Below are 993,775 nucleotides of genomic sequence, written 5' to 3'. Positions count from 1 at the left end.
GACTCTGCTTCACTCCCCCCCACCCTGCTTCACTCCCCCCATCCTGCTCCCCCCCACACCCTGCTCCCCCCCACCCTGCTTCACCCCCCACCCTGCTTCACTCCCCCCCACCCTGCTCCCCCACACCCTGCTCCCCCCCACCCTGCTTCACCCCACCACCCTGCTCCCCCACCCTGCTTCACTCCGCCCCACCCTGCTTCACTCCCCCCACCCTGCTTCACTCCCCCCCACCCTGCTTCACTCCCCCCACCCTGCTCCCCCCCACACCCTGCTCCCCCCCACCCTGCTTCACCCCTCCCACCCTGCTCCCCCCACCCTGTTTCACTCCCTCCCACCCTGCTCCCCCCCACACCCTGCTCCCCCCCCACCCTGCTTCACCCCCCCAACCTGCTCCCCTCCCAGCCTGCTTCACTTCCCCCCACCCTGCTTCAACCCCCCCCACCCTGCTTCACTCCCCCCATCTTGCTTCACTCCCCCCACACCCTGCTTCACTCCCCCCCACCCTGCTTCACTCCTCCTCCCTCCCTGCTTCACTCCCCCCACCCTGCTTCACTCTCCCCCCCACCCCGCTTCACTCCCCCCACCCTGCTTCACTCCCCCCTCACCCTGTTTCACTCCCCCCACACCCTGCTTCACTCCCCCCCCTACCCTGCTTCACTCCCCCCCACCCTGCTTCACCCCCCACCCTGCTTCACTCCCCCCCACCCTGCTTCACCCCCCACCCCGCTTCACTCCCCCCACCCTGCTTCACTCCCCCCACCCTGCTTCACTCCCCCCACCCTGCTTCACTCCCCCCATCCTGCTCCCCCCCACACCCTGCTCCCCCCCACCCTGCTTCACCCCCCCACCCTGCTTCACTCCCCCCACCCTGCTCCCCCCACACCCTGCTCCCCCCACCCTGCTTCACCCCCCACCCTGCTCCCCCCACCCTGCCACACTCCCCCCCACCCTGCTTCACTCCCCCCACCCTGCTTCACTCCCCCCCCACCCTGCTTCACTCCCCCTACCCTGCTCCCCCCCACACCCTGCTCCCCCCCACCCTGCTTCACCCCTCCCACCCTGCTCCCCCCACCCTGCTTCACTCCCCCCCACCCAGCTTCACTCCCCCCACCCTGCCTCACTCCCCCCACCCTGCTTCACTCCCCCCCACCCTGCTTCACTCCCCCCCCATCCTGCTTCACTCCCCCCCACCCTGCTTCACTCCCCCCCACCCTGCTTCACCCCCCCCACCCTGCTTCACTCCCCCCACCCTGCCTCACTCCCCCCATCCTGCTTCACTCCCCCCACCCCGCTTCACTCCCCCCACCCTGCTTCACTCCCCCCTCACCCTGTTTCACTCCCCCCACACCCTGCTTCACTCCCCCCCTACCCTGCTTCACTCCCCCCCACCCTGCTTCACCCCCCACCCCGCTTCACTCCCCCCACCCTGCTTCACTCCCCCCACCCTGCTTCACACCCCCCCCACCCTGTTTCACTCCCCCCCACCCTGCTTCACTCCCCCCCACCCTGCTTCACTCTCCCCCCCACCCTGCTTCACTCCCCCCCACCCTGCTTCACTCCCCCCCCCACCCTGCTTCACTCCCCCCCTCACCCTGCTTCACCACCCCCCCCTCACCCTGCTTCACTCCCCCCCCCCCTCACCCTGCTTCACTCCCCTCTGCTGCACCCTGCTTCACTCCCCCCCCCCGTCACCCTGCTTCACTCCCCCCTGCTGCACCCTGCTTCACACCCCAGCATCCCCCACCCTGCTTCACCCCCAGACCCCCCCACTGCTTCAATCCCCACCCCCCCCCCCATCCCCCCCTCCCCTGCTTCACCCCCAGCCACCAGGTCCTGGCCTTGCCATTGCCTGAGCCTGGCCCTGACCCTGACCCTGGCCCTGGCCCTGACCCTGACCCTGACCCTGGCCCTGGCCCTGACCCTGACCCTGGCCCTGACCCTGACCTACTTTCACTTCTCTTGCCCAGCAGGCCTCCGCATGCTCTTTGCTAATCGACCAATCAAAGACTGCTTCTCTCCAACAATCAGCTATGAGTCAGCCTATCAGCTGCAAAGGCGGGAGAGAAGCAGCGTGTGATTGGAGGACTAGCTCCAAGCAGAATCTTGCATTGAAACTCAACTGGTTAACAGGAATTTGGAAAATGCACCTTGGGATTGAGTAGCCTGGCTTTGCGGGCGGGTGGGTCATCCGCCGCCGCCCCCCCCCCCACCAACCTCCATGCTTTTAAACCAATGCCCTTATTGATAAAGCCCTTGGTGTTGTATGCGTTACTTTTTTTTGTTAATGTATTTTGTTACAAACCTGTATCAGAACGGATTACAGCAAATAAACACCTCGGGAAACATACTTCCCAACAATCAGCTATCCAGTCTGTACAGGTTTTTCCCCTTTTTAACCCCCCTCCTGCGATGAATAGTTCCTCAAACACGGTCACAAACATCCCCCACCTTTTCTCAACCCCCCCTGCAGAGCCCCTTAACTCATACTTTATCTTCTCTAACCGCAGGAAGTCGTACAGGTCACCCAACCAAGCTGCTGCCCCCGGTGGCGATGCCGACCGCCACTCCAGCAAAATTCGCCACCGTGCAATCAGAGAGACGAAGGCCACGACATCGGCCTTCCTCCTCTCCGTGAGCTCCGGCTTCTCCCCTCCCAACTCTGCTTCCCATTTCTCCTTGATCTTCACCATCCGCTTGCCTCTCTGCCCCCACCCCCCTCCCCCCCCCCCCCACCCCCAGCCACTTGTATACATCCCCAATTCTTCCCTTCCCTTCCACATCCGGAAGCAGCAGTCGCTCCAGCAGGGTGTATCCCGGCAACCTAGGGATCCCCCTTCAGACCTTTCGTGCAAAGTCCCTAACCTGCAGCTACCTGAACTCACTCCCCCTCAGCAGCTCTACCCTCTCCCTTAGCTCCTCCAGACTGGCGAACCCTTCCTCCAAATACAACTCCACCATCTTGACTAACCCCAGTAACCTCCACCTCCTGTATACGCTATCCATCCCCCCCCCCCACCAGGCCCAAACCCATGATTCTCGCACAGCGGCGTTAGCACCGACATCCCTTCCACCCTAAAATGCCTCCTCAGCTGATTCCATATCTTCACCATGGACTGCACCACCGGGCTCCCTGAATACCTACTCGGAGCCATTGGCAACGCTGCCGTCACCAAAGCCCTCAAACTAGACCCCTTACAAGATTCCTCCTCCATCCTAACCCACTCTATCCTTTCTCCTTCCCACCACCGCCGCACCTTGTCCACATTCGCCACCCAATAATAATAAAGCAAGTTCGGCAACACCAACCCCCCCTGCAGCCTCTGCCTCTGTAGCAGGGTCCTCCCCACCCTCGGCATCCTCCCCGCCCATACAAAGTCTGAAATACTCCTGTCCACTTTCCGAAAAAAGGCCTTTGGTATAAAGATCGGGAGAGCCTGAAAGATAAACAAGAACCTCGGCAGAATATTCATTTTCACCACTTGGACCCTCCCCGCCAACGTTAAGTTCAGTGTATCCCACCTCTTAAGATGCTCCCTGGCCTCCTCCATCAGCTTTGTTAAGTTCCACTTATGGAGCCCCGTCCATTCCCTCGCTACCTGAATCCCCAAGTACCTAAACCTATCCCTCGCTACCGTAAATGGCATCCCCCCTAAATTAGCCCACCGTGCCAGCTCATTCACCAGGAATACCTCGCTTTTCCCTACATTCAGCTTGGTTGTCTGCATTACTAACCACTATCTCAATCTGTCCTCCTACTTTCAATAAACATTTACCCCAGGCCCCTCTGCTCCTGCACGCTTTACAATTGTACCTTGTATTTTTAATTGTCTTTCCTTGATCTTTTTTCCAAAATGAATCCTTTCATTCCTTTCATTCATCCCTGCGAGAAACCTTATTGGGCTTTATTCTCCACCGTCGGGATTCTCCATGTTGCCGGTTTCCCGACGCCGGTTTCCTGACAGCGCGGGGTTGCCCCACGATGGGAAACCCCATTGACCAGCCAGCGAAACGGAGCATCCCGCTGGAGTGCTGCATCAGAAATCTGGCGCGGCGGGATGAAGAAACCACCCCAAAGATCTCCCAGCGGAGATGAAGCACCTCTGATTTGTGTTTGCCCTGGGAGCGGGCTCCCCGGGCCATTACTAGCCCTTGCTATGCAAATTTATGCATGGCGGGGATTCTGAGGGCTTCCTCGCGAATCCCTCTATCTGGCCGCCATTTTGAGTGGGGGCCCAATAGCGAGTTCCAGCGGCTGGCCCCCTCCCCCCACAACACAATTCCGCTCCCCCCACCACGGGATTTGTTGGGCACGCCTCCCCTCAGTCCGACGGTGACCCGACCTGCCCACCGGAGACCCCCATAAGGGAGACACCCATCAGAAACCCATTTCAGAGACCCCCACCAGAGTCTCAACCACAAGTGAGATGCCCACCAGAACGCCCCCCCCCTATAAGAGAGATTCCGCCAGAGACCTCCTCATTACAGAGACTAGTTCAGTTCAGCATCTGATCAATGGTAACCCCCAGGATATTGATAGTGGGAGATTCAGCGATGGTAATGCCATTGAGTGTCAAGGGGCAGTGGTTAGATGTCTCTTGTAGGAGATGGTCATTGCCTGGCACTTGTGTGGCACAAATGTAACTTGCCACTTGTCAGCCCAAGCCTGGATATTGTCCAGGTCTTGCTCCATTTGGACATGGACTGCTTCATTATCTGAGGAGTCGTGAATGGTGCTCAACATTGTGCAGTCATCCACAAACATCCCCACTTCTGACCTTATGATAGAAGGAAGGTCATTGATGAAGCAGCTGAAGATGGCTGAGCCTAGGACACTACCTGCGGGACTCCTGCAGTGATGTCCTGGAGCTGAGATGCCTGATCTCCAACCATCACAACCATCTTCCTTTGTGCCGGGTATGACCCCCAACCAGCGGAGAGCTTTCCCCCTGATTCCCGTTGACACCAGTTCAGCTCGGGCTCTTTGATGCCAAACTCGGTCAAATGCTGCCTCACCTCACATATATGTAATGTAGAGAAATAAATAGACTGAGGTAAAAATATTGAGACATATAGATCGACAGGAAAATATGCACAAATACTTCACAGATAGTTGAAGTTTGACGGATGGAAAAATAAACAGCCTATTTTGGCTGATTCAAAGTATGACACAGCTTTACAGAAAGATGATGTTGACGGACAAGTGGATAAATAAACAGATGATAAAAGGGTGATGCACAGACAGATAGATACAGAAATGTATACAATGTGAAAATCATATAAATAGATATTTTAAACATATACAGGCACAGACTGTCAGAGGAGCAAACAAACCTACAAAAACACAACACCTAAACACAAAGTTTAAACAGATACCGAAACAGACTGAAGTGAATAGAAAGATGGTACAGAGACGCAGGCAGTCTGATACACGAAGAAAGAATGGGGACAGATGCTTATCCATGTGGAGAGAGTGAGTGGTGCAGAGAGGTAGACTCTCTGGATTGTGAATTTAAATTGAGATGACACTGGCTCTAAAGGCCATTGCTGGCTGAGTGACCAATTCCAGCCCAGCTATCTCTGGGCAAGGGCCGAAGGGGATGGAGGGATTTACAGATGGGGAGGGGGGGGGGGTATGAGGGATGGATGCAGGGTGAAAGGGAGGAAGGGATGGATGGAGGGAGGATGGAAGGAATGGATGGATAGATGGAGGGAAGGAGAGAGAGGGGGAGGGTGAAAGGATGGATGGATGGAGGGAGGGGGAGAGCAGGGTAGAGTGAACGGGATATATGGATGGAGGGAAGGAGAGAGAGGGAGGGTGAAAGGATGGATGGATGGAGGGAAGGAGAGAGAGGGAGAGTGAAAGGGATGGATGGATGGAGGGAAGGAGGGAGAGGGAGGGTGAAAGGGATGGATGGATGGAGGGAAGGAGGGAGAGGGAGGGTGAACGGGATGGATGGAGGGAAGGAGAGAGAGGGAGGGTGAACGGGATGGATGGAAGGAAGGAGAGAGAGGGAGGGTGAACGGGATAGATGGAGGGAAAGAGAGAGAGGGAGGGTGAAAGGGATGGATGGAGGGAAGGAGAGAGGGAGGGTGAAAGGGATGGATGGAGGGAAGGAGAGAGAGGGAGGGTGAAAGGGATGGATGGAGGGAAGGAGAGAGAGGGAGGGTGAACGGGATGGATGGAGGGAAGGAGAGAGAGGGAGGGTGAAAGGGATGGATGGATGGAGGGAAGGAGAGAGAGGGAGGGTGAACGGGAAGGATGGAGGGAAGGAGAGAGAGGGAGGGGTGAAGGGATGGATGGATGGAGGGAAGGAGAGAGGGAGGGTGAAAGGGATGGATGGACGAAGAGACAGGGCTGGGAGATTGTCAACGGGTAAAGAGATGCACTCTGTTTTTAGGATTTAGATTTAGGAAATGCATGCACAAATACATACATCGATTGAATCAATGATTGACAGATAAGCAAAGAAATGTAGGTGTATGTTTCCCAATTCTGGGGCTGGTTTAGCACAGTGGGCTAAACAGCTGGCTTGTAATGTTAAACAAGGCCAGCAGCGCGGGTTCCATTCCTGTACCAGCCTCCCCGAACAGGCGCCAGAATGTGGCGACTAGGGACTTTTCACAGTAACTTCATTGAAGGCTACTTGTGACAATAAACGATTATTATTATTCCATATGTGGGGCACACACTTTCACATTGCCCCCGCCTGGGTGAGAAGTGGAAAATTGCCAGGATGGTAGAGTAGTGGGAGCAGGTCAGAGGCTGCTGTAGGATTGGACTGGATGCAGATAATTAGTCAGAAAGTTCATTGCTTTGGTTCGAGATCATGCTAGAGGTTAGTGAGTCACCTTTACACTCGATGCTCATATTTATAAAGCCTGGGTTGCTTTATTTTTAGAACAACAACGACTAGATTTCTATCGCACCTTTAATGTAGTAAACTGGCCAATGGCTCTTCCCAGCTTTCCTACATTATCTTTTCACTTATAAGTTAATTACAAGCTGTGAATCATGGAAACATTGAAAGGAAGAAAGTGCATTTCTGTAGTGCCTTGCGTTCCTTCAGGATGTCTCCGAGAACTCGACAAAGAATGAAGTACATTTTGAAGTGGAGGTGCTAAGTTAATGCCCCCGCAAAGAAGTGAATTTGGAGGCGGGGTCCATGTGATCAGGTGGGACAATGCTGGCTAAAGATCCCCCAGGGGTAGGAGGGTGGTCATAGATCATAGATCATAGAATTTACAGTGCAGAAGGAGGCCATTCAGCCCATCGAGTCTGCACCAGCTCTTGGAAAGAGCACCCCACCCAAGGTCCACACCTCCACCCTATCCCCATAACCCAGTAACCCCACCCAACACTAAGGGCAATTTTGGACACTAAGGGCAATTTATCATTGGCCAACCCACCTAACCTGCACATCTTTGGACTGTGGGAGGAAACCGGAGCACCCGGAGGAAACCCACGCACACACGGGGAGGATGTGCAGACTCCGCACAGAGAGTGACCCAAGCCGGAATCGAACGTGGGACCCTGGAGCTGTGAAGCAATTGTGCTATCCACAATGCTACCGTCCTGCCGTGCATGCAGGAAGCCACCCTCCTCCTCACCTGCTCAAACCCCCCGATCCCTCCCACTTTACTTGTTTCTGGAGGATCCATTATCGATCCGCTGTGACGGCCCCCAACGCAATACCAGCAGCTGCCACCTCTCCCTGTGTAGTGACCTGTATATCTGCTGGTATGTAAAGGGTTGACAACTGTATCATAGTGCTAGACAGCCACTAGATGGCAGCACCATATCCATATATATAAACTTGTACTCAGAGGACACTCCTACCTCTCGTATCAGGAGTGACTGGATGGCAGAGTGTTAGAGAGATAGCTTAGTTGGTGTGGTGATATGCATCACTGTAAATACACAAGGGATTAATGTAGATACACTAGGACTGAGTAAACACTAGAGGGAGCACCGGAGACATCATGACATGCAGACATACAGCTAATCAATACATAGAATACGACACGACCAATGGGCAGTCAAGACACCCAGAGGTGACACTACCACAAGGGGGCAACCCATATAAAAGGACAGGGCACGCATGCTCTTTTCTTTCCACAGGCGACACTCAGAGAGAAGGACAGGGGCAGATCAGAGCATCACACCCACCGCATGGATTAGAGCAGACTGGTTAGTTAGACTGAGTTACTATAGCAAGATTAACAGGAGAGTCAAACTCAAGTAGGAGAATTGTTAACTGTTCAATAAATGTGTTAAACCTATCTCCAAGTCTGAGCCTTCCTTTGTCAGAGCATACATCAATGAAGCAGCTTATGCTACATGAAGAAGCAGAACACAACATGGTTCCAGGAGTGCCCTGTTGAATCTCTATAGTTCAACTCAAGATCCGTGACTACCAGCAACAGCACCCAGGCAGGATGTTCGAGATTCTGGTTCCACAGCAGCTCAGATACCACGGCAATCTCAGTGCAAACTGGCGTGCATTCAAACAGAGATTTGAGATCTACATGGTAGCGTCCGACCTAGATGGCGTGGCAGATGCAGGGAAAATGAAGCTTCTGCTCACCATTACAGGTGCAAGTGAACAGCAAGAAGACTATGACAGTCTACCACGCTCACGTGAACAACAAAAAAACTATGACAGTCTACCCAACTCATCTAACCGACAAGAAGACACTGAAGGTCTACCCACTGTATGTGCAACAAGTGACAAAGGCTTCACAATTCCCATACAAGATGTGCGACATGACAGCGAGACTGACAGATCTCAGCTATTATGTACAGAGGCACTCGACAATCAAAGTGAGGTTACTAGTGACTCCAGTGACACAACGTTAATTCAAACCTCATCCACCCATCCTTCATTGGCTGGGGCATTAAGTATAAGAATTGGCAAGTCATGTTGCAGCTGTATAGAACCTTAGTTAGGCCACACTTGGAGTATAGGGTTCAATTCTGGTCGCCACACTACCAGAAGGATGTGGAGGCTTTAGAGAGGGTGCTGGAGATTTACCAGAATGCTGCCTGGTATGGAGGGCATTAGCTATGAGGAGCGGTTGAATCAACTCGGTTTGTCCTCACTGGAATGACGGAGGTTGAGGGGCGACCTGATAGAGGTCTACAAAATTATGAGGGGCATAGACAGAGTGGATAGTCAGAGGTTTTTCCCCAGGGTAGAGGGGTCAATTACTAGGGGGCATAGATTTAAGGTGCGAAGGGCAAGGTTTAGAGGAGATGTACGAGGCAAGTTTTTTACGCAGAGGGTAGTGGGTGCCTGGAACTCACTACCGGAGGAAGTGGTGGAAGCAGGGACGATAGTGACATTTAAGGGGCATCTTGACAAATACATGAATAGGATGGGAATAGAGGGATACGGACCCAGGAAGTGTAGAAGATTGTAGTTTATTCGGGCAGCATGGTCGGCACGGGCTTGGAGGGCCGAAGGGCCTGTTTCTGTGCTGTACATTTCTTTGTTCTTTGTTCTTTGTTCACTCGAGCCTCTCCACAAGAAAATGCATTCCTGAACGTTTTGACTCCGGTCGGGGAGCATCAAGATGCTCAAGTGAACCTGAAATCACTCCGGACGGGGAGTGTCAAGAAACCAAAGCTGATTCAGGTGAACCAGAAAGGGCTCCAGACGGGGAGCATCGACAAGCCAAAGATGATTCTAGTGAACCGGACATGACTCCAGACGGGGAGCACCGAGGAATCAGAGTCGGCACGCTCAATGAAACAGCAGATGCCACAAAGGACACTGACACAAGTAACTTTGTGGAAGGCTTGAATTCTCCACTCGGTGTGGTCATTGGGCGCAACAAACACAACAAAACCTACAAAAACAAGAACAAAGACAACAGCAAGAAGCGTACCAGAGGCACCAACGTCAACAACAAGCACAACAAAAACAATAACACTGGAACAACGACTGGCACGACATGGTACAACTCTGCAAATGCAGGACAATGTAACAGGACAGCTCGTAACACTGGCAAGAGTACAGCCAGACCATGGCATGACAGCAAATCTCACTGGTTCAAGTTTGCTCCACTACAAACAAGCAGACCAGCTTTCAAGGCAGATGAGTTTGCTCCACTACGAATAAGCAAACCAGCTTTCAAGGCAGATGACATACAGCCTCAATTCCGCAAACACAGACACCAGTTCAGGTCAGACAACACAGATGACATACTGCATCGCCACCACAAGCATCAGAAGAAGAAAAAAAAGAGTCCAAATCAGACAACGAAGTGATTTGACCATTTGCACACCTCCTGATCACTTCTTGGTTCCTTAAGCACAGGGACACTGATGGCGTTCACAAGGAAATGCCACCATCAACAACCACTTCACCAACACAACAAGAAAGCCACACAACCATATTAATTCCTGAACTTTGGACTCATACATATTATTTGGTATTGTATAATCATCACAGTCATCATGATTTGTACATGTCATCACTTATCTACCAATTTGTTCAATTTTCTTTAATACTGTACAGAAAATATGTAACACGAAAAAAGTGGGGATGTGGTGATATGCATCACTGTAAATACACAAGGGATTAATGTAGATACACTAGGACTGAGTAAACACTAGAGGGAGCACCGGAGACATCATGACATGCAGACATACAGCTAATGACCAATGGGCAGTCAAGACACCCAGAGGTGGCACTACCACAAGGGGGCAACCCATATAAAAGGACAGGGCACACATGCTCTTTCTCTTTCCACAGGTGACACTTAGTGAGAGACACACAGGGGCAGATCAGAGCATCACACCCACCGCATGGCTGAGAGCAGACTGGTTAGTTAGACTGAGTTACTATAGCAAAATTAACAGGAGAGTCAAACTCAAGTAGGAGAATTGTTAACTGTTTAATAAATGTGTTAAAGCTATCTCCAAGTCTGAACCTTCCTTTGTCAGAGTATACATCAAGGAAGCAGCTTATGCTACATGAAGAAGCAGAACACAACAGTTGGCACGTGGAGTTAAACATTATTTATACTTCTTCTTATTTACTTAATCATCAGCACGGTAGCACAAGTGGATAGCACTGTGGCTTCACAGCGCCAGCGTCCCAGGTTCAATTCCCCAATGGGTCACTGTCTGTGTGGACCCTGTACGTTCTCCCCGTGTGTGTGTGGGTTTCCTCTGGGTGCTCCGGTTTCCTCCTACCGTCCAAAGATATGCAGGTTAGGTGGATTGGCCATGATAAATTGCCCTTAGTGACCAAAAAAAAAGGTTAGGAGGGGTTGTTGGGTTACGGGGATAGTGTGGAAGTGAGGGCTTAAGTGGGTCGGTGCAGACACGATGGGCTGAATGGCCTCCTTCTGCACTGTATGTTCTATGTTCATCAGTTATAGTTGTAGAAGAGTGAACAAATTCATTGATATTTATATTCGTTATTCATTAAATGTTATTTGCTTAATTTGAAGACTGATAGTTTTACTGAACTACAGCCATCAGGCCATTATGGAAGTTAACAAAAGAGTACCGACGTATTACAATCATGTAATATAACCCCCTGCAGAGTTTCCGGCCTCTGATTGGCTGGCAGCTCTCAGGGGGCGGGATTAAATTGTGGAGAGGCTGTCCAGGTAAGTGCCCGATTGCCTCGGAATAGCGTCGAGCCGCACATGGAAAGTCAACAGAGGGCCCCCACATGTTCTTCCATCGCTGGCAGGACCCCTGTTGCCGGGGTGAACCGTTGTAATGTAGGAAATGTGGCAGCCATTTTGTACACAGCAAGTTCCCACAAACAGCTATTTGACAATGTTTTTATAGATAATCTGTTTTTAGCGATGTCGGTTGGGGGGCAAATATTGGTCAGGACTGGGAGAACATTCCGGTTCATCTTTTAATAATGCCAAGCAATCTTTGGACTTGCATCCAGATAGTTTCAATTTATCTCATGGGAAAGACGGCAATGAAACGCCCCCCCCCCCCCCACTCAAACACTGCACTGGGATGCACAACCTCTGACCTCTGGGGTCAGAGTGTTCCCACTGATTCATGGCTTCCATAGGAATTCTCCAGAACAGGAAGCTTTCCCCTGCACATCATGATGGCTGGAGCATCACAACTCAACACATCCTCCCGCGCACCCACCCCACACTTCCATCCTCCACCATGAGCTCTCCTGGGAGAAACAAAGAAACAAACTATCCCTTGGCTTTACTGATGCACTCAGCCCCGAAGCATCCTGTGGAGTGCGTCCAATACGTTGTGGAAGGTGCTGCACAGACACAACTCTTTCTCCTTTACATTTGAGGTAAACAAGGCCAAATGGCTTCTTTCTGCACTGTAGCAATCCCAGGGTTGTTTTCTACGGTTCTAGACAGGGAGGCAGCTACAAAACCACAAATGATCCATGAACAGACAGAGTCAGTCAAGAACGGTGATGGGTAATCAGACAACGAAGCAATGAAGAGGAGTGGACTCCATTAACTTGCCTATCCTAACACAGGGTGGAGCCCAGCACGGGAGTTCACACGGAAGGGTTAAAGTGTGTGCAATTGTCTTCAGCCTCCTGATGTGCCCAGCGCCAAAGATATCAGTGTCCACTCAATTTGGACCACCCCAGCAAGCGGCAATTTTCTCACATTTGAAGAGTTTGAGGGCCGGTGTGGAGTTTTTGCAGGAGACCCACCTACGGGTGAAGGATCAAACTCCGTAAGAGCTGGGTCAGCCAGATGTTGCACGCGGGTTATGACAGCAGAGCCCAGGTCCAGATGGGGAAGGTGGCAGTGGACCAGAGTGGCAGGTATGTTATAATTACGGGGATGTTGGAGGGTAAGTCGGTGGTTTGAGCGAGCATGTACGCTCCATACTGGGACGATGTGCAGTCCATGGAGAGGATGTTGGCTGCCATACCAGGCATGGACATGCACCAGGTGATTCTGGGGGGAGATGGGGGGGGGAGATTGCGTTCTGAACCCTAAGTTGGATCGGTCTGAGCTGAAATCATTGGCCGCTTTGGGATAGCGAGAATGGCATTTATTTTTTAAAATAAATTTAGAGTATCCAATTCAGTTTTCCAATTAAGGGGCAATTTAGCATGGCCAATCCACCTACCCTGCTCAACTTTTGAGTTGTGGGGGTGAGACTCACGCAAACACGGGGAGAATGTGCAAACTCCGCACGGACAGTGACCCAGAGCCGGGATCGAACCTGGGACCTCGCCGCCGTGAGGCCGCAGTGCTAACCACTTGCGCCACCGTGCTGCCATTTACTGGCGGTATTCATGAAGGAGGTGGGTGGAGATGTGGCGGTCTTTGCACCCTGGGGGCAGGGAATTCTCCTTTTTCTCTCTCGGGTACACAATGCACATCAACCTTTTTGTGATGGGAACGTCTCTCCTGCCAGGAGTGAGGAAAAGGGAACATTCCACGATGGTGACATCAGACCGCGCGCCACACCTGGTGGATGTGGGGCTGGCCCAGCGGCCGGGCGTGAAGTTTGGATTTGGGTTTGTTAGCAGATTTGGGATTTTGCGTGAAGCCGGCCAAGGTGGTGGATGAGAATGTGGAGTTTAAGAAGAATGAGGAGGAGTCACCCTCAGTGCTGTGGGAGGCCCTCGAGGTGGTGGTGAGAGGGGAGGTAATCTCCCACAAGGCGCAGGTAGATGGGCAAGGGAAGAGCGGCAACAGTTGGTAGATGCGATCTTGGAGGCGGATGGAAAGCACTCGAGTGACCCCACCTCGGGAGCATTTTGCTAATCGAAAGAAGTTGATCTTTTATCTACTGATAAGGCGCACCCCTTTATCAGGTGATAAGGTGCTCGAGGGGGTAACATAGGAATATGGGGAGAAGGCCAGTTGCCTCTTTATCCATCGGTTTAGGCGGCAGGCAGTCTCCCGAGAGATTGTCCAAGTTCAGAATTCAGAGAGGGGATGTGTCAGCGCCGAATAAAACCAACAGGGTTTTGAGGCATTTTGCAAGAATCTCTATAGGTCACATTCTCCAGGAGAGGAGTCGTAAAAAGGGAATATCTGGAGGGGTTGGAGTGTCCAAAGGTAGAGGAAGAGAACCGGGAAGGGCTGGAGGAGCCATTGGGGGTGAAGGAGGTCCGGATAGCAACTGGACATGTGTCGGTGGGTAAGGTGCCGGGGCCAGATGAGTTCCCGGTGGAATTTTAGGAAAAGTTTGCTAAGGTTAGCAATGCTGCCGCACAGCGCTGACAAGCCGGGTTCGATCCCGGCCCCGGGTCCCTGACTGTGTGGAATTTGCACATTCTCCCTGTGACTGCATGGGCCTCACCCCCATAACTCCATCTCGCTTCTGCTAAAGAAGGATAAGGAGCTAGTGGTGTGTGGGTTGTACTGCCCAATTTCGTTACGAGCTGTGGATGCCATGATTTTGGCCAATGTTTTAGCAGTGAGGATGGAGGTGTATCTCCCTCAGGTTATTGGGGAAGATCAGGCAGGGTTGGTGAAGGGATGGCGGCTGTCGTTAAATGTGAGGCGTCTTTTAAACATTGTTTTTTTTTTCAGCAGAAGGCAGAGAGCAGGAGGTTATTGTGGCGTTGGATGCCGAGAAGGCATTTGATAGGGTAAAATGGGGATATTTGTTTGCGGTGCTGGAACGGTTTGAGATTGAACCTAAATTCATAGCATAGATCCGGTTGGTTTACAAGGCACCTAAGGCCAGTGATCGTAGAAATAATGTTAGTTCGGGATATTTTCAGTTACACTGGGGAACATAGAACATACAGTACAGAAGGAGGCCATTCGGCCCATCGAGTCTGCACAGACCCACTTAAGCCCTCACTTCCACCCTATCCCCGTAACCCAATCACCCCTCCTAACCTTTTTGGATACTAAGGGCAATTTAGCGTAGCCAATCCACCTAACCTGCACGTCTTTGGATTGTGGGAGGAAGCCGGAGCACCCGGAGGAAACCCACGCAGACACGGGGAGAACGTGCAGACTCCTCACAGACAGTGACCCAGCGGGGAATCGAACCTGGGACCCCGGCGCTGTGAAGCTACAGTGCTATCCACTTGTGCTACCGCGCTGCCCTAAGGGGTGCCCTCTGTCCCCCCTCTTGTTTGTGTTGGCAATTGAACCTGTGTCCAATGCCCTGAGGGCCTTGGATAAGTGGAAAGGGGTAATGGGAGGGTGGTGTTGGAACACAGGGTGTCCGTGTATGTTGATGATTTTCTATTGTATGTGACGGATCCAATCGCCACAATGGGTGACATCATGGCGCTGCTAAAGTGTTTTGGGGCTTTTTCAGGATATAAATTGAACTGGGAGAAAAGTGAGTGTTTTCCAGACACTCTGCCAGGGAAGGGAGCCAATCTGGGGGTGTTACCATTCTGCTTAACGGGTTCCCATTTTAGGTATCTGGGGCGCAGGTAGCTCTGGATTGGGCGCGGCTTTGGAAGCTGAACTTCCCAGAGTTTGGTGAAGCAGGGTTAAGGCAGACTGACAGAGCTGGGATCGTCTCATAGAATCATAGAATTTACAGTGCAGAAGGAGGCCATTCGGCCCAACAAGTCTGCACCGGCTCTTGGTAAGAGCACCCTTCCCAAGGTCAACACCCCCACTCTATCCCCATAACCCAGTAACCCACCCAACACTAAGGGCAATTTTGGACACTAAGGGCAATTTATCACGGCCAATCCACCTAACCTGCACATCTTTGGACTGTGGGAGGAAACCGGAGCACCCGGAGGAAACCCACGCAGCCACGGGGAGGATGTGCATACTCCGCACAGACAGTGACCCAAGCCGGGAATCGAACCTGGGACCCTGGAGCTGTGAAGCAATTGTGCCATCCACAATGCTACCCTGCTGCCCTACAATGTCTCCCTCTGTCCTTCGCGGGCAGAGTTTGAAAACTCATGTTTTGTCACAGTTCCTTTCTCTGTTCCATTGTTTGCCGGTTTTTCTGCAGAAATCCTTTTTAGGGGGTGCGGGGGGCGGGGCAGAGAAATTGATTTTGTCCTTTATTTGGGTGGTTAAAGTGGCTCGGATTTGGAAGTCTGTCCTCCAGAGGTTGCCGAGCTGATATATCATTACTGGGTGGGGAATGTGGAGAAGGTTTTAGCATAGTGTGGGGATGCGGAGGCTGTATGGGTTGTGGATGGAATCGGGGTCGTGTAAGGGGTCGGGATTAAGTAACGGCCTTCCTGCTGTTTTCTTCAGGGAAATATTCCGTGAACCTGCTGCCAGTGTCCATGTTGAAGATATGGAGACATTTCCGGCAACATTTTAAATTGGCGGCGGTTTCGAAGTTGCCGCCAATCTGTGCGAACCATTTGTTTGAGCTAGCGAGGCTGGATGCTCGGTTTAGGGGATGGGAGGAGAAGGAGGTGGAAGGGATGAGGAACCTGTTTTTGGAGTGGGCGATTTGCAAGTATGGAGGAGTTGTCGGAGCTGCAGACTGGGGCCTGGCTGACGTTCTGGCCTTCGCCTCTCTGGTTCGTCGAAGGCGGGTGCTGTGAGGGTGGAGGTCAGCTTCTCCACTCAGTGGCTCAGTGAGGCTGGGGGATCTGATGGAGTTTTTATATCTCGGGAAAGTTAAGTATACTATCGGGGGGGCAAGCAGCACGGTGGCCAGGTGGTTAGCACTGCTGCCTCACAGCACCGAGGCCCCGGGTCACTCTCCGTGGGAAGTTTGCACATTCTCCCCGTGTCTGCGTGAGTCTCACCCCTACAACCCAGAAAAGATGTGAGGGTAGGTGAACTGGTCAGGCTAAATTGACCCTTAAGTGGATAAAAAGAATTGGGTACCCTAAATTTATTTTTAAAAATAAGGGAGGGCAATTGAGGGCTTCTACCAGAGATGGCAGCCGTTTATTCCGCACTTTAAGTGTTACGTAGTTGTTAGGTAGGAGAGGGGGGTCTCTCTGTTGGCGGTTGTGCCAGTGTTGGGACGGGCGGGCGGGTTTATTTGTTTTCTTGTGTTAATGTTTATGTATCACATTTTAAAAGTGTGAATAAAAATACTTGTAAAAACAATTTGGATCACTCCAAGTGTATGAGATATTCCAGAATCACAGAATGGTTACTTGCAAGAGGCCATTCGGCCCATTGTTTCTGTGTCGACTCTCCGAAGAAACAATACACCTAGCTCCATTCTCCCGCCTTCTCCCTATAACCCTGCACATTCTTCCTTTACACATTACAGTCTAACTCCCTTTTGAATGCTTCATTTGAACCTGCCACCATCACATTCAGGCAGAGCATTCCAGAACCCAAACACTCGCTGTGTGAAAATGTTTTTCTCCTGCCTCCTTATGTCAATTCCCTTAAATCCCTGTCGTCTTGTTCCCAATCCTTCCATGATTTTCAACACCTCTATCAAATTTCCTCTCAGCCTCCTCGTCTCCAAGGAGAACAGTCCCAACTTCTCCAACCTGTCTGAAGTTGCTCATCCCTGGAACCCTTCTCATAATATTCTTTTCCGCACCCTCTCCAATACCTTTACATCTTCTCTAAAATATGATGTCCAGAGAATACTCCATGTGAGTGACTGAGTGGATCAGACACAACAAAGACTATAGGTCCTCATGACATCCCAAATGTAGTGCTGAATGTCTGAGTTCCAAAGCTGGCCAGTCCCCTAGCCAGGTTATGTCGCAGTGTTGTTATAACTCTGGCATTCGCCTCAGCAATACCTACCTGAGACTGGAACATGTCCCGCTGGCAGAGTGACGGGAAACTCCCGCCAAAACCCGCCACAAATGACCCAGAGAAATGTTTCCGTTAGATCGCTCCCATGGTCAAACCAAGGTTTAGTTAGCAAAACCTCCCCACTTTTCAATCCTGTCCCTTCAGAAATGAAGCCTCCTGCTTGCTTTGTGTTTTTTATGGTCTTGTTAAAAACGTGGGGCCACATTCCGAGGTTGGTATGTTTGTTCTGTGAGATCCCTTTGTTTCTCTCTCCCACTTTAACTCTTATTTTCTAAGTAATGTGCAACCTCTTTGTTTTTCGTACCATAATTTAATGCCTCACACTTTGTTATGTTGAAATTCATCTACCAGTAAAATGTCCATCCCAAAATTTATTAGTATCTTCTTGTAATTTGTTGCAATCCTCCTCAACATTGACTGTCCACTACCTACACCCCCAGGCCTCTCCAATTTGGTATCATCTGGAAATTTCGATTTAAAGATTAACATGGACTACAAAGTACTTCTTAAGCCACAGTGGTCTCATTAACACAAAGTCCCTTTTATGCACACAAGATGATTGCGGTCAAATACACACTCCGCTTTGAACCCAAGTTAGTGTCTTTGACTTCCTCCTCAGAAACCCCCAAGATAATAATCACATGAGAGTTTCCAAACTCCACTGCCAAAAATCACACTTTAAAATCTTCACTCATAATAATCCTTTCCCTCAGCGATTTGCATTCTGAAATCCTGTCCCGGTTTTCTAAATGACACTTTAAACAAAGCTTCCACTCCACTTTTATGTGAACCCAGTCCAAGAAGTTACACATCCTTTTAGGTTTCCTGGGCCTTAATCGCTTTTACACAAATTCTGAGATCTAGCCACCGTTTTCCACAGTTATTTTAGCTCATGTTCCACAGGCTGTAGTAAAATCTCACAAAACTAAAAATCACTTCGGATACCTTTCTGGCTTCTCAGCCTTCTTTTATTGGCAATTTCTCTTCATTGCTCTAGTTTCCTTAACTAGCTGCTCTTCAGGGGCGAAATTCTCTGGAAACGGCGCGATGTCCGCCGACTGGCGCCCAAAACGGCACAAATCAGACGGGTGCGGAATGCTCCACATCTTGGGGGGCCGGGCCCCGACCTTGAGGGGCTAGGTTGGCGCCGGACGCATTTCCGCCCCGCCAGCTGGCGCGGAAATGACATCTCCTTTTTTTTTTAAATAATATTTTATTGAAAATTTTTGGTCAACCAACACAGTACATTGTGCATCCTTTACACAACATTGTAACAATACAGATAATAATGACCTTTTTAAATTTAAACAAAAACAACAACCAATAAATAAATATTAAATAACAAAAAATAAAAACTAGCCCTAATTGGCAACTGCCTTGTCTCAGGCCACCCCCCCCCCCCCCCCCATCCCCCCCCCCATCCCTACTACTCCTTCCTCCTCTCCCATCCACTTACTCACCATTGAAATATTAGCGGCCCAATAATACTCACTTAGGCTCGGTAGTGCCAGCCCCCCCCTATCCCTACTACGCTGTAAGAATCCCTTCCTCACTCTCGGAGTCTTCCCGGCCCAAACAAAACCCATGATACTCTTTTCTATCCTTTTGAAAAAAGCCTTCGTGATCACCACCGGGAGACACTGAAACACAAAAAGGAATCTCGGGAGGACCACCATCTTAACCGCCTGCACCCTCCCTGCCATTGACAATGCTACCATATCCCATCTCTTGAAATCTTCCTCCATCTGTTCCACCAACCGCGTCAAATTTAGCCTGTGCAATGTGCCCCAATTCTTAGCTATCTGGATCCCCAGGTAACGAAAGTCTCTTGTTACCTTCCTCAACGGTAGGTCATCTATTTCTCTACTCTGCTCCCCTGGATGCACCACAAACAGCTCACTCTTCCCCATGTTCAATTTATACCCTGAAAAATCCCCAAACTCCCCAAGTATCCGCATTATTTCTGGCATCCCCTCCGCTGGATCCGCCACATATAGTAGCAGATCATCCGCATATAAAGATACCCGGTGTTCTTCTCCTCCCCTAAGTATTCCCCTCCATCCCTTGGAACCTCTCAGCGCTATCGCCAGGGGCTCAATCGCCAGTGCAAACAGTAATGGGGACAGAGGACATCCCTGCCTTGTCCCTCTATGGAGCCGAAAATATGCCGATCCCCGTCCATTCGTGACCACACTCGCCACTGGGGCCCTATACAACAGCTGCACCCATCTAACATACCCCTCTCCGAACCCAAATCTCCTCAACACCTCCCACAGATAATCCCACTCCACTCTATCAAATGCTTTCTCGGCATCCATCGCCACTACTATCTCCGTTTCACCCTCTGGTGGGGCCATCATCATTACCCCTAACAACCTCCGTATGTTCGTGTTCAGCTGTCTCCCCTTCACAAACCCAGTTTGGCCTCATGAACCACCCCCGGGACACATTCCTCTATTCTCATTGCCATTACCTTGGCCAAGACCTTGGCATCTACATTGAGGAGGGAGATTGGTCTGTAGGACCCGCATTGTAGCGGATCCTTTTCCTTCTTTAAAAGAAGCGATATCGTTGCTTCTGACATAGTCGGGGGCAGTTGTCCCCTTTCCTTTGCCTCGTTGAAGGTCCTCGTCAGTAGCGGGGCGAGCAAGTCCAAATATTTTCTGTAAAATTCAACTGGGAATCCGTCCGGTCCCGGGGCCTTTCCCGTCTGCATGTTCCTAATTCCTTTCACCACTTCTTCTACCGTGATCTGTGCTCCCAATCCCATCCTTTCCTGCTCTTCCACCTTGGGAATTTCCAGCCGATCCAAAAACTCCATCATTCTCTCCCTCCCATCCGGGGGTTGAGCTTCATACAATTTTTAATAAAATGTCTTAAACACTTCATTCACTCTCTCCGCTCCCCGCTCCGTCTCTCCATCTTCGTCTCTCACCCCCCCTATTTCCCTCGCTGCTCCCCTTTTCCTCAATTGGTGTGCCAGCAATCTGCTCGCCTTCTCTCCATATTCATACTGTACACCCTGCGCCTTCCTCCATTGTGCCTCTGCAGTGCCTGTGGTCAGCAAGTCAAATTCCACATGCAGCCTTTGCCTTTCCCTATACAGTCCCTCCTCCGGTGCTTCCGCATACTGTCTGTCCACCCTCAAAAGTTCTTGCAACAACCGCTCCCGTTCCTTACTCTCCTGCTTCCCTTTATGTGTCCTTATTGATATCAGCTCCCCCCTAACCACCGCCTTCAACGCCTCCCAGACCACTCCCACCTGAACCTCCTCATTGTCATTGAGTTCCAAGTACTTTTCAATGCATCCCCTCACCCTTAAGCACACCCCCTCATCCGCCATTAGTCCCATGTCCATTCTCCAGGGTGGACGCCCTCTTGTTTCCTCCCCTATCTCCAAGTCTACCCAGTGTGGGGCATGATCCGAAATGGCTATAGCCGTATATTCCGTTCCCCTCACCCTCGGGATCAATGCCCTACCCAACACAAAAAAGTCTATGCGTGAATAGACTTTATGGACATAGGAGAAAAACGAGAACTCCTTACTCCTAGGTCTACTGAATCTCCACGGGTCCACCCCTCCCATCTGCTCCATAAAATCCTTAAGCACCTTGGCTGCTGCCGGCCTCCTACCAGTCCTGGACTTCGACCTATCCAGCCTTGGTTCCAGCACCGTGTTAAAGTCTCCCCCCATTATCAGCTTTCCGGTCTCTAGGTCTGGGATGCGTCCTAGCATTCGCCTCATAAAATTGGCATCGTCCCAATTCGGGGCATACACGTTTACCAACACCACCATCTCTCCCTGTAATTTGCCACTCACCATCACGTATCTGCCCCCGTTATCCGCCACTATAGTCTTTGCCTCGAATATTACCCGCTTCCCCACTAATATAGCCACCCCCCTGTTTTTCGCATCCAGCCCCGAATGGAACACCTGCCCTACCCATCCTTTGCGCAACCTAACCTGATCTATCAGTTTCAGGTGCGTTTCCTGTAACATGACCACATCTGCTTTAAGTTTCTTAAGGTGTGCGAGTACTCGTGCCCTCTTTATCGGCCCGTTAAGCCCCCTCACGTTCCACGTGATCAGCCGAGTTGGGGGGCTTCCCACCCCACCCCCCCCCCCCCCCTTGCCGGTTAGCCATCATCTTTTTCCAGCTTCTCGCCCAGTTCCCACGCGGCTGTATTTCTCCCAGACGGTGCCCCCCCGCCTATCCTTTCCCGTACCCACTCCCCCCTTTCCCCAGCAGCAGCAACCCAGTAATTCTCCCCTCCCCCCTCCCCCGCTAGACCCCCCGCTAGCGTAATTACTCCCCCCATGTTGCTCCCAGAAGTCAGCAAACTCTGGCTGACCTCGGCTTCCCCCCGTGATCACGGCTCGCCCCGTGCGGCGCCCCCTCCTTCCTGCTTCTCTATTCCCGCCATAATTATCATAGCGCGGGAACCAAGCCCGCGCCTCTCCCTCGGCCCCGCCTCCCATGGCCAACGCCCCATCTCCTCTCCCTCCCCACCTCCCCCCACCACCACCTGTGGGAGAAAGAAAAGTTACCATACCGCAGGATTAATCATACAATCCCTCTTCGCCCCCCCCCACTCGTCCCACCACTTTGTCCAAACGTTCATTTTCGTAGTCCAATCATTCCAATTTTTCTTCTACAATAAAAGTCCACGCTTCATCCGCCGTCTCAAAGTAGTGGTGCCTCCCTTGATATGTGACCCACAGTCTTGCCGGTTGCAGCATTCCAAACTTTATCTTTTTTTTGTGAAGTACCGCTTTGGCCCGATTAAAGCTCGCCCTCCTTCTCGCCACCTCCGCACTCCAATCTTGATAGACGCGGATCACCGCGTTCTCCCATTTACTACACCGAGTTTTCTTCGCCCATCTAAGGACCATTTCTCTATCCTTAAAACGGAGAAATCTCACCACTATGGCTCTGGGAGCTTCTCCTGCTCTCGATCCTCGCACCATAACTCGGTATGCTCCCTCCACCTCCAACGGACCCGTCGGGGCCTCCACTCCCATTAACGAGTGCAGCATCGTGCTCACATATGCCCCGACGTCCGCCCCCTCCACACCTTCAGGAAGGCCAAGAATCCTCAAGTTGTTCCTCCTTGCGTTATTTTCCAGTGCCTCCAACCTCTCCACAGATCGTTTCTGGTGTGCCTCCTGTATCTCCGACTTCACCACCAGGCCCTGTATGTCGTTTTCATTCTCTGCTGCTTTCGCCTTCACGACCCGAAGCTCCTGCTCCTGGGTCTTTTGTTCCTCTTTCAGCCCTTCAATCGCCTGTAATATCGGGGCCAACAACTCTTTCTTCATTTCCTTTTTTATCTCCTCCACGCAGCGTTTCAAAAACTCTTGTTGTTCAGGGCCCCATATGAAACTGCCACCTTCCGACGCCATCTTGGTTTCTGCTTGCCTTCCTTGCCGTTGTTCCAAAGGATCCGCTGCAATCCGGCCACTTTCCTCTCCTTTTTCCATCCGTGTCCAGGGGGAACACCCTTCTGGTTTACCGCACGGTGTTTTCAGCCGTTAAAATTGCCGTTGGGGCTCCTATCAAGAGCCCAAAAGTCCGTTTCACAGGGAGCTGCCGAAACGTGCGACTCAGCTGGTCATCGCCGCACCCGTAAGTCCGGAAATGACATCTCCGGGCGGCGCATGCACGGGAGCGTCAGCGGCCGCTGACGGCATTCCCGCGCATGCGCAGTGAAGGGAGTCTCTTCCGCCTTTGCCATGGTGGAGACCGTGGCGGAGGCGGAAGGAAAAGAGTGCCCCCACAGCACAGGCCCGCCCGCGGATCGGTGGGCCCCGTTCGCGGGCCAGGCCACCATGGGGGCACCCCCCAGGGCCAGATCGCCCCGCGCCCCCCCCAGGACCCCGGAGCCCGCCCGCGCCGCCTTGTCCCGCCGGTAAGGTAGGTGGTTTAATTTACGCCGGCGGGACAGGCATTTTAGCAGCGGGACATCGGCCCAGCCGGGCCGGAGAATCGAGCGGGGGGCCCGCCAACCGGCGCGCCGCGATTCCCGCCCCCGCCGAATATCCGGTGCCGGAGACTTCGGAAAACGGCGGGGGCGGGATTCACGCCAGCCCCCGGCGATTCTCCGACCCAGCGGGGGGTCGGAGAATCTCGCCCCAGGTCTTTGCACATGGTTTCTTAACCATAATTTTCTCACTATTAAAATATTTAAGGGATATGGGGAGAGTGCAGGAAAATGGTCTTGGGGTAGACGATCAACCGTGATCCAGCTGAATGGTGGAACAGGCTCGAGGGGCTGAATGGCCTACTCCTGCTCCTATTTCCTGGTCCAATGAACAACCATCCTTTACTCCCATACTCTGCTTTGTGTCTTCAAATGAGCCAGCAATCCATTCTTTTACAATAAAAGCAAAATATTGCAAGTGCTGGAAATCTGAAATAAAAACATAAAATTCTGGAAAAGCTCAGCAGGACTGACAGCATCTGGAGAGAGAGCAACAGAGTTAGTGTTTCGAGTCCATATGACCCATCTTCGGAACTCTATTCTTCTACTTGGCCCTTGATTGCACATTTCTCTGAACTTATTCAGTAGTCTATCACGTGATATCTTATCAAAGATTTTTTTCAGAAACTAGATAAACCGCATCTACTGAATTACCTTTATCTACTCTAATATCTCTTCAAAGAATTCAATGAGGTTAGTCAAGAAAGACTTTCCCTTTGAAATCCACGCTGACTATTCATTATTATATTTTTGGTTTCTGGATTGTTCTTCTACTGTCTCTTTAATAGAGTCTGAATTATCTTTCCTAACGCTGAAGTTAAGCAAACTGGTTGATAGACAGCTGGATGTGTTTTACCTCCCTTCTTAAACACTGGTGATGACTTTAGCTGTTGGGTATTCTACTTTGCTCCAATGACTATTACAAATGTGAAGCCAAACTTTTCACCATCCCTGGGCTTGTCCTGTCTCACCGGCTGGACAGACCCAGCAGAGGTGGTGGCACAGTGGTACACAGTCGGGAGGTAGTTGCCCTGGGCTAGTGTCTTCAACACTAACTCTGGACCTCATGATGTCTCATGGCCTCATGTTAAACAAGGACAGGGGAACGTCCTGATGATTGCTACCTAACATCTTTTCTCAGCTGATGAATCAGTACCCCTCCACGTTGGACACCACTGGGAGGAAGCTCTGAGGGTGCCCCGGGCACAGAATGTATCCTGTGTGGGTGAATGTCAAGAGTGCGTTCGGCAGCTGCCTTGTCAAGGACAATCGGGGTTGGGCATTAAATGCTAGTCTAGCCAGCAATGCCAACATCCCAGGAACAAATAAAAACAAAAGCATAACTACTGACTGAGCTGGCCGGGTTCTAAAGGACATCGCTGCTACACTGGCACTGCGCCAGGGGGCAAGGGAACCAACAAGAGGGAAAAACATACTTGATCTCATCCTCACCAACCTGCCTGCTGCAGGTGCATCTGTCCATGACAGTATGGGTAAAAGTGACCACTGCACAGTCCTTGCGGAGACAAAGTCCTGTTTATATATTGAGGATACCCTCCATCGTGTTGTGTGGCACTACCACCATGCTAAATGGGATAAACTTTGAACAGATCTAACAACTCAAGACGGGGCATCCATGAGACGCTGTGGGCCATCAGCAGCAGCAGAATTGTGTCCAACCACAATCTGTAACCTCATAGCCCGGCATCTCCCCCACTCTACCATTATCACCAAGTCTTGGGATCAACCCTGGTACAAAGACGAGTGCAGGAGAGCATGCCCGGAGCAATATCAGGCGTACCGGAAAATGAGGTGTCAACCTGGTGACGCTACAACACAGGACTACTTGCATGTCAAACTGCATCAGCATAATGTGCTAGACCAGTGGCGCCCAATCAGTGTGGCTTCCCCCCCCCCACAAAGTGTGTTGCAAAAAAAGATGCAAAATTATTCAAGGTTCATGTAATTGAATTAAAACTAACCTTCGTCGTCAGCTCTGTGCTTGGCGTCGCCAAGACCTGACCAATCTTGGGCCTCCCGCACATGAGGCGGCTGCGTAAGAGCCAGATTTGAGATGTTGGTCAGGCCCGTGCGCATGACCAATGGGGCTTGAAGCGAAAGACAAGGATCCAATGCACCTGCACGAAAAGTGGAAATTCAAAAAGAGAAGGGGGAGGGACAGATAGAGGTAAAAAAAAAACAGGAGAGAGGAAGAGAGAATAAAGCTCCCAGGAAGAGAAGAAGACAGAGAAATTATGAGGTGTTCCTCAAAGGTCTTCTATGGTATAGAGGCGTGCCGTGACATATAAACGTTTGGGAACCGCTGCTCTAGACAAAGCAGAGTTTTTCCTCAATCAACAGATCAGATCTAAGCTCTGCAGTCCTGTCACATCCAGCCGTGAATGGTGGTGGACAATTAAACAACTCACAGGAGGAGGAGGCTCCACAAATATCCCCATCCTCAATGATGGAGGAATCCAGCACATTAGTGCAAATGATAAGGCTGAAGCACTCAAAACAATCTTCAGCCCGAAGTGCCGAGTGGATGATCCATCTCGGTCTCCTCCAGAGGTCCCCAGCATCACAGATGTCAGTCTTCAGCCAATATGATTCACTCCACGTGGTATCAAGAAACAGCTGAAGGCACTGGGTATTGCAAAGGCTCTGGCCCCTGACAATATTCCGGCAATAGTACTGAAGATTTGTGCTCCAGAACCTGCCACACCCCTAGCCAAGCTGTTCCAGTGCAGCGACAACACTGGCACCTACCCGGCAATGTGGGACCCAAATGTCTTGTTCACAACAGAGCAGGGCAAATACATGCCGGCCAACTACCGCCCCATTGTTCTCGGCCCAACCATCTTCAGCTGCTTCATAAATGACCTTCCGTCCATCATAAGGTATGAAGTGGGGATATTGAAGCAGTCCTTGTCCGTGTGCAACAAGATCTGGACAATATTCAGGCTTGGGTTGATATGTGGCAAGTAACATTCGCGTCACACAATTGTCAGGCACTGCTGAAGTGTTCCCCGACTGGAAGGGAACATTCCTGCCTGGCGATTGTCGCGCGATGTCCGTTCATCCGTTGTCGCAGCGTCTGCATGGTCTCGCCAATGTACAACGCTTCGGGACATCCTTTCCTGCAGGGTATGAGGTAGACAACGTTGGCCGAGTCGCACGAGTATGTACCGCGTACCTGGTGGGTGGTGTTCTCACGTGTAATGGTGGTACCCATGTCGATGATCTGGCACGTCTTGCAGAGATTGCCATGGCAGGGTTGTGTGGTGTCGTGGTCTCTGTTCTGAAGGCTGGGTAGTTTGCGGCAGAAATGTTCCCTTCCAGTCAGGGAACACTTCAGCAGTCAAGGACATTCAGCCTCTGATCTCCGGGTAAGCGTTCTCCAAGGCAGCCTTCAGGACGCGCGACAACGCAGAATCGCCGAGCAGAAACTTATAGCCAAGTTCCGCACACATGAGTGCGGCTTCAACCGGGACCTTGGATTCATTTTTTTTTTTTTAATTGAAAAAAATATACTTTATTCATAAAATTTATCATAAACATTACAGAACATTTCGAATTGTCTTGACTGTACATTTCCATCAGAGTTACACATTGCCTTGACTTTCTTCCATTCAATTTTGATAATGTTTCCACATATCACTCTTTACGTTACAATTCCTTCTTAAATATTTACATTGTCATGTTTGTTTTATACATTGGAGTGTTAATGGCCCAGACCGAGGGGGGTCTACACTGTTACCCGCCCCTCGGTGTACATTTGCTGGTAAGGCCTTACACAGTGGTCTTTCCCCATTGCGCCTTGGCGACAGCTGCCCCAAGCTTGAGTGCGTCCCTCAGCACGTAGTCCTGGACCTTGGAATGTGCCAGTCTGCAACACTCGGTCGAGGACAATTCTTTGCACTGGAAGATCAGCAAGTTCCGGGCAGACCAAAGAGCGTCTTTCACCGAGTTGATGACCTTCCAGCAGCAGTTGATGTTTGTCTCGGTGTGTGTCCCTGGAAACAGTCCGTAGAGCACAGAGTCCTGTGTCACAGAGCTGCTCGGGATAAACCTTGACAAATACCACTGCATCTCTCTCCAGACCTTCTTTGCAAAGGCACATTCCACAAGGAGGTGTGTGACCGTCTCATTTCCCCCACAGCCACTCCGAGGGCAGCGTGCATTGGCGCAGAGCCTTCGGGTGTGCATGAAGAATCTGACAGGGAGGGCCCTTCTCACCACCAGCCAAGCTAGGTCTTGGTGCTTGTTTGAAAGTTCTGGTGATGAGGCGTTCTGCCAGATGACTCTGAAAAATGAAATAAAAATCGCTTATTGTCACAAGTAGGCTTCAATGAAGTTACTGTGAAAAGCCCCTAGTCACCACATTCCGGCGCCTGTTCGGGGAGGCTGGTACAGGAATTGAACCGTGCTGCTGGCCTGCCTTGAAAGCCAGCGATTTAGCCCAGTGTGCTAAACCAGCCCTGACAGTCTGCTTAGGGAACCATCCAACGTCCTCCACAGTCTCCTTTTCCCTGAGGGCCTCGAGGACATTACGTGCTGACCACTGCTTCATTGCCTTGTGGTTAAAGGTGTTTTTCTTCAAAAACTTTTCCACGAAGGACAGGTGGTACAGAATGGTCCAACTACTTGGAGCGTTCCGCGGCAATGAGGCCAGGCCCATCCTTCGTAACACCGGGGACAGGTAGAACCTCAGTATGTAGTGACACTTGGTGTTTGCATACCGGGGGTCCACGCACAGTTTGATGCAGCTGGACACAAAGGTGGCCAACAGGATGAGGGAGGCATTGGGTACGTTCTGCCCTCCCTTCTCCAGAGGTTTGTACATGGTGTCCCTTCGGACACGGTCCATCTTGGATCTCCAGATGAATTTGAAGATGGCCCGGGTGACTACTGTGGCGTAGGGTCGGGTTATGGGCCAGACCTGCACTACGTACAGTAACACCGAGAGTACCTCACACCTGATGACCAGGGTTTTGCCCGATATGGAGAGGGAGTGTTGCTCCCACCAGCCCAGTTTCTGTCTTACCTTTGCTATGCGCTCCTCCCAGTTTTTGGTGCACGCCCCAGCAGCTCCGAACCATATCCCCAGCACCTTCAGGTAATCTGACCTGACAGTGAAGGGGACAAAGGACCGGTCGGCCCAGTTCCCAAAGAACATGGCCTCGCTCTTGCCACGGTTTACCTTGGCTCCCGAGGCCAGTTCAAACTGGTCGCAGGTGGTCAAGAGCCTGCGTACAGATGCAGGATCCGAGCAGAAGACGGCAACGTCGTCCATGTACAGGGAGGCCTTGACTTGCACGCCTCCACTGCCTGGGATCGTCACTCCTCTTATACCCGGATCCTTCCTGATGGACTCGGCAAAAGGTTCTATGCAGCACACAAAAAGGGCAGAGGAGAGAGGGCAGCCCTGCCTGACTCCGGATTTGATCTGGAACTTTTCTGATTCCCACCCATTGATTGAGACTGCTCTATAGATGTTGGTGTAGAGCAGTTTGATCCAATTGCAAATTCCCTCCCCAAACCCCATTTTGGAGAGCACATCCATCATGTAGGTGTGCGATATTCTGTCAAAAGCCTTCTCCTGGTCAAGGCTGATGAGGCAGGTGTCCACCCTCCTGTCCTGCACGTAGGCGATCGTATCCCTGAGTAGCGCGAGGCTATCAGAGATCTTCCTGCCGGGTACAGCACAGGTCTGGTCAGGGTGGATCACCGACTCCAGAGCAGACTTGACCTGATTGGCGATGACCTTGGCTAGAATTTTGTAATCCACATTCAACAGTGAAATGGGTCGCCAATTTTGAATTTCTTCCCTTTCCCCCTTCTGCTTGTAGATGAGAGTGATGATGCCTTTCCTCATGGACTCTGACATGCTGCCTTCCAGAAGCATACTCTCGTACATTTCCAGCAGGTCTGGGCCCATCCAGTCCCACAGAGCCGAATGCAACTCAACCGGTAAGCCGTCGCTTCCGGGAGTTTTACTCGTCTCGAAGGACCTGATGGCCTTGTCAGCTCGTCCAGAGTTAGTGGTTTGTCCAGGTTTTCCAGCTCGCTGTCACCTAAGACCTCCGTGATAGTCAACAGGAAGGTCTGGGAAACAGTGCTATCTGTTGGCTTCAGGTCATACAGTCTGGCATAAAAGGATTGGCTGATCCTCAGGATGTCAGACTGCGATGACTTTACAGAGCCATCTTCTTCCTTCAGGCTGCTGATCACAGAGGTCTCTCTGTGCACCTTTTGGAAGAAGAAGCGTGAGCACTTTTCATCCTGCTCCACGGAGCGGACTCTGGAACGGAAGATAACCTTGGAGGCCTCCGGGGTATAGAGCGAGGCTTGCTGGCTCTTCACCTCGTGGAGATCCTCCTTGACATCCACCCCCATCGACTGCAGCTGGAACAAATTCTGCATACTTTTCTGGAGCCTGGACATGACCCCTCGTCTCTCTATCTCACCTTTTGAACGCCCTTGAGGATGAAAAACCTTTTGATGTTCCCCTTGATTGCTTCCCACCAGAGATGTGGAGCCTCAAAGAGGGGTTTCACGGTTCTCCAACCTTTGTAATCCCTCCTGAGTTCCTCGAGGTTCTCAGGGGTTAGCAGTTTTACATTCAGCTTCCATGTCCCCCTGCCTACCCCCTGGTTTCCTGCAGGTGGCAGTCGGCCAGTAGGAGGCAGTGGTCAGAGAAGAACACCGGCTTTACATCGGTGGACCTGACCGTGAAAGCTCGGGACACAAAGAAGAAGTCTATCCTGGAGCGGACGGACCCGTCTGGCCGTGACCATGTGTACCTACGCTGCGCTCCGTCTGCAGGGTTGCTGCAGACGTCGAGCAGCTTGGCGTCTTTTACCGTTTCCATCAGGAGTCTGGACGTAGCGTCTAGTTTGCTGTCGGCTCTGCCGGATCGTCCAGCCGCATCGATGATGCAGTTGAAGTCACCGCCCAGAATGACCGGCTTGGAGTTGGCCAACAGCAGTGGGAGTTGCTGAAGGACTGCCCGCCGCTCACTTTTTACGGCCGGGGCGTACACGTTAATAAGTCTGAGAGGGGTGTTTTTGTATTTGACGTCTGCTACGAGGAGGCGCCCGCCCACCACCTCCTTAACGTCGGAGATGGTGAAGTTGCCTCCCCGCAGCAGAATACCCAGGCCGGAGGAGCGGCAGTCGTTTCCTCCTGACCAGATGGACGGCCCGTGGGACCACCAGCTCGACCAGCGCCTGTAGTTGCTGAGGTGCGGAATTCCGCACTCCTGCAGGAACAGTAGGTCAGCTTTCACATTTGCTAAATAGTTGAGTGTGGCTACACACCGCGAAGTATCTTTGATGCTTCGCACATTAATAGATGCAATTTTAAAACCCATTTTAAAAAGGTAGATTTACCAGTCTCAGAGTCCAGAGTCTATACAGTTGGCTGTTCCAGCTGTTGGATGTTCCCCAGCATGCCGGTGGTGCTCGCAAACTGTTGCACAGTTGCAGGGCTGAGAAAACTGTTCTGGTCCGCGCTGGCCCCGTGAACCTGATGCAGATGCATTGGGGGGGTGGTGTAGCCCTGGCGTTCGTTGTGGCAGTCAGGAGGTGTTGGGGTTGCAGGCCGGTCTTCGCCTGGGTTGTTGCTTCTTGTTACTTTCGGGTGTTGGTCTGTGACCTTGTTTTCGATGTCCGGCGTTTGGTGGCCGTTGGTCATATTGCTGTTCCCATTGTCTCGGCGGGTTTTATTTTCTTCCCGGTCTGTGGTCTGGGGGGGGCTGTGCCTCCCGTTCCACATTGGTGCTTTGCCTCTTTATTTGAGGCTGATTCTTGTCTTGTTTTCCCTCATCAGAGGAGGTGTCGGCACTAAGTGCGCTGGCTGAAAGATGTCGCTTTTTGCCACTCCCCCTCGGGGGGTTCTTCAGTTTGTTTTTTTGTTTCCTTTTCCGTTTGTCCCTGTTCACTGTTTCCCAGGGCTCTTTATTCTTTGTCCCATCCTCTTCCATTGAGTGTTCCTCGTCAGATGAGGTTGTGGTTGAGTTGTCAGGGCATGCTGGGGCCTCCCCTTTTTGTTGAGGGCCCTTCTGTTGCTTTTCCGCATTCTTTGCCGTGGTGTCTTTGTCGATGGAGGGTGCATGAACCTCCTCTCTGGTCGCCTTTTTAACTCCGCTGCTGATGAGTTGTGCGTATGTCGCCCCGCGTTTCGGGCAGGCCCTGTAAAGATGGCCGGCCTCCCCACACAGTTTGCAGCACTTGTTTTCCATGCAGTCCTTAGTCATGTGTCCCTCCTGCCTGCAGTTTCTGCAGAAGGTCGCACTGCAGTTTGCGGCAACGTGCCCCGTTTTGACACAGGTGTGGCATACTCGTGGCTGTCCCACGTAGTAGAGGTAGCCTCGATTTCCTACAATGGCGAAACTGGAGGGGGGATGCAGGATGGTTCCGTCACCGTCTGTTCTCAGAGTCACCTTGATCTGGTGCTCACTTGTCCAGATGCCAAAGGTGTCTTTCAATTGCACGCTGTCACTTTTCAGCTCAGCGTACCTGGCGAGGAATGTGAGCACATCAGACATGGAGACGTGGGGGTTGTACCTGTGCAGTGTAACAACCCGGTTTTGCTGCGACGGTAGCGGAAACAGAGGCTCCGCAGTCAGGATAGACAGGGGACTCTGGGTACCTTTTTCTTTGAACACGTTCAAGAATTTGATGCATGCTGCGACACTCTTGAAGGTGACATCAAAATATCCATTGTTGGGGAAGTTTTGCAAGCAGAAGATATCTGTTGCTTGAAACCCGCAGCACTCGAGCAGCACCCGCTTCACAAAGAAGTTCCGGTCCACAGGTGACTCCCGTTCCGCCTTCTTCACTGTGACTCGGACAGTGTTTCGCACTCCCCAGCCTGGTGGTCGGGATGCAGCTGCAGCCATAGCTCGTACGTTGAGTCTAAACTGTATCGGCGTTTGACCTAAACCAGAGGCTTAGACCAGCATGTAGATCCACCAATAGCAGCCGAGCTCTAAACGTTTCCTCTTCGACGACTTCAATCCCTCCGTGTTCTCCAATCCACGATCGACATCGAAATCCTCAGCTTCCCTTGATCAAATGTACTACACTTGATCTTAGCCAAAAGACCGAGACACATGTCTTACAACACCAGGTTAAAGTCCAACAGATTTGTTTCAAATAGTAGCTTTCGGAGCACTGCTCCTTCCTCAGGTAAATGAAGAGGTAGGTTCCAGAAACATTTATATAGACAAAGTCAAAGATGCACGACAATACTTTGAATGCGAGCATTTGCAGGTAATTAAGTCTTTACAGAGCCAGAGAGAGGGGTAATCCCAGGTTAAAGAGGTGTGAATTGCAATTCTGCGTAGTCGCACGTCCTGAATCGCCGAGCAGAAACTTATAGCCAAGTTCCTCACACATGAGTATGGCCTCAACCGGGACCTTGGATTCATGTTGCATTACATTCACCCTCTATCATCTGGCCTGGGCTTGCAAAATCCTACCAACTGTCCTGGCTTGAGACAATTCACACCTCTTTAACCTGTGATTATCCCTTTCTCCAGTGGCTCTGTCTGGACCTGTAAAGACTTAATTACCTGCAAAGACGCGCATTCAAAGTACCGTCTTGCATCATTGACATTGTCTATATATCTTTCTGGAAGCCACTTCATCATTCACCTGAGGTAGGAGCAGTGCTCCGAAAGCTAGTGTTTGAAACAAATCTGTTGGACTTTAACCTGGTGTTGTAACAGTGACTACACTTCAAGATTATTTCATTGGCTGTAAATGTCCCGAGGTCATGAAAGGCGCTATATAGATGCAAGCGGTTTCTTTCTGTTAATCTGGGCTGGGTCGGAGTTAAAGACCGGGAGGGTTATGTACCTCTCTGTCTCAGTAACTGTCTGTGTATTTACCTGTCTGGTTCATGTGTCAATGTTTCTGCCTGCTAAAATATCTTTCTGTTTATTTATTTCTTCATTATTTATCCTTTTTTTAATTATTTGTTCTTGGGATGTGGCGGCCTGGTAAGGCCAATGTTTATCGCCCATCCCTGCTTATCCTGAGGAAGTGGTGCTGGGACCTTGTCCTTGAACCGCTACAGAACGTGCATGGTGACGGTGCCCCGGGACAGTGATAGAAAACCTGCACCGGGTTAGGAGCCCAGTGATGATGAATGAACAGGGTGTGATGTGTGTCCGAGTTGGGATGGTCAGAGACTTGGAGGCGTATTAGGGGGAGCTCTTTCCGAGGGGTCCCTGCCTCCAGCTGCGAGTGCCTGCTATCAGTGAGTGTCTCGGTTGGGAACAGATCATTTGCCCAGCATCTTGTGGTGAGGACGTTTTAGTCTTTAGAGACAGAAAGTTTGACAACAGACAGAAAGTTTGACAACAGACAGTCAGGTTCAATGGCACACACTGACATGTGTAATAAAGAGAACTGCAGGAATAGTTCAGATTTACATCATCGGAAAATTATAAAGGAGAAAGATAAATAGATGCGAACATAAATTAGATAGTTAGAAAGGTGCATCAAGACTTCCGGTGGCGACTATGAGGGAGTAAGTCACGCATTCAGTGGCCCTCGCTCCGGTCAGACTTTTAGATCTTTTCCCCCGACGTTTTCGAACTTTTGAGCGCTGGGGGGGGGGGGAAACAACAGCACTGTAGATCTGGATCCATACAGAGTTGTATGGACTTAAGAAGTAGAAGGGAGACGACTTCCGGGTGCGGCGATGACCAGCTAAGTCGCACGTTTCGGCAGCTCCCGGTGGAACGGACTTTTGGGCTCTTAATAAGAGCCCCAACGGCAATTTTAACGGCTAAAAACACTGTGCGGTGAACCAGAAGGGAATCCCCCTGGATACGGATAGAAAAAGGAGAGGAAAGTGGCCGGATTGCGGTGGATCCTTTAGAGCAGCTGCAAGGAAGGCAAGCAAAAACCAAGATGGCGTCGGAAGGTGGCAGTTTAACATGGGGCCCTGAACAACACGAGTTTTTGAAACGCTGCGTGGAAGAGCTTAAAAAGGAGATGAAGAAGGAGCTGTTGGCCCCGATATTACAGGCGATTGAAGGGCTAAAAGATGAGCAAAAGACCCAGGAGCGGGAGCTTCGGGTCGTGAAGGCAAAGGCTGCCGAGAAAGAGGACGATATACAGGGCCTGGTGGTGAAGACGGAGATGCACGAGGCACACCATAAACGATGTGTGGAAAGGCTGGAGGTGCTGGAGAATAATGCGAGGAGGAAGAATTTAAGGATTCTTGGTCTTCCTGAAGGTGCAGAAGGGGCGGACGTCAGGGCATATGTGAGCACGATGCTGCACTCGTTAATGGGAGCGGAGGCCCCGACGGGTCCGCTGGAGGTGGAGGGAGCATACCGAGTGATGGCGCGAGGACCGAGAGCAGGAGAAATTCCCAGAGCCATAGTGATGAGATTCCTCTGTTTTAAGGACAGAGAGATGGTCCTCAGATGGGCAAAGAAAACTCGGAGCAGTAGGTGGGAGAACGCGGTGATCCGCGTATATCAAGACTGGAGTGCGGAGGTGGCGAGAAGGAGGGCAAGCTTTAATCGGGCCAAGGCGGTGCTTCATAAAAAGATTAAATTTGGAATGCTGCAGCCGGCAAGACTGTGGGTCACATATCAAGGGAAGCACCACTACTTTGAAACGGCGGATGAGGCGTGGACATTTATTGTTGAAGAGAAATTGGAATAAGCGGGTTATTAAAAAAGAACGTTTGAGACAAAGTGGTGGGGCGAATATGGGGGGCGAAGAGGGGGGAAAAAGGGGGGAGAGATGATTTTTATATTGTTAATCCTGCGACCCGGTAACTTTTCTCTCTTCCACAGGTTGTGGGGGAGGGAGGAAGGGAGGTGGAGGAGCTGGGGGCATTGGCCATTGGGGGCGGGGCCAAAAGGGAAGCGCGGGCTTTGTTCCCGCGCTATGATAATTATGGCGGGAATAGGGAAGCAGGAAGGAGGGGGCGTCGCACGGTGCGAGCCGAGGTCACGGGGGGAAGCCGAGGTCGGGCAGAGTTTGCTGACTTCTGGGAGCAACATGGGGGGTGTAACTACGCTAGTGGGGGATCTAGCGGGGGCGGTGGGAGGGGGGATTTACTGGGTTGCTGCTGCTGGGGAGAAGGGGGAGCTGGTATGGGGTGGGGTGGGCGGGGCGGGAGGGCACCGCCTGGGGGGGACACAGCTGCGTGGGAACCGGGTGAGGAGCTGGATAAAAGGGAATGGCTAATCGACAAGGGGGGGTGGTAAAGAGCCCCCCAACCCGGCTGATCACGTGGAATGTGAGAGGGCTGAACGGGCCGATAAAGAGGGCACGGGTACTCGCACACCTTAAGAAACTTAAGGCTGATGTGGTTATGTTACAGGAGACGCATTTGAAACTGATAGACCAAGTTAGACTACGCAAAGGATGGGTGGGGCAGGTGTTTCATTCGGGGCTAGATGCGAAAAACAGGGGGCTGGCTATACTAGTGGGGAAGCGGGTAATGTTTGAGGCAAAGACCATAGTGGCGGATAGTGGGGGCAGATACGTGATGGTGAGTGGCAAATTACAGGGGGAGACGGTGGTCTTAGTGAACGTACATGCCCCGAACTGGGATGGTGCCAACTTTATGAGGCGAATGTTAGGACGTATCCCGGACCTAGAGGTGGGGAAGTTGGTAATGGGTGGAGATTTTAACACGGTGCTGGAACCAGGGCTGGACAGATCGAGGTCCAGGACTGGAAGGAGGTCGGCAGCAGCTAAGGTGCTTAAAGGTTTTATGGAGCAGATGGGAGGAGTAGACCCGTGGAGATTTAGCAGACCTAGGAGTAAGGAGTTTTCGTTTTTCTCCTATGTCCACCAAGTTTATTCGCGAATAGACTTTTTTGTGTTGGGAAGGGCGTTGATCCCGAAGGTGAGGGGGACGGAGTATACGGCTATAGCTATTTCGGATCACGCTCCACACTGGGTGGACTTGGAGATAGGGGAGGAAAAAGAACGGCGTCCACCCTGGAGAATGGACATGGGACTAATGGCGGATGAGGGTGTGAGTCTAAGGGTGAGGGGGTGTATTGAAAAGTACTTGGAACTCAATGATAATGGGGAGGTCCAGGTGGGAGTGGTCTGGGAGGCGCTGAAGGCAGTGGTTAGAGGGGAGCTGATATCAATCAGGGCACATAAAGGAAAGCAGGAGAGTAGTGAACGGGAGCGGTTGCTGCAAGAACTTCTGAGGGTGGACAGGCAATATGCGGAGGCACCGGAGGAGGGACTGTACAGGGAAAGGCAAAGGCTACACGTAGAATTTGATTTGCTGACAACGGGTACTGCAGAGGCACAGTGGAGGAAGGCACAGGGTGTACAGTACGAATATGGGGAGAAAGCGAGCAGGTTGCTGGCCCACCAATTGAGGAAAAGGGGAGCAGCGAGGGAAATAGGGGGAGTGAGGGATGAGGAGGGAGAGATGGAGCGGGGAGCGGAGAGAGTGAATGGAGTGTTCAAGGCATTCTATGAAAGATTATATGAAGCTCAGCCCCCGGATGGGAAGGAGAGAATGATGTGTTTTCTGGACCAGCTGGAATTTCCTAAGGTGGAGGAGCAGGAGAGGGTGGGACTGGGAGCACAGATCGAAATGGAGGAAGTAGTGAAAGGAATTAGGAGCATGCAGGCGGGGAAGGCCCCGGGACCGGATGGATTCCCAGTTGAATTTTACAGGAAATATGTGGACTTGCTCGCCCCGCTACTGATGAGAACCTTTAATGAGGCGAGGGAAAGGGGACAGCTGCCCCCGACTATGTCAGAGGCAACGATATCGCTTCTCCTAAAGAAGGAAAAAGACCCGCTGCAATGCGGGTCCTATAGGCCTATTTCCCTCCTGAACGTAGACGCTAAGATTCTGGCCAAGGTAATGGCAATGAGGATAGAGGATTGTGTCCCGGGGGTGGTCCATGAGGACCAAACTGGGTTTGTGAAGGGGAGACAGCTGAATACGAATATACGGAGGCTGCTAGGGGTAATGATGATGCCCCCACCAGAGGGGGAAGCGGAGATAGTGGTGGCGATGGATGCCGAGAAAGCATTTGATAGAGTGGAGTGGGATTATTTGTGGGAGGTGTTGAGGAGATTTGGCTTTGGAGATGAGTATATTAGATGGGTACAGCTGCTGTATAGGGCCCCGATGGCGAGCGTGGTCACGAATGGACGGGGGTCTGCGTATTTTCGGCTCCATAGAGGGACGAGGCAGGGATGTCCTCTGTCCCCATTATTGTTTGCACTGGCGATTGAGCCCCTGGCAATAGCATTGAGGGGTTCCAGGAAGTGGAGGGGAGTACTCAGGGGAGGAGAAGAACACCGGGTATCTCTGTATACGGGCGATTTGTTGTTGTATGTGGCGGACCCGGCGGAGGGGATGCCAAAGATAATGCGGATACTTGGGGAGTTTGGAGAATTTTCAGGATATAAACTGAACATGGGGAAAAGTGAGTTGTTTGTGGTGCATCCTGGGGAGCAGAGCAGAGAAATAGAGGACTTACCGCTGAGGAAGGTAACAAGGGAATTTCGCTACTTGGGGATCCAGATAGCCAAGAATTGGGGGACATTGCATAGGTTACATTTAACGCGGTTGGTGGAACAGATGGAGGAGGACTTCAAGAGATGGGACATGGTATCCCTGTCACTGGCAGGGAGGGTGCAGGCGGTTAAAATGGTGGTCCTCCTGAGATTCCTCTTTGTGTTTCAGTGCCTCCCGGTGGTGATCACGAAGGCTTTTTTCAAAAGGATTGAGAAGAGTATCATGAGTTTTGTGTGGGCCGGGAAGACCCCGAGAGTGAGGAAGGGATTTTTGCAGCGTAGTAGGGATAGGGGGGTGCTGGCACTACCGAGCCTAAGTGAGTACTACTGGGCCGCCAATATCTCAATGGTATGTAAGTGGATGGGAGAAGAGGAGGGAGCGGCGTGGAAGAGATTGGAGAGGGCGTCCTGCAGGGGGACTAGCCTACAAGCTATGGTGACGGCGCCGTTGCCGTTCTCACCGAAGAAATACACCACAAGCCCGGTGATGGTGGCTACTCTGAAAATTTGGGGGCAGTGGAGACGGCATAGGGAAAAGACGGGAGCCTCGGTGTGGTCCCCGATAAGAAATAACCATAGGTTTGCTGCGGGGAGAATGGATGGGGGATTTGGAACATGGCAAAGAGCAGGAGTAACACAATTGAGAGATCTGTTTGTCGATGGGACGTTTGCAAGTCTGGGAGCACTGACCGAAAAATATGGGTTGCCCCAAGGGAATGCATTCCGGTATATGCAACTGAGGGCTTTTGCGAGGCAACAGGTGAGGGAATTCCCGCAGCTCCCGACGCAGGAGGTGCAGGACAGAGTGATCTCAAAGGCATGGGTGGGGGACGGTAAGGTGTCAGATATATATAGGGAAATGAGGGACGAGGGGGAGATTATGGTAGATGAGCTGAAAGGGAAATGGGAAGAAGAGCTGGGGGAGGAGATTGAGGAGGGGCTGTGGGCTGATGCCCTAAGTAGGGTAAACTCATCGTCCTCGTGTGCCAGGCTAAGCCTGATACAATTTAAGGTGTTACACAGGGCGCATATGACTGGAGCACGGCTCAGTAAATTTTTTGGAGTAGAGATTGGTGTGCGAGATGCTCGAGAAGCGAATCACACCCACATGTTCTGGTCATGTCCGGCACTACAGGGGTTTTGGGTGGGGGTGACAAAGGTGCTTTCGAAGGTGGTGGGGGTCCAGGTCGAACCAAGCTGGGGGTTGGCTATATTCGGGGTTGCAGAAGAGCCGGGAGTGCAGGAGGCGAAAGAGGCTGATGTTTTGGCCTTTGCGTCCCTAGTAGCCCGGCGCAGGATACTGTTGATGTGGAAGGAAGCCAAGCCCCCGGGTGTGGAGACCTGGATAAATGACATGGCAGGGTTTATAAAGCTGGAACGGATTAAGTTCGTCCTAAGGGGATCGGCTCAAGGGTTCACCAGGCGGTGGCAACCGTTCGTCGAATACCTCACAGAAAGATAGAGGGAATGGAAAAGAAGAAGACAGCAGCAGCAACCCAGCAGAGGGGCGGGGGGGGGGGAGGGGGGGGGTAGGAACCAGAAGGACTCTCAGGGATGTTAGTGTATATGTATAATATGTATAGGTTGTTGTTATAGGTAATTGTATACTGGACTGCTGAATTGTATTTTTGGAGAGTATTTATTTGGGACAAGGCAGTTGCCATTTAGTTTTGTTTTTTAATTTGGATGTTGTTTATATATTATTTATTTCTTGTTTAAAAAGCTGGCCATTGTTATTTATATTGTTATATTACTGTGTAAAAGATACACAATGTACTGTTATGGTTGGTCAAAAATTTTGAATAAAATATATTTTAAAAAAAAGAAGTAGAAGGGAGCGAAAACTGGCGAAGAAGGGGCTGAACAAAGGTGGTGTGGAAGTTCAAGTGGGAGGAAAGATGGCCGACGAACGGACCACAGAACGGACGGTCCAGACAGCACTGGACAACATGCTGAAGGTCATGAAGGAGAGCTTTGCAGCACTGAAGCGGGATAATTTGGAACCGCTTCAGAAAGCGGTGGAGCGACTGGACCAAAGGCTGGACGCCCAGGATAAGAAGGTCCAGGCATTGGAGAAGACAGTGGAGGAGCAGGCGGATTTTCAAACGGTAGCAGACGTGGAAATTAGAAAGTTGAAGGAGCAACAATCAAGGCTGATGGACAGGCTGGCGGGCCTGGAAAACAGGTCTCGCCGGCAGAATCGGAGAGTCGTTGGGCTCCCGGAGGGAGCGGATGCCACGGCGTATGTGGCAGACATGCTGCAGAAGCTGCTGGGGGAGGATTTCTACCCGCGTCCGTTGGAGCTGGACAGGGCACACAGAGTGCAGGCCGCGAGGGGCGGGGGGCGGGGCCCCCCCGGGCGATGGTGGTCAGGTTCCATAGGTTAGTGGACAAGGAGCGGGCCCTACAGTGGGCCAAGAACACGAAGAGCTGCTTATGGAACAACACTGTCCTGCGCATCTATCAGGATCTGAGCCAGGAGGTGGCCAGAAGGAGGGCAGCCTACAGACAAATTAAAGAGATCCTGTTTAAAAAGGTCAAGTTCGAGCTACTTTCTCCGGAGCGGCTTTGGGTCACATACCGGGAACAGCAACATTATTTTGACGACCCGGAGGAAGCGATGGACTTTGCTAAGGGGCATGGACCGGTGCTGAACTGAGGACCCATGGACTCAAGCTAGAGTCAAGGGATGTTTGCATTTGTTTGTGGATTGCCCTACGTGTTAGCGATGTCGTTCGGCATGTTCTTTCACTTAGAATTTGGGCTGTTCTTGTGTTTGTTTTTGCTTCTTTGAAAGTTTTAAAGTTAAAGCCAAAGTTAAGGTTAAGCTGTTTGGTGCTGGGGGCGGTACGGGTGTGAAGTTATTGGGTGCTGGGGGGCTGTACGGGTGTGAAGTTATTGGGCGCTGGGGGGCTGTACGGGTGTGAAGTTTTTGGGTGCTGGGGGGCTGTACGGGTGTGAAGTTATTGGGTGCTGGGGGGCGGTACGGATGTGAAGTTATTGGGTGCTGGGGGCGGTACGGGTGTGAAGTTATTGGGTGCTGGGGGGCTGTACGGGTGTGAAGTTTTTGGTGCTGGGGGGCGGTACGGGTGTGAAGTTATTGGGAGCTGGGGGGCTGTACGGGTGTGAAGTTATTGGGTGCTGGGGGGCTGTACGGGTGTGAAGTTATTGGGTGCTGGGGGGCGGTACAGGTGTGAAGTTATTGGGTGCTGGGGGCGGTACGGGTGTGACGTTATTGGGTGCTGGGGGGCGGTACGGGTGTGAAGTTATTGGGTGCTGGGGGCGGTACGGGTGTGAAGTTATTGGGTGCTGGGGGGGCTGTACGGGTGTGAAGTTATTGGGTGCTGGGGGGGCTGTACGGGTGTGGTTATTGGGTGCTGGGGGGCGGTACGGGTGTGAAGTTATTGGGTGCTGGGGGGGCTGTCCGGGTGTGAAGTTATTGGGTGCTGGGGGGGCTGTACGGGTGTGAAGTTATTGGGTGCTGGGGGGCTGTACGGGTGTGAAGTTATTGGGTGCTGGGGGGCGGTACGGGTGTGAAGTTATTGGGTGCTGGGGGGCGGTACGGGTGTGAAGTTATTGGGTGCTGGGGGGCGGTACGGGTGTGAAGTTATTGGGTGCTGGGGGGCGGTACGGGTGTGAAGTTATTGGGTGCTGGGGGGGCTGTACGGGTGTGAAGTTATTGGGTGCTGGGGGGCGGTACGGGTGTGAAGTTATTGGGTGCTGGGGGCGGTACGGGTGTGAAGTTATTGGGTGCTGGGGGGCGGTACAGGTGTGAAGTTATTGGGTGCTGGGGGGCTGTACGGGTGTGAAGTTATTGGGTGCTGGGGGGCTGTACGGGTGTGAAGTTATTGGGTGCTGGGGGGCGGTACGGGTGTGAAGTTATTGGGTGCTGGGGGCGGTACGGGTGTGAAGTTATTGGGTGCTGGGGGGCTGTACGGGTGTGAAGTTATTGGGTGCTGGGGGGCGGTACGGGTGTGAAGTTATTGGGTGCTGGGGGGCGGTACAGGTGTGAAGTTATTGGGTGCTGGGGGGCTGTACGGGTGTGAAGTTATTGGGTGCTGGGGGGCTGTACGGGTGTGAAGTTATTGGGTGCTGGGGGGCGGTACGGGTGTGAAGTTATTGGGTGCTGGGGGGCGGTACGGGTGTGAAGTTATTGGGTGCTGGGGGGCGGTACGGGTGTGAAGTTATTGGGTGCTGGGGGGCGGTACGGGTGTGAAGTTATTGGGTGCTGGGGGGCGGTACGGGTGTGAAGTTATTGGGTGCTGGGGGGGCTGTACGGGTGTGAAGTTATTGGGTGCTGGGGGGGCTGTACGGGTGTGAAGTTATTGGGTGCTGGGGGGGCTGTACGGGTGTGAAGTTATTGGGTGCTGGGGGGCGGTACGGGTGTGAAGTTATTGGGTGCTGGGGGGGCTGTACGGGTGTGAAGTTATTGGGTGCTGGGGGGCTGTACGGGTGTGAAGTTATTGGGTGCTGGGGGGGCTGTACGGGTGTGAAGTTATTGGGTGCTGGGGGGCTGTACGGGTGTGAAGTTATTGGGTGCTGGGGGGCGGTACGGGTGTGAAGTTATTGGGTGCTGGGGGGCGGTACGGGTGTGAAGTTATTGGGTGCTGGGGGGCGGTACGGGTGTGAAGTTATTGGGTGCTGGGGGGCGGTACGGGTGTGAAGTTATTGGGTGCTGGGGGGCGGTACGGGTGTGAAGTTATTGGGTGCTGGGGGGGCTGTACGGGTGTGAAGTTATTGGGTGCTGGGGGGCGGTACGGGTGTGAAGTTATTGGGTGCTGGGGGCGGTATGGGTGTGAAGTTATTGGGTGCTGGGGGGCGGTACAGGTGTGAAGTTATTGGGTGCTGGGGGGCTGTACGGGTGTGAAGTTATTGGGTGCTGGGGGGCGGTACGGGTGTGAAGTTATTGGGTGCTGGGGGGCTGTACGGGTGTGAAGTTATTGGGTGCTGGGGGGCGGTACGGGTGTGAAGTTATTGGGTGCTGGGGGGCGGTACAGGTGTGAAGTTATTGGGTGCTGGGGGGCTGTACGGGTGTGAAGTTATTGGGTGCTGGGGGGCGGTACGGGTGTGAAGTTATTGGGGGCTGGGGGGCGGTACGGGTGTGAAGTTATTGGGCACTGGGGGGCGGTACGGGTGTGAAGTTATTGGGTGCTGGGGGGCGGTACGGGTGTGAAGTTATTGGGTGCTGGGGGGCGGTACGGGTGTGAAGTTATTGGGTGCTGGGGGGGCTGTACGGGTGTGAAGTTATTGGGTGCTGGGGGGGCTGTACGGGTGTGAAGTTATTGGGTGCTGGGGGCGGTACGGGTGTGAAGTTATTGGGTGCTGGGGGCTGTACGGGTGTGAAGTTATTGGGTGCTGGGGGGGCTGTACGGGTGTGAAGTTATTGGGTGCTGGGGGGGCTGTACGGGTGTGAAGTGATTGGGTGCTGGGGGCGGTACGGGTGTGAAGTTATTGGGTGCTGGGGGGCGGTACGGGTGTGAAGTTATTGGGTGCTGGGGGGCGGTACGGGTGTGAAGTTATTGTGTGCTGGGGGGCGGTACGGGTGTGAAGTTATTGGGTGCTGGGGGGCTGTACGGGTGTGAAGTTATTGGGTGCTGGGGGGCGGTACGGGTGTGAAGTTATTGGGTGCTGGGGGGCGGTACGGGTGTGAAGTTATTGGGTGCTGTGGGGCGGTACGGGTGTGAAGTTAATAGGGGCTGGGGGGCGGTACGGGTGTGAAGTTATTGGGTGCTGGGGGGCTGTACGGGTGTGAAGTTATTGGGTGCTGGGGGGCGGTACGGGTGTGAAGTTATTGGGTGCTGGGGGGCGGTACGGGTGTGAAGTTATTGGGTGCTGGGGGGCGGTACGGGTGTGAGGTTATTGTGTGCTGGGGGGCTGTACGGGTGTGAAGTTATTGGGTGCTGGGGGGCTGTACGGGTGTGAAGTTATTGTGTGCTGGGGGGCTGTACGGGTGTGAAGTTATTGGGTGCTGGGGGGCGGTACGGGTGTGAAGTTATTGTGTGCTGGGGGGCTGTACGGGTGTGAAGTTATTGGGTGCTGGGGGGCTGTACGGGTGTGAAGTTATTGGGTGCTGGGGGCGGTACGGGTGTGAAGTTATTGTGTGCTGGGGGGCTGTACGGGTGTGAAGTTATTGGGTGCTGGGGGGCGGTACGGGTGTGAAGTTATTGGGTGCTGGGGGGCTGTACGGGTGTGAAGTTATTGTGTGCTGGGGGGCGGTACGGGTGTGAAGTTATTGGGTGCTGGGGGGGCTGTACGGGTGTGAAGTTATTGGGTGCTGGGGGGCGGTACGGGTGTGAAGTTATTGGGTGCTGGGGGGCTGTACGGGTGTGAAGTTATTGGGTGCTGGGGGGCGGTACGGGTGTGAAGTTATTGGGTGCTGGGGGGCGGTACGGGTGTGAAGTTAATAGGGGCTGGGGGGCGGTACGGGTGTGAAGTTTTTGGGTGCTGGGGGGCGGTACGGGTGTGAAGTTATTGGGTGCTGGGGGGGCTGTACGGGTGTGAAGTTATTGGGTGCTGGGGGGCTGTACGGGTGTGAAGTTATTGGGTGCTGGGGGGCGGTACGGGTGTGAAGTTATTGGGTGCTGGGGGGCTGTACGGGTGTGAAGTTATTGGGTGCTGGGGGGCGGTACGGGTGTGAAGTTATTGGGTGCTGGGGGGCGGTACGGGTGTGAAGTTATTGGGTGCTGGGGGGCGGTACGGGTGTGAAGTTATTGGGTGCTGGGGGGCGGTACGGGTGTGAAGTTATTGGGTGCTGGGGGGCGGTACGGGTGTGAAGTTATTGGGTGCTGGGGGGCGGTACGGGTGTGAAGTTATTGGGTGCTGGGGGGCGGTACGGGTGTGAAGTTATTGGGTGCTGGGGGGCGGTACGGGTGTGAAGTTATTGGGTGCTGGGGGGCTGTACGGGTGTGAAGTTATTGGGTGCTGGGGGGCGGTACGGGTGTGAAGTTATTGGGTGCTGGGGGGCGGTACGGGTGTGAAGTTATTGGGTGCTGGGGGGCGGTACGGGTGTGAAGTTATTGGGGGCTGGGGGGCGGTACGGGTGTGAAGTTATTGGGTGCTGGGGGGCTGTACGGGTGTGAAGTTATTGGGTGCTGGGGGGCGGTACGGGTGTGAAGTTATTGGGTGCTGGGGGGCGGTACGGGTGTGAAGTTATTGGGTGCTGGGGGGCGGTACGGGTGTGAAGTTATTGGGTGCTGGGGGGCTGTACGGGTGTGAAGTTATTGGGTGCTGGGGGGCGGTACGGGTGTGAAGTTATTGGGGGCTGGGGGGCGGTACGGGTGTGAAGTTATTGGGCACTGGGGGGCGGTACGGGTGTGAAGTTATTGGGTGCTGGGGGGCGGTACGGGTGTGAAGTTATTGGGTGCTGGGGGGCGGTACGGGTGTGAAGTTATTGGGTGCTGGGGGGCTGTACGGGTGTGAAGTTAATAGGGGCTGGGGGGCGGTACGGGTGTGAAGTTATTGGGTGCTGGGGGGGCTGTACGGGTGTGAAGTTATTGGGTGCTGGGGGGCGGTACGGGTGTGAAGTTATTGGGTGCTGGGGGGCGGTACGGGTGTGAAGTTATTGGGTGCTGGGGGGCGGTACGGGTGTGAAGTTATTGGGTGCTGGGGGGCGGTACGGGTGTGAAGTTATTGGGGGCTGGGGGGCGGTACGGGTGTGAAGTTAATAGGGGCTGGGGGGCGGTACGGGTGTGAAGTTATTGGGTGCTGGGGGGGCTGTACGGGTGTGAAGTTATTGGGTGCTGGGGGGCGGTACGGGTGTGAAGTTATTGTGTGCTGGGGGGGCGGTACGGGTGTGAAGTTATTGGGTGCTGGGGGGGCTGTACGGGTGTGAAGTTATTGGATGCTGGGGGGCGGTACGGGTGTGAAGTTATTGGGTGCTGGGGTGCTGTACGGGTGTGAAGTTATTGGGTGCTGGGGGGCGGTACGGGTGTGAAGTTATTGGGTGCTGGGGGGGCGGTACGGGTGTGAAGTTATTGGGTGCTGGGGGGGCTGTACGGGTGTGAAGTTATTGGGTGCTGTGGGGGCTGTACGGGTGTGAAGTTATTGGGTGCTGGGGGGCGGTACGGGTGTGAAGTTATTGGGTGCTGGGGGCGGTACGGGTGTGAAGTTATTGGGTGCTGGGGGGCGGTACGGGTGTGAAGTTATTGGGTGCTGGGGGGCGGTACGGGTGTGAAGTTATTGGGTGCTGGGGGGCGGTACGGGTGTGAAGTTATTGGGTGCTGGGGGGCGGTACGGGTGTGAAGTTATTGGGTGCTGGGGGGCGGTACGGGTGTGAAGTTATTGGGTGCTGGGGGGCGGTACGGGTGTGAAGTTATTGGGTGCTGGGGGGCGGTACGGGTGTGAAGTTATTGGGAGCTGGGGGGCTGTACGGGTGTGAAGTTATTGGATGCTGGGGGGGCTGTACGGGTGTGAAGTTATTGGGAGCTGGGGGGGCGGTACGGGTGTGAAGTTATTGGGTGCTGGGGGGCGGTACGGGTGTGAAGTTATTGGGGGCTGGGGGGCGGTACGGGTGTGAAGTTATTGGGTGCTGGGGGGCGGTACGGGTGTGAAGTTATTGGGTGCTGGGGGGCGGTACGGGTGTGAAGTTATTGGGTGCTGGGGGGCGGTACGGGTGTGAAGTTATTGGGTGCTGGGGGGCGGTACGGGTGTGAAGTTATTGGGTGCTGGGGGGCGGTACGGGTGTGAAGTTATTGGGTGCTGGGGGCGGTACGGGTGTGAAGTTATTGGGTGCTGGGCGGCGGTACGGGTGTGAAGTTATTGGGTGCTGGGGGGCGGTACGGGTGTGAAGTTATTGGGTGCTGGGGGGCGGTACGGGTGTGAAGTTATTGGGTGCTGGGGGGCGGTACGGGTGTGAAGTTATTGGGTGCTGGGGGGCGGTACGGGTGTGAAGTTATTGGGTGCTGGGGGGCGGTACGGGTGTGAAGTTATTGGGTGCTGGGGGGCGGTACGGGTGTGAAGTTATTGGGTGCTGGGGGGCGGTACGGGTGTGAAGTTATTGGGTGCTGGGGGGCTGTACGGGTGTGAAGTTATTGGGTGCTGGGGGGCGGTACGGGTGTGAAGTTATTGGGTGCTGGGGGGCTGTACGGGTGTGAAGTTATTGGGTGCTGGGGGGCTGTACGGGTGTGAAGTTATTGGGTGCTGGGGGGCTGTACGGGTGTGAAGTTATTGGGGGCTGGGGGGCGGTACGGGTTATTTTTGCTATTTTTCTGATAATGTTGGGAGGGGGGTGGGTGGTAGCGCCCACCTCATTACACAGCTTGAATTGCTATTGAGGGGGCGAGCTTTGTTCTTTGTTTTCTCTCTGTTTCAGTCCCAGAGCGATTGCTCGAACAGAGCTGTTCTGGGGAACTGGTGTTGATGGGCGGGGGGCAGGGGGGGGGGGATCTAGTCAACGGGAGCGAGGTGGGGGGGGGTGTATACAGCCAGTATATGGCAGGGGTTAGGTTACAGGGGGTTGTTGCTAGGGAGGGGAGGGGGGGGAAGATGATCTGGTGACGAGGGAGGGAACTGAACCCAAGTAACAGGGAAGAGGTCGGGGGTGGGAGCTGCCAAGAGGCAGACCAGGGGAGGCGCGGTACATGGGCAGGGGGTGGGCTCAAGAAGGGGGATGGCTGATCGGCGCGGGGGGGGGGCAGGGCGCCCTCCAACCAGGCTGATCACATGGAATGTTCGAGGGTTAAACGGGCCGGTCAAGAGGGCACGTGTGTTCGCGCACTTACGGGCTCTGAAGGCGGATGTAATGTTGCTGCAGGAGACACATTTGAGAGTGGCGGACCAGATTAGATTACGGAAGGGCTGGGTTAGCCAGGTCTTCCATTCGGGGCTTGACGCTAAGACCAGAGGGGCCCCGATCATGATTAACAAACGGGCTCAATTTGAGGCGGACAGCACAGTTGCGGATGGGGGTGGTAGATTTCTCATGGTCCAGGGTAAGCTTGAGGGGGTGAGGGTGGTCATAGTGAATGTCTACGCTCCAAACTGGGATGATATAGATTTCATCAAAAGACTGCTGGGGAAAATCCCCGGTTTGGATTCGCACAAGCTGATTATGGGTGGGGACTTTAATACAGTCCTTGATCCCGTCCTGGATTGGTCGTGCTCCAGAACGGGCAGGGTCTCGGCAATGGCAAGGGAACTGAGGGGGTTCATGGAACAAATGGGGGGGGTAGACCCCTGGAGAATCAGTCGGCCGACGGGGAAGGAGTTCTTGTTCTATTCATAAGTTCACAAGGGTTATTCTCGTATTGACTTCTTTATTATGAGTCGGGACTTTTTGGAGGGGGTGAGGGATACAGAATACTCGGTGATCACGATTTCGGACCATGCTCCACATTGGGTCGACCTGCAGGTCTGCAAAGAAAGTTACCAGCGCCCACAATGGAGGTTCGAGGTGGGATTGTTGGCAGATGAGGGTGTGTGAGAGAGAGTGGGGAAATGCACGCAGAACTACCTGCAGGTCAACGATACAGGGGAAGTCTCAGCAGCGGTGCTCTGGGAGGCGCTGAAGGCGGTGGTGAGAGGGGAACTGATCTCAATCCGAGCCCATAGGGACAGAACGGACAGGGCGGAGATGGACAGACTGGTTCAGGAGACGATACGGACGGACAGGGACTATGCGGAATCCCCGAGGGCAGAGCTACTTAGGGAACGACGGAGACTGCAGGCGGAGCTGGTGGCGCTATCCACTGGGAAGGCCCTAGAGCAGCTCAGAAAGGCGAGGGGCGCGGTGTATGAGTATGGGGAGAGAGCCAGCAGAATGCTTGCATAGCAACTTAGGAAGAGGGAGGCGGCCAGGGAAATAGGGACAGTAGTGGACGGGGCAGGGAGCCGGGTGGGAGACCCGGCAGGATTGAACAGAGTATTCAGGGACTTTTACAGCAATCTGTATACCTCGGAACCCCCCACGGGGCCGGAGGGGATGAGGCGCTCCTCAGATGGGCTGACCTTCCCAAAGGTGGGCAGGGGGTTGGTAGAGGGGCTGGGGGCCCCGATTAGGGCTGAAGAAGTAATGGGGGGCCTGAAGGCCATGTAGTCGGGTAAAGCCCCGGGGCCGGACGGGTATCCAGTGGAGTTCTACAAAAAGTTCTCGGGGATAGTGGGGCCGGTGCTGGTTAGGGTGTTTAATGAGGCGAGGGACAATGGGGTGTTACCCCCGATGATGTCGCAAGCCACCATCTCGCTGATATTAAAACAGGATAAAGATCCGGAAGCCTGTGGGTCCTATAGGCCAATCTCCTTGATTAATGTTGACGCTAAACTACTGGCCAAGTTCCTGGCGCCCAGAATCGAAGACTGTGTACCCGACGTGATTGTGGGGGACCAGACGGGTTTGTAAAGGGCAGGCAGCTGGTAGCCAACCTAAGAAGGTTACTCAATGTGATTATGATGCCCCCGGAGGGCAGAGAGGCGGAGGTAGTGGTGGCAATGGATGCTGAAAAGGCTTTTGACCGGGTGGAGTGGGACTATTTATGGGAGGTGCTGGGATGGTTTGGGTTTGGGGAAGGCTTTGTGGACTGGGTTAGACTGCTATATCAGGCCCCGGAGGCTAGTGTAAGGACGAACAGGACGACATCTGAGTATTTTCGACTATACCGTGGGACAAGACAGGGGTGCCCCCTCTCTCCATTGCTGTTTGCGTTGGCCATAGAACCATTGGCAATTGCTCTGAGAGCAGCAAGGGATGGAAGGGAATGGTCAGGTGGGGGGTAGATCACAAGGTTTCGCTCTACGCGGATGACCTGCTTTTGTACATGTCGGATCCAGTGGCAGGGATGGACGGGATTATGGAAATCCTCGGGGAATTTGGCCGGTTTTCGGGGTACAAGTTGAACATTGCAAAAAGCAAGATGTTTGTGGTGCAGGCGAGGGGTCAGGAGAATAGGCTGAGGGAGCTACCGTTTAGGCTGGTTGGGGAAAGTTTTAGGTATTTAGGGATACAAGTGGTGTGGGACAGGGGCAGGATGCATAAGTTGAACTTGTCTAGGCTGGTGGAGCAAATGAGGAGCGAGTTCCGGAGATGGGATGCACTCCCGCTGTCACTAGCGGGGAGAGTACAGACGGTGAAGGTGACGATCCTCCCGAGATTCCTGTTTATTTTTCAGTGTCTCCCTATTTTCATTCCGCGGTCCTTTTTTAAAAGGATCAAGAAAATAATCCTGGGATTTGTTTGGGCGGGGAAGTCCCCGCGGGTAAAGAGGGGGATGCTGGAACGGAACCGTAGCGAGGAGGGACTGGCGTTGCCGAACCTCAGCAACTACTATTGGGTGGCTAACATGGCCATGATAAGGAAATGGATGGTGGGTACGGGTCGGTTTGGGAGCGGGTGGAGGCTGCTTCGTGCAGGGGCACCAGCTTGGCAGCCCTGGTCACGGCTCCTCCGCCGCTCCTGCCGGCCAGGTACTCCACCAGCCCTATAGTGGAGGCTCTGCAGATTTGGGGCCAATGGAGGAAGCACGCGGGGGAAGTGGGAGCGTCGGTCTGCTCCCCAATATGCGACAACCACCGATTTGGCCCGGGGAAGATGGACAGCGGGTTTCGTGTGTGGCGGAGGGCGGGGGTGGGAAGGATGGGCGACTTGTTCCTGGAAGGGAGCTTCGCGAGCATGAGGGCGCTGGAGGAGAAGTTTGGGCTGGCAAGGGGAAATGACTTTCGGTACTTGCAGGTGCGGGATTTCGTACGTAGACAGGTCCCGTCCTTTCCACGCCTTCCACCAAGGGGATCCAGGACAGGGCAGTTTCCAGAGGAGAGGTCTCGGATATTTATAAGGAGCTTATGGGAGCAGAGGACACAGGGACCGAGGAACTGAAACTCAAGTGGGAGGAGGAGCTTGGTGGGGAGTTGGAGGGAGGCGTATGGGCAGACGCTCTGAGGAGGGTAAATGCAACCGCAACATGTGCCAGGCTCGGCCTGATTCAGTTCAAGGTAGTTCACCAGGCCCACATGGTGGTGGCCCGGATGAGTAAATTCTTTGGGCTGGAGGACAAGTGTGCTAAATGTGCGGGAGGACCAGTGAACCATGCCCACATGTTCTGGGCATGCCCAAAACTCAGGGGGTACTGGCAGGGATTTACGGACGTCATGTCCCGGGTACTGAAAACAAGGGTGGCGATGAGTCCAGAGGTGGAGATTTTTGGGGTGTCGGAGGACCCGGGAGTCCAGGAGGGGATAGAGGCCGACATTGTGGCCTTTGCTTCCCTGGTAGCCCGGCGACGAATACTGTTGGCCTGGAGGGACTCAAAGCCCCCGAAGACCAAAGTATGGCTGTTGGACATGGCGAGCTTTCTCGGCTTGGGAAAAAAAATCAAGTTCGCCTTACGAGGATCACTATCGGGTTTGAACGGAGGTGGCAACCATTCATCGACTTCTTCGCGGGGAACTAATTGTCAGCGGGGGGGGGGGGGAAGGGGGGTAGAATAGTGTAGAGTGGTGGGAAGAATAGGCGAGTGTATTTGCGAGAGAGGAACTGTTATTTTCACTATGTTTTTGTAATTGATATTTACACACTAATGTTACTGTTTACAATGCCAAAAATACCTCAATAAAATTGTTTGTTAAAAAAAAAAGAAAGGTGCATCAAGAGACAGATAGATAAACAGGCAGATAAACAGAGAAAAATAAAGAGCCACATTAATAAAACAACGATGAAGGACAGATGGATAGGTGTTTAGCGTTCCTTTCCTTCACTTCCCCGGATTGGGGAGAGCGTGGGGAAGGTGCAAAATCCACATCTGCCCTGAACTGTGAAGAGTGAACGTCATCACCCTGAAGCCATTTGTGTGCAGGCCTATGACCAAAGACTGCCGGTACCATCCTCCACCTGTCTCCACTTCCATTAGACTTGCTGGATCTGATATTGTGTCCGTATGCTTCACCCGTTGTCTATGTATTTACATTGTGTATTTATTGTATGTCCTATGTTTTCATGTAGGGAACGATCTGCCTGGACTGTACACAGAATAATACTTTTCACTGTACCTCGGTACATGTGACAACAAATCAAATCCAAATCTTTTGGTTGATGTTGCTGAACAATTTGCATGTTGACTATATTTAAATTTGGGAGGGTGGGGGCTTGAGCAGAGCATCTCCCACTCACTTTTTTAAAAACTCATTTATGGCTTGTGAGCGTCGCTGGTTAAGTCAGCATTTATTGCCCTTCAGAAGGTGGTGGTGCCTTGTTGAACTGCTGAGGTGTATGTCCATCCACAGTGCTGTTAGGGAGGGAGCTCCGGGATGTTGCTCCAGCGACAGTGAAGGAACGGCGATATATTTCCAAGTCGGGCTGGTGAGTGACTTGGAGGGGGAACCTCCAGGTGGTGGGGTTCCCAGGTATCTGCTGCTCCTGTCCGTCTAGATGGTAGTGGGCGTGGGTTTGGAAGATGCTAACAAAGGAACGTTGTCGAGTTCCTGCAGTGCATCTTGTAGATGGTAATAATAATAATCTTTATTAGTGTCACAAGTAGGCTTACATTAACATTGCAATGAAGTTACTGTGAAAATCCCCTAGTTGCCACATTCCGACGCTTGTTCGGGTACACAGAGGGAGAATCCGGAACGTCCAAACTACCTAACAATATGTCTTTTGGGACTTGTGGGAGGAAACCGGAGCACCTGGTACATGCCTGACTTGTGCCTTGTAGATGGTGGGCAGGCTTTGGGGGGTCAGGAGGTGAGTTACCCATCGTAGGATGCCTAGCCCTGGTAGCCACAGTATTAATGTGGCTAATCCAGTTCAGTTTCTGATCAATGGTAACCCCCAGGATGTTGATTCTGGGGGATTCAGCGATGGTAATGCCATTGAATGTCAAGGGGCGATGGTTAGATTCTCTTTTGTATGAGATGGTCATTGCCTGGCACTTGTGTGGCGCAAATGTAACTTATCACTTGTCAGCCCAAGCCTGGATATTGTCCAGGTCTTGCTGCATTAGGACAGGGACTGCTTCCGTATCTGAGGAGTCGCGAATGGTGCTGAACATTGTGCAGTCATCCGCAAACTAGGGGCTGGTTCAGCTAGTGGGTGTAGCACCATCGATCACACACGAGGCGAGACAGAGAGAACTTCAATCGAGGCTTTATTGAGCAGACTTGTTCAGACTTGTTCCCCAGCAGCTCAGTCGCAGAATGCAGCTGCGGAGAGTAAAACGGGTTCTTATACCCCGCCTATCTAGGTGGAGCCCAGTAGGCAAGAGATCCAATCGGGACCCAGCATCTGTCCTCCAATAGCACCTCGGCATTCATGGTGTACCGTATTACCCCTAATACACACCACCACATTCTCCCCTTGTTAAAAACGAACCCGGCGGGGTGGTGGGTGGGATGGTGGTAGGGGTTTACAGGGTCGGTGCCTTAACCATTGAACTATATACAACCATGCCGCTTTTACTGGGCCACCGAATTATTCACATTTTACCCGATTAGCAGCGTTAACTATTTACAACAATGCTGCTTTACTGGGCCACTGAATTATATACATCTTAAGTCAATTCGATGAGTCGAGATGGTGCTCTGGTCGCCCTTTCCGATCGTCTCAGCCCGGGTGGTGGTGGTGGTGCTGGCTCGGGTCCGGTCGACTCTGGGAGCATCACGCTGTCCCTCTCTGTTTCCTTACTCCTGGGAGGGCCTGGGATGAGAACCGATCCCCCCGGGAAGGGGGTGGCTGTGGGGTGCACGGGCGGGAGTGAGGGGGTGGTGATTGGTGTTGAGGGGGGTGTGGGGAGCTCCGGCGGGCACCAGGTCCCGCAGAGTGACCGTGTCCTGTCGGCCGTCTGGGTACGCCACGTAGGCGTACTGCGGGTTTGCGTGGAGTAGATGTACCTTCTCCACCAGTGGGTCTGATTTGTGCGCCCGCACATGTTTCCGGAGCAGAATGGGTCCCGGGGCTGCCAGCCAGGTCGGAAGTGACGTTTACAGAAGCGGACTTCCTAGGGAAGACAAGGAGGCGCTCGTGCGGCGTTTGGTTCGTGGTGGTGCACAGTAGGGACCGGATAGAATGAAGGGCATCCGGGAGTACTTACTGCCAGCGGGAAGTTGGGAGACTCCTAGACCGTAGGGCCAGTAGGACGGTCTTCCAGACCGTTCCATTCTCCCTCTCTACCTGCCCGTTCCCCCGGGGGTGGTAGCTGGTCGTCCTGCTCGAGGCTATGCCCTTGCTGAGCAGGAATTGACGCAGCTCGTCACTCATGAAGGAGGACCCCCTATCGCTATGGATGTAGGCGGGGAAACCGAACAGTGTAAAGATGGTGCATAGGGCTTTAATGACCGTGGCCGCGGTCATGTCGGGGCAGGGAATGGCGAAGGGGAAACGTGAGTATTCGTCAACGACATTAAGAAAGTAGGTGTTGCGATTGGTGGAGGGGAGGGGGGCCTTTGAAGTCCAAACTGAGGCGTTCAAAGGGACGGGAAGCCTTTATCAGGTGCGCTCTATCTGGCCTGAAAAAGTGCGGTTTGCATTCTGCGCAGATTTGGCAGTTCCTGGTGACTGTACGGACCTCCTCGACGGAGTACGGGAGGTTGCGGGCCTTTATGAAGTGGTAGAAACGAGTGACCCCCGGGTGGCAGAGGTCCTCGTGGAGGGCTTGGAGACGGTCCACTTGTACATTGGCACAAGTGCCACGAGATAAGGCATCGGACGGCTCGTTCAGCTTTCCGGGACGGTACAAGATCTCATAATTGTAGGTGGAGAGTTCGATCCTCCACCGCAGGATCTTGTCGTTTTTTTATCTTGCCCCGCTGTGCATTATCGAACATGAAGGCTACCGACCGTTGGTCAGTGAGGAGAGTGAATCTCCTACCGGCCAGGTCCTGGAGGGTCCGGGAGAAAAAAGCCACTGGTCTGCCCACTCGGTTGAGCGTGGCCGCCAGAGCTACGTCTGACGCGTCGCTCTCGACTTGGAAGGGGAGGGACTCGTCGATGGCGTGCATTGTGGCCTTTGCGATATCCGCTTTGATGCGGCTGAAGACCTGGCGGGCCTCTGTCGACAGGGGAAAAGTAGTGGACTGGATTAGTGGGCGGGCCTTGTCTACGTATTGAGGAACCCACTGGGCGTAATAAGAAAAGAAGCCCAGGCAGCGTTTCAGGGCTTTGGCACAGTGTGGGAAAGGGAACTCTATGAGGGGGCGCATGCGTTCGCGGTCGGGGCCTATCACTCCATTACGCACTAGGTAGCCAAGGATGGCTAGACGATAGGTGCTAAACACTCATTTTTCCTCGTTGTAGGTGAGGTTCAGGGCGTTAGCGGTCTGGAGGAATTTGCGGAGGTTGGCGTCGTGGTCCTGCTGGTCGTGGCCGCAGGTGATGACGTTGTCGAGGTACGGGAACGTGGCCCGTAAACCGTGCTGGTCGACCATTCGGTCCATCTCCTGTTGGAAGACCGAGACTCCGTTCGTGACGCCGAATGGAACCCTTAAGAAGTGGTATAGCCACCCGTCTGCTTCGAAGGCAGCATACTTGCGGTCACGGGGGCGAATGGGGAGCTGGTGGTAGGCGGACTTAAGGTCCACGGTGGAGAAGACCTTGTACTGTGCAATCCGATTGACCGTGTCGGATATGCGGGGAAGAGGGTACGCATCTAGCTGCGTGTACCTGTTGATGGTCTGACTGTAGTCTACGACCATCCTTTGCTTCTCCCTGTCTTCACTACTACCACCTGGGCTCTCCAGGGACTACTGCTGGCCTGGATTATGCCTTCCTTCAGCAGCCGCTGGACTTCGGACCTGATAAACGTCCGGTCCTGGGTGCTGTACTGTCTGCTCCTAGTGGCGACGGGTTTGCGAACCTCACCCCGGATTGCAAACCCGTCGGGAATTTGAAACTTGGTAATTTGGTGCAGTGAGGTAATTCGGTGCAGAGTGGGAGAAGGTGCTTTTTCCCTACTGTTTTGTTCTCTCTCTTTCTTCTGGCCTGTAACGTTTAATCAGCAGGGAGAGGACCTGAGAACATCTGAGACCCTCAGAAGGTAAGCAAGTGATTTTTACTCATTTTTACTTTTATTACCTTTTCAAATTGTGTGTGGGGGTGGGGTGGAAACTGAAGTGACATCACAGAAAAGCTGTGACCTGAGTGGCTGGTTGGGAATCTACACTAAATTAAAAAAATTAAGCATTAGTAACTAATTAAACATAATTACTTAATTATAATTTAGAGGGGTATCTAAGCCAGAGAGCGGAGAGTACTATATTTAGCTTTCGCATTTATATTAGAAATCGAGTGCTAGGAAACAGATAGTTAACAGTAACTTAAATTTTGTTAAAAAACTTTTAACTTTAATTTACTAATTAATTGACGCAATGTCAGTTAGAGGGGTGCAGTGCTCTGACTGTGAGATGTGGCAGGTCCGGGAGGCTTCCAGTGTCCCGGATGGCTTCATCTGCAGAAAGTGCACCCAACTGGAGCTCCTCACAGACCGCATGGTTCGGTTGGAGCAGCAATTGGATGCACTTAGGAGCATGCAGGTGGCGGAAAGCGTCATAGGTCGCAGTTATATAAATGTGGTCACACCCAAGGTGCAGGCAGAGAAATGGGTGACCACCAGAAAGGGCAGGCAGTCAGTGCAGGAATCCCCTGTGGTTGCCCCCCTCTCGAACAGGTATACCCCTTTGGATACTGTCGGGTGGGATAGCCTATCAGGGGAAAACAGCAGCAGCCAGAGCAGTGACACCACGGCTGGCTCTGATGTTCAGAAGGGAGGGTTAAAGCGCAGAAGAGCAATAGTAATAGGGGACTCTATAGTCAGGGGCTCAGATAGGTGCTTCTGTGGACGTGAAAGAGACTCCAGGATGGTATGTTGCCTCCCTGGTGCCAGGGTCCAGGATGTCTCCGAACGGGTAGAGGGCATCCTGAAGGGGGAGGGCAAACAGGCAGAGGTCGTTGTACATATTGGTACTAACAACATAGGCAGGTAGGGGCATGAGGTCCTGCAGCAGGAGTTCAGGGAGCTAGGCAGAAAGTTAAAAGACAGGACCTCTAGGGTTGTAATCTCGGGATTACTCCCTGTGCCACGTGCCAGTGAGGCTAGAAATAGGAAGATAGGGCAGCTAAACACGTGGCTAAACAGCTGGTGTAGGAGGGAGGGTTTCCGTTATCTGGACCACTGGGAGCTCTTCCGGGGCAGGTGTGACCTATATAAGAAGGACGGGTTGCATCTAAACTGGAGAGGCATAAATATCCTGGCCGCGAGGTTTTCTAGTGTCACACGGGAGGGTTTAAACTAGTATGGCAGGGGGGTGGGCACGGGAGCAATAGGTCAGAAGGTGAGAGCATTGAGGGAGAACTAGGGAATAGGGACAGTGTGGCTCTGAGGCAGAGCAGACAGGGAGAAGTTGCTGAACACAGCGGGTCTGGTGGCCTGAAGTGCATATGTTTTAATGCTAGAAGTATTACGGGTAAGGCAGATGAATTTAGAGCTTGGATTAGTACTTGGAACTATGATGTTGTTGCCATTACAGAGACCTGGTTGAGGGAAGGGCAGGATTGGCAGCTAAACATTCCAGGATTTAGATGTTTCAGGCGAGATAGAGGGGGATGTAAAAGGGGTGGCGGAGTTGCACTACTGGTTAGGAAGGATATCACAGCTGTACTACGGGAGGACACCTCAGAGGACACTACGACAGGCCTCCCAACAGCCAGCAGGAGATAGAGGAGCAGATAGGTAGACAGATTTTGGAAAAGTGTAAAAACAACAGGGTTGTGGTGATGGGAGACTTCAACTTCCCCAATATTGACTGGGACTCACTTAGTGCCAGGGGCTTAGATGGGGCAGAGTTTGTAAGGAGCATCCAGGAGGGCTTCTTAAAACAATATGTAGACAGTCCAACTAGGGAAGGAGCTGTACTGGACCTGGTATTGGGGAATGAGCCCGGCCAGGTGGTAGAAGTTTCAGTAGGGGAGCATTTTGGGAACAGTGACCACAATTCAGTAAGTTTTAAAGTGCCGGTGGACAAGGATAAGAGTGGTCCTAGGGTGAATGTGCTAAATTGGGGGAAGGCTAATTATAACAATATTAGGCGGGAACTGAAGAACCTAGGTTGGGGGCAGATGTTTGAGGGCAAATCAACATCTGACATGTGGGAGACTTTCAAGTGTCAGTTGAAAGGAATTCAGGACCGGCATGTTCCTGTGAGGAAGAAGGATAAATACGGCAATTTTCGGGAACCTTGGATAACGAGAGATATTGTAGGCCTCGTCAAAAAGAAAAAGGAGGCATTTGTCAGGGCTAAAAGGCTGGGAACAGACGAAGCCTGTGTGGAATATAAGGAAAGTAGGAAGGAACTTAAGCAAGGAGTCAGGAGGGTTAGAAGGGGTCACGAAAGGTCATTGACAAATAGGGTTCAGGAAAATCCCAAGGCTTTTTACACGTACATAAAAAGCAAGAGGGTAGCCAGGGAAAGGGTTGGCCCACTGAAGGATAGGCAAGGGAATCTATGTGTGGAGCCAGAGGAAATGGGCGAGGTACTAAATGAATACTTTGCATCAGTATTCACCAAAGAGAAGGAATTGGTAGCTGTTGAGTTTGGAGAATGGTGTGTAGATAGCCTGGGTCACATTGCGATCCAAAAAGACCATGTGTTGGGGGTCTTAAAAATATTAAGGTAGATAAGTCCCCAGGGCCTGATGGGATCTACCCCAGAATACTGAAGGAGGCTGGAGAGGAAATTGCTGAGGCCTTGACAGAAATCTTTGGATCCTCACTGTCTTCAGGTGATGTCCCGGAGGACTGGAGAATAGCCAATGTTGTTCCTCTGTTTAAGAAGGGTAGAAAGGATAATCCAGGGAACTACAGGCCGGTGAGCCTTACTTCAGTGGTAGGGAAATTACTGGAGAGAATTCTTCGAGACAGGATCTACTCCCATTTGGAAGCAAATGGACGTATTAGTGAGAGGCAGCACGGTTTTGTGAAGGGGAGGTCGTGTCTCACTAACTTGATAGAGTTTTTCGAGGAGGTCACTAAGATGATTGATGCAGGTAGGGCAGTGGATGTTGTCTATATGGACTTCAGTAAGGCCTTTGACAAGGTCCCTCATGGTAGACTAGTACAAAAGGTGAAGTCACACGGGATCAGGGGTGAGCTGGCAAGGTGGATACAGAACTGGCTAGGCCATAGAAGGCAGAGAGTAGCAATGGAAGGATGCTTTTCTAATTGGAGGGCTGTGACCAGTGGTGTTCCACAGGGATCAGTGCTAGGACCTTTGCTCTTTGTAGTATATATAAATGATTTGGAGGAAAATGTAACTGGTCTGATTAGTAAGTTTGCAGACGACACAAAGGTTGGTGGAATTGCGGATAGCGATGAGGACTGTCGGAGGATACAGCAGGATTTAGATTGTTTGGAGACTTGGGCGGAGAGATGGCAGATGGAGTTTAATCCGGACAAATGTGAGGTAATGCATTTTGGAAGGTCTAATGCAGGTAGGGAATATACGGTGAATGGTAGAACCCTCAAGAGTATTGAAAGTCAAAGAGATCTAGGAGTACAGGTCCACAGGTCATTGAAAGGGGCAACACAGGTGGAGAAGGTAGTCAAGAAGGCATACGGCATGCTTGCCTTCATTGGTCGGGGCATTGAGTATAAGAAATGGCAAGTCATGTTGCAGCTGTATAGAACCTTAGTTAGGCCACACTTGGAGTATAGTTTTCAATTCTGGTCGCCACACTACCAGAAGGATGTGGAGGCTTTAGAGAGGGTGCAGAAGAGATTTACCAGAATGTTGCCTGGTATGGAGGGCATTAGCTATGAGGAGCGGTTGAATAAACTCGGTTTGTTCTCACTGGAACGAAGGAGGTTGAGGGGAGACCTGATAGAGGTCTACAAAATTATGAGGGGCATAGACAGAGTGGATAGTCAGAGGCTTTTCCGCAGGGTAGAGGGGTCAATTACTAGGGGGCATAGGTTTAAGGTGAGAGGGGCAAGGTTTCGAGTAGATGTACGAGGCAAGTTTTTTACACAGAGGGTAGTGGGTGCCTGGAACTCGCTACCGGAGGAGGTGGTGGAAGCAGGGACGATAGTGACATTTAAGGGGCATCTTGACAAATACATGAATAGGATGGGAATAGAGGGATACGGACCCAGGAAGTGTAGAAGATTGTAGTTTAGTCGGGCAGCATGGTCGGCACGGGTTTGGAGGGCCGAAGGGCCTGTTCCTGTGCTGTACATTTCTTTGTTCTTTGTTCTGTGCGGAGTCTGCACATTCTCCCCGTGTCTGCATGGGTTTCGTCCTGGTGCTCCAGTTTCCTCCCACATGTCCCGAAAGACAAGCTTGTTAGGTGAATTGGACATTCTGAATTCTCCCTCTGTGTACCTGAACAGGCGCCGGAGTGTGGCGACTGGGGGCTTTTCACAGTAACTTCAGTGCAGTGTTAATGTCAGCCTTCTTGTGACAATAATAATGATTATTATTATTCTGCAAAATGCACTCTTCACTGTCACGGGCTGTACACCTTTCCTGTCGATTTCACTAATACATCATCCATAAACTGTTCCATCTTAAGAAACACATCTACCTTACAATCGCTTGTGAATTTTTGACGCCCATCTGTGACTCTCAATCCTTTAATCTTACATATCCGACCAAACACTTCCACATTTTACACATCTCCATTAGGACTCCCCTCAGCCTTCTTCTGCTAGAAGACAGTCCCAGCCTATTTACACTTTCCCAACGGTGGGGCCCCCACACTTCTGACACCATCCTTGTGAACCTTTCCCAGCACCCTCTGCAGTATCCTTTGTATAAAATGGAGACAGTCATTCACATCCTGGCCTGCACGAGTGATCTAACCCAGATCCACAACACAACATAACATAGAATCCCCACAGTGCAGAAGGAGGCTATTCGGATCATCAAGTCTGCACCGACCCTTCGAATGAGCAGTGTAATAATAATCTTTATTAGTGTCACAAGTAGGCTTACATTAACACTGCAATGAAGTTACTGTGAAGTTACTGTGAAGCACCCTTATGCACCCCACCCCATAACCTAATCTGCACATCCCTGGACACTAAGGGACAAATTAGCATGGCCAATCCACCTAACCTGCACATCATTAGAATGTGGGAGGAAACCGGAGCACCCGGAGGAAACCCACGCAGAAACAGGGAGAACGTGCAAACTCCACACAGACAGTGACCCAAGGCTGGAATTGAACCTGGGTCCCTGGCGCTGTGAGGCAGCAGTGCTAACCGTGCTGCCCTCTGCTTTCCAAATCGATCCCTTTCGAAAGGAGCTCCAGTGTTTAGTTTACATTGCTCCTAGCTTTGTCAACCTGCATTGTTGCTTCTAAAGAATTGTGCCTCTACCCCACTTAGATTTTAATATCCAAGGGCTGCGTTACCTTCACATTCCTCCTACCAAAATGCTGCAAGTCACCATTTCTGTACAGACATTCATTTTCCAGTTGCACAGCCCGATCTGCCAGTTAATTAACGCTGACTATTATTGTAGTCTGGCCCCACGATGCTCCAATTTTGGTGTCATCCATAAACTTCACTTTTTGACACCAAATGTGTTCCCAGCAGCAATCCCTGTGAGGAACAACACTTCCCACTGTGCAATAAAAGTGCGAGCTGGAAAAAATTGGTTTGAATTTTCATGAGACACTACAGAATAATTTGGCTCCTGCATCGACAAGAAGTACAGGGAATAGCAGCACAGTCTACTGACTAAGTGTTGATCTTTCTTATTTATATAAATCAGCTTGAATTTAGAGAAAGCAGATCAAAAATTCTACAATGATTTGGATCAAATCAGCGAAAAGAAGGGCTTATGTTTCATGATGGCACGATGTTCCGAAGTGTGTTAAAATACTACGACTGGGATTCTACTTCCGGGAAAACCGGCGTCAACGGGCAATGAAGGTGAGGGATTCTCCGCACTTTCGGGGGCGAGGTGGACGCCGGTGGGGTTGGCGCCGCTCCAGCTGGCGGCGAAGGGACTACACAAGTTCAAGCATGCGCTGAACGGCCGTCATGATCTCGCGCATGCGCAGACCGGCCATCGTATTTTGGCGCACGCGCGGGGGGGGGTTCTCTTCTCCGCGCCAGCCTGGCGGAGCCCTCCGGGGCCCGGCGCGGAAGGAAGAAGTGCCCCCAAGGAACAGGCCCGCCTGCAGATCGATGGGCCCCGATCGCAGGCCACGCCACCGTGAGGGCCCCCCCCCCCCCACCCCGGGGTCGGATACCCTCCCACGGCCCTCCGAGGACCGCCCACGCCGACTTACCTGCCAGGTCCCGCTGTGTGGGACCATACGTAACCTACGCCGGCGGGACTGGCCAAAAATGGACGGCCGCTCGGCCCATCAGGGCCCTGAGAATCGCCGGCGGGGCCGCTGCCAATGGCCCCCAATCGGGAATCCCGGCCCCGCCTGAAATACGGCGCCGGAGAATACGGCAGCCGGCGTCGGGGCGGCGGAGCGGGATTCGCGCCGCCCGCCGGGAATTCTCCGATAAGGCAGGGGGTGGTCGGAGAATCTCGCCCGCTATCTTTTGTACTTTTTTGAAATCTAGCCACTGTAGCAATGGAGAACACACTGCAACTAATCTCCACATAGCAAGATCCCAGTAACAGCAATGACATAATTTTAGTATCAGGGTACCTGGCATAACAAGGGTTGATGTGGGACTGGGAAATGGTACTGCCCATAGTGTGATCTCAAGAGACACATAACCTGGGACTCGGGTCAGTTGTGGAATGGACAGAGACGTGTGCAGAAGAAAGCATGGAGTTAGCTCATAGCTTGGGTGATCCCTTGTATACACATCTATTGTTATGTGTTGCTAGTAAACACAATGGGCGAAATCTTACCAGAATCGTTCAGACAGAAAACTGACGTACAATTCTCCAGTTGCGCAGATCAATTTTCTCACGGAATCTTGAGCCTCTTGCCAAAATAAAGTGAGTGGGAGTGGTTTACACCATCACTCTGGTGGGGCAGGGCCTCGTAGAGCTGGCGACCGCCTCCAAAGAGATCGGGGCACCATCTTCACGGGCAGCTAGATCTGCGCTTCAGGCTAACGGCCTCCATCACGGAGGTACCGAGAGCCTTCCCTACCACCATCCCACCCCCCCCCCCCCAACCCCCACCCCCACCCACCCCCGCCACAATAATCCCTGCTGGCAAACCAACATGGCCCAACATTTATTGCCGGAATTGTAACCCCCCTAACAACGTAGAGGTAGAGCCGGCACTCCCCCTACCCCAACTCACGGTCCGCTCTCCATCCCCCCTCGCCATCACACATCAACGCACCCCCACCATGGGGCTCTCACCAAACTCTGCCCCAGGCACCGCCACCGGAACAGGTTGGCACTGCACCAACCTGGTGGTGCCAACCAGTGCCAGGGGAACATGCCGGGACACTGGCTTGGCATATCTTTCTATCCCCCCCCCGGGGGCTATACTTACCTCTGCGCCTCTGGAGGTCTCCTCTCAAGCGCCTGGCCAAACGTGTTGTAAGCGTTGCCGATTCTAGAGACCATTATCAGAGCACTTAGAAAACAGTGATAGCGCCTGACAGAGTCAGCATCGATTTACAAAAGGGAAATGATACTTAGCAAATCTACTGGAATTCTTTGTGGATGCAACTAGTAGAGTTGATGAGGGGGAGCCAGTGGATGTGGTGTATTTAGACTTTCAGAAGGCTTTTGGCAAAGTTAAGTCCCACAAAAGACCATAAGACATAGGAGCAGAATTAGGCCACTCGGCCCATCGAGTCTGCTCCGCCATTCAATCATGGCTGCTATTTTCTCAGACCCATTCTCCTGCCTTCTCCCCATACCCCTGATCCCCTTATACAAGGGATTCATTGCAGCATAAGGGATTAGTGTGCAAAATTAAACCACAGGGGATTTGGGGTAGTATATTGAGATGGACAGAAAACTGGTTGGCAGACAGGAAACAAAGAGTAGGAATAAACGGGTCCTTTTCCAAATGGCAGGCAGTGATTCGGGGGGTACTGCAGGGGTTGGTGCTAGGATCCCCAGTTATTTGCAATATATATTAATGCTTGAGATGAGGGAACTATATGTAGTATCTCCAAATTTGCAAATGACACAAAGCTGGGTGGGAGGGTGAGCTGTGAGGAGGATATAGAGATACTTCAGTGTCATTTAAACCAGCTGATGAGAGGGCAAATGAATGGCAGATGCAATATAATGTGGCTAAATGTGAGGTTACCACTTTTGTAGCAAAAATAGGAAGGCTGATCGGCTGATTATTATATGAATGGCCATAAATTAGGAGAGGGGAATGTGCAACAAGACCTGGGTGTCCTCGTACACCAGTCGCAGAAGGTAAGCATGCAGGTGCAGCAGGCGGTAAAGAAGGCTAATGGTATGTAGGCCTTCATTGCGAGAGGATTCGAGTACAGGAGCAGGGATGTCTTGCTGCAATTATACAGGGTCTTGGTGAGACCACACCTGGAATATTGTGTGCAGTTTTGGTCCTTATCTGAGGATATTTTTGCTATCGAGACTGATTCCTGGGATGACAGGACTGATGTATGAGGAGAGATTGAGTCGGTTAGGATTGTATCTGCTGCAGTTCAGAAAAACGACGGGTATCTCACAGAGACTTATAAAATTCTAACAAGACTAAACAGGGTAGCTGCAATTAGGATGTTCCCGATGGTGGGGATGTCAGAACAGGGGTTTATAGTCAAAGGATATGGGATAAACCTCTAGGACAGAGATGAGGAGAAATCTCTTCAACCGGAGTGGTGAGCCTGTGGAATTCGTTACCACAGAAAGTAGTTGAGGTCAAAAGTAGTAGGGCAGCACGGCAGCACAGCGGTTAGCACTGTTGCTTCACAGCGCCAGGGTCCGAGGTTCGATTCCCAGCTTGGGTCACTGTCTGTGCGGAGTCTGCACGTTCTCCCCGTGTCTGCGTGGGTTTCCTCCGGGTGCTCCGGTTTCCTCCCACAAGTCCTGAAAGATAAGCTTGTTAGGTGAATTAGAAATTCTGAATTCTCCCTCTGTGTACCCGAACAGGCGCCGGAGTGTGGCGACTAGGGGCTATTCACAGTAACTTCATTGCAGTTTTAATGTAAACCTACTTGTGACAATAAAGGTTATCATTATTATAAGAAAACATTGTGGCGCGATTCTCCGGAAAGATTTCTGAGTGTTGTAGCGAGGGGGAACTGCGGCGAGCTTCCCGGAGCTCAGCCGGTAATGTTATTCAATGTTAATTGGTCCACTTAACAAGGCCTCACTGGTTTCTCGCTGCATATGAAGGCTCATCAGCTGATTCGCAGGGACCGTGCATTCCAGCCCCCTGCTAACCAGGTCGAACAGCACTTAAACAGCTCTTGCTCAGCCAACTCCCAGCCAGCTCTCAATAATGGCGTCCAGGAGGCCAGCCCCAAGATTCGGGGATGCAGATCTGGGGAGGCTCCTGGACGCAGTGGAGACCAGGAGGGATGTCCTGTTACCCCGAGGGTCCCGGAGGGTGAGCCACAAGGCAGCCAGTGCTGCCTGGGGTGAGGTGGCGGCAGCAGTCAGCTCGGGGAGTGTGAGCGGGAGGACTGGGGTCCAGTGCAGGAGGAAGGTCAATGACCTACACCGGGCAGCACGGGTGAGTAGACACCAACGCCCCCCCCCTCCCCCACCACCAAGGGAGCACACACCCCCCAACTTCCCAGGCAACCCCCAGCCCTTTCTCCCCTCCCCCTCAAACCCCCAAACCCACCTTCATACCCCTCTCCCACTGCTGAGCCATCTGTGTGGCTAACGATGCCCTCTCTGTGTCTCCTCAGGAAAAACTCTCCCACAATCGCCGGGAGAGGGCCCAGACTGGCGATGAGGTGCTGGACATGAGGAACCTCACCTCTTTCGAGGTAAGGGCCTTGGAAGTGACCAGTGTGGCCAAGGACAGAGCGGGCAGCAAGTGGAGTAGTGGGTGAGGGGGAATGGGAGAGGAGCAGGAGGGGCGTGGGACCATCGTTATGGGTCAGGGTTTAGAGAACCCCAAAATGTATCATGGAGTTCACCTGACCCACAACTTTTAATAGATTGTGGTATGGGGAGCACACGGTCCACTCTACAGGGGTGGGACAGCAGGCATGGACCAGTGGGTTTTTAAAACAAAACAATGTTTATTCTATGAACTCAAGTTAACCTTTCTAAAACAAACAGTGAACATCTCAGCAACCATTAATTCAAATACACCCCCTCAAAGAATACAACACTAAGTAATCTGTATGCTGTCCTTTTAACACCCAGAAGACTTAACAAACCTTTAAACAGAAGCACATCAGGGTTTATATTCAAGACTGAAAACATTTATAATTCTTCTGAATTCACCAAATGATTAAGAGACAGTCCTTCATGGCAGAGAGCACAGCAATACAGCTCACTTTTTACTTCACATTCAGCTCACTGAAAAACACAGACACACCCAAGCTCTTTCTCAAACTGAAACCAAAAAGCAGAACCAGAGCTCAGCTCCGCCCACACTCTGACATCACTCCATTAACATGAGCAGCTCCATTTCTTAAAGGTACATTTCTTAAACACCCATTTCTTAAAGGGTACTCTCACGTGACACCAGCGGGAGAGTGGGGAATTGTTACACACAATAAACACCCTTGTGTACAACCAGTATTATGCCTCTGTCACTTTCTTCCACAATGCGGGCCGACCTCCAAACCCTTGGCCCATTTCTCCAGGCAACCACCCCGCCCAGGGTACTCACACACCCAGAGCTGTGTGCCACCCCCGGATGTTCGGATGTTGGCTGCTGCATGTGTGGTGCTGCCTCCCACAGTGTTAAAGCGCAGTTTCCCGGCATCCAGGTGTCATTCGGATGACAGGAAATGACTCCCACATGCTACATGGCCCGCCCACCCACGGGAATCCACTTGGGTTTTGTGAAGTGCTCACTTAACCATGATTACCAATTCACTATTAGCCTTCAAACGCATGGCCAGAGGGTTTGGCAATCGATCGGGGTTAAGGGTGGCCGGTGGGGCAGATGGGCAAAGACAAGGGTTGCCCTGGAATGGGTACACACGATCCAGGGGTTCGCATAGTGGTGCCACGAGCGTTTGCCCCCCGGTTGCCCCCCCCCCCAGTGCCTCCCTGCCCCACCCTCCCATGGTGGGCCGCCCCTGAGGGGGGTCCCCCCCATCCCAGCCAAGGGCCCTCCAACCCCCGCTGAGCACTGGGGCGGCAAGCCCAGCACATCCGGGCTTTTTGCCTGTGAGCAAAGATGGCTGCTCACCTTCTTGGCTCCACACAGAAGCCCTTCCGCACGTTCACATTTTTCAAAAGGAGTACCAATCGGTGCCAGTGTGACCACTTGCTGGGGAGGCCGCAGAATGATGGAGGCCGTTGGTGTCGCTCCCGTTAATTGTATGGAAGTATGGCATTAGCGTTTGATAAGGTTCCCCACGGTAGGCTATTGCAGAAAATACGGAGGCTGGGGATTGAGGGTGATTTAGAGATGTGGATCAGAAATTGGCTAGCTGAAAGAAGACAGAGGGTGGTGGTTGATGGGAAATGTTCAGAATGGAGTTCAGTTACAAGTGGAGTACCACAAGGATCTGTTCTGGGGCCGTTGCTGTTTGTCATTTTTATCAATGACCTAGAGGAAGGCGCAGAAGGGTGGGTGAGTAAATTTGCAGACGATACTAAAGTCGGTGGTGTTGTCGACAGTGTGGAAGGAAGTAGCAGGTTACAGAGGGATATAGATAAGCTGCAGTGCTGGGCTGAGAGGTGGCAAATGGAGTTTAATGTAGAGAAGTGTGAGGTGATTCACTTTGGAAGGAAAAACAGGAATGTGGAATATTTGGCTAATGGAAGAGTTCTTGAAAGTGTGGATGAGCAGAGGGATCTAGGTGTCCATGTACATAGATCCCTGAAAGTTGCCACCCAGGTTGATAGGGTGGTGAAGAAGGCCTATGGAGTGTTGGCCTTTATTGGTAGAGGGATTGAGTTCCGGAGTCAGGAGGTCATGTTGCAGCTGTACAGAACTCTGGTACGGCCGCATTTGGAGTATTGCGTACTCTGGTCACCGCATTATAGGAAGGACGTGGAGGCTTTGGAATGGGTGCAGAGGAGATTTACCAGGATGTTGCCTGGTATGGAGGGAAAATCTTATGAGGAAAGGCTGATGGGCTTGAGGTTGTTTTCGTTAGAGAGAAGAAGGTTAAGAGGAGACTTAATAGAGGCATACAAAATGATCAGAGGGTTAGATAGGGTGGACAGTGAGAGCCTTCTCCCGCGGATGGAAATGGCTAGCACGAGGGGACATAGCCTTAAACTGATGGGTAATAGATATAGGACAGAGGTCAGGGGTAGGTTCTTTACGCAAAGAGTAGTGAGGCCGTGGAATGCCCTACCTGCTACAGTGGTGAACTCGCCAACATTGAGGGCATTTAAAAGTTTATTGGATAAACATATGGATGATAATGGTATGGTGTAGGTTAGATGGCTTTTGTTTCGGTGCAACATCGTGGGCCGAAGGGCCTGTACTGCGCTGTATTGTTCTATGTTCTATGTTCTATGTTCTATTAGTGATGATAATTGGTTTCTCTCCACGCTACAGCGAGATCCTGATTTCGCCACCGAGAGCGTGCAGGTTGTATCGCAAACTGTTTGGCGCCTGGTGTGGTTCTCGTTTTCGGCTTCTCCCGCTATTCACCGACCTCGTTTCGCTCGAGCGAGAGAATCGCACTTTGTGTGTTTTCAAGAAGGAGTTAGATATGGCGCTCGGGGCTAATGGGATTAAAGGATATGGTGGGAAAGCGGGAACACGTTACTGAGTTGGATGATCAGCGATCATCATAATGGTGGTGCAGGCTCAAAGGGCTGAATGGCCTCCTGCTCCTATTTTCTGTGAATATTTAGTGGCGGTGGGGGTGCTGGATCAGAGGCGGGGGCACTAATATCATGGAAATGTATCCAGATTTATTGAAATGAGGTTCACACCCTTTGTGTTTATTATTGGGGGAGGGTGTTTATTATTGGGGAGGGTGTTTATTATTGGGGGAGGGTGTTTATTATTGGAGGGGAGAGTGTTTATTATTGCAGGAAAGGGTGTTTATTATTGGAGCAGAGGATGTCTATTATTGCGGGAGGGTGTTTATTATTGGGGAGGGTGTTTATTATTGGAGGGGAGGGTGTTTATTTTGGAGTGAAGGGTGTTTATTATTATCAGGAAGGCTGTTTATTATTAGAGGGAAGAATGTTTTATTGGGGGATATTTACTTCAGAGGGAGGATGCTTATTACTAGAGGGGATGTTGTTTATTATTGGGAAGGATCTTTATCGTTGTGGGAGGGTGTTTATTATTGGGAGTGGGTGTTTTTTATTGGGTGAGGTTGTTTATTATTGGGGAGGATCATTATTACTGTAGGGAGGATGTTTTATATTGTGGGAAGGTGTTTATTATTGTGGGAGGGTGTTTGTTATTGGGGGAGGGTGTTTATTATTGGTGAGGGTGTTTAGTATTGGTGAGGGTGTTTATTATTGGGGAGGTGTTTATTATTGGGGGAGGATGTTTATTATTGCAGAGAGGATGTTTATCATTGTGGGAGGGTGTTTATTATTGGGGGAAGGGTGTTTGTTATTGGGGAGGGTGTTTATTATTGGAGGAGGACGTTTATCATTGCGGGGTGTTTTTTATTGGTGGGGCTGTTTATTATTTGAGGGGTGGGTGTTTATTATTGGATGGCTGGATGTTTATTGTTGGTGGAGGATGGTTATTATTGGAGGGGAGGGTGTTTATTATTGGTGGAGGATGGTTATTATTGGAGGGGTTGCTATTTATTATTGGAGGGTGGGGTACTTACTAGTGGGAGGGTATCTATTATTGGAGGGGTGTTTAGTATTGGGAAGCACTTTTAATATTGTGGAAGCTATTTATTATTGGAGAGGCTGTTTATTATTGGAGGGAGAATGTTTATTATTGGAGGGCAGGGTGTTTATTATTGGGACGTTGTTTATTATTGTGGGGGGGGTTATTGGTTAAGAATGTTTATTATTGGGTGAGGGTGCTTACTATTGGAGGGAACGGTGTTTATTATTGGGGAAGGTATTAATTATTAGCTTCAGGTTCCTGGGGGTCACCATCACCAACAGTCTGTCCGGGTCCACTCACGTTGATGGAACTGTCAAGAAAGCCCAACAACGTCTCGACTTCCTACGGAAGCTAAAGAAATTTGGCATGTCTGCATCGACTCTCACAAACTTCTACAGATGCGCCATTGAGAGCATCCTATCCGGCTGCATCACAGCCTGGTATGGCAACTGCTCGGCCCAGGATCACAAGAAACTGCAGAGTGTGGTGAACTCAGCCCAACGCAACCTTGAAACACTTACATTGATTCTGTATACACCTCCCACTGCCTCAGGAAGGCAGACAGCATTGTCAGAGACCCCTCCCACCCAGGCTTTGACCTCTTCCAGACCCTTCCATCAGGCAGAAGATACAGAAGTCTGAAGACCCGCACATCCCGACATAGGAACAGCTTCTTCCCCACAGCTACAAGACTCCTCAACGACTCCCCCTCAGACTGATATGTTCCCTGTAAGAACACTATTCACGACGCCCTATGCTGCTCTTGCTCATGTATTTGCTTTGTTTGCTTTGTTTTGCCCCTTGTTCCGCACTGTAACCAATCACTGTTTGTCGATGTACCATTTGTCAATGTTCGCTGTTGATTATTCTTTTGTCTTCTATGTACGTACTGTGCACGTTCCCTTGGCCGCAGAAAATACTTTTCACTGTACTTCGGTACATGTGACAATAAATCAAATCAATCAATCAATATTGGAGAGGAGGGTGTTCATTATTTGGGAAAGTTACTTTTATTGGAGGTGATGCTGTTGATTATTGAAGGGAATGGAGTTTATTATTGGGGGAGTGTGTTTATTATTGGAGAGAGTGTTTATTGTTGGAGGGGAGTGTGTTTATTATTGGAGGGGAGTGTGCATTTATTTTTGGAGGGGAGGGGGTTTATTATTGGAGGGGAGTGTGTTTATTATTGGGGGGAGTGTGTTTATTATTGGGGGGAGTGTGCATTTATTTTTGGAGGAGAGTGTGTTTATTATTGGAGGGGAGTGAGTTTATTATTGGAGGGCAGAGTGTTTATAATTGGAGGGGTGTATGTTTATTATTGGAGGGCAGGGTGTATATTATTGGAGGGGGTGTTTATTATTGGAGGGCAGAGTGTTTATTATTGGAGGGCAGAGTGTTTATTATTGGAGGGCAGAGTGTTTATTATTGGAGGGCAGAGTGTGTATTATTGGAGGGCAGAGTGTTTATTATTGGAGTGCAGAGTGTTTATTATTGGGGGGGAAGAGTGTTTATTATTGGAGGGCAGAGTGTTTATTATTGGAGGGCAGAGTGTTTATTATTGGAGGGCAGAGTGTTTATTATTGGAGGAGTGTGTTTATTATTGGAGTGCAGAGTGTTTATTATTGGAGGGCAGAGTGTTTATTATTGGAGGGCAGAGTGTTTATTATTGGAGGGCAGAGTGTTTATTATTGGAGGAGTGTGTTTATTATTGGAGGGCAGAGTGTTTATTATTGGAGGGCAGAGTGTTTATTATTGGAGGGCAGAGTGTTTATTATTGGAGGAGTGTGTTTATTATTGGAGGGCAGAGTGTTTATTATTGGAGGGCAGAGTGTTTATTATTGGAGGGCAGAGTGTTTATTATTGGAGGGCAGAGTGTGTATTATTGGAGTGCAGAGTGTTTATTATTGGAGGGCAGAGTGTTTATTATTGGAGGGCAGAGTGTTTATTATTGGAGGGCAGAGTGTTTATTATTGGAGTGCAGAGTGTTTATTATTGGAGGGCAGAGTGTTTATTATTGGAGGGCAGAGTGTGTATTATTGGAGGGCAGAGTGTTTATTATTGGAGGGCAGAGTGTTTATTATTGGAGGGCACAGTGTTTATTATTGGAGGGCAGAGTGTTTATTATTGGAGGGCAGAGTGTTTATTATTGGAGGGCAGAGTGTTTATTATTGGAGGGCAGAGTGTTTATTATTGGAGGGCAGAGTGTTTATTATTGGAGGGCAGAGTGTTTATTATTGGAGGGCAGAGTGTTTATTATTGGAGGGCAGAGTGTTTATTATTGGAGGAGTGTGTTTATTATTGGAGTGCAGAGTGTTTATTATTGGAGGGCAGAGTGTTTATTATTGGAGGGCAGAGTGTTTATTATTGGAGGAGTGTGTTTATTATTGGAGGGCAGAGTGTTTATTATTGGAGGGCAGAGTGTTTATTATTGGAGGGCAGAGTGTTTATTATTGGAGGAGTGTGTTTATTATTGGAGGGCAGAGTGTTTATTATTGGAGGGCAGAGTGTTTATTATTGGAGGGCAGAGTGTTTATTATTGGAGGGCAGAGTGTTTATTATTGGAGGGCAGAGTGTGTATTATTGGAGTGCAGAGTGTTTATTATTGGGGGGAAGAGTGTTTATTATTGGAGGGCAGAGTGTTTATTATTGGAGGGCAGAGTGTTTATTATTGGAGGGCAGAGTGTTTATTATTGGAGGGCAGAGTGTTTATTATTGGAGGGCAGAGTGTTCATTATTGGAGGGCAGAGTGTGTATTATTGGGGGGAAGAGTGTTTATTATTGGAGGGCAGAGTGTTTATTATTGGAGGGCAGAGTGTTTATTATTGGAGGGCAGAGTGTTTATTATTGGAGGGCAGAGTGTTTATTATTGGAGGGCAGAGTGTTTATTATTGGAGGGCAGAGTGTTTATTATTGGAGGGCAGAGTGTTTATTATTGGAGGGCAGAGTGTTTATTATTGGAGGGAAGAGTGTTTATTATTGGAGGGCAGAGTGTTTATTATTGGGGGGAAGAGTGTTTATTAGTGGAGGGCAGAGTGTTTATTATTGGAGGATGTGTTTATTATTGGAGGGCAGAGTGTGTATTAAAAATTTTTTTTTTTTAAATTCTCCTCCTTTTTCACATTTTATCCCGCATTTACACCCATCAACAATAAACAATAATCAGCAAGACATGTCAATCCCCATAATAACAACAACAATCCCATCCGCCCACCAACCCCCAAACATCAGCCCGCATCTTTACATAAACAAATGACAAAAAGGAATCAGGATTACCCATAGTCACAACCCCCCCCCCCCCCCCCCAACCCTCCGCCCCCAACTAATGTTCGATGTTATCCAGTTCTTGAAAGTGCATAATAAATAGTGCCCATGACTTGTAGAACCCCTCCGAGCTTCCCCTCAGTTCGAACTTAACCTTCTCAAGGGTCAAGTATTCCAACAGGTCCCCCCGCCACGCCAGGGCACTGGGTGGAGAGACTACTCTCCATCCCAGCAGGATCCGCCTTCGGGCGATCAACGAGGCGAAGGCTATGATATCTGCCTCCGCACCCGTGTCGAAACCCTGGCTGGTCCGACACCCCGAATATGGACTCCCGGGGACCTGGGTCCAGTTTCACATGCACCACCTTGGAAATTACCCTAAACACCTCCTTCCAGTACTCCCCTAGCTTTGGACAGGACCAAAACATATGAATGTGATTCGCGCCCCCCCTGCAATGCTCACACACATCCTCTACTCCTTCAAAAAATCGGCTCATCCTCGCCCTCGCGAGTTTCGCTCTATATACAACCTTCAGCTGTATCAGCCCCAACTTCGCGCACAAGGTGGAGGCATTCACTCTCCGGAGCACCTCACACTAGGGCAGAGTGTTTATTATTGGAGGGGGCGTTTATTATTGGACGGGAGTGTTTATTATTGGAGGGCAGTGTGTTTATTATTGGAGGGGGTGTTTATTATTGGAGGTGTTCTTTATTATTGGAGGGGGTGTTTATCATTGGAGTGGAGAGTGTTTCCTACTTGAGGGCAAAGAGTTATTTATTGGAGGTGGTGTTTATTATTGGTGGGCAGGGTGTTTATTTTTAGAGGGCTGTTTATTATTGGAGGGCATGGTGCTTATTATTGAAAGGAAGTGCATTTATTATTGGAGAAGAGGATGTTTATTATTGGAGTTTAGGGTGTTTATTATCAGAAGGCTGCTTATTATTGGAGGGCAGGGTGTTTGATATTAGAGGGATGTTTATTATTGGAGAGAAGAGTGTTTACTATTGGAGGGGAGTGTGTTTACTATTGGAGGGCAGAGTGTTTATTATTGGAGAAGAAGGATGTTTACTATTGGGGAGGTGGATGTTTATTATTGGAGAGTCAGTTGTTTACTACTGGTGTGGGGATATTATTGCCAGGGGTGTTTATTATTGGAGGGCAGAGTATTTATTATTGGAGAGTTGTAAGTTTATTACTGGCGGGGGGATATTATTGGAGGGCGGAGTGTTTATTATGGGAGGGCAGAGTGCTTATTATTGGAGAGCAGAGTGTTTATGTTGGGGGGCAGGGTGTTTATTGTTGGAGTGCAGGGTGTTTATTATTGGAGGTGCAGGGTGTTTATTATTGGAGAGGCGGATGTTTATTATTGGAGCGGGTGTTTATTATTGGAGGGCAGAGTGTTTATTATTGGAGGGCAGAGTGATTATTATTGGAGAGGCGGATGTTTATTTTTGTAGGGCAGCGTGTTTATTATTGGAGGGCAGAGTGTTTATTATTGGAGGGCAGGGTGTTTATTATTGGAGAGACGGATGTTTATTATTGGAAGGCAGCGTGTTTACTATTGGAGTGCAGGGTTTATATTATTGGAGGGCAGGGTGTTTATTATTGGAGTGCAGAGTGTTTATTATTGGATGGGGTGTTTATTATTGGAGGGCAGAGTGTTTATTATTGGAGAGGCGGATGTTTATTATTGGAGGGGGTGTTTATTATTGGAAGGCAGAGTGTTTATTATTGGATGGGGTGTTTATTATTGGAGGGCAAAGTGTTTATCATTGGAGGGCAGGGTGTTTATTATTGGAGAGACGGATGTTTATTATTGGAAGGCAGCATGTTTACTATTGGAGTGCAGGGTGTTTATTATTGGAGGGCAGAGTGTTTATTATTGGTAGGGTGTTTATTATTGGAGGGCAGAGTCTTTATGATTGGATAGGGTGTTTATTATTGGAGGGCAGGGTGTTTATTATTGGAGAGATGGATGTTTATGATTGGAAGGCAGCGTGTTTATTATTGGAGGGCAGAGTGTTTATTATTGGATAGGGTATTTATTATTGGAGGGCAGGGTGTTTATTATTGGAGAGCAGAGTGTTTATTATTGGGTAGGGTGTTTATTATTGGAGGGCAGGGTGTTTATTATTGGAGAGATGGATGTTTATGATTGGAAGGCAGCGTGTTTATTATTGGAGAGCAGAGTGTTTATTATTGGATAGGGTATTTATTATTGGAGGGCAGGGTGTTTATTATTGGAGAGCAGAGTGTTTATTATTGGATAGGGTGTTTATTATTGGAAGGCAGCGTGTTTATTATTGGAGGGCAGAGTGTTTATTATTGGATAGGGTGTTTATTATTGGAGGGCAGAGTGTTTATTATTGGATAGGGTATTTATTATTGGAGGGCAGGGTGTTTATTATTGGAGAGCAGAGTGTTTATTATTGGATAGGGTGTTTATTATTGGAGGGCAGAGTGTTTATTATTGGATAGGGTATTTATTATTGGAGGGCAGGGTGTTTATTATTGGAGAGCAGAGTGTTTATTATTGGATAGGGTATTTATTATTGGAGGGCAGGGTGTTTATTATTGGAGGGCAGAGTGTTTATTATTGGATAGGGTGTTTATTATTGGAGGGCAGAGTGTTTATTATTGGATAGGGTATTTATTATTGGAGGGCAGGGTGTTTATTTTTGGAGGGCAGAGTGTTTATTATTGGATAGGGTGTTTATTATTGGAGGGCAGAGTGTTTATTATTGGATAGGGTATTTATTATTGGAGGGCAGGGTGTTTATTATTGGAGAGCAGAGTGTTTATTATTGGATAGGGTGTTTATTATTGGAGGGCAGAGTGTTTATTATTGGATAGGGTATTTATTATTGGAGGGCAGGGTGTTTATTATTGGAGAGCAGAGTGTTTATTATTGGATAGGGTATTTATTATTGGAGGGCAGGGTGTTTATTATTGGAGAGCAGAGTGTTTATTATTGGATAGGGTGTTTACTATTGGAAGGCAGCGTGTTTATTATTGGAGGGCAGGGTGTTTATTATTGGAGGGCAGGGTGTTTATTATTGGAGAGGCGGATGTTTATTATTGGAGGGCGGAGTGTTTATTATTGGAGGGCAGGGTGTTTATTATTGGAGGGCAGGGTGTTTATTATTGGAGGGCAGGGTGTTTATTATTGGAGAGGCGGATGTTTATTATTGGAGGGCAGGGTGTTTATTATTGGAGAGCAGAGTGTTTATTATTGGATAGGGTGTTTATTATTGGAGGGCAGAGTGTTTATTATTGGATAGGGTATTTATTATTGGAGGGCAGGGTGTTTATTATTGGAGAGCAGAATGTTTATTATTGGATAGGGTATTTATTATTGGAGGGCAGGGTGTTTATTATTGGAGAGCAGAGTGTTTATTATTGGATAGGGTGTTTATTATTGGAAGGCAGCGTGTTTATTATTGGAGGGCCGGGTGTTTATTATTGGAGGGCAGAGTGTTTATTATTGGAGAGGCGGATGTTTATTATTGGAGGGCAGGGTGTTTATTATTGGAGGGCAGGGTGTTTATTATTGGAGGGCAGTGTGTTTATTATTGGAGAGGCGGATGTTTATTATTGGAGGGCGGAGTGTTTATTATTGGAGGGCAGCGTGTTTATTATTGGAGGGCCGGGTGTTTATTATTGGAGGGCAGAGTGTTTATTATTGGAGAGGCGGATGTTTATTATTGGAGGGCAGGGTGTTTATTATTGGCGGGCAGAGTGTTTATTATTGGAGGGCAGAGTGTTTATTATTGGAGGGCAGGGTGTTTATTATTGGAGGGCCGGGTGTTTATTTTTGGAGAGCAGCGTGATTATTATTGGAGAGGCGGATGTTTATTATTGGAGGGCAGTGTGTTTATTATTGGAGGGCAGAGTGTTTATTAATAGTTAGCAGGGTGTTTATTATTGGAGAGCAGAGTGTTTATTATTGGAGAGCAGAGTGTTTATTATTGGAGGGCAGAGTGTTTATTATTCGAGAGGCGGATGTTTATTATTGGAGGGCAGGGTGTTTATTATTGGAGAGACTGATGTTTATTTTTGGAAGGCAGCGTGTTTACTATTGGAGTGCAGGGTGTTTATTATTGGAGGGCAGGGTGTTTATTATTGGAGTGGAGGGTGTTTAATATTGGACAGGGTGATTATTATTGGAGGGCAGAGTGTTTATTATTGGACAGGGTGTTTATTATTGGAGGGAAGAGTGTTTATTATTGGAGGGCAGTGTGTTTATTATTGGAAGGCAGCGTGTTTACTATTGGAGTGGAGGGTGTTTATTATTGGACAGGGTGTTTATTATTGGAGGGCAGAGTGTTTATTATTGGACAGGGTGTTTATTATTGGAGGGAAGAGTGTTTATTATTGGAGGGCAGTGTGTTTATTATTGGACAGGGTGTTTATTATTGGAGGGCAGAGTGTTTATTATTGGAGTGCAGGGTGTTTATTATTGGAGGGCAGAGTGTTTATTATTGGAGTGCAGGGTGTTTATTATTGGAGGGGAGTGTGTTTATTATTGGAGGGCAGTGTGTTTATTATTGGAGGGCAGTGTGTTTATTATTGTACAGGGTGTATATTTTTGGAGGGCAGTGTGTTTAGTATTGGACAGGGTGTTTATTATTGGTGTGCAGAGTGTTTATTATTGGAGTGCAGAGTGTTTATCATTGGACAGGGAGTTTATTATTGGAGGGCAGAGTGTTTATTATTGGACAGGATGTTTATTATTGGAGGGCAGAGTGTTTATTATTGGAGGGCAGGGTGTTTATTATTGGACAGGGTGTTTATTATTGGAGGGCAGAGTGTTTATTTTTGGATGGGGAGTTTATTATTGGAGGGCAGAGTGTTTATTATTGGATGGGGTGTTTATTATTGGAGGGCAGAGTGTTTATTATTGGATAGGGTGTTTATTATTGGAGGGCAGAGTGTTTATTTTTGGATGGGGTGTTTATTATTGGAGGGCAGAGTGTTTATTATTGGATAGGGTGTTTATTATTGGAGGGCAGGGTGATTATTATTGGAGGACAGGGTGTGTATTATTAGAGAGGTGGATGTTTATTATTGGACGGGGTGTTTATTATTGGAGGGCAGGATGTTTATTATTGGATGGGGTGTTTATTATTGGAGGGCAGGATGTTTATTATTGGATGGGGTGTTTATTATTGGAGTGCAGAGTGTTTATTATTGGATGGGGTGTTTATTATTGGAGGGTGTGTTTATTATTGGAGGGGATCTTTATTATTGGAGGGGGTGTTTATCATTGGAGTGGAGAGTGTTTCTTATTTGAGGGCAAAGAGTTTATTATTAGAGGTGGTGTATTTATTATTGGAGAGGCGGATGTTTATTATTGGAGGGCGGAGTGTTTATTATTGGAGGGCAGAGTGTTTATTATTGGAGGGCAGAGTGTTTATTATTGGAGAGGCGGATGTTTATTATTGGAGGGCGGAGTGTTTATTATTGGAGGGCAGAGTGTTTATTATTGGAGGGCAGTGTGTTTATTATTGGAGAGACGGATGTTTATTATTGGAGGGCGGAGTGTTTATTATTGGAGGGCGGAATGTTTATTATTGGAAGGCAGCGTGTTTATTATTGGAGGGCAGAGTGTTTATTATTGGAGAGGCGGATGTTTATTATTGGAGGGCAGGGTGTTTATTATTTGAGAGACTGATGTTTATTATTGGAAGGCAGCGTGTTTACTATTGGAGTGCAGGGTGTTTATTATTGGAGGGCAGTGTGTCTATTATTGGAGAGACGGATGTTTATTATTGGAAGGCAGCGAGTTTACTATTGGAGTGCAGGGTGTTTATTATTGGAGGGCAGTGTGTTTATTATTGGATAGGGTGTTTGTTATTGGAGGGCAGGGTGTTTATTATTGGAGGGCAGGGTGTGTATTATTGGAGAGGCGGATGTTTATTATTGGAGGGCAGTGTGTTTATTATTGGAGGGCAGGGTATTTATTATTGGAGAGGCGGATGTTTATTATTGGAGGGCAGAGTGTGTATTATTGGAGGGCAGAGTGTTTATTATTGGAATGCAGAGTGTTTATTATTGGAGAGCAGAGTGTTTATTATTGGAGGGCAGAGTGTGTATTATTGGAAGGCAGCGTGTTTATTAACGGAGGGCAGTGTGTTTATTATTGAAGAGGCGGATGTTTATTATTGGCGGGCGGAGTGTTTATTATTGGAGGGCAGGGTGTTTATTATTGGAGAGGCAGTGTGTTTATTATTGGAGAGGCGGATGTTTATTTTTGGAGGGCGGAGTGTTTATTATTGGAGGGCAGGGTGTTTATTATTGGAGGGCAGCGTGTTTATTATTGGAGGGCAGTGTGTTTATTATTGGAGAGGCGGATGTTTATTATTGGAGGGCGGAGTGTTTATTATTGGAGGGCAGGGTGTTTATTATTGGAGGGCAGTGTGTTTATTATTGGAGAGGCGGATGTTTATTATTGGAGGGCGGAGTGTTTATTATTGGAGGGCAGCGTGTTTATTATTGGAGGGCCGGGTGTTTATTATTGGAGGGCAGAGTGTTTATTATTGGAGAGGCGGATGTTTATTATTGGAGGGCAGGGTGTTTATTATTGGCGGGCAGAGTGTTTATTATTGGAGGGCAGAGTGTTTATTATTGGAGGGCAGGGTGTTTATTATTGGAGGGCCGGGTGTTTATTATTGGAGAGCAGCGTGATTATTATTGGAGAGGCGGATGTTTATTATTGGAGGGCAGTGTGTTTATTATTGGAGGGCAGAGTGTTTATTAATAGTTAGCAGGGTGTTTATTATTGGAGTGCAGAGTGTTTATTATTGGAGGGGAGTGTGTTTATTGTTGGAGGGCAGTGTGTTTATTATTGGAGGGCAGTGTGTTTATTATTGTACAGGGTGTATATTTTTGGAGGGCAGTGTGTTTATTATTGGACAGGGTGTTTATTATTGGAGGGAAGAGTGTTTATTATTGGAGGGCAGAGTGTTTATTATTGGACAGGGTGTTTATTATTGGAGGGCAGAGTGTTTATTATTGGAGGGCAGGGTGTTTATTATTGGACAGGGTGTTTATTATTGGATGGCAGAGTGTTTATTTTTGGATGGGGAGTTTATTATTGGAGGGCAGAGTGTTTATTATTGGATGGGGTGTTTATTATTGGAGGGCAGAGTGTTTATTATTGGAAGGGTGTTTAAATTGGAGGGCAGAGTGTTTATTATTGGACAGGATGTTTATTATTGGAGGGCAGAGTGTTTATTTTTGGATGGGGTGTTTATTATTGGAGGGCAGATTGTTTATTATTGGAGAGCAGAGTGTTTATTATTGGGGGCTAGTGTGTTTATTATTGGAGAGCAGAGTGTTTATTATTGGAGAGCAGAGTGTTTATTATTGGGGGCTAGTGTGTTTATTACTGGAGGGCAGAGTGTTTATTATTGGAGAGCAGAGTGTTTATTATTGGAGAGCAGAGTGTTTATTATTGGGGGCTAGTGTGTTTATTATTGGAGAGCAGAGTGTTTATTATTGGAGAGCAGAGTGTTTATTATTGTGGGCTAGTGTGTTTATTATTGGAGAGCAGAGTGTTTATTATTGGAGAGCAGAGTGTTTATTATTGGGGGCTAGTGTGTTTATTATTGGAGGGCAGAGTGTTTATTATTGGAGGGCAGAGTGTTTATTATTGGAGAGCAGAGTGTTTATTATTGTGGCTAGTGTGTTTATTATTGGAGAGCAGAGTGTTTATTATTGGAGTGCAGAGTGTGTATTATTGGAGGGCAGGGTGTTTATTATTGGAGTGCAGAGTGTTTATTATTGGAGTGCAGAGTGTTTATTATTGGAGAGCAGAGTGTTTATTATTGGAGGGCAGACTGTTTATTATTGGAAGGCAGGGTGTTTATTATTGGAGGGCAGAGTGTTTATTATTGGAGGCCAGAGTGTTTATTATTGGAGGGCAGGGTGTTTATTATTGGAGAGCAGAGTGTTTATTATTGGAGGGCAGAGTGTTTATTATTGGAGGGCAGAGTGTTTATTATTGGAGAGCAGAGTGTTTATTATTGGAGGGCAGGGTGTGTATTATTGGAGTGCAGAGTGTTTATTATTGGAGGGCAGAGTGTTTATTATTGGAGGGCAGAGTGTTTATTATTGGAGGGCAGAGTGTGTTTATTATTGGAGGGCAGAGTGTGTATTATTGGAGTGCAGAGTGTTTATTATTGGAGTGCAGAGTGTTTATTATTGGAGGGCAGAGTGTTTATTATTGGAGGGCAGAGTGTTTATTACTGGAGGGCAGAGTGTTTATTATTGGAGGGCAGAGTGTTTATTATTGGAGGGCAGAGTGTTTATCATTGGAGGGCAGAGTGTTTATTATTGGAGGGCAGAGTGTTTATTATTGGAGGGCAGAGTGTTTATTATTGGAGTACAGAGTGTTTATTATTGGAGGCCAGAGTGTTTATTATTGGAGGGCAGAGTGTTTATTATTGGAGAGCAGAGTGTTTATTATTGGAGGGCAGGGTGTTTATTATTGGATGGCAGCGTGTTTATTATTGGAGTGCAGAGTGTTTATTATTGGAGGGCAGAGTGTTTATTATTGGAGGGCAGGGTGTTTATTATTGGAGTGCAGAGTGTTTATTATTGGAGAGCAGAGTGTTTATTATTGGAGCGGGTGTTTATAATTGGAGGGCAGAGTGTTTATTATTGGAGTGCAGAGTGTTTATTATTGGAGAGCAGAGTGTTTATTATTGGAGGGCAGGGTGTTTATTATTGGAGGGCAGAGTGTTTATTATTGGAGAGCAGAGTGTTTATTATTGGAGAGCAGAGTGTTTATTATTGGAGAGCAGAGTGTTTATTATTGGAGGGCAGAGTGTTTATTATTGGAGAGCAGAGTGTTTATTATTGGAGAGCAGAGTGTTTATTATTGGATGGCAGGGTGTTTATTATTGGAAGGCAGGGTGTTTATTATTGGAGAGCAGAGTGTTTATTATTGGAGAGCAGAGTGTTTATTATTGGAAGGCAGGGTGTTTATTATTGGAGTGCAGAGTGTTTATTATTGGAGGGCAGAGTGTGTATTATTGGAGAGCAGAGTGTTTATTATTGGAGTGCAGGGTGTTTATTATTGGAGAGCAGAGTGTCTATTATTGGAGTGCAGAGTGTTTATTATTGGAGAGCAGAGTGTTTATTATTGGAAGGCAGGGTGTTTATTATTGGAGAGCAGAGTGTTTATTATTGGAGGGCAGCGTGTTTATTATTGGAGAGCAGAGTGTTTATTATTGGAGGGCAGGGTGTTTATCATTGGAGAGTAGAGTGTTTATTATTGGAGAGCAGAGTGTTTATTATTGGAGAGCAGAGTGTTTATTATTGGAGAGCAGAGTGTTTATTATTGGAGGGCAGGGTGTTTATTATTGGAGAGCAGAGTGTTTATTATTGGAGAGCAGAGTGTTTATTATTGGAGAGCAGAGTGTTTTTTATTGGAGGGCAGGGTGTTTATTATTGGAGTGCAGAGTGTTTCTTATTGGAGTGCAGAGTGTTTATTATTGGAGAGCAGACTGTTTATTATTGGAAGGCAGGGTGTTTATTATTGGAGAGCAGAGTGTTTATTATTGGAGAGCAGAGTGTTTATTATTGGAAGGCAGGGTGTTTATTATTGGAGAGCAGAGTGTTTATTATTGGAGGGCAGAGTGTTTATTATTGGAGAGCAGAGTGTTTATTATTGGAGAGCAGAGTGTTTATTATTGGAGGGCAGGGTGTTTATTATTGGAGTGCAGAGTGTTTATTATTGGAGAGCAGAGTGTTTATTATTGGAGGGCAGACTGTTTATTATTGGAAGGCAGGGTGTTTATTATTGGAGGGCAGAGTGTTTATTATTGGAGTGCAGTGTGTTTATTATTGGAGGGCAGGGTGTTTATTATTGGAGTGCAGAGTGTGTATTATTGGAGGGCAGGGTGTTTATTATTGGAGTGCAGAGTGTTTATTATTGGAGAGCAGAGTGTTTATTATTGGAGTGCAGAGTGTGTATTATTGGAGGGCAGGGTGTTTATTATTGGAGTGCAGAGTGTTTATTATTGGAGTGCAGAGTGTTTATTATTGGAGAGCAGAGTGTTTATTATTGGAGGGCAGAGTGTTTATTATTGGAGAGCAGAGTGTTTATTATTGGAGTGCAGAGTGTGTATTATTGGAGGGCAGGGTGTTTATTATTGGAGTGCAGAGTGTTTATTATTGGAGTGCAGAGTGTTTATTATTGGAGAGCAGAGTGTTTATTATTGGAGTGCAGAGTGTTTATTATTGGAGGGCAGACTGTTTATTATTGGAAGGCAGGGTGTTTATTATTGGAGGGCAGAGTGTTTCTTATTGGAGGGCAGAGTGTGTATTATTGGAGTGCAGGGTGTTTATTATTGGAGTGCAGAGTGTGTATTATTGGAGGGCAGAGTGTTTATTATTGGAGTGCAGAGTGTTTATTATTGGAGGGCAAACTGTCTATTATTGGAGGGCAGAGTGTTTATTATTGGATAGGGTGTTTATTATTGGAGGGCAGGGTGTTTATTATTGGTGGGCAGGTTGTGTATTATTGGAGAGGCGGATGTATATTATTGGAGGGCAGAGTGTTTATTTTTGGAGTGCAGAATGTTTATTATTGGAGGGCAGAGTGTGTATTATTGGAGGGCAGAGTGTTTATTATTGGAGGACAGGGTGTGTATTATTAGAGAGACAGATGTTAATTATTGGAGGGCAGAGTGTTTATTATTGGAGGGCAGGGTATTTATTATTGGAGAGGCGGATGTTTATTATTGGAGGGGGTGTTTATTATTGGAAGGCAGAGTGTTTATTATTGGATGGGGTGTTTATTATTGGAGGGCAGAGTGTTTATTACTGGATGGGGCGTTTATTATTGGAGCGCAGAGTGTTTATTATTGGATGGGGTGTTTATTATTGGAGGGCAGAATGCTTATTATTGGAGAGGCGGATGTTTATTATTGGAGGGGGGGTTTATTATTGGAGGGCAGGGTGTTTATTATTGGAGGGGAGGGTGTTTATTATTGGAGAGCAGAGTGATTATTATTGGAGGACAGAGTGTTTATTATTGGAGAGCAGAGTGTTTATTATTCGAGAGGCGGATGTTTATTATTGGAGGGCATGGTGTTTATTATTGGAGAGACGGATGTTTATTATTGGAAGGCAGCGTGTTTACTATTGGAGTGCCGGGTGTTTATTATTGGAGGGCAGTGTGTTTATTATTGGAGAGACGGATGTTTATTATTGGAAGGCAGCGTGTTTACTATTGGAGTGCCGGGTGTTTATTATTGGAGGGCAGCGTGTTTACTATTGGAGTGCAGGGTGTTTATTATTGGAGGGCATGGTGTTTATTATTGGAGAGACGGATGTTTATTATTGGAAGGCAGCGTGTTTACTATTGGAGTGCAGGGTGTTTATTATTGGAAGGCAGCGTGTTTATTATTGGAGTGCAGGGTGTTTATTATTGGAGGGCAGTGTGTTTATTATTGGATAGGGTGTTTATTATTGGAGGGCAGGGTGATTATTATTGGAGGGCAGGGTGTGTATTATGGGACAGGGTGTTTTTTTGGGTGGGGTGTTTATTATTGGAGGGCAGAGTGTTTATTATTGGATGGTTGTTTATTATTGGAGGGCAGAGTGTTTATTATTGGATGGAGTGTTTATTATTGGAGGGCAGCGTGTTTACTATTGGATAGGGTGTTTATTATTGGAGGGCAGGGTGATTATTCTTGGAGGGCAGGATGTGTATTATTGGATAGGCGGATGTTTATTATTGGAGGGCAGAGTGTGTATTATTGGAGAGGTGGATGTTTATTATTGGATGGGGTGTTTATTATTGGAGGGCAGAGTGTTTATTACTGGATGGGGCGTTTATTATTGGAGCGCAGAGTGTTTATTATTGGATGGGGTCTTTATTATTGGAGGGCAGAGTGTTTATTATTGGAGAGGCGGATGCTTATTATTGGAGGGGGTGTTTATTATTGGAAGGCAGAGTGTTTATTATTGGATGGGGTGTTTATTATTGGAGGGCAGAATGCTTATTATTGGAGAGGCGGATGTTTATTATTGGAGGGGGGGTTTATTATTGGAGGGCAGAGTGTTTATTATTGGATAGGATGTTTATTATTGGAGGGCAGGGTGATTATTATTGGATAGGATGTTTATTATTGGAGGGCAGGGTGATTATTATTGGAGGACAGGGTGTGTATTATTGGAGAGGCGGATGTTTCTTATCGGAGGGCAGTGTGTTTATTATTGGAGGGCAGTGTGTTTATTATTGGATAGGGTGTTTATTATTGGAGGGCAGGGTGATTATTATTGGAGGGCAGGGTGTGTATTATGGGACAGGGTGTTTATTTTTGGGTGGGGTGTTTATTATTGGAGGCCAGAGTGTTTATTATTGGATGGTTGTTTATTATTGGAGGGCAGAGTGTTTATTATTGGATGGGGTGTTTATTATTGGAGGGCAGAGTGTTTATTATTGGACAGGATGTTTATTATTGGAGGGCAGGGTGATTATTATTGGAGGATAGGGTGTGTATTATTGGAGAGGCGGATGTTTATTATTGGAGGGCAGGGTGTTTATTATTGGAGTGCAGAGTGTTTATTATTGGAGTGCAGAGTGTTTATTATTGGAGAGCAGAGTGTTTATTATTGGAGGGCAGAGTGTTTATTATTGGAGAGCAGAGTGTTTATTATTGGAGTGCAGAGTGTGTATTATTGGAGGGCAGGGTGTTTATTATTGGAGTGCAGAGTGTTTATTATTGGAGTGCAGAGTGTTTATTATTGGAGAGCAGAGTGTTTATTATTGGAGTGCAGAGTGTTTATTATTGGAGGGCAGACTGTTTATTATTGGAAGGCAGGGTGTTTATTATTGGAGGGCAGAGTGTTTCTTATTGGAGGGCAGAGTGTGTATTATTGGAGTGCAGGGTGTTTATTATTGGAGTGCAGAGTGTGTATTATTGGAGGGCAGAGTGTTTATTATTGGAGTGCAGAGTGTTTATTATTGGAGGGCAAACTGTCTATTATTGGAGGGCAGAGTGTTTATTATTGGATAGGGTGTTTATTATTGGAGGGCAGGTTGTTTATTATTGGTGGGCAGGTTGTGTATTATTGGAGAGGCGGATGTATATTATTGGAGGGCAGAGTGTTTATTTTTGGAGTGCAGAATGTTTATTATTGGAGGGCAGAGTGTGTATTATTGGAGGGCAGAGTGTTTATTATTGGAGGACAGGGTGTGTATTATTAGAGAGACAGATGTTAATTATTGGAGGGCAGAGTGTTTATTATTGGAGGGCAGGGTATTTATTATTGGAGAGGCGGATGTTTATTATTGGAGGGGGTGTTTATTATTGGAAGGCAGAGTGTTTATTATTGGATGGGGTGTTTATTATTGGAGGGCAGAGTGTTTATTACTGGATGGGGCGTTTATTATTGGAGCGCAGAGTGTTTATTATTGGATGGGGTGTTTATTATTGGAGGGCAGAATGCTTATTATTGGAGAGGCGGATGTTTATTATTGGAGGGGGGGTTTATTATTGGAGGGCAGGGTGTTTATTATTGGAGGGGAGGGTGTTTATTATTGGAGAGCAGAGTGATTATTATTGGAGGACAGAGTGTTTATTATTGGAGAGCAGAGTGTTTATTATTCGAGAGGCGGATGTTTATTATTGGAGGGCATGGTGTTTATTATTGGAGAGACGGATGTTTATTATTGGAAGGCAGCGTGTTTACTATTGGAGTGCCGGGTGTTTATTATTGGAGGGCAGTGTGTTTATTATTGGAGAGACGGATGTTTATTATTGGAAGGCAGCGTGTTTACTATTGGAGTGCCGGGTGTTTATTATTGGAGGGCAGCGTGTTTACTATTGGAGTGCAGGGTGTTTATTATTGGAGGGCATGGTGTTTATTATTGGAGAGACGGATGTTTATTATTGGAAGGCAGCGTGTTTACTATTGGAGTGCAGGGTGTTTATTATTGGAAGGCAGCGTGTTTATTATTGGAGTGCAGGGTGTTTATTATTGGAGGGCAGTGTGTTTATTATTGGATAGGGTGTTTATTATTGGAGGGCAGGGTGATTATTATTGGAGGGCAGGGTGTGTATTATGGGACAGGGTGTTTATTTTTGGGTGGGGTGTTTATTATTGGAGGGCAGAGTGTTTATTATTGGATGGTTGTTTATTATTGGAGGGCAGAGTGTTTATTATTGGATGGAGTGTTTATTATTGGAGGGCAGCGTGTTTACTATTGGATAGGGTGTTTATTATTGGAGGGCAGGGTGATTATTCTTGGAGGGCAGGATGTGTATTATTGGATAGGCGGATGTTTATTATTGGAGGGCAGAGTGTGTATTATTGGAGAGGTGGATGTTTATTATTGGATGGGGTGTTTATTATTGGAGGGCAGAGTGTTTATTACTGGATGGGGCGTTTATTATTGGAGCGCAGAGTGTTTATTATTGGATGGGGTCTTTATTATTGGAGGGCAGAGTGTTTATTATTGGAGAGGCGGATGCTTATTATTGGAGGGGGTGTTTATTATTGGAAGGCAGAGTGTTTATTATTGGATGGGGTGTTTATTATTGGAGGGCAGAATGCTTATTATTGGAGAGGCGGATGTTTATTATTGGAGGGGGGGTTTATTATTGGAGGGCAGAGTGTTTATTATTGGATAGGATGTTTATTATTGGAGGGCAGGGTGATTATTATTGGATAGGATGTTTATTATTGGAGGGCAGGGTGATTATTATTGGAGGACAGGGTGTGTATTATTGGAGAGGCGGATGTTTCTTATTGGAGGGCAGTGTGTTTATTATTGGAGGGCAGTGTGTTTATTATTGGATAGGGTGTTTATTATTGGAGGGCAGGGTGATTATTATTGGAGGGCAGGGTGTGTATTATGGGACAGGGTGTTTATTTTTGGGTGGGGTGTTTATTATTGGAGGCCAGAGTGTTTATTATTGGATGGTTGTTTATTATTGGAGGGCAGAGTGTTTATTATTGGATGGGGTGTTTATTATTGGAGGGCAGAGTGTTTATTATTGGACAGGATGTTTATTATTGGAGGGCAGGGTGATTATTATTGGAGGATAGGGTGTGTATTATTGGAGAGGCGGATGTTTATTATTGGATGGCAGTGTGTTTATTATTGGAGAGCAGGGTATTTATTATTGGAGAGGCGGATGTTTATTATTGGAAGGCAGTGTGTTTACTATTGGAGTGCAGGGTGTTTATTATTGGAGGGCAGTGTGTTTATTATTGGAGTGCAGAGTGTTTATTATTGGATGGGGAGTTTATTATTGGAGGGCAGAGTGTTTATTATTGGACAGGGTGTTTATTATTGGAGGACAAAGTGTTTATTTTTGGGTGTGGTGTTTATTATTGGAGGGCAGAGTGTTTATTATTGGATGGAGTGTTTATTATTGGAGGGCAGAGTGTTTATTATTGGATAGGGTGTTTATTATTGGAGGGCAGGGTGATTATTCTTGGAGGGCAGGGTGTGTATTATTGGATAGGCGGATGTTTATTATTGGAGGGCAGAGTGTTTATTATTGGAGGGCAGAGTGATTATTATTGGAGGGCAGGGTGTTTATTATTGGAGGGCAGAGTGTTTATTATTGGAGGAGTGTGTTTATTATTGGAGGGCAGAGTGTTTATTATTGGAGGGCAGAGTGTTTATTATTGGAGGGCAGGGTGTTTATTATTGGAGGGCAGAGTGTTTATTATTGGAGGGCAAGGTGTTTATTCTTGGAGGGCAGGGTGTTTATTATTGGAGGGCAGAGTGATTTTTATTGGAGAGGTGGATGTAGATTATTGGAGGGCAGTGTGTTTATTATTGGAGAGAAGGGTGTTTATTATTGGAGAGGCGGATGTTTATTATTGGAGGACAGAGTGTTTATTATTGGGGGCTAGTATGTTTATTATTGGAGAGGCGGATGTTTATTATTGGAGGGCAGAGTGTGTATTATTGGAGAGCAGAGTGTTTATTATTGGGGGCTAGTATGTTTATTATTGGAGAGGCGGATGTTTATTATTGGAGGGCAGAGTGTGTATTATTGGAGAGCAGAGTGTTTATTATTGGGGGCTAGTATGTTTATTATTGGAGAGGCGGATGTTTATTATTGGAGGGCAGAGTGTTTATTATTGGAGTGCAGAGTGTTTATTATTGGAGGGCAAACTGTCTATTATTGGAGGGCAGAGTGTTTATTATTGGACAGGATGTTTATTATTGGAGGGCAGAGTCTTTATTATTGGATGGGGTGTTTATTTTTGGAGGGCAGAGTGTTTATTATTGGATGGTTGTTTATTATTGGAGGGCAGAGTGTTTATTGTTGGATGGGGTGTTTATTTTTGGAGGGCAGAGTGTTTATTATTCGATAGGGTGTTTATTATTGGATGGCAGGGTGTTTATTATTGGAGGGCAGGTTGTGTATTATTGGAGAGGCGGATGTTTATTATTGGAGGGCAGAGTGTGTATTATTGGAGGGCAGAGTGTATTATTGGAGAGCAGAGTGTTTATTATTGGAGTGTAGAGTGTTTATTATTGGAGGGCAAACTGTCTATTATTGGAGGGCAGAGTGTTTATTCTTGGACAGGATGTTTATTCTTGGAGGGCAGAGTCTTTATTATTGGATGGGGTGTTTATTTTTGGAGGGCAGAGTGTTTATTATTGGATAGGGTGTTGATTATTGGAGCGCAGGGTGTTTATTATTGGTGGGCAGGTTGTGTATTATTGGAGAGGCGGATGTTTATTATTGGAGGGCAGTGTGTTTATTATTGGAGGACAGGGTGTGTATTATTGGAGGACAGGGTGTGTATTATTGGAGAGACGGATGTTTATTATTGGAGGGCAGAGTGTTTATTATTGGAGGGCAGGGTATTTATTATTGGAGAGGTGGATGTTTATTATTGGAGGGGGTGTTTATTATTGGAAGGCAGAGTGTTTATTATTGGATGGGGTGTTTATTATTGGAGGGCAGAGTGTTTATTACTGGATACGGCGTTTATTATTGGAGCGCAGAGTGTTTATTATTGGATGGGGTGTTTATTATTGGAGGGCAGAATGCTTATTATTGGAGAGGCGGATGTTTATTATTGGAGGGGGGTTTATTATTGGAGGGCAGAGTGTTTATTATTGGAGGGCAGGGAGTTTATTATTGGAGGGGAGGGTGTTTATTATTGGAGAGCAGAGTGATTATTATTGGAGAGGCGGATGTTTATTATTGGAGGGCAGTGTGTTTATTATTGGAGGACAGAGTGTTTATTAATGGAGAGCGGGGTGTTTATTATGGAGAGCAGAGTGTTTATTATTCGAGAGGCGGATGTTTATTATTGGAGGGCAGAGTGTTTATTATTGGAGAGACGGATGTTTATTATTGGAAGGCAGCGTGTTTACTATTGGAGTGCCGGGTGTTTATTATTGGAGGGCAGTGTGTTTATTATTGGAGAGACGGATGTTTATTATTCGAAGGCAGCGTGTTTACTATTGGAGTGCAGGGTGTTTATTATTGGAGAGCATGGTGTTTATTATTGGAGAGACGGATGTTTATTATTGGAAGGCAGCGTGTTTACTATTGGAGTGCAGGGTGTTTATTATTGGAGGGCAGTGTGTTTATTATTGGACAGGGTGTTTATTATTGGAGGGCAGGGTGATTATTATTGGAGGGCAGGATGTGTATTATGGGACAGGGTGTTTATTTTTGGGTGCGGTGTTTATTATTGGAGGGCAGAGTGTTTATTATTGGAGGGCAAACTGTCTATTATTGGAGGGCAGAGTGTTTATTCTTGGACAGGATGTTTATTATTGGAGGGCAGAGTCTTTATTATTGGATGGGGTGTTTATTTTTGGAGGGCAGAGTGTTTATTATTGGATAGGGTGTTGATTATTGGAGGGCAGGGTGTTTATTATTGGTGGGCAGGTTGTGTATTATTGGAGAGGCGGATGTTTATTATTGGAGGGCAGTGTGTTTATTATTGGAGGACAGGGTGTGTATTATTGGAGGACAGGGTGTGTATTATTGGAGAGACGGATGTTTATTATTGGAGGGCAGAGTGTTTATTATTGGAGGGCAGGGTATTTATTATTGGAGAGGTGGATGTTTATTATTGGAGGGGGTGTTTATTATTGGAAGGCAGAGTGTTTATTATTGGATGGGGTGTTTATTATTGGAGGGCAGAGTGTTTATTACTGGATACGGCGTTTATTATTGGAGCGCAGAGTGTTTATTCTTGGATGGGGTGTTTATTATTGGAGGGCAGAATGCTTATTATTGGAGGACAGAGTGTTTATTAATGGAGAGCGGGGTGTTTATTATGGAGAGCAGAGTGTTTATTATTCGAGAGGCGGATGTTTATTATTGGAGGGCAGAGTGTTTATTATTGGAGAGACGGATGTTTATTATTGGAAGGCAGCGTGTTTACTATTGGAGTGCCGGGTGTTTATTATTGGAGGGCAGTGTGTTTATTATTGGCGAGACGGATGTTTATTATTCGAAGGCAGCGTGTTTACTATTGGAGTGCAGGGTGTTTATTATTGGAGAGCATGGTGTTTATTATTGGAGAGACGGATGTTTATTATTGGAAGGCAGCGTGTTTACTATTGGAGTGCAGGGTGTTTATTATTGGAGGGCAGTGTGTTTATTATTGGATAGGGTGTTTATTATTGGAGGGCAGGGTGATTATTATTGGAGGGCAGGGTGTGTATTATGGGACAGGGTGTTTATTTTTGGGTGGGGTGTTTATTATTGGAGGGCAGAGTGTTTATTATTGGATGGAGTGTTTATTATTGGAGGGCAGAGTGTTTATTATTGGATAGGGTGTTTATTATTGGAGGGCAGGGTGATTATTCTTGGAGGGCAGGATGTGTATTATTGGATGGGCGGATGTTTATTATTGGAGGGCAGAGTGTGTATTATTGGAGGGCAGAGTGTTTATTATTGGAGGACAGGGTGTGTATTATTGGAGAGACGGATGTTTATTATTGGAGGGCAAAGTGTTTATTATTGGCGGGCAGGGTATTTATTATTGGAGAGGCGGATGTTTATTATTGGATGGGGTGTTTATTATTGGAGGGCAGTGTGTTTATTACTGGATGGGGCGTTTATTATTGGAGCGCAGAGTGTTTATTATTGAATGGGGTCTTTATTATTGGAGGGCAGAGTGTTTATTATTGGAGAGGCGGATGCTTATTATTGGAGGGGGTGTTTATTATTGGAAGGCAGAGTGTTTATTATTGGATGGGGTGTTTATTATTGGAGGGCAGAATGCTTATTATTGGAGAGGCGGATGTTTATTATTGGAGGGGGGGTTTATTATTGGAGGGCAGAGTGTTTATTATTGGATAGGATGTTTATTATTGGAGGGCAGGGAGATTATTATTGGATAGGATGTTTATTATTGGAGGGCAGGGTGATTATTATTGGAGGACAGGGTGTGTATTATTGGAGAGGCGGATGTTTATGATTGGAGGGCAATGTGTTTATTATTGGAGGGCAGGGTATTTATTATTGGAGAGGCGGATGTTTATTATTGGAAGGCAGTGTGTTTACTATTGGAGTGCAGGGTGTTTATTATTGGAGGGCAGTGTGTTTATTATTGGAGTGCAGAGTGTTTATTATTGGATGGGGTGTTTATTATTGGAGGGCAGAGTGTTTATTATTGGACAGGGTGTTTATTATTGGAGGGCAGAGTGTTTAATTTTGGGTGGGGTGTTTATTATTGGCGGGCAGAGTGTTTATTATTGGATGGTTGATTATTATTGGAGGGCAGAGCGTTTATTATTGGATGGAGTGTTTATTATTGGAGGGCAGAGTGTTTATTATTGGATAGGGTGTTTATTATTGGAGGGCAGGGTGATTATTCTTGGAGGGCAGGGTGTGTATTATTGGATAGGCGGATGTTTATTATTGGAGGGCAGAGTGTTTATTATTGGAGGGCAGAGTGTTTATTATTGGAGTGCAGAGTGTGTATTATTGGAGGGCAAGGTGTTTATTCTTGGAGGGCAGGGTGTTTATTATTGGAGGGCAGAGTGATTTTTACTGGAGAGGTGGATGTAGATTATTGGAGGGCAGTGTGTTTATTATTGGAGAGAAGGGTGTTTATTATTGGAGAGGCGGATGTTTATTATTGGAGGACAGAGTGTTTATTATTGGGGGCTAGTATGTTTATTATTGGAGAGGCGGATGTTTATTATTGGAGGGCAGAGTGTGTATTATTGGAGAGCAGAGTGTTTATTATTGGAGAGCAGAGTGTTTAGTATTGGAGTGCAGAGTGTGTATTATTGGAGGGCAGAGTGTTTATTATTGGAGGGCAGAGTGTTTATTATTGGAGTGCAGAGTGTGTATTATTGGAGAGCAGAGTGTTTATTATTGGAGTGCAGAGTGTGTATTATTGGAGGGCAGAGTGTTTATTATTGGAGGGCAGAGTGTTTATTATTGGAGTGCAGAGTGTTTATTATTGGAGGGCAAACTGTCTACTATTGGAGGGCAGAGTGTTTATTATTGGACAGGGTGTTTATTATTGGAGGGCAGAGTCTTTATTATTGGATGGGGTGTTTATTTTTGGAGGGCAGAGTGTTTATTATTGGAGTGCAGAGTGTTTATTATTGGAGGGCAAACTGTCTACTATTGGAGGGCAGAGTGTTTATTATTGGACAGGGTGTTTATTATTGGAGGGCAGAGTCTTTATTATTGGACAGGGTGTTTATTATTGGAGGGCAGAGTCTTTATTATTGGATAGGGTGTTGATTATTGGAGGGCATGGTGTTTATTATTGGTGGGCAGGGTATTTATTATTGGAGAGGCGGATGTTTATTATTGGAGGGCAGAGTGTGTATTATTGGAGGGCAGAGTGTTTATTATTGGAGGGCAGAGTGTTTATTATTGGAGGGCAGGGTATTTATTATTGGAGAGGCGGATGTTTATTATTGGAGGGGGTGTTTATTATTGGAAGGCAGAGTGTTTATTATTCGATGGGGTGTTTATTATTGGAGGGCAGAGTGTTTATTACTGGATGGGGCGTTTATTATTGGAGCGCAGAGTGTTTATTATTGGATGGGGTGTTTATTATTGGAGGGCAGAGTGTTTATTATTGGAGGGCAGGGTGTTTATTATTGGAGGGGAGGGTGTTTATTATTGGAGAGCAGAGTGATTATTATTGGAGAGGCGGATTTTTATTATTGGAGGGCAGTGTGTTTATTATTGGAGGACAGAGTGTTTATTAATGGAGAGCGGGGTGTTTATTATGGAGAGCAGAGTGTTTATTATTCGAGAGGCGGATGTTTATTATTGGAGGGCAGAGTGTGTGTTATTGGAGAGACGGATGTTTATTATTCGAAGGCAGCGTGTTTACTATTGTAGTGCAGGGTGTTTATTATTGGAGGGCAGTGTGTTTATTATTGGAGTGCAGAGTGTTTATTATTGGAGGGCAGGGTGTTTATTATTGGAGGGCAGGGTGTTTATTATTGGAGAGCAGAGTGTTTATTATTGGATAGGGTGTTTATTATTGGAGGGCAGGGTGTTTATTATTCGAAGGCAGCGTGTTTACTATTGGAGTGCAGGGTGTTTATTATTGGAGGGCAGGGTGTTTATTATTGGAGAGCAGAGTGTTTATTATTGGATAGGGTGTTTATTATTGGAGGGCATGGTGTTTATTATTGGAGAGACGGATGTTTATTATTGGAAGGCAGCGTGTTTACTATTGGAGTGCAGGGTGTTTATTATTGGAAGGCAGCGTGTTTATTATTGGAGTGCAGGGTGTTTATTATTGGAGGGCAGGGTGTTTATTATTGGAAATGCGGATATTTATTATTGGAAGGCAGCGTGTTTACTATTGGAGTGCAGGGTGTTTATTATTGGAGGGCAGTGTGTTTATTATTGGATAGGGTGTTTATTATTGGAGGGCAGGGTGATTATTATTGGAGGGCAGGGTGTGTATTATGGGACAGGGTGTTTATTTTTGGGTGGGGTGTTTATTATTGGAGGGCAGAGTGTTTATTATTGGATGGTTGTTTATTATTGGAGGGCAGAGTGTTTATTATTGGATGGTTGTTTATTATTGGAGGGCAGAGTGTTTATTATTGGATGGAGTGTTTATTATTGGAGGGCAGAGTGTTTATTATTGGGTAGGGCGTTTATTATTGGAGGGCAGGGTGATTATTCTTGGAGGGCAGGATGTGTATTATTGGATAGGCGGATGTTTATTATTGGAGGGCAGAGTGTTTATTATTGGAGGGCAAGGTGTTTATTCTTGGAGGGCAGGGTGTTTATTATTGGAGGGCAGAGTGATTTTTATTGGAGAGGTGGATGTAGATTATTGGAGGGCAGTGTGTTTATTATTGGAGAGAAGGGTGTTTATTATTGGAGAGGCGGATGTTTATTATTGGAGGACAGAGTGTTTATTATTGGGGGCTAGTGTGTTTATTATTGGAGAGGCGGATGTTTATTATTGGAGGGCAGAGTGTGTATTATTGGAGGGCAGTGTGTTTATTATTGGAGTGCAGAGTGTTTATTATTGGAGAGCAGATATTGGAAAGCAGAGTGTTTATTATTGGAGTGCAGAGTGTGTATTATTGGAGAGCAGAGTGTTTATTATTGGAGTGCAGAGTGTTTATTATTGGAGGGCAAACTGTCTATTATTGGAGGGCAGAGTGTTTATTATTGGACAGGATGTTTATTATTGGAGGGCAGAGTCTTTATTATTGGATGGCGTGTTTATTTTTGGAGGGCAGAGTGTTTCTTATTGGATAGGGCGTTAATTATTGGAGGGCAGGGTGTTTATTATTGGAGAGGCGGATGTTTATTATTGGAGGGCAGTGTGTTTATTATTCTAGGGCAGGGTATTTATTATTGGAGAGGCGGATGTTTATTATTGGAGGGCAGAGTGTGTATTATTGGAGGGCATAGTGTTTATTATTGGAGGACAGGGTGTGTATTATTGGAGAGATGGATGTTTATTATTGGAGGGCAAAGTGTTTATTATTGGAGGGCAGGGTATTTATTATTGGAGAGGCGGATGTTTATTATTGGATGGGATGTTTATTATCGGAGGGCAGAGTGCTTATTACTGGATGGGGCATTTATTATTGGAGCGCAGAGTGTTTATTATTGGATGTGGTCTTTATTATTGGAGGGCAGAGTGTTTATTATTGGAGAGGCGGATGTTTATTATTGGAGGGGGGTTTATTATTGGAGGGCAGAATGCTTATTATTGGAGAGGCGGATGTTTATTATTGGAGGAAGGGTTTATTATTGGAGGGCAGAGTGTTTATTATTGGAGGGCAGGGTGTTTATTATTGGAGGGGAGGGTGTTTATTATTGGAGAGCAGAGTGATTATTATTGGAGAGGCGGATGTTTATTATTGGAGGGCAGTGTGTTTATTATTGGTGGACAGAGTGTTTATTAATGGAGAGCGGGGTGTTTATTATGGAGAGCAGAGTGTTTACTATTGGAGTGCCGGGTGTTTATTATTGGAGGGCAGTGTGTTTATTATTGGAGAGACGGATGTTTATTATTCGAAGGCAGCGTGTTTACTATTGGAGTGCAGGGTGTTTATTATTGGAGGGCATGGTGTTTATTATTGGAGAGACAGATGTTTATTATTGGAAGGCAGCGTGTTTACTATTGGAGTGCAGGGTGTTTATTATTGGAGGGCAGTGTGTTTATTATTGGATAGGGTGTTTATTATTGGAGGGCAGGGTGATTATTATTGGAGGGCAGGGTGTGTATTATGGGACAGGGTGTTTATTATTGGAGGGCAGGGAGATTATTATTAGAGGGCAGGATGTGTATTATTGGATAGGCGGATGTTTATTATTGGAGGGCAGAGTGTTTATTATTGGAGGGCAAGGTGTTTATTATTGGAGGGCAGGGTGTTTATTTTTGGAGGGCAAAGTGATTATTATTGGATAGGGTGTTTATTATTGGAGGGCAGGGTGATTATTATTGGAGGGCAGGGTGTGTATTATGGGACAGGGTGTTTATTATTGGAGGGCAGAGTGTTTATTATTGGATGGGGTGTTCATTATTGGAGGGCAGATTGTTTATTATTGGATAGGGTGTTTATTATTGGAGGGCAGGGTGATTATTATTAGAGGGCAGGGTGTGTATTATTGGATAGGCGGATGTTTATTATTGGAGGGCAGAGTGTTTATTATTGGAGGGCAAGGTGTTTATTATTGGAGGGCAGGGTGTTTATTATTGGAGGGCAGAGTGATTTTTATTGGAGAGGTGGATGTAGATTATTGGAGGGCAGCGTGTTTATTATTGGAGAGAAGGGTGTTTATTATTGGAGAGGCCGATGTTTATTATTGGAGGACAGAGTGTTTATTATTGGATGGGGTGTTTATTATTGGAGGGCAGAGTGTTTATTATTGGACAGGGTGTTTATTATTGGAGGGCAGAGTGTTTATTATTGGATGGGGTGTTTATTATTGGAGGGCAGAGTGTTTATTATTGGATGGGGTGTTTATTATTGGAGGGCAGAGTGATTATTATTGGAGAGATGGATGTAGATTATTGGAGGGCAGTGTGTTTATTATTGGAGAGAAGGGTGTTTATTATTGGAGAGGTGGATGTTTATTATTGGAGGACAGAGTGTTTATAATTGGGGGCTAGTGTGTTTATTATTGGAGGGCAGAGTGTGTATTATTGGAGAGCAGAGTGTTTATTATTGGAGGGCAGAGTGTTTATTATTGGAGGGCAGAGTGTGTATTATTGGAGGGCAGAGTGTGTATTATTGGATGGCAGCATGTTTATTATTGGAGGGCAGTGTGTTTATTATTGGAGGGCAGAGTGTTTATTATTGGAGGGCAGAGTGTTTATTATTGGAGGGCAGAGTGTTTTTTATTGGAGGGCAGCGTGTTTATTATTGGAGGGCAGAGTGCTTATTATTGGAGGGCAGAGTGTTTATTATTGGAGGGCAGAGTGTTTATTATTGGAGGGCAGGGTGTTTATTATTGGAGGGCAGAGTGTTTTTTATTGGAGGGCAGGGTGTTTATTATTGGAGGGCAGAGTGTTTTTTATTGGAGGGCAGGGTGTTTATTATTGGAGGGCAGAGTGTTTTTTATTGGAGGGCAGGGTGTTTATTATTGGAGGGCAGAGTGCTTATTATTGGAGGGCAGAGTGTTTATTATTGGAGGGCAGAGTGTTTATTATTGGAGGGCAGGGTGTTTATTATTGGAGGGCAGAGTGCTTATTATTGGAGAGCAGAGTGTTTATTATTGGAGGGCAGAGTGTTTATTATTGGAGGGCAGAGTGTTTATTATTGGAGGGCAGCGTGTTTATTATTGGAGGGCAGAGTGCTTATTATTGGAGGGCAGAGTGTTTATTATTGGAGGGCAGAGTGTTTATTATTGGAGGGCAGGGTGTTTATTATTGGAGGGCAGAGTGTTTTTTATTGGAGGGCAGGGTGTTTATTATTGGAGGGCAGAGTGTTTTTTATTGGAGGGCAGGGTGTTTATTATTGGAGGGCAGAGTGTTTTTTATTGGAGGGCAGGGTGTTTATTATTGGAGGGCAGAGTGTTTTTTATTGGAGGGCAGTGTGTTTATTATTGGTGGACAGAGTGTTTATTAATGGAGAGCGGGGTGTTTATTATGGAGAGCAGAGTGTTTACTATTGGAGTGCCGGGTGTTTATTATTGGAGGGCAGTGTGTTTATTATTGGAGAGACGGATGTTTATTATTCGAAGGCAGCGTGTTTACTATTGGAGTGCAGGGTGTTTATTATTGGAGGGCATGGTGTTTATTATTGGAGAGACAGATGTTTATTATTGGAAGGCAGCGTGTTTACTATTGGAGTGCAGGGTGTTTATTATTGGAGGGCAGTGTGTTTATTATTGGATAGGGTGTTTATTATTGGAGGGCAGGGTGATTATTATTGGAGGGCAGGGTGTGTATTATGGGACAGGGTGTTTATTATTGGAGGGCAGGGTGATTATTATTAGAGGGCAGGGTGTGTATTATTGGATAGGCGGATGTTTATTATTGGAGGGCAGAGTGTTTATTATTGGAGGGCAAGGTGTTTATTATTGGAGGGCAGGGTGTTTATTTTTGGAGGGCAAAGTGATTATTATTGGATAGGGTGTTTATTATTGGAGGGCAGGGTGATTATTATTGGAGGGCAGGGTGTGTATTATGGGACAGGGTGTTTATTATTGGAGGGCAGAGTGTTTATTATTGGATGGGGTGTTCATTATTGGAGGGCAGATTGTTTATTATTGGATAGGGTGTTTATTATTGGAGGGCAGGGTGATTATTATTAGAGGGCAGGGTGTGTATTATTGGATAGGCGGATGTTTATTATTGGAGGGCAGAGTGTTTATTATTGGAGGGCAAGGTGTTTATTATTGGAGGGCAGGGTGTTTATTATTGGAGGGCAGAGTGATTTTTATTGGAGAGGTGGATGTAGATTATTGGAGGGCAGCGTGTTTATTATTGGAGAGAAGGGTGTTTATTATTGGAGAGGCCGATGTTTATTATTGGAGGACAGAGTGTTTATTATTGGATGGGGTGTTTATTATTGGAGGGCAGAGTGTTTATTATTGGACAGGGTGTTTATTATTGGTGGGCAGAGTGTTTATTATTGGATGGGGTGTTTATTATTGGAGGGCAGAGTGTTTATTATTGGATGGGGTGTTTATTATTGGAGGGCAGAGTGATTATTATTGGAGAGATGGATGTAGATTATTGGAGGGCAGTGTGTTTATTATTGGAGAGAAGGGTGTTTATTATTGGAGAGGTGGATGTTTATTATTGGAGGACAGAGTGTTTATAATTGGGGGCTAGTGTGTTTATTATTGGAGGGCAGAGTGTGTATTATTGGAGAGCAGAGTGTTTATTATTGGAGGGCAGAGTGTTTATTATTGGAGGGCAGAGTGTGTATTATTGGAGGGCAGAGTGTGTATTATTGGATGGCAGCATGTTTATTATTGGAGGGCAGTGTGTTTATTATTGGAGGGCAGAGTGTTTATTATTGGAGGGCAGAGTGTTTATTATTGGAGGGCAGAGTGTTTTTTATTGGAGGGCAGCGTGTTTATTATTGGAGGGCAGAGTGCTTATTATTGGAGGGCAGAGTGTTTATTATTGGAGGGCAGAGTGTTTATTATTGGAGGGCAGGGTGTTTATTATTGGAGGGCAGAGTGTTTTTTATTGGAGGGCAGGGTGTTTATTATTGGAGGGCAGAGTGTTTTTTATTGGAGGGCAGGGTGTTTATTGTTGGAGGGCAGAGTGTTTTTTATTGGAGGGCAGGGTGTTTATTATTGGAGGGCAGAGTGCTTATTATTGGAGGGCAGACTGTTTATTATTGGAGGGCAGAGTGTTTATTATTGGAGGGCAGGGTGTTTATTATTGGAGGGCAGAGTGCTTATTATTGGAGAGCAGAGTGTTTATTATTGGAGGGCAGAGTGTTTATTATTGGAGGGCAGAGTGTTTATTATTGGAGGGCAGCGTGTTTATTATTGGAGGGCAGAGTGCTTATTATTGGAGGGCAGAGTGTTTATTATTGGAGGGCAGAGTGTTTATTATTGGAGGGCAGGGTGTTTATTATTGGAGGGCAGAGTGTTTTTTATTGGAGGGCAGGGTGTTTATTATTGGAGGGCAGAGTGTTTTTTATTGGAGGGCAGGGTGTTTATTATTGGAGGGCAGAGTGTTTTTTATTGGAGGGCAGGGTGTTTATTATTGGAGGGCAGAGTGTTTTTTATTGGAGGGCAGGGTGTTTATTATTGGAGGGCAGCGTGTTTATTATTGGAGGGCAGAGTGCTTATTATTGGAGGGCAGAGTGTTTATTATTGGAGGGCAGAGTGTTTATTATTGGAGGGCAGACTGTTTATTATTGGAGGGTAGAGTGTTTATTATTGGAGGGCTGGGTATTTATTATTGGAGGGGCGGATGTTTATTATTGGACTGCGGAGTGTTTATTATTGGCGGGCAGGGTGTTTATTATTGGAGGGCAGAGTGTTTATTATTGGAGGGCAGAGTGTGTATTATTGGAGAGCAGAGTGTTTATTATTGGAGTGCAGAGTGTTTATTATTGGAGGGCAGAGTGTTTATTATTGGAGGGCAGGGTGTTTATTATTGGAGGGCAGCGTGTTTATTATTGGAGGGCAGAGTGTTTATTATTGGAGGGCAGAGTGTTTATTATTGGAGGGCCAAGTTTTTATTATTGGAGGGCAGGGTATTTATTATTGGAGAGGCGGATGTTTATTATTGGAGAGCGGAGTGTTTATTATTGGAGAGCAGGGTGTTTACTATTGGAGGGCAGTGTGTTTATTATTGGAGTGCAGAGTGTTTATTATTGGAGGGCAGAGTGTGTATTATTGGAAGGCAGCGTGTTTATTATTGGAGGGCAGTGTGTTTATTATTGGAGAGGCGGATGTTTATTATTGGAGGGCAGAGTGTTTATTATTGGAGGGCAGAGTGTTTATTATTGGAGAGCATGGTGTTTATTATTGGATGGGGTCTTTATTATTGGAGGGCAGAGTGTTTATTATTGGACAGGGTGTTTATTATTGGAGGGCAGAGTGTTTATTATTGGATGGGGTGTTTATTATTGGAGGGCAGAGTGTTTATTATTGGATGGTTGTTTATTATTGGAGGGCAGAGTGTTTATTGTTGGAGGGCAGAGTGTATGTTATTGGATAGGGTGTTTATTATTGGAGGGCAGGGTGATTATTATTGGACGGCAGGGTGTGTATTATTGGAGAGGCGGATGTTTATTATTGGAGGGCAGAGTGTTTATTATTGGAGGGCAGGGTGTTTATTATTGGAGGGCAGAGTGATTATTATTGGAGAGGTGTTTTTATTGGAGGGCAGAGTGTTTATTATTGGACAGGGTGTTTATTATTGGAGGGCAGAGTGTTTATTAATGGATGGGGTGTTTATTATTGGAGGGCAGAGTGTTTTTATAGGATGGGGTGTTTATTATTGGAGGACAGAGTGTTTATTATCGGATGGGCTGTTTATTATTGGAGGGCAGAGTGTTTATTATTGGATAGGGTGTTTATTATTGGAGGGCAGGGTGATTATTATTGGAGGGCAGGGTGTGTATTATTGGAGAGGCGGATGTTTATTATTGGAGGGCAGAGTGTTTATTATTGGAGGGCAGTGTGTTTATTATTGGAGGGCAGGGTGTTTTTTATTGGAGGGCAGAGTGATTATTATTGGAGAGGTGGATGTAGATTATTGGAGGGCAGTGTGTTTATTTTTGGAGAGAAGGGTGTTTATTATTGGAGAGGTGGATGTTTATTATTGGAGGACAGAGTGTTTATTATTGGGGGCTAGTGTGTTTATTATTGGAGAGGCGGATATTTATTATTGGAGGGCAGACTGTGTTTTATTGGAGGGCAGAGTGTTTATTATTGTAGGGCAGTGTGTTTATTATTGGAGGGCAGAGTGTGTCTTATTGGAGAGCAGAGTGTTTTTTATTGGAGAGCAGAGTGTTTCTTATTGGAGGGCAGAGTGTGTATTATTGGAGGGCAGAGTGTGTATTATTGGATGGCAGCGTGTTTATTATTGGAGGGCAGTGTGTTTATTATTGGAGGGCAGAGTGTTTATTCTTGGAGGGCAGAGTGTTTATTATTGGAGGGCAGAGTGTGTATTATTGGAGAGCAGAATGTTTAGTATTGGAGGGCAGAGTGTTTATTATTGGAGGGCAGTGTGTTTATTATTGGAGGGCAGAGTGTTTATTATTGGAGGGCAGGGTGTTTATTATTGGAGGGCAGCGTGTTTATTATTGGAGGGCAGAGTGTTTATTATTGGAGGGCAGAATGTTTATTATTGGAGGGCAGAGTGTTTATTATTGGAGGGCAGACTGTTTATTATTGGAGGGCAGAGTGTTTATTATTGGAGGGCAGGGTATTTATTATTGGAGAGGCGGATGTTTATTATTGGAGAGCGGAGTGTTTATTATTGGAGGGCAGAGTGTTTATTATTGGAGGGCAGAGTGTTTATTATTGGAGTGCAGAGTGTGTATTATTGGAGAGCAGAGTGTTTATTATTGGAGGGCAGAGTGTTTATTATTGGAGGGCAGGGTGTTTATTGTTGGGGGGCAGAGTGTTTATTATTGGAGGGCAGACTGTTTATTATTGGAGGGCAGAGTGTTTATTATTGGAGGGCAGGGTATTTATTATTGGAGAGGCGGATGTTTATTATTGGAGAGCGGAGTGTTTATTATTGGAGGGCAGAGTGTTTATTATTGGAGGGCAGAGTGTTTATTATTGGAGTGCAGAGTGTGTATTATTGGAGAGCAGAGTGTTTATTATTGGAGGGCAGAGTGTTTATTATTGGAGGGCAGGGAGTTTATTGTTGGGGGGCAGAGTGTTTATTATTGGAGGGCAGACTGTTTATTATTGGAGGGCAGAGTGTTTATTATTGGAGGGCAGGGTATTTATTATTGGAGAGGCGGATGTTTATTATTGGAGAGCGGAATGTTTATTATTGGAGGGCAGGGTGTTTATTATTGGATGGCAGAGTGTTTATTATTGGAGGGCAGGGTATTTATTATTGGAGAGGCGGATGTTTATTATTGCAGAGCGGAATGTTTATTATTGGAGAGCGGAATGTTTATTATTGGCGAGCAGAGTGTGTATTATTGGAGAGCAGAGTGTTTATTATTGGAGAGCAGAGTGTTTATTATTGGAAGGCAGAGTGTTTATTATTGGAGGGCAGAGTGTTTATTATTGGAGGGCAGAGTGTTTATTATTGGAGTGCAGAGTGTGTATTATTGGAGAGCAGAGTGTTTATTATTGGAGAGCAGAGTGTTTATTATTGGAAGGCAGAGTGTTTATTATTGGAGGGCAGAGTGTTTATTATTGGATGGCAGAGTGTTTATTATTGGAGGGCAGGGTATTTATTATTGGAGAGGCGGATGTTTATTATTGGAGAGCGGAATGTTTATTATTGGAGAGCGGAATGTTTATTATTGGAGAGCAGAGTGTGTATTATTGGAGAGCAGAGTGTTTATTATTGGAGAGCAGAGTGTTTATTATTGGAAGGCAGAGTGTTTATTCTTGGAGGGCAGAGTGTTTATTATTGGAGGGCAGAGTGTTTATTATTGGAGTGCAGAGTGTGTATTATTGGAGAGCAGAGTGTTTATTATTGGAGGGCAGAGTGTTTATTATTGGAGGGCAGGGTGTTTATTGTTGGGGGCAGAGTGTTTATTATTGGAGGGCAGACTGTTTATTATTGGAGGGCAGAGTGTTTATTATTAGAGGGCAGCGTATTTATTATTGGAGACGCGGATGTTTATTATTGGAGAGCGGAATGTTTATTATTGGAGGGCAGGGTGTTTATTATTGGATGGCAGAGTGTTTATTATTGGAGGGCAGGGTATTTATTATTGGAGAGGCGGATGTTTATTATTGGTGAGCGGAATGTTTATTATTGGAGAGCGGAATGTTTATTATTGGAGAGCAGAGTGTTTATTATTGGAGGGCAGGTTGTTTATTATTGGAGAGGCGGATGTTTATTATTGGAGAGCGGAATGTTTATTATTGGATGGCAGAGTGTTTATTATTGGAGGGCAGGGTATTTATTATTGGAGAGGCGGATGTTTATTATTGGAGAGGCGGATGTTTATTATTGGAGAGCGGAATGTTTATTATTGGAGGGCAGAGTGTTTATTATTGGAGGGCAGGGTATTTATTATTGGAGAGGCGGATGTTTATTATTGGAGAGCGGAATGTTTATTATTGGAGAGCGGAATGTTTATTATTGGATGGCAGAGTGTTTATTATTGGAGGGCAGGGTATTTATTATTGGAGAGGCGGATGTTTATTATTGGAGAGGCGGATGTTTATTATTGGAGAGCGGAATGTTTATTATTGGAGGGCAGAGTGTTTATTATTGGAAGGCAGCGTGTGTATTATTGGGGAGCAGAGTGTTTATTATTGGAGGGCAGAGTGTTTATTATTGGAGAGCAGAGTGTGTATTATTGGAGGGCAGAGTGTGTATTATTGGAGAGCAGAGTGTTTATTATTGGAGGGCAGAGTGTTTATTATTGGAGAGCAGAGTGTTTATTATTGGAGGGCAGAGTGTTTATTATTGGAGAGCAGAGTGTTTATTATTGGAGGGCAGAGTGTTTATTATTGGAGGGCAGAGTGTGTATTATTGGAGAGCAGAGTGTGTATTATTGGAGGGCAGAGTGTGTATTATTGGAGTGCAGATTGTTTGTTATTGGAGTGCAGAACGTTTATTATTGGAGTGCAGAGTGTTTATTATTGGAGGGCAGAGTGTGTATTGTTGGAGAGCAGAGTGTTTATTATTGGAGAGCAGAGTGTTTATTATTGGAGAGCAGAGTGTGTATTATTGGAGAGCAGAGTGTTTATTATTGGAGGGCAGAGTGTGTATTATTGGAGAGCAGAATGTTTATTATTGGAGTGCAGAGTGTTTATTATTGGAGGGCAGAGTGTGTATTATTGGAGAGCAGAGTGTTTATTATTGGAGGGCAGAGTGTTTATTATTGGAGGGCAGAGTGTTTATTATTGGAGAGCAGAGTGTGTATTATTGGAGAGCAGAGTGTGTATTATTGGAGAGCAGAGTGTTTATTATTGGAGAGCAGAGTGTTTATTATTGGAGAGCAGAGTGTTTATTATTGGAGAGCAGAGTGTTTATTATTGGAGGGCAGAATGTTTATTATTGGATGGGGTGTTTATTATTGGAGTGCAGAGTGTTTATTATTGGATGGGGTGTTTATTATTGGAGGGCAGAGTGTTTATTATTGGATGGGGTGTTTATTATTGGAGGGCAGAGTGTTTATTATTGGATGGGGTGTTTATTATTGGAGTGCAGAGTGTTTATTATTGGAGGGCAGAGTGTTTATTATTGGAGTGCAGAGTGTTTATTATTGGAGGGCAGAGTGTGTATTATTGGAAGGCAGCGTGTTTATTATTGGATGGGGTGTTTATTATTGGAGTGCAGAGTGTTTATTATTGGAGGGCAGAGTGTTTATTATTGGAGTGCAGAGTGTTTATTATTGGAGGGCAGAGTGTTTATTATTGGAGTGCAGAGTGTTTATTATTGGAGGGCAGAGTGTTTATTATTGGAGAGCATAGTGTTTATTATTGGAGGGCAGGGTGTTTATTATTGGAGGGCAGAGTGTTTATTATTGGAGGGCAGAGTGTTTATTTTTGGAGTGCAGAGTGTTTATTATTGGAGGGCAGAGTGTGTATTATTGGAGGGCAGTGTGTTTCTTATTGGATGGGGTGTTTATTATTGGAGTGCAGAGTGTTTATTATTGGAGGGCAGAGTGTTTATTATTGGAGTGCAGAGTTTTTATTATTGGAGTGCAGAGTGTTTATTATTGGAGAGCAGAGTGTTTATTATTGGAAGGCAGAGTGTTTATTATTGGAGTGCAGAGTGTTTATTATTGGAGTGCAGAGTGTTTATTATTGGAGTGCAGAGTGTTTATTATTGGAGAGCAGAGTGTGTATTATTGGAGGGCAGAGTGTGTATTATTGGAGTGCAGAGTGTTTATTATTGGAAGGCAGAGTGTGTATTATTGGAGGGCAGAGTGTTTATTATTGGAGTGCAGAGTGTTTATTATTGGAAGGCAGAGTGTGTATTATTGGAGGGCAGAGTGTTTATTATTGGAGAGCAGTGTTTATTATTGGAGGGCAGAGTGTGTATTATTGGAGTGCAGAGTGTTTATTATTGGAGGGCAGAGTGTTTATTATTGGAGTGCAGAGTGTTTATTATTGGAGTGCAGAGTGTTTATTATTGGAGGGCAGAGTATTTATTATTGGAAGGCAGAGTGTGTATTATTGGAGGGCAGAGTGTTTATTATTGGAGAGCAGAGTGTTTATTATTGGAGGGCAGAGTGTGTATTATTGGAGTGCAGAGTGTGTATTATTGGAGAGCAGAGTGTTTATTATTGGAGGGCAGAGTGTGTATTATTGGAGTGAAGAGTGTTTATTATTGGAGGGCAGAGTGTTTATTATTGGAGAGCAGAGTGTGTATTATTGGAGAGCAGAGTGTTTATTATTGGAGGGCAGAGTGTGTATTATTGGAGTGCAGAGTGTTTATTATTGGAGGGCAGAGTGTGTATTATTGGAGAGCAGAGTGTGTATTATTGGAGGGCAGAATGTTTATTATTGGAGAGCAGAGTGTTTATTATTGGAGAGCAGCGTGTGTATTATTGGAGAGCAGAGTGTTTATTATTGGAGGGCAGAGTGTGTATTATTGGAGTGCAGAGTTTTTATTATTGGAGTGCAGAGTGTTTATTATTGGAGAGCAGAGTGTATTATTGGAGGGCAGAATGTTTATTATTGGAGAGCAGAGTGTGTATTATTGGAGAGCAGAGTGTTTATTATTGGAGGGCAGAGTGTGTATTATTGGAGTGCAGAGTGTTTATTATTGGAGGGCAGAGTGTTTATTATTGGAGAGCAGAGTGTTTATTATTGGAGGGCAGAGTGTGTATTATTGGAGTGCAGAGTGTTTATTATTGGAGGGCAGAGTGTGTATTATTGGAGGGCAGAGTGTTTATTATTGGAAGGCAGAGTGTGTGTTATTGGAGGGCAGAGTGTTTATTATTGGAGGGCAGGGTATTTATTATTGGAGAGGCGGATGTTTATTATTGGAGAGCGGAGTGTTTATTATTGGAGGGCAGAGTGTTTATTATTGGAGGGCAGAGTGTTTATTATTGGAGTGCAGAGTGTGTATTATTGGAGAGCAGAGTGTTTATTATTGGAGGGCAGAGTGTTTATTATTGGAGGGCAGGGTGTTTATTGTTGGGGGGCAGAGTGTTTATTATTGGAGGGCAGACTGTTTATTATTGGAGGGCAGAGTGTTTATTATTGGAGGGCAGGGTATTTATTATTGGAGAGGCGGATGTTTATTATTGGAGAGCGGAGTGTTTATTATTGGAGGGCAGAGTGTTTATTATTGGAGGGCAGAGTGTTTATTATTGGAGTGCAGAGTGTGTATTATTGGAGAGCAGAGTGTTTATTATTGGAGGGCAGAGTGTTTATTATTGGAGGGCAGGGAGTTTATTGTTGGGGGGCAGAGTGTTTATTATTGGAGGGCAGACTGTTTATTATTGGAGGGCAGAGTGTTTATTATTGGAGGGCAGGGTATTTATTATTGGAGAGGCGGATGTTTATTATTGGAGAGCGGAATGTTTATTATTGGAGGGCAGGGTGTTTATTATTGGATGGCAGAGTGTTTATTATTGGAGGGCAGGGTATTTATTATTGGAGAGGCGGATGTTTATTATTGCAGAGCGGAATGTTTATTATTGGAGAGCGGAATGTTTATTATTGGCGAGCAGAGTGTGTATTATTGGAGAGCAGAGTGTTTATTATTGGAGAGCAGAGTGTTTATTATTGGAAGGCAGAGTGTTTATTATTGGAGGGCAGAGTGTTTATTATTGGAGGGCAGAGTGTTTATTATTGGAGTGCAGAGTGTGTATTATTGGAGAGCAGAGTGTTTATTATTGGAGAGCAGAGTGTTTATTATTGGAAGGCAGAGTGTTTATTATTGGAGGGCAGAGTGTTTATTATTGGATGGCAGAGTGTTTATTATTGGAGGGCAGGGTATTTATTATTGGAGAGGCGGATGTTTATTATTGGAGAGCGGAATGTTTATTATTGGAGAGAGGAATGTTTATTATTGGAGAGCAGAGTGTGTATTATTGGAGAGCAGAGTGTTTATTATTGGAGAGCAGAGTGTTTATTATTGGAAGGCAGAGTGTTTATTCTTGGAGGGCAGAGTGTTTATTATTGGAGGGCAGAGTGTTTATTATTGGAGTGCAGAGTGTGTATTATTGGAGAGCAGAGTGTTTATTATTGGAGGGCAGAGTGTTTATTATTGGAGGGCAGGGTGTTTATCGTTGGGGGGCAGAGTGTTTATTATTGGAGGGCAGACTGTTTATTATTGGTGGGCAGAGTGTTTATTATTAGAGGGCAGGGTATTTATTATTGGAGACGCGGATGTTTATTATTGGAGAGCGGAATGTTTATTATTGGAGGGCAGGGTGTTTATTATTGGATGGCAGAGTGTTTATTATTGGAGGGCAGGGTATTTATTATTGGAGAGGCGGATGTTTATTATTGGAGAGCGGAATGTTTATTATTGGAGAGCGGAATGTTTATTATTGGAGAGCAGAGTGTTTATTATTGGAGGGCAGGTTGTTTATTATTGGAGAGGCGGATGTTTATTATTGGAGAGCGGAATGTTTATTATTGGATGGCAGAGTGTTTATTATTGGAGGGCAGGGTATTTATTATTGGAGAGGCGGATGTTTATTATTGGAGAGGCGGATGTTTATTATTGGAGAGCGGAATGTTTATTATTGGAGGGCAGAGTGTTTATTATTGGAGGGCAGGGTATTTATTATTGGAGAGGCGGATGTTTATTATTGGAGAGCGGAATGTTTATTATTGGAGAGCGGAATGTTTATTATTGGATGGCAGAGTGTTTATTATTGGAGGGCAGGGTATTTATTATTGGAGAGGCGGATGTTTATTATTGGAGAGGCGGATGTTTATTATTGGAGAGCGGAATGTTTATTATTGGAGGGCAGAGTGTTTATTATTGGAAGGCAGCGTGTGTATTATTGGGGAGCAGAGTGTTTATTATTGGAGGGCAGAGTGTTTATTATTGGAGAGCAGAGTGTGTATTATTGGAGGGCAGAGTGTGTATTATTGGAGAGCAGAGTGTTTATTATTGGAGGGCAGAGTGTTTATTATTGGAGAGCAGAGTGTTTATTATTGGAGGGCAGAGTGTTTATTATTGGAGAGCAGAGTGTTTATTATTGGAGGGCAGAGTGTTTATTATTGGAGGGCAGAGTGTGTATTATTGGAGAGCAGAGTGTGTATTATTGGAGGGCAGAGTGTGTATTATTGGAGTGCAGATTGTTTGTTATTGGAGTGCAGAATGTTTATTATTGGAGTGCAGAGTGTTTATTATTGGAGGGCAGAGTGTGTATTGTTGGAGAGCAGAGTGTTTATTATTGGAGAGCAGAGTGTTTATTATTGGAGAGCAGAGTGTGTATTATTGGAGAGCAGAGTGTTTATTATTGGAGGGCAGAGTGTGTATTATTGGAGAGCAGAATGTTTATTATTGGAGTGCAGAGTGTTTATTATTGGAGGGCAGAGTGTGTATTATTGGAGAGCAGAGTGTTTATTATTGGAGGGCAGAGTGTTTATTATTGGAGGGCAGAGTGTTTATTATTGGAGAGCAGAGTGTGTATTATTGGAGAGCAGAGTGTGTATTATTGGAGAGCAGAGTGTTTATTATTGGAGAGCAGAGTGTTTATTATTGGAGAGCAGAGTGTTTATTATTGGAGAGCAGAGTGTTTATTATTGGAGGGCAGAATGTTTATTATTGGATGGGGTGTTTATTATTGGAGTGCAGAGTGTTTATTATTGGATGGGGTGTTTATTATTGGAGGGCAGAGTGTTTATTATTGGATGGGGTGTTTATTATTGGAGGGCAGAGTGTTTATTATTGGATGGGGTGTTTATTATTGGAGTGCAGAGTGTTTATTATTGGAGGGCAGAGTGTTTATTATTGGAGTGCAGAGTGTTTATTATTGGAGGGCAGAGTGTGTATTATTGGAAGGCAGCGTGTTTATTATTGGATGGGGTGTTTATTATTGGAGTGCAGAGTGTTTATTATTGGAGGGCAGAGTGTTTATTATTGGAGTGCAGAGTGTTTATTATTGGAGGGCAGAGTGTTTATTATTGGAGTGCAGAGTGTTTATTATTGGAGGGCAAAGTGTTTATTATTGGAGAGCAGAGTGTTTATTATTGGAGGGCAGGGTGTTTATTATTGGAGGGCAGAGTGTTTATTATTGGAGGGCAGAGTGTTTATTTTTGGAGTGCAGAGTGTTTATTATTGGAGGGCAGAGTGTGTATTATTGGAGGGCAGTGTGTTTATTATTGGATGGGGTGTTTATTATTGGAGTGCAGAGTGTTTATTATTGGAGGGCAGAGTGTTTATTATTGGAGTGCAGAGTTTTTATTATTGGAGTGCAGAGTGTTTATTATTGGAGAGCAGAGTGTTTATTATTGGAAGGCAGAGTGTGTATTATTGGAGGGCAGAGTGTTTATTATTGGAGTGCAGAGTGTTTATTATTGGAAGGCAGAGTGTGTATTATTGGAGGGCAGAGTGTTTATTATTGGAGAGCAGTGTTTATTATTGGAGGGCAGAGTGTGTATTATTGGAGTGCAGAGTGTTTATTATTGGAGGGCAGAGTGTTTATTATTGGAGTGCAGAGTGTTTATTATTGGAGTGCAGAGTGTTTATTATTGGAGGGCAGAGTGTTTATTATTGGAAGGCAGAGTGTGTATTATTGGAGGGCAGAGTGTTTATTATTGGAGAGCAGAGTGTTTATTATTGGAGGGCAGAGTGTGTATTATTGGAGTGCAGAGTGTGTATTATTGGAGAGCAGAGTGTTTATTATTGGAGGGCAGAGTGTGTATTATTGGAGTGAAGAGTGTTTATTATTGGAGGGCAGAGTGTTTATTATTGGAGAGCAGAGTGTGTATTATTGGAGAGCAGAGTGTTTATTATTGGAGGGCAGAGTGTGTATTATTGGAGTGCAGAGTGTTTATTATTGGAGGGCAGAGTGTGTATTATTGGAGAGCAGAGTGTGTATTATTGGAGGGCAGAATGTTTATTATTGGAGAGCAGAGTGTTTATTATTGGAGAGCAGCGTGTGTATTATTGGAGAGCAGAGTGTTTATTATTGGAGGGCAGAGTGTGTATTATTGGAGTGCAGAGTTTTTATTATTGGAGTGCAGAGTGTTTATTATTGGAGAGCAGAGTGTATTATTGGAGGGCAGAATGTTTATTATTGGAGAGCAGAGTGTGTATTATTGGAGAGCAGAGTGTTTATTATTGGAGGGCAGAGTGTGTATTATTGGAGTGCAGAGTGTTTATTATTGGAGGGCAGAGTGTTTATTATTGGAGAGCAGAGTGTTTATTATTGGAGGGCAGAGTGTGTATTATTGGAGTGCAGAGTGTTTATTATTGGAGGGCAGAGTGTGTATTATTGGAGGGCAGAGTGTTTATTATTGGAAGGCAGAGTGTGTGTTATTGGAGGGCAGAGTGTTTATTATTGGAGAGCAGAGTGTTTATTATTGGAGGGCAGAGTGTTTATTATTGGAGAGCAGAGTGTTTATTATTGGAGGGCAGAGTGTTTATTATTGGAGGGCAGAGTGTGTATTATTGGAGAGCAGAGTGTTTATTATTGGAGAGGCAGAGTGTTTATTATTGGAGTGCAGAGTGTTTATTATTGGAGGGCAGAGTGTGTATTATTGGAGGGCAGAGTGTTTATTATTGGAGGGCAGAGTGTGTATTATTGGAGAGCAGAATGTTTATTATTGGAGAGCAGAGTGTTTATTATTGGAGAGCAGAGTGTTTATTATTGGAGGGCAGAATGTTTATTATTGGAGTGCAGGGTGTTTATTATTGGAGGGCAGAGTGTGTATTATTGGAGAGCAGAGTGTTTATTATTGGAGTGCAGAGTGTTTATTATTGGAGGGCAGAGTGTGTATTATTGGAGAGCAGAATGTTTATTATTGGAGAGCAGAGTGTTTATTATTGGAGAGCAGAGTGTTTATTATTGGAGAGCAGAATGTTTATTATTGGAGAGCAGAGTGTTTATTATTGGAGAGCAGAGTGTTTATTATTGGAGGGCAGAGTGTGTATTATTGGAGAGCAGAATGTTTATTATTGGAGAGCAGAGTGTTTATTATTGGAGAGCAGAGTGTTTATTATTGGAGAGCAGAATGTTTATTATTGGAGTGCAGAGTGTTTATTATTGGAGGGCAGAGTGTTTATTATTGGAGTGCAGGGTGTTTATTATTGGAGGGCAGAGTGTTTATTATTGGAGGGCAGAGTGTGTATTATTGGAGAGCAGAGTGTTTATTATTGGAAGGCAGAGTGTTTATTATTGGAGTGCAGAGTGTTTATTATTGGAGGGCAGAGTGTGTATTATTGGAGAGCAGAGTGTTTATTATTGGAGAGCAGAGTGTTTATTATTGGAGTGCAGGGTGTTTATTATTGGAGAGCAGAGTGTGTATTATTGGAGGGCAGAGTGTTTATTATTGGAGTGCAGAGTGTGTATTATTGGAGGGCAGAGTGTGTATTATTGGAGGGCAGAGTGTTTATTATTGGAGTGCAGAGTGTGTATTATTGGAGGGCAGAGTGTGTATTATTGGAGGGCAGAGTGTTTATTATTGGAGTGCAGAGTGTTTATTATTGGAGAGCAGAGTGTGTATTATTGGAGGGCAGAGTGTTTATTATTGGAGTGCAGGGTGTTTATTATTGGAGAGCAGAGTGTGTATTATTGGAGGGCAGAGTGTTTATTATTGGAGTGCAGAGTGTGTATTATTGGAGGGCAGAGTGTTTATTATTGGAGAGCAGAGTGTTTATTATTGGAGGGCAGAGTGTGTATTATTGGAGGGCAGAGTGTTTATTATTGGAGTGCAGAGTGTTTATTATTGGAGGGCAGAGTGTGTATTATTGGAGGGCAGAGTGTTTATTATTGGAGGGCAGAGTGTTTATTATTGGAGGGCACAGTGTTTATTATTGGAGGGCAGGGTGTTTATTATTGGAGTGCAGAGTGTTTATTATTGGAGGGCAGAGTGTTTATTATTGGAGAGCAGAGTGTTTATTATTGGAGGGCAGAGTGTTTATTATTGGAGAGCAGAGTGTGTATTATTGGAGGGCAGGGTGTTTATTATTGGAGAGCAGAGTGTTTATTATTGGAGGGCAGAGTGTTTATTATTGGAGAGCAGAGTGTTTATTATTGGAGGGCACAGTGTTTATTATTGGAGGCAGAGTGTGTATTATTGGAGGGCAGAGTGTTTATTATTGGAGAGCAGAGTGTGTATTATTGGAAGGCAGAGTGTGTATTATTGGAGGGCAGAGTGTGTATTATTGGAGAGCAGAGTGTTTATTAGTGGAGAGCAGAGTGTTTATTATTGGAGAGCAGAGTGTTTATTATTGGAGGGCAGAGTGTTTATTATTGGAGAGCAGAGTGTTTATTATTGGAGGGCAGAGTGTTTATTATTGGAGTGCAGAGTGTTTATTATTGGAGGGCAGAGTGTGTATTATTGGAGGGCAGAGTGTTTATTATTGGAGAGCAGAGTGTTTATTATTGGAGGGCAGAGTGTGTATTATTGGAGGGCAGAGTGTGTTTATTATTGGAGGGCAGAGTGTTTATTATTGGAGGGCAGAATGTTTATTATTGGAGGGCAGAGTGTGTATTATTGGAGGGCAGAGTGTGTTTATTATTGGAGGGCAGAGTGTTTATTATTGGAGGGCAGAATGTTTATTATTGGAGGGCAGAGTGTTTATTATTGGAGAGCAGAGTGTTTATTATTGGAGGGCAGAGTGTGTATTATTGGAGGGCAGAGTGTGTATTATTGGAGAGCAGAGTGTTTATTATTGGAGGGCAGAGTGTGTATTATTGGAGGGCAGAGTGTGTATTATTGGAGAGCAGAGTGTTTATTATTGGAGGGCAGAGTGTGTATTATTGGAGGGCAGAGTGTTTATTATTGGAGAGCAGAGTGTTTATTATTGGAGGGCAGAGTGTGTATTATTGGAGAGCAGAGTGTGTATTATTGGAGGGCAGACTGTTTATTATTGGAGTGCAGAATGTTTATTATTGGAGTGCAGAGTGTTTATTATTGGAGGGCAGAGTGTGTATTATTGGAGGGCAGAGTGTTTATTATTGGAGAGCAGAGTGTTTATTATTGGAGGGCAGAGTGTTTATTATTGGAGGGCAGGGTGTTTATTATTGGAGGGCAGTGTGTTTATTATTGGAGAGGCGGATGTTTATTATTGGAGAGCGGAATGTTTATTATTGGAGGGCAGGGTGTTTATTATTGGAGGGCAGAGTGTTTATTATTGGAGTGCAGAGTGTGTATTATTGGAGAGCAGAGTGTGTATTATTGGAGGGCAGAGTGTTTATTATTGGAGTGCAGAGTGTTTATTATTGGAGGGCAGAGTGTTTATTATTGGAGTGCAGAGTGTTTATTATTGGAGGGCAGAGTGTGTATTATTGGAGAGCAGAGTGTTTATTATTGGAGAGCAGAGTGTTTATTATTGGAGTGCAGGGTGTTTATTATTGGAGAGCAGAGTGTGTATTATTGGAGGGCAGAGTGTTTATTATTGGAGTGCAGAGTGTGTATTATTGGAGGGCAGAGTGTGTATTATTGGAGGGCAGAGTGTTTATTATTGGAGTGCAGAGTGTGTATTATTGGAGGGCAGAGTGTGTATTATTGGAGGGCAGAGTGTTTATTATTGGAGTGCAGAGTGTTTATTATTGGAGAGCAGAGTGTGTATTATTAGAGGGCAGAGTGTTTATTATTGGAGTGCAGGGTGTTTATTATTGGAGAGCAGAGTGTGTATTATTGGAGGGCAGAGTGTTTATTATTGGAGTGCAGAGTGTGTATTATTGGAGGGCAGAGTGTTTATTATTGGAGAGCAGAGTGTTTATTATTGGAGGGCAGTGTGTATTATTGGAGGGCAGAGTGTTTATTATTGGAGTGCAGAGTGTTTATTATTGGAGGGCAGAGTGTGTATTATTGGAGGGCAGAGTGTTTATTATTGGAGGGCAGAGTGTTTATTATTGGAGGGCAGAGTGTTTATTATTGGAGTGCAGAGTGTTTATTATTGGAGGGCAGAGTGTGTATTATTGGAGAGCAGAGTGTTTATTATTGGAGAGCAGAGTGTTTATTATTGGAGTGCAGGGTGTTTATTATTGGAGAGCAGAGTGTGTATTATTGGAGGGCAGAGTGTTTATTATTGGAGTGCAGAGTGTGTATTATTGGAGGGCAGAGTGTGTATTATTGGAGGGCAGAGTGTTTATTATTGGAGTGCAGAGTGTGTATTATTGGAGGGCAGAGTGTGTATTATTGGAGGGCAGAGTGTTTATTATTGGAGTGCAGAGTGTTTATTATTGGAGAGCAGAGTGTGTATTATTGGAGGGCAGAGTGTTTATTATTGGAGTGCAGGGTGTTTATTATTGGAGAGCAGAGTGTGTATTATTGGAGGGCAGAGTGTTTATTATTGGAGTGCAGAGTGTGTATTATTGGAGGGCAGAGTGTTTATTATTGGAGAGCAGAGTGTTTATTATTGGAGGGCAGTGTGTATTATTGGAGGGCAGAGTGTTTATTATTGGAGTGCAGAGTGTTTATTATTGGAGGGCAGAGTGTGTATTATTGGAGGGCAGAGTGTTTATTATTGGAGGGCAGAGTGTTTATTATTGGAGGGCACAGTGTTTATTATTGGAGGGCAGGGTGTTTATTATTGGAGTGCAGAGTGTTTATTATTGGAGGGCAGAGTGTTTATTATTGGAGAGCAGAGTGTTTATTATTGGAGGGCAGAGTGTTTATTATTGGAGAGCAGAGTGTGTCTTATTGGAGGGCAGGGTGTTTATTATTGGAGTGCAGAGTGTTTATTATTGGAGGGCAGAGTGTTTATTAGTGGAGAGCAGAGTGTTTATTATTGGAGAGCAGAGTGTTTATTATTGGAGGGCAGAGTGTTTATTATTGGAGAGCAGAGTGTTTATTATTGGAGGGCAGAGTGTTTATTATTGGATGGGGTGTTTATTATTGGAGTGCAGAGTGTTTATTATTGGAGGGCAGAGTGTTTATTATTGGAGTGCAGAGTGTTTATTATTGGAGGGCAGAGTGTGTATTATTGGAAGGCAGCGTGTTTATTATTGGATGGGGTGTTTATTATTGGAGTGCAGAGTGTTTATTATTGGAGGGCAGAGTGTTTATTATTGGAGTGCAGAGTGTTTATTATTGGAGGGCAGAGTGTTTATTATTGGAGTGCAGAGTGTTTATTATTGGAGGGCAAAGTGTTTATTATTGGAGAGCAGAGTGTTTATTATTGGAGGGCAGGGTGTTTATTATTGGAGGGCAGAGTGTTTATTATTGGAGGGCAGAGTGTTTATTTTTGGAGTGCAGAGTGTTTATTATTGGAGGGCAGAGTGTGTATTATTGGAGGGCAGTGTGTTTATTATTGGATGGGGTGTTTATTATTGGAGTGCAGAGTGTTTATTATTGGAGGGCAGAGTGTTTATTATTGGAGTGCAGAGTTTTTATTATTGGAGTGCAGAGTGTTTATTATTGGAGAGCAGAGTGTTTATTATTGGAAGGCAGAGTGTTTATTATTGGAGTGCAGAGTGTTTATTATTGGAGTGCAGAGTGTTTATTATTGGAGTGCAGAGTGTTTATTATTGGAGAGCAGAGTGTGTATTATTGGAGGGCAGAGTGTGTATTATTGGAGTGCAGAGTGTTTATTATTGGAAGGCAGAGTGTGTATTATTGGAGGGCAGAGTGTTTATTATTGGAGTGCAGAGTGTTTATTATTGGAAGGCAGAGTGTGTATTATTGGAGGGCAGAGTGTTTATTATTGGAGAGCAGTGTTTATTATTGGAGGGCAGAGTGTGTATTATTGGAGTGCAGAGTGTTTATTATTGGAGGGCAGAGTGTTTATTATTGGAGTGCAGAGTGTTTATTATTGGAGTGCAGAGTGTTTATTATTGGAGGGCAGAGTGTTTATTATTGGAAGGCAGAGTGTGTATTATTGGAGGGCAGAGTGTTTATTATTGGAGAGCAGAGTGTTTATTATTGGAGGGCAGAGTGTGTATTATTGGAGTGCAGAGTGTGTATTATTGGAGAGCAGAGTGTTTATTATTGGAGGGCAGAGTGTGTATTATTGGAGTGAAGAGTGTTTATTATTGGAGGGCAGAGTGTTTATTATTGGAGAGCAGAGTGTGTATTATTGGAGAGCAGAGTGTTTATTATTGGAGGGCAGAGTGTGTATTATTGGAGTGCAGAGTGTTTATTATTGGAGGGCAGAGTGTGTATTATTGGAGAGCAGAGTGTGTATTATTGGAGGGCAGAATGTTTATTATTGGAGAGCAGAGTGTTTATTATTGGAGAGCAGCGTGTGTATTATTGGAGAGCAGAGTGTTTATTATTGGAGGGCAGAGTGTGTATTATTGGAGTGCAGAGTTTTTATTATTGGAGTGCAGAGTGTTTATTATTGGAGAGCAGAGTGTATTATTGGAGGGCAGAATGTTTATTATTGGAGAGCAGAGTGTGTATTATTGGAGAGCAGAGTGTTTATTATTGGAGGGCAGAGTGTGTATTATTGGAGTGCAGAGTGTTTATTATTGGAGGGCAGAGTGTTTATTATTGGAGAGCAGAGTGTTTATTATTGGAGGGCAGAGTGTGTATTATTGGAGTGCAGAGTGTTTATTATTGGAGGGCAGAGTGTGTATTATTGGAGGGCAGAGTGTTTATTATTGGAAGGCAGAGTGTGTGTTATTGGAGGGCAGAGTGTTTATTATTGGAGAGCAGAGTGTTTATTATTGGAGGGCAGAGTGTTTATTATTGGAGAGCAGAGTGTTTATTATTGGAGGGCAGAGTGTTTATTATTGGAGGGCAGAGTGTGTATTATTGGAGAGCAGAGTGTTTATTATTGGAGAGGCAGAGTGTTTATTATTGGAGTGCAGAGTGTTTATTATTGGAGGGCAGAGTGTGTATTATTGGAGGGCAGAGTGTTTATTATTGGAGGGCAGAGTGTGTATTATTGGAGAGCAGAATGTTTATTATTGGAGAGCAGAGTGTTTATTATTGGAGAGCAGAGTGTTTATTATTGGAGGGCAGAATGTTTATTATTGGAGTGCAGGGTGTTTATTATTGGAGGGCAGAGTGTGTATTATTGGAGAGCAGAGTGTTTATTATTGGAGTGCAGAGTGTTTATTATTGGAGGGCAGAGTGTGTATTATTGGAGAGCAGAATGTTTATTATTGGAGAGCAGAGTGTTTATTATTGGAGAGCAGAGTGTTTATTATTGGAGAGCAGAATGTTTATTATTGGAGAGCAGAGTGTTTATTATTGGAGAGCAGAGTGTTTATTATTGGAGGGCAGAGTGTGTATTATTGGAGAGCAGAATGTTTATTATTGGAGAGCAGAGTGTTTATTATTGGAGAGCAGAGTGTTTATTATTGGAGAGCAGAATGTTTATTATTGGAGTGCAGAGTGTTTATTATTGGAGGGCAGAGTGTTTATTATTGGAGTGCAGGGTGTTTATTATTGGAGGGCAGAGTGTTTATTATTGGAGGGCAGAGTGTGTATTATTGGAGAGCAGAGTGTTTATTATTGGAAGGCAGAGTGTTTATTATTGGAGTGCAGAGTGTTTATTATTGGAGGGCAGAGTGTGTATTATTGGAGAGCAGAGTGTTTATTATTGGAGAGCAGAGTGTTTATTATTGGAGTGCAGGGTGTTTATTATTGGAGAGCAGAGTGTGTATTATTGGAGGGCAGAGTGTTTATTATTGGAGTGCAGAGTGTGTATTATTGGAGGGCAGAGTGTGTATTATTGGAGGGCAGAGTGTTTATTATTGGAGTGCAGAGTGTGTATTATTGGAGGGCAGAGTGTGTATTATTGGAGGGCAGAGTGTTTATTATTGGAGTGCAGAGTGTTTATTATTGGAGAGCAGAGTGTGTATTATTGGAGGGCAGAGTGTTTATTATTGGAGTGCAGGGTGTTTATTATTGGAGAGCAGAGTGTGTATTATTGGAGGGCAGAGTGTTTATTATTGGAGTGCAGAGTGTGTATTATTGGAGGGCAGAGTGTTTATTATTGGAGAGCAGAGTGTTTATTATTGGAGGGCAGAGTGTGTATTATTGGAGGGCAGAGTGTTTATTATTGGAGTGCAGAGTGTTTATTATTGGAGGGCAGAGTGTGTATTATTGGAGGGCAGAGTGTTTATTATTGGAGGGCAGAGTGTTTATTATTGGAGGGCACAGTGTTTATTATTGGAGGGCAGGGTGTTTATTATTGGAGTGCAGAGTGTTTATTATTGGAGGGCAGAGTGTTTATTATTGGAGAGCAGAGTGTTTATTATTGGAGGGCAGAGTGTTTATTATTGGAGAGCAGAGTGTGTATTATTGGAGGGCAGGGTGTTTATTATTGGAGAGCAGAGTGTTTATTATTGGAGGGCAGAGTGTTTATTATTGGAGAGCAGAGTGTTTATTATTGGAGGGCACAGTGTTTATTATTGGAGGCAGAGTGTGTATTATTGGAGGGCAGAGTGTTTATTATTGGAGAGCAGAGTGTGTATTATTGGAAGGCAGAGTGTGTATTATTGGAGGGCAGAGTGTGTATTATTGGAGAGCAGAGTGTTTATTAGTGGAGAGCAGAGTGTTTATTATTGGAGAGCAGAGTGTTTATTATTGGAGGGCAGAGTGTTTATTATTGGAGAGCAGAGTGTTTATTATTGGAGGGCAGAGTGTTTATTATTGGAGTGCAGAGTGTTTATTATTGGAGGGCAGAGTGTGTATTATTGGAGGGCAGAGTGTTTATTATTGGAGAGCAGAGTGTTTATTATTGGAGGGCAGAGTGTGTATTATTGGAGGGCAGAGTGTGTTTATTATTGGAGGGCAGAGTGTTTATTATTGGAGGGCAGAATGTTTATTATTGGAGGGCAGAGTGTGTATTATTGGAGGGCAGAGTGTGTTTATTATTGGAGGGCAGAGTGTTTATTATTGGAGGGCAGAATGTTTATTATTGGAGGGCAGAGTGTTTATTATTGGAGAGCAGAGTGTTTATTATTGGAGGGCAGAGTGTGTATTATTGGAGGGCAGAGTGTGTATTATTGGAGAGCAGAGTGTTTATTATTGGAGGGCAGAGTGTGTATTATTGGAGGGCAGAGTGTGTATTATTGGAGAGCAGAGTGTTTATTATTGGAGGGCAGAGTGTGTATTATTGGAGGGCAGAGTGTTTATTATTGGAGAGCAGAGTGTTTATTATTGGAGGGCAGAGTGTGTATTATTGGAGAGCAGAGTGTGTATTATTGGAGGGCAGACTGTTTATTATTGGAGTGCAGAATGTTTATTATTGGAGTGCAGAGTGTTTATTATTGGAGGGCAGAGTGTGTATTATTGGAGGGCAGAGTGTTTATTATTGGAGAGCAGAGTGTTTATTATTGGAGGGCAGAGTGTTTATTATTGGAGGGCAGGGTGTTTATTATTGGAGGGCAGTGTGTTTATTATTGGAGAGGCGGATGTTTATTATTGGAGAGCGGAATGTTTATTATTGGAGGGCAGGGTGTTTATTATTGGAGGGCAGAGTGTTTATTATTGGAGTGCAGAGTGTGTATTATTGGAGAGCAGAGTGTGTATTATTGGAGGGCAGAGTGTTTATTATTGGAGTGCAGAGTGTTTATTATTGGAGGGCAGAGTGTTTATTATTGGAGTGCAGAGTGTTTATTATTGGAGGGCAGAGTGTGTATTATTGGAGAGCAGAGTGTTTATTATTGGAGAGCAGAGTGTTTATTATTGGAGTGCAGGGTGTTTATTATTGGAGAGCAGAGTGTGTATTATTGGAGGGCAGAGTGTTTATTATTGGAGTGCAGAGTGTGTATTATTGGAGGGCAGAGTGTGTATTATTGGAGGGCAGAGTGTTTATTATTGGAGTGCAGAGTGTGTATTATTGGAGGGCAGAGTGTGTATTATTGGAGGGCAGAGTGTTTATTATTGGAGTGCAGAGTGTTTATTATTGGAGAGCAGAGTGTGTATTATTAGAGGGCAGAGTGTTTATTATTGGAGTGCAGGGTGTTTATTATTGGAGAGCAGAGTGTGTATTATTGGAGGGCAGAGTGTTTATTATTGGAGTGCAGAGTGTGTATTATTGGAGGGCAGAGTGTTTATTATTGGAGAGCAGAGTGTTTATTATTGGAGGGCAGTGTGTATTATTGGAGGGCAGAGTGTTTATTATTGGAGTGCAGAGTGTTTATTATTGGAGGTCAGAGTGTGTATTATTGGAGGGCAGAGTGTGTATTATTGGAGAGCAGAGTGTTTATTATTGGAGAGCAGAGTGTTTCTTATTGGAGTGCAGGGTGTTTATTATTGGAGAGCAGAGTGTGTATTATTGGAGGGCAGAGTGTTTATTATTGGAGTGCAGAGTGTGTATTATTGGAGGGCAGAGTGTGTATTATTGGAGGGCAGAGTGTTTATTATTGGAGTGCAGAGTGTGTATTATTGGAGGGCAGAGTGTGTATTATTGGAGGGCAGAGTGTTTATTATTGGAGTGCAGAGTGTTTATTATTGGAGAGCAGAGTGTGTATTATTGGAGGGCAGAGTGTTTATTATTGGAGTGCAGGGTGTTTATTATTGGAGAGCAGAGTGTGTATTATTGGAGGGCAGAGTGTTTATTATTGGAGTGCAGAGTGTGTATTATTGGAGGGCAGAGTGTTTATTATTGGAGAGCAGAGTGTTTATTATTGGAGGGCAGTGTGTATTATTGGAGGGCAGAGTGTTTATTATTGGAGTGCAGAGTGTTTATTATTGGAGGGCAGAGTGTGTATTATTGGAGGGCAGAGTGTTTATTATTGGAGGGCAGAGTGTTTATTATTGGAGGGCACAGTGTTTATTATTGGAGGGCAGGGTGTTTATTATTGGAGTGCAGAGTGTTTATTATTGGAGGGCAGAGTGTTTATTATTGGAGAGCAGAGTGTTTATTATTGGAGGGCAGAGTGTTTATTATTGGAGAGCAGAGTGTGTATTATTGGAGGGCAGGGTGTTTATTATTGGAGTGCAGAGTGTTTATTATTGGAGGGCAGAGTGTTTATTAGTGGAGAGCAGAGTGTTTATTATTGGAGAGCAGAGTGTTTATTATTGGAGGGCAGAGTGTTTATTATTGGAGAGCAGAGTGTTTATTATTGGAGGGCAGAGTGTTTATTATTGGATGGGGTGTTTATTATTGGAGTGCAGAGTGTTTATTATTGGAGGGCAGAGTGTTTATTATTGGAGTGCAGAGTGTTTATTATTGGAGGGCAGAGTGTGTATTATTGGAAGGCAGCGTGTTTATTATTGGATGGGGTGTTTATTATTGGAGTGCAGAGTGTTTATTATTGGAGGGCAGAGTGTTTATTATTGGAGTGCAGAGTGTTTATTATTGGAGGGCAGAGTGTTTATTATTGGAGTGCAGAGTGTTTATTATTGGAGGGCAAAGTGTTTATTATTGGAGAGCAGAGTGTTTATTATTGGAGGGCAGGGTGTTTATTATTGGAGGGCAGAGTGTTTATTATTGGAGGGCAGAGTGTTTATTTTTGGAGTGCAGAGTGTTTATTATTGGAGGGCAGAGTGTGTATTATTGGAGGGCAGTGTGTTTATTATTGGATGGGGTGTTTATTATTGGAGTGCAGAGTGTTTATTATTGGAGGGCAGAGTGTTTATTATTGGAGTGCAGAGTTTTTATTATTGGAGTGCAGAGTGTTTATTATTGGAGAGCAGAGTGTTTATTATTGGAAGGCAGAGTGTTTATTATTGGAGTGCAGAGTGTTTATTATTGGAGTGCAGAGTGTTTATTATTGGAGTGCAGAGTGTTTATTATTGGAGAGCAGAGTGTGTATTATTGGAGGGCAGAGTGTGTATTATTGGAGTGCAGAGTGTTTATTATTGGAAGGCAGAGTGTGTATTATTGGAGGGCAGAGTGTTTATTATTGGAGTGCAGAGTGTTTATTATTGGAAGGCAGAGTGTGTATTATTGGAGGGCAGAGTGTTTATTATTGGAGAGCAGTGTTTATTATTGGAGGGCAGAGTGTGTATTATTGGAGTGCAGAGTGTTTATTATTGGAGGGCAGAGTGTTTATTATTGGAGTGCAGAGTGTTTATTATTGGAGTGCAGAGTGTTTATTATTGGAGGGCAGAGTGTTTATTATTGGAAGGCAGAGTGTGTATTATTGGAGGGCAGAGTGTTTATTATTGGAGAGCAGAGTGTTTATTATTGGAGGGCAGAGTGTGTATTATTGGAGTGCAGAGTGTGTATTATTGGAGAGCAGAGTGTTTATTATTGGAGGGCAGAGTGTGTATTATTGGAGTGAAGAGTGTTTATTATTGGAGGGCAGAGTGTTTATTATTGGAGAGCAGAGTGTGTATTATTGGAGAGCAGAGTGTTTATTATTGGAGGGCAGAGTGTGTATTATTGGAGTGCAGAGTGTTTATTATTGGAGGGCAGAGTGTGTATTATTGGAGAGCAGAGTGTGTATTATTGGAGGGCAGAATGTTTATTATTGGAGAGCAGAGTGTTTATTATTGGAGAGCAGCGTGTGTATTATTGGAGAGCAGAGTGTTTATTATTGGAGGGCAGAGTGTGTATTATTGGAGTGCAGAGTTTTTATTATTGGAGTGCAGAGTGTTTATTATTGGAGAGCAGAGTGTATTATTGGAGGGCAGAATGTTTATTATTGGAGAGCAGAGTGTGTATTATTGGAGAGCAGAGTGTTTATTATTGGAGGGCAGAGTGTGTATTATTGGAGTGCAGAGTGTTTATTATTGGAGGGCAGAGTGTTTATTATTGGAGAGCAGAGTGTTTATTATTGGAGGGCAGAGTGTGTATTATTGGAGTGCAGAGTGTTTATTATTGGAGGGCAGAGTGTGTATTATTGGAGGGCAGAGTGTTTATTATTGGAAGGCAGAGTGTGTGTTATTGGAGGGCAGAGTGTTTATTATTGGAGAGCAGAGTGTTTATTATTGGAGGGCAGAGTGTTTATTATTGGAGAGCAGAGTGTTTATTATTGGAGGGCAGAGTGTTTATTATTGGAGGGCAGAGTGTGTATTATTGGAGAGCAGAGTGTTTATTATTGGAGAGGCAGAGTGTTTATTATTGGAGTGCAGAGTGTTTATTATTGGAGGGCAGAGTGTGTATTATTGGAGGGCAGAGTGTTTATTATTGGAGGGCAGAGTGTGTATTATTGGAGAGCAGAATGTTTATTATTGGAGAGCAGAGTGTTTATTATTGGAGAGCAGAGTGTTTATTATTGGAGGGCAGAATGTTTATTATTGGAGTGCAGGGTGTTTATTATTGGAGGGCAGAGTGTGTATTATTGGAGAGCAGAGTGTTTATTATTGGAGTGCAGAGTGTTTATTATTGGAGGGCAGAGTGTGTATTATTGGAGAGCAGAATGTTTATTATTGGAGAGCAGAGTGTTTATTATTGGAGAGCAGAGTGTTTATTATTGGAGAGCAGAATGTTTATTATTGGAGAGCAGAGTGTTTATTATTGGAGAGCAGAGTGTTTATTATTGGAGGGCAGAGTGTGTATTATTGGAGAGCAGAATGTTTATTATTGGAGAGCAGAGTGTTTATTATTGGAGAGCAGAGTGTTTATTATTGGAGAGCAGAATGTTTATTATTGGAGTGCAGAGTGTTTATTATTGGAGGGCAGAGTGTTTATTATTGGAGTGCAGGGTGTTTATTATTGGAGGGCAGAGTGTTTATTATTGGAGGGCAGAGTGTGTATTATTGGAGAGCAGAGTGTTTATTATTGGAAGGCAGAGTGTTTATTATTGGAGTGCAGAGTGTTTATTATTGGAGGGCAGAGTGTGTATTATTGGAGAGCAGAGTGTTTATTATTGGAGAGCAGAGTGTTTATTATTGGAGTGCAGGGTGTTTATTATTGGAGAGCAGAGTGTGTATTATTGGAGGGCAGAGTGTTTATTATTGGAGTGCAGAGTGTGTATTATTGGAGGGCAGAGTGTGTATTATTGGAGGGCAGAGTGTTTATTATTGGAGTGCAGAGTGTGTATTATTGGAGGGCAGAGTGTGTATTATTGGAGGGCAGAGTGTTTATTATTGGAGTGCAGAGTGTTTATTATTGGAGAGCAGAGTGTGTATTATTGGAGGGCAGAGTGTTTATTATTGGAGTGCAGGGTGTTTATTATTGGAGAGCAGAGTGTGTATTATTGGAGGGCAGAGTGTTTATTATTGGAGTGCAGAGTGTGTATTATTGGAGGGCAGAGTGTTTATTATTGGAGAGCAGAGTGTTTATTATTGGAGGGCAGAGTGTGTATTATTGGAGGGCAGAGTGTTTATTATTGGAGTGCAGAGTGTTTATTATTGGAGGGCAGAGTGTGTATTATTGGAGGGCAGAGTGTTTATTATTGGAGGGCAGAGTGTTTATTATTGGAGGGCACAGTGTTTATTATTGGAGGGCAGGGTGTTTATTATTGGAGTGCAGAGTGTTTATTATTGGAGGGCAGAGTGTTTATTATTGGAGAGCAGAGTGTTTATTATTGGAGGGCAGAGTGTTTATTATTGGAGAGCAGAGTGTGTATTATTGGAGGGCAGGGTGTTTATTATTGGAGAGCAGAGTGTTTATTATTGGAGGGCAGAGTGTTTATTATTGGAGAGCAGAGTGTTTATTATTGGAGGGCACAGTGTTTATTATTGGAGGCAGAGTGTGTATTATTGGAGGGCAGAGTGTTTATTATTGGAGAGCAGAGTGTGTATTATTGGAAGGCAGAGTGTGTATTATTGGAGGGCAGAGTGTGTATTATTGGAGAGCAGAGTGTTTATTAGTGGAGAGCAGAGTGTTTATTATTGGAGAGCAGAGTGTTTATTATTGGAGGGCAGAGTGTTTATTATTGGAGAGCAGAGTGTTTATTATTGGAGGGCAGAGTGTTTATTATTGGAGTGCAGAGTGTTTATTATTGGAGGGCAGAGTGTGTATTATTGGAGGGCAGAGTGTTTATTATTGGAGAGCAGAGTGTTTATTATTGGAGGGCAGAGTGTGTATTATTGGAGGGCAGAGTGTGTTTATTATTGGAGGGCAGAGTGTTTATTATTGGAGGGCAGAATGTTTATTATTGGAGGGCAGAGTGTGTATTATTGGAGGGCAGAGTGTGTTTATTATTGGAGGGCAGAGTGTTTATTATTGGAGGGCAGAATGTTTATTATTGGAGGGCAGAGTGTTTATTATTGGAGAGCAGAGTGTTTATTATTGGAGGGCAGAGTGTGTATTATTGGAGGGCAGAGTGTGTATTATTGGAGAGCAGAGTGTTTATTATTGGAGGGCAGAGTGTGTATTATTGGAGGGCAGAGTGTGTATTATTGGAGAGCAGAGTGTTTATTATTGGAGGGCAGAGTGTGTATTATTGGAGGGCAGAGTGTTTATTATTGGAGAGCAGAGTGTTTATTATTGGAGGGCAGAGTGTGTATTATTGGAGAGCAGAGTGTGTATTATTGGAGGGCAGACTGTTTATTATTGGAGTGCAGAATGTTTATTATTGGAGTGCAGAGTGTTTATTATTGGAGGGCAGAGTGTGTATTATTGGAGGGCAGAGTGTTTATTATTGGAGAGCAGAGTGTTTATTATTGGAGGGCAGAGTGTTTATTATTGGAGGGCAGGGTGTTTATTATTGGAGGGCAGTGTGTTTATTATTGGAGAGGCGGATGTTTATTATTGGAGAGCGGAATGTTTATTATTGGAGGGCAGGGTGTTTATTATTGGAGGGCAGAGTGTTTATTATTGGAGTGCAGAGTGTGTATTATTGGAGAGCAGAGTGTGTATTATTGGAGGGCAGAGTGTTTATTATTGGAGTGCAGAGTGTTTATTATTGGAGGGCAGAGTGTTTATTATTGGAGTGCAGAGTGTTTATTATTGGAGGGCAGAGTGTGTATTATTGGAGAGCAGAGTGTTTATTATTGGAGAGCAGAGTGTTTATTATTGGAGTGCAGGGTGTTTATTATTGGAGAGCAGAGTGTGTATTATTGGAGGGCAGAGTGTTTATTATTGGAGTGCAGAGTGTGTATTATTGGAGGGCAGAGTGTGTATTATTGGAGGGCAGAGTGTTTATTATTGGAGTGCAGAGTGTGTATTATTGGAGGGCAGAGTGTGTATTATTGGAGGGCAGAGTGTTTATTATTGGAGTGCAGAGTGTTTATTATTGGAGAGCAGAGTGTGTATTATTAGAGGGCAGAGTGTTTATTATTGGAGTGCAGGGTGTTTATTATTGGAGAGCAGAGTGTGTATTATTGGAGGGCAGAGTGTTTATTATTGGAGTGCAGAGTGTGTATTATTGGAGGGCAGAGTGTTTATTATTGGAGAGCAGAGTGTTTATTATTGGAGGGCAGTGTGTATTATTGGAGGGCAGAGTGTTTATTATTGGAGTGCAGAGTGTTTGTTATTGGAGGGCAGAGTGTGTATTATTGGAGGGCAGAGTGTTTATTATTGGAGGGCAGAGTGTTTATTATTGGAGGGCAGAGTGTTTATTATTGGAGTGCAGAGTGTTTATTATTGGAGGGCAGAGTGTGTATTATTGGAGAGCAGAGTGTTTATTATTGGAGAGCAGAGTGTTTATTATTGGAGTGCAGGGTGTTTATTATTGGAGAGCAGAGTGTGTATTATTGGAGGGCAGAGTGTTTATTATTGGAGTGCAGAGTGTGTATTATTGGAGGGCAGAGTGTGTATTATTGGAGGGCAGAGTGTTTATTATTGGAGTGCAGAGTGTGTATTATTGGAGGGCAGAGTGTGTATTATTGGAGGGCAGAGTGTTTATTATTGGAGTGCAGAGTGTTTATTATTGGAGAGCAGAGTGTGTATTATTGGAGGGCAGAGTGTTTATTATTGGAGTGCAGGGTGTTTATTATTGGAGAGCAGAGTGTGTATTATTGGAGGGCAGAGTGTTTATTATTGGAGTGCAGAGTGTGTATTATTGGAGGGCAGAGTGTTTATTATTGGAGAGCAGAGTGTTTATTATTGGAGGGCAGTGTGTATTATTGGAGGGCAGAGTGTTTATTATTGGAGTGCAGAGTGTTTATTATTGGAGGGCAGAGTGTGTATTATTGGAGGGCAGAGTGTTTATTATTGGAGGGCAGAGTGTTTATTATTGGAGGGCACAGTGTTTATTATTGGAGGGCAGGGTGTTTATTATTGGAGTGCAGAGTGTTTATTATTGGAGGGCAGAGTGTTTATTATTGGAGAGCAGAGTGTTTATTATTGGAGGGCAGAGTGTTTATTATTGGAGAGCAGAGTGTGTATTATTGGAGGGCAGGGTGTTTATTATTGGAGTGCAGAGTGTTTATTATTGGAGGGCAGAGTGTTTATTAGTGGAGAGCAGAGTGTTTATTATTGGAGAGCAGAGTGTTTATTATTGGAGGGCAGAGTGTTTATTATTGGAGAGCAGAGTGTTTATTATTGGAGTGCAGAGTGTTTATTATTGGAGTGCAGAGTGTTTATTATTGGAGGGCAGAGTGTGTATTATTGGAGGGCAGAGTGTTTATTATTGGAGAGCAGAGTGTTTATTATTGGAGGGCAGAGTGTGTATTATTGGAGGGCAGAGTGTTTATTATTGGAGGGCAGAGTGTGTATTATTGGAGGGCAGAGTGTTTATTATTGGAGAGCAGAGTGTTTATTATTGGAGTGCAGAGTGTTTATTATTGGAGGGCAGAGTGTTTATTATTGGAGGGCAGAATGTTTATTATTGGAGGGCAGAGTGTGTATTATTGGAGGGCAGAGTGTGTTTATTATTGGAGGGCAGAGTGTTTATTATTGGAGGGCAGAATGTTTATTATTGGGGGGCAGAGTGTTTATTATTGGAGAGCAGAGTGTTTATTATTGGAGGGCAGAGTGTGTATTATTGGAGGGCAGAGTGTGTATTATTGGAGAGCAGAGTGTTTATTATTGGAGGACAGAGTGTGTATTATTGGAGGGCAGAGTGTGTATTATTGGAGAGCAGAGTGTTTATTATTGGAGGGCAGAGTGTGTATTATTGGAGGGCAGAGTGTTTATTATTGGAGAGCAGAGTGTTTATTATTGGAGGGCAGAGTGTGTATTATTGGAGAGCAGAGTGTGTATTATTGGAGGGCAGACTGTTTATTATTGGAGTGCAGAGTGTTTATTATTGGAGTGCAGAGTGTTTATTATTGGAGGGCAGAGTGTTTATTATTGGAGTGCAGAGTGTGTATTATTGGAAGGCAGGGTGTTTATTATTGGAGGGCAGAGTGTTTATTATTGGAGGGCAGCGTGTTTATTATTGGAGGGCAGTGTGTTTATTATTGGAAGGCAGCGTGTTTATTATTGGAGGGCAGTGTGTTTATTATTGGAGAGCGGAATGTTTATTATTGGAGGGCAGAGTGTGTATTATTGGAGGGCAGAGTGTTTATTATTGGAGAGCGGAATGTTTATTATTGGAGAGCAGAGTGTTTATTATTGGAGGGCAGAGTGTTTATTATTGGAGAGCAGAGTGTTTATTATTGGAGGGCAGAGTGTTTATTATTTGAGGACAGAGTGTTTATTATTGGAGGGCAGAGTGTTTATTATTGGAGAGGCGGATGTTTATTATTGGAGAGGCGGAGTGTGTATTATTGGAGGGCAGAGTGTTTATTATTGGAGGGCAGAGTGTTTATTATTGGAGGGCAGAGTGTTTATTATTGGAGGGCAGAGTGTGTATTATTGGAGGGCAGAGTGTTTATTATTGGAGGGCAGAGTGTTTATTATTGGAGAGGTGGATGTTTATTATTGGAGAGCGGAATGTTTATTATTGGAGGGCAGCGTGTTTATTATTGGAAGGCAGAGTGTTTATTATTGGAAGGCAGAGTGTTTATTATTGGAGTGCAGAGTGTGTATTATTGGAGAGGCGGATGTTTATTATTGGAGGGCAGAGTGTTTATTATTGGAGGGCAGGGTGTTTATTATTGGAGGGCAGAGTGTTTATTATTGGAGGGCAGAGTGTTTATTATTGGAGGGCAGAGTGTTTATTATTGGAGGGCAGGGTGTTTATTATTGGAGGGCAGAGTGTGTATTATTGGAGGGCAGAGTGTGTATTATTGGAGGGCAGAGTGTTTATTATTGGAGGGCAGGGTGTTTATTATTGGAGGGCAGGGTGTTTATTATTGGAGGGCAGAGTGTTTATTATTGGAGGGCAGAGTGTTTATTATTGGAGGGCAGGGTGTTTATTATTGGAGGGCAGAGTGTGTATTATTGGAGGGCAGAGTGTGTATTATTGGAGGGCAGAGTGTGTATTATTGGAGGGCAGAGTGTGTATTATTGGAGGGCAGAGTGTTTATTATTGGAGGGCAGAGTGTTTATTATTGGAGGGCAGAATGTTTATTATTGGAGGGCAGAGTGTGTATTATTGGAGGGCAGAGTGTTTATTATTGGAGGGCAGGGTGTTTATTATTGGAGGGCAGAGTGTTTATTATTGGAGGGCAGAGTGTTTATTATTGGAGGGCAGAGTGTGTATTATTGGAGAGCAGAGTGTTTATTATTGGAGGGCAGAGTGTTTATTATTGGAGGGCAGAGTGTTTATTATTGGAGTGCAGAGTGTGTATTATTGGAAGGCAGCGTGTTTATTATTGGAGGGCAGTGTGTTTATTATTGGAGAGCAGAGTGATTATTATTGGGGGGCAGTGTGTTTATTATTGGAGAGCAGAGTGATTATTATTGGAGGGCAGAGTGTTTATTATTGGAGGGCAGTGTGTTTATTATTGGAGGGCAGAGTGTTTATTATTGGAGAGCAGAGTGATTATTATTGGAGGGCAGAGTGTTTATTATTGGAGGGCAGTGTGTTTATTATTGGAGAGCAGAGTGTGTATTATTGGAGAGCAGAGTGTTTATTATTGGAGAGCAGAGTGTTTATTATTGGAGGGCAGAGTGTTTATTATTGGAGAGCAGAGTGATTATTATTGGAGGGCAGAGTGTTTATTATTGGAGGGCAGTGTGTTTATTATTGGAGAGGCGGATGTTTATTATTGGAGGCAGAGTGTGTATTATTGGGGAGCAGAGTGTTTATTATTGGAGAAGCGAATGTTTATTGTTGGAGTGGCGGATGTTTATTATTGGAGAGCAGAGTGTTTATTATTGGAGGGCAGAGTGTGTATTATTGGAGAGCAGAGTGTTTATTATTGGAGAGCAGAGTGTTTATTATTGGAGGGCAGAGTGTTTATTATTGGAGTGCAGAGTGTTTATTATTGGAGGGCAGAGTGTGTATTATTGGAGGAAAGAGTGTTTATTATTGGAGTGCAGAGTGTTTATTATTGGAGAGCAGAGTGTTTATTTTTGGAGGGCAGAGTGTGTATTATTGGAGGGCAGAGTGTTTATTATTGGAGTGCAGAGTGTGTATTATTGGAGGGCAGAGTGTGTATTATTGGAGAGCAGAGTGTTTATTATTGGAGGGCAGAGTGTGTATTATTGGAGGGCAGAGTGTGTATTATTGGAGAGCAGAGTGTTTATTATTGGAGGGCAGAGTGTTTATTATTGGAGAGCAGATTGTTTATTTTTGGAGGGCAGAGTGTGTATTATTGGAGGGCAGAGTGTTTATTATTGGAGTGCAGAGTGTGTATTATTGGAGAGCAGAGTGTTTATTATTGGAGAGCAGAGTGTTTATTATTGGAGGGCAGAGTGTTTATTTTTGGAGGGCAGAGTGTGTATTATTGGAGGGCAGAGTGTTTATTATTGGAGTGCAGAGTGTGTATTATTGGAGAGCAGAGTGTTTATCATTGGAGAGCAGAGTGTTTATTATTGGAGTGCAGAGTGTTTATTATTGGAGGGCAGGGTGTTTATTATTGGAGGGCAGAGTGTTTATTATTGGAGGGCAGCGTGTTTATTATTGGAGGGCAGTGTGTTTATTATTGGAAGGCAGCGTGTTTATTATTGGAGGGCAGTGTGTTTATTATTGGAGAGCGGAATGTTTATTATTGGAGGGCAGATTGTGTATTATTGGAGGGCAGAGTGTTTATTATTGGAGAGCGGAATGTTTATTATTGGAGAGCAGAGTGTTTATTATTGGAGGGCAGAGTGTTTATTATTGGAGAGCAGAGTGTTTATGATTGGAGGGCAGAGTGTTTATTATTGGAGGGCAGAGTGTTTATTATTGGAGAGGCGGATGTTTATTATTGGAGAGCGGAATGTTTATTATTGGAGGGCAGATTGTGTATTATTGGAGGGCAGACTGTTTATTATTGGAGGGCAGAGTGTTTATTATTGGAGAGGCGGATGTTTATTATTGGAGAGCGTAATGTTTATTATTGGAGGGCAGCGTGTTTATTATTGGAAGGCAGAGTGTTTATTATTGGAAGGCAGAGTGTTTATTATTGGAGTGCAGAGTGTTTATTATTGGAGGGCAGAGTGTTTATTATTGGAGGGCAGTGTGTTTATTATTGGAGAGGCGGATGTTTCTTATTGGAGGGCAGAGTGTTTATTATTGGAGGGCAGGGTGTTTATTATTGGAGGGCAGAGTGTTTATTATTGGAGGGCAGGGTGTTTATTATTGGAGGGCAGAGTGTTTATTATTGGAGGGCAGAGTGTTTATTATTGGAGGGCAGAGTGTTTATTATTGGAGGGCAGAGTGTTTATTATTGGAGGGCAGGGTGTTTATTATTGGAGGGCAGAGTGTTTATTATTGGAGAGCAGAGTGTTTATTATTGGAGGGCAGAGTGTTTATTATTGGAGGGCAGAGTGTTTATTATTGGAGTGCAGAGTGTGTATTATTGGAAGGCAGCGTGTTTATTATTGGAGGGCAGTGTGTTTATTATTGGAGAGCAGAGTGATTATTATTGGGGGGCAGTGTGTTTATTATTGGAGAGCAGAGTGATTATTATTGGAGGGCAGAGTGTTTATTATTGGAGGGCAGGGTGTTTATTATTGGAGGGCAGAGTGTTTATTATTGGAGGGCAGAGTGTTTATTATTGGAGGGCAGAGTGTGTATTATTGGAGAGCAGAGTGTTTATTATTGGAGGGCAGAGTGTTTATTATTGGAGGGCAGAGTGTTTATTATTGGAGTGCAGAGTGTGTATTATTGGAAGGCAGCGTGTTTATTATTGGAGGGCAGTGTGTTTATTATTGGAGAGCAGAGTGATTATTATTGGGGGGCAGTGTGTTTATTATTGGAGAGCAGAGTGATTATTATTGGAGGGCAGAGTGTTTATTATTGGAGGGCAGTGTGTTTATTATTGGAGGGCAGAGTGTTTATTATTGGAGAGCAGAGTGATTATTATTGGAGGGCAGAGTGTTTATTATTGGAGGGCAGTGAGTTTATTATTGGAGAGCAGAGTGTGTATTATTGGAGAGCAGAGTGTTTATTATTGGAGAGCAGAGTGTTTATTATTGGAGGGCAGAGTGTTTATTATTGGAGAGCAGAGTGATTATTCTTGGAGGGCAGAGTGTTTATTATTGGAGGGCAGTGTGTTTATTATTGGAGAGGCGGATGTTTATTATTGGAGGCAGAGTGTGTATTATTGGGGAGCAGAGTGTTTATTATTGGAGAAGCGAATGTTTATTGTTGGAGTGGCGGATGTTTATTATTGGAGAGCAGAGTGTTTATTATTGGAGGGCAGAGTGTGTATTATTGGAGAGCAGAGTGTTTATTATTGGAGAGCAGAGTGTTTATTATTGGAGGGCAGAGTGTTTATTATTGGCGTGCAGAGTGTTTATTATTGGAGGGCAGAGTGTGTATTATTGGAGGAAAGAGTGTTTATTATTGGAGTGCAGAGTGTTTATTATTGGAGAGCAGAGTGTTTATTTTTGGAGGGCAGAGTGTGTATTATTGGAGGGCAGAGTGTTTATTATTGGAGTGCAGAGTGTGTATTATTGGAGGGCAGACTGTGTATTATTGGAGAGCAGAGTGTTTATTATTGGAGGGCAGAGTGTGTATTATTGGAGGGCAGAGTGTGTATTATTGGAGAGCAGAGTGTTTATTATTGGAGGGCAGAGTGTTTATTATTGGAGAGCAGAGTGTTTATTTTTGGAGGGCAGAGTGTGTATTATTGGAGGGCAGAGTGTTTATTATTGGAGTGCAGAGTGTGTATTATTGGAGAGCAGAGTGTTTATTATTGGAGAGCAGAGTGTTTATTATTGGAGGGCAGAGTGTTTATTTTTGGAGGGCAGAGTGTGTATTATTGGAGGGCAGAGTGTTTATTATTGGAGTGCAGAGTGTGTATTATTGGAGAGCAGAGTGTTTATTATTGGAGAGCAGAGTGTTTATTATTGGAGTGCAGAGTGTTTATTATTGGAGGGCAGGGTGTTTATTATTGGAGGGCAGAGTGTTTATTATTGGAGGGCAGAGTGTGTATTATTGGAGGGCAGAGTGTTTATTATTGGAGGGCAGAGTGTTTATTATTGGAGGGCAGGGTGTTTATTATTGGAGGGCAGAGTGTTTATTATTGGAGGGCAGAGTGTGTATTATTGGAGGGCAGAGTGTTTATTATTGGAGGGCAGGGTGTTTATTATTGGGGGCCAGAGTGTTATTACTGGAGGGCAGGGTGTTTATTATTGGAGGGCAGGGTGTTTATTATTGGAGGGCAGAGTGTGTATTATTGGAGGGCAGAGTGTGTATTATTGGAGAGCAGAGTGTTTATTATTGGAGGGCAGAGTGTTTATTATTGGAGAGCAGAGTGTTTATTATTGGAGTGCAGAGTGTTTATTATTGGAGTGCAGAGTGTTTATTATTGGAGAGCAGAGTGTTTATTATTGGAGGGCAGTGTGTTTATTATTGGAGTGCAGAGTGTTTATTATTGGAGGGCAGAGTGTTTATTATTGGAGAGCAGAGTGTTTATTATTGGAGTGCAGAGTGTTTATTATTGGAGGGCAGAGTGTTTATTATTGGAGAGCAGAGTGTTTATTATTGGAGGGCAGAGTGTTTATTATTGGAGAGCAGAGTGTTTATTATTGGAGGGCAGAGTGTTTATTATTGGAGGGCAGGGTGTTTATTATTGGAGAGCAGAGTGTTTATTATTGGAGGGCAGAGTGTTTATTATTGGAGAGCAGAGTGTGTATTATTGGAGTGCAGAGTGTGTATTATTGGAGGGCAGAGTGTTTATTATTGGAGAGCAGAGTGTTTATTATTGGAGTGCAGAGTGTTTATTATTGGAGGGCAGGGTGTTTATTATTGGAGAGCAGAGTGTTTATTATTGGAGGGCAGAGTGTTTATTATTGGAGGGCAGAGTGTTTATTATTGGAGGGCAGGGTGTTTATTATTGGAGGGCAGAGTGTTTATTATTGGAGGGCAGAGTGTTTATTATTGGAGTGCAGAGTGTGTATTATTGGAGGGCAGAGTGTTTATTATTGGAGGGCAGAGTGTTTATTATTGGAGGGCAGAGTGTTTATTATTGGAGGGCAGAGTGTTTATTATTGGAGGGCAGAGTGTTTATTATTGGAGGGCAGAGTGTTTATTATTGTTGGGCAGAGTGTTTATTATTGGAGGGCAGAGTGTTTATTATTGGAGGGCAGAGTGTTTATTATTGGAGGGCAGAGTGTTTATTATTGGAGGGCAGAGTGTTTATTATTGGAGGGCAGAGTGTTTATTATTGGAGTGCAGAGTGTGTATTATTGGAGGGCAGAGTGTTTATTATTGGAGGGCAGAGTGTTTATTATTGGAGGGCAGAGTGTTTATTATTGGAGGGCAGAGTGTTTATTATTGGAGGGCAGAGTGTTTATTATTGGAGGGCAGGGTGTTTATTATTGGAGAGCAGAGTGTGTATTATTGGAGGGCAGAGTGTGTATTATTGGAGGGCAGAGTGTGTATTATTGGATTGCAGCGTGTTTATTATTGGAGGGCAGGGTGTTTATTATTGGAGGGCAGAGTGTTTATTAAGACCATAAGACATAGGAGCGGAAGTAAGGCCATTCGGCCCATCGAGTCCACTCCACCATTCAATCATGGCTGATTTCAACTCTATTGACCCACTCTCTCTCCATAGCCCTTAATTCCTCGAGAAATCAAGAATTTATCAAACTTCTGTCTTAAAGACACTCAACGTCCCGGCCTCCACCGCCCTCTGTGGCAATGAATTCCACAGACCCACCACTCTCTGGCTGAAGAAATTTCTCCTCATCTCTGTTCTAAAGTGACTCCCTTTTATTCTAAGGCTGTCGCGTGTTTATTATTGGAGGGCAGGGTGTTTATTATTGGAGGGCAGAGTGTTTATTAAGACCATAAGACATAGGAGCGGAAGTAAGGCCATTCGGCCCATCGAGTCCACTCCACCATTCAATCATGGCTGATTTCAACTCTATTGACCCACTCTCTCTCCATAGCCCTTAATTCCTCGAGAAATCAAGAATTTATCAAACTTCTGTCTTAAAGACACTCAACGTCCCGGCCTCCACCGCCCTCTGTGGCAATGAATTCCACAGACCCACCACTCTCTGGCTGAAGAAATTTCTCCTCATCTCTGTTCTAAAGTGACTCCCTTTTATTCTAAGGCTGTCGCCCCGGGTCCTAGTCTCCACTGCTAATGGAAACAACTTCCCTACGTCCACCCTATCTAAGCCATTCATTGTCTTGTAAGTCTCTATTAGATCCCCCCTCAACCTCCTAAACTCCAATGAATATAATCCCAATATTATTGGAGTGCAGAGTGTTTATTATTGGGGGGCAGGGTGTTTATTATTGGAAAGGGGGATGTTTATTATTGAAGGGCAAAGCGTTTATTATTGGAGGGGTGTTTATTATTGGATGGGGTGTTTATTATTGGAGAGGCGGATGTTTATTATTGGAGGGCAGAGTGTTTATTATTGGAGGGCAAAGTGTTTATTATTGGAGAGGAGGATGTTTATTAATGGAGGGCTGGGTATTTATTATTGGAGGTGTGTTTATTATTGTAGTACAGGGTGTTTATTATTGGAGCACAGTGTCTTTATTATTGGAATACGTGTTTATTATTGGAGGGCAGAGAGTTTATTATTGAAGTACAGGGTGTTTATTATTGGAGGCCGGAGTGTTTACTATTGGAGGGCAGAGTTTTTATTATTGAAGGGCAGGGTGTTTATTATTAGAGAGGAGGATATTTATTAATGAAGGGATATTTATTATTGGAGGGCAGAGTATTTATTATTGGAGAGCAGAGTGTTTATTATTGGAGTAGCGGATGTTTATTATTGGAGGGCAGGGTGTTTATTATTGGAGAGCAGAGTGTTTATTATTGGAGGGCAGAGTGTTATTACTGGAGGGCAGGGTGTTTATTATTGGAGGGCAGGGTGTTTATTATTGGAGGGCAGGGTGTTTATTATTGGAGGGCAGAGTGTTTATTATTGGAGGGCAGGGTGTTTATTACTAGAGATGTGGCTGTAGATTATTGGAGGGCAGAGAGTTTATTATTGGAGGGCATTGTGTTTATTATTGGAGAGGTGGATGTTTATTATTGGAGGGGAGGGTGTTTATTATTGGAGGGCAGAGTGTTTATTATTGGAGAACAGGGTGTTTATTATTGGAGGGCAGAGTGTTTATTATTGGAGAGGTGGATGTTTATTATTGGAGAGCATAGTGTTTATTATTGGAGGGTGTGTTTATTATTGGAGGGAAGTGTGTTTATTATTGGTGGGCAGAGTGTTTATTATTGGGGGACAGAGCGTTTATTATTGGAGGACAGAGTGTTTATTATTGAAGAGGCGGATGTTTATTATTGGAGGGCAGGGTGTTTATTATTGGGGGCCAGAGTGTTATTACTGGAGGGCAGGGTGTTTATTATTGGAGGGCAGGGTGTTTATTATTGGAGGGCAGAGTGTTTATTATTGGAGGGCAGGGTGTTTATTACTGGAGATGTGGCTGTAGATTATTGGAGGGCAGAGAGTTTATTATTGGAGGGCATTGTGTTTATTATTGGAGAGGTGGATGTTTATTATTGGAGGGGAGGGTGTTTATTATTGGAGGGCAGAGTGTTTATTATTGGAGGACAGGGTGTTTATTATTGGAGGGCAGAGTGTTTATTATTGGAGAGGTGGATGTTTATTATTGGAGAGCATAGTGTTTATTATTGGAGGGTGTGTTTATTATTGGAGGGAAGTGTGTTTATTATTGGTGGGCAGAGTGTTTATTATTGGAGGACAGAACGTTTATTATTGGAGGACAGAGTGTTTATTATTGAAGAGGCGGATGTTTATTATTGGAGGGCAGGGTGTTTATTATTGGGGGCCAGTGTGTTTATTATTGGAGGGAGTGTTTATTATTGGAGGGAGTGTTTATTATTGGAGGGCAGGGTGTTTATTATTGGAGGGCAGAGTGTTTATTATTGGAGGGCAGGGTGTATATTATTGGAGGCGGTGTTTATTATTGGAGGACAGAGTGTTTATTCTTGGAGGGGTTGTTTGTTATTGAAGGTGGCATTGATTATTGGAGACAGTATTTATTATTGGAGGGGTGTTTATCGTTGTAGGGGTTGTTGATCATTTATTATTGGAGGGGTGTTTAGTACGGGAGTCTATTTACTATTAGAGGGCAGGCTGTATATTATTGCGGTTGATTTTTATTATTGTGGAGTGTATTTATTATTGGGGAGGGTGTTTAATATTGGGGAAGCTCTTTATTATTGGGGAGGGTGTTTATTAATGGGGTGGGTATTTATTATTGGTGTGAGTGGTTATTATCGGGAGAGGATGTTTATTGTTGAGGTGGGTGTTTATATTATTGCGGAGAATGTTTATTATTGGAGTGGGTTTTTATATTTTTGGAGAGGGCGTTTATTATTGGGGCAGATGATTATTATTCGGGAGGGTGTTTATTATTGAGGTGGGTGTTTATTTTATTGGGGAGGATGTTTCTTTTTGGGGGTGTTCATTATTGGGGAGGGTGTTTATTATTGGAGGTGTTTATTATTGGGGAGGGTGTTTATTATTGGGGTGTTTGTTTTTGGGGGAGCGTGTTTATTATTGGGGAGGATGTTTATTATTGGGGTGCGTATTTGTTATTGGAGGTAGGTGTTTATTATTGGGAGAGAATGTTTATTATTCGGGAGGGTGTTAATATTATTGGGGGAGGATGTTTATTATTGGGGAAGGTGTTTATTATTGGAGAATGTGTTTATTATTGGGAGTGAATGTTTATTATTGGGAGGGTGTTTATATTATTGGGGAGGATGTTTATTATTGGGGAGGGTGTTTATAATTTGGAGGGTGTTTATTTTGGGGGAGGGTGTTTATTATTGGGGATGATGTTTATTATTGGGGAGGGTATTTATTATCGGAAGCAGGTGTTTATTATTGGGAGAGAATTTTTGTTACTGGGGAGGGTATTTATATTATTGGGGAGGATGTTTATTATTGGGGTGGGTATTTATTATTGGAGGTAGGAGTTTATTATTGGGAGAGAATGTTTATTATGAGGGGGTTTATTATTGTGGGAGGGTGTTTATTATTGGGGGATCTTTATTGGGGGGGAGTGTTTATTATTGGTGGGGGAGGTTTATTATTGGGGAGGGTGTTTATTATTGGAGAAGATGTTTATTATTGGGGTGGGTATTTATTACTGGAGGCAGGTGTTTATTATTGGGAGAGAATGTTTTTTATTGGGGAGGGTGCTTATATTATTGGGGAGGATGTTTATTATTGGGGTGGGTATTTATTATTGGAGGTAGGAGTTTATTATTGGGAGAGAATGTTTATTATTGTGGGGGTTTATTATTGTGGGAGGGTGTTTATTATTGGGGGATCTTTATTGGAGGGAGTGTTTATTATTGGTGGGGGATGTTTATTATTGGGGGATGGTGTTTATTATTGGAGAAGATGTTTATTATTGGAGAGGGTGTTTATTATTGGGGGGGTTTATTATTGTGGGAGGGTGTTTATTATTGGGGGATCTTTATTTGGGGGATGTTTATTATTAAGGAGGTAGTCTATTATTGTAGGAGGGTGTTTACTCTTGGAGGGGAGGATTTTTATTATTGGGGCAGCTGTTTGTTATTGGGGACAGGTGTTTTTTATTGGGGTGGGTGTTTCTTCTGGAGGAGAGTGTTTATTATAGTGGAGGTGTTTATTATCGAGGACAGGGTGTTTATTATTGGGTGTGTTTATTATTGGGGAGGATATTTATTATTGGGGAGGGTGTTTATTAATGTTTTTTATTATTTTGGGAGGAGGGTGTTTATTATTGGGGAGGAAGTTTATTATTGGGGGAGTCTATTATTGTGGGAGGGTGTTTGCTATTGGGGGCAGCTGTTTGTTATTGGGGCAACTGTTTATAATTTGGCAGGTGTTTATTATGGAGGAGGGTGTTTAATATTGTGGAGGGTGTTTATTATGGAGGAGGGTGTTTATTATTGAATTTGTTTGTTATTGGGGAGGATGTTTATTATTGGGGGCAATATGTGTTTATTATTGGGGATGGTGTTTATTGTTGAGGGAGGCTGTTTATTAATGGAGGTGGGTGTTTATTATTGGGGAGGATGTTTATTCTCAGGGAGGGAGCCTATTACTGTGGTAGCGTGTTTACTGTTGGAGCGGAGGGTATTTACTATTAGGGGCAGGTGTTGGCTATTGGCAGCAACTGTTTATTATTGGAGGAGTGTGTTTATTATTGGAGGGGGTGTTTATTATTGTGGAGGATGTTTATTATTGTGGAGGGTGTTTATTATTGTGGAGGTTGTTTATTATTGGAGAGGGTGTTTATTATTGTGGAGGGTGTTTATTATTGTGGAGGATGTTTATTATTGTGGAGGTTGTTTATTATTGGAGAGGGTGTTTATTATTGGAGGAGTGTGTTTATTATTGGAGAGGGTGTTATTATTGGAGAGGGTGTTTATTATTGGAGGAGTGCGTTTATTATTGGAGAGGGTGTTATTATTGGAGAGGGTGTTATTATTGTGGAGGGTATTTATTATTGGAGGAGTGCGTTTATTATTGGAGAGGGTGTTTATTATTGTGGAGGGTGTTTATTATTGGGGGCAGGTGTTTATTATTAGGGGCAGCTATTTATTATTGTGGCGGGTGTTTATTCATGGAGTGGGTGTTTATTATTGGAGCAGAATGTTTATTATTGGAGGAGTGTGTTTATTATTGTGGAGGGTGTTTATTATTGGAGGACAGTTTCTTTACTATTGGGTGGCAGGGTGTTTATTAATGGAGGGTCAGGTGTTTATTATTGGAGGACAGTGTGTTTATTACTGTGGGAGGGTGTTTATTATTGGGGGCTAGTGTGTTTATTATTGGGGGCTAGTGTGTTTATTATTGGGGGCTAGTGTGTTTATTATTGGAGGGCAGTGTGTTTATTATTGGAGAGGCGGATGTTTATTATTGGAGGGCACAGTGTTTATTATTGGAGGACACAGTGTTTATTATTGGAGGACACAGTGTTTATTATTGGAGGGCAGAGAGTTTATTATCGGAGGGGAGGGTGTTTATTATCGGAGGGGAGGGTCTTTATTATTGGAGGGGAGTGCGTTCATTATTGGAGGGGCGTTCATTATTGGAGGGGTGTTTATTGTTGGAGGGGAGGTGTTTATTGTTGGCGGGAACTGTGTTCATTATTGGAGGGGAGGGTGCTTGTTGTTGGAGTGGAGGGTGTTTATTGTTGGAGCAAAGGGTGTTTATTATCGGAGTGGAGGGTGTTTATTATTGGAGGGGAGTGCGTTCACAACCACAGGGGATGGCGTTCATTATTGGAGGGAAAGGAGTTTATTATCAGGGAATAGAATAGAATCACTACAGTGCAGAAGGAGGACATTCGGCCCATCGAGTCTGCACCGACCCCCTGAAAAGGTACCCTATCTAGGGTCAGGCTCCCCACCCTATCCCCTTAATCCAGTAACCCCACCAAACTTAACATTTTGATCATGGCCAATCCACCTAACCTGCACATCTTTGGACTGTGGGAGGAAACCGGAGCACGCGGAGGAAACCCACGCACACACGGGGAGAACGTGCAGACTCCGCAGTCACCCGAGGCGGGAATTGAACCCGGGTCCCTGGAGCTGGAGTGGTGATTATTATTGGAGGGGGTGATGTTTGTTATTGGAGTGGAGTGATGTATTATTGGAGTGGAGTGAAGAGGGGTGGGTGTATATTATTTTAGAGGGGGGTGGTTATTATTGGAGTGGTGGGTATTTATTACTGGGGAGGATAATTATTATTGGAGGGAAAGGTATATATATTTGGGTATAAGGGGTATTATTGGAGGATTGATTTTATTGCTGTTTGATTTCTTCCTGGTGCATGTGGCTGTTTATATATAATATATATATTGTATCCAGTTATATATAAAAACCTTATGTAAAAAACATTAGCTACAGTAATGAGTCAGAGAGGGAGGAAGTTAATGGGAAGTGAATCTTATACTTAAATCAATCAGTGTCCTTGAAACAGGAGTATGGTAACAAGTGGGCGGAGTAGGGAGGAGCTAAGATCTGTCTTTATTGCACTTGTTCCAACTCCCTTGTGTTATTTCAACACTTGTCCACTGTCCTTTTTATAAAAAACCTTGGTTTCAGTTTCCATCTATAAAGGAGCCCTGATGGATGATGGATCACTGTAGAATGAGGCTAGGTGTCTGTATGGGAAGTGGCGGCTCTTTCAAGCTACTTTCTAGGAGACGACATGATAGAGTGTTAAATGAGCATGATGTCTCCAGCCTTTAACACTGAGCACATCAATTACCAGGGCCAGTACAACCGGTAGTAATTTATCTTCATTACAGCCTTTCACCAGCATCTGTCCAGCAATTCAAAGTCTCCCCAGCTTTTCCTCAATATCCTTATGTTGGACGCATGGTTTAATCGCACAGGGTGCTGAGGTGGCTGGAATGTGTTAGGCACATACATACACAGGGATTCACAGAGAGACAGACAGGTCGGAAGAGACATAAACAGACCAGGACTCTCACAGGAGTGAAAGTGGTCATTAAAATAAATACCATTTTGATGAGTGTCACACCTCATATGAAATGCAGTTTTTCACATTTAAACAGCATTATGATCCCTGTGGTCTTTGCTCATAATTCTGTCCTGACATTTTACCAGTGTTGACAAGTTAAGCTGGGATAGGAAAACACACGCAGAGGATCAGGTACACTCACGGCACACACCGGCTCAGGTACACTCACGGGCACACACACAGGGTCAGGTACACTCACGGGGACACTCAGGGTCAGGTACACTCACGGGCACACACACAGGGTCAGGTACAGTCAGGGGCACACACAGGGTCAGGAAAACTCACGGGCACAGACAGGTCAGGTACACTCAGGGGCACACACAGGGCCAGGAACACTCACGGGCACACACAGGGTCAGGAACACGCACGGGCACACACAGGGTCAGGTACACTCACGGGCACACACAGGGTCAAGTACACTCACGGGCACACACAGGGTCAGGTACACTCACGGGCACACACAGGGTCAGGTACACTCACGGGCACACACAGGGTCAGGTACACTCAGGGGCACACACAGGGTCAGGTACACCCACGGGCACACACAGGATCAGGTACACTCACGGGCACACACAGGGTTAGGTACACTCAGGGGCACACACAGGGTCAGGTACACCCACGGGCACACACAGGATCAGGTACACTCAGGGGCACACACAGGGTCAGGAACACTCACGGGGACACTCAGGGCCAGGAACACTCATGGGCACACACACAGGGTCAGGTACCCTCAGGGGCACACACAGGGCCAGGAACACTCACGGGACACTCAGGGCCAGGAACACTCACGGGCACACACAGGGTCAGGTACACTCACGGGGACACACAGGTTCAGGAACACTCACGGGACACTCAGGGCCAGGAACACTCACGGGCACACACAGGGTCAGGTACACTCACGGGGACACACAGGGTCAGGAACACTCACGGGACACTCAGGGCCAGGAACACTCACGGGCACACACAGGGTCAGGTACACTCACGGGGACACACAGGGTCAGGTACACTCACGGGCACACACAGGGTCAGGTACAGTCAGGGGCACACACAGGGTCAGGAACACTCACGGGGACACACAGGGTCAGGTACACTCACGGGCACACACAGGGTCAGGTACAGTCAGGGGCACACACAGGGTCAGGAACACGCACGGGCACACACACAGGGTCAGGTACACTCACGGGGACACACAGGGTCAGGTACACTCAGGGGCACACACAGGGTCAGGTACACTCACGGGCACACACAGGGTCAGGTACACTCACGGGCACACACAGGGTCAGATACACTCAGGGGCACACACATGGTCAGGTACACCCACGGGCACACACAGGGTTAGGTACACTCAGGGGCACATACAGGGTCAGGTACACTCAGGGGCACACACAGGGTCAGGTACACTCAGGGGCACACACAGGGTCAGGAACACTAACGGGGACACTCAGGGCCAGGAACACTCACGGGCACACACAGGGTCAGGTACACTCACGGGAACACACAGGGTCAGGTACACTCACGGGCACACACAGGGTCAGGTACACTCAGGGGCACACACAGGGTCAGGAACACTCAGGGGCACACACAGGGTCAGGTACACTCACGGGCACACACACAGGGTCAGGTACACTCACGGGCACACACAGGGTCAGGTACAGTCAGGGTCAGACACAGTGTCAGGTACACCCACGGGCACACACACAGGATCAGGTACACTCACGGGGACACACATGGTCAGGTACACTCACGGGCACACACAGGGTCAGGTACACTCAGGGGCACACACAGGGTCAGGTACACTCACGGGCACACTCAGGGGCACACACAGGGTCAGGTACACCCACGGGCACACACACAGGATCAGGTACACTCAGGGGCACACACAGGGCCAGGAACACTCAGGGGCACACACACAGGATCAGGTACACTCAGGGGCACACACAGGGCCAGGAACACTCACGGGCACACACAGGGTCAGGTACACACACGGACACACACAGGGTCAGGAACACTCACGGGGACACTCAGGGTCAGGTACACACACGGGCACACACACAGGATCAGGTACACTCAGGGGCACACACAGGGCCAGGAACACTCAGGGGCACACACACAGGATCAGGTACACTCAGGGGCACACACAGGGCCAGGAACACTCACGGGCACACACAGGGTCAGGTACACACACGGACACACACAGGGTCAGGAACACTCACGGGGACACTCAGGATAGGTACACACACGGGCACACACAGGGTCAGGTACACACACGGGCACACACAGGGTCAGGTACACTCACGGGCACACACAGGGTCAGGTACACACATGGGCACACACAGGGTCAGGTACACTCACGGGCACACACAGGGTCAGGTACACTCAGGGGCACACACACAGGGTCAGGTACACTCAGGGGCACACACAGGGTCAGGTACACTCACGGGCACACACACAGGATCAGGTACACTCACGGGCACACACACAGGGTCAGGTACACTCACGGGCACACACAGGGTCAGGTACAGTCAGGGGCACACACAGGGTCAGGTACACTCACGGGCACACACAGGGTCAGGCACACACACAGGGTCAGGTACACTCAGGGGCACACACAGGGTCAGGTACACTCACAGGCACACACACAGGATCAGGTACACTCACGGGCACACACACAGGGTCAGGTACACTCACGGGCACACACAGGGTCAGGTACACACACAGGGTCAGGTACACACACGGGCACACACAGGGTCAGGTACACACGCGGGCACACACAGGGTCAGGTACACACACGGGCACACACAGGGTCTGGTACACTCACGGGCACACACACAGGGTCAGGAACACTCACGGGCACACATACAGGGTCAGGAACATTCACGGGCACACACAGGGTCAGGAACACTCACGGGCACACACAGGGTCAGGGTCAGGTACACACACGGGCACACACAGGGTCAGGTACACACACGGGCACACATACAGGGTCAGGAACATTCACGGGCGCACATACAGGGTCAGGAACACTCACGGGCACACACAGGGTCAGGAACACTCACGGGCACACACAGGGTCAGGGTCAGGTACACACACGGGCACACACAGGGTCAGGTACACACACGGGCACACACACAGATCAGGTACACTCAGGGGCACACATACAGGGTCAGGAACACTCACGGGCACACACAGGGTCAGGAACACTCACGGGCACACACAGGGTCAGGTACACACACGGGCACACACAGGGTCAGGTACACACACAGATCAGGTACACTCAGGGGCACACATACAGGGTCAGGTACACACACGGGCACACACACAGATCAGGCATATACACGCTGCACGCAAAAGTTCAGGTACACACGTGGACACAAAGTGTCAAATATACACAGAGGTTAGAAATTTATCAGCCACATGGAGGCAGCTTTCGGGACACAACGTGAGAAATTTCAGAAGATCTTGCTTCAAGGCATCTCCCTGATGCATTGCTGCGCCTGACAGTCAGAATCGGGCTACCCTCCCAGCAACAGCAAGTAGTTAATTATCATGATGTCCCCACTTGGGGGCGGATTGGTGATGTTACCAGGATCTTCCGGATAGCAGACAGGCCCCCTACTGAGGGACTGATGCCCAGCAAATGGCTGGAACTGGCCTGATAACAGGCTCGGGTGGGCCAGCAACGCCTCCTTCAAATCTCACCCTCGCCACCAGAACCAGGTGCCAGAGGGTCACACCTGGGGCTGCAGGATATTCTGTCGAGCAATTCTCCCTCCACACTCGTGGCTTTGCAGTTGTGCCACACTTTCCAAACAATGTGAGAAATCTTCAGAGGGAGCAAGACTATCTTTCCATGTATACGGTGACTAAAGCTGTGTACAGTTCAGTCCACACAAAAGACCGATTCAACTGTAGCAAGACGTCTTTATTCTTGTACTCCAAACCCCTTGCAATAAAGCCCAACATGCCATATCGCTTATTAATCGCTTGCTGTGCCTGGATGCAAGCTTTGTGTTCCTTGCACCAGTACACCCAACTCCCTCTGAACATCAACTCTTAAAAGTTTTAAAGCTTTAAAAATATTCTGCTTTTCTATTCTTACGACTGAAGTGAACAACCTCATAGATCCCCACATTATACTCCATCTGTCACCCCATTGCCCACTCACTTAGCATGCCAATATTTCTTCCAAACCTCTTTGTCCTTTCCACAACTTAAATTGTTATCCCGTCAGCAAACTTGGGGAGTAACGGAAGGAATCACAGGCCAATTCCCAGTCTGATAGGTGCCCAGTAACTTAAACGCCAATAGCATGTCTCACTCCGCATTTTCAAGAACCGGATAACATCGAACATTAGTTGCGGCGTGTGAACATAGAACATAGAACATTACAGCGCAGTACAGGCCCTTCGGCCCACGATGTTGCGCCGACCTGTGAAACCACTCGAAAGCCCATTACACTATTCCTTGATCGTCCATGTGTCTATCCAATGACCATTTGAATGCCCTTAATGTTGGCGAGTCCACTACTGTTGCAGGCAGGGCATTCCACGCCCTTACTACTCTCTGAGTAAAGAACCTACCTCTGACATCTGTCCTATATCTATCTCCCCTCAATTTAAAGCTATGAAATGAAATGAAAATCGCTTATTGTCACAAGTAGGCTTCAAATGAAGTTACTGTGAAAAGCCCCTAGTCGCCACATTCCGGCGCCTGTTCGGAGAGGCTGTTGTGTCCCCTCGTGCTAGACATCACCATCCGAGGAAAAAGGCTCTCACTGTCCACCCTATCCAATCCTCTGATCATCTTGTATGCCTCAATTAAGTCACCTCTTAACCTTCTTCTCTCTAACGAAAACAGCCTCAAGTCCCTCAGCCTTTCCTCATAAGATCTTCCCTCCATACAAGGCAACATTCTGGTAAATCTCCTCTGCACCCTTTCCAATGCTTCCACATCCTTCCTATAATGCGGCGACCAGAATTGCACGCAATACTCCAAATCCGGCCGCACCAGAGTTTTGTACAGCTGCAACATGACCGCATGGCTCCGAAACTCAATCCCTCTACCAATAAAAGCGAACACACCGTACGCCTTCTTAACAACCCTCTCAACCTGGGTGGCAACTTTCAGGGATCTATGTACGTGGACACCGAGATCTCTCTGCTCATCAACACTGCCAAGAATCTTACCATTAGCCCAGTACTCTGTCTTCCTGTTATTCCTTCCAAAATGAATCACCTCACACTTTTCCGCATTAAACTCCATTTGCCACTTCTCAGCCCAACGCTGCAGCTTATCTATGTCCCTCTGTAACTTGTAACATCCTTCCGCACTGTCCACAACTCCACCAACTTTAGTGTCATCTGCAAATTTACTCACCCATCCTTCTACGCCCTCCTCCAGGCCATTTATAAAAATGACAAACAGCAGTGGCCCCAAAGCAGATCCTTGTGGTACACCACTAGTAACTGGACTCCAGTCTGAACATTTCCCATCAACCACCACCCTTTGTCTTCTTCCAGCTAGCCAATTTCTGATCCAAACTGCTAAATCACCCTGATTCCCATGCCTCTGTATTTTCTGCAGTAGCCTACCATGGGGAACTTTATCAAACGCTTTACTGAAATCCATATACACCACATCAACTGCTTTACCCTCATCCACCTGTTTGGTCACCTTCTCAAAGAACTCTAGGTTTGTGAGGCACGACCTACCCTTCACAAAACCGTGTTGACTATCTCTAATCAAATTATTCCTTTCCAGATTATTATACATCCTATCTCTTATAAACCTTTCCAAGATTTTGCCCACAACAGAAGTAAGGCTCACTAGTCTATAGTTACCGGGGTTGTCTCTACTCCCCTTCTTGTGGGTGGGAGGGTTGGGGGAGGGGGGCTGTGTGTGTTAATGGCGACTGTGGGTGATCCCTGATTCCTTTTTGTCATTTGTTTGTGTGAACATGCGGGCTAATGTTTGGGGTTTGGTGGGAGGATGGGATTGTTGTTGTTGATATGGGAATTGACATATTTGTGACTGATTATTGTTTATTGTTGGTGGGTGTAAATTTGGGAGAAAATGTGAAAAAGGAGAATAAAAATATATTTTTTTAAAACATGTCTCACTCCATCCCCCACATTAAATAATCACTCCCTCCTCCACCACATTTCTGACTGATGTCTGGAGATAGTATCCAAGCTGATCTTCCTGCCCCAATTCAGGGGTACAGAGTCCAATTCTGGAGTATCTCGCACTCCCCCTCAACAACACACCTGCCCCCTCGTCCCTTCTCCCCATAATTCACAGTTTTAACTAAGGTCAGCACTTTAGCTGTTATTGAGGCTTGGGACTTATGCCGGAATTTTACACTCCTCTGTTTTAAGGCGGGGTTGGAGGGGAACATGAAATTGAAGGGATTGTATTCTCTCCAGGTTCCCACCCGCCTCGACCACATGATGACTTTACACTGACGTGGGCAAGCCCATGGATGGAGGATCTGCTCTGGCCCTAATTAAGGCCCATAAGTGGCCAATTGTTGTCCATCTGAGGACTGTGTCCACCCAGCCTCAATTTCTAGGTTGACGGAAGGATTGAACTTAAATGGGGGAAGACTGAGAAAGTAGTTAGATCTTGGCGGCAAGGAAGGGGCTGGAGAGCTACTGCCTATCTCTGAGGTAGGACTTCCTCCCGACTGAGGGGTGTAAAGTCCAGCCTGCAGCCATTTACCACTTATTCAAGATTGAAGTGCCTGTGGGGAATGTGGGATTTGGTGGGGAACATACCTTGGATGGCGGTAAACAAAACCCTGTCATCCAAAACTTCAGCCTTTAATGTTTTGTACGAGTTCAGTAGGATATTCTGCAGGGAGGTTACCCACGAGACTGAGCTCCGTGCTATGTGTGAGGTAATAGCTGCTTCTGTGCAGTGGGACTTATATAGGTCATCCTGCACTAATGAGGCCGTGACACTAAGGCCCTTTGCCCAATAAAGCTGCTAATGCACTTCAATCCACATTAACAACACAAATCTGATGGAAATAAATTCCTCAAAAATCTTTGGATCAGTCAAATGGAGACCGTTGATGAGATTGTTCACTAAAGAAGAATCTCTGTCCTGTTTACAAACCTAATTACTGTAGGGGCTGACAGTCAAATCAAAAGGTGAAAATATTTTGCCAATCTCAGCAAATCGCCTGTCACCTGCCGAAAATACTTACTTTAAAACAATCAGGCTTGGTGAAAGGTCATAACCTACGGTTAAGGGTTATGACCTACATGAAAGTCAGGCACCTTCAGTAAAGGTCTGAGGCCTTGGACGAAGATCTAAGGCCTTCAGTGAAGGCCCAAAGGAATGGGGGGTGGGGGGGGAGCGGGGGGGAGAAGTAAAGGAAAATGAGGAAGAAGCGACTAATCGATATGAGTCTTGGGTTTAGAAGCCAGAAAGTTGCAACAAAACGGAATGGATTGGAGGACTTGGGAATGAATAATGCGCAGTATGAGTCAGAATTATAAGCCTCGAGTTCAACACTGCCAGAACAAAAGGAAGTGAAATTTTATTTATAGTTTTCATTCTTGGGATGAGGGCAGCACTGGTATTTCTTGTCCACCCCTAATTGCCCTTGAGAAGGTGGTAGTGAGTTGCCTTCTTGAACCGCTGCAGTCCATGCGATGTAGGTACACCCACAGTGCTGGTAGGAAGGGTGTTCCAGGAGTTTGATTCAGCAACAATGAAGGAACATCGGTATACTCAGGATGGTGAGCGACTTGGAAGGCGGAATGCACGCACTTGTTTTTTCCATATTAGTCACTCATTCTCCATTCTGTCTTCAATCCTCCAGCGTTCTCTTGTGTAGAACCAGATCCTCCCACAGAGCAAGAAGACACCTCAAAGAAGCTTGCTCATCCTGAGGAACATCGACTGGCACATCAAATGGCTGTGTTAGTCAAACACATGATGCCAGCATTGAGTGAGTCTCACAGCAGAAGTCAGCGGGGGCTGACATTGGGGCCAGCACCAACAGAGATTGCAGCCCTCTCTCAGCTATACTTAACAGAAAATGAATTCAGAATCATAGAATCCCTACAGTACAGAAAGAGGCCATTCAGCCCATCAAGTCTGCACCGACCCTTTGAAAGAGCCAAAACCCTGCCCTGTAACCTCACCCTAAGGGGAAATTTAGCATGTCCAATCCATCTAACTTGTACACCTTCTCCCATAATCCCTAATCCCTTTATTAATCAAAAACCTATCTATCTCTGACTTAGAGACACTCAAGTGATTTGGCCTCCACAGCCTTCTGAGGCAAAGAGTTCCACAGGTTCACCACCCTCTGGCTGAAGAAATTCCTCCTTATCTCTGTTTTAAAGAATCGTCCCTTTAGTCTGAGATGGTGTCCTCTGGTTCTAGTTTTTCCTACAAGTGGAAACATCCTCTCCACGTCCACTCTATCCAGGACTTGTAGTATCTTGTAAGTTTTAATAAGATCCCCTCTCATCCTTCTAAACTCCAACGAGTACAGACCCAGAGTCCTCAAACGTTCCTCATACGACAAGTTCTTCATTCCAGGTTTCAAAGTTCTCTCAAATCACAAACCATTGTCAATTAATCTGACATTTGTTGACGGCAAATTACTAGAGTTCCAAGTTACGGTGAGGGGACCTAACACCTTGTAAATTTCCGTTTGGCGAGAACAGCGTGGATTCGTAAAGGGTAGGTAATGCCCGATATAACCGGACTGAATTTTATGAAGAGGTGACTAAATTAATAGCCAAGGAATGTCAATGGATGCTCATTAAATGGACTTCTAGAAGTCATTTGATAAAGTCTCGCATAGAGAAAATTAGCTAAAGTTGAAGTTCATGGAATTGAAGGCAGATTATTGGCCTGATTCGGAAATTGGTCAAGTGGCAGAAAACAGAAAGCAGGGCCAATGGGAAGGTATGCAAATTGGCAGGATGTGTTCCACAAGAATTTCTAATGGTTCCTCAACTACTCACCGTATTTATGTCTTCGATGATGGAATAGAAAGACAAGTGCCAATTTTTAAAAAAATCCAATTAAGAACAAAGAACAAAGAAAATTGCAGCACAGGAACAGGCCCTTCGGCCCTCCCAGCCTGCGCCGATCCAGATCCTCTATCTAAACCTGTCTTCTATTTTCCAAGGATCTACTTCCCTCTGTTCCCCGCCCATTCATCTCTGTGTCTAGATGCATCTTAAAGGATGCTATCGTGCCCGCCTCTATCACCTCTGCTGGCAAAGCGTTCCAGGCACCCACCACCCTCTGCGTAAAAACTTTCCACGCACATCTCCCTTAAACTTTCCCCCTCTCACCTTGAAATCGTGACCCCTTGTAATTGATACCCCCACTGTTGGAAAAAGCTTGTTGCTATCCACCCTGTCCATACCTCTCATAATTTTGTCGACCTCAATCAGGTCCCCCCTCAACCTCCGTCTTTCCAACGAAAACAATCCTAATCTACTCAACCTTTCTTCATAGCTAGCACCCTCCATACCAGGCAACATCCTGGTGAACCTCCTCTGCACCCTCTCTAAAGCATCCACATCCTTCTGGCAATGTGGCGAAGGACTGCATGCAGTATTCCAAATGTGGCCTCACCAAAGTCCTATACAACTGTAACATGACCTGCCGACTCTTGTACTCAATACCGCGTCCGATGAAGGCAAGCATGCTGTCTGCCTTCTTGACCACTCTATCGACCTGCGTTGCCACCTTCAGGGTACAATAGACCTGAACTCCCAGATCTGTCTGTACATCAATTTTCCCCAGGACTCTTCCATTGACCATATAGTCCGCTCTTGAATTAGATCCACCGAGACAATTTAGTATGGCCAATCCACCTACCCTGCACATCTTTGGGTTGTGGGAGTAAGACCCACGCAGACACGGGGAGAACGTGCAAACTCCACACAGACAGTGACCCAGGGCCGGGATCGAACCCGTGTCCTCGGCGCCATGAGGCAGCAATGCTAACCACTGAGCCACTGTGCTGCCCTAAAAAAAGGTAAGTGCTAATGAACTCTGGAAACACTTCTACACAAAAAGGGTGGGAGAAGTTTGGAACCCCCTTCCGAAAATGGCAATCAGTTGTAAATTGTAAGTCTGAGTTTGATAGAACTTTGTTAACTAAAAGTATCGAGGGATTATAGGGCAAAGGCGAGCATGTGGAGTGAGGTCACAGATCAGGCATGATCTTTTCAGAATGGCAGAATGGGCTCAATGGTTAAGTAGATGACTCCTGATGATAATTCACCCTCGGGGTTTTTGGCACTGCTGACGAGTTCGGTATTTATTGTCCATTCCCAGTTCCCCCGTGAAGGTGGTGGTGCAACTGAGTGGCTCGCCAGGTCACTTCAGCAGTAAGTTAAGAATCATCCATCTTGTATGGAACAGATGTCACATATAGGCCCAGGCCATCCAAGGTTTCCTTCCTGAGGAAGGAGCAGTGCTCCGAAAGCTAGTGATTCAAAACAAACCTGTTGGACTTTCACCTGGTGTTGTAAGGCTTCTTACTGTGCAAACTCCACATGGACAGTGACCCAGAACCACGATCAAACCTGGGACCTCAGCGCCGTATTTTTGGCATATAAAACAATGACATTGTAGAGTACTGAACAAAAGGAAAAGCAAATAACGCATAGTACAAACCACAACTCCGTTCTCGCAAGGACATGCCTAATTTACACTACCCGAGGCACCCCCCCTCGCTCCCTCCGCCCCCACCCCCTCCCCGCTAACGATTAATTATCCGCGAAGAAGTCAATGAATGGATGCCACCTCCGGGCAAACCCCGATAGTGAACCTCTCAAGGCGAACTTAACCTTTTCTAGACCGAGAAAGCTCGCCATGTCCGATAGCCATGCTTCGGTCTTTGGGGGCTTTGAGTCCCTCCATGCCAACAGTATTCGTCGCTGGGCTACCAGGGAAGCAAAGGCCAAGATGTCGGTCTCCTTCTCCTCCTGGACTCCCGGGTCCTCAGACAGCTCAAAGATTGCCACCTCAGGACTCATTACCACCCCAGTTTTCAAAACCCGGCACATGATGTCCGCAAATCCCTGCCAGTACCCTCCCGCCCACCCCCCCCCCCCCCCCGAGTCTACAGCACGACCAGAACATGTGCACGTGATTAGCTGGCCCACCGACGTATCTGGCACACTTGTCCTCCAGCCCGAAGAATTTATTCATCCGGGCCACCGTCATGTGGGCCCGGTGCACGGCCTTAAACTGGATCAGACTGAGCTGGCGCATGTTGTGGTCGTGTTTACTCTACCCAGAGCTTCTGTCCAAATACCATCCTCCATCTCCCCCCCGAGCTCCTCTTCCCACTTAAGCTTCAGGTCCTCAGTCTGTGGATCCTCTGCTCCCATGAGTTCTTTGTAAACATCTGAGACTCTACCCTCACCTACCTCTCCCCTAGAAACTACCCTGCCCTGCCTCCCCTTTGGCGAGAGGCATGGGAAGGACGGCACCAATCTGCACACAAAATCCTGCACCTTTAAGTATCTAAAGTCATTCACTCCCACCAGCCCAAACGTCTCCTCCAACGCCCTCATACTCGGAAAGCTCCCTTCCAGGAACAAATCACCCACCCTCGCAATCCCCACCCTCCGCCAGTCGATACCCACCGTCCATGTTCCCCCGGAGCAAATCGGTGATTGCCGCAGATTGGTGTCCACACCGATGCTCTCACTTCCCCTATATGCCTCCTCCACTGGCCCCAGATCCGCAGAGCCGCCTATCAAGTTTTTTAATAGCCATTTGGATTCACTGGATCATTAATTCCAGTTTCTGGATTACTTGCCTAGTATCATGTCAGTAACAGCTGCAGCCTGAAAAGATGGTGGAAACAGATTCAATTGTACTTTCAAAAAATAATTAAATAAATACTTCAAAGGGTTAAAACTGTAGAGCTAAGGGGAAGAGTAAGAGGGAGTAATTGGATAGCTTTAAGAGTTCAGTAAGAAATCGTACACCAGTTTAAGAGTTAGCACAGGAATGATAGGCCTATGACCTTGTGTGCCGTGTTATTCGGAGAATGTAAGGAACCCCATCAATTGACATTATAATGCTTTACAAATATCTTTTAGTTGTGTTTTACATGAGTGGGTACAAGGGATGAATATCTGATTGGCCTCTTGCTGTGCAGTTTTGGTCTATGGTGGTGGGTGGGTATGCATAACCTTGAAGCTTCGGGCATCACAACCGGGCAATGTTGCCCTGATGGATTAGCGGGTTCATACCTCCCCGTTATTCTCCTATGATCCTCCATAAAAACAGCCCTAGGAGTTGAGCTATCACACACATAGCGTTAAGCTCTCCTCGAGAAGAACACATTCAATCTCGACACAAATTGCTGCAAAGGGAAGGAAGCCTCCTTCAAAGTGAATGAACTTGTTGTTTTGGGTTGAAAAGGGGATCCCACTTATCAAAGAATGAATACCAGTACAATGGAACAGGTCAGGCTGAGTTTCACACAGGTGTAAGTTGTCTTACTCCCACACCATTTCCTTTTTATGTTGCTTTCCCTGTAACCTGCAGTTGACCTCTTAAGTAACAGAGCCGCTTTCTGACTAATCAGAAGAAAATTCCTTATGGATTAACAGTCTCTGACAAAGGTCGGCAGAGCTAATTCAAAGCCTATTTGGTCACTTTCCCTCTTGTTGCTGATTTTCATCCTTTTCTTCGCATTCACTCCCTCCACCAATGTTGCACAGGAGCAGCGGTCTATACCATCTACACGATGCACCGCAGCAACCTGCAAGGCTCCTCCGACAGTAGTTCCCAAACCTGTGACAGCCACCACCAGGAGCAGCAGACATATGGGCATCCCACCAAATGAATTTTCCCCTCCAAGTCATGCACAATCCTGACTGGGATTTATATCGCTGTTCCTTCATTGTTGTTGGGTCAAAAACCTGAAACTCCCTTCCTAACAGCACTGGGAGTGCATATAGGAACATTAGACCTGGATTAGGCCATTCAGCCCATCGAGTCGGTTCCGCCATTCAACATGATCATGGCTGATCATCCACTTCATGCCTTCTTCCCCACTATCCCCATATCTCTTTACAGCATTGGCATGTAGAAACCTGTCAATCTCTACTTCAAACATACTCACCGGCTGAATTTCCACACACCCCTGGGGTAGAGAAAACCACATATTCACAACTCTTGGGTAAAAGAAATGTCTCATCTTGGTAAGTAGCTTCCCTTTATTTTGAAAATGTACCCCCTGGTTCTAGATTCTCCAACCAGGGAAAACATCTTACCTGCATCAACCCTGTCTACACCTGGAAGTATTTTTTTAGGTTTCAATAAGATCACCTCTTACTCTTTGAAACTCAAGAGAAAACCGGCCCAGTTTCCCCAAACTCTCTTCACTGGACAATCTTGACATCCTGAGAACAAGTCTGGTGAATCTTCGTTGCACTTCAGGGGACCAAAGCTGCCCAGTACTCCAGGTGCGGTCTTCTTAAGGTGCTGTACAATTGAAGCAAGACTTTTCTACTCCTGTAATCAAATCCTCTTGCGATATAGGCCAACATACCATTAGCCTTCCTATTGGAAGCTTGGATTGGATTTGTTTCTTGTCACGTGTACCGAGGTAAAGTGAAAAGTATTTTTCTGCGAGAAGCTCAACAGATCATTAAGTACATGAAATGAAAAGGAAATAAAATAAAATACATAATAGGGCAACACAAGATACACAATGTAACTACATAAACACCGGCATTGGATGAAGCATAAGAGGGTCATTTAGGAGTCTGATAACAGCGGGGAAGAAGCTGTTTTTGAGTCTGTTCGTGCGTGTTCTCAGACTTCTGTATCTCCTGCCTGATGGAAGAAGTTGGAAGAGTGAGTAAGCCGGGTGGGAGGGGTCTTTGATTATGCTGCCCGCTTTCCCCAGGCAGTGGGAGGTGTAGATGGAGTCAATAGATGGGAGGCAGGTCTGTGTGATGGACTGGGCTGTGTTCACGACTCTCTGAAGTTTCTTGCGGTCTTGGGCCGAGCAGTTGCCATACCAGGCTGTGATGCACCGGGGATAGGATGCTTTCTATGGTGCATCTGTAAAAGTTGGTAAGAGTTAATGTGGACATGCCAAATTTCCTTAGTTTCCTGAGGAAGTATAGGCGCTGTTGTGCTTTCTTGGTGGTAGCATCGACGTGGATGGACCAGGACAGATTTTTGGAGATGTGCACCCCGAGGAATTTGAAACTTCTAACCACCTCTACCTTGGCCCCGTTGATGCAGACAGGGGTGTGTACAGTACTTTGCTTCCTGAAGTCGATGACCAGCTCTTTAGTTTTGCTGGCATTGAGGGAGAGATTGTTGTCGCTGCACCACTCCAGTAGGTTCTCTATCTCCCTCCTGTATTCTGACTCGTCGTTATTCGACATCCGGCCCACAATGGTCGTATCGTCAGTAAACTTGTAGATGGAATTGAAACCAAATTTTGCCACGCAGTTGTGTGTGTATCGGGAGTAGAGTAGGGGGCTAAGTACGCAGCTTGCTGCATCAGCATGTTAGCCTTCAGAGACCTATTGACAAGGACACCCTGTTTCTTTCGTACAACGAAACTTTCTAATCTCCCACCATTTAAGAAATGCTCTACACAGCTGTTCCTCCTACCAAAGTGGATAACCTCACATTTTTTCACATTATATTTCATTTACCCATTCACTGAGTCGATTAGGAACATAGGAATTAGGAGCAGAAGTGGGCAATTCAGTCCTTTAAGCCTGCTCCACCATTCAATCAGATCATGGCTGATCTCTTCCTGGTCTTAACACCATTTCCCTATTGTGATGAATGTAGGAATTTCATATATATATTGCACTATATGTATATGGTGCACTAATGTTTAAAAGCCCAGGTAAGTGTGTGTATGTAGCTACTGCAGTAAGGTTTTTAAAAAGACAGACACTGTGACTGCAGCAGGGGTAATTAAGCCATTGTAAAAATGAGATCATCCTCATTTCAAACCATGCTTATGTTCAAAAGGACAAGTCTAATAGAGTTTTGTTATGCGTTCTGGGGAGTAGATAATTAGAGACATTACATAATCAGACCATTGAATTTCAGTGGAATAAGGATGATATAATTAATGGTTCTGAATAGTTAGGTTTTGAGTCAGTTATATGCAGTCAGGTTTTGAGCTAGTCAGTTTAGATTTGCTTGTGATCAAAAAAGCAGCTTCTGGAAAGAGTTGTCAAGTTAAACAGTGGTTTGATAGACAAGACTCCACAGGCTGCTTCCTGAACGATCTCTCTCTCCTCAAGACATCTCTATACAGCAAGTATTCTCGTGGTTGCCAACTATATTCAGAAGTGGGTTTTGCTTGATTGGAGATAAAGAAGATAGCAGATAGGAGTTAAAGTGTTTCATTTTTTGTTAAGCATTGTTTAACTGGTAATTATAAGCTATTTATTTTATGATGTTAAAGTAAGTTTAATATTGTGTTAATAAGAAATATTGCGTTAATTGTGTGTGGAGTCACTCCTGGAACGAAGTATCCATTCCTCAGATTTACAAATTGAAAATATTGGCGTTTCTGTCCCCTATCGTACCAAATGTCGGGGTCTGGTCCGGGGTCGTAATACCATCCAAATCCCCCGTGAAGCCGCATTGCATCTTCCTCCATCGCATACATCTATACCACATGGCAGCTGTTCAATAACATGATGCAGAGCCGAGAGTTCATCTGTTGACACAGGCCCCTGTTCGGGATGAGACCCACCCCCCTGGTTTGGTTTTGAGTGGTTACTGGGTAAGTTTTATTTCTTGGTAGGCTGGGTGGGGGGCTGTATTTGGTAAAGCCCCGGGCCACAATGAGTTCCCGGCTCGGAAATGACAGTCAATGTGGGTATTTTCAGTTGTGGCCACTCGGTTTTACATTTTGTTCTAGTTTCTTAAGTCGCATTTTGAAAATAATTGGGGAGGACACACCTCTTGCGACATAAACTGAACTTTGGTGTAAAATGACATGACATGAACCCTGAAAAGTGTATATTTTATTTTGGTATTCGTGCAGGAGAGCATAATGTTTGGAGAATGTAGGCGTCAGTGTGGTACCTTCTCGAGCAGTAAACCTGTGTCGCAACTCGAAATTGCTTTCTTGAAGACATTTACCATTTTGACCTGAATTATAATGCAATTGCATTCTGGAAAAATGATGGATTTTTAAAGCAAGATTGTGATACCAGCTGAAATAATGCTCTTTACTATTGGTTATGTTGGGATCTCTGGTGCCTACCTGTCCAAAATAAAATACTTAGTGCAAACAGGAGGATGGTGGCCGCTGCCACCTTTTAAATGAAAATAAATTAGGCTGCGTGGGCAGCAGAGAGCAGGTCATGCCCCCCGCACGCACACTTGACGTTAAGCGTCCTCCAAGTATGTGCTTTTGGCGCCAAAACACGGAGCAGTGTTGCTTCCATTTTCCAGCTGCTGGCAAGCAAGGCAAGTGAACTGTGAAGGTGAATGGTTTTCTTAAAATTCAGATACGGCCAGAGACTCAAATAGGCAGTTTACTTATTGGACAGGATCTCACAACAGAATCTGCTGGAGAGAGTTGCTCAGGAGAGTCCACGGCAGGACAGAGCAGTGCTAATGTTCGCTCGGCACACAGCTCCAGGGCCTCTGGCTAACAGTATACAATGAAAAAACGTAACTCGGGAACAAAGCAGTATAAAGATGATTTCTTGAGGTACGGTTTTGACCTTCAGGAGGACCTACATGTGCAAGGTTGGATTTTTCTTTCTCGTAAAGATGAAGATGGCACAAAGGATCTGGCTGAAGTCTGCACCTGATATGCACATTGTCCTCTCCTCCTTTGCACCCGAATAAAGTGAGATTGTGAGGATCAAGCACGCTCCCCTTTCGCATTAAAGGTAAGCAAATGTGGCATGAAGGTTGGTTGTCATGGGTGACGAAAGTCGGCTGGTTGGTAAAAGTGGGTCCTGGGAAAAAAAGTTTGATAAACACTGCACTAGTCACGGATTGTCATTTGGAAAAAGACCCGTTTAGTCCTACGCTTTGCTTCCTGTCTGCCAACCAGTTTTCTATCCATCTCAATACATTACCTCAATCCATGCGCTTTAATTTTACACACTAATCTCTTTTGAGAATTTGTCGAAAGCCTTCTGAAAGTCAAAATAAACCACTGGCTCTTCCTTATCAACTCTATTAGTAATATCCTCGAAGATTTGTCATGCATGACTTCCCCTTTAGTATTTTCATGCTGACTCTGTCCAATTCTACCATTTTGTTTTCCAAGTGACGTGCTAGAAAATCTTTGATGAAAATTTGAGAATTTTTCCCACTACCGACGTCAGGCTTACTGGTCTACAATTCCCTATTTTCTCTCCAGCCCCTTTTTAAATACTGGGGTTACATTAGCTACCCTCCAATCTGTAGGGACCGTTCCAGAGTCAATAGAATTTTGAAAGCTGACCACTAATGCATCCACTATTTCTAGGGCCACTTTCTCAATGTAATAATAATAATTGCTAATTGTCACGAGTAGGCTTCAATTAAGTTACTGTGAAAAGCCCCTAGTCGCCACATTCCGGCACCTGTTCGGGGAGGCCGGTACGGGAATTGAACCCCCGCTGCTGGCATTGTTCTGCATCACAAGCCACTGTGTTAAACCAACCCCTGTATTCATTGGAGTTTAGAAGAGTGAGGGGGGGGATCGCAAAGAAACTCATAAAATTCTAACAGTTTTAGACAGGGTAGATTCAGAAAGAATGTTCCTAGTGGTACGGGAATTGAACCCGCGCTGCTGGCATTGTTCTGTCTTACAAGCCAGCTATTTAGCCCACTGTGCTAAACCAGACCCTGTACTCTGGGATGTAAATGATCAGGCCGTGGGTATTTATTGGCCTTCAAGCCCATCAATTGCCCCCAAAACATTTCCCTACTAATTTTGTTCTCCTTCACTTACCTGGTTTCACAGGTCGGCGCAACATCGAGGGCCGAAGGGCCTGTACTGCCCCATTGTATTCCCCAATATTTCTGGCACAATATTTGTGTCCTCCTTTGTGAAGACAGAACCAAAATATGTAATTCGTTGGTCAGACATTTCTTTGGTCCCCGTTATAAATTCCCCTGCATTGGAGGTGAGATGAGGCCCTGAAGTGGTTAACTAGCTACCTACCACACTGCAGGCAGGGTGGCAAGTTCGACTCTTGGCCTTCACGTTCAGAAATTAATTCCGGCGAAGGCGGGAAGGCGCAGGTATGTGCCCAGACGACAACCACCAAATTCAAAGGCCTGCCCCCTCCTTCCTCGCCTCTTGTATTTGGCCAAGTGTTCACCCAAAATGAAATGGGATTCTGATGGTCAATGTTTCTGAAACCAGTCCTCAACATATTTACTGAATTTAACTTGGTCACAGTGGGATTTGATCTTACAACCTCTAAGTTCCTCATCACAAGAAATGAAGACTTGCATTCAAATTGTGCCTTTCATGATTTCCCAAAGCTTTGCACAACTAGTGAAGAACTTAAATTTATTCACTGTTGTATCATAGGAAATGCAGCAACCCATTTGTACACAATTTCCCACAAACAGTAATTGAAGAAAAAATAAATTTAGAGCACCCAATTATTTTTTTCCAATTAAGGGTCAATTTAGCCTGACCAATCCACCTAACCAGCACACCCTTGGGTTGTGGGGGTGAAAGTCACACAGACACAGGGAGAATGTGCAAACTCCACACAGAATGCGGCATCCAACCCGCATCCTCAGCACCGAAGGCAGCTAACCACTGCGTCACCGTGCTGCCCCTCCCACAAACAGTAATAATCACAAGAAATGTATTTTAGTGATGTTGCTCGAGGGATAAGTACTGTTTCCAGATACCAGGGAGAATTCCCCCGCTGCCCTGTGAAAACGTGCCATGGGATGTGTTATGTACATCCCAAGTGGGTATGTCTTGACTTAAGATCAAATGTAAAAGGTGGGAACTCTGACAGTGCAGCACTCCCTCAGTACTGCACTGGAGTGTCAGCCTGGATTACCTGCTCAAGTCTCTGGACTGGGATGCAAATCACAACCATCTGGGTCAGAGATGAGAGTGCACAATCATTAAGCTACCACACTACATTGAGTTAGGGGACACTTAGTTAAGGGGATAATGTTCTTGAGGCATTGATTGTCCTTTGTTGCGAGTGAAAAGTTGTTTTGCGAGACTGTGATGTGTGCAAAGTAATAGCAGTGAGAGAGTTGGCCACCTAAGCAGTTTTATTTTGGTCAACCCATGGTACTGTATACTGAGGGTAGCAAGTCTTTCCCATGATAATTTGCACTTTGCAAATAGGTAACACGCAAAGAAAACTATTTCCCCCTCGTTTGTTCATTTTTTTTTTGTAAATTCCACATTTGTGCAAAAAAAAACCTGTGCAATTTCCAACAAATAAAACATTTGAAGAGTAAAAAACAGAAACTAGCCACCTAGCAGCCCGATGAGAGGACAAGAACTAGGAATGCATAAGTAAAACATGACACTTGAGTAAATACATTGATTATAACAGTCAGTAAGCAAACCTCCAGTAAATCCAACACTTACCCTGCAAATCATGTACTCTTCTTTATGTAGTGGCCTAGGATACTGTAAGCTGTGTTCACCGAGAGGTTCGATATATACAATCTGTATGTTTTTAGATATTCCCTTTTAATAACATATTAATAAAAAGCTATTATGGCTGTACTCTCCCCATTCCCCAATTCAGGATGAGGCATGTCCTTTGAAAATAGTGTGACAAAGTGGGTAGTCTTTCAATTGAAGTGTTAGTACAAACAAATGTCAGGAGAAAACAGAAAATATAAAGCCAGCCAACCACCATCCATAGTAAGCTACTTGCTCTGTATCTTTTGAAAAGAATCAAGATGGCTTAACCGAGGCTTTTGCAGAATACAAAGTCAGTTGACAGGCAACCTGTTTCGTTAAGAATTCCATTCCAGTGGACATAATTTAAAGATTATATACGAGGAAGAAGGAAGGTTAGTAGGAATTTCTTCACCTAAAGTTACAAAAACCCTGGTATCAGTTACCAGCAAAGGATTTTGAAGTGGGCTGTGAAATTGGGGTAAAGGGACAATCCAATGTTTTTGGAGGGAAGCAATATTTCTGCATACAATGATTTGAGACTGAGGGATATGATAGTTGAGAGATTCAGGGTTAGGACAGAAAGAAACTGGAGGGCGCAAAGAGAAGAGGTTGAAGATTACGGGGGAGGAGTTGAGAGAAATGGTGATGAAAGATTGAGGGTTGTTGATAACGAGATTGAAAGATGTAGTGAGGAGCGAGATGATGAGGAAGGATTGAAGGATATGGTGGGATGGAAGTAGAGTGAGTAACCTATTGAGATAAATTGTGGGAAGAAATGGCTGTATATGGTGAATCAGAGATTTAGTGATCGGTGGGGAAAACCTTGGTTTATATGTGAGTGAGGAGACTTGTGGGATATTCTGGCCATTCTGTGCTTCACAATCCTGCCAATTTTAATGTTAGCTGATACTGTTCACAATTCTCTCACCTCAGATCCCATATTCCTCTCCTTTCAGTTTGCCGTCATCACAGCTCTTTTAAAATATAATTCTTGACTGATTCCGTACTTTCAAAATATCAACTCATCCCGGTTTTCTCTCCAAAGCCCTTGAACATATTATCGTCTCCCAAATATGTGCCCACCTTTCCCTGAAATCCATGTTTGAATACCCTCTCATCAGATTTCTGACCCTGCCACAGTACTGAAATGGCTCTCATCAATGGAACAAATTATATCCTATGTGACTGTGATAAAGCTGAAATATGCCTGTTTATCCTTCTCTCGGCCCTTGACATGGTTGACCACACCATCCACCCCCATGGGGTCCATGGGTGGAACATCACTCGCTTGGTTCCATTCGTAACTACCCAGTCGTAGCCAGAGATATACCTGCATTGGCTTCTCTTCCTGCTCCCACACCATTACCTTTGGTGAGTCCAAGGATGGATCCTTGGCTGCTTCCATTTCTCATCTACAAATTGGCAACACCATTCGAAAACAGTTTCCACATGTACGGGTTACACCCAATTCTACCTCACCACCTCCTTCCACTGTCTCTAAATTGCCAGATTGTTTGTCCAACATCCAGCACTGGATGATCAGAAATTTGCTCCAGTTAAATATTGGGATGACTGAAGCCATTGTCTGCTGCCCCCGTTTCAAACTCCTCAATTTCCTGCCCACAAACTCTATCCTTCCTGTCCTTTCAACTGTCTCAGACTGAACCAAATTGTTTGCAAATTGGTGTCATAGTTGACCAAGATGAACTTCTCCATCGCCACACAATCAGTAAGACTGTCTATTTTCACCTCAGCTACATGGAAAGATTTATGGCACACAACGAGGTCATTCGGCCCATCGTGTCCATCTACACTCTTGCCTCAGATAATCCTCAGCCTTTTGCTATCTCTGAGCTTGGCATTTCCAGTGCACTTTGGCTGGCCTCTCGTTCTCCCATCTGACCATCCAAAACTCTGCTGTGTTCTCAGCTTGTGCCAAATTCTGTTCACACGTCACATTGTGCTCAATGACCTACAATGACTCTCTGCTAAGCAAGCTTTGATTGTGAAGTGTTTTCAAACCTCTGTCATCTTCTCCAGCCTTACCCCAACCCTGTGAGGGGTCTGCATTCCTCCCTCGATTTTGATCATTTCATTATTGGTGACCGTGTCTTCATCTGCCCAGACTATAAACTCGAATTCCCTTCTCCAGCACCATCCCCAGCTCCTCTTCCCACTTGGTCTTAACGCCCCCCCCCCCCCCCCCCCCCAGAGATACCCTATCCCCTCCAGGATCCTCCCATAAATCACCGAGATGACCCCCCCTGCCCTTCCCACCACCAAAAACGCACCCTCCAGCATTCTCTTGAACATTTAGTGCAGGGGGCCATTCGGCCCATCGAGTTTGCACTGACCCACTTAAGCCCTCACTTCGACCCTATCCCCATAACCTAATTACCCCGTCTAACCTTTTTGGTCACTGAGCAATTTAGCATGGCCATCCACCTAACCTGCATGTCTTTGGACTGTGGGAGGAAATCGGAGCAACCGGAGGAAACCCACGCAGACACGGGGAGAACGTGCAGACTCCGCAGACAGTGACCCAGCAGGGAATTGAACCTGGGACCCTGGCACTGTGAAGCCACAGTGCTAGCCACGTGCGCTACCGTGCTGCCCTAGTTTGGGGCTAAAATACGTGAAGGAATTTTGCATCTGGACCCGTGTGGTGCCTGTAAATCTGGGTATGCCTTATAAATTAGCAATCAGCACTTGCAAAGGAAGATTTGCTGGTATTAATGTTAAACAATCACAATGTTCACCAAATGAAAATATCACATCCTACAGAAAGACAGATCCAGACAATGAGATGGGGCTCAAAGTTGACTGTATCTGCACTGGTGTGCAGCCTCCTCTCATTGAGTTCTGCAACTCTTTGTACTTTAACATCTCACTACCTCACTTGAGCTGTGGTGCACATTTGCCTTTCAACAGCAAGGTCCTGGTACTTTAATCTGCCCTTGTCCACTCGTAAAGCAGGATCACTTTGAGGGGAAATTGCCAAAGATGACACAGTTCGTTAGAGCAGGCTCACTCAGCCTGATGTCCAAAGCCAGGCTGTCAGGCATAACTGGCGATTAGGCCACCCAGCCTGGCTCAGTAATGGGCTGTTGATGGGACGACCTGACCTTTACAGTGGGTATTCTTTTATCTGGTTCTGTCCAGCTGGAGAAGGCAATGAGCTAATTAGAAGTGTTGCCCTGACTGGACATACAACAAGAAGCTTGCTAATGCTCTGTGTTGGGGAACTGCATACCTTCAGCCGGTTATGCTGCCAGGAAAGGACAAGCTCCCCGAGATACAGCACTTAACAAATTCTGTCTGAGTGTGATCTCACAGGCAGAGTTTGTACACTCCATATCTGCCTGTGTGGCCTTCAAGACTCAAACATTGTCATTTTGTGTACATCATACACACAAATAAAATCCTCCCCCAACACCCTGTGTTACTGACTGTATCTCTACTGATGTTAATCCAGTTCCCTCACACTGTCACTCAGTAACCCCTCTCTCCCAGCACCCTGTTACTGACTGTATCTCTACTAATGTTAATCCAGCTCCCTCACACTGTCACTCAGTGACCCCTCTCCCCCAGCACCCTGTGTTACTGACTGTATCTCTACTGATGTTAATCCAGCTCCCTCACACTGTCACTCAGTGACCCCTCTCCCCAGCACCCTGTGTTACTGACTGTATCTCTACTGATGTTAATCCAGCTCCCTCACACTGTCACTCAGTAACCCCTCCCCCCAGCACCCTGTGTTACTGACTGTATCTCTACTGATGTTAATCCAGCTCCCTCACACTGTCACTCAGTGACCCCTCTCCCCCAGCACCCTGTGTTACTGACTGTATCTCTACTGATGTTAATCCAGCTCCCTCACACTGTCACTCAGTAACCCCTCCCCCCAGCACCGTGTTACTGACGGTATCTCTACTGATGTTAATCCAGCTCCCTCACACTGTCACTCAGTAACCCCTCTCTCCCAGCACCCTGTGTTACTGACTGTATCTCTACTGATGTTAATCCAGCTCCCTCACACTGTCACTCAGTAACCCCTCTCCCCAGCACCCTGTGTTACTGACTGTATCTCTACTGATGTTAATCCAGCTCCCTCATACTGTCACTCAGTAACCCCTCTCTCCCAGCACTGTGTTACTGACTGTATCTCAACTGATGTTAATCCATCTCCCTCACACTGTCACTCAGTAACCCCTCTCTCCCAGCACCCTGTTACTGACTGTATCTCTACTGATGTTAATCCAGCTCCCTCACACTGTCACTCAGTAACCCCCCCCCCCCCCCCCCAGCACCCTGTGTTACTGACTGTATCTCTACTGATGTTAATCCAGCTCCCTCGCACTGTCACTCAGTAACCCCTCTCCCCCAGCACCCTGTGTTACTGACTGTATCTCAACTGATGTTAATCCAGCTCCCTCACATTGTTGGGCTTGTCATTCCCTTTTAAAAAGGACCTGATAAAGTTATCGCCATTCGCTAGTTTACTTTTGAAAATAAGGCAGTATGAACAAAAAAATGCATGTGAAATGAAATGAAAATCGCTTATTGTCACATGTTGGTATTTTTATGGTGATAACAAGGGTTCACTTTGAAGGATGTTGTCACCTGAAAGTGGGGCCGTGAAATGTGTTCAGCAATCAGTGCAAGAATGGACGAGTGTTCCAAGTAGTATTTGTGAGTTAATTTGCTGGCAGATAGCAATGATGAGTGTGTAAGATACAGCTCGACTGGATGCAGGCTGGCTTAGAATGAATGCAGAAGGGAGCGAGGGGAAGGGGAGTTGTGAGTGACGAAAGGAGAAATATTCAGTGCAGTCCAGGTTGAGCGTCAATATTCAAAATTTCTGTGGACCCCTCCAATTTCCCATCAGTCCTGAATTCTAGCATATGGTTAATAATTCGCTCATCCAAAAAAAGACCCTATGAAGTTTCAAGAGGTGTAGTGTTTTTCTCATCAAATGTCCATGAATTGATTAGCAAAGCCACATGTGTCTGCAGGAGGGATACTGAGCAGTGAAGTTGCTCTTTACCTTCACAGCAGTCCCAAAATATCTTGCGAGGCAGTTTGCAACATTCCGCAGCAAATTTGTAAACAGTCAAAGCAACAACAGAAAAAAGTTTGCCAAACACTCGTTGCCCCTTTAAAGGAGTGAACTGGTCTCAGTTTCCATGGTCGTGATGGCACATTGTTCAATATCCAGCATTATGTGCACCTAAGAGGGAGGGAAGGAGGGAAGGCGAGGTTCAATGGTGGTGGGACATGCTGTGGATCAGACTCCTGAGCTGTTTGGCCACAGTATCAATGAGCTTCTGCTTGTCCCGTTCGTTCTTGCGGAATTGTGCAAAGACATTGTTCTTCCTGCTGGTGTCTTTCATTCTGGAAGAGACGAGAGGCGCAGCATTTGGTTAAAAGAGGTGGCTCTGGGTCGTTAATATAACACTGAGAGCACAGATTGCAATCAACCGAAAAAACAAGTGAAGCTCTGCCACGAGAGCGCACATTTTTTTGAATGGACAGAATATAACATCTTGAAATATCGGCAAGTCACAATAGGAAAATCCTTTATGCTCTGACACAAAGATGTTTTACTGTGCAGCACTGTGAACATTTCCAGCCAAGGTGTATTATAAAGATTTACTGGGGCAATAATCCAGAGAATGCGAGTTCAAAACCCACCAAGGTAATTTGAGAATTTGAATTCAATTTGAACAAAGCAAAAAAAACCCCGAAAATTTAGTCACAGTAATGGGCGCTACGGTAGCACAGTGGTTATCACTGTTGCATCACAGCATCAGGGACCCGGGTTCTATTCCCAGTTTGGGTCACTGTCTATGCGGAGTGTGCACGTTCTCCGCGTGTCTGCGTGGGTTTCCTCCGGGTGCTCCGGTTTCCTCCCACAAGTCCCGAAAGACGTGCTTGTTAGGTGAACTGGACATTCTGAATTCTCCCTCTGTGTACCCGAACAGGTGCCGGAGTGTGGCGACTAGGGGATTTTCACAGTAACTTCATTGCAGTGTTAATGCAAGCCTACTTGTGACACAAATAAAGATTATTATTACCATTATGTTGTTAGATTGTTGTAAAAGTTCAACTAGTTCACTAAGGAAAGGAATCCTACAGCTGTTACACACTCTGGATCTATCCCACATCGAAATTGGTGACATTTAATTGCTTCCACAGTTCTATCATCACCTTCTCATGGCAATACATGCCAGCCTTAGCAACAACACTGCATTGTAGAGGCTGCTTAAATCTATATCTAACCCATGCTGTAGTATGGTGGGACAGTGTAGAGGGAGCTTACTCTGTATCTAACCCCGTGCTGTATCTGTCCTGAGAGTGTTTGATGGGGACAGTGTAGAGGGAGCTTTACTCTGTATCTAACCCTGTGCTGTACCTGTCCTGGGAGTGTTTGATGGGGACAGTGTAGAGGGAGCTTTACTCTGTATCTAACCCCGTGCTGTACCCACCCTGGGAGTGTTTGATGAGGACAGTTTAGAGGGAGCTTTACTCTGTATCTAACCCCGTGCTGTACCTGTCCTGAGAGTGTTTAATGAGACAGTGTAGAGGGAGCTTTACTCTGTATCTAACCCCGTGCTGTACCTGTCCTGGGAGTGTTTGATGGGGACAGTGTAGAGGGAGCTTTACTCTGTATCTAACCCTGTGCTGTATCTGTCCTGGGAGTGTTTGATGGGGACAGTGTAGAGGGAGCTTTACTCTGTATCTAACCCCGTACTGTACCTGGCCTAGGAATGTTTGATGGGGACAGTGTAGAGGGAGCTTTCCTCTGTACCTAACCCCATGCTGTACCTGTCCTGAGAGTGTTTGATGGGAACAGTACAGAGGGAGCTTTACTCTGTATCTAACCCTGTGCTGTACCTGTCCTGGGAGTGTTTGATGGTGACAGTGCAGAGGGAGCTTTACTCTGTATCTAACCCCGTGCTGTACCTGTCCTGGGAGTGTTTGATGGGGACAGTGTAGAGGGAGCTTTACTCTGTATCTAACCCTGTGCTGTACCTGTCCTGGGAGTGTTTGATGGGGACAGTGTAGAGGGAGCTTTACTCTGTATCTAACCCCGTGCTGTACCTGTCCTGGGAGTGTTTGATGGGGACAATGCAGAGGAAGCTTTGCTCTGTATCTAACCCCGTGCTGTACCTGTCCTGGGAGTGTTTGATGGGGACAGTGCAGAGGGAGCTTTACTCTGTATATAACCCCGTGCTGTACCTGTCGTGGGAGTGTTTGATGGGGACAGTGTAGAGGGAGCTTTACTCTGTATCTAACCCCGTGCTGTACCCCCCTGGGAGTGTTTGATGAGGACAGTGTAGAGGGAGCTTTACTCTGTATCTAACCCCGTGCTGTACCTGTCCTGGGAGTGTTTGATGGGGACAATGCAGAGGAAGCTTTACTCTGTACCTACCCAGTGCTGTACCTGTCCTGGGAGTATTTGATGGGAACAGTGTAGAGGGAGCTTTAATCTGTTCCAAAGCAGAGTCATATTGGACATGAAACGTTAACTCTGTTTCTCTCTCCACAGACGCTGACAGACCCGCTGAGCTTATCCAGCACTTTCTGTTTTATTTCAGAGCTCCAGAAGCCTCAATAATTTTCTTTTATTTTGACCAGCCTTATTTGGCCTCATCTGACCAGCACAAAATTAATAATTCTTGATATAAGAACAGCAATGAAGAACTGGGAAGTGTTCTCATCAAAATCCCCTTGGCTTGTACAACCGTGTTATTCAGAAAACTATCATTAATACTCATCAAATCAAACTGCTGTCTTGGCACCTACATTTGTATCAAGGATTAAAGTGTTAGGCACAATCCAACTATGGAGAAACATATGGACATACCAAGTCGAAGAAGTAGCCTGCTCTGACATTCAATCAGATCATTGCTGACCTGTTTGTCTTTTGAATTCCACATTCCCCCGATAACCTTTGACTCTCTTAGAGTGCAGAACGAGGCCATTCAGCCCATCGAGTCTGCACCAGCCCTTGGAAAGAGCACCCTACTTAAGCCCACACCTCCACCTCATCCCCGTAACCCAGTAACCCCACCTAACCTTTTCGACACAAAGGGGTAATTTGCAGAGCCAATCTACCTAACCTGCACATCTTTGGACTGTGGGAGGAAACCGGAGCACCCGGAGGAAACCCACGCACACACGGGGAGAAAGTGCAAACTCCACAGAGTCACCTGAGGCCGGAATTGAACCTGGGATCCTGGAGCTGTGAGGCAGCAGTGCTACCATTATGCCACTGTGCTTGCCTAACAAGAATCTATCTGACTCCGCAATCAAAATATTCAGTAACCTCGCCTCCAACGCCTTCTGAGTCAGAGAGTTCCAAAGTTGCACAGCCCTCTGAGAGAAAATCTTTCTCCTCATCTCTGTCCTCAAAGGGCGATCCCTAATTTTACAACAGTGCCCCTGGTTGTAGACTCATCCACAAGGGGAACGATCCTTTCCACACCCACCTTGTCAATACCGTTCAGGATCTTATATACATCAATCAGGTCACCCCTCACTCGTCTAAACTCCAGTGGAAACAAGCCCAGCCATTCCAACCTATCCTTATAAGACAACGCGTTCATTCCAGGTACCAATCCAGTAATTCTCCTCTGAACCACCTCCAATGCATTTACACCTTCCTTAAATAAAGAAACCAAAACTGCACACATTGGTCTCACCAATGCCGTGTATAAATGAAGCATAACATTCTTACTTTCATGTTCAATTCCTCTCGCAATAAAGGATACATTCCATATTGGCCTTCTTAAATACCTGCTGTACCTCCATGCTATCTTTTGGTGACTCGTGTACTAGTAGACAAAGGCCCCTCTGCACCTTGCAATTCTGCAGCCAGACTCTGTTTAGTAACACTCTGCTTTTTTATTCTTCTTGCCAAAGTGAACAACTTCACATTTTCCCACATTATACTCCATCTGACAGATTTTTCCCCGATCACTCAACCTATCTGTATCCACCTGCACCCTCCTTATGTCCTCTCCAGAACACGAGATAGGATTGTTAAGATCGAAGGGGACAGGGTTTTCCCGATGGGATGATGTGGGATGAACATTTCACACTGCCATTTTTTAAATTCTCTGCCACTTGTGCCTGATTGTTTCCAGTGAAAGGTTAGCTACAAGTTGTTTCTCGAAAATTGATACTTACGCTCTCGAGATCCTACAATGCAGCAGTAATATAAAAAGGGAAAACAGTTATCAAAGTTTAAAAGTATCTTGAGTATACAGTTAAATGACAGCACAAGCTGCTTTCTTGTGTACTTTGATACTTTTCCTCCTGTTAGCTTAATATATCTCCCCATTGTCATAATATGCACCCATGCACATCATGAGGTAAAAACAGGCAGTGACAGACACCCAGGTTAGCCAATCAACATACAGGACAGAACACAACCAATCACCAGACAGAACACCAGAGGGGAGCTTCCAACTATAAAACACACGAGGCATCAGCACTCCGCCTCTTTCCACTAGTGACAACTGTAGTGACAGTCAGGGTGTATATATCAGTCAGCACCTTCTACACGTGGATCAGAGCTAGCCTGGTCGAGTAAGCTAGAGTTAGTACACTTAGAGTAGTAGAGTGTCAACCCACAGCCAGCTGTGTGCATTGTTACAGAAGTTCAATAAATCGTATTGAACCAACGCCTACGTTTGGTGTATGCTTTACCGTTCATCTGCATCCTGTTGCAGTCCGTGTTACGCCAGGGTGACTAACACAACACCCATCTCTTCAGGGACTTACCCCTGTCTCTTGCCCACAATGTCACTGTGAACATACAAAGGTTATGTATTCAACCAGGTACAGCACGGTGGCACAGTGGTTAGCACTGCTGCCTCACGGCGCCGAGGACCCGGGTGTGATCGCGGCCCTGGGTCACTGTCCGTGTGGAATTTTCACATTCTCCCCATGTCTGCGTGGGTTTTGCCCCCACAACCCGAAAAGATGTGCAGGGTAGGTAGACTGGCCACACTAAATTGCCCCTGAATTGAGAAACAAAGAATTGGGTACTCTAAATGTAAATTTTTTAATTTATTTAATCAGAGCAGAACAGTCAACCCTCATTTGATGTCCAGTTCACAGAATCACAGAATTTACAGTGCAGAAGGAAGCCATTCTTAAGCCCCTACTTAAGCCCACACCTCCACCCTCCCCCGGCAACTGAATAACCCCACCTAACCTTTTTGGACACTAAGGCCAGTTTATCATGGCCAATCCACCTACAAACCCCCCCCCCCCCCCCCCCCCCCCCCCCGGCCGCCCTGCACATCTTTGGACTGTGGAGGATACCGGAGCACCCGGTAGAAACCCACGCAGACAAGGGGAGAACGTGCAGACTCCGCACAGACAGTGGCCCAAGCTGGGAATCGAACCTGGTACCCTGGCACTGCTAACCACTATGCTACCATGCTGCAGTTCCAGATGACAATGGATAGTAATCATGAGATATGTGGTTTTTTTTTTGGGGGGGTGGGGGGGGGCTGGGAAAGAGACAGTGAGAGAGAGAGAGAGAGCAGCAGAGAGAGAAAGCGAGTGTAGGTAGGAGAGAAAGAAATCGTGAATGTGTTGGGTGGGAGTGAGAGAGAGATTTGGGAAGGGGCAGAGTCAAAGTGGGAATGAAGGCAAAGGGAGAGAAGAGGGAACATTGACACTGTAATCTTATCAGATTGAGCATGACCTACTTAAGACAAGTTGATTTTAAAATTTGCATCAAATCAAATCATCATTATCTCATCCCTCCCAACCTATAAACATTCCCCATCCAAGATTTTGATGCGTCTCCAATTTTGACCTTCTAAAGTATCTCCGATTTTCACCTCCAGCTGCCTGATCCCTAAATTCTGGAATTCCCTTCCTTAACGTCTCTGCCTCTTGCCTCATTTTAAGTCACTCCCTGAAGCCTACCATTTCCTAATAGTTCCGTACGTGGTTCAATGTCAAGTTACCGCTGATCATTTTCCTGTAAAGGACAGAGGGATATTTCTTACCATGTTAAGCGTTATCAAAAGTAAGTTGTTGTTGCTCTGATTTGTATGGACTGCTTTGGCTATCTACAGTCCAACATGTCTGCTCTGTTGACCGAGAAAGGATGTGCCCAAACGATTTGGACCCTGGCATTTAAAGTCTCGACCCACCCACATTGGACGAAGCCTCCCTTCATGCAAGATATTGACATGGTTTTCACATACCAGCCCCTTTCTGAACTGGAAGCCCCAAGGTGACACACTTACTTATCCAGCAGGATGAGAGCTGTTGTTGGATTCACCCTCAGGTATTTGCAGTTGGGCTGCCCATAATCCGCGAGGTATGTCGACCAATCCCACTGGATGAAGAGGTCCAGGAGCTGTGAGAGTAGAATGGAGCAGAGGATAAGATTGGCTGCTGAGGGGGTCCGGTGCTGTGGGAACAGCCTTACACATTGGGACAATCGCTCCTGAAAACTGTGGAAGTGGGGGTGAGGAGAGCACAACAATGATACTAAACAGTCAGGAACAGTCGGTGCAACAAAAAGGATCATCTTTACACTGAACAGGCAGGATTGGACAGACAGTTCTTCAAAGCTGTACTCAAGAGCAAAGTTTGTCAATTAAAATGAGGTGATCAAAGAAAACCCAACTCCATGTATCTTTCAAACATACTGAGCTGCTTCGCATGTACAGCACAGGAGCAGATCATTCACTCCAAATGGTCTGTACAGATGTTTATACTTCACAATAGCCTCCTCCCACTCCTCTTCACCACCTCTCATCAGGGAGTACTCTCTGGGTGCCAATTTGGGCTCTGACATCTCAGGGAAACCAATACCAAATATATGGCTTGGAACAAAGCAAAGACATGGATCCCTTTTTTTCCCATTTAATTTACCTTGTTGTTATCATTTTGATCCATGGATGTGTGTTGGGTAGGGGGAGGCAGTGGCACAGTGGTATTGTCACTGGGCGAGTAAACTAGGGACCTACAATACTGCTCTGTGGACCCTGGTTCAAATCCCGCCACTGCAGATGGTGAAATTTGAATTCAATAAAAATCTGGCATTAAAAAAGTCTAACGATGAACATTGTCAATTGTCATAAAAGCCCATCTGGTTCACTCATGTCCTTTAAGGAAGGAATCATGTGACTTCAGATCACAATAATGTGGGTGACTCTTAACTGCCCCCTCAAGGACAATTAGGGATGGCAATAAATGCTGGCACAGCCTGCGATGCCCATGTCTCATGAACAAATAAAAAATATATACTTAATGGACCTTTAAGTTGAGCAGAGGAAGTGAGGGGCTGAAAAGCTGCAAAATAATATATACTATGCGATTGGAGATTTAGCTTTTGAACAGCAGGACTCAGACTTTCTGGCACCCGAGAGATTGGAGGGATTTGGTTCGATTGGTTGGCTGGTGGGCAATGAATTGGCCAAAGATCGTATCTTGCCCGACGACAAGCGGTGATTGGGTCCGACCTGGGTGGGTTGATTTTCAGAGGACCCAGGTAGGGACAGTTATAGAATCATAGAATTTACAGTGCAGAAGGAGGCCATTCAGCTCATCGAGTCTGCACCGGCCGTTGGAAAGAGCACCCTACTTAAGCCCACACCTCCACCCTATCCAGGCAACCCAATAACCCCACCTATCCTTTTTGGTCACTGAGGGCAATTTATCATGGCCAATCCACCTAACCTGCACATCTTTGGACTGTGGGAGGAAACCGGAGCACCCGGAGGAAACCCACGCAGACACGGGGAGGATGTGCAGACTCTGCACAGACAGTGAACCAAGGAGGGAATCGAACCGGAGACCCTGGAGCTGTGAAGCAACTGTGCTAACCACTGTGCTACCCAGGTCCTGGATGCTGAAAGAAGAAGTTGTGAGTGTCTGTCTCTCTCTGTCTCTCTTTCTCCAAAAAAGATGCCTAACTGCCGTTTTCTGAACCTGAAGAAAGGTCTCAAGACTTTGATGAATTTACAGTGAAAACCATTACAGACTGAAAGCAAAAACAGCCAATTGAAGGCCTAGACTGAAGTAAGTTGCACTGGAAGATGTCCACCTGAACAGAGACTTTCATCCTTTTTATTTTTCTTCACACCCTACTTTCCCCTGTTTTTGTCTGTCTTGTCTGTGTGTGTCTGTGTGTGTGTAGAACATGGGGGTTAGTTAAAGAGAGGGGGTTAGGAACTAGATAATAGTTAACCGACTGCATTTTCTGCCTATTTACTCAGTTATTGCTATTAATAAAAATTAATTGTGCTTATACTTACAAACCTGGTGACTGTAGTTATTGGGCAGCCAAAGGCCAGCGACTTTGGTTATTTTCAAAGAATTAATTTGTTAATTTCAATTGCGTTGTGACTCCGGGTCAAGTGGGGCTGGAATTGACTGCGCACTAGCCCAGGGGGTCATTACAGACATCTGGGGTGGGATTCTCTGACCCCCCGCCGGGTCGGAGAATCTCCGGGGGGCGGCGTAAACCCCGCCCCGCCGCCAGCTGCCGTATGCTCCGGGGCCAGTTTTCAGGCAGGAGGCGGGGATCATGCCACGCTGTTTGGGGCCGTTTGCAGCGGCCACCCCGGCAATTCTCCGGGCCCCGATGGGCCGAGCGGCCGTTGGTTTCGGGCCAGTCCCGCCGGCGTGAAATGCACATGGTCCCAAACGGCGGGACCTGGCTGGTAGGCCGGCTAGTGCGGTCCTCGGGAGAGAGGGGGGGGGGGGGAGATCCGGCCCCGGGGCCCACCGACCTGCGGGCGGGCCTGTGCCGTGGGGGCACTCCTTCCTTCCGCATCGGCCTCTGTAGGGCTCTGCCATGGCCGGCGCGGAGATGACATCCCCTGCGCATGCGCCAGAATACGCCGGCCGGTCTGTGCATGTGTAGAACCACGCCAACGGTTCTGCGCATGCGCCATCTCGCGCCAGCCCTTCGGTGTGGCGCCAACCCCTCCGCCGCTGGCCTAGGATTCCGCAACTTCCGGTTGGCCTGACGCCGGAGTGGTTTGCGCCATTTTCAGGCCGGCATCGGGCTATCGGGGGATTCAGGAGAATCCCATCCTAAAAGTTAGAAACATTCCAACAAACAGTGACTACATATACCCATGTCGCAGCATTTTTAGGTTTAAAATATACCCAACATTGTTTTGCAAGAGGCTGTTTGCATCGCCAAGACGTCAAAGATTTCAGTCCATGGAGCTTTCCAGAGCTCGGACTCTCAGCTGAGCTGATTGGTTCTCAGCCTGCCTCCAGCTCACAGAATTAAAAAGAAAATGATTGACAAGAGTGACCATTTCCAGGAATTGGAATGCACTCCAGCACAAAGCTAGTTGACCATTTTTTTGGTACTTGTATCTATTTTTGCAGTAGTAACAGCCAATCTCCCAGTAAACCTGTCGCCAAGATCTCCTTCACCTGCTCTCTATCAGAATACCCCTTTCTTCGCTTGGGTCAGATCCAAGCAATCTTGTGACTCCGCTGAGAGAGGGTGGGTTTTCGTCCACTCTTTCTAGCGGCATCTCTTGACAGTTTCATAAGGCACGTGTTCAAAACGCTCCTCCAGACGATTCTCAGCAAACAATGCTGTGCACAAAAAGGCAGAGTGCCTCTTCCATCCATTTGCCGCAGCTGAAAATCTGAAACTCAATGTCCCACCTCCTTGTGAATTGTTTTGCCAACTTCAGCCTAATCCCAAGCTCCTTTTTAAATGTTTTTCATTAACAGGATGTGGACATTGTTGTTTAGGGCAGCATTTATTGTCCATCCCTTGGGAAAGTGGTGGTGAGTGTTGCGTTATGTAATTTGGAATAACACAAGCTGCCACTTGATGCAGTTTTGAGTAAAAGATGCTCCAGACTTTGAAGTGAGTTCAATTTGTTTTAGTGAGCTATTAGCACAGTTCTCAATCAGTTCGACTCTCTGCTAATCTAAATGTAGTAACTGAACCAGCCTTGCTCTAAGCCACGTGCTGGGGTGTGATGCTGAAGATACACCCTGTCTCACTCTGTAGATGTTGGTCTGTGGAAAGAGGTGGGGTGTGAGTGCCTCATCCCTTTTATAGTGAGATACCACCCCTGAGTGTCCTGACTGCTCATTGGCCGTGTCCTATTCTATGTGTTCATTAGCTGCATGTTTGCATATCATGACAGTGAGCAGCCTTCTTGGCCATGTGGTGTAGGTACGCCCACTGTGCTCGAAGGGAGGAAGTTCCAAGGTTTTAACCCAGCGACACTGAAGGAAAGACGATGTAGGCGAACATGCAGGTGGTATAAATGCATTGGAGTTGGTTCAGAGGAGGTTTACTGGATTGGTACCTGGAATTACTAGGTTGTCTAATGAGGATAGGTCGGAAAGGACTGGGCTTGTTTTCCCTGGAGTTTAGAAGCGTGAGGAATGACTCAATTGAAGTAAATAAGATCCTGAATGAAATGAAAATCGCTTATTGTCACAAGTAGGCTTCAAATGAAGTTGCTGTGAAAAGCCCCTAGTCGCCACATTCCGGCGCCTGTTCGGGGAGGCCGGTACGGGAATCGAACCGTACTGCTGGCCTGCCTTGGTCTGCTTTCAAAGCCAGCGATTTAGCCCTGTGCTAAACCAGCCCTGAATGGGCTTAACAAGGAGAATGTAGAAAAGATGTTTCCTCTTGTGGGTGGGCTCAGAACTAGGCGGACACTGTTATAAAATTGGGAGAAAATCTCCGAGGGTTGTGTGACTTTGGAACCGCCTGTCTTAGAAAGCAGTGGAAGCGGGATTCCTGAATATTTTTAAGGTAGAGGTACAGATTCTTGTTAGGAGGTTAGCCCTGCTGCCTGCGGCGCTGAGGACCCGGATTCGATCCCGGCCCAGGGTCACTGTCCGTGTGGAGTTTGCACATTCTCCCAGCGTCTGGATGGGTTTCACCCCCCCACAACCCAAAGATAAATAAATATGTGCAGGTAGGTGGATTGGCCACACTAAACTGCCCCTGAATTGGAAAAAAAATAATTGGATATTCTAAATTTATAACAACAACAACAAAAAACAAGATTCTTATTAGGCAGGGTATTAAAAGTTATCAGAGGTAAATGGGGAATGTGGAACTCAAAACAAACTGATCACCCATGATCTTACTGAATGGCAGAGCAGGCTCGAGGAGCCAAATGTCCTCCTTCTGCTCCTATTTCATTTGTTCCTATGTGTTGTTCCCATTCATTTGGTACCTTTGTCATTCTAGGTGGTAGAGTTTGGAAGGTGCTGTCGAAGGAGCCATGTTGAGCTCTTGTAAATGGTACCGTAAACGTCTCACAACACCGGGTTAAAGCCCAACAGGTTTATTTGAAATCACAAGCTTTTACCTGATGAAGGCGCTCCTGAATTTTAATTCCACCGACTATTGTGGTGGCATTTGAACCCATGTCCCAGGGTATTAGACCTGGCCCTCTGGATTACTGGCCTACTGACGTTACCACAATGTCACCACCTCCCCTCATCTCAACTAGCGAGATCTCCTCCGTTACACCGTTTAAGAGAGCATTGAGCAGATTGGTTTAATGAACTTTAAAGCTTGTTAATACAAGAAATGCAGCAATGTTTGGTGTTGGTGCCCTCCAAGGGCAATTTGATCCAGAATTAGAAGTCAGCCAGAAATCTGGCTCAACTACTTCACCCAGAGGTTTGTGAATCATTGAAACTCTACCCCCGCTGAGCGCTGTGGCTGCTCAGGCAATGAATATATTCAATACCAAGGGTCCACAGACTTTTAAATACCAAGATTTTAAAAATCAAGGGACAATGGAATACAGCAAGAAACTTCAGTTGATGTAAAAGCTCTGCCACAATGTTCCTGATCACAGTGAAACTCTTACTCATATTTCCCATGTGTTTTCTGAAATTGAGAAAGACTTGCATTTCTATGGCACCTTAAAGGGCCACAGGATGCTCAAAGTGCTTCACAGTCAACAAAGTACTCTTGAAGTGTGGTCAGTGATGTAATGTCGGAAACTCTGCCCCAAATCCTTACTGTGCTGGTGTGAATTTCCTTTTTCCCATAACCATCAGCCTTGGATTGAGTACCGTAATTTAGACTGACCAGGCTCAATAAACGAGCACTGAAGGGATCACTGCCAACTCTCTTGGGCGAGCAGAGTGAAAAAGACTTGTCTAATCAGCCTGTACTGGGTTTGAACCCAGGCTTCAGCGATTAATGGGCAGTGTGCTGACTGACTGCTCCACCCAGTCCCGGAGTCCATATCCCTCCTAATCTTTGTTGCTCCCTTGAATCTTTCCCTTGCATGTAACAAACAGATTAGGTGTAAAGCACTTCCTTCCAGTTTAACAATGCGGCTGGCTTTCTTTGTGTCTCTTAGCAGAGGTTTAAAGTTCATGAGATAGAGTGCCCGCACGTGTCTTGCTGCTCCACAGAGTTCAAACTGAGGTGACTGGCACCAGGCCAGCAACACACGAAGTATGTTAAGTATTCTTCATACTTCACAAAAAATTAAAGATGCACAGGTTACAAACTAAAGCTCATCAATTCTACCGTTAGCAAAGCAAGCCCATGTTTGCAGATAGCGTGCAAGTGAAACACACCAATTATGATGAGTGGCTCGTGATTGATGGCTGGAGTATGCCACACACACTGCACCCGCACTGCACATGCATTCTGCAGTTTTGTTACACATACACAATGTACGAGCACAGTATATGCACTACACATTGCACAGGCATAAAGCGGGTGTATCACACGTACACAAACATGAATGAGTGAGGACACACACATACACAATTAATATCGGTACAGCACCGTTAATGTTTGTGACTGAGACAATACTAAAGAAATTTCAAAGTGTGAAGGAAATTTCACTGTTGCACAGTCACAAACACACAGCGCACAAGTGCTCTTATACACATGCAGAACCTGAGCATACACACCCTGTACATGTGTACAATAACAATGTCAGCCCACACGGCATACAGAATGGGAAGCAATGTCTTGTGACCTGCTTTTCACAGTCAAGGACAGGACAATGAAAGAGTTCAGATTGAGGTTGAGGTCTTAGAAACTGAAAAGTACGCACTGTGTATCCTCCACTCACAAAGGCAACTGGCCCAAACCTGCTTCGGTAAATTGGCTTGTAACAAAATTATCAAGGTTAATCTGTATTTCTGCAGCAGTTCCTATAATGTTTTACTTTGTTTCTTTACCCCCTTCCCAATCGGCGCCGCCAATTAGGGAAGCGTTGCACAGGGGTGAGTAATCCTCAACACCCCTTCAAAACTCAGAGCCTTGACCAAGTGAGTGCGAACAGGCCAATCACAGCACAGCCCCAACACCTTGGCCAAGAGTGTGAACATTCCAGCAGGGGTCACTGGACAGGAGTCAGACCCTGGGAGCTTTACCAGTTTCCTGTATTATACGGTGTAACAACATCAGGCAGCCTGAGGCAAGTGGAACAGGGACAAAAGTTCATACATGTAACTTGGAGGAAAAGCTGGAGAAGCAGTGCCGAAGAAGATAGTGGGTGAATGAGGGTGGCCAGACATTGACTCCGACAATCCTATTTAACACTGGTTTATGGCTCAGTGGGTAGCACTCTCACCACCAAATCGGCAGGTTTTAGTTCTGCGCTACAGATTTGAGCACAAAATCTCGGCTGGTGCTCCAGTGTAGGACTGAGGTAGAGCTACTCTGTTTGAGATGCTGCCTTTCAAGGGAGGCAGGGTGGCGGTGGTTAGCACTGCTGCCTCACGGTGCTGAGGACCCGGGTTCGATCCCGGCCCTGGGTCACTGTCCGTGTGGAGTTTGCACATTCTCCCCGTGTCTGCGTGGGTCTCACCTCCACAACCCCAAGATGTGCAGGGTAGGCGGATTGACCATGCTAAATTACCCCTTAATTGGAAAAAAATAATTGGGTACTCTAAATTTATTTGAAAAAAAGATGTTGCCTTTCAAATGACACCTTATGCCAAGACCTTGCCTTTTCTCCCAGGTGGACACAAAATATTCCATGGCATTATTTTGAAGAGGAGCAGGCGAGTTCTTCCCAGTGTTGAGGCCGATATCAGGTTATCTTACTGCTGCTTGTGGTCTAAACTGGCTGCTCTGTTTCCGACAACCTAATGGAGTCAATACCTCACAAGTACTTGATTTTGGGATGTCCTGTGGTCATAAAAGGTGATATATTAAATATTCTCTTTCTTTTGGATGAGACACCAAAGTGAGGTCAGGTGTGCAGACCTGAAGAACAGCTGGGTGCCCTGTGTCACAACCAACGTTCACCTCAGTCAACAGCAGCACAAACACTGACGTTTATCGCATTGCTGTCAGCAAAATGGCAGCTGATTTGCCTGCATAATACTGGACATACGAACACAGGAACACGAGTCGGCCATTTAGCCCGCTGTGCCTGCTCCACCATTCAATACAATCATGGCCGATTGGACACTTCAATGCCTTTTACACACACACTATCCCCATGACACTTATGTTATTGTTAATCAGAAATCTACCAATCTCTACCTTAAAGTTACTCAATGAATGAGCTGCCAAATCCCTCTGGAGGTAGAGAATTCCAAAGATTCACAACCCTCTGTGCAAAGACATTTCTCCTCATCTCGGTCTTAAGTGGCTTACCCTTTATTTTGAGATTGTGTTCCCTTGGTTCTGGACTCCCCAACCAAGGGGAACATCTTACCTGCACCGACCCATGACAGCTGTCTATTCCTTCAAATATTTTGTAGGTAATGAGATCGCTTCTCATTCTTCAAAAACTCTAGAGAATACAGTTTCCTCAATCTCTCTTCATAGCGCAGTCCCGCCATCCCCGGGAACAAGTCAGGTGAACATTGGTTGCACGCCCTCTATGACAATAATATCCTTTCAGAGGTAAGGAGACCAAAACTGTACTCGGAGCTCCAGGTGCAGTCTAGAGATAACTGAAGCAAGACCTCACTACTCCTGTACTCAAATCCTCTTGTGATAAAGGCTAACATTCCACTAACCTTCCTACTGTCTTATTGCACCTGTGTGTCAGCCTTCAGTGACCGTTCAGGAAATACGCTGCACACCTTTCTTTCTACCAAAGCGATTACATCACATTTTTCCACATTATATTCTATCTGCAATGTTCTTGCCCACCGTCCGCCCAAATCCTCCTGTAGGCCCTTTACATCTTCCTCTCAACACATATTCCCGCCCAGCTTTGTATCACCCGCGAACTTGGAAATATTACATATTGTTCCTCAAACAAAATGCATCGGGAGGGGAAGAGGATGCAAAGATTTAATAATACTGGGAGAGTGAATAATACTGGGAGAGTGTCTCACTGTGAGAACAAGGGTGGATGATTCACTGACACTGGGTAAAATCACACTTCCATCGGGCAGGAGATACAAAAGTCTGAGAACATGCACAAACAGATTCAAAAACAGCTTCTTCCCCACTGTTACCAGACTCCTAAGCGACCCTCTTATGGACTGACCTGATGAATACTACACTCCTGTATGCTTCACCCGATGCCGGTGTCTATGTATTTACATTGTGTACCTTGTGTTGCCCTTTTATGTATTTTCTTTTTACTTTCTTTTCTTCTCATGTACTTAATGATCTGTTAGAGCTGCTCACAGAAAAGTACTTTCTACTGTACCTCGGTACATGTGACAATAAACAAATCCAAATGGGTGTATGGAGCTGTCATGGGTATTCTGAGTGGATATTCGGGACTGACTGATATTTTTGGCTCTTAATGTGCTAAACTCTGGAATTGCCTCCATTTACATGTCTGCCTCTTTACCTCTTTCTTTAAGGCCCTATTTAAAACCTACCTTTTAGCTAACTGTCCTTAAGTCTCTTTATGAGGTTCAGTGTCAAACTGTAATCTGATAACGCTCCTGTTAAGTGTTTTAGGATGTTTTACAACATTAGCTTTGTGTTGTTCTTTATAAAGTGTGAAAGAGAAAACACTCTAAATCAGGAAGTCATGGTTAATAATTATTTTCCCAGGTCTGCCTTCAACTTGCACAGAGTGGGCAAATCAGTCTAAGTGTGAAACATACCCCTGCAATGGGCATGCCACGAGGTTAACACAGTAATTCACATCTGACATGGCGTAAAGGGTGCTAAAGGTGAGATCTGACCTCTGCAGCCACTTAAAATGGCTAACTCCCGATTTAAAATGGTGAACAGCAAAGGATGATGGGAAAGTCAGCCACCAGGACAAAAACGAGCAGCTGCAGGTTGACTGTGTATTTACCTCTGGAAAGGCCAGACAAGATCGATACCAGCAACCATCAGCATAACAAAACACCAGCCATCTGCATACTAATGAGCAATCCCCGGGAACAATGAGCAACATTTAGACACACAAAGCAAAACCAGACTCTTCGGCGCCAGCAGAAGCCAACACAAAAGGAGGTGAACGACCACCTCAAGACCGCCCATCAAACAGGGAACCACTCCAATTGGTGAAAATCGAACCAAGTGATTGGGACAAAGTCCAATCACTTGGGACCAGGTACAGGGTCCGCCCCGAAAGGCGGGAAGCCCCTGGGGACTATAAGAATTGAGCCCCAAGTTCAAGGCGCTCTCTCTTCCAGCTCGCTTAACTCTTCAACAGCCGCTCAAAAATTGTAAGTCTTACTTCAACGCTCGCTACGAGATAGGTGCTCCGAGCTACCAATCTGTACCAACTTCGAATCCCGCAGGCTCAGAACCCGAACGAAAGGCCATTTGTTTCCCTGACCTGGTGGGCCAGTCCGAAGTTAAGTATAGGCCTGTTAGCTGTAGAAGTAGCTTAGACGTAGAATTTGTACATGAGTAGCGATTACTGTGGATAATAAATGTGCTTTGATTTAAATCTTACCAAGCGGTGTATTGGATTATTGATCATTACTCGGACTTGAACCACGTGGCAGTATCATAAAGATACCTGGCGACTCACGAGCAAAGGTAATAAAACAGAGCAATTGAACTAAGGAGAAAATTAGCAACACCTCCTTACGTTGGAATAAAAAGAGCCCAAATATCATGATTTTTGTTTTTTAAATCATGGGATGTGGCGCGTTGCTGGCTTGGCCAGCAGTCATTGCCCATCCCTAATTGCCTTTGAGGAGGCAGTGGTGAGTTTCCTGAACCACTGCAGTCTAAGTAGTGTAGGTACACTGACAATGCTGTTTGCGAGGGAGATCCAGGATTTTGACCTAATGACAGGGAAGGAAAGGCAGTATATTTACAAGTAAGAATGATGAGTGATGTGGAGAGAACTTCTAAGTGCTGATGTTCCCACGTCCTTACAGATGGGAGTGGTCGTGGGTTTGGAAGATGCTGCCTATGGGGCCTTGGTGAGTTCCTGCAGTGTATCTAATAGATGGTTCACACTGCTGATACTGTGTGTCGCTGGTGGAGGGAGCGTGCATGTTTGTGGAAGGGATGCCAATAAAGTGGGCTGCTTCGTCATGGATTTGCTAAGCTTCTTAAGCGCGGTTGAAGCTGTACTCATCGAGGCAAGGAGAGAAGATTCAATTACACTCCCGACTTAATTGTGGACTAGCTCTTGGGAGTCAGGAGGGGAGTTACTCACAGCAGGATTCCTAGCCTCTGACCTGCTATTGTAGTCTCAGTATTTATATGGCTAGTCAAGTTGAGTTTCTGGTCAATGATAACCACCTGGATGTTGATAGCGAGGGATTCAGTGATGGGAATGCCATTAAATGTCAAGGGGTAATGGTTAGATCCTCTCAGGGGCTGGTTTAGCACACTGGGCTAAATCGCTGGATTTTAAAGCAGACCAAGGCAGGCCAGCAGCACGGTTCAATTCCCGTACCAGCCTCCACGAACGGGCGCCGGAATGTGGCCACTAGGGGCTTTTCACAGTAACTTCATTTGAAACCTACTTGTGACAATAAGGGATTTTCATTTTCATTCATTTTCTTGTAGGAGATGGTCATTGCCTGGCACTTCTGTGGCACAAATGTTACTTCCCACTTGTCAGCCCAAGCCTGGATATTGTCCAGGTACCGTACCCCGTACCGACTGAGGTTATTAATGAAGGCCCCGCCTTCTCAACATTGCTCTGCGCCTGAGGTGTGGTGATCCTCAGGTTAAATCACCACCAGTTGACTTCCGGTGACGGTGAGGTGCTGAGCAGTTGCACATCAGGTGGCTCTCCTCCAGAATACAATCAAATAGGCACATTTAGACGAATTTAGCCTGAAAACTCACCTACAAGTAAGAAAGTGAGAGAATAGTGGAGGTGTGGGCATAAGCAGTGCTCTTTCCAAAGGCCAGTGCAGACTCGATGGGCCGAATGGCCTCCTTCTGCACTGTAAATTCTATGTCTATGTCTAATAGGTACAACATGCCAGCGAATGGGAGCGCAAGAGGCTGCAGAGAAGGATGGTGAGGATGAGTCTTAGTATGTTTTCCCCTCTGGTTGGTTCCCTCACGAACTGCCACAGACCCAGTCTCAGAACTACATCCTTTAAAACTTGGCCAGCTCGGGAGGTAAGGGTGTTACTGACCCACTCTTGGTGATGGACATTGAAGTCCAACACCCAGAGAAGACGACTTGTTTCTGGTGCCTCGGTCAACGTTGGGTGCTCCACCCGGTTTCATTCCTTTTTATACACCTTGTAGCGGTTGGATACAACTGAGTGGCTCGCTCGGCCATTTCAGAGGGCATTGAAGAGATAACAACATTGCTGTGGGTTTGGAGTCAAATGTTGGCCTAACCAGCCAAGGATGGCAGATTTCCTTCCCTAAAGGACATTTGTGAATCAGGTGGGTTCTTATGATAATGGGTAATAGTTTCATGGTCAGCTTCTCCTTCTATGTTCTGGCAGAGCAAATGAAGAGAAATGGTTTCCAGTAGCAGGAGGGTTGAATACCAGAGGTCACAGGATTAATGTGGTTGGCAAAAGAACCAGAGGGGAAATGAGGAAGATTTTGTTAACGCAGTGAGTTATGATTTGAAAGTGAGGTGGGAGCAGATCCAGTCGTAGCTTCCAAGGGAATTTGACATAGACTTGAAGGGGAGTAAACTATGGAGAAAGAGTAGGTAGAGTGGGACAAATTGGATTGTTCTTTCACGGGGCTGGAACAGGCTTGATGGGCCAAATGGCCTCTCTCTTTCTTGAAAAACTCGATGAGAAGCAAAGAACATTGGGAGACTTGAAGGCAGCCCACAGGCCTAATGGCGTGAGAAAGGATTAAAGGTCAGCGGCCTTGGCTCTCCCAGGTAAGGAAGGGGAACAGTCAGAGCCAGGATTGCTACTGTTGGTCACTGCCCAGCAGGCAAGGACTGGATTAGTTTCAGCTGTGAGCCAAGGTTCACATGGGTAGAACAACCATTTTGGTGAGGTAATGGAGGTTGTGGGAAGGGGAGTGATGGTCTGCAGACAAGAGAAGAAAGAACTGGGCCGGGATTCTTCGAGCCTCGGTGCCGCAATCGCGCTCAGTACGGGGGTGGAGAATGGGGGGTCCGACGGCGCTCCCGCGATTCTCCGGGGACCGGGGAATCGCTGCCAATCGTGCGTGCGTGGTCGACGCGGCGCCGGCCGGGGGCCATTGAAAGAGACCCCCGCAGCGATTCTCCGCTGACAACTAGCTGAGTTCCCACCGGCGTGGTTCACTCATGTTCCACCTGGCGGGAGCTCAGAGTGGCGGCAGCGGACTCAGTCCGCGGCCGCCCTACTGGGGGGCGGGATCCATCACCGTGGGGTGGGCCTCCAGGATGGCCAGGCTCGCGATCTGGGGCCACCGATTGGCTGGGCATGCGCGATCTGGGAGGCGCCGGCCCGCTGTGTGGGTCCACCATGTTGCGCGGGGCAGCCGCCGCACGCATGAGCAGACCCCCGGCCGGAAGTGCAGGGCCCCGTATAGACAGCCGGAGTTGCGTGGACTGCTCCGGGGCCCTGCAAGCACCCTGCAAAACGGAGAATCACTCTGGACTTTCTCCAGGTAAGTCCAGAGTGATTCGCGCCCGTTTTCTCGCGGGCCTGGGAACATCGCCCCATTATCAGTGAATTCCACCCTGGTTTTTCCCAAAGCACCTCATTATATCCTCGGATTTTCCAAAGTGTCTTGTAGAAATACATTACTTTTGAATTGCAGTCACTCTTGATATTCAGGTAACCATGGCAGCCAATATGCAGACAGTAATGCCCCGCAGATAGGAAATTAAACGAGTTAATCAAAACTGGAAAACCTAACGGTACGGACATCAACCTGAAACGTTAACTCTGTTACTGGCTCCACAGATGCTGCCAGACCTGTGAATCTTTCCAGCGTTTTCTGTTTTTTTATTTCAGGTTTCCAGAATCCAGTATTTTGCTTTTGGATTAGTACTCAACTCAATCCCACTTCTGTTTTCAACAATGTCCACATTGAAGAAGTTCTGTTCTTCTCTCTGACGAGATTTGCGTTTGTTTCTTTTACCTCGTTCGTCTTCATTGCTTTATTTCCCTCTACGGGTTTGATCAGGCTAAAAGCTGTCCCATCTCTAACCTATTCCAGTTCTGGTGAAAAGCTTACTCTGCTTCCCTCTTGGGCAGCACGGTGGCGCAGCGGTAGCCCCGCTGCCTCACGGCGCCGAGGTCCCAGGTTCGATCCCGGCTCTGGGTCACTGTCCGTGTGGAGTTTGCACATTCTCCCCGTGTTTGTATGGGTTTCGCCTCCACAACCCAAAGATGTGCAGGGTAGGTGGATTTATAAAAAAAAACTCTGCTACCCTCTCCAGATGATGCCTGACCTGTGCATTTCCTGCATTTTCTGTTTTTATTTTAGATTTTTAGCAAATGAGTTGTAGCCACTTAAAATGGCCAACTCCAGATTTAAAATGGCGAACGGCAAAGGATGATGGGAAAGTCAGCCAACAGGACAAAAATGAGCAGCTGCAGGTTGACTGTGTATTTACCTCTGGAAAGGCCAGACAAGATCGATACCAGCAAGCATCAGCATAACAAAACACCAGCCATCTGCATACTAATGAGCAATCCCCGGGAACAATGAGCAACATTTAGACACACAAAGCAAAACCAGACTCTTCGGCGCCAGCAGGAGCCTACACAAAAGGAGGTGAACGACCACCTCAAGACCGCCCATCGAACAGGGAACCGCTCCAATTGGTGAAAATCGAACCAAGTGATTGGGACAAAGTCCAATCAGTTGGGACCAGGTACAGGGTCCGCCCCGAAAGGCGGGAAGCCCCTGGGGACTATCAGAATTGAGCCCCAAGTTCAAGTGGCTCTCTTCTCCACCGCTTCTCCAGCTCTTCACTCTTCAGCAGCTGGTCAAAACTGTAAGTCTTACTTCAACGCTCGCTACATGATAGGCGCTCCTAGCTATCAATCTGTACCAACTTCGAATCCCGCAGGCTCAGAACCCGAACGAAAGGCCATTTGTTTCCCTGACCTGGTGGGCCAGTTCCAAGTTAAGTATAGGCCTGTTAGTTGTAGAAGTAGTCTAGACGTAGAATTTATGCATGAGTAGCGATTACTGTGTATAATAAATGTACTTTGATTTAACTCTTATTAATCAGTGTATTGGGTTATTGATCATTACTCGGACTTGAACCACGTGGCGGTATCATAAAGATACCTGGCGACTCAAGAGCAAAGGTGATAAAACAGAGCAATTAAACTAAGGCAAAGTTAGCAACAGAGTGCTCACGTAGTCTATTTCTTGCTTGCTGGATGCGAGAGGAACGTGTTGCTCTTGGAATTGTGGCAGGGCATCATTACAATCCAGCTGAAGAGCTGAGCTTAAGAACCGGAAAACGACATCTCTGACAATGCAGCAGTCCTTCGCGACTACACTTGAGGGCTGGCCTGGGCTATGCACTCAACTCCCACGCTACAGACTGACAGAATTCAAAGGAAAGAGAACTGCAGACTCAAAGTGACATTTAATGGAAGAGGAAGAAAAAAGTGAGAAGAAATTTGTGCTTCCACACCTCTAATGTGTCCCAAAATGCTGCACAGGCATTGAAGCACATTTTAAATTGTAATGTAGGGAACAGAGCAGTCAATCTCTGCATGCAAGGTTCCAAAAACAGTAAGGTGATATGGCCAGAATATCTGTTTTAGTGATGTTTGTTTGAGGGATGAATATTTTTCATGAAGGTTTCTTCATGGAACATATTTAGGACTGAGTGAGGCAGTTTTTGATGGGGGTGGGCGTCAAGGGTTATGTGGGTGGTAGTGGTGGGGGAGGCTCAGACAGGAAAGTGGAGTTAAGGCCACCATCAGGTCAGCCACAATCTTATCGAATGGCAGAGCAGGCGCGATGCACTGAATGGCTTACTCCTGCTAATGTTTCTTGCAATCGTAGGAACCAAGGAGCATTTCTTTCAGTAGTGGCCATGGGACCGGACTTCAGTTTAACCTCGCATCCAAAAGATGCTCCCCTTCTGCTTTGCAGCATACCCTCAGTATTGCCTCAGCTTGAGGTTTAGCACAGTGGGCTAAGACAGCTGGCTTGTAATGCAGATCAAGACCAGCAGCGCGGGTTCAATTCCCGTTCCAGATTCCCCGAACAGGCGCCGGAATGTGGCGACGAGGGGCTTTTCACAGTAACTTCATTGAAGCCAACTTGTGACAATAAGCGATTATTATTATCATTAAAAAAAATTATTGCACATTCGGCTCTGTGAAGCGACAGCTGCCGCCTGGGCTGAAAGGGAGCGAGAAATAACTCGGGGAGATGAAGAGTTAAAACAAAGTAAACTACGCATCCTCCTCGGTGGATGGCCTGTTTCCACACTGCCGTGTGCCAATTTGTTACAAAAATAATTATAAAAGAAAAACAAAGCATTTGAACAGCCTTGCCTGGTCCAACCTGCATCACATCTGTACTCATTTATTGTGCGAGCACACTAACCTCCCAGTGACCCGCCGGGGAAACAAGGACGTCACCTTACCTCGAAGTGAACTTCCCTGCTATCTTTGTTATGAGTAATATAATGCTGATTAAATACGGCTCCACGGCAACAGATGCATTTGTGCAGTATTACTTCCTCTTACTGTACGTGTGTGTGTGAGAGAGAGATCAGCGACTCTGCATATCTCTCCGAACTTTACGGCAACTCAGGCACAGGCTTAGATTCGATTTATTATTTTTGCTATCCTTGATGATTCTTCCCTAGCTCGATTGATTGTTCCCCAGCTCGATAGTGTCTTTAATGACATCGAGACACCCCAAAATGCTTTATGGCCAAAGGAGGACATTAGAACCGTAGTCACTACTGCAAAGAAACGTGCAGCAAACCCACACGCTATTAGCCAATATGATAATCACCACACAGTCTGTTTTAGGTTGTGCCTGAGAGATAAATACTGGCAAAGTCACCTGGGAAAATGTCCCAGCTCTTCTTCGAATAGAGTCCTGGGATCTTTTACAACCACATGAACTGGCAGACAGAGCCTTGCTTCAACATCTCTTTTGAAAGACAGCACCTCCAACAGCGCAGTACTCCCTCAGTACTGCAGTGTCAGCCCAAGCTTTGCGCTCAGGTCTGTGGAGTGGGACTTGAACCCCATCACATTGAACTCAGGATGCGAGGGTGCTACCAATTGCACCATGGCTAACATTGCACATTGGCTTTCATGGTACAGTTCGGCATGAGGTGCAGAATTCATCAAGTGAGATGCAATATTGGGGCGACCCCAAAGACGTTGAATTTCACAGTTAAATAGGCTCTGACCTGAGGTTGCTATGGTGTAATCTTCAACTCTGGATTAATAATAACGCACTAGCTTTGAAACCAGGGGTGTGGTGTTACCAGAGATTGCCTATTTTTCCCTGTTCCTTTTTTTCATTTCTCTTCCCTCTTTTTTACATTGTGGAAATTTAGAAATGTGAGTAATTTAGTAATATGAATGACTTGCATTTATTCTGCTCCTGATGAAATGAAAATCGCTTATTGTCACAAGTAGGCTTCAATGAAGTTACTGTGAAAAGCCCCTAGTCGCCACATTCCGGCGCCTGTTCGGGGAGGCTGTTACGGGAATTGAACTGTGCTGCTGGCCTGGTCTGCTTTCAAAGCCAGCGATTTAGCCCTGAGCTAAACAGCCCCGTTGTGTGTCTCCTTACTTACAATGACCACTTTGAAGTTCAGCAACTTTGCTGTAAAGTTAATTATTACACTGAAAAGAATCTGAATTATCCACAAATAGGATGGGCAATAAATGCTGGCCTTGCCAGCGACGTCCACATCCCATGAATAAGTAAAAGCATTTTCACATTAAGACTGATGTTCGTAGAAATAGGCTATTTGGCCTGACAAACCCATGATGACGATTGTGCTCCACCAAATGAATTTATGAGCCTCCCTCTAATCTAAAAGCATAACCCTCCATTCCTTTCTCCCACACGTGCTTATCTAGCTTCTCCTTAATTGCATCTGTAAAATATACATTCGAGTTCCACATTCTTGGTGGAGAGGTTTCACTGGAATTCCGTGATGGATTTTGTTTGGTTAATTTATTCACAGAAACTTGCACTGTTAATGCAGCTGGTCCATTTTGCACTCAACAACACAGGAATTTAGTGAGGGACCAGGTAATCTGGTGAATGAGGGAGGACTGTGGGAAATCAGGAGGAGTCATGCCTTTCTTCAAGCTGTGGGCTCTCTGAAGTCCATCTGAGCCTGAACTTGGATCACCAAGTTGAACTGGACACACTCCTGGGCATTTCATCATTCAACCTCCACTCACCAATGTACTCTCGCAGTTTTCTTTTGATTTGTTTAAATGCGTGAGTCCGTTACATTTTCTTGTACAATCGCGCATACACAGTAATTTACAGGGACCAACTTGTGCACAACCATTGCGTGAACTTTCAGGTTATGGCACGTAGCTTAGAGAGATCACTGCCCCCACCCCCTTCCTCACACCAAGTGATTTCTCTCTCACCTCCCAATATTTTTGCAATTCATAATCTAAAAACGTTCAAAGAAAATAGAATCGCCACAATTTCCTTTTAATGTCCCTGTGATTTTTCACCAAGGTTGTTTGTATCAGTGACCAGGAGATTATTCTTGAATTCTTGGGAGACACCTGAGAGTTAGTGCGTGTCGGTTTAACATCTTACCCGAGGTTCACATCTTCGATGGTGCAGTGCCGCCTCAGTATAGCACTGAGAGCGTCAGCCGGGAATGCGCGCCTCAAATCTGTGGAGAGGGACGGGAACTCTTGACTTTCTGATGCAAAGGTGAGAGCCAAGCTAACGCAATGTAGAATTTGCTATCCAAATTATTATTTTCAATACGGATTACATTGTCCTTACAAGATAATGCACCGAATTGATACTTGGGTGGGCTGGGGTGGCCAAAATCAGTGTTGAATCTGGCGAGCAGTGTTCATGAGTCGTGAGAGAACTCACTCCACGTAGGCAACTTGACAAAGCAGGTTTGTTGTACTGCGGTATTACATTTAATTTCTTGGCCCTATTCCCATATTTACAGAAGGAACCCAAGCACCAGGAGTCAGCTTAACCCACCTGGGAAGTCAGTGAGTTTTTCTTAAGAGTAATTATAGCAGGACCCAGTAACAGACACGCCGGTCACGTCGTGCAGTGGTATTTCCCAGTATTTAGACAGCCTTTGGCGTGCAGTAAATAATATTTCATGAGTTCTATTTTTAAATGTACCTTTTTAAAACACCCACCCACGAATGAGGGCAACCTTTCATGGGGTGGGGAGGCGTGATGTTATGTCCTGTTCATTAAAGTGAGTAGCTGAGGGCCACATCACATCCCCCAAGAATCACTGGAGCGTGAGAAACTGTTCCACTCCAGCCCAGTGCAGGATTGCCCGGGAGTCTCCAGAAATTGAAGATTAAATGCCAGGACACAGCTTGTGAGCAAAACTGAGAGAAAAATCAGAGGCAGTATTAAAATCAGCAGGATTATGGGGCAGCACGGTGGCGCAGTGGGTAGCACTGCTGCCTCACGGCGCCGAGGTCCCAGGTTCGATCCCGGCGCTGGGTCACTGCCCGTGTGGAGTTTGCACATTCTCCCCGTGTTTGCGTGGGTTTCGCCCCCACAACCCAAAAAGATGTGCAGGGTAGGTGGATTGGCCACGCTAAATTGCCCCTTAAATGGAATTTTTTTTTAAAATGTTCCAGGAGTATATGAATTGGGTACTCTAAATTTATAATAAAAACACCAGCAAAGCTGGCATTTGATGTCCATCCCTAATTGCCCTTGAACTGAGTGTCTTGCTAGGCCATTTAGTAATGATAATCTTTATTAGTGTCACAAGGGTGGCATGGCAGCACAGTGGTGAGCACTGTTGCTTCAGACGCCAGGGTCCCAGGTTCGATTCCCGGCTTGGGTCACTGTCTGTGCGGAGTGTGCACGTTCCTCCCGTGTCTGCATGGATTTCCTCCCGGTGCTCCGGTTTCCTCCCACAATTCCCAAAAGACGTGCCTGTTAGGTGAATTGGACATTCTGAATTTTCCCTGTGTACCCGAACAGGCGCCGGGGTGTGGAGACTAGGGGATTTTAACATTGCAGTGTTAATGTAAGCCTATCTGTGACAATAACAAAGATTATATTATATTAAACATTTTCTCAATCTGCCCCATCTGTTCCTGCCCCCACTATAGAATTGCACCTTTTCTTTTATATTGCCATTTCTTATTAGATTTAGATTTGTCACGTGTACTAAGGTACAGTGAAAAGTATTGTTCTGTGTACTGTTCAGGCAGATTGTTCCATACATGAAAAACAGAGGGCATATGATAAATACACAATGTAAATACATAGCCATGAGTGAAGCATACAGAGTGTAGTGTTACAACACTAGAGAAGATGCAGAGAGATCAGTTCAGTCCATATGAGGGTCATTCAGGAGTCTGGTAACAGTGGGGAAGAAGCTGTTTTTGAATCTGTTGTGTTTTCTCAGACTTTTGTATCTCCTGCCTAATGGAAGAAGTTGGAAGAGTGAGTAACCCGAGTGGGAGGGGTCTTTGATTATGCTGCCCACTTTCACCAGGCAGTGGGAGATGTAGACAGAGTCAATGGATGGGGGGGGGGGGGGGGGGGTTCGTGTGATGGACTGGGCTGTGTTCGTGACTCTCTGTAGTTTCTAATGATCTTAGGCTGAGCAGTTGCCATACCAGGCTGTGATGCAGCCAGATAGGATGCTTTCTATGGTGCATTTGTAAAAATTGGTAAGAGTCAATGTGGACATGCTGAATTTCCTTAGTTTCCTCGGTGGGGTATACGAGCTATTGTGCTTTCTTGGTTGTACCATCGACGTGGGTGGACTAGGACAGATTGTTGGTGATGTGCACACCTCGGAATTTGAAGCTGTCAACCATCTCCACCTCGGCCCCATTGATGCAGACAGGTGTGTGTACGACACTTAGCTTCCTGAAGTTGATGACCAGCTCCTTAGTTTTGCTGACATTAAGGGAGATTGTTGGCATTGCACTACTCCACTAGCACGCTGGCAACAGCCTGACATAGTCATGCTCACGGAATCATACCAAACAGACACCACAGGGTATGTTCAGTTCCACCAGCAGGGCTGACCCATGAAAGGTTAAGGCACAGTAGTTGGGAGGGAATTGCCCTGTGAATCCTCAACATCGACTCTGGACCCCATGAATTCTCATGGCAGTAAGTCAAAAATAAGCAAGAAAACCCTGCTGATTACTACATGTGGCCCTCCCTCAGCTGATGAATCAGGACTCCTCTGAGTTTAACATCACTTGGAGGAAGCATCGAGGGTGGCAAGGGCACACAGTATACTCGGGAGGGGTCTTCAATGTCCATCACCAAGACTGGCTTGGTAGCACCACTGCTGGCTCGGCTGGCCAACTCCTAAAGGACATATTTGCCAGACTGGGCCTGCAGCAGGTGGTGAAGGAACCAACAAGAGGGAAAAGTCTACTTGATCTCATCCTCACCAGTCTACCTGCCGCAGATGCATCTGCCGCTGACAGTACTGCTAGGAGTGACCACCTTGTGGAGCCGAAATCCCATCTTCACATTGGGATATTGGGTGGCTCTATGACGCATTGGATAGTGTCTACCAGTTTGGTATGGTCACATCTCAAGTATATTGGAGCTGTTGTCTAATCAATCCCCAGTCGTGAAGAGCTTGGGGAAATTACAGGCTCCACGTTATCTGCTCTTTACAAGGGAAATTAGTGATGGGCAATAAATGCTCGCCTGCCCAGCGATGCCACAGCCCATGAATTGATTTTTAAAAGTCACCACACGTCTGAAAGTACTCAGGTAGCATGTCCCAAAATTTCTGAATTAATCAAATTTGCAACCGAATGGATTTGACATGAACTGCTCCCAACCTCCATCCCCAGACAAACTGTTCCATAGATTGGCCACTTTGCTCACTGAAACATGTTTTTCCACAACATAGCTTTGAATTTAACCCATGTCGGGTGAGGTCATGTTCTCTAGGCAGGGCAGGGGGTGGAGTCCAGCGATGAAAGGGAAAAGGTAAAAGTGGATCAGTCCAGGCGGTGAACTCGTGCTGGTAACCTGGGTTGCTCAGCACTCCACAGCAAATACAAGCTCACTTACAAAGATGGTTTGGTGGAAATAATGTTGCCAGGAAAGAATTTCAGCTATGCGCAAATGTGGGGAGTCTTATGCCATGTCATCACAACCTTTGGAAAGTCTTTTGTCAGTACGATGTTGCAGCTGAGAGCCAATATGAAACAGGCCAATACTCAATAGCACTGGCCTTTTCATGACCTTCTCTCGTCTCATCCACCCCTCCCCCAGAGTACAGGTGAAAACTGTGGTTCATAGCCCTGGTTATCAGCTCCCCGATCTCTAGACTACTGAACTCTCACTGCACCTAAACCGTGGTTACATTTTAAAAAGATATATCTTATATTGATTTATCTAGTCTGGAACAGTGTTATGTAAATAAACCAAACAAGCATTCAGACTGCGGTCAGGCCCTATTTGTTCACTAAATGAATCAGCTTCTCCCATTGAAGAGGGGATGAAATGAATATTCAAGCATTTGGCCATGCTCCCTCTCTAGCCTATGTACGGTTGTGGGATAGGTGGGTCAGCAAAGACCCAAACCCTGACATCCTGTCAACACATGGGTTGTTCTCATGCACACAATGACTGGACATCGAGGGAAAAGTGGAAGGCGAGATGGAAGAGGATGGGAGGTGGGAGATACCATGGCAGAGAGGTGGGATGGAAGAAGACGGTGGGAGAGAGAGGTGGGATGGGAGAGAGTTGTGCGAGCTCAGATAGGAGAGGGTTGTTCGATGGGAGAAGGTGATACAAACCGGGGTTGAAGAGGATGGCAGGAGGAGGCATGGGTGAGGTTGGTGTGGGGTGAGACGGGAGATGGGATGGGAGAGGTTGATGTAAAGAAAGTTGGTCTCAGTTTACAGATACATTCCCACAGGAAGCATGCAGATTAAAAAGGGAAAACTCTGATCTTTATACTCAGTCCCAACGCACCAAATCCCCGACGGCAAAGAGCCTGAGATTATCGTTTCCCACGAGTCTTTGGTGCTAATTCAGCTGAATGCTGACCAGTTTTACACTAGGAACTTGAATCAAAAAACAAATGGGATCAGTCTCACTTAAACTGGGTGATGAGGAATCCAGTGACCGTTGTACAATTATTGGAACGTTACCACAAGTGACCATGCTCATTATCTGTGCTTTTATTTCTCAATAAACTCTTAATTTCCCATTACTCAGCGCCCTTATTCACCTCATAGTAACGCACTCAGACATCTTCCTGCATGAGGACTGTTGCATAGATGGAAGACACTGTCATTCAATTTGGAATCCAGATAACAAGGCACATAAGGGCTGAATGAAAGAAAAGCCTATCTAGTCTCTAAATCAATGCTGCAATGATAATGGGAGTTATTGACTAATCAATGAGACGTTCGCTTGGAAAACACGGCTACTGGGGAAAACGGGCATAGTGTCTCTATAATATTCCACAAAAATTGATATTTGAAGTGGTAACGGGTGCAATCAGTAGTCTGTGTCTCAATTTAAGTCAACTTTGTCTTTTGCTCTCATTTAGGGGATGTGGGCATCAATGGCATCTATTGCCATCCCTAGTTGCCCTTCAGAAGGTGGTGGTGAGCTGCCTTCTTGAACCGCTGCAGTTCCTGAGGTGTAGGTACACCCGCAGTGCTGTTAGAGAGGGATTCCCGTGATTTGGACCCAGCGACAGTGAAGGAACGGCGACATATTTCCAATATGGTGAGTGACTTGGAGGGGAGGGAACCTCTCGGTGGTCATGTTCCCAGGTATCTGCTGCTCTTGTCCTTCTAGATGATAATAGTCACGGGTTTGGAAGGTGCTGCCTAAGGAACCTTAGTGAATTCCTGCTGTGCATCCTGTAGATGGTACACACGGCTGCCACTATTTATCGATTCAAATGAAATGAAATGAAAATCGCTTATTGTCACAAGTAGGCTTCACTGAAGTTACGGTGAAAAGCCCCTAGTCGCCACATTCTGGCGCTTCTTCGGCGATTGTGGAGGGATTGAATGTTTATAGAAGGGGAAGCAATCAAGCGGGGTTGCTTTGTCCTGGATGGTGTCGAGCTTCTTGAGTGTTGTTGAAGCTGCACTCATCCAGGCAAGTGAAGAGTGTTCCATCACACTCCTGACTTGTACCTTGTAGATGATGGACAGGCTTTGGGGAGTCAGTAGGTTTCCTAGCCTTTGACCAAGTCATCTAACAGTAACGAATCCCACCATCTGCCAATGAATCTGCAGTTGAGGTAAACTGTCTTCTTCCCAGGGTAGATGAATGATTTTCAGTATCAGTTGGGGAGCCTTGACCTTTGTGTATTCATGCCATAGCATTGACTGGTTCAGTGTCATACTCTTCCTTAAATACTGAAGTGTGCTGCATAATGCCTCCTCCTGCCCCCACATTGTCAATTTACAGGAGATGGGCAGGAGGGAGTGGAAAGCGGTGCAAAATGACATCTGGTTTTGATGGCATTGATGAAACCATGTGAAGTTATGGGAAAAACCAAGATGGAAGCAAAAATTTCTACCGATATGACTACCATGTTAGTTATTGAACTGATTGGTGTAAAGCCAGCAACTCAACATTGTGTAATACATTGAATGTAAAGATACAGGCCACTCGGCCCAACTGGTCTACGCCAGTGTTCAAGTTCGATACAAAACACCTTCCACTCGACTTCACTCCAACCCAGTCAGCATAACCTTCTATTACTTTCTCCCAAATGTGTTTATCTTGCTTCCCTTCAATGCATATTAAACCCCCTCCCTCACTCAGTGCACCCAATCACCAAACAAATGTCTTTATTTCATAAACAATGCACTTGACGGAGTCGGTAATTTATTGCCAGAGAACTCCGGAGCTGCTGAGATTTCCACAACCTGACATTGGGGGAAGTGAGCGCGAAAATGTGGGTGGGAAAATTCTTCCTGACATCAGAATAAAAAGAAACGAAAAACATCCCCAAATTCCTTTTGAAGTAAAACCAGGAAGCGTTGGCAATTTACACCGGGTCCTACAGGTCAACATTCCAGGTAAAGCCTTCACTCCTGATTAAGGGTTACATCCAAAACATTGATCTGTCTTTCGTCTGACAGACACGCAGTAGCTCCTGTAATAATTCCAGGAGGCACGGAGTGAAAGGCCAAACTGGTTTATTTTAAACTGAAAATGAAGCCGCTACTGTGGCACGCAAACCAAACGCCCCGGCCCAGGACTATCGGGAACTGCCGGTCTGGGAGCTGCATTTAAAGGTCTCACTAAAGAGCCCCACCCTGCTCACCCTCCACCCCGTTCACGACGGGAACACGTATTCTACGAAACACATGGGGCGATCAATCAGCGATCCCCTGAGGGTTATCACAGTTCCCTTCCATGTTTTTGATTTAATTTCAGAAGAGTTCCCAATGTGGGATTTTGAAAAACAATTTTCAGAAATGTTGGATGTAAGGAATCTTCTAAAAACAATCCTACCATTGGTTAGGGCCTCGCACCACTGATCCAATCACAACTGAATGTTGAATCTGAAGTCTTTCTTCCGACCAGTTGCCCAATGGCGCTGCTCCCGATACAGTTTGAAACATATTATTGTTTTTCTAAATTACACACACACACACACATATATATATAATATATGAAGAAATCATTCCCTACTGCTCCAAGTATGTTTCTCAAAAAGGAAAAAGATTGCTGTTTTGGGCTATTTGTTGTGACCTGGAGTCAGAAGTACATATGCAGCTTCCAATCTTCCTTCCTCATTGAGCAATTCAACTCTGAGTGACCTCAGGATAGAATTTCAGAGCACAGAAGATGAACATTTGACCTCTTTCTGCTGGCTCTCTGAAAGACCTATCGGGTTAGTCCCAGGCCATTGCTCTTTCAAATAAAAACAGAAAATGGGTTCTGCTGCCACCGTTGTTTGGGGTAACATGCAAACAGATTTCTGTCTTAAAAGACGAGTCATCATAACCTCTCCTCATTTTCCTTGGGTGGTGATCTTAAAATGGTGCCACAATTTATTCTGCTTTTCTCTATCTTATCAAAGTTCTCAATTCGGCCGTTGCAACAGTGTGGGAGTCCTTACGATGTTCCCATCATCACAAAGTAGTATGTCATGGGTGATCCAGTTTTTTTTACAACCATATAAGTTTACTGTACAGTTGGAGGCTAATTGGCCCATTATGTCCATGTTAACTCTTGGTCAGAGTGATCCAAACCTCCCTGCTCACTCCTCATAGAGCCGTTATGTTCCTCTGCTTTAGTCTAAACACGCAATGGTCTCGGTATCAAACTCTCTCTCTGTAGCAAAGTTCTACATACTCGTTACGTCTAACGAATTGTCAACAAGAAGTTCTACTTCTTTCAAGCCTCTCCAGACTATTAAGGAGTACAGCATAATTTCACTGAAATGGCGTAGAAATATTTAGAGAGTTTTATTATGGGGACTTGCATTCCCCTTGAGTATGGATGACTGAGGGGGTGATCTGATTGATGTTGAAAATATTTTGAGGATATGATAGGATAGCTATAGAGAAACTATTTTCTCTCAGGAAGCGGGAGAGGGGAAATGCACAGTGTGGGGCATAAAAGAATGGAAAAGGCACTCAGTAGAACGCACAGTCTGAGAATTCAGGGTAAACTATTTTGGACAAAGATGAGGAGATATTTCTTCACCCAAAGAGTGGTGAGCCAGTGGAATTCATCACCACAGGAAGTAGTTGATACTAAAACATTGAATATATTCAAGAGGCGGCTGGATACAGCACTTGGGGAGAATTGGATCAAAGGCTATGGGGAGAAAGCAGGATTCGGCTATTGAGTTGGATGATCTGCCATGATCATGATAAATGGCAGAGCAGGCTCGAAGGGCCAAAAGGCCTCCTCCTGCTCCTATCTTTTATGTATGTAGCTATGTATACCTCCATCATGCTGCGTTAGGTCAATGTTATTATAAATACGCAGCTCTTCCTTTAAGTTTTTCCCTGCCTGGTTGATGCTCTGTAACTACAAAGCTTAAAAAAATAATTTTTTTATTAAGAGCTTCCATTTCACTGGCGAGGCTTCAAGCCAATTTATCTCCAACGACCTGCTCTGAAAACTCTGCTCACATTTTGACCACAGTGACAAATTGCACCACAGCAGCTGAGACAATCCACATCGTTTTAAACAATCAACAACATTCATAGAATTTACAATGCAGAAGAGGGCCATTCGGCCCATTGAGTCTGCACCGGCCCTTGGAAAGAGCACCCTATTTAAGCCCACGCTGCCATCCTATCTCCCTCTAAACCAGTAACCCCACCTAACCTGCACATCTTTGGACTGTGGGAGGAAACCGGAGCACCCGGAGGAAACCCATGCAGACACGGGGAGAATGTGCAAACTCCACACAGACAGTCACCCATGGCTGGAATTTCCGATATCGGAAAGTATGGAGTCTCCATCTGTCCAAAGTTCTGCATTTTGTCCGGTAAAATTTGATCAAATGAACCCCCCTGAACTTGTAAAAAAAAAATAAAAATAAAATGAATAAAATAAATGAAGAAAATAAAAATTGTTTGCGGCCATTTTGAAGGCCGCTTGCAGCCGGCGTTTTTAACAGCCAGCTGCTGCAGCTGTTGCACGCAGAATTGCGCGATCGGGGGCACCGCGCCTGACGGCTCCACGACCCTCCCGACACCCGCCCACGGGTCGCATCCCCGAGTTTGACAATGCCTGACATAGACTACAGTAAGATAAGGGAAGGAAAAATAGAATCAGCAAACCCATCGGAGGGTAACGGTGACGTGGAGGAGGAAATAGGCAGATGAAACCTCCACGGAATTTCTTCCATGGAAATACCATTAACACCACATGTGGTGCGCAGCGAGACTTGGCTGCGTTTCGAAAGGGAAACCCAACTCCCAGTCACAGGATCAGTGAGTGGCAGATGAATGAGGTAAAATCAGGAAGGAAGGCATTAAACAGGAGTCTGTAACAACCCAAATCTGCGCCAAGGTTTGGCGAGAGAGAGAGGGGAAAAAAAGAAAACATTTTTTCAAAGGCAGCCAGGACTGCTGAGAGGGAGCAAACAGAAAGTGGTGTGTTAAGAGTTAAGGCACAACCCTTCAACGACCCTGTCAAACTTAGGAAAGAAACACACGGAGGGGGGAGAAACGGGACCTGAGATTGATGCCAGATTTCTGGGGGCTTAACAGGATGACTGCGGGGAGCCCGTGTGCTTAGATGTTGAGGGTGAAGGTGAAGCTTGGCCCTGGCTCACCTTTTAGCATGCTCTTTGTCTCTGTGCATCCCGAGACAACCGCATCATCGAAGGTTGTGGAGGAATGACTGCTCACAATTGGAAGGTGCAGATGTGGCAGGAGGTCACAGGGTCCAGAAGCTGGCAGGTGCACCATAGCTCCCACTGAACACACAAACATTAAATCACTTCCGTGCACAGCTATTAGCTTCCGTACCGGGGCCCCAATAATCGAACATCTGTTGTTGCTTCCTCTCCCATCGCACCCAAAACAATTGTATGCAAGTGATGATTTATGCTTTGCCTCAATGGCCCAGTAAATAAATGCACCGTCTGATGTAACCAAGAGATACACAGACCACAAGAAGCCTGTGTTGATATAACCCATCTCAGTCTGGGAGATCACAGGTGCAGTACAGTCAACCTCAAGGGCCCTCAGCCTAGATAACAACAACTTCCATTCATGTCGCGCCATTAACATCCGAAGGTGCTTCACAGAAGAGAGGTCAGACAAAATTGAATACGGACCCACAAAAGGAAATATTGGGATACTAGTGACTCAGAATAAGGCACGGCCATTAAAGACTAAACTGAGAAGAAATTTCACTCGAGGGTTGGGAATCTTTGGAATTCTTTATCTGAGAAAGGCTGTGAATACTTGAGATGGATAGATTTGGGGGCATTAGGGGAACCAAGGGTATGGGGAAAGGGAGCTGTAACCTTCAACCTCTCTCCACTGTTTGATACCTTTTCAAAACTCGGACTGCAATCGATCTTTATCATTCCCCCAGCTTGAGTCAGCCTCCTACATCTTTATTTTCCTTCTCGTCCTCAGTGAGGCATCTTTGGGCATATTCTATGTTAATAAACAACGATTTGCATTTTTATAGCATCTTCATTGTAGTAAAACACCCCAAGATCTTTCCCTCACTGGGCAATTATCAAAGAAACTGAGCCAGCTTTGGAGAGATCAAGTCGGATGACCAAAAGCTTGGACAGAGAGGTAGGTTGTAGGGAGCATGGAGAGAGAGGCAGAGAGATTCAGGGTGGAATTGTAGAGCTTGGGGACTTGCTGGTTGCAGTCAATGGCCATCAATATTGGAGCAATGAAAATCGGGAATGCACAAGAGGCCAGAATTGGGATGCAGATACCTTGGAAGGTTGTAGGGCCGAAGGAGATTACAGAGAGCAAGGTGGGAAAGCTATTTTGGAATTTAAAAAGGATAACAACTTTAAAATTAATGCGTGGCTTAACCAGCAGCCAATGTCGGCTGGCGAGCATAGGGCTGATGTGTGAATGGGACTTGCTACGGGTTAGGACAGGCAGCAGAGTTTATGACGGGTTGAAGATAGGAGGGTAACAAAGGCCTGGATGAGGGTTTCAATAGCAGACGAGCCGAGGGAGGGCTTACGTTTGCCTCTGGAGTCAGAGGGTCACGGGCTTTCCATGTTTGTCAGACATTGTTAACCAAAATGAAACAAAATACCTCCCGAAACGTGAACCTGGACTTTCTCCTTCCAATGCGGTGTTTTGCCACATTGAGTTTTTTGTGAGATCTCCAGACTCCGTTATTAGACAATTCTAAATCCCCAAATTATAATTTTTTAAAATAAACTGACAGTGTCCAATTCTGTTTTCCCCCCCCAATACGGGGAAGATGTAGCGTGGCCAATTCACCTACTCTGCACATCTGTGGGTTGTGGGGGCGAGACCCACGCAGACACATGGAGAATGTGCAAACACCACACGGACAGTGACCCGGGGCCGGGATCGAATCCGGGTCCTCGGCGCCGTGAGGCAGCAGTGCTAAACACTGTGCCACCCCAAAATTTCAAATGACCCTCCACCCAGTAAAGCTTCTGTACACTGGTCCCCATTGGAATCCGTTAGGCTGAATACCATATCTGCAAGGTCGTATAGAATCCATAGAATTCCTATCATGCAGGAGGCGGCCATTCGGCCCAACAAGTCAGCGCCGGTCCTCTGAAAGTGCACCCCACCCAGGCCCATTTCCCCCCATCTAACCTGCACATCTTTGGCCACTAAGGGGAAACTTATCATGGCCGATCCACCTAACCTGTACATCTTTGGACTGTGGGGGGAAACCGGAGCACCCGGAGGAAACCCACGCAGACACGGGGAGAACGTGCAGACTCCAAGGTCAGTCACCCAAGGCCGGAATTGAACCCGGGTCCCTGGTGCTGTGAGACAGCAGTGCCGGAGTACTTGCCTCCCCTCCCCTTCCTCAACCTCCTACTCTGCACTGATTAGTCTTTGAGATCGGTCAAAGACAGTAGACAGGAGCCTGAAAGTGATGTCCCTGAGCAGCTCGCAAAAGGAACACAATCAAGGGCTCAAAACATCTTCACAAAAAGTGAGTGTGCCAAAACAGCCGCAAAAGCAAGAATCTATCAATTATTTTTTTAAATTACAAAAGTATTACCTGGAAGTGCCCCACCAAATCACTCAGCATGCCGACTTCACCAGGTTCCTCCCCACACCCCTACCGTCATCTAATTTAATGGCTGCATGAAAAAAAGCCCAGTCATATTGAAGTGCAGGGGACAGGGTGGAGGGGGTGCATGAACAATAATATGGGACTAAACTAACGGGTTTCCTGTGCAGAAAAGAAACCAATGCCAGCGCAGAGTTAATGCTCTTTCTCTGAGCTGGAACGTTGAATGATTCACAAAAACACTCGTGTGCCAGTGCTTAGCGATACTGTCACATTCCAATAACTCTTGATGGAGCCAATATGTCTGTGCCAAGTCAGCTCTCTGCACAGAAGGGATCTTCAAACTCTCGCAAATATTGACATACTCCCAAAAGAAGAGAGTGCCTTCACTGCAGGAACTGTGTTTTATAAGAATATAGCAACAGTTGTAATGCTATTAAGTCAAGTACAGCTATCTAATTACTTTAGACGCTCCCCCATGGGAATCTTTGGGAGTCTAGGTAGCACAGTTGAAAACCTATGTAGTACATACCTTCTAATCAGGAAGAAAGACCGATTTTATTTTGCATAGTTGTCATTTTCACTTCTTTATATCTATGCTCCCCGGTCTATGAGGGCAGCACGGTAGCATTGTGGATAGCACAATTGCTTCACAGCTCCAGGGTCCCAGGTTCGATTCCGACTTGGGTCACTGTCTGTGCGGAGTCTGCACATTCTCCCCGTGTGTGCGTGGGTTTCCTCCGGGTGCTCTGGTTTCCTCCCACAGTCCAAAGATGTGCAGGTTAGGTGGATTGGCCGTGATAAATTGCCCTTAGTGTCCAAAATTGCCCTTTGTGTTGGGTGGGGTTACTGGGGATAGGGTGGAGGTGTTGGCCTTGGGTAGGGTGCTCTTTCCAAGAGCCAGTGCAGACTCGATGGGCCGAATGGCCTCCTTCTGCACTGTAAATTCTATGATAAGAAATGGGAGCAGGATGGGCCAAATGGTCCTTGGAACCAACTTCACCTTTTCCTTAGATTACGGATGGCTGAATCTCTATCTCAATTCCAATTTTTTGCCAGATCCCTATATGCCCAAACATTCGCCGATCTCAGTCCTGAAAAGATCCAACAACTGAACAGCTCACAGCTCTATAGGGTACAGAATTCCAAAGACCCACAAACCGGAGTTTCTCCTTATCTCTGTTACCTTATCCTGAGAATATGATTCCTCAGTTCTGGACTTTGTAGCTAAGGAAAACAGACTCTCAGTATCAACCCTGTCAAGTCCACGAAGAAACCCTCTCTCAAAGAAACAGGGGTGCCTGGTTAATTAGATTGCAGCTGATTAGTTAGTTCCATTTTGGTTCCATAACTAAGTACTCCCAGGATCAACAAATACAAGCCAGGCATATTATGAGGCATAATGGGTAGGGTTGCGAATTGGGACGTAGAGTAGGAAGACACAGAAAGGAGGCTGGAGAAAGAGTAACAGATGGAAGGAAGAATGGTGCTTTGATTCAATGATCACTGTACAATGCACGGAATTTACCCTAGGACCTGACTTGTTAAAGGGCTACGGAATTGAGCAGGAGAGTGGGACTGACTGGATTGTTCTGCCGAGCGCCAGCATAAACTTGGTGGACGGAATGGCCTCCTTCTGTGCTGTAAATGACTCTGTGACTTCCATAAGAATCGGGCACTTAGGCGTTGCCACTGGCTATTCTAAACCAGAGTGGCAGGTGTCAAAGACACAGGACTCAAATGAAACATGGCTTTATCCTGTCATCCGACACTTATCACTGCTCAGAGTTTGCTCAGGAGGAACATCAAAGTGCAGTCATTAATGGTGACACTGTACAATATAGGGTCACTCCACAGGGGATGCAGTGGTGTTCTGTTAATGTCAGTGGGACTAGTAAGCCAGAGGCCCAGACTAACACTCTAGGAACACGGGTACGAATTTCACCATGGCAGTTGGTGGAATTTAAATTCAGTTAATAAATCTGGAATAAAAACGTTTGTCTTGGCAATGGTGACTATGAAACGACCATAGATTGTCGTAAAAACCCTTCTCGTTCACTACTGCCCTTTAGGGAAGGAAATATGCTGTCCTTACCTGGAAGGCACGCCAGGAGCGGCACCAGGCACTGCTAAAAATGAGGTGCCGACCTAATGGAGCTACAACTCAGGCCTACTTGCACGCCAAAATTGAAAGCAGCAAGCGATATAGCTTAGCGATCACGCAATTAACGGTTCAGACCGGAGCTCTGCAGTCCTGCAACAGCCAGTTATGAATGGTGGTGGACAATTAAACTGGAGGAGGAGGCTCTGCAAATATCCCCATCCTCACTGACGGGGAGGCCAGCACATCAATGCAAAGCTGAAGGGTTTAGAACAAACGTCAGCCAGAAATGCCCACGGGGATGATCCATCTCAGTATCCTCCAGGAACCTACTCTCAATTATTAGCAAAGCAATTAATGGAAGGGGCTTCGATAGTGCTATCAAGCGACACTTACTCAGCAATAATCTGCTCACTGACACTCAGTTTGAGTTCTGCTGGGGCCACTCAGTTCCTGGCCTCATTACAGTTTAGCCCAAATGTGGACAAAAGAGTTAAACCTAAGGCGTGAGATGAGTGATTACCCTTGACATCAAGGCAGCATTTGACCGAGCTTGCCATCCTCCCATTGATTCTGTGTACACCTCCCGCTGCCTCAGGAAGGCAGACAGCATTATCAGAGACCCCTCCCACCCAGGCTTTGCTCTCTTCTAGGCCTTTCCATCAGGCAGAAGGTACAGAAGTCTGAAGACCCGCACATCCAGACATAGGAACAGCTTCTTCCCCACAGTTAGAAAAGAAAAAGAAAAGAAAAATGGCTTGTCACGAGTAGGCTTCAATGAAGTTACTGTGAAAAGCCCCTAGTCGCCACATTCCGCCACCTGTTCGGGGAGGCTGGTACGGAAATTTAACTGTGCTGCTGGCCTGCCTGGGTCTGCTTTAAAAGCCTGCGATTTAGCCCAGTGTTCTAAACCAGCCCCTAGACTCCTTACTAGACCCAAGCGATATAGCTTAGCGATCACGCAAGTAACGGTTCAGACCGGAGCTCTGCAGTTCTGCAACAGCCAGTTATGAATGGTGGTGGACAATTAAGCTGGAGGATGAGGCTCTGCAAATATCCCCATTCTCACTGACGGGGAGGCCAGCACATCACTCCTTACTAGTCACTTACTAGACTCCTCAACGACTCTCCCTTGGACTGATCTGTTCCCTGTAAGAGCACTATTCACCTATGCTGCTCTTGCTTGGCCTTGATCCACACTGTAACCAATCTCTATTTGTTAATGCACCACTGTCAATGTACTCTGTCGATTATTCTTTTGCCCACTATGTACGTACTGTGTACGGTCCCTTGGCCGCAGAAAAATACTTTTCACTGTACTTCGGTACATGTGACAATAAATATCAATCAATCAGTATGGCATCAAGGAGCCTTGGCACAGCTGAAGTCAATGGGAATCTGGGGGAAACCTTTGCACTGGGTGGAATCATACCCAACACAAGAAATATTGTCATTGAAGGTCAGTGAGCTCAGCTCCAGGACATCACTTCAGAGGTTCCTCAGGGTAGTGTCCTAAGCCCAACTATCTTCAGCTGCTTCATCAATGGCCTTCCTTCCAACATGTCACGTATGGGGATGTTCGCTGATAATTGTACAACATTGAGCACCATTTGCAACTCCTCAGATAATGAAGCAGTCCAGGTACAAATGCAGCAAAACCTGGACAATATCCAGGCTAGGGCTGACAAGTGGCAAGTAGCATTTGCCTCCCCAATTTATTCTCAGGATGTGGGCATCGCTGGAGAGGCCAGGATTTATTGCCTGCCCTTAATTACCCTTGTGAAGGTGGCTCCGAGCCCCCTTCTTGAACTCTTGCAGCTTGTTGCAGTTCAACACAACTGGGTGGTACAGAGGGTGGTTTATAGACACCCAGGCCTGGTGTGGGTTTGCAGTCACTTACAGGCTGGGCTAAGTAAGAAAAGCTGCTTTTTGTCCGTAAAGAGCATCAGTGAACCAGTTTGATTTTGCATGGCTTCATAGTCACTTTTACTGAGACCAGCTTTTAATTTCCATCTGTTCAACAACATGTCAGCACAAAGGCAACTGACAGCTCTGGTTGACAGCAACACTAGCCTGGCAATGACTTCTTGGGAAGCACGATACAAAATCAATTGGCTTTGTTCCAACTGCAGAACTTTAGAGTTCTGCCATTGCCATCTGAGGCTCAGACAGAGTATCAACAGTATTGGGAACTGGAAGACAAGTTATCACTTTCAAATGCTCAGGCTGTTTTGGATGGTGACAACACAGCTTTCAGGCCGAACCGAGGCAACTTGTCAGACAGGCCTTGCATGCTTACGCAAGGTCATTGAACATGAGCAGTTCAAAGCCAGAATGGAGCCCAAGTCAGCTCAAAAGACTTCAAAAAACCCTTTTGCAAATTGCTCATTGAACGTTTGGGCAGATGATTTTCTAAAAAGTGTTCTATTTTTACTTTTTTCAATTAAGGGGCAATTTAGCATGGCCAATCCACCTACCCTGCACATCTTTGGGTTGTGGGAATGAGACCCACGCAGACATGGGGAGAATGGGCAAACTCCGCACAGGGAGTGACCCGGGACCGGGATCGAACCCGAGTCCTGGGGTGCGTGAGGCAACAGTGCTAACCACTGTGCCGCCTAAAACAGTGGGCGTGATTCTCTGACCCTGAGGCTAAGTGTTGACGCCGTCGGAAATGCCGTCGCGTTTCCCGGCGGCATCAACACGGCCTCAGGATCAGCAATTCTGGCCCCTACAGAGTGCCAGCACGGCACTGGAGTGGCCCAAGCCGCTCCAGTTGCTGGTCCCGGAGTCAACTGGGCACCGCAGGGTCCGCGCATGCGCAGGGGCACCGGCGCCAACGCACGCATGCGCAGTGGTACCGGCGCCACTGCGCGCATGCTCAGTGGCTCCCTTCTCTGCGCTGGCCCCGATGGCGTAGGGGTACAGGAGCTTGTGCGGATGGAAGGAGGCCCCCATCCGAGAGGCCGGCCCGCCGATCGGTGGGCCCCGATCGCAGGCCAGGCCACAACTAAGAGCAGTTTAGAACAGCGCCGGTGGGACTCGTGTTTTTTGTTACGGCCGCTCGGCCCATCCCCGGCGGCCGCGGCGATTCTCCGGCCCGGCCCCGGGCTGAGAGACTCCCGCTCCGTATTCTTTTCAATGTACATTCAATTCTGCAGTCATTGCAAGTCTGCCAAATGTAACGTGCGGCAGTGCTGCGGGCTTTAGGGTACTGTATTCTCGCAGTTTTAAAACTTTTCTGAACGGGGATACCCCTGGAAATATCGAGGGATTCCCAGATCTCCTTTGTAAATATCGAGGTTCTTTCAGGAACCCCTTCACATATTGATTCATTTTCAGGGATTGCTTACAAATACCGCCACAATACAAGCCAAACTTTTTCCAAATACTGACCGACTCCCAGAAAACGCCTTTACAAACACAGACACACTCCCAAAAAGACCCTTTCTAATTACTGACACTCTCCCAGGAAGCTGTTTAACAAGTATTGATCAACTCCCAGAAAACCATTTTCCGAATATTGGCACATTTCCAGAAACCTCCTTTCCAAAAACTGACACAATCCCAGAAACACCTTTACAAATAATGACACACTCCCAGAAAATGCCTTTGCAAATAATGACACACTCCCAGAAAATGCTTTCCACATATTGACAATTCCAGAAAACCCCTTCCATTTGATAGTGAAACACTTTAAGTAGATCCCCTTTGCAAATATTGACACACTCCCAGAAAGGGAATCAGTGCTCTCATTACAGCACTTTAACAGCTATGCAGTAACAAAAATAACACGCGATAATTTAGTGTGACCTTGGGAACCCACTTCTCTGGTGATTCAATTTTAAAGCTCAGACATAGACATAGAACATACAGTGCAGAAGGAGGCCATTCGGCCAATCAAGTCTGCACCGACCCACTTAAGCCCTTACTTCCACCCTATCCCCGTTAACCCCTCCTAACCTTTTTGGTCAATAAGGGCAATTTATCATGGCCAATCCACCTAACCTGCACGTCTTTGGACTGGCACGTCTTATACTCTATCTATTGCAAGTTATGAATGTCCAAAATATACATGCCCTGGAAGTCAGTAGGAATTAATGTGCGCTTGTTGGAAGATTTTATGGAGTGGGCTTTTCGTAGGCTTATTGTTCGGAGGTCTCCACAGTGTCTAATTTACATTATCGCCTTGAATTCCAATGTCAACTGATAAAATATAGTCAAGGCTGAAGGCGGAAGAGATCAAAGGTTTTTAGTTAATTCAACACTTGACGTGTTTGGTAAATGTGGGTCAACATTAGGGGAGGCGATGGCATAGTGGTACTGTCACTGGACTAGCAATCCAGAGACCCAGAGTAAAGCTCTGCATTTGAATCTCACCATGGCAGATGGTGAAATTGGAATTCAATGAAATAAAATCTGGAATTAAAAGTCTGGGAGGCATGGTGGCACAGTAATTAGGACTGTTGCCTCACTGCGCGGAGGACCCGGGTTCGATCCCAGCCCCGGGTCACTGCCTGTGTGGAGTTTGCACATTCTCCCTCTGTCTGCGTGGGTCTCACCCCCACAACCCAAAGATGTGTAGGGTAGGTGGACTGGCCACAATAAATTGCCTCTTAAATGAAAAAATTAGCTCAGGGCTAAATCGTTGGCTTTGAAAGCAGACCAAGGCAGGCCAGCAGCACGGTTCAATTCCCGTACCAGCCTCCTCGAACAGGCGCCGGAATGTGGCGACTAGGGGCTTTTCACAGTAACTTCATTTGAAGCCTACTTGTGACAATATTTTCATATTGATTTTCATTCATTCATTTTATTAAGAAAAGTTTAAAAAAAAGTTGAATGTTCATTAGGGAAGGAAATCTGTCGTCCTTACCTGGTCTCGTCTACATGTGACTGCAGATCAACAGCAATTCATTTCATTTTTTCATCTGGTTAACTCTTAAATGCGCTCAGGGATGGGCGATAAATGCTGGCCCAGCCAGCGACGGCTACATCCCATGAACGAATAAAAAAAACATCCAAGCAGATAGAATGGCTGCACATGGTGACACACCTATTCTTATCCAGCATGGGGAACCTCCCCTCATCAATGATGTCTGTTGATCACATTGCTCTAAGTGACAGAGATTGGCAGTTCATGTAATTTGTATTATATAACTGTGCTGCACACACTGCATGTGCTGAGAAATAATCCCGCTTTTATTGGTAAAAGTTCTGCAGTTTCAGTCAGGCGCTCTGTTTTCTGCACAGAGATTATTTTTACATGAACTCTGTAATGAGACTTTATTGTAAAATGGACTATTTGCTTGATTCTGGCTCGAAGTGCTGCCCTGCTTCGAGCAATAATCACTCTGAACAAAATGTTGAAATGCATTCACCAGTCAGCACGAGTGCAATTCGCAGGGAGCCACGATCGAACCCTGCAGTGCTCAGGTAAGTCTACATATTTGAGTACGGTATCCAGTCCTGTTGCCAAGACACAAGAGGGGCATTCAAGCTATGTGGGGGGATGATATCCCTCTCGTTGAATCACATTGTCAACACTCCCCCCACCTTGCTCAGCAGCATTCCATAATTCTCTTGACCACTGTTGCCGATCACCTAAGAGGAAAGTTCTCCAAGGCGGCCTTCAGGACCCGCGACAACGCAGAATCGCCAAGCAGAAACTTATAGCCAAGTTCCGCACACGAGTGCGGCCTCAACCGGGACCTGGGATTCATGTCACATTACATTCATCCCCCACCATCTGGCCTGCGAAATCCTACCAACTGTCCTGGCTTGATACAATTCACACCCCTTTAACCTGGGGTTACCCCATCTCTGGATCTGTAAAGATTTAATCACCTGCTAATGCTCGCATTCCTAGCATTGTTTGGCATCTTTGAATTTGTCTATATATGTGTTTCTGGAACAGACCTCTTCATTCACCTGAGGAAGGAGCAGCGCTCCGAAAGCTAGTGACATCGAAACAAACCTGTTGGACCTGTTGTAAGACTTCGTACTGTGCTCACCCCAGTCCAACGCCGGCATCTCCACATCATTATTTTTAAAACCACAGACTTTTGGTTTTGAAGTGGTTTTGTTTTGAACCCTCCCCCCCCCCCCCCTCCAAGCTGTTATTTGAACTGGCCCAGGCACACCCCTTGATGCAGTGTGCTCTGTGGCATAGCTCGTGATGTCATTTTGATGGACTTGGCTAGCGGTGAATACCCTCTTCTGAACCTCTGGGACATTTTCTGTTTTTGATTGGGATTGGTAGAGCCTTTCAGAAGGTTCTGGTACCTTACTGTTGTCAAGTTCCCACAATTACAGTGGATAAAGCACATTTAATCTTGCTTATTGCAGATCACACCAACATGTGTGCCTATCTGGTGAATTCAGTGAGTTGATTTTCTTTATTCAATAGCACGTCTATAGACCGGGGCTAAATTGTTGACTGAAATCTTATCAATCAAAAAATGCATGGAATACATGTACAACAGACAGGCGGAGCCTTGCACGAAAGAGTGTCATAATTGTGCAGAAGCCATTTAAGCTTACTCTTGGAAAAAAAAGGACATAGAGGGGCTGTAAGTGGTTTCAGTGAGTAAATCAGCAGACATTCAGTAAATTGTTCTTCTCAGAGCTGTGCTATCTGAATGGTAAAACCTGACAAATCTATGTCCTGAACTCGCAATTGCTCCCACAATGACGAACTAGGATAGGCTGGCTTCGGAGAGAAAACTACATAGAAGTTTACGACACAGGCACACGCTTTACAATGTCAGTTCTGGTGATCAGGCTTCACCACAAACCTCCCCCCACCCTAGCAACATATCCTTCTATTACTTTCTTCCTCATTTACACTAGCTTCCCCATTAAAGCATCTATTTTCATACCTCAACCACCCCATGTGGTAGCACGTTGCACATCCTAAGCACTCACTGCGTAGCCACTGCTCTCGACTCCTTACTGAATTTATTAGCGACTATTTAAAATTTATGGCCCATTTTCTTGGCATCCCCATAAGAGGAGACATTTTCTTCACGTCTACCCTATCAAGCCCCTTCAGAATTTAAAAACCCCATTCCAGAGAAAAAGAGAGTCAGCCTGCCCCCCCTCAGTTCTGATATCAGAGAAATCCCCACCATATTGGGGGGAAATTTCATGGGACAGTTTGCCAGAAGGTTTCCTGCTATTAGAAATGGAGCTGCTAACCTTGCCACTTTTATTTTAATGATGCTGATACATGGACTAACTTTGGTTTCTGCTGAGTGAGTTTTCTCTCTACTATATGAATCCGTCAGCTTTCTCTTTAAAAATCTGCTCAATCAATTCTCACCTGCAATAACAAATCCTTTTGCAGTTCAAGTGATTAGATGGGCATTGAATTGTTGAAGAAATGGCCAAATATGCGAATGCCACTCCAAATAGCAGGGAATAAATTAAGCATAGCATCAAAATTACACAGCCTGATTAACTGACAAAACTGGAAGACAATTTTATTATCTCAGGTGCTGGAGCTGAAGTTTTAACTCTTGTGTTCAATCAAAGTTTGAGTTTTGAAATGAGAAACATTGAGCAGAATTCTCCCATGACCCCACCGGTGGGTTCAATGGTTACACGCCAGCGTGAAATTCTTGTGGTATCTTCCGATAGTGCCCCGCCGAGATGGATCAGGATACCGACTGGTGGCCGGTGTGTAACGTATTTGCATCGCACTAATGGGATGCAGATGAAGGCCTGGCCAGAATCTTCCACCCAGGCCTGATTCTCTACGAAGTAGGAAAACACGCCGGTGCAAAATGCATCTGGAACAACGTGGCTTGCAGATGTCAGGATTCACCTGAATAATTCCTGGGTTTGCTTCCGGAGTTTGGAATGGAGGCTGCCAGCAGCCCTGGACCTCGGAACACCACAGCAGTGGGTGGGCGAAACATCCACAGATGGATCTTTCAGAAGAAAGCAGGAAGCACTCCATATTCCCACCCCTGACAAGGCCCCAGATGGGAGAATTCCGCCCATAGATTAAATTTACAAACCATCTACTTGGCATGGCTCAGTGGATAGCACTCTCACTTCCGAGTCAAAGGGTTATAGGCTCAAGCTCCATCGCAGAGGCGCTCTAAGCCATGTTCTGGTGCAAGGGCATCAGGGTCTTCAGTCAGATTCGACTGAAATTATCTCCTTGGTTTGTTCCTTGCTCACTGGCATTAAGAAGTGGGAAAAAGTAACATAAAAAATCGAAAAGGAGATAAAATAAAAAGGGGAATCGATAGGGGCAGCTGTCCGAAGGGGGATGTGATATGCAAATGAGCATACCAGTGAGAAAGTGTTGACCTGTGTGACTGGGGGAAACAATCGGGTGTAGAAGAGGTGACTTCAAAATGGAGAGAAAAGGGAACTGGTACTAATATGCGAAAAGCCGGATCCACAGAGTGGATAGCGTCAAAGGGAAAGAATGATATATCTATTGCACAGAAACTGGAGAAAGGGACACAGTAGCAGCAGCTACCATCATAGCCACATTCAGCTGCAGAAAACAGTCATCCCTGAAAACAAGTTATTGCTAAAAGGGCAGCCGGTTAAAATCCCAAACTGAAACCGAGAAGATTCCGCCTTCACTGAAACTTAAGACGGTCTCCCCCAAACGTAGATCTGTGTCTGGTAATTATCTGCTGGATTTTGCTCAGAGAGTTATATAATATTGGATGTTGTTTGGGAACAAGGAGCTTCTCAGAGTTCAGGAAACAGATAGTAGGGAACAAAGGGGTAACTGATGCATTTGTATAGCCATCAGTGTAATTAAGTGGACTGCTGTAGTGTATTATAGTACATTTTGTCATGTGTTTTTCTTTTCTGTGAATCGATATTCTTTATTAATTGATCACAGAACAACTGGTTTGCATATCTTTTCTCACGGTATACCAAATTTAAAATATACACCATTAAGAATCGGTGTTCCAAGTTACCCTTCTGGGTTTGGGGTACCCTCCCATTTAATGTCAGTGGGGCTCTTAATAAAAGGCTGACCTCCTCTCGTTGGTATAGCTGTTTACATTTAAGATCAAAGGCCGAACTGGACCAAAATAGGATGCAGTAAGTTCATTCAGGAAACAAAATGAACAAGTTGGGACAACTTGGGAGCCCTTTAAATATGGTGGGCAATGCCGGGACGACTGCTCTTATTTCTGTTTCCGGCGATTTTTGACAGCACAGGACAAGGATGCAGGTAGCCTACGCATACGCAGCACTCGTGTCTTTACCAGTTCCATTGCTGGGGTGGGGAACTTCACCCTAACCTCTCACTCCGCAATATAATTTTTATTGAGTTGGATCCCTTCACTAGTTAGAGATGGAGTTCACGGCAGCTCATAATAGTTATGAACCATGGTGTAACCCCAGTTCCATACGGAGAACCAAATAAAAGTCACCTGCTCCTGGAATTCTTTCACTGACATGCTCGGATATAAAGAAACATATGTTCCTTCAGTCTAATTAGTTAGGTACTGTATTGTAAGTTGGATGTGTTTTTACTGAAGTGATAGGGGTCACTAGTATAATAATCCGAAGTGATTTAAATGCCTAAAGTCCTTTTGAAAGGAGAAACATCCCTTTAGCAAATTTCAGAGAAAATAAAAGCACCCAACTGCTTCTCAACTGCTTAGATTGACAGGGCATCTGGAGTAGCTTTGAAATAAAAGATTTTCAATTTCAACAGACTCCACTGTGTACATTTCCCACCGTTTTTTACGAAAGTTGAGCCCCGGCAGCACGGTGGTTAGCACCGCTGCCTCACAGTGCCGTGGTCCTGGGTTCGATCCCGGCCCCGGATCACTGTCCATGTGGAGTTTGCACGTTTTCCCCGTGTCAGCGTGGATCTCACCCCACAACCCAAAGATGTGCAGGTAGATGGATTGGCCACACTGAATTGCCCCTTAAATAGAAAAAAAAAAAGAATTGGGTACGCTAAACTATTAAAAAAATACTAAAGCTGAGCTCCTTATGAATGCTCAGCTGAATTTCAAAAGGTCAGAACCACTTAGCAAAATATTTCGCATGTTCACATTTTGATTTACACTTTAAAAAATTGTTTAATGGGCTATTGGCATTGCTGTCAAGGCCAGCATTTGTTGGCCAATCCTAACTATCTGGCTTGCTAGGCTATTTCAGAGGGCAGTTCATAGTCAACCACCACGTGTAGACCAGACCAGGTAAGAATTGTACATCTCCTTCCTTACAGGAGTTTAGTGAACCAGATAGGATTTTATTTAAGACAATTGGTGCCAGTTCCACGGTTACTATTACTAAGCTTTGCATTTAAATCCCACCAACTGTTGTGGTTGGGTTTGAACCCATCTCCCCAGAACATTAGCCTGGGGCTCTGCATTACTAGTCCAGTGACATTAATAACTCATAAATTGGTGTAGTGGTAAAGGATTATCTTTTATGTGGTTACTGAAATACATTTACAACTGATTAATCGCTTGGATTTAAATATTTTGAACAGATTTTATAAATGAGGTTTTTTTCAGTATCAAGCACGTTTGAATAACATCGCAGATTGTTACAAGTTGAATATTTTAAATCTTCACATAATTCTTGAAGTCTGCCTACAATGGATACATAATGAGTGGATACAGAGGATTAATAGGGAGCATTGAATATATGGGGTATGGAGGAGGTATGGAGAATACAATAGAGTGTGGATGAAGCATCGAAGCGCATGAGGAATATGGGGAAGTATGGTGGGGGCATGAAGTGGGATGGCGAATATGAGTGGGCATCATCACGACACCTGGGCTAGTATGCAGTCAATTCCAGCCCCACTTGACACAGGGTCTCAACACAGGTGAAATTAGATGTTATATTAATACCCATGACTTTGGAAGTGAAATTGACGACAGTTACCTGGTTTGTAAATTTAAAAACAAGTAACTTTTTATTAATAGTAATTATAGTTAAATAGACAAAAAATACAACTATCAACTATTTGATTCACTGCCCCCCCCCCCGCCTTTCTAACTCGTCCCAACCTCTACACACACACACACAAACAACAAAGAGGAGAAAAGGTGGTGGAAGCGAAATAATAACATAAAAGGATAAGATCTTTGATTCAGATGGATGTTTTCCAGTTAGTTTCTTCCTCAATAGTAGGTCTTCAGCAGGTATTTCTTTTCCTTCAGATTGTAATTCACTGCAGACTCAGAGAGACAGCAGGCAACCATCAGCAGAGAGAGGGAGAAACACAGCTCCCCTTCCTTCGAGGGTCTCGAGGCTTCTGGCAGGTTCCTTCCAAAGACATCGCCTGGCAGTAACCAATCGCTGACTGTTGTCAGGCAGAACACGGTCCTTGGCCAACCCATTGGTTGCCAGCTAACCAAATGAACCGATTCCTTCCGGTCTGCTGGGTACCGAAAAGTCTTAAGTTCCCCCTTCCCAAATTCAAAACTTGACACCACAATGATCCAGTAAGCAAGCTGTTTGAAACGGAGTCCTCTGCTTAACTTAGAAGTATAATCTCGGATATCAATCCACGGACCAAAAATAATAAAAGTAAAACGGAACAAAGGAAATAACAGGAATGGCTGGGAGGGGGGGAGACACACGCAGACATGGGGAGAATGTGCAAACTCCATGCGAATGGTGACCCAGGGCCGGGATTGAACCCGGGTCCTCAGCGCCGTGAGGCAGCAGTGCTAACCACTGTGCCACCCAGCGGGCCATTTTAAAGGAGACGGATCTTCTGGGTCCCCAACCAGCAGAAACAGTGTTTGAACTCTCACCCTCTGGATTACTGGTCCAGTCCCATAACAATCAAACGACCATTATGAAGTTTACCAAACCAGTACCCTGACCCAGATAGGAACACCGTCTTGTATGTCACACACCAGCCCCTCTTAATTTGCATGTGCACTTCCTCTCCCCACGCGCCCCCTCCTCTCTCCCCACTGCGCCCCCCCCCCGCCCCCATCCCTCTCCCAGAGTAACTGGACACCCCATTTCTATAGAGAACATGTCCCCATGTAATTAATGTCCTGTCAGTGATCTGATCTGCCTAATGCATGACACTTCAAAACACAGATTAGGTATCCGCTATCGGCTCCGCTGAGTATCTGCAAATCGCTCCCCCGGAGAGTTTCATATTGGAACTAAACAGGGACAGAAATATGAGATACATGTGCTTTTAATTGCCACAGCAGGGAGAAATAAACCCAAGCTGCATTTACAACAACATTAAAAACACACTGTAACCAGAGCATTTTGATTCGGCCCAGAGAACAAATTGAATGTTTAAAAATAAGACTTTGGCATATTGTTGGTATTTTTATGTCTTTAAGATACAGTTAGTTGTTACTGCATTAATAATTACCATTCCTTAAATAACAAATTCATATCTGAGAAAACAAAAGGTCAACAGTTCCAAAAAGCTTGTCCTTTTCTCACAGATTAATTCCATATCACCAAATCCCTCAATCTCCCCTCACCAGAGCCTTCAATCCTTCCTCACCCAATCTCGCCTCACCAGATTCCTCAATTCGTGCTTACCTGATCCCTCAATTCCTCCTCATCAGATCTCCCCATACCTCTCCCATATGCAGCAAGACTTGGACCACAGTCAGGTTTCAGCTGAAAAGTGGCAAGCAACATCCGTGCCACCCAAGTGCCCGACAATGACAATCTGCAACAAGTGAGAATCTAACCATCTCCCCATGTCATTAAATGGCATTAACATCACTGAAACCTCCACCATCAACATCCTGGGGGCTACCATTGATCAGAAACTGAACTGGACCAGTCACGGGCAGCACGGTAGCACAATGGTTACCACTGTTACTTCATAGTGCCAGGGTCCCAGGTTCGATTCCCGGTTTGGGTCACTGTCTGTTCAGAGTTTGCACGTTCTCCCCGTGTCCGCGTGGGTTTCCTCCAGGTGCTCCGGTTTCCTCCCACAAGTCCCGAAAGACGTGCTGTTAAGTAATTTGGACATTCTGAATTCTCCCTCTGTGTACCTGAACAGGTGCCAAAGTGTGGCAACTAGGGGCTTTTCACAGGACTTTCATTGCAGTGTTAATGTAAACCTACTTGTAACAATAAAGATTAATATATAAATACTGCGGCTACAAGAGCAGATCAAAGGTCAGGGGTTCTGCAGCAAGTAACTCACCTCCTGACTCCTCAAAGCCGGTCATGAAATGCAGACATACACATAATGAGATACAAACAATCAGCTAATGAATACAGAGAACAGGACATAACCAATCAGCAGGCAGAATACTTGGGGGTGGTTTCCCACTATAAAAGGCACGAGGCACTCACACTCCGCCTCTTTCCACTGGGGACATCTACAGTGTGAGTCAGGGTGTACATATCATATAACCCCTACAGCACGTGGCAAAGAGCTAGTCTGGTTCAATCAGACAGATTAATCACACTAGGTTAGCAGAGAGTCGAACTCTCAGAGGATTGAGCTGACTGTGTGACATGGTCAATAAATCCTATTGGACTAACTTCAAGGTGTGGAGTATCTCTCAGGTAAAGCTGCAACCAGTTGCAGCTCGTGTTATCTTCCAGTGCTTAACACAACACTATCTACAAGGCACAAGTCAGGAGTGCGATGGAATGCTCTTCCCTTGCCTGGATGAACGTAACTCCAACAATATTCAAGAAGTTCAACACCATCCAGGACAAAACAGATTGGCAGCTCATCCACTATCTTGCACATCCACTCCCTGCACCACCAATACACAATGGCAGCAGTCTGGTAAGATGCATTGCACCAATATACCAATGTTTCTTTAACAGCACCTTCTAAACCTATGACCGCTACCAACGAGAAGGACAAGTGCACGGGAACACCACCACCGCAGGTTGCTCTCCAAGCCACTCACCATTCTGAATTACAACTATATCACCATGCCTTCACTATCACTGGGCCAAAATCCTGGAACTTCCTTCCTAACAGCACGATGGGTGTACATACCAGTGCAAGAAAGAGGTTCACCACCACCTTCTCAAAGGCAATTAGGAATGGGCAATAAATGCTGGCCTAGCCAGCAACACCCACATCCCATGAGAATTTTGAAAAATAATTTAAACCCTCCTCAGCATACGGTATCCATCAAATCCTGACTCAGCAGCTCATTCAATCCTTCCTCACCACCTTCAATTTTTCATCAGCTTCTTCAGTCTCTCCTCATAATAATACTAATAATGATAATAATAATATTAATAATAATATTAATAATAATAATAATAATAATAATAATAATAATAATAATAATAATAATAATAATAATAATCGCTATTGTCACAAGTAGGCTTCAATTAAGTTACTGTGAAAAGCCCCTAGTCGCCACGTTCGGCGTTGTTCGGGGAGGTCTGCACGGGGATTGAACCCGCGCTGCTGGCATTGTTCTGTCCATCTTTCAATCCTCCCTTCCAAGATCTCTCCTCACCAGGTCATTCCTCAGCATGAGTATTCCTCAAATCCTCCTCAGCTGCTCCCTCAATCCCTTCTCACCAGATTTCCCCTCTCCAGCTTTCTCAATTTAGTCACTCCTCACCAGCTTCCACAATAGCTCCCTCAGTGGCTTTCACAAATCCAATTTCCTGAAACTTTCCTCAGCATAAATAATTACCTCATGAATGGGGTGCCTCCAGAATTCATTCATGGCTATCTGCTGTTCTCTCAATGTACAATAATGGACATAGAACATTACAGCACAGAACAGGCCCTTCGGCCCTCAATGTTGTGCCGAGTATTGTCCGAAAGAAGATCAAGCTATCCCACTCCCTGTCATTCTGGTGTGCTCCATGTGCCTATCCAATAACCGCTTGAAAGTTCCTAAAGTGTCCGACTCCACTATCACAGCAGGCAGTCCGTTCCACACCCTAACCACTCTCTGAGTAAAGAATCTACCTCGGACATCCCTCCTATATCTCCCACCCTGAATCTTATAGTTATGCCCCCTTGTAACAGCTACATCCACCCGAGGAAATAGTCTCTGAACATCCACTCTATCTATCCCCCTCCTTATCTTATAAACCTCTATTAAGTCGCCTCTCATCCTCCTCAGCTCCAAAGAGAAAAGCCCTAGCTCCCTCAACCTTTCCTCTTAAAACCTATCCTGCAAACCAGGCAGCACCCTGGTAAATCTCCTTTGCAATGCTTCCATATCCTTCCTATAATGAGGTGACCAGAACTGCACACAATACTCCAAATGTGGTCTCACCAGGGTCATGTATAGTTACAAGCATAACCCCGCGGCTCTTAAACTCAAGCCCCCTGTTAATAAATGCTAACACATTATAATCCTTCTTCACACTCTATCCACTTGAGTGGCAACCTTCAGAGATCTGTGGACATGAACCCCAAGATCTCTCTGTTCCTCCACATTCCTCAGAACCCTGCTATTGACCCTGTAATCCGCAGACAAACTTTTTCTACCAAAATGAATCACCTCGCACTTATCAGGGTTAAACTCCATCTGCCATTTTTCGGCCCAGCTCTGCATCCTATCAATGTCTCTTTGCAGCCTACAACAGCTCGCCACCTCATCCACTACTCCACCAATCTTGGTGTCATCAGCAAATTTACTGACCCACCCTTCAGCCCCCTCCTCCAAGTCATTGATAAAAATCACAAATAGCAGAGGACCCAGCACTGATCCCTGTGGTCCACCACTGGTAACTGGTCTCCAGTCTGAAAATTTTCCATCAACCACCACCCTCGGTCTTCTATGTGATAGCCAGTTACTTATCCAATTGGCCAAATCTCCCTCTATCCCACACCTCCTTACTTTCATCATGAGCCGACCATGGGGAACCTTATCAAACGCCTTACTAAAATCCATGTATATGACATCAACTGCTCTACCTTCATCTACACACTTAGTTACCTCCTCAAAGAATTCAATCAAATTTGTGAGGCAAGACCTACCCTTCACGAATCCGTGTTGACTATCCCGGATTAAGCTGCATCTTTCCAAATGGTCATAAATCCTATCCTTCAGGACCTTTTCCATTATCTTCCTGACAACCGAAGTAAGACTAACTGGCCTTTAATTACCAGGGTCATTCTTATTCCCTTTCTTGAACAGAGGAACAACATTCGCCACTCTCCAGTCCTCTGGCACTATCCCCGTGGACAGCGAGGACCCAAAGATCAAAGCCAAAGGCTCTGCAATCTCATCCCTTGCCTCCCAAAGAATCCTTGGGTACATCCCATCTGGCCCAGGGGACTTGTCGACCCTCAGGTTTTTCAAAATTGCTAGTACATCCTTCCTCAGAACATCTACTTCCTCCAGCGTGCCCGCCTGAATCACACTCTCATCCTCAAAAACAAGGCCCCTCTCCTTTATGAACACTGAAGAAAAGTATTCATTCAACACCTCTATTTCTTCTGACTCCATGCACAAGTTCCAACTACTGTCCTTGACCAGCCCTACCCTCACCCTGGTCATTCTTTTATTTCTCACATCTGAGTAAAAAGCCTTGGGGTTTTCCTTGATCCGACCCGCCAAGGACTTCTCATGCCCCCTCCTAGCTCTCCTAAGCCCCTTTTTCAGCTCATTCCTTGCTACCTTGTAACCCTCAAGCAACCCTACTGAATCTTGTTTTCTCATCCTTACATACTCTTCCTTTTTCCTCTTGACAAGACATTCAACCTCTTTTGTGAACCATGGTTCCCTCACACAGCCATTTCCTCCCTGCCTGACAGGGACATGCCTATCAAGGACATGCATTATTTGTTCCTTGAACAAGCTCCACTTTTCATTTGTGCCTTTCCCTGACAGTTTCTGTTCCCATCTTATGCTCCCTAATTCTTGCCTAATCGCATCATAATTAACCCTCCCCCAATTATAAACCTTGCCCTGCCGTATGGCCCTATCCCTCTCCATTGCAATAGTGAAAGACACCAAATTGTGGTCACTATCTCCAAAGTGCTCTCCCACAAACAAATCTAACAGTTGGCCCGGTTCATTACCCAGTACCAAATCCAATGTGAACCCCCCTCTTGTCGGCCTATCCACATATTGTGTCAGGAAACCCTCCTGCACACACTGTACAAAAACTGCCCCATCCGAACTGTTCGACCTATAAAGGTTCCAATCAATATTTGGAAAGTTAAAGTCACCCATGACAACTACCCTGAGACCTCCACACCCATCCATAATCTGTTTTGCAATTTCTTCCTCCACATCTCTGTTACTATTTGGGGGCCTATAGAAAACTCCTAACAATGTGACTGCTCCTTTCCTATTTCTAACTTCGGCCCATATTACCTCAGTGGGCAGATCCCCTTCAAACTGCCTTTCTGCAGCCGTTAAACTATCCTTGATTAACAATGCTACTCCTCCACCTCTTTTACCACCTTCCCTACTCTTACTGAAACATCTATACCCCGGAACTTCCAACAACCATTCCTGTCCCTGTTCTAACCATGTCTCCGTAATGGCCACAACATCGTAGTCCCAAGAACCAATCCACGCTCCAAGTTCACCTACCTTATTCCGGATGCTCCTTGCATTGAAGTAAACACTTCAACCCACCTTTCTGACTGCCGGTACACTCCTGCGACCTTGATACCCTCCTCAGTACCTCACTACTCTCGACACTGGCTTCTGGAACACAGCTCGTTTTCCCAGCCCCCTGACAAATTAGTTTAAACCCCCCCCGAAGAGCCGTAGCAAATTTCCCTCCCAGGATATTGGTGCCCCTCTGGTTCAGGTGCAAACCGTCCTGTCTGTACAGGTCCCACCTTCCCCAGAATGTGCTCCAATTATCCACGTACCTGAAACCCTCCCTCCTACACCATCCCTGCGGTATACTTGTTACTGAGGGGAACGACCACAGAGGATCCCTGCACTGACTGCTTCCTCCCAGCCCTCTCCCAGTCACCCATCTACCTTGATTCTTTGGAGTAACCACATCCCTGAAGCTACTATCCATGATCACCTCTGCCTCCCGAACGATCCGAAGTTCATCCAGCTCCAGCTCCAGTTCCCTAACGTGGTTTCTGAGGAGCTGGAGATGGGTGCACTTCCCACAGATGAAATCAGCAGGGACACTGACGGCGTCCCTCACCTCAAACATTTTGCAGGACGAACATTGCACTACCTTCCCTGCCATACCCTCTAGATTAAAAAAAGAAAAAGAAATAAAGAGCTTACCTGTTATTCACTCTACCCCTTAGGTTAAAGGAGGTGGAAGGGTGAGGGACACTACAAGTATAGTGTCTAGGGTTTAGAAACTGTGCAACTTAAATACAGGTGAAAATAAAACACTTAACCAGCAACCACTGCACCCCACACAAGAACAGCAATCAGCTGTTATGGGCCTGCACAAACAATTTAAATCTTTACTACTTACCCAGCAGTCACTTTGTCCTCACTCCAACCGGATTCAGCTGGAAACTCCCTGCAGTAAGTTTTTTTTAAAAAATGTACTCCCGTTCTCAGCAAGCACTCACTCAGCAACCACTGCGTCCCGCACGATAACACCTCAGGGAAAAGAAAAACTACTTACCAGACACAAGCCAATCACTTACCTGCAGGCTGTGATGTCACGGTTCAGCTTCTTTCTACTTCTACCTGCCCTCGAGTCTCCCTCTTGATCTTTACTCGGCTGGGATCCTTACAGTGATTGTCTTTTATTTTTGGTTAGAGGAGGAGGTAGGGAGGGAAACACTGAAGAAGTGTTTGGGGTTTAACTGTCACTTGACAACAGCTCCTCCACAAACCACCTTCAAGATACGGTGACCTCAATGCACTGATGCAAATTTTCCCCGCAACAGCCAATCAGCTCTACTGCCCTCTGCTGGATGCTCGCCTTCACTTGAACACCTAGGGTGCCTTGCTCAGGTACATATTCTGGATGCAGTGGCCGCAATGCACTGATGCAAATTTCCCAGCAACAGCCAATCAGCAGCTCCGCTCTACTGCCCTCTGCTGAATGCTTGCCTTCACTTGAACACCTCGGGTGTCTTGCTCAGGTGCACTTTCTAGATGCAGTGACCGCAATGCACTGATGCACATTTTCCCCGCAACAGCCAATCAGCAGCTCTGTTCTACTGCCCTCTGCTGGATGGAGTAGGTTATAGGCTGGGATCTACTCTAGTGGTTCAGAGGACTCTTCGATAATGCATGCAGAGGAGTGAGTTATAGGCTGGAGTCGAATTGAATAACTTTATGAATAACTTCATAAAGTATTAGGCATCATAAGTCTCCCAGTATTTTGCAGTTGTTCCCCCCCACTCCCCCCGTCAACCATCCTCCTACAAGGCACAGATGTTTAAAAACTCAGCCTGGTGCTCGGAATTTATTCGGAGTTGCTCCTGATCTGTAAGATCACCGGGAGCAGCTGGAAACAAATTTCTGTGTCCAGACTTCTAAATTTGCCACAACTTTTCAGGGTTCCTTTTGTCTTGGTGATGGCCTGTACGGTGAGCCATAACTAAAAACACTGGGTGGCATTCTCTCAGCCCAGGGCCGGGCAATCCCCGTGACCGGCGTTAATCGCGCCACGCCACCCGACATAGCACGCAATTCTCCGCAGAGCGGAGAATCGGCGCCATTGGTGCCAGCGTGGTTGGCAAGGTGCAGGTCGGGGGCCGCTCTATGCGGACCCTCGCCGATTCTCACCCAGGATGGGCCGAGCAGCCGTCGTAAAAAAGCCAAGTCCTGCCGGCGCCGTCCACACCTGCTCTCAGCCGGCGGGAACTCAGTGTGGAAGGGTCCGGGGGCGGCCTGTCGGGAGAGGGGTCTGACCCCGGAGGGTGCCTCTGCTGTGGCCTGGCCCGCGATCGGGGCCCACTGACTGGCGGACCGGCCTCTCTGGCTGGGGGCCTCCTTTCGTCCGTGCTGGCCCCTGTAGCCCTGCGCCATCGGGGCCGGCGCATTGAAGGGAGCCACTGCGCATGCGCACGTTGGCGCCGGTGCCACTGCGCATGTGCGGACCCCACGACGCCCAGTTGACGCCGGGATCAGCAGATGGCGCGGCGTGAACCGCTCCATTGCTGTCCTGGCCCCCTGTAGGGGCCAGAATTGCTGATCCTGGGGCCGTGTTGACGCCGTCGAGAAACACAACTTAGCCTTAGGATCACAGAATCCGCCCACTGTTCCTGTTGCTCACAGCTATATCCTACAAAAGAACTGAGACATAAGAACAGGAAATGCTCTATACTTCTTGAGCCTGCTCACCATTCAATTTTCCTCGGGTGGAACACACCATTGCAAGGGAACATAAATTTAAGGTGAAGGGTGGAAGATATAGGGGGGATGTCAGAAGTAGGTTATTTAAACAGACAGTAGTGGGGGCATGGAATGCACTACCTGTGGAAGTAGTTGAGTCGGAAACATTTGGGACCTTCAAGCGGCTATTGGATAGGTACATGGATTACGGTAGAATGCTGGGGTGTAGATTGATTTGTTCTTAATCTAGGACAAACGTTCGGCACAACATCGTGGGCCGAAGGGCCTGTTCTGTGCTGTATTTTCTATGTTCTATGTTCTCATGGCAGTCCAAAATAGCTAACTTCCTATCCTGAGTTCATATCCCTGAATTGAGAACTCCCCAGTCAGGAGAAATAGACCTGTGGCAACTACCCATCAAGCTCTTCTTGAAGTTAATACATTTCAGTTAGATCATACCTCACTCTTCTAAACTCCAGAGATGATAGGCCGCCTCGAAATAATCTCTCCTCATAAGAGAAACATTCCATTCCAGGACTCAGTCAAGTCCTGGCATGTCCTGAGGCCGTGAAAGGCACAATACAAATGCACGTTATTTCACGTAGGGTGCACAGTGTTTCATCCTCGTTAACTGTGGGTTCCTCCACCAAAATATCACGCAATGACCCCCACACAAAATTCCTATTGTTCATTATCAGCCTGGAGCAAAGAGACTGAGATGACATCTGGTTAGCATCCAGGGATCTGCCGCTTTATTTCTTGTACACAGCTCATGCCAGCCTGCTTTTCTCAAGTCGGGAAAGCTGCTCAAGCAAAAGAATTCAGAGAAATGACAGAGATAGAGAAGTTCATGCATCGAGTGTAACTCATTATTGGCCAGAAAAGAGACACTTCAGAAGTGTTTTCTAAAATACAAATTTTTCTTTTATAAATTTTGGGTATCCAATTCTTTTTCTTCCCAATTAAAGGGCACTTTAGCGTGGCCAATCCACCTACCCTGCACATTTTTGGGTTGTGGGGGTGAGACTCATGCAGACACGGGGAGAATGTGCAAACTCCATTGGGCAGCACGGTAGCGCAAGTGGATAGCACTGTGGCTTCACAGCGCCAGGGTCCCAGGTTCAATTCCCCGCTGGGTCACTGTCTGTGCGGAGTCTGCACATTCGCCCCGTGTCAGCGTGGGTTTTGTCCGGGTGCTCCGGTTTCCTCCCACAGTCCAAAGACGTGCAGGTTAGGTGGATTGGCCATGATAAATTGCCCTTAGTGATCAAAAAGGTTAGGAGGGGTTATTGGGTTCCGAGGATAGGGTGGAAGTGAGGGTTTAAGTGGATCGGTGCAGACTTGATGGGCTGAATGGCCTCCTTCTGCACTGTATGTTCTATGTTCCACATGGACAGTGACCCGGTGCCGGGATCGAACCCGGGTCCTGGGTGCCGTGAGGCAGCAGTGCTATGCTTCCCAAGTGTTAACCTGCACTTTCTGTCAAGGAGTGACAGATTGACTGCATAACTCCAGTCCTACCAATTACAATGTTATATTATTAAAGACATCCTGATGTTGATAATTCTTTCTCCTTCAATGACCTGAATGGAATTTTATCCATCAGCTGCACGATTCATTCACCAATGCTATAAAATTACTCAAAGCTTGGAAAGTCTTAATCTCCATTCTTAAGTAAAGATTATTTTAAAAATCAATAGCTTCCTCCTCCCCCTCCCTTCAAAAACCATGTTTTCAAAGGCATCGCTCCCCAGTTTACATGGTCCTGCCCAGTCTGTTTTGGGATCCCCTGAACACATCAGGTTTCTTCAGTAAAAACCCTCCAAGGAGAGGTGTTGACCACAAGACACAGACCACAGGCCCTCTCGGTGTACAGAATCCTCAGCACCATGGATAGGAATGCTTGGATCGAACGTAGTAATGAGCTGACGAAATTACACTGCATTTTAACCGCTCCCCCCCCCCCCCCCCCCCCGCCCTCAGGCAACTAGACACTGAGGAGATGGAATTACAACCATTATCAATGCAACTGGAAGAGGGGCTAAGGGGTGAGATACAAATGGATGGCAAAGAGCATTCATCAACAAGGGAGGTCTGATTATGTAAGTTTGATGAGGCTGATTGTCTTGCTTCATTACGTCCTCTCACTGGGACAGAGGCTATAAGGCTTTACAGGGAAATTGCTGCCATTCACCATCGTGTGCAGACGTGGAGAAGCACTGGCTCAAACCAGAGAGCTTCTGGCCTGCTTCCAGTGAAGTCACAGCAGTGAAGGGGAAAATTCCCCATCCTGTTATTTATATTGTGCCTCACAGGGACAGATCACAACACAATGCTAGTGCAACAAACCACTCTGAAGTGTGATGGCTGGCGGTATAGCGGGAAGGCGTGACAGTCATTTCCTGCACAGGAAGATTCCAAGGACAGAACTGTGCTCATGGGCTTCAAAAGGCAAATTATATTTTTAATGTTAGGAGCCGAGTGCAACTGTCTGGCATCAAAAATTAAGTTTAATTAGGTTAGAAAATTTGAAGTTGCCATTAAATTATGTACTTATTGGAATTGGTGAGATCCACAGTCTCCAGCGTGAAGCAACTGGCATCTGATTGAGCTACATGTAAAACTAATATAATTGCTCAACTTATTGACTTTTAAACTGGAGTCCAGTGACGCTTGGATGCCGGGAGGTTGTGACATGAAATCCTCTAGACTCGCCTCTCATTCTAACCTCTCAATTGCAAGCACAATCCTTTGGCTCCCACACTACTGAGAGTCATTGTCGAAATTAACATCTACATTTGGGCTCCTGATAATGTCTTCTGTTGTCCTGTTATGACTGGGATGGGAGGAGTATGCAGTTAACCTAGTCCCACTACCCTGCAGGTTGCACCATTAGTTTAGAAGTTTAACTCGCTCACCAAAATGGTCAATTATTTACCTTTTCTCCCGCTCGACCCAGAATAAGAGAGATTTCAACCATGCTTCTTTCACTAAATTCAGAATGATTAATTTATTATAGAACAAAGGTTATTTTTTGAAACAAGTTGCAAGAACTGGTACACACACACACACACACACTTGTACTCTGGAATAATTACCTCGCCTTTCTTGAAAATACCCCAACACCAATGCATACATGCGAATGCACACACAAACAAAGGACAGAGAGTCGGTGCAGACCTGATGGGCCGAATGGCCTCCTTCTGCCCTGTAGGAATTCTATGAACTTATGACCTTCTTTACAAAAAATCCAAGTGTTTAAGGGTCTCTGCAGAGATGGATAATTTTTATAAAATAAAGGATAAGGTAAACCTGGAGCTCCCTCATGTGAAAACAGGCTGCTGGTCCCAGTGGATGTCTGGAGGTTCGCACCAATGGAGCTCCGGTGTGGAGGAGAATATAGAGCTGGAAAATTGTTCCTGCCTTCGCTTTGCAGGTTTCCAAATGCAGACAAGTTATACAGGCTGCAGGTTGATAACCACAGATGGAATTTCAGGCAAGACAGGGAGAGAGTTTGGGCAGCCTTCCTGCTCGGCTTATTCCCCGAATCTGAGTTTAAAAACAACAGGTTCAAAACTTAAAGGTCCTTGGTCAGGCGATATCCAATAAATCACCAGGCCTTTGCCTTTAAACCAGTTCTTTCCCCCCAACAAATTGGAGTTTAAACAAAAAAAACAGCTCTGCCCTTTCGAGGGCAATGCTGCTTGGGTAGCTGAAGTCATGTGATTTCTTAGAAAAGATGTGCTAGTTGACAGGCCAAGGTGCTGGTTCAGAGAGTCGGTGCAGACCTGATGGGCCGAATGGCCTCCTTCTGCCCTGTAGGAATTCTATGAACTTATGACCTTTACAAAAAATCCAAGTGTTTAACCAATACAGTATCCTTCCAAATTTTCAAAGAAAAATATGGTTTCCCCAACACCTTTGCCCTTAAGGAAACACCATTTCTTTCATGCGTTTCATTATTAAGTTTGCAGGAAAGATATACACATTGTATAAACAAAATTTAAACATACACTAACTCAGCCATTTACTCCTTTTACAGAATCTGTACAGTATTCTCTGACTTACTTGCTTTCCAGATAATTCTACAAAACAAATTATTTGTAATGTATTATCCTTTCCAGCAATATGAACAATCTTTAAGTTATAAGGCTGTACTTGCAAGCTCCATCAGAACAGTCCATCATTCTGAGCCTATGAACAAGGGTATTGTGCACAGTTTTGGTCCCTTTATTTGAGGAAAGATGTAGTGGCATTGGAGGCAGTTCAGAGGAGGTTCACTAGATTGATTCCAGAGATGAGGGGTTTGTCGTATGAGGAGAGATTGAACAGTTTAGGCCTATACTCAAGGCAACACTGCGGTTTGAAATCGTCGGGCCTGACAGAGCGTCCCTGCTCGGTGCTCGAGCCTGCAAGCTCCTGAACCTGGTTCAGCGAGTCCACACCATGTCATCATCACGGGCGACGGCCTCACCTGATGGAAACTTGCAAGCCGACATAGATGACATTATCACGCAGTACCACAGCGTATTCGATGGAATGGGCATGTTCCCATACCGATATAAAATCCTGCTCAAGCCGAACGCCACCCCTGTAATTCATGCACTACGCCGGGTGCCGGCACCCCTCAAGGATCGTCTGAAGAAGCAATTACAGGACCTCCAAGACCAGGGCATCATATCGAAGGTCACAGAGCCAACAGACTGGGTCAGCTCCATGGTCTGCGTAAAGAAGCTGTCAGGGGAGCTTCGCATTTGCATTGACCCTAAGGGGTTTGTTGTATGAGGAGAGATTGAACAGTTTAGGCCTATACTCTTTCGAGTTTAGGAGAATGAGGGAGATCAAATCGAGGTATACAAGATGCTAAAAGGTCTGGATAAAGTAGACGTGAGCAGATGCTTCCTCTTGTGGGGCATTCCAAAATCTTAGAATAAGAGGCAGCAAATTTGAAGCAGATTTGAGGAGAGTCTATTTCTCCCAAAGGGTTGCGAATCTGTGGAATTCGCTACCCCAGAGTGCAGTGGATGCTGGGACAGTGAGTAAATTTAAAGAGGAGTTAGACGGATTTTTAATTGGTAATGGGTTGAAAGCTTATGGAGAACAGGCAGGACAATGTAGTGGAGGCCAAGATGGGATCAGCCATGATCACATTGAGTGTGTTTCGGCTCGGGAAGCAAAATTGCCTACTCCTGCTCCTAGGTCATGTGTTCTAAGGAGGAGATGATCTGGCTGATTTTGCAATCCAGTTCTTAGTCTGGAGCATTGCAGGTAGCAGGTGAGGAACATATCAGCCATGATAGAATGGCGGAGCAGACTCGATGGGCCGAATGGCCTAATTCTACTATATATTATGAACCCGGACCATCTCTGCCGCTGACATTAGGTCACTCTCCAAGTGAAATGAAATGAAATAAAAATTGCTTATTGTCACAAGTAGGCTTCAAATGAAGTTACTGTGAAAAGCTACTAGTCGCCATATTCCGGCGCCTGTTTGGGGAGGCTGGTACGGGAATTGAACCGTGCGGCTGGCCTGCCTTGGTCTGCTTTAAAAGCCAGCTATTTAGCCCAGCGTGCTAAACCAGCCCCATTCACCAAGTTCACCAGATACAAAGGTATGGGTATATATTCCCCGCCAATACCACTTATTAAAACTGTTAATGCACTTTCTGGGGGAAAAGCCTTGCCTATACCCACTGTTTGAGTGGCTCCCATATTTCTGAATATAATCATAGGTTCAATTCTCTTTTTTGAGGGTAAGAGGTTACTTTTCCTCGGGCCAAAATTCTTTAATACTCTCATCTTTTTCACCTCCTCTGAACTCACAATAGGGTTCACCCTAGGTTTCACAGCTGCAGCTAATGCTCCAACTTGATCTGTTATATTTTCTGTCAGGGTTCCTTTTCTTGAATTACCCTTGCGTACCTCAATTAAGTCCCATGGATTTCCTGCACAAATCCAAGTAATCTGCATGAACGTGTCCCACCTTGTTGCAATGGAAACACTTGAGCCTTCAAATGTCTCACTTCCATCCTCAACACCTTCCTTTCTGGCCTGAGGAACACTTTCTAGGGCATTCCCATCTGTTCCTTCTCTTCCCTGGCTATGTGCCTTCCTTTCACCTTCCCAGCTTCTTGGGTTGTGGGGGTGATGGAAAAATGGTTTAAGTTTATGGACCAGCTTATGGTCAGCCTGCTCCGCTGCCTGTCTGGCAGTTGTCACCTTCCGGACTGCAGCATGGGTTCTAACGACTGGAGGAAGTGAATTTTTAAATTCTTCCAAGATTATTATTTCCCAAAGATGTTGTCTCTACCGTTAATGCCCATATCCAACAGTCAAAATTACTTTGCTTTACCCATTCAAATTCAATATAGGTCTGCCCGATGTTTCCTTATGTTTTGAAATTTCTGTCTGTGCACCTCGGGAACCAACTCATACACACAAAGTACAGCCTTTTTTCTACTGCATCATAATCCACAGAAACATCTTCTGACAGCAATATATAAACCTCATGAGCGCTACCCACCAACCTACTGTATAGGAACAATGTCCAGTTTTGTTCTGGCCATAGCATTTGCATAGCTAGCTTCTCAAATGAAATAAAGAATGCCTCCACATCCTTTTCTTGGAAGGGTTTGCATAAATGTAAGCATCTCCCCACTGGGCTTTGGGTAGTTCGTTTGTCATCAAAACTTTTCCCAGCTTCTGAGGCCTTTTTTAATGCCAGCCTTTTAAGCTTGCATTCCCTTTCTCATTTCTTCTTTCTTGCCTCCCTTACTGACTTCTCTCTCTGGAGGTCAAGTTCAAGCTTTTTCATTTCCATTTCCTCTGGTTCTCGCTTTTTCTCACATTTCTCTTTCTTTTCAATTCAAGTTTTCCGACCTCTTTTTCTCTCTTCAATTCAAGTTTTTCAGTTCCTTTTCTTTTTCAAGTTGAAGTCTCTTCATTTATTTTTCATGTTTAAGCTGATTTATTTGCAACTGAATCCTAGCTAACTCAATTGACTCAGCCCCTGGAGAACATGGTCACTCTGGTATTCCTTCCAATTTCAAATGCTGCACTGTTACCTCAACTATTTTCATCACCCCTACAGGCAATTCCAACCACAATTTACCCGCCAATCCCATTAGCTTAGTTTTGGTTGCTTTTTGTAAATCAATCAGAATTAAGTCTTCCACCTCGAGAAAAATCTTAGCAATTTGTAAGGCTGTTTCAGGTTTACGAATGTCTCAGAAACCTGCTATCTATTTTTATCCTTTATCAATTACTAATATTCCGTATCCAATCACCCATTCACCATGTCTAAAATTCCACGAGAGCCCCCAATTTGTGTTACAACCGGGATGAGTACACAGTTTATCAAGTCCCACACTTGGCAGATCTTACCATTAGTTTACGAGTTTAATTAACTCACCACAATGGCCAGGTCTTTGTTGCTGTTCGACCAAAATCAGGCTTCTGTCAATAAACTAGTGCTTTTCTGTGAAGTGTAAAGTTGCCACAGTTGCAGATGACCATAGGCTGCTTTCCTCTTTGAGGGGGAGAGCTGACTGGTGGTGATTTAACCTGAGGATCACCACACCTCATAGAATCATCATAGAATTTACAGTGCAGAAGGCCATTCAGCCCATCGAGTCTGCACTGGCTCTTGGAAAGAGCACCCTACCCAAGCCCACGCCTCCACCCTATCCCCATAACCCAATAACCCCACCCAACACTAAGGGCAATTTTGGACACTAAGGGCAATTTATCATGGCCAATCCCCCTAACCTGCACATCTTTGGACTGTGGGAGGAAACCGGAGCACCTGGAGGAAACCCACGCAGACACGGGGGGAACGTGCAAACTCCGCACAGACAGTGACCCAAGCCGGGAATTGGACCTGGGACCCTGGAGCGGTGAAGCAATTGTGCTAACCACTGTGCTACCGTTCTGCCCTCAGGCGATGGGCAAGGTTGAATAACCTCAGCCAATACAGGAATTGAACCCGCGCTGCTGGCCTCGCTCTGCATCACAAACTAGCTATCCAGCTAAGGAGCTAAACCGGCCCTGCACACACACACACACACTCAAACAAACATAGGACAGATACTGTCCCTGCGTTGGAGTATAGGCTTTTAAAAATAAAGGTCAAAGTTCACAGGGTTTTGATGCTGTTCATCTGGAGCTCTCGTGTGGCCCCAGTAGATGTTTGTGGGTTCTTACAATTGGACCTACAGCGTGGAGAAGAATATACAGTGGGGTCAATTCTTCTAGTGTCAGCTTTTTACGTTCGCAAATACCCAAAGTTACACTCAGATGAGGATTCTCTGTCTACAGGTTGGTAACCACACACGGAATTTCACGCAAGGCAGGGAGAGAGCGAGTTAAGGCAGCCTTCCTTCTTGGCTTATCCCCCAAAACTGAGTTCAAGAGTAACAGGTTCAAAACTTCAAGCTCCTCTGTCTGATAATTTTCAGTAAATCATCAGGCCTTTGCCTCAAAACCAGTCTCTCCTCCCCAACAATTAAAATTATTGCAGTTCAACCAATCAGCTCTCCCCCTTCAAAGGCTACGCTGATCAGGTAGCTGAAATCGTGGGATCTCCTAGAAAAGGCATCCTTGTTGACAGCCCAACGTGAAATTATGACCCTCTTTAAAATAAATCCAAGTGCCCAATCAATGTTCTTTCAAATTGTAAAAGAAAAATACAGTTTGTAAAGGTATGGTTTCGCTAACAATCCGACACATCCCCACTGCTTCATGTACAATGAAGTTATTTGAATTGGCCACTGCTGGGTGGGGCAAATAAAACAGTCACTTTGCAAAACACAAGCTCACTCAGACTACCACAAGATAAAGGACCATGAGGATGAAGGCAGAGCCTTCACCAACTGGATTCAACGGCCTGGAATTCTTTCCTTACAATTTGTTTGAAAACATGAGATATAGGAGGTGAAGATCACATGGCCCATCGAGCCTGCTCCATCATTCAAGAGGATCGTGGTTGCTCTTGGGTTCCAGTTCCATTTTTCCGCCCGCTCCTCAAATCCCTCGATTCCCTGAGAGAGCGAAAACCTGTCTCTCCCAGCCTTAAATATATTCAACGATGGAGCACTCACAACTCTCTGGAGCAGAGAATTCCAAAGATTCACAAGATTCATTTGAGTGAAGTAAGTCCTCATCATCTCCGTTTTAAATGACCTGCCTCTTAGATTCCCCAACCAGCGGAAACAATTCTCAGCCTTAACCCTGTCAAACCCCTTCAGAATTGTGCAGATTTCAATGGAATTGTGTCTCATTCTTCTAAACTCCAGAGAATATCGGTCCAATGAACTCAGCATTGGACAACCCTCACATCCCAAGGACCAATTTAGTGAACCTTCGCTGTATTGCCTCCAGTGAAAGTATACCCTTTCTCAAATATGGAGACCTATATATAATCTCCTCCTTTGGCTCGGCACCCATTCTTGCCTGATTGTTCCTTATGAAGCACCTTGGGGCTTTTCTTTAACATTAAGAGTGGAAATAAAACCATCGAAAGTCGGAGGAGTAGATCACTCGGCCTTGCTCTGCCATTCAATATGTTCATGGCTCATCCTCTATCTCAATACCATGCAGCCACCCTCTCCTTTTACCCTTCTCTGTTAAAGTCTACAAGTCGATCTATTAAATAGATTCAGTGGCTTGGTGTCCACAGCCTTCTGTGGTAGAGAATTCCACCGGTTCCCCACCCTCAGAGTGAAGGACCCTCTCCTCATCTCGGTCCTAAATGGACTATCCTGTATTCTGAGACCGGGGCCCCTTGTTCTAGACCTCCCCCCCCCCCCCACCAGCCAGAGGAAACAACATCCCTGCGCCCAGTCTGCCCAGCCCCGTCAGAACTTCAGAGGTTTCAATGAGATCCCCCTCATTCTTCTAAACTCCAGTGAATACTGGTTACATAAATGCATGCTGCTGTGGTTGAAGACAATGGGCGAGATTCTCCACCCCGCTGTGCCACATTTCTGCCCCGACCGGCAGGCGGGATTCTCCGTTACGCCAGCCGGTCAATGGGGTTTCCCATTGTGGGGCAGCCCCACGCCGTCGGGAAACCCCCGGGTGCCGGCATAACGGAGATTCACGCTAGCGGAGAATCCAGCCCAACATCTCCCAGCTTTCAACCTCACATCAAAAGGGACAAGGGAAGCATTACCACCCGGACGTCATTCCTGCAATTCACTTCTGGTGCCGGCGAGTTTCACTTCACCGTTTCATCAGCTGAAGCTCAAGGAGGGGGTAATGTGTCCCTTAAATTCAAGAGACTGAAAGCTCAATTAACATAAGGAGAGAGAAGAGTGTAGCGATAATGCATTGTGAAGCATCCGGCAGGACTGCTGTGGTCCAAGACAATGATCCACTTTCTCAGGCCAGCAAGGGATGGACAATGAATGCCAGTCTTGCCAGCAACCTGAAAACAACATTGAGCCCCAAGTGAGCCTTCGGTTAAGAGTCAGAGCTTTCTGACAGATTACAGAACCGAGAGAATGCTGGCCTTGCATTTTGACCTCACTTGGTGTTTCTTCTGACTTGTTCGGCCCCACTCCTAACTTCTGACGTGAAAGGGTTACGGGACATGGGGAACGGGTAACATCTTGCACGTATTATAAGGAAACAATTTAAAAACACATGCACACATATATAATTATCACACCTGCAAAGAAAGCACAAGTTTCCAGCTGGTAAAGAAATAATCATGCATTAAACAAAACATGCGGCAAATCAGCCTGCCTGCTGTCTGACCTCAGCACATTGAGAAGTGGCAGAAAGGATCCAGGTGTAATCACTTTCTGTTGTTGTGTTCGCAAAGGTGATAACGTGCTTCGGGGCAACACTTTACATCCTGACCCTTCCACGACCTCTTGTTTCTCTTTAACTGAACTGATAAACTCGACCAAAAAAAAAAACTGCGGTCCTATTAAAGTGCAACAGTAAAGCGTATCAGGAGAGTGCATTACGAAGAAACTATGACCTGACCTCCTGTCGACCTTGGCTGCCAACCAGAAAAATTCATCCCTGCTACTGTGTAAACTCCGGCAGCCTGCCACCAATTGTCTGTTTCCAGTCACCCTTCCTAGTGATAGCACTGTGAGACTGTAGCACAGACTATGACTTTACCTTTAAAAAGCCGACAAGCATTCATGGTGGGGTTCAATTACTGGGACTTCTTTTCTCTCTGGTTTTCAACCGCAATCACAAAAGCCATCATTTTCAGAGAATATACATATTTATGTGTATTAATTTTTTCCACCGATGCTGCCAACGGGTCTGATGCACAATTGTGATATTTGGCTTGCAATAGAGCATAATGGACACTGCTCCTACTTGGCGATGCTGTAAAACTGTTTCTAAACTGCTGAGGTTAATTGTCGCAAGTGGTTGTAAATTCTAATGTCATTGGTTGAGAGCTTCTATCTTTTTCAAAAAGGTTACTTTCGTGTTAGCCACGGCACAGTTGGTAGCCCCTCAGCTCTGAATCAGAAAGTCAGGAGTTAAGTATCCACTGCCAGGACTCGAGCAGAGACTAGGGGCGGACTGGGAACAAAACTGTGGCAGATAGAGATCAACTCAGGATTCACCTCGTGTTGGCGTGGGTCTCGCTCCCACAACCCAAAGATGTGGATTGGCCACGCCAATTTGCCTCTTAATTGGAAATTTTAAAAAAACTTTAGAAAAGTGAGGTCACCCACTTAGACCAAAGAAAGATGCACCAGAGTATTTTCTAAATAGTGAGAAGAGGGAATTGTGGATTGTTTACGACACCCTGGGCTCGTGTCTGATCAAATCCAGCTCCACTTGACCCGGAGTCACAACACAAACTAATTAGCCAATAAGTCTTAAAAAATACCCAAATTCTTTGGCCCTTGGCTGCCCAATAATTACAGTTACCAGGTTTGTAGACATAAATATAATGAATGTTCATTAATAACGAGAACCATAATGAAATATGCAGCAAATACAACGGAATCATAGAAAATACAGCATACTGAGTCTGCACCAACACATGAAAAACACCTGATCTACCTAATCCCATTTGCCAACACTTGGCACACAGCCTTGAACGCAATGACGTGCCAAGTGCTCATCCAGGTACTTTCTGAAGGATGTGAGGCAACCCGCCTCTACCACCCTCCCAAGCCAATGCATTCCAGACCCTCACCACCCTCTGGGTACAAAGGATTTTCCTCACAACACCTTGAAACCTCCTGCCCCTCACCTTGAACTTGTGTCCCCTCGTGACTGACCCTTCAACTAAGGGGACTAGCTGCTCCCTATCCAAGCCCCTCAGAATAGAAACATAGGAGCAGGAGGTGGTCATTTGGCCCTTCGAGCCTGCTCCGCCATTCATTATCATGGCTGATCATCCAACTCAATAATCTAATCCCGCCTTCCCCCTATATCCTTTGCTCCCCTTCACCCCAAGAGCTATATCGAACTGCTTTTAAAAAAAATATTTTATTCAAGGCACTTTCATGTGAACAAACAAAAGCAGAAGAACAACCAAACAACATTATGACCAACTAACGCCCACACCTCCCCTGCTCCCCGAATACCACCTGCCTTCCCCAATTTAACCCCCTTACCCCTCAAACCTCCTTAAAGAAGCCAATGAACGGTTTCCACCTCCGAGTGAACAGAAATTTCAGACAGAGATAAGGAGACATTTCTTCACACAAAGAGTGGTGAGCCTGTAGAATTCATTACCACAGGAAGTAGTTGATGTTAAAACTTTGAATATATTCAAGAGGCGGCTGGATATACCGTACCAGCCTCCCCGAACAGGCGCCGGAATGTGGCGACTAGGGGCTTTTCACAGTAACTTCATTTGAAGCCTACTTGAGACAATAAGCGATTTTCATTTCATTTCATTTTCATTTCATATAGCACTTGGGGAGAACGGGATCAAAGGCTATGGGGAGAAAGCAGGATTGGGCTATTGAGTTGGATGATCAGCCATGATCGTGATGAATGGCGGAGCAGGCTCGAAGGGCCAAAAGGCCTCCTCCTGCTCCTATCTTCTATGTATCTTTGTATCTAACGCATCTACTGACCCCTCAAGGCTAACTTGACCTTCTCCAGCCTCAGGAAGTCCACCAGGTGGCTCACCCATACTCCCGCTTTTGCCAGCTCCAAGTCCCGAGCAAAATCCGTCTCTGGGATTTCAGGGAGGCAAAGGCCAAAACATCGGCCTCTCTCACCCCATGGACTCCCGGATCGTCTGGCACCCCAAATACCACCACCTCTGGGCTCGGGATCACCTCCACCCCGAATAACTCGGACATTACATCTGCAAACCCCTGCAGCTTTGGACACACCCAGAATATGTGGATGTGGTTCGCGGTCCTCCCCGCACGCCGCCCACACCTATCCGCCACCCCTCAAAGATCCTACTCATCCTCGATACCGTCATATGTGCCTTGTGTATTACCTCAAACTGAATGAGGCTTAGCCTCGCACATGACGAGGACGCATTCACCCTCCGCAGGGCGTCTGCCCACATCTCGGCACCCACCTCCCCTCCTAGCTCTTCCTCCCACTTGCATTTTATATCCCCCACCAGGGCTCCCTCCCAATCCATGAGCTCCTTTTAGACCTCGAACACCTTCCCTTCCCCAATCCCGTCCCTCGACAACACCTCGTCTTGTAACCCCAGGTGCTGCAGCCCAGGAAAGGACTAAATCCCCATAATCCTGGACCTGCAGGTACCTAAAACCGTTCCCTCCGGGCAGCTCGCCCACTTTGTCTAGATCCTCCAAATTTGCGAACTTGTCCCTACGAACAGGACTCCAAATCAGTAAATCCCTGCTTGCTGTCATCCCCGAAACCTTGCATCCAGCCCCCATGGGGCAAGCCTATGGTTATTGCAAATTGGTGCCCACACCGAGGCACCCTCCAGCCCCAATCGCTGCCTCCACTGCCCAAAGAGCTGACACCACCAATGGGCTCACGGAGTACCTCATTACTCTTTTGGAGCTTTCAGCCGATAATCTCAGATTTTTACAAGGCATTAATGGTAGTTCCGAGGCAATAACGTAGGGTAAGATCAATCAGAACTTACTTGTTCCCCAGGGTGTTTAGGTAAAATTTTCCCTTAGAACATGGCACAGTCATATTAACACGTTAGGAATTTGATACTGTAAATGGTCATTTCCATGGTACAGAGGATGCATATCAGTTAGCAATGTTGTTTAATTCTTCCATTGGCATGACCATTTTGCTTCTCATTAAAATGCTAGGGGGTGATCTGGCTGTGCCGCACAGTTTCTTGATTTGATCAATGGGAGGTGGCCTTTGTTGTTGCCTCCAAGCATGACTCCTGTTCTCCTGGCCGGCCTCCCATCTCCTCCCTCTCTGCGAACAATTTTGCTACGCCAATTTTGCCCCCCATGCCCAAGACTGGGCTTCTCGCTAGCAAACTTTGGTTCCTGGTTCTGAAAAACGGCAAACTCAAAATTTTCAAGCTTCTATTTAAATCCCTCAATGGGCTCACTCAACCTCTTCTTGAGTAGCGTCTCCTGTTCCACAATTCCCAAATTGTCCTTTTCCTTAATTCCTGCCTTATGCAACCCCACTCCCATTCTTGAATACCGTCACTAACAGCCGAGACCCCACTCTCTCTGCAATTCTTTCCCGAAATCCCTCAGCCACGTTATCTTCAAAACTCTCCATATTTCCTAGCCCTTTAGTCAAGCTTTAGGTCATTCTCATAACATCTTCTCTGGTTTGGATCCATTTATCCCTATGGTTTTCCTTAGTATCCAGGTGAGTTTTGCTATGTTGAAGGCAATTTTGGCTCACATCGGGGTGGCACGGTGGCGCAGTGGTTAGCACTGCTGCCTCACGGCATCACGGACCCAGGTTTGACCCCGGCCCCAGGTCACTGTCCGTGTGGAGTTTGCACATTCTCCCCGTGTCTGCGTGGGTCTTTCCCCCACAGCCCAAAGATGTGCAGGATAGGTGGATTGGCCAAACTAAATTGCCCCTTAATTGGAAAAATAAAAAAACACTTTGGCTCAAGTCGGTCTCTGGAATCAGAAGGGCATGAGCTCAGTCCCACTCCAGAGTCTGGAGCACAGATTCTTGGCTGACACTTCAGTGCAATGCTAAGGAAGGTATTGTCTTTCTGTCCTATGAGATGGACGTAGAAGATTCCACGGTGCTATTTGAAGAAGAGCTGGGATAATCACACTGGGGTCCATTTAATCCTGACTCAGCATCACTGAATAAAAGATTATCTGGTTATTATACATGGCTTTCTGTGGGACATTGTTGTGCATAAATTGGTTGTCATTAAGCCTACATGTTTAAAAGCACAGAATTGGCTGTCAAGCATTTTGGGACTACCTGAAGGTGCAGAAGACTCAACATAAAGACAAGTTTTAAAACATCTATAAATGCAAGCTGCTTTTTACATGAGGAGGTTTTGAGTTTAGCTAGGTAGGTCCCAGGATGGACTCAAGTTGTGCCTCTCCTTAATTTGAATCAACAAAGTAGCTAAAAGGGAAATGGAGTTGCAAGATGCTGGTCTTCTGTGCCACTCTGAGACCAATGATATTTCATAAGCAATACATTTATTGGTCCACTCTTTATGAAAGATATGTGACCACCTTTACTGAGCCAGTACAGTTAAAATATCTTGTGTGGTTTTGCAGAAACATAAATCCTCCAGAAACACCAAGAATTAAATAATCATCTATTAGAAGCCATTGTCATGGCGAGACGACATGTAAAAATATATACCAATATCATCCTGGATACTTTATAAAATTATATATATTTGAAAACATAATAGACAAAGACTTTACATTGACAGAGCCGTCAGAAAACGAGAGCAACTTTGTTATCTCTTCAGAGGCCCCTTGTGACTGCAGCAATCAAATTCCAAGGAAATACACAAAGACCCCTTCACATTTCTGATACAAAGTGTTGGTCAACAGAGATGAACTATTTGTGAAACCTCTGATAAATGTCCTCAACTTATTAATGGATGAAACATTGACCATCTCAAGAATCCAGCCCAGGAATATACACCCTTTGTCCAAACCAAGGGGAAGAAGTGGGAGCTATGCCACATGAATCCCCCGCCAAGCTGCAAGAATCTGTAATATTGCCTCGTGAAGCTAAAGGAGTCAATCTGCCATTGCCCATCAACAAAACAGCTGCAGAACCAAAGCTCTGACCAGGTTTAAATTATCTGGCCCTTATCAATACTGTTTATACAAGGGCAGCACGGTGGCGCAGTGGGTTAGTCCTGCTGCCTCATGGCGCCGAGGACCCAGGTTCGATCCCGGCTCTGGGTCACTGCCCGTGTGGAGTTTGCACATTCTCCCAGTGTTTGCGTAGGTTTCGCCCCCACAATCCAAAGAGGTACAGGGTAGGTGGATTGGCCACGCTAAATTGCCCATAATTGGAAAAAATGAATTGGGTACGCTAAATTTAAAAAAAAAATACTGTTTATGCAAGAACCTCTCTATCAGCGACTGGACAATTAATTCATCGCTACGTGCGTCTCCCATCGTGGAAGTCATCGCTACAGTAAAAGTGGATTTCCCAATATCAGTTTCAGCCTGCTCACCTCGCTGAAGGAATACACCATTGGATTTTTGATTCTGGACGTGAAACAATAATTCTTATTTTGTTGTTCCCTTATCCTTCCTTTATTGTGTGAATGTGAAAAAATGTGCACCCTCTTCCTGCGTTTTGAGCGTGTAATAGTTCTAATCACATTATACCCACCCCTTCCTGATTTTCTGCTTATTGTCCGTTGTTGCAGCAGCAATTTCCGTGCAAAATAAACTAACCCTCTGACTTTACCCTATCTATGGTTTGCTGTGGGGTAATTAATAGAGGATTGGATCACTCCAAAACTAAGGGGTTGGGGAAAGTACGCCAACACTTTTAAAAGGAGAAATTAAAAATACTTTTGTTTGTGGATGGGTGGGGAGGGGAGAAATCAGGGCTGTTTGAAATTAAATCTCCTCCTGTCCTGTCATGAGCAAACTAGGAGGAATAATAAAAATAATCTTTATGAGTGTCACAAGTAGGTTTACATTAACACTGCAATGATGTTACTGTGAAAATCCTCCAGTCGACACATTCCGGGTATACTGAGGGAGAATTCAGAATGCCCAATCCACCGAACAGCTCATCTTTCGGGACTTGTGGGAGGAAACCGGAGCACCCGGAGGAAACCCACGCAGACACAGGGAGAACGTGCAGACTCCGCACAGACAGTGACCCAAGCCGGGAATCGAACCTGGGACCCTGGCACAGTGAAGCAACAGTGCTAACCACTGTGGCACCCGGCCATAAGAAATAAAGTGCATTCTTTTTTCATCTTCTTTGAGCGCTTCCACTTATTTTGTACCAACACGGTGAAGTTGGAGGAGCTAAAAGGGCTGTTGAACTGGGTGGGAGGTTGGAGTCAAGGAAAACCATGGACAGACAAAGTCGAAGAACGCTTGTCACAGAAAGGGATACAAGTGACTGGTCCTTAACCAGCAACAGTGGAGTGACCCTATTGGGCCCTCTCTGTTGCTGAGCTGACGGATGGGAATCCAGTAGTGATGTCGGGTGGGGAGGAAGGTGGTTTGTGGGGACAGAAAAGTACTGTCAACAAAAAAACACTCCACGCCCCACCAACCTCTTTATACTTACTGCTCAGTGGAACAGCAGCAGCAGCTGTACAGGACATGGCCGTTTTAAAAACTTTCAAAGTTTCTGCTGCACAATAGTGTGCACAAACCTGTGGACATGGGCAGGGAACCAAACTGCGGTTTTCCAAATCTTTGTGGTATGTGCAGATTTCATCTTTAACTGCGATTGTGTGGCCACCTCTCCCTGACCTTTTCACCTTCCTTTAACTTGAATTAGTTTGCCCTGTTCACTTCTTCATGAAACGCGGACACACACACACAAACACGCACGCACTCTTTGCGGCTTAAGCTTGAGTTCAAAATAGTTTATATTGACCTCTTCGAGCCCACTAAATCAACAGAAATCTGAATGACATTTGGCAGTTTCTTTTCATCCTGAACCTAATTCCTTTCCATCAGAAAATTTTGTTTTTGTAACTACAGAGCTAAGGTAAAAATAATCTCAAAATTGCTGCTGCCACAATGGACCAATAGGCAGAAAATCAGGAAGAGAGTGGGCAAATGTGATTAAAACTATTTCTGAGTGTGCAGGTGGGCCAAATGGCCTTCTGTATGCTTTTCTTTTAATCTGACTATATGCTGAGCTCACGAACATAATTGTTTGTTTGAAATGGGTTAATACTCCAATAAGAGTGTTGTGAAAGCTGTACAAGACCTTACATGGAGGGTGGGAGATCCACCACAAGACAACACAACACTGAGGGGCAGTGAGTGGTGTTGAGGGTTGCGGAGTGGGCTGTCAACACACTGCCTCCTTTCTTGTTCAGATGATGCTAATGAGATCAGATTGACATTGAGAAGCTGGATTTATTCTGTACATTCTGCAACCCACGTCACAGGTTTCACAGATCCTGTTTCCTGATACTAGTTGTCAATTAGTGCCGTTAACTAGCCCCATTTCCCTTGTAGTCTCTTGTCCATGTTGAATTTACCTTGCATCTATCTTCCAATGTTCTAATGAAAGGACATTACCTCTGTTTTTCCCTCCACACAAGCTGACAGACCTGCTGAGCATTTTCTGCAATATTTTGCCCATACATGTCGTCAGAATCGCTGGCTGCTCTCCCCTTTGAGAGCTGACTGGAGGTGGTTTAACCAGAGGATTCACACCCAGCGAGGAGCAAGGTTGCGAGGACAGGGCCTTCATGGATAACCTCAGCCGGCATGGGAATTGAACCCGCGCTGTTGGCGTCCTTCCGTCGCATGAGCCAGCTGTCCAGCCAACTGAGCTAAACCGACATGTGGCCATACAATTGCTTTTGAAGTGTGGTCACTTGATTGAGGGATCATTGCTGCCTGGATGCTCAGATAAATTCTTTGCTGTACTTCAAAATCACGCCAAAGGAACATTTTGATGTACTTGAGGGCAGACATCTCACACGAAAAGGATGGTGCAGTGCTTCCGCAGGTCAGTACATGGAGTGCCAATGTTGATTTTGTACTAGTTGCCGGAATGGGACTTAAATCCATGACCTGAAGACCCAGAGGCAAGAAAGGTATGCACTGAACCAAGCCGACAATTGAAATATTAATGAATGAATGTGAAAACGTTAATAAACCTATATCGCATACAACCAATTCAAGGTTAATTTATTTTCCATGAACTCTTCAAAATAAACCTTGCTTCAGCTCACTCCCAGAATTAGGCGTTGGCTTTTTGCGAACATTGGGGTTTCCAGTTCAAATCTCCATCCTCCTTCGCCACTACTACCACCAAGACTTCTTATACAAGTAATCCCTTTGAACACGGACCCACAGTAAGTTTACTCCAGCCCAGCTTTTCAATAGAGCATCAGTACTGCCAGGAAGTCAGCAGTTTTGTGCAAATACCTGGCACCATGCGCAAGAATTCCACAAGCCAGCAGTTCCACAGGGAGAATGGTGTAAACATTTGCTGACACTGAACAGTCTCACAGGGAGAATGGTGCAAACATTCACTGACACTGGGACAGTCTCACAGGGAGAATGGTGCAAACATTCACTGACACTGGGACAGTCTCACAGGGAGAATGGTGCAAACATTCACTGACACTGGGACAGTCTCACAGGCAGAATGGTGAAAATATTCACTAACACTGGGACAGTCTCACAGGGAGGAGAATGGTGTAAACATTCACTGCCACTGGGACAGTCCCACAGGGAGAATGGTGTAAACATTTGCTGACACTGAACAGTCTCACAGGGAGAATGGTGCAAACATTCACTGACACTGGGACAATCTCACAGGCAGAATGGTGAAAACATTCACTGACACTGGGACAGTCTCACAGGGAGAATGGTGTGAACATTCACTGCCACTGGGACAGTCCCACAGGGAGAATGGTGTGAACATTCACTGACACTGGGACAGTCTCACAGGGAGGAGAATGGTGTAAACATTCACTGCCACTGGGACAGTCCCACAGGGAGAATGGTGAAAACATTGACTGACACTGGGACAGTCTCACAGGGAGGATAATGGTGTAAACATTCACTGACACTGGGACAGTCCCAGAGGGAGAATGGTGTAAACATTCACTGACACTGGGACAGTCTCACAGGGAGGAGAATGGTGTAAACATTAACAGACACTGGGACAGTCTCACAGGGAGGAGAATGGTGTAAACATTCACTGACACTGGGACAGTCTCACAGGGAGGAGAATGGTGTAAACATTCACTACTACTGGGACAGTCTCACAGGGAGAATGGTGAAAACATTGACTGACACTGGGACAGTCTCACAGGGAGGATAATGGTGTAAACATTCACTGACACTGGGACAGTCCCACAGGGAGAATGGTGTAAACATTCACTGACACTGGGACAGTCTCACAGGGAGGAGAATGGTGTAAACATTAACAGACACTGGGACAGTCTCACAGGGAGGAGAATGGTGTAAACATTCACTGACACTGGGACAGTCTCACAGGGAGAATGGTGAAAACATTCACTGACACTGGGACAGTCTCACAGGGAGAATGGTGTAAACATTTACTGACACTGGGACAGTCCCACAGGGAGAATGGTGTTAACATTCACTGACACTGGGACAGTATCACAGGGAGAATGGCGTAAACATATACTGACACTGGGACAGTCTCACAGGGAGAATGGTGTAAACATTCACTGACACTGGGACAGTCCCACAGGGAGAATGGTGTTAACATTCACTGACACTGGGACAGTCTCACAGGGAGAATTGTGTAAACATTCACTGACACTGGGACAGTCTCACAGGGAGAATGGTGTAAACATTCACTGACACTGGGACAGTCTCACAGGGAGAATTGTGTAAACATTCACTGACACTGGGACAGTCTCACAGGGAGAATGGTGTAAACATTCACTGACACTGGGACAGTCTCACAGGGAGAATGGTGTAAACATTCACTGACACTGGGAGTGTATCACAGGGAGAATTGTGTAAATATTCACTGACACTGGGACAGTCTCACAGGGAGAATGGTGTAAACATTCACTGACACTGGGACAGTCTCACAGGGAGAATGGTGAAAACATTCACTGACACTGGGACAGTCCCACAGGGAGAATGGTGTAAACATTTACTGCCACTGGGACAGTCTCACAGGGAGAATGGTGTAAACATTCACTGACACTGGGACAGTCCCACAGGGAGAATGGTGTAAACATTCACTGACTGGGACAGTCTCACAGGGAGAATGGCGTAAACATTCACTGACTGGGACAGTCTCACAGGGAGAATGGTGCAAACATTCACTGACACTGGGACAGTCTCACAGGCAGAATGGTGAAAATATTCACTGACACTGGGACAGTCTCACAGGCAGAATGGTGAAAATATTCACTGACACTGGGACAGTCTCACAGGGAGGAGAATGGTGTAAACATTCACTGACACTGGGACAGTCTCACAGGGAGAATGGTGAAAACATTCACTGACACTGTGACAGTCTCACAGGGAGGAGAATGGTGTAAACATTCACTGCCACTGGGACAGTCCCACGGGGAGAATGGTGTGAACATTCACTGACACTGGGACAGTCTCACAGGGAGAATGGTGAAAACATTCACTGACACTGGGACAGTCTCACAGGGAGGATAATGGTGTAAACATTCACTGACACTGGGACAGTCCCACTGGGAGAATGGTGTAAACATTCACTGACACTGGGACAGTCTCACAGGGAGGAGAATGGTGTAAACATTAACTGACACTGGGACAGTCTTACAGTGAGGAGAATGGTGTAAACATTCACTGACACTGGGACAGTCTCACAGGGAGAATGGTGAAAACATTCACTGACACTGGGACAGTCTCACAGGGAGGATAATGGTGTAAACATTCACTGACACTGGGACAGTCTCACAGGGAGAATGGTGAAAACATTCACTGACACTCGGACAGTCTCACAGGGAGAATGGTGTAAACATTCACTGACACTGGACAGTCTCACAGGGAAAATGGTGTAAACATTCACTGATGCTGGGACAGTCCCACAGGGAGAATGGTGTAAACATTCACTGACACTGGGACAGTCTCACAGGGAGAATGGTGAAAACATTCACTGACACTGGGACAGTCTCACAGGGAGAATGGTGTAAACATTCACTGACACTGGGACAGTCTCACAGGGAGAATTGTGTAAACATTCACTGACACTGGGACAGTCTCACAGGGAGAATGGTGTAAACATTCACTGAGACTGGGACAGTCTCACAGGGAGAATGGTGTAAACATTCACTGACACTGGACAGTCTCACAGGGAGAATGGTGTAAACATTTACTGACACTGGGACAGTCCCACAGGGAGAATGGTGTTAACATTCACTGACACTGGGACAGTATCACAGGGAGAATGGCGTAAACATTCACTGACACTGGGACAGTCTCACAGGGAGAATGGTGTAAACATATACTGACACTGGGACAGTCTCACAGGGAGAATGGTGTAAACATTCACTGACACTGGGACAGTCCCACAGGGAGAATGGTGTTAACATTCACTGACACTGGGACAGTCTCACAGGGAGAATTGTGTAAACATTCACAGACACTGGGACAGTCTCACAGGGAGAATTGTGTAAACATTCACTGACACTGGGACAGTCTCACAGGGAAAATGGTGTAAACATTCACTGACACTGGGACAGTCTCACAGGGAGAATTGTGTAAACATTCACTGACACTGGGACAGTCTCACAGTGAGAATTGTGTAAACATTCATTGACACTGGGACAGTCTCACAGGGAGAATTGTGTAAATATTCACTGACACTGGGACAGTCTCACAGGGAGAATGGTGGAAACATTCACTGACACTGGGACAGTCTCACAGGGAGAATTGTGTAAAAATTCACTGACACTGGGACAGTCTCACAGGGAGAATGGTGTAAATATTCACTGACACTGGGACAGTCTCACAGGGAGAATGGTGTAAACATTCACTGACACTGGGACAGTCTCACAGGGAGAATGGTGAAAACATTCACTGACACTGGGACAGTCTCACAGGGAGAATGGTGTAAACATTCACTGACACTGGGACAGTCCCACAGGGAGAATGGTGTAAACATTCACTGACTGGGACAGTCTCACAGGGAGAATGGCGTAAACATTCACTGACACTGGGACAGTCTCACAGGGAGAATGGTGCAAACATTCACTGACACTGGGACAGTCTCACAGGCAGAATGGTGAAAATATTCACTGACACTGGGACAGTCTCACAGGGAGGAGAAAAGTGTAAACATTCACTGACACTGGGACAGTCTCACAGGGAGAATTGTGAAAACATTCACTGACAGTGGGACAGTCTCACAGGGAGGATAATGGTGTAAACATTCACTGACACTGGGACAGTCTCCCAGGGAGAATGGTGAAAACATTCACTGACACTCGGACAGTCTCACAGGGAGAATGGTGTAAACATTCACAGACACTGGACAGTCTCACAGGGAAAATGGTGTAAACATTCACTGATGCTGGGACAGTCCCACAGGGAGAATGGTGTAAACATTCACTGACACTGCGACAGTCTCACAGGGAGAATTGTGTAAACATTCACTGACACTGGGACAGTCTCACAGGGAGACTGGTGTAAACATTCACTGACACTGGGACAGTCTCACAGGGAGAATGGTGTAAACATTCACTGACACTGGACAGTCTCACAGGGAGAATGGTGTAAACATTCACTGACACTGGGACAGTCTCACAGGGAGAATTGTGTAAACATTCACAGACACTGGGACAGTCTCACAGGGAGAATTGTGTAAACATTCACTGACACTGGGACAGTCCCACAGGGAGAATGGTGTTAACATTCACTGACACTGGGACAGTCCCACAGGGAGAATGGTGTTAACATTCACTGACACTGGGACAGTCTCACAGGGAGAATTGTGTAAACATTCACAGACACTGGGACAGTCTCACAGGGAGAATTGTGTAAACATTCACTGACACTGGGACAGTCTCACAGGGAAAATGGTGTAAACATTCACTGACACTGGGACAGTCTCACAGGGAGAATTGTGTAAACATTCACTGACACTGGGACAGTCTCACAGGGAGAATTGTGTAAACATTCATTGACACTGGGACAGTCTCACAGGGAGAATTGTGTAAATATTCACTGACACTGGGACAGTCTCACAGGGAGAATGGTGTAAACATTCACTGACACTGGGACAGTCTCACAGGGAGAATTGTGTAAACATTCACTGACACTGGGACAGTCTCACAGGGAGAATGGTGTAAATATTCACTGACACTGGGACAGTCTCACAGGGAGAATGGTGTAAACATTCACTGACACTGGGACAGTCTCACAGGGAGAATGGTGAAAACATTCACTGACACTGGGACAGTCTCACAGGGAGAATGGTGTAAACATTCACTGACACTGGGACAGTCCCACAGGGAGAATGGTGTAAACATTCACTGACTGGGACAGTCTCACAGGGAGAATGGCGTAAACATTCACTGACACTGGGACAGTCTCACAGGGAGAATGGTGCAAACATTCACTGACACTGGGACAGTCTCACAGGCAGAATGGTGAAAATATTCACTGACACTGGGACAGTCTCACAGGGAGGAGAAAAGTGTAAACATTCACTGACACTGGGACAGTCTCACAGGGAGAATTGTGAAAACATTCACTGACAGTGGGACAGTCTCACAGGGAGGATAATGGTGTAAACATTCACTGACACTGGGACAGTCTCCCAGGGAGAATGGTGAAAACATTCACTGACACTCGGACAGTCTCACAGGGAGAATGGTGTAAACATTCACAGACACTGGACAGTCTCACAGGGAAAATGGTGTAAACATTCACTGATGCTGGGACAGTCCCACAGGGAGAATGGTGTAAACATTCACTGACACTGCGGCAGTCTCACAGGGAGAATTGTGTAAACATTCACTGACACTGGGACAGTCTCACAGGGAGACTGGTGTAAACATTCACTGACACTGGGACAGTCTCACAGGGAGAATGGTGTAAACATTCACTGACACTGGACAGTCTCACAGGGAGAATGGTGTAAACATTCACTGACACTGGGACAGTCCCACAGGGAGAATGGTGTTAACATTCACTGACACTGGGACAGTCTCACAGGGAGAATGGCGTAAACATTCACTGACACTGGGACAGTCTCACAGGGAGAATGGTGTAAACATTCACTGACGCTGGGACAGTCTCACAGGGAGAATGGTGTAAACATTCACTGACACTGTGACAGTCCCACAGGGAGAATGGTGTTAACATTCACTGACACTGGGACAGTCTCACAGGGAGAATTGTGTAAACATTCACTGACACTGGGACAGTCTCACAGAGAGAATGGTGTAAACATTCTCTGACACTGGGACAGTCTCACAGGGAGAATGGTGTAAACATTCACTGACACTGGGACAGTCCCACAGGGAGAATGGTGTAAACATTCACTGACACTGGGACAGTCTCACAGGGAGAATGGTGTAAACATTCACTGACACTGGGACAGTCTCACAGGGAGAATTGTGTAAACATTCACTGACACTGGGACAGTCTCACAGGGAAAATGGTGTAAACATTCACTGACACTGGGACAGTCTCACAGGGAGAATTGTGTAAACATTCACTGACACTGGGACAGTCTCACAGTGAGAATGGTGTAAACATTCACTGACACTGGGACAGTCTCACAGGGAGAATTGTGTAAACATTCACTGACACTGGGACAGTCTCACAGGGAGAATGGTGTAAACATTCACTGACACTGGGACAGTCTCACAGGGAGGAGAATGGTGTAAACATTCACTGACACTGGACAGTCTCACAGGGAGAATGGTGTAAACATTCACTGACACTGGGACAGTCCCACAGGGAGAATGGTGTTAACATTCACTGACACTGGGACAGTCTCACAGGGAGAATGGCGTAAACATTCACTGACACTGGGACAGTCTCACAGGGAGAATGGTGTAAACATTCACTGACGCTGGGACAGTCTCACAGGGAGAATGGTGTAAACATTCACTGACACTGTGACAGTCCCACAGGGAGAATGGTGTTAACATTCACTGACACTGGGACAGTCTCACAGGGAGAATTGTGTAAACATTCACTGACACTGGGACAGTCTCATAGAGAGAATGGTGTAAACATTCTCTGACACTGGGACAGTCTCACAGGGAGAATGGTGTAAACATTCACTGACACTGGGACAGTCCCACAGGGAGAATGGTGTAAACATTCACTGACACTGGGACAGTCTCACAGGGAGAATGGTGTAAACATTCACTGACACTGGGACAGTCTCACAGGGAGAATTGTGTAAACATTCACTGACACTGGGACAGTCTCACAGGGAAAATGGTGTAAACATTCACTGACACTGGGACAGTCTCACAGGGAGAATTGTGTAAACATTCACTGACACTGGGACAGTCTCACAGTGAGAATGGTGTAAACATTCACTGACACTGGGACAGTCTCACAGGGAGAATTGTGTAAACATTCACTGACACTGGGACAGTCTCACAGGGAGAATGGTGTAAACATTCACTGACACTGGGACAGTCTCACAGGGAGGAGAATGGTGTAAACATTAACTGACACTGGGACAGTCTCACAGGGAGGAGAATGGTGTAAACATTCACTGACACTGGGACAGTCTCACAGGGAGAATGGTGAAAACATTCACTGACACTGGGACAGTCTCACAGGGAGGATAATGGTGTAAACATTCACTGACACTGGGACAGTCTCACAGGGAGAATTGTGTAAACATTCACTGACACTGGGACAGTCTCACAGGGAAAATGGTGTAAACATTCACTGACACTGGGACAGTCTCACAGGGAGAATTGTGTAAACATTCACTGACACTGGGACAGTCTCACAGTGAGAATTGTGTAAACATTCATTGACACTGGGACAGTCTCACAGGGAGAATTGTGTAAACATTCACTGACACTGGGACAGTCTCACAGGGAGAATGGTGTAAACATTCACTGACACTGGGACAGTCTCACAGGGAGAATTGTGTAAACATTCACTGACACTGGGACAGTCTCACAGGGAGAATGGTGTAAACATTCACTGACACTTGGACAGTCTCACAGGGAGAATTGTGTAAATATTCACTGACACCGGGACAGTCTCACAGGGAGAATGGTGTAAACATTCACTGACACTGGGACAGTCTCACAGGGAGAATGGTGAAAACATTCACTGACACTGGGACAGTCCCACAGGGGGAATGGTGTAAACATTTACTGCCACTGGGACAGTCTCACAGGGAGATTGGTGTAAACATTCACTGACACTGGGACAGTCCCACAGGGAGAATGGTGTAAACATTCACTGACTGGGACAGTCTCACAGGGAGAATGGCGTAAACATTCACTGACACTGGGACAGTCTCACAGGGAGAATGGTGCAAACATTCACTGACACTGGGACAGTCTCACAGGCAGAATGGTGAAAATATTCACTGACACTGGGACAGTCTCACAGGGAGGAGAATGGTGTAAACATTCACTGACACTGGGACAGTCTCACAGGGAGAATGGTGAAAACATTCACTGACACTGGGACAGTCTCACAGGGAGGAGAATGGTGTAAACATTCACTGCCACTGGGACAGTCCCACAGGGAGAATGGTGTGAACATTCACTGACACTGGAACAGTCTCACAGGGAGAATGGTGAAAACATTCACTGACACTGGGACAGTCTCACAGGGAGGATAATGGTGTAAACATTCACTGACACTGGGACAGTCCCACAGGAAGAATGGTGTAAACATTCACTGACACTGGGACAGTCTCACAGGGAGGAGAATGGTGTAAACATTAACTGACACTGGGACAGTCTCACAGGGAGGAGAATGGTGTAAACATTCACTGACACTGGGACAGTCTCACAGGGAGAATGGTGTAAACATTCACTGACATGGGACAGTCTCACAGGGAGAATGGTGTAAACATTCACTGACACTGGGACAGTCTCACAGGGAGAATGGTGTAAACATTTACTGACACTGGGACAGTCCCACAGGGAGAATGGTGTTAACATTCACTGACACTGGGACAGTATCACAGGGAGAATGGCGTAAACATTCACTGACACTGGGACAGTCTCACAGGGAGAATGGTGTAAACATATACTGACACTGGGACAGTCTCACAGGGAGAATGGTGTAAACATTCACTGACACTGGGACAGTCCCACAGGGAGAATGGTGTTAACATTCACTGACACTGGGACAGTCTCACAGGGAGAATTGTGTAAACATTCACAGACACTGGGACAGTCTCACAGGGAGAATTGTGTAAACATTCACTGACACTGGGACAGTCTCACAGGGAAAATGGTGTAAACATTCACTGACACTGGGACAGTCTCACAGGGAGAATTGTGTAAACATTCACTGACACTGGGACAGTCTCACAGTGAGAATTGTGTAAACATTCATTGACACTGGGACAGTCTCACAGGGAGAATTGTGTAAATATTCACTGACACTGGGACAGTCTCACAGGGAGAATGGTGTAAACATTCACTGACACTGGGACAGTCTCACAGGGAGAATTGTGTAAACATTCACTGACACTGGGACAGTCTCACAGGGAGAATGGTGTAAATATTCACTGACACTGGGACAGTCTCACAGGGAGAATGGTGTAAACATTCACTGACACTGGGACAGTCTCACAGGGAGAATGGTGAAAACATTCACTGACACTGGGACAGTCTCACAGGGAGAATGGTGCAAACATTCACTGACACTGGGACAGTCTCACAGGCAGAATGGTGAAAATATTCACTGACACTGGGACAGTCTCACAGGGAGGAGAAAAGTGTAAACATTCACTGACACTGGGACAGTCTCACAGGGAGAATGGTGAAAACATTCACTGACACTGGGACAGTCTCACAGGGAGGATAATGGTGTAAACATTCACTGACACTGGGACAGTCTCCCAGGGAGAATGGTGAAAACATTCACTGACACTCGGACAGTCTCACAGGGAGAATGGTGTAAACATTCACAGACACTGGACAGTCTCACAGGGAAAATGGTGTAAACATTCACTGATGCTGGGACAGTCCCACAGGGAGAATGGTGTAAACATTCACTGACACTGGGACAGTCTCACAGGGAGAATTGTGTAAACATTCACTGACACTGGGACAGTCTCACAGGGAGACTGGTGTAAACATTCACTGACACTGGGACAGTCTCACAGGGAGAATGGTGTAAACATTCACTGACACTGGGACAGTCTCACAGGGAGAATGGTGTAAACATTCACTGACACTGGGACAGTCCCACAGGGAGAATGGTGTTAACATTCACTGACACTGGGACAGTCTCACAGGGAGAATGGCGTAAACATTCACTGACACTGGGACAGTCTCACAGGGAGAATGGTGTAAACATTCACTGACGCTGGGACAGTCTCACAGGGAGAATGGTGTAAACATTCACTGACACTGTGACAGTCCCACAGGGAGAATGGTGTTAACATTCACTGACACTGGGACAGTCTCACAGGGAGAATTGTGTAAACATTCACTGACACTGGGACAGTCTCACAGAGAGAATGGTGTAAACATTCTCTGACACTGGGACAGTCTCACAGGGAGAATGGTGTAAACATTCACTGACACTGGGACAGTCCCACAGGGAGAATGGTGTAAACATTCACTGACACTGGGACAGTCTCACAGGGAGAATGGTGTAAACATTCACTGACACTGGGACAGTCTCACAGGGAGAATTGTGTAAACATTCACTGACACTGGGACAGTCTCACAGGGAAAATGGTGTAAACATTCACTGACACTGGGACAGTCTCACAGGGAGAATTGTGTAAACATTCACTGACACTGGGACAGTCTCACAGTGAGAATGGTGTAAACATTCACTGACACTGGGACAGTCTCACAGGGAGAATTGTGTAAACATTCACTGACACTGGGACAGTCTCACAGGGAGAATGGTGTAAACATTCACTGACACTGGGACAGTCTCACAGGGAGGAGAATGGTGTAAACATTAACTGACACTGGGACAGTCTCACAGGGAGGAGAATGGTGTAAACATTCACTGACACTGGGACAGTCTCACAGGGAGAATGGTGAAAACATTCACTGACACTGGGACAGTCTCACAGGGAGGATAATGGTGTAAACATTCACTGACACTGGGACAGTCTCACAGGGAGAATGGTGTAAACATTCACTGACACTCGGACAGTCTCACAGGGATAATTGTGTAAACATTCACTTACACTGGGACAGTCTCACAGGGAAAATGGTGTAAACATTCACTGACACTGGGACAGTCTCACATGGAGAATTGTGTAAACATTCACTGACACTGGGACAGTCTCACAGTGAGAATTGTGTAAACATTCATTGACACTGGGACAGTCTCACAGGGAGAATTGTGTAAACATTCACTGACACTGGGACAGTCTCACAGGGAGAATGGTGTAAACATTCACTGACACTGGGACAGTCTCACAGGGAGAATTGTGTAAACATTCACTGACACTGGGACAGTCTCACAGGGAGAATGGTGTAAACATTCACTGACACTTGGACAGTCTCACAGGGAGAATTGTGTAAATATTCACTGACACCGGGACAGTCTCACAGGGAGAATGGTGTAAACATTCACTGACACTGGGACAGTCTCACAGGGAGAATGGTGAAAACATTCACTGACACTGGGACAGTCCCACAGGGGGAATGGTGTAAACATTTACTGCCACTGGGACAGTCTCACAGGGAGAATGGTGTAAACATTCACTGACACTGGGACAGTCCCACAGGGAGAATGGTGTAAACATTCACTGACTGGGACAGTCTCACAGGGAGAATGGCGTAAACATTCACTGACACTGGGACAGTCTCACAGGGAGAATGGTGCAAGCATTCACTGACACTGGGACAGTCTCACAGGCAGAATGGTGAAAATATTCACTGACACTGGGACAGTCTCACAGGGAGGAGAATGGTGTAAACATTCACTGACACTGGGACAGTCTCACAGGGAGAATGGTGAAAACATTCACTGACACTGGGACAGTCTCACAGGGAGGAGAATGGTGTAAACATTCACTGCCACTGGGACAGTCCCACAGGGAGAATGGTGTGAACATTCACTGACACTGGAACAGTCTCACAGGGAGAATGGTGAAAACATTCACTGACACTGGGACAGTCTCACAGGGAGGATAATGGTGTAAACATTCACTGACACTGGGACAGTCCCACAGGAAGAATGGTGTAAACATTCACTGACACTGGGACAGTCTCACAGGGAGGAGAATGGTGTAAACATTAACTGACACTGGGACAGTCTCACAGGGAGGAGAATGGTGTAAACATTCACTGACACTGGGACAGTCTCACAGGGAGAATGGTGTAAACATTCACTGACATGGGACAGTCTCACAGGGAGAATGGTGTAAACATTCACTGACACTGGGACAGTCTCACAGGGAGAATGGTGTAAACATTCACTGACATGGGACAGTCTCACAGGGAGAATGGTGTAAATATGCACTGACACTGGGACAGTCTCACAGGGAGGAGAATGGTGTAAATGTTGACTGACACTGGAACAGTATAGGGTGCCACGGTGGCGCAGTGGTTAGCATTGCTGTCTCGCAGCGACGAGGACCCAGGTTCGATCCAGGCCCCGAGTCACTGTGGCTGTGGAGTTTTCAGATTACCCCCGTGTCTGCGTGGGTCGCGCACCCACAACCCAATGATGTGCAGGGTAGGTGGACTGGCCATGCTAAATTGCCCCTTAATTGGAAAAAAGAATTGGGCATGTCGGGCGAGATTCGCTGATCCTGAGGCTCAGTGTTGATGCTGTCGTAAACGATGTCGTGTTTTACGACGGCATCAACAGGCCCCGAAGAGTAGCACAGGGGGCCAGCACGGCACTGGAGCACTTCACGCCGTTCCAGCTGCCGAAACCGGTGTCAGAACAGACGCCGTGGGTCTGCGCATGCGCACTACGGCCGGCGCGAATTCGCGCATGCACAAGGGTTGCGTTCTCTGCGGCGACCCGGACACAACATGGCAGAGAGCTACAGGGGCCTTGTGTGGAGGAACATAGGCCCCCACCAGGATAAGCCCGCCCGCCGATCTGTAGGACCCGATCATGGGCCAGGCCACCGTGGAGCCCCCCCCCCCTCCGTGGTCGGATCCCCCCTCCCCCCCACTAGGCCACCACCCGCAGCATGACGCCGAAGTCCCGCCGGGTCGGACCACACGTGAACATCGGCGGCAGGACTCGGCCTATCTCGGTGGGCACTCGGCCCATCGCGCACGGAGAATCGCTGCGTAGAGCGGCCCCGGCCGACACCGCGTCAAGGCCAATTCTCCAGTCACCGGAGAATCGATGGACCGGCGTCGCGTGAATGCCCCCCCCTGCACCCGACCTGGCCCAGGATCGGAGAATCCCGCCCATGAAACTTGCCTACAGGTGAAGTAATTGTTGAGGTTACTGATGACTTTTGTACAAAAATATTAAAAAGATTATTGCAAAGAACAGCAGACAAGAAGTAGATCTTAGATCCCAACTCATCTCTGCCCTGAAGGGTTGCTATGAAACAATATTTTACTTATGACTTTTAGATCGTATTATAATTACTTTATGTGGCGCATGAATCATTCTGAATTCTAAATGGCGAGAATATCAAAATCAAAATAGATTGAAACTGCCACTCATAAGAACATATGAAAAGAAGAGCATGGAGCAGGCATAAAACCTCGAGTGTACTTTGCCATTCAATAAGATTATTGTTGATCTTCTACATTAATTCCTCTTGCCTAACCAATCTTCATACTGGTAGCATAGTGGTTAGCATAATTGCTTCACAGCGCCAGGGTCCCAGGTTCGATTCCCGGCTGGGTCACTGTCTGTGCGGAGTCTGCACGTTCTCCCCGTGCCTGTGTGGGTTTCCTCCGGGTGCTCCGGTTTCCTCCCACAGTCCAAAGATGTGCAGGTTAGGTGGATTGGCCATGATAAATTGCCCTTAGTGTCCAAAATTGCCCTTAGTGTTGGGTGGGGTTACTGAGTTAAGGGATAGGGTGGAGGTGTGGGCTTGGGTAGGGTGCTCTTTACAAGAGCTGGTGCAGACTCGATGGGCCGAATGGCCTCCTTCTGCACTGTAAATTCTATGATTCCTTGATCCCCTTTGTGTCCAGAAATCTACTTCTTAAAATAAATTTAGAGCACCCAATTTTTTTTTCTCCAATTAAGGGGCAACTGTCTTTAGGGAGTATCCACGTTTGCCCCCTTATCGATGTGGGTTTCCTCCGGGTGCTCCAGTTTCCTCCCACAGTCCAAAGATGTACTGGTTCGGTGGATTGGCCGTGACAAATTGTCCCTTAGTGTCCTAACATTAGGTGACGTCATGGGTAAAGGGCGGAGGAGTGATCCTCGGCAGCATGCTCTTTCAGAGGGTCGGTGCAGGCTCGATGGGCCGAATGGCCTCCTTCTGCACTGTCCAAATCCTGCTGCTTTTACGTCTTTCCAAAATCTGCCTATGTATTTGCTCCCCAATCTCCAGCTGGCTGTTGGGAGGCCTATAGTAAACCCCCAACATTGTGACTGCACCCTTCCTATTCCTGAGTTCCACCCTTATTGCCTCACTGTATTAGCCCTCTGAGGTGTCCTCTGCAGTCCAGCTGTGATGTTCTCCTTAACCAGTAATGCCACCCCTTTTACACCCCTTCTACCCTGCCTGAAGCATCTAAATTTTGCTGCCAATTCTGTCTCTCTCTCAACCTGGTCTCTGTAATAGCAACAACATCATAGTTCCAAGTTCTAATCCAAGCTCTTAAGTTCATCTGCCTTACCTGGACTGTCCTCCCAGGGCTGGTACAGCATGGGTTAAAATACAGAGTGATGATCCTTCTCCGAGCAAAGACTCCCACAACCGGTATTGCATAGGTTAGAGCAGATTAACCAACCCTACTTCGGCCTACACAATGTACCAAAGTATCCTCTACTATACCACTTACACTGGAAGCTTTTGCCTGTCTCCACAACTGCTGTTCCATGTACTTAAGTGAGAATAGAAGCGAGTGCTGAAGTAGAGTTTTGATCTGTGAATCTAGGAGGTTTAAAATTCTGATTTCACTGTGCTCTCAAAGGCTGTTGCCATGGGCCGAAACCCATTCCACCTGCCCCCGTCTGCTGCCAGGCAATCCAGTTTGCCCAAAATCAGCCGAGCCAAAATGGGGAGCTGCCCTGCTGACAATCGCGGCACAGCGATGAGGCTGAGACCTGATTTCTGGTCATCCTCGCAATAAGATCACGGGACCATCAAAAATATGAGCAGGATTGGTCGCTCAGTCTATCGACACTGCCCTGCCATTCAATAAGGTCACGGTTAATCTGATTGTGGCCTTCCCTCCACTTTCCTGCCTGCCCTCCCACCCCCCATAACCTTTGACTCCCCTGTCAATGAAGAAATCTGTGTAACTCAGCCTTGACTGTATTCAATGACCCAGCTTCCACTGCACTCCTACTCCAGCTCTCAGTGAAGAGCATTCCAAAGGCTAATGGCCCTCCTCATCTCCTTATTTTAAACTGTGCCCCTTAGTTCTAGATTCCCCCAGAAGGGAAAACATCCTCTCAGCATCTACCCCGTCAAGCTCTCTCAGAATCTCATATTTCAATACGATCATTCCTCATTCCGCTGAAGCTCCACGAGTTCATTGTTCACTTTACTGTTGGGATGGACGGTGAAGTTGGGATGAAGATAAAGCTTATGTTGTGGAGAAACATGAGGGATCAGCATTGGAGAGGACAGAATGTGGAGAGGACAAGTATGGAAAGGAGAGCAAGGAGGCAGCAAGTTTGGGAAGGGTAATCGGAAACAGATTAGATTCAAAGGAATATAAAGGAAGGAACACCAAATAGTGGGAAATGAGTCAACAGTTTGGAATTCCGTGTTCAGAAAGTGTGTGCAATTTACTTAGGTCATTCTGTACAATAAGAGCAGGAATTCTCACTGCGATCGCATGATCCAACAGCAACAAGACAGTTGAGGGGAACGTTCAACATGTTAAGTAATTCGTGGGGGTGGGGGGTCGCGAGTAATGTTTTGAAAGTAAACACATACTTTTGGTTGCCCACATTTCCTTCCACATTTAATGCTAAAAAAACATCAGACGGTTTTATTTTGGAAGTGACGTTTCCCACATTACAAACCTGATTTTGGTTAAGGTCCATCTGGCTTTCTATTCCTTGGTTCTGGAGCCCTCTTACCTACTCCAGAAGGAGCTGCAGCAATTCTGCCTAAAATAGGCAAATTAAGAGAGGGAAGAATTGGCTTTGCCACCTCGTTTAAAGAGCTATCTAACTATTCCCTCTCCATCTGCTCTTCTCTCAAAGCCCTAAAGCCCCATAAATGTTTGAGCTTCAATTCCCCATTCAGGGGGCATTATTGGATTCCGTCTGATTGCCGTTTAGCAATGTATTCAAGTTCATATCGACAACCACATGGGGAATTCAGATTTTTAACCAGTTATCAGAAGGTGAGAGGCAACTGGACATGGTTCAAAGATGAGCCCATGGACCAGGGGCGGGCCAGGGATGGGGGGGCATGGCGGGCCAGGAAGGGGGGGCCCGGCGGGCAAGGAAGGGGGGATCCAGCGGACCAGAGACGGGTGGCATGGTGGACCACGGGCGGGGGGCCAGGCGGACCAGGGACAGGGGACTCGGCTGACCAGGGACGGGGGGCACGGCGGACCAGGGACAGGGGTGGACCAGACAGGGACGGGGGCGCGGCGGACCAGGGACAGGGGCGGACCAGGCAGGGGGGGCGCGGCGGACCAGGGAGGGGGGCGCGCGGCGGACCAGAGAGGGGGGGCATGGCAGATCAGGGACGGGCAACTCGGTGGACCAGGGGCAGGTGGTGGACCAGGGACGGGCGGTGGACCAGGGACGGGCGGTGGACCAGGGACGGGAAGTCCAGCTGACCAGGGATTGAGGGTCCTCTGTCATGTGAGAGTACCTTTAAGAAATGGGTGTTTATAAATGGGTGTGTATATAAATATCTGTAGTGAGGGGGCCTTTAAGAAATGGGTGTTTACTACTACAGTGATGTCAGACAGTGGGTGGAGTCTGTCAGCTTTTTACTTTCGTTTTTGAGCAGGCTGCAGGATGTGTTTTAGTTTTGTTTTCAGTGTTGGAGCTGAAGCCAGACCAAGCAAGTGTACTGCTGTCCTCTCTGCCATCAAAAGACTATCTCTTGATCATTTGGTGAATTCAGAATTATAAATGTTCTCAGTAGTGAAGTTAAGCATGATGTCTTGCTGTTTTGAAGGATTTTTAAGTCTCATGGATGTTAAAAGGAAAGCTTAAATCATTACCTAGTGTTGTATTCTTGGGGGGGGTGTATTTGAATTGATGGTGGCTAAGATGTTCACTGTATGTTTTAAAAAGGTTAACTTGAGTTCATAGAATAAACATTGTTTTGCTTTTAAAAAATACTTTTCCATTTCTGCTGTATCACACCTGCAGAGTGGGCCGTGTGCTCCCCATACCACAATCTAGTAAAAGTTGTGCGTCAGGTGAACTCCATGATACACTTTGGGGTTCGCTAAACCCTGACCCATAACACCTCCCAAGAGGAGATCAAGACTTCTGTTAAGAAGCATTGAGAAGGAACTGAGGGTTTCCTTGGGAAGGGATCAAGGATTATGGTGAGAAGGAACAGAGTGTGTTTCATCTGACATACAAACGTTTGGTACATTAGCAGGAACTGGCTGACCGTTCAGCCTGGCGAGATCTTCCGGTTCCTCCACTGTGTTTTCCCCGGCAGTGTGGGGTGCAGACAACCCCATTGACAGCGATAGGACCAGAAGATCCCACCAACGGCGGCCCCAAAACAACCATGGTGTGTGGAGAAAATCTACCAATTGAATCTGACTGACTCAAATCACACATTTGTAAAGCAGCAATAAATTAGTGCTGAGGTGGTCAATGGCACATTGACAAAATTAACCACATAGCTGACAAGTAACTAACTAGGTTTTGCAGCATTCATTATTTTACCAACATACTGAGCTACATCAAGCCTCCTTCGAAAGCACTTTCCAAATCCACAATCTCTATCACAGAGAAGAACAAGGGCAGCCGATGCATGGGAACAGCCAAAACTGCAAGTTCCACTCTATAGAATCATAGAATCCCTACAGTGCAGAAGGAGGCCATTCGGTCCACTGAGTCTGTATCACCTGCTGAAAGAGCACCCACTCTATCCCCTTAATCCAATAACCCCATCTAACCTTTTGGGACAATTTTTCATGGCCAATCCACCTAACCTGCACATCTTTGGACTGTGGGAGGAAACAGAAGCCCCCGGAGGAAACCCACGCAGACACGGGGAGAACGTGCAGACTCCACACAGAGAGCCATCCGAGGTCAGAATCAAACCCGGGTCCCTGACACTGTGAGGCAGCAGTGCTAACCACTGTGCACCCACAGAATCCCGAGACCACACACCTTCCTGATTTGGAACTATAATCGCCTTTCCTTCACTGTCGCTGGGTGAAAACAGTTCCTCACATCACTGTGGGTATACCTACACTAGATGGACTGCAGCGGGTCAAGACAAGTTAGTGCTTCCCAAGGGCAATTAAGAATGGGCAACACAATGCTAGCCTTGCTGTGATGCTCACATCCCATAAATGCATAAAAAAAGTAATTAGATTCATTGTCCCCCATTTCAACCCAAGTCACAAAGGAAAAGGGCAGCCTAATCAAGCGACACTTGCTTTCAAATCCGTTAGGGTAGGTGGATCAATGACCTGACTCACACCCACTTCCAGTAAATGCTGGGATAGAGAAGGATTTGGAGTTCTTCATATCCAATTCGTACGGAGTTACGCCGGAGGTACAGCAATTAGGTTTACTTGATTCCTGGTATCAGAGAGCCGTTGTGGTGAGAGATCAGGTAGAACGGGCCTAAAATGTTTGGTGTTTGGAGAATGAAAAGCAAGCGCATTGAAACATATAAAATTCTCCAAGGGTTTGACAGGCAAGGTGCTGAGAGGCTGTTTCCCCTGGGTGGAGAGTCGAGAACACGGGATCAAGGATCCAGGCCAAAGATCGGTCATTTAGGACTGTGAGGAGGATAAATTTCTTCATTCAGAGGATTGTGAATCTTTGGAATTCTCCATTCCAGAGAGCTGTGGATGCTCAATCATTGGGTACATTCAAGAAAGAGACCATCAGATTGTTGGACGCTTAGGGATATGAGGGTAGTGCAGGAAGTGAAGTTGAGGTAGAAGACCAGCTATAATCTTGTTTCATTATGGAGCAAGCACGTGGGAGCATTGAGCCTACCCTTGCATTGAACTGAGAGGCAGGAACAGCTCACCCTACTTGTTCACACACCACCTCTTCAGTGAGAAATCGGAATCATTGTAGGGATGGGTGGAAAAGTGCTTGATGTGGAGGTCGAGTGGTTATTTATGAAAGGTGTCGTGTTAGGTATGTTGTGTTAGGTACGCTGGTCCAACACTGGCTGCAACTGGATGCAGCTTAGATCAGAAAGATACTCCAGACCTTGAAGTTAGTTCAATCAGGTTTATTGAACTAATAGCACAGTTCTCTGTGAGTTTGACTCTCTGCTAACTTAAGTGTGGATACTCTGTCTGACTGAACCAGACTAGCTCTGAGCCACTTGTTGGAGGTGTGAGATTGTAACAACACCCTTGACTGACTCTCTAGATGTTCATCGGTGGAAAGAGGCGGAGTGTGAGTGCCTCGTGTCTTTTATCGTCAGATCCCACCCCGGAGTGTCCTGCCTGTTTACTGGTCATGTCCTGTTCTCTGTGTCCATTAGCTGCTTGTCTGTATATCATTATGTGTGTGTCTGCATATCATAACAAAAGGTGCGAGCCCCAGGAGCTGCTGAATGTTTCATAGATTCATGCAATCAGAGGAGTTTAAGCATACACAAAATGCAAACACATTTCTAAAAGAACCCTTGACTTGTATCTGATAAAAAGAGTTTACAGCACCAAGGTTGTTAAAATGCTGTAATCTCAGGAGATGGGACGATTGCAGAAGGTAGATAAGCCTGAGTCATTATCTGCTGTACCGTGGCTCCTACTTCTCTCGTTGATTACTCGGCTCATTAGGGGGGGGGGGGGGGTGCGGCGGGGCAATGGATTGGGGCAGGGAGCAGGTCATTCAGCGGGCAACAAGCATAGTTACGACATACCAGCTGCCTTATCTCTTTACACAATTATGCAATTCCTCTTTTAAAATGTGACGGTTCAGTAGCCCATTTAGAATCCTTACTGCAAACATACAAATGTTCCGGTTTGCTCTTGAACTGGCCGGCTTGATGGGCCATTTCAGAGGGCAGTTAAGAGTCAACCAGGTTACTGTGGAGTCATGTGTAGGTCAGATCAGTAAGGATGACAGCAAACCGGACATTAGTGAATCGATGAGTTTCATGGTTAGCTCGAGAGACGATCTTCAGATTCCAGATTTATTAAATAGAATTAATCAAATCAGCTTCCATGGTGGGATTTGAACCCATCTTCCCAGAGCATTAGCCTGCATTACTAATCCAGTGACATTCCCGCCACCGCAGGAGTTTATGATTTTGATGGCTAATAGACACGGCTAATACCCCACGCCGTAATCGGATTATCTAATTATACTCTTTCATATTGGGACCTTGAAGGAGATCTTGGGTGTACCTACTGGAAGTGTTAATGGGGCAATGGTAGCACTGTTGTTATGTTACTGGAGGCCTGGTCGAACAATATTGGGGCATGAGTTCATATCCTATCACGGCTGCTGGGAAATTTAACCTCAATTAACTAAATAAATCTGGAATAAAAAGCTAGTCTCATTAATTGTGACCAATGAAACTACTGTATTTCCATAAAAGACCATCTAGCTCACTAATGTCCTTCAGGGAAGGAAATCTGCCGTCCTTACCTAGTCTGGCTTACATGTGACTCCAGATTCACAGCGATGCGGTTGACTCTTAACTGCCCTGTGAAATGGCCGAGCAAGACACCCAGTTGTATTCCAGAAAGTGGTTCATTGCAACCTTGCCAAGGGCAGTTAGGAATGAACAATAAAGCCAGGGAAGTGGGATGGGAATTTTCGGAGATGGGAGGGGAAGGGAGTTAGGGCACTAAAGGCTTTATTTCTAGGGGGTCGGGTTTGTAGGATTGAAGGAGTTGGGAGTGGAGTTTGGGATGGAGCAGGGGGAAGTGTTTAGATACATGCAGGTTCAAGACTTCGCCAAGGAAATACAGAGCTTTCTGGTGGAGCCGGCCGCCACATTGCTGGATGAGGTGCTGACGACAGGGGGACTGGAGAAGGGGGTCGTGTCGGCGGTTTACGGAGTTATTTTGGAAGAGGAGAAGGCACCGCTGGAAGAGATCAAAACAAAGTGGGAGGAAGAGTTGGGAGGGGGTATGGAGGAGGGGTTCTGGTGTCAAGTGCTCCGGAGAGTGAATGCCTCCACCTCGTGCGAGAGGTTGGGGCTGATACAGCTGAAGGTGGCTTATAGAGCACATCTCATAAAGGCGAGGATGAGCCGGCTCTTTGAGGGGGTAGAAGATGTGTGTAAACGTTGCGGGCGGTGGGTGGGGAAATCACGTTCATATGTTTTGGTCCTGTCCAAAGCTGGAGGATTATTGGAAGGAGGTTTTTAGGGTAATTTCTAAAGTGGTGCACGCGAAACTGGACCCGGCCCTCGGGAGGCCATATTCGAGGTGTCGGACCAGCCGGGGTTGGAAACGGGCGTGGAGGCAGATGTTGTAGCCTTCGTCTCGTTGATCGCCCAAAGGCGGACCCTGATGGGATGGAGAGCAACCTCTCCACCCTGTGCCCTGGCGTGGCAGGGGACCCGTTGGAATTCTTAACTCTTGAGAAGGTTAAATTTGAACTGAGGGGAAGGATGTAGGGGTTCTACAATTCATGGGCGTTATTCATTATGCGCTTTCAAGAATTGGATGACATCGATCATAAGGGGTTGGCGGGGGACACACTGTATTTTGATGGTAACTATGGGTGATTCTGGATTCCTTTCTTATTTGATGTTTGTATTGACCTGTGGGTTGTTGTTTGGAGGTTGGTGGCTGGATGGGGTTGTTGCTGTTGATATGGGGATTGACATTGTATTTGTTACCGTTGATTGTTTGTTGGTGGGTGTAAATTTTGAAGAAAATGGGAAGGAGGAGGAGAATATAAATATTTCTTTAAAAAAGGAATGAACAATAAATGCTGACATTACCAGTGATGCTCGTATCCAGTGAATGAATAAAAAATGATAACTATGTGGTCTCAATAGGAGCAGACATTTCTGGGAGAGGGAAGGAAAAAGGGAGATTTTCTGACCAGAAAGGGAACTTGTGCCAGGATTCTCCGTTGCAGGTGTGCCTCGCTATTGCTGTTCGCGAGGACGGGGAATCTAGTGCTCAGCCAAATCTCCCATTCACTGCAGCGGGATAGAAGAATCCCGCTGCAGTGAACAAGTGCAAATCCCACTCATCTATCACCCCTGCCAACAAACTTCATGGCTTCCCTTATTGCTTTCAAAGTCCGTGCACACATAGAACACAGAACATTACAGCGCAGTACAGGCCCTTCGGCCCTCGATGTTGCGCCGACCTGTGAAACCACTCTAAAGCTCATCTACACTATTCCCTTATCGTCCATATGTCTATCTAATGACCATTTGAATGCCCTTAGTGTTGGCGAGTCCACTACTGTTGCAGGCAGGGCATTCCACACCCTTACTACTCTCTGAGTAAAGAACCTACTTCTGACATCTGTCCTATATCTATCTCCCCTCAATTTAAAGCTATGTCCCTTCGTGCTAGACATCACCATCCGAGGAAAAAGGCTCTCACTGTCCACCCTATCCAATCCTCTGATCATCTTGTATGCCTCAATTAAGTCACCTCTTAACCTTCTTCTCTCAAACGAAAACAGCCTTAAGTCCCTCAGCCTTTCCTCATAAGATCTTCCCTCCATACCAGGCAACATTCTGGTAAATCTCCTCTGCACCCTTTCCAATGCTTCCACATCCTTCCTATAATGCGGCGACCAGAATTGCACGCAATACTCCAAATGCGGCCGGTACCAGAGTTTTGTACAGCTGCAACATGACCTCATGGCTCCGAAACTCAATCCCTCTACCAATAAAAGCTAACACACCGTACGCCTTCTTAACAACCCTATCAACCTGGGTGGCAACTTTCAGGGATCTATGTACATGGACACCAAGATCTCTCTGCTCATCCACACTGCCAAGAATCTTACCATTAGCCCAGTACTCTGTCTTCCTGTTATTCCTTCCAAAATGAATCACCTCACACTTTTCTGCATTAAACTCCATTTGCCACCTCACAATTTGCTCTTTGGTCTGATTCTACCCTTCCTCTACGAATGGCAAGAGTTAACGCCAAAAGGGAAAATGAAACAGTGTAAGAATGCACAATATCGATCCACTAAACAGTTCAGTTGTAAAATCAAAAAATACACACATCACGAGAGGAAAGGCCACAGCGGGAGCGGGCGGGAGGGTGGCTGCCATTGGAGAAGTCCAGACAGATTGACAGGTCTACTACTATCTGAGACAAATACAAAACAAATGTGACGGATGCGAATCGGCTTAATCAGGTGTTTGAGCTGGGAAGGACGGGACCTGCATGATTCAGAGATTCAAAGAATAGCTCGTGAACAATTTACGAACGGCCCAAGCACCATTCTAATGCAGCTCCCTGGATTGGGACTTAATGAAATACGTGAAGCACCTTTCCCTCACAGTTACAGATAGCGCGTGGCACAGTGAGGGAGGGTAAAGAGAATCAGCCAGTAGCTCCTTTCCTTCAACGGGGAGGAACGATGCTTCACCTGTACAGAGTCTAAGACAGGCCTTTCTTGAAGGCTGCATTCACTTTTGAGCATATGTCTAGCCTCTGACCCCATTCATACTTCTAAACCCAGTCTTTCCCATGTATTCACCATACATTCTGACCTGCCCCGTTCTGATGCAGAACGTTTTATATCCACAAAGGACACAAGTTTCATTCCCTTACGTCCTCACGTCAATGAATTTCAGACTCGGAATGATGCTGAACTCTTAACCCATCTCCTCCATCTCTTCTTTGCCCCGTCCTTCCCCGTTGAATGGCTCCTTTCCCTTGCCCCCAGTGTTCTTCCTCTACCTGGACCCCACCCACCAGCCTCCTACCTACTCGATTCTTTCATTGAGAACGGTCGATACAACACCTGTCGTCTCTATTTCTCTACTCTCTCATCCATTCTCACCTGTCTCTCTCTGAACTTGTTGCACCCTATTCTCTTGGGTCCAACCCTGACCTTGTGATCAAACCTGCTGACAAGGGTGGTCTTTTGTTATCTGATGTACTGCCTCTACCTCACAGAGGGTGAGCGCCAACTCTCAGACACTTCCTCCTGCCTCCCCTGGACCATTGGTCCATTACTAAACATCAAGCCATAGTTTCCAGGACGGTGACTGGCCTCATCGTCTTTGATGATCGTCCCTCAAAAGGTTCCAACCTCACAGTCCCCCAACCCCACACAGCCTGCTTCTACTTCCTTCCCAAAATTCACTGACAGGGCTGCCCGAGTAAACCCATCGTGTCAGCCTGTTCCTGTCCCATGGAACACATTTCTTCCGATCCTGATTGCCCTACATCATTTTTTTTTGTGCTTTATTCATTTTACAAGATGTGGGCATCGCTGGGTGGACCAGCATTTGAAATGAAATGAAATGAAAATCGCTTATTCTCACGAGTAAGCTTCAATGAAGTTACTGGGAAAAGCCCCTAGTCGCCACATTCCGGTGCCTGTTCGGGGAAGGGCATTTATTGCCCACCCTAAATTTGAGAATCAACCGCATTGGTGTGGATCTGGAGTCATGTGTAGGCCAGACCAGCTATGGTTGGCAGATTTCCTTCCCTAAAGGGCATTAACAAACTAGATGAGTTTTTACAACAATCATAGACGTTTACAGCATGGAAACAGGCCCTTCGGCCCAACCAGTCCATGCCGCCCAGTTTTTACCATTAAGCTAGTCCCAGTTGCCCGCACTTGGCCCATAACCCTCTATACCCATCTTACCCATGTAACTATCTAAATGCTTTTTAAAAGACACAATTGTACCCGCATCGATAATGGTTTCATGGTCATCACTAACTTTCAATTTCAGATTTTATTGAATTCAAATCTCACCATCTGCTGCAGTGGGATTTGAACCTGGGTCCCCAGATTTTGCCCTGGATCACTAATCCAGTGACAATACCACTGTGCACTGCCTCCCCCTAATTTCCAGTTCCCTGGCCGCAACCACCTCCTTTTCACTGTGGATGTCCAATCCCTCTTCATCTCCACCCCTTCTATGAGGGTCTGAGAACTCTCTGCATCTTCCTTGAGCAGAGGCCCGAACAATTCCCGTCTACCCTCACGCTCCACCTGGCAGAACTTGTTCTGACACTAAATAATTTCTCCGTTAACTTGTCTCACTTCTTGCAAATATGGGTACCCACATGGGCCCCAGTTATATCTCTCTTTTTGTTTGTTACGTGGAACACTCCTTGTTCCAGTCCTACTTAGGCCCCCACCCGCAACTCTTTTTCTGTTACATCACTGACTATATCAGTGCCGCTTCATGCTCTCATCTGGACCTGAATAAATGTATCAATTTTGCTTCCCATTTCCACCCGTCTCTCACTTCATGTGGTCCATCTCCTACACTTCCCTTCCCTTCCCTGACCTCTCTGTCTTCATTTCTAGTGATAAGACTGACCACTCATATTCATTACAAAGCCACAGACTCCCAAAGCGACCTCGACTACAGCTCCTCACACCCTGCTTCCTCTAAGGGCTCGATTTATAGTGCTTCAGACATGATTGCTTTTTTCTTTAACTGAAATTCCCCCCACCTCCTTTCCTGTGATTGACAGGACTCAACTGGGTTTGATCCATTTCCAGTACATCTGCCCTCACCCCTTCCCCTCCCTCCCACAACCATGGTCGGGTCCTCCTTGTCCTCACTTTTCATCCCACCAGCCTCCGTATTCAAAGGATCATCCTCCGCCATTTCCCCAGCTCAGCATGATGAGACTACGACTCACACCCCCTTCCCCAGGTCAGCATTCCACAGGGACCCCTTCCTTTGTGTCACCCGGGTCCACTCATGCCCAACTCCCCAATCCCTTCTCAGGGCACCTTCCCTTGCAAACGCAGAAGGTGCAACACCTGCCCCTTTACCTCCTCACCATTCATGACTCTAAAGACTCCTTTCAAGTTAAGCAGCATTTCATTTGCATTTCCTTCGATTTGGTTTATTGCATTCGTTGTCTCCTTTACATAGGGGAGTCGAAACGCAGACTGGGTGACTGCTTTGCCGAACATCTTTACTTACTCCCAATGCATGCCTCCAACCTTCCTGTTGCTCGCCATTTTAATTCTGCATCTTGATCTCATGCCCACATGTCTGTCCTTGGCCTGTTGCAAAATGTTCCAGTGAAGCCGTACCCAAGCTGGAGGAGCAGTATCTCGTTTTCCAGTTCGGCACTTTGCAGCCCTCGGGAATCAATGTTGAGTTCGGCAACTTGAGATTTTGGCCTGTGCCCTCCATCTTAAACACACTTTAAAAAAAATATCCCGTCCATGTATTGCCTCGATGCAAACTCCCCCTTCCCCTTTCACACCAGGCTGCATGTCTGTTCTTAAAGTTGCTCCTTCTTGCTACAGTTTCTACAACTCTAACACTTTCTCCCTCCCTTCAGTTCTGACAAAGGGTCAAGGGACTCGAAACGTTAACTCGGTTTATCTCCTAGGAGATGCTGGAGAGACCTGCTGAGTTTACCCAGCGTCCTCGGTTTTTGTTTCAGAATTTTGATTTTCTTTTTGTCACTGGCCTTGGGAGGTGAAGCAGCACAAATTCACCAGAATGGTGTCATGATATGCAGACACACACATAATGATAAACAGACAAGCAGCTAATGGACACAGAGAACAGGACATGACCAATAAGCAGGCAGGACACTCTGGGGTGGGATCGGACTATAAAAGACACGAGGCACTCACACTCCGCCTCTTTCCACCGATGAACATCTAGAGAGTCAGTCAAGGGTGTTGTTACAATCTCACACCTCCACCACGTGGCTAAGAGCTAGTCTGGTTCAGTCAGACAGAGTAACCATACTTAAGTTAGCAGAGAGTCGAACTCACAGAGAACTGTGCTAACTGTGCTATTAGTTCAATAAACCTGACTGAACTAACTTCAAGGTCTGGAGTATCTTTCTGATCTAAGCTGCATCCAGTTGCAGCCAGTGTTAGACCAGTGTACCGAACACGACATGACACCAGGAGACTACTAATTTAAAGTGGCTTATCTCAGTCCGTTCCGTGACGACCAGCAAATGTATCCCGGCACCATGGAGAAGATTCAGGCTCCTCACCAGCTCAGGACGTCCAGCAATCTCAGTGCCAACTGGCGGATATTCAAGCAAAAGTTTCTGCTGTACATTGAAACCTCAGACCTCGAGGGTGCGTCTGATGCAAGAAAGATCGCGCTTCTCCTCTCAACAGCGGGTGATCAAGCCATCGAACTCTTCAACTCGTTTAATTTCACAGAAGGCCAGGACAAGACAAAGTTTCACACCATCCTGGACAAGTTCGTTGGTCACTGTGAAGTGGACACCAATGAAATCTTCGAGCGCTACATATTCAAACAACGTCTTCAAGGTAAAGATGAATCTTTCAATACCTTCTTAACTAGCCTCTGCCTGCTAGCGCTATCCTGCAACTTTGGTGATTTTGCTGACTCCATGATCAGAGACCAAATCGTGTTTGGAGTTCACTCTGATCCTCTGAGAGAGCAGCTCTTAAAAATCAAGCATATGATCCTGCCAGTCACGACTGAAACTTGTACAGTGCATGAGCATGCAAAAACTCGGTATTCCTAATACAAATCGGCTGAAAATGAGAACCTTGCCTCCCACGAAGCAGTGAGTGTGTAGGCCATCTCCCGGATGCAGCGTCTCAGCATTGAAGACAGCGGCCATCTCTCCGCTTTTCCTGGAGCTCCACGCATGCGCGATGCGAACGGGATAACAAAGCAGCCGACACCCACACTGCGCAAGTGCAGACGTCTGCCGACCACACTGCGCATGTGCGATGACGTACACCGCGTCACGACGCCGACGTCATGACGTGCCCGAACTGTGGCAATGCCCACTTAAAGGGACACTGCCCTGCAAGAGGCAGGCGATGTTTAAACTGCGGGAAGCCTGGACACTATGCAGCCTTGTGCAGGTCTGCACCACCAGTCAGGGGCCAGCACTCCCAATTCCGTCGACGCCACGTCCAGATTACAGGATTCTGATCCTGGCAGTACAATGGATTCAGAGGACGAGTGCCTGGAGTCCGCCTACCGGGTGGGCATCATTACCACACGTGAACATGCCACACCTAACTCATCTCGCATTCAGCCCATCCTCGCTGCGGATTTGGAGGACGAATGGCGTGCGGTGATGCAGGTCAGCCGCAGCTCCATCCAGTTCAAGTTGGACACAGGTGCTTCTGCCAACCTCCTCTCACAGGCAGACTTCAAATGCATCACGAAGCCCCCCAAGGTCCTTTCAGCAGCCTGCCAGCTCCTGGACTATAACGGCAATTACATCATGGCACTGGGGTCCTGCCATCTACTCGTCTCCAACCGGTGTACCCATGCATGGCTAAGGTTTGAAATTGTCAAGCTGGACAGGGCATCCCTACTGGGCACGCATGCCTGCAAAAAGCTAAACCTGGTGCAGCGGGTTTATTCAACGACATCCTCCAACGTGGATCGTCCAGCTGGCATTGACGACATCCTCGCTCAGTATCCAGATGTGTTTGATGGAATGGGCACTTTGCCATATCGGTACAAGATCCTACTGCGACCTGATGTCAAGCCAGTGGTCCATGCACCACGCCGGGTCCCGGCTCCGCTGAAGGAGCGCCTGAAGGAACAGCTCAAAGAGCTGCAGCAGCAGGGGATCATTTCCAGGGTAACCGAACCAACTGACTGGGTCAGCTCGATGGTGTGTGGTAAAAAAACCTCTGGAGACCTGCGCATCTGCATTGATCCCAAGGATCTCAATCAGAATATAATATAATGCGAAGCTGGAGGAACTCACCAGTGAGATGGCACAAGCACGGTTTTACACAAAGTTAGATGAGTCACATGGATTCTGGCAAATCCAGCTGGATGAATCCAGCCGAAGGCTCTGCACCTTCAACACACCGTTTGGCAGATACTGCTATAACCGTATGCCGTTCGGCATCATCTCGGCATTGGAGATATTTCATCGCATCATGGAGCAGATGATGGAGGGCATCGAAGGGGTTCGTGTGTACGTGGACGACGTCATCATATGGTCCACGACCCGAGGAGCACGTTTCCCGTCTCCAGCAGGTATTCCATCGGGTCCATGCCAATGGCCTGAAGCTGAACAGGGCCAAATGTTGCTTTGGCATGTCGGCACTCAAGTTCCTCGGAGACCAGATCTCTCAGCAGGGCGTGTGCCCCGACACAGACAAGATCAAGGCCATCGCAGCCATGAAGGTCCCAGAAGTCAAGAAGGTGGTATTGCGCTTCCTGGACATGGTCAATTTTCTGGGCAAGTTCATCCCAAACATGGCCTCACACACCAAGGCCCTACGAAACCTAGTGAAGAAGTCCACTGTCTTCGAGTGGAAGGGGGTCCATCAGGCAGAGTGGTTGGAGATAAAAGCCAAGCTCACCACTGCACCCGTATTGGCATTTCTCGACCCAGACAGGGAAACGAAAATCTCGACAGATGCGAGCCAGGATGGCATCGGTGCGGTCCTGCTGCAACGCAATGACACTTCATCCTGGGCACCGGTTGCCTACGCATCAAGGGCAATGACGCCCACCGAACAAAGGTATGCACAAATCGAGAAGGAATGCCTGGGCGTTCTCACGTTTCACGACTCTGTCTACGGCCTGCCTTCATTCACAGTCGAGATGGGTCACAGGCCCCTGGTCCACATTATCCACAAGGACCTTAATGACATGACACCTCGGTTGCAGCGCATCCTCCTCAAACTCCGAAGGTACGACTTTGACCTGGTCTACACACCTGGCAAGGAGCTCATCATTGCCGATACACTGTCCCGCTCAATCACCGTGCCTAGTGAACCACTGAACGTCATCCGGCAAATTGAGTCACAGGTTGAGTCACAGGAGCAGCTGTGTGCCAGCATCCTCCCGGCATCTGATGAGAAGGTGATTCATATCCGTGAGGAGACAGCCAAAGACCCCCTCCTGCAGCGTGTTATGCAACACCTAGCCAATGGCTGGCAAAAAGGGCAGTGCCCTCAATTTTTCAATGTAAAGGACGACCTGACGGTGGTTGATGGTATCCTCCTCAAACTGGACCGGATTGTAATTCCACACAGTCTCCAGAGCTTGGTGCTCCGTCAAATCCACCTGGGTGTGGAAAAGTGCAGACGCAGAGCCAGGCAGGCTGTCTACTGGCCCCGGGTCAGCCAGGACATCGCGAACATGGTCCTTAACTGTGCGACCTGTCGACTTCCGGGTGCGGCGATGACCAGCTGAGTTGCACGTTTCGGCAGCTCCCGGTGAAACGGACTTTTGGGCTCTTGATAGGAGCCCCAACAGCAATTTTGACGGCTAAAAACACTGTGCGGTAAACCAGAAGGGAATCCCCCCTGGATACGGATGGAAAAAGGAGGAGAAAGTGGCCGGATTGCAGTGGATCCTTTAGAACAGCGGCAAGGAAGGCAAGCAAAAACCAAGATGGCGTCGGAAGGTGGCAGTTTAACATGGGGCCCTGAACAACAAGAGTTCTTGAAATGCTGTGTGGAAGAGCTCAAAAAGGAAATGAAGAAAGAGCTGTTGGCCCCGATACTACAGGCGATCGAAGGGCTAAAGGAGGAACAAAAGACCCAGGAGCGGGAGCTTCGGGTCGTGAAGGCAAAGGCAGCCGAGAATGAGGACGACATACAGGGCCTGGTGGTGAAGACGGAGACGCATGAGGCACATCAGAAACAATGTGTGGAAAGGTTGGAGGCACTGGAGAACAACGCAAGGAGGAACAACCTGAGGATTCTTGGTCTTCCTGAAGGTGCGGAGAGAGTGGACGTCGGGGCATATGTGAGCACGATGCTGCACTCGTTAATGGGAGCGGAGGCCCCGGCGGGTCCGTTGGAGGTGGAGGGAGCATACCGAGTGATGGCGCGAGGACCGAGAGCAGGAGAAATTCCCAGAGCCATAGTGGTGAGATTCCTCCGTTTTAAGGATAGAGAAATGGTCCTTAGATGGGCAAAGAAAACTCGGAGCAGTAAATGGGAGAACGCGGTGATCCGCGTTTATCAAGACTGGAGTGCGGAGGTGGCGAGAAGGAGGGCGAGCTTTAATCGGGCCAAGGCGGTGCTTCATAAAAAGAAGATAACATTTGGAATGCTGCAACCGGCAAGACTGTGGGTCACATATCGAGGGAGGCACCACTACTTTGAGACGGCGGATGAAGCGTGGACTTTTATTCTGGAAGAAAAACTGGAATGAGCGGGTTATTAAAAAGAACATTTGAACAAAGTGGTGGGGCGAATGTGGGGGGCGAAGAGGGGGGTTAAAAAGGGGGGAAAGAGGAGTTTTATGTACTAATCCTGCGATGTGGTAACTTTTCTCTCTTCCACAGGTGGTGATGGGGGGAGGAGGGGAGGTGGAGGAGATGGGGCGTTGGCCATTGGGGGCGGGGCCAAGGGAGAAGCGCGGGCTTGGTTCCCGCGCTATGATAATCATAGCGGGAATAGAGAAGCAGGAAGGAGGGGGCGTCGCACGGTGCGAGCCGAGGTCACGGGGGGAAGCCGAGGTCGGCCAGAGTTTGCTGACTTCTGGGAGCAACATGGGGGGAGTAATTACGCTAGCGGGGGATCTAGCGGGGGGGGTGGGAGGGGGGAATTACTGGGTTGCTGCTGCTGTGGAGAGGGGGGAGCTGGTATGGGAGGGGATGGGCGGGGGGGCACCGCCTGGGGGAGATACAGCTGCGTGGGAACCGGGTGAGGAGCTGGAAAAAGGGGATGGCTAATCGACAAGGGGAGGGGGAGGGGGGGGTAGGAAGCCCCCCAACCCGGCTGATCACGTGGAACGTGAGAGGGCTGAACGGGCCGATAAAGAGGGCACGGGTACTCGCACACCTTAAGAAACTTAAGGCAGATGTGGTTAAGTTACAGGAAATGCACCTGAAACTGATAGACCAGGTTAGGCTACGCAAAGGATGGGTGGGGTAGGTGTTCCATTCGGGGCTAGATGCGAAAAACAGGGGGGTGGCTATATTAGTGGGGAAGCGGGTAATGTTCGAGGCAAAGACTATAGTGGCGGATAACGGGGGCAGATACGTGATGGTGAGTGGCAAACTACAGGGGGAGACGGTGGTTTTGGTAAACGTTTATGCCCCGAACTGGGATGATGCCAATTTTATGAGGCGGATGCTAGGACGCATTCCGGACCTAGAGATGGGAAAGCTGATAATGGGGGGAGATTTTAATGCGGTGTTGGAACCAGGGCTGGATAGGTCGAAGTCCAGGACTGGAAGGAGGCCGGCAGCAGCCAAGGTACTTAAAGATTTTATGGAGCAGATGGGAGGTGTAGACCCGTGGAGATTTAGCAGACCTAGGAGTAAGGAGTTCTCGTTTTTCTCCTCTGTCCATAAAGTCTACTCGCGAACAGACTTTTTTGTGCTGGGAAGGGCGTTGATCCCGAAGGTGAGGGGAACGGAGTATACAGCTATAGCCATTTCGGATCACGCTCCACACTGGGTAGACTTGGAGATAGGGGAGGAAACAGGAGTGCGCCCACCCTGGAGAATGGACATGGGACTAATGGCAGATGAGGGGGTGTGTCTAAGGGTGAGGGGGTGCATTGAAAAGTACTTGGAACTCAATGATAATGGGGAGGTCCAGGTGGGAGTGGTCTGGGAGGCGTTGAAGGCGGTGGTTAGAGAGGAGCTGATATCAATAAGGGCACATAAAGGGAAGCAGGAGAGTAAGGAACGGGAGCGGTTGCTGCAAGAACCTTTGGAGGGTGGACAGACAATATGCGGAAGCACCGGAGGAGGGACTGTACAGGGAAAGGCAAAGGCTACATGTAGAATTTGACTTGCTGACTACGGGCACTGCAGAGGCACAATGGAGGAAGGCACAGGGTGTACAGTACGAATATGGGGAGAAGGCGAGCAGGTTGCTGGCACACCAATTGAGGAAAAGGGGAGCAGCGAGGGAAATAGGGGGAGTGAGGGATGAGGAAGGAGAGATGGAGCGGGGAGCGGAGAGAGTGAATGGAGTGTTCAAGACATTTTATAAAAAATTATATGAAGCTCAACCCCCGGATGGGAGGGAGAGAATGATGGGCTTCTTGGATCGGCTGGAATTTCCCAAGGTGGAAGAGCAGGAAAGGGTGGGACTGGGAGCACAGATCGAGGTAGAAGAAGTGGTGAAAGGAATTAGGAGCATGCAGGCGGGAAAGGCCCTGGGACCGGATGGATTCCCAGTCGAATTCTATAGAAAATATGTGGACTTGCTCGCCCCGGTATTGACGAGGACCTTTAATGAGGCAAAGGAAAGGGGACAACTGCCCCCGACTATGTCTGAAGCAACGATATCGCTTCTCTTAAAGAAGGAAAAGGACCCGCTACAATGCGGGTCCTATAGACCTATTTCCCTCCTAAATGTAGATGCCAAGATCCTGGCCAAGGTAATGCCAATGAGAATAGAGGAATGTGTCCCGGGGGTGGTCCACGAGGACCAAACTGGGTTTGTGAAGGGGAGACAGCTGAACACGAATATACGGAGGCTGTTAGGGGTAATGATGATGGCCCCACCAGAGGGGGAAACGGAGATAGTAGTGGCAATGGATGCCAAGAAAGCATTTGATAGAGTGGAGTGGGATTATTTGTGGGAGGTGTTGAGGAGATTTGGTTTTGGAGAGGGGTATGTTAGATGGGTGCAGCTGTTGTATAGGGCCCCGATGGCGAGCGTGGTCACGAATGGACGGGGATCTGCATATTTTCGGCTCCATAGAGGGACAAGGCAGGGATGCCCTCTGTCCCCATTATTCTTTGCACTGGCGATTGAGCCCCTGGCGATAGCGTTGAGGGGTTCCAAGAAGTGGAGGGGAGTACTTAGAGGAGGAGAAGAACACCGGGTATCTTTGTATGCGGACGATTTGCTACTATACGTGACAGACCCGGCGGAGGGGATGCCAGAAATAATGCGGATACTTGGGGAGTTTGGGGAGTTTTCAGGGTATAAATTGAACATGGGGAAAAGTGAGTTGTTTGTGGTGCATCCAGGGGAGCAGAGTAGAGAAATAGAGGACCTACCGTTGAGGAAGGTAACAAGGGACTTTCGTTACCTGGGAATCCAGATAGCCAAGAATTGGGGCACATTGCATAGGTTAAATTTAACGCGGTTGGCGGAACAAATGGAGGAGGATTTCAAGAGATGGGATATGGTATCCCTGTCACTGGCAGGGAGGGTGCAGGCGGTTAAGATGGTGGTCCTCCCGAGATTCCTCTTTGTGTTTCAGTGCCTCCCGGTGGTGATCACGAAGGCTTTTTTTAAAAGGATTAAAAAGAGCATCATGGGTTTTGTGTGGGCCGGGAAGACCCCGAGAGTGAGGAAGGGATTCTTACAGCGTGGCAGGGATAGGGGGGGGCTGGCACTACCGAGCTTAAGTGAGTATTATTGGGCCGCTAATATTTCAATGGTGAGTAAGTGGATGGGAGAGGAGGAGGGAGCGGCGTGGAAGAGATTAGAGAGGGCGTCCTGTAGGGGGACTAGCCTACAGGCTATGGTGACAGCCCCATTGCCGTTCTCACCGAGGAACTAAACCACAAGCCCGGTGGTGGTGGCTACACTGAAGATTTGGGGACAGTGGAGACGGCATAGGGGAAAGACTGGAGCCTTGGGGGGGGGGGGGTCCGATAAGAAACAACCATAGGTTTGCCCCGGGGGAATGGATGGGGGATATGGAATGTGGCAAAGAGCAGGAATAACGCAACTGAAAGATCTGTTTGTGGATGGGAAGTTCGCGAGTCTGGGAGCGCTGACCGAGAAATATGGGTTGCCCCAAGGGAATGTATTCAGGTATATGCAACTGAGGGCTTTTGCGAGGCAACAGGTGAGGGAATTCCCGCAGCTCCCGACACAAGAGGTGCAGGACAGAGTGATCTCAAAGACATGGGTGGGGGATGGTAAGGTGTCAGATATATATAGGGAAATGAGGGACGAAGGGGAGACTATGGTAGATGACCTAAAAGGGAAATGGGAAGAAGAGCTGGGGGAGGAGATCGAGGAGGGGCTGTGGGCAGATGCCCTAAGCAGGGTAAACTCGTCGTCCTCGTGTGCCAGGCTAAGCCTGATTCAGTTTAAGGTATTACACAGGGCGCATATGACTGGAGCACGGCTCAGTAAATTATTTTGGGTGGAGGATAGGTGTGCGAGGTGCTCGAGAAGCCCAGCGAATCATACCCATATGTTTTGGTCATGCCCGGCACTACAGGGGTTTTGGATGGGGGTGACAAAGGTGCTTTCAAAAGTAGTGGGGGTCCGGGTCGAACCAAGCTGGGGGTTGGCTATATTTGGGGTTGCACAAGAGCCGGGAGTGCAGGAGGCGAGAGAGGCCGATGTTTTGGCCTTTGCGTCCCTAGTAGCCCGGCGCAGGATATTGTTAATGTGGAAAGAAGCCAAGCCCCCGGGGGTGGAGACCTGGATAAATGACATGGCAGGGTTTATAAAGCTAGAGCGGATTAAGTTCGTTCTAAGGGGGTCGGCTCAAGGGTTCACCAGGCGGTGGCAACTGTTCGTCGAATACCTCGCAGAAAGATAGATGGAATGGAAAAAAGAAGGCAGCAGCAGCAGCCCAGGATCGGCGGGGGGGGGAGAGGAACCAGAAGGACTCTCAGGGTTGTTAATATATACTGTATAATTATGTATAGGTCGTTGCGACAGATAATTATATATTGGACTGTTAAATTATATTTTTGGAGAGTGTTACTTGTGATAAGGCAGTTGCCAATTAGGGTTAGTTTTCATTTTTGTTATTTATTATTTATTAATTTTTTGTTTATAAAATAGGTCATTGTTATTTGTGTTGTTATAATATTGTGTAAAGGATGCACAATGTACTGTGTTGGTTGACCAAAAATTTTCAATAAAATATTTATAAAACAAAAAACTGTGCGACCTGTCAACGCTTGCAGCCAGCACAGAGTAAGGAGACACTTCAGCAGCATGAAATCGAAACCTCTCCGTGGTCCAAGGTTGGCATCGACCTCTTTCATGCAAATGGTCGTGATTACGTGTTAATCATTGATTACTTTTCCAATTACCCTGAAGTCGTGAAGCTCTCAGACCTCACATCTTGGACCGTCATCAAAGCCTGTAAGGAGACGTTCTCCAGGCATGGTATCCCACTCACTGTCATGAGTGACAATAGTCCGTGCTTCAGCAGCCATGAATGGTCTCTGTTTGCCCAGTCGTATCAGTTCAAACACGTCACTTCCAGCCCACACTATCCGCAATCAAATGGAAAAGTTGAGAAAGGGGTGTACATAGTGAAGCAGCTCATCTGCAAGGCCGCGGATTCTGCATCAGACATTCACCTTGCGCTGCTTCCGTATAGGGCGACCCCATTGTCCACTGGCATGTCGCCGGCTCAACTCCTGATGAACAGGGACCTGCGAATGACACTTCCAGCCATACATGTGCCCAACCTGGATCACCTCCCGGTGCTGCAGAAGGTGCAGCAACTCTGAGACTGGCAAAAACAGGGCTATGATGCTCATGCCACCGATTTGCCCATGTTATCCCCGTCAGACACTGTTCGGGTCAAGACCCCTGATGAAGTTGGTCAGCTCGAGCTGTCGTTGTTCGACAGGCTGCCCCCGCTTGTATGTTGTGCGCCTGGCTGATGGTTCAGTTGTGCGCTGAAACAGACGGACACTGCGCAAAGTTGCCTGCCCGCAACCACATTCTTCTCCGTTTCCTTCTGTTGTTTTGCCACATCCTGATACCTCGACTCACGAGGCCACCAGTCAGGCTTCAGTCCCACCCATCAAGGTGCTGTCGTCCCCACCACCACCTCTCCGGCGGTCGACCAGGATCAGACGCAAGCCACAGAGACTGGACTTATGAACATTTGCTCTGTTTGCTATTTCTGTGTTCTCGCATTAGACAGCTGTTTTCACATGTACATATGTTCACATCCACTGCATGTATATATGTTAATATTGGCCTATTCTTGTAAATACGTTCACATATGTCATCCAAACATTAAAAAAAGGGGAGATGTCATGATATGCAGACACACATAATGATATACAGACAAGCAGCTAGTGGACACAGAGAACAGGACATAACCAGTAAGCAGGCAGGACACTCTGGGGTGGGATCTGACTATAAAAGACATGTCTGGGGCAGATTGTGAGACTGAACAACATATAGTTGACGGTCTTACCCCCCGAGTGGCTCTGATCTTGACCATGACTCAAGATTCTGATAGAGTAACATGACAGACAGCTGCCAAAGAAAACTGACAGTTCCAGCTGTTAAGTGACATAAACAGAGCAGAGTGCCGACGTGTGCTGAAAACAATAGGTGCGCCCAAATATACTGGTTTTATTTTAATTCAGATTGTTCAGGCTTTTGTGTCTCTCCTTTTCTGGAGGTGACACTACGTGGGGTGGGGTGGGGCGGGAGGAGAAACGGTGCCAGGTTTCTTACGCTGCAGCAGTGATGACACTACAAAGGTATTTACTGTGAAGTGCTTGGCGATGACCCGAGGTCGTGAAAGATGCTGCGTGCCCCACAGGAATCTGAGACAGGACCTCAACTATTCATTGCATTTATTGCACTTTTTTTTCTCCAAATGATCCACAGACTTCCAATCTGCAAAATCTTTCAAAACTGCTCTGGCTGCGCAGATTCCTTCTGCTGTCTGATTCACTGAATTGAATAATCCCAACAAACTTTTGGATAGAATTTTACAACACATGCACTGGGAAGTTTAATTTAACGTGACATCAAAAATCAGTCTGCACAGACAGCCTGGAGCTGAAAAACGAGGTGGGTGCTTGAACTGATCCTGCAAGTTGAGATGCTGCTTGCCGGAACTTCGCAACGTAGCAGGCAAAACAATTTCTAGAAATATTTAATGTCAGAAACACACAAACTTTCGAGACAGGAAAAGACCACTGGGCATAACAAGCACATCCACATTGTCCAAAGACCAATTCCAACAATTCACCTTCTCACCTTTCCCACAACATCACTATACCTCCCGTTCTCTTCTCAATAAATTCAAACCATAACCCTCTTCACCATATCCCGCACTCCCTTGTCACCTCAATCTCTCATCATATCGCACGCTCCCTCTTCACCATATCCTCGATTCCCTCCTCACACCCATCAATGGGAACCATAGCCCTCACCCAGAGTTCTGAAGCACAGAAAAGGCAATTCGGCCCATCGTGTCAGCGCCGGTCCAAAGCAGCCACCTAAGTGTTCTAATCCTATTTTCCAGTATTTGGTCAATAGCCTTGTTTGCCTTTGCAGCGCAAGTGCACGTCTCACTAAATAAACGCTTATTGTCACAAGTAGGCTTAAATGAAGTTATTGTGAAAAACCCCTGGCGCCTGTTCGGGGAGGCCGGTACGGGAATTGAACCCGTGCTGCTGGCATTGTTCTGCCTAAATACTTCTTCAATGTTATGAGGGTCTCTGCCTCCACCACCCTTTCAGGCAGCGAGTTCCACACTCCCATCACCCTCTGGATGAAAATGTTTTTCCTCAAATCCCCTCGAAACCTCCTGGCCATTATGTTAAATCTATGCCCCCTGGTCATTGATCCCTCCATCAAGGGGAAAGGTTTCTTCCTATCTACTGTATCTCTGCCCCTCATAATTGATACATCTCAATCATGTCCCCCCTCCCCTGCTCCAAGGAAAACAATCCCAGTCAATCCAATTTCTCTTCTCAGCTAAAACTCTGCAGCCCAGGCAACATAATGGTAAATCTCCTCTGCTCCCTTTCCAGTGCTATCATATCCCTCCTGTAATGTGAATTCTAGAACTGCACACAATACTCTACCTGTGGCCTAACCAACATTTTATACAGTTCCAGTATAACCCCCTCGTCCACTCTGGCCAAATCATATCTGATCCCATTCCCCAGTTTAGAACTTTGATTTCAGGCCCGCCCTTGTCCCTTTCCATAACAATCTTGAATCTAACCGAGTTATGATCACTGTCTGCAAAATGCTCCCCCATTGATACATTAACCACTTGCTCAGCTTCGTTACCTAAGTCCAGTACCTCCCCCTCTCTTGTAGGGCCTTATACGTACAGGGTGAAAAAGTTCTCTCAGATGCATTTTCAAAATTCCGCTCCCTCTAAACCTTTTCCACTCTGGTTACCCTGTAATATTGGGGAAGTTGAAATCCCCAACTATCACTACCCTATTACTTTTACACTTCTCTGAAACGTGCCTACCTACCTGCTGTTCTATTTCTCTCGGACTGTTAGGGTGCCTACAGAACACTCCCAGCAATGCGATTGTTCCTTTACGTTCTACCCATATGGCTTCATTTGAAGAGCTTTCTAAGATATTGTCCCTCCTTACTGCTGTAATTGATTCCCTGATCAAAATTGCGATACCCCCTCCTCTTCTATCTCCTTCCCTATCTTGCCTGAAGATCCTATAAACTGGAACATTGAGCTGCCAATCCTGCCCCTCTCTCAACCATGTCTCAGTGACAGCAATGACATCATACCCCATGTTTTAATTTGTGCTCTGAACTCATCTGCCTTGTTTGTCAGACTCCTTACATTAAAGTAAATACCATCCAATCGTGCCAAACTCCCTTGTGACTCTGGTTTAGAAATTCTATGCCTTCCTGACTCACTTAGAATCATAGAATCATAGAAGTTTACAGCATGGAAACAGGCCCTTCGGCCCAACCAGTCCATGCCGCCCAGTTTTTACCATTAAGCTAGTCCCAGTTGCCCGCACTTGGCCCATAACCTTCTATACCCAACTTACCCATGTAACTATCTAAATGTTTTTTACAAGACACAATTGTACCCGCCTCTACTACTACCTCTGGCAGCCCATTCCAGACACTCACTACCCTCTGAGTGAAGAAATTGCCCCTCTGGGCCCTTCTGAATCTCTCCCCTCTCACCTTAAACCTATGCCCTCTAGTTTTAGACTCCCCTACCTTTGGGAAAAGATGTTGACTATCTACCTTATCTATGCCCCTCATTATTTTATAGACCTCTATAAGATCACCCCTAAGCCTCCTACGCTCCAAGGAAAAAAGTCTCAGTCTATCCAGCCTCTCCTTATAACTCAAAACATCAAGTCCCGGCAACATCCTAGTAAATCTTTTCTGCACTCTTTCCAGTTTAATAATATCCTTCCTATAATAGGGTGACCAGAACTGCACACAGTATTTCAAGTGTGGCCGTACCAATGTCTTGTAGAACTTCAACAAGACGTCCCAACTCCTGTATTCAATGTTCTGACCAATGAAACCAAGCATGCCGAATGCCTTCTTCACCACCCTGTCCACCTGCGACTCCACCTTCAAGCAGCTATGAACCTGTACTCCTAGATCTCTTTGTTCTATAACTCTCCCCAACGCCATACCATTAACTGAGTAGGTCCTGGCCTGATTCGATCTGCCAAAATGCATCACCTCACATTTATCTAAATTAAACTCCATCTGCCATTCTTCGGCCCACTGGCCCAATTGGTCAAGATCTTGATAGCTTGATAGCTCTTCTAATTTTAGCCGTGCATCTATCCCTGCTGAACCTTCTCTCAGAATCCCAACCCCCTGCCAAGTTAGTTTAAAACCTCCTCAACAGCACTAGCAAACCTCCTTGCAAGGATTGTGGTCCCATTTCAGTTCAGGTACAAACCGTCCGCCTTTTATAGGTTCCACCGTCCCCAAAATGGGTTCCAATATCCCACAAATCTAAAGCCCTCCGTCCTGCGCCATTTCTCCAGCTACGCATTTGTCTGGACTAACCTCCTATTTCTATATTCAGTAGCGTGTGGTACCGGAAGTTACCCAGAGATTACTCCCTTCTGGGTCCTGTTTTTTAATCTACTTCCTAACTTCCTAAATTCTGCTTGGAGGACCTCATCCTTTTTTCTGTTTATATCGTTGGTACCAATGTGTACCACAATACCTGTCTGTTTGCCCTCCCCTCCAGTATGCTCTGCAGCCGTTCAGTGAGATCCCACTTCTCATCCTATCCCTCAATCCCCACTACGATGGCCTTCACTCCCTCCTCATGATATTTCTCAATACCTCACCTTACCCACACTCCCTCTTCCCCATATCCAGTGCATCTCCTCACGATATTCCTCAATCACTCTTCACCATATCCAGTGATTCTCCTCACGATATTCCGCAATCCCTCTTCACCATATCTCCGGACCGCCTCGTCATGACAGTCCTCAATCCATAACCATATCGAAATGAATCAAAATCACTTATTATCACAAGTAGGCTTCAAATGAAGTTACTGTGAAAAGCCCCTAGTCGTCACATTCCGGCACCTGTTCGGGGAGGCTGGTACGGGAATTGAACCGTGCCTGCTTTGGTCTGCTTTAAAAGCCAGCTATTTAGCCCAGTGTGCTAAACCAGCCCCTGCATTCTCTGCAAATATCCTTGCACTCCGTCCTCATTATAGACCTCAATTGCTCACCATATCCCACACTCCCTCCTCACCATATCCCTCACATCACTCAATCTATTCGAACCATATACTCATCCACTCCTCACCGGTCAGCTTACTTCCTCCTCCTCATACCTCTCAGTCTCTGTTCCCAATATCCCACGCTCTTACCTGAACATATCCCTCAATCCTTTCCCATTATATTCCTCAACTTTGCTTTCTCCAGAAACAAATTGAATTGCCTCTTGATCTCATTTTCAGCTCTGCCAGTTACTGTCAACCCAAATGATTCCATCTCAAAGTCTCCTCTTTACCTAATTCCCTTCACATTTCCTCAGGACTGTCTGTCTTCTTGTCTAACTTGTACATAGATTAATTCAGCTTAAAAAATAATCATATTATCTCATCATCATGAGATAGAAGATTGAAAGCTGAACAAATGGTTCATACAAAGTGGTTTTTTTTTCATACGCCAAAACCTGTTTTTGTGTCCTTATCCTTTGGATCTCAATTCAGTCCGAGGTGTGAATCCGCAGCTGTTGGCCACCCACCTGCATGCAGGTGTCATTCAATTCCCATTTCAAAGTAATCTGCACAACCTATCCATTATAAATGACATCCATGTTTATACATATACCGGGCGGCACGGTAGAACAGTGGTTAGCACTGTTGCTTCACAGCGGCAAGGTACCGGGTTCGATTCCCGCTTGGGTCACCGTCTGTGCGTTGTCTGCACGTTCACCCCGTGTCTGAGTGGGTTTCCTCCGGGTGCTCCGGTTTCCTCCCACAAGTCCCGAAAGACGTGTTAGGTGAATTGGACATTCTGAATTCTCCTTCAGTGTACCCGAACACGCACCAGAGTGTGGCGACTAGGGGCTTTTCACAGTAACTTCATCGCAGTGTTAAAGTAAGCCTACTTGTGAATATTACATGTGAATCTGACACACTGTAATTGTACTGTGGTGGCACTAAAGCCTCCTTCAAGAGGAGTTGGGGGGGGGGGGGGGGGGGGGGGGGCGGCGGGGAAGTATAATTCTAGCTTCAGAGTTTTACACGGGCAGTGCGTATTAGAAATGTGGACAGAACTTATAAATGGAAAAATGAAAAATCTGCCTTCAATGCATTGGGGTGGGATGAGGTTGTAAGCCCATGGAGGAAGCATGATTTAGTTCCAGGCTCTGGACGGCATACTGGAAAATACAGCCCAAATAATAAAGGGATTGGATATGGCTTTTGAAGTAATACTGAGACAAATAATTAGCAATAGAACAAACCACTTCACAGAGGAAGGCCAGGGCTGAGCAGTTTGAAGAATTAGCAGGGACATTAGAGAGCGTGTGTGACAGAAAGCAAAGAAGGAACCTGCTGATCCACAGCACATTTCATGCTGTCAGGACATTCGGAAGCACTTCACAGCCAATAATGTACTTACTGAAGTGTAGTCAGTGTTGTGAGGTAGGAAGTGTGGCAGCCAGTTTGCACGCAGCACGGAGAGGACGATGAGCAATGGAGCACGACCAGGGAGGCTGATGCTCTTCCTCTGAGAGACTACTTGTATTGGTGGAAGGGTGGTTGAGAAGCACACAGTGAGGATATGGGCAGTGGGAGACTGCAGGACTAGGATTGTGAGTGTGTGTGGCGTTTGCGATTTGAAGGATTTTACACATGCACGGTTATTGAGACTGGATTAGGAAGTGCAACTTCTCAGTTCGGAGACCTGATAAGATGACAAATGGACTTCTTGGCAGCTTGTTGCAGGACATGGGGCAGGGGTTGGGTGGGTGGGGGGAGTGTGGGGGTGGAGGGGGCGGACAGATACATACTTCAAATTCCTCAATAGATATTTTCTTCTTCTCTTTCTCTTTTCTGCTGTTGTTTTCTGCAAAGTGCCTGCCGGGCATTGGCTCCCTCACATTCCGAGCTTACAAATGTACTTACTGTTGAGCCTTTCAGTTTCATGGACAGGCAGCAGTGACGTCAGGAGGGCAGGCTCCCTTCATCAATCCTGCCTAATTTGGCAGGTTAAAGGTGAGAGTGAGCCTTATTGTGCGATTGGCGCACCATTACCAGGCGAGTGAGTGACACCAGATCACAAGCTTGACAATTGCAGGGTGTCTGCAGTCACAGGGGGTCAGGATTGCTGCTTGCCCTCTAACAAAAAGCCCAGTGCCTACTTACACACACTGCAACTCAGTCTTGCTTCACTGCTTTCTCCCTCTGTTTTCTCTATCCATCTGTGTGTGTCTATCTCTCCCTGTCTTCCTATGCGTCTCCCTCGCTGTCTAAGTGTGTGTTTCTCTGCCTTAATAAGTGTCGCTATTTCTGTCTACCTGTGTCTCTCTCTCTAACCCGTGTCTGAGACTCTCCATTTCTTGATCTCTCTCTCTTTCTCTGCATTTGCATTTTGCTCTCCCTCCCTTTGTTTCTCTCTTCCTTTTGCTGTCTCTCTGGCCCTTTCATTGTCACTCTCTCCCCCTTATGTTGTCTCCCTCTTTCCTTTCATTGCTTCTCTCCCCATTTTGGTCTCCCTCTTTCCCCTTTCGTCGTCTCTCTCTCTCCCCCTTTCATTGTCCCTCTCTCTCCCCCTTTTGTTGTCTCTCTCCCCCTTTCATTGTCCCTCTCTCTCCCCCTTTTGTTGTCCCTCTCTCTCCTTTTGTTGTTCCTCTCTCTCCCCCTTTTGTTATCTCTCCCTTTCGTTGTCTCTCTTTCTCTCTCCCTTTTGTTGTCTCTCTCTGCCCATAATTGGGAAAATTTGAAATTGCACATAAAGTTAATGATCGCTTGAAGAGAGTACGAGAGGCAGTGGTGTAGCAGTGTCGTCACTTGACCAGTCATCCAGAGACCCAGGGTTAATGCTCTGGGGATAGGTGTTCGAATCCTACCACAGCAAATGGTGAAATTTGAATTTGATAAAAATCTGGAATTAAAAGTCTAATAATGACCATGAAACCATTGCCGATTGTCCTTCGTTCTAAATGGGATTAGGGATGGGTAATAAATGCTGGTCCAGTGACACCCACATCACATAAAAGATTTGTGTCTGTCAAGGGGAGATTAATGTTCAACAGGAAATGTGGGGCTGATTTTAGAATTGATTCAGTTTGGAAATAAAGAATATCATCTTTCTAAAATCTCAGTGGCACACATGACTACACTGGAGGGAAAGCAGCAGATGTGCCAAATACAGACGGATTTAATTAACAATGAGATGCTCTTTGGTGGGGCTGGTTAAGAGGTTGGGGTGGGTTGAGCTTTGCCTGCTCCACTTCAAATGATGCCAGATCTTCGACATCCACCATAGTGAGGACCTCATCTTCTACTATCTCAGTTGGTGGTTCAACAGCTCCGATACTGCAGCGCCCCCTCATTACTGTACATAAATGCCAGTTTAGATGACATCCTTACATCTCTGGAATGGGAATTGGATCCACAAGCCTTTGACTCAGAAGCAGGCGAATGGGTAGTCACCTTCTGCATCCAAGTGCTGAGTCTTTTGATGAAGAACACCTCGGACCCACCCTTTCATAGAATTTACAGTGCAGAAGGAGGCCATTCGGTCCGTCGAATCTGCACCGGCTCTTGGAAAGAGCACCCTATCCAAGGTCAACATCCCACCCGATCCCCATAACCCAGTAACCCCACCCAACACTAAGGGCAATTTTGGACACTAAGGGCAATTTATCATGGCCAATCCACCTAACCTGTACATCTTTGGACTGTGGGAGGAAACCGGAGCACCCGGAGGAAACCCACGCACACACGGGGAGGATGTGCAAACTCCGCACAGATCAGCTGTAGACCAGGCAGAAAGTAGTATTTCCTGTGGGATCTTCATCATAATGTGGGACATGCCCCCTCTCTTCTGGATATACTGCATTTCCAATTTTTAAAATTGCTTTAATTGTTCATTGCACTGCACCTTGGACAAGAGTGAGGTGCTTCTCTTGAGCTCACTAACACTGCATTGTATCGGATGTGTAGCCCGTTGAGCAAACTGTGCCCGTATCCCAACTTGTACAAAGTCCTGCTCATGCACAGCCTTGGACTTTCTGCCCTAAACTGACTCTGGCAATGCCTCCAATTTAAAAGTCAACCTTGTGTTCAAATCCACTCTGGAGCCCCACACCTTCTTATCTCTGCAAAGTGTCAGCTTTGCCTCGGGCACAGCACACACACCTTGTAGTTAGAAAGTTATTGATTGAACTCCCACACCAGAAACCGGAGTACATAATGCCCCCCATTGAAAGTGTGCTGCATTTTCAGAGGTGCTGTCTTGCCGATGAGATGTCCTTCTGCCAGCTCAAGTGGATGGCAAAGATCCCTTGGCACTAGTTTGAAGATTTGGGAAGTCTGCTCTCTCCCCTCCCTGGAACAATATCACTAAAACTGATTGTCTGGTTGTTATCGTGTTGCTATTCGTAAATTGGCAATTGCATTGTCTACATTATAACAGTGATTACTACAAAAGTACTTGATTGGCTGTAAAGTACTCTGGGGTGTATGAGCTTGTGAAAGATGCTATAGAAATGCAAATCTTTATTTTTTTTTACCTCAGCAACTGTATGTTGCTTTCAGGTTTGGGGGAAACGTGCAAGGGAAGATAATGTACAAGGACATATCCAAAGTAAAAATATTATCCTTTTACTTATTTACTCTCTCCTGCTCTACACAGTCTGCAGGTGAGCGGTGAGCTGGTCCTTTGGCCCCACATTAAGATTGTATTTGTTGAAAACTCCAGACATGTTCAGTAATGGTGACTGGCATTAGCCATTGAAGAATTCAATGCAACCCATGCCGCACCCCCTCTCCTCACCGCTGCCCATCCCAAATTGCCCTTTGTCAGCAGTTCAGGGCCAATCACACTGAGCGTCACATGTCGCCAGATTCACTCCCTAAAGGACGTTAGGGTTTTTACGGCAATCGATCATAGTTTCACGGTTATCATTCCCGAAACTAGCTTTTATTTTATTTTCATTGATTGAATTTATTAATTAAGCATAAATTCCACCACCTGCCTTGATGTGATTGAACCTGTGTCCCCAGAGCATGAGCCTGGGCCTCTGGATTGCGACTCAAGTAACATTACCACTCCGCCACTGCGTTCCCTGGTTCCTAGGGGCTGGTTTAGCACAGGGCTAAATAGCTGACTTTGAAAGCAGACCAAGGCAGGCCAGCAGCACAGTTCGATTCCCGTAACAGCCTCCCCGAACAGGCGCCGGAATGTGGCGACTAGGGGCTTTTCACAGTAACTTCATTTGAAGCCTACTTGTGACAATAAGCGATTTTCATTTCATTTCCCCAGCCGCCATAACTCCAGCACACTACTACTGAAATCAGAGGAACAAATGTAATGGCGCAAGTAAATGGAATTGTAACTTTAAATGGAATTGTAACTTTATTGAAAACATCCATTAGCCTCTTTGATTTATTTTGTACGAGTTTTTAATGAGTTCTGTACAAGGACCCCCAAATTTTATTCCTGCACAATTCCTGGTTCCCAAGTATCAAAAACAGAAATCCAGTTGCTCTTTATTGGACTCAAAGTGAATGACCTCAAACATTATACAGTTTAATTTTTTTTTTGAAAGGAGGTGCTCGTTGCATTTATTTTAAATTTATTTTTAAAAATGGAACAGAATTTCTACAGTGCAGAAAGAGGCCATTCGGACCATTGAGTCTGCACTCTACCTAGGCCCACACACCTGCCCTATCCCCGTAACCCCACCTAACTTGCGCATATTTTGATGCGAAGGGGCAATTTAGCGTGGCTAACCCACCTAATCTGCACCTCTTTGGACTGTGGGAGGAAACCGGAGCACCCGGAGGGAACCCACGCAGACACAGGGTGAACGTGCAAACTCCACACAGACAGTGACCCGCCACTCAAGGCCGGAATTGAACCCGGGTCCCCTGGTGCTGTGAGGCAGCAGTGCTAACCACTGTGCCTCCGTGCCGCCCCAATAAAATAAACTAATAAACATTTTTATAAAGCAGCACAGAACCCAAATAAATAAGTTTGCATGTTTGTGTTTGCTGAGCATGTATTTTAGTCTGTTTATGTCCATGTATGCTTGCTTTCCTATGCATGCCTGTAAAATGCATGCATGTCTAAAAGGATTGCGTAGCCCCCAAGGGGTAAAGGCGGGAGTGACATATCCATTATTTGACATTTTGGTGCCTAGGTTACCTTTACAACCAGTGGAATTAGGAGCTCATTAATCAGCCTGTCACTGCTAGTGGAGATGGAGAGGTTGACGAGCAGGCTTTTCTCTGCCTGATGTGCAGCATTGCACACTGAGGTTTGTGTGACTGCTCAACAAGGTTTGCCTTCAATCCCAGGTCTTCCACAAAGGCATCCAAGGCACCAGGCACAACAAAAAAAGGGCTCAAGGATGATGGAGGCCCCAAGAAAATATTTTCTAAAACTTTTTTTGTGGGGATGTGTTCTCTCAACATTCCTTTTGATGCTCTCGCTCGGCTACTATTCAAAGGGACTGGACCAGGGACTGACATGTGGATGGCAATAGTTTATTTGATCATGGATGAGAGGAAGGAGGAGTACGGTGGACCCCAGTCGAACCCTCACCCGATGCCGATGATTTTCGGCACTCGCAGGGTCACAATCAAAAACAGGACCAATATAAATCTCCTCCCCCAGCAGAAGCACTGCGTTTATCTCTCCAGATCAAGGTGCCGATTACATATCTTCTTATCGCTCAGTGTGCACTGGGTCGTACTGCCCAAGGACTCCTGAATCATTAGCTGCCCGTAGCTAAGGGCTGCCACAGGAGTGCCACAATTGACCTCAGCATGTTGATGCCCACCCCTCGTCACTGCCTCTCATAGGTGTTCCTTGGGAACTTCGAATCACAGAACCTTGCAGCAGAGGGGTTACTTATCCTATCAAGTCTCTTTGAAAGAGCTATGATAAAAATAATCTTTATTGTCACAAGTAGGTTTACATTAACACTGCAATGAAGTTACTGTGAAAATCCCCGAGTCGCCACATTCCGGCGCCTCTTCGGGTACACAGAGGGGGAATTCAGAATGTCCAAATTATCTAACAGCACGTCTTTCTGGAATTGTGGGAGGAAACCAGAGCACCCGGATGAAACCCATACAGACACAGGGAGAATGTGCAGACTCTGCACAGACAGAGACCCAAGTTGGGAATCGAACATGGGACCCTGGAGCCATGAAGCAACAGTGCTAACCACTGTGCTACCGTACTGCGCACAACAGGATAGCCCATAGCTAACCAACTAGTCCCACTCCTTGCTTAGTCTTTCTCCATAACCCTGCATTTGCTTACCTTAAGTATATAGCGAATTCTCTTTTGAGAGTTCGCACTAAATCTGCTTCTACGACCCTTGCAGACAGTAGATTCCAGAGGCTGGTTTCTCCCGAATCGGCGTGATGGCCCAACGGCGGCGTAAAAAACGGCGGAACTGCTCCGGCGTCGGGCCGACCGGAAGTTGCGGAATTCTCCGCACTTCCGGGGCTAGGCCGGCGCCGGAGAGGTTGGCGCCGTGCCAGCCGGCGCCGAAGGGACGGCGCGAGTTAGCGCATGCGCAGAACCGCTGGCATGGTTCAGCGCATGCGCAGACCGGCCGGCCTATTCCGGCGCATGTGCAGGAGGGTGTCTTCTCCACGCCGGCCATGGCAGAGCCGTACAGGGGCCAGTGCAGAAGGAAGAAGTGCCCCCACGGCACAGGCCCGCCCGCAGATCAGTGGGCCCCGATCGCGGGCCAGGCCACCGTGGGGGACCCCCGGGGTCATTTCCCCCCGCGCACCCCCCCCACTCCCCGAGGACCGCACCAGCCCAGCCAACTTACCTGCCAGGTCCTGCCGTGTGGGACCATATCCAATCCACGTTGGCGGGACTGGCCAGAAACTGACGGCAGCTTGGCCCATCGGGGCCCGGAGAATTGCCGGGGGGGCGCTTCCAACGGCCCCCGACCGGCGTGGCGTGATCCCCACCTCCGCCTGAAAACCAGCGCCAGAGAATACGGCAGCCGGTGTTGGAGCGGCGGGGCAGGATTCACGCCGCCCCCCCCGGGGATTCTCCGACCCAGCGGGGGGGTCGGAGAATCCCGCCCCAGATCACAAACAACTTATGTGCAAAATTATCTCCTATTCTCCCCTCTTTTATCACTGACCTGAAATCTGCAGCTTCTGGTTATTGAAGCTTCTGCTACTGGTAATAGTTTTTCTCCCCTTCTGCTCTGCTAAATGTCCTCAAATTGTTTTTGAAAGCCTCTATCACTTCTCCCCTTTTACTGCTCCAAAAGCCTCAAGTGAGGAGAGGGCTGAGCTGTGGCCTGCCCAACCAACCAGTTCAAGACAATAGCCAACTTTACTCACTGGCCAAGCTGTCTAAGTGAAGGGCAAGAAGTAACGAATAGCCTGTGGCAATTCATTGGTTGTTTTTCACTCACCCGAGGAAGGAGCGACGCTCCGAAAGCTAGTGATTCCAAACAAACCTGTTGGACTTTAGCCTGGTGTTGTAAGACTTCTTACTGTTTCAGTAGGGAGGCAGAAGGGGAAGGAAAGAAGGAATTGTACCAAATACATCACTTTGCTTTATAATAAGGGCCCTTGTCTTTGTGAGCAGGTCAAACAGAGCTCACAGTTATAATGTGCAGATTAAAAGGTTCAAAAGTGTCACCTACCCAGACACTGATCTGTTGCTGTTCGTGTAAGTGAATCAAATCAACACTTCATTATTCAACGGCTACAAGAGTTCAGCCCGTCAAAATCTCCTTAACTGCTTCTAAACTACCAATTATAGTAAATATAACCCTGTATCTTTCCAAATAAATCACCGGTTGTAGCACAGCAATACTTGTGCATGTTTGTCTCTGATAAAATTAGCCCCCGCTACCCCACTGCCACTCCCTGCCTCAAATCTTTCACTTGGACAGTTGTGGCATAATAAAAAAAAAAATCAACTGCATATCTGTAAAAGGAGGAAGAAAGAAATTACATTTATGCGCTGCCTTTTTAAGAATTCATTCATGGGGCGTGGTTGCCGCTGGCAGTGCCAGCACTTGAAATGAAAAATTGAAAATCGCTTATTGTCACAAGTAGGCTTCAAATGAAGTTACTGTGAAAAGCCCCTAGTCGCCACATTCCGGCGCCTGTTCGGGGAGGCTGTTACGGGAATCGAACTGTGCTGCTGGCCTGCCGTGGTCTGCTTCCAAAGCCAGCGATTTAGGTGGTGGTGAGCTGCCTTCTTGAATCGCTACAGTCCATGTGGCACAGCTGACCTCGGAACGTTCCGAAGTGCTTTACAACCATTGAAGTACTTTTGAACTGTTATAATGTTGGAAACATGACAACCAATTGCCACACGGGAAGGTCCGACAACAACAAAAGCATAATTGTTAGGTGTATTATTCATGAGCGGTGTTGATTGACGGATAATTAACAGCCAGGATAACTGGGATAACTGCCCTGCTCTTCACTGAATAAAAGTTTCGGGATCTTTTATATCGACCGGCGAGGGAAGTGCGACTTTGGCTTAATGCCTCATTGGCCAGACATGTTCGATAGTATTGCACTCCCTCGGAAAGCACTATCACCCTAGGTTATAAACTTAAGCCTCAGAATAGGGTCGGCATGGCGGCACAGTGGCGAGCACTGCTGCCTCACAGCAACAGGGGCCCGGGTCCAATCCCGGCCTTGGGCGACTGTGTGGAGTTTGCACGTTCTCCCCGTATCTGTGCGTGTTTCCTCCGGGTGTTCCGGTTTCCTCCCGTGGTCCAAAGATGTGCAGGCTAGGTGGATTGGCCGTGCTAAATTGCCCCCTCGTGTCCAATGATGTGCAGGTTAGGTGGATTGGCCGTGCTAAATTGCCCCCTCGTGTCCAATGATGTGCCGGTTAGGTAGGGCAACACATTCTGGGTAACACTGGCGAGGCCAGCATTTCTGGCTCACCCCCAGTTGCCTTCGAGAGAGTGGTGGTGGTGGGCCTCCGTCCCGAACTGCAGTGTTCCATGGGGTGATGGTGCTAAACATTTTAAAGTCACTGGTCAGGCCTCAACTGGAGTACTGCATCCTGCTCTGGGCAAAAGACTTTAGGAACAATGTCAGGGCCTTGGAAAGTGCGCTGGGAAGATCGACAGGAACAGCCTCAAGGATGAGGGAGCTCAGTTATGTGGAGAGACTGTTCTCCTTAGAGTGGAGAAGTTTTAGGGGGTTTAATCGAGGTCTTCAAAATGTTAAAGGGTTTTGTTGGAGCAAAAGTTTCTGCTGGCAGTAGATTTAAGATCATCTTCAAAATTAGGGGAGAAGAGCTGAAGAGAAGTAGTCTTATGCAGCGTTTAGCTAAGATCAGGAATTTGCTGCCTGATGGGATGGTGCAAACAAATTTAACAGTAACTTTCAAACGGCAATTGGATAAATATTTAAAGGCAACAAAAGACAGGGGAAAGCGCTTTGAAAGTCTATTTTCATGGTCTGTGTGTCTGTGTATCTACGGACATGCATGTGAAAATGTTTGGGTGTAGCATTTTTCCTGACAAACTCTGATCACATTATTTCCTGTGTTAAGCCGTCTGATTAAAAGCCTCTCCAGGAGCCTTGTGAGGATGTGCTAACCCTGAGGTGCGCCACGATTGTCTTCGGTAGATAGCCCCCCCCCCCCCCCCAAAAAAATTCAAATAAAAACGAGCAGTTAAATGCGTGAAACGGGATTAGACACAGACCGTGGCGCTAATGAGTGAGTGCGACCCCCCCCCCCCCCCCCCCCCACCCACTGCCACCCGCAAAGTAAAACAGAGTGAAGTAATGGGCTTAGAACATCAGTCAGCGACGACTGCTACATTCACAGATCCTGACAAACCCCCATCTATCTTCTAACTGAAAAGATGACAGGACAAGAGCCTCTTTTTTATTTTCGTGACACGCCCACTGCTGTCCCTGGAGATTGCCGGATTCAGTTGCTCTTTTCAGTTGCAAACACAGCGGAATTATCAAGAAAATTGTATAAGTACCTGTTGCAATGGCATCACTGTTAGTTAGAGTCCTATAGGTGGGCAAGGCAGGCTGGAAATCATCGGAATAACGCTGCATTCTATTAGCAGGCTTGGAAACAATGGTTAGCAGTGGTTATGACAGAATGCTAATTCTCCCTTCCTTTAACTCACTCACTGGACATTATCTCTCTGAACAATAAGTCTGCCAAGCAGGTGGTCCCTGCACACTGCTCCCTGTATACCAAACACCTGCTTTGTGTCACCCCTGTCCAACAGTCACCCCAGTGCCTCACTGTGGGACTGCAGAGCCAAGGATGTGACAACTCTTCCATGCTCAGGCATTTTGGGGAAGGGGGGGGGGGGGCAGGGGAAGGACGGGCAGTCTGGCTGGCCGGGCCTCAGGCTTTTCCCGAAGGCCAGAAAGCCAACAAAAAGGACGAACAACAACAACAACGGCCAAGGGCCCAGGCCGTGGAGTCGATAGCGGTGGGAAGGTGGGGGAAGGGGATGGGGGGTGGGGGTGCGAGGACGAGCGTCTATAGCATCCTGCAGGCACTGCGGTCTTCAGTCACACATTTAAAACAAAGGCTTACTTGTCTCAAGTCGATGAAGGCCAACTGCAGCGTGTCCCCTTGGAACCCAGGCACCGGTCCGGATCTGGCAAAGTCTGTGGGAAAGAAAAGAGGATAAAAACATCTCTAAACAACCATGGACAGGGAGATTGGCAGACGGATGACAGCACAGACAGTGAGGCCAAGCTAGAGGAGGACCATTCTTCTAAGGAATCATGTCTTCCTCCCCTACACCTTTGTTCACCCGTCAAAAATTCTGTCATCAAACCACCATTAATTCCAAGCCTTGACAGCTAGGAACTGTACTAATCGACCTAAAATTTATTCCCATGGGCTGTTTTAGCTTCATAGTTTTTCTTTTCCCTTCTCTCTCGAACGAACAAACAGCTTGCGAATAGTTTCTCGACACAATAAAATCTACAGCTGGTGAAATCCTTTCAATTCTGTTAAACTGATTTGATTTTCTATCCCGCATGGCCCACACTGTGGGATCTTTTAAATTACACGCTTGTCACCTGATTTTATTAATGCTAATAAGAGAACATTAAAAGCTCCGATCTCCCCCTCGCCATCGACCGCCACCCCACAACCCCTCCCTGTTTACAACTTGTTTTCAGATGGAAATCTAAATAAGAAGAAAACGGTTTGATATAGCGATGTTATCAGCACGTTTTCAGAAAGATTGGAAAATATTGGCGTGCCCATCAGAGAACATTAAAAGCTCCGATCTCCCCCTCGCCATCGACCGCCATCCCACAACCCCTCCCTGTTTACAACTTGTTTTCAGATGGAAATCTAAATAAGAAGAAAACGGTTTGATATAGCGATGTTATCAGCACGTTTTCAGAAAGATTGGAAAATATTGGTGTGCCCATCAGTAAAGGTGCAATTCCTCGCAGTGAGCAAATGCCCAGTCAGGAGATGAGAGCTGGCAATGCTGAAGCAAAAACAACGGAAGCGGGAGAAAAAAAAGTGGGATCAACAGAGAGAGAGAGAGAGGGAGAGAGGCACGCATACAGGGACAGGCAAAAAAAACGAGATAGAGGGAGCCCAAAGCTTTAAAGAGGTGTGGGAGATTAGAGGGGGATGCGGCAAAGAGAGGAGGAGTGGGTAAGAAATTGCAGGGGAGAAGCAGGAAGCTGAGGGTGAGGGGCGAGAGCATCCGATGAGAGGCAGAGGTGAGACACGGAAATAAGAGGGAGAGCGATGGTGACAGACCCAGACACAGAAGTGGAGACCAAAAACTGACGGGCAGTAACCCCAGATGAAGAAAGGTAAAACAAGAGGGAGGGAGACAGAAAAGAGCCAACAAACAATTTTTTTGTCACAATCAACTGTTCTGTCAGTTTGACAACATTTGTTATGTAGATTGTCATTTAAACCTCTGCTCGATGTTTTGGCAATTTTAAACTTGCAAATTTCTCCCATCAGCGATCTGACTTGAGACCCCCATGCTCCACATCCCTTTCACAGCAAAAATACAACTGATTTTATACACTTCGATAAAATATCTTTGCGTCAATACATTTATTTAATATTTAGAACAATATGCTCAGTTGCTTTCACTTCCAGAAGAAGTTTCCGACTGTGAGCTGCTTTGGTTTTTAGCGGCAGCACCCCATTATGCTTGCACCCTTCTCAGTTTCCAATCAAAGACGCTGCAGTCTTCTTCATTCAACTTGCCGGAACTGCTGGTTCATGACACAGAGCGAGGCCAGCAGCGCAGGTTCAATTCCCGTACTGGCTAGTTATTCATTAAGGCACTGCCTTCTCACCCATGCCCCTCATCTGAGGTGTGGTGATCCTCAGGTTAAATCACCACCAGTCAGCTCTCCCCCCCCTCCCCAAGGAGAAAGCTCACTGTGGCCACTTCACTTTTTACCTGCAGGAAGCTAAAAATGACTGTTCACCATAGCAGTTGGCAAAGTGCTTGGATTACATCCCTCTGCCTGTTATCCTGGCAGCACAGTTAAGCTTCCATTCAGCTTTAGAGTGATTTCACAGGTCGGCGCAACATCGAGGGCCAAAGGGCCTGTACTGCGCTGTAATGTTCTATGTTCTAAGATAGGGGGACCAATGACGTCTTAAGAGCATCATGCAATTTGTGGGCTTGTGCAGTGATATCAGGGGCAGTGCAGTACAGTATGAATGGACACAAGAACATAAATAGGAGCAAGTGGAGGTCACATCGATCCTCGAGTCTGCTGCGTGATTGAGTAAGATCATAGCTGATCCACTATATCAACTTTACTCCCTCCCCTCCCACACCAATCGCCTTATCCCTGATTCCCTCAATGTCCAAACACCTAGTGACTTCAGTCTTGAATATACCCAATGGCTAAGCATCCATAGTCTTCTGGGTGGAGAATTCCAAAGATTCACATCCATCCAAGCGAAGAAATTTCTGTGTCTCAGTCCTAAATGGATTATTTTAAGGCAAAGGTGGATGAACATTTAGGGTGGAGTGGAAATAAAGGAAACAGGAATAAAGACAGAACAACACAGCTTTCTAATTCCCAATAGAACATTTGTAAAATGTGGGCATGTGGGAGCCAGCATCTATTGCCCAGCCCTAGTTTCCCCTTGAGAAGGTAGTTAGTCACCTTCTTGACCTGCTGCAGTCCATCTGGTCAACGTACTTCCACACAAGGCTAGAGGGCTGTTTCAAGAATTTAACCCAGTGACAATGGAAGAGTTATGGAGATTTCTTTGTTGGTAGGTGTATCCAAATCTTATCGGACAGCAGAATGTTCCTTTGTATTGCAACTTGAAGCATAATACTAAACGTCAACATTCAATATGGCCATCCATTCTATGACTTTCAGAGAAAGGGAGTGCATCGATGCTCTAAGGAGTGAGATTACGTTGTGTCTCGATGGTTGGGATAGTCGCCCTCAACCGAATAAGGCAGGCAGAGTTGGCTCAATCTGATCATGCACGCCAGGGATCGGTAAGTTAGAAGTTTAGAGCTTTACCACTTCTGCTGTTGTATATGGCTCCTCGGCGGGACAAATGGCTTTATTCCCTCCCTTGCTTTTGCTTATAGCTCAGTGGGTAACACATTCACCTGAAGATCTGAAGGTGTGAATTTGTGAAGCACGTAATCTAGGCTGAGACTTCAGTACAGTGCTGAGAGGGTGCTGCACTGCCAGAAGTGCGATATTTCACCATCTCAGATGGACGGAAAAGATCCGAGGCACTATTCTGAAGAAGAGGGGAGTTCTGTACTGGGTGTCCTGGCCAATATTGACTGGTCAATCAAGAGAATTAATCATCACTTTGCAGTCTGCAATATCTGTTAGACTTTGTACACTGTAGCAGTGACTGCACTTCAAAGATTTGGGGTGTCCTGAGGTTATGAAAGGTGCTATCGTAATGCAAGTTTTTGTTTCTTTCCTGACAGACAGTGCCAGCAGTCAGGCTGTCAGCTAATAAAAAGGAATAGAGCTGAACCCTTTGTATTGCAAACCCATTCATCAAAAAGAAAGCCTTTCCCCCCGTGTGACATTGGAAAATATTAAGCAGATAATGGAACTCTCCCACTAATCAGAGGAACTAACTTCTGATCTGATAATATATTGAGAGGTAAATACACAATGGCGGCTGATACTCCAGTGTACGACTAAGGGAGAGCTACATTGCCAGGGGGGCACCTTTTGGTTAAATTGGGGCTGTCTTCCTGTTCAGAAGACAATTCTATTGTTCAGAGGGGAAACAGGTTGAACCAGATAGGAATCTGCTGCTATACGCAGAGTTTGAATTGGGTTAGATCATAAACTGGCTGCTGGGTTAATCAGGGATCAGGGTTAATCTAGGCAGGAGGGAGGAGGGAGAGGGAAAGGAGGTTGGAAAAAGTGATCTGGGCAGAAAAACTTCATTCTTTTCATAGGTCTTTATAGATTTCAATCCTTCACCACTGTGAACATTGTTTCCCAATCAACTTTCCTTCATAATACTGCAATCAAAGAGCAAAGAATATTACAGCACAGGAACAGGCCCTTCGGCCCTCCAAGCCTGTACCAGTCATGATACCAACCTCAGGACTTCCTTGTGCCGTATCCCTCCATACCCATCCTATCCATGTATTTGTCAAGATGATTTTGAATGCCGTATTTACTTCCACGACTTCCTCTGGCAACGCGTTCCAGGCACTCACTTTGCGTAAAAAAACGTGCCTCGCACATCTCCTCTAAACTTTGCCCCACGGACCTTAAACCTATGCCCCCTAGTGACTGACCCCTCCACCCTGGGAGAGAGTGCCTGCCGATCCCTCTATCCATGACCCTCATAATCTTACAGGTCTCTATCAGGTCACGCCTCAATCTCCGCCTTTCTAATGAAAACTGTCCAAGTCTATTCAGCCTCTCCACATAGCTAACGCCCTCCAGAACAGGCAACATCCTGGTAAACGTCTTCTGCACCGTCTCCAAAGCAAATCTTCCATGAGAATTAAAGGATACTGTGGCAAGAATGCTTCCAATTTGAACTAAATGACACAAAGCACACTTGCAAGCCACTGTCAACAATGTCCAAAGAAGTGCAGGTTAGGTGGATTGGCCATGCTAAATTGCCCCTTAGTATCCAGGGATGTGCAAGTTAACTGGGCTTACGGGACTGGGCTTACGGGACTGGGGTGGGAGGGGGAACGGACCTGGGTAGAGTCTTCTTTCGGAGGGTCGGTACAGACTAAATGGGCCGAATGGCCTCCTTCTGCACTGTAGGGGTTCTATGACAACAGTACCACCAATTTCTAGAAGGGCTGAAGAGAAGTGTCGCTGTTTGACCTGTGCCCACTTATTGGACTTCAGCCTCCCAATTCAGACCACCTTGCTTAGTGTTTTTCTGTCTGTGGAACAAACTAGAATCAATATTTATCTTTTTAGTAGCAACAGAAATCTCAGCAATTTCCTTCTCCGTCCCAGTTTTCTGCAGTGGTAGGTATCCAGCACTGTGAAGGTAAATCACTTTCATTGGGCCAATTCGAGGGTCCTTTTGAATTACTTTTTGTACCTGTGCCATTAGTGATGTATACGTCAGAGATAATGTGTGGACATGTGTCCAAGTGATTGATCTGCAAACTTTCAGCCACTACCACCTCGAATCCAGTCTTCAGCAGATCAAAGTCTCTGGCCTTCGATGCTGAATTCCCATTTTGCAATGTTAAACTCAATTGCAGGGGAGGAAAGGATGGAAGAAAAGGGGGGAAGAAAACGGGTAGAAATGGGATCAGAGGGGGAAGAAAAGGGGAGAGAAAAGGGGGGGGGGGGAGAAATAATAATTATAATTTTTATTAGTGTCACAAGTAGACTTACAGACACACTGCAGTGAAGTTGCTGTGAAAAGCCCCTAGTCACCAAACTTCCTGTTCGGGTACACAGAGGGAGAATTCAGAATGTCAAATTCACCTAACAAGCACGTCTTTCAGGACATGTGGGAGGAAACCAGAGCACCCGGAGGAAACCCACGCAGACACGGGGAGAACGTGCAGACTCCGCAAGGACAGTGACCCAAGGCGGGAATCGAACCTGGGACCCTGGAGCTGTGAAGCAGCAGTGCTAACCACTGTGCTACAGTGCTGCCCATAAGTTGTGGGGGGAAGAAAAGGGGTGGGGAGAGAAAAGGGGTGGGGGGAGAAAAGGGGTGGGGGGAGAAAAGGGGTGGGGGGAGAAAAGGGGTGGGGGGAGAAAAGGGGTGGGGGGAGAAAAGGGGTGGGGGGAGAAAAGGGGTGGGGGGAGAAAAGGGGTGTGGGGAGAAAAGGGGTGGGGGGAGAAAAGGGGTGGGGGGAGAAAAGGGGTGGGGGAGAAAAGGGGTGGGGGAGAAAAGGGGTGGGGGAGAAAAGGGGAGGGGGAGAAAAGGGGTGGGGGGAGAAAAAGGGTGGGGGGAGAAAAGGGGTGGGAGGGAGAAAAGGGGTGGGGGGGAGAAAAGGGGTGGGGGAGAAAAGGGGTGGGGGGAGAAAAGGGGTGGGGGCGAAAAGGGGTGGGGGGGAAAAGGGGTGGGGGGGAAAAGGGGTGGGGGAGAAAAGGGGTGGGGGGAGAAAAGGGGTGGGGGGAGAAAAGGGGTGGGGAGAGAAAAGGGGTTGGGGGAGAAAGGGGGTGGGGGGAAGAAAGGGGGTGGGGGAAGAAAGGTGGTAGGGTAGAAAAGGGGTGGGGGAGAAAAGGGGTGCGGGAGAAAAGGGGTGGGGGAGAAAAGGGGTGGGGGAGAAAAGGGGTGGGGGAGAAAAGGGGTGGGGGAGAAAAGGGGTGGGGGAGAAAAGGGGTGGGGGAGAAAAGGGGTGGGGGAGAAAAGGGGTGGGGGAGAAAAGGGGTGGGGGGAGAAAAGGGGTGGGGGAGAAAAGGGGAGGAGGGAGAAAAGGGGCGGAGGGAGAAAAGGGGCGGAGGGAGTAAAGGGGCGGAGGGAGTAAAGGGGCGGGGGGAGAAAAGGGGCGGGGGGAGAAAAGGGGTGGGGGGAGAAAAGGGGTGGGGGGAGAAAAGGGGTGGGGGGAGAAAAGGGGTGGGGGAGAGAAATGGGGTGGGGGAGAGAAATGGGGTGGGGGGGAGAAAAGGGGTGGGGGAGAAAATGGGTGGGGGAGAGAAATGGGGTGGTGGAGAGAAACGGGGTGGTGGAGAGAAATGGGGTGGGGGGAGAAAAGGGGTGGGGGGAGAAAAGCCTTGCCGGGGGGGGGCGGAGAAAAGGGAGAGGGGAGAGAAGGGGTGGGGGGAGGAGAAAAGGGAGGGGGAAGAGAAGGCGGACGGTAAAAAAGTGGGGAAGGGAAAAGAGAAAGAGCACAGGAGAGTAAAGGCAATAGTCCATTGGATCCAAGAAAGTTTGGGAAACTGGATCCAGAATTGGCTGAGTGGCAGGAAGCAGAGGATGGTGGTCGAGGGGTGTTTGTCTGACTGGAAGCCTGTGTCCAGTGGGGTCCCGCAGGGATCAGTGTTGGAGCCCTTGCTGTTTGTGGTTCATATAAATGATTTAGGCCTGAATGTAGGAGGGTTGATCAGTAAGTTTGCTGATGATACTGAAGCAGTCCACCTGCAAATGCAGCAAGATCTGGACAAGCATCATCTTCTTGGGCAGTCCCTCAATGTCGAGGATGACTTGCTTTGGGGAGTTGGGTTCTGCAGCGGCTGAATAGTCCGACCCTGGATCCACAGACTCTGCCACGGGTTTGGCAGGAGGCGTTTGATGGGCTGGGTTGGATGCTTTCCGTCCGCTCTTTACGCTTTGCCTCTGTGTGCTCCACTCTACGACGCTCAAGGCGATTGGCGCCTCCGCGATGCTTTTTCTCCAGTTTGTGCGTTCTAAGGCAAGCGATTCCCACGTGTTGGTGAAAATGCTGCATTTATTTAGGGAGGCTTTCAGAGTGTGCTTGTAGCGTTTCCTCTGCCCTCCGAGTGATCGCTTGCCATTGCGGAGCTCGGAGTGGAACACCTGTTTCTGGAGTCTTGTGTCGGGCATGCGGGCAATGTGGCCCGCCCACCACAGCTGGTCGAGTGTGACCAGTGCCTCGATTCTGGGGATATTGACCTGGGAGACTATGCTCACGTTGGACGCTGCCAGTGGATTTGCAGGGCTTTGCGGAGGTAGCGTTGGTGATACCTCTCCAAGGGTTTGAGGTGTCTGCTGTACGTTGTCCATGTTTCTAATGTATACAGGAGGGCAGGGACCACGGCTGCTCTGTAGACCATGAGCTTGGTGCTGGGTTTGATCTCGGTCTTCGAACACTCTGTTCCTCAGGCGTCCGAAGACTGCACTTTGGAGTCGATGCTGGATTTCATTGTCAATGTCTGCTCGCACTGAGCGGAGGCTCCCGAGGTCTGGGAAATTATCCACATTGTCCAAGGGCTCACCGTGAATCTTGATGATTGGGGGGCAGTTTTGTGTGGCAGGAGCGGGCTGGTAGAGACCCTTTGTTTTCCGGGTGTTTAGTCTGAGGTCCATTCTCTCATATGCTTCGGTGAATGCATTGACGATGGTTTGTAGCTTTTGCCACCGAATCTGCGCACAGAAGGACGTCATGTGTACTGCAGCTCGATGACAGAGGTTGGGGTAGTCTTGGTTCTGACCTGGAGGCATCGGAGATTGAACAGATTCCTGCTTGTCCGGTAGGTTAGCTCCACTCCAATGGGGAATTTCTGGGCGATGGGGTGGAGTGCTGCTGAGAGGAAGATGGAGAAGAGCATTGGTGCAATGATGCAGCCCTGTTTGACTCCAGTTTGCACAAGTATTGGGTCTGTGGTGATTCAGTTGGTGAAGATCATGGCTTGCATGTCATTGTGGAGCAGGCGGAGAATGATGACGTATTTGTGTGGGCAGCCGAATTTGAGGAGGATGCTCCACAATCCCACACTGTTGAGAGTAAAAAGGGCAATATCCAGGCTTGGGCTGACAAGTGGCAAGCAACAATAACCATCTCCAGTATGAGATAATCAGACCATCGGCTCATGACATTCAATGGCATTACCATCACTGAATCCCCCACAATCGACATCCTGGGGAGTTACCATTGACCAGAAACTGAACGGCACTAGCCAGATAAATACTGTGGCTACAAGAGCATTTCAGAGGCTAGGATATTTGCAGCGAGTAACTCACCTCCTGACTCCCCAAAGCCTGTCCACCACCTGCAAGGTACAAGTCAGTAGTGTGATGGAATAATCCCCACTTGCTTGGATGAGTGCAGCTCCAAACACACTCAAGAAGCTCAACACCAATCCTGGAAAAAGCAGCCCACTTTGATTGCTCTTCCTTCCGCAAACATTCACTCCCTCCAGCACCGATGCACCATAGCAGCAGTGTACACCAGCCACATGATGCACTGCAGTAACTCACTAAAGACTCCTTAGGCAGCACCTTCCAAACCCACGACCACTACCATCTAGAAGGACAAGGGCAGCAAATACATGGGAACATCACCACCTGGAGTTTCCCCTCAGTCCCTCACCATCCTGGCTTGGAAATATATCGCCGTTCCTTCACTGTCACTGGGTCAAAATGCTGGAATTCCCTCCCTAATATCACAGTGATGTACCTACACCACATGGACTGCAGTGGTTCAAGAAGGCAGCTCACCACCACCTTCTTGTGGGCAATTAGGGATGGGCAACAAATACTGGCCTAACCAGGGAAGCACAACCCGTCAAAATGAATTTTTATAAAATACGAAAATTGGTGGGGTGGTAAATAGTGAGGAGGATAGTCTTGAATTACAGGAGGATATCGACAGACTGGTCGGATGGGCTGATCAGTGGCAAATGGAATTCAATTGGGGGAAGTGTGAGGTGATGCCCTTGGGCAGGGCAAACAAGGCAAGGGAATACATGTTGAACAGCAGGACCCTGGGAAGCACCAAGGAGCAGAGGGACCTTGGTGTGCATGTACATGGGTCCTATGAGGTTGCAGGTCAGGTGGGTAAAGTTGTTAAGAAGGCATATGTAATACTTGCCTTTATTAGCCGAGGTGTAGAGTTTAAGAGCAGGGAGAACAAACAAAGAACAAAGAAATGTACAGCACAGGAACAGGCCCTTCGGCCCTCCAAGCCCCTGCCGACCATACTGCCCGACTAAACTACAATCTTCTACACTTCCTGGGTCCGTATCCTTCTATTCCCATCCTATTCATATATTTGTCAAGATGCCCTTAAATGTCCCTATCGTCCCTGCTTCCACTACCTCCTCCGGTAGTGAGTTCCAGGCACCCACTACCCTCTGCGTTAAAAAAAAAAGGGAGGTTATGCTGTAACTGTATAAAACATTGGCTAGGCCACAGCTAGAATATTGTGTGCAGTTCTGAAATCCACATTACTTGAGGGATGTGATAGCATTGGAAAGGGTGCAGAAGAGATTTACCGGGATGTTGCCTGGGCTGGAGAGATTTAGCTCTGAAGAGTGATTGGAAAATTGGGAGTTGTTGTCCTTGGAGTAGAGATGACAGCAAAATGGATAAAATTATGAGGGGCATAGATAAGAGTAGACAGGAACAAACTTTTCCTTTGGTGGCAGTATCAATGATGAGGGGGCAGCATGGTGGGGCAGTGGTTAGCCCTGCTGTCTCACGGCCCTGACAACCCGGGTTCGATCCCGGCACTGGGTCACTGTCCCATGTGGAGTTTGCACATTCTCCCCGTGTCTACGTGCGTTTCACCCCCACAACCCAAAAAGATGTGCAGGGTAGGTGGATTGGCCACGTTAAATTGTCCCTTAATTGGAAAAAAAAAGAATTGGGTACTCTAAATTTACTTTATAAAAAAATGATGAGGGAGCATAGGTTGAACTCTTTCACCCAGAGGTAGGTGTCCGGAACTCGCTGCCTGAAAGGGTGGTGGAGGCAAAGACTCTCATAGCATTTAAGAAGTATTTAGATGTGCACTTGCAATGTCAAGGTATACAAGGCCATGGGCCAAGTGCTGGAAAATGGGATTAGAATAGTTAGGTGGTTGTTTTAGACCGGCACAGATGCGATAGGCCGAAGGGCCTTTTCTATGCTGTAGATCTCTGCGACTGGAGAAGAAAAGATAAACAGTGAGAGGGAAAAGAGATAGCAAGGGAGACAGGAAATCAGCAAGGGAGAAAAAGGAAAGGTAAAAGAGAGGGAGGGGAAGAGAGGGGAGACACTGATAGATAGGTTGAGAGAGTGGAGAGGGAGAGGCAGAGGTGATTTTTAGACTGACAGAGTGAATGCAACAGCACAAGAGGGGGGACAGAAAATGATGCAAGCTTGGCTTTAATGAGCCCGAGCGTGGAGTTTCCTGCCAACACTGACTGTTTTGGCATGCATGTGAAAAATTCTCACTTGGACATGGTACTGATAGCCATAGCACTAATCCCCTGAAGACTGAAATCGAGGATGGTGGTGCTTGAATGCCTTCAGATCAATCACTTGGATGCATGTCAATCATCATCTCCCTAAAGTATGCATCCTAAAGGAAATTATACAGGTACAATTGTGGCTGGTTTTGCACAGGGCTAAAGAGTTGGCTTTTAAAGCAGACCAAGGCAGGCCAGCAGCACGGTTCAATTCCCATACCAGCCTCCCCGAACAGGCGCCGGAATGTGGCGACTAGGGGCTTTTCACAGTAACTTCATTTGAAGACTACTTGTGACAATAAGCGATTTTCATTTCATTTTCATTTCATTCATTTTTCACAATTAGTAATTAGAAAGGTCTTTGGGCTAATGCCCCGCATAAAAAGCTATCTTAGAGTAGGTTGGTACGGGATGTTATTATGGTGTGAGCAGTGTGTTATCAGGATTAACAGGCTTGTTGACAAGCTCAATGTACTCTTGATTATTTATTTAAATATGGCGGGTGGGCACTGAACTACCATGTTAAGGGGGTGAGCGGGGAGGTGGTGGTGTGAGCACCCACCCTATTTTATGTGCATACCCCGCCAAAAAATGAATCTGGTGGGGGTCTTATCTGCTCTCTCGGATGGTACTGTTTGAAGAAGAGCATGGGAATTCTCTCCCGGGCCCTGGCCAATGTGTATTCCTGAATTTACATCACTAAAATTATCTGTGCATTATGACGTTCCTGTTTGGAGCAGCTTGCACAAATTGGCTGTTGCATTTCCAACAATACAACAGTGACCAAAGGTACATAACTATTACAAAATGGTGGTATGAGAAGTGGTGGGGTTGATTAGGCATCGGAAAGGGTTTGATACATGGAGGTAGAGGGCATGGCTGAGGTATTAAATGAGGATTGTGCATCTGTTTTTCCAAGGGAGAAGATGCTGTCAAGGTTATAGTGGAAGAGTGACTTTTTGAGATACTGGACAGGCTAAAATTTATAAAGAGGTGGTATTGGAAAGGCTGTCTGTATTTAAAGAGGAATAAGTCACCAGGACTGGATGATATGCACTGCTGGATGCAGAGGGAAGTAATTGCAGGGCTGGATTTTACGGGGTCCTCAGTCCTTGCTCCCTGTCCCAGCTAAAGGGTCAGGGTGGGGAGGCCACCCACGATTCTGATGGCTGCACTGCAAGAAATGTAACACTGGGAAGTTTAAGACAAGGCTTGTGGCCCTATCTCATTCAGATGGCCACGACTGAACCAGCAGGCAATCTCACCATGCTGAGGAATCCAGGTAAGTCCAGAGTAGGGGTCTCAATGATGGGGTGACGGCTGCGTTCAATACAGGGGGAAGGGATAAAGTGGGGGCGAGGGGGAAAATGGTCTTTGGATGGGGTGTCTTGGTGGCCCACGGGATCCACAAAGGAAGAGATCCAGCCCCCACCCCCGACACCAGCCTGTGCAGCTAAAGCTGTTGGGCGTCCGGCATGGCATGGGCACTTTGAGACATCAGGTCTCATTAGGGGGACACGGTAGCACAGTGGTAGCACAGTGGCTTCACAGCTCCAGGGTCACCGGTTCGATTCCCGGCTTGGGTCACTGTCTGTGTGGAGTTTGCACTTTCTCCCTGTGTCTACGTGGGTTTCCTCCGGGTGCTCCGGTTTCCTCCCACAGTCCAAAGATGTGCAGGTTAGGTGGATTGGCCATGCTAAATTGCCCTTAGTGTTCAAAACGTTTATGTGGGGTCACTGGGTTACGGGGATAGGGTGGAGGTGTGGGCTTATGTGGGTGCTCTTTCCAAGGGCTGGTGCAGACTCGAGGGGCTGAATGGCCTCCTTCTGCACTCTAAATTCTATATAAAAAATATAAAAAGGTCATGAAATGCAAGTCTTTCCTTCTGTTTTGCACCTTTGTTTTAAGAAAAACACAAGTACAGGAATAAAACACAAGTACAGGAATAAATGGAGATAAAATTCAGGATTATATCAGATCCCTGACGCGGAGCAGACTTAATGGGCCGAATTGTCTACTTCTGCTCCAATGTCTCATGGTCTTACAGAGTGCTGTACTGTCGGAGGTGCAGCATTGTCGATGAGACATTAAATAATCCAACCTGAGTTGGATGTAAAGGTTCCCATGGCACCATTTTGAAGAGGAGCAGGAAAGTTTCCGCCGTGTACTGCAGCAGTACATGATCTTCAAATCAACAAACTTCACTAAAACCGATTATCTGCTCATTATCAGGAGTGTGGGAACTTGGTGTGCACAACTACCGACTGTGTTTCCAACATTGCAAAAGTGACAACACCACAAAATTGGTTGTAAACTAGTTTGGGAGATGCAAAGATTGTGAAAGGTGCAATCTAAGTAAAGACTTGGGCCGGGATTCTCCGAAATCGCGTAAACACCGGAGTGGTGTACGCCGGCAGTAACAGGCCTTCTGGCCCAGCAATTCACCGGTTTTTAGGGGGCTAGCACGGCGCCGGAGTGCTGCGCGCTGTTCCGGTGCCGAAAGGCGGCCCTGCACAGCCAGCGCGGGTCCACGTATGTGCGCGCCAGCCGTCTCCACGCCAGCGCATGCACGTGGTTGCCATCTCCGCGCCGACGCGGAGCAACATGTCGAGGACCTAACAGCGGGCCCGCACAGAAGGAGGTAGGCCCCCTCCAGATCGCGGCCGCCCACCGATCGAAAGCCCCCGATCGCGGGCCTGAACCCGGTGGAGGTCGCCCCCGGGGTCAGGTCCCACGCCACCCCCACCCAGGCCGTCCACAGCGGCCGCGGGTCCGAGCTCCCGCCGGCTGGTACCAGGTTTGAACCACGCCGGCGGGACTCGGTAGGAGTTCGGCCCGTCGCCCGCGGAGAATCGTTGCGGGGGCCTATTTCAGCGGCACCTGGCTGGCGTCGGATCGGCGCGGCGGGAATTTCCCGCGCCCCCGCGATTCTCCGACCCGTCGCGGGCTCGGAGAATCCTGGCCTTTGTTTTTTTCCCCATGCCAACACAATGATCCCTAATTCAGTGTTTTTCAAACCTTTTTTTCCTGGACCCACTTTTGCCAACTGCCCAACCTGCGGCATCCCCGCCACGTTCACTTACCCAGTCTATTCTGAGTCAAGGCAATGTTTGGGACACAAAGGTTTTCTTGTCCCAGGGAACGGATGGAAAAAAAATCATCTAATTGCCCTGTCCATAATCACCATGCTCCTTATGTTAATACTAGTGCAAAAACTGCTATGAAGAATGATCGAGAAACACCACTCCGTGATGGACTCTACTTAAAGATAATCCCCGTGGGGAAAGTTCCGCAAAATTTCCCCCCGACTTCCAACCGTTATCAAACAAAACCTGAGGCGATCTGTGCATTTACACATCCCTAGCAACTGTGAGAAGTTAAAGGAACATTTATTTTGTGAAGGGTGAAAGTCTGAACTCAGATATCAAAATACTCATTAAAGGCAATGAAACAATTACAAATTAATATTTTTTTTTTAATGTAGAATCTCTTCCCTTCCTAATTCAGTGCTCAAAACATTCTCCTTCCTGCCACCATAGAGTTAGGCATGAACGTGAGATTGAGAGGACAACCTGCAAGTTACCATGCACCTGATTATCATTCTGCAAGGGGATTTGGAACGCTGTGTCACTCAGGAGTGTTTCTGGGTTTCATTCCTGGTATTGTTGAAAGTGCTGAGTGGCCAGTACTATAGTGTGGGTCAAAATAAATCACCAGGTGAGCGGATTCTGGTGACAGCAGCTTACTCCCAACGCTGAGCAGTTGTAACAAGTCAGGAATGGGGCAGCGAGAGAGGCGGCGCACAGAGGGGCGGCACAGTGGTTAGCACTGTTGCTTCACAGCATTTCAGGTTCAATTCCCGGCTTGGGTCACTGCCTGTGCGGAGTCTGCCCGTTCTCCCCGTGTGTGTGTGGGTTTCCTCCGGGTGCTCCGGTTTCCTTCCACAGTCCAAAGATGTGCAGGTTAGGTGGATTGGCCATGATAAATTGCCCTTAATGTCCACAATGGTTAGGTGGGGGTTACTGGGTTACGGGGATAGCGTGGAGATGTGCTCTTTCCAAGGGCCAGTGCAGACTCGATGGGTCGAATGGCCTCCTTCTACACTGTGAATTCTATATTCTATTCTATGTAAACAGCCAGCACAAGACATTCATGGCACACGATTCAGTAAGTGAACTCCGTGACTATTCTTTGCTTTGATATTTTCCCCATCTCTCTGTCATAGTTCTATTTCTCACCCGGACACTGGATTATTCAAGGGACAGGACGGTGTGCCCATGTACCTGAACCCCCACACTGCCCTGTTTAATGAAAGTGCAGACCGCGACCCTCAACTCCTTGACCATTCTGACACCCACCGGCGGGTCGCGACCCACACTTTGAAAAACCCAGCCCTAATTGGCCGATTCCTTCTCTCCCTGATTCACCACCAAACACTCCCAGTTTTGCGTTTGTTCAATACATTTCCTTAACTAGCCCTCCATAAGCTCATTTGCCATACTAATGATTCCTTATTTATTGGAACCCTGGAGGACAAAAGATAAGTAATTGCCGTCTTAAAGAGTCCTGGATAGTTCCAAATGGAGCTTGTCACCCGAGAACGATAAACTGAACAGTGATTTTTCGAGAGTTTATAGAACTAAGGAGACCTAATAGCCATTAGGAGTATATTTATCTCAATACAAGAAACAGCTGCCGGGAGTACAGATAGCAGGAGACCTCTTTTTTCTCATTACAGTCAATCTTCCTAATTTGAGTCTGTCCTGAACAGGTTGAAATTTATCAAAATGCTTTAAAGGCTGCAGCAAATGACACACATTTTAAAAAAGGGAAGGAGGAAGGGGGAGGGGGAGGACTATTACTTTCTTCACTGATCACAGGTGGGGGGGGAAATCACAACAAAACCTATATTAATTCTGCAACTAATGCTCCCCATTACATCATAAACACAACACCGACAAAAGGGTATTTTACTCGAGAGCGAAGCCACTTTGTGTGAGTGTCCCCATTCTTAGCTTCCAAACACTAGGGATGACAGTGAAAAATAGCAGGGTTAAGGCACCGCTATCAATCTCAATTACAGTGACTGTAATGTGAACGGAGTCTCTCTGGGCGGGAGAGGTCACCTGCCCCTGGTGCTCAGGTTAGGAGGCACCTGCTATTCAGTGTCTGCAAAACTCCGCCATTCTCAAGGCATTCTGTGTTATTTCTCGCACATATCCCCCTCCCCAAAGAGAGTGTCGGTCTCTCTTTCTATTCATGCGACACAGACACAGTAATTCAAGACATTGCAAATCAAGATTGCATCGGCTTTTCATCTCCTCCGCCTTCTCTCTCTCTGGCCTGCCCTACTGCGATTCGGCAGACAGCCAATGTACTGCTGAGCTGTTGCGGTGCCCTCCTGAGTGAGGGACTCAAGTTATGTGCAAGCACACAACCCGATGGCTTAAAGGTGAAGACTCCATTTGGTCTTGCTGCTAACACTTCGAACTCAGGTGGCATCTGCAGTCGCTGGTCTGAACGATCTGATGAACCTGTGGTATCAAGGCCCATGTGGGAGGGTGGGGTGGGGTGGGAGTGAAGGCAAAAAATTAATTCCTGGACAGGGGCTGCCTTGGATTTTCCTTTGAAAAGAATGCACAATTGAGAAACAGATAAAGGAAGATCTTTCATTTATATCACACCGTTCACAGGCCCAGGACAGACCAAAGTGCTTTTTAGCCATTTCAAATGTTGTCAGCAGTAATGTAGGAAATGCAGCAACCAATTAGCTGCACAGCAAGCTCCCACAACTAGCAATGTGATAAATGGTCAGATTATCTGTTTTTATGAATTGGTGTAAATTGAAGGATAAATAATGACGAGAACACCACAGAGATCTTTGCTCTGCCTCAAATTACAAAGAATGAAATTGAGTTCTGCAGCACAGAAACAATAGGTCCATGCTCAATGACCAACTCCTTATTTTGCTGACATTGATGGCTGGATTGTTGTCTTTACACCATTCCACTAGGTTCTCTATCTCCCTCCTATACTCTGACTCATCATTGTTCAAGATCCGACCCACTACGGTCGTGTCATCAGCAAACTTGTAGATGGAGTTGGAGTCACATTTTGCCACACTGTCGTGTGTGTGTATAGGGAGTAAAGTAGGGGGCTAAGTACACAGCCCTGCGGGCCCCCGGTTTTGATGACTATTGTGGAGGAGGTGTTGTTGTTTATCCTTGCTGATTGTGGTCAGGAATTCGAGGATGCAGTTACAGAGGGAAGAACAAAGTCCTGGGTTTTGGAGCTTTGATATGAGCTTGGCTGGGATTATGGTTTTGAAGGAGGAGCTGGAGTCAATGAATAGGAGTCTGACATAGGAGTCCTTGTTGTCGAGATGCTTCAGGGATGAGTGTAGGACCAGGGAGCTAGCGTCTGTTGTGGAAGGTTGTGGTGGTATGCGATTTGCAGTGGTTCAAGGCCTTCTGGGAGTCTGGAGTTGATGTGTCTCCTGACTCCACAGCAAGAACATCCTTCCTCAGATAAGGACACAAACTGCACACAATGCTCCAAGTGTGGCATCACCAATGCCCTATACAATTGCAGTAAAACATCCTGATTCTTATCCTCACGCTGTGAAGGCCAACGAACCATTCAACTTCTTTACTGCTTGCTGTAAATGCGTGATTACTTTAAGTGACTAATGTACGAGGACACCAAGCTCTCGCTGAGTATCTACTTATCTCAATTTACACCCATTCAAATAATAATCTGCCTTCCTATTTTTGCTACCGAAGTGGATAATCTCACATTAACCCACATTATACTGCATCTGCCATGCATATGCCCACTCACTCAGCCTGTCCAAATCTCGCTGAAGCATCTCTGCATCCTCCTCACAGCTCATCCTCCCACCCAACTTTGTATCATCTGCAAATTTGGAGATAATAATTTAGTTCCCTCATCTAATCATTAACATACAATGTGAACAGTTGGGGTCCTAGAACAGATTCCTGCATTACGCCACTAGTCACTGCCTGACAATTGGAAAATAACCCATTTATTCTAACTATTTGCTTCCTCCAGCTAACCAGCTTTCTATCCATCTCAGGACACTAAGTGCAATCTGAAGCACTTTAATTTTACATATCAATCTGCTATGTGAGATCCTGTTGAAAGCCTTCTGAATGTCTAAATAAACCACACCCACTGGTTCTCCCTGTTCAACTCTACTCGTTACATCTTCAAAGAATTCCAGTACATTTGTCGAGCATGATTTTTGTTTCGTAAATCCATGCTGACTTGGTCTGGTTATCCCAGTGTTTTCCAAAAGCTGTACTATGAAATCTTTGATAATGGACTCTAGCAGTGTTCCCTATTACCACCGTTAGGCTCACTGTTCTACAGTTCCCTGTTTTCGCTCCACCTCCCTTTTTGAATAGCGGGGTTACATTCGCTACCCTCTAATCAGTAGGAACCATTCCAAAGTCCAAAGAATTGTGGAAAATAACCACCAATGGATCTTGTATTTCTCGGGCCACTTCCTCAAGTATTCTGGGATGAAAATATCAGGCCCTGAGAATTATCTGCCTTCAATCCCATGAATTTCCTAAAAACCATTGCTCTACCAGTGTGGATTTGCTTTAGCTCCTCACTAAAACTTGTGTTTCTCAGAATTTCAAATACATTATTCATGTCCTTCTTTGTGAAGACAGAAGCAAAGTACGAATTTAGTTCCTCAGCCATTTCTTTGTTCTCCGTTATGAATTCCCCCATTTCTGACTATAACATTCGTTTTTGTCAATATTTTCTCTTTATATTCCTATAGAAACTTTTATAGTCAGTTTTTATGTTCCCTGTTAGCTTACTTTCATAGTGTATTTCCCCTTCTTAATCAATCCCTTGGTCCGTCTTTGCTGAATTTTACACTGTTCCCAATCCTCAGGTCTATTGTTTTTTCTTGTGAATTTATATGCTTCTTTTTTTGAATCTAATACTATCTCTAATTTCCTTTGTAAGCCATGGTTTGGCTCTCTCTACTCTTGCACCCAATAGGAAGAAACAACTTTTGGAGTTTACCTCTCCATTCCTTGAAATGAAAATGAAATGAAAATCTCTTATTGTCACAAGTAGGCTTCAAATGAAGTTACTGTGAAAAGCCCCTAGTCGCCACATTCCGGCGCCTGTTCGGCGCCGTCCCATAGCCAACTCATGCCTCATACGATCATAGTAACTTTTATTATGATTCAGGACCCTGGTGTCAGAATCAACTACCGTACCATCCACCTTGATATTATGGTGACGCAGCCCCAAGTATTTGTTGTGTTATGCTTTTTCATGTAGCATAAGCTGCTTCCTTGACGTATGCTCTGACAAAGGAAGGTTCAGACTTGGAGATAGGTGAACACATTTATTGAACAGTTAACAATTCTCCTACTTGAGTTTGACTCTCCTGCTAATCTTGCTATAGTAACTCAGTCTAACTAACCAGTCTGCTCTAAGCCATGAGGTGGGTGTGATGCATCTGATCTGCCCCTGTGTGCCCTGTCCTTTTATATGGATTGCCTCCTTGTGGTAGTGTCACCTCTGGGTGTCTTGACTGCCCATTGGTCGTGTCCTATTCTATGTGTTCATTAGCTGTATGTCTGCATGTCATGATGTCTCTGGTGCTCCCTCTAGTGTTTACTTAGTCTTAGTATAGTTACATTAACCCCTTGTGTATTTACAGTGATGCATATCACCACAGCATTCTCTCACACCTAGATTGCCAACTAATCCCTTCTCATTGCACAATACCCAGTCCAAGATGGCCTGTTCCCTTGTTGGTTCCTCAATGTATTGGTCCAGAAAACCACTCGTATACACTCCAGAGATAATTCCACTCTTGTACTGTGACTAATTTGAGTCACCCAAACCATATGCAGATTAAAGTCACCCATAATACAGATGTTCCTTTATCACATACATCTCTGATTTCCTGTCTAATGCTGTTCCCAACATTATCACTGCAGTTTGGTGGTCTGTATACCACCCCTAATAATGTTTTTTGTCTCTTTGTGTTTCTTAACTTGACTCCCACAGATTTCACATCATCTGAGCGAATATCTTTCCTCAATATTGTATCAACTATGCAACTCCATCAACTTTCTGTCTGTCCTTCCTAAAAAATGAAAGCCCTCAAAGTTTAGTTTCCGTTCTTGGTCACCTTGGAGCCATGCCTCATAGAAATTGCAGTGCAGAAGGAGGCCATTCGGCCCATCGAGTCTGTACCGGCCCTTGGAAAGAGCACACTACCCAAGCCCACACCTCCACCCTATACCCGTAACCCAACCTAAACGTTTTGGACACGAAGGGCAATTTAGCATGGCCAATCCACCTAATCTGCGCAACTAATTCACCCATTTTATTTTGAATGCTCTGAGTATTCAGTTATGAAACCTTAAAGTCATTCTTTATTACATTTCTTGTCCAGTCCCTACTATTTTCTAGTTCTGGATGTGGGGATTTGTCCACTTTTAAGCCTGCCAATACCTCGAATGCCTTGTCACTCCCTATGACAATTTAGAGTTCCATCACTACCTCCTCATTCTCTTAGGTGAAGACAGATGATAATGACTTAAACCGAAAATATTTTACTGTAAAAGGCCAGTGCGCGGTTTTGGTCCATACTTAAGAAAAAGCAATTGAAACACTGAAGGGAGGACAAAAATGCTTCACAAAGATGATACCAGAACTAGAAACGTATAACTATCAGAACCACTGACCAAGCTGGAGAACTTCTCCCCAGGGAACGGAGAGGTGATAAGGGAGGTTTCTAAAGGGGCGGAACGGCGGCAGAGTGGTTAGCACTGCTGCCTCACGGCGCTGAGGACCCGGGTTCGATCCCGGCCCTGGGACACTGTCTGTGTGGAGGCTGCACGTTCTCCCTGTGTCTGTGTGGGTCTCACCCCCACAACCATCATCAGCAACACATTTAGGCAGAGAAATCTCACACACTCAGCCAGTAGCATACATCGTCAGATGACAACATGGCAATATCCAAGTTCTGTTTCCCATATTAATAAATATATCTTTTAAATTGAAGACATATAGACTCACATCAAGGCACGATTAGACTTATACAGTAAAGCTCCCTCTACACTGTTTCATCAAACACTCCCAGGACAGGTACAGCACGGGGTTAGATACAGAGTAAAGCTCCCTCTACACTGTCCCCATCAAACACTCCCAGGACAAGTACAGCACAGGGTTACATGCAGAGTAAAGCTCCCTCTACACTGTTTCATCAAACACTCACAGGGCAGGTACTGCACAGGTTAGATACAGCACAAAGCGGTCTTTTCAAATATGCTCAGCTTGGTACCACACAGGTTCAATATAGATTCATGTAAATTGTCTTCAACATACCCACAATTTGCAGAAGAGCACATACTACATTAAGATGACATTTCCTCCTAATTAAGTCAGAGACCAGCTGTATCTCGGGATATATTGGTGAGACTGTCCTGACCTTTTCATTTACAATCCAAACATTAGGGAGACAATCTTTGATCGAATCCATACCTAAATTAACCCAGATCCCAGAAATTAAAGTGTTCTTCCAATGCAGGATGGCCCCCATCATAAAATGGGATGCTGGTTGGCAGAGTCACAGTTACAGGGTTACGATGTGAGGGAGCGAGATGAGCATCAGTATAGGTAATCAGCAACACAAGGTTTTGGCTGGGGAAGATTACTGTGCCAGGAAGTTAGCTGCCAGGGGTTAATCAGCTTTTCATTCACATTCCTTCTCAGGCTAAGGCCAGTATTTCTTGTCCAAATCCATTTGCTCTGGGAAGATGCTGTTGGATCTTCTTCCCAAATTGCTGAAGCAGGTGATGCAAATGACTAGCCACCCAAGAGTCATATTTAGGTCAGGTCAGACAAGGACAGCAGTTTTTCTTGCTCAAAGGACAGTTGGGTTTGTATGACAATCTGTGCTCACTTTTACTGACACAACTTTTTATTGTGAGATATATTTTAAAAATGGAATAGAATTTCTCCAATAACCACAGTAGGGTCTGAACTCATGTTTTCTGGATTACCAATTCAGAAACATAACCAAAACGACAACACTATCAGACTCATGTCAAACTGTAAGCGAGCTGGATTACATCAGTCAAGATTTTATCAGTAACACCGGACTGCTGGCTGGAGGGGTTACCGAACCTGAGTGAGGAAACAAGATTCACACCTCCGGAGAAAAAGCAGGTCAAGTTGTTTGAGGGGCTTTAGCGAAGACCAGTTCAGTCACCTGGCCTCGAGTCTGTTCAGGAGCACTAAAGGGATTGTCACTGGGTAGCCAGCGAGAGTAAGGAGTGGGGAGCTCTGCCAAACCCTGGTTTATGATCAGTGAGCTCGACACAAACCCTGCTGCTCAAGTCCTTATTCTGAGGAGATCACATATGATTGTATCGTCCCCTCCTGCAATCCTCGTTCTCCAGGAGCTGGGGCAGAATCAGGTATGTGTGTCTGAGTTGGCAATTACCCTTGCTGAATGAGGTATCATGGGCCTAAAACTCTTAATTGCTTTTTTGGACTGTTTTTTTTTTGTATTAATGAGGCGGAACCATGGCGAGACCCCGAAAACATGTGCCTTGCCTTAAAGGTTAACATTTGTCTTCATTAAACAAAATGTGATAGCCACACATCAGCACGCTGAACCACTATTCCACTAATCATCGTGCTCATCTTTATGATACCATTAATTTGCTTTTACTAGATGTGGCTGAAGGAAGTCTTGTGTTTTTGCTCTTGCACTTGGGCACTTTTACAAGAGTGCGCCAGGGTTGAAAAGTTCGCTTAGTACCTTGTAAACTGCAGCTACAACTTTATTATCCAACATGTGGCTTTTCGGTTTGGTTTTGTACAAAATAAAATCCACTCTAATGTACAGGACACATTGGGGGAAAACCATGCTGGCTGGTTCTGTTCCTCCTGTAGTACAAGCCATTGTTACAGCTTGATCAGTGAGCTCAACACAAACCCTGCTGCACAAGTCCTTACTCTGTGGAGATCACAAGTTATTGTACCGTCTCCTCCTGCAATCCTTGTTCTCCAGGAGCTGGGGAAGAACCAGGTATGTGTGTTTTACCCTTACTGACTGAGGTATCGTGTGTTTCGATAACTATATTCAAATTTTCACAACCGGGGAGTTAAATTCACAATCAAATGATTTATTTTTTTCTTTCCGGAGATCTAGGTCCCAATCCTGGAACAGCGTAAAGGTGGGAATGAAGAGGTTTTTGTTCTTCTAACCTGCTGTCCTCGAAGCCGGCACCAGGTTTTCGGGGGAGTGAGGAGTGGGACTCACTGCTGTTCTCAGATGACAGAGGTTGGGGGAGGGCACGGGGAGCTCACTTTCAACCAGCACCACCAAACCCCCAGATTTCCTTTCTCCCTTTGTAATCCTGCTCAGAACACGGGGCGGGATTCTCCGCGATCGGCGCGATGGCCCGACGCCGGCGTCAAAAACGGCGCGAACCACTCCGGCGTCGAGCCGAACGGAAGTAGCAGAATTCTCCGCACTGCCGGGGGCTAGGCCGGCCGCAGAGGGGTTGGCGCCGCGCAAACCGGCGGCGAAGGGACTGTGCAAGTTAGCGCATGCGCAGAACCGCTGGCGTGGTTCCGCGCATGTGCAGACCAGCCAGCATATTCTGGCGCATGTGCAGGGGGGGTGTCTTCTCCGCGCTGGCCATGGCGGAGCCCTACAGGGGCCTGCGCGGAAGGAAGAAGTGCCCCCATTGCACAGGCTTGCCTGCAGATCAGTGGGCCTTGATCGCGGGTCAGGCCACCGGGGTCGGATCCCCCCGCAAACCCTCCCCCCCCCCCCTCCCCCTCCCCAATCCTGAGGACCGCACCAGCCAACTTACCTGCCAGGTCCCGCCGTGTGGGACCATGTCTAATCCACCCCGGCGGACTGGTCAAAAACAGACGGCCGCTCGGCCCATCGGGGCTCGGAGAATTGCCGAGAGGGCCGCTGCCAACGGCCCCCGACCGGCGTGGCGTGAATCCCGGCGGGGGGTCGGAGAATCCCGCCCCAGTTGGAAAGGAAAGAAGCAAGTCCCTCTTTCCCTAACTTTTACAAAAATGTTACAGATGGCAGAAGGTAGGTGCAGTGCTGTGTACTGGTAGCCAAAGAATCTCCTGCATTGGCTGCTCTTCCTGTTCCTGCACCGTGACCTCTGGTGATCCCCATGGATCCATCCTTGGCAAATCGTCCCCTCCTATTTCTCATCCACACGCTGTCCTTGAAGGCACGGTGTTAGTTTTCACATTATATGCTGACGATACCCAGATCCACTTCACGACCACCTCTCTTGACTCCTCCACTGTTGCTAAATTATAAGACTGATTTGCCCAGCATCCAATGTTGGATGAGTAGGAATTTCCTCCAGTTAAATATTGGGAAAACTGAAGCCATTGTTCTTGGAACCCACTCCGAACTCAGTTCCCTAACTCCTCCTCTCCTTCGCAACAATCGGAAATTAGTCCAGACTGTTCATGACCTTGGTGTCACATCTGATCCGGAGGTGAGCGTTTCATCTCATCTTCATGCATTCACTGAAATAACGTCCTTTGAACCGTCTCCCCTGACCCAGTTCACCTGCTGCTGAAGGCCAGGCCATCATTACCTCTCGACTCCAACGCACTTCTGACTCGTCTTCAACATTCGACCGATGCAAACTTGAGATCATTCAAAACTTTGCTGCCTTTATCTCAATTTGTAATAAGTCCTGCTTCCTCCATCGCCCCTGTACTTGCTGACCTACACTGGCTCCCGCAAAAGTAGGTGGCCATTTCTTAAGTTGCCACGGTCCAAAGCTCAGGAATTCTGTCTCTCTACCTCTCGTTCCTCCTTTAGGTCACTTCTTAAAATGCATCTTTTTGACAAAGATTTTTGCACTCTGACCGAATATCTCTTTATGTGGCTCAGTGTCATACTTTGTTCTATAATGCCTTTGTGAAGAACCTTGGGATGTTTCATTACATTAAAGGCACTTATATATAGATATAACTTTTTCAAAATGTATTACTGAGACATGGGTGTCACTGGTTAGACCAGCATTTATTGTCCATCCCTACTGCCCTTGAGAAGGTGGTGAGAAGCTGCCATCTTGAACCGCTGCAGTCCCTGTGGTGTATGTACACCCACTGTGCTGTTCAGAAGAATATTCCAAGATTTTGACCCAGCGACATTGAAGGAACGCCAATGTATTTCCAAGTCAAGGTGGTGTGGGGCTTGGAGGGGAACTTGCAGGTGGTCGTGTTCCTATGCAATTGCTGCCCTTATCCTTCTAGATACTAGTGTCGTGAGTTTGGAAGATGTTTTCGAAGGAGTCTTGGTGAGTTGCTGCAGTGTATCTTGTAGGCGGTACACACTGCTGCTCCTGTTTGTCACTGGTGGAGGGAGTGAACATTCGTGGGTGGAGCACAGGCTTTCAGGAGTCAGGAGATGAGTTACTTGCTGCAGGATTCTTGGTGTCTGATCCTCCCCAGAATGTTGAGAGAGGGGGATTCAGCGATGGTAATGCCATTGCATGTTATGGGAAAATAGTTACATTCTCCCTTGCTGGAGATGGTCATTGCCTAGCACTTGCATGGCGCGACTATTGCTCGTCACTTGGCAGCCCAAGCCTGAATATTGTCAAGGTTTTACTGCATTTGGGCGTGGACTGCTTCAGTACCTGTGGACTCACAATGGCGCAGAACATTTTGCAGTCATCAGTTTCGGACCTGATGACGGAAGGAAGGTCATTGATTAAGTAGACGATGATGATTGGGCGTAGGACACTACTTTGAGTGACATGTCCTGCAGTGATGTCTGTGAACTGCGATGATGAACATAAAAAATAGGAGCAGGAGGAGGCCTTTCGAGCCTCTCTTCCATTCATTCTGATCACAGCTGGCCTGTTCCCGCCTTTCCTCCACATTCTTTGATCCCATTAGCCCCAAGAGCTATATATAACTCCTTCTTGAAAACACACAATGCTTTGGCATCAAATACCTTCTGTGGTAGTTTTTCCAGCTGCCTTTGTTCTCAGACAGTCTGCACTGCTTGGAAAGACTGTAACCTCTTTTAACTGAACTGCAATGAGAGCAAACGTCTTGACTGCTGTTCACAGCTTCGTATCGAACCCCACTGACCTGCTGTCTGTAAAATATCTGATAATGGAGCTCCACCCAGTAATGACAGTATCTTACCTAGCTGAAATCAAACTAACTCCACAGGGAATCCCGTTAATCCAAACAAACGGCATTAACCCAAGCTTTTTACGACGGTTTAATTGCACACCTGGCTCCCAAAACCTTAGTTGTCTTTCAAATAGGATGTCCTATTAAAACAAGACTGCAGCAGTCTCACGCACACTAACCCAGGCTTTTACCTCTTACTGCACCAAATATCTATAATACACTACATCCAAAATTCCAACATTCATCACACTACGGCTCCTTGATGCCACACTCGGTGAAATGCTGCATTGATGTCAAGGGCAGTCACTCTCGCCTCACCTCTTGAGCTCAGCTCTTTTGGGTCCATGTTTGAACCAAGGCTGTAATGAGGTCAGGAGCTGAGTGAGCCTAAGAGAACTCAAACGGAGTGTCAGTGAGTAGGTTATTGCTAAGTAAGTGCTGCTTGATAGCACTGTTTCTGACCCCTTTCATCAATTTACTGATGATTGACAATAGGCCGGTGGGACAGTAATTGGCCGGGTTGGATTTGTCCTACTTTTTGTACACAGATCAAAGCTGCGTAATTTGGTGAGTAGATGCCAGTGTTGTGAGCAGCTTGGTGAGGGGCACGGCAAGTTCTGGAGCACAAGTCTAAAGTTCTATTGCCAGTTTCTTGTCAGGGCCCATAGCTTTTGCAGTGCCTTCATCCATTTCTTGGTATCATGTGGAGTGAATCGGGTTGGCTGAACACTGGATTGGTGGCAATGGTAGGATGGAGGATATGCCGGGCTATGAAGTTATAGATTGTGGTTGAGTACAATTCTGGTTGAATACAATTCAGCTGCTGCTGACGGCCCTCAGCGCCTCATGGATGCCCAATCTGGAGTTGCGAGATCTGTTCAAAATCTATCCCATTTTGCACAGTGGCGGTGCCACACAACACAATATACATGTGAAGACAGGACATGATCTCCACAAGGACTGCTATGGACTAATGAATCTGCAGCAGGCAGATTGCTCAGAATGAAGTCACGTATGTCTTTCCCTCTTGTTGGTTTCTTCGGTACCTGCCGCAGGCTCAGTGTAGCGTTATGGCCTTTAGGTCTCAGCCAGATTGGTCATTAGTGGTGCTACCGAGCCAGTCTTGGTGATGGGATACTGAAGTTCCCTAACCAGAGTACATCTGTGCCTTTGCCACCCTCAGCCCTCAGTGCTTCCTCCAAGTGGTGTTCAACATGGAGGGGTACTCATTCACTAGTGACACCTCTGTTGTGTCTGCCCTGCGGTCGGGACAGTACATACGCAGGGATGATGATGGTTAGGACATTATCTGTATGGTACAATTCCGTGAGTATGACTATGTCAGGTTGTCGCTTGACGTGTCTCTGGGATAGCTCTCCTAAATTTGGCACAAGCCCCAGTTATTAGTGAGGAGGATTTTGCAGGGTCAACAGGGCTGAGTTTACCCTTGTCTTGTCCAGTGCCTAGGTCAATGCAAGGTGGTCCGTCCAGTTTCATTCCTTATTGACTTGGTAGTGGTTTGATACAACTAGGTGGCTTGCTCGGCTGTTGCAGAGGGCAGTTAAGAATCAACCACATTGCTGTGGGCCCGGAGTCACATGTAGGCCAGACCAGGTAAGGACAGCAGATTTCCTGCCCTGAGGACATTAGTGAACCAGATGGAGTTTACAACAATCGACAATGGTTTCATGGTCATCATTTAGACTTTTAATTCCAGATGTTTGATTGGTTGAATACAAATCCCCTCATCCGGGCCAGTTTCACCAAGTTGATGTCGTTATTATGCGACTTAACTGGAACTAATAACCCTGAGGATGTGAGTTCACATCTCGCCCAGTTTAAGAATTTGAATTCAGTTTTAAAATAACAAGTTGACCTCCCTAAAAGTGACCATGAAGCTGCCTGATTATCATAAAAACCAAACTGGTACCCTGACATTCTTTAGAGAAGGAAATGTGTCATCCTTACCTCATCCCCCCTGACAGACAGAAACAGGGGGATGCATAATAAGTGCTGGGAAAACTGACGGGATTGAAGGGGGATAAATCCCCAGCGCCTGAGAATGTGCATCCCAGAGTGCTTATGGAGGTGGCTCTGGGAATAGTGGATGCATTGGTGATCATCTTCCGGGATTCTATAGACTCTGGAACTGTCCCTGCAGATTGGAGGGTAGCTCACGTCACTCCGATATTCAAAAAGGGAGGTCGAGGTAAAGCAGGGAATTATAGACCAGTCAGCCTAACATCGGGAGTGGGGAAAATGCTTGAATCCATTATCAAGGACTTTATAGCGGAACATTTAGAAAGTAGTGGCAGGATCAGTCAGAGTCAGCATGGATTTATGAAGGGAAAATCATGCTTGACAAATCTGTTGGAATTCTTTGAAGATGTAACCAGTACAGTTGACAAGGGGAGCCAGTCGATGTGGACTTTCAGAAGGCGTTTGACAAAGTCCTGCATAAGAGATTATTGTGTAAAATTAAAGCGCATGGGATTGGGGGAAATGTATTGAGGTGGACAGAAAACTGGTTGGCAGAGAGGAAACAAAGAGTAGAGGTCCTTTTCAAATTGGCAGGCAGTAACTAGTGGGGTACCACAGGGATCGGTGCTGGGACCCCAGCTATTCACAATATATATTAATGATTTGGATGAGGGAACAAGATGTAACATCTCAAAGTTTGCAGATGATACCAAATTAGGTGGGAGGTGAATTGTGACGAGGATACAGGGATCCTACAGCATGATCTGGACAGGTTGGGCGAGTGGGCAAACCAATGGCAGATGCAGTATAATTTGGATAAGTTTATCATAGAATTTACAGTGCAGAAGGAGGCCATTCGGCCCATCGAGTCTGCACCGGCTCTTGGAAAGAGCACCCTACCCAAGGTCAACACCTCCACCCTAGCCCCATAACCCAATAACCCCACCCAACACTAAGGGCAATTTTGGACAGTAAGGGCAATTTATCATGGCCAATCCCCCTAACCTGCACATCTTTGGACTGTGGGAGGAAACCGGAGCACCTGGAGGAAACCCACGTACACACTGGGAGGATGTGCAGACTCCGCACAGACAGTGACCCAAGTCGGAATCGAACCTGGGACCCTGGAGCTGTGAAGCAATTGTGCTATCCACATTGCTACCATGCTGCCCAAGTGTGAGGTTATTCATTTCGGAAGCAAAACAGGAAGGCAGATTACTACCTGAATGGTTGTAATTTGGAAGAGGGGAGTGTGCAGCTGGACCTGGGTGTCCTTGTGTACCAGTCATTGAAGGTAAGCATGCAGGTGCAGCAGGCGGTAAAGAAGGCCAATGGTATGTTGGCCTTCATTGTAAGAGGTTTTGAGTATAGAAGCAGGGATGTGTTGCTGCAATTGTACAGGGCCTTGGTGAGGTCACACCTGGAGTATTATGTGCAGTTTTGGTCTCCTTATCTGAGGAAGGATATTCTTGCTCTCGAGGGAGTGCAGCAAAAGTTTATCAGACTGATTCCAGGGATGGCGGGACTGTCATATGAGGAGAGATTAACTAGGTTGGGATTGTTCTCGCTGTAGTTCAGAAGAATGAGGGGGGATCTCATACTGACTTATAAAATTCTAACAGGAGTAGACAGGGTAGATGCAGGGAAGATGTTACCAATGATGGGTGTGTCCAGAACCAGGGGTCACAGTCTGAGGATTCAGGATAAACCATTTCGGACAGAGATAAGGAGACATTTGTTCACCCAAAGAGTGGTGAGCCTGTGGAATTCATTACCACAGGAAGTAGTTGATGCTAAAACTTTGAATGTATTCTAGAGGCAGCTGGATATAGCACTTGGGGAGAATGGGATCAAAGGCTATGGGGAGAAAGCAGGATTCGGCTATTGAGTTGGATGATCAGCCATGATGGTGATGAATGGCGGAGCAGGCTCGAAGGGCCAAAAGGCCTCCTCCTGTTCCTATCTTCTATGTATCTATGCCTGCGTGACTCCAGTCCCGCACCAGCAGCTCTGGACCGAAGTGCTGCAGCACATTTATTAAACTGCTCAGAGCAACTCAGGATTGGTGTGAAGTACCACCTTGCCAGCAGTGTTGTATTTATATTGAATTACATAAAATATTTAAACTTTCATATAAAAATAAGCATTCCAGTACGTTGACCCTAAATACAAGATTCATTATGACTGCTCAACCTGTTTTTTAGTTTGGTGATATAGGTCGAGGGACCAATTTTGGACTGGACAAAACAGGTACAAAAATTCATGGTCTAGAACTGCCAGTTTTGTGGAAAAGTCACTTAGAATGACCTCAAAACAGCTCCAAATCTATTTTCTCACAGTCAGTACAGGGTTCAGAGAATGAGGCGTAACTTCATTAATACTTTACCCTCTTCACTGCAAGGGGTGCAGGGGTGAATTGCAGTGACCCCAACCGCAACAGAAAGAGCAAGCTTGGAAAAAATGAAATGAGCACAGGAGCTAATTGGGCCACTGAACGTGCACCAGTTCTCCCCTTATCGCCATATTCTTCTGCATGTTCCCCATAACCATTAAAAAATCTACATTTCAAATACTGATCCACTTAGCTGATTTAAAAGATATTAACAAAGAAGTTATGTGAATCTTTATAAATAGCTGGTTAGGCCTCAGCTTGCAGTACGTGCTGGATTTTGGGCAAAACTTAGAACCATGGCAGGGTTACGGTGCGGAAAGAGGCCATTCAGCCCATCACATCTGCACCTCTTTTACACATCTGCAAGTTTTTTTTACGCAGAGGCTAGTGGGTGCCTGGAACTCGCTGCCGGAGGAGGTGGTGGAAGCAGGGACGATAGTGACATTTAAGGGGCATCTTGACAAATACATGAACAGGATGGGAAAAGAGGGATACGGACCCAGGAAGTGTAGAAGATTGTAGTTTAGACGGACAGCATGGTCGGCGCGGGCTTGGAGGGCCTGTTCCTGTGCTGTACTTTTCTTTGAGAAAGGATGTCAAAGCCTTGGAAAGGGTGGGGAGTAGACCAGAATGGGACTGGCGGTGAAGGATTCGGTTAGGTGGAAATACTCCTTTAAACAGAGAATGTTAAGTGAAGATTTGATAGAGGTGTTCAAAATCATGAATGGTTCTGATAAAAAGCAAATAAGGAGAAACTGTTTCCAGCGATGGGCAGGTTGGTAGCTGGAAGACATTGATTTCAGACATTGGCAAAAAAAAACAGGAGGTAAGATGAGACTCTTAATTTTAAATCAATGAGTTGCTAAGCGTGGAGTGCACTGCCTGAAAGGGTGGTGGAAGCAGATTCAATAGTAACCATCAAAAGGGAATTGGAGAAATATTTAAAAGGAAAATATTTTCTGGGCTACGTGCATAAAAGCAGGGGGAGTGGAACTAACTGCAGTGTTCAACTAAATAGCCAGCACAGGAACAATTGACTGAATGGCCTCCTTCTGTCCTGCATAGCTCCACAGTTCCAGGTTCTGCTCCCAGCACTGTTCCTGGTCAGATGTCTGTCACAACAACTTCAGTAAAGAGGCAAAACGGGAGTTCACAACTGGAGTGTATGACAGGAGTTGGCTCGAGAATAAACCTGCACGCCTAAATTAATAAAGATTTTGCACTTGTGTAGCACCTTTCATGACTTCAGATGTGCCAAAGGGTTTTACGGATACTTTTGAAGTGTCCTGGTATTTAAAATTAAAAAAAAAAAAAAAAAATTTAGAGTACCCAATTATTTTTTTTTCCAATTGGACAATTTAGCATGTCCAATCCACCTAACCTGCACATCTTTGGGCTGTGGGGGTGAAACCCACGCAGACATGGGGAGAATGTGCAAACTCCACACGGACAGTGACCCAGGGCCGGGATTCGAACCCGAGTCCTCAGCGCCGCAGTCCCAGTGCTATCAACTGCGCCACAGGCTGCCCTTGAAGTGTCCTGTTATAATGTAAGACACGGCAAGCTCCCACTACTAGCAATCACAGGGTTTTAGTGCTTGTTGAGGAACATAGGAGCAGGAGTGGGTCATTCAGCCCATCGAGCCTGCTCTGCCAATGCATATCATGGCTGATCACCCTCTTTGATGCCTTTTCCCCACACTGTCCCCCTATCTCTTTATGAAAGAGGTACTTAGAAATCTATCAATCTCTACTTTAAATTAAATAACAATCTTTATTCGTGTCCCAGGTAGGCTCACATTAACACGGCAATGAAGTTACTGTGAAAATCCCCTAGTCGCCACAATCTGGCGCCTGTTCAGGTACACAGAGGGAGAATTCAGAATGTCCAAGTGACCTAACAGCACGTCATTTGGGACTTTTGAGGTTCCTGTCCCTACTATTTAAAAATTAAAAAAATTTTTTTTACAGAGTTATCATCTGATTCAGGCCCTTGATTTCTCTGCTTATCGCTTTTCTTGTTCTCCTTTCTGTCATAGACAAAGACATAGAATTTATAGTGAAGAAGGAGGCCATTCGGCCCATTGTGTCTACACCGGCCTTTGGAAAGAGCACTACTTATGCCCGCACCTCCACCCTGTCCCAGTAACCCCACCAAACCTTTTTTTTTAAACTAAGAGCAATTTATCATGGCCAATCCACCTAACCTGCACATCTTTGGACTGTGGGAGGAAACCGGAGCACCCGGAGGAAACCCACGCAGACACGGGGAGTAACTGCAGACTCAGCACAGACAGTGACCCAAGCCGGGAATCGAACCTGGGATCCTGGAGCTGTGAAGCTACTGTGCTAACCACGGTTCTACTGTGCCAAGCTCTTTTTCTCTTATTCTTGATTCCGCCTGCTCTGAATCCTCACATAGGTTTCCACCCCCCTGCCACATTAGTTTAAACCCTCCCCAACTGGAAATGTAGAGAGGTGGATAGAAAACTGGTTGGCAGAGAGGAAACAAAGAGTCGTGATTAATGGGTCCTTTTCAAATTGGGCAGGCAGTAGCCAGTGGGGTACCACAGGGATCGGTGCTGGGACCCCAGATATTTACAATATATATTAATGATTTGGATGAGGGAACAAAATGTAACTTCTCAAAGTTTGCAGATGATACCAAATTAGGTGGGAGGGTGAATTGAGACGAGGATGCAGGGATCCGACAGCAAGATCTGGACAGGTTGGGCGAGTGGGCAAACCAATGGCAGATGCAGTATAATTTGGATAAGTGTGAGGTTATTCATTTTGGAAGCAAAAACACGAAGGCAGATTACTACCTGAATGGTTGTAAATTGGGAGAGGGGAGTGTGCAGCGGGACCTGGGTGTCCTTGTACACCATTCGCTGAAGGTAAGCATGCAGGTGCAGCAGGCGGTAAAGAAGGCTAATGATATGTTGGCCTTCATTGCAAGAGGTTTCGAGTACAGCAGCAGGGATGTGTTGCTGCAATTGTACAGGGCCTTGGTGAGGCCACACCGGGAGTATTGTGTGCAGTTTTGGTCTCCTTCTCCGAGGATGGATGTTCTTGCTCTCGAGGGAGTGCAGCGAAGGTTTACCAGACTGATTCCAGGATGGCGGGACTGTCATATGAGGAGAGATTGACTAGGTTGGGATTGTTCTCGCTGGAGTTCAGAAGAATGAGGGGGGATCTCATAGAGACGTATAAAATTCTAACAGGACTGGACAGGGCAGATACTTTCTGTATCTCTACCTGCTCCTTGATGGATAGCACCGTAAAACCCGTCTCTTTGACGAAATCTTTTGGTTAGCTGTCCTAATTATCTCCCTGTGTAGCTTGGTGCCAATTTTTGACTGATGCATCATGGAATGTTTTTGTTTACATTTCAGGTGCTATATAAATGCAAGTTATTGTTGAAACAATTCAATGGCATCTTCTTGTGAGTATTTTGGACAGAGTACAAAAATTAATTAGCTGCATTATCTAGAAGATCACTTACGCTCGCACTCTTCGATGTCCATGTTGAACTGTTTTAAGGCTCCCATGGTGATCTGTTTGACCTCGGTATCCAAGAGCAGCTGCAGAAGAGATGTAGATAGATGTTTGCACGCAGACATGCAGGCGGTCTGTGCCACTTTGCCCTGAAAAATCAAAATTAGACTCCCATCAGACATTAAATCCTCAATTCCCCAAACCCCAAATTAACAATCAGAAAGGCCATGGTGACTTTCTCAAATTAAAATGAGTCCGACTGTTCAATACTGAATCTTTGATTATTATTTTTTTTAAATTTCCAATTAAGGGGCAATTTAGCGTGGCCAATCCACCTACCCAGCACATCTTTTAGGGTTGTGGGAGTGAGACCCTCGCAGACACGGGGAGAATGTGCAAACTCCACACGGATAGGAGTCTCAGATTATGGCTAGAAAGACACCACCAACCGGTTGATATATAAACATACAAAATAGAAGTCGGCCATTCGGCCCCTTGACGCTGCTCCGACATTCGATATGATCGTGGCTGTTTGTGTTTTGAATTCCACATTCTCATCTAACCGCGATAACCTTTGATTCTCTTGCTTCACAAGAATCTATCTGCATCCACCTTAAAAATATTTAGTGACCCCACCTCCACTGCCTTCTGAAGCAATGATTAGCACAGTGGTTAGCACTGTTGCTTCACAGGCGTGAGGGATCCGGGTTCGATTCCTGGCTTTGGTCACTATCTGTGCTGAGTCTGCACATTCTCGCCGTGTCTGCATGAGTTTCCTCCGGGTCCTGAAAGACGAGCTTGTTAGGTGAATTGGACATTGAGTTCTCCCTCAGTGTACGCGAACAGGCGCCGGAGTGTGGCGACTGGGGGCTTTTCACAGTAACTTCATTGCAGTGTTAATGTCAGCCTACTTGTGACAATAAAGATTATTCGTTGCACAACCCACTAAGAAAAAAAATATTCTCTTCATCTCTGTTCTAAAAGGGCAACTCCTAGTTTTAAAACAGTGCCCCCGGCTTTGGGCTCACCCAAAAGCAGGAATATCCTTTCCATGCCCACCTTGCCATTTAGTCATTCCTCACTCTCCTAAACTCTTGAGAAACAAGCCCAGACTGTCTAACCTTTCCTCATTCGCCAACCTGCTCATTCCAGGTATCAATCTCATAAATAAAAGCAAAATAGTGCAGATGCTGGAAATCTGAATAAAAGCAGAAAATGCTGGATAAACGCAGTAGGTCTAGCAGCATCTGCGGAGAGAGAAACAGTGCTAACATTTCAAGCCCGTATGACTCTTCTTCGGAGCTGATCGATCCTCTGAGCCACTTTCAATGCATTTACGTGATGTGATGAGTCTCATGCCTCACGAGTCTGGGGCAGCACGGTAGCATAGTGGTTAGCACAATTGCTTCACAGCTCCAGGGTCCCAGGTTCGATTCCCGGCTTGGGACACTGTCTGTGCGGAGTCTGCACATCCTCCCCGTGTGTGCGTGGGTTTCCACCGGGTGCTCCGGTTTCCTCCCACAGTCCAAAGATGTGCAGGTTAGGTGGATTGGCCATGATAAATTGCCCTTAGTGTCCAAAATTGCCCTTAGTGTTGGGTGGGGTTACTGGGTTATGGGGATAGGGTGGAGGTGTGGGCTTGGGTAGGGTGCTCTTTCCAAGAACCGTTGCAGACTCGATGGGCCGAATGGCCTCCATCTGTACTGTAAATTCTATGATCCATGTGTGGTTAAGAGACTGTGTGTGATTTCCACATTTGCGTGCTAGTTCGCTTCTTATTTTCAGCCTCCATTATTGGCCAGCAGCAATGTAAAAAAAGAGCCAAAAGTGTAAGTCTCTCCCTATCAGTACATAGTCTCTCCATTGGGAAGTCCTCAGCTGTGCCTTCTCTTGGCTGACTGTGGTGAGTGCCCCTTTAAAGGTGGCAGTTAGGGTCACCTGGCCTAGGGGATCTATGGGACTGAGAGTGGGGAATCACCCCAAGGGGAGGGGTTTTCCTGAGGCAGAGGCATTCCAGAATTAGCTACAGACATGTTGCTGCTCTTGTAGATCCTTGTAAATAAATCCTTTATTGTTCACTAATGAAGTCTCTGAAAGTGTATAATTACAGTGACACATGGAAAATGGGTCCAGCACTAAAGCTTCTGAGCAATTTACAGGTTTGGCCCCCGGATATGCAGTGTGCTAGCCCACTGACAGGTGGCACTTATGAATCAAGCTCCCAGCGACAGGCGAATAGCTTCACATCCTGTAGGTGCCTCAGGAGAATAGAAGGCTAAAGGGAGTAAACACTGACAAAATATCTGGAGTGAAGGCCAAAGGCAGACTGATGTCGAAACGTGTTATCTTTCCGATTAGTCCTGCTACCAAGCCGGTGTCAAATGTAGTTCTTTGCACTCCTGTGCCAGTCTACGCAACTGGGGGGGTGAAGGAGTGGATTCATTTGGGCAGCCCAGCCTCTCCGTAAATTTTGTCCAGGCTTGTGTCAAAAGCGGACACGACAGTTTTTAACACAACGCGGGAGGACAGCAGTTATCAGTGATCAGCCCAATTCAATTGAGAGAACGGGTGCTTAGGGCTGTCGCTGACGTTGGAAGGGACCATTGTGCTCCACTGGTCGGCCACCATCCACCTAGAGACAGGCAGCCCTGAATGGGGGCTTGGAGCTCAGAGTCTTTGCTCAACAAGTGGACGGAATCCATTACACCAGGCAAAGAAAAGCTGGCAAGCTGGAACATCAGGACAATGTGCACAGTACTGACAGACAAATCACATTTGGTCGGAAACCTGTGCAGCTGTGATTGACAGGGAACTTGATCGGCTGAACATTGGACATAACTTCTCAACTAAAGACCAGGCTCACTGAGAGCAGATCACTGAAAGAAGAATATTACATCTTCTTCTGGTAGGGGAAGAGTTCAGGGGAAACATGTGAGCAAGGTGTAAGCTTCGCTGTAAGGAACACGCTACTCGATAAAACACCCACAAAAGGTTCAGAACATATTTTCGCCATCTGTCTCGCAACTAAAACAGAGCCAGTTATGCTCATAATTATGTATATTTTATTTGTTCACGGGACATGGGCTGGTCCAGCATGTATTGCCCATCCCTAATTGCCCCCGAGGAGGCAGTTAAGAGTCAACCACATTATTGTGGATCTCAAGTCACATTTAGGCCAGACCAGGTCAGAATGGCAGATTTCCTTCTCTAAAAGACACCAGTGAACCAGATGAGTTTTTATGACAATCGACAATGGTTTTGTGGTCATCATTAGACCCACCGGCAGGACACTCCCAGCAGAGGTGGCAGCACAGTGGTACAAGATCGGGAGGGAGTTGCCCTCAATATCGACTCCGGACCCAATGATGTCTCTTGGTATCAGGTCAAACATGGCCAAGAAATGTACCTGCATTTATGTCACACCTTGGTGTATCCTTGCGACATCCCTAAGTGCTAATGTTCAATTAGGAAAGGAGATTCTCGAGTGTCAGTGTAGCTGCATCCATGTCGAGCTAGCTGGGAATCCTCCAAGTTTTGTCGCTACCTCCCCGGCAACCCCCATCATTCCCCTAACAATTCGCACTCCCTCAGTACTGCACCAAAGTGACCACCACAGTGATGTGGCCACGTTGTGGAGCGGATCAATGCAACCACATGTGGCAACCTGATACACATTCGTTCAAGTGCCGTTGTGGGGAATTTGCCACTCTTTTAAAAAGATTTTTCCAATTAAGGAGCAATTTGGTGTGGCCAATCCACCTACCCTGCACATCTTTTTGGGTTGTGGGGATGAGACCCACGCAGACCATGGGGAGAATGTGCAAACTCCACACGGGCAGTGACCCAGCGCCGGGATCGAACCGAGGTCCACCGCGCCGCCTGTTGTGCGGAATTTGGACTGAAGAGAGAGACGAAAAGAGAGAGAGACACACACACAGCAGACAGACTGAGAAAAAAGAAATAGAAAATGAATATAGAGGGAGAGCAGGGTTTAGGCTCAACTTGAAGTATTTCCTCTGAAGCAGGCTGCAAACATATAGTAACATTTGAGGCCCACACACATAGAATGACCACCTGAGTGAGGGGGGTTGCTGGCATTGGTGGAGCTCTACTGCAACAGAAATCAGTGCTTTCAAGTGAGTAGGGGAAAGGTTGCCTGAAAGAAAGTCCAGTGTCCTTTCTGTAAGCACCAACACAGAGCTAAAAGTAGGGGTCTCAAATATTAATATCGACCATCCACAGCCCTCTGCTTAAACTGGGCTTGGGGGAGCCAGTGAATTGAGATCTCTGGCAGAGTGGATGTGCATGAATGAAGACCCCTTGCTCAATTATCCAAGGAGCAATTCCACTGTTATTAACCATCAAAGTACCAACTCTTTGTAGCTTTTTTTCTCAAAAGTAAAATGTACTCTGTTTTTCTTCTTCCAACATCTGGAAATCCTCTATTCTGTGGCTTCCTAATTCCAACTACTATTAAATGGAATTTAGAGGAATAGAACCACAGAAGATTTCTTCATTTGTGGCATTCTTAAGTAGACTCACCACAATCTCCTGGCCCTCAGACTTGAACTCTGGACTGTTCCATGTCAGCTCCTCCCTGTCTTCTCTTCACGGCTGCTTCAAGTCTCGCCTAATCTCTACCAGGCCCGAGCATTCCAAAATCTCGCATGTCAGCATTTTGGTTGCCATACCAAATCCAAGCCCGTTACTTCTTCATTATTTTAGTCCTTCTGGTTTGTTAGTTCCTTTTTCACTCCCATCATGAACCACGGATCTTTCCACTTCAGGTGTTTCGGTTCTCCTCAGAGCTATACCCATTGTCAAATGTCAGCCTTCCCTCTCTCCTTCGACCGTTCTGGGTTTGAATCTTTTGCCTTAACTTGGCATTCCCAAGGCAACCCATCACAGCATCTGTTGTTGCCTCAACAGCTAGCCTCATAGTCAACACCAATCTGCAACTTGGCCTTTCCCCCTGGCATAATCTCCTCCGTCAAACATTTCACCTGGATCACCATTAAAATCATTGTAAGAAGTCTTACAATACCAGGTTAAAGTCCAACAGGTTTGTTTCGAATCACTAGCTTTCGAAGAATCACCTGATGAAGGAGCTGTGCTCCGAAAGCTAGTGACTCCAAACAAACCTGTTGGACTTTAAGCTGGTGTTGTAAAACTTCTTACTGTGCCCACCCCAGTCCAACGCCGGCATCTCCACATCATTAAAATCGTTGTCATGTACCCTCCATCAAACCCCAGTATGTTTCTTCTTGAGATGTCCTTTCCCTTGACCTTTTCCCTGGGCCTCTAAATTGAGCAAATCTTCATCCTCAATGTCTCAATGTCTATTTCAGCTGTTGCTGTTAAGCTCTCCTGCATCTTGACAGCCCGTATGACATGGTAGAGAGATCAGTGGGGAGGGGGAAAGAAGCCTGGCTGGCATGGAACGTACGACGCACGGTGGTCTAGATCTTGCCAGCGAAGGTCCCAGCTTCACGCTGACCGTTCCACTTGTTAACCCAAATCAATTTTTAACTGCTTCTACTGTTCCCGATCCTTCCTGGTCCATTAAGACAAACCTTTCTCCATCCCAAGCCCTCTGCTGCTTGAACCCCGATGACTTTATTTTCTTCCTGTCACTCCCTCCAACCCACTCAGCACATCCCATTCATGAGCCCTGCCTTTTGCACCCTTAATCCTTTCTCACAAAACCCATTTCCCTTCCTGGCTACCCATTTTAACCAATATGGTAAAGGGTTCCTTTGCCTCAGAGAATGCTCCCCAACCTTTCAAAACTCTTGTACCCCCCAATCCCCTTCCCCCCTAAAAAAAAATATATTCAACCCCTCACCCTCATTAATAACTGTCCCATCTAAACTTCCAATTGCTCTACCAGATCTGAACCCTTCTCTCCCATAATCCATTATTTAAATCTCTCCAAGCAGCTCCTTCCATCATCATCTATTACCATTATCCTGCTTTAACCTTACCACTTGGGTGGCACAGTAGCACAGTGGTTAGCACAGGTGCTTCACAGCTCCACAGCCGGTTCGATTCCCGGCTTGGGTCACTGTCTATGCGGAGTCTGCGCATTCTCCCCATGTCTGCGTGGGTTTCCTCCAGGTGCTCCGGTTTCCCCCCACAGTCCAATGGTGTGCAGGTTAGGTGGATTGGCCATGCTAAATTGCCCTTAGTGACCAAAAAATGTTAGGTAGGGTTACTGGGATATGGTGGAGGTGTGGGCTTAAGTAGGGTGTTCTTTCCAAGGGCCGGTGCAGACTTGACGGGCCGAATGGCCTCCTTCTGCACTGTAAATTCAATGATTCGCTAAACCCTTCCTCTGCCTTGGTGTTATTCAAAACAATCACTTTTGGCTCCGGCACCAACACCATTTCTTTTCAGACGAAACCTTCGCGCTATGTCAACGCCTTGCTGAATTTCTCACTCCACATCCTCTCTGTCACAAGAAGCAACAACATTCACTTCCACATCAAGGCCCACCTCTGCTCCTATCTCTACCTATCCGCCACTTAAACCCTCATTGATGCTTTTGGCACCCCCAGACTCAATTATTCCAATGTTCTGCTGACCCGCCACCCATCCTCACGGTCCAGAATTAAATCCTGGCCCCCAACTAATTTAAATGTCCCAGTGTCACATCATGTCATTCTGAGGCAGGCCACTTGGTGCTGGATGGATAATTATTATTTATTACTACTCAATACACCAGGCTGCCACATCATTCTCAGCTCGATCACTTGTGTGACAGGTTAGTTAAGCCAACAAATGGCAGCCGTTAATATAAAAATAAACAGTGGCGGGAGACTGCAGAGGTGTAATTCAACAGTTCAAAATGTACAATCGTTCTAAAAATTAAAAATAAATTATTTCCATTGTTTGAAAGTGTTTCATGAAATCCAGATGCCCGCAGAACCAGCACAGACTCGAAGAATTTACATTCTTGTTGCCCAAAATTTGGTTGGGCGTCACCGCATGTTTCAGTGGCTCTCGTCATAGCTTTTGCGTCCGTTTCGAAACTGCTGTATCCTACGGTGCAAATTCAGAGTTCCTGCACGCGACCTGGCGGAACATTCAGTTTTATTAGGCCGGGTGTTTAACTTTTTTTTGCCCATAATTCTGGAGATTTACATGTTGCTGGCATATCTTTGCTTACCCCTAGTTGCCTTGAGAAGCTGATGATAGAACCAAGTGTCTGCCTGGACCACTCCATAAGGCAGTCAAGAGGCAATCACATTGCTGTGGAACAAGAGTCACATATAAACCCAGTCTAGATACAGGCAACAGATTTCCTTCACTAAAACCAAGAGATTTATTGTAACAACAAACTGACCAGCTTCACGGTCAATTTTGCTGATACTAGTTTTGCATTCTTCAACTAAGTTCAAATTTTTAAATCACCGATGTTGGGATTCAAACTCACGTTCTTAGGTTTATTAGTCCAGGCCTCTAGGTTGCAACACCCTAAAATGAAACCTGGAAGGGTAGCTGCCCCAATGGCTTCAAAGAGTTAAAGGCATTGCCCGTGTGCTACTGTAGATACACATTGTAGTGAGATTCAGTGAGTGTCACTGAATCTCAGTCCGAGAGGAAGGGATATTCAGACACGATTCATGCTCCCGATTTAAGCGGCATCAACAGGATTGGACTCGGCCTGAAACGTGCACAGATCAGCCTCACACACAAGGTACCAGAGGGTACCTAATACACTGGAGTCAGTACCATCAGAATAAAGGGTTGATACTGTTTTATGAGGGATGTTGGCATGGTGGGTGGGGGTGGGTGGGGGTGGGGGGGGGGGGGGGCAGTGGAGGTAAAGGTTTGATGAGACATGGGATGTATGGGGCATTGTTCTTAACCATTTCGCCACCAATCAGGCTTCAGGAAATGGAGCATGGCGTTGTTTAACTTTATTTATATTTCCGAACTTTTAAACTCTTCGATTCCTGGATCAGGAATAACACAGGGGAAGCAGGGCTGTAATCATAGAGTGTCCACAGCTCTTAACAGTAGCACAGTTGTTTAAAAAGTTACAAATATGTTAACAATTACAGGGGGGAGCGGGGACCTGAGAGTCTGTACCGTTAATTATGGAGCCCGGTTATCAAAGGGCTCGTTAACAAAGGCACCAATAAAATTACTGTTAAAATAAACGTACATTAATCTCAGAATACAGTAGTACACGCAATCAAGACCAACTTCCTCGCTTCAGCCAATGAACTGTCACTCCACTGAAAACTTTCCACCCATGGCCCCTGATCAGTTTCAGCTTTAAATGTCAAGTGAGGTGTGGGGGGGGTGGGAAAGTAAAGTAGATGCTAGCATTGAAGGTCCAAATGAGAGTAGAGAAACTTTAACTGAGGTATTACTCTCAGCTCACATGTTAGAAAATGAAATGAAATGAAAATCGCTTATTGTCACAAGTCGGCTTCAAATGAAGTGACTGTGAAACGCCCCTAGTCGCCACATTCCGGCGCCTGTTCGGGGAGGCTGGTACGGGAATTAAACCCGCGCTGCTGGCCTGCCCTGGTCTGCTTTAAAAGCCAGCGATTTAGCCCTGTGCTAAACCAGAACGCTGTGGATTCACGCCACCTCCAGAGACCTAAGCACAACATCCTCCTGTACAGTGCTGAAAGAGTGTTGCACTGTCAGAGGATCCATCGTTTGAATAAGGAGGTAAATCGAATTCCGTCTGCTCTCTCAGCTGGACATAAAAGATCTCATGGCACTATTTTGAACAGGGCAGGGATCCACCCTGGTGTCCTTCGAGGACTATCACTGAACAAAGAACAAAAGATCATAGTCACACTGTACATAGAACATAGAACAATACAGCGCAGTACAGGCCCTTCGGCCCACGATGTTGCACCGAAACAAAAGCCATCTAACCTACACTATGCCATTATCATCCATATGTTTATCCAATAAACTTTTAAATGCCCTCAATGTTGGCGAGTTCACTACTGTAGCAGGTAGGGCATTCCACGGCCTCACTACTCTTTGCGTAAAGAACCTACCTCTGACCTCTGTCCTATATCTATTTCCCCTCAGTTTAAAGTTATGTCCCCTCGTGCCAGCCATATCCATCCGCGGGAGAAGGCTCTCACTGTCCACCCTATCCAACCCCGATCATTTTGTATGCCTCTATTAAGTCTCCTCTTAGCCTTCTTCTCTCCAACGAAAACAACCTCAAGTCCGTCAGCCTTTCCTCATAAGATTTTCCCTCCATACCAGGCAACATCCTGGTAAATCTCCTCTGCACCCGCTCCAAAGCCTCCACGTCCTTCCTATAATGCGGTGACCAGAACTGTACGCAATACTCCAAATGCGGCCGGACCAGAGTTCTGTACAGCTGCAACATGACCTCTCGACTCCGGAACTCAATCCCTCTACCAATAAAGGCCAACACTCCATAGGCCTTCTTCACAACCCTATCAACCTGGGTGGCAACTTTCAGGGATCTATGTACATGGACACCTAGATCCCTCTGCTCAGCCACACTTTCAAGAACTTTACCATTAGCCAAATATTCCGCATTCCTGTTATTCCTTCCAAAGTGAATCACCTCACACTTCTCTACATTAAACTCCATTTGCCACCTCTCAGCCCAGCTCTGCAGCTTATCTATATCCCTCTGTAACCTGCTACATCCTTCCACACTATCGACAACACCACCGACTTTAGTATCATCTGCAAATTTACTCACCCACCCTTCTGTGCCTTCCTCTAGGTCATTGATAAAAATGACAAACAGCAACGGCCCCAGAACAGATCCTTGTGGTACTCCACTTGTGACTGTACTCCATTCTGAACATTTCCCATCAACCACCACCCTCTGTCTTCTTTCAGCTAGCCAATTTCTGATCCACATCTCTAAATCACCCTCAATCCCCAGCCTCCGTATTTTTTGCAATAGCCTACCGTGGGGAACCTTATCAAACGCTTTGCTGAAATCCATATACACCACATCAACTGCTCTACCCTCGTCTACCTGTTCAGTCACCTTCTCAAAGAACTCAATAAGGTTTGTGAGGCATGACCTACCCTTCACAAAGCCATGCTGACTATCCCTGATCATATCATTCCTATCTAGATGATTATAAATCTTGTCCCTTATAATCCCCTCCAAGACTTTACCCACTACAGACGTGAGGCTCACCGGTCTATAGTTGCCGGGGTTGTCTCTGCTCCCCTTTTTGAACAAAGGGACCACATTTGCTGTCCTCCAGTCCTCTGGCACTATTCCTGTAGCCAATGATGACATAAAAATCAAAGCCAAAGGTCCAGCAATCTCTTCCCTGGCCTCCCATAGAATCCTAGGATAAATCCCATCAGGTCCCGGGGACTTATCTATTTTCAGCCTGTCCAGAATTGCCAACACCTCTTCCCTACGTACCTCAATGCCATCTATTCTATTAGCCTGGGACTCAGCATTCTCCTCCACAACATTATCTTTTTCCTGAGTGAATACTGACGAAAAATATTCATTTAGTATCTCGCCTATCTCTTCAGACTCCACACACAATTTCCCATCCCTGTCCTTGACTGGTCCTACTCTTTCCCTAGTCATTCGCTTATTCCTGACATACCTATAGAAAGCTTTTGGGTTTTCCTTGATCCTTCCTGCCAAATACTTCTCATGTCCCCTCCTTGCTCGTCTTAGCTCTCTCTTTAGATCCTTCCTCGCTACCTTGTAACTATCCATCGCCCCAACCGAAACTTCACACTTCATCTTCACATAGGCCTCCTTCTTCCTCTTAACAAGAGATTCCACTTCCCTGGTAAACCACGGTTCCCTCGCTCGACGCCTTCCTCCCTGTCTGACCGGTACATACTTATCAAGAACACGCAGTAGCTGATCCTTGAACAAGCCCCACTTATCCAGTGTGCCCAACACTTGCAGCCTACTTCTCCACCTTATCCCCCCCAAGTCACGTCTAATGGCATCATAATTGCCCTTCCCCCAGCTATAACTCTTGCCCTGCGGTGTATACTTATCCCTTTCCATCATTAACGTAAACGTCACCGAATTGTGGTCACTGTCCCCAAAGTGCTCTCCTACCTCCAAATCCAACACCTGGCCTGGTTCATTACCCAAAACCAAATCCAAAGTGGCCTCGCCTCTTGTTGGCCTGTCAACATATTGTTTCAGGAAACCCTCCTGCACACACTGTACAAAAAACGACCCATCTATTGTACTCGAACTATATCTTTTCCAGTCAATATTTGGAAAGTTAAAGTCTCCCATAATAACTACCCTGTTACTTTCGCTCATATCCAGAATCATCTTCGCCATCCTTTCCTCTACATCCCTAGAACTATTAGGAGGCCTATAAAAAACTCCCAACAGGGTGACCTCTCCTTTCCTGTTTCTAACTTCAGCCAATACTACCTCGGAAGAAGAGTCCCCATCTAGCATCCTCTCCGCCACCGTAATACTGCTCTTGACTAGCAGCGCCACACCTCCCCCTCTTTTGCCTCCTTCTCTGAGCTTACTAAAACACCTAAACCCCGGAACCTGCAACATCCATTCCTGTCCCTGCTCTATCCATGTCTCCGAAATGGCCACAACATCGAAGTCCCAGGTACCAACCCACGCTGCCAGTTCCCCTACCTTGTTTCGTATACTCCTGGCATTGAAGTAGACACACTTCAAACCACCTACCTGAACGCTGGCCCCCTCCTGCGACGTCAAATCTGTGCTCCTGACCTCTATACTCTCATTCTCCCTTACCCTAAAACTACAATCCAGGTTCCCATGCCCCTGCTGCATTAGTTTAAACCCCCCCAAAGAGCACTAACAAATCTCCCCCCCAGGATATTTGTGCCCCTCAGGTTCAGATGTAGACCATCCTGTCTGTAGAGGTCCCACCTTCCCCAGAAAGAGCCCCAGTTATCCAAAAATCTGAAACCCTCCCGCCTGCACCATCCCTGTAGCCACGTGTTTAAATGCTCTCTCTCCCTATTCCTCATCTCACTATCACGTGGCACGGGCAACAACCCAGAGATAACAACTCTGTTTGTTCTAGTTCTGAGCTTCCATCCTAGCTCCCTGAAAGCCTGCCTGACATCCTTGTCCCCTTTCCTACCTATGTCGTTGGTGCCAATGTGGACCACGACTTGGGGCTGCTCCCCCTCCCCCCTAAGGACCCGGAAAACACGATCCGAGTAGTTTGTGGGAGCTTACTCTGGGCAAAATGACTGTTTTGTACACTACAACAGATAGCCCTTCAACGAGTGCTAAGAAATTTGGGATATTCTGAGGCCTCAAAGGCGCAACGTAAATCTCAAGTTCTTTCTTTCTTTCAGTAAAAACCAAGAATTTGTGCGTCTTGCCTGCTCAAGCCTGGAATCTTTACACCCTGAATCGCACAAGACTGGCAGCAAATGAATTAAGAATGCAAGGCAGAACTACATTAAGAAACAGCAGTTGTCAGCCTCTTTTTGCTTGCTCCATAATTCAAGATCATGCATGAACATCCACGTGAACTCCACATTTCAGCCCGATCCCCAAACCCATTGACTTGCCTAGATTCCACCAGTCTATCACAGAAGCACAGTTAGAACATAGAACAGCGCAGTACAGGCCCTTCGGCCCTCGATGTTGCGCCGACCTGTGAAACCACTCTAAAGCCCATCTATACCATTCCCTTATCGTCCATATGTCTATCCAATGACCATTTGAATGCCCTTAATGTTGGTGAGTCCACTACTGTTGCAGGCAGGGCATTCCATGCCCTTACTACTCTGAGTAAAGAACCTACCTCTGACATCTGTCCTACATCTATCTCCCCTCAATTTAAAGCTATGTCCCCTCGTGCTAGACATCACCATCCGAGGAAAAAGGCTCTCACTGTCCACCCTATCTAATCCTCTGATCATCTTGTATGCCTCAATTAAGCCACCGCTTAACCTTCTTCTCTAACGAAAACAGCTTCAAGTCCCTCAGCCTTCCCTCATAAGATCTTCCCTCCATACCAGGCAACATTCTGGTAAATCTCCTCTGCACCCTTTCCAATGTTACAGTACAAGAAGCAGCTATTTGTCCCTTGTGTCTGCACTGGCTCGCAGGTGAGCAATTAACCTACTGCCATTGCCTCATAACCCTGCACATTTTTCCAATTCAAATAATAGTCTAATTTCAATATGAATGACTGGTTGAAGCACACACTCTCAGGCAGAGCATTCCAGATCTTTACCACGCGCGGTGTTTTTCCGTCGGTTGCTCTTGTTGCTTTTGCCAATCACATTAATATCTGCGCCTTCTTGTTCTCGATCTTTTCACGAGTGAGAACATTTTCTCCCTACCTATCCAAACCCCTCATGATTTTGAATACCGCTATGAAATCGTCTCTCAGCCTTCTCTTCGCCAAGGAAAACAGTCCCAACTTCATCTATCTTCGTAACTGAAGTTGCATATTCCTGAGACCATTTTCATCCGTCTTCTCTACACTCACCCCAATACCGTCACATTTTCCTATAGTGCGATGCTCAGCACAGGACCCAATATTCCAGCTTAGGCCGAACAAGTATCTTATACAAGTTCAACATAATGACCCTAGAATATAGTATGCTTTATTAATCGGTTTCTCAACCAGTACTTCCATCTTTCATGACTTAAGCACATATACACCCAGGCCCCTCTGCTCCTGCACCTCTTTTAGAGAGGTATCCTTTATTTTATATTGTCTCTCCAGGGTCTTCCTACCAAAATGAATCACTTTACATTTCCCCACATTTAACTTCAGCTGCCACTTTCCCGTCCATTCCACCAACTTGTGAATGTCCTTGTAGGACACTACCTTCCTCACAGTTTACAATGCTTCCAAGTTTCGTATCATCTGCAAATTCTGAAATTGTGCCCTGTACACCAAGATCTAGGTCAAATCAGAAAGAGCAGAAGTCCCAAAGCAGACCCTTGGGAAACTCCATTACAAGCATTCCTCCAGCCCCAAAACATCCATGAATCACTCCTGTTTCCTGGTTATTCAGCCAATTCTGCATCCATGTTGTTAATGTCCATTTTATTCCATGAGCTCCAATCTTGCTCACAGGTCTGTTGTGTGGCACTGCATCAAATGCCTTTTGGAAGTCCATGTAGACCACATCAACAGCATTGCCCTCATCAACCCTCTCTGTTCACTCATCAAAAAAACTCCAGCAAGTTAGTTAAACATGATTTTCTCTTAGGAAATTCATGCTGCCTTTTCCTTAATTAACCCCCATTTGTAGATGTGACCATTAATTTTGTCCCAAATTACTATTTCTCGAACTTTCCTCACCACAGAGGTTAAACTGTAGTTGCTGGTCTGTTTCATAGAATTTACAGTGCAGAAGGAGGCTATTTGGCCCATCGAGTCTGCACCGGCCCTTGGAAAGAGCACCCTACCCAAGCCCACGCCTCCACCCTATTCCCGCAACCCCACCTAACCTTTTTGGACATGAAGTACAATTTATCATGGCCAATCCGCCTAACCTGCACATCTTTGGGCTGTTGGAGGAAACAAGAGCACCCGGAGGAAACCCACGCAGACACGGGGAGAATGTGCAGACTCCGCACAGACAGTGACCCAAGCCGTGAATCAAACCTGCGACCCTGGAGCTGTGAAACAACTGTGCTAACCACTGCACTAGAGTGCTGCCCACTGTCCTACCGTGCCGTGTCGCTGTAGTTGCTGGGCTTGTCCTTATACCCTTTCTTGAACAAGGATTAACATTTGCAATTCTTCAGTCCTCTGGCACCTCCCGGAGTCTGAGGAAAACTGGAAAATTATAGCCAGTGCCTCTACAATTTCCACTCTCACTTCCCTCAGTGTTGAATGCATCTTAACTAGTGTTAAGTAATGGGTTAAGAGACATTCCAATTAGTTGTCTCATTTATGTTAAGTATCCAATAATTGACACTGATATGTAAAGAGGCTTCAGGTGGCCTTTGTGTCAGGTGATGTGAAGAGCGAGTTTTGTGCAGAGTCTGTTAAAGTGAAATAAAGGTGTTTGTAAAAAGGATTAGTACCTTTGACTCTTTATACAACAGCAGCTAAATGTCTAACAACCAGTCCTGGTACTTTAGCCATTTTAACTGTAGACAGCGTAGCTAATGTGTCTTCCTCATCAATTTTAAATCCTTCCAGTATATTAATTACTGTCTCTTTCACCATAGCCTGTGTAGCATCTTCTTCCTGGGCGTGACAGATGCAAAATATTCATTTAGTACCTCAGTTGTTTGCCCTGTCTCGATGTGTAAATCCACATTTGATCCTTACTCCTTTTACGACCCTCTTACAATTTATAAGCCTACAGGAGACTATGGGATTGCATTTCATGACAGCTGCCAGTCTGGTTTCATACTCTTTCTGGCTTTACTTCTCTTATTTGCTTTTTCACTTCCCTTCTGAACCTACTCTCTTTGGTCTGGTTCTCAATCGCATTTTCCACCTGACATCTGTCAGAAGCACACATTTTCCTTTTCATCTTAATCTCGATCTCCTTTATCATTGCGGGAGATTTGTTTGCCCTTCCTTACCCCTTTGAGGGAATATACCTCGACTGTACCCCAACTACCACTTCTTAGAAGGTAGCCCATTCTTCAGCTACTGTTTTTCCTCCCAACCTTTGAACCCAGTTCATTCAGCCCAGATCCATTCCTGACCAATGAAGTTGGCTTTCTCCCAGTTAATTATTCTCACTCTAGATTGTTCTTTCTCTGTTTTCTAAAGCCAGGCTATACCTTATGATACAATCACTGTCCCCTAAATGTTCGCCGACTGACACTTGATCCACCTGGCCCACCCTCATTCTCATGAATCAGCTGGAGTAATGACCCCCCCCCTCTTGTGGGACTAGTAACAAACTGCTGGAGAAAATGTTCGGGAACATACTCTTGCCCCTCTCTGCCCTTTGCACAACTACTGTCCCAGTCTAAATTTGGATAATTACAGTCCCCCAATTATTCTATAGAAACTATTCTCTAATTCTCGCACCTATCTCTTCCACATTAACTTGTCCCTCTATATTCTTTTCAGTAGTCATTGACTGAGCACCTTTTTCGTTCCATAGCTCTAGCCAAATAAGATTCTGTCCTTGACCCCTCATAGAAATCATAGAATCACTGCAGTGCAGGAGGCTGCCATTTGGACCATTGGGTCTGCACCGACCCTCTGAAAGTGCACCGTACCAAAGCCCAAACCCCACCCTATCCCCATTATCCCCACCTAGGGGCAATTTACCTAATCTGCACATCTTTGGACTGTGGGAGAAACAAACCGGAGGGAGCACCAGGAGGAAACCCACGCAGACACGGGGAGAACGTGCAAACGCCACACAGACAGCTGCCCGAGGTCAGAATCGAACCCGGGTCCCTGGCGCTGTGAGGCAGCAGTGCTATCCACTGTGCCACCATGCTGCCCTTCTGGGATATCCTCTCTCCCCAGCAATGCAATGCTGTCCTCAATCAATACTGCCGATCCCCTCCCTTTACGTCCTTTCCAACTTTCCTTAATACCGTGCCAATCTCAAGCCTTGAAAATATTCAAAGACTCAGCATCCACACCCTTGTGGGACAAAGAATTCCAATGATTCACAACCCTCTTGAGTGACGAAATTCGGCATGTCCACATTAACCCTTACCAGCTTTTACAGATGCACCATAGAAAGCATCCTATCGGGCTGCGTCACAGCCTGGTATGGCAACTGCTCGGCCCAGGACCGCAAGAAACTTCAGAGAGTCGTGAACACCGCCCAGTCCATCACACAAACCTGCCTCCCATCCATTGACTCCATCTACACCTCCCGCTGCCTGGGGAAAGCGGGCAGCATAATCAAAGACCCTTCCCACCCGGCGTACTCACTCTTCCAACTTCTTCCATCGGGCAGGAGATACAGAAGTCTGAGAACACACACGAACAGACTCAAAACAGCTTCTTCCCCACTGTCACCAGACTCCTAAATGACCCTCTTGTGGACTGACCTCATTAACACTGCACCCTGTATGCTTCATCCAATGCCGGTGCTTATGTAGCTACATTGTATATGTTGCGTTGTCCTATTTTGTATTTTCTTTTATTCCCTTTTCTTCTCATGTACTTAATGATCTGTTGAGCTGCTCGCAGAAAAATACTTTTCACTGTACCTCGGTACACGTGACAATAAACAAATCCAATCCAATCCAAGGAGGCTTCTCCTCATCTCAATCTACAATGGTCATTCATTCTTCCACAGACCATGACCCTTAGTTCTAGACTCTCCAGCCAGAGGAAACAGCCTCTAAGCATTTAATCCGATAAAAACTCAAAGAATTTTACACTTTTCATCGAGATCAACTTACATTCTTCTAAACTCCAGAGAGTACAGGCACATTCTACTCCGCTTTCCTCATTGAACAACCATGAATCAATGTAGTGAGTCTTCGAGGTACCCCCTCACAGGCATGTATTTCCTTCTTTAAACAAGACCACCAAAATTGTGCACAGTACCCCATGTGTAGCCTCATCAAAGGCCTGTATATTTATAGCAAAACTTCCTTGCGCTTAATGTGCAACCTGCTTGCAATAAAGACCTACATATCATCCGTCTTTCTGACTGCTTGCTGTACCTCCACATTTACATTTTGTGATGTGTGTACAAGGATATTCAAATCCATCTGAATCCCAAGATTTAATACTCTCTTAAAACTTTTTGATGTTCCACACTTCCTATTGAAGTGCATGAATTCACACTCCCCGATAATATACTCCATTTGCCAACTTCTTGACCGAACAAGTGACCAGCCTGTTATTTTTTTAAGTATCTTTGCATCCTCAGCTCATGCCCCCACCTAGCATTGTATAGTCAGCAAACATTTTATTAATATGGGGTATGGGCTTCGTTGGCAACTTCAACATTAATTGCCCAATTGAGAAGTGAGAGCTTGACACAGCAACAGAGAAGGGGACATAGCTCCAAGTCAGGATGGTGCAAAGTGGAACTTGCAGGTGGTGGTGTTCCCATGCTTCTGCGGCCCCTGTCCTTCTAGGCGGTAGATGCCATGGATTGAAAGGTGAATTACCGCAGAGTATTTTGTAGGTGGTACACATTGCTGCCACTGTGTGCCGGTGGTGGAGGGAGTGAATATTTAAGATGATGGATATGGTGCCAATCATGCCGGTTGTTTAATCCTCAATGTTGTCAAGCACTCGGGTGTTCGGGCGGCACGGTCACATAGTAGTTAGCACTGCTGCCTCATGGCGTCGGAGACCCGGGTTCGATTCCGGCCCGGGGTCACTGTCTATGTGGAGATTGCACATTCTCCCTGTGTCTGCATGGGTCTCATCGCCACAACCCAAAGATGTGCAGGGTAAGTGAAGTGGCCATATCTTTTTATTAAAACAGTAACCATCACATTTGAACAAGGCCAAACGGTGCAAACTCTAATTGGCCATGCTAAATTGCCTCTTAATTGGAAAAGAAATTTAATTGGGTACTCTCAAGTTGTAAAAAAAAAAGCTTCTTGAATGTTGTTGGAGCTGCACTCATCCAAGCAAATGGAGAGTATTCCATCACACTCCTCATTTGTGGTAGACAAGCTTTGGAGAGTCAGCAGGTGAGTTACTCGTCCCAGAAATCCCAGCCTCTGAGCTGTTCTTGTTGCCTTTGTTCTTCGGTGGCTGATATCCCCAGGATCAGCTGAAAGAGCTCAGTTGGGAGAGCATTAGACAGGAGATTTAAAGGTCCCCGCTTCAATCCTGGCTTTCGGCACGCAGTTTACACACTGACTTCCTTCACTATCTGCTAATTCGCATTGCTTTGGGGGTTGGTTAGCTCAGTTGGCTGGACGTCTTGTTCGTGATGCGGAGCGAAGCCAACAGCCTGGGTTCAATTCCCGCCCCGGCTGAGGTTATTCATGAAGTCCCCGCCGTCTCAACCTTGCTCCTCTCCTGAGGTGTGGTGACCCTCAGGTTAAATCTTCACTAGTCAGCTCTCAAAGGGGAGAGCTGTGATTCTCTGGGCCTGTGGCAGTATTTACATTTACCCCCAGGTTGTTGAGAGTGGGACATTTAGTGATGGTAACTCCATTCAATGTCAAGGTAAGACAATTATAGATTCTCTCTTGTAGAAGATGGTCAGTGCCATAGGGCACGAAGGTTACTTGCCTTTTAACAATCCAAACCTGGATGTTGTCAGGTCTTGCTGCACGTGGACATGGATCGCCTCATTTTCTGAGCAATTGTGAATGGCGCTGAACATTGTGCAATCATCAGTGAACCATGCCAGCTCTGACCTTATGATGGAGGGAAAGTCATTGGTGGAGCAGCTGAAGATGGTTGGGCCTAGGACAGCAACCTGAGGAACTCCCACAGTGATGTCCTGGGGCAGAAATGTCTGGCCTCCTTCCCCGAAAGATTTATAAGCCAGCTGAGCTCTTAATCCGGTAGATGCATGGTCATCACTTTTGAAAATTGCTATTTATTCTAGGTTTATTTAATAAGATTATTATTACTATTTAATTGAATTTAATTTACTGCCTCAGACTGTGATAGTGGCAGATTCAATTAACATATAACATGAAACATACAGTGCAGAAGGAGGCCATTCGGCCCATCGAGTCTGCACCGACCCACTTAAGCCCTCACTTCCACCCTATCCTTTTTGGACACTATGGGCAATTTAGTATGGCCAATCCACCTAACCTGCACGTCTTTGGACTGTGGGAGGAAACCAGAGCACCCGGAGGAAACCCACGCAGACACGGGGAGAACGTGCAGACTCCGCACAGATAGTGACCCAGCGGGGAATCGAACCTGGGACCCTGGCGCTGTGAAGCCACAGTGCTAGCCACATGTGCTACCGTGCTGTCCTTTTAAATGAGAATTGGATAATTATCTGACGAGAAAAACATTTCAGGGCTCCAAGGAAAAGGTGGGGTAGGGAGCTAGTTGGGTTGCTTAGGGAGAGAGCCGGCATGGACTGGAGGGGCCGAAAGGCCTCATTTGGTGCTGGAACCATTCTATGAAATTCCCCAGCTGCCTTCTGGGATTTGAACCCCTGTCTCTGAATCATTAGTTGAGCTAATCCAGCAGCATAACCACTGCGCTACCCTACCCACTGATCATGTGTCCTACATTTTTTTCATGTATGGAACGATCTGTCTGGACTGTACGCAGAACAATACTTTCCATTGTACCTCGGTACACGGGACAATAAAACAAATCCAATCCACTAATTTATTGTCCCCATTTTGTACAGAAAATTGAATATTCCTCCCCCACCCCTCATGATGTTTACCTTCCTCTCTCACTGTTTATCTCATGGTCCTATTTGCTGGCTAAGGAGCCAGAATTGGGCTCCTTGTCCTTCAGGATTTGTCTCCAAACTGCACCCATGTACTGACATTCCAACACTGAAGTTAAAGTTGGGGAAGACGAACAACCTGATGTGTAAGTTGAAGAGTACGATGTTCTTACGGCATTGGCCAATTCATCTTTGGTGAAAAGCAGAGCTGGTGATGTCAAAAAATACTTTACAAAGTTGAACAAAATTGACAAAAAGCAGCTGCAAGCTTGAGGTGATAGCACACGGTCATCCTGTGTCTGCACATGTGTTGTGGATGGCTCTGCTGCTTCTGCACAGGTATGTAACATGCACACGTTTACAGTCAAGTCATAGTTGTCAAACAAAAAGGAAATGTCAGCCCCATGATGAAATCTTTAAATCCCTTCCAATACTTCTTTTGGAAACACTGAAGGGTGAATCGCAACATCTGTCTGGGTAATTTTCTGCTCTTGCAGTGCCAAACATAATAAAGTTCTGCCGAATTAGAGCACTCGGCATTAAGGCTGGACCTCTCCTAATCACAGTGCTCTCTGGATAAACAAACATATTGTTTCAAAGTGCAGGGAGGGGGAGGAGAGCATTGGTCTTCAGTAAATGGCACGCTTGTCAAATCTTTGGACGATTGGCAAATAGTCAAGGAGAATGAGGTCCACTGGGTCGAAGCAAACCGTTCCTCCGCACAAAGGCATGTTGTATCACCTGTGTGCGAATCATTCGGAGGAAAGTTATGTGTTGGCTGCACCAGTTTGTTTCTTCTCCCTCTCTCCCCACTGCCCTGCTCCTGAAATAGTTCCTTCGGGAATTGAGAGTATTGCTGAGGCAGCATCAGTAACAGCAGGTATACCCTTTTGGTACATGACCTGTCCAGAGATCTTTTGAAATCTATTTCGCACTCTGATTTTCTAGAATGACTAATGTCTGCGTGAGACATCTTGCAGTATATCCAGAGAGTTGACACAGAGGAAGCAAACTAGAGTACTGTGAGGGAGGTAAAAGGCTGGCTGATTAGCGATCCTTCTGCCCTTCCAGCCCACTTCTCCCCTCTCCCCCTGACGTCTCCACCTGTGACAAGTTTCCATGGCAATTGAACAAGAACAAAAGAACCAAGATAAATTACAGCACAGGAACAGGCCCTTCGGCCCTCCAAACCTGCGCCAATCCAGATCCTCTATCTAAAACTGTCACCTATTTTCTAAGGATCTGTATCCCTCTGCTCCCTGCCCATTCATGTATCTGTCTAGATACATCTTAAATGATGCTATCGTGCCCGCCTCTACCACCTCCGCCGGCAATGAGTTCCAGGCACCCACCACCCTTTGCGTAAAGAACTTTCCACGCACATCTCCCTTAAACTTTCCCCCTCTCACCTTGAACTCGTGACCCTTAGTAATTGAGTCCCCCACTCTGGGAAAAAGCTTCTTGCTATCCACCCTGTCTATATCTCTCATGATTTTGTAGACCTCAATGAGGTCCCCCCTCAACCTCCGTCTTTCTAATGAAAATAATCCTAATCAACTTCTCTTCACAACTAGCACCCTCCATTCCAGACAACATCCTGGTGAACCTCCTCTGCACCTTCTCCAAAGCATCCACATCCTTCTGGTTATGTGATGACCAGAACTGTACAATTGGTGCAAGTCCTTGCACTTCAAAAGTAATACATTTTCAAAAGTTCTTTCACAGGATTAAATAAAAATCTTTCATGGGATATGGCGTCACCGGCTGGGCCAGCACTTATTGCCCATCGCTAATTGCCCTTGAGGAAGCATTTAAGAGTCAACCATATTACTGAGTCTAGAATCACATATAGGCCAGGCCAGGTAAGGGAGGCAGATTTCCTTCCCTAAAGGACAGGAGGGAACAAAATGGGTTTTTACGATAATCGGCAATGGTTTAATGTTTATTATTATACTTTCAATTTGCTTTTGATTTATTGAATTTAAATTTCATCATCTGCTGTGATGGACTTCAAACACAGGTCCCCAGAGTATTTCCCTGGGTCACTGGATTATGAGTCCGGTAGCAATACCACAGCACCACCGCCTCTCTGGGCATCACTGGCTACCGCCAACATTTACTCTCCATCCCTAATTGCCCTTGAGAAGGTGGGGTTGAGCTGCCTTCTGGAAACACGGCAGTCCATGTGGTGTAGGTACCCCCAGAGGGCTGTTAGGAATGGAGTTCCAGGACTTTGACTTAGTGACAGTGAAGGAATGGTGATATATTTCCAAGCCAGGATAGTGTGTGGCTTGGAGGGAAACCTGCAGATGGCGGTGTTCCCATGTATCTGCTGCCCTTGCCCTTCTAGGTGGCAGAGGTTGTGGGTTTGCGAAGTGTTGTCAAAGGAGTTTTAGTGAGTTCCTGTAGTGCATCTTGTAGCTGGTACACACGGCTCTTACTGCGCATTGGTGGTGGAGGGATTGAACGTTAAAGGTGGTGTTTGGGGTGTTGATCAAATGGGTTTCTTTGTCCTGGATGGTGTTGAATGTTGTTGGAGCTGCCCTCATCCAGGCAAGTGGACAGTATTTCATGACACTCCTGCCTTATGCCTTATAAATGATGTGGAGATGCCGGCGTTGGACTGGGGTGAGCACAGTACGAAGTCTTACAACACCAGGTTAAAGTCCAACAGGTTTGTTTCGATGTCACTAGCTTTCGGAGCGCTGCTCCTTCCTCAGGTGAATGAAGAGGTCTGTTCCAGAAACACATATATAGACAAATTCAAAGATGCCAAACAATGCTAGGAATGCGAGCATTAGCAGGTGATTAAATCTTTACAGATCCAGAGATGGGGTAACCATTAAAGAGGTGTGAATTGTCTCAAGCCAGGACAGATGGTAGGATTTTGCAAGCCCAGGCCAGATGGTGGGGGATGAATGTAATGTGACATGAATCCCAGGTCCCGGTTGAGGCCGCACTCAAGTGTGCGGAACTTGGCTATAAGTTTCTGCTCATCGATTCTGCGTTGTCGCGGGTCCTGAAGGCCGCCTTGGAGAACGCTTACCCGGAGATCAGAGGCTGAATGCCCTTGACTGCTGAAGTGTTCCCCGACTGGAAGGGAACATTCCTGCCTGGTGATTGTTGCGCGATGTCCGTTCATTCGTTGTCGCAGCGTCTGCATGGTCTCGCCAATGTACCACGCTTCGGGACATCCTTTCCTGCAGGTCCTCTCAACCGGGACCTGGGATTCATGTCACATTACATTCATCCCCCACCATCTGGCCTTGGCTTGCAAAATCCTACCATCTGTCCTGGCTTGAGACAATTCACACCTCTTTAATGGTTACCCCATCTCTAGATCTGTAAAGATTTAATCACCTGCTAATGCTCGCATTCCTAGCATTGTTTGGCATCTTTGAATTTGCCTTATAAATGGCGGCAATGCTTTGTGGAGTCAGGCGAATTCCCAGCCTCTGACATGCTCATCCTGTAACCACAGTATTGGTGTATGGTTGGGCCAGTTGATTTTCTGGTCACAATTGGTAACAGACAGGATGTTGAGAGTGGGGAATTCAATAATGTTAATGTCATTGAATGTCAAGAGGAGGTGGTTAGATTCTCTCGTTACTTGCCATTTCAGCCCAAACCGGAATGTTGTCCAGGTTTTGCTGCATATGAACAGCACCGGAGGAATTGAGAATGGTGCTGAACATTGTGTAATCATCAGTGCACACCCCCACTTCTGACTTTCTGAGGGAAGGAAGGTCAACGATGAAACAGTTGAAGGTGGTTGGGCTGAGGACACTACCCTGAAGAACACTTGCAGCGATGTCCCAGGGCTGAGGTGATTATGCTCCAACAATTGCAACCAACTTATTTTATGCTAGGTATGACTCCAAACTGGAGGAGTTTTCCCAATTCTCATTGGCTTCAGTTTTGCTGAGGCTCCTTGATGCCACACTCGATCAAATATTGCCCTGATGTCAAGAGCAGTAGCCCTCACCTCACCTCACTCCTGGAGATCAGCTATATTTGGGCCAGAGCTGCAATGAGATCAGGAGATGAGTGGTCCTGGTGAACGCCAAAGTGAGTGTCAGTGAGCAGCTCATTGCTGAGCAAGTGTTGTGGATGGCACTTCTGTCACTTTGCTCATTATCGAGAATAGACAGATTGGGCAGAAATTGGCTGGATTGGATTTGTTCTGCTATTTCTGGACAGGACATAACTGGGCAAAGTTCCACATTGCTGGCTATATGCCAGTGTTGTAGCTGTATTGTAATAGCTTGGCTCAGGGTGTGGCCAGTTCTGGAGCAGAAGGTTATTGCCAGAATGTTATCAGGGCACCGAGCATTTGCAGTATCCAGTGCCTTGCGCGCCCTCCTGGACTGTTTCTTCCAGCTTGATGGTAAATGTAGAGTAGGGGATATGACGGGCCATGAGGTTACAGATTGTGGTCGAGTACAATTCTGCTGCTGCTGTGGGACCATGGCGCTTCGTGGATGCCACGTTTTGAGTTGCTAGGTATGTTTGAAACCTACCTCAGCTAGCACAGTGGGAGTACCACACAACATTGGCAGAAGGTGTCCTCAATGTGAAGACGGGACATCATCTCCACAAGGACCATGCAGATGTGACTCCACCAATACTGACACAGAGGGATGGTGACAGATAGATTGGTGAGGACACAACAAAGTAGGTTTTCCCTCCTTTTGGTTCCCTAACCAGCTGCTGCAGATCCAGTTTTCATAAAGGCTGAGCATAACATCTTTGCTTTGGTACTCTTTGTGCCTTTACTCGAAAACCAGATGCTTTTTTCACAGACATTCAAACTGTCCTTCTACTTTCAAGGACTTGTGTACATACTGCCTCTGCTCCTGCAGCCCTTTTAACATTGTTCCATCTAGTTTATATCCTTCCTTTCATCCCACGCAACAACAGATTTGGCCTATTTCTGACCCACAGCACAACCCACTCCTTCAAAATTTGTCTTTAATACCTATTTAAAAGCCAGCCAAGTGAGTACTATTTGGAGGTTTGCAATTATTTTGTACATTTATGTGCAGACCTGGGTTATTCGTGAAATCCCCTAAGAGGAGCCTGTTCCATCCAATCCTCTCTCTCCAAATTTCACATCTTTAAAAATCCCAACCACTGTGCTACCGTGCTGCTCGATGGTGGGTGTGTCTAGAACCAGGGGTCACAGTCTGAGGATACGGGGTAGACCATTTAGGACCAAGGTGAGGGGGAATATCTTCGCCCAGAGAGTGGTGAACCTGTGGAATTCGCGACCACAGAAGATAGTTGAGGTAAAACATTGGATGTTTTCGAGAAGGAGTTAAGATATAGCACTTAAGGTGAATGGGATCAAAGGATACCGCTTTGGTGTGGGGGGGAAGGAAACAGGAACAGGTTAATGACTTGGATGATCAACCATGGCCAGAATGAATGGCGGAGCAGGTTCAAAGGGCCGAATGGCCTCCTCCTCCTATTTTCTATGTTTCTATGACCCTGTACCTGTTCTAAAATTGTTGCTTTTCCAATGCTGCCTTCTGATCATCACGCTATTTTATTCAACACAGTCCAAAGATGTGCAGGTTAGGTGGATTGGCTATGCTAAATTACATAGAATTTACAGTGCAGAAGGAGGCCATTCAGCCCATCGAATCTGCACCGGCTCTTGGAAAGAGCACCCTACCCAAGACCACACCTCTACCCTATCCCCATAACCCAATAACCCCACCAAACACTGAGGACAATTTTGAACACGGAGGGCAATTCTGGACACTGAGGGCAATTTTGGACACTAAGGGCAATTTATCATGGCCAATCCACCTAACCTGCACATCTTTGGACTGTGGGAGGAAACCGGAGCACCCGCAGTAAACCCACGCACACACGGGGAGAACGCGCAGACTCCGCACAGACAGTGACCCAAGCCGGGAATCGAACCGAGGACCCTGGAGCTGTGAAGCAATTGTGCTAACCACTATGCTACTGTGCTGCCCTTGTGGGTGCTGCACTAAATTGCCTTCAGTGTCCAAAAAAGGTGAGATGGGTTACGTCAATCCCGCCAGCTCAGGAATCAGTCTGGTAAACCTTTGCTGCACTCATATATATATATCTCATGTTTGAATGACGGAGCAGACGCAATGGGCCGAGTGGCCTAATTCTGCTCCTATGTCTCATGGTCTTATAACAAAAACACCATTCCTCAAATAATGAAACCAAAACTGCACACAATATTTCAGATGTTGGCTCACCAAGGCCCTGTATATTAGCGTCAAGACATCTCTGCTCCTGCACTCGAATCCTCTCGCTATGAAGGCCAACATACCATTCGCCTTCTTGGATCGGTGGACCGCTCTGCCTCCGAGTGGGGTGTGAACCCATAACCTGTGTTGACATTTCAGTGCAGCACAGAGAGTGTGCTGCATTGTTGGTAATGCCTCACTTCATGGAAGACGTAGTATCAGGGCCTCAAGGTGGACCATTCAAAATAGGGTTGTCCTGGCCAACGTTCCGCCCCTCCATCAATAACACTAGAAATACACCAAGTGTTCTTTGTAGGGTAGTAGTGTGTGGAAAATAATCCAAAAATTCATTTGGATGCAGAACATTCAGACATGCAGGGCACAATAATTCGGAACAGCAGAAGGCCATTCAGCCCTTCTACCTTGCTCTGCAATTAGATAAAACAATGGATGATCCAGTTGTGGTCTCAACTGCACTTTCCTGATGGTCCCTCATAACCATGAAGTCTCTTGGCTGTCAAAACTCATTCCTCCTGAGCCTCAAATATACTCAATAGCCCAACTTCGACTCCTCTCTTGGGAAGAGAACGTCAAGGCCAATGACTCTCTGCGAGAAAACATTTCTCCTCACCTCAGTCTGAAAGGAGGGACGCCTAACTTTCAAACAGCATCCCGTAGTTTTAGACTCCCCCAGATGGGAAAACCGCCTCTCAGCATCCTCTGTTTCAATATGCTAACCTTCCAATTTGCAATGGGCATAGGCCCAATTCGCTCGACCGTTCCTCGTCAGATAACCCCCGCATCTTGAATTCTGTATTCTGGTGGGACGTTTGTGAGATGTGCTATTCGTCTTTGTGTGAGCTTAACCCAGCTCTTTGCGCTCTCGCCCTGCTCTTCAGAGTTTAAGACTCGCCACAGACCCGAGAAGATAGCTCTTTGAACTAACAGTGGAGTAACTGGCCAATCCACTTATTTTGTTGCTTGTAGGATCTTGCTGTGTACCAATCGGCTGCCACAAAGCAACCGTGACTGCAAAGAACAAAGAACAAAGAAATGTACAGCACAGGAACAGGCCCTTCGGCCCTCCAAGCCCGTGCCGACCATACTGCCCGACTAAACTACAATCTTCTACACTTCCTGGGTCCGTATCCTTCTATTCCCATCCTATTCATATATTTGTCAAGATGCCCCTTAAACGTCCCTATCGTCCCTGCCTCCACTACCTCCTCCGGTAGTGAGTTCCAGGCACCCACTACCCTCTGCGTAAAAAACTTGCCTCGTACATCTACTCTAAACTTTGCCCCTCTCACCTTAAACCTATGCCCCCTAGTAATTGACCCCTCTACCCTGGGGAAAAGCCTCTGACTATCCACTCTGTCTATGCCCCTCATAATTTTGTATACCTCTATCAGGTCGCCCCTCAACCTCCTTCGTTCCAGTGAGAACAAACCGAGTTTATTCAATCGCTCCTCATAGCTTATGCCCTCCATACCAGGCAACATTCTGGTAAATCTCTTCTGCACCCTCTCTAAAGCCTCCACATCCTTCTGGTAGTGTGGCGACCAGAATTGAACACTATACTCCGTTTCAGAAATAATGTTGTAATGGGTTGCTTGCTTCAGAAACAACCTGTGAAAGGTACAATCTGAATACAAGTTTGTTCTTGCTTTTAGCACAACAGTTTAATCGATGAGCTTGGAACTTTCTAAAGCGTAAACAAAACAGTGGGAAAAAAGTCTGCTTTAATTTCAATAAATATTCATTATTTCCACTTCAATGTTTCCAGTCAATATTTATCAGCCAAGCAAGAGAACTCAAAGCATGTTGCTATCCTTGGTCCTACTCCTTTCCCAGTGTAGCCACTGCAGTAGGTGTCGACTCGTTCTGTAACCCTTACAACACCAGGTTAAAGTCCAACAGGTTTGTTTCAAATCACTAGCTTTCAGAGCACTGCTCCTTCCTCTTCATTCACCTGAGGAAGGAGCTGCGCTCCAAAAGCTAGTGATTTGAAACAAACCTGTTGGACTTTAACCTGGTATTGTAAGACTTCTTACTGTGCTCACCCCAGTCCAACGCTGGCATCGCCACATCTTTTCCACTGAAGGGGGCTGTCTAATTCTTCAAAGAAATTCACGTTTGAGGGCCGGGGAACACATTGACGAACCACCCAGAGTTTGACAATATAGTCACTCAGCTTTTGAAGAAAGTGCAAAGCTGTATTGAGGTTTAATGAAGAGCAGTAAGTATTGTGCTTCCAACCTTTGCCAAGAAGGAACGATTCGAAACTCCTCCCCAAAACATTACAACAGCAACATGACCAGATAACCTGTTTTCAGTGGCATTGGTTGAGGAATAGATACTGACCAGAACACCAGCAATAATTCCTGTTCTTCTTCAAATAATGCCATTGGATCTTTTACAGCTGACGAACAAGGCCGACGAACGGAGGAGACAAATTAAAATATGAGGGTATGATGTCATTGCTGTCACTGAGCTGTGTTTGAGAGAGGGTCAGGATTGGCAGCTCGGGGCAGCACGGTGGTGCCGTGGTTAGCACTGCTGCCTCACGGTGCCGAGGACCCGGGTTCGATCCTGGCCCCGGGTCATTGTCGTGTGGAGTTTGCACATTCTCCCCGTGTCTGCGTGGGTCTCACCCCCACAACCCAAAGATGTGCAGGCTAGGAGGATTGGCCACGCTAAATTACCCCTTCATTGGAAAAAAAGATTTGGTACTCTATATTTATGAAAGAAAGGATTGGTAGCTCAATATTCCAGGATACAGGATCTTCAGGCGAGACACTGAAGGAGGTAATAAAGGAGGGGTGTTGCAATTTTGATCAGGGAATCAACTAGAGGAGTAAGGAGGGACAACATCATGGAAGGCTCTTCAAATGAAGCCATGTGGGTAGAACCTAAAAACCATGAAGGAGTAATCACATTGCTGGCAGTTCGATAGGCCCCCTAACAGTCCGAAAGAAATAGAAGATTTTAGAGAAGTGTAAAAGTACTTCACCAATATTAACTGGGGTAGCCATAGTGTAAAGGTTTAGAGGGAGCTAAATTCTTAAAATGCATTCAGGAGAACTTTCTAAGCCAGTATGTGGATTGATTAATTGATATTTATTGTCACATGTACCGAAGTACAATGAAAAGTATTTTTCTGCGGCCAAGGGTACGTACACAGTAGACAAAAGAATAATCGATACAGTACATTGACAATGGTACATCAACAAATAGTGATTGGTTTAGCACAGTGGGCTAAACAGCTGGTCTGTAATGCAGAACAATGCCAGCAGTGCGGGTTCAATTCCCGTACCGACCTCCCCGAACAGGCGCCGGAATGTGGCGACTAGGGGCTTTTCACAGTAACTTCACTGAAGCCCACTTGTGACAATAAGTGACTCTTATATTATTATTTACAGTGTGGAACAAGGCCAAACAAGGGCAGCATAGGGCATCGTGAATAGTGTTCTTACAGGGAACAGATCAGTCCAAGGGAGAGTTGTTGAGGAGTCTAGAAGCTGTGGGCCTGATGGAAGGGTCTAGAAGAGGGCAAAGCATGGGTGTGAAGGGTCTCTGACAATGCTGTCTAACTTTCTGAGGCAGCAGAGGTGTATACAGAATCAATGTGGAGGTGGCAAGCTTGTGTGATGCGTTGGGCCGAGTTCACCACACTCTGCAGTTTCTTGTGATCTTGGGCCGAGCAGTTGCCATACCAGGCTGTGATGCAGCCGGAAAGGGTGCTCTCTATCGCACATCTGTAGAAGTTTGTGAGAGTCCTGCAGGCATGCCGAAATTTCTTTAGCTTCCGCAGGAAGTAGAGATGTTGTTGGGCTCTCTTGACTGTTGCATCAACGTGAGTGGACCAGGACAGACTGTTGGTGATGGTGACCCCAAGAACTTAAAGAGCTATTGATGTAGACCGGGGGAGGGGGGGGGGGGGTTGGGGGGGTAGCATTTTGCAGATAGTGATCATAACTCCGTTAGATTTAAGATTGTTGTGGAAAAGGACAAGGATGGGCCTGAAATCTAAGTTCTAAACTGGGGGAATGCAATTTTAGTAAGATCAGATATGATTTGGCCAGTGTGGACTGGGAGCAGACACTTAATAATAATAATAATCTTTATTAGATCTTCCCAGTACACCCATGAGTAGGGGGTGCAGCACTAACAGGACTACAGTTTGAACAAGCCCGACACAAATTCCGCTACCTGGGGATCCAAATAGCCCACGACTGGAAAGGGATCCACAAATGGAACCTCGCCAGTCTGACAGAGGAAGTAAAAAAGGACCTGTAAAGATGGAACACACTCCCACTCTCCCTCGCGGGGAGAGTCCAGACGATCAAAATGAACGTACCGCCCAGGTAACTCTTCCTCCTGAGATCCATTCCAATCAAAGCACTAGACAAACTAATCATGGCGTTCGTATGGGGGGAGGAAGAATGCTAGGATCCCAAAGAAGGTCCTACAAAAAACAAAATCCAGGGGGGGGGGGGGCGTTAGCCATCCCAAACCTACAATTCTACCACTGGGAGGCGACGGCCGAGCGAATAAGGGGATGGATCAAGAAGCCAGAAGCCGAGTGGGTGCGCGCAGAAGAGGCCTCCTGCATGGGGACCTCCCTCCGGGCCCTCGCCACGGCGGCACTCCCATCCCCACCCAAAAAACACTCCACCAGCCCGGTGGTGATAGCCACCCTCCAGTCCTGGAACCAACTACGGCAGCAATTTGGCCTGACCAAAATGTCAGACAAAGCTCCCATCTGCAACAACCATAGGTTCACACCAGCGCTGACTGACGCCACCTTCAAAAGGTGGGGGCAGGACGGAGGGACACTAACAGTCAGGGATCTATACACGGACAGCAGGATCGCAACACTGGACAAACTGACAGAGAAATTCCAGCTAAGGTACCTGCAAATCAAAAACTTCCTACGAAAGGAGACAGGGACTTACCCACAACCGCCACGACAGACATTACTAGAACATAGAACATTACAGCGCAGTACAGGCCCTTCGGCCCTCAATGTTGCGCCGACCTGTGAAACCACTCTAAAGCCCATCTACACTATTCCCTTAGCGTCCATATGTCTATCCAATGACCATTTGAATGCCCTTAGTGTTGGCGAGTCCACTACTGTTGCAGGCAGGGCATTCCACGCCCATACTACTCTCTGAGTAAAGAACTTACCTCTGATATCTGTCTTATACCTATCTCCCCTCAATTTAAAGTAACAGCCACCCCGAACACGCGCCGGAATGTGGCGACTAGGAGCTTTTCACAGTAACTTCATTTGAAGCCTACTTGTGACAATAAGCGATTTTCATTTCATTTCGTTTCAAAGCTATGCCCCTCGTGCTAGACATCACCATCGGAGGAAAAAGGCTCTCACTGTCCACCCTATCCAATCCTCTGATCATCTTGTATGCCTCAATTAAGTCACCTCTTAACCTTCTTCTCTCTAATGAAAACAGCCTCAAGTCCCTCAGCCTTTCCTCAAAAGATCTTCCCTCCATACCAATGGTAAGACATTACTGGAAGAGTTACTGGACGCAAGCATACTCGATAAAGGAAACTGTAGTGACATGTATGACCGACTGGTAGAAAGAGCCGACACCGTACTGGACGCAACAAGAAAGAAATGGGAGGACGACCTGGAGATTGAAATAGGGTGGGGACTCTGGAGCGAAGCACTGCATAGGGTCAACTCCACCTCCAGGTGCGCAAGGCTCAGCCTGACCCAACTAAAAGTGGTACATAGAGCCCACTTAACAAGAATCCGTATGAGTAGTTTCTACCCGGAGGTGGAGGATAGATGTTAATGGTGCCAAGGAGGCCCGGCCAACCACGCCCACATGTTCTGGTCTTGCCCCAGACTTGCAAAGTACTGGACAGCCTTCTTTGAGGCAATGTCCAAAGTGGTGGGGATGAGGGTGGAGCCATGCCCGAAAGTGGCGGTCTTCGGGGTATCGGACCAGCCAGACCTATTCCTGGGAGGAGGGCGGACGCCCTTGCCTTTTCCTCCCTGATCGCCTCCCATAGAATCCTGTTCGGCTGGCGGTCAGCGACACCACCCAAAGCTGCAGACTGGCTGTCCGACCTCTCGGAATCTCTCCAAATGGGGAAAATCAAATTCGCCATCCGAGGGTCAGACGATGGCTTCCACAGAACGTGGGAGCCATTCACCCAATTGTTCTGGGACCTGTTTGTGGCCAACGAACAAGCAGAAGAATAGCCAGGTAGCCAAGAATCAGGGGAAAGTAGCCAAAGCATGAGAGGGAGAGACAGACCGGGAGAGGGGGGCGGGGGGGAAAGCTAAACCTAAGAGGAAAGAAAGGCGAACCACAGGAGGGGGAGAGGGGGCAGAAGCGGGAGGGAGGGGGGGAAAGAGTGAAGAGGCCGGGAACAATAGAGGAGAACCAGGGAGCTGGGGGGTGGGAGGCAGGGAAATGATAGCCGGAAGGAGGGCACGGGAAACGATAACAAACTTGGTATCTACAGGAACAGAGAACAAGGAGAATCCAGGCAAAAGATGGGAGGAACGGCTGAAGCAGAGGTGAGCGCGAGACGACAATGGCAGCAAAATTCGTCCGGGAGAAGCAAGTGACAACACCAACACCAGACCCATTTGAGTATTGCCCTCTGTCATTGTTTCTCCGGCACCCAAATGTCTTTCTACCTCCCCAGTCTCCACCTCCCCCCCCCCAAAAAAAAAACCCAATAAAAAACATTTATTAAAAAAAATAATCTTGAGTGTCACAGGTAGGCTTACATTAACACTGCAATGAAGTTACTGTGAAAAGCCCCTCGTCGCCACATTCCGGCATCTGTTCGGGTACACAGAGGAAGAATTCAGAATGTCCAATTCACCTAACAAGCACGTCTTTCGGGACGTAGGTAGGGTTCTAAATTAATACTGCGTGTCAGTCTTCACTCATGAGATGGGCAGTATGGGTACAGAAATCAGGGAGAAGGACTGCAATAAAATTGAAGAGATTAGCATGGACAGAGTGGAAATTCCGAGTGGTCTGGCAGGCTTAAAAGCAGACAAAACTCCAGGGCCAGATGTAATGTATCCCAGGCTGCTGAGTGAGGCAAGGGAGGAAATAGCAGGGGCACTGGCAATAATGTTCAATTCCTCTCTGGCCACAGGAGAGGTGCCGGGGGACTGGACAATAGCCAATGTGGTGCCATTATTCAAGAAGGGATAAACCAGGAAACTGCAGGCTAGTCAGTCTAACCTCAGTGGTGGGGAAACTATTGGAAACAATTCTGAGAGACAAAATTAATCTGCATTTGGAGGCAGGGATTAATCAAGAACATGGTTTTGTTAAGGAGAGGTCATGTCTGACCAAATTGATTGAATTTTTCGAAGAGGCGACGAGTTGTACAGGTGAGGACAATGCATTTGACATAGTCTACTTGGATTTCTGCAAGGCTTTTGATAAGGTACCATGTAGAAGACTGATACCATGGTATCCAAGTAAAATTGGCAATTTGGATCCAGAATTGGCTGAGTGGCAGGAAGCAGAGGATGGTGGTCGAGGGGTGTTTGTCTGACTGGAAGCCTGTGTCCAGTGGGGTCCCGCAGGGATCAGTGTTGGAGCCCTTGCTGTTTGTGGTTGATATAAAATATTTAGATACAAATGATCATGGTACGAAAATTGCTGGGATGTAAATAGTGTGGCGGATAGTGTAGGGAATACATGATAAATGGCAAGATCCTGGGAATCACAGAGGATCAGAGGGACCTTGGTGTGCATGTACACCGGTCCCTGAATGTAGCGGAGCAGGCTGATACAGTGGTTAAGAAGGCATATGGTACACTTGCCTTTCCTAGCCGAGGCATAGAGTTTAAGAGCAGGGAGGTTACACTGAAACTGTATAAAACATTGGTTAGGCCACAGCTGGAGTATTGTGTGCGGTTCTGGAATCCACATTATAGGAGGGATAGTGCTGGAAAGGGTGCAGAGGAGATTTTTCAAGATGTTGCCTGGGCTGGAGAGTTTTAGTTCTGAAGAGAGATTGGATAGACTTGGATTGTTTTCCTTGGAGCAAAGGAGACTGAGAGGGGGGACATGATTGAGACGTATAAAATCATGGGGGGCATAGATGAGAGTGGACAGGAAGAAACCTTTTCCCTTGGTGGAGGGATCAATGACCAGGGGGCAGTGATACAAGGTAAGGGGCAGAAGGTTTAGAGGGGATGTGAGGAAAAAATCTTTTATCTAGAGGGTGATGGGAGTGTAGAACTCGCTGCCTGAAAGGGTGGTGGAGGCAGAGACCCTCATAACATTTAAAAAGTACTTAGATGTGCACTTGTGATCCCAAGGCATGCAAGGCTACAGACCAAGTGCTGGGAAATAGGATTAGAACAGTGGGTGGTTGTTTCTGACCAGCGCAGACTCGATGGACTGAAGGGCCTTTGATGTGTGACTCAATGACTCCTGAAAGGACAGACATGGCATTTGTTTCATCTGAAAGTCAGCACCTCTCAGTACAGTACTGGACTGTCGGTCTGCATTATGACTCAAGTCTCTAGACTTAAACTGACAACCTCCTGATTAAAAGCAAGGGGGCTACCAGTTGAGTCACAGCTGACACATTCTAGATCTGAAAGCAATTTTTTTTTAAAGTACAGAAGGTTTTATTTTTACATGACAAACTTTCACACTGACATCAGTTCACAGCCCTCTGAGCTTCTCAGTAAAGCTTTAGCAGCCCAAGAGCAAGAAATTAGTGACTTGGCAGGACCTCTGACAATGATACATGTCTTCACTGATTTCCCACACATATACCTCACAACTGCAACTACGCAGTACAATGAGGGGCTGGTTTAGCACACTGGGCTAAATCGCTGGTTTTTAAAGCAGACCAAGGCAGGACAGCAGCGCGGGTTCAATTCCCGTACCAGCCTCCCCGAACAGGCGCCGGAATGTGGCGACTAGAGGCTTTTCACAGTAACTTCATTTGAAGCCCACTTGTGACAAGAAGCGATTTTCATTTCATTTCATTTCATCAGATGAACGGCCAGACAATCTGGGCGCGATTTTCCACTCCCACGCAGGTTGGGAGAATCGCCTGGGCCGCCAAAATTTCCCGCGACGCCGGTTCGACGCCCTCCCGCGATTCTCCTAAGCGGCGAGAACGGCCCCGTCGAACTCCGCGCTGTGCAAGCTGGAGAATCGCCCGAGACACCCAAAATGGTGATTCTCCGGCACCCCTCCCGACGGCGAGACCCCAGTTCACGCCGTCGCCGCTCACACCTGCTTTTTAAAGTCGCCAGCCAGTCTTGCTGGCTGACGCTGAGCAGGGAGGAGGTGAGCGGACTGTTGCGCAGCGCCTGGAGACTGGGTCAGCTTACCCGAGAAGGCCAAAGGGGGGGTTGCAGGTGGGGGGGGGGGGCTGTGTGTGTGCAGGTGGGGGGGGGGGGGGGGGGAAGAGTGTGCAGGTGGGAGGGGGGTGCAGGAGAGTGTGCAGGTGGGGGTGGGGGTGGGAGTGTGTGCAGGTGGGAGGGGGGTGCAGGAGTGTGTGCAGGTGGGGGGGGGTGGGAGAGTGTGCAGGTGGGGGGGGGTGCAGGAGAGTGTGCAGGTGGGGGGGATGTGGGAGAGTGTGCAGGTGGGGGGGGGGTGCGGGAGTGTGTGCAGGTGGGGGAGAGGTGGGAGAGTGCGCAGGTGGGAGGGGGGTGCAGGAGAGTGTGGTGGGGGGGTGGGAGAGTGTGAAGGTGGGAGGGGGGTGCAGGAGAGTGTGGTGGGGGGGTGGGAGAGTGTGCAGGTGGGGGGGGTGCAGGAGAGTGTGCAGGCGGGAGGGGGTGCGGGAGAGTGTGCAGGTGGGAGGGGGGGTGCGGGAGAGTGTGCCGGTTGGAGGAAGTGTGGGAGAGTGTTCAGGTGGGGGGGGGTGTGGGAGAGTGTTCAGGTGGGGGGGGTGGGTGAGTGTGCAGGTGGGAGGGGGGATGAGGGAGCGGCGTGCAGGTGGGAGTGGGGTGAGGGAGAGTGTGCAGGTGGGGGGGGTGCGGGAGAGTGTGCAGGTGGGAGGCGGGTGAGGGAGAGTGTGCAGGTGGGAGTGGGGTGAGGGAGAGTGTGCAGGTGGGGGTGAGGGAGAGTGTGCAGGTGGGAGGGGGGTGAGGGAGAGTGTCCATCCGCGGATGCCACAGGTCAGCCGCCCTGATAATGCAGGACGGTGACGAGGACACGGCCGCAGGGTGCGTGTCGCTGATGGGCACAGGCGAGTGGCACACTGGTGAGCAGTACGGTGTGAAGTGACCGTTGGGCGCAGACAGTGACCAGGTGTTAGGCCGGCTGCGTGTCTGCAGTGCGACCAGGCCACCGGGACACACAGGTATCCCATGCAGTCCGGCTGGCGAGGTGTGGAAGAACCTCCATGTAACATGTCGTTTCTCTGCCCCCCACCACCCTCCTGCAGGTCACCATGTATGCCAACCAGACAGCGATGTTTACTGCCGTGGTTGGAGCCGCAGTTCTGGAGTTTGCCATCCGGCAGCGTAGAGTCGGACGGCCCACAGTTGATGCAGATGCAGCGGTCGCCGGTGCAGCAGAGGGGATGGCCGCGGAGTGGCCCGTCGTCGCCACGCAGGCCGCAGGCGCTCAGGACCCGAATGTACAGGGGGATGCCGAGGGGAACATTGACCGCCAGACGGCGAGGAATGCAGAGGAAGTGCTTGGGGGGGGGGGGGGGGGGGAGCAGGAGGAGGAGGAGGAGCAGGTGGAGCAGGAGGATCCACTGATGGTAGTGCCAGGGCGCCACAGGCATCCAGCAAGGCCGAGGGTGTACCGTGACAGAATGTCGTTCGAGGCCCTAACGGACATCACATGCAGAGGAGACTACGGTTCAGCAGGGAGACGGTTGCACATGTATGCCAGCTCGTGGCGCACCTCGCACCACGTGGAATGGGAGGAGGACACGCGATATCAGTCTCCGTCAAGGTGATGGTGGCCCTAAACTTTTATGCGACCGGTTCCTTCCAGGCGCCGAGCGGGGACTGCTCCGGGGTATCTCAGGCATCGGTCCACAGGTGCATCAGGGCCGTCACCAACGCCTTGTACGCCATCGCGGACAGGTACATTCAATTCCCCGAGGACCGAGCACAGCAGGAAGCACGAGCACGTGGATTCGCCAAGGTGGCCGGGATACCGATGGTCCAGGGTGTCATCGATGGTGTGCACGCCCCCATGCGCCCGCCTGCAGACTACAGGGACGTGTTCATGAACAGAAAGGGCGCATACTCCATGAACGTTCAGGTGGTGTGCGACCCCCACATGAAGATCATGCACGTGTGTGCAAGGTACCTGGGGAGTGTGCATGACGCCTACATTCTGGCACAGTCGTTCATCCCCGCAATGTTCGATGGATGCCCCCCCGGCTGAGGGGCTGGTTGCTGGGCGACAAGGGCTATCCATTGAGGTCATGGCTGCTGACGCCAATACGGAGGCCTCACACCAACGCGGAGAGCCTATACAACGAGGCACATGCAGCAACCAGGGGTGTGGTGGAGCGGTGCTTCGGGCTGCTGAAGATGCGATTCAGATGCCTGGACCGATCTGGAGGGGCCCTGCAGTACCGGCCCGACAGGGTCGGTCGCATAGTTGTGGTCTGCTGTGCGCTGCACAACATTGCCATGCAGAGGGGAGATGACCTGGTGGAGGAGCCGGAGGGAGGACCCGACGGCACCGGAGCCAACGCAAACGAGGGGGATGGGGAAGAGGAGGATGCGGAGGATGAGGATGATGGGGCGCATCAGGGTGGGGGAGGAGCGCAGGACGCAGACACTGCCCGGGTGCTCGTTACGTCCAGGAGGCTGCGTGACGGCACCGCCGGGGACGCGTTGGTGGCCGCACGGTTCACACACTGTGGGGGTGGGATTCGTTGAACACTGCCACTTGCACCGTCACTCCTGTACACGGGCACCACGCAGCGCGCCCCCCCCCCCCCCCCCCCCCCCCCACGCACCACGTTCACGGCACCAATTCCACATCACCGTACCACTGCGGCACTATGGATTGCACAACATTGATGATTGGATAAGTGTAGCGATACATACTACCACAGTAAGCGGGTGTGATCAGTGCCATGTTGAATGATGACAGCCCGCTCTGCGATGAGCTGTGTGCTCAGATTCGCCAGCCAAGGTCTGACTCATGGCTATAGCTGAGCCATGCACTCCGGTGGTCACAGCTTTCGTGACGGATATTTCACCACATGCCCGCGTGGGGTAGCTGGCGTCGGTGTACCGAGGACAACGGTGTCCGATTATGGGAGGCAGGGGGGGAAAGGGTCAGCACATCCGGAACAGACCTTGAACGGCTCGTATACCACTACGCCAATCGGGCACCCTCACGAGCCCCCTGGCACCGGACATAGCACACAGTCTTACAAGTCAAATTTAACAGTGCGTTTATTCGTGTGGTAAACATAAGTGCCCTACCCACTACAACTAGACTGTGCCCTGTACCCGTGCCAACTTATGTGCCTAACGACTTTGCCTTACGGGCCCTACCACTACGTCTAGGTGTGTTCCCAGATGGTACAGCAGGAGTGGAGGTGGACTGCTGTGAATCATGCCCTTCGACATGGCTCCCCTTCGGCACACGTTCCCTGGGGCGGCCCGGCTTCGATGGGCCAGGCTGCTCTGCGGGCGTGCTGGATGGCGTGGTACCACCCTGGCCTGCCCACTCCCCACCAGATGCGCCAGGGACGGAACGGGGGAAGGCCGAGTGTCCCGGGACGTCCCTTGATGGAGCTACCGAGACGGACCCCAGAACCTTCTCCCTCGGGGAGCCCGGTGGCCCCCGGGCCCCACTGTGGGACGGAGATACGCTCGGAGACATGCCCCATCGCACCCCCGACACCTGGCGCTGCCAGTCCTGGAGGCCTGCAGCGGTATCGACCACGGTCCGAATGTTCGCCGAGACGGGGTCCAGGGAGTGCCACATTCCTGCCAAGGTATGTGCGATCTCGACCTGTGAGTGCGCGACGCCATCCATCACGTGCGCCAGGCGACCAATGCTCTCCGCAACCGACTGCTGGGACTGAGCCATCACTTGCTGGGACCGGGCCATGGCATGGTGAGAGTCAGCCAGGGCACGGAGAGCGGCGGCAATGTCGTGTTGGCTCTGTGAGATGGCTGCCTGTGAGAGGGCAGCCCACTCCTGGGCCATGGATGACGCGTGCACGTGAAGCCCAACGCCTTGCAGAACCTGACCCATGGCCGAAACTTCTTCACCCATTGCCTCCACCGCGGACGCCACCCGTGCGGTGTCGGCCTGGGTGGCTGCGATGAGCGGCACCACTCCCTGCTCCTGGACGCGGATAGACTCCTCCAGCTGCGTGTGCAGGTCCTGGAAGATGGCCTTCATCCCGTTATTCAGTCCCTGGGTGTCCATACGCATCGGTTGTCCGGGTGGGTCAATTACATCCAGGAACCCGGGAACCGTCTGGGTGGCAGCTGGTTGCTGGGCCTGGGCTGCCCTCCGACCGTCCAGCCCCTCGGCTGCTCCAAATTCCACCTGCTGTACCGGCTCGGCTGTGGGGTGCGCACCAGACTGTGACCCGGGAGCCTCATCACTTATCTGCCCAACCGAGGTGGGTGTCTCTGCGATGGCGAACGGTGTGGGAGACAGCAGTGCCGCAAGCTCGAGGTCATCATCCGTCAAGAAGTTTGGTGTGGACTGGTCCCCCTCATGGCCCGGCGCAAGCTCCATGCGGGCCATGTCGTCTTGACCTCCAGTTCGATCCAGCGGGTATGTGGCCGTGATGTGGGCTTCGGCATGACTGTCCACCCTGTGCCCCTCACTAATGTCTGTCCCGGAGGTCTCAGCGTCCCGGTCCTGTGTCCCAGACTGTGAGGTCTGCCCTCCTGTCCGACCGACTGCCAACCTCTGGCGTGCGTCCCTGGGTGCCGTTGCGCTGTTTCCTGGGCGAGACGTCCCTGAAGGTTCGGCGGATGGCCCTGGGGAACATAAAAGATTCGGGGTTCGTTAGACACGGTGGCCCGGGTGTATGGTGGTGGTGGGTGCACAGTGTGAGGGGGGAGGGGATCGGGGGTGCAGTGGCCAGAGTGTGAGGGGGGATGAGATCGGGGGTGCAGTGGCCAGAGTGTGGGGGGGAGGGGATCGGGGGTGCAGTGGCCAGAGTGTGAGGGGGGCGATGACAGGTTGGGGGTGGAGAGGACATGCAGGGTTCTCTCACTTGCTTCTGCGCCTCCGACCTGGCATGTCGCGACCTCCCGGGTGGCGGATCCCCCAGCGAGGTCCAGGGCCCTCTGCTCGTGAACAGTTAGGGGGTGCAGGACCAGAGAACCCCCTCTGGTTCACATGCGCTCACGCTGGTTGTTGCGCTGTCTTGTCCTTGGGGGGGGGGGTTGGATAAAGCATCACCATTAGGCGGGTATCATCAGGGCATGCAGATATAGACAACATTGTTGCTGGTTCAGGAGACAGCATGCCATGGCTTCGCTCCAGGGGTGGTCCCGGGGCTCATGTGGGTCGAGTAGATAGTTGGGCACCGTGACCCCCCCAAACCCCTCTGACCCCCCCAGCACCGCCCCTGATGCCCCAATAACCCTCCCCCCCCCACCCTCCCCCGCCGCACGGGGGGGGGGGGGGGGGGGGGCCTGGGGGCACCCTCATGGCACTTACCCTGGCAGCCCGGGTGAGGTCGTGCAGCTTCTTGCGGCACTGCTCCCCCGTCCGGGGGGTCTGCCCCACAGCACTGACTGCGGTGCCCAGCTCCCGCCAGCCACGCCTCACCGTGCTGGATGGCTGGCGATGCCCACGTCTTGGGCAGAGGGTGTCCCTTCTCTGTTCCACCTCATCCACCAGGGTGTCCAGGTCTGTGTCCCGGAACCTCGGCGCGGCTCTTTGGGGCTCAGCCATCTCCTCCGGGTCCTCTGTGCGCGGATCGCGCAATTTATGACGCAACGCTGCGCATTTGGGCGTCGCGCGGTGACGACGCGGCCTTCGCGGCACGCCCCCCCCCCCCCCCCCCCCCCCCCCCGAGGTTCTCGCGGCCCCGATCCTAGCCCATTCTCGGGCCCTGAATCGGTCGAGATCGGGGCCGTTTCGCGCCATCGTGAACCTCGACGGCGTTCACGACGCCGTGGGCACTTCGGCACGGGAGTGGAGAAGCGCGCCCTCTGTTTCTGATGACTTTGGGTTGAGGGAGAAACTTTTGCCAGGGTTCCCCCTGCTCACCTCGGAATACTGACATGGAATGTTCCCTGGCTATCAGTTTAAAATCTCACCAATACAAGACACTTCTGCCAGTGTGGCACCCTCAGTGCTGTCCCTTCGACAATGTAGTACAACACGCCCTCTCAGTGCTGCCTATGCAACAGTACAGCACTCCTTCACTACTCCCCCTTGGAGAATGCAGCACTCTCTCACTCCCCTCCCCTCTTTGACAATGTAGTGCAGCTCTTCCTCCAGTACAGTTGTTTCAACATCTTCCTCAGTACGTCGGACCATCGGAACATAGGACTTAGGAGGGGAAGGCTATTTGAGCCTGCTTCACCATTCAATAAGGTTATGGCTGATCTCATTTCCTGTCTCTACTTTCCTGTCTGCCCCTGTTATGATCCCAGTTGATGTTACAACAGATTAGGAAGATCCCAGAATGGAACCCTTGGACAAAAGACCACAACTTTTATTTGTTTTCAATATAACGTGGAGAAGTGTCAAAAGACCGTTAATTAGTTTTAACAATAAGAAAAACATTTATTAAACGTGCAAAACTGAATGATGATACAAAACACCTTTAATCCCCCCTCAGTTTAACAATTACACACAGATTTTAGGATTAACACAGATCACAATGAAAATGTTGATCTGCAACCGTCTCGCTGACACAAAGTCCCTTTTCAGCATACAAGATGAATGTGGGCAAATGCACTCACACTAGACTCTGAACCCAAAGTGAATGTTTTGTGGATGACCCCTCAGAAATCCCCCCTGATGATTGCCATACTGAGAGTTTCCAAACTCCACTCCCAAACAGACACTTTAAAATCATCTCTCTCGTAATTGTACTTTCTCTTCGCGGTTTGCATTCCAAATTGAAGACCAGGTTTTCAAAATGACAAGTTTAAGCAAAGCTTCTGCTTCACTTTTAAAAGTAAATTCTGTCCAGGATTTTCCACAACTCCCTTTAGGTTTTCTTTTGCCTGAACTGATTTGATGCAAACCCTGAGTTTCAGCCACTGATTTCCATAGTTATTTCAACTCGCGTTCCACAGGCTGTAGTAAATTAATGGCTCTTTTTGTGTTCTGAATACTGATGAAATTGGTGGTTCATCTCGCGAGTGCAGCCGGAGCCAGGTTGATGGCTCGCTCTTCTGTATGGTGGGGGACTGGAAGAGCAATTATTAAAGGAGGGTGGATAGTTAAGCGACATCTGTGACTGCAGACATGAAATCAGGATGGAATGTTGCCTCCATGGTGCCAGGGTCAACGATCTCATAAAATGGCTGCAGAGCATTCTGAGAGGTACCAACAATAAAGGCAGAAAGAGGGAGGTAGTCCTGCAGTCATAATTGTAGCGAAACAAAGCAGAGACTAACTTCCTTGCAGGATGATTTGCTAGTGCCATTGGAGAGAGGTTAAGCTAATTTGGAGGGGAGTGGGAACCAGGAGGCAAAACTAGAGAGGAATACCAAGGTGAATGTTGGGAGTACAGATAGCACTAGAGCAGGTGTAGGTAAGGGGGAAAGTAGTAAAGTATAAATTAGGGTTATGTGAATGCACGAGTGTGGTAAATAGAATTGGTGAGTTGCAGATAGCCACGTGGAAATGTGATGCTGTGGCAATGACAGAGACCTGGCTAAAAGGGCAGGACTGAGTATTAAATATTCCTGCATACAAAGCATTCAGAGAAGGTAAGAAAGAAAGGAGAAAGGTGGGTGGCAGTATTGATTAAGGAAAATATTATAATGCTGGAGAAAAAAGATGTCCTCGAGGAGTCAAGGACAGCATCTATTTGGCTACAGTACAAGAACAAATAAAGTACAATTACACAGATCTGTGTGCTTTCTTGGCCATTAACCTGTTAGAAAGATGCAGAGGAACAAATTTGGAATGAAATTACAGAGAAGTGCATGAATTATAGGCTAGTTATAACGGGCGAGTTTAATTATCTGAATGGAGAAGAGGTTTACAGCACTGTAAATGGCAGAGAGGGGCAACAGTTCCTAGGGTGTGTTCAGGAGAATTTTCTAAAGTAACATGTTTCCAGACCAAAAGGAAATGAGGCATTGCTGGACATTCTTGGAAATGAGGCGGGCCAGGTGGATCAAATGTCAGCAGTGCACTTCGGAGACAGTGATCATTGTGCACAAGGTTCAGGTTGGGTACGGAAAAGGACAAGGAGAAATCCAAAATAAAAATAATTAACAAATGACATAAGGTTCGATTTGGCCCAAATAAACTGGAATCAGAGATTTGCAGGCAAAACTGTATCGAAAGAATGGACTGCCTGTAAAGAGTTAGATCCGGTTAAGGATTCTTCCCATGAGAGAGAACATGGAGAGTGTGCTAAACTTGTGGAGATGCCTTTATTGGTTGAGATATCAAACCAAGACTCCATTTATCTCATTGGGTCGAAGTAAAAGATGCCTTGGTACTATTCCTCCATGGTCCTGGTCAATATTTATTTCTCAATCAACAGCTAGTTAGTTACCGTGTGTAAACTGGCTGCCCCGTTTGAAATGAAAATCGCTTATTGTCACAAGTAGGCTTCAAATGAAGTTACTGTGAAAAGCCCCTAGTCGCCACATTCTGGCGCCTGTTCGGGGAGTCTGGTAAGGGAATTGAACCCGCGCTGCTGGCCTGCCATGGTCTGCTTTAACAGCCAGCTATTTAGCCCTGTGCTAAACCAGCCCCAGTAAAGTTTCTCACTTTACTTCAGTGTCTATGGTTCAGAAAAACCTAATCGGCCGTATGTCAGGTGAGGACAGAGCTGTGCTTGGCCCTTCATGATTCAGCAGCCATTTAGGTACAAGAGGCCTGGTAATCTCTGCAGGACCACCTCCCCAGTAATGACCAGCATTTCCGAGAGAGAGAGAGAGAGAAGGTCAATAGACAGGGACACTTTTTTTCCCTCAAAGAAGAAGGGCATGCAATACAGATTGTAAATGGTTGTACTCACTGGTAAGTGTGTGAACACGGCGAAAGTACTGCGTAGGAAAGCAATGAGGTCGACTAAGTAATCGCTGGCGTGGCCGTTGTGCTCTGCTCGCATCCAGTCGTAGTCTGCCAGCTGCAGAAACTGGTCGATCTTCTGATTCAGCTTTGTGTAGATCTCCTCCTCTGCAGCATGTCGACAGTCCTGCACAAATACAAATACCCCACACATTCTTGTCAAACACTGCAGGCTGGCAGCTTATATTTCAGATGGACACAGCAACCTAGTGACTGCCGGTGCCAAAACAGAAATCACAACCACAGAAATGTTTCCAGTAGCTTAGAGAATCTTACGACACAGAAATTGGGCCACTCGGCCCCTCAGGCCTGTGCTGGCTCTGAAAGAGCGCTCCGATTGGTTCCACTATCTCACTTTTCTTCCCCACAGTCCTGCACAGCTCTCCATTTTAAATATTTATTGGCTTTTGAAAGTTGCTGTTGAATCTGCTTCCACCACCCTCTCAGGCAGTGCATTCCAGATACCAAAAACACATGGGCTGAAAAACAAATCTCATCTTCCCATCTCCCCCTACATGATTCTTTTGTCAAGTCTGTGTTCTCTGGTTCCGAATGTTTCTGGCAGTGGAAGAGTTTCCCCTTACTTCCTCCATCAAAAGCCTTCATAATTTTCGACACCACACTTAAACGTGTGTCCTTAACTTGCTCCAAGGAGAACAAGACCAGTTTCCATCCTTTTCTTCCTCCAATTCAATATTTTAGGTCTGGAATTCTCATGCGGAACGTATATTAGAGTTATTAATGAGAGTGAGCTGAAGCTAATTTGAGAGTGGGATTGGGGGGGTTTATAACAAAGGAGAACAACCAGGTCGCCAGCACAAGATTTAAGTCGATGCCGCCGCGCATTACTGAGGGAGTTGCTCTGTATTGGATGAGACGCATGTTTAGTGTCCCGGATGAGGTGGATCTTAGACCGATGCAGTGACATTGCTGGATAAAGATTAATATTCCAGAAGCAGGAATTGATGTAAGGGTCGACTTTTAATACCATCCTTGGTTGTCCCTTCGGAAGATGGTGAAGGGCTTTTTTGAAGTGTTGCAGTCCATGTTGTGTAGGTGCATCAAGAGGGGAGTTCCAGGACTTTGAACCGGCAACAGTGAAGGAGCAGCGACAGAGCTCCAAGTCAGGATGGTTTGCCTTTTGGAGGGGAAATTGGAGGTGGTGGTGGTGGTGGAGATCGTGTATTTGGATATTGCTGCCAAAGACGTATTGGTGAGTTGCTGCAGTGTATCTTGTGGATAGTGCATACTGTAGCCATGGTCTGCCAGTGGTGGTGTGACTGCATTAGTGCTGTTAAACTGGACTATTGAGTTCTGGACATTATGGAGTTAGAATGTTGTTGTTGATAGACCATTCAGGCAAGTGGAGAACATTCCATCGCATGGGATATCGTTCAGTATTGAGGAAAGCTGCTAAATCTGAATCATCACCTGTCTCATGTTTTTTCAAAGGATGACCTGTTGCGTATTGATTTCTATGCTCGTTTCAGATTTCCAGCATCTACAATATTTTACTTTTTCTCGTCAGCTTCTCTTCAATAGGGGTGGCATGGCAGCACAAGTGGTTAGCACTGTGGCTTCACAGCGCCAGGGTCCCAGGTTCGATTCCCCGCTGGGTCACTGTCCGTGTGGAATCTGCACGTTCTCCCCGTGTCTGCGTGGGTTTCCTCCGGGTGCTCCGGTTTCCTCCCACAGTCCAAAGACATGCAGGTTAGGTGGATTGGCCATGATAAATTGCCCTTAGTGACCAAAAAGGTTATGAGGGGTTACTGGGACAGGGTAGAAGTGAGGGCTTAAGTGGATCGGTGCACACGCGATGGCCCGAATGGCCTCCTTCTGCACTGTATGTTCTATGTTCTAATTTGAGGGTGGCGTCTATTCAGGGTCTCAAGTTTCTGCTGTGGGTCTTCACGTGACTGAACAGGATGATTCTCAATGCACAGATCGAAGGGCACAAAGGGCAGGGTGTCTCACGAGGTAGTGGGATCCGGAGATCAGGATCTGCTTCCATTTCATTTCCTCTCCGCTCTGCCATGAATAAGCTGTTGTGACTTGGAGCGTGATGCAGCTTGATGGACAGGTTGGCATCCCCCCCCCCCAACCCCCCCGCCCCCACACACTCATTCATATCAATGCTGCTGTGCTTCCAAGTAATGCTTCATAGCGTGTGTGTGAAGTAATTACTTGGTCCTCCCCTGGCCATTCGAGTTACGAGAACAGGCACTGACGGGGAGATTTGGATTTGATTTATTGTCACGTGTACCGAGGTACAGTGAAAGGTATTGTGCTGCGTACAGTCCAGACAGATCATTCCATACATGACACAAAAACAAAAACATAGGACATACATAAATACACAATGTATTTTCGGCCGTCCAGCCACAGCAAATGGCCGTCCAAGTCTATCAAATTTGATTTTTACAGGCGAGTTCTGCCCAAATGCTGGTGGAGCTGGCATCAAGAAGGACACTAGCGTTTGTTCAACAGTCCTCCCACTGAACCCAGAGGATGTGACAACGGCGTTACTGATGGAGTTTCTCTCCTGTCCTTGCACAGCAAAGACTATAATAACCTGGAGTGCAGGGCATTACTATATTAACCCAAGGGAAAGGGTACTAGTTTAGTAACTGAGAAGCTTGGTATTCTGACAGAAAGTGAGTGGCAGAATATTCTGATAAAATAGGCTGGAGTAATCGGAGTACTGCAGTATTACCACGGTAATTGAGGGGAGTGGTATAGTAACCAGAGGGGTGAAGCATTACTACAATAGCAGCGACATGGTATTAAGGCAAAAGCAAAATATTCCAGATGTTGGAAATCTGAAATTAAAATAGAAACCACTGGAAATATGTATCAGGTGAAAGGACATCAATCTGAAATGTTGACTCTGTTTCTCTCTCCATAGATATTTCTGACATTCTCTGTTTTTATATGGTATCACGACAGTAACATTTTCTTTTTATTCGTTCATGAGATATGGGCGTTGCTGGCTAGGCCAGCATTTATTGCCCATCCCGGAGGGCATTCCCGTACCAGCCTCCCCGAACAGGCGCCGGAATGTGGCCACCAGGGGCTTTTCACAGTAACTTCATTTGAAGCCTACTTGTGACAATAAGTGATTTTCATTTCATTTCATTTAAGAGTCAACCACATTGCTGTGGATTTGGAGTCACTTGCCAATCAGACCAGGCAAGGACGACAGATTTCCTTCCCGAAAGGACATTAGTGAACTAGCAGGGTTTTTACAACAATCGATAATGGCTTCATGGTCATCACTAGACTTTTAATTCCAGATTTTAAAATTCAATTAAAATTTCACCATGGCGGGATTTGAACCCTCGTTGCCAGAGAATGACTCTGTGTCTCTGGATTGCTATCTCAGCACCAATACCACTACACCACTGCCCTCCCGAGGACAACCACATCATAATAACATGAGCATTACTGTCCTACATTGAACGGCTAGACAATATTGCTAGTAACTTGATGGAACACATAAGAAATGTCAAAAGCTGGAGGAGACAGGCACACATTACAAAGACATGCTGTTACCTTGAACGTGGCTGTACCATACAGCTTGGTGGCATGAATGGTCTCTGGAGGTACGTTGGTAATGTTCGTAATGAACTCCTCCAGAAACTTGCAGGATCGCTCCAGATGTGTTGTATTGATGATAATCTGTACAAGCTGCAAAAGGAAGGAAAAGAATGAGCTGGTTAATGGACAATGCACCATCAGAAGTCCTTCTCGATATGTCATGATAGCACGGTAGCACAGTGCTAGTGTCCCAGGTTCGATTCCCCGCTGGGTCACTGTCTGTGCAGAGTCTGCACGTTCTCCCAGTGTCTGCGTGGGTTTCCTCCGGGTTCTCCGGTTTCCTCCCACAGTCCAAAGACGTGCAGGTTAGGTGGATTGGCCATGCTAAATTGCCCTTAGTACTCAAAACATTTAGGAGGGGTTAGTGGGTTATGGGGATAGGGTGGAAGTGAGGGCTTAAGTGGGTCGGTGCAGACTCAATGGGCCGAATGGCCTCCTACTGCACTGTATGTTCTATGTAAGTTCATAACATCTTCAGGAGTCTAGAGAAGGTTTATTTGGTAAACAAAAGTAAAGGCCGCAACAAGGCATACAGCATAGAAGTCCCAGCCGAGAGTACCGATCATGCCAGACCCAATTCAGGAGCCCCAGCTGCGAGGTCACCGCCCCGCAGTGGGGGAGCAGGTATTTCATGAACCTCATGGGGAGATAAATTGGGTCATTCCCGTGGATCTCGTGAGGGTTATTACAGTAATCTATAAATGAATGATAGAAAATCAAAGCACAGACAGCAACTGGAGTCAAGAGAATTCCCCATGATACGAGTTATTGCCAACCACCGCACTAAAGGGTAGTGGAAGCAGATTCAAAAGTAACTTTCAAAAGAGAATGAGATAAATGCTTGAAAAGGAGAAAGTTTTGTAGTTATAGGAAAACAGTATGGGGGATTGGGGCTATTTGAAAAGCTCGTGGGCATCATGCACAGGCATGCTGGGTTGAATGCCACGGTTCTGTGCAACATGGTTCCTTCTGCAGATTCTTTGGCAGAGCAATCCACAACTAATCCCCATGCCCTGCCCCCTCCAAACCCACCTGTACTGTCCTCTTATTTCCCTCAAAAAATTGATTTCTGTTTCAGCTACCCCTGCGGCAAAATATTAGATGAGGGGGTTACTGGGATAGGGTGGAAGTGAGGGCTTAAGTGGGTCAGTGCAGACGCGATGGGCCGAATGGCTCCTTCTGCACTGTAAATTCTATGTTATATGTTCATATAATAACAATGACACGCGTGAAGAGAAAAAAATACCAATTCACAACTGTTCTTTTGAAAAATACTGTTCTTACAACCATATAAAAGTATTAATCTGAAAGACTATTAAAGTATCAATAACACAGGCTTCAAACACGAGGCAACTCTTAATCTTGTTCAAATAAACATTGACAAAGCACATCACAGAAAGAACAACTCCCTCTTCAGTTCTGCAGAAGAGTCATACAGACGCGAAACGTCAACTCTATTTCTCTCTCCACAGATGCTACCAGCTCTGCTGAGTTTATTAAGCATTTTCTGTATTATAGCCACTTAAGAGGTGTCTATTGAGCAAAGTCAACAATTCCCTTCCGTTGTCAAAACAGGATCCTCTGTTGAACAAATGTTTTTATTGGACTGGGCTCACAGACACAGATGAATTGGTGTGGACAGTATAATGGGACACGGGAGGGTGGTTGGAGGGCATGAGTTGGCACAAAGGGGTAAAAGAACCTTTGAAGTTGCCTTTCAGAAGGTTCCAGAACCCAGATTATGGTTCAAGACCCCTCGGAGGCCATGAGTCACGGGTCATGGCGAAACTGGCCCGATTGCACAAAGATTGTGAGGTGCGAGGCGAAGCCGACCCTCACAGTGTAGCTAGCCAGGTCGGGAGTGCAGGTGGCAGGATCGCTACCTACACCCATTTCCCACGTCAGCAAATCCTGGTGGCACCAGGAATGGAGTCTGAAATCCCAAAATCAGGCTCTGCCAAGCATTTTTAAATCCCAACTCTGTGAAAATCCAAACCTTAGTCCGAGAATCTCCAAATTCTTCTCAATACCCTTTACTTTCCCATATAGGTGAATCTACACAGCTTTGACAATGAAACAGCATGAACCAAAGCAATAAGTCACATTCGCTAAGGCCATGCCGCTGGCATATTGGACCTTCTTAACCGCCCCAACTGATCTACAGCCCTTGACAATGTCAAGCACAATTTCCTCTCCTCCATTATTCAGCTTGGTAGGACTGCTCGGGCTTGGTTCCAAAGAACAAAAAAAAGTACAGCACAGGAACTGGCCCTTCGGCCCTCCAAGCCTGCGCCGACCATGCTGCCCGTCTAAACTACAATCTTCTACACTTCCGTGGTCCATATTCCTCTATTCTCATCCTATTCAAGTATTTGTCAAGATGCCCCTTAAACGTCACTATCGTCCCTGCTTCCACCACCTCCTCCGGCAGCGAGTTCCAGGTACCCATTACCCTATGTGTAAAAAACTTGCCTCGTACATCTCCTCTAAACCTTGCCCCTTGCACCTTAAACCTATGCCCCCCAGTAATTGACCCCTCTATCCTGGGAAAAAGACTGACCATCCACTCTGTCTATGCCGCTCATAATTTTGTAGACCTCTATCAGGTCGCCCCTCAACCTCCTTCGTTCCAGTGAGACAAACCAAGTTCATTCAGCCTCTCCTCATAGTCAATGCCTTCCATACCAGGCAACATCCTGGTAAATCTCTTCTGCACCCTCTCTAAAGCTTCCACATCCTTCTGGCGACCAGAATTGAACACTATACTCCAAGAGTGCTTCAACATGACTTGCCAATTTTTATACTGAATGCCCCGGCCAATGAAGGCAAGCATGCCGTATGCCTTCTTGACTACCTTCTCCACTTGTGTTGCCCCTTTCAGTGACCTGTGGACCAGTACTCCTAGATCGCTTTGACTTTCAATACTCTTGAGGGTTCTACCATTCACTGTATATTCCCTACCTGCATTACACCTTCCAAAATGTATTACCTCACATTTGTCCGGATTAAACCCCATCTGCCCAAGTCTCCAAACAATCTAAATCCTGCTGTATCCTCTGACAGTCCTCATCGCTATCCGCAATTCCACTAACCTTTATGTCGTCTGCAAACTTACTAATCAGACTAGTTACATTTTCCTCCAAATCATTTATATATACTACAAAGAGCAAAGGTCCCAGCACTGATCCCTGCGGAACACCACTAGTCCCAGCCCTCCAATCAGAAAAGCACCCTTCCATTGCTACTCTCTGCCTTCTTTAAAAAAAAAAATTTAGAGTACCCAATTCATTTTTTCCAATTAAGGGGCAATTTAGCATGTTCTGATAGCATGTTCAATCCACCTACCTTGCACATCTTTGGGTTGTGGGGGCGAAACCCACGCAAACACGGGGAGAATGTGCAAACTCCACACGGACAGTGATCCAGAGCCGGGATCGAACCTGCCGTGAGGCAGCAGAGCTACCACTGCACCACCGTGCTGCCCTTGCTGCTTCATCAATGACCTTCCTTCTACCAGAAGATCAGAAGTGGGGATGTTCGCTGATGATTGCGCAATGGTTAGCACCATTCGCAACTCCCCGGATACTGAAGCAGTCCATGTCCAAATGCAACAATACCTGGACAATATCCAGGCTTGGGCTGAGGAGTGGGAAGTAACATTGCTGCCACATAGGCAATGACCAACCCCAACCAGAGAAAATCTAACCATCTCTCCTTGACATTCAATAATCTAATAACATCACTGAATTCGCCACCATCAACATCCTTGGGGGAGGGTGGTATATTTGGCCAGAAATTGAACCTGACTAGCAATATTTATATAATGTGGCTACAAATAGCACATCAAAAGCTAGGAATCCTGTGGCGAATAACTCACCTCCTGACTTCCCATAGCCTGTCCACCATTTACAAGGAACAAGTCAGGAGTGTGATGGAATACTCTCCATTTGCCTGGAGTCAAACAACACTCAGAAGTTCAACACCATCCAGGTCCGAGCAGCCCATTGGATTAGCACCCCGTCCACAAACACTCCCTCCACCACCGATGCACAATGGCAACAGTGTGCACCATCTGCTAGATCCACTGCAGGAACCCACCAATACTCGTTAAACAGCATCTTCCAAACCCATGACCACTACAGTCTAAGAAGGACAAGGGCAGCAGATACCTGGGAACACCACCACCTGGAGGTTCCCCTCCAAGCCACTCACCATCCTGACTTGGAAATATATTGTTATTCCTTCACTGTCAGTGGAAAATCTTGAAACTCCCTCCCTAATGGCACTGCATTGTAATGGTTCAAGAAGGCAGCTCACAACCGCCTTTTCAAGGGCAATCAGAGAGGGGAATGAATGCAAGCCTGACCAGCAATGTCCACCTCCCACAAATGAATAAAAACTCAGGTTGAAACATGGTCTTTACAACCTTGGTGTATACCTGACATTGAGCAGTGCTTCTCACCCAATCTCTCCATTGTAAAGGCCACTTAAGTCACCCTCCAACCCTTCCCCAAAACCGCTATCTACGCCAAGGTCGCCTGCAGCCTTGATCATTTACCTACTATCCTGGCCAGTCTTTCAAACCTCTCGCTCTTAAAACTACAGTTGACCCAAACTTCCACTGCCTGTATCCTCTCTTATACCATTCAACTCACCCATCACAACAATCCCCGATCACCGACATCAGTTTTCACTGCCTCAGCTGCTTAAACTTTAACGTCTCATCCTCATATTCGAAGTACATCTTGGTTCACCCCTCCCAATCTTTCTGACCTCCTCCATCTCAACACCCCCCCAAGTTTTCTATTCTTCTGACTTTTACACAGGGAATCCCTTGCCATCTTCCCCATCATTGGTGGTTATACCTTCAACTGTCCAGTGATGAAGCACAAGGAAACCTTTCTCTAAACTCAGCTGCCTCTCCACTTGATTTACCTTATTTGGAACAGTTATAATTCACCTGCGCAAACTGACTCGGATTTTCTTTTACAGCCAAGGTGCAATTACAATTTGCAAACTGTTATGTGCCAGGGTTTAGAGAACCCCAAAGTGAATCATGGAGTTCACCTGACCCACAACTTTTAATAGATTGTGGTATGGGTAGCACACGGCCCACTCTACAGGTGTGGTACAGCAGAAATGGAAAAGTATTTTTTAAAGCAAAACAATGTTTATTCTATGAACTCAAGTTAACCTTTTTAAAACGTACAGTGAACATCTTAGCAACCATCAATTCAAATACAACCCCCAAAGAATACACTAAGTAAACTTTTAAGCTTTCCTTTTTACCATCCATACGACTTAAAAACAAAACCTTTATCAGAAGCACATCAGGTTAAAGTCACTACTGAAAACATTTATAATTCTGAATTCACCAAATGATCAAGAGATAGTCTTTTGATGGCAGAGAGAACAACAGTTCACCTGCTTGGTCTTCCTTCAGCTCCAACACTGAAAACGAAACTAAAACACACCCTGCAGCCTGCTCAAAAACGAAAGTAAAAAGCTGACAGACAGCCCAGCTCCACCCACTCACTGACATCACTGCAGTAGTAAACACCCATTTCTTAAAGGTACTCTCACATGACAATACAAGGATGTTAATGCGTCGAAGCAGTTCAGAGAAGGTTGACTAGCCTAATAGCTGGAATGGGTGGGCTGTCTGGTGAGGAAAGTTTGGACAGGCGAAGCTTGTTTCTGCTGGAGTTTAGAAGAGCAAGAGGCACCCTGACTGAAACAAATAAGATTCTGAGGGGTATTCACAGGGTAGATGTGGGGAGGATGTTTCCTCTTGTGGGAGAATCTAGAACTAGGGGTCACTGTTTAAAAATAAGGTGCCGCCCATTTGATTCAGAGATGAGGAGAAACGCTTTTCCTCAAAAGGCAGTGGGAACAGAGTCTTTGAATATTTTTAAGGCTCAGTTAGATATAGATTCTTTTTTAAAAAATATATTTATTAAAGTTTTTTAACACAATTTTTCTCCCTTACAAACAATACCCCCCCCCCCCTCGTAACAAACAAAAAAAGAAAAATGAGAAATCGCGCAGAGCAAGATATATACATGGCAAAATGATATATTTACACAGCTTTGTACACTGGCCCTCACCCCTACGTGCCAGTTTCCCCAACCCTTCATGTTATCTCTTGCTCATCCACCCTCCCAGGCAGTCCCCCCCTCCCCCCACTCCCAGGACGTCCCCCCCCCCGCCCCCCAAGGTTGCTGCTGCTGACCGACCTTCCTCTAACGCTCCGCGAGATAGTCTAGGAACGGTTGCCACCGCCTGTAGAACCCCTGCGCAGACCCTCTCAAGGCGAACTTAATCCTCTCCAACTTTATGAACCCAGCCATATCATTTATCCAGGCCTCCAGGCTGGGGGGCTTCGCCTCCTTCCACATTAGCAAGATCCTTCGCCGGGCTACTAGGGACGCAAAGGCCAGAATGCCGGCCTCTTTCGCCTCCTGCACTCCCGGTTCGTCCACTACTCCAAATATTGCTAGCCCCCAGCTTGGCTTGACCCGGACTTTCACCACCTGAGACATTGCTCCCGCCACTCCTCTCCAGAACCCCTCCAGTGCCGGGCATGACCAAAACATATGGACATGGTTCGCCGGGCTCCCTGAGCACCTTCCACATCTGTCCTCTACCCCAAAGAACTTACTCAACCTCGCCCCCGTCAAGTGCGCTCTGTGGACCAGCTTAAACTGTATCAGGCTGAGCCTGGCACATGAGGAGGAGGAATTAACCCTACCCAGGGCATCAGCCCACAGACCTTCCTCGATCTCCTCCCCCAACTCCTCCTCCCATTTACCCTTCAACTCTTCTACCAGCGCTTCCCCCTCTTCTTTCAACTCCTGGTGTATTTCCAACACCTTGCCCTCCCCGACCCATACACCCGAGATCACCTTATCTTGACCTTCTTGTGGCGGGAGCAACGGGAATTCCCTCACCCGTCGCCTCACAAAAGCCCTCACCTGCATATATCTAAAGGCATTTCCCGGGGGTAACTCGAACTTCTCCTCCAGTGCCCCTAGGCTCGCAAACGTCCCGTCGATGAACAGGTCCCCCATTCTTCCAATCCCCGCCCAATGCCAGCTCTGGAACCCCCCGTCCATCTTCCCCGGGACAAACCGGTGGTTACCCCTGATCGGGGACCACACCGATGCTCCCATTGCACCCCGGTGCCGTCTCCACTGGCCCCAGATCCTTAGCGTTGCCGCCACCACCGGGCTCGTGGTATACTTTGTCGGCGAGAGCGGCAGCGGTGCCGTCACCTACGCCCCCAGGCTCGTTCCTTTACAGGTCACCATCTCCATCCTCTTCCATGCCGCCCCCTCTCCCTCCATAACCCACTTGCGGATCATCGCCACATTTGCTGCCCAGTAGTAGCTCCCCAGGTTTGGCAGCGCCAACCCTCCTCGGTCCCTACTGCGTTCCAGGAACCCTCTCCTTACTCTCGGGGTCTTATTCGCCCACGCAAACCCCATAATACTTAGATATAGGTTCTTGATTAAGAAGGGGGTGACAGGGTATCGAAGGACAGGAATGTGGAGTTGAGGTTACAATCAGGTCAGTCATGATCTTGTTAAATGGTGGATCAGGTTTGAGGGGCCGAGTGGCCTACTCCTGCTCCTAATTCGTATACTCGTTGCTGCAATAATTTGTAATAATTACACCTGAAATAAAGAAAGTTTAATTATTCCTATTTGAAAACATTGAATAACTAACAGTGTGCCTAACCAGTATTTTGTAGAGCAAGAAAGATATTTTATTGATGTAACTCTATTCAGGATCTCATGACATCCCAAAAGGGTTACAGCCGATCAACCCCTCTGAAGTGTAGTCACTGCTGTACTTCCAGGAAATTCAGCAGCCAATTTGCACACAGCAAGTTCCGACAAACAGCAACGAGACAAATGAGGAATAAGCAGACTTGGTAGTATTCTAAAAGGAATAAATGTTGGCTGGCACATCAGGTGAATTCCCCTGCTCTTCTTCAAAATAGTGCTGTTTGGACTTTGACAAAGCACTGAAGTGGCAGGTAACGTCTGTGACAGTGCAGCACTCCCGCAGAATTCCTCGAGTGTTGCCAGAGATCATGTGCATAAATGCTGGAATAGGGCTTGAAGCCACGAGCCTCTGATTGGAAGCTAGAGTACTACCATTGAGCCATGGCTGACAGTACAGATTTACCACTTCTCACCGACATTTCTGACCACGCGTTTGAGTCACCTGTCCTAAACCTCTTCATGTAGGAAATTTTGTTGAATGACTTTGCTGTGGAGTGCATTGGAATGTTTTAACGAAGTTTAAAGGTACAGTATGAATGCAAGTAGTTGTAAGATAAAGATTCTGCCACGTTCCTAATTTCATTGACTTTGGTATCTGAATCCTTCAAGTCAACAAATTATTTTGCCTGGACCAACATTGCCGACGTCCTTCACACCTTGAAAGCTTCGATTAACACTAACCTCCGTCCCCCAAATATCTCCTTTTTTCTAAAAGAAAATAAGCACTGAACCTTTCCTCTCACAAACATCTGATGTGTAGAATCACCTTTGTTGCTCCTTTGTGCAAACTTCTAGGAGCATAATCCTCTCCCCATGACCTGGTGACCAGAATTATCCACAGATTAGGTGACCAGCAATTAATTCAACAACACTATAACCTTGATAGATTTGTATTCGGTTTTGCTGCCAACGCACCACAGTTCATAAGTTCTGATGAAGTCATAAAATGTCAGCAAAATGTGCCTTTTCTCCTTCCCTGAAAGGGCTGCATTTGTTGACACCACAAGCACAGAGGGTGCACTCCCCACTCATGCAGTGTTCATGCCTGAGATACCAGCGACGTGCCAGGCAGCCTCCTGCATTATACTGGTGCAAAGCAAACGTCAGTGGAGAAAAAAAACCCTCTTTCAATGTCTGAGCTGAGAGAAGCCTGAAAAACAGTGGTAATACACAACACATGCCCCCCCCCCCCCCACCGCCCCCTGTTACCTTTGACAGTTGCTGCACTTCTCGCGGCTCCCTTTGCTGCTTAATCCCCCCCCACACCAATTCCCTTTGCCCCTGCCCCATCTAGTCCATTTGCTGCTTCTCCCTGCTCACATAGAAACATACACAGAACATAGGAGGAGGAGGCCATTTCTGGCCATTCAGTCCTTTGAGCCTGCTCTGTCATTCATTACGATCATGGCTGAACATCAAGTTCAATACCCTGATCTCGCCATTCCTTCATATCCCTTGATCCCTTTAGCCACAGGAGCGAAATCTAACTCTTTCTTGAAATTACATGATGTTTTAGCCTCAACTACTTTCTGTGGTAGCGAATTCCACAGATTCACCGCTCTCTGGGTGAAGAAATTTCTCCTCACCTCAGTCCTAAAAGGTTTACCCCTTATCCACAAACAATGGTCCCTAGTTCTGGACGCCCCCACTAGCAGGAACATTCTTTCTGAATCTACCCTGTCTAATCCTGTCAGAATTTTGTAAGTTTCTGTGACATCCCCTCTCATTCTTCCAACCACCGATTTAGTCTCTCCGCATATGATAGTCCCGCCATCCAGGAATCAGCCTGGTAAACCTTCGCTGCACTCCCTCCATAGCAAGAACATCCTTCCTCAGATAAGGACACAAACTGCACACAATACTCCAGGTGTGGCCCCACCAATGCCCGATACAATCGCAGAAAAAAACTTCTCTATTCCTGTACTCAAATCCTCTCAATATGAAGGCCAACATGCCATTTGTTGTATTTACTGCCTGCTGTACCTGCATGCTTACTTCCATTGACTGATGTACGAGGACACCAAGGTCTTGCTGAGTATCCATCTCTCTCTCAATTTACACCTATTCAAATAATAATCTGCCTTCCTATTTTTGCTACCGAAGTGGATAATCTCACATTTTATCCACATTATATTGCATCTGCCATGCATATGCCCACTCAATCAGCCTGTCCAAATCCCGCTGAAGCATCTCTCCATCCTCCTCACAGCTCACCCTCCCACCCAACTTTGTATCATCTGCAAATTTGGAGATAATACATTGAGTTCCCTCGTCCAAATCATTAATATATAATGTGAACAGTTGGGGTCCGAGCACAGATCCCTGCGGTATCCCACTAATCACTGCCTGCCAATTGGAAAAATACCCATTTATTCCAACATTTGCTTCCTGTCTGCTAACCAGCTTTCTATCCATCTCAAGACACGATCCACAATGCCATGTGCTTTAACTTGATATATTAATCTGCTATGTGAGACCTTGTCGAAAGCCTTCTGAAAGTCTAAATAAACCACATCCACTGGTTCTCCCTGGTCAACTCTCCTCGTTAGATCTTCAAAAGATTCCAGTAGATTTGTCAAGCATGATTTTCCTTTCGTAAATCCACGCTGACTTTGTCTGATTATACCACTGCTTTCCAAATGCTGTGCTATGAAATCTTTGATAATGGACTCCAGCAACTTCCCTCCTGCCGACGTTATGCTCACTGGTCTATGGTTCCCTGTTTTCTCTCAACCTCCCTTTGTGAATAGCTTCTTCCATTCGCAATTCCCTGCTCCCTCCCGTTCCTACTGAAAAATTCCCCCTGTTGCTTTTGATGTTCCCCACCTCCCCTCGTCGCTTTTCCAACACAATGATGTTGCATTGTATGATTATGTCATTTCAAGCATGCACAGAAGGGCACGAGGAAATAAGGGTGATGTCAACGCTCGATGCGTGCGTTCACAAACGCTGTGCATGCGCAGACCATACATCTGCGATACAGTTTGTATCACAGCTTAGACATGGAAGATTTTTTCTGTCGTGAGAGATCAATGAGCCAGGCTTGTCAACACATTGCCAATATTGTGAATGTTGCAGTTTCAGAAACCCCAGGAAAAGAAAGATTTTTGTTTCAGCATGTGGCAATCTGCTGAAGCAGTCTCCCCTGTGATGAGTTTTCTTTCTGTGAATGAAGATTTCTGCACACCTTCAACGCTGTCCTTCCCCAATTTTAAATCCCTCCATCACTTGCAGTGTGTCTTTAGTCGCCGAGGCCTGAGCTCCGTAATTCCCTGTCCATACCTCGCCACCTCACTCTGGTGCTTTAATAGGTTCCTTAAAACCAAACTCCTTGACCAAACATTGGGTCACCCATCATTAATTGGTTTAAAATTCTGTCTGATTAGGCTGTGAAGCTCCTTAGGAGGTTTTCTATTTGATGTGATTGGACACCATATGCTAAATAATCCTGAATGTGCTAAGAATTACACCGACTATCAATTTAAGATTATCAGTCGAGCGGCTCATGTACACATGGTTAAAAACTACATATATTAATACACAGGGTCCTGCCATTGCAGCAGAAAGAATATGCGCACAAAATGTGCATTTTTCAGCTAAACAAAACAGGCAACAGCCATTCTCTGGTTCATTCCCCAAGACAATGTTATTCCCAATACATTTGGTGTTCTTTCAAATTATCCTGGTGAGTGCAAGACTCACCGCTTCGGCAACAAGTGTCCTCTTTCAGCAATGCCCGAGGTTTTCTATGTTCAATTCTATAATTGGAAGTTGTTTGGTCTGGTGGTCGTGAGGAGGGTAAGGGGGTTAAATACTAAAGAGTGAGCGGAACCTTGTTTCTCAGTAGTAGGGTCCAGCGGTCTCGCCATCACTGCAAATGGTCAACTCCAGCTTTATTGCATCTCATCTCTTTGGATTGAGTGAAAGGAAGAGTGTTCCTTTGGGGAAGTGTGCACAAAGTCCATATTTGGCCATTAGATATTGTGCACAAAGGATCTTAGGCGTTGCCTGCCATGAGGAAAAGGCAATATATACCTTGAGGGGCACCAATCCACAAGCATGGGGCAAGGTGAGGAGGCAGTTTTCCATGAACTATCGCAGATGGTGTGAGGTTTGAACCCATGTTGTGGGCATTATTCTGCACTATACTCGAGCCATCCAGCCAACTCAGCTAACTACTCCCCAGTCCATATGAAGCAAACAAAATCTCTGGGCGAATTTTATAGCTGGCTTAGTTTGGAGACCGAAATATAGTAACGAGTTAAACCCCAGCCTAACAAGAAGGCATTTCAGACAGGAGGTATCGCAACACAACAAATTTCTCTGATTAAAAAACGTGGGGGGTTGAGGGGGGAACAAATGAAGCAAAAACAAATGAAAGGAGTTTCAATATGGTGTTTGTTTGTATGGAAATCTGAACAATGCATTAAAATTCATTAGAAACCACAATTAACAGAACAGAAATGACAACAATGTCCTGAAAATACTTACAGGGCTACATGTGGTATAAGCAAACACTAATTTTGGCATTGCTCCAGAATCTTATGCCTACATCAATGATTGTCAAATTTGCAGCTTGGGAAGACTTGCACATTGCTGGGGCAGGGAAGCTCGACATCCAAACTATATTAGCTATGGTAGTTCTCTGGCTTCTGAGTTCCACTGCAGAGACCTGAGCTTGCAATGCAGGCAGTCACCCCACTGCAGTACTGAGGGAGTGCTGCACTATCAGATGTGCCAACTTACCGATGAACATACAAATTAAGAACTGAGTAGGCCATTCAGCCCTTTGAGCCTCCTTCGCCATTTGACAAGATCATGGACTTGTGGTCTCAACTCCACTTTCCAGTCGACCCACTTATACCCTTTGACTCTTTTATTAATCGAGAATCTATCTAACCCAGCTCTAAATATATTCAATGACCCAGCCTCCACTCCTCGCTGGGGAATTCCATAGACTAATGATCCTCTGAGAGAAAAAATGTTTCCTCATCTCCATCTTTGCCCCTTGTTCAAGTCTCTGACCCAAGGGGAAACATCCTCTCACCATCCACTCTGTCAAGTCCTCTTAGGATCAGAAATTTTCCAAGAAGATCATAGCTCATTTCTCAACTCCAATGGATGCAGACCCAACCTATCCAATCTTTCCTCATAAGATAACCCCTTCATCCAAGGAATAAATTGAGTGAACCATCTCTGAACTGCTTCGAATGCAATTCTAACCTTCCTTCAGGAGGTCCAAATTGGCCACAGAGCTTCAGATGTGGTCTCACCAACAGCTGGGACAACTGTAGCAAAGCTTCTCTACATTTATATCCCATTCCTAACTTTTTGATACGAGGAGGCAGTGGTATTGTCGCTGGACTAGTAATTCAGAGACTCAGGGTAATTCTCTTGAATTCAAAGCTGAATAATAATCTAATAATACTCTTAATATTGTCACAAGTAGGCTTACACTAACACTGCAATGAAGTTAATGTGAAAATCCCCTAGTCGCCACCCTCCAGCGCCTGTTCAGGTACACAGAGGGAGAATTCAAAATGTCCAATTCACCTGACAAGCACATCTTTCGGGACTTGTGGGAGGAAACCCACGCAGACACAGGGAGAACGTGCAGACTCCGCACAGTGGCCCAAGCCGGGAATCGACCTGTGACCCTGGCGCTGTGAAGCAACAGTGCTAACCACTGTGCTACCGTGCCGTCAGCATCAATGATGACCATCGTCAATTGTCAACAAAACCCATCTAGTTCACCGATGTCCTTTGGGGATGGAAACCTGTCGCCCTTACCTGGTCTGGCCTACTTGTGACTCCAGACCCATTGCAAAGTGTTGACTCTTAAATGCCCACTTAAATGACTGAGCAAGTATCCAACTGCTCCAGAGTCGACAAAAAGGAATGAAGCTGGGAGGACCACCGGCATCTACCCAGGGTCAGAAACAACGACAAAGCCAGCAATTACATGTGGGGGCTTGTGCCAAAACTGTCCCATGGTCTAGTCAAGCAACAGCCTGGCATAAGCACGGAATCATCAGGACTGACTCAGCAGGGGTGGCGGCACAGTGGTGTACAGACAGGAGGGGGTTGCCCTGGGCTCTGGACCTCATGGCATCAGGTCAAACATGGGTAAGGAAATCGCGAGCTGATTACCACGTACACCACAACCGCCCTCCTGAGTTAATGAATCAGCAATCCTCCCTGTTGAACTCAACTTGGAGGAAGCCCTGAGGATGGCAAGGGCACCAAGGGTGACTCAGTTTCACCATTACTGACTGAGATGTTTGAGTCCTAAAGGACATAGCTGTTAGACTGGATCAGAGGCAGGTGGTGAGGGAACCAACATGAGGAAAGAACTAGCAAAACACTGCAGTTGATGAAATCTGAAACAAGACCAGTGGATGCTGGAAAACCTCAGCAGGTCTGGCAGCATTGTGTCAGGAGAGAAAGCAGAGTTAATATTTGGAGTCCCTTTGCCTCTTTGTCAGAACTGAAGAGAGGGAGAATGTGTTGGTTATTAAAGTGCAGCTGTGAGAGACTGCAACAAAATGGAGCAACTTTAAGAACAAAAGACTGACTGTCTGGTGTGGAGGGGGAGTTGCATTGAGCCAGTACATGTACAGGATATTTTTTAAAAAGGGGTTTAAGAGGGAGGATGAAGGTCACAATCTAAAGCTGCCAAACTCAATGTTGAGTTCCCAGGGTTGTAAGGTACAAACCGGAAGAGGAGAGGCTGCTACATCACTTGCAGCTTGCACAGGAGCATTGCAGCAGGCCAAGGACGGATATGTGGGCATGAGAGAAAGGTGCTGAATTGAATGGCAGGCAAGAGGAAGGTTAGGGATATGATTGCGGACAGAGCAAAGGTGTTCTGCAAAGCAGTCACCCGATCTGCGTTTAGTCTTCCAATATAGAGGACCCAGCGAATACAATAGACCAAACTGAAGGGAGTGCAAGTCAAACGTTGCTTAACCTGAAGGGAGTCTTTGGGGTCTTGAATGGTGAGGAGGGAGGAGGTAAAGGAACAGGTGTTGCACTCTCTGCATTTGCAAGAGAAGGTGTCGTGAGAAAGGAGTTGGGCATGACGGATGAGTGGACCCGGCTGACACAATGGGAGCAGTCCCTGTGGAATGCTGATGCAGGGGTGAAGGGAAAGTATGTTTCGCGGTAGCATCGTGCTGGGGTTGGCAGATAATTCTTTGAATGTGGAGACTAATGGGGTGGAAAGGGAGGACATGGGGGACCCTATCATGGTTCTAGGAGAGAGGGAATGAGATGATGGAAAACATGCGGGAAATTGGTCGAACCTGTTTGTCAACCACCTGGTCCGGGGGGGCGGATTGCGCAATGTGAGGACCTTGGTTAATAAAATAAGCAGTCGTGTCAGAAGCATCATTTTTGAAGGTGACTTTATCAGAACAAATGCGATGGAGGCAGAGAAACTAGGAAAATGGGATGGAGTCCTCACAGGAAGCACAGCATGAGGAGGTGTGGCCAAGGAAGCTGTGGGAGTTGGTGGGTTGGTAATGGATATTGATGGTCAATCTATCACCAGGAATGGAGACTGAGATCGAGGAAGGGGTGTCAGAGATGGACCATGCACGGTAGCACAGTGGCTTAACAGCGCCAGGGTCCCAGATTTGATTCCCAGTTTGGGTCACTGACTGTGCGGAGTCTGCACGGTTCTCCCCGTGCTCCGGTTTCCTCCCACAAGTCCCGAAAGACGCGCTGTGAGGTGAATTGGACATTCTGACTTCTCCTTCAGTGTACCCTAACAGGCACCGGAGAGTGGTGACTAGGGGCTTTTCACAGTAACTTCATTGCAGTGTTAATATATGCCTACTTGTGACAATAAAGATTATTAAAAATATGAAGTGAGAGACGGGTGGAAATTGAATCCAAAATTGATATATTTTTCCAGCCTCAGACGAGAGTATAAAGCGGCACCGATACAGTCATCGATGGAGCAAAAAAAATACTTAATCTCATTCTTACCGACCTATCTGCCCAACGAATCCGTTGAAGCTCCTTCATTAAATGTTTTAAAGATAAAGGGAGATAGTCTTTTGAAGAAGAAAGGAATAAAGCGTTATGGTGTTCGGGCCGGAAAGTAGAGCTGAGTCTACAAAAGATCAGCCATGATCTCATTGAATGGCGGAGCAGGCTCGAGGGGCCAGATGGCCTACTCCTGCTCCTAGTTCTTATGTGCACCTGTCTAAGAAAGTATTGGGAGGAGTGATCACTGCACAGTCCTTGTGTAGACTATGTCCTGTCTGCACATTGAGGATACCCTCCGTCTTGTTGTTTGGCACTAAAAATGTGCTAAATGGAGTAGATTATGGACAGATCTCGCAACTCAAGACTGGGCATCCATGAGGTGCTGTGGGCCATCAGCAGAATTGTGCTCAACCACAACCTGTAACCTCATGGTCCAGCATATCCTCCATCTCTACCATTACCACCAAGCCAAGGGGATCAAACTCTGGTTCAGTAAAGAGAGCAGGAGGGCATGCCAGGAGCAGCACCAGCGATACGTAAAAATGAGGCGTCAACCTGCTGAAGCTACAATACCTGACTGCTCATGTGCCAAACAGCATAAGCAGCAGGCGATAGGCAGAACTAAGCAATCCCAGAATCAACAGGTCAGATCTGAGCTCTGCAGTCGTGAATGGTGGTGGACAGTTGAACAGCTCAGTGGAGGGGGCAGCTTCTCTTTCTGTGCTGTAATCAAACTGAATTTGCACCGAGCTGTTAAACAAGAAGATACACAAAGACTAAACGAACTCCAGGGTCACTCACCTCAGTCAGTCCAACATGCTGCTTCTTGATGACATTTTGTAAACAGTTGCTCAGTGTCCTGGTCAGCAGGAGATTGGTGGATTTCCGGATCATGTCGTCTACCTCAGTTGAGCTGGAAAAAAATATTTTTTTCTTGAAATTATCTGTAAACTATAAATTGTCTTTGTGAATCTGCTGCTCATGAGAATGTGGTTAATGTTGAGAAATCAAACACATTCCATTTCTGGCATGCTGTTTTAGAATCAAACATTCCAAGATCAGGAACAGCACGGAGTTACTTCCTCCACAATGTCGCCATCCCACAATGTCACCATCCAACAATGTGCCTATCCCAATCCTGCAACCAGTGCCTTCTCTGCTTTGTTCGTGGTGCGCACTCTCACGTTTGATGGTTGTGAGTTCAAGTCTCACTCCAGACACTAGAACACAAAAGTCTGGCTGACTCTCCCAAAGTAGCGCAAACAGGGAGCCGCCCATTCAGGAGATCACAGAGTTACACAGTGCAGAAGAGGTCCTTCGGCCCATCGAGTCTGCGCCAACACATGGAAAACACCTGACTGGCCGACCTAATCCCATTTGCCAGCACCTGGCCCGTAGCCTTGAATGCTGTGACATGCCAAGTACTCAGCCAGGTACTTTGTAAAGGATGTGAGGCATCCCCCCTCTATCACCTTCCCAGTCAGTGCATTCCAGACCGTCACCACCCTCTGGGTAAAAAAGCTTTTCCTCACATCCCCCCACAAACTTCCTGCCCCTCACCTTGAACTCGTGTCCTCTCGTGACCGGCCCTTCAACTAAGGGGAACAGCTGTTCCCTATTCACCCTGTCCATGCCCCTCATAATCTTGGACACCTCAATCAGGTCGCCCCTCAGACTTCTCTGCTGAAAGATACCATCTTTCAGATGAGGCGTTAACCAATGGCCTCATCTTCCCTCTTAGCTGGACATAAAGATCCCCCAGAGTCTTCAAAGAAAGGCATTGACATTCTCCCTTCTGTCCCAGCCTACACTCAACCCTCAAACAACATTAAAAAAGTGTGCTTGATCTCTTCCATTTTGCTGTTTGTGGGAGATTACTGCGCACCAATTTGCTCATCATATTTCCCATGTTACACCAATGAACACACTTCAAAAGTGCTTCGTAAAACTTGGAAAAGGTTTTGGGACATCCCTGAAGTTGTGAAAGGCACCATACAAATCTGGGGTGGCATTTTTCCATTTCCCACAGCAGCCATCGTGTGCCCACTGAGTCAGATTGCTTGCTTGGAGACAGATTTCTGTCCACTGGATAAAGACTATTCAAACCCAAGTCATGTTACAGCTTAACAAGCAAGGTAGAGACCTCCCCTCCACCTCTGAAACTCGATTTCGAAGCAGCTCCCAAAGATGAACCCATCACTTAATATTAATAACAAGGACACAGCTAGATTTGAACATCCCTGTGTGGAAATGGTCTGAAATCCACCGAGATTGTAATTGTAGATTGATAATGATGATACAGGAATAGGAAACTATATAAGTATGATGAGAAACTGGAGATACTGGGACTTTCAATTTGGAACAGAAAATGCGAAGAAGAGATGCAAAGAACATGATGATACGTTTTAATGAAGTGAATAGGGCACGGTTATTTACTTTTTTAGTTAATCAATAAATGGGTGGCACAGTGGTTAACTTTTTAAATCTTTATTAGTGTCACAAGTAGGCTGACATTAACATTGGGCAGCACGGTAACATAGTGATTAGCACAATTGCTTCACAGCTCCAGGGTCCCAGGTTCGATTCCTGGCTTGGGTCACTGGCTGTGTGGAGTCTGCACATCCTCCCCGTGTGTGCGTGGGTTTCCTCCGGGTGCGCCGGTTTCCTCCGACGATCCAAAGATGTGCAGGTTAGGTGGATTGGCCATGATAAATTGCACGTAGTGTCCAAAATTGCCCTTAGTGTTGGGTGGGGTTACTGGGTTATGGGGATAGGGTGGAGGTGTGCGGTAGGGTAGGGTGTTCTTTCCAAGAGCCGGTGCAGGCTCAATGGGCCGAATGGCCTCCTTCTGCACTGTAAATTCTATCTATCTATGAACACTGTAATAAAGTTACTGTGAAAGTCACTGCTGCCTCACAGCGCCTGGGACCTGGGTTCAATTCTGGCCTTGGGTGACTATTGTGTGTGTGGAGTTTGCACTGTCTCCCCGTGTCAGCGTGGGTTTCCTCCGGGTGCTCCGGTTTCCTCCCACAGTCCAAAAATATGCAGGTTAGGAGTATTGACCACGATAAATTGCCCCTTACTGTCCAACGATTAGATGGGATTTCAGGGATCGAGTGAGGGCCAAGATAGGGTGCTCTTTCAGAGAGTCGGTGCAGACTCAATGGCGACGGCCTCCTTCTATACTATAGGGATTCGATGATGTTAGTCGCAAGGTCAGCAATTATTTCTCATTTTAATTGCCCTTGAGAAAGTACTCGTAAGCCAGCTTCTTGAATACATCGGATTGAACAACAGGACCACTTCAGAGGGCAGTTAAGAGAGTCAGCTACATTGCTGTGAGTTTGGAGTCACATATAGGTCATACTGAGTAAAGACAGTAGTTTACCTTCCCAAAGGACAATATTGAACCAGATGGGTTTTTGTGGCAATCAAGTAATTTCATTTTTACAGATGCACCACAGAAAGCATCCTATCTGGCTGCATCACAGCCTGGTATGGCAACTGCTCGGCCCAAGATCGTAAGAAACTAGAGAGTCGTGAACACAGCCCAGTCCATCACGCGAATCTGCCTCCCATTCAATGACTCTGTCTACACCTCCTGCTGCCTTGGGAAAGTGGGCAGCATAATCAAAGACCCCTCCAACCCGGCTTATTCTCTTTTCCAACCTCTTACATCGGGCAGGAGATACAAAAGTCTGAGAACACGCACTAACAGCGTGGGCAGCACGGTAGTAGTGGTTAGCACTATGGCTTCACAGCGCCAGGGTACCAGGTTTGATTCCTGGCTTGGGTCATTGTCTGTGTGGAGTCTGCACATTCTCCCCGTGTGTGCGTGGTTTTCTTCCCAGTGCTCCGGCTTCCTCCCACAAGTCCCGAAAGACGTGCTATGAGGTAATTTGGACATTCTGAATTCTCCCTCCGTGTACCCGAACAGGCGCCGGAATGTGGCGACTAGGGGCTTTTCACAGTAACTTCATTGCAATGTTAATGTCAGCTTACTTGTGACAATAAAGACTTTATTATTATAACAGGTTCAAAAACAGCTTCTTCCCTGCTGTTATCAGACTCCTGAATAACTCTCTTGTGGACTGAACTGATCTCTTCACACATCTTCTCTACTGAGTAGTACTACCTGTGCTTCACCCGATGCCTGTGTCTATTTATTTACATTGTGTATTTATGTATGTCTTATGTTTTTCATGTACGGAACGATCTGTCTGGACTGTATGCAGAACAAAACTTTTCACTGTACACGTGAGAATAAATCAAGTTCAAATCCAAGGCCCTAGTTGCTAAGCAACACCCCACAAGTATATGCCTTTTTTTAATTCTTTGCACCATTCACGGCCACCATTACCAAGACAAACTTTTTATTTCAGATTTACTTTCTGAAACTTGAATTCCGCAGCAGCCCTGATGGAATTTGAACCCCTGCTACTCGATTAATAGCCCAGGAAGCACTATGACACTGCATCCCTTACACAGTCAAGTAGGGGAGTCAGTTAATTGAACTCTGTTACTGAGAGTGTGACAAGGGATTGTGAATCTTTGGGACCCTGTATCCCTGATGGATTTTTTGAATCTTAAGGGAATCATACGATATGGGGACAGTGTGGAAAATGTAGCTGAGGGAGAAAACCAGCCCATGATCTTGCTGAATGGTGGGGCCTTTAAATCCACCTCCTATTCATGGTTTGTATATTCTTCAGAGCAGTGAGGAGAAATTCCATTACTCAAAGGGTTGTTGCTTCTTCATTCAGAGACTGAGGTGTCACTTGAGGGAAAAGTGGATCAATCCAGGAAGAGCATATACGGGTCAGGGAAACCGCAGGCCAGCAAGACTAACACTGCACAGGTTGAGCAAAGGACTGGCACAGACATTACAGACCTCAATATTAACCACCCCAGATTTTCCAGGGTTTGAAATCAACACACTAACACAGGGCCAGCTAAATGAGGCAAGTGCCTTATACTACACTCCTTTGTGTGCTGGGATGTGCCGCAGTGTTCCCCGGCACTTGTGTCCCCCTGCTGCTGAGCTCCCCATCTGACAACCGGCCAGCCTGTCAATTTAGCAGGGCTACCCCATCCACATGGCCTTCTGATGACAGAGGAACATACACATTTGAAGTAGGCCACTCGGCCCTTCGAAGCTGCTCCGCCATTCAGTAAGGTAATCTGATTGGAACTTCACATTCCTGCCGACCCCAATAACCTTTCACCAGCCTTGCATGTCAAGACCCCATCTAGCTCAGCCTTAAAAATATTCAAAGACTCTGCTTCCTCTGTCTTTTGAGAAACGGATCCAATGACCCTCTGAGGAAAATGATTTATCCTCATCTTGGCATTTAATCAGCGGCACGGTAGCACAGTGGTTAGCACTGTTGCTTCACAGCACCAGGGACCCCGGTTCGATTCCCAGCTTGGGTCACTGTCTATGCGGAGTCTGCACGTTCTCCCCATGTCTGAGTGGGTTTCCTCCGGGTGCTCCGGTTTCCCCCCACATGTCCCGAAAGACATGCTTGTTAGGTGAATTGAACATTCTGAATTCTGTGATCCGGACAGGCGCCGAAATGTGGCGACTCGGGGATTTTCACAGTAACTTCATTGCAGTATTAATGTAAACCTACTTGTGACACTATTAAAGATTATTATTAATCCCTTATTTTTAAACAGTGACCCCGAGTTCGAGATTCTCTGACAAAAGGGAACATGCTCACCACATCCATTCTGTCAAGGTACCTCATGATCTTAAAGGTTCCATTCAAGTTGCCTCTTACTCTTCTCAACTCTAGTGGGCACAAACGCAGCCCTCGTGAACTTTCCTCTCAAGACAAGTGGCCCATAAGAACTAGGAGCAGGAGTAGGCCATCTGGCCCCTCGAGCCTGCTCCACCATTCAATGAGATCATGGCTGATCTTTTGTGGACTCAGCTCCACTTTCCGGCCCGAACACCATAACCCTTAATCCCTTTATTCTTCAAAAAACTATCTATCTTTATCTTAAAAACATTTAATGAAGGAGCCTCTACTGCTTCACTGGGCAAGGAATTCCATAGATTCACAACCTTTGGGTGAAGAAGTTCCTCCTAAACTCAGTCCTAAATCTACTTCCCCTTATTTTGAGGCTATGCCCCCTAGTTCTGCTTTTACCCGCCAGTGGAAACAACCTGCCCGCATCTATCCTATCTATTCCCTTCATAATCTTATATGTTTCTATAAGATCCCCCCTCATCCTTCTAAATTCCAACGAGTACAGTCCCAGTCTACTCAACCTCTCCTCGTAATCCAACCCCTTCAGCTCTGGGATTAACCGAGTGAATCTCCTCTGCACACCCTCCAGTGCCAGTACGTCCTTTCTCAAGTAAGGAGACCAAAACTGAACACAATACTCCAGGTGTGGCCTCACTAACACCTTATACAATTGCAGCATAACCTCCCTAGTCTTAAACTCCATCCCTCTAGCAATGAAGGACAAAATTCCATTTGCCTTCTTAATCACCTGTTGCACCTGAAAACCAACTTTCTGCGACTCATGTACTAGCACACCCAGGTCTCTCTGCACAGCAGCATGTTTTAATATTTTATCATTTAAATAATAATCCCTTTTGCTGTTATTCCTACCAAAATGGATAACCTCACATTTGTCAACATTGTATTCCATCTGCCAGACCCTAGCCCATTCACTTAGCCTATCCAAATCCCTCTGCAGACTTCCAGTATCCTCTGCACTTTTTGCTTTACCACTTATCTTAGTGTCGTCTGCAAACTTGGACACATTGCCCTTGGTCCCCAACTCCAAATCATCTATGTAAATTGTGAACAGTTGTGGGCCCAACACTGATCCCTGAGGGACACCACTAGCTACTGATTGCCAACCAGAGAAACACCCATTAATCCCCACTCTTTGCTTTCTATTAATTAACCAATCCTCTATCCATGCTCCTACTTTCCCCTTAATGCCATGCATCTTTATCTTATGCAACAACCTTTTGTGTGGCACCTTGTCAAAGGCTTTCTGGAAATCCAGATATACCACATCCATTGGGTCCCCGTTATCTACCGCACTGTTAATGTCCTCAAAAAATTCCACTAAATTAGTTAGGCACGACCTGCCCTTTATGAACCCATGCTGCGTCTGTCCAATGGGACAATTTCCATCCCGATGCCTCGCTATTTCATCCTTGATGACAGATTCCAGCATCTTCCCTACTACCGAAGTTAAGCTCACTGGCCTATAATTACCCACTTTCTGCCTACCTCCTTTTTTAAACAGTGGTGTCACGTTTGCTCATTTCCAATCTGCCGGGACCACCCCAGAGTCTAGTGAATTTTGGTAAATTATCACTAGTGCATTTGCAATTTCCCTAGCCATCTCTTTTAGCACTCTGGGATGCATTCCCTCAGGGCCAGGAGACTTGTCTACCTTTAGCCCCATTAGCTTGCCCATCACTACCTCCTTGGTGATATCAATCCTCTCAAGGTCCTCACCTGTCATAGCCTCATTTCCATCAGTCACTGGCATGTTATTTGTGTCTTCCACTGTGAAGACCGACCCAAAAAACCTGTTCAGTTCCTCAGCCATTTCCTCATCTCCCATTATTAAATCTCCCTTCTCATCCTCTAAAGGACCAATATTTACCTTAGCCACTCTTTTTTGTTTTATGTATTTGTAGAAACTTTTACTATCTGTTTTTATATATTCCTGGTATTAGTTCAGCAAACCTTCTCTGACCTGCTTCCAATGCATTTACATCCTTCCTTAAATAAGGAGACCAATACTGTACACAGTATTCCAGGTGCGATTTCACCAATGCCCTGTATAACTTAAGCATGACCTCCCTACTGTTGCATTCAATTCCCCCCGTAACAAACAATAACTCTATTTGCTTTCCAAATTATTTGCTGTACCTGCATACAAATCTTTTGCAATTCATGCACTAAGACATGGGCGGAACGGTAGATCGGTGCTGGGACCTTTGCTGTTTGCAGTATATATAAATGATTTGGAGGAAAATGTAACTGGTCTGATTAGTAAGTTTGCGGACGACACAAAGGTTGGTGGAACTGCGGATAGCGATGAGGATTGTCAGAGGATACAGCAGGATTTAGATTGTCTGGAGACTTGGGCGGAGAGATGGCAGATGGAGTTTAATCCGGACAAATGTGTGGTAATGCATTTTGGAAAGTCTAATGCAGGTAGGGAATATACAGTGAATGGCAGAACTCTCAAGAGTATTGAAAGTCAGAGAGATCTAGGTGTACAGGTCCACAGGTCACTGAAAGGGGCAACACAGGTGGAGAAGGTAGTCAAGAAGGAATATGGCTGGAGCTTGTTAATTAGTTAATTGGATTAGGCCAGTTTTCAGAGGCGAGATTCACAGTATAAAAGTGATCCCCTACAGTGCAGACTTTGTTTGCACTGAGTGCTGAATTTGGTGCATTTGAGTGTGATAGTGAGAGTTTGGTGACCGAGGGAGTTAGGTGCTCCTTTCATTTTGTTTCCGACATTTCCGCAAAGAGTGCGAAGAGAGCCAGGAGTTTACAGAAAGTGTAACTGACTGGGAGCAGGGTCGGAGGGCGGAGATCTAGTTAGTCCACAGGGCAGCTATATTCTGTCAGGTAGGAGGGGATGGAGGCTAGGCCAGTTACATGCTCCTCCTGTAGGATGTGGGTGGTGAGGGATACCACCGGTGTCCCCACTGACTATACTTGCGGGAAGTACACCCAACTTCAGCTCCTCAAAGACCGTGTTAGGGAACTGGAGCTGAAGCTGGATGAACTTCGGATCATCCGGGAGGCAGAGGGGGTGATTGAGAAGAGTTACAAGGAGGTAACCACACCCAAGGTACAGGACAAGAATAGCTGGGTTACAGTCAGGGGGAAAAAAACAAACAGGCAGAAAGTGCAGGGATCCCTCGTGGCCGTTCCCCTTCAAAACAAGTATACCGTTTTGGATGCTGTTGGGGGGGATGACCTACCGGGGGAAGGCCCTAGCGGCCAGGTCTCTGGCACTGAGTCTGGCTCTGGGGCTCAGAAGGGAAGGGGGGAGAATAGAAAAGCAATAGTTGTAGGAGATTCAATGGTTAGGGGAATAGATAGGAGATTCTGTGGTCGCGAGCGAGACTCCCGAAAGGTATGTTGCCTCCCAGGTGCCAGGGCCAGGGATGTCTCGGATCGTGTCTTCAGGATCCTTAAGGGGGAGGGGGAGCAGCCAGAAGTCGTGGTGCACATTGGTACCAACGACATAGGTAGGAAAAGGGGTGTGGAGGTAATAAACAAGTTTAGGGAGTCAGGCTGGAAGTTAGAAGCCAGGACAGACAGAGTTGTCATCTCTGGTTTGTTGCCGGTGCCACGTGATAGCGAGTCTAGGAATAGGGAGGGAGTGCAGTTGAACACGTGGCTGCAGGAATGGTGTAGGAGGGAGGGCTTCAGGTATTTGGATAATTGGAGCGCATTCTGGGGAAGGTGGGACCTGTACAAGCAGGACGGGTTGCATCTGAACCAGAGGGGCACCAATATCCTGGGAGGGAGGTTTTCTAGTACTCTTCGGGAGGGTTTAAACTAATTTGGCAGGGGAATGGGAACCGGATTTGTAGTCCAGCAACTAAGGTAGCCGATATTCAGGACGCCAAAGCGTGTAATGAGGCAGTGGGGAAGGGAACACTGACAAAGGAGAGTACTTGCAGGCACGGAGATGGGTTGAAGTGTGTATACTTCAACGCAAGAAGCATCAGGAATAAGGTGGGTGAACTTAAGGCATGGATCGGTACTTGGGACTACGATGTGGTGGCCATCACGGAAACTTGGATAGAAGAGGGGCAGAAATGGTTGTTGGAGGTCCCTGGTTATAGATGTTTCAATAAGATTAGGGAGGGTGGTAAAAGAGGTGGGGGGGTGGCATTATTAATTAGAGATAGTATAACAGCTGCAGAAAGGCAGTTCGAGGAGTATCACCCTATTGAGGTAGTATGGGTTGAAATCAGAAATAGGAAAGGAGCAGTCACCTTGTTAGGAGTTTTCTATAGGCCCCCCAATAGTAGCAGAGATGTGGAGGAACAGATTGGGAAACAGATTTTGGAAAGGTGCAGAAGTCATAGGGTAGTAGTCATGGGTGACTTTAACTTCCCAAATATTGAGTGGAAACTCTTTAGATCAAATAGTTTGGATGGGGTGGTGTTTGTGCAGTGTGTCCAGGAAGCTTTTCTAACACAGTATGTAGATTGTCCGACCAGAGGAGGGGCAATATTGGATTTAGTACTGGGTAATGAGCCAGGGCAAGTGATAGATTTGTTAGAGGGGGAGCATTTTGGAGATAGTGACCACAATTCTGTGACTTTCACTTTAGTAATGGAGAGGGATAGGTACGTGCAACAGGGCAAGGTTTACAATTGGGGAAGGGTAAATACGATGTTGTCAGACAAGAATTGAAGTGCATAAGTTGGGAACATAGGCTGTCAGGGAAGGACACAAGTGAAATGTGGAACCTGTTCAAGGAACAGGTGCTACGTGTCCTTGATATGTATGTCCCTGTCAGGCAGGGAAGAGATGGTCGAGTGAGGGAACCATGGTTGACAAGAGAGGTTGAATGTCTTGTTAAGAGGAAGAAGGAGACTTATGTAAGGCTGAGGAAACAAGGTTCAGACAGGGCATTGGAGGGTTACAAGATAGCCAGGAGGGAACTGAAGAAAGGGATTAGGAGAGCTAAGAGAGGGCATGAACAATCTTTGGCGGGTAGGATCAAGGAAAACCCCAAAGCCTTTTACACATATGTGAGAAATATGAGAATGACTAGAGCGAGGGTAGGTCCGATCAAGGACAGTAGCGGGAGATTGTGTATTGAGTCTGAAGAGATAGGAGAGGTCTTGAACGAGTACTTTTCTTCTGTATTTACAAATGAGAGGGGCGATATTGTTGGAGAGGACAGTGTGAAACAGATTGGTAAGCTCGAGGAAATACTTGTTAGGAAGGAAGATGTGTTGGGCATTTTGAAAAACTTGAGGATAGACAAGTCCCCCGGGCCTGACGGGATATATCCAAGGATTCTATGGGAAGCAAGAGATGAAATTGTAGAGCCGTTGGCAATGATCTTTTCGTCCTCACTGTCAACAGGGGTGGTACCAGGGGATTGGAGAGTGGCGAATGTCGTGCCCCTGTTCAAAAAAGGGACTAGGGATAACCCTGGGAATTACAGGCCAGTTAGTCTTACTTCGGTGGTAGGCAAAGTAATGGAAAGGGTACTGAAGGATAGGATTTCTGAGCATCTGGAAAGACACTGCTTGATTAGGGATAGTCAGCATGGATTTGTGAGGGGTAGGTCTTGCCTTACAAATCTTATTGAATTCTTTGAGGAGGTAACCAAGCATGTGGATGACGGTAAAGCAGTGGATGTAGTGTACATGGATTTTAGTAAGGCATTTGATAAAGTTCCCCATGGGAGGCTTATGCAGAAAGTAAGGAGGCATGGGATAGTGGGAAATTTGGCCAGTTGGATAACGAACTGGCTAACCGATAGAAGTCAGAGAGTGGTGGTGGATGGCAAATATTCAGCTTGGATCCCAGTTACCAGTGGCGTACCGCAGGGATCAGTTCTGGGTCCTCTGCTGTTTGTGATTTTCATTAATGACTTGGATGAGGGAGTTGAAGGGTGGGTCAGTAAATTTGCAGACGATACGAAGATTGGTGGAGTTGTGGATAGTAAGGAGGGCTGTTGTCGGCTGCAAAGAGACATAGATAGGATGCAGAGCTGGGCTGAGAAGTGGCAGATGGAGTTTAACCCTGAAAAGTGTGAGGTTGTCCATTTTGGAAGGACAAATATGAATGCGGAATACAGGGTTAACGGTAGAGTTCTTGGCAATGTGGAGTAGCAGAGAGATCTTGGGGTCTATGTTCATACATCTTTGAAAGTTGCCACTCAAGTGGATAGAGCTGTGAAGAAGGCCTATGGTGTGCTCGCGTTCATTAACAGAGGGATTGAATTTAAGAGCCGTGAGGTGATGATGCAGCTGTACAAAACTTTGGTAAGGCCACATTTGGAGTACTGTGTACAGTTCTGGTCGCCTCATTTTAGGAAGGATGTGGAAGCTTTGGAAAAGGTGCAAAGAAGATTTACCAGGATGTTGCCTGGAATGGAGAGTAGGTCTTACGAGGAAAGGTTGAGGGGGCTAGGCCTTTTCTCATTAGAACGGAGAAGGATGAGGGGCGACTTGATAGAGGTTTATAAGATGATCAGGGGAATAGATAGAGTAGACAGTCAGAGACTTTTTCCCCGGGTGGAACAAACCATTACAAGGGGACATAAATTTAAGGTGAAAGGTGGAAGATATAGGAGGGATATCAGAGGTAGGTTCTTTACCCAGAGAGTAGTGGGGGCATGGAATGCACGGCCTGTGGAAGTAGTTGAGTCGGAAACATTAGGGACCTTCAAGCAGCTATTGGATAGGTACATGGATTACAGTAAAATGATATAGTGTAGATTTGTTTGTTCTCAAGGGCAGCACGGTAGCATTGTGGATAGCACAATTGCTTCACAGCTCCAGGGTCCCAGGTTCGATTCCGGCTTGGGTCACTGTCTGTGCGGAGTCTGCACGTCCTCCCCGTGTCTGCGTGGGTTTCCTCCGGGTGCTCCCGTTTCCTCCCACAGTCCAAAGATGTGCGGGTTAGGTGAATTGGCCAACGATAAATTGCCCTTAATGTCAAAATTGCCCTTGGTGTTGGGTGGAGGTGTTGAGTTTGGGTAGGGTGCTCTTTCCAAGAGCCGGTGCAGACTCAAAGGGCCGAATGGCCTCCTTCTGCACTGTAAATTCAATGATAATCTATGATTAATCTAGGACAAAGGTTCGGCACAACACCATGGGCCGAAGGGCCTGTTCTGTGCTGTATTTTCCATGTTCTATGTTCTATGGCATGCTTGCCTTCATTGGCCGGGCATTAAGTATAAAAATTGGTAAGTCATGTTGCAGCCTTAGTTAGGCCACACTTGGAGTGTAGTGTTCAATTCTGGTCGCCACACTACCAGAAGGATGTGGAGGCTTTAGAGAGGGTGCAGAAGAGATTTACCAGAATGTTGCCTGGCATGGAGGGCATTAGCTATGAGGAGCGGCTGAATAAACTCGGTTTGTTCTCACTGGAACGACGGAGGTTGAGGGGCGACCTGATAAGAGGTTTACAAAATTATAAGGAGCAAAGACAGGGTGGATAGTCAGAGACTTTCTCCCAGGGTAGAGGGGTCAATTACTAGGGGGGACAGGTTTAAGGTGAGAGGGGCAAGGTTTAGAGTAGATGTACGAGGCAAGTTTTTTTATACAGAGGGTAGTGGGTGCCTGGAACTCGTTGCTGGAGGTGGTGGTGGAAGCAGGGATGATAGTGATGTTTAAGGGGCATCTTGACAAATAGGATGGGAATAGAGGGATACGGACTCCGGAAGTGTAGAAGATTTTAGTTTAGACGGGTAGCATGGTCGGCACAGGCTTGGAGGGCTGAAGGGCCTGTTCCTGTGCTGCACTTTTCTTTGTTTCAGTGGTTAGCACTGTTGCTTCACAACGCATGTTCGATTCCCGGCTTGCGTCACGGTCTGGGCAGAGTCTGCACGTTCTCCCTATGCCTGTGTGGGTTTTGTCCGGTTTCCTCCCACGAGTCCCGAAAGACGTTCTTGTTCGGTGAATTGGACATTCTGAAATCTCCCTCAGTGTACCCTAACAGGCGCTGGAATGTGGCGACTAGGGGCTTTTCTCAGTAACTTTATTGCAGTGTTAATGTAAGCCTTAATGGCTGTTTTATTTTCTATCTGGGTGGGAGGGTGAAAAATTGGAGCGGGCGGCAGGGTAGCATCAGGGTGTGTTTGTTTGGGGTGGGGGGGGGGGGGTTATTTTCTCTTGCCGCAGTTAGCTTGTTTACTTCTTGGTTATGTATACATTGAAAATGCCTTCAATAAAATGTTTTTCAAAACAAAAACCCATCTGGTTCATGAATGTCCATGCCTGACCGAACCGGTTAAGTCCTAAACTAAGCAGCTGCACGGCTGGGTCGATGGCAGGCGGTGGGGGAACCAACAAAAAGAGAAAACCTACTTGCCATCACCCTCATCAATCTGCCCGTCACAGATGCATTTACCCGTGGCAGTATTGGCAGCAGTAACCATCGTACAGGAGGCGAAGTCCTGTCTGCACATTGAGGACACTCTTCATCATATTTCGAATGCGAACAAATGTGCGGAGTCTGCACATTCTCCCCGTGTTTGCGTGGGTTTCCTCCAGCTGCTCCGGTTTCCTCCCACAGTCCAAAGATGTGCAGGTTAGGTGGATTGGCCGTGATAAATTGCCCTTAGTGTCCAAAATTGCCCTTAGTGTTGGGTGGGGTTACTGGGTTATGGGGATAGCGTGGGGGTGTGGGCTTGGGTAGGGTGCTCTTTCCAAGAACTGGTGCAGACTTGATGGGCCGAATGGCCTCCTTCTGCACTGTAAATTCTATGTTGTGTGGCACTATCCCCGTGCTGGAAAGGATAGATTTTGAGTGGATGTAACAACTCAAAACTGTGCATCAATGAGGCACTTCATAAGCAGCAGAATCCTGTTCAGTATAATCATGGCTCGGCATATCCCCCACTCTACCATTACCATCAAACCGGGTTGGGGGGTGGGGGGGGAATCAACCCTGGTTCAATGAAGATTGCAGGAGGGCATGCCAGAAGCAGACCAGGCATACCAGAAGTAGCACCAGGTGCTACAACACAGAACTATAGCACTACAAGACCTCTCCAAGCCACACACCAGCCTGACTGCTGTGGTTCAAGAAGGTGGCTGACCATGACGTTCTCAAGGGCAATTAGTGATGGAGAATAAATGCCAACTAAGCCCGTGATACGCACATCCTGTGAAACATGGCTTTGAAACAATGTTCCTTGTTTTCATGATTATTTTAGCTGGGCCACGCAGCACAGGCAGGTCAGGAACAAATGCAGTCAGTGGTCTCCAAAGCTGGGGCAAAGGTGAATTGCAACTGGCGACCAAGTCTTAATATGAATTTTGTACACATTTGAGTTGTGCATGTTTTATTTTCTATTTAAAGCTCATCATACTGAAAGCAGGTAAAAAATATGAAAACCATTGACCAAACATCACAACTTTGTCTCAAGTAAACATCAGATAAACATCATGGTGCAAACACACATACACACTGATGGACAGATCAACGGACCAATCAACACACACGCAACATCACAGCCAATCACAAGCAAGAGCACACGCACTACAAAATGGGGAACAACACAGTTCCCGCTCATTCCAGCAGGAGACAGCTCAGGGCATAGAGTTCACAGCAAGCCACTCAGACATACACCATGTGCTGAGTGCCTCTCTAAGATAGTGTTAGGGCTGGGTTCACAGGTTAAAGGGTAAAGAACAAACCACAGTCATAAGTTTACAGATGTTGTTATTGATAGTCATAAAACAGAGTTGTACCATCTGCAACCGTGTTGGTTCGTCTGTATAGCGGAACACCCAACACGACATAGTACCAGGATTGGAACCCAGCAACTATGAGACCTACCTACACATCTTCAGGAATCCGCCATCCTGCGGCATGGACACCATCAGCCCGCCGCAGCCGCTCCAAATCGCTGGAAACCTCGGCATCAACTGGAAGCTGTTTAAACAGGGCTTCCACTTCTACCTGGAAGCCACAGAAAGGGAGAATGCTTCGGACACCAGAAAAATCGCCCTGCTCCTCTCCACGGCAGGGCAACACGCCATCCACATCTACAACTCCCTGGTGCTCGCGGACGAAGTACAAGACGGTCCTTCTTAAACTCGAGCAGCACTTCAGCGTCGAGGTGAACGAGAGGTTCGAGAGGTACCTCCTCCAGCAGCGCCTGCAGGTTAAGGATGAGCCTTTTCAATCTTTCCTGACAAACCTCCGTATCCTCGCGCAGTCCTGCGGTTATGAGGCCACCTCCGATTCCATGATTCGGGACCAGATAGTTTTTGGGGTTACCTCGGGCACCCTACGCCAGTAGCTCCTCAAAATTAAGAGCCTCACCTTAGCCACCGCCATCGAAGCCTGCGTCCTCCACGAAAACGCGACCAGCCGGTACTCCCAATTCCAGGCGGCCGAATCGGCACGGCAGGGGTCCTACGAGGCCGAGCGGGTCCAGTCGATTGAGTTCCTCCCGGCCCGCAGCCTGGACGAGGGCAGCCATTTCGCGCGCTTTCCACGGCCTCCCACACTTGTATGCGCCAAAGGAGACGTTAACGCAGAGGGACGCGATGCGTAGGCGCGCTCTACACAGGACCGAACTGCGCATGCGCGGTGGCGGAACGACCGCCATGACGTGCAACTGTGGATCCGCACATTTGAAGCGACAATGTCCAGCAAAGAATCGACAATGCCTCCGCTGTGGCAAGATGGGCCACTACGCTGCCTGCTGTCGAGCAGCTCAGCCTGCCAACGCTCCCCAATTCCACCAGCCTCGCAGGGACGTGCAGGCCATTCAGCCTCCATACACCGAGTCATACCCTGACGATGTACAGACCGGTGATACCGACGACCGGGGAGCCGTCCATGTCGCAGTCATTGACAGGAACCGGATGTCCCGAAGCAGGACCCACCAGCCGATGCCAGTGAACAGCGTTAATCCGGGTGATGAATGGTGTGCCACCCTAACGGTCAACCGATCACCAATCACATTCCGTTTGGACACTGGTGCGTCCGCCAACCTTATAGCATGGTCAGCCTTCTACGCCTTGAAGGTCAGACCACCGATTCGGCCATCCCGCTGCCAGATGGTCGATTACAACGGAAATGTTATCACGGCCATGGGATCCTGCCAGCTCGAGGTCACACACAATGCATACACAGCCACACTGTCCTTTGAGATAGTTGGATCATCGAAGGACTCCCTGCTAGGCGCACATTGCAAGGTTTTCCACTTCGTTCAGCGGGTACACACTCTGTCTCCAGAAGGCACGTCCTACTTCCCGGATGCAGAATTTAGGGCGCAGCTCCACTCGCTCCTCGTCCACAACCAGGAGGCTTTCGAGGGCATGGGCACACAGCCCTACACTTAAAGAATACGGCTCAAACCGGACGCCACCCCGGTCATTCACGCACCTCCTAGAGTGCCAACACCACTCAAAGACCGCCTCAAGCAGCAACTGCAGGATCTCCAGGACCAAGGAGTGCTTTCCCGGATTACGGTGCCCACGCCATGGGTCAGCTCCATGGTGTGCGTTAAAAAGCCCTCTGGCGAACTCAGGATCTGCATCGACCCGAAAGACCTGAACAACAACATCATGAGGGAACATTACCCCATACCCAAATGGGAAGAGATCACGAGCGAAATGGCCCGGGCTAAAATCTTTACAAAGCTTGATGCCTCAAAGGGTTTTTGACAGATTCAACTGGATCAGTCCAGCAGGAAGCTGTGCACCTTCAACACTCCCTTTGGCAGGTACTGCTACAACAGAATACCGTTTGGCATCATCTCGGCATCAGAGGTATTTCATAGAATCATGGAACAGATGATGGAGGGCATCGAAGGGGTGCGCGTCTATGTTGACGACGTCATCATCTGGTCCACCACACCACAGGAGCACATCAGTCGTCTCCAGCGCGTCTTTGCTCGGATACGAGAACACGGCCTGCGCCTCAACCGAGCCAAGTGTTCTTTTGGCCAAACTGAGCTAAAGTTTCTGAGGGACCACATATCCCGGTCAGGAGTGCGTCCGGATGCAGACAAAGTGAGCGCCATTACAGCCATGCCGCAGCCGGCAGACAAGAAGGCAGGGCTACGCTTTCTCGGGATGGTCAACTTCCTGGGGAAGTTCATTCCCAACCTTGCCTCCCACACAACAGCTCTTCGCCACCTAGTGAAAAAGACCACGGAGTTCCAGTGGCTGCTCGCACACCAGAAGGAACGGGAGGAGCTCAAGATTAAGCTCACCATAGCCCCGGTATTGGCGTTCTTCGACACCTCTCGAGGTACGAAGATCTCGACTGATGCCAGCCAGTCCGGCACTGGGGCGGTACTCCTGCAACGCGACGACACTGCATCATGGGCCCCGGTCGCCTATGCCTCGCGGGCCATGACCCCCACAGAACAGCGCTATACGCAGATCGAGAAGGATTGCCTGGGTTTGTTAACCGGCTAGATAAGTTCCACGACTAGGTGTATGGTCTCCCTCAGTTCACCGTGGAAACCGACCATTGTCCCCTGGTCAGCATCATACAAAAGGACCTGAATGAGATGACCCCTCGCCTCCAGCGCATTTTGCTCAAGCTCTGGAGGTACGACTTCCAACTGGTCTACACCCCGGGAAAGGACCTCATCATCGCGGATGCCCTGTCCAGAGCACTGAGCACACCACCCGATTCGGAGGGGTTCGTATGTCAGGTCGAAGCGCATGTGGCCTTCACATCAGCCAATCTGCCAGCTAATGATTCAAGTCTGGCCCGTATTCGCCAGGAGACTGCGGCTGACCCTCTTATACAACGTGTGATGCGCCACATGAGGGAGGGTGGCTCAAAGGACAGTGCCCACAATTCTACAATGTCCGGGACGACTTGGCCGTCATTGACGGTGACCTCCTAAAGTTGGACCGGATTGTGATTCCACACAGCTTGCACAGGCTGGTCCTCGAACAATTACATGAAGGCCATCTCGGGGTTGAGAAGTGCAGGCGGAGGGCCCGAGAAGCTGTATACTGGCCGGGCATCAGCGACGACATTGCCAACATGGTGCTCAACTGCCCCACCTGCCAAAGGTTTCAGCCGGCGCAACCCCTTGAGACACTTCAGCCCCATGAGTTGGTAACGTTCCCCCTGGGCGAAGGTGGGTGTGGACCTTTTTCATGCGCACGGCAGGGACTACGTCATCATTATAGATTACTTTTCAAATTATCCAGAGGTCATACGCCTGCACGATTTGACATCGTCCGCTGTCATCAGGGCATGCAAAGAAACCTTCGCTCGCCATGGCATTCCGCTTACTGTCATGTCGGACAATGGGCCCTGTTTTGCAAGCCAAGAATGGTCTTCTTTTGCTGCTTCGTATGGCTTCACACATGTGACATCCAGCCCTCTGCATCCCCAGTCAAATGGCAAGGCGGAAAAGGGCGTCCATATCATCAAGCGGCTCCTCTGCAAGGCTGCTGATGCCGGTGCGGATTTCTGCTTAGCCCTGCTGGCCTATCGCTCGGCCCCACTATCCACTGGCCTCTCACCAGCCCCGCTGTTGATGGGTCGCGCCCTCAGGACCACTGTGCCATCCATTCTTGTTCCTACACCCGACCATGCTCCAGTACTGCAAAGGATGCAACAGCAGCGTGCTCAGCAGAAGGTGGCACATGACACTCGGGCAACTGATCTTCCTGCCTTGGCGCCTGGAGACAACGTCCGCATCCACCTACCAGAGGGTGGCTGGTCGGCAATTGCCGAAGTTCTCCGACGCGTGGATCCCCGCTCGTTCCTGGTTCGCATGCCTGGTGGCTCCATTCGCCGGCATAATCGCCAGGCTCTTCGCCTGCTCCCGCGCTCGGTGCGTGATCATACACCGGTGCCACACCCTCCTGTTGTTCCTGATGTCGACTTTGTTGAGCTTCCTGCCACCATGCCTATTCCTCTATCGCCTGTGGCCAGGCCCATTCCTCAGCCGGTGGATCCTGACCCACCCTTGAGGCGGTCAACCCAAATTCGTCGCCCACCTACTAGGCTGGACGTATGAGCCTGTTTGAACATTGTGGCATAACACTTTAGTGAGTCCAATGTTAATATGCTTCTCTTTTTGTCGTTACAGGAGTTCGTTTTTGATGTTTGATGATTATACTTGTTTTGTTTATGGTACAACCTCGTTGCTATGTTGCATCTGACACCTTCCTATGTATATAGTTTAGCCTCATGTACATGTTGTAGATATTGCACACACACATTCAGCTGCACTCAGTACACATCTATATTTATTACCACATAGGCACATATTCTTGTAAAAAAGGGGGGATGTCACGATATTCAGATAAACATCATGGTGCAAACACACATACACACTGATGGATAGATCAACGGACCAATCAACACACACGCAACATCACAGCCAATCACAAGCAAGAGCACATGCACTATAAAACGGGGAACAGCACAGTTCCCGCTCATTCCAGCAGGAGATAGCTCAGGGCACAGAGCTCACAGCAAGCCACTCAGACACACACCATGTGCTGAGTGCCTCTCTAAGATAGTGTTAGGGCTGGGTCCACAGGTTAAAGGGTAAAGAACGAACCACAGTCATAAGTTTACAGATGTTGTTATTGATAGTCATAAAACAGAGTTGTACCATCTGCAACCGTGTTGATTCGTCTGTATAGCGGAACACCCAACACGACAGTATGAGGACCTTGTACAAAATCATGTACAAAATAACCAAACCATATAACAAAGGGGCCACGGGGTGTAGCAGCCTTCTCTAGTTTCTGTGCATTGGCAGGATGTGGATGACATTAGCAGAGCACTGATTATTGCCCATCCCCATCTCTTGATGTGAAGATTCAGAAGGAGGCTGACAACTTATTTCTCCTCCACAGCTTGAATTGCAGAGAAAGCTAAGTCCAGGCAGTGCTCGAGGAACTGCACCTGCAGGCAGGGATGGAGCTGCCTTTCATTTTTGGACTGAATGAAAGTACAAGGACAATGGGATTCAGTTTACGGTTTTGGGAAAGAGATGCAAGGGAGGCTGTGGCAATGACCATACTTCACCGTCTACAGGAGTGTTGGAAGCAGAAATGAGGAAATGAAACAGGCAGTTGAGGGAAGTAATTTTGCAGGGCTACGGGGAAATGGAGCTGACTGGATGGTTCGACAGAGACACAATGGGCAGAATGGCCTCGACTCTATGATACTTCAGCATTAGTCCCCCCAACCTAAATGGCAGTCTTCCCTCCATGTTATGCTTAATTCCCTCAGATTGCTGCCAGGCCATCAAAGGGTAGCAATAAAAAAAAGCTACTGATGCGAGAGATAATGAGAAAGGACAAGTAAAACGGAATATCACAGAGCACAGTAATCAAACCATTACCAGTTTCTATTCTACATCAACTCCATTATCATTGTATTTTGCGATGATGAGGATGGTGGAAAGTGAACTTAATCGATTTTGGCCTTTCTTCATCCAACAATTCCAATGTTCCTATAAAATGGGTTTAAACTCTCAATGCAAATCAACTGAATTGGGAAGAGCATTAGAACTGAAGGAGGCAACTAAGAAGCTACCAAAAAGGTGTTCAACACAATATGCTGGTTGGCCAAGTGTGACAGATAACATTTAATGTAAGACAGGTATAGAGTATTATACATAAAATGGAAAAATGAGCAGCACACATACTTCATGAATGTGTTGAAATTGCAATGGATGAAGTTAAAAGAGGCCGTGGAGTCTTAAAGTAGACTCAATATGTACAGTCAAAGCCAACAGAAGGTTCAACATGGCCAAAAGTACAGAATAAAAGTCAGAGGCAATTATAATCAAACGATAATGTTTTGGTCAGACCACATTTTGAGACTAGTGCCCAGGTGTGGTCACCAAGGTACAAGTGAGGCATTCAAGAACTAAAAACATGGTGGAGAAAAGCCACAAGGCTGACCCCTAGTGTCAGAAGCTTGAGTTATACAGAAAAATGATGTGGCAATTACAGAGGCCTGACTCATAAAAGGGCAGGTCTGGGCACAAAATATTTCTAGGTAAAAGATAGGGAAGGAAAGGAGGAGGGGGTAGCAGTCTTGATTGAGGGCAGTATTATAGTGCTGGAGAGGACGTCCTAGAGGTGTCAAGGACAGAATTTATTTGATTAGAGTTAAGGAAATGATAAAGGTATCATTACACTACTGCGTGTTTTCTACACGTCATCACATAGTGGGAAAGATGTAGAGGTGCAAATGTGCAAAAAGTTAGAGACTAAATTACAGAGTAAAGATAGTGGGGGACTTTAATTATTTGAATATAGGCTGCAAAGAAGAGGTGTGTGGGGAATGGAGGAGGGGTTGGGGGGGGGGGGGGAGTTTCTGGGTGCGTTCCACCATTTGCTTTGCACAAATGGCATCTCATCCTTGGTTTCCCTGTTATTTTACAAACTTGCTGGAGTTCCACCTTAATTGCCCATTAAACAAATTAAAATCTGGGAACTAAGAGTAAAGGAACCCTACTAATCGCATAATAATTGTGAATGTAACCTTGCTGGCCCAGAAAGGGAATAAATAAAACTGTAGAGTCCCTCGGTAGCGCAATGGGTAGCACGGTTGCTTCACAGCCCCAGGGTCCCAGGTTCGATTCCCGACTTGGGTCACTGTCTGTGCGGAGTCAGCACGTTCTCCCTGTGTCTGCGTGGGTTTCCTCCCACTAGTCCCGAAAGACGTGCTTGTTTGGTGAATTGGACATTCTGAATTCCCCCTCTGTGTACCCGAGCAGGCGCTGGAGGGTGGCGACTAGGGGCCTTTCACAGTAACTTCATTGCAGTGTTAATGTAAGCCTACATGTGACAATAAAGATTATGTTATTTCCTTCAAGTAATGAAATGTTAAGATTGAAAAAATCATGTTTAAACTGTTTATATTATCTTCTCATTTTACCTTTGAGATCTTTTTCTCGTGCTCTTAGTCTTTCTTTCCTTCTCTTTGTGTACCCGATTTGAATCTAATTTATTTACTTCTCTATCCTTTCTGTTTATTTCTCAATTCTTAAATTCCATCAGTTAAGGAGATCAATTGTTGCGCACTTTACAAAGTTCCAGACGGCCCAATGATCTCAATGCTATTCCAGCAAGACACAGCATGGAGAGATTCCGAATGAAGAGGGCAGCAAATAGCCAAACTGGAGATGTCACGAGATGTCCTCGTCCAAGCTCATAATGTCCAAGACTTGAGTAGTTTCCAAGAGTCACAACTCTTCTTTCGTTATGGTTTCATGGGATGTGGATGTTCCTGACAAGGCCAGCATTTGTTGCCCATCCCAAAATGACCTTGAACTGAGTGGTTAACTCAGCTATTTCAGAGACAGTTAAGAGTCAACCACGTTGCTGTGGGTCTGCAGTCACATGTAGGCCAGGCTAGGTAAGGATGGCAGATTTCCTTCCCTCAAGGACATGAGTGAACGAGATGGGTTTTCACAACAATCAACAACAGTTTCATGATTACCATCTACTTCACTAATGTCCGTGAGGGAAGGAAATCTGCCGTCCATACCTGGTCTGGCCTACATGTGACTCCAGACTCACAGCAATGTGGTTGACTCTTAACTGCTCCTCAGGGGCAATTAGCGATGGGCAATAAACGCTGGCCCAGCCTGGCTACATCCCATGAATATCTCAGTCATGAAAAATGACTGAGACTAACTTTCAATTGCAGATGTATGAATTGAATATGAGCCTGGGCCTCTGGATGACCAGTCCACTACCATTAGCACGAGGCCACCGTCTACCCCCATGCATTTCCTGCACTTGAAACCTCAGTAGCCTGGACAGGTATTTAGACAGTATGCCTGATCAAGGCATACAGATGGGACTTGCTTGTATTTAGTGACCACCTGTCACGATCTTAACAGCTTAGAAATCCATTAAGTAAGTCTTTTGAAATATTGAACAAGCCAAACACTGTCTGGATGTACAATATTCAAAATACCTTCCCCCTTCCACATAAAATGGAAGAATTAGAGACCAGTGTCTCAGTCCACACAATGGACAAGACACACTGCAGTAAATTACTGCTCTTCATCACCTCAAGTAGTGGGAGAGAATTTCAAAGTGCCTTTTGCCAGGAAGCGCTACCCATGAATTTTTCACTCCACCGATTCAAAGGTCAACATTGAAGCAGGCTCGAAAAGGTTGTTTTACAAACCACCCTTTCTTATTTAATGAGAGTCATTATCTCGTGGCTTACTTATTTAAATTGTATTGTTTTGCTCTATGAGAAGCTTACTTCAATGCCTGGGGAATCCCAACCACTGCGCAGAGGTCCTTCCAATGGTACAAGGATTCTTTGATGTAAAAATCAAAGGGCTTTCATACATTGACTGATTAGAATATAAGCAGGTATCAAAGGGCAGGCACCCTTTTCACAATTACTGAATCAATTTAGAACTTCATTTAAACTAGAGTGGGAGGAGGCAGAGCCTCCAGAAAGAAAACGTAGCATTCAATTTGATTTTACTCCATTGGGACAATACTTCCAATCAATATTTTAACATGCTTAAAAAACACATCTGCAGAATAGCCCAAGACCAAAATGGGTCACCCCACAAATAAGGTTTGGGCCTTGGGAGGAGGTGCTAAACAGAGATTAGGAGAAAATGCAGCTGAGCATGGTGCATCGAGGGGTAAGTTGGTCCAATGTTGGAACTGGATTCTTGAAGAATGAAGAGGGGAAATGGGGAATAAGAGTACAAGAAGGAGATGGCACAGTGGCTAGCACTTCTGCTTCACAGTGCCAGGGACCAGGGTTCAATTCCAGCCTCAGGTGACTGTCTGTGTGGAGTCTGCACGTTCTTCCCATATCTGCATGGATTCCCTCTGGATGTTCCGGTTTCCTCCCACAGTCCAAAGATGTGCAGGTAGGTGGATTGGTGATGATAAATTGCCCGTAATGTCCAAAGGTTAGGTGGGGTTACAGGGATGGGTGGGGGAGTGCGCCTAGGTAGGCTGCTCTTTCAGAGGGTTGGTGCAGTCTCAATGGGCCGAAGGGCCTTCTTCTACATTGTAGGGAGGGGAGGAGAGTATGGGGGAAGGGGAGGGTAACGGAGGAGAGGAAAGGGAGCAGGAGAACAGGGAAGAGAGTAACGGGTAGAGAGTAACGAGGTCAGGGGAATGGGGAGTACGGGAGTGGGCAATGGAGGGGAACAGGCTGGGAGAGGAGGGTGTAGTGGATTAGAGAGCAGAGGAAGAAACATATATGGAAAATAGAAGCAGGAGGAGGCCATTCGGCCCTTCGAGCCTGCTCCACCATTCATTAGGACCATGGCTGATCATCTAGTTCAATATCCTGATCCCGCCTTCCCCCCATATCATAGTTTCATAAAATTGTACAGTGCAGAAGGAGGCCATTCGGCCCATCGAGTCTGCACCGGCTCTTGGAAAGAGCACCCTACCCAAGGTCAACATCTCCACCCTATCCCCATAACCCAGTAACCCCACCCAACACTAAGGGCAATTTTGGACACTAAGGGCAATTTACCTTGGCCAATCCACCTAACCTGCACATCTTTGGACTGTGGGAGGAAACCGGAGCACCGTGAGGAAACCCACGCCCACACGGGGAGGATGTGCAGACTCCGCACAGACATTGACCCAAGCCGAAATCGAACCTGGGACCCTGGAGCTGTGAAGCAATTGTGCTATCCGCAAGGCTACCGTGCTGCCCCAAAAAGGTAGAGCAAGTCCTTTGATCCCTTTAGCCCCAAGAGCTCTCTCTAATTCATTCTTGAAATTACGCAGTATTTTCGCCTCAACTACTTTCTGTGGTAGTGAATTCCGCAGATTCACCACTCTCTGGGTGAAGAAATTTCTCCTCACCTCAGTATACCGTTTTGGAGAAGGGGGAGAAGGCTCACCAGGGGAAGGCAGCAGTAGCCAGGTTCATGGCACCGTGGCTGGCTCTGCTGTACAGAAGGGCGGGAAAAAGAGTGGAAGGGCTATAGTCATAGGGGATTCAATTGTAAGGGGAGTAGATTGGCGGTTCTGTGGTCGAAAACGAGACTCCCGAATGGTATGTTGCCTCCCAGATGCACGGGTCAGGGATGTCTCCGATCGGCTGCAGAATATTCTGAAGGGGGAGGGTGAACAGCCAGTTGTCGTGGTGCATATAGGCACCAATGATATAGGTAAAAAACGGGATGAGGTCCTCCAAGCAGAATGTAGGGAGTTAGGAGCCAAGTTAAAAAGTCGGACCTCAGAGGTAGTAATCTCAGGATTGCTACCAGTGCCACGTGGTAGTCAGAGTAGAAATGAAAGAATAGGCAGGATGAATGCGTGGCTTGAGATATGGTGCAGGAGGGAGGGGTTCAGATTTTAGGACACTGGAACCGGTTCTTGGGAGGTGGGACTACTATAAACTGGACAGTCTACACCTGGGCCGGACTGGAACCAATGTCCTTGGGGGTGCTTTTGCTAATGCTGTTGGGGAGGGTTTAAACTAATGTGGCAGGGGGATGGGAACCAAATGAGGAGGTTAGTGGACAGTAAGGAGGTAGTAACAAAAGCCTGTAAGGAACTAGATCATGAAGTCAGCGTGACTAAGGGGAAGAGTAGGCAGGGAGCAGATGATGAATGCAAAGGGACTGGTGGTCTGAGGTGCATTTGTTTTAATGCAAGAAGTGTAGTAGGTAAGGCAGATGAACTTAGGGTTTGGTTTAGTACCTAGGAGTATGATGTTATTGCTATTACTGAGACTTGGTTGAGGGAAGGGCATGATTGGCAAGTAAATATCCCAGGATATCGATGCTTCAGGCGGGATAGAGAGGAAGGTAAAAGGGGTGGAGGAGTTGCATTACTGGTCAGAGAGGATGTGCTGAAGGAGGGCACTATGGAGGACTCGAGCAGTGAGGCGATATGGGCAGAGCTCAGAAATAGGAAATGTGCGGTAACAATGTTGGGGCTATACTACAGACCTCCCAACAGCGAGTGCGTGATCGAGGTACAAATATGTAAACAGATTATGGAAAGATGTCGGAGCAACAGGGTGGTGGTGATAGGAGGTTTTCATTTTCCCAACATTGACTGGGATACACCTAGTGTCAGAGGTATCGATGGAGCAGAATTTGGAAGGAGCATCCAGGAGGGTTTTCCAGAGCAGTATGTAAATAGTCCAACTCGGGAAGGGGCCATACTGGACCTGGTGTTGGGGAATGAGCCCGGCCAGGTGTTTGAAGTTTCAGTAGGGGATTACTTTGGGAATAGTGATCACAATTCCCTAAGTTTTAGAATACTCATGGACAAAGACGAGAGTGGTCCTAAAGTAAGAGAGCTAAATTGCGGGAAGGCCAACTATACCAAAATTCGGCAGGAGCTGGGGAATGTGGATTGGGAGCAGCTGTTTGAAGGTCAATCCACATTTGATATGTGTGAGGCTTTTAAAGAGAGGTTGATTAGAGTGCAGGACAGACATGTCCCTGTGAAAATGAGGGATAGAAATGGCAAGATTAGGGAACCATGGATGACAGGTGAAATTGTGAGACCAGCTAAGAGGAAAAAAAAGCATACATAAGGTCTAGGCAGCTGAAGACAGACGAAGAATATCGGGAATGTAGGACCAATCTGAAACGAGGAATCAAGAGGGCTAAAAGGGGTCATGAAATATCTTTAGCAAACAGGGTTAAGGAAAATCCCAAAGCCATTTATTCATATATAAGGAGCAAGAGGGTAACTAGAGAAAGGGTTGGCCCACTCAAGGACAAAGGAGGAAAGTTATGCGTGGAGTCAGAGAAAATGGGTGAGATTCTTAACGAGTACTTTGCATCGGTATTCACCGAGGAGAGGGACATGACAGATGTTGAGGTTAGGGATAGATGTTTGATTACTCTAGGACAAGTTGGCATAAGGAGGGAAGATGTGTTGGGTATTCTAAAAGGCAGTAAGATGGACAAGTCCCCAGGTCCGGATGGGATCTATCCCAGGTTACTGAGGGAAGAAAGAGAGGAAATAGCTGGGGCCTTAACAGATATCTTTGCAGCATCCTTGAACACGGGTGAGGTACCGGAGGACTGGAGAATTGCTAATGTTGTCCCCTTGTTTAAGAAGGGCAGCAGGGATAATCCAGGTAATTATAGACTGGTGAGCCCGATGTCAGTGGTAGGGAAGCTGCTGGAGAAGATACTGAGGGATAGGATCTATTCCCATTTGGAAGAAAATGGGCTCATCAGTGATAGACAACATGGTTTTGTGCAGGGAAGGTCATGTCTTACCAACTTAATAGAATTCTTTGAGGAAGTGACAAAGTTGATTGATGAGGGAAGGGCTGTAGATATCATATACATGGACTTCAGTAAGGCGTTTGATAAGGTTCCCCAAGGTAGGCTGATTGAGAAAGTGAAGTCTCATGGGCAACAGGAGACAGAGAGTAGTAGCGTAAGGGAGTTTCTCAAAATGGAGAACTGTGACCAGTGGTGTTCCACAGGGATCCATGCTGGGACCACTGTTGTTTGTGATATACATAAATGATCTGGAGGAAGGTATAGGTGGTCTGATTAGCAAGTTTGCAGGTGACACTAAGTTTGGTGGAGTAGCAGATAGTGAAGGGGACTGTCAGAGAATACAGCAGAATATAGATAGATTGGCGAGTTGGGCGGAGAAATGGTAGATGGAGTTCAATCCGGGCAAATGCGAGGTGATGCATTTTGGAAGATCCAATTCAAGAGCGAACTATACGGTAAATGAAAAAGCCCTAGGGAAAATTGATGTACAGAGAGATCTGGGTGTTCAGGTCCATTGTACCCTGAAGGTGGCAACGCAGGTCGATAGAGTGGTCAAGAAGGCATACGGCATGCTTTCCTTCATCGGAAGTGGTATTGAGTACAAGATTTGGCAGGTCATGTTACAGATGTATAAGACTTTGGTTAGGCCACATTTGGAATACTGCGTGCAGCTCTGGTCACCACATGACCAAAAGGATGTGGATGCTTTGGAGAGGGTGCAGAGGAGGTTCACCAGGATGTTGCCTGATATGGAGGGTGCTAGCTATGAAGAGAGGTTGAGTAGATGAGGATTATTTTCATTAGAAAGACAGAGGTTGAGGGGGGACCTCATTGAGGTCTACAAAATCATGAGAGATATAGACAGGGTGGATAGCAAGAAGCTTTTTCCCCAGAGTGGGGGACTCAATTACTAGGGGTCACGAGTTCAAGGTGAGAGGGGAAAAGTTTCACGGAGATATACATGGAAAGTTCTTTACGCAGAGGGTGGTGGGTGCCTGGAACGCATTGCTGGCGAAGGTGGTAGAGGCGGGCACGATAGCATCATTTAAGATGTATCTATTCAGATACATGAATGGGCAGGGAGCAGAGGGATACAGATCCTTAGAAAATAGGTGACAGTTTTAGATAGAGGATCTGGATCGGCGCAGGCTTGGACGGCCGAAGGGCCTGTTCCTCTGCTGTAATTTTTCTTTGTTCTTTGTTCTAAAAGGTTTACCCCTTATCCTCAAACTATGACCCCTGGTTCTGGACTCCCCCACCACTAAGAACATTCTTCTGTATCTACCCTGTCTAAAGCTGTTAGAATTTTATGAGTTTCTTTGAGATCCCCCTCACTCTTCTAAACTCCAATGAATATAATCCTAACTGATTTAGTCTCTCCTCATACGACAGTCCCGCCATCCCAGGAATCAGCTTGGTAAACTCCCTCCATAGCAAGAACATCCTTCCTCAGATAAGGACACCAAAACTGCACACAATACTCAAGGTGTAGCCTCACCAATATCCTATACAATTGTAGTAAGACATTTTTATTCCTATACTCAAATCCTCTCGCTATGAAGGTCAACATACCATTTGCCGTCTTTCCTGCCTGCTGTACTTGCGCGCTTACTTTCAGCGACTCATGCACGAGGACACCAAGGTCTCGCCGAGTATCCATCTCTCAATTTAGCTCCATTCAAATAATGATTTGCCGTCCTATTTTTGCTACCAAAGTGGATTTCAAACGGGTAGGGAAAGGGGAGGGAAGGAAGGGAAAGAACATATGTTGTGCCGAACTAGTCTGAAACTAAGATCAAATTAACTTACTCCCAATCATTCTAGTGCACTCCATATGCCTTTCCAATAACTGCTTGAAAGTTCCTAAGTGTCCGACTCCACTACCATAGCTGGGAGTGCGTTCCTCGCCCCAACCACTCTCTGAGTAAAGAACCTACCTCTGACTTACCTCCTATATCTTCCACCATGAACCTTATAGTTATGCCCCCTTGTAACAGCTACATCCATCCGAGGAAAAAGTCGTTGAACGTCCACTCTATCTATCCCTCTCATCATCTGAAACACCTCAATTAAGTCACCTCTCATCCTCCTTCGCTCCAATGAGAAAAGCCCTAGCTCCCTCAATCTTTCCTCATAAGACCCACCCACCAATCCAGGCAGCATGCTGGTAAATCTCCTTTGCACCCTTTCCAATGCTTCCACATCCTTCCTATAATAAGGTGACCAGAACTGCACACAATACTCCAAATGTGGTCTAACCAAGGTCTTTTACAGTTGCAGCATAACCTCACTGCTCTTAAACTCAATCCCCCTGTTTATAAATGCTAACACTACAGGCTTTCGTCACGGCTCTATCCACTTGGGTGGCAACTTTCAGAGATCTTTGGACATGAACTCCGAGATCTCTCTGCTCCTCCACATTCTTCAGAACGCTACCGTTAACCATGTAATCCGCATTCACATTTTTTCTACCAAAATGAATCACCTCACACTTATCAGGGTTAAACTCCATCTGCCACTTTTCAGCCCAGCTCTGCATCCCATCAATGTGTCTTTGCAGCCTACAACAGCCCTCCACATTATCCACTACTCCACCAATCTTGGTGTCATCAGCAAATTTACTAACCCAACCTTCAACTCCATCATCCAAGTCATTGATAAAAGTCACAAATAGCAGAGGACCCAGCACTGATCCCTGTGGTACACCGTTGGTGATGGGCTCCAGGATTAAAAGGATTGAAAGGGAGGAGAGAAAGGGGGAAAGGGCAAGTGGAGGGGGGAGAATGGGGAATGGAAAGTGGAGGAGAGGAAGGGTGAAGGGGAAGGGAAAGGGGAGGGGAGAAGACGGGAAAGGGGAGGAGAGGAAGAGAGAATGGAAAGGGGAGGTGAGGAAGGATGAAGGGAAAGAGGAGGAGAGAAAGAAGGAACAAAAATGTCAGGAATGGAAAGTTGAGAGGGAGGAGAAGAGTGGGGAGAGTAGATGAATTACAATGAAGGGTAAAAGACGAACAAAAGGACTGGCAGATAGAGATTAGATAGTTAACACATTTCTTGCGTAAATGAAGAATTATTATCAATTCTTCAAGGTTGCTGGCATATTTGGAATCAAGCAAATTGCTTCAAGAGGTGTGAGAGGCTGATTGGACTATCTTCCAAAAACTTGGAATTTAGTCCAATTAAATAAAAGCATCAGAAGGTACCTTACTGGGAGCAATGCACTGGGTACAAGAGGTGGAAGTGACAGATTTTCTGGATTTTGGGAGATGCACAGCGGCAGAAGAAACTGATTAATTTAAACCAGGCTCCTCTGTTTAGGCACATGCCTCTGATTTGGAGCGCGGAGTTTTCTAAACTGAGCGACCACAGCCTATGAGCCTTTACATTGCGCAGAATGAGTTCCAGAACTCCAGATGTCCGCTGAAATGTACTGGCAGAGATGGATTCTAAAAAGTCTCCTTCCCAACATTCCAGGATACATTTTGCTCGTCAAGATGAAGCTGTTGGTGCTCCTTCAGAACATTTCTTTGACCATGAGCATTGAAGCCAGAAACTCTCCTACCCAGCTCAGGTTAGGAGGAGCCAAACACATTACTCTATCAAGCACTATCAGGTCAAATAAATGGGTCAGAGAGACTGAAGTGTCGAATACACACAAGTCAGATAGATCCTTAATAAATATCAACAACTTCACAAAACACAGCCCTTCCTGCAGAGGTCAGACAGGTGCAGCTCCAAAGAAAGGGAAATGTCATGAGATCTTAAAAATAGGAGTAGCAGGCCATTCAGCCCATCTAGCCTATCCTGCCATTCAATAAGATTTCGGCTGATATCCTTGCAAATCCACTTCCTTACTTTTCCCGCATAGTTTTTAACAAACTTGTCGACCTGAAATCTGTCTTACTCAGCCTTGATAGTACTCAATGGCCTAACCTCCATTGGTCTCTGTGGAAGATGATTCCAAAGACAAACAATCCTCTGAGAGAAGGAGTTCCTCCTCATCTTCATATTCAATGGAAGACCCCTTATTTATAAACTGTGCCCCCAAGTTCTGGGATTCGCCCATGAGGAGAAACATCCTCTCAGCATCTTTGTTGTCAAGCCCCCTCAGGATCTTGGTCAGTTCAATGAGATCACCTCTCATTCTCCTAAAACTCCAACGGGTAGAGGCCCGACCTGCTCAACAGACTTTCCTCGGAAGTCAACACTCTCTTTCCACGATCAGCTTGGAGAACCTTCTCTGAACTGTTTCCAATGTAAGTCTATCCTTTCTTCAGTAAGTAGATGAAACCTGTACACAGTACATGTCCGGTTTCACCAACATCCTGCAGAATTGTATCAAGACTTCCCTACTTTTATACTCCATCCTTGTCGCAATAAAGGCCAACATTCAATTTGCCTTTCTAATTACTTGCTATATCTGTATGCTAACCTTTTGTGGTTCATGTGCAAGGACATGCAGATCACTCTGAACTCCAGCGTTCTGCACTTCCTCTCCATTTAATAATATCCTGCTTTTCTTGCCTCTCGGCCAAAGTGGACAATGTCACATTTTCCCCAATCATATACAATCTGCCAATGTTTTGCCCATTCACTTAAACGATCGATGAGACTCATTGTCTCCTCCTCCCAACATCCTTTCCTCTGCATCTTTGTATCACCACCAAATTTGGCCATCATGCAGTCGTTCCATTCATTCAAGTCATTAATCCAGATCGTAAATTGTTAAGGCCCCAGCAATGATCCCTGCAGCACTCCACTAGTTCCAGCTTGCCAACCTGTAAATGACCCATTTATTCCAACTCCCTTTTTCTTGTTACGTTGCCAATCTTTTAACAATGCAATATTCGTGGTGGGGATGTTCATAGATGATTATGCAATGTTTCTGACTCCTCAGATACTGAAGCAGCCCAGGTCCAAATGCAGCAAGACCTGGACAACATTCAGGCATCGGCTGATATGTGGTAAGTAACGTTGGTGCCACACAGGTGCCTGGCAATGACCATCCCAAACAAGAGAGAATATAACCATTTTCCCCTTGACATTCAATGGCATCACCAAAGTTGAAGCCCTCCACTATCAATATCCTGCAGGTTACCAATGACTGGAAACCGAGGACAAGGGAAACCATATCATGTCTCTGGGAGGGAGGGGAAGTGGTGAGAGCGAAAGTGTGTCTGTAGAATCAATGATTGAGGAAAAAGGATGACATGCCAAAGCACCATCGGAAGACCAATCACAGACTGGGTGACCACATTGCCAAAACCTTTACTCAGTCCACAAGCATGATCCTGACCTTCTGGTCGCTTGCCATTTTAATTCACCTTCCTGCTCCCATATTCGCATTTCGTTCCTCAGCCTGCTCAAATTTTCTAGTGAAGCAAGCTGGAGGAGCCGCAGCTCATCTTCCAATTTTACAGTTTTCTGGACTCGATACTGAGTTCAATAACTTCAGACCATGAACTCTGTCCTCCATTTGGAAACATATAAAATTATGAAGGGAATAGATAGGATAGATGCGGGGAGGTTGTTTCCACTGGCGGGTGATAGCCTCAGTTGATATGCCCCCTAGGAGGCATAGCCTCAAAATAAGGGGAAGTAGATTTAGGACTGAGTTTAGGAGGAACTTCTTCACCCAAAGGGTTGTGAATCTGTGCAATTCCCTGCCCAGTGAAGCAGTTGAGGCTACCTCGTTGGATGTTTTCAAGGCAAAGTCAGATAGGTTTTTGAACAGTAAAGGAATTAAGGGTTATGGTGAGCGGGCGGGTAATTGGAGCTGAGTCCACAAAACGTTCAGCCATGGCCTTATTGAATGGCAGAGCAGGCTCAAGGGGCCAGAAGGTCTACTCCTGCTCCTAGTTCTTATGTTCGACACACTTTGGTTACTATTACTCACACCATTATCCTGCTCTTTTGCCTTGTCCTTTCTCTTTAACTTCCCACATCTCCCTTCATGTGAACCTTACTCCTCACAATTTGTTTAAAGCTCTCTACAGCCTTAGTTAAGCAATTCACCAGTAAGCTGGTCCCAGCATGGTTCAAGTGCCAGCCATCTCGACAGGACAACGCTCTCTTTCCCGTACAAGTGCCAGTGTCCCATGGATTGAAGCCTATTTCACTCACATCAATCTTTGAGTCCTGCATTCAACTCTTTGATCTTATTCACCCCATGTCAATTTCTCGCAGTTCAGGTAGCAATCCTGAGATTAACACCTTCGTGGTTTTGCTTTTTAATTTAGCCCCTAGCTGCTCGTATTCCCTCAGCGGAACCTCTTTCTTAGTCTTACCTATGGTGTTTTGACCCATGTGGACCACAACAACTGGATCCTTCCCCTCCTACTCCAAGTTCTCCTCGAGCTCTGTGGAGATGTCCTTAACCCTGGCACCACGCAAGCAACATGGCGCTCACACTCTCAATTGACAGGAAGCAGAAGTAGTTTTAACTGATCGTTGTTTGTATTGTTGGATATTAGAAATAAGGTATATATTTGAATGGCACCCTGCACCATAATGCAGTTTGTTCATCCACCCTGAAGTTCCTGCTTTTGTCCTTAATGTTATAAGAACATCAGGCCTGTTGGATAATTGCAAAAGGTTGAGGCTCCTTCATTGCTACCTTTGGGTCCCCATACATTCCTCTCATCCAGTCACACCCTTTGGTCCGTGAGCACAGACCAAATCTGAGGTATCTATCCTAAGGTGTGTGATTGTGTCCCTTTTTTTCTTTATCCTTTTGACAAGATGTGAGCATCACTACCGAGGACAACATTTATTGCCCACTCTGATTTGCTCCTGAGAAAGTAGTGGCGAAACCTTCTTGAACCACTGCAGTCCATGTGATGTAGTTACTGATGTGTTAAGTAAGTTGGTTCAACGTTGGCTGCAACTGGATGCAGTGAAACTAGAAACAGGCTTCTGACACAGGAGATGGTCCAACACTGTTTTATTGAACTTCCTGATTGCTGTACATAGTCTGCTGTGAGTTGACACTCTTATCAATCTAACTGATAACCTCCTATTGGCTTGACCAGACTAACTCTCTACCTCATGGTGATAGTGCTCACCGGCTTGTGCACTCTTACTATCTCAGTAGCTGTGTCCTGTAGAGAGAGGGAGAGTCTTCATGCCCTGTGTGCTTTATAGTGGTGGTGTCCTGTCTGGTGATTGGTTGTTATGTGTCTTGTGTGTTCATTGGTTATCCTGTGTGTCAATCACTGCCTATCTGCATCTCATTATATATATATATATATATATATATATATATATATATGAGTAGATATTATGACAGGTACATCCACAGTGCTGGAACAAAGTGCCCAGGTGATCTTTCCCCTCCCTGATGCTTCGCAATGTCCAAAGCTTGGACGCCCTCTCATCAGCTTGGAGCCGAAGTTCCTTTAGCTGCATAAGCATGTACTGCAGATGTGGTTACCGTGGATCACACTGGTATCCTGCAGCTCCAGTATGCTACAGCTGCAACACGTATATGTAAATACTTGGCTTCTACCTTAAGGCTGTGCATAATTTCCTTTGTGTAAAACTGAAGGAAGAGTTATTCTGAATTAACGCTAGTGCAGAGAAGACTTGCATTTCAGCTGTCTCCTTCATAACCTCAGGACAATCCAAAGCACCTTACAGCCAGTGACGTAGTCACTGGTGTAATGTAGAAATCTCTGCATCTAATTTGTACACAGCAAGGACCCATAAACTGCAATGAGGTAATGACCAGAAAATTTGTTTTCATGAAATTGCTTGAGGGATAAATATTGGTCCAGAAACCAGGGTTAGCTTCCCTGATCTTCTTCAAAACAGTGCCAAGGGATGTTTTGCCTGAGAAAGGGCTTTAGGTTAACGTCTCATTTGAAAGCTGAGGCAATGATAGTTCAATAGAAGATGATATTCAACTTAACACAAGAGCAAAACAAGCTGCCAGAAACTTTGATTAGCTAATGGTAATTGGTGCTGAAACATTAATAGAGGGAAGACTTGCTCCCATCACAATTGATGTTGCAAATATCAGGGCTTCACACAGTATAATGTACAATAGTTTGTCCTAATATAGCCCCACAAAAAAGATTCATTATAATCCAGGTACGAACAAATGATGCAGTGTAGAAGGGAAGAAAGGGACTATTCAATCAATAGCAGTTTAAATATGAGATAGAGCAGCATGGTTGGAATACCAATCTATGTACACTCTCATGGTCTTCCTGCCTTAAATACACTTTTTTCAGTAGCGACGAGAGTTAGCGAAGTAGGGAAAGGTACAGCTGGCCTCCACCTTTGCCTCCTCGGGAAGATGATTGTGGTTGTTGGGGGTTAATCATCTGAGTTCCATGATGTCAGGAGTTCATCAGGGTAGTGTCCTGGGTATTGAACAGGGTATTGTTCATCAATTACCTTACTTCCATCATCAGTTCAGAAGTGGAGTTGCTTACCTGCTGATGATTACACAATGTTCAGCAACATTCACAACTCCTGAGATGATGAAGCATTCCATGTCCGAATGCAGCAAGACCTGGACAATATCCAGGCTTGGGCTGACGAGTTACATTCATGCCACACAATTGCCAGGCAATGACCATCTCTGACAAGAGAGGATCTAACCATCACCCCTTGATTCAGTAGCATTACCATTGCTGAACCCACACTATCAACATCCTAGGGGTTACCATTGACTAGAAACTGAACCTGACTATCCATTCAAATACTGTGGTCACAAGAGCGGTCAGAGGCTAGGAATCCTGCAACAAATAACTCATCTCCAGACCCCTCAAAAGTTGATCCACCATCTACAACGAATGTGATGGAATACCCCCCCCCACACCACTTGCCTGGCTGCGTGCAGCTCCAACAACACTCAAGAAGTTTAACTCCATCCAGAACAAACCTAACCACTTGATTGGCATCCCATCCACAAACAGTCACTTCCTCCACCACCGGCACACAGTAGCAGCCGTGTATACAATCTACAAGAGGAAATGCAGGAACTCAGCAAGATTCCTCAGACAGCACCTTTCAAACATAGGACCACTACTATCTAGAAGGACAAGGGCAGCAGAAACATGGGAACATCACAACATGGAAGTTTCTCTCCAAGTCACTCACCGCCCCGACTTGGAAATGTATTGCCTTTCCTTCATTATCACTGGGCTAAAATCCAGGAGCTCCCGTCCGAACAGCACAATGGCTGTTACACCACATGGACTGCAGCGGTTTAAGAAGGCTGCTTACCACCACCATCTCAAGGGCAAATAGGAATGTGCAATAAATGCTGGCCGAACCAGCGACACCCACATCTCAAGAATTAATTTTTAGAAAGATCACTAATCCCAGGCCATCCCACCATGGAATTCCTTCCTCTGCTACTACTTCCAACTGCTGAGAGATCTGCTGCCAAGGCTTAACACCCACTTGGTTTAAACCCAACACCGCCAAATCTGTAATTCAGCAGCCAGCCGAAAACGCAATGGGTTTCCCTGCTGATTGAGGAATAGTGCAGACAATGTATTTAATAAAAGGGCCTGCTCTCGGACACATATTCCCAACACTCCCTCCAGCACTTGTCTTCAAATGCACAGGTAAAGTGCTGGACACAATCAGTGTCTTAAATCGCAAACTGTCCACCCTGCAGGAGGCATCTGTCAACAACACCACATTAGAACCGAACTACAATATTCTTTCTGATACTCGTGTGAGGAGATGAAGGAAATGAGTGACACCAGAGCTATGGGGAGGAATCCTGCCACAAGGCAATGAGGACAGATACTTTTTCTTCATAAGACGTCGATCTCACCTCCCTCGTGCAAAACCTACCCAGGAGTCAAAGATCCAGTTTCACAGCAACATCTGTATTTTAAAATTAACTCTGGTTAGATGAGCTGGTTATGCACCTGACTGCTGGTTATGGATGTGCAAAAAATGGTTCCTATATTCACCTACGTAACAACAGTTACTGGACTTTCATCCAGGTGTTACAATATTTCTGAGGGCCCGTTTAGCTCACGTGGCTAAACAGCTGGCTCATGATGCCCAAGCAAGGCCAGCAACGGGGGTTGAATCCTCGTACCAGCTGAGGAGGCCCGCCATCTCCACCTTGCCCCTCGCCTGAGGTGTGGTGATCCTCAGGTTAAATCACCACGAGTCAGCTCTCCTCCTCAGAGGGGGAAAGCAGCCTATAGCCATCTGGGATGATGGCGACTTTACCTGAACAATATTTCTTTCTTTTAAAAAAATATAAACTTACCCAATTATTTTTTCCAATCAAGGGGCAATTTAGTGTGGCCAATCCACCTACCCTGCACATCTCTGGGTTGTGGGGGTGAATCCCATGCAGACACGGGGAGAATGTGTAAACTCCACACAGACAGTGACCCGGGGCCGGGATCGAACCCGGGTCCTCAGTGCTGCAAGCAGCAGTGTTAACCACTGCTCCATCGTGCTGCCCACCTCACAATATTTCTAAGACAACATATAAACATGGGTAAATGCTGTGAGACCTGCTGGGATAGTTCATCATTTTATGTTTTTGTGTGATATAAACGTAGGTTCTTTCTTTCAATTCTTCAGCCAAATTATTCCAGCTTGTTACTTTCTCCTGCATAACTTTATGACTCAGGCGCTATCGCGAGATATCATCAACCGTCAAAGCCTCTAGATTAGATTACAGCCCGTAGCTCACTCCCAGGTAACCATTATTCTACCGATAAGCCATTTGAGCCTCCTGATTAGATTCCAACCTGCAACCAGCATTCATTACTGCTCATACAAACCAACAGAACGTGTATTCTGTTGAGCTCTCTTTTTTCGGTTGAGAATGAATGGCTATCATGGACCATTAAGCATTGTGTAGACACAGCAGTTACAATTAGTTATCTTAATTCGGAAATCATTGGTATCCCGATCGAAATGGAACCATTCCTCAGCAAAGCAGCCTGTCTTGTGTATCGGTATTTGATTGGGCAGGACCTCTCATACTAGGACCCAATATGCGACAAGCAGACTGGATGAACAAGAGCCTGCTTTTGCAGGACAGTGTCTACGTAGAACAGAGTCCACTCTTCAAAAATAAATATTTTCATGGCGGGCGGGCGGGTGGGAGGTGGTTGTGGACAAGTGGATGTGAACAGGGGGACGATTTCTGCTTGGTTTGCTGGAATTCATTACCTGAAAGGATGGTGGAAGCAGATGTCGTAGGCACTTTCAAAAGGGAGTTCTTGAAACAGAAAAATGTGAAGGTGTAGCAAAAGGAAGGTTTGGGGGGGGGGGGGGTAGGGAGAGGGGGAGGAAGAGCGTGGGATGAATTGGATAGCTCTTTCAAAGATACAGCACAACCATGATAGACTGAGTTTCCTCCTTATTTGTGGCATGAATAAGTCACAGAAGCATAGAATGGTTACAGTACCGCAGACCTGTGTCTGTGCCGACTCTCTGCAAAAGCAAATCAGCGAGTCCCGCTCTTTACCTTTTCCCCATAGCCCTGTACTATTTTTTCACTTCAGAAGTTTTGCAAAATTTTCTTTTGAAAGCAGCCTCCACCAGACTCTCAGGCTGCGCATTCCACGTGTTAACGACTCACTGCGGAAAAAACATTTTCCCCAATGCCACTGTCTTTTGCTATTTTCTTTGTGCCCGCTAGTTCTTAACCCTTCCATTAATCAACTTTTCGAGGGTTACAATTGACCAGACACTTAACTGGACCAGCCAAATATATGCTGTGGTCATTTGAGCAGGTCAGCGGCTGGACAGAAAGACCTCAGAATGGAACCCTGGCTCAAAAGACCGTAACTTTTACTTTTTATTAATCAAACATGGAGGAACAGTCACAGGACCGTTAGTGTTAACAACAAAAAGAAATCTGGAAAAAAATTGGATGATAATACAATACTCCTTCACTCCCCCCTTAGCTTAACAATTACACACAAGCTTTAAGATTAACACGGAGGACACAGCACATTTGAAGCTAGAACGGTTTCATTGACACACAAAGTCCATTTTTTTACGTCACATTGATTGGCTGAGGTCAAATACACTCTCCGCAATGAAACCAAGTTGGTGCCTGTGGATTTCTTCCTCAGAATCCCTCGAATGATGGTTGAGTGAGTTTCCAAACTCCACTCCCAAAAACACATTTTACAACCTTCTCTCATAATAAGGCTTTCAATTAGCAGGTTGCATTCCAAAATTCACTCCACGTTTTCCAAAGGGCTTGTCTAGAAAACAGAGTTTCTACTCCGCTTGTACCAGCGAATCCATTCCAAACTTTACACCAACCTCTCTTAGGATTTCTTTGTCTTAATGAGTTTTACACACTGGAAGTTCAGTCCAGTCCAATTCACACAGATATTTTAATCCATGTTCCACAGACTGTCACATAATTTCTGGCATCTCAGCCTTCCTCTGAGCTCTGTCCATCTTTACTAAACAGTCCTTTGCTCTCGTACCTTTAACCTCAGACCACCTGGAAATTTCTTGTCATTTCTCTAGTTTCCTTAACTAGCTGCTCTTTAGATAACCATTACTCCATTGTATGTTTTTTCTTATAGCAAAGCTGAGAGATATGTTCCCTCTTTAGCTTTCTAGAACCACTGCTTTTAGCAGAGCTGTGGGAGCGGGATTCTTCGACCCCCCCGCCGGGTCGGAGAATCGCCAGGGGCGGCGCGAATCCCGCCGGCTGCGAATTCTCTGGCGCTGGATTTTGGACGGGGGTGGGGATCGCGTCGCACCGTCGGCGTGAAATGGACAAGGTCCATACCAGCGGGACATGGCTTTGAGGGTATCCCGCGGAGTCCTCAGGGGGGCGCAGGGCGATCCGGCCCCGGGGGGGGGGGGGGCACCCATGGTGGCCTGGCCCACGATTGGGGCCCACCGTCGGTGGGGGCACACTTTCCCTCCACACCGGCCTGTGTACGGCTCCGCGATAGCCAGCGCGGAGAAGAAACCCACTGCACATGCGCAGGAATCACGCCAGCGGTTCTGAGCAAGCGCCAGAACACGCTGGCGCTCCTGCGCATGCGCCAACCCGCGCCGGCCGGCAGAGGCTCTTCGGCGCTGGTTGCCGCAGCACCAACCCCTCCAGCACCGGCCTGGCCCCCGGAAGTGCGGAGCCTTCCGGGCGGCCCGACACCGGAGTGGTTCACGCCACTCTTTGGCACCGGTACGGCCCGCCCCACCGATTGCGGGAGAATCCCGCCCATGGGTTTCTGTGCTCTGTGTCCCCTTTAAAATTGCCTCTCCTCATTCTTCCCACAAAATGCATCACTTCACACCAGTTTGTATTAAATTTTAATTGCCAAGTACCCACTCATTCCACCAGCCAGTTTATGTCTTTTTGAAGTCTATCACTATCCTCCTCACAGCTCACAACACTTCCAAGTTTTGCGTCATCTGCAAATTTTGAAATTGCCCCTTGTACACCCAAGTCTAGGTCATTAATATAGAGCAAGAAAAGCAGTGGCTGTTTGCTGATCTAGGGTATACTATATACCTTCCTTCAGTCTGAAAAACAGCCATGCACTGTTCTCTGGTTCCCATCACTCAGCCAACTTGGTAACTATTGTGCTACCATCTTTTACTCAAACAATTTGGAATAAAAGTTAGCCTCAGTGATGGTAACCATGAAACCATCATTGATTGTTCTAAAAAAAAACATCTGGTTCACTAATACCCTTTAGGGAAGGAAATCTGCCGTCCTTACCTGGTCTGGCCTACATGTGACTCCAGACCCACAGCAACATGGTTGAGTTTTAACTGCCCAGTAAATCAATCAGTTCAAGGGCAATTGGGGTTGGCCAACAAATGCTGGCCCAGCCGCGATGCCCGCATCCCAGGAAAGAATTTTTAAAAATTATTGTAGGAGCTTCAACTTTGTTGTCACTTTATCAAACACCTTTCGGAAATCCATGTAAACATCAACATCATCTCTCTTACCTCAATAAAAAGAGACATTAGTGTTGGGAAGAAAACATGCTATATTTCAAGGATCCAAGTCAATATCAAATGCTTCTATGTCATGCATTTCCAGTTATATACAGTGAAGTGCATTATCAAACTTCCTCTCAGTAATGTTAATAATGTGTTCAGTTCAAACTCAGAACCCTAAGCCATTAAGAATCATAGAATCCCCAGAGTGCAGAAGGAGACCATTCGACCCATCAAATCTGCACCGACCCTCTGAAAGAACAACCTACCTAGCCTTGACAAAGGGCCATCTGGACTTGAAACATGAGCTCTTTTCTCTCCCTACAGATGCTGCCAGACCCGCTGAGACTTTCCAGCATTTTCTATTCAGATTCCAGCATCCGTAGTAATTTGCTTTTAATCTACCTAGGCAGACTCCCCCATCCTATCTCTGTCATGGTGTAACCTTTGGACACTAACGGGCAATTTAGCATGGCCAATCCACTTAACCTGCACATATTTGGAATATGGGAGAAAACTGGAGCACCCAGAGGAAACCCACGCAGATGTGGGGAGACCATGCAAACTCCACACATAGTCACTCACAACTTTTTAATACAACTTTTTTCTTTCCTGCACCAAATAGTTCATCATTTAGAACAGGTTGTTATTACGAGGAAGTGTTAAGTGTGTTAAAAAGCCTTAAATTGGATAAATCCCCAGGGCCAGGTGGCATCTATCCCAGATTTCTGAGGGAGACAAGAGATGAGATTACTGGGCCTCTGACAGAAATCTTTGTGTCCTCGTTGGCCACAGGTAAGATCCCAGAGGATTAGAGGATAGCCAATGTTGTACCGTTATTTAAGAAGGTTGCAAGGATAATCCGGGTAATTATAGGCCAGTGAGCTTGACGTCAGTGAGAGGGAAATTGTTGGAAAAGATTCAGAGATAGGATCTATGCACATTTGGAAGTGAATGGTCTTATTAGCGGCAGACAGCATGGTTTTGTACGAGGGAGGTCATGTCTCACTAATTTGATTACATTTTTTGAGGTGACAAAAATGATTGACGCGGGAAGGACCGTGGATGTTGTCGACATGGACTTTAATAAAGCATTTGATAAGGTCCCTCATGGCAGGCTGGTGTAAAAGATTAGATCACTTGGGGTCAGGGGTGAACTAGCTAGATGGATCCAGAACTGGCTTGGCCATAGAAAACAGAGGGTAGCAGTGGAAGGGTGTTTTTCCGAATGGAGGTCTGTAACTAGTGGTGGTGTTCTGCAGGGATCAGTTCTGGGACCTCTGCTCTTTGTAATATATACAAATGACTTGGAAGAAAATGTAGCGGGTCTAATTAGCAAGTTTACAGATGATATTAAGATTGCAGAAGTTGCGGATAGTGATGAAGATTGTCAGAGAATACAACAGGGTAGATAGACTGCAAAATTGGGCAGAGAAATGGTAGATAGAATTTAACCCGGACAAATGTGAGGTGATGCATTTTGGTAGATCCAATTCAGGTGGGAGCTGTAAAATAAATGGCAGAACCATTAGGAGCATAGAGACACAGAGAGATCTGGGCGTGCAGGTACACAGGTCCTCAAAAGTGTCAGCACAGGTGGAAATGGTGGTAAGGAAAGCATATGGCATATTTGCCTTCATAGGACGGAGTATCGAGTATAAAAGATCGGAAATTGTTACAATTATATGCAACGTTGATTAAGCCGCATTTGGAATACTGTGTCCAATTCTGGTCACCGCACTACCAGAAGGACGTGGAGGCTTTGGAGAGAGTACAGAAAAGGTTTACCAGAATGTTGCTTGGTATGAGGGGTTATAGCTATGAGGAGAGATTGAATGAGCTGGGATTGTTCTCCCTAGAGAGACGGAGGCTGAGGGGCGACCTGATAGAAGTTTATCAAATTATTAGGGGTACAGATAGGGTGAACAGTTGGAGGCTTTTTCCCAGGGCGGAAATGACAATTACAAGGGGGCACAAGCTCAAGGTGAAGGGGGAAAGGTTTAGTGGAGATGGGTAGGGGAAGTTAACAAGCTTCCTTGTTAACAAGCAGCATATACAGAACTTGCATTTATAAAGCATCCCTCATTCATTATCTGTAGTTTGGACTGTTTAAATGCACTTCTAGCTGGTCTCGACAATCTACCCACTGTAAATTGAGGTCATACAAAATTCTGTTGTCCATGTCTTAACCCGCATTCCCATTCACCCATCAGTCCCTGTGCTTGTTGCCGACACTGGCTTTTGATCAAGAAATATCTTGATTTTAATATTCTCAGCCCTGTTTTAAAATCTTTCCATGACATCATCCCTCCCCATCTCTACAATCCCATCCAGCCCCACAACCCTCCAAAATATCTGTGTTCATCTAATTCTGTCATCTTGTTGATCCCACTTTTAACTGCTCCACTATTGGAGGCGGTGCCTTTACCTGCCTCGGCCCAAGGCTCTGGAACATCTTCCCTATCCTTCTCCTCCCCGCTATCTTGCTTTTTTCCTACCTCTTTGACCACGTTTTTGATCATCTGACCTAATATTGCCTTAAGTGGCTCAGTGTTATATTTTGTTTTAGCAGTACCTTGGAACTTCTCATGACATTGAAGGTGCTATAAATATAAGTTGTCGGGTGGCACGGTAGTGCAGTGGTTAGTACTGCTGCCTCACAGCACCGAGGGCCCGGGTTTGATCCAGGTCTTGCGTCACAGTACATGTGGAATTTGCACATTCTCCTCATGTCTGCGTGGGCCTCACCCCCACAACTGACTGTGCGGAGTCTGCACGTTTTCCCAGTGTCTGCGTGGGTTTCCTCCGGGTGCTCGGGTTTCCTCCCACAGTCCAAAGATGTGCGAGTTAGGTGGATTGGCCATGCTAAATTGCCCTTAAAGTGTCCAAAAAATGGGGGTTGCTGGGTTACGGGGACAGGGTGGATACGTGAACTTCAGTTGGGTGCTCTTTGTAGGGGCCAGTGCGGACTCGATGGGCTGCGAGGCCTCCTTCTGCAGTGTGGGTTCTGTGAACTCAAAGATGTGCAGGGTGGGTAGATTGCCCACTTTAAATTGACCCTCAATTGGAAAAAGAATTAGGTACTCTAAATATATTTTAAAATTAAAAAAATATATATATATAACTGGTCATTTTTGCTGTTACTTTATCATTCGTGCTCTTGGAATGTCCCAAATTGTTTCAAAGCTAATGACGGACTTTTGAAAAATGGTTGTAGTTACAATGTTGGCAAATGATAGATGGCTGGCAGACAGAGGGCCAGCAGAGGTCCGGTGTGTAATACGTTCACGGAGGCAGAAGTCCGTCACCAGAATTCCTTTTATTTACAAACCCAACAGCTGAACAACCATGACCATTCAGTCTGCAGTCCACACCGGGAGTGCAGAGGATCTGACACTTCCTGTTATATACACAGAAAGGGGTTCCCTGATTGGGCCACTAATCAGGGAACTCGTATTCTAATTGGCCAATTTCAAAGGCCTGGCCTAAGTCATTACAGGGGTAATGTTGTCCAGAGGATGAGATGTTTAGTTGAGGCGTCATCGAGTTGTTCATGAAAGATTTCATGGCATCACTCTTTGAACCATCATCCATGGCTCCAAACGGCCCCACCCTCTCCACCAAATAAATTAACTGGCAATTCACCACCTTGCTCCTTGTGTTTACCTCCGCAACATTGAAAGGAAGACTCGTTTTTTCTATGGCAACTTTCATGCGCTCGGGATGTTGAAAACTTCTTTATAACGAACAACGTACTTGTGAAGTGGAGTTGCTGTTGTAATATAGCAAATGCAGCAGTCAATTTGAACACAAGATGATTCCACAAACAGCAATATGATACTCAACAGATAATCGATTTTTGGTAGCATTAATTTTTTTTATAAATCGAGAGTACCCAATTTTCTTTTTCCAATTAATGGTCAATTTAGTGTGGCCAATCCATCTACCTTGCACATCTTTTTGGGCTGTGGGGCGAGACCCACACAGACACGGGGAGAATGTGCAAACTCCACACGGACAGTGATCTGGGGCCAGGTCCTCACCGCCGTGAGACAGCAATGCCAACCACTGTGCCACCGTACGCCTTGGTAGCATTAATTGAGGGATAAATAATGGCCAGGATACCGGGGACACTCCCAGCTCTTTTTCAAAATAATAATCCTGAAATCAATCCTTTTACATCTGTGCAAGAGGGCAAACCGGATCTCGGTTTAACATCTCGTCTGAAATAGGAAGGCATGAGACAATACAAATGCCATTATTTCAGCTTGGACTCTGGGATCAATGGGAGATAATGCCGGGCGAAATAAAAATAAAACAAGCGTTGAAGGAAAGACAGAAGAGAGTGTGGAAAAAGACACCACCAAACTCGATACCTTGCTTCCTAAGGACTCAAGCCTATGACCCGGCATACCTAACGTGATTGACGGGCTGACCCCATCACTCTAGGGTTCAGTAAGAATGACAGCTAAATATCCTGCTGGCTCTCTATGCAGACCCTCTAATAAAAACCAATTCAAACCTGTCACATTACTGAAGGGAAGAAGTGGCAGGCGACATTATTGGTCAGGGATAGTGGGCCATTGTTTTGCAGGGGGCCCTTTCTAACAGGACAACAACTCCAGCAGGGAAGACTGCAGCAAAGTGCACTCAAAGCGTTTTATTTAAATTTTCCCCTGACATGCAGGCTTTGTTTTTTTGTTACGAGCTGACAAGTGTTTTAAAAGCACCTTAGACAACAAGAGTTGAGGAATTTTCTCAAATGACACACACAAACCCATTGTATCGGAGGCTAACATTCATTGTCTCCAGCTCCAATTCATTCTTTCCCAGAACCTCACAACAGTGGAACTTCACAGTCCTTCCTCCTACCATCGATGGGCTTTTAAACATCAAGATTGGCAACATCGAATCATCGCTACTTCATTTGACCAATATCCTCCAGCTTTTCATTTCCCAGTTCCCTGGCCAATATTTACCCTTCAAACATCATCATTAAAAAAACCAAATTATCTGGCTATCATCACAGTCTTATCTGTGGAGTTTGCTGTGTACAAATTGGCTGTCACTTTTGCTACATTATAAGTGACAACATTTCCAAAGCACTTCATTGGCTGTAAAGTACTTTGGAACATCCGGAGGTCATAGAAATGCCTCCTTTCTTTTTAAGAAAGCTTTGTAACATCTTGAATTGTACCCAGAGGTATGTAGAATGCTGAAATGGTCTCTCTCAAAGCTGGTGATGCTGGGGAATCAATTGAAAAACTCAAAACCTAGACTGACAAAGGTTTTCTCCGGTAAGGTTGGTGGGGGATATGCAGCAAGCGGCAGGTAAATGGAATTGAGATACAGATCAGGAATGATCCAGAATGAATGGCAGAACTGGCTCAGCGGCTGAAGAGTCTATTTATGTAAATATATTATTATTATGTTCGTACATTCCTAGCTGTTGGTTTTGCAAAACATAAAAACGACTCGGGTGAATTGTGCACATGCTTCAACAACTTTATACAGCAACTTTCACGCAATAAAGCATCTGAAGGTACCTTGCATGAGCATTACCAAACCGAGTGTGAAACTCGTCTCAGGAAATTATATTAGAGTAAGTGAGCAAAAGCTTGCTCATGGGTAGGTTCTAAAGAGTGTCTTAAAGGAAGAGCAGGTGGTAGGAGTTGGAAAGATTCAGAAAGGGAATTCCGTAGCTCAGGGCCTCAATGACTGAAGGCAAGACTATCAAGGGAAGAATGCTGGCAATCAGGGTTGCATGAGAGGCCAGAATCAGAGCAGCGCAGATGACTATGAGGGCTGGAGGAGGTCATAGGCCTAAAGAGGGGCGAGGTAATGGAAAAAAAACATTTGCACGGCTGTGGAGAAAGAACAGAGAATTGGAACTAATTGGACGTTTTTTCCCCCCCAAAGAGTTGGCCAAGGCATAATTGCCTGAAAGGTCTCCTTCTGCGCTGTTAGGTTTCACCAACATGGAAATATGTTGTCCACTCAATGTATCAACTGTAACATCAATAAGCTCGAGCACAGCGTGCATGAGGCATGTGTATTTTTAAAAAATTTATTCTTGGGTGCAGGTGAAGCTGGCAAAGATGGTTTTACTGCCCAAGCTGCTCTGGCGCGCCATGTTCTGAGTGTTAAGGAGAACGACCTTAATATTAGAGCTGGACCATGTAAAAGTGAATCGACAAAGAATCTAAAACTCCACTTTCAACACTCTGGGCAGCTGCTAAACTGATTTATAATGTTATTTACTGTTTTCTGTAACTCTGAAAATATGTTTAGAATGCTTTTTGTATTAAAGTGAACTCGCAAATGGCTATTCCCTGAGCCCTTTCCGGCATCAGTGTGAACTTTCCCAGTTGCCTCTCATTTATCCAGAGTCTATCCCAGGGGTCAGCAGCCTCTGCTCCCTGAAGAGATTTTAAAACAAATTGCCAAAAAAAAACTATTGATAATCTTTATTATTGTCACAAGTAAGCTTGCATTAACACTGCAATGACATTATTATGAAAAGTCCCTACTTGCCACATTCTGGTGCCTGTTCGGGGATACAGAGGGAGAATTAAGAATGTCCAAATTACCTAACAGCACGTCTTTGGACTGTGGAAGGAAACCGGAGCACCCGGAGGAAACCCACGCAGACACGGGGAGAATGTGCAGACTCCGCACAGTCAATGACCCAAGTGGGAATCGAACCCAGGTCCCTGCCGCTGTGAAGCAACAGTTGTGCTACGAGTGGGAGCTTAAAGAGAAAAATTGGGCATTTCTAAAAGTCAACATTTAAAACTAAATTGTCAAGTATGTCTGGCAGAAGGACATTTTGCATGTATAAGTTCAATCGTGAAAAAATTTAATCTTGCACTCATCAGAACCAACACAAGAATGACAAATTTCAAAGAGAGGAACAATTTTCCAAAATTAATACATGGGATGAGGATGTTGTTGGTGAGGCCAGCATTTATTGCCCATCCCTAATTTCCCTTGAGAAGGAAGTGGTGAGTTGCCTTTTTGAACTCCTCCAGTCCATGAAGTGGGACACCTACAGTGCTATGAGGGAAGACATTTCAGGGGCGGGATTCTCCGACCCCCCGCCGGGTCGGAGAATCGCCGGGGGCTGGCGTGAATCCCGCCCCGCCGGTTGCCGAATTCTCCGGCACCGGATATTCGGCGGGCGTGGGAATCGTGTTGCGCCGGTTGGCGGGCCCCCCCTGGCGATTCTCCGGCCCGTGATGGACAGAAGTCCCGCTGCTGGAATGCCTGTCCCGCCGGCGAGAATCAAACCGCCTCTCTTATTGGCGGGACAAAGCGGCGCGGGTGGACTACGGGGTCCTGGGGGGGGGGCGCGGGGCGGTCTGGCCCCGGGGGGTGCCGCCGCGGTGGCCTGGCCCGCGATCGGGGCCCACCGATCCGCGGGCGGGCCTGTGCCATGGGGTCACTCTTTTCCTTCCGCCTTCGCCATGGTCTCCACCATGGCGGAGGCGGAAGAGACCCCCTCCACTGCGCATGCGCGGGGATGCCGTGACCGGCCGATGACGCTCCCGCGCATGCGCCGCCCGGCAAAGTCATTTCCGCGCCAGCTGGCGGGGCACCAAAGGCCTTTCCTGCCAGCTGGCGGGGCGGAAATCAGTCCGGCGCGGGCCTAGCCCCTCAAGGTGAGGGCTCGGCCCCTCAAGATGGGGAGAAGTCCGCACCTTTGGGGCGGCGCGATGCCGGACTGATTTATGCCGTTTTTGGCGCCGGTCGGCGGACATCGCGCCGATTGCGGAGAATCCCGGCCCAGGATTTTTACTCAGCAACAGTGAAGGAATGGTGACATATTCCCAAGTCTGTATCATGAGTGGCTTGGAGGGGAACTTCCAGGTGGTGGTGTTCCTATGTTTCTGCTGCCCTTGTGCTTTTATCTAGATTATAGAGGTTGTGGGTTTGAAAGGTGCTGTGTAAGGAGCCTTGCTGAGTTTATGTTTTATACTGAATAAGAAAAGTGTGCTGGTCAACAGATGAGTGGGGTGGGGGGAACAATCATTCACTGATGCATTCTCCATGGGAATACCTGACCCAGAGTCAACTTGCCAAACATTCAGCAATCCTTCTCACATGCAGTATGAAGTGTTGTTCCCTTTGAAATTTGGCATTCTTGTGTCTAACCTGATGTGTGTCAGACAAAAAGCTGAGACAGCATATCTCTTTTCAGCGACATAAGTTCTGTATCACCAAGCGACTATTTCATAGATTATCATAGAATTTACAGTGCAGAAGGAGGCCATTCGGCCCATCGAGTCTGCGCCGGCCCTTGGAAAGAGCACCCCACCCAACACCTCCACCCTATCCCCATAACCCAGAAACCCCATCCAACACTAAGGGCAATTTTGGACACTAAGGGCAATTTATCATGGCCAATCCACCTAACCTGCACATCTTTGGACTATGGGAGGAAACCGGAGCACCCGGAGGAAACCCACGCACACACGAGGAGGATGTGCAGACTCCGCACAGACAGTGACCTAAGCCGGAATCGAACCTGGGACCCTGGAGCTGTGAAGCAACTGTGCTATCCACAATGCTACCGTGCTGCCCTTATTTACGTATGTATTTACATATATTCAGAATAATTAATAATCTTAGCTCTAAGAAAAAAAAACAATATATCACAATCATAAATCCTGTTTCTTGAACCAAAGGAATAGTCTAAAGTTATGATGTAGTTATACCACTAAACAGGTTTATTTTGAGCACAATGATATTTTTTGTTAAAATTTCAAACCATGAAGTGCAGCAAGATTAGCCTTTTAACCCCACAATAAAAGTACAGCTCTAGCTTTTCTTGGCTTTGTTTTCGCTCAGGTTTTTTTTTCATGTTTGAGTGATCTAAGTGGAAAAGGTTACAAGCCACAAATGAGATAAAATGAAACAGAGCCACTGGCTGACCCCTGGTCCAATCTAAGGTATTCATTGACCTGAAATTCATTACATTCTCTCTGGTGCTAGAATGTCCCCACATTATAGCAAAGAATTTCATTTGTAGAGCTCTTTTGATATAGTAAAATGTCTTGAGGTGCTTCACATGGGTGTAAGCAGGCAAAATTTGTCGCCAAGCCACATAAGATGTCAGACTAGGTGAACGGAACCTTGGCCAAAGAAGTAGGTTTTTAAGAACATCACCATGAAAGGCCCAGGTGGAGAGGCTGAGGGAAGGAGTTCCAGAGTTTGGGCCCAGGCAACTGAAGGCTTGACTGTCAATTCTGGGGGTGGGGGAGGATATCGGCGATGCACAGGGTGCAGAATTGAAATAGTACAGAAATGTTGAAGGTCATTGGTGTGAAGCGGTGTGACCTTGGGAGGGAGTTGAATGCGAGGATAAGGATTTTCAAATCAGAACGACAGTTTACAGCAGACTTACGTTCAAGGTGGAGATGGACCAGAGATTTCTCCATGTCAATGTTATCACTCTCGGACCGTTTCTGCACTTCTGCCACATTCACTTTACAGACCCTTCTTGGCAGGTGCCTGGAAACAAGTCATCTGTCCCCCTGCCTGTCACACCTCTTTAACCTGGGGTACCCCTATCTCTGGATCCGTAAAGACTTAATTACCTGCAAATGCTCGCATTCTAAGCATTGTCTTGCATCTTTGACTTTGTCTCTATATATGTGTTTCTGGAACATATCTCTTCATTCACCTGAGGAAGGAGCAGTGCTCCGAAAGCTAGTGTTTGAAACAAACCTGTTGGACTTTAACTTGGTGTTGCAAGACTTCTTACTGTGCTCACCCCAGTCCAACGCCGGCATCTCCACATCACGTCTCTGGATGGAACAGTGATCGTGAGAAGAGAATCCACCAAAAAATTGTTTTTCAAATATTGGCAAAGGAAAAGGGGGAAAATAAAAACAACACTGCAACACAAGGGCATAGGAACCAAGTGGTTTAAAGTACCATGTGAGCGACCAGAGATCTTTGAATTCAAATCCCACCATGACAAATTGTAAAATGGATTTCAATAAGGCTGGTGATTTGATGGCTGGCAAAAGGTTAAATGACCAAAGCAATTGTCGGATTTTTAACAAAACCAATATGTTTGCTGCTGTTCTTCATCCATTCATACATGTGATTTGAGAGCCATACTATCTGACTTCGAATTCTGGGATTGCTGGATTCCCTAAAATTCAGAAGGTTAAGAGAGGGTTTGATTGAAGTCTACAAGATATGAAGGAGAACGGATAGGATAGATGAAGAGAAAACCTTTCCACCAGTTGGGAAATTTAGGTCTATAGGACATAGCCTAAAAACTATAGTCAGGCCTTTTGGCAGAGAAGTAAGAAAACACTTCCAGGCAAGCCAAACATATTAAGGAATATAGGGAAAAGGTGGGTATAGTTGGCTTCGTATATCAGCCATGATCTCACTGAATGGTGGAACAGGCACAAAGGTGTAAATGGCCACCTCCTGTGCCTAAGTTTTTCTCAGGGTAATTAGCTGCCTTAAGTATCAGATGTTCAATTGAATTATTTGTTTTCTCTTATGGTCTCCTTACCTCAAATGAAGGTCCTCTGAAAACTTGAGGCAGGCGTAGATAAACTCTTTAATCTGAGTGTAGACTTTGGGCACAAATTCCGAGAACGGGAACTTTTTGGGGAAGGACTGCTGAAAATAAGGAACACAAGTTAACATGGGAGTGGAAAGAATGTCACAAAGATTTTGAGCAACAGCACATTCAATGTTGCATGCCACTGCAATGCCACGTAAAGCCCTGAGAGCAACAATTTTTTAAATAACACAGCAAAACAATAAAATCAAATCAGAAAGTGCTGGGAAAACTTAGCAGGTCTGGCAGCATCTGTGGAGAGAAACAGAGAAACATTCAGTGTCGAGCAGAACTCCAAGTTGTTGGAGCTTCGTTCCTTAACATTTTAAAGGAAGAGAAAAAGTTTCTTCTAAAGGGGTCGGATGAGTTTAAGGGTGAAATGAAATTGGGAACCAGGACAGCTTTGAGACAGGGTGAGTTGGTGCTGCTGGAGAGAGAGATTGCGTGCATACATGGGGCGCGCTTGGCACTCATTGTGGACCTCACAATGTGGTTAGAACAGCAGGCCGAGGAACAGTGTGTCTCGACAATACCTAATCCTGGAAATATATAGGATGGAACTTCGGTTGGAATCCACAGGGGTAAACTGGAGCCAAAGACAGTCACTGAGGAAGATGTGGCTGCGAATGTGAGTTTTGGAAGTCTCTTGTGATGAATGTGAGAAATTTATTTTATACAGATTGTATTTTATATCTGTCGCAGTAATGTTTTTAAAAGCCTGAGTTCAGGTATATATATCTGCTGCAGTAATATTATTAAAGATTCTAGGTTTCGATGTTCAGACTCTGTGGCTGCAAAAGATGCAGTTAAGATGTTGTAAAAGTGATATCATCATTCATTTCACCCATGTAATTGTTTACCTATATAAAGACTAACTGAATTTTGTTATGATTGTGGGAGATTTCCTGGAGAGTAGATAATTTAAGACATTGTGTTTAGACTTGGGTAAGCAGGTCAGGCCATCCGAGTGGGATAAAAATTATGTATTAATGGAAGGAGCGAGGTCTGTAGCAGTAAGTTTAGCTTTTAGTTTCGCTCGGAATTTAAGCTGAGCTTTTGCCAAAGGCTGTCAGGTCAAGTAATAGTCTGACACAGACACAGTGAATCTGCAGGGTTTTTCCTGAAAGGATCTCCCTCAATCTCTCCAAGCAATTTTCCACAAAATCGCTATCCAGACAACAGCAAGTATCCCCATGTTTGCTAACATTATTTATAAGTGGCGATGGAAAGGCCTCAGCCAATCAGTCAAGCTGCCAACCAATTTTGTTCCATCACCCCTCCTCCAATTTTCCTGCCTCTGTGCTTGCTTAAGGCCTGTTACATCTCTTAAGTTTGCCATTCGTGATGAAAGGTCATCAAACCTGAAACGCGACCTTGGTTTCCCTATCCACAGCTGCTGCCCGACATGCTGAATATTTCCAGCATCTTCCGTTTCCAGGTCAGATCTCCAGCAATCCTCGGTATTTTGCTTTTGTTGGATTATATGTGCTGATCCAGGAGGTAGCAAAGGAAAAGCTGAGCCAAGCCAAGACTCCAAGTGCGCTCTTGGATTGACTTTCATGAATAAAGGTAAATGAATTGGGTCTATGTTGTGCAGGAAAATACAACATCCGATGGTAAAACCAACAGGATGAAAGGGGATGCATACCGGGAAGTTTATGATTAGATGATACGAATCTCTGGTCTCAAAAATCTGTAGATTATAAAGAGCAAGGGGAAGACTGAGGGATAACTTGAGAAAACTCAGGAGGACAATTAGAGCAACAGGTTATCATGCGTTGATTTTAGATACCTAATTGAATATATGTGGTTATGAAGGCAGCTTGACCGTTTGCATGCACAAACCATGAAACCAATACGGGACCACATACACCTTAATTCATCGAACAGCTTCATATTACATATGATGCCCTCTCCAGACAATAGCATTTCTTTGGGGGAGATGAAGGAGTTTTGTCCTGATAACAGTGAAAGCTGGCAATAAAGTCAGAGTCACTATGGTACAGAAATGGGCCATTTGGTATATCGAGATAGTTTGATGGCTCTTGGTTTCAACAAACAAAGAACAAAGAAATGTACAGCACAGAAACAGGCCCTTCGGCCCTCCAAGCCCATGCCGACCATGCTGCCCGACTAAACTACAATCTTCTATACTTCCTGGGTCCGTATCCCTCTATTCCCATCTTATTCATGTATTTGTCAAGATGCCCCTTAAATGTCACTGGCGTCCCTGCTTCCACCACCTCCTCCGGTAGCGAGTTCCAGGCACCCACTACCCTCTGCGTAAAAAACTTGCCTCGTACATCTACTCTAAACCTTGCCCCTCTCACCTTAAACCTATGCCCCCTAGTAATTGACCCCTCTACCCTGGGGAAAAGCCTTTGACTATCCACTCTGTCTATGCCCCTCATAATTTTGTAGACTTCTATCAGGTCTCCCCTCAACCTCCTTCGTTCCAGTGAGAACAAACCAAGTTTATTCAACCGCTCCTCATAGCTAATGCCCTCCATACCAGGCAACATTCTGGTAAATCTCTTCTGCACCCTCGCTAAAGCCTCCACATCCTTCTGGTAGCGTGGCGACCAGAATTGAACACTATACTCCAAGTGTGGCCTAACTAAGGTTCTATACAGCTGCAACATGACTTGCCAATTCTTATACTCAATGCCACGGCCAATGAAGGCAAGCATGCCGTATGCCTTCTTGACTACCCTCTCCACCTGTGTTGCCCCTTTCAGTGACCTGTGGACCTGTACTCCTAGATCTCTTTGACTTTCAATACTCTTGAGGGTTCTACCATTCACTGTATATTCCCTACCTGTATTAGACCTTCCAAAATGCATTACCTCACATTTGTCCGGATTAAACTCCATCTGCCATCTCTCCGCCCAAGTCTCCAAACAATCTAAATCCTGCTGTATCCTCTGACAGTCCTCATCGCTATCCGCAATTCCACCAACATTTGTGTCGTCTGCAAACTTACTAATCAGACCAGTTACATTTTCCTCCAAATCATTTTTTTTTTTTTTTTTTTAAATATATTTTATTGAAATTTTTTTCCCCTGAGCAACATTTTTCCCGCTTACAAAACAAGCGAAACGATAACAATAACAAAACAGAAATTTTTTAACTTATTAACAATAATAATAATAATAATATACAAGTAACAAAACCTCGTACTCTATTGACCGATACTCAACTAAGCCTCCTCCCCCCCTCCCCCCTGTGTTGCTGCTGCTGGTCATCTGCCTTCCCTCTAACGTTCCCCTAGGTAGTCGAGAAATGGCTGCCACCGCCTGGTGAACCCTTGAGCCGATCCTCTCAGGGCAAACTTTATCTGCTCCAGTTTAATAAACCCCGCCATATCGTTTACCCAGGCCTCCAGTCCGGGGGGGTTTCGCCTCCTTCCACATGAGTAGGATCCTGCGCCGGGCTACGAGGGACGCAAAGGCCACGGCATCGGCCTCTTTCGCCTCCTGCACTCCCGGCTCTTCCGCAACTCCAAATAGAGCTAACCCCCAGCCTGGTTTGATCCGGGCCTTCACCACCTGCGAAATCACTCCCGTCACTCCCTTCCAATACCCTTCCAGTGCCGGGCATGCCCAAAACATATGTGCATGGTTTGCCGGGCTCCCGCCACACCTCCCACATTTGTCCTCCACTCCAAAGAACCTGCTCAATCTTGCCCCCCTTATGTGTGCTCTATGTAGCACCTTAAATTGAATCAGGCTAAGCCTGGCGCATGAGGAAGAGGAATTTACCCTGCTTAGGGCATCAGCCCACATACCCTCCTCTATCTCCTCCCCTAATTCTTCTTCCCACTTTTTTTTTAGTTCGCCCACCGACTCCTCCCCCTCTTTCCTCATCTCACTATAAATCTCTGACACCTTCCCCTCTTCGACCCACACCCCTGAAAGCACGCTGTCCTGTATCCCGTGTCGGGAGCCGCGGAAATTCCCTCACCTGTTGTCTAGTAAACGCCCTCACCTGCATATATCTCAGGAAATTCCCTCGGGGTAACTTATACTTTTCCTCCAGTGCTCGCAAAAGTCCCATCTATGAATAAATCTCCCACCTTCCTAATTCCCAACTGGTACCAGCTCTGAAATCCTCCATCCATTCTTCCTGGGGAGAACCTATGGTTGTTCCTGATAGGGAACCCCACCAGGGCTCCCCGCACCCCTCTCTGTCGCCTCCACTGTCCCCATATGTTCAGTGTTGCCGCCACCACCGGGTTTGTGGTGTACTTTTTCGGTGAGAACGGTAGCGGCGCCGTCACCAGCGCCTCTAGACTCATCCCTTTACAGGACCTTCTCTCCAGCCTTTTCCACGCCGCTCCCTCACCCTCCATCATCCATCTACGTATCATTGCCACATTGGCGGCCCAATAATAATCTCCCAAGTTCGGCAGTGCCAGTCCTCCTCTGTCCCTACTGCGCTGAAGGAACCCCCTCCTTACTCTCGGAACTTTCCCTGCCCACACAAAGCTCGTAATGCTCCTATCTATTTTATTAAAAAAGGTCCTGGTGATTAAAATAGGGAGACATTGAAATACAAATAAGAACCTCGGGAGGACCATCATCTTAATTGCTTGCACCCTGCCCGCCAGCGATAAAGGCTGCATGTCCCACCTCTTAAAGTCCTCCTCCATTTGTTCTACCAGCCGTGTCAGATTAAGTCTGTGCAAGGTTCCCCAGCTCCCAGCGATCTGAATCCCCAAGTATCGGAAGTTTCTTTCCACTTTCCTCAGCGGTAAGCCTTCTATCTCTCGACTCTGGTCCCCTGGATGTATCACATATAATTCACTCTTCCCCATGTTTAACCTATACCCCGAAAATTCCCCGAACCTCCTCAAGATTCGCATAACCTCTATCATCCCCCCCGCTGGGTCCGACACGTATAGCAATAGGTCATCCGCGTATAACGAGACTCGGTGTTCTTCTCCCCCTCTAGTCACCCCTCTCCATTTCCTGGAGTCTCTCAGCGCCATGGCCAGAGGTTCAATTGCCAGCGCAAACAACAATGGAGACAGCGGGCATCCCTGTCTTGTTCCCCTATATAATCGGAAATACTCCGATCTATGTCGACCTGTAACTACGCTTGCCGTTGGTGCCCCATAAAGTAGTCTAACCCAGCGAATAAATCCGTTCCCAAACCCAAACCTCCTTAACACTTGCCATAAATACTCCCACTCCACCCTATCAAATGCCTTCTCTGCGTCCATTGCCGCCACTATCTCTGCCTCCCCCTCCACTGAGGGCATCATTATCACCCCTAATAGCCGTCGCACGTTAACATTCAATTGTCTCCTTTTTACGAACCCTGTCTGGTCTTCGTGCACCACCCCTGGGACACAGTCCTCTATCCTCGATGCCAGCACCTTTGCTAGCAGTTTGGCGTCCACGTTCAATAGTGAAATAGGTCTATAGGACCCACACTGCATCGGATCTTTGTCCCTCTTCAAAATTAGCGATATCGTCGCCTCCGACATTGTCGGGGGTAGTGTCCCCCCTTCCCTGGCCTCATTGAACGTCCTCGCCAACAACGGGGCCAACAAGTCCACATATTTTCTGTAGAATTCCACCGGGAACCCGTCCGGCCCCGGGGCCTTCCCTGCTTGCATGCTTCCCAGTCCCTTAATAACCTCGTCCACCTCAATCGGCGCCCCCAGGCCTGCCACCGCCTGCTCCTCCACTTTCGGGAACCTCAACTGGTCCAGGAACTGCCGCATCCCCTCCTCTCCCTCTGGGGGCTGAGACCTATACAGTTCTTCATAAAAGGTCTTAAACGCCTCATTTATCTTTCCTGCCCTTCGCACAGTGTCTCCCCTTTCATCCCTAATTCCTCCTATCTCCCTCGCTGCTGCCCTCTTTCGCAGTTGGTGCGCCAACAGGCGACTAGCCTTTTCCCCATATTCATACCTCCTCCCCTGTGCCTTCCTCACAGTACCTTCGCCTTTCTGGTGGTCAGAAGGTCAAACTCGGTCTGGAGTCGTCTCCTCTCCCTGTACAGCTCCTCCTCCGGGGTCTCTGCAAATTCCCTGTCCACCCTTAAAATCTCCCCCAGTAATCTATCCCTTTCCTTGGCCTCTGTTTTCCTTTTGTGGGCCCCAATAGAAATCAGCTCTCCCCTGACCACCGCTTTTAGTGCTTCCCAGACCTCTCCCACAGGGACCTCGCCGTCGTCATTGACCTCCAGGTATCTCTCGATACACCCCCTCACTCTTGCACACACTCCCTCATCCGCCATCAGTCCCACATCTAATCGCCAGAGTGTTCTCTGCTCCCTGTCCTCTCCTACTTCCAGGTCCACCCAATGTGGGGCATGATCCGAAACCGCTATGGCTGAGTATTCAGCTTCTTCCACCCTAGAGATCAACGACCTTCCTAAAATAAAAAAATCTATCCGGGAGTACACTTTATGGACGTGGGAGAAGAAGGAATACTCCCTAGCCCTGGGTCTAAGAAATCGCCATGGATCCACTCCCCCATTTGGTCCATAAACCCCTTAAGTACCTTGGCCGCTGCCGGCCTTCTTCCAGTCCTTGAGCTGGATCTATCTAGCCCCGGGTCCAGCACCGTATTGAAGTCCCCTCCTAAAATCAAATTTCCTGCCTCCAGGTCCGGAATACGCCCCAGAATCCGTCTCATGAACCCCGCATCGTCCCAATTTGGGGCATACACATTAACCAACACAACCTCCATTCCCTCCAGCGCACCACTCACCATGACATATTTACCTCCACTATCTGCTACGATGTTCTTTGCTTCAAATGCTACCCGTTTCCCCACCAAAATGGCCACCCCTCTGTTCTTTGCGTCCAGTCCTGAGTGGAACACCTGTCCCACCCATCCTTTCCTTAGCCTAACTTGGTCCGCCACCTTTAGGTGCGTCTCTTGGAGCATAACCACGTCTGCCCTTAGTCCTTTCAAATGCGCGAGCGCTCGGGCCCTTTTTATCGGCCCATTCAGGCCTCTCACATTCCACGTGATCAGCCTCACTGGGGGGCTACCTGCCCCCCCTCCCGTGTCGACTAGCCATTACCTTCTCGAGGCCAGTCCCATATCCCGCCTCCGCGCTCCCGCTCGCTCCCCCAGCGTCGCATTCCGCCCCCGACCACCCTCTCTTTAGCCATTTCCTTTTGGATTTCCGCAGCAGCAACCCAGTTGTCCCCTCACCGCCCCCCCCCCCCCCCCACCGCCCGATCCCCATCTAGCTTGATTGCTCCCCCCATATCACTTCCGTAAGTCAGCTGACTTCAACTGACCCCGGCTACTCCTGCTCGCTCCTCGACCCCCCCGGTGTGAGGGAACTCCCATCCGCCTTGCGCCTGTTTTCCCGCCTTATTCTTTCTGGCGCGGGAACATCCCTTTACCTGACCCGCCTCTTATGGCGCAGCTCCCTTTCCCCTCCCCCTCTCCTTCCCCATTCTCCGACTATGTCCCGCCTCTCCCCCCTCACCGGCGCCCACATTTCCCCAGTGTCCCCCCCCTTCCCTGTTTACTTCTCGATTAACTTTCACCATCCCATTAACAAAAACAATAATAACAACAATAACAGTTCCCTGCAGCATCAGTCCCTCAGTTCCGGTCCAGTTTCTCTTCATTGATGAAGGACCATGCTTCCTCCGCCGTCTCGAAATAGTAGTGTCTCTCCTGATGCGTGACCCATAGTCTTGCCGGCTGCAGCATCCCAAACTTCACCTTCCTTTTGTGCAAAACCTCTTTGGCTCGGTTGAAGCTCGCCCTCCTTCTCGCCACCTCCGCACTCCAATCCTGGTAGATCCTTACCACCGCATTCTCCCATCTGCTACTCCGCACCTTTTTAGCCCATCTCAGGACGTCTTCTCTGTCCTTAAGGCGGTAGAATCGCACGATTATCGCCCTCGGTGGTTCTCCCGCTTTTGGTCTTCTCGCCGGGATCCGATTTGCCCACTCCACCTCCATGGGGCCCGCAGGGGCCTCAGCACCCATCAGTGAGCTCAGCATCTTACTTGCGTACGCTCCACAGTCCACTCCTTCCACACCCTCCGGGAGATCTAGTATCCTAAGGTTCTTCCTTCGCGCTCCATTTTCAAGGGCCTCAATCCTGTCAGCACACTTTTTATGAAGTGCCTCGTGCGTCGGAGTCTTGACGGCCAGGCCCAGGACCTCGTCCTCAATACCTGACACCTTCTGCTCCACCACGCGAAGTTCAGTCTCCTGGGTCTTTAAAGTCTCCTTAAGCCCCTCAATTGCCTATAACAACGGGGTCATTACCTCCTTCTTCAGCAGGTCCACGCACCGTCTCACCACCTCGTCCTGCTCAGGCCCCCATGTCACCTGTGGTTTCTCCGCCGCCATTTTGTTCCACTCCCTCTGATCTTCTGGTTGCAGATTCTTCGGGCTGCAGCCGCCGCCGCCGGTTTTTCCCTCCGTCATTCGGGGGGGACTCCCTTCCCTCGCGCCTCGCACCGGGTTTTTCAGCTGTCAAAGTCCCCGTTGGGGCTCTTAAAAGAGCTCGAAGTTCTGTCGGAGCTGGAGCCGCCGAAACGTGCGGCTAGCTCATCCCTGCCGCAACCGGAAGTCTCCTCCAAATCATTTATATATACTACAAAGAGCAAAGGTCCCAGCACTGATCCCTGTGGAACACCACTGGTCACAGCCCTCCAATTAGAAAAGCATCGAGTTCCGGGTGCGGCGATGACCAGCTGAGTCGCACGTTTCGGCAGCTCCCTGTGAAACGGACTTTTGGGCTCTTGATAGGAGCCCCAACGGCAATTTTAACGGCTGAAAACACCGTGCGGTAAACCAGAAGGGTGTTCCCCCTGGACACGGATGGAAATAGGAGAGGAAAGTGGCCGGATTGCAGCGGATCCTTTGGAACAACGGCAAGGAAGGCAAGCAGAAACCAAGATGGCGTCGGAAGGTGACAGTTTCATATGGGGCCCTGAACAACAAGAGTTTTTGAAACGCTGCGTGGAGGAGATAAAAAAGGAAATGAAGAAAGAGTTGTTGGCCCCGATATTACAGGCGATTGAAGGGCTGAAAGAGGAACAAAAGACCCAGGAGCAGGAGCTTCGGGTCGTGAAGGCGAAAGCAGCAGAGAATGAAAACGACATACAGGGCCTGGTGGTGAAGTCGGAGATACAGGAGGCACACCAGAAACGATCTGTGGAGAGGTTGGAGGCACTGGAAAATAACGCAAGGAGGAACAACTTGAGGATTCTTGGCCTTCCTGAAGGTGTGGAGGGGGCGGACGTCGGGGCATATGTTAGCACGATGCTGCACTCGTTAATGGGAGTGGAGGCCCCGACGGGTCCGTTGGAGGTGGAGGGAGCATACCGAGTTATGGTGCGAGGATCGAGAACAGGAGAAGCTCCCAGAGCCATAGTGGTGAGATTTCTCCGTTTTAAGGATAGAGAAATGGTCCTTAGATGGGCGAAGAAAACTCGTTGTAGTAAATGGGAGAACGCGGTGATCCGCGTCTATCAAGATTGGAGTGCGGAGGTGGCGAGAAGGAGGGCGAGCTTTAATCGGGCCAAAGCGGTACTTCACAAAAAAAAGATTAAGTTTGGAATGCTGCAACCGGCAAGACTGTGGGTCACATATCAAGGGAGGCACCACTACTTTGAGACGGCGGATGAAGCGTGGACTTTTATTGTAGAAGAAAAATTGGAATGATTGGACTACGAAAATGAACGTTTGGACAAAGTGGTGGGACGAGTGGGGGGGGGGGGGCGAAGAGGGATTGTATGATTAATCCTGCGGTATGGTAACTTTTCTTTCTCCCACAGGTGGTGATGGGGGGAGGTGGGGAGGGAGAAGAGATGGGGCGTTGGCCATGGGAGGCGGGGCCGAGGGAGAGGCGCGGGCTTGGTTCCCGCGCTATGATAATTATGGCGGGAATAGAGAAGCAGGAAGGAGGGGGCGCCGCACGGGGCGAGCCGTGATCACGGGGGGAAGCCGAGGTCAGCCAGAGTTTGCTGACTTCTGGGAGCAACATGGGGGGAGTAATTACGCTAGCGGGGGTCTAGCGGGGGGGGGGGGGGGGGGGGGGAGGGGGGAATTACTGGGTTGCTGCTGCTGGGGAAAGGGGGGAGTGGGTACGGGAAAGGATGGGCGGGGGGGCACCGTCTGGGAGAAATACAGCCGCGTGGGAACTGGGCGAGAAGCTGGAAAAAGATGATGGCTAACCGGCAAGGGGGGGGGGTGGGAAGCCCCCCAACTCGGCTGATCACGTGGAACGTGAGGGGGCTTAACGGGCCGATAAAGAGGGCACGAGTACTCGCACACCTTAAGAAACTTAAAGCAGATGTGGTCATGTTACAGGAAACGCACCTGAAACTGATAGATCAGGTTAGGTTGCGCAAAGGATGGGTAGGGCAGGTGTTCCATTCGGGGCTGGATGCGAAAAACAGGGGGGTGACTATATTAGTGGGGAAGCGGGTAATGTTCGAGGCAAAGACTATAGTGGCGGATAACGGGGGCAGATACGTGATGGTGAGTGGCAAATTACAGGGAGAGATGGTGGTGTTGGTAAACGTGTATGCCCCGAATTGGGACGATGCCAATTTTATGAGGCGAATGCTAGGACGCATCCCAGACCTAGAGACCGGAAAGCTGATAATGGGGGGAGACTTTAACACGGTGTTGGAACCAAGGCTGGATAGGTCGAAGTCCAGGACTGGTAGGAGGCCGGCAGCAGCCAAGGTGCTCAAGGATTTTATGGAGCAGATGGGAGGGGTGGACCCGTGGAGATTCAGTAGACCTAGGAGTAAGGAGTTCTCGTTTTTCTCCTATGTCCATAAAGTCTATTCACGCATAGACTTTTTTGTGTTGGGTAGGGCATTGATCCCGAGGGTGAGGGGAACGGAATATACGGCTATAGCCATTTCGGATCATGCCCCACACTGGGTAGACTTGGAGATAGGGGAGGAAACAAGAGGGCATCCACCCTGGAGAATGGACATGGGACTAATGGCGGATGAGGGGGTGTGCTTAAGGGTGAGGGGATGCATTGAAAAGTACTTGGAACTCAATGACAATGGGGAGGTTCAGGTGGGAGTGGTCTGGGAGGCGTTGAAGGCGGTGGTTAGGGGGGAGCTGATATCAATAAGGACACATAAAGGGAAGCAGGAGAGTAAGGAACGGGAGCGGTTGTTGCAAGAACTTTTGAGGGTGGACAGACAGTATGCGGAAGCACCGGAGGAGGGACTGTATAGGGAAAGGCAAAGGCTGCATGTGGAATTTGACTTGCTGACCACAGGCACTGCAGAGGCACAATGGAGGAAGGCGCAGGGTGTACAGTATGAATATGGAGAGAAGGCGAGCAGATTGCTGGCACACCAATTGAGGAAAAGGGGAGCAGCGAGGGAAATAGGGGGGGTGAGAGACGAAGATGGAGAGACGGAGCGGGGAGCGGAGAGAGTGAATGAAGTGTTTAAGACATTTTATAAAAAATTGTATGAAGCTCAACCCCCGGATGGGAGGGAGAGAATGATGGAGTTTTTGGATCGGCTGGAAATTCCCAAGGTGGAAGAGCAGGATAGGATGGGATTGGGAGCACAGATCACGGTAGAGGAAGTGGTGAAAGGAATTAGGAACATGCAGACGGGAAAGGCCCCGGGACCGGACGGATTCCCAGTTGAATTTTACAGAAAATATTTGGACTTGCTCGCCCCGCTACTGACGAGGACCTTCAACGAGGCAAAGGAAAGGGGACAACTGCCCCCGACTATGTCAGAAGCAACGATATCGCTTCTTTTAAAGAAGGAAAAGGATCCGCTACAATGCGGGTCCTACAGACCAATCTCCCTCCTCAATGTAGATGCCAAGGTCTTGGCCAAGGTAATGGCAATGAGAATAGAGGAATGTGTCCCGGGGGTGGTTCATGAGGACCAAACTGGGTTTGTGAAGGGGAGACAGCTGAACACGAACATACGGAGGTTGTTAGGGGTAATGATGATGGCCCCACCAGAGGGTGAAACGGAGATAGTAGTGGCGATGGATGCCGAGAAAGCATTTGATAGAGTGGAGTGGGATTATCTGTGGGAGGTGTTGAGGAGATTTGGGTTCGGAGAGGGGTATGTTAGATGGGTGCAGCTGTTGTATAGGGCCCCAGTGGCGAGTGTGGTCACGAATGGACGGGGATCGGCATATTTTCGGCTCCATAGAGGGACAAGGCAGGGATGTCCTCTGTCCCCATTACTGTTTGCACTGGCGATTGAGCCCCTGGCGATAGCGCTGAGAGGTTCCAAGGGATGGAGGGGAATACTTAGGGGAGGAGAAGAACACCGGGTATCTTTATATGCGGATGATCTGCTACTATATGTGGCGGATCCAGCGGAGGGGATGCCAGAAATAATGCGGATACTTGGGGAGTTTGGGGATTTTTCAGGGTATAAATTGAACATGGGGAAGAGTGAGCTGTTTGTGGTGCATCCAGGGGAGCAGAGTAGAGAAATAGAAGACCTACCGTTGAGGAAGGTAACAAGAGACTTTTGTTACCTGGGGATCCAGATAGCTAAGAATTGGGGCACATTGCACAGGCTAAATTTGACGCGGTTGGTGGAACAGATGGAGGAAGATTTCAAGAGATGGGATATGGTAGCATTGTCAATGGCAGGGAGGGTGCAGGCGGTTAAGATGGTGGTCCTCCCGAGATTCCTTTTTGTGTTTCAGTGTCTCCCGGTGGTGATCACGAAGGCTTTTTTCAAAAGGATAGAAAAGAGTATCATGGGTTTTGTTTGGGCCGGGAAGACTCCGAGAGTGAGGAAGGGATTCTTACAGCGTAGTAGGGATAGGGGGGGGCTGGCACTACCGAGCCTAAGTGAGTATTATTGGGCCGCTAATATTTCAATGGTGAGTAAGTGGATGGGAGAGGAGGAAGGAGCGGCGTGGAAGAGATTAGAGAGGGCGTCCTGTAGGGGGACCAGCCTGCAGGCTATGGTGACAGCCCCATTGCCGTTCTCACCAAGGAACTATACCACGAGTCCGGTGGTGGTAGCTACACTGAAGATTTGGGGACAGTGGAGACGACATAGGGGAAAGACCGGAGCACTGGGGGGGTCCCCGATAAGAAACAACCATAGGTTTGCCCCCAGGGGGAATGGATGGGGGATATGGAATGTGGCAAAGAGCAGGTATAACGCAATTGAAAGATCTATTTGTGGATGGGAAGTTTGCGAGTCTGGGAGCGCTGACCGAAAAATATGGGTTGCCCCAAGGGAATGCATTCAGGTACATGCAATTGAGGGCTTTTGCGAGGCAACAGGTGAGGGAATTCCCACAGCTCCCGACACAAGAGGTGCAGGACAGAGTCATCTCAAAGAAATGGGTGGGGGACGGTAAGGTGTCGGATATATATAGGGAAATGAGAGACGAAGGGGAGACTATGATGGACGAACTAAAAGGGAAATGGGAAGAAGAGCTAGGGGAGGAGATTGAGGAGGGGATGTGGGCAGATGCCCTAAACAGGGTAAACCCGTCGTCCTCGTGCGCCAGGCTAAGCCTGATTCAGTTTAAGGTATTACACAGGGCACATATGACTGGAACACGGCTCAGTAAATTTTTTGGGGTGGAGGATAGGTGTGCGAGGTGCTCAAGAAGCCCAGCGAATCATACCCATATGTTTTGGTCATGCCCGGCACTACAGGGGTTTTGGATGGGGGTGACAAAGGTGCTTTCGAAAGTAGTAGGAGTCCGGGTCGAACCAAGCTGGGGGTTGGCTATATTTGGGGTTGCACAAGAGCCGGGAGTGCAGGAGGCGAAAGAGGCCGATGTTTTGGCCTTTGCGTCCCTAGTAGCCCGGCGCAGAATACTGCTAATGTGGAAAGAAGCCAAGCCCCCGGGGGTGGAGACCTGGATAAATGATATGGCGGGGTTCATAAAGTTAGAGCGGATTAAGTTCGTCCTAAGGGGGTCGGCTCAAGGGTTTACTAGGCGGTGGCAACCGTTCGTCGAATATCTTGCGGAAAGATAGATGGGGGAGAACAAAGAAGGCAGCAGCAGCGGCCCAGGACTTGGGGGGGGGGAGGGATGGGGGGGTGTGTGGCCTGAGACAAGGCAGTTGCCAATTAGGGCTAGTTTTTATTTTTTGTTATTTAATATTTATTTATTTGTTGTTGTTTTTGTTTAAATTTAAAAAGGTCATTATTATCTGTATTGTTACAATGTTGTGTAAAGGATGCACAATGTACTGTGTTGGTTGACCAAAAATTTTCAATAAAATATTATTTAAAAAAAAAAAAAAAGAAAAGCATCCTTCCATTGCTACTCTCTGCCTTCTATGGCCTAGCCAGTTCTGTATCCACCTTGCCAGCTCACCCCTGATCCCGTGTAACTTCACCTTTTGTACTAGTCTACCATGAGGGACCTTGTCAAAGGCCTTACTGAAGTCGATATAGATAACATCCACTGCCCTACCTGCATCAATCATCTTTGTGACCTCCTCGAAAAACTCTATCAAGTTAATGAGACACGACCTCCCCTTCACAAAACCATGCTGCCTCTCACTAATACGTCCATTTGCTTCCAAATGGGAGTAGATCCTGTCTCGAAGAATTCTCTCCAGTAATTTCCCTACCACTGAAGTAAGGCTCACTGGCCTGTAGTTCCCTGGATTATCCTTGCTACCCTTCTTAAACAGAGGAACAACATTGGCTATTCTCCAGTCCTCCGGGACGTCCCCTGAAGACAGTGAGGATCCAAAGATTTCTGTCAAGGCCTCAGCAATTTCCTCTCCAGCCTCCTTCAGTATTCTGGGGTTGATCCCATCAGGCCCTGGGGACTTATCTACCTTAATATTTTTTAAGACACCCAACACCTCGTCTTTTTGGATCACAATGTGACCCAGGCTATCTACACCCCCTTCTCCAGACTCAACATCTACCAATTCCTTCTCTTTGGTGAATACTGATGCAAAGTATTCATTTAGTACCTCGCCCATTTCCTCTGGCTCCACACATAGATTCCCTTGCCTATCCTTCAGTGGGCCAACCCTTTCCCTGGCTACCCTCTTGCTTTTTATGTACGTGTAAAAAGCCTTGGGATTTTCCTTAACCCTATTTGCCAATGACTTTTCGTGACCCCTTCTAGCCCTCCTGACTCCTTGCTTAAGTTCCTTCCTACTTTCCTTATATTCCACGCAGGCTTCATCTGTTCCCAGCTTTTTAGCCCTGACAAATGACTCCTTTTTCTTTTTGACGAGGCCTACAATATCTCTCGTTATCCAAGGTTCCCGAAAATTGCCGTATTTATCCTTCTTCCTCACAGGAACATGCCGGTCCTGAATTCCTTTCAACTGACACTTGAAAGCCTCCCACATGTCAGATGTTGATTTGCCCTCAAACATCCACCCCCAATCTATGTTCTTCAGTTCCCGCCTAATATTGTTATAATTAGCCTTCCCCCAATTTAGCACATTCATCCTCGGACCACTCTTATCCTTGTCCACCAGTACTTTAAAACTTACTGAATTGTGGTCACTGTTACCGAAATGCTCTCCTACTGAAACATCTACCACCTGGCCGGGCTCATTCCCCAATACCAGGTCCAGTTCCCTAGTTGGACTGTCTACATATTGTTTTAAGAAGCCCTCCTGGATGCTCCTTACAAACTCCGCCCCATCTAAGCTCCTGGCACTAAGTGAGTCCCAGTCAATATTGGGGAAGTTGAAGTCTCCCATCACCACAACCCTATTGTTTTTACTCTTTTCCAAAATCTGTCTACCTATCTGCTCCTCTATCTCCCGCTGGCTGTTGGGAGGCCTGTAGTAAACCCCCAACATTCTGACTGCACCCTTCTTATTCCTGATCTCTACCCATATAGCCTCACTGCCCTCTGAGGTGTCCTCCCGCAGTACAGCTGTGATATTCTCCCTAACCAGTAGCGCAATTCCGCCTCCCCTTTTACATCCCCCTCTATCCCGCCTGAAACATCTAAATCCTGGAACATTTAGCTGCCAATCCTGCCCTTCCCTCAACCAGGTCTCTGTAATGGCAACAACATCATAGTTCCAAGTACTAATCCAAGCTCTAAGTTCATCTGCCTTACCCGTAATACTTCTTGCATTAAAACATATGCACTTCAGGCCACCAGACCCGCTGTGTTCAGCAACTTCTCCCTGTCTGCTCTGCCTCAGAGCCCCACTGTCCCTATTCCCTAGTTCTCCCTCAATGCTCTCACCTTCTGACCTATTGCTCCCGTGCCCACCATCCTGCCATACTAGTTTAAACCCTCCCGTGTGACACTAGCAAACCACGCGGCCAGGATATTTATGCCTCTCCGGTTTAGATGCAACCCATCCTTCTTATAAAGGTCACACCTGCCTCGGAAGAGCTCCCAGTGGTCCAGATAACGGAAACCCTCCCTCCTACACCAGCTGTTTAGCCACGTGTTTAGCTGCTCTATCTTCCTATTTCTAGCCTCACTGGCACGTGGCACAGGGAGTAATCCCGAGATTACAACCCTAGAGGACCTGTCCTTTAACTTTCTGCCTAGCTCCCTGAACTCCTGCTGCAGGACCTCATGCCCCTTCCTGCCTATGTCGTTAGTGCCAATATGTACAACGACCTCTGCCTGTTTGCCCTCCCCCTTCAGGATGCCCTCTACCCGTTCGGAGACATCCTGGACCCTGGCACCAGTGAGGCAACATACCATCCTGGAGTCTCTTTCACGCCCACAGAAGCGCCTATCTGTGCCCCTGACTATAGAGTCCCCTATTATTATTGCTCTTCTGCGCTTTGACCCTCCCTTCTGAACATCAGAGCCAGCCGTGGTGCCACTGCTCTGGCTGCTGCTGTTTTCCCCTGATAGGCTATCCCCCCCGACAGTATCCAAAGGGGTATACCTGTTCGAGAGGGGTCAACCACAGGGGATTCCTGTACTGACTGCCTGCCCTTTCTGGTGGTCACCCATTTCTCTATCTGCACCTTGGGTGTGACCACATTTATATAACTGCGATCTATGACGCTTTCCGCCACCTGCATGCTCCTAAGTGCATCCAATTGCTGCTCCAGCCGAACCATGCGGTCTGTGAGGAGCTCCAGTTGGGTGCACTTTCTGCAGATGAAGCCATCTGGGACGCTGGAAGCCTCCCGGACCTGCCACATCTCACAGTCAGAGCACTGCGCCCCTCTAACTGACATTGCGTCAATTAATTAAAATTAAAAGTTTTTTTAAAAACATGTTTCATATTTTTTTTTTCAAAGTTACTGTTAACTATCTGTTTCCTAGCACTAGATTTCTAATATAAATGCGAAAGCTAAATATAGTACTCTCCGATCTCTGGCTTAGATACCCCTTTAAATTATAATTAAGTAATAATGTTTAATTAGTTACCAATGCTTAATTTTTTAAATTTAGTGTAGATTCCCAACCAGCCACTCAGGTCACAGCTTTTCTGTTATGTCACTTCAGTTTTCCCCCGACACACACAATTTGAAAAAGGTGTAAAAGTAAAAATGAGTAAAAATCACTCACTTACCTTCTTACCTTCTGAGTGTCTTAGATGTTCTCAGGTTCTCTCCCTGACAGAGACTGCTCCTCCTCCTCCGAACGGCTCCCGAAACTAGGCCGCGATCTTTTAAAATCTCCGCTCTGACTCGCAGCTCCTGCGCTTTTTAAATCTCCCGCGCTTTTAAAATCTCCCGGCTCTCTCTCCTCCCGCGCTGTTTTCACTGTCCCGGCTCTCTCTCCTCCCGCGCTGTTTTCACTGTCCCGGCTCTCTCTCCTCCCGCGCTGTTTTCACTGTCCCGGCTCTCTCTCCTCCCGCGCTGTTTTCACTGTCCCGGCTCTCTCTCCTCCCGCGCTGTTTTCACTGTCCCGGCTCTCTCTCCTCCCGCGCTGTTTTCACAGTCCAGGCTCTCTCTCCTCCCGTGCTGTTTTCAATGTCAACACAGTGAAGATGGACAGAGAAGAAAATGTGTTCATGATAGTAAGTTTGGAGCTTAAGATGAGTACGCTCAGAAATCTCACTGGAGCTCTGACTACACTAACTCTGTAAAGAAGGAGAGGATGATTATTTCTGGTCGACTTGAATGATAAGAGAGCAACTTGGAGAACAACGCTGGAGGAAATGGATGTTTCAGATTTGGGCCACTCGCTTAGAAACTCATCTCAAACAGTTATTGTGGCACACAATAGGGGCATTCAGCCCAATGAGTATATGATGACTCTGTGTCGAGCAATCCAGTCAATCACATCCTCCTACTATATTCCTGCAGCCCTGTAAGTTCATTTCCCTCAAGTGCGATCCAATTTCTTTTGGAAATCATTCATTGCGTCAGTTTCCACGACCTTCGTAAGCAACATGTATATGCCGATGCAATTCCATACAAAGTCAGCATCAGATGATCAATAAAACTGCAATATGGCTGATCCAAAGTGACTGGATAGATGCAGCTGGAGCCAAGACATGACAAGGCATGGCAAACCAGGTAAACCCAGCTCTGGCCGCCAAAGACACTTGCTGAAAATAGATGCTTTCATTAAAAGTGAAAAGGCATTATATGGCCGTGTAGTGGTTGATTTAATAGGTGCTGCACTAGAATAGCAAACACCCAGCTAATTAAAGGACAAGGTGATAGCCAAGAACCTTCATAGGCCTGCGGTTCATCTATTCAAGGAAGGAACATGTTTCAGACACTGGAACAGATCCAATAGCCTTGCCCTGACTGGATAAGTGCTTGAGTGCAGTCATCTAAATACCAAATGACTCAGATCAAGTGCTGACCACACAAGTCAATCCAGACCCATACCATTCTACCTTCAAGCACTCTACTCCACTGTGGCACAAAACCCAACCAGCATTTGGCCGTTTAATATACATCAACATTACATGGACCAGTTTCAAGTTATACTATGACACAAAAAGATCCCACTATTGCTGATTACATCATCTTTTAATAGTTTTTAATAACTTTTATTGTCACAAGTAGGCTTACATTAACACTGTAATGAAGTTACTGTGAAAAGTCCCGAGTCGCCACATTGCGGCACCTGTTTGAGTTCATAGAGGGAGAATTCAGAATATTCAATTCACCTAACAGCAGATCTTTCAGGATTTGTGGGAGGAAACCGGAGCACCCGGAGGGAACCAACGCAGGCACGGGGAGAAGGTGCAGACTCCGCACAGACAAGTGACCCAAACCGGGAATCGAACCTGGGACCCTGGAGCTGTGAAGCAACAGTGCTGTCCACTGTGCTACCGTGATGCCCACTATAATCTTGGTATTATCTCCCAGTTAGCGTGCACTATATTGACATCAAACATCACTGAGACAGCCTAAAGCCCAAAGACATGAATGGGACTTCATCAATACTTTTCATTGTCACCCGTATCTTTCAAACCTCCCCAATCGCCACTTCATTCTGCACCATTCCTTGGAAAAGTAAATTTAATGTTAGTCAATATCAATACTCGTTAGAACCCCGAACTCCTGAGCCTTGGCATCTTCATTTCCCAAATTCCTTCAGTCATCAGTATGTTGAACCAGTTTATCACTTCCCTGTGATGCCTTTGGCCCCAGCAAAATTGTGACTGCATTTCCTTCCTCTTTCCCCTCGACTCTCCGCCTCACCCGCTCACCTCACCCCATTCCCTCTGTCTTCGCATTTTCAAGAGAGGCAGGAACAGACTTGAGTATATCTGGTGCTCCACTGGTGGAGCCATCCAACAACAACCATTTGCACTGACCACCAGCACGTGGTCCAACCGGTGATCCATCAGACCATATCAACCTCAGCCGGACCCCGATCTTCAAAGATTCTCAAACTGGGTTCTATGGACACATGGTTTAGTACAGTGGGCTAAACAGCTGGCTTGCAATGCAGAACAATGCCAGCGGTGCGGGTTCAATTCCCGTACCGGCCTCCCCGAATAGGCGCCGAATGTGGCAACTTAGGGGCTTTTCACAGTAACTTCATTGAAGCCGGGCAGCACGGTAGCATTGTGGATAGCACAATTGCTTCACAGCTCCAGGGTCCCAGGTTCGATTCCGTGGGTTTCCTCCGGGTGCTCCGGTTTCCTCCCACAGTCCAAAAATGTGCAGGTTAGGTAGATTGGCCATGATAAATTGCCCTTAGTGTCCAAAATTGCCCTTAGTGTTGGGTGGGGTTACTGGGTTATGGGGATCGGGTAGAGGTGTTGACCTTGGGTAGGGTGCTCTTTCCAAGAGCCGGTGCAGTCTCGATGGGCCGAATGGCCTCCTTCTGCACTGTAAATTCTATGTCTATGACTAAGCCGACTTGTGACAATAAGCAATTATTATTATTACCTGACTGGTTCACTTTCCAGCAGACCACAAAATAATGTGAAAGTGCTTAACAAGCTGGTAGGTGACTATGTCAAGAGTAGGAAAATGTGCGACTGCTGGAAGCAGGTTTAGTGTGAGACACAGCAGTAGGAGAGGAGCACACAAGGAGAAGGGCTGAGAACAGCATGAAGATTGCCAGGCAGACCGGCATTTACCACAGCTGGTGGTGGGTCTCAGGCGAGTTAATCTTGTTCAAGAGATGGGAGCTTTTTAAAATATTTAAGTACTACACAATTAAACCAAAGTGCCAAAAGAAGATGCTAAAATTCAAATTCACCCAGGGCGCCTTCCCCCCCCCCCCACACACGAACACACAAGACGACATAGCGCAGGTCTTGTCTGAAGATGGGGAATGATTTAGTAATGCCATTGTCAAACTACACACCAAGGATAGACGGACACTGCAGTGAGAAGCAGGCATATATTGTGATTTTGTTTTGGTGCTGTTTCCGTTAAGGCATTATTAAAACACATTTCTTGTTATATTTTCAGATGATATGCATTTGTGCGTTTATTGTATAATTCAGTTGGGGTCTCCATGATTATTAATCCATCTGAAAAGGGGCTTTTCAATCCAAAGTTTGAGAACCACCGTCTTAAGGAGAGCGAAGATTGCCTCTGTTCTCCTTTCTCCACCACTTGCTGTCTTCTCCTTCTCAGAAAGGGCTGTTACTCTTCGGAATTCACATCCACAGACAGCAGTGGAAGCTGGGCCATTGAGTATATTCAAGGCTGAGTTCAACAGATCTCTGATCTGGAAGGGAATCAAGGGTTAAGAAAGAAAGTACCACGAAGGTCACAAACGGATCAGATTGATCTTATAGGGTGACGGAACATGATCAATGGGCCGAGTGGCCCACTCCTGCTCCTATTCCTTATGATCTCCTTAAATCGCTGTCCCAGTGCCCCTTCCACTTTCGCCTCTACAAGTGCAAGAGTCTCACAAATGTGTCTATACGATTGAGACCACCAACCTGCACTGTTTCCTCAAGCTCCCAGCCTTAAGCTCACTGTAAAACTCTCCATTTTTGTCAACACTTCGGTGGGGGTCATTACAGAAAGAAAACTACTGTACCTGAAGGAAAACCCCACTGCGGAAGCCCCATTCAGGTCACCACCCTGACACACTCTTCACCATATATGTACCTTAATCTCCTTGTGAACAAAATCACTTCAACTTCAAATCAACATAAAAGCAAAATACTGTGAATGTTGGAAACCTGAAACGCACCAGTTCTGGTGGAAGGTCAGCAACCTGAAACATTAACTCGATTTCTCCTTCCCAAGGAGCCTCCCTAACCTGCTGAGTATTTGCAACATTTTCAGTTTGTATTTCATCTTCAGACTATCTGGCTATGAAGTAGGCGACGAAAACATTTAACTCGGTAATAATTTCTTACATTTTCCAGCTCTGGATCATGGAATGGAAATTGGCCCATCACTCTCATGTACTCCTCTTCACTCGAGACAGGAATGGCACTGTAGTTATCCAGGTCTAAAATATATCTGGTGGAAGAGCAAAATCGTCAGAGTTAACATCGTAGTGTGATCCAATATCAGGAGGAGGTGACGCCAAGCTTCACCAATCTCCCAAGCAATTTCTCTTGGACATTTGGCGGTCACAAGTTGCATTTAGCCCTACCTAAATTAAAATCAATTCATACCTGTACTTCGATACTACAAATCCCCTGTGCTGCTAAGTGCTGGGTTTATCGAGCATTTTCTGGTTTAATTTGAGATTTCCAGCATCTACACTATTCTGCTCGGAGGATGTTTCCTTTCTTCGGGGAATCTAGAACCTAGGGGGGGCTCTTCTTCTCTCAGAGGATCGTTAGTCTTTGGAATTCCCTTCCCCGGAGAGCAGTGGAAGCTGTGTCACTGATTATGATCAAGGTTCAGTTAGAAAGATTTCTCATCAACCAGGAAACTAAGGGTTATGGGAGGGGCAGTGAAAAAAGTGGCTTTCAGGTCACAATTAGATCAGCCATGATCTTGTCAAATGGTGGAGCAGGTTCGATGGGCCAAATGGCCTCCTCCTGCTCCTATTTCTTGATGTTATGATCACAGAATAGTGACGGCGCAGGAGGTGGTGATTTGGTCCATTGTGTCTGCACCAGCTCTCCAAACAAGCATTATGGTCTACTGCCATTTCCACCTATCCGTGCATATTGTTTTTATTCAAGTAATCATCTCATTCCCTCTAATGCCTCGATTGAACCTGCCTCCACCACGCTTCGAGGGAGAGTATTCCAGACCTAAACCACACATTGTGTAAAACGATTTTTGGCACATCACATTTGCCTCTTTGGCAAATCACCTTAAATCTATGGCCTCTCATTCTCGATCCTTTTGTTTGGGAACAGTTTCTCCCCATCTACTCTGTCCAGCCCCCTCATGATTCTGAACACCTCTGTCAAATCTCCTCTTAGCCTTCTTCTCGCTAAGGAGAACAGTCCCAACCTTCCCATTCCATCCTCATAACTGAAGTTTCTCATCCCTGGAACCATTCTTGTTAACCTCTTTGTACTCTCGCCAATGTATTCACACCCTTAGATCTTCGAGAATTCACAACCCTCGGTGTGAAGAAATATTTCCTCATCTCAGTTCAAAGGCTGACTCCTTATCCTGGGATTATGACTTCTGGTTCTACACACCCCAGCAAGGGTATCACAACTTTTCAACATCTACTATGCCAAGCCCCCTCAGGACCGAGTACATTTCAATCAGATCACTTCTTATATTCCAAACACCAGAGCCGAAAGGCCTACTTGCACTCAATCTCACTTCATTGGAAAATCCTTTTACCACAGAAATCAATCTCATATGAAAACACTGCCTACAAAGGTAATGCCCTTTTGAGGAGTCAGTAACAAGATAAGAGAGTGAGGAGAGAATTTGGACAAATTTCCTCATACACAATACAGGCAACAGCTGAGCTCGCACTAATGAAAATATTTCAGCACATCATCTCGGAGTTGAAACGTGCAGGATGTCCCAATATATGACCCAATGGGTGCTTGCTCTCCTGTGCTGTAAACCTCAATAGTTCCACGTAATTTACCACAGGCTATTTAAAAAATTCACATTTCCTCTATCTAACTTCTCCGAGTCAAGTGAGCCTTCTCTGAACTGTTTCTAATGCAATTATATCCCTTTTCAAATAAGGGGGCCAGAAATGTACAGTGTTCCAGATGTGGTCTCACCAAGGTCCTGTACAGCTGCAGTAAAACATTCCTACTTTTATATTCCATTCCCCTTGCAATAAACAACAACATTCCATTTGCCGACCTAATCGCTTGCTGTACCTGCAGACTAACTTTTTATGATTCATGGACCAGGACACCCAGATCCCTCTGTACTTCTGCAATTTCTCTCCATTTAAATCGTATACTGGATTTCTATTCTTCCTGTAACAATGGACAAGTTCACATTTTCCCACATTATCCTCCATCTGCCAAGCTTCAGCTGTCCCTTTGTCGACTCTCACTCATGACAACTCACTTTCCTACCTATCCTTGTGTCACCTTCAAATTTAGCAACCATACATTTGGTCCCTTCATCCAAGTTATTGATGTAGATAATAATAATAGTAAGAAGTCGCTAGTGAAGCAACAGTGCTAATCCACTGTGTTACCGTGCCACCACAGTAGTTTGTAAATAGCATTGATCCCTGTGGCACTCCACTAGTTACAGCTTGTCAACCTGAAAAAAGATCTATGTATCCCTACTCTCTGTTTCCTGTTAGCTCACCAATCCTCGATCCATGCAGATATGTCGCCCCTTACACAATGAGCTACTTTGTGCTGTTTTAAATTGCACAAGTTACACAAAACAAAGGAGATTGTCATCGACTTCAGGAAGCGTAATGGAGAACAAGCCCCTGTCTACATCAATGGGAACGAAGTAGAAAGGGTCGAGAGCTTCAAGTTTTCAGGTGAACAGATCACCAACAGCCTGTCCTGGTCCCCCCATGCCGACACTATAGTTAAGAAAGCCCACCAACGACTCTACTTTCTCAGAAGAGTAAGGACATTTGGCATGTCAGCTATGACCCTCACCAACTTCTTCAGATGCACCATAGAAAGCATTCTTTCTGATTGTATCACAGCTTGTGTGATCCTGCTCTGCCAAAGACCGCAGGAAACTACAAAAGGTCATGAATGTAGCCCAGTCTATCACGCAAACCAGCCTCCCATCCATTGACTCTATCTATAATTCCCGCTGCCTCAGAAAGGCAGCCAGCATAATTAAGGACCCCACGCACCCCGGACATACTCTCTTCCACCTTCTTCCGTCAGGAAAAAGATACCAAAGTTTGAGGTCACGTACCAACCGACTCAAGAACAGCTTCTTCCCTACTGCCGTCAGACTTGTGAATGGACCTACCTCATATTAAGTTGATCTTTTTTCTACACCTTGCTATAACTGTAACATTATATTCTGCAGTCTCTCCTTCCTTCCCTATGTACGGTATGCATTGTTTGTACAGCATGCAAGAAACAATACTTTTCACTGTATACCAATACATGTGACAATAATAAATCAAATCAAAAAAGTTGCACTGATGTGATTTGAATCATGAGCGTTCTGGTTTACTAGTTCAGTGACATTACCACTATGCTACTGTCTTCCCACTAGACGTTAGGTAACTAGTGAGTGTGGGGTTGAAGCTCCAACATCCAAGATAAGATCTCAAGAGCAACTGGTGAGCCACAAAACTGACAATAAAATAGCAAGTACATTGTCCCTGATCGGAGCATGGACAGATGTACATTTCAGGCAGTGGTTTTTGACTGGCTTACTTTTTCTTGAAGAAAATAATTTTGCCTTGAAAATAAGGTGTGACCTCTGAACTGTGATGGACACACGATAGAAGAGGCACAAAGACGTGGTCCTGATCCCACTCTTCTCTTTGTACGAGTTCCTGAACAAGAGGATCGCAGGCAAACATAAGAACATAAGAACTAGGAGCAGGAGTAGGCCATCTGGCCCCTCGAGCCTGCTCCGCCATTTAATGAGATCATGGCTGATCTTTGTGGACTCAGCTCCACTCTCCGGCCCGTACACCATATCCCCGAATCCCTTTATTCTTTAGAAAGGCATCTATCTTTTTCTTAAAAACGTTTAGAGGAGGAGCCTCAACTGCTTCAGCTAGACCTCCCTCGATGCTATTCTAGTTGGGGAGGTGATAGTTGCCCTTCAACTCTCACCACTTCCCATTCCCATGGAACAGCTTTGCTCAGACAAAACACTGGCATCCATCACCCATTCCCGTACCAGCCTCCCCGAACAGGCGCCGGAATGTGGTGACTAGGGGCTTTTCACAGTAACTTCATTTGAAGCCTACTTGTGACAATAAGCGATTTTCATTCATTCAGTGCCTTCTACTGCTGTGTGTCTGAGAAGCCACCTCACAGAAGACATACCAGGAGTGCCAAGATGTTGAAAATACACCAGCAACAACAAAATATTCTCCGCTGAAACCAGAGACCGGTTAATGCAAATACATCGATTTTCACAGAATCCCATTCGGACTGCGTGACAAACACAAAAAATGATGGCACACCACAACCAGCTGCCTCATAATTTCATCAACAACAATACGTACAACTGCCAACTAGTCGAGTGGGCTCAGCTCACACCTCAAGTTGGACACGCTTCATTGGATAAGTCAAGAAATTGCTGGCATGTTTAATTTAAAACTGTAACCGTGATCAGATTTTGTGCATCGCCTGCAAGGCCAGCATTTATTGTCAATCTCTAGATCATAGAATTTACAGTGCAGAAGGAGGCCATTCGGCCCATCGAGTCCGCACCGGCTCCTGGAAAGAGCACCCTACCCAAGATCAACATCTCCACCCTATCCCCATAACCCAGTAACCCCACCCAACACTAAGGGCAATTTTGGACACTAAGGGCAATTTAGCATGGCCAATCCACCTAACCAGCACATCTTTGGACTGTGGGAGGAAACCGGAGCACCCGGTGGAAACCCACGCACACACGGGGAGGATGTGCAGACTCCGCACAGACAGTGACCCAAGTCGGAATCGAACCTGGGACCCTGGAGCTGTGAAGCAATTGTGCTATCCACAAAGCTACCGTGCTGCCCTCTCTTCAAGTATTGGGTGAGCTTGCCTTCTTGAACTGCTGCAGTCCATGAGGTAAAAGTACACCACGGTGCTGTTTATTTGAACATTTCAGGATTTTGACCCAGCATCCATGAAAGACCAACGATATAAGTCGCAAGTTGGGAGGGTGTGTGCATTAGATGGGAGCTTGGAGATAGAGCTCCCATGTGCCTGCTGCCCTTGTCCTCCAGGTGGTCGAATTGCAGTTTTGGAGCCTCAGAAGAGACCTTTGAGACTTACTGCAGATAGTTCACATTGCATCAGCGACAAAGGGAAAAATACTTCAACAGGCAGATGGACTGCTGATCCTGGAGGTGTCAATCTTCTGTAACTCACTCACCAGGATTTAACATTTGTTTATTCACATACCCTCTGATGTCCCTGGTGTCCCAGATTAGATCCTAATTTGTAACTTGGTCAATTGAAAAATAAACCAGTGCATGGCAGCTCCGCTCAATCCTACCCTGAACACGCGCTCAGTCCTACCCTGAACACGTGCTCACTCTTACCTCCCAGGAAAGGGCTACTGGAAAGAACCAGATTTATTTTTCCATTAGTAATGATGAGGAAGGGGCAAGGCAATTTGTTAATTGTATCATTCTGGCATAAAGAAATATAATTTTGGTTATCAAAATTCCAGACATACAAATTGTTGCATTTTTCAAATGCATTGATCCCTCCGCCCACCACTGACCGCCCCACACCACCAGGCTCCCAAACCAACGATCAGCTCAAAATGTACCCCCATTCGGACAAACTTCAATCATCTAACCCAATTCTTTCTCCCAATAGTTGTCAAGATAATTGGAAGTCAAGCACTCTCTCCTCAACTGTCATTGATCAACCCAAATTCAACAGTTGTGAAGGATATAACTTGGAGCCCTCAGCAAATGTGACATGCTCACAAACTCAAGAAGAACAAGCGGCTAAGCTGCTCTGTGAATGATGAGCAGAAAAGTTTACATCAAGCTCGCCACTTCAAATATTTATGGAGTCTCACACTTTTCCCATTGGGTTTGCCCGTACTGGCCATATGGGGGCCTCACTTCCCCAATGAACCCGAGTGCCCCTTCAGTGGCTGACTGCATGGGTGAACATTGGGAGCAAAAGGCGCCAAACAGAACGTCCGACTCATTGTAGTAGAGCTTGCTGGGGTTAGTCATGGCTCAGTGTGAGCACTCTCCATTCATGTCAAAAAGTTGTACTCAGGAGGCTCAAACATTTAACTAGGCTGACACCTTGTTGATACAGTACTGAGGGAGTGCTGCACTGTCGGAGATTATTCTTTTTATTCGTTCATGGGATGTGGGCATACCGGCCGGGCCAGCATTTATTGCCCATCCCAGAGGTAATTTAAGAGTCAACTGCATTGCTGTGGGTCTGGAGTCACATGGAGGCCAGACGAGGTAAGTCTGGCAGATTTTCTTCCCTAAAGGGCATCAATGAACCAGAAGGGTTTTTATGGCAATTGACAATGGTTTCATGGTCATCGTTAGACTTTTACTTCCAGACTTGGTGGGATTCGAACCCGGGTCCCCAGAGCATTACCCGGGGTCTCTGGATTACTAATCCAACGTCAATACCACTTCGCCGCTGCCTCCCTGTGATATTAACCCTACTCTCTCAGCTGTTTGCAAAATTTCCGTGGAGTTATTCAAATATTTATATCTCAACCAATATCAACGCAACAGGTTTCCTGGTCCTGTACCATGTTTGTGGGAGTTTGCTGTGTACAAACTGGCAGCTGTGATTCCCACATTACAACAGTCACTAGACTTCAAAAGACATTTTCCATTGCTGGGGCGAGGCTTTCAACCAGTATTGATTATAAGCCCACTAGAAACTAAGAAAGAAGTGTGCTTATGGCTGGTGTCAGATGGAAAGTACAGTTGAGAACCAAGAGGAATACAAAGGTTCGGGGGAGGTGAAAAAGTACATTAGCGAAGCGAAGAGGGGTCATGAGAAAAGATTGGCAGCCAACATAAAGGAGGATCCCAAAGTCATCTACAGGCATTTAATTGTAAAAAGATGATAAAAAGAGGAGTAGGGCTGATTAGGGACCTAAAAGTAAACTTACACACGGAGAAAGGGGCCATGACTGAAGAACTAAATGAGCACTTTGCACCTGTCTTTACCATGGAGATAGATGCTATCCAGGCCATGGTGACCGACGAGGAAACTCTGTCCCCAGAAGGGTTCAAAATCAATAAGGAGGAAGAATCGAATACACTGCCAGTTCTGAAATTTGACAAGGCACCAGGACCGGATGGGATGCATTCAAGGATATTGAAGGAAGTGAGAATGGGAATTGCAGGTGCAATGGCCACAATCTTCCAGTCTTCTCCAGACTCAGGGGAGGTGTCAGGGGACTGGATAATTGCAAATGTTACACCCTTGTTTAAAAAAGGTTATAAGGAAAACCCCAGCAATTACAGGCCAGTCAGTTTAACATCAGTAATTGGCAAGCTTCCAGTAACAATTATTCAGGAAAGAGTTGGCAGTTACATGGAAAAATGTGGGTTGGTTGGGAAGAGCGAGAATTGATTTCTAAAGGGGAGATCTTGTTTAATTAACTTGCTGGAATTTTTTGAGGCTGTAACAGAAAGGGTCGATGAAGGTAATGCCGTTGATGTGGTGCACATGGATTTTCAGAAGGTATTTGACACAGTGCCACACAACAGACTTTTGAGAAGGGTTATAGCTAAGGGAATAAAAAGGACAGCAGCAACGTCGATACAAAATTGTCTGAATAATTGGGAGCAGAGAGCAATGGTCAATGGATATTTTTTATGCTGGAGGAAGGTTTGTAGTGAAGTTCTCCAGGGGCAGGTATTGGGACCCTTGCTTTCCCTAATATGTATTCATGAGGAAGATGTGCAGGGACAATTTCAAAGTTTGTGGATGGCACAAAACTTGTAAACTATGAAGAGGATATTGTAGAACTTTAAAAGGACATAGACAAGTTGGTGGAATGGACAGATATGTGGGAGATAAAGTTCAGCTATTGGGCTGTTATTTTGATCGGGCGGCCCAATAGCGAGGTCCGTCGGCTGGGCGCCTAGCACACACAATATCTGGGTATCTGGGTCATCCCCCACCCACATTTCGAGGGTGACAGCACTTAATTGTCTTTCATATGATTCAGGAGCTATTAATCATAGCTAGATGTCTACAAACATTGCGGTTTGTTTCACAGCTGATAATTGAAATCCACTCAAGCATGAAGGGAAATGAATTAAGCAATCTGGACAGCTGGGTGTGGAAGCTGCCAATCACAGCCTAGTTGAATCAGTTTCACATGGATATAAATGAAAGGCTTGTGGATCAAAGACCTGAAAGGGGTAAACATAGCTAGCGTGATTTTTTTTCTTTTCAGGAATTTACAGGTGCTGCTTCCTCTCCCTGAGCCAGCAGATGTATTGCACACGTGAGTTTTAAAGTCAAGATTTTTTTTTAAAACTGCCTCTGCCTGGACTGCTCTCCAGCTTCCAAGCAGAGGTCTCTCTTATGGGCGACTTCCAGACGGGGTCTCTCTTATAGGCAACTTCCAGATGGGGGTCTCTCTTATGGGCAATTTCCAGACGGGGGTCTCTCTTATGGGCAACTTCCAGACGGGGGTCTCTCTTATGGGCAACTTCCAGACGGGGGTCTCTCTTATGGGCAACTTCCAGACGGGGGTCTCTCTTATGGGCAACTTTCAGGCGGGGGTCTCTCTTATGGACAACTTCCAGACGGGTGTCTCTCTTATGGGTGACTTCCAGACAGGGGTCTCACTTATGGGCGACTTCCAGACAGGGGTTTCTCTTATGGGCGACTTCCAGACAGGAGTCTCTCTTATGGAGGTCACCGGTGCGGTCTCTGTAATTGGGGGTCGTCGTGGGGGTCTCTCTCATGGGTTGGGGGGGGCATTTGTGGGGGGTCTGCTGGGGGTGAACAGGATTTGGATTGTGGGGGAAGAAAGAGGGTGGCCATCTGATGGACTTTAGTGGAAACTCGCTTAAAGAGTTACCCCATTGGCCCACTGTTTCAGGGAATCTTGGAGAATATGGTGTTCTGCCCTCAGTCCAATTCCATCCTCTCGTTGGCACAAGCGTGAACCTCGATGCCGCTGCTCACGGGCACTGGAGCACTTGCCCAACGGTGGATTCTCCACCACATCGGCAACTTTGCTGTCGGCAGAGAATTGAGCCCAACATAAAATAAGGGATAACATTTTTTAAAGGGGTGCAGGAGCAGAGAGATCTGGGTGTATATGCATCTAGAGAGGACAGTTAATTAAGCAGATCGTATTTGGGGCTTTATTAGTCGGGGCATAAAGGAGTTTATGCTGAATTGACATAAGACACTAGCCAAATCTCAGCTGGAGTGCACAGTTCTGCGTGCCACACTGTAGGAAGGATGTGAACACGTTGGAGAGAGTGCAGAAGAGCTTTACAAGAATGGTTCCTGGATGAGAAACTTCAATTATGAGGATAAATTGGAGAGGTCGGGACTGTTTTCCTTGGAAAGACGAAGCCTGAGTTAAAAAAAAAAATCAAACTCAAATACTCAGACTGCAATGGAGATATGAGCTCACACGTACAGGATACTCACTTGGTCGCCCCGCCATGGTTTTTAAGAAGTACAATTCAGGAAATAAAAAGCTGCCATCAGTGGAGGTGAATCTATCCGACTGCCACAAAGCCAGAATACACAAAACTAATGCATACCGAATACAGCAATGGTTACTGTTATAATTTAGGATAGAACTGAAGTGCAATGGTCCATAGTGTACCACAACAACAAAGTTGAAAGGATTGAGTGCAATGAAAATGCAAATCTAAGAAGTCGGGATCATGAGGAACATGAAGGAAGCAACTGGTTGAAAGTGACGGTGACAGTGCGAGGGAGCTGGATTAACATCAGTAGAGATAGTCAGTAACACAGGGAGCTGGGGGGGGTTACTGAGTGACAGTGTGAGGAAGCTGGATTAACATCAGTAGAGACACAGTCAGTAACACAGGGTGCTGGCGGGGGGGTTACTGAGTGACAGTGTGAGGGAGCTGGATTAACATCAGGAGAGATACAGTCAGTAACACAGGGAGCTGGGGGGGGGGGGGGGTTACTGAGTGACAGTGTGAGGGAGCTGGATTAACATCAGTAGAGACACAGTCAGTAACACAGGGTGCTGGCGGGGGGGGGGGGGGGGTGACTGAGTGATGGTGTGAGGGAGCTGGATTAACATCAGTAGAGATACAGTCAGTAACACAGGGTGCTGGGGGAGAGGGGTCACTGAGTGACAGTGTGAGGGAGCTGGATTAACATCAGTAGAGACACAGTCAGTAACACAGGGTGCTGGGGGAGAGGGGTCACTGAGTGACAGTGTGAGGGAGCTGGATTAACATCAGTAGAGATACAGTCAGTAACACGGGGTGCTGGGGGAGAGGGGTTACTGAGTGACAGTGTGAGGGAGCTGGATTAACATCAGTAGAGACACAGTCAGTAACACAGGGTGCTGGGGGAGAGGGGTTACTGAGTGACAGTGTGAGGGAGCTGGATTATCATTAGTAGAGATACAGTCAGTAACACAGGGTGCTGGGGGAGAGGGGTTACTGAGTGACAGTGTGAGGGAGCTGGATTAACATCAGTAGAGACACAGTCAGTAACACAGGGTGTGGGGGAGGAGGGATTACTGAGTGACAGTGTGAGGGAGCTGGATTAACATCAGTAGAGATACAGTCAGTCACACAGGGTGCTGGGGTAGAGGGGTTACTGAGAGAAGGAGTAAGGGAGCTGGATTAACATCAGTAGAGATACAGTCAGTAACACAGAATGTTGGGGGAGAGGGGTTACTGAGTGACAGTGTGAGGGAGCTGGATTAACATCAGTAGAGATACAGTCAGTAACACAGGGTGCTGGGGGAGAGGGGTTACTGAGTGACAGTGTGAGGGAGCTGGATTAACATCAGTAGAGATACAGTCAGTAACACAGAATGTTGGGGGAGAGGGGTTACTGAGTGACAGTGAGGGAGCTGGATTAACATCAGTAGAGATACAGTCAGTAACTCGGTGCTGGGGGAGAGGGGTTACTGAGTGACAGTGTGAGGGAGCTGGATTAACATCAGTAGAGATACAGTCAGTAACACAGGGTGCTGGGGGAGAGAGGGGTTACTGAGTGACAGTGTGAGGGAGCTGGATTAACATCAGTAGAGATACAGTCAGTAACACAGGGTGCTGGGGGAGAGGGGTTACTGAGTGACAGTGTGAGGGAGCTGGATTAACAACAGTAGAGATACAGTCAGTAACACAGGGTGCTGGGGGAGAGGGGTTACTGAGTGACAGTGAGGGAGCTGGATTAACATCAGTAGAGATACAGTCAGTAACACAGGGTGCTGGGGGAGAGGGGTTACTGAGTGACAGTGTGAGGGAGCTGGATTATCATCAGTAGAGATACAGTCAGTAACACAGGGTGCTGGGGTAGAGGGGTTACTGAGTGACAGTGTGAGGGATCTGGATTAACATCAGTAGAGATACAGTCAGTAACACAGGGTGCTGGGGGAGAGGGGTTACTGAGTGACAGTGTGAGGGAGCTGGATTAACATCAGTAGAGATACAGTCAGTAACACAGAATGTTGGGGGAGAGGGGTTACTGAGTGACAGTGAGGGAGTTGCATGCTGGAATTTGTAAATGAAAATAGAAAATGCTGCAAATACTCAGAACGTCAAGGTGGGCAGAGCGAGTGAGGGGGTGGTGGGTAAGTGAGTTGGCGGGGTAGGATACAATTGTCCATAGCTGGGCGTCAGTAGGGTCGGGTCGAATTTGCGAGTAGTCAGGGTGGGGGAAATAATTGAGTCGGGGAGGTCCTTGGTTGTGTTTGGGGATACTTGCATCGGGAATAATAATTTGAGAGATCGGTTATGCTGTATAATCACCGAGATAGACCAGATATTGTGCCAGCGCAACGGTTCAGCTCAGTTGGCTGGATAGCTGGTTCATGATGCAGAGCGAGGCCAACAGCGTGGGTTCAATCCCTGTACCGGCTGAGGTAATTCATGAAGGTCGCGCCTTCTCAACTTCGCCCCTCACCCGAGATGTGGTGATCACCACGAGTCAGCTCCCCCCCTACGGTCACCTGGGATTACAGCGACTTTACTTTACTTTAAGGTAGCCGCGCAAGTAGATTCAGTGGTTCAGAAGGCATTTAGTATACTTGCCTTTATTAGCTGAGGCAGAGGGTTTGAGCAGGGAGGTTATGTAGGGAACTGTCGATAACGTTGGTTATGCCACAGCTGGAGTATTGTGTGCAGTTCTGGAATCCACATTACAAGAGGGATGTGATCGTACTGGAAAAGGTGCAGAGGAGATTTACCAGGATGTCGCCTGGGCTGGAGAGTTTTATGTATGAAGAGAGATTGGGGTTGTTTTCCCCTGAGCAGAGGAGACTGAGGGGGAACATGACTGAGATGTATAAAATTATGAGGGGCATAAATAGAGAAGACAGGAAGAGACCTTTTTCTATGGTGGAGGGATCAATGACCAGGGGGCATAAATTTAATCTAAGGGGCAGGAGGTGGAACTCGCTGCCTGAAAGGGTGGTGGAGGCAGAGACCCTCATAACATTTAAGAAATATTTAGTCGTGTCCTTGCAATGCCAAGACATACAAGGCTATGGACCAAGTGCTGGAAAATGGGATTAGAATAGTTAGGTGGTTGTTTTTGACCGGGACAGACACGACAGGCCAAAGGGCGTTTTCTGTGCTGTAGACCTATGAGCCCTGCGGAACCTCACTGGAAATAGCCTTCCAGTCCCAAAACTAACCGTTGACCATGAACCTTTGCTTCCTGCTACTGAGCCAATTTTGGGTCCAACTTGCCACTTTGCCTTGGATCCCATGGGCTTTTTAAGGCTGGTGACCAGTCAACTGTGTGGAACTTCACCAAACGCATGGTGAAATCCAGGTAGTGTACTTCAAATACCAACTCTCATCCACCTTTTTTTGGCTCCTCAAAAATTCAATCACGTTAATTAGACATGACTTTCACTTTACAAATCTCTGCTGACTTTTTTATTCATCTGTGTCTTCCTGTCCCTCAGACTCCCCCACATCTGAAGTTAGGCTGACTAGCTTGTAATGACTTGGTCAGTCCCATTTTGCCCACTGGTACAATGTTAGCTGTCTTCCGGTCCTCTAGCAGCATAACTAGCGAGAGATAATTGGAAAATGGTGATCAGAGCCTTCACTGTTTCTTCTCTTGCTTCCCTTTGCAGCCAAGGGTACATTTTGCCCAGATGTACTTCTTAGGGCCGGAGTTTTACTACTGAGATGGGCAGCTTGCTCTGCGGGGGAGGGGGGGGGGTTTAAGAGAGACAGGGTCAGGCGACCCCAGCAGCAAATGATAAGTCATGGAAGTTGACGAGTGCCAAGGCAGACTTCTCGGCCCACCTCCGTTGTCTTTGTTTGATCTCAATTGTTTTAGAAGCCCACTGGTCTTCATGCCTTAAACCCCCAACAACCCCAATCTCCCTTCATATCCCCATGCAACCTCCATGTCAACTCATGCCCCTCACCCATCCTTGACCCTCAGACACCCACCCACCATGTCTCATTCATAACCAATCACGCAGTACCCATCCTTGACCCTCAGACACCCACCCACCATGCCTCATTCATAACCAATCACGCAGTAGCCACCATGGGCAGACCTCAGGAGTCAAATTGAGATGAAAACAAAAACTTCTAACAATCTATCACAACTCTCACTCATACACATTTGACAGTGAAAAAAACTCCCATTTGTAAAACAAATTCAAAAGTTTTGAAATCTCAAGTGGTTAATCTGCTATAAGAACAAACATGCTTCCGTATTGCTGAAAAAGTAGATTTTTTGTTGAAGCTTTTCATCTTGCACGCATCAGGACATTTGCAAGAATACAATGCAAGGGGCTGGTTTAGCACGCTGGGCTAAATCGCTGGCTTTTAAAGCAGACCAAGGCAGGCCAGCAGCACGTTTCAATTCCCGTACCAGCCTCCCCGAACAGGCGCCGGAATGTGGCGACGAGGGGCTTTTCACAGTAACTTCATTGAAGCCTACTCGTGACAATAAGCGATTTTCAAATGTTGACCCAACCAGCGTTGCCCACATCCCAAGACTGAATTTTAAAAAAACCTTCTTGGTTCTGATGTTCAATATTAAGCCCCTGGTATGGTATCCAAGTGGTAATTTCTGGTGCAAACTGCCTGATTAACTGACTGCGGGAAAGCATAGCTACGAAGCTGTATCTATAGTCTTCCAATGTTTTGCCACATCTTTTTCAGCACAGCAGTGATCAAGATGAGGTGAAAAGAAAGGGGAGTAAGGGCAGTAGGGGAGGCAGGCAAGAGCCTGTTTTACTGTTTTTCCTCTCTCGTATAGGGGAACGCGGGTCAGTTTTAGCCCTGATGAATTCAGCATAGTCTGGGGATTAAGACTAACCTGCATTAACTACCTACTGTGCAAGTTCAGGGTGATTATGAACTGGCCTTGATCACTTATTGTTAAAAAAGTAGGAGTATTTTTAAACGCACATTTTCTTAAGTAAAGACATCAGGGGTTTCCAACAATAGCTTTCTGGGCAGTATCTCAGCTTTGAATGAGAATGAATCAAACAAGAGGCAGGGAGTCACTCTGTAACAAAGAATATATTTGGTAGAGTAAAATTGCTGTGGGTTTGCACTGGTAATTTAAAACACATGTACGGTTTACTGAGGGGAAACGACTCCAAGTGCTCCTTAATTATTATACACTTTCAGGGCCAAACAGTAATTTGGACCTGTGACAAAACCTTGGGGGAGGAAAGGGAGAGAGAGGGAGAGAGAGAGAGGCAAAGGAAGAGGAAAAGAGGAATGAGAAACAAAATAAGGGAAACACAGAAAGAAAATACAGAGAGAATATGAGAGCACTCGCACAAATGGTGAGAGTGAAGGAACAAACAAAAAGAGGGAGGTGTTACATACAAAAAGAGGTTTAACCCATAGTTTGTGAAAGGTAGGAAACATTAGTTATTGGAGAGTAGAGCCTCGCTAGATCTCAGCGAGCACAAGAGTGATGTGATAACGAGGCCTTGTGTCTAAAGTCAAAGGCTATGGCATTCTCACCAAGTAGCAATTTGTAGAGGATAGCTTGGACAATATTTGAGAGATCAAGTTGCAAAGTGATGAAAGTGGAGATTTGAGATTCAACAAAGAGAAGGAAGTTGAGGACAGAAGTAGCCGGGCTAGATGTGGACGTGGACAAGCTTGTATTGGTGGAACAAAGCAATATTTGTAACAAACAGATGGGCAAGAAGGGAGCTTTAATCCGTAGGCAACCAGTGTTGCACCTTTCCAAGACGTTTTCGCTTGTACAATATGGAGGAAGCTTTGCTCTGCATCTAGCCCATGCTGCCCTTGCCCTTAGTAATACTGAAGAAATGCAATACTGAACAACAGCAAGTACTCAAGGGAGGGCCTACATATACCAGAACGAGTATAACCAAGGGGTAATAAGAGTGGGGAGTTAAGGTAATTAATATCAGGAGAAAATTACTGGAGAAATGCAAGGGACTAAAATCTCACAAAGACCCACCTAGGCTTTGCAAAAGAATGAATCAAACAAGACAGAATTACTCCGCAATAAAGAATACATTTGGAAGAGTGAGGATGGCCGACAATACTAGGAATCTAAAAGGCGTAGCTGCAGAGATAATGGATGTACTGGCTCTTATTTTCCAAAATTCCCTGGATTCAAGGATGATCCCAGCTAATTGGAAGTCAGAAAATGTAACACTGCTGTTCAAGAAAGGATACAGCCTAGAAACAGTGAACCATCGGCCAAGTTAGCTAGACATTAGTCATCGGAAAAGTGCTGGAGTCTATTATTAAGAAAGTCTTAACAATGCTGTTAGAAATTCCTAGTATTGATCAAAGTCAACATAATTTTACGAAAAAGAGATCATGTTTGACAAATTTATTAAAGTTTTATAAGGATGTAACTAATTCAACCATATGTTCTTTGCCCAAAGGCAGATCCTTCGGCTTATTGTTGACTACTGCTTCATCTTGAACTGTATCCTTGGCAGTTATTTCCTTTGGTGATGCCACCGGGACAGGGTGAGTAGGCAGGCCCCGAGGCTTCTTCAGTTGAAACAGGAATCAAAATTGTGCTATTACTGTGCTACCTACCCATCTAGCCAACTCAGGTAACTTGCACCCCAGGATGTAACTAGCAGGGTAGCTTAAGGGGAATCAGTAGATAGAGTGTAGGTGGATTTTCAATAGGCGTTAGATAAAGCGCCACACAAAAGGTTAATGTGGAAGAAAAAGGCTCATGAAGTTGAGATGATATAAAATTATGAGAAGCATAGATTGGGTGGATGGGAAGGGACATTTCCCTTTAGTGCAGGGGTCAATAACCAGGGGGCATAGATTTGGGGTAATGGACAGGAGATTCTGAGGGGGTCTGAGGAAAGACTTTTCACGCAGAGGGTGATGGGAATCTGGAACTCACTGCCTGAAAGAGCGCTAGAGGCGGGAACCCTCACAACATTTATGTAGTATTTAGATGGGTACTTGAAATGCCGTCGCACACAAGGTACACTGTAATGTTCGGCCTGCTGCAATGTTCTAGTAAAGCCCAGCACAAGCTGAAGGAACAGCACCTCATCTTCAGATTAAACACCTGACAGCGTTCTAGACATAACATAATTTCAAAAAATGAACTCTATGCTGCATTTTGAATCCCCCCTCCCCAGTTTGTATCTTGTTTTCATATTTTTGCTTTCAGACAGAGCTGACCCTTATTTGATATGGACACTTACCCTGGACCAATGTTTTGTTCCTCGACCACTACCATTACCACTTGTACACACGCACACACACACGCATATATATATATACACACACACACACACACACACACACGCACGCATATATACACATATATACACACACACACACACACGCTGGTGCTTTTCACAGTAGGGGCTTTTCACAGTAACTTCATTTGAAGCCTACTTGTGACAATAAGTGATTTTCATTTCATTTTCACACACACACACACCTTTTCAACAGAATACAAAGTTCGGAAGAAATGTCATACTGGACTCAAAACGTTAACACTGTTTGTCTCTCCACACATGCTGCCAAACCTGCTGAGTTTTTCCAGCACTTTCTACTTTTATTTAAGAGATTGGGCCACAAGAAAGCAGACGGAGTATGATGTGGGAATTGTGAGATTATTCACATGGATGGCAAGAATAGAAAAGATGTGAAACATTGATGCTCAGAGGGATTTGGGCACACTCATACCTGGAACATAGTCAGTTAGCATGGTGCAATTATACAGGGTGAGACCACATCTTTAGCACCGTGCACGGCTTAAAGAATATACTTAAGTTGGAGGCAGTATAGCAAAGGTTAATTAGATTGGTACCTGGAATAGGAGGATTGTCCTACGATGAAAGGCTGAGTAAATTGGGCCTAAACTCTCTGGAGTTCAGAAGAATAAGAGGTAATCTCATTGATACATACAAGACTCTGAAGGGGCTTGACGGGGTAGATACTGAGAGTCTATTTCCCTGGCTGGTGTCTAAAGTCAACATTTAGAACATGGAGGCACAGCCTCAGGATGATCAATGAGGAGAAATCTCTTCATAAGAGGGTTGTGGATGCTCCATCACGGAGTATATTGAAGGCTGGGATTTTTGGTCTCTCGGAATCAAGGGATATGGGGAGCGTGCAGGAAAGTGGACTTGAAATTCAAGATCAGCCATGATCACACTGGATATCGGAGCAGGCTAAACATGTTGTATGGTCTACTACTGTTTCTATTTCATATATTCAACATGGTACCAGTTGAACAAATCGTTTTTTTGTTGCTGATGCCCGTTTGCCAGATAAATATTAGATTTTAAATACCCATTTAAACCCAACTTCAATGTTTTAATAAAGTGGATTGTGGGAAAATTATGTTCTGGTTGTAGCTCAGTTTGGGACAGATTCCAAATTCCCAATGTTCTCTCTTAGCGTGAGGGAATAAGGCAAATTGCAGTTTCCTAATCTGACTCATTCTTTCCTAAATACTGTGGGAAGAACAGGGCTTAAAAAAGATTTGCATTTAGATAGAGCCTTTCACAAAAGCAGGACATCGGGAAATGTTTCTCAGTCCACTCAAATCTTTTTAAAGTGCTCTTGTTATGTTGGAAGTGGGAGGCAGTGGCATAAGTCACTGGATGATTAATCTGGAGACTCCAGGTCATGCTCTGGGGAAACAGATTCAATTCCACCATATCAGATGGTGAAATTTGAATTCAATAAAAATCTGGAATTAGAAGGCGAATGATGAAACCATTGCCAATTGTCATTAAAACCCATCTGGTTCACTAGTGTCCTTGAGGGAAAGAAATCTGCCTTCCCTTACCTGGCCTGGCCTACATTGATTCCAGGCTCTCAGCAATGTGGCTAACTCTTAAATGCCCCAGCAAAACAATCCGTTCGTTCTAGGGCAATTACGGATGGACAATAAATGCAGGCTCAGCCAACGACACCCACATCCCCTGAACGAGAAAAAAATGAAATTGGTTCGGGGATATATATTGGTCGGATCTAGAGGAGCATCAAACTGGGAGGGAGTGCTTCGATTTAGTGTCTCAACTGAAAGACAGATCACCCTCATTTGTGTGAAAAAAAGTGTTCATAAGAAACAAAGTTGTGCCAAACCTCAATGCAAGTACGATGTCCAATCTGCCAGGACCCTTTAAAATGACTGAGCCTTTGGAGAAGAGGATAGTTACTTGACTGAAGCAAGGATGAGATACTCCAGTTGCATGGAATCATTCGAGAAGGTGGATTTATTCTCCTCAAGAGCACAGAGGTCAAGGAAATATTTAACCGTGGTATTCAAAATTATGAGGACAGAATGAAGAGGGAGAAACTGTTCCCGCAGTTGGTAACTTGAGGTAACTTCTGCATCTCATCTGGTGGCCATTGTTCAGAGATGTGTCCTTTTATACTATTGACATGATTTTGCTCATCATTTTCAGAGGGGTGTTGAGGATTTTTCTTTTGGGCAGTGAGTTGTAATGATCTAGAATGTACTGTCTGAAAGGGTGAAAACAAATTCAACAGTAACTTTCAAAAGGGAATTATGAAGATAGTTAAAAGGAGATATTTGCCGGGAAATGAGCAGGGGGTGGAACTAAATGAGCTCTTCCAATGAGCTGGTGCAGAAATGATGGGCTCATTGGCCTCCTTCTATGCAATACAGTTCAATCATTCTGTGACCATAACTCCCCAATAATTTGAAACAGAGTTGTACTCGTCCACTATCCTGCCTTTTAAAGTTAATGGTGCCCATGCTACTGGACTTTGGTTGCTCACGAAGATTTTGAAGTGATTCGATTAACCCAAAGAGCAGAGGGATTACTCAGTCAACCTAATCACACTGTTACCCTCAACGATCTATGGCGGTTTTGAGAATCCGGTTTGGAGGCGTTCAACATGGATTTTAAAATAAAATGGAAATAAGTGGCCAGAAAGCCAGAGTGCACCGAAAAGGGCCGGAGAAAGAAAATTGCTGCGGCATCTCATGTGATGGTTTTGCCAGCAGTTGGGTGGGTGCATATCAAGTCAACGGGCAAAATGTTGAGTTGCCAACATCTGGGAACAACTGTGTATATTTAAAACTGGATTTGCACTTTTAACAAGTCGATGTTTGCCAGCGCAACGGCAAATTATTTGAAGATTTATTTATGCAAGACATTTTGCTAAGCCTAGTTAGTAGTGATCAATCTGGGTAAGTGGAGCATTTGCAAAGAGCCCACGAGGCTTCAAAAACTGCACTTGCAATTAGAGGACGTACAAGATCAATACACACAAAGAGGTCAGAAGCTGCAAGGGTTTCTCTGCTGATTGGGTCCAGTTGGAAGCAGGCATCTGACATTCCCAACTGTGGAACACAGGTGATAAAAAGGAGGCCAATGCTGTGCAGTGTTCAGACCTCTCTTTTTATTGGGGTGGGAAGCAGAGATGTAGAAAGCTCTGGGATCCTTCCGGTCATCGAAATGTGAAGGGGGCGGGCAACATGAGAATATGCGACCCCTGAAAAACACACCCTCCTGACAACTTCATAACAATTCTTTTTCGACTCTCCCTCGGACTGATCTGCTCCCTGTAAGAACACTCTTCACGACGTCCTATCCTGCTCTTGCTCATGTATTGAATGTTTGGCCCTTGTTCCGCACTGTAACCAATCACTGTTTATTGATGTACCATTTGTGAATGTAATCTGTCGATTATTCTTCTTTGATTTGATTTATTATCCAACGGAACCAATTGTGCTAACCACTGTGCTACCGTGCTGCCCCAGATGTTTTGGTCATGAGTTATCTGTAAATCCATATCACTAAAACAAAAACTTGCTTGGTCATTGCTTTTTGAGGGAGCTTCCTGTATGCAAATTGGCTACCATTGCGTCGACATTAAAAGTGACGAAAATTTAAAAGTCAGTCATTGGATTTGGGACACCCTGAGGTTCGGAAATGTGCTGTATATAAATCCGTGTCCAAATGTTTGACAAATGCAAGCTCCTCATAACAGCTCTTCAGAAGGGTGATGTTGAAGATGCCGACGAAGAGTAGTTTAATCAGTCAACTAAAATTTCACTTCATGAATCCGGTGTCATTTTAATGAATACTTAACCAAACCCGGAGTACAGCTGCAATCGATCCGAGTCGCTGGCACCCTATATCGCTTCTCTCGCCTCCATCAACCATAGACTCTTGCTGCATCCTTCACCTAACAGGGAACCCTTCCTCTACAAGTTTTGAGACTAAATGCTGGCAGGAATTTTGACTATGGGGGCATCACAATCAGGTTCAATCCTGCCGATAGCTCAGGTTAACAGCTGCACACTTTCCAGCAGGCACCACTGGTTAACAAACAGCAGTTGTAAAATTTATCAACTAGACTGTGCGTTGGATCTATTACATACACTATACTTTCCGCAACAATATATTGTGCTGATAGGATCCTTTACTGATCCATAACAACTTGCATTCACATAGCTCCTTTTGCATAAAACAACATTCCAAGCTACTCAAGCAGGAAGAGTGGCATTGTCACTGGACTAGTAATTCAGGGGCCCAGGATAATGATCTGGGGACTCAGGTTCAAGTCCCAGCAGTTCAGTAACAAAATCTGGAATGAAAAGTCTAATGATAGCCATTAAATCATTGTTGATTGTCGCAAAAACCCTTTAGGGTCAGAAAACCTTACCTGATCTACATGTCACTCCAGGTACACCACAATGTAGTTGTGTGGGCTGTTGACTGGGCTGACTTTGAAATGGTCGAGAGAGCCACTCAATTATATCAAAATTGTTAAAAAGTCTCAAAGGAACAAAACCAGACAGACCACCCAGTATTGAAGTAGGCACTGGAAACAACAATGGCAAACTCAGCCCAGTCAACCTTGCAAAATCCTTGTTACTAACATAGAGCCAATTAGAGAACTGCCTCACATGTCCTGCTCAACCACGAAGACTCATGGCATCAAGTCAAACTGTCGAAATGAACCAATAAAAGGCTTTAAAAACTAAAACTTTCATTTTTGGACTTGTAACGTCACTAAAAATGTAATGTGGTTAGCACTGCTGCCTCACAGTGCTGAGGACATGGGTTCGATCCCGGCCCCGGGTCACTGTCCGTGTGGAGTTTGCACATTCTCCCTGGGTCTCACTCCCACAACCCAAAGATGTGCAGGGTAGATGGGTTGGCCACGCTAAACTGTCCCTTAATTGGAAAAAAATAATTGGGGTCTCTAAATGTATTTTAAAAAGTCAAACATGGAGAAGGAAACCTCCTCCTCGTTCTCATTAAATCAGTATTAGCAGGGAAATGACAGTGGGGAAATTGATGGGATTGAAGGCCGATAAATCCCCGGGCCTGATAATCTACATCCCAGAGTACTTAAGGAAGTGGTCCTAAAAATCGTGGATGCACTGGTGGTTACCTTCCAAGATTCTATGGGCTCTGGAACGGTTCCTACAGATTGGAGGGTAACTAATATAACCCCACTATTTAAAAAAAGGGGGCAGAGGGGGAGGAGGAGCGGGAGAAAACTGGGCATTATACACTCGCCGGTAGGGGGGAAAAATGCGAGAGTCCATTATAAAAGATTTAATAGCAGAGCACTTGGAAACCAGTGGCAGGATCGGGCAGAGTCAGAATGGATTTATGGAAGGGAAATCAAGCTTGACAAATCTACTAGAATTCTTTGAGGATGTAACTAGGAGAGAGTTTGACGAGGGAAGCCAGGCGATGTGGTTTATGTGAACTTTCGACCCACATATGAAATTAGCGTGTAAAATTAAAGAGCATGGGATTGGGGTAGTATGCCATTGGATAGACAACTGGTTGGCAGACAGGAAACAAAGAGGGTGAATAAACAGGTCTTTTTCCAAATGGCAGGCAGTAACTAATGGGTTACCGGAGGGATCGGTGCTAGGACCCCAATTTTTCACAATATATATTAACGATTTAGATGAGAGAATTAAATGTCATATCTCCAAATTGCAGATGACACAAAGCTGGATGGAAGAATGCAGAGATTCAGTGCAATTTGGACAAATTGAGGAGTGGGCAAATGCATGGCAGATGCAGTACAATGTGAATAAATGTTAGTTTATCTACTTTGGTAGCAAAAATGTTGGTTTATCCACTTTGGTGACTGAGCGGCACAGTAGTACTGTTGCTTCACAGCGCCAGGGTCCCAGGTTCGATTCCCGGCTTGGGTCACTGTCTGTGCGGAGTCTGCATGCATTTCTCCATTTGTCGGCGTTGGTCTCCTCCGGGTGCTCTGGTTTCCTCCCACAAGTCCCGAAAGACGGGCTGTTGGGTGAATTGGACATTCTGAATTCTCCCTCAGTGTACCCGAACAGGCGCCGGAGTGTGGCGACTAGGGGCTTTTCACAGTAGTGTTAATGTAAGCCTACTTGTGACAATAAAGATTATTCAAAAAAATTGAAGGCAGGTTATTATCTGAATGGCTATAGATTGAGAGAGGGAAATGTGCAACAAGACCTGGGTGTCCTTGTACACTCGTCGCTGAAAGTAAGCATGCAGGTGGCAAAGAAGGCAAATGGGATGCTGGCCTTCATTGTGAGAGAGTTCGAGTACAGAGGCAGGGATGTTTGCTGCAATTACACAGAGCTTTGGTGATACCACACCTGGAATTCTGTGCGCCGTTTTGGTCTCCTTAACAGAGAAAGAATATTCTTGATATTGCGAGAGTGCTGCAAATGTTTACCAGACTGATTCCTGGGATTGCACGACAGGAACTAGGGGTCACAGGATGCAGGGTAAACAATTTAGGACTGAGATGTGGAGAAATATTTTCATCCAGAGAATGGGGTGCCTGTGAAATTCGCTATCACAGAAAGCTGTTGAGGACAAAACATATTATGTTTTCAAGGAGTAGCTATTGGAGCCAACATGATCAAAGGAAATGGGGGGAAAAGCGGGAACAGGTCATGGAGTTGGATGATGAGCATTGGTCATAATGAATGGCAGAGCAGGCTCGAAGGGCCGAATGGCCTCCTCCGGCTCCTTTTATCTGTTTCTATGAATCAGTATTCCCCCACTTGGAGGAAGCACAAAGGGTGACAGGAGTGCAGAATGTACTCTCGGCAGAGGTCTTCAATGTCCACCACCAAGAGTGCACTGGGGCTGTTTAGCACAGGGCTAAATCGCTGGCTTTGAAAGCAGACTGAGGCAGGCCAGCAGCACGGTTCGATTCCCGTAACAGCCTCCCCGAACAGGCGCCGGAATGTGGCGACTAGGGGCTTTTCACAGTAACTTCATTTGAAGCCTACTTGTGACAATAAGCGATTTTCATTTCATTTCATTTCAAGAGTGGATTGATAGCACTACTACAGATCGAGCTGGCCAAGTCCTGAAGTCTGTGGCATGTCAACTTCATCCTCACCAACCTGCCTGCTGCAGATGCACATGTCCATGGCAGAATCAGCAGGCTAACATTCCTTGTGGAGACAAAGGTGTGTCTTCACATTGTGGATACCCTCCATCATCCAGTATGGCATGACCACCGTGCTAAATGGGACAGATCGAGCAACTCAAGACTGGGCAACCATGGGGCACCCTGGGCCATCAGGAGCAGCACATGTGGTTGCAACCGTAATCTGTAACCTCATGACCTGGCAGAGCCCCCTCTACCATTGTCACCAAGCCAAGGGACCAACTCAGGTTCAATGAAGAGTGCAGGAGAACATAGAATCACAGAATTTACAGTGCAGAAGGAGGCCATTCGATCCATCAAGTCTGCACCGGCCCTTCGAAAGAGCTCCCCACTTAAGCCCACACCCCCACCCTAAGCCCGTAAACCAGTCACCCCACCTAACCTAAGGGCAATTTAGCATGGCCAACCCACCTAACCTGCACATCTTTGGACTGTGGGAGGAAACCGGAGCACCCGGAGGAAACCCATGCACACACTGGGAGAACGTGCAGACTCCGCACAGCCAAGTGACCCAAGCTGGGAATCGAACCTGGGACCCTGGAGCTGTGAAGCAACTGTGCTAACCACTATGCTTTGTCAGGAGCAGCACCAGGCATAGCAAAAAATGAGGTGTAAACCTGGTGAAGCTACATCACAGGACTACCAGCGTGTCAAACAACATTTGCAGCAATGATAGTCAGAGCTAGGTTTTTCGAAAATCAATGCATCACATCTGAGCTCTGCAGTCCTGCCACATCCAATTGTAAATGGTGGTGAACAATTAAACAACTCACTGGAGGAGGTTCCACAAATATCCCCATTCTCAGTGGCTGGGGAGCCTAGCACATCAGCACAAATGACAAGGCATTTGCAACAATCTTTGGCTAAAAGTGCCGAGTGGATGAACCATCTTGGCCTCCTCCAGAGGTCCCCCAGCATCACAGATGCCAGTCTTCAGCCAATATGATTTACCCCACATGATGTAAAGAAATGGCTGATATGGCAATCATTATGGGCCCTGACAATATCCCAGCAATAATACTGGGACTCCAGCAGTTCAAAAAGGCAGCTCATCACCACTTTTTCAAGGGGAATAAATGCTGACTTGGGACAGTAACATCCACATCCCATGAATTAATAAAAAAATAAGTAACATATCAAAGAGAATTCAACACCGGGTCACAAGATGAGGATTTGAACAAGGAAGGCAGGTTTTCAGCAGCATCTAAGAGATGGAGAGAGAGGGGGCGAGGTCTGTGGACGGTGGTGGGGAGTGCAGCACTTGGGCCTCGACAGCTGAAAGCAGAGTAGCCGATGGTGGGGCAAAGTAAATTGGGGAGAGGCAACGGTCAGGTCAGAGGTGAGTTCTCAGGGCAATGATGCAATACTATTCTCAGGTTTCCCATTTAAATTAAGTTTCATAACTTTGATTGACCCAGCAGTGAAATGTAAACAATCAAACGGAGAAAAAGGTCTGTTCATGCTCAAGTAGAAACCAAGGCAGTTACCAAGCTAGCAGTTATTGCCCCACAATTATAAAACAAAAGAAATACCAGCAGGAGCAGCCTACAGGTCGCTCAAATCTGCTCCGGCAAGGGGTACAAAGAGAGAAACTTGCATTCACTTGGTGGCTTATATTTCTCAAGAGATGTCCCAAAGCGTTTGACATTCAATGAATGATTTTGGATTGCTGTCACTGTTTTTATGCATCAGCCTACGAACAGCTGTGAGACGAATGAGCGGTTACTGTGTTTTTGCTGGTGTCGATTTGAGTCAGGAAAGTTGGCCAGAATCCCGCCAAAACTCTTTTTATTTTTCAAGAGCTCCACGGTTTCTGTTAACAACCCCCTCTGGAGCCACTGGCTTGATGTCCTGTCGAGAGAATAATCGCCTCCAACAATGCAGCACTATAACCGAGGAGGGAGGAATTTCAAGTGATGTTTACTCACCTTCCTACCCCACAGAGGCAGATATACAGGGCTTTGTAGGAAAAGCAAGTCACAGCCCATTCCCGCTCTGTCATGAGCGTTGCATTCCCCCCACCGTTAAACTCTACAAGGTCCAATTCAAACTCTCTCCACACCTTTATAAAAAATATTTGGCGCAGCCAATTATTTTCTTTCCAATTAAGGGGCAATTTAACATGGGCAATCCACCTAACCTATACATGTTTAGGTTGTGGGGGTGAGACCCATGCTACCATGGGGAGAATGTGCAAACTCCACACAGACAGCGACCCGGAGCCGAGATCGAACCTGGGTCCTCAGCACCATAAGGCAGCAGTGCTAAACACTGCTCCAACACCTGTGACTTCTCGACACCTGTTTTACGATTTTTCACTGCCTCCTTTAGCTCCTTGCCTGCAAGGGCTATCTCTAGCTTATTCACAAAAAGAGAGAGAGGAAACTACAGGCTGGTTAGCTTAACCTCAGTCGTAGGCAAAATTATAGAATTTATTATTAGGGACACGGTTACAGGGCATTTCGTAAATTATTATCTGCCTAAGCAGAGTCAACACAGATTTATAAAAGGGAAACAGTATTTGGCATATCTATTAAGAGTTTTTCGAGGCTGTACCTAGTCGCATGGATAAGGGAGAAACCAATTTGCAAATCTGTATTAAAAAGGTCTTCAATAATGTGCCACACAAGAGGTTGATGGCACAAAACTAGGATTCACTGGATTGGGGGTATTGTATAAAAATGAATTGAGGATTGATGAATAGACAGAAAACAGAGTGGGAGTAAAGTCAGCATTTTGGGGAGTAAAGTCCGCATTTTTGAGGTGGCAGGTTGTAACTAGTAAGGTACTGTAAGGATCAATACTTGGGCCTCAGCACAATGGATTGACAAGGCAGCTGCTGAAAGAACGTTTCCTCTGGCTGGGGATATGAGAACATGGAATCAAAGTCTCAGAATAAGAAGCTGGCCATTTAACAATGAGATATGAAGACATTTCTTCACTCAAAGGGCTGAGTGTCTTTGGAATTCTCGAGCCCAGAGGGCTGTGGCTACTCAGTCATCGGGTATGTTCAAGACAGAGGTCAACAGTTTTTTTGTGAATTAAGGAAATTATCTCTCAGAATCCTTCTAAGCAAGGAGGGTGCTTGCCATGGAGCCCATGGCAATAACTCTCACGTGGATTCTTTTAACATTGGGTGCTATTTCGTTGCAGCTACCACAAGGCCCTCTCCTGCTCTTAACATCGGCCATACGCGCTTTGGAAGGATTTACAGGTTGACGATCAAACTGATCAGCCACCCTAAAGACTCAAAGGGAAGGATGCACCGTCCAAGGCCAACTAAGGAAGTGAAAAAAAGTATCAAATTGAAAGAAAAAACACATACTCCGCAAAGGTGAGTGGCAGGTCAGAAGATTGGACAGAATATAAAGAACATCAAAGAATGTTTAAAAGATAAATAAAGAGGCAGAAATTAGAGCACTAAAGAAAGTTAACTAGATGGGAAGAGTTTCTACAGCTTTTTCAAAAGGATAAAGGTAGGTAAAGTAAGCATTCTCAATGGAGAATGAGGAATTAATAATGGAAAAAAGGAAAATGGCAGTTGAATTGAACGGGTATTTTTTTTTGTCTTCACTATAGAGGATACAGGTAATATCCCAGAAATAATTGTGAATCATGTGAAAGGGAAGGAGGAACTTAAAACAATTACAATCACGAGGGAAAAGGTACTAAGAAAATATTGGAACTAAAAGTTGACAAATCGCCACGTCCTCATGGACTGTCACCTAGAATCTGAAAAATATTTGCTGAGAAAATAGGTGCACTGGTTTTAATTTTTCAACATTTCCGTGACCCTGGAAAGGACTCATCAGATTGGAAAACAGCATGGCTGCTCTATTCAAGAAATGAGGAAGACAGAAAGCAGGGAATTACAAGACAGTTAGTTGATCATCTGTCACAGGAAAATATCTGGAATCTATTATTAAAGAGACTATAGTGGGGCACATGGAAAATCCCAATGCAATCACACAGAGTCAACATGGTTTTGTGAAACGGAAATTATGTTCGACTAATTTATTGAAGTTTTTTTGAGGAAGTAACAAACAATTGTGGATAGAAGAGAAACTGAGAGAGTGCGCTGTACTTAAATTTCCAGAAAGCTTTTGACAAGATGCCACATCAAAGGTTACAATGCAAACTGAGAGCTCATGATGTGGGGGGTAACATATTAGCATGGATAGAGGATTGATTAGCTGGGGTCTCAACTACTTACTACTTATATATCAATGGCGTGGATGAAAGGGAGCAAATATACGGTTGCTAAATTTGCCGATGGCAGCAATAGGAACCCAAGTTGTGAACAGGAAATAAGGAGTCCGCAAAGGGACATAGTTAAGTGAGTGAATAAACATTTGACAGATGTGAGTATAATGTGGGAAGATGTGATTTTGTTCACTGTGGTAGGGATAATAGAAAAGTATTGAGGGTGTTGCTGGCATTTATTGCCCATCTGACTTTCCCTTGAACGAAGTGTCTTGCCAGGCCTCTTCGGAAGGCATTGAAGAGTCAAACACATTACTGCAGATTTGGAGTCGTATGTCGTCCAGAGCACATGAGGACGGTAGATTTCCTTCCCTAAAGGGCTTTAGTGAGCCAGATGGCTTTCACAACAATTGGTAGACTTTTAGTTCCAGATTTTCTTTTTAATTGAATTCAAATTCCACCATCTGTCTGCAAGAGTGGGATTCGAAACCGGGTGAGTTGGGTCTCTGGGATTACTAGTCCAGTGAGGATAACACTGCGCCACACCTCCGCTATTGCAGAACTCTATAAGGTACAGAGGGATCTGGGTACCTTTGTAATATGAATCACAAATAGAATGCAGGTACAGCAAGTGATTAGAAAGGCAGATGTAATGTTGTAATTTATTGCAAGGGGAATGGAATATAAAAGTAGGGATGCTTTGCTACAGTTGGACAAGGTGTTGAGGAGGCCACATCTGGAGTACTTTTGGTAAGCTTACTTAAGAAGTAGTTCAAAGAAGGACACCTGGCATGTGGGGGATTGGGGGGGGGGGGGGGGGGGGATATTATGAGGAAAGCTTGGACCTGCATCCATTGGAGTTTAGAAGAATGAGAGGTGACATTATTGAAACATAAAATATTTTTTTTAGCTTTAAAGTACCCAATTCTTTTTTTTCCCAATTAAGGGGCAATTTAGTGTAGCCAATCCACCTCCCTGGCACATCCTTGGGTTGTGGCGGTGAGGCCCACGCAGACTCGGGGAGAATGTGCAAACTCCACACGGACAGTGACCCAGGACCAGGATTGAAACCGGGTCCTTGGTGCCGTGATACAGTAGTGCTAACCACTGTGCCACCATGATGCCTGTGACAGACAAGATCTTGAGAGAACTTGGCATGAACAATGTTGAACGTATGATGAAACAGAACTCACCTTAACCATGAAAACGGAGATTGGGTCCCCAAGTCTTGACAAACCTTGGAACTTGCACCCATGTGCAAGTCATGAGCAAGCTGCACATGAGCAGTTCCATATCTTTTATGTTCTTTCAGCGCATTTGGACAAAAAAGGGTGTACAAACCCAGGTCAGGTGACTGGGTGCAGCGTGCCATGGCCAGCTTGTGTTCAGAACCGGGGACAGGACAGGGAAACCGAGAGAGGACCCAAGAAGCGACCGAGGCAGGGGACAAGGGATGGGGACCGGGAGAGGTTCCAAAAGGAAGTCCCAGCAAGGGACAAAGACAGGGGGCAGAAACAGGTCCCAGTTAAGTTAAGAAAAAGAGAGGAGCGGAGAAACAGGCTGTAATTAGAGAAAATGGCTGCTGGGTGAAGGCCTAAAGTGAATTGGGTCCAGGATAAGCCCTCGCAGTTGAAGAGCACAAATAAAAAGCTCTCAAGATCCAAGAAGGCAGTTGAAGTTTGGTGAGGCCCTTTGGAACAGTGTACTGTTTGGAACGGCCAAAGAACTGAGATTGTGCTTGCGAATTGGTGTGCGAGTGTTCTTGGAATCCTAGGGGAACAGAATCTCAGAAGGCGAGACCAAAATTCTGCAAGGTCGGCCATTGTTGAAGCCTTCTGATTTGGAGCAATTTGAGAGAATTCCAAGATGAGATCTTCCAAGGTGAAGGTTGGAAACCCTCGGGAGAGAGACTGAGTTTATTGAGATTGATTGAAAGTTGTCGAGAAATCAAAGGGATCAGTTTTGGTTGCACCTGTCATTTATTGTACAATGTGGTGTGTTCAACATGGTTTGCCTGTGAATTCAGATGTGCTTCATACTTACCCTGAACGTGAAGGTAGATATTGTAAATGGTTTCATCTTTTGGACCACGAATAATGAAGTTTATTTTTGTTAGTTCAAAACTTGTGGAAGACTGAGCAAGTGTCTTGAATTTCAAACCTGGGCTATTTTAAAACAAAATATTGTTGGTCTCTCACCCGATCCTTTCAACACATCGGGGCCTGGCCAATGGTCATCACAAAAGGATGTTTCCCCTTGTGGGCCAGACTGGAACATGAAGACGGAGATGAGATGAAATTTTGTCTCAGAGGGTCACGAATCTCTGTGAGGTGTTGGGTGCTCTGAGGTACAGACGAACCAACACAGTTGCGATTGGTACAACGCAGTTTTATTCCAACTAACTATTTACACATCTGACTTGGTACTCAGCACGTTGTGACTGTGTGAGTGTCTTGCTAATGAGGTCCTGGCCCTGTGCTGACTCCAGATGGACTGGCCAGGAAGTGTCGTGTTTCTTGTCTTACACTTTATCTGCTCTTGTCTGTGATTGGCTGTCGTGTTATGTGTGCTAATTGGTCTGTTGGTCTGTCTATCATTATGTATGTGTTATGATGTATGTTTGAATATCATGACATCCCCCCTTTTTTACAAGATTATGTGCCTATAAATAGAAATGTAAATGTGGTTATAAATATAAATGTGTCCTGAGTGCAGCTAAAGGTGTGTGTGCGTAATATTTACATCATGTACATGGGGCTTAACTATATACATGGGGCGATGTCAGGTGTGACATGCTAACGAGGTTGTACCCGAACAAAATAAGAACAACGTTGAAATTTGGACCGATCAAACGAGGCCTGGAACGATAAAACAGTGACATGTTACAAAACAGTAGTTGCTAAAGTTTGACGTGTGAACAGTCTCATAAGTCTAGTAGGTGGGCAACGAATTCGAGTTGACCGCCTCAAGGGTGGGTCGAGAATCACCGGCTGAGGTGCGAGCCTGGCCATGGCCGGCGACTGAAGGGGCATAGTATATGGCAGCTCCACAAAGTCGCTATCAGGAACCAGTAGAGGACACGGCGTCTGTGTAGGGTCCCGTTGCGAGCGTGGAAGTAAGCGAAGGGCTCGGCGATTGCGCCTACGCATAGATCCATCCGGCATGCGTACCAGGAACGAGCAGGGAGCCACGGGTCGGAGAACTTCGGCAGGTGCTGACCAGCCACCGTCTGGTAGGTGGATGCGGACGTTGTTACCAGGGGCCAGGGAGGGAAGATCAGTTGCCCGTATGTCGTACGATCTCTTCTGGCGATCGCGCTGCAGTTGCATCCTATGCAGTACCGGAGCATGGTCTATTGTTGGTGCCAGGATGGAAGGCACAGTCGTTCTGAGGGCACGACCCATCAGCAGCTGTGCTGGTGAGAGACCAGTGGCTAGTGGGGCCGAGCGATTGGAGCTGTGCGTAGAACTCTGCATCCGGGAAGTCAGACGTCTGGAGAGAGAGAGAGGGAGAGAGAGAGAGAGAATTTGTTTCGCAAGGTGGAGAGCCTTACATGCCTGTGCGCCCAGCAGGGAGTCCTTCGATGAGCCAACTATCTCGAACGAGAGTGTGGCCGTGTGTGTTTTGTGTGTCACCTGGAGCTGGCAGGATCCCATGGCCGGGATAACGTTCCCGTTGTAGTCGACCATCTTGCACCGGGATGGCTGGATTGGTGGTCTGACCTTCATGGCATAGAAGGCTGACCATGCTATGAGGTTGGCGGAGGCGCCAGTGTCCAGGCGGAAAGTGATCGGCGATCGGTTGACCGTCAGGGTGGCACTCCATTCATCGCCCGGATTGATGGTGTTGACCCGGTTCGCATCAATGACCGCAACCCGGAAGGCGTCTTGGTCATCTGTGTCGTCGGTTTGGATGTCGTGATGTGGAGGCTGAATGGTCCGCACGTTCCTGCGAGGTTGTCGGAGATGTGGAAGATCAACAGGTTGAGCCGCTCGACAGTAGGCAGCGTAGTGGCCCATCTTGCCACAGCGTAGGCATTGTCGGGTTTTTGCAGGACATTGCCCTTTTAAATGTGCAGCTACACAGTTGCCGCATGTCATGACGTCATGGCGTTCATTACGCCACTGCACATGCGCAGTTCGGTCTTGCGTCGGGCGCGCCTGCGCAGCACGTCCCTCAGTGTTGCCGTAGGTTTTGGCGCGCACAAACGCGGGAGGCCTCAAAAAGCGTGCGAAACGGCCGCCCTCGTCCGGGCCGCGGGCCGGGAGAAACTCGATCGCCTGGATGCGTTCGGCCTCGTGGGCGGCCTGGCTTGCCAATTCGATTGCGTGGGACCCCCCACCGTGCCGATTCGGTCGCCTGAAATTGGGCATAGCGGCTGGTCGCATTTTCATGCAGGACACAGGCTTCAACTGCAGATGCGAAGGTCAGGCCTTTAATTTTTAGAAGCTGCTGGCATAGGCCACTGGAGGCAACGCCAAAAACGATCTGGTCCCGGATCATGGACTCTGAGGTGGTGTCGTAACCGCAGGACTGCGCGAGTATGCGAAGGTGCGTCAGGAAGGACTGAAAGAGCTCATCCTTACCTTACAGGCGCTGCTGAAAGACATACCTCTCAAAGCTTTCATTGACCTCAACGTTGAAGTGCTTGTCGAGCTTGAGGAGGACCGTGTCATACTTAGATTTGTTCTCGCCTTCCGCGAACACCAAGGAGTTGTATACATCGATGGCGTGCTGGCCTGCGGTAGTGAGGAGCATGACAATCTTTGTTTCGTCCGAGGCGCCCTGTTTTTCATTGGCTTGCATGAACAGTTCGAATCGCTGCTTGAAGAGCTTCCAATTTGTGCCCAGGTTCCCAGCGACTTGCAACGGCTGCGGTTTGTTGCGGGTGTCCATGGCTCAGGATGGCAGATTTGCCGGTAGGTATCGATTCACTCACTGGTACCATGAGGTGTTGGGTGCTCTGAGGTACAGAGAAACCAACACGGTTGCGATTGGTACAACGCAGTTTTATTCCAACTAACTATTTACACATCTGACTTGGTACTCAGCAAGTTGTGACTGTGTGAGTGTCTTGCTCATGAGGTCCAGGCCCTGTGCTGTCTCCAGATGGACTGGCCAGGAAGTGTCGTGTTTCTTGTCTTATACTGTGTCTGCTCTTGTCTGTGATTGGTTGTCATGTTATGTGTGTTAATTGGTCTGTTGGTCTGTCTATCATTATGTATGTGTTAGGATGTATGTTTGAATATCATGACACTCTGGAATTCTCTTCCCCAGAGAGCAGAGGAGGCAGCTATATGAATATTTTCAAGGCAGAGAGAGACAGATTCTTGACTAAGAAGGGAGTCAATGGTCATCGGTGGTAGCTGTAAAGTGGAGTAGGCATTTCTTACTCAATGGTGGGGCAAGTTCGAGGGGACAAATAGCCTACTCCTGCTCCTAATTTGTATGATCGCATGCAAATCTTTCTGTCTTCATTATCAGCCAGTTAGCCACCCAGCTGGTAATAATTGTGCCCATAGAGGTACGGGCTCCCACTGGCCCTCCCAATTCCCTGACAAACACCGACAACGTTTAATGCTGGAGGCATTTCTGATCATTTGAGCCTGTACCTTTAAGAACTCGCCTGACCCACGGAAACTTTTAGTTTCGCTGAGCGGCCTACACTTCACCTCACCAGACAGGAATGAAACAGGAAAGGAGGAAAAACACAGAAAGTTTCCCAAGCCCTGCCCACAGACTCTTCAGTTACATCCTGGGCTTCTATTTTAAGCCATGTTGATAGTGGCTCCCTAAATAAAGGCTACTCCATTTCACACTGGAGGAACTGAGAAAATGCTTTCTTAAGAACTTTGTCAGAACATGGTGTAATTTCACTTGTATTGTTCGTACGCTATGCTACCAGCACACACCTGGCACGCAAGTAACTCCACAGACATGTCTGAAACAATAAGGCCACTATTAACATTCTCCAGATCTGGACAGAAACACCCTTGGCAAGCACAGAAAAACTCTCACTATTATTTTAGGCCCTTTCAGGCCATGAATCACGTCCAGTGGGAAGGCAAGGGATTCTTGAGCGAGAACTCTGGAAACCACTAATTTCAAAAGTGAGGAAGACCTTTTAACCAGGCAGTGAGAGAGTCAAGCCCCAGTTGTAAAAGGGCCAACTCGCAAGTGGAAAGATTCTTCTCTGTTCCAGTTCTTTCGCAAAACATTTGGTTTTTACATGTGTTTTTATTATAATATAACATGAGATATTGAATGCATTTCAAAAAAGGACGGAATGTGTAAATACAATTGCCATGGGCTGCAGGTTTGTGTTGTTTCCCTAGTTCTGACCTGTTCGTAGAATCGGAGAATGATACAACACAGGAGACCATTTGGTCCAAGTGCCTGTTTGGTTGAAGTATGCAAATAGCCCTGGTCACCTGCTCCTTCCCCATGCCCCCTTTCCCTTCAATTCTTTATCCAATTATGTTTTGAAAGTTCCAATTGAATTTCCACCACCCTTTCAGCCAGTGCCTTTCTAGATCACAACAACCCGTCATGTTAACTCTGGTTCGTTTGTTACTTACCCCAAATCTCTGATTACTGACATTTTGGCCAGTGGAAACAGTCTTTCCTTGTTTACTCTCGCAAAACAATTCATGATTTCACACATCTCTATCAAATCTCCTCTTAACATTCTCTTCTGTACCCTATGGCGAACAAATACCAGCTTTTCCAGTATCTTCACACAACTGATGTCCCTCACCCATGGTCCCATTCCAGCAAATCTCCTCTGCACGCTCTCCAAGTTCTTGATATCCTAATTAGTGGTGCTCTGCATGGAGAAATTGCTCCAAAGCTGAGCCAGTGTTTTATCGAGACTTAGCATAACTCTCTTGCTTTTGTACTGCATTGATTTCATAACCTTCAGCAAGGCTCATGTGGTGGCACTTGCACATCTGAGTTACGAAGTTCCAGGTTCAAGTCCTACACCAGGGCTTGAGCACAAAAATCAAGGCTTGACACTCCAGCGCAGTATTGAGGGACTGCTGCATTATCAGTGAAGAGTGAAGATAATGGGTTTAAGTGGACAGGAGCAGCGTTGATACAAGATTGTATCTACGCTGCTCCAGTCCCTTTAATCCCATGAACTTCAATTTTGATACTAAGTTTATTGTGGTACTTTATGAAATCACTTTCAAAAGTCTATATTCACATCAAAGGCACTGCTCTCATCAACCCTCTTCACTACTTAATCAAAGAACTCGAGTAAGTTATCTAGCACGATTTCCCTTCAACACATCTCTGCTAATATTCACTTATAAGCCCATGCTTGTCCAAATGCCAAGCAATTTTGTCCCCAATTGTTGTCTCTAAGTTTCCCATCGCTGACATTGAGCTGACTGACCTGTATTTGCTGAATTCATTGCTTTCCCTTTCTCAAACCGATGTAACATTTGTAGACTTCCAGTCTCTCGGACCATCTCCATATCCAGGGAGGATCGAAAGATTGTGATCAGAGCTTTCTTCCCTCAGTAACCTAGGATGTCTCCCATTTGGACCAATGATTTTCCTGTTTTATCGCTGCTCCACTTTTACTTTGGGAACATCCAATTCTCTGAAGATAGATGCAAAGTTCTCCTTCAGTACCTCTGCCTCAGCAAGGACATCTCCTTTATGCTTCCTAATCGGCTCTACCCTTCCTCAATAAGTATACCAAGTATTTGCAGCACAGAAGCAGGCCATTTGGCCCAACAGATCCATACCAATGCCTATGCCCCAACCCTTTAAATTGCTCATTTACCCCTCGTGTTTGTTTTATGTTGTCCGCATCTTCTCTCTTTGTCCCTTTTATTCTGTTTTTTTAAAAATCCCTCTATTTTCTATGATGTGGAGATGCCGACGTTGGATTGGGGTGGGCACAGTGAGAAGTCTTACAACACCAGGTTAAAGTCCAACAGGTTTATTTGGAATCACCAGCTTTCGGAGCGCTGCTCCTTAATCAGGTGAAAGAGCCCGATGAAGGAGCAACGTTCTGAAAGCGAGTGATTCCAAATAAACCTGTTGGACTTCACCCTGGTGTAAGATTTCTTATTTTCTATGTGCAGCTTGATTCTCTATTGGAAAACAACTGCTTTAATTGTTACCTCAGAAAGGAAATCATTACCATAGAGGGAATGCAATGAAGGTTCACTTGTTTCGGGGATGGTGGGATTATTTTATGAAGAGAGATTGGGCAAACTGGGCCTGTATTCTCTGGGTTTCGAAGAACGAGAAAGATCTCATTGAAACCTACGAAAGACAAAGGAATAGGCACGGTAGATGCAGGTTGGGGAGTCTCGAACCAGGGGGCACAAATTCAAAATAAGGGAGAAGTCACTTTGGACCGAGAAAAGGAGAAATTTCCGAACACACAGGGTTGTGAATCTTTGGAATTATCTACCCCAGAAGGCTGTGGAAGCTCAGTCATTGAGGATGTTTAAGATATGTATTGATAGATTTCTGATTAACAACAACTTAAAGTGTTATGGGGATAGTGTGTGTAAAAATCATTGAATTGTCCAATCAGCCATGATTGTTTTGAATAGTGGAGAAGGCACGATGGGCTGAATGGCCTACTCCTGCTCCGATATTCCAGTCACAGGATCTTGACACTATGAAAAACTGAACGGAAATATATTCACTTACTGAATGGGGGTTTAAAGAGGGAAGGAGAGAAACTGAGAGTGTCCTGGGTACGATGGCAGATTTAACAAGTAGCACAAATAGCTACTGAATAGCAGCACTCAACAAAGCAAGGCCGAACCACATTATCAGATTAAGTCAACAAGTCTAATATGCTGAAGTCATGCGGTGCAGTGGTCAGAGAGCACCTCAACTGCTGTGCCTAGTTCATTCCCAAAGCATCCCTATCCTGGAAGTCATGGAAAGGACCACTGGACTCAGCCTCAGTGTCAGAAGGACACAATAATGAGGGCTGACCAGAAAAGCTGGTGCTCCCCAGCCTTGAAAGAGTACAATGAGAAAAGCCTCTAAGGAGAAGAGAAAAAAGTGAATCCTGAACACTGTTCACCCATGACTGTCGGACAAATGTACTGGAATATCTTTTACCAGGTGAAATTTGGCATTGTCAGGACTTCGTCACAGTGTGCTCAATATTTGAAATGGGTTTTTGGTAAAATAATGCAAGCAAACATGCAAATAATTCAATGCTTCGATGGGGGAAACTGTCAGATTCTTTGAGAAGACGAGTACCTAAAATCCTCCTCCATTGATATCGACTTCCATAATACACAGTGCAACAACAGGCAAAAAGAATGCATCTTATTTTAAAGAAAGAAACTTACATTTATACCACACCTTTCATAATTTTAGCATGTACCATCAGGCTTTATAGCCAAGGGAGTACTTTAGTGTAGCCTCTGTTGTAATGCAGGAAACACTACAGTCAATTTGTGCAGAGAAAGCTCCCACAAATAGCAGTGAAATAATGAATGACTTGACAATCTGCTTCACTGATGTTGGTTGAGGGTTAAATATTAGCCAGTTATTCTCCCCTGCTCATCTCCAAAAGAGTACAACAGGATCTTTTACATGAACCTAAATTCATCATTTCATCCTGAAACGACATGTCTGACAAACGTCCTCGCTGCTGCCCTGGTGTGTCACCCTGGGTTATGTGTTGAAGTCTCTGCAGAGTGCAACCAACTGACATCTTGGTTAAAAACTAGCGTGGAAGGGCAAAGTAAGATTATAGGAATCTGTCACGTTTTGAAAGGGCGTGTGATGTGGTGATTCAGTGTCGGAATGATGCCAAGTTTAAGGTTTGAAGTGGCTGTAGATTGTAGAAGATGAAGATGAGGCAGTTAAGGAATTCCAGTTTAGAGGGTGCTGGGGACTTCGAGAGCAGGAGACTATTTTGACAGGTCTTACGGGAAGGGACTATTTGATCGTATTTAAAGTATCCAGGCATGGGTAAATTGAAACTCCTTCTACTCTATCTCAATAACAAGCCCTAACCCAAGCCTCAAAAGAGTATCCCTTCCCACATCAGCATGACTCTTCATTTCCACAAAAACATCCTTGTGGCCTATCTGGGTGTAATTAACAATCTGTGTTGACGTGCTGACTTTTGGCCAAATTAGCAGTGCTGACACATGCTCTCTGGGAACTGGGTTGACAGTGCTCCAAAAGTCATTTCACATGGGATCCATACAATTAGAACCAGAGCTTTCCATGCTATTACTCCGGATTGAATTAAAATCCAGGTTCAGAGTCGTAGGAACGATCCTCTCACAATGGTTTGCATTTATACAGTGCCTTTAACAGAGGAAAACATCTGAAAGGTCTTCACAAAAGTGTCATAAAAAACTCAGAAATGAGATATGAGAAATCAAAAGAAAATGGTGTAATTACTCAGCATCTTTGGAAAGGGAAGACAGTTTATGACCTTTAGCCAGGAGGAGATATTACAGTAGGAGCTATTAGAACTGATGCCCAAAGGGTTAGTTTTAAGTTGACTGTTTAAATGAGAGATAAAGGGAGGAAGGGAGGTTGAGGGAGTGAATACTGCTCAAGGCCAAACCAGCTGAACCAAATATGGGGGTCACCTTTGGGCTGTCAAATTCAAATTCCTTTAGAATGGTCCAAATCTATGTTACCATCTGCTCAAGCTGACACATATCATACAATAATCTGACACTGTGTGGGTACTGTGACTGTGATCATTTTGCACTCGAATCTGAACCCTGAACAGTGTTAGGAAATTCTAAACATTCAATCTATACAATGGTTCAGATATTTGCTATATTCTCCCACAATAAGATTTTATTTTTATTTTACTGTTATTCGCTAAGAATTAATTCGACACCGTCCCGATGGTTGCTCTCAATATCATCAATGGAGCTTTGGTTAAGGGAACATCACCACCTGCAAGTTTCCATCCAAGGCACACCCCATCCTGACTGGAACCGGGGCGGGATTCTCCGACACCCCGCCGGGTCGGAGAATAGCCGGGGCTATCGTGAATCCAGCCCCCGCTGGTTGCCGAATTCTCCGGCACCAGATATTCGGCAGGGGCGGGAATCGCGCCGCGCCGGTTGGCGGGGCTCCCCCCCCCCCCGCGATTCTCCGGCCCAGATGGGCTGAAGTCCCGCTGCTAAAATGCCTGTCCCGCCGGCGTAGGTTAAACCACCTACCTTAACGGCGGGACAAGACGGCGCGGGCGGGCTCCGGGGTCCTGGGGGGGGGCCGCGCGGGGCGATCTGGCCCCGGGGGGTGCCCCCACGGTGGCCTGGCCCGCGATCGGGGCCCACCGATCCGCGAGCGGGCCTGCGCCGTGGGGACACTCTTCTCCTTCCGCCTTCGCCACGGTCTCCACCATGGCGGAGGCGGAAGAGACTCCCTCCACTGCGCATGCGCGGGAATGCCGTCAGCGGCCGCTAACACTCCCGCGCATGCGCCACCCGGAGATGTCATTTCCGCACCAGCTGGCGGGGCACCAAAGGCCTTTTCCGCCAGCTGGCGGGGCGGAAATTCGTCCGGCGTGGGCCTTTGGGGCGGCACGATGCCCGACTGATTTGCGCCGTTTTGGGTGCCAGTCGGCGGACATCGCGCCAATACCGGAGAATTTTGCCCTCTATCACCATTCCTTCACGATCACTGGGTAAAAATCCTGCAACACCCTTGCCAACAGCAGCGTGGCGGTACATATGCCGTATAAACTGCAGCAGTTCAGGAAGGCAGCTCACCGCCACCTTCTGAAGGGAAATTAGGGATGGGCAACAAACGCTGGCCTTGCCAGTAATTCCCACATCCTATGAAAGAATATTGAAAAGAATCAAAATAGGCCACCTTATTAAAGAAACCAACCAATCTTTATTCTTAATGAGTGGCACTAGTGCATCTGCTACTTAAGAACAGGTCTATGCAAGTCTGAGCAATGAGAGAGAGAGAGAGAAACGATATGGGGAGAAATGCATGTTAATATAGATTGTGCTGATCCATGGCTCATTGAATTTCTGGCAAGTTGGAGGAAGGGAAGATGAAACACAAAAGCCATTTCCTGTGCAAACAAAGCTCTACTGGGTGAGATGGGAAGGAATAGAAAGCACTCTAAGTACTTCACCAAAACCATTTCAGACGGATAATATTTTACTCTCTCGTTTCACTTTGGGAGAGGGTGATCATTCAATCTGGACACAACCCTCAGAGAGAAAATAGAAACCCAGACACACAGATCACCAGAATGTCACCTGTACCCACAATGCCATCTATGTGTTGTGTGCTTATATAAAGAGAACGTAAAATAATGTTTTTCCTCATATTTCTTTTGGTATATCCATGAATTCTACATTTCTGGAACCAGCTACTTGTACAGAAGTGAAGAGAGGATTAAAAAAAAAGCGATAATGGAAGGAAAAAACAGAGAGAGATAAGAACATACGAAATGGAAGTAGGCTACATCGCCCCTCGAACCTGCTATATCAAGGTTGTGGTTAATCTTCTACCTCGGGTGGCACAGTGGCGGTGGTTAGCACTGCTGCCTCACGGCGCTGAGGGCCCGGGTTCAGGTTCGATCCCGGCCCCAGGTCACTGTCCATGTGGAGTTTGCATATTCTCCTGGTGGGTCTCATCCCCAAAACCCAACGATGAGCAGGGTAGGTGAATTGGCCATGCAAAATTGCCCCTCAATTGGAAAAGAAAATTGGATACTCTAAATTTACCAAAAAAAATCTTTTATCTCAACTATACCTCCCTTTTCCCATATCCCTTGATTTCTTCATGACCAAGTAGATGCACAGATAAGAATGAAAAATAAAAAGAGTGAAAGCTCTTATAAGATGGAAATACTTAGAAGGATCAATCAGCATTGGAGAGGTAAATGACCGTTCATTTTATAAGTTGGTCCTTTAGCCAGACACAGGCGAACACTAGATCGTCTCCTGTTTTAGTTATCATTGCAAGTTAGAGTGCTTTATTCTAAAAGGTGTGTGTGACTATGTACACACAATGTATTAAGGTGCTGAGGTGTTTCTTTAAGGCCACAAGGTTCAACCAAATAGGAAGTGGTGGCTCACCTCTACCTGCTCAAGAGCAAACACGGATGGACATTAAATGCTGGCACAGTCAGTGACACCCACATCAAGAAAAGCCATGAACAAATTCAAAAACTTCCCTGCAGTCAATGATATATATATATAAACCTCCTGCGGTCTTGCTCAACATTGAAGTTACACTCAGCAAACAAGTCTGGAAAGACGTGTATACAAAATATGCTCAACAATAGACAGAAGTTTTCAAGTGCCTCTGGTGTAGTTTCTCATAGGGAAGGTCGAGAAACACCTAAAAGTTTAACCTTTTCTTATTGCATTCTTCCTGTTTTCCCAAAATCTCTCGCTACTGGAACTTTATATACAGTATTTTAAAATCAGCAGTCTTAAATAAAGAATCCTTGCAACAATGAATGTAGATAGCATCCATAAGGACTTTCAAAAAACATTTTGAGTGATCTGATTTCTTACCTTCTTGTTTTCTCTCATTATTAGTTTTGCTTTGAAGATTTCTGATTAATTCACAATTTATGACTCTTATTCCAGCTAGTTGTTGACCTGTTGTGAAGGTTCCTACATGTTTGGTTCTGATTTGTTACTGCTTGAGGAACAGAATGTTCGCGTCAATCAAGCAGAAAATAGGCACATATAGGGAATATGTAGTGCGGGTTGAAAGGGCGAGAGTTCAGGGCTGATAATCAAAACTCAAGCTCTCTACAACTATATAAGATGATCGCCCAATGGCAATGTTCATCGGGAACCTGATTATCGACTGTCTTACTATTATTCTGCTCTTCAGGTAAAGCTATGCCCCTTCAATACCTCAAAGTTCAATGACTGTTCAGTAAACAGCATCTAAGTAAGGTCAGTAAGAAATGACAGCAGTCTGCACCATCTATAAGATGCAGTGCAGCAACTCCCAAGGCACTTCCAAACCCGTGTCCTCGACCATATAGAAGCAGCAGATACATGGGAACACCACCACCTTCAAGTTTGCACTTGGAACTATATCTTCATTACTTCACTATCGCTGGGTCAAATTCCTGGCAGTTCAAGAGGGTGGTGGTAATTAGGGATGGACAATAAATGCTTGGCTTGGCCAGTGACGCCCATGTTCCATGAAAGAATAAATTAATGAAAAGTGAACCGGGAGCGGGCAAATATTGTAGCTCCAATATTGAGTAAGCCTGGAGTGTTCTTCTATACATTGGATTTGACTGCATAGGTCCTTTTTTTTGACACATGAATTTGCATTAGACAATGCTCGGTGCCTGCAGTATTGTGGATTGAAAATCAGCACATCAATAATCTTCACAATATTACCAAGTATTACAGGATGATGTTGATGGCCCGACAGTTCGGCAGTCAACTAACGTAAAGCAGAAATAAGTGAGACTGCAAGGAAGGTAAATTTGAATTTGATTAAAGTTGTATTGGGTAGGAACAGGAGAGGGCAGTCAGCCTCGAGTCTGCAATGCCACTCAATCAGATTGTGGGCTGGTGTGAACATCAATACTCTTGCTCAACAAAAATCTATTGAGTTCAGTCTTGAAAGCTCCAGTCCTCTCTTAATAATGAAGCAAAAGAAGAATATGCCCTTATCTTTCACAGGCTGTATTTAAGGTACTGGAATTAAATATTGGAAACCATTCGCTCAAACACCAGAGAAATGGATAAGCAGAACTGTACGCAAGAACAAAACGTGTCCCGCTTAGTTTTCCTTCAATATTGTCTTCAGTTGCAGGGATGTGTGCTCAGGGTCAGTGCAGGCTTAAATTACCCTAAAGCACTGAAGAGTTACATTCTGGCAACGAGACTGAGCCTCATTTCACCAGCCCACCCCATTCCCAAATACAGAGGTGGAATGTCACAGCAGAGTCCAATTTCCACAGCTATGAAAACTCCACCTAATTGTACACAAATTAGGCGGCCAAGAAATCAGTCACTGAATGAATACAACTTCAAAGTTCAAAATTGTACGGAATATCCACAACCATTGCATCAAGAAAAAATGTGGCTGCAAATTGATTGCTGAGGAGAATCTTCACGTCTTGATGAAAGCAACAGGAAGTGTGAGCGAGTGCCTCAGATGTTGGACGTTCAAGCGGGTTTTCAACCAAAATTTCAAACGTTGCTCAAAGAGATCACCGTATGTGGCCTGTGTTTGCCTTGGGTTCTAAAGATGGACTACGATTCCTGAAAGCTCAACAGAAGTTCACAGAATCTGCCCACAGCAATTGTATACATAGAGGCTGGCTGCTCAGCCTGCTGAACATATTCCACCATTCATAAGACCATAAGATATAGGAGCAGAATTAGGCCACTTGGCCCATCGAGTCTGCTCCGCCATTCAATCATGGCTGATATTTTCTCATCCCCATTCTCCTGCCTTCTCCCGATAACCCCATATCCCCTTATTAATCAAGAACCTATCTATCAAGGACTTCCGGTTGCAGCTATGAGGAGCTAAGTCGCACATTCGGCAGCTCCCGCAAAAAACGGACTTTTGGGCTCTTTTCAGGGCCCCCAATGGCATTTTTTCGACGTTTCCCGCTGTGGGAAGGAATAGTTGCCCGACAGTATATGGCTTTTACCAGGAGCAAGGAGAATAAAAAAGTGGTGGTGGACCCGAAGAAGGTGCGAGGGAAAAAGAACAAAATGGCGGCGGGCAGGGACCAGGCATCGTGGATGCAGTGGGCGCAGGAGCAACAGGAGGTTATCCAGCGCTGCTTTAGGGAGATTAAAGCTTGAACCGATGAAGGCTTCTATCGATAAGCTGCTAGAGACACAGACGGCCCAGGGGGTGGCGATCCGCGAGGCCCGACAAAAGATCTCCGACAATGAGGACGAGATCTTAGTCCTGGCGGTAAAGGTGGAGGCGCACGAGGCGCTCCACAAGAAATGGCAGGAGCGGTTCGAGGAGATGGAGAATCAGTCGAGGCGGAAGAACTTGCGGATTCTGGGCCTCCCGGAGGGGCTGGAGGGGCCGGACGTGGGGGCCTATGTGGTCACCATGCTGAACTCGCTGATGGGAGCGGGGTCCTTCCAGGGGCCCCTGGAGCTGGAAGGGGCCCATAGAGCGCTGGCGGTGCTGGTGCGGTTTCATCGGTTCGTCGATCGGGAGTGTGCGCTCAGGTGGGCCAAGGAGGAGAGGAGCAGCAGGTGGGAGAACGCGGAGGTTCGAATTTACCAGGACTGGAGTGTGGAGGTGGCGAAGAGGAGGGCCGGGTACAATCGAGCGAAGGCGGTGCTGCACAGGAAGGGGGTGAAGTTTGGCATGTTGCAGCCGGCGCGACTGTGGGTCACCCACAAGGACCGGAACCATTATTCTGAGTCTCCGGAGGAGGCGTGGACCACAATTTTGGACACAGATTGAGGTTCGGGATGGGCGTTTGGGGATTGCGGTTGATATGTTACTTTTTGAGGGGGGGGTCCTTTGCTCTTGTTTTTTTCTTTCTGGTTGGGTGAGGGTGGTTAGAGCGGGTTGGGCACTGTTTTGGTTGGGTTGGTCGGGGGGGGCTCTTGGAGGGGGGTAAGCAAATGGAACAGGGGTGGATGGCCGGCAGTGTGATGGGGCCTAGCGGGGGAGGGGGAGGCCCGTGTCGGGGGTGAGGGGACTGGGCCTGTAAAAGGAGCTGCGTCAGAGGTGGCGGGGCCGGGTAGGTGGTAAGCGCGGGCTTTTTCCCGCGCTGAAGACTGGAGGGGGCGGGGAAGCGAGGGTTGTTTCCCGCGCTTGGGATGCAATGGGGAGGTAGAGTGCCTGCGGATGGGGAATGGAAGAGGAGGGTGTGTCACACAATGGGAGGAGTCGAAGGAGAGGCGGGAGTGGCTGGGGTCAGCAGGAGTCAGCTGACTTGCGGAAGTATAATGGGGAAGCAAAGCAGCTAGGAGGGGTCCTAGCCTGGGGTAATCGAGTTGCTGCTGCTATGGTCAAGGGGGAGCTGGAGCGAATGGGGGGGGGGGGGGTCGAGATGGGGGTCTGCCACCGTGGGGAACGGACCGGGCGTGAGGTGCGGGCGCGTGGCTGGCCGAGGAGGGGTTATGGATAGTCGGCGGGGGAGGTTGGGGGGGTTGCCCCCTGATCCAGCTGATAACCTGGAATGTAAGGGGACTGAACGGGCCGGTCAAGCGGGCCCGCGTGTTCGCGCACCTGAAGGGGCTGAAGGCGGATGTGGTTATGCTCCAGGAGACACACCTGAAGGTGGCAGACCAGGTAAGACTGAGGAAAGGGTGGGTAGGTCAGGTGTTTCATTCGGGGCTGGATGCCAAAAATCGAGGGGTGGCGATCTTGGTGGGAAAGAAGGTGTCATTCGAGGCGTCGAGCATTGTGGCAGACAATGGCGGTAGGTATGTAATGGTAAGCTGCAGGGAGAGAGGGTGTGTATGCCCCGAACTGGGACGATACGTCTTTTATGCAGCACGTGTTGGGTCGGATCCCAGATATGGAAGTGGGGAGCCTGATAATGGGGGGAGACTTTAACACGGTGCTGGATACGGCACTGGATCGCTCCAGGTCTAGGACGGGTAGGAAGCCGGCAGCGGCTAAGGTGCTGAGGGGGCTTATGGACCAGATGGGAGGGGTAGACCTTTGGAGATTTGCAAGGCCATAAGGCTTATTCCCGGATCGACTTTTTTATTTTGAGTAGGGCGCTGATAGCGAGAGTAGAGGATACTGAGTACTCGGCGATAGCCATTCAGCCCCGCATTGGGTGGAGGGGGACCAGCGCCCGTTGTGGCGTTTGGAGGTGGGGCTGTTGGCGGACGAGGAGGTGAGTGAGCGGGTCCGAGGAAGCAGAGGTACCTGGAGGCCAACGATAACGGGGAGGTCCGAGTGGGGATGGTATGGGAGGCGCTGAAGGCGGTGGTTAGGGGAGAGCTGATCTCCATTAGGGCCCACAAGGAGAGGAGGGAGCAGAGGGAGAGGGAGAGGCTGGTGGGGGAGATGGTGAGGGTAGACAGGAGGTATGCGGAGGTGCCTGAGGAAGGACTGTTGAGGAAGAGACGCAGCCTCCAGGCCGAATTCGAGCTGGTGACCACCAGGAAGGCGAAGGCGCAGTGGAGGAAGGCCCAGGGGGCGATTTATGAGTATGGGGAAAAGGCAAGCCGGATGCTGGCGCATCAGCTGGAAGCGGGGCGCAGCTAGGGAGATTGGGGGAGTTAAGAACAGGGGAGGGAGTGTGGTGCAGAGTGGGGTTGGCATCAATGGGGTCTTCAGGGACTTTTATGAGGAATTGTTTCGGTCCGAGCCCCCACTGGAAGAGGGAGGGATGGGCCGCTTTCTGGACCAATTGAGGTTTCCGAAGGTGGAGGAGGGACTGGTGGCGGGATTGGGGGCCCCGATTGGGCTGGAGGAGCTGACCAAAGGGATAGGAAGCATGCAGGCAGGGAAGGCACCGGGGCCGGACGGTTTCCCGGTCGAATTTTATAAAAAATATATGGACCTGTTGGGCCTGTTGCTAGTTAGGACTTTCAATGAGGCAAGGGAGGTGGGGCTTTGCCCCCAATGATGTCCCAGGCACTGATCTCCTTGATCCTGAAGCGGGACAAGGATCCCCTGCAGTGTGGGTCTTACAGGCCAATTTCGCTGCTAAACACAGATGCCAAGGTGCTGGCGAAGGTCTTAGCCACGAGGATTGAGGATTGTGAGCCGCAGGTCATCCACGAAGACCAGACGGGGTTCGTGAAGGGAGGCAGTTGAAAGCGAATGTGCGGAGGCTTCTGAACGTTATCATGATGCCGGCGAGGGAGGGGGAGGCGGAGATAGTGGTGGCGATGGACGCTGAGAAAGCCTTCGATAAGGTAGAGTGGGGGTACCTGTGGGAGGTGCTGAAGAGGTTTGGATTTGGGGAGGGGTTTGTCAGGTGGGTCAGGCTGTTGTGTGAGGTCCCGATGGCGAGTTTGGCCACGAACAGGAGGAGGTCTGAGTACGTTCGGTTGCACCGAGGGACGAGGCAGGGGTGTCCCCTGTCCCCCCTGCTCTTCGCACTGGCGATTGAATCCCTGGCTATGGCACTGAGGGAGTCGAGGAACTGGAGGGGGTTGGTGCGGGGTGGGGAGGAGCATAGGGTGTCGCTCTATGCAGACGACGTGCTGTTATATGTGGCGGATCCGGTGGGGGAATGCCGGAGGTAATGAGGATCCTCAGGGAATTTCTCAGTGTACAAGCTCAACATGGGGAAGAGCGAGCTGTTCGTGGTTCACCCAGGGGACCAGGAGAGGGGGATTGGCGAGCTCCCACTAAAAAGGGCAGAGAGGAGCTCCAGGTATTTGGGGATCCAGGTGGCCAGGAGCTGGGGGGCCCTGCATAGGCTTAATTTCACAAGGCTGGTGGAGGAAATGGAGGAGGAGTTCAAGAGGTGGGACGCGTTGCCGCTGTCCTTGGCGGGTAGAGTGCAGTCAGTCAAAATGCCGGTGCTCCCTAGGTTTCTGTTCCAGTGCCTCCCCGTGTTTATCCCGAAGGCCTTTTTTAGGCGGGTCAACAGGAGTATAATGGGGTTTGTGTGGGTGCGAGGGACTCAGAGGGTGAGAAGGGTGTTCCTGGAGCGGAGTAGAGATGGGGGGGGGGGGGGGGCTGGCGCTGCCCAACCTCTGTGGGTACTACTGGGCCGCAAATGCGACGATGGTGCGCAAGTGGGTGATGGCGGGGGAGGGGGCTGCATGGAAGAGGCTGGAGACGGCGTCCTGTGTGGGTGCGAGTCTGGGGGCGCTGGCAATGGCGCCGCTGCCGCTCTCTCCAAGGAGGTATACCACAAGCCCGGCAGTGGCGGCTGCCCTCAAAATCTGGGGGCAGTGGGGGCGGCACAGGGGGGAAGTTGGGACCTCGATGTGGACCCCAATACGGGGGAACCACCGGTTCGTCCCAGGGAGGACAGATGGAGGGTTTTCGGGGTGGCACAGGGCAGGGATACGAAGGTTGGGAGACCTGTTTGTGGACGGGAAGTTCGCGAGCCTGGGTGAGTTGGTGAAGTATGGGCTCCCCCCGGGGAACACCTTCAGGTACTTACAGGTAAGGGCGTTTGCCAGGCAGCAGGTGGTGGAATTCCCACGGCTGCTGCCACGCACATAACAGGACAGGGTGCTCTCGGGGGGGTGGGCGGGAGTGGGGAAGATCTCGGAAACTTACCAGGTGATGCAGGAGGAGGAGGAGGCCTCGGTGGTGGAGTTGAAAGGTAAGTGGGAGGAGGAGTTGGGAGAGGAGATCGAAGAGGGGACGTGGGCAGATGTCCTCGGGAGGGTGAACTCTTCCTCTTCCTCTTCCTGTGCGAGGCTCAGCCTCATACAGTTTAAGGTGCTGCACAGGGCACACATGACCGGGACAAGGATGAGCCGGTTCTTTGGGGGTGAGGACAGGTGTGATAGGTGCTCAGGGAGCCCAGCAAATCACACCCATATGTTCTGGGCATGCCCAGCGCTGGAGGAATTTTGGAAGGGCGTAGCGAGGACGGTGTCGAGGGTGGTAGGATCCAGGGTCAGACCGGGCTGGGGGCTCGCAATATTTGGGGTGGCAGAGGAGCCGGAAGTGCAGGAGGCGTAAGAGGCCGGAATTCTGGCCTTTGCATCCCTGGTAGCCCGGCGAAGGATTCTCCTTCAGTGGAAAGATACGAGGCCCCCAAGCGTGGAATCCTGGATCAGCGATATGGCAGGGCTCATTAAATTGGAGAGGGTGAAATTCGCCTTGAGAGGGTCGGTACAAGGGTTCTTTAGGCGGTGGCAACCGTTCTTAGACTTTCTGGCAGAACGATAGACATTGGTCAATGGCAGCAGCAGCGAGGGGGGGGGGGGGTTTACTTTATTTTTGTTTATGTTATTTACACTGGAAGGGTCTGAGGGGGTGTATACACCTGTTGTCTAAAGTCGGGGTGTTAATGTTAATTTATTATTTAGGTATGGGGGGGGGGAGGGGTTTGGGGGGTTGCTTTTTTAGATTGTGTTTTGTATTTAACCCTGTTGGGTTCTTTTTTCTTTCTCATTTTGTTATTGAATTTTATGAAAACCTTTAATAAAAATTATTTTTTAAAAAAAGGAGTCAAATGCAATGTTATCATTCATGTCTAGAGGGCTAGAATACAAGACCAGGGATGTACTTCTGAGGCTGTGTAATGATGATAATAATCACTCATTGTCACAAGTCGGCTTCAAAGAAGTTACTGTGAAATGCCCCTAGTCGCCATTTTCCTGCACCTATTTGGGGAGGCCGGTACGGGAATTGAACCCGCGCTGCTAGCCTGGTTCTGCAGTGCAAGCCAGCTGTTTAGCCCACTGTGCTAAACCAGCCCCTAAGGCTCTGGTCAGATCCCATTTGGAGTATTGTGAGCAGTTTTGGGCCCCTTATCTGAGGAAAGATGTGCTGGCCTTGGAAAGGGAACAGAGGAGGTTCACAAGAATGATCCCTGGAATGAAGAACTTGTCGTATGAGGAACGGTTGAGGACTCTGGGTCTGTACTTGTAGTTTAAAGGGATGTGGGGGGGGTCTTATAAACTTACAGGATACTGAATGGCCTCGATAGAGTGGACGTGGAGAGGATGTTTCCACTTGTAGAACCAGAGGACACCATCTCAGACTAAAGGGACGATCCTTTGGAACAGAGATGAGAAGGAATTTCTTCAACCAGAGGGTGGTGAATCTGTGGAACTCTTTGCCGCAGAAGGCTGTGGAGGCCAAATCACTGTCTTTAAGACTGAGATCGATAGGTTCTTCTTAAAAATAAAAATTTTTTTTATTAAGGTTTTCACAGAATATCAATAACAAAATGAAAAAGGAACCCAACAGGGTTAAATACAAAACTCAGTCAAAAAACAACCCTCCATACCCCCCTCCCCCCTGTACAAAAATAATAAATTAACACCCCAACTTAACACAGAGCCAACATAGCAAATATATACCCCCCTCAGATCCCCCAGTGTAAATAAACATAAATCCCGCCATATCGTTGATCCAGGATTCCACGCTTGGGGGCCTTGCATCCTTCCACTGAAGAAGAATCCTCCGCCGGGCTACCAGGGACGCAAAGGCCAGAATACCGGCCTTTTTCGCCTCATGCACTCCTGGCTCCTCTGCCACCCCAAATATTGCGAGCCCCCAGACCAGTTTGACCCTGGATCCTACCACCCTCTACACCGTCCTCGCTACGCCCTTCCAAAATTCCTCCAGCGCTGGGCATGTCCAGAACAAATGGGTGTGGTTTGCTGGGCTACCTGAGCACCTAACACACCTGTCCTCACCCCCTAAAAACCGGCTCATCCTTGTCCCGGTCATGTGTGCCCTGTGCAGCAACTTAAACTGTATGAGGCTGAGCCTCGCGCACGAAGATGAAGAGTTCACCCTCCCTAGGGCATCTGCTCACGTCCCTTCCTCGATCTCCTCTCCCAACTCCTCCTCCCACTCACCTTTCACCTTCACCACCGAGGCCTCCTCCTCCTCCTGCATCATAGAACATAGAACATAGAACAATACAGCGCAGTACAGGCCCTTCGGCCCATGGTGTTGCACCGAAACAAAAGCCATCTAACCTACACTATGCCATTATCATCCATATGTTTATCCAATAAACTTTTAAACGCCCTCAATGTTGGCGAGTTTACTACTGTAGCAGGTAGGGCATTCCACGGCCTCACTACTCTTTGCGTAAAGAACCTACCTTTGACCTCTGTCCTACATCTATTACCCCTTAGTTTAAAGCTATGTCCCCTCGTGCCAGCCATTTCCATCCGCGGGAGAAGGCTCTCACTGTCCACCCTATCCAACCCCGATCATTTTGTATGCATCTATTAAGTCTCCTCTTAACCTTCTTCTCTCCAACGAAAACAACCTCAAGTCCATCAGCCTTTCCTCATAAGGTTTTCCCTCCATACCAGGCAACATCCTGGTAAATCTCCTCTGCACCCGCTCCAAAGCCTCCACGTCCTTCCTATAATGCGGTGACCAGAACTGTACGCAATACTCCAAATGCGACCGTACCAGAGTTCTGTACAGCTGCAACATGACCTCCTGACTCCGGAACTCAATCCCTCTACCAATAAAGGCCAACACTCCATAGGCCTTCTTCACAACCCTATCAACCTGGGTGGCAACTTTCAGGGATCTATGTACATGGACACCTAGATCCCTCTGCTCATCCACACTTTCAAGAACTTTACCATTAGCCAAATATTCCTCATTCCTGTTATTCCTTCCAAAGTGAATCGCCTCACACTTCTCTACATGAAACTCCATTTGCCACCTCTCAGCCCAGCTCTGCAGCTTATCTATATCCCTCTGTAATCTGCTACATCCTTCCACACTATCGACAACACCACCGACTTTAGTATCGTCTGCAAATTTACTCACCCACCCTTCTGCCCCTTCCTCTAGGCCATTGATAAAAATGACAAACAGCAACGGCCCCAGAACAGATCCTTGTGGTACTCCACTTGTGACTGAACTCCATTCTGAACATTTCCCATCAACCACCACCCTCTGTATTCTTTCAGCTAGCCAATTTCTGATCCACATCTCTAAATCACCCTCAATCCCCAGCCTCCGTATTTTCTGCAATAGCCTACCGTGGGGAACCTTATCAAACGCTTTGCTGAGATCCATATACACCACATCAACTGCTCTACCCTCGTCTACCTGTTCAGTCACCTTCTCAAAGAACTCGATAAGGTTTGTGAGGCATGACCTACCCTTCACAAAGCCATGCTGACTATCCCTGATCATATTATTCCTATCTAGATGATTATAAATCTTGTCTCTTATAATCCCCTCCAAGACTTTACCCACTACAGACGTGAGGCTTACCGGTCTGTAGTTGCCGGGGTTGTCTCTGCTCCCCTTTTTGAACAAAGGGACCACATTTGCTATCCTTCAGTCCTCTGGCACTATTCCTGTAGCCAATGATGACATAAAAATCAAAGCCAAAGGTCCAGCAATCTCTTCCCTGGCCTCCCAGAGAATCCTAGGATAAATCCCATCAGGTCCCGGGGACTTCTCTATTTTCAGCCTGTCCAGAATTGCCAACACCTCTTCCCTACGTACCTCAATGCCATCTATTCTATTAGCCTGGGGCTCAACATTCTCCTCCACAACATTATCTTTTTCCTGAGTGAATACTGAAGAAAAATATTCATTTAGTATCTCGCCTATCTCTTCAGACTCCACACACAACTTCCCATCCCTGTTCTTGACTGGTCCTACTCTTTCCCTAGTCATTCCCTTATTCCTGACATACCTATAGAAAGCTTTTGGGTTTTCCTTGATCCTTCCTGCCAAATACTTCTCATGTCCCCTCCTTGCTCTTCTTAGCTCTCTCTTTAGATCCTTCCTCGCTACCTTGTAACTATCCATCGCCCCAACTGAAACTTCACACCTCATCTTCACATAGGCCTCCTTCTTCCTCTTAACAAGAGATTCCACTTCTTTGGTAAACCACGGTTCCCTCGCTCGACACCTTCCTCCCTGCCTGACCGGTACATACTTATCAAGAACACGCAGTAGCTGATCCTTGAACAAGCTCCACTTATCCAGTGTGCCCAACACTTACAGCCTACTTCTCCACCTTATCCCCCCCAAGTCACGTCTAATGGCATCATAATTGCCCTTCCCCCAGCTATAACTCTTGCCCTGCGGTGTATACTTATCCCTTTCCATCATTAACGTAAACGTCACTGAATTGTGGTCACTGTCCCCAAAGTGCTCTCCTACCTCCAAATCCAACACCTGGCCTGGTTCATTACCCAAAACCAAATCCAACGTGGCCTCGCCTCTTGTTGGCCTGTCAACATATTGTGTCAGGAAACCCTCCTGCACACACTGTACAAAAAACGACCCATCTAATGTACTCGAACTATATCTTTTCCAGTCAATATTTGGAAAGTTAAAGTCTCCCATAATAACTACCCTGTTACTTTCGCTCTTATCCAGGATCAGGATCTTCCTCGCCATCCTTTCCTCTACATCTAGAACTATTTGGAGGCCTATAGAAGACTCCCAACAGGGTGACCTCTCCTTTCCTGTTTCTAACCTCTGCCCATACTACCTCGGAAGATGAGTCCCCATCTAGCATCCTCTCCGCCACCGTAATACTGCTCTTGACTAGCAGCGCCACACCTCCCCCTCTTTTGCCTCCTTCTCTGAGCTTACTAAAACACCTAAACCCCGGAACCTGCAACACCCATTCCTGTCCCTGCTCTATCCATGTCTCCGAAATGGCCACAACATCGAAGTCCCAGGTACCAACCCACCTGGTAAGTTTCCGAGATCTTCCCCACTCCCGCCCACCCCCCCGAGAGCACCCTGTCCTGTAATGTGCGTGGCAGCAGCCATGGGAATTCCACCACCTGCTGCCTGGCAAATGCCCTTACCTGTAAGTACCTGAAGGTGTTCCCCGGGGGGAGCCCATACTTCACCAACTCACCCAGGCTCGCGAACTTAGGATCTGCATGACCTCAACCATCCCCTCCATTGGATCTGCCACATACAGCAACAGGTCGTCTGCGTACAGCGACACTCGATGTTCCTCTCCCACTCGGACCACCCCCTTCCATTTCCCCGACTCCCTTAACGCCATGGACAACGGTTCAATTGCTAATGCGAACAGCAGAGGGGACAGGGGGCACCCCTGCCTCGTCCCTCGATACAGCCGGAAATACTCCGACCTCCGCCGGTTCATGACCACACTCGCCACCGGGGCTCTATACAGGAGCTTAACCCAACTAATAAACCCTCCCCCGAACCCAAACCTCCTCAACACTTCCCAGAGATACTCCCACTCTACTCGGTCAAAGGCCTTCTCCGCGTCCATGGCTGCCACTATCTCCGCCTCTCTCTCCACCGATGTCATCATTATCACATTTAGGAGCCTTCGCACATTGGTATTTAGCTGCCTACCCTTTACGAATCCCGCCTGGTCCTCGTGAATCACCCCCGGGACACAGTCCTCAGCCCTCGTAGCCAACATTTTTGCCAGCAACTTAGCATCTACGTTGAGGAGCGAGATCGGTCTATACGACCCACATTGCAGTGGGTCCTTATCCCACTTCAAGATCAAAGAGATTGCCGCCTCCGACATTGTCGGGGGCAGGGTCCCCCCTCCCTTGCTTCATTGAAGGTCCTTACCAGCAACGGGGCTAACAGGTCTACAAATGTCCTATAAAACTCCACCGGGAACCCATCCGGCCCCGGGGCCTTCCCTGCCTGCATGCTCCCCAGTCCTTTAACCAGCTCCTCCACCCCAATTGGCGCCCCCAAACCAGCCACCTCCTGCTCCTCCACCCTTGGGAACCTCAGTTGGTCCAAGAATCATCACATCCGCTCTTTTCCCCCTGGGGGCTGGGACCTATACAGCTCCTCGTAAAAGGCCTTGAATGCCTCATTCACCTTCACCGCACTCCGCAACGTAGTTCCCCTGCCATCCTTGATTCCACCTATTTCCCTCGCTGCCATCCTCTTACGGAGCTGCTGTGCCAGCATCCGACTCGCCTTCTCCCCATATTCATATATCGCCCCCTGTGCCTTCCTCCACTGTGCCTCTGCCTTCCCTGTGGTCAACAGGTCGAACTCCGTCTGGAGAGTAGTCCCTCATCAGGAGCCTCTGCATATCTCCTGTCCACCCTTAAAATCTCCCCCACTAACCTCTCCCTTTCCCTGCCCTCTCTCTTCACCCTATGAGCCCTGATGGAGATTAACTCTCCCCTGACCACTGCCTTCAGCGCCTCCCATACCACTCCCACCTGCACCTCCCCGATGTCGTTGGCCTCCAGATACCTTTCGATGCATCGCCGCACCCTCCCACGTCTGCCAGCAGTCCCACATCCAACCGCCACAACGGGCGTTGGTCCCTCTCCTCCCCCAGCTCTAGCTCCACCCAATGCGGGGCATGGTCTGAAATGGCTCTGGCCGAATACGCCGTTCCCTCCACTTCCGGGATCAATGCCCTGCCCAGAACAAAAAAATCTATCCGGGAGTAGGCCTTATGTGCGTGGGAGAAAAAAGAAAATTCTCTGGCCAAAGGCCTGGCCAATCTCCACGGATCTACTCCCCCCATCTGATCCATAAACCCCCTAAGCACCTTGGCCGCAGCCGGCCTCTTCCCCGTCCTCGATCTGGGACGATCTAATGCTGGGTCCAGCACCGTGTTAAAATCCCCACCCATTATCAAGCTCCATACCTCCAAGTCTGGAATACGCCCCAACATCCGTTTCATGAATCCAGCATCGTCCCATTTCGGGACATATACATTCACCAGTACCACCTCCGTCCCCTGCAACCTACCGCTCACCATCACGTATCGGCCTCCATTGTCCACTACTCGTTCTTGGCCTCAAACGACACCCGCTTCCCCACCAATATTGCTACCCCTCTATTCTTCGCATCCAGCCCCGAATGGAACACCTGTCCTACCCATCCCTTCCTTAACCTGACCTGATCTGCCACCTTCAGATGTGTCTCCTGAAGCACGGCCACGTCTGCCTTCAGTTTCTTTAGGTGCGCGAACACTCGGGCCCTCTTAACCGGCCCATTTAGGCCTCTCACATTCCACGTGATCAGCCGGATTGGGGGGCTACCCACCCACCTGGTGCCATCTCCTATCTTAGGCCAGTCCCGTGCCCGCACCTCCCGCACCCTCCAGTCCCCCAGACGGGGAACCCCCGCCCCGACCACCTCTTCCATGTTCAGTTCCCCCTCGGACAGTGCAGCAGCAATCCTAATGTCCCACCCTCTCCCCCCCTTCCATCCCCCCTCCCCGCTAGATCCGCATGTAGCACTTTTGCTCCCCCCATATTACGTCCGTGAGTCAGCTGACTTCTGCTGACCCCGGCTTCCCCCGTCTTCTCGTTGATCTCCCCCGTGTGGGAGTCTCTCTTCCTCCTTACCTTCCTCCATCCCCCCCCTAGCGTGGGAAAAAGCCCGCGCTTTCCTGAGCCAGCCCCGCCCCCCGTGGCGCAGCTCCTGTTGCGGCCATTGTCCCAATTCCCCCATCCCTGAGTCTCACCTCCCTCCAGCACCACGCCCACATTCCCCACCATCTCGTCTACAGAAAAAAAAAAAGAATTTTAACCAGAACTCTACCCACATCCCCGTCCATCAGCCCACCCATGAAATATTCTTTACCCATATTTACAACCCCATATACAACCAACATCCCCCCCCCCACAACCACAGCCCCTCAGTTCGAGTCCAATTTTTCCCTCTGGATAAAGGTACAAGCCTCTTCTGGCGTTTCAAAATAATGGTGTCGGTCCTGATAAGTGACCCACAGTCACGCAGGTTGCAGCATGCCGAACCTGACTCTTTTTTTGTGCAGCACCGCCTTGGCCCGGTTGAATCCAGCTCTCCTCCTTGCCACCTCCGCGCTACCTCCGCGCTCCAGTCCTGGCAGACTCGGATCTCCACATTCCCCCATCTACTGCTCCGCACCTTCTTGGCCCATCTCAGAACACTTTCTTTGTCCGCGAAGCGATGGAACCTTGCCACTATCACCCTTGGCGGCTCATCAGCCATGGGTCTCCTCGCCAGGACCCGGTGAGCCCCTTCCAGCTCCAGGGGGCTCGGAGAGGCCTCCACACCCATCAGCGAATGGAGCATCGTACTCACATACGCCCCGGCATCAGCTCCCTCCACTCCTTCGGGGAGACCCAGAATCCGGAGATTCTCCCTCCTCGACCTGTTCTCTAGGACCTCGAGTCTCTCGGCCCACCTCCTGTGCACCGCCAGGCCCAGGATCTCGTCCTCGTTCTCATTCATTTGATCCCTCACCACACGAAGCTCCACCGCCTGGGCCTTCTGGGTCTCCTTCAGCCCCTCGATCGCCAACAGCATTGGCACCAGCACCTCCTTTTTAAGCTCCTCCACACAGTGCTTAAGGAACTCCTGCTGGTCCGGCCCCCATGCTGCTCGGTCTCCGCCATCTTGTTTTTTCCCCCTCGTTTTTGCCGCTGCTCCAGAGCCTCTTTCTCCGACGTTCCATTGCTAATTTCCGCCATACAACGTAAGGGGGGACCTTACTTCACCTTCCCACACGAGATTAAATCAAAAAATTTCCGTTGGGGCTCCTCTGGAGAGCCCAAAAGTTTGTTATAGCGGGAACTGCCGAAATGTGCGAAGTCCGAATTACTGTTCTTAAAGCTTTTCATTGTACATCCGAATATCACTATAGGGTTCATTAATTCTACAATGTGTGTGGTGGGTGAATGGTGGTCATGGAAGTCCTGAAGCTTGGCATGGGAGGGTATAGAATATGGATGGGGGCATACCTTGATGTGTGTGGGTGAGGAGGGGTGGGGGGTTGAGGGCAAAAGGCCTTGCTGTTTTTATTATGGCTGGGAAGACCCACAGCACCAAGGCAGGCTTTATAAACAGCCCACCTTGGCACCCAGTAATCCCTGTGGCTGACTGAATTTCTTCCTGGGCCGGGTGGCCTGACTGCAGGCACCTCCCGCACAATGAAAATCTTGTCTTTCCTGGCACTTTCTCCCGGAGTGGGGGGGCCGCGAGCCAGACATTTTCCCGACTCCCACTACCCGCCTCGGGTTGAAAGTCTAGTCCATTGTGTGGGGTGATGGTGGGCTAAGGAGGGAGAGAGTTGGACCGAAAAGTGAGTAGCAATACTCTTCCTTGATCATAGAATCATAGAATTTACAGTGCAGAAGGAGGCCATTCGGCCCATCGAGTCTGTACCTGTCCTCACAAAGAGCACCCTACTCAAGCCCACGTCTCTAGCCTATCCCTGTAACCCCCACTTAATCGTTTTGGACACTAAGGCAATTACTTGGGACCAGGGTCAAGGGCCGCCCCGAGAGGCGGGAAGCCCCTGGGGACTATAAAGATAGGGACCAAGTTCAGATCGACCCTTCTCTCCCTTCTTCTCCTGCTCGCAACCTTCGCAAGAACCATCGACAAGAAACCGTAAGTTTGACTCCAGCGATCGCTACCCGATAGAGACTCCTAGCCATCGACCTGTATCAGCCTTTGAATCCCGCAGGCCAGACCCTATTCGATAAGCCATTCGTTTCCCGGACCTGGTGGGCCATTCCCAAAGTTAAGTATTGGCCTGTAGTGGTAGGTAGTAGTCTAGAAAGTAGGATTATTGTATAAGTATTTATTGCTGTATATAATAAATGATCGTTGATTTAACATTTACTAAGCGGTGTGCTGTCTTATTAATCATTACTAGAGCTTAAACCACGTGGCGGTTTCAGAAAGGTACCTGGCGACTTGTGAGCAAAGGTGACAGAATTAGAGCTAACAAAACTAAGGCTAAGAAGAGCAACAGTAGACAATGATAACCAGAACTGAAAGGGTGGAAAGGCAGATACTGAAGAGTGACCAGGTTGCGGTCTTTACGATTGTGCCAACATTTTACAGGATAGATTGAGAAAAGATGTTCCGATGTGTGGACGTGTGTGCACGTTGTGTGTGCACGTTGTGTGTGCACGTGTGCATATGGCAGCAGAAAACTAATACAAAAACCTATAAATACAGTCCCCAGAAAATACAAAAGGATACTCAGGAGAATGTACTTTGCTTAGAAAGTGGAACTTGCTATTAAAGGGAGCAGTGAAGGTAAATAGCACAGATGTGCTTAAGGGAATTCTACATGAGCACATGAGGGAGAAAGGAATGAACGGTTGTGTTGACAGGGTAAGTTGAGGGTAAGATGAAGTGGGGTGGAAGGGGGCTATAAACACCGGCATGGATTTATCGGGCTGAATTAGAATGATAGAGATTTCACAGCACACAAAGAGGCCCTTTGGCCCATAGTGGCCATGCCAGCCATCAGGTACCTATCTGATCAAATCCCATTTTCCAGCCTTGAATGCTATGTGTTTCAAGTGCTCATCTAAATTCTTCTTCAATGTTGAGTGTTCCTGTCTCTACCACCATTTCAGGCAGTGAGTTCCAGATACCCATCCTCCTCTGGATGAAAATGTTTGCTTCAAATTCTCTTTAAACCCCTGCCCCTTACCTTAATCCATGCCCCTTGGTTTTTGACCCCTCCACTAAGGAGAAAAGCTCCTTCCTACCCATCCTATCTTTGCTCATTATAATTTTGTTCACTGCAATCAGATCCCCCTTCAGCCTTCTCTGTTCCAAGGAAAACCCCAACCGATCCAGCTTTTCTTCATAGCTAAAATGCTCCAGCGCAGGTAACATCCTGATGAATCTCCTCTGCACTCTCTCCAGTGCAATCACTATCTTCCAATAGTGTGGTGACCAGAACTGCAGACAGGTCTCCACATAGGGCCTAACCAGCATTTTGTACAGCTCCAACATAACCTCCCTGCTCTTATGCCTCGGGTAATAAAGGCAAGTACCCTCAATGCCTTCTTAACCACTGTATTCACCTGTCCTGCTGGGATCCCGGACATGCACAGCGAAGTCCCTTTGATCCTCTGTACTTCAACTGTTTGTCTGGTCTCTCTGCAGAGATTCTGGTTGTATCGTGAAGAGAGATTTCCCAGCCATTCAGACAAGAGGATTAAACTGTTACGGCCTGGTGGGAAAAATTGCTTGCAGCCTTTTAAACCAGTAGTTCCTTTCACAGATCCGGCTACTGCCTGCAGTCGTCTAAACAGAAGTGACTTCCACAGGTTGGTTGGAGGCCTCTTAAATCACCAGGCATAGAGAAACGAGAGAGAGAGAGAGACAGAGAGAGAGAGAGAGAGAGAGAGAGTGTTTTAAAGCTGCCTCATGCCTGGATTTTCCACAGAACTGAGGTCAAAATGGAGCTCTTCTCCTGATCCACCTTTCTTCCAGGAGGTTCTGAATGGCTCCACCAATCACAAATGAGAATAGGCGATGTCCCAGAATTTCAGACACACCGATTGGCTGCTTGCCAAGTCCATCAAACTGACATCATGGGTTGTTTCACAGGGCGTAAAGGGGAGACCTAAGCCAGTACACAACACCAGGGGTGTTTCCGTTTTGACCAAACTGACCAAGGTTTGCAGTTTAAAACTAAATTGCAATGTTGCGGGGACAGAGATTGAAAAGAGAAACACAAAAGAGAGAAGGATTTAAGAAGTTCCTTGTAACAGCAAGGGACCCAGAACCAATACGTACGAAACACCACAGGATACAGACTTGCAGTGTCAAAAATAACCTTTGACAATTACCCTTTGCCTCCTGCCACTAAGCCAGGTTTGGATCCAATTTACCAAATTGCCCTAGATCCCACTGACAATACTAATTTCCGTGCTGTACATTCGACCACGGACTGCACACGATGCAGTTAACTGATCAAGTATACACCAAACGTGGGCGTTGGTTCAATATACCTCATGATGTGCATGGGTGCATATTATGACAGGTGGAACAGTAACTGACCAGGTTTTATTTGTCCTGCTTTTTGTGGACATAAAATTGGGCAATTTTCCACAGGGTCGGGTAGATGCCAGTGTTTTAGCTGTACTGGAACAGCTTAGCTAAGGATGCAGCTCGTTCTGGAGCACAAGGTTTCAACTCTATGACTGGGATATTGTCAGGGCTCAAAACCTTTGCTGTAACCCATGCTTTCAGCCATTTCTTGATGCCACATGGAGTGAATTGAATTATCTGAAACTGGCATCGAAGGTGCTGGGGACCTCAGGAAAGTGTGTGCTGCATCATCCACTCGACACTTCTAGCAGAGGATGGCCGCAAATACTTCAGCCTTGACTTTTGTCCAGATGTGCTGGGTAATCCCCATCATTGATGATGATATCTGTGGAGCCTCCTCCTCCTCCTCCAGTTAATTCTTTAATTGTCCACCACTATTCACGACTGGATGTGGCAGGACTGCAGAGCTGTGATCTCATCCATAATTTGGCAGACTGTTTAGCTCTGTTATGGCATGTTGCTTCCACACAATTACAAATAACTTCTTCCTTATAAAAAGAAGAGCAAATCAGCCATAAGCGGCCAAGCATTTTACTGAAGAGGGCCAGAGTTAATGAGTTGCTTTCAGATGGCAACGTTAACACATCCTTTTCTTTCTTCAACATGACCCATGGCCTGAATGATGCAACATTGCTTCTAGTTACTTTGCAGGCTTAAGGACTGCCCTTCCTTGGTCACGCAAGAATGCTCTAAAAGCTTTGCTGATTCTATGGGTTGGTCAGCCTAAGCCAAGCAGCTTAAGCACAGCGATAGCTAAAATGCCAAGTATTTGGAGTCAAGTCCTCACATTGTCTTTTTGTGGAATCCACATTGTGTGGAGGAAATTTCCTTTTGGGCTCATTCATGATGTGGAACCTAATGTCGAAGGTGAGTTTTTGACTCTGAGAAATCTGGTTAATCGTTACACACATTCAATCATTAAAACAATGTCCCAGTGCTTGTGGGTGCCCCGATATCCTCCCAATTCAGTCATATGCTGAGAACTTGGAGCATTGTGAAATCATCCGTTTTCTGATAAGTGTTCAATGAACATCTATTCTTTTCTCCATGCTTATAAAAATCAGAATTACTTCATAACAAAGAAGAACACATCATACATTGATCCGGTCCGTCCAATAAGTTCAATAATTACCATCCATTCCAAATGCTCCATAATTTTCTCTACCACCTCCTCTCCGATTAAATTTTTAATGTTATTCACCTCCATTGCAATGGTTCTGTGTCCCATTAAACACTTCCAACCAGCTATGGCACAGGCTAGAAATAGATTAATGCTCTTGCACTGTCCCATCAACCACTCCCAGAACAGTGTTATATTACAATCTCAGTAGAGACCTGTAACTTTTTTTAAGTAGGTGAAATCGGATACCCCAGTTATTTAATAACCACAAGATTCCACTAAATATTATCTACCTGTGCTCTCACATCCACAATTAACAGGAGTTAAACATGAATTAACAAGAAAATTGTGACCAAGTATAAACTATAACCTGCAAATTGAATGGCAGATACAACAAAGACAGATTTTATGAATTGGTTCAGTAGTCCAGACATTTAGTGGTCACACGAGTCACAAAATCCTTCAAACTCAGTCTTCCTCACAAATAATTTCTCCATTTTTGATGTTTATTCTTTTACGGGATGTGGACGTCGCTCGCAAAGCCAGCATTCGTTATCCATCCCTAACTGCCGATAAACTGAGTTGCTTGCTCGGCTATTTCAGAGGTAAGTTAAAAGTCAACCACATTGCTGTGGGTCTGGAGTCGCTTGTCGGCACATTTCCTTCCCTGAAGGAAATTAATGAACCAAATGGGCAATCAACAATGGTTCATAGTCACCATGACGGAGACGAGCTTTTAATTCCAGATTTTACAATTTACATAAATAACTTGGATGAAGAGATTAAAGGGAAGGTTGCTTAATTTGCTGATGACACAAAGGTAAATTGTGAAGGGGGCATATCCGGCCCAGAGGGATATGGATATTTAAATGAGTGGGCAAAGATCTGGCATATAGAGTACACTGTGGGAAAACGTGAAATTATCCATTTTGGAAGGAAGAATAAAAAAGCACATTATCCAAAGCGTGAGAGATTACAGAGATCGGAGATGAAGGGGCTGCCCTGGTGCGTGAGTCGCAAAAGGTTACAGGTACAGCAAGTAATGAGGAAAGCGAGTAGAATGTTGTTGTTTATAGTGAGGGGAATTGAATACAAAAGTAGGGAGGTCATGCTTCAGTTATACAGGGCATTGGTGAGACCACATCTGGAGTACTGTGTACAGAATTGGTCTCCTTAATTAAAGAAGGATGAAAAAGCTTTGGAAGCAGTTCAGAACGGTTTACTAGATTAATACCAGGAATGAGTGGGTTGTTTTATGAGGAAAGGTTGGACAGGCTGCGCTCGTAACCCCTGGATTGGATTTGATTATTGTCACGTGTATGAAGGTACAGTGAAGTCCAGACAGATCATTTCATGCATTAAAAAAAACATTTGGCATACATAAATACAGAATGTAAATACATAGACACAGGCATCAGGTGAAGCATACAGGACTGTAGTACTACACAGTAGAGAAGATGTGTAAAGAGATCAGTTCAGTCCATAAGAGGGTCATTTAGGAGTCTAGTAACAGTGGGGAAGAAGCTGTTTTTGAATTTGTTAATGTGTGTTATCAAACTTTTGTACCTCCTGCATGATGGAAGAGTGAATGAGCCAGGTGAGAGGGGCCTCTGATTATGCTGCCCGCTTTCCCAAGGCAGCAGGAGGTGCAGAGTCAATGGATAGGAGGCAGGTTTGTGTGATGGAGCGGGCTGTGTTTCTTACAGACTTGGGCTGTGCAGTTGCCATACCAGGCTGTGATGCAGCCTGATAGGATGCTTTCTATGGTGCATCTGTAAAAGTTGGTAAAGTCAATGTGGACATGCCGAATTTCCTTCGTTTCCTGAGAAAGCATAGGCGCTGTTGTTCTTTCTTGGACGTAGCGTTGACGTGTGTGGACCAGGACAGGTTGTTGGTGCCGTGCACACCAGGAAGCTGTCAACCATCTCCACCTCGGCACCATTGATGCAGACAGGAGTGTGTACAATACTTCGCTCACTGAAGTCAATCACCAGCTCTCGGAGTTTAGAAGAGTAAGAGACGACTTGATCAAAACCTTGAAGATCCTGAGGGGTGTTAACAGGGTGGATCCACTGAGTCTGAAGAATTCCGATAGTGGATAAAGGTGCCATTCGGCCCAGCGAGTCTGCACCGGCCCTCCGAAAGAGCACGCTACCGAGGCCCATTCCGAGGCCCTATCCTCGTAACCCTGCACATTGATCATGGCCAACCTATCTGACCTGCATATCTTTAGACAGTGGGACGAAACCGGAGCACCCGGAGGAAAACCACCGCAAACACAGGGAGTACGAGCAAACTTCACACAGACAGTCACCAAGGCAGGAAACAACACATGAACACTGGTGCTGTGAGGCAGCAGTGCTAACCACTGTGCAGCCCTTTGTGGAGGGATGTTTCCTCATGTGGGAGAATCTCGAACTAGGGGTCACTATCATCATTTTTCTTATTCGCTCATGCTATGTGGATGTCCATCCTTGAGAGCACTTAAGAGTCAACCACATTGCTATGGACCTGGAGTCACATATAGGCCAGCGCCACAGATTTCACCATTTGCCGTGGTGGGATTCAAAGCCAGGTCCCAGAGCATTACCCTGGGTCACTAGTCCAGCGATAATGTCACTATGCCACTTCATCACTGCTTCGCCTAGCTTCTTCTCGGAGCTAGTTTGATCCCCAGCCATCAGCAGTGCACAACCAACCCAAGCTTTACAAATGGCATCTACAGCTTGCTCAATTTGGTCTGGGTGGTGTAAACCCACCAACATGATCTTCAAGTCCGAAACCCATATTCGTTTTGCTTATTCTGAGTTTCTAGATCTAGATCTTCACTTTGCCTGTACTGCTCCAGCAGACTGCTACTGCACAGCTTGGGCTGATCTGTATTCTTTTATATCAAACAAGGAAGTTCAGTTTTATTTCTAGGTTTACCCTTGTCAGTTTCCTTTCCAGTTCAGTTCCTGTATTGAGGGAGGGTCTGCCTCATAAACATGGAAATTACATTTTTAAATATAGATTCCCTCGCAACAGGTACAAGATGGGTTAGACTTTGGACAAAGTTTCCTCTGCACCATCCTATCAAACATTCCGAAAAGAAGTCCAGCAAGAGTCAGATTCAGAAGCTCTCTTTGCACTCTTTACAGCAAACATTCTTAATTTGTGTTATATTCAGGGTGAGGTTTATCGAACGGAATTACCTACCTTAAGCACCTTCTATTGAATCAGAGTGACATTTTCTCAGTTTCCTACCACAATCAAGCTTATTGTGTCTGAACTTCGCTGGTTTAGCACACTGTGCTAAATTGCTGGCTTTGAAAGCAGACCCAGGCAGGCCAGCAGCACGGTTCAATTCCCGTACCAGTCTCCCTGAACAGGTGGCAGAATGTGGCGACTAGGGGCTTTTCACAGTAACTTCATTTGAAGCCTACTTGTGACAATAAGCGATTTTCATTCATTTTTTCATTTCACTTTAGTATAAGCTGTCAGCATGGATCAGTGAAAACTGGAATAAAACTGCTCAATCACATTACGCAAGGGTAGCTTATAGCCAGAGAGACTTTTAAACCTTCACAAATATTTTTTCTCCCCCCAATTAAGGGGCAATTTAGTGTGGCCAGTCCACCAACCCTACGCAAAAAGTGTTGTAGGGGTGAGACCCACACAGATACAGGGAAAATGTGCAAACTCCACATGGACAGTGACTTAGGGCCACAATTGAACCCGGGTCCCCGGCGCCGTGAGGTGGCAGTGCTAACCACTATGCCACTGTGCTAAACAGTGAAAAATAACAACTCGCATTTGTAAAGCAAGTGCACTCCAGGTTGGATTAAACTGGGCAGAAGTAAAGGAGGACTGTTCATTGCTTTGTTTGTAAACTCTAAGAAGGGTATTCCATCTTACCTGAAGACCCCGGACCACTTCTTGAGCAGAATTTCACCGTACTGATCTCGGATCTCGAGTAGCATGTCGAAGTACTGATTGACTGGAAATCCATAACCCTGCAAAAGAAATGCAAGTACTTCAAACATCAGCATTCTGAACAGCGAATGCTCAGGACAAACACACTAAGGTTGATAGGGTGTGAAAGAAAGAAATACAGCCAAAACCACCTTTGAAGAAATAATTCCAATCTCTGGTATCAGCAGTATCAGAATCACTGTTACCATGACTACCTGCAGCAAAAGGCTTCATCGATAGGAGCTCGTCTCAGCTCTAATTCAGAAAACCTCTGTATCGCATTCCTCTGAACTTTGCTTCCTCGGCCTTCCTAGATTGTCCTACTCAATCTTCCTTCTCCAAAATCCTGAAGATTGTCACCAAGGCTCATTGCACCATCACCAACATAAAATCAGGGCCTCTGACCTGTGGGACATCCAACCCCAGCTTAGTCTCCCTTCTGTCCTACAAGTCCTTCGAAACACAGGCTTGGGATAAAAACATGAGTGATTTAAAAAATATATATTTTATTAAGGTATCTAGCGTTCATTAACAGAGGGATTGAATTTAAGAGCCGTGAGGTGATGATGCAGCTGTACAAAACTTTGGTAAGGCCACATTTGGAGTACTGTGTACAGTTCTGGTCGCCTCATTTTAGGAAGGATGTGGAAGCTCTGGAAAAGGTGCAAAGGAGATTTACCAGGATGTTGCCTGGAATGGAGAGTAGGTCTGACGAGGAAAGGTTGAGGGTGCTGGGCCTTTTCTCATTAGAACGGAGAAGGATGAAGGGCGACTTGATAGAGGTTTATAAGATGATCAGGGGAATAGATAGAGTAGACAGTCAGAGACTTTTTCCCCGGGTGGAACAAACCATTACAAGGGGACATAAATTTAAGGTGAATGTTGGAAGATATAGGGGGGATATCAGAGGTAGGTTCTTTACCCAGAGAGTCGTGGGGGCATGGAATGCACTGCCTGTGGAAGTAGTTGAGTCGGAAACATTAGGGACCTTCAAGCAGCTATTGGATAGGTACATGGATTACGGTAAAATGATATAGTGTAGATTTATTTGTTCTTAAGGGCAGCACGGTAGCATTGTGGATAGCACAATTGCTTCACAGCGCCAGGGTCCCAGGTTCGATTCTGGCTTGGGTCACTGTCTGCGTGGAGTCTGCTCATCTGCACATCTGCGTGGGTTTCCTTTGGGTGTTCCGGTTTCCTCCCACAGTCCAAAGATGTGCAGGTTAGGTGGATTGGCCATGATAAATTGCCCTTAGTGTCCAAAATTGCCCTTAGCGTTGGGTGGAGGTGTTGACCTTGGGTGGGGTGCTCTTTCCAAGAGCCGGTGCAGACTCAATGGGCCGAATGGCCTCCCTTCTGCACTGTAAATTCAATGATAATCTATGATTAATCAAGGGCAAAGGTTCGGCACAACATTGTGGGCCGAAGGGTCTGTTCTGTGCTGTATTTTTCTATGTTCTATGTGCAAAATTTTTATAACAATGACATGGTAAAATAAGCATTTCCCCATCTGACCCAATCTTCACACACCTCAACCATCTAACACCGATCCGCCCGTCCCCCCCCCTTCAAAGTGCTGCTTCTGCCGACATTTTAATTTTCCCCGAGAAACTCGACGAACGGCTGCCACCTCCGAGAGAACCTCAACATTGACCCTCTTAAGGCAAACTTTATTTTCTCAAGACTGAGAAACCCAGCCATGTCACTAACCCAGGTCTCTACACTCAGGGGCTTGGAGTCCCTCCACATTAAAAGGATCCGTCTCTGGGCTACCAGGGAGGCAAAGGCCAAAACGTCGGCCTCTTTCACTCCCTGAACTCCCGGATCTTCTGACACTCCAAAGATCTCTGCCTCCGGACTCGGCACCACCCGTGTTTCTAGCGCCGTGGACATTGCCTTCGCAAACCCCTGCCAAAACCCTCTGAGCTTCGGGTGTGCCCAGAACATGTGGACATGGTTTGCTGGGGTTCCCGCGCACCTCGCACATCTATCGTCTACCCCGAAAAACTTGCTCATCCTCGTCGCCATCGTGTGTGCCCGGTGGACCACCTTAAATTGTATTAGGCTAAGCCTGGCGCACGATGAGGAGGAATTGACCCTGCTTAGGGCGTCCGCCCATAGGCCTGCGTCGAACTCTCCACCTAGCTCGTCCTCCCACTTGCCCTTAAGCTCCTCCATCGAGGTTTCCTCCGCCTCCAACAGCTCCTGGTCGATATCCGACACCTTCCCCTCCCCCGCCCAGGTACCGGACACTACTCTATCCTGTATCCCCCGTGGCGGCAGCAGCGGAAAGGCCGGCACCTGCTTTCTCAGGAAGTCTCGCACTTGCAAATATCTAAAACCATTCCCTGGTGGCAGTTTAAATTTATCTTCCAGCGCCTTCAAGCTGGGAAAGCTCCCGTCTATAAATTGATCCCCCATCCTTCTAATTCCTGCCCTCTGCTCTGGAACCCGCAATCCAGCCTGCCCGGTGCAAACCTGTGGTTGTTACAAATCGGGGTCCAGACCGTCGCACCCTCCACCTTCTTATACTTCCTCCATTGTCCCCAGATCCTCAGTGCCGCCACTACTACCGGACTTGTGGAGTATCGGACCGGCAAGAACGGCAGAGGTGCCGTTACCAATGCTCCCACTGGTGCCTTTACAAGACGCCGCCTCCAACCGCTCCCATGCCGACCCCTCCTCCATTACCCACTTCCCAATCATGGCAATGTTAACCGCAAAATTAGTAGTAGTTGCATAAGTTCGGCAGCGCCAACCCACCCTCCCCCCGGCTACGCTCCAAACACATTTTCTTCACCCGCGGGGATTTATTCGCCCATACAAAGCCCGAGATGATCTTGTTCACCCGCTTGAAAAAAGCCTTAGGGATGAAGATGGGGAGGCACTGAACGACCAACAGAAATCTGGGAGGACCGTCATTTTCACGGTCTGTACCCTCCCCGCCAGTGACAGTCCCATTTTTTAAAGTCCCGTTCCATTTGCTCCACCAACCGGGATAGATTAAGCTTATGCAGTGCCTCCCATTACCGAGCCACCTGGATTCCCAGAGAGCGAGAGCTCTTCCCTACCATTCTAAGCTGCAGCTCTCCCAGTCTCTCCTCCTGCCCTCCAGCCTGAATCATGAAGATCTTGCTCTTCCCCATGTTCAATTTATATCCCGAAAAACTGCCAAATTCCCCCAAGATCTGCATAACCTCCCCCATCCCCTCTAACGGGTCCGAAATGTACAAAAGCAAATCGTCCGCGTAGAGCGAGACCCAGTGCTCCACCCCCCCCACCCCCCCCCCCCAACCCCCCACCCCACCCCCGAACCAGCCTCTGCCAGTTCCTTGAAGCTCTTGGCGCCAATCACCAGTGGCTCTATAGCTAGAGCAAACAATAACGAGGAGAGGGGGCACCCTTGCCTCGTCCCTCGATGCAATTCAAAATACCCCGATCACAGCCGGTTCATACGCACACTCGCTACAGGCGCCTGGCAGAGCAACCGTACCCAGCCAATAAAGCCCTCACCAAACCCAAATCTTCCCAGCGCCTCCCACAGGTACTCCCACTCCACATGATCAAAAACCTTCTCCGCATCCATCGCTACCACCACCTCCGCCTCTCCTCTTTCTGAGGGCATCATAATAACATTTAAAAGCCTCCGAACATTGGCCTCGAGTTGCCTGCCCTTAACGAATCCCGTCTGGTCTTCCCCTATCACCCCCGGAACGCAGTCTTCTATTCTTGTGGCCAATATCTTAGCCAACAACTTGGCATCCACTTTCAAGAGCGAGATCGGCCTATATGACCCACACTGCTCAGGATCCTTATCCCGTTTAAGAAAATGTGAAATCGAGGCCTGCGACATTGTCGGGGGGAGGATTCTCTCGAGCCTCGTTAAAAGTCCTCACCAGCAGTGAGAACTAACATGAATGACTTTAATGATGAAATTTACAGCGTGCTGACTCAGTAGACTGAGATTTCAATTCATAAAAACCAAGTCCTTAGGAAGGCAACAGCACTGCTTAAATCCTAACTCGACCTGGGTTACCCTGACTGAAGGCATTAAACCTTGTTTAATCACGCAAGTTCATAATGATGTTTACAGATTGCATTTTTCTTCTGTTTGATTCTCCATGGACATCAAGAAACAGTGGCCTTGATTGTGTCATTCCTCGTACGATAGTGTCTGCATCCTAAAGTCAGTGATTCACAGAAAACAATCAAAATTCTCACAGGATTTGACTGGGTAGATGCCGAGAGGCTGCTTCCCATAACTGGAGAGTGTAGACGGTCAGAGTCTTAGGATAAAGAATAATTTCGGAGAGAAAAGACAGAAAACGTCTTGCCTCAGCAGGTGTGAGCACAGGGAATTTTCACCATAGAGGCTCGCTGAGTTTACAGTAATTCCCAACTTAACGGGCGAGTTGCACTCTTTAAACAAAATACAAGTTTAAGCAAATCAGATTCTCCCAGAAGAATTAATGTATGAATTTTGATAGGACCCACAGCCAGTCTCACCCCCGGGCCCCGGTGGGTCTGCCTCCCATGGACTCCACCCCCCCTGGTCCCAGCGAGTAAGTCCGCGGGCTCTTTCACCTGGACATTTGAGACATTTGGAGCATAGCAGTGAGCAGAGAGGAGAGGCCAGGCTCCCCTCTGCCAGGCACCCTGTCTCCTGCCTCACTCGCCCTGTCTCCTGCCTCTCTCCCGGAGACAGGAGACAGGGCGGGAGCGAAGATAGGGCGGAAGTGAGGTTGGAGACAGGGCGGGAGAGAGGCAGGAGACAGGGCGGGAGAGAGGCAGGAGACAGGGAGGGAGAGAGGCAGGAGACAGGGCGGGAGAGAGGCAGGAGACAGGGCGGGAGCGAGGCAGGAGGCAGGGCGAGAGAGAGGCAGGAGGCAGGGCGAGAGAGAGGCAGGAGACGGGGCAGGAGAGAGGCAGGAGGCAGGGTGAGAGTGTGGCAGGAGGCAGGGCGGGAGACAGGAGGCAGGGTGGGAGACAGGAGGCAGGGCGGGAGCGAGGCAGGAGACAGGGCAAGAGCGAGGCAGGAGGCTGGACACAGGGCGGGAGCGAGGCAGAAGACAAGGCGGCTCCCCATAGGAGCATTGTGATAGGAACAGGAGTAGTCCATTCAGCCCCTCGAGCCTGTCCCGCCATTCAATAAGATCAGAGCTGATCTGGGACCGAACTCCATATCCCACCTTTGGCCCATGTCCCTCAACGTGTTTGCTCAACAACATCTATCTAACTCCGATTTAAATTTAACAACTGATCTAGCGTCAACTGCTCTTCCCACCCTTTGAGCGAAGTGCTTCCAACATCTCTCCTGACCGGTTTAGCCTTTATGTTTAGGCTGTACCCCTTAATTTTAGAATCTCCAACCAGTGGCAATAGTTTATCTACCCTGTCTTTCCTTGTTAATATCTTGGATACTTTGATCACCCCTTAACCTTCCAAATTCTAGTGAAAACAGGTCTAATTTGAGTAATCTCGCCTTGTAACCCAATCCCTGTAATTATTGCCATTCCCCTGCCTTTTCCCCCCACTCCTACACATTGTTTCTGTTCAAATAATCATCGAATGCCCTGTTGAATGCCTCGATTGAACCTGCCTCCACCACACTTCCAGACAGCACGTTCCAGACCCCAACCACTCGCTGTGTGAACAAGTCTTTTCTCGCATCACATTTGCTTCTTTTGCAGATCACTTTAAATTTCTGCCCTCTGTTGTTGCTAATCCTTTTACAGGCAGAAACAGTTTCTCTCCAGTCGCCACACAAGAGGAAGAATGTGGCTGCACGAGAAAGGGAGCAGAGGGGATTCACCAAGTTGTTTCCTGGGCTGGAGAGTTCCAACTATGAAGAGAAGCTGGGCTTGTTTTTCTTAGAGCAGAGAAGGCGGAGAGGCGACCTGATTGAGATATACAAAATGATGAAGGGCATAGATAGGAAGAAACCTATCCATGTCCCAACTTCTCCAATCTACCTTCATATCTGAAGTTTCTTAACCCTAGAACCAGTCCTGTAAAGCTCTTCTGCACTCTCTCCAATGCGGTCACATCCTTCCTAAAGTGAGGTCCCCAGAACTGTATACGAGATCCAACTAGGGTCTTGTATCAGCTCAGCATAATCTCTTTGCTCTTGTACTCTGTGCCTTTATGGGCGGCACAGTAGCACAGTGGTTAGCACTGTTGCTTCACAGCACCAGGGTCCCAGGTTCAATTCCCGGCTTGGGTCACTGTCTGTGCGGAGTCTGCACGTTCTCCCCGTGTCTGCGTGGGTTTCCTCCGGGTGCTCCGGTTTCCTCCCACAAATCCCAAAAGAAATGCTTGTTAGGTGAATTGTACATTCTGAATTCTCCCTCCGTGTACCCGAACAGGTGCCGGAGTGTGGCGACTAGGGGCTTTTCACAGTAACTTAATTGCAGTGTTAATGTAAGCCTACTTGTGACAAGAATAAAGATTATTATTATTAGTAAAGCCAAGAATACTATTTGATTTATTAACTGCTCTCTCCACCTGTCCTGCCACCTCAATGATCTATGCATATATTCACCCAGGTCCCCCTGCTCCTGCACCCACTTCAAAATTGTACCCCTTCTTTTACATTGTCTATCCATGTTCTTCCTACCAAAATGCATCACCTCACACTTCTCCGCATTGAACCTCCTTAGTGAAGACAGCTGAAAAGTATTCATTTAATATCCCAGCCATGCTCCCTGCCTCATGTGTAAATTCCCTTTTCGGGGCCTAATTGGCCCTACTCCTCCTATTACCATCCGTTTAATATAAATAGAAATATATATATATATATATATATATATGTCTGTAAAGCTTTTGGGATCCCCTTCTACCTTGGCTGCCAGTCTTTTTCATAATCCCTCTTCGCTTCTCTGTGATTTTTCACCTCCCCGCTGAACCTCCTTTATTCAACTTGGTTCTCAACTGCATTTTCTACCCAATACTGGTCATATGCACACTTTTTCTTTTTTACCTTAATTTCTATCGCCTTTTCCATTCCCTTTTGAGCGAATATACGTTGACTTGGGGATGCACAATGGTTAGCACTGCTGTCTCACAGCATCAGGGACCCGGGTTCAATTCCAGCCTTGGGTAACTGCCAGTGTGGAGTTTGCATGTCCTCCCCGTGTCCTCCGGTTTCCTCCCACAGTCCATAGATGTGCAGGTTAGGTGGATTTGCCATGTTAAATTACCCTTTAGTGTCCAAAGGTTAGGTGAGGTTACAAGGATAGGGCAGGGGAGTGGGCTTAGTGGGGTGGTCTTTTGGAGTGTAGGTGCAGACTTGATGGGCTGAATAGCTTCCTTCGGCACTCTAGGAATTCTCTGGAAAAAAAATGGACTTGTGCCCAATCCATTCATTTTTAAGGTAGCCCATTGTTCAGTTGCAGTTTTGCCCGGCGAGCTTTCGTCCCAGTCTATCCGGCCCAGCTCCATTCTTGCCCCATTGAAGTCGGCCCTGTTAATTATTGTTACTCTGGGTTGCCCAATGTCTTTTTCTACCCTCATCCTAAACCTTATGATACAATGATCACTGTTGCCCAAATGTTCCCCCACTGACGCTTGATCTACTTGGCCCACCTCATTTCCAAGAACCAGGTCTAGCAGTACACCCTTTCTTGTCGAACTGGACACATACTGCTGTAGAAAATTCTCCTGAACACTCCTGGGTACGTGGCAGCCAACAGGACAGAAGCAGGGCAGGAGCGTGACAGCGAGCAGAACAGCAAACGGAGCCTACAAGATCAAGAGTGCTGTAATACTGAACATCACAATTTTAAAAGGATGTATGCTCCCTATTCGATTGGCAACATGTAACAAAAAAAACACTATACACAGCAATCTCGAGGACTTATAATGTATTCAAGAATGGGATTGATGTATTGTTCAACACTATGGGAATCAGAAAATATGGGGATAAACTGGGAAAGTGAAGTTGATTTAGAAGGTCAGCCAACAATTCTTTTAAATGACAGATCAAGCTTGACAGGCTGTATGGCCTACTCTTGTTCCTTTTTCTGACATTCTTATTTATAAAGAATAAAGTAACTGTCTCAACCTTAACACTCCCTGGTACAAGGCTTTATTGAAGTGCAGCTCTGGGAAGTTACCTGCAGAGTGTCCGCAAACAGTACAAGAAGATTCTTCAAATCCAAGACCAAGTTCGGGTCAGAGCAGTATGACTGAATGGGAGGGAAAAAGAAAGATGTTTAATGCCAGACAAATTCAAATTGTCGTTCAACGTATCTAAATTTGTGAGTAACCTATGATCATAGACATAGGACATACAGTACAGAAGGAGGCCATTCGGCCCATCGAGTCTGCACCGACCCACTTGAGCCCTCACTTCCACCCTAACCCTGCAACCCAATAAACCCTCCTCACCTTTTTGGTCACTAAGGGCAATTTATCATGGCCAATCCACCTAACCTGCACATCTTTGGGCTGTGGGAGGAAACCGGAGCACCCGGAGGAAACCCACGCACACACGGGGAGAACGTGCAGATTCCGCACAGACAGTGACCCAGCAGGGAATCGAACCTGGGACCCTGCCACTGTGAAGCCACAGTGCTATCCACTTGTGCTACCGTGCTGCCCACTGTATGACTGGGCCAGACATAACATTGAAGCTCTTCATCTTCAGAGTATTAGAAAGACGACACTATTCGTATGTATATACCAACTTTTATTCCCTCAAACCATACCAACATAACTCGCAGCTATTGAAGTACTTTGTAAATTATGGTCACTGTTGTAAGGCCAGAATCAAGTTGAAGACAACACTCACTGCTTCATTTCCTTCTCTGATGCATTGTTTTTCAGACCCAAAATGATGGTCCTCTTCACTTCCCTCAGTTTTGTGTTCATGTAACAGTTAACAAGCCTTTCAAACTCAAAGTGGAGCATCAAGGGCAGCAGTGGTACAGTGGTTAGCACTGCTGTCTCACAGCACCAGGGACCGAGTATATTCCGATATCGGGTGCGCTTGTCAAGTTTGCACGTTCTCCCCGTGTCTGCATGGGTTTCCTCCGGGTGCTCCGGTTTCCTCGCACACTCCAAAGATGTGCAGGTTAGGTGGATTGGCCAGGCTAAATTGTCCCTCAGTGTCCAAAGGTCAGGTGGGGTTATGGGGACAGGGTGGGGGATTGAGGTAGGGTGGTGTTCTCTGTCGGAGGGTTGGTGCAGATCCGATGGGCTGAATGGCCTCCTTCTGCACTGTAGGAATTCTATGATTTAATCCTATATCCTTGCACCTCCCTATCTCAGTAACCTCCTCTAACCTCATAACCCTCCCGTGAACTCGCCAGTCCTCTGGTTCCAATCGACATGCACTCTCCGCTTTAAAAGGATATATGGGCGGCACGATAGCACAGTGGTTAGCACTGTTGCTTCACAGCTCCAGGGTCCCAGGTTCGATTCCCAGCTTGGGTCACTGTCTGTGCGGAATCTACACCTTCTCCCAATGTCTGCGTGGGTTTCCTCCGGGTGCTCCGGTTTCCTCCCACATGTCCCGAAAGATGTGCTATTAGGTGAATTGGACATTCTAAATTCTCCTCTGCGCACCCAAACAGGCGCCGGAATGTGGCCACCAGGGGCTTTTCACTTCATTGCAGTGTTAATGTAAGCCTACTTGTGACAATAAAGATTATTATTATATATTCTCCCTATTGCATTGGCAACATTATAATGAAAACAACTTTGAACAGAACAGTGATAGAGTTATTACTGTATTCGAGAACGCGATAGATTGACACTGTGGGAATCAGTGAATATGGGGAGAGATCAGGAAAGAGAAGTTGTTTTTTATTCTTTTACAGAATGTGAACGTCGCTAGCAAGGCCAGCATTGGTTCCGTCCCCAATTGCCGTGAGAAGGTGGTGGTGAGCTTCCTTCTTGAACCACTGCAGTCCAGGGATGCAAGTACACCCAGCGTGCTGTTGTGGAAGGAGTTCCAGTATTTTGACACATCAACAGTGAAGGAACTGCAATGTATTTCCAAGTCAGAATGGTGTGTGGCTTGGAGGGGAACTTGCAGGTGGTTGTGTTCGCAGGTATCTGCTGCTCTCGTCCTTCTAGGTGGTAGACGCTGCGGGTTTGGAAGGTGCTGTTAAAGGATCCTTGTTTTGTTGCTGCAGTGCATCTTGTAGATGGGACACACTGCTGCCACTATGTTAGTGATGGCGGGACTGAATGGTGACTGTGATAGATAGGCTTTATCGTGGATGCTGTTGAACTTCTTGAGTGTTGCTGGAGCTGCACTCATCCAGGCAAGTGGAGAGTATTTGCCTCTCTTCACTTGTGCCTGTAGATGGTAGACAGGCTTTGAGGAGTCAGGAAGTGAGTTACTCGCCACAAAATTCCTGAACTCTGACCTGCTTGCGCAGCCATGTTATTTACATGGCTCGTCCAGTTCAGTTTCTGGTCAATGGTAAACGCTTGATGTTGATCATGTGAGATTCAGCAATGGCAATGCCACTGATTGTAATCAGGAGGTATTTTGATTCCCGCTTGTTGGAAATGGTATTTGCCTGAGACTTGTATGGTGTGAACGATACTTTCCACTCATCAGCAAAAGCCTGAATATTGTCCCGATCTTGCTGCATTTGGAAACGGACTGCTTCAGTATCGGAGGAATCGTGAATGCTGCTGAACATCGTACAATCATCAGCGAATATCCTCACTTTTGACCTTATGATGGGGTAACATCGTTGATGAATCAGCTAAAGATGTTTGGGCATCGGACACTACCTTGAGGAACTTCTGGGGTAATGTCGGAGGTCTGAAATGATTGACCTCCAACAACCACAACCATCTTCCTTTGTGCTAGGTGTTACTTCAACCACCAGAGAGTTTTCCATCTTATTTCCACTGACTTTTTGTGCCACACCTGGTGACATGCTGCCTTGATGTGAAGTGAAGTCACTCTCACCTCACATCTGGAGGTCAGCTCTTTTGTACATTTTTTAGACCCAGGCCATAATGAGGTCAGGAGTTGAGTGGCCATGATGGAACCCAAACTGAGTGGCAGTGAGCAGGTTATTGCTGAATAAATGGCCCTGGACAGCACTACTGACGACCCATTCCATCACTTTGCCGATGATTGAGCGTAGACTGATGGGGCAGTAACTGGCCAGGTTGGATTTGTCCTGCGTTCTATAGACAGGACGTACCTGGCAATTTCCCCCATTGCAGGGAAGATTCCAGTATTTTGCGCTCTGCTAGAACAGCTCATCTAGGGACATGACTCGTCCTGGAGATAGAACAATCAGCCAATGATCTTACTAAATGGAACAACAGGCACAGGGGGCCGTGCGCCCTACTCCTTACCTACAAAGAATAAGTAATTGTCATAAATATTAATTAAATTACAAATTATAGAATACACTGAAATATCTGCTGCTGAACTTGGAAGGAGCGGGCAGGTGTCTTTTGATTGAGTAGTGGAGGTGAGAGCATGGACCAATGTGCTGGAGCTTTAAATGATTGCATTGAGCCCAGGTTAAGCCTTCGCCCCACTCTCTAGTCCCACCTTCTGGCATTTTCTCCTTGGAGACCTCTACATCACTCATTGCTTCGGACGAGGTTGATGGTCATCTCTGCTCACATCCCTTTGACTTGCCATTAAAATGTATTCCCAAAATCCTCCATAAAATGACCAGAGATATCTATCCGATTTAAAGGCACCATCCAATTGCAAACTATACTGACCTACACAGGCTAGGAAGCAGTATGAGGCGCCTGGGTAGATGTCATGGAGAACTTGATCACGAGTGACACAAAAAACGGCAGTGATAGAAAGGACTTGCATTTATATAGCACCTACTGCAACTTCAGGACATTCCAAAGTACTTTCCTGAAGTGTGGCCACTAATTTTAGGAAATGTAGCAGCTAATTTATGCAAAGCAAAATCCCACAACAGAATGGTGTGCTTATAACCAAATAATTTGATAATCGGTCATGATGGCGATAGCACCATGTTATTTGTTCCAGCCTGGAAGGGCAGGTAGAGCCTCGGCGTATTGGCTCATCCGAAAGGCAGCACCTTTGACCGTTCAATGTTTTTTTGGCCCCTCCACCGAGCTGGCATTGGCAGCCGAGAACTGGAGACGAGTCGGCTAGCACAGGAAGATTATGAGGGGAACATGTACAAGGAGTTTGGCACTGCGTGGCTATGAGGATTTACAGTCAAGCCCAATTCTGTCTTCTTCTGATAACATATCCATTTTGCAGCAGGGGCCACTGAGAAGTCAGCAAGAGAGGTTAAATTTCCCTCTCCCTAAACTAGTTTTCACGGTTTACTTTTAAACACTTGAAAGGGAAACATTCACAGGGCTGTCGGGAAAGAGCAAGGCACTGGGATTAACAGGACAGATTTATTTATTTATTTATTAAAAAGTGTTTCCAAAGGTACAATGGGCCCCTTCTGTGTTGTACAAAGTGGTGACCGAAATTTACGTGCAATAAACAAATCTTTGTGTTATGGATCTGTACCGATATCCAGGATATCTACATAACAGCTTGCACACACCAATGTGAATCAAAGCACTTTGCAGTGGGACTAAGAAGCGATAAGGACAGTAAGATGCAGTCGCGAGGTAGATTGAGAAAGCTTTTGAAGGTGGGGTGGGAGATATTGTCAGAGGGGATTAGTGAGAGCGAGTTCCAGATTGTAGGTGTGCAGTGGTTGGCGGCCGATGAAGCCAGGAGTTATAATGCCTGCTTGGGGAAAGTGGAGGGCTCATGCTGATTCACAGGGCTACAAAAGATGGGGGTAGGAGGGGTATAATTCAATTTAACAAGTGGAACAGAGCAGAAGTAAAATGCTTTAAAAAATTAGAATCAGCAGTAAAGGGTTTCCATGTTCAATAATGTCTTGCAATACAAGTAGTGCTTTGAAATGGTCGCAGACAGGAACTGGAGTGGTGGAGGGGCGTGTACGTGGAGGAGGGGAGGTTCAGTGGGGGGCAGATTTCACAATCTCACTTACTGAATGAGTCCTGAGTGCCGACATGGTTTTGGACACCGCCAATTCCCACAGCTGATCAATGTACGCTCTGTTCACCAGACGCTGCGTAGTGTGCAATATGTGGTCTTCAACTACAAAAAACCTGAGAGAGAATCAGGACAAGTCAGAATCAGACACAAAGTCAGTCAGTAAAAACACACACATGATCGCAACCGATCCGCAGACAGATTTAAGGCAGGATTTGTTGCATTGTTAAGCCTTGCAATGTGGGGTACTGCTAAACACCTGGCTTGCCTTTCACTCACCCACAATCACACTCATCTTCGGTGAATGCTGCTCAAAGTCAGGAGCTCAAAAGTTTGTAGTTTTGCTTCAATCAAAATTGATCTTTGCGCTCACAAGGGGAGAGGAATATCAATTCTGGAGGGCGGAGGGAGAATGGGGAGGGGGGGGACAGGCATAGATCATAGATAGAATAGAATTGACAGTGCAGAAGGAGGCCATTCGGCCCATCGTGTCTGCACGGCTCTAGGAAAGAGCACCCTACCCAAGCCCACACTCTCACCCTATCCCCATAATCCAGTAACCCCACCCAACACTAAGGGCAATTTAGCATGGCAAATCCACCTAACCTGCACATCTTTGGACTGTGGGAGGAAACCGGAGCACCCGGAGGAAACCCATGCACACACGGGGAGAATGTGCAGACTCCGCACAGACAGTGACTCAAGCCGGGAATCGAACCTGGGACCCTGGAGCTGTGAAGCAATTGTGCTAACCACTATGCTACCGTGCTGCCCTAGGGATAGGCAGGAGTGGAGAGAAACAGTAAAGGGAGAGGAGAGACGAGGTCAAGGGAGAGGCGGAGGGGGAAGAGGGAGAGGTGGAGGGGGAAGAGGGAGAGGTGAGAAAAGAGGGAGACAAGGCAAGGAGGAGAGGTAGGAAAAAAGGACAGCAGAAAGGAGAAATGGGGAGGGAACAAAAAGGGAAAACATTGAGATGGGGAGGGGGAAAGACAGAGGAGGTAAAAGCGAGACAAGGAGAGGGGAAAGAGAGAGAAGGCGAAGGGAGAATAAAGGTGAAAAAAAGAGGGGTCGGGCAGCACAGTGGCACAGTGGTTAGCACTGCTCCCTCATGGCACTGAGGACCTGGGTTCGATCCCAGCCCCGGGTTACTGTCCGTATGGAGTTTGCACATTCCTCGGGTCTGTGTGCATAGGTAAATTGGCCACGCTAAATTGTCCCTTATTGGAAGAATTGGGTACTCTAAATTTATTTTAAAAAAGGAAAAAGGAAGGAATTGATGAAAAGGGAAAGGAGTGGTGGAAGGGAGAGAAAAAAAGGAGAGCAAGAATGGGGCAGAGGGAGAGGGGAGAAAAGTGGAAGAGGAGGCAAGGAAGAGAGGTTGAAAAAAAGGACAGCAGAAGGGGGAAAGACAGAGGGAAGGAGGGGGAAAAGAGAGAAGGCGAGGGGGGGGTGAAGACAGAATGAAGGAAAAGAGAGCAAGGAATTGGTGAAAAGGGAAAGGGAGAGGCAAAACGGAGAGACAAGAATGGGGCAGAGGGGAGAGAGGAGAGAGGGAGGACAGAAAGAGCAGAAAAGAGTAAAGGTAAAGGGGAAATAAAGAGGTGGAAATAGAGAGAACAGTAAAAGAAGTGGACATCTTCACACTCAATTTTTCGACTGAAATGTCTTTTTTCACAAGACTAATTGGATAGCTTCTGGAACAGGATCCAACTCCATCGCCCGACCTTTATTCCAGTCGAAAACCAAGATGGAAACCAAGACCTGGTCTGAATGATTCAGGTACACTGTCAACCAGCAGAACACGACAATGAGTAGAAGACATTCTCAGCCTAAAGTGCCCTCTTACCAGGGTCATTCACATCGACCAGAATTGCAGATAAAGATTTGAGGGGAGGAGACCTACCAAGATTGGGGGGGCGGGGGGAATGGGAAAGAGAGATAGTCAGAAAGAAAATAAGACAAAATGGGGGCGGCACAAAGGAAGGAACCCGCATTTGGAGAAGCGTCCTGGTAGCGAAAGCCCTTTCCTGAAAACAAAACCTAACACAACCCCTCCACTAATGAACACCAATCGAAAATGTAAATCAGGAGAACATAGCACCAGTGGAACTTTCTCTTCTTGGTTTTGCATGAAAAACATACACTCACCCTACAATTTGATTAAAATACCTCCTGTAGCCGTCTAGCGTTTCATGCTGCAACAAGACAAGCATTTTCAGTTAGGACAATAAAGGACTGCAAAAATAAAGCATTTAAAAAAAGGGTCATACACTGGCATGCTCAGTAACTCAGGGCAAAAACAAAAAGGAATACTGTTTCACCAAGGTTAAAATGCTCTTTGGTTAATGGAAATGAAAGGGGAGATTATTCCTACCATGTTGGAAGGAGGCTGCAGGACTAAGCGGGCCTGTTTCTTTCTTTGTTTCCTGTAGTAGTTCTCAAATGTATCTTGGGCACCCTGGAGAAATGAAACAGAAGAAAAGTGGATGTGTGTTGGAGTCGGGAGTGCGTGAGCACATTTTTAAGAACTGACAAAAGCAGATTTGTTGCCGAAAGCCAGACACCTTTAACCAAGGCTCCTGTCTACACAATAGGCTTCCCATTTAGACAGGAACACCCCAAAACCTCCTTCCCTTCGACCAGTTTATCCCGATTGCTCCCATTATCTGAAGCACCCAATTACCTGACCTCCGTCAATGGACGTTTCCGCTCATTAAAATCTGCCTTTGTAATTTACCAAAAAAGCTAAAAGCAAATGTTCTCAGCATTGCGATAAGTTATAGAGTCAGAAAGCACAGAATGAGGCCATTCAGTCCATTTGGAATGTGCTAGCGCAATGAAAAAGATAACTAATTAGTTCCATGCTTCTGCCCTTCAACCCAAAGCCCTTCCAGTGTGTACCTCTCTACTGTTAACCCCTCTATTCTTCATTCAACTCATTTTGAATGTCACAGCCAAATTTGATTCCGTTCACATAAAACGGAAAAAATATTCTCGTCAGCTCCTCTGGTTAACTGCTCAAGAAAAAGCGAGCGCACAAGGAGGAATGATGAAGGTAATTCAAGATATCGACTATTTTTACTGCGGAACAATCAAAGAAATTGGCCTCGCGTCCTTGACAATTCAGAGACCATGATGTGATTTAATTGACGTTTTCAAGGTTAGGAAGGGAATTGAAAACAAATAATTATGGAAAATGTTCACAATTACAAATGAAACAGATACAAAGTTAGGAGTTGAGGGATGATGCGCAACAGTGGTAAATGGAGTGAAGGATTATGTGGTGAAGACAGGTACGTGGGATTAATTATATCAAAAAGAGACAGGCATATGGGGGCCAAATGGTCTTTTCTTGTTTCCAAAACGTCTCATTCTAGTGAACAGCAATACAGTAGCAGCGATTTCAGTAGCAACTCCAGGGATGCCATTCTATGCCCTTAAAACACTGAACTCCACAAAACGGTGCTATTTTTCGCAAGCAGATTTCCTGTTTCCATTCATTCCAAAAGAACAAACTATAACCGTTTTAACAAAAAAAACATCCACAGAACAAAGGGGGTTTTAAAGTCTAAATGACTCGAGACTGTGGCTGATTTTAATGAGAAGGCCTTTCTCCACCACCAGCCCCCTTTGCCCCCCCCCCCCCCCCCCCCCCCCCCCCCGCAACACAAAACAACTATTTACAATTATTGTTTTTGTTTAAGGTTCTAAATTGCTGTAACCTTAAGTGGCTCCATAATCCCCTGACGTTTTAAGCTCACAGTGCATGTTCTTTAACTAATCAGGCAGTGTCTTTGCATTGCCGCTTGTATGAAGATCTTTCTGGGGGTAAGGCGGAGCAGGGGGTTATGTGTGGGGAGGGGAGGGGATTTGCTCAGCAGCATCAATGGTGTTTGCGATGGGGGAAAACGATGTCGCTGACGGCCGGGAAATAGATGCAACCTGCGGTCTTAGCTTCCATCGCTCAAGAACAGTGTATCACGGATAGCACGTATAGAGAGCTGGTCACGCCACAGGTTCAGAGTCCAAATGTGGGAAGGGAATGGATGACCACCAGGCAGGGTAAGAGGACTGGGCAGGCAGTGCAGCAATCTCCTGTGGACATTCCCCTACAAAACAGGGATACTCTTTTGGATACTGTTGAGGTGAATGGCCTCTAAGGAGAAAGAAACAACAGTCACCCTCAGTGCGACTACATTCGGGAGGGGGAGGGTGAACAGTCAGTGGTTGTGGTACACATGACATAGGTGAAAAAAGGGATGAGGTCCGAAATGGAGATTATAGGGAGTTAGGAAGTAAGCTGAAAAGTAGGTCCTCAAAGGTAGTGATCTCAGGATTACTATCAATGCCACAGAAATCTTTGGATCCTCACTGTCTTCAGGTGATGTCCCGGAGGACTGGAGAATAGCCAATGTTGTTCCTCTGTTTAAGAAGGGTATCGAGGATAATCCAGGGAACTACAGGCCGGTGAGCCTTACTTCAGTGGTAGGGAAATTACTGGAGAGAATTCTTCGAAACAGGATCTACTCCCATTTGGAAGCAAATGGACGTATTAGTGAGAGGCAGCATGGTTTTGTGAAGGGGAGGTCGTGTCTCACTAACTTGATAGAGTTTTTCGAGGAGGTCACAAAGATGATTGATGCAGGTAGGGCAGTGGATGTTGTCTATATGGACTTCAGTAAGGCCTTTGACAAGGTCCCCCATGGTAGACTAGTACAAAAGGTGACGTCACACGGGATCTGGGGTGAGCTGGCAAGGCGGATACAGAACTGGCTAGATCATAGAAGGCAGAGAGTAGCAATGGAAGGATGCTTTTCTAATTGGAGGGCTGTGACCAGTGGTGTTCCGCAGGGATCAGTGCTGGGATCTTTGCTGTTTGTAGTATATATAAATGATTTGGAGGAAAATGTAATTGGTCTGATTAGTAAGTTTGCAGACGACACAAAGGTTAGTGGAATTGCGGATAGCGATGAGGACTGTCAGAGGATACAGCAGGATTTAGATTGCTTGGAGACTTGGGCGGAGAGATGGCAGATGGAGTTTCATCCGGACAAATGTGGGGTAATGCATTTTGGAAGGTCTAATGCAGGTAGGGAATATACAGTGAATGGTAGAACCCTCAAGAGTATTGAAAGTCAGAGAGATCGAAGTGTACAGATCCACAGGTCACTGAAAGGGGCAACACAGGTGGAGAAGGTAGTCAAGAAGGCATACGGCATGCTTGCCTTCATTGGCCGGGGCATTGAGTATAAGAATTGGCAAGTCATGTTGCAGCTGTATAGAACCTTAGTTAGGCCACACTTGGAGTATAGTGTTCAATTCTGGTCGCCACACTACCAGAAGGATGTGGAGGCTTTAGAGAGAGTGCAGAAGAGATTTACCAGAATGTTGCCTGGTGTGGAGGGCATTAGCTATGAGGAGCGGTTGAATAAACTCGGTTTGTTCTCACTGGAACGAGGGAGGTTGAGGGGCGACCTGATAGAGGTCTACAAAATTATGAGGGGCATAGACAGAGTGGATAGTCAGAGGCTTTTCCCCAGGGTAGAGGGGTCAATTACTAGGGGGCATAGGTTTAAGGTGAGAGGGGCAAGGTTTAGAGTAGATGTACGAGGCAAGTTTTTTTTACACAGAGGGTAGTAGGTGCCTGGAACTTGCCACCGGAGGAGGTGGTGGAAGCAGGGACGATAGTGACATTTAAGGGGCATCTTGACAAATACATGAATACGATGGGAGTAGAGGGATACGGACCCAGGAAATATAGACGATTGTAGTTTAGTCGGGCAGCATGGTCGGCACGGGCTTGGAGGGCCGAAGGGCCTGTTCCTGTGCTGTACATTTCTTTGTTGTTCTTTGTTCTAATCAGTGTGTAAAAAACAGGATATATCAGATGAATATTGTGATACATTGTGGGCAGCAGGGCAGGATTGTGAATAGCACAATTGCTTCACTGCGCCAGGGTCCCAGGTTCGATTCCGGCTTGGGTCACTGTCTGTGTGGAATCTGCACATCCTCCTGGATGTGTGCCTGGGTTTCCTCCGGGTGCTTCGGTTTCCTCCCACAGTCCAAAGATGTGCAGGTTAGGTGGATTGGCCATGATAAATTGCCCGTAGTGTCCAAAATTGCCCTTAGTGTTGTGTGGGGTTACTGGGTCATGGGGTATGGTGGAGGTGTTGACCTTGGGTAGGGTGCTCTTTCCAAGAGCCGGTGCAAACTTGATGGGCCGAATGGCCTCCTTCTGCACTGTAAATACTATGATAATCTATGAATATGTGGCTGGAAAGATGGTGCAATGAGTGTTTCAGGTTCCTGGGCTATTGGGGCCGCTTCTGGGGGAGGTGGAATCAGTGCAATCCCAATGGGTTGCACCCTGGCCAGGACTGGGACTGATGTCCGAGTGTGGCTGGGGAGGGTTTAAACTAGAATGGCAGGGGGATCAGAACCTAACCAGGGTGACAAGGAAAAAAGAACAAGGACAGTAATGAAAGAACAATAAAATGCAAAAATGGTAGACAGTGTGATCAAGGGCAAGAGGCAAATTGGACCCATTTGCAGGCCTATACGCTATTCTGATCAATGACTTCTTTCCCTTGCTGTTTTTTACCTCCACCCAAATGGACTCTACATCATCCAAGTCTAAATCGTCTCTCACAACTGTCGTCATTTCATGTCTTATTAACAGTGCTACCCCACCACTTTTTCCTTCCTTCCCTCCCATCCTTCGGAAAGCTGTTGCTGCTTTCAATAATTTAATAATAATAATCGCTTATTGTCACAAGTAGGCTTCAATGAAGTTACTGTGAAAAGCCCCTAGTCGCCACATTCCGACGCCTGTTCGGGGAGGCCAGTACGGGAATTAAACCGTGCTGCTGGCCTTGTTCTGTATTACAAGTCAGCTGTTTAGCCCACTGTGCTAAACCAGCCCCTCACATGAGAGGCTATTCCCCTCAACAGTACAAAGAAAAAATAGGATGACAAAAAGGTGAGCCTAAAGGGTTTTTATCTGAAAGCATGAAGCATTCGGAATAAGGTAGACAAACTGGCGGTGCAAATTGAGGTGAATGGATATGATCCCATCGTCATTACAGTGACAAGGAGATCAAAACTGGGAACTTATCATTCAGGGATATTTGCCTTTTTGGAAAGACAGCAGAGATGGAAAAGTTGTGCGGTAGCACTACTAATAAGAGATGAAATGAGAACAATTGTGAGACACGGTCTAGACTCGGATGATGTAGAGTCCATTTGGGTGGAGGCAGAAAACAGCAAGGGAAAGACGACATTGGTAGTAGTGTGTAGACCCCCACACAGTAGGAAAGGGCATAAATCAACAAATAATAGGCCATAAAAAGAATGGAACAATTATGGGTGGATTTAATCTCCCTGTTGATTGGGTTAATGAAGTTCGAAATGGTAACTACGACAATGAATTCATAGAGTGCATTAGGGATAGTTGCCTCGAGAATATGTCATGGAGCCAACCAGCGAACAGGTTATCTTGGATCTGGTAACGAGGCAGGTTTAACAAATGACCTCAGAGTAAAGTTCCCCTCGGAAGTAGGTGAAAAACTGCAGAAAGCTTCACCACAAAGGGACTTGGGGTCCTTCTGCACAAAACACAGAAAGCTGGCACACAGGTGCATCAGGTAACCAGGAAGGCTAATGGAATGTTGGCCCTTATTTCAAGAGATTTGGAGTGGGGGGGGGGGGGGGGGGAGAAGTCTTGCTGCATTTGTACAAGGTACTGGTGAGACCACACCTGGAGCACTGTGAGCAGTGGTAGTCCCGTATTCAAAGAAAGATATTATTTCATTGGAGGCGGTTCAGAGAACCTTCACTGGGATGATCCCCGGCATGAAGGGATTGTCTTATGAAGTTGAGCCTCTATTCTTTGGAAATTAGAAGAATGAGAGGTGATCGCAATGAAACGTATGGGATTCTTAAGGGGCTTGACAGGGTAAATGCTGAGAGGATGTTTCCCCTCATGGGAGAGTCTAGGACCAGAGGGCAGAGTCTCAGAATAAAGGGGTGCCAATTTCTCCTCTGAGAGGGTTTAAGAGTTACCATAGAATGCCTACAGTGAAGAAGAAGGCAAGGGTTGAGAGTCTTTGGAACTCCTTACCACAGAGAGCTGTGGGGCAGAGTCCTTGTGTATATTTAAGGCTGAGATAGATAGATTCTTGATCAGCAAGGGAATCAAGGGTAACATACACAGAAACATCCATAGAAAATAAAAGGAAGCCATTCGGCTCTTCGAGCTGTCCGCCATTCATAATGATCATGGTTGACCATCAAGTTCAATACCCTGATCCCGCATCCCGCCCTCCCATCCCTCGATCACTTTAGCCTCAAGAGCTATATCCAATTCCTTCTTTAAATTACACAATGTTTTCGCCTCAATTACTTTTTGTGACAGTGAATTCCACAGATTCACCGCTCTCTGGGTGAAGAAATTTCTCCTCAACTCAGTCCTAAAAGATTTACCAATTATCCTCAAACTATGACCCCTAGTTCTGGACTCCCCCACCATCACAAACATTCTTTCTGAATCTACCCTGTCTACGCCTGTTAGAATTTTATAAGTTTTTATGAGATCCCCTCTCACTCTTCTAAACTCCAATGAATATAATCCTAAACGACTTAGTCCCGCCATCCCAGGAATCAGCCTGGTAAACCTTCGCTGCACTCCCTCCATAGCAAGAACATCCTTCCTCAGGTAAGGACACCAAGTCTGCACACAATACTCCAGGTGTGGCCCCACCAATGCCCTATACAGTTGCAGTATACCTATATAAACATAAGACCATAAGACATAGGAGCGGAAGTAAGGCCATTCGGCCCATCGAGTCCACTCCACCATTCAATCATGGCTGATTTCAACTCCATTTACCGGCTCTCGCTCCATAGCCCTTAATTCCTCGAGAAATCAAGAATTTATCAACTTCTGTCTTAAAGACACTCAACATCCCGGCCTCCACCGCCCTCTGTGGCAATGAATTCCACAGACCCACCACTCTCTGGCTGAAGAAATTTCTCCTCATCTCTGTTCTAAAGTGACTCCCTTTTATTCTAAGGCTGTGCCCCCGGGTCCTAGTCTCCCCTGCTAATGGAAACAACTTCCCTACGTCCACCCTATCTAAGCCATTCATTATCTTGTAAGTTTCTATTAGATCTCCCCTCAACCTCCTAAACTCCAATGAATATAATCCCAGGATCCTCAGACCTTCATCGTATGTTAGGCCTATCATTCCTGGGATCATCCATGTGAATCTCCGCTGGACCCGCTCCAGTGCCAGTATGTCCTTCCTGAGGTGTGGGGCCCAAAATTGCTCACAGTATTCTAAATGGGGCCTAACTAATGCTTTACAAAGCTTCAGAAGTACATCCCTGCTTTTATATTCCAAGCCTCTTGAGATGAATGACAACATTGCATTTGCTTTCTTAATTACGGACTCAACCTGCAAGTTTACCTTTAGAGAATCCTGGACTAGGACTCCCAAGTCCCTTTACACTTCAGCATTATGAATTTAATCACCGTTTAGAAAATAGTCCATGCCTCTATTCTTTTTTCCAAAGTGCAAGACCTTGCACTTGCCCACGTTGAATTTCATCAGCCATTTCTTGGACCACTCTGCTAAACTGTCTAAATCTTTCTGCAGCCTCCCCACCACCTCAATACTACCTGCCCCTCCACCTATCTTTGTATCATCGGCAAACTTAGCAAGAATGCCCCCAGTCCCGTCATCTAGATCGTTAATATATAAAGAGAACAGCTGTGGCCCCAACACTGAACCCTGCGGGACACCACTCGTCACCGGTTGCCATTCCGAAAAAGAACCTTTTATCCCAACTCTCTGCCTTCTGCCTGACAGCCAATCGTCAATCCATGTTAGTACCTTGCCTCGAATACCATGGGCCCTTATTTTACTCAACATCCCTATTCCGATACTGAAATCCTCTCGTTATGAACGGCAACATACCATTTGCCTTCTTTACTACCTGCTGTACCTCTGCGTGCTTTCAGCGACTGATGCATGAGGACACCAAGGTCTCGCACCTCTCTCAATTTACACCCATTGAAATAATACCCTGCCTTCCTATTTTTGCTACGGAAGGGGATATATCCGCAATATACTGCATCTGCCATGCATATGCCCACTCAGTCAGCCTACCCAAATCCCACTGAATCATCTCTGTATCCTCCTCACAGCTCACCCTCCCACCCATCTTTATCATCTGCAAATTTGGAGATACTGCATTTAGTTCCCACATCAAAATCATTAATATAGAATGTGAACAGTTGGGGTCGCAACACAGATCCCTGTGGTATCCCACTCGTCACTGCCTGCCAATTGGAAGAAGACCCATTTGTTCCAACTTTTTGCTTCCAGTCTTCAACCAGCTTTCTATCCTTTGTTTACAGGGAAAGGGCAGGAAGGTGGATGTAAGGAATGTCAGATCAGCCATGATCATACTGAATGGCGGAGCAGACCCGAGGGGGCCAGGCGGCCTACTCCTGTTTCTATTTCTTATGGTCTTATGTAATGTCTATAACGTAGTAAAATGTTCCACAGCATTTCGCAAGAGCCTTCAATTTGATGTGGAGTCACATAAGGAGATATTACGGTAAAGGACCAAGGCTTGACCAAAAAGGTACCTTTTTCCTAAGTTTTTCAAAAAAGAGAGGCGAAAAACGTTTAGCAGGGTAATTTCCAATCTTAGGGCCTTGCAGTTGGAGACATTTTCTTTTTTTGAAAAATCTTTTTATTGGTATTTTCAAGAATTACAAACAATTATGTACATTGCTGGTCGTGTTCATTCACTGTGCCATACAGAAAAGTTTGTCTTTTCCCTCCCTTGAGTTTTCCTATATACAGTCTGCCGCCATCTGGCTCGGCATGTGGTCCCCCCACCCCCCTCCTCTCCTCACCTTTGTGTCCCTTCTGGTTGGTCTGGAGGGTATGTTTCCCCCTTTCCTCCCCCTCTTCCTTTTCTTCCCCCGTCCGCTTCGGCCGCTTTTCCTTTGTGCCTGGCGGGGAAGGAGGGGGTGCTCTTTTATGTCTCTCCAGCCCTTTCTCTTCTCCCCCCCCCCCCAGTTGGAAACATTTTCACCAATGGCAGAGTGAGTCGAATTGAGGCGGGTAAGAGACCAGATTTGGAAGATGACACAGATCTTAGCGGGTTGTCGGATGTTACAGAGATAGGGAGAATCCCATGGGCGGCTGGTGAAGATATGGCTGGGGTGCACGTGAAAGGAAGACAGCCACAGAATCTTCAAGGAGCTGTGAAAGTTCTTGGAAAGAATTATCCAATTACTTCCAATTCCCAAATTTTCCCCATTGCCAAACAAATGTTTCCGTTTCAAGTTTCTACCGAATTCCTGTCAATCAGTGCATTCTGGATGAAAAGACTTGGTTCTGAAAAGAAAATCTAATTTTTCATAGAATTTACAGTGCAGAAGGAGGCCATTCTGCCCATCGAGTCTGCACTGGCTCTTGGGAAAGAGCACCCTACTTAAGCCCACACCTCCACCCTATCCCCGTAACCCAGCACCCCACCTGACACAATCCACCTAACCTGCACATCTTTGGATTGTGGGAGGAAACCGGAGAACCTGGAGGAAACCCACACAGACACAGGGAGAACGTGCTGACTCCACACAGTGACCCAAGCCGGGAATCGACCCTGGAGATGTGAAGCAACAGTGCTAACCACTGTGGTGCCCTGGTTCTGAACTCTGGTTCTGTGCCAAGTATCTAATATCAGTGGCTTCTGATTATTAACCCAATAGGAACAGTTTCTCTCCATTTATGTTACCAATGCCACTCAATTAAATTGCTACTTAACCTTCACAGCTCTAAGGAGAGGAACTCGGATTTCTCTAGTCTCTCCACGTTTGGTCGGCAGGTTAAATTTGAAATAAACTTAAATCAAAAACTCAGGGCAAGCAATTTTGGAGAGCTTAAAGAGGGATTTCCTTGCCTTCCCCCCTTGCCTATTTCTGTCCAGAAGTTAGGGTCTTGCGTCAACAACAGCTTTGCAAGTAGCTGACCTTAATACCCAATTTTTATAAGCGAACATGTCTAGCCCAGATTTTTGGGTTACCCATCAACATAGGACAATTCTCATCTCCTCATCAGGATGCTGCCAGACCCACTGAGATTCCTGTAGGATTCTGTTTTTAATTCAGTTCTGCCAACATTCCCCTCTCGTCCAACATCAAAATCAGATTATTTAGGTCCTTGTGGCACCTTGCCGGATTTTCCTAATAAAGTAATTGTCCATGAAGAATCTGAGACCTCCAATCTTGCTACAGAAATTTTAGAATTGCTTTCCCAAATGAGAGACAAATGAGTAAGGATTTTACTCTGAATTACTGGACACGCCATTCGCCAGGAGAGCATACAACTCGTACAGCATCACCCTTTGAAGGACCAGGTAGCATTTACTTTGAAGGGAAATTAAAATCAGGAACGGTATTAAAACAATATATTGATTTGCCACCTCTAATGAATGCTGTTCAATAAATATGTGTAGCTCGCTTTTCAATAATAATAATCTTTATTATTGTCACAAATAGGCTTACATTAACACTGCAATTAAGTTATTGTGAAAAGCCCCTAATTGTCACACTACCCGCCTGTGCGGGTACACTGGGGGAGAATTCAGAATGTCCAAACCACCTAACAGCACGTCTTTTGGGACTTGTGGGAGGAAACCGGGAGCACCTGGAGGAAACCCACGGAGACAAGGGTAGAACGTGCAGACGCCACACAGACAGTGACCCGGAATTAAACCCGGCTCCGTGGCGCTGTGAAGCAACAGTACGAACCAGTGTTACCATGCCACCCATAGGGATTCCCGCCCCCCCGAATCACTACTTTTGTAGAGGAAATATGGAGAAAATACAATGCCATTTCTCTGGTAGGAGTGTTTAGGAGTCTGCAAACGAAATTACAGCAGATAACTCGACAGTGAAAATCTCACATTTCTTATAGTAGCTCCCTTAACTCTTTACCAGTGTTGTCAGTGGGATTTCAGATTACTTGAGAGCATTCATAAGTGAGAACAAAAATCAGAGACAATACCAAAGAGTGAAATAAAAAAGGGAGAAGGCAAGGTAAAAGAGGAAGAAGCAAGGCCAACTGGATGATGCAGGGAAGACTGATGGGTGGTGAGGAGCTGAGGAGGAACAGGTTAGAGTTAAGGGTTTGTACAGTGAGCCTTGATTTCAACACACAAAGGGTGCCAGAGGGTGGAAGTGTGTGCTAAACAGGGACTTTGCAACTCAATGGGAATGAAAGGAGAAAAGCTCAGAGCTGCACTGACCACGTCAGAATTGAGAGAATAGAGAGAAAGCTGGATTTAGAATCGACGGGGAGCTGGGCCGTTAAACAGCGCCAGGCTCCACCAGCTCAGGCTCGGAAGCCTGGCGCCGTCTTTTGAGTCCCCAGCCTGGCTAGCACGGAAAGGAGAATTCTTTGAGACTTAGGGGTTTGTGACATAGCAGTTTAGCTATTTAGCTCATTGCAGCTTAGAGGCAAGGAACAAAATCTCTTTAACAAAACTAATAAGGTCAGCACTCGCAGCATTTTCAAAACATAATCACATGCTAAGAAAACAAGTGTTGTAATGACCTGAAAAGCTAAAAGCATGATTGACGTAATGTTGGAAGATCAGAGCTCCCTGGCAACCCTTGAATGTTGGATTGACGGTGTCTTGTTATATTCAGTTTTGGACACATTGTGCCCACTGGATATTTTTCAGTGAACCCTGAATTGTGCCAAGTTATGCTCTAGAATTCCTAAGCAGACAGCACATCAACTACAAACTGCATATTTAAATGGTATATTAATGGACCCAAGAGGTTCTTTCAGTTTTATCACTGGGCTGGATAGTGCGCTGATAGTGCAACACGCATGCGGAAGGAGTTTATAGCCTCTGTATTTTTAACGTACTGTCTTTATTGAACTGATCTAGTTTCAAATGACCGTCATTCTTGCTGCACAGGAGCGGACCACAGCATTCAACACAGGAGGGGACCGGCAGCATCATAAACTAGGTCAAGCTTCTATTTAAGTCAGCTGGATTTGCATCCAGGCCAAAGTTGTACCTATTTATGATCCCATTTACTCGGTCCTTCTCTCATTCCTGCCATCATCCACTTTTAAAGCTCATTTAGCTCTGTTGCCTTCATCCCTCTGCCCGTCCCCACCCATTCTTGATGCTATTTGTTGCCATTCTCTTTCATAATCCTGCTGTCCTTCAAAGCCGTTCTCCTTGCAATGAACTGTTTTCCTTCTCATGTTCTCTTTTGCTCTCTCAGTCTCATCTTCCCACCAGTAACCCACCCCATATCGCTTTGTCCACTGCTCCGCCACGAGTTGGTGCACAATTTGCAACTTTTTAAAAATGTATTTACCAAGGCCAATATTAATGGCCCATTCCAATTTGCTTCAAGAAAGTGGCGGTGAGACACCATCTTGAACTGTTGCAATCCCTGCAGTTGGTGTAGGTACAGCCACAGGGAAAGAGTTTCAAGATTTTGACCTGGCGAAGCGAAGGAACGACTATATAATTCCAAGTCAGGATGGTGAGAGACTCCGGTAAATAACTTACAGGTGGTGGTGTTCACACACGTCTGCTGCCCTTGTCCATCTAGCTGGCAGAGAGTTTGGAAGGTGCTGTTCAAGGAGCCTTGGTGAGTGGCTGCAGTGCATCTTGTATACGGTACACACTGCTCCATTGTGTGTTGGTGGTGGAGGAAATAAATGTTTCAGATGGATTGAGGTACCAATCATCGCCCTGGATGGATGATGTTGAGCTTAAAGAATATTGTTATCCCGGTACTGATCCAGGCAAGTGGAGAGTATTCTATCACGCTCTTGACTTGTGAGAATGTTTCTGCCGGGTTTCAAACCAGGGACCGTGTGTGTGTGAAGCAAATGATAATCACCACACCAGAGAAATAATTGGGTGCTAAGACCCCAAGGGGATAGGTGGATATGGATTTAGGTGGTGAGTGCCTCACTGTCGAATATCCAGCCTCTGACCTGCACTTGTACTCTAAGTATTTCTGTGGCTGGTCCAGTTAAGTTTCTGGTCAAAGGTGACTTCCGGGATGTTGATTATGGGGGCTTCAGCAACGATAATGCCATTGACTGTCAAGTGGAGTTGGTTACTCTCCTCCTTGTTGGAGGAGGTCATTCCTTGGCACTTATGACACAAATGTAATTTGCCACTTATCAGTCCAAACCTGAATATTGTCCCCGTCCTGTTGCACGCAGGATACTTCAAAATCTGGGAGCTGCAGATGATTGTGAATACTGTAATCATCAGGGTACAATCCCTTTGTCTGACCTTTTCATGGAGCAAAGGTCATTCATGAAGCAGCTGATGAGGGTTGGGCATGGAACCCAGCCTGGAGGAAACGCACGATAATGATCATCCACACTGACAGTGACCATCAACTTCCTCTGTGCCGGTTATTATGCCAGCCAGTGGAGCGTTTTCCTCCTGATTCTCACTGACTTCAGTTTTACAAGGACCCCTTGATGGTTTACTCAATCAAATACTGCCTTGATATCAATGGTAGTCACTCTTACCTCACCTCATCTCTGGAATTCAGCTCTTTTTAAAAAAATTTAAAGTACCCAATTCTTTTTTTTTCCAATTAAGGGGCAATGTAGCATGGTCAGTCCACCTACCCTGCACATCTTTGGGTTGTGGGGGTGAAACCCACGCAGACACGGGGAGAATGTGCAAACTCCACACGGACGGTGACCCGGGGCCAGGATCGAACCTGGAGTCTCGGTGCCGTGAGGCAGCAGTGTTAACCACAGCATCACCCTGCCGCCCCAGAATTCAGCTCTTATATGTCCACATTTGGACCAACACTGCAATGAATTCAGGACGTGAGCAGTCCTGACCTCATGGGTGCCCACATTGAGCAAAGAATGAAACTGTGGAATTGAACATGGTCGCAAATATCAGTTGAACATCACAAATGTCACGGGCGCAGTAAGATGCAATTTGTGATGCTCTAAGAAAAGCATCATATTTGAGGTTGCAGCAAATGGAGTAAAAAAACTTGCTTCAACTGCATTTAAAGCTCTTTCCTTTTGTTTCTTTTCACGATTGCTAGATCAGCCATGCTAGAATTGAATGCAAAAATTATGATTGCTCTACTTGGAACTGAGAAGGTTAAGAAGTGGCCGTCTAGGTTTTCAAGATGACAAGAGGTTTGGATAAAGCAGATACAGAAAATCTCTCTGATGAGCGCGCCAATGATCAGTGGCCATCGTTTTAAGTCACTGGCAAAAGCTATGAGATCCGAGGAGGGTTTTGTTTAGTGACAGTGCTGTCGGGATTCGGAATTCTCTACCTGAAAAGCTGGTGGAAGCTGATACCATAAATAATTTTAACAGATATTGGAGGATGAAGAGCTGAGCTGACTGGGGGGGTGCGGGGGGGGGGGCACCCACAATCCTGATGGGCAAGGTAATAGAAGGCACTAAGCTTTCCAGCATATCATCCAGCAAAAGTCACTGCCTGAAGGAGAGGTGGGAAATGGAAATTTAGGGAAAAGACAAAGTGGTGAAAGCAAACTATTTAATGAACCATGAAATGAAAATGAAAATCGCTTGTCACAAGTAGACTTCAAGTGAAGTTACTGTGAAAAGCCCCTAGTCGCCACATACTGGCGCCTGTTCGGGAGGCTGGTACGGGAATTGAACCGTGCTGCTGGCCTGCCTTGTTGTGCTTTCGAAGCCAGCAATTTAGCCCTGTGCTAAACCAGCCCCTGGTTTAAATGGTAGATTTAGCTCTGTGCGAAACCAGCCCCAAGAACAATTAGTGTGGCTCCTCGACAACTGCTATCCCATAGCATGAACAGGAAGAGCAGGTCCAACTTCTGTGATTAAACTTCAACTGATAGTTATTTTTGCTTCTCAATTTATTTGCCAACTCTTTTAAAAAAGTTAAATGGGGGGGGGGGGGGGGGGGGGGGGGGGGGGAGAGTTGTGGGTGGGGAGAGACTTATCAATTTCGTTGTGTGGGACTTAATCATCTGTGAAACAGTCGCAATACAATATTTTCTAGCTTGTCTAAGCTCCTTTTCTGTGTTGGCTCAACCTTTCCACCCTTTAAATTGGTTGGAAGATCATGATAAACTGCCACTGAAGTGTCTAATTGTGATCTCCGTTACAGTGCCATTGTACCTTCAGCTGGTGTGCTGTGTAGAAGCTTGCAACCCCTTATTGTCCTCCCACCAGGAATGAGCGTAAGCCTATCCTGTGCTATTGTGCCATTAACTCCCCTGGAATCCCCACGAGTTGACAATTTAATACAAAGTTCTTTTTGAGAGCAGACTGAGATCTTTTCTTTTCTCTCTCGCTCTCTCTCCAGCTCTCTCTTTTCTCTAAGTGCTGGTGTTGTTCAAAGTCCTTTTCAGACTTGATCCTATTCTGGGTCGAAAAGAACACTTAAAAAAAATAGAACTTGTTTCTATATTTTTCCTTCCATTGTTTGCACTCTTACTTGTAATGCTTCTTTTGATCCCACGTGTGAGAGAAAATAAAACAAAAAGCAATTGGAATGTGTTTACGGAGGACACTCCACTTTAAACCAATGGGGGCCATCTTTATCCTTGTGAAGGGGAAGGAACATTTTGGGGTACTCTACCATTTTATCAAGTGGATTTTTTTTTTTTAAAAAGAGAAAATATCAACATCCCCTGCTGTCATTCCCAGCATCAGGGGGCTTAGGGATTGCAGCAGCCACTATGCTGAGCTCCTCTGCTGATTAAGTCAGTGAGTAACCGGGCAACAATAACTTTCATGCACAAAGCACCGTTAACACAGTAAATACATCCCATGGTGCTTCAGAGGAGCACCTGCTGGCTAAAATAGGCATTGAGCCACATAAACAGCTGTGAGGATAGGTGAGCAAATGTTTGATCAGATGCACATTTGAAGCACTGGAGGACAGGTTTGGAGAGGGAATCCCACAGCTCAGGGCCCAGACAACTAGAGGCATAGTCACCAATGGTGAAGTGACGGAAACTAGTGCAGTGCAAGAGGCCAGAATTGGAGATCGGGGGAAAGGCTGTAGGAGTGGGAAAGGTTACAAAGATAGCGAGAACTAGGCCATGGAGAGATTTGCAAACAAGGAAGAGGAAATAACTGCCCCAAGATCATGCATCTCCAATATAGGTTTGTGAAAGTCAAATATTTTCAGGAATATAATTTTGCCCCTCATATAAAACAAGCGTGTTGTACGTAAAACAGAAACTGTACCAACATATTTTTCTCAATTCAAGTCGGCAAAGGTACAGACATAATAGTGCAAAAGCAGGCACTCAATCTGCCCATTGTGCCTGTGCAGTTCCTAGCTCCTCAAACCGAGGTATTTACTTTGATCCTATGTCCCTCTTGTCAAGAAAATATTTTCACTCAGCATCTAATTCCTTCCAAACGTCGGCCTGGGTTTTCAATCCCAACGTGGTTAAGCGCGAGTCGGGAAATCTCCCATCAGGAGATCAGGGGCAGGATTCTCCTCTACCCGGCGGGGTGGGCGGTCCCGGCGCCGAGGGGTGGCGTGAATCCTCTGCACCTTCAGAGGCTAGGCCGGCGCCGGCTGGCGCAAGTTGCCGCATGTGCGGGAGCGCCAGCGTGTGCTGCCATCATCCCAGCGCATGCGCAGGGGGGTTCGTCACTGCACCGGCCATGGCGGAGGTCCACAGGAGCTGGTGCGGAGGGAAAGAGTGCCCCCACGCCACAGGCCCGCCCGCGGATCGGTGGGCCCCGATCGTGAGCCAGGCCACCCTGTGGGCACCCCCCGGGGCCAGATTCCTTGCGTCCCCAGAGGACCCCGAAGGCCGCCCGCAGAACCAGGTCCTGCCGCTAAGTACCAGGTCTAATTTACGCTGGCGGGACCGGCCTAAAACGGGCGGCCGCTCGGCCCATCGGGGCCAGAGAATCAGCGGGGGGGGCTGCCAGCGGCCGCCGACCGGCGCATCGCGATTCCCGCCTCCGTCAAAACCCCGGCGCTGGAGAATTCGGCAGCCTGCGGGGGCGGGATTCATGCCCCCCCCCCGGGTGATTCTCCGGCCCGGTGGGGGTTGGAGAATCCCGCCTCCCATCTCCCATTTGGCGGCTAGTTTAGTACAGTGGGCTAAATAGCTGGCTTGCAATGCCGAACAATGCCAGCAGTGCGGGTTTCATTCCCGTACTGGCCTGCCCGAACAGGCGGCGGAATGTGGCGATTAGGGGCTTTTCACAGTAACTTCATTGAAGCCTACTTGTGACAACAAGCGATTATTATTATTAGGATGAAGTTCACAGTCCCCAAAGCCAACTTAATGCCAACCGATGCCAACACATACACTAACCTTCGCCCTTACAGCCTCAATGCCAACTATCCACCATGGGCAGACATCGGCAGCCTTGTAGAGATGAAATAAAACAAAGTTCTAAATATCTATTACAACCTTCACTACATTAAAACAAATCCCATTCAGCAAAGCCATTCAAAACTTTTAAATCCTCCATATCTCTTACAAAAGCAAACACACTGATATTCATAACCCGCATCAAAGATGGCTCAACTCGTCCTTTTATTTATTTTTATTTTTTAATAAATTTAGAGTGCCCAATTAATATTTTCCAATTAAGGTGCAATTTAGCGTAGCCAATCCATCTAACCTGCACATCTTTGGGTTGTGGGGGCGAAATCCACGCAAACACGGGGAGAATGTACAAACTCCACATGGACAGTGGCCCAGAGCCGGGATCGAATTTGGGACCTCGGCGCCGTGAGACAGCAGTGCTAACTAAACTCGTCCTTTTGTAACTTCTTTGAGCTGTCAACCTGTGAACTAAGGAGCCTGTACAATTATAACTTATGAAAAACAAGCAAGCATTAATAATGAACTAATGATAGCCCTTCGGGTCATGTCAAAACAGCTGTTGTAATTGTTAGGCCAGGTTATATTTTGAACCCCCCAGAACAGAGACCCCTCAAAAGAGGGAGAACACGAGGGCTCGCTGCAGGAGAGCGTGAGGACTCACCGATGGAGAGCACGAGGGCTCGCCGAGGCACAGCGCAAGGACTCGCCGAGGGAGAGCGCGAGGAGTTGCCGAGGGAGAGTGCGAGGACCCGCCGAGGAAGAGCACAAGGGCTCGCCAAGGGAGAGCGTAAGGGCTCGCCGAGGGAGAGTGCAAGGGGTCGCTGAGGGAGAGCGCTAGGGAGAGCCGAGGGAGAGCCTCACCTGAGGAAGGAGCAGTGCTCCGAAAGCTAGTGATTTGAAACAAACTTGTTGGACTTTAACCTGGTGTTGTAAGACTTCTTACTGTAAATCATTTATATTGTGGGTAGCTGGGATCCCAGCACCCCACTAGTCACTGCCTGCCATTTGGAAAAAGACCCGTTAATACCTATGCTTTGTTTCCTGTCTGCCAACCAATTTTCTACCCATCTCAATCCTCTGTCCCTAATCCCATGTGCTTTAATTTTACACACTAATCTCTTTTCTGGGACTTTGTCAAAAGTCTTGTCAAAATCCAAATAAACCACATTCACAGGCTCCCCCTCATCATCTCTACTAGCTAATCCTCGAAGAATTCCAGTAGATTTGTCAAGAATAAATTCATGCTGACTCCTGCCACTGTTTTCGAAGTGCTCTGCTACAAAATCTTTGATAATAGATTCTAGAATTTGTTCCACGATCAACGTCAGGCTGACTGATCTATAATTCCCCGTTTTCTCTCAACCCACTCTGTAAATAGTGGGGTTACATTTGTTGCCCTCCAATCTGCAGCAACTGCTCCAGAGTCTATCGACTCTTGGAAGATGACCACCAATGCATCCAGTATTTCTAGACCCAATTCCTTAAGTACTCTGGGATGTAGATTATCAGGCCCTGGGTATTGATCAGCCTTCAATCCCATTAATTTCCCCAACACCATTTCTCTCATAATATTGATCTCCTTCAGTTCCTCCCTCTCATAAACCCTGTGTTCCCCAGCATTTCAGTATCTGTGTCCTCATTTGCGAAGACAGAAGCAAAGTATGTGTTTCGTTGCACGGCCATTTCTTTGTCCCCCACTATAAATTCCCTCATTTCTGTCATTCTCCTTCGCCAATCCTTTTCTCTCCACATACCTATAGCAACATTCACAATCAGTTTGTATGTTCCCTGCAAGCTTACTCTTATACTCTGTTTTCCCACTTTCAGAAGTGGGAATGCTATCAGATGACTGCACCATGTTCAGCACCATTCACAACTCCTCAGATAATGTTCAAATGCAGCAAGGCCTGGACAATATCGAGGCTTGGGCTGAGAACACAGGACAACTTGTTGCCAAACAACATAAGCAGCAAGAAATAGAAAAAGATAAGCGATTCCACAACAAACTCATCAGATCTAAGCTCTGCCGTCCTGCCAGATCCAGTCGTGAATGATGATGGAAATTAAACTCACTGGAGGAGGCGCTTCCACAAATATCCCCATCCTCAATGATGGAGGACCCCAGCACATCTGTCCAAAAGACAAGGCCGAGACATTCACAGCAATCTTCAGCCAGAAGTGCTGAGTGGATGATCCATCTCGGTCTCCTCAAGGTCCCCAGCATCACAGATGTCAGTCTTCAGCCAATACGATTCACTCCACACGATATCAAGAAACGGATGAAGACACTGGATACTGTAAAGGCTAAGGGCCCTGACAATATCCCGGCAATTGTACTCCAGAACTTGCCGCACCCCTAGCCAAGCTGTTCCAGGACAGCTCCAACACTGGCATCTAACCGGCAATGTGGAAAAACAGGACAAATCTAACCCAGCCAATTACCATCCTATTAGTCTACCCTCCATCATCAGCAAAGTGATGAAAGGAATCACCAATAGTGCTTTCAAGCGGCACTTACTCAGCAATAACCTGCTAATGGATGCTCAGTTTTGGTTCCGCCAAGGTCACTCAGCTCCAGAACTCATTATAGCCTTGGTTCAAATATGGATAAAAGAACAGAATGGCAGAGGTGAGGGGAGAGCGACTGCCCTTGACATCCTGGCAGCATTTGACCGAGTATGGATCAAGGAGCTCTAGCAAAACTGGAGTCAATGGGAATCAGGGGGAAAACACTCCGCTGGTTGGAGTTACAGGAAGATGGCTGTGGTGGTTAGAGGTCAATCATCTCAGCTCCAGGACATTACCGCAGGAGTTCCTCAGGGGTAGTGTCCTGGGCCAAACCATCTTCAGCTGCTTCATCAATGACCTTCCTTCCAGCATAAGGTCAGAAGTGGGGATGTTTGCGGATGACTGCACAATGTTCCGCATCATTCGTGACTCCTCAGATAATGAAGCAGTCCGTGTCCAAATGCAGCAAGACAAGGACAATATCCAGGTTTGGGCTGACAATGGCAAGTTACATTTTCGCCATACAAGTGCCAGGCAATGGCCATCTCCGACCAGAGAGGATCTAACCATTGCACCTTAATTCAATACCATTACCATTGCTAAATCCCTCACAATCAACCTCCTTAGGGTTACCACTGATCAGAAATTGAACTGGACTAGCCATATTAATACTGTGGCAAACAGAACAGATCAAAGGCAGGGAATCCTACGGCAATTAATTCACCTCCTGACCCCCCCAAAGCCTGCCCACCATCTACAAGGCACAAGTCTGGAGTGCAATGGAATATTCTCTACTTGCCTGGATGAGCGCAGCTCCAACAACACTCAAGAAGCTCAACACGATCCAGGACAAAGCAGCCCACTTAATTGCTACCCATTCCACAAACATTCAATCCCTCCACCACAGATGAACAGTGGTAGGTGTGTGTGCCATCTACAAGATGCACTGTAGTAACTCGCCAAGGTTTCTTAAGACAGCACCTTCCAAACCAACGACCACTCCCATCTGGAAGGACAAGAGCAGCAGACACCCGGAGAACCCCATCACTGGAGGTTCCCCTCCAAGTCACTCACCACCCTGACGTAAATATATCGCCATTGCTTCACTGTCGGTGGATTAAAATCCTGGAACACCCCCTCTAACAGCACTGTGGGTGTACATACACCTCAGGGACTGCAGCAGTTCAAGAAGGCAGCTCACCGCCACCTTCTGAAGGGCAACTAGGGATTGGTGATAAATATTGGCTGAACCAGCCAATTGCCCATAAATGAATAAAAATAAATGTAAAAAACTTTGTCACTGCCTATCCACGGTCACCCATTTAAGTAACCTTTCCCAATCAATATGAACCGACTCGTGCATTCATTCAGATTCAGGACTCTAGTCTCAGAATCACCTTTGTCACTCTTCATGGGACTGTCCTATGAAGAGAGATTTGGGAAACTCAGCCTGTGATCTCCAGAGTTTCAAAGAATGAGTACGATAGATAGCGTGGGTGCAGATTGTAATGGCTGGATTTTTAAATTCTCATTCGTGTTTTCATACTGCACCACAGTTTCGCACCAGGGTCCCACACCTCTGTATTCTCCTCTAGGGTGTGCCTTTAGCTGCCCAGGGCCAAAGCTCTGGAATACCCTCCCGAAATCTCGGTCTCTCTCTCTCTTCCTTTAAGATGCTGCTTGAAACCTACCTCTGCAACCAGGGTTTTAAACATCTGTCCTAACATGCCTGGGCTTCGTTTGGTATCAAATCTTGCGAGATAAAGTTTCTATGCAGCACCTTGGTTTGTTATACAACGTATAGGTATTGCATAATTACAAGTTATTGCCAATTAAGAGGAAGCTAGAAAAGTACATGAGTGGAGAAAGAAATTGAAGGAACGGAGACAGGCTGAGATGAAGCAGGTCAAAAGGAGGTTCATGTGAAACATAAATAATGGCATGGACTAGTTGGCGCAAATGGCCTTTTTCTGTGATGCACATTTTATGCAAGAGCTAAGATATGGCCAAACTGACAATCCCATTATCCCACTTGGTAGTTTTCACTGCACAAATCACAGTTCTGCAGCTGCCAAGCAATGTGATATTATCAATGCCCGAGCCAAGTCCCAAGAGTGTGCGACACATTTCTTGACGTGGCCCAGAAGTAAGCCAGTTATTCTCACCCCTCAGAGGTCACACTCACATCCCAGCACATTAAACAAACAGCACGCCATGTAGTTTGCTGTTTGCTTTCTCCTTAAAAAGAGGGTGAATAACTCATACGGCCAGATGTGAAAGTGCATTAATCTCTTTTTTCCCAATCTCTCTGGCTCTCACTGGATTCATTTGGCAAGGCCCGAGAGATGCCGATTGCAGCATTTAAATTGTACTTCCTCTTGCCTTGTCAGAGAGAGAAACTGAGTGGGCCAAGAAATCCCAAACATTTAAAGGTTCAGCAATAACAACAAGTTGCTTTTGTACAGCAGCTTGAGTAATGTATCTGAATATGCTCCACAAGAAAGTTCCTTAACAAAATCAGACACTGAGCTACAAAGAAGGAGATATTAGGTCAGCTGACCAAAATCTCTGGCAAAAAAGGACATTTGAAGGTACATCTTAAAAGGAGCAGAGAGAGATAGAGAGGTAGGGTGTTTTATAGAAGAATTCTACAGCATTGGACTTCCATGTGAAGCCCCAACCACCGATGTGGAAGTGATCAAAGGGATGCACAGAGGCCAGTACCAGAGGAGCACAGATCATAAAATCATAGAATTTACAGTGCAGAAGGAGGCCATTCGGCCCATCGAGTCTGCATATCTCAGAGTTGTAGGGCTGGAATTGATTACAGATCTTTGGGGGGGGGGGGGGGGGGGGGCAAGACCGTGGAGGAATTTGGGAACTAGGATAGGAATTTTAAGATCTGAGCTTTACAGTCCTGCCACATTCGATCGTGAACAATGGTGGACAAATAAACAACTAATAGGAGGGAGGGGGGCCACAAATATCCCCATTTTCAATAATGGGGAAGTGGTGGAGAGTGGGGATTGAGAGGATGGGGGACTTTTTTTTTATATAGAGGGGAGCTTTCCGAATATGAGGGCGCTGGAGGAGAAGTTTACATCGGCGGGGGGAAGCGAATTTCGATATCTGCAGGTGCGGGACTTTCTGCGTAGACAGGTACCAACCTTCCCACTCCTGCCGCTAAGGGAGATTCAGGACAGGGTAGGTTCCAGAGGATGGATAGGTGAGGGGAGCGTTTCTGACATTCATAAGAAACTTATGGGAACTTATATTTATAAGAAACTCAGAGGAGATGCAGACTGAGGAGCTGAAGTGAAAGTGGGAGGAGGAGCTGGGGGGAGAGATAGAGGAGGGCCTTTGGGCAGACGCATTTGAGTAGAGTCAACGCGACCGCAACTTGTGCCAGACTGAGCCTGATTCAATTCAAGGTCATTCACCGGGCTCACTTGACAGCGGCCCGGATGAGCAGATTCTTTGGGGTGGAAGATAGGTGCGCAAAATGTGCGGGAGGACCAGCGAACCATGTCCACATGTTCTGGGCATGTCCAAAGCTGAGGGGATTTTGGCAGGGGTTTGCTGACGTCATGTCCAAGGTATTAAAAACAAGGGTGACATTGAGTCCAGAGGTGGAGATTTTTGGGGTGTCGCAGGATCCGAGAATCCAGGAGAAAGAGGCAGACCTTCTGGCCTTTGCTTCCCTGGTAGCCCGGAGGCGGATATTACTAGCACGGAGGGATTCAAGACCCCCGAAGTCAGAGACCTGGCTATCGGACATGGCTAGCTTTCTCTGTCTGGAGAAAATTAAGTTCGCCTTGGGAGGGTCACTGTTAGGGTTCGCCCGCAGGTGGCAACCATTCATCGACTTCTTCGCAGAGAATTAATCGTCCGGGGGGGGGGTTTAGGTTAGCATAGATTATGGGGTTAATTAATGGTGGGACCGGTTGGGGAGGGAGGTGGTATTTGCACTATGCTTATATTTTCCTGTACATTGTTTATATTACTGCTGTTACAATGCCAAAAAATACCTCAATAAAATGTTTATTGAAAAAAAAAAAATAACTCGACCAGGTCCTGTGGTCTCCAACATCACAGATGTCAGTCTTCAGACAATTTGATTCCCTCCACGTGATATCAAGAAATGTCTTAAAGCGCTGGATACTGCAACGGTTATGGGCCATGACAATATCTCGGGAATAGAACTGGAGGCTTCTACTCCAGAACTTGCCACACCCCTAGCAAAGCTGTTCCAGTACAGCTGCAACACTGACATCGACCTGGCAATGTGGCAAATTGCCCAGGTGTGTCCCGCACACAGAAAGCAAGACAAATCTATGATGGCCAATTACCACCTCATCATCCTCCTCTTGATCATCAGTAAAGTGATGAAAGCTGCAATTGACGATGTTATCTAGTGGCAAAGCAATAAACCTCTCTATTGATGCTTAGTTTGCAGTCTATCAGGGTTCCTGACCTCATTACAGCCTTGTTTCAAAGGGTCCAAAAAATGGACTAGATCACTGAATTCCAGAGGGAAGGTTAGAGTGACTGCCCTTGACAACATGGTAGCCTTTGACCGAGTGTGCATGGGAATCAAGGAGAAAACTTCCCACTGGTTGGAGTCATACCTCGCACAAAGGAATAAGGTTTTTGTTGTTGGAGGTCAATCATTTCCGTCCCAAGTCATTGCTGCAAGTGTTCCTCAGGGTAGTGTCCTAGACCCCAACATCTTCAGCCCTTCATCAATGGCCTTCTGCGCATCTTAAGACCAGAAAGGATTCGCTGATGATTGCACCATGTCCAGTATCACTCGCAATTCCTCGGATATTGAAACAGTCAGCGCTGATATGCAGCAATACAGGGACAATATCCAGGCTGTCCCTGACAAGTGGTGAATAATAGTTACATCACACAAGGGTCAGGCAATGACCACCTCCAACAAGAGAGGATCTGACCACTGCCCCTTGACATTCAATGGCATTACCATCGCTGAATCCCCCACAATCAATATCCTGGGATGAACACTGACCAGAAATTGAACTGGAACAGCTATATGAATATGGTTATAAGATCAGATCAGTGGCTGGAAATTCTGAGCAAGTATTTCACCTCCTGACTTCCCAAAGCCTGTGCACCATCTACAAGGCACAATTGTGATGGAATACTCTCCGCATGTCTCGATGGGTGCAGCGCCAGCAAGTAGTTCAACACCATCCAGGATAAAGCAGCTCCCTTGATTGGCACCCCATCCACCAACTTGACCGATCATTCCCTCCAGGACTAACAACTGACACAGAGTGGCAACAGTGTGCCCTATAAACAGTGTGCCCTGCATCAGCTCACTAAGGCTCGTTCAACAGTATCTTCCAAATCTGTAATCGCGATCATTGAGAAGGACAAAAGCAGCAGTTACATGGAAACACCACCCTTGGAAGTTATGGTTAGCACTGTTGCCCCATAGCACCAGAGTCCCAGGTTCGATTCCCGGCTTGGGTCACAGTCTGTGCAGAGTCTGCATGTTCTCCCCGTGTCTGCGTGGGTTTCCTCCGGGTGCTCCGGTTTCTTCCCACAAGTCCCGGAAAACGTGCTGCTAGGTAATTTGGACATTTTGAATTCTCCCTCTGTGTACCCGGATAGGTGCCGGAGTGTGGTGGCGAGGTGATTTTCACAGTAACTTAATTGCAGTGTTAATGTAAGCCTATTTGTGATAATAATAAAGATTATATTATTATTCTGCTCTAAGCCACACATAATCCTGATTTGGAAATATATCACTGTTACTTCACTCCTGGAATTTCCTCCCTAACAGCACAGTGGGTGTACCTGTACCGGGTGGACTGCAGCGCTTCAAGAAAGAAGCTCACCTCCGCCTTCTCAAAGTGTTGGACAACAAATGCTGGCCTTAGCAGTGATATCCATGTTCCAAGAAAGAATTTTTTTAAATTACGGCAGAGGAGCATTTGGTGACGAAAAGGCCTCAAGATGCAGCAGTAGGTGAGGTGAAGTGGGAGTGGCCTCTGTTATGCAGTGCTGTTATCTGAAGTTAAAGGTAATTAAAAGGGGAGATGGTGGCGCAATGATAATGTGACTGGACTCGTAATCCCGGCCCCGGGTCACTGTCCGTGTGGACTTTCACATTCTCCCCGTGTCTGCGTGGATCTCACCCCTTCAACCCAAAGATGAGCAGTGGAGATAGACTGGCCATGCTAAACTGCCCCTGAATTGGGAAAAAGAATCGGGTATGCTAAATTTTTTTTAAAAGGACAATGGGCAATAAATAGTGGTCCTGCTAGCGATACCCACATCCCATGAATAAGCGAGGTAAACAAAAAATGTATCTTAAACAGCTAGGGCACTCGGTAAGACAGGAACTGTTGCTTTATGCTGTTGCCCTTTTCAACCTAGCTTCATTCCCATGTGGTTCACCTCGCTGGCTCTTCATGTGTGAGTCTACAATTGCTATTCAACAAAGAAGCCATCACCACCAATCACCATCATGCCCCAACATTCTTACGTACGTTCAACAAACGTCAATGGTTAAGTGGTGAAATTGAGCCAAGCGACGCCAGGATAGGTAACAAAACTGACCCAGGCCACAACTGCTCAAGATGTTAAAACTAGCCCCAATCCTTTCAGATACATGGTGAAACTGACCGAGACCACTTTGCGTTGCATGGGAAAACTGCTCCAGTAATCAGAGCAGTGGGCAAGGAGTTTCTGCCACACTGTGCAGCGCATTTTTATATCAATGTAATTTATTGCATAACACACACAAACAGTGTGCATTAAACAATTGCAGTGATACATAACACAATCATTAAAACCAAGAAAATGGAATTCATTTCTTTGTACAGAATGTAACTCAATCTCCGTGACCAGGTCAAAGTCCGGCCGGCCATAAATATGACAGAGGTTGACCATGGTGGCTCCAACATCCTGAGATAGTTCTAGGAATTTATTGTGGAAAGCAAGTTCCGAGCAAACCAAAAGTTCAAGTCCTGCTTCAAGGAGGAGATTCCCTTGATACACAGCTGCAGGCATTTTTACCATCAGCGCAGCCAGCTCTCCCCCTCTCTCTCGCTAGTAAAATAGCTGAATGCAAAACACCGTGTAGAACATATGGACAGCCTGCTGCCAAAAACTGACCCCTGAGACTTGGAAATGCTTACGGATTTATGACAGGTCATGTGCGGTGTGGCCAAACACCAGCATAAACAGAGACTGGCCATACCCGTAGCAGATGTTACATGATCTCTGAGCCCCTCTTCGCACCATGAATTGCTCCCCGTTTTCATCGAGTGCAGTCACTGTCCTGGAAACTGACACAGCCGGCATGGGACACGGACATCTCATAAAAACCTGAGCCAAGTTGACATCTATTTTGCTACAAGGTAACATTGCATTTGTCAAGCTCCCCACAGCATCCTCAGAACATTCCAAAGCACATCAAAAACAATGAATTACATTCCTGAAATGTAAACACTGCTATTTTGCAGGCAAGTGTAGCAGCAAATTCAGATGAAGCCAGGTCCCTGATCAGCAATGAGACGAATAAAAAGTTAATCTTTTCGAGTGGCATTGCATGAGAGACAAGTATTGGCCAGGTCTCAGCAAGTTCACTGCTCAACTTTTTAAAAAATATATATATTTATTCAAATTTTTCAACAAATTTTCAACAACCCCCCCCCCCCCCCCCCCCCCCCCCTCCACCCAACAAAAAGAAAGAAACAAGAACACAACAATCAGAAATTATACATTGGATTTCCCCCATGTACAATAAGTTCACTGCTCTTCTTCAAGGCAATACGGGATTTTCAATGTCGACAGGAACGGTCAGGTGATGCAAGTGTTTTGTTTCAAGGACAACGCCTCGGGCAATGCAGCACCACCCCAGTACTGCACTGAAAGGTTGCTCATGGTCTCAAGTCCCAGAGTGGGACTGCACCCAGATGCGAGGGGAAAAAAAAAATCTGCAAATGTTGAATGCTGCTTTCTTATTTTTTCCACATCATTAGGTCAAGTGTTTATTGGCAGAATATTTCCCTTGTACATGAATTCCACTCGCGGTGAACTCCTGACATTACAATGGTTGGCAAGTCCATATTTATCAAGCTGAGTAATTATCATTCACACTTTTTTCAGACCCAATTACTCACATGCTCTCCTGGCTGGCTTCCCAGCTCCACCTTCCAAAACTAAAAGCTCAACCAGACCTCTGCTGCCAATATCCTGCACTTTTGGGGGTTTCACAGCACACTGGGTGGTCATTTGGTCCCCTGATCCCTGTATTGGTGTTACTTCTTCAACTGGAAATATCTGTGATCAAATTTCATCAGCCTGTACTTCCCCTGTATGCTTTCACTTATCCTTCTAAACCCTGGGCAGCTTCTGTCTGAGAACCACACCCAGGTTCAGCTGAGGTTCTGGGCTTTGATTTTATTCGTTCACGGGATGTGGGCATCGCAGGCTGTGCCAGCATTTATTGCCCATCCCCAATTGCCCGTGAGGGGAGCAGTTAAGAGTCAACCACATTGCGGTGGGTCTGGAGTCCCACAATCGACAATGGTTTCATGGTCATCATTAGGCTTTTAATTCCAGATTTTTGGTGAATGCAAATTTCACCATCTGCAGTGACGGGATTTGAATCTGGGATCCCAGTGCATTTCTCTGGGTCTCTGGTTTACTAGTCCAGTGACAATACCACTACGCCACTGCCTCCATGGGTCTTCAATCTGTAACCTATTGACCCAAGAGAGCACTATCCAATGAGCTAAGCCAAAGTGGGTTCCCAGACAGGCCAGATGGATGCCATCTTTCCCAACCCAGGAATTGTTCAGCATGCTGCTAAATAGCAGTTTCTGAATCAGGCCACTTCAATGCCACATCTGCAAAGATGTGCAACCACTGGTTTTTGCAATATAAACAAACTCAAGGTATTTAACTGAAAGATGAAAGACATTGGGGCACGATTCCACAGGGCTCCATGGTCTCCATACCAACCCCCAGCTGGAAGAAGGTGGGATTTATGCCCCTAAGGGACAGGATGTCTCGCCTCAGACAGCTACCAGCCAATCGAACAGCAGCAGCTCTGAAAAATGAAAATGAAATGAAAATCGCTCGTCACAAGTAGGCTTCAAATGAAGTTACTGTGAAAAGCCCCTAGTCGCCACATTCCGGCGCCTGTTCGGGGAGGCTGTTACGGGAATCGAACCGTGCTGCTGGCCTGCCTTGCTCTGCTTTCAAAGCCAGCGATTTAGCCCTGTGCTAAACAGCCCCAGTCTGGAGTGGCCTGTGGCCACTGCTTGGACTGCAGTCAGTACGCAATGGCGATTGTCTCTGCAGATGGATTTTACTGGTGTCAGGTTAGCAGGTTACGGAGAGGAGCCAGGGTACTGGAGTGGGGGAGGGGGGGTGTTTGTTAAAAGGGCATCGGGTTGCTTGTGGGAGTGTTAAGGGAGCATGTGTGATCTGGCAATGGGGGCAGTTGAGAGAAGAGGGAGTTCAGATGGGCAAAGGGGACCCGTAAACGAGGCTCACCAGCAACCCTCTTGCTAAACACCAACCTCCAACATGGCTAAAATAGCAGAAGAGATAGTGGCCGTAAATGGCTACTAATTGGCCACGTAAAGGCCTCAAAGGCCCAAAGGTGGGCAAGCCGCCTGATGCGTCCACCAACCCCAAAACATTACATGTGGGTTTGGGGCGGGGGTGTCAGCTGGGAGGCCACAGATTGGGCATTATGTGTCTCCAAACCTGCCAGACGGGCAGTGTAAAATCCAGGCCTGGGAAATTCAGGTGGACTTGAGCAAAACATTTTTTAAAGTACACACTCATCACCTGACACTAGCAGAGACACAATAGAATTACCTGTCCCAAATGAAACTCACTTGACCCAGATGCAGTTAAAATGTCAAAAGCACAGACAAAAAAAAAGCTTAATAGGATAAACGCAGCTGCCTTCTCGAGTTCCAATCAAGGCGATCTCCATCATGATATCCTCGGTCGTGCTGTTATACAATCCCAGCATAAACAATACACTCTTCATTTACTTGTCCAATGGGATTTGTGTGGGGGAAAGAGGGAATCGACAGTCACTGTGGCTCCCGAGGTTGAATCATCAAATCATGAATAAAAGTATGCTAGTTTTGTTTGATGAATTGTAGGTTCATCGAGGTGAGTAGTATTAATGCTGTGGAACAGAATACTTTCTGATTCAGTCACTCATTGTCAGCACTCAGCATCCTTATCTAACCACAGCACTGAGTTAGATACAGAGTGAAGCTCCCTCTATACTGTCCCCATCAAACACTCCCAGGACAGATACAGCACGGGGTTAGGTACAGAGTAAAGCTCCCTCTACACTGTCCCCATCAAACACTCCCAGTACAGGTACAGCACGGGGTTAGGTACAGAGTAAAGCTCCCTCTACACTGTCCCATCAAACACTCCCAGGACAGGTACAGCACGGGGTTAGGTACAGAGTAAAGCTCCCTCTACACTGTCCCATCAAACACTCCCAGGTTAGGTACAGCACGGGGTTAGATACAGAGTAAAGCTCCCTCTACACTGTCCCATCAAATACTCCCAGGACAGGTACAGCACGGGGTTAGATACAGAGTAAAGCTCGCTCTACACTGTCCCATCAAACACTCCCAGGACAGAAACAGCATGGGGTTAGATACAGAGTAAAGCTCCCTCTGCACTGTCCCCATCAAACACTCGCAGGACAGTACAGCACGGGGTTAGATACAGAGTAAAGCTCCCTCTACACTGCCCCCATCAAACACTCCCAGGACAGGTACAGCACAGGGTTAGATACAGAGTAAAGCTCCCTCTACACTGTCCCCATCAAACACTCCCAGGACAGGTACAGCACAGGGTTAGATACAGAGTAAAGCTCCCTCTACACTGTCCCATCAAACACTCCCAGGACAGGTACAGCACGGGGTTAGGTACAGAGTAAAGCTCCCTCTACACTGTCCCATCAAACACTCCCAGGACAGGTACAGCACGGGGTTAGATACAGAGTAAAGCTCCCTCTACACTGTCCCATCAAACACTCCCAGGACAGGTACAGCACGGGGTTAGATACAGAGTAAAGCTCCCTCTACACTGTCCCCATCAAACACTCCCAGGACAGGTACAGCACAGGGTTAGATGCAGAGTAAAGCTCCCTCTGCACTGTCCCCATCAAACACTCGCAGGACAGTACAGCACGGAATTAGATACAGAGTAAAGCTCCCTCTACACTGCCCCCATCAAACACTCCCAGGACAGGTACAGCACAGGGTTAGATACAGAGTAAAGCTCCCTCTACACTGTCCCCATCAAACACTCCCAGGACAGGTACAGCACAGGGTTAGATACAGAGTAAAGCTCCCTCGACACTGTCCCCATCAAACACTCCCAGGACAGGTACAGCATGGGGTTAGATACAGAGTAAAGCTCCCTCTACACTGTCCCCATCAAAAACTCCCAGGACAGGTATAGCACAGGTTTAGATACAGAGTAAAGCTCCCTCTACACTGTGCCATCAAACATTCCCAGGACCGATATAGCACAAGTTTAGATGCTGTGTAAAGCTCACTCTACACTGTCCCCAGCAAACACCCCTCGGACAGGTACAACATGGATTAGGTGGGAAGTCAAACTCCTCATCATTGATGCAACAATGCAAAGCGCCCCAAATACAGCATCTCAGCGTTCCCCAAAAACACAGATCACACCCGGTTCAAATGAGTCAATGTGATATTTTCCAATTTCTTGCACATTGTCATATTGGGCCCTCTGAGATTGTGAAAAGTTGCCAGGAGGACATGTTTTGGTCTTGTTTTTCGTACAGATTGATCAGCCCCACCGTTGGGAAGCACAAAGCAGCATGCCTGGCACAATCTTTGATTTTCTCTGTTTGAGAAAGAAGATCCACAAAGTCTGTTCAACTGAAAGTGTGGAGCAAGTCAAGCTGATTCTGAGCAAAGAGTTCCCAGCCGGTTACAGATGCTTTGTCTCAAGATCAGAAGGAGATTGTCCTTGGTAGTACTGAATTGCAGCTCAGATGAAGAATGCTATCCAAAATGTTTTTTAGATGCTCATTGTTACTGAAGTGGTTGTGTGTAGGTAATGCACTGAAACCAAGGCAATGTGCAGGGGCAACACCACATTTTGATAATGCCCAAAAATAGGGAGGGAGTTTTTTAAAAAATGACAGCAAAAACAAGATTATGTTTTTTAAATCATAAAAAAAGCTCAATTAATTTTTCTCCTCGGGTTGAAATTGTATTGATAAAGTATGAGCTTGTTGACCGCCAAATCTGCTGCCATTGTTCCTTATTTGGGCAGTGTGGTGGTATTTCAACAATTTAAATTATACTGGAGAACTTTCAACACAAAAAAAAAGTAACGGCTAAATTCTGTCGCAATAAGGACCAGGAAGAAGGGCCCTGGAGTAATTGACATAATTTGATTTTAAGTGTCTTCCAAAAGGTTTAACTTAAAGGGGTAAGTCATGGCAAGAGAGGTCAAAGCCGCTGTGTGCTCCACCTGCTTTATGTGGGAAGCTGGGAACATTCCCAATGCCCGGGGCCAGCACGTGTGCAGGAAGTGTCTCCAGCTGCAGCTTCTGAAAACATGGGCTTCAGAGCTGAAGCAACGGCTAGAGACAATATGGAGCACCAACGAGGTGCAGAGGATCGCGGATGTGTGGTGGAAGCAGGCACATTAGCAACATTGAAGAGGCATCTGGATGGGTACACGAATAGGGAGAAAATAAAGGAAAATGGACCGAGTAAGGGCAGAAGTTTTTTTAAAGTCAGGGCATCATGATCAGCACAGGCTTGAAGTGCAGAAGGGCCTCTTCCTGTGCTGTACTTTTCTTTGCCTTTGTTCTTTGATAGCACGTATAAAGAGGTGGTCATACCACAGGCTAAGATTCCATAGACAGGAAGGGAATCAGTGACCACCAGATAGAGCAAGATGACGAGGCAAGCAGTGCAGGAATCTATTGTGACCATTCCCCGGCAAAAAAGATATAACGCTTTGGGGACCGCTGGGAGAAGGGCTACTCAGGGGAAAGCAGCATTAGTCAAATTTATTGCAACACAGTTGGCTCTGCTATACAGAGGAATAAAAAGTATGGGAATAGTTACAGAGGATTCAATTGTAAGGAAAATAGAGAGACGCTTGTGACCACAAATGAGAATCCAGGATAGTATGTTGCCTTCCTGGTCATGGGTGTCTCAGAGCAGCTATAGGGCATTCTGGAGCGGGAAGGTGAACAGCTAGTGGTCGTGGTACACATTGGTACAAACGACATAGGTTTAAAAAAAAGTGATGAAGTCCTAAAAACAGAATATATGGAGCTGGGAAATATGTTGAAAAGTCAGACATCAAAGCTGGTGATCTCAGGTTTACTACCTGTGCCACGTGGTAATCAGAGCAAAAACAGCAGGATATATCAGATGAATACGTGGTTGCATTCAGAGTTCTGGGACACTGGGATCAGTTCTGGGGAGGTGGGACCAGGACAAACTCAACGGGACTGATGCATGTCCCAGGCAAAATGTTTGCCTGAGTGGTTGGGGAGGCCTTAAACTAAATGGCAGGGGGGTGGGAATCTCTGCAAGGAGTAAAAAGAGGGAGAAACACGGACAAAAACAAAATACAGTAAGGAGACTTGGAAAAGTGATAGGCAGAGAAATCAAGGGCGTGAATCAAACAGGACCACAGTGAAAAAAATGGGAATGGGACAAGAATTGTTAAAAAGTCAAGACTTAAGGCATTGTGCCTTAGCACACGGAGCAGTCACAATAAAGAAAGTTAATTAACCGTGCAAATAGATGGAAATGGGCATGACATAGTCGGGATTATGGGGGCATGGCTGCAGGGTTACCAGGAATGGGAATTGATCATCCAGGGGTATTCAATATTACATAGAAAATAGAAGAGGCCATTCGGCCCTTCGAGCCTGCTCCGCCATTCATTATGATCATGGCTAATCATTAAGTTCAAAACCCTGACCCTGCCTTCCCCCCATATCCCTTGATCCCTTTAGCCCCAAGACCCAATCTAATTCCTTCCCAAAATTACACAACGTTTTAGCCTCAACGACTTTCTGCGGTAGTGAATTCCACATATCCACCACTCTCTGGGTGAAGAAACTTCTCCTAACCTCAGTCATTAAAGGTTTACCCTTTATCCTCAAACAATGACCCCTAGTTCTGGACTCCCCCACCATCGGGAACATTCTTTCTGAATCTACCCTGTCTAATCCTGTTCAAATTTAATAGGTTTCTGTGAGATCCCCTCTCACTCTTCTAAACTCCAATGAATATAATCCTAACCGACTTAGACTCTCCTCAGATGACAGTCCCACCATCTCAGGAATCAGCCTGGTAAACCTTCGCTGTACGCCCTCCATAGCAAGAACATCATTCCTCAAAAAAGGGCACCAAAACTGCACACAATACTCCGGGTGTAGCCTCACCAATGCCTTATATAATTGTAGTAAAACATCTCTAGTCCTATACTCAAATCCTCTCGCTATAATATAATAATAATTGCTTATTGTCACACGTAGGCTTCAAAAGCCCCTGGTCGCCACATTCCGGCACCTGTTCAGGGACGCCGGTACAGGAATTGAACACGCTATGAAGGCCAACATATTATTTGCCTTCTTTACTGCCTGCTGCACCTGTGCGCTTACTTTCAGCGACTGATGCACAGGGGCACCAAGGTCCAAGTATCCACCTCGCTCAATTTAAACCCATTCAAATAATAATCTGCCTTCGTATTTTTTCCAACCGAAGCAGATAATCTAACATTTATCCACATTATGCTTCATCTGCCATGCACGTGCCCAATCACTCAGCCTGTCCGAATCCCGCAGAAGCATCTCTGCATCCTCCTCACAGCTCACCCTCCCATCCAATTTTTTTACATCTGCAAATTTGGAAACAATACATTTAGTTCCCTCGTCCAAATAATTAACATATAATGTGAACAGTTCGGGTCCGAGCACAGGTCCCTGCGGTGACCCACTAGTCACTCTGCCTGCCAATCAGAAAAAGAATCATTTTTCCAACTTTTTGCTTCCTGTCTGTTAACCAAATTTTGATCCATCTCAAGACACTACCCGGAACCCCAGCCATGCATAGTGGTTAGCACTGTTCCTTCAGGTCCCAGGTTCCATTCCCGGCTTGGGTCACTGTCTGTGCGGAGTCTGCACGTTCTCCCCGTGTCTGCGTGGAATTCCTCCGGGTGCTCCGGTTTCCTCCCACAAGTCCTGAAAGACGTGCTTTGAGGTGAATTGGACATTTTGAATTCTCCCTCAGTGTACCCGAACAGGCGCCGGAATGTGGCGACTAGGAGCTTTTCACAGTAACTTCATTGCAGTGTTAATGTAAGCCTACTTGTTACAATAAAGATTATATAATCCCATGCGCTTTAACTTTATATATTAATCTGCTCTGTGAGACCTTATCGAAAGTCTTCTGAAAGTCTAAATAAACCACATCCACCGGTTCTCCCTGGTCAACTCTACCAGTTACATCTTCTCCTTTTGGGAGCTGGCGTGGACACGATGGGCAATTTGAAGACGGTCAGCAAGAGAGTTAGAAGTGAGCTGAGGAGGCTTCCGGGTGCGGCGATGACCAGCTAAGTCGCACGTTTCGGCAGCTCCCGGTGGAACGGACTTTTGGGCTCTTGATAGGAGCCCCAACGGCAATTTTAACGGCTAAAAACACCGTGCGGTAAACCAGAAGGGTGTTCCCCCTGGACACGGATGGAAAAAGGAGAGGAAAGTGGCCGGATTGCAGCGGATCCTTTGGAACAACGGCAAGGAAGGCAAGCAGAAACCAAGATGGCGTCGGAAGGTGGCAGTTTCATATGGGGCCCTGAACAACAAGAGTTTTTGGAAACGCTGCGTGGAGGAGATAAAAAAGGAAATGAAGAAAGAGTTGTTGGCCCCGATATTACAGGCGATTGAAGGGCTGAAAGAGGAACAAAAGACCCAGGAGCAGGAGCTTCGGGTCGTGAAGGCGAAAGCAGCAGAGAATGAGAACGATATACAGGGCCTGGTGGTGAAGTCGGAGATACAGGAGGCACACCAGAAACGATCTGTGGAGAGGTTGGAGGCACTGGAAAACAACGCAAGGAGGAACAACTTGAGGATTCTTGGCCTTCCTGAAGGTGTGGAGGGGGCGGACGTCGGGGCATATGTGAGCACGATGCTGCACTCGTTAATGGGAGCGGAGGCCCCGACGGGTCCGTTGGAGGTGGAGGGAGCATACCGAGTTATGGTGCGAGGATCGAGAGCAGGAGAAGCTCCCAGAGCCAGAGTGGTGAGATTTCTCCGTTTTAAGGATAGAGAAATGGTCCTTAGATGGGCGAAGAAAACTCGGTGTAGTAAATGGGAGAACGCGGTGATCCGCGTCTATCAAGATTGGAGTGCGGAGGTGGCGAGAAGGAGGGCGAGCTTTAATCGGGCCAAAGCGGTACTTCACAAAAAGAAGATAAAATTTGGAATGCTGCAACCGGCAAGACTGTGGGTCACATATCAAGGGAGGCACCACTACTTTGAGGCGGCGGATGAAGCGTGGACTTTTATTGTAGAAGAAAAATTGGAATGATTGGACTACGAAAATGAACGTTTGGACAAAGTGGTGGGACGAGTGGGGGGGGGGCGAAGAGGGGTTGTATGATTTAATCCTGCGGTATGGTAACTTTTCTTTCTCCCACAGGTGGTGATGGGGGGAGGTGGGGAGGGAGAGGAGATGGGGCGTTGGACATGGGAGGCGGGGCCGAGGGAGAGGCGCGGACTTGGTTCCCGCGCTATGATAATTATGGCGGGAACAGAGAAGCAGGAAGGAGGGGGCGCCGCACGGGGCGAGCCGTGATCACGGGGGGAAGCCGAGGTCAGCCAGAGTTTGCTGACTTCTGGGAGCAACATGGGGGGAGTAATTACGCTAGCGGGGGGTCTAGCGGGGGGGGGGGGGGAATTACTGGGTTGCTGCTGCTGGGGAAAGGGGGGAGTGGGTACGGGAAAGGATGGGCAGGGGGGCACCGTCTGGGAGAAATACAGCTGCGTGGGAACTGGGTGAGAAGCTGGAAAAAGATGATGGCTAACCGGCAAGGGGGGGGGTGGGAAGCCCCCCAACTCGGCTGATCACGTGGAACGTGAGGGGGCTTAACGGGCCGATAAAGAGGGCACGAGTACTCGCACACCTTAAGAAACTTAAAGCAGATGTGGTTATGTTACAGGAAACGCACCTGAAACTGATAGACCAGGTTAGGTTGCGCAAAGGATGGGTAGGGCAGGTGTTCCATTCGGGGCTGGATGCGAAAAACAGGGGGGTGGCTATATTAGTGGGGAAGCGGGTAATGTTCGAGGCAAAGACTATAGTGGCGGATAACGGGGGCAGATACGTGGTGGTGAGTGGCAAACTACAGGGAGAGATGGTGGTTTTGGTAAACGTGTATGCCCCGAATTGGGACGATGCCAATTTTATGAGGCGAATGCTAGGACGCATCCCAGACCTAGAGACCGGAAAGCTGATAATGGGGGGAGACTTCAACACGGTGTTGGAACCAAGGCTGGATAGGTCGAAGTCCAGGACTGGTAGGAGGCCGGCAGCAGCCAAGGTGCTTAAGGATTTTATGGAGCAGATGGGAGGGGTGGACCCGTGGAGATTCAGTAGACCTAGGAGTAAGGAGTTCTCGTTTTTCTCCTATGTCCATAAAGTCTATTCACGCATAGACTTTTTTGTGTTGGGTAGGGCATTGATCCCGAGGGTGAGGGGAACGGAATATACGGCTATAGCCATTTCGGATCATGCCCCACACTGGGTAGACTTGGAGATAGGGGAGGAAACAAGAGGGCGTCCACCCTGGAGAATGGACATGGGACTAATGGCGGATGAGGGGGTGTGCCTAAGGGTGAGGGGATGCATTGAAAAGTACTTGGAACTCAATGACAATGGGGAGGTTCAGGTGGGAGTGGTCTGGGAGGCGTTGAAGGCGGTGGTTAGGGGGGAGCTGATATCAATAAGGACACATAAAGGGAAGCAGGAGAGTAAGGAACGGGAGCGGTTGCTGCAAGAACTTTTGAGGGTGGACAGACAATATGCGGAAGCACCGGAGGAGGGACTGTATAGGGAAAGGCAAAGGCTGCATGTGGAATTTGACTTGCTGACCACAGGCACTGCAGAGGCACAATGGAGGAAGGCGCAGGGTGTACAGTATGAACATGGAGAGAAGGCGAGCAGATTGCTGGCACACCAATTGAGGAAAAGGGGAGCAGCGAGGGAAATAGGGGGGGTGAGAGACGAAGATGGAGAGACGGAGCGGGGAGCGGAGAGAGTGAATGAAGTGTTCAAGACATTTTATAAAAAATTGTATGAAGCTCAACCCCCGGATGGGAGGGAGAGAATGATGGATTTTTTGGATCGGCTGGAAATTCCCAAGGTGGAAGAGCAGGAAAGGATGGGATTGGGAGCACAGATCACGGTAGAAGAAGTGGTGAAAGGAATTAGGAACATGCAGACGGGAAAGGCCCCGGGACCGGACGGATTCCCAGTTGAATTTTACAGAAAATATTTGGACTTGCTCGCCCCGCTACTGACGAGGACCTTTAACGAGGCAAAGGAAAGGGGACAACTGCCCCCGACTATGTCAGAAGCAACGATATCGCTTCTTTTAAAGAAGGAAAAGGATCCGCTACAATGCGGGTCCTACAGACCAATTTCCCTCCTCAATGTGGATGCCAAGGTCCTGGCCAAGGTAATGGCAATGAGAATAGAGGAATGTGTCCCGGGGGTGGTTCATGAGGACCAAACTGGGTTTGTGAAGGGGAGACAGCTGAACACGAACATACGGAGGTTGTTAGGGGTAATGATGATGGCCCCACCAGAGGGTGAAACGGAGATAGTAGTGGCGATGGATGCCGAGAAAGCATTTGATAGAGTGGAATGGGATTATCTGTGGGAGGTGTTGAGGAGATTTGGGTTCGGAGAGGGGTATGTTAGATGGGTGCAGCTGTTGTATAGGGCCCCAGTGGCGAGTGTGGTCACGAATGGACGGGGATCGGCATATTTTCGGCTCCATAGAGGGACAAGGCAGGGATGTCCTCTGTCCCCATTACTGTTTGCACTGACGATTGAGCCCCTGGCGATAGCGCTGAGAGGCTCCAAGAGATGGAGGGGAATACTTAGGGGAGGAGAAGAACACCGGGTATCTTTATATGCGGATGATCTGCTACTATATGTGGCGGATCCAGCGGAGGGGATGCCAGAAATAATGCGGATACTTGGGGAGTTTGGGGATTTTTCAGGGTATAAATTGAACATGGGGAAGAGTGAGCTGTTTGTGGTGCATCCAGGGGAGCAGAGTAGAGAAATAGAAGACCTACCGTTGAGGAAGGTAACAAGAGACTTTCGTTACCTGGGGATCCAGATAGCTAAGAATTGGGGCACATTGCACAGGCTAAATTTGACGCGGTTGGTGGAACAGATGGAGGAGGATTTCAAGAGATGGGATATGGTAGCATTGTCAATGGCAGGGAGGGTGCAGGCGGTTAAGATGGTGGTCCTCCCGAGATTCCTCTTTGTGTTTCAGTGCCTCCCGGTGGTGATCACGAAGGCTTTCTTCAAAAGGATAGAAAAGAGTATCATGGGTTTTGTTTGGGCCGGGAAGACTCCGAGAGTGAGGAAAGGATTCTTACAGCGTAGTAGGGATAGGGGGGGGCTGGCACTACCGAGCCTAAGTGAGTATTATTGGGCCGCTAATATTTCAATGGTGAGTAAGTGGATGGGAGAGGAGGAAGGAGCGGCGTGGAAGAGATTAGAGAAGGCGTCCTGTAGGGGGACCAGCCTGCAGGCTATGGTGACAGCCCCATTGCCGTTCTCACCAAGGAACTATACCACGAGTCCGGTGGTGGTAGCTACACTGAAGATTTGGGAACAGTGGAGACGACATAGGGGAAAGACCGGAGCACTGGGGGGGTCCCCGATAAGAAACAACCATGGGTTTGCCCCGGGGGGAATGGATGGGTGATATGGAATGTGGCAAAGAGCAGGTATAACGCAATTGAAAGATCTATTTGTGGATGGGAAGTTCGCGAGTCTGGGAGCGCTGACCGAGAAATATGGGTTGCCCCAAGGGAATGCATTCAGGTACATGCAATTGAGGGCTTTTGCGAGGCAACAGGTGAGGGAATTCCCGCAGCTCCCGACACAAGAGGTGCAGGACAGAGTCATCTCAAAGAAATGGGTGGGGGACGGTAAGGTGTCGGATATATATAGGGAAATGAGAGACGAAGGGGAGACTATGATGGACGAACTAAAAGGGAAATGGGAAGAAGAGCTAGGGGAGGAGATCGAGGAGGGGATGTGGGCAGATGCCCTAAACAGGGTAAACTCGTCGTCCTCGTGCGCCAGGCTAAGCCTGATTCAGTTTAAGGTATTACACAGGGCACATATGACTGGAACACGGCTCAGTAAATTTTTTGGGGTGGAGGATAGGTGTGCGAGGTGCTCGAGAAGCCCAGCGAATCATACCCATATGTTTTGGTCATGCCCGGCACTACAGGGGTTTTGGATGGGGGTGACAAAGGTGCTTTCGAAAGTAGTAGGTGTCCGGGTCGAACCAAGCTGGGGGTTGGCTATATTTGGGGTTGCACAAGAGCCGGGAGTGCAGGAGGCGAAAGAGGCCGATGTTTTGGCCTTTGCGTCCCTAGTAGCCCGGCGCAGAATATTGCTAATGTGGAAAGAAGCCAAGCCCCCGGGGGTAGAGACCTGGATAAATGATATGGCGGGGTTCCTAAAGTTAGAGCGGATTAAGTTCGTCCTAAGGGGGTCGGCTCAAGGGTTTACTAGACGGTGGCAACCGTTCGTCGAATATCTTGCGGAAAGATAGATGGGGGAAAACAAAGAAGGCAGCAGCAGCGGCCCAGGACTTGGGGGGAGAGAGATGGGGGGTGGGGGGGGGGGGGGGGGGGGGTGGCCTGAGACAAGGCAGTTGCCAATTAGGGCTAGTTTTTATTTTTTGTTATTTAATATTTATTTATTTGTTGTTGTTTTTGTTTAAATAAAAAAGGTCATTATTATCTGTATTGTTACAATGTTGTGTAAAGGATGCACAATGTACTGTGTTGGTTGACCAAAAATTTTTCAATAAAATATTATTTAAAAAAAAAAGAAGTGAGCTGAGGAGAAACTTTTTATTCTGAGTTGTTGGGATTTGGAGTGCACCGCCTAGGAGAGTGATCGAGGCGGATTCCACAGGGGGTTTCAAAAGAGAGCTGGGAACATATTTGAAAGAGATTAATTTAGAGGGCTGCGGAGATAGGGTCGGAGAATGCGACTAGCCCCTTTGGGAGCCAGTGCGTACACGATGGGCTGAACTGCCTTCTTCTGTGCTGTAAATAATAACAAAAAGAGTAAGCTTGTGCGGAACAGAAAAACTGACTGCAGAAATATGTGAAGCGAAAAAGATTAATGAAGACAATGTAGGTCCCTGACAGTCGGAATGAATTTATTACAGGGTACAAAGAAATGGCTGACCAACTAAATACATCCTTTGGTTCTGTCTTCACAAAGGACACAAATAACGTACCAGAAATGTTGGAGAACACATGGTTTGGTGAGATGGAGGATCTGAAAGAAATCAGCATTAGTAGGAAATATGATGCGAATTGATGGGACTGAAAGTTGATAAAACCCCCAGGGTCTGATATTCTACATCCCAAAGCACTGAAGCAAGTGACCCAAGAAATAATGACAGCTTGGAGGTTATCCTACTAGATTCTACAGATTCTGAAAAAGTTCCTTGGGCAGCTAATGTAACCCGAAAGGGAGGCAGAGCGTAAACAAAGTATTGTAGACCAGTCAGCCTGATGTGCGTAGTGTGAAAACACTGGAGTCCGTTCGAAAGGATTTAACTGTAAGCACTTGGAAAACAGTGGCAGGATCAAACAGAGCCAGCTTGGATTTATCAAAGGGAACACATGCTTAAAACATCTACTGGAATTCTCCGAGGATGCAACGAGTAGAGTTGATGAGGGGGAGCCAGTGGATGTGGTATATTTGGACTTTGAGAAGGCTTTTGACAAAGTCCCACAAAAGAGATTAGTGTGTAAAATTAAAGCACATGGGATTATGGGTGGTGAGGTGGAGAGGTGGAGAGAAAACTTGCCGGCAGAAAGGAAACAAAGAGTAGGAATATACGGGTATTTTTCCAAACGGAAGGCAGTGACTAGTGGGGTACCAGGGATCGGTGCTAGGATCCCAGCTATTCACAATATATATTAATGATCTGGATGAGGAAACAAAATGTAATTTCTCCAAATTTGCAGTTGACACCAATTTGGGTGGGAGGGTGAGCTGAGGAGGATGCAGAGATGCTTCAGTGTGATCTGGCAAGTTGAGTGAGTGGGCAAATTAATGGCAGATATCGGATAAATGTGAGGTTATCCAATTTGGTGACAAAAATAGGAAGGCAGATTATCTGAATGGTTACAGAGTGAGAGAGGGGATTGTGCAACGAGAATGAGATCTAGTTGTCCGTGTAAACTAGTTGCTGAGAGAGGGGACTGTGCAACGGGATCTAGGTGTCCTTATAAACTAGTCGCTGAACGTAAGCATGCAGGTGCAGCAGGCAGCAAAGAAGGCAAATGTTATGTTGCCCTTCATAGCGAGAGGATTCCAGTACAGGAGCAGGGATGTCTTGCTGCAATTATGCAGGCCCTTGGTGAGACCACACCTGGAATATTAAGTGCAGTTTTGGTCTCCTTATCCAAGGAAGGATGTTCTTATTTTAGAGAGAGTGCAGCGAAGGTTTACCAGACTGATTCCTGAGATGGCAGGACTGATATATGAGGAGAGATTGAGTCAGCTAAGATTATATTCGTTCAAGTTTTGAAGAATGAGGGGGAAAATCTCAAAAAATACCAACTCTAACAGGACTAGGTAGGGTAGATGAAGAAAGGTGTTCCTGATGGCAGAGATTTGAGAACCAGGGGTCACATTCTGCGGATATGGAGTGGGGAATTTAGGACTGAGATGAGGAGAAATGTATTCACCCAAGTAGTGGTGAGCCTGTGGAATTATTTACCCCGGAAAGTAGTTGAGGCCAAAACATTTTATGTTTTCCATAAGGAATTAGATAAAGCTCTTAAGAGCTAAAGGGATCAAAGGATTAAGGGGGAAAGCGGGAACAGGTTACTCAGTTGGATGATCAGCCAGGATCATATTGAATGGCCTCCTCCTGTTCCTCTTTTCTATGTTTATAATGCAGGATTTGGTATATAAACAATGTTAACACCACAGTGTAATACTGAGGCACAACTGCATTTTAGGCAGAACATTCAACCCTGCCCCCCGGGTGGAGGTGCCTTAGCTGACAACCAATAAGCCCTGTAATGCAGGGGGTACTGTCAAATGATGGATCCTCAAAAGGTGACAGAAACATCCTTATTAATTTATATTGGGATGGCAGGGGTTAAATGTACCCCCTGTATAGACTGGGTAAAGTTATGCTCCTCTGTAATTTGAGACATCCTTCAGATTCAACAAACGATCAAAATGTTGTTTTACTTAAAATAACCTCACTGAAGGCAAAGCAAAAGTTGTTGATTGTAGATTCTGCAATGCCCTCTGCTGTTTTCTTTTGGACATTCTGCCGCATCAACAAACACTGGCTAATCTTGCTCACTGAGTTTTTCCAGAGGTTCGCGGTATGTTTACAACACAGAAGGCTGACATTCGGCCTGTCGAGTTCTTGCCAGCTCTCGGCAAGAGAAACTCAGCGAGTCACACTCTCCCGTCATTTCCCCAGAGCCCTGCAACTCTTTTTCTATTCAGGTGCTTATGCAATTCGGTGTTGAAATCCACAATTGAACCTTCCTCCGCCACACTCTTGCGGCAGCATATTCCAGGTCCTAACCGCTCGCTGTGTAAACGCGTTTCCCCTCCTTAAAGCTTTTGATTCTTTTGCCAATCATCGTAAATCCACGAATGAGAACAGTATCTCTTCATGTACTCTGCCTCAGCACCTCATATAATCTGAATACCTCTAAACAAACCTCTTGTCTCGAAGGAGAACATCCCAATTTATGTAGTAGCCAATTGGCGCAGAGCAATTACCACAAACCAGCAATGTGATAATCATCATGTTGTAATGATATTAGTTGAGGGATTAGTATTGGCCAGTACACCATGGAGAGCTCTCTGCTCTTCTACAGATTGGGCTGCAGGATCTTTTATGCACACCCACGGGAGCAGACAGGACCTTAGATTAGCGTATCATTGGAAAGACAAGCTCTGACAATTCAACACTCACTCAGTCCTGCAGTCGTCCTGAATTAAGAGCTCAAGTATCAAGTGTGATACATTTAGATGAGGTGTTGGCAGCCAAGAGGTGAACTGGTCCTGGGCACCTAAATCACAGGTGTTTCTGAGAAACCATGGCATGTCATGCACCATAGTTGTAATGAAACTTTTACATTCATGAGACACCTAATAAGTCAGGAAAATAAATTAAGAATTTGTATACATATGTACAAACATACAAATTAGGAGTGGGGAGGCCATTCGGCCCCTCGAGCCTGCTCCACTATTCAAAAAGATTACAGCTGACAATTACAAGATTACAATTGTAATTTGGAAATCCCACATTCCTGCTCACCCTCAATGATCTTTCACATCCTTGTTAATCAAGAATCTATCGTGCTCTGCCGTAAAAATACTCAAAGTCTCTGCTTCCAATGCCTTTTGAAGAAGAGAATTCCATAAACTCACAACCATCAGAGAAAATAAATTCTCCTCATCTCGGTCTTCAATGAATGACCCCTCGTTCTAGATTCTCCTGCAAGAGGTAACATGCTCACCACATCCACCCTATCAACACCCCTCAGGATCTTCAAAGTTTTAATCAAGTTGCCACTTATTAAACTCTCGTGGATACAAATATAACCTCTTGAACCTTTCTTCGGAATACAACCCGCCCATTTCTGGTATGCATCTCGCAAGCCTCCGCTGAACTGTTTCGAAAGCACTCACATCCTTCCTTAAATAAGGAGACCAATAGTGTACATGATAATCCAGATGTACTTTAACCAATGCTCTGTATAACTGAAGCATAACCTCCACACTTTAGTGATCAATTCCGCTCACAGTAAACTAATCATTGTATTAGCTTCCCTGATTACTTGCTGTATCTGCATACTAACTTTTTGTGTTTCATGCACTGGGACACGCAGATCCCTCTGCACTTCAGAGCTCTACAATCGCTCATCATATTTATATAGCGTCTTTCACGTCATTAGAATGTCCCAAAGTGCTTCTTAGCCATCTACTTTTTGAAGTGTAGTTACTGTGGCTTTTTAAACAATGTTACGCGCAGCAATGTCCCTCAACAGCATCAGGATGAATATCCCATTGAACACAATTAGCTTGATTCACAAGGGCTTCAATTTTTATCTCTTTTGGTGCAGCTAGTTGCGAGAATATCCCCAGTCTTCTTCGAAATGGGATCTTTTACGGCCACCTGCACAGACAGATAATCGAATCACAGAATGGTTGGAGCACAGAAGGCAGCCATTTGGCCCATTGATTCTGTGTTGGCTCTTAAAGGGGCAATTTACCGAATGCCACTGATCTGCATTGAACAAAGAACAAAGACATGTACAGCACAGGAACAGGCCCTTCGGTCCTCCAAGCCCGTGCCGACCATGCTGCCCGACTAAACTACAATCTTCTACACTTCCTGGGTCCGTATCCTTCTATTCCCATCCTATTCGTGTATTTGTCAAGATGCCCCTTAAATGTCACTATCGTCCCTGCTTCCACCACCTCCTCTGACAGCGAGTTACAGGCACCCACTACCCTCTGCGTAAAAAACTTGCCTCGTACATCTACTCTAAACCTTGCCCCTCTCACCTTAAACTTATGCCCCCTAGTAATTGACCCCTCTACCCCGGGGAGGGGTCAATTGGTTCCATAGCCCTGCTCTTTCTTCCTTTTCAGCTAACAATCCAATTCCCCCTTGAATGCCTTGATTGAGACATTATTAAGGATTAAGATTATTAATCAGAGTCTTGCCAGTGTGGCTAAGGTTAATTTGTTTTTGCCTTTCCTGAATGACGTGTGAACCATTTGGATTTTGCAACGATCTGGCAGCTTTCATGTCCATTTATTTTTCTGGCGCCTGATTTACTGAGTTCAATTTCACCATTTACTGTGGAAGGGTTTGAACTATGGCCCCTGAGTTGTTCATCCAAGGATCATACCATACCTTGAACAATCACCATTTGGATGAAGTACAGGACCAACACTGGTGCCCAAGAGGACAAATCCCAACAGAATTCAACACCTTTGGTGGGCGTGAAACAGGAACAGAAAAATACTGATGCTTAAATTTAGCACATTTTAAGTTTTTTTTAATCCTCTGCCGACCTGGCTAAATGCTGCTCAGACATTACATCTAAACAAGTATGAACTTTGGCAAAGGAGATGACCCAATCTGGCAAAACAGGAGTTGATTAACATTAAAGTGCTTGTTCCTTTTCCTTCTGTTGTTTTTTTTCATATAACAATCACAGTATTAATTTGACTTTGATTTATTGAAACGGTCTAGCACTGAGAGGAAGAATAGACCGCACTGTTTGTTAGAAAACATTGGATACAGGTGTCCGAGAGCAATGTTGTCAAGGCAGCAGTCCCCTGCCAAAACATGTTGAGATATTCCAGTTCCTCTGCACGGCTGGGAGTGCAGATAAACTAAAAATACAACAAAGAAAACACACATTCAGGAGAGAAAACATGTACCAGTGACTGCATCATTCTACATACACTAGCGCCATTCCACCAACCTCATTCCACACCCTCCCAAAGGCATTAATCTCCAGCTGAAGTCAGGGTTCATCAGCCTTGTCCAAGAGGACGTTATTTAAGTGTGAATCAGGAGCCAGTGTTTTCCAAGGAGGGGAGTGGGGGTTGCAGAGGTGTCATGAGCTTGATTCGAAAACCTGGTGTGCGGATGTGGGCCACTTAAACACTGGAGTAGCCCTTGCTGACTTTCCTCCACCCTATACCAAGGGAGCAGAGGACATCCACTGCATGCCCCACTCGTATCCCCACCTCAGCTCATTTGTGCCCTGTGGTGAAAACATGCCATGTATGGCTAAAAACCACAGTGTCCATTTACTCACTCAGTTATCTAACTTCCATCATCAATCGAAGATCCTCATATTAAAACATGAGGGAACTGCCCAACGTGTGGCATAGATCTTGTTCACATCTGTCAAAGAGAGCTAGCCGGAGTTTCCGAGGACACCGACGCACCACTTTAGGAAGTAAGGCGGAAGAGGGCGCGGGGATGGGAAGATGTTTAGATGCACCTCTAGCCTCTCTCAAAGCAACACTGAGAAAGACGTGCAGAGAACCAGCCACTTTACTGATCAAATCAAGGGAAGGATCTGGGTTGGGGGAGGGGATGAGAGAAAACCGAAAGAAAAAAGATAATAGAACACCTGGAGATTAGTAAGGGAGCCATGACCTACGTGCAAGATGCTGCAGAATGCTGGAGATGACGGAGGAAAGGCAAGACGGATTTGCACCAGTCGAAGAAAATGACGCAAATGAAGCTGATGCCACGCTCTATGTACCCCCCAGACTAAACAAACAATGAGGCTCCCCTTCCTGGTTTTCAACCCCCCCCCCCCCTCCCTCCCTCTCCCCCTCAATGAACATTCCTTCTCAGTGACAAGACATTGAAAGCCACTATGCGGTACTGCACAAGTTGGAGAGTGCTGGCCAGCTCCCAAGCCGTTTATGAGGTGCACAGCCCTTCACTAATGACTGGGCTGTTTATTAGCAAGGCTGCATTTTGCAAGACCTTGTTTCTCTTGGCAAATTCCTCACGGCTTGTCCCAGGCCTGACCTAACAAGGAACTTCCCCTCTGGGGGCCAACTACTGCCTATACTACGACAGATTGTTATCACAAAGACTTTGTATAACAGCGCCTAAACACTGTTATCATAGCCAATAGTTTCTGGAGGGGAAAAAGAAACAAACATTAAGTAAGGTTAATACAATATGACCCGTTGTAACCCTGATTTTCAACAAAGTGCTGGATTGTAGAGCAGGCCTAAAAGGACAATATTAACGTTGTAATTTTCACTCCTCCTTCCCTATGAAGGCCCTGACTCTTGCCAGGGTAGAGTTCCAGGAGCATCAGCCATCTTCTGACACTCTGCCCATGGAGTCCATTCTGTGCCTCCCAAGTCTCAACGGTGGCTATTTCAACAGCAGCACATTATCACAGCTGAAGCTGATCTCACTCTCACCTAATAACCCACACATGCACTTCCAGGGGGGTGGTTGGATGCTGGTTGGTGTTTGTGAGCTGGAACTCTGGCTGATATTTGACTCCCTTCCTCGTCCACAGGCCCCGAGGGCAAGTGTAAAACATTAACTGCTACCTGACAAGAGATCAATTAAGTCAACACAGTCAGGCAATTCAAGCCAATGCTCTACAATAGTGTATGACCATCCATAGGATTTTTACCAGAAAACAAATCACTTCTGAAGTATTATTGTTTTACAGCTAATTCTTGTGCACAACAAGGTCGCCACAAAAGGTAATGAGATTTTTTTAAAGTTCATTTGTTTTTGGGTAGTTGGCCAATGAGCATTGCTTCTGATTGCCGGAGAACTCCCCGATTTCGTGACGAGTCGTGGCACTTTTACATGCACCAAAACACGAGGCCTCGATTTATTGTCCCATTGACAAGACTCGGTTAGCACTGCACTGCGACATATGGCCCAAATATCGAGAGAAATCCCAGAGTGAGTTTTCAGCATACGGCAGAGTGTGTTACCACTTAGCAAAGCTCATACGGTTTCAAACAAAATTCACACACTAGTACAAAAGCAAAATATTGCAAATGCTGAAAATCTGAAGTACTCAATAGGTCAGACAGAGTCTATGGAGAGAGATAAACAAAGTTAGAGTTTTAGATCAATGAACCTTTTGTCATAACTTGGTTCTCGACCTGAAATGTCAACTTTGTTTGTCTCTTATACGATGGTGAGGGTATCGAACTCACTGCTTCAAAAGGGTGGTAGAGACAGAAACCCTCATTCTAAAAATACAATCAGACATGCAACTGAAGTACCATCTACGGCTACGGACTCAGAGCGAGGAGAAAATGGCAGGATGCTGGCATGGGAGGCAGCAGGGCTGAAGGTGGCAAAACAGACAACGTCCATGAATATTTCACCCTCAAAGTTCAAAACCAAGGCGGAAGAGGTTGCGCAAGGAAGCAAGAGGAGGCAGTGGCGTAGTGCTATTGTTGCTGGGCTGGTAATCCAGAGACCCAGAGTAATGCTCTGGGAATCTGGCTTCAAATTCAACCAGTCCAGATGGTGGAATTTGAATTCAGTAAAAATCTGGACTTAAAAGTCTAATGAATGAAATGAAAATCGCTTATTGTCACAAGTAGGCTTCAATAAAGTTACTGTGAAAAGCCCCTAGTCGCCACATTCCGGCGCCTGTTCGGGGAGGCTGGTACGGGAATGATGACCATTAAACCATTGTCATTTGTCGTAAAAACCCATCTGGTTCACTGATGTCCTTTAGGGAAGAAAATCGGTCATCCTTACCTGGTCTGGCCTACATGTGTCTTAAATGCCCTCAGCGATGGGCAACAAATGATGGCCCAGTCAACGACACCCACATCCCATGAACAAATAAAAAAAGTTTCTTTTCACAAATGCATTTGGGCATCTGTTGTCCATCTCTAATAGCACATGAACTGAACATTTCAGAGGGCAGTTAAGAGTCAATAACATTGTTGTGTGCCTGGAGTCACATGTAGACAGGACCAGATTTCCTTCCCTAAAGGACATTAGTGAACCAGATGTATTTTCGCGACAGCCAATGATATTTCATCGTCACCATTACCAAGACAAGCTTTATATTCCAGATTTGCTTTTGTAAATTGAATTCTACCAGTTGCCACTGTGGGATTTGAACCCATGTTCCCAGAGGGATATCCAGAGCCTCTGGAATACTAATCCAGTCATATTATCACTATGCTACTATCTCTTCCAAGCTTCAAGTAGAATACAGGTATTTCAGTTCCTCCTTACTTTCCTCATCATTCCTGGGTTAATGAGTGTTTTTTGTTGTTGTTGGAGGAAGGTTCAGTCAGAGCCAACAATCGATGATCAGATTAGCCCGATACAGGCACAATCAAGCTTGCAAACCCAGCAGTGGAATAGCAGGATGTGGGAAGCCATCAGGGGGCTATGATGAGGACAAGCAAAAGACTGAACAGATGTTGAGAACATCCAGAGAGAGACTGCAAAATAATGACAGGTAATGAACAAAGGAATTGATTTGGGGAGTACATAGATTTGGCAGCACTAATGCCCAAATCACAGTAGGTAGCAGAATGATTAGGTTAATAAGGTCATAAAACAAGGTAAACAAAACACTGGGGTTAATTTCCAGAGGGATAGAATTGAAAAGAGAAATTATGTTAAACTTGTATCGAATCCTGGTTAGATGACACAGGGGCAATGTACAATTCTAGTCTCTATATCATCAGAAGGATGTATAGAAGCACTGAAGAAAGTACAAAAATGATCCACAAAGAAAACACCAGGCCGGGAGGATATACTTCACGGGAGAGACTGATCAGGTGGGGGTCCCTTTCTCTCGAAACGAGAAGGCATGAGGAGTGACCTGATAGAGATCTTTAAGATTATGTCAGGATTCAATGGGACCATTGTAGAGAGGATGTTTCCACTTATGAGACCACCATTAATATAAAATAATCATCAATACATCCAATACAGAATTCAGGAGACCAAACCATACCAAGAAAGTGAAACACTCGACCACAAGGATTAGGTGAAATTATGGACATCAATGTATTTAAGGAAAAGCTAGATCAGAAATTGAGGGAAAAGGGAACAGAAGGACATTCTGGTAAGATTTGATGAAGTAGGGTGGAAGGAGGCTAATGCACACCTTCATAGATCTGGGCCGGGATTCTCCGAAATCCCAGCCACGTGCTGACGCCGGCGCAAACACCGGAGTGGTGCACACCGGCGTCAACGGGTCTCCTGGCTCAGCGATTCAGGGGCCCTCAGGGGGCCAGCACGGCAGCGGAGAATTGTTGCGGGGTCCTCTTTCAACGGCCCCCGACCGGCGTTGTGTCGACCGCGCGGGCGCGATTGCCGGCAATTCTCCGGTCACCAGAGAATCGTGTCCCAGCGTCGGAGCGGCGTGGCGGGAATTTCCCACGTCACCAGCGATTCTCCGACCCAGCGCAGGCTCGGAGATTCCCGGCCCGGTTGTGCCAAGTTACCTGATTCTGTGTTGTAAAATATATGTAAATATGAGTCTCAGAGTCAATACGATATACTTGATTTCTTGAGATTGTGAAGAATTTGCAAAAATCTCAGATTTACTCCTCTTTATAATCGAGGACCTGGGTTTGATTCCCGGCTTGGGTCTGTGCAGAGTCTGCACGTTGTTCCCATGTCTGCGTGGGTTTCCTCCGGGTGCTCCGGTTTCCTCCCATAAGTCCCGAAAGACGTGCTTGTTAGGTGAATTGGACATTCTGAATTCTTTCTCCGTCTACCCGACGAGTGTGGCGACGAGGGAATTTTCACAGTAACTTCATTGCAGTGTTAATGTAAGCCTACTTGTGACACTAATAAAGATTATTATTATAACCTGGTGCTCTGATACTCAACCTTATCAAGCTTCAACTCAGAACTGACAAACGCCATGTCAATGGTGCCTTTCACACCTGTATAAAATTCACCTCCTCCTTGTTCATACACCCCTCTGATTGTTTCCTTTTCACTTGTGTATCTAATTCTCTTCTGAAAGTTAATATTGAACCTGCTTTCACCAGTATTTCAGGTAGCCTATTCCAGACCGTGATAACTCGCTGAATAACAAAAATTCTCATCGTTCTGCAATTCGTCTCCCCAGCTATTTCATCAAAAGCTTTTGAACATCTCTCGTACCTTTCCCCTTAACCCTTCTCTGTCCCAAGGCGATCAATCCTGGCTTCTTCAGTCTAATTTGAAAAACAGGTCCATCAAAGCCCAGCAACCTAAGGGTTAACCCATATGTTTCACAGTGCTCCATTGTCGCTAATCTCTCAGCAAGTTCATCAAAAAATAAAACACAACAACCTTCGTAACATAATGAGAGATCAATCAAGTGCATTGACCATATCGCCTTCTGCTATCTCATGCACAATAAAGTGTTTGCAATTCACCCAACTCTATCCTGGCGTCAAGCTCAGGGCAGGCACAGTAATATATGAAAATCAGCAGGTCAAGGAAAGGTTACACACATGTTTAATGCCGCCTTGCCAAGGGAATGGTTCATGGCAGGGAAATACAAGCCCCACAGTGTAGTTGGTACATATTGCTAACTCACTGCAACGGGCATTCCTTATGTCATTGCCAAGAAGGTGCACAAACTCCCTTTCATTACCTCAGTCACCATGGCACCCCTACCACAAAACCACTCCTAGCCATTCCCATTCAGTACCTCAAGATTTTCTTCACCAGTCATTCTTTGTTGTAAATCCTTGTGGTTCACGTGAAGCACCAGATTGCCACGGTACAGAGTTTATTTAGGAATCACCTGGCCCAATCACGCAGCACTCTTCTTCGTTGTCCCGCCAACATGACAGCAATAAAAGCCAATTTCTGAAATTACATTTGGGGGGGGTCAAGTATTTCAAATCTTCTTGTTTCCTCTCGCTTCTCTCCTGCTGCCTTGCTTCTCGCCCAATCGGCCACCATTCACGTGAGGATAATTAATGAGCACAGAAAAAAGAAAATGCTGGAAAATCTCAGCGGGTCTGGCAGCATCTGTAGGAAGAGAAAAGAGCGAACGATTCTCTCCCTACAGATGCTGCCAGACCTGCTGAGATTTTCCAGCATTTTCTTTTTGGTTTCAGATTCCAGCATCCGCAGTAATTTGCTTTTAATTTGCACAGAAGCTTAATTAGACACTGGACAGTCTTGCAATGACAAGCTGCAGGAGCTTGGACTAACAATGCAGCGGATGTGAGTTTGAATCCCACTGTGGAATTCTGGGAATTTTAATGAAGCATAAATTTTAATTAAGTACAAATCTGGGGCGTTGAGAACAGTAGAAGTGATCACAAAGATGTTGGATTGCCATAAAATCTCAACTGATTCACGAATGTCCTTCAGAGAAGGAAACCTGTTGCTCTTACCTGTACGCAGCTCTCTTCCAAACATGGTCAAGTGATTGCCTCAGAATGGGCTCAGCAAACAACTCTATTGATTCCAGAGCAATTGCACATTGGTAATATATCCCAGCCCCGTCAGCAACAAACACATCCCAAAGATGTATATCAGGATTATAATCAAGACTGCCATTGTCAGGAGTGGCATTGCTGGAATGAGAAATTAAACAGAAGACCATATTTGCCAGCTTGGATGGGTCAGACGAGCAGTATATTATATCCCTCCAGTTAAGTAATAGTTAAAAAAAGGACTTAACAAAGTTGATTGAGAAAATTTATGAATTGCGCTGAAGGGCTCAAATGCAAGGGAACACAAGGTAAATAATGTGAATAAGGAGGGAAGCCAGGTGGTTCTTTACCAGCCAAATGGCAAGAGCTTTGTGTCAGCTACTACTGAAGCAGAAACTATAAATGGGTCAGAGGCAAACAACACAATGGATGGGACCCGATAACAGGTTAGGAAAAGTGGCACATAATTGAGAGTTTAGTCGTTCACATATGAGCCACAGGACAGCAAATAGACTCAGGACAACCACACGGGAGATTAATAAGGCTCAATACCATAAATTTGTTGTGATTGACCAAAAAGGAGATATTCCACACTGTTACAGAGGTTGGTTCAAATATCTGGACAGGCTACACAAATCACAACGAATTCCCGAGAATATGGAAGGTTAAGGGGGTGACTTATACCAAGTGTTCACAATGATTAAGGAGTCTGTTGGGTAGTTAAAGAGAAACTGTTGTCTCTGGTGAGGGAGCCCAGAACAAAAGAAGGCATGGTAGCACAGTGGTTAGCACTGTTGCTTCACAGCGCCAGGGTGCCAGGTTCGATTCCCAGCTTGGGTCACTGTCTGTACGGAGTCTGCACGTTCTCCCCGTGTCTGCGTGGGTTTCCTCCGGGTGCTCCGGTTCCCTCCTACAAGTCCCGAAAGACGTGCTGTTCGACGAATTGGACATTCTGAATTCTCCCTCAGTGTACCCGAACAGGGGATTTTCACAGTAACTTCATTGCAATGTTAATGTTAGCCTATTTGAGATACGAATAAAGATTATTATTGCACATAATAAGGCCACAGTTGGAGTACTGTGCCCACTTCTGGGTCCCCCATTATAGAAAGAATATTGAAGTAACAGAAACCGTGCAGTGTAGATTCTACATGCTGGTGCCAGTGAAAATAGTGTTACAGGAGAAACCAGCGATTTAATGGACAAAGTTCGAAGTGTCATTTCAGGAGTGATTGCATGGTGTTTGTCGATGGCCACGCCGGTGAGGTCACGGCCCATATCTAAGGCACTTAGTGCCGAAAATTAGCCCCCAAGAGCTTCTTGCCATCGCTGGCTATCTCGCCTCCTAAGTCGTTGGACTCGCACCTCAGCGGCTCGCTGCTGACAAGAGGTGTTGCTTTTAAATGCTCCCTCACCATTCACTCCCAGTCAACACACAAGCATGGCAGCACGTAGATCTGCTCCACGCTTTGGGGATGCCGCCCTCACAAGGCTTCTGGACACAGTGGATGCGAGATGGGACATCCTGCTCCCCCGAGGGGGTCAGTGGCCCAGCAGCAGTGCCACCTGAGAGGCAGTGGCAGCTGCTGTCAGTGTGGGCAGCATGAACAGGTGGACCGGCGTACCATGTTGGAAAACCAATGACCTCCACTGAGCTGCAAGGCTAAGTTACCACCTCTCTCCTGGCATCAGTTCCGTCTGCTGCCCCTTAAATTCCCAAGCCGTTCCTCCCCAAATCACTGGCTGACACCTTGCACCCTCTCCATATCCGATATTTGTGCTTGTTCCTCAGCAACCCCTGCCACTCACCAACACAACCCCTTTGACAGCACGGTAGTACAGTGGTTAGCACAATTGCTTCACAGCTCCAGGGTCCAGGTTCGATTCCCGGCTTGGGTCACTGTGCGGAGTCTGCACGTTCTCCCCGTGTGAGCGTGGGTTTCCTCCGGGTGCTCCGGTTTCCTCCCACAGTCCAAAGAAATGAAATGAAAATCGCTTGTTGTCATGAGTAGGCTTCAATGAAGTTACTGTGAAAAGCCCCTAGTCGCCACATTCCGGTGCCTGTTCGGGGAGGCTGGGAAGATGTGCAGGTTAGATGGACTGGCCATGCTAATTTGCCCTCAGTGTCCAAAATTGCCCTTAGTGTGAGGTGGGGTTACTGGGATAGGGTAGAGGTGAGAGCTTGGGTAGAATGCTCTTTCCAAGAGCCGGTGCAGACTCGATGGGCCGAATGGCTTCCTTCTGCACTGTAAATTCTATGACTCTATGATTCTATGATTCATGTCAAGTTGCAGTACCCACACATGCCACCTGCCATAGACCCCCCCCACCCTGATCCATCAAGCATGCGGCTCACATTGCCCCCTCTTTGCCCCCGCAGGATACGTTGGCCCTTAAGAGGCATGAAAGAGCCAGGACAGGTGGCGGAGTATGAGAGATCAGAGTCCTCACTCCCGATGAGAAACAGGCCCTGGAGGTTGTGGGGTTGAGGAGGAAGCAGGAGCCGCCACCGACAGCAAGGTTGGCCTGCGCCTCAGAGGTGAGGATCCACTGCCCCTTCACCCAGACGACCTGTATGAGTTGTTCATGCCAGACAAATTTATTCATCTCTCACTGACCACATGTCCAGTCTCTTGCAGGGTGGGGCCATCCAGAGCCGTCCCCACCCCTGCCACCCAAGAGCATTCTTGGGCAGGTAGCTCAGAGGACACCACCACTGACGCGCCTCAGCTGTCATCTCCATCTTCCACCAGCACAGAGACACAAACCTCGGTGGGCAATATTGGTGGGCAGGCCGAGGGCACAATCTGGTGAGTACCACACAGTTGCTGATGCAAATCAGGTGCAGGCAGGAACATCCAAGGGAATCAGCGGTCGGAGGTCTGCTGGATCACAGGACTCAGCTGAGACTCAGTCAGATGCTAAGCCCCTGGACAAGGTTGTCCCAGAGCTGATGCAGATTCGAGGACATGGCTGTGAGATTGAGGAGGGGATGTCAGCGACACTCCAGTGGGTGCATAGCCGACTGTGGGAGTCTCAAGGGCCTACAGAAGCCAACACTGCTGGGATGGTGACGGCAGTGGAAAACCTGTAGCACGAGGTCAGTGTCTTGACTGCTGGTGTGCAAGGCATGGCTCAGTCTGCGGCGACCATGGCCTCAACATCATATCCCAGTCGATGAAGAGGTTGTCCAAGACACAGTGGACATTGCCGAGGCACTGCAGAGCATGGTCAAGTCACAGAACGCCTACGATCCCAGGCCCTCCGAAATACATCCATCAAGGTCATCAACGGCCACATGGCACAACAAGCAGCAGGTTGGCTCCACCTCTGGTGTGCATCCTGGGGACACATCTAGACATGGCAGTAGACCACGCAAGACCATGAGGAAGATTGAGGATCACTGAGTGGGCACTGGAGGGGGGGTGACCTAGGTGGAATGGAAATGCCAAGTGTGCACAATTCTATCATGTTTGACCTGATATACGTGAAGACTATACCACGGACAGCAGGCCCCCCTGTTGCCATCGACTCCCCCATCCCCGGGCACAGCGGTCCAAGAGCAAATGCCCCTGGTGCAGAACCCATTCAGAGCATGAGCGTGCTGTCAGCAGAAAGACAGGAGTCAGACTTTACATAAACTAGGAGCACCACATCCTGGGGGGATGTTACAGACATTGGGAGGGAACAGGGTAGTATGAGTGAGTGTAAATTGGGGGGGGGGGGGAGAAAGAAGATATGACAAAGGGGATGTGTGGGGGAGGAGGAGGGTGGAGGTCAGAGGAGGATGGTGTGAGAGGGGGGAATGGAAAGGGTGGGGTGAGCTGAGAGACAAAACCTCATCCTATGAGAAGCCAGTGAGGATAAGGGCCTCCCTGGTCCTCCGGGCATGCCGGGCCCTTGCCACCACCTGTTCTCCATCCTCAGGCTTCTCCACCAACCACTCTAGCTCCACCTCCTCATCCTCCTCAGACGAGGCTGCATGTCCGTTCTCATCCTCCTCCAGTTTGTCGCCCCGTTGCTGTGCCGGGTTTTGGATGGCACACCAGACCACCACAAAGCAGGAGATACTCTGGGGGGTGTACTGCAGTGCACCACCAGAGCTGTCTGGGCATTGGAACCACATTTTCAGCAGTCCATGCATCGCTCAGCAGCATGGTTCTCGTTATACCGGGTCTCCGCACTGACATCATCAACCAGGACCTAAGCGGGTGCCCCTTATCCTCCAAGAGCCAATCTGCTATCCTAGGGTGGTCCTCAAAGGTCCAGGAGATCTCCAAGTCTCCCAGGATGTAACAGTCATGCACGTTCCCTGTGCATGATCGGACGTGGGACTCGCACACGAGTTCAACATGTAGGATGGGGAACACCTTCCTGATAATTATGGGCACTCCCTGATGTCCCGCAAGCAAGGCAACATGAGTGCCATCAATTGCCCCCTAGATCTGGGGCATTCCGGCAATGGAAAGGAATCCTGCATCGAGCATCTTTACGGGCTTGTTCCAGCTTCAAGTTGACATAGTCAGCTGCCCAGGCTTACAGGGCATCCATGACCTCACGAAAGCACCCGTGGGCTGCAGAATATGAAATGCATAAGAGCGGAAGTAAGGCCATTCGGCTCATCGAGTCCACTCCACCATTCAATCATGGCTGATTTCAACTCCATTTACCCACTCTCTCTCCATAGCCCTTAATTCCTCGAGAAATCAAGAATTTATCAACTTCTGTCTTAAAGACACTCAACGTCCCGGCCTCCACCGCCCTCTGTGGCAATGAATTCCACTCTCTGGCTGAAGAAATTTCTCCTCATCTCTGTTCTAAAGTGACTCCCTTTTATTCTAAGGCTGTGCCCCCGGGTCCTAGTCTCCCCTGCTAATGGAAACAACTTCCCTACATCCACCCTATCTAAGCCATTCATTATCTTGTAAGTTTCTATTAGATCTCCCCTCAACCTCCTAAACTCCAATGAATATAATCCCAGGATCCTCAGACGTTCATCGTATGTTAGGCCTACCATTCCTGGGATCATCCGTGTGAATCTCCGCTGGACCCGCTCCAGTGCCAGTATGTCCTTCCTGAGGTGTGGGGCCCAAAATTGCTCACAGTATTCTAAATGGGGCCTAACTAATGCTTTATAAAGCTTCAGAAGTACATCCCTGCTTTTATATTCCACGCCTCTTGAGATGAATGACAACATTGCATTTGCTTTCTTAATTACGGACTCAACCTGCAAGTTTACCTTTAGAGAATCCTGGACTAGGACTCCCAAGTCCCTTTACACTTCAGCATTATGAATTTTGTCACCGTTTAGAAAATAGTCCATGCCTCTATTCTTTTTTCCAAAGTGCAAGACCTCGCACTTGCCCGTGTTGAATTTCATCAGCCATTTCTTGGACCACTCTGCTAAACTGTCTCGATCTTTCTGCAGCCTCCCCACCACCTCCATACTACCTGCCCCTCCACCTATCTTTGTATCATCAGCAAACTTAGCCAGAATGCCCCCAGTCCCGTCATCTAGATCGTTAATATATAAAGAGAACAGCTGTGGCCCCAACACTGAACCCTGCGGGACACCACTCGTCACCGGTTGCCATTCCGAAAAAGAACCTTTTATCCCAACTCTCTGCCTTCTGCCTGACAGCCAATCGTCAATCCATGTTAGTACCTTGCAGCACAAGTCCCCGCTCGAGCCCTGGAACGAACCGATGGCATAAAAGTTCAGGGCTGCAGTGACCTTCACTCGGATGCCATGTCCGCCAGGGTGTGTCTCTTTGTTGAGATGGAGTCTCCTGCGGCACATGTTGTCTGTCATCTCATCGAAAGGCCAAAGGCGCCTGTACACCTTGGGCCGTCACCGGCATCCCCCTCTGGGTCCCTCCTCGTCCTGAGGGGCGGCCAGATCTTCAGGGTGTGCAGCAGTCCCCTGCATCTAGGGTGCCGCTTCCAGCCCGTGCCGGCGCTGCTGTCTTCTCTGGCGTCTGGCCGCCTGGGCTGCCATCACCGCCGCAAGGTCATCCTCTGCAGGATCGACAACGCCAGCCATGTAGAAGGAGAGAGGCCCACAATCAGGTTGGGATTCCACCGCGGACCCTCAGATCCGGCATGCCTACCCCACCCGTCTTTCCTCAGAGTGCCATCCACCAAGCCAAATGAGCTGGAAAACCTTGCTCTACACACTCACCCCTGGCCACACCAGGAGCCCTTAGACCCCAGCCGGAAACATTAGGGGGACCATGTTCAGGTGCCCTCCCCTGATCCACACACACACCCTCTGGTCATGAGGATATATCCAGTGCTGAACTCCAGCTCTGGAGTGTTTGATTGTTGGCTGCTGCCTCGGTGGTGTTGACACTTCTAGAGTTCAGGCAAAAGTGTTCAGGCTTCAAGGTTTGATGAAAATGCGACGCAATAATCATCATCTGAGACATGGCACGTGTACCCACGAAAAGCCAGTTGAGAATATTTTGTTCATTAAATCGTCAACGGTAACAAAGATTTGAAAATCAATGACGTAGCATTCCACATGAATCATGAAACAACAAGGAAACATCACCGTTCCATATTGATGCAAATACAAAGCCATAACAACTCATTTTCACAAACAAAACCGAACACATGGGAACACACGGTGTCACCCCTCACAGGTTCATCAACAGAAACACAGGTTAAGCCTGAGAATGTGTTATCATGTCCAGAACATCTTCGTAGAAATGATCTGTCTATCAATGTGTTACTTGTTCCACTTATCAGTGCCATTCTCTGTCGAGGAACCGCATCTGTGCAGACCCTCCCACACGGCCCAATCTCACCAGAACCAAATCCTGGCATCCACGTATTCCACTGGTGCTCAAGGCAGAGTTGAATATCCTTGACTTCCAGCGTGTTTAACCCCAGTGACGTGCCAGTTACAGGCAGCACTCACCACACCAGCAACAAGAGCATCAGCAATCTGCAAAAGCAACATCATCAGGTGGTCCCGCAGCTTCTTGTTGCATCAAACCAAATTGCCTCTGGATTCTCACGTTCCCCTGAGCCCGGTGTTCCAGGACCCAGGTATCTTAGAAACAATTGACCTTCTTTCCAGCTGCTAAAGAGGAAGGAAACAGCAACAGCAGCCTCCGGGCATCTGCAGCCACCAGCAGGACTAACAGTAAACACTACCTGCAGCTGTGAAGCACTCTCACAACAAACAAGGCCAATTTCTTATGAGCACTAGCCTTCAGCTGTGCAGCTCGAGGCTGCTCACAGTCAAAGGGAGTTAAAGTGACCATCAGTATGTAACTAAGAACAGGGTTCTGTCCTGGAAGTGTTTGGTAGGACAGACAGGCAGCAGATGTAGTGCTCACTGTTATGGGTATCCACAATATTTAAAGATGACTTGAAGGCCTCATGGACAATAAGTCCCTCCCCTCCAGCCCAGGGGCTGCGTCCAAGCTGGAACGCTCCAACCTCCCGAACAAGCCGAACTACCCTGAGGGGTCCCGACCCAGAGCACTGGGGTAGCAGCTCCAGTGCTCTTGAGCTGCATGCCCGAAAATGGAAATGGCTACTCACCTCCTCAGATTCTCTCAGCAACCATTGTGCCAGCATTATATTTTTAAAAAGGAGTATTGAACAACGGCCAAGTGATTTCTCGTTGGGGAGCTGGTTGTTTCCAAGAGGTCGTTACATTCGACTTCACTCTCACTAATGAGATAGAATTTGGTGCCAACTGGGTTTAATGATATGCACGCCATGTTTGGGTGAGGTCCAGAAATTGATACTGGGAGCAGGCCAATTAGATACCAAACTGATTTGTGCTCGGCAAGGATCTCGATTTTGCCCTTTCCCGCTCTTTAACCGGCGCATCCAGTTCCACGCTGACCACAACGCGGTGATTAAATCCCGCCCTGTAACGATTGACACTGGAGCAGAGGAGGTTGAGAGTAGATTTAATGGTGATTTCTAAAATTCTGAAGTCTGCAAAGAGAAAGTCTATTTCCTGAGGCTGGGGGATCAGTGATGAGGGGATCATCAGGTCGACATGGTCATTCAGAGTGAGGCAATAGGTTATGAAACATTTCTTTACACAAAGGGCTGTTGGGAGTATGGAAGCCTTTGCCACAGCAAGTGGTTCAGACAGAGACTACGGTGTTTCTTCAGAGAACTTTGGATTAAATATTAGCAGAAAAGGATCACATGGCGATGGGATTAAGTTCAGGGAGACTCCATAGTTCTGAGTGCTGCAGTGAAAGTGAACAGTGAACAAAAATACTTGGTTAACAAGTGGGTTCTGACCGTGAAAGGTGCCATCAGGTAAAATCCAGGCCTGCATTTCAAGTAAACCCATGGCTGCAGCCACTAGGACACAAGTACGAGTGAGTAAAAACGCACTGCTGCTGGTATGATTGTTGCTGATTCTGTGGTACGATTTCAAAATGGAGCTGGACAAATTCCTGACTGGGACAGGGATTGCAGAGTACAGAAGGCAATCATCTTTATCGATAATATCAAGGGGAGATGGTGGCATACTAAGAATGTCACTTGACTAATGCAGAGTTCCAGGCTAATGCTCGAAGGACATGGGTTCAAATCTCACCAATGCCGTTGGTAGAATTTAAATACAATCAATAAATCTGGAATATAAAGTAATGGTGACAATGCCAATTATCATCGATTGCTGTATAAAACCTCCTGGTTCACGAATGTCCTTTACAGAAGATAATCTGCCATCCTTACCTGGTATGGCCTACACGTGACTTCAGATCCATGGTTGACTCTTAAATGCCCTCTGTAATGGTCAAGCAAGTCATTCAGTTCAAGGGCAATTAGGGATTGGCAACAAAGGCTGGCCTTGCCAGTGACACCCGCATCCCATGAAGAAAAAAAATGTTTTTCAGTCATCTCCTGGACTCATTTGTATAGATTCGCTACCACAGAAAGCTTTTGAGGCCAAAACATGGCCTGTTTTCAAGAAGCAGTTAAATAGAGGTCATGAGGCGAAAGGGATAAAAGGATAGGAGGGAAAAGCGGGAACATGTTACTGAGTTGCTTGATCAGCCATGGTCAGAATGAATGGCGGAGCAGGCTCGAAGGGTCGCATGGCCTCTTTCTGCTCCTATTTTCTATGTTTCTGTGATTCAGGAACTGGGGGAGGAATTTTCCTGAGCATTTATTCCTCTTGCCTCTGCCCTGCCCCAGAAAATCGCATGTCTGCTTTGTGTTTCGGGGGAGAGAAAGGTGCCAATGGTGAGAAAAGCTAAGCAAAATGGCAATTTCTTACCTACATGGCTCAGTGCAATAGCTGAACATTCAAAGAAGTGAGCTGATTGCCCAGAAATTAGATACATTCACGAAACTCTCGGTCTGCGGCAAACCGTTAAAGGTGTATTGGGGCAGCAAACAATGAGCAACAATTAATGAACTAACTGGGCAAATTGAGGTAAAATCGTTTGGCCTGCAGCAAATCCTGGAACCATCACATCATGAACCTTATCCCCTCTCAATAATGTGCTTGTCAATTTCAGATCCTTATACACCCAGCAACCGTTGAACTTTCACTTGATAATGTGTTAGAAAGTGACAGCGTGGGAACGAAAGAATCACAGCTATCTGTTTGGATATCATATTTCAAAATTCAAACTATCCTGTTAAGTGGCTGTATTTTCATTCTGGCTGCAGCAGATGAACTAGATTATTTGGAACCAGGCCAATAAATGGGAGATTTAAACTCACCTTGCTGCACTTTTAAAATTGTTTACACAACTTGCAGGGACACGGCTACAAGGAATTCAGGCTAAACCCTTTGCGCAGAGTGGTGAGAATGTCAAACTCATTATTACATGAAGTGATTGAGAACAACAAAGTTAAAAAGTCACCATATGACTGTAGGCTGCTTTCCCCTTTGAGGGGGAGAGCTGACTGGGTGGTGATTTAACCCGAGGGTCACCACACCACAGGCGAGGAACATGGTTGAGAAGACTGGACCATCATGAATAACCTCAGCTGTTACGGGAATTGAACCCGTGCTGCTGGCCTCGTTCTGCATCACGAACCAGCTGTCCGGCCAACTGAGTTAAGCCTCTGGACAGTTTACAGCATTAAAGGTGATGAAGGAGGTTCTTGCGAAGAATAGACACCAGCATAGACCAGGTGGGCTGAATGGGTTCTTTGTGTAAATTCTACACATCTACACTTTGTGAGAATGCATTGCCGCAAGTTTGATTCCTGTCGGATCATAGCGAGAGCTGTGGGCAATGTCTCACCCAGCCCAGGGGTGCAGCAAAGGGTCACCAGCACTTTAGAATCGTAACTGAAACCTGGGCCGGGATTCTCCCCTACCTGGCCGCCATGGGGGCACCCCCCCGGGGCCAGATCGCCCCGCTGCCCCCCCCCAGGACCCCGGAGCCCACCCGCACCGCCAGTAAGGGAAGTGGGTTGATTCATGCCAGCGGGACTGGCATGACAGCAGCGGGACTTCGGCCCATCGCAGGCGCCGACCGGCACGATTCGCGCCCCCGCCGAATTTTCGGTGCCGGAGAATTCGGCGGCCAGCGGGGGCGGGATTCATGCCAGCAGGGGGGTTGGAGAAACCCGCCCCAGGTTTGCCATTCTCTACAGAGACGGGGTTTGGTGGTTGGCGAGGAAGCGGAAGAAAAGCTGGCAGGAGAAAATAATTCAGGGCATTCTCTAATGCCAACCACCTCCCCAGTGTTCAGAGACACACAAAAGGCTCAAATACTGGAAATTACTGCCAAAAAAGAATTATTAAACTCTGATGGAACACAAATAGCTTGCACATGATGAGAATGGAAATGAAAAATGCTGCGGCTACAACTGAGGCTTTGACACTTAAGGGAAACATTTTCTTAACATCAATCATGATGCACTCAAATGACAGATTCGGACTTCTTCCTTTATTTGGCTAATCCAATGGAATTTGGGTTCAAAGAACTGGCACGGCAGTTCAATAGAATTATTCGCTTATTTGTTTATGGGTAATAGTCCTGCCCTGCAGCACAACACAGATACCATGCACTTGAGAATTTAACTCAGAAAACAATGATCATCAGTGAGCACAATGCAGGAAATGGCCAAACAGCCCATTTAGCCCTTGCAACATGGCCATGACGCTTCCCAATCTCTCTCAGGGGCTGTTTAGCACAGGGCTAAATCGCTGGCTTTGCAAGCAGACCAAGGCAGGCCAGCAGCACGGTTCGATTCCCGTAACAGCCTCCCCGAACAGGCGCCGGAATGTGGCGACTAGGGGCTTTTCACAGTAACTTAATTTGAAGCCTACTTGTGACAATAAGCGATTTTCATTTTTTCATTTCATCTGCTGAAGGAGAGCAATATCTGCGGCAAAATGTTCCCTCCTGGAGTCTGGTCTCAGATTGAAAACGCAGCCAAGTCACACAGCTCTGCAGAACTGAGGCCGCAGGCTTAATAAACATACTGCACTGGGCAAAGCTGATTCAGCCAATGTTGTAAGCTGTCCCAGCACTCCTGGATAAGGTAGGGGGAAAGAAACACAACAGGAAGGGTTCCAATTAATCTCCTGCACACTGCTGCGAAAAACGCCAGGAAAAGTACCATAGCTTCTCAAGAGCAAATTAGATAGAGGCACGTGTCCTAGTGTGAGCTTATTCACTTTGGTTGCAAGAATGGAAAAGCACAATAACGTTGTGTACGCAAACGTTGATATTCAGAGAGATTTGATTGTGATCATACAAGAAACGCAAAAAGTTAGCATGCAGGGATAATAAGAACATAAGAACTAGGAACAGGAGTAGGCCATCTGGCCCCTCGAGCCTGCTCCGCCATTTCATGAGATCATGGCTGATCTTTGTGGACTCAGCTCCACTCTCCGGCCCGTACACAATATCCCCGAATCCCTTTATTCTTTAGAAAGGTATCTATCTTTTTCTTAAAAACGTTTAAAGAAGGAGCCTCAACTGCTTCACTGGGCAAGGAATTCCAGAGATTCACAACCCTTTGGGTGAAGAAGTTCCTCCTACACTCCGTCCTAAATCTACTTCCCCTTATTTTGAGGCTATGCCCCCTAGTTCTGCTTTCCCCGACCAGTGGAAACAACCTGCCCGCATCTATCCTATCTATTCCCTTCATAATTTTATATGTTTCAATAAGATCCCCCCACATCCTTCTAAACTCCAATGAGTACAGTCCCAGTCTACTCAACTTCTCGTCATAATCTAATCCCCTCAACTCTGGGATCAACCGAGTGAATCTCCTCTGCACTCCCTCCAGTGCCAATATGTCCTTTCTCAGGTAAGGAGACCAAAACTGAACACAATACTCCAGATGCGGCCTCAGCAACACCCTATACAATTGCAGCATAACCTCCCTAGTCTTGAACTCCATCCCTCTAGCAATGAAAGACAAAACTCGATTAGCCTTTTTAATCACCTGTTGCACCTGCACACCAACTTTTTGCGACTCGTGCACCAGCACACCCAGGTCCCTCTGCACAGCAGCATGTTTTATCATAGATTATCATAGAATTTACAGTGCAGAAGGAGGCCATTCGGCCCATCGAGTCTGCACCGGCTCTTGGAAAGAGCACCCTACCCAAGGTCAACACCTCCGCCCTATCCCCATAACCCAGTAACCCCACCCAACACTAAGGGCAATTTATCATGGCCAATCCACCTAACCCGCACATTTTTGGACTGTGGGAGGAAACCGGAGCACCCGGAGGAAACCCACGCAGACACGGGGAGGATGTGCAGACTCCGCACAGCCAGTGACCCAAGCCGGAATCGAACCTGGGACCCTGGAGCTGTGAAGCAATTGTGCTATCCACAAGGCTACCGTGCTGCCCGTCTTACCGTCTAAACATCTTACCGTTTAAATAATAAGCCATTCTGCTGTTATTCCTCCCAAAATGGATAGCCTCACACTTGGCAACATTGAATTCCATCTGCCAGACCCTAGCCCATTCACCTAACCTATCCAAATCCTTCTGCAGACTTCCGGTATCCTCTGCACTTTTTGCTTTACCACTCATCTTAGTGTCGTCTGCAAACTTTGACACATTGCACTTGGTCCCCAACTCCAAATCGTCGATGTAAATTGTGAACAACTGCGGGCCCAACACTGATCCTTGAGGGACCCCACTAGTTACAGGTTGCCAACCAGAGAAACACCCATTTATCCCCATTCTCTGCTTTCTGTTAGTTAACCAATCCTCTACCCATGCTACCACTTTACCCTCAATGTCATGCATCTTTAGTTTATGCAGCAACCTTTTGTGTGGCACCTTGTCAAAACCTTTCTGGAAATCCAGATATACCACATCCATTGGCTCCCCGTTATCTACTGCACTGGTAACGTCCTCAAAAAATTCTACCAAATTAGTCAGACACGACCTACCCTTTGTGAACCCATGCTGCGTCTGCCCAATGGGACAATTTCCCTCCAGGTGCCCCGCTATTTCCTCCTTAATGATAGATTCCAGCATTTTCCCTATAACCGAAGTTAAGCTTACCGGCCTATAATGACCCGCTTTCTGCCGACCTCCTTTATTTTTTTTTATTCTCCTCCATTTTCACATTTTCTCCCACATTTACATCCATCAACAATAAACAATAATCAGCAAGATATGTCAGTCCCCATAATAACAACAACGATCCCATCTACCCACCAACCCCCAAACCTCAACCCGCATGTTTACATAAACAAATGACAAAAAAGGAATCAGGAATTACCCGTAGTCACCCTTAATCTTACACAGCTCCCCCCACCTCACTCCCGTTCACTGGCCGGCACACACCGGCCAGCGTGGAGGCCCCCGCCCGGGTCCCTTTCCCACTTGCCTGGCCCCAGGAAAGCCCAAAGATCCCCTTTTAGCACACAAACCCCGCATATCCACCTACACCCCAAAGAACTCTCATTTCGAGTGAAAGTCCCGTCCCTTCCCTTGTCCAAATATATACCACCTTGGCTCCTTTAATCTCTACACCCGTGCGCAGTGATACAAAACAGAAGAAAATACAGTCATGAGGTTACATTGGCACATGGCCATTCCTCAATTTGTCAGTTCTGCCACAGTCCTTGTGCTTTCGCAAACTCCTCCGCTGCTTCCGCCGTTCCAAAATAAAAGTCCCTGAGCTTGTAACTCACCCTCAGCTTCGCTGGATATACAATGCCGCACCGCACCTTGCTAATGTACAGTGCCCTCTTCACCCGGTTGAAGGCAGCCCGCCTCCTTGCCAGCTCCACCGTAAAGTCCTGGTATACACGTATACCAGCTCCAGCCCACTGCACCACCCGCTTCTGCTTGGCCCAGCTCAGGACCTTCTCCTTCACCCTGTACCTACGGAAGCACAGAGTCATTGCCCTTGGCGGCTCACTCGCCTTTGGTACAGGCCTCCACGACCGGTGAGCCCGATCCAGTTCATATCGGGAGGGGTCCTCCCCCTCCCCCAATAGTTTTGCCAGCATCGCGGCAAAATACTCAGTCGGCTTCGGTCCTTCAACTCCTTCGGGCAGCCCCACAATCCTCAAGTTCTGTCGCCTGGATCTATTTTCCAGGTCTTCCATTTTTCCTCGCAAATCCTTGTTAGTATCCATCACCTTCCGCATCTCTTTCCCCATCGAGGCAAGTTGATCACCGTGCTGCAAAAACGTCTCCTTCACTTCCTTCAGCGCCTCCCCTTGCTCTCGCACCTCCGCCACTGCGCTCGCCACCTCCGTCCTCACTGGGGAAACCGCCTCCTCCACCAGTACACTCAAACCTCCCTCATCTCCTTCCTCACCGTCTCCATGCATTTCGCAATCTGCGCCAACTGCTTTTCAAATTCCGCAGCCATCACCTTGGTTATTTCTTCAGCCGTAAGCAGTGCGGCCTTCCCTGGTGCTCCAGCCTCCATTTTTCCTGGTGACCCCGCGGTGACCTTTCCACTCCCCGACGGACCTCCAGCTGGTTTTTTTTCGGCCTTTTTTTGCTCACCCTCGACATTTGTCTTTGGTTTTTTTTTCCCTCCTGTGTCTTCTCAGTGCCTCCTCCGTGCCTTCTCCCTGCTTCTGCCGCCTCCGTGGACCCTGGGACCGGGCTTAAAGTCCCGAAATTGCCGTTCCCGAGCGGGGGCTCTCCATTGTGCGGCCGCCTCCCGCCCGCCGTCACCGGAAGTCCGCTGACCTTTTTTAAACAGTGGTGTCACGTTTGCTACTTTCCAATCCTCTGGGACCACCCCAGAGTCTAGTGAATTTTGATAAATTATCACTAGTGCGTTTACAATTTCCCTAGCCATCTCTTTTAACACTCTGGGATGCATCCCATCAGGGCCAGGAGACTTGTCTACCTTTAGCCCCATTAGCTTGCTCAATACTGCCTCCTTAGTGATTACAATCATCTCAAGGTCCTCACCTATCATATCTTTATTTCCATCAGTCACTGGCATGTTATTTGTGCCCTCCACTGTGAAGACTGACCCAAAAAACCCGTTCAGCTCCTCAGCCATTTCCCCGTCTCCTATTATTAAATCTCCCTTCTCATCTTCCAAAGGACCAATATTTACCTTAGCCTCTCTTTTTTGTCTTATATATTTGTAGAAGCTTTTACTATCTGCTTTTATTTTCTGAGCCAGTTTACTTTCATAGTCTACCTTACTCTTCTTTATGGCTTTTTTAGTAGCTTTCTGTTGTCCCCTAAAGACTTCCCAGTCCTCTAGTCTCCCACTAATTTTTGCCACTTTGTATGTTTTTTCCTTCAATTTGATACTCTCCCTCACCTCCTTAGATATCCACGGTTGATTTTTCCCCTTTCTACCGTCTTTCTTTTTTGTCGGTATGAACCTTATCTGAGCACTGTGAAAGATCGCTCGGAAGGTTCTCCACTGTTCCTCAACTGCTTCACCATGAAGTCTTTGCTCCCAGTCTACCTTAGCTAGTTCTTCTCTCATCCTATTGTAATCGCCTTTTTTTAAGCACAAAACACTAGCGTTTGATTTTACCTTGTCATCCTCCAACTGTATTTTAAATTCCACCATATTGTGGTCGCTCCTTCCAAGAGAATCCCGAACTATGAGATCATTAATCAATCCTGCCTCATTATACAGGACCAGATCTAGGACCGCTTGTTCCCTTGTAGGTTCCATTACATACTGTTCCAGGAAATTATCCCGGGCACATTCTATAAACTCCTCCTCAAGGCTGCCTTTACCAACCTGGTTAAACCAATCGATATGCAGATTAAAATCTCCCACGATAACCGCTGTACCATTTCTACATGCATCCGTTATTTCTTTGCTTATTGCCTGCCCTACCATCCTGTTACTATTTGGTGGCCTATAGACTACTCCTATCAGTGACCTTTTCGCCTTACTATTCCTGATTTCCACCCAAATTGATTCAACCTTGTCCTCCATAGCACCAATATTATCCCTTACTATTGCCCGGATGCCATCCTTAAACAACAAAGCTACACCACCGCCCTGACCGTCCATTCTATCATTTCGTATAGTCTGATACCCTTGGATATTTAACTCCCAGTCGTGACCATCTTTTAACCATGTTTCAGTAATGGCCACTAAATCATAGTCATTCACGATGATTTGCGGCATCAACTCATTTACCTTATTCTGAATACTACGAGCATTCAGGTAAAGTACATTTATGCTGTTTTTTCTGTCTTTGTTATGAATCCTAACACCTTGATCAGTAACTTTTCGCAATTTATTTTTCCTCTTACCCTCCTAATTTTCCTTGTCTTTGAACCCATATCTCTACATAATAACCTGTCACGTAACCTGCTGTCTTGATCTCCATTAACCATTATACTGTCCATAGCTTTACACTTCCCTTCCCCACAACTTGCTAGTTTAAAGTCCTTGTGACCAACCTATTTATCCTATTCGCTAGAACACTGGTCCCAGAATGGTTCAGGTGAAGACCGTCCCAACGGCACAGGTCCCTCCTGCCCCAGTACTGATGCCAATGCCCCATGAAATGGAATCCCTCTTTCCCGTACCACTCCTTTAGCCACGTGTTAACTTCGCTAATTTTCTCAACCCTATGCCAATTGGCATGTTGCTCGGGTAGTAATCCAGAGATTATAACCCTGGAGGACCTGTTCTTTAATTTAGTCCCTAGTGTTTGATAATCCCCAAACAGGTCCTCTTTCCTAGTCTTACCTATGTTGTTAGTCCCAACGTGGACCACAACAACTGGTTCCTCCCCCTCCCTCTCCAAAATCCTTTCAAGCTGATCAGAGATGTCCCTCACCCTGGCACCGGGCAGGCAACATACCATGCGGGACTCTCGATCTGGCTTACAAAGGATGCCATCAATCCCCCTAATTATAGAATCCCCTACAACTACCACTTGTCTTTTTGCTCCCCCCTCTTGAATGGCTTCCTGTACCACGGTGCAGTGGTCAGTCAACGCATCCTCCCTATAGCCCTCTTCCTCATCCACACAGGGAGCAAGTACCTCATACCTGTTGGACAAGGTCAAGGGCTGAGGCTTCTCAACACCTAAACTCAGGATCCCCCTACCTGCCTCCCTTGCAGTCACACCACTCTGTCCCTGACCTGTCCGAATTAACAGTACTTATTCTACCGGGTGTGACTGCCTCCTGAAACAAAGTGTCCAGGTAATTTCCCCCCTCCCTGATGTGCCGCAGTGTGTGCAGCTCGGTCTCCAGCTCATCAATTCTGAGCCGAAGTTCCTCGAGCAGCCAACACTTGCTGCAGATGTGGTCACTGACGGTCTCAATGGGATCCACCAGTTCCATCACCATACAGCAACAGCACATCACCTGCCCAGCCATATTCAACTAGTTAATTAATTTAAATAATTTAAAAAAATTTTTTTATAGAACCTCAAGGATAACCCCGAACACCAACAAAAACACAGCCACTCACCCGAACTCAGTCACTCACCTAAACTCAGATGCACTCTGTTCTAATCAGCACTCCATGTCTAAAGGCACTCCTGCCACACCTTTTGTGCACTCACCTCTCCCAGCACTGTCCGGGCTCTCTCCTCCCGCGCTTTCAAAATCTCCCGGCTCTCTCCTCCCGCGCTGTTTTCGCTGTCCCGGCTCTCTCTCCGCTTGCGCTGTTTTCGCTGTCCGGGCTCTCTCCTCCCGCGCTTTTTAGATCTCCCGGCTCTCTCCGCTCGCGCTGTTTTCGTTGTCCGGGCTCTCTCCTCCCGCGCTTTTTAAATCTCCCGGCTCTCTCCGCTCGCGCTGTTTTCGCTGTCCGGGCTCTCTCCTCCCGCGCTTTTTAGATCTCCCGGCTCTCTCCGCTCGCGCTGTTTTCGTTGTCCGGGCTCTCTCCTCCCGCGCTTTTTAAATCTCCCGGCTCTCTCCGCTCGCGCTGTTTTCGCTGTCCGGGCTCTCTCCTCCCGTGCTTTTTAAATCTCCCGGCTCTCTCCTCCGCGCTGTTTTCGCTGTCCCGGCTCTCTCTCCGCTCGCGCTGTTTTCGCTGTCCGGGCTCTCTCCTCCCGTGCTTTTTAAATCTCCCGGCTCTCTCTCCGCTCGCGCTGTTTTCGCTGTCCGGGCTCTCTCTCCGCTCGCGCTGTTTTCGCTGTCCGGGCTCTCTCCTCCCGCGCTTTTTAAATCTCCCGGCTCTCTCCTCGCGCGCTTTTTAAATCTCCCGGCTCTCTCCTCCCGCGCTGTTTAAATCTCCCGGCTCTCTCCTCCCGCACTGTTTTCGCTGTCCCGGCTCTCTCTCCGCTCGTGCTGTTTTCGCTGTCCGGGCTCTCTCCTCCCGCGCTTTTTAAATCTCCCACCAGCAGCAGCTGGAAGCTGGGAGCTTTATAAGCAATTACAAAGGCACGTTGAGGTTTATTGCAAGGGGATTTGGGTACAGGAAAAAAGACATCTCGTTACAATTGTACAGGCTTTGATAAGACTACATCCCTGAGTGCAGTTTTGGTCTCTAACTTTAAGAAAGGATATACTGCATTGGAGGAGGATATACTGCATTGGAGGAGAAACAGCGAAGGTCCACTAAGTTGGTCCCTGGGATGAAGGCGTTGATCCTATAATGAGAGACTGAGCATATCTTCTCTGAAGTCTAGGAGAATGAGGGGCAATATTCATTGAAACACACAAGATTCTGAAAGGCTTGACAAGAGTAGACAGTAAGAGATTATTTCCATTGTCTGGAATCTAAAACATGGGGGCACAGTCTCAAGATAAGAGGATATTTAGGACAGCGATGAGAAGAAATTATTTCACTCAAAGGGTTGTGAATCTTTGGAATTCTCTACCCAAAGGATTGTGGATGCTCTATCACGGAGTATAGTTAAGGCTGAGGTACACAGACACAGATTCCATATTCCTTTCTTTGAGAGAATGAAGGATGTTTTCTTGGTCACAGGGTCATAAACTGAGCAGTGCGCTTGGAACTGCACCCCAGCATCTTCCGGCGAACAGGAAAAATGGAGAAAGAAAAATAAAGAAGACCGTGAACCCAGTAATGCAGAGATTGGGTGGTCTGAGCCACAGACAAATTAACAAAGCAGATCTCAACTTGTATTGGGGGACCATTGGTGGCATGATCCCCATAACGGTGAGGATAAGTGAGTAGGTATGGGATAGAAGAGAGTAATTGCCAGTTACGACAGCTACCAAACCGAATTCTAGCAATAGTCAGCGTCTTCGGGAGAGCAGGGAAACTGGGACAGGAAACAAAACTTAGCAAAAAAAAAAATCATGCTTACAAAGTAGCTATATAGATCTGCAGTCTTTAAGACATAATGTGCAATTATTTCACCCATCTAATTGTTATCCTGTTTTTGTGAGAGTTAAGATACTGGCTCTTTGCACACACTACATTCAGCTATTTACGCAGATTGCCGGACTCAGGAAATGATTTCTAACTGAGGAAACTCTTCAGATTTCTATGGAGGGTACAAATGAGCATTCTTTTTGCAGCCTTACCAGGAACAATAGATAAATGAAAAGATTTGAAGCTTACTTGCCGCTGCCCTGCCACTGACCCCGTGGGCTAACGTTTTGCCACTTTTGACCTTCCTGAGAGAGTTCAGGGTTTCCTGTGGCAGTGGCACCAGTTCCCAGATAGCACAGTCTCTCCCAGCTTCCAGCTGCTGCTGGTGGGAATCACAGATACCTACACCCTCAGTCACCAAGACCCTGACCATGGACTGACCTCGAGGCACAAACCGCAGCACAAAGCTGAACTTTTACCCTGCAGATAAGCAAGAGGGAAGCACGAGAAACTAGTGCAGCACGCCCATGCTTGTGTTATCTGTCCTTCCCATCTCAGCCTTGCTTGGAGCATTCGATAGCAGCAGCACTCTCAGTTATACATGACCCGAGGTAAAAGTTCTGCACTTCAAAGCCAGATCATGGAAATAAATGAAAAGAGAGTGACATATTTTATTCTCCTCACTTTGAGATGCCCATCACAATTTGTCTCCCCAGATGTGTCGCTAGGTGGGCAAGGGGTTAAACAGCAGTCACAGTGGCAAGCAGCAACGGCCAGACACCTTTCCCAGATATGGTGATATCCACCTGGAGCCAAGGGCTAAAAATACTTTGTAAGGTAGCACGCCAGCACTTCCCTGAATTTACAGGCTGTGCAATAACAAACTCTAATCTTCCACGATATACAGCAATAAATGTCATGGAAATCAGAAACGAGTTGTAAGTTCACAGGTTAGAGGTCAGACAAGGTGTCTGCCAAAAGGGTCTTTTCCCTTTCCCGAGACTGAAGGTCCGTTCCAGCACTTGTTTACTTTCAGATTTTCGTCACTCTAACCTCTTTTGATTTCTTTTCAATCCAAAGCAAGAATATCCAAATCATTTTGTAAAACCTCCCAACTGTATAATAGTTTGTGGTGTAACAGGTCGACTGGACCCAAATCCCCCAACTATGTAGCTTTGGACCATTTCTTCGCTGCTGTGAGGCATTGTTTCCTCTCACGGGGTCATGAGTTCGGAAATGCCTTCTTCTCAGATGCCCGTTACTGACACAGAGCTCACAATAGCTGCATGGGTCTCAACACGGTTGGTGCATGGGTGTTCTTTCCCACCTGTGTGAAAATACTCGTCACTAAGTACGTGCCACAATCGTATTAAACGTCACCGCCACCAAACGGGCAAGAGGCTCAAGCCACGATCCCAAATATCTGAGCAAACATTCATTGTCTCAGCGTGCTGACAAGGCAAGCAGACCTCTGCAGATCTGGATCAAAGACATTCACTCCTCCTGCATCTCCAGTCAGTTTTCATCATCTTCACCACCAACCCCCACCCCAATTGGAAAAGCTGGACTTGGAGCCAAGTGACTTACCAGTGCAGTATATATGTGCAGACATCTGTACACGGGGGAAAAGTCGACCAGATCTTGGGCACTTAGTACCTGTCAGACACATGAAACAACAGAGACACACAAAAAGAAAAGGAGAGAAGGTTAAACTTAGTGCATGGCTCGCATCCATATCAATCTATAACACTGTCAATCAAGCCAACACTTCCATAAAAACATCAAAAGCTCCCAAGTCGATATGTATTATAAAAGACAGGTGTGCTGCAGCTGTTGGGAATGATCAGGACAATACCAGACCTGTATGTTTTGGATTTGGCCTCTTTCCTCAACATATGTAACCAGGCCTCCCTTCCTGGGATTAGAGCTTTCATTAAGTTGTGTCACTGGCCTTAAAGGAATCCTGTGAGATAATAGTCCCACAACGGGTAAAGTGCTGTGAAATGTTACTCTTACCACTAAATCACTCACAGATTTTTAACATTTAAACTTTTTGAGAGTTAATGGCACATCAAGGCGAGGGCGATCAGTGTTGCATTTCAGGCAGCCAGTAATAACATCAAACACTCCCAGATACACCGTGGAGTTAGATACAGAGTAAAGCTCCCTCCATGCTGTCTTTTCAAACACTCCCAGGACAGGTACAGCACGGGGTTTAATACAGAGTAAAGCTCCGCTCCACTGTCCCCATCAAATATGCCCAGGACAGGTACAGCACAGGGTGAGATACAGAGTAGAGCTCCCTCTACATTGTCCCCATCAAACACTCCCAGGACAGGTACAGCACAGGGTTAGATACAGAGTAAAGCTCCATCTACATTGTCCCATTGAACACTCCCAGGATAGGTGCAGCACAGGACTCAGTACAGAGTGAAGCTCCCACTACACTGTCCCATCAAACACTCCCAGGACAGGTATGGTACAGGGTTAGATACAAAGTAAATCTCCCTCTACAATGTCCCCATCAAACAGTCGCAGGACAGGTACATCACAGCGTTCGGTACAGAATAAAGCTCTCTCTATACTGTCCCCATCAAACAACTCCCAGGACAGATACCGCACAGGGTTCAATGCAGAGTAAAAGTTCCTCCATAATGTCCCCATGAAACACTCCCAGGACGGGTACAACATCGGGTTAGATACAGAGTAAAGCTTCCTCTACACTGTCCCATCAAACACTCGCAGCACAGCTACAGCACGGGGTTAGATACAGAGTAAAGCTCCATCTACACTGTCCCATCAAATACTCCCAGGACAGGTGTAGCACGGGGTTAGATACAGAGTATCTACACTATTCCATTTATTAGTGCAGAGCAGGCATTGTATGGGTCAGACACAGAGTTAAACTCCCTCTACACCAGCAGTGAGCAACCTGCGGCAAAGGAGCCACAGGTGGTCTGCGTTGAGTGCGGTCCACGAGACATTTTGTTGACCATTGCCCACACGCAGGGTTGCCACATTTCATCGAAGTAGACAGAAAGGGGAATAAGAAAAGTGATCGGCAGATAAACCAAGTGCCAGATTCAAACAAGGCAACAGTGAAAAATATTGGGAGTGGGACTAGTAATATTAAGAAGACAAGCTTGAAGGCTCTGTGCCCTAATGCACGGAGCATTCGCAACAAAATAAGTGAGCTCATCATGCAAATAGATGTGAACGGGTATGATATAGTCGGGATTACGGAGACATGGCTGCAGGGTGACCAGGGATGGGAACGGAATGTCCAGGGGTACTCAGTATTTAGGAAAGACAGACAAAAAGGAAAAGGCGGTGGAGTTGCATTGCTGGTAAAAGAGGAAATTAACACAATAGTGAGGGAAGATATTAGCTCCGACAATGCGGAATCTGTACGGGTAGAGCTGAGAAACAGCAAGGGGAAAAAACATGAATGGGCGTCATATATAGACCCCCAAACTAAAGTGATGTTGTTGGGAATGGCATTAAACAGGAAATTAGAGACGCATGTGTTCAAGAAACAACTGTAATTATGGGTGATTTTAATCTGCAAATATATTGGGAAAATCAAATCAGCCACAATACCATAGAAGAGGAATGCCTGGAGCGTATGTGGGATGGTTTTCTGGATCAATATGTCGAGGAGCCAACTACAGAACAGCCATCCTCGATTGGGTACTGTGTAATGAGAAAGGAATCATTGGCAATCTAGTTATGCGCGACCCCTTGGGGATGAGCGACCATAATATGATAGAATGCTTCATCAAAATGGAGAGTGAAGTAGTTGATTCTGAGACTGGGGTCCTGAATCTTAACAAAGGAAACTACGATAAAATGAGGCGTGAGTTGGCTATAATCGATTGGGGAATGTTACTTAAAAGGATGACAGTGGTTAGGCAATGGCAAACATTCAAGGAGTGCATGGAGGACCTGCAACAATTGTTTATTCCTTTCTGGCACAAACTTAAGACAGGAAATGTGGCCAATCCATGGTTTACGAGTGAAATTAGGGATAGCATGCAATCCAAGGAAGTAGCATACAAATTGGCCAAGAAAAACAACAGATCTGAGGATTGGGAGCTGTTTAGAATTCAGCAAAAGAGGACTAAGGCATTGATTAAGGAGGGAAAAATAGTGTAAAAAGCAAGCTTGCAGGGAACATAAACCTGACCGGGTGCACGTGGTGAAAGGTCAGGTCCGGTTTCCTCTCTCAGTCCAAAGATGTGCAGATTAGGTGGATTGGCCATGCTAAATTATCCCTTAGTGTCCAAAGGGTTAGGTTGGGTTACGGGGATAGGGTGGAGGCGTGAGCTTAAGTAGGGTGCCCTTTCCAAGGGCCGGTGCAGACTCGATGGGCCGAATGGCCTCCTTCTGCACTGTAAATTCTATGATTCTGTGAAGTGAGGTGCGTGCTGATTGGACTGTGAGAGCCGTATGCTTCCTCTGCGTCCAAAACATAAATATTTATTTGTTATTAACCATTGGATGTTGATTATCATTCTATTAATAACTGAATAATTAAGCACTGTCTATAACTCCTTGTGGAATATTAAGTGGGCATTAAATGTATTCAGTTTTATTCATAGGGTCATGGTTAGTCAACAGGCCTGATTTCAATCTTGCTGCCAGAGATGAAAGAGGGCCACTCATGTGGCCCAATCACGAGCCTACGCTGCCCATCAGTGCTCTACCCTGTCCCACCAAACATGGTCAGGGCAGGTACAGCACAGTTTAGATACAGGGCTCCCTCTATGACATTTTCAAGATTTAGATTCCAAGATGTTCTTATTTCGAATCAGTAGCCTTTCATCTATCCTTCTGATGGATCTCTGTATCTATTCGGAACCCTGGATATGCGTTATCTCTTCTTAGTTCCCAAATAACAGAGATTCCAGACTGTACTTCTTGGCAAAGTTATTTGAAACTTTATTTGTCAGCTTTTTAGTGTCTACTGGTAATTCAAATTCAGTACAAAATTAAGAGAAAGTTCTAACTAGCCCTGCAGCAAGCTAGTCAGATCGATTGTCTTTAGCAAATACAGTAGTTGGATTATTATATTTGGATTATGTTATTGTATTATTTGGGAACTAAGAAGGGATAACACATATGAACTATGAAATGAAAATGAAATGAAAATCGCTTATTGTCACAAGTAGGCTTCAAATGAAGTTACTGTGAAAAGCCCCTAGTCGCCAAATTCCGGCGTCTGTTCGGGGAGGCTGGTACAGGAATTGAACCGTGCTGCTGGCCTGCCTTGGTCTGCTTGCAAAGCGAGCGATTTAGCCCTGTGCTAAACCAGCCCCAGGCATATGCAGGGTTCCGAATAGACACAGAGATCCATCACCTTCTGACCTGCTGAGCATTTCCTGTTTATATTTCAGATTTCCAACATCTGCAGGATTTTGCTATCTGTGCAAAGATATTTGTCTTATGAAACAAAGACAGTCAAGTGAAGTTGAGACACAGATTAGCAATGAGTAAATCTATTTTTTGTCAACCTTTCGAAAACTCCTGCTTGGCCCAGTATCGTTTTGCCAGATTACGTCTCAATGGTGCAAATTATCCGGTACTTTCCCAGAATGGAAGACTGATCCTGGATGCGTTGCTGTTAGCATACTTGTGATAAAAGTGTGGGGCATCGTCAGCTTGTGTGTGCACGTTTATTCACTTCTCACTCAAAACCCTTCCAATGCTCCACTCTCGTCTTCATTCCTGGTGCTCGGGCCCTGCGGTTCAAGTTGAAGTTTTCGCATTGCTGATGTTACCAGTTGCAAACCAAATTACCAGGAAATTCGGCCATCTTTCTTTTAAGAATGTCAACCACTTTTTGAAACTGGTAAATATAACTATTATTCCAAATGTAGGTTTATGTTAAAGGGCCTTCCCTCATGCACCAGGGAGACAGTGGCATAATGGAGGCATTTACAGAGATGAGGAGAAATTTCTTCAGCCAGAGAGTGGTGGGTCTGTGGAATTCATTGCCACAGAGGGTGGTGGAGGCCAGGACGTTGAGTGTCTTTAAGACAGAAGTTGATAAATTCTTGATTTCTCGAGGAATTAAGGGCTATGGAGAGAGAGCGGGTAAATGGAGTTGAAATCAGCCATGATTGAATGGTGGAGTGGACTCGATGGGCCGAATGGCCTTACTTCCGCTCCTATGTCTTATGGTCTTATGGCAATGTCGATGGACAGGTAATGCAGAGACCCAGTTAATACACTGGGGGGCGTGGATTCAAATCCCACCGCGGCAGCTAGAGGAATTTGAATCCAATTAATGAAGCTATAATATAAAGCTCGGCTCAGAATCATAGAATTTACAGTGCAGAACGAGGCCATTCGGCCCATCAAGCCTGCACCAGCCCTTGGAAAGAGCACCCCACTTAAGCCCATGCCTCCATCCTATCCCCGTAATCCTACCCAACCTTTTTTGGATACTAAGGGGAATTTATCATGGCCAATCCACCTAACCTGCACATCTTTGGACTGTAGGAGGAAACCGGAGCACCCGGAGGAAACCCACACACACACGGGGAGAACATGCAGACTCCGCACAGACAGCAACCCAAGCCGGGAATCGAACCTGGGACCCTGGAGCTGTGAAGCAACTGTGCGAACCACTGTGCTACCGTGCTGCCTAGTCTCAGCAATGGCCACCGTGAAACTATCATCGCCTGTCATAAATATGCTCTTTAGGGAAGGAAATCTGCCATCCTTACCTGGTCTGGCCTATATGTGTGACACGACAGTGTGGTGAATGGCCTAACAAGTCACTCAGTTTAAGGATAATTAGGGATGAGCAACAAACGCTGATCCTACCGGTAGTGGAGGCTGGGTCTTTGAATTTAATCAAGGCAGCGTCTGACAGATTTTGGGGAATTAAGGGTCGGGGGGGGGGTTTAGGAAGTTGCAGTCTGCAGGAAAGTGCAGGTGGGACCATAACTAAATTGGCCGTGATTTTATTGAATATGGAGCAGGCTCAAAGAGCCAAACCACTGATTCTATGTTGAAGTCAATTTTAAACGTTCACCTAGTACTTTGGCCTGCTCACGACAACAATTTATAGCAAAAAAGCTGGTTGCGGAACAAACAATAGTTGTCTCCCAGCAGAGCTGCCCTGACTCGGGAGAGAGTACTGAAGAAAACTACAGTACTTGGTGATCAGTTGATATCCATGCATTTGCTGTCCCTGGAATGAAATAGAAATGTGGGAACAGGAGAAGGCCCTCAAGCCTGTTCCTCTATTCAGTTCGATCACAGTTGATCTGTATCTCAGCTCTATCCTCCCGGCTCATTTCTGTCGCCCTTCATATCCAAACATCTATCAACCTCAGTTGGGACGTTTTTTTTTTAAATGCACCCCCCCACCCCCATTTGGGGGAAAAAGTTCCAGATTTCCACCAACACCATAGGTCAATATTTTTTTTTTTTTTTTAATGGCCTCTTCCTCACACATTTTCAACTAGTTTATTTTGTGACATTTAATTAAGAACCAGCCATTTACAACAAAGTAGTTCTTTGGGTGGTTTGCCATAGATGTTTGTGCACTCCAATCCTGACACACACAACAAGCATATATCCAGAACATGATTCCAAAACACTTGATTCACTTGTGCCTCAAATTTAGTAAAGCAATTCTTGTGTGCTAGAAACACAGTTATCTTAAGGATGCTGGAGACCAGAGTAATAAACTGATCTGTGACTCACACAAAGGACTCAACCTTGCTCGGGGAAAGGTACTGCCAGAAATGTAAGATCGAACATCCGACAAAGTGGTCTTTGGGCTCCATCGCAATAAAACATTTACTTAAAACAATTGGCTTTTTGAAATAAGGCTCAAGCAAAAGAAAAACCTCCCATGAAGTTCAGAGCTAAAAATATTATATTTAAAATTTACAGATGGCCTGGACTGTTTTCAAGGCTGTAATCACAACTCTAAGATTCAGAGAATGCTTACAAGCCACAACTAAATCCAGAGATGAGATGACAGATTTAAACACTCCACCATCTATCCACTGGTTGTTATGCGTATTGCAGAGTATGCCATGGAGAGCAAGAGAGGGAGGGTTTATTCCGTGTGCAGTGTAAGTTGCCGAGACGTAACAATATCAATTTTTTAAGATTGGCAACAGTGGCACACCCACTACAACATTTATTGAATCACAATCAACTGCCCAGTGACCATCTCTTTCGGTAAGTCAGTTAGATTGTGAACAAGGGTGATTTTGCTTCCATTTGTCACCTATGCAGCGATACCACAATGAAGAGAGTGACTGCTGGATGAAAAGAAAAAGAAGGCTTCATTAATAGAGTGCCTTTCACAACCTCAGGATGTCCCACAGCATTTCACAGCTAATTAAGTGCAGTCACTGTTGCAACGTGGACGACACAAAGCTAGTTTGCACACGGCAAGCTCCATAATCACCATCAAGATATTGACCAGATAACCCATTTTATGGTGTTGGCTGAAGGATAACTATTGATGAGGACTCCAGGGAGAATACCCTTCCTTCTTCAAACAGTGAGTACCTCTGATTGGCCAGGACTCTCTCAGTACAGAACACACTGAAGTGTGCACCTGGAGCATGTGCTTGAGCTCACAACCACTAATTCAGAGACTGCTGAGCTGCAACGGACACCTGACGGGACAGAGATACATACCAATGTCAAATTTCCAATCTCGACTTGGCTGTAAGGTGATGCATACAACCACGCCCAGAAACTAAGACAACATTAAGCCCACGATACGGTACTGTGGCATCTTGGACAAGTACCAAAAAATGTACCCTTACAACCTTGTTCAGCGCACGGTCAGAATTTAAAATTGGAGTTATATTCATTCTTATTTCCTCTCCTGCACCTCCTAGCGGACAGATGAATACAAGTGTTACCCAACTCTCAGGACTCTATCATGGTAACATGAGCCAATTACCCTGGAGTTACTACACCATTAAGACCTTAAGAGTTCTTACTGCGACTCCACATCATGTCAAATAGGCCATTGCTCCGTCTCTGGATTCCATTACCATTAATGATGATTGGGTTTAATAATAGGTAATGACATACATTTTCAGTGGCATGGGATCAATAAAAAGCAGACAAATCCCACTCACAGGGTTAATTCTCAATTACAGAGAACCTTAAATATAAACAAGCTGTTTTGGGAATATGAAAACTCACCTCAGGGTAGTGCAATTCTTATTTTGTGTTCCCGACTGGGTGAGGGAATTTTGTTGCTTGAGAGCAGAGCACTGGTATCAACAGCTAGAGGTTCCAGGACTGGTATCGGGGGACCAAGATGCACATTTGTGGGGCTGTTACCGACTATGCCTCCACTGGGTGGTGGTAACGCCGGCTGCGTCGAGTGCAAACAGCCAGCCTGATTGGGCAAAGCAGCCCAAAGATTTCCCAGTGCGGTCTTTGCACAGATACTGGGATAGGTGTGGGGACCACAGGAGAGAACTTTTCTGTAATTGGTCGAGTAGGGAAGGAGCAGTGGTGAGGGAGAAAATGGGCCTCCAAAGTCCCTTCAAACAGACATCCAGCTGAAATGTAAACAACAAATAATCCAAAAAATGAGAGGTTCCTGAACCTTGGAGCTTGGCAATGCAATGAATCTATTCAATAACTTGCGTTACCTTCGCCTTTAAAGTTGAAAAATGCCAGTTTGCAGTTGGAAATTAAGAGCCAAATGAGGGGGAAATGATAGCATTGGTCAAATGTGCAGTGAAGAAGGTGGGTTTCCATGTGGCTTCTGATTGGCCAGGGAGAAGATATGTGTTGGGTTTAGGATGAGCGCCACAGCCTGGGAAAAATGGTTGAAGGCTCTCTGCAATAGTTCAGTGGAGGGAGGGGAGAACACATTAGATCAGGGTGAGAAAACAAAGAGAGCAAGCAGAGGTGTGGGGCTGGAGGAGGTTGTAGAGTCAGCAAAAACAAAGCTGGGGAGGGTGTGTAGACCAAGGTCTTGAAGTTAATGAGCTGATGATTAAGGAAGCTGACAAGGAGACCTCTGTGCGCCATCGGTTGAAGTGGAATTGAGGAGATCCATGAGGGTGAAATTGGAACAGTCTAGTCTGGATGTAACAAAGACATGAATGAGGTGTCAATTGGAATGGGAGTAAAATAGAGTCACATCCTTCTAAACACCAATGAATAAAGGTTCAGACTACTCAAGCTTTCCTCCTGAGACAACTCCGTCCTTCCAGAAACCAGCCAAGCTTAAAGGACAAATGTGGGAAGTCCAGGCGGCGAACTGGAGTAGGATTCGAGGGTCAAGAAGCATGACAACACTAAGGACGTGCGCAGTGGTTAGCACTGCTGCCTCACAGCGCCGAGGATCCGGGTTCAATACTGGCCCCAGGTCACTGTCCGTTTGGAGTTTGCCATTCTCCCCTTGCCTGCGTGAGTCTCACCCTCACATCCCAAAGATGTGCAGGGAAAATGAATTGGGTACTTTAAATGTTTTTTTTTCTAACAAGGACAACACCACTCGCGCATCATGTGATTGAGTGAATTTCTTGGAGAGTTAGGCTTAAGCTTCTGCTGAGGGTTCAGCAAGATAGCTGCGGATGCTCCAACTCTGCGCATATCACAATTATGTTAATATAGTGCTTCATTATGCTGGGAGATAAGTAGACACAGTTCACTCAAACTTCCAGCAAATCTGCTGGTCATTCACAAAACAGCTGAAGTTTAACCGATAGATCCTTCTTCACTTCTTGCTGAAGTACCATTACTCCCCAAGTCTCTGCTGACTATTTAAAGACTTGAATTTGAGATTAAAAGGAAGCCATTTGGTCCATCAAAATTCTACTTCTATCTTTATCGAAAATTAGCCGATACTATTCTATCTGCTCGAAAGATTTCATCTCAACGCCGCTTTCTGTTAAACAGCCCCTCAAACCTGCTCCACCATTTAATAAATCATGGCTGAATTTTACATATCCCATACCATACCTCATATTCTTTGATATATTCTGCTATTTCTTGCAAATTTCTTCCAATTGCATCTTGGGTATAAGGGGTGTAAGGTACTGCCGTCACAGGTGGGCTTGCCATACTCTGTGGAGTGGCTCATCTTGTGCTCATCTTCATTTTCACCTGAGACTGTTAACAAGATCTGCAACAGTGGCCACTTCCCAGTAAATGGCTTTGATGGGTGGGCCAAACCAGGTAAGGGTAACTCCTACCCTTGGCGACTTAGGCATTTGTTCACCCTGACATGCGGACACTGATTCCGGTGGTTGCGCGGATGAAACCAATCTAAGTTCGACTGTCTTGAAAGTGGGACACGTGGAGCTTGACAAAATGTCTTGGTCATCCATTGTATCCAGATCTATCTCTGTCTAGATTGGTCTTGCCCTTGGACTAAAGTAGGTCAGAAAAAGACCTGTTCGGGCAGCATGGTAGCACAGTGCATAGCACTGTGGCTTCACAGTGCCAGGGTCCCAGGTTCAATTCCCCGCTGGGTCACTGTCTGGGCGGAGTCTGCACGTTCTTCCTGTGCCTGCGTGGGTTTCCTCCGGGTGCTCCGGTTTCCTCCTACAGTCCAAAGACGTGCAGGTTACGTGGATTGGCCATGATAAATTGCCCTTAATGTCCAAAAAGGCTCAGAGTCGTTATTGGGTTACAGGGATAGGGTGGAAGTGAGGGCTTAAGTGAGTTGGTGCAGACTCAATGGGCCGAATGGCCTCCTTCTGCACTGTATGTTCTATGTAAGAGTGCGAGACTGAAGATGCGTCTCCTTCACTATAATCCAATTCATGCGCAAATCATGATCATCGTCTTTCTATCATGTGTTACAAGTTCTGTGGCAATGGACAAGCAACAACGCAGCAGGTGTGCAATTACTGGGAGCTTGGCCACAAACCTGTACACAAGCGGTTCAGGCCACAGGTCACTTTACAGTGGAAGGAAGCAGAAGTGGAACTCAGCAGATCTCTGACTGACTGAGCAGCCCTTTTCACGACCGCGTTGCTCACCTCCTTAGTATGAGGAAGGGGTGAGAAAAGATGCCTATTGTCTGTTTCACCTCCCTGGCCAATAAGCCGCAGCTGGAAGGGATCCCTCAACACAGTCATAATTTAATCTCAAAAAATAAAGGTGACACCGGTCATCATTGGTGCATGGAAGGTGCATACCCTCATTGGCAATGCCACCGATGACAGAATTGAGGCAATGCAGATTTTATCAGAATAAGGCAGGATCTCGCCAAAGTCGACAGGGAAACAGCTTCTTATGGGAAAAGCTAGAGCAGGGCACTGGGGGGCTTCATAAAGGAAATGGGGGGAGTACATGCCCCACATGTTGGCTTCAGGGTGAAAGGTAGGAGCAACAAGCCCAGAGAATCCTGGATGTCAAGGAATATTCAGGGCTGAATAAGAAAGAATGGGAGCAAGGGAGCAAATGACAGGGGCTTCAGTGGAGAATAGAAAGTGCAGGGGGAACTAGCACTAGGCTTCACAGCACCAGGGTCCCAGGTTCAATTCCCAGCTTGGGTCACGGTGCGGAGTCTGCACATTCTCCCCGTGTCTGCATGGGTTTCCTCCGGGTGCTCCGGTTTCCTCCCACAAGTCCCAAAAGACGTGTTGTTATGTAACTTGGACATTCTGAATTCTCCCTCAGTGTACCTGAACAGGCGCCGGAATGTGGCGACGAGGGGATGTTCACAGTAACTTCATTGCAGTATTAATGTAAGCCTACTTGTGACAATAATAATGATTATTATTATTATTGTAGTGGGGGGAGACTTGCAAAATGAAAATGTTGGAATCCAAGACGGACCCATATTATACTGAGTTCCACACGATAAGAAAACCGCGATACATAATGTATACTCTTGCCATCCTGAAACGTATCCATCTACCCCCCCTACTGTTAACAGTCCATTAACCAACCACGATTTTGACCCAACGACAGCTAAGGAACTGTCTCGTGCATCTCCTGTTATCTCATCCTTATCCTTTCATGCATCCCACAGCACCATTATCCTTCAGAATGTTACTGGGGCTTAGTGGGTTAAATTGTGAGAACAGTTTAGATAAATGTGGCTTATACTCCCTTGACTTTAAATAAGATTGAGCATGATCTACTTGAGGGTGTTTTACATGTTGAAAGGATTTTACTTGGTGGAAAAAGCAGATGAAGAGCACACTCTACCCGAATGGGGACAGAGTCCCATAGCGCGAGATTACGTTTAGATTTGGCACGTACACCAAGGTACAGTGAAAAGTATTGTTCTGTGCACAGTCCAGGCAGCTCGTTCCATACATGAAAACATAGGACATATGATTAATACACGATATAAATACATAGATAGACACAAACATCAGGTGAAGCATAAAGAGTGTAGTGCTACAACAATAGAGAATATGCGCAGAGAGATCAGATCAGTCCATGAGAGAGTCATTCAGAAGTCTGGTAACAGCAGGGAAGAAGCTGTTTTTGAATCTGTTAGTCCATGTTCTCAGATTTATGTACCTGCTGCGAGAGAGAGGTGAATCATAAAGCATCCTTTCCAGGCAAAGGGTAGAAGAAATCTGGAACTCTTTGCTGCTGCTGCCCCCCCTCCCAAACCACCAAAACGGTTGTGGATTCTTGGGGGTCAATTGGAGTTCTGAGACTGAGATTGACAGGTCTTTGTTGGGTACAGGTGTCAAGGGACATGAAGCTAAGGCAGGGGAAATGGAGCTGAAAGGCTGCTCGGCCTGATCTGACTCAATGCAGAGCAGATTTGATGGGCTGAACGGCATATCCCTATTTCTATGTTCCCAGCAGAAAATGAAGCAAAAGACTGAAAGTCCTCCATTCCACAAGGTGATCATGCGCCTGTCCTGTTGTTTGCAGGAACTGCTCTCCGCACGTACAACATGGAAAACAGCAACACCCGAACACATTAAATGCCCTGCACCAATTCATCAAATGGGCTGGCTCGTCACTGCGCTAAAAAAAGTAAATGAATCTTGGCTGATACCATTAGACTATCAGGTCAAAAACATCCACTTATTGCTACAATCAGACCATCTCATTGATCATTGTTTGTTCCCTTCAGAACCATTAAATAGCCATAAGGAGCGGAGCAAAAACACAAAACAAAGAGAAACCTTCATGTCTGTAAAGCTGCACGTCGATGGAATTTGGACGTGTTGTTGGCCCATGGGGTGTGGAATCTGCTGACGTCAAACGAGAAGGGCAGTGTTCCAGTGGTTATGTTCCTCGGCAGAGGAAGGAGGAAATGGGCAATCAGAGTTAAAAGTGAGAAGTTTTTTTTTCTCCCCAAAATGGTTCGACATCAAAAACATACAGCTGAGCCCGTTGTGAAATGCCAAGCTTGATTGCATTGCTGGTAAAAACAACGACATGATCTGATAGCGCTGGGCAATGCCATGTGTCAGTGGTGCCACCAGCCAAAGGCTTCCTTCTTTTGCTGATTCAGACACACTTTTTATTGAAGTTTCAAACAGGGAGGGTAAACTTGTAAACATCTTCATTCTTATCTGCACCAGCAAAGGGCATTTTCCCTTGATGGCATGATGTCCTGCTGAGCCCTAGAAATCAGAGGGTCACAGGTTCTATTCCTGGATGATGAAATGAATGAAAATCACTTATTGTCACAAGTAGGCTTCAAATGAAGTTACTGTGAAAAGCCCCTAGTCGCCACATTCCGGCGCCTGTTATGGGAGGCTGGTACGGGAATTGAACCGTGCTGCTGGCCTGCCTTGTTCTGCTTTCAAAGCCAGCGATTTAGCCCTGTGCTAAACCAGCCCCTCTCATCGATGATCTCATCGACAGTGGCGTTAAGGTGAGATAATATGTTTCTTCAATTGAAAGGTAGGAAAAGGAACAATCAGTCAGCTTTCCTGCCCCCGATGACCATGCAATAACCCCACCCACTTGCTCGAAAATGTGGGCAATCAGCAAAAATAGCCTTGATTGGGATGCCCCTCATATGGTCAAACAACATCTGAATACTCATTTTGTGGGCTTATCGTTCCTATTTCGGCCTTTCCATACCTTAGAGAAACAGGAATTTGAATTGGAACGTGGGGGTGGGGGATGGCGAAGAGAAATAATTGTGACTTATTACCAGCCTATAAACTGTGCAGAATGTAACCAACTATCTGCTAGTGTGAATATAGCACAATGACAGTTGTTGTATATGGCATCAATCATGCTCAGAAGTTCTTGCCTCCCACAAGTATGCATGGGAAGCCAAGCCCCAGCAGTAGAAGCAGGCTGATGAGATCAGCAAGCCACAAGGACATTGAGACAGCACTCGTACTGCTCTGTATCATTGATACTCTTACCGCCTCCGCCCACGATTCTAATATAGCCATTATACATTTTGGCAGTATTTTCTTGTGGTTCAGTGGAACCAAAAGGGCAGACAATTTCCAATTCGGTGAGCTCCCTCTAATGCTGCTCTGCAAAACAGATCCCTTCAAGAAATACCTGACCACAGCCAGCTTGGGAACTGCCAGCTTGGTTCAATTGGTAACACTTCTGTTTCTTAGTCAGAAGGCTGTAAATTCAAGCCCCACTCCAGGGCATTAAGCACAAATTGCAGGGTAACCATTCAGCCTGTTACTGAGTGGGTGCTGCACTGTAGGAGGTGCTTTCTTTCATAGAGATGCATAGAATGTGTAGCACTAAAATAGGGCAATCAGCCCAGGAGTCCATGCCACCACACCACGCCAAGTCCCCTCCTGTCAGCAAAATCCTCCATTCCCTTCTACCTCATTTGCTTGTCTAACTTCCCCTGAAATGTATCTGAACTGTGCCTGAACCATTCCCTATGGTGGAGAATTCCACAGTCTCACCACACTCTGGGAGTGGCAGTCAAGTCTGCCCGTTGAGCGGTATGTAGAAGAATAGCTGGAAGACATCATGGTGTTGTGATGAACAACTACCCTTTAATCCAAATCCAACCAATAAATCGATCCCTTATTCTTGCATTGAGCAATATCCTTTGTTCTGCTATTAACACATTCTGCCATCTTACCTTTACACCACTATCAGAGCCTTTTATATTCCTTAAAACTGCCATTTACACTTCCTTTGTCTTGCGTCCTTAACATCTTTGTGTAATCTCTCAAAGCTCACAGCTATCATTGATCTAGTTTGCTCCACCCCTTCTCTAACAGTATAAAAGGATGCCCCGAAGCATGGTACATTGGCGAGACCATGCAGACGCTGCGACAACGGATGAACGGACATCGCGCGACAATCGGCAGGCAGGAAAGTTCCCTTCCAGTCGGGGAACACTTCAGCAGTCAAGGGAATTCAGTCTCCGATCGTCGTGAAAGCGATCTCCAAAGTGGCCTTCAGGACGCGCGACAACGCAGAATCACCAAGCAGAAACTGCTAGCCAAGCTCCGCACACATGAGTACGGCCTCAACCGGGACCTTGGATTCATGTCGCATTCTATTCACCCCCCACCAACTAGCCTGGCCTTGCAAAATCCTACCGACTGTCCTGGCTTGAGACAATTCACACCTCTTTAACCTGTGATCATCCCTCTCTCCAGTTGCTCCATCTATACCTGTAAAGACTTAATTACCTGCAAAGACTCGCATTCAAAGTATCGTCTTGCATCATTGACTTTGTCCATGATATCTTTCTGGAACCCACTTCATCATTCACCTGAGGAAGGCGCAGTGCTCCGAAACCTGGTGATTCGAAACAAACCTGTTGGACTTTAACCTGGTGTTGTAAGTCTTCTTACTGTAGTATAAAATCCATCACATTTCTCTCTCTCTTTAACTCTGAAGTCATACGGACTCAAAATGTTAACTCCGTTTCTCTCTCCACAGATGCTGCCTGACCTTATATAATCTTTATTGCCACAAGTAGGCGGACATTAACACTGCAATGAAGTTACTGTGAAAATCCCCTCGTCGCTACACTCCAGCGTCTGTTTGGGTACACAAATTATCTAACAGCACGTCTTTCGGGACTTGTGGGAGGAAATTGGAGCACCCGGAGGAAAGCCAAGCAGACACGGGAAGAGCGTGCAGACTCCACACAGACAGTGACCCAAGACGGGAATCGAATCCGGGTCCCTGGCGCTGTGAAGCAACAGTGCTAACCACTGGGCTACCGTACCGTGCCGCTGAGTTTATCCAGCGTTTTCTGTTTTGATATTAACCAAAACAACCGGTCATTTATCACAACTGTCTTCGGGAGTTTGCTTTGCAGAGTGCTTGCTTCATGCAGATTGTAACAACTACTATACTTCAAAAGTATCGCATTGGCTGCGAATAGCTTTGTGACATGAAACATAAAAGAATAGGAGCAGGAGCCTCTACCACCATTCATAACAATCACGGCTGATCATCCAATTCAATAGCCTGAATCCACTTCCCCCCCCCCCCTCCTCATATCCTGTGATCCAAAGTGCTATATCTATAGAAACATAGATACTATTCAAAGTAAACGCAATACTTCGATTTCGAGTTTAAAGAAGTGCTAAATATTACTATTTGCAATCTAATGAAGACTGCCGGAGTAATGGAGAAATCCAAATCTGCAAATTCAGTAAAGTGGCTGTGGGCTCAAGTTCCTTTCGGACCTTCCTCATCATGTGCTAGTTAATTAGTTCAAAAAGAAAATCCAACATGAACACTGTCATAAAAACAGAAAGTTCTGGAAAAACTGAGGTGTGGCAGCATCTGTGGAAAGAGAAATGAGGTCAACATTTCGACTCAGACCTGAGGAGAGATAGAAATGCGATGGGTTGTATGCTGTGGAAAGGCTGGTGGAGGGTCAGGTTAAAGAATCAGCGCTCACCAGCCATCTCTTTCAACTCGACGACTCTGCAACTTAACAAGAGAGTTTGGAAATATTATTAACATTGCCCACAGCTTTTGGAGGTTACACTTGCGCATCTCCATTCCATATCACAGAGGGTCGTGAACACAGCCCAGTCCATCACGTGAACCCGCCTCCCATCCATTGACGCTGTCTACACCTTCCGGTGCCTTGGGAAAGTAGGCAGCAGAATCAAAGACCCCTCCCACCCGGGTTATTCTCTCTTCCAACTTCTTCCGTCCGGCAGGAGATACAAAAGTCTGAGAACACGCACGAACAGATTCAAAAACAGCTTGTTCCCCGCTGTTACTAGACTCCTGGATGACCATCTTATGGATTGAACTGATCTTTCCACACATCTTCTCTACTATTGTTAACACTACACTCCGTATGATTCACCCGATGTCTACGCCTATGTATTTACTTTGTGTATTTATCGTATGTCATATGTTTTTCATGTGTTGAATGATCGGTCTAGACTGAAAACAGAACAGTACTTTTCACTGTACCTCGGTACACGTGATAACAAATCCAAATCCATAGTAAGTCTGAAGAACAAAGTCCCAGAGTTGCAACTGCACAAATTTAAGAACCTAAGCTGGTAGGAAGATATGGAATGAAAAAAGTTCACTCACCTATCTTAATGATTGCCTCATACTTGCATCCAATTTGCCCCTAAAATCTATCAAGACAATTGGTTCCCAATTACTCCCAGTTCAATTTCATTGACATTTTGAAGTTGGATAGACCCAGGACTTTATGTTGTTCATAATCTTGAGAACCATTCATCTAAGACTTGTCTGTAAAGCCTCCAATACAAACCTTAGCCAGTTCCTAACGAGAGATGTTGCTTGAAAAAAACCATATTCCTCAAACGAACAGTTTGTGAAATGGGGGGGGAGGGATCAAAATTTCTGTCTATCATCGCGTCCTGGAGGCTTGTTTCTTCTGCTCTTGCTACTCGCAGTTGCAGAACTGAAGTTAAAGATGTCCTCCTGTATCCTCAACCTCATGAACTTATCACCGGAGTAAAGACTGATGCAGATCATTGTACAGGTGTTTAAAAGAATAGAACATGTAAATAACATGCTGTTCTGTCTGAGCAGAGTAGTGCAGGCAATACAACCAACACCATGAGAAGAAACCCAAGCACAGGAGGGCACTGCTTTCATACTAAAAGGGGCATGCAGTATAACATGACAGTTTCATTGTTGCTAAAAAGGCAGTTCTAATAATAATAACAATCTTTATCAGTGTCACAAGTAGGCTTACATTAACACTGCAGTGAAGTTACTGTGAATATCCCCGAGTGTCCACATTCCGCCACCTGTTTGGGTACACAGAGAGAATTCAAAATGTCCAAATGACCTAATAGCACATCTTTCGGGACTTGTGGGAGGAAACAGGAGCACTCGATGGAAACCCGCGCAGACACGGGGAGAACATGCAGACTCCGCACAGATAGTGACCCAAGACGGGAATCGAATCCGGGTCTCTGGCGCTGTGAAGCAACAGTGCTTGCCACTGAGTTTATCCAGCGTTTTCTGTTTTGATATTAACAAAACAATTGGTCATTTATCACAACTGTCTTTGGGAGTTTGCTTTGCACTGAGTGCTTGCTTCATGTAGATTGTAACAACTATTATACTTCAAAAGTATCGCATTGATTTCAAATCACTTTGTGACATGAAACATAAAAGAATTGGAGAAGGCCCTGCGAGCCTCTGCCACCATTCATTGCGATCACGGCTGATCATCCAACTCAATAGCCTTTCTTTCGAGACTTGTGGGAGGAAACCGGAGCACCCGCAGGAAACCCACGCAGTCACGGGGAGAACGTCAGCCTCTGCACAGACAGTGAACCAAGCCGGGAATCGAACCTGGGATCCTGGAGCGGTGAAGCAACAGTGCTAACTACTGTGCTACCCTAACTGGAACAAGCAACATTTCCCATCAGCTTTCTTTTGAGCGGATAAGCACACACACAACCTGCTAATCAAGAGAAAAGCAATTTAAAAAAGATGCGCATTTATATTGTGCTTTTCACAGCCTCAAGATGTTCCAAAGAGCTTTTCAAATTAAGTACTTCGTAAGTGTTTACTGTTGTAATGTCGGGAACATACAGACAATTTGCGCACAGCAAGCTCCTGCCAACAACCACATGATAATGACCAGGTCATCTGTTCTTATAACGGTGATTGACGGGCAAACATTAGCCAGGCAAACGGGGAGTAAGCTTTGCCCACGTGAAGTTCGAGACAGCCTGAGCGAATGAGGCAGCCAGAGTGGGGAGTGAACTTATCTAGCCGGGTAAATCTCATGTAATGCCACTCGCGAGATTTGCTTGCCGCGTCACAGGAGGGGCAAAGCCATTAGATAGAGTAGAGATGGTTTTACTTGCTCGAGAACATACACAGGGAGAAAGGCAATTGCAGCCAAAGAAATTTCTGCACAGTGATTGGCCAGTAGGACGATGAAAGCTCTACTTCAAGAATGCTTGCGAGCATGAGGCAAAGGCCCTAACCATCGATTCTCGCAGCTGGGAAACATCAGCTGATGACAGAGGAAAATGGTGATATCATCTGTGCAACAGGATACACCACCATGATGATCATTGGCTAAAGCAGCTTGACAGCAGGCACCAATAATGAAAATATCTACCCACCACACCCGATAACTACTTCACATGAAGCACTTGAGGAAGAATCTGCTTCTCAGTTTGTTTGCTTCAACCACCAGCAAAAGCACACAATATGAAGCTACCTCACCCACATCGGAATCGCTGCATGCCCATCATCTTAAGCATCTGGAAGATTGCGGACACACTACCCTTAAAAGGTCGTTACAAAATAAAGCCTCTTCGAACTTAACTTGAACTATGCCATGGGATAGCTATCAGTAACTTCACAGAACAGGGGGGTATCAGCTCTCGAAATGAGCAATTCACCGAGTCCCACTCCTCCGCCCTCTCCTCACAATTCTGCAGTCTTCCTTGTCAAATAATCCAGCTTTCTTTTGAAACCCTCAATTAAACCTGCCTCCACCACATTCTCAAGCAGCTACTCACAGTTTGAAAAGGTTTTTCCCCCCATGTCTCTATTGAACCATAGACTAATCGATCCATAGATTTCCTACAATGCAGGTAGCCACTCAGACCCAGTCTGCACTGACCCTCTGAACAAGCGCTCCGTCCAGGCTCCCTCTCCGCCCAGGCTCCCTCTCCGCCCAGGCTCACTCCTGGGGGCTCCCTCTCCGCCCAGGCTCCCTCTCCGCCCAGGCTCACTCCTGGGGGCTCCCTCTCCGCCCAGGCTCGCCCTCCGCCCAGGCTCGCCCTCCGCCCAGGCTCGCCCTCCGCCCAGGCTCACCCTCCGCCCAGGCTCACCCTCCGCCCAGGCTCACCCTCCGCCCAGGCTCACCCTCCGCCCAGGCTCACCCTCCGCCCAGGCTCACCCTCCGCCCAGGCTCACCCTCCGCCCAGGCTCACCCTCCGCCCAGGCTCACCCTCCGCCCAGGCTCACCCTCCGCCCAGGCTCACCCTCCGCCCAGGCTCACCCTCCGCCCAGGCTCACCCTCCGCCCAGGCTCACCCTCCGCCCAGGCTCACCCTCCGCCCAGGCTCACCCTCCGCCCAGGCTCCCTCTCCGCCCAGGCTCCCTCTCCGCCCAGGCTCCCTCTCCGCCCAGGCTCCCTCTCCGTCCTAGCCCCGTAAACCCCACTTCTTTCCAATTACCTTAAATCTGTGCCATCTCATTCTTGATCCGTCCATATCATTCTTGATCCTTCTACTCTGTCCAGACGCCACAGGATTTTGAACTCTATCAAATCTCCCCTCAACCTCATCATCTCTAGGGAAAGCAGTCCAAACTTATTGAATCCATCTACGGAACTAAAGTTCTGCATCCCTAGAACAATTCTTGTTAATCTTTTTTATACTCTCTCGAATGCCTTCATATCTTTCCTAAATTGTGGTGCCCAGAACGGGACACAGTAATCCAGCTGATGACTTAACTTCCTTGTTTGTATTCCATAGCCCTACTAATAAAGCAAAGGATGCTTTACGTTTTATTAACCTTGAAGAAAAACATTTAAAAAAGTATGCAACATTAATATTAAAGACAGCCATCATTTCAAAATGAAACGGTAACACAATGGTTAGCACTGTGTACCCACACAGGAATGTGGCGACGAGGGGATTTTCACAGTAACTTCATTGCAGTGTTAATGTCCGCCTAGTTGTGACAATAAAGATTTTTTAATTTTTAAAAAATTGTTTTGATCCAATTTGATCCTGTTTTGTTGCTTTTTCCACTCTCAAGTTACCCACTTTAGTTGATAAGACTGGAAGCAGTGGCCTCATTATAATTCACTTCATTCTGAATTTTCCTTCAAGGAAGGATAAGAGAATGATTTATTTTTAATTCATTCACATGAGAAAAGCCAGCATTTACTGGGCAGTTGCTCGAGTCATCTTCTTGAATCGCTGCAGGCCACACAAAGGTGCTGTTAAGAACAAAGTTCCAGGATTTTGACCCAATAGACTGTTAAAGAGAGCTAAGATAATGTGTTACTCAGAAGGGGGTTTGGATGTGAAGAAGTTTATAAAACTGTCGATCTGATACATTGACAGTGTCTGTCCTGGCCAGTACTTATCCCTCAACAAATAAGGCAAAAAAATTAGGTAATCTGATCATTACCAAGTAGTTTTAAAAAATAAATTTAGAGTACCCAATTCATTTTTCCCATTAAGGGGCAATTTATCAAGGCCAATACACCTACCCTGCACATCTTTGGGTTGTGGGGGCAAAACCCACGCAAACACGGGGAGAATGTGCAAACTCCACACTGACAGTGACCCAGAGCCGGGATCGAACCTGGGACCTCGGCACCGTGAGGCAGCAGGGCTAAGCCACTGCGCCACCGTCTGCCCTGATCATTACCAAGTTGCTGATTGTGGGACCTGGCTGTGCGCATTTTGGTTGCAACATTAACTACACTACAAAAGTGACTACATGTAAATGTACTTCACTGGCAGTAAAACATTTTGGGACATTCTGAAATGTGTGACATAAATGCAAGCCTTTCTTGCTACCTCTCAAAATTTGTCAAGGAATGTTTCAAAGCGGCTACGAGACTGTCAACCTCAGTCACTCTTGTTATGACACCCTAGGCAAGTGCGTGGTCCACTCGTCCCAGAGTCACAACACAAGTGAATTAACCAATAATTCCTACACAAATTCCTGAAGTCTTTGGCTCTTGGCTGCCCAATAATGACAGTCACCAGGTTTGTACATTAAAATGCAATTACTGTATATTCACACCAAGAACTACCATGAAATATACAAATGGATAACAACAGGCTACCTAGAACAAAGAATAAAGAATACAGCAGAGGAACAGGCCCTTCGGCCCTCCAAGCCTGCGACGATCACGCGTCCCATCTAGACCAACCACCTGTATCCTTCCATACCCTGTCTATTCATGTGCCTATCCAGGTAAGTCTTAAAGGTCGCTAACGTATCTGCCTCAACCACCTCACTTGGCAGAGCATTCCAGGCCACCACTACCCTCTGTTAAAAAACTTCCCCCACACATCTCCACTGAAACTATCCCCCCTCATTTGAAATTGTGCCCCCTTATAATTGCCATTTCCGCCCTGGGAAAAAGCCTTCAACTGTTCACCCTATCCATACCCCTAATAATTTTATAAACTATCAGGTCTCCCCTCAGCCTCCGTCTCTCTAGAAAGAACAATCCAAGCTTATTCAATCTTGCCTCATAGCTAATACCCTCCATACCAGGCAACATCCTGGTAAACCTTTTCTGTACTCTCTCCAAAGCCTCCACGTCCTTCTGGTAGTGTGGCGACCAGAATTGGACACAGTATTCCAAATGTGGCCTAGCCAACGTTCTATATAATTGTAACATAATTTGCAAACTTTTATACTCAATGCCCCGTCCGATGAAGACAAGCATGCCATATGCTTTCTTTACCACCATTTCCACCTGTGCTGTCACTTTTAAGGATCTGTGGACCTGCACGCCCAGATCTCTTTCTGCATCTATGCTCCTGATGGTTCTGCCATTTATTTCAGAGCTCCCACCTGAATTGGAGCTATCAAAATGCATCACCTCGTATTTGTCCAGGTTAAATTCCATCTGCCATTTCTCTGCCCAATATTGCAGCCTATCTTTATCCTGCTGTATTCGCTGACAATCTTCATCACTATCCCCAACTCCTACTACCCCCTTTAACTGTCCGACCATCTACCCACACACACAAGACAGGGGGAAATACAGAAGGAGTGGGAGGGGAAAGGATAAAAATCATAAAGGTGAAGGTCAAAAGACAAGAGTCTTTGCTTCAAATGGCGGTTTTTAAGCACACTTTCCTCACAACACGCTTGCTGATTAAAATCTCTGGTTTGCAACTGGCAATGGTCTTCTTTGTAGTCATTCATTTAGGGGCCCCGCAGGTTAGAAAATGCAGTACACACTGGCAGCAGGCTTTTTGGGTGGACACTTTATAGATAGGTTCTTGATTAATAAGCGGATCAGGGGTTATGGGGAGAAGGCAGGAGAATGGGGATGAGAAAAAAAATCAGCCATGATTGAATGGCGGAGCAGACTCGATGGGCCGAGTGGCCTAATTCTGCTTCTACGTCTTATGGTACTTGTCTTAAAGTGACAGGCCCATGACCGTGGGCAGCACGGTAGCCTTGTGGCTAGCACAATTGCTTCACAGCTCCAGGGTCCCAGGTTTGATTCCGGTTTGGGTTACTGTCTCTGCGGAGTCTGCACATCCTCCCCGTGTGTGCGTGGGCTTCCTGCGGGTGCTCCGGTTTCCTCCCACAGTCCAAGGATGTGCAGGTTAGGTGGATCGGCCATGATAAATTGTCCATAGTGTCCAAAATTGCCCTTAGTGTTGGGTAGGGTTGCTGAGTTATGGGGATAGGGTGGAGGTGTTGACCTTGGGTGGGGTGCTCTTTCCAAGAGCCGGTGCGGACTCGATGGGCCGAATGGCCTCCTTCTGCACTGTAAATTCTATGATAATCATCCATAGAACAAAAGATATAACAGCGAAAAGAAAAGGGAAATAAAGGAACAAACAGGAAGGACCCTTGCACTCTATTCTCGAATGTTGGGATATTCTCTTGGCATCTTTCATGTGTTCTGCAAGCTGCTTTTCATGAAACATTGTGGCTTTAGGAGGGAGGCAGTTGATATGCTAGCTGAAGATTCTTTTGGTATATGGGGCTTTTTCTTTTCTAAAAAAATTGCCGCCTGCTTTATTTCACCATGATGCATTTTATTGAAGTGCCAAGTATTTCAGAATTTACACAAACCCACTTTGTAGGACAACTTTCACACAAAGTACCCGGTAAAGGCTTTCAAGCAGCTTTCTCGTCCTGTTAGGTTTTAGTCATTTGCCAAAGAATTGGAAAGAGTGCAGAAGAGAGTGATGACAATAGTCGGAATGACTTCAGCATTTGCAGAGGCAAGAGAAGCTGGCATTGTTCAGTCATTGAAAGAGGATCAAGGAGATGATTTTTTAAAATATTTATTTTTTACTGAATGAGGGGAACTGGAATGTACTACCCGGAAGAGAGGTGAAAACAGATTCCAGAGGGATTTCGATATATACTTACAAAGGAAATATATGCATGGCTATGGAGAAAGAGCAGGGATAGTGACACCAATAAGGTAGCTCTGTCAAAGAGCAGCCATGGCTTCGATAGACGAATGGCCTCCTCCCAAGAAGAATTCCAGCTTCTTTTAGTACAAAATGTTGTAACTTTTCTGCAGCGCCTCGGTTTCTCTGGTTATTGATCACAGATTGGCAACATTAAAATATCAATCCTACAGTAAATGATTGAATCAATTTAGTGGGCCAAATGTTATATCGTAGCTCTAAGTCAGTAATGCAATGAGTAGCAATTTTAGGCTCCGATGTTCCCTACCTTTGAAAAGGTTCCTCATTTTGGTGGCTGAATCAATCCAACAAAGCAAATTGCTTAAGCAAAAAAGGTTTTGTAGCCCACCTTAACTCGCACTGAAGGACACTTTCGCCATCTCATTTAATTGTTTCCAAAGCCTTTCCAGCGAATTTTCCACTGCCCCATGTGACCCAGACATTCACTGCTCACTAAGTAGATTGTTTTCCCCATTCTACCATGGGATGTCAGCATCACTGACGAGACCAACATTTATTGCCAATGCAGCATAGCCCTTGTAAAGGTGATGGTGCGGCCTTCGTCAACCACTCTGGTCCATGTGGTGTAATGCTGTTAGGAAGGTGCAGTGAAGGGAAAGCAACATAGCTCCAAGTTAAGATGGTATATGGTTTGGAGGGGAACCACCAGATTCCCATCATTGGATGCCCAATCCTCACAATATTGCTGCTTCCCACACCAACGGAAAAACAGGGATTTTCTGTCACCCAACATGATTCCTTATTTACATCAAACAACCGTTTAGCCAGTTTCCAATATATTTGGAGATGATCAATTAATGCGTTCACAAAGCAAATGGGAGAAAAATAAAATGCCATTTTAAAAAAATATGTTTCCTGCCCACCATCTTGGTCTGACTCACTGAACCTCCTTCATTAGACCCCCTTCAACGTCTCCACATCACCACCCACAATTCTTCAACCAAAGACTTGGTCACCTCTCAACTCCCCAACACATTCTCTTCCTTTGTGAAGCGGCAGAGATAAAAGGCAGCCGACACAGGCAAGCTGTACCGGGAGCTATTGTTATTGAATAAGTCCTGTTGGCAACTCGCATCAACACCACTTAGTGGGGGGAGAGGAGAACACAAAGGACATTGTGCGCAGTTCATCCGCCCTTTCATCTTGCGGAAGATGCTTGGAGGCAAAGAGCCAGCACACAGTTTAAAACTAAAGTTACTGAAGAAAGTTTCTTTTTAAAGAAGTGTTTTCTCTTCCTCCAAGCAGTAATTATAATGAAAACGGTTCTGCTCCACCTGGCTCTTGGGAGCTTGGGGGAAAAAAAGGGCTGAAAATGGCCCACATAAGTCAGACGGTAAATAATGACTGTAAATATTTATGCTGACTGGGTCACCGAATAATGAGAATACAGAGCTGGAACCTTTCCAGCCTTTCTTATGTTGCCGCTCAGTTGGTAGCCTCTGGGTCAGAATGTTCAAACCCCACAGCAGGAGTTTGAGTGCGTAGTGCAGGTTAGCACTGTGGCATAAGAGTGCTGTGCTGTGAGAGGTATCGACTTTCAGGTAAAGCATTAAATTGAGCCCCTGTTTGCTGGTGGCCATAAAAATCTCACAGCAAAATCTTTAAGAATAGCACTAAAGCTCCCCTGTCGTACTGGGCAAGAAGTGAACCGAACATTCATTTCATTACCATTTATTGGAGCTTACTGAGTGGAATTGGCAGCCGCATTTATCTACCTAACAGGCGTCACTGAATGCAAATGCATGAAATATTAAGTACTTTTAGGAATTTTAGATGAAGAATAAAATTTGTAATCGTGCAGCATCTCCTACAACTTCATGACACCCTAAAGTACTTTATAGCTAATGAAGTACTCTTTGAAAGTGCCGTAAGAAGTCTTACAACACTAGGTTAAAGACCAACAGGTTTGTTTCGATGTCACTAGCTTTCGGAGCGCTGCTCCTTCCTCAGGTGAATGAAGAGGTATGTTCCAGAAACATATATATAGACAGATTCAAAGATGCCAGACAATGCTTGGAATGCGAGCATTAGCAGGTGATTAAATCTTTACAGATCCAGAGATGGGGTAACCCCAGGTTAAAGAGGTGTGAATTGTATCAAGCCAGGACAGTTGGTAGGATTTCACAGGCCAGATGGTGGGGGATGAATGTAATGTGACATGAATCCCAGGTCCCGGTTGAGGCCGCACTCATGTGTGCGGAACTTGGCGATAAGTTTCTGCTCGGCGATTCTGCGTTGTCGCGCGTCCTGAAGGCCGCCTTGGAGAACGCTTACCCGGAGATCAGAGGCTGAATGCCCTTGACTGCTGAAGTGTTCCCCGACTGGAAAGGAACATCTTTGAAAGTGTCATCAGAGGAAACGTGGCAACTAATCTGATGATGACCATATCAGCAGTTTTAGGCGCAACTTTGAGGTTGACATTACAGTGAATTATCGATTGGACTTTAAATAAAGGCCCCGTTTGATTTGAAGGTTAAATGTTGGCCAGGACACACGGGAAGAACTCCACAACTCTCCTTTGAATAGTGCTGTGGGATCATGCACGGATCATGATTTAAAGTCCTATCGATAATCAGTGCAGCATCTCTTCAATATTTCACTGTACTGTCAGCCTCAACTTTGCCTTCAAGTATCTGAAGTGCAAACCAGAAAGTAAAAGTGCAATATTGAGTTTGATGATCTCAGCTAGCAAGTCAGCAATGGACCGACAATAGGCTTCAGGTTACAGGAATAGGGAGCGGAAAATTGGACCGGTTTCCTATTTGTAATTTTAAAAATAGGATGTGAGTAACATTGGCGAGACACGTTTACTGCCCATCCCTGGTTGTCCTGACAACTGAGCAGCTTGCTAAGCAACCTCAAAATGGGTATTAAGAGTCGACCACAATGTGGGACTGGGTCAGGATGGCAGGATCAATTTTCTGAAAGACATGAGTGAGCCAGTTGGCTTTTTTAATGGCAATTTGGCAGCTTTCATGATTATTTCATTCTGTTGCCAGACCATAAATTACCAGATTTATTGAATGCAACTTCACAAATTGCCAAGATTGAATTTGGATTTGCGCTCTCCCTGTAAGTGGAGCCGTACTGTCGCCACCTAAAATGGCTGATTCCCTATTAATTTGGCCAAAACCTGATTTAAAATGACTAACCGGAAAGGCTGATGGGAAAAGCAGCCAACAGGACACAAACGGACAGCTGCAGACAGAATAGCATCTTCGGCTCTGGGGAAGTCAGCCCAGATCGATACTCAAGACCATTAGCAGCACATCAACCCAGACATCTGCAGTTTAATCGGCTATCCCCGGGAACAATTGCAACATATTAGCAATTGAATGCCGGGCCAGACCTGTCGGCGCCTGCAGTGGCCGAAACAAAGACCACCCCCCGATCGAGGAATCGCCCCGTATTGGACGTATCGAACCCAGTGATTGGGAACAAGTCCAATCACTTGGGACTCAGGGTCAAGGGCCGCCCCGAGAGGCAGGAAGCCCCTGGGCCCTATAAAGTGAGGGGCCAAGTTCAGATCGCTCTCTCTCTCCCTTCTTCTCCTGCTCGAGACCTTCGCAAGAACATCAACAAAGAAACAGTAAGTTTGACTCCAGCGATCGCTACCCGATAAAGACTCCTAGCCATCAACCTGTATCAGCCTTTTTTGAATCCCGCAGGCCAGATCCAATTCGAAAAGCCATTCGTTTCCCTGACCTGGTGGGCCCTTCCTAAAGTTAAGTATTGGCCAGTAGTGATAGGTTTCTGTATAGATAGTAGGATTATTGTGTAAGCATTACTTGTTGTATATAATAAATGACCGTTGATTTCAATCTTACTAAGCAGTGTGCTGACTTATTAATCATAACTCGAGCTTGAACCACGTGGCGGTATCAGAAAGATACCTGGCGACTCGTGAGCAAAGGTGACATAATCAGACCTAATAAACTAAGGCTAAAAAGAGCAACAGTACTCACCTGTTGTCCACAATCATTCAGCAAGGGACATTGTGTAAATGTGGAGTCAGGGTCTTCCCTATGAGGCAGTTCCACAGTCAACTGACGTGCACTCACCATAAAATCATGGAATTTACAATGCAGAAAGAGGCCATTCGGCCCATCGAGTCTGCACCAGCTCTTGGAAAGAGCACCCTACCCAAGGTTAATACCTCCACCCTATCCCCATAACCCAGTAACCCCACCCAACAGTAAGGGTAATTTTAGACACTAACGGCAATTTAGCATGGCCAATCCACCTAACCTGCACATCTTTGGACTGTGGGAGGAAACCGGAGCACCCGGAGGAAACCCACGCACACACGGGGAGAACGTGCAGACTCCGCGCAGACAGTGACCCAAACTGGGAATCGAACCTGGGACCCTGGAGCTGTGAAGCAATTGAGCTAACCACCATGCTACCGTGCTGCCCCAGAACCACACTGGCCTGCCTGGCAGGATGAACCAGGGGAACACTATCCCTGATGGAAGGCAATGCCTTTGGGGGAAGAAAGAGAACAAGAAAAGAACGAACTTGATTTTAAAAAAATAATAATTAATAAGAATAAAAGCCAATAAAATAATAAAGATGATTTTAAAAAACAGAGGAATTAGAAGAGTGCCATTTAGCTTGTCAATTCATTCTGACAGACATCATGGTTGTTAAGACACCAAAATGTTGTTGTCGTGGTTATGTTACAAGGTCAGTAAACTGGGTGAATAATCCAGACAGCAGGAGTTCAAATCCCACCGCAGTAGTTTGAGAATCCTATTTCAGATTCAGTTGGATTATTGTTGAAATCCAGCCTGTTTACAAAGGAAAACCTGCCACCCGTACCTGGTCTGATTAACCGGTAACTAGTTTCTTTCCGCTGTGACTTAGCAAACCATTCAGCTGTATTAAACACTTACAAGGAAAAACGAATTCCTGGAACGGTCGCATGGGAACACCTTCCCCACACGCATTGCAACAATTCAAGGGGTGGCACGGCGGCACAGTGGTGAGCACTGTTGCCTCACGGCGCTAGGGACCCAGATTCAATTCCGGCCTTGGGTGGAGTTTGTATGTTGTCCCCCTGTCTGCGTGGGTTTCTTCCAGGTGCACCACTTGGCCATGCTAAATTGGTGGATTGGCCATGCTAAATTGCCCTTTAGTGTCCAACGGTTAGGTGGGATTAAGGGGATAGGACGGGGAGTGGGGCCAGATAAGGTGCTCTTTCAGAAGATCGGTGCAGACTCAACGGGCCGAATGCCCTCATTCTGTGCTGCAGAGATTCTATGAAGAGCAAGACGCACCAGCACTTTTTCTGGACCTCGAAGGATGGAAATACATACCAACGGTTGATTGGTTGCAGTTCACCTGTGACAGTCACAAAGTCCAACAAAATCTTGAACCAAAGTGCACCAGACATGGAAATACTCTGTAGCAACCACAATTCCAAATGAAAATTTAAGCCATGTGCCGAGCTCCTATAGGTATTTTGGGCTGAATGACCGATTTCTGCACTGTAAATGCTTTGTGATTCTCCGCAAATAACTTCAGACACAGTAATTACTTAGAAATGCAATGACTCTTCTGAAGATAAATTTACCCTGATACTCTCCAACCTTTATTCAAAGCAGACAGGCAGTCACCTCATTTATCAAATAATTTACATTATTTAACATGGCAACAATAGTTTCTGGAAGATGCAATGCACCTACTATTTGGACAAACTTAACTGCTTCCAAATTAAACCCCATCTCAGTGCTTGCCGATAAATTAAACTGGGGTTGCCACATGAAAAATTAAACAACCTGCTACATCCACATCTTTCACAGACTTGAAAGACCTGAATGAAACACGTCTTCCCTCAGTCCCCCTGGCACCAATTCAGTCATTCAACTTTCAAAATTTGGGACTTTTAAGTCCTGAAATCAGCCTTGTCGCTCTCAGAGTCCTTTCCAAGGCAGGGTGCCCAAAACTTCTCCCACTATTCCAGCTGCAACCTCATCAATCACCCACTAGGCTAAAATTACCTGGTCTGATTTATAAGCAAATGTCCCCAAGATGTTACGTTTCCCAGGGGTTGATTAATATCATGTGTTACACATCAGAAACCCCACCATTCTCACGCATACACACATGAAGAGTATAACCTTTTGTACAGGGGGAGGAGGTAATTGAAGCAACACTTTCCATACAGAAGAATACTTCATCCATCAGATCGCGGAGCAATACCAATGACGTAGAAGTCCACTTCACAGGTTAATCTTGTTCCTCCAGCTAAAAATTAGCTTCAGACCCATATGACGTCTGGAAGCTTAAATAGACGCTTTGAATCTTGGCTCAAGTTTTTCGTTGCTTGCTTCTTTTTTTTTTAAATCTGAAGAAAGAGCAGTGTTTATCTAATGCGCCAAAGTGTTCAATAATAATAATCTTTATTGTCACAAGTAGGCTTACGTTAACACCGCAATGAAGTTACGGTGAAAATTCCCCAGTCACCACACTCTGGCGCCTGTTCGGGTACACGGGGGGGGAGAATTCAGAATGTCCAATTTGCTGAACAAGCACGTCTTTCGGGATTTGTGGGAGGAAACCGGAGCACCCGGAGGAAACCCACGCAGACACAGGGAGAACGTGCAAACTACGCACAGTGACCCAAGCCGGGAATCAAACCTGGAACCCTGGCCTGTGAAGCTACAGTGCTAACCACTGTGCCACCGTGCCATCCTTTTCACAGCCAATACGATATCTTTGAAGTCACTTAGTCACTTACTATAATGAGGGAAATATGTCAAATAATTTACATATAGCAAGATCCCACAGCTGGTGACAAAAGAGACTAGAATATCTGTTTTTAATAATGTTGGTTCAGAAATAACTAAATTAATATATAATTTCAAATATAGCTGCTCTTCTTTGAAAAGTCCAAAAGGACGTTTAACATCCACCTCTTGAGGGCAGAGATGATCTTTATTTATCTCAAAGGCAGCGCCTTTGACAGTAGCGCACTCCCTCGGTAGTGCAGTGACATGTGCCTCTGGATTACATGTTCAAGTCTCTGGAGTGGGAGTTGAACCTACGATCTTCTGTCTCAGAGGCAAGAATGTTACCGTCAAACCCAAATGGAAAATCTAGGACCATGAAGAGAATATGTTCTTCATGACACCAGGCAGATAATTTCATGAATATACTGCATGGGTTGGGAAACCAATGAAAAGCGTGTGGTCTGATGAATAGTTTGTGTTAGAACGGAAACCACCACCAAACTTACAGGTTTGATGGAATCAGCTTTTAAAAAGTAGCATGATGCCAAATGAAAATCTTCCTCTCTTAACAAATAAGGCACAACTAACTGAATGATTTTATTACATTTTCCTTACAATTTGAAATGGTCAGAGTTAAAATATTGAAGTTTCTCACCAGTATAAGTACAATGGCCTTTGCATCATTAGGTTATGCTATGGTGCCCTCTGTGGCCGATTGGAAAGGTGCACCACTGGGTGAAGGAATAGAACCACATTAAAGACAGGAGAACCTATATCAAACTGCCCAGCCTGATAGGAATTAGTCCATTCCAGCGAAGTTCGTGCGCTATCAGCTAGTTTTTTTGTTTTAATATTCATTTACTGAACGTGGGCATTGCTGGCTCGGCTAACTTTTATCACTCACCCCTAATGCTGTGAGGTGAATTGGACATTCTGAATTCTCCCTGTGTACCCGATCAAGCGCCGGAGAGTGGCGACTAGGGGATTTTCACAGTAATTTCATTCCAGTGTGCTTGCATTACAAAAGGGGCTTTTCACAGTAACTTCATTGAAGCCTACTTGTGACAATAACCAATTATTGTTCTTATTGTGACAATAATAAAGATTATTATTGTCCTTGAGGTGATACTGAGTTGCCGCCTTGAAGCACTGCAGTCCCTGTGGTGTAGGTCCATCCACAGTGCTGTTAAATGATTTTGACCAGTGACAGCGAAGCAACAGCGATATTGTTCCTGGTCAGGATGGCGAGTGACTCGGAGGCGAATGTCCAGGAGATGATGTTCCAATGCGTCGGGTGCCCTTGTCATTAGATGGTGCGCAGTGTGTTGGTGGTAGAGCAAGAGAATGTTTGTGGGTGAGGTGTCAATCAAGCAGGCGTATTTGTCCTGGATGTTATCGAGCTTCTTTATAGAGACAAAGTCAAAGATGCAAGATGATGCTTTGAATGAGAGCATTTGCAGTTAATTAAGTCTTTACAGATCCAGAGAGAGGGGTAATCCCAGGTTAAAGAGCTGTGAATTGTCTCAGGCCAGGACAGTTGGTAGGATTTTGCAATGTCAGGCCAGATGGTGGGGAGTGAATATAATGCAACATGAACCCAAGGTCCCGGTCGAACCCGTACTCATGTGTGCGGAACTTGGCTATAAGTTTCTGCTCGGCGATTCAGGACGTGCGATTACGCAGAGTTGCAATTCACACCTCTTTAACCTGGGGTCACCCCCCTCTCTGGCTCTGTAAAGACTTAATTACCTGCAAATGCTCGCATTCAAAGTATCGTCTTGCATCTTTGACTTTGTCTATATAAATGTTTCTGGAACCAACCTCTTCATTCACCTGAGGAAGGAGCAGTGCTCCGAAAGCTAGTGTTTGAAACAAATCTGTTGGACTTTAACCTGGTATTGTAAGACTTCTTACTGTGCTCACCCCAGTCCAATGCCGGCATCTCCACATCATCATCAAAAGACAAGGACAGCTGGTTAGATTCTCTCATATTGGAGACAGTCATTGCCCGGGATTTGTCCAGCACAAATGTTACTTTCAACTTATTGGCCCAATGCTTCAATGTTGTCCAGGTTTTACTGCACATGGGCATGGACTGCTTCAGCATCTGAAGAATTGCGAATGGTACTGAACATTGTGCAGTCCATCAGCAAACATCCCAATGCTGTCCTTATTATGGAGGGAAATTGATCAAACAGCTAAAGATTGTTGAGTCTAGACCAGGCATTTTCAAAGTCGGGGTCGCGACCCACGGGTGTTGGGAGGGTCGCGGAGTCGTCCATCGCAGCGCTCCCATTGCGCAAGTTCGCACGCAACAGCCGGCTTTTAACAATGCCGGTTTTGAGTGGCCTTCAAAATGACACCCGCAACCATATAAAAAAATGTGGGCGCACTGCGCATGCGTGCCCACTCATCGGTGCGCATGCGCAGAACCACCGTGGTCAGAGAGGGAGAGAGAGGGACGGAGTCAGAGAGCGAGAGAGATGGAGTCAGAGAGAGAGAGACTGAGTCAGAGAGAGAGACGGAGTCAGAGAAATGAAATGAAATGAAAATCGCTTATTGTCACAAGTAGGCTTCAAATGAAGTTACTGTGAAAAGCCCCTAGTCGCCACATTCCGGCACCTGTTCGGGGAGGCTGGTACGGGAATTGAACCGTGCAGCTGGCCTGCCTTGGTCTACTTTCAAAGCCAGCGATTTAGCCCTGTGCTAAACCAGAGAGAGAGAGAGACGGAGTCATAGAGAAAGAGAGAGACGGAATCAGAACGTGAGAGAGAAAAACGCAGTCAGAGAGAGAGAGAGAGAGAGGGAGCCAGAGAGAGAGAGAGAGAGACAGATGGACAGACAGAGAGACGGACAGACAGACAGACAGACAGAGAGACGGACGGACGGACAGACAGACAGACAGAGACGGACGGACGGACAGACAGACAGACAGAGAGAGAGACGGACGGACAGACAGACAGACAGACAGAGACAGACAGACAGAGACGGACAGACAGACAGACAGAGAACCGAACAGCCGGACGGAGGGGCGGGCGGGCAGAGGGGCGGGCGGGCAGAGGGGCGGGCGGGCAGAGGGGCGGGCGGGCAGAGGGGCGGGCGGGCAGAGGGGCGGGCGGGCAGAGGGGCGGGCGGGCAGAGGGGCGGGCGGGCAGAGGGGCGGGCGGGCAGAGGGGCGGGCGGGCAGAGGGGCGGGCGGGCAGAGGGGCGGGCGGGCAGAGGGGCGGGCGGGCAGAGGGGCGGGCGGGCAGAGGGGCGGGCGGGCAGAGGGGCGGGCGGGCAGAGGGGCGGGCGGGCAGAGGGGCGGGCGGGCAGAGGGGCGGGCGGGCAGAGGGGCGGGCGGGCAGAGGGGCGGGCGGGCAGAGGGGCGGGCGGGCAGAGGGGCGGGCGGGCAGAGGGGCGGGCGGGCAGAGGGGCGGGCGGGCAGAGGGGCGGGCGGGCAGAGGGGCGGGCGGGCAGAGGGGCGGGCGGGCAGAGGGGCGGGCGGGCAGAGGGGCGGGCGGGCAGAGGGGCGGGCGGGCAGAGGGGCGGGCGGGCAGAGGGGCGGGCGGGCAGAGGGGCGGGCGGGCAGAGGGGCGGGCGGGCAGAGGGGCGGGCGGGCAGAGGGGCGGGCGGGCAGAGGGGCGGGCGGGCAGAGGGGCGGGCGGGCAGAGGGGCGGGCGGGCAGAGGGGCGGGCGGGCAGAGGGGCGGGCGGGCAGAGGGGCGGGCGGGCAGAGGGGCGGGCGGGCAGAGGGGCGGGCGGGCAGAGGGGCGGGCGGGCAGAGGGGCGGGCGGGCAGAGGGGCGGGCGGGCAGAGGGGCGGGCGGGCAGAGGGGCGGGCGGGCAGAGGGGCGGGCGGGCAGAGGGGCGGGCGGGCAGAGGGGCGGGCGGGCAGAGGGGCGGGCGGGCAGAGGGGCGGGCGGGCAGAGGGGCGGGCGGGCAGAGGGGCGGGCGGGCAGAGGGGCGGGCGGGCAGAGGGGCGGGCGGGCAGAGGGGCGGGCGGGCAGAGGGGCGGGCGGGCAGAGGGGCGGGCGGGCAGAGGGGCGGGCGGGCAGAGGGGCGGGCGGGCAGAGGGGCGGGCGGGCAGAGGGGCGGGCGGGCAGAGGGGCGGGCGGGCAGAGGGGCGGGCGGGCAGAGGGGCGGGCGGGCAGAGGGGCGGGCGGGCAGAGGGGCGGGCGGGCAGAGGGGCGGGCGGGCAGAGGGGCGGGCGGGCAGAGGGGCGGGCGGGCAGAGGGGCGGGCGGGCAGAGGGGCGGGCGGGCAGAGGGGCGGGCGGGCAGAGGGGCGGGCGGGCAGAGGGGCGGGCGGGCAGAGGGGCGGGCGGGCAGAGGGGCGGGCGGGCAGAGGGGCGGGCGGGCAGAGGGGCGGGCGGGCAGAGGGGCGGGCGGGCAGAGGGGCGGGCGGGCAGAGGGGCGGGCGGGCAGAGGGGCGGGCGGGCAGAGGGGCGGGCGGGCAGAGGGGCGGGCGGGCAGAGGGGCGGGCGGGCAGAGGGGCGGGCGGGCAGAGGGGCGGGCGGGCAGAGGGGCGGGCGGGCAGAGGGGCGGGCGGGCAGAGGGGCGGGCGGGCAGAGGGGCGGGCGGGCAGAGGGGCGGGCGGGCAGAGGGGCGGGCGGGCAGAGGGGCGGGCGGGCAGAGGGGCAGGCGGGCAGAGGGGCAGGCGGGCAGAGGGGCAGGCGGGCAGAGGGGCAGGCGGGCAGAGGGGCAGGCGGGCAGAGGGGCAGGCGGGCAGAGGGGCAGGCGGGCAGAGGGGCAGGCGGGCAGAGGGGCAGGCGGGCAGAGGGGCAGGCGGGCAGAGGGGCAGGCGGGCAGAGGGGCAGGCGGGCAGAGGGGCAGGCGGGCAGAGGGGCAGGCGGACAGAGGGGCAGGCGGACAGAGGGGCAGGCGGACAGAGGGGCAGGCGGACAGAGGGGCAGGCGGACAGAGGGGCAGGCGGACAGAGGGGCAGGCGGACAGAGGGGCAGGCGGACAGAGGGGCAGGCGGACAGAGGGGCAGGCGGACAGAGGGGCAGGCGGACAGAGGGGCAGGCGGACAGAGGGGCAGGCGGACAGAGGGGCAGGCGGACAGAGGGGCAGGCGGACAGAGGGGCAGGCGGACAGAGGGGCAGGCGGACAGAGGGGCAGGCGGACAGAGGGGCAGGCGGACAGAGGGGCAGGCGGACAGAGGGGCAGGCGGACAGAGGGGCAGACGGACAGAGGGGCAGAGGGAAAGTGGGACAGAGGGAAAGTGGGACAGAGAGACAGACAGACAGAGACATGGCCACCAATGATGTAGCCATTAAGATTAGAATGCTCAAGAGATTAGATCTGGAGGAATGCAAATATGTCAACACGTTCTGCGGCTGGAATAAATTACAGAAGTAGACAGGGGACAATGCAAGAATTCGAAAAAAAGGTTGAGAATTTTAAAATCAAGGTTTTACCGGGAGCCAATGTAGGTGATAAACACAGAGCTGGTGGAGAACAGGACCATCGGGGGAGTTAGGTTTTAGATGAACTCAAGTTTGTGGTGTAAGATGGGAGGTCAAACAGGAATATATTGAAATAGTCATGCATAGAGGTAGCAAAGTCATGGATAAGGGCTTCAGCAGATAAGGAGAGGCAGGGTCACAGTTGAGTATTGTTTGAGAGGTGGAAATAGATGGCCTCAGTGATGCCATATGGTTAACTCTTAATTGCCCGCTAAGTAGCCCAGTACATCACTCAGTTGTATCAAACAGTTGTTCATGAAGGCATGACACCACCTTCAAATTGGGGTGCTCAATGAATGCCAACCTGACACACGTCGAGAATGGAAAAGTATAATCTTGTGCTCCCAGGTCGATGCAAGCATTGATGTGTCTTTGCTTTCAACTTGACACATTTTGCCGCGATATTCCTTGGGGGAAAAAATGTGAAAAGCTGAATTTTTTTTCATTCTCTCCCTTTTTGAAGCTGTTAAGGATTTCACTAATTTCAGTTGTGAACTCCGAGGAATAGTTATTTTGGTTACAAAGCCGTCTCTGAAGTAATTTAAAACAGCGCCGAATGATTGTCAGCTGTCCAGCTGCGAACATGGAAAGGTGACATCTGGTTCACTGCATTTTTAGCTAATACTTTCCTTCGTCTTACTGCCAGTAGATCGAGGCTGAGAAAGTTTGAGTAAGATAAACTCCCTTTACAACCTGGAGCACTCCAGCCACTAAAGCTGGTAAAAGTTTTACAAGACTTCTTTTTCCCATCATCAACGAGACATTGGGGGGGGGGGGGGGGGGGGGGAGTAGAAAGAAAACAAGACGCGTGAGGCTGGCATAGCGAGCGTCTAAAAGTGCGCAAGTGAGCGAGCAAGATTGAGCAAGAGTGAGCAAGTCTGTGCACAACTGTGTGCGAGTGAGCAAGATTGTGCACAACTGTGTGCGAGTGAGCAAGACTATGCACAACTGTGTGCACGTGAGAAAGACTGCACAAGTGTGCGTGGGTTTCCTCCGGGTGCTCCGGTTTCCTCCCACAGTCCAAAGATGTGCAGGTTAGGTGGATTGGCCATGCTAAATTGCCCTTAGTGTCCAAAATTGCCCTTAGTGTTGGTTGAGTGGGGTTACTGGGTTATGGGGATAGGGTGGTGTGTGCTTGGGTAGGGTGCTCTTTCCAAGAGCCGGTGCAGACTCGATGGGCCGAATGGCCTCCTTCTGCACTGTAAATTCTATGAAAACTGTGTGCAAGTGAGCAAGACTGCACAACTGTGTGCGAGTGAGCAAGATTGTGCACAACTGTGTGCAAGTGAGCAAGACTGTGCACAACCGTGCATGAGTGAGCAAGACTGTGCACAACAGTGTGCAAGTGAGCAAGACAGTGCACAACTAGGTGCGATTGAGCAAGACTGCACAACTGTGTGCAAGTGAGCAAGACTGGCACAAATGTGCGCGAGTGAGCAAGACTGCATGACTGTGTGCGAGTGAGCAAGACTGCACGACTGTGTGCGAGTGAGCAAGACTGCACGACTGTGTGCGAGTGAGCAAGACTGCACGACTGTGTGCGAGTGAGCAAGACTGCACGACTGTGTGCAAGTGAGCAAGACTGTGCGAGTGAGCAAGACTGTGCACGACTGTGTGCGAGTGAGCGAGACTGTGCACGACTGTGTGCGAGTGAACGAGACTGTGCACGAGTGAACGAGACTGTGCACGACTGTGTGCGAGTGAACGAGACTGGGCAGAACTGTGTGCAAGTGAGCGAGAGTGAGTGTGTGCGAGAGTGAATGAAATGAAAATCACTTGTCACAAGTAGGCTTCAAATGAAGTTACTGTGAAAAGCCCCTAGTCGCCATATTCCAGCGCCTGTTCGGGGAGGCTGTTACGGGAATTGAACCGTGCTGCTGGCCTGCCTTGGTCTGCTTTCAAAGCCAGCGATTTAGCCCTGTGCAAAACAGCCCCTAAAGAGAGTGACATAGTGGCATGGACATTTAGAAGGCATTCAATAGTGCCACATGTCAAACTGGCAAGAAAAGTTAAAAGTGCATGGAATAAAAGGGACGGCAGCAACGTCGATACAAAATTGGCTGAACAATAAGAAGCAGAGAGTAACGTTCGATGGATATTTTTAGGACTTGTGGAACGTTTGTAGTGGTGACCCTCAAGTATCTGTATTGGGGCCCTTGCTTTTTCTAATATATATTAATGATCTAGCTCTTGGGTGCACAAAGGACGATATCAAAGATTGTGGATGATACAAAACTTGGAATTATTGTAAACTGTGAAGAGGACAATGGGGAACTTCAAAAAGGACATAGACAAGTTGGTGGAATGGGCAGAGAGGTGGCAGATGCAGTTGAATGTGAAGAAGTCTGAGGTGATGCATTTTGGTAGGAAGAGCATGGACAGGCAATATAAAACAAGCAGTAAAATTCTTAAGGGGAGGACTAGAAGTCCAGAGACCCAGGCTAATGCTGTGGCGGACCTGGGTTCACTTCCCACCACGGCAGGTGGTGAAATTTGAATTCAATAAAAATCTGGAATTAAAAGTCAAATGATGACGATGAAACCATTGTCAATTGTTGTAAAAACCCATTTGGTTCCGAGGGAAGAAAACCTGCCGTCATTACCCGGTCTGGCCTACATGTGACTCCAGACCCACAACATTGTGGTTGACTGTTAGCTGCCATTCAGCTCAAGGCGGTTAGTGACGGGCAACAAATGACACATCCCACAACAGAATAAAGGGAAAAAAGCAGCAGAGGGTCCTGGGTATATTTGTGCAAATGTCATTGAAGGTGGCAGGACAGGTGGCAAAGAGCAGTTGAAAAACCGTACAGTATCCTGGGCTTTGTTAATAGGGACATAGGTTAACATGAGTTAGTCTTCAGCTGGAATACGGTGTACAGTAAATACCGATGAGAAATATTTATCAAGTATCTCACTCAGCTCTTGTGGATCCGCACATAGATGACCTTATAGAACCTGGAGGCCCTACTCTCTCCCTGGTTACTCTTTTGACCTGTATGTTGTTGTAGAAGCTCTCTGGATTCTCCTTTGCCTTATCTGCCAAAGCGGCGTCGAAGGGGAGGGCGGATGGAGCGCCGGCGAAGGCCGGGGCGGGGAGAGCAAGGCGCGCGGGGAGAGCAAGGCGCGCGGGGAGAGCAAGGCGCGCGGGGAGAGCAAGGCGCGCGGGGAGAGCAAGGCGCGCGGGGAGAGCAAGGCGCGCGGGGAGAGCAAGGCGCGCGGGGAGAGCAAGGCGCGCGGGGAGAGCAAGGCGCGCGGGGAGAGCAAGGCGCGCGGGGAGAGCAAGGCGCGCGGGGAGAGCAAGGCGCGCGGGGAGAGCAAGGCGCGCGGGGAGAGCAAGGCGCGCGGGGAGAGCAAGGCAGGCGGGGAGAGCCGGCGCGAGGGGAGAGCCGGCGCTCGGGGAGAGCCGGCGCGCGGGGAGAGCCGGCCTGCGGGGAGAGCCGGCCTGCGGGGAGAGCCGGCCTGCGGGGAGAGCCGGCCTGCGGGGAGAGCCGGCCTGCGGGGAGAGCCGGCCTGCGGGGAGAGCCGGCCTGCGGGGAGAGCCGGCGCACGGGGAGAGTGTGGGAGGGTGCGTATGTGAGTAGTGTGCCCGAGTGAGCACACGCAACGGAGCGCAAGCGATAGAGCCCGCGAGTGAGAGAGACAGAGCGAGTCAGAGACAGAAGGCGAGTTAGTGTGAGAAGGAGCGAGTGAGCGAGAGAAAGAGTGTGAATGAGCAAGAGAAATAATAATCGCTTGTCACATGTAGGCTTCAATTAGCTTCCTGTGAAAAGCCCCTAGTCGCCACATTCTGGCGCCTGCTCAGGGAGGCCGGTACGGGATTTGATCCCGCGCTGCTGGCATTGTTCTGCATTACAAGCCAGCTGTTTAGCCCACTGTGCTAAACCAGCCCCAGATACAGAGTGCGAGTGAACGAGAGAAAGAGTGCGAGTGAACGAGAGAAAGAGTGCGAGTGAACGAGAGAAAGTGTGCGAGTGAATGAGAGCGCGCGAGTTAGAGAGAGCGCGCGAGTTAGAGAGAGCCCGCGAGGGAGAGAGAGCCCGCGAGGGAGAGAGAGCCCGCGAGGGAGAGAGAGCCCGCGAGGGAGAGAGAGCCCGCGAGGGAGAGAGAGCCCGCGAGGGAGAGAGAGCCCGCGAGGGAGATAGCGCGCGCGAGGGAGAGAGCGCGCGCGAGGGAGAGAGAGCGCGCGAGGGAGAGAGCGCGCGCGAGGGAGAGAGAGCGCGCGAGGGAGAGAGAGCGCGCGAGGGAGAGAGAGCGCGCGAGGGAGAGAGAGCGCGCGAGGGAGAGAGAGCGCGCAAGGGAGAGAGCGCGCGAGGGAGAGAGAGCGCGCGAGGGAGAGAGAGCGCGCGAGGGAGAGAGAGCGCGCGAGGGAGAGAGAGCGCGCGAGGGAGAGAGAGCGCGCGAGGGAGAGAGAGCGCGCGAGGGAGAGAGAGCGCGCGAGGGAGAGAGAGCGCGCGAAGGAGAGAGAGCGCGCGAGGGAGAGAGAGCGCGCGAGGGAGAGAGAGCGCGCGAGGGAGAGAGAGCGCGCGAGGGAGAGAGAGCGCGCGAGGGAGAGAGCGCGCGCGAGGGAGAGGGAGCGCGCGAGGGAGAGAGCGCGCGCGAGGGAGAGGGAGCGCGCGAGGGAGAGAGCGCGCGCGAGGGAGAGAGAGCGCGCGAGGGAGAGAGAGCGCGCGAGGGAGAGAGAGCGCGCGAGGGAGAGAGAGCGCGCGAGGGAGAGAGAGCGCGCGAGTGAGAGAGAGCGCGCGAGGGAGAGAGAGCGCGCGGAGAGAGAGCGCGCGAGGGAGAGAGAGCGCGCGAGGGAGAGAGAGCGCGCGAGGGAGAGAGAGCGCGCGAGGGAGAGAGAGCGCGCGAGGGAGAGAGAGCGCGCGAGGGAGAGAGAGCGCGCGAGGGAGAGAGAGCGCGCAAGGGAGAGAGCGCGCGAGGGAGAGAGAGCGCGCGAGGGAGAGAGAGCGCGCGAGGGAGAGAGAGCGCGCGAGGGAGAGAGAGCGCGCGAGGGAGAGAGAGCGCGCGAGGGAGAGAGAGCGCGCGAGGGAGAGAGAGCGCGCGAAGGAGAGAGAGCGCGCGAGGGAGAGAGAGCGCGCGAGGGAGAGAGAGCGCGCGAGGGAGAGAGAGCGCGCGAGGGAGAGAGAGCGCGCGAGGGAGAGAGCGCGCGCGAGGGAGAGGGAGCGCGCGAGGGAGAGAGCGCGCGCGAGGGAGAGGGAGCGCGCGAGGGAGAGAGCGCGCGCGAGGGAGAGAGAGCGCGCGAGGGAGAGAGAGCGCGCGAGGGAGAGAGAGCGCGCGAGGGAGAGAGAGCGCGCGAGGGAGAGAGAGCGCGCGAGGGAGAGAGAGCGCGCGAGGGAGAGAGAGCGCGCGAGTGAGAGAGAGCGCGCGAGGGAGAGAGAGCGCGCGGGAGAGAGAGCGCGCGAGGGAGAGAGAGCGCGCGAGGGAGAGAGAGCGCGCGAGGGAGAGAGAGCGCGCGAGGGAGAGAGAGCGCGCGAGGGAGAGAGAGCGCGCGAGGGAGAGAGAGCGCGCGAGGGAGAGAGAGCGCGCGAGGGAGAGAGAGCGCGCGAGGGAGAGAGCGCGCGCGAGGGACAGAGCGCGCGCGCGAGGGACAGAGCGCGCGCGCGAGGGACAGAGAGCGCGCGAGGGAGAGAGAGCGCGCGAGGGAGAGAGAGCGCGCGAAGGAGAGAGAGCGCGCGAGGGAGAGAGAGCGCGCGAGGGAGAGAGAGCGCGCGAGGGAGAGAGCGCGCGCGAGGGAGAGAGAGCGCGCGAGGGAGAGAGAGCGCGCGAGGGAGAGAGAGCGCGCGAGGGAGAGAGAGCGCGCGAGGGAGAGAGAGCGCGCGAGGGAGAGAGAGCGCGCGAGGGAGAGAGAGCGCGCGAGGGAGAGAGCGCGCGCGAGGGAGAGAGCGCGCGCGAGGGAGAGAGAGCGCGCGAGGGAGAGAGAGCGCGCGAGGGAGAGAGAGCGCGCGAGGGAGAGAGAGCGCGCGAGGGAGAGAGAGCGCGCGAGGGAGAGAGAGCGCGCGAGGGAGAGAGAGCGCGCGAGGGAGAGAGAGCGCGCGAGGGAGAGAGAGCGCGCGAGGGAGAGAGAGCGCGCGAGGGAGAGAGAGCGCGCGGAGAGAGAGCGCGCGAGGGAGAGAGAGCGCGCGAGGGAGAGAGAGCGCGCGAGGGAGAGAGAGCGCGCGAGGGAGAGAGAGCGCGCGAGGGAGAGAGAGCGCGCGAGGGAGAGAGAGCGCGCGAGGGAGAGAGAGCGCGCGAGGGAGAGAGAGCGCGCGAGGGAGAGAGAGCGCGCGAGGGAGAGAGAGCGCGCGAGGGAGAGAGCGCGCGCGAGGGACAGAGCGCGCGCGAGGGAGAGAGAGCGCGCGAGGGAGAGAGAGCGCGCGAGGGAGAGAGAGCGCGCGAGGGAGAGAGCGCGCGCGAGGGAGAGAGAGCGCGCGAGGGAGAGAGAGCGCGCGAGGGAGAGAGAGCGCGCGAGGGAGAGAGAGCGCGCGAGGGAGAGAGAGCGCGCGAGGGAGAGAGAGCGCGCGAGGGAGAGAGAGCGCGCGAGGGAGAGAGAGCGCGCGAGGGAGAGAGAGCGCGCGAGGGAGAGAGAGCGCGCGAGGGAGAGAGAGCGCGCGAGGGAGAGAGAGCGCGCGAGGGAGAGAGAGCGCGCGAGGGAGAGAGAGCGCGCGAGGGAGAGAGAGCGCGCGAGGGAGAGAGAGCGCGCGAAGGAGAGAGAGCGCGCGAAGGAGAGAGAGCGCGCGAGGGAGAGAGAGCGCGCGAGGGAGAGAGAGCGCGCGAGGGAGAGAGCGCGCGCGAGGGAGAGAGCGCGCGCGAGGGAGAGAGAGCGCGCGAGGGAGAGGGCGCGCGCGAGGTAGAGGGAGCGCGCGAGGGAGAGGGAGCGCGCGAGGGAGAGAGAGCGCGCGAGGGAGAGAGAGCGCGCGAGGGAGAGAGAGCGCGCGAGGGAGAGAGAGCGCGCGAGGGAGAGAGAGCGCGCGAGGGAGAGAGAGGGAGAGAGCGCGCGCGAGGGAGAGAGCGCGCGCGAGGGAGAGAGAGCGCGCGCGAGGGAGAGAGCGCGCGCGAGGGAGAGAGCGCGCGCGAGGGAGAGAGAGCGCGCGAGGGAGAGAGCGCGCGCGAGGGAGAGAGAGCGCGCGAGGGAGAGAGAGCGCGCGAGGGAGAGAGAGCGCGCGAGGGAGAGAGAGCGCGCGAGGGAGAGAGAGCGCGCGGAGAGAGAGCGCGCGCGGAGAGAGAGCGCGCGGAGAGAGAGCGCGCGCGGAGAGAGAGCGCGCGAGGGAGAGAGAGCGCGCGGAGAGAGAGCGCGCGCGGAGAGAGAGCGCGCGAGGGAGAGAGAGCGCGCGAGGGAGAGAGAGCGCGCGAGGGAGAGAGAGCGCGCGAGGGAGAGAGAGCGCGCGAGGGAGAGAAGCAAGGTTCCCAACTCCCAGGATGTTGATTGTGACAGGTTTGGAAATGGAAATGCCATTAAATGCCATGGAGCGGTGTTTCGATTCTCTCGGAATGTAGTCCAGGTCTCGCTACATTCACGTATGGGCTGCTTCAATGTCTCAGGAGACATGGATGGTACTGAACAGTCAGCAAACATCTGCACACGCGCGAGGGAGAGAGCGTGCGCGAGGGAGAGAGCGCGCGCGAGGGAGGGAGAGCGCGCGAGGGAGGGAGAGCGCGCGAGGGAGGGAGAGCGCGCGAGGGAGGGAGAGAGCGCGCGCGAGGGACAGAGAGCGCGCGAGGGACAGAGAGCGCGCGAGGGACAGAGAGCGCGCGAGGGACAGAGAGCGCGCGAGGGACAGAGAGCGCGCGAGGGACAGAGAGCGCGCGAGGGGGAGCGCACACGCGCGGGGGAGAATGCACACGCGCGAGGGAGAGAGAGCGCGCGAGGGAGAGAGCGCGCGCGAGGGAGGGAGAGCGCGCGAGGGAGGGAGAGCGCGCGAGGGAGGGAGAGCGCGCGAGGGAGGGAGAGAGCACGCGCGAGGGACAGAGAGCGCGCGAGGGACAGAGAGCGCGCGAGGGACAGAGAGCGCGCGAGGGACAGAGAGCGCGCGAGGGACAGAGAGCGCGCGAGGGGGAGCGCACACGCGCGGGGGAGAATGCACACGCGCGAGGGAGAGAGAGCGCGCGAGGGAGAGAGAGCGCGCGAGGGAGAGAGCGCGCGCGAGGGAGAGAGCGCGCGCGAGGGAGGGAGAGCGCGCGAGGGAGGGAGAGCGCGCGAGGGAGGGAGAGCGCGCGAGGGAGGGAGAGCGCGCGAGGGAGGGAGAGCGCGCGAGGGAGGGAGAGCGCGCGAGGGAGACGGAGCGCGCGAGGGAGACGGAGCGCGCGAGGGAGACGGAGCGCGCGAGGGAGACGGAGCGCGCGAGGGAGACGGAGCGCGCGAGGGAGACGGAGCGCGCGAGGGAGACGGTTCGCGCGAGGGAGACGGTTCGCGCGAGGGAGACGGTTCGCGCGAGGGAGACGGAGCGTGCGAGGGAGACGGAGCGCTCGAGGGAGAGAGCGTTCGAGGGAGAGAGAGCGCTCGAGGGAGAGAGAGCGCGCGAGGGACAGAGAGCGCGCGAGGGACAGAGAGCGCGCGAGGGACAGAGAGCGCGCGAGGGACAGAGAGCGCGCGAGGGACAGAGAGCGCGCGAGGGACAGAGAGCGCGCGAGGGACAGAGAGCGCGCGAGGGACAGAGAGCGCGCGAGGGACAGAGAGCGCGCGAGGGACAGAGAGCGCGCGAGGGACAGAGAGCGTGCGAGGGACAGAGAGCAGCAAGGTTCCCAACTCCCAGGATGTTGATTGTGACAGGTTTGGAAATGGAAATGCCATTAAATGCCATGGAGCGATGTTTCGATTCTCTCGGAATGTAGTCCAGGTCTTGCTACATTCACGTATGGGCTGCTTCAATGTCTCAGGAGACATGGATGGTACTGAACAGTCAGCAAACATCTGCACTTTAGGCAGAGGGAAGGTCATTAATGAAGCAGCAGAATATGGTTGGGCCTGGGTCACTGCCCTGAGGAACTCCAGCAGTGATATCTGAGGGCTGAGATAACTGACTTCCACAAGTGACTTGTGCTCGGTATAATTCCAACAAATGGGGAGTTTTCCCCTTGATTTCCATTGACTCTCAGGGAAATCAAGGAGTATGGGCAGGAAAGTGGAGTTGAAACCCAAGATTAGCCATGTGGTGCTGATGGGGGAGCAGGATCAGTGGTTCATATGGTCTATTCCTACATCCTGCGCTCTTGACTTCAATTTTACACGGGCTCCTCGATGTCACACATGATCAAATATTGCCTTGACGTCAAGGGCCCACGCTCACCTCACTTCTGGAATTCAGCTATTTTGTCCACGTTTAGATCGAAGCTGTAATAAGGCCAGGTGCTGAGTGGCCCTGGCAAAACCCTAAATCAGCAAGCAGGTTATTGGTGAGTAAATGCCACTTAATTGCACTGTTAATGATGTCTTCCATCAATGAAATGAAAATCGCTTATTGTCACGAGTAGGCTTCAATGAAGTTACTGTGAAAAGCCCCTAGTCGCCACATTCCGCCGCCTGTTCAGGGAGGCTGGTACGGGAATTGAACCGTGCTGCTGGCCTGCCTTGGTCTGCTTTTTAATAGCCAGCGATTTAGCCCAGTGAGCTAAACCAGCCCCTCAATTTGTTGATGATTGAGAATAGGCAGATGGGGTGGAAATTGGCCGGATTAAATTTTCCTGCTTTTTGTGGGCAGGAAATAACTGAGCTATTTTTCACCTTGCCAGGTAGGTGCCAGTGCATGGGAACAGCTTGGTTAGGGGCCTGGCAAATTCTGGAGCACATGTCTTCAATACTACATCCAGAATGTTGTCTTTGCAGTATCGAGAGCCTTTCCTCAGCCATTTCTTGATATGACATGGGGTGTATTGAATTACTTGAAGAGTGGCACCTGTGATGCTGGGGACCTAGAAAGAAGGCAAAGATGGATCACCCACTTTGTACTTTTGGCTGAAGAAGGTTGCAAATGCTCCATCCTTCTCTTTTGCACCGACATTCTGGGCTCCTGCATTATTGAGGATGGGAATATCTCTGGAGTCTCATCCAGCGAGTTGTTTATTTGCCCACCACCATTCATAACTGGTTGTGGCAGGAATGAAATGTTTTGATCTGATCCGTTGGGCTCTGTCTGTAACTTGATGCTTCTGCTTTTAAGTACGCAATGAGAGTGCGGGCAGGTGAGAGAGAACACAGAGCAGAGGTGGGTATCAGCAAGGGCAAGGGCGAGCATGGACCCAAGTCCCAATGCACTTTTGGCATGCAATCACTGTTGCTTTGTTCGCAAACATAGCAGCCAAGCTGCATGCAGCCAGTTTCTATAGATAGTGATAACATGAATAAGCAGGTAATTTGCTTTGGAAGTATCGGTTAGATCAGGGTTTTCCAAAGTGCCGGTCGTGACCCACATGTGAGCTGCGCGTGGGTGCTGGGAGGGCCAAGGAGCAATCTGTTGCGCCGTTCTCGCGGGAGAAGCACCCAAAGGCCGCTACTGGCATTTTTACTGATAATGACAAATGCTGCTGCATTGAAAAGCAAAGAGATTAGGCTGTGCACAGTTCTCTGGCCAGACACGCCAGCAAAGAGCAGGTCATGCCCTGCACACACACTTGAAATGAAAAATGAAATGAAAATTGCTTATTGTCACAAGTAGCCTTCAAATGAAGTTACTGTGAAAAGCCCCTAGTCGCCACATTCCGGCACCTGTTCGGGGAGGCTGGTACTTGACTCAAGCGCCCTACATGTACGCGTTATTGGTGCCAAATCGCGGAGCAGAGCTGCTTCCATTTTCCAGCTACTGGCAAGGGGACAGTGAAGATGCATCATTTTCTTAAAAGTAAGAAACGGCCAGAGACTGAAATAGATGGCAATGTACCTACTGGACTGGATTTGACAGCAGAATCTGCTGGAGAGGGTTGCTCAGGAGAGTCCAGGGCAGGACAGAGAAGTGCTACTGTTAGCTCTGCACAGAGATCCAGGGCCTCTGGTTAACAGCCTACAATGAAGAACCCTAACTCGGAAACAAAGTAGTATAAAGATAATTTGAGGTATGGTTTTGTCAATTGTGCCCATGCAAATAAGGATGCAAAACTCATGTGTGTTATATGCAGCGAAGTACTGGCAAATGAGAGGAGGAGTTTCAGATTTTGAAAGAGAAATGGTGGGTACAAAATTCTTCTTGAAGTTGAGACCCCAGAATCAGTTATTAACTTACAGCTGACTCCAAATGAGAAGACTACACTGCTGTACCTGACCTGTGATACCACATTAAAAACCCGCCAAAAGCCCATGAGACTTTCACCAGTCTGGAGTAGCATCCCTCAGGAGTATCCAGTGATGAGTATGACAAGCATATTGTTGCGATTGTCCTTCACAACGACCTACATGCGCGAGGTTGGATTTTCCATTCTCACAAAGGTGAAAACGGCACAAAGGAACTGGCTGAAATCTGTACCTGATATGAGCATTGCCCTCTCTTCCATTGAACCGGATTCAAGTGAGATCATGAGGACCAAGCAGGCTCCCCATGTCACATTAAAGGTAAGCGAGCGTGGCATGTGTCGCTAAGGTCGGCCGTGAAGGGTGGCCTACATGGGTCTCGAAGGCCAGCCGGTTGGCAAAAGTGGGTCCCGGGAAAAAAAAGTTTGAAAAACACTGGGTGAGAGGAAGAGCCTTGTTTGGGATGAAGGGATAATCTACTCCACGTCTTCAGGCAGTGCCACGGGTTCCTGAACATTCACCTGAACCAGCAGACAGGGTCTTGGCTTAACGTCCCATCTAGAAAATGGCATATCTGACAGTACAGCACTCCTCAGTAATGCACAGAAGTGTGTATGCTGGTCTAGTGGGAAAATGTAAATGCTGCATTGAAAATTTGGAAGGGAGGAATAATTTGATTCAGAGTAGAGTTTGAGTCTGCATGTTGCGATGTCAAAATCTGAGCACAGTGCTGACACCGATGCTCCATCCAACCTACTCCTCCTACTTCTTATATTCTTTAGTTTTGAATCTTGATCCAACAGCTTCTCTGAAGGTTACAGAAGGAGAGAAAAGCACAAACATTCCAGGCATGGAACCTCATCTACCCAGAAGGGTTCAACCAACTAATTTAATCTGCTATAAACGCTTCAAAACTACTCCCCAATTCCCAATGACATTTCACTCAGTAACGTTTACACCAGCTCCATCAAAGATTGTGGACTTCAAGACCTCTTCAAGATCTGACCATAAATCAAGACAGACACCAATTAGTGAGGGAGTGTAGGGCCTTTCCGATGCAAGAATAAATTGAGGTTTCTTCCCGGGAGCTGAACAGTCAAACGTCCGTGACACTGTTCGAGCAAATGCTCCCAGTATTCAAGTTAACACTTCTCCCTCAGCCATGAAAGGATGGTCATTTATCTAATTGCTTTTTGCGAGATCTTGCGATGTACAAATTGGCTACTGTTTCTGTTTACAGAACAAGTAGAAATGTGTCAGAAAATAATTAATTGGCTGTGAGATGCTTTGGGATACCCTAAGCGTGGGATTAAGGGATACAAGATAAATGCAAATCAACTCTTTCCTAATCAAGTAAAGCTTAAAAATGCTTTTCCATTGCTATTTTCTCGATGACTGGCCCTCCACATATGGCAGTTCCTTGCTCACGGCACCTGAACAGCAATCATGCTCAATGAAACTTTTGGTTATTTCTATCTACATTGATCCCAATAACCTTTAATCTTATTCTGAAACCAGATTTCATCCAGTTTTCGTCTTTTAGGAGTTTAACACAGCTCAGGTGCTTTTTTTGAGAGAGCCATTTCCAGATGTCAACTACCCTACAGGCAAACCTAGTTCTTCTGATCTCTGGTGTTGCTGATCTAAAGCAGATTGTTGCCATTTTGTGATTCAAGGAGGCCCACTACCACTTTGAGAGAACCCGCGGCAGTCAATTAACACAGCGCATAACCCACGAATAAATAAATGTGCACATATTCCAACTTGAAAAACAGTCACAGTGTTCGATCAGTCCCCAATTTGAATCAACAAGGACTAAAATATATGGCGCTTGCTCAGAGGCAATAGTTAGATACATAGGATGCACAGCCTAGAAACAGGCCAGTGCTCAATTGATCCACTAGTGCTTAAGCTCCTTCTGCCCCTCTTCGCCAGGCAACGTGCCTCAATGACTACCGTCCGGTGGCCCTGACTTCAGTCGTAATTAAGTCCTTCACGAGGTTGGTCATGAAGCGCATCACCTCCATCCTCCAAGAACACCTTGAGCCACTGCAATTCGCATACCGCCCCAACCGGTCCACAGCAGACGCCATTTCCCTGGCCCTACACTCATCCCTAGAGCATCTCGACAACAAGGACTCCTACTTATTGACTATAGCTCCGCCTTCAACACCATAATCCCAGCCAAGCTCATATCAAAACTCCAAAACCTAGGACTTGGCTCCTCACTCTGCAACTGGATCCACGACTTTCTGACCCACAGACCACAATCAGTAAAAATAAACAACAACACCTCCTCCACAATAGCCCTCAATACCGGGGCCCCGCAAGGCTGCGTACTTGACCCCCTACTTTACTCCCTGTACACACACGACTGCGTGGCAAAATTTGGTTCCAACTCCTTCTACAAGTTTGCTGACGATACAACCATAGTGGGCCAGATCTCGAATAACGACGAGTCAGAATACAGAAGGGAGATTGAGAGCCTAGTGAAGTGGTGCAGCGACAACAATCTCTCTTCTCAATGCCAGCAAAACAAAAGAGCTGGTCATTGATTTCAGGAAGCAAAGTACTGTACACACCCCTGTCAGCATCAACGGGGCCGAGGTGGAGATGGTTGGCAGTTACAAATTCCTCAGGGTACACATTACCAAAAATCTGTCCTGGTCCATCCACACCGACGCTTCACCAAGAAAGCACAACAGCGCCTATACGTCCTCAGGAAACTAAGGAAATTCGGCATGTCCACATTAACTCTTACCAACTTTTACAGATGCACCATAGAAAGCATCCTATCTGGCTGCATCACAGCCTGGTAAGGCAACTGCTCGGCCCAAGACCGCAAGAAACTTCAGAGAGTCGTGAACACCGCCCAGTCCATCACACGAACCTGCCTCCCATCCATTGACTCCATCTACACCTCCCGCTGCCTGGGGAAAGCGGGCAGCATAATCAAAGACCCCTCCCACCCGGCTTACTCACTCTTCCAACTTCTTCCATCGGGCAGGAGATACAGAAGTCTGAGAACACGCACGAACAGACTCAAAAACAGCTTCTTCCCCACTGTTACCAGACTCATAAACGACCCTCTTATGGACTGGCCTCATGTATGCTTCATCCGATGCCGGTGCTTATGTAGTTACATTGCGGACCTTGTGTTGCCCTACTATATATTTTCTTTTATTTCCTTTTCTTTTCATGTACTTAATGATCTGTTGAGCTGCTCGCAGAAAAATACTTTTTACTGTACCTCGGTACATGTGACAATAAACAAATCCAATCCAATTATCTAACCACGATTTTTTTAAAAAAAAAATTTTTTTGGATGTGGGCTTCGCCGACTAGGCTAGCATTTGTTGCCGATCCCTAATTGCCCTTGATGTGGTAGTGAGCTCCCTTCTTGAACTGCTGTAGTCCATGTGGTGTAGGCTCACCCACAGCGCCATTAGCGAGGGAGTTCCAGGATGTTGACCCAGTGACAGTGAAAGAACAGAGATACGTGTTAAAAGTCAGGATGGTGAGTGACTTGGAGGGGAAGCTCCAGGTGGTGGGGTTCCCAGGTATCTGCTGCCTTTGTCCTGCTAGATGGTAGTGGTCGTGGGTTTGGAAGGAGCCTTGGTGAGTTACTGCAGTGCATCTGGTAGACGGTACACACTGCTGCCACTGTGTGGCAGTGGTGGAGGGATTGAATGTTTGTGGAAAGGGTGTCAATCAAGCGATCTGCTTTGAGCTTCAAGGCGCAAGTCAGGAATGTGATGGAATGCTCTCCACTTGCCTGGATGGATGAGCTTTTTGAGTGTATTTGGAGCTTCACTCATCCAGGCAAGTGGAGAGCATTCTATCACATTCCTGACTTGTGCCTTGAAGATGGTGGACAGGCTTTGGGGAGTCAGGTGGCGAGTTACTTGTCGCAGGATTTCTAGCCTATGACCTGGCCTTGTAGCCACAGTATTTTTTGAATAGTCCAGTTCAGTTTCCGATCAATGGTAACCCCCCAGGGTGTTGATAGGAGAAGGGAGGAATTCAGTGATGGCAATGCCACTGAATATCAAGGGCCCATAGTTTGATTTTCGCTTATTGAAGGTAGTCATTGCCTGGCATATGTGTATAACGTGCCATTTGTCAGTCCAAGTCTGGAGAGTGTCCAGGTCTTGCTGCATTTGCACATGGACGGAGTCGCAAATGGCACTGAACATGGTGTTGACACACAATTGCCTTCAAAATAGCTTGGAAAATAAGTAATTACCTCCTCTTCATCGTCCTCATCTTCAACATCTAAGATTCCAGAATCCTGCTCAGACATTGGGCTGGTATTGTCCACCTCTGCGTCGAAACTAATGCCGCCATCTTTCTTCACTTTCTTTCCAGTTCCGATCTTGTGCTGCTGAGAGACGATGTTATCCAAGTTCCTCTGCTGATGGGCCTAAAATAAAACAGCAGCAATAATACATCTTTAGATCAAGTTTACTGCACATTTTGCTGGCACACGTGCAATATTTGAATGCATTGGACATAAATCGAAGGCCTGGCAGAGCTTCTAATGCGACAAAGCATAAGAAGAGAGCCAGCCCATTACAATCTTCCAAAATGCCTCACAATCTCCAAACTGCTTTATGAAACATGGTCATTGTAATGTGAATAAACAAAGAACAAAGAAAAGTGCAGCACAGGAACAGGCCCTTCGACCCTCCAAGCCTGCGCCGACGATGCTGCCCATCTAAACTAAAATCATCTACACTTCCGGGGTCCGTATCCCTCTTTTCCCATCCTATTCATGTATTTGTCAAGATGCCCCTCAAATGTCACTATCGTCCCTGCTTCCACCACCACCTCCGCCAGCGGGTTCCAGGCACCCACTACCCTCTGCGTAAAAAACTTGCCTCGCACATCTCCTTTAAACCTTGCCCCTCGCACCTTAAACCGATGCCCCCTAGTAATTGACCCCTCTACCCTGGGAAAAAGTCTCTGACTATCCACTCTGACTATGCCCCTCAATTTTGTAGACCTCTATCAGGTCGCCCCTCAACCTCCCTCGTTCCAGTGAGAATAAACAAAGTGTCTTCAACCTCTCCTCATAGCTAATGCTCTCCATACCAGGCATCATCCTGGTAAATCTCTTCTGCACCCTCTCTAAAGCCTCCACATCCTTCTGGTAGTGTGGCAACCAGAATTGAACACTATACCCCAAGTGTGGCCTAACTAAGGTTCTATGCAGCTGCAACATGAATTGCCAATTTTTATACTCAATGCCCCGGCCAATTAAGGCAAGCATGCCGCATGCCTTCTTGACTACCTTCTCCACCTGTGTTGCCCCTTTCAGTGACCTGTGGACCTGTACACCAAGATCCCTCTGACTGTCAATACTCGAAGGTTCTGCCATTCACTGTCTATTCCCTACCTGTATTAGACCTTCCCAAATGCATCACCTCACATTTGTCCGGATTAAACTCCATCTGCCATCTCATCGCCCAAGTCTCCAAAAGATCCAAATCCTGCTGTATCCTCTGATAGTCCTCATCGCTATCCACAATTCCACCAATCTTTGTGTCGTCCGCAAACTTACTAATCAGATCAGTTACATTTTCCTCCAAATCATTTACATATACTACAAACAGCAAAGGTCCCAGCACTGATCCCTGCGGAGCACCACTAGTCACAGCCCTCCAATCAGAAAAGCACCCTTCCATTGCTACTCTCTGGATTCTATGACCGAGCCAGTTCTGTATCCACCTTGCCAGCTCACTCCTGATCCCGTGTGACTTCACCTTTTGTACCAGTCTGCCATGAGGGACCTTGTCAAAGGCCTTACTGAAGTCCATGCCAGTCTGCCATGAGGGACCTTGTTAAAGGCCTTACTGAAGTCCATATAGACAACATCCACTGCCCTACCTGCATCAATCATCTTTGTGACCTCCTCGAAAAACTCTATCAAGTTAGTGGGAATGGAATGAATAGAAAAGACAGCAGCCAATTTGTGCAGCGTCGCTCCACAATCAGCTCTTGAATAAATGCTTAAGTGATCTGTTTTGTCATTGTTTGTTGGTGGATTAATGTTTGCCAGGACAATGGGAGAAATCCTGTGTTCTTATTTGAGAAGTACCATGGAATACGTCCCTGATTAGTGGTAACAATGGGCCTCTGTTTAACTTCTCAAAATTAGGCAGCCTCGCCAGTAAAGCACTTCCTTCACTGTTTCGCTCACGACTGTATTGAAATGTCAGTCTGGGTTATGTGTTCCCGCAAAGGGGCTTGAACAGGTGACTTGCTGCCTCCGGGCAAAACGGTTCGCAATGCGACTGTGGAAACTGAAGTTGACTATTATCCGGATTCTCAACCATTAAAAGGACCAGCTGAGCATTTCAATGGTCAGTGATAATAATAATCTTAATAATAATCTTTTATTCTCGTCACAAGTAGGGTTACATTAACGCTGCAATGAAGTTACTGTGAAAATCCCCTAGTCGCCACACTCCGGTGCTCGTTCGGGTACACAGAGGGAGAATTCAGAATGTCCAATTCACATAACAAGCACGTCTTTCGGGACTGTGGGAGGAAACCGGAGCACCCGGAGGAAGCCCACGCAGTCACGGGGAGAACGTGCAGACTCCACACTGACAGTGACCCAAGCTGGGAATTGGACCTGGGACCCTGGCGCTGTGAAGCAACAGTGCTAACCACTGTGCTACCGTGCCGCCTGGTAGCATGCCTGGCAGATTTGTATCTTTACTGTTCTGCAAACAACTCTCTCTCATTTACAGAAGTCTCAAAAGGAGGACTCCCCTCACTTCAATCTTATTCTCCAAATACAGGCTCATCAAACTCATGCATGGTGTTTGTTACTCTTTTCATAGAATCAGAGAATTTACAGTGCAGAAGGAGGCCATTCGGCCCATCGAGAATGTACCGGCCCTTGGAAAGAGCACCCCAGCCAAGCCCACACCTCCACCCAATCTGCGTAACCCAGTAACCCCACTTAACCTTTTGTTTGGACACGAAGGGCAATTTAGCATGTCCAATCCATCTAACTTGCACATCTTTGGACTGTAGGAGGAAACTGGAGCACCTGTAGGAAACTCACGCAGACATGGGGAGAACGTGTAGACTTCACACAGACAGTGGCCCAAGGTGGGAATCGAACCTGGGACCCTGGAGCTGTGAAGCAACAGTGCTAACCAGTGTGCTGCCCACACACTTTCTTTCCTACAATCTTTCCTGGAGGTGTCAACTGTGGCTCTCGCCTCTCTAACCAAACATCATGGGATTCAAGTCCCCTTCTCGGGTACATCGGATTCACATGGAATATTTGGCACAAAAACATTTGACCCAAACAGTCCATCCTGATGTTTATGCTCCACTGGAGTCTTCCCATCCAAATGTACCATGATGGCCATGTATTATCGATACTCTGCTTCAATCAGCGAGTTCAATATCATCACCACTCTTTGGGTGAAGAACTTTTTTTCTGAATTCCCCATTCAATTTCTTGGTGACCATCTTATATTGACGGCCTCGAGTTCTGCTCTTCTCCACAAAAGGAAACATTCTCCCTGTATCCACTGCATCAAAACCTTTCTTTATTTTAAAAGCCTTTATTTGGTCACCCCTCAGGCTTTTTTCATCTGCTGCACATGCAATACTGAGGTCATGCAATCCTGACAGAATGCTGCATTATCAGAGGTACCATTTTCAGGTTAAACATTAAATCCAGGCCCTATCTGAATTCACTGGTGGATTTAAAAGATCCTATGGCATTATTTAAAGATTAGGAGAGTCATTGAGGTCTGCAGCACAGAAAAGGGCCTTTGGCCCATTGCATCTGTACCGGTCAAAAACGACCACTTAAGAACAGCATGCAAGAAACAATACTTTTCATTGTATACTAATACATGTGACAATAATAAATCAAATCAAATCAAGTATGCTAGTCTCATTTTCCTGCAATTGGCCCATAGCCTTGTATGCCTAGGCATCGCAAGTGCACATCTAAATACTTCTTTCATGTTGTGAGGGTCTCTGGCAGCGTGTTCCAGACTCCCACCACCCTCTGGGTGACAAGGGTTTTCCTCACATCCCCTTATTTTGAATCGAGATCCCTCATTGATCCCTCCACCAAGGAGAAAAGTTTCTTCCTGTCTACTCTATCTATGCCCCTCATAATGTTATCATCTCAATCATGTCCCCCCCCCCCCTTAGTTTCCTCTGCTCCAAGGAAAACAAACCCAGTCTATCAAATTTCTCTTCACAACAAAAACTCTCTAACAAAGGCAACATCCTAGTAAATCTCCTCTGCACCCTTTTCTGTGGTATCACACTCATCTCTTACGTGGGACTTTGTCAAAAGCCTTCTGAAAATCCAAATTAATCACATCCACTGGCTCCCCCTCATCGAACCCTTCTGGTTACATGCTTGAAGAATTCCAGTAGATTTGTCAAGCATACAAAGGTCTATAGCACAGAAAAGGCCCTTCGGCCCATCGTGTCGATGCCGGTCAAAAACAACCACCAAAGTATTCTAAATCCCATTTTCCAACACGGCGCATAGCCTTGTATGCCTTGGCATCGCAAATGCACATCTGGATAGTTCTTAAATGTTATGAGGGTCTCTGCATCCACCATCCTTTCAGGCAGTGGGTTCCAAACTCCTCACAGAGTCTTGCCAATATTTATCCCTCAATCAACACCACTAAAAAACTATCTGGTCATTATCGCGTTGCTGGCTGGTAAACCTTGCTGTTGGCTGTTGTTTTTCCTGTAGCACAACAGTGACATTGTGGAGGATCTAATTAGCTGTCAAGTACTTTGGGGCATCCTGATGTTGGGCAAAGTGCTGCAGAAATGGGAGTTCTTTCCTTCTCCTGTTTTCAGCTGCTGGTTCAATTTAGAAGTCTTGATATCTCAGTAGTATCGTCTCCAATAATACCACACTGGATGACAAAATCAACCATCGCCTTCGCAAAATCAAGCTCAATGTTTGGCAGACTCACTCACAGACCTTGGAAAGTGTGTGGAATTTGGTTCAAACAAAGATCGAAGCCTATCAGGCAGTGGTTCTTGCACCACTTCCACCGAATCCCTACAGAGCAGGAGGCCACTCAGCCCATCGAGTCTGCACCGACCCTACCAAGAGCACCCAACCTAGGCCCACCCTATCCCCGAAACCCCACCTAAACTACACAACTTTGGACTGTGGGAAGAAACTAGAGCACCCGGGAGGGAATCCATGCAGACAGGGGGGGGGGGGGGGGGGGGGGTTGTGTGTGCACAAACTCTACAGTCACCCAAGGCCAGTATCGAACCTGGATCCCTTGCGCGATAAAGCAGCAGTGCTAACCACTGTGCCATCATGCCGCCCATATTCTTCGCGGACCCGAAACCTTCATCACATAAAGCAATGAGAAACCTTGCAATTGAGACCTGTTTGCATCATTATATGGGATGCCCAAAGTTCTTGCCCAGTGCCGCATGTGTGGCATTGAGAACATCAGAGCTCAGCTTTGCTGAGTCGGTCATGGGGTTCACAGCAGTATTCTACAACCAGCAGAGCAGAGGAACCTGCAACACAGGACATCCCAAATGAGAGGTAAAAGCAATCTGAAAGCCATTCTCAGAGCTTGCAAGCCGGATGACAATGCATTGGGAAAACAACCTAAAGAGACCCAAACGTAGAAGTCCCTGTCATTAAGCGATTTGCACATTTGAGCAACAGAGTCAAGTGCCTTCAGGACAAGCGAGCGCAGCACAAGATCAATGCCTCCATCTATCCTTCCACAGAGGATTTGCCATCATTTATGATTAGACTTGGCCTAATGTCGCACATGAGACAGACTGTAAAGGTATTTCTTATTTCAAAATATTCATCAATCCAAGTGACAGGAGAATCCATCGTAAAGGCTGAAGGCACTGGATACTGCAAAGGCTATGGGCCCTGACAATATTCCGGCAATACCACTGAACACTTGTGCTCCAGGTCTTGCTGCACCCCTAGCCAAGCTGTCCCAGTACAAGTACAACACTGACAGCTACCTGACAATGTGGAAAATTCCCACGTGTGTCCTGTGCACAAGAAACAGAACAAATCCAACCCGGCCAATTACCACCCTATCGATCTACGATCCATCATCAGTAAAGTGATGGAAGGAGTCTTCAACTTTACTATCAAGCGACACTTACTCAGCAATAATCTGTTCACAGATGCTCAATTTGGGTTCCGCCAGGATCACTCAGCTCCTGACCTCATTACAGCCTTGGTTCAAACATGGACCATAGAGCTGAACTCCAGAGATGAGGTGAGAGTGACTGCCCTTGACATCAAGACAGCATTTGACTGAGTATAGCATCAAGGAGCGTAGCTAAACTGGAGTTAATGGGAATCAAGGGGAAAACTCTCCTCTGGAAGGAATCATACCTATCACAAAAGAAGATGGTTGTGGTGGTTGGAGGTCAATCATCTCAGCTCCAGGACATTACTGCAGGAGTTCCGCAGGGTAGTGTCCTCAGCCTAACCATCTTCAGCTGCTTCATCAATGACCTTCCTTCCAGCATAAGGTCAGGTGTGAGAATGTTTGCTGATCATTGCACAATGTTCAGCACCAATCACAACTCCTCAGATATAAGCAGTCAATGTCCAAATGCAGTAAAACCTGGACAATATCCAGGCTTGGGCTGACAAGTGGCAAGTAGCATTTGCGCCACGCAAATGCCAGTCAATGACCATCTCCAATAAGAGAGAATCAAACCATGGCCCCTTGACATTCAATGGCATTAATAGTCCTAATAATCTTTATTAGTGTCACAAGTAGGCTTACATTAATACTGCAATGCAGTTACTATGAAAAGCCCCTAGTCGCCTCACTCTAGCGCCTGTTCGTGTACACGGAGGGAGAATTCAGAATGTCCAATTCATCTAACAAGCACGTCTTTCAGGACTTGAGAGTGGAAACCGGAGCACCCGGAGGAAACCCATGCAGACACGAGAGAACATGCAGACTCCACACAGTCAGTGACCCAAGCGGGAAGCGAAACACGGGTCCCTGGCGCTGTGAAGCAACAGTGCAGTGTTAATGTAAGTCTACTGGTGGCACATAGATTATGATAAATTTTTTAAAAGGCAGCTCGCCACACCTTCTCAAGAGCAATTAGGGATGGACAATAAATACTGACCCAGCCAGCGAAGTCCACTTCCCGTAAAAATGAAATTTTGAAAATCTTAATTAGCCATCAGATTTAAACTTTCACTGGGTTGCTTTTCTATAACCGCATCGGAGAGGAGTATGTGCAAGTTTCCACTTCTTTGCATCTTCAACGCTCTCAATTTTTATTCAACGTTTTATTGGTGTTTGAATGAAGGTCTGGTCATCCACTTCTCCAAATCACCAGAGAGAGTGTAAAAGCAGACAGTTTGTATGTCTTATCCAAAAGTTGGTACATCTCTGACAGTGCACCACTCCCTCGGAATTGCACCTCAGACTTTTTGGGCTTAAGCTTCCGGAGTGGAACTTCTCATGACCTTTTAATTCAGAGGCGGGTGTGCTGTCAACTGAGCCACCATTGACAATGAGTTCCTGCACTACTTTGTGGCTGACCTTGTATTGTATGGGTGGGATCTCAAAATAAGCTTATTCACATCCCTACCACCTTTGTCTACAGTTTTCTTTTGTTGAAAATAATACAATGGATCCTTGTATTTATGTAGCACCTTATTATGTGTCTCAGAAACATTTCCAAGTACTTCATAAACAATTACTTTAAAGTAAAGTATCTGCTGTTGGTGCAACAAACATGGTGGGCAATCTGGGCCAACAGTGTCCTGTAAACAGTAATGGGATGTATAATCAGTTGTGTTTTAGGTGGTATTGGTTGAGGAAGGAACATTAGTCAGGACAAAAATAGAAGTACTATTAACTTGCAAACACCGCAAACTCCCACTAAAACATAAACTTCACACAGTAGCTGCAAAAAAATACATGGAGTGCTTAAAGAACGGCTTGTGTTTATAATGGGCTTTCCATGACCACAGGACACCCCTAATCATTTTAGTACCAATAAAGTGTTTTTTGAAGTATAATTGTAACATGGCAGCCAATTTACAGAGGGCACGGTTCCACAAAGAGTAATGAAATAAATGTCCAGAAGGCCTGTTTCAGACATTGGTTGAGGAACAATTGCTGCCCCGGATGCCACACGAAACTTCCCCGCAAATAGTGGCATGGGGCCTTTGGTTTCCACTTGAGGAAGTTGGTTTAATGTCTAATCCAAAAGATGGCATCTCGGACAATGCAGCACTCCCTCCTCACAGCACTGACGGATCAGTCTGTACTCAAGCCTCTGGAGTGGCACCTCAACACATAACTCAGAGGTAAGAGTACAACCAAATAAGCAACAGTTGATACGTAGTTGATTGGTGAGAACATATCTAACTTGCAGCTCACGCAAAAGTCAATGCACGACATAAAATTATCTGTTACAGAATCAAAGAAATTCCTGGCAAAGGGTAAGACCATTTGGCTTCCCGAATACCAATGTGTCCATGCATAAACCTGGTGTGGGATTAAATTGTAAATCATCAGGCTATTTCCCATATACATGTACATCTTTTACAGTGCATCAGGCCAATCTCAAAGGCAAATATCACTCATACCATTCAGTATTTCCCTTGGAAAATATTCATCAATGCCCTCTCAGGCTTATGACATAACTCCAGTCTGTTAATTTCCATACACATATCCACTATTCTTAGTTGTAATATTACTACTTTAAACTGTCTGCTTGCCTTCCCTCTTCTGAGCCTAGCTTTTCATAACATCCTTAAATAATTGTGATCACCCCAAAGATTCTACAACAAGGGGTCACAGCCGCGGGATACGGGGTAGGTCATTTAGGACTGAGATGAGGAGAAATTCCTTCACATTGAGGGTGATGAACCTGTGGTATTCTCTACCACTGAAGGAGGCCCCTGAATATGCTAATGGTATATATACAGATTCCCAGACTTTAAATATGTCAACGGGTATGGAGAGAACACTGAAGTATGGCGTTAAGATAGAGGATTGGCCATGATCATTCTGCTTGAATGATTGATATTTATTGTCACATCTACCGAAGTACAGTGAAAAGTATTTTTCTGCAGCCAAGGGAACGTACGCAGTACGTACATAGAAGACAAAAGAATAATCGACAGAGTAGATTGACAAATGGTACATCAACAAATAGTGATTGGTTCCAATGCAGAACAAGGGCCAAACAAGAGCAGCATAGGGCTGCGAGTGTCACTCGCGTTCTTACATGGAACAGATCAGTCCGAGGGGGAGTCGTTGAGGAGTCTTCTAGCTGTGGGGAAGAAGCTGTTCCTATGTCTGAATGTGCGCGTCTTCAGACTTCTGTATCTTCTGCCTGATGGAAGGGTCTGGAAGAAGGCAATGCCTGGGTGTGAGGGGTCTCTGACAATGCTGCCTGACTTCCTGAGGCAGAGGGAGGTGTAGACAGAATCAATGGGAGGATGACAAGCTTGTGTGATGCGTTGGGCTGAGTTCACCACACATTCTGAATTCTGAATGGCGGAGCAGGCTTGAAGGGCCGAATGGCCTAATCCTGATCCTATTTTCTCTGTTTCTATGATTTATTCCTGGTCTTCTAAGACCATAAGATATAGGAACAGAATTAGGCCACCTGCCCATCGAGTCTGCTCCATCATTCAATCATGGCTGATATTTTCTCATCCCCATTCTCCTGTCTTCTCCCCATAACCCCTGATCCCCTAATGAATCAAGAACCTATCTATCTCTGTCTTAAAGACACTCAGCGAATTGGCCTCTACAGCCTTCTGCGGCAAAGTGTTCCACAGATTCACCACCCTCTGGCTGAAGAAATTCCTCCTCATCTCGGTTTTAAAGTATCATCCCTTTAATCTGAGATTGTGCCCTCTGGTTCTAGTTTTTCTACATGTGGAAACATCCTCTCCACATCCACTCTATCCAGGCCTCGCAGTATCTTGTACATTTCAATACGATCCTCTCTCATCCTTCTAAACTCCAACAAGTACAGACCCAGAGTCCTCAAATGTTCCTCATACGACAAGTTCTTCATTCCAGGGATCATTCTTGTGAACCTCCTCCGGACCCTTTCCAAGGCCAGCACATCCTTCCTCAGATATGGGGCCCAAAACTTCTCACAATACTCCAAATGGGATCTGACCAGAGCCTTATACAGCCTCAGAAGTACATACCTGGTCTTGTATTCTAGCCCTAGTGACATGAATGCTAACATTGCATTTGCCTTCTTAACTGCTAACTGAACCTGCACATTAACCTCAAGAGAATCGTGAACAAGGACTCCCAAGTCCCTTTGTGCTTCTGCTTTCCAAAGCATTTCCCCATTTAGAAAATAGTCTGTTCCTAAATTCCTCCTTCCAAAGTGCATAACCTCACACTTTTCCACATTGTATTTCATTTGCCACTTCATTGCCCACTCTCCTAGCTTGTCCAAGTCCTTCTGCAGCCCCCTTGCTTCCTCAATACTACCTGTCCCTCTCCAGATCTTGGTACCATCTGCAAACTTAGCAACAGTGCCTTCGGTACTTTCTTCCAGATCATGAATGTACATTGTAAAAAGTTGTGGTCCCAGCACAGACCCCTGAGACACACCACTAGTAACCGGGTGCCATCCTGAAAAAGTCCGCTTTATCCCTACTCTTTGTCTTCTGCCAGTCAGCCAATCCTCTATCCATGCCAGGATCTTACCCTGAACACCATGAGCTCTTAACATATTTAACAGTCTCCTATGCGGCACCTTGTCAAAGGCCTTCTGGAAATCTAAATAAATCACGTCCACTGGTTCTCCTTTGTCTAACTTGCTTGTTACCTCCTCAAAGAACTCTAACAGATATGTCAGACATGACCTCCCTTTGACAAAGCCGTGCTGACTCAGTCCTATTTTACCATGCACTTCCAAGTACTCCGCTATCTCATCTTTAATAACAGATCTAAAATCTTACAAATGACCGAAGTCAGGCTAACCGGCCTATAATTTCCCATCTTCTGCCTCCCTCCCTCCTTAAACAGCCACCTTCCAGTCCTGTGGGACCCTTCCTGCCTCCAGTGATTCCTGAAAGATCATCACCAATGCCTCCACAATTTCCTCAGCTGTCTCTTTTAGGACCTGGGGTGTAGTCCATCCAGTCCAGGTGACTTATCCACCTTCAGACCCTCCAGTTTCCCCAGAACCTTCTCCTTAGTAATGGTCACTGCACTCACCTCTGGCCCTTGGTTCTCCTGGAGGTCTGGCACCTCACTGGTGCCTTCCACCGTGAAGACTGATGCAAAGTAACTATTCAGTCTGTCTGCCATTTCTTTGTTTCCTATTATTACTTCTCCGGCCACATTTTCTAGTGGTCTAATGTCTATTTTTGCCTCTCTCTTACCTTTTATATATTGAAAAAAATCTCTTCCTATCTTCCTTTATATTACTAGCTAGCTTGCACTCGTACTTCATCTTCTCCCCCCTTATTGCTTTTTTAGTTGTCCTCTGCTTGCTTTTAAAGGCTTCCCAATCCTCTGGTTACCCACTTTGCATGTTTTCTGTTTAGCTTTTATGCTGTCCTTGACATCCCTCGTCAGCCATGGCTGCCTTGTTCTCCCCTTTGCATGTTTCCTCCTCCTTGGGATGAATTTCTGTTGGGCCTCCCGAATAACCCCCAAAATCTCCTGCCATTGCTGTTCCACTGTCTTCCCTGCTAGACTCCTTCTCCAATCAACTCTGGCCAACTCCTCCCTCATGTCTTTGTAGTTACCCTTATTTAATTGTAATACAGTTACATCTGATTGCAGCTTCTCCCTCTCAAACTGCAGGGTAAATTCTATCATATTGTGGTCACTGCTCCCTAAGGGTTCCTTCACCTTAAGTTCCCTAATCAAGTCTGCCCCATTACACATCACTAAATCCAGAATTGCCTGTTCCCTCGTAGGCTCTGTCACAAGCTGCTCCAAAAAAACATCTCTTAGACATTCCACAAATTCCATTTCTTGGGATCCACTACCAACCTGATTTTCCCAGTCCACCTGCATATTGAAGTCCCCCATGATTATTGTAATATTGCCTTTTTTACATGCCTTTTCTATCGCCTGATTTATTTTCTGCCCCATAACCTGAGTACTGCTAAAGGGCCTGGACATAACTCCCATCAGGGTCTTTTTACCTTTGCGATTCCTCAACTCTTACCCACAGAGATTCTATGCCTTCTGATCCTATATCACTCCTTGCTATCGATTTAACTTCATCCCTTACTCACAATGCAACCCCGCCCCCTTTGCCCATCTGCCTGTCCTTTCGATAGGATATATATCCTTGGATATTTAGATCCCAGCTCTGATCCCCTTGCAGCCATGTCTCTGTGATGCCTACAACATCGTACCGGCCAATTTCAATGTGCACAACAAGCTCATTTACCTTGTCCCGTATACTGCGCGTATTTAGGTACAACATCCTCAATCCTGCATTGGCCACCTCCCTTTTCACACTCTCCTTGGTTACTGTACCATGCACTGTGGCCTTTTTTGATTTTTGACTATGGCTTCTCTGCATTACACTTTCCCCCTTACTGCTTTTTGTTTCTGGCCCCGATTTACTTCCCCCCGACTTCCTACATCGGATCCCATCCCTCTGCCACATGTCCCTAACACATGGCTAATATCCAAGGTAGCAGTGTGTCAATAGTTTGCCTAACAATATTAATATCAAAGGTCTATTGAGATCAGCATATCCATGAGGAGTCATTATTTATCCCAACCACGACCTGCCACCCTTGAAGTTCTGCTGCCACCATCGATATTACTGTTGGCATTTCTTCTTTCAAGGCACTTTGTAGTATTTTTCTAGACTTGCGACGTCAGACCTATTTGCAATGGGACCCTTGGAAGCAACATGTGGGTTCCCTGGGGAGCATCTTTGTTTGCTGGGGCTCCAGGGGAGCACATCAACATTTTGCCACTCTTTTCCTCCCTGTCCCCACCCTACCCACCAGCACCTAACTCCCATCCTACCTATCCACACACACACACACACACAACCACTCAGCCCCCAAAACAAAAACATTTGAAAAAGGGTGGGTTCACAGGCATGGAGGAATGCAACACAAGTGCTTATCTGCAATACAAAAATAAGAGGACACGCAAGTTTTGAGTTAACAAAAGACTGGCAGTGCAGGAATACAGATTTTGAAATAAAAGAGTTTACGGTACCCAAAACAGTTGTGAAAGGGAGTCCACAACAATACTCCACACAACACTGTACAAAACCAATGGCAGGGAGCCAGGCAAACGTTCCAGAAACGACAATGACCTCTTGTCCCTCAATCAGACAAGTGCAGAATTATTTTTGAGAAGTGCAAAGTCAACATGTTAACATTGTTTTTCCCTTTCTCCTGAACTGAAACATAAACCCAAAAGAACGATAAGAGCTGCATGATTTGTCTGCCCCTGCTACTGTTATCTTCCAACCCCACTTCCCCATAGATCAAATCTAAAAACAACTCTCTGTAAATGGACAGGGACGTGACAGATTGACTTGGCCTTTCTTTGACTCCAGAGCCATGGTCAAAAGTGCATGAACTGGGTTGAGGTAATACAGTCTTGATCCAAATCTTTGGGTGAATAAGAGTAATCTGTACACAAGACTCTGATAAAGGGTTTCAACATGAATCTGAAAAGATTATTTGTTTATATATACTAGAGCAGTATAAAGAAATTGCTTTAAAAATAAAAAGCAACATTTTAAAAAAGCAAAGAAGATTTTAGAGACTTACCAAGTGGCAAAATCTGAGGTACAATATCCAGCTTACTCAGACCTGGAGTTCTTTCCTCATTCTATCTTACCATCAGACAATCAGCAGACATGATAGATTAGGAGGGCATGGGGGCAGCCTTTTGGGCTACCAAGCCTGCGCAAGCTCTCTGAAACAACGACCCAATTGGTGCCAAACCACTGCCTTTCCCCATAGAATTCTTAAAATCCCTACAATGCAGGAGCCTATCAACTCTGCACCAACCCTCCGAAAGAGCACTTTACCTACACCCACTCCCGTGCCCTATATTCATAACTACTCTCATTGATCATTGCCAATCCCCCTAACCTGCACATCTTTGGACTATGGGAGGGAAATTGAGCACCCGGAGGAACTCCACGCAGACGCGAGGTGAATGTGCAAACCCCGTACAGATATTTATCCAAGGTCAGAATTGAACCCAGATCCCTGGTGCTGTGAGGTAGCAGTGCTAACCACTGTGCCACCGTGCCGTCCACAGCCCCGCAATTCTTTCACAACAATTCTTGAGTTAGGCGCAGGAGAATTTGATAAGATAATGGCCGACTGCCTCAACTCCACATTCTTATCCATACCCCTGATTCCCTTGTCAATCAAAAATCGATCAAACTCGGCCTTGAATATATTCAATGGCCTCCACTGCTCTCTAGGGAAGACTAACAAGCCTCGGGGAAAAAATTCTCCTTATCTCACTCTTAAACAGGAACCCCTAATTTTTAAGCTGTGTCCCCTTGTTCTAGACTCCCCATAAGGAGAAACATTCGGTCAACATTTACCCTGTTAAGTCCCCTCGGCAACTTGTGTTTCAAAAAGATCACTTTCCATCCGTCTAAACATCATTGGGTGCAGGCTCAACCCATTCAACTGTTCTTCAGAAGAGAACCCCTCCATCTCAGGAATCAATCAAGTAAACTTTCTCTGAAATCATGTCCTTTCTTAAAGAAGAACATCAAAACTGCACACAGGATTCCAGATGTGATCTCATCATGCCTTGCACAGCTGCAGTAAATCTCTCTTTTATATTCCATTCCCCTTGCAATAAACACCACCATTCCTAATCACCTGCTATACTCGCATGCCAGCCTTGTGTGTTTCATGTACCAAGATACCCAGATTTCACTGTACCACAGAGTTCATCACTCTCTCGCTCCTCATTTAAATAGTATGCTCTTGTCCTATCCTTCCTGCCGAAGTGGACAGGTTCACACTTTCAAACATTTTACTCCATCTGTCAAATATTTTTGCTCACTCACTCAACCGATTTAAATCCCTTTGTAGATTCGATATCCTCATGACAACTTACTTTCCGACCTATGTTCATGTCATCAGCAAATTTAATTGCCGTACATTCAATCGCTTCATCCAAGTCATTGCCATAAACTGTAAAACATTGAGACCCGAGGACTGATCCCTGCAACACACACAAATAACAACATTGCAACCCGAAAATGGCCCACTGAACCCTCCCCCCGACTTCCCGGTAGCGGTCTTCCTCTATCCATGCTAAAATGTCATATCGTATCCACTACACTGGGAGCTCTTATTTTGCATAACCTTATTGGATGCCCTTTCAAGTATTCTAAAAGTTACAATTGAGTCTGCTTCCACCAGCCTTTCAGTCAGTGTTTTCAAAGTCATTGTAATGCGCTTTGTAAAACACAAAGTCTTCTTCATTCTGCCCTTTGGTTTTTTTGCCCTGAGAGAAGGCATCTAAATTGACGTCTGGAGTTCGGACTTGGACCTATCAGAAGATATCAAGAAAGCCAGGAAGGTGCACACCAGAACAAGTAAGGCAATTCAGGAGAAACCTGACAGAAGCTCTCAAAGTTTTCATGGGGTGCTGATAAATTGCACTTGACAGTATGCGTGCAGACAATCAGTGGGGCAAGTTACACTTATATAGTGCTTTCAACATTGTAAAACAGCGGGAGACAACCTGTGGCCTAAGGGCCACATGCGGTCCATCTGGGACTGTGGGCCACATGCGGTCTACCGGGGACCGTGGGCCACATGCGGTCCATCTGGGACCGTGGACCACATGCGGTCTACCGGGGACCGTGGGCCACATGCGGTCTACCGGGGACCGTGGGCCACATGCGGTCCATCTGGGACCGTGGACCACATGCAGTCCATCTGGGACCGTGGGCCACATGCGGTCCATTTGGGACCGTGGGCCACATGCAGTCCATCTGGGAATGTGGACCACATGCGGTCCATCTGGGACCGTGGGCCACATGCGGACAATTGTGACCGTGGGCCACATGCAATCCATCTGAGACCGTGCGCCACATGCAGTCCACCTGGGACCGTGTGCCACATGTGGTCCACCTGGGACTGTGTACCACATGCGGTACACCTGGGACCGTGGCCCACATGCAGGATAGCCACATTCTATTGATTTCTGTCCGCGTATGCTTTTTGCTACTAGTATGACTGGAGTGATAGGCAAGTAAAGCAAGAACAACAGAAGTGAGGTGCCTGCTGGTTGCTCACAACATTGACTGTGAGAGTCATGTATTCCCTCGGTGTCCAAAGTGTAAATATTTATTTTATTTTCAACATTTGAAGTTGATGATAGTTTTATTAATGTCTAAACTATTTTAGGAATTTTTTATAACCCGTTGCGAAATAGTCGGCGTGTACTTGTGTTCATGGTCAGTCTCGCAGCCCACTGAGATGAAGGAGAGCCACTCATTCTGCCCATTCACTCACGTAGGTTGTCCACACTGTCGTAAAACATCCCAAGGTGCTTCACAAAAGCACCACCAAAATTCAGCAGTAAATCACACAAGGAGAAATTAGATACAAAAACAAAATGCTGGAAAAACTCAGCAGGTCTGGCAGCATCTGTAGTGAGAAAAACAGAGTTAATGTTTTGAATCCGACAGGAATCTTGCTCGGAATTGGAGAGATTAATTGATTCAAAGAGATATTAGCACAGGTTTAATCAGAGGTAGATTTTAAAGGAGTATTTTAAAGGTGAGAGGAGAGGCTCCAGGAGGGAATTCCAGAGTTTAGGGCCCAGGCAGGTGAGTACACAATCAATGGTGAAGAGAAGGAAATTGGGGACGTCGAAGAGAACGTTACTACACAGGAGGTATTCGATTCAGACAATCTGTGCCACCTCTTTGAAAGAATTTCCCTTTTCCTTCTCCATAGGGCTGTCTCACCTTCAATTATTTATCTTTCAAAGATAGCAATGAATCTGATTCCGTCATCTTTTAAAGCAGTAATGGTGCAGGTCAGAACTTGCTGCATGAATCAAGTCCTCTCTGGTTCTTTTGTCACTTACTTTAAATCTGGGTCTGTTGGTTACTGATCCTCTGGCAGTAGAAATGGGTTTGATTCCAACCTCAGGTGACTGTGAAGAGTTTGCACATTCGCCCTCTGCCTGCGTGGGTTTCCTTCGGGTGCTCCAGTTTCCTCCCACAATCCAAAGATGTGCAATTTAGGTGGGTTACCCATTCTCAATTGCCCCTTAGTGTCCAAAGGTTGGGTGGGATTACAGGGATGGGGCGAGGAATTGCTCGTTCAAATGGTCAGTTCAGACTCGATGGGCTAGAATTCCCTCCTTTTGGACTGTGGGATTCTGTGCTGATTCTATGAAACAGTTTCTCTGTATTTAGTGTCGGAGTCATCACACTGAATCTAAGCTGGATCTCTGTAGGACAATCCAGTCATCCCTATCCTCCTGTCTGACCGCCAGAGTCCCAGGGGTCTATTTCCCTCAAACAAACATTAAAATCGCTTTTGAAATCAGAGACCGTCACCGGTTCCACCAGCCCATTAGGCAGGGAAGGAGTTTCCCACCACCTGGATGGAAAACTCTTTAACCTCAGTCGTCTTCATTGTTGAGAAACAAAAGCTGACCACCATAGACATACATGATCTTCAGGCTGCGAATTACTGCATTATCGTTGTCCACTCTGCACGAAATGGTCAAGCCACCCTCAACCTCATCCAATTCTGCAGACAGGAAACTCAGCCTGTCGTCAAAAGCAGCCAAAACAAAACTTGTACCAGCCCACACCTGGCCAGCCAAATGATCCACCTCGCTTTATGTTGAAGGAGGAACTCTGGACACCTCCAAGTCCACTATTGATGAGGAAATCCAACATCAGGTCAGCTGTGCCACTTTAGCCTTCTACCGCAGCACGTCTTCGACAGCAAAGACCTCCACAAATCAACAAAAGGCATAGTGTACAGAGCAACACACTCCTGTACTGCAGTGAGATCTGGACTGTTTATCAATGACACATAAAAAAGTGAGAGAGAAATTCCATTAGCAATGCCTGTGCTTCATCCTCTGGATTCAATGAGTGGGCCAGCGATCAAACACGAGTGTCCTTTTTGAATACTGCTCCACAGGCATTCAGGCAAAACTGAAAAATCAATTTCCGTACACAGAGCACTGTCTGGGTGGCCAAAACGCATCTCCCTGCCAAGTCTGGTTTCCTCAACTTTCAAACTGCCTGGATATGTACAGCTTCAACAACACTCAAGAAGCTTGATACCACCCAGGATAAAGCAGCCCATATTACTGGCACCCCATCCACCACTTTGAACATCCATTTCCTCCGCCATGACGGCCACTGGCAGCAGTGCGTACCAACTACTAGATGCACTGCAGCAATTCACCAAGGCTCCTTCGACAGCTCCTTCAAATCCATGCCCTCTACCACCTAAAAGGATATGGGCAGCAGACATATGGAAACGCCACGACCAGAAAGTTCCCCTCCATGTCACACACCATCCTGACTTGGAAATATAACCAGTCCTTCACTGTCGCGGTGTCAAAATCCTGGAACTCCCTCGCTAACAGTACTGTGGGTGTACCTACACCATATGGACGTGGCGGATCATCGGCACGTTCTCAAGAGCAATTAGAGATGGGCAAAATACTGGCCCGCCTAATCAGCAATGCCCACACCCCATGAAAGTCTTGGTACCATCAATTAATTGGATCAGCTTTTTCTTTTGTATGACTTATTTAAACCTGGCATATTCTTGCACACCTTGAGCAATATTAATGATTTGGATGAAGGAACAAAATGTAACATCTCAAAGTTTGCAGATGATACCAAGTTGGGTGGGAGGGTGAACTGTGACGAGGATGCAGAGATCCTACAGCATGATCTGGACAGGTTGGGTGAGTGGGCAAATCAATGGCAGATGCAGTACAATTTGGATAAGTGTGAGGTTATTCACTTTGGAAGCAAAAACAGAAAGGCAGATTACTACGTGAATAGTTGTAAATTGGGAGAGGGGTGTGTGCAGTGGGACCTGGGTGCCCTTGTGCACCAGTCGCTGAAGGTAAGCATGCAGGTGCAGCAGGTGGTAAAGAAGGCCAATGGTATGTCGACCTTCATTGCAAGAGGTTTTGAGTACAGAAGCAGGGATGTGTTGCTGCAATTACACAGGGCCTTGGTAGGGCAGCACGGTGGCGCAGTGGTTAGCACTGGGACTGCAGCACTGAGGATTCTCCCCGTGTCTGCGTGGGTTTCACCCCCACAACCCAAAAGATGTGCAGGTTAGGGGGATTGGCCATGCTAAATTGCCCCTTAATTGGAAAAAAATAATAATTGGGTACTCTAAATTTTTAAAACAGGCCACACCTCGAATATTGTATGCAGTTTTGGTCTCCTTTTGAGGAAGGATGTTCTTGTTCTCGAGGGAGTGCAGTGAAGGTTTCCAAGATTGATTCCAGGGATGGCGGGACTGTCATATGAGGAGAGATTAATGAGGTTGGGATTATTCTCGCTGGAGTTCAGAAGAATGAGGGGGGATCTCATAGAGACTTATAAAATTCTAACAGGACTAGACAGGGTAGATGCAGGGAAGATGTTTCTGATGGTGGGTGTGTCCAGGTCCAGGGGTCACAGTGTGAGGATTCAGGGTAAACCATTTCGGACAGAGATAAGGAGACAGTTCTTCACCCAAAGAGTGGTGAGCCTGTGGAATTCATTACCACAGGAAATAGTTGATGTTAAAACATTGAATATATTCAAGAGACGGCGAGATATAGCACTTGGGGAGAACGGGATCAAAGGCTATAGGGAGAAAGCAGGATTAGACTATTGAGATGGATGATCAGTCATGATCGTGATGAATGGTGGAGCAGGCTCGAAGGGCCAAAAGGCCTCCTCCTGCTCCTATCTTCTTTGTATCTATGTATCTAATTCTCCCCTCAACTTCCTTTGTTCCAAGGGTAAGCCCCACCTTCTCCAAGATAACCTGATGTGTCAAATCCCTCATCACTGGAACCATTCTGGTAAATGTCCTGTGCGCCCTCTCAAAGGTCTTCACATATTTCCGAAAACGTGGTGACCAGAACTGGGTGTAATACTCTAGATCTAGCCTCAACAAAAGTTTACTAAAGGTTCAGCATAATTTCCTTGCTTTTGCACCAAACATCTCGATCTAGGGTATCTAAGATCCCAGATGCTTTTCTCACCACTCTCTCAATATGTCCTGTCACATTCAAAGATCTCTGCACATGCACCTGCACCCCTTGTTACCTCTGTCCCTACGCACATTTACAATGTGTCCATCCATTCTGCTAATCCATCAGTGTCCTGTTACGATCACTTTGTATCATCATCACTGTTTGTCAGTTATCCAAGTTTATAATCACGGGCAAATTTGAAATGTTACTTGTGTTTGAAAATGCTCCTGTGAAATGGGAGGCGGTGGCATAATGGTATTATCATTGGACTACCAATCCAGCCACCCTGGTTAACGCTCTGGGGTCCCGGGTCCGAATCCCACCACGGCAGATGGTGAAATTTGAATTCAATAAAAATCTGGAATTAAAAGTCAAATGATGACCATGAAACCATTGCCGATTGTCGTAAATGTCCAGTTGGTTCACTGATGTCCTTCATGGAAGAAACTCTGCCGTCCTCACCTGGTCTGGCCGACATGTGACTCCAGACCCACACGGCGATGTGGCTGACACTTAACTGCACCCCCCCCCCCCATCCCCCCCCGCCCACCAAAATGGCCCAGCAAGCCACTCGGTTCAAGGGCAATTAGGGATGGGCAACAAATGCTGACCCAGCCAGCGGCGCCCAAACCCCAAAAACAAATTTTAAGACAAGTCTTTGGGCATGTTAGAACATAAAAAGCTTATTCAAATTGGTTGTTGTTGTAGTCAGTACCGTACTTTTGAAGTGTTGCAATGTAGGAAACAGGGCAGCAAATGACTACAGACAGTAATAAGATAATGACCAGATTATTTGAGTTGCTGATGATGGTTGAGGGACAAATATTGGCCAGAACACCAGGTAGAACACGACTGTTTTTTGAATAGTGCCACGGGCTCCGAAAGTGCACCCGGGACTGCAAACCCCAACAGTTCAGTGCACCCTCAGTCAGCACTGAAATATCAGCCAGGCTTTGCGCTCAAATCTCTGGAATGCTGCTTGAACCTGCAACTTCTGACTCAAGCAAGGAAGTGTAACCAACTGGGCGACTGATACCAGTCCTAGCAGCACAATTGCTTTGCTACAATATCTGCAGTCTCCGTTTGCTACACTCTATACATTTGTCAGCTTCTCCAAGCAAAGTGGTAATAGTTGTGTCGGCTCGATGAGCAGTCCTGTATATATGGGGCTCCGAGTGATGCGGCTTAACCCATCCTGATTTAATTTGACAGAGATGGTGAAGAAGGTGGGGTGCTTGGCCAAGGCTCAAGGATAAATGAAAGAGGCAGAGTTTAGGAAAAAAATGAAGGTAAATGGAGTCTCTGAAAGGCTTTGGGAGAGCCAAAATACAAACAAACTGAGGTTACATAAATAAGTGTTGAATGACTTCAGCACGTAAATCACTCCCTTGTGTCAGGTGCTATTTCTATATCTCTTATTATACTTCCCTTAATAACTCCATAAGACCATAAGACCCAGGAGCAGAATTAGGCCACTCGGCCCATCGAGTCTGCTCCGCCTTCAATCATGGCTGATTTTTTTCTCATCGCCATTCTCCTGCCTTCTCCCATAACCCCTGATTCCCTTATTAATCAAAAAGCTATCTATCTCGGTCTTAAAGACACTCAGTGATTTGGCCTCTACAGCCTTCTGCGGCAAAGAGTTCTATAGATTCACCACCCTCTGGCTGAAGAAATTCCTCCTCATTTCGGTCTTAAAGGATCGTCCCTTTAGTCTGAGATTGTGTCCTCTGGTTCTAGTTTTTCCTACAAGTGGAAACATCCTCTCCACATCCACTCTATCCAGGAAAAGCAGTATCCGGCAAGTTTCAATAAGATCCCCCCTCATCCTTCTAAACTCCAATGAGTTCAGACCCAGAGCCCTCAACCGTTCCTCATACGACGAGCTCTTCATTCCAGGGATCATTCTTGTGAACCTCCTCTGGACCCTTTCCAAGGCCAGCACATACTTCCTTAGATATGGGGCCCAAAACTGCTCACAATACTCCAAATGGGATCTGACCAGAGCCTTATATAGCTTCAGAAGTACATCCCTGGTCTTGTATTCTAGCCCTCTCGACATGAATGCTAACATTGTATTTGCCTTCCTAACTGCTAACTGAACCTGCATGGTAACCTTAAGAGAATTGTGATCAAGGACTCCCAGGTCCCTTTGGGCTTCTGATTTCCTAAGCATCTTCCCATTTAGAAAATAGTCTATGCCTCCATTTCTCCTTCCAAAGTGCATAACCTCACACTTTTCCACATTGTATTCCATCATCCACTTCTTTGCCCACTCTCCTAGCCTATTCAAGTCCTTCTGTAGCCCCCTTGATTCTTCAATACTACCTGTCCCTCTAAAGATCTTTATATAATCTGCAAACTTAGCAACAGTGCCTTCAGTCCTTCCTCCAAATCATTAATGTATATTGTGAAAAGTTGTGGTCCCAGACCGACCCCTGGGGCACACCACTAGTCACCGGCTGCCATCCTGAAAAAGACCCCTTTATCCCCACATTCTGCCTTCTGCCAGTCAGCCAATCCTCTATCCATGCCAGGACCTTACCCTTAACACCATGTGCTCTTAACTTATTTAACAGTCTCCTATGCGGCACCTTGTCAAAGGCCTTCTGGAAATCTAAATAAATCACGTCCATTGGTTCTCCTTTGTCTAACTTCCTTGTTGCCTCCTCAAAGACATGACCTCCCCTTGTCGAAGCCGTGCTGACTCAGTCCTATTTTATCATGCACTTCAAAGTACTCCGGGATCTCATCTTTAATAATGGACTCTAAAATCTTACCAATGACCGAAGTCAGGCTAACCGGCCTATAATTTCCCATCTTCTGCCTCTCTCCCTTCTTGAACAGTGGTGTTACATTAGCTACTTTCCAGTCCTCGGGGACCCATCCTGACTCCAGTGATTCCTGAAAGATCACCACTAATGCCTCCACAATTTCCTCAGCTATCTCTTTTAGAACCCAGGGGTGTAGTCCATCCGATCCAGGTGATTTTACCACCCTCAGACCTTTCCCTTTGCCCAGAACCTTCTCCTTAGTAATGGTCACTGCACTCACCTCTGCCCCCTGGTTCTCCTGGAGCTCTGGCATTCCACTGGTGTCTTCCACCGTGAAGACTGATGCAAAGTAACTATTCAGTTCTGCTATTTCTTTGTTTCCTACTGTTACTTCTCCAGTCACATTTTCCAGTTGTCCAATGTGTATTTTTGCCTCTCTCTTACCTTTTATATATTGAAAAAAAACTCTTCCCATCTTCCTTTATATTACGAGCTAGCTTGCACTCATACTTCATCTTCTCCCCCCCTTTTTGCTTTTTTAGTTGTCATCTGCTCGCTTTTAAAGGCTTTCCAATAATAGGATAAATGTCGGAATGAACTTTCAAATGTTACCCACTGCTGGGCATGGAGAGGATTTTATTTTATAACATTAACTTTATAATCAGAATGCAAAAATTGAAACTTAGGTTTGTGGTCATTTTGTAAAAACAGAAAAAAATAAATGAAGTAACTTATTGCCGGAGAAGCAGCAGCTCTAAAGTTTTCTATCGTGAACTAACATTGAAGCAGAGTCTAAAAACCTTTAACACGGAGCATATGGGTAGCCAGCAAGAATCCCACACAGGACTCAGGCGTGGTTGACTATGGCTCTGTACAGCTGCAGTAAGAAATCCTTGGTTCTGTACTCTTGCAATGAAAGCCAACATGCTAGTTGCTCTCCGAACTGTTTGCGGTACCTGCAAGCTTGCTTTCAATAGCTAATATAGAAGGACACCCAGCTCCCTTTAGATGTCAACATTTCCCAAACTATCACATTTAAATAATACTCAGCCATTCTGTTGCTGCTTCCAAAGTTGATAATTTCACATTTATCCATGTTATATTGCATCTGCCATATATTTGTCCACTCACTCAACTTGTCTAAATCACTTTGAAACCTCTTAACATCCTCCTCACAACTCACCTTCCCACCAAGATTTGTGTCATTAGAAAACTTGGAAATATTACTTTTTGTCCCCTCATCCAAATCGCTGATGTATATTGTGAATAACTGGGGTCACAGCACTGATCCCCGCTGGACCCCACTAGTCACTGCCTGACACTTCGAAAAAGATCCATTTGGTCCTACTCTCGGTTTCCTGTCTGCTAATCAATTCTCCCAATCCATGCCAATATATAACCCTCAATCCCACGCACTTGAATTTTGCACACCAACCTCTAATATCAAAAGCTTCCAGAAAATCCAAATACATCACATCCACTGACACCAATTTATCTATTCTCGAGTTACATCCTCAAAAATTTCCAGTGGTTCCACACCTCAGGAAGGGCATACTGGCACTGGAGCGGGTCCAGCGGAGATTCACACGGATGATCCCAGGAATGGTAGGCCTAACATACGATGAACGTCTGAGGATCCTGGGATTATATTCATTGGAGTTTAGGAGGTTGAGGGGAGATCTAATAGAAACTTACAAGATAATGAATGGCTTAGATAGGGTGGATGTAGGGAAGTTGTTTCCATTAGCAGGGGAGACTAGGACCCGGGGGCACAGCCTTAGAATAAAAGGGAGTCACTTTAGAACAGAGATGAGGAGAAATTTCTTCAGCCAGAGAGTGGTGGGTCTGTGGAATTCATTGCCACAGAGGGCGGTGGAGGCCGGGATGTTGAGTGTCTTTAAGACAGAAGTTGATAAATTCTTGATTTCTCGAGGAATTAAGGGCTATGGAGAGAGAACGGGTAAATGGAGTTGAAATCAGCCATGATTGAATGGTGGGATGGACTCGATGGGCCAAATGGCCTTACTTCCACTCCTATGTCTTATGGTCTTATGGTTGTCAAACATGATTTCCCTTTCAAAAATCCATATTGACTTTTTCTAATGCTGTTGGCACATACTTTATAAACTCCAGCATTTTCCCGACCAATGATGTTAGGCTGACTGGTCTGTGGCTCCGTTTTCTCCCTCCCTCCTTTATTAAATAGTGGGGTTCCATTTGCCATCCCCCAATCTCCTGGGACTGTTCCTGAAGCTAGAGAATTTTGGAAGTTGACAACTAACAATCACTATTTCCATAGGATGTAGGTCATCAGGTCCTCGGGGATTTATCAGCTTTCAGTCCCATTAATTTCTCCAACGCTATTTTTCTGGTAACATTAATTTCCTTTCATTCCTTCTCATTTCTGGGAAGTCGGGTCTTAATAATAATAACCTTTAATAGTGTCACAAGTAGGCTTACATTAACACTGCAATGAAGTTACTGGGAAAATCCCCTCATCGCCACATTCCGCCACCTGTTTGGGTACACGGAGGGCAAATTCAGAACGTCCAATTCACCTAACAGCACGGCTTTCGTGACTTGTGGGAGGAAACCGGAGCACCCAGAGGAGACCCACGCAGACACGGAGAGAACGTGCAGACTCCGCACAGACAGTGATCCAAGCCGGGAATCGAACCTGGGACCCTAGAGCTGTGAAGCAACTGTGCTAACTACTGTGCTACCGTGCCGCCCGCAGATCACCAACAATCAAGGAAAGCACACATTCAAAACAGCTCAGAAGAAAAGTACACAGTTAAAGAATCTACATCCATGTTCAGGATTTGTATAACATAAGCTTATACAAAGTAAGAGTAGGCCATTCAGCTCATCAAGCCTTCACCGCAATTCAGTGATCATAGGTAATGTGATTGTGGCCTTAAGTCCAATTTCCTGCTGCCACACCCCCAGAACCCTCGAATCTCTTCGCAGATCAAATTTATAAACTGTAAGCTGCTGCAGCTTAGAAAGACTCTGGGCCCCTTGTGTGTTCCTGCTTTCTGTGATTTAATGTCCTTTTGATTCAGTTTTGTGCATGGGAAGAGTTTCAAAAGCAGTGGGTTAGCAAACAGCCAGGGCCATCACAAGACACCTCAGAATGCGAGCAGCTCCCACTTGAAGTTGAACCAACTTTTACTATATTTTTGTCGCCATCAACAGATGCTGATCTGGGAACGAAGTTGGAACCACAGGATCTATGAACTCAGACTCCTTGCCATCCACAAGGGATCGTAAAATCGACTTGCTTGAATATTTAGAAAGCATGTGACTAAGTTGCACATGTGTGAAACTTCCAAAGATTCAAAGCAGTGTTGCTCTGCAGTCTTGACACCGGATCAGCAGACCGCAGTGTTACTGCTGCTCCAACACTGTGTGTTTTCCGCCTATGAGCCAACAAAACAACACAAAGTGGCGTCCAGTAACCGGTTAAATTTTCATGTTGCTGGGGGAGTGCTGTGTCTGTTGGCAATCTGATGATATTGAGAAATGGCATTTTTTAAAACTCAGCTTTGCAGTGGGCTGCAGCTGCACCAACAGCTGCAATGTCCAGGGGGTCTTAAACTTCAGACCTAAAAAGCGCTTCACGGTGCATCTCGCAACCCCCTAATTGATGCCACCAGGTTTCCCTCAACAGAAGCCCCCATAGCTGTGCGATGTGACATCCTGAGAACAATTTTACCCATTGGAGTTCAGAACAATCACTGGTGATCTTATCGAAACATACACGATCCTGAAAGAACTACATCAGGTGGATCCAGGGACGATATCTCCTCTTGTGGGAGAGCCTAGAACTAGGAGACACATAGAACATACAGTGCAGAAGGAGGCCATTTGGCCCTTCGAGTCCGCACCGACCCACTTAAGCCATCACTTCCACCCTATCCCCATCACCCAATAACCCGTCCTAACCTTTTTGGACACTAAGGGCAATTTAGCATGGCCAATCCACCTAACCTGCACGTCTTTGGACTGTGGGAGGAAACTGGAGCACCCGGAGAAAACCCACGCAGACACGGGGAGAACGTGCAGACTCCGCACAGACAGTGACCCAAACTGGGAATCGCACCTGGGACCCAGGCGCTGTGAAGCCACAGTGCTAACCACTGTGCTACCGTGCTGCCCAGTTGAAGAGTAAGAGTTGAAGAAGGAGATGAGGAGAATTTAGTTCTCTCAAGAGGGGCTTTAGTCTGTGGAATTCCCTTTCCCAGACAGCTGTGGAGTCTCGTTCATTGAATATATTCAAGACCGAGTTACATAGATTTTTGATTAACAAGGGAGTCAAGGGTTATGGGGGTAGACAGGAAAGTGGAGTTGAGACCACAAACAGGGCAGCGATGATCTTATGGAATGGCAAAGCATGCTGAAGGGCCAAATGGCTTATTACTGCTGCTAATTCCTATGGAATAACAGTAGCAAAACTTGCAGCCCATTGTTTTCTTGTCCTCCAGTTATAAAGACTGACGTTCCATTTTTTTCCCCCAATTAAGGGCCAATTTAGCCCCTGCAAATTAGGGAAGCACGGTAGCACACGTGGATAGCACTGTGGCTTCACAGCGCCAAGATCCCAGGTTTGATTCCCCGCTGGGTCACTGTCTTTGCGGAGTCTGCATGTTCTCCCTGTGTCTGTGTGGGTTTCCTCCGGGTGCTCCGGTTTCCTCCCACAATCCAAAGACGTGCAGGTTAGGTGGATTGGCCGTGATAAATTGCCCTTAGTGATCAAAAAGTTTAGGACGGGTTATTGAGTTACGGGATAGGGTGGAAATGAGGGCTTAAGTGGGTCAGTGCAGACTTGATGGGCCAAATGGCCTCCTTCTGCACTGTGTGTTCTATGTTAGCGTGGCCAATCCACCTATCCTGCACATCTTTAGGTTGTGGGGGTGAGACCCACGCAGACAAGAGGAGAATGTGCAAACTCCACACGGACAATGACCAAGGGCCAGGAGCGAAGCCCGGTCCTCGGTGCCGTGAGACAGCAGTGCTAACCACTGCGTCACCGTGCCACCCTAAGGCGGACATTCAATTAACTATTTGAATTTAGAAAAATATATTTTAATATTTTAGTGCTTCATTGGACGACAATGTTTCCAAGTTTTTCATCATTAGTATCAGTAGGGTACGAGGGAAGAGGAAACAACTATCCTTAAGCCAATGGAAGGTGACAGTGACTGCCCTTGACATCAAGGCAACATTGCGTGTGGCATCAAGGAGCCCTTACAAAACTAGAGACAATGGGAATCAGGGAAAAAACTCTCCGCTGGTTGGAGTCGCATCCAGCACAAAGGAAGATGATTGTGGTGGATGGCGGTCAATCATCTCAGTTGCAGGACATTACTGCAGGAGTTTCTGAGGGTAGTGTCTGAGGCCCAACAATCAGCTGCTTTGTCAACAATCTTTCTTCCATCAGAAGGTCAGAAGTGTTGATGATTGCACAATGTGCAGCACCATTCGCGACTCTCAGTTACTGAAACAGTTCAGGTTCAAATGCGGCAAGTTCTAGACAATATCCAGGCTTGGACAGACCAGTGGAAAGTTACATTCACACCACACAAGTGCCAGCCAATGATCATCTCCTAGAAGAGACAATCTAACCATCTTCCATTGGCATTACCATTGCTGAATCTCCCACTATCAGCATCCATGGAGTTGCCGTTGACCACAAACAGAACTGGACTAGCCATATAAATAATATAAGAACAAAAAATGTTGGATAAACTTGGCAGGTCTTGCTGTATCTGTGGAGGGAGAAACGGAGTTAACCTTTCGAGTCCATATGACTCTTGTGTGGCTACAAGAGGCTAAGAATCATATTGCAAGTAACTCATCTCCTGACTCCCAAAGCCTGTTCAGCATCTGCAAGGCACAAGTCAGGAGCGTAATGGAATATTCTCCACTTGCCTGGATGAGTGCAGCTCCAACAACACTCAAAAGGCGTGACACCATCCAGGACAAAGCAGCCCACTTGATTCGTACCCCTCGCACAAACATTCACTCCCTCCACCACCGACAAACAGTGGCAGCCGTGTGCACCACCTACAAGATGCACTGCAGGAACTCAATAAGGCTCTTTAGGCAGCACCTTCCAAATCCACAACTGCTACCATCTAGAAGGACAAGTGCAGCAGACATGTGGGACACCACCACCTGGAAGTTCCTGTCCAAGCCATTCACCATCCTGACTTGTCAAGCTGTCGCCAGTTCCTTCACTGTTGCTGGGTCAAAGTCATGGAACTCCCTTCCTAACAGCACTGCAGGTGTACCTACGCCACATAAATTGCAGAGGTTCAAGGCAGCTCACCACAATCTTCTCAAGGACAATTAGGGATGGATATTAAATGTTGGACTAGCCAGCAATACTCACATTTGACAAATGAATAAAATTACAGAATACTCTAGCCTAATTTTACACACTGCCGTGTAGATACCAGTACTGTAGTTGCAGTGGAACAGCTTGGCTAGCAGCACGGCAAGTTCTGGAGCACAGATCAGTACTATTGCCGGAACATTGTCAGGGTCCATAGTCTTTGCAGTATCCAGTGTCTTCAGCCATTACTTGATATCATGTGGAGTGAATCAAATTGGCCGAAGACTTGAACCTGTGATGCTGGGGACCTCTGGAGGATGCAGATAAGTGTCACCACTCTGGCTAAATATTGTTGCAAATGCTTTAGCCTGATCGTTTGCTCTGCTGAGGTCCTCCATCATGGAGGGTGGGGATAGCTGTGGAGCCTCCCCCAATGAGTTGCTTAATTTATGCACCGCCATTCACGACTAAATGCAGAGTGCAAAACTCAATCTGACCCGTTGGTTGTGGGATCGTTCAGCTCGGACTACCTACGGCTTGGCAAGCAAGTAGTCTTGTGTTGTAGCTTCTCCAGGTTGACAGCTCATTTTAAGGTATTCCTCCTGTTGCTTCTGGCATGCTCTCCTGCACTCTTTATTGAACCAGAGCTGATCTGCTGGCCTGGCGGTAATAGATGATTATCAGAGATACAGATTGTCAGATCCTGGGGATTTATCAGCCTTCAATCCCATCAATTTTCCAACATCATTTCCCAACTAATACTGATTTCCCTCAGTTCCTCCTTCTCACTAAACCGTGGTCTCCAACATTTCTGGTACATTATTTTTGTCCTCTTTTGTGAAGACACACCAAAGTATGTATTTAGTTGGTCAGCCATTTCTTTGCTCCCCATTATATATTCTGAGGTGAGAGACGCACCGTCTCACTCCCAATTGCCTGTTGACAATCTTTAAGGTACAAGACAGGAGTGTGATGGAATACTCTCCATTTGCCTAAGGTAGTGGGGTTTCAATGATGCTCAAAGACCTCAGTACGAAGTCTTACAACACCAGGTTAAAGTCCAACAGGTTTGTTTCGATGTCACTAGCTTTCGGAGCGCTGCTCCTTCCTCAGGTGAATGCAGAGGTCTGTTCCAGAAACACATATATAGACAAATTCAAAGATGCCAAACAATGCTAGGAACACGAGCATCTTTGAATTTGTCTATATATGTGTTTCTGGAACAGACCTCTGCATTCACCTGAGGAAGGAGCAGCGCTCCGAAAGCTAGTGACATCGAAACAAACCTGCTGGACTTTAACCTGGTGTTGTAAGACTTCGTACTGTTCTCACCCCAGTCCAACGCCGGCATCTCCACATCATGGCTCAAAGACCTCACAGTGGAGCAGTGTGTATGATATGCAAAATACATTGTAACAACTTCCCAAGGCTCTTTCAACAGCCCTTCCAACCCACGACCACTAGAATTTAGAAGGACAAGGGCAGTTAATGGGAACACTATCACCTGGAGCGTCCTGCCAAGCCACACACCATCCTGACTTGGAAATATATCGTTGTTCCTTCATGGTCGCTCGATGAAAATCCTGGAACTCCCTCGCTAACAGTACTCTGGGTATACTTACACCACAGGGACTGCAGCAGTTTAAGGCGGTGGCTTGCCACTACCTTCTCAAGGGCAATTAGGAATAGGCAATAAATGCTGGCCTAGCAACAAGACCGTAAGAAATAGGAACAGCCCGTTCGGCCTTTCGAGCCTGCTCTGCCATTCAGTAGGATGATGGTTGCTCCGACCATTCTTCAAGTCCGCTTTCTTGCCCTTTCCCCATAACCTTTAATTCTCCTACTGATTAAAAATCTATCTTAGCCTTAAATGTACACAAGGATTCTGCCCCCACAGCTCTCTGAAATGAAAAATGAAAATCGCTTGTCACGAGTAGGCTTCAATGAAGTTACTGTGAAAAGGCCCTAGTCGCCACATTCCGGCGCCTATTCGGGGAGGCTGGTACAGGAATTGAACCGTGCTGCTGGCCTGCCTTGGTCTGCTTTAAAAGCCAGCGATTTAGCCCAGTGAGCTAAACCAGCCCCACTCTCTGTGGCAAGGAGTTCCAACTATACTCAAACCTCTGAAAGAAAAAATTCCTCCTCATCTCAGTCTTAAACTGACACCCCTTTATTCGGAGTCAATGCCCTCCGGTCCTAGACTCTCTCATGAGGGGAAACAACCTCTCAGTATTTACCCAGTCAAGCCCCTTAAGAATCCCGTATGTTTCAATTAGATCCCCTCTCATTCTTCTAAATTCCAATGAGTAGAGTCCCAACCTGTTTAACCTTCGCTTATAAGACAATCCCTCCAGACAGGGATCATCCCAGTGAAACTTCCCATGAAATCTTTCCTTAAATAAGGGCACCAAAACTGCTCACAATGCTCCCGATGTGGTCTCACCTGTACCTTGTACAGTTGCAGCTAGACTTCCCGACTCTTATGCTCCAACTCCCTTGAAATAAGAGCAACATTCCATTAGCTCCTGATTGCCTGCTGTAACTGTGTGCCAGCTTTCTGCAGTTTTTCTCCATTTAAATAATACTTTGGAGGGGAGGATGAAAGAAAAGCAAGAACTGAATACAAAAATCCCACTTGCCTATGAGACAGAAAGTGCAGAGCTTTAATCATGCCTATTGTGAGATGTACATCCCACTCTTCCCTTGGTCTGTAACTTCAGAGGAGTTTTCACAGGAAGGGTCAACGAAATATGGAATCCTCTAGATGCTAAAGGGCATTCAAAACCAAAATAGATTTTCTTATGTTGGTGAATGGAGTTTGTTACAAGGCTTTGCCCCTTTACTTTCAAAATTATGATTTTTCAAATTTCAAGTGGCTGGAAATTTTACAATTTAAACTGAGACGTTGCAAACTACTTCAACATGCATGCTCACATTGCAAGGCAAAGATGGGAAACCAACAAATCACCCTCAAGGGAGTGTGAAGAGACATTATCTTTTTTTCCCTAAATTTAAAGTGCCCAATTCTTTTTTTTCCAATTAAGGGGCAATTTAGTGTGGCCAAACCACCTACCCTGCACATCTTTAGGTTGTGGGGCTGTGACCCATGCAGACACACGGGAAGAATGTACAAACTGCACATGGACAGTGACCCAAGGGCTGGGATCAAACCCGGGTCCTCGGCGCCATGAGACAGCAATGCTAACCACTGCAGCACCGTGCCGCCCATGAGAGAGACATTTCCGATAATCCAGCCACTCATCAAAACTCCTAACTGCTAAAGGAAGAGACATTAAAACTGCAAAGCACAGAATACTGAAACAATTCCAGAGACAGATGCACCCAAAACCTGGGAGGTGAAATATTTCAAGGCAAGGCTGCCAACCACTGGAGAGAGATTGCAAGTGACACAGGCACGGTCAAGAAAGTCTTCAGCAGAGAAAACAAGCCGAGGGATTTCTCTCTCTCGCACCCCCTCTTTTGAAAAGAGAGTCGCCAAGATCAAGAAATCAACTCTACCAGAAACCTACCAGCAAACCAAGATCTTGTAATAATTGCAACATACAATCCCTACAGAGCAGAAGGGTCTGCACCGACTCTCTGAAAGAGCACCCGACCTAAGGTCAGGCCTTCGCCCAGACCCCGTAAACCCCATCTAACCTTTTGGGACACAAAGGGGTAATTTAGCATGCCCAATCCACCTAACACGCACATCTTTGGACTGTGGGAGGAAACCGGAGCACCTGGAGGAAACACACACAGACACAGGGAGAAAGTAAAACTCCACACAGATAGTCATCCAAGGCCGGAATTGAACCCGGGTCCATGGCCCTGTGAGGCAGCAGTGTGCCACCCTATGTGGAAACATTTACTTAAGACAGTGAAGGGGAAGAGCAGGCAACTAGCAGAGATATTTAAAATGGAGGAATTTGGATAAAGAAGATGGGGAAAACTGACAAGTGTGCCAGTAACCAACGGTTACAGATTTTAACTAATTGATAGAAGAACTGGTGGGAAATTAGGTATTTTTCCCGCCACACAGAGTTGTTAAATTTTGGGATTTACTGCACAAAAGGGTCGTGGAAGGAGATTCCATGAGAACTTTCAAAAGGAACATCAACAGAGTTTTGCGGGGGGAAAGCTGGTGGGACTAAATTGGACATTTCCAAGAGCCAGCAATGGCAAGGTGGGCCAAATGGCCTCCATCTGTAAGACTTTACAACTCTATTGTTGTTGGAGAGCTACATCCCACTATTGGGTGGTAATATCTCTTGACATATATATTTTGTATATCGAGAATAGTGGGTAAGCTGGGGTATGTTATAAGGCAAGCGTGCATTAGAGATCTCCATGTAATGCTGCTCACTTTCAAAGCTCGAGAATGGTCGTGAAAAGGTTGAAGTAAAAAATATGCACAAAAAGAGGGAGGAAAAAGAAGAAATGCACTCTCTCCCCTCACTGCGAGGTTCTCCCTCACTGCGAGGGTCTCCCCTCCCGCTGCGGGTCTCCCCTCCCGCTGCGGGTCTCCCCTCCCGCTGCGGGGCCCTCCCCTCACTGCGGGGCCCTCCCTCACTGCGGGGCCCTCCCCTCACTGCGGGGCTCACCCCTCACTGCGGGGCTCACCCCTCACTGCTAGGCTCACCCCTCACTGCTAGGCTCACCCTCTAATGGCAGCATATCTCACTCTAATGGCAGCGTATGTCACATGATTTGCAAGGATTAATCACACATCTCCAAGGCAACACCAACTGAACATACCAAAAGATAAACCAAACACAACATTGAGAGAAAATATCTCTGAGCTTGCAGTTTCATCACTTTATCTTCACCATCGATGAGCAACTACGGTACAAATCAAACTTGGTGAACCAAAATGTTACTAATACTGCTGAGTATTCTTCCTCCGTATGAAAATCTTGCAAGTGACTGGAAATTGCAGAGCAATTTATACCCAATTACTCGGCGCTCTGGAAGTCTACTCAATGATTTCTTGATTTGCACAATTTCTATTACCCTTTGACAAACAATTCTCTACTGAAGGGATCACCACTAATTAATTTTAAATGGACTCAAATCAGCTGCAACGACCTAGTTGTAGTGTCAGCTTGGTTTAGCTCTTGCCTCTGCTGTGTTTGTGGCCATGTGTACATAACCCAAGCTGACACATCAGTGCAGCAGTTGGCGTGCTGCATTGTCAGCGGTACCACACCATGAATGAAGAATGTAAGAGACATGCTTCACAAGATGTTAATTCTCCCCGTGCCTTGGCCAGCACATCTCCCTCCAACAGCACCATTCAAAACACTGATTGCTTACTCGAGGGCTGGTTTAGCACAGTGGGCTAAGCAGCTGGCTTGTAAACTGCAGAACAAGGCCAGCAGCGCAGGTTCAATTCCCGTACCGGCATCCCCGAACAGGCGCCGGAGTGTGGCGACTAGGGACTTTTCACGGTAACTTCGTTGAAGCCTATTTGTGACAATAAGTGATTATATTATTATTATTAGCTCATTGGTTTCTTATTCTGCAAAAAAAAACTATATAAAACATTCATTCAGCACAAAATACTAAGATGGTTCCTGGGATCTGGTTTGGTGACATATAAGTGCAATTTCACTCTTTTATGGGTGATCTGTTTCAAAGATCGGGTGAAGATCTGGGAGAATTGAAAAACATGAAAGTTTAAAACGATCTGGCAATGCAAACCCAAAATCTCTTTCATTTGTTTACTGGGAGCTAAACAAAATAAATCAATAAAACATGCTCGCAAGTTTCTCGGGGCAAAAAACAAACCCAATTCTTTATATGTTTTAGATTAACAGAATCCTACAGCTTAGGCTGCAGAGTAGTCAGAATATGCATTGGAGAGGGTTTTCAGAGACAACTTTCTCCTTTATCATATACAATATTTCTATATGTATATGAATTATTTGATAACATATAGAGAAAAATGTTGAAAGATGTGGGTTTTGAAAAATTCAAAAAATCCACTACTCAAAGTAAAGTGACGAGAGTAAAAAGCCGAATACGCTGCCGGCACATAGTTCTGTTGGAAATAAACTGGAAACAGATTGCTAATGACTCAAAACTGGAGAGTGTGAATCTGCAATTAAATGTTTTCATATGCGGACAGATTTCTATACATGTGCAGGCACAGCATAGGTGTACTGCCCTTTTACAGTCCCTTCAGGACATTAACTGTTTGAGGGCTGCAGTTGCACCTTGTAACAGCAGAAAAGTTGGCTGGCTGAATGGAGAATTAATTGTCAGGCTGCGTTGAGAGTACTCTCGCCTCTGGGTCAGAAGGTTGAGGATCAAAAATCAACAATTGGACTCCAGCACATAATCCAGGCTTCAGAACTAGGAAGCTGCATTGTCAGGAGTGTTCATTCAGAAATGCCCGCTAAACCTTGATCCCATCTCCCTACTCACATAGACGATCCACGTTGTCGAGCAGAATCATAGAATCCCGACAGCTCAGGTGGCCATTCGGCCTATCAAGTCTGCACTGACCCTCAGAAGGAGCACCCCACCCAGGCCCATGCCCTCAGCCTATCCCCGTAATCCCACCGAGCTTTTTCTTAGACACCATGTGCAAATTAGCGTGGTCAATCCATCTAACTGGCACATCTTTTGACTGTGGGAGGAAACCGGAGCACCTGGAGGAAACCCATGCAGACACGGGGAGAACGTGCAAACTCCACACAGTCAGCCAAGGTCGGAACTGAACCCGGGTCCCTGACGCTGTGCTAACCATTGTGCCTCCCTGTCACCACAAATTATAATTGGAAGCATGGAGTACAAGAGCAAGGGGATTATACTGAATTGTATGTGTCATTAGTTAGGCTTCAGTAAGAGCACCACACCCAGTTCTGGGCGCTACACTTCAGGAAGGATATGAAAGCCGTAAAGAGGGTGTTGAAAAGATCAATGAGAATGGCAACTTCAGTTCTGAAGATATACTGGAGACGTTAGATCTGTTTTCCATAAAGAAAAGGTTGAACAGAGATTTGACAGAGGTATTCAAAATCATGAGGAGTCTGGACGGAGTTGATAGGGAGAAACCATTCCCATTGGTGGAAGAAGCGGGGGAGGCAGTGGCATAGTGGTATTGTCACTGGACTAGTAAACCAGAGACCGAGAGTAATGCTCTGGGGACCAAGGTTCAAATCCCGCCACTGCAGATCATAATCACTCAACCCCAATAACTTATACAATAATTCAACAATAGCACCATAAGCAGAATATCCAAAGGCTCTTCATAGGAGCATTATAAAGCAACATAGGACAACTAACCACACAATGAGATGTTAGGTCAGATGACCAAAACCTTGATTAAGGGGCTATATTTTAAGCAACAGCTTAAAGAATGAAAATGAGGTAGAGAGCTGTAGAAATTCAGGGAGGAAATTCCTGACCTTAGGGCCCAGGCAATTGAAGGCACAGTGAACAATGGTGGAGGCCCGAAATAAATGAGCACAGATAACATGGAGGGTTGTGGGGCTGGAGGAGATTATGAAGATTGGGAGGGGTGAGACCATAGAAAGATGGAATGAATCACGGTTTCAGCGCAGGTGAGCTGAAGCAGGGAAAAGTAGGACAATGTAATAGAGATAGAAATAGGCGGTCTCAGTGATGGAGTGAGAATCTCATCTCGGGATCAAATCATATACGAGGTTGTGAACAGTCTGGATTTGGTCTCAGACAGTTGCCAGGGAGAGGCATGGAGCCAGCAGCTTGGGAATGGAGAAAAACATTGTTTTTTTTATTATTGGTTCATTCATGAGATATAGGAGTCACTGGCTAAGCCAGCATTTATCTATCCCCAATTGTCAAACTGCCTCTTGAAAAGGTGATGGTGAGCTGCTTTGTGGAACCACTGCAGTGCATGTGGTGTACATACATGCACAGAGCTGTTAGGGAGGGTAACTTGAATGCGCTTGTGTTCCCATGTATTTGCTGGCTTTGTCTTTCTCGGTGGTCAAGGTTGTGGGTTTGGAAGGTGCTGTTGAAGGAGCCTTGGTGAGCTCCTGCAATGCATCTTGTCGCTGATGCACACTGGTGCCACTGTGCATTGGTGTTGGGGTCAATGCTTAAGCTAGTGGATGGGGTGCCAATCAAGTGGGTCGTTTGTCCTGGATGATGTCAAGCTTCTTTAGTGTTGTTGGAATTGCACTCATTCAGGAAAGTGGAGAGGATTCTTTCACACTCCCGATTCTTCCCTGTCGATGTTGGATAGACTTTGGGAATCACGAGATGAGTTACTTACAAAAGAAATCCAAGGCTCTAACCTGCTCCTGTAGCTACAGTTTCTTTATGGCGGGTCCAGTTCAGTTACCTGCCTATGGTAACCTCTCCCAACCCAGGATGTAGATAGTTTCACTGCACTGTCTACAAGATCTTAATACCATTCCGAAAGTGGTCCCCAGAATTGAAAACATACTCCAGCTGGAGCCGAACCAGTGAATCGGATAATCGGAGAATGGTTACAACACAGGAGGTCATTTGGCCCATCGTGTTCATGCCAGCTCTCGGCAAGAACTCAGCTGGTCCCACCCACCCTTTCACTGTAGCTCTGTAAATTTTCGCTCTTAAGATTGTTATCCAATTCTCTTTTCAAAACCACGATTGAATATGCCTCAACCAAACTCTCAGGCAGTGCATTTCCGATCCATTTACTTCCTCATATTCCTGTTATTTCATTTGCCAATCACCTTAAATCGGTTCTTAACCTTTCCACCAAAAGGAACAATTTCACCACATCTAAACCCCCTCACGGTTTTGAACACTCCTGTAAAATTGCCTCTTAACATTCTCTTCCCCAATCTATTCAGATACTTAAGTCCCTCATTGCAGGAACCAATCTCACAAATGTCTTGTGTAATCTTCTCCAAAACCATCACATCTTCTGGAGTGCCCAATTTAAAAACAAATTCATTTACAGGATGTGGGCATTGCTGGCCAGGCCAGCATTTATTGTCCACCTCTAATTGCCCTTTCTAAGGTCCCTGATTGTCCTTGAGACGGTGGTGGTGAGCTGCTGTAAACTGCAAGGTGTAGGCACACCCACAGCGCCGTTAGCGAGGGGGTTCCAGGATTTTGACCCAGCGACAGTGAAAGAACAGAGATACATTTTCAAATCAGGATGGTGAGTGACTTGGAGGGGAACATTCAGGCGTTTCCATGTGTTTCCTGTCCTTGTCCTCTGGCCACAATACTCCAATTGTAGCTGAACTAGTGATTGATAAAAAGACTCATCTTAATTTTCTTGCTTTTGCCTCTATTTTAAAGTCCAGGATCCCATACACTTTGTTAACCACTTTCTCAACCTGCCCTACACCTTCAATGATTTGTGTACATATGCCGCAGGGTGACTCTGTTCCTGCAACCACTTTAGAAATGTATCACTTCAAACCTCCCTGCATTAAATGTAATCAGCCAACAGTCCATTCCACCATCTATCCTCTTGGAATATATATATATATTTTAAAAATAAATTTAATGTACCCAATTCATATTTTCCAATTAAGGGGTAATTTAGCATGGCCAATCCACCTAGCCTGCGCATCTTTGGGTTGTGGGGGCGAAACCCACGCAAACATGGGGAGAATGTGCAAACTTCACACTGACAGTGACCCAGAGCCGGGATCGAACCTGGGACCTCGGCGCCGTGAGACTACAGGGCTAACCCACTGGGCCACCGTGCTGCCCACCTCTTGGAATATATTTCTACGCTCCTCACAGTTCATAATACTTCCAGTGTTTTGGAAGGTTAGCAGAACTATAGTATAACTTTCTTGCTTTTACTCTATACTTTTATTTTCTAAAAATATCTCCTAGGGCCCCAGTTGCTTTTATAACCAGCCTTCGCATCTTGTCCTGCCTTCAAAAGTATATGTGTTCCCTGTTCCCCCAAGGACATTGTATTCCTGCAGCCCCATTAATATTGTACCAGAGATGCACGAAAGCTAATTCTGTCTTTACCACACAATGCAAGAGAGACATCCGGACAGTCCAATGATATTCTTTAATGCCTCGGAGCAGTCCAATTCCAGACTACAGTGGTCAGCATTAAAAGGGGCCACGAAGAAGTCTTTGCACAAGTTAAGGACAAGATAGAGGAAAGCCAGGCTGAATAAGTGAGACTATACCAGATGCCATGGACTGAATTAAAACAGAAATCCAATCAAAATCAGATGACGAGAGTTCAAACTGTTATCTGAACCAGGACGCTGGATTGCTGTCCTGGAGTTCACTCCAAGGTGTCTGGTATTCTTTCAACACATGGAGAGCTTGAAGCTTTCAATATAAAATCGATAAAATGTTATAACATGAAATTTTATGTTAAACTCTTCCTAAACGGGGCTCAAATTATTTGATTGAGATGTCTGTGACTCCGTGACATCGACACTCAGAGCAAAACAGAGAGGGACAGCTTGGCCGATATACTCCATCGTCCTGACAAGTCCCTGATCAGTGCTTCATAGAATCACCATAGAATCCCAACAGTGCAGAATGAGGCCATTCGCCCCATCAAATCTACACCGACCCTCTGAAAGAGCACCATACATAGACCAATTCAACACCCTATCCCCGTAACCCCACCTAACCTTTGGACACTAAGCGCCAATTTAGCATTACCAACCCACCTAACCAGCACATCTTTGGACTGCAGGAGGAAACCAGGGCACCAGGAAGAAACCCACGCAGACACGGGGAGAATATGCAAATTCTACACAGACAGTGGCCCGAGGTCGGAATTGAGCCTGGTGCTGTGATGCCGCAGTGCTAACCACTGTGCCGCCCTGCGTGTGAAATAATTCCAAGCAATTTTTCTCCGCTCGCATACCCAGGTCCCATTCCAAGTACTGACTGCCACTTATGCGAAGTCATGAATGAATGAAATGAAAAACGCTTATCGTCACAAGTAGGCTTCAAATGAAGTTACTGTGAAAAGCCCCTAGTCGCCACATTCCGGCGCCTGTTCGGGGAAGCTGGTACAGGAATTGAACCGTGCTGCTGGCCTGCCTTGGTCTGCTTTCAAAGCCAGCGATTTAGCCCTGTGCTAAACAGCACCTGCTGTGCTTCCTGACATTAGTGCTTTCCAATTTGAGACCCGAGGCCCTCATTTGTTGAAGTCATGGCCGAACGTGAAATAGTATTCTGCTCAATGTGGGAATGGTGGCATAGCAGCGATGGTATTGGACTAGTTATCCAGAGGCCTGGGAATTCTGCAGCGAGGGCCGGCGTGATCTCGCGCATGCACGAACGGTCAGCGTGGTTCCGCGTATGCGCAGACCAGCCGGTGTATTTTGGCACAAGCGCGGGTGGCGGGGGGTGTTCTCGTCTCCACACCGGCCATGGTGGACCCCTACAGGGGCCGGCGCGGGAGGAAGAAGTGCCCCCACGGAACAAGTATGCCCGCAGATCGGTGGGCCCCGATCGCGGGCCAGGCCCTCGCGGGCCAGGCCACCGTGGGCCCCCCCGCCGGGTTCGGGTCCGCCCGTGCCCTCTCTCCCCCCCCCTCCTCCCTCTCCCCAAGGACCGTGTAGCCACCTGGGTTGGCCAAGTCCCGATTTAAAATGGAGAACAGCAAAGGCTGAAGGGAAATTCAGCCAACACAGGCAGAAACCAGCATGTGCAAGTGTACTGTGTATTAAACTCTGCAAAAGCCCAGACAGCATCGATACAAGCAGCCATCTACATACTAATAAGCGATCCACGGGAACAATTGCAACATTTGGGACAAACAAAGCTAAGCCAGACTCCCCGGCGCCAGCAGGAGCCAACACAAAAGAGGTTAACGGACACCTCAAGACCGCCCATCGATCAGGGAACCGCTCCAGGATTGGAGAAATCGAACCAAGCGATTGGAACGAAGTCCAATCACTTGGAACCAGGTACAGGGTCCGCCTTGAAAGGCGGGAAGCCCCTGGGGACTATAAAGTTAAGCCCCCAAGTTCAAATCGTTCTTCTTGACCGGGTCACTCAGCAACGCGAACCAACCTTGACCGTGACCAGTGCAGCTGCTGCCGATATCCAGTAAGTCTTAAGTCAACGCTCGCTACGAGATAGGTGCTCCGAGCTACCAATCTGTACCAACTTCGAATCCCGCAGACTCAGAACCTGAACGAAAGGCCATTTGTTCCCCTGACCTGGTGGGCCAGTCCGAAGCCACGTATAGGCCTGTTAGTTGTAGAAGTAGCTTAGAAGTAGAATTTATGCATGAGTAGCGATTACTGTGTATAATAAATGTGCTTTGATTTGAATCTTACTAATCGGTGTAGAGTTATTGATCGTTACTTGAACTTGAACCTGGTGCCGGTATCATAAAGATACCTGGCGACTCGAGAGCAAAGATTATAAAACAGAGACAATTGAACAACCACAAGTTAGCAACAACCGCCCCCGCCGATTTACCTGCCAGGTCCTGCACCGGTACATGAGATGAGTGATTCACGCCGGCGGGACTGGCCAAAAATAGATGGCCGCTCGGCCCATCGGGGCCCGGAGAATCACCGGGGGGGGGGGCCGCTGCCAACGGCCCCCGACCGGCGTGGCGGGAATCCCGCCCCCGGCCGAAAAATGGCACCAGAGAATACGGCAGCCGGAGTCGGGGGGGAATTCACTCCGCACCCCACCCCCCAGGGGATTCTCCAACCCGGCCGGGGGGTCGTAGAATCCCGCCCCATATACTTTAACCTCCTTAACAGCTCTGACTTCACATCTCCCTCACTCCTCAGTTATCAAGACCGTCAGCCACGTTGTTGTCAATTACAAACTCAATTACTGAAACACTCTCCCAGTTGACATCCATTAAATTTCCGTTCATCCATATTTCTGCTGTCCATACCCGATCGCACGCCAGATCCTCCTTATTCATTGCCACATCTTAACTGACCTGCAAAGTCTCTAACTTAAATATTGTGTTTAAATAGCCTCATCCACATGGCCCTGTCACTTTGTCCAGCTGACAATCCACCTCCTCATCTCTTTCTGCTCCTCTTTCTTTAATCTCCTGGGTTCCAGCTGCCTTCAATGCACAGCATTTAATTTCTGTTAATTTCCCAAGAGCTCAAAACCTTGCAGCTTCTCTCCTACAAAGTTTGGCAACTCAAATGCCATCTTAACACTGCTTTCTAGGGGCAGCACGGTGGCGCAGTGGGTTAGCCCTGCTGCCTCATGGCACCGAGGTCCCTGGTTCGATCCCGGCTCTAGGTCACTGCCCGTGTGAAGTTTGCACATTCTCCCCGTGTTTGCGTAGGTTTCGCCCCCACAACCCAAAGATGTGCAGGGTAGGCGGATTGGCCACACTACATTGCCCCTTAATTGGAAAAAATGAATTGGGTGCACTAAACTTATTTTTAAAAAAACACTGCTTTCTGACATATTTCATATTTTCTCTCAGTCTTTTTAATCCTAGAAATGTCCAGTAATTTTGGCCTTGAGAAACCTGCACGAAAGGCCAAGAAATTGATGATCCATTGGACACTAACTGTACAAACCATTAGCAATAACATAAAATGCTGATTGCAATGATGCCCTCGATTGGGATTCTACCTAATATTAAAACCTACCAGTACATTCCTCCCCAATAGCTCAGAAGGCAAATATATCGCTTGCTGTGGTGCTATGTCATGCATGACACAAAGTCCCCAAATTCATCCCTAGCCTGCATTGAGGGAACTGATTACAAGCCGGTTAGGGACAAACATCTAGGCCTCAGCTTCCCTAAACAAAGGAAAAAAACAAAATCCACCTGAGTCACATCCCATGAACCTTATAGGTGATAGCCATGATGTGGAGGTGCCGGCGTTGGACTGGGGTGAGCAAAGTAATAAGTCTTACAACACCAGGTTAAAGTCCAACAGGTTTGTTTCGAATCACTAGCTTTCGGAGCACAGCTCCTTCCTCAGGCGAAATTCACCCGAGGAAGGAGCAGTGCTCCGAAAGCTGGTGATTCAAAACAAATCTGTTGGACTTTAACCTGGTGTTGTACGACTTCCTACTTATAGGTGATATTCAGAGGCGAACGTTCAGCCACTGTTCCCCCATGGAACTATGATGTTCCCAATCTACTATTGTGCATGATGAATGGATGAGGTGACATGCAGCTCGAGACAAATGCCATCTTAACGTGATGAGGAGATGCCGCCGTTGGACTGGGGTGGGCACAATAAGACATCTTATAACACCAGGTTAAAGTCCGACAGGTTTGTTTCAAATCACTAGCTTTCAGAGCGTTGCTCACCTGATGAAGGAGCAACCCTCCGAAAGCTAGTGATTCCAAACAAACCTGTTGATCTTTATAACAGTATGGGAAATACTTACAGCTCCCAAAATACTTCTCTCCCCATTTTCAATTAACCAGAAGTCCATTCGTGGATTACAAACCGAGCAACTGCCTCTCTAATAATCCCATATCTCCTGCGTGTTATCCCTTTCTTGACCTCTTTGATGAATGCTATCTCATCAAGCAATGGTCTTTTCTGACCTAGACAAATTCTGTTGATGATTCCCTTTTATTCATTTCAAATTTTGGTACGGTTATGTACATCCAGAATTATTATTTTTTTTAAATTTAATTTATCAAAGGCGACACATGCAAAGGGAGGAAGCAGCGGTGGGAAATCAAGCTTATGTTCCCGCCAGGGAGGCTGAGTTGAGTGCCAATTACCCCCTTGTTCTGTGATGAGAATAGAAATGCTTTGATAATCTTGGCTTTAATTGACTTCAACTGTTTTCATTTTTGTTATCCATACATAACAACCGTCCCTGCACTTCAAAGCAATTCATTCTGTGTGAATAAAATTCATAACATTTTGTACAAACGGTGACAACTTGCATTTCACAGAATAAGGTCCCTCGGCGCTCCTCGGAGGAGCAAAGGGGTGGGCACAGTCTTTGCAAAGTGGTTTAGGGAAAACAACAGAAAACCGAGCTGTACTTTCAGAAGCTGGGATGGAAGAGGGCGAATGAAGTGGCAAGGGCTGTGTGAGGGAGATCTGACATGCAGTTCCCCTTTTCATTTACGACAAAGCAATGTTGAAAATAAAATAGAATAATTTGCACAATAGTGGCACATTCTGTGCGAGAATTACAACAGGGACATTTTCCACAGTGCTGGACACAACAGATACTCAGCACTGAATAGCAGGTAAAGAAGCAAAAGGAAGAGGCCAATCAAGGGGTGATCAGAATCTCTTCTACATGTAAACCAATATGACTCTAAAATTGTTCTGTTCTTATTATCTCCTTTTGAGGTTTATTTGAGATGTTCTAAGGAAGATGTGTTTTATTTTTAAAAATTAATGCTAATGGCACCAATTTGATTCCCCAGACATCTGTATCCCACAGCCCCATCCCCGGCCCGCTCCTGGCCTCGACCCCAGATCTATAAATGTATCACTAGGTGCTTGTCACAGACCATGTTTCACATGCACTTAACTAAAATCCCAGTGACAAAGATGATCCTAAGCTTTCATCATTCGATATGGGATGCAATGGAAATCCTTGCTTAGGCTTTAAACTAACTCACTCTTGGGTATGAATCCATTATTCTATAAATCACCCAAACCCCTTGATTAGATTCCAGCCTGGGAATTACTCAACATCAGCATGAAGTATTACATTTCGGCAAACAAAATATGGAAAGTATTTCTTCCATGTTACTTGGAAATTAACAATCTGAATGGGGTAGAAGAGCATATGGGTTAGGGAATACAAATACACAAATCCAAAAATAGCAACACGGGTTAATACATGACATAACAAAGAAGCAAAACAAACACTCGGGTTTAATGGAGTTTAAAAGTTGAAACGTTATGTCAATTTTGTATTAGACTTTAGTTAGGCCACATTTGTGAAGGACGGAGTCTGATTTTGGTCATCATACGAAGATCATAGAGGCAACTTATCTTTGCTGCATGAGTACGCAATGGTGCAGCAACCTGGAAGATGCCATGCAGTGCAAACAGTCTGCACACAATCAACTTTCCCTTTAAGATGGAGTGTGTGAGGAGATAGTGGCTCAGTGGTAATGAAATGAAATGAAAATCGCTTATTGTCACAAGTAGGCTTCAAATGAAGTTACTGTGAAAAGCCCCTAGTCGCCACTTGGTGGAGGCTGTTATGGGAATCGAACCGTGCTGCTGGCCTGCCTTGGTCTGCTTTCAAAGCCAGCGATTTAGCCCTGTGCTAAACAGCCCCTGACACTGAACTAGTAACCCAGACACACAGGCCAATACTCTGGGGATACGGGTTCAAATACCACCAGGGAAACTGGTGGAATTTAAATTCAGTTAACAAAACCTAGTCTCAGTAACGGTGACCATAAAACTATCATTGGTTGTCATAAAAACCTATCTGGTTCGCTAATTTCTGACCTACATGTGACTCCAGGACCGCAACATTGTCGTTGGATCTTAACTGCCCCCTGAAATGGCTGAGCAAACCATTAGGCTCAAGGGCAATTAGGGATGGGCAACAAATGCTGGCCTTGCCAGCAATGGCCACATCCCACAAAAAACACTTTTTAAACTTATGGCTGAGCACCAATCTTCCAAGAGATCGTGCAGTACAACAAACAGGCCGCAAACAAGAAAAACTAGAGGGAGCACTGCAAGAAACGTTTCCGAGGTAGCACCAGAGCTGCAAGGTTATATTGATCAGGAAAGAATAAACAGAATGGAGGATGACCTGATAGAGGTTTTAAAGTTCTGAAAGGTTTTGCTTGAGTATATCCAGAGAGTGTTTCCACTTACGGGAAAGTGCATGGCTAAAGGGCATCAATATAAGATGGTCATCAAGAAATCAAACTGGAAATTATAGTAAATTTCTCAACCCAGAGAATGAAGGACTCACTACCAGAGGGAGAATTTGAGGCAAATAGAACAGATGCATTTAAGGGGAACCGAGGTAGGACTAGGGAAAAGAAAATAGATAATTATCTTCCCCGAATTTGATGAAGGAGCATGGGAGGAGGAAGTGTAACCCAAATTCCATCGAGAAAAAGTGGCCGGTTTCTGTGCTGTACACACGATGTAATTCTGTATAGTATATTTATACTCCACATGATTAGATTAAAATCGATAGCCCAATCTCAGGTATTCACTATTACACATTTAAATAATCTGAACTTGTTTTGAGTCTAGCCAGTAAGTCACTCCTGAGTATCTACTATTTGATACATAACCATCTGATTGCTCCAGAACCTATGCCATTACTAAAAATGGGTTATTTTAGCCACAGTGCACCCCAGTGGTCTATGGGGATCCTGCACCCTTTCATCCTGCGGTCTGCCACATTAACGACCCCACAACCAATTACTAAAAACCTTCGAATGCTTGCAGTGGAACAGATGGCCGGTAGCAAGTTACAAGGTTGTAATTTAATTGAGTGGTTCTGATAGTATCTCAAAGCCCCAAGAGTGAAGCCAGAACAGCTTATGAACACGAGCAGAACCCACCAAGATCGGATTACTGCTTTCAACTCTCTGCCAGACATTTGTTAGTCTTTATCTAGTTTATTAAAAAACTTGTTTTAAAGAAAAAAAGCCTTGTTTTTGATTCTTTTTATCATTACATCCTGCACAGTGAGGAGAGATTGAAACTGACAGTGAGCTCCTTCCAATGACAATGTCAGTCTGGTTCAGTAGCAACACTCACAAAGTCTCAATCCAGGACTTGGGAGCACATAATCTAGGCGAATTGCAAAGTTAGCATTGGCTGAGAGCATTGCCTGACATGCTGTTGTTTACAAGAGATATTAACCTGAGGTCCGATCAGGTGAATGTAAAATACTCTTTGCATTTTGCCTTTTGATGGGATGTGGACCTCCCAGGCAAGGCCAGCATTTGTTGTCCATCCCAAAATACCTGTTAACTGAGTGGCTTACTTGGTCATTTCAGAAGACAGTTCAACATTTCTGTGGATGTACAGTCACATGGAGGCCAGACCAGTTACGGGATGGCAGAGTTTCTTCCCTGAAGAACAAGAGTGAGCCAGATGGGTTTTTACAACAATCAATGATTAGATTAATGGTCACTATTGTGGAGGACAGTTTCCAATTCCACAATTTCTATTCACTGAATTTAAATTCCACCAGCTGCCATGGTGAGATTTGAATCCATGACCCAGAGCATTTACCTGGGTCTCTGAATTACTACTCCAGTGACAATACCACCACGCCACCTTCTCCCTCCAATTCATTGTGTTAAACAGGAGAATTGGCCAACATTCTTGGTCAACATTCAACCCTTAACCAACACCAAAACACACCAACTGCTCATCGATCTCATGGTAGTTTGCGATACCGTACTCCGTTATGCGTCCCATTTTCCAACACAAAAATTGTGGCTCTATTCGGAAAGTAATTTATGCTGTTCTGAAGTCTCATGAGGGCCTCTTTTCTGTCTTTGAATAGGTAAAGGTATCACATAGCTAGGTGGATTTCAATCATAGAGATCAGAAGACACCAGCCTTGATTCCCTGTCTCTGTTGAATGAGGTGATCTCACCGGGAACTAGACTTGTGAAGGTTTCCCTTTGCTGGGGGAAAGGTTGGGGAGAAAATTAGCAAAGGTTTCTGCTCCCGATTGCTGCACACGACTGGGAAGTTGGCACATTTTATTTTTTGGTTTACTCGTTCAGGAGGTCGCTGACTGCGCCAGCATTTACATAGAATTTTTAACATAGAATTTACAGTGCAGAAGGAGGCCATTCGGCCCATCGAGACTGCAGCGGCTCTTGGAAAGAGCACCCTACCCAAGGTCAACACCTCCACCCGATCCCCATAACCCAGTAACCCCACCCAACACTCAGGGCAATTTTGGACACTAAGGGCAACTTATCATGGCCAATTCACCTAACCTGCACATCTTTGGACTGTGGGAGGAAACCGGAGCACCCGGAGGAAACCCACGCACACACGGGGAGGATGTGCAGACTCCGCACAGACAGTGACCCAAGCCGGAATCGAACCTGGGACCCTGCTGTAAAGCAATTGTGCTATTCACAATGCTACCGTGCTGCCCCAATTTATTGCCTGCCAATCCCTAAAGGGCATTCGTGAACCAGATGGGGTTTTACGACAATCAACAATAGTTCCATTAAGAGTTTTATTTCCAGGTTTTTACTGAATTCAAATCTCACCATCTGCCATGGTGGGATTCGAACCCAGGTCCCGAGACCCTGGGTTTCTGGATTACTCATCCAGTGACAATACCACTATGCCATCCCCCTCCCCTAAATGTATGCCATCCAAGGGCAAGAACACACTCTATTTATGGTTTACTAGGATGTTGCCTGGTATGAAGGGCATTAGCTATGAGGAGAGGTTAGATAAACTCGGTCTGGTCTCACTGGAACGACGGAGGTTGAGAGGCGACCGACCTGATAGAGGTCTACAAGATTATGAGTGGCCTCGACAGAGTGGATAGTCAGATGCTCTTTCCTAGGGTCGGTGAGTCAAGTACCAGGAGACATAGATTTAAAGTGCGTGGGGAAAAGTTTAGAACAGATGTGCGAGGCAAGGTTTTTCTATACAGTGTTAAATATATCGAACGCGCTGCCTGGGGAGGTGGTGGGAGCAGGTACAATAGTGGCATTTAAGAGACATCTAGACAAATATATGAATAGGGTGGGAATGGAAGGATATGGATTCTGTAAGTGCAGACGGTTTTAGTTCAGGCAAGTTCAGGTCAGCACAGGCTTGGAGGGCCGAAGGGCCTGATCCTGTGCTGTATTGTTCTTTGTTCTTTTGGTTGCCTCCTCACAGCCATCCAACACTGTCAAGCTCACCTGTTAAAATGACAAAGAGTCAGGGCCTATGAAGCAGAACCCAAGAAGGTGACTCAGTGACTCTGGAAAGAAGGCAGGTGAGCTGGCACTATTTAGTTTAACCATCTGCGGATGACTGGAGAGTGCAGAGATTGGTCGATGAGTGAATGAAACTGAATATTTCAACAATTGTGAACTTGTACCTTTCAATCGGTTTCATTCAAAGCCGATGCAGCAAACCAATCAGCGCTTTTTAGATTACAGTCCAGAAGGTTCTGGTGGGGTCTTTGGTAGCGGGGAAAGAGACAAAAAAAAGAGTGAATTTTTGTGCTCAATGGCTCAAATATAGTTCTGTAAAAGCTCCCTCTTTCGCAAAATTTTCTTCTTAAGATTAGACACTGAGTAAAGCTCCCTTCATCTTGTCCAAAAGTTGCCTCTGCCGGTGGGATACAACACAAAGGTCCCTCCATTTTACTTCATAATCTCCAAGCCATAATGCACCACAGTGAAATTTCCAACAGAAGCCTCCCTGATTGCAGGTGTTAGCATGTAAAAATAAATGTGCAGTTGGGGACCATGATCAGATCAGGCATGATCTTACTGAATGGTGGAGCAGGTTTGAGGGGCTGAATGACCTACTCCTAATTCCTATGTTCGTTGTGCCCTGCTGCAAACAGTTCTTGTCCGAAAGAGTTACACCCACAAGCAACTGAATCAACATTTCCTCAAATTCATCTCACTTTGGACTCCAGAGAGATGTAAAATTAACACCGAGTCATTTAGACGCATAACTTGCTGGCAACTTCAGGATGATCACCTGTAGAAGTCTATGTGCAGGAGAATCACCATGGAAGAAATAATCCATCAGCCATTTGGCCAAGTCTTCTACATCCAAGGTGTAAATTAAATGCAATTTCTAGTAGGTGGTTCCATCGTGGCAATGAGATAAGATTTTTCTTGCTTGGGCAGCACGGTAGTTAGCACAATGGTGGTTAGCACAATTGCTTCACAGCTCCAGGGTCCCAGGTTCGATTCCCCGCTAGGTCACTGTCTGTGCGGAGTCTGCACGTTCTCCCCGTGTGTGCGTGGGTTTCCTCCGAGTGCTCCGGTTTCCTCCCACAGTCCAAAGATGTGCAGGTTAGGTGGATTGGCCATGATAAATTGTCCTTAGTGTCCAAAATTGCCCTTAGTGTTGGGTGGGGTTACTGGGTTGTGGGGATAGGGTGGAGATGTGGGCTTGGGTCGGGTGCTCTTTCAAAGAGCCGGTGCAGATTCGATGGGCCGAATGGCCTCCTTCTGCACTGTAAATTCTATAATTCTTTGAAAGGGGTCATAAATCACTCAAGTGATGAGATAAATCAACTGAAATCAGATGACTCGCCAAACTCAAACAGGATAGAGATATTACTGGGTTATGTTTTACCCAGTACCTAGTAAAATCCTGGTCTGTACTTCCTGGGTTGCATGCTGCTTCCGAGCAATTTAGTCAAGCCATGAGCTTGGAGATCAACCAGCACCAGAGGCAAGGCGATTTCTTGGTGAAAGCAATCTTTTCTTGGAAAACATAAATCTGCTCCCAACAGCAACAAATGATCCATGTTCGGCTAGTGCAGCTCCAGGTTTTATGAGCACAGGTGTGGCAACATTACAAACTTGAAGCTTTACTAATTAAAGCTTGGTGAAGAGATACAGCTGCATAAAATGGGAGCTCTGGTCACAGCCTCCATATGACCTTGTGTTCCTGCACTTGCAGCTCCGAACTCAGCTGCTCTCTCCCACCTTGGTCACAGTCAGGAACCATGTACAGCTTAATGTCCCTCACACAACAAAGCCGAGCCCAAAACATCACTGTGTTGCTCTGCAATTATACAGAAGAACAAGGAGAGGAAAGAATCGTATGAAAATAAGATGCCCATGAAGAAATATGAAGATATTCACTGTGCTAGTGGTAATGGCAATAACAGTACTGAGAGGTGATAAAGGACGAAAACCTTTTCAACTGGAGGGTGCAAAATGGATGAGGGCAAGGAGGAGAAATTCCTTCACAGTGGCTGGGTCAAAAGTCCTGGAATTCCCTTCCTAACAGCACTGTTCGTGTTACTGCAACACAAGGACTGCAGTGGTTCAAGCCAGCCTACCACTGTCTTCTCAAGGACAGTTAGGCATGGGCAATAAATGCTGGCCAAACCGGAGATGTCCACATTACATTAAAACACATTTAAAGGAGCAACACATGTAGAAAGAATAAAAGATGATTTGTAAGAATCTATGACTTCACAATCTGCCCAGTGAGTTCTCCCAGTGAGCCAGAGAAGAGACAGCCAGAGAGAGACAGCAGAGTGAGTTTGGGAATTTGAATCTAGGTGGGAATTCGAAGCTGGGTGGGGAGGAAGTGCTTTTTATCCCTGGTCAGTGACTGGGAAGTAGTTTTTCTGTTTTCTTTTTCTTTTCATTGGTATATTTATTTATTTTTTCTTCGTTTTTTTTGGGGGGGAGGGAACATTGTAGTTGTTGAAGTTAACCGAAGGTTTAAGACATGGCAGGAGATCTCAGACCCGTGTCATGCTCCTCGTGTGAGATGTGGGAGCTCAGGGACACGTCCACTGTCCCTGGCTCCTTCACGTGCAAGAAGTGTGTCCAGTTGCAGCTCCTGTTAGACCGCTTGACGACTCTGAAGCTGCGGATGGACTCACTTTGGAGCACCCGCGATGCTGAGGACGTCGTGGATAGCACGTTTAGCGAGTTGGTCACACCGCAGGTGAAAGGTACTGAGGGAGATAGAAAATGGGTGACCAAAAGACAGAGCAAGAGTAGGAAGGCAGTCCAGGTGCCCCCTGCGGTCATCTCCCTGCAAAACAGATATACCGCTTTGGATACTGTTGAGGGAGATGGCTCACCAGGGGAAGGCAGCAGCAGCCAGGTTCATGGCTCCGTGGCTGGCTCTGCTGCGCAGAAGGACAGGAAGAAGAATGGCAGGGCTATAGTGATAGGGGACTCAATCGCAAGGGGAATAGACAGGCGGTTCTGTGGACGCAATCGAGACTCCATGATGGTATGTTGCCTCCCTGGTGCAAGGGTCAAGGATGACTCGGAGCGGCTGCAGTACATTCTGGGGGGGTGGGTGAACAGCCAGCTGTCGTGGTGCACATAGGCACCAACGATATCGGTAAAAAAACGGGACGAGGTCCTACAAGCTGAATTCAGGGAGTTAGGAGTTAAACAAAAAGTAGGACCTCAAAGGTAGTAATCTCAGGATTGCTACCAGTGCCACGAGCTAGTCAGAGTAGGAATGTCAGGATAGATAGGATGAATGTATGGCTCGAGAGATGATGCAAGAGGGAGGGATTCAAATTCCTGGGGCATTGGAACCGGTTCTGGGGGAGGTGGGACCAGTACAAACCAGACGGTCTACACTTGGGCAGGACTGGAACCGATGTCCTGGGGGGGGGGGGGGGGGGGGGGTTTGCTAGAGCTGTTGGGGAGAGTTTAAACTAATATGGCAGGGGGATGGGAACTGATGCAGGAAGTTGGAATGTAGTAAAATAGGGGCAGAAACAAAAGGCAGTAATGGGGGGGAAAGTGTAAGGCAGAGAAGCCATAGTTAAAAATCAAAAAGGGCGACAGTACAAGGTACAGTGACTGAGGGGCGCTCAGTGAATAGGAGCAGGAATACTAAAAGAAATAAAACTGGAAGTAAAACCATTAATGGTAAGCGACGCAGCAGGTTGTTACATGAAGATACGTGTTCAACGACAAGGAAAATTAGGAGAAAAGTTAAGAGGAAAGATAATTTAGGAGGGGTTACTGATCGAGGTGTTAAGATTCAGAACAGAGGTAAAAAAAAAAACAACATAAGTGTACTTTACCTGAATGCCCGTAGTATTCGGAATAAGGTAAATGAGTTGATGGCGCAAATCATCGTGAATGACGATGATTTAGTGGCCATTACTGAAACATGGTTAAAGGATGGTCACGACTGGGAGTTAAATATCCGAGGGTATCAAAATATTCGGAAGGACAGAGTGGATGGTAAGGGATGTGATGTAGCTCTGTTAATTAAGGATGACATCTGGGCAATAGTAAGGGATGTCATCGGTGCTATGGAGGATAAGGTTGAATCCATTTGGGTGGAAATCAGGAAAAGGTCACTGATGGGAGTAGTCTATAGGCCACCAAAAAGTAACATTATGGTGGGGCAGGCAATAAACAAATAAATAACTGATGCATGTAGAAATGGTACAGCAGTTATCATGGGGGATTTTAATGTACATGTCAATTGGTTTAACCAGGTCGGTCAAGGCAGCCTTGAGGAGGAGCTTATAGAATGTATCCGCAATAGTTTCCTAGAACACTATGAAATGGAACCTACGAGGGAACAAGCGGTCCTAGATCTGGTCCTGTGTAATGATTGATTCAGGATCTCATAGTTAGGGATCCTCTCGGAAGGAGCGATCACAATATGGTGGAATTTAAAATACAGATGGACGGTGCGAAGGTAAAATCAAACACTAGTGTTTTGTGCTTAAACAGAGGAGATTACAATGGGATGAGAGAAGAACCAGCTACGGTAGACTGGGAGCAAAGACTTTATGATGAAACAGTTGAGGAACAGTGGAGAATCTTCCAAGCGATTTTTCACAGTGCTCAGCAAAGGTTTATACCAACAAAAAGGAAGGACGGTAGAAGGAGGGAAAATCGACCGTAGATATCTAAGGAAATAAAGGAGAGTATCAAATTGAAGGAAATAGTATACAAAGTAGCAAAGATCAGTGGGAGACTAGGGGACTGGGAAATCTTTAGGGGGCAACAGAAAGCTACTAAAAACGCTATAAAGAAGAGTAAGATAGATTATGAGAGTAAATTTGCCCAGAATATAAAAACAGATGGTAAAAGTTTCTACAAATATATAAAACAAAAAAGAGTGGCTAAGGTAAATATTGGTCCTTTAGAGGATGAGAAAGGAGATTGAATAATGGGGGATGAGGAAATGGCTGAGGAACTGAACAGGTTTTTTGGATCGGTCTTCAAAGTGGAAGACACAAATAACATGCCAGTGACTGATGGAAATGAGGCTATGACAGGTGAGGACCTTGAGAGGATTGTTATCACTAAGGAGGTAGTGATGGGCAAGCTAATGGGGCTAAAGGTAGACAAGACTCCTGGCCCTGATGGAATGCATCCCAGAGTGCTAAAAGAGATGGCTAGGGAAATTGCAAATGCACTCGTGATAATTTACCAAAATTCACTAGACTCTGGGGTGGTCCCGGCAGATTGGAAATTAGCAAACGTGACACCACTGTTTAAAAAAGAGGTAGTCAGAAAGCGGGTAATTATAGGCCAGTGAGCTTAACTTCGGTAGTCGGGAAGATGCTGGAAACTATCATGAAGGAAGAAATAGCGAGGCATCTGGATGGAAATTGTCCCATTGGGCAGACGCAGCATGGGTTCATAAAGGGCAGGTCGTGCCTAACTAATTTAGTGGAATTTTTTGAGGACATTACCAGTGCGGTAGATAACGGGGAGCCAATGGATGTGGTATATCTGGATTTCCAGAAAGTCTTTGACAAGGTGCCACACAAAAGGTTGTTGCATAAGATAAAGATGCATGGCATTAAGGGGAAAGTAGTAGCATGGATAGAGGATTTGTTAATTAATAGAAAGCAAAGAGTGGGGATTAATGGGTGTTTCTCTGGTTGGCAATCAGTAGCTAGTGGTGTCCCTCAGGGATCAGTGTTGGGCCCACAATTGTTCACAATTTACATAGATTATTTGGAGTTGGGGACCAAGGGCAATATGCCCAAGTTTGCAGATGACACGAAGATGAGTGGTAAAGCAAAAAGTGCAGAGGATACTGGAAGTCTGCAGAGGGATTTGGATAGGCTAAGTGAATGGGCTAGGGTCTGGCAGATGGAATACAATGTTGACAAATGTGAGGTTATCCATTCTGAGAGAAATAACAGCAAAAGGGATTATTATTTAAATGATAAAATATTAAAACATGCTGCTGTGCAGAGAGACCTGGGTGTGCTAGTGCATGAGTCGCAAAAAGTTGGTTTACAGGTGCAACAGGTGATTAAGAAGGCAAATGGAATTTTGTCCTTCATTGCTAGAGAGATGGGGTTTAAGACGAGGGAGGTTATGCTGCAATTGTATTAGGTGTTAGTGAGGCCACACCTGGAGTATTGTGTTCAGTTTTGGTCTCCTTACTTGAGAAAGGATGTACTGGCACTGGAGTGTGTGCAAAGGAGATTCACAAGGTTAATCCCAGAGCTGAAGGGGTTGGATTACGAGGAGAGGTTGAGCAGACTGGGACTGTACTCGTTGGAATTTAGAAGGATGAGGGGGCATCTTATAGAAACATAAAAGATTATGAAGGGAATAGATAGGATAGATGCGGGCAGGTTGTTTCCACTGGCGGGTGAAAGCAGAACTGGGGGGCATAGCCTCAAAATAAGGGGAAGTAGATTTAGGACTGAGTTTAGGAGGAACTTCTTCACCCAAAGGGTTGTGAATCTATGGAATTCCTTGCCCAGTGAAGCAGTTGAGGCTCCTTCATTAAATGTTTTTAAGATAATGATAGATAGTTTTTTGAAGAATAAAGGGATTAAGGGTTATGGTGTTCGGGCCGGAAAGTGGAGCTGAGTCCACAAAAGATCAGCCATGAATGGTGGAGCAGGCTCCTAGTTCTTATGTTCTTATGTACTGACTGCATCGGAGCAATAAAAGCTGACTCATAATTTTGAACAGGGCCCTGTGAGAGGAAGTGCAAGCACATAAGCAGAATAGAGACATGAGAGATTGGGTGAGCGGGCAAGGGAGTGAGGGGGAGCGTGCGGGAGAGCGCGGGTAGGCGAGCAAGAGAGGGGGCGAGCGAGGGGGTGAGTGAGGGGGAGGTTGCGGGAGAGCACGAGCAGGCGAGTGGGAGCGGGCGAGTGAGGGGCTGAGCGAGAAGGAGCGTGCGGGAGAGCGCGAGCGAGAGAGCGGGTGAGCGAGCGGGAGTGTGCGGGAGAGGGCAAGCAGGCGAGCGAGAGTGGGCGAGCAAGCGGGTGAGTGACGGGGAGTGTGCGGAAGAGGGGGTGAGCAAGGGGGAGCAAACGAGCTGAGCAGCGAGAAAAGGGGAGCAACGGGGAGAGAGCAAGCGAGGGAGAGAGCGAGTGGGCAAAGGGGAGCAAACGAGCTGGGGAGCGAGCGAGGGGGAGCAAGCGAGGAAGGAGAGAACAAACGGTATAGTACGCAAGAGGGACCACGAGAAGGGGGGGTGGGGAAAACAAGGAGCATGGGGAAAGCACATGGGGGGGGGGGGAGAAACGGAGCAAGGTTGGAACAAGTCGGGGGGAGAAAAGGTGAACTGGGGGAGCTCACAAAAGGGAAGAATGAGTGAGTGGGTGGGGAGCCAGCAAGCGAACGAATAACTGAATGAACTAAACAAATAAAGGGAGATAAAGAGACAGCAAGAGAGTATGTGCGTGTGTGATTGACAAAACAATGGCAAGTAGCCAGCTTTCATCTTTCTCAGAAATACGCAACTGTGTGTGAGACTATTCCAAACAGCAAACGTGCCTTTCCCACATGTGCTTCTGAAGGTTATCTATTTTGAGTAAATTTCACTGAGGAGCTTTGACGCCATGAGAAAGAACCGCTGAAAGGTTGACAGGATCGCGACGAAGTTCTGGTTTATGGTTTCATACAGCTTTAAATCATTTCTGTCCATGTACAGGAACACACTGTATTCATTTTCTTCAAATATTTTTCTCTTTCTCTCCTCCCCCCCCCCCCACAAACCCACTCACTGGTTCCTTTTAACCCTTGGTGAACAGCACCAACATTGTAACAGCAAGTCCACAAACAACAGCCAAGATGTGGAATGTCCTTGCTCCGGGTAAGGTTCAGCAAGTTGTTTCTGCCATAAAATGGCACAGAGTATTACGGGGCAGCACAGTAGCATTGTGGCTAGCACAATTGCTTCACAGCTCCAGGGTCCCAGGTTCGATTCCCGGCTTGGGTCACTGTCTGTGCGGAGTCTGCACGTTCTCCCCGTTTCTGAGTGGGTTTCCTCCGGGTGCTCCGGTTTCCTCCCACAGTCCAAAGACGTGCAGGTTAGGTGGATTGACCATGATAAATTGCCCATAGTGTCCAAAAAGGTTAGGTGGGGTTACGGGGATAGGGTGGAGGTGTAGAGATAGGGTGGATGTGTGGGCATAGGTAGGGTGCTCTTTCTAAGAGCCAGTGCAGACTCGATGGGCCTTCTTCTGCACTGTAAAGTCTACGATAATCTAGGAGGACAGAAACTGTCCTTTCAGCCCAACAGGATCACTTTGGTGTTTTATATTCTACGAGCCTCCTACCACCGCACTTCATGTCACTCTATCGACATCCCTCTCGCTTGCTTTTTCCCTCCCGTACCTATCTAGCTCCTATTGTTATTCCCCAGAATGACTCGGTGTTAGAGAGTTTTACGATTGTTGGTACAGATTTACCGCAGCATACGCCTTGACCAGAATTAATTCCACCACCACTGCCGCACTGCAATTCAACAACAGAATGGAGTTACTCACCGACAACATTTCCAAGAGAAAACTTCACCTCTGACCTACTCAGTCATAACACAAAATACTAAACTGAAGCACAAGGGATCATGATTACAAAATAAATCATTTTGGGCCGGATGGGATTTATCCTAGGATTCTCTGGGAAGCTAGGGAGGAGATTGCAGAGCCTTTGGCATTGATCTTTATGTCGTCATTGTCTACAGGAATGGTGCCAGAAGACTGGAGGATAACAAATGTTGTCCCCTTGTTCAAGAAGGGGAGTAGAGACAACCCCGGTAACTATAGACCAGTGAGCCTTACTTCTGTTGTGGGCAAAGTCTTGGAAAGGATTATAAGAGTTAGGATTTATAATCATCTAGAAAGGAATAATTTGATTAGGGATAGTCAACACGGTTTTGTGAAGGGTAGGTCGTGCCTCACAAACCTTATTGAGTTCTTTGAGAAGGTGACCAAACAGGTGGACGAGGGTAAAGCAGTTGATGTGGTGTATATGGATTTCAGTAAAACGTTTGATAAGGTTCCCCACGGTAGGCTATTGCAGAAAATACAGAGGCATGGGATTGAGGGTGATTTAGCGGTTTGGGTCAGAAATTGGCTAGCTGGAAGAAGACAGAGGGTGGTGGTTGATGGGAAATGTTCAGACTGGAGTTCAGTTACTAGTGGTGTACCACACGGATCTGTTTTGGGGCCACTGCTGTTTGTCATTTTTATAAATGACCTGGAGGAGGGCGTAGAAGGATGGGTGAGTAAATTTGCAGATGACACTAAAGTCGGTGGAGTTGAGGACAGTGCGGAAGGATATTGCAGGTTGCAGAGGGACAATAATAAGCTGCAGAGCTGGGCTGAGAAGTGACAAATGGAGTTTATTTCAGAAAAGTGTGAGGTGATTCATTTAGGAAGGAGTAACAAGAATACAGAGTACTGGGCTAATGGTAAGATTCTTGGTAGTGTGGATGAGCAGAGAGATGGAGGGATGGATGGATGGATGGATGGAGGGATGGATGGATGGATGGATGGTGTACATAGATCCCTGAAAGTTGCCACCCAGTTTGATAGGGTTGTTAAGAAGGCGTACGGTGTGTTCGCTTTTATTGGTAGAGGGATTGAGTTTCGGAGCCATGAGGTCATGTTTCAGCTGTACAAAACTCTGGTGTGGCCGCATTTGGAGTATTGCGTGCAGTTCTGGTCGCCGTATTATAGGAAGGATGTGGAAGCATTGGAAAGGGTGCAGAGGAGATTTACCAGGATGTTGCCAGGTATGGAGGGAAGATCTTATGAGGAAAGGCTGAGGGACTTGAGGCTGTTATCGTTAGAGAGAAGAAGGTTAAGAGGTGACTTAATAGAGGCATATAAGATGATCAGAGGATTAGATAGGGTGGACAGTGAGAGCCTTTTTCCTCGGATGGTGATGGCTAGCACGAGGGGACATAGCTTTAAATTGAGGGGAGATAGATATAGGACAGATGTCAGAGGTAGGTTCTTTACTCAGAGAGTAGTAGGGGTGTGGAATTCCCTGCCTGCAACAGTAGTGGACTCGCCAACATTAAGGGCATTTAAATGGTCAAATGGATAAACATATGGATGACAATGGAATAGTGTAGATGGGCTTTAGATTGGTTTCACAGGTCGGCGCAACATCGAGGGCCGAAGGGCCTGTACTGCGCTGTAATGTTCTATTGTTCCATAAAAGAAAATGGGAAATACAGGAGCAACCTTTTTACAAAGGGTGTGGCAAGTACAGAGAGAAAATCAATTGCAAGGTTGGGGGGACAGAATGATGCAACTTCACCCCCATTTTTTGGACAGTGGCTGTTGGTAAAGAGTCTGCTATTTCCATTTGCACCTCCTCTCAACTAATTTCTTTACTTTTCCCATTATCTTTTCCATTTGCCTTGCAGCATCGTCCCTTTTCTCATTTCCACTCTCTTGCCTTCCACGATGTCCTGCTCTCAGTGACTCTTCAACTTTCCATGTCTCTGTGCTTGCCCAAAACTGTTGCATCGCTATCTTTCTCCAGTTCTGACTGGCCTGGCGCATTGGGTTTAACGTTCAGCGGTGTGTTTATCAGCACCGGTTTCTTTTTCGGGCTCGACGAGGAACGCCCCGCCGACGCCGCACTTAAGCTTCATTTTCTGCACTGACATCAGCTCGTCAGCACCATTTTTAAATGCCACCTCAATCTCTCCAATCTCTGGACCCCCCACTGAAGCCTCCTCACCGTCCCAACTTACCGATTGGGGGTCCTCGAGCCATCCTCACCCCACCACATGAGGGTAGGGCAGCCCCAGGCCCAATCCCTGGCATGGGCAAACTAGCACCTGGCACTGCCAGCCTAGCATCCTGGCAGTGTCCCTGCCAGTGCCATCTGGGCACCCTGGCAGTGCCATCGGGCATGCTAGGGTACCAGCCTGCCCAGAGCTCAACCACCTTGGGGCCTCCGATGACCAAGGAGTCCGAACCTCACTCTTAATTGAAATCAGTCAACTAGATCAGAGCACAGTGAGATAGGATTCACCAAAATTAGTAGAGCAGCATTCAACAACAAAGTTACATTAGAGCTCCAGCAGGGTCCCTTATCAGGTGGTATGCTGACCAGACTCAGGATATTCCATATCTGAGAGCAGATCGCCCAAAGCTGCAAACGTGAGCGAGTTTTTTTGGGGGGGGGAATTTAACACTCTTATTTTTGGTTTCATATTGACAACACTGCAGAAATACAGTCAGTAGCACAGGAACGAGAGAGACGGGTTATTGAGTGACTGTGAGGGGAAGCTGGATTATCAGTAGCGACACTGACGGGAGCACAGTGTTTCTGGGATAGGCTCACTTCGACAGCCTGTGCCAGTTCTACGCCAGTGCACTCTCAAGCTCAGTTGCCAATGAAGGCTGGAATCATTGCTTTTTAACTCTGGTTTGTTTTGAGTAAATGACTCCAGTGGCAAGGCCCCTCCCTTCCACTTTACAAGGGATCTCCATGGCAAAGTGCCCACTGAAAATTATTTTGGGAAATGTAAGCATTTGTATTTTGCCCTTTGTCAGCACCATGAGGTAGAAGAGGGAATTGTTTAAAAAAAAACGTAATACAGTAGAAAGGAAAAATGAACTCATTATAAAAGTGCACGACCTTGAAAAGAGAATTTGACATTCAGTCTGTTCAACATAATTTCCCTAGTGTTCTAATATTGCAAAAGCACAAAACGCTGAGGAAAACATCCACTTTTTAAAAGAAATGCTAAACTGACAACTCCAGCCATCCTCTGACTGACTGAACCGTGAACAGGGCTTAAGTGCGGCGTCGGTTCACGGTTCCTTTATAAATTTGAAGAGAACTTCGCTTTGGTTCCCTCGCACTTTTTTTTTAAGGTGGTGGTCCAGGCGCTGGGTACTCACTCTGGTTACCACTCTCAGTATGGGTAACATTTCCCGAGAATATTCTCTTCCTTTGCAGGAGTATTTCCTTCTCCCACAATCTGCCAGCAAGAAACTTCTCCTCGGCTCACTCCTCAGTCTCTGACGATTTAAACCGATGACCATTTGTCACTGACTACCCGTTGACAGGAAATGGGTCAACCCATCGCATCTTTTGAAACTCTGGATAACCTCAAAAACCTTTGTGCTAGGTTTTGCATCCCTGGCATCAGTCTGGTGAATCTACATCACGCCTCCTTCTCCGCTACGTTTGATGCTTTTTTAAGTCCCCCTTCCCAACCGCCACAATGGCTGAGATGAACTAAATCAGTACATTGCAACACTTCCTATATGATTGTAGGAATGGGGGCTGCTTTGGCTCAGTGGGCTAGGCAGCTGGTTTGTGATGCAGAACAAGGCCAGCAGCGCAGGTTCAATTCCCGCACCAGCTGAGAATTCTGAATTCTCCCTCGGTGTACCTGAACAGGTGCCGGAATGTGGCGACTAGGGGCTTTTCACAGTAACTTCATTGCAGTGTTAATGTAAGCCTACTTGTGACAATAACGATTATTTCTTTAAGTGACTGCAATTCGTAAGTTTTTCACTGGGTGTAAGGTGCTTTGGGGCGTCCTGTGATTGTGCATGGCACGATATAAATGTACTTCTGCATTTCAGTTGGGAATTCAGCTGCAACTTGCTGTAATGGTCGTTTTAGCACCACATGGGGAGGAGAAAGGTCTTCTGTGGAAAGCCTTTAATTTCTTGAGATATGTAATTAAATGGAAAGATGGTGTGAGATTGTCAGATATACTGCCACTAACACGTTTCAAATTTTATGGCAAGTTTATTTTTGCAAGAAAAATCACAACAGTTAGACGGTTTTAAGAAAATACATTAAAACAAGTCACTTGGTGCTACTGTAAAAGATTCATCCAGTGGAACCGAGCAACACCTCCCTACTGCTGCCCAACACCCCACTTCCCCTCCCACCTCACACACCTCCCCCGAGGAGTCTTCTGACCACAAACTGAACTGGGATGATGAAATTAAGAGATTCCAGTAACATCACAGGCTGGAGTGCAAAACAAAATCCTTCTCTCCACTCTTCATGACTTTTATATTCAATTTTAAAAGTAAAACCCCTGGGACACAGAGCAATCTATGAAAAATGTATGTTTTTAGATATATATTTATACATATCAAAAGCCTTAAATCCTCGAGGCCATCTCCAACATCTGGAAAGTAACTATTCCCAAATTCCCACTCCATTGCCAAACACCGCATGCTCCAACAATTACCCGGAATTCCATCACACTTAAAACATTGTGCGTTAAACCCTACTTTTGAGGTCATGTACTTTGCAACGACTAACTCTTTAACCTTTGTAACTTCCATTTTTTATAAAAAGACAGTTCTTACTTCTGTACTTTGGGACTGAATTTTGTTACCTTTCCAATACTCGTGTTGAATTCACCTCCACAACCACCCCGTCTTCTCCCCACCCCCTCCCCAAGTTCCAAAAAGAAGCAACGATCCACAGTGGCATAGCGATTCATAAAAATTTGCACTGGCATTCTTTCAACCGAAAGACGTTTGTACCTACAACCATTACCTGATGATACCATAGCTCAATACGAGAGGCTCACTTGCTGTACTAGTCTCCACTACAATGTAAAGATGTATATTCAGAATGCATCAATGCTTGAGCAGCACCAACTGGCCTCTCCGGAGCAGCACATCCTTTTTGACTGCATCTTAATACAGCTATAGGTGTGGCAGTGCGCAAGAGAGGTGACTCTGCAAATTAAATAGTTAGGACAAAAATTATTCCCCACCCCGCTGCCTCTGCAGAATTGACCAAGAACCAGGCACTTTGATTCATTATGATGATCGCTTCAGATTCATGGTGTCTGAGTCTCTTCCAAATCCAAAAACAACTGTTGCTGAAATCTTAGCTGTTATTTTTCCTTACAGAATCATAGTCCATGGGCGGCATGGTAGCACAGTAGTTAGCACAGTGCCAGGGCCCCAGGTTCAATTCCCGGCTTGGGGCACTTGTCTGTGCGGAGTCTGCACGTTCTCCCAGTGTGTGCATGGGTTTCCTCCGGGTGCTCCGGTTTCCTCCCACAGTCCAAAGATGTGCAGGTTAGGTGGATTGGCCATGCTAAATTGCCCTTAGTGTCCAAAAAGGTTAAGTGAGGTTACGTGGATAGGGTGGAGGTGTGGGCTTGGGTAGGGTGCTCTTTCCAAGGGCCGGTGCAGACTCGATGGGCCGAATGCCTCCTTCAGCACTGTAAATTCTATGAAAATTCTATCTATGAAGGCAGCTGAGGACCCAGGTTTGATCCCAGCCCGGGTCACTGTCCATGTGGAGTTTGCATATTCTCCCGTGTCTGCGTGGGTCTCACACCCACAACCCAAAGATATGCAGGGGAGGTGGATTGGCCCGATAAATTACCCCTTAATTGGAAAAAAAATTAAATAAAATGTTTAGAATCGTAGAATTCCCCGAGTGCAGAAGGAGGCCATTCGTCCCATCCAAAGGAGCACTGCACTTAGGCCCACTTTCCCACCCTATCCCTGGAACCCGGAGAATCTAGAATTAGGGGTCAAAGCCTCAGTGTATGGTGTTGGCCATTTAGAAATGAATTGAGTAGAAATCTACTCAAGAGTTGTGAAACAGTGAGATACTCGACTCTAAAGAGTTGTGGATGCTCAGTCATTGAGTACATTCTAGTCTGAGATCGACATATCCTTGAGCAGTAAAAGAATCAAGGGAACGGCAGGAAAGTTGGGTTGATGCAGGATATAAGCCATGAGCTCACTGAATGCTGTAATAGACTCGAGGGACTGAATGGCCGGCTCCTGGCCTGATTTCTTATGTTCTAAAGGGGGGAGAACAGCACAATAGTTGAATCGGCAGACTGTTTCGGTGCTCTATAATCTATGTTCGAGTTATCAGTCACACAAAGGCAGGCTGAGGCACCAATGTTTTATGGCAACCAGGTTTAATTACATCATGAATCATGTTAAAGCTCACACAGGGAGATTTCAATGTGGTGGGACAAGCTAATCTAAATGGATAAACAAACACAACACTCAGAACGGGCAAAGGGCTCTGGGCACATGAAAGAACCACGAGATCTAAAATTCCCAACCATTGATCAATTTAACTGCTTTCCGTTGTACTACTTGTGGGATATTCAGCTTGAAGAACAACTGGCACTGAAAGTTATTGGTCATAGTACTCCGACAGTGATACATTTGTATGTAAATTCACCGCCAGTGTGGAACTGAGAAAGTTCACGACTCAGTCCCAACTTTGTAGATATTCCATAGAATTTGTAATTTGGAAACAGTCTGTGGTGAATGTATTCACCTAATGCATGTATGATACTGTAACCTATGACCTGGAAGTGGTGATACAAGCTGTACTGTAACCCCGGTGGGCTCAGCCTCTGACTCTGCCCTCACCTGGACCATATATAGACCGGCCACCTGTCGGCAGCATTCGTCTATACAACCAACTCTGGCTAGGCAAGTTCATGATTAATAAAGCCTAATGTTCACTCGCTCTCTCTGCCTCTCGGTGAATTGAAGGTATATCATGGTGCAACCGATCTATGCCAGTTTATGCTCTGCACAAGCCCCCTCTCTCTCACCTGATGGCTAATTTTAACAGGGGAAGCAGTAAGGTTAACAGTTCAGCTCAGTACTCCTGTGCCAGGTTGAGTTGAAAAATTAACTGGGTAACTCGCTCCTGATTATTCAACAGTGACAACAATTGGAATGCATGTTCCCTGTGCATATATTTACAGGAGTGAGTGCTTCTGCATGGATTTGTGTGGATATGCGGTTAAGCTTGCGCTTGTCTGGAAGCATTCAGGATGGTAAATTGAAGACAGGATGAGACTCAGGCTGTGAAGTGCTCTGTGAAGAGCCAAATGACACTCAACTTCATGGTTACAAGAATTAGCATTTGTGAAAGGTACTAAAGAACCAAGATCGCCTGTTTGGTCCTGATCAACGTCTGCAAGGAAATGTTTATACACTTTAAAAAATATAATTCCCAATCGCTTTTTTTTTAAAGTCGCCTTCTAATAAAGATTATTATTATCTTGAAGCTTAGCTGCAAATCATCCATACTTCTTCAATTGTGGTTAGTTATCTCAGCAATCAAGAATAAATTGCAGCCTTATAACTTTTAGACACCTGAATCATGCATGTAATTATACCCTCATAACTGACAAGCAATAAGTGCTAAGTTGAGTCGTTAGACAGGTCATCATCAGCAAAATGTCTGTTACTTCTACTGTTTGGATGCAAAACCATCAATTAAATAGTCTCTTTCCTAAAACATAATGTGCCAGCTCCGCTCAGTTGTTGCACTCTTGCCTCCAGGTCAGAAGGTCGTATGTTCAAGCCCCATTCCAGAGACTTGAACACTTTATCAAGGATGACGTGCCCAATGCAACACTGATGCCGAGTGCTTCACTGTCAGAGGCACTATATTCGGTTCAGATATTTAATTAAACCTTCGTCTCAAGTGGACATAAAATATCCCACTATGTTTTGAAGAAGATCAAGGGGGTTTTCCCAGTATCCTGGCCAATATTTACTCCTCAACGTTGTCTGATTCTCATCACATTGCTGTTCGTGGCCATGTGCTGTGTGGAAATTAGCTGCCATATTTCCAACATCATGACTACATGGCAACAGTACTTCATTGGGTATCAAAGGTTTTATGATAATCCTACGGTTCTAAATGGAGCAATGGAATGCATGTCCGTTTGTTAAAAATGAACTCCATGTTTCTCTATTTCCTACTTATACTTAAGTAAATGTTATATTTCAAAGAACAAAGAAGATTAGAGCACAGGAACAGGCCCTGCGGTCTCAATGGATGTGAGCATCATTGACTGAACTATTTGCAATTGGTAACGTACAGACTGTAGCTAACTAGCCAGTTCTTGCAAAACTCAAAACTGTGTCCAACATTAGATGTGATTCAGAGATTGGACAACATTTGCTAAATAATCCATGGTGTGCTAAGAATTTCGCTGACAGTCAATTTAAGATGGTTAGTTTGGCTTGCACTGTGGTGCGTGTGTGTGCTGGAAGCGACATATGCTTTTTAAAAAATAAATTTAAAGAACCCAATTGTTTTTCCCAACTAAGGGGCAATTTAGCGTGGCCAATCGAGCTACCCTGCACATCTTTGGGTTGTTGGGGGTGAGACCCACGCAGGCACAGGGAGTATGTGTAAACTCCACACGGCCAGTGATTGGGGTCAGGATCGAACCAGGATCCTCGGCCACTGTTAGGCAGCAGTGCTAACCACTGCGCCACCGTGCCGCCCAGGAAGCTACATACACTAATAGACAGGGTCACGTGCTTTGCAGACAGAAAGAACACATGCACACATTTTGCCTGTTTTCAGCTCACCAAATAAGCGATTGTCATTGGCTGATTTATCCCCCAGTGCAATGCCTTGACCAATCATGGTCAAGCTGCCCTATTTAAATTTCAAACAACGCTTGGCAGTTATCTGTCAGTCCCCATCAACTGGTGCATTCTTCATGGCAATGCCTCTCCCAACCAGAGTCTACTCGCCAACTAATCAGCATTCTCTTCTCATACAGTTTAAGTTGTTGTTTTCCCCTCATACTGGTTTTCTTGCGAAGTGTCATGATGAGTGCAAGACAAAAAAGTTTGACAAGTCTCTTTTTTCAGCAATACTCAAGTCGAGAATCGGCATAAACAGAGCCGTTTCAATATGTTTTGCACTTCTAAACTTCAGTTCTGTCTGCCAAAAGCATTTTGAACTGCGAAATGTTAGGATGGCTTCCTGTCTGGCTAGTGGTGCGAGCAATTCGATGTGATGGTTGGTAATATCACACACAAACCAATACTGACTTGCATGTGTTTTTCTGAACTGTTTGGTTGTTTTCAAAACATGAAATATGTTTTGTGATAACTACTGTATTTCAAATTGTGTATTACTTTATGCTGCATTACTAATATCTCCATTTGAAATCTTACGTGCATTTCCCATGGCCACTATTACAATTATCCCATATTCGATTCCCGGCTTGGGTCACTATCTGTGCGGAGTCTGCATGTTCTCCCAGTGTATGCGTGGGTTTCCTCCGGGTGCTTCGGTTTCCTCCCACAGACCAAAGATGTGCAGGTTCGATAGCTTGGCCATGATAAATTGCCCTTAGTGTCCAAAAAGGTTAGGTGGGGTTACTGGGTTATCGGGATAGGGTGGAGGCATGGGCTTAAGTAGGGTGCTCTTTCCAAGGGCCAGTGCAGACTCAATGGGCCGAATGGCCTCCTTTTGCATTGTAAATTCTATGATTCTAAACAAATAAAGGAAATAGGAACAGGCCATTCAGCCCATCGAGCCTACTCCGCCATTCAAACAGATCATGGCTGATCATCCATCTCTGCACTATCTTTCCCCCACAATCCCCATATCGCTTGATGCCATTAGTATCAAAAATCTATCGATTACTGGCTTGAACATAATAATGATCAAGCTAATAAGATTTTTCATATGCTAATAAAGCATGTAAACTGCTTATGTAAACGTCTCAAACAGTAACTACAGCCTCTCACCATTGGTGGTGTTGTGGTGTGAAATGGAAAGGTCTAACTTCACGCCTCATATGCTGTTCAAAATGTTACTCAGTTTTAGGGAAATTAATTTGTAAATGTAAGGTTATTGCAACCCTGGAATTTAAAAGTTGCCAGATCACCAAAGGTATTTACACATCAAAGGTTCTTCCATGTATAGTTACAAAATCAGAGGTAGAAGGGTGAAGGCCATAAAGCAGCAGGTGGGTCAATTTAACTGGGGAACTGAAGATATTAAGTCTGAGGTGAATTGCCCTGTGTTTGTTAGAGATGTGGAATGTTCATGTAATTCCCCAGATCAAAGAAAGGTTGAAAAGTAACTAGTAAAGAAATAAAGGTCTTAAAGTACCCATGCACTTTCCATGTCAAAAGAATGTCTTGGAAGATGAAGTCAATCAGTTAAAACCTTGAACTGGGACATCCCAGATGTGCCTCGTTGTGGTGGGGATAGATTGCAGGGAGGTAATCTTTTGTGTTCTGTTTATCTATATGTTTTCTCACAGAGTGAGAGAAAGCTGCCAGCAGTGGGTGCTTGGAAGCAGCTGAGACAAGTGGCAAAAGGACTGTCAGAAACAGGATGTTTTCTGATGTTGGCGTCACGGAGCAAGAAAACAGTGAAGCCCATGCTTGAGCGGAGGTGTCCACAATGGTGAGGTGTTTCAAGAGAATTAGGTCACCTGCCCAAATGCTCGTGAAAGGACCTTAAGAAACCTCATACCTCAGAAAATAACAGGAACAACAAGGAGAACCAAAGTGAATTCCAAAGAGCTGTGGCACACCTTGGTTTGGTCTCAGGATAGGTGAAGGAACCGTCAAGATCCTGTAATGTACAGAGGAATGCTTAGGTGACATTGAAAACTGTTGATATTTTTGGGTTGTGTTACAAAGCATATTGCGTCAAATTAGTAATACTTGCACAGTTTACATACTGCACAGTAAACGTTTTTGTTTAAAACTTGACATACTGTGGTGTAATTCTTTCAGTTAATAGCTGGGAGTTCAAATTTCTTTTTTTTTAAAATAGTTCATGGTCTCTCGAGAGACACAATAGGTGCTTCACATTTACATCTTCCAACTACTTTGTCTACATTGCAGAGAAATTCTATATCCATAACAAATATAAAATCAAAGTGCTCTGGAAAATATGGATAGAACATATAATTTAAAAATGGGAACTGAAATAAATAAATAAATAATATTTTTATTGTCACAAGTAGGCTTACATTAACACTGCAATCAACGGGGCTGATTTAGCACAGTGGGCTAAATAGCTGGCTTGCAATGCAGAACAACACTTGCAGCACGGGTTCAATTCCCGTACCGGCCTCCCCGAACAGGCGCCGGAATATGGAACTTCATTGAAGACTACTTGTGACAATAAGTGATTGTTATTATTATTAAGTTACTGTGAAAAGCCCCTGGTCGCCACATTCCGGCGCCTGTTCAGGTACACTGAGGGAGAATTCAGAATTCTCAGCCGGTACGGGAATTGAACCCGCGCTGCTGGCGTTGTTCTGCATCACAAACCGGCTGTCTAGCTCACTGAGCTAAACCAGTCTTCTACACGTGCACACTCTAACAAAATGTCAATAACCTATTCCTCCCTCAAAAAGGACGTTGCCTGACCTGTTGAGTATTTCCAGTTTGTATTTCAGGCTTCCGCAGCAGTTTGCTTTTCTATTTCTGCATGGCCTGGTTTTCCAAAGCAGATTAAGAGGTGCTTAGGATGAATCAAGGATTTGATGGGGTTGATCAAAAGGGATAATTTCCTCTGATCGGGAGGAGAGGGGTCCAGCATAACGTTAAAACTGGACCTTGGCCATTCAGGAGTGAATCCAGGAAACATGTTTCCTCACAGAGGGCAGTGGAAAAACAGAACACTCTTCCCACCCCCCCCCCCCCCCCCCCCCCCCCCCCCCGCCACCACCACCCCTACAAAAATTGTTGGGCTTGGCATCTCAAAAGTATTCAAAACTCAGAGAAGTAAGGTTTCTGTTAAGTGAAGGGACATGGGAAACAAGAAAGGTAAATGGAGTTAGGATACAAAAAGCTATCGAATGGCAGGGCAAAGACAGAACAGGCTCAAAGGGTTGAATGGCCTCTTGATGTTATGGGTCCAGTTACCCCTCACCATCTGACGCCACCTCCCTTGAAGACTCCATTTGGACTTGACTCGGATGTCAAATGCCGCGCGGGACACTGACAGGCAATCCTTTGAAAGTTCTGGAAGTAGAGGTTTCTTGTAAATGTCATAACACTTTCCACATCAAACTTTCACCAGTCATACCTCTGCTGTTGTGGAACATTGTATCCTCCAACTCACAGTGAGCAGAAACACAATGGGTCCGCTGTTTTATATAACTTTTTTTTTTATGTCAATGTATTTTCCAAAATTATGCTGAGCAACATCTGTTGTACATGCCCGTCACCTTTTTTATTTTAAACAAAACTCAATTCTGCGAATTACGCGCAGCAATGTTCAGTAGTGCTGCCTTCAGGGGATTGTCTAAAGGAAGTAATTTAAAAACTTAAATTTTAAAAAGGTTTGTCGGTGGGTGGGTATGTTCATAGGAGACTTTATATTTCACAAAATATTTGCGAGTCATAAAAACCTCCTCTGCACTGGTCTATTGCTGGTAGTTGAGTCCAACTATTTACATGGGGTCCTGGCTTCCAAACTCAGTTTTGTCTTCATCAGCACCCTGACCTCCATAAATATTGGAGTCATGTTCTTGAGTTAATTCCTAGGACGCATATATTGCCCTGAAGCCGATAGTGAGTCTTCCCCTTGAGCCGTTGCAGTCCGCTTGGTGATGGTTCCACAGTGCTGTTAGGTCATGAGTTTTGGGATTTTGATACAGAAATGTATGTCATCCAGTACAGATTCAAGTCAGAATGATATATGAACCAAAGAGGAAATTGGAAGCAATATTCCAAAATTCAGTTTTCTTATGTAATTACAAATAATATAAAATATACATCAGGGCAGAATGAATGATTAAAATACGAACTGAATTACGCCTGCATGGTCTAACTCAATTGCCCAAGCATTATGACACACATACAATAGAGGTTTTTCCAACTTTAGATTCACCATTTTGAGTGGAGGTTTGATTACAGAATCTTACAGGCACAGAAGTCAACCATTTGGCCCATTATGCCTATGCCAGCTCTTTCAAAAAGATATTCAATCAGTCCCATTCATCCATTCTCTCCCCATTGCCCTTGTTCATCTCACTCCCTTCTGAAAATTACTATTTTAACCTGGTGTTGTAAGACTTCTTACTATCCTCCCCTTCAGGCAGTCCATTCCAGATCATAGCTCTCTGTAAAAAGCTTTCATCGCACCTTCACCTCTTTTGCCAATTTACATAAATCTGAGTCCAAATCTCACACACGTGGAATCAGTTTCTCCTTATTCACCCTTTATGTTTTTCCTTATTTACTCGATTGAAATTCTTTAGACTGCCTCGACAAACTCGCCCCTCAACCTTTTCTACTCTAAGAAGAATTCCAGCATCTGTAGACTCTCAAGTAAGAGTTTGTCTTTTTAAATTATTCAGCTCTGGTTGAGTGTGTCACTATCTTACCAGTGCTACTGTCAGACAGGGTTGAGAGGAATGGGAGGCCAGTGCAAGAACTTTGTGCTTTGCCTCAAATAGTGCCATGGAATCTTGGCAGCTCATCCGAACAGGAAAACAGTGTCTGGGTTCAACATCGCATCCAAAAAACAATGCAACACTCCCTCAGCAGTGCACTTAAATTGTCAGCTTAGATTATGTGCTGATATCTGACTTATGAGCAGTGCTGGTAACTAAGCAAAGGACTATTTCCGAGGCTAATTTGTATTATTGTATACTCTTCACCTACTCGTGCTCCATGGTAATCTGAACGTAACCTGCACATTCTTTACCCAGAGAGTAGTGAGGGTATGGAATGCACTGCCTGTGGAAGTAGTTGAGTTGGAAACATTAGGGACCTTCAAGTGGCTATTGGATAGGTACATGGATTATGGTAGAATGATGGGGTGTAGATTCATTTGTTCTTAATCTAGGAGAAAAGTTCGTGGGCCGAAGGGCCTGTTCTGTGCTGCATTTTTCTATGTTCTTTGACCTATTTTTTTGACTGCAGGGGTACAGTGCTGAAGCACCACAGCTTTGAACCAGCTGCAAATGCCGTAAGACAGACACGGTCTACTTTGGCTCAAATTAATTCCAACCCTTTTATGAATTGAAAATGACCAGGGTTCTACGGATCAGACCTGCCACAAAACATCTAGCGTACCTGTACAGAAACTTGTTTCCGGCTTGTAAATGGAACAATTCCAGAACCTCATGCACGGAACAATTACAACTGCAACCTTTCCCAGTGACTCAGGCACTTTAAACTTCACTCACTTTAGCCTCCCTCAAAATAAATACCCTCTACAATTAAACAGAAACTTTTTTTTTCTTGGACACACCAGTGAAATAAAGAGACAGAGAACAGTTCCAACAAAAGACTTGGAATACACAACCTCAGACTGCAATCACAGATGCAGGAAAGGTGAAGTGGTGAAGTTAGAAATGTTCAGAATTCTCAAAAGGATTAACACATTGCAAAGGAGGAGTAAAAAAAAGGCAGAAATTGGAGTACGAGAGAAAACTAGCTAGAAACATAAAAACACAAGGAAGTAAAGTCGGCATCATTCCAGATGACCATACGCTGCTTTCCCCTTCGAGGGGGAGAGCTGACTGGTGGTGATTTTGTCATGATATTCAGGTAAACATCATAGCACATACATACATACATACTGATGGACAGATCAACGGACCAATCAAAACACACAACACGACAGCCAATCACAGGCAAGAGCATACACAGTACAAAACAGGGAACACGACACTTCCTGGGCACTCGAGCAGGAGACGGCTCAGGGCACAGAGCTCATTGCAGGCCACTCAGACATCCACCATGTGCTGAGTGCCACTACAAGATAGAATTAGGAATAAGTCCACAGAATCAAGGGTCATGATCGAACCTCAGTAAACAGTTTACCAGTGTAAATAGATGTTTGAAATAAAACTGTGTTGTACCATTCGCAACCGTGTTGGTTCATCTGTGTGGCAGAGCACCCAACACTTCAATTTAACCTGAGGGTTATCGGCTCAGGAACCCTCTGAGTCAGAGGTTTAAGATCATTTCCAATGATCAGTATCAAAAAACTCAGGACAAGGATAAAGGGGGAGGCGTTGGGGAACCTTTTCACAAGGTGTGCAATGACATGGAATGTATTACCACACGTGACTAGTGACGTGAAGTCTTTCTAGAAAGGTTAAGGAATCAGGAAAACAGAATCACAGGATGGTTACAGCACAGGAGGTGGCCATTTGGCCTGTCATACCTCTGCTGGCTCTCAAGGAGCAATTCACCTTGTGCGACTCTCCTCCCTTTTCCCCATAGCACTACTTTCTTTTAAGATAATAGTCTAGTTTCCAGATCCTAACCACTCACTGTATTGAAACGGTTTCACCTCATGTCGTTGTTGCTTCTTTTGCCATTTACCTTCAAACTGTGCCCTCTTATTCTCGACCCTTCCACCAACAGAAACAGCTTTTCCCAAACTACCCCGTCCGGACCTCTCATGATTCCGAATATCTCTATCAAATCAATTCCAAACCTTCGCTTCAACAAGAAAACAGTTCCAACTTCTCTAATCCATCTGCAGAAGTTATGTTCCTCGTCCCGGGAATAAATTCATGAATCTGTTCTGCACTCGAACGCCATTACATCCTTCCTGAAGTGTGGCAACCAAGCTGGGTCCAATACTACAGTTGAGGCTAAACGAGTGTTTTGGCTCAGGTTTAGCCTAATTTCCTTGCTTGTGCCCCTATTAATAAAGCTTAGGATACTGCATGCTTTAATAACCTTTACGAAAAACATTAAAAGTGTTAAATATTAAAGGCCATCACTGGCAGCCATGCCTCAGGTAACTCTGGTCTTTCCTCTATATTTTCCTTTAAGCCACTCCAACCAATTCGGTGAGAACTAGATCCAACCCAGTAGCATTCAAAATGACATCATTGTGTAATGCCCGGGTCAAATTGGGCGAGATCTACCGGCCGCATTGCGCTCGAACGGGAGGGTGGTGCGGCCAGAAGGTGCCGGGTGAAGCCACCCACGGGCTTCCAGGCAGCCACCAGGAACACCCACCACAATAAGTGTGACCAAGCCGCTCTCGTGTAAATAGGCCTTAAACCTACTACGGCACACACACCCAGAACCTGCCAGCCTCCCAGCATCTATCACCCACCCCAGGGTGTCCCCAGGCTGACACTCTTCAGCAATGGTCCAGACAAACATGGACCATAAGACCACAAGATATAGGAGCAGAATTAGGCCACTCGGCCCATCGGGTCTGCTCCACCATTCAATTATGGCTGATATTTTTGTCATTCCCATTCTCCTGCCTTCTCCCCATAACCCTTGATCCCCTTATTAATCAAGAACCTAGCTATCTCTGTCTTAAAGACCAGGTGGACTGGTACCCGGGGTATCTCCCGGCCATCGGAAGCCCCTGGGTGGTCAGGGACATGGCAGGGTGGCCCCCTGGACCCCCCCCCCCGGGAATGTGGGCTCCTTGGCACTGCCCATCTGACATCTTGGCACTGCCACCCTGGACCTGCCATGGTGCCCGGATGGCACCGCCAATCCGGCAGAAGCATTGCCGGGAAGGATGCCCGGGTGGTACTGTCAAGGGTCAGGGACCGAGTGGGGCCATACCCATGAAAGGAGGATGGAGGCGGGGTATGGAGGGTGTGGGCTTTAGGGCGGGAAGGTAGAGGTGGCATGTAAGGGGGTGTGGGGGCCCCCAGGGACCCCATCGCGGTACGTCCTCACTTGGGGGTGGGGGGCCACAAGCTCACTTCGAGATCGGGGCACTCACTCAAAATGGCTGCCCGAGTTCAGCTCCCCAGTGATGAAAATAATTCTAAGCGTGGGCTGAACCAGTGTGAAATTTCCCAGGGCCCAAAAAAGTTGCCATTAGAAAGCAGTGGAGAACTCTGGCGGAGCCGGTAGGAAACTCCCAGCAAAACTCGCCACAAATGACACTTAGAAATATTTCCATTAGATCGCATTGTGTTATTCTGGCCACCAACCCTGTGAGAGTCTTCTGGATCTCGAAGATTTCTAAAACTAGAGCAAAATACAGGACATACAGCAAATGAATAAGGAAAGGCTGACAAAGAAAGTGACTGGGATTCAATGAGGTCTCATGCACATATACACAACTAAATGTGGAAAACACAAATACCGGATTTTGCTTCCTAATTAAGTAAACAGTGACATCAGGGCAAATTGTCACAGATTTAAAGTGAAGAATAATTGGCAACACCTTCCAAAGCCATCTAGAAGGAGAAGGGCAGCAGATATCTGGTTCCCCTCCAAGTCACTCACCATCCTGACTTGAAACTATATCATCGTTCCTTCACTGTCACTGGGTCAAAATCCTGGACCCCCCGCCCCCCTAACAGCACAGCAGGTCTACCTACACCACATGGACTGCAGCAGTTTAAGAAAGCAGCTCACAAGGACAATTCTCAAGGACAATTAGGGATGGACAACAAATGCTGGCCTCGCCAACGAAGGCCACATCCCGTAAAAAAATGAATTAAAAGAAAGATAGTGCAGAGTGAGTAATGCAATGCCTGGGGGAGGGGAGGGCAGAAACGAGGAGAGATGGGGAGAACTGGGGACTGGAGAAGGAGGTGAAGCAATTAAATTAATTTTGTCAATCTGAGGCCCATACCACAATCAAGTGCAGAAAAGTACTTGTGAGGAACAAGTAGGGCCTGCCATATCAGGAAGGGGAAAGAAAAAGGGGGGGTTGCATGTTCTGAATTGGACAGGAAAGGACTGAAGATCTCTGCTTTGATCACAAGTCAAACACCCCATTTCAAGACTAGCAAGATAATACAGGGCACCACCTCAAACTTGTCGACTGCACTCACTTTTCCACTCACAACAGATATATAAGCTTCTACAGTGCAAGAGTCAAGAAGGCAACATGCGCATGAGAGTAATTGTCCATTAAAACCTTTCAAAGTTAACCGGGAACCCACAGCAAGACCTGCATGTGTTTCAAGGTGCTCCATACTTTATGTGACAGCTTTGAAGTGAAGCACAGTCAAGGCCAAGAACAAAGTGCATTGTTTGTTTGAAGTGGGCTAAACTGGCTCATTCGGAAGTTCACTACATCTTGTCTCAGAGGAATGCCTGGTGCAACTGCTTTGCCGGGTAACACAAACAACATCGCCCCCCCACCTCCCCAAAATACATTTAACACTTTCCATCCACTCTAACTGCAAAGTTACTCCTGGGACGCTATTAGAACATAAGAACATAAAACATTACAGCGCAGTACAGTCCCTTTGGCCCTCGATGTTACGCCGACCTGTGAAACCACTCTGAAGCTCATCTACACCATTCCCTTATCGTCCATATGTCTATCCAATGACCATTTGAATGCCCTTAATGTTGGCGAATCCACTACTGTTGCAGGCAGGGCATTCCACGCCCTTACTACTCTCTGAGTAAAGAACCTACCTCTGACATCTGTCCTATATCTATCTCCCCTCAATTTAAAGCTATGTCCCCTCGTGCTAGACATCACCATCCGAGGAAAAAGGCTCTCACTGTCCACCCTATTCAATCCTCTGATCATCTTGTATGCCTCAATTAAGTCACCTCTTAACCTTCTTCTCTCTAACGAAAACAGCCTCAAGTCCCTCAGCCTTTCCTCATAAGATCTTCTCTCCATACCAGGCAACATTCTGGTAAATCTCCTCTGCACCCTTTCCAATGCTTCCACATCCTTCCTGTAATGCGGCGACCAGAATTGCACGCAATACTCCAAATGCGGCCGCACTAGAGTTTTGTACAGCTGCAACATGACCTCATGGCTCCAAAACTCAATCCCTCTACCAATAAAAGCTAACACACCGTACGCCTTCTTAACAACCCTCTCAACCTGGGTGGCAACTTTCAGGGATCTATGTACATGGACACCGAGATCTCCCTGCTCATCCACACTGCCAAGAATCTTACCATTAGCCCAGTACTCTGTCTTCCTGTTATTCCTTCCAAAATGAATCACCCCTCACTTTTCTGCATTAAACTCCATTTGCCACCTCTCAGCCCAGTGTTGTAGCTTATCTATGTCCCTCTGTAACTTGTAACATCCTTCCGCACTGTCCACAACTTCACCAACTTTCGTGTCATCTGCAAATTTACTCACCCATCCTTCTACTCCCTCCTCCAGGTCATTTATAAAAATGACAAACACTGGTGGCCCCAAAACAGATCCTTGTGGTACACCACTAGTAACTGGACTCCAGTCTGAATATTTACCATCAACCACCACCCTTTGTCTTCTTCCAGCTAGCCAATTTCTGATCCAAACCGCGAAATCACCCTGAATTCCATGCCTCCGTATTTTCTGCAGTAGCCTACCATGGGGAACCTTATCAAACGCTTTACTGAAATCCATATACACCATATCAACTGCTTTACCCTCATCCACCTGTTTGGTCACCTTCTCAAAGAACTCTAGGTTTGTGAGGCACGACCTACCCTTCACAAAACCGTGTTGACTATCTCTAATCAAATTATTCCTTTCCAGATGTTTATACATCCTATCTCTTATAAATCTTTCCAAGACTTTGCCCACAACAGAAGTAAGGCTCACTGGTCTATAGTTACTGGGGTTGTCTCTACTCCCCTTCTTGAACAAGGGGACAACATTTGCTATCCTCCAGTCTTCTGGCACTATTCCTGTAGACAATGATGACTTAAAGGACTATGGAGTTCTGAATTTCCATTAGACAACCTAACTGCACAGCCATATGGTGAATCGAGACCAAGAAGCTCACAGGACAGACAAAATCAGTACGGGAAGGAACTCTGAACGAAAACAGCAGAAAGAGAGAAAAATATGCATTTACACAGTTCTTTTCAGAACCTCAGGACATCTCAAAATACTTTATAGCTGCCAAAGAACTTTTCAGATGTCGTCAGTCCCTTCGAGTAAGAAATGCAGCAGCCAATTTACGCACACACCAAGACCCATAACTGGCAACGTGATAATGACCAGACCATTTATTTTAGTGGCAATGGCTGAAACACTAATACTGAGCAGGATTCAGTCAGAACTCACTTGTTCGTCTTCAATGTGGTGCCGTGAGATCTCTTATATCTACCTGAGAGCAGACAGTGCCTCAATTTGATCTATTATTAGATCAAGGGCACTTCTGACAGTGCAGCATTCTATGATGGAGTGTTCCTCTGGATTCGGTGCCAGGACTTGAACCCACAATTATGCTGATGAGTTCTGCTCATTAAGCTACAGCTGAAACCATCAATCAGATAGGGAGGAGAAAAATGAATGTTCTGGGTAGGACCAGTGTGTGAAATAGAATGGTCTTATAGCTGAGTCGGTGCGTTTAAATATATCAGTGACTTTTCAGCTGCAATTCTGAGCTCTGCTGGCTGCTTTGATCAGTTCTCTGCAAAAGCTCGCGTCCTAATTTGGGGTCATTGCAGAGGTCCAACAGGAGTGCCTCACAAATGCTGTCATAGCGCTTTAAATCACCTGTCTTCAATATTTGGTTAACACTCTCCTGGTCCAACTCCCATCTTGCACGCTCCGTAAATTTCAACTCATCCAAGGCTGTGTTGCCTACACCTCGCCTCAAGTCCTGTTCACCCAACTCACTATACTGGTTGATCTACATTGGCTCCAGATCCAGCAATAACTTGACTGTGAAACCCTCCATGATTCCGCCACTCCTCAGCTCTGTAACCTCCTACAGCCAGATAGTCCTTGTTGTGGCCGAATAATCCTGAGGCCTGGACTAATGATCCAGAGACAGGAGCTCAAATTGCACCATAGCAGCTGGAGAATTTAAATTCAGTCAATTAATTAAGTCTTTTTCTCATAATCAATCTGAGGGAGGAAAATCTGTTGTTTTTACCTCGTCTGGACATTGCTTGGCCTAAAAATATCCTGTGAATGAATCAAAAAATAACTCTTTATACATGGTTGGCTGGGGGAGCAAGGGGTAGCGCAGGTGGTGAAATGCATCACTGTAAATACACAAGGGGTTAATATAAATATACGTAGACTAGATAAACACTAGAGGGAGCACCAGAGACATCATGACACACAGACGTTCAACCAATAGGTCAGTAAGATAGGACACAACCAATGGGCATTCAAGACACATCCTCTCCAAGTCTGAACCTTCCTTTGTCAGAGTGCACATCAAGGAAACAGGTTATGCTACGTCAAGAGCATAACAAAAGAATGAGGATCAAGAATAAATAAGAGGTGGCGGGGGAGCGGGGGGGAGATAGGATGGGGCGGGGGTGGGGGTGGAGTGAGGCGATGCGGAGGGTAAATTCGACCTCCTTGTGCACAAAGATGAGCTTGATTCAATTCAAGGTGTTGCACAAGGTGCATATGACCGGGGCGAGGATGAGTGGGTTCTACCGGGGAGTGGCAGACGAGTGAGAGAAGACCAGCGGAATCACGTGTACATGTTCTGGGGCTGTGGGAAGTTGGTGAGCGACTGGGAGGCGGTATTCAGGATGCTATCAAAGATTGTGGCAACAGAGGTCAGGCCGGATCCAATGGTGGTGATCTTTGGGGTATCAGAAATTCCCACGCTGATGGGGAAGGGGGCCGATGTCATGGCCTTCGCCTCCCTGATTGCCCGGCGGAGAATATTGTTGAATTAGCGATCGGCAACGCCACTAAGGGTGGCGGCCTGGCTGAGGGACCTGTACGACTTCCTTCGAGTTGAGGGGATCAGGGGGAGGGCTTTGAGACACGATGGGGACTGTTCATGACAATGTTTGAGGAATTGTTTATTACACGGGGTGGGGGGGGGGGGGGGGGGGGGGGGGCGCGTATTGCACAAACTGAACTGTGGGGGTGTTGACAATGTTACTTATTTGTGTTTTTCTACTTTTGAATAAAATACATTTGTTAAAAATAAATCTTACGCAAAAAAAATAATCTTGCATTCCTATAATTCTGGTCACTTGTCCAACTCTCATTTCCTTCACCCTTCATATTGCAATCATCCCATCAGCAGCTTGGGTCCAAGATAGGAAATTGCCTTCCCAAACCTTTCTCCTCTTTTAGAATGCTCCATAAAACCTACCTCTTTGATCAATTTTATAGTCACCTGTCCTAATATCTCCTTTGTGGCTCGCTGCCTGGTTCCATCTGATAACACTCCTGTGAAGCCCCTTGGGAGATTTTACTGCATTAAAGGTATAAATGAAAGTTGTTGCTGGTCATATCCATATCCTCCAGGTACTGGTCTCACAGAGGTCTATCTCGCCAGACTAAAGCTGCCCCAACCATGGAAACAGAATTCTGTTCCTTTCGAACCAATTCTACCCACAAGAATTGACTGTGCACTCTCAGCCTCCCTGCCATTTATCACCCAAAGGTTTCCACACCATCACCCAGGATCTGAAACCAATCTTTGTTACAAGGCCACATTAAACAGCATCGGCATTTGTCATGCCCAAGACTCTGATTAAAATACAGTAAAGATGCCGAAGGCTAAGAATTATCCACAAGTCATCACCCAGCGAGTCTCGCTGAAGGCATGTTCTCGCGCACAGCTGTCAGAGTCTCAAAATAAATCTGTTCTTTAATTCAACAGTACAGTACAGTTTTGACTCCAGAATTTTCCCATCTCAGTTGCATCCATGATTGTATTCCTGTCGGATGTGATATGATTTACTATGAGTCAGAAGCAGTCTTTTCTACAGTTCGTAGAAGCAAAGAGCACAGGAGGCCATTCGGCCCATCATGACTGTGCCAGCTCTTTGACAGAGCCATCCATTCCCATACCCTTTCCCCGGAGTTCACTAGCTGTTTTCCCTTCAGGTTTTTATCCAATTCCCTCTTCAAAAGTTATGACTGAATCTGCCTCGCTGCCCTAAGGCAGTGCATGCCAGATCATAACAATGTCTCCTCATCCCCTGGTTCTTTGATCAGTTCCGAGCAAGTGACCGTAATTCAGCAGTGGCCACATGAAAGATGGGTTTCACACCCTCAAGAAAAATTACAAATTGCGGCAAGCAGAACTGCTGGCGATCAGACAAGAACAAACAGGCCAGTGCTGTGCTAAACTATTCACAGTGTAATCCAGACAGATATTATCAATGAAGGTGAACAAATCAAACATTCAGATACAATAGCAGAGAAAAAGAGAGATGAGAGTGAGGGCACATAAGCGAGAAAGCGAGTAAGCAAGTGAGAGAGAATAAGAAAGAAGGAGCAGGAGTATTGTGCTTGACACGTGCATTCAAATTATCAAAGGACATTCAAAAAACAAATTTTCTGACCTTCTCCAAGTCCAGGAGCCAGGGACTGACAAGCCACAACACAAACAACTATGTCTTACCAACAGTGGTTGACCACAGCACTTGTTAGTTGTGACTACAATATGATCATAAAGGGACAGGCCGCATTAGGAAAACTTTACACTAACAACAGATTTCAATGTGTCCTACTTGGAGTTAGATTGAATATAGCCCTCCACAGCAAGAAACATGGCAGCCAAGCCCACAATCACAGGGGAGGAAGCACTTCAGTCTCCTGAGGATGGAAAACCACCTGTGATTAAGTTGGAGGCAGGAACAGACACATGGGGGAAAGTTGCTCACTCACAGCAGGTCATCAATTATTGAGTCAATGGATGAAAAGAATCATTGAGCCCACCAGAATTTCGTGGTGACTCACGGATTCCATGCGAGTGACTTCCCCGTGTCTGCAGAAGACTCCAGAAAACCCGCGACTTTTTCTTTCAAAAGCACTTTGTGCCAAATGGAGGGATCTTGCATCAAGCAGAGGGATAGCGACTGAACGTCACCCCTCCCCACCCGTGACCTACATCCCACCCTTCACGAACACCTGGCTTTGGTCCCTCAGCGATCCTCAGTCTCTTCCTGGGCGCATTCCCAGCAGTAGCCACCTTCCCGGTCACGCTGCAGGCAATGGCCTCTGATTGGACAGCAGCTCTTGGCTGTCCACCCACTGAGGTCCTGAATCCTGGGGAAGGCCTGACACTGGCCAGTTAAGTTTCTAAATATAGTTGTGGCCCCTCCAGAGAATCGCCGCAGGTTTCCCACTGGTTCCATAAATGGTGGTCTGAATCCATGTGAACGGCAGTAAATTCCGCCCATGGCAACAATGTGTATGATGCAACACAAGTGTCAGCCTTTGCTCAGGACATTCTCATCGGACGTTCTCCCGACCCTTGGAGGTGAACAGGGCTCACAGAGCACTCACGAGGAAGCCGTGAGTGAGGGCAATGGTGGTGAGATTCCACAGGTATTTGGACAAGGAGCATATTTTACAGTGGGCCAAGCAGACACGGAGTTGTAAATGGGAGAACAGTATCCTGCGGATCTATCAGGGTCTGAGTGCAGAGGTGGCTGGGAGAAGAGCGGGATTCAATCAGATAAAGTTGACCCTTTTTAAGAAAAAGGTGAAGTTTGGACTGCCGTATCCGGCCCGTCTCTGGGTCACGTATGAGGGACAACATTTTTATTTTGAGTCGCCCGAGGAAGCGATGGACTTCGCGAGAAGGAAATGACTGGTGGCGGACTGAGGACTTTGAACTTTGCTGCAGCGTTCACATTAAACAAGCTTCTTGTTTTCCTTTTTGCGGACGTTATTTGTAATGCCTTCTGTATTGATTTGGGGCCAGTTGCAGAGCTGAGTGAGTTAAAGTTTACATTTGCACTGAAGGGGGATGGAGGTGTGTTTGTTAGATGCTGGATCTTCTGTTTGATCTTTTCTTTGTTTGTTTGAATAAGTGTGTCTGAGCAGGGGGGGTGGAGACAATAGGTGAGAGAATGCCTGGCGCCATGGGCGGGGGTCACCAAGCTAGCTGGGTGGGCTAGCTCACGGAAGCGCAGTGGGAGGAGAGCAGATGTTATGCTTATTGAAGGGGTCGGGTTACATAGTGCTCTTAGGGGGGGGGTTCTGCTGACAGGGGAGGGATTTTTGCTGTGGGACAGAAAGGAGGTCGGGGGCGGAGGCTGCCTGGGGGTGGGCCGGTGGAGGCGTGGGGCGCGGGCTGGAGACTGACCCAAGAAAGGTGATGACTGATCGGCGAGGGGTGGGGGGGGGGATGAGCCCCACAACCAGGCTAATCACATGGAATGAGAGGGCTAAATGGGCCGGCTAAGAGGGCACGCGTGTTCGCGCATCTGAGAGGACTGAAGGCGGACGTTGTAATGCTACAGGAGACGCACCTTAGAGTAGCTGATCAGATCAGATTAAGGAAGGGATGGGTCGGACAGGTTTTTCACTCGGACTGGACTCGAAGACTAGAGGGGTCGTGATCCTGATCAATAAGCGAGTGGTGTTTGAGGCGGGAAGAATAGATACGAATGTGGGAGGCCGGTACATCATGGTCAGTGGGAAACTGGAGGGGGTGCAGGTGGTATTAGTAAATGTGTATGCGCCAAATTGGGATGATGTGGAGTTTAAAAAAAGAATGCTGGGGAAGATCCCGGACCTGGATTCGCATATGTTGGTCATGGAGGGGACTTTAGCAGTCATTGACCCTGGGTTAGACCGATCGAGTTCAAAGACAGGCAGGGTGCCAGCAATGGCAAAGGAGCTAAAGGGGTTCATGGAGCAGATTGGGGGGTGGATCCATGGAGATTTGGGCAGCCGAGAATGAAGGAGTTCTCCTTCTACTCACACATGCATAAAGTGTACTCCCGGATTGATTTCTTTATTTTGAACAGGGCTCTATTGATGGGGGTAGTGGACACGGGGTATTCGGCCATCACAATCTCAGATCATGCCAGCAGAATGCTTGCACAGCAGCTCAGAAAGAGGGAGTCAGCCAGGGAGATAGGGAAAGTAAAGGATGGGGATGGGAACCTGGTTGGAGACTCAACAGGGGTGAATAAGGCATTCAAGGAGTTTTACAGTAGGCTGTATGGGTCGGAAGCCCCAGCTGAGCCGGAGGAGATAAGGCACTTCTTAGGGGGGGCTGAATTTCCAGAAGGTGGACAGGTGGTTGGTAGAAGGGCTGGGGGCCCCGATCGGGTTGGAAGAAATAGCGGAGGGTCTGAAGGCCATGCAGTCGGTAAAGCCCCGGGGCCGGGTGGGTACCCAGTGGAGTTCTATAAAAGGTTCTCCGGGATATTGGGGCCGCTGTTGATAAAGACATTCAATGAGGCAAGAGAGAGAGGGGTGCTTCCCTCGACGATGTCACAGGCCACAATCTCTTTGATCCTTAAGCGGGACGAGGACCCGGAGCTATATGGGTCCTACAGGCCGATATCCCTTTTAAATGTGGACGCCAAACTGCTGGCCAAAATCTTGTGAAGATTGTGTTCCCGACGTTATTGGGGAGGACCAGACGGGGTTTGTTAAGGGAAGGTGGCCAATGTAAGAAGGTTGTTAAACGTGATCATGATGCCCCCGGAAGGTAGGGAGGTGGAGGTAGTGGTCGCAATGGACGCAGAGAAGGCTTTTGATCAGGTAGAATGGGAATATCTGTGGGAGGTACTGGGACGGTTCGGATTTGGACAGGGGTTTATTGACTGGGTCAGGATGTTGCATCAGGCTCCTGTTGCGAGGGTACGGACGAATAGCACAACATCGGGCTGTTTAAGCTGCATCAGGGACGAGACAGGGATGCCCCCTCTCCCCACTGTTGTTCGCGTTAGCCAAAGAGTTGCTGGCAATTGCGCCGAGAGCTTCAAGGGCTGGTCCGGGGGGGGAGTGGAACACAGAGTCTCGCTTTACACAGGTGACCTGCTCCTGTATGTATCGGACCCATTAGAGGGGATGGAAGAAATTATGAGGATTCTGGGGGAATTTGGCCGGTTTTCGGGGTATAAGCTAATTATGGGGAAAAGTGAGATGTTTGCGGTCCAGGCAAGGGGGCAGGAGAGGCGATTGGGGGAGCTGCCGTTTAGAGTGGTAGGGGGAAGCTTTCGGTACTTAGGCATCCAGGTGGCACGGGAATGGCAACGGCTGCACAAGTTAAATCTGGCCTGACTAGTAGACCAAATGAACGACAATTTATGGAGGTGGGACACGCTCCCGTTGTCACTGGCTGGGAGGGTGCAGACAGTGAAAACGACAGCCCTCCCGAGATTCCGGTTTGTGTTTCAGTGTCTCGCCATCTTTATTACACAGTCCTTTTTTAAACAGATCAATAAGGTAATCACTGGCTTTGTACGGGCGGGCACGACCTCGCGAGTAAAAAAGGGGATTCTTGAGCGGAGCCGGCGGGAGGGCGGGCTGGCGCTGCCGAACTTCAGTAATTACTATTGGGCAGCGAATGTAGCCATGATCAGGAAGTGGGTGGTGGGGGAGGGTCAGTATGAGAGCGTGTGGAGGCGGCTTCATGCAAGGGCACCAGCTTGGGGGGGTTGATAACAGCGCCTCTGCCGTTGCCGCTGGCACGGTACTCCACCAGCTCCGTGGTGGTGGCGGCCCTGAGGGTCTGGGGGCAACGGAGGAGGCATGTGGGAGTGGAGGGAGCATCAGTGTGGACTCCAATCTGTAATAATCACCGGTTTGCTCCGGGAAGGATGGATGGAGGGTTTCGGAGATGGGAGAGAGCAGGGATTGAGAGGATGGGGGATATGTTTATAGAGGGGAGCTTTCCTAGCCTGAGGGAGCTGGAGGAGAAATTTGGATTGGCGAGGGGAAATGAATTTAGGTACCTCCATGTGCGGGACTTCCTACGCAGGCAGGTTTCAACCTTCCTGGTCCGACCACCAAGGGGGATACAGGACAGGGTAGTTTCTAGAGTGTGGGTAGGAGAAGGGAGGGTCTCTGATATTTACAAGGAACTCATGGGGTCGGAGGAGACGCAGGCAGAGGAGCTGAAGTGCAAGTGGGAGGAGAAGCTGGGAGGTGAGATAGAGGATGGTCTATGGGCAGACGCGTTGAGTAGAGACACCGCGTCCGCAACGTGCCAGGCTCAGCCTGATACAATTTAAGGTCGTTCACCGGGCTCACATGACAGTGGCCCGGATGAGCAGATTCTTTGGGGTGGAGGACAGGTGTGCAAAATGTGCGGGAGGCCAGCAAACCATGTCTACATGTTCTGGACATGCCCAAAGCTAAGGGGATTTTGGCAGGGGTTTGCGGATGTCATGTCCACGGTGTTAAAAATCAGGGTGGCACCGAATCCAGAGGTGGCGATTTTCAGAGTGTCGGAAGACCCGAGAATCCAGGAGAAGAAAGAGGCAGACGTTCTGGCCTTTGCTTCCCTGGTAGCATGGAGATGGATATTGTTAGCTTGGAGGGACTCAAAGCCCCCGAAGTCGGAGACCTGGCTATCTGACATGGCTAGCTTTCTCGGTTTGGAGAAAATCAAGTTCGCCTTGAGAGGGTCAGTGTTTGGGTTCGCCCGGAGGTGGCAACCGTTCGTCGACTTCTTTGCGGAAAATTAACCGTCAGCAGAAGGGCGGGGGGGGGTAGCTTAGTTTAGAGTTGGGGGTTCGTAAAGGTGGGACCCGTAAGGGAGGGAGACGGCTTTTGCACTATGTTTATAAATTCATGTACATTGTTTATTTTGTTGTTGTAAAACCAAAAAAATGCCTCAATAAAATGTTTATAAAAACAAAAAGTAGAAAATACAATATGAAAGTCAGCTGGCGGAGAGCATAAAAACGAACTGGAAAAGTTTCTATAGGTATATAAAGAGAAAAACAAACGTACAGTCAGAAACGAGGAGGATGAGGACAGCACGGTGGCACAGGTTAGCACTGCTGCCTCACAGTGCCGAGGTTCCAGCCCTCGGTCACTGTCCATGTGGTGTTTGCACAACCCCAAAGATGTGCAGGTTAGGTGGATTGGCCACGATATTTTGCCCCTTAATTGGAAAAAAATAATTGGCTGCTCTAAATGTTTGTTTTTTTTAACTGGGAGAGGGTGGGAGGGGATTCATACTGGGGAACAAAGAAATGGCTGAGGAACTAAATTCATACTTTGCTTCTGTCTTCACAAAGGAAGACATGAATAATGTACCGGAAGTTCTGAGAAACACAAGTTATTGCGAGGAGCTAATGGAAATCAGTATTAGTGGAGAAATGGTTTTGGCGAAATTATTGGGATTGAAGTCAGATAAATCTCCAGGGCCTGATATCTTCATCCCAGAGAACTTAAGGAAGTGGCCTTAGAAATAGTAGATACATTGGAGGTCATTTTCCAAAATTCATTAGACTCTTGAATGGTTCCTACAGATTGGAGGGTAGCTAATATAAGGCCGCTATTCAAAAAGTGAGTTTGAGTGGAAACAGGGAAATATAGATCACTGAGTCTAACGTTGGTAGTAGGGAAGTTGCTGGAGTCCATTATCAAGGATTTCACAGCAGGGCATTTGGAAAACAATAGTGTAATCAGACAAAGTCAGCATGGGTTTACGAAAGAGAAATCATGCTCGACAAATCTACTGGAATTCTTTGAAGATGTAACTCGTAGAGTTGACCAGGGAGAACCAGTGGGTGTGGTTTATTTAGACTTTCAGAAGGCTTTCACAAGGTCTGACATAGCAGATTACTATGTAAAGTTAAAGCACATGGCATTGTGGGTAGTGTCTTGCGATGAATAGAAAGCTGGTTCGCAGACAGGAAGCAAAATGTTGGAATAAATGGGACTTTTCCTAATTGGCAGGCAGTGATCAGTGGGATACCGCAGGGATCTGTGCTAGGACCCCAACTGTTGACATAATATATTAATGATTTGGATGCGGGAACTGAGTGTATTATCCTCAAATTTGCAGATGACAAAGTTGGGTGGGAGGGTGAGCTGTGAGGAGGATGCAGAGATGCTTCAGCGGGATCTGGAGAGACTTCGTGAGTGGGCATATGCATGGCAGATGCAGCATAATGTGGTTAAATGGGAGGTCATCCATTTATTATTTGAATAGGTGTAAATTGAAGAAGGCGAGTACTCGGCGAGACCTTGGTGTCCTTATGCATCAGTCGCTGAAAGTAAGCTTATAGGTACAGCAGGAAGTAAAGGAGGCAAATGGTATGCTGGCCTTCATAGCGAGAGGATTTGATTACAGGCATAGAGATGTTTTACTACAATTGTATAGGGCATTGGTGAGGCCACACCTGGAGTATTGCACAGTTTTGGTGTCCTTATCTGAGGAAGGATGTTCTTGCTATGGAGGGAGTGCAGCAAAGGTTTACCAGGCTGATTCCTGAGATGGCGGGACTGTCATATGAGGAGAGACTAAATCAGTTAGGATTATATTCATTGGAGTTTAGAAGAGTGAGAGGGGATCTCATAGAAACTTACAAAGTTCGAACAGCATTAGACAGTCTAGATTCAGAAAGAATGTTCCCGATGGTGGGGGAGTCCAAAACTAGGGGTCATAGTTTGAGGAGAAGGAGTGAACCTTTTCGGACTGAGGTGAGGAGAGGTTTCTTCACCCAGAGAGTGGTGAATCTGTGGAATTCGCTACCACAGAAAGGAGTTGAGGTCAAAACATTGTGTAATTTCAAGAAGGAATTTGATATAGCTCTTGGGGCTTAAGGGATATGGGGGAGGGAGGGGGGGGAGGGGGGGGGGGGAAAGCGGGCAGGTCGGGGTATTGAACTTGATGATCAGCCATGATCATAATGAATGGCGGAGCAGACTCGAAGAGCCAAATGGCCTCCTCCTGCTTCTATTTTCTATCTATGTACGTTTCTACGTACAAGATATCATTTGCTGGTTCAAACATTTACTGTACAAAATTACTTTCTTTACCTGCAAAGACCCTACTGTAACAATGTGCAGACATATCACGGATCAAAAACCCATTTGATCCTTTTAATAGAGGAAAGCTTTTTGAATTTCTGCAGTCTCAGGCTATTTTGACAACATTGGTCTTTTATTTTGTCACTTTAAAATTGAAGACACCCATTTTGTTTGGCAAAATGCCCTCCTTGTGTTCGAATTTCATTCCAATTAACTGGGCAAAATGTTTCAATTGAATTCTGGCATTCAATGACCCCAATCAGAAATTCCTGTAATGTACATCTGGTCAATCCAAAAACTGCTTTCGCGCGTAAGCCAATGAGCCACACTGGTCTAGGTGTGTGGAATGCAATACGCCTGAACCTGTTTAACAGAACTTTTGTTCAAGTCTGAAGTGAAAAAAATTCTCCTTCTCCGATTCATTATGATTTTAGAATAGTAAATAACTGACCGTGGGTCTCTAAGCTTTAAGCTAATTTCAGGTCCTGCTCGAAATTCTTTTCCTTTTTTAAAAAATATATATTTTATTCAAGATTTTTGGCCAAACATAACAGTACGTAGTGTTTCTTTTACACAACAATAAAGCAATATAAATAACAGTGGCCAGTTTTAAACAAATAAATAAATAATATATAAACAAAAACAAAACTAAATGGCAACTGCCTTGTCCAAAATAAATACTCTCAAAATACAATCCAACAATCCAATATACAATTACCTATAACAAATACCTATACATATTATACATATACAATAACATCTCTGAGAGTCCGTTCGATTCCTTCCCCCCCCTCCCCCCTGGGTTGCTGCTGTTGTCTACTTCTTTTCCATTCCCTCTATCTTTCTGTGAGGTAATCGACGAATGGTTGCCACCGCCTGGTGAACCCCTGAGCCGAACCCCTTAACACAAACTTAATCCGTTCTAACTTTATAAACCCTGCCATGTCGTTTATCCAGGTCTCCACACCCGGGGGTTTGGCTTCCTTCCACATTAACAATATCCTGCGCCGGGCTACTAGGGACGCAAAGGCCAACACGTCAGCCTCTCTTGCCTCCTGCACTCCCGGCTCTTCTGCAACCCCAAATATAGCCAACCCCCAGCTTGGTTCAACCCGGACCCCCACCACCTTCGAAAGCACCTTTGCCGCCCCCACCCAGAACCCCTGTAGTGCCGGGCATGACCAGAACATGTGGGTGTGATTCGCTGGGCCTCTCGAGCATCTCGCACACCTATCCTCTACCCCCAAAAATTTTCTAAGCCGTGCTCCAGTCATATGCGCCCTGTGTAACACCTTAAATTGTATCAGGCTTAGCCTGACACACGAGGACGATGAGTTTACCCTACGTAGTCGAAACTCTTTTCCATCTTCCTCTCTTTTTGAATCAGCACTTTCCCATTGTAAATTTGTAAACTTATGTACGGTAATTAACTGTAATTAGCTCAGTGCATTATATGAAGATTCAGCTTTCTGGCTTTCTTTCTGATTGAAATGTGACTACTCACGTATCGCTCACCTTCACTCTCCCGTTCTCTCCGAGGAGAATCAAGCTTACAGCAGATTTTACAACCTCCACCCCTCCCATGCAAATACATAATAATCCAGACTGACAAAGTATTTGAATCTCGCAACTATCGTAAATGGTGTGATCGTGATCATTTGTATTGCGTGAAGTGTGTGGAAATAAATCAATAAAAACAAAATTATGATTGGTACCTTCCGATTGGATTAGATTGGATTGGATTTGTTTATTGTCACGTGCACCGAGGTACAGTGAAAAGTATTTTTCTGCGAGCAGCTCAACAGATCATTAAGTACATGGGAAGAAATGGGAATTTTAAAAATACATAATAGGGCAACACAAGGTATACAATGTAACTACATAAGCACCGGCATCGGATCAAGCATACAGGGTGTAGTGTTAATGAGGTCAGTCCATAAGAGGGTCATTTAGGAGTCTGGTAACAGCGGGGAAGCTGTTTTTGAGTCTGTTCGTGCGTGTTCTCAGGCTTCTGTATCTCCTGCCCAATGGAAGAAGTTGGATGAGTGAGTAAGCCGGGTGGGAGGGGTCTTTGATTACGCTGCCTGCTTTCCCCAGGCAGCGGGAGGTGTAGATGAAGTCAATGGATGGGAGGCAGGTTCATCTGATGGACTGGGCGGTGTTCACGACTCTCTGAAGTTTCTTGCGGTCTTGGGCCGAGCAGTTGCCATACCAGGCTGTGATGTAGCCCGATAGGATGCTTTCTATGGTGCATCTGTAAAAGTTGGTATGGGTTAATGTGGACATGCCGAATTTCCTTAGTTTCCTGAGGAAGTATAGGCGCTGTTGTGCTTTCTTGGTGGTAGCGTCGGTGTGGGTGGACCAGGACAGATTTTTGGTAATGTGTACCCTGAGGAATTTGAAACTGCCAACCATCTCCACCTCGGCCCCGTTGATGCTGACAGGGGCGTGTACAGTACTTTGCTTCCTGAAGTCAATGACCAGCTCTTTAGTTTTGCTGACATTGAGGGAGAGATTGTTGTCGCTGCACCACTCCACTAGGTTCTTGATCTCCCTCCTGTATTCTGACTCGTTGTTATTCGAAATTCAGCCCACTATGGTCGTATCGTTAGCAAACTTGTAGATGGAGTTAGAAGCAAATTTTGCCATGCAGTCGTATGTGTACAGGGAGTAGAGTAGGGGGCTAAGTATGCAGTCTTGCGGGGCCCAGGTACTGAGGACTATTGTGGAGGAGGTGTTGTTATTCATTCTTACTGATTGTGGTCTATGGATCAGAAAATCGAGGACCCAGTTGCAGAGTGGGGAGCCAAGTCCCAGGTTTTGGAGCTTTGATATGAGCTTTGCTGGGATTATGGTGTTGAAGGCGGAGCTGTAGTCAATAAATAGGAGTCTGATGTAGGAGTCCTTGTTGTCGAGATGCTCTAGGGATGACTGTAGGGCCAGGGAAATCGCGTCTGCTGTTGACCGGTTGCGAGGGTACGCGAATTGCAGTGGATCAAGGCATTCTGGGAGTATGGAGGTGATGCGCTTCATGATCAACCTCATGAAGCACTTCATTACGACTGAAGTCAGGGCCACCGGACGGTTGTCACTGAGGTACGTTGCCTGGTTGTTCTTTGGCACCGGTATGATGGTGGTCTTCTTGAAGCAGGTGGGGACCTCGGATTGGAGTAGGGACAGGTGGTGTGTATCATACACACCACATGCAAGGGACGGTGATCTATTACTTCACTGCCTTGGTATTAAACAGATGTTTTGCTGTCTCCCTACTTCTCAAACTTGTATCCGAGGTGAAGGATATATGAAGTATCCTATCAATACAATCCAAATAATACAGTGACGCAGGGGATGGTGTCGTGGTATTGTCACTGGACTAGTAATCCAGGCTCTGGGAACAGGGTTTGAATCCCACCACAGCAGCTGGAAAATTTTAATTTAATAAATTTGGAATGAACAGCGGTAATAGCGAACAAATCTTGAGAACACTTTAGTTCACTCAGGCCCTTTAGGGGAGGAAATCTGCCACCCTGACCTGATCTGGCCTACATGTGACTCCAGACCCACAGCAATATGGTTGACTCTTAAATGTCCTCCGAAACGAAATAGGAAGCCACTCCGGTGTATTAAACCACTACCAAGTTGACAAAAGGGAATGAGGCCTGATAGATCACCTGGCATCGACCTGGGCACTGGAAATGACAACGGCAAACACAGCCCATCGGCCCTACGAAGTCTACTTTAATAAAATATTGGGGCTTGCACAAAATTGGGAGAGCTGTCCCACAGACTAGTCAAGCAACAGCCTGACATAGTCATTCTCACAGAATCAAACCATTCAGATAATGATCCCAGACACTGCCAACACCATTCCGAAGTATGTCCTGTCCTCCACTCACAGTTCTGAACAACAGCTCTGGACCCCATATGGCATCAGGTCAAACATGAACCAGGAATTCTCCTGCTGATTACCACCAACAGCCCTCCCTCAACTGGTCAAACGGTACTCCACCATGTTGAACACCACACAGAGGAAGCACCTAGGTTGGATAGGGCACAGAATAAATTCTGGGAGGGGGACTTCAATGTCCATCGTCGGGAGTGGCTGGATAGCACAATTAATGACCGAGCTAGCATAAAGGACTTAACTGCTAGACTTGGTCTGTAGCAGGTGGTGAGGCAACCAAGAGGGAAAAATCAAGATTGGCCATGATCAATTGCCCCTTAGTGTCCAAACAGTTAGGGGTTAGGTTATGTGGGATTACTGGGTTAAGTCTGACCCTGTGTCGGATACCCTTTCAGAGGGTCGGTGCAGACTCTATCGGTCGAATGGCCTCCTTCTTCACTGTAGTGATTCTATGATAATTGTGGGAGCTCCTCTGGGTAGTGTCCTAGGCCTAATAATCCTTAGCTGTTTCATAAATTACTCTGCCTCCATCATAAGCTCCGAAATGGGGATGTTTGTTCAGCGTCATTCACGGCTCCTCAGATACTGAAACAGTCGGTGCCCATATGCAGAAAGATCTAGATAACATTCAGGCTTGGCCGATACGTGACAAGTAACATTTATCCCAGACAAGCGGCAGGCAATGACCATCTCCAACAAGAGCAAATTCAACGATTACTCCTCGACATTCAATGGCATTACCATCCCTGAATCCCCCACTATCAACACCCTGTTGAGTTACCATTGACATGAAACTGAACTGCACCAGCCATATAGATACTGTGGCTACACCTTTTCAGTGAGTATCATTCCCCAAAGCCTGTCCACAATCCACAAGGCACAAATGTGATGGAATAATCCCCACTTGCCTGGATGAGTACAGCTCCATCAAGTCGACAAGTTCAACACCATCCAGGGCAAAGCAGCCTGCTTGATTGGCACCCCATCCAGCATCTCCAATATCCACCTCTCCAACACCGACGCACAGTGACAGCGTGTGCATCATCTACAAGATAGCTGCAGCCACCCACCAAGGCTCCAACAGCATCTTCTAAATCCACAATCACTATCAACTAGAGGGACAAGGACAGAAGATGCCCCTCCCCTCCAAGCAGCATAACACCCTGACTTGAAAATAGATTGCTGCTCCTTCACCATCGCTGGGTCAAAACCGTGGAACACTCTTCCAAACAGCACTATGGGTGTACCTACACCACATGGACTGCAGCTCACCACCACCTTCTCAATGCCAATTAAGGATGGGTTAAAAATGCTGTCCTAGCCAGTGACAATAATGTCCCTTGAAATAATTTTTTTAAATGCTCTATATAAACCCAACATTAGTGATTTCCATGCAATTTAAAGGGCTCTCTGACACCTGTGGAAGGAGATTTTTGGCAGGACAAATACAAATGTCGACACATTGGATATCCCTAATCTGATCATGGGCGGCACGGTAGCATAGTGGGTAGCACTGTTGCTTCACCGCACTAGGGTCCCAGGTTCGATTCCCGGCTTGGGTCACTGTCTGTGCGGAGTCTGCATGTTCTCCCAGTGTCTGCTTGGGTTTCCTCCGGGTGCTCCAGTTTCCTCCCACAAGTCCCGAAAGACGTGCTTATTAGGTGACTTTGACATTCTGAATTCTCCCTCTGTGTACCCGAACAGGCGCCGGAATGTGGCAACTAGGGGATTTTCACAGCAACTTCATTGCAGTGTTAATGTAAACCTACTTGTGACAAGAAAGATTATCAATAACAGCAGCGGTTGGGTGGGAGAAAATCAGGAAGAAAGGGGAAGGACAAAATCATAAGTCACCTAATAGAGCTGCAACAAACAAATTCTGCTCCCAAGCTGATGGTAGGTTCACTGGCAGGTGTAATTTTGACACACAGTTAGTCCTGACTTCTAATCAACCCAATTCAAACTACTGGGAAATGTGGGATGCAAGTCTATTATCGCCGTGACTCAGATCCTGGTGGATGGCCCACAATGCAAAGCAAACTTTAAATCCGTACTGAAAGACACGAAATTGGCAACCTCACACAAAGACTTACCAGATAGTTGATGAAAGAAATGTCACACTGCAGCACATTGTAGGGAGAGTATTGATCTGAATCTATCCAGTGACTGCTGAATGCAGTGGAATACAGTGTTTTTCAAACTTTTTTTGCCCGGGACCCATTTTTACCAAATATCCATCCTTCGGGGCCCATGCCAGCTGACCTTTGTGAACCATGCCGGCTGACCTTTGGACCACACTAGTCGACCTTCGCAACCCACCATTTTAACTTCCCTTTAATGTGACATGTGAGCCTGCTTGGTCCTCACGATCTCACTTGCTTTGTTATTCAATGTTCCATTTCTGATAATTACTTCAGCTGATGATGAACTGCATCGGTTCAAAAAAATAAAGAGGTTTGTCCTCGAACTTGCCATGTTTAGTCTTGAAATGTCTTTGAAGGTTTCAAACTTGCATTTGCCAGTGATTCCCTGCACATAACGCACATGAACTTTACATCCTGATTAGCAGTGGCACATTTAATAAACCCACAAGTAACCATCTTTATGCTGCTTTGTTCCCGATAACAACTTCTTTTTCATGGGTTGTTCAGCAGAGGCCCTGGAGTTCACACCAGCACTGCTGGCAGCTACAAAATGGAGGAATCCCCCCCCATGCGGCCAGAACACATGACTTCAACATACAGGGTGCGTGACCTATCTGCTGCCACTTCCGTCGTTTGCTGAAAAATCTGGCCCTGGACAGCGCGATGTCAGGAAACAGCAGTCCACCCCGCTGGGCTCCGGGCCTGCGCACTGCTTGCTCCGGCCTGCATGATCGCGATGGCCACCAATCTCACAAGTCAGTCTCAGAAGGGCAGCACAAGTGGATAGCACTGTGGCTTCACAGCGCCAGGGTCCCAGGTTCGATTCCCCGCTGGGTCACTGTCTGTGCGGAGTCTGCACGTTCTCCCTGTATCTGCGTGGGTTTCCTCCGGGTGCTCCGGTTTCCTCCCACAGTCCAAAGACGTGCAGGTTAGGTGGATTGACCATGATAAATTGCCCATAGTGACCAAAAAGGTCAGGAGGGGTTATCGGGTTATGGGGATAGGGTGGAAGTGAGGGCTTAAGTGGGTAGGGGTAGACTCGATGGGCTGAATGGCCTCCTTCTGCACTGTATGTTCTGTCGCGGCTGGCCATTTTAAAGGCCGGTCGCGGCTGCTGGCCCGTTCCTCCTGCGATGGGGAACACCGCGACCAAGCGCTGCAACCGTCGCAAAACCTGCCCACGACCCACCCGTAGGTCGTGACCCTGAGTTTGAAACCCCCAGTGAAAACCCCTGGAATAGAGGGAACTTAATACACCGAACCCAGGCTGAACCTTCCTTGGAAGTGTTTGATGGGACAATACAGAAAGAGCTTCACTATGTAACAAATCCACGTTACACCAGCCCTGGGATTGGCGATGGTAATACCAGAAGCTTAAAAAGACAGCAAATTGGGCTAACATTGGCACAGAAATTCTCACAAACAAGTTTTTTCAAACTATTTGAAAAAGAGAGAAAGGATAGTACAAAGTAAAGGAAACAAATGAGCATTAAACTAATGGAGGCAGCACTGAGAGATCTACCGTCTGTTTTTGTACAAATCCCCTCTGCACGATATCTCCTTTCACTCCTTTCCCATGGCTGTTGAGCAAAGAAATTTTGAGAAAAAAATTGGCTCTTATTTTTTTTTTTTTTAAATGTGGAGCAAAAAAAAAAAACTTCTTTACATGCCTGCTGGCAGATGTAGTTCTCAACTCTGCCAGTTCCCGAGACCCACCATCTTAATCAGCATCACATAAAACTTAACACATGCTTTGAAATTTGCACCAGACTCTTGAAAAAAAAGACATAGCCTCAAGGGTGTACTGCAAAAACCCACAACTTCAGCTTCTGCCGCAATTATCTTTCAACTCTGGCTGAACCGGCCACAGACCCTGGCTGCCAAACGGAGGAAAGGTCATCGGGTCAGAGCAGCCAACTTGCAAGGTCCGACAAGCAAGACGTCTATACAGAATACCTTCAGGGTGAAGGGTATACTTTAACTTAGAGAGGTCAAGGTGTGCGAGTGCAAGTGTGAGTGTGCAAGTACACTTACTGTATTCCCACGGGCTAAAGGGGGCTGCTTGTCGTAATGGTGTGAAATATGCTCAACATTTTTAAAAATTCACTCTCAGGCTGTGGGTGGATGTCACTGGTACGAGCAATATTTATTGCCCACTCGCTAATTTCCCTTGTGAAAGAGGTGGCAAGCCACCTTCTTGAACTGCTGCTGTCCACGTGGTGTAGGTACACCTCTAGTTCTGTTATGGAGAGAGTTCCAGGGTTTTCAATCAGCGACAGCGAAGGAACATTTAACAAAGTGCAACGTAACAGGCTTGCCAGCAAAGCTGAAGCCCATGGAATAAAAAGGAAAAATGCCAGCTTGGATATGGAGTTGGCCGAGTGAGAGGAAACAGACAGCAGTGATGAACTGTTGTTCTTCAGACAGGGGTGAGGCGGAGTGGAGTATATAGTCAGGTTCCTCAGGACCACTTGAGATAAAGTCATTACTTAGATTTGAATCGACAGGGCATAAATTCAAATCTGGAAATGACACAAAAGTTTGACGTATTCAAAACAATAAGGAGGAGCTTAGAGATAGACTTTAAGAGGATATATATAGGTTGGCAGAATGGGCGAACACACGACTGCAAGAACATAAAGAATAGGAGCAGAACTATGCCACTCAGCCCATCGAGTCTGCTCCACCATTCAATCATGGCTGATATTTTTCTCATCCCCATTCTCCTGCCTTTTCCCCATAACCCCCTGATCCCCCTTATTAATCAAGAACCTATCTATCTCTGTCTTAAAGACACTCAGTGATTTGGCCTCCACAGCCTTCTGCGGCAAAGAGTTCCACAGATTCACCACTCTCTGACTGAAGAAATTCCTCCTCATCCCTGTTTTAAAGGATCGTCCCTTTAGTCTGAAATTGTGCCCTCTGCTTCGAGTTTTTTCTACAAGTGGAAACATCCTCTCGATGTCAACTCTATCCAGGCCTCGCAGTACCCTGTAAGTTTCAATAAGATCCCCCCTCAACCTTCTAAACTCCACCGAGTACAGTCCTCAACCGTTCCTCATATGACAAGCTCTTCATTCCAGGGATCATTCGTGTGAACCTCCTCTGGACCCTTTTCCAACCCAGCACATCCTTCCTTAGATATGGGGCCCAAAACTTCATAATACTCCAAATGTGGTCTGACCAGCGCCTTCTACAGCCTCAGAAGTACATCCCTGTTGCTGTATTCTAGCCTTCTCGACATAAATGCTAACATTGCATTTGTCTTCCTAATTACCAACTGAAGCTGCACATTAACCTTAAGAGAATAGTGAACAAGGACTCCCAAGTCCCTCTGTGCTTCTGATTTCCTAAGCATTTCCCCATTTTGAAGATAGTCCATGCCTCCATTCCTCCTTCCAAAGTGCATAACCTCACACTTTTCCACATTGTATTCCATATGACTCTCCTAGCCTGTCCAAGTCCGTCTGCAGCCCGCCTGCTTCCTCAATACGACCTGTCCCTCTGCATATCTTATCTGCAAACTTAGCAACAGCGCCTTCAGTTCCTTCTTCCAGATCATTAATGTATATTGTGAAAAGTTGTGGTCCCAGCACAGACGCCTGAGGCACACTACGAGTCACCGGCTGCCATCCTGAAATTGCCCCCTTTATCCCCACTCTGGCCTTCTGCCAGTCAGCTAATCCTCTATCCATGCCAGGATCTTACCCTTAACATCATGGGCTCAAACTTATTTAACAGGCTCCTATGCAGCACCTTGTCAAAGGCATTCTGGAAATCTAAATAAATCACGTCCACTGGTTATCCTTTGTCTAACTTCCTTGTTACCTCCTCAAAGAACTCTAAAGACTGATGAAATTCAATATAGAGCAGTCTGAAGGTTAATCTTGGTTGGAATAAAATGAGGCACAAGACTACCACGGTTAAATTGCACAGAAACAGAGCATTCAGCCCAAATTGTCCATGCCAGTGCTGTGGTTGAGCTCTTTCTCCATCAAATATTTGTCTAAATGATAAGATAAAGGATATAATGCTAGAGTAGCTGTATGGGATCAAATCATTGAAGCTGGCAGGCAGATTGAGGAAGCATATGAGGGGCTGGTTTAGCTCACTGGGCTAAATCGCTGACTTTTAAAGCAGACCAAGCAGGCCAGCAGCACGGTTCAATTCCCGTACCAGTCTCCCCGAACAGGCGCCGGAATGTGGCGACTAGGGGCTTTTCACAGTAACTTCATTGAAGCCTACTTGTGACAACAAGCGATTTTCATTTCATTTTCATTTCATATGGGAGCCTGGGCTTTACAAATCGAGGCACTGAATACAAAAGCAAGGAAATTATGGTCAACCGTTAACAAATTCTAGTTCAGTCTCAATGAGATAGTGTGTCCAGTTTGGGCCAACACACTCCGGGAAGGACACGAAGACATTAGATGGATGCATAAAAGATTTGCGAGAAAGGTTTCAAGTGTTTTGGACTCGAGGTATTTGCAGAGATTGGAGAAGCTGGGGCTGGTCTCCTTGGAGCAGCGAAGGTTGGGAGGATATTTGACAGAGGTGTTCAAAATTAAAAGGTGTTCTAAAGGGGTCTTTATCAGAGCAGGCAGAGGGAGAAACTGTTCCCATTGATAGGAGGATTGAGAACCAGAGAACACAGATTTAAAGTGAACAGCAAAAGAACCAATGGCAAAATGAGGAAATTTTGTTTTAAACAGCGCGTGGTTAGGATCTGGAAAGCATTGCCTGAGAGTATGGTGGAGACAGATTCAATCGGAAATTGTATGAGCACTTAAGAGAAACAAAATTTCACGGCTATTGGAAGAGGGTGGAGAAGTGCAACTGGCTGAATTTGTTTTGCAGAGAGCTCACACACACACAAGCTGGAACCAGTCTGATTCAAAGATTTCCAAACTCTCTTGCTGGGAAAATACAAACTTTTGCATAAGGGCGAGATCACAATTGAACCATCAAGCCTGTTGCTCACGGTTCAGACTCAGGACAAAGTGCTGTGGGGAAATCAAGTGCCGAACTCAGTAACCAATGGCTGAAACAACTTCCATCAATTGTGGTGAGGGCAACGAGGGGGGACTCTGGGCATCAAAAGATCGAAGGGGCAAACTGGAAGACAGAGTGAAGGTGAGGTCGAATAAGCTGGGAGGATCTGGGTCAAGTTGTAGTACGTGGAGCAGTCTGGTTGGAATCACTAATCCTGGTGCAGCTGCTACTAAACTGTTCAAACGGGCCTACTTTTGATAATTTTACTAGGTCCCCACGGTCATATTAGTGGCCTATAAAGATAGGGCGAGGTGATGATCAGGAAATTAAAAACAAACTTTCACGGCCTCAGGACTTCCCAAAGCACTTTGCTGCTAATGAACGATGTTTGAAATGTAATCACTGTTTTAAAGAAAAACAATTTGCATGCAACACAGTCCCACAAACAGTTATGAGGTAACTCATTTCTGCATTGATTTGAGGGATAAATGTTGGCTTGGTCACGGGGAGAACTGCCCAGCCATGGGGTCTTCTGCATCCATCTAAAAGGACCAACAGGTGTCAATTTAGCACCCACACAAAAGATGGCACGTCTCGATAGCGTAACACTCCCCAAGTACTGCACTGGAATATCAACCTGGATTATGTGCTCAAATCTGGGGTAGAATTTGAACCCTTAACCTTCTAACGGAGGCAAGGGAGTGCTACCCACTGAGCCACAATCAAATTTTTCACATTACCAAACAGCAGCCTTCGAGCAATAGGTTTCCCAAGGATCTCCTCTCCACATGTGGCAGTCCCATATTATCCACCATCAGATAAACCAACTAACGGTTGTGGACAGAATACGTTTCTCAGTAAATTACATTCTAAAAGCTAGTATTCCCAACCCCCAACCTACCACCATAACTAGCGCCAGACCAAGACGAGCCACAGAGATGTACCCAAGTCAGTGGAAGTATCCGTTTCACCTCAGCATGTTTCAGGTTAGAAGCCACAGAATCCCTACAGTGCAGTAGGCAGCAATTTGGCCCATCAAGTCTTCACTGACCCTCCGAAAGAGCACTCTACCTCAGCACACTCCTCCGCCCCATCCTCGCAACCTTGTGCATTGATCATAGCCAATCCATCTTATCTACACATCTTTGGACAGTAAGGGAAATTTAGAATGGCCAATCCACCTAACCTGAACATCTTTGGACTGTGGGCGGAAACCAGAGCACCCGGAGGAAACCCACGCAAAAACTGGGAGACCACACCGGAATCTAGCCCGGGTCCCTGGCACTATAAGGCAGCAGTGCTAACCACTGTGCCACCGTTCCGTTAGGAAAATGACTCCGCAAAAGATGTCCAGTATGTGGAATTATCTGCGACAAATGCTGTGGAAACCAGAATGAAAGTATCACAGATTAATACAACACATGAGCAGTGCACCAGGATCATCTGCTTCATGCCAAAGGACAATCCTGTTAGTCCCACTTCACCACTGTCTCCCCTTTTCGCTGCAATTTCTTTCTCCAGCAAACATTTATACAATTCCCTTCTAAAGGCACTGACTGAATCTGTATCCATCACTCTACCAGGCAGTGTACTACAAATCCGAACCTTTTAAAAGGTTTTTCCTTATTTCGCCTCCTTTCGTTGTCAATAATTTGAAATCTGTGCCCTCTTAGTCATCAGTCTTTCAGCCACTGGAAACGGCTTCTCTTTATTTACTTCACCTAAATCCTTCATTATTTTGAAGACCTCCATAAAATCTCCTTAGCCTTCTCTGCTCTCAGGAAAGGAATCTCAGCTTATCCAGTCTATTCATGTAACCGTAATCCCCTTGCCTGGAACCAAGCCAGTAAATCTCTTCCTGTATCTTCGCCAAAACCTTCACATCCTTCTTAAATCACGGTGCCCAAAATTGGACACAATTCTCAGAGTGGGGATGAAATAGCGTTTTATGTAGGTTTATGATAACCTTGTGGCTTTTAAAATTTAATTCCTCTTTATTCAAAAACATTAGTCACTCAAAATAGAATGCAAGAGTTTTTTTTTGTGCAATTTCAATTCCTATTCATGGATATTATGTAAGGTAGCGAGAGAGAGAGAGCAGCACAGAATGGATGCAACATTACTCAAGTGGGACACGTACGATTTTAATGATGAGGAAAATATTTGCTTTCATATACTGCCTTGGAAGAGCTTCTTGGCATCACAAAATCCGTACAGTCAACAATGAGCGGGTTTTGAAGTAAAGGGGGCCGCTGCACTGTCGGAGATGCCATCTCCAGTGTGAAACACCAAACTCAGCCCTAGCTGCCTGCCCCCCTCAGGTGGACACAGGAAAGAACCTGCTGCAGTATTTTGAAGAATCTGGCAGTTCTCAACGGTGTCCTAGTCAACATGTATCCATCAATCCGTTACCTGGTCATATACCTTATTGCTGTTTATGAAAGCTTACCGTGTGTAATTTGTTTGCCGCATTTCCTACTTCCAGTGACTTCACCTCAGCTGTGATGTTCGGAGGTTCTGAAAGGCGCGATATAAATGCATGTTGTTTCTTTACATCTTCGGGGAGAAAGTACCAGGGCAGGTCAATTGAAATTATGTGGAGTAGGAAACAGGGTGAAACTCTGGACCTCGGGTGAATAAAGTGTGTGTATGGAGGGGCAAATGGATGGAGATAGGGATGATAAAATCCCCGGAGGGATTTTAAAATCACAACAAGGATCTTTGTCAGGTTGTTACCTCATGAAGAATCATCGCATTTACAGTGCAGAAGGAGGCCATTCGGCCCATCGAGTCTGCACCGGCCCTTGGAAAGAGCACACAACTTCAGCCCATGCCTCCACTCTATCCCCATAACCCAACCTAACCTTTTGGACACTAAGGGGCAACTTAGCATGGCCAATCCACCCAATCTGCACATCCCTGGACCGTGGGAGGAAACCGGAGCACCCGGAGGAAACCCACACAGACACAGAAAGTGCAGACTCCGCACAATCACCCGAATCGAACCTGGCTCCCCAGAGCCGTGAGTCAGCAGTGCTAACCACTGTGCTGCCTATATATGTTAAAGAGGGAATAAATTAAGTTGGAACATAATTAATTGGCAAGACTCATATAAATATTTATATATTTCAGAATCTCCATTGGAATGATCACCCACTCCTGAAGAATGATTATTTTCTTGAATGCTGAGCTATGAAGGGCCAGCAGAGCTTGGATTCAGTCTGGTGAGAATCAGTAATTCTCCCAGTTTGATCTCCAGTTATTTAAACAAAATATTCTGTATTGTAGTTTGATCATTGTAAATGGGTCTCTACGGTCACGTTACCCTCCTCGAAAAGGAGTTCCAAGGGCCAGGCTCCCTCTTCAATTAAAAGACATTCTTTCTTTTTTGCAAAAACAGTTAACTATTTTCCGGCAGTATAAACACTTCAGACGTGTGTATGGTTTTGAAGCTAACTTGGGAATTTTCTTTTGAGAGTTTGTCTATTTCTGGAATATTAACTTCCCACTGGTGGTTTCGGCACTCTGCCATCAGCGAACGACTTGAAAAGTGCAATGAGAAGGAAGATAATTGCAGCTTTTTCAAAGTTGAAAACAACTCTGCTTGCGCGCACTTCATCCAACCCATTCTTTATTCAAATATTTCTCTTGCAGCACAGCAGCACTGGCAAGGGTGCATTTATTGTGTATTATTGCTAACTTTTGGTTGGCTCTCAATTCGTAATTTGCTCTGTTTGTTTAACCTTTGCTCTAGAGTCGCCAGGTATCTTTATGATACTGCCACGAGGTTCAAGTTCAAGTACTCAACACACTAATTAGTAAGATTCAAATCAAAACACATTTATTATATACAGTAAGTCACTACTTATGCAGATAACTCTACTTTCTAGACTATTTCTATCACTAAAAGGCCGATACTTAGCTTCGGAATTGGCCCACCAGGTCAGGGAAACAAATGGCCTTTCACATTCAGGTCCTGAGTCTGCAGGATTCAAAAGCTGGTATGGACTTGTAGCTAGGAGCGCCTATCTCGTAGTGAGCGTTGACTTGAGACTTACTTGGTTGATGTGGCCGCTTGGGCAGTTCACTCTTAGGGGTTGGTTCGCGTTGCTGAGTGACCCTGTCAAAAAGGACGATTTGAACTTGGGGTCTTTACTTTATAGTCCCCAGGGGCTTCCCGCCCTTCGGGGCGGCTCTGTACCTGGTTCCAAATGATTGGACTGCGTTCCAATCACTTTGATCGATTTCTCCAATACTGGAGTTGTTCCCTGATTGTTGGGCGGTCCCTAAATGTCCGTTGGCCTTCCTTTGTCTTGGCTCCTGCTGGCGCAGAGGAGTCTGGCTTGGCCTTATTCACCTGAATTGTGCCTGGGAATCGCTCATTACTATGCAGATGGCTGCTGGTTTCAGCGCTGTCTGTTTTTTGCAAGTTCCAATACACATGATTTCTGCACTTGCTAGTCTTTGCCTGTGTTGGCTGAATTTCCCTTTAGTCTTTGCGGTTCTCCATTTTAAGTCGGGAAGTGGCCAACCCAGGTGGCTACAATATCACATGCTGCCATTTTAGAGGGTGGGTGGCATGGTAGCACAGTGGTTATCACGGTGGCTTAACAGCGCCAGGGTCCCAGGTTCGATTCCCGGTCTGGGTGCTGCATGTTCTCCGGGTGTCTGCGTGGGTTTCCTCCGGGTGCTCCGGTTTCCTCGCACTAGTCATGAAAGACGTGCTTGTTAGATGAATTGGACATTCTGAATTCTCCTCCCTGTACCCGGAATGTGGCGACTAGGAGCTTTTCACAGTAACTTCATTGCAGTGTTAATGTGAGCCTACTTGTGACAATAAAGATTATCATTATAAGAGTCAGACGAAGGTCAAACATATCAGTTGGAACAGCTACGGGTGAGAGGTCTCTTCCCTGAAGGATAAGGAGTGGACAACTAGGGTTTTACCATCAATTCTCAGATATATTCAGTTTAAATCCCTGATTGAATTTGAACTCATCACCTCTTGTTTCCTGGTCCAGCGTCACAACCTCAACCTCAACACTGGCTCTCCTAGTAATTGCTTTTAAATTTTGTATAAATCAAGCCAGGATATCACAATCTTAAATTCAACAAAAGATGAAGGCAGGTGGAGGGAAGGGAGCACACAACTTCAATCTCGGAGGATGAAAGTTAAAGAGTTTATATTTAGCCACTTTATATCAAAAGTAGCAATTACAGAGAACTGACTGCATTGTGGGACTAAATAGTCAGTAAATTCAGGGAGTAGCTAAAGAGGTGTTGTGTGGAGTTAAAGAGCATGAACGTCATGGATAGAATAGAATAGAATTTACAGTTCAGAAGGAGGCCATTCGGCCCATCGAGTCTGCACCGGCTCTTGGAAAAAGCACCCTACCCAAGGTCAACACCTCCACCCTATCTCCATAACCCAGTAACCCCACCCAACACTAAGGGCAATTTTGGACACTTATGGGCAATTTAGCATGGCCAATCCACCTAACCCGCACATCTTTGGACTGTGGGAGGAAACCGGAGCACCCGGAGGAAACCCACGCACACATGGGGAGGATGTGCAGACTCCGCACAGACAGTGATCCAAGCCGGAATCGAACCTGGGACCCTGGAGCTGTGAAGCCCACTTCCAGTTAAGAAATGTTCCGAATATCATTCTGGTCATCTGGACTCTGTGAATCAATAGTGATTTGCGACCCAGGGCCAAAGGTTCTGGAGTGAGGAAAAAAAAAAATTTGGCTTGTTAAGGTGTTCCCTCCAGAGCCCATGTATGATTCCTCTCCTCTACTCTTTTTCAGACCCAAAAGCACTTGTTCTTGGTCTCATCTTCCGTTAAACCTGCAAACTTGTTAACGTCCATCTGCTGCATCCAGAATAAAGTAACGGCACACTGAAAGACCTTTTTGGAAAAAGAAGTAACAACAAGTATCGTGTTTCCCAGACGAGAGGAGAATTCTTTTTAAAACGAGCAAACGGTTATGATCGGAAATGTAGTCTGAAAGAGTGCTGGAAGCAGATTCAGCAGTAACTTTCAAAAGGAAATTGGACGAAAATTTTAAAAGGCAAAATTGTTGGATGGGATGGGAGGGGATTGAAGTGGGAGAAAAGCAATGGAACAGGACGAAGTGGATAGCGATTTTGAAGTGTTGGCATGGACACAATAGACCATAAGACATAGGAGCAGGATTAGGCAATCCAGCTCATTGAGTCTGCTCCGCCATTCAATCATGGCTGGTATGTTTCTCATCCCCATTCTCCTGCCTTCTCCCCATAACCCCTGACCCCCTTATTAATTAAGAACCTATCCATTTATCCAAGACACTCGGTGATTTGGCTTCCCACAGCCTTCTGCGGCAAAGAGTTCCACAGATGCACCACTCACTGGCTGAAGAAATTCCTGCACATCTCTGTTTTAAAGGATCGTTCCTTCAGTCTGAGGCTGTGCCCTCGGGTTCTAGTTTCTCCTACTCGTGGAAACATCCTCTACACGTCCACTTTATCTAGGCCTCTCGGTATTCTGGAAGTTTCAATGAGATCCCCCATCATCCTTCTAAATTCCATTGAGCACAGGCTCAGAGTCCTCAACAGCTCCTTATATGACAAGCCCTTCAATCCCAGGATCATTCTTCTGAACCATCCGTCCTGAGATGCGACACCCAAAACTGCTCCAAATGTGACCTGACTAGAGCCTTATACATCCTCAGCAGTATATTCCTGCTCTTGTATTCTAGCCCTCTCAACATGAATGCTGCATTTGCCTTCCTAACTGTTTACCGAACCTGCATGTTAACCTTAAGAGAATTCTGAACTACGACTTCCCAAGTCCCTCTGTTCTTCGCATTTCCCCATTAAGAAAATAGTCTATGTCTCTATTCTTCCTATCAAAGTGGATAACGCCACACTTTTCCACATTGTATTCCATCCGCCACGTCTTTGCCCACTCTCCTAGCCTGTCCAAGTCCTTCTGCAGCCTCCCCACTTCCTGTGTTAACTACCTGTCCCTCTACATATCTTTGTATAGTCTGCAAAATTAGCAACAATGCCCTCAGGCCCGTCTTCCAGATCGCTAATGTATATCATGAATAGTTGTAGTCCCAACACTGACCCCTGCGGAACACCACCAGTCACCGGCTGCCCTCCTGAAAAAACTCCTTTATCCCCACTCTCTGCCTCTGCCAGTCAGCCAATCCTTTATCCATGCCAGTACCTTGCCCCTAACACCATGGGCTATCTTATTTAGCAGCCTTCTAAATGGCACCTTGTCAAAGGCCTTCTGGAAATCCAAATGGATCATGTCCACTGGCTCTCCTTTGCCTAACTTCCTTGTTACCTCCTCAAAGAACTCTAACAGATTTGTCAGACATGACCTTCCCTTGACGAAGCCATTCTGACTGAGCCCTATTTTCCATGCACTTCCAAGTACTCCGCAATTTCATCCTTAATAATGGTCTGCAAAATCTTACCAACACCAAAGTCAGGCTAACCGACCTATAATTTCCTGTCTTCTGCCTCCCTCCCTTCTTAAACAGGGATGTTACATTAGCTACATTAGTCCTATGGGACCCTCCCTGCCTCCAGTGATTCCTGAAAGCTCACCACCAATGCCTCCACAAATTCCTCAGCTATCTCCTTCAGAACCCTGGGGTATAGTCCATCCAGTCCGGGTAATTTATCTACCTTCAGACCTTTCAGCTTCCAGAACAGTCTCCTTAGTGATGGCCACTACACTCACCTCTGCCCCGACTCTCTAGTTCTGGTATCCCACTGGTGCCTTTCACCATGAAGGCTGATGCAAAATTCCTATACAATTCCTCTGCCATTTCTTTGTTCCCTATTACTACTTCTCCAGCCTCATTTTCCAGTGATCCAATGTCCATTCTTGCCTTTCTCTTACCTTTTACATATCAAAAAAAACTCTTGCAATCTTGTTTTATATTACTAGCTAGCTTATACTCAAATTTCATCTTCTCCCCCGGTATTGCTTTTTTACTTGTCCGCTGCTTGTTTTTAAAGGCTTCCCACTAATCCTCACCAAATTGTATGCGTTTTCTTTTCTGCCGTCTCTGACTTTCCTTGATATGCGGAACGGTTTCCTCTGTGCTGTCCGATTCGACAAATGCGCTGTTGATTATCACTGCAGTGGAAGCAGTCATATTACGATATTTCACATACCCACCATTAACTTAGTGATCTTAGTGATAAGATCAGCTTGTTATTCCCTGTAATGTAGCACAAGTTATTTCTCACATCTGCAAAACCTTGTTTATAGCCACTAACACAAGATCAGAGGCCCCCGGCTGGTTGGTATCAGGGCAGGGTAGCAACTTGGCAGTACAACCCAGGTGCCAATCTGGCACTGTCAGGGTGCCCCAGTGGCACTGCTAGGATGCCCCAGCAGCACTTCCTGGGTGCCCCAGCGGCACTTCCAGGGTGCCAGGCTTGCACTACCAAGATGCCCGGTGACCTTTTGCCCATGCTGGAGATCCAGCCCAGGGGTGCCACAGTGCAGGAAATGCGACTAGAGTGTGGCTTTAGTGGGGCGTTGCCCGCTGAGGCCCCCCAAAAAAGTGCCGTCAGATAGCGGGGTCGTTCCTGCCTCGACACGTGCCAGGAACACCCCTCTAATCTAGCCCATAATGAACTCTGGGTTTTTTTTGTGGTTAGATCTCACCCAGTAAGTCTTGCGTCAGATCAGTGGAATGGAAAACTTCAACGACCCCGTGTCACCGTCAGGCCCCCTCAGGTTAGTTGCAGGGGTCAGGTGTAGCCTAACAGCTCAAACACAAGGTGTCTCAGCTCTGACCACAGAACAGAGCCACAGATTTTACAAAATGTGACTTACTTCCATTTTATGAAATGCTACATGACAGCTGATAGGGGAAATCAAAGTATTCCCAGGTTCAACCCACTGAGGTGGATTAAACTGCGCCAAATTTATGTTATATTCGAACCTGACAGCCAGCAGATTGAGAAGGCTTTGATCTCCATCAGTCTGGGTTACATTCGAGTTGAAGTCAGCGCTTAACCACTGTACCATATATTCCAGAGAGAAAAAGGCAGGAAAGAAAAGATCTGCATTTCTAAAGCTGCTACACAACTTTAGGATCTCTCAGACAACTTAACAGTCAACACAATGCTATGTAGTCACTGTTCTAACACAGGAAATGCAAGAGGCAATTTAAACTCTTACAAGCAAATGATCAATGTTAAAGACACAAGTTGAGGGGTAAATCTTTTATGGGACACTGAGGGATCCTCTCCTGCTCTTCGTCAAAATTAGAGTTTCTTCTATTTCCATCTGAGAGAGAACACAGGGCAACTGTGTAACACCTTATCCGAAGAACGTCACCTGACAGGGCTAAAACTTCTACTGCACTGCTTTGTCAGCCTGGATTACATACTCTGATCTCAGAAATGGGACTTGGACCTATGACCCTCTGATTAAGAGACAAGGGTGACACAATACTAGACTCCATATTTCCCAGTGCTTTAGAACTCTTAAGTTCAACAAGCACCATACTGGCTCATAGCTAACGGGTGACTTCCCCAATAAAAACCACCCTGCTTTCAGCAAGAGTTCACACAGGCTGCCAAGAAATTCAGTTATTAAATCATCCCCGTTTTTAAAACACGAGCTGCTTGGAGCCGGAGGAGCAGGTGAAGGCCTCAGTGTACTAAACAAATCATGGATTTGAGAAAGGGGGCTCCTCTGTTCCCATCAATACACATATATTATTATTATTTGGGGTCTGCATGTTTGTGGTAAGAGCCGTAATCCTCCGTTCCTCTGAGGATTTCAGGTGATTGGGACTGAGGTTTCTCAGCTCCCCAGAGGTTTATGCGTAGCAGCTGCTACACTACAGTAAATGAACACACACACATACAAATTAGGAGACGGAGGCCATTTGGCCCCTCAAGCCTGTTCTGCCATTTGGGAAGATTATGGCTGATTTGAATGTGGCCTCAACTCCACTTCCTGTCTGTCCTGTATAACACCTGACTCTGTTGTCAACCAAGAATTGATCTAATTCAGCCTTGAATATATTCAATGACCCAGCCTCCATTGCTTTTGAGAAAAGAATTCCAGTCTAACAACCTACTCAGATAAAAGAAATTCTCTTCCTTTCCATCCAAGCTGGGATTCATTTTATTTTTAAACCATGTACCCTGGTTCTTGTCTCCCCCATAAGTGGAAACATCCTCCCAGCATCCACCCCGTCAAGTCCCTTTGGGAACTTTTCTGTATTAGTGGCATTGTGGTGTAGAAGAATCACAGAATCTCTACAATGCAGAACGAGGCCATTTGGATTCTGCACCGTGTCTCTGAAAGAGCAGCCTACCTAGGTCCACTTCCCCACCCTATCCCCGTAACCCACCTAACCATTGGACACTAAGGACAAGTTAGCATGGCTAATCCACCTAACCTGCACATCTTTGGACTGTAGAAGGAAACCGGAGAACCCGGAGGAAACCCACGCAGACACGGGGAGAACGTGCAAACTCCACACAGTCATCCAAGGTCGGATTTGATCCCTGGTGCTGAGGCAGCAGTGCTAACCACTGTGCTGTGATCTGGAATTAAATATCTAATGATGACCAGTGGTCGGAATTATGGAAAATTAAGATTAAAAAGTGAAATTGGGATAAAATAAAATAAAAAGGGGGAATTGATAAAGTCTGATGGGATGTTTTGATATGTGAATTAACATACCAGTGAGAAAAGAAAGTATTTACCTCTGTGGCTAGGGGGAAACAATGGGATGCAGAAGAGGTAACTTAAAGTGAAAATAAGGGAATTGGTACTGGCATTGTGGTATTGTCACTGGACTACTAATCCAGAGACCCAGAGTCATGCTCTGGGGACCCGGGTTCAAATCACGCCAGGGCAGATGGAGAAATCTGAATTCAATAAACATCTGGAATTGAAAGTCTAATGATGACCATGAAACCGTTGTCAATTGTCGCAAACACCCATCTGGTTCTCATGTCCTTTAGGGAAGGAAATCTGCCATCCTTACCTGGTCTGGCCTACAATGTGGTTGACTCTTATGCCCTCAGGGATGGGCAATAAATGCTGGCATACCCATCGACGACCACATCCCATAAACAAATGTAAAAACAAAGCCAGGTCAACATCAAGCGGAAAGAATGATAGATCCATAGCACGATAACTGGAACAGGGACACAGTAGAAGCATCCACCATCAAAGCCACATCCAGCTGCAGAATGCAGTCTCCCAAAAACAAGGTATTGTGAAATAAAAACTGCAGTTTAAAATCCAAAACTTGAAATATACACCACTAAGAACTGGTGTTCCAAGTTAACCTTCTGGGTTTTGGGATACTCTTGTATTTGATATCAGCGGGTTCTTAACAACATGAAACCAGTGTTGATTCTAGTAAAATACCCTTCTGGTGTCCTTTAGGGAAGGAAGTCTGCCATCCTTGCTTGGTCTAGTTTAAATCTGACTCCACAGCCATGTGGTTGACTCTTAAATGCCCTCTGAAAGTGAGGCACTCAATTCAAGGGACAATTAGGGATGGGCAGCAAATGCTGGCCTTGCCAGCACTGCCTGCTCCCATGAAGAATAAAAGATCTCTCATTCTTCTGAACTCCAGTGAATACATTTTAAAAATAACCATCCTCCCTCAGTCCCAGGAATTAGTCAACTGAACTGCTTCTAATGCAATTTTATATTTTCTTAAATAAGGAGACTGAAACTGTGCAGAGTATTCTAGATATCTTACTCAGGCCCTGTACAGATGTAGCAACACTTCCCTACTTTTATAATACATTCCCTTTGCAATAAATGACAACATTTCATTTGCCTTCCTAATCACCAGCTGTACCTGCATACGAACGTTTTGTGATTCATGTACTGGGGCGCACTCAGATCCCTCAGTTCCACAGAGTTATGCAGTCTCCATTTAAATCATATTCTGCTTTTCTATTCTTCCTATTAAACTGGACATTTTCATACCAATAAGTCTCACTCATTCTTCTGCTTCACCCTTCGTAGGCCCAAATCTAATAATGTGACAAGCTTGCAGGTTAAATGACCAACAAATAATAAAATAATTCTGGTACCATACCAGAGGAAACTTGCCCCTTTGGTTTCAGTGCAGACACAGAAAGAGGATGTAATTCAGTTCCTTCGAGCCTGTTCTACCATTCAGTTAAATCATGGTTGATCTAGCCTCAATTCCATCCGAACACCTTCAAACCATATCTCTTAATAGCCTCAACTTAACAAAAGTCGATGATCCCAACCTCAAAAGCCCAAATTGTCCTCTGCCATCCTCCACAGCCTTTGGGGGGAATGTTCCAAATTTCCACCAAACGTCATTAAAAAAGTGATTCTTGGTTTCACTTCTGAATGGCCTATTTCTAATTTTGAATTGCCTGTTCTAAATTTCCCTAATAGAGGAGTTAGCTTTCCTGTATATTCTCCAGCCAATCCCTTCATGATTTTAAACAGCTCAATTAGAATGTCCTTCAAAAATCTAAACTCAACGGAATACAAGCCAAGTCTCTGCAACCTGCCCTCAGAACTGAACCCTTTTAAATTATGTTGTCAGTCTGAAGGACGTACGCCAGATTCCAAACAACTAATCGCATCCCTTCATCTCCTGTCACAAATGCATGGTGGTGCCTGTGTGATGTGGCAGATTCACCTGTTTCATGGCAGTCTCTCCGATTTTGTCCGAATGCTTGCGGATGCTCTCCAGGAAGTCCTTCAGATCAGACATGGAGACTTCCTTTATCTCCTCTCGCAATCTGGGGATATCTTCCACCATTATTGTGCAGAAACGATAAGGATTCACTCGTGGCAAGAATGTGTGTTCCATGTGCTCCATAGTCTTCAATGCAGGATAGTGTCTAATGGAAAGGGGGAAAAGTATGTCAGAAAGAGCGCACAAGTGAAAGAAAGAGGCTGGGATAGGGAGAGGGAAGAGAGAATTGGAAGTCAAACAAAGAGGAACATTGGTCAGTAAGATTTTTTTCAATCCCACTTTGTCCTGCCAATTTTCTCACCTAAATCCCAAAAAACTTGCACTCCACTGCAGCTCCAGACTTATATTGCCCTGCCCTAGTTCCCTAGAGGTGGCGGTACTGAACTTGTGTCTGTGTTTGATACCAGTTAAGAGTCAACCACAGTGTTATGGCACAGGAGTCATACATATAGGCCAGACCAAGTAAAGGCAGCAGCTTTCCTTCCCCAAAGAACATTCATGAAGCAGCTGGATTTTTAACAGAAGCTTCCTGGGTCACTTTTACGGACAACTATTTTTTTCATCTCCAGAAGTGCAGTTATTGTTTTACAGTAAATGGAACAGCCAAATATATACAGTAAGATCAAAGAGCCACAAGGTGAACATCCCGCAAATTTGCTGTGGATGCTGTTGGTCACAAGAGGGCCAAGAGGTGCCCCTGTTTTACGTCAAATGGTGGCAAAGGACCAGTAGCACCTGAGAAAAGAACATGCTTGCAGGGAAACACATCTTGTGTAGTTCCAGAAATGACTGGTCAGTTGGTAAAAAAAGAATGTACCAATGATAGAAAATATCCACATTTAAGAAAGAAATTAAGCAAATACTTAAGACTGCTTTGTGCCGGACAATAACGTTGAAACAAAGCACTTAAAATAGTGAATCGCTTTCAAAGTCACGTCCACGTTGTTCGCCGACACAATTTTAATGGCTCGATTTTAAAATTATTCGCCTCGTTTTTCAAATCAGTCTATGACCGTTTGCGACAGAGAGCCCCGTCACAAAATATTTCTCTCACACACAAACGTAAAATATAAACATCTTGTTGCGTTAAATGTTCTAGCATACATTATTGGGCACTGACTTTGTAAAAGGTGACCTGTACTACTGTATCCACCTTGTTGGGGAAGGGGGGGCAGAACTTGTTAATAGGTTTAGTTATTTCTTTGAATATATAGTAATATGGAGAATATATAGTTTTATGCTATTTGTGGTTTTGTGTATTTATATTCTAACATTCTAGATTGACCTTGATGTTTTATAATGTCTCAGGTGACAATTTAGGTTTTCAAATATTTAAATAGTCAATGAGTGGGGCTTAATCTTATTAATACAGGTCCTCCCCTCTTGAGTGTCGTTTTCTCGATATGTATGAACTTTTGGGGGCAATAAAGGATCCAGTGGTGGTACAAGATTTGTGTTTCGCCTGCCTTCTTGCCAGATCTGTATTGGAGGGGATACTTTTAACACAATGTCTGCAGTTCATGCTACCGACACTCCGGTGAGTTGTGTCATAGCGATAAGGTCTGGAGCGGTATGACACAACTACCCGAGTGTCGGTAGCATGAACTGCAGACATTGTATTAAAAGTATCCCCTCCAATACAGAGCCGGCAAGAAGGCAGGCGAAACACAAATCTTGTACTACCACTGGATCCTTTATTACCCCCAAATGTTCATAACAACAGAAGCAGGAGTAAATCATATGGCCCATCGAGCCTGCTCATCATTCAATACAAGTATGGCAGATCTCGGGCTTCAAAACCATTTTTCCCCATTAGCTCCCCATATCCCTCAAGTCCTTACGAGACCAAAAATCTATCTATCCCAGCCTTAAAGGAGTACAATGATGGAGCGTCCACAACCTTCTGGAGTAGGGAATTCCACAAAACTTTCAGTAATTTATCCTTATCTCAGCACTGAATGATCAACACCTTAGCCTGGAGAATGTACCCCCATGTTTTCGATTCCCCGACCAGCAGAGACAGTCTCTCAGCATCTACCCTATCAAGCCCCTTCAGAATCTTTCGGAAGCGAAGGTTATTTATTTTATTGCCTTGTTGTTGCGGGGAAGATAATGGGGAAGGGCCATGAAATAATTTGTTTACAATCTAGAGCCCTGCTTCCAATTTTCCCCAACTGAAACTTATTTTCCGACAAAAGAAAACAAATTTAAAATTTAATCGGTCACAGAAATTTAGTCTTGCAGCCAAAGCAAAACAAAAAAAACAAATATTTTCTTTGCATAACAGCATTATATATCCAAACAGAGATTAGGGGAAAACAAATGTTCGCATCAAATTATATTCTATGGCTGGTAAATCACTTGGAGATACTTAAAAGCATGTCAGCCTTCATGATATGATGAGTTTAAGCATCAATACGAAGGATTATACTCATTACTGCTAATCCAAGCTTCAGCAAAGCCCCCTCCTCTCCACACGTCCACAATCAGCTCCAACAAAGCCCAAGCTTTAATATCATTACAGTCTGTTTCCTCTCTCATTTGAAGACGTCAGCGATGCAATTACTGCTATGAAACATTATTATCCCTCCATCTGTTAACACAGCAGACCCCTCCCACCTTTTTATCCAAAGCTCCTTATCTCAAATTATATCTATCAAGTAACGAAAGCCTTTCAGCGCATTTACAAGGTCCTGACTGTTGGTCCTTTAGGTCAATATTGGAAATTAATCTGAGTTAAATCCTCTCTTGCAGTATCCCCCCCCATAATCTCCAGTGTTAAGTACTTTATTGATTAAGGCTCTTATTAACATCGGGCCATTGACCTCCGAGCTCGCACAAACAGCAACAGATTTAGCGGGGGGTAAATACTGGGCAGCAGATGCTCAGCGAAATGGGATGCTGCAAAGGAGATGGCTGCATCCTGTCTCGTTTTGAGTTTCGCTTGAACTAAAAAAAGAATATTCTGAAAAATATAAAGCAGGTCACGGTCTCAAAGAAAAAGAGACATTGGAACATAAGAAATAGGAGCAGGAACAGATCGTCCAGTTCTGCCATTCAATGTGATCATGGCTGATCTTCAGCATCAACTCCATTTTAAAGCTCACTATAACCACCACTCGAGCTCATCCTCCAAGGGGAAGGCTTCCCAGACTTGTTTTAGAACATACAGTGCAGAAGGAGGAAATTTGGCCTATCGAGTCTGCACCGACCCACTTTAAGCCCCCACTTCCACCCTACCCCCATAACCCAATAACCCCTCCCAACCTTTTTGGACACTAAGGGCAATTTAGCATGTCCAATCCACCTAACCTGCACATCTTTGGACTGTGGGAGGAAACCGGAGCACCTGGAGGAAGCGCACGCAGACACGGGGAGAACGTGCAGACTCCGCATAGACAGTGACCCAGCGGGGAATCGAACCTGGGACCCTGGCGCTGTGAAGCCACAATGCTAACCACTGTGCTACCGGCTGCCCAAATGTTTTAGGGGCCCTCCAATTGTAATACGTAAATGTAACAACATGGAAACAATCCATTCTGGCCAACCGGCTTGTGTCAGCGGTTATACTACAAGCAAGTAGTACACCCGCAGCTCCAAACAACCAGCTCCCGTATCTCTTCAGTTTCCCTTCACTCACTGAGCTGACATCTGAGGCCCAGCGAGCGGAAAATGTTGGCGAAGGAAGATGGCGACACAGCACAAATCAAAATGAGGACAGGTCTGCAAAATTCCAAGTGGTTTACGGATTAGTTTGCATGAATCCGAGGTATTCACCAAAGAAATACCTGTGTAGTTGAGCTTCATTTCAGTATGAGCCTGCAGTAATGCTTGGCACCAGACACCATCAATGAATACAGAAATACAGATGCCACAATTAAAGACTTAACTGCTCCATTGTACTGTGTTCCTTTTGGTTGAACTACTGGGCAGATACTGCCCTCGACTAACTGAACCACGGACACCATAAGGTCCAGGAATTGACTCCTATGAAAGTCTGGCAATTAATTTCATGATCTCAGAACATTCCGAAGCGTTACAGCCAGTAAACTGCTTTTGAACCATAGTCAACTGTTGCAATGTTGGAAATAAGGCAACTATTTTGCACTCAGCAAGCTCCCACAAACAGAAATGAGAGAACAACCAGATGATCTATTTCAGTACTGTTAATTGAAGGATAAGTATTGGCCTGGACACAGCAGTTACTCCCCAGCTCTTATTAAAATAGTGCAGTGGTATCTTTTGAATCCAAGAGGGATGCAAGGATGGATTTTCAATTTAACTAAAAGACAGCATCTCCAACAGTGCATCTCTCCGTCAGCAGTGCATTGTAAGTGCCAGTATAGATACAGTGGCTGAAAATAGCTCTGATCAAGGAAACCAATACTTTCAGATTCTAGGTTTGCCGATAGTAACTCTGGTCGACCTAACCATGACCCAGAACTTGCGTGAACAGGTTTATTGTATATACTCCAAGTACAGTGAAAACCATTATTGGGACTGCGGAAACATAGAAATGCTTCTAGTTTGTATTTCTGAGCACCAAGACCCACTTATTTTTCCAGGAGCTGTATAAATCATTTTTCTTTTCCTCTTCAAATAAAAACATAGGTTACTGCGGTGCTGTAACAATTTAGGATTGGATAGTTAAAGCTGCCTGGAGACTCGGCTCATAACTGTGGCCTTGGCAATGTTTCAATTTATTTACGAGTAACTTATGTAACTTTTTTCTTTAGGGAAAAAGGTTTCAGCAATTTCCATAACTGTTCCTAAAACTGTGCAATTCAGGAGAACCCAATGTGGCAGTCTAATGGTTTGTCAGTGTACTTGCACTGTTGCTCCACAGCGCCAGGGTCCCAGGTTCGATTCCCGGTTTGGGTCACTGTCTGTGCAGAGTCTGCACGTTCTCCCCGTGTCTGCGTGGGTTTCCTCCGGGTGCTCCTGTTTCCTCCCACAAAGTCCCAAAAGACGTGCTTGATGGGTGAATTGGACGTTCTGACTTCTCCCTCAGTGTACCCGAACAGGCACCGGAATATGGCGACTAGTGGATTTTCACAGTAACTTCACTGCAGAGTTAATTAATGTAAGCCTACTTGTGACAATAATAAAGATTATTATTATTAATTGCTCAGGTTAGTATACTCAGAGAATAATTCAATATCATGAGGACAGCGGGAGGGCAGTACAATGTGTGGAGTGACGCCGAGCTTCCGAGACCAGATCAGGAGTTTCAAAGCACTTCATTAGTTACTCGGAACTTGAGGACTGCTGTGGCAGCGAACACAACAGTACTTGTGTGTGTGCAGCAAAACTCTATATCCAACAATAAAAGAGGAACGGCCAATTAATCTGTGGTGCTGGGTGAGGAGGAATGTTGGGCATGGTATCAAGAGAATGCCCAGCTGTTGTTTGAAAAGATCTTCAGCATCTACTGCAGAGACAGGTAGGGCCTCAGTTATGAATCTGATTTGAAGGTTGGTGCCTACAACAATTCAGCAACCTCCCCCACCCCGCCTTTCAAATTAGAGTTAGGCGGGATGTAAGCTGTGAGGATGGAGCAATGAGGTGCAAAGAGATTATAGGCATGTTCAGTGATTGGCAAAAGTGTGGCAGATATCAGAGTATAGTGTGGGGACGTACACGGTTATTCACTTTGGTGGTGAAAACAGAATTTTTTTTAAAAGGTGCGGAACTTGGGTGCATTTGTACAAGGAATGCAGGTACAACAAGCAATTCAGACCACAAATCATGTTGGTCTTTCATAAAAGGTGATTGGAGTAGAAGAATGAGGAAGTCTTGTTACATAATAATCTGTATTAGTGTCACAAGTAGGCTTACATTAACACTGCAATGAAGTTACTATGAAAACCCCCTCGTTGCCACATTCCGGCACCTGTTCGTGTACACAGAGAGAATTCAGAATGTCCAATTCAGCTAACCAGAAGGCTTTGGCAAGACCACACTGGGGTACTGCATGCAGTTTTAGTCCAAGGAGGAATATACTTGCCTTGAAGGTAGTATGGGAAGGTTTACTCGATTGTACCCTGGATGGGAGTTGTCGAAATGATGAGATGCTGAATAAACTGGGCCAATGCTGCCTGGAGTTTCGAAGAATGACAGTTGGTCCTGTTGAATCTAAACAGTATTGACAGGGCCGAGAGAGTCGTTTCCCCGAGCTGACGAATCAAAAAATGGGGGAACAGCCTCAGGATAAAGGTGAATCATTTAGGACTGAAATGAAGGGAATTTGTTTCACTCAGAAGATTGCAATCTTTGGAATTTTCTCAGGCAGAGGATTCGGGTTGCTCCGTCGCTGAGTACATTCAAGATTGAGATTGGCAGATATTTGATCTCTCAGTAAAATTGAAGTTGAGGTGACTTTAAAAGTTCCGCACCTTGTTTAAAAAATTTTGTTTTCCCATTCTTACCCTCAAACCTTGTACGTCCCCACATTATACTCTTATATCTGCCACATTTTTGCCAATCAGTGCCATTCTTGCACTGAATGGTGGAGCAGATTCAAGGGGCCAAATGGTTTATATCTGCTCCTATTTCTTATGTTCTTGCACTGAAGTGCAAGCCCAGATGGTATGTTCAAATCAGTTGAAAGAACATCGATACGAAGAGCTAGAATCAGTAAAACTAACCATGAAGCCACTGGATTGTCAAAAAAACCTAACTGGTTCACCAATTTAGGGAAAGAAGCGTACTCCCTAACCCAGTCTGGCCTATATATGATTAGAGTCCAACACCAATAGAGTCAACTCGAACGGTCCCAAAAACCCAACTAATTGCATTGAACGTCAAGGGGTGAGCCTTGCCAGCGACAACTACACCTAAACATCGATATTTTAAAAATCAATAAATATGCCTCTTTGCTGCTCTAACCTCTCAATGTTTTCAAGGAACCTCGAACTTTACCAAATTCTAATTAGAACAATTTAATCATGTATAAATCTCTGAGATTTAAATATGTCCCACTGCTGCTCCACCATTTTCCTAATCCATTAATCTAAACTAAGTCTCCAACTGAAATTAGCTCATTTGTAGTTCTTTACCTTGATCATCAATAATTTGGGGGGGGGGGGTTACAAATGGTTTGACAAACAAGCTGTTTTCCTTTAGTTCAGAATTCAATGACTTGGGGCCATTAAGAATCTGAGGAGAGGGTTTCAAGGAGAAAGTTCTTTTTGCAGAGAACTGTTGGCACATGGACTGCTTTGAACAGGGAGTATGTGAGGCAGAGGCCACCAAAGCCTTTTAAGGCAAAACTTGAGGGATATTTCAATCAGAGAAAGATAGAGTGCTCTGAGAAATTAAAGACAAGACTTACACTTTCATGACCTCAAGATGTTCCAAAACAATTCACAACCAATGCAGTCACTTTTGTAATGTAGGAACAGAAGCCAATTGGCACGCAGAAATCTCCCACTAACAGCAATGTAATAATGACCACATCATCTCTTTTAGGGATGATGGTTTAGGCATAAATATTGGTGTAGGGACAGAGGAATCAATTTTGCTCTGTGACGAGCCAACACAGACACCACGGACCAAATGTCAATATTCGCCAATATGTAACTCGCTAGACCCAAAAAGAATGGGAAACTTGTTCCCACCACAGAACACGGGTCTTGGATAATCATTGTACCCAATTGAAGAGCTCAGGCAATGTATCAGAGATTAGTTAAGACACTGTTAACCAACTGGAGACAACGCTGTCAGCCGATGAGGTGAGGCAATTGGAGGCACAGTTAAGTAGCAAAGCTCCTTAATATGAATGGGTTACTGCTCCCTCAGGTACACAAATTCAACTCTGCAACAGCAAAACATTTTGGTTTTTGCAGTCGGATAACGTGTATTATATTATTATAATGCAGTAATAAATAGTATTTGCAGAAAGGCTTCATTATTATGATTTTACCTCAATATAATGTTTCCACTGTTGGCCAGAATACGACAAAATACAACATTTTATCTGCTCAAGGGAAAAAGAATGCAAAGCCAAGGGAGGCGCATCAGCCTTCTCTCATACCCCTAACCCCCAGATCCAGTTCGGGTGTCTCAAGAGAGGGCCTCACTACATACTTTCCCATGAGATGTTGGCAAACAGAACAAGTATTGGAGTCGCCTACACATTGTGCCCTTCTGCTGCATAACACTCTGCACGACACAGCACGGATTCAGTTCCGGCCCCAGACACCCCCAGCAGTTCACATGCCTTTCCCAATCTACACAGACAGTGATGTGGTTTGAGAAAAAATGTGCAAATATTTAGAACAGTTTTTGAGCAAGATTTCTGTGAACACAGTTCCTTCGTTCAAATTAACCAGCTAAAGACCAAAGCATTTACCTCAACGCTACCTACTTAAGATCCAAGACGGATTACCCATTAGCTGATCTCAATCGGGGTGAGAAGATGAGTCTTAATTTTCCCCTGCCTCGCCTCCATCCCACTAGGCTACATGAGGAGGTATGGCTGGAATTTGCAAAGATTGTCATTCAGTTTAGTGTTGAGCCAGGTTGCGATGCAGTGTACATTCAAAAAACTCACCTGGCCTCACACATGCCGAAATAGGTGCCATTGGAGAGTGTTACAGGAAGAACAGTTAGTGGCCAAGTTAACGGCAATGTCATTAAGCACCAATGACATCATAAAAGAAAATGTAGGGAAATGAAATAAATAAACAGGAGAACAAGAAGCCAGATTTCACTGGAGCAAGAATCTTGTGGATGTTTAGATTTTTAAAAATACATTACTGGTACGACAAGCTGCTAACAGTGGATCGAGAGCAACAGTGAGACTGCAGAATTCATAAGTAAATAGAGGAAGGAATGAGCAAAAGTGTATGTCAAAGTTAGTGAATTCAACATCACTCTGGGTAAGAGAAATAGAGGAAAGAATTATAGGGTTAAGACAAAAGAAAAGGACTACTTCAAAAATGTCTAATGTCATATTCATATATTTTAGGGCCTTTAGTTTGGTGACTGAATTTTCTCAAATGTGAAGTAAAGGACGCACCTTCATAGAATTTACAGTGCAGAAGGAGGCCATTCGGCCCATCGAGTCTGCACCGGCTCTTGGAAAGAGCACCCTACCCAAGGTCCACACCTCCACCCTATCCCCATAACCCAGTAACCCCACCCAACACTAAGGGCAATTTTGGACACTTAGGGTAATTTAGCATGGCTAATCCACCTAACCTGCACATCTTTGGACTGTGGGAGGAAACCGGAGCACCCGGAGGAAACCCACGCACACATAGGGAGAACGTGCAGACTCCACACAGACAGTGACCCAAGCCGGGAATCGAACCTGGGACCCTGGAGCTGTGAAGCAATGGCATCATAAAAGAAAATCATTATGCTACCATGCTGCCCAAACCTGGTTTAAGAAGCAAAACACATCTGGAAAAGTCACTGCAATTCAAAGGATGGCCCATGTTTGTTTACGAAGGTCAGAATTGGAAGTGGGGAAACAATAATCAATAGGTGGTCCTCTTGGTTTTAGAATGGAGCCAATGAGTCTGATCAGATTGCAGTTGTCCCCATTAAAATATATAATTATGCAAGCTATTTCCTCAGGAAAGAAAGGTTAGAAATCAACTGATAAACAAGAGAAGGTCATCAAATATCCATATATTTTTCAGTTCATGAGATAGATTTGGGAGTCAGATCAAATTTCTATCTGGGACATCTCAGGCTCCATAGGGATGGATTGCAGGGAGGCATTCTTTTCGGTTTTGGGTTCAACTGTGTCAAATGAGAGTAACCATAGTCCCAGAGGGCCAAATGCTGCTCCCTCTTTGAGAGAGACCAGACTGGGGGTGATTTAACGTGAGGGTCACCATACCTCAGGCGAGGGACAAGGTTGAGACGGCAATGGTAACATTCATGGTAACCTCAGCTGATACGGGAATTGAAGCCCTGTTGTTGGCGTCGCTCTGCATCACAAACCAGCAGTCGAGCCAACTGAGCTAATGACTCCCCACAGAAGCAAGCAGTCAGAGCTTGGAAACAGATTTCAGATAAGCAGAGAGCGAAACTGCCAGGAGCAGTAGACCAGGAGCAGAGGGCTTTCAGAAACCAAAGGTGTGTTCTTATGGGCAGCACAATAGCACAATGGGTAGCACTGTTGCTTCACAGCTCCAGGGTCCCAGGTTTGATTCTCCGTGTGGAGTCTGCATGTTCTCTCCGTGTCTGCGTGGGTTTCCTCCGGGTGCTCCGGTTTCCTCCCACAAGTCCCGAAAGACATGCTGTTAGGTAATTTGGACATTCTGAATTCTCCCTCTGTGTACCCAAACAGGCGCCAGAATGTGGCGACCAGGGGCTTTTCACAGTAACTTCATTGTAGTGTTAACGTAAGCCTACTTGTGACAATAAAGATTATTATTATATCTGACGTAACTAAGCCAGAAGGCAATGGAGCCCACAGCTTTAGCTGGAGAGTCCACAATCATGATGCGATTGAAGAGAATTAGAGGGTCGCCAGGCCGGAATCTGGTGGAAGAGTCCTTAGAAATCTCATACCTCGGAGAATAGAAGGAGCACTGAGGAGAGTCAAAGTAAATTCTCAAGAGCTGTGGCACACCTGGTTTAGGTGTGGTTAAGGGGCTGGTTTAGCAGAGTGGGCTAAACAGCTGGCTTGTAATGCAGAACAAGATCAGCAGCGCGGGTTCAATTCCCGTAACGGCCTCCCCGAACAGGCGTCGGAATGTGGCGACTAGGGGCTTTTCACAGTAACTTCATTGAAGCCTACTTGTGACAATAAGCAATTATTATTATTACACCTTGATTTGGTCCCAATTAAAGTGAAGGGACTGTCAAAATCATGTAAAGCAGAGGTGAACTCTTGGGTGAAAATGAAATTTGAACAAGGAATGCGCTGGTGAGATTTTCACGTGTATGAGCGTTTAAAAAATGTTTTGAAATATTTTTATTCAGACAATTATCAATCATAACATAGAAGATGGTCAAACAAATGTGCACAATTTTTATAAAACTATCCCCACAACCCACCTCCCCCATCCGGTATTTACCATGAACACCACCCCCCCCACCCACCCACCACCCCAACACCCCTCCGAACAACCACTCCTACGGGATTGCTGACAACAACCAAATCCTTGTAGAGATGATGACCTTTGGATCGACTCCCGAGGAGGGGACAGCATCACATTCAGAAGTCTCATGTTGGCCAACTGACGGCCCTTAACAAAACCAGTCTGATCCTCAAACATTACCCCCAGCAGGCACGCCTCCAAATGGGTTTCCAGCACCTTAGCCAACAGCTTTAAGTCTGCATTAAAGAGAGAGATGGCCCACACTCCATGGATCTTTATCATTTTTCATGATTAAGGAGATTGATGCCTGCGCCATTGTGGCCGGTAGCACCCCCCGGGACTGAGAATTATTAAACATTTCAACAGGTGCGGCCCCAACATAGTTGCAAACTGTTTCTAAAACTCCACAGGGAATCTGTCTGGGTCTGGTGAGTTCAGCGATTGCGTTGAACAAATACATTTCATAATTTCCTCACGCCCAAGCGGTGGCGCCTCTCGCTCCTGCCCTCTTTCCCTTTCCACCACCAGAGGACCAACCCATCCAGAAACTATACCATAATCGAGTCTTCCACCGGAGGCTCAGACTTGTACAGTCTATATTAGCCACCAAAAAAGTCATCCTCCTAATGGTCAGCACCTTGGTCTGCTCGTCCTTGCATCAAAACATGAGTGGAATACTTGCCCCACCTACCCTTTCCGCAGTCTTGTCTGGTCCCAAACTCTCAATGTGTCTCTTGCAAGAAAACCACATCTGCCACATCTTTAGATGGGTAAAGAATCGGGACTTGTCAACTGGCCCATTTAGCCTCCTCACGTTCCATGTAACCAACCTGATTGGAGGCCTTTGCCCCCCTCTACTATGATCAGCACCCAGCTTATCCTAGAATTTACAGTGCAGAAGGGGGCCATTTGACCCATTGAGTCTGCACCGGCCCTTGGAAAGAGCACCCTACTTAAGCCCATGCCTCTACCCTATCCCCGTAACCCCATCTAACCATTTTTGGACACCATGGGCAATTTATCATGACCAATCTACCTAACTTGCACATCTTTGGACTGTGGGAGGAAACCAGAGCACCCGGAGGAAACCCACGCAGACACGGGGAGAATGTGCAGATTCCGCACGGACAGTGACCCAAGCCGGGAATCGAACCTGACACCCTGGAGCTGTGAAGCAACAGTACTAACCACTTTGCTACCCGCTCCTGGCCCACCAAAATGGCCACTGTAACCCACCCCCCCCCCCCCCCCACCGGCCCAGCACATAAACCAAGAAACCTCATCGTCAGCAATCTGCCTCTCTCCCCTTCGCACCCCCCCCCCAATTCCGAACAAAGAAAGCCCAACCTCGGCTCATTACCTTAACGAACAAAAGACACAAACCCCCTACCAGAACCCAACTTCAACATCAAACATTTCAGGAAGGAAACGTATTTACCCACAACCAATCCTTCTCCCCCAAACATTTCCACCAATACAGTAAGACGACAAAAGAACTACAGATCCAGAAAAAAGAGCAAAGAAATAGCTAAACACATCAAAACAAACCAACATTCAGGTGCAGCCAACAAATTCTCCCCCAGTCCATGCTTCTTCACAAGTCTTTCACCTCCTTCGGCGTGTCAAAACAATAGTCCTGATCTCGGAATGTGACCCGAAGGCGAGTCGTGTACATCACTCCAAAACGCATCTTGCTCTTGCAAAGAAATGAAATGAAATTTGCTTATTGTCACAAGTAGGCTTCAAATGAAGTTACTGTGAGAAGCCCCTAGTCGCCACATTCCACCGCCTGTTCGGGGAGGCTGTTCCGGGAATCAAACCGTGCTGCTGGCCTGCCTCGGTCTGCTTTCAAAGCCAGCGATTTAGCCCTGTGCTAAACCTTGGCCTTGTAAAACCATGCACGCCCTTTCGCCAGTTCTGCCCCTACGTCCTCATCAACTGTGATGGGATGGCCCTCCCAACTACATTCTCAAGTGTCCTTCCACCTCAGCATCCTCTCCGTATCCACGTATCAGTGGAATTGAACTATAATCACCCGTAGTGGCTCTCCAGACCTGGGCTTCTGTCTCAATGACCGGTGGGCCCAGTCCACTTTGGGAGGGTTCGCGAACACCCCCTCCCCCACCAGCTTCCCAAATATCTTTGTCACATACTCTGTGGAACTTGGACCTTCTATGCCCTCCGGCAGTCCGGTGATCCTCAAAATTCTAGCGGCTGGAGCGATTCTCCAGGTCAACAGCCTTGGCCTTCAATATATCGTCTGTCACTCCGCCAACATTGTCACCTTTGCCTCCAAAGAGACAATCCAATCACTGTGCTTCATAACCGTCACCACCACCTTCCGGATCGTCAGGCCCTGTACCACCCTTTCCAAAGTGACACGAATGGGTGCGATCGCCACCTCAATCGCCCTTGCCAGGTCATCAGAGACCACTCGTCTCTTTTCCTAAACTTTCTCGGCGAGAGGTTGATTGCCAATTATTAACAAGTGGCACACACGCGCACAAAAATGGTCACTTTACCAGAGTACTGGAGGGTGATCATCGAACCAGTCTTCAGGAGAGACGGGAAGAGAGAAGAAAATTTAAATGGGTAATTTACAGTCGGACAGGAAAAGAGCTGTCCGCCCAGCCATTCATGATGCCATGGTTCAGATGCTCCTTACTCAACGGGTGGCAGGTATAGGTAGCACGACTGGATAAGTTCAGCAAACGCTTCCAAATGTTTCGCAATCAATGCTTCAAATGTTTAGCAATCAATGCTTTAAATATCCCAATCGCTACCACAGCCAGAATAATCAGGGCGACTTAGCAGTGAGACCATTCCAGACTCCGGCGGAAGAAAATTGCACAGCTTAGTGACAAGCTACACAAAAAAATCTCCGTAGTTAGGAAATTGAACAGCGGCTTCCATTTAAGGGTAAAACCATTATACAAGGCAGTGTGAAATCTAGGGCAAGGGTTTAGAACTCTTATGGCCAGAAGCTGATAATCAGGTTTGATTGCAACCCAGTAATAACATTTTTGAACTGCAGAGAATCATTGTTTTTATTCCACTCAGATTTTAATGTTATTACTTCAGCGCCTTAAGTGAATTGGTCTTCAAGGACACCCTGAAAACTTTCATTTTATCACCCAAATCACCCCATCACGAATCGAATGACGGCCTGGACAAGCGAGTGCCATTCGGATTGATCACTTCATCATTAAAAAGCCACCATTGACAATGAAGCACTCCCTGGGGTGACACCCAAAGGTATGCACTCAACCCCAGGGTGGGGCTTTGACCCAGAAAGTTTCACTCTGAAGTGAAGCACACCACCAGGTTTAACCAACCTCTGGATACTGCCCTGTCAAAATCCTGGCAATTCTGAAGACTTGTGCTCCTGAAGTAGCCGCAATCTCAAACCATGCTGGCCCAATACAGCTACAACACTGGAAATTGCCCAAGTATGTCCTATCCACAAAAGCAGAAATTCAATTCAGCCAATTGCCGCCCCAGTTCACTCGCAATCATCAGCAAATAGATGGAGGGTGTCATCAACAGTTCTATTAAGAGGCATTTAGTCAACAATAATCTATTTACCGAGACACAGTTTGGGTCCTGCCAGGGCCACACAGCTCCTGGCTTCATTACAACCTTGGCGCAAACATTGAACAAAAAGAACTGAGTTCAAGAAATAAAGTGAGAGTGAAACAGCATTGACACCAAAGCAGAATTTGACTGGAGTGTAGCATCAAGGAGCCCAGCAAAGCTGAATGAATTGGGACTCATGGGGAAATCTCTCAACTGCTTGGAGTTATACTTGACATAACTCAGTGTATCATTGCAGGAGTTCCTCGGGCAAGTATCTTGGCCTAACAATCCTCAGCCGGTTCATCAATGAACTTTATCCATCATAAAGTCAAAAGTGAAGTTGTTTAATGATGATTGCAGTGTTCAGCACTATGCACAACTCCACAGATGCTGAGGCAGTCCATTCCCAAACACAGAAGAAAATTGAGCCACATTCAGGCTTGGGCAGATAACTGGTAAGCGATGGGAGTGCCAGACAACTGTTACGATGGGTCCACAGGCAAGGTGCCCCCAATTTGGGATTCTGGATGAGATACCCCAGAATAGTTCTGTTCATATATTTGGGATGGGGGAGAAAGAGGATGAACTGGCTCCCCTTCTTGATTCAACCCCTTCAGTTAGTCACAAGGTTAATTTTAAAAGGATCCCTTCCTCTACCTATTCCCAGTAGTCCAAGTGTATTAATGTTTTAAAAGGAGCCAATTTAACCAGACGTTTTTGAGTGAAAGAAAGAGTTTATTATTTACTAAAACGTGAGAAGAAAATAATAAAATGTAACACACGTCCAGACAGAAAGAGTACAAATGAGAAGTGAGTGCAACATTTTTTTAAAGATATGCAAATCAGTCTTGGGCTTGTCCATGGTGAAACATTGCTTATGGTGGCACGGCAGCACAGTGGTTACCACTGTTGCTTCACAGTGCGCAGGTCCCAGGTTCGATTCCCGGTTTGGGTCGCTGTCTGTGTGGAGTCTACACGTTCTCCCCGTGTCTGCGTGGGTTTCCTCCGGGTGCTCCGGTTTCCTCCCACAAGTCCCGAAAGACGTGCTTGTTCGGTGAATTGGACATTCTGAATTCTCCCGCCGAGTACCTGAACAGGCGCTGGAATGTGGCGGCTAGGGGATTTTCACAGAAACTTCATTGCAGTGTTCATGTCAGCCTACTTGTGACAATACTAAAGACATAACTCAGTGTATCATTGCAGGAGTTATTATTCTCAAGGGTAATAAGGGATGGGCAACAAATGTTGGCCTAATCAGCGACGTTCACATCCCAAGAATTCAAACAAATGAATGGGGGGAACCCCTGGAAAGGTAAACACCAGTCTAGTCTAAGGTCCAGAAACACCACATGCATTGTCTACGACAAGTCAACCAAACTGGCTGCACAAATGCTCCTGAACTGCTATTTCTCACCTCCACGCTGGCCATGATTTGTACCTTCAGCAAAGATTTGTCCAACTACAATCTTAATGTGGGGGGTGCGAGAGAGTGGGTGAAAATATATCAAAAATGACACTGGGGGTTGGGGAGGCTGATAATTGTCCCAGGCTGTCGATAACATATCTCCTTTCTCTCATGCACCCCATTAAACAGGAAGGGAAACAGCACCCGCCTATTTTAAAATGCTGAATTCTAAGTGTGAGTGGGACATGAACAACTTGACATTTTAAACTACACACAGTGAAACCAGTAACTCAACATCCACAGTGTTGTACAATGGTTCCTTTATCCTTTCTCCAATATCTATTCCAATACATGTTCAGAAACAATCAAAATAGCACTCCATAATAGGACTGAAACGCAGTTTTCCCCGTATAAATGGCTATCAAGGGGTTAACATGGTTTTCAGCTCTTCAAGAAATAAAATGAATTAATTTGTGCTAACAACCACTGACCTAAACATAGAAATCTTAATACAGGATTAAAAATCCTTTAATAATCACCCATAATCTCTACTGTCGGTTCATATTTAAATAATTATTCTTTAATTGAGGTCAGCCCTCCGCAAATCCCCCAAGGGACCCTGTGGCACAATGTGAACTTTGAAGGAGGAGGAAGGGGAAAAAAAGGCAAAGATTTATAGAACAAATGTTCTGGTTTTCCTCCATGCAGCTCTCCCTCGTTATAACAATTCTTGGGCGATGTGCACATTTTGATGAAAGGTGTGCTGCAGTGAAAGCTGAGCTGCTTACACAGAAGCACTCATTCAGTTCGGACTCTGAAGGAGAGCTGGGTCCACGATTCTGTCAGCAGAAGGAGGAGGCCAGATGTCGGGGATGAGCCCGGGATCAGGGACGCTGGTCTTCGAAGCCCCTGTACGAACGAGGCTTTCAGAACACAATGTAAAAGCGGAGGTGCGGGCGGGGGCAACCCCAGCCTCGGAACATAGGTCAGAAGGGTCAAATGCCTTTTCAAATGCCAAATCGGGGGGGGGGGAAGAAAGAGTTACTGAACAGCAATCAGTGTATCAGCCATTGTGTCCTAACAACAAAGTCCTTCTGTGCAAGTCAGCAAGACAATTCATAACACAGAGCAGGTTTCAGCCACAGCTCATGGGGCATCAGTCTGCGTCAGAAAGTTGTGTATTCAATTGGCAGTCCAAAGAAGTGGGAACACCTAGGCAGACAAATCCAGTGAGACCTCACCTGCACCCCAGAGCAGGACTGAGGGAATGCTGCACTGTGAGACGTTAACTGGGACCCTGTCTGCTCTCTCAGATGGACTATTCCATGGAAGAGAAGAGTTCTCCCTGGTGCCCTGACTTCAATAAACAGCATAAAAGATAATGCCGTTATCACATTGCTATTGTTGGGATCTTGCGACACAGAAATTGGCCGCCATGTATCCTTGGAGACAGAGAACAGCGCTTACCCAAATCCGCTTAGGGTATGAATGATGCAGTCACCTGCTCAGTGTGTGGAAGGAATGATGAATCATAGATCTTAAAAACATCACATAAACCTGTCCAGGCAGATCTGCTGCAGGAGGCACCATTTCTTCGCTCAACATCTCAGGGCATCATTGAATGGGTACTCAAAGCAGACATCCCATTATAAGCTTCACCCATCACACTAAAGCAGCAGGACACTAAATGCACTTGGAAAAATCCTCCTCCAGTTATAAAGCACTTTGGGGTGGCTTGAGTGGTGAAAGGTGCAATAAAATCACAATTCTTAAAGTCTCCCCTGAATTGCTCTTGCTATCCCACCCACTAGCACGGAGATACTTGGCAACATGGGAGAGCAAATACAGATTCCAAATGATTTGTGTTTGCATGTAAGCATTGCAGGTCTTTGACACCAGCGCTGCTGTGTGACGAGACAGAACCTGGCGCATGCTGCGCCTTCAACAAAATATTGCACCGAAAAATGCTGCTGTCAGAAAAAGCTTGGCTGAAACAGTCCAGGCCACAATGTGATGATGCTTTTTAAGCACTATGCTTAACAATAATCATTAGCTGCACCACACTGCCTAGATTCTCATTCTACGCCACAATCAGAGCTCAGCTTAAAAAGAATGATTAAACCATAGAGTAATAATCGTTCCAATATTGAAACACAACAATAAAAGTGGACACACCCGACATAAGAAAAACACAGCACTTGGCATTATACACTAAGCAGGAATCTCACTGCACACAGAGCAGGAACAGCGGGCTCTGAATCTCACTGTGCACAGAGCAGGAACAGCGAGTTGAGTCCCACTGTACACAGAGCAGGAACACCGGGCTCGGAATCTCACTGCACGCAGAGCAGGAACACTGGGCTCGGAGTCGCACTGTACACAGAGCAGGAACACTGGGCTCGGAGTCTCACTGCACATAGAGCAGGAACACCGGGCTCGGAGTCTGACTGTACACAGAGCAGGAACACCGGGCTCTGAATCTCACTGCACACAGAGCAGGAATACATGGCTCTGAATCTCACTGCACACAGAGCAGGAACACCGGGCTCTGAATCTCACTGTACACAGAGCAGGAATACATGGCTCTGAATCTCACTGTACACAGAGCAGGAACACCGGGCTCGGAATCTCACTGCACGCAGAGCAGGAACACTGGGCTCGGAGTCGCACTGTACACAGAGCAGGAACACCGGGCTCTGAGTCTGACTGTACACAGACCAGGAACACTGGGCTCTGAATCTCACTGTACACAGAGCAGGAACACTGGGCTCGGAGTCGCACTGTACACAGAGCAGGAACACCGGGCTCTGAGTCTGACTGTACACAGAGCAGGAACACCGGGCTCTGAATCTCACTGCACACAGAGCAGGAATACATGGCTCTGAATCTCACTGTACACAGAGCAGGAACACCGGGCTCTGAATCTCACTGTACACAGGAACACTGGGCTCCGAGTCTCACTGCACACAGAGCAGGAACACCGGGCTCGGAGTCTCACTGTACACAGAGCAGGAACACCGGGCTCTGAATCTCACTGTACACAGAGCAGGAATACATGGCTCTGAATCTCACTGTACACAGAGCAGGAACACCGGGCTCGGAGTCTCACTGTACACAGAGCAGGAACACCGGGCTCGGAGTCTCACTGTACACAGAGCAGGAACACCGGGCTCTGAATCTCACTGTACACAGGAACACTGGGCTCTGAATCTCACTGCACACAGAGCAGGAACACCGGGCTCTGAGTCTCACTGTACACAGAGCAGGAACACCGGGCTCTGAGTCTGACTGTACACAGAGCAGGAACACCGGGCTCTGAGTCTCACTGTACACAGAGCAGGAACACTGGGCTCTGAGTCTCACTGCACACAGAGCAGGAACACCGGGCTCGGAGTCTCACTGTACACAGAGCAGGAACACCGGGCTCGGAGTCTCACTGTACACAGAGCAGGAACACCGGGCTCTGAATCTCACTGTACACAGGAACACTGGGCTCTGAATCTCACTGCACACAGAGCAGGAACACCGGGCTCTGAGTCTCACTGTACACAGAGCAGGAACACCGGGCTCTGAGTCTGACTGTACACAGAGCAGGAACACCGGGCTCTGAGTCTCACTGTACACAGAGCAGGAACACTGGGCTCTGAGTCTCACTGCACACAGAGCAGGAACACCGGGCTCGGAGTCTCACTGTACACAGAGCAGGAACACCGGGCTCTGAATCTCACTGTACACAGAGCAGGAATACGTGGCTCTGAATCTCACTGTACACAGAGCAGGAACACCGGGCTCAGAGTCTAACTGTACACAGAGCAGGATCACCGGCCTCTGAATCGCACTGTACACAGAACAGGAATACGTGGCTCCGATCCATATTATACACAGAGCAGAAACATGGGGCTCAGAATCTCATCATATATAGCGCAGCAACATAGTAACAGTGCTCCGACCCACACTGCACACAGAGCGAGAACAATCGAGTTCTGACCACTGTCCCCTTTCAAAATCAAAAGTGTGGAAAAAATGACAAAACAAAAATGTGATGTCATAAGAAAGTGGTTCTCTGTTTCTCTGACCCAGAGCATTGGTTTAAATTGAAATTCATAAAATTAAATATTTCACTCGATAACCAGGGGACATAGATTCAAAATAAGTGGCAGAAGGTGTGGAGGGGACATGAGGAAGGACATTTTTACGCAGAGGACAGTGGGAGTCTGGAATTGGGCGCCCGCGTTGGAGGCGGAGACCCTAAACTCTTTTTAAAACGTACCTGGATCTGCACCTTAAGTGCAGTGAACTGCAGGGCTGTAGGCCGGATGCAGAAAGGAGGGATTAGAAACTGCATCTGGGTGTCCTTGGGCTGGAATGGACAAGGTGGGCCGAATGGCCTCCTTCTGTGCTGTAACTTTTCTATAGTTCTATAAATAAAATATAAAGTGAATGACGGAGCAGACTCGATGGGCCGTGTGATCGACTCCTGCTCTGATTTTCTGTGTTCAGAGTGTTAGGGAACTTGGCGAGCATGGGAATTTGTTGGGTGAGCTCAGGGGTGCTGTTTCACATGTAAAGATAAATAAGTTAAAAACAGGCAGGGTTATGGTCTAAATCACAGAAAAGCCCTAAATCACATAACTAAATTTCATTAAGAAGTCTTACAGCACCAGGTTAAAGTCCAACAGGTTTGTTTGGAATCACTCGCTTTTGGAGCGCTGCTCCTTCCTCAGGTGAGTGAGATCAAGGAGCTATGCTCCGAAAGCTAGTGATTCGAAACAAACCTGTTGGACTTTAATCTGGTGATTTAAGACTTCTCACTGTGTCCACCCCAGTCCAACGCCAGCATCTCCACATCATAAATTTAATTAAATAAGTTAATTGCTTTTATAAAAAGTATAAATAGATAAATGAGTGGTATTTCAAATTTTAAAAACAAAATATAACAGAGGTAACAGGAGAGGTGGTGACGTGTTGTAGCTGGATATTGTGGGTGATGGCGAATACCATACTTCATCCACAACAACCACATCTGCAGAAAGTGACTGTGGCTTGAGGGACTTTGACTCACTAACACGCAGGAAGAAAGGTTATCTGGACACGATGTTCCGAGAGACAGTCACACCCATGATGTTGAGCACTTCAAATTTGCTCTGTAGGCAGGGACATGAGAATGTCACCACAAGTGAGACAGTTATGGGATCAAGGGGGTAGCACTGCTTCATGATGCTGCAAATGGAATAGAATATGGTGCAATCATCAGCAAACATTCCCACTTCAGACCTTATGACGGGTCCGTTTAAGCAGATGACAGCTGAGGAACTCCTACAGCGGTGTCCTGGGACTGAGCTGCTTGTTCTCCAGTGATATCCGTCTTCTTTTGAACTACGTATGCCTCCACCCTCTCTGATTCGCAGCGACTTCAATTCTAGATTTCACACTTGGTCAAATGCTGCCTTGATGTCCAGGGCAGTCTCGCAGCTCACCTGCTATTTCAGCTATTTTGTGCATGTTTAAACCAAGGTGGTAATGATGCCTGGAGCAGAGGGAGTCTGGCGAAACCCAAACAGAAGCGATGAGCAGATTATTGGTGAGTAAATGTCACCTTTCATCACTTTGCTGATAATTTAGAGTAGATTGCTAGCGGGTGGGAAAGAGAGGGGTGGGGGAGGTGTTCATTGGCCGCATTAAATTTGTTCCACCTTTCCTTGTGAACAGGACATGCCTGGGCTTTTTTCCCATATTGTTGGGAGCTGCCAGTGCTGTAGCTGTCCTGGAGCAGCTTGGTGAGAGGAGCAGCTAATTCTGGAGCACAAGTCTTCAGCACGAGAGCCAGAATGTTGTCAGGATCCATAGCCTGTGTTGTATTCAGTGATGTTATGTTGGATGAACGAGTGTCCTTCATGATGGTGGGACCTCAGGTGGAAGCCAGGGTGGCTCATTCAGTCGTCTTCTGGCTGATGAAAGCAAATGTCTTTTGCACTGACATATTCGGCTCCACCACCATTCTAGATGGACCTACCTCCTCCTCCCAAGTTTTTTAATTGCCGACCTGATTAGCTTTGTTTACCCCATGGACTGCCATTTCTTCAACTGTCTCGCCCCAAGTTTTAGAAATTCCTGCACAAACGATGTACAAAATGCACTGCAACAACAGGCCATGGTCTGTTGACAGCACCTGCCAAACCGACAATCTCTACCACCTCAAAGGACAAGGGCAACAGATACATGGGAAAAACAACACCACAACCTGGAAGTTACCCTGCAAGTCATTCACTATCCTGATTTGGAAATATATTGTTGTTCCTTCACCGTTGCTGGGTAGAAATCCTGGAACGCCCTAACAGCACTGTGGACAAAACAAAGAACAAAGAAAAGTACAGCACAGGAACAGGCCCTTCGGCCCTCCAAGCCCGTGCCGACCATGCTGCCCGACTAAACTACAATCTTCTACACTTCCTGGGTCCGTATCCCTCTATTCCCATCCTATTCATGTATTTGTCAAGATGCTCCTTAAACGTCACTATCGTCCCTGCTTCCACCACCTCCTCCGATAGCAAGTTCCAGGCACCCACTACCCTCTGCGTAAAAAACTTGCCTCGTACATCTACTCTAAACCTTGCCCCTCTCACCTTAAACCTATGCCCCCTAGTAATTGACCCCTCTACCCTGGGGAAAAGCCTCTGACTATCCACTCTGTCTATGCCCCTCATAATTTTGTAGACCTCTATCAGGTCTCCCCTCAACCTCCCTCGTTCCAGTGAGAACAAACCGAGTTTTATTCAACCGCATTTACTCAACCGGTTGTACAGACACAACAGTGCCTGCAGCGATTCAAGTAGGCAGCTCACCACTGCCTTCTCAGGGACAATTAGGATTGGGAAATATATGCTGGCCTAGCCAGCGACACCTTCATCCTGTGAAAGAATTTTTAAAACTCTCCGTCCTCTACTTCTCGCCCCTAAAAGCATTTACCGAGCTTTTGGGAATTTCAGGGTCCTTTCCTGTTGATTCCTTTATTTCCCTTTTCTTTATTTTTTTGCCATTATCATTTCGATCCATGGATGCATAATGGACATGTATCTTTAAGTCAAGCAGCGAGAGAATGAGCAATTCTAACAGTTGTAACATAGTGTATGGTGCTCGTTTTCGAGCAGCAGAACTCAGACTCTATAGCACCCGAGAGATGGGGTGAGACTCGGTTTGATTGGTTAACTGGTAGACAATGATTTTTTTTGGGTGATTTAAAAAAAAAAATTTAGTGAACCTAATTCATTTTGTCCAATTAAGGGGCAATTTATCGAGGTCAATCCACCTACCATGCACATCTTTGGGTTGTGGGGGCGAAACCCACGCAAACACGGGGAGAATGTGCAAATTCCACACGGACAGTGACCCAGAGCCGGGATCAAACCTGGGGCCTCAGTGCCGTGAGACAGCAGTGCTAACCCACTGCCCCACCGTGCTGCCTGTGGCAGCCAATGATATGGCCAAAAGGCTGCATTCTGCCCAGTAAGAGGTGGTGATTGGATCCTGCCTAAAATAGGATGATTTCCAAAGACCGAATATTAAAGATTAAATACAATCATCTGAATCAAAAACCCTTTGTCCTGTGGGCAGCACGGTAGCACACGTGGATAGCACTGTGGCTTCACAGCGCCAGGGTCCCAGGTTCGATTCCCCGCTGGGTCACTGTCTGTGCGGAGTCTGCACGTTCGCCACGTGTCTGCGTGGGTTTCCTCCGGGTGCTCCGGTTTCCTCCCACAATCCAAAGACGTGCAGGTTAGGTGGATTGGCCATGCTAAATTGCCCTTAGTGTCCAAAAAGGTTAGGAGGGGTTATTGGGTTACGGGGATAGGGTGGAAGTGAGGGCTTAAGTGGGTCGGTGCAGGCTCGATGGGCCGAATGGCCTCTTTCTGCACTGTATGTTCTATGTTCTTTCACTAGTTATTTTCACACCTCTCTTCCCCTCTGTGCATGTTCCACACACACACACACACACACGATGGGGGCAAGTCAAAAGTGGGGGATTAGGTAATAGTTAACCTGCTGTCTACTTCGTTATAATTCTTGTTATAAATAAAAAGTAATTCTGTTTACATTTACAAACCTGGTGACTGTAATTTATGGGCAGACAGGGGCCAAACACTTGGGTATTTTTCTGAGAATTATTGGTTAACTCAATTGTGTTCCGGCTCCAGGTAAAGGGGGAGGGCTGGAATTTAGCACCCTAGCCCAGGGAGTCATAATAGTCAAATGTACTAATAAATCTCCTTATGGGGTTTGGTGTGATCATGTCTGATTATGCTCCTGTGAAGAATCTTGGGCCACAACACTTCATTCAAAGGGTTATATAAATGCAAGTTATTGTTAAGGTCAACCATGGTAGCACACTGTCCCTGTAGAAATCGGAATTGCGGGCCCTGCTGTGGTCACATCCTACATCCTGCTCAATAACTGGTTACCCCTTCCTTAAAGCACCTCAGAATCAATCATTTTTATAAATACAAGCTGCTGCCATTATAAATCACACAAAGCTAGGGGGGACAGATTGAGGGATAGGTGACAGAAGGTTAATCTGTCAAAAAGAAAGAACCTTGTTGAGTTCAATCTTGTCTTCCACTCTCTCAAATTCACCATATTCTTGAATGGCAAACACATCACCTGCTGGAGGTGAGACCTTGACTCATTAAATTTTCACAACACTTCAGGCACTCCGGCAGGATTTATTTTCCCAAAATTTGCACAAAAAAAGAAATCAGCTGTGAACAAATCTATGCTTTTCTGTGGAAAAATGCCAGAAATCAGAATATTTACATTTAATCAAGAGATCACAGAGAAACCATGAAGTAAATACTTGCAGGATGACATCCATATGGGTGATTTTGCAAGGAGGAGAGAGAATGTTGCCTGCAGCGAGTCACCTCATTGACATGGAGAGGAGCAGGGTGCAATGCTTTATGCTCCAACTGGTTTTTGTTTTTGCTTTTTCACCCAGGCAACCCAAATTCTGCTCCCAATCTAAGTTATTCACTTTTAGCTCAGTATGTAGTCCTCTTGCCTCTGGGTCAGAAGGTCACAGGTTTAAGACCCATGGACTTGAGCACAGAATTTAATCTACCTCACCGGTACAGTACTGGAGTGAATCACTTGCCAAGTGTAAACGGTCGTAATGTTGGAACGCTGGCCGACAATGCGTGCAATAAGATAATATCCAGGGATAAATATTGGCCACGACAAGGCTAAAAACCCCTGTTCTTCTCTAAAATAATGCTGCGGAATGCTTAATGCCTGTCCAAGAAGAAAGGTGAGACTTCAGTTTATTGTTTAATCCAGAAGTTAGTTTTTGAGACAGTGGAACTCCCTCAGCACTGCAATGAAGTGTCAACACGGAATTTGTGCTCAAGTCTCCTGAGTGAGACGTGGATCCACACCGCCATGACTTAAGAGGCAAAAGCGCCAACTACTGAGCCACGATTCACTGATAGGGTCAGGGTCCAGAGTGCGACGCCAAGGTCAAACGGCAAATCAGGAGGAACCAGTTAACTAACACCGAACTTTTGTTTATCCGGTCTTGCAAGAAGGGGAATGAGGAATTTCACACTTGAGAAATCTTCAGAAAGCAGGAGTAGAACACAGTGCACTGAGTCTGGGTTTGAATGAAGAGAAACTGAGGGGAATAAGATGCATGTTTAGGATGGAGCATTTGCAGCAAGGGGAAAACATCAAACACACTAATATTTTTGATGCAGATCCCACATAGGGATGATTCTGATCAAGAGCCCACACTGTTTTTCTCTCTGTAGGAACCGACAGACGGAGCATTTTTAGCATTTTCTGTTGTGCTTTCAATATTTACCACTTTCCTCTCACTGCAACTTCAGAGCAGGGAAATGTGTTTGTCTTATACTTTGCTGCCACCTGCAGGTAATGCACAACGAAAGCAAAATAAAGCAGATGTTGCAAAACTAAAATTTAAAAAACATTGGAAATACTCAGCATGTCTGCCAGGCTATGTGCAGAGAGAAGCAGAGTTAACTGACTTTTCATTGGAACTGGCAGAAAAGATGCAACAGCTTTAACTCAACCAGTTCAGAGGGCCAGTGAAAGGCATCCACAATAAGATCGAAGGTAAGCGTGAATAAATGACAAAAGAGATGATGATGCCAAGCAAAGTGGGGTGGCCACAGAGCAAGTTCAGACAATGCTGAGATAACTATCCTCCCCAGCTGCTGTGTTAAATGCACAAAAACCACCAACTCAAGTAATACATCTCGTTTCTCTGCATTTGCCCCCTTGGAAAGTGCTCACAATTTCACAACAAATAGCTCCCACGGGAATTTTTCCTCCCTCGGGCAGGAAGGTAAATCAGCTTGTGTGGGTGCCATGGAATCCCGACAGTGCAGAAGGAGGCCATTTGGCCCATCGAGTCCACACTGACCTTCCAAAAGAGCCCACTCGCCCATCCTATCTCCATAACCCCACCTAACGTGCACATACCTGGACACTAAGGGGCAATTTTATCATGGCCAATGCACTTAACCTGCCCATCCTTGGACTGCAGGAGGAAACCGGAGAACCCAGAGGAAACTCTCTCAGACACAGGGAGAAAGTGCAAACTCCACACAGTCACCCAAGGCTGGAATTGAACCCGGGTCTCTTGGTGCTGTGAGGCAGCAGTGCTAACCACTGTGCCATCGTGCCATCCCAGAGTGTTCTGCACATTAACATAAAAACTGCTAAGCTAATTAGTCCTTATTCATGAAGCCATGATGTGGAGATGCCGGCGTTGGACTGGGGTGAGCACAGTAAGAAGTTTTACAACACGAGGTTAAAGTCCAACAGGTTTGTTTCGATGTCACTAGGTTTCGGAGCGCTGCTCCTTCCTCAGGTGAATGAAGAGGTCTCCTCTTGGGAGATCACTTGGGAGATCATTCACCTCTTCATTCACCTGAGGAAGGCGCAGCGCTCCGAAAGCTAGTGACATCGAAACAAACCTGTTGGACTTTAACCTCGTGTTGTAAAACCTCTTATTCATGAAGGACCAGGAGTACCTCACTCCATTAGGGAGGAACAATTGGTGAGATATAGCTTTTAGGGCACCATTTCACAAACGAGGTGAGGAGGCAGGCCTCCATTAACTACCACAGCCAGTACGGGATTTAAACAACAGTATTGACCTCATTCTGTACCACATGCTAGTCGTCTAGCCAATTAAGCTAACCCACTCATGGTAAGAAAGGGTTTCCACTGGAAGTTATGATGAATTGGAATATACTACCCGAAAGATTGGCGGAAGCAGATTCATTGGTAGCTTTCAAAAAGCAAGTGGATAAAAAGTTGTAAAGGAGAAGTATGCAGAACCATGGGAAAAAAGAGCAGGCAAAGTACAACTATTAAGACAATTCTTACCTTTTCTGCTCCAAGGAGAACAGCCCCAACCTCTCTAGTCTCTCCACATAACTTTTCGGCTTTATTAATTCTCAGGATTGTATCACGTCATATTAAGTACTGCGGCTACAAGAGCAGGTCAGAGGTTGGGAATTCTTTGGCAAGTAACTCACATCCCGACTCCCCAAAGTCTGCCCACCAGCTACAAGACACAAGTCAGGAGTGTGGTGGAATACTCTCCAATTGCTGAAATGAAGCTCAGCATCATGTGGCACGAAGCATCCTGCTTGATTGGCACCCCATCCACCATTGTTTCAAAATCCGCTCCCTCCACCACGAACACACACTGGCAGCAGTGTGTACCAGTGTGACTCACCAAGTCTTCTTTGACAGCATTTTTCCAAACTCACAACCAATACCATCTAGAAGGCAAGAGCAGCAGATGCACGTGAACACCACCCCTTGCAAATCCCCCTCCAAGCCACACACCATCCTGACTCGAAACTATATCACTGTTCCTTCACTATTGCTGGTCAAAGATCTGGAACTCCCTGCCTAACAGCACAGTGGGTGTACCTACACCACATGGACTGCAGCGGTTCAAGACGTCAGCTCACCACCGCCCTCTCATGGGCACTTAGGGATGGGCAATAAATGCCAATTCAAATGCAGGCTATGAGTTGATGGGGAAGTTTTGAGATTCGGGGGGGGGCGGGGGGGGGGGGGGGGGGGGGGGGGGCGCCTTTAGGTATATGCAGGTGCGGGACTTTGCAAGGAACGCTTTCCCAACATTTCTGGTGACAACTCCCTCCTCGTTGTTGGAGGGGGTGTTGTCGGTGATGGGGTTGGAAAGGGGGGGGGGGTCATCTCGGCGATTTATGGGAAGATTTTAGAGGAGGATATGTCGTCACTGGAGGGGCTTAAGGCCAAGTGCGAGGAGGAGCTGGGGGTGGCTTTGGAGGAGGGGTTGTGGAGCGCGATGTTGCGGAGGGTCGTGTGCAAGGCTGGGATTAATACAGTTAAAGGTGATGCAAAGGGCTCAGCTGACGAGGTCGAGGATGAGCCGGTTGTTTGAGGCGGTGGAGGACACTTGCGAGCGGTGTAGGAGATCTGACCAAACATGTACACATGTTTGGTCCTGTCCAAAGTTGGAGAAATTTTGGAGGTCGTTTTTAAGCACCAGGTCGGCAATCTTGCACTTGGATTCAGAGCCTAGTCCCCTCGGGGCTATATTTGGGGTGTCGTACTTGACGGAGCTGCAGACGAGAGCGGGGGCAGACGTTTTAGCCTTCGCCTTGCTGACTGCTCGCAGGCGGGTCCTGTTGAGGTGGTGGCCAGACTCTCCGCCCAGTGCCTCAGTGTGGCTGGGGGACCTGATGGAGTTCCTGGCAGTTTAAGTTTACCTTGAGGGGCTGGTTTAGCACAGGGCTAAAGAGCTGGCTTTTAAAGCAGACCAAGGCAGCCAGCAGCACGGTTCACTTCCCGTACCAGCCTCCCCGAACAGGCGCCGGAATGTGGCGACCAGGGGCTTTTCACAGTAACTTCATTTGAAGCCTACTTGCGATTTTAAATTCATTTCATTTTTGGGGGTCAATTGAAGGTTCCACAAGAAGCGGGGTTTATTTAATCTTCATTTTGAAGACTTGGTTTGTCAGCTGCTAGGGGGAGGAGGGGGGGGGGGGGGGTGCTATCCTGAGTTATTGGATTGTTGGTTGATAAAGTTTGGGGGGGGGGGTTGTTGTTCTTGTTGTTTTGAATTATTTTGTTTGATGTATGAAATGTTAAAAACCGAATGATACTTTTTTTTTAAAGTAAATACGGGCTATATTTACAGGCAGAAAAGAAAAGCTGCATATAGAACATACAGTGCAGAAGGAAGCCATTCGGTCCATCGAGTCTGCACCGACCCACTTAAGCCCTCACTTCCACCCTATCCCCATCACCCAATAAGCCCTCCTAACCTTTTTGGCCACTAAGGGCAATTTATCACGGCCAATCCACCTAAGCTGCACGTCTTTGGACTGTGGGAGGAAACCGTAGCACCCGGAGGAAACCCACGCACACACGGGGAGAACGTACAGACTCCGCACAGACTGACCCAGCGGGGAATCGAACCTGGGACCCTGGCGCTGTGAAGCCACAGTGCTATCCACTTGTGCTACCGTGCTGCCCTGAACTTTGACAATGTAAAAATTAAGGGTTTGAGGAAGCTCGAGGATATAACAAGGCAGCAAACAAATCAAAGGAACAGAGTGATCACACAGGCTCCTATCAATTTGCCCTGGAACAACCCCAGCAAAGGCTGCCAAGATGATGCTGAAACGTTACCAGTGAAAGATGAAGGAGAGCACCTGGCCATTCAAACAAATATAGAAACTTGAGCAAACAAATTTTCAAAAGAACACAGGCAAATTTTCTAACCTAACGCAGGTCAAAACACTGCAATTCAACAATACCAAAAATCCTGAACACAAACTACTCTGCTGAAAATCTTAACTTCGACATGCAACACCTTTAGAGGTGTAATAATAACAAGCGGTGCTGGAAAAAGTCAGATCTGGCTGCATATGTGGAGAGAGAAACAGAGTTAACCTTTTGAGTCTGTTATGAGCACTGCACTTCCCTGTTCATCGGGATCAGAGGTCGAGAACTCCAAGTCCTGACAAGTCTTCAGATCTCCGGCGCATGTGCAGGACGGGAGCAGGCGACACACTGAACAAAGAAAAGTACAGCACAGAAACAGGCCCTTCGGCCCTCCAAGCCTGTGCCGACCATGCTGCCTGTCTAAACTAAAATCTTTTACATTTCCAGGGTCCGTATCTCTCTATTCCCATCCTATTCATGTATTTGTCAAGATGTCCCATAAATGTCACTATCGTCCCTGCTTCCACCACCTCCTCCGACAGCGAGTTCCAGGCACCCACCACCCTCTGCCTCGTACATCTCCTCTAAATCTTGCCCCTCGCACCTTAAACCTATGCCCCCCAGTAATTGACCCCTCTACCCTGGGGAAAAGCCTCTGACTATCCACTCTGTCTATGCCCCTCATAATTTTGTAGATCTCTATCAGGTCACCCCTCAACCTCCGTAGTTCTAGTGAGAACAAACCGAGTTTATTCAACCGCTCTTCAGAGCTAATGCCCTCCATACCAGGCAACATCCTGGTAAATCTCTTCTGCACCCTCTCTAAAGCCTCCACAAACTTCTGGCAGTGTGGGAACCAGAATTGAACACTATACCCCAAGCGTGGCCTAACTAAGGTTCTATACAGCTGCAACATGACTTGCCAATTCATATACTCAATGCCCCGACCAATGAAGGCAAGCATGCCGTATGCCTTCTTGACTACCTTCTCCACCTGTGTTGCCCCTTTCAGTGACTTGTGGACCTGTACACCTAGATCTCTCTGACTTTCAATACTCTTGAGGGTTCTACCATTCACTGTATATTCCCTACCTGCATTAGACCTTCCAAAATGCATTACCACACATTTGTTCGGGTTAAACTCCATCTGCCATCTCTCCGCCCAAGTCTCCAAACGATCTAAATCCTGCTGCATCCTCTGACAGTCCTCATCGTTACCCGCAATTCCACCAACCTTTGTGTCGTCTGCAAACTTACTAATAAGACCAGTTACATTTTCCTCCAAATCATTTATATATACAACGAACAGCAAAGGTCCCTGCGGAACACCACTAGACACAGCCCTCCAATTAGAAAAGCACCCTTCCGTTGCTACTCTCTGCCTTCTATGACCAAGCCAGTTCTGTATCCATCTTGCCAGCTCACCTCTGATCCCGTGTGTCTTCACCTTTTGTACCAGTCTACCATGAGGGACCTTGTTAAAGGCCTTACTGAAGTCCATATAGACAACATCCACTGCCCTACCTGCATCAATCATCTTTGTGACCTCTTCAAAAAACTCTATCAAGTTAGTGAGCCACAACCTCCCCTTCACAAAACCATGCTGCCTCTCGCTAATACGTCCATTTGCTTCCAAATGGGAGTAGATCCTGTCTCGAAGAATTCTCTCCAGTAATTTCCCTACCACTGACATAAGGCTCACCGGCCTGTAGTTCCCTGGATTATCCTTGCTACCTTTCTTAAACAAAGGGAAAACATTGGCTATTCTCCAGTCCTCCGGGACATCACCTGAAGACAGTGAGGATCCAAAGATTTCTGTCAAGGCCTCAGCAATTTCCTCTCTAGCCTCCTTCAGTATTCTGGGGTAGATCCCATCAGGTCCTGGGGACCTATCTACCTTAATATTTTTCAAGATGCCCAAAACCTCGTGTTTTTGGATCTCAATGCGACCCAGGCTATATACACACCCTTCTCCAGACTCAATATCCGCCAATTCCTTCTCTTTGGTGAATACTGATGCAAAGTATTCATTTAGTACCTCGCCCATTTCCTCTGGCTCCACACATAGATTCCCTTGCCTATCTTTCAGTGGGCCAACCCTTCCCCTGGCTACCCTCTTGCTTTTTATGTACATGTAGAAAGCCTTGGGATTTTCCGTAACCCTATTTGCTAATGACTTTTCGTGACCCCTTCTAGCCCTCCTGACTCCTTGCTTAAGTTCCTTCCTACTTTCCTTATATTCCCACACAGGCTTCGTCTGTTCCCAGCCTTCTAGCCGTGACAAATGTCTCCTTTTTCTTTTTGACAAGGCCTACAATATCTCTCGTTATCCAAGGTTTCTGAAATGTGCCGTATTTATCCTTCTTCCGCACAGGAACATGCCGGTCCTGAATTCCTTTCAACTAACATTTGAAAGCCTCCCACATGTCAGATGTTCATTTACCCTAAAACATCCGCCCCCAATCTAGGTTCTTCAGTTCCCGCCTACTATTGTTATAATAAGCCAACCCCCAATTTAGCACATTCACCCTAGGACCACTCTTATCCTTGTCCACCAGCACTTTAAAACTTACTGAGTTGTGGTCACTGTTCCCGAAATCCTCCCCTACTGAAACTTCTACCACCTGGCCGGGCTCATTCCCCAATACCAGGTCCAGTACAGCCCCTTCCCTTGTTGGACTATCTACATATTGTTTTGAGAAGCCCTCCTGGATGCTCCTTACAAACTCTGCCCCGTCTAAGCCCCTAGCACTAAGTGAGTCCCAGTCAATATTGGGGAAGTTGAAGTCTCCCATCACAACAACCCTGTTGTTTTACTCGTTCCCAAAATCTGCCTACCTATCTGCTCCTCTATCTCCTGCTGGCTGTTGGGAGGCCTGTAGTAAACCCCCAACATTGTGACTGCACCCTTCTTATTCCTGATCTCTACCCATATAGCCTCGCTGCCCTCTGAGGTGTCCTCCCGTAGTACAGTTGTGATATTCTCCCGAACCAGTAGCGCAATTCCGCCACCTCTTTTACATCCCCCTCTATCCCGCCTGAAACATCTAAATCCTGGAACGTTTAGCTGCCAATCCTGTCCTTCCCTCAACCAGGTCTGTAATGGCAACAACATCATAGTTCCAAGTACTAATCCAAGCTCTAAGTTCATCTGCCTTACCCGTAATACTTGCTGCATTAAAACATATGCACTTCAGGCCACCAGACCGGCTGTTTTCAGCAACATCTCCCTGTCTGATCTTCATCAGAGCCATATTGGCCCTATTCCCCAGTTCTCCCTCAATGCTTCCACCTTCTGACCTATTGCTCCGGTACCCACCCCCTTGCCATACTACTTTAAACCCTCCCGTGTGACACTAGCAAACCTCGCGGCCAGGATATTTATGCCTCTCCAGTTTAGATGCAATCCGTCCTTTTGACACAGGTCACACCTGCCCCGGAAGAGCTCCCAGTAGTCCAGATAACGGAAATCCTCCCTCCTACACCAGCTGTTTAGCCACGTGTTTAGCTGCCCTATCTTCCTATTTCTAGCCTCACTGGCACGTGGCACAGGGAGTAATCCCGAGATTACAACCCTAGAGGTCCTGTCTTTTAACTTTCTGCCCAGCTCCCTGAACTCCTGCAGCAGGACCTCATCCCCCTTCCTGCATATGTCGTTAGTACCAATATGTACAACGATCTCTGCCTTTTTGCCCTCCCCTTTCAGGATGCCCGCTACCCGTTTTGAGTGCAGTTCAACATCTTTACCTTCTTCAGACCTTGGAGAGACTGTGCACAGAGAGAAAAAAAAGGAGCAAAGACCTACATCACGTTAGAGGCAAGAAGTATCCCAGAGAAAGAGAAAGAAGCAAGGTAGGGGGGCAGGGAGAGGCCCCAAGACGTGTCCCAGGCGCACGGAGAAGAGACGGGGACAGGTCCCAGTTATGTTAGAAGGAGAAACAGATTTTAATTAGAGAGGGGTGTGGGGAGCAGACTTTAAGAAGTCAGCTCTGGAGAGTCTCTTGCCACCAAAGCGGGCTCGAGGGAAGCTCTGAAGCCCTGAGAAGGCAGCTGGAGGTTGGTGACTCGGTGCTGCGGGTCGTTAGGGCAAAGGTAACCTTTTGGAGCAGTGGAGTTTCGTTGGACACGACCCAAATGTCGTCAATGCTGGTGTGCATACTGGAATCCAGGGGAACAGAATCTTGGAAGGCAAGGCTGAAAGCCTGTGAGGTTGGCCATCATTGAAGCCAGACAAATTGAAGCGACTTGCGGAAAGAATTTGAAAGTGGGATCTTTGAAGTGAAGATTGGACAGCCTCCTGAGAGAGTATGTGGAAATAGCAGACAAGCTAGAAGTAAGGCAGAAGGTTTCACGTGCTACTTACGAACCACACGAGCAAAGCACAAAAAAGCTCTGTCACCACGACCCCAACAGAAGTTCACCTCAACTTTGATTATATTGTATGCAGGTAGAGGGGGAACATGGGGGCTTACTGCCATTTTCAAATACTCAACTTGGAAGCAAAGATAAGCAGACTCAGAGAAAGATGGAAAACTTTTAGTCAATGGCTCTGAGCGGTTTGATTCAAATTGCAGAAAAGGGCTGGAATGCACTTGAAGGTTTTGGACAACACCTTAAACTGCAAAAATAAAGGAACATCACCCAAGGCGTATCACCTCCTAAGAAACTGCGATTTTCCAGGAGTTGTTCTCCGTGTCATGGGTGCAAAAAGGATCTTAAACACATGAGCATCTTACACACATGAGCATCTTACACACATGAGCATCTTACACACATGAGCATCTTACACACGAGCATCTTACACACGAGCATCTTACACACGAGCATCTTACACACGAGCATCTTACACACGAGCATCTTACACACGAGCATCTTACACACGAGCATCTTACACACGAGCATCTTACACACGAGCATCTTACACACGAGCATCTTACACACGAGCATCTTACACACACACGAGCATCTTACACACACACGAGCATCTTACACACACACGAGCATCTTACACACACACGAGCATCTTACACACACACGAGCATCTTACACACACGAGCATCTTACACACACGAGCATCTTACACACACGAGCATCTTACACACACGAGCATCTTACACACACGAGCATCTTACACACACGACCACCTTACACACATGACCACCTTACACACATGACCACCTTACACACATGACCACCTTACACACATGAGCATAAGTCCAAAGTGGGGAACATATACTCGCCCATCAGAATCCCTGTATGGTTACTATTTTCTGCCCACCACTTATTGATTCCCTAACCTTGGGGGACATCAATTTCCCCACCTGATCTAACCAGGCAGAGCAGTTAACATGAGATGTCAGCCATGGCTCAGAGGTAGGCCACAAGCACAGAATCTTCCGGAGCAGTAGTGAGTGCGTTGCACTGTTGGAGTGAGCCATTAAACTGAGGTTCCATTTATCATCTCAAGTGGGCATAAAAGATCCCATGGCTCTATTCTGAAGGGGATTAGAAGTTCTCCCTGGTATCCTGACCAATAATCTCCCGAGCTACAGGAAAATGATCTTCTCGTTGTCACAAAGCTGTTTTTGGGAGCTTACTGTGATTGGCTATTTGCTACATTGCAGCAGTGACGACACGACAGAGATACTTCACCGGCAGTAAAGCATTTTGGTACATCCCGAGGACATCACACAAGTTTTCCTTTTTTAATTCTCGACAACTCTTCAATCTGTCAATTGGCACTCTAAAATGCTGCCTTCTCTGGAAGGACTCTCCACATATCCTGTAAGAGTGGAAAGGCTGTACACTTCAATCTCCAACATTGCAGCCACATTTGTTGCTTAAATTCAAACGGGTAACAGTCGGCTGCTGTGGCCACACACACCACAAGTAGCAGGGCGGTCCTCAGTTTTCTCTGAATTGCAATTAAGTGTATTCTGTACTTATTTCTGAATGAAGAATCGTGATCCAGCAGGCTAGGTTTCTGTAGTAAATAATGGAAAGAGTTGCAAATGATCATTCTCCCTCCCCCACCCCCTCACATACTTTTGACAGGGTAAAATAAATTGTTCATTCTTTGCTGCAAATAGTACCTCCATCTCTGGTATGCTTTCCTATAATTCAGGGGATTGTCTCCCCCCTCATTCGACCGCCCCCCCCCCCCCCAACATACTCGGCCCCCTCCTCCACTGTCCCTTTTTCACTCCAACTCCCAGCGACACATATCCAACCCCAGTAATATAATCATAGAGCTTCTCCGACGATTTAACCCTGCAGTTATCCACTCCCTTCAGCCTTTCTGAACTCCAGTCACTGAATCTTCATGTCATCACTGGAGCCAATGATGTGGCAATTAAACTCTGGGACCAATGATGTGGCAATTAAACACTTCTTTTTCTTCTTTCGTGAGATACCTTTCATCTTGCCCTTGAACATTAATTCCCAACTTTGATGATTCTCCATCGTGTATTGATGCTCTCAGTCAGATCCCTTCTGTTCTTAACTGAAGCTCAATGCCTCCCAGAAGGTTTGGTTTCCTATTTCCCCTCAAAGCCACAATAACCAGCCCAGCCGAATACTGCTCATATTTGGAAAGCTTTCAACAAATGGGATATTAAAAAAATCTTGCAGTTTGATAGGTGATCCTTTCTCAGCTCAAAGCTTTTGTTCACTTTGTCTTGCTTTTTCTATTTTATTCAGACTAATTCTGAACATTCTTCTTGTCCCTGCCAAGTCATGGATGTGCGGTCTTCAGACTCTCTTCCCTTTTCCACACTAACTGTGTTAACATCAAAACTCGTGCATGCTTCCCACTCAGTCTCGCCCAGGCCCTCAAGACTGCAGGACTCATCAACTTTCCCCAACAACCTACTGCTGAGAGGAAGGCAGGCAGGGGGTTTGGGTCTTCGGAACCTGATGTTCCGGCGAATGTGGAGAAGGTACGGAGCTGGGTCAGAGGGGTTGACTCCCAATGGGTCAGAATGGAGGAGAGTTTTGGGAGGGGGTCGGCACTGAAGGCGCTAGCAACAGCGCCGCTTCCGATGGCCCCGGGGGAATACTCAGGGAGTCCGGTAATAATAGCTTCGTTGAGAATTTGGAGGCAGTTTCACCAACAATTCGGGTTGGGGGCAGGGTCAAGGATAATGCCGATTCGGGAGAACCACAGATTGAGCTAGGGAAGTGGGATGGAAATTTTCGGAATTGGGAGGAGAAGGGGATTAAGACACTAAAAGATTTGTTTCTTGGGGTCGGTTTGCAGGGTTGAAGGAGCTGGGAGTGAAGTATGGGCTGGAGCTGGGGGAAATGTTTAGATACATGCAGGTTCGAGATTTTGCCAGGAAGGAGATACAGAGCTTCCCGGTGGGGCCGGCCTCCACATTGCTGGAGGAGGTGCTGACGACTGGGGCTGGAGAAGGGGGCAGTGTCGGCGGTTTACCGGGCTATTTTGGAAGAGGAGAAGGCACCACTGGAAGGGGTCAAAGCAAAGTGGGAGAAAGAGTTGGGAGAGGGTATAAAGGAAGGGTTCTGGTGTGAGGTGCTCTGGAGAGTGAACGCCGCCACCTCATGCGCGAAGTTGGGGCTGATACAGCTGAAGTTCGTATATAGGGCACACCTCACAAGGGCGAGGATGAGCCGATTCTTTGAAGGGGTAGAAGATGTGTGTGAACATTGCAGGGGGGGCCCGCGAATCATGTTCATATGTTTTGGTCCTGTCCAAAGCTAGAGGATTACTGGAAGGAGGTTTTTTGGGTAATTTCTAAAGTGGTGCACGTGAAACTGGATCCGGGCCCCCGGGAGGCCATTTTCGGGGTGTCGGACCAGCCGAGGTTGGAAACGGGTACTGAGGCAGATGTTGTAGCCTTCGCCTCGTTGATCGCCCGAAGACGGATCCTGTTGGGATGGAGATCAACCTCTCCACCCTGTGCCCTGGCATGGCAGGGGGACCTGTTGGAATTCTCGACTCTTGAGAAGTTTAAGTTTGAACTGAGGGGAAGGATGAAGGGGTTCTACAATTAATGGGTGTTATTCATTATCCACTTTCAAGAATTGGATTACATTGAACTTTGGGGGTGGGGGGTTTGGAGGGTTGGGGGAGGGGGACTATGTGTGTTAATGGTGACTATGGGTGATTCCTGATTCCTTTTTGTTATTTGTTTATGTTAACACGCGGGCTAATGTTTGGGGGTTTGGTGGGAAGATGGGGTCGTTGTTATTGATATGGAGATTGACATTGCATTCGTTACTGATTATTGTTTATTGTTGGTGGGTGTAAATTTGGGAGAAAATGTGAAAAAGGAGAATAAAAATTTTTTTTTTAAAACAACTGATTCAACAGCCCTGCCATTTCCCCAAGTGTTCTGAAATAAATAATTCTATTCCAACTCATTGACGGGATGTACATCAGAAGTCCCAATGCAAGGAATCAGCCAGGAAGTTTGAACTTGCAATGGGTAATTCCCCTGCACCCTGGGAATCTCTGATTGTGTTTCTGAGTTGGTCAGTTCCAACGTACGTACCTGGATGCTTACTCAGGAAATGTCAAGACAAGGGAAAAAACGAGTCTAACACGTGGATAACTAAACAACTGGACTCCCAATTACTCACACCGACACTTCCCATCCCCTGCCCACCCCCCACAACCCAACTGCCCCATGACCCCCCCCCCCGAATAATGCCTCACGATTCCCCCCACTAGCCCCTGATCATCCGACTCCTCCCCTCAAACCAATTCTGTTTCTCCCCCACCCCAGTGCACCTATCCATCTGCCATCCAATCCACCTCACCCATCTATCACTCTACCCACCTGCCAACCCTTACCCATCTTACCCCCGTACAAGATGAGGAGGAACTACATCTCGCAGAGGGTGAATTTGTGCAACTCGCGGTCCCATAGTGTGGTGTAATCGGAGCCATTAAATGGTTTCAAGAAGATCGATATATTTCTGATTTTAAAGAGATATGGGGAGAGGGGGTGGAGGGGGGGGGGAGGGGGGCGGAAAGAGAGTTTTAGATCAGGAAGAAATCAGCCATGATCTGATTGAATGGCGGAGCAGGCTCGAAGGGCGGAATTGCCTCCTTCTGCTCCAAGTTGCTACGTTGTACACTTTTTCCTCACCAGAACATGGCAATCAGTGCCATAAAATGCGCAGATTCTCTGTACAGCTCCCTGGGATATTTGCTGCAGAGTTGGGTGTGAAGGATCCTCCCTCGGAAGACTGCCCTGAAATATTGGAGGAAGGGAAGCATGCATTTTGTTTTTGTCTGATCAAAGTTGGAAATAGAATTGCCGATCCTGACCGTGAGCTCTGGGCCATTCTTAGAGAGAAATTCACAAATGGGGAACTCCATTCCGCACAGAATCACAGCGCATGCGAGGAAGGCTTCAGGTCATCGTGATGGTGCTGGCTCTTTGAAAGAACAATCCAATTTCCCACTCACTTGCTCATTCCATATCGCTTGTCTAATTTTTCCTATTAAAGAAGCTCTTTAAAACCCAACATCTTGGACCAAGCTGAGTCACATTATGTAGTTCAATGTCAGATGTTATCCATAGAATTTGCAGTGCAGAAGGAGGCCATTCGGCCCATCGAGTCTGCACCGGCTCTTGGAAAGAGCACCTTACCCAACCGCACACCTCCACCCAACACTAAGGGCACTTTTTGGACACTAAGGGCAATTCAGCATGGCCTATGGCCAACAAGATGCCTATGAAGATTTTTAGGACATTTAACTGTGTTAGGAGCTTTACTTCCACAGAATCTCCACAGGGCAGAATAAGGTCATTCGGCCCATCGAGTCTGCACCGAATCTCCGAAAGAGCACTCTACCTTGGCTCACTCCCACGCCCTATCCCGTAACCCCATCTAACCTGCAGACCTTTGGACACAAAGGGGCAATTTAGCAAGGCCAATCCACCTAACCTGCACCTCTTTGGACTTTGGGATGAAACCGGAGCAGCCGGAGGAAACCCACGCAGGCAAGGGGAGAACAAGTAAACGCCACAGAGTCATCCAAGGCCAGAGTCAAACCCAGGCCTCTGGCGCTGTGATGCATCCAATTCCATTTTGAAACTTGCGAGTGAATCTGCCTCCATTGTTCTTACCCATTCCAGACCAGAACTCACTGTGTAAATAACATCTCTTCATCTCTCCTCTGGTTCTTCGACCAATTATTGTAAATATGCATCCTCTGGTTAACTGCCCTCCTGCCATTGGAAATGGATTTTCCTTATTTAGTCTATCAAAACCCTTCATAATTTTAAACATCTCAATCATGCCACTGCTTTGTCTCCTTTATTTTTAAGGAAAAAAACACTCCTACTGCACTACTGCATCCCGACTAACTTTATCTTGCCTTGTGCTTCTTTTTGACTTTGGTGTGTCCGGCACTGTAGATCTTGGCGCTTTATCTAGTACTTGCCGCTGAAACAAAAACATGCACTCGGGAGGCCCCCCAAGAAATATTCAGGCTCCTTGCACAGGCCTTTACATTACAGCATCCATCAGATTCCAATACTTAGAAAATCCTTTTTCCAGATGTTGGATAATGAAAAGCACTTGAGCTTTGGAAAATGTATTGTGCACAGAATTTCTAGCTAATCAACTGCAAATTTCGCCACAAATCCACCGCACCGATGTCAGAAGTAACCTTAAATCTGAACAGCCCTGCAATTAATCAATTTCTCAAAGAGAGCGAATGGGGAGATGCCACGGTTGAGGTTCGTGGGAAAACGAGAAGACAACAACCTGCATTTATGTAGTGTCTTTAGCAGGGTTAAAAAAATCCCAAGATGCTTTGGAGGGGCATAGAATCATAGAATCCCTACAGTGCAAAAGGAAGCCATTCAGTCCATCGAGTCTGCACGGACTCTCCGAAAGAACATCCAACCAGGGCCCAATCTCCTGCCTTAAACCCCCCCCCCACATCCCCCCAACCTTTTTCACTAAGGGCATTTTAGCATGGCCAATCCACCTAACCTTCACATCTTTAGACTGTGGGAGAAAACTAGAACACCCGGAGGAAGCCCACGCAGACACGGGGAGAACGTGCAAACTCCAGACAGACAATCACCCGAGGTCCGAATCAAACCCGGGTCCCTGGCGCTGTGAGGTCGCAGTGCCAATCACTGTACCACCCCAGCACTGGCCCACGGAGGAGGCAGGTTTAAGGAACAACATACCAGTACGAAGAAAAAAACAGGCAAACCACTCATCTGCAACCTAAATATCAAACATCGAGATGAAAGCTAGCACAGCTCAGTCGATCCTGCAAAATCCTCCTCGCCAATGTCGGAGGTCAGGTATCCGAATCCCAATTACCACCCTATCAACCTCTTCTTAACCATCTGCTGTTTACAGTACTACCCAGCAGCCCTTATTCACCACAGCACTGTTTTCAGTTTGGATTCTGCAAAGACCACTCGCTCTGGACTCAATACAGCCTTGGTCCGGACATGGATGGAAGATCAGAATTCCCTGACTAAAGGCAAAGTGACTGCCCTGACATAAAGGTAGCATTCAACTGAGTGCAGTACCCAGGAAGAAAACTTCAACGGCTGGAATCATATCTGGGACAAAGGAAGATAGTTGTGGTGGTTGGAGGTCAATCATCCTGGGACATCACTGCAGGAGTCCCTCAGGGGAGTGTCCTAGGCCCAACCATCTTCAGCTGCTTCATCAATAACCTTCCATTCATCCTAAAGTCAGAAGTGGCAATGTTTGGTTGTTACTGCACAATTTTCAGCTCCTCAGAAGTTAGATCAGTCCATGCCGGCATGCAGCAAGATATGAACAGCGAACAAGTTTGGACTGATGAATGGGAAGTTAATTCAGATCGCACAATTGCCAGGTAATGACCATCTCTGACAAGGAGGAGCTTAATTCATTTGTATTATTATGGTCAAAACCTCCATCTTCAAAATCCTGGAGGTCACCACTGAATTGGAAATTAACTGGACCAACCTAATAAATGCTGTTGCTACTTCAACAAGCCAAGTCTGGGTATTCTGATTGATAAAGTGCCATAGCTAGCTTATCAGCAAAGTTAATGCCCAGGGACCGAGTCTGGGATACAGGCACAAGTTCAAAATTGGCAAATGATACAAAGCTTGTCAACATTGCAACTGTGAGGGGCAGCACGGTGGCTCAGTGGGTTAGCCCTGCTGCCTCACGGCGCTGAGGTCCCAGGTTCGATCCCGGCTCTGGGTCACTGTCCGTGTGGAGTTTGCACATTCTCCCCGTGTTTGCGTGGGTTTCGCCCCCACAACCCAAAAAGGTGTGCAGGCTAGGTGGATTGGCCACGCTAAATTGACCCTTAATCGGAAAAATTTAATTGGATACTCTAAACTTTTTTTAAAACATTGCAACTGTGAGGAGGATGGTGATGGATATCAAATCCACAAGAACGCGGCAGATGAAACTGAATGCGGAGAAGTGTGAAGTGATACGTTTTGGAGGAATGAACGCAAAGAGGCAAAGAAAAATGGTACAATTGGAAAGGGGTGCAGAAAGAGAGAGCTGGGGCAGGACAGGTTAAGACAGGCCAATGGGATGCTGGGCTTCATAAATCGAAGCATAGAAATTATGAAGAACCATAAAACGCTGGTTCAGCCTCAACTGCAGTATTTTTTGGACGGGTGTGAAGGCATTGGCGAGACTGCAAAGACAATTTACAAGAATGGTTTCAGGGATGGGGGGTTTTCCGGGATGGGGGCTTCAGTTCTGAGGATAGATCGAAGACGCTTGGATTGGTTTCTCCTCAGAGAAGGTTGAAAGGAGGCTTGACAGAGATGTTCAAAACTATCAGAGGCCTGGACAGAGTGGAGGGAGAGAAACTGCGCCCTTTGGCAGAAGGATCAAGAGCCAGGGAACACCAATTTAAGGTGAATGGTGAAAAAAACAAAAGGTGGCCTGGAGAAGAACATATTTTTTATCTCAGTGAGTGGCTGGGAGCTGGAATTCACGGCCAGAGATTGAATTGGCTTTCGAAGAATATTGGGCAATTATTTGAAGAGGAAAAACAATTGCCAGGTTAGAGGGAGGTGGAGCTACCTGAAATGAAGACAAAAGTTGCTGACAACGGGAGATTGTGTATTGAGATAGGAGAGGTCTTGAACGAGTACTTTTCTTCTGTATTTACAAATGAGAGGGGCCATATTGTTGGAGAGGACAGTGTGAAACAGACTGGTAAGCTCAAGGAAATATTTGTTAGGAAGGAAGATGTGTTGGGCATTTTGAAAAACCTGAGGATAGACAAGTCCCCCGGGCCTGACGGGATATATCCAAGGATTCTATGGGAAGCAAGAGATGAAATTGCAGAGCCGTTGGCAATGATCTTTTCGTCCTCACTGTCAACAGGGGTGGTACCAGGGGATTGGAGAGTGGCGAATGTCGTGCCCCTGTTCAAAAAAGGGAATAGGGATAACCCTGGGAATTACAGGCCAGTTAGTCTTACTTCGGTGGTAGGCAAAATCATGGAAAGGGTACTGAAGGATAGGATTTCTGAGCATCTGGAAAGACACTGCTTGATTAGGGATAGTCAGCACGGATTTGTGAGGGGTAGGTCTTGCCTTACAAGTCTTATTGAATTCTTTGAGGAGGTGACCAAGCATGTGGATGAAGGCAAAGCAGTGGATGTAGTGTACATGGATTTTAGTAAGGCATTTGATAAGGTTCCACATGGTAGGCTTCTGCAGAAAGTAAGGAGGCATGGGATAGTGGGAAATTTGACCAGTTGGATAACGAACTGGCTAACCGATAGAAGTCAGAGAGTGGTGGTGGATGGCAAATATTCAGCCTGGGTCCCAGTTACCAGTGGCATACCGCAGGGATCAGTTCTGGGTCCTCTGTTGTTTGTGATTTTCATTAATGACTTGGATGAGGGAGTTGAAGGGTGGGTCAGTAAATTTGCAGACGATACGAAGATTGGTGGAGCTGTGGATAGTGAGGAGGGCTGTTGTCGGCTGCAAAGAGACATAAATAGGATGCAGAGCTGGGCTGAGAAGTGGCAGATGGAGTTTAACCCTGAAAAGTGTGAGGTTGTCCATTTTGGAAGGACAAATATGAATGCGGAATAAAGGGTTAACGGTAGAGTTCTTGGCAATGTGGAGGAGCAGAGAGATCTTGGGGTCTATGTTCATACATCTTTGAAAGTTGCACTCAAGTGGATAGAGCTGTGAAGAAGGCCTATGGTGTGCTAGTTCATTAACAGAGGGATTGAATTTAAGAGCCGTGAGGTGATGATGCAGCTGTACAAAACTATGGTAAGGCCACATTTGGAGTACGGTGTACAGTTCTGGTCGCCTCATTTTAGGAAGGATGTGGAAGCTTTGGAAAAGGTGCAAAGGAGATTTACCAGTATGTTGCCTGAAATGGAGAGTAGGTCTTACGAGGAAAGGTTGAGGGTGCTAGGCCTTTTCTCATTAGAACGGAGAAGCATGAGGGGCGACTTGATAGAGGTTTATAAGATGATATGGGGAATAGATAGAGTACACAGTCAGAGACTTTTTCCCCGGGTGGAACAAACCATTACAAGGGGACATAAATTTAAGGTGAATGGTGGAAGATATAGGAGGGATATCAGAGGTAGGTTCTTTACCCAGAGAGTAGTGGGGGCATGGACTGCACTGCCTGTGGAAGTAGTTGAGTCGGAAACATGAGGGACCTTCAAGCAGCTATTGGATAGGTACATGGATTACGGTAAAATGATATAGTGTAAATTTATTTGTTCTTAAGGGCAGCACGGTAGCATTGTGGATAGCACAATTGCTTCACAGCTCCAGGGTCCCAGGTTCGATTCCGGCTTGGGTCATTGTCTGTGCGGAGTCTGCACATCCTCCCCGTGTCTGCGTGGGTTTCCTCCGGGTGCTCCGGTTTCCTCCCACAGTCCAAAGATGTGCAGGTTAGGTGGATTAGCCTTGCTAAATTGCCCTTAGTGTCCAAAATTGCCCTTAGTGTTGGGTGGAGGTGTTGACTTTGGGTAGGGTGCTCTTTCCAAGAGCCGGTGCAGACTCAATGGGCCGAATGGCCTCCTTCTGCACTGTAAATTCAATGATAATCTATGCTTAATCTAGGACAAAGGTTCGGCACAACATCGTGGGCCGAAGGGCCTGTTCTGTGCTGTATATTTCTATGTTCTATATTCTATAATACTCAGCGGGTCACCTCAAAGATCATCTCGACCTGAAATTATGTTTCTCTTCAGTGATGCAGCCTGATCTGATTATTTCCAGCTGTTTTTGTTTATATTTCCAGATTTCCAGCATCTTCAGTATTTTGCTTCTGTACTGAGGCTAACTGAGCAGCTCTTGCAGAGAGCTGAAATGGGTACAATGGGCCGAATGGTCATCTCCTGTACTGCAACCCATCCTACGATTCTAGGACGTGTCACACCTCCGGACTCCCCAAAGCCTCTCCCACCACTGAGAAGGGGCAAGTCCGGAGTGTGATGGAATACGTTCCACTTGCCTGGCGAAGGTGGCTAAAAACACAGGAAGCTTGACACCATCCCAGATGGGCATCCCAGTTCGATGTGCACTGCATCCACCAGCTTAAACTACCTCCACCACCATGGCCACAGTGTGCACCATCTACAGCAACTATCCAAAGCTTCTTTGGTCGAACCTCCCAAACCCGTGACCTCCACCCACCAGGAATGAGAAGGACACCAGATGCCTGGAAACGACTTCACCTCCAAGTTGCCCTCCAGGCAACACAATGTCCCAACCTGGACATATATCATCATTTCTCAATTGTCGCTGGGACAAACTCCTGGAACACCAACAGAATTGTGAGAGTGCCTACAGCACATGGAATGGCTCAAGGAGGTGGCACGCCAACACCTTTTGAACTACTGGCAACCAGGGAGAGGCAATAAAATGTTGGACCTGCCAGCAACCGCACATCTGGAGAATAATGAACAAGAAACCTCCCACCGTTGCCTGTTAATTACAAATCACAAAGCTTTAGCTACAGTGCTTTTTGTGTTTGGAAATCACTATAATTTCCCTCATTAAATTAATTTGTTTTGAACCACTGCACCACCAGCCAGCCGCACAACGAGGAGTTTTGCCTGGATGAGATAGATACTATTTTTATACCCTTTTAGAAATAGAAAATCGGAAGATAAATCAATGGGCTAAATGACTCAAAATAATTTGGTCAGACTACTTTTCTTCACTGAACTTGCCTTCACAGCTCCTCCGTCACATACCCAACTTCACTCAATGGTTAGTTTTCCTGGGAACTCAACAAGCCCGGCCACATATCTTCAATGAAAGGTTGCCGCTTCCAGCCTCTTGGATGCATTCTCCATTTCTACCCCGCCCACATTTATGTTTAACATGACCCCGACAGCCACATTACTGTGCAAATAAACTTTGGGAGTGCTTAACAGGAGTGGAGGTGAAGCTGAACAACAGGACCCCCCATCCCAACAGTCCGCGAGCACAAACACAGAAAATCAAAGCCAAAGGTGCAATTTACCTTTTAGTCTTCAGCTGCTCCCGTAACTTACTGTACATCTCGAGTACTAAACAGAGAGAGAGAGAGAGAGAGAGAGGTGTGTCAGACACCGGAACAGCCACTTTGCAATGTAGTCATTTTTGTTACAAGGGATGCCATTTTCCTTCAATGCTTTGTTTCCATAAATGGTTTTAATAATACATTTTTATTTTCTTGAACAGTACTAACTTTTATTTACACACGTGATTTATTTTTCTGGTCAGCAGCAGCACATCTCAATCGCCCGACCCAAGGATTGAAAGCCAAGTGAGCCAGGAATCTGGACACAGACTTTGTTCTTTCCAACCTGCAGGTTCTCTGGGTTTAAAGAAGTGCCATATTTCCCAGACACACCACCCTCCCGCCCAGCGTGTCCACTGGTATTGCTGAAGACACTCCAGTGCAGAGCATTCATAGTTTCCTGCTGTTTCGTGAGCTTGAACCGCCCGACAGGTGAGACAGAGTGTTGGCTTGCGGAGTTAACGGGAATGAATCCAAGATCCCGGTCAAGGTCGGTCTCTCCGGGTCGTATCAAGGAGTCCGGCTCACTGGCCAGTTGCCAAAGCGACAGGACAGCTTGGGAATCAGATCATCCAATCTGCTGCCGACTGACAGCTCAGCCCCAATTCCCCATCCCTAACATCCCATTCTGGAGACGACTCTATTCCAAAGTAACGCGCCTTACCTCCTGCCCAACGACGATTCATTTGCCAACAAGTGACCTTTCGCAGCTATATAATCTCTCGAAACACAACTCGTACAAAAAAAACTAGGGGGTTCAGTAAACTCAATCTGGAACTAGTTGTGTATCAGAGATCAAGGCTATAAACAGTTAGAACTAAATAATTATGACTTCCGGTGGCAGCCATGAGTGAGCACATTCGGTGGCTCCTGCCCGAGGTTGGATTCTTTGGTCCTTTTCACCCGTTTTGCGGAGTGTTTACGTAGGATCATCGAGAACTGGTGATTCTCCTTCGGTAGGGAATGTCTAAGACCTGCCAAATGAGGAGTGCAACAAACAAATGGCAAGAGTCAGACCTGGACTGCTCTCGAGGTGCAACATAAGAAAAGATGGCAGAGTGATCGATGTTGCACCTCGAGAGCAGTCCAGGTCTGACTCTAGCCATACAATGGTCAACCGAGCAACGAGGGGAGTTTTCGACGGCTGAATTCCAGCAGCAGAGGAGGGCCTCAGAAGACGTAGCTACGGTGGCAGAGCTGATTCGGGCTGCCCAAGAGCGAGTGGAGCAGGGGCTGGAGGCGCAGAATGCGTTGCTCCAGAAGGTGGAGGAGTCGGTGGCCAGCGACGAGGATCGGTAGGCCCCATTGGAGGCAGAAATGCTGTGATGGCGGGGGGCCAGAAGAAGTTGAGGGAGATGGTGGACGACCCGGAGAAGCGGTCGTGGAGGCAAAATCTCAGGATCGTGGGGCTCCCTGATGGGATTGAGGGAACGCAGGCCACAAATTATGTGGTGGGGTGTTTGCAAAGACGGGGTCTTTGACTGACCACCTAAAGTGGATCAGGTTCACTGGTTGCCGAAAGCGGGAGCATTGCAGAGGGCGATCGTAACGTGGATACCTCGCCTCCTGGATAAGGAGAAGGTCCTACAGTGGGTAAAGGAGACGAGGGAGTACACCTGGAAAGAGCATGTTGTTTGCATCTATCAGGACTTGGGAGCAGAACTGACCAAGCGGCCAGCCAGGTTCAACAGTCAAGGCGGCCCAATTCAGGAATAACGTGCGGTTCGGAGTGCTATATTCTGCTCGTTTGTGGGTCACGCATGAGGGACAAGAACACTACTTTGATACGCCAGAGGAGGCGACAAAGTTCCGACGAGACCATGGACTTTGGGACTTTTGAGAACATTGGAATTTAGTGGATTCACCTATGAAATGGACTGGAGTGCTGGAGGGAGGGGAACTGTTTATAATTGTGCCAGGTTATGATGTTTGGTTTTTATTATATTACCTACTGAGTTTAATTATTTATCTGCGTTATGGCAGAATTGCTGCATCTTCTTATCCTCCCAGCATTGGGAGCCATGTTGGATGCATATTAAAATGTGGGGTGTTTGGTGGCCAGCACGGGGAGGGAGGGGGGGGGGGGGGGGGGGGGGGGGGGGTTGGGCAGAGGGAGCGGACAAATGTTTTTGGAGGGAAGAAGCTGCTGCCTCGGGTGGGAGCCATCCTGCAAGTAAGCTAGTTAACGGAAGTGGAGCAGATGTAGAGGGAGAGGGGGGTGTCTGGGTTGGGATGGATTTCTTGGTTTGTGATGGCAGGGATGTTGGGATGTTTGCATTGGGGAAAGGGCAGGAGGAGGAGGAATGGGCTGATGACGTGGATGGTGTTGGTTTGGCTCAGTTGGTTAAGGGGGAATGGCAGATGCCATCTTGAGGAGGACTGGGAGGTGAGAGGGACGTGGGCCTGGAGGAGTCCAGTAAACAGTGGACATGGCTGATCGGGGAAGGAGCGGGGCCTGGAGCCCACCAACCAGGCTGATCATTTGGAACGTTAGGGTACTAAATGGGCTGATCAAGAGGTCCCGCGTCTTTGCATTTAAAGAGTTTGAAGGCAGCTGTGTGTTCATGCAAGAGACATATCTAAAGGTTGCGGATCAGACGAGGTTGAGGAAAGATTGGGTGGGGCAGGTGTCTTTTCAGGGTTGGATGTGAAGACGAGAGTGGCAGCGGTGCTGGTTAGTAAGAGGGTGGCTTTGTCAGCTGGTAATATTGTGGCAGATCCTGGGAGCAGGTATGTGATGGTAAGTGGGAGGTTTGAGGATCTGCCCATGGTGGTGGTGAATATCTATGCCCCCAATTGGAACGATGCAGAATTTATGTATAAGCTGTTGGTGAAGGTCTCAGGCCTGGACACACACTGGTTGGTTATTTAGAATTGGTGGTGGTGGTGATGGTTGTGGTGGGGGGGGGCCTGGCGGTTTGAGAGGCCAGGGCGAAGGAATTCACGCCTTTTCGCATGTTCACCCGGTGTATTCCCAGATCAATTATATTGTTCTGGAAAAGACGCCACTGGCGGGGGTGGTTGAGATGGAGTATTCAGCCATCGAGGCGTCAGACCACAAGCTACATCTGGTGGACCTGCATGTGGAAAGATGGGGTTCCTAGCGGCCACAGTGGAGGCTAGGTGTGGGGGTACTGGCCGATAAGGAGAGCTACGAAAAGATAGGGGTGGCCAGACGAGATATGTGGAGCTTAACAGGACGGGCGAGGTTTTTGCTTCCGTATTGTGGTAGGCATTGAAGGCGGTGGTCAGGGGAGAGTTTATCCTGAGCCGGGCACATAGGGAGAAGGTGGAGCGGTTGGAAAGGCATAGATTAATGGAGGCCATTCTGCAGGTGGATCGGAGATACTTGGCGGCCCCTGAGGAGGCACTGCTAAAGGAGAGGGAGCAGCTCCGGATGGAGTTCGAGCTCATGTCTACTGCAAAGGTGATGTATGAATATGGGGGAAAGGCCAGCATGATGCTGACGCATCAGTTAAGGTGTCAGGCGACGGTGAGCAAGATTGGTTGGATGAAAGATTTGGGGAGGTAAGGTGGTCACTGAGGCGAAGGAGGTAAGTGGGCGGAACGGTGGCACAGTGGGTAGCACTGTTGCTTCACAGCTCCAGGGTCCCAGGTTTGATTCCCGGCTTGGATCACTGTCTGTGTGGAGTCTGCATGTTCTCCCTGTGTTTGTGTGGGTTTCCTCCGGGAGCTCCGGTTTCCTCCAACAGGTCCCGAAAGACATGCTGTTAGGTGAATTGGACATTCTGAATTCTCCCTCTGTGTACCCGAACAGGCGCCGGAATGTGGCGACTAGGGGCTTTTCACAGTAGCTTCATTGCAGTGTTGTGAGCCTACTTGTGACAATAAAGATTATTATATTATTATGGGGTTTTTAATGTCTTATACCACAGACTGTACAGGTCGTGGGATGAAGTCAGGAGGTGGTTTTTGAATGGACTGGATTTCCCGGTAGTCTTGGAAGGGAAGGTGCAGGGGTTGGGTGCCCGAACGTGCTGGGGGAATTAATGGGATACATGGGGAAGGCCCCGAGTTCAATGTGGAGTTTTATAATAGGTTTGGGATAGCACTGGGACTGCGGCGCCGAGGACCCGGGTTCGAATCCTGGCCCTGGGTCACTGTCCGTGTGGAGATGGTGGACTGGCCACACTAAATTGCCCCTTAATTGGGAAAAAAAAAAATTGGGTACTCTAAATCTATTTTTATAAAGTTTTTTAAAAAAATTTTTAAAATAGGTTTGGCATGGAATTGGGACTCCCTACTAATGGAGATGTATAATGTGTCGCTCGGTAAGTGGGAGCTTCCGCCCACACTATCTCAGCTTTCAATTTCACTCATTTTAAAGAAGACTAAGGATCCAGAGGAATGTGGCTCATACCGCCCAATATCACTGGCGAATGCTAAGCGGTTGGCAGAGCTGCTGGCAACGCATATAGAGGATTGGGCGGCGGGAGTGATAGGCAAGGACCAAACAGGGATTGTGAAAGGGTGGCAGTTGTCTGCTGACATTAGAAGGTAGCTGAAAGTGATCACGATGCCCCCCCCCCCCCCCCGGGGCCCAGGAAAGGGAGGGGACGGTGTCTATGGATACGGAGAAAACAGTTGACCGGGTTGAGTGGGCTTATTTGTTTAAGGTGTTGTACGGTTTGTGTTTGGTCAAGGGTTCATAGATTGAGTTAGGTTGTTGGACAAGGCCCCCATGATGAGTGCTTGTACGAACGATGTTAGTTGGGGTATTTTGGTCTGCATCAGGCTACGAGATAGGGGTGTCCGCCATCTCCGTTGCTTTTTGCTTTGCCGATTGAGCTTCTGGCAACGTTCCAAACCCAGTGGAGAGCTTTGAAAGGACCATGAGGATCTTGGTGGAGTTTGGCTCTTTCTCAGGGTATAAGCTCAAGATGGGGAAGAGCGAGGTCAACACACGGGTACAGGGGAAGAGCTGGGAGAAGTTGCCGTTTCGGCTGGTCGGGACGTATTTCCGATACTTGGGGGTACGAGTTGTGCAGAGTTGGGACCAGTTGCAGAGGCTGAATTTGGTAAATCTGGTGGAGGGGGGTGAAAGAAGATTTTAAGAGGTGGGGGATGCTTTGCTGCTGTCGATGGCTGGAAGGGCTTTAAAATGGGGGTGCTGCTGAAGCTTCTGTTTATCTCCCTTAATCTGCCAATCTTTGTGCGTTTAGGGCGTGGGAGCAGGCGGGGATAGAGTGCTTTAGGGACCTGTTTGGGGGCGGGGTTTTTTGGGAGAGCGAGAGGTGGAGTTCCAACTATCGAGGGGGGGTGGATTTCGATATGTGCAAGTTAGACATTTTGTCAGGATGGAGCTGGCTACGTTCCTGAAATTACCATCCCTGGCGCTACAAGATAGGGAGCGAAACGGTGGCATAGTGATTAGCACTGCTGCCTCACATCGGCAGGGTCCTGGGTTCAATTCTGATCTTGGGTGACTGTCTGTGCTGAGTCTGCACGTTCTCCCCGTGTCTGCGTGGGTTTCCTCCGGGTGCTCCAGTTTCCTGCCACAGTCCAAAGATGTGCAGGTTAGGTGGATCGGCCATGATAAAATTGCCTCTTAGTATCCAAAGATATGCAGGATATGTGGGGTTATGGGAATAGGATGGGGTAGTAGGCCTAGGTAGGTGCTCTTCCAGAGGGTCAGTGCAGTCTCGATGAGTCGAATGGCCTCCTTCTGCACTGTAGCAATTCTAAGATAAGATTTTGTCCAAAGACGAGATTGGGGAAGGTAGGATCTCGGACATACATGGGGAGTTGATGAAGAGAGAGAGGTTTTCGGTGGAGGGAATACAACTGAAATGGGAAGAGAAGCTGGGAGGGGAGGGGGGAGGTCGCAGAGGCCGGGCTTCAGAGTGAGGCCCTGTGAAGGGTAAACTCATCCGCTTCATGTGCGAGACTAGGTCATAGAAGGCATCATCCAGTTCTCAGTGGTGTACTTGGCGGTGTCCAGGATGAGCCGGTTCTTTGCAGGAATAGAGGATACATGTGGGTGCTGCACGAGCGGAGCGGCAAATCATGTCCACCTGTTTTGGGCATGCCCGATGTTGGAGTTCTGGGAGTGAAGGTGACTCGAGCCCCTGAGTGGCAATATTTGGAGTTTCGGAAGTACCGGGAGAGCAGGTGGCGAGAGTGGCTGACGTGTTGGCCTTTGCCTCCCTGATAGCCTCCTCGGAGGCAGATACCGTTAAGGTGTCGGGACCGGAGCCGCCTAAAGCAATGGTGAGGCTGAGTGACTTGGCGTAATTTCTGCACCTGGATAGGTTAAGGTTGGCGATTAGAGGTGCAGGTGATGGGTCCTTCTCGAGGTGGAGGTTGTTCTTTCAAGGGTGGTGAAATGTCAGCCGGGGGGGGGGGGGGGGGGGGGGGGGGGGGGGGGGTGTTCTTTTATTATTATAATTAGAAAATGGGGCAGAGGGAGTGGGCTGGGATGGAGAGGGTTGGGTACCTGGAGTATGGTTTGTGAATGATGTTTATTGTGCTGTTTTTCTCTTTTTCTGTACACAATTGGAAATGCCTCAAATAAAAATATTTTTAAAAAGGAACTAAATAATTATCAGGGAATATTTGGACACTAAAATAACAAAGAACAAAGAAATGTACAGCACAGGAACAGGCCCTTCGGCCCTCTAAGCCCGTGCCGACCATGCTGCCCGACTAAACTACAATCTTCTACACTTCCTGGGTCCGTATCCCTCTATTCCCATCCTATTCATGTATTTGTCAAGATGCCCCTTAAATGTCACTATCGTCCCTGCTTCCACCACCTCCTCCGGTAGCGAGTTCCAGGCACCCACTACCCTCTGCTTAAAAAACTTGCCTCGTACATCTACTCTAAACCTTGCCCCTCGCACCTTAAACCTATGCCCCCCAGTAATTGACCCCTCTACCCCGGGGAAAAGCCTCTGACTATCCACTCTGTCTATGCCCCTCATAATTTTGTAGACCTCTATCAGGTCGCCCCTCAACCTCCTTCGTTCCAGTGAGAACAAACCGAGTTTATTCAACCGCTCCTCATAGCTAATGCCCTCCATACCAGGCAACATTCTGATAAATCTCTTCTGCACCCTCTCTAAAGCCTCCACATCCTTCTGGTAGTGTGGCGACCAGAATTGAACATTATACTCCAAGTGTGGCCTAACTAAGGTTCTATACAGCTGCAACATGACTTGCCAATTCTTATACTCAATGCCCCGGCCAATGAAGGCAAGCATGCCGTATGCCTTCTTGACTACCTTCTCCACCTGTGTTGCCCCTTTCAATGACCTGTGGACCTGTACTCCTAGATCTCTTTGACTTTCAATACTCGAGGGTTCTACCATTCACTGTATATTCCCTACCTGCATTAGACCTTCCAAAATGCATTACCTCACATTTGTCCGGATTAAACTCCATCTGCCATCTCTCCGCCCAAGTCTCCAAACAATCTAAACCCTGCTGTATCCTCTGACAGTCCTCATCGCTATCCGCAATTCCACCAACCTTTGTGTCGTCTGCAAACTTACTAATCAGACCAGTTAGATTTTCCTCCAAATCATTTATATATACTACAAACAGCAAAGGTCCCAGCACTGATCCCTGTGGAACACCACTGGTCACAGCCCTCCAATTAGAAAAGCAACCTTCCATTGCTAATCTTTGCCTTCTATGACCTAGCCAGTTCTGTATCCACCTTGCCAGCTCACCCCTATTCCCATGTGACTTCACCTTTTGTACTAGTCTACCATGAGGGACCTTGTCAAAGGCCTTACTGAAGTCCATATAGACAACATCCACTGCCCTACCTGCATCAATCATCTTTGTGACCTCCTCGAAAAACGCTATCAAGTTAGTGAGACACGACCTCCCCTTCACAAAACCATGTTGCCCCTCACTAATACGTCCATTTGCTTCCAAATGGGAGTAGATCCTATCTCAAAGAATTCTTATCAGGCCCTGGGGACTTATCTACCTTAATATTTTTTAAGACACCCAACACCTCGTCTTTTTGGATCTCAATGTGAACCAGGCTATCTACACACCCTTCTCCAGACTCAACATCTACCAATTTCTTCTCTTTGGTGAATGCTGATGCAAAGTATTCATTTAGTACCTCGCCCATTTCCTCTGGCTCCACACATAGATTCCCTTGCCTATCCTTCAGTGGGCCAACCCTTTCCCTGGCTACCCTCTTGCTTTTTATGTACGTGTAAAAAGCCTTGGGATTTTCCTTAACCCTATTTGCCAATGACTTTTCGTGACCCCTTCTAGCCCTCCTGACTCCTTGCTTAAGTTCCTTCCTACTTTCCTTATATTCCACACAGGCTTTGTCTGTTCCCAGCCTTTTAGCCCTGACAAATGCCTCCTTTTTCTTTTGACGAGGCCTACAATATCTCTCGTTATCCAAGGTTCCCGAAAATTGCCGTATTTATCCTTCTTCCTCACAGGAACATGCCGGTCCTGAACTCCTTTCAACTGACACTTGAAAGCCTCCCACATGTCAGATGTTGATTTGCCCTCAAACATCAGCCCCCAGTCTATGTTCTTCAGTTCCCGCCTAATATTGTTGTAATTAGCCTTCCCCAATTTAGCACATTCATCCTAGGACCACTCTTATCCTTGTCCACCAGCACTTTAAAACTTACTGAATTGTGGTCACTGTTCCCGAAATGCTCCCCTACTGAAACATCTACCACCTGGCCGGGCTCATTCCCCAATACCAGGTCCAGTACCGCCCCTTCCCAAGTTGGACTGTCCACATATTGTTTTAAGAAGCCCTCCTGGATGCTCCTTACAAACTCTGCCCCATCTAAGCCCTTGGCACTAAGTGAGTCCCAGTCAATATTGGGGAAGTTGAAGTCTGCCATCACCACAACCCTGTTGTTTTTATTCTTTTCCAAAATCTATCTACCTATCTGCTCCTCTATCTCCCGCTGGCTGTTGGGAGGCCTGTAGTAAACCTCCAACATTGTGGCTGCACCCTTCTTATTCCTGATCTCTACCCATATAGCCTCACTGCCCTCGGAGGTGTCCTCCCGCAGTACAGCTGTGATATTCTCCCTAACCAGTAGCGCAACTCCGCCACCCCTTTTACATCCCCCTCTATCCCACTTGAAACATCTAAATCCTGAAACGTTTAGCTGCCAATCCTGCCCTTCCCTCAACCAGGTCTCTGTAATGGCAACAACATCATAGTTCCAAGTACTAATCCAAGCTCTAAGTTCATCTGCCTTACCCGTAATACTTCTTGCATTAAAACATATGCACTTCAGGCCACCAGACCTGCTGTGTTCAGCAACTTCTCCCTGTCTGCTCTGCCTCAGAGCCCCACTGTCCCTATTCCCTAGTTCTCCCTCAATGCTCTCACCTTCTGACCTATTGCTCCCGTGCCCACCCCCCTGCCATACTAGTTTAAACCCTCCCGTGTGACACTAGCAAACCTCGCGGCCAGGATATTTATGCCTCTCCAGTTTAGATGCAACCCGTCCTTCTTAGGTCACACCTGCCCCGGAAGAGCTCCCAGTGGTCCAGATAACGGAAACCCTCCCTCCTACACCAGCTGTTTAGCCACGTGTTTAGCTGCTCTATCTTCCTATTTCTAGCCTCACTGGCACGTGGCACAGGGAGTAATCCCGAGATTACAACCCTAGAGGTCCTGTCTTTTACCTTTCTGCCTAGCTCCCTGAACTCCTATAAATAAATGCATGTCAGCTACAAAATCGTCTGCTCACATGACTTTGATTCCAAACATAATTACAACAAGCCAAACAAAGACTTGCGAAAGAGAACTTGTACTGTTTTGGCCTTCAACCTCTGTGTCTTGTTGACCTAGCTGGTAGCACTTTGGTCTCTGTGTAAGTTAAGTCCCTCAGCGCAGGGTAAGCACATTCAGGGGTACCACATTCCTGATCGGGACATCAAGCTAAGGTATGGTCTCTGCAGATGGTTGTTAAAGTCGTGGCACTATTCATAAAAAAGCAAGGAGTTGGACTCCTACACCCACTGTTGATGGAACATCTCCGGCCTTGAATAGCCACCCCTATACCTACAGCGCCGCACTACAAAGCAATTGCCTGAAGTGCTTCAAGATGCTGTTCCATTAGTGGGAGAGTAATCACAATTCCGCTTTACCAACTACATTTCTGTTGCAAGAGTTTTCACAGCAAATGAGAGGCTGGTAACCGGAGGTGGATGTGGTCCATTTATTTCACGCTGGCAGGCATTACACAGCAGCTAGTTCTTAAGTAGCTTGGAAACAGAAAACTGCAGTCATTTCCTCCGGCAAAGTACGTGGTCGGACCTCACCCTTCGTATCCTTCAAAAGACGGTTCTGCTAAACTCTTCAGCGCTCACTTGCAATCATCCAGGAAATTCTACTGACAGAGCTGCAGAAGCCTCGGTGCTCCTGTCAACACATGTGAACAAATCATGCTGAAACTTTGACTTTCATCCCAATTCTTAAGGTTACTTTGACTTGATTTCCCTTCCAGTCTCCAATCATCCTGACTCTGCTGTAAGGTGGTGTGTGACCGAGACTTCACAGCCAAGCTTTAGCGGTGGATTTGTGTTGACCTCTCAGAACTCAAGTCAGGTTTGCAGCTGGGTCCCGGTCACCAGTCTCCGCTGGTTTGGAGGGAACAGAATGGGCATTTCTACAGCTTCTCTCAAAGCCTCAGCAGATCACAAAGCACTGTGCCGCCAATGATGAACTTCTGAAGTGCAGTCGCTGTTATAATTTGGGATATGCAGCAGGCAATTTGCACACAGAAAATCCCACAAACAGCAATAAGACAATGAACAGAAAGGGCGGCATGTGGCGCAGTGGTTAGCACTGGGACTACAGTGCCGAGGACCCGGGTTCGAATCCCGGCTCTGGGTCACTGTCCGTGTGGAGTTTGCACGTTCTCCCCGTGTCTGCGTGGGTTTCACCCCCACAACCCAAAGATGTGCAGGGTCGGCGGATGGGCCACGCTAAATTGCCCCTTAATTGGAAAAAATAAATAATTGGGTACTCTAAATTTATTTTTAAAAAAGATAACGAACAGATAATCTGTCTTAATAGTGTTAGTAACATGAAAACGCCCCCGGTCCACTTCGAAAAGTCCCATCTGTTGTGCACACCTGAAGGTGCCAGTTCATGCCTCATCTGAAAGACTGCACCTCCGACAGTGCAGCACCAGCTCAGCACTGCACCGTTTTAATCCTGATAGAAGTTGCTGAAAGAAGAAATCAGAGCCAATTTTTACTTGGTGCATTGCCGCCTTCAGCATTTCAGTCAGCAGTTTGCCGAGAATAGGGTCAAAGGAGTTGGGGGCGCGTCGCACGGACAAGCTCAGCTTGCAGAGAAGAAACCAGGATTATCTTGAATCCCTGGCTCAGTTGTAGCAGATGGAAGGAGGATCCGACTGTTTTAACTCGTGCATCCAGACGTGGCTACGGATGGCTAAAGCAGTTGTCCACCAGTTCCTTTCAAGTCTTGGGACTTGGGGAGCAGAAATGAGAGCTGTACCGGGGGACCAGCTAGGGTGAAAGCAATGGTTGTACTGGGGACTAAGGCCGAGGTGAAGGTGCAGTTCAGCAAACCAGCACTCTAATTTCTCACTTAGCACCCCAGTTGCGATCTTGTGCTGAAAATCGTTCTTTTAAATTTTTCCATAAGAATTAATGAATAATTGGAGTGAGATTCCACAGCAAGGGGCTGTTTAGCACACTGGGCTAAATCGCTGGCTTTGAAAGCAGACCACGGCAGGCCAGCAGCAAGGTTCAATTCCCGTACCAGCCTCCCCGAACAGGCGCCGGAATGTGGCGACTAGGGGCTTTTCACAGTAACTTCATTTGAAGCCTACTTGTGACAATAAGCGATTTTCATTTTCAAGTTTCGCCAGTGATCCGCAGCCGGATGCTCGCCCGGGCTGCAGCCGGACGCTGACTGCATCACTAAATATAAAAGAAATACAATGCAGTATCCAATAAAAAAATACATCTCACCGTACAGGTAACCTGTACAGTGCTTTTAGATTGACCAGGCTCCGTCTGGTGGCAGACATTGGGCGGTGCAGTTATCAGCCGAATCCCCAGAACTACACTTGTACCTACCAAATTGTACCATTAGATGGAGCCCAGGACTTGAGGGGGAATTCAGCGCTGGTGAAGACAGAAGAATAGCACGTAATTGACTCTTTCACCCTGGAAAAAAGTTTCTGACTAGCCACTCTGTCTATGTCTATGGTTTAGAGTAGATGTACGAGGCAAGTTTTTTACGCAGAGGGTAGTGGGTGCCTGGACCTCGCTACCGGAGGAGGTGGTGGAAGCAGGGACGATAGTGACATTTAAGGGGCATCTTGACAAATACATGAATAGGATGGGAATAGAGGGATACGGACCCAGGAAGTGTAGAAGATTGTAGTTTAGTCGGGCAGCATGGTCGGCACGGGCTTGGAGGGCCGAAGGGCCTGTTCCTATGCTGTACATTTCTTTGTTCTTTGTTCTTTTGTCCCTCATCACTGAATTGTTGTGTCACTCTATGCCAGGTGCCAGTAAGGGAAAGGAAGAGGTCATCAACCCAGACCAGGCCACAGCTTCATGTCTAACCCCACCTCTGGGGTGACATCCGAGAGGATGTTCTTCTTTTCACAGAGGGTAGTGGGTGCCTGGAACTCGCTGCCGCAGGGGGTAGAGGAAGCAGGTACAATACTGACCTTTAAGGGGTATCTTGACAAACACATCAATAGGATGGGAATAGAGGATACGGACCCCGGATGAGTAGAAGGTTTTAGTTCATACGGGCCACATGGTCGGTGCAGGCTTGGAGGGCCTTTCCTGTGCTGTCTTTGTTCTTTGACCTGTCCCAATACTTCTTCACATGACTTGATATTTTGTCATAACATTTCCGTGACACGTCTTGGGTTCTTCTTTGTTGCAGGTGCTTTATAAATACACAGTGTTGCTAGAATAACTATTGACCATTGCCTCTCGTTACTCAAGCACTCACAATTTCTTCCTCAGGACAGCGTGGTAGCATTGTGGATAGCACAATTGCTTCACAGCTCCAGGGTCCCAGGTTCGATTCCAGCTTGGGTCACTGTCTGTGCGGAGTATGCACATCCTCCCCGTGTCTACGTGGGTTTCCTCCGGGTGCTCCAGTTTCCTCCCACAGTCCAAAGATGTGCAGGTTAGCTGAGGTTACAGGGATTGGGAGGGGAAGTTGGTCTAGGTAGGGTGTTCATTCAGAGGGTCGGTGCAGACACAATGGGCTGAATGGCCTCCTTTTGCACTGTAGGGATTCTATGATAGCCTCATGATGGTGAAATCAAGACTCATTGCAACTATTCTAAATTGATTCCACTCCAGGTTCTATGCATTGGGAAACTTCTCGCCTTCCCCTACTATCCAGGTAAAGTCACCATAGTCCCAGATGACCACAGGCGGCCTATCTCTTTGAGAGGGAAGAGCTAACTGGTGGTGGTTTAATCTGAGGATCACCGCACCTCAGGTGAGAAGGCGGGGCCTTCACGAATAACCTCTGCCGGTACGGGATTTGAACCCATGCTGCTGGCTTCACTCTGCATCACAAACCAGCTGTCCAGCCAACTGAGCTGAACCGGCCCCATGACCATCCAGTACCCTGTCAAACACTAATCTGCATCATTTATCAATGACTTCCCAATTTAATCCCTTTCCTTTTCAGATGTTGCAGGTCGCCTGCATGAGGCACTTCCCCTAGGTTCAAGTTTGGGCAGCACGGTAACATTGTGGATAGCACAATTGCTTCACAGCTCCAGGGTCCCAGGTTCGATTCCGCTTGGGTCACTGTCTGTGCGGAGTCTGCACATCCTCCCCGTGTGTGTGTGGGTTTCCTCCGGGTGCTCCGGTTTCCTCCCACAGTCCAAAGATGTGCAAGTCAGGTGGATTGGCCATGCTAAATTGCACGTAGTGTCCAAAATTGCCCTTAGTGTTGGGTGGAGTTACTGGGTTATGGGGATAGGGTGTGGAGGTGTTGACCTTGGGTAGGGTGCTCTTTACTAGAGCCGGTGCAGACTCGATGGGCCAAATGGCCTCCTTCTGCACTGTAAATTCTATGATAATCTATGAAGATCATAGCATCATAGAAGGTGGTTGTTCGGCCCATCCTCTCTTTTGCTGACTCTCTGAAAGAACAACCCAATCACTCCCACCTCCTTACTCGTGCCCCAAAGCCCTGCAGATATTTTCCATTCTAAGTACGTTTCTAATCCCTCTTGAACGTAAGCAATGAATGGGGCAGCACGGTAGCATTGTGGATAGCACAATTGCTTCACAGCTCCAGGGTCCCAGGTTCGATTCTGGCTTGGGTCACTGTCTGTGCGGAGTCTGCACATCCGCCCCGTGTGTGCGTGGGTTTCCTCCGGTTGCTCCGGTTTCCTCCCACAGTCCAAAGATGTGCAGGTTAGGTGGATTGGCCATGCTAAATTGCGCTTAGCGTCCAAAATTGCCCTTAGCGTCCAAAATTGCCCTTAGTGTCCAAAATTGCCCTTAGTGTTGGGTGGGGTTGCTGGGTTATGGGGATAGGGTGGAGGTGTTGACCTTGGGTAGGGTGCTCTTTCCAAGAGCCGGTGCGGACTCGATGGGTAGCAAGAGGGTAGCCAGGGAAAGGGTTGGCCCACTGAAGGATAGGCAAGGGAATCTATGTGTGGAGCCAGAGGAAATAGGCAAGGTACTAAATGAATACTTTGCATCAGTATTCACCAAAGAGAAGAAATTGGTAGATGTTGAGTCTGGAGAAGGGTGTGTAGATAGCCTGGGTCACATTGAGATCCAAAAAGACGAGGTGTTGGGTGTCTGAAAAAATATTAAGGTAGATAAGTCCCCAGGGCCTGATGGGATCTACCCCAGAATACTGAAGGAGGCTGGAGAGGAAATTGCTGAGGCCTTGACAGAAATCTTTGGATCCTCATTGTCTTCAGGGGATGTCCCGGAGGACTGGAGAATAGCCAATGTTGTTCCTCTGTTTAAGAAGGGTAGCAAGAATAATCCAGGGAGCTCCAGGCCGGTGAGCCTTACTTCAGTGGTAGGGAAATTACTGGAGAGAATTCTTCGAGACAGGATCTACTCCCATTTGGAAGCAAATGGACGTATTAGTGAGAGGCAACATGGTTTTGTGAAGGGGAGGTCGTGTCTCACTAACTTGATAGAGTTTTTCGAGGAAGTCACTAAGATGATGGATGCAGGTAGGGCAGTGGATGTTGTCTATATGGACCTCAGTAAGGCCTTTGACAAGGTCCCTCATGGTAGACTAGTACAAAACGTGAAGTCACACGGGATCGGGGGGAGCTGGCAAGGTGGATACAGAACTGGCTAGGTCATAGAAGGCAGAGAGTAGCAATGGAAGGATGCTTTTCTAATTGGAGGGCTGTGACCAGTGGTGTTCCACAGGGATCAGTGCTGGGACCTTTCTTTGCTCTTTGTAGTATATATAAATGATTTGGAGGAAAATCTAACTGGTCTGATTAGTAAGTTTGCAGACGACACAAAGGTTGGTGGAATTGCGGATAGCGATGAGGACTGTCAGAGGATACAGCAGGATATAGATTGTTTGGAGACTTGGGCGGAGAGATGGCAGATGGAGTTTAATCCGGACAAATGTGAGGTAATGCATTTTGGAAGGTCTAATGCAGGTAGGGAATATACAGTGAATGGTAGAACCCTCAAGAGTATTGAAAGTCAAAGAGATCTAAGAGTACAGGTCCACAGGTCATTGAAAGGGGCAACACAGGTGGAGAAGGTAGTCAAGAAGGCATACGGCATGCTTGCCTTCATTGGCCGGGGCATTGAGTATATGAATTGGCAAGTCATGTTGCAGCTGTATAGAATCTTAGTTAGGCCACACTTGGAGTATAGTGTTCAATTCTGGTCGCCACACTACCAGAAGGATGTGGAGGCTTTCGAGAGGGTGCAGAAGAGATTTACCAGAATGTTGCCTGGTATGGAGGGCATTAGCTATGAGGAGCGGTTGAATAAACTCGGTTTGTTCTCACTGGAACGAAGGAGGTTGAGGGGCGACCTGATAGAGGTATACAAAATTATGAAGGGCATAGACAGAGTGGATAGTCAGAGTCTTTTCCCCAGGGTAGAGGGGTCAATTACTAGGGGGCATAGGTTTAAGGTGAGAGGGGCACGGTTTAGAGAAGATGTACGAGGCCAGTTTTTTACGCAGAGCGTAGTGGGTGCCTGGAACTCGCTACCGGAGGAGGTGGTGGAAGCAGGGACGATAGTGACATTTAAGGGGCATCTTGACAAATACATGAATAGGATGGGAATAGAGGGATACGGACCTAGGAAGTGTAGAAGATTGTAGTTTAGTCGGGCAGCATGGTCGGCACGGGCTTGGAGGGCCGAAGGGCCTGTTCCTGTGCTGTACATTTCTTTGTTCTTTGATGGGCCGAATGGCCTCCTTCTGCACTGTAAATTCTATGATAATCTATGATAATCAGCTTCCACGTCCTTTCTGCAGGGCATTCCAGGCTGTAACTTGCTCAGTAAAAAATTCCCATCATCTCCTCTCTGGCAACTTTTTGTGAACAGCCTTCAATATAATATTTCTAATAATAATAATCTTTTATTGTCACAAGTACAAAGTTGCTGCAAAAAGCCCCCAATCGCCACATTCCGGCGCCTGTTCGGGTGCACAGCGGAAGAATTCAGAATTCTCAGCTGGTACGGGAATTGAACCTGCGATGCTGGCCTTGTTCTGCATCACAAACCAGCTGTCTAGCCCACTGAGCTAAACCAGCTCTCTCAGCCCTTTCTTTCAGTTTTATGCTGTCCTTAACCTCTTCAGTTGTCCAGGGCTGTTTTTTTTTGTGTGAAGCAGAGCCTTTTCCTCTTCTCAGGGGATACTTGCTCTGTATCTCGTTAAATGTTTCTTTAAATATTTTCCAATGATCTTCAGTTGTTTGATCCATTCACAGTTCTTCCCAGCTTACCGTAGCTTACCGTAGACAGTCTTGGTCTCATCGCGTTAAACGTCAGCCACTGTCCCCTTATTGCATCTCGAACATATTGCTGCAGGAAACTATCCAGGACACATTCCAGAAACTCACTACCTTTCTGACAGGTCCTTGTTTGTCTCCCCCAATCTATGTATAAGTTCAAACCCCCCCCCCCCAATTAATGCTGCCTTGGTTACACACTTATTTCTGCCTTTATCCACTCTAGCACCTCAGAACTGCTACCAGAGGGTCAACACAAAACACTCATTACAATTTTAGATCCTGTTTTGTTCTTCAGTTCCACCAGTTCAGAACAATTCCACTGACTCAAGACGTAACAATTAGCACCAAACCCATTATCTCCAGCAGAAATCGCGCTTCCGATATCTGCATCGTACCTGGCAAGCAAAGCGTCAGCTGGTCCACGGTGGCTGCGATGTTCCTTTGTTGTGAGCGGCATTTCCTCAGCTCCTCCATTTCGGTAAGTAACTGTATCAGACGGTGAAGAGAGACAATTTAAGACTACATTTTCACAAACTGGTTAGTCGGTTTTGACAGGTTCACCAAACAAGCAGTCAGTTCATTCTTAATCTCACTGATTCTCACCCTCGGGACTCATCGAATCCTTTTGGCTCGAACTCTTATCTGAGTGACCACCATCTCCATGTGCACAACTTCCGACAAGTGAATGGAGGAGACAACAAAACCGAGCTCCTCTGTCCCAGTTCGACGTACATTTTGTCAGGTGCCATGGCAATAACAGGGCTGGCTGATATTAAGAATAATAATCTTTATTATTGTCACATTAACTCTGCAATGAAGTTACTGTGGAAAGCCCCTAGTTGCCACATTCCAGCGCATGGTCGGTTCCACAGAGGGAGAATTCTGAATGTCCAGTTCACCCAACAAGCACGTCTTTCGGGACTTGTGGGAGGAAACCGGAGCAAACCCAAGCAGACACGGGGGGGGGGAACGTGCAGACTCAGCACAGACAGTGACCCAAGCCGGGAATCGAACCTGGGACACTGGCTCTGTGAAGCAACGGTGCTAACCACTGTGCTGCCCGCAAACACCCAAAAGCCACTGCTGGCTCAGCTCGAGTCCAGCAGAATCTACACCAACCATCGCTCGGTCAGCACTGGTCAACATGACTCACCGAGCCACTCACGCGCAATTGGATCTTCTCTTGGGACTGCATATGGGTACAATAAAAGAAATGGGGCAACTAATGTAAACTGGCAGCTCAGCACCCGGCAGCTGGTTCATGATTTTTAAAATCATTTACAGTAGCAAAAAAAATAAAAATAAAAAATAGTAGGTTTATGCAGACTGAACTGCCACTTATATCGCAGCTTTAACGATGTTAGGGTACCCCTCCGTGTTTCACAGACTATGAAGTAATTTGGAAGTACAGTCCACTGTCTTAAGGTGGGTAACAGCATCATAATAATATAATAATAGTTTATCGTCACAAGTAGGCTTCAACGAAGTTACTGTGGAAAAACCCCTAGTTGCCACATTCCGGCGCCTGTTCGGGGAGGCTGGTACGGGAATCGAACCCGCGCTGCTGGCCTTGATCTGCCTCACAAGCCAGCTGTTTAGCCCACTGTGCTAAACCAGTCCCTGGGAATGCATGGTAAGAGATAAGACAATGGAAAAGTACCCACCTCCTTTCCCGACTCCTGCAACTGGTTATTGGTATCTGTCACCTGAATCTGAAATGGAGAAAATAAAACATTTCCTTCAGGTAAACTCAAACAATTAGTCATTTAAAAGTAATCAGTGCGAAATAGTGAGAGTCATCGCAGTGAATACACCTTTCATGCAGCGACTTGGCTTGGGTACATTATGTAAGTAGAGTTGAGATATTTTAAATGTCTGTTCGCACCCTATCACAACCTCTCTCTATTTCCTTCGCCCTCTGGTGCGCATCATTGTGGCAGCCAGTTCGACACCCTGACCACTCTCTGTGACTGGGAAAGAGCAGGATCGGCCTCACACACCTCGGTCCCACCAACATGGGAGTCTCAGAGGGCTCCTGGTATCTGCAGTAACTGTTTCAGCATGGCAACGCTCTGACAAGGCGAGACAGGGAGCGTGCAACATACCTTCAGCTTCTGTGCTTCTCCCCGCACCTTCAGCAGCTCCGTGATAGAGTCGACAAATCCCTGGAAATGAAAGTTGCACATTTTTTCAATCTCCCGGTCATGGTTCCTGATCCGAGCCTCCAGCTTCTCCATGAACCGCCAGTGTTCCTCTCCATCGTACACCGACCTGAAACGGTACAATTTAGCTGCATTTTAACGCTGACAACATTTAGGCTCATCTAATTCTGGTCCCTCGCACTTCCCAGTTTTTAAGTGCTTCGTCTTTACTGACAGGGCCGTCAGCTGCCTTGACCCTTCACACCCCTAACCTCCCGACCTTTCGACCTTCAAGGCACTTCTTAGAACTGACCTCTTTGAGCACCTGGTCAAATCTCTCCTTGTGTGGCTCAGAGTTAAAACTTTGTTTGATCCCCGTGTCTTCATGGGTCTCACCCCCACAACCCAAAAGATGTATCTGCTGGGTGAATTGGCCATGCTAAATTGCCCCTTAATTGGGGAAAAAAAAGAATTGGGTACTCTAAATTTATTTTTCAAAACTCAGCTTGACAAAGTTGGACAAAGGGCAGCACGGTGGTTAGCACTGCTGCCGCACAGCGCTAGATACCCGGGTTCAATCCCGGCGTTGAGTGGCTGTCTGTGTGGAGTTTGCACTTTCTCCCCGTGTCTGCGTGGGTTCCCACAAAGTTGTGCAGGTTATGTGGATTGGCCATGCTAAATTGCCGCTTAGTGCCCAGGTATTTGCAGGTTAGGTTACAGGGTAAGGTGTATAGGGCAGAGTGGATCGGTGCAGATTCGATGGGCTGAATGGCCTCCTTCTGCACTGTAGGGAATCTATGATTCTAAGAATGTTCCTGTGAAGGGTCGAGGGGCCTCAGACTGGGTCTCTACAATAGTTACCCAGACGTTAGAAGTGTCTTTATCGTAACTGTTTCCTGGGTAACTATTGGTATAACCCAGTCGGAACCATCCGATGTTTGTGATTTAAATCACATTTTCAGATAGTTTCCAATGCAGGGCAATTGCACAGGGGAATTTGGAAGTCCTGGGAAATCCTTACCTGGGAAGCTTCAAAGAGGATTGCACCTGAATGCACCCAAGGAGCAGCGCTCCGAAAGCTAGCGATTTGAAACAAACCTGCTGGACTTTAACCTGGTGTTGTAAGACTTCTTACTATCAAATTCCACCAGCAGCCATGATGGGATTTGAACACTTGCCACCCCCAACCGCCTCGGGAAATTATCCTGGGCCTCTGGATTACTCGTCCGCTGACACTCCCAAAAGAGTATCCGCGGAAAATTAGTTTGCAGGGTTAAGATGCTGGGAATGGACAGACAAATGGCCTCCTCCTGTGCTGCATGATTCTGTGATACCTCTTGTCTAAAGATGGTTCTAACCTCTCTCCTGGTTAGAATTTTTAATTGATCGCAGTTCACCACCAAAGGAAATTGTCTTTTCCTCCTCTTCATAATTCTTTTAATAAAAGAATCTCTTCGCCTCCCCTGCTCGAGCAGAGTTAGTTCTCTTGATCACACGCGGGGTCACAACACACCATGCTGCTGCCACACACTGACCACCAACTGAGCCATGTGGGGATCTGCCAGTGAATGGGTTGACCACTTATGGGAGCTGGCAGATGAACAGGAGGGCAGCAGAATTACAGCCAAATATAGATCACCCTGCAGCAGAGGAGCATCACTGTGCAATGATGGGGAAGCTCTGGGCTGACTTTCACTCAACCAAACCCAGAGGGTACCTGGTCCAATAGAGACAGCTGGAAAGGAACCTTTTTAAAAAATAATCTAATGTCACAAGTAGGCTTACACTAACACTGTCATGAAGTTACTGTGAAAATCCCCTAGTTGCCACATTCCAGCGCCTGTTCGGGTACACAGAGGGAGAATTCAGAACGTCCAAATTACCTAACAGCACGTCCTTTGGGGCTTGTGGGAGGGAACCGGAGTGCCCGGAGGAAACCCACGCAGGCACAGGGAGAACGTGCAGACTCAGCGCAGACAGTGACTCAAGCTGGGAATCGAACCTGGGACCCTGGAGCTGTGAAGCAACAGTGCTAACCACTGTGCTACCGTGCTGAACCTGGGCCTTTCTGCCCTCAATGGTGACGAATAAACAGAGAAAAGTTTGCATTTATGAATTGTCTCGGGAAGCATATCGAACTAGACCATATGAAATAGGAACGGGGGTAGGCCATTTGGCCCCTCGAGCTTGCTTCCCCATTCAATAGAATCATGGCTGATCTGGCATTCCTCATCTCCACTTTCCTGCCTTTTCCCCCGTAACCTTTAAATCTCTTACTGATCAAGAATCTATCGATCTCAGCCTTCAATATACACAAGGATTCTGCCCCCACAGCTCTCTGTGGTAAGGTTCCAAAGACTTTCAGCCCTCTGAGAGAAGAAATTCCTCCTCATCTCCTCATAGTTAGGCCACACTTGGAGTATAGTGTTCAATTCTGGTCGCCACACTACCAGAAGGATGTGGAGGCTTTAGAGAGGGTGCAGAAGAGATTTACCAGGATGTTGCCTGGTATGAGGGTATTAGCTATGAGGAGCGGTTGAATAAACTCGGTTTGTTCTCACTGGAACGACGGAGGTTGAGGGGCGACCTGATCGAGGTCTACAAAATTATGAGGGGCATAGACAGAGTGGCTAGTCAGAGACTTTTTCCCAGGGTAGAGGGGTCAATTACGAGGGGGCATAGGTTTAAGGTGCGAGGGGCAAGATTTAGAGGAGATGTATGAGGCAAGTTTTTTACGCAGAGGGTAGTGGGTGCCTGGAACACGCTGCCGGAGGTGGTGGTGGAAGCAGGGACGATAGTGACATTTAAGGAGCATCTTGACAAATACATGAATAGGATGGGAATAGAGGGATACGGACCCAGGAAGTGTAGAAGATTGTAGTTTAGTCGGGCAGCATGGTCGGCACGGGCTTGGAGGGCCAAAGGGCCTGTTCCTGTGCTGTACTTTTCTTTGTTCTTCGTTCTCTCAGTCTGAAACTGACACCCCTTTATTCTGAGACTCTGCCCTTTGATCCTAGCCGCTCCCATGAGGGGAACCATCCTCTCAGCATTTACCCTTAAGAATCCTATTCAATTAGATCCCCTCTCATTCTTCTAAATTCCAATGAGTAGAGTCCCAACCTGTTTAACCTTCGCTTAGAAGACAATCCCTCCAGACAGGGATCATCCCAGTGAACCTTCTCTGAACCGCCTCTAATGAAATAATATTTTTCCTTAAATAAGGGGACCAAAACTGCTCACAGTGCTCCAGATGTGGTCTCACCAGTACCTTGTACAGTTGCAGCAAGACTTCCCGACTCTTGTACGCCAACCCTCTTGAAATATGGGCAACATTCCATTAGCTCCTGGTTACCTGCTGTATCTGTGTGCCAGCTTTCTGTGTTTCGTGCACAAGGACCCCAAGTCCCTTTGTACGGCAGCTTTCTGCAGCTTTTCACCATTTAAATAATACTTTGTGCATTTGTTCTCCTTTCCAAAGTGAACAACTTCACATTCTCCCACATTCTACTCCATTTACTAACTTATTGCCCACTTACTTAACCTATCAATATCTCTTTGCAAACTGTTTGTATCCCTCTCGAAACATGTCTTTCCACCTATTTTTGTGGCGTCTGTAAATTTAGCTACAGTACATTCGCTTCTTTCTTCCAAGTCATTCACATACATTGTCCCAGCCCCGATCCCTGTGAAACCCCAGTTGTGACAGGTCGTCAACCTGAACAAGAACCGCTTATCCCCACTCGCTGTTTCCTGCCCATGAGCCAATCGCTATCCATGCCAATATAATAGAAACATAGAAAATAGCCTTCCAGCCTGCTTCACCATTTATCAAGTTCAATACCCTGATCGCGCCTTCCCCTCATATCCCTTTAGCCCCAAGAGCTATATCTAATTCTTTCTTGAAATTACACAACGTTTTGGCCTCAGTAACTTTGTGGTGACGAATTCCACAGATTCACCGCTCACTGGGTGAAGAAATTTCTCCTCATCTCAGTCCTGAAAGGTTTACCCCTTATCCTCAAACATTGACCCCTAGTTCTGGACTCCCCCACCAATGAATCGGGAACATTCTTTCTGAAGCTATCCTGTCCAATACTTGCAGAATTTTGTAAGTTTCTATGATCCCCTCTCACTCGTCTAAACTCTAATCGACTTGGTCTCTCCTAATGTGACAGTGCCGCCATCCCAGGAATCAGCCTGGAAAACCTTCGCTGCCCTCCCTGCAGAGCAATGACATCCTTCCTCAGACAAGGACACCAAAACTGCACACAATACTCCAGGTGTGGCTCTATACAAATGCAGTAAAACACCTCTATTCCTTTCGCTATGAAGGCCAACATACCATTTGCCTTCTTTACAGATGCTGTACCTGCACGTTTACTTTCAGTGACTGATGTACGACGACACCAAGGTCTCACTGAGTATCCACCCCTCTCAATCTGTCTTTGCTACTGAAGCAGAAAACCTTACATTTATCCACATTATACTGCATATGCCATGCATGTGCCCACTCACTCAGCCTGTCCAAATCCTGCGAAAGCATATCTGCATCCTCCTCACAGCTCACCCTTCCACCCAACTTCTGCAAATTTGGAGATAATACAATTAGTTTCCCTCGTCCAAATCATTAATATATAATGTTAACAGTTGGGGAACCCGGACAGATCCCTGCGGTACCCAACTCATCACTGCCTGCCAATCAGAAAATGACCCATTCATTCAGCTTTTTGCTTCCTGTCTGCTAACCACCTTTCTATCCATCTCAAGACACTAGCCGCAATCCCATGCGCTTTAGCTTTACATATCAATCTGCTATATGAGACCGTGTCGAAATCCTTCTGAAAGTCTAAATAAACCACATCCACCGCTTCTCCCTGGTCAACTCTACGAGTTACATCTTCCAAGAATTCTACAGATTTGTCCAGCATGATTTTCCTTTCGTAAATCCATGCTGACTTTTTCTGATTACACCACTGCCTTCCAAATGCTATGAAATCCTTAACAATGGACCCCAGCATCTTCTCTACTGCTAACGATAGGTTCACAGGTCTATAGTTCCCCGATTCCGCTCTACCTCACTTTTTGAATAGCGAGGTTTCATTCGCTACCCTCCAATCTGTAGGAACCATTCCACAGTCCAAAAATTTTGGAACATGACCACCAATGAATGTACTATTTCTAGGGCCACTTCCTTCACCTTGTGTGAAGTACCTTTTCGAATGCCTTCTGAAAGTCCAAACACAACACATCTACTGGTTCCCCTCTGTCCACTCCAGTTGAGACTTTCTCGAAAAACTCTAGGCATACATGATTTTCCTTGCATGAAGCCATGTTGATCAGGGTGGCTCGGTGGCACAGTGGTTGGCACTGCTGCCTCACATGGCTGAGGACCCGGGTTCGATCCCGGGCCACTGTTGGTGTGGTTTTTGCACATTCTCTCCGTGTCTGCATGGGTCTCATCCCCACAATCCAAAGATGTGCAGGGTAGGTGAATTGGCCACGCTAAATTGCCCCTCAATTGGAAAAAAAATTGGGTACTCTAAATTTAAATTTAAAAGAATGAAGCTATGCTGACTGTGTTTGATTAGATTCGGATTTTCAAAATGTGCAGCTGTTACTTCCTTAGTAATCAATTCCAACATTTTTACAACAATAGATGTCAGGCCAATCGGCCGATAGTTACCTGTTTTTTGCCTCCCTTCTTTTTTGAACATTGGCAGATTTCCAATCCTCCATTACCTAGTGGTTAGCACAGTTGCTTCACAGCTCCAGGGTCCCAGGTTTGATTCCCGGCTTGGGTCACTGTCTGTGCGGAGTCTGCACATCCTCCCCGTGTCTGCGTGGTTTTTTTCCGGGTGCTCCGGTTTCCTCCCACAGTCCAAAGATATGCAGGTTAGGTGGATTGGCCATGTAAATTGCCCTTCGTGTCCCCCCCAAAAAAAGGGCTGGGTGGGGTTACTGGGATAGGGTGGAGGTATGGGCTTGGGTAGGGTGCTCTTTGCAAGGGCCGGTGCAGACTCGACGGGCCGAATGGCCTCCTTCTGCACTGTAAATTCTATGAGCACATCTTTCGGGACTTGTGGGAGGAAACCGGAGCACCCGGAGGAAACCCACGTAGAAACGGGGTGAACGTGCAGACTCCACACAGACAATGACCCAAGATGGGAATCGAACCTGGGACCCTGGCGCTGTGACGTGATGGTGCTAACCACTGTGCTACCGTGCAGCCCACCTTTAGGGTCCTAGGATACAGGCAGGGCCAGGGGACTTACCCGTCTTTAGACCCATTAGTTTGTCTAGACTGCTTCTCTCGTGATGGTGATGGTACTTAATTGCTCCCCCGCATTCTTTAGTATTAATGGGATGTTCAAAGTATCTTCCACTCTAAAGACTGCTGCAAAGTGTCCATTTAACTCCTCTGCCATTTCCTTAGCACACTCGGCTAAATCGCTGGCTTTTAAAGCAGACCAAGGCAGGCCAGCAGCACGGTTCGATTCCCGTACCAGCCTCCCCGAACAGGCGCCGGAATGTGGTGACTAGGGGCTTTTCACAGTAACTTCATTGAAGCCTACTTGTGACAATAAGCGATTTTCATTTCATTTCATTGATCCCCATAACTATCTCCCCAGATTCATTTGCTAAGGGGCCTATGTTCACTTTGACCTCCCTCTTCCTTTTTATACATTTGAAGAAGCTCCAGTCAGTTTTTCTATTCCTCGCTAGTTTGCCCTTGTAGTTTATTTTCTCTCTCTTTATTACCTTTATTATCTCTTTTGCTGGATTCTGAATTTATCCCGAAGGTACTTGGATTTTTCTGTATCTCTCAGAGTAACATTGTGTCAGTTCTGAACATCTTGTGCTGTTTGCATCGTCTTGTGTGTCTGCGAAATAAAAAAATGTTTGCACTAGCGCATCACCATTCACAACCTCTTGGCAGGCCAAAGCGTTTCACAGCCAGGGAGTGCTGTTTGAAGTGTGGTCAATGGTGTAATGCAGGAGATGTGGCAGCCAATTTATGTACAGGATCCCACAAACAACAATGAGCTCATGAAGAGGTAATCTGTCTCTCTTAGTGATGTTGCTTCAGGGATTATACATTGGCCAGGACACCAGGGAGAAATCCCCTGCTCGTCTTCAAGGCAGTACTGTGGGATCCTTCATGTTGACCTGAGGAGGAGACGGGGCCTGGATTTAAAGCCTCATCGGATAGAGGGCACCTCCATCGGTCAGCATGCCACCGAATGGGTCAACCCCAGACGACGGGCTCAAGTCCTGATCGCCACTAATGGCGGAGGAGATGGTTGCAACAAAGAGTTAATCACCCACTCGTGACCTTCAGTCATGCTGAAGCCTGAATGTATCAACAGTCTGCTTTAAACAATAAAACCTAGTGGCTGTGTCAAGGCTCTGTAATTCACCCGCGCCAGTTATGACAGCACATCTGTCAGCTATTAAAGCTTACTTTGATTTTTCTTTGTCTCATATTATACTGTAAGGAGACTGACAGATTAAACAGCACGGCAAGGTGGCAAAGTGGCTGCGTGTCACTGCGGAACGAGTTTAAATCCACAGTTTTGTTTTCAACTCTCGCACACTTCTCCAATCAGATTTTAACCCCTCATCTTCAGTGGATTCTGATGGTACAATCAGTCCTCTGGAGTCACAATCCACTAGTCCTTCTTGCAGTGGGAGGTTCAACCCTGAAGGGCATCACAGTCAAATCCAATTGCGACACACTCTTCCAGTGCTGGGGAGGCTGCTGGGTGGTTTTGATGTACCAATTCTCTCTCCAAGTGCATTGAGGCCATGTGGAGCTGCCCTCCCGCATGGCCAGCTGAGCTCACCTGCCCCCGCACGCCGGAACCTGGGATCTTTCCGGGCTTATTTCGCAGAGTCGCCATGAAGCAATTACAACTATCGACTCCCTGGCGCACACAATGAAACTCGCTTGTCTCTGGGGTCATGGCTTTCCCCGGTCCTCATGATTAGCACCCTCACAGTGCTGAATAGCAACCTCAGAGGGCATGGGGAGTGAACCAGACAAGCGAGTTTGATGGGATCCTGGCACCCGGAAGGCCCCTTTCTCTGAAGAGCATGCCTGAACCAGTTGTTTTTTTTACAAAATACAACCGTCATGGTCATCCTCTCCTGTCGCGAGTTCTGCTGATGTCCTTTCGAGAAGGGCAGCTGCTGTCCTTGCCCAGTCTGGCCTTCTCGAGGCTTCAGTACCACGCCATTGCCCTCAGAAGTTATCCAACAAGACACTCAATGCAGGGCAACTCGGGATGGGCAATAAGTATAGACTTTGCCAGCGACACCCATATCCAGAAGATGGATAAAGGGGCGTTAGTGTGCAGTTGGTTTACAGGGTTTACCCATTACAATTCGACTGACGGAACATGAACACGCAGCTTCTACTTTACGCTACCCACAACATTATGATGGGGGAAAAGGCAATGGGGGCAACAGACTGATCGGATGGTTCCTTCAAAGTGCCAGCGTAGGCTCAGTGGTCCAAATGGCCTCTTTCGGTGCTGCTTAAGAGGCTATGAGTCTCTAGCACGAGGAATGGTCGAAACAAATAGTGTAGATATATTTAAGGGGAAGCATTTGAGGGAGAAGGGAACAGAGGGTGGTGAATCTGTGGAACTCTTTGCCGCAGAAGGCTGTGGAGGCCAATTCACTGAGTGTCTTTAAGACCGAGATAGATAGGTTCTTGATTAATAAGGGGATCAGGGGTTATGGGGAGAAGGCAGGAGAATGGGGATGAGAAAATATCAGCCATGATTGATTGGCGGAGCAGACTCGATGGGCCGAGTGGCCTAATTCTGCTCCCATGTCTTATGGCGGCAACGGTAGATTTATGGGTAAAGATGAGAGGAAACTCGATCGCAGCACGAACACCAGCAGAGACTGGTCGGGCTGAATGGCCTGTTTCTGTGCCAAACACCCGACGCAACGTCTCATGCACACGTCACTTGTTACTGGATGTTTTCAGGCACCAGCGAAGGAGAGGAATACTGTCGGGTACGGAAGGCGGCTGCAGCAGATTTGCTGTAAATCTCCAAACAACTTACCAAGCCCGAATAAACGGGAACCTTCGCACCACAGTTTTCGTTCAACGGTATACGCTCCTGGCATGAAGCTCGACAGGAAATCTTCTGAATCGTCTCTCCAAAGTGTAAATCCACTGCTAGACGAACAGATGAATTGATAAAAGACACAGCCACTCCGCAGTAACTTGAGGGGGTTCTGGATTTCTGACAGAGCCCCCACTAATCTCCTGCTGGGGCCTGTCAAATCTTGTTTGGTTTACCAATTCGCTGAATGTTTCAGCCCAGGTAGCTGAGGGTTGTGGGGGGGGGGGGGGGGGGGGGGGGGGGGCTCCTCGCCCGGCTAAGCAAAATACCAAGTGAAACAGATTGCGTCAACCCAGATTATTACTTCAAAGTAAGGCAGCAGAGTAGGAGCCAGAGAAAATAAATGGAAAATTGCAAGTAAGAGATATCAGGGGGAATGTCTTTACTCAAAAAGATTGAAAGATACTTGGAATAATCTATTAGCAGCAACATGGGGCCATGGTGGGAGACTGCATGTACCAGTGGGACGTGCATCAATGGGCCAGATGGCCTTTTCTCATCCCCTACTTGATTCTTCAATCTGAGATGAAGCGCCGATAGCTCAATACTGCCATCTACAGGCTGTCTGTCCCACAACAGGCGGCTAACAAAGTTGTGTGCGTCGATGTATGTGCACTACTTTCACACAGAAATAAACAGAATTTTTTTTCATTTTTTAAGTTGCATGAGACACTGGGGAGCCTGGTTGAATACCCCCTCTCCCAGACAGCACGGTGGCACAGTGGTTAGCGGCCGAGCTCTGAGTCACTGTCCGTGTGGAGTTTGCACATTCTCCCTGTGTCCGCAAGGGTCTCACCCCCATAACTCAAATGGACTGGTCACGCTAAATTGCCCCTTTAAAAAAAATTTGGTGGGGAAACTGTGGGGGGAGGGGGGGGGGGGAAGAGAAGAACATCCCTTCTCCCAACATGGATGGGTTCACCTAGAGAATCAGTTGGTCAGAAATGAAGGAGACTTCATTTTTTTCCTGAAACATTTATTCTGATCATCCTGGGGGGTACGTGTTTTGCTGACTCGGCCAGCTTTCATTGCCCACCCCAGTTGCCCTGCACAGAGTGACCTGCAAGTCCACTTCAGGGGGAAGTTAAGAGTCGAGCACACATGGTGTTGGGCTGGAGTTACATACCGGGTAAGGAGAGGTTTCCTTCCCTCAAGGACAAATTAAAGCAGAGAAGATTAAGGAGAGATTCAACTCCAGCATTCAAAATCAACATGGAGATTGATGAAAAATGAAAATCTCTTATTGTCAAGTAGGCACTGTGAAACGCCCCTAGTCGCCACATTCCGGCACCTGTTCGGGGAGGCTGTTACTGGAATTGAACCGTGCTGCTGGCCTGCTTTAAAAGCCAGCGATTTAGCCCTGTGCTAAACAGCCCCCTTATAAAGTGGGGAGAAACTGTTTCCACTGGCAGAAGACGTGGAGATGCCGGCGTTGGACTGGAGTGAGCACAGTAAGAAGTCTAATAACACCAGGTTAAAGTCCAACAGGTTTGTTTCGATGGCACTAGCTTTCGGAGCGCTGCTCCTTCCTCAGGTGAATGAAGAGGTATGCTCCAGAAACATATATATATATATATATATATATAGACAGATTCAAAGATGCCAGACAATGCTTGGAATGCGAGCATTAGCAGGTGATTAAATCTTTACAGATCCAGAGATGGGGTAACCCCAGGTTAAAGGGGTGTGAATTGTGTCAAGCCAGGACAGTTGGTAGGATTTCTCAGGCCAGATGGTGGGGGATGAATGTAATGTGACATGAATCCCAGGTCCCGGTTGAGGCCGCACTCAAGTGTGCGGAACTTGGCTATAAGTTTCTGCTCATCGATTCTGCGTTGTCGCGGGTCCTGAAGGCCGCCTTGGAGAACGCTTACCCGGAGATCAGAGGCTGAATGCCCTTGACTGCTGAAGTGTTCCCCGACAGGAAGGGAACATTCCTGCCTGGTGATTGTCACGCGATGTCCGTTCATTCGTTGTCGCAGCGTCTGCATGGTCTCGCCAATGTACCACGCTTCGGGACATCCTTTCCTGCAGCGTATGAGGTAGACAATGTTGGCCGAGTCGCACGAGTATGTACCGCGTACCTGGTGGGTGGTGTTCTCACGTGTAATAGTGGTATCCATGTCGATGATCTGGCACGTCTTGCAGAGACGTGCCAGACGTGCCATGTCACATTACATTCATCCCCCACCATCTGGCCTGCGAAATCCTACCAACTGTCCTGGCTTGACACAATTCACACCTCTTTAACCTGGGGTTACCCCATCTCTGGATCTGTAAAGATTTAATCACCTGCTAATGCTCGCATTCCAAGCATTGTCTGGCATCTTTGAATTTGTCTATATATGTGTTTCTGGAACAGACCTCTTCATTCACCTGAGGAAGGAGCAGCGCTCCGAAAGCTAGTGACATCGAAACAAACCTGTTGGACTTTAACCTGGTGTTGTAAGACTTCTTACTGGCAGAAGAGTTAGCAGCAACCTTAAGACATGGATTTGAGCTGGTTGTCAAGCGAACAAGTGTGGCTATCTGAATTTTCTTTTCCCCAGGCAGCCAATTACAAAGATCTGGAATCCACTTCCTGAGGGAGTGATGGAAGCAGATTCTGCAATAGTTTTCAAAAGGCAATGAAATAAATTAGGGAGAAAATTTGCAGGGCTTTGGGGTAAGAGGGGAGTGGGACGAGTTGAACAACTTTTTGAAAGAACCAAAGTCACAGTGGACCGCACAGCCTCCTTCTGCACTGAGAGATTCTCTGATCCTAATGAATCAGATGGGTTTTTTGCAACAAGATAACAACTCTGTGATCACTTTTACCGATAACAATGTTTCATTCTTACTTTGAACTCCCATCCTCTGGATTCCAAACCAACAGATGTAAAAAATAATGCACGTGCTGGAAATCTAAAATAAAAACAGAAACTCTTCAAGAACGGCATTGACCAGAAGTGGGAGCCGTTTCTCTCGCCACTGATGCTGCCTGACCGGAGCATGTCCAGCGTTTTCTGTTCTTACAGCAGAGATGGAATGTGAGCAAGGCGAGTAACATTTAATTGCCCATGCCCAAAGTGCTCACAACCATGTAGTGGGAGCTGAGACCACCCGGCACACAGGCTCCCAGCGTCTGAGTGAACAAGTTGAAATTTTACAACAAGCTGCACCTGCCGTGATTAATCATCGAATGACTGTTCATTATTTACCAGATTTGTTTTATTTTATTTCACAACTTTCCCCGATGGGTTTTGAACCCACAACTTCCAGGTTGCTGGCCCAGTACCATAACCACCAGGTTTATCTCACACCATCCTTCCAATGTTTTAACCCTGCCACCGTCCCGTTACCTCATTTCCAAATGAGCCCAATGCGCCAACCTTTGTGACAGTCCCTTCCAGCGAATGAGCAACCTCTGTAGAATGATACACATCCCAGCATCTGCACTAAACTCACCTTGCAGACTTCCATCCATGCCCTGGTGTCCTTTCTCAGATTGGTTTCCTCGATCCTGTTATTCCCCTCGAGCATGTCTTCACAGAGCTCCCGGTTGTCAACCTGCTTTCCGGCAGTTTGCCCCTCAGCACCGGGGCCGACGGTTTCATTGCTCCTCCGTGCTTGGTCGGAACTGCATGCAGGTGCGGCCTCACAAGGGTACTAAGCAGCCTTTGTCAATATAACCCAGACAACACACTTTTGTTTAATTCAGTCATAGGAGGTGCAAAGCAGAATGGTCGAGGAGATGGAAGCGCTGGGTTCCAATGAGGGATTAAAAGAGGTGATGTACTTGTTTTTACAGGATGTGGGCGTGGCTGGTTAGGCACAGCATTTATTGCCCATCCCTAGTTCCCCAGAAGGTGGTGGTGAGTTGCCTCCTTGAACTGCTGCAGCCCTGGAGGTGTAGGTACACCCACTATGCTGTTAGGGAAGGAGTTCCAGGATTTTGCCCTCGCAACAGTGAAGGAATGGCCAATATATTTCCAAGTCAGGGTGAAGAGTGACTTGGAGGGGAACCTCCAGGTGGTGGGGTTCCCAGGTATCTGCTGCTCTTGTCCTTCTAGATGGTAGTAGTCGTGGGTTTAGAAGGTGCTGCCTAAGGAACCTTGGTGAGTTACTGCAGTGCATCTTGTACACACGGCTGCCACTGTTGGTCGGTGGTGGAAGGTTTAAATGTTTGTGGAAGGGGGTGTAATCAAGTGAGCTGCTTTGTCCTGGATGGTTTGATTTGATTTGTCACATGTACAGAAGTACAGTGAAAATTATTATTCTGCGACCGAGGGAATGTGCACAGTACGTACATAGTAGACAAAAGAATAATCAACAGAGAACATTGACAAATGGTACATCGATAAACAATGATTGGTGTTGAGCTTCTTGACTGTTGTTGGAGCTGCACTCAGAATCATAGAATTTACAGCGCAGAAGAAGGCCATTCGGCCCATCAAGTCTGCACCGACTCTTGGAAAAGCACCCTACTTAAGCCCACACCTCCACCCTAACCCCAGTAGCCCCAGCCAACTACCCATCCAGGCAAGTGGAGAGTATTCCATTGCATTCCTGACTTCTGCCTTGTAGATGGTGGAAAGGCTTTTTGGGGGGGGTGGGGGGTGTCAGGAGGTGAGTTACTTGCCGTAGGATTCCTGACCTTTGACCTGCCCTGGTAGCCACAATATTAATATGGCTCATCCAGTTAAGTTTCCAATCAATGGTAATAATAATAATAATAATAATAATAATAATAATAATAATAATAATAATCGCTTATTGTCACAAGTAGGCTTCAATGAAGTTACTGTGAAAAGCCCCTAGTCGCCACATTCCGGCACCTGTTCGGGGAGGCCAGTACGGGAATTGAACCCGCGCTGCTGGCCTTGTTCTGCATTACAAACCAGCTGTTTAGCCCACTGTGCTAAACCAGTTCCTCTCAGGATGTTGATTGTGGGGGATTCAGCGATGGTAATGCCATTGAATGTCACGAGGCAATGGTTAGATCCTCTCTACTCGAAGATGGTCACTGCCTGAAACTTGTGTGGCTCAAATGTAATTCTAAAATGTACGGGAATAAATAGTCCTTGATGAGCTGCATCATAAACCTGTGTTAAATTTTCACACTTTTCACTTTTCACAACCTCAGGACATTCTAACAGTGCTTCCCAGCCAAGGAGGTACTTTCGAGTTTGTTTTTTATTGTAATGTAGGGACATTAATGTATATATAACTGCACTGGTAAGGGGTACGGAGATGAAAATGAAGTAAGATTCCGAGTTCACCAGACTTAACTCGGCCATTTGATATTTCTCCTCTTTAACATTCTTAACCTTCTTTACACATCTTTTTTGTGTCTCTCACTTCCAGCCGAGGGAAGTGTATGGTCATACAATTTGAAATAGCTCTGTTATTTAAGGATGACATCCGGGTAAGGGATGACGGTGGTGCAATGGAGGATGAGGTTGAATTCATTTGGGTGGAAATCAGGAATAGTAAGGCGAAAAAGTCACTGATAGGAGTAATCTATAGGCCACCAAATAGTAACATTATGGTGGGGCAGGCAATAAACAAAGAAATAACAGATGCATGTAGAAATGGTCCAGCAGTTATCATGGGGGATTTTAATCTACATGTCGATTGGTTTAACCAGGTCGGTCAAGGCAGCCTTGAGGAGGAGCTTATAGAACGTATCCGCGATAGTTTCCTAGAACAGTATGTTTCCTACGAGGGAACAAGCGGTCCTAGCTCTGGGCCTGTATAATGAGACAGGATTGATTTATGATCTCAGAGTTAGGGATCCTCTCAGAAGGAGCGATCACAATATGGTAGAATTTAAAATACAGATGGAGGGCGAGAAGGTAAAAATCAAACACTAGTGTTTTGTGCTTAAACAAAGGAGATTACAATGGGATGAGAGAAGAGCTAGCTAAGGTAGACTGGGAGCAAAGACTTTATGGTGAAACAGTTGAGGAACAGTGGAGAACCTTCCAAGTGATTTTTCACAGTGCTCAGCAAAGGTTTATACCAACAAAAAGGAAGGACGGTAAAAAGAGGGAAAATCGACCGTGGATATCTAAGGAAATAAGGGAGAGTATCAAATTGAAGGAAAAAGCACACAAAGTGGCAAAGATTAGTGGGAGACTAGAGGACTGGGAAATCTTTAGGGGGCAGAAAGCTACTAAAAAAGCTATAAAGGGTAAGATACATTATGAGAGTAAACTTGCTCAGAATATAAAAACAGATAGTAAAAGTTTCAAATATATAAAACAAAAAAGAGTGGCTACGGTAAATATTGGTCCTTTAGAGGATGAGAAGGGAGATTTAATAATGGGAGATGAGGAAATGGCTGAGGAACTGAACAGGTTTTTTGGGTCGGTCTTCACAGTGGAAGACACAAATAACATGCCAGTGACTGATAGAAATAAGGCTATGACAGGTGAGGACCTTGAGATGATTGTTATCACTAAGGAGGTAGTGATGGACAAGCTAATGGAGCTAAAGGTAGACAAGTCTCCTGGCCCTGATGGAATGCATCCCAGAGTGCTAAAAGAGTTGGCTAGGGAAATGCAAATGCACAAGTAATAATTTACCAAAATTCACTAGACTCTGGGGTGGTCCCGGCGGATTGGAAATTTGCAAACGTGACACCACTGTTTAAAAAAGGAGGCAGGCAGAAAGCGGGTAATTATAGGCCAGTGAGCTTAACTTCTGCAGTAGATAAGATGCTGGAATTTATCATCAAGGAAGAAATAGCGAGGCATCTGGATGGAAATTGTCCCATTGGGCAGACGCAGCATGGGTTCATAAAGGGCAGGTCGTGCCTAGCTAATTTAGTGGAATTTTTTGAGGACATTACCAGTGCGGTAGATAACGGGGAGCCAATGGATGTGGTATATCTGGATTTCCAGAAAGCCTTTGACAAGGTGCCACACAAAAGGTTGTTGCATAAGATAAAGATGCATGGCATTAAGGGGAAAGTAGTAGCATGGATAGAGGATTGGTTAATTCTATAAGATCCCCCCTCATCCTTCTAAATTCCAACGAGTACAGTCCCAGTCTACTCAACCTCGCCTCGTAATCCAACCCCTTCAGCTCTGGGATTAACCTAGTGAAACTCCTCTGCACACCCTCCAGTGCCAGTACGTCCTTTCTCAAGTAAGGAGACCAAAACTGAACACAATAATCCAGGTGTGAAAGCAAAGAGTGGGGATTGATGGGTGTTTCTCTGGTTGGCAATCAATAGCTAGTGGTGTCCCTCAGGGATCAGTGTTGGGCCCACAACTGTTCACAATTTACAAAGATGATTTGGAGTTGGGGACCAAGGGCAATGTGCCCAAGTTTGCAGACGACACTAAGATGAGTGGTAAAGCAAAAAGTGCAGAGGATACTGGAAGTCTGCAGAGGGATTTGGATAGGCTAAGTGAATGGGCTAGGGTCTGGCAGATGGAATACAATGTTGACAAATGTGAGATTATCCATTTTGGTAGGAATAACAGCAAAAGGGATTATTATTTAAATGATAAAATATTAAAACATGCTGCTGTGCAGAGAGACCTGGGTGTGCTGGTGCATGAGTCGCAAAAAGTTGGTTTACAGGTGCAACAGGTGATTAAGAAGGCAAATGGAATTTTGTCCTTCATTGCTAGAGGGATGGAGTTTAAGACTAGGGAGGTTATGATTCAATTGTATAAGGTGTTAGTGAGGCCACACCTGGATTATTGTGTTCAGTTTTGGTCTCCTTACTTGAGAAAGGACGTACTGGCACTGGAGGGTGTGCAGAGGAGATTCACTAGGTTAATCCCAGAGCTGAAGGGGTTGGATTACGAGGCGAGGTTGAGTAGACTGGGACTGTACTCGTTGGAATTTAGAAGGATGAGGGGGGATCTTATAGAAACATATAAAATTAAGAAGGGAATCGATAGGATAGATGCGGGCAGGTTGTTTCCACTGGCGGGTGAAAGCAGAACTAGGGGGCATAGCCTCAAAATAAGGGGAAGTAGATATAGGACTGAGTTTAGGAGGAACTTCTTCACCCAAAGGGTTGTGAATCTATGGAATTCCTTGCCCAGTGAAGCAGTAGAGGCTCCTTCATTATATGTTTTTAAGATAAAGATATTTTTTGAAGAATAAAGGGATTTAGGGTTCTGGTGTTCGGGCCGGAAAGTGGAGCTGAGCCCACAAAAGATCAGCCATGATCCCATTGAATGGTGGAGGAGGCTCGAGGGGCCAGATGGCCTACTCCTGCTCCTAGTTCTTATGTTCTGATAAATATGAAAGCAATCAGTGGGATGATAGGATCAGTGCAAAAACACAAACAAAGGTGACTCAGCAAATGGATCTGCAATGGAAATAAGTAAATAAGATGTTGGGTTCAACTAAATATACTTAAGAAAAAAGGAAGTGTTGAGATTGAACGTTCTGCTGCTAAACGGAGTGCCCTATCTGCATTGGAGGTCAGGCTTCCATCTGGTCTGTTGCTTAGGGTTCTGGAACCCTCACTACAAGGGGAGATCGTGCAGAGAAAACTGTTCCTTTTGGCCGAGACTCCACTGTTGGTAGCACTTTTGGCTGCGTCAGAAAGCTGAGAGTTTGAGTCCTACTCCCAAGACTTGACAATCTATATCGGCACTTCAGTGCTGAGAGCTGCTGCCTTCTAAATGAGGCCTTAAACAGAGATCCCATCTGCCCTCTCAAGTAGATGTAAGATTCCTCGGCATTGATCCAAGACAAGGGTCCTCCTCCCTATAATAATAATAATCTTTATTGTCACAAGTAGGCTTATCCAAGATGGCGCCAGAGCAAGTTGACTCTCTGCGAGTTCTCTCTTGCAGACCCTTTTCTTTTATCGGTTATCACTGTTCTGACTTACAAAAACACTTTTCTACTTCCTACGGAAGCTATAGAAATTTGGCATGTCTGCATCGACTCTCACAAACGTCTACAGATGCGCCATTGAGAGCATCCTATCCGGCTGCATCACAGCCTGGTCTGGCAACTGCTCGGCCCAAGATCGCAAGAAACTGTAGAGTGTGGTGAACTCAGCCCAATGCATCACACAAGCTTGCCACCCCCACATTGATTCTGTCTACACCTCCCGCTGCCTCAGGAAGGCAGGATTATCAGAAATCCCTCCCACCCAGACAGTGAGCCAAGCCGGGAATCGAACCTGGGACCCTGGCGCTGTGAAGCAACAGTGCTACCCACTGTGCTACCGTCTCGCCCATTATATTCTTGGCAGTGTTTATCCTTCAGCCGACACCCAAAACAGATGATCTGATTACGGTTTGTGGGGACTGGAGATGTACAAACTGCCTGTGGCTTTTCCTACATTCCTATAGTGACTATATTTCCAAACTCTCGTGTTGGTTGTAATTGGATGTGCGTGCATGGTTTGGGGCGGGGTGGGTGGAGTTACACATCAAGGGGGTATTTACTTTGGTGCCCATTAACAGAACACAGTGCCAGGAGAATAAGGTGGGCTGATCACACAGATTGCAAGAAAGCGTGACTTCATTGATTTGATTTTATTTTTAATTTAGAGTCCCCAATTCCTTTTTTCTTCAATTGGGGGGCAATTTAGCGTGGCCAGTTCACCGAACCAGCACATCTTTTTGGGTTGTGGGGTGAAACCCACACAGACACGGGGAGGATGTGCAAATTGCACACAGACAGCGACCCGGGGCCGGGATCGAACCCTGGTCTTCAGCACCATGAGGCAGCAGTGCTAACCACTATGTCAACATGCCGCCCAGACTTCATTGATAAGGTGCTTCGTGTTTTGTAATGGCTTTCTACAGGAGTGGAACAAGCAGCTTTGATCAGTTCAGGGTTACATTAGATATGTATCTTGAAGAGATAAACACCATTTACAACCGGACAGTGGAGATTTTCCACCTTTCCATGTCCCAATTCTTTGGAACGGGGAGGAAACAAAGGAAATGCCACGGTGAGCGGGTGGGGGAGGAAGAGTGCTGTTTAGTCAAGAAGGTGGCTGTTCACTCGGTTTTCCTTCAGCTGGAGAAGCAAGCCAGGATGCTGAGGAATTGTCGGAGGGAATTCCAGAGAGTGGGGTCAAGGTAGCTGAAGTTCCTTCAACAAAGTAGGACAAAGGAGATGTACAGGAAGAGCAGAGCAAGAGCTCAGAACAAAGAGAATAAAGCTGGAGCAGGTATCCAGGTATGGTGAAGAGGAGGTATTCAGAGCAATGTGAAATTGGGCAACATGGGCCCACCTTCTCGACAGTCTATAAGAATGAGTGGTGATTTCATTGAAATGTTTGAAACTTGGAGGGTTTGACAGGATAAATGCGGTGAGGCTGTTTCCCTTGGCTGGAGAGTCTGGGACTGGGGTCTTTTCTCATGGGGGATCCTCTATTTTGGAGAAATCTCTTCAATTAGAAGGTGTATATCTTTGGAATTCTCTTCCCGAGAGGGCAGCTTAGTCACTGAGGTTGATAGATTTTTGGACACTAAGTGATCTGGGTCAGGCAAGGAACTGACCCCCCTCCCCCCGCCAACGCGCTTTGGATCAGCTTAACTTCAATCCTTTTAACTCGAGAATAAATTTCTTGTGACGCAGAGAGCAGAGGTGAACACTGCATCCCATGGGGTGTCTTATGAAGTCTCACAATAACCTCCGCAGAATCTTCTCATTGCAGGATGTATCCTAACTTGAAATTTGATTTTATAAAACACAATTAAAATAATTTGACCAAAAACCCCAAGAGGGGAAATCGGGAGAATTCGTGTTGTAATCTGGAACATGCAGCCTGCAAGGCGGTGGAAAGAGATTCAATAGGGAATCGGACAGATAATTGAAAAGGAACAAACTGGACGGCTGTGAGGGAAGAGCAGAAAGTGGGACACATCAGACATTTCTTTCATAGAACCAGCAGACGCAATGGATGCACTGGCTTCCTTCTTAGGGGACTGATTCTATAAAGTCTTTGGCACATTGTCTGGACATTAAAAGCACCACATCTACTATTACTGTGGTTGGAAACTTGAATCTTATGTACAGGAAGCCCATTCCGATATTATACATGGATCCTTGCTCTCTCTCTGTACTATGGCTTATATCGTCCACAGATACACTTTTGCTGACAGGGTTAAAAAAAAAAATAGACCTGCCACAGGGCAGACAGAAACACAAGCAGCTCACACAACAAGCAGACCATACAACTGACAGGACATACTCTGCATACACTCACCCCGTCACACAAGCAGGAATCGAGCTCAGCAAATCTCACACAAACTGTCCCGATATGCTCCAGCAAGCCATTCCGTTCCAGGGCTTTTCGGGACGGACAAATGTTGCCCTTACCGGTGAGTCCCAGATCCCATGAAAGAATTAATTTTTACAAATTCCTCATTACTCATCCTTCAAACTAGGCAGTAACCCCCGTGTAGGAATGGAATTTTGCTTCATCGTGTTCCTGTGAAGCCCCTCGGAATAATCCACTGCATTCAAGGTGCAACATATTTTAAAATACTAAATTACTTCAGGAACCAAAATAATTATTTTATTTCAGGGGCATGGCACTGCAGGGTACACGATGGTTCATGGTGTGACAGTGGAATTGTGTTATTTTGAAGCCAGCTTTCATACCCTGACAGGTCGAGCTGATGATTTTGACCAGTTTGTAATTTGCACCGGTCGCAATAATGGGCAGGTGGCTCTAGATGGCAGCAGAGTGTCACTAAACTTGGAAGGAGATATTTGACAAGGAATTATTCAATGAAAGGCCCGACACTGAGAAGTTCCGAAGAAGAAAAGGAACCTTGCCATATTTGTCCGTAGGTTAATAGGATGGTGAAAAGGGCATATGACACACTTGCTTTTATCAATCGGGGCATAGATTACCAAAGGAAAGGTCATGTTGGAGAGTTGTATCGAACATTGGTGAGGCCACAGCTGGAGTATGTGTGCAATACTGGTCGGCACATCATAGGAAGGGTGTGATTGCACTGGAGAGGGTGCAGAGGAGATTCACCAGGACGTTGCCTGGGATGGAGCATTTGAGCTATGAAGAGAGGCTGGATAGGCTCGGGTTGTTTTCTTTCGAGCAGGGAAGACTGAGGGGGGAACCTGATCGAGGTGTCCAAGATAATGAGGGGCATGAACAAGGTGGATAGGGAGCAGCTGTTTTCCTTAGTTAAAGGGTCAGTTACGAGGGGACGCAAGTTCAACATGAGGGGCAGAAGTTTAGGGGGATTGGAGGGGGAAACCTTTCCAACTGGAGGGTGACGACGGTCTGGGAGGGTGTTGGAGGCGGATTGCCTCACATCCTTTAAAAAGTATCTGGGTGAGCGCTTGGCACGTCTTAACATTCCAGGCTATGGGCCAAGTACTGGCTAATGGGATTGGTTGGGCAGGTCAGGGCCTTTCATGTGTCGGTGCAGACTCGACGGGTCGAAGGGTCTCTTCGACACTGTGTGATTCTGAGATTCTGTGAATTCATTTTACACATTGAAAGAATGACTTGACGGAGACCCTGGGTCTGCCTGAACGCTCCATTAGCCTGACAGAAAAGAAGCTTTTAGTGTTTACCTCTGTCTCATATGGTCTACTCTTCTTACTATTTATTGTGTATTTTACCCTTGTCTCTCACTAAAATGTCAGCTTCATTGGGCAAGCCCTGTCCCCCGTACAGAATCCACAGAACCCAAACAGTGCAGGAGGAGGAAATTCAGCCCATCAAGTCTGCACCGACCCACCAAAAGAGCACCCCAACTCGGCCTGCTCGATCACCTTAATCCCCTAACTCCACCTAACCTGCACAGCTTTCGACTGTGGGAGGAAACCGGAGCACCCGGAGGAAACCCACGCAGACACGGGGACAACGTGCAGACTCCGCACAGACAGTGACCCAAGCTGGGAATCGAACTGGGACCCTGGAGCTGTGAAGCAACTGTGCTAACCACTGTGCCACCTTGCCACCCGATGCAGATCTCCTATGGGGACTGTTTCAGGGCAAACGGGATCAAAGTGGTCAATACAAACGATGTCAGACAACCGTAAAAAAGAGCCGCACAAACTTCTGCATTGCAGGCTGCATCTCTTGGGAAAACATTACAGATGGCCGGTCCACGTGGCAGCAAGCACTGAAACCTGGTTCAGTTTATTCTACCTCAAACTCGCAGCATCCAACGTGCCAGAGGTGGGGCAGCTACAGATGTTCCCCCAGGCACCAATGATAAGAAGGTGACTGCCGGTCACCATTTTGCAGATTTGCATATTAGAGCGAGACAGCTAGTCTCACTTTAATATACATTTCCCCAAGGTGCCCAAGGCGTTGGGATCTTACCATGTCGCCTCCGGAGACCTCCGCAAGCGCCATTCAGTACTGAACAAAGAACAAAGAAAATTACAGCACAGGAACAGGCCCTTCGGCCCTCCCAGCCTGCGCCGATCCAGATCCTTTATCTAAACCTGTTGCCTCTTTTCCAAGGATCTACTTCCCTCTGTTCCTCGCCCATTCATATATCTATCTTAAATGATGCTATCGTGCCCGCCTCTACCACCTCCGCTGGCAAAGCCTTCCAGGCACCCACCACCCTCTGCGTAAAAAACTTTCCACGCACATCTCCCTTAAACTTTCCCCCTCTCACCTTGAAATCGTGACGCCTTGCTCTCCACTGCTGGTGCCATCCGGGTACCCTGGCATTCCCAGCCCGGTACACTGGCAGTTCCACCCGGATGCCAGCCTGGCATTTGCAAGGTGGCCAGGTGGCACTGCCAGCTGGCAGGGGCACTGCCAAGGTGGCAGTGACAAGGTTCCAGACTGGCATTTTTCCTTGAGCCAGCATCAGTGGTGCCCTGCGTGGGTGCAATAGGGTCCCGTCGGGGGGAGCTCCTCAGTGCAGGAAATGGGACTAAGTGCAGCCTCGTCAGGGAGTTCCCCACTGAGGCCCCGAATCAAACCAGAGTCCCGGTAGATAGCGTTGTGTTTCTCAGCACTGCGAGCGCCGACAAACACCCGGCTAAACACGCTCATTCCAGCACTCTGACTCGGTTAGATCACACCCAATGAAACAATTGACACTCGGCCACACACTCGAATGACAAGGAATCTACCAGCATCAATGTAGAGGAGAAACCTCAACTTCTTCACAGCAACCAACACCGTGCATTTCTATAGTGCCTTTAACCAATAAACCATCCCAAAGCACTTTACAGATGCATCCAAAACAAAGTAGTCCTTTGATTAGTCCACCATCCACCACCTTACCATCCACTCCCTCCACCACTGACGTGTACCGTCTCCACGATGCACTGCAGCAACTCGCCAAGGCTCCTTCCAAACCCGCAACCTCGACCACCTAGAAGGGCAACGGCAACAGATGCATGGGATCACCCGCAGGTTCACCTCTCATCCTGACTTGAAGCTAGATCACCCATCCTTCACCGCCACAATTCCTGCACCACATGGGTGCAGCGGTTCAACAACTGGTTCGTCACCACCTTCTGAAGGGCAGTTAGGAATGGGCAATAAATGCTCACCGTGACAGCAATGCCCATATCCCAGGAAAGAATATAAAAACTAGTCAACAAAATTGACAGTGAGCCCACATGAGGAGATGGCCAAAGAGGTTGAGCAAGAGGTTTGAGGAAGTAATTTCAGAGATCAGCAACATTCACCAATGGTGGTGCAAATAAAACTGGGGACAGGCAACAGGTCAGACATGGAGTCAGGTGCTTCTACAGCTCAAAGAGGTTACAGAGATAATGCGGGGCACAGTCATGGAGAGATTCTAACACAAGAATGAGAATTTTTAAACTGAGACTTGGCCAGACTGGGAGCCAGTGTTGGTCAGTGAGCACAGGGGTGACAGTGAACAGTACTTGCTGCAGGTTAGCTTTTCCCAGGTTGCTCAGTATTGCCGAGATTTCTTCTGTTTCATCAACTTGTAACAGAAGCCACGTTAGGCTAGGTTTTTGAGGTTATGGTGTAGATAGAGTTCAGGTACAGATTAGCCATGGTCAAATGAAATGGCAGAATAGGTGTGAGGAGGTAAATGGCCTCCTTCAGTTCCTTCGTCCCAACACCAGCAAGCTTTGGGCCAGCTTTGCAAGAGCTGCCTGTTCACAGATTCAATACAGGAAACAAGCAACCTTCAAGAATCGTAGAAACAAATCAGGCCACAAGATAGGTGATTCAAAGAACACACAAATAAACAATCACATCACTTCATATGTTCCCACCTTGTGTAGTGTTTAGCCAAATTCAGGTACAGAGGGGTCACTGAAGTGCCCTGTGTTCCAGTAACCTCATACAAGAAGGTAAAATGGACAGCCTCCAAGCACATGCTGCTGGCTATTTTTCAGCCAGAAATATATTGAACAATGTTTAAAAGTGAAGCTGGTTTATTTAAATAAACGTTTAAACATAATCGTTCTGTTGATTAAGGAAAACAATCAGGAGAACCGGTCGCGGCATCGAACATGCACTGACCACTGGCTGGAATACCATCAGTGGAGAGGTTATCTTTCCAAAAGTCTATTCCGAGTCCTGCTCGAGACATGGAGGATGGGACTCAACACCCGAGTAAACACCCTGCCAGAAAGATTAGTGGGGGAAAGCATCCTTCCCACTCGGAAACAGGAAAAGATTGTTCATTCTGCACCAATTTGACCATTACTGGGGAATTAGACTCCGGTGTCCTGCGCCCCTTGACCAGCCCGACTTCGATCATCTCCACTTAATGCGCCCCCTCATTCTGAGAGAGACCTTGGCTCCCTCCAATTCTGGCCTTTTGCGCATCTCCAGTTTCCACTGCTTCACAAGCTCTGGAATTCTGTCCTCAAAAATACCGTCTCTCCTTCTTTATATCGCAACTTACATTCTACCACTGAGTTGTATTTTGCTTGGTGCCGAATTTTGTTTGGCAGCATTCCTGTGACACGCCTTGATGTATTTAAGCATTTTTAAAGGTTGTAGATCAATTCAAATTGCAAATCGTAATGTAATTCAATTCAATGTATTTCCAACACCAGATGCTCAACACTGTCCACGACAAAACAGCCCGCTTGATTGGCAGTCCATCCACCACATTCATCCACCACTAACACACGGTATCAGCCATGTGTACCATCTACTTGGTGTACTGCAGGAACTTGCCAACGCTTCTTTGACAGCACTTTCCAAACAAGTGACCTCCACCATCTAGAAGGCTACGGTCAGCAGACTCATGGGGAAACCAGGGCCACGAGGTTCCCCTCCAAGTCATTCACCACCCTGGCTTGGTAATATATCGGCGTTCCTTCCTTGTCACTAGGTCAAAACTCTGGAACAGCCTAACAGCATTGTGGATATACCTACACCATATGAACCATAGCGGTTCCAGAGGGGGAATTAGGGATGGGCAATAAAAGTGCTGGTCTAGCCAGCGACACCTATGTACTGTGAACAAATCTTTTAAAACTTATATTTATAATTCTGTACATACAAATAAGGTACTGAATTGCTTTTCAATCAGGAGTAAGTGGATAGGGTTGTCACGGAACATGGGAAGAGGGTGGACAACGGTGAAGCAAGGGGGCAATGTTGAGGTTTTTGACAACCTGAAGAGATGTGACAACGTGGAAACGTCTGGTTATAGAGTTTCAGAGGACAAGGACAAAGAAGTTAAACGTACAGGTGAGGATATTGTGTTGGAGACACAGTGGCTCTACCCCGGGAGACCAGATCACAGTGGGAGGCAGGGCAGGGTGTGGTTTGAAAAGAGAGTAAGGATTTTGAACTCAACAAAGTGGCACGTGTCGAGTTTCAGATTCCAGAAAGCCTTGTGCAAAAAGAGAGCTTCCTGATTTCACTGGTCAATAATCCTACGGTTATTGAATCGTCTCGTCATTTAAAACATCTCAATTATGTCATACTGCATCATTCCAAACACACAAAGGAATATAGCTGAAGGTTATACGATCAGTCCTCAGTATGATTCTGGTGCAGAGTAACTGGCATCCCCCAAGAGACAATATGTCCTTCCCAAGGTGCAGCACCCACTACTGAATGCTGTGTTCCAGATGGGGGCTGTTCAAGGCTCTTTAACAATTAAAGCATCACTTCCCCTCTCGAGATAAAGGCCAACATACCAGGAGCCTTATTAAACACATTTGTGTACCCGTGCACTCACCTTGACTACAATGCTTCACTGGCTGTGAAACATTTGGGATCATCTTAAGATTGTCCCACGGCACAGTATTAAATGCAAGTTTGTCACACCATCTCAAGTCTCTCATTAAAAACTACAATAACCATCAATGAGCCTATGCCTGTCTTAATTCTTCCGTTCATAGGTTCGTATATACTCTTCACAGTGGCAACATATTGAACCAAAGGGAATTTACAGAAGGCCATTCACTCCCTCATATCTGCACCATCTCTTTTCTACAGCAATCCCACTGCCCTGCCGTTTACTTCAAAGATTGATTAGTTTGCCCCCTTAAGATACAATGATTGCAATCATTTCCTGTGTCTCCAAAAACCTCTTATGTGAAGGAATAGCTTTTAATCTCCCTCCTCAGTCTATTAGTGATTATTTTAAATTAATGATCCTCATCACGGAGACTCCAAGCAGAGGATTTTGTTTTAAATTTAGTCTCGGAATATGGACATCACTGAATAAATAGGTCAGTGTTTGTCCTTGGTTAGAGGGCTGTGCGGAGTATTCATGCTATAGGGAGGGATGTTGAGGTTTTAGAGAAGCTACAGCATGGGTTTCACGAGGACGTTACCAGATATGCGAATATACAAAATAAGACTTGGAAAATTCAGTCTTCTTTCAAAACACGACCACAGATTATTGAGATACGATTGAAGTGTTTTACATTATTAAAGGATGGGAGGGGGAAGATACAAGCAGACTGTTTGCTGTGCGTGAGAGCTCAGTAGAAATGTGGTAGACTCTTACCTGCCCTCTGAAACGTCCTGTCAAGCCGCCCAGCACTACTCAAAAAGTTGCTTCAACACCACTTTCTCCAGGGCGGTTAGGGAAGAGCAGTAAAACGCTGGTCTGGAACATTCGATGAACGAGTAAGCAACATAGGCGATGCTGACTGTTACGCCTGCTCAATCATTCAATATCATGGCTGATCGCTCAGCCATTTAAAAAATATATATTCAGGACAGCACGGTGGCACAGTGGGTTAGCACTGCGGCCTCACGGTGCCAAGATCCCAGGTTCGATCCCGGCTCTGGGTCACTGTCCGAGTGGAGTTTGCACATTCTCCCCGTGTTTGCGTGGGTTTCAAAAATGTGCAAGCTAGGTGGATTGGTCACGCTAAATTGCCCCTTAACTGGAAAGAATGAATTGGGTACTCTAAATTAAAAAAATATATATATATACATATATTCGTTCATGGGACACGAAGGTGAGAAGGCACCTTAAGTACAACAGAGTGGTTCGTCATTTTGGAAAGCAATTAAGAATCAACCATATTGCAGTGGGTCTGAAGTAACACAGATCAATGTTCCCTTTAAAATGTCATTGATTTACACAGTTAGTTTTTTCAACTTGTAGCATCTTAAAATTAACCGAGGACTTGGCTCCTCCCTCTGCAACTGGATCCTCGACTTCCTGACCCACAGACCACAATCAGAAAGAATAAACAACAACACCTCCTCCACGCTAGTCCTCAATACCGGGGCTCCGGGGCAACACGGTAGCGCAGTGGGTTAGCCCTGCTGCCTCACGGCGCTGAGGTCCCAGGTTCGATCTCGGCTCTGGGTCACTGTCCATGTGGAGTTTGCACATTCTCCCCGTGTTTGCGTGGGTCTTGCCCCCACAACCCAAAGATGTGCAGGCTAGGTTGATTGGCCACGCTAAATTGCCCCTTAATTGGAAAAAATGAATTGGGTACTCTAAATGTATTTTTTTTAAATACCGGTGCTCCGCAAGGCTGCGTATTTTGCCCCCGACTATACTCCCTGTACCCACACGATTGCTTGGAAAAATTTGGCTCCAACTCCATCCACAGGTTTACTGACGACACGACTGTAGTGGGTCACACCTCAAACAACGATGAGTCAGAATACAGGAGGGTGATAGAGAACCTAGTGGAGTGGTGCAGCGACAACAATCTCTCCCTCAATGCCAGCAAAACTAAAGAGCTGGACATTGACTTCAGGAAGCAACATACTGTACACCACCCCCGTCTGCATCAACGGGGCCGAAGTGGAGATGGTTGACACTTCAAATTCCTAGGTGTGTACATCACCAAAAATCTGTTCTGGTTCATCTACGTCAACGCTACGACCAAGAAAGCACAACAGCGCCTTCACTTCCTCAGGAAAGGAAGGAAATTCAGCATGTCCACATTGACTTTTACAGGTACACCATAGAAAGCATCCTATCTGGCTACATCACAGCCTGGTATGGCAACTGTTCGGCCCAAGACCGTAAGAAACTTCAGTGAGTCGTGAACACCGCCCAGTCCATCACGCGAACCTGCTGCCGATCCACTGACTCGGTCTACATCTCCCGCTGCGTTGGGAAAGCGGGCAGCATAAACAAAGGCCCCTCCCACCCAATTTATTCACTCTTCCACCTTCTTCCATCAGGTAGGAGATACAAAAGTCCGAGAACACGCACTAACAGATTAAAAAACAGCTTCTTCCCCGCTGTTACCAGACTCCTAAACGACCCGCTTATGGACTGACCCGATTAATACGACACTCCTGTATGCTTCACCCGATGCCGGTTCCAATGTATTTACATTGGTGTGCCTTGTGTTGCCCTATTATGTGTTTTCTTTTTCTTTTCATGTACTAAGCGATCTGTTTGAGCTGCACGCAGAAAAATACTTTTCACTGTACCTCGGTACACGTGATAAAAAACAAATCCAATCCAAATCTAAATCTCACACACATAGGGTGTTCGACACAGAGTAAGACTGCAGTGTTTTCCAGGCTGCTGCTAGACCATGAACATGCACAGCAAAAACACCGGGCCAGATCATGTAACAGCAACCGATTCCCTCCCTAAAGGATATTACTGAAACAGATGGGGTTTTAATGGCAATCTGGTACTTTTAATTACAATACTTAATTGTCGTCAATACTGATGCTGTTTTTTTATATTGCTGGTTTAATTAATAACATTAACTTGAATTTAAGTTCCACAGCTGGCATGGCATGGCAGGATTTGAACTCGTATCGGCAGATCATAAATCAAAATCTCTACATTGCTAGTCCAGTCTGTTACCATATTCCACACTCGAACCAGGGGGGAAAGCTTCTCAACAGCTACGTTGCCAAGCCCATTCAGAATCTTCTACTTGCAATGAGATTACCTCTCATTCCTTTAAACTCTACCCATTCTCTCCTCACAGGCTGGCCGTCAAACCAGAGGAATGAATCTCATGAACTTCCAACGCATCCCTCTCAGTTAAGTACATATTTTTTGCTTTTGATACAGAGATCGAAACTGTCTACTCCAGGTTTGGTCTCACCAAAGCCCTCGACTGCAACACAACTTCCTTACCCTTGTACCCCAAATCCCTTGCCAACATACTATTTGCCTTCCTGGCTGCTTGCTATACCTGCATGTTGACTTTATGCATTGTGCACATCCCTCAAAACACCAACATTTAACTTTTTTTTTCTGCTCCTTTCTTCCAAAATAAATATCCTCACATTTCCCCACATCCTACTCCATCCACCACCTTTTCATCTTCATTTAACCAGTCGATATCGCTTCACAAAACTTTGCAGCTTCCTCAGATTACTATCCCAGCTAGCTTTGAGTCGTCAACAAAGCTGGAAAGAGTCAAGAACAAGGGGCAAAGATACACGATTAAATGTACAGTCCAGAAGAGAATCCTCTCCCAGCGGATTGAGAAGCTGTGGGATTCACTTTCAGAACAAGTGGTTGAGGTTGAAACGATGTCAGCATTCATGAACAAATCGGAAAGGTGGATGAAGGATATGAAAGCAAGGCAGGTAAATGCGATTGGACCTATTTGCCCGTGAGCTGATCGGGTCAAATGCCTGTTTCCTCATTGTATCAACCAATTTAATTGAGCAAAATTATTTGGTCATTAACATTAGGTCATAGGGCAGCATGGTGGTGCAGTGGTTAGCACTGCTGCCTCGTGGCGCCGAGGTCCCAGGTTCGATCCGTTCACTGTCCGTGAGGAGTTTGCACATTCTCACCGTGTTTGCTTGGGGTTCGCTCCACGACCCAAAGATGTGCAGGGGAGGTGGATTGGCCATGTTAAATTGCCCCTTAATTGGAAAAAATGAATTGGACATCTCTAAATTTAAAAAAAAAAATTAGGTCATAAAGACGGACTGCTTGGGAGGAGTAGCTCATCTCCATATTGCGACTTCCATGTATTTCTATGTACGATATGAGAATCATGGTCCCTTTGACCTGGATTACAGCAGACACCTTACAGTGACGGTAAGGCATACAAAACAATATCCTCCAAAGTTAACACACCCAATCAGAGATAAATACAACCCAAGTAATTCTCATAACAGGAAGCGACCTTGACGTCCCAATAGGCTTGGGTTTGAAAATGTTTTGCTATCTAAATTCTTTTTTAAAAAATCCACAATACATCATGTTGTCATTTCTCAAGACGCATGGGTTAGTGGTTTGTCACAAGTGCGTCGAGGTACACAGAGGCACCGGTTTCTTTCCTGCCCCACCCCAATTTTCATTCATCCTCTGGGGAAGGGCGAGGTCAGGTTCAATTTGGTGTCTCTCCCACACAAAAGGTTGGCAACCATCCCTTCATACTGAATCCAAAACAACTTTGTTTTTTGGTTCAGTGAAACTCGGAAATGATAAGCACAATCGCGGAGCAAACACGCACTCGGCTCCAAGCTCCATTTAACCCCTGGCATACCTCATCCCCTCGATAATTTCCAATACTCCATAATTTCACCAGTTAACTCAATTTTTTGTCATATTTTTATTTTAATTAGTTTATTTTCTCCCTCCTATTCCAAAAGGACTTTTGGGGGAATCCAGAACAAAGGAAAACTACCGTTAAAATGAACGCTGACCATTCATGAGTGATCTCACGAAGCACTCCTTCATACAAGCAATGAAAATCTCGCACTGTCTCTCGATCTACCAAAAAGATGCTGAGGTTGGAGCTCCAGTGAAAACTCTAAAATAGCTCAGGGTGTTAAAGGGATATGGGATCATGATGTGCCGATGGAGTTACGATACAGATCAGCCATGATCTAACTGATGATGGAATGAGATTGAGTAGCTGAATGGGCGGCCGTTCCAACCTTCCCAAGTGCTAATTCATTACGGAGGTATCTGTTTTACTCTCACAAACCCTGACAGAAGTGGCCCCCCTTCATGTCAGTCCCTGACCCAATGTCAGGGCTGCCACTCAAGTCGGCAGGTAGATTTAAGCCCCAACTAAGAATCTGTGGTTAGGGAAGGAAATCTACATGTGACTCCAGATCCACAGCAACGTTGTTGACTCTAAACTGTTTTCTAGAGTGGCCTTGTGAGCCACTCATGATCTGAAGAGAAGCAGAGTTCTCCAGGTCCCAATATTGCCCCGATTGCCATACTTGCCTCCAAAACACTTCAAAAGCAAGTTACTGACTGTAAAGCATCTCGCGACGAAACCTTAAGCACACAAGGCTTTTTTCTCTTTGATAGAATCAGCATGCAACTCAACCTCACGATGAGCTAAGCAGGCCATGCCTCCTCGGATGAGGAAAGAGGAGGGTTCAGCAGGGTAACATCACAGAATAGATGGCTGTCAGCAGCAGCAACTCAGCAGAATCTAATCCTTGTCCATCTTGCGGAGTGTCAACTTTAAAAAAAAAAAAATTTTTTTTAAGAGTTTCCAATTATTTTTTTCCCAATTAAGGAGCAATTTAACGTGGCCAATCCACCTAACCTGCACATCTTTGGTTTGTGGGGGTGAAACCCACGCAGACACGGGAAGAATGTGCAAACTCCACACGGACAATGATCCAGGGCCGGGATTCAAACCCGGACCCTCAGTGCCGTAGGCAGCAGTGCTAACCACTGTGCCACGTGCCACCCCTGCCGAGTGTCAACTTAACACACAAACACACAGCAGGAAGTGAGTACTGTAGCTTCCATAACAGGCGTAGGCCCTTTGAGCTGCTCTGCCATTCAACACGATCATGGCAGACCCTGAATCGCATGAACAACGTGAGGCAGTGTTATTAGCCTCCTGCACTGGCTCACCATTCCCAAACCAGTCAGATCCACCAATCCTATTTGCAGGCCAGGTGGACAAGGAGCACACACGCACAGGTGGACACTTCAACTTGGTTCAAGTAGCAATCTCATCGTATAGAAACTGGCAAGCGGAATACATCCATTCCTGCCCAAACTGTCTCAACCAACAGCAACCAGCAGGGTAGGCATGCATTTGAAAATTTACCAATGATTTGAAGCTTGGAAGCGTGGCTGACTTTGAGGACGATACCAATTGACTGCAACAAGACATATTGACAGCTTATCAGAATGGGAAGAGAAGTGGCAGCTGGAGTTTAAAAGAAGTGAGGTAATACATTTGGAAAAGGATAGAGAGTGGGATTACAGACGATATGCACAGATTAAGAGTCTCGAGGGGCAGAGGGAGCTGTGGGTTCCTGTGCATAATTCTTTCTTCAATTCCGGCCTCGGGTGACTGCCTGTGTGGAGTTTGCACTTTCTCCCCGTGTCTGCGTGTGTTTCCTCCGGGTGCGCCGGTTTCCTCCCCACGGTCCAAAGATGTGCAGGTTAGATGGATTGGCCACGCTAAATTGTCCCTCAGTGCCCAAAAAGGTGAGATGGGGTTACTGGATTACAGGAATAGTGTGGAGGTGTGGGCTTAAGTCGAATGCTCTTTCAAGGGCTGGTGTAGACTCGATAGGCCGAATAGCCTCCTTCTGCACTGTGAATTCTATGACTCTGTGATTGAATTTCTTCACCGAAAGCCAGCATGGACTCAATAGGCCAACTGGCCTCCTTTCATGCTGTAAAGACCTGATGACTGCTGGAGGGCAGGCAATGCATAAAATGACTTCACATATAGCAATGCCAGGCAATACATGTTTTCCTCGCTCATTCCATAGGAACGGCAGATAACATGTGTATTGCTGTCTCATTCCGTAGGAATGGCAGGTAAGATGTGTATTACTGTCCCATTCTACAGGAATAGGCAACACCATAAGACATAGAAGCAGAATTAGGCCACTCGGCCCATCGAGTCTGCTCCGCCCGCCATTCAATCATGGCTGATATTTTTTCATCCCCGTTCTCCTGCCTTCGCCCCATAACCCCTAATCCATTCTACAGGAACAACAGGCAATACATGTATTACTGTCCCACTCTACAGGAACAGGCAATACACGTGTTACTGTCTCGTTCTACAAGAACAACAGGCAATACATGTATGACTGTCTCGATACATAGGAACGGCTGGCAATACATGTATTACTGTCCCATTCTATAGGAACAACAGGCAATGCATATATTACTGTCACATTCCATAGGAACAACAGGCAATACATGTGTTATTGTCACATTCCATAGGAACGTCGGGCAATACATGTGTTACTGTCACATTCTACAGGAACGACAGACAATACATATATTACTATCCCATTCTACAGGAACAATAGGTAATACATGTATTTCTGTCTCATTCTGAATGCCCTTTGAAATGGCCTCACCGCTACGAAAACACAAAAAAGGAATGAAGCCGGATGGACCACCCAGCATCGAACCAGGCACCGGAAACAACAAAGGCAAATCCGCCCTGCCGACCTTACAAAGTCCTCCTTACTAACATCTGGGGGCTCGTGCCAAAGTTGGGAGAGCTGTCTCACAGACTCATCAAGCTACAGCCTGACATAGTCATATTCACGGAATCATACCTTAAAAGACCCAGACACCACCATTACCTGTCTTACTGTCCCATTCTACAGGTAATACATTTCTTACCATCCCATTCTATAACAGGCAATACATGTATTACTGTCACATTCCAACGGAACGACAGGGTATGTCCTGTCCCACTGGCAAGACAGATCCAGCAGAAGTGGCAGCACAGTGGTATACAGTTGGGAGGGAGTTGCCCTGGAAGGCCTCAACATCGACTCTGGACTCCATGAAGTCTCGTGGCTTCAGGTTAAACATGGACAAGGAAACATCCTGCTGATTACCACGTACCGGCCACCCTCAGCTGAAGAATCAGCACTCCTCCATGTTGAACACCGCTTGGAGGAAGCACTGAGGGTGGCAAGGATGCAGAATATGCTCTGGGTGGGGGACTTCAATGTCACAGCTGTCTGCTGCAGGTGGTGAGGGAACAAATAAGAGGACAAAACATTCTTGACCTCACCAAGCTGCCTGCTGCAGATGCATCTGTCCATGACAGTATGGGTAAAAGTGACCACTGCACAGTCCTTGTGGAGAGAAAGTCCTGTTTACATATTGAGGATGCCATCCATCCTGTTGTGTGGCACTACCATAGTGCTAAATGGGATAGACTTCGAGCAGATCTAGCAACTCAAGACTGGGCATCCATGAGACGCTGTGGGCCGTCAGCAGCAGCAGAATTGTGTTCAACCACAATCAGCAACCTTATGGCCCGGCATATCCCCCACTCTACCATTACCACCAACCCTGGTTCAATAAATCAGGCATACTGGAAAATGAGGCATCAACCTGGTGAAGCTACAACACAGGACTACTATTGTGCCAAACAGCATAAGCAGCAAGTAACAGACAAAGCTAAGCGATTCCACAACAAACGCATCAGATCTAACCTCTATAGTCCTGCCACATCCAGCCATGAATGGTGGTGGACAATTAAACAACTCACTGGAGGAGGCGGCTCCACAAATATCCCCATCCTCAATGACAGAGGAGCCCCGAATATCTTTGCAAAAGACAAGGCTGAGGCATTCGCAACAATCTTCAGCCCGAAGTGCCGAGTGGATGATCCATCTCGGTCTCCTCCAGAGGTTCCCAGCATCACAGATGACAGTCTCCAGCCAATATGATTCACTGCACTTGATATCAAGAAACTGAAGGCACTGGATATTGAAACAGCTACTGTATGGACCCTGACAGTATCTCGGCAACAGTACTGAAGACTTGTGCTTCAGAACTTGCCGCACCCCTAGCCAAGCTATTCCAGTAAAGCTGTACACAAGAAACAGGACAAATCCAACCCAGCCAATTACCGCCCTATCAGTCTACTCCCCACCGTCAGCTTGCGCATGACCATCATCCAGAGTGAGGGCATTGAGAATTTGGAGCTGTCATCATCGGGTGGAGTGGAGAAGTGGACTGACAAAGGAGGCTTGAGTGAGAGGTAGAAAGACATCGAACCATGCCGTCACAGCCAGCAGATAAGTGATTGGCTGGTGACTGGTAAGTCATTTTTCTTTTATTTTTTCTCTTTTTCTCTTGGCATTGCAGTTGTTGTTGCAAGTTACCTTAAGGATTAAGTCATGGTAGGACATCCCAGACCAATGTCATGCTCCTCTTGTGCGATGTGGGAATTCAGGGACTCCTTCGGTGTCCCTGGCTCCGGCACGTGCAAGAAGTGTGTCCAACTGCAGCTCCTGTTAGACAGCTTGACGGCTCTGGAGCTGCGGATGGATTCACTTTGGAGCATCCACGATGCTGAGGAGGTCGTGGATAACATATTCAGTGAGTTGGTCACGGAATTACTGAGGGAGATAGGAAATGGGTGACCACCAGACAGAGGGTAGGAGGGCTATTACTGAAACACGGCTAAGGGAGGGGCAGGACTGGCAGCTCAATGTTCTAGAGTACAAATGCTATCGGAAAGAAAGAACAGGAGGTAAGAGAGGAGGGGCAGTTACGTTTGTGATTAGGGAGAATATCACAGCAGTACTGAGAGGGGATATATCCGAGGATTTGTCCGCTGAGTCTATATGGGTAGAACAGAAAAGTAAGAAGGGTGAGATCACTTTGATAGGATTGTACTGCAGGCCCCCAAATAGTCAGCGGGAAATTGAGAAGCAAATATGTAAGGAAATGTTGCCTCCCTGGTGCCAGGGTCCAGGATGTCTCAGAACGGGTAGAGGGCATCCTGAAGGGGGAGGGCAAACAGGCAGAAGTCATGGTACATATTGGTACTAACGACCTAGGCAGGAAGGGGGATGAGGTCCTGCAGCAGGAGTTCAGGGAACTCGGCAGAAAGTTAAAACACAGGACCTCTAGGGTTGTAATCTCGGGATTACTCCCTGTGCCACATGCCAGTGAGGCTAGAAATAGGAGGATAGAGCAGCTAAACACGTGGCTAAACAGCTGGTGTCGGAGGGAGGGTTTCAGTTATCTGGACCACTGGGAGCTCTTCCGGGGCAGGTGTGACCCGCATAAGAAGGGCGGGTTGCATCTAAACTGGAGGCGCATAAATATCCTGGCCGCGCGGTTTGCTAGTGTCACACGGGAGGGTTTAAACTAGTATGGTGGGGGGTGGGTACCGAAGCAATAGGTCAGAAGGTGAAAACACTGAGGGAGAACTAGGGAATAGGGCCAGTGTGTCTCTGAGGAAGAACATACAGGGAAATGTTGTTGAAAACAGCTCGACTGGTGGCCTGAAGTGCATATGGTTTAATGCAAATAATATAACTGGTAAGGCAGATGAACTTAGAGCTTCGAATAGTACTTGGAACTATGATGTTGTTGCCATTACAGAGACCTGGTTAAGGGAAGGTCAGAATTGGCAGCTAAACGTACCAGGATTCCGATGTTTGCAATAGAGAGGGATGTAAAAGGGGTGGAGGAGTTGTGCTACTGGTTAGGGAGAATATCACAGCTGTACTGCGGGAGGACACCTCAGAGGGTAGCCAGGCTATATGGGTAGAGATCAGGAATAAGAAGGGTGCAGTCACAATGTTGGGGGTTTACTACAGGCCTCCCAACAGCCAGCGGGCGATAGAGGAGCAGATAAGTAGACAGATTTTGGAAAGAAGTAAAAGCAACAGGGTTGTTGTGATGGGAGAATTTAACTTCCCCAATATTGACTGGGACTCACTTAATGCTAGGGGCTTGGACGGGGCAGAGTTTGTAAGGAGCATCCAGGAGGGTTTCTTCAAACAATATGTAGATAGTCCAACGAGGGAAGGGGCTGTACTGGACCTGGTATTGGGGAATGAGCCTGGCCAGGTGGTAGAAGTTTCAGTAGGGGAGCATTTCGGGAACAGTGACCACAATTCAGTAAGTTTTAAAGTACTGGTGGACAAGGATAAGAGTGGTCCTAGGGTGAATGTGTGAAATTGGGGGAAGGCTAATTATAACAATATTAGGCGGGATGTTTGAGGGTAAATCGACATCTGACATGTGGGAGGCTTTCAAATGTCAGTTGAAAGAAATTCAGGACCGGCATGTTCCTGTGAGGAAGAAGGATAAATGTGGCAGATTTCGGGAACCTTGGATAACAAGAGATATTGTAGGCCTCGTCTAAAAGAAAAAGGAAGCATTTGTCAGGGTTAGAAGGCTGGGAAAAGAAAAGGCCTGTGTGGAATACAAGGAAAGGAGAAAGGAACTTAAGCAATGTGTCAGGAGGGCTAAAAGGGTCACGAAAAGTCATTGGCAAATAGGGTTAAGGAAAATTCCATGGCTTTTTACATGTACATAAAAAGCAAGAGGGTAGCCAGGGAAAGGGTCGGCCCACTTAAGGACAGGGGAGGGTATCTATGTGTGGAGCCAGAGGAAATGGGCGAGGTACAAAATGAGTACTTTGCATATATTCACCAAAGAGAAGGAATTGGTGGATGTTGAGTCTGGAGAAGGGTGTGTAGATAGCCTGGGTCACATTGAGATCCAAAAAGACGAGGTGTTGGGTGACTTGAAAAACATTACGGTAGATAAGTCCCCAGGGCCTGATGCGATCTACCCCAGAATACTGAAGGAGGTAAGAGTGGAAATTGCTGAGGCCTTGACAGAAATCCTTGGATCCTCACGTCTTCAGATGATGTCCCGGAGAACTGGAGAATAGCCAATGTTGTTCCTTTGTTTAAGAAGGGTAGCAAGGATAATCCAGGGAAGTACAGGCCGGTGAGCCTTGCGTCAGTGGTAGGGAAATTACTGGAGAGAATTCTTCGAGACAGGATCTACTCCCATTTGGAAGCAAGTGGACGTATTAGCAAGAGGCAGCACGGTTTTGTGAAGGCGAGGTTGTGTCTCACTAACTTGATAAGAGTATTTTGAAGAGGTCACAAAGATGATTGATGCAGGTAGGGCAGTGGATGTTGTCTATATGGACTTCAGTAAGGCCTTTGACAAGGTCCCTCATGGTAGACTGGTACAAAAGGTGAAGTCACACGGGATCCGAGGTAGCTGGCAAGATGGATACAGAACTGGCTTGGTCATAGAAGGCAGAGAGTAGCAATGGAAGGATGCTTTTCTGATTGGAGGGCTGTGACTAGTGGTGTTCCGTAGGGATCAGTGCTGGGACCTTTGCTGTTCGTAGTATATGTAAATGATTTGGAGGAAAATGTAACTGGTCTGATTCGTAAGTTTGCGGATGACACAAAGGTTGGTGAAATTGCAGATAGCGATAAGGAAAGACTGTCAGAGGATACAGCAGGATTGAGATGGTTTGGAGACTTGGGTGGCGAGATGGCAGATGGAATTTAATCCGGACAAATGTGAGGTAATGCATTTCGGAAGGTCTTACACAGGTAGGGAATATATAGTGAATGGTAGAACCCTCAAGAATATTGACAGTCAGAGAGATCTACATGTACAGGTCCACAGGTCACAAAGGGGCAACACAGGTGGAGAAGGTAATCAAGAAGGCATACGGCATGCTTACCCTCATTGGCCGGGGCATTGAGTATAAAAATTGGCAATTCATGTTGCAGCTGTATAGAACCTTAGTTAGGCCACACTTGGAGTATAGTGTTCAATTCTGGTCGCCACACGACCAGAAGTTTGTGGAGGCTTTAGAGAGGGTGTAGAAGAGATTTACCAGGATGTTGCCTGGTACAGAGGGCATTAGCTGTGAGGAGAGGTTGAAAAAACTTGGTTTGTTCTCACTGGAACGACAGGGGTTGAGGGGCGACCTGATAGAGGTCTACAAAATTAGGGGGGCAAAGACGGTGGACAATCAGAGACTTTTTCCCAGGGTAGAGGGGTCAATTACTAGGGGGCATAGGTTTACGGTGCGAGGGGCAAGGTTTAGAGGAGATGTACGAGGCAAGCTTTTTTACACAGAGGGTAGTTGGTGCCTGGAACTCGCTGACGGAGGTGGTGGTGGAATCAGGAAAGATAGTGACATTTAAGGGGTATCTTGACAAATACATGAATAGGATGGGAATAGGATACAGGCCCCGGAAGTGTAGAAGATTTTAGTTTAGGCGGGCAGCATGGGCAGCGCAGGCTTGGAGGGCCGAAGGGCCTGTTCCTGTGCTGTACTGTTCTTTGTTTTTTGCAATTCCAGATAGCTGCAAGAAAAATAGGGTGGTAATAGTTGGGGACTTTAACTTTCCCAACATTGACTAGGACAGCCACAATATTAGGGGCTTGGATGGAGAAAATGTTGTTGCCTGCATTCAGGGGGAATTTCACATTCAGTATGTGGATGACCTGACGAGAGAGGGGGCAAAACTTGACCTCCTGTTGGGGAATAAGGAAGGGCAGGTAACGGAAGTGTTAGGGAGGGACCAGTGACCATAATTCTATTAGTTTTAAGATAGCTATGGAGAATGATAGGTCTGGCCCAAAAGTTACTACCCTAAATTGGAGCAAGGCCAGTTTTGATGGTATTAGACAGGAACTTTCAAAAGTTGATTCGGGGAGTCTGTTGGCAGGCAAGGGGATGGCTGGTATGTGGGAGGCTTTCAAAAGTGTGTTTACCAGGGTTCAGGGTAAGCACATTTCTTTTAAAGTGAAGGTCAAGGCTGGTAGAAGTAGGGAACCCTGGATGACTCAGAATATTTAAGCCCTGGTTAAAACAAAAAGGAGGGACTTTCGGTGACGGCGGGCGGGAGGCAGCCGCACAATGGAGGGCTCCCGTTCGGGAACGGCATTTTCGGGGCTTTAATCCCGATCCCAGGGTCCACGGAGGTGGCAAAAGCAGGGAGAAGGCACAGTGAAGGCACAGTGAAGGCACAGTGAAGGCACAGTGAAGGCACAGTGAAGGCACAGTGAAGGCACAGTGAAGGCACAGTGAAGGCACAGTGAAGGCACAGTGAAGGCACAGTGAAGGCACAGTGAAGGCACAGTGAAGAAAAATGTTGAGGGTGAGCAAAAAAACGGCTGTTGGAGTAGAGTTAAGTGAGAAATCAGGAGAGCAAAAGGGGACACGAGATTGCTTTGGCAGAGAAGGCAAAGGAGAATCGAAAGAGCTTCTACAAATACATAAAGGGCAAAAGAGTAACGAGGGAGAGGGCAGGGTCTCTTGAGGATCTACAAGGTCATCTATGTGCGGATCCACATGAGATGGGCGAGATCCTAAATGAATACTTCTCATCGGTATTTACTGTTGAGAAAGGCATGGGTATTAGGGAACTTGGGAGAAAAAATAGTGATGTCTTGAGGAGTGCACATGTTACAGAGAAGGAGATGCTGGAAATCTTAAAACGCACCAAGGTAGATAAATCCCCAGGACCTGATGAAATGTATCCCAGGACAGGAGGCTCAGGAGGAAATTGTGGGTCCCCGAGCAGAGATATTTGAATCATCAACTGAAGATTGGAGGGTTGCAAATGTTGTGCCTGTTTTTAAGAAGGGCCGCTGGGAAAACCTGGTAACTACAGATCGGCGAGTCTAACGTCTGTCGTGGGTAAGTTGTCAGAAGGTATTCTGAGAGACAGGATCTACAGGCATTTAGAGAGGCAAGGACTGATTAGGGACAGTCAGCTTGGTTTTGAGTGGAAAATCATGTCTCACCAATTTGATTGAGTTTTTTGAAGGGGTAACCAAGAAGGGGGGGGTGAGGGCAGTACAGTTGACGTTGTCTACATGGGCTTTAGCAAGGCTTTCGACAGGGTACCACATGGTAGGTTGTTGCACAAGGTTAAATCGCAGGGGATCCAGGGTAAGGTAGCCAATTGGATACAAAATTAGCTTGACAACAGAAGACATAAGTAGTTGATGTTGAAGAGGGTTATTTTTCAAACGAGGCCTGTGACCAGCGGTGTGCCTCAAGAATATATGCTGGGTCCACTGTTATTTGTTATTTATATTAATGATTTGGATGAGAATTTAGGAGGCATGGTTAGTTAGTTTGCAGATGACACCAAGATTAGTGGCATAGTGGACAGTGAAGAAGGTTATCTCGGATTGCAATGGGATCTTGATCAATTGGGCCAGTGTGCCGATGAATGACAAATGAGTTTAATTTAGATAAATGTGAGGTGATGCATTTTGGTCGGTCAACTATGGCAGGACCTACTCAGTTAATGGTAGGGTATTCTTACCTTCCGGGAGCAGAGTGGAGCGGACCTGCGCGGGACAGTGCTGTAGGGGAGAGTATAAAGGCAGCGCCAGGCTCGAAGCTGAGCAGAAAGGAGCGGACCTGCGCGGGGGACAGCTGCAAAATTGAAAAACAAAACCTGTACAGTGACGTCACAGGAGACTGTGACCTGAATGGCTGAAAGGCAGACTGGGCTAAATTTGAATATTTGTGGAGTTACTAGTTTTAATTTGATTCAAATTACTATTTTTAAGTTGATTTGAATTACTATTTTTTTTTTTTAAATTTGACTTAGATTATTATTTTTAAGTTGATTCGAATTATTAATTCTTAATTTTTAAATCTCACTTAAATAACTATTTTGGGTTGATTTAAATTACTATTTTTAAGTTGATTTAAATAACTTTTTAAATTTCAATGAAATAACTATTTAATTAGTTGTAAGATCAAGCAAGATAAGTACTCCGGGATTAAGCTAATCAAATAGTACACGGGGATTGGATTTAAGGTGACACAAAAACATCTTTCTCAAGTTTAATTTTAAAGGTTTAATTTAAAGGAAAAATTCATGGCAGGACAGCTCCAGGGCATGGTCTGCCCCTCTTGCTCCATGTGGCAGACTGGGGACAGTTCCAGTCCCCAGGGTCAGCATGTGTGCAGGAAGTGTCTCCAGTTAAAATTCCTGGAAGCTCGAGTTTCAGAGCTGGAGCGGCGGCTGGACACACTGTGGAGCATCCGCGAGTCAGAGAGCATCGTAGATAGCACGTATAGAGAGGTGGTCACACCACAGGCTCAGGCTCCGCAGGCAGGAAGGGAATGGGTGACCACCAGACAGAGCAAGAGAGCGAGACAGGTAGTGCAGGAGTCTCCTGTGGCCATTCCCTTGCAAAACAGATATATCACTTTGGATACTGTTGAGGGGAATGGCCTCTCAGGGGAAAGCAGCAACAGCCAAACTTGTGGCACCACGGTTGGTTCTACTGCAGAGGGGAGGGGTGATAAGTGTGACAGTGTAATAGATATAGGGGATTCAATTGTAAGGGGAATAAGACAGGCGTTTCTGTGGCCGCAAACGAGGCTCCAGGATGGTAAGTTGCCTTCTTGGTGCTAGGGTCAAGGATGTCTCGGAGCGGGTACAGGACATTCTGGAGGGGGAGGGTGAACAGCCAGTGGTCGTGGTACACATCGGTACAAACGACATAGGTTAAAAAAAGGGATGAGGTCCAAAAAGCAGAATACAGGGAGCTAGGATGGAAGTTAAGAAATCGGACCTCGAAGGTAGTGATCACAGGATTACTTCCGGTGCCACATGCCAGTCAGAGTAGAAATGACAGGATATATAGGATGAATACGTGGGTAATGGGATCGTGTCAGGGGGAGGGTTTCAGATTCCTGGGGCAGTGGGACCGGTTCTGGGGGAGGTGGGACCTGTACAAATTGGACGGGTTACACCTGGGCAGTACTGGAACTGATGTCCTCGGGGTGCTATTTGCTCGAGCGGTTGGGGAGTATTTAAACTAATGTGGCAGGGGGATGGGAAACGATGCAGGAAATCGGAAGGTAGTAAAACAAGGGCAGAAACAAAAGGCAGTAAGGGGGAAAGTGTAAGGCAGAGAAGCCATAGTCAAAAATCAAAAAGGGTGACAGTACAAGGTACAGTGGCTGAGGGGAGCTCAGTGAATAGGCCCAGTAACACTCAAAGAAATAAAATGGGAAGTAAAAACATAAATGGAAAGCGACGCCGCAGGTTGTTACATGAAGATATGGGTTCAACGACAAGGAAAATTAGGAGAAAGGTTAAGAGGAAATATAACTTAGGAGAGGTTACTGATCAAGGTGTTAAGATTCAAAACAGAGGTATGGAAGCCAACATAAGTGTACTTTACCTGAATGCTCGTAGTATCCGGAATAAGGTAAATGAGTTGATGGCGCAAATCATCGTGAATGACTATGATTTAGTGGCCATTACTGAAACATGGTTAAAGGATGGTCACTACTGGGAGTTAAATATGCAAGGGAATCAAACTATTCGGAAGGACAGAGTGGATGGTAAAGGAGGTGGTGTAGCTCTGTTATTTAAGGATGACATCCGGGCAATAGTAAGGGATGACATCGGTGCCATGGAGGATAAGGTTGAATCCATTTGGGTGGAAATCAGGAATAGTAAGGCGAAAAGTCACTGATAGGAGTAGTCTATAGGCCACCAAATAGCAACATTATGGTGGGGCAGGCAATAAACAAAGAACTAACTGATGCACGTAGAAATGGTACAGCAGTTATCATGGGGGATTTTAATCTACATGTCGATTGGTTTAACCAGGTCGGTCAAGGCAGCCTTGAGGAAGAGTTTATAGAATGTATCCGCGATAGTTCCCGAGAACAGTATGTAATGGAACCTACGAGGGAACAAGCGATCCTAGATCTGGTCCTGTGTAATGAGACAGGATTGATTAATGATCTCATAGTTAGGGATCCTCTTGGAAGGAGCGCTCATAATATGGTGGAATTTAAAACACAGGTGCAGGGCGAGAAGGTAAAAATCAAACACTAGTGTTTTATGCTTAAACAAAGGAGATTACAATGGGATGAGAGAAGAGCTAGCTAAGGTAGACTGGGAGCAAAGACTTTATGGTGAAACAGTTGAGGAACAGTGGAGAACCTTCCAAGCGATTTTTCACAGTGCTCAGCAAAGGTTTATACCAACAAAAAGGAAGGAACGTAAAAAGAGGGAAAATCAACCATGGATATCTGAGGAAATAAGGGAGAGTATCAAATTGAAGGAAAAAGCATACAAAGTGGCAAGCATTAATGGGAGACTAGAGGACGGGGAAATCTTTAGCGGGCAACAGAAAGCTACTAAAAAAGCGATAAAGAATAAGATAGATTATGAGAGTAAACTTGCTCAGAATATAAAAAGACAGTAAAAGTTTCTACAAATATATAAAACAAAAAAGAGTGGCTAAGGTAAATATTGGTCCTTTAGAGGATGAGAAGGGAGATTTAATAATGGGAGATGAGAAAATGGCTGAGGAACTGAACAAGTTTTTTACGTCGGTCTTCACAGTGGAAGACACAAATAACATGCCAGTGACTGATGGAAATGAGGCTATGACAGGTGAGGACCTTGAGATGCCTTATCACTAAGGAAGTAGTGATGGGCAAGCTAAGGGGGCTAAAGGTAGACACGTCCCCTGGCCCTGATGGAATGCATCCCTGAGTGCTAAAAGAGATGGCTAGAGAAATTGCAAATTCACTAGTGATAATTTACCAAAATTCACTAGACTCTGGGGTGGTCCCGGCGGATTGGAAATTAGCAAACGTGACGCCACTGTTTAAAAAAGGAGGTAGGCAGAAAGCGGGTAATTATAGGCCAGTGAGCTTAACTTCGATAGTAGGGAAGGTGCTGGAATCTATCATCAAGGAAGAAAGAGTGAGGCATCTTGATGGAAATTGTCCCATTGGGCAGACGCAGCATGGGTTCATAAAGGGCAGGACGTGCCTAACTAATTTAGTGGAATTTTTTGAGGACATTACCAGCGCGGTAGATAACGGGGAGCCAAAGGATGTGGTATATCTGGATTTCCAGAAAGCTTTTGACAAGGTGCCACACAAAAGAAGATTGCTGCATAAGATAAAGATGCATGGCGTTAAGGGTAAAGTAGTAGCATGGATAGAGGATTGGTTAATTAATATAAAGCAAAGAATGGGGATTAATGGGTGTTTCTCTGGTTGGCAATCAGTAGCTAGTAACCTCAGGGTTCAGTGTTGGGCCCACAATTGTTCACAATTTACATAGTTGATTTGGAGTTGGGGACCAAGTGCAATGTGTCCAAGTTTGCAGACGATACTAAGATGAGTGGTAAAGCAAAAACTGCAGAGGATACCGGAAGTCTGCAGAGGGATTTGGATAGGCTAAGTGAATCGGCTAGGGTCTGGCAGATGGAATACAATGTTGACAAATGTGAGGTTATCCATTTTGGTAGGAATAATAGCAAAAGGGATTATTTAAATGACAAAATATTAAAAATGCCACTGTGCAGAGAGACCTGGGTGTGCTAGTGCATGAGTCGCAAAAAGTTGATTTCAGGTGCAACAGGTGATTAAGAAGGCAAATTGGAATTTTGTACTTCATTGCTAGAGGGATAGGGTTTAAGACGAGGGAGGTTATGCTGCAATTGTATACGGTGTTAGCGAGGCCACACCTGGAATATTGTGTTCAGTTTTGGTCTCCTTACCTGAGAAAAGACGTACTGGCACTGGAGTGTGTGCCTAGTAGGTTCACTAGGTTAATCCCAGAGCTGAAGGGTTTGGATTACGAGGAGAGGTTGAGTAGACTGGGACTGTACTCGTTGGAATTTAGAAGGATGCGGGGGGATCTTATAGAAACGTATAAAATTATGAAGGGAATAGATAGGATAGATGCGGGCAGGTGGTTTCCACTGGCGGGTGAAAGCAGAACTAGGGGGCATAGCCTCAAAATAAGGGGATGTAGATTTAGGACTGATCTTAGGAGGAACTTCTTCACCCAAAGGGATGTGAATCTATGGAATTCCTTGCCCAGTGAAGCAGTTGAGGCTCCTTCATTAAATGTTTTTAAGATAAAGATAGATAGTTTTTTGAAGAATAAAGGGATAAAGAGTTATGGTGTTCGGGCCGGAAAGTGGAGCTGAGTCCAAAAAAGATCAGCCATGATCTCATTAAATGGTGGAGCAGGCCCGAGGGGCCAGATGGCCTACTCCTGCTCCTAGTTCTTATCTTATGTTCTTATGTGTTGGAGAGAATTATAGGACAAAGAAATCTAGGAGTACTAGTTCATAGCTCCATGAAAATGCAGTCACAGGTGGACAGAGTGGTGAAGAAGGCATTCAGCATGCTTGGTTTCATTGGTCAGAACACGGAATACAGGAGTTGGGACGTCTTGTTGATGTTGTACAAGACACTGTACTGTTGTGTACAGTTCTGGTCCCCTATTATCAGGGGCTGGTTTAGCACAGGGCTAAATCACTGGCTTTGAAGGCAGGCCAGGAGCACGGTTCAATTGCCGTACCAGCTTCCCCGAACAGGCGCCGGAATATGGCGACTAGGGGCTTTTCACAGTAACTTAATTTGAAGCCCACTTGTGACAATAAGCGATTTTCAGTTCATTTCATTATAGAAAGGATGTTATTAAACTACAAAGGTAACATTTGCAAGGATGCCACCAAGACTTGATGGTCTGAGTTATAAGGAGAGGCTGGATAGTCTGGGACTTTTTTCCCTGGAGCATAAGAGGCTTATGGGTGATCTTCTAGAGGTCTATAAAATAATGAGGGGCGGAGATTAAGTAGATATTTAACATCCTTTCCAAAGGTAGGGGAGTCTAAAATTAGAGGGCATAGGTTTACGGTAATAATAATAATCTTTATTGTCACATGTAGGCTTACATTGCATTGAAGTTACTGTGAAAAGCCCCGAGTCGACACATTTCGGTACACAAAGGGAGAATTCAGAATGTCCAATTCACCTAACAGCACATCTTTCGGGACTTGAGAGGAAACAAGAGCACACGGAGGAAACCCACGCAGACACAGGGGGAACGTGCAGACTCTGCACAGACAGTGACCCAGCTGGGAATCGAACCTGGGACCCTGGCGCTGTGAAGCCACAGTGCCAATCACTGTGCCACCGGAGAGATACAAAAAGGGTCCAGAGCAGCAGTTTTTTCCAAACAGAGGGCGCTGAGTGTCTGGAACGAGCTGCCAGAGGCAGTAGTAGAGGTGGGTACAATTTTGTCTTTCAAAGAGCAGTTAGTTATATGGGTAAGATGGATATAGAGGGATATGGGCCAAATGCGGGCAATTGGGATTAGTTTAGTGGTAAAAACTGGGTGGCATGGACAAGTTGGGCCGAAGGGCCTGTCTCCATACTGTAAACCTCTATGACTATGAGTTATCAACAGTGCTATCAAGTGGCACTTACTCAGGCATAACCTGCTCATGGACGCTCAGTTTGGGTTTCGCCAGGGTCACTCAGCTCCTGACCTCATTACAGCCTTGGTTCAAACATGGATAAAAGAGATGAATGCCAGAGATGAGGTGAGAGTGACTGCCCTTGACATCAAGGCAACATAATAATAAGAATCGTTTTTATTGTCACAAGTAGACTTACATTAACATTGCAATGAAGTTACTGTGAAAAGATCAGAGTCCATAAGACCATAAGACTAATTTCCTTTCATTCCTTCTCATTTCTGGGAAGTTGCGTCTTAATAATAATTTTTTAGTGTCACAAGTAGGCTTACATTAACACTGCAGGGAAGTTACTGTGAAAATCGCCTCGTCACCACACTCCGGCGCCTGTTCAGGTACACTGAGGGAGAATTCAGAATGTCCAATTCACCTAACAGCGCGTCTTTTGGGGCTTGTGGGATGAAACCGGAGTACCCGGAGGAAACCCACGCAGACACGGGGAGAACGTGCAGACTCCGCACAGTGACCCAAGCGGGATTTGAACCCGGGACACTGTGCTACCATGCCACCCAATTGACTGAGTATAGCATCAAGAAGCCCCAGTTAAACTGGAGTCAATGGGAATCAGGGGGAAAACGCTATGCTGATTGGAGTATTAACTGGCATAAAGGAAGATAGTTGTGGTGGTTGTAGGTCAATCATCTCAGCTCTATCACATCACTGCAGGAATTCCTCAGGGGTAGTGTCCTGGGCCTAACCATCTTCAGCTGCTTCATCAATGACCTCCCTTCCATCAGAAGGTCAGAAGTGGGGATGTTTGTGGATGACTGCACAATGTTCAGCATCATTCACGACTCCTCAGATAATGAAGCAGTCCATGTCCAAATGCAACAAGACCTGGACAATATCCAGGCTTGGGCTGACAAGTGGCAAGTTACATTCACACCACACAAGTGCCAGGCAATAACCATCTTCTGCAAGAGAGCATCTAACCATTGCCCCTTGACATTCAATGGCATTACCATCGCTGAAACCCTCACAAACAACATCATAGGTGTTAGAAACTGATCAGAAACTGAACTGAACTAGCCACATTAATACTGTGGCTGTAGGTGAGTAGGTGTACTTCAGAGTAGGTGAAAGGCTAGGAATCCTATATAAAAGTAAATTACTGCGGATACTGGAATCTGAAACCAAAGTGAAAATGCTGGAAAATCTCAGCAGGTCTGGCAGCATCTGTAGGGAGAGAAAAGTGCTAATGTTCCGAGTCCAGGTGACCCTTTGTCAAAGATTCGACAAAGGGTCATCTGGACTCGCAACGTTAGCTCTTTTCTCTCCCTCCAGATGCTGCCAGACCTGCTGAAATTTTCCAGCATTTCCTCTTTCGGTTTCAGATTCCAGCATCTGCAGTAATTTGCTTTAACTATTATAACCCTATTCCTCTCACACCTCGCTGTGACTTTTCTACAATCTGCACCTCTATCTCCCTCTGGCTGTGGGAGGCCCGTAGTATACTTCCATCAAAGTGATCGGCCATTTTTTATTACTACGCTCCACCCATATGGCTCAATGAAGAGCCTTCTGAGACATGCTCCCTCATTACTGCAGTAATGGTCTCTTTCATCAATAATGCAATGTCCCCTCCTCTCTTGCACCCTGCCCCTTCCTATCACACCCGAAACGTTTGTACCCTGGAGTATTGAGTTGCCAGTCGTGCCCTTCTTTCAACCATGTCTCAGTGACTGCAACAATATGATGCTGCAACATACTGATCGACGCTTAGCCTTCTAATCCTCCCTTATCACGCCCAAGTCTTCTGTGCCTGCTGGACTGACCTAGTTTTTCTTCTATATTTGACTGAACCTCGCTCCCAACTGTACATCTATTCTGTGTCCCATCGCCTTGCCAAATTTGTCTGAAGCCTTTCCTTTACCTCATCAAAAAGACTCCAGCAAGTTAGTTAAACACAATTTCCCCTTTAGAAATCCAGGCTGGCTTTTTTCATCAATCCACATTTTTCCACGTGACTACTAATTCTATCCCAAATAATTGTTTCCAGGAACTTCCCCATCACTGAGGTTAAACTGACTGGTCTGCAATTGCTGGGCTGATCCTTACAACCCGTTTTGAACAGGATGCAATGTCTGCAATCCTCTCGTCCTCTGCTTTCTCCTAAGTCCAGGGAAGACTGAAAGATTATGGCCAGTGCCCCAGCAATTTTCACACACTTCTTTCAATATCCCTGGGTGCATCTCATCCGGTCTTGGTGCCTTGTCAACTTTAAGTACCGGCAGGCTATTCGATATTTCCTCCAAATTAAATTTAAACCCTTCTAGTGACCCGGTTTCCTCCTGGGGTCACCATGGCCTTTATTAAAATTCTTTCAGAGAACGTGTGCTTGGCTAACAAGGCCAGTAGTTATTGCCCATCCTCAACTGCCCTCAAGGTGGTAGTGGTGGGCTGCCTTCTTGAACCTCTGCAGTCCATGTGGTGCTGATACACCCACATTGTTGCGGGGCCTCACTGGACACAGGTTTCCAGTCAGAAAAACATCCCTCGGCCATCACCCTCTGCTTCCTGCCACTCGGCCAATTTTGGATCAGCTGGATACGAGTTTCCAAATGACCGGTCGACCACGCTCAATGTTTTGGTCCCCTCCTTACTGTGCGAGTTGGTGGACAGCAGAGTGGAACGGGTGAATTATGAGGTGCAATTTCCAGCCCAACAATAACTTAAATGCCTGCAACAGATAGGAAGATTGAAGCTTTTTCAAGTTTTGAAGACAAACAGTGGCCACTGAGCAGGAGAGATTGAGCTTGGGGACAACAGGAGGAGGCCATTTAACCCCTCGTGTTTGTGCTGCTATTCAGTGAGATTATGGCTGGTGTGACACCTTAATTTCAGATACCCACCATTACTCCTCGACACTTGGATCAACAAGAATCTCTTATTCTCATTCTCCGATCGACCAATAGACCAATGACACATAGACGGCACAGTGGTTAGCACTGCTGTACAGCACCAGGGACCCGGGTTCAATTCCAGCCTTGGGTGACTGTGTGGAGTTTGCACTCCCCCCGTGACTGCGTGGGTTTCACCCCCACAACCCAAAGATGTTCAGGTTAGGTGGATTGGCCATGCTAAATTGCCCCTTAAATTGAGGGGGAAAAAAATTGAAAACACATTAAATCAGTTTGAGAATCCCAGGGAGTATGATCTCACCTCAATTTCACACCAGGAATCCATATATCATTCTGGTGAATCGTCACTGCACTCATATGCAGCAGGACCTGGATAACATTCAGGCTTGTGCTAATGAGGCATGTAACATGTGGCACTACTCAAAAGCCAGGCAATGGCCATCTCCAACAATAAATAATCTAACCATCTCCCCATGACATTCAACAACATGACCATCACTTAATTCCCCCTCGATCAGCATCCTGCGGGTTATTGTTGACCAGAAACTGAACTGGACTAGCCATATGAATTTTGTGGCGAGAGCCCTCCACCTGACCCCTCAAAGGGGAGGCAGTGGGGTACTGGACTAGGAATCCAGAGACCCAGGGTAATGCTTTGGGGACCTGGGTTCAATTCCCACCTGGGTAGTTGATGGAATTTGAATTCAATAAAATTTGGAATTAAAAGTCTCATGCTGGGGCGGTACGGTGGCACAGTGGTTAGCACTTTTGCCTCACGGCGCTGAAGACCTGGTTCTGACCCCAGGACACCCCAGGAGTTTCCACATTCTCTCCGTGTCTGCGTGGGTCTCACCCCCAGAACGCAAAGATATGCAGGGTAGGTGGATTGGCCACGTTAAATTGGCCTTAATTGGAAAAAAGCTTTGGGTACTCTCAATTTTGTAAGGGGGGGGGGGGGTGCCGCTCCAGATCAAGGACGGGAAAGAGGCCGGCGGCGGCCAGGGTGCTCAGGGGGTTTATGGACCAGATGGGGGGAGTGGACCCATGGAGGTTTGCAAGACCGCAGGCCAGGGAATTTTCTTTCTTCTCCCACGTGCACAAGGCATACTCCCGGATAGACTTCTTTGTGCTGGGCAGGGCGCTCATCCCGAGGGTGGAGGGGATGGAGTATTCGGCCATAGCCGTTTCGGACCATGCCCCGCACTGGGTGGAAGTGGAGCTGGGAGAGGAGACCAACGCCCGCTGTGGCGGTTGGATGTGGGACTGTTGGCAGATGAGGTGGTGTGTGGGAAGGTGAGGGGGTGTATCGAAAGGGGTGTATCGAAAGGAGGCCAACGACAACGGGGAGGTGCGAGTGGGGGTGGTATGGGAGGCGTTGAAGGCGGTGATCAGGGGAGAGCTAATTTCCATCAGGGCTCATAGGGAGAAGACAGAGGGCAGGGAAAGGGAGAGGTTAGTGGGGGAGATTTTGCGAGTGGACAGGAGATACGCAGAGGCCCCGGAGGAAAGATTACTTGGGGAAAGGCGACGGCTCCAGACGGAGTTTGACCTGTTGACCACGGGGAAGGCGGAGGCACAGTGGAGGAAGGCGCAGGGGGCGACCTACGAGTACGGGGAAAAGGCCAGTCGGATGCTGGCACACCAAGAGGGCGGCAGCGAGGGAAATAGGGGGAGTCAAAGATGTTGGGGGAGCCATGGCCCAGAGTGCAACGGAAATAAACAAGGTATTCAAAGCCTTCTATGAAGAGCTGTACAGATCCCAGCCCCCAGGGGGAGAAGAGGGGATGGGAACATTCCTGGACCAACTGCGGTTCCCGAGGGTGGAGGAGCAAGAGGTGGCTGGTTTGGGGGCACCAATCGGGTTGGAGGAGCTGAGTAAGGGTTTGGGGAGCATGCAGGCGGGGAAGGCCCCGGGGCCGGACGGGTTGCCGGTGGAGTTCTATAGAAAGCATGCGGACCTGTTGGCCCCGCTACTAGTGAGGACCTTTAACGAGGCAAGAGAGGAGGGGTCCCTGCCCCCGACAATGTCGGAGGCGACAATTTCCTTGATTCTGAAGCGAGACAAGGACCCACTGCAATGTGGATGGTACAGGCCGATTTCGCTCCTTAATGTGGACGCTAAGCTATTGGCAAAAGTGCTGGCCACGAGGATTGAGGACTGTGTCCCGGGGGTGATACACGAGGACCAGACGGGATTTGTAAAGGGCAGGCAATTAAATACGAATGTGCGGCGTTATAATGATGCCATCGGAGGAGGGAGAGGCGGATATAGTGGCAGCCATGGACGCGGAAAAGGCCTTTGACCGAGTTGAGTGGGAGTACCTCTGGGAGGTGTTGCGTAGGTTTGGGTTCGGGGGAGGGTTTATTAGCTGGGTTCAGCTCCTTTACAGCGCCCCGGTGGCAAGTGTGGTGACGAACCGGCAGAGGTCGGAGTACTTCCGGCTGTACCGAGGAACGAGGCAGGGGTGCCCTCTGTCCCCCCTGTTGTTTGAATTGGCGATCGAACCCTTGGCCATATCACTGAGGGAGTCTAATAAATGGAGGGGGTGGTCCGCCGGGGGGGGGGGGGGGGGGGGGGGGGGAAGCATCGGGTGTCGCTATACGCAGACGGCCTGCTGCTGTACGTGGCGGACCCAATGGAGGGGATGGTGCAGGTTATGCAGACTTTGAGGGAGTTTGGGGAGTTCTCGGGCTAGAAGCTCAATGTGGGGAAGAGCAAGCTTTTTGTACTACAGGCAGGGGACCAAGAAAGAGGGATAGGGGACCTACCGCTGAGGAGGGCGGAGGGGAGTTTTTGGTATCTAGGGATCCAGATAGCCAGGAGCTGGGGGGCCCGACACAAACTGAATCTGACGAGGTTGGTGGACCAAATGGAGGTGGACTTCAAAAGATGGGACATGTTGCCGCTCTCGTTGGCGGGTAGAGTGCAGTCGGTAAAAATGGTGGTCCTTCTGAGGTTTTTGTTTGTGTGCCAGTGCCACCCCATCGTGATCACCAAAGGCTTTTTCAAGAGAGTAGGTAGGAGTATTATGGGGTTTGTGTGGGCGAACAAAACCCCGAGGGTAAGGAGAGGGTTCCTGGAGCTCAGTAGGGACCGAGGAGGGCTGGCGCTGCCAAACCTAGGGAGCTACTACTGGGCAGCAAACGTGGCGATGATCCGTAAGTGGGTTATGGAGGGAGAGGGGGCGGCATGGAAGAGGAGGGAGATGGCGTCCTGCAAAGGAACGAACTTGGGGGCGCTGGTGACGGCATCGTTGCCGCTCTCGCCATCAAAGTACACCACGAGCCCGGTGGTGGCGGCAACGTTAAGGATCTGGGGCCAGTGGAGACGGCACAGGGGTGCAGTGGGAGCCTCGGTGTGGTCCCCGATCAGGGGTAACCACCGGTATGTCCCGGGGAAGATGGATGGGAGGTTCCAAAGCTGGCACCGGGCGGGGATTAGAAGAATGGGGGACCTGTTCATCGACGGGACATTTGCGAGCCTAGGGGCACTGGAGGAGAAGTTTGAGCTACCCCCGGGAAATGCATTCAGATATATGCAGGTGAGGGCTTTTGTGAGGCGACAGGTCAGGAAATTCCCGCTGCTCCCGACACAGGAAATTCAAGACAGGGTGATCTCGGGTGTATGGGTCGGGGAGGGCAAGGTTTCGGCAATACACCAAGAGATGAAAGAAGAGGGGGAAGCGCTAGCAGAAGAGTTGAAGGGTAAATGGGAGGAGGAGTTGGGGGAGGAGATCGAGGAAGGTTTGTGGGCTGATGCCTTGGGTAGGGTCAATTCCTCCTCCTCATGTGCCAGGCTCAGCCTGATACAATTTAAGGTGGTCCACAGAGCGCACTTGACGGGGGCGAGGTTGAGTAGGTTCTTTGGGGTAGAGGACAGATGTGGAAGGTGTTCAGGGAGTCCGGCGAACCATGTCCATATGTCCTTTGAATTTCGGCGGGAGCGGTGCGCAGGGGCCTTCTGGGAGGTGAGTATTTACTTTAAAAACCCTTACCTTTGCAGGAGCAGCCCTTTGAATTTCGGCGGGAGTGGTGCGCAGGGGCCTTCTGGGAGGTGAGTATTTATTTTAAAATCACTTACCTGGTCCCGTTTCGGTTTTATTTTTTATTTTTTTATATAAGGCGGGAACCGGAAGTTCGACCCGCGACCCCCCCAACCAATAAATTCTGGTGGAGAGGAAACCCGAGACACTACACGTGTAGTGTCTCCCACCCGCCCTCCTCCTCTAACCTAATAATGAGACCCATTGGTGTGAGGTAAGTGCCATATTATATTATTATATATTTTTTATTTATTTTATTTATTTATTAACCAGATCTTGGTTGGAGGTTAGAGGGATGGCAGGGAAGGGAGTGCAATGTTCCTCCTGCAGGATGTTTGAGGTGAGGGATGCAGTTAGTGTCCCTGCTGATTTTACCTGCAGGAAGTGCTGCCATCTCCAGCTCCTCCAAGACCGAGTTAGGGAACTGGAGCTGGAGTTGGATGAACTTAGGATCATTCGGGAGGCAGAGGGGGTCATAGATAGCAGCTTCAGGGAATTAGTTACACCAAAGATTGGAGATAGATGGGTAACTGTCAGAGGGACTGGGAAGAAGCAGTCAGTGCAGGGATCCCCTGCGGTCGTTCCCCTGAGTAACAAGTATACCGCTTTGGATACTTGTGGGGGGGGGGGGGACTTACCAGGGGTAAGCCACAGGGTACGGGCCTCTGGCACGGAGTCTGTCCCTGTTGCTCAGAAGGGAAGGGGGGAGAGGAGCAGAGCATTAGTAATTGGGGACTCGATAGTCAGGGGCACAGATAGGAGATTTTGTGGGAGCGAGAGAGACTCACGTTTGGTATGTTGCCTCCCAAGTGCAAGGGTGCGTGATGTCTCGGATCGTGTTTTCCGGGTCCTAAAGGGGAGGGAGAGCAGCCCCAAGTTGTGGTCCACATTGGCACTAACGACATAGGTAGGAAAGGGGACAAGGATGTCAGGCAGGCTTTCAGGGAGCTAGGATGGAAGCTCAGAACGAGAACAAACAGAGTTGTTATCTCTGGGTTGTTGCCCGTGCCACGTGATAATGAGATGAGGAATAGGGAGAGAGAGCAATTAAGCACGTGGCTACAGGGATGGTGCAGGCGGGAGGGATTCAGATTTCTGGATAACTGGGGCTCTTTCTGGGGAAGGTGGGACCTCTACAGACAGGAAGGTCTACATCTGAACCTGAGGGGCACAAATATCCTGGGAGGAGATTTGTTAGTGCTCTTTGGGGGGGTTTAAACTAATGCAGCAGGGGCATGGGAACCTGGATTGTAGTTTTAGGGTACGAGAGATTGAGAGTATAGAGGTCAGGAGCACAGATTTGACTTCGCAGGAGGGGGCCAGTGTTCAGGTCGGTGGTTTGAAGTGTGTCTACTTCAATGCCAGGAGTATACGAAACAAGGTAGGGGAACTGGCAGCATGGGTTGGTACCTGGGACTTCAATGTTGTGGCCATTTCGGAGACATGGATAGAGCAGGGACAGGAATGGATGTTGCAGGTTCCGGGGTTTAGGTGTTTTAGTAAGCTCAGAGAAGGAGGCAAAAGAGGGGGAGGTGTGGCGCTGCTCGTCAAAAACAGTATTACGGTGGCGGAAAGGATGCTAGATGGGGACTCTTCTTCCAAGGTAGTATGGGCTGAGGTTAGAAACAGGAAAGGAGAGGTCACCCTGTTGGGAGTTTTCTCTCGGCCTCCAAATAGTTCTAGGGATGTAGAGGAAAGGATGGCGAAGATGATTCTGGATAAGAGCCAAAGTAACAGGGTAGTTATTATGGGAGACTTTAACTTTCCAAATATTGACTGGAAAAGATATAGTTCGAGTACATTAGATGGGTCGTTTTTTTTTGTACAATGTGTGCAGGAGGGTTTCCTGACACAATATGTTGACAGGCCAACAAGAGGAGAGGCCACATTGGATTTGGTTTTGGGTAATGAACCAGGCCAGGTGTTAGATTTGGAGGTAGGTGAGCACTTTGGGGACAGTGACCACAATTCGGTGACGTTTACGTATAAGTATACCCCGCAGGGCAAGAGTTATAGCTCGGGGAAGAGCAATTATGATGCCATTAGACATGACTTGGGGGGGGATAGGTTGGAGAAGTAGGCTGCAAGTGTTGGGCACACTGGATATGTGGAGCTTGTTCAAGGAACAGCTACTGCGTGTTCTTGATAAGTACGTACCGGTCAGGCAGGGAGGAAGGCGTCGAGTGAGGGAACCGTGGTTTACCAAAGAAGTGGAATCGCTTGTTAAGAGGAAGAAGGAGGCCTATGTGAAGATGAGGTGTGAAGTTTCAGTTGGCGCTTGATAGTTACACGGTAGCGAGGAAGGATCTAAAGAGAGAGCTAAGGCGAGCAAGGAGGGGACATGAGAAGTATTTGGCAGGTAGGATCAAGGAAAACACAAAAGCTTTCTATAGGTATGTCAGGAATAAAAGAATGACTAGGGTAAGAGTAGGGCCAGTCAAGTGCAGGGATGGGAAGTTGTGTGTGGAGTCTGAAGAGATAGGCGAGATACTAAATGAATATTTTTCGTCAGTATTCACGATAGGTATGTCAGGAATAAAAGAATGAGGACTTCCGGGTGCGGCGATGACCAGCTAAGTCGCACGTTTCGGCAGCTCCCAGTGGAACGGACTTTTGGGCTCTTAATAAGAGCCCCAACGACAATTTTAACGGCTAAAAGTACTGTGCGGTAAACCAGAAGGGAATCCCTCCTGGATACGGATGAAAAAAGGATAGGAAAGTGGCCGGATTGCGGTGGATCCTCTAGAGCAGCGGCAAGGAAGGCAAGCAAAAACCAAGATGGCGTCGGAAGGTGGCAGTTTAATATGGGGTCCTGAACAACACGAGTTTTTGAAACGCTGCGTGGAAGAGCTTAAAAAGGAGATGAAGAAGGAGCTGTTGGCCCTGATATTACAGGCGATTGAAGGGCTAAAAGATGAGCAAAAGACCCAGGAGCGGGAGCTTCGGGTCGTGAAGGCAAAGGCTGCCGAGAATGAGGACGACATACAGGGCCTGGTGGTGAAGACGGAGATGCACGAGGCACACCATAAACGATGTGTGGAAAGACTGGAGGTGCTGGAGAACAACGCGAGGAGGAATAACTTAAGGATTCTTGGTCTTCCTGAAGGTGCGGAGGGAGCGGACGTCGGGGCATATGTGAGCACGATGCTGCACTCGTTAATGGGAGCGGAGGCCCCGGCGGGTTCGCTGGAGGTGGAGGGAGCATACCGAGTGATGGTGCGAGGACCGAGAGCAGGAGAATTTCCTAGAGCCATAGTGGTGAGATTCCTCCGTTTTAAGGATAGAGAGATGGTCCTTAGATGGGCAAAGAAAACTCGGAGCAGTAAGTGGGAGAACGCGGTAATCCGCGTATACCAAGACTGGAGTGCGGAGGTGGTGAGAAGGAGGGCGAGCTTTAATCGGGCCAAGGCGGTGTTTCACAAAAAGAAGATAAAATTCGGAATGCTGCAACCGGCAATACTGTGGGTCACATATCAAGGGAGGCACCACTACTTTGAGACGGCGGATGAGACGTGGACTTTTACTGTAGAAGAAAAATTGGAATGAGCGGGTTATTAAAAAAGAACGTTTGAAACAAAGTGGTGGGGCGAGTATGGGGGGCGAAGAGGGGGGTAAAAAGGGGGGGGGGAAAGAGGAGTTTTATGTTATTAATCCTGCGATGTGGTAACTTTTCTCTCTTCCACAGGTGGCGGTGGGGGGAGGAAAGGAGGTGGAGGAGATGGGACGTTGGCCATTGGGGGCGGGGCCAGGGGGGAAGCGCAGGCTTGGTTCCAGCACTATGATAATCATGGCAGGAATAGGGAAGCAGGAAGGAGGGGGCGTCGCACGGTGCGAGCCGAGGTCACGGGGGGAAGCCGAGGTCGGCCAGAGTTTGCTGACTTCTGGGAGCAACATGGGGGTGTAACTACGCTAGTGGGGGATCTAGCGGGGGGTGGGGGGGGGGGGGGGGGGAGTTATTGGGTTGCTGCTGCTGGGGAGGGGGGGGGCTGGCAAGGGGTGGGGTGGGCGGGGGGGGCACCGCCTGGTGGGCACACAGCAGCGTGGGAACCGGGTGAGGAGCTGGAAAAAGGGGATGGCTAATCGACGAGCGGGGGGGGGGGTAAAAAGCCCCCCAACCCGGCTGATCACGTGGAATGTGAGAGGGCTGAATGGGCCGATAAAGAGGGCACGGGTACTCGCACACCTTAAGAAACTTAAGGCAGACGTGGTTATGTTACAGGAGACGCACTTGAAACTGATAGACCAGGTTAGACTACGCAAAGGATGGGTGGGGCAGGTGTTTCATTCGGGGCTAGACGCGAAAAACAGGGGGGTGGCTATACTAGTGGGGAAGCGGGTAATGTTTGAGGCAAAGACCATAGTGGCGGATAGCGGGGGCAGATACGTGATGGTGAGTGGCAAATTACAGGGGGAGACTGTGGTTTTGGTAAACGTATATGCCCCGAACTGGGATGATGCCAATTTTATGAGGCGTATGCTAGGACGCATCCCGGACCTAGAGGTGGGAAAGTTGGTAACGGGGGGAGATTTCAATACGGTGCTGGAACCAGGGCTGGACAGGTCGAGGTCCAGGACTGGAAGGAGGTCGGCAGCAGCTAAGGTGCTTAAAGATTTTATGGAGCAGATGGGAGGAGTAGACCCGTGGAGATTTAGCAGACCGAGGAGTAAGGAGTTTTCGTTTTTCTCCTATGTCCACAAAGTCTCTTCGCGAATAGACTTTTTTGTTTTGGGAAGGGCGTTGATCCCGAAGGTGAGGGGAACGGAGTACACGGCTATAGCCATTTCGGATCACGCTCCACATTGGGTGGACTTGGAGATAGGGGAGGAAACAGAAGGGCATCCACCCTGGAGAATGGATATGGGACTAATGGCAGATGAGGGGGTGTGTCTAAGGGTGAGGGGGTGCATTGAAAAGTACTTGGAACTCAATGATAATGGGGAGGTCCAGGTGGGAGTGGTTTGGAAGCCGCTGAAGGCAGTGGTTAGAGGGGAGCTGATATCAATAAGGGCACATAAAGGAAAGCAGGAGAGTAGGGAACGGGAGCGGTTGCTGCAAGAACTTCTGAGGGTGGACAGGCAATATGCGGAGGCACCGGAGGAGGGACTGTACAGGGAAAGGCAAAGGCTACACGTAGAATTTGACTTGCTGACAACGGGTACTGCAGAGGCACAGTGGAGGAAGGCACAGGGTGTACAGTACGAATATGGGGAGAAGGCGAGCAGGTTGCTGGCCCACCAATTGAGGAAAAGGGGAGCAGCGAGGGAAATAGGGGGAGTGAGGGATGAGGAAGGAGAGATGGAGCAGGGAGCGGAGAGAGTGAATGGAGTGTTCAAGGCATTCTATGAAAGATTATACGAAGCTCACCCCCGGATGGGAGGGAGAGAATGATGGGCTTTCTGGACCGGCTGGAATTTCCTAAGGTGGAGGAGCAGGAGAGGGTGGGGCTGGGAGCACAGATCGAAATAGAGGAAGTAGTGAAAGGAATTAGGAGCATGCAGGCGGGGAAGGCTCCGGGACCGGATGGATTTCCAGTTGAATTTTATCGGAAATATGTGGACCTGCTCGCCCCGCTACTGATGAGGACCTTTAATGAGGCAAAGGAAAGGGGACAGCTGCCCCCGACTATGTCTGAGGCAACGATATCGCTTCTCCTAAAGAAGGAAAAAGACCCGCTGCAATGCGGGTCCTATAGACCTATTTCCCTCCTAAATGTAGACGCTAAGATTCTGGCTAAGGTAATGGCAATGAGGATAGAGGATTGTGTCCCGGGGGTGGTCCACGAGGACCAAACTGGGTTTGTGAAGGGGAGACAGCTGAATACGAATATACGGAGGCTGCTAGGGGTAATGATGATGCCCCCACCAGAGGGGGAAGCGGAGATGGTGGTGGCGATGGATGCTGAGAAAGCATTTGATAGAGTGGAGTGGGATTATTGGTGGGAGGTGCTGAGATTTGGTTTTGGAGATGAGTATGTTAGATGGGTACAGCTGTTGTATAGGGCCCCGATGGCGAGTGTGGTCACGAATGGACGGGGATCTGCATACTTTAGGCTCCATAGAGGGACAAGGCAGGGATGCCCTCTGTCCCCATTATTGTTTGCGCTGGCGATTGAGCCTCTGGCAATAGCATTGAGGGGTTCCAGGAAATGGAGGGGAGTACTCAGAGGAGGAGAAGAACACCGGGTATCTCTGTATGCGGACGATTTGCTGCTATATGTAGCGGACCCGGCGGAGGGGATGCCAGAGATAATGCGGACACTTCGGGAGTTTGGAGAAGTCTCAGGATACAAACTGAACATGGGGAAAAGTGAGTTGTTTGTGGTGCATCCAGGGGAGCAGAGCAGAGAAATAGAAGACTTACCGATGAGGAAGGTAACAAGGGACTTTCGTTATTTGGGGATCCAGATAGCCAAGAATTGGGGCACATTGCATAGGTTAAATTTAACGCGGTTGGTGGAACAAATGGAGGAGGATTTCAAGAGATGGGACATGGTATCCCTGTCATTGGCAGGGAGGGTGCAGGCGGTTAAAATGGTAGTCCTCCCGAGATTCCTTTTTGTGTTTCAGTGCCTCCCGGTGGTGATCACGAAGGCTTTTTTCAAAAGGATTGAAAAGAGTATCATGAGTTTTGTGTGGGCCGGGAAGACCCCGAGAGTGAGGAAGGGATTCTTACAGCGTAGTAGGGATAGGGGGGCTGGCACTACCGAGCCTAAGTGAGTACTACTGGGCCGCCAATATCTCAATGGTGAGTAAGTGGATGGGAGAAGAGGAGGGAGCAGCGTGGAAGAGATTGGAGAGGGCGTCCTGTAGGGGGACTAGCCTACAAGCTATGGTGACGGCCCCATTGCCGCTCTCACCGAAGAAATACACCACAAGCCCGGTGGTGGTGGCTACTTTGAAAATTTGGGGGCAGTGGAGACAGCATAGGGGAAAGTCGGGAGCCTTGGTGGGGTCCCCGATAAGAAATAATCATAGGTTTGCTCCGGGGAGAATGGATGGGGGATTTGGAATATGGCAAAGAGCAGGAGTAACACAATTGAAAGATCTGTTTGTGGATGGGACGTTTGCAAGTCTGGGAGCGCTGACCGAGAAATATGGGTTGCCCCAAGGGAATGCATTCCGGTATATGCAACTGAGGGCTTTTGCGAGGCAACAGGTGAGGGAATTCCCACAGCTCCCGACGCAGGAGGTGCAGGACAGAGTGATCTCAAAACCAGAAGGACTCTCACGGCTGTTAATATATATGTATAATATGTATAGGTTGTTGTTATAGATAATTGTATATTGGACTGTTAAATCATATTTTTGGAGAGTGTATATCTGAGACAAGGCAGTTGCCATTTAGTTTTTGTTTTTGTTATATATTATTTATTTTTTGTTTATAAAACAGGCCATTGTTATTTGTACTGTGATATTACTGTGTAAAGGATACACAATGTACGGTGATGGTTGGCCAAAAATTTTCAATAAAATATATTTTTTTTAAAAAGGAATAAAAGAATGACGAGGGTAAGAGTAGGGCCAGTCAAGGACAGGGGTGGGAAGTTGTGTGTGGAGTCTGAAGAGATAGGCAAGATACTAAATCAATATTTTTCGTCAGTATTCACTCAGGAAAAAGAGAATGTTGTGGAGGAGAATGCGGAGACCCAGGCTATTAGAACAGATGGCATTGAGGTACGAAGGAAAGAGGTGTTGGCAATTCTGGACAGGCTGAAAATAGATAAGTTCCCGGGGCCTGATGGGATTTATCCTAGGATTCTCTGGGAAGCCAGGGAAGAGATTGCTGAGCCTTTGGCCTTGATTTTTATGTCATCATTGGCTACAGGAATAGTGCCAGAGGACTGGAGGATAGCAAATGTGGTCCCTTTGTTCAAGAAAGGGAGTAGAGACAACCCCGGCAACTATAGACCGGTGAGCCTCACGTCTGTTGTGGGTAAAGTCTAGGAGGGGATTATAAGAGACAAGATTTATAATCATCTAGATAGGAATAATATGATTAGGGATAGTCAGCATGGCTTTGTGAAGGGTAGGTCATGCCTCACAAACATTATCGAGTTCTTTGAGAAGGTGACTGAACAGGTAGACGAGGGTAGAGCAGTTGATGTGGTGTATATGGATTTCAGCAAAGCGTTTGATAAGGTTCCCCACGGTAGGCTATTGCAGAAAATACGGAGGCTGGGGATTGAGGGTGATTTAGAGATGTGGATCAGAAATTGGCTAGCTGAAAGAAGACAGAGGGTGGTGGTTGATGGGAAATGTTCAGAATGGAGTTCAGTTACAAGTGGCGTACCACAAGGATCTGTTCTGGGGCCGTTGCTGTTTGTCATTTTTATCAATGACCTAGAGGAGGGCGCAGAAGGGTGGGTGAGTAAATTTGCAGACGACACTAAAGTCGGTGGTGTTGTCGACAGTGCGGAAGGATGTTGCAGGTTACAGAGGGACATAAATAAGCTGCAGAGCTGGGCTGAGAGGTGGCAAATGGAGTTTAATGTAGAGAAGTGTGAGGTGATTCACTTTGGAAGGAATAACAGGAATGCAGAATATTTGGCTAATGGTAAAGTTCTTGGAAGTGTGGATGAGCAGAGGGATCTCGGTGTCCATGTACATAGATCCCTGAAAGTTGCCACCCAGGTTGATAGGGTTGTGAAGAAGGCCTATGGAGTGTTGGCCTTTATTGGTAGAGGGATTGAGTTCCGGAGTCATGAGGTCATGTTGCAGCTGTACAAAACTCTGGTACGGCCGCATTTGGAGTATTGCGTACAGTTCTGGTCACCGCATTATAGGAAGGACGTGGAAGCTTTGGAGCGGGTGCAGAGGAGATTTACCAGGATGTTGCCTGGTATGGAGGGAAAATCTTATGAGGAAAGGCTGATGGACTTGAGGTTGTTTTCGTTAGAGAGAAGAAGGTTAAGAGGAGACTTAATAGAGGCATACAAAATGATCAGGGGGTTAGATAGGGTGGACAGTGAGAGCCTTCTCCCGCGGATGGAAATGGCTAGCACGAGGGGACATAGCCTTAAACTGAGGGGTAATAGATATAGGACAGAGGTCAGGGGTAGGTTCTTTATGCAAAGAGTAGTGAGGCCGTGGAATGCCCTACCTGCAACAGTAGTGAACTCGCCAACATTGAGGGCATTTAAAAGTTTATTGGATAAGCATATGGATGCTAATGGCATAGTGTAGGTTAGATGGCTTTTGATTTTTGACTTCCCATGTCGGTGCAACATCGTGGGCCGAAGGGCCTGTACTGCGCTGTATCGTTCTATGTTCTATGTTTTGGTCATGCCCGGCACTGGAGGGGTTCTGGAGAGGAGTGGCGGGAGCAATATCTCAGGTGGTGAAAGTCCGGGTCAAGCCAAGCTGGGGGCTAGCAATATTTGGAGTAGTGGACGAGCCGGGAGTGCAGGAGGCGAAAGAGGCCGGCATTCTGGCCCTTGCGTCCCTGGTAGCCCGGCGAAGGATCTTGCTAATGTGGAAGGAGGCGAAGCCCCCTAGCGTGGAGGCCTGGACAAACGACATGGCTGGGTTCATAAAGTTGGAAAGGATTAAGTTTGCCTTAAGGGGGTCTGCGCAGGGGTTCTACAGGCGGTGGCAACCGTTCCTAGACTACCTCGCGGAGCGTTAGAGGAAGGTCGGTCAGCAGCAGCAGCAACCCTGGGGGGGGGGGGGGGGGAGAGACGAGAGATTGCTTGAGGGGACGGACGAGCGGGGGATAACATGGAGGTGGGGGAAACTGGCACGAACGGGCGAGAGCCAGTGTATAAAGCTCTGTAAATATATCATCTTCCCATGTATATATCTTGCTTAGGGAGATTTTGTGTTATTTTGTTACCGGGGGAAATTGTTTTGGTTTGTTAAAAAACTTTAATAAATATATATATTTTTTAAAATTGTTGTAAAAACCCATCTGGTTCACTAATGTCCTTTAGGGACGGAAATCTGCCGTCATTACCTGGTCTGGCCTACATATGACGCCAGACCAACAGCAATGTGGTTGACTCTGAGCAGCCTCCCGGAATGGGCAATAAATGCTGGCCCAGCCAGCAACGCCCACATCCCATGAACCAAGGGGGGGAAAAAGCCTGTCCACTATCTATAAAAGGAGTGCAATGGAATACTCTCCACTGGCCTGGATGAATGCAGCTCCAACAGCACTCAAGAAGTTTGATACTATCCAGGACAAAGCAGCCCACTTGATTGACACCCTATCCACCATCTTCAGCATTCATTCCCTCCACCACTGACGTACAGTGGCAGCAATGTGTACTGTATACAAGAAGCACTGTAGCAACTCATCAAGGCTCCTTTGACAGGGCTTCCAAACCCATGACCTATACCAGCTAGAAGGACAAGGGGAACAATTCTTGGGAACATCAATATCTGCAAGTTCCCTCCAAGCTGCACACCATCCTGACTAGGAGCTACACTGTCATTCCTTCACAGTCTGAGTCAAAATTCTGGAACTCCCTCCCAAACATGATAAATGCCAGGATCCTGGGAAGCACCAAGAATCAGAGGGACCTTGGTGTGCATGTACAGTGGTTCCTTAAGGTAGCAGAGCAGGTGGTTACAGCGGTTAAGAAGGCATAGGTATACCTGCCTTTATAGCCGAGGCACAGAGTTTAAGAGCAGGGGAGGTTATGCTGGAACTGTATAAAACTTTGGTTAGGCCACAGGTAGAGTGCAGTTCTGGAATCCACTTTACAGGAGGGATGTGATAGCACTGGAAAGGGTGGAGAGGAGATTTATCAGGATGTTGCCTGGCCTGGAGAGTTTTACTTATGAAGGAGACTGGATAGACTTGGATTGTTTTCCTTGGAGCAGAGGAGACTGAGTGGGGACATGATTGAGATGTATAAAATTGAGGGGCATAGATGAGAGTGGACAGGAACAAATATTTTCCCTTAGTGAAGGGGGCACAGATTTAAGATAAGGGGCAGGTGGTTTATAGGGGATGTGAGAAAAAAAAACGAGGCCCGCCGGCGCCGTTCTAACCTGCTCTGAGCCGGCAGGAACTCTGCGTTGTACAGTCGAATGGCGGCCTGTGTGTGTTGGGGGGGGGCGGGGGTGAGGCTCCGACTCCGAGGGGGCCTTCGATGTGGCCTGGCCCGCAATCTGGGCCCACCAATCAGTGGGCTGGCCTCTCTGGCTGGCCCCATGTTGCGTCGGGGCCGGCGCGTTGAAGGAGGCCACTGCGCATGCGCGCATTGGCACCGGTGCCACTGCGCATGTGCGGATCCCGCGGCACAGAGTTCGCGCTGGGATCGGCAGCTGGAGCGGCACGAACCGCTCCAGCGCCGTGCTGGCCCCCTGTAGGGGCCAGAATTAGTCCTGGCAGCGGCCCGTTCACGCCGTCGTCATTAGAGAATCCCGCCCAATATTGCACAACATTAACCTTTGCCACTCACCGCACAGCAGCACATGCTATATCACAGGATCTGTAATCCAGAGGGCTGGATTAATGATCTGGAGAAGAGTTTAAATCCCATCAAATCATCATGTAGTGGAGAATTTAAATTTGATTAATTAAACTAGGTTAAAATTCTGGAACTGTTAACCATGAAAGTACCAGATGATTGTAAAAAGCTACCTGCTTTTATCCTTTATACAATCTTTGTACAATAGCGCATTTTCTTCTTTTTATCCATAGACAGTATTGGGCCGAGGGAGGAGACCGCACTGGACGATAGTATTAGGAAAGACTGTGGAAAAGGTAAATCTCAGACACTGAAGTCTGGGCACCCCAGTCTCAGAACATCTCAGCCGTAAAGAATACAACATCCAAGTACCTGCAGCAAAATGATTCCACACTCAAAAACTGTTTGGTCCTCCCATTGGTTGCATTAAAGGCAATCACAGGGTTAAAAAGGATCTGTGTCTTGTTCTCAAAAGGAAAAAATATGTCATATCTCTTTTCCGGAGTGGAACTGCGCAGGAGAGAATATTTATACAGGATACACTGCATACCAGGATGTATGAAAATAGGAACTCGCCAGTTTACTATTGGCAAAAAAATTGTCTGTTTATGAGTTCCGCAGGGGAAGTGTTGCACGGATTATTATATCTGTGGTGGTGATAGGCTTTTCTTTTCATCAGCAAAGCAGGCAAGGGCTAATTCGAGGTTCCTATGCTTATTTTGACCTTATACATCTTCTTGCACAAAACAGACGCGTGACAGGTAACAGAAATCACAGCCCAGTCCACTTTTTCCACTTTGTGTAGTCACGCATTTATCCAGTTGAAAGTTTGTATTTGCATCAACAATCTCTGGCCTTTTTAACCAATCACCTTAAATCTGTGTTCTCAACCAAAATCTGTGTTCTCAACCATTCTGCCACAGGAAAGGGTTTATTCTTGTTTTATTCATCAAAATAAGTCCTAATTTTGAACGCCATCAAATTTCCCCAGTGCTTTCACTGCTCGAAGGAGAACAACCCCAGCTTCTGAGAGTCTCTTCATATAACTAAAGCCCCGCAATTGTGGTACCATTTTATGAAATCTCTTCCACACCCTCTCCAACGCTTTGACATCCTTCAGAATGTGTTCAGAACTGGGATGTAATCAGTGCTTTACGAAGGTTTAGCATAACTTCCTCACTTTTGTACTCTTCCACTATTAATAAAGTCAAGGATCCCATAAGGTTTTTCTTAGAAACAGATTTCTCAACTTGGCCTGCCACCATCACAGATTTGTGTACTGACACCCCAAAGTCTCTGCTCCGGTCTCTCCTTCAAAATGGGACCATTTAGTTCATGTGGTCCCTTCCCATTCTTCCTACCAACTTCTTTGGGTTGACCTTTGCCTGTCAGGTGCCCTGCACCCCCCCCCCCCCCCCCCTCCCCAACCACACGCCCCACTCCACCATTTATGTGCCTCTGAAGTCGGTTCGCATACTCATCGTTTACTGCAGTTCCAAACTCCATATAGCAAACTTCTAAATTAGGCACCTTACACCCAAGACTAAGTCATATACACAAAAATGTGCAGAGGGGTGGCACTGTAGGTGTGGTTAGCACTAGCTCCAGGGCCCCAGGTTCTATTCCCAGCTTGGGTCACTGTCTGTGTGGAGTCTGCACGTTCTCCCCGTGTCTGTGTGGGTTTCCTCCGGGTGCTGTGGCTACATCCCACAAGTCACGAAAGATCTGCCGTTAGGTAATTTGGACATTCTGAATTCTCCCTCCGTGTACCCAAACAGGTGCTGGAATGTGGCGACTAGGGACTTTTCACAGTAACTTCATTGCAGTGTTAATATAAGCCTACTTGTGACAATAAAGATTATTATATCAGCTCCTGGGCAACACCATTCCAGTCTGAGAAACATACATGCACCATGACTTTCTGAACCCAAGTCAATTCTGTATCCATGCTACGACTGTCCCTTTGATCTCATGGGTCTTCACTCTGCTGACATCCCTTACTCTCCCTTCTCTTATTGTTCATGTGTGCCTCTCGCGATTTGAACCCGTCAACACAGTGAACAATTTATGTGAATAGATTTCCCAGTTCAGTGAGTTCCCCTGAAGCCTTGGTTTGCTAGGTCATGTCGCTTCAGTGTTGCTTCATTGAGTAACAGCAGCATGTATTTTCGACAGTGCCAGTAACACGTAAAGCCACCCCGAGATTACTGCACAGAGATTTAAACACAAAGCAACAAAAGCAGTGGAGGTAATAGGAAAGTGTGATCTAAAGCTTGTTCAAAGCGCTAGGTTTTCAGAAGGGCTTCAATAGTGGAGAGGGGAATGTAGAATCAGAGAGGCTGGAGGGGAACAATTATTTTTAAAGACATTCACCCCTATCAAGAGGGCACTTAGGTAATTATATCTATTCAGACCACGTCTATGTTTTTCTCCCCGAGAGCATCCAGATCAGGCACGGGTGGGTGGCATGCTGGCACTGCTGCCTCACAGCGCCAGGGACCCGGGTTAGATTCCACCCTTGGGCGATTGCCTGTGCGGAGTTTGCACTTTCTCCGAATGTCTGTGTGGGTTTCCTCCCACAGTCCAAAGATGTGCAGGTTAGGTGGATGGGCCATGATAAAATTGTCCCTTCGTCCAAAAGGTTTGGTGGGATTAGTGGGTACAGGGTGGGGGGGCGTGGACTTTTTTTTTTTTAAAGGTCGTTCTTGGGGTGTGGGTGTCGCTGGCTGGGTCAGCATTTGTTGCCCATCCCTAACTGCCCTAGAACGGAGTGGCTTGCTTGGCCATTTCAGACGAGGGCAGTTAAGAGTCTACCGCATCGCCGTGTGGATCTGGAGTCACATGTAGGCCAGACCAGGTAAGGATGACAGATTTTCTTCCCTGAAGGACACGAGTGAACCAGATGGGTTTTTACAACAATCGGCAATGGCTTCATGGTCATCATCATACTTTTAATTCCAGATTTTTATTGAATTCAAATTTCACCATCTGCCATAGTGGGATTCGAACCCAGGACCCCAGATCATTAACCTGGATCTCTGGATTACAAGTCTAGTGACAACACCACTATACCACCGCCTCCCCATTACCCTGGGTCGATGCAGAATCGATGGGCCAAATGGCCTCATTCTGCACTGTAGGGATTCTATCTCCTGCTCAATCTGCATAGCCATTTCATTCAGGAATTCAACACATCCCTTTTAACAGAATGTATGTGTTCTGTTCAACAATGGCCCGTGCGGCAGGGAAATAAGCTAAATGTTAACACACCCGTCAACTTTTAAAGCAAGAGGTTAATTTGTTACAATGCCTGAAGGTCTAGTGAACGAAGTCCACATTTTGTTTGCTCGAGGGTGCTAAAAGTGCTAACACAGCCTGGAGTCACCTGAGCCCTTTCCTCGGCAGCTCCAGTTACACCAGCAACTAACAATCCAACTGACTGAGAGCTTCAGGCTGGTTCAATTACAGAACGACAAATGTCAGAAGTTTGGGGGCTTCAAGTCCCACTCCTCAGGGATAATCCAGGCTGACACAGTGCAGCAGAGGGAGTGCTTTCACAATATATATTAATGATATGGAAGAAGGAACTGAAGGAACTGTTGCTAAGTTTGCAGACGATACAAAGATCTGTAGAGGGGCAGGTAGTATTGAGGAAGCAAGGGGGCTGCAGAAGGATTTGGACAGGCTAGGAGAATGGGCAATGAAATGGCAGATGGAATACAATGTGGAAAAGTGTGAGGTTGTGCACTTTGGAAGGAGAAATTTAGGCATAGACTATTTTCTAAATGGGGAAAAGCTTAGGAAATCAGAAGCACAAAGGGACTTGGGAGTCCTTGTTCATGATTCTCTTAAGGTTAATGTGCAGGTTCAGTCGGCAGTTCGGAAGGCAAATGCAATGTTAGCATTCACGTCGAGAGGGCTAGAATATAAGACCAGGGATGTACTTCTGAGGCTGTATAAGGCCAGACCCCATTTGGAGTATTGTGAGCAGTTTTGAGCCCCGTATCAAAGGAAGGATGTGCTGGCCTTGGAAAGGGCCCATAGGAGGTTCACAGAACGATCCCTGGAATGAACAGCTTGCCGAATGAAGAACGGTTGAGGATTCTGGGTCTGTACTCATTGAATTTTATAAGGATGACGGGGATTCTTATTGAAACTTACAGGATACCGCGAGGCCTGGGTAGAATGGACGTGGAGAGGATGTGGAAAAACCACAACTAGAGGACACAATCTCAGACTAAAGGGACGATCCTTTAAAACAGAGATGAGGAGGAATTTCTTCAACCAGAGGGTTGTGAATCTGTGGAACTCTTTGCCGCCGAAGGCTGTGGAGGCCAAATCACTGAGTGTCTTTAAGACAGAGATCGTTAGGTTCTTGATTAATAAGGGGTACTGGGGTTATGGGGAGAAGGCCGGAGTATGGGAATGAGAAAAATATCAGCCATGATTGAATGGCGGAGCAGACTCGAAGGGCCAAGTGGCCTAATTCTACTCCTATGTCTTATGTCTCATGGCTTCACTGTCACAAATATTTACTGCATTCATTAACGACATTGGTAATGGGACAAAAAGCCACAAATCTATATGTTCCACTGATTTGGATTTGTCGTGTACCAAGGTAGGGGCAGCACAGTGGCGCAGTGGTTAGCATTGCTGCCTCACGGCGCCGAGGTCCCAGGTTCGATCCCGGCTCTGGGTCACTGCCCGTGTGGAGTTTGCACATTCTCCCCGTGTTTGCGTGGGTTTCGCCCCCACAACCCAAAGATGTGCAGGGCGAGGTGGATTGGCCACTCTTAAATTGTCCATTAATTGGAAAAAATGAATTGGGTACTCTAAATTTAAGAAAATGTGTACCGACGTACATTGAAAAGGATTGTTCTGCATACAGTCCAGACACATCATTCCACACATGAAAAATATAGGGCATGCATAAATACACAATGTGAATACATAGACACAGACATCGGGTGAAGCATACGGAGTGCAGCACTACTCATTAGAGAAGATGAGTGGAGTGATCAGTTCCGTCCATAAGACGGTCAATTGGGAATCTGGGTAAGGGGCAGCACGGTGGCGCAGTGGTTAGCCCTGCTGCCTCACGGTGCCGAGGACCCGAGTTCGATCCTGGCCACCAGTCACTGTCCGTGTAGAGTTTGCACATTCTCCCCATGTTTGTGTTGCTCGCACCCCCACAACCTAAAGATGTGCAGACTAGGTGAATTGGCCACGCTAAATTGCCCCTTAATTGGAAAAAAAAAAAGGAATCTGGGGAAGAAGCTGTTTTTGAATCTGTTTGTGCGTGTTAGAACATAGAACATAGAACATTACAGCGCAGTACAGGCCCTTCGGCCCTCGATGTTGTGCCGACCTGTGAATCCACTCGACTCAGACTTTTGTATCTCCTGCCCGATGGAAAAAGTTGGAAGAGTAAGCCGGGTGAGAGTGATCTTGATTATCCTGTCCGCTTTCCCCAGGCAGCGGGAGGTGTCGACAGAGTCAATGAATGGGAGGCGGGATTGTGTGATGGACTGGGCTGTGTTCAAATAATGACACAAATATAAGTGTAGATAGAAGCATAAAGAGAAAGATCGTCTGAATCAGAAAAACTGTGCCAATAAGATTTCAATGTAGGCAAATGTGTGGTCATCCACTTCAACAAAAGATATAATAGGATTTTCTTAAATGGCGCAAAGCTGAAACCAGAGGCAGTCCAAAGAGAATTGAGGATCCATGCACACAAATAATTAAAATGTCATCAAAAGGTACAGAAAATAATCAAGCCCAACAGATGGCTGGTCTTCATATCTCGAGAACTAGAACACAAATGTATCAAGGTCATGTCTTAGTTAGGCCACACTCCGTACAGCCAGCAGTTGTGGGCACCACACCTTCGGAAGGATGTACTGGTTTTCAAAATTTACCAGTGTGATCAATGTAGGAATTTCAGATATATTTATTATATGTAGTTGATGCACTAAGGGGCAAAGGCCTGCATTAGTATGTGACTGCTACAGTCATAAGCGTAGTCTCTATTGTACTGTCAGGAGCTTGATTAGACGTGAAAGTTTGCGATCTCTGGCTCAAGAGTGCTTCGAGGCAGTTTAGAAGGAGCACCCAACCCATGCTATGGCTGCCCTGCACGTGAGTTTTGAGGAAAGTCTACTCCGTTCTGTGCCTGATCATGGAGTGCTTGATCCTGATCGTGCTTGATCCTGAAAATGCACATTAAAAACAGAAAGCTCTCCATTCACGAGCCTATTCGTTAGCTTGATCAGCACAAAATTCTACACAACTTAGAAATACAAATATTTTAACTTGCTCCAATACTCCCATGTCTGAAATGTTTCAGAATACTTTACGTAATCCTCTACTCTGTGAAAATAAACCTTGCACTGTGGCAAGAACATTTTGGCTCAGAACTACAAACAGTTGTAATTAATGACCCTGCTCATTTAAACTTGCAATTATTAATCCCTAGCCTGTAACTAATCTGGGAAAATGCTACATAGTAAAATGTAGGTGAAGGGCAAAGACTCAGGGTAGCTCTGTACCAAGGTTAAAAAATATACAAGAGAAGATAAATCAGGAAGTAACAGTTCCAGCAGATCCGGGATAGAGTGAGGCAGCTAAGATCTAATTTCCAGTTCTGAATCTGAGCCGGAGTTAAAGAACATGCATTAATAGAGAACCAGTGAACCTCCCGCAGCGCTTTCCAGCCAATGACGTACTTCTGAAATCTAGCCACTGTTCGAATTGAGGAGATGCAGCAGCCGGCTTGAGCACCACAAGGTCCCACAAGCAAGACGATGACAGGTAATCTGTTGTGAGGTTTTCTGAGGACTAATTATCATCCAAAATACCAGCAATAACTCCCCTGCTCCACTTCCCCCTGGGATTTGGTGGTGATGGTCGTTTGGGGGGGGGGGGGGGGGGGGGGGGGGGGGGGCCCTCCCTTGGTAGGGCACTGTCAAGACTCTGGGCTGAGGGCACTGGAGTGAAACTGGAGCTCAAAACGTTTAAAAGTGAATATGCTACCCAATGAGCCACAGCCGACGCCTGGCTCAAATAGCGAGAACACGTGCAGGAAGAAAACTGTGAAATTCACAGTAAGCAATTGCTAACCTAGGATTACCCCAAGAACATGAGAAATAGAAGGAGTATGCCAGAGAGCATACTGAGCCTGCTCCAACACTCAATTATTGCTGAACTCACACCTCAATGCTTTTATATTTGTTCATGGGATGTGGGCTGGAAGGGCATCACTAATTGCCCTTGAGGGGCAGTTAAGAGTCAACCACATTTCTGTGGATCAGGAGTCACGTGTAGGCCAGACCAGGTAATGACGGCAGATTTCCTCCCCTAAAGGACATTAGTGAACCAGATGGGTTTTTACCACAATCAGCAATGGTTTCATGGACTTTTAATTGCAGATTTTTTTTATTGAATTCAAATTTCACCATCTGCAGTGATGGGAATTGAACCCGGGATCCCAGAGCAGTACTCTGGGTCTTTGGATTGCTATTCCAGTGACAATACCACAATGCCACCGCCTCCCCAAATTTCCAACCTCATTCCAATATCCTTCAAATCGAGTGCCAAATATTCTATCCATCTCAGCCTTGAATAGACTCAATAACTGAGCATCACAATCCTATGATTGAAGAAATTTCTCCTCATCCGAGGCCAATATGGCCAGCCTGTTAACCCCCATCACTCCCCTTCTGGTCTCTCCAGTCAGGAGAAACAGCCTCTAGCAACTGCCAAAGAATTCCGATTCATTCTGTTCAATTCTGCCTCATCAGCGATCTCTGTCATCCAAGGAACCATTTTGTGAATCTTTGTTGCAACCCTCTTACAGTGAGAATATCCATCCTTAGGTTAAGACCACCAAACCTTTGCCAATACTCCAGGTGTAACCTCACCAAAATCTTGTATATGTCCTACACGGCTTCCTTACTCTTATCCTGAACCCCCCCCCCCTTGCAGTAAATTCAATATACCAATTGCCTTTCTCATTACTTGCTACACTTGCATGTTAACTTCACTGATTCACATACAAGATCCCCAACTCCTTCTGAATACAAACATTTACTTGTCTCTCAGATGTCAAACCCCACTCCAACCAATCCCAGCAAATGGAGACCAGAGCTCGGACTCCAGGTTGACTCTGGTGTAGATGAATGAGTGTGACAGCCACCACCCCACACACCCCAGCCCCCGCCAGGGAGTAGGAAGCTAAAAACCCTACCACTCTGCACCATAATGGGTATGACAATGGAAGGAGCTTGTTAGTCACTCTGCAAATTCATCCACAGCTTAATTTCATATTATTTTCTAAGGTAAAAGTGTAAGAATTACAAAAAACACAACACTTAAGATCTCTGGAATTAGGGTCAGGGAAATGTGCCCCGAAAGAAAGTCGGGCTCCACAGCAAGCAAGCAGCTTCACGATCTATGTGGGTTTCTCTCCCTGAAGCACAACGCTGCTATTCTGCACATCACTGGCCAAAAAAACTCAATTCCGACAAGCTGCAATCATACTCTCATCATTGCTGAGACAATCATTCAGAATGAAATTGCAGCAAAGTGCTCCTCCCGATAATAAATTACTTGGTAACAGAATGCTTGTACTTACCACCGAGGCATTTCCAGTGATCCAGTTCTATTGTACTCCATTTCACTCACATTAACTCACAATGAAGGCAGTTTCAAATTATATTACAATGCCTGCTGCTTTTCGATGTTGTCGCAAGGCAGCCGGTCATGGGTTATTTCGCTTACGCAGGCTGATGTTTATGATCATCCAATAAATTTCCAAGTCCTGTTTTGACTAGTTCAGGAAGCACACTGTCCTGACTCTGACGTTCCAAAAACATACACACACTGGCTGTTACTGTTCTCTCAGATACACTTTGCAACACATACAGGGAAGGTCACGAAAGCATGTCGGCTATGAGAGCTGAGGATTCGAAGAGCAGGCCAAACACAGTCCCATCTCATTTAACACAGCTCCCACGTAATACTGAACTGCCCTTGTCACGACTCGTGTCCTCAATTGGCAGGCACTGAGGAAATCATCGATATCAAGGGCGGCAAGCAGTTGACAATGGAGGCTGCAGAGCACCAGTACTAATAATATCAAACTGCAGTTTAATGCGCTTACATGCATGCAGAAAATGAATCATCGCCACTCACTCGGAGACGACATGACGGGTCACAGAGCCAACAAAAAAAAAGCCATATACGCCACAGGCAGTGACCCTCAACTCAGGAAGAGTGCATCATTGACTCTTGGTATGATACAGAACAGGAGGCTGGCCGTTCAGCCCCTGGGCCTGTGCCAGCTTTTTGAAAGAGTCAAGCCAATTCACCCCACTCCACTTTCTCCACAGCTTTGTAGATGTTTCCCTTCATGTATTTGTTCAATTTCCTTTTAAGTTACAATCAAATCCGTTCCCTCCAACCCTTTCAGAGAGTGCACTTCAGATACAACAGCTTGCTGTGTAAACTAAACAAAATCCTCATGTTGCCTCTTGTTCTGTGGTCAATCATCTTAAATGTGTCCTTTGCTTCGTGCCCCCTGTACCACTGGAAACTGCTGTGCTTGAATTACTCTATCAAAACACAAGCACATCATTGTTGTCAGATCTATATTTACCCCTGTTGAGTGTTGCTAGCTGCAGAGGTTGGGTAGGTGAATTAAGACCAGTGAAAAATGGGAACTTCAGAGACCTGATAAAAACTGCTCGCTGCCCTCAGGTAGATCATTGGTGCCTGCTCTTTAGGAAGGCAGTCAAAGTCATAGAAATAGAAGAGATTCACAAAGGGTAATTCCAGAGGGTTTTGTGACATGGACCTTCATAGATCTGCCGGATGCAAGGGGCCTAGTTAAGATAAGTCAGAAAAAAGTATTTCCACTAATCGGCGACCAATCTCAGATTACCATAAAGAGGAATGCAGGGAACAGCTCGGAATTATTCTGAAATTATTGCAGAGGGTCATTAGAATAAGCAAACCCTGGCTCGAAACAGTCGAGGAAGGAGAATTTATAACAGCTTTTAAAAATGAAATTAATAAATACTTAAGAATGAACATTTGTTTGATGGTACGGTAAAAGGTCAGTGGAATGGAACTAAGTGGATAGGATGATATGCAGCACAGAAGGAGGCCATTCGACACAGCTTGGTTGCCCTTGCTCTTTTGAAGAGCCACCCATATGGTCCCAATCCCCTTGCTCTTCAACCATAGCCCTGTAAATAGTTCCTTTTCAAATATGCTGTTGAATCGATATCCACCACCCTCTTGGACAGTGCATTTTCCATCATAAAGTCACGTTGCTTAAGAAAAAACTCTCATCTTTCCTCGCGTTAATAGAACATGATCCTTCTCTGCTAGAATGAGAAATACCCCATCCTCTCCAGTCTTTCCACACAACTCAAGTCCCCACCATCATCTGAGTAAATCTCCTCTGCGCCCTCCCGGGCTTAATTCAGAAAAGAGGCAGCCACGATGGGCTGAATGGCTTCTTCCTGAAATTCTACAATTCCGTTTAGAACGACACAGGCACGGAGCTGAGAAGGACCATCAGCAAGAATCACGTTTACAGGCACTAATAGTGCCTCTCGCACTCTGGTGTTGTTGGGCTTACTCTGCTTTTCACAGAAAGGGGACAAATTTCACAGTACCCGCAGTTCAGCTCCCACTTGAAGCCAGTGCGCAATATAGCACCCATGTGCACTTTTCAAACTGCTTCATTAAAAATGATCTGTTCACTCAGTCTTCTCAAGCTCTGAATTCCACTTTGCTGTTTTATTTATGCTGCTTAATCCAACTTCTTGGGCAAAAAAAAAAAGATTTAGAATTATCAGCAGTGGACAGCATACCAGTCTACGTTTGCTGAATTTGTTTATTAATCACTTTTGGCAGTTCTAGTTTGATGGTCAGACTGGGAGTGTGAGATATTCAAGCTGTCCCATTTCCACTTGTTTTACACTGGGTGACTGAACACCATGGAGTCCAGCAGTCTGTGAGGATCCACAATCGGCAGCTCCCAGGTCACAGAACACAGAGTGTGCAGTTCACCTGCTTTACAAGGGTAACAGCAACTAGGGTCCATTCTGTCTGCCCAACCAGATGTGGCAGCAATGTGAAAGCACTGTGACACCATCCAGTTCAAAATCCCTCCAAGCAAACATTGTCAATTTGCAGGCCTGTGGGAAAAGGCGGGGGGAGTGCGACTAGCACTTAGAGATCTGGCACAAACATAACTGGTCCAATGGCTTCCTCTGTGCCATCACCATTCTCTGATAATGTATTGCTACTGATGTCATCAGGTGTTGGGCTGAACGGGTCACCCAAGGCCAGAATGATCTGCAGCAAAGGCATTTGGTCAGCTTCCACGAACTATCAGGCTTTGTAATCTATCTGAGCAACATATTCCGCCCACCCACCCAAGATCACTCACTCAGACATTCAACAGCATACGAAACAGGAATAAGGAGCAGGTGCAGGACATTGGCCCCCTGAGCCCACACTGCCATTTGATCATATCATGGTTGACCTGATTGTAGTCTTAACTCCAACTTCCTGTCTGTCCCCCATAACCCTCGACTCCCTGCTCGATCAAAAATCTGTCCAATGCATTGAATATATTCAATGACCCTGCCTCCACTTTACTGGAGAAGAGAATTCCACTTTGGGGGGGCGGGCAGAAGCATCCCCTCAGCATCCACCCTGACAAGTCCCCTCAGGATCTTAGATGTTTCAATAAGGTCACCTCTCATTTTTCTAAACTCCAATGGACACAGGCCCAACCTCATCAGCTAACCCTTGCATCCCAGGAATCGGGCGTGGGGACCTTTTCTGAACTGCTTCCAATACAAGAACGTTCCTCCTTAAGTAAGGAAACCAAAACAGTACACAGTCCTCCACATGCAGTCTAACTGAGGCTCAGTACAGCTCAAGCAACCTCTTCTGTTAGGATCCCAGATGCGAACCCAACTATTTGCACTTTGCAAAACTGTGAGGAAATGTCACTGTCCCACAGGAGTGATAACACTGACCTACAGGTATCTTTTATGTTAAAACAAACTTTCATTTAAACACAGAATTAACCACATTAGCAGCAAAGAGATAGCTTTACAGTTAACAACTACAACAGTTAAGTAAAAGAGAAAATCTTACCTTACTTCCTCAAGCGCCTAAAGACTATCAAACTCCAGAACCTCGATGAACAAGGGCACCAGACACATGGGAACAACACCACCGGCAAGTTCCCCTCCATGTCTACACCATCCTGATTGGAACCATATCACCATTCCTTCACTATCATCAGATCAAAATACTGGAGCTCTCTTAAGCAGCACTGTGGATATACCAACATCACATGGACTGCTGCCGTTCGAGGCATTCATTACCGTCCATTACCACCTTCTCAAGGACAACTAGGAATGGGCAACAAATGATGCCCATATGAAAACAAATTTAATCATTTAAGCTATCGGCCACAATTAAAATCACAAACTAGTTTAAAGACTAAGCTAAAAAATTTGACCTATCCATGAAATAAAGTTGCCCCATTTTTCATACACATAACAAAGCATCAAACACTCCAGTTCAGGTACAGCACGGGGTTAGATACAGATAGAGTAAAGCTCCCTCTAACTGCCCATGTTACATGTTGCAAGGGAAGTTTCTCAAATATTGTCTATAATGTATCCTCAACATTAAGTCAGTAGCCTGTAGGAACTCTTGGCAAGAGTTCATGCTTATCATACCAAACAAAATATTTTATCCTCGGGATGTAAAAACTAGTCATTGAGACAATGCAACTCCTGGTATTGCATCTGTAAGGAAGCAAAATTCACGACCTGATGGGGTGGAGGAAACAGTCAATCGCAACTTTCATACAGGAATTGTATGAATACTTCAAGCATTAAAAAACATAAGCAAATGAGGAATGTTCGGTCCTCAAAAGTGACCTCCTTCTGTGCAGGATTATTTGATAATTCTATGGCGGAGACGATCAGACAAATTTTGATACTGAGCTACATAAAGAGATACGAGGACAGGTAGCTGAAAGTCTGGTCAAAGAGTTGTATTTTCAGGAGCAACTTGGGAAAGCAGGAGCTAGTTCATTAAAAAAGACAAAGATGTCCTGCTTTTTCAGTCTGCAAACCCATTTGTTAGCAAACACCAGAGAATTGGGAGAAAAAGGATGCCATTGTTTCACTGATCTGGATTTTTTTTCTCTCTATCTCTGCTACTCGGGCATAAACCTTGCTGAGGTGCTCATTTTTCTTGGGCAGCGACACAGCCTGGATGTTGGGCAGGATGTCGCCCTGGGTGATGGCAACCCCGCCCAGCAGCTTGTGGAGCTCCTCGCCATTGCAGATAGCGAGCTGCAGGTGGCAGGGGATGATGTGCGCCTTCTTGTTGACCCGGTCCATGTTGCCAGTCAGTTTGAGGAACTTGACGGTCCGGCACATCAGCACAGCGGACAGGTAGACGGGGCTCCCAGCACTCACCCGTTTGGCATAGTGACCCTTGCACACAGCCAGTGGATGCAGCCGACAGGGAACTGCAGACCTGCCCAGGAGGAGCGGGTCTTAGCCTTGGCATCGTAGCCTTGGCGCACCCTTTGCCCCCAGTTTTACCACAACCCGACATGTTGCTGATGTCAAAAAAGCTTCAAGTGCACAAGCATCTGGGCAATGTTAGATTTGACAATTCACTGAAGATCAATTGCACCTCAGCAAGTTCATACGGCTGAAGAAGTGCGAGCGGCTCATCAGTGATTCTTACTGGGCCATAAGGACCGGATACAAGAAAGCCAGTGTTCATTTTAAACGTAAAGAGAGATGTGACAGTGAGGGCTGAACTGTGAATACAAGTTGCTCAAATGTATCATTTCAATAGATTCCCTACAGTGCAGAAAGGGGCCATTCGGCCCAACAAGTCAGCACCGACACCCAATAATCTCACACATTGATCATGGCAAATCCACATAACATGCACATCTTTTGGGCTGTGGGAGGAAACTGAAGCATCCGGAGGAAACCCACGCAGACACGGGGAGAACGTACAAACACCACACATTGAAGGCTGGAATTGAACCCGGGTTCCTGGCCGTGAGGCAACAGTGCTAACCACTGTGCCACCATGTGGTTTTGCATAAGGCCGGTGTTTTGAGCTATCTGGTACCACCTCTGTTGGGCCCAGTATTCAGCCCGCCAAGCACTTTTGCACCAATGTCAATGGAAAATATTACAAAAGCAGTGTTTTGTTACTGGGTAGTTAGATATTCTCATTTCTTAAACAGTCCAGAGGGAGATGATTTGCTTCCACTTCAATTTGAAGGACTGAGATGGCTGATAAGTCCAATGCACAATCTGCAAGTTCTTATCTGAGCAGATGAAAGTGTCAAGTGAATAGGTTGGTTGGAGAATTGGGCAGTCTCCAAAGTCTCTACTTTGCCACTACATGTTCCTGACAAAGTCTCGCTGTGTTCAGTGACTTCAAAATTAATCTACTCCATCGTGGTTGTTTACAAGCCAGGGGCTTCCATTGAGCCAGCTTACATCTCTTCAGGAATTCCCTGATGACATCCTGCAGGCATTTTCACTGTCCTCTTCTGTCATGACTCAGTTCAGAGTAGAGCAATAGCTTCTGGAGAGTGGTGCCAGGCAGACAAAGGACATGTCCTGCCCAATGGAGCTGGTATTCATGCGTTTTGATGCTGGGCATGTCGGCTTGGGAGAGGATGCTACTGTTTGACTGCCCTCTTAGTCACCAAATCTGGAGGACTTTGCAAAGACACCATTGGTGGTACTTCACCAGTACTCTGAAGTGCTCCTCTCGGAGGTGTCCATGTCTCTGAAGCAATGAGGAACACTGTGATCGCTGCTGCCTGGAAAACCATTACCTTAGACTGGGGTTTGAGATCCTGGTCCTCAAATACTCTTTTCCTCAGTCTGTCAAAGGCTGAGCTCACACATTACAGGCAAGAATGAATTGTCAGCTCTGCTGGCCTTCGTTGAGAAGGTGCTCCCATGATGTGGAAATGATCCACATTTTCCAGGATCTCGCTGTCGATCTTTATTTTTTAATTTGTGGGAGGAGGTGTTGCGTTTTGAGAGCTGGTTGGAAGACGGACATAGTTTTCTGTGTGTTTCGCGAAAGGCCCATTTCAGTCTCTGAGTGAATGCACACAGAAGGGTCATCTACATGATGGAGCTCAACGACCAGGATTGGAGACTTTGCTTTTGGACTGAAGACAGTGTCGGTTGAAAAGTTTCCCATCTGTGGGTAGTTTGTTGCAGGTGAGGTGTGTTCTGAATATGTATTTCCAAGAACAGCAGGATTTTTAAAATTGGAAGGATATTGGAATTATTTGAACACTTTCTTGGGAAGCGAGCTGGGGGTTTTGATTTTCAAGGTGTTAAGCTCACTGTGAGAAAATTGCCTTTTCCTTTCCAGTCACTGGGTCAAATTCCTGGAGCCCCCTTCCTAACAGCAATGTGGTTGTACCTACACCACAGGGACTGCAGCAGTTCATAAAGGCAGCTCCCGACCACCTTCTCACGGGCAAATAGGGATGGCAATAAATGCTGTCCAAGCCAGCGGTGCCCAGATCCTATGATTGAATTTTTAAAATAAGTCACATGACTTCAGTTAAATGGCCAGCAAGGCACCCGAGGAGATATTTGTTTACTTGAACTTTAATTGGAAAAAAAACTGTTTTCAGGCTGTGCTTTTCTGGAAACCATCTGACTGAAATGGGTTTTTGTTCGAAATGAAATGAAATGAATGAATGAATGAAGTGAGTGAGTGAAGTGAGTGAAGTGAGTGAGTGAATGAAGTGAGTGAGTGAAGTGAGTGAATGAAGTGAGTGAGTGAAGTGAGTGCGAGTGCGAGTGTGAGTGAGTGAGCGAGTGAGCGAGTGAGCGAGCGTGCGTGAGTGAGCGAGAGAGTGAGCGAGCGAGTGTGAATGGAAATCAAAAGAAAGATGGCGCCGGAAAGAAGCGACTTCTTGCAGCCTGTGCCCAGCGTACCCTCTAATTCTATCTTTTACTCTCGTTCTATGCTTCTAAAACTTCATTCTAACTCTTTTGAACTCTCTCCCTACTGCCATCAGACTTTTGAATGGACCTACCTCGTATTAAGTTCTTTTCTTTACACCTTGCTATAACTGTAACATTATGTTCTGCAGTCTCTCCTTCCTTCCCCATGTACGGTATGCATTGTTTGTACAGCATGCAAGAAACAATACTTTTCACTGTATATTAATACATGTGACAATAATAAATCAATAATAAATGAATGAATGAAATGAATGAAAATCGCTTATTGTCACAAGTAGGCTTCAAATGAAGTTACTGTGAAAAGCCCCTAGTCACCACATTCCGGCGCCTGTTCAGGGGATTGAACCCGCGTTTCTGGCCTTGTTCTGCTTCACAAGCCAGCTGTTTAGCCCACTGTGCTAAACCAGCCCCAGTGCGTGTTTTTTGGACTCAGTTTTGGGAATAAACAGAACAGAAGTTTGCCCAACCTGCCATCTCCCTGCCTCAACAGAAATTCAGTGTAGTTATTAATACCCAGCTAGGTATCCTCATCTCAGTATAACTAGTCTGTATTTGGAAACCTGGGAAGCTGAGACGAGAGAGATTCCATGGATATTGATTTCACCCTACTCTCCTCCATACAAAAGCTTTTTTGGAAATAACTTCACATAACTACTGCGATCAGCAATCCCTTTTCGCACACAACACCAGATTGATTGCGTCAAAACCCTTCGAACTTCATCCTTTTTCATAAAATGTTCCCGTTGGCCAAAAGGTTTTTGTTCCCTTAAACCCCAATCGCCACAGAAACCCTATTTGTTTTGTTTTTGTGAGTGTTTGCACGCGTGCATGTGCATTGGAATTTAAAGGCGTATATAGTTACACTTCTGGATTACAAATTGCATGTTAACCAGTTTTTGCAACTTGTCATTATATATCAATAATCGAGTTTTTTGAAAGAAGCCTGGTTAAAATCTCTTTTATTCTGAGTCAAAAGTAATCAATCGGTCATTTTAATGAGTGAATGTCTACATTTACACTTATGGTGCGACATATGGATCCATGGGGCTGGAGAAACCGCACTCTCCTCCCATTCCAGTTGTAACAGATGCAGTGTTGCAGCGAGGAAGGTGGAGAAGTGGGTTGGTCTGATAACACCAACCTTGTCTGACCCCAGTCTTCACAGGGATAGGCTCTGTGATCTCGCTATTGGACAATTACAGCTTGCATATCTTTGTGGACTCAGCGGAAGATGGTGACAAATTCCAAGAGCCAAATTTGAGCAAGATACTTCATCAGACTACAAGGTTGGCAAAGTCAAATCTTTTTGGGATGTCGAAAAAGGCCATGTACAGAGGTTGGTGCTTTGCTTTGCACTTTTCTTGGATTTGCTGTGCAATGAAAAAGGGGCAGCACAGTGGTTAGCACTGCTGCCTCAGTGCCAGGGACCTGGGTTCATTTCTGACCTTGGGTTACTGTCTGTGTGGAGTCTTGCGGGGGTTTCCTCCGGGTGCTGCGATTTCTCCCACAGTCCAAAGATGGGCAACACGGTAGCACAGCAGTTAGCACTGTCGCTTCACAGTGCCAGGGACTCCGGTTCGATTCCTGGCTTGGGTCACTGTCTGTGTGGAGTCTCCACCCTCTCCCCGTATCTGCATGGGGTTCCTCTGGGTGCTCCGGTTTCCTCCCACAAATCCCGAAAGGCGTGCTTGTTAGGTGAAATGGACATTCAGTATTCTCCCTCAGTGTACCCGAACAGGCGCCTTAGTGTGGCAACTAGGGGATTTTCACACAAACTTCATTGCAGTGTTAATGTAAGCCTACTTGTGACACTAATAAAGATTATCATCATGTGCAGGTTAGATGCATTAGCCATGCCAAATCACCCCTTAGTATCCAGTGCAGACTCAATGGGTTGGATGGCCTCCTGCTGCACTGTAGGTATTCCATGGCTCCATGTCTGTCGTGCCTTTTGCTGGTTGAAACCACACTGTGACCCTAGAACGAGCTCTTCAGCCACTGGGGGAGGCAACTGAAGAAAAACAGGGAGACTCTGCAGCTCCCGCAGTCAGATTTATCACCCTTCTTGAATGATTCGAATATCTTGAAATATGATGAGTGTAAATTACCAAACGACCAAATATGTGGTTAGGTGGATTGGCCATGCTAAATTGCCCCTTGGTGACTAAATGTTAGGGGGGTTTATGGGGTTACGGGGATAGGACCTAAGAGGGTCGGTGCAGACTCAAAGGGACAAATGGCCTCTTTCTGCACTTTCTATGATTCTATGACGGCATTGGTAAAATTCAGAATTAACTTGAGGCTCAAGGTTCTATCACCACACACCCCATTTAGAAAGTGTGCATCAACACCATTTTACATTTGTCTTCAATTTAATTGGCAGTCTGCCACAGCAACCACTTGGTTGCAGATTATGTCCTTAGTTCGAGAAACCAAAAAAGACACACTAGGAAAAATGAGCTGTTGCAATTAGTCACCAAATTGTTACAACACAGGCCACTCAGCCCATCATGTCTCCAATCATTGCATCGAGAGCAATGGTTCTCCGAATGAGCAATTCATCGAGTGCCATTCCCCCACCTTCTCCCCATAAACCTGCACATTCATCCTTTTTAAATAACAGGCCAATTTCCTTATGAACTCGATTGAATCTGCCTCCACTACACACTCAGGCACTGCACTCCAGACCTGAACCAGACTTTTCCTTGTGTCGTTTCTGCTTCTTTGACCCTCCCTCATGAGTTTGAATATCTCCATCAAATCTCATTCAGGCTTCTCTTTGTCAAATAAAACAGTTTCAAACAATCTATCTTCATACCCACAGTTTCTCATCCCTGGAACCATTCTCATGAATCTTTCCTGCACTCTCTCCAATGGCTGCATGTCTTTCCTAAAGAATTGGACGGAATACTCCAGAGGAGGCCGAAGTAGTTAATTAGGGAGGGAGGGAGGGGGAGAAAGAGAGAGAGAGAGAGAGAGAGAGAGAGAGAGATACACCATGATCTCAATGAATGGCAGAGCAGCCTTCAGAGACCAAATGGCCTATTCCTATTTATGTCCTGGTTAATGACAATGAACTGAGTTGATCTCCATCTCTGACGTGTACTGAATCACTTGATTGCGGTCAAAGGAGCAATGTAGAGTGGGGGAGTGAACAAATGTGGGTTTTAAGGAGGGTCCGAAAGGAGAGAGAGGTGGCGGGGTTAATGTGGTGAGTCCTAGACGAGGTCAAGATGGTCAAACGCACGGACATCGATCATGGCACAAAGAGAAAGGAACACACACAAAGCCAGAGCTCAAAGAACGGAGAGTTCAAAGAGGGTTTAAGGACTGGAGGTTACATAGGTCAGGAGATTCGAGGTTATGAAGAGATCTAAATATAATAATTTTGTTGAAAGTGTAGGGTGACTGTGAGCAAGGGAGATCAGTGAGGACAAGGTGGGCGACAGGAGTTAGAATGAGAGAGAATGGGGGCCAGCCAACAGAGAATTGGACTAGTCAAGTCTGGAGGGGACATAGACATGTATGAAGTTTCAGCATCAAATGGATTGAGGCAGGATTGGAGGCCAGCAACATCACAACAGTGGAAGTAGGCAGTGTTTGTTGTTTTCTTTTAATTTAGCGTACCCAATTCTTTTTTTCCTATTAAGGGGCAATTTAGTGTGGCCATTCTATCTACGCTGCACATGTTTGGGTTTGTGGGGGTGAGACACACGCAGACACTGAGAGAATGTGCAAACTCCACATGGACTGTGTTCCAGGGCTGGGATCGAACCTGGGCCCTCGGCACGATGAGGCAAGTTTTGCTTGTTAACGTGTGGTCGGTTGAGCAGAACACCAAGGTTATAAAGGGTCTGACTCAGCCTGAAGACAGTTGACTGGGAGGTGGTGCAGTTGATGGCAAGGATAGAGATCATTGGGGAGGGGAGGGGGAAATTGCACCTCATCCAAGGCTGATCAGTCAAACAGTCAAACAACTCAAGAGGCATGGAGGGTCAAGAGGGGTGTGCCATCAGTGTAAACAGATAGTAGACATATGGCATCTGTCAGGGAAGACAAAATAAGTTAGGGTGCCTGTTTCTTACTGCTATCTTGGATCCGTTCATTGACATCTCGATTTATTCATTTACAGGCTGGCAGTAGGATACAATCGAGTGGTTTGCTCAGCCATTTCAGAGGGCAGTTAAGAGTCAACCAAATTATAGTTCTCCCATTCACATTGGTAGACTACACTTCCGACCCAGTGATATTAGCGTATTGTCAAATCACGAAGAAGCTCCTCTGAAAAAAACAACCTGTATTGGTTCCTAAAGAGCCCCCTTGTGATAACGGTCCCTAGTGGCTGATTCTGAACGGTCCTCTAAAATGGCATAGCAAGCCACTTTGTTAAAAGTAATGAATACTGACACTGACAGCAGCACCAACATCACACGCATATTCATATTGGTTCCTCAAAAAAAAAATCCTCTACATTGGGGAGACCAATTGCTGGATGACCACTTTGCAGAACACCTACATCGGTGTGATCCCCAGCTTTCTGTCATTTTAATTGTCCACACTGCTCCCACCCTGACTTTTCTTCTTTTTTAAAAAATGTTTATTCAAATTTTCCAACAAAATTTTTAACAAACCCCCTCCCCCGCCCCCCCCCAATAACAAAAAGAAAGAAACACAAACACAAGTCAAAAATTATCCAAAACGTTTACATTGGGTTTCCCCATATACAGTAACCCCCCATATGACATTCAACGGTACCCGTAGGCAAGCCCCCCCCCCACCCACCCGAATTCCCCCCCCCAAAAGAGACCCCCCCCCTCCCCCCCACCCTTGGGTTGCTGCTGCTGCTGACCTCCTCCTAACGCTCCGCGAGATAGTCTAGGAACGGTTGCCACCGCCTGAAGAACCCCTGCACAGACCCTCGTAAGGCAAACTTTATCCTCTCCAGCTTAATGAACTCTGCCATGTCATTTATCCAGGCTTCCAGGCTGGGGGGCTTCGCGTCCTTCCATAATAGCAAGATCCTCCGCCGGGCTACCAGGGACGCAAAGGCCAGGATACCTGCCTCTTTCGCCTCCTGCACTCCCGGCTCATCCGTTACCCCAAATAATGCCAACCCCCAACTCGGCTTGACCTAAACTTTCACCACCTTGGACATAGTCCTCGCAAAACCCCTCCAAAACCCATCCAGTGCGGGGCACGACCAGAACACGTGGACGTGATTCACTGGGCTTCCCGAACACCTCCCACATCTATCCTCCACCCCAAAGAACCTACTCAACCTCGCCCCTGTCATATGCGCTCTGTGAGTAACCTTGAATTGTATTAGGCTGAGCCTGGAGCAAGAGGAGGAAGAATTAACCCTGCTCAGGGCATCAGCCCACAGACCCTTATCTATCTCCTCCCCAAGCCCCTCCTCCCACTTGCCCTTTAACCCTTCTACCAAGGCCTTCTCCTCTTCTTTCAGCTCCTGGTAGATCGCCAAAACCCTGCCTTCTCCAACCCATACACCCGAAGTCACCCTGTCCTGAGTCCCCTGTGCCGGGAGCAGCGGGTATTCCCCCACCTGCTGCCTCTCAAACGTCCTCACTTGCATACACCTGAAAGCATTTCCCGGGGGTAACCCAAACTTCTCCTCCAGCGCCCCCAGGCTCGCAAACATCCCATCTATAAACAGGTCCCCCATTCTTCTAATTCCTGCCCGATGCCAGCTCCAAAATCCCCCATCCATCCTTCCCGGGACGAACCGATGGTTCTCCCGAATCGGGGACCAAACCGAGGCTCCCACCTCTCCCCTGTGTCGTCTCCACTGCCCCCAGTTCTTCAACGTCGCCACCACCACCGGACTCGTGGTGTACCTTGTCGGCGAGAGCGGCAGCGGTGCCGTCGCCAGCGCCCTCAGGCTCGTGCCCACACAGGACGCCATCTCCAACCTCTTCCACGCCGCCCCCTCTCCCTCCATTACCCACTTACGGATCATCACCACATTGGCAGCCCAATAATAGCCGCACAGATTCGGCAGAGCCAGCTCTCCCTGTCCCTACTACGCTCCAGAAACACTCTCTTCACCCTCGGGGTTTTATTTGCCCACACAAAATCCATGATACTCCTACCTACCCGTTTAAAAAAGGCCTTGGGAATCATAATGGGAAGGCACTGGAACACAAAGAGAAACCTCGGGAAGACCATCATTTTAACCGACTGCACCCTGCTCGCTAGCGAGAGCGGCAGCACATCCCATCTTTTGAAATTCTCCTCCATCTGCTCCACCAACCGCGTCAAATTGAGTTTGTGCAGGGCCCCCCAAGTCCCAGCCATCTGGATCCCTAAGTACCGAAAGCTCCTTTCCGCCCTCTTCAACGGCAGGTCGTCTATCCCCCTTCCCTGGTCCCCTGGATGCACCACAAAGAGCTCACTTTTCCCTACATTGAGCTTATACCCCGAGAAGTCCCCAAACTCACGTAGGATCCGCATGACCTCCGCCATCCCCTCCACTGGATATGCCACATACAGCAACAGGTCATCCGCATACAGCGACACCCGATGTTCCTCTCCCCCTCGGACCAGTCCCCTCCATTTCCTGGACTCCCATAGTGCCATGGCCAGAGGCTCAATTGCCAATGCAAACAGCAAGGGGGACAGGGGGCACCCCTGCCTCGTCCCTCGGTACAGCCGAAAGTACTCAGACCTCCGCCGATTCGTAGCCACACTCGCCACCGGGGCTCTATATAACAATCTGACCAAGCTGACGAACCCCTCCCCAAACCCAAACCTCCGCAGCACTTACCAAAGATACTCCCACTCCATCCGGTCGAAGGCCTTCTCCGCGTCCATAGCTGCCACTACCTCCGCTTCTCCCTCCACCGAGGGCATCATAATCACATTGAGGAGCCTCCGCACATTAGTGTTTAGCTGCCTGCCCTTTACAAATCCCGTCTGGTCCTCATGAATCACCCCCGGGACACAGTCCTCAATTCTCGTAGCCAGCACTTTTGCCAGCAACTTAGCATCCACATTGAGGAGCGAGATCGGTCTATACGACCCACACTGCAGTGGGTCCTTGTCCCGCTTCAGGATCAGAGATATCAGCGCCCCGGACATTGTCGGGGGCAAGGTCCCCCCCCTCCCTTGCCTTATTGAATGTCCTCACTAGCAACGGGCCTAGCAGGTCCACGTATTTCCTGTAAAACTCGACCGGGAACCCATCTGGCCCCGGGGCCTTCCCCGCCTGCATGCTCCCCAATCCTTTAACCAGCTCCTCCAGCCCAATTGGCACCCCCAAACCAGCCACCTCCTGCTCCTCCACCCTCGGGAACCTCAGCTGATCCAAGTCGCATCCCCTCTTCCCCGCTGGGGGCTCAGATCTGTACAGATCCCCATAGAAGTCCCTAAATACCTCATTTATTCTCACCGCACCGTATTCCCCCCACTATCCTTAACTCCACCTATCTCCCTCGCTGCCTCCCTCTTACGAAGCTGGTGTGCCAGCATCCGATTCGCCTTCTCCCCATACTCATACGTCACCCCCTGCGCTTTCCTCCACTGTGCCTCTGCTTTCCCTGTGGTCAACAGGTCGAACTCCGTCTGGAGGTTCCGCCGCTCCCTGACTAGTCCCTCCTCGGGGGCCTCTACTTATCTCCTGTCCACCCTTAAGATCTCCCCCACCAACCTCTCCCTCTCCCTGCTCTCTCTCTTCTCCCTGTGGGGCCTTATGGAGATTAGCTCTCCCCTGACCACCGCCTTCAGCACCTCCCAGACTACCCCCACCTGCACCTCCCCGTTGTCATTGGCCTCCAAATATCTTTCAATGCACCCCCGCACCCCTCCTCATCCGCCAATAATCCCACATCTAGACGCCACAGCGGGCGCTGGTCCCTCTCCTCTCCTAACTCCAGCTCCACCCAGTGCGGGGCGTGGTCTGAGATGGCTATGGCCGAATACTCCGTTCCCTCCACTTTCGGGATTAGTGCCCTACTCAAAATAACAAAATCTATCCGGGAGTAGGCTCTATGGACGCGAGAAAAGAATGAAAATTCCCTGGCCTGGGGCCTGACAAACCTCCATGGATCCACTCCCCCAATCTGGTCCATAAACCCCCTAAGCACCTTGGCCGCAGCCGGCCTCTTACCCGTCCTGGACCTAGGGCGATCCAGTGCTGGGTCCAGCACAGTGTTGAAATCCGCCCCCCATTATCAAGCTTCCTACCTCCAGGTCCGGAATCCGACCCAGCATGCGTTTCATAAATCCGGCATCATCCCAGTTCGGGGCATATACGTTTACCAGTACCACCCGCACCCCCTGCAACCTACCGCTCACCATCACATATCGACCTCCATTATCCACTAAAATATTCACTGCCTCAAACGACACCCGCTTCCCCACCAGTATTGCAACCCCTCTGTTCTTCGCATCCAGCCCTGAATGGAATACCTGTCCTACCCATCCCTTTCTCAGCCTAACCTGATCTGCCACCTTCAGATGTGTCTCCTGGAGCATAACCACGTCTGCCTTCAGTCCCTTTAAGTGCACGAACAGCCGGGCCATCTTGACCGGCCCGTTCAGGCCCCTCAGATCCCAAGTTATCAGCTGGATTGGGGGGCTGCTCACCACCGCCGCCGCCCCCCCCGCCCACCCCAGCCCCCCCCCCCCCCCCCCCCCCCCCCACCCCAGCCCCCCGCCCCCCCCCCAGACTAGCCATCTCCTTTTCTAGGAGTTCCCCAGACGGCGGACCCCCGCCCCGACCACCTCTCCTACTTCCAGCTCCCCCTTGGCCAATGCAGCAGCAACCCTATACCCCCCTCTCCCCCGGCTAGATCCACATCTAGCCCTTTTGCTCCCCCCATAACACTCCCGTAAGTCAGCTGACTCCTGCTGACCCCGGCCTCTCCCGCCATTCCATCGACCCCCTCCAGTGTGAGAATCCCCCCTCCCCCTCCCTGGCAGTCAGTGTGCGCTCCTCTCCAGCACCGCCCATTCCCCCCCCCCCCCCCCCCCCCCCCCCGCCCCCACCCCGTCCTTCCCTAGCGTGGGAAAAAGCCCGCGCTTTCCTGAGCCTGCCCTGCCCCCTCTGGCGCAGCTCCTTTTGCGGCCTTACCCCAATTCTCCATCCCTGGGCCTCCACTCCACTCTTCCTTCGTGGGGGTCTGCCCCTCCAACACCGACGCCCACACTCTCCCACAGTCTCCCCATCAAATCCCTTCACCCATCCCCATGCAGCACCCAAACCAGAGGAACATTCCCTAAACGTAATAAACACCATATACACAGTAAACATTCCCCCACAACAAACCCTCAATTTGAGTCCAACTTTTCAGTCCGTATAAAGCTCCATGCCTCATCAGGCGTTTCAAAATAGTGGTGCCGAACCTGGAACGTGACCCACAATCGCGCTGGCTGCAGCATACCGAACTTCACCCCCTTTCGATGGAGCACCGCCTTCGCCCGATTGAAACCAGCTCTCTTCTTAGCCACCTCTGCACTCCAGTCCTGGTAGATTCGGATCTCTGTGTTCTCCCACATACTGCTCCACTCTTTCTTGGCCCATCTCAGGACACTCTCTCTGTCCATAAAGCGGTGAAACCTCACCACTACAGCCCTTGGCGGCTCGTTGGCCTTGGGTCTCCTTGCTAGGACCCGGTGAGCCCCATCTAGCTCCAGAGGCCTCGGGAATCCCGCGCCCATCAGCGAATTGAGCATCGTGCTCACATATGCCCCAGCATCGGGCCCCTCCACTCCTTCGGGGAGACCCGGAATCCAAAGATTCTTCCTCCTCGACCTCTTCTCCAGGTCCTCAAATCTTTCCGCCCACCTCTTGTGCAGCGCCTCTTGCGCCTCCACCTTCACCGCCAGGCCCAAGATCTCGTCCTCATTCTCCGAGGTTTTTTGCCGCACCTCCCGGATCGCCGCCACTTGGGCCTTCTGGGTCTCCACTAGCTTCTCAATCGCCGCCTTCATTGGCGCCAGCATTTCGGTTTTCAGCTCCTCAAAGCAGCGTCTAAGAAACCCCGCTGCTCCTGCGACCACTGCGCCCATGCTGCTTGGTCTCCACCCGCCGCCATCTTGTTTTTTTCTCCCTCTCACTTTTCGCTGCTCCAAGATCACTTTTTTCACCGCTCCACTCCTGGTCCAATCCATATAATGTCGGGGGGACCTTGCTGTCACCTTCCCACACTGGAAGCCGTCGAACAATTGCCGTTGGGGCCCCTCTAGAGAGCCCAAAAGTCCGTTCCCGGCGGGAGCTGCCGAACGTGTGACCTACCTAGGCATAGCCGCAATCAGAAGTTCCCACCCTGACTTTTATGTCCTTGGCTTGTAACAGCATCACTGAAGCTCAACGTAAGCTCAAGGGGCAGTATCTCATCCTTCGGTTGGGCATTTTGTTACCTTCGGAGGAATGAGGAAATAAGAACATTACAAATGGTTATGGATAGGTTAGGTGAGTGGGCCAAAATGTGGCAGATGGAGTTTAACTTGGTAAGTGTGAGGTTATCCATTTTGATCGGGAAAACGGAATGGCAACTTATTATCTTCAGGGTGCTCCGGTGCAGAGGGAGCTGGGTGTCCTCGGGCACGATTCACAGAAAACTAGCAGACAGGTTCAGCAGATAATAAAGAAAGCAAATGGAATGTTGGAAGTTATAGCTGAAGGAATAGATTAAGGAAGTGTTGTTGCAACTGTACAAGGCATTGGTCAGACTGCACCTGGAGCATTGTGCACAGTTTTGGTCCCCTGATTTGAGGAAAGTGTAATGGCATTGGAGGCAGTTCAGAGGAGGTTCACTAGATTGATTCCAGAGAGGAGGGTTCTGTCTTACGAAGAGATTGAGCAGTTTAGACCTATGCTCTCTCGAGTTTAGAAGAATGAGGGGAGATCAAATTGAGGTAAAATGATAAAATGATAAAAGGTATGGAGTGGATGCTTCCACTTGTGGGGCATTCCAGAACGAGAGGTGATAGTCTCAGGATAAGAGGTACCAAATTTAAAATAGAGATGAGGAGAAAGTACTTCCCGCAAAGGGTTGTGAATCTGTGGAATTCGCTACCCCAGAGTGTGGTGGACGCTGGGACTGTCAGTAAATTTGAGGAGTTAGGCAGATTTTTAATTAGTAATGGGTTGAAGGGTTATGAAGAACGGGCAGGACGGTGGCGATGAGGCCACTATGAGATCAGCCATAATTGTATTGAATGGTGGAGCAGGCGCGAGGGGCAAATTGCCTACTCCGAGTTCTTATGTGAAATGAAATGAAATGAAAATCGCTTATTGTCACAAGTAGGCTTCAAATGAAGTTACTGTGAAAAGCCCCTAGTCGTCACATTCCAGCGCATATTCGGGGAGGTTGGTACGGGAATTGAACCGTGCTGCTGGCCTGCCTTGGTCTGCTTTCAAAGCCAGCGATTTAGCCTGGTGCTAAACCAGCCACATTCCACCTTCCAGTTCTTGGTCTGTATCCTTGTAAGTAACAGCACCTCAAGCACAAATCTGGTGTTCTTGATTATTATGGGGATTTCTTGATTAAGAAGGGGGTCAGAGGTTATGGGGAGAAGGCAGGAGAATGGCGATGAAGAACAGATCAGCCATGATCGAATAGCGGAGCAGAATCGACGGGCCGAATGGCCTAATTCTGCTGCTGTATCTTGTGGTCTTATGCAGTAACGTGGAGTTCCACAATTTCAAATTATAAACTCCTGCCTCATCGTTTTAGGCAGGTGTTGGTGATGATTCAGCCATTCCCATTTACAGCTCCTATTGGTGCATCTTTTCTGTCCCATCGCCACCATCATCCCTTTTGTTATTAAACTTCTCCTGCTTTCCATCCTATCACAGACCTATCCTTTTGTTCCCCTCCCCCATCCCTCCCCAACACTTCTGCACCGTAGTTACTTAAAATCTGTTGCATCTCTAACTTATCCCATAGAATCATAGAATTTACAGTGCAGAAGGAACATTTGGCCCATCAAGTCAGCACCGGACCTTGGAAAGAGCACCCCATTTGAGCCCACACTTCCAAACTATCCGCATAACCCAATAACCCCACTTAACCTTTTTTTTTGGACACCAAGGGCAATTTTGGTTTAGCTCAGTGGGCGCCAGCAGCGCGGGTTCAACTCCCATACCAGCTGAGAATTCTGAATTCTTCCTGTGTACCCAAACAGGCGCTGGAATGTGGCGACTAGGGGCTTTTCACAGTAACTTCATTTCAGTGTTAATGTAAGCCTACTTGTGACAATAAAGGTTGTTTATTTATTTCATTTAGCATGGTCAATCCACCTAACCTGTCCATAGAAGATAGAACATACAGTGCAGAAGGAGGCCATTCAGCCCATCGAGTCTGCACCGACCCACTCAAGTCCTTATTTCCACCCTGTCCCCATAATCCAATAACCCCTCCGAACCTTTTTGGACACTAAGGGCAATTTATCATGGCCAATCCACCTAACCTGCACATCTTTGGACTGTGGGAGGAAACCGGAGCACCCGGAGAAAATCCACGCAGACATGGGGAGAACATGCAGACTCCGCACAGACAGTGACCCAAGCCGGGAATCGAACCTGGGACCCTGGAGCTGTGAAGCAACTGTGCCAACCACTGTGCTACCGTGCTGCCCAGTTCTGATGCAAGGTGATCAGCCTGGAACGTTACAAAATTTAAATACTACAGACAATGGAAATCTAAAATAAAAACAGAAAATGTTGGAAATACTTCAGGTCAGACAGCCTCTGTGAATAGATAGCGCTAACTTTTCAGGTTTATGATGACATTGTTCTGACATTTAAATATTCGGCCTGAATCATTAAATCTGCTTCTTTTCCAATGATGTGCCTGACCTGCTGAGTATATCCAGCATTTTCTGGTTTTATTTGAGAATGCAATACGAGTTGGCTGCGTCAGCATGTGCACATCTCGGTGGACTGGCTCAGTTCCTTCAGCTGTTTGCTTACCATTACACTCTCTGCTAAGTGGACAGCATAAAGCAGTGAAAGAATTCACAAGCTGATTAACAGGCCGGGATGTCAATGTGCCTTCATGCTGGTCATATATCAATGCAGAGTGTTACACCACAAACTGCAGGAGGGGGCCACCCACAATCACCACACAACAGTATCCCACTGGAAATCAACACAAAATTCCGAGCCAGTACCCGAGTTTCCCCCCCCCCCCCCCCCCACCCCACCCCTCACTGGGGCTGTCTGGAGTATGGTTCAAATCGTGGACCTCCTGAGTAGAATGTTACCGCTGAGGCACAGGCAGGCTCCAGTTCCATAAGTAAAGATCACCGATCTGATGAGAGATCGGGAAACGGCTGTCCTTGGTTGCTTGGGAATAGATCCGGAGATGGTGTGGGTACTGCACATGGAAAGCCAAAGTTGCTTTGCTGGGGGGGGGGGGGGGGAAGTGCCCATCAAGGGGTGGGACAGTACTACTTTTAATCTAGATTAATACAAACAAGGCAAAACAAGCATTAAGCTCTCACACAGCAGTAATAATAGGTTTTTGGCAAAGGCAGGGCCACAATTATCTGTTGAGACTTGAAAGTGTGCCACTGAAATTAAAACATAAAAGCCTGAGAGTGCAGCACTGCTGTTGAGCATTCCTAAAGCGAATGGTGTAATTTATTCATTAAATGAATGCAGTTGGCACTCAGCCAAGGCGTCACCTCTCTTTAATAAGTGCCATTCCCTCAGCTGTACTCACAACTGAAAGCAGACATTTTCACAAGTTTCTCAATTTTGCTTCAGTTCAAGAAACGTTAATTCAGGCTCGCAAGTTTGTTATTATTTCTATTGGTTTACTGGTCACAAGGTCATCTGCTACACGTTCTTCCTTCAACCAAACTGTAGCATTGCTGTAAAGTGGTCTTGCTCCTTACTGAAGCCATGAAATCGTAACAAAACCTCAGAGCCAACGTCTAAATGCATTCCGGAACAAAGTGGCACCAGGCTACCTCCTCCAGGTTTTCATTTTGTTTCGCTCACGATGAACATAAGGTCCCAACTCTGGCTGAAACACGACAATGAGTATCACTGTCAGTACTCGAAGGCTGTCGCTCTTTCAGATAGACTGCATGTTGTTTGCGAGCACATAGCTCGATCTGGCCTCTGATGAAACCACAGCCCAATCCTTCCACAGCAAAGATCTTCTCTTTTAAGGTGATTCTTAAAGTCTACCTCTTTGACCAAACCGTCACCTGTGACAGTACCTCCTTTGTGACTTGGTCCAATTTTGTTTGGTAATTTTCTTGTGAAATTCCTTGGGATGTTTCACGATTTTAAAGGTGTTATTTAAATGCAAGTTGCGGATTAAGTTCCTGCCTTGAAGTATTCTGTCAATGTCAAATCTTCGTTTTGCTCAGAATTATTTTAAATAATCTTCCCTCATCCACTGAAGACACCAGCTTTTGTTGGATGAGCAATTAATTGGCCTCGGGGTCAAGAGGTTTCAGCTAGGGCAGAAATTCACGGGACGGGCGGTCCTGCTCATTACAGCTAGTCTCCTGCTGGTACACCTGTACATGGTACACCTGTACATGGGAGAATGAAAGGAGCTTTCACTTATACCACGGGGAAATTTTCAACTGTGCCACCTGAAATGTAATTGGATGGGTGGGTTCTACAATTCGCGAGTGATCTTTGGCACCAGATTATGGCCCAGCCAGTTGAAAATTACTTCACAGATCTCTTGAGCACCTCAAACCTGCACTTCTCATTGAGGTGCAGCATCATAATTATAATGGTAACCTCCTATGAGATAAACTTGTCACACTGTAATCCCATCCCCCTTCCACTGCAGCAGCAGCACTGGCAGGAGGGTGTAATTGCAGGTTACAGTTCCATCATAAAATCGGAATTTATAACGGAAATATAAAAGACAATACTTCATCTTGACTATTTGTCATGCTGGCTACATTACTTAGCACTGATTTAAAAAGATATACTGCAAATACACAATTCAGCAAATTCAAAATGTAGGTTTTGCGATACGAGGATCAGGAATGGTTTACAACCCCTATGTGAAAAGTGCTTTCAGTCTTTGTAGAGGCTGCAGTAAATGTTTTGTGAAGTGTCGCTGTAGATCATTTTTAATTGGAGCCTCTCCACAAAGCAGCAAAGTACATCTGCTCTCGAGGGGAGTGGTGTTTGGAAGGTGTGAGTCATAAGCAATAGAGTTCATTCTCTAGGTCTTGAACCAGTTGAGCACAGGGCTGCATGTAGGTCACACAGCCTCTTGTGCCCATTCACATAGTAAGAACAATGCTGGTTTGGAAGGAGTACCCTATTCCCCATCCCAGACAAGTTGATTCTCCCCAGGTTGCAGAACCGAGCGATGGTTCCCTTTAGGTACTTCAGCCAAACCTAGGCAGCAAATGCTAACCGACGAAGTTAGATGTTCCTTCCAAATCTGAATCTGTCCTCAGCCCATCTCCACATGCATGCACTTCCTTGTAGGAATCACTGTTCAGTGATCAGGAACCATCTTCATTGTCTTCCTATGCACAGAGATACTGGAGCCAAATCGAGCTCCAAATAGATAGCTCAGCACACAGCAGAGTGAACCTCCACCAGGGCAGCAGAGAGACTTGCAAAAAGGATTTAAAACTCTTGTACCATTTCTCAACTGTGCTGGTGTGCACTAACCGCAGTCAGATTTCCAGCACTTTTGCTAGGTCAATGATAAAGGAGTTAATAGAACCATAGAATCCCGACTGTACAGAAGGAGGCCATTTGGCCTATCAAGTCTGCTCAAACCCTCTGAAACAACACACTATCTGATTCTCCCGCCCTATCCCCGTTAACACAATTTTTTTCATGGCCAATCCATCTAACCTGCACATCTGTAGACCGTAGGAGGAAACCGGAGCACCTAGAGGAAACCCACGCAGACACGGGGAGGGGGGACGTACAAACTTAACACAGACTGTCACTCGCGGCCAATATTGAACCTGGGTCCCATGCGCTGAGACAGCATTGCTAACCACTATGCCACCTTTAGCTGACAATCCCATGAAAAAAGTATGGAAGCACACATCACCAAACATCCCAATACACTTCACAACTAATGAGCTGCTTCTGAAGTGAAGAAGTCAGTTTTGTAATGCAGGAAATGCACCAAATTTGCTATAACATCTGTGGATAATATTTGACCCGTTATCTGATCAGTTAACATGGATAACATAAACAAAGTACTTGTTTGGGTTTCCCCCGTTTCTCTGCATCTTGGACGAACACCCATTGTTCCAGGTTCCCACAAAAAGCAATGAGATGCACACGCAGATAATAAGCTAATGGCAGTGCTGGCTGTGGAATAATTGCTGGCCAGGAGAGCACCCAGCTCTTCAAGTGGTTGCCATCGGATTGTTTACATTCATCTAAACAAATAGAATGAACTTTAATGTCGGAGCTGAATCACAGCACCTCCTAAAAAGCAGCACTCCTGAAGTCATGCAGTTCTTCAGCCTGAATTGTGTGTAAAAGGTGCAGCTTAAATTTTCAGATCGAGGTGGGGTGTCTACTTCTGAGCAAAACCAAGATTTGACATTGACAGAATGCTTCAAGGCAGGAACTTAATCCGCAACTTGCATTTAAATAACACCGTTAAAATCGGGAAACATCCCAAGGAATTTCACAAGAAAATTACCAAACAAAATTGGACCAAGTCACGAAGGAGGGACTGTCACAGGTGACAGTTTGGTCAAAGAGGTAGACTTTAAGAATCACCTTAAAAGAGAAGAGCCAGGATCCAGACCTTGGAGCCTCAGCAGCTGAAAGCACACTGCCAAAGGTGGAGCAATGAAAATCAGTTGCACAAGACGCCAGAAACGGAGGAGCAGAGATTTTGGAGGGTTGTGGGTTTGGAGGATTACAGTGACAGGGAGGGACGTGACCACAGAATGCTTTGAAAACAAGGATGGGAACTTGTCCAATGTCGATTAGTGAGCACAGGATGATGGGGATTTGGTGTGAATTGGGATAGGGTAGCAGAGTTTTGGATTAGCTGAAGTTTACAAATGGTGCAAAGAAGGAAACCAGCTGGGAGAGCATTGGAATAGGTGAGCTTGAAGGTAACAAATGCATGGATAGGGGTTTCAGCAGATAAGTCGAGGTAGGACTGTTAAGAATATCAGATCAATCGATTAGCAGTAATTGATCTTGCATGTTTTCGGATACGTGTTAAATGCAGGTTTGAATAGGAGACAGATTGAACTCTGTGCTTGCTTGTTGCTGTCTCAGATGGTAATGAGCATTAGCTTCAGACCTCAAAAACACTTAAACCGTTAAAAAGTTTCATATGAGGCTGGTTTAGCACAGGGCTAAAGAGCTGGCTTTTAAAGCAGGCCAAGGCTAGCAGCACGATTCAATTCCCGTACCAGCCTCCCCGAACAGGCGCCGGAATGTGGCGACTAGGGGCTTTTCACAGTAACTTCATTTGAAGCCTACTTGTGACAATAAGCGATTCTCATTTTCATTTCATTTTTTCATTCATTTTACAGAATATTGGGTGGAGACATCCAAGCAAGTAACAGAATAACTACATGCGTCAGTCAGGTTTTTTTGACCTGTGCAGTAATCACCAAGCCAGCAATTGTTTGTGCAGTGAGAGCCCACCGCTGATTTTGTCAAGAGGCACTGTTCAGTAATGTGAGTCATTGAGTGCGGTGCACCACAACTGGGAACGGTGTCCTGCAGGCAGCATCACAGTGAAGCAGTCTGGGAACGGTGTGCTCCCGCAGTCAGCATCACAGTGAAGCAGTCTGGGAACGGTGTCCTGCAGTCAGCATCACAGTGAAGCAGTCTGGGAACGGCGTCCTGCAGTCAGCGTCACAGTGAAGCAGGCTGGGAACGGCGTCCTGCAGTCAGTTCTAGTTGAAAAAAATCAACTGGAAAGCACCAGGATAAGTAAAAGTCAGGGTTAGCGTAATAAAGTAAGGTGCTATGTAATTATTGTTTTTAATATAAATTTAGAGTACCCAATTATTTTTTCCCCATTAAGGGGCAGTTTAATATGGCCAATTCACCTACCCTGCACATCTTTGGGTTGTGGAGTTGAGACCCACGCAGACACGGGGAGAATGTGCAAACTCCACATGGACAGTGACCTGGGGCCGGGATCAAACCCGGATCCTCGGCACTGTGAGGCAGCAGTGCTAACCACAGCACCACATTGCCGCCCAACTGTTAAGTAATTATAAGTCATACAAAGGTAAGTAGATCAAAGTCGAATTAGGCAAGGAGACTAAGTTAAGGTTTAAGACTACGTAATTTGAAAAGTTAGCGAGAAAGAACGTTGAAGTTTAAGGGCAAGATTGAGAAGCCAGAGCCTTCATGAATACTGGAAGAACTTTTTTTACGCAGAGGGTAGTGGGAGTCTGGAATTCGCTGCCTGGGTTGGTGGTGGAGGCGGAGACCCTAAACTCTTTAAAAAGTACCTGGATCTGCACCTTAAGTGTTCTAAGCTACAGGGCTATGGACCAGGTGCAGGAAGGTGGGATTAGAAAGGGCACCTGGGTGTCCTCGGGCTGACATAGACAAGATGGGCCGAATAGCCTCCTGCTGTGCCAAAACTTTTCTATGATTCTATACCCTCAGCCGGTACGGGAATTGAACCAACGCCACTGGCCTCGCTCTGCATCACAAACCAGCTGTCCAGCCAACTGAGCTAAACCTGCTCCCAATTATTCATGACCTTCTCAACCTTGCACCTCACCTGAGGTGTGGTGATCCTCCGGTTAGATCACCACCAGTCAGCTCTCCTCCTCAAAGGGGAAAGCAGCCTATGGTCAGTCATAGTGTAAAGGGTTTAGAGGAGGCAGATTCCTTGAAATGTTTTCAGGAAGCCGCTTTGTCTCAATATGAAGAAGGTACAAGCAGTGCTGGGAACAAAGTCAGTCAGGTGTTTGAGATGGTAGTGGGGGAGCATTTTACTGATAGTGACCACACAACATTACAATTGAAGCTTGTTATGGGAAAGGAAAAAGATGGTCTGCAAAAAACTGTTTTGGAATTGAGGGAAGGCAGATTTTATTAAGTACGGCAGGATCTGGTCAAAGTAGACTGGGAGCGGCTTCTTGTCTGAAAATCTGCAGCAGAGCAATGGAGGCATTCAAAACAAATGGGGAATGTCCAGGCCCAACATGTTCCCTTTAGGGTGAATGCAGAAGCAACAAGTCCAGAGACCTGCAAATGTCCAGAATATTCAGGACCAGACAAAAAAGAAAAGAGGCTTTCAGCAAGTCCAAAAGGAGCAAACCAGCTGAGGCATGAGTATAGAAAGTGCAGGGCAGAACTTAAGAAAGCAATTAAGGGGCATGAAAAAGCACTGGCGGGTGGAATTAGGGAGAACCCCAAGATATTCTAAAAGTACATTATGGGGAAAGAGGATAACCAGGGAAAGAGCAGGGTCCATCTGTGCGTTAAGCCAGGTGACATTAAACACGTATTTCACATCTGTCTTCACTCAGGAAAAGGAAGATGTCGGTACTGAATTCGGGGGAAGTGACTGTGAGGTTCTTGAACAGTTTGACAAATGGAGTGAGGAGGTTAGGGGGGTTTCGGTGGGTTTCAAAGTGGACAAATCCCCAGGTCCAGATGAGTTCTTTCCCAGGCTGCTGTGGGATGCAACGGAGGAAATTACAGGGGCTCTGACCCAAATTCTTTATTCCTCTCTGGTCACAGGAGAGATGCCAGAGGATTGGAGGATAGCTAATGTGCTTCCACTTTTCAAGAAGGGTGATAGAGATAAATCAGGGAATTACAAACCAGTGAGTCTCACATCAGTGGTAGATAAAGTATTGGAGAAAATTCTGAAGGAGAAACTTAATTTCCACTTGGAGAGGCAAGGTTTAATCAGAGATAGGCAGCATAGCTTTGTCAGAGGGAGGTCTTGCCGAACAAATTTGATTCAATTTTTCAGTGGTGATTGGGTGTGTAGATGAGGGTAGCACAATTGATAATAGTTTATTTAGATTTCAGCAAAGCTTTTGATAAGGTCCCACATGGAAGACTGATAAAGAAGTCACAAGCACAAGGCATCCAGGGTAACTTGGCAAGTTGGATCCAAAACTGACGGAGTGTGGTGGTCGAAGGCTGTGTGACTGGAGGCCGGTGTCCAGTGGCGTACCAAAAGGATCTCTTATTGTTTGTGATATATATATATATACACATATATAAACAATATAGATGAGAATGTGGGGTGGTGGGGGTGATATGTTTGCAGATGATACAAAGATTGGCAGGGTGGTTAATAGTGAGGAAGGGGGTCTTAGGTTGCATGAAGATTTGGTCAGATGAGCAGTTCAGTGGCAGATGGAATTTAACCCTGAAACACGAGAGGTGATGCACTTTGGGAGGAGTAACAATGAATGTCAGGAAGCTCAGGAGAACAGAAGGATCTTGGGGTGCTTGTCCACAGATCCCGGAATGCAACAGGACAGGTTAATGTGGTTAAGAAGGCATATGGGACACTTGCTATTGTCAGTCATGGCAGAGATTCTAAGAGCAGGGAGGTTATGTTGGAGGTGTGCAAAACTTTGGCTAGGCCACAACTGTGTTCAGTTCTGGTCACCTCACTGTAGGAAGGATGTGATTGAACTGGAAGGGGTGCAGAGGAGATTCACCAGGATGTTGCCTGGGATGGAGCATTTGAGCTATGAAGAGAGGCTGGTTAGGCTGGGGTTGTTTTCTTTAGAGCAGAGAAGCCTGTGGGGGGACCTGATTGAGGTGTATAAAATTGTGAAGGGTTTGGACAGAGTGGATAGGAAGCAGCTGTTCCCCTAAGTTGAACGGTCAATAACAAGGGGGCATAACATTAAATGGTGAGGGGCAGGAAATTTAGAGAGGGTTGAGGAAAATGTTTTCACCCTACGTGTAGGAGGAGTCTGGAATGCTCTGCCTGGGAAGGTAAGAGAGGCAGCAAGTCTCACAACCTTTAACAAAAAAAGCTGCAGTCCAGGTTCCCTACAAGGCCCCACTTGTGCCAGTTTGCTGCACAAAGGCCTTGGTCAGTGTGGAAACAGCTGAAGAGTACCCGTACCCAATGTTGGGGTGACAGGTTGAAGCCAGGTGGGTGGGCTGTGTGATCTGTGATGAGAAAGTGGATTTTAATGGTGGCATGCTGGTTCTAATCCTGCTGCTGCAGGGCTTCTGCTGTTATTCCTAGGCACGGTGGTCTTAGCCATTCAGCCTGGCGTAATAGGTGGCAAGCTGCCGGTGGATCGGTGAGATCTCTGTGTAGCAGCAGCTTGGGTTGATGAAGACCTTCTTCGGGAGCTTTCCTGTTGCCATCTCCCTCCTTATGGTGAGGTGGCGGAATATTGCTCAGAATTGGGAGCCGGAGAGTTGAGTCAATCGGGGGGCAACCGAGATGATAAGCAATTTTGTGTTGAGCTGGGTACCTGCAAGACTGGTGTGGGATGGGTTGTACTCTGGTATTCAGCACTCTGCAGTCGAATAGATGACAGCACGAGCTGAGGTCCTTACTGTTTGAGCATCTGAACCTCATGAAGAGCCAGCAAGTTTACTGACCCTTGCTGCTGTCTTGCTCAAATGTTTTTTTTTGTATAGGCAAGTCTAAAAGGCAGCCCAAGTCCTTTGCTCTATGAAACAGGATTGGGATAGTTACTCAACAAAAAATGGAAGTCATTCAGCCCATCATGGCTTTTGCCAGCTCTTTGAAAGAGCTAACCAATTGATCCCATCTCCCCTATCATACGCTTTCCCAACAAGCCTGCAATTTCATCCTCATCAAATATTTATCCAACTCCCCTTGGGAGTTACTGTTCAATCTGCTTCCACCACCCTTTCAGGCAGTTTATTCAAGATCGTAGCAAATTGGCATTTTGCAATTTCACCTCCCACCAGCAAGCCTGTTGCAAATCAACCCGAGCAGTAAGAGGACATGAGAATTCATAGCGGAATTATAAAAATAAGGATCGCATGGCTCTGAAATTATGGGCTGAATCATGCTGTGTGCCCTGATCCAATTTTAACGGCTGCCCTCTGGCCGCTACTTTACCTGAAGAGAACACTTGGATTTCCTCCCGATGTGAAATGCTCAACAGTTTACCCAACATATGTCTGGCTGGTGGGACAGCAAGCGGCTCTGCTTGACCACAGCATCAGAAACAGCCCAGCATGCTCACGAAGGTCGATAAACAGATTTAAAGTGAATGGTTAAAAAAACCAGAGAAGGCAAGAGATAATCTATTCCCTTTCCTTCAGTTCTGATAAACGGCATTTGTCCTGACATGTTAAGTTTGCACAACGGCAAGCACGGCAAACCTCACAGCGCCAGTGACCCGGGTTCAATTTCAACCTTGGGTGACTATGTGGAGTTTGCACTTTCTACCGTGTCTGCTTGGGTTTCCTCCGGTGCTCCTGTTTCCTCCCACAGTCCAAAGATGTGCAGGTCAGGTGAATTGGCCATGATAAATTGCCCCTTGGTGTCCAGGGATGTACAGGTTATGATATGGACATAGGGCAGGGGAGTGAGCTTCAGCAGGGTGCTCTTTGAGAGGGAGCAGACTTAATGGGTCGATTGGCCTCCTTCTGCACAGTAGGAATTCTATGTTTCTCTGGTTCTATTTCTCTCTTCACAGATGCTGCCTTCCCTGTGCAGTATTACCGGGATTTACAGCGATATTTCTGATTTCCAGCATCCACAGAATTTGCTTTTTTATAAGGAAAACATTTTTTACGAGGGTACCAATGCCCAATGTTGGGGTGACAGGTTGAAGCCAGGCGGGCGGGCTGTGATGAGGAAGTGGATTTTAATGGTGGTACGCTGGTTCTAATCCTGCTGCTGCAGGGCCTCTCCTGCTATTCCAGCAAGTTAGGATTTGGAATGCACTGCCTGAGAATGTGGTGGATATACATTCAATAGGAGTGTTCAAAGAGAAGTTGGATAAATACTTGAAGGAGAAATAATTGCAGAGATAATGGGAAAGACAGGGATAATGGGAAAGAATGGGTGAATGCTGGATTGCTCTTCAAAGTGCTCGCACAGACGAGATGGTAAACTCACTGTGTGGAGTTTGCACTTTCTCCCCGTGTCCGCGTGGGCTTCCTCCGGGTGCTCCCGGTTTCCTCCCATGGTCCAAAAGGTGTGCAGGTTAGGTGGATTGGCCATACTAAAATTGCCCCTTAGTGTCCAAGGATGTGTAGGTTAGGTGGGGCTACGGGCGATAGGGTGGAGGAGAGGGACTAGGTAGGGTGCTCTTTCAGAGGTTTGGTGCAGACCCGATGGGCTGAATGGCCTCCTTCTGCACTGTTATAATTCTATGGTTCTTTGCTCCAGATGCACATCATTCAGCTATTTGGAATGTGGTCCTCAACTTGAAGCAACCAACATTGACCAGGACACCGGATAGAACTATTTCGTCCAATCATACTGAGGGATCTTGTGTCCACCAGAGAGAACAGACAAGCCACTCGCAGTTGAACATTACTTGCAAAAACACCACTTCAGACAGTGCAGCACTCCTTCAGCACTGCATCGCAAATGTCAGCCAGGATTCTAGAGTGGGACTTGAACGCACAACCTTCTGACTTGAAGGCGAGAGTGTGTTACCACTGAGCCAAGGCTGACACTTTGTCAGAAATCCTAAATTACGTGCCCAGCAACAGTGAAGGGCTGGCTACACATGTCCAAGTTAGGATAACAAGCGGCCTTGATGATGTTGTTATGATTTGCGCTTGTTGGTCACGGCCACAAGGATGAGTTAAAGTAACCTTGGTGAGATGCTGCTGATTAAAGAGGTTACACAGTCATTCTGGTAGGGGTTTTCACATACCCTTTTCGGTCATTCATGACTATGTGTTTGCAGCACAATTTGTACACGGGATGGCTGTGAGCAAAAGAAGGAATGTCTGCCGAAGATCTCTCTATACACAAAGTCAGCATCTTTTTAACAGGATGAGTTGACAATTTCTGGGGTGGGAGAAGCAGGTCACAGTCCGTGCACTGTGACAAGGCTTCCCAACATGAGCAATAGCAGTGACACAAGCACCGAATTGTTCACTACTTTACCATTATCTGGCAAGAGTTGCCGGTGCTCACCATGATTTGCAGGAAAATATCAACAAACTAACCAACCCCCCCGCCTCCCCACATTAAAAGGAGCTACCAACTCCAATTCACAGTGTGGGTAAATTTTAGAGTTAGTGGAAGTACAGTCCTATTTTATCACACTTCTAACAAGGGCAGTTCAGAATTACTCTCGTCAAAGGCCCAACTTCAATATCGCTCACATTGTCCAGTTATTAGTAGCAGTCCAGTGGATAGAGTCAATCAGGGGAATGGGGAGGGTATAAGAACATAAGAACTCAGTGCAGGAGTAGGCCATCTGCCCCACGAGCCTGCTCCGCCATTCAATGAGATCATTGTGGACTCAGCTCCACTTTCCGGCCCGAACACCATAACCCTTAATCCTTTATTCTTCAAAAAACTATCTATCTTTATCTTAAAAGCGTTTAATGAAGGAGCCTCAACTGCTTCACCGGGCAAGGAATTCCATAGATTCACAACCCTTTGGGTGAAGGAGTTTCCTTCTAAAAACTCAGTCCTAAATCTACTTCCCCTTATGCCCCCTAGTTCTGCTTTCACCCGCCAGTGGATACAACCTGCCCGCATCTATCCTATCTATTCCCTTCATAATTTTATATATTTCTATAAGATCCCCCCGCCCCCCCGCATCCTTTTAAATTCCAACAAGTACTGTCGCAGTCTACTCAACCTCTCCTCGTAATCCAACCCCTTCTGCTCTGGAATTAAGCGAGTGAATCTCCTCTGCACACCCTCAGCACCAGTACATCCTTTCTCAGGTAAGGAGACCAAACTGAACACAATACTCCAGGTGTGGCCTCACTGACACCGTATACAATTGCAGCATAACCTCCCTAGTCTTAAACTCCATCCCTCTAGCAATGAAGGACAAAATTCCATTTGCCTTCTAATCACCTGTTGCACCTGTAAACCAACGTTTTGCGACTCATGCATTAGCACACCCAGGTCTCTCTGCATTGCAGCATGTTTTAATATTTTATCATTTAAATAAATAATCCCTTTTGCTGTTATTCCTACCAAAATGTATAAAATCACATTTGTCAACATTGTATTCCATCTGCCAGACCCTAGCCCATTCACTTAACTATCCAAATCCCTCTGCAGACTTCCGGTATCCTCTGCACTTTTTGCTTTACCACTCATCTTGGTGTCGTCTGCAAACCTGGACACACTGCACTTGCTCCCCAACTCCAAATCATCTATGTAAATTGTGAACAATTGTGGGGCCCAACACTGATCCCGGAGGGCCACCACTAGCTACTGACTGCCAACCAGAGAAAAACCCATTAATCCCCACTCTTTGCTTTCTATTAATTAACCAATCCTCTATCCATGCTACTATTTTGCTCTTAATGCCATGCATCTTTATCTTATGCAGCAACCTTTTGTGTGGCACCTTGTCAAAAGCGTTCTGGAAATCCAGATATACCACATCCATTGGCTCCCCATTATCTACCGCACTGGTAATGTCCTGAAATAATTCCACTAAATTAGTTAGGCACGACCTGCTCTTTATGAACCCATGCTACGTCTGCGCAATGGGGCAATTTCAGTCCAGATGCCTCGCTATTTCTTCCTTGATGAAAGATTCCAGCATCTTATCTACTACCGAAGTTAAGCTAACTGGCCTATAATTACCCGCTTTCTGCCTACTTCCTTTTTTAAACAGTGGTGTCACGTTTGCTAATTTCCAATCCACCAGGACCAACCCAGAGTCTAGTGAATTTTGGTAAATTATCACTAGTGCATTTGTAATTTCCCTAGCCAATTCTTTTAGCAATCTGGGATGCATTCCATCAAGGCAAGGAGACTTGTCTACCTTTAGCCCCATTAGCTTGCCCATCACTACCTCCTTAGTGATAACAATTATCTCAAGGTCCTCACCTGTCATAGCCTCATTTCCATCAGTCATTGGCATGTTACTTGTGTCTTCCACTGTGAAGACCGACCCAAAAAACCTGTTCAATCACTCAGCCATTTCCTCATCTCCCATTATTAAATCTCCCGTCTCATCCTCTGAAGGACCAATATTTACCTTAGCCACTCTTTTTGTTTTATATATTTGTAGAAACTTTTATTATCTGTTTTTATATTCTGAGCAAGTTCACTCTCATAATCTATCTTGCTCGTCTTTATAGCGTTTTTTAGTAGCTTTCTGTTGCCCCCTAAAGATTTCCCAGGCCTCTAGTCTCCCACTAATCTTTGCCACTTTGTATGCTATTTCCTTCAATTTGATACTCGCCCTTATTTCCTTAGGTATCCACAGTCGATTTTCCCTCTTTCTACCGTCCTTCCTTTTTTTTTGTTATGATGTGGAGATGCCGGCGTTGGACTGGGGTGAGCACAGTAAGAAGTCTTACAACACCAGGTTAAAGTCCAACAGGTTTGTTTCGATGTCACTAGCTTTTGGAGCGCTGCTCCTTCCTCAGGTGGTATAAACCTTTGCTGAGCACTGTGAAAAATCGCTTGGCAGATTCTCCACTGTTCCTCAACTGTTGCACCATAAAGTCTTTGCTCCCAGCCTACCTTAGCTAGCTCTTCTCCCATCCCTTTGTAATCTCCTTTGTTTCAGCACAAAACACGAGTAAATGAGGGGTCGGTCTTGGCGGGAAACGAGGGGTCGGTCGGGGGGGGGGGGGGGGGGGGACGAGGGGTCGGTCGGGGGGGGGGGGAAACGAGGGGTCCGTCGGGGGGGGGAAACGAGGGGTCCGTCGGGGGGGGGGAAACGAGGGGTCCGTCCGGGGGGGGGAAACGAGGGGTCCGTCGGGGGGGGGGAAACGAGGGGTCCGTCGGGGGGGGGAAACGAGGGGTCCGTCGGGGGGGGGAAACGAGGGGTCCGTCGGGGGGGGGAAACGAGGGGTCCGTCGGGAGGGGGGAAACGAGGGGTCCGTCGGGGGGGGGGGAAACGAGGGGTCCGTCGGGGGGGGAAACGAGGGGTCCGTCGGGGGGGGGAAACGAGGGGTCCGTCGGGGGGGGGAAACGAGGGGTCCGTCGGGGGGGGAAACGAGGGGTCAGTCGGGGGAGGAAACGAGGGGTCGGTCGGGGGGGGAAAACGAGGGGTCGGTCGGGGGGGGAAAACGAGGGGTCGGTCGGGGGGGGAAAACGAGGGGTCGGTCGGGGGGGGAAAACGAGGGGTCGGTCGGGGGGGGAAAACGAGGGGTCGGTCGGGGGGGGAAAACGAGGGGTCGGTCGGGGGGGAAACGAGGGGTCGGTCGGGGGGGGAAACGAGGGGTCCGTCGGGGGGGGAAACGAGGGGTCCGTCGGGGGGGGGAAACGAGGGGTCCATCGGGGGGGGAAACGAGGGGTCCGTCGGGGGGGGAAACGAGTGGTCGGTCGGGGGGGGAAACGAGTGGTCGGTCGGGGGGGGAAACGAGGGGTCGGTCGGGGGGGGGAAACGAGGGGTCGGTCGGGGGGGGGAACGAGGGGTCCGTCGGGGGGGGAACGAGGGGTCCGTCGGGGGGGGAAACGAGGGGTCGGTCGGGGGGGGAAACGAGGGGTCAGTCGGGGGGAAACGAGGGATTGGACAGGGAAATGGGGAGCGGGGGGTTGGGGATGGGGAGGGGGGGGTCGGGGATGAATAGGGGGGTCGGGGATGAATAGGGGGTGTCGGGGAGGGGGGAGTCGGGGATGAATATGGGAGGGGTCGGGGAAGGGGGGTCGGGGAAGGGGAGGGGGGGTCAGGGATGGGGAGGGGGGGGTCGGGGATGGGGAGGGGGGGGTCGGGGAAGGGGAGGGGGGGGTCGGGGAAGGGGAGGGTGGGGTCGGGGAAGGGGAGGGGGGGGTCGGGGAAGGGGAGGTGGGGGTCGGGGAAGGGGAGGGGGGGGTCGGGGATGAATATGGGGGGAGTCGGGGATGGGGAGGGGGGGGTCGGGGATGGGGAGGGGGGGGGTCGGGGATGGGGAGGGGGGGGGTCGGGGATGGGGAGGGGGGGTCGGGGATGGGGAGGGGGGGGTCGGGGAAGGGGGGGTCGGGGAAGGGGGGGGTCGGGGGAAGGGGGGGGTCGGGGAAGGGAAGGGGGGGTCGGGGAAGGGGAGGGGGGGTCGGGGATGGGGAGGGGGGGGTCGGGGATGGGGAGGGGGGGGTCGGGGAAGGGGAGGGGGGGTCGGGGATGAATATGGGGGGAGTCGGGGATGGGGAGGGGGGGGTCGGGGATGGGGGGGGGGGTCGGGGATGGGGAGGGGGGTCGGGGAAGGGGAGGGGGGATGGGGAGGGGGGTCGGGGAAGGGGGGAGTCGGGGAAGGGGGGAGTCGGGGAAGGGGGGAGTCGGGGAAGGGGGGGTCGGGGCAGGGGGGTCGGGGAAGGGGAGGGGGGGTCGGGGATGGGGAGGGGGGGTCGGGGAAGGGGAGGGGGGGTCGGGGAAGGGGAGGGGGGGTCGGGGAAGGGGAGGGGGGGTCGGGGAAGGGGAGGGGAGTCGGGGATGGGGAGGGGGGTCGGGGAAGGGGAGAGGGGGGTCGGGGAAGGGGAGGGGGGGTCGGGGATGGGGAGGGGGGGGTCGGGGATGGGGAGGGGGGGGTCGGGGATGGGGAGGGGGGGGTCGGGGAAGGGGAGGGGGGGTCGGGGATGGGGAGGGGGGGTCGGGGAAGGGGAGGGGGGGTCGGGGAAGGGGAGGGGGGGGTCGGGGATGGGGAGGGGGGGGTCGGGGAAGGGGAGGGGGGGTCGGGGAAGGGGAGGGGGGGTCGGGGATGGGGAGGGGGGAGTCGGGGATGAATATGGGGGGAGTCGGGGAGGGGGGGGTCGGGGATGGGGAGGGGGGGGGAGTGATGGAGGGGGGGGGAGTGATGGAGGGGGGGGTGATGGAGGGGGGGGTGATGGAGGGGGGGGGTGATGGAGGGGGGGGGTGATGGAGGGGGGGGGAGTGATGGAGGGGGGGAGTGATGGAGGGGGGGTGATGGAGGGGGGGGGAGTGATGGAGGGGGGGGAGTGATGGAGGGGGGGTGATGGAGGGGGGGGGAGTGATGGAGGGGGGGGGAGTGATGGAGGGGGGGGGGAGTGATGGAGGGGGGGGGAGTGATGGAGGGGGGGAGTGATGGAGGGGGGGAGTGATGGAGGGGGGGGGGGGAGTGATGGAGGGGGGGAGTGATGGAGGGGGGGGGAGTGATGGAGGGGGGGGGAGTGATGGAGGGGGGGAGTGATGGAGGGGGGGGGAGTGATGGAGGGGGGGGAGTGATGGAGGGGGGGGAGTGATGGAGGGGGGGGAGTGATGGAGGGGGGGGTGATGGAGGGGGGGGGAGTGATGGAGGGGGGGGAGTGATGGAGGGGGGGGGAGTGATGGAGGGGGGGGAGTGATGGAGGGGGGGGGGGAGTGATGGAGGGGGGGGGGAGTGATGGAGGGGGGGGGGGAGTGATGGAGGGGGGGGGAGTGATGGGGTGTCCCTCCGACCCGGTGGGGAAGGGTCTCCTCCTCTGTGTGCGCTCCCCGCGGCCCCTTACCGCAGTGTGGGCCCGATGCACGCCGAGTCGGTGCTCTCGATCTCCCGCAGGATGCGCTCGTGCTCCGACGCCGTCTCCAAACTTTCCGCCTCCGCCATCTTGCTGACTTTAATTTTACGTCTGGACGTGTGACGTTCCGGGGAGGGGGCGTGTCACTGTGCCGCCAGGCCCGCCGGGAAGTGTAGTCCGCGTTTCTGACCCCAGGCGCCGTTGCCGACTCAACACGGAGCCCCCTTGTGGCAGCGGCTGGTATCTGACCCTCAATCACCCCCTTCCTTTTCGTTGACTGAAGTGTTCTCCAGAGTGACTGAGTGAAGCCACTTCGTTAAAGGTAATTCGAGGTGGACAGCAATGAAATTAATAATAATCTTTATTAGTGTCACAAGTAGGCTTACATTAACACTGCAATGAAGTTACTGTGAAAAGCCTCTAGTCCCCACATTCCGGCGCTTGTTCGGGTACACAGAGGGAGAATTCAGAATGTCCAATTCACCTAACAGCATGTCTTTCGGGACTTGTGGGAGGAAACCAGACCATCCGGAGCAAACCCACGCAGACACAGGGAGAACGTGCAGACTCCGCACAGACAGTGACCCGAGGCTGGAATCGAGCCCAGATCTCTGGTGCTGTGAAGCAACAGTGCTAACCACCGAGCTACCATGCTGCCCGACTGCATGTGCACTCTCATTGGGGAAGGAGGCTCATTCTCCATCCAACAATCAGACAGACCAGTTCTATCTATGATCCGAGCCGCAGAGCCCTTTTCGATCTAACATTTAGAGCCACAGCAGATTACAGATATTCTCCTCTAAAAGACGTAATTTAGTGCCTTCGCTGAACCAGGAAGAGAAGATTTCCAGATTTGGTCTCCTCAGAAGGTATTGTGTGGTAACTATTAACTGGATTTGACCTATGGAGATATTAACTTGCATGTTGCATGGAAAAGGAGTGTCTCAGGGAGTTCAGGGAACGTGGATATATTTTCGGAACAAGAGTTAACTTCAGATGAAATGGTGTGTTAGTTATTCATATACTTAAGTGTCATGGTGATATTTGTTAAAAAGTTCATAAGTTCATCAGATATAGGAGCAGAATTAGGCCATTTGGCCCATCGAATCTGCTCTGCCATTCAATCATGGCTGATATATTCCTGCTATCTATAATGTTACGGGCCAAGAGCTCGATTGCAAAATCAGCCCCAGAACACATGATCTAGGAGCGGGAGTAGGCAATTTAGCCTTCCGAGCCTAACACCCTCAATGGGATCATGGCTGATCCCATCCTGGCCTCAACTCCACCGTCCTGCCTGTTCTCCATCACCCTTCAACTCATTACCAATTAAAAATCTGTCTAACTCCTCCTTAAATTTACTAACTATCCCTGCATCCACCGCACTCTGGGGTAGCGAATTCCATAGATTCACAACCCTTTGGGAGAAATAGTTTTTCCTCAAATCTGTTTGAAATGAGCTACCTCTTCTTCTAAGATTATGACCTCTCATTTTGGAATGCCCCACAAGAGGAAGCATCAGCTCCACGTCTACTTTATCCAGACCTTTTAGCATCTCATATGCCTCAATTGGACCTCCCCTCATTTGTTTAAACTCTAAAGAATATAGGCCCAAACTGTTCAATCTCTCATCATACGACAAACCCTTCATCTCTGGAATCAATCTAGTGAACCTCCTCTGAACTACATTTTTCCTCAAATAAGGGGACCAAAACTGTGCACAATAATATAGGTGCGGTCTTATCAATGCCTTGTATAGTTGCAACAACACTTCCTTACCTTAAACTCAATTCCTTTTGCTATAAATGGCAACATTCCATTTGCTTTCCTTATTACCCGCTGCACCTGCATGCTCGTTTTCTGTGACTCATGCACTAGGACACCCAGATCCCTCTGTATCGGAGCACCCCGAAGTCTCTCGCCATTTAGACAATAGGTTGCCTTTCAATCTTTTGACCAAAATACATGACCTCACACTTATCCATGTTAATTTCCATCTGCCACATTTTGGCCCACTCGCCTAACCTATCTATATCCATTTGTAAGGTTCTTATTTCCTCATTGCAACTTACTGTCCCACCTATTTTTGTGTCATCTGCAAATTTGGCTATAGATCCTTCTATCCAAGTAGTAAATGTAGACCGAACCCTGTGGCTTCCCACTAGTTACATTTTGCCATCCAGAAAACGACCCACTTACCCTGACTCTCTGTCTCCTGTCCATCAGCCAGTCTTCTATCCAAGCTAATAAATTACCCCAAATCCCAAGTGATCTCACCTTGTGAATTAACCTTCTGTGTGGCACCTTATCAAACACCTTCCGGAAGTCCAGACATACTACATCTACAGGATCCCCATTAGCTACTTTGCTTGTTATATCTTCGAAGAACTCAAGCAAATTAGTCAAACATGATTTGCCCTTCATAAAACCATGCTGACTCTGATGGCTAGCGCTTTGGCTTTCCAAATGTCTTGATATTACATCCTTGATAATTGATTCGAACAATTTTGCAACAACAGATGTTAAACTAACTGGTCTGTAATTTCCCACATTCTGCCTCCCTCCCTTTTTGCATTACTTAGCATTTTTCCAATCCACTGGAACATTTCAAGCCCTGGGGACTTGTCTGCCCTCAATCCCAAGAGTTTGTTGAGTATTATTTCCCTATTGAATCAGATTATTCCAGGTTCCACCCTTTCTATTGCCTCTGAATTGCCTGTTCGTATAGGAATGTTACTAGTGTCCTCCACCATGAAAACTGAGGCAAAGTATTGATTCAGCATCTCTGCCATTTCTGTGTTCCCCACTATCAACTCACCAGTTTCATCTTCCAAGGGGCCAACATTCACCTTAGCGACTCTTCCCTTTTATGTACCTGTAGAAGCTTTTGCTATCCTTTTCGATATTCTGTGTGTTTTTATTTTGTAATTTACCTCAGCTTTTTTAATTACTTTTTTAGTATCCCTTTGTTTATGTTTGAAAGTTTCCCAATCTTCCAGTCTGCCACTGGCCTTTGCAATATGATATAACTTGGATTTTGTCTTTATAGAACATACAGTGCAGTAGGAGGCTATTCGGCCCATCGAGTCTGCACCGACCCACTTCAGCCCTCACTTCCACCCTATCGCCGTAACCCAATAACCCTTCCTAAACATTTTGGACACTAAGGGCAATTTAGCATGGCCAATCCACCTAACCTGCGGGAGGAAACCGGAGCACCCGGAGGAAATCCACGCAGACACGGGGAGAACGTGCAGACTCCGCACAGACAGTGACCCAGCGGGGAATAGAACCTGGGACCCTGGCGCTGTGAAGCCACAGTGCTAGCCACTTGTGCTACCGTGCTGCCCTTATAATGTCCTTGACCGCCTTGTTTGGCCATGGATATTTTTTCCCCCTCTTCCCATCTTTCTTCCTCACTGGGATATATTTTAGTTCTGAGGAATTGAGTATCTCCTTAAACAACTGCCACTGCCCATCAGCTGTCCCACCTTTTCGCCTTCCTGCCCAGTCTATACGGACCAAATCTGTCCTCAAGCCTATGTAATTTCCTTTGGTTCATTCCAGAACACTAGTGTGGGACTCCACTTTCTCACCCCCAAACTGAATCTTGAATTCTACCATACTATGGTCACTACTCCCTAGTGGGCCCTTAACTATGAGGTCATTAATTAATCCCTCCTCATTACACAATACCAAATCGAGAGTAGCCTCCTCCCTGGTGGGTTCCCCAACATACTGTTCCAGGAAACAACCTCTAATACATTCAATGAACTCTGCCTCCAGGCTACCCTTGCCAATTTGGTTCCTCCAGGCTATGTGCATATTAGAATCACCCATTATTATTGCCGTACCTTTCCTGCAAGCCCCCAGTATTTCCTGGTTCATGCTGTGCCCCACTGTGGAACTACTGTTTGGGGACCTATAGATTTCTGCAACCAAGGACTTCTTCCCTTTCTTATTTCTTACTTCTACCCAGACAGACTCGACATCTTGATCTCCAGTGCTTATGTCATTTCTCATTACAGCACTGAACCCTTTCCTCACCAGCAGGGTACGCCACCTCCTTCTCCTTTCACCCTATCTTTCCAGAATACTGTGTACCCTTGGATATTCAATTCCCAGACCTGGTCTCCCTGTAACCATGTTTCAGTAATCCCCACCAAGTCAGAATCTTTTGTTTCCATTTGCACCGTTAGCTCATTAAGTTTGTTACAAATCCTTCTTGCATTCAGGCACAAAGCTTTTAAATTTGTTTTAATGTTAGATTTCCCTACTCTTCTTTAATTCCTTGGTGCACAAAGACAGCCACCTGTCCTGTCCCTCGCTTTTATTTTCTGGTAACCATCAACCACATTGCTAACCTGCGCTCTTACCACCTCGTTTAAATTGGGTTTTCCAGTTTCCCCTAAAACTGAACCTCCCTCCCCAATCCTCCCCCCGCTATTTAGTTTAAAGCCCTATCTACAGCCCTAGTTACCCGTTATTATTACATTATCACAGCGGTCTACATCCCACCGCAGGCAGACGTGAAGAAGGCGCTGGATGAATGGTACACAGTTATAAACAAGTACGAAACAGAACACCCGGAGGCCTTGTTCATCGTGGCCAGGGACTTCAACCAGGCCAACCTCAAGAGTGTACTGCCAAAATTCCACCAGCACATCTCCTGTCCCACCAGGGGCGACAACACTCTTGACCACTGCTACTCAAAAAATCAAGGGCGCTTACCGTTCCATCCCCCGACCGCACTTTGGGAAATCAGACCATAAGACGGTGCTCCTTCTCCCGGCATACAAGCAGAAACTTTAGAAATTTAATTTTTTCTAATTAAGGGGCAATTTAGCCTGGACAATTTGCCTACCCGGCACATCTTTGGGTTATGGGGGCGAAACCCACGCAAACTCCACACGGACAGTGACCCAGAGCCGGGATTGCACCTGGGACCTCGGCGCCGTGAGGCAGCAGGGCTAACCCACTGCGCCACCGTGCTGCCCTAAATTTTGATTGTTAACGTTAAAGAGGTTGAACATCCCTTATCTGAAACTCCGAAAACCCCAAAATTCTATAATCCGCACTTTTCTTTGAGCATCGCATGATGTCACGGGTCCTTGGTGCAGTTCAATGCATGTCACACGTGCAGTTCCCAACATGCTGCATTGCATAGTCCCCAACACACTGCACATGCGCAATTCGCAACACGCCACAAATGGATAGCTCCCAATGTGCAGCACATGTGCAGTTTGCAACATTCCGCACATGCACAGTTTCCAACACGTTGCACATGTGCAGTTCCCAAAGCGCTTCACATGGGCAGTTTCCAACATGCCACACATGCGTAGTTCCCAACATGCTGCACATGCACAGTTCACAATTTGCCACACATGGGTAGTTCCCAACACACCGCACATGCGTAGTTCCTAACAAGCTGCACATGTGCAGTTCCCAATGCGTTGCACATGCGCAGTTCCCAACACACCTCACACGCACAGTTCACAACGTGCCACACATGGGCAGTTCCCAACGCACCGCACATGGTCAGTTTTCAACATGTCGCACATGCGCAGTTGCCAATACACCCCACATGCGCAGTTAAAGTGACAAGGTCACTTTAAGAGTTTGATCACGTAGTGTACTGATGACATCACCGGCAGTTTGGGCGTGCTAACAGTCAGTCTCGTCCAGCAACCATTCGAGAAGACACCTTTCCAATAAAGCTTATTTGTTTGTACCTTCGTGGTCTGCAAGCCCATCCTTTTAAAATACCACATGTTTAGGATACAAATAATTCCAATACCTTGCAAAATCCAGGTCTACTTAATTTACAGGATAAAAATAGGAGGTCGACAACACTCTGCAATACAGTGATATGGACACCAGAGGGCAGTGGATCTATGATGAGGCCAGTCACTGTCAGGGAGTTTATAAATCGTGTGGCGGCTTTGACACAGCTTTGCTTTACCACTGGTCTGGATTTCAAAGGTATCTGTGTCAGATCTCCCACACAAGACAGTTGCAGTTGTATCATCACAAAACAAATACAGGATTGTGATGGAGTTTCTGGGAGATCCAAATCTTTCGAGGACAATTCACACAGCCTTGTGATTTACTGAGTCAAAAGCTGTGGTCAGGTTGATGAATGCAATGAAGAGTTCCTGGTGTTATTTCTGGTGTTATTGTCTTGAATTTTTCTGTGATGGGGAGATGCCGGCGTTGGACTGGGGTGAGCACAGTAAGAAGTCTTACAACACCAGGTTAAAGTCCAACAGGTTTGTTTCGAATCACTAGCTTTCGGAGCACTGCTCCTTCCTCAGGTGAATGAAGAGGTGGGTTCCAGAAACATATTTCTAGACAAAGTCAAAGATGCAATGTGATACTTTGAATGCGAGCATTTGCAGGTAATTAAGTCTGTTGTGTTATGTACTCTGGGATAACACAGGCTGCAACCCGATGCAGCTTTGACCAAAAGATACTCCATGCTTTGAAGTAAGTTCAATGTGATTTATTGAACCATTAGCACAGTTCTCTATGAGTTTGACTCTCCTGCTAATCTTGCTATAGTAACTCAGTCTAACTAACCAGTCTGCTCTAAACCACATGGTGGGTGCGATGCTTCTGATCTGCCCCTGTCCTACTTTAAGTGTTGCCTGTGGAAAGAGACAGAGCATGTGTGCCCTGTCCTTATATATGGGTTGTGTAATGCCCCTTGTGGTAGTGACACCTCTGGGTGTCTTGACTGCCCATTGGTCGTGTCCTATTCTATGTGTTCATTAGCTGTATGTCTGCATGTCATGACGTCTCTGGTGCTCCCTCTAGTGTTTACTTAGTCGTAGATAATTTACATTAACCCCTTATGTATTTACAGTGATGCATATTACCACATCCCCCTTTTTCGTGTTACATATTTTCTGTACTGTGGAAAAGAAAAATTGAATAAAAACAGGTAAATAAGTGATGACATGTACAAGTTATGGTGACTGTGATGACTATACGAGATCAAAGAATAGTTATGATGACATTAAGGATTATACAATACCAAATAATAGTTATGATGACATTGAGGATTATACAATACCAAATAATAGTTATGAGTCCAAAGTTCATGAATTTAAGGGCAGCACAGTGGCGCAGTGGTTAGCACTGCAGTCTCACGCCGCCAAGGTCCCAGGTTCGATCCCAGCTCTAGGTCACTGTCTGTGTAGAGTTTGCACATTCTCCCTGTATTTGCATAGGTTTCGCCCCCACAACCCAAAGATGTGCAGGGTAGGTGGATTGGCCACGCTAAATTGCCCCTTAATTGGGAAAAAATGAAGTGGGTACTCTAAATTTTTTTTTTTTTTAAAGTTCATGAATTTACACGGTCGAGTAGCTTTCTTGTGCTGTTGTGGAAGTGTCGATGTTGATGTTGTCATTCCCTTGTGAACGCCGTCAGTGTCCTCGTGTTTACGTAACCAAAAATTCATCAGGCGGTGTTCAAATGGTCAAATCACTTCATTGTCTGAGGTGGACTCTTTTTTTTTATGCTTGTGGTAGCAATTCTTGATGACATCTTTCCTGAAAGCTGGTTTGCTTGTCTGTAGTGTAGCAAACATGAATTGGTAAGATGCATTGACATGCCATGGTATGTTCGCACACTCGCCATTGTTCTGAGCTGAGCAGTAACATTGTCCTTCATGGGCAGAGTTGTACCATGTCGTACCAGTTGTTGTTCTATTGTTGATGTTATTGACGTGCTTGTTGTTGTGTTGGTTGCCTCTGGTACACTTCTTGTTGTTGTCTTTGTTGTTGTTTTTGTTGCGCCCAATGACCACACCAAATGGAGAATTTGATTCCTTCCCAAAGTTACTTGTGTCAGTGTCCTTTGTGGCATCTGCTGTTTCATTGAGCGTGCCGTCTTGATTCCTCGGCGCTCCACGTCTGGAGTCATGTCCGGTTCACTAGAATCATCTTTGGCTTGTCGGTGCTCCCCGTCTGGAGCCCTTTCTGGTTCACCTGAAGTCACCTTTGGTTTCTTGATGCTCCCTGTCTGGAATAATTTCTGGTTCTTGTGGAGAGGCTCGAGTAGATGAGGTTTGAATTAACGTGGTGTCACTGGAGTCACTAGTAGCCTCACTTTGATTGTCGAGTGCCTCTGTACATACTAGCTGAGATCTGTCAGTCTCGCTGAGATGGCGCACATCTTGTATGGGAATTGTGAAGCCTTTGTCACTTGTCGCACATACAGTGGGTAGACCTTCAGTGTCTTCTTGTCGGTTAGATGAGCTGGGTAGACTGTCAGAGTCTTCTTCTGGTGGCTCAAATAATCTGGGTAGACTGTCATAGTCTTTCCATTGTTCACGTGAGCGTGGTAGACTGTCATAGTCGTCTTGCTGTGCACTTGAGTGTGGTAGACTTGCATCGTCTGCTGCTGGTTGCTCAGATAAGGTTGCTAGACCTTCATGGTCTTGTTCATGCAAGGACTGCGCTCTGCAGTCTTGCGTTGCTTCCATCGTGGAGTCTGTCAACGAGCTCGCTGTGGAGGCTTGTATCGCTTTCTCTGTGGGGTCTGGCATCGTTCCCTCTGTGGAGGCATGCAGTGGTCTTTCTGTGGAGTCGATCTGTGCGCTCTCAACGGAGTCGTGCAGTGGTCTCGCTGTGGAGTCTTTCTGTGTTCTCTGTGTGGAGATGTGCAGTTGTCTCGCTGTGGAGTCTGTCATCGCTTTCTGTGCGGAGTCGGGGACTCTTCGTGGTGCGTGGACCACTCTCTTGGCGTCAGGCTGTTCTCTGTGGGCTTGTACCGCTCTCTGTCTCTTGGCGTCAGGCTGCAGCAGAATCCTCTACTCATGGGTCGGGATGTCGTCTATGCTGGGCTGAGGATCCTCAAATCCGAAGAACTCGTCCATGACTGTGTCGGATGCTTCAATGTACAATCTTGCTATAGTAACTCAGTATAACTAAACAGGCTGCTCTAAGCCACGTGGTGGGTGTGATGCTTCTGATCTGCCCCTGTCCTACTCTCTAAGTGTCGCCTGTGGAAAGAGACAGAGCATGTGTGCCCTGCTCTTACATATGGGTTGTGTAATCCCTCTTGTGGTAGTGTCACCTCTGGGTGTCTTGACTGCCCATTGGTCGTGTCCTATTCTATGTGTTCATTAGCTGTATGTCTGCATGTCATGACGTCTCTGGTGCTCCCTCTAGTGTTTACTTAGTCATAGTGTATTTACATTAACCCCTTGTGTATTTACAGTGATGCATATCACCACAAAGTCTACAGGCTCTGACGGAGCAACTGGAGGGAGGGATAATCACAGGTTAAAGAGGTGTGAATTGTCTCAAGCCAGGACAGTTGGTAGGATTTCGCAAGCCCAGGCCAGATGGTGGGGGTTGTCTGCTTTCTTGCGTCTTTGTAGAAACTTAATGTCAGTGTCTATATGCGCGATCTTCTTGGAGATCCTCTCCACTTTGAGCCGGCAGTTTGCGGTGTCGATGGTAGCCATGATGTGGAGATGCCGGCGTTGGACTGGGGTGAGCACAGTAAGAAGTCTTACAACACCAGGTTAAAGTCCAACAGGATTGTTTCACCCCTTTTTAACCTGTCCCTCTCTCCAGTTGCTCCGTCTGGACCTGTCAACTTAATGACCTGCAAAGACTTGCATTCAAAGTATTGTATTGCATCTTTGACTTTGTCTATATATATGTTTCTGGAACCTACCTCTTCATTCACCTGAGGAAGGAGCAGCGCTCCGAAAGCTAGTGACATCGAAACAAACCTGTTGGACTTTAAGCTGGTGTTGTAAGACCTCTGACTGAATTTAACTGGCAGCAAAGACCATGTCGGAGGGTCTTCTCCAAAGCCACAATGAGGCAGGAATTTTCTGGTCGTTCAAACTGGCCGGTGTTTCCAGTCCCGGCGGCGAGAGGTCCATCAACGGGAAATCCCGTCGGCAACGGCAGGACCAGGAGATTCCACCACTGGCAACGACAGGCCGCCTCTGCCACTGCGAAACACGCCGCGGGGTGCAGCGAAAATCCCACCATGAGCTTCTGGGAGGATTTCCTCAGCAACAGGAAGTAGGTGATTCAGGGGAATGTGTGTCAGTATTTTCCCTGCTATGAACGAAAAGGAAATACCTCAATCGTTTTCACAGCATGATTTATATCCCTTCCCGAAGACAGTTACAATTGTTAATTTCCTGAAGTCAGTGGGGGGTTTCTTTCTCTTCCCAAATCTGTAGGACGAGTGCATGTCGTCTTTCGGTGACCAGAAGTCTACCAGCTTTGATCAGCTGGAATACCATCAGGGCCACAGGTTTTGTTGTTTCCTGCCAGTTTGCTTACCAGGGTGAGGCGGGGGTGGCAGAGTGGTATTGTCACTGGACTAGTAATCCCAGGACCCAGGGCAATGATCTAGGGACCGAGGTTCAAATCCCGCCGCTGCAGATGGTGAAATTTGAATTGAATTTTTAAAAGTTCTGGAATGAAAAGTCTGATGATTACAGCTATGAAACCATTGTCGATTGTCATAAAAACCCGTCTGGTTCACTAATGTCCTTTCGGGAAGGAAATCTGCCGTCCTTACCTGGTCTGGCCCACATGTGATTGCAGATCCACAGCATTGCAACATATGCTGGCATAGCCTGCGACGCCCATGAATTAATTTTTAAAAACTGTTGCATTTCCCCCATTGATAGTGGTTCACCCACAGATTCTACCGAAGGGTGCTGGGTAGGACCAGTTCACCTCAGTTGGCTTGAGAGCTGGTTTGTGATGCAGAGCGAGGCCAACAGCGTGGGTTCAATTCCTGTACCAGCCGAGGTTACTTGACCTTCTCAACCTTGCCCCTCGCCTGAGGTGTGGTGATCCTCAGGTTAAAGCACCACCATTCAGCTCTCCCCCTCAAAGGGGAAAGCAGCCTAGGGTCGTCTGGGACTATGGACTTTAGTTACTGACTTTAATGAATAGAACTGTTCCCACTCTGGATTCACAGTTTTTAAAAATATATATATTTTATTAAAGTTTTTTAACAAAACAAAACAATTTTTTCCCCGTACAAACAATAACCCCCCCCCCGTAACAAAATAACGCAAAATCGCCCTGAGCAAGATATATACATGGTAAGATTATATATTTACAGAGCTTTATACACTGGCTCTCACCCGTTCGTGCCAGTTTCCCCCACCCTCCATGTTATCCCCCGCTCGTCCGTCCCCTCAAACAATCTCTCGTTCCCCCCTCCGCCCCCCCAGGGTTGCTGCTGCTGCTGACCGACCTTCCTCTAACGCTCCGCGAGGTAGTCTAAGAACGGTTGCCACCACCTGTAGAACCCCTGCGCAGACCCCCTTAAGGCGAACTTAATCCTTTCCAACTTTATGAACCCAGCCATGTCGTTTGTCCAGGCCTCCACGCTAGGGGGCTTCGCTTCCTTCCACATTAGCAAGATCCTTCGCCGGGCTACTAGGGACGCAAAGGCCAGAATGCCGGCCTCTTTCGCCTCCTGCACTCCCGGCTCGTCCACTACTCCAAATATTGCTAGCCCCCAGCTTGGCTTGACCCGGACTTTCACCACCCGAGATATTGCTCCCGCCACTCCTCTCCAGAACCCCTCCAGTGCAGGGCATGACCAAAACATATGGACATGGTTCGCCGGACTCCCTGAACACCTTCCACATCTGTCCTCTACCCCAAAGAACCTACTCAACCTCACCCCCGTCAAGTGTGCTCTGTGAACCACCTTAAATTGTATCAGGCTGAGCCTGGCACATGAGGAGGAGGAATTGACCCTACCCAGGCATCAGCCCACAAACCTTCCTCGATCTCCTCCCCCAGCTCCTCCTCCCATTTACCCTTCAACTCTTCTGCTAGCGCTTCCCCCTCTTCTTTCATCTCTTGGTGTATTGCCGAAACCTTGCCCTCCCCGACCCATACACCCGAGATCACCCTGTCTTGAAATTCCTGTGTCGGGAGCAGCAGGAATTCCCTGACCTGTCACCTCACAAAAGCCCTCACCTGCATACATCTGAATGCATTTCCTGGGGGTAGCTCAAACTTCTCCTCCAGTGCCCCTAGGCCCCTAGGTCCTGTCGATGAACAAGTCCCCCATTCTTCTAATCCCCGCCCAGTGCCAGCTCTGGAACCCCCGGTCCATCTTCCCCGTATGGGAATCATAGGATTTACAGTGCAGAAGGAAGCCATTCGTCCCATCGAGTCTGCACCGGCTCTAACCCGACACCTTCATCCTATCCCCGTAACTCTGCAACCCCATCTAACCGAAGGGCAATTTGGCATGGCCAATACACCTAACCTGCACATCTTTGGACTGTGGGAGGAAACCGGAGCACCCGGAGGAAACCCACGCACACACGAGAGGAACATGGAGACTCCTCACAGATAGTGACCCAAGCGGGAATCGAACCTGGGACCCTGGCGCTGTGAAGCCACAGTGCTAACCACTATGTTGCCGTGCAGACAATGGTTAGCACTGCTGCTGCACAGCGGCAGGGACCTGGGTTCGATTCCGGCCTTGGGTGACTGACTATGTAAAGTCTGCACGTTCTCCCCGTGTCTGCGTGAGTTTCCTCCGGGTGCTCCGGTTTCCTCCCACAGTCCAAAGATGTGCAGGTTAGGCAGATTGGCCATGATAAAGTACCCCTTCGTGTCCAAAAATATGCAGTTTAGGTGGGGTTATAAGGTTAAGGGGACTGGGTACTCTTTAAGAGGGTCGGTGCAGACTTGATGGACCGAATGGTCTCCTTCTGCACTGTAGGGATTCTATGAGGTTGGTACAGCTGACTTTATTTGATCCCACTCTTCCGGAATTGCATTGGATGTCTGAAGAACTTGCAGATCGGTTGTGAGTTGCACTTTCGAAATCTCTTTGGTTGGTCTGCTCTAGGGCTGAGACATTGACCTTTGAATCTTTGGGCCTTACAATGTCTTGGTTCTTGGTTGATGCTCATCAGTAATCAAACAAGTCTGTCATCTGTCTAGCAAGCATCAGTCGCCTGTATGGATTGAGAAGTCACTTAGATCACTGACCTGAATCCAGTATGCGCCAATGTTTTAAACAAGTAGCCAATCAAACCAAGTTTTGTTGCTGAAAGAAAGAATACTTTATTAGTTACTACACATTAGTTACGCACAGGCACACTCACATATGTGCACACTGTTGTTCTCTGCCTTGCTCTATTCAGATGGCTTTGATATGTAGTGTTCATCAGAGAACAACGAGTCTTGTAAACCAAAAAAGCTACTGTATTAAACACTAATTGGATTCAACACTTATCCCTAAGAAACAAACAGTTGATTGATCACACACAAACTACACTCACTATACTCATCTACATCTAACTCCCCAACATACTAAACTATTCTCTTCCTCTCTCACTATCTTCAGTCCTCCCAGCCTGCTCCTGCTCCTACCACCTACTCCAACCTTGTGTCCCACAAGGCTCAGCGTCATCCCTTATATACTTCTGGAATTAGCTCCCTCTGGTGGCTGTCTCTGTACATTTCATTAACCCTTCCATTACCTTTATGTGTGATAATTCCACACCTCGTTTTGGTTGTTAGGTGAGGTGATTTCGGTCGGACTCTGGAGTTGGCTGTGTTCAGTTTTGTTGAAATGAACACACTTTGATTGACTTCAGAGAGAGAGAGAGATGGCCTGTTTGTCTCCAGGGTGACCGTCCTTTTCTGCCTGTTGTTTGCGTCTCCCTGTTAAAACACTTGTCTCCAGAAAGAGCGATGCACACACATACACATTGCTTCTTTGTTGATGTTCCCCTGCTCTGCACTGGTTTTCAGAGTGAAACGAAATGAAATGAAAATTGCTTATTGTCACAAGTAGGCTTCAAATGAAGTTACTGTGAAAAGCCCCTAGTCGCCACATTCCCGGCGCTGTTCGGGGAGGCTGGTACGGGAATTGAACCGTGCTGCTGGCCTGCCTTGGTCTGCTTCAAAAGCCAGCGATTTAGCCCAGTGTGCCCAAGGTGCTTAACACACGGGCGGTGCAGAGTCCAGAGATAGTGATCTTTGGAGTGTCAGAAGACCAGGGAGTTCAGGGGGTTAAAGAGGCCGACGTCTTGGCCTTTGCCTCCCTAGTAGCCCGGAGACGGATTTTATTAATGTGGAGGGACTCAAAGCCCCCGAGTGTAGGGACCTGGGTTACGACATGGCTGGGTTTCTCAGCCTCGAGAACATAAAGTTTGCCTTAAGAGGGTCTACGCTAGGGTTCTCTCGGAGGTGGCAGCCGTTCGTCGAGTTTCTCGGGAAAATTACAATGTCAGCAGCAGCAATCCGTGGGGGTGGGGCGGGGGCGGTGAGTGCTTCATTGGGATGGTGTGGGAAGACTGAGTCGCGTGGGGTAATGTCTATTTAATTGTTATTGTATATTCTCTTTTTGCACTATGTTAATGTCCACTCTAGTTTGTTTTGTTATTATTGTTACTACTGTTTTATTATGAAAAATTCTGCAAAACCTTAATAAAAATACTTTTTAAAAAAACTATTCTATGAATATATCTGTAGTTGACTATGTCTGTAGTGAGTTGTCAGGTGTGGTTCATTCTCACTCCGACATTGTGTCAGCTGTCACACTGTAATTATTAAAATTAAATTGTTCACATTGAGTTTACCAGGCTCACCAAGGCTCCTCAGACAGAAACGCCCAAACCCACGACCACCACCATCTAGAAGGACAAGGGCAGCAGATACCTGGGAACCCCACCACCTGGAGGTTCCCCTCCAAGTCACTCACAACCCTGACTTGGAAATATATCGCCGTTCCTTCATTGTCGCGAGGGCAACATCCTGGAATAATCTCCCTGACAGCACAGTGGGTGTACCTACATCTCAGGGGCTGCAGCAGTTAAAGAAGGCACCAAGGTCAACCAGGTGTTATAACCTGCCTACTTACCATTGGCTGGGGGCTAATGACTATCCCACAATCCTGTGGGAGTATGAGCTTCCCCAATGAGCGGGGCGGAGAAACCACTAGTAAACTCCTAGTATAAATAAGCTGGCCAGTTCAGGAACCAGGAGGAAGGAGTATGATGTAGCAAGGGAAGTTACTGCTACTGTTATATATATATGTTATAGTAAATAAATGTTATTACTTTGAATCCTTAAAACTCGTGCTGGATTCTTCGTGGCCCTTACAAAACCAGGGATGGGCAATAAGTACTGGCCTGGCCAGTGACACCCACACCCCACGACTAAATTCTTAAAAATTGTGCATATGGATGTTCGGAGGATTTCATTGCTTCAATGGAGGATTTCAGTAAAGCGTTTGAGGATTTCAGTAAAGCATTTGATAAGGTTCCCCACGGTAGGCTATTGCAGAAAATACGGAGGCTGGGGATTGAGGGTGATTTAGAGATGTGGATTAGAAATTGGCTAGCTGAAAGAAGACAGAGGGTGGTGGTTGATGGGAAATGTTCAGAATGGAGTTCAGTTACAAATGGCGTACCAGAAGGATCTGTTCTGGGGCCGTTGCTGTTTGTCATTTTTATCAATGACCTAGAGGAGGGCGCAGAAGGGTGGGTGAGTAAATTTGCAGACGACACTAAAGTCGGTGGTGTTGTCGACAGTGCGGAAGGATGTAGCAGGTTACAGAGGGACATAGATAAGCTGCAGAGCTGGGCTGAGAGGTGGCAAATGGAGTTTAATGTAGAGAAGTGTGAGGTGATTCACTTTGGAAGGAATAACAGGAATGCGGAATATTTGGCTAATGGTAAAGTTCTTGGAAGTGTGGATGAGCAGAGGGATCTAGGTGTCCATGTACATAGATCCCTGAAAGTTGCCACCCAGGTTGATAGGGTTGTGAAGAAGGCCTATGGAGTGTTGGCCTTTATTGGTAGAGGGATTGAGTTCCGGAGTCATGAGGTCATGTTGCAGCTGTACAAAACTCTGGTACGGCCGCATTTGGAGTATTGCGTACAGTTCTGGTCACCACATTATAGGAAGGACGTGGAAGCTTTGGAGCGGGTGCAGAGGAGATTTACCAGGATGTTGCCTGGTATGGAGGGAAAATCTTATGAGGAAAGGCTGATGGACTTGAGGTTGTTTTCGTTAGAGAGAAGAAGGTTAAGAGGAGACTTAATAGAGGCATACAAAATGATCAGGGGGTTAGATAGGGTGGACAGTGAGAGCCTTCTCCCGCGGATGGAAATGGCTAGCACGAGGGGACATAGCTTTAAACTGAGGAGTAATAGATATAGGACAGAGGTCAGAGGTAGGTTCTTTACGCAAAGAGTGGTGAGGCCGTGGAATGCCCTACCTGCAACAGTAGTGAACTCGCCAACATTGAGGGCATTTAAAAGTTTATTGGATAAGCATATGGATGATAATGGCATAGTGTAGGTTAGATGGCTTTTGTTTCGGTGCAACATCGTGAGCCGAAGGGCCTGTTCTGCGCTATATCGTTCTATGTTCTATGTTCTAAATCTGGAACTGTCTCCCAGAATACTGTCAAGGCATGGCAGGAGATCCCAGACCCGTGTCATGCTCCTCGTGCGTGATGTGGGAGCTCAGGGACACGTCCACTGTCCCTGGCTCCTTCACGTGCAAGAAGTGTGTCCAGTTGCAGCTTCTGTTAGACCACTTGACGGCTCTGGAGCTGCGGATGGACTCACTTTGGAGCGTCCGCGATGCTGAGGACGTCGTGGATAGCACGTTTAGCGAGTTGGTCACACCGCAGGTGAAAGGTACTGAGGGAGATAGTAAATGGGTGACCAAAAGACAGAGCAAGAGTAGGAAGGCAGTGCAGGTGTCCTCTGCGGTCATCTCCCTGCAAAACAGATATACCGCTTTGGATACTGTTGAGGGAGATGGCTCACCAGGGGAAGGCGGCAGCAGCCAGGTTCATGGCACCGTGGCTGGCTCTGCTGCGCAGCTGGGCAGGGAGAAGAATGGCAGGGCTATAGTGATAGGGGACTCAATTGTAAGGGGAATAGACAGGCGGTTCTGCGGACGAAATCGAGACTCCAGGATGGTATGTTGCCTCCCTGGTGCAAGGGTCAAGGATGTTTCGGAGCGGCTGCAGGACATTCTGGGGGGGGAGGGTGAACAGCCAGCTGTCGTGGTGCACGTAGGCACCAACGATATAGGTAAAAAACGGGACGAGGTCCTACAAGCTGAATTTAGGGAGCTAGGAGTTAAACTAAAAAGTAGGACCTCAAAGGTAGTAATCTCAGGATCGCTACCAGTGCCACGAGCTAGTCAGAGTAGGAATGTCAGGATAGAGAGGATGAATACGTGGCTCGAGAGATGGTGCAAGAGGGAGGGATTCAAATTCCTGGGACATTGGAACCGATTCTGGGGGAGGTGGGACCAGTACAAACCGGACGGTCTGCACCTGGGCAGGACTGGAACCGATGTCCTAGGGGGGGGTGTTTGCTAGAGCTGTTGGGGAGAGTTTAAACTAATGTGGCAGGGGGATGGGAACCGATGCAGGAAGTTGGAAGGTAGTAAAACAGGGACAGAAATAAAAGGCAGTAAGGGGGAAAGTGTAAGGCAGAGAAGCCATAGTCAAAAATCAAAAAGGGCAACAGTACAAGGTACAGTGACTGAGGGGAGCTTAGTGAATAGGACCAGGAATACTAAAAGAAATAAAACGGGAAGTGAAAACATTAATGGTAAGCGATGCGGCAGGTTGTTACAGGAAGGTGTGGGTTCGACGACAAGGAAAATTAGGAGAAAGGTTAAGAGGAAATATAACTTAGGAGAGGTTACTGATCGAGGTGTTAAGATTAAGAACAGAGGTACAAAAGCCAACATAAGTGTATTTTACCTGAATGCTCGTAGTATTCGGAATAAGGTAAATGAGTTGATGGCGCAAATCATCGTGAATGACTATGATTTAGTGGCCATTACTGAAACATGGTTAAAGGATGGTCACGACTGGGAGTTAAATATCCGAGGGTATCAAACTTTTCGGAAGGACAGAGTGGATGGTAAGGGAGGTGGTGTAGCTCTGTTATTTAAGGATGACATCCGGGCAACAGTAAGGGATGACATCGGTGCTATGGAGGATAAGGTTGAATTCATTTGGGTGGAAATCAGGAATAGTAAGGCGAAAAAGACACTGATAGGAGTAATCTATAGGCCACCAAATAGTAACATTATGGTGGGGCAGGCAATAAACAAAGAAATAACAGATACATGTAGAAATGGTACAGCAGTTATCATGGGGGATTTTAATCTACATGTTGATTGGTTTAACCAGGTCGGTCAAGGCAGCCTTGAGGAGGAGTTTATAGAATGTATCCGCGATAGCTTCCTCGAACAGTATGTAATGGAACCTACGAGGGAACAAGCGGTCCTAGATCTGGTCCTGTGTAATGAGACAGGATTGATTCAGGATCTCATAGTTAGGGATTCTCTCGGAAGGAGCGATCACAATATGGTGGAATTTAAAATACAGATGGAGGGTGAGAAGGTAAAATCAAGTACAAGTGTTTTGTGCTTAAACAAAGGAGATTACAATGGGATGAGAGAAGAACTAGCTAAGGTAGACTGGGAGCAAAGACTTTATGGTGAAACAGTTGAGGAACAGTGGAGAACCTTCCAAGTGATTTTTTACAGTGCCCAGCAAAGGTTTATACCAACAAAAAGGAAGGACGGTAAAAAGAGGGACAATCGACCGTGGATATCTAAGGAAATAAGGGAGAGTATCAAACTGAAGGAAAAAACATACAAAGTAGCAAAGATCAGTGGGAGACTAGAGGACTGGGAAATCTTTAGAGGGCAACAGAAAGCTACTAAAAAAGCTATAAAGAAGAGTAAGATAGATTATGAGAGTAAACTTGCTCAGAATATAAAAACAGATAGTAAAAGTTTCTACAAATACATAAAACAAAAAAGAGTGGCTAAGGTAAATATTGGTCCTTTAGAGGATGAGAAGGGAGATTTAATAATGGGAGATGAGGAAATGGCTGAGGAACTGAACAGGTTTTTTGGGTCGGTCTTCACAGTGGAAGACACAAATAACATGCCAGTGACTGATGGAAATGAGGCTATGACAGGTGAGGACCTTGAGAGGATTGATATCACCAAGGAGGTAGTGATGGGCAAGCTAATGGGGCTAAAGGTAGACAAGTCTCCTGGCCCTGATGGAATGCATCCCAGAGTGCTAAAAGAGATGGCTAGGGAAATTGCAAATGCACTAGTGATAGTTTACCAAAATTCACTAGACTCTGGGGTGGTCCCGGCGGATTGGAAATTAGCAAACGTGACACCACTGTTTAAAAAAGGAGGTAGGCAGAAAGTGGGCAATTATAGGCCAGTGAGCTTAACTTCGGTAGTAGGGAAGATGCTGGAATCTATCATCAAGGAAGAAATAGCGAGGCATCTGGATGGAAATTGTTCCATTGGACAGACACAGCATGGGTTCATAAAGGGCAGGTCGTGCCTAACTAATTTAGTGGAATTTTTTGAGGACATTAACAGTGCTGTAGATAACAGGGAGCCAATGGATGTGGTATATCTGGATTTCCAGAAAGCCTTTGACAAGGTGCCACACAAAAGGTTGTTGCATAAGATAAAGATGCATGGCATTAAGGGGAAAGTAGGAGCATGGATAGAGGATTGGTTAATTAATAGAAAGCAAAGAGTGGGGATTAATGGGTGTTTCTCTGGTTGGCAACCAGTAGCTAGTGGTGTCCCTCAGAGATCAGTGTTGGGCCCACATCTGTTCACAATTTACATAGATGATTTGGAGTTGGGGACCAAGGGCAATGTGTCCAAGTTTGCAGACGACACTAAGATAAGTGGTAAAGCAAAAAGTGCAGAGGATACTGGAAGTCTGCAGAGGGATTTGGACAGGCTAAGTGAATGGGCTAGGGTCTGGCAGATGGAATACAATGTTGACAAATGTGAGGTTATCCATTTTGGTAAGAATAACGGCAAAAGGGATTATTATTTAAATGATAAAATATTAAAACATGCTGCTGTGCAGAGAGACCTGGGTGTGCTCGTGCATGAGTCGCAGAAAGTTGGTTTTCAGGTGCAACAGGTGATTAAGAAGGGAAATGGAATTTTGTCTTTCATTGCTAGAGGGATGGAGTTTAAGACTAGGGAGGTTCTGCTGCAATTGTATAAGGTGTTAGTGAGGCCAGTTACCTGGAGTATTGTGTTCAGTTTTGGTCTCCTTACTTGAGAAAGGACGTACTGGCACTGGAGGGTGTGCTGAGGAGATTCACTAGGTTAATCCCAGAGCTGAAGGGGTTGGATTACGAGGAGAGGTTGAGTAGACTGGGACTGTACTCGTTGGAATTTAGAAGGATGAGGGGGGATCTTATAGAAACATATAAGATTATGAAGGGAATCGATAGGATAGATGCGGGCAGGTTGTTTCCACTGGCGGGTGAAAGCAGAACTAGGGGGCATAGCCTCAAAATAAGGGCTGAGTTTAGGAGGAACTTCTTCACCCAAAGGGTTGTGAATCTATGGAATTCCTTGCCCAGTGAAGCAGTAGAGGCTCCTTCATTAAATGTTTTTAAGATAAAGATAGATAGTTTTTTGAAGAATAAAGGGATTAAGGGTTATGGTGTTCGGGCCGGAAAGTGGAGCTGAGTCCACAAAAGATCAGCCATGATCTCATTGAATGGCGGAGCAGGCTCGAGGGGCCAGATGGCCTACTCCTGCTCCTAGTTCTTATGTTCTTATGTTCTAAGGCTGGGTGACAATTGAAAATTTCAAAAGTGAGTTTGCAGGATTTTTGTTTGGACATATTACTCAGGGTAACATATGGGTCAGCTATGATTTAATTGGATAATGGAACAGGCTGAAGGGACTGAATCGCTCCCTCTGTTCCTATGCTGTGGTGCAGAGAACTTTACAACTGGATTTTAGGAAGTGTAGCCACCTGGGATGGCCACTTCCCGATTACAAAGTGGACACTTTGCAAAGATTGCAGGGAAAATGGACAGTGCTGAGAAAACAAGCAGGTTCAGAGCTTGTCTGTATATTGGAGCCACAGGTCCCAGACAAGACCAAAACTGTACGCCCATTAGCATACTAATGGCCCATCTCCGGGAACAAAAGAATAACATTTGAGTAACCGATACTAAGGCAGACACCCCGCGCCAGAGGAGACCGAAACAAAGCAGGCCGATGGCCACCTAGGACACGCCCAGCCATCAGGGCACCCACTCCTTTATTGGATGAGATCAATATGAATGATCAAGAAACGGCCCAATTGATTGGGGCCAAGTTCAAGGCCCCCCAAAAGAGCGCGAAGCCCCTTTGGGTAGAAGGAGCACCCAAGAGAGAATCGTTCTCTTGGACCCGGCTCTCACCGAGGAGAGACCTGTCCACCAGCTGCACCAGAGCAAGTAAGACCAAGGTCAACGCTCGCTACCAGACAGACGACCTTAGCTGTTCCCCTGTACCAGTTCGACCCCAGCAGCCTCAGAACCGAACAACGGCCATTGTTCCTCTGACTGAGTGGGCGCCCGAAGCTAAGTATAGGCTTTAGCAGTAGTGATAGTTTAGTCTGTAGAGTTTCGTGCATGAGTATATTTAATTGTGTGGGTAAATAAATGAGCATTGACTTTGAACTAACTAACTGGTGTATCGAGTCTTTGATCAGTATTTGGTTTTGAACCTTGTGGCGGCATCGAAAGATACCTGGCGACTCTAGAGCAAACGTAATTAGAATTAAGGAAGGCGACCATATTGACCGTCATATTTAGAGCCAACCAAAGAGAGCAACATTTACTGGCGACCTCTGACGGGACTCAACCGAGAAGTGGCCTAGTCACTCTGAGAGAACCAAATTTGAATTAGAATCCAATTGGAAACAGAGGTCGCGATTCTCCGATGCCGCGCCGGTTGGGAGAATCGCCTGCCGCGCCAGTTTTCCATGCGACGCCGGTCCGACGCCCTCCCGCGATTCACCCTAGCGGCAAGATCAGCCCCGTCAAGTTCTGCGCGGCGCAGGCCGGAGAATCGCCCGAGACACCCAAAATGGCGATTCTCCGCTACCCCCGCTATTCTCCGGCCCGGATGGGCCGAAGTCCCGACGGCGTGACCCCAGTTCATGCCGTCGCCGTTCACACCTGCTATTTAAAGGCGTCAGCCAGTCGTGCTGACGCTGGGCAGTGAAGAGCTGAGCGGACTGTTCCGCAGCTCCTGCAGCCCGGGTCGGCTTCCCCGAGAACGCTGCGGTGGGGAGGGGGGTGAGGGAGGGAGTGGAGGTGGTAGGGGGTGAGGGATGGAGTGGAGGTGGGAGAGGGTGGCAGGGAGGGAGTGGGGGCGGGAGGGGTGTGAGGGATGGAGTGGAGGCGGGGGGGTGAGGGACGGAGTGCTGGGAGGGGGGTGAGGGAGGGAATGGAGGTGGGAGGGGGGTGAGGGATGGAGTGGAGGTGGGAGGGGGGTGAGGGAGGGAGTGGAGGTGGGAGGGGGGGTGAGGGATGGAGTGGAGGCGGGAGGGGGGTGAGGGAGGGAGTGGAGGTGGGAGGGGGGTGAGGGAGCGGCGTGCAGGTGGGAGGGGGGTGAGGGAGAGTGTGTAGGGTGTCGTCCATCCGCGGATGCCACATGTCAGCCATCCTGATATGGCAGGACGGTGACGAGGACACGGCCGCAGGTTGTCATGTGGCTGATGGGCACAGGCGAGTGGCACACTGGTGAGCAGTACGGTGTGAACTGACCGTTGGACGCAGACAGTGACCAGGTGTTAGGCTGGCTGCGTATCTGCAGCGAGACCAGGCCACCGGGACACACAGGGATCCCATGCAGCCCGGCTGGCGAGGTGTGGAAGAACCTCCATGTAACATGTTGTTTCTCTGCCCCCCACCACCTTCTTCCTGCAGGTCACCATGTCTGCCAACCAGACAGCGATGTTCACTGCCGTGGTTGGAGCCGCAGTTCTGCAGGTGGCCATCCGGCAGCGTAGAGTCGGACGGCCCACAGTGGCTGCAGATGCAGCGGTCGCCGGTGCAGCAGAGGGGATGGCCGCGGAGTGGCCCGTCGTCGCCGCGCAGGCCGCAGGCGCTCAGCCCGGAATGTCCAGGGGGATGCCGAGGGGAACATTGACCCCCCGATGGCGAGGAATGCACAGGAAGCGGGCACTGATATCGAAGTGCTTGGGGGGGAGGAGGAGGATCCAATGATGGTGGTGCCAGGGCGCCACAGGCGTCCAGCAAGGCCGAGGGTGTACCGTGACAGAATGTCGTTCGAGGCCCTACCGGACATCACATGCAGGAGGAAACTACGGTTCAGCAGGGAGACGGTAGCACATATATGCCACCTCATAACACACCTCGCACCACGTGGAATGGGAGGAGGACACGCTATACCAGTCTCCGTCAAGGTGACGGTGGCCCTAAACTTTTACGCTACCGGTTCCTTCCAGGCGCCGAGCGGGGACCTATCCGGGATCTCACAGGCATCGGTCCACAGGTGGATCACGTCCGTGACCGACGCCTTGTACGCCATCGTGGACAGGTACATTAAATTCCCCGAGGACCGAGCACAGCAGGAAGCACGGGCATGTGGATTCGCCAAGGTGGCCGGGATACCGATGGTCCAGGGTGTCATCGATGATGTGCACGTCCCCATGTGCCCGCCTGCAGACAGCAGGGACGTGTTCATGAACAGGAAGGGCGCATACTCCATGAACATTCAGGTGGTGTGCGACCCCCACATGAAGATCATGCACGTGTGTGCAAAGTACCCCGGCAGTGTGCATGACGCCTACATTCTGGCACAGTCGTTCATCCCCGCAATGTTCGATGGATGCCCCCCCGGCTGAGGGGCTGGTTGCTGGGCGACAAGGGCTATCCATTGAGGTCATGGCTGCTGACGCCAATACGGAGGCCTCACACCAACGCGGAGAGCCTATACAACGAGGCACATGCAGCAACCAGGGGTGTGGTGGAGCAGTGCTTCGGGCTGCTGAAGATGCGATTCAGATGCCTGGACCGATCAGGAGGGGCCCTGCAGTACCGGCCCGACAGGGTCGGTCGCATAGTTGTGGTCTGCTGTGCGATGCACAACATTGCCATGCAGAGGGGAGATGCCCTGGTGGAGGAGTCGGAGGGAGGACCCGACGGTACCGGAGCTAACGCAAACGAAGGGGCTGGGGAAGAGGAGGAAGCGGAGGAGGAGGATGCCGTGCATCAGGGTGGGGGGAGGGGCGCAGGTCACAGACACTGGCCGGGTGCTGGTTACGTCCAGGAGGCTGCACGACGGCACCATCGAGGACAGCGGGCACGCAACGTGTTGGTGGCCGCACGGTTCACACACTGTGGGGGTGGGATTCGCTGAACACTGCCACTTGCACCATCACTCCTGTACACGGGCACCACACAGCGCCCACCAGCCCCCCCCGCCCCCCCCGCACCGCGTTCACGGCAACAATTCCACATCACCTTACCACTGCGGCATTACTGGATTGCACAACATTGATGATTGGGTAAGCGGTTGTGAACAGTGCCATGTTGAATGATAGCCATGATGTGGAGATGCCGGCGTTGGACTGGGGTGAGCACAGTAAGAAGTCTTACAACACCAGGTTAAAGTCCAACAGGTTTGTTTCGATGTCACTAGCTTTCGGAGCGCTGCTCCTTCCTCAGGTGAATGAAGAGGTATGTTCCAGAAACACATATATAGACAAATTCAAAGATGCCAAACAATGCTTGGAATGCGAGCATTAGCAGGTGATTAAATCTTTACAGATCCAGAGATGGGGTAACCCCAGGTTAAAGAGGTGTGAATTGTGTCAAGCCAGGACAGTGGGTAGGATTTCGCAGGCCAGATGGTGGGGGATGAATGTAATGTGACATGAATCCCAGGTCCCTGTTGAATGATGACAGCCCGCTCTGCGATGAGCTGTGAGCTCAGATTCGCCAGGCAATGTCTGCCTCATGGCTCTAGCTGAACCATGCACTCCGGTGGTCACAGCCTTCGCAACGGGCATTTCATCACGTGCCCGTGTGGGGTAGCTGGCGTTGGAGTGCCGAGGACTATGGTGTCCGATTTTGGGAGGCGGGGGGAAAGGGACAGCCCATCCGGCACCGATGTTGAACCGCTCATTGACCCCAGCTCCACTCGGTCACCCTCACGATCCCCCTGGCACCGGACAGAGCACAGAGTCTTACAAGTTAAGTGCAACAGTCAGTTTAATTGTGACATTCACATACAGATGCCCTACCCCCTACAACCAAACTGTGCCCTGCACCCGTGCCAACTTGCTATGTTTCTAACTTCTTTGCCTTACGGGCCCTAACACTACGTCTTGGTGTGTTCCCAGATGGTACAGCAGGAGTGGAGGCGGACTGCTGAGAATCACGCCCTGCAACATGGCTCCCCGTCGGCATGCGTTTCCTGTGGTGGCCCGGCTTCGATGGGCCAGGCTGCTCGGCGGGCGTGCTGGATGGCGTGGTGCCACCCTGTCCTGCCCGCTGCCCACCAGATGCACCAGAGACGGAACAGGGGGAGGCCGAGTGTCCCGGGACGTCCCTTGCTGGAGGTACTGGGACGGGCCCCAGAACCTCCTCCCTCGGGGAGCCCGGTGGCCCCAGGGCCTCACTGTGGGACGGAGATGCGCTCGGAGACATGCCCCGTCGCACCACCGACACCTGGCCCTGCCAGTCCTGGAGGCCTGCAGCGGTATCGACCACGGTCCGAATGTTCGCCGAGACGGGGCCCAGGGAGTGCGACATTCCTGCCAGGGACCGTGCTATCTCAACCTGTGAGTGCACTACGCCATACATCATGTGCGCCAGGTGGTCTATGCTCTCTGCGACTGACAGCTGGAACTGTGCCATCGCCAGCTGGGACCGGGCCACGGCATGGTGAGACTCGGCCAGGGCCCGGAGAGCGGCGGCAATGTCCTGTTGCTCTGTGAGATGGCTGCCTGTGAGAGGGCAGTCCTCTCCTGGGCCATGGATGACGCGTGCACGTGAAGCCCAACGCCTTGTAGATCCTGACCAATGGCCGAAACCGTTTCACCCATTGCCTCCACCGCGGACGCCACCCGTGCGGTGTCGGCCTGGGTGGCTGCGATGAGTGGCACCACTCCCTGCTCCTGGACGCGAATGGACTCCTCC

The 993,775-nt window shown here is 47.2% G+C and overlaps 1 protein-coding gene, 1 long non-coding RNA gene and 1 pseudogene across 4 annotated transcripts; 1 reads left to right on the top strand and 2 right to left on the bottom strand.

Moving 5' to 3' along the window:
- Positions 1 to 167,531: 167,531 nt before the first annotated feature.
- Positions 167,532 to 967,844, bottom strand: exoc6b (exocyst complex component 6B). 3 transcript variants are annotated; one of them, XM_072497736.1, is made up of 22 exons: positions 967,737 to 967,844; positions 856,288 to 856,453; positions 855,847 to 855,894; positions 854,578 to 854,668; positions 837,186 to 837,231; positions 790,854 to 791,058; positions 678,833 to 679,009; positions 627,263 to 627,331; positions 553,144 to 553,227; positions 552,918 to 552,964; positions 550,765 to 550,885; positions 545,887 to 545,958; positions 537,716 to 537,813; positions 472,334 to 472,439; positions 450,587 to 450,696; positions 398,998 to 399,109; positions 382,367 to 382,501; positions 378,762 to 378,941; positions 334,100 to 334,241; positions 300,242 to 300,315; positions 174,512 to 174,624; positions 167,532 to 168,626 (listed from the first exon to the last, which is right to left on the bottom strand). In XM_072497736.1, exons 1-22 carry the CDS (start codon positions 967,832 to 967,834, stop codon positions 168,494 to 168,496), a joined length of 2,427 nt encoding a protein of 808 aa, XP_072353837.1. In that variant the 5' UTR covers positions 967,835 to 967,844; the 3' UTR covers positions 167,532 to 168,493. The 3 variants fall into 3 exon arrangements, with proteins under 3 accessions (XP_072353837.1, XP_072353838.1, XP_072353839.1); XM_072497737.1 differs by having other exon boundaries at positions 450,587 to 450,693; XM_072497738.1 differs by lacking the exon at positions 967,737 to 967,844 and adding an exon at positions 930,807 to 931,226.
- On the top strand, positions 928,720 to 962,011 carry LOC140409324 (uncharacterized). The gene is made up of 2 exons (XR_011940322.1): positions 928,720 to 928,984; positions 961,539 to 962,011. It is a non-coding gene; the product is annotated as an uncharacterized lncRNA (long non-coding RNA).
- Positions 935,356 to 935,839, bottom strand: LOC140408225 (histone H2A-like; annotated as a pseudogene).
- Positions 967,845 to 993,775: the final 25,931 nt, after the last annotated feature.

Source organism: Scyliorhinus torazame, chromosome 3 (genome assembly GCF_047496885.1).
Source record: "Scyliorhinus torazame isolate Kashiwa2021f chromosome 3, sScyTor2.1, whole genome shotgun sequence".
Classification (NCBI taxonomy): Eukaryota; Metazoa; Chordata; class Chondrichthyes; order Carcharhiniformes; family Scyliorhinidae; genus Scyliorhinus; species Scyliorhinus torazame.
Note: the sequence above shows the minus strand (reverse complement) of the source record. Positions and strands in the feature narration are given on the sequence as shown.

Bases quoted from the DNA above. Each gene is read 5' to 3' on its own strand.
- exoc6b (XM_072497736.1), bottom strand. From the start codon at position 967,834: ATGGCGGAGGCGGAAAGTTTGGAGACGGCGTCGGAGCACGAGCGCATC. The intron at 837,232-854,577 runs GTACGATGCAGA...CTCTCTGTTTAG, and splicing joins GCTGACGCTTTGCTTGCCAG to TACTCGAGATGTACAGTAAG. The intron at 791,059-837,185 runs GTAAATTGCACC...CCTTTCCATTAG, and splicing joins GAGCAGCTGAAGACTAAAAG to ACACTATCCTGCATTGAAGA.